Source organism: Ambystoma mexicanum, chromosome 2p (genome assembly GCF_040938575.1).
Source record: "Ambystoma mexicanum isolate Mex_15411 chromosome 2p, UKY_AmexF1_1, whole genome shotgun sequence".
In the NCBI taxonomy this organism is placed as follows: Eukaryota; Metazoa; Chordata; class Amphibia; order Caudata; family Ambystomatidae; genus Ambystoma; species Ambystoma mexicanum.
The window spans coordinates 1240123446-1241276878 of NC_090923.1; the positions used below are offsets into that span (position 1 = coordinate 1240123446).

The window sequence follows — 1153433 nt, forward strand, 5'->3', positions numbered from 1 at the left end:
CACCGAACTCACAATTTTCTTACTATCCATGTCCTGAAAGTGGTAGGTGCAGTACTTGGCAGAAAATCCAGGGCTATCGCACTGTCCATCGCTGGCTAGCCTGAATCGTTTGCCTTCTAATGTACTTGCTAGAGACAATTGTTCAATTTTCCAAGCATAACTAATGGCCGGAAACAGATAATCACGTTGGTATGTGTAGTACAGCGCTTTAGAAATGAAATGGAGTCCCACAAACTGAAAGAAAGCCTCTAACTTTCTAAAACTGGAGCCACTAAAAAGTGATGCAGCTGCACACAGTAGATTGCCTGCTGGCATTTTCCCCAGCATTGGTTGTGCAGACCATGAGAACCTATGATTTAATCTACAGGCGGCATTTATTTTGACGTTACTGCCTTTTATTTGACGAGTCACATTAATCAATGGCTTCCCACATACATTCCCTCTAATGGAACGCACACATTTCAGCATACTTATAATTTCCATCAAACAACTGTCGAATACAATGTATTTGCTCTCTTTCATTAGACTGTCATCCTGCGTCAACGTTGTTTCGGCCTTTGACGTTGTGGAGATTTCAACACAATGGAAAGTAATATCGCTGATATCAAGTTGTGATGCATCTATGGATGCTGCGGCTGGTTCATTCACTGTCATTTCAACATCTATTACTTCAACATTGATGGGAGAACACAACAATGTCGACAGGTTTTTTGGTGGCAAATTTTTGGCGGGTGTAGATTGTGTAAATTGATCTGCAACTACTTCAGAGCTATCTTCAATACAATCAATAACATCTTCTTGTGGTGGTCCGGTCGCACTGTAGCTATGGTCCACTGCAACTTTGCTGTAGTCTCCAAACACAGTTAATTCATGTTCTGGCCATTGGACATGAGCATCTCGAGCCTGAACACGCCTCGCCTCAATTAATAGTTCCTCCATAGTGTACACTGTCTGGCAAGCCACATCTCTCATTCGCTTCACTGTCTGTGTGTGTATAGTTCTGACACCCACGGGTAACTGGAGGAGATATTGGAAAAGGGATGTTCAGTTTAAACACAAGATGGAGTGTAGTAGAATTGACTGGAAAAAAACATAAAATAGTCCCCACCACAAAAACATTTTTAAAGTTATGAACTGTTTGTAACTAACCTTTTCTTTGCAACTTTTTTGACTCGACCTTCAACATCTGCACGCTATAGCTCCGATTCGTTTCCGCATGTCCTCCCTTCCTCTTGCGCTGCAAGGACTATATTTTCTGTATCCGCATAGACAGCACGGAATGAGGCTCCATCGTCTCCCTGAAACATAGTACTTTCATTACTATGTATCAAAATATTGTTAGCATAAAGCACACGTGAGAACGAACACACAGGTACATCTCAATAGCCAAATACAATTTAAACATTGTGTGCAACAATCAAAGGACAAGTATTCGACCAGTGATGATCTATTTCGATGGAACTGTCAGTATCCATACCTCTGGCTCTGCATGGACTGCCATGAATGGTTGTATTGGAGAGGAGGCATCCGCATCTCCCTGAAACACAGTACTTGCATTAGTATGCTTTTCAATATTGGAAACACAACACACACTTGGGGTCGACGGCACAGGTACATATAAAGAGATAACCGCAAATGATGCATTGTCCAAAAGAATCAAGGAAAATCCAAATATGATCACATTTCATCGACTTATTTCAACGATTCCTTTACATCTGCATCATCTAAATGAGATGTTGTGATTGTGGTGAAAGCTCCGTCGTCTCCCTGAAACACAGCACTTGGATTAGTATGGTTTTCAATATTGGAAACATAACACACAATTGGGGTCGAACGCACAGGTACATATAAAGAGATAACCGCGAAAGATGCATTGTCCAAAAGAATCAAGGAAAATCCAAATATGATCACATTTCATCGACTTATTTCAACGATTCCTTTACATCTGCATCATCTAAATGAGATGTTGTGATTTTGGTGGAAGCTCCGTCGTCTCCCTGAAACACAACACTTGCGTTAATAGGGAAGAAAGTATAGCAAATGGAATCACGTTATATGATCACGCATGATGGAGCTGTCAGTATCCATACCTCGTGCTGCTGAAGAATATCTATGGATGTTGCAAATGTAGTGCGCACTTCCGAAAGCTGTTGCGCCGATTCGTATACTTGAATGTCAGGCTCTGCATCAAGTGCAGGGGTTGACGCTCCATCAACTGCCTGAAACATAGTACTTGCATTAGTGAGGATTACAATTGCGAAAACATAAAATACACCTGGGGTCGACAGCACAGGTACATATCAACGGCTAACCACGAATGAAACATTGTGTAGAACAATCAAACGACAAGAATTCCAGCTCTGATGATGACGCTCGATGGAGCTGTCAGTATCCATACCTCCTGCTGGTGAGGAACATCTAGAAACGTTGTAGATTTGGCGGACGCTTCAGCATCTCCCTGAAAGACAGTACTTGCATTAGTATGGATAACACTAATTATAACTGAAAACAAACACCAGTGGACGATAACTAAGGTGTATATTAATTGGAAAGCAGTAACCAAACATTCTGTAAAATAATTACACAATAGAATAAAACTATTACTTGACATGCATAAAACAAGTCTGTAGCGGATTAGCCTAGTAAGATTACCTGATACGCGCTAGAAGTGGTTAATAACTGCGACCACGTCAAGGATGTAGAATGTTCTTGCTTCAGATTCAAGGGATAGTCAAGAAGTTGTAAAGGTCAATTAATGATTGATAATGAAATGCCAATATTAAAAATAGCCATGTAAGCCAACAGAATACTTGAAAAATGTTCAATACAGCACAGTTCCCTGTCCCCATATATATATATATACATTGCGTTTGTGGGTTATGAAATCGAAAAAGAATATATTGATATATGTCATTATTCAAAAAAGTATACACTCATATCAACATCGAAATTATTACAAGGGATAGAACACCTACAATATCTATTAATCCATTCGGCTACACACTACCGCAAGGCCTAAAGCTAAATCCGGACACTTGACTCACCGGTGGCGGAATGTGGACGAATAGAGTGGGAATAGCGTTTTCGCGCAATTTCCGTGTCGTTCGCCGTTTATTCTTCTTTGTTACCCAAGAAGTTGTGTACATGTCCAAGGAAAATTGCCGGCTGCAGATGCGGTATCGATCACCCCTCTTGTCCTCTAAGACTTGTTGGACTCTACTTTCCAGCTCATACAGTGGATATCCGCAATGTCTGACCCATTCTCTTATTCGATCAACAGTTTTCGGGAATACATGCATTGTAGTTCCTTCAGATTTCGCATGGGTCTTCGAAGGGCAACCGCTAATCGAACAGGCAGGCATTGTTGATGAATCTGAAAAGTAAATATCGACATTATTATAAAATCTTCAAGAGTAAAGATTTGATACAAAAGTAAATGAATCATACAATGATCAATGCAAGGTTTGTTTTGGTCGCAGGAACTATACCAGTTCATTATGTGCTGCTTAGTATTTGCATAAGTTGCAGAAATGTATAATTGATGTGACTGAAATCTGAACATGTGACTCGTCCCTTGGATGTTCTGTCTTGCACGAGAAGGAAACATGCTAACATTATTGACTGGACCCCCGAAGGATGCAATTCAATCACAATAGTCACAGATGAAAATAAATAGATCTATTGATAGCATAGCAATGGAAACTCAAGTCAATACCAATGAGACCAATGAACATAGCACTATTTTGTACTCTACTGGAAAATAGATAGAAATTTAAAAATCTGCGAAATATAACCAGGATACATGGCCTTACCTTGACCAACAAACAGTTGGGTTCAGCAAGCAGAGCAGTATGTTGCGGGAGAATAGGTGGATGGCCAGAGGTAGGTGATGGGTATGCTCGAAGCGGTCGGTCACAGAGTTCACAGATAGCACGACGACAAGCAGATTAGCATAGATCTCAGTGGTTCCCAGGTAGCACGTTCAAGAGTTGACTTGCAAAGCACAAAGATGTTCTCATGAGACATATCGAGTGGTTTTTAAAGTATTAGAAACTGGGGTGTGTTTGTGAATGAATGACGTATGTATGTCGTGGTATTAGGGGGGTGGCCTGCCTCAGGGGAGGCCTGCCTGGAGACACGGGGTCTGAGGAGGCCATGTGACCGATGGCCCCTTGGCGTGGGACACCTTTTGAAGTGTACATGTAGTTTGGCACCTTGGCCTTTCGTGCCCCGGACAGCCCCCCATGCCAGCGCTCATCCCCGGGTGTGAACCGCCTTTCATAGAGGGGGGTGGGATGGATGGCCCTGGGGCGTGCAGATAAGGCACAGGAAGACTGCTGAATGGAGACACACTTATGTGGATTGCAGGGGGGCGGCCTGCCTCAGGGGAGGCCTGCCTGGAGACACGGGGTCTGAGGAGGCCATGTGACCGATGGCCCATTGGCGTGGGTCACCTTTTGAAGTGTACATGTAGTTTGGCACCTTGGCCTTTCGTGCCCCGGACAGCCCCCCATGCCAGCGCTCATCCCCGGGTGTGAACCGCCTTTGATAGAGGGGGGTGGGATGGATGGCCCTGGGGCGTGCAGATAAGGCACAGGAAGACTGCTGAATGGAGACACACTTATGTGGATTGCAGGGGGGCGGCCTGCCTCAGGGGAGGCCTGCCTGGAGACACGGGGTCTGAGGAGGCCATGTGACCGATGGCCCCTTGGCGTGGGACACCTTTTGAAGTGTACATGTAGTTTGGCACCTTGGCCGTTTGCGCCCGTCACAGCCCCCCATGCCAGCGCGCATCCAACGGCGCGAACCGCCTTTATATCAATATACAGTATATCGCCTTTATATCAATGATAGTATATCGTTGCTTATCAATAACAAATGCCACATACCGGAGATCCTTGTGAGCACAGACCCACACTTCAACCGGTGTATTATAGTGGGCAAGACCCTAGGGCCTGTATAATCCAATGGTAATTGTTAGTATAGATATATGTGTGACTTTTATAAAGACAACCTACTGAAAGACTTTGAACAAGTGGTATTTAGTGCATGCATTATCGAGAATATGTTATGTTAGCTTAGATAGATAGTGACCACCCTGCACAGGTGTCTGACGTCCATCCTTGAATGGAGACACACTTGATTCATTTAAAAAATCGAGACAAACGTTGTTAAAATATATGTGGTGTTTTATTTTGTATCTTATTTTCATGACACAAAAATAAAAGACTTTAAAGATTATACAGGTCAGGTTGCAGCACAGCGAGAGAAAATCCCCTGTACTGACCGCTGTCACTCGGGAACGTTTCTCTAATGGCACGAACGGCACAGGCGGGTATCACTCTTCGAACGCGGTGTCCAAGCCTCCCGTGAAGCCACCATGTAAAGGAACGATAGGCCACCAGCCTGTACCACCTGTGAAAAGGAATGAAACAAACTGTTTTTAAATGACCCAGATAAGTTTAATAAACGTTTGTTGTCAATGACAATTCTTGTAACTAATGGCATTTTACACGGACAAATGCTATCTAGACAATGCACACTATTGAATGACTTGCATGCGTTACAATGATATGTAGATGTAATTTTGGATATAGTAGAAGAACATGAAATAGGAGTGGCATGACAAGCAGAGTATACTTACTCGTTACTCGGATTACGAGGACGAACAGTTGCTCGAAGTTCGTGCATAAGCACCATCATTATTGAAGGTACGCATACATATGTAATGTTGTGCTCACACTTGGAGTTTGTACTAATCACCATATGTGTTAAAAGAATGTACCCTTTTGTTAAAAGAAGAGGCCTTCTCTTTATACAGCGGCGTTTAAGACCTGCTGACCTGGCAAGAACTTGTTTTTAACAGAAGAATTGTGTTTGGTCACTGTATGTCGAAGCATGCTGAGCCTGCTAAAACTATCTGCAGATTACGGGTGGGGAAGGAATGAGTAAGCACAGCCTCGTGCACAGAGATAAGGACACAGAGGGGCACGAGAGAGAGCGAATAACAGACAACAGGAAACCACAATAGCAGATGTTGAACTGTTGACCGTTGATGCAAAGTCATGACTGGGAGGAACCGCCTTGTGGTGGACATAATCTATGTGCAGCAATGTATGACAATGTAAAACAGATGGGTATAAAAGGACCACGATGTGCAGGGCAAAGGGCGGCACTTTGACGACTTGCTTTGCGAGACGGTTGAACTTGTGGCCCATTCGCGAATGCTTGTGTGTTAATAAAGCAATGTTTACTCAACTCTTTTCTGTTTGAGTTTTTATAGGGTCCCTTTTGTACTGGTTATGGTGACGGCGAGAAATCGCATCCACAATTTTGGTGTCAGAAGTGGGACGCGAAGGAGCGACAGTCCGTCACTGGGTGAGGAACGCCGCGGCGGAACCGGAGAAGGAATTGATCACGGGGCCCCAACAACTGAATCCGCACCTTTGATTGCAACCAACGCGTCATCCTTGTTTTTCCGGCTCCGTTGGCGGTGGAACAGCAGGCTGTCGCCCTTCGGGTCCGGAACACTCTGGCGGGACCCTTAAGATAAGTGGTATGGACGGATGCATGATGGAATAAGGAAATAATGATTCAGGGTTTGTGAAGAGGACGGTGGTAAGTCCGTCTATGAAGAAGTAATGTTGAAATGATGATATGATATGTTAGATACGCCAGGAGGATGTATTATTATTGTTAGCCAATAGGTGCATATTTGGGAAAGGTGAGTGTTTTAGGCAATTGCGGTATACCGCCAAGATGGGTCAAACGGCTTCCCACAAGGGAGGTATAGGCAAGAGACACTATGCCCCCCTTGAAGGAACCCCTGCATTTGATATGTTGATTAAACATGGATTGAACTCGACATTGTTTTTAAGGGAGTGGTCTGAATATACAAAAGATTCGATTGAACATAATTGGCCAGATACCGGGTCCTTTGACATAGACCGCATATCCAAAATAGAAATAGAGTTAGTAAAAAGACGGGTTAGACCCGCACAGTTTGAGGCTATACGACTATGGAGGGTAGAAGCAATGCGCAGGCGCAGTGCTCAGAATAAACAAAAAGCAAAGGAGCAGAAGAGAACGGTAAATCAAAAATTACATGATCTAGAGATAAAAGAGAAGGGTGAGAGGCTAGATCAGTTGGATAGACATATGATGATTAAGAACAGTGGGGGTATGTATCCTGCCGTGCCGGTGCCTCGATATGAAGATGTGATAGGGCTAGAAGCAGAACAAACAACGACTGAATTATTGTTTCCAGGAGCTACAGCTCCACCGGCAGACAGTGAGGGTGAAAGGGTGGAATTCCCAATGAAGTATGGAGACCCAGATAGGTTGATAGACCATAGGAGAACGACTACTGTAGAAAAGGATAGAGATGGAGACTTGCAAATCCTTATGACCGGGCTGTATGGCACACCCCTCAATGACAGCCTACGGGACCAATTGGGGCGTTTGACACCTTTGGAATTTAGGACAGTGGCCACTAAACTATATACCTTTCATGAGGGTAACTGTAAATTGAGAGGACAGAGTACTGCGGATCTGCCCTCAGCATATCAGGACGCTGTCGCGTTACTACCAGTGACTGCGTCCAGTGTTCAGTTATGGGGATGTATGTCCGACATAATAGCGGAAGTCATAAGGGGCGGTGTTGAATGGGAGAAGGAAAAGAGGGCATGGGAAAGAGAGGTGAGGGAAAGAGAGGCTAAACTCAAAGATGCAGACCAGGCGGGCCAAAACGTAGCTAATCGTATGATAGCATCCATACACTCGCAGTCCATGTCCACCCTGGTGAGTCTGATGGAGGGCCTTGGCTGGCCTATACAAGTAAACGTAATTAAATATCTTCTTATTAGGGTGGATGATATAGAAGAGGAAAAGGAGCCTAGATATGTGTCCCAGTGGAATAGGATTAGGACGGAATTGGATAACAAACTGCTATCTAATATAAGAGTGGATGATTCAGGGGCGGAAGAATGGAGGATGGCTAAGGTGGAGAAACTATTAAAAGATTATAAAAAAATAAAAGAGAAAGCTCTTAGTCATCAATCCTCTGTTTCGCCACCAGCGCAGGCCCCTGTGAGTGAACAAACAAATACGGAAAAGTTACTATTAATGCCAATGAGAGAGTGCCAACCCACCATAGAGGCAGCCACTGGTAACATGATGCGCACCTATGTGTATGTCCCTTTATCCCGAATTGAATTAATGCATATCACCAAGTCCATCCCCGACCCCCGTATAGACCCGGCAGGATTCTACAAAGAAGTAGGAAAGTTATTCAGACCAGGGTTATTTACCGTAGAGGATGTAGATAACATATTGTTAGCCATTGTACCAGAAGAAATATGGACCCCCTTTCGTGCCAAAGACAATGAAACAATAAAATGGAAAGATGTAATGGATGCGAGCAAAAATAGAAAACTGCATGAGGAATATCCTGAACCCCTAAGGGGGCATGGCATGGCAGTCCTGAGGGCTCTAGAAAAGGTTTTACCCCCATTTGATGTGAATGTGGAGAAACTGTCCGCTGTGATACAGGGTGCAAGTGAAGAAGTAGCACAGTACTTTCTGCGTTATGAAGCAGCATTCAAAGCGCACAGTGGGCTAGAGATAGGGTCTGAAACGGGCCAACGGTACTTTGCCACAAACTTTGTAGAGGGGCTCCACGGGCCAATTCAGGAGAACATTAGGAGGGCAGAAAGTACATGGATGACTAGAAATCCCCGGGATCTCCTCGAAATGGCTAGGTATTACGAAAGCGGGGAAAGAGTGAAGGGACAACAAAAGGCACGACAAGAGAAGGATCTAAAAACCAAAGTGTTGATGCAACAGTTGCATCAAGGGCCCCAAGGCAGGTATAACTACAATTATAACGGCCCGTCACAGGGCTATAGTAGCAACATGATAGGGGGCCAAGGGACAGGAAGAGGTACAGTGCAAGGAGGTGCGCTATATGGGAGGAGGGATGGGCTACCCCAAGATGTATGTGCCTTCTGCAAGAGACCCGGACACTGGAAATCCCAGAGTCCCCAGAGTGGTGGGAGAGGAAGGGGCGTACGGCCCCCTTCACAGACAACATTTGCCCCAGGAAATAGGACTGGTGGGTACGGCAACCAAGACAATAGAATGTTTAAACCCCCTCAACCCAATGCCTTTGACGGACAAGCAAGAGGGGATGTTCCCTGGCCGGCCCCGCCTCCCCCCAATCTACTGTATCAGCCACGACAAATGACACAAGTACAAGGTGTATGCCAGGGTGAAGAATGTGGGGAAGGGGTATACTATAACGATGATTTTCAGGATAACACAAGCGATATGTCCTGAGGATGCCGGAATGAGATAGCGGGAGTGGTGCAGGTTCCTATAGACCAAAGGGGGCCTTATGCCTCTATTAGGATCGGCCCCCACCGAAACTTGAGATGTCTGGTAGACACGGGAGCTGGAAACAGTTCCGTGAATATCAGAGCCGTCCCCGCTGTCCCATTATCGGATAAAAGCAAGGTATCAGTTGGATTTGGGGGAAATCCAATAAGGACTCCTGTAAGTGAAATAGTAGAAGCGGAACTTCATGGGGTAAAATGGGAGAATGGGTGGCTGTTGACCAATCACTGCCCAGAAAACTTGTTAGGTATTGATGCATTAAAAACGCTAGGGGCCACAATATATTGCTCCCCCCAGGGAGTGAGAATGACCATAAGCAAACCTACGAGTATGATAGGAGTAATGCAAAACCTGCCCCCGAAACTCCAAGACATCCCGAATGAACTATGGGCCACTCATGGGAATGATGTAGGAGTGTTGGATGTTTCCCCAGTAGTAATCAAACTAAAGCCCGGTGCCAGGTTGCCCAGGATAAAACAATATCGCATATCACACGAGGGAGAGCAGGCACTATATCAAATAGTACAGGACATGATACGATTAGGGGTGGTAGAGCCAACAAATGATAGCCCTTGTAACTCTCCGATCCTTCCAGTACACAAGAAAGGTGATGAAGCGGTACCCTATCGTTTCATTATTGATTTGAGGGAGATAAACAAAATAGTAGAACCCAGATATCCAGTTGTCCCTAATATTTCAAGTGTACTCACTTTAATTCCCAAAACAGCGAAATGGTTTACGGTAATTGATTTGAAAAATGCCTTCTTCAGCATTCCTATTGCCGAAGAAAGCAGGTACCTGTTTAGTTTCACTCTTCGAGATAGACAGTATCGATTTACTAGAGCCCCGCAGGGATATACAGAAAGTCCCGCCATATTCAGCCAAGCACTAAAAACACAGATGGATAACCTAGCCCTACCCGCTAACACTGCTCTGATACAATATGTTGATGATTTGCTATTATGTGCAGCCACCGAAGAGGAATGCCATTATGTGACCAGATTGGTGCTAATGCACTTAGCAGAGAATAAGCACAAGGTAGCTCTAGCCAAAATGCAGTATGTAAAACAAAAGGTCCATTATTTAGGCTTTGAGCTGTCCGAAGAGGGGCGAACCCTGTCTACTGATCGCATTGCTTTGATACAGTCCACAAAAGGTCCAGACACGGCAAAGGGTCTCCGAAGGATAATTGGTGTTTTATCCTACTGTAGGCACTGGATTCCTGAATTCTCTGTATTGATCCAGCCCATGCTAAAAGCCTTAAAAGAAGTACAAGAAAACGGCCCATTAGAATGGACACCTGAGATGGAAAAAGCCCTGACAGCTATGAAAGATGTTCTATGCCACGCACCGGCCTTAGGCACACCTGATTATACTAAGAGATTTTGCCTTTTTGTTGATGAACAGGAAGGTTGCGCTGTGTCAGTCTTGACACAGGAACAAGGGGGTAAACAGAGACCATGTGCATATTTTTCTAGCACTCTGGACTCAGTAGCTCGAGGCCTACCCCCATGCATGAGAGCAGTAGCTGCAGCAGCGACAGCCCTAAAACAAAGTGCAGGTATCATCCTAGGGAGTGAAGTAACAGTAAAGGTTCCACATACGGTAGATGTTCTTCTGAATAGAGTGCATACACAGCATTTGACTACAGCTAGACTCACACAGTATGAGATGATCCTGTTTGCCAGTAATGTAAAAATTGAACGGTGTAACACTTTGAATCCAGCGACACTGCTTCCTTTGCCCACCTCACCTGATGACATTAGGCATGATTGTGTGATCCAAATGGAAGAACACACTAAGGGTAGAGCAGACCTGCAAGACACCCCGCTGGTTGATAATGAGGGTATATTATTCTGTGATGGTTCCTGTTTCAAACTGCCAAATGGGGAGACAACAGCAGGGTATGCAGTAACTACAGGGGAACGGTTGATTGAGAGTGGGAAAGTGTGTGAAAAATCGGCCCAGGCAGCAGAATTAATTGCGCTAACGAGAGCATTAGTGTTAAGCAGCGGTATGAAAGTGACAATTTATACTGATTCAGCCTACGCTCATGGGGTGGTTTCCAGTTTTGGTAAACTCTGGGGAGAGCGTGGGTTTTTAACCTCCCAAGGTGATACTATTAAACATGCCCGATTGATTGCTGAATTATTGCAAGCCCTTACGCTGCCCAAAATGGTGGCCGTAGTGAAGTGCTCAGCGCATAAAAAAACACTGGATTATGTCACGCAGGGAAATTCTTTGGCTGACCAGATGGCTAAACTAGCTGCCACAAGGGACACTCGGTGGGAAGCCCGACAGCTCATAGTGGGGAGGGATGTGACTATGGAAGGGACGAAGGAGCGCGTAAAGGAAATCCAAGCAGATGCAACCATTGAAGAAAGACTATCTTGGTACCAGGATGATCAATATGAGGAGACGGTAGATGGGCTATGGGCACATACCAAAACGAACACCTGGGTACTACCTGATGCATACTTACCTGTGATAGTGAGTGTGGCTCATGGTCCAACCCACGTTAACGCAAGAACTATGGAAGAAGTTTTAAGTACTGTGTGGTACAACAAAAGATTGGGAATGTATTGTCGCCAATGGGCAAAACAATGTGAAATATGTGTTTTATATAATGTGGGGAAAGGTGTACCGGCCCCGGCGGGCCACAGTAAGTTACCCACCTGCCCTTTTGAGGTGGTGTATATGGACTTTATACAGCTGGAGCCTGTAAATAAACATTCCTACTGTTTGGTGATGAAATGTGGGTTCTCAGGATGGGTGGAAGCATATCCCCTGCGGGACAATAGTGCCACCTCCACAGCACAATTCATATTGAAACACTGGGTGCCCTTGTATACGGTCCCCAGATATCTATGGTCTGACAATGGGACTCATTTTACTGGTGAAGTAGTAAGCAAAGTTTGCAAGGCCCTTGGTATTGATCAACGTTTCCACGCAGTTTTTCATCCTCAATCATCTGGGATTATAGAGGGCACAAATAAGGTACTGAAGAACAAACTGGCAAAGGCTTGTGCTGAAACGGGACTGAAATGGCCGGATGCATTGCCTATTGCATTATTGAGTATGCGTACTATGCCTAAGCGTACACATGGTTTATCTCCTTTCGAAATTGTTATGGGGCGTCCACCAAGTATTGGGACCCCCATATCACCTAAGAGATTGTCTGAGCAAGCATGGCCTGCATTACAACAGTACTGTATTGGGTTAACTAATAGACTGATTTCTATTAATGCACAGGTGAACGCAGTAGCTCCATCTCCTCTGATAGGAGAAGGTCACGACGTGCAGCCCGGTGACTGGGTTGTTATAAAAGCCTTCGATCGCACCAGCGGACTGCAACCCAGATGGAGGGGCCCGTTTCAGGTGCTCCTCGCAACACAAACTGCTGTAAAAGTTGATGGCAAACCGCACTGGTACCACGTGAATCACGTCAAGAAGACGCTTCCATTACTGATTCCTCCGGAAAAGGGAACCAACCAACCCCAGGTTGCAACAGTACTGCCAGACGCCATTAGTAGGTGTGCCCATCGTCTCCGATCCCGTGACGTGTATGTGCCAAGCAACGTGTAAGGACACTGTTTTGAACTTTGATCATTAGGGAGATGAACATTTGGACTCTCTTGTTGGTTTTAGCAGAATTGTGCCTTACTGAAGACGACGGGCTTGTAGCCTGAAGGGCCTTCGGCGTTCCCCTCCTGGGACAGGCACTACGAGACGTGGGACAGATCGGAGGAAGGTTTTCAGTGAGACCTACCACTATTAGAGTAATAAGGACACTGGTGCTTTAAATAGGGGATATTGCTATATCGCTAGGTTGCAACTGATATACGCTGTATACTGAGCCATATACTGAACTATGTCTACACCGGTGTATGCTGGTTTAGTCCCTGAACGGATAAGTGTATTCTCCTCAAACACAGAAGGTAAGAGGAAAATACCAGTTTGTACCACAAGAGGCAAAATTTTGTTTTCTGTATGCACGATAGTAGTACTAATAGCATTTGCCATAATATTCTGGTATCTGGAACATCCATCTAGATATGAATTAAAGAACCTGTTGCCCGAGTCAAATGAAACAGGGAGAACAGATTGGGTCAAGAGCAGGAATCGAGATGCCTATGACCAACACGACCCGGAAGACTATGCTAAAAATGAATATGTGAAGATAATAAACACAACATATGGGGTAGTGAATAAAACTGATTGCTGGATCTGCACCCACATGCCCCGACATAGCAGTGAAGGCATCCCAGTGTACGCATCGCCAGTTACTGAGGATGCCGGGTGTACATTAATTTACATGAGAATAGTGTCAGCACAGCAATACATGATACCGAATACCGCTTGTTATGTTAGAGGAGAGAACAAAACCCTTCTAAAGGAAAAGATACGCTATAAAATCAAAACTGAGGGCATCGGGCTTGCACCTGCTATGGTACAGATAGTAAGAGAACCTCCTCCCCCTATCACCATCACACAAGAGTTTAGGCCAAAGAATATATGTTTTAAGAGGAGCGCAAGAGGTAATCAAAGAATGATCTCGGGGTGCAGTCAAATGGTGAATCTAAATAACTACACGAAGGGATTGTTACAGATTGAAGGACATGCCTACGTCTGTAACAAGAGGGCTTATTTGTGGTTAGCCAAAGATTTTGTTGGGGTATGTTACATAGCCAGAATAATGCCGGCTGTGATGGTATATGCCCCGTCTACTCTGCATAAAGAAATACACAGCAGAAATAAACGAGCAGTAAACCCAAAAATTCCTACGTATCAACCTACAGGATGGGAAACGTTTATAGATCTGATGGGGGTCCTGGTTCCTCCAGCGGGCATCTTTATGAACAGTCAAGAAATCCAAAAGCTAAACAGGGCCCTTGAGTTCGTAATCGAAGAATCTGCAGACCTAATGGAAAACATCACTTATGAAATTAAAGCAATTCGGCTAGTGGCTCTCCAAAATAGGTATGTCTTAGACATACTCACTGCAGAAAGGGGCGGAGTCTGTTTTTTGGTGGGATCCCAATGCTGTGTTTACATACCAGAAGGGAGTACAGGAATCCTGGATGGAGTAAACAAACTGCATAAAGTGGCGGATAGCATCCACCAGGAGGAAGGGTCAGGAGATAGCTGGTGGATGAAGCTCCTGAAAGAAATTGGATGGCAACTTCTTACGCCTATACTGGTTCTAGCGGCAATAGTTGTAGGAATTTGTCTCTGCATCCAATGCTTCCCGGTATGTGTGTCATGCTGTGTTTCCATGTGTTCTTCCAGCATAACGCGCCTAAATCCAATGGATAAAAGCCATGTACAACAGGAATTTTTTGACATGGGAGGCCTGGAGAAGATTATGGTACATACAGTATGTGATGATGTTGCTTTCCTGCCATCTGCTTATGCTAGGACTGTTTAGATTGATGCTCAAGTGTGAGCAAAGGGTGGATTGAAGGTACGCATACATATGTAATGTTGTGCTCACACTTGGAGTTTGTACTAATCACCATATGTGTTAAAAGAATGTACCCTTTTGTTAAAAGAAGAGGCCTTCTCTTTATACAGCGGCGTTTAAGACCTGCTGACCTGGCAAGAACTTGTTTTTAACAGAAGAATTGTGTTTGGTCACTGTATGTCGAAGCATGCTGAGCCTGCTAAAACTATCTGCAGATTACGGGTGGGGAAGGAATGAGTAAGCACAGCCTCGTACACAGAGATAAGGACACAGAGGGGCACGAGAGAGAGCGAATAACAGACAACAGGAAACCACAATAGCAGATGTTGAACTGTTGACCGTTGATGCAAAGTCATGACTGGGAGGAACCGCCTTGTGGTGGACATAATCTATGTGCAGCAATGTATGACAATGTAAAACAGATGGGTATAAAAGGACCACGATGTGCAGGGGAAAGGGCGGCACTTTGACGACTTGCTTTGCGAGACGGTTGAACTTGTGGCCCATTCGCGAATGCTTGTGTGTTAATAAAGCAATGTTTACTCAACTCTTTTCTGTTTGAGTTTTTATAGGGTCCCTTTTGTACTGGTTATGGTGACGGCGAGAAATCGCATCCACATTATTCTCAACACGGCCCGTGTGAGGCAGGCTGCCCTGAAGTCTGGCAGCTCGGTGATGCATTGCGGTCGTGGCTCGCCTTCCGAAATGTAGGTCAGGCATCCTGAGTTTTCTCGGCAGCAGCAGTTCTCGTCCTCAGTTGGCATTAGCTCGCACCGATTGCATGTGCACCAGGTGGAGACGCCGCCCATTCGACTAGGCCCAGGCTCTTCATCTGTTGATTCGTCCTGCCAACTGCCGTCCGAATCCCCATCGTTTTCGCGTGCTTCCCTTTCCAGTAGTTCCTCCTCGGTATACTCGGGCTCGTACATGTAGGGCATTATTGTAGCCATTGTGTGTTAAACAAACTAAAAAAATGTATAGCGGTGGTACTGATATCTGTTCACACGGGCTACAAGCAGCAAAGGTAGCTGACCAGAGCACTGAAATGAGTCACAGAATACTCAAAGTAACACAGAGAGAGGAATGGAATCGAAAATCTGCTGCTGTGTGTTGTGAAACGGTCTGTTTATACTTACTGAGGAGAGAGGCGTCCTGCCATTTCCATGGCGACACGTCATTAGCTGAAGCGCAGCGAATGTTGACACAAGACGTGCTTTGGCGTTGGGAAATGGGCGGTACGAGTCTGCTGATGACAGGCTCAGGGGCGGGGGAATTAATTTAGTGCCGCAAAAGCAGGTCCGCCAGGGTGATCGGGGAAAAGATAGGATTATCAGAAAATGGCGGCTCCCTGGTGCTTGTTTTCACGTGCGTTTAATGAACGAAAACTCGAGTAAGGTCCATAGGAAAGTTTTCTAAAAATCGAGCCACTTGGGCTTAAAAAAACATGGCCGACCCGTTGGGACAATACCATTTTTTACTAGACCATGCCTTTAAGGGAACGGAGAGGCGCTATGGGAGTGCAAATGATATTGGGCCTCTCATATAGTCAATGCACTCATTTTTGTTTCCTATGCTTAAACTACTTCTTGCTATTTTCATGCTGTTGTATTGTTTTTATTTTATTTGCACGTGTGGAAGGGTGCTCAGTTAAAGCAGGTGCCTGGAACAGTGGGTGAGAATACAAACTGTAAAGTCTGCTCTTTCAAGATCCCCGAGGCCCTTCCCCGGGTGGTGCCATCTTGATTGTGGGGAGGTAAGAGGGAGCCTTTCCGTGTTGCCTCCCAACACCTCCTACCTCAGCCCCAACCCCAAACACAACCTTACCCTTATGCCCCCTCTCCTTCTTCCCAACCCACTTGCCTGCTCGACCAGAGCTTTGTGCTCTGGACACAGCACTCTTTTTCTTCAGGCCAATGGGCTCGCACAAAGAGCCCATCTCCCACAAAATGTACACCATTGAGAATGGCTATCACCCGCTTCTCGAGGAGCGGACATGGCTATGGCAATCTTTTGCTTTCGGCTTAAGTCAAAAGGTTTCTCAAGTTACAAGACCGACATTGAGAAGCAATTCATGCATGTATGGCTACGGAGGCTTTTTTAAACTCAACGCAAGGAGTATGGAAGAGGGCTTGTTATCTCCAATTCTTGATTTTGTTTCCATTACAAATAATGTGGCATTATGACATTTGGAGGGATGAGGGAGAGTTATCATTACAGGTGTCAATGTGGATTTAACGTGTCATGTAATTATTCCCTGAAAACAGTATATTTAGCCTTTTATTGATTTATTGTTTTTGAGGGAAAATGCAATAAAACCTTTTCTTTAAAATGCATTTTGCTCGTGTTAGATCAGAGCACTAGTTGGAGCGCAGTTGTCAATGGGAAACAGGCGAGACGGTGAGAACATGCATTCATGTTTTGTTACACAGAGCCTTAAAGTTTAAGAGACTATATACAGGCATAATTAGACTTTCATAGCCTGTGATATCCAACCGCAAATGGGCCGAAAAGTTAAATGTCATTCACAAGTTAGTTGCTTCATTGCACATGTATTCAACCACCCAGGACTAGGCTGACCAAATGCACATCAAAACGGAAGACTTGAGTTAAACCTACCATTGTATGTTTAACAGTTCAGTCATCTTTTGGTGTAGCTGATGAAAGGGAAAAGCATAGAGGTGTGTTTGAAGATCTCCCCGAAGGTTAAATCCATTCGTTGTCTCCCTCCCACATAACACTGAAAACACACCAATCACCTGTATCATCAAAGTACGGAAAGAACAGACCAGCACAAGAACAAGTGTCTCGTGTTTATTTTGTTTAAAAGAGATTTCATATTTCCATCTTAGCCGTGGGTGGTCTTTTTGCTTAACACAGCAAGGCAGCCATTTTGCTCTCTCTCTTTGCAAGCTCCCTGCCTTTATTCAGCAAAAGTACTTAATACATTAATTTTTCCTTGATGTTTACAAAGATTCTGCGAAGAGATGACTGCAAAGTCAGGACTTTAAAGTGGGACCAATCACAAAACGCCTACCCAGTCTTCTGCAGAAATATCACAATACACTATTATTGTTGTTCCAAAACGCCAAAGCCTCTACAAATATGTATTGGCATGGTGTAGATATTACAATTGGAAAAAAACATGTGCAACTATACCTGCTTCACATCACCAAATGTTCAAACAGCTTTAAATGACTGCTCGAAGAGCAGCTAGCCACTGCATTTTGCTATCAAAAAATCCTCATGGTTAACGGACATGCCCACAAAGCAAGTTTAAGAATGTACACAAAGCATCTCTTCAAGGGGAATACTATTTCTTTCGCATATAAACAAGTGAGGAGGCTCAACAATATTTAGATATCTTAAGCCTAGACACATTTATGAGGCATCAGGATTTCTTATAAATTTAAAACGCAGATTCTGAAAGACTCATTTTGGTTGACTGGGAGGGTGTAGTCTTGACTACTACATTTTTGTAAGGTAAAAAAGATGAGACAGCGTTTAGCATTCCTAATATCCAATCATCTTCTAGAGAGATAGACATGGCAATGTTTTGAGTCCACGGCAGTTTTTCAGTCAATCTTGGAACTTGAATGCGCATTTATGCGCCAAGAGTCAGTTTGATCGTGCAGTATCCTTTTCTTCCACTGTCAAGAATAATTACCACCAGAGGTTTGGCGGCTCCTCTGCCACTCTGCTTTTGAACAAGGTTAGCTCATCCAAGTGCATCATGGGAACATCTCGAATGACATCAGTTAATCCCTCATGCAACAGCGGGAAAATCACCACATTTAATGCTGGTCGGTCAGCCTGGAAACTAAAAGTGAGAAAAAAAAAAGATACGCCTTATTATGGGTCCACGACACCTATCCATATCCCAATTTATTGTGATCATTCGTAACAGTTGCTAAATCTTAAATGATTGGAAGGCAATTATTTCTGAAAGCACGTCATACCATCAGATATTTGATTATACGGCGAAGAAAAACAGGGTCATTCAGCTGGGGGGAAAAATGTAAACAAACCCACCACACAGTAAGCAAGGATTTCAGAAATAAACAAAATAATCGACAAGGATGAATGTGGGGCGAGTAGGGTGCATCCCTCCAGGATAAATGTTCATGCAATATGAGTACAAGCCCATGACCCAGCTAGTACATTAAACTGCTTATACTAGCCCAAAGACAATGAAATGAGGTAGACATGCTAAAAAACCATGAGCTCTGCACACTAGACAGATGGTGTCTGCGTAAAGGCCCCAAGCACGTAAAAATAAAACCAAAAGGTAGAAAATGCTCCTCACTACTACTACGCTTTTGGCCTATTTTAATTTTTCACAGTGGGAAGCAGTCAGATACAGTAAGACAGGTAATGGACAGTGTACGAGAACGAGAAATCATTTGTCCTCGATAATCCAATTAAAAAGGGGGTTGACAGTTGGAGCCTAAGGAACAAGTTACTTAGCTGTAACTGTTGTTCTCCAGCATGGGTCTGGCATGGATTCACATGCTCATGAATATTCCCAGTCGTCAGGCTGGGAATCCTCGGTAAAGAAAAAATCTGTTTCAGATTCATTTCTGAACTGTCTTTCTCTTAATAACCAATCACTGGTCTCTGGGTCATACTGCCCCCAGCCAATGACTGCCCTCTGCCTAAGCCACTCTTCTGGCAGCCATCTTCAGATTTGGTAGCACGTAAAGTGGCAGTAGGACCAAGAGAAGAGCCGCAGAGGGGAAGGAGGGAGGGTTCGCATGTGAATCCATGCCAGACCCATACTGGAGAACAACAGTTACAGGTAAGTAACTTTTTCCTTCTCCAGCATGGGGTCTGGCATGGATTCACATGCTCATGAATATAAGAATACATAGCAGTACACACATGCACAACCACGGGAGGTGGCAAAAGGCTCAACATTAAGCAACTCTTACCTCCTCAACAGGCCCACCTTCAGGCGAACAGGTTGCGCAGCACTGCTTGGCCGACTCTGGATTCCTCCCTGGAATCCCGGTAGATGCAGTAGAATCTCGTGAAGGCGTGCATCGACCTCCACGTAGCAGCCCTGCAGATGTGCAGCAGGGGCACACCAGACAAGAACGCCGTAGTAGCAGCGATCGCTCTGGTCGAATGGGCTCTCGGACGGCCGGGCAACGGTCGGTTGGCCAGCCAATGACAGTGCATGATGCAGCCGGAGAGCCACCTGGAAATGGAAGCCTTCGAGAGAGCCTTCCCTTGGTTCACAGATCCAAAGTTTACAAACAGCTGTGATGTCTTCTGAAAACTCTTTGTTCGGTCCACGTAGAATTTAAGCGCTCTCGCTACATCCAGCGAGTGCAAAGTCCTCTCGGCTGGCGACGAAGGCGACGGAAAGAAAACTGGCAACACCAAGGGCTTGTTAAGATGGAAGTCCGACGGCACCTTGGGCATGAAAGAGGGGTGCATCCTCAGCACCACCCTCGTATCGTGAAAAGTCAAGTATGGAGGCTTGCAGGATAGGGCCTGAATATCTCCCACGCGTCGTGCAGAGGTGATGGTCACAAGGAACGCCGATTTCCACGACAGGAACTTCAACGGAGCCGAATGTAAGGGCTCGAATGGTGGCCCCATGAGCCTGGTCAGCACAATGTTGAGCTCCCATGCCGGGGCTGGAGCCTTCACTGGCGGGAACGATCGGAACAGTCCCTTCATAAATTCCTTCACCAGTCGATGAGACCACAAGGACGGCCGTCCTGCAGTTCTGGTGTATCGGGAGATCGCTGCCAGATGTATCTTGATGATAGCGTGAGCTAGTCCAGCTTTGGCCAGCGACAGTAGGTATGGTAGCACTTGAGGTACCGTAATCCGTAGAGGGTTGATCTTCTGTGCACGGCACCAGACAGAGAACCTCTTCCACTTATGTCCGTAGCACTTGAGAGTTGAGGACGCCCTGGCCTTTGCAAGAACCTCTCTGCAGTCAGCCGGGATATCGTACCCTCCAAACTCTAATGCTGCAGGAGCTAGGCCTGCAAGTTCAGCGACTCCAAGTCGTGATGAAGAATGGCGCCTCCCTCTCTGGAGAGAAGACCTGCGTCCCTCGGCAGTTTGACTGGGGGGGACGCTGAGAGGTCCAGAAGGTCCGGGAACCAGATCTGTCTCGGCCACGCTGGTGCAACGAGGATCATCCTTCACTGGGACCTCTTGAGCTGGCTGATGATTCGAAGCAGCAGCGGCAACGGAGGAAACGCATTCAGGAACAGGCCGTCCCAGGAGAACGAGAAAGCATTGTCCATGCTCCTCGACTGGGGAAACCTGCTGGCGAACCTCTGGCACTTGGAGTTCGTCGCCGTCGTGAACAGGTCGATCTGGGGTTTGCCCCATCGTTGGAAGAGCCGATCCACTTGATCCTGGCGTGGTTCCCACTCGTGGCACGAGCGCAGCTCCCTGTTGAGTTAGTCAGAGATGGTGTTTTTTTATTCCTGCCAGATGGAAGGGAACCAGAAACATTCCCTGGGCGATGGCCCACTGCCACAGATCCTGGGCCTCCTTCGATAGGGCTGGGGATTTGGTGCCTCCCTGCTTCCGGATGTAGAACATCGTGGTGGTGTTGTCGGTGAAGATCCTGACGACCTTGCCCTTGAGGGACGGGAGGAACGACTTGAGCGCCCAGAACACGGAGCGGAGCTCCAAGATGTTGATGTGGAGGGACATCTCCTCGGGGAGCCAAAGGTCTCTTGCGTGGAGATCTCCGGTGTGCGCACCCCATCCCTCTAGGGAGGCGTCCGCCGTCACTGTCTCCTGATGTGCCGGGGCCTGGAAGTCCGTGCCCGCCGCTCCCAGAAACAGTGCCAACTGCGACAGAACCAAATGGGATTTCGGGTAGTTGATGGAGAAACCCAGCCCCGTGAGTAAGCGGACGGTCTTCGCCGTGTGCTCGACGGCGAGTTCTCTTGTCCTTGCACGGAAGAACTAGTCATCCAGGTAGGGGTAGATGTGGATCCCCTGCAGGCGCTGCCACGCTGCCACTGGTGCTAGGCACTTGGTGAACACCCTGGGTGCCGACTTCAATCCGAATGGCAGAGCTCTGAATTGCTAGTGGCGTCCTTGGACTACGAATCTGAGGAACTTTCGGTGTCCTTTTAGGATGGGGATGTGGAAGTGAGCATCCTCCAAGTTCAACGACGATAGGAAGTCGCCCTCCTCCAGCTGTCCCAGCACGTGCTGGAGAGTGACCATCCTGAACTTCTGTGCCTTGATGTATTTGTTCAACCGACGTAAGTCCAGGATGGGGCGCCAACCGCCTGTCTTCTTTCTGACGAGGAAGTATCTTGAGTATACTCCGGAGCCCCGGAGCCTCTTGGGGACGAGCTCGGTTGCACCTTTCTTGAGCATCGTCTTTACCTCCAACAGCAGTTGAGGGACATGATTTTCCTTCCTGGCCATGGGAGGAATGCGGGGACACTTCTTTTGGAATTCGAGAGTGTGCCCGTGGGCCAGGGCATCCAGCACCCAACGGTCGGTGGAGATGGACTCCCACACGCTGACTAACTTCGCCAGCCGGCCTCCCACCGGGGTGCTTCCGTGGGGGCCCGACGCTACGGCCAGTTCAATCTTGCTTGGAGGCGGCCTTGCCGCCGACGCCGAGATCCTCCTCGCTTGCCGTGACCTCTGTAAGCCACCTGGGATGAGGAGCGGGCCGCCTAGCGGTACATAGAGGAGCCACCGTCTGATCCCTTGGAGGCCCCCTGTCTGCCTCTGGCGCTCCGAAAGGGCCGTCATTGCTGAAGGAGTCCCAGGACTCGGGGCGTCTCTGTGTCGGCCTTGATGGCCTGCAGCGACTCATCCACCGTTTTCGAACGGCATGTCCAAAACCCTGGTCTGCACGTCCCAACGGAAGTCTGTCGCCTTGAGCCAACCACATCGTCGAAGGCAAACACTGTTGCCTAACTGGCGAAACCCAGTGTCGGCAATGTCTGTTGCCACCGTTATGACGTGGTCCGACGCCACCTCACTTTCCTGCAGAATCTCCAGGGCCTCCGCCCTCTTGTCCTCTGGTAGGAAGTCCAGTAGGTGAGCTATCTTGTACCATAGCTCCCTGTCGTAACGGGCCACAATCGCTAAGCCGTTGGCCACCTTAATTGTCGTCGCTGCCGACAAGATGACCCGTCGCCCCATGGCGTCCAATTTCTGACCCTCGCCGTCAGGTGGGGAAGTAGAGGTTGAGGCTGTCGCCCCCGCCGCTTTCTTCTTGGCAGCATCCGAGACGACCGAATCCGGCATAGGTTGAGCCCTGAGGCACAAAGGGGCGGCGTCGGGGACCCGGTACTTCTTGTACCTGTCCCTCTTGGCAGGCGTCGTGGACGGGTTCGTCAGGATCGCAAGTCCCGCGTCCCAGATATCATCGAGTAACGGTACAGCGAGGACCGTCTTTCTCTTGGCCTCTTGCCGTTGGTAGAGGAAACCCTCCTTCTTCTGTTCCTTGGGGCAGAGATGGAAGAGCTTGGATGCCCTGACGAACAAGGTGTGAAAGGAGCCAATTTCGTTGGGTGGGGAAGCCCGAGGGAGAGGTGATGGAAGGTCCGTCCCGTCGTCGCCACCGTCGTCATCCGTCCCCGTCGTCGTATCCGTCGCCGTGTCATCCCTGGGGTCCGGTGAGGGGGATGAGGGCTCCACGGGTCGTGGGGGCATGAAGGGCGGGGAGGGATGAACTCTCCTCCGCTTGTTCGGAGGGATTCCCAACGGGCCCGGTTCTGGATGGTCCGCCGGGGTTCATGGTAATCTCGTCCTAATCTCCGTGCATAAGGTTTGGATTGCCATCAAAATGACCGCCGAGTTATCCTACGGCTCGGGCAATGGCTGCGATGAGAGGGAAGGCTGCTCCTCCACTGGGGCCTCGTCGGCGCCACCGTCGTTTTCTTCTACCACCTCTTTGGGATCCCTCGCGTGGGATCGTACCTTCTCGAACCTCTCATTGAGGTTCTTCACCGTTTCCACCAGCTCCTACTCAGGATGAATCCGTGTCCGTAATGGCCACCGCCCCCACCCCCTCTTTTTCCACCGGGGTCTTCACAGGGGTCTTGATGGGCTGGAAAGAGGATTCCCTCCGCGGTGGCAGTGAAACTCTGGGCCCCGAGGTCGCCTCCACTGGTGTAGCCCACACAGGCTTCGCCAGGGTCGCCGCGACTCCCTCGATAGAGGCCGTAGCCGGGTGAATCAAGGCCCTCACCACCTTGGGTGCGCTTGAGGCCTTCACCTTGGGGGGAGGGTCACCGCCTCGCTCCCCCTCGGCTGAATCCTTCGAGATCGACCGGGGCCTCTCCAGAAGCTTACCCGGGTTCTCGGATTTCCTCTTCCCCGAACCAGAGCGTTGGCTCGTGGTTGATGGTGCCGGGGAAGGTGCACCCTGCCTGACAGCCGAAGAGCCCGACCGTTCGGTGCTCCCGGTGTTCGCAGGCTTGCGGTGCTTAGCCTTCTGTTGGGCCTCCGTCGCCAGGGCGCTCTCACAGGACTTAGAAGACCGCTCTGACCTTTTCTTCTTCTCACCTGCTGGGCCCTTCTCCATCCAGCTGGCGGGGCGGGTGTGACGATCCCTCATGGTCCGTTCCGATAGGTTTTTGCAGAACGCACCTTCTCCACGTGAGTCTTGTCCTCATGAAGGCAGTAGAGACATCTCGAATGCTCGACCTCCTTGAAAACATTCTGTAACCCGCATCCAGGGCAGTTCCTGAACAGCTTGGATCCGGGCGTCAAGCTTCCCTTGTCCTGGGCCATGTCCATGGTAGGCCTCAGATCTTCTGGAATCCTCCAAGAAGCATAACTCGATGAAAACTTCACCCTTGAGGGGCGTAGAAAATTCCGAAACGGGTCCCCGTTGATCGGAAGTAGAACGGTGGAGCTTGAGGCTCGATTTAACCAAAAAATGAGAAAATCTCCTTGAAAAAAGCAAGAAAACGCAGTAAAAGCTCGAGAGCTATAGCACGAGGACTCCCAACACTTGAAGGTGCGATAAAAATTTGAAGATTGCTGCCAGAGGAGGGGCTTAGGTAGAGGGCAGTCATTGGCTTGGGGCAGTATGACCGAGAGACCACTGATTGGTTATTAGGAGAAAGACAGTTCAGAAACAAAACTGAAACTGATTTTTTCTTTACCGAAGATTCCCAGCCTGACAATGGGGAATATTCATGAGCATGTGAATCCATGCCAGACCCCATGCTGGAGAACAATAGAGCTCAATACAGGAATGAATTCGAATTTACTGTAGTAACGATATGAAAGTTAGGATATTCCATTACACTTTTCTCAGTTTTGGTTTGCCTTGTCCTCCCAATAGAAATGTTTAGATGCACTTTTTACATTCCTGATTTGTTGTTGATTATTTATCCCTGTAAATGTACAATGATAAATCAATTTTTATTTAAATAAATAAAAAGAAGCACCTCTCTGAAGACAACCAGCTGAGGTAAGGAAAATGAACCCAGAGTGCACAGGAACAGACGTGCTACAAAAAAATACATGCGTTTGCAGGGGTCTGCAACCTGTGGTTCACCAGATGCTTTGGTCTACAACTGCCATGACCCTTCACCATTGACTAGTATGGCATGTGAGTTGGACTACAAAACATCTGGAGAGCCACAGGTTCCAGTCTCAGGGATTATAGAAAAAGAAAATTCAGATAGAATTTTAGGTCTATTTCTTTTTTATAAAACAAGCATATTGCTTTTACATACACCAATTAATAACAGCATAGGTATAAGTGTATGTTAACAAGGCTCTTAAACCGTAGCAATAGGCTTACTTGTACCCTCCCCATTCTAGTTATCCCCCTCTCACCCCACCCCTGACACTCAGGTAAACGATTCACCATTTACAGACCCTTGCAATTGCACAATATAGCACTCGGGATTACTTAATATTTAGTAATTTACATGTGCGATTGAATGAATGAGGTAAATATGAGTTATAATAGTATCAGGGATGCAAGAACACCAGCAAACTACAAGGCAAGATACTAACAACAGGCATACAGTTCAGAAAATCGACTTGAAAGTGAAACACACAGTGCAGCCAAATCACACGCGTAGAAATTGCATTTGTTAATTTACACGGGTTTAAATGTCAAAACGGTTTGAAAAACGGGTTGAATAGACAAAATCGAAATGCTAAGGGACAGATACACACCACAGCAATAGTAAGAAAGTGAACGGGTAACTCTAAATGACTGACAGGATGAGATTCTTAATAGGAAAGGATTTCGGTTTTAAAAATGAAAGCATTGGGCAAGGAAAATCTGTTTGGAAAGGAAATGACAAGTTTTACTTAAACTAGATTTTAGTGACTAGATTGTTAAAGAAAGACACGGTACACTCGAAGGTTAATTTGCAAAGTTAACCGGTTAACCTGTTCACGCCGCTTTCAGCTCTATATGGGAATTAATTAAATTATTCAAAATATGACTAAGGATTTGTGCGATGGTCTATCAAGAGGGGGAAAAATGACGCTAACGCCTGGAGATCACTAGAGATTTTCCTACACCAAAGTGCACAAAGGATTCTGACAGTTTTAAGGATTTCTGCGAAGGCAGTTATGGAATTTCTATGGGAATGGACTGAATCCAAGGTAACAAAGCCAGGGATGCAGTTTGTGGTTGTTGGGGAAGGGAAATACTCACAAGCAGCACTTGAATGGGGTGGTTTGGACAGCAGACCGAGTTTCTGGACAGCGAGACAATATCTGGTCACTGCTCAAAACGGCAGGCTCTCCTAGAATGGGACAGCTGGGCTTGGCCTGGTCACTGGATAGCGAGGGTACAGCTGGCATGCAGGTAGCGGGGCAAAAAGCCGGTCTGGTCACAGGATACTCTCAAAAAGGGTACCACAGCTTTTTCCCCTTTCTCCCTGAGTTATCAGGGCTTTTAGTGGGGGATTCCTGGATCAGTGGTTCTGCCTGGATAGGGTCAACTATGCTCTGGCTTGGCAGTGGAATCTGGAATCTTGCAGGATGAATATGGAATGTCTGGATACGCAGGAGCTGGAAAATTCAGAAGAGTCAGTCCGCTACCTTTTATAAGGGCCACGGCTAAGGGCACTGTTTTGTGCCTGTTCTGCGCATGGTCACGCAGCGTTGCCAGCGCCTCTAGCCCCACAGCACAAAGGTACGTCATCGGCTCCGGGATTCCCCCCTCCCTACGCCTCATATTGTACATCCGTATGCTCGACGGACATCCACCTCCCCCCACCCTCTGGAGCTTGTCTGCTGCTCAGCCCAAGCTCGCTCCGCTCTTTTGCTGTACCTCAGCATATTAATGTGCCCCCACAGCAGTCAGAAGGGCCTGATGCCTAAGAGGCTCGATATCGAGGTCACCCTAAGATGGCCGACCTCTAGTGCCCTCTACTCTACTTGACCAAGCTGAATCCTGATCGGCCGCTTCACAGCCCATCACTCTTCCCGAACCACCGGCAAGCGCAAATCGACATACTGAGAATAAAGACAGTCAATATGACTGAGTCGCACCTCTCGAACTATACCCACTACTCCTCACGCCACACCAGTGACTTAAGACTGCTAGTCTTGTGTACGCCACTATCTACAGATAACACACCTGGTCACAGTACCATCCCTCGCTAGAATGTCTACCTCCCCTCATGTATATTCGGCCCTGTGGTCCGCCCAATGTACCCATGTTGTTACTAGTACCTGCAGCCCAATTGTGCCCATGTTGTCCTAGCATTTGCAGCCTAATGTGCCTATTTCGAATTTAGCAACTGCAGCCCAATTGTGCCCATGTTGTTCTAGCATTTGCAGCCTAATGTGCCTATTTCGAATTTAGCAACTACAGCCCAATTGTGCTCATGTTGTTCTAGCATTGGCAGCCTAATGTGCCTAATTCGAATTTAGCATCTGCATCCCAATGTGCCAATGTTGTCCTAGCATTTGCAGCCTAATGTTCCTATTTCGAATTTAGCATCTGCATCCCAATGTGCCCATGTTGTCCTTGCATTTGCAGCCTAATGTGCCTATTTCGAATTTAGCATCTGCAGCCCAATGTGCCCATGCAGTTTCTAGCATTTGCAGCTCAATCCAGCTGGCTACTTATGCATCAGCACCGCTACTTGCTTAACACCACCTGGCTACTTCTTCTCCCCGCCACCATTGCCTGCACCAGTTTATGCAGCCCCACCACCCAACATAAGCTTTGCGTGACATCCAAGCTCACCATGGCACACTCAGCCAGTACTCCGACTCATCCCATGCCCGAAGACCACAGGACATCCGCCCATGTCCATGCCACTCTGATCCCACACAATCCTTATTTGAACTCACCTGCACTGTGGCTGGAACACTTCGCCACTAGACCAACTCCCAATCAACCCTGCTTCGCAACCTTAAGGAACGCAAGACTAGGTTCAAGATTCCTCCGCCATATCCGCACACGCCAGAGGCTCTCTCGCCCACCACAGAGCCCTTCATCTACACAATCTCCTTGCAGTAACGTCATACACTCACCACCTAACAACTCCCCCAAAGTAACTCTGATCAAAGGTGCCTTGATTAATGCCAGGTCACTCCCTGTGCACGCCTTAGATATTGCTGATTTGATTATAACACAAGACCTTGACTTTGAGGCCATAACTGAGACCTGGCTACATGCCGCCTCAAGACCACTACTAGCTCTCGCCATTCCCGCCGGTTACACTATTATCAGATGTGACCGCAATACCAACCAATCTAAAGGCGGCGGTGTCGCCTTCATCCACAAAATCTCCATTGGCATCAGAAACATCAAAAACCAACAAATCCCATCTGCAGAACTACTCACGGTCAAACTCCCCATCTCCCCTAATCAAACGGCCACACTCCACCTCATATACCGACCCCCTGACCCATATCCACCTTTTCAGACGACATCGTGTCCAACATAGCTGATAAAGGCAAAACCAAATCACAAATCATGTTACTTGGCGACTTCAATCTTGGATTCCAAGACCCTAACGACCCTGCAGCGCTAGATCTGGCTAACAGATTAACTGACCGGGGCTTCACCCACCACATTATGGAACCCACTCACTCCAAAGGGAGAACCCTCGATTGGCTAGCTGAATCTAACTGCTGCATCAACCTCAAGGACAACACACCTTGTGCATGTTCAAACCATCACACAATCCTCTTCAATATTAAAGCCACTGACCAATGCCCCAAACAAGAACATGCCCCAGCCACCCAGACAAGAAACAAAAGAGACATTGCTAAGGCTAAACTGCTCCCCCTTATCCTCCCGCTATTAAACAACATTGCATCCTCATGCACGCATCCTACAGCATTAGTTGACACTTTCAACCAGTCCATGCTTAAAGCACTGAACGCCATTGCCCCAATCAAATCTAGGAAACCCAAACCCCGAGCTCACCTCAACTCGTGGTTCACCCCACACCTAAGAGAACTCCGTAAAATAAAATGTTCTGCCGAATCCCGATGGAAAAGTCACCACTCCGACGCCAACAAAGATTTCTTAACCATTGCCTCCCTTAACTACAAAGAAGACATCTTCCAGGCAAAGACAGACACCTAAAACGGCCGCATAATGGAAGCCAAATCCAACACCAAAGAGCTCTTCAAGATCCTTAAAGAACTTGAATCTCCCCCAACCCCTCTGGATACATGTAGTAAGAATAGCTTGTGGTGCACAAGCTGCCCTTCTGGGTAAAATTACCACGCTCCAGGCCAAAATTAATGCCAATCAATCTTGTCTCCAGACTGACAACCAGCCCCTTCCTCCCACTTGCACCACCTCCCCCTGCTCTACTCACAAGCCCTTCAGCTTCACAGCCCTCAGTACCAACCAACTGTCAAGGCGACCTTTGTCCCGCCGTAACCATTAAGGAAGCGGCACACAAACTAGCCCCTTTTATCACCACTTTCATCAACACATCCTTCAAAACAGGCATTGTCCCGAACAATGTAAAAGATGCATGGGTCATCCCCTTACTCAAAAAGCCCACTCTCGACCAGAGCATACCTACCAACTACAGGCCCATTACTACGGTTCCCTTCTTGCTTAAAATCCTTGATTGCGCGGCATACCTCCAGATTCAGGAATACCTCAAATCCAACAAACTCCTTGGTCTTCGGCAATCAGGCTTCAGGCCTAGGCACAGGACAAACGGCCCTCATCGATTTGAAAACACAAATCGAGGACCTTAAAAACAAAGGGAAACTGGCACTGTTGCTCCTATTAGACCTATCCGCAGCCTTCGACCTTGTCAACCACCGTATCCTCTGTGAACACCTCTCGTCAGCCGCCAATTTTTCAGACACTGCCACCTCCTGGATCGGATCATTCCTTGACAATAGATCTATGTGAGTCTTCTCCCCCTCCGCGGCTGCTGAACCCTCACCTGTTCCTTGCTGCGTGCCTCAGGGCTCCTGTGTATCCCCCACACTATACAACATGTTCACTAAACCTCTCTTTGATATTCTTGACTATCTGGGTGTCACCTACACAAATTATGTTGATGACACCCAGATACTCATCTCTATCACTGGAGACTATTTGGCTGACACCAAATCATTGAATGACATCTACCTGGTTGTCATGATCTCTGCTTCCAAAAGGTCAGGGTTTTCCCAACTCCCTTGGAAGCAGATCCATAACCCAGGTTCCGAGTGCCAACCAGTCCCAATTGGGACCTTTTGGACCCAGTCCTGGCGCCAGTGGCACCAGGCTCATAAATATGCCCAGTCCCAGCGCTGGAAGCGCCGGGCTCATAATGCTTGGGTGGACTTACCTGCAGCAGACCATGCTGGTTACTTGCCTGCCAGTTGAGCCTCTGATCCTCTTCTGTTTGGAACTACTTTTCCTGTTGGGTGGGGCAGGAGCCACTCCCTAGATTCAGAACACTGGAACTCTTCTGGAAAGCAGGAACTCTTTTCTTACCTAGGCGTGGCTGTGGAAGGAGACACCTAAGCACTACAGGAGGCTATTTAAACCACACCCGATGGATGAATCTTGCTTTGCGTTATTCTGCATCCTCTGCAGCAGAACGCTCATCGTGTCTTCTGCATCTGATCCTGGGCCTAAGGAAAAAGGCTTACCATCCTGAATCCAGTCTTCAGCAAAACCTATAAAGACAAGAAAGAACAGGTTAGCATTACGGTCTTCAGTGACAGCTCTTCACTTACCTGGTCCATCGGCTGTCACCAACGCCTCGCGCTGCATTCCGGCATCTGAAAGACAAAGGCTTACCTACTCTTCGTGCGCTCCGGAGGTCTTCACACTGCATTCCGGCATCTGAAAGACAAAAGCTTACCAACTCTTCGCACGCTCCGGAGGCCTTCGGCGCTGCATCCCGCATCTGAAAGACAAAACAAGGTGCGTTTAAAGACATTGGGGAACTTTAATACTCACGTGCCATTACTCCTTTCCACATCTAACCCAGTGGGTATTCCGGCACCCTGCAGCCGCTCCGAACTTGTACCTGCAAAATAAAAAGACAGTTAGAGCGCATCGTGAAGCAGGCAACAAGCGCTTGCTTACGTGCTTCCAGGCGCTTCTATTCATCACACGGGCTCCATCTTCAACTCACTTCAGCCCGTCATCCGCCATCGCCGGAACCCTGCAAAACAAGAAACATCATTACTAAAGACTTTAAAGACATTAGAATTACTCGAAACTTACCGTTCGTGCAGTAAACGACGGACAGCAGTCCTCTGAAGTCAAGAGGCCTGCTCCCCTTATCCAGTGAAGAAACTGGTTACAGCACCCTGCCCCGAGGCAGATGGAGAGCACGGCGTTCACTTACCTAAGGTGAGAGCGTTAACCTTTGGGGTTCTACAGGAGAAGAGAAAGGGAAGAAGAGAGAGACATTCAATAACCCAGTTCCTTAATCCCATATTTTCTATCTGCAGACATCTTACCCTTCGAGTCAGACATACAGTGCACAGAGGTCCAGCCCAAAGAGCCAGCCGTGTGTTACACATCACCTTTGAAGATACGGTATACGCCCAGTCAAGACCGGCGCCTCTACGGGAATCAGGTGAGCGTTACAGAACGCAAAGCCTACTACAAAACTCCCGTCCAGGCGCTATGGAAACCTCATATACCGACCAGCTAGCCCAGTTACTTGGGGAACTAAGGGCAGAAGTGCATGCAGCCCGTCAGGAAACGAACGCTCTAAGAAGGGAACTGATTATTTCCAAGGAGCGAACAGATGATCTTGCTAGACAATTGCTACAGTCACAAGCCGGACAGACCCCGTTACCCGCATCTGGGGGAAATCTTCCTTCTGCATCCTCTATGAATCCAGTGCAGATCAACCTACCTGGGAATGTACCTCTGGCTCCGCCCGAACGATTTTCTGGTGACCCAAAGAGGTTTGCAGTATTTATCAATCAGTGCCGGTTGCATTTCTTATGCCGGCCAGCAGCCTTTCCAACTGATCAAGCTAAAGTAGCTTTCGTGTTTTCGTACCTTAGTGGCAATGCGGCAGACTGGTCGATCCCTCTAGTAAATCAAGATGATCCGGTCCTCCATGATTTTCAAGCTTTTCAGCTCAGTATGGAAAAACTGTTCGCAAGACATTCACAGGGGCAGGCCTTGGACAATGAGCTTCTTTCGTTGCGACAAGGTAATCAAGACCTTTTGGCTTATATTGCGTCTTTCAACAGACTGATAGTGGAAACTCAATGGCCTGAGGACAAAAGGATTACGCTGTTTTATAGAGGTCTACGTGGAGAGCTCAAAGATGTGTTAGCCCAAGTAGTGAATCCCCCACAAGATTGTTCAGACTATATAGACTTAGTCGTTCAAATAGATCACAGACTGCAGAACAGGAAGGCCGATCGTTCCAAGTTTGATGCTCGAGTATTTTCCAAACCGCCAACTCCTTCCAAAGGAGTAGACTCCGGGGAACCCATGCAAATAGGGGGTCTGAAAGGTCCTCTAACACAAAAGGAGCGGGAAAGGAGAAAACAGTTGCAATTATGCCTCTATTGCGGAAACTCGGGGCACTTTCTTCGAGACTGTCCGGTGAAACCTGCCAAGAAGGCAGTAGGAGCTGCAGTTACCAAAGTTACAAACTCTGAGCAGGGAAACGACCTCGCCCGACAAGAATAGAGGTCCTCTTGCCGAGCGTGAAAACCAGTTCCGTGACCTCGCATTTCGTGATACCTATGGTCCTCATTAGCCCTGATAATCCGGATCGATTACATGCAATTGAAGCTTACGTCGACAGCGGTGCCATCGGCAATTATGTGGATCATGAAATGGTTTTGAGGATGAATCTAACTCTTTGTCCCAAGGCTGTAAAGGACGTCATTACTACGGTGGATGGTACGGAGATAGCCTCCGGGCCAGTAACGCATACCACTCAAGAGGTGACGCTAGTAAGTCAAGATGGACACCATGAGAAGATCGTGTTCGATGTGATCAAGGCCCCTCAGTTTCAGATTATTCTAGGAATACCTTGGTTAGAGAAACACAATCCTCTGATCGATTGGCGAGCAAGAACGGTCCAGTTTCCAGAATGTGTCTCTACTTGTCACCCTCCACCTGGTGTTGCACTGGCAGCAATTTCTTCAGAGACTCCCCAGTTACCTCCGGAATACCTAGAATACCAAGATGTTTTCCGGAAGGATCAGGCTAACTCTCTACCTCCTCATAGGTCTTATGACTGCCAGATAGACCTGATACCTGGATCTACTCCTCCTTGTAGTAGAATTTATGCCCTCACCGAGCCCGAGAACCTTCACCTTCGACAATACCTGGATCAATACCTGGCAAATGGGTTTATTCGTCCTTCCAAGTCCCCTGCTTCTTCAGCTTTGTTCTTCGTTCCAAAAAAGGAAGGAGACCTTAGAACTTGTATAGATTATCGCTCCCTGAACCAGATCACCGTTAAGAATAGATATCCGTTACCTTTGATCCCTGAACTCCTGGACCAAGTCAGAAAAGCATGCATATATACAAAGCTGGATCTTAGAGGAGCTTACCACTTGGTACGAGTAAAAGAGGGCGATGAATGGAAGACGGCCTTCCGCACCAAGTATGGACTATTTGAATATCAGGTCATGCCCTTCGGACTTTGCAATGCCCCGGCCGCCTTTCAATATTTTATGAACGATGTCCTCAGAGAGCTCATAGATGTGTGTGTTGTTGTTTACATTGACGACATCCTCGTTTATTCTTCATCGGAATCTGAACATCGGAAACACGTGAAAATGGTCCTCGAAAGATTGCGTCAACACAAACTTTTCGCTAAGTTGGAAAAATGTGTTTTCAACGTGACTGAAGTTGAATTCTTGGGATTCATATTATCACCTGGCGGAGTGCGTATGGATTCAAAGAAGGTCGATGCAGTTCTCAAATGGCCATCACCATCCTCCGTAAAAGGTGTGCAAAGCATGTTAGGCTTCGCTAACTTTTACCGCAGGTTTATCCCCGAATTCTCTCGAATAGTCCAGCCCATCACTGCCTTGTTAAAGAAAAACAAACGTTTTGAATGGTCTACCGAGGCGGAACAAGCTTTCCAGGATTTGAAGACTAAATTTATCTCTGCACCAATCTTAAAACACCCTCGCCCCGAACTTCCCTACATCGTGGAAACTGATGCTTCAAGCCTTGCCATGGGGGCAGTTCTATCACAAAAGGACCCGGTAACCAATCAGTTGCATCCCGTGGCATTTTGGTCCCGCAAATTCTCGCCTCCTGAAATCAATTACACGATTACTGACAAGGAACTTCTGGCTATCAAGTCTGCCTTTAAGGCTTGGCGGCATTATCTGCTGGGGGCCGACACACCGTTACTGTGATTACGGATCACCGAAACCTGCAATATTTGAAAACCGCAAAAGCCCAATCCTCTAGACAACTCTGTTGGGCATTATTCTTTGACAAGTTTGACTTCATAATTACCTATCGACCTGGTACAAAGAACGGTAAAGCTGATGCCCTTTCTCGGATGGGAGTGGAAGAACACTTGATCAACCCTAAACCTGTACCAATCATTCCCGAACAAAGAATTCTGGGTGTAATCGCCACAGAATCCATAGAGGAAGTTAAGGATAAAGCCAGGCAACTTGTAACTCCAGCAGACATACAGAATTGGCATCTGCAGGGAAAGGACTTTGCAGTAAAGGCAACTTATTGTATTTCCAAGAACGATTATACCTACCCAGCACAGATTTACAGAAAAAAGTAATCTCTTGTTATCACGATTCTTTAATGGAAGGACATCCCGGTATGGCCAAGACCTCAGAAAAGATCAAGCGCTACTTCTGGTGGCCGTCTTGGAAAAAAGATATCAGAGACTTTATAATGTCCTGTGGAGTATGCGCCCAAAACAAGAGTCAAAAGGAAAGACCAGCAGGCCTCTTACGCCCTATTGACATCCCACCTCGCCCTTGGCATACGCTTTCTATGGACTTCATCACCGATCTACCTCCATGCTCCGGATACAATACGATTCTAGTAATCGTGGACTTATTCTCCAAGATGGCGCATTTCATTCCGCTCAAAGGCTTGCCAACAGCAGCAACTCTGGCCCGAGAATTTCTCGAAAACATCGTCCGACTGCACGGTTTTCCTTCGGTTCTAATTTCGGATCGAGGTAGTCAATTTATTTCTCATTTTTGGCGAAGTTGCTGTCGGTCGGCTCAAATTGATGTGAGACTATCGACCAGTCACCACCCTCAGACCGACGGACAAACCGAGAGGACCAATCAAACTCTGGAACAGTATTTACGCTGCATGCTGCAACAAACTGAAAAAACTTGGAAAGACATCCTTTGGATAGCCGAATATGCCTGCAATAACTCTGTCCATTCGGGAACTGGGAAAACCCCGTTTTTTCTTTTGTACGGCAGTCACCCTCGAACCTCGGAGTTGGATCCCCTCCAAGATCTTGAAACACCAGCAGTAGACTACCTGCATTCTACAATCACCCAAGCCTTTAAGGAAGCTGTTTCTCACCTTCAAAGGGCTAAAGAACAATACAAGAAAGGAGCAGATCAACATCGGAAGGAAGCCCCTCAATATCAAGTAGGGGATCAAGTCTGGTTATCCACCAAATATCTACCTCTAAAAGGGCCACGCACATTCAACCCAAGATACCTTGGTCCCTATTCCATCACTACCATAGTAAACCCAGTAGCGGTCAAGTTGGACTTGCCCCCGCACATGAAGATACATCCGGTCTTCCACGTCTCTCTATTAAAACCCGTGCAACCTCAAACCCGACTAACTAAATCTCCAAAACCTATCCTAGTTGATGGAGAACTCGAGTTTGAAGTCAAAAGCATTCTGGACTCCAAGATCTCCAAATCTAAACTATTTTACCTAATTGACTGGAAAGGCTACGGCCCCCAAGAGAGATCCTGGGAACCTGCTGAATATGTCCACGCTCCTCGCCTAATCAAAAGATTTCACCGAACATTTCCTGACAAGCCAAAACCCCCGGAGAAGCCCGGTTTGGGAGGGGCCTTGAGGGGGGGTACTGTCATGATCTCTGCTTCCAAAAGGTCAGGGTTTTCCCAACTACCTTGGAAGCAGATCCATAACCCAGGTTCCGAGTGCCAACCAGTCCCAATTGGGACCTTTTGGACCCAGTCCTGGCGCCAGTGGCACCAGGCTCATAAATATGCCCAGTCCCAGCGCTGGAAGCGCCGGGCTCATAATGCTTGGGTGGACTTACCTGCAGCAGACCATGCTGGTTACTTGCCTGCCAGTTGAGCCTCTGATCCTCTTCTGTTTGGAACTACTTTTCCTGTTGGGTGGGGCAGGAGCCACTCCCTAGATTCAGAACACTGGAACTCTTCTGGAAAGCAGGAACTCTTTTCTTACCTAGGCGTGGCTGTGGAAGGAGACACCTAAGCACTACAGGAGGCTATTTAAACCACACCCGATGGATGAATCTTGCTTTGCGTTATTCTGCATCCTCTGCAGCAGAACACTCATCGTGTCTTCTGCATCTGATCCTGGGCCTAAGGAAAAAGGCTTACCATCCTGAATCCAGTCTTCAGCAACACCTATAAAGACAAGAAAGAACAGGTTAGCATTACGGTCTTCAGCGACAGCTCTTCACTTACCTGGTCCATCGGCTGTCACCAACGCCTCGCGCTGCATTCCGGCATCTGAAAGACAAAGGCTTACCTACTCTTCGTGCGCTCCGGAGGTCTTCACACTGCATTCCGGCATCTGAAAGACAAAAGCTTACCAACTCTTCGCACGCTCCGGAGGCCTTCGGCGCTGCATCCCGCATCTGAAAGACAAAACAAGGTGCGTTTAAAGACATTGGGGAACTTTAATACTCACGTGCCATTACTCCTTTCCACATCTAACCCAGTGGGTATTCCGGCACCCTGCAGCCGCTCCGAACTTGTACCTGCAAAATAAAAAGACAGTTAGAGCGCATCGTGAAGCAGGCAACAAGCGCTTACGTACGTGCTTCCAGGCGCTTCTATTCATCACACGGGCTCCATCTTCAACTCACTTCAGCCCGTCATCCGCCATCGCCGGAACCCTGCAAAACAAGAAACATCATTACTAAAGACTTTAAAGACATTAGAATTACTCGAAACTTACCGTTCGTGCAGTAAACGACGGACAGCAGTCCTCTGAAGTCAAGAGGCCTGCTCCCCTTATCCAGTGAAGAAACTGGTTACAGCACCCTGCCCCGAGGCAGATGGAGAGCACGGCGTTCACTTACCTAAGGTGAGAGCGTTAACCTTTGGGGTTCTACAGGAGAAGAGAAAGGGAAGAAGAGAGAGACATTCAATAACCCAGTTCCTTAATCCCATATTTTCTATCTGCAGACATCCTACCCTTCGAGTCAGACATACAGTGCACAGAGGTCCAGCCCAAAGAGCCAGCCGTGTGTTACACATCACCTTTGAAGATACGGTATACGCCCAGTCAAGACCGGCGCCTCTACGGGAATCAGGTGAGCGTTACACTGGTCATACAAGCCTGGATGGCTCAACATGAGCTATGTCTTAATGATGATAAGACTGAGCTCCTCATCCTTGGCTCACATTATCGCCTCAGCAAACTTGATCCTGCTTTCAAGTCTTTCATCATTGGCGGCAACACCATCAAGGTCTCTAATGACACCAAAACCCTCGCTATCTACCTTGATTCCACCCTGTCTCTCTCCAGACAAACCAACTCAGTTACATCTACCTCTGCCTACAAGTGCAAACTGATTACTGCTTGTCGCCCCTTTCTCTCTACGGCTAACTGCATTATCTTAGCCAGAACTCTTGTCATGTCCAAGATCGACTACTGCAACGCTCTCTATTTAGGAACTAGTCAGCAGAACCTAAACAAGCTGCAAGTCAACCAGAACAACGCCATCAGACCAGCCATTAATATTCCTAGAAACAACCACATTTCAGACACCAGACGCGACTTGGGCTGGCTCTCAGTAGCCCAAAGAATTGCACTAAAAACCCTGACACTCACTCATAAGTGTCTCTCTAACCAGGCTCCCACATACCTCTCCAATCGATTTACACCCTGCACCTCCATGCGCCTGCAGAGATCTGCCCAAGCCAACTTTCTCACCCTCCCCAGGTTCAAGCGACAGAAAGCGGGCGGTTGCAGTTTTCCGGTACAAGCAACCAAATTATGGAACTCACTGCCCTCCACACTTAGGTCCGAACCCTCCCCGCATGCCTTTAAATGGCTTCAGGATAGTGACAATTAAGCAGCAGCCCTACACGCTATCTGACCATCTCTCACCATCCTCTGATTCATCTCTGTATTTACCTGCTAATGTTAACCTCGTATACATATGACCTGTAAATACTTTCTGTTGTAAATTTTAGTAAATAGTGATTATATATGTCTCTTCTACTTTGATGTACATGTTGTATTATTTTATTTTATGTCTTTGTAACCCAACCTAGGATATGCGCCCAGATGTCCAAGGGCCAGGCGCGCTTTACAAATAATGAAATTGAAATTAAATGACATCACAGGATTTACTATGGGGAAAGACGTTGCCTCTAAAAACTGGATTGGTCAGGGGTGCCTGTTACTGCCTTCTTTTCTTGTCAGCCGGTCGGACTTCAGGGACAGGACATCCGTTTTATGGTGTGTGCTTACAATGCCCATGGCCCTTCCACAGTTATATTTGCCAAAATCAGTTATGACATAAAGTGAACATTTTTACACTGAACCTGTCATTCCAACTCCCACATATGTACGGCGTGGTTTAGTCGTTCTAATAATCTTTCGCCATTTCTAGTGGGAAATATTTCACCTAAAATTCAACAATTTTCTATATGTGTACCTATTATCACAGAGCATATTTGCATTAAATTTCAAAGTTATATCATGTACACTTTTCCCATGATTTACATTTTCCTGCCATTTGCATCCCATACATGCTAGGGAAAGCTACAATATCTTGCTGTATGACACAAACAATTACATTTAAACTGTTAAACGTTTGCATTCCAGCGTTTTCCGGTTGCAGAAATTAGAGTCTTAAAGTTTATGAAATAAGAACAGTCTTCTGCCCCAGATGGGCTGGCTTGGTCTTCCAAATAAGGGCATTTTTCTGTCCCCACAGCCAAATGTCAGGCTCTAGCCAGCCTGAGCCCAGCGTTGCCATGGAGTTGCCTTTGAAGCTCTTCAGTTTGAGTGGAGGGGATGTGCTACCCGAAAGTCACACCTGTGTGTCCTGGAAATGCTTTGTCCCAGGCTGGAGCACTGTCGCATTGTCTGACGAGGGAGCAAGATCCTTTCCCTTGCCTATTCATATGCCCCAGATGCTGGTCCACATGGGGGAGGTAGATCCTGTTCACAGGAAGCAATGTCCTTTGAAGCCAGGGCCTGCAAACCTGTTCTGCTGGCCTCACAACACATTTATTTATTTTTCTTTCCTGAACCAGAAAGCAAGGCTGTTGGAATTAAACATCCTATATATGTTTTAAAACTACAACCCCACCCCCCAAATCACATTTCTCTGCAAGGACGGGGCCTGAATTGCCCATTTCACTTTTAAACATATATTTTCTTTGTGAAAAGCACAATTTTACACGTGGTTAATTTTCCTTGGCTGTCACTTTACAATGCAGCCTTTCCTGGTATCTTTATTCTGAGCATCTCCATGGCCATAGTCAATTTCTACTACACACACAGGAATCTGTTCAAAGCAAGGGTCCAATGAAACTGACATGCGCAAAGGGAGAGAGAGCTTCTTATGAAGGGTTTATCTGTGTCATTTTGTTGCAAAAAGGAAAGCATTTTGCGTATGGCTTGGAGCGAAGTTCTTTGTCATTTCACAGATCTTGCCTGACACAGCCTGTCATTCAATGAGAAATTCCCCCTTTTGCTGGAGCACAACCTGAATATGGAGGGACGTAGCTGGGTCTCACTGGATCAGATTTGTGTAGTGTTGAACAGATGACAGAGCATAAGGGTGCAGTCATTTTAAAAGGCAGAATATTTTCTTTTTCAGTGAAAAGTGTTGAGCTGGCAGCAAAGCAGTGCTGCCTTTGAATTCTTTTCTTTGGTGCAATTGAAGAAAACACTGGCAGCAATTCTCGGGGTGTTCAGTGTTTCATCTTGCCCCATGTGTGGCTGGTAAAACAGCGCAGCCATCATTTTTGGTGACTGCAAAGCGCAGTTTTAATGCAAGACGATAGTGCTCAACAGAGCCAGCGCAGCCATTCTGCTGGGGACTGCCGAGATGCTGTTTGGTGATGTAGGGGAGTTCTGCTGGGCGGATAAATGTACCCCACAGGAGGAAGTCAAAAGGGAAGTCTTGAGGAGCTTCCGGAATTTAAGAAAGTTCTGCTCAAGACGCAGAGGCAGGGGGAGGCTGTTCCATAGAAGGGAGCCAGCTGAGGAAAGGGATCAACCTCCTGCCCTCTGTTTAGTGAAATGCTTTACACACAAAGAGTTGGTCCCAGAGGAATGCAGAGGTCTAGAAGGAGAATATTTAGTAAGAGTTGCAGAAAGTGTGGTCCCCAGCCCCAGATAGCCTTGTGGATTATACAGAGGGATTTGTAATTAATCAGTGAAGCAACCGGGAGCCAATGAAGACTTCTTAGGGCAGGAGAGATGCCGTCCCTGGGCTTGAGGCCAAGGATAAGTCTCGCTGTCCTATTCTGGATTAGCTGGACATGTCGCAGAGGAGAAGAAGGTAGATTGAGTAGCAGGCTATTGCAATAGTGAAGCCTAGAGAGAACAAGGGCTCGGGTAACATTGAGCTTCTGTAGAAGGTAGAGAGATGTTCCACCTGGAGGAGTTCCTCCAGCTGCTGAACGTTTCTGAATTCTCTGTTAATCCCACACCTGGCCTGCCCTGCTTAATACACCCTCATACCATTTTGATACTCGTTTGGTTCTGGCATGTCCCTAATTGCGGGGTGAACGGGGTAACCAAATGACACTCAGGGGGAGGGCCATGAGGACAACCACCTTGTGTTGGCCCCATCCCTTCTGAGTTCCCACAGGACGCTCAGACGTGATGTGTCTAGATTCTGTGAAATAGGTTTGCCTGGGGTACCCAGAGCCATTCATTACGGGGTACCGGAAATAATATTTCATTCTCCAAGGCCCCCCATTGTTTGGTAGTTCGATGATCCACTAGCACCCCGAGTTGTGCCACACAGTAATATGAGGAGAAGTCCGGGAAGATCACGCACCCATGTTCTCTGGGCCATATTAATGTTTTCCAGGCGATTCTCGGCTTGGGCTTCGCTTACAAAAACTCCAATAATAGTTTTTTTGGAGTGTTGTGGAAGTTCTTGGGCACCGATATCGGGAGCATTTGATACAAGTACAGATACTATGGTAGTATATTCATCTTAATGATGTTGAGACGCACCATCTTGCTTCATCTCTCAAGGTCTCTGCTGACCACCGACCATAGTGGTAAGTTATTTGCCCGGGACCAGTCGTTGAGTGAGTTTGTTATGTTTATGTCTATGTCCAGATATTTTATCAAGGCCTTCTCGAAGCTGAATTGTTATTCCGAGATGAACATCACCACTCGCCCCATCGGGAAAAGAACAGACTTGGAATAGTTAACCTTAAAGCCAGATTGTCTCCCATAGTTTGTGAGCTCCTTAACCACCCATATCATTGTTCTCATGGGTTCGAGGAGCAGGTTGTCTGCGAACAGGGCCACATAATAATTGGGCATTCTGAACATGTATACCCTCTATCTCTGGGTTGTTTCATATGCACAAGGCCAGGAGTTCCATTACCAGAACGTAGAGGAAGGGTTGTGGGGGGGGGGGGGACAAAGGTAACCCTGTCTCGTACCCCCTCCTCAGAGGAAGAGCCTCTGACAGCACCCCATTCAACTTGCTCAGGACTTGCTGGGGAAGGCCCAATCCACCCTGTCAAAGAACCTTTCAGGTCTATTGCCAACAGGAATGAGTCTCTCAGTCTATCGGTTATCTGCCCTCTGTTTGTTTTATGAAACCCATTTAGTTCGGGTGGACCAAACTGGAAAGACCGTCTCCAAGCAGGATGCCATGATCTTGAAGAACTTTGCATTAAAGTACAGCAATTAAATGGCCTTTATGAGGAGCATTGGGTGGGATCCTGGCCTTCCTTAGGTATAACCACTATTATGGCGCCAAGGAAGGAGGGTGGGAGTTCCAGGGCCCCATTGAAATTGTTGAAAAGCTTTGTAAGAAAGGGGGATAGGACTACCACAAATAACATCTAGAAGGGAGATGAAGTCATCTTGCCCGGTTGCCTTCCCAACTCAACACCTTAATTGCTTGGGCCACCTTGAGCTGGCATATTGACTTATCTTGCTCAATCGCCTCCACCTCAATCAGGGTCGGGAGAGCCACTGGTGAGAGATCGCGGGTGAGGGCATCTTAATTTGGAGGATTGTTCTGCGGTGTACAGACCTCTGTAGTATTTGAAAAAACACAGTGCTACTTCCGGTTGGTCACCCAATTGTCCATCCTCAACTCTTATCATTTTGACCTGCCTGTCTATTTCCAAATCCTGCTTGCTAACATGGCACCTTTTATCTCCCTGCTCGTAGTATACCTGTTGCACTACAATGAGCATCTTGTGGACCTTACCATGGCCAACTTCACAAAGCTCCTGCCTTTTGTTCCTGAGTGGCCTTAATCTCCTCCTGATCTCCGTTTGGAGACAGACCCTCCCTTAGCGATGTGATTTCATCCACTAGCTTTGCCTCCTCCCAACTTCTTATATCCCCTCAGCTATGAGAAATCCCCGAACAGTGACCTTTGCTGCTTCCCAAATCGTGTTCAGGTGCTGTATTTCATCCCGAGAGATTCACGCAAGGGACAACCTTTTTAAAAGATATGGTTGCATAGCCATCTCCCACCCCTGGACCTGGGACCTGGGACCTGGGCCTGCACCATCAGATTAACATCTGTACCGCGGCATGGTCCGACCAACGTACCACAGAGACATTAATTCTCTCTACCAAGTTTTTGCTGCCCTTACACATCAGGAGGTAGTAAAGGTATATAGCCCCCTGCTTCGGAATGTAAATACCTGCATATGTCACTTGAGGAATACCTGTCAAAGCCTTCGTCCAAGAGGTGTTCATCCCCCGTCCTGGTGCACACTCCCATTCCAGTCTCAGATCACCAGTCAAGTCCAGGGTCCATCGTGGCATTGAAGCCACCTCCCAAGATTCTCTAGCCCTCCGACCCAGCCCTCCAAGTTTTGCAGTGCTTCTTATATGGATCCCCATGGGTGGTGGTTCGGGCGTGTAGGGTAGCTAGAGTTATCATTCTCCCTTGCAACTTTTCCTTCAGCATTATGAGCCTGCCATTCGTATCCCTCTTGGCCTGCGTGCCATCAGCTTTATCTGTGGGCTCAGGATGATTGCCAACCCCCTTCTTTCGAAGGGACCATGCCCCCAAAACACTACCCAATGTGCTTCCCATAAATTCTGGCCTCATCACTTTTTCTGAAGTGCTTCCTGAACCATAGTACTGGCAAACATTGTACCATCACCTCCCTCCTCAGTAGTGATCTCTTGGTGAGGGAGTAGAGACCCTTCACATTGAGTGTTGCTAACCTAAGGGATCAGATTTCACATAGACATGAGACCATCTGCTGGGTGCAGAGACCCTGGCAAAATCTGAATGTCGCCGGTACCGGCACAGTCAGAGACTTCGGGAGGGACGGTGGGTGGGTGGGTGTCTCTCTGTTGGTCTCCGCGTTAGCGAGGCCGGAGAATGGCGTTTATGCTGCCATCTTGTCTGCACCGCCTGGTTATCTCCTATGGACAGTTTTAATGAAGCGGGGTCACTTTGTTCTGTTTTTCTCACAAAAGGGATCCTGTGTGGCACCTTCAGTAAAAATCTTAATTTGTGACTCGTCTTTACGGTCTTATTTTCCTTGTTTTGATATGGTCTTCAGGATGAACCACTGTTTTGATAGAGATAGTAGATTATTTTCTTAAGCATGCACACTGAACAAGATGGCAAAGTGCAAATACATTTCAACAAATCAATAAAACTTGTTACAAGCTCATCTCTACATGCTTCATTTTCTGAAGAAAAAAAGGCAAAAAACTAAACTTAAGAGGTCAACGCTAATGAATTGTCAGCATATATGAATAATACCATGTAAACAGCAGACAGCCAATGTCAAGAAGAACGTTACAAGTCATTCCATGAGACATCACAGTAGGGCGGGTGGGGTGGTTGCAGGGTGTGTCCAAGCATGTGGGCATGCATTAGTTGAAAACTGTGCTCGAAGCATCACCCACTTAAGAAACCTATTTTAAGCGTGGTTTGTGGAAAGTGGGGCCTGATTTTTGCAACAAACACACAATCTAGATCAGCCAATCCCTTAGTTTTTGGTATCTTTTTTCAGTTTACTGTTCTTAAGAAGAAGGCTGCACTGTGGTCTCCTAAATCTTTCCACAAAACACATTTTCGTGTAAAATAAATCAGGCAGTAGTATGTAAGGAGGTTAACATCAAAAGAAATGCTTAGAGGTGCCACGCAGGTAATCACATACAGGCCCCAGAGAAATTCTACACCCCGTACACCTGTCCATTTGGTTGGCTTTCCCAGCTGAATTGAGCCGTTCGGGAGCACTTAAGGAATTACCATATCACTTGAAAAAAGGCAAAGACAGTGAGACATTGATGTGCAGGATGAGCAGCTTAATAAGACTGATTGTTGAAACTTGTTTTTATAAAGTCAAAGCCCTTGTGTTCATCAAAATGGTATACTTTCAGTCAAAATGCTGCAGCTGGGGACGGTTCCCAATCCTATGGAACATGGCATGTAAAGCTGCTAGGAGGACTCAACTATTTTGAACGCCCGTCCTTAATTAACTAATCTTTTAGAACATGCTTAATACTGGAGACCAATCTCCAAGCGCTTTACCGGGATTCGAAAAGGTGTTGCTCTCTGTTGGCTTGCTTCCAAGACAAACATGTTGCCTCTGAGCTATCCTCCTCCCTGACAAAACAAGCATTGGCAATGCCAACAGTTTGGGTGTTTGTGTAGACATGGGAAAGGCACTTGCCAAGTGCTACTGTGGTGTTATTACTGATGATTGATAGGTGCTAAATGTTGCCTGGGAGTCCAGTAGCACTGCCTGGCAAATGCCTACTACTTATAGACAAACCAAAATGGTTGGCTTTGCCAATGAATATTTTTAAAAGGACTTCAGTGAAGGACGCACATAGTGCTTATAAATCGAGTGGCAGAAAGCAGACCATGTTAAGACCATGTTTATTACACCGGTAGCGTGTTTACAACTCACATTAAGTGATTTACTCTCAGAAGACCGCTTTGGAAAACACTGGCAGGACTTTGAATGCAATTTTGTTTGGAAGGCTTGATTAAAGAGTTCCCATGAGGAGGTATTTTGAGCCGGGAGGGGGAGGAACTCGGTGGGGATGGCAATAGGGATTAGCATGGGCAGTCAATGGATGGGCAAATAACTCCAATAAGCTTTATGTCCCTCCTCATATGTCATTTCTCTCTGTCTGTACTCTGATGCAATAGTTTCAGCATATATGTGGTGCTGAAGTGCCACATAATAGTCCAAAATAAAAATGTGCACTGATCAAATATCTGTATCCTACAAATAAAGAAATCTTACCTTTACATACTAATAAATGGGAAAAAGATGGATATCAAAAGAAAGCATCAAATGTGGTATTCTCAAGCATCATAGGAAAAATGGGAATATTTAACAGCCACCTCCCCTCCAAGTCCTCTCTTTATAATATTCAGCCTCGACGGGGCGAAACCTACCAATGAAGCTAGCCGAACACTTCTTGCTATTGCTATCACCCCCACATTGGTAGCTGCATGCATACACCCATAAAGCATGCAGGACCACTAACAGATGGCCTCAACGAGATGGGTTGGGGTGAGTTAAGTGCAATTGCCGTTATCCCTCACACATGCTGGTAATGGGAGGTAGGCAGCCCCTTGAATGTTGCCTTGAAAAAGATCCTATACAATCTCCGGAAAGTAGGATGGATCACAGGTGGGCATATATGAGGGTGATCTGAAACAGGTCATGGGTAACTTTCATATTGTTTTCTTGGCGCATTGGAAGTGCCTTGCAAGAGCGTGTGCTGTTGGGCTGACACGCTGCTCGATTCCTCTCTCAGGACACCGTAAGGACAAGAGGAAGGTTTGCTGCTTTCTGCAGAAGCAAAACGTTGCCTGGGCTCATAAGTACTTGTGTTTCCTGGACTTATTGGACTCAGTTTACCAACGTAATTTTATATCCGGAATCTACCCTGATATTATCATTATTTTTGTGTACCCGCTGCGTTTGCTAATACAAGCTGGTCATACTGGGCGTGGGCTGGTTGGGCTGTGTCGCATCCACCCAGGTTGCATTCATTACAATGTGGAACGCCAGTATCTAACGTGGTGTTTTCTTTCTTTTCTACTTTCTTAGATCCTTGGCGCGACGAGGCTCCGCCTCCCAAGAAACCCATTTATTGCAAGGTGCACGCGCATTGTTGTGCGCATTGGAAATGCCTTGCAAGTGCGTGTGCTGCTGGGCTGTTAGGGTGTAAGGTTGTGTGGTGTGGTTGCCTTTGAGATTTAGCTTTTATCAAGAAGACCTGTAGATATTATGATAAGCTTCTAGGTAATTCCACACGCCTTACATGTATTGAGTTGATCTGTTCTGGGGAAGAAGTAAAGAAAAAAACGTGTGCATGTGGCTGTGGGGCCTGTTTTTCTAATGCGATCTAATATATACATTCACCTTCTGATAAAGATGAGATTGGTACTTTTGCTCTACTATGTATAAAGTTAAACTTTGTCTTAGTTGTTCTCTAGGTATAAGTGTAACTGTGAGAATATTGATCATGGTAAATGGACTACGAAGCGTCAGAAAGCTGTGCACTAATCACGGGATGGAGGCGGCAGCATCTAATATATCGTGCAAAAACTCGGAGTTGATAGCGGGTGGTTTGATGAATTCCTCAGGGTCTGAAGTAGTGGAAGGCGCGATAATGATAGAAACTGATATGAATCCTCCGTTGGTGTTGCCGTTGATCAATGACCCAGAGGGAATGTTGTCCTCTGCGACAACGCACCATCCCCAAGTATCAGGTATGAGTCCTTATACCATGGATAAATCGCACATAATGCACCACCCCATTGAAGTTACTGAGCATATGGCTTCACATAAGGTATTGGATAAGGATGATGAGGGGGGTGGAAACGGGGAGTGAGTCCATGCATGGTGAAATTGGCCTAACTTCCACTGAAGGTGCCCTAGAGGTGATACCAAGCATGCCTGACTTTTATGGTGTACAAGCCCCCTCTTCCCTTCCCTCAAATACGGACGGTACTCCTAAACGTCCATTGTCCTTCTCCCTTAAAGAAGTGAACGAGATTATTTAGGAAGCTTCTGTGAGTGATCTTGAGGATTCAGGAGAAATTCTTGATAGGGAGGAGAGAAGATGAAAGATGGGACTTGAAAGCTTTAATAACCATATGTTTGATTTCTCCATGTTGGCCCCTGCAATCGAAGCAGAATTAGGGAAGCATATCAGGCTTTCCCATGGCCCATCCACGCCGCTAACAACGAAAATTTTTGGTTGAAAATGTTTTTTTATAATCAGCCTAAATATCCGATTATCTCACCGGGTGGGAACGTGGGGTCTGATGAAGGCAGGGGAGTTGACAACGGGCTACCAAAGGGTCAAAGACACGCAGAGGGCCGAGTTTTTACAGATGTCGAGTTCCCCCACTTCTAAAATCCTTAATATTAAACCTTGTGAGCATTCGCGCTCTCTCGGTCATGATACTGGATGCTTGCCATGTAAGAATCGGCTCAATAATGTAGGGCTAGGGTCTCCGGTTGATCCTGTGCCCTCTGAGGCTTTTATGAGAGACAAGTCCTTTACAGTTATTACAAGAATCCTTAACTTGCTGGATAAGGGGCATGAGCAAACACATTGGGAAGTTAAAGTCAAGCAGTGCTCCTTAATGGAGATAATTGGTAAACTAAATAAAATTGAGGGTCTTCGGTTTACTTGTGATGCAATTTCTGCCCTTGCTCATAATCAGACAAGGGCGGGTTGTGTCAAGTCTATCGCCACACAAAGTCATTTGCGGAGGTGGTAGCGCATAAACCAAATCTGAACCTCAGCTCATTGTCTGGGGCTGATTTGCTTCTACCGCAAACGTTTGCCAACAATGTAGCAAAAATTGATGAACTAATGAATAAAGTAAAAGAGCTCACTTCGTGCCAAATCGCCTTAGTGGGGGGATGCTGACCAACGATGCAAAGGTGTTATGTCCAAGTCCTCAAAATTATAATGACACCCCAGATAGGTCATCTGCCCTGACCGATCTTATTGACCTAACTGAGGCGGACTCATCTGAGAAGGAGCAGAAGGTAATCACCATTAATGATGTACCTAGTGCCACTATCCCTGTGGGTGCTATGACACGGAAACAGAAAAAACAAGCACTTAAAGCAGAAAAACGTAAAGCATTCGATAAAACAAGTGTGCTAAATAAAAATAAAAAAATAATCAAACAGCTGTCAACATTGATACAATTAATACTCACATGAACTGTATATGTAATATTTCTGGCAGTGATTTTGTTATAGACCTTCACCAGCTCAACAAGGAGTCGAAAGCTCTACTTGACCTAAATGAGCCTAATGGGCTAGGCCCTCAACGGTGTTCAAGCAGGAAAGAACCAAATGGAGGAAAAATCAAAAATGATAAAACAGCTATGGCAGAACCAGTCGTCACCCCACAATCCAATGTTACAGAACATGAGGCGCTTGATGGGCATGCACCCTCCCTTACGGTCATCCATACAGAGCCAGCACTATCCAAGTTCTATCCTTTAATGGGAGTAAAGAGAACGTCAAATGTAATCATTGGGATTTCGACCAGTCAGGGACTAGGTGTTACAGGTTTGGTCTTGGGAACAAGACACAAGGGGCATAACCAAGAATCCTCGTCCCACACTCATGTCGGGACATTTATGCCACAAGAGGATATGAATCAGTTTGGGCTACCGTCCAGTACGAGGAATGGCTCTCCTGTGACCACTTCTGCCCATTTAGGGTGTCAAGACGGCGGGGGGAGGTCTGCTTTCCTCAAGCCCATTCAAACTATGATTACAGCGGGTACCTCAACCATTATGGGATGGGTAAGTGACGTGGCCTGTAACGGGAATGCACACTTAAATAGGGCCTTTATGCTCAAGGCCTTTCAGGCTATACCTTCTTTGAGAACGACAGACTGTATCAGAGTTGCTCACTTTAACAATAACCGAATGATATGCAATTACAACTCTCTAATTGTTATGAAATGAATATGGGAGAAAAGGGAAGACTTTATGCATATTGGTCTGACCCTGTCCATATTTAAAGCCATTGATGATGCAACTGTTTTTGTGGAAACACCCCTGCCATCAGTCGAGGTCTTAGTCGGCCCGCACTGAATATGGTATTGTCGCCTAACAGTGACGATATCTTGAAACAGCTAATTGCCTTTGTTACAGCGATGAAGGTGCTCACTTGGTTAGAACCACTCATGAATACATTTGTAACGCAATCAAATTTGCCACCGGAAGCCTAGCGTTTAGAGAGTCTAAACATTGTGTCCTGGAATTCTTGTGGTTTAAAAAACTTCCACTGTTGGTTTATAGAGCTTGATATACATGTAAAACCAGAAGTTATTCTCCTTCAGGAGACAATGCAATTGTCTCATTTTGATGAGAAAGATTACCAAGCGTTCACGCAGGTCGCAAATCGAGGTACAATGGGGCGACCTACGGGAGGCCTTGCTATTTTGATCAACCCTGCATGTAAATTGGCCTCAAAGAGGATATATAACTCTGATGATTTCCTTGTTGTACAATTGATCATTGAAGAGGACCCTAAGATTTGCCTCTTAGTGGTATGTATATACTGGAATAAACTGTCCACAACGCTCGTGAACGTGCATGATCAATTGAACTTGATATACGAAGAAGCTCTTGTTCTTAATGCCCTAGTACAAATTGTGGTTGGAGGGGATTTCAATTCACTATGTTTTGTTTCACCTGCTTTTATTGGGAGAAATGTGGGGAATTATACTGCTCTTTTTATTCAAAATGGGAGAAAATTGATCGATTTCTTCCTTGAATGGGATAGTCAAATGATAAATGGGGTTGAAAGCTCGCACTTCTACAAATGGTCTCAGGGAAACAGTAGTTCAATGATGGACTACTTTTTTGTGCCCATAGCGCTTTACCAGTTTTCCGAGTCAGTGACTATAATAGATGCGCATTACAGCGATCATATGGTTATCAAACTGGTGATTAAACTACCCTATTCACGTTTTTCTTTTGTCAGTAAGATGGAACCCTGAGGTCTGTAGAATGTTTCTTTTTACTTTTATTTATTCAGCTAGACAACACCAAAAGAAGCAAGTGGCATTTGAGGGAGGTACAATCATATACTGTGAATACAGTACAGGTACAGAGCATGCACATACTTTACGTTTATGAACCTGGAGAAAAAAAACAGTTGTACAGGTGAGGGGTTGGGGAGCCACAGCTCAAAAGGTGGTTACAGGTGGGTGGGGGAGTTGGAGATGGGAGATTCAGTATCAGAGTCAGTATATGTAGAGGCCATATAGAGCCACTGTGCATGAGTAGGTGCTCTGGGTCGGAGCCAGTGCATTAAGATGCAGCGCACAGCGAGGAGCATGCAGAGGCCAGCTAGTTTCCTAGAGTCACAACCCAGTTCAGGGAAATCGTGGAAGAGACACCGTATTGGGGACGGGTCGATGGTATGCTCTAGTATAGTGGCCATGGTGGAGCATATTTCGGCCCAGAATTGTGTCAGGTGAGGACAGGACCAGATCATATGTATATATGTAGCACTATCGGAGCCACACCTGAGGCATCTCGGGGAGAGCTCCTTGAACATATGGTGCAGCCTGCTCGGAGTGTGGTGGTATCTGTGCAGTACTTTGAACTGTATTAACTTGAATCAGGAGTTGAAAGATACATTATGGGTGCGTGCACACATACGGGACCAGCGCTCATCGGTCATATCCACCCCGAGGTCTTCTTCCCATTTGTGTCTCAATGTGGTGAATGGGGGGGGCAGCTCTGGTCTGTAGCAGGGCATACAGTCTAGACACTTTCCCCCTCGAGTCAAAAGTGCACAGCTCTGCAATTACGGGGTTGTCGGGCGATACGGTGGGAAAATTGGGGTATTTAGTTTTAAGGGTTCTCCGCAGACATGAGTATTGGAGCCACACGGATGGCTTATGTCTGAGAGGGAGTGGGAGGTCTGACTATTCAACAAAGTTTCCCTGCACAAAGACGTCTCTGAGCGATTCAAATTCAGCCTCGGCCCACTGGGATACGACAGACTGTGGCACACGTGGGACCTCTGGGAGGAAATTCCACAGTGGCAGGTCCCTGTGGAAGGGATGGGGTGTATCTAGTAGTTTCCAGATTTTGGAAAGGGCGAGGGACGTACTAGCAACAGGATCAGATGACTCTAGGTCGGTTGGTGTGGGTTTGAGAATTAGGGAATGTATATCACGATTGCTGACCGCTAGTCGCTCAAGTCTGACATGAGAGGGCTTGGGGTGGGGGGGTCTGCTGTGTTGAACCAGTGTGAGGCCAATTGGGATTGCGCCACTAGCCAGTACTTGAGGAAATCGGGAGCGCTGAATGCACCATTCTACATGGGGGTGGTCAATGTCCCTAGTATAAGTCGGACTGCGCCAGAGTGCCACAGGAAGGTGTTGACTGTACGGGTTAACACCTGAAAGAAGCCGTCTGCTGTAGAAGGTTTCTTAAGCGCATTGCATTGGACCCCGAGATCAGAACTTGTATTGCCCATGCTGGCAACTACTGGCAGATTTGGAGGCAAGGAATGCGAGACGTATCCGATTTCATGTAAATTCCGTTGACAATGAGTGTAGTGGTACTGGGCGTCCACGAAATAATCACAAGCATTACTTTAGCCTTAGTCTCAATCAAATAAAAAAACATAAGAATAAATATAGAAGATATTTAATGAGGCAAAACCTTTCATTTGCGGTCTTGACTGAGGAAATAAGAGTCACCAAACAAGAATACAAAAATAAACTCGTTTTAAAAAGAGCACTTTGTACTGCTGATAACCAACAGATGATCCATTATCTCTTAAACCATGACACTAGGCAGGTGTGGTCTACATTGAGGACGATAACAACTGTCTCTGATAACCATATGGAATCAGCAATATCAGCCGAGGTGTGGTCTTCGTTTATAAGGGGAAAGTATTGCCTGCCCAGTAGATTTTCATATGTTAAGGGTATTGATTTGAAGATGGAGAGACTCAGTGTCTCTACCTGGACTCATGAAGATATTATAGGTGCGATTTATAAGATCAAGTCCTCCAAAGCCGCTGGGCCCGATGGGCTGCCTCCATGTTTGTACAAAGCAGATCCGGTCATATGGGCTCAAATCCTAAAAATAAAATTTGACTTGATCTATCAATCTGGAGTACTTTCTTTAACATGGAGCTCCGTCAACATTATACCGATCTACAAAAAGGGGCCACCAAATTGTCCTGAAAACCTTAGACCCATAGCGCTTATGGATGCGGCATACAATATCTTTTCACTCTTGTTGCTGAAGTAGTTGCAAAGCCACATTGAACATAACTTATTATCACACTGTCAGGTGGGTTTTCGTAAATTCATGGGATGCCCCCTTAATGCGACGATTCTCTCATATCTGCAGGCCCAAACTAAACATTCCAAATCAGGGCCTGTCTATATTGCAGCCCTTGATTTGATGGCCGCATTTGATTGTGTGATAAAGGCAAGATGATTAAGCTTGATTTTTCTGGAGATCTGGTAGTGATGATTGCGATGTTGCACTCTAACACCAATTACAGAATTACACTTAAATCGAGAGGGTGCTCTTACAGACCCAATACCAATTGCAATCGGTGTGAAGCACGGCTGTAACTTGGCGGCAGTCCTTTTCAATTTATAGTCATCAGATCTTAATGCGGAATGGAGAAATGCCATTATTTATCCTCCAAAATTGGGTTCTTTGATGCTTAATTGGATTGGCCAATGATTTATTGCTTTTCGATTGAACGCCCTTTGGGCTACAGCATAAATTAAATATGTTTGCAACCTTCGCTAGCAGTCTTAATCTCCAAGCGAATCCAACAAAATCTTATATCGTAACTTTTGCAGATGAAAAATGTAAAACGGCGCGCTTAAATTGGACCCATGTAGGGGTCTTTATTGAGTATTCACCTGCTATACATTACTTGGGTTATACTCTTACAGACAGGTATTCTAATCTGATGTGGAAAGAGGTGTTGAATACCAAAATCAAACCTTTAACTGCGCAAATGAGAATTATTCGGCACAAATATTGTATGTTCTCTCGCCTCCCGCTCATCCAATTTTATTTACTAAAAGTTGAACCCATCATTCTCTATAGTCTGGATATATATCTAACAGAGATGGATGCATTTCTTGATGTTCTCCAAGGTAGACTTTGGAAAAATGTATTGGGTTTAGCCCTGTCCATCCCGAATGTGATCATATGTTATGAGATTGGATTGTTACCGTTATCTGCAAAAAGGAATTGGCGCCTTACAAATAACTACAAAAAAATGATTGCTCCACCAAAACACTCTTTATATGTGGATCTTCATCAAATAGCCAGTGAGTCTAATGTACACTCATTGGTAAAGTTTATATCTAAATTAAATAATATTCTTGAGGATATTAATGTTTCTAAAGAGGAACTATGTGCTTTGTTGCCAAGTTGTAAAAAGAAATTTCAGAGATATTATTGGTGCATTGTGTCAGATACCGTTGGTACTTACAAAGCCTTTTCTGAATATAGTATAGTCCACAAAAAATGGGGTAAGAGCGTCATATTTAATGCAATTTCCCTGCCCTAGAGCAAGAAAGATGTATTTACGCTTTAAGCTGAATCAACTACCCACTTACGATAGAACTAAATATTGGGATACACATGTGGGGGACATTGGTTCAGGGCTATGTCGTTTATGTATAACGACTTGTGAGAGAGAAACCCTGAAACCTCTGGTCGTCTTTGTGTCATTTTGAGGAAAAAAGGGAAAGATATTTCATCACCATTTCTCAAATGTATGCATGCTTGCCAGAGAATCACGATGGTCCTGATGTATGCGGGGTAACCGCCAGAGACTCATGCTAAGATTGGTGGAGTTTCTTGGAATAATTGAGAAGTTAATAGTAAAAATAACCTAAGGGTATCAGAAGTATGTGATCACACTCCTTTTTAACTTATTTCATTTGTGAACTAATTTTGTTATGATGTAGCCCTGATGGGCACGATTCGTATGTATAGATTGGTTCAAAAGTAAGATCTCTATTGTGTGAAATGTGATTATTTATTTTGAAATGTGCTTAGTATTTTTATATGTTTTTATGTATTTTATGTCTTTCATATTACATGATTGTAAAGTATCACCCAAATCTGGGTCTGTTTTATTACTTTTGTAAAGGTTTGTTGATAAACCAAGCACAATAAAAAAAAGAAAGAAAAAAAATGGTTTCCTTCTGCCTAAGAACAAATAATTCTGTTGTGGATGGGCAGTGTAAATGAAAATAAAAAGATGTTCACGACTCTCCCTTAGAAAGGATTCTGTAGTGAGACTCATTTTGGGCAGTGCCGCACTGTATCTTAACATGGCATTTGTGAAATCTTGGGCTGCACAACTTGCTCACAGCTCTTTCGGGAACCTTGCTGTCCCAGCTCGGCATAGTACCAACTAACGGTTGGGTGGCCCTACAGATTAAAAGCTCCAAGGTTTTTTCAACTCTGGTTCCAATATCTTGAACAGATCAACTTTGTAGATATCAAAAGAATATCTATCACCATGACAGTTGTCCGACCTATGTGAATTAGCTCTTGACAATACATTTCCGAATTAAAGGTTACACCACCACTATTCAGCAGGCACGGCAGAGCAGACAAGAAAGAAATGGTTAAACAACACTCACTTAAACATCTCTTTATTTAACTATTTCTTGCTACAGACTTGTGCCAATAACATAGGAGGACATCAAAAATGCCAACTCTACCAATAAAGGTGATGGCCCGGCCCAGCCCTGTCCTTGCCCCAGACACTTCCCGTCCCTGCCAAGGATGGTGTCGGCAGGCAACGCAAAACCAAGCTGAAACTGATGAAGTGATGCTTCGGCGAGAAGGCATTCACGGGCTAGGAGGCACTCTGCAACATTGTTGCAACTGTGCCTGGGCTAGAACGCACTGCCTAGTTCACCTTTCATTAGATCACAGGATTCCATGATCGTTAGCAGATCTTGGCGGCGTTATCCATCCAAGTTGTTTTCATTTATGCTGGACAGTGTCATGGAAGGGGGTACCTGATGCCTGTCAGTTCTGTTAAAGTCAGACAACCTCAAACTTCAAGGTGAGCCGGTCTGAGGAACACACAAAATGCAGCTCTAGTTACTTTGCCATGATAAGGGAAAGAACATTTTGCCCTCTTATTGCTCTTTAAAACACAGATGCAGCAGTGCAGATGCCTTATTTGAGGCAGCCATCAACATGAGGACTAGAGGTACGCAAATATCTTGCTAAAAGACACATGCAGAGCCACACTCCTTTGCAAACACACCCTTAACTTTCTGAGGAAGTAAGGCTGGAGCAGTCGAACTAGTCAATCGACTGCATATTTTGTTAGCATCCACTGGATGCCTTTGCACGAATTGAGGTTTTGAGTTGGAAAACAGCAAAATCATCCAAGTGATATCACTGGTATTTGGAGGCAATCACGAGAAATGTAGTTATTCATTGCATATGATCACTTGCATACTTAACCTGCGCATAACAGAGCTGGTAAGCAATGCTAAACTAGCTGACAATAGCTGATCATAACCATGTTTTGGTTGATCAATATAACAAACCATCCAGACTCTGTTCATTTTTTTATAATCTCTACAAACGGACATTCTTTGCAAAAGGTCATTCTATCTGTATCGAACTAAGACATGGAATTATAAATACTGTGGGTAAATATTTTTCTTTTAAAAATTGTGATTTGGTTTATAAAACCTTACACATTGAATTAAAAAAATATAAAAATGGGTCAATTGAAATCTATACATCCAATTTATTTATATATAATTCATACAAATAGAAACATATTCTTACTAGTTTATATAAACCATCCTTTGGCTAATATCCTAATATAAAAGTCAATATCCTAACATAAAAGGTTCACCCAGCATGCTATATATTACTTTGATTATTCGCACAAGTGCCATAATAAGCAACATTTGGTTACCAGCTAAGATGCGCCCACACAGCATTTCATTGTTACATATATCAAAATTGAGGACAAATTCTTTCAACCAACAACAACTGACAGGGTATCCCACGCAGTAGTACAACCTGCTGATTTTGTAGAATATTAGATGAGAGTAAGAGATGCTTCCAATTTTCCTGTTTATCTAATATTCTACAAAATCAGCAGGTTCTACTACTGCTTGGGATACCTGCACGGGGTGCCATGACATCCAACGTCCACAAGATATTAAAACGAAACCGTAAGAATGTCATACAGACCTTTCTATCTGGGAAAATAGTTAAAATAGCACAATCCCAAAGAGCAATTTTTGATTTCATCTTATTGGTATTGGAGGGCAGCAAATCAACATTGGAACTAATCTTTTCTAGATAGGTCTAATTTCCAGGGATGTACTCACCAAACAAGCTTTTCTCAGATGTTCAAAAAGAGATTTTTTGTGTGGATTCAAGATCTTACTAAATATCATTAATATTTTGTACATAGCGATCGAATTAAGAGATTGTAAACCTAGTTCTATACGAATTAGTGAGGTTGGGAGAAAAGATGGAAGATGCAACTTTTTTCCAAATAAGTCCTTCCAATATATCCAAGGAAAATCAGTGCAGGATAATTACAACCTCAACCAATAGATCAGTGTCGGGATGATCTTTCACTTGTTTAATTTATTTAATGATTCTGTGAGTACTTAAAAGTACTGCTGTCCATGACAGTATTACATATTGTGTAACTGTTGATGCAGACACTAGTATTGCATAAACTAATGTTGGCTGTTAGTAAAAGAAGGTGAACTAGATTTCAATCTCTTCATAATAAGTAAATTAAGCCAGCACATGTATATTACAGCTGGCAAACATGTTTGGTTGCCACGTTACCTAGAACGCCATGGCTCAAATGTAAATTTATGGTCTACAAATGGAAAATATACTGGATGCATTTAAGGACTGACCAGAATTAAATAGTAATACGTTTTTAAGGTGGTGTGAAATGAGATTGTTCTCCTCAAATTGTAGGGGACTGCAAAATGGTCATCACAAATTGTGCATGATTGAATTTGCAGGTTGCAATTGCCAGCATGATTCAGATGGGTCTCCTGCTCTATGCCGGGGATGTTGGCAGGAGAGATACACTGGATACAGAGAGGCCTAGGGTGGAACACTTCTCACATGAGGACAAGTGATTGTTTTTCTATTTAATTGTTAACAATTCCTACAAAGATTCAATAGGGCAATTTTAATGAATGAAGACCAGGAAAGGAAACCATATTTTAAAAACTTTTCACTCTTTAAGGATCGTTTTCAAGAATTACATTAAAAGAAACCATTTTTAGACTAGAATCCCAAAATCAGTTAATGGCGATGTAAAAAATAAACCATCATGCTTGTTTTAAATTTAGCATTTTTGTCACTCATAGGGTAAATGCACCTCATTTACGTGTCTCATGTAAGTGTGTTTACATGCAATATTATTTTATTGCCAGATTTGTCATTTTTATTCTCAAGAGAGAATATTTTAGCAACCCTCGAGAACCCATGTTGAATGTCCGTTTATGAGAAAGTATCAAAATAATTGTTTTTCATTTTGACTGTCATGCCTAAAATCAATTTAAAAAGTTCCAGCTACTAGGTATGCCCCGTAAGATAGGGTTAAGATCAAACTTGAAAATAATGTATTCCAGAACGCTTGTCTGGTTAGTTGATTCCAGAATCAAGGTCTCCAAAAAGCGTATTTCAAGCTTAGATTTGGCGATTTTTGCTCCTGCAAGATAAGAACCTTTTCAGTCAGGAGAGTTAGTATCCCAATGTTTTACAGTGCGATACACAAACTGTTGTACAATTTCCAGAGTTGGCCATTTGTTTCTACTTCTTTAAATGCTTCACTGTGCTGCAAAGTCATATATCCCCTAATGCAACCTCGGGCGGCTCCATGGCCTGTGCCCCTTGCAGACTTGGAGCCCCGCTTGATCCTGGCTGACAGTTTGTGACAGCTTGTGTGACTCTGCACCTACATATTTGCTCCTGTATGCTGATGATGATCCTTTGTGAATCGCTGAGTCTACGTGTTCACACGAGCATCTGATACTTCGCTAGCCAGAAATCCCAGCTCGATTTGGAGCTCTTTCCCATTTTCTTCCTGAAAGAAGAGCTGGAGGGCTGAGAGGCAGGAGAGCCTTTGGGGTCGTGGAGTAAAGCAGATCCCCAGAATGTGACCCTGGAAATGGCCCCCTGGTGGAGTGGTTAGAGCTTTTTGGATCCCTTGGAGTTTGCACTGGAGTGGCGAGAGAGGCACAGCAAAGTGTTCGGTATGGATGTCCAGATTGGTTGAGTAGCTTATTTTGTTCATCCAAATTTGATTAACATGATAACCTGGTCTAACACCCCTGCTTAATATTCGGGTGGACAGCATCTTTTCTTAATTTCACTTTTGTTGCACCAGTCTGCCTGTTTTGGCGTACTTGTGGGCAGTGCAGACTAATCTGGATAGTGGGTGAGGGAGGAGTCGGACTTTAGCAACCCCTTAAGCTGTCATGGCGATCCCTTACCACTGTCCCTTAGTGGACAATCTACAACTGGTTGTCCTTTTTATTTCCTCTTGATGGATGATCTCTTGAACTGATTGATAATCTAGTTGTCGGCATCACTGCATTGTTTAATTGCCTCTTAACCTTTTTTGAGTGTTAACTGTTTTGTTTAAAACATCCTTTGGGCCATTGCTGCTAACTGATTGTATGCAACTACTGAACCTAGTCACCTCGTAGTGATATTCACTAGAACCACCATTAAACCTGAAGTGGTTTTACCCTTTCTCTTGGACTTTGTTTGGGCTGACTGGGCCTTTGGTACTCACTAGTAGATGCAATTGCACTTGAGCATTATAGCTTGACGTAGTATCTAAGCACATAGCACTTTGCGCATACATTGCACTTCTGAATCTTTGCACCTTTGATCCGTTTTTAACATCGTATAAATCATACCCCTTGCAACCCCTTACCAGGCCTCCAGGCACTTAGGACTTCTAAAAATGGTTATGCGCAAAGCCACTTCTGGCCTATCGCCTCATGGCAAGGCCAAGAAGAAAACTGTGGACATATTAAAGCCAGTAAGGAGGGCCAATTAGCTCATAAGGGGCGATCAAAGACCTTTTGGTAGAATTGGAAGAGCATCCACTCACAGCCGTCACCAACAGCATGGCTGGAAAAGCAGCTGAGAATGGTAATAAAGATTTATGTTGCAATAGCTGCACAAGTGTAAAGGTACCAGGCATTGGCCTAGACGAAACACCAGCGGGGGATCACATTCTAAGTTCCTCCCAACCAGAACAATCTCAAGCAATCTTTCAGGATAAGTGTGTACCTCCCAATAGGAAGGCCTGTCAGGTAGATCAACTTGCAAGATATAAAACACCCAGAAATATCGAACAAGTGGAGGGGAAAATCTACATCATACCAGCTGAGATAACCCCAGGATCCATCCCAACTGATGACTTGAGGGTAGAGGGTCCCTGGACAGATGCGTCCCCTGTAGAGCGGGAGACAGGGGATAGTCCAGATGGCTTAAAGGCTCTCTGGGAGTTTGAAGTTGCTGTATCCTATAGCTATTCTGTTTTGGGTGCAATCCGAGAGGAACCCATTAGTGGAACTGTGATTCCCAGTACTGCCTTCATATAGGCTTCTAGTATCCTTAATTCCCTAAAGCCAATACTCTGTCCAGGTCTAGTAGCTCCCATGGCTACTGGCAACACCACGCTAACGTTAGAGGTGCTGGTGGAGGATATATCATGGGGCCACGGCCAGGTGGGAGACAAACTACATCTCCAGCAGCAACTAGATGGGCTGAGAAAGCAGATGGGGAATATGATGGGAAAGCAAAATGTGTTATTCTTTCAAAGCGCCAGCACCTCACTGTAAGTGCTGGCGCAGCATATGATTTAGGGGCGGTGACAGGCACAGGATAGTTCAAGGGGGCTAGAAAAGGGGGCAAGCAGAAGATAAATGAGAGTCCACGCAGTAGGGGTAGCAGCCAGAGGGCTAGTCCATTTTATACTGGCAATATTCCGCTACCCAAGCTGATGGACATTGATCCATTGAGAATGTACACAGTAACTGGCCAAGGGATGCCCAATAGTCCCGCAACCTATGTGGCAGGACCAAGAGCAGGGCATGTTTTTAGTACCCAGCCACCCAGGTCAGGGAGCAGACTCTTGTGCCCCCCAGAAGATAGGACTATAAACCTGCATAAGGTCCCCAAGCTTGGTCGTGGTCAGTATGAGACAGCGCATTGTCTTACCAACAAGTGCATATATTGGATCTGTTTTGTGAGGTTGTAAATCGGTGATTAGGGACGATCTGTCAGTATGTAGCACGGTGTTGTGAGAAACCTGAAGGTGTCTCACCCGCTAGTCCCTGGGGATCTGTCATCTAGGTGGGCAGGACACGCCATCGCTTTTGGATCCAGTTCCTGGGGGTAGACCAGTGTGGGAGGATCACTTGGGTGAGGGGTCTTCGGGGAGTGGAAGTGGGACACCAGACGGCGAGACGCAGTATCCCCTTCCCTGTAAAACCTTTACCCCATCCTACCAGGTAAGATACTTAGGAACTCAATCCCCCTGCCCCCCTTTTCCAAAACAAACACTTTCTCACAGACAGCTCACTGTGAGAGAAAACGGACTAACACCCGAGCCGTATACCTGACATATCCCAATACAATGGTCAGGCAGGGTCAGGCAGTTACTGATCATTACACACACCTGACTTCCATCACACTTCCCCACGCGTATAAAAGGCGGAGCACGAAAGCACACTCTGAGCAAGGCAAAGCACACAATGAGGCAGCAATTCCAAGATGGCAGTTTAATACAAGGCGAAAGACAACAAGACTGAGGAGAAGAGGATTGCAAAGAGGAAACTGCCCTTGACCTTTTCAACAAAAGCCTGTAACTTTCATGAACCTTCAAGATTAGGAAACTTAAGACCAGGAATCAAGGCTGAAGAATCCTGCATTGTGTGTCAGAGGTACCTGGGAAACTTTTGTGTCGATAGTCAAGGCGGGGAGAATTGTGTGCCGCTGTGGTACTGTCCTCGGCTCCTACAACAAAGCAGTGCCAGTGAAGTCAGCACAGCCGATGAGTTGGGGAGACTGATACCAGAACGGTATGTGTTGAAGCCAAGGTTGCAATTGGCACCATTGTATAGAGAAAACGGAAGAGAACAGTGTGCGAAACGTATGTGGCAAGCAACGTGAAGATAATTAAACAGCAATGAGTGACTGAACTTTGAAGCTAATATACAATACCGTAGACAAAGTGGTCCGGCGCCACATAGGTGCTCATTCAAAAGTCTCTGTTAGGTATTCAACTGAAAGGTGGCAAATGTAAAAAGGAAAGGAATTGTGAAATCAAAGTGGTTCTGCAACGGGTCAAGCCAAACCCTTTGCACATTCAAAAGTCTTCAATAGTTGATTCTAATTGAAATTGAAGAAGCAGTGAGAGCACAAGGAACATTGCAAAACCGCGCTGAACTGGCCCGATTAATGAGGATACGTTGAGCTGTCAGTTGGGAGATTCCCATGGGACAGTGCTCAAAAGCCCTAATTAAGTTAAGCAAGAAATTGTTGCGGGAATCTCATGAATTCAGCGCTGTGTATCAATTTTATGAGTAGTTATGGACACTTGAGAATGCTTTGTCATACTAAATTAAGAGCACTAGTGCTCTAATATTTTGTCATAGGATCTTTATTATTGCTCAAGGTGCCAACACATGTTTCGACCCACAAGGGTCTTTATGGAGGCTGTAAGTCATACCAATTTTTGTGCAGTTTGATAATTGGTTCATTTAGTGACAATTACAAGACAGTTCAATTAGTGCATAGATTGTGAGGTTTGAAGGGTGAATGTGTGTGCAAGGTGATTGTATTTGGTGAACGGCGAGTAAAGTGACAAACATTTATTCATGAAAAGATTCAGTGGGGCATAATTAACATGTGTATGCATTTGGTTAGAAAAACGTAAGCATGTAAAACATATTTGTTAATTTAACATCATGTTGGGGATATGCCAATGGTAGGATAGGAAGGTGCACCTAGGGAGAAGCAAGAGAGAAAAGCGAAATTGGGTTAGTGTCGGAGTTATAGCGTGTAAGGCTGTATGTAAAAGGATCATGTTCTAGTTGACCCAGTATAAATCTTACCGGGGTTGTTTTCCTAAAGCCCAGATAGGTGGCCAATAGACACTTCATATATGGTAGCACTGATTAGTGATCTGTGAGAGTTTCAACACTGCTCCCCACTCTCTCTTTTTTCACCTTTTAGGACTCAGACATTTATGAGCAACCACACTCACTGGTGGCCCTTGATTACAGCGGGACAAACTTACGACACCTGGATTGCACTCACAAACCCACTAGAACAACACAACCCTCACCTCCCTTCAAGCGCTTTTATGTACACAGCCCCCTACACTCCTAGTTATCACAGCACAACATTATCACGTGTCAACTAATCTCTTGGCAGTCTCTTATGTTATATCTAATGATGAGCTTAAACTTTGCTCCACAGATCACCAATCAGTGCTACCATATATGAAACGGCCATTAGCCACGCACCTTACCTATCTGGGCTTTAGGAAACACAACCCTGGTAAGTTTTATCATGGGTCAACAAGAACATGACCCTTTTACATACAGCCTTACAAGCTATAACTCCGACACTAACCCAATTTCACTTTTCGCTCTTCCTTCTCCCTTGGTGCACCTTCATATCCTACAATTGACAAATCCCACCCAACATGATGTTAAATTACCAAATATGTTTTTATATGCTTACATTTTTCTAACCAAATACATACATGTTAATTATGCCTCATCAAATCTTTTCATGAATAAATGTTTGTCACCTCACTCGCCATTCACCAAACACAATCACCTTGCACACACATTCACCCTTCAAACCTCACAATCCATGCACTAATTGAAATGTCTTGTAACTGTCCCTAAATGTACCAATTACCAAACTGCTCAAATTGTGGTATGCCTTAAAATACTTCAGTCTCGATAAAGACCCTTGTGGGTCGAAACACGCGTCAAGCAATAATAAAGATCCTATGACACTGACAAAAAATTAGAGCATGAGTGCTTTTTATTTAGTATGACAAAGCATTCTCAAGTGGCCATTTCTCTTCAAAGGGTCTGAACGAAATCAGCCTGAACAAAACTCACACTTAAAGGGGTCAGTAGAGGGTGGGGCAAAGCATGTAGCCGAGTCTTTCTCTAGCTCTGTGCAGCAACCAACATGTCCTGTAACAAAAGTGTTAAATCGCATTTACTCCTCAACAGGGCCTTTGATGGACTTGCTGTGCTAAATGGAACCAGAAGATTGCTCAATGAGGGCACATGGGTGCTGAACTGGGCTACAAGACCACTGATTTCAGCTGCCTGAAGAGTGGCAGCAGACACCCAGGTCGTTTGGTGGACAACCCAGCAAGCCCTCGTAGAGGCAGCGAGGAAGTGCAGGCCACCAAGCCAACTCGCCCGGTGCAGCAAAGCCCTCAGGGCTTCACCAGCTCCTGTGGGGGAACATCAACAGCTCCTGTGGGGGAACATCACCAGCCCAGACCAGTGGGAGACCGGGGAGCCAAACACCATATTTATCTGTGGTTTGCCGACAACAGGGCCGGTATGGAGGAACTCTACCAGAGGATTTGTGGCAGAGCACCGCCCACTGGACCGATCGCTCCACAGAAAATAAAATTATTCAGAACACAGGGCTTGCATCAGCTGGGAACAAGAATAAAAGGTTAACAGATTTCCTCCCAGGAGGAGATTATTTCATACACCTCTCGGTCTAACCGGGAGACAAGGGGGACCGAAGATGGAAGCATATCCTCCAGTCTAGCAGATCTGGCACCACAGGGGTGGAGAGCATAAATGGTGACAGCGTGATTATCTTTGCAACACGGCGACAACACTACAATGGGGAGTGCGCATCGGAAGCAGTGTACCTTGCCACATACCAGCAGAATGACTGGGCTCCCACTACTTAATTATTATTGTTGTTTATTGGCTAGAAACAAAGTTTAACCTTAACAATTTCTATATACAAATTTTGTATTAGTGCATATTAAAATTCCAATACAATAATGAGAATTCCTAAACAATTGTAAATCCTTATTAATTCATAATAAGCAGAGTTAAAAACAAATGTCATTACACCTCACTCATTATACCTAATGAGTTGACACAACCCACAGTGGCAATTGCTCAAACAAAAATAAACAGTCAACCCTATCTAAACCTACTTTGCCAGGGGATTCCTTACCTAGTCTAGGATCTAAGGAAACAACTAACATTCACAATGCTAGCCCTCAATCTAAACAACCAACAAATAAAAATGAAAACAATATAACTGAAAGGTTACCAAACAACCAGTGTCAGGATGATTCTGCTTAAAAATTGCTCTCTCTCCAGCAACTCTCTTGATGAAAGTTAGAGTAGGCTCCTATGCCCCGCAGTTAACTCTTGGCTTCTGCTTCATACAACTACTACAGTTCTGACAATTGTATTTGCAACCACAGTTCTGCTGCTACCACAATTTATAAGGTTAGGCAACTTCCACAAGACTTACTCGACCTCTACAGGTTGGCTAGGCACTCTTCCCTCTTGTGTCACAAGAAAGGGCATCCTCTTTGCCTTTCCTTCTACCATGTAGCTACCAACTACAGTTATGTTAAACAAGTACCCAGCTATCTTTCCGAGCTTCAAGGTTACTGTTTCGTCAGTGGCTATCCCAGGCTGTACTGTCACTATTTCCAGCCTTGGATAACCGTTGTCACCTCTACTGTTGGAAGTCTTTGAGGTAGCACAGCTTCAATAGCTCTTAAACAATCTGGTTCAGTTCTTAAATGAGCTGGATATGCTGTAATAGGGCTTGGGCTATTGGACGTATTTTTTCTCTGCTCAGTTTCTACTGCTTTTATAACTTCTGCTTCATTGTTAGTGATGTTACAAGAGCTTAGTTTCCCAAACAAAAACGAAATTAGACATACGCAATTTCGTTTTCCCTTTGAACTGCCACTTCAAAGTTACGCGTTCCCACCTCTCGGTCAGCTTCTTAGCCTCCAAGGTATTCGGGACACAATATTTCATGGACGACTTCACAATATGGGTAAACTGGGCTTGCAATGCTTCGGGAGAGTCAAACAACATGAACTTTACCAGTGGCGTTCACTGTATTAACAAGAGGCACGCGACCGCTCAGCATAATGTTTTGTTTACAACAGGAAAAGGAAAGGTTTTTACAACAAACAAGTGTTTCAGCTTTTATATTTCATGATGGGCTACATTTCCCACGTTAAAAAAGGACTTCCCACTTCTACAAACTGGTTTATCTCCCGCTCACACACTCCCTTGTGCATCTCCCTCTTCTGACCCTTTCTGTCCTGCTAGCTACCGTCCTATGTCCATTACCCCCTTTCTGGGCAAGCTATTGAAGAAGCTGGGCGTCTCCCAACTGACCCAACACACTGAATGTCTCCACAACCACCAGTCTGGCTTCGGAGCTGCCACAGGCATGGAAACTGCTCTACTGAACACCCGTGAAGACTTGATCTAAAATTGTGACTCCAACTCTCCATCCATTCTTATCCTCCTGGATCGTTCCTATGCCTTCAACACAGTCAATCATGGCACCCTGACAAATTGGCACAGTGACACCCTTGGCATCACACACCTGTCACTGGATTGGTTAACCTCCTTCCGCTCAGAACGACCCTCCCAGGTTCAACTGGGCCCTTTTCTCTCCCCTAGCACACTCTCCACCTGCGGCGTCCCATAAGGCTCTATCCTCTCGCCGTGGCTTTTCAACATCTACCATGTCCCTTTGGCCCACTTGAGCTCTTCAATTCCAGTTTTATGCAGATGCCACGCAGCTCTCTTTCAAGCTTCCCTCCTCCGCTTCCTCGTCTCTCATCCTCAACTGCCTGACTGCTATTCAGTCTTGTTGCGCTGCCAATGATCTCTGCCTTAATGCCAGTAAGACAGAGATCCTTCTCATTGGGAACCCAGCTCCCTACCACCCTCCCTCCCTCTGGCCGGCCCTCTATGAGTCCCCTCCCCTCACTCTCTTGTGAGGCAAAAAAGCTTGATGTCATCTTTGACTCCTCCCTCTCCTTCTCTCCCCACATCACAGACCTTGCCAAGAAGGCTCACTATCAGCTGCACCTCCTACCTCAGGCATTCCCCCTTTCCTCACCTTGCCCCAGAAAACCAATGTCTTCAGAGCTCTGCTCCTTTCTAGGCTTCACTACTGCAACAGCCTCTTCCTCAATCTTTCTTCATCCTCCCTTCAACTAATCCAGAATAGGACTGCAATACTTATCCTTGGCCTCAGGCCCAGGGACTGCACCTCTTCAGGCCTAATTTATCTCCACTGACTCCTGGTTACTGCTAGGATCAAATTCAAGACGACCCTCTGCATCATCCACAAGGCTTTCTGGTGCCTGGGACCATGCTACACCAAACTCTCTCGCCCTAAATACCTCCCTGCTAGAGCCCTTCGGTCTGCTAGCTCCAACACTCTGCAAATCATAAGCTTCTCGAAGCAAAGAGTGGGGGCTAGTTCTCTCTTCCACATGAGCCTCTATCTGGAATGGTCTCCCTACCCCTCTCAGGCTTGAGCTTGATCTCCTTAAGTTCCAAAAACTCCTCAAGACTCCTTTTCTACCCCTCCTTCACTCTCCCACTCCTCTTCCAACGCCATCTTTCTGCCTCAGTGACTGGCTGGCTGCCTGGCTCCCTCCGAGTACTCTGAGTACTACAGGGCTCCAGCCCTCGCCCTCCCAGTCCACCCCCTTCCCTGCACTTAATGTTGACGCTCACCTCTGCAATCCCTGGCACTTTCACTCTGGCCTCCCCTTAGCACTTCTATCTCCCCACTCCCTCTTTTCCCTTCCCATCTTAGCACTTCGCTTTTGGCACAGTACAGCACTTCCCCAACCCCCTCCCTCACACTTCTTGTTCTGCACTTGACGATCCGAATGTCACAAGGACTAGTAGCACTGTTATTGTAACTTTCTCCCTTGTCGTCGTCCCCTTTTTGTCTTGTGGTGCCTTGATACACCATTTGTTGTATAGGCACCTTACAAATAACCAATGCAATAAAAACATTATGCATGCGAGTGGTAAGTTGGTATACCCATCAAAAAGCTTTTCCAAAATACTGAACCTCGTTTGCAGCTGATTTCTACAAGAAACATCCGCCGGTAGCCAGCCACAAAGGCTACACAAAGGCCCTGTTTTGCGCCTGTTTGGCGCATGGGAGGCGCGGCGTGGCCCACTCCTTTATCCCTACTTACTAAAGTTATCTCGCAAGAATCCCTGCCTTCCGCCATGATGGGACCACATAACCACGCACCGTGCCGGTCCCTGCCTCCTGCATGAAACGCGGCCTCCCTGTGCTTAAGTGCTACCTGCTCCAGGATGTCACCCTAAGGTACAGTGTTGCAAGCATGGCAATCACTAGCATCGCATACCTTGCCTAACCGTATGGTGAGCACCCGGCCACCATCTGCATTATTCCCTGCTCCTGAGCGCCTCATGGACTGCTGTTAATGCCTTCTACCCCCACTAGCCTATGCCGACCCAATGCTACGCACTTTCTCTGGTTGCATTGTTTTCTTACCAGCAACCGCCAGCCCATGCCTAGGCCTACCCTATCAGCCTACTCTACACTGTTCTACTTACAGCACTTATCGTACATACATCTCAGCCATCTCACCATTGCCCGTACTTAGATGGTGCTCCATGCATTTTAGCCTCATGTTATATTTGAAATTTAGTTATGTTCCATGCATTTTTAATATCTTGCATTTGGAAGGTGTTCAATGCATTTTTAATATCTTGCATTTAGAAGGTGTTCCATGCATTTTTAATATCCTGCATTTAGAAGGGAAGGTGTTCCATGCATTATTAATATCTTGCATTTAGAAGATGTACCATGCATTATTAATATCTTGCATTTAGAAGGTGTACCATGCATTATTAATATCTTGCATTTAGAAGGTGTTCCATGCATTTGTAATATCTTGCATTTAGAAGGTGTACCATGCATTATTAATATCCTCCATTTAGAAGGTGTTCCATGCTTTTTAGCCCTCTTGCCTCATTTGAACTTAGATGGTCTTAGTCACTGTGCAGACTCTAGATTCTTGCCATTGTGCCACCAAGATAGATCCAGGCCAAATCCATGACCACACGACCATGCTGGAAACTATGACCACTCAACCCTCACACCTGGTAACAAGCCTCATCCTCACCATGGCTCTCGCCTCCATTGCCTTATGCACCCCAGAGGATAGAAATATGAGACTGAGGGCAAAACTATCCCACCTCCACGAACCCTCATCCCATAGAACCTTCAGAGGCTACATCGACTCATCCAATAAACGTACACAATACCCCAACCCTACCCACCACCTGCCTCCCACCATCCCAACAACCAACCAGACAACCCTACAAAGAAGAACCCCAACTAAACATGTCAAACTCAATACTACCTTACCTACCAGCATTTTATCACCAATGGGGTCCCTCATTAATGCTAGGTCTATGGTAGCTCATGCCACAGAGATCTCAGACACCTTAATTAACGAGAACCTGGACATACTGGTCGTGACAGAAACCTGGCTCCACAAGGCTGCAGGCCCTGCAATCATGCTAGCAGTACCAGAGAACTACCAAATACTAAGAGCCGATAGACCCACCTCCAGAGGAGGTGGCCTTGCCATTATCCACAAATCCAACCTACCAATTAGGCTAACCACCTCCTTGCCATATCAGTCCTGTGAACTCCTGAGGGCCAAACTCCAACTATCATGCAACCGAACCCTTGCCATCCACACGATCTACAGACCACCTGGACCACTAGGACCCTTCGAGGACGACCTAACCAGCATCCTGTCCAACAACACCAAAGACCACGCACAAACCCTCCTATTGGGAGACTTTAACCTCGGCTTCAATGACTGCACCGATAAACACGCCCTTGCCATAACCTCGCTATTAAAAGACCTTGGCCTGACACAAAAAGTCGATGCCCCCACACACTCAAAAGGAAGGACTCTAGATTGGATTGCTGATCTGAATTGCAACATCAGCATCACCACCATAACACCATAATCTTGGACAGATCACCACCTAATCACATTCTCTACCACACTTGATCTTACCTACCCATCCCAAACCTATACTCATGGCCCAGCCACTCCCCAGTAGGTGCAAAAAAGATATCACAGCAGAACTTCTTCTACCTCACCTTCTCCCCACCCTTAACAACCTAGACAACAACTCTGACCCCAGCTTACTCGTGGAAGTCTACAATAGTACGGTATCCAAAGCACTGGACACCATTGACCCGCTCAAAACCCGAAAAAGCAGACGACTCTCTCATCTGAACAACTTGTTCACACCTCAACTGAAAGAATTAAGAACTCAGAAAAGAAAGTTGCAATCAATCTGGCGCCACTAACCCACCGACGCAAATAAAACTAAGCTTACCAATCACTCCAAACTGTATAAAAAGGAAATCATCAGCACCAGAAAGAACACCTACAATGACAGAATAGCTAAAGCCAAATCCGACACCAAAGAACTATTCTCTATCCTACGCGAAATGGAATCACCCATACCTCAGACCGACAATACCCAAAGACAAATCATGGTGTACCAGTATACAAAACGCCCTCGCAGGTAAAATCAGCTCCCTCCAAACTAAAATTGCCAATAAAAAAGCTTCCCTACCCTCACCACCAGACCCGCCCCTGGTGACCGGGGCTTCACAATCGCCTCTCAACCCATCTCAAAGTACCCCCAAGCCTTTCACCTTCAAACAAATAACTATACCAGAGACTGAAAAATTCATACTCTCGCTAAAACCCTCCAACTGTAAAGGAGACAACTGTCCACCCCAAATTATCAAGGATGCAGCCAGAGATCTTGCCCCCTTTATCACCAAGCTCATCAATGCCTCCTTCAGGTCAAACCTAGTACCTAACAACCGCAAACAATCCTGGGTACTCCCCTTGCTTAAAAAACAAACACTTGACCCTGCCATACCAACCAACTACAGACCTATAACCACCATCCCCTTCCTATTAAAAATCATAGACAGAGTAGCCTACTTGCAAATACAGGACTACCTGGAAACCAACCATCTATTAGGCTCACGCCAATCGGGCTTCCGCCCCCTTCATGGCACCGAAACAGCCCTGATAGACCTCAAGACCAAAATTGACGAGCTGAAGGACAATGGAAAATCAGCTATGCTACTCCTCCTTGACCTATCGGCGGCCTTTGACTTGGTAGATCATGCTGTCTTATGCAATCACCTCAGCTCAGCCGCCCATTTCTCAAGTGACGCCATATCCTGGGTGCAATCCTTCCTTGCCAACCGTACAATGAGAGTCTTCTCCCCCCTAGCAGCCACCGATCCCATACAAGTCTTCTGCGGCGGCCCCCAAGGATCCTGTGTATCTCCTACGATGTACAACATCTTTACCAAGCTCTTATTCGACAAGTTGGACAGACTGGGTGTTATCTACACAAATTATGCAAAGATTTGGCCTTGGCAAACAAGATATATCTCCTCATTCAGGCATGGATGGCATCCCATGGCCTCTGCCTGAATAATGACAAAACGGAGCTGGTAATCCTTGGCACAGAGACAGCAATTAAAAAACTTGACCCCAACTATACCTCTTTTAACATCGACAACACTGTCATTAAAGTGATGCCTGCAGTCAAAACCCTAGGGGTTTATCTTGACTCAGCACTCACTTTCAAGAAGCAAATCAATACCCTAGCATCCTCCACAGCGTATACCTGTAAATTAATCCGAGCGTGCAGACCTTTCCTATCCGAGACCAGCTGCATCACACTGGCTAATGCACTAATCATATCCAGATTGGACTACAAACTCTCCAAAATAACGCTTTAAGAGCAGCCTTAAACATTCCATCCAGAAATCATATATCCGCCGCCAGAAGAAACATCCACTGGTTAAAAATTAAGGACAGGATTACCCTAAACACCCTCTCCCTCACATCCAAATGCCTCAACAACATAGCTCCTCCTTACCTGACAGAAAGAATCACCAAGAGATCGTCTAACCGTCCCACTAGAAGGGCCAGCGTAGACACCTTAATGGTGCCCAGATACAAAAAAAGTACTGCTGGCAGCTCCAGCTTTCCGGTCATAGCAGCCCAAACCTGGAACAGACTCCCCGCCAATCTCAGAACTGACCAACCCTACCCAAGCTTCAGATGCCAGGCCCTCACCTGGCTACGTACTAACGACACATAACCTGACTGAACAACCTGCCCTCCTGACTATGCCATCTATGCTCACCCGCTTGACTCGTGCTTATCTCATCTTGCCTTAATGTTTTCATCTTACCTACATTTGTAAATATATGTCTCAACTGTTTTTATTTATGCATCACCTTGTAACCAAGTTCTCAAGTATAATTGTAATATCTGCGCCCTTCTACCTTCGGGTTTGGTTTTGCGTTATATCAAATAAACAAACAAACAAACAAACTGATTTATCAAAAAAACAAATCTTATTCTTATATTTGGAAAAGTAAAAGTCTCGTTTGAGTGACAGTTCCGGACAGTAAATAAGGTGCTCCAAAGTTTCGACAGAGTCAAAGACCTGATAAAAAACGACAACATGTGTGTAGTCAGTAAGCTTTTGTCTCACAAGAATTTCTCAGGTCTTATGTAAATTCCAGCGGAACCTGGTAAATTCTCGCCTCAACTTTTGGCAGGTGAAGATTTTCCAAGGATGTATTAATCCCCCACCTATACTTGTGTTCATGAGACAAATAATTAAGATGTCTCTGCTGATTAAAGTTTTCTGTCAGTGTACATCAATCAGATAATTTAAGAACTTTCTTCACCTTATTTGGGTTATTCATCAGATCTGAACCTGTCAGACCCAATCTGCTTGGTATCAGGTCACACAACATACTAAAATCATTCAAAGTCTTATTTTCCCTTGTGTTCAACACTTGACCTAGTTCTGAATATAATGTGTTCAAACACTGGGCCAATGTTGTGCGGTAAAATGACAAGGTTTTCCACCTCATCACACTCAAAATACTACAAAGACCAAGGTCGTACTAAATTGCCACTGTGGGGACTTCATTCAGGATTGGCCATGTATCCCTAGCCAATCACTTACCTGAGTTGAGGGGGTATGACTGGGGAGGGCTATCACATGATAGTTTATTTATACAGTGCCTATACACAATGTGTTTCAAAGCGCTTCAAGGCAAGGGAGGGAACAAGGGAAAATACAATTACATTCTTACAGACCATGAACAGTAAGGATGTGAAATTAACTATCATACTCGGCCTGACGACATTTCAGATGGTGCAAGAGCTAAGACATAGATAGGGAAGGGAGGGGGAGAGTGGGAAGGAAATGGAAACAGACAGGCAACTACCATACCAGGCCGGACGACATTTCTGATAGAGCCGGAGAAAAACAAAAGGTGAGGGACAGGGGTCTTCTTAAGGGCCTGTAAGGCCCGTCCCCTTCACCATGAGGCCCTGTTGAGTTTCTGATATGAATCAAGTCAGGGCCCATACTGAAACGTTCCCTACTGTTAAGGCCTTCATTTTAAATTAGGCGCCCTGGTCCGGGTTAGTGAATACTCAAAGTTTAATACGGAAAATATGTGGTGGTTTAGTGGGCTGCTTTCGTTTTCCAGGCTCCAGCAGAGACCACCTTCTGGAGCCACGCTCCTTCTTGGGATGCACATCTGGGTTTCTCCCACGGCATCCTAAGCGTTGCAGGCTCTTCCACCTGCATCATCAAAGCATCTGTGTCCTGTGTCATGCTGGCAGCCACTACAATCCGGGCCACTGCTGCACTGGGCTGGCCTGTGCAGCCCGACCTCCCTGGTCTCTTGTTGCAGCACTGAGGACGTCCGCTGCTCGTTGGTGTCCTGCTGCGATACTGTCCTTGCAGGTAAGGAGGGGCTGGAAGGAGGTCAACCCGCTCCGGCACCTGAAGAGGTGTTCAGGGTCAGGCTCCCTCCCTGACAGGGCCAGATAAGCAGCCCTGTCACAATTGCACAGCCCTGGTTTTCCTGGGATTATTCAGATAAGGGGTGAGTATTGTGCACAACAAGAGACTCAAGGGTGTCCATTGGTTTAGGGGTTCCAGCTAAGGGAGCGGCTCCTGCTTCTGTATGTGTTCACAGCTACAGGTTTCTGGTAAGCCAAGATCAGTAGGGGGATCATGGTGGTGTTTGGCTGAATCAACATTTGTATGCCAAAGGAGAAGCTTTGTCCAACTTCGTTTCTCATGTAATTATATTCCTTGTCAGGTCGACACAAGGTTTGGGTCTTGGGACACTCATTTCATGGGCGGGTAAAGGTACAAGGTCATCTGCTATAAATGTCAACCTGAGACTATGGAGTACTAAGACTGGGTGGATAGGAAATTGGGGCCTGTGCTGGAGGAACTGGTTGTCCGCAGGAATGTTCATTCTCTTGTGCAGCCACACATGTTAGTAGTACATTTGGGGCTATGGTTTGGTGCAGGTAGGGCAAGCGCTTGCTTAAAAAAGGTGCAGGGGACAGTGGTTCACCAGGGGAATGTGTTGTGTGGATCTGAAATCGGTTGATCCGAAATTATCCTTGGGCAGGATTGGAGAGAGCCAGGTCACTGCATGCAATGGAAGAGTCCAGGGGAAGGATTAACACAGTAGGAGGAGGAGGATAAACACAGTGATGGAGCATTTTTGGCGGGTAAAGGTATGGGTGGGATCAGACATCCCCTTATCACCCTCAAAGCACTATGGTTACTTTGCATAAGTCTTGTGCAACTGTCAGATATCACCACTTTGTTTTCATGCATGGGCATTTGCAACATGTTGGAGATGTAAGATTGTTACTAATTATGCTCAGCAATAAAGATTGTTAAGTCTAGCCAATCCTTTGCTTTCCTCTTTCTGTCACATGGTCAAGTCATAGACCATGTTATGGGTCTCATTCTGACCCTTCCGGTATCCTTGCAGTAGAGCCACCAGGATACCGGCATTTGGTACTTACCTATACAGGCAGACGGTCGGCGGCTTTGCCGCTGGATTACGAGTGCCAGCGGGACGGTGTTCATCCCCATTCATGGAGTCTCATAGGACTCCATGAGGGGATTTGCCATCAGTACTGCCACCGGCAATGTTGGTGGTGATAACTGCTTTTATTGCCGGTAGGGTGCCTGGCTAACCCAGTTGCCCAACTGGCAGGCCCATAGTCAGCTGGTCCGGTAAAGTGCAGTATGCACAAATACGGGCACTTTTTTTTTTTTTTACCAGACTGCCCGACTTGGAATGAGGCCCATGTGCGGAAGAGCATGTAACTGGGAGGGATTTTCAATGTCGGCAAACACCTCAGAGTTGTGTCAGAGTTACATGCTGCATTCACAGAAAAAGTGCTGACCACAAGGGATCAGCACAGCTAAGAGTCAGATGACGGTGCCCTGGGGTACAAGTCCTTTGTGGGGCGTAAGGAGGAATGAAATGAGGGAGGATTGAAGTGGTGGGAAAGAAGCGACAAGATGAATGAAGAAGCAGAAGGACAGCTGAACTCCTAGGCGCCAAGCAAAAAAAACAAGAACGCCAATGCCGCGGAATAGGGCACCAATGGAGCCGAGAGGCACGGGGGAATAATCCAGGGGGCCAGAGCAAAGTAACGCACCCTAGCAACCAAGGCTGCCTTGGGCAGCCAAGCAGCAAAAGGAAAGAGGTAGCTTGGCTCCTTTCCTCCTGCCTTACAAACCATATGTAACACTTGGCACATAACAGGGTGCCCACAAAGAATAAGAAAAGCATAATGACTGGAAGAGGTAGGGAGACGGAACAAAGGCAGAGAAAAAGGGCCACATCAAGGTGTGAACAGCCGTCGGCACCAGCCGGCCGGAGGGGCAACAAGCCCACAAAAGCAGGTATAGCCTCAGGCTATGGAAGGGAAATAAAAGCAGGGAGCTGGAAGTAGGAATCCAGTCCTCCTTGGTACTCCGGACGGTGCACCAACAGTCATCCCGCCAAAGCAGGAGACCGCTTTCTTTGAGCATTACCCTGCTCAAGTCGTTGACCGTGAGCTTTGCCTTACGTCGGGAAGTACACTACGGGACTATCGCCTAATTTAGTGACATGGCTTCATGAGCACTGGCCGACTCGGGACAGGGACTCGAGAGGCGAACAGAGAGATAAAGTGGACCCAGACCGGAACATTTCACTTTGCTTGGTGAAACCTTAGCTGCACAAGCATTTGCCTGCTCAGGAGCAGCACACAGCGCATCAAGATCCATGAGGACGAGAGGGGCAGAGGGACAAACATCGCTGGTGGTAAATACCTGAATAGAACGCATCCCTGTCGACGAGTGGAGGAAAGCCATCGTGCCGGAGCTGGAACACACCCACTGCCGTCTGCATGAGGGGCTGCGGCAAGCGAGAAACGAACGGCGGAAGAGACAACCCGATCAAGGTTGCCAAGCAACCATCAGGGATGATTCCTTCCTATCACGTTCACAGATGAAGTGCAAGCACTGCCGGCGAGGCAGCTGGGAGAGAATTAGTCTGTTTCATTGCACATTAACTGTACTTCCCAACGTTCCATGGCTCTGTTTTTGAGGGCATTCTCGGTAGACTATTAAGTCATTACTATCTTTTTCGGACGGCGATAAAATGCACGCCCACCACGAAGAAGGCAGAGCTTCTCTCGGCAATACCGAGACACAGGACAGTCGTGGGGAGGTCTAAAGCAAGTGGAAAATAGCACAGGCAAACACGGCTGAAGAAGGAGGAAGCGCAAGGCATATGCAGGGTTTTGGTGTACCTTATAAATAAGAGGAAGACACAAGTAGACTGTGTTGATTTAAACGCCTACAGATTGACGGGCTAAAACAAATCACGTGAGCTGCACGGCACACTCAAAAGGACATAAGTTGGGGAAAGAAAAAATGGCAGAGAAAAACCAGTGCAGTGCAGAAAGAAGATGGAACAAATTAATGCAATGGGCAGCAGCGGTAGAAAAAATACACGACAGGGCCTGAGTGCGCAAGAGGCTGGAGGATGAAACAGATGAAGATATCGTACAAATGGACAAAGGTGAGCCACCAAAAAAGAAGGCCAAAGACAGTGTTAGAGCTACTACAACAGAGGAACAGGGGGAAGCAGGCACAGAAGGAAAGAAAAAAAAAAGTAATAAAAGAGACAAGTATGACTGAATGGATGGATACTTTTGCAAACAAATACATTGCACAGCAAGAATAGTAAATGCAAAATTTGATAGGCTGGAAAAGAGGGTGACAGAATTGGGGGAACAATGAATAAGGGACATAGGGGCAGATGAAGAAACTGTGCTAAACGGAAATGGGCATTTAAGGGCTTCGGTGGGACATCACAGTGACAACCAAGGCACTGCAGAAGGTGCATACACAGGTAGAGACATCGTGGCAGCTCCCACGCTGAAGGACACAGGCCCAAACAGCAAATTCCACCAGCAAAGGCTCTGGCAGGCGCTCCCTCATAGAAGGGAGTAATGGTGTCACACCATCACTAATACCAGCCATAATGAAGGAACCAGAGAAGGCGATGCAGAACCAGTTCAAGAGATCCTTGGCATGGAACACTGACTAGTTAGCAAAAGAAGAAATATGGAAGAACGAGTTTATATAAATATTTTCTCTTTTAGAGGCTTAACAAAAAGGTTACAATGTATTCAGGGATCCCAAAAAAGTCACAGAAAAGGTCATAGCTAGAAAATCGCAGATAGAACAAAATTTTGACGACTGGTTAAAGGCTTTTAACATAATTGCGACAGTAGTATTGGAGAAATGTCCAAATGAAGGCAAAGCACTTTTCGTATCAGGATCAAATCAGGCAGGTAAGGGAGACATTTGGGGGGAGGCTTGGCTCACTTACGACGATCAGTTCAGGAGGGCCATGGCCACACGTCCAGAAATAGGGAGGGGCGAGGTACAGGCAAGCCTCTACATTCACAAGGTTTTAAAAACGAAATTCCCATTGTGCGCAGCAAAAAGCAAGGCGCAGGCAAAAAACCTGCAGCCCAACACCAGGAAATGCACAGACACCGAACACCAAAACAAGAGCGAGCCGTCCTTTCGTAAAAAGCAGCCATGGGTGGCTAGGTCATATACTTGCAGCCAGAACGCAAACAAGCCACATAATCCCAGTAAAAACAATGTTACATGTTGGAAGTTTGAAAAAGGATACTGTTCACAATGGAAGGGGTGCAAATATAAGCATGCATGCACCAAATGTGGGGCGAACATAGCAGCCTCGATGTACTAGACAACCCAGTAAAACTACAAAAAGAGAGGAGCCCTGAGACCTATTTTTTTTTTAAAAACCTGAATATCAATGCGAAAGGGGTAAGGATAACAAAGCTGAATTCTTTTTTTTTTTACACCCGGCAGGACACCCATTAAGATAAAGAATTGTATTAATTTATTAGAAGCATACCCAGACAAGGGGACAAGGCAGTCGATAAAAGACGGGTTTATGGAAGGTTTAGCATCCCCTTTAAAGGCCAAGGGTCTAGAGTGATACCGTTAAACTTAAAATTTGCAAGAGAAAACCCTTCACTAGTAAAAAAAAAGAAGCTGCTGAAGGAATTAGAGCTAGGGAGAATTAGGGGGCCATGGGATACAATGCCCTTCAGTGAATGCATGTGCTCACTGTTGGGTTTGGTACCCAAAAAGGAGGCAGGGCAGTATATACCACCTGTCGTACCCACGGGGCAAGTCTGTGAATGAGGGGATACCAAACACAAACAGCGCTTTCATACACACACTTCCTGGAAGCACTCCGACATGTACAGAATTGTGGCAAACATGCACTAATGGTGAAAATAGATATTGAAACTGCATTTAGACTACTACCAGTCCCTCCCAGCCCTAGTTGGGTTTTACATTTTAGAATAAATTCTACACAGATAGGTGCCTGCAAATGGGGTGCGCAATATTCGAACAATTCAGTTCTTTCCTTCAATGGCCTTTTCTAAAAGGAAGACCGGGGTCTCAGTTGGCCCATTACCTGAACGATTTCCTGTTAAAATGGCAACCACGAACTAACGAATGCGGGTAATCGCTAGAAAAAATGACAGAAATGGCAGGGCAATAGGGAATCCCCTTGGCGAAAGAAAAAAAACCAACCCAACAACGAGCATAATTTTTCTGGACATTGAAATAGGTAGAGCCACAGGGGAATGTAGAATCCCAGCAGGGAAACGGGATGAGTTGCTCAAAAAGATCAGATCACTCAAGAGAAAAAATAAAGGTACAGTTTAGGGAATACAATTCATAGCAGGAAGCCTCACCTTTGTAGCCAGGGTTATCCCACAAGGGAAGGTCTTTTCAAGGAGTTTAGAAATGAAGACTAGAGGGTGCACAAAACCCCACCTACACCTAGGGTTAGGGGAAGAAGTAACCGGGGACTTATCAATATTGGAAGAGTTTCTAGCTAAATTCAACAGCACAATAATATGGTGCACGCCATTTAACACCAGCAAGAAAAGGGTGCTTTTTACAGACGCGGCAGCAAGCAAAGGCTTTGGAGCAATCCTAGGGAATTCATGGTGTACAGGGCCATGGCCACAAGCATGGCATGTAAGGTCTGGCGAAGAACATAACATTGCTAAATATCATACCAATCTGCCTAGCACTGCATTTATGGGACAACGGCTGGCAAACACGGAGCTAATTGCATGGTCAGACAATATGGCCATAGTAGGGATCATAAACAGGATATCAACTACATGCCACTTGGTCCTAAAACAATCCGGGATCACCCTCCATCCTGGGAGTTTTGGGATTTTATAAACTCTGTCTCGGGTTTCCAAGGGTGGGTAGCTACAGTCCCGGTTTTTGCCAGGACCCAATTTCAAAATCCTGAAATCGGGTCCTGGCACAACTGTTCCTGCGCAAATGGGGGCGTGAAATTGTTTTCACGCCCCCATTTCCACCCTCTTCCAATCCCCGGCGCTCTCCTCCAATGAGAGGAGTGTGCCTGTGAGCACACCCCCTCACCGCCCGGCAACAGGCCAACGACATAGAAGTATGACTAAAGTTGTATTTGGATTTACTTTAATCCTACTTCTATTTCTATGGCCTGTCCTGTATCCTGGTTTATAGTGAAAGGTTTGAATACAAAAGTATTGAATGCAATACTTTCGAATCAAAAGGATCTAAAAAAATAAAAATCGAATGCACGTTTTTTTTTTGGGGGGAGGTCCCCCCTCAAAACCCTTGTTTTTTTGGGGAAAAACTAGTATTTTTTCCTATACAAAGGCAAAAAAAAATACATTTAAAAAAAGGCATTCTATTTTTTTTTTTTTCGGTCCTTTTGATTGGAAACTATTGCAGTTTGAAACAATGTATTCGACCGTTTGACTGGACACCCCCTATCCCAAGAGTACTTGGGGCCATGACCATCATAACTCTGAACAAAAATATTGAGCTAAGAGCTAAGCACATCACCGGCAAGGATGATGACATTGAGGATGCATTATCTCGCTTTCAGTGAGTTATGTTTAGCCAAATGAGACCAGAAGCAGACAGCAGGAGGACGGAAGTACCCAAAGAATGCCAGGAAAATACTAGCAGAGAGATGAGGAGAACACCTGTGTCAACGCTTGACGGCTGGGGCCAAGTTGAGATAACAGCAGAAACAAGCACCTCAGAAACGGGTGCTAGCAGGGGCACACCTCCTGACAGTTACACAGACCCTGCAACAGGGGTATTAGGGCTCTCCAAGAAAGCTTTGGCAACAAACACAGCAAAACAATATAGCAAGTGTCTGGAAACGGTACTGAAAATTACAGGTCGGGAGCATGTAGAGCTTATAACAACAAAAGAAATGAATCGTTTTCAACAGTGGGCATACAATCAGAAAAAGAAAAAAGAATGGGCAAGGAGGCATCTATCAGCGGTAGCCTATTTTTCCAAAATACAAGGGGGATCGGATCCAACCGGCAGCGCATTGATAACTAATGCACTGAAAGGGTGGGGAAAGCTAGAGGGTCCACACAAGGACAAAAGGCGTCCTTTAAACTTTGAGAAAATTGCGCACACAAATACGAGACACAGCTGTTTAAGGCGGCATTTGCCATTGCGTATTTTGGGGCTTTTAGAGAAAATGAGCTCATTGCATCAAGCACTAAAGCAAGCGACGGCTTAGGCATGTTGGAGGCCCAAGTAAAAGAGGATTATAATTGCAATAAACGTTCAAACGTCCAAAACAAGGAACAGAAGGGCAATCACGATTTATTGCATGGAAGACAAAACAAGCTGGCCAGTATGTATCACGAACCAGGATCTTAGGTGCTGCCTGTGCATTGGGGGGTGATTGTCGATACACAAAGACGGCAGGGCACTCAGTCAGTTTCAGGCAATCCTCAAGACAACCATTAAAAAAGCAGGTTGGAACAACAGGGAATATGGGACACACTTGTTTAGAATAGGCATAGCAACATCAGCATGGCAAGGGGGTCTTGGGGTTGAAAAAGTTTTTTTTTTAAAACTGTGTCTGGAGGTCTAATTGTTATAAGAGTTATGCAAAACCTGAGCTAAAATAACCAAGATTTTCCTAGACAACACAAGACGCCCCCCTCAAATTGGCATGGATCATAGGACATTCATTCATTTTCAGAGCAGGGAGATGGTCTGAAGAAACAAAAGACAAACTGGCATCTACAAATACCATTACATCATGGTGGGGATACAGGGGCATGAGATACATGACAGACTGGCAGACCTGGTAGCCTTCAGGGACCCACCAGAATGTTTAATTATACATCTGTGAGGCAACGACTTGGTAGAGCAAGGTAGAAAACAGTTGCTGACAGACATATGCGCATCCCTGGTAGGAATTGCACACAATTAGGAGACCGAAATATTCTATTCAGCCATGTTACCCTGAAGAACATGGCAGGGGGCTAACCTGGAGCTGTACCACAAGAACGGGATTCACCTGTCGGTTAATTGAATAGACACGTTTCACGCTGAAGTTATGAATTTAGCCACACGAGGATGCACAATAGTGCCGTAACTTTTGGGGTGAACCTGGTTGGCCGAGAACCCATCCAGGTGTGGTGGCACAGGCCAGGTAGGCGTCCCCTGGTACTGGTGCCCAAAAAATAACTATTTTATCATGGTGTGTTTTTGGATAAATTTACCAAAATGTTTTACGATTATACTTTCAGCAATAAAAACCACTGCCTTTTATTGCCAACCCAAATACAATGCCTCAAGTCGTCATTGTACAACAATAAGCAGGGTAAAAGGTCAGGCGGCTCTGGACTCCACAGATTATAAACAAAGTATATACAAAGGGTGAGGGACAAATGGTAAAGCGAGGGTTCGAGAGTGTGAGATTTTAGTGAGGGAAGGGGGAAGGGGGAACGGTCAGCGACTTTCTCAGGGGGATTTCCTCTTCTGAATGGAGGGCTCATGCCGACCCTAAAGATGGTGCCCGGGTGACCTTGTGAAAAGCTTATGGACTTCTTTGCGGGCACAGCCAGGACGCAAGTCCGGAGTAGAATCCAGACATGGACATCTTTATTAGGCAGAGAAACAGTCATCTTTATTATGCAGGAGTTACCTTAAGGTACTGCATATAAAGGATGCTGTGGGCGCGTTCTTCTCAAACATCACTTGTTGGTTTCTGTTCGTATGCGGGTGGGAGGGTTTGGATGAGTTGGCTGGGATGGGAGGGCTGTTAGTAAGGTTGTAGTCAATGTTTTGACAATGTTTTAAACTATATCAAATTGCTTACTTAATGTACCTTACAGGGGACTGGTGTGGGTTGTCGCTGCTAAGCTACCGGCTCACGCTGCTATCAAACAGACCAAAGAATTCCTGCTGTTGTGTGCTTACAATATGTGGGTGCCTTCAGGATGCTGGTCCCCAACGCCATGGAATATGTAGCCACCACTCACTAACCTCTGAATTTACAACACTCGGAACGGACAAGTGCCGCAACATCTCAACATGGCTGTGCAGATCTTGGATGGAAGTTAGGCCATCTAAGGTCAAAGAAAAGATGAGAAAACTCCAACAATGACATGCTTCTGGGGCACGTCAATGCCCAGACTGGTCAGCACATTGTCTGTTGCGGATGTGTAACTAAATAAGTTTGTTCGAAGTTTGAAAAAAAAATAAACCTGCCGCCATATCCTTCTTCCACGAATTCTAAATGGTGTTCTCCATTTGCCGATGGACGCATGCATAACCGTCCAAGCATACCAATGTAATTGTGCATGGAAGTAGCCGAGTGCCAGGGTTATAAACCTCAACCCTAAAAAGAGCGCATCTGGGTCAATGTGTGCAGAGAGACGTTGTGAGAGTTCAGATCAATCTCTGCTGCAGGTTAAGCCAGGCCTGATTTATGTTTGTCGAATCCCCCTCGTTTTCTTAACTCCTGGCGCAAGGAATTCCCAGCCCTCTAGTTTGAAACAATTTTAGGCACATATATTGTTGCTGAAGAGCGTTACAAAGAAAAAAAACCCTGTAAACATGACTATCCAACACTGCTAATTCTGTCCCTTCCAGAGCTGTAACTGGCTGGTGTAATTATCCCCCAGGTGCTGTCACTCGTGAAAAAGAGCACCATTTACATCCAGCTATCCTTCAGGGGGTCTCTAGAGAGAGCTCCGAGGAGCTGCCTGGCGAGGCCGGGGAAAAAAGTAGGCCAATTCGTGCACTCCCCTCGCCGAAGAGCTCCCCGGAATACCAATTTTCTGCAAATACCGCAGTGTGCGTCGCCTTCAAACGAGAAGACTCCCTCATCGGAGGCGCTGGCTCCGTTTTTATTAATAACCTTTATCTGTTTACATGCAAGCACAACACGCTCCATCTAGGTCAGCCTGTGAGACGATAAAAGTCAACGGGAATTGTGTTTTTTTTTTAAGCTTTTTTTTTTTACCCAGGCGTCTTCCGCAGCTACGGTGCTAAGAAACCCCGCCTGTTGTCATTTTTAATGCCCACACGACGTGCGAGGAGAGCATTCTGCGAACGGCATTGAATATTTCTGCCCTGTGAGTCGTCGGCACCAGTCCACGTAGGGCGTTTGTAGAAGCCGTGTTGAAATAGAGGAGTAAGGGTCATGTGCGGGAGGGCGACGCAGGGGAGGGAGACCCATTACCTGCAGACACTAGCAGAATCACTGCAGGCAGGCGGGGAGGCAGGCCAGCCACGACTGCATCAGCAAAACATTCATTAATTTTTTTTACAGAGGTCGTCAACGGACCTATAATTGAATGGCAAAATCAATGTGTTTATAATATATTGCGCAGAAAATATTCTAATTGAATTATAGATCACACTTGGCTTGGCATGCTTCTGCGTATGCCTGCGAATTTGCCTTTGCCTATTAGGAGTGGCGCGTGCGCTCAGAATTCTAGTCCTAACGCTGGCATGAACACAAAATAAAATCCTTTTTGAAAATGTTCGAACTATGGCAAGGTGTTAACACGGTCCGCACAATGCCACTTTTGGTGCGTCTGCTGGTAATGAATAGCCATGGGGCGCCAGGTAGTGCAACATACCGCGAATGAACACCAGATAAAATAACCTCCATATCCATACGGGCTGATTAAAAAGGTTGGCAAAAATATCTGCCCTGCATGGTTTTATTTCTGCAAGGGTAATCATCCTACAAGAGTGCAGTGTTTCGTTTCTAATCCCCTGGCCCTGCTGTGCCATTGCTATTCTATGCACATCTCCTTCTGCTGAAATGATGAAAAGTTATCAGCTTTCAGATTCATGCAAATGCCAATTATATGTTCCCAATTGCCATATCGCACCACTGGCTGCTGAAGCAGTGAGGAAGGGTTCTGCAAAAGACAAGCATAAAGGATGCAGAGTCTCATTGGCTGAAAGACAATGGGCCTCATCACGGGTTGGGCTGAGCGGTAAAAATGCAGAGGTAGTGCTATTACTGCCGCATTGCCGCTCCGCCCAATCCAGAGTTTGGACCTCGGAGCATTCTCCTCCTGCTTTGGGGATTTACCGTGGTAACGCAACTTGGGATCCGGCCGAATAGCGGCGGGCCAAATTGCAGGAACGCTGATTGCATCGGGTGGTATCCCGGTGGATTGACTGCTGGGATACCACCGAACTCGTGATGAGGCCCAATCTGTTAATCTCCAATGCAATCTGCAAACCCCAAGAGAAGTCCATGTGTGGCACTCTTTTTCCCTGTCCTGTGAACTCCCAATCCACCTTGGGTGTTAAAAGTTACATTGATTGGAAGGAGCAAAAGGGCAACGTGCTGGTCTTGGAAGCGAGACCATGCAGAGCAACCGAGGTTCGAATCACAGATCTGTGCTTAGAAACCAAACTTAGGTAAGGTATTAGGAACGTTATAAAAAAAACTGTTAAAAATAAATAAAAGGACCATTCCCAACCTGCTGAGCCAACATTTTAGGCTTTCTCATTACCCTCGACTTAAACATTTGCAAGATCCACATTGAATCCCAGTACCAGTTCCACCTAAGAAAGATACAATCATATCTACCCTTTTCTGACTTTGACATTGCAGTCGAGGCTCTTCCAGTGCTATCCAGGATCAACAATGCAATGGTATGTCGGTATGTATGTATGTAGTGTAATGTATGGCTCTACCACCTCCAAAATGAAGGGAAAAAGACGGGGAAGATGAGGGGATGTGATTGGAGGGGGAAATCGTGGGAAAGGGTGAGGGAGTTACGTCTTGAAAGTACAGTGAGAAAGGGACTTGGTACAGGGAGATCTCCAAGACGGCAGTTAACTCACTGTTCTCGCAGTGTCTTCAAGAAGGCCCACCCTGTTCCTTACCTCTCTCCTGTGTGGGGTTCAAAGGCCCCAACAAACAGGAAGGGCCCACTGGAAAAAGGACCTGCCAGCCTTCATAAAAAAAACCTTCACAATGAAAATGGGCCTATTAAGGCAGACTGTGGGGGTTTCTGCAAGTAACACAAGGAAGTGTTATGTAAAAAAGGCTTATCTGTCATTACAAAAAGGAAAGCAGCCTTTTAATTCACAGTGGCAGAAGAAATTCAAAGGCCCCGTTCACATGAAAAGCAGGATTTTCAAATACCGACAGTAAAATGGTTTTGCATGTGCGTTTGCATTTTTAAAGCAAGATATGAGAAAAATGTTCCCCTACTAAAAAAGATGTCAAGGAAAAGACTTGGTGTGTATTGACAAATATTATGCTTCACATGCAAAATACCAGCAACAATTGAAAAGAAAAGGCCACTTTGTTTCCAGGCATGCCTTCTCATAGTCATTGAATTTTTTCTCCACAGAGGACAAAGTCTTGCTCGTGTACGAGATTACTTTGTTGACCTTGTCATGCTTTTGATACAACACTGCTGTTAGGCAAGTATCTGCGAACCCTGTCTCCAAGAATAGACCTCGTCATGCTTTTGATACAACACTGCTGTTAGGCAAGTATCTGCGAACCCTGTCTCCAAGAATAGACCTCGTCATGCTTTTGATACAACACTGCTGTTAGGCAAGTATCTGCGAACCATGTCTCCAAGAATAGACCTCGTCATGCTTTTGATACAACACTGCTGTTAGGCAAGTATCTGCGAACCCTGTCTCCAAGAATAGACCTCGTCATGCTTTTGATACAACACTGCTGTTAGGCAAGTATCTGCGAACACTGTCTCCAAGAATAACCCCTTGTTCTTTATGGTGTAAGCCAAATAAGGAGCCTGTGAAAGGCTTCTTTCCAGTTGTTTAACTGCCTCGGCTTGTCCCAGACCCCACTCCCACTTGACTCTGGCCTTTAATAAATGGACCAAGGGTTGAGTAGCCTATACATAGTCTTCAACGAACTTCTGACTATTATTAGTGAGTCCAAGAAGGCTTCTTAATTCTTGCACAGTAGTATGGTCTTTACAATTCATTGAGGCTTCCACCTTCTTCGCCTGGGGATTAAGACCCTCACGGATCTCGTGCGCCAAGAAGTTCACTCGGGTCTTACACCACTGTACCATCTGAAAGGACAGTTTTGCTCCAGCTTTCTGCAACTGTGTTAGAACATAGCACATTTTTGCCAGATGCTCCTCCACAGTTGAGCTCTTGATCAGAACATAATCTTAATAGGCCAGATTTCCCCTTTCGCCCCCAAGACGGTCATGGCCTTATGTATAAAGGTGTTTTACTCATTGCCAGAGTTTATGTATCCAAAGGGTGTTCGGGTCCACGTGTACTGATGTTCCAGAAGGTAAAGGCAAGCTTGTACTGGTCATCCTTACTCAGGGGTACTGTCCAGTAGCCGTTGGTGAAGTCAATGGTAGTGTAGCCCTTTGACCCTTGGATCTGTGCCAGCCCCTAATCGATGTAGAGCTGTGGCTATCTTGACATGTGGATGTGTTTGTTCAACTCCCTCAGGGCTGCACATAGTCTGCATTGGCTGTTGGGTTTAAATAGCCCCAGTACCGGATTGTTGATGGTACTGTGGATCGTACAAATTATCCCAAGTTCTTAATAAGCTCTGTGAGCAATTCCATGGACGCGAGAGGTAACCGGTATTGTTTCACAAATACAGGAGCCATCTCGGGGACTGTGGGTGGTTCTACGTTATTTCGTCAACCACTTTTTCATCGTGCGACTTTTCATCGCCAGCCCTTTCATCGCCAACATTTTTTTTATTTTTTATTTATGGGGGGGCTGCGCCTGCCAAAACCCCCCTTACTTAAATAATCATACCCCAACCCGCACAAACACCCCCCCCTAAAAAAAATGTTGGTGATGAAATGTCCCACGTTGAAAAATACTTAGACGAAATGCGTGTATACCCTGTGGGTATGGTGGTTCAATGAATAGAGGTGCGTCCACAGTCGTAGGTGTGCACTGAAAAGATGTCTTGGTATTCCAGGAAGATCTGTTTCAGCTTTTGTCTTTGCTGCTCGATCTTGCAGGCATCAACAAGCATGATCCTTTCCTCAACCATCTGCCTGAAACCTAGAAAGAATTCGGGCTTGGCAATTTCAGCGGTATCCTCCAGTTGGTTGGAGAAATCTCTTTTGATGGTGTTAACCTGGGCAGTAGGTTCCAGGGATTTGAGGTAGTGATCATTGACACTGAACACCAGATCCTCCCCCCTGATGTCACAGGTCATCTCTTCCACCATGTGGGGGCAGAAAGAGTACACCATGAAATTCTCCACATGCCTAGTAAAAGTCTTTTCTGGAGGAATACCGTTGCTGATGTCGAAACAGTCATTTGGGATTGGCCCCATGATTTCATTATCTAAATCAATAGAATAAGGTTGGGCATCAACCGCCATTCCAATAAAGGTGTCTGCGCCCAAAGTGATACTTCGAGGGTCGCTGTTATCACCAATATTCAAATGGTGTTGTGTTCTAGGTCTACTAGAGGTGTCAGATTTAAATACAAACCTTGTTGTTGGAGATGTGAATTTAAATTTATATAGGTGTCCTGATATTTGAGGTCCTGCCCTCCCTTAATTTTGAGGGGAATAGGGAATTGTTGCCCCTGCCCTGGGATGGTAAACTCTATTGCACTTTAACTTCAACTGCAAAAGGCAGCCATTGAGCTGACCGGAATGCTTTTTCTGTGTTGTCAAAGCCTGTGGGGTTAACGCCCAGTCACGACTAGGCTTTATTATTAATTAGGTCAAAAATGATTGCAATTAGTTGAAAATGTCACTTCCCAGATAAAAGGCGAAAGGTACATCTCTCACGACTCAACAATTATGCTCTATGCGTTTGTTGCCAATTCAAATTTTTAGCATACACCTGTTGGAGTTTCCAGACCTACTTCCGATTTGTCAATCAATTTAAACGTGGGAATCGTCTGATCCTTTTGGGCGTTTCTTGAATAATACTTCGCTGATGAAGCTCCTTCCATTATTCAGGCATACTCTGGTGAGCAATGGCTCCTCCCCCTCATTTAACTGGATGGGGAAAAACAACTGTTTGCCCTTTTTCTAAATGTCCATCAGACTTTGAGCAGGTTCTTAATTGTCTGTTTTCACGGGACGCAAGGTTTCTCCAGACTTTGGACTGGTGTAAAATTTCAATCTATACCCTTCCAGTGTGGATTGCCACTTAAAACTGGGAGGAAGGTTGATTTTCAACAGTGGAGAAGGGAATCCCATCACCAGTTTGTTCTCCTACAGAGATGACCGTGATGTCGGCACTTGGTTATTTTTTAAATGGAATTCTAGTTACTCAGAAAGTCGATCAATTAAACGACCGGGACCATTCATGCTTACATAATTGGAATTCATTTTTAATTTTATAGGCCTGTTAGTCTGGGTCCAGAGGACCTTGTTTACACAGTCGATCAGAGGTTGCTGTTCCCCTTTTCCTGGGGGCATTTCTCAGAACCTTTTTGGGGGAAGGACACCTCAGTTTCTATTCTATCTGGCTTACATTTTGGGGATTGAATAGTTTTTTGTTTTGGGTCGGTCTCCATACTTACCGTGTCCCACTCAGGGTCTTTTGGGACCCATTTTTCTTTGGGAAGGATCCCCTAGTTCTAAGAGAGAAGGTCTGCTTACCCGGGTCCTCAAGATACTTCTCTTTCAAAGGGGATAACCTTGAGCCCTTCCACAAAGTGGGTTCTTCTTTGATCTCTCCTACGTACCCTTTGCTCTTTGGATTCTAACATTTCGGGGGTAGAAGAGTAACTTTCAGGTTTATAGATTTTATTGGGGTTCTGTTTGGGTGAGAAAGGAAGCTGCCTCTAGGGCTTGGCCATGACCCTTCACCTGGGCCACCTACTCAGGAATCTGTGGTTTGTCAGACATTTCCACTTTTCATTTCCCTCCTTGGGTATCAGCCCTGGCTGTTGGGGAATTCTGGAAGCAAGGTTAGGATGAGAGTTGGACTGAGCCCTCAGCATGCGCCCCAGCTCAGTCCGTGGCTGGACCGGTCACTCCAGTTCGGAGACCTTTTTCTGGGTTGTAGGGAGGTCTCGAGTCATACCTCTGCTGCTCCCGAAAAGGGTAACTGTCCCTTCTCCCGGAGTAGCTCAGATACTGGAAATCTCCCAACCCCCCATAATTTTCCATCCTGAATCTCCCTTCTCCCGGGTTCAGGGATGTATTGTCCTGGAATCGGGGAGAGAGAGGAGGATTATTTTGGAAGTTCTGCTTCGGGGGATATCTTTTAAAAAAAATTCAGGTTGGGAGGTGGAGTGATATTTCTCACCTGAGGGAAGTTTCCCGGGCAGTACATACCTAATTGGAGCCCCCCCCACTCTGGTCCGGGGGAGTGTATACATACCCCAGGATTGGTTTGGTACCCTTACATAGGTGGCAGGATCAGAGGGATCAGTGCTCTGGGAAATACCAGACTACCATTCAATTCGGCCAGGGCAGGGAGGGTCCCTTCTACTTTCCATTTTGCTTGTTGGCAGGAGGATTACTTTTAGGCCCCCGTCTCCAGGTCCAAGTGAGGGGTAGTTCTTACCCCCCCGCCACCTAGCAGCAGCTGGGGTGTTAGATGGTTTAGGGGTTTTGGAGGTGTTTTTACTCTAAGTGGGTGGACCTCATAGATCCTGGTGGCCTGTTCAATCACCCAATCCAGGGTCCTGTGCTCATGAAAATCACACACCATTGTACTTGGGGAGCACATGGAAATGAACAAGTTACTCTCTTACCTGGTAACGTTCTTTCGATGGGATGGTCCGACGACGTATTCCATATCTATGACATGTAATCACCACAGCTGTGCTGCTTTGGAAAATCTTCGGCGTCTGCGTCCTGCGTCGATGACGTCAATACGCCGCCCTCGAGGACCTCCTCCGACGGCCGACGTCACTGGATGTTATAAGTAGGACGCACGATGCCCTTAGCCTCAGTTGTAGTTTTTTCCCAGAACGTGTGGCACCAGTCTTCTGCCAGTCTGACACACAAAGCCTTGCGGAAACGTAAGCTGCATTCGAAATTCTGTAGCGTGGAAGGCAGGGCGGGAGCGATATGGAATACGTCGTCGGACCATCCCATCAAAAGAACATTACCAGGTAAGAGAGTAACTTGTTCTTCAAGGGGATTGGGTCCTCCGACGTATTCCATATCTATGACAGACTCCCAAAGCAGTACCAATGCAAGGAGGTGGTAAAAGAATTTAGAAAACAGAAATTTAGAATGCCCAATCAAATTGTGGAGTAAAGGACCGCCTTGCCAAAGGCCAGATCCTGCACACGGATGCAATCGAGGGAGTAGTGACGTACAAAAGTATGTACCGAAGCCCAGGTGGCTGCATCACAGATGTTACGAATAGGAACACCCCTCTGTAGGGCAGTAGAGGCAGCCATACCCCTGGTAGAATGGGCCCGCAAGCCGACCGGTGGGTCCTTACGCGCCAAGCGGTAACACTCAGAAATAGCCAGAATAATCCAGCGAGACAAAGTGTTTCATCGCAGCTTGTCCCAAACGCTTTCCAGCGTAACCAATGAAGAGTTGATCGTCCACTCTGACTCGGGACATGCGTGAAATATAAAAGCTTAACGCTCTCCTAGGATCAACTCTATGGAACCTCTCCTCTTCCTTACCAGGATGTGGAGGAGGATAAAACGCCGGAAGAACAACCTTCTGGCCTAAAAGAAATTCCGGCACCACCTTCGGAAGAAAGGAAGGACGAACTCTAAGGACAACCCTGTCCTTATGAAACACAGTGAAGGGTGGCTCAACTGAAAGTGCCTGTAACTCACTCACTCACTCTGCGAGCGGAAGTGACCGCAACCAAAAATACAGTTTTAAGAGTTAACATTCTCAAAGGGCATGAATGCAAAGGCTCAAACGGAGCACCCAACAGAAACTTGAGAACAAGGTTCAAATCCCAACCGGGCACCTGGAAAGGTGACGGAGGGAACACATTAGTGAGCCCTTTCAGAAACTGAGAAATTAAAAGGAATTTTTAAATTGGAACACTCTTCAGACGAGGGTTTAAATATGGACAGCGCCGCCAAGTAACCTTTAACAGTACCCACTTGCAATCCCCTGTGGGCCAAAGAAAGCAAAAAAGACAGAGCCATGGGAATGTCACATGCAAAAGTATCCACATTCTTAACCCTGCACCAGTCGCAGAACTTACGCCAACAGTACAGGGACTTTGTTGCGGGCCGTCTGGCTGAGAGCAACACCTCCACCACGTCTTCAGGGAGGTCCCAATCCTTATACCTCAACCTTTCAGAAACCAAGCGTAAAGGTTGAGGGATCTGACCGCTGGATGGAGAACCTGACCCCCCTCCCGTGAGAGAAGATCGTCTCGGGAGGGAAGACGACGTGGAGGGCAGATGGACAAGTCGAGAAGGTCCGGGTACCACGTCCTCCGGGCCCACGCTGGAGCAATGAGAATCATCCAGGAACCGAACCTCCGCAGTACTTGCGGGATGACGGGGACTGGAGGAAACGCGTACAGCAGTGGGAATGACCACTCTACCATGAATGCGTCTCCTAAGGCTCCTTTTGGAGGAAATTCCCGCGAGCAGAACCTCTCGCACTTCCGGTTGACACTGGAGGCGAAGAGATCCACTTGAGGGGTCCCCCAAAGGGCGAAGATCTACAGGAGAATCTCCTGAGCCAACTCCCACCCGTGAGAGATCGCGCTCTGCCTGCTCAGAGCGTCCGCCGTCTCATTTTCGTCTCCGTCCGGCCAGATGAACTGCAGAGATAGAAACTTCCTGCTGGATTGCCCAGAACCAGAGCTGCATCGGCTCCCTGCACAGAGGAAGTGACCCTGCCCCCCCTTTTTGTTGAGGTAGTGCATGGCCACCGTGTTGTCCATCAGGATCAGGACATTCTTCCCTCGCACAGTCAGCAGAAAAGCCTTCAGGGCTAGCCTGACGGCCCTCAGCTCCAACAGATTGATGTGGAGTCTGGACTCCGACGGAGACCAACGACCGCTGACTGTCAACTCGCTGGCATGAGCTCCCCATCCAGTGAGAGATGCGCCCGTCACGATCATCACCTCCGGCCAGGGTAGCAAAAATGGAGCCCCCTTCATCAGATTGTCTTTGATGGCCCACCACAGAAGGTCCTGGGCGACCGAGGACGTACCTGAACAGGGAACGACAACCTGCCGGAGGACTGAGACCACTGGAGTTTGAGTGCCCATTGCAAAGATTTCATCCGCAACCTGGCCTCTGGCACCAGAAGAATGCAGGATGCCATGAGGCAGAGCAATCTCAAGAACTCGAAAGCTGGGAGACTCTGGGTAAGCTGAAACGTGTGCACCATCTGCTGAATGTGAAGAGCCCTCACCTGGGGAGGAAAACACTGCCCCAGGGATGTGTCGAGCACTGCTCCAATGTACTGCAGCCTCTGAGTTGGTGTCAAATGGGACTTCTTTAAGTTGAGGGAGAAGCCCAGCTTGTGGAGGGAGTGGCAGGTGACTGACAGATGATTCACGACTTGCTCGGGAAAGCGCGCCCTGATCAACCAATCGTCCAGGTAGGGATAGACGTGAATCCCCCCTTTCCTCAGGTGCGCTGCCACCACTACCATGAGCTTGGTGAAGACCCTCGGGGCGGAGGTCAATCCGAACGGCAGGTCCCGAAACTGAAAGGGCGAGTCGCCAACCGCGAACCTCAGGTACTTCTTGTGCTTTGGTAGTATCGGCATATGAAAATAAGCATCCTTGAGGTCGAGAGACACCAACCAGTCCTGAAGTTGAAGGGCCTGGAGGACTTGAGAGAGAGTAACCATCTTGAACTTGTCCTTCCTGAGGAGTTTGTTCAAACCGCACAAGTCCATGATGGGTCTCAATCCCCCGTCTTTCCTGGAAATCAAAAAATAAGGGGAATAGCATCCCTTTTTCCTCTCCGCTACAGGCACCAGTTCTATGGCACCTTTCTCCAGCAGGGATTGAATTTCTGGACTCTTCAAAGAGAGATTCCCTGGTGGATTGTCTTGAGGCCTCTGCCGGAAAGGAAGACAGTAGCCGTGGGTTATGATCTCCAGAACCCACACATCTGAAGTAATGGCGCGCCACTCTACAAGATGCTGCACCAGCCTTCCCCCAACCGGCGAACAATGGGACATGGCCTCATGATTGAGCTGAAGCGGCTGCAGCGTTGCCTGAGGGCAAAGAGGCAACAGCCCGAACGTCCTTGGCACCTCGAGTACCTTGTGTTCCACCTCTGGCATTCCTACGGTGGCCCCTTTGACTGGCAGCTCCTCTCACTTTACCAAAGGATGAGTAATAACAAAAGGAACCTCCCCTCCATTGCTGTCCCCTAGGACGAAAAGGCAGAGGTTGGCGAACTGCAGCGCCCAACGACTTCGCTGCAGCTTTTGAGGTCTTCAACCTCTCAAGGCTCTCGTCAGCCTTGCTGCCAAAAAGATGTTCCCCGTCAAAGGGCATGTTGAGGAGCCGGGCCTGCACATCAGCCGCAAACCCCGACTTCCACAACCACACAAACCTGCGTATTACGGTGCTCGCTGCCATGGACCGGCTGACCCAATCTGCCATGTCCAAACCCGACTGAACGGCCTCACACATGGCATCCTTGCAATCCTGAACCATGGCAAGTTAACCATCCTGTTCGTCCCCTTCGGGAATATGTTCAGCCGCTAAGGAAACAGTTCCACAGAGTGTGCGTGAAACGTGACAAGGCACATACGGAGTTGGCCGCCTGAAGCGCCATACCCCCTGAAGAAAACACTTTCTTCGCCCAGCCGTCAAAACGCTTGTCGTCCCTATCAGGAGGGCTGGTAGGATACGACGCTTGCTTTGCCGGGGCCATAGCCGCCTGCACCACCAAACTCTCCGGAGTGGGGTGCTTGGTCAAGTAGCAGGGGTCGCTACTAGCTGGGTGGTATTTTCACGGCAAAGACTTACCCACTGCCGGGAGACTCTCCGGAGCAGTCCAAGCCGCCGTCACCCTCCTCTGTAGAGCCATATGGAACGCCAGTCAGTTGGTGGACCTTGGTCGAGGATATCCATAAGGTCATCCTGAAGAAAATCCCCTGGGGGAGCAGACCATCCCAAGTACTCGGTAACCCTAGACATAAGGCGCCGGTACGAGGAGTCGGCATGAGTGCCAGGCTCAGGCCTACAAAACTCCACCTCCGGAGAGGTGTCCAGCCCAAAGGCATCGTGCAATTTGGCTATGGCCCGAGAGAATCTCGTCTGGCACCGTATCAGGAACCATGCCATCATCAGAGCCCTTATCCACCTCTGAAATAAACTCAAGATGGCGGTAAGAAGGCACAGAATGTGGAACAAAGCCATGCTTGACCTTGGCCAGAGCCTTTCTAGGGGGTTCCACCGAGCCCCGGGGTACTCCTGTCGAAACAGCCTCAAAGTGTGTCGAGGGCGTCGGGTGAATCAGCGTCGATGTCGAACGTGGCGCCGACAGCATCGACGGCATCGACACAGGCCTCAAGGCCGGAGCCCGAGCGTGTCCCTTGACAGCCTGGGCGCCGATGGTGTCAACGACTTCTTCAGAGGCGGGGCCTCGAAAGAGTCCATCGACTACCTCGGCGCCACCACAGGTGCAAACGGTCTCGAGCGCGTTGAGGATCGGGACCTGAAACGGGCATGACGAGAACGATTCCCCTTGTCTGAGCGTGCCGACCACCCGAGCCTGAAGGCGTGCGAGCGGTGTCTTTCGACCGATCACGACCGACCCCACTTGGAGGCACGGACGGACCAGTGCCCTGCGATTCGAGAATCGCTAACATCTTCCTCCCGAAGGAAGCCCATTCCTCCGGCGTCACATGCTTGGTGGGATAAGCGGCCCGCCGAAGGGCGGAGTCCTCGGATGAGGACGGGGAAGGCGACCGATGACAGCGCTTCCGGGAGTGCCTCAAGAGGCAGAGGAGTGGCGGGACCAACTCCGGGACCGAGACCCACTGGACTTCCGACGACGATGCAGAGAGTCGCTCCTTGAATCGTCCGTCGAAAGCCCCGCAGACCTCGACTTCCGTGGCTTGGACACCTTACCTACCGACAACTTTTTCTTGCGCTCCCGCAAAGCTTTGGACGTGAGCGAATGGAACTAGACACAGTCATCCGTGTCATGGGCCTCCCCGAGGCACCAGAGGCAGGCATTGTGCGAGTCCGTCACCGACATCTTGGACCCACAGTCCCTGCACTTCTTAAAGCCCGGACGCTGGGTGGAAGATGAGGTAGACACCTTCATGAAGAATATACTTCACAATACGAACAGGTTCGAAGAACCGAGAAAGAACAGAAACTCCGAAGATTCGAGGAGCGCCGAGATCTCCGAAGCGAACACGTTCGCAGAAAAAAACTGAACTGAGGCTACGGGCGTTGTGCGTCCTACTTATAACATCCAGTGACGTCGTCCGTCGGGGGTCATCCTCGAGGGGGGCGTATCAATGTCATCGACGCAGACGCCGAAGATTTTCCGAAGCAGCACAGCTGTGGTGATTACATATTATAGATATGGAATACGTCGGAGGACCCAATCCCCTCGAAATGTAGTTACGAACTACCTACTATTTGTGTTCGCTCGTCGGGAAGTCTGAGCAAATGCTCGCTTTAACTCCTGCACAAACTACCTAGGCATTCTTCCCCACAATGCAAATTAGATTCAGCCTTATGGGAGTTATGGGCCTCTTGTGGGTTCCTATTTGTGGAAAAATATTTCAAAATGGCCGCCTTATAGGTGGACGATTTATAATGATTCTGGTCCTCGAGTCCCAAAAAGAAACTGGAGTTCTCAGGAGAGAACGGCCATTTCACAAACGCTATACAATTTACATCATTTTTATTTCCAAATGAGGATATCATTTGTTCATACAATTCTAGATGTTCCCACATCTAATATTTTGCGTTCTTATGGTATGGGGTCATGAAACTCTTTATGGCCTTGATCTCTCTAATTGGGTCTTTGCAAAACCCTTTGTTTTACGCCTTCCTTTTTCTCTGCACCCGAATCCATTCACCTGACTCAGAGCTGCTATTGGTACTCCATACCTCTAGGTGCTCGCTATCTCTACGAGACTGGGAATACCTCCCCGAACCACGGGGTCTGGACGCCTCTTGCCTGTGCTGCCGTGAATTCTCCGGGTCATTTCCCTGAAGCCACTTTGTGGCAAAGGATAATACTCGGACTCTTCCGCAGACTGACTCAAAACTGCATAGTCTCTCCCCTTCCAGTTAGTCTGGGGAAATTCACCCCTTCCTCTGAATGTAAGGATGTATTTAATATGCCTCTCCTGGGAGGAAGCTTTAAATGTTCTTCTCCAGCGAAGTGAGCTAGATGGTCTCTCTGCAATCTCATTTTTTAAGTCCATCTCCCTCATGTTCTCTTCAAGGGAGTTTTCATGTTTTGAAGTACTCACTGGATTATTCTTAACTTCCCATGACACAATGGCCTGGCCACCTTCCCTTCTGTGTGGTAGGGATGAGTACTTCTCATTCTCAGATAAGGACTGGCCTTCTGGTTCAGTTTGGCTAGGGCTGGGTAAGTCTAGGCGCCTCATGTTTCCTTGAGCTTTGTAGGTGGAAGGGATGAGGTCAGTCACAGTCGGCCCATAGGACGTTGTGATCAACTGGCATGAGGTTCCTGATGGGGAGGGCAACCCTGGATGAGAGGGCTCTTTCCGATACCCAGATTGGTCATGGTACCTCAATTCCCATTTGTATTTTTCAATTTCATTTGTCAAACTCTCACACCAGCTTCTCCCTGTCCTTATCTCCTTATGGTGTTCAGAGAGCTGGCTTTTTAACACCAGGGCCCGATTTACCTCGAGCACATTGCTCTGGGACATTAATCGATCTTTCAATTTGCCGATTTCATTTCAAATTGACCTATTTTCGTTTTGTGCAGCCTGAATTGCGCGCGCATTATCAAAGTAGTTTGCTGTCAAAAGACCAATCTCTTTGTCTTGCACATTTCTATACTGCGCTGCCTGTAACAGACCAGCTTCCGCTTGCCTCATGCTCCATGAGTTCTACATTTTTTTGCCCATTTCCAGTCAGTTCCTGAGAACCTGACTGACTCTTTTCTGCATCCATTTTCAACTCATGCACCTCCTGTATAAGGACACTATTCTCCTGGTTCAAGAGGTCTTTTTCCTTCACTAGTTGCATTTTCTGTTGTTTTAAAGTATGTACCTTCTGGTAAATCTGATCAAAGTGATTTTGGGAATCAATCTCTTTCATAATTAACTGACCGTTTACATTTTTCAACTTCTTTATTTGTAATTGAAAGGCCATACTGTATAACAGCCCTCTATTATGAATAGTCTGATCATTTACCTTATGTTTCAATGTGATCAAATTTTCCACGCACTCTATGTGCATCTTGCAGTGCAGAAAACTGCGTTTCACACTCTGCACTCTCTTGCTGCTCGGTTTTTAAATCATGAGTTGTTCCATGAGGCTTTCTTGTTTTAACTCGAAAATATGGCTCTGCTGTGCTTTATCTTCCAATTGTTTTTTCTGCTCCACATTTAGAATCTCAGTCTGACTCCGTGCACAGGCCTCACTCTTCTGCACTCGCTCTTCCACTAACTGCAAGCGGAAGCATATATAAGATGTGAGTTGAGCTATTTGACTCAGTTTTTCTTGAGCATTTCGGGTCATATAAAATGCCTCTAATGATTTGTGGCATATCCCACCTTCACACCAAATGTCAATTCCTTGTCATGTAACACCTTGCAACATTTTAGCTTGCCAGCTCCCTTCGTCCGCCTATGTCCACTCACCACGAATGAACAGCTTTGTAAGGAAATGTCTCTTGGCATCATTTAATTCAATTGTACACATTTTTAAAAATGGCCTTTTTTGCATATTTTTTTTTCTTTTTTTTAGATCTTCCTTTGCGCAGGGGTAACAATCACCTTGTTCCCACTTAATTTCCACTCACAATGGCAAATAAAAAATCTATTCTTACTCAATCCTATTTTTTCATCTATACACTTCGTTGGAACTCGGGGTTCGAGTCCTTCAAAGCACTTTAGCAAAGCAAAGATGACTTTCCCTCCACCATAATACAATTACATCAGTCAAAATGCACTTGTCACGAGTCAACAATAGCCAGCCAAATCCCGGACGAGCACTCAATTGGTAACGGTTTATTGAGAGGCCACCCTCACCACAGGGAGGTCCTTCCCTGTCGAAACAAAGTGTGACACACCCAACAAACTGTTTAATGTCAATTCTTTGTTCAGCCCTATTTCCAATACATCTCATGCCCCTTGCAATCATCTCCCTGTGCCCCCAGCGAGCCAACAACCAGGCCAGTGTACAGGAAATATATCTCTATTTAATTGTAGGCAATGGATATCACACTAAAACTGCACATGCCACCTTCTTTGTGGCACGCAATTGATGAGGATGATGATTGGTTATTTATAGCGCGCTTAATACCCAGAGGTTTCTAAGCGCGGACCCGGGGATTGAACTTGTGGTGCTGTGCATCTTGCTTCCAAGACGAGCATGTTGCCCCCGAGCTATCCTCCCAGTTAAACTTCTTTTAACATAAATAATACACAAGTAATCGCATATCACAATACTTTACTTAGTAATACCAATTTCAATTTAAGAAATAATCAACACTGGTCAATGAAAAAAACAATTTACATATGCAGTGCTGTGCAATTTCGATTTTCCTGTGCACTTAAAAGGCTAGCAGTTTGGCTTACAGATTCGTACAAATGCATATGCAATAATTATTTCACCCACACTTTTGCTTTAAAATAAACACATGGTGATTTAGCAGTTTGTTTTTCAGACCCCTGCCTATTTTGGTCTGTGTTGGGGAAGTCGGACAGAAAAAAATGATTTTAGTTTAGGGGCCATGACACCACTCTTTCTAAGAAGTCAGGGTCACAGGACAATTAAATGACTGGTTATACATTTTAGCGTAGACTGGGAATGAGCTTTGTTAATTTCGAATGTTAACAAAAAAGAAATCACCTCTGAGTGTTTTGCTAAATGGGAATTAATTATATTAATAATTCAGGAAAGCCAGGACCCTCGAGGACAGGGCAGGGGTCTGGTCACACCACTCTTTCAAGGATGGTCCACAGCTCTTCACCATAGAACCCAGTCATCTTTTAGGCCTCCCCAGTAATAGACAGCTGCTAAGCTCCACCCAGATGCAATTTCAGCAAATCTCTTTTGGTGTTTACTTGTGGACGTCGGGTGGTAATTTTTAGCAGTTCCCTCTCTCTCTCTCTCTCATAGTGCGTCCACTTTATATACCAGTGATGACACGATCAAGATTTCAATATTGAGCAGTGCCCAGCAAGAATTCTCACAACCAGGATTAGACAGGTACCATTCTCTCTCCCCAAGTCCGAGCCCGCCCTCCAAGGATTGGTTTACGAGTCTAGAACAGAAATATGGTAACTCTCATTTGAAAATCCCCTTTTTTTGCATGTCAACGTTTTGGCAAAAAGTAGTTATGTGGCAAAACTTAATTTACTAATAAACTGCCGTAATATATATATTTATTTCTTTCGCTTCAGCTAATCATGAGGAATTCAATTCGACGACGGTCTGGTCCGCACCATGTTACATGGACGTGTAACAGTTTTCCGCCATTCATACAAAAAGTATAATAGTTATGGACATGCAATGTACTCTCTAAATACGTAATTTGAACCTCCACCAGTTCACCAACTCTTAAAATCGGGACATGTTCAGAGAAGCCAGAAACACATTTTAGCTTGCCATTACAATTTACAGGTGGATGAATCTTATTTTCAACAAAATTGTCTGGAATTTATCTTAAAAATGACACAAATGAATGCAGTGATTGCTGAGAAAAACACATAAGTTATGATATTTCTTTTAACCCCTTAAGTGCCACCGACGAGCCGGCTCATCGGTGGCAAGCGCTCCAGGTTGCAGGGATCGAGCAAAACTGTAATCCAACCCCTGGGCTATGTGAGGGGGAGGTCCCCCCTCACTGCCAGGGGGCTGGATTACCTTCAGTTTCACGTCGGCGTGCGTAACGCACGTCGGCGTGAAACTGAAAGTAAATTCCCCGCAGCAGCCATTTTCGGCTGCTACGGGGAAGAGAGAAGGTAAGAGACCTTCTTGTTCCGCCTCGATCTCCGGCAGTATCTCAAGCCGGAGATCGAGGCTGGTATCGTTGGAAAGGGGAGATCCTCCCCTTTCCAGCAATAACCATTGTGTGGCATTGCTGCCCGTGGATCGGGCACAGGGCACGCGATCCGCGGGCAGCAATGCCACCGGATCAATACAGATCCGTTTGTGATGCGGGGGAGGGGGGGCTGCTTACTAGGTAAGCAGCTCCCTTCCCCCCGTGGCCCCAAAGCATGGGGCCACAGCGCCAGAGACCCCTGGGGGCAGATGATCACTGCCCCCAGGGGTGAAAAATAAATTTAAAAAAACGAGGGATGGGGGGAGGTGGGAGGAGGTTTGGGGCCCTGGGGCCCACTAGACCACCAGGGATATGACAAAAAGTGGTGTCCTTGGAAAGGGGCGGTTTACTTATAAGGAAGCTACTTTTTTGACCACATCTTCCAATCTCACACCCTGTTTATATGCACTCTCCAAGATACACAAAAATGACGAAGATCCACCGGGGAGACCAATTGTCTCCGGGTGTGGCTCCATTTTGGAACCATTAGGCCAATTTATCAACCACTTCCTCAAAACGTTAAGCATCAGAACAAAATCGTACCTACGGGACACGATGCACACCATTCAGGTGTTTGAACAATTGCCTTTTAATTCCTCACAACAATTGTTAGTAACCATGGATATCAATGCACTATATACTTCTATCCCACAGGATGCAGCGGTAGACTGTATATACAAGCATTTGACTCAAGGGGAAGCCCAACCTGGCGCATACTGGGTTCCACCAGAATTTATTATTGAACTGGCAACCTTTGCCTTATGCAAAAACTTCTTGACCTTTGACAACCAGTTTTACCTACAGGTCAAGGGCACAGCTATGGGCGCAACCTTTGCACCCAGCCTAGCAATTTTATTTATGGCCTCATTCGAAGAACAACATGTTTATAGCCAAACCAACCAATGGATTTCTAACATCTCCCACTGGCATCGTTACATAGACGACATTATTTTCATTTGGTCTGGGTACGAGACATCGCTCCAACTATTCTTTGACTGGCTCAATACACGGAACAATAATATTCAATTCACTATGGAATTTAGCGCCACACAGATACATTTTTTGGACCTTGAAATCTCATGTCTTAATAATAAACTCATTTGCAACCGGAAAACTACTGATCGTAATACACTTTTACATTACCAGAGTGACCATCCGCAACACATTAAACAGAACCTTCCATATGGTCAATTACTTAGGATTAGGAGGAACTGCACTTCCCTCAATGATTTCTACGAAAACGCTAGAGCACTCAGTGCGCGACTGCGCACACGTGGATACCCCAGAAGATTGGTGAATACTGCTACTAAGAGAGCTTGCTTCACTAATCAGACTCACTCTTAACACCCAGAATAGATTCCAAGGAACCCACAGAGGAAAGACTTACATGTGTGATCACACATGGCCCCAACATCTTTGATTTAAAAAAAAGTGATCCGTAAGTATTGGCCCATTGTACGATTACAGCGCTCGGACGAACCCATTCCTCGGTTCGCTTTCAAAAGGGCGAGGAAGATCAGGGAACACCTGGTTCATTCCTCTTTTACACGAGTACCACCGGGTACAGACATTTGGAATCTTCACAGAGTCCCCGGCCACTATCCCTGTGGGACATGCTCGGTGTGTAAATTTACCAGGAAAATTCAAACATTCAAGATCAGTGACAGACAATGGGTTTTGAACAGCCAATCTAACTGCAAAAGCAGCCAAGCTGTATATTGTATTGAGTGCCCATGTGGCCTCCGTTATGTGGGACAAACGATGCAGAGTGTCGGGACTCGGATATCAGAACATCGGTCCAGGATCCGATGCAAGAACATCACTTCCCCTTTGGTTTCACACTTCTTATCCCACCAACACACCCCTGATGATATCCTCTGGTGGGTCCCTGACAGGATACAAACAGGCCCGAATATTCACAATAGACTCCTTGAACTAGAGAAAAGATGGATCTACAGACTGGATTCCCTGCAAAATGGCCTTAACGAACAATCACCATTTTAATTTGCCCACCCTGGCCTTCAACAGGCTCTTGTCTAATGCAGAGCTTTGCGGGTACTGTCACCAGCCAGCCGTCACCTGACAGTTCCCATCAGGGCTCCCCCCCTTTGTTAGGCACTCAGCCTGTTTGTGCAGCCCCTCTTCCACATGGGGTCCCTCTCACCTTAGACATGGCTCTAGGTACGCCCCATCACATCTGTGCACCAACAACGAGTCTGGGGGTCCCACTTCATTTGGGCACCCCACACATGTGTATAGCTCAGCATTCTCTCGGTGTGTACTTCACTTACTTACACCGTTCCAGGCACATCTCTCATGTTTGGCGCACTAACGATAATGCCTTAATCACTTCCTGCACCGGGTTCCCATTTCCCCGCCTTCTTTTGTTAGGGCTCCCTGAGGAACTTCCCAATAGTCGGACTTGGCGGGCTCAGATTGGCCATCTGGGACACACCTCCCCATTCGGCATCGCCTTTCTGGGCTCCTCTGATTGGTTGTCTCCCAACCTATCGACACCAATCCTAGCTTCCATCCCCCACAACGCGACGTCGTTGCCACAGCGATGGACGTCTTCCTTTCATATTTTTTTGCCCAATCTGTCAGTGCAGCTCATGAACGCAGCCCGCTCACAGGACACGGCTGTCTTTCCAGCCTCGCCGGCTCTTCGTGCTCACTGGAGCTTCACTCTCCACCCTGGCAGGTATTTATTTACTTATTTAATATTCATTAGTTTCCAGCAACCGGCTTTGGCTTGCAACCTCCATTTCATGACTTGTTTTCTTTCATATGTCATTTCCTTAGTATTCCGACATATACACCAGTCCTCAATACGGATTTTTGCTCCTACACGCAACCACTTTGGTTGCATCATACATCAACCAATTCAACCTATTGGCAACATGGGAACTGCCCATTCTTCAGCGGTTCCACTTTGCACTATTACTTAGGTAAGCAGCCCACTGCCTGACACCCCCAGTTTCCGGCACCCCTTCTCCGCTTCTCCCGGTTTTCCTGCACCGGGGGGTTGGACCAGAATCGTATATGGCCGTCTGGGGCCTAGGTACTTTATAGTTGAAGGGGACAATGTGCCATTATTTCCCATTACCCTACAGGGACTCCTATGCATTTTATCAGAGTACCCCTTGTTCATAGGTTAAGTTTACATGGCACCGAGTAGTTTTTTTGCAGACATGACCAGGGTCTCTGATCTGCACTGGGACGAAAGCATCTCACCTACACCTGAAACTCCTTTTTGTATATAATTGTTCATAGCTTACTACACTTGATTTTAATTGTTAGCACTTAATTCTTTTACTCTCTCCACACCGTCATGTATTTTTTTTTTTCTTTCCTCCTTTTTTTTCAAAACAACAGGGCCCTGCTACTTATTGCCCTGATGAAGGCGGAACACTCAATCCAACTGTGAAGATTCTATTTTCTCCACTCAGTTCTCACCGCCGAAACGCATTTTTGATTACAGGATACTGGAGGTCCTCCACTATACACCTCATCCAGTTTGGATTTAGAACCCGGTCTTCAGTCCTCCATTTGCAAGGACACTCATTCGTGGTGAAGCCGTTTTGGGTTCTTATTCTCCCTCGGATGCGTTGGCAGACCCAATCCCAGCATTTCAATACTTGGAGCCTGGGATTTCATTTTCAATTAATAAAACTATTCATTGTAAACAAAAAATTATTTTCCTTTTGGTCCATTTGATGTTTACAGTCTACGGTAATAATGCAGTTAGAAATATTGCATTGACTTTCAGAGTAACTTCACCGAGTATTTCTCGGTTCTTATTTGTATAGGAAAAATTGTATGCCTAAATGACAAGGAACTCTTGTTTATATCCGGATTTGGTCCGGGTTCTTCCTTTCTACTTTTGGTTTAACTTTTGATTTTTTTCTCTTCATTTCTTATAGGTTCAACTCGTTAATATATGGTTTGAAAGATTCTATCCACTGTTAAAAATGTGAATTACATGTTTGATTCAATTATATGTATGAATTTTCCACATTAAATATGTTTTCAATTGTTATGAATGGTTATGACTCGGTTATATACAATTGGGTGTAGTGTTCTTCATATAACCAACGAGGTTATACAGGTATTGGACCGATATGGTACTAATTCATTTATACCGTTCATGGGCCAATCCTTGACGTACCAGTACTCTTTTTTGTGAATACAAGTCTAACACATAGTCCCCCACTTGTTTGGCGGGACCGGGAGGGGTGGCTTCCAAACCTTCTCTGATCAAGGCGAGGGGCCCCCTCACGGGATGTCCAAAGAATAACTCAAAGGGGCTGAAACCAACACCTTCTTGAGGTACCTCTCTGTAAGCAAACAGCAGGCATGGCAGGAGGAGATCCCATTTCCTCCTTAGGGCCTCTTCCAAAGAACCTAGCATGCCCTTGAGAGTTTTATTACATCTCTCAACCAGACCATTGGTCTGGGGGTGGTAAGAAGTGGAGAACTTGTAGGTTACCCCGCACTCTTTCCACATGGTTTTCATGTAACTAGACATGAAGTTGGATCCTCGGTCAGAGACAACCTCCTTGGGGAATCCAACACGGGTGAAAATGCCCAGGAGAGCCCTGGCAACCACCTTGGCAGTAACAGTCCTAAGGGGTATAGCCTCAGGGTACCTGGTGGCATGATCTACCAAAACCAGGATGAACCGATGTCCACCTGACGTGGGAGGGTCAAGGGGACCGATGATGTCGATGTCCACCCTCTCAAACGGTGTGCCAACCACTGGCAATGGCTGCAGTGGGGCAATGACATTGCCTCCAGTCTTGCCAGACAACTAACAAGTTGGGCAGGTCCTGCAGTGGGACTCCACTTCTACTCCCATCTGAGGCCAGTAGAAATGGGCAGAGAGCCTCTGATTAGTCTTCTTGGCACCAAGATGACCAGCCAAGGGCACCCCATGCGCCAACTTCAGCAGGAAGGGCCTGTAAACCTGGAGTACCACCAACCTCTTGAGGGCACCAGGTTCAGGCTTAGTGGGCTCACTAACAAGGAGCTCACCCTTCCAATAAATCCAGAATGCCCTAGGCACTTCTTCTTGTGCCTGGGACAGGGCCTGGTTCCTCAGACCCTCGAGAGAGTAGCACTTTCTCTGTCCTTTACAGAAGTCTGCCCGGGAGGGTCCCCCTTCAGCTAGAGGAGAGAAGATTTGCAGTCTTTGGCCCTAGACGCTGGAATAGTATCCCTAGAGGGATCAGAGCCTGTGAAATTATTTTGCAGTTTCACAAAAGGTCTCAAGACCTTCCTGTTCAAATAGATGTGTGATCCTTGGGTGGACTCAAGCCCCCTTTTCTTTCCTCAAATATTTTGTTTTTGGGTGCGCTTCTTTTAATGCTACTTGGTTAATGGTTCTTGGGTACCAGCTGTGCCTGAATATGGTTAAATCCGCCCTGAGTGCATTACAAATACTAAAAATCTAAATCAATGTTCATCTTTTGGGGAAATATGTTGTGTAAAAAGTATTGAACCTCTCTTTTCTTTCTACTGCTAGATAATCAACTTCATTCACTTCCAGACAGGATAGGAGTCCGGGGAAGATCCCAGGGACCCTGGGAAGAAGGAAGAAAGGAGGTGCCATGCTGTACCCCAAACCGAAAGATGGAGGGGGAAGCCGGAGTGCCCATTCCCTAATTAAGGAAATTGAGCCAGAAAACAGAAAGAAAAATATAAGAAAAAAGGGACTTTGGATGAAAGCCCCACTCTGCCCTGCTCCTCCCACAAAAGAATCATGCGAGAACCGTGGGAGGAGGGCATGTGGGGTTTAATCAAAAGGACCCAACAAACAGAACTGAAGGGACAACTGGAAAAATGACCCGCCAGCCATCATAAACAACACCTTCACACTGAAAATGGGCCTATTAAGGCAGACTGGGGGGTTTCTGCAAGTAACACAAGGAAGTGCTATGGGGAAAAGGCCCATCTGTCATTACAAAAGTAAAGCAGCCTTTTAATTCACAGTGGCATAAGAAATTCAAAAGCCCCGTTCACATGAAAAGCAGGATTTTCCAACATTAACACTAAAATGGCTTTGCATGTGCGTTTGCAGTTTTAAAGCAAGACATGAGAAAAATGTTCTCCTGCTAACAAAGATGTTAGGCAAAAGACTTAGTGTGTGTTGAGAAGATGTAATGTATATTATGCTTCCCATGCAAAATACCGGAAACAACTGAAAAGAAAAGGCCACTTTGTTTCCAAGGGTCACATGTAAACTTAATTTAGGCCAGAGGCAGACACTTTTGTTTATTGATGGGCAGACTTCACAAAGGACTCCCCCGCTGGAAGCCTGGCTCTTGCATCCCAGCTATTTACAACTGCAATAAAATGTGGCGTGCCCTTAAGGGTATTGGAAACAAACTTCCCCAGACCTATTGTCTCTGTAGGCTCATTTGTGTGCTGGGCAAATGGCCTAGCCAGTGCGTTGCTGGAATGTGGGGAGGGACTGTAATCAAAGGTGGCTGATCTCTGATAAAAAGACAAGAAAATAGAAGGTTTTCCGATCGAAATGGTAGTCCACTTCAGATAACAGGACAGGATGCCAAATGTCAGCAGTGCCTTGTGACATTACAGGGAAGGACTAATTCATTATCTGCAGTGGGAGATCAAGCAGAAGGGCAAAAGGCTAGAAGAAAGGAGAGAAGATTTGTATAACGAAGATTTCCCATTTGTTTAAAAGGACTATCATAATGTATGCCTTTTTCTAAGCAACCACAAGTCGTACTGCATTCATTAAAACCAAAATCCTATTCTTCCCTGCCAACACTCTTCCCCCTTCCTAACTCCCCTTCTCTCTCCCACGCCTGCAAACTAGGTCTCCACATTGACCCCCACCTCTCTCTCACCACATGTCTCTCACTGCCAAATCTTGCCGCTTCCACCTCTACAACATCCGCAAAATATGCCCCTTCCTAACCTTTCACACTACTAAACTCGTAGTCACCTCCCTTATCTCCTCCAGACTCTTCTACTGCTCCCCTCTTTTCTTTGAACTCCCTTCCTCTCACCTCTCCCCCCTCAAATCCATCTACCACTCTCCCACCCGCTCCCTTTGCCTTCTCTCACCTCACAACTCCATCTCCTCTTCTCTCAACTCACTAGGATACCTCTCATTTCATTCACAGCTCAAATTTAATTTCCTCTGACTAGTCTGTAAATCCCTCTATGACCTTGCCCCTACCTACCTATCCTCCCTCCTCACGTTTTAATACTCCTTCTCGTTCACTCCATTCTGCAGATCTCTTCCTTCTCTCTCCTCCTCCTCCACTCTATTACCTCCTACCCCTCATTCTGCACTTCTCTAAAATCATATCTCTTCCACTCACCCCCCAGCTTCCCTTTACTTCCTCTCTCACTACTGACTCTACCTCTACCTACTCCTCCTACCCCCTCTCTCACTTAGTCCTTCTCCATCAGCACCTTTCCTCATCAATAATGTAAATTGTTCCTTGTACTGTTTTCTGGTTCTGATTCTTTTGTCATGCATTGCTTGTTGGATTATGCTTGTTCCTCTTGGAAAGCGCCTTGGATTAAAGTGCTATATAAATAAAAATTTATGTGTAATTTTTAAGATAACTTCCAGGTAATATTGTTGAGATAAAATTCATCCACCTGCGGAATTAAGGCATTGTAATGGCACGCTAAAATGTGTTCCTGGCTGCTCTGAACATATCCCAGATTTAAGAGATGGTGAATCGGTATAGGGTAAAATGTTCATAACTATTATGCTCTTTGTATAAACGGAGGAAAATGTCCACATGCCTGTTTAACAGGACACGGACACGCGCACACGCGCGCGCGCACACACACACACACACACACACACACACACACACGGCCATGTAGTTATGGTTAAGTTGCTGTTTCCATAGGAAGAACACTTTTTGGGCGGCTTATAACTCCGCTCCCCCTGATCGAATCCTCACCAAACTTTGCAAAAAAAGTATAAGCCACTCTGAATTTTTCTGTAAAGTTTGCTGAGAATTCGTCCAGGGGGAGCGGAGTTATAGGGGGGGTCCCAAAACGTCGTTTTTTTCCATAGACTGAATGGGGGAAAAACTTTGCACACGGCTACAGGTGAAACCGCTGAATGGATTTTGACAAAATCTGCGGCAGGTACAGGGGCTTGGTCCAGAAAGCGTGCTTTTGTAAATTTTGTCACCATACGTGCAGTAAGTTTATTTATAATTATGAAAAAGTAGGTCTGAAATAATTAGTGATATCTTTGTATCTTTGTTCGCTCCGCGGTCACACTTCCCTGTTCGGTCGACGAACAAGAGGCCGAAGGCCATGCAACCAAGAACAAAGTGGTAAGTAGTAGACTTGGAAGACACTACACACCCATCCCATGTAAGATCTACAGACATACACCTAGGAGGGAAGCCTCTGGGCAGAGGTACTGAAGGATAACACACCTATAGAATAACCCCCACTACCACACATCACCGAGGTGGTTGTGGGGAGACCCTGCAGTCTTGGGTGCATGGCTAAAGCTCATGCACGCAAGACTGAAGTCATAAGCAGTGGAGTTACAAGTTAATATGGGCGTGGTGGATTGTGGTCGTTGTGTTGATGCCCTAGTTTGTTCACTTCATGGCTGCAGACGATGGTCCGAAAAATAAATTTATAAGCAGCTAATTTACAAGGACCATGTTTTACATATGCAGCGATGGTTGGGGATAAGAACTGTACTCCTTGAAACTTGATTGTAAGGCGTAGGTGGTAGGTTACTCACCGCGGATGAAAGGCCAGCCTACAGGCACTGCAGCATATTACTACCATAGATTAGATGAGTAGATTACCATGTGTAGAAAATGCCTGCCAATATACTTACTCCTTACTTTGTTCAGAATCCATAAACTTTATTTAAATTGGTTATCGTACTTGGCGGAAGTATCACTTTTTCCATTTCTATGATGAAAGAAAAAGGTGCGTTAATGTTTGCAGTTTTTTCACATTTACCACATTGCATAATAGACGGTTCTTTTTTTCTTTAGACCCTCATATTTAGTTTACAAACCAGTGTACTGTGCATTGCGCTCAGTTTCTGTGTTTGCTTTTCTAATCCTTGGGTCTGGGAAAAAAAAATCTTTGTTGGATTAAAAAAAAACCTTCATTCTTTATGCAACTAAGTACTTCATGTTTTCTTTCAGTGTTTTCTTCATTTTTCTGATCAATGTTATGTTTGTTGCCTTTCTGCCCATTTTTAACAGTTAGATACTTGTAGGCGTATTCGAACTGTGCATTTGTTCCTACAGATTTGTGATACTCATTCATTTGTGTCGTTGACATATCCTGTTTCCTTTATCTTTCCCATTAATGTTTTCGTTGTTGACTTCCTGCCAATTTTGAACAGTTAGATATGTATAGGCGTAATCTGCCTGTGCATTTGTTTCCAACGATCTGTGATAATCATTTGTGTAATTCTTCCATCCTGTTGGGTAGTTAGATACATGTGGGCGTATTCTAACTGTTTGTAGTCTTTCACATGCTTTCTTGACAATTTTGAAGTACACATTATTTCGTAACCTTTGACACAAGAACATTAAATACGCATTTGTTAGGTTAGCTGGCAACCTCTGCTTTAGAGTAATGGTGCTATCATTACATTCAAACCATCCAGAATTCTTTTTAATGTGTGTAGTGTAGTGGCATGCATTGGTTGTAGCTCCTGCATGGTAGATTATTCCTACTGTGGTAAAGGTTTTCTTTCCAAGTGACACTTGACCGTGTGTAAATCCAGTCAGTTTGCAGTTGTTTTTTGTGCCATCTGCATTATAATGTAGAAGCATAAGTATTATGTAGGCACTATGTGATTGTATCAGTAAGGTAGAGCGATTGTCTGAATTACAAATACTACATAATCTGCATTGGTTTGCATTTTGTACAAGTGGCTGAAATGGAATGCTCTCACAATTTGGTATGGAAATATACACAAATCGCTCATTTGGGATTTCTTCCTGTATCACTTTGTTATAGAGAGTCCATTTATGTTTCCACATGTACGAAATTTGGAAGATTTCATTTACAGGTATGCTTTTGTTTTCGTCCAATTGTTGCCTTACTCCATGAACACTGTATGTGTTCTCAGGATTGCTTGTTGCATTTCTATGCAGCACTAACATTTGCAAACGCAATTGGTCTGTGCTGTGCAGGTAAATATTGTTAACAATTGGTGGCAATTGAAATAGAATATTCATTGCTACATTTGCATAGCAACTTACCCCATTTTCATTTGTAAATTTGAATGGGCCAGCAAGTTCTGTATCTGAGTGCATTTTTCGGTTTTTCTGTTGCTTCTTTGCCGACGTGCCTGGTTTACATTCCCTAATAGGTTCTTCTACGTTTGCGGCAATTGATGAAACTTTAGCTTCTTTTCTTTTTTTTGCGGAATTTCCTGTTGCATTCTGTTGCATTTCTGTTTCATTTACTTTTCTTTTACCACGTTTCACTTTATCTGGAACAGGGTATTGTTTCAGATGAGGGGTGTACAGTGAACGCAATCTATTGTATTCTAGAATGCAAGGAATATCAGCTTTGACTTTACTTGAATCAAAGTTTATTAGCAATAGACCATCAAGTGTATGTAAGCGTGATAATGCTACGTAGCTCATGCATTCATTAAACACTGACTTTCCTATATCTATCAATGCTTTCTCTAGGGTAAGACCTTGGGATTTATGAATGATAACTGCATATGCAAGAGTTAGAGAAAATTGCTCTCTACTTACATACATGCCTTTGAAGAGAAGAAATCGAGCCATTGAGCGCCCTATCCTTTTCACTTCTGAAACTTTATCAAAGCGAATATTTACAAACTGAATGCTTCTATCACGTGGGTATGATTGAAAGCCAACAACTGTGCCTGGTGCTCCATTAACTAGCCCTTGCTCTACGTCAAGGTTACGTTTAAGCATTACTCTACAATTTAATGATAATTGCAATACTTTTTCCAACCCAGCTGTGTTGGAGATTGAATTTTCTAAACTATTTAGTCTTGTTGTGGCTTGCTCACACATGGGTACTGTCAAACCATGTACATCTGGTTTGTCTGTGGCGATAATTTCTATTATTGCTTGCATTTCTTTCTTTAACATTGTTTCATTGAATTTGAAACAGCTTGCAAGAGTTGGCATTAAGGCCATACAATTGACATTTTTGTGCGCTATTTGTTCCATAACATCAGTTGCGCATGCATTATCGCCATAAAGTGCATGTATATGCCGCTTTTTTTAATACAGCTTGTGCTTCTTGCGATAATACACCAACTCTAATACTTTTTAAGATGTTGACATAAGTGAGATCTGCAGATTGCCGCATGTTCTCAGTTAATTCTCTGTATTGGAAATGTTGCCAAAGGTTAACATTACCTATGCTACCAACAGTTTTCCGGCAGAGTTTGTGGCCTAAGCTTTTAAAAATTGGTTCACCTTTTACTGGTGTCAATTGTAGAAGATCTCCGAAAACGATAATGTGTTTCCCTGCAAAGAGTTCTTGATTATTACTTTAAGTACTTCTTGCAATCTGAGATGAATCAAAGCCTACATTAGATTGGGGACCATGCTCACTTCATCTATTAGTAGCATTTTCATTTGTTTCAATACTCTACGTAATTAAATTGCAGCTTCTGCGGAAAGTTTGTAGTAGAGTAACTTATTTTAATGCTCTACTGGAAGCAGTAGTAATCAGTGTAAAGTCACACTGCCTATGTTGTAGGCAGCTAAACCTGTGGGGGCTGTTACAACAGCTGACAGTTTGTTGTTTGCCAATTGTTGAAGGAACTTGCTGATAATTTTGATTAAGAATGTTTTCCCTGATAGAGCTTCACCACTGACGTACAGCAGTATAGGTTTGTAATTTTGGCAGGTACATTCTTCATTTTCGTGTTGTACGCCATGCACAATTTGTTTTGTTACCTCTTCAAAAATGGTGCGTTGATCGTTGTTAAGTTTTGCTTGTTGTACAGTTAAGTCTTCTGTATCTTCTTGATACCGATACATGGTGTTTTCTACTTCTGCCATAGCAACTTCATCCTCATTTGCTATTAGTGGTTGTCCTAATGGTTCTTGACTTCCTGTTACAGAAGGTTGACTACTGTCGGAAGATTCTTTATCTAGTTGGGCCTGAATTTCTTCTCCCTGTTGCTGTTCATTGTGTAACATTGTTTTGTACTGCGTAAAGTTAACATCGGTGATAGTGCTTTCATTTGCTTTGAAAGTATCATGGCACTCATAATTATCTATTATGTCTTCCTCTTTTCTCCATGGTTTGAAAAGTTGTAACAGAGACATGTAATATGGTTCTTTCTGTTGAGGAGTTTTTAATGACAATTTCACATGATTAATTAAGCTTCGTTTGTTAAGTTTCACTAAGCTCCCTTCACAATCGGTCACTCTATATCTACGTTTGCTTTCATCGGGTTTTACATTATTTTTGTATGCAAAGTTTTGAGCTATATGGTATAGACACATAATTTCCAGAGTGGTACTCCTGTTCGGATAGTATGTGTCCAGTAAATTGTTTTTTAGAATGTCTTGGCTGTTGGGATCATTTCTGGCAATGGTTTCTATGTCCTCATATGATTTTAGCACTCTTTTTCTAGATTTTGTAGGACCAAGACTGAGCCATACTATGTTGTCTGATTTTCCATACAAAGCAGTGCCGGTTAAACGATCTGCTGCTTCATAGGCCCCACATTCTCTACGAGAGAGCATTTTTATGCCCAGGATGTACAATTTCTGTGATAATGTTTTGTCGGATACTAGGTCATCCCAGAGGTCTTGAAGCTCTGTTTTTTCTGCTTTTGTTAAGTAGGCTGTAACATATCATGCAACAGCAGTTGAATTGTATGCAATGTACTGTACACATCTATGTTTGAATTCCATAATAGGGCAATGATTGCATTGTAATCATTGATATATTTTGATTCTTCCCTTCTTTTTATGCAAGACGTGTTTTAGGTGATTTACCTTTAACACTATGTCGAACTGAAGACATGAAGTTGTTTACTTCACCTGTTTCTGTAACTGGTCTAGGGGAAACCAAAGCAGCTTTTGGTGTAGTATTTATCTTTGTTTTTGTATTTACGGCGACGATATTTGCCACATTTGTGTCTTTGAAATTGTAAAATCTGCCCATGCAGCTCACTATGTGTCTGTTGTGAAGGGATTTCACATGTGACATATTTTTGGATAAACTGCAAAACAGTGCTATCACTGTTGTGACCAAATTCCGGTGCACCTTTGATCCATAACAGCATGTGAATATGTGGTGCTCCTCTCGCTTGATATTCTTTTCTCGAAAAGAAGTGTTGCACTTCTCCAAGGGGAGGAACATTTTATTGCAACCATTGCAATGAAACAATGATGGAAATATCTTGAGACATTAACTGGATCTATAGAGGAAAGTTCTCCCGGTGTTAATATATCTATGTTGTTTTCGTTTCTGTTTGCTATGCGTAGGAACTCATGTAAATCTTCCCATGCATATTCTGCACAACTTAGCGTAACAAACCAAGTTGGTGGTCCAAGGTTTCTGATCATGCAACGCATGTCTCTGTGCCGTTTAAACCAGTATTCCTTTGTACCACGCATGTTATACTTGATTGTAAAACCTCATCTGTTTCTTGTAGTTTTTGTATTAACTGCGTAGCTGACATATTTTGAAAGTGCATTCCAGATGTGTGCAACTCCAAAACATAGTGTTGCTAATTCACTTTCATAGAGTAGGTGGAATATGTATTCCACATTTTGTCTAAATCTGGGATCTTGCGAATACATTCGTAATGAGCAGTATTCTGATGGCCCAATCTGAGTTGGTCTATCATCGTATCTCCCACCTTTGCCAGTAGGAAATAGCAGTGGAAAAGCACGTGCTTCTATACTTTTTTCCGAAATACTCATTGGTGACCCTTTGGTTTGTCACATTTGGTAAGTTTCTAGTGCATCATCTATGCTTTCATAGGAATGCAATGGATGAATTGTGTAATGGTCCAAAAGAGTGGATACTGTAGCAGAATCCAGAAGTTCGAATTGTCCAGTTTCTGATGGCTCTTGAATTATTTCAGTTGTTTGCCTTAAGCTTTCATCAATATTTATTTCCTTGTAGTACTCATTGTTGTCTTTTAGATATTGCAACGCTTGTCTAACTTTGTGCAAGTCCACTAATTGTTGCCAAATTTGTTTGTCCTTTGTTGGTACTCCATTTACCAAGACTATTAAAGAATGCTCTATTCAACGTTCCACTCCTAGAGTGTGCACATTTTCCATTAGATCTAATGGCAAGTACACTACTTTGCCACAAATGCCTTTCACTAATTCAGAGGAAGGTACATTTGCTGTTTTTGGATGAAGGCATATAATTGCTTGAAATGGGTGAACTGTTTGAATTATTATGCTCTCATACAAATGGAGCTGTTGCAGGATTTTTGGTAATGGAAACAATTCCAAATTATTTGTAATTGCACGCGAAGGAGTGTGGTTGTTGTCTAATTTTGCAGTACAGTAACTGCAACATATTAGGCGTTCAGTTATTTCATATTTGCTTTCAGCTAAAAGGTACAAAGCTAATTCAAACCATTTAGAGTCTTCATTGTTTTCTATTTTGTATGCTATGTCCACATTTTTTGTGTTCCTTTTGTAAAACGTTCTGCGGCAACATACACACACATGGTTTGGTACTTCAGCCGATGACCTTTTATATTTTAGCATTTCTTTTCTGTATGTGTGTAATAGAAGGTTGCTATGTGCAGAATTGTCGCTACTATGCTCTAAAACTGTTGCATTTTCTATGTGGCTCTCCCTTCCAAAATACTTTTTCTGAATAAGGTCCATTTCTTCTTTTAAGTATTTGGGTGTACCATGCAGAAGAGTGGTATTTAAATTGCCTAATTCTGAAGCTGGACTTTTTGCATAGTATATTTTATACAATAAATTTCTTACATTGGAATGATATACTGATATTCTTTTGATATCATGGAACGTACTTTTGCAAATAGGCCCAGAAATGAATGTCCTTTTAGTCCGGTGTCTTTCCGCACTACACAAATATGCATATTTTGCAGCACTTTCATTTTACTTTTGTCTTTACCTTTTACATATTGATTGAGGAACTGACGTAAAGATTTGAAAGCTTTGTTTGCAATGGCACACATTGATGTGCACGGCCATTTGTATACTGGACAGTGTGGTTCTGCTGAATCGAGAGGTAATTTTCAGTTTTCAGAAGATAGTTTTGTAAGCAGTGTTTCTTGTTCCATGATGGTAGTATTGATTTTCTCATACCCTCATCCACTGCTATGGATGGCAATTGTGTTTGTTGGATTTTGTTTGTATGCTTCTTCATTAAAATATGGCTCTGTGGTTGTTGTGCGACTCCATTCACCACCACAAACATGCAAAAAATCATTTTTGTTCACGTTCTGTTTATTGCTGAGTTTCATTTGTAGTTTGATACTTAGTTTTGTTAGTGCTTTCATCCTATTTAACACTAATATGAACAACTTCCTTTTGAGATGGATTGCCTGTCCATGAGTGCTTGTAGAATTAATTTTCTACGGTACGTTTTAAGGGGTGAGGATGATTTTGGTCCTCTTCTTAGTAGATTCTGAAGGACTGATGAACATTTTTTGCTAAAATACTTTTTTTACTATGGGTTCTTCTTACACTATCAGGATTATTAGAAACATTGTTAGCTGTACTGGCAGCCGTTTCTTTGACAACATTCCTGTGTTTTGTGACACTTTTTGACAGAGGAGGTACAGTTTCGGTAGTTGAGACTTCTTTTATTTTGTTACCCAACTGCATTAGGTGGTTTGTACCAAGATTCCCCACTAACTCTAAAACAGGTGGATGCTTCCATTGGGCACCTTTATTTTTATTTGCTCTAATTCTGCGTTCCTTTCTACGGAGCTGCTTTTTGGTAGGCATTGTTTGGTGTCTGTTGAGAAAAAAAGTATACTTTGGTCTGTTCTCCAATGTATGTGTGCTGTGTGCATAAGTGTGATGGGGAAGCTCTTTGGCATGGTGTGTCAACGCGCAGTGACCTCTAACTATCATTTGGTAAGGCTACTTTACTGTTTGTATACTAGTACAATGTGCTTTAGATGAGAGTACAAAGTGCCCTGCTTGTGACGAGAACCATTATTAATAACCGAAATGCCAAAAACTTGCTACCGTAACTTATTTTCACAATCTAACCTTCTAAGGATTTCCTATGTTATTTCAGTACCAAACACACAGGGATTTGTCAGCCATTCCACCGGTTATTCTTTGTTCAATAAATGGATATTTGTAGGTAGAATGGTTTACAAATGAATGTTTGCTTTGGTGCCCAAAATAAACAAATAACCCACGCAGCCTCTTTAAGGAGTGGTTACAATATGAAGGTTGTACTGTACTTACTTTTTTGTTCAAGATGACCAGGTTTCTTCCGGTATGTAGTCTGCAGTGTAGATGCTGTTGATTCTCAGGAGAGTAGTCTTCACTGTGAATTAAAAAAATGATATCAATTACTTTGTGTGTTTGCAGAGGTCATGATACTGCAGACTTTACTTGTACTTATTTCGTCAGAGGATTCAACTTTCATATTTCAACCCAGTCCACGTGCACATTTCACTTCTCTGTGTGAAGTCTTTGCATGCTGCTTTCAATATGGTACTTGAAAGTCCTACAAAATAACTAAATTATTTAAGGGTTTGCAAATGCCTTGTTCTTTACAAAGTGTAGTATGCATAGGGGAGAGGTTTGTAAGCAATAGGGCAAAGTAGTAGATGGGCAAACATTTTGTACTTGTTAATGAAAAGCATGATGTCCAAAAATCGGGAGACCCTCCGAAGGACATGTCAGCACCACAATCGGGAGCGCTTATTATTCTCATACGATCACATTGCAAGTAGCATTACTGTAGGCAGTACAGAGTATAGAACTCTGACATTTTCACATACAAAATTGAGGTCTGCCCTAAATTATACTTCTCAACTCTCACGCTTTTGGCGGGTGTCACCCGCCTTGTAAAGGGCAGACTCACCCGCCAAGCCTCCTGCACGGCCATTCCTTCCAATGGGCGGCCCACCCGCCAAAAACAAAATCGGCTGATTTCACCCGCCTTTAAGACAAAAATGGTTGAGAGCTATGCCTAAATAGGCATGCTTGCAAGGTATGTAGAGGTTATGCAGAAGACAGTAATCAGTCGTGCGATTTGTTAATGACAATTCGGCAATCTTGCACTTTAAAAGGGGGAGCGTTGTTATGTGATCCCTATGGAAATTTACCGGCATTATTTTGTCTATTTTAAATCATAAGGCTTCCACATGTACTCTGATTAAAATGTACATACCTGTACTCTATACTGATGCATGTGGACATGCATGAGCTGTATTCGCAATCCTTGCACAGTAGCTTGTGAAGTAGGTGCTTTGCAATGGTATGCGATTAAGAATCATCGACAGTAATTTTGAAGTGCGCAATATTGATGACGGACTTAAAATTAGCGATGTTCTATGTGATTGGTGGATGATTGTGCGCCCGCTTAGTTGTGTCCAATAAGGGACTCCCTTTGGTACCGCTGTAGAAAGGGTGGAAGGACTGGGTAAGAGTTACGTGCTGCACGTAGGCAACGATTGTCCGCAGGTAGGGCGTGTCACACACGGGTTTCTACAGCAAATCCTGCATGGAAAGACGACTGTAGGCATCAGCCAATCAGATGTTCACATTACTCTTTTGTGTCGAAAGACGGTGCGCACACTGAAAATGGCAGAGGTGGAGAGAGTCAGGGTTTTGCTGCTTGAAGACATTTTTGTGCAAGACTTACAACACTATGCCGAGAGTAGGCATGTGGCACACCATTTCGATGTGCGAGGAGTGGAGGTGGTGTGGAGCGCTGACACTGATGCCAATGCTGCGGCAATTCTGCAAGTTTGCAGAGACATGCGTAGAATGACCACTCCTCATGTTGTAATTTTGCACTACGGTGCTTGCCACTTGGGATACCTGACTTCACGTACTTTGTTGGCAGATTTGGCACAGTTGGTTGAAGCACTCATGACCATCTTCCCAACATCAAAAGTATTTTTTTCTGCTTTACTCCCGAGAGTACAATGGAACAACACTTCTGTTTTCTGTCCAGATCAAAGCACAGGGGGGTGCATCATCAATCGCAGCATGCGTGCATTCATGCTACGAGTTGGTATGTTTTTTTGTAGCCACAATAACATTGCTCCAAGCAATGCGCATAACTTTGAAGGAGATGGTATTGCGCTATCCTCTTTGGCAAATGCGATGATCTTTGGAACATAAAGCTTGCTTTAGAGAAGGTTCTGTAATGTTTGCAAGAGTAAAGCAAGGACAAAACATACAAAAAAACACATCAAATACCACATGTCTGTACGATATGTGGCCAAAAAAAAAACGTCTCTTTTCAGAGCCTACCTTAAAGGGGAATAGTACTTTAATGTACCGTCGTCATGCTCTGATCCTGTACATGTCCGTGAACATGGCGGTAGTTAGCAGCCAGCACATATCACCACTGGGGATTGAAGGGTGGAGCCGCATGTAAATGAGAATGAGCGAAGCTAGGCATTGGTCCATAAAGTTCAGTAAGTGTGTTCTGACCGACGTACTTTAGTAAGACCGTCTTCTCCCTCACACAACACCACACAGCCATGGCTTTCCATGCTCGAAAACAGATTATCTGGATTGTGGGAGACTCATGGATACATCGGTTGAAGGTGCATGCAGAAAGCTGCAGTTTATCTACAAATCTCGGATTTCCACATGCGGAAGTGCACTGGCATGGCGTGCGTGGCATGAGATGGCTGGACTTGGTACCTCTTTGTGTTACTTTACAGACAGAGCATCCTCCAGATATACTCATCATTCATTGTGGAGGAAACAGTTTAGGCCATGTATCTGGAATTTCTTTGCAATTTGCCATGAAGGAAGGACTTGCGAAGCTCATGGACATGTTTACAAATTGTCAAATACTTTTTTCCCGTATTGCCCAAGTTGCTTTCTTCTGCATTTGTTCCACAAATGGAAAAAGCGAGACGCAATGTGAATTAGGCTGTGTGTGCATTTTTAAGAGATGTTGGCATGTCCTCTGTCCACAATGAAAACATTTCGTTTCGTAGCAGTTTCATTTTCCGCAGAGATGGAGTCCACCTCACATATGCTGGCAATCAGAGGTTTCTTCACAATTTACAAAATGCATTGCGCCCTCTTTTGCAATCACACTAACCTATCTGACAATCCGTTTTCCCCAATCCACTGTTTTTGACCCACACAACACACCACCAAAAGGCTCTTTTCAGAGCTGCCACTTACTCCCAACGTACACTTTATTGCATTTGCTCCACTTGCACCCTCCCTTTTTCCCCTATACGACTGTCCGCAAACTTTTGCTGAACTCCGCAGGGGTCTACGGCCTTCACTTCATAGTTCTATTGTTACACTGAGAAAGGGGGCTCCGAAAAGAGCCATTTCTATCATTTTTGTTGTTTTTACGTTCATTGATTAACAGCACTCGACACACTAGGAGAAGAGGCGAAAGGAGGGTAAGGAAGGGACACCAGCCACAGGGATAAGAAAGGGCAACTGAACAGACAAATATTAAGGGTGATCTTTATTTAGGTAAGGAGCAAATCTTCTGGTGCTCAGTGACTGCAGCCTCAAAAGCACTTCGAAAACTCTCCCCCCTGCAGACTACTGTGTGACAATACGTGCACACTACTGTCACCTTTGAAAGGTAGGGGTCAACAGCATTGCGAATGGCTTGTGAAGCAGCTGGAGGGAGGCGCTCCCCCACAGGAGTGTCTCTTGTGGTGGGAGGATCGGATTCCGAGGATGCTGTGGAGGAACTCAAACGACTACGCTCTTCACATGGCACCACCTTGCGAATGTCCGCAGTGTTGAACGAAGTGAGGTGTCGCTTCATGGTTGTCGTACCAAAACTGTACGCTCCAAATCTCCCGCCACTCAACACCACATCGCACTGGTTACACTTCACCAAGTTCGCACGTGCTTTTGGTACGTTCCCATAAACAGAAAACAAACGCCACACCCACAACTCCCGCTGAGTGCTCCTAGTGTGGAGTTCCTCCACTTCATTCTCTTCCTCCTCTTCTTCCTCAATCTCTACATCCTCACCCATATATCTCTCTGCAGGCCCTTGGTGAGGTGGTGATGGTGGTGGGTTTAGGGGTAGTGCAGAGGCTAATGACCCAACAGCAGCCATGGAAGCCATACCGATTAGTTTCCTTTTGGTCACTACAGCAGTAAAGGCAATGCACCTCAATCTGCTAGAACTAGAAGGACAATTAAGATGCACTCGGGGGTGTGGCCTGTTGTAGGGATGCACGGGTGTGCCTCGTGACCGTCTTCATCCCTACAAAGCGGTACACACATTTTACACAGCAACTCATGAGGTGGCCTATTGTTTGGGATGTGTGAAATTACATTTTTACGTTCCACAATACTTTGCCTTGTGTCTACAAGTTCATTTTTATTGTTGCGGAAGCACACAAACCGCGGAAACTAGTCCCCACGCTCAGCGTAGGTGCGGTCACAAGATGACGTCCTCAACACATCCACCCCCGTAATGAAAGTCCCCTGGACAGAAAATGCAAAGAATCAAACATGCGCATGCACACAAGTGTGCTATGGACAGTGTTCGGGTTCTCAAACTACTTCAAAGTACGACACAAGTGAGACGGTCAGTTAGGGACTAGCGCGATGTTCGCAATACTTATGTTTGTACTGCGCATGTGCACGCATGCTATGTTCACTGTACGATCAGTTCCAGTGTCCTTAGGACAACTCCATTTTGTTTGCCTACGAACTTGCCGGCCACCGTGCCTGTTCTATGGAGGGCACCATTTTGACTACGCCCAATACGGACCGCTACACTGTCCTTCACACTCCCTTTTTACTCATTTACACCCATTCCGGACATCTTGTGTGTTCTACGACCATGTATTATCTCGTTTACAAGCGGTACGCCGAGGTAGTATATCCTTTGGACACCCCTTTCTGTTTAGGTACGCACATTTTCAAAAGATGGTGCAGTCACACATCACATCCGTCTTACTTCACATTAGACAGCACCCACATTCCATTGCTTGCGGATAGGTCGAACAGGCGCGCTGTTCGCGAACATTTTATGTCTTTTAAAAAATAAAATTCTACACACACTCTTTCTCTACAACTACTGCACAAAAACATTTCAAACACACATCAATCTAAAAAATAGCGGGGGAAGCGGACACGGAAACAAATATGGGGGAATTAGGATTCAACACGGACTGGTTATGAGGAGAAGATTTGTTAGGGGAAGAAGGGATGGATATTTCGTCAAAACGTCTATTTTCTTGTTCAAGGTTTGGGGATGGTTCACTAGGGAATGGAGAAGCAAGGCAGGTGCAGGTGGGGCAATGTTAACTAACTTTTCCTCTCACACATTCCTCCACAAACTCCCGTAAACTTTGAAAATTGTCGTTCAATGTGTCCATTTTCTGCTCTATCCTTTTTATCATGTCTTCTTCTGTCTCCTTTGCTGCCCTTTATTCTTTTCTTTCCTGGCCTGTTAAAAAAAAAAAAATACATAGGTCGAATGCCTCTAAAATACTGGTCGCTATTTTGCATATGCAGAGCACTCTGTACGATTATTGTCGCTGTCTTCAGACATTTCGTCATGTGGGAAATGCTCCTCCAGCCACTCCAAAGTACTAGCCATTTCTGAGCCAAAACAACAGAAATAAATTACTATTTCTGCACTACATACCACAACAAAAAAAAAATCACCCATATAAAAACATGACCTGTACTCACTCTTTTGCTGTAATGTCCCTTCGTCCTCCTGCGTCTGTCCATTGTTGTTACAGGCTGCCGAGTTTCTGTGAAGTGATTACGCTAGAGGCATCCTTTCTTTTTTATGGTACCATCCACTTTATTCTACATGGTTATTAAATGTGTGGTTTTCTTTTCCTAACTTCAGGTTTCCATATTTACTTATTACTACTTATAATATCTTTATGTCCTTCTACGTTGCACATTTGTTGTGTAAGACAATAGTACATTTTCAGCTATCCCACGCCTCTTTGGGTAATGTTGATGCTGTCTAACCCCGTCCGCAAACAGGCGCTCAGTTCGTCCCTTTCCAATATCATTAAGGAGGGGGTTCTGTATGTTCTATGTTAAATGTATGTCAAGTATGTACATTATACTACATATCTTTCAAAATCATAGGATTACAGTGTATATTCTGCTGAACGACTTCATTGCCACAATTTCATGCTTAAGTTCCACCTTCCAAAAGCCTATGCAATTCCCTACAAAAAAACCTTTGTTACGGGGACATAATGCTTAATTTGCCCTCCCAAAAACCAGTTAAATTCACTACAAAAAAAACTTTGTTGAGGGGACGTTATGGTTAAGTTGCCCTAACAAAAACCTGTACACTTCACTAAAAAAAAAAAAAAAAAAATCCACCTCCACTTTATGCTTCAAATTAAAACCGACAAACCCCTGAAATTCGACAGTTATGGTAAACTAAGCCCCCCAACCCTGCCACCACCCCTGTGCACTGCTAACACCAACACCCAGACCATGAAAAATGTAATCTCAAATGTCAATGACGACATCACTTGTTTAGCCCCTTTCTTTTCCTTCCCTGCCATACATATATATGTACATTCAGTAAAAGAATTTCACTAAAGGAATGTTATACTTCACAGTGTAATGAAACACCACTGCACATACATAAGCAACCATAACTCGCACAATCTACGTGCATTGCTAACACTAACACCCAGGACATCAAAGGTTGCTTAGCTTACTATAATGGGGGAATGTGCAGTGGTGTTTCATTGCACCGTGAAGTATAACATTCCTTTAGTGAAATTTCTATACTGAATGTACATATATATGTATGGCAGGGAAGGAAAAGAAAGGGGCCATGAAAAAAATAAAAAAATAAATTATATATATATATATATATATATATATATATATATATATGATACATTACTCACCGTAATCGTATTTCTGATGCTTGTATCTGCTTAGATTCACATGCTGTGCATAGGCCGACATCTAGTGGAAGCTGCAGAGTATTACGGGCGTCGAAAATGGGCGTCGACACAGGGCGTGCCAGTAATACTATCCCTAGTGTGACGTCCACTGTACCCAAGATCCCTCACGCGTCTAGGATCCTCAGATTGTATTTTTTCTGACATGAGGTAGCATGAGGAGTAGCATGAGTACAGATAATCCAAGCAGATAGATAGAAAGGTAAGACTACAAGCAACCATGCGCCTTCTCTCAGAGGGGAGGAAGGGTGGGTCGCATGTGAATCTAAGCAGATACAAGCATCAGAAATACGATTACGGTGAGTAATGTATCCCTTCTGAGGCTTGTGGAATCTGCTTAGACCACATAATGTGCATGGATTAGCGAGCAGTACCTGAAGAAGGAGTTGGGATGTGAGAAGGGTCATGAGCAAATAAGTGTCTTAGAACCGCTTGTCCCACTGGTGTATCTGCCTTGGAATGGGTGTCAATGCAGTAATGCGGAGTAAAAGTGTGAATAGAGCTCCAAGTAGCTGCTTTGCAAATGGTGTCAAGGGGTACATTTGCAATGAAAGCCAGAGTGTCCCCAATGCCTCTAGTAGAGTGGGCTCTTGGCGTGAAAGGCAGAGTTCTTTCAGAGAGCGAGTAACACAGCTGGATACAGTTAATAATCCACTTCGAGATGGCACCTTTGGAGACGCGATCCCCCTCTCTGCCTGTAGCTAAGGAGAAAAACAGTTGATCTGTTTTCCTTAGCGGTCTGGTTTTATTTACATAGTAGAGGACCGCCCTACGTACATCTAGGGTGTGTAGTTTCACCTCAGCCGAGCTTTGAGGGTCTTGGAAGAAAGCCGGAAGCTCGATGGACTGGTTTACGTGGAATTTAGATATAAACTTAGGTGAGAACCTAGGGTGTGTGCGTAAAACCAGTTTGTCTTTATGGACAGTAAAGAAGGGATCCTGCACTGACAGAGCCTGAATTTCACTGACCCTTCTTATTGAAGAAGAAGGCCGTTTTATAAGTCAGGTGTTTGAGACTGCTTTTATGCATGGGCTCGAAAGGGGGGCCCATGAGCTTAGATAGCACCACATTAAGGTCCCACCCTGGTGGTGGGTTTGAAATAGGAGGGTGAAGTCTCTCTACTCCTTCCATCAAGGCTTTAACTACTGGTACTTTCCACCACGAGACCTTGTTATCGAAGGTGGTGTATGCCGACAGGGCTGCCAGGTGTACTTTCAGTGAGTTAAAAACCAATCCTAAATCTAGCAGGTGGAGCATGTATGTAACAATAGTGGAAGGAGTGCAATCAACTGGGTTGATTTGTCTACTCTGGCACCAGATAACGAATCTCTTGCGTTTGTCAAAGTAACAGTGCCTTGTGTTTGGTTTCCTAGATTCCTTTAGGATGTCCATACACCTCTGTGGTAAATTGAGATGTCCAAACTCTATGACCTCAGGAGCCATGCTGCCAGGTTCATTGAGTTGGGTTGCTGATGCAATGTTTGACCTTGGTGCTGGGACAGTAGGTTGTACCAGGTTGGAAGTTTGATGGGCTCGCACACCGCCATCCTGCGTAGGTGTGGGAACCACGGTTGTCTTGCCCACATGGGAGCAACTAGGACGAGCGTCGTCGACTCTCTGTTCATCTTGTTGACCACCTTCCTGATGAGAGGAGTTGGTGGAAAAGCGTACGCAAACATCCCTGACCAGTTCATCCACAGGGCGTTCCCCTGGGAGTCTGGTTGGGGGAACCTGGATGCAAATCCTGGGCATTGTCTGTTTTCGCTTGTGGCAAATAACTCTATAGTGGGGAAACCCCACTGAGAGAAGATATCTTCTACGACCTCCCTGTGTAGAACCCATTCGTGTTCCTCTGGGAGGGAGTCTCTGCTCAGAGCATCCGCTAGGGAATTGAGCTCCCCTGGAACATGTTGTGATGACAGGAAGATGTTCCGTCTGTGTGCCCATATCCAGATTTTCTGGGCAAGCTTGGACAGATTTGGCGAACGAGTCCCCCCTTGCTTGTTCAGGTAGAACATGGCTGTTGTGCTGTCCGTCTGGATTTGCACTGACTGGTTTAGTAGGTGGGGCTCGAACGCTTGAAGCGCTCATAATACTGCCAGAAGCTCTAGCAGGTTGATGTGGTTCTTGGCCACTGAGGGAGACCAGAGACCCTGAGCTGTGTGGTGGAGATGGTGAGCTCCCCACCCCGTCAGACATGCATCGGTAGTGACTACTGCCTGTACTTCTGGATCGTAAAAGGGTTTTCCCTGTGCAAGATTCTCTCTTGTCCACCAGTGAAGGCTTTGTACTAGTGTTGGCAAAACGACCACTAGATCGTCCCACTGACCACTTGCCTTAGACCACTGTTTCGCCAACCATTCCTGCATGGGACGCATGCGCAGGCGCGCGTGGGGGACCAGGTAAATACATGACGCTATCATGCCCAGCAAACGCATTGCTTTGCGTACAGTTATTTGGTGACCGGACTGATATTGCGGAATTTGCAGTAGTATATTTCAAATTCTTTCCTCTGAAGGAAATGTCAACCCCTCTTGAGTATCTAGGATTGCTCCTAGGAACTGTTTGGAGGTGCTTGGCACCAGGCTTGACTTTTTCTCGTTGATTGAGAAGCCTAATTCGTGGAGGAGGTCGATAGTCCTTTGAATGTTTGTCCTGCAAATTACTGGGGTTTCCCCCGTAATGAGCCAGTCGTCCAGATAAGGGTACACCGGGATTGCCTCCCTGCGTAGGTGAGCAGCCGCCACCGCCAGTACCTTGGTGAATACCCTTGGTGCCGAAGCTATCCCGAAGGGCAGTACCTTGAACTGGTAGTGTCGACTGTCCACCTTGAAGCGCAAGTATCTTCTGTGCGCTGGGAACATGGAAATATTAAGTCCAATACTGGGCACATTGTCAAATCTTTTTTTGGCACAAGGAAGTAAATTGAATAAATACCCTTTTTTACCTGGTGTCCCGGGACGAGTTCTATCGCGTCCTTTGCTAGCAGATTGGCGATCTCCTCGAGGAGAATCTTCTGATGTTCTAAAGAGTGTACTCTTTGTCATGGAGGATGGTTGCGGGGACGCTGCAGTAGTTCTATACAGTACCCTGCGGATACTGTTGACCACACCCATCTGTCTGATGTGATCCCTTCCCAAACCTGGGTGAAGTTGGAAATGCGTCCCCCTACTGGGGTTGCGTGAGAAGGGACCCTGAACTGAGCGTCACTGCTTTGGTGGAGGCGTGCCGCCTCCTTTACTGGGGCTGCCTCTGCCTTTACCACGTCCTCTCCTATTACCCCTGCCGTAACCCTGGGTAGATTGTTGGCTGTTGTTGTTCCACTGTGTACCCTGCCCCTGGGAATAGTTTGATCCTCTTTGGGAATTTTGGCCTCGTGGGCGACGAAAATTACTATTCCCTCTCTGGTTAGGGGGTTTATTGGTTAACTGGCCAAGGGACTTGAGTGTCTCGTATTCGTCCTTGGCATTCTTCAGCGCGTCCTCGACCGCGTTACCAAACAACAGATCGGCTTCCACCGGTTTGTCCAACAATGATGCCTGGGTTTCTGCCTTAAACCCAGACTGCCGTAACCACGCATGTCTCTTGATAACAGTACCTTCTGCTATCAATCTACCTGTGTTGTCCGCGGCGTCAAAAGTTGCTTTTAAAATGCAACCAGACACGGCTCTACCCTCTGCGGAAATTCGTGCTAACTGGCCCTTTAAGGGTTCTGGTGCAGAGGCTATGAGTGCCGCGACTTCTTCCCACTGATGGCAGTTGTAGCTGGCCAACAGGGTGGTGGAGTTTGCAATCCTTGCCTGATAGGCGGACGTTGAGGCTACTTTCCTGCCGAAACCATATAGTTTTTTGCTCTCCTTGTCTGGGGGAGCTTCGGACGATGACAAGGGTGTTCCAGCCCTTTTACGAGTGTTAGTGACCACTAGGGAGTCTGGCTTCAGATGTCCTCTTATATAGAGAGGGTCAGACTGGGCTGCCCTGAAAAGTTTTTCAACTCTGGGATTGACTGCTCTGGTGAGGTTCGGGTTCACCAGGGACGGGTCTATTCTTCGCTGAATAGACTTAAGGATAGGGATGGTCTGGGCAACAGGCCTCCTTTCTCCCACTAACTCCTCGGCGAAGTCCCTCTCTTCCTGGACACCGTGGGTGTCAATATGGAAATGTTCTGCTGCTCGTGCGAGAACCTCGTTCAGGAGGGGTTGGTTATCGACAGGGGAGTCGGTAACCGGGGCTTTCTTCTCTACCGGGGAATCTACTCGGGGGGATAGGATCATTAGAGCCTGAGGGTGTAGCCTCTTGTGGATTATATGAAAGGAAATGGTCAGGATTTTTATCGTAAAAGTCTGCCAAAGAAGACATCCTTGACATGACCCTAATGTCATCACTGGACCATTTTTTGGAACTGGGAATGACTCTCATAAAGTTTTGGAGATTTATCTTGAGTAGATTTGCTGGTTTTTGAAGTATCAGCAGACCTGGTCTTGTCTGCATGTTTAGGAGGAAAGGAGTGGAGTGTTTCACAGGTGTGGAAGAGTGCAGAGGCTGCTTCTTCTGCTGTTTTCCCCCCTCCCCGTGAGTGGAAAAGTGTTTTCCCTGTCCCTTTGTGGCTCCGGAGGTTTTCGACGCCTGGAGTCGAGGATCGGGGGTAGAGTTCCTGTCCTTCGAACGTGGGGCCGCGCTGATCTTGTCTGCGGGCTCCGACTCCTAGAGTGCGGCCTGGGGGTGGAAGTCGTCTTCGTCTTCCGATGATCGAACTTCTGTTAGCCTAGGGAGCGAGGCACTCTTGGCAAGAGTGGATGATTGCCTGGAGTCATGCGGCGATCTCGATCGAGAACGCCCAGAGGACACCGATTCGGACCGTTCTGTGTGTGCCTCTTTCCGAGAACTCGGCGTCGTCGAGTCTCGGTTGGACTTTGTGTGTTTAGTGTGAGTGGTGTGTGATGCGCCTGTGTCGCTTGGGGTCTTCCCCATAGCCGCCCTGTCGGACGACCTTCCGAGGTCGGGGACCTGCGCTCGGCTGTCTTTCGACGCCGTAATGCCCTCGCCGTCCGAAAGCACGGCATCGCTGCCATCGCTGAAGGCCCCCTCCTCTGCCATGGCCTCCTGCCTGGCGTGGTGGGCCCAACACTTCGTCGAACGGTCCTTAAGTGTCTTAGGTTTAAACCTACTACACGCTCTGCAGTTCGCTTCGGGGTGGTCCCTCGGCAAGCAGAGATTGCACGTGGTGTGCCTGTCGACCCAAGGGTATTTGCGATTGCACTTGGGGCAGAATTGAAAAGGGGTACCCTCCATACGGACCTTGAGGCAGCGGGCTGTTAAGTGTAGGAAATGTATAAGGTGTACCTATATACCAAGAGTGTAGAGTATGTCCAACCCCCCACTCTCCCTACTTGCAGGGCCGAGGCCAGAGGCCTTCCAAGGCCCGGGCCGAGGCCAGAGGCCTTCCGAGGCCCAAATCCGTCGTGCAGCAGCCGACGGTCGATTTCTTCTCCAGCCGGCGTCTAGTGTCGAAGTTCGACGTTGGGATGGGGAAGGATGTAAATTAATCAATATTTTAGCAAAAGTATGGCTAAGGCCAGGGGACTCCGCAAAATGCTTCCGACCAGTATGGCGGAAAAAAACAATCTGAGGATCCTAGACGCGTGAGGGATCTTGGGTACAGTGGACGTCACACTAGGGATAGTATTACTGGCACGCCCTGTGTCGACGCCCATTTTCGAGTTTCGAAAAACAAACTGTAATACTCCGCAGCTTCCACTAGATGTCGGCCTATGCACAGCATGTGATCTAAGCAGATTCCACAAGCCTCAGAAATATATATGTATGATACATTACTCACCGTAATTGTATTTCTGATGCTAGTATCTGCTTAGATTCACATGCTGTGCATATGCCGACATCTAGTGGAAGCTGTAGAGTATTACAGTTTTTCGAAACTCGAAAATGGGCGTCGACATAGGGCGTGCCAGTAATACTATCCCTAGTGTGACGTCCACTGTACCCATGATCCCTCCCACGTGTAGGACCATCAGATTGTATTTTTTCTGACATGAGGTAGCATGGGGAGTAGCACGAGTACAGATTATCCAAGCAGAGAGATAGATAAGACTACAAGCATCCATGCGCCTTCTCTCAGAGAGGAGGAAGGGCGGGCGCATGTGAATCTAAGCAGATACAAGCATCAGAAATACGATTACGGTGAGTAATGTATCCCTTCTGAGGCTTGTGGAATCTGCTTAGATCACATGCTGTGCATACATTAGCGAGCAGTGTTAGAAGGAGGTGGTGGGATGTGAGAAGGGTCATGAGCGAACAGATGTCTTAGAACCGCTTGTCCCACTTGAGTATCTGTCTTGGAATGAGTGTCAATGCAGTAGTGCTGAGTAAAAGTGTGAATAGAGCTCCATGTAGCTGCTTTGCAAATGGTGTCAAGGGGTACATTTGCAATGAAAGCCAGAGTGGCCCCAGTGCCTCTTGTGGAGTGGGCTCTTGGCGTAAAAGGCAGAGTTTTTCAGAAAGGGAATAACACAGCTGGATACATTGGACTATCCATTTTGAGATTGCACCTTTAGAGACGCGATCTCCCTCTTTGCCTGTAGCTACGGAGATGAACAGTTGGTCTGTCTTTCTTAGCGGTCTGGTCTTGTCTACATAGTAGAGTACCGCTCTTCGCACATCTAGAGTGTTTAGTTTCACCTCAGCAGAGCTTTTGGGTTCTTGGAAGAAGGCCGGTAGATCAATGGACTGGTTAACGTGGAATTTAGAAATGAACTTAGGTGAGAACCTAGGATGAGTTTCACTGACCCTTCTTATGGATTTAATGGCTACTAAGAAGGCAGTTTTATAGGTCAGGTGTTTGAGACTAGCTTTATGCATGGGTTCAAAGGGGGGCCCCATGAGTTTAGCAAGCACCACATTAAGGTCCCTTCCTGGTGGTGGGTTAGAAAAACAAGTTACTTACCAACTGTAACGTTCTTTCGATTGGATGTTCCTCCCACGTATTCCTCATCTTAGATATATCCTTACCTTTAGGTTTCGCCTCAGAATTTTTTTTCTCTTTCTCCAGCAGCGGGCGCTCCACTCAAGGTCACGGCGTCTATGTCCCTCGGCGGCATCCGTCGAGTATCGACGTCATCCCTCGTATAAGAGCTTTGAGCGCGCCCGTTGGCCTCAGTTCTGTTTTTTTCGTATAATATAGTCCATGGATCTTACTTCGTTTAAGGTATGCCTCTTTTGACCCAAGCCCTAAACGAGTCTAGAGTGTAATACACGTAAACTGTACTGTGGGGTTAGGATGGAAGGGTCGATGAAGAATACGTGGGAGGAACATCCAATCGAAAGAACGTTACAGTTGGTAAGTAACTTGTTCTTCGAATGGATTGTGTCCTCCCACGTATTCCTCATCTTACATAGACTCCCAAAGCAGTTTTGTCTCGGAGGTGGGAGTACAGTATCCTTTTTTAATCATGTACAGAATGTAGTACAGATTTTGCAAACAGACCTCCTTGAGAAGAAGTCGAGCCCAATGCATAATGTTTTATAAAGGTGTGCATAGATGACCATGTGGCTGCTGCACAAATATCTTGCACAGGGACACCCCTTTTTAATGCTGTAGAAGTTGCCATGCCCCTGGTCGAATAAGCTCTTAGTCCATCAGGTGGTTATTTTCCTGCCAATCTATAACATTCTGTTATGGCTAAGATTACCCATCTGGATAAAGTTTGTTTTGTTACCGGAAGGCCCAGTTTACGTCCAGTGTATCCCACGAAAAGTTGATCACACTGGCGAATCTTTGCAAATCTAGAGATGTAAAAACTAAGAGCTCTCCTGGGATCTAGTCTATGAAGTCTTTCCTCTTCCTTGCTTGTATGAGGGGGAGGATAAAACGTAGGCAAAGTTATCTTTTTTTTGACAGATGAAAATCTGGAACAACTTTTGGCAGAAAAGAAGGTTTAACCCGTGAGGAGGTCCGCTCAAAAGTGCCTGCAACTCACTTACCCTGCGGGCTGATGTCAATGCTACAAGAAGTATTGTTTTTAACGTAAGGAGCCTTAGTGGGCAAGAATGTAAAGGCTCAATGGAATACATGTGAGAAATGTTAAAACTAGATTTAGATCCCACACCGGAACCTGGAAAGGTACTGGGGAAAGACATTAAACCTTTTAGGAATTGAATTATCAGGGGTATTTTAAAGTAAGATTCTTCTTCAGAAGAGCGCTTAAAGATGGATAGCGCTGCTAAATATCCCTTTATTGTCCCAACCTGGAGCCCCAGATTGGCCAAATGTAACAGAAAAGATAAAATTGTGGGGATATTGCACTGAAAAGGGTCCACATTCTTTTCTTGGCACCAGCTACTGAACTTGTTCCAACGACACCGATACAGAGACTTAGTTGCTGGCCTTCTAGCCGAAAGCAAAATCTCCATCACGTCATCCGGAAGGTCCCAATCCTTGTATCTCAGCCTTTCGGAAGCCATGCGTGAAGGTTGAGTGTGTTGACCTCCGGATGGAGAACATGACCTTCCTGTCGCGAGAGAAGATCCCCTCTTCTTGGAAGACACATTGGAGGGCAGATGGACATGTCGAGAAGGTCCGGGTACCACGTTCTCCAGGCCCAATCGGAAGCAATTAGGATCATGGTTTTCCTGAACTTTCTCAACCTCCTGATTATTTGAGGGATCACAGGGATTGGAGGAAACGCGTACAGTAGTTGGAACTCCAATTCCACCACGAACGCGTCCCCTAGAGCTCCTCTCGGGGGAAATTCCCTTGAGCAGTACAGTTCGCACTTCCGGTTGACCCAGGTCGTGAACAGATCTACTTGAGGGGTTCCCCAAAGGGCAAAGATCTCTTGAATGACTTCCTGAGCCATCTCCCACTCGTGAGAGACTGTGCTCTGCCTGCTCAGAGCGTCCGCTGTTGTGTTTCGCTCTCCAGCTAGATGAATTGCCGATAAAGAGATCCCTTCTCGTATTGCCCAGAACCAGAGTTGCATCGCCTGTCTGCACAACGGTAGTGACCCTACTCCTCCTCTCTTGTTGAGGTAGTACATGGCCACTGTATTGTCTGTCATTATCAGAACATTCTTTCCCCGTACAGAGGGCAGAAAGGCCTTCAGCGCTAGTCTGATTGCCCTCAACTCCAGCAGATTGATATGTAGTTTGGACTCCAATGGAGATCAATGTCCGCTGATTGTCAGGTCGTTGATGTGGGCTCCCCACCCCATGAGTGAGGCGTCCGTCACTACTGTTATCTCCGGCCATGGTTGCCAAAAAGATTCTCCTCTGAGGATATGATGTCTGCAAGCCCACCATTGTAGATCCTGTGCTTCTTGGGCTGGGACCTGCAGTAGATCTGACATTTCCCCTGAGAACTGGGACCATTGAGTTCTAAGAGCCCATTGAAGAGATCCCATTCTCAATCTGGCTTCTGGCACCAGGAAAATGCAGGATGCCATCAGACCGAGCAACCTGAGAAAATCGAAGGCCGGAAGATTCTGGGCATTCTGAAACTTTGTCACCATCTGCAGAATATGGGGAGTTCTCTCTTCGGGAGGCGAGGTTTTGCCCGAACAGGTATCCAGGACTGCTCCTATAAATTGGAGCTTCTGTGATGGTATCATGTTTGATTTTTTTTAAATTCAGAGAAAAACCTAGTTTGTGAAGGAAGTGACAAGTCTTGGATAGGTGATGCAGGGCTTGTTCTGGAGAACGTGCTCTGATCATCCAATCGTCCATATAGGGGTAGACATGAATCCCCCCTCTTTTGAGACTCGCAGTCACCACCACCATCAACTTGGTGAAAACTCTCGGGGCGGAGGTCAACCCGAATGGCAGAACTCAAAACTGATAGTGAGAATTGCCAATCGCAAACCTCAGGTACTTTCTGTGCTTGAGAAGGATTGGCACATGAAAGTAAGCATCCTGAAGGTCCAATGATACCAACCAGTCCTGTAGTTGGAGAGCCTGAAAGATCTGAGAAAGTGTGACCATCTTGAATTTGTCCTTCCTTAGGAACTTGTACAAGTTTCTCAAGTCCAAGATGGGTCTCAGTCCTCCGTCTTTCTTTGGAATAAGGAAGTATGGGGAATACCAACCCTTGTTCCTCTCCGCTACAGGTACATGTTCTATTGCACCTTTCTGTAGCAGGGTTAAAACCTCCTGCAACAGGAGCGGATCCGCATGCTTGGCAGAGTTGTATTCCGGAGGATGATTCTGAGGTTTCTTTAGAAAAGGAAGGCAATAACCTTGGGATACTGTTTCCAGTGCCCAAGCATCTGAAGTAATGCCCCGCCATTCTTTCAGATGCTGTGAGATCCTGCCTCCCACCGGGGTCTTGTGGGTCAAAACCTCAGAGTGGTTTTGCAGCAGCTGCAGCAGCAGCTGATGGTACAGATGCCGTTGCTGGGGCTGATCTGGCACCTTTTCCTCTTCCCCGAGGAAATTTTCTTTGACCTCTTTGATTGACCTGCCCTCTTCCTTTTCCAATTGAGGAATAATAGCGAAAAGGACGACCCCTCCAGGAAGATGAGCCTGTGTAGGGGCGTTGCTGAGGTTGTCTTATAGCGGCACTTAGAGATTTTGCTGCCGCTTTGGAGGTCTGTAGCTTCTCAAAACTTTCATCTGCCTTGCTACCGAACAACCTCGAGCCATCAAAGAGCATATTAAGAAGTCTGGATTGCACATCAGGAGCAAACCCAGATTTTTTCTTAGCCACGCAAATCTGCATAGCACTGTGCTAGTCGCCATGGACCTGCTGATACTGTCAGCTGTGTCCAGTCCTGATTGAAGGCATTCTCTTGAAGCCTCCTTTCCATCCCTTATAATAGCTAAAAAGCCATCACATTCTTCGCCTTCTGGGATGTGTTCAGCTGCCGCTGACATACAGTCCCACAGGGTATAAGAGAACCTTGCTAAAGTACAGGTTACATTAGTAGACTTCAAAGCCATACTACCCGATGTAAAGATTTTCCTGGACCATGCATCCACTTTTTTATCGTCCCTATCTGGAGGGATTGTAGGGTATGCAGCATTTTTTGTGGAAGTAGCTGCCTGTAGTACTAAGCTTTCCGGAGATGGATGTTTACTGAGGTATTCTGGATCAGATGTACAAGGTCTATACTTTGCCACAAACTTTTTATTCACAGCCCCTATGGCTTCAGGATGTTCCCATGCAGAACTAACCCTTCTTTGTAATGCAATGTGAAAGGGTAAAATGGGGTCTTGTTGGGGTGTTCCAGATAATATATCTGTCATGTCATCATCATGATTGACTGGTGAACTCCTACCCCACCCCATAAACTCTGTAACTCTGCCCATGAGTGTTCTATAACTCGTATCCACTTGTTCTGATGGGTCTGGTTTGTCAAATTCATACTCTGGAGAAGTATCCAGGCCACTTGCTGTTTGCAAACATTCTTGCAAATCTTTAATTCTTGATTGAGGATCAATTAATTCCTCTGGGACAGATCTTGTACCATATCTAACACCAGTAGAGGTTACTTCCTCTTGTTCATATGAATCTCCCTCATATATGGATGACATGGTCCTGAAAAACTCATGTCGACTCTCAGGTTGAAAAACCTTTTCAGGCATTACAGGTCTTTCCTTCAATAGTGGTTTGGGCGTCGACGAAAGCGTTGATGGCGCCGAAGTCTTAATCACTTCCTTCGATATCGGAACTTTCGCCGATCGACGTAATCGTCGAGGAAGCCGTGGAAACCGTCGAAGGAAGCTTCGTGGTCTTCGAGCACGAGCTTGACGCAGCTTCCTTCGAGTGAGCTGTCAACTCGAGGAGCTTCGAAGTCTTCGACAGCGTCGATGTCGACTTCGATGGCGTATGATCTTTCGACTCCATTTTGTTTTGCCCCGGCCTTCGATTTATGCGCTGAAGGATCTGTCTTACGAGGTGATCGAGAAGAATCTCTGGATGATGTTCTCGACGTCTTTTTATGAGCCTTTCTTGTTTTGGACATTCCTCTGTCACCTTTTTCGTGAGCAGGAGCATGGTCTTCTTTAGCTATTTTTGAGGGGGTCTGGGCCGCGTTCTCAAAAATCTTTAACATGGATACTTGAAAGGCTTCCCATTTTCTAGGAGAGTCATGTTTGGATGGGCATGTTATAACCTCTTCCGAAGATGTCGAAGAGGATGAAGGAGATCGATGCCGTCTTTTCTTCACCTTCTTAGAAGGCGAAGAAGAAGATTTCCTCGATCTACTTCTCGAATGTCTTTTACGATGAGATTTCGAAGACTCGTCCGAGTTTATCTTTTTAAAGTAGGCTTTGATAAACCCTCCCCCATTGCCAGTTTACCTCTATGCTCTTTTAGCGCTTTGTGGGTCATCGACTGGCACGAACCACAGTCTTTTCGTCGGTGGTCGGGGCCGAGGCACCATAGACAGTTCTGTGGATCCGTCAAAGACATTTTCTTTCCACATCATTTTTTAAAGCCTGTCTTTGGCGTGGAAGGGTTCGAAGACGACGACATCGCTTTTTGTCACAAATACTGAAGCACCGTTTTACTCAATCCGAAGTAGGGTTGTAACGGTAAACCGGTATACCGGTATAAACACCATTGTCAATTTCATTTTGCTTCAATAACCGTTACTGTGTTTGTAACGGTAAACCGAGTGAATACACTTCAATCAATGCATTGCAAATAGGGCTGGGATGGCTGTGTGATGTTCACTGACCCTGGGGGACTGGAGGAGGTGGAGTTTGCCTGGGCCCAGGCTGGGCTGGGCTGGCTTCAGCAAGCCTGTTTTTGTTGTCCACGTGTATTGCAGTGCACTTCAATTAAGGCATTGCAAATGGGACTGGGCTGGCTGTGTTGTTCACTGAACATGGGGGACTGGAGGTGGTGGAGTTTTCCTGGGCCCAGGCTGGGCTGGCTTCAGCAAGCCTGTTTTTGTTTTCCACTTGTACTGCAGTGCACTTCAATTAATGCATTGCAAATAGGGCTGGGCTGGCTGTGTTGTTCACTGAACCTGGGGGACTGGAGGAGGTGGAGTTTGCCCGGGCCCAGGCTGGGCTGGCTTCAGGGAGCCTGGACTCCCTGGAGGAGGTGGAGTTTGCCCGGGCCCAAGCTGGGCTGGGCTGGCTTCAGCAAGCATGGGAGTGGGAGGAGGCGGAGTTTGCCCAGGCTGGGCTGGCCTTAGCAGCCTGGGAGTGAAGGAGGTGGAGTTTGCCCAGGCTCGGGCTGGGCTGGGCTGGCCTTAGCAGCCTGGGAGTGAAGGAGGTGGAGTTTGCCCGGGCCCAGGCCCAGGCTGGAACATTCCTGAATCGTGCACGTGTCACTGTTTGGGCTGCATACCCTGCTGTCACACTTCCAAACTCTACGTGCTGTGCCTGTGCCACGGATTTCCAAGGTTCCAGGAAGGTAAGCAGCCCCCAAACCAGGACCGCTATCCTCTTTTTCTTCCCTCCCTTCTCATGGCCTTCTTTTCCTCTGTCCTGCTTCTCCCCCTTTGTTCTAATCTAGTGCTGTATGATTAATGCCCCCTTAATACGTGTGATTGCTACTTAAATGTGTTATTATCTATCTACTATTATTTGAAATTCTATATTTTTAAACAATTGAACCGATTTGGGTGTATCACGCAAGGAAATTTGGCTGTCACACTAAGTTGTCAGCACCAGCTCGTAACAAACTGTCCCCTGAGCTGCACGCTCCATAGACTGATAATGAAGGACATGTTGTTTAATGAGCAGGTCGTAAATAGAGGAGGGTTCTACTAGTGCTGCGGGAGAAAAAAGAATGGCATTGCAGTTGGAAGCACGAGAAGGGGTGTGTGTGATAGTGTCCCAAACTGAGCTAAAGGAGATGTGCCTATTGAGTTGCAATTAAGTGGTACGAGGGTGGACTTCCTACTTTAGGGTTCATACATTCACCAATGTTCCCAATAGTTGGGGTGACTGACAGTCTGTCAGGTTCTGAGACCTGTTGTCTGTACCACATGCAGTGGTCGAAGTGTGCAGGAGCAGTGCTCCCATGCTTTTCTTTTTTGCATTTCACTGTTCCTATACTTTTACTTTATAAAGAAACCGCTCCGGAATGGTTTCTTTTTTAAATAAAAGTATAGGAACTATTAGAAAGTCTGCGTCTGCTGTCTGACCCGGGTAAGGGTCGTGATGTCTCAGCTGTGCCTGTGCTTTTCTACATTAAATGCATGCGACCACTAGTGCGCAGGTCGTGTTGGAGTAAAGCACTCACTTTATGTGCCTTAGTTTCCCTGAAGGTAGGTAACAGAAGGGACTGCTCAGGAGAAGTGGTAGGACTTTAGAGCTACAAACTTTTGAAACAAAATGGTGGCGTCCCGCCACATATATTTACTTCAATTTGCATTTTAATTTTCTGCAAAGATTATCTCAATCGACATGCTGAATATCAAATACATTGTATACTCATGATTAGCCGAGGTATAAATACAAAAAGAAGAATCTTAAGGTTGACTTTTAGCTTATTTATTTGACTAAGGTCAAAGCACAAGAGGAAATAGGGGTTCAGTTTCCCTTAGTATTTAGTAATTTTTTATGAACAACACTTGCCTCCAAGTTGGCAAACATATTGAAAATTGAACAAAACAAAAGGCAATTTTCAGACACACTTCAAGTTATTTGTACATGGTCCTAGAATTGCTAGTGCATGAACATAAGAGCAAGGCAATTGTTACAGCAATTATGATCACATAGGTCATGCAACGGTGAATAGTAAACCAGAATTAGGTTTTTACAAAGAGCATCCTGGTAGTTGTTTCCAAGGTGTGTTACGTTCTTGAGGGAGGTAACCAAGTCTTTGGCCTACGTCTAGATATTGATCAGATGGTGTGTGGGGACAGGCATATCTGAGCCAGATGGTGTGTGGTCCCGTGACGTTTTGGCGAAAAACGCCTTCTTCAAGGGTGAAAACCCAGTCTCCCTGAATGGATTAAGGTTGAAGGTGAGGTTCACCTTTCACTGTTGCTGGACAGTGAGGAAATGGCCTTGGTGTAGGGTATGGGGAGCAAACGCTGGTGTGTTCCTGTTCTTCTAGGTCGGTAAATTATGGAGGTGTCCTGGAAGCGTGTAAGAACGCTGTATTTATATAAGTGATTTGTTTTTGAATGAGCATCATGGTCACTTTTGGTGGTTAAGTGATTGCCGTGTGTGGCCTTGCAAGGCAGTAACAAGCCTGTGCAATAAAGAGTACGTTCTAATTTCAATTATGTTGTATGACAAAAAGTGTTGTCGTCCAGTGTGTGGCCAGGCACTGCTCCTCGGTCTCTAATGGCAGAATGCAGTTGCTGGTGCTAGGCAGTACTTTGCACCCTCGGGTACTAGTGCTATGTAGGATTCCCTGTTGTGTTTGCTGGTGCCTGGGACTTAGTCCCTGGTGCCTTTCCCCTGATGGCAGCGAAAACTCGAAAACGTGATTCTCTTATCAGTTAAAGCTGCCTCTCTTTGCCCATACTATGTAATTTGTTAGTCCCTTTTGCAGCTTGTGGGGGGCTGTACCACTATACTCGGGCAGACACGATATTGCTCTGGTCTTTACACGGTAGGATTCTTTGCTAATTATTCTCCTGTTTGATTACCAAATTCCTTGCAGAACTGTTGGTGTCCACCATGCTTATAAACACGCGTGCGCACTATACTGCAATAACCGCGGTATACCGTCATTTCAAATGAAGGTTATCATACCGTCAAAAAATCAATATCGTGACATCCCTAATCCGAAGCGAAGCTAACGGTAAAACGGAACTGAGGCCAACGGGCACGCTCGAGGCTCTTATACGAGGGATGACACCGATACTCGGATACCGCCGAGGGACATCGACGCCGCAACCTCGAGTGGAGCGCCCTCTGCTGGAGAAAGAGAAAAAATGTTCCGAGGCGAAACCTAAAGGTAAGGATATAACTAAGATGAGGAATACGTGGGAGGACACAATCCATTCGAAATTGGAGGGTGGAGTCTCTTCACCCTTTCCATGAATGCTTTAACCACTGGTACTTTCCACCACAACACCTTGTTATGGGAGGTGGTGTAGGCTGATAGCGCTGCCAGGTGTACCAAATACCAACCCTGCATCTAGCAGGTGGTGCATGTAGGTGACGATATTGGAAGGAGTACAATCAACTGGGTTGATCCTTTTATTCTGGCACCAAATAACAAAACTTTTCCATTTATCAAAGTAACAGTCTTGTGTTTGGTTGCCTAGATTCTCTTAGGATATCCATGCATCTCTGTGGTAGATTGAGATGGCCAAACTCTATGACTTCAGGAGCCATGCTGCCAAGTACATCGAGCTGAGTTGAGGATGCACTGTTTGTCCTCCGTGCTGGGATAGTAGGTTGTGCCAGCACGGGAGTTAGATGGGTTCGCACACTGCCAGTCTGTGTAGGTGTGGGGACCACGGTTGTCTCACCCACATGGGAGCAACTAGGATGAGCGTCATTGATTCCCTGAGCATCTTGTTGACCAACTTTCTCATCAGAGGAGTGGGTGGAAAAGCATAGGCAAACATCCCTGACCAGTTCATCCACAGGGCGTTCTCCTTGGAGCTTGGCTGGGGGAACCTGGATGCAAATACTGGGTATTGTCCATTTTGGCTTGTGGCAAATAGGTCTCTAGTGGGAAACCCCACTTTGAGAAGAGGTCTCCTACGACTTCTTTGTGTAGATACCACTCGTGTTCTTCTGGGAGGGGATCTCTGCTCAAGGTGTCCGCTAGTGAATTGAGATCCCCTGGAACATGTTGAGATGACAAGTAAATGTTCCGTCTGAGTGCCCATTTCCAAATTTTGTGGGCAAGCTTGGACAGATTTGGCGAACAAGTCCCTCGCTGTTTGTTTATGTAAAACATAGCTGTCGTGCTGTCTGTTAAGATCTGCACTGACAGGTTCAACAGGTGGGGTTTGAACGCTCGAAGCGCTCTTTAGACTGCCAGAAGCTCTAGCAGGTTTATGTGGTTTTTGGCCACTGTGTGAGACCAGAGATCCTGAGCTGTGTGGTGAAGGAGGTGTGCTCCCCACCCCGACAGGGATGCGTCTGTAGTGACTACGGCCTGTATCAATGGGTCGTAAAAGGGTTTCCCCTTTGACAGGTTCTCTCTTGTCCACCAGTGAAGACTTGTATTAGTGTTGGCGAAACGACCACTAGCTCGTCCCACTGACCACTTGCCCGAGACCACTGTTTCGCCAACCATTCCTGCATGGGTCGCATGCGCAGGCGCGCGTGGGGAAGAAGGTAAATGCATGACGCCATCATGCCTAGCAAACACATCGCTTTGCGCACCCTCATCTGGCGACCGGGCCAATATTGAGGAATTTGCAGTAGTAGATTCAGAATTCTTTCCTCTGATGGAAAGGCCAACCTCTCTTGAGTGTTTAGGACAGCTCCTAGGAACTGTTTGGAGGTGCTTGGCACCAGGCTTGACTTTTTCTCGTTGATTGAGAAACCCAAATCGAAGAGTAGGTCGATCGTTCTTTGGATGTTAGAACTGCACATTACTGGTGTCTCCAACGTGATGAGCCAGTCGTCCAGGTAAGGGTACACTGGGATTGCCTCCCTGCGTAGGTGTGCCGCCACCACCGCCAGTACCTTGGTGAATACCCTTGGAGCCGAGGCTATACCGAAGGGCAGCAGCTTGAACTGGTAGCGCTGACTGTCCACCTTGAAGCGCAATAATCTTCTCTGCGCTGGGAACATGGAAGTATGAAAATAGGCATCTTTCATGTCCAATGTTGCCATGTAATCTCCCTTTTTTAGGAGGGGGATTACCTCTTGAGCGTAGTCATGCAAAATCTTTGGGGCTTGACACACTTGTTTGCAGGGCGTAAGTCTAATACTGGGCGCATTGTCAAATCTTTTTTTGGCACAAGGAAAATTTGAATAAATACCCTTGTTTACCTGGTTGCCCGGGACGAGTTCAATCACGTCCTTTGCAAGAAGATTGACGATTTCCTGGAGGAGGATCTTTTGGTGGTCCAGGGAGTGTATTTTTTGTCTTGGAGGGTGGTTGCGGGGACGCTCCAGCAGTTCGATGCAGTATCCTGCAGACACCGTGGACAGCACCCATCTGTCCGAGGGGATCCCTTCCCATGCTTGGGTGAAGTTGGAAATGTACCCCCCTACTGGGGATGCATGGGAAGGTGTGCTGAGTGGAGCGTCACTGATTGTTGGGAGGCGTACCGCCTCTGCCTGGGCTGCCTCTCCCTCTACCGCAGCCCCTTTTTTTACCTCTACAATAGTTTTGGGTACTTTGTTGGTTGCCACCCCACGATGTGCCTTGCCCCTGTGAGTAATTGGAACCCCTCTGGGAATTTTGTCACGTGAGCGATGAAAATTATTATTATTCCCTCTTTGGTTCGTGGGTTTGTTCGTCAATTGTCCCAGGGACTTTAGGGTATCGTATTCATCCTTGGCAGTTTGGAGTGCCTCCTCCACCACTTTGCCAAACAAGACATTCGGTTCCACCGGCATGTCGATAAGAGAAGCCTGGGTCTTGGGTTTAAACCCTGACTGTCTGAGCCAAGCGTGTCTCTTGATGACAGTGCTCTCTGTGATGAGCCGGCCTGCATTATCTGCGGCGTCAAAGGTCGCCTTTAGAATGCACCCGGACACCGATCTACCCTCCGACGCAAGCTGGGCTAGCTGGCCCTTTAGTGGGTCAGGTGCGGAGGCGATGGGGGCCGCTACCTGCTCCCGCTGATCGCAATTATAGCTTGCCAGCAGAGTGGTGGTATTGGGGATACTTGCCTGGTAAGCGGAAGTGGAGGCCACTTTCCTTCCTAACCTATAAATCCTCTTGCTCGCCTTGTCTGGGGGAGCTTCAGATGATGATAATAGAGGTGACCCCGCTCTTTTCCTGGTGTTGGTGACTACCAACGAGTCAGGCTTAATTTGACCCCTTATATAAAGTGGGTCTGACTGGGCGGCCCTGAACATTTTTTCAATTCTGGGGTTGACAGGCCTAGTGAGATTAGTGGTGAGGAGGGAAGGGTCAATTCTGCATTGGATGGACTTCAGAATTGGTATAGCTTCAGCGATGGGTTTCTTATCCCCCATGATCTCTTCTGCAAAGTCTCTCTCTTCTTGAGCCCCTTGAGTGTCTATGTGAAAGTGCTCTGCAGCTCTAACTAAGACCTTATTCAGTAGAGGCTGATTATCCACAGGTGAGTCAGTGACCGGTGGTTCTTTGTTAACAGGTGAGTCTATATTATAGACCTGTACCTCATCTTCCTCTTCCTCCTCCTGGTCCTCGTCGTCTCCGTAATAATCGACTCCCGCTTGGTCGTCCAGCATTTGTATGTCTGGGTCTTCAGCATACTGTTGGTAAGGTTGAACAGAGAATGGGTCTGAAATCAGTCCCTGAGCTGGAGTTTCATCACAAGGTCTTTTACTGGGAGGCTGAGGGTCTTTGGATCCTGAAGGAGTAGAGTTGTCAGGGGTACTCCGATAGCTCAGAAAGTAATCAGGGTTTTTTTTCATAGAAATTAGCCTAAACGCCATTCTTCTCATCACACTGTCGATGTCATCAGAGCACCATTCCCTGGAACTGGGGATGACCACCTTCTGCTGAGGTTCCTCTCCTATTCCCATATCCTGTAGAGTGGGAGGGATAACTCTAGGCTTGGTGACAGGGTCAGGGGTCCTAGATTTAACTTTATCTGAAGACCCATGTTTGTCCTTGGGACTTGGGGTGCAGAAGTTGTGTGTGACGACAACTTCTGTTGTTTGTCCCCTTTACCATGAGGAGAGGAGTGTTTCTCTGATGGTCTGGCCTTCTCTGAATCTTTCGACACCTGGCGTCGAGATTCGGGGGTGTGTAGGCTAGCTTCTGTATCTTTAGAGAGTGAACATCGAGACTCGGAGGCAGACGTGGAACGAGCTGCCGGAGTCGACCCTAAGCGTGCTGCTTGGGGGTGGAGGTCGGATTCGTCTTCTGACGACCATACCTCCGTGACCTTGGGGAGCGAGGCACTCTTGGCAACTGTGGACGGTTGCTGTGTGTCATGAGGCGATCTCGACCTGGAATGCCCAGAGGACACAGACTCTGTGGACCGCTCTCTATGTGCCTCCTTCTTCCGAGCACTTGACACGCGTGTCGAATCTTGGCTGGGGTTAGTGTGTTTAGGTGTAGTAGTATGGGTAGCGCTCGTGTCGTCGGGTGTGTTCCCCATAACTGCCCCGCTGGACAATTCTCCGAGGTTGGTGTCTTTCGACGCCCCTGTGCTCTCGCCGTCCAAAACGGCGGCGTTGTTGCCATCACTGAAGGATCCCACCGCTTCCATGGCCTCGAGCTGCCTGGCGTGATGGGCCCAACGTTTAGTGGAGCGGTCCTTTAGCGTTTCAGCCTTAAAGAGCTTACACGCTCTGCAATTAGCCTCGGGGTGGTCCCTTGGCAAACAGAGATTACAGGTGGTATGTTTGTCAACCCAAGGGAACTTGTGGTTGCACTTGGGGCAAAATTTAAATGGAGTACTCTCCATATGTCACCTAATGGCAGCAGGCGAGTGTATGTAGGAAATAAAGCGAGTGTGATTATGTCCACCCCCCACTCTCCCTACTTGCAGGGCCGAGGCCCGGGCCGAGGCCAGAGGCCTTCCGAGGCCCAAAGTCTGTCGTGCAGTCTCGACGGTTGTTCGTTCTTCGGACCGGCGTCGATCTTCGATCTCTCGACGTGGGACTGTAAGAACGGGTATTATTAGATAAATTATGAATAAATGGCTGACAGCCATGGAACTCCGCGACAATGCTTCTGACAAGTATGGCGGAAAAAAAACAATCTGAGGGTCCTACACGTGTGAGGGATCATGGGTACAGTGGACGTCACACTAGGGATAGTATTACTGGCACGCCCTATGTTGACGCCCATTTTCAAGTTTCGAAAAACAAACTAATACTCTGCAGCTTCCACTAGATGTCGGCCTATGCACAGCATGTGATCTAAGCAGATTCCACAAGTCTCAGAAATATATATATAGTACATTATGACATTTTGCCACAGCTTTTTGACAAAGAGTAGCTATGAAAAAAAGGAGATTTCAAATGGGAGTTGCCAGATTTTTGTTCTAGACTTGTAAACCAAAAACCAGTCCTTAGACAGAGGCTGGACTTAGGGAGAGAAAGACGGGCAAGAAGGGTAACTGATCAATCCTGGTTGTGAGAATTCTTGCAGGGCACTGCCCAATATTGAAATCTTGATGGCGTCATCCCTGGTGTATAAGGTATATAAGGTGGATGCAGCAAGAGGGAGCTGCTCAAAATTACCAACTGACAGCCGCAAGTAAACACAAAAGAAGATTTGCTGAAATTGCATCTGGGTGGGTCTTGGAAGAGGGCTGGAGCTGTCTTGGCTCTATGGTGAAGATCTGGGGGCCATCTTTGAGAGTGGTGTGACCAGACCCCTGCCCTGTCTTCAAAGAGGGTCCTGACATGCAGCACATTTGTGGTTTATGTGTTGTGTTGCCCGTGTAGTAAGTGGTACATGAGCAGCACTACATGCAAATTAAAGATCAGAATTCTCCAACACATGAGGGCCATTAAGACATCTGATCCCTCTTACCCCATGGCTAAGCATTCCAAAGAACAGCACAATAATGCTCAGTGGTTAACTTTCTTAGGTGTTGCTCATGTTGCCATCAGTCTGAGAGGGGGTGACCGAGTCCTTCGGTTACGACAGAGAGCAAATGTTTTTTTAGATTTTTTCCTTGGGTCATAATATAGACGAAGAATTATAAATCTCCATAAGGGTGTAATCTAGTTTTTCTTCCATGTTCGCTGTATTTTTGGTTCTCTGTGTTCCATTATGTCTGGATTTTTTTTATCATTAATTTTTTGTGGGTTTTTCTGATGTTGCTGTCTTTAGGTCTGTTATCCCTGTTACACACCTTTGCACTGATGTTTTGTACTGATTTGTACATTAACTTTCCAGTGTTTTTCCTGCTGTTCGGTTCTTTATTTCAATCCTGTTAGGTACATTCATTTGGAAAATGTTGTTTTTTGTTATATTGATTTGTTTTGACACTTGATCTTATCCTTATATCTTTAGACACATTTGTTTTGCTTGCCATTAAGATGATTTAGGGGGTTTCTTCATATTGGGTTCTTCTATTTTAAATTACTCTCCATGTGGACCTAGTGTCTTGGGTCTATTTAATGGTCAGGTCTCTGTGTTTTAGGTCTGTAATCTTGTCCAACCTTGATATTCCACTGGGCTCTTTTGCCTTTTGAAATATGGGGAGGAGGTGTTTCGACACGCTTGGGTTTGCTTTCGAACCATTATTGTAATATATTTCTCATTTGCAGCTTGCATTGAGCCACTGCATTGCATTGATGTTTGCCTGTTAGCCTATTTTGCACCATTGCTGGCACTATGCACTTTAACAGCCATTTTGGTTGCCACCTGTGGCATACGCATTTTTATTGTTATTATTGTTTTGCAGTGGGTCTCATCCCGTGAACATATGCTTTTTTTGTATAATGACACTTTGGCTTTTATTACTGACTGCATTTGCACTTTATGACCATTTATTTTAACGGGTGTAACTGTGCTGCGTGCACTCGCATCTTCCTGCTTGCATTTACACTTTATATTTTTAGAACGTGTGTTTGTGACCATGTGGACAATGCATTCAATATGTTCTAATTTGCACAAACTAACCTTTTCCTTAAATTGTATTGTTGACAATTACCATTGTGTTATTTACATGAATGTATTTTATCATGTCAGCAGTAACTAGCCAGAAATGTTGTTTATTTTTGCATTTCTGACACAGGTTCGACTACATTCCAAGATGTCTGCCACAGAGATTTATTGTTTGACCTCACCTTTCTCTTATGTAATTGACATGGTAGAAGGACTCTGACCTATTTATTGTATACATATCCCTGCAGCCAGTGTGTGACCAAGCGCTCTGGGAGCCTGAAACGCGTTACCTCTTCCCCCCCCCATGTGCTCTGCATTTCCTGTGCTTTGCCTTTACCAATAAAAATGTTGCAAGTGACATTTGCTCAGTCGTTTTGTGTCTACCATGGCATTCCCTGACCTGGAGTGCAGCCCCCCCGGGAGTTGCCATATTTCTGTTCTAGACTCGTAAACCAATCCTTAGAGAGAGGCTGGACTTGGGGAGGGAAAGAAGGGTAACTGTCCAATCCTGGTTGCGAGAATTGTTGCAGGCCACTGCCCAATATTGAAATCTTGATGGTGGCATCACGTGGGGTGCGCAAAACTGTTTAGATCCTTAGCCTATTTGACTGAATATAATTTAATTCCCATTTAGCAAAGCACTCCTGGGTGATTTTTTTTTGTTAATGTTCAAAATTAACAAAGGTCATTTCCAGTGTACGCTGAAAACTATATATAGTCTGTAATTTAATTGGGTAATCCTATTTGTCCTGTGACCCCCGACTTTTTCTGTCTGACTTCCAGAGCACATGTCATTAAGTGGAGTGGGGTCTGAAATTCCTAAATCATCCCAATTTTTCTGTCCGGCTTCCCCAACACAGACTAAAGTATGGGGGGGGGATATGAAAAACAAACTGCAAAATCAACCTGTTTTTATTTTAAAACAATAGTGTGGGTGATTTGCCATATGCATTTGTACAAATCTGTAAACCAAACTACTAGCATTCTAAGCGTGCAGGAATATTAAAATTGCATAGCAATGCATTTGTAAATTGATTTTGTTCATTGACCAGTGTTGATTATTTCTTGAATTAAATTGGCATAAATGAAAGCACTGTGATTTGTGTTTTTGCCAACCAACTTGTGTTATTATTTAGGTGAAAAAAGGTTGAATTGTTTGCCACAAAGAAAGTGGTGTGTGCAGTTTTAGTGTGATCTCCATTACCTATAATTCAAATAAATACACATATTTCCAGTACATCGGCCTGGTTCTTGGCTCATTGCTACCATGAGATTAATCAGAAATAGAGCTGAACGAAGAATTGACATTAAACAGTTTGTTGTGTGACGCCTTGATTTGGGAGGGAAGGAACTCCCCGTGTTGAGGGTGGCCGTTCAAACCGTTACACCCAAACAAATACCTTTTTTGGAGAACTGAGAGCTAATGAGAGTTTGAGGGAGGGAGACTAGGAGGCACTGCCAGTTGCACTTCTCCTTTCATTCCCCCAGTAGAAAGATCACTGGGAAGAAAAAGGACACAACAATCGAGGGATATGCCACTCTTACCAGCACAAATTGATTGGACAACATACCCTAATGCCAGTGTACGTGCATCTATCCTCACCTAAGCCAGCTAGCCAGCTGTAAGAAAGAATTAGCTCATATTACATTATCCTCTGGCTAAACAGAAGTCCATTGTCTCTGTGATAGGTTCCCACCCCAAATCTGTAAAGACTGGAAGGGGGTATATGTACTTCTGCCCTCTATATGGTAGGGTAATGGCACAGAACACTCCATTTAGGCACTCAATTTGATAGCAATGGACGAGCAGCCAGGCTTAAACTTTCAGGAGGTGATACAGGCTGGTTCTTAAGCTCCCACAAAGGAATGTCCATACACTATGTTAGGGGACAACCCTGCGCGTTCTCAATGTCACTGGGTCTAGTAAGATCGCAGTTTTATTCTCCCTTGTTCCCCTCCCTTTCCTCGTTGCGCTCTGAAACACTTGTGTACAAGCGTGATACAAATAAAATATCAATCCATAATACAGCTTTTTATAAAATAAGATTCATATCTATATATCTACATATCTATATATATATATATATATCTCTATGTATAGATATATATATATATATATAAATAATAACACGTTGTACTTGGAAATACAAATTCAAAGAATGGCAAATAAATACACTATGTAGTGCCACACAAAACCTAAATTCAGTAATAGATGCACTAACTGCAGGCAGTTTTAAACAGGCATGGAAATCTTAAGTGAGGTGTATCTGCATAGAATAGGGATGAAAGGCAGGTTAGTTGTGAACAGTAGCAGAATGCTTTCTTTCGACTAGATATACAAGAAGAAATGCAGTAGCAGACTTCTCCTCCAACTGGGCTTCAAGGAACAGCATCTTGCTACAGCTTCTGAACAAATTGGTAAGTGAGAGGTCCCCAGATATGCACATCTGTTCCCCATTCACTCTGGCTAAGCCAGCTGAGCCAGCCAACCATGCAGATGGGCATTCATGCAGGCAGGCAACCAATCAGGCTCACAGACATTCAGGCCGCTCACTCCACCCAGACCCCCATAACAAAGAATGTGGATTGGGGCAAGTACTCAGCTTTTCAGCACACTACACTGCATTCATGTCAGTTTCGATCAGGGCTGGCTCAGTCATTGTGTCAAACACACAGAAACCAGACACCTATAACACCGAATGGGAGTTCACTTCAGACTCCCTTCACACAGGTCCCACCCTAGGGTGTACCCACATCACACATCTTCTGGGAAGGCTCCATTCAGTCTGACAGGAGGCAGCTCCAGAGCCATAAATCTAATTTCTACCGAACAGCCAGTCGGGAGCAAAGGGAACCTAGACAGGCCATCCCAGGACTTTGGGAAACAAGGTAAAGGGCGATAGAAACCAATAGGCCACATGAGCCATCTTGCTTTCTATCAGGAATTCATTGATTCCTATGGCAAGGCCTGGGTGTCCCAAAATGGAGGACACTCAGAGCAACTGCCAAGTCAGCATGTAGTTGCCATCCGCACATACCCTGTTCTGTGGGCAACACATAAGTGCCCAAAAACACAGATAAGGGGTACAAGGGTGTACTGCACCCATGGGTGCCAATAGGGTATCCAGTGGGTGTTGTTCACCAAAAGGAAAACATGAAGAGCTGCACTACCAGAGGTCCAGGCTGGACCTCAGTGGCAGAAAATAGAGAAAACACCCAAAGAGAAGTGGTAGGATAAGGACAAGGAAGCGCTGTCCCTCCATAAGGCATTTCCAGCATCACACATACACTTTAAAAGAAGGAAGAGGCTATCTTAATTATTCTACAAGGTCATACAGGGTTGGTATTGGAACTGAAACTCGGACTGGTGGAACATCAAAGCAGCTTGAAGGAGGAGCCATTGTCAGCTCGGCTCACAGTTACCTGCAGTTTCAAGACTCGTAACTTATTCCTTCATTCTCTCTGATCTCCTGGGTGCTGGCTGTGGAGAATAAGAATTGAACAAAGACAGTTGAAGGTGGTCTTTTGGGTCAGCGTTGGTGGTGTGGTGGTTGTCTGGCGGCTTGCCTTTCTATTCCGTCTCTCTTCCTGGTCTCCAGGATTGTAGTTGAAATTAGTTCAGTGTCACTCCAGACTGAGCCTGACGTTGGAGCGGTAACAGAGGTGAGAGTTAAAATTCTGATGCTGACCAGTTAACTGAGTTACAAACTTAGTGACAGTATAGCTGGTGGTTTACAGCCAAATGAGCCACAATGGCAGATGCCAGTCATCGTACTGTTTAATGACCCTCAAGGGTCCCTAAAAGCACTATTGCTATGCAACAAACATTTGGAAGTCCTGCCTCCGAGAGGTTCGATCACTCCAGATGTTGCTTCCTTCAGAATGAAGTACAATTGTACCCATTACAGCTAGGCTTGCTGCCATCATCATTGGAACTATTGTGATCATTCCATGAATACCATCCCTTGCCTACAATATTCAGCCCCACCCTTGCATCCAATAATCCTGATTTTACTTTGTCTGCAAGCTGTTAATTCTATATTCATGCACAGCAACAGTGGTGCCCCAATTGGTATGGTTTGCTCTCTAGTAATGTGTACAAATACAAATACAAAAATACACCTGAAAGCTATTTTGACAATAGGTCTTTACTTATGTTTACAAGAGGAAATGGGTTATTTCCGCAACACCCATGTTTGAGCTTGAGCATGGATTGTTATATGCACTTCCAGTTTCCATCAGAAGGAAGTTAGACTGTGGAGGAAAAGAATCATAATGATTAGACCACTGCTCATCTTGGAGAAGGGGAGTGCACAAAATCAGGCTTTAGAATCTTTATCTTAACTAAGGCTATAGAATTGAAAGATGAGTGTTCCCCCAACGTAGCAGAAATAACATGGTATCATCCTAGCAAGGCTTAACGACTGGAAAGCACTATAAGGATTAAAGCAGCCTGAGTGCTCCACAAACCTCTAAAATTGTGCTAAATCTTTAGTGGTAATGTAAGATCACCCAAAAGGCTTCTGAGCATACAACAACCAACACATAGGATACATAGGATACAAAATGTAGACCTGATTGTTTACTGGAGCATAAGCTTTGGTAATCATTCTTGGTTAGTGTAAGGAACGCATGGTGGCAATATTAAGACAGGCACAAGTGATCACAGTTCAAGGGTGTTTATTGAGCTTGGGTGTGATCAACACCTATCTAAACCTAAATCTACAGATGGGAGCAACCTACGACCACCAAATAATAATTATGCAGCCCTAGTGGAGTCTTGTCAAAATAAAAGTGCCTATACTAAAAAATCTATTGCCAATCCTTAACACTAATTTACAAATAAGGTGGGGTAATGCACATGAAAAAGAAAAGTGTTCACAAAATGATAAGTCAGGATATTCAGGGCGTTGGTCTCTCTTCCCCACGTTTTCAGCATGAGACAAGGCAGTTCACTCAAGCAAAGCACACACTCTGGCTTCTGCGGCACGAGGATACAGTTCCATTTTCACAGCTCAGGACCTTCTGTGTCCAAGTCTCTTAACTTCTTGCAAGTCTCTTGACGCAGAGGGCCTGCTGTACCAAAAAAAACATGCAAATGCTATTTTCCTTTTTCCAGTATTCAATTTGGGTGTTCACCCTGGACCCCCCTCAGCCAGGCTCACATCCCTTTCAAAACAAGGTTCAGAGAATTATTTTTCAAGTGACTCTCAGTTCACCCTGGATCCCACTCTGCCGGGCTCAGATACCTTTTTGTTCAATTAGTCTCCCTCAGCCGGCTCGGACCAATTGTGACGTACATTAAACAAATCTAAGACTTGAATGTGCACAGGGTTGCATGACCACTTCGATTTCAATATTTATTTCTCCCACACCCAGCATCAGTTGGATACCTAACAAACTTTCGAATAAGCACCCACGTTGTGCCGGACCTCTCTGTGTATCGCATCTTTTCTTGGCCTCCTAAAGTTCAATTATAAAGTTCAACAACTTCCTTTGGCTTTTAATTATATTTGCATCACTCATCCCAAACGCCTCACACGCTGTTCTCTTTATACAATGTTGCTGCTTGCAACCTTGGTTCAAAAAGCTGGTGGAGTCCGGCTCACGGCCTCGCCGGCAGATCTTTGCATGGCCAACTACCCCCCGCTATTCCAACAGCTGGAGAAAGGTCTAGATAGATGGACAAAACAAGAGATATCATTGTTGGGCCGTATCACGGCGATAAAGATGAATCTCCTCCTGCGCTTACTATATGCCTGCACCTCACTCCCAGTGTCGATCCCCAAATCGGCAATAGATCATCTTCAATGTAAGGTCCTGGGTTTTATCTAGCGGGGGAAAAAGGCCAGAATACTTAGGAGAACTATGAAGGGTGGGGGTAGTTTGGGAGTCCCGAATATCCTAAAATATTACGAGGCAGCCCAACTATCACACTTACTGACATGGACATCAGAAGCACCCCCCGACCCCCAAATAGATGGAGATTGAACAATCGCAATGCTCGCACAGTCTTAGCTTTCTCCCTTTCGTCCAGCACACACAGCGTAAACACTGGCCGCTCCTCGTCACTGCAACTAAGGTCACATCGAAGCGCTGGTAAGAGGAATAGACGAGGAATAGAGAGGAGGTTTCAGCCCACTCTCCCCGGTCTTTAACAACCCCTCCTTTACTCCTGGTTTGCCACTGGATGCTTTCAGAAATTGAAAACAGGGGGGATGAAAGAGGGGAGGTCTGCAAACTTTGGCACAATTGTATGTGGGAAATCTTCCCCGCACATTTGAAGATTGCAAGAAGGAATTTCTCCTGCAGGAAGCGGACAGGTTCCCTTATCTATAGCTGAGACACTGGATCATGCACCCCGAGATCAAACACAGGGCCACTCGCCCCTTACGCCTGCTAGAACTGACAATTTGGGAATGTCCAAGTAAACGGGGCGTCTTGAGACTGTACAATCTTCTGAGGGAGGACCTCCTAATTCCTGGCAGAACAGACTTCATGCCCCAATGGGAAACTGATCTAGGTCTTCAGCTGGATGAATCCAATTGGCTGGACATCTGGGCTAGAGCCCACTCATCCTCCAGATCTGTTACAAACAATGAGTGCACCCTGAAGCCGATATTCCGATGGTACTACCCCTAAGACCCAGATTCATCACTACCAAGCTTCTAGCCCTCCCACCTGTTGGCGGAACTGTGGTGCACAAGGAACCTATTTCCACATGCGGTGGAGCTGCCCCCGGGCCGTTTATTCTGGGAATCTATTGCAATGGTAATAGAGGACATATCTGGGAGCAAATTCCCAATTTGCCCTAAAACGATGTTGCTAGGATTCCCAGTGGAGGGGATCTGTCCCAAAACGGGGGTACCTGCTAAACCCCCAACTCAGCTCCTGCTGGTGGCACACATCACCATAGCACGGCAGTGGAAAGCCCCAGAAGGCCCGGATGTGATCTTTTGGTGGGGCAAGATTTGGGACATATTGGTATCAGAGAAGGTAACAGTGGCGGGGGATGGAAAGCTGCACCAATTTCACAGAATTTGGTCCCCGTTTCTGGAGTTTGATGACAAATACCCAGCTCTGACCTTTAAGCCCTGGATGGCTCGGCTGTATCTAGGTCAGAACGATAAAAGAATTGGGGAATGGGGGGAGGAGGACACTAGTAGGGACACTCAAATGGACATGGGGGCTGGGAGGGACTGTATAAGATGATCTTACCGGAAGGTAACCTATCTTTGCTACCACTGTATTATTGCTTATTGCTTCATCCGTTTAAATACAAAATGGTTACAAAAAAACAAAACACAAGCTGGTTTGGAATCAGTCTTTCTGACTTACCAATTGTGTTGTCTTTTCTGACGCTGCTTTGTTGTAGGAACCAAGGTTTCCGGTCAGGCGTGGCTCACCTCCTTTCCAGCTCTCAAGGTTCACAATGAAGGCTTCCCTCAGCCAGGTTCGAGCCTCCCTTCACGATTCACAGCTCACAAAGAATGCTTTCCTCAGCCAGGCTCGAACCTCCTTTCAAAATTCTCAAATCACAAAAAAAGGTCTTGCGACTCGTAGTCCCAGAATGCACTGGGCTAATTTCACTCCCACTTCACAGCACCCCAAAACGGCATTTTCTGGCATTGGGAACTGCAGTAGCTAAAAGGGTTTCTCTGCCTGGCCCACGGGAGGAGTCTTGCTCTGGGTACCGCCAGGCAAACCCAGCTGCCTCTGGTCTTGCCTTCTGGAGGTACAGCTCCCTCTCCACACTACAGTCTCCTCTGAACTCACAGGGCCAGTGTCAGGGTGGATTTATCCTCCTCCAGGTCTCCCAGGGTCTCTGCAGCTCTTGTGGTTTTCCTCTGGCTTCTTGCACCTTCCAGCATCCCCAACTCGCTCAAAGTGTGCTTTCCTGCTCTGCCTTTTTTGCTGCCTGAGAGAGTCAAGTGAAGTTAGGTGTGAGTAATTACAATTAGGTGCCTGACCCTGCCTGATCTCATTAGCGGGACAACATGAGGGTGGTTGGTGGTAGTGTTTCCTCTGTCTCGTAAGGTGTTTTCTATGGGTAATCTTTACTACTCCCAATCATCTCTTCTTCTTCTCAGTACTATGTGAAGATGGGGAGTGGAAGGTGTGAGTTTGGAAATGTCCAACAAAAATAAAGGGTTTTTGCGATTGTGGGTAACATCAAGAAGAGGGATACAGCGTCTCACCATCAGGTGTCTCTGTCCCACTCCCTCAGGACCTCTCACTCAGTTGATCCTCCCGCACTTGTCCACCCCCAGGGTCTGGATCCAAAGGCAATGGCCATGCCCTGGGCCACCAGAGCAAAGGGTACCCGGGGTTGGGGCAGTGAAACACCTTCTGGTTTTTCTCATTAGACAGTACATGTTAAACTGAATTAGAAATTGCTGCTGCATAATCACACAGTTGGATAAAACAAAGAGGATAACTCAAGTCAAGCATGCATTAGCATATCCTTGTACTCAGATCCTGAATATGTCATTGTGTACAAACTGCCAGAAAAAAAATGCCAAGACTACTTAAAAGTCATGTAATTTATTCACTAGAAGAGGACATTCTAGTCTATAACTACCAATGACAATCCCTAGTGGACAGGGTTTAGTCTCAACATTGGTGACTGAACAACATCGCAGCAATGCGAGTCTGTGTGCAGACTCCTTATTTATTTTTCACCCAAAGAACCTCAAAAGCGAAGCCACCCAATCGTAAGTGCAACTCTCATGAGAACATTTAAAATAATAAACGTGTTAAAAAAACAGATAAGGAGAATCCTAACCAGAAACTCACAAGTTCATGTTGACGAAGAAAGCCACTTTCAGAAACAAATATTAGACCAGGACCAGGATTTAATTGGTTCTGTTGCAAGGTTGTAAGGGTGCAAAGGAAATTCAGAAGGGTTTCTCTGTGCTATACATACAAGAAATAATCATAGAACCTAGTATAAAAAGAAGACACCCTAAGATCTAAGACAGAATGCATTACTGTAATATGCCTTGGTCAAGAAATGGACAGTGCCACATGTACATTCCAGCTACATCAAACAACACACTTTAAAAAAAAAATATTTGTAAATGCAGTTGGGTAACAGGCCCACTGAACTGTAAGTGAAGACTACATCATGGAGCGAACATACAACTATATTACCAAAGTGAAACATCAATAAACAATGCTGCTCCTCCAATGCCTGTGCCTGCTGTCATAACCGCAAACCTTTAAACAGACTAGATGAAAATTGTGCCAACGACAAAAGCAGAGAAGGGATTCAGAAGGAGTATATAAAGTTTCTTCCAAAAAAGAAAGGCACACATGTGACAATCAAAAGGACACTTGTCAGACTGCATTTTGATCAATATCATGTTTAGAAAAAATGCCATTGCATATTTTCTTTCAGTCATGTGTCTGTCATTTCCTGAGCCTAAAGGTTCCAGCACAGGTAATCAAAAATTACATATTTGTGACAAAAAACACGACCTGAAATTTCTAGGACTGCAAGATTTAATTTACCTAGAGTAACACTACGAATGATACGATTAGAATCAACTTTACAGCTTGGAGTCCTTGCATTAGAAATTTAAAATAACATGCCTTTATCTGGTGATTAACATTATAATTCAAAACTGGAAACACTTTGCGTCTTTACATTTCCAAGCATGGCTTAGCCCATAAATTCAGAATCAGATACATGAAGTGTACCCAGGTCTATCATCCAGTTGGAACCCGTTTGAAAATAATTAGAGGTCATGGTCCGGTCAGATGGCTTTAAACCATACCAAAATTGCAAGGAAATGCTAAAAACTGGTATAATCATCAACAATTATAATTCAAGATCTTATAAACTTAAAATGTTCAAGGTAGCACTGATTCAGAAATTAGAGTATAAAAATGAAATTAGTATTTCTTCAGAAAGAGTACGGTATCCCTCACACCTTTTTAGTCAGGTGGTTGGAAACCACACCTCTAACAAACCAGGGGTGTGGTTATAAGGAGATATAATAGGATACCCACAGAACAGAAAGATGGAATGTGGATTTGGGTGATGAAGACGAAGATGGGGAACAAACTGGAGTTTAGAGTACAAAAGGACTGATTTACCCAGAGGGATGATTTGTCCATTTACTCATGTAGAAAGGAGAACAGACAATAGAAAGATGCCCAATCCGCACAGCGCAAATTACTTCAAATAAGCCACCTGGTTTCAGGGGTTACTTTTGGAATGACACCTGCCTGGAATGCAGGGAGGTGCATTTGGAAAACAGGAACACATGTGCTAATATCCCAATGTTCTGTGTTCCTTATATACATCCAATACACAGTGAGATGTGGTTTCTTTAAGGCCTAGTCCACTTTGCAATGAAAAACGAAATCCAAATCTGAAAGCATTTTCGGTGCCACTTTAAAGGGAAGTAGTGGTTCAAACTGGTGTAGACATGTTGGGTTATAGTATAAATGCATAATACTATTACCTGGAGTGATATCGTGCATTAAATGCAGCTGATGGAGAGCCATAGTTTTAGATCAGATGTGTGTGCAAGAAGAGCTGTGCGAAATTCAATGCCCAGGCGGAGTCAGGTGTAATGTGGGAGGGAAGAGGGGTTTCAAGTATCTTTTACTGGAGAATAGTACATTTCCAGCCCAGTGTAAAGAGACTGAAAGTATAATAAGCGGGTCGTTTTAAAAGGAACAAGTTACTTACCTGTAACTGTTGTTCTCCAGCATGGGTCTGGCATGGATTCACATGCTCATGAATATTCCCTGTCGTCAGGCTGGGAATCCTCGGTAAAGAAAAATCAGTATCCGTTTCGTTTCTGATCTGTCTTTCGTAGTAGTAGTCAATCACTGATCTCTGCGTCATACTGACCACAGCCAATGACTGCCATCTCCCTAAGCCCCGCCTCTGGCAGCCATCTTCAGATTTGGTAGCACGTGAAGTGGCAGTATGACCAAGTGAAGAGCCGCAGAGGGGTAGGCGGGAGGGTTCGCATGTGAATCCATGCCAGACCCATGCTGGAGAACAACAGTTACAGGTAAGTAACTTGTTCCTTTCTCCAGCATGGGGTCTGGCATGGATTCACATGCTCATGAATAAAAGAATACATAGCAGTACACACATGCACAACCACGGGAGGTGGCAAAGGCTCAACATTAAGCATTACATCCAAAACTCAACATTAAGCAATTCTTACCTCCTCACCAGGCTCACCTTAGGCGAACAGGTTGCGCAGCACTGCTTGGCCGACCCTGGACTCCTCCCTGGAATCCCGATCGACGCAGTAGAATTTCGTGAAGGTGTGCGTCGACCTCCACGTAGCAGCCCTGCAGATGTCCAGAAAGGGCACACCAGATAGGAACGCCGTGGTAGCTGCGATCGCTCTGGTGGAATGGGCTCTCGGACGGCCAGGCAGCGGTCGGTTTGCCAACCGATGACAGTACATGATACAGCCGGAGAGCCATCTGGAAATGGAAACCTTCGAGAGAGCCTTCCCCTGATTGACAGGTCCAAAGTTCACAAAAAGTTGTGACGTCTTCCGAAAACTCTTTGTGCGGTCCACGTAGAACTTAAGCGCTCTAGCCACATCCAGCGAGCGCAAAGTCCTTTCAGCCGGCGACGAAGGCGACGGGAAGAAAACAGGCAACACCAAGGGTTCGTTGAGGTGGAAGTCCGACGGCACCTTGGGCATGAAGGAGGGGTGCGTCCTGAGCACTACCCTCATGTCGTGAAAAGTCAAGTACAGGGGCTTGCAGGAAAGGGCCTGGATCTCACCCACCCGTCGTGCAGAGGCGATGGCCACAAGAAACGCTGTTTTCCACGACAAGAACTTCAACGGAGCTGAGTGCAGAGGCTCGAACGGAGGTCCCATGAGCTTGGTCAGCACCACGTTGAGCTCCCATGCCGGGACCGGAGCCTTCACCGGCGGGGACGATCTGAACAGTCCCTTCATGAATTCTTTCACCAGACGATGAGACCACAAAGACGTCTGTCCCGTGGTTCTGGTGTATCGGGAGATCGCAGCAAGATGAATCTTGATGGAAGCGTGCGCCAGTCCAGCATTGGCCAGCGTCAGCAGGTACGGCATTACTTGAGGAGCCGTAATCCGTAGAGGGTTAATCTTCTGTGCGTGGCACCAGACAGAGAACCTCTTCCATTTGTGTCCGTAGCATTTAAGAGTTGAGGACGCCCTGGCCTTTGCAATAACCTCTCTGCAGTCGGCCGGTATGCCGTAACCTCCAAACTCTAACGCTGCAGGAGCCAGGCCTGCAGGTTCAGCGACTTTGGGTCGTGATGGAGGATGGCGACTCCTTCTCTGGAGAGAAGATCCGCGTCCACTGGCAGCTTGATTGACGGGGACGCTGACAAGTCCAGAAGGTCCGGGAACCATATCTGCCTCGGCCACGCTGGTGCGACGAGGATCATCCTGTACCGTGACCTCTTGAGCTGGTTGATGAGCCGGATCGGCAGCGGCAATGGAGGGAACGCATATAGGAACAGGCCCTCCCAGGGAAACGAGAAAGCATCGCCCATGCTCCTCGGCTGGGGAAACCTGCTGGCGAACCTCCGGCACTTGGAGTTCGTCGCCGTCGCGAACAGATCGATCTGGGGTGTGCCCCACCGTCGGAAGAGGCGGTCCACTAGATCCTGTCGTAGTTCCCACTCGTGGCATGAGCGCAGCTCTCTGCTGAGCGAGTCGGCAATGGTGTTTTTTTATCCCTGCCAGATGGAACGGCACCAGAAACATCCCTTGGGCGACGGCCCAATGCCACAGATCCTGAGCCTCCTTGGACAGGGCTGGGGATCTGGTACCGCCCCGCTTCCTGATGTAGAACATGGTGGTGGTGTTGTCGGTGAAGATCCTCACCACTTTGCCCTTGAGGGACGGAAGAAAGGACCTGAGGGCCCAAAACACTGCACGGAGTTCCAGGACGTTGATATGGAGGGACTTCTCAGTCGGCAGCCAAAGGCCCCTCGCATGCAGATTTTCGGTGTGCGCTCCCCACCCTTCCAGGGAGGCATCCGTGGTCAATGTCTTCTGGTGGCCCGGGGTCTGGAAGTCCATGCCCGCCATCAGATGCGCGCGGGTGCCCCACCACCGGATCGCTCGTCGGAAGCTCTCGTCGAGTGTGATCCTGTCCTCGAAGCTGCCCGTCGTCTGGATCCAGCGAGCGTCCAGGAACTCCTCTAACGGGCGCATCCGAAGCCTGCACAGGCGGATGAGATAAATGCAAGAAGACATCATTCCGAGGAGGGACTTGATGGACCTCACCCTGGCCGCGTCCGCAACCGGCATCCGCTGCACCTTGCCCAAGATGGCCCTCGTCCTTTCCTCCGACGGAGAGGCCAGACGTGCCACTGTGTCGAGCTTCGCTCCCAGAAACAGTGCGTCTTGAGCGGGCACCAGGTGGGACTTGGCGTAGTTTATGGAGAATCCCAGGTCCGTGAGTAGTTGGACGGTCCTCGCCGTGTGCTCCGCGGCGAGCTCCTTTGTCTTTGCTCGGATGAGCCAGTCGTCCAGGTAGGGGTAGACGTGGATCCCCTCCAGGCGCAGCCGCGCCGCCACCGGTGCGAGGCACTTGGTGAACACCCTGGGTGCCGACCTCAATCCGAAGGGAAGGGCTCTGAACTGGTAGTGACGCTCTTGGACCACGAATCTGAGAAACTTTCGGTGTCCCTTTAGGAAGGGGATATGGAAGTAGGCATCCTCCAAATCCAACGACGACAGGAAATAGCCCTCCTCCAGTTGACCCAGGACGTGCTGGAGGGTGACTATCCGGAACTTCTGTGCCTTGATGAATTTGCTCAGTCGTCGTAGGTCCAGGATGGGACGCCATCCTCCCGTCTTCTTCTTCACGAGGAAGTATCTTGAGTAAACTCCGGAGCCCCGAAGCCTCTTTGGGACGAGCTCGATGGCGCCTTTCTTGAGCATCGCCTTTACCTCCAAGAGAAGTTGAGGGACGTGATGTTCCTTCCTGGCCATGGGGGGAACCGCGGGCACTTCTTTAGAAACTCGAGCGCGTGACCCTGGGCCAGGGCGTCCAGCACCCAGCGGTCGGTGGAGATGAACTCCCACACGCTGACTAAGTTCGCCAGCCGGCCTCCCACCGGGGTGCATCGGTGGGGGCCCGACCCCACGGCCGGTTCAGTCCTGCTTCGACGAGGCTTTGCCGCCTTGCCCTCCTTGGCGACGACGGCAGGGTCCGCCCGACTTGCCTCGTCCCCTGTAGGGTTCTTGCGACGACGAACGGGCCGCTTGACGATTGGTGGAAAATCCGCCGCCGGAACCTTTGGAGGCACCCTGCTTGCCTCTGCCCATCCGAAAGGGCGGCCGTCGTTGCTGGAGAACACCAAGAGCCTGGGCCGTCTCTGTGTCTGTCTTGATGGCTTGTAGGGAATCGTCCACTGTTTTCCCAAACAGGTTGTTCCCGTCTAACGGCATGTCCAAGAATCTAGTCTGCACGTCCTGACGGAAGTCAGTTGCCTTGAGCCATCCACGCCGTCTAAGGCACACGCCGTTGCCCAACTGGCGAAATCCAGTGTCAGCGATGTCCGTCGCTATCGTAATGGCGTGGTCCGACGCCACTTGTCCTTCCTGCAAGATCTCTAGGGCCTCCGCCCTCTTGTCGTCTGGTAAGAAGTCCAGCAGGGGGGCGATTTTGTACCACAACTCCCTGTCGTAGCGGGCTACGATAGCCAAGGCGTTGGCAGCCTTAATCGTGGTCGCTGCCGATGAGATGACTCTGCGTCCCATCGTGTCCAATTTCTTTCCCTCGACGTCCGGCGGGGAGGTTGATGTAGAGGCCGAGGCCCCCCCTGCTTTCTTCCTGGCCGCCGCGGAGACGACCGAGTCCGGGGTCGGCTGTGCCCGAAGGCACAAGGGGGCCGCGTCCGGGACCCGGTACTTCTTCTCGTACCGGTCCCTTCTCGCAGGCGTTGTGGATGGGTTCTTGAGGAGGGCGAGACCCTCATCCCAGATATCGTCCAGTAGAGGTACAGCGAGGACCGTCTTCCTCTTGGTCTCGCGCCGTTGATAAAGGAAACCTTCCTTCTTCTTCTCTTCCGGGCAGAGCTGGAAAAGCTCGGATGCCCTGGCGATCATGGCATGAAACGATCCAATCTCGTCGGGCGGGGAAGCCCGGGGAGGAGGTGACGACGGGAGATCCTCGTCGTAAACCTCGTCGTCTGTGCCCGTCGCGGCCGTGTCAGTCCCCGTATCATCCCCACGGGTCGTGGACGGGGAGGAGGGCTGAGCAGGGCACGATGGTTGAAAAGGAGGTGGAGGATGAATCCTTCTTCTCTTAGGAGGGGGGCTTCCAGAAGGGCCTGGCTCCGGGTCCCCCGTCGGGAGAGGTTCCTCCGTTGGTGGTAACGGCAATCTCGTCCTTATCTCCGAGTATAAGGACTGTATAGCCAACAAATGGCCGCCGAGTTGTCTTGCGGCAATGGTTGAGGGGAGTCCGACGGGCGGTCAGGAGCCCCGTCGGCACCCTCAACGTTCTCGTCGTCTCCTACGTCGGGGTCCCTCCCGACGGGCTGGTCTTCTTCCACGCCAACGCCGTGGCTTAAGACTTCGATTAGCTCCTCCTCAGAGGTTGAGGCCGAATCCACGACGACCTCCTGCCCCCCCTTTTTTTTCTCCGTCGGAGGTTTCACGGGGGTCCTGTCGATGAGCATGAAAGAGGACTCCCTCCGCGGTGGCAGGGAGACTCTGGGCCCCGAGGTCGCCACCACTGGTGTAGCCTCCACAGGCTGAGCCAGGGCCGCCGCGACCGTCTCGATAGAGGCCTTGGCTGGGTGGATTAAGGCTTTCACCACCTTAGGAGCGCTCACCGCCTTCTCCTTGGGGGGAGTGACCGCCTCGCTCCCCCTCCGATGGGGCCTTCGAGCTCGACCGGGGTCTCTCCAGGAGCTTCGCCAGGTGCTCGGCCTTCCTCTTACCCGAGCCAGAGCGCTGGCTCTTGGTTGATGGCGCTGGGGAGGATGCGCCCTGCCTGGCGCCCGTAGAGCCCGACCGTTCGGTGCTCCCGGTGCCAGCGGACTCGCGGTGCTTGGCCTTCTGTTGGACCCCCGTCGCCGGGGCGCCCTCAAAGGTCTTAGAAGACCGCTCGGACTTCTTCTTCTTCTTCTCGCCTGACGGGCTCTTCCCTTCCAGCCAGTTGGCGAGACGCAGATGGCGGTCCTTCATGGTCCGCTCTGACATATTGCCGCAAAACGCACAGTCCTTCTCCACGTGAGTCTTGTCCTCATGCAGGCAGTAGAGGCAAAGGGAGTGTTCGTCCTCCTTAAAGACATTCTGAAGTTGGCATCCACGGCAGACCCTGAACAGCTTTCCGGGCGTCGAGCTTCCCTTCTCCTGGGCCATGATCGAGATGGGCCTGAGAAACTTCTGGAGTCCTCCAAAAGCGTGGCTCGACGAAATCTTCAGCCTTGAGGGGCGTAGAAGAATCCGACAAGGGTCCCCGTTGATCGGATAAAGAAACGGTGGAGCTTGAGGCTCTTTTGACCGAAAAAGAGAAAATTTTCCTAAGAAAAAACGCGAAAAAAGCACTAAAGCTCGAGAGCAATAGCACGAGGATCCCAACACTTGAACGTGCGGTAAAAATCTGAAGATGGCTGCCAGAGGCGGGGCTTAGGGAGATGGCAGTCATTGGCTGTGGTCAGTATGACGCAGAGATCAGTGATTGGTTACTACTACAAAAGACAGATCAGAAACGAAACTGATACTGATTTTTCTTTACCGAGGATTCCCAGCCTGACGATGGGGAATATTCATGAGCATGTGAATCCATGCCAGACCTCATGCCGGAGAACTGTGCATGCATCTATACTGAAAGAAATACATTCACGTTCAAGGAAGTCCCCCCCACACACACACATCCATATATGTACAGATTGTAAGTAGAACAAATCAATGTTTAAGGAAAGCCACATGCTTATCGAGTGCTGTGCCCGCAAATTCAGAAAACGTAGGATGCATGTGGGTTCAGAACATATAGATTCTGGAGAATATTACCTGTGAATACAAACTTGCAGGCGCAAATGCATTCAAGTCAGTCCTATGCAAGCCGGTCATTGCCTATATGTCAAGTGGCCTCTACATAAAACACATTCACTATCTCGCACCTGCACATGGGAGTTGTTGCATCATTATAAATGTACTTTGAAATTTCAAAGGCTTGAAGTACCCAACATTTCAGTGCCATTGTGCTTGTTTGCCAATGCATTTTAGACTATGTCCGTCTTCAGGGTTTAGTGCACTGAGAGTGTTGCCATGTGGTTTAAAGTTGGCTTATGGATCTCAGAGCAGCATACATCTTATAGTGCAGCATCTGATATTCGTTCAGTAACGCTACTGTCAGGCTTCACAAATGCAGTTTTACGCCGCTGCGAGGAGCCAGCGTATTTGAAAACATACATATGGGGAACCTTTGAACTCCCCATATGGTCTCTGTCCTCTCCCCTTTCTCTTCTTCGCCCATTAATGGTGTAACCCGCTGGGAAGTACTCTTGGCATACTTACCATCCTCCGGGTCATCATTAATGTCTACCAGAATGGCACTGTTATGGTTCAGGGCTCAGAGCCCAACCTCATTCATCTTGATAGGCATCTTCCGTCTTTCATTCACTTCTCCCTTTTCCTGCCGCTCCTCCTTCTGCTACCCTTTTGGCCCCTTTGCTACCACTGACAGGCATACCGCATTCCTGTATCCCTCCCCAGAAGACCTTGAAAGGTGGCAACCAGCTTCACTTAGCTACACTCAACTCTCATTCTACCGTTAAACACTCCTCCGACAGCTGTCACCTCCTTGAAGACTTAGACCTTCATGTCCTCGCTGTCACCGAGACGTGGTTCACTTCCAACTCATTCATTGTTTTTGACACACTCCTCCCGAGGGCTACAAGATCCGCTCTAAGGCCAGGCCTAACCGGGTTCGGGCGGAGTGGCCCTGATCTTCCCTGAATGGTTCCCTGCTATTATCATACCAACTGCAACCTAATCTTCCTTCGAATGCCTCGTCTGCAAGCTTGGTGTCTCTAATCCTCTCACATTCTCTTCCCACAGTCCCTCTTCCTTTTGGAGTGGTCTGACCTCACCTCTTCTGGCCTCCACCTCTCTTCCTCAGAGACTTCAACATTCTCTTGGACTCTGGTCTCTTCGGCAGCTTTTGTGACTCTCTTTCCCTCAACATTCTTCCCTGCAGTCCAATACACTTAGCCGGACGCACCTTAACTGCTCTCATCTCAGCGGACAAACCCATCTCAAACCCTCTCACTACACCTCTCTCCTGGCCTGACCATGCGCTCATGTCCTCTCATCTGGATTGCTTTGCCCCCTCCCTCCTGGCTAAGCCTCTGCCTGCACTGCCAGTCTCGATCTCAGACATTCAACCAATGAACCAAGTGTCAGTTGCTTCCTTTGCTGCCACTTTCATTCCCCCCCTCCCACTCTGGCCAATGACTCTTATTACACAGACACAACCCTTGATAACCTTCACCTCTCCATCTCCAACACTCTTGACATCCTTGCCCCCGGCATGAGGATCCGCATGAAGCCCGCCTCCAAGTGCAATACCTGGTGTGACTATGACCTAGCCTCTCGAAACACAAGCGCAGAGCTGCTGAGCGGAAAGTGGCAGTCTTCGATCACATCCTCCGAAAGACTGGCCTGCTGCCTGCTCCAAAGGCAATACAGACTCTCCTTCTGCTCGAACAAGAAGGCTTATAGCCAAGTCCTCATATCTGGGGACACTAACACAGATGAACTATTCAAAATCTGCAAGGAACTTGCCAATCCTACTGCAGTTTCCACTTCTCCTCTGCCATCCCTGACCCACTGCACTGGCCGCACACTTGATAACCAAAACTCAGGGCATCCAGTCCTCACTCTCCTCCCTTCTCCCCCACTCGCACTCAGACCTCCCATGGTCCCCTGCCTCCCCTCCCTCTATCCTCTTTTCCTCCCATAGCACCGGATGAGGTCTCTAGACAAGTCCTCTCTATGAAAGTCTCCTCCAGACAGGTGCTTCCCCAGCTCCTCCAGAACTATCAAGGACAACATTGCCTCCCTTGCTCCAGCCATGGCTAATTTCTGCAAACACTCCTTTGCCACTGCCTCCTTCCTGCTACCCCTCAAGCACTCCCTGGTGCACCCTCTCCTCGCAAAGCCTTCTGCCGACCCCTCCTGCCCGGCTAACTATCTCCATTACCCCCTTCCTGGGCAAACCCTTGGAGAAGCTGATCATTTCCCAGCTGATCCACAACACTGAATCGATTGGTTGACTCCACAACCACCAGTCTGGCTTCAGAGCAGCCAGAAGAACAGACACTGCACTCCTGAACACTCGTGAAAACTTGCTCTCAAATCTTGATTCCAACTCTCTTTCCGTTCTCATCGTTCTTGACCTTTCCTCTGCCTTTGACACGGTCAATCATGTCACCCTTATAAATCGGCTTTGTGATACCCTTGGCATCACGGAACTGGCACTGTACTGGTTGGCCTCCTTCCTCTCTGACCGACCATCCCAAGTTCAAAGGGACCCTTTCTGTCCTTCAGCACACTCTCCACCTGCGGCGTCCCTCAAGGCTCTAGCCTCTTGCCGTGGCTCTTCAACATCTACCTTGCCCCTCTAAACCATTTGATCCCCACCTTCTCTCCTCACTTCCAGTGTTATGCGGATGACACGCAGATCTCCTTAAAGCTTCCCCCTTCACTGCCTCCTCTTCTTCCTCTCTCATTCCTGACTGGCTGCTATTCAGACATGGTGCGCTTCTAACAAGCTCTGCCTTAATGGCAGTAAAACTGAGATCCTTCTCGTTGGGACCCCAGCTCCCTCCTTACTCTGACCCCCGTCCATGGGTACCTTCACCTCACCCTCTTGTGAGGCTCTCCTTCTCTCCTGTGAGAAACCTGAAGGTGTCTCACACGCTAGTCCCTGGGGATCTGTCATCCAGGTGACCAGGACACAGCCATCGTTTTTGGATCCAGTTCCTGGGGATGGACCAGTGTGGGAGGATCACCTGGATGATGAGTCTTCGGGGAGTGGAAGTGGGACACCGAAGGGTGAAACGCGGCATCCCCCTTCCTTGCAACACCTTTCTGCCCATCCTACCAGGTAGGATACTTAGAAACTCAACCCCTCTCCCCCTTTGTCGACACAAACACGTTCTCACGGGCAGTTTACCATGAGCGACAATGGACTAACACCAAAGCCGTATACCTGACATGTCCCAGCACTATGGTCAGGCAAGGTCAGGCGATTACAGATCATTACACACCTGACTTCCATCACACCTCCACACATGGATAAAAGGCGGAGCACAAAAGCACACTCAGAGCGAGGCAAAACACACAAGGAAACAGCAGTTCCAAGATGGTAGTTTAATACAAGGAGAAAGAGGGCGAGACCAGAGAGGATTGCAAGGAGGCAAGGGCCCTTGACCTGTAAAAACCGTTACATTTGTGAGCTTTGGAAAATAAGAAACCGAAGACCAGAACTAAGGCTGATCAAACCTGTACAGTGTGTCAGAGGTACCTGGTGCTCTAGCGCATCGATAACCAAGGCGGGTTGGATTGATTGCCACTTTGGTACTGTTCTTAGCTCCTACGACAAAGCAGCGTTAGAAAAGACAGCACAGCCGGTGAGTCGGAGAGACAGATACCAAACCAGCTTGAGTTTTGAACCAAGGTTGCAAGTGGCAACATTGTATAAAGAGAACAGTGTGTGAGGCGTTCGGGATGAGTGACGCAAAAATAATTAGAAGCCAAAAGAAGTAGTTGAACTTTACAATTCAACTTTGGGAGGCCAAGAGAAGATACCATATACACAGTGGTCCGGCGCCACATGGGTGTTCATTCGAAAGTCTCCGTTAGGCATCCATCTGATGCTGAGTGTGAGAGAAAGAAATATTGAGATCGAAGTGGTCATGCAACGGGTCAAGCTAAACCCTGTGCACATTTGAAAGTCTTTGATAGTTTAATGTACATCACAATTGGTCTTTGCCTGGACGAGGGAGACTAATTAAAAGAAAGAAAAGGATTTGAGCCCGGTAGAGGGGTATCTGGGGTCAACCGAGACTCACCCGAAAAATTATTCTCTGAACATTGTTTTGAAAAGGATCTGAGGCTGGCTCTGGGGGATCCAGGGTGAACACCCAAATTGAATACTGGAAAAAGGAAAAGAATGTTTGCGTGTTTTTGGTACAGCAGGCCCTCTGCGTCAAGAGACTTGCAAGAAGTAAAGAGACGTGGACACAGAAGGTCCTGAACTGGTAAAATTGAACTATATCTTCATGCCACAGAAGCCAGAGTGTGTGCTTTGCTTGAGTGACACGCCTTGCCCCGTGCTGTAAACATGCGGAAGGGAGGCCAATGGCTCGAGCATCCTGGCATATTATTTTGCGGACACTTTCATGAATACCACCCCACATTGTTTGTAAATTAATGGTAAGGATTAGCAATAGGTTTTTTAGAATAGGCCCTTTTATTTTGACAAGACTCCACTAGGACTGCATTATTATTATTGTTTGATGGCCGTAGCTTGCTCCCATCTGTGGATTTAGGTTTAGATAGTTTATCAAACCCTTGTGAAAGTTCAATAAACACCCTTGAACTTGGTTGCGTCTTACTGTTGATACCATGCCTTCCTTACACTGGCATCTTAACCCTTGCCAAGAAGGCCAACTTTGAGCTGAACCGCCTCAGAGGCATTCTCCCTTTCCTCGCCTTCCCACAGAAAATCAATGTCTCCAGAGCTCTGGTGCTCTCTAGGCTGGATTACTGCAACAGCCTCTTCCTCAATCTGCCTAAATCCTCCCTTTGCCCCCTTCAACTCATCCAGAAAAGGACTGCAAGACTTATCCTTGGCCTCAAGCCCAGGGACTGCATCTCTCCAGCTCTAAAATCTCTCCACTGGCTCCTGGTTGTTGCAAGGATCAAGTTCAAGACCCTCTGCATCATACACAAGGCTTTCTGGGGCCCGGGACCCCGCTTTATCCAACTCTCTCGCTAAATACCTCCCTGCTAGAGCACGTCAGTCTTCTTGCCCATAATCTCTGCAGATCAGATGCTTTCCCAAGCAGAGTGTGGGGTAGATCTCTCTTCTGCTGGAGCCTCCCTCTGGCAGGGCCTTGATGCCCTTCTCAGGCTTGAGCCGGATCTACTTAAGTTGCAGAAGCTTCTCAAGACCCTCCTTTTCTCTTCTTCCTTCCCTCTTCCCTCCCCTGCTAATATCCCCCTCTGCCACATTTTGACTCGCTGCCTGGTCCCTTCTGAATCCTACATGGCATCAGGCCCTCCTCACCCAGTCTATCCCATCACCTCAAATCCCCCCTTGCACCACCCCCCACTCCTGCACTTGCCCTTCCGGGCTCCCTCCCCCTGTTCTAGCCTAGCAGAGCCTACACCCCTACTGAGTCCGGTCCAGCCCCTTCCTTGCACTTAGCTTGTGGGCCTTCTTCTCCTGCACTCCTCTGGCACTTGACGTCCTGGACTCCCCGAGCACTCGCCTAGCCCAGGCACCCTCTTCCACCTCCTCCTTCCCCACTCCCTCCTCCCCCAGCACTTGCTTGCTCTCCACTCCGACCTGCACTTCCCTTCCCACGTTCGCATTATCACTTGCCTCTTTGACAAGTTCTTCCCACCCCCTCCCCACTCCCCTGCACTTCTTGTTACTGCACTTGCACAATCCGAATGTGAAGACCTAGTAGGACCGTTTCCTGTCCACCCCCTCTTTTTTGTCTTGTGGCGCCTAGAAACACCATTTGCTGTATAGGTGCATTATAAATACCAATAAATAAATACATAATCGTTGAAGTGATCTCCAGACTAAGGTTGGAGACCTCGTTGTTTAACATTTTTTTAAGTTTGATTTTTGGCTACCTCACTCTGTTCTTTGGCCAATATTAAAATACTCAACACATCTATACAAGGAGTTCATGGTCCATGACTGGAAAAAGGGTCCCAAAGTAACTGAGCTGCAGCATCAAAGGACAATTCAATCCCATTAATAGTACGTTTGAACATCCCTGATCTGGACAAGTGCCATTAGCAGAAGACCATACTGTAGGTATTCAAAACTAAAAAAGGTTCAACGCATTGCTATATTTATTATTGCAGTTCGAGGCACAAAACATTCTTTTAATTATGTCCGTTTGGGATTTAAAAGTAACATCTATATAGTACATTTTAGACACGTCAAGCTTGTGTGATTTGAGAATGCTTAAAGTCAAGTACATAGAACCAACCTAATGAACCGAAGCCTTCATTGACAAATTAAACCAAACTGGGTGGCAAGTCTTGGCCAGAAAGCAGTTGTGTCGTTTGACGAGACCACAGAGTCAATAAGGCCAAATCAGGAGATGCTGCTGGCCATATACCTACACAGGTACTGAACTGTAAACACACCTCATCTATGAGAACAAGGTAAAATGTCATGATTCAACGTGAGGAAAAGAAAATCCGACACCTGAAATACGCCTACAAAGTAAATCTTATGAGCCAGTGAGTATATTAAGGACTAAAAAGGAAAATCGCCTTTAAGACGTTCTGGGGGAAGACAGCTCAGTGGTGTGATGCACCGGCAGCAATGTGTGTATAAATCCAAAGGTGCCCGGTTTGAATCACAGCAGCGGACTCCAACTTTCACCCTTACAAGAATAAAAGAACGAGTACCGTTGAAGGTTTGAGTAATAGCAATATCGGCAATCGGTGATTAGGGTCAGTCAGCTGTGTGCTCTATACCAATGGTTTCTTTGACACTGGCATTATTAAATCCTTAAAAAGCCAGGTCACAAATTGGAACCTATCCGAGATTTCTCCTGGCAAATGTGCATGCAGTGCCACGGACACAGCCACAAGAAATAACTGAACTAGCTTTGTGGAACCACACTCCTATCACCAGGGCTCAAGTCGAGGGTACACGCGGGAGACGGAGTCCACCCACTTTATTCAGAGGGTGGACTCAGCCGCCCCCCCCCCCACCCAGCTAAAAGTTATTCATTGGATGTCCTCATTGAATTCATGAATTAATTAAAGCCGACCTCAGGGATGAAAAATAAACAACTAAAGGTGAAATATCCCATTTCGATGTTGCAAGTCTCAGGGAAAACATTTGTATTGGTTCTTGGAGTTTAAAACATGCCCACCTTTAAACGTTTCCAAAAACACTATTAGAAGAACATATCCTGGTTTTGTGTGTGTGTTGATTTTATGAAAGGCAAATGCCATTCGTCCTGTTCAATTTGGGTGGTTATGCAAAGCCAATTTAATGAAATGCGCATATTTCACCTTGATATGCTAATTCTTGAAGATGTCACATCCCATTGCGTTTGTTAATGCGTCCCCCCACTTAAATGTTTAGGACTTGACCTCTGCATATCACTCCGAACATATCTGTACAAGTCCGACAGCTCGACATCAAGCTCGGTCTACACGGCAACTGGGGGTGGATGCCAGCGAGAAATCAGTGGAACTGCAACTCGAGGGAGAGCGAGTGGGTGAAGGGTTAACTAGCGCAGAGAGGAAGTACTTTAAGTGAGATAAGGGATAGAGGAGTGAGTGGGACCCCAAATAATCAATATTTCGAGTGCAGCCCAAGAATCACGTGCAACTAAGGAGCCTTTAGAAGAGGTAAGGCCCATGTGTGTAATGGAGTGTCCTAATAGACGTACCTAGTTGGAAAGGGAGAACAATTATTTAAAAAGATGTGTTAAAAATAGACTAAAATAAAAACATTACAAATAAAATAATTCAATGGAGGTTTCAATCCCTGTAATAGCTCATGGTGCCAGTAAGATATCGAAGGGAGTTACTGTGCCTGCTGCAGATATAGGTATTTAACATGCAGGCAAATATCTCTTGACCAACGAATAACTGGACCCGCTAACTCGCTATTTCAGTCCACACCTCTCCCCTCCAACCCTTAACGTATTTTCTAAGTTGTACAACCCATAAATGTAAAACAACTTTTTTTGGGTTGGAAGGCATGTGATGACAAAACAGAGGGTTTCTTTCTAGCATTCTGAGGCATTAATGTGTACAATTGGCTCGTTTTAATGTCTCTAGGCAGTGAGGGTTGATCTATGTTGCAGCATAGGTAACAGCATGTGTGGACAGGAGGACTGAACCTGCCAGCGGTCTACACAGGATATGCACACCTGTGAACGCTTTAGTCATTGTACTGAATTGTATACAGTGCTCTGTGGGATAATCAGAAAGACATGAGTCTAAGACAGCCCAAAAATGGTTAAAAAAAAATGGTACCCTGTTTATGTAAATAAATACTTCATATTAACAAAAGTACGATTCTCTCTAGCAGGTTTACAAATCAACACATATAAACTGAAAGCAGATAACTAGAATTTTGAATGTAGTAGCCAGATGAGGCAGCTTAAGAAAATTGCCTCTGTACTTGAGAACGTAAGGCTGGATAAAAATCCATGAGCCATGGTGTCAAACCATGAGAGCTCCCTTTCCTTGGTATGAACCTGTACATTTAGCAATTGGCCCACAGCAGCTCAAACTGGAAGTGAAAGAACCACAGATCAAACCCAGAACCATTTGTGCAGAGGTCATTCATACTGGGAACTGGGAAACAATTAAAAAATGAACAATACTGAATGCCAGCAGATGCGCCAACGAATGGGAGGCATAAGGGGCCACCAGTCTTTGGTGACTCACACTGGCCCAGGAGGGCCTGCCCCTTTAGTGTTATGATGGAACCCAGTCTAAATGGAAAAAGGCAATAGAGATAGGGAGACAACAAAGAGGAACGTTGGGACCCAGCAGGATTGTTACTATTAGGAGGAGTAGATGGAGTTTAGCTAGGAGATGGGATGATGAGAGGTAAAGGGCAGGGCAACAATTCCGACGAGGTAGCGCACCACCCAACTTAAAAGCAACATGCAAACTCTACAATGCATCCTGTTTGTGCACTGCAGGGAGAGGATTATGTAGGGAAATTTATGCAAAGAAATCGAAGCACCAGTTTAAAAACAAAAGGTGCAAGCTGTGGCCTACATCCAGCATCTGAAATATGACATATGCAAGGGAACGTACAATGTTTACAGCGCATTTACAATCTGAATGTATGCCCTAAGTAACTGACAAGACCAGAGATAAATATTTCCAAGTACCAGAAAGTACCCTGCAACTTTTGTTAAAATGGAAAACAGTCCAATCCGAGATGAAAAGCACAGCATGTCACAGGAAGGGCAATACTTTTGTACTATTAATGCAATTATTTATCCTTCTGTAATTCATTGTCTTCCCCTGTCCCCACCCTGTTTGCTCTCTGGGCACTTTGAAACAGTTTTGCTAATTCTATAAGCGCCTATTAAGTGACCAATAAATAAATAACTGAATAATTTTAAGAACACCTTTTTAACACTCTTTCAATTATGGATGATTGTTTAAGATCTTTCAGAACTTATGACTTTGATCACTGATAATTGTAGGAAAGCTGGGGGAAGGCTGACTGCCCTAATAAAACCAGAACTACCCCACAAATAGTTCCACAGTCTTGCAAGCAAATGGTAGCCGTTAACAGAGATTCATGCACCATCTAAATCTGCTACTGGCCAGGGTCAGTTATCCCTTACAGTCAATTGTGGAATTGGTGACATGACCAACATGCATTATTTGCAACTTCCACCAGCTGCTCTGCCCTTTGCGGGAAACATTGTTAAAGTCCTGCCACTACCGCCTGGCATAGAGAAGAGTCTAATGCAATAATCAACAGAACAGCACCTTAGATGAATACTACAGGACACAACATATAAATCCTCAATATATAAGATGGCCAGGAGGGTAAAATGGGTGGAAAATACCAATAAAACTCTTGAGGGCGAATGCATAGTGGTCACCTTCTCTAATCCCATGATCGCCAATAATTAACTCGAACCTGGGTAACAATACTTCAAACATGGGGTTAGTAATACAGTGCCAAATTTTCAACAAAACACCGTAACAATTTTTTAAAGGCACAGTATGTGAACTCTGGAACACACCCAGTATGTTTTATGGTGTAAGCACAGTACGCTGTAAATGAAAGATAGGGTCTGAGAATGTTGTCACCTAGACATGGTTTTTGAAAGAACCAGTCCAAGGGTTTTTGTCATGAAGCACATTATGTGGAAAAATGACCAGTTAGGAAATCACTAGAGGACAAAAACATTCCAGACAAGTATAGTGCGTGTTCCAGAGTTCACATACTGTGCCTTTAAAAAGTTGTGATTTGTTGAAAATTTGGCACTGTATTACTAGCCTCATGATTTAAGTATTTGTTACAAATGATATTGGCTGTAGCGTGAATTATACCAATTTTACACATTGTCTTCCATTGTTGGTGGTAGATTTCTTTTACCGTTGTGAAGTGCTCAAGATATATATATCGGTTGTTTTAAATATGTGTAATACATTGGGAAAGTTAGTATAGTAAAATAGTCATTGAAATCAAAAAGGCACGTGCAGGCTCCAAAATATGTTGTGAAGGTGCAAGAAGTGGGATGAGTGAATGAAGGGCGAATAGATGGAGAAACAATTGTCTCTGTAAGGTGTGTTGTCTGGACTTTAACGTGTGCTCTAATGGGCTAAGACATGTGTCTAGTCTGTATGAATCGGGCCTTAGAGCAGCGAACAGGCTCTTCCCAAATGATATACCAGGGAAGCGCACGTTCAGTGCTACATATGCCAGGGCAGCTCGTCTGCTGATTATTTCTGCTTTCCTACAATGTTTTGGAAACGAATCATAGACTTTATGTTGTTGAAAACGTATGTAATGACCATCACCCATAAATGCAGAAATTAAAAATAGCAGGTAAACCATATTTGAACAATGCACTGCACCAGACAATAACATACCTGGCCAATTCCAAATGAAGGATGAAGTGGGAAATGGCCAACCAGGGGAAAATATAAGAAGACAATTTCAAATTGTCATATTATTGGCTTATTATTGGAATGGTCAGATCATCCAAATAGTACTGTCTCCAAGTTTGGGATATTAACATTGAATCAGACATTCACAACTATCTGTCAGAAAGAAGAAGAAAAAAAAAAAAAAAAAGAGTGGCCAGATTTACCTGGTTGGTTTAATGTATGAAAGCCAAGACCAGGCTGATCGCCTCTTTTTAAAAAACATACTACGCACAAGCAACACATTATAGAGGCTAGAGCCTTTTATAAAAAGATCGTAGCGCACAGGAAGAAAAAAATATGAGATCAACACATGGTCTGAACTCGTAACTGCATCTGAACAAAAGGATATACAAATTCTGGGAGACAGTGACTGACTCGAGACCGCAATACAAATATATGTAACCCAGGACTGGAAGCCATGGTTCCAGACCATGTATGGATTGAGCATTTTTCAAACGTAGATAGAAGGTGTCCGCACTTGTGTGAGAATGGCCTATGATTATTTCAATAACCACAATCGGAGGTTGAGCAATAGCATCGAATGCAAAATTGAGGAAGTTATATTGGCATTAAGTCCCAAATGCTGAATCGTTGCTCAGGGCGAGACAGTATTCCTGCTGACGTATCACATGCGAATGTGGACTTAGGGGACCCTATTTTAACAATTTGTTTTAATGTGATTATTAATACGGAATGGATACCTAATTCTTGGTGCTCCACAGTTATCCAGACCATTTTTAAAAAAGGTCCTTGAGATAGCCCAAATTCCTGCAGACCAATTTCCCTCCAGACTCTCTATTTGAAATGTTTGCCTGTGTTCTCCTGGCCAAAATAAGAATGGCTGAATCTAATAGCATATGGTCCCCGGTGCAGTTGGGGTTTAGACCAGGGGTGAGCATTAGTGAACAATCACTAAATTTATACTTACTATTGCCTAATTCACTATATGTAAAATAGTAGCCGATCTACCTGGCCTTCATGGATCTGAGCACTGCCTTTGACAAGGTAAATCAACTTAGGCTATGGCAGGTGCTCAGGTGCCGGAGGTGCCCATAGGGTATAGTTAAGCTCCTAATTGTTCTCTATCAAAATACTCAAGCCTGTGTCACAAATGGAAAGTATGGCCGTTGCACAGACTTCTTTCTGGTTGAGGCAGGAGTATTATTGTTTAATTTATATGTAAATGACATCTACAATACTTTAATAGGTTCCGGCACTGATGTCCCAAGATTGAGGAATAGAGTGCTTCCAGTATGAGCTTATGCAGATGACACATTATTGATTGTACGTAGTCCCGCAAACATTGCAGAAGTTAATTACCGATTACACATTATTCATGAACTGGCTAGACCTGAAAGTGAATGCGCTCAGATCTGCAGTCAGAGTGTGATATAGAGGAAGACTGACACCTACATTTCCATCTATGTTTAGTAACAATGCCATCATACCGCCGGTAAAATAATTTGACAACTTGGATGTCCACGTTTGGTCTAAACTTTCTCCTGAACCACATATCAAGAAAAATGCTATGAGGTTTAACCAAGCATTCGGGTGTTTTCTGTTTTTTGCCAAACCTTTAGATTTACTCTTAAAAGTGTCCTATAGCAAAGCGGCCTCGGTTGCTAGCTATGGAATGATGTTGAGTGGCTATACAAATACCAACGTGGTCCATATAATTGAAAATGATTTCATTAATAGAATTCCACAGGTGCTTCTTACAGCATATAACCATGGGGTGCATATGGAATTGGGCTGCACCCACAGTACTGTTGTAATGACAACACAGCTGGTATTAGACTAGCTACGTCTATGGAGCAATAAGAAAGCAGTCCTCGCACATTAGCTCATTAGGTTTCTAGCTGCAAAGGACATCTTGATAAGCATTCCCTGGTTCGAGTCCATAAAACAAGGCTTATTGAAATTAATGTTCGCTCATACTTTGATGCACGAGACACTTTAACTCAACCTGTTGCTACAAACCTAAAAAGGAGGTACAAGAAAGAAGAGAGGTGATCGAGCTCCTAAAATCGATTAACTGCAAACACACTATTATCACAGAATGCTGTATCTAAAATCTATATTGTGGGCATGTAACCCATACCAGAGTTTTTTATTAACTAGAGCAAGGTTTAAATGCCTTGCACTTAGAGCAACAACAGCATCATGGGCAGGCAACAATATTATTACGGATCAGACTTGCTTGGTGTGCCAAGCGCCAATAGAGAATATGGCCCATTTTATGTTTTTTTTGTCCCGCCTGTAAAGAGATTAGAATAGCGAGACTGTTACCAATACTGAGAGAAACAGCTCTAACTCAGTATCTCCCTGCATTAGTGTATCTTTTATGGGCTGACTTTTCAAAGGAAGGATGGGCATTTTTTATGTATTTGAAGTGTGCTTTAAGCAAAAGAAAACTTCTACTGACAAGTTAAAATCACCAAGTAGGTGTGCAATACATAGAACATGCTGACAAGGCTGGGAGTTGCATATTTAAAAAAGTTTTCTACATTTTTAAAGTCTTTTTATCTACTGATATTTTAAGCATGAATTTATTACTGTACATGTTGATTATTTTGTACTGTGAATGATTTGTGTTTCATAATTGTAATGTTTTCATGGAAAGCTACCCTCTTTCCAAAATAAACTTTGATTGAAAACCGAATTTGGGCATGCATGGTGTTCATTTCCTTTACAGAATTAAGAATCAGTATTTTGAAACCTACCGATGCTGTAGGCCTATGTCTTTGTGAAAGGAGTTAGCTGTATTGCAAATAAATGTATACATTGCTGTGTGTTGTGAAAATGATAAAAATCAAGGAGAAAAGAAAATGTAACTTTGCTTCACCTTACTATGAGAAAAGAGATAATATACGTTTTGAAGCCGACCATAAAAGCTGATGAATGCCAGGAGTTGGCTCTCCAGAAGCCAGGCCATGCAATAAAAACAAAATGGTACCCATTTACAACTTCCATCCATTTCTGGGCTTGGGCTAAATACCTTAAATATACACAGGATTCATTCTGAGCAGCGGTCAGTAGTGGTCCCCCTCATCTAAATCGGATATCACAATCAACCACGCCTTTCCTGAAACAAGGAATGTAACACTCTTCAGGACTAGATGTCTGCCTCAAAGGGGCAGCCAGGTACTCTAATCACCCAAGAACACTAGATTAAAGTTAATGAAAAAATGTTTTTTTAAATTAGCTTATTAATGTCAATAAAACTGGGCTGAAACAGCCCACGCTGGTTATTCACCTATCCTAGCATCTGTGCTGGAGGGCCTATTGCTTTGAGATGGAAAAACAATGTATGTATACAAGTATCAGAGTGAAAAAAAGAAAAATGTTTAATTCTCCATATGTTGTACTGAGATGAAAATTGCTATTATTTGGTTCACCTAGGTGAGAGCAAACTGATGAACCGAATAGTAATCTGATCATATGTGTGGAATATGCTGGGTTATAAAGTTACAAATGTTTAATTAAGACATTTCCAAGATGACATAGCATCCAATGCAAGGGGATATGGGTTTAGAAGTCACCCCCATTTGACTGCCCTGTTCATTAATATGCCCAATGAACACAGAGGGGTTGGTTCAGTGCAATGTCACTTTTAGAACAATGCCCAATCACTTGAATTGACCAATTAGTTTAGAGACATGATACACACCTTTAAGGGGTGTGGCTTATGCTCTATAAAAGTTCAAACCCATAGATACTGTGAGAGACACACTCACTCCCTCATGACTGTTGGAGAGGAAGAAGGATAGAAAGGTGAATTGATAACAGAATGGAATAGATTGCCTTTCTTTCTGGACCCACTGTATGGATTACTAACAGAACTTTAAGACAGGCCTACCTGGAGTTAAAGACACAGGCCTCCTTCAGTGTAAGAGACAGCAGACCGGTCCCAATACAGAAAGAGTGAGACCAGGCTGTGGAGGCAAGCTGGCCCATCTTGCTGACTGATGCACACCGGTTCATGGAGGGGGTGAATTGAACGAACTAGTCCTTAAGAGCGTCCACAACCATCTGAAACAGCCAAAAGAAACTCGGATGCAAGTATAATATGAAGGGGAAATAATCCCTAGGTAAGCAATACTCTAAAGGGAAATTGAATAAACCCCAGCCCCTGTCATTTATAAGTACTGAGGGGCGGGGGTATATACATGAACTGTTCATCTGGGATTTCAGACGTGTATGTGCTTCTGGAATTATGTATTTGATTAAATAGATCCTATGGTGTGTATACTGGGAGATCCTGTGACTCATTTTCTGTGCAAGGTACAAGCATTGATGAGCAAAGAACATCTCACTAGGTACATAAGAAATATAAGGTAATAGAAGGATTTTCCTGCTTACATCAGCAAAAGGAGTTCTGGTTCTGATCCATTCAAGTAAAAGGGAAATGGTTATTAACTGCCACACATTTCCCCACATTTTATATTTCCCATTGAATTTGACAAATGAACATGTTCAGAGCCAGAGGCTCCAACAAACCGACTGAGTTACTAACCCACTTTCCACTTGCTGCTCCTCCAACTTAACTGACGCCACTACAACAAACTAGCCACACTACACATAAACGAGCAGAGAATCAATACCATGTTCACTCCCATAATCTATAGATGCTGAAGCACACCTAAAGTGAACCACCCACATAGTCCACAAAACCATCAACAACGCAACTACACAACAAGATACCGGGTTAACTTACAGCTACAGACACCTGTGACTCTTACCCATACGGTTACAATGCACGAGGCCTCTGGCACAAACTACCACATGCAAAACAACACTCGCATACGCCAGTTCCTCCTGGTTCTGAACCTATCCTCTCACCCTATCCCCACCCCCCTCCTCGCTTGCAGAGCCACGCAAGGGCCTTGAGACTGCCCCTGGGTGGTAGAGGTGCGCGGTATAAACCAACATAACATAATATGGCAATGCAATAGAAACACCACTGAAGGGAGCTTAGGAAACCTACACTTTCAGTTTGTAATTGATCCACATGTGGGAATGTTAACAAGCTTTTGTATTAAGTGGAGTAAATAATTTAGAATGCGTGAAGGAGTACATTCTACGGGGTTTATTTGTTTTGACTGGCACCAAATTAAAAATATTCTCCACTTGTCGCAGTAGCAGTGCCTAGTGTTTGGTTTTCGTGCCTCCTTGAGGATATCCATACACCGCTGTGGTAGATTAAGGTGTCCGAACTCTATGACTTCAGGAGCCATGCTGCCAAGTTCATTGAGTGTGGCTGAGGATGTACCGTTGTTCCCCTGTGTTGGGTTAACAGGTTGGTTAGGTACGGGAGCTTGATGGAATCTCACATCGCCAGTTTGCGCAGATGTGGATACCATGGTTGTCTCGCCCACATAGGAGCAACTAGGACGATCATCATCTGTTCCCTTTGCATCTTGTTCACAATCCTTCTCATTAATGGTGTCGGGGGGGGGGGGGGAAAGTGTAAGCAAATTTCCCTGACCAGTTCATCCATAGGGCGTTCTCCTTGGAGTCTTGCTGGGGGAACCTAGACGCGAAGTCTGGGCATTGTTCATTTTCTTTTGTAGCGAACAAGTCTAGTGTGGGATAACCCCAGAGAAGAAGTGGTCTACGGCGCTTGAGTGTAGTTGCCACTCGTGTTCCTCTGGTAGGGGATCTCTGCTCAGAGAGTCTGCTAGAGTGTTGAGTACCCCTGGAACGTGTTGGGAGGATAGGGACATCCCCTGTTTGAGTGCACACCTCCATATTTTCTGCGCCAACTTGGATAGATTTGGAGAGTGCGTGCCTGTGCCCCCCCGTTTGTTGATATAGAAAATGGCAGTTGTGCTGTCTGTTAGAATTAGAACCGACTGATTTGTCGGTTGCATCTCGAATGCCTGAAAGGCTTTGAGTACTGGCAGTAGTTCCCGCAGGTTGATATGGTTCTGTGCAGTGACCTGTGTCCACAGACCGTGTGCTGTTTGGTGAAGGTAATGAGCCCCCACCTGGAAAGTGACGTGTCTGTCGTGACAACCACTTGCGCCTCCTGATCGTGGAAGGGTTTTCCCTCTAACAGATTTTCTCTCGACCACCAGCGTAGGCTTTGTACCAATGTTGGCGAAACAACCACTAGATCGTCCCACTGACCACTTGCCCGAGACCATTGTTTCGCCAACCACTCCTGCATTGGTCGCATGCGCAGACGTGCATGTGGGACTAGATAAATGAACAATGCCATCATGCCTAGTAACTGCATTGCTTTGCGTATGTGTAACGTTCATCTGGTATCCAGGGGGACGTCACTCAGCCTGTTCTGACCTCTTACGACCTCAAACCCTTCCCTGGAGGCTATTCGACTGGAGACAGGGCCTGAAACACAGGATTGGTAGAGTTTAACTCCCTATTGTCTCTGTGTGCTTGAAACCCTTCTTCCCCGGGGTCCAACCCTTCCCTTTGATCCACAGCTCACCTTGTTTTCTTGGATAGTGTGCTCTCCGTCCTGCTTTCAGCAAAGGGGCGCGTTGATTGATGCAGGCTCGTTGCTGCCTAGTTACGTCTCTACTTTACTGTACTTCTCTAGTTACTTGCTCTTCTAGTTACCGCCTCCTAGGACACCACATATAATCTCTAGAAACAATTGCAACATCACCATGGAAAACCTTAGACCACTTCTCATGCCCATTACTAAAGCCAACCTTCCCACGCCGAATGACAACCCGTGGGAACTAGCCATCAACCAGATAGCTCCACTCAAACAACGTAAAGCCAAACCCATTGCCCACACCAACAAATGGTTCTCAGCAGAACTAATAGCTCCCCGCAACATCAAAAGAGCGGCGGAAACTAGCTGGAGAAAAGCCCCATCTCTCTCCACTAAAGACAAATTCTTAAACGCCAAAAAAGAGATTTATAACACAAGAATACACAACGCCAAATCTGGTACGAAAGAATTGTTCTCTATCCTAAGAGAACTTGAATCTCCACTGCCACCCACAGAGGACTGCACGAAGGATAAGGCATGGTGCAATAATATCCAACTAGCCCTCTCCAACAAAATTGCCCTTCTACAAGCAAAGATAGAAGCCAAAAAAGCTAACCTTGCCGCCAAAGATACTCTCAACAGCAAAAAAGACCCCACCATTCCCAACTGCCCACCTTTCCACTTTTCCCCAGTCACCGAAGAGGAAGTAGTCGAGATAATCGCTAGCCTTAAACCATCCAACTGTAAAGGTGACCTATGCCCCGCCTCTGTCATCAAAGATGGAGCCATAGATCTAGCCCCCCTCATCACCTCACTGATCAATTCTTCCTTCAAGAACTCAGTAGTCTCTAATAACCTCAAAGAAGCATGGGTTCTCCCCCTTCTCAAAAAACCCAACCTAGACCCCAACATTCCCACAATTACAGACCCATCACTACGGTCCCTTTCCTCCTCAAAATATTAGAGTAGCCTACCTCCAAATAAAACAACATTTGGAAGACAATAACCTCTTAGGCTTGCGACAATCCGGCTTTAGACCCATGCCTGGGACCGAAACCGCTCTCCTGGATTTAAAAATCCAAATGGATGAAGCCAAAGACAAGGGCAAACTGGCCATTTTGCTCCTGTTGGAACTCTCCGCTGCCTTCGACCTGGTTGACCACCAGATCCTTAACACAACACCTCTCATCAGCTGCCGCATTCTCACAGAATGCCACCAATTGGATTCAGACATTTTTGTATGACAGGTCGACTAGGGTCTTCGCCCCCTCAGCCGCTGCCGACCCTATCCCAATCCAATGTGGAGGCCCCCAAGGTTCCTGCATTTCTCCCACACTTTACAACATCTTCACTAAGCTTCTCTTCGACCGTCTTGACGATCTGGGTGTCAGCTACACTAATCACACTCACTGGTTGCTATGAAGAAGATTTTGCAAAGCTTAACGAAATCTACCTAGAAATCCAAGACTGGATGGCTACACACAGTCTCTGCCTCAAAGACGATAAGACAGAACTGCTTATCGTAGGCTCACAGGCCCGCCTCAATAAATTGGACTCTAGGTACCAATCTTTCTCCATCGATGGCAACATCATAAAAGTCTCCAAAGAGGTCAAAACTCTAGGTGTGTACCTTGACTCCACCCTATCACTGAAAAAACAAATAAATGCTACCATCTCATCTACTCATCTACCACATACACCAACAAACTTATCAATGCCTGTAGACCTTTTCTATCTTCATCCAGCTGCCTCACCTTATCCAGAGCACTGATACTATCTAAATTAGACTATTGTAACACACTATTCCTAGGCACCACCACTAAAAATCTGAACAGACTCCAGATTCTTCAAAATAATGCCTTAAGATGCGCTCTTAACCTCCCGCGCAAGGCTCACATCTCCATTGCCAGCAAAGATGTCCACTGGCTCCCAATCCGAGACAGAATCAAGCTAAGTACTCTTGTCATTACAAACAAGTGCCTGTCACTGACTGCCCCGTGCTACCTATCTGACAAATTCTCTAGACACAGCACTACCAGACCCACCAGAACTCCATATTTGCTCCAACTCAAGGTCCCCCATTTCAATCTAAAAACAGCAGGAGGTTCCAGCTTCCCAGTTCTCACAGCACAATGCTGGAACACACTCCCGCTTGCAATCAGATCAGAAGCTTCCTTCTGACCATTCAGAGCCATGGTGAAATCCTGGCTCTCTGCCTAACACTCTGCTACTTACCCACCTCCAGGCTGCTTCACTCTACCAATTTCAACTGTATGCCTTAACTTACCTGTAAAAGGACCACCATGTAACCAGGTCGTATATTATCTACTGTAGTTATCACATGCCACATACTGTACCATTGAATGTATGTACTCTTTCTTTTTGCTGCGCGCAACGATATGTAACTATGTTGTCCACATGATTATGCACCCAGCTACCTGAGGGTTCGGACGCACTCTATAAATAAACAAACTAAACTAAACTTCACTGGCAAGAGTCCGACAGGTAAGTATAATGAGTCTTTTGAACAGTTCTCTAACTTCGTTCCTTTCCATCCTTAGATGATGGCCGGCATCCGGGGATGGCGACGTGCTGCTGAGATGAGTAGCGGTGAAGGTGAGTGAGAGCGCAATGCACCCCTTTCGTATTTGCATTGAATTGAGTTATTTTTCTGTGTCTTTTAGGTGCCGCGACGTTTTCAGTGTGGATGCCGGTTATGAAGAACAAATGCGGTGGGTAAGCGCGGTATGCGGCGCCTCTAGATGTTTTCACGCTAACCTGGAGTGTCTTTTCCCTCTTGCAGATGGATGAAAACCTCCGGAGACAGAGTTCCCCCAGAGCGGCTGGGATTCAGGTAAGTGTTTGAAGCTCGTACAGTATTTAAAAATAAGCGAAGATTTGCAGAATGCTTACTAATGCCTTTTTTCTGTTCTTTTCCCTTTTCCTTAGGAAGCGGCGTGCCGGGATGGGAATGACACCGCCGAAGATGCCCGCAGAACAGAAGGAGCGATGAATGATGGGCAGAAGCGCTGCAAGGTAAGGCTGTTCATAACGGTGTTCTTGTTCTTGCAGGAGCGGAGCCCAGAAGAAAGATGCAGGCCTACTGGAGACCGATCCGAACACAGTGAGTGTCACGCTGCAGGTGCAGAAAACGCAAAGCCTGTTTCTCAGCCTGGGTGTGGCTTAAATAGTCTCTGGGTATCCCAGGTGTCTCTGGGCTGAACCACACCCAAAAGACTAGACCGCAAATGCAGTTCTGGGAACCGAGATATGTGGGGGCATCCATCTTGTCCCCATCAATGCACTTCAAGTCCAATCCCCAATGTTATCCTATGGGAGTGAGTGAGTCTGGTGCCACAAGCGCCAAGTCTGACTCCAAGTGGGTCTTTGGAGGGATGGAGAGGCCCTTGAGGGCCATGTAGGTGATCGTGGCCTGGCCACAGCCTCACATCTTGGAGGGCTGGGGACATGAGGGGCAGGAATCATGACAGTATGCTTATCTGGAGACCAGCTTGATACTGGTGTATTTGCCGAAGCATGTTTTGCACTCTTTCCATGGATGGAAAGGCTAAGCTAAGCTCCTAGGAACTGTTTAGATGTATTTGGTACAAGACTTGATTTTTTCTCGTTTATTGAGAAGCCCAATTGGTAGAGAAGATCTATGGTTCTTTGCATGTTTAGTTTGCAAAGATGGGGAGTTTCTCCTGTGATCAGCCAGTCGTCCAGGTAGGGGTACACTGGGATTGCCTCCCAGCGCAGGTGCACTGGCACCACCACCAGTACCTTGGTGAATACACTTGGAGCCGAGGCTATACCGAAGGGTAGCACGTTGAATTGGTAGTGCTGGTTTACTACTCTGAACTGCAAGAGTCTTCTGTGTGCTGGGAGCATTGAAATATGGAAATAAGCATCTTTCATATCCAATGTTGCCATGTAATCCCCCTGCTTTAGCAGAGGGATTACTTCTTGTAGCGTAGTCATGCAGAATTTTTGTGGCTTGACATATTTGTTTGCAGGGCGCAAGTCTAATACTGGGCACATTGTTAGATCTTTCTTTGGTACAAGGAAGTATGTTGAATAGATACCCTTGTTTACTTCATTGGACGGCACAATCTTGATGGCGTCCATGAGGAGTAGCGCGTTGACTTCTTCTATCAAGATGAGTTGTTCCTCTCTTGACGTTTTCCTCTGACGTGGGGGGAGGTTTGATGGTGTTTCTAGGAGCACAACGCAATAACCTCCCACTACTGTTGATAACACCCAGTTGTCTGTGGTTATGCCCTCCCATGTGTGAGTGAAGTTTGAAATCCGTCCCCTGACTGGGGAGGTATGGTAGGGGACCTGTAGCAGGGCGTCATTGTTTAGGAGGCGTTCCTCCACCTCTGGAAGTGGAGGGTCTCTCCCGACCACGGCCTCTAGGATAACCCTGGGATGCTTGACCCGGGTTGTAATTCCAAGATGTATTCTGGTTTTATCAGTAACCGGAGCCTCTTTGATTTTGGCCGTGAAAACAGCGAAAATTGTCCCCCCCTCCCCTTGGCCAGTCTGTTTATTAGTAAGTTGGCCAAGGAACTTGAGCGTTTCATACTCATCCTTAGCTGACTTCAGAGCATCCTCTACTGCTTTGCCAAATAAAAGATTAGGTTCTATTGGCATATTGAGCAAGTTTTTTTTTTAAAAACATTTATTTATAGTTGCACACATAGGGCTCATACACATTATGTATTGATTACGAAACATTTACAATAAAGTACATTCCATGTTATTCTGGGTCGTCCGCTTCAGTTTTATCAGACAAGTATTGTTTGTATCTGGCCCATATATTTCTGGGTCTAGAGGTGGGCTGTACTGAGTCTATGTATAGTTCCCTCTGTGTCATTTGTCCATATCATATCTCTATCCCAGTCTGCCTTTGTTGGCGGGGTGTTGCTTTTCCACTTCAGCAGTGTTGCCCTCTTAGCTATCAGTAAACTCAAGTTCAGCAGCTTCTGCCAAGTTGGATTCATCTTTCCTGTCGCACCCAACAAACATAGCATTGGTGACCATTCAATAGGCTGATCAGCCATCTCGTCTAGCGCTGTACAAATCTCCGCCCAGTACTCTATCAGTTTTATACATGTACAAAGCATGTGGAAGATGTCCGCATCTTCGGATTGACATCTCGGGCATGTACTTACTACTGTAGGATATATGTATTTCAGTTTGGCAGGAGTGTAATGTGTCCTGTGAACAATTTTATAATGAATATGTTTGTATCTGGCATTACATGATATGCGTTTGGTCAAAGTGCATATCTGTTGCCATTGGTAGTCCTCTATTTGATGCCCTAGGTCTTGTTCCCACTTGATTTTAGCGTTATGTGTTTCTGGTGGGCGAGTCTGAGTAATGATCCTGTACAGTGTGGATGCCGAAATTTTCCCTTTTTCCGCTGTAAACATTTACCCCAGACCCAGATTTATCACTGGCTCTGCTGGGAAGGCGGGCCAGAGGTTTGCAATGGATGATTTTATGCGCATATAGTGCAGCTTGTGTTTGGCCACGTTTCCTACTATGTCTGAGATTTTCCCAGGTCACAAAGCGTTTGTTTGGGAACAATTGACCCCACTGGACGATTCCCTTGGCGCCCCAATATGCAGCTTTCTCCTTGTCTAAAGTAGGTGGTATACGGGGGTCGCCCCAGGTAGGCATGCTCGGGTGGTATAGCTTATCTGTGCCATATATATCAGTGATTCTGGCCCTCGCTGTGGTTGTGACCTGTGTTGGGTCGATGGAGTTATGGTGTTTGGGACTTGACATAGTCATATTATGGAGTAGTGTGGCGAGTTTTAGTTGGCGGTGTTCATTTAGTGTGCCCTTAGGATTGAGAAAGTCTGTAGCCCATTGGGCGGCGTAGTGTGCTTATGCAGCTAAATAATAGAGTTCAAAGTGAGGTGCTGCTAGGCCTCCCTGTGGATATGGGTCAGTTAGTACCCTCCAACTCAATCGGGAATGTCCCCCCCATGTGAATGTGGTGCAGGCACTTTATTTTTGCGAACAGTGCTCATCCAGGCCATATTGGGACTGTGTTAGATAGATAGAAGAGTTTTAGAAGAATTATTTTGATAAGGGCGATTCTCCCTATCATTGAGATATAGGGCGCTCCAGTGTGCCATTTTTGCACAGAGGGCGCCGGCCAGGGTGTTTTAGTTCAGAGCACGGGATAATTGAGCAGTCCTAGCCACATATGCCCCTAAATATTGAATGTGTATCGTGCTCCAAATGAGTCTGTGAAGATCAGGGGGTGCAACCATTGCTTTTGTGAGTGGAAAAATTTCAGATTTGTTAGTGTGGAGTCTTAGGCCGGAGAACTCGCTGAACATCTTGACCTTCGATAGGACCCTCCCGAGTGCGCAGTCTGTTTTTTTTTTTGTTTTTTTTTTAGATAGAATAAAATATCATCAGCATATAATGTGATGATTTCCAGTTTGCCTTCGAGCCACAGCCCATGCGCGCTGTAGCGGGCCCCAAGTATGTCCGCCAGGGGTTCTATCACCAATGCAAATAGGAGAGGTGATAGTGGGCAGCCTTGACGGGTGCCCCCAAGGAGTTCCAGTATGTCAGACAGGGAGCCATTAATTATTCTGGCGTAGGGACGAGTGTATAGTATTTTGATCTAATTAATGAAATTAGGGCCAAACCCGTAGTTCTGTAATAGCCTGAATTAAAAAGGGCCAGTATACTGTGTCAAATGCTTTTTGCATGTCTAGAGAGACCGCCACCCCTTGTGTTTCTTCTGGTATTGCCGTCAGAATCTTGTGGCAACGTCTAATATTTGTTGTTGTGGACCTACCCATGACGAATCCCGCTTGGTCTTCATGGACCACATAGGGCATTAGCGGGGTTAACCGGGTCGCCAGTATTTTCGCGAAGATTTTAGCGTCAGTGTTTATTAATGATAGCGGTCTATAGGAGCCGCATTCCTCCTGCAGTTTCTCCGGCTTAAGCAGTAGGGTGATGACCGCTTCTCTGGTGGTTTCGGGCAATTCCCCTTTTTCTAAGGCCTCTGACCATACTGCATATAGCCTGGGAAACGAGGACTGGGTGAATTCGTTATATAATTCCGCCCCAAGGCCACAAGTGCCTGGTGCTTTCCCGTTGGGCAGCGTTTTTATGGCTTCAGATATCTGGGCCTCTGTGATTGGGTTCTCAAAGGTCTCTCTGGTGGCATCTGCTAGTAGTGTTGTGGGTTTGCGGGAGAGATATTGGTCTATTTCCTCGTCAGTAGCGCTCGGAAATATAGCTGCTTATAGAAATCATAAAATGCCCCCATAACCTTTTGACTATCCGTTGTCACTGTGCCGTCTGTTTGTTTTATGTATGGGATGGTAGTCGGACTCGCTCGGCTCGCACCATTCTGGCCAGCAGTCTCCCGGGGTGGTCACGCTCCCTGTATCGTCGTGCTGCTACGGGATTATTGAAGTAGCGGATCTTGCGATCAACCGCTTCTTTAATTTCGTCCAGTTTAGTTTTAATCTCCAATTCTAGTTGTGGGGACGGTGCCTGTGCATACTGGGTTTGTTTATTGGCAATGTCTGTTTTTCGGCGTGCTAGGTCTCTGCGGATGTCTTTGAGGACTCCGAAATCAGTGGACATTGCAGTGCTTCGGATACAGACTTTAAATGCTTGCCATAATACCGCTTGACTGGACACAGAGCCCTTGTTAATGTCGAAGTATTCCTGTATATGCTGGGCCAATGTCGTCTTATAGACCAGATCTTGGAGGGCAACTGGTTTAAACCTCCAGGGTGGTCTGTTTATTTTTATGTCGGGAATTCGTATTGTTAGCTGTTTAGGTGAGTGGTCGGAATATGTACTAGGGTGAATATGAGCATCCGTAACCCAGCTTAATGCGTCATTAGCAAGTAGCCATACCTCTATTCTGGAATGCATATCATGCACGGACGAGTAGAACGTGTACGCCCTTTTGGTGATGTTTAAGGAGCGCCATGCGTCTCTTAAGTTCAAGTCAGTCATATGGGTGAGTATCATTTGGGCGGATTTAGACAATGCCCTCGGTTAATCAGACGTGCGGTCCAGATGTACGTCCAGAATGGTGTTGATGTCGCCGCCGCACATCAGGTGGGCCGTGGGAAATTTTGCAAGTTTCCCGAATCAAGGAGAATAGAAGCCAGGGTCATCTGTGTTTGGCCCAATTTATTGATGTATGCTAAAATATTCCTTCTCTTGATCTGGAATCCCTGCCCTCGGACATTCCAGCTTAACATTTTAATATCTTCGTTCCCTGGTTTAGCCATCTTCTCAGTTGTGCGTGTAATTGTGGTTAATATGTTCCATCTTTGGTATGATCGTGTCCGTGTTAGTGCTCGTTACCTGCATTTTTTTTGTTTGTATCTACCTCTCTTGAACTGTACCCCAACAAACTTGCCCCGCTTCCCTCCCCCACCCTCATAGTTCCCCGAACTTTAACTATGCCCGCATGTCCCTCCCTTTCCTCGCCCATTAACTCGTAATGCACCTGCTACAGGGGGACTGTAGCGACATCCCAAGCCGCCGATGCTTATGTTCTTCGCTGCGCGGCCAGTTCTGCATGTTGTTGCTCTAACACATTATGAACAATAAAGGCGCTCACATCATTAACATTGGTAGACTAAATTGGTTCTGCCCTTTCTATGGAGCTCTCCCAAAGGGAGGGAGGCCCAGTTTCCACATCATTGTTCCTTCATCTTGTTTGTTCGTCATCGTAAGGTCTCATCGCTTCAAGAATCCTCTTCAGCTCTTGGCTCGTGAGTTGGTTTTGGGATGTGAGTCTCCCCAAAGTTTGCCGCCTCCTCAGGAAATGTGAAGAAATAGGTTTTGTTCTGGTGCAGTAGCTTTAGCCTGGCTGGGTATGGCATAGCATAGGGAACGTTCCGTTCGCGCAGTAGTTTTTTGACCCCTGTAAATAGACGTCTTTCTTGTTGAACCGCCAATCTGTAATCTGGGAAAATGCAGATGGTATTGGCCTCCCATCTCAGTTCCTGTTTTTCGCTGGCGGTTTCAACACTAAGTCTCTATCTCTGTAGTTCATTATGCGTGCAATGATGGGCCTTGGGTATGCTCCGGGTTTGGGTCGTGGTGCCAGGGATCTGTGTTCACGCTCCAAAATGAACATGGTTGACCATCCGGGATCTCCCAGAAGATTGCGTATGAGTTTTTCCACCGCTTGTTCCATGGGCTCTTTCAGGGCTTCCTCCGACATACCAATTATACGGATGTTGTTCCGACGGGACCTAGCTTCTAAATCTTCACACTTAATTTTGACCGTTCCTAGTTCCTTTGCCATTGTTGTGACTGTAGTCTTTAACGCCTCCAATGCATCCTCCGTGTTAGAGATTTGTGTCTCAGCTTCCGTGATTCGGGTTGTAGTCTTGTCCAGTTGCGTTTTGATGGAGGCAACATTGGCAGTTATCCAGGCTAATTTCTTATTAAGCGAGGAAAATCCTTGCTGCATAGCCAGGAAGACTGCCTGTGGGTCCATCGCTGGAGCAGTTGTAGCCGGCTGTGCTTGCAGTGGTATTTCTTTGGACATCGTGGCTTCCGAGTCACTTCTTGTCGTTGTTGAATATTTCCCTATAGCTCCTTTCCCTTTTTTGGGACCGAAGCCGTTGGGTATCATATTTTGGTCCTGCAGGGCTGGTCCCTGTAGATATTTTCTTTTGTATAGTTTATTGCCCTGCACCAGGGTCGTGGCGTCTACATTAGTTCCCATATCGTGTTTGGTGAGGTTGGGTGTCAGGGATGGGTTAGGTGAGTCTCTGCCCCGCCTGACGTGCCCTACTATTGTCCGTTTCACTGTAGAGTCTGATAGGGCCGTTCACTGTCGCCGTCTTTTGTTGCCTTCTGCGGTGCTTAGTGCCTACGGTGTATTGCGACCAGAGGGAGGAGGGGGGTTTGTAAGTCTCATGCTAATTTGGACCTTGTGTGTGTCCTGGCTGCACCCCCCCTTTGGGTTCCATAGGGTAGTCTCTGGTAACCTTGATGATAGCATGGGTCTGTTAGATCCCGCAGCTTTAGGCAGAGGTGAATTGTGCTTCAGCGTGCTCCCTTTTTCCACGGCCGTGATCTGTCCTGAAACTAACTATTCGCACCTGGGCGTGGGCGCCTGAGGTTGAAGTAGCCCAGGGGGTTTTATGCCCGTGTTGCTGTGGTTACTGCTCAGTGGGAACTGGAGTGGCTTGTCCCCAAAGTGACAGTGGGTGGGCCCCTTTTGTGATATGTAGAGACCCCCGTTGCTTTAGGCAGAGGTGAACTGTGCCTCGGTGTGCTCCTTTTCTCCACAGCCGTGATTTATCTTGAGAATGTAACTGTCCGCACCCGAGTGCGGGCGCCTTATGTTGGGACAGCCCGGGGGCGGGGGCCTTTGTTTCCTTTTTGCTGTAGTTGCTGCTCAGTAGTTACTGGAGTGACTTGTCACCGAAGTGACAATGGGTGAGCCCCATTTTGCGATATGACCAGTGTAAGATGCGCGTGTATACCTGTGGGGTGCCTTCCTGTGGAGGTGGGAGGAGTCTCTCCGTATCCTTGAGGTGTTGCCTGTAGAGACACCAGCAATGTACTTAGGATCGTGGGTTAGGGATCAGTACAGCTGCCTTTGCTTGTATATCAATACCGCAGTTAGTCTCAATGCTGGTGTGGACTGTGGAGTGTCTCTGCCCGTGGTTTATACTTCAGTGCTGCCTGGATTATTAGGTAGTATGTGGTCACCCAGAGTAAGAGTGGAGGATTGAGGGGGCGGCCGTGTTGTTGGTGCCCAGTACCATTGTAAGTGTTCATAGATACGCAGCGCCGCTTGCGCCACTGGGTTAGGCGCCGCCTGGGTAGAGCCACGTGTCTGTGCTGGTGGGGGACCAACATTTGGATCCCCCTGCTCTTTCTGCGGTACCTTATTCTGATGGAGAAGGGGGGCATGCCGGGCGAAGGATAGCCTGCAGGGGCGTGGGTCGCTGTGAGTCGGGCCGGGTAGTACACCCCCTCCACCAGCACCCTCCTCTACTTACCGTTCATTTGGAAGCTTCTGGGCTTCTTCGCTCCGCCGCCACCCCGCGTTCAGAAGGCCGAGTGTGTTGGGTCTACAGGCGCTCAACAGGAACCGGAGCGCACGCGACCACCTTGTGTGTGCTGGCAGGCCACATCGTTCTAGTCTCCAGTCTTCAAGTCCTCTCACTGCTGGGCTCCTCCCCCTGCACCGTGGTATAGGCTGGCTGGCTTCTCCTGCTGGCCGCATGACACCTCTTCAACGGTGCAACCCAGGATCCGTGTTGCCAATCTTGACCAGACTTTGCAAAGATGTTCCGTTATCCCATCAGAGGACTTTTAGTGATTTTATTAGTCGGAACCGGCCCGTTCTGGCATTGTTGTTCACATCACAGCCCAGGATGTCTGCAGAGCTCACACAGGAGTGACCATCTCTCTGCAAGCGCAACAGCGCCCCCCACCATATTGAGCAAGGTTGCCTGAGTCTCTAGTTTAAATCCAGACTGTCGAAGCCAGGTGTGGCACTTGAGGATAGTGACCTCTGCGATGACGTATCTGGCATTATCTGCAGCATCAAGGTTGTTTTTAAGCAGAATGCTGGCAGTGGCACTGCCTTTGGCTGCGACAAGGGCAAGTTTAGATTTCAGAGGTTCTGGAGCAGAGTCAACTAGGGCAGTAACCTTGTCCCATTTAGTACAGTCGTAGCTCACCAACAGTGTGGAATTGTTGGCGATTCTTGCTTGGTAAGCTGCGGAAGTAGCCACCCATGGTGTAGAGCTTCTTGCTCTCTTTGTCTGGTGGTGCTTTGGAAGAGGCCAAGGGTGTACCAGCTCTCTTCCGGGTAGTCGTGACCACCAGTGAATCCGGCCTAAACTTTCCTCTTATATACATGGAATCAGACGGGGCCGGCCGAAATAGTTTCTCTATTCTTGGGTTAATTGCCCTGGTTCGATTGGGCGTTTCAAGTGAAGGTTGGATCCTTCTTTGAACGGACTTCAAAATGGGTATAAACTGGGTGGCAGCTTACTTGTCCCCCAGGATGTTCTCAACAAAATCCTTGTCCTGCTTAGTCTCTTGAGTCTTAATGCCGAAGTGCTCAGCTGCTTTGACCAAAATGTCATTAAACAGGGGTTGATTATCCACTGGGGAATCAGGTAACAGGGAATCCTGTGGAACTGGAGCGTCCATAGCATAGACCTCCACCTCATCGTCATTATTATCCCCCTCATCCTCTACACCATAGTATTGATCACCCTCTTGATATTCTTCTGTGTCTGCATGTATATCAAAGATATGCAGGGGTGTGAGACTTTTTGGCAGTAGACATATCATAAAGATCAGAAGAGATGAGAGATCTCTTTACTGATGGCTGGGGTGATTGACGTGGCTGAGAAGTAGAAGACTGATCAGTGGGGGTGTATTTTATAAGCTCTCAAAGGCTTGAGGGTGCTCTTGAAAGAAGTTAGCAAAGAAAGTCATTCTGGACATTACTCTATGTCCTCAGCTGACCATTTGGCTGAGCTGGGGATAACGCCAGGGTAAGGAACAGCAGGTGTGAGGGGCATAGGCAGGCCCTTATTATGTAGGGCTTCACTTAAAAGGCCCTCCCTATCCTCCTGTAGGGTTTCATCAGTCTCCTGTACAGTGTCTCTGGCAGGTGTAGGTCCCTCACTATGAGGTTTGTCCTTGTGGAACTTAACCCTTGTCTTTTTGCTTATCTCTATGATCATAGCTCTTAGAGGATGATTTCTTTGAACTAGAAGTTGTTTTCAATGACACAGTTCGAGTTTCGGTACTGGGAAGGGCCTTTGCCGCGTCCTCTGACGTTCGGTGGTCAGGAAGGGCTTCCGCCGTGTCTTTCGACGTTCGGCGGTTGGTAGGAGAGGATTTATGGGTGGCGCCTTTAGTCTTAAGGGGCCTGTCATGAGGCAACCGACTCTTGGGAGTGCCCAGAGGACAGAGAATCTGCACATCTGCCCCTAGATGCCGAATCTCGACGCGTGCTTGACACATCACTGCGGGGTATGTGTTTAGTGTGGGGAGATGGAGTGCTTTTGCCGCCGGGTGTAGTGCCCACAACAGAGCCGCCGGCCTGTCTTCCAGGGTCGGGGGCTAGCACTGGGGAACGTGACAGTTCCCCGTCACCATCGCCGTCCGAAAGGACGGCGTCACTGGAGGCTCCCTCCAAGTCCATGGTGGCCTCGGCCTGCATGGCGTGTTGGGCCCAGCGTTTCGTCCTACGATCTTTAAGGGTTTTGGGTCGAAAGAGCTTGCAAGCCCGACAGTGCCCTTCGTCATGGTCCTGATTAAGACACAGGTTACACACCCTGTGTTTATCGATCCACGGATATTTTTTATTAAAGGATGGGCAAAGTTTAAAAGGTGTCGCATCCATGATTGGAGCAGGCAGCAGGGCAACAAAGGAAAGGGGTGGCTAAATACATTGTGAAATTACCGCCTCCCACTCTCCCTACTGTAAGGGCCTAAGCCCATTGGGCCTTCCAAGGCCGAAACTTCCAAGGCCGTTTCTTCGTCCAACGGTTCGTCTTGTCCTTTGATCATTGAATCTTCACCACGTCCAAACACGGCGGTCGAAAAAGGACAGGAAGAGTAACTATTTTTAAACTTTGATAAAGTAATGGCGTTAGCCGAAATTGCACTCTGCGATAAGCGACCGCTCACAATGGCGGAAAAAAACAATCTGAGGGACCTCGACGCGTGAAGGTACAGTGGATGTCACACTAGGGATAGTATTACTGGCACGCCCTGTCGACGTCCCTTTTCGAAAACAACAACTGTAATACTTCGTAGCTTCCACTATATGTCGGCCTATGTATAGCATTTGATCTAAGCAGATTCCACAAGCCTCAGAAATATATATATATATATATATATATAGAGAGAGAGAGAGAAAGAGAGAGAAAGAGCCAAACTTATCAGAAATATGAAATCTTGTATAAAAGGTCTATAATTCATACAGATCCCTACTCTTAAATTGTGATTTAACTCTTCAATTAGTAGGCATAAAATTGCCATTAGTTAAGCAGCTTTTGCAATTGAGTTTGGAATTTCTGACATGTTTATTGAGGGGGTTTCGCAATGAATAAGAAGTAGAGAGATTTAGTTAGGCAAGGATGTTTTGATTTAATTTGGTTTTCTATAATATGATAATTTTATCCTGAGCCCTCATTGACTGTTCAATGCATTGAGGATGCGTGCTTAGGATAATAGATACTACGAGAAAAGGAAATTCAAAAGAACAGTCTTCTCCTAACCAATATTTGAACTATAGAACTTGATACCAAATGTAAGGAACTCATGGTGGAAACAGTAAAGACAGACAAGTGATCACAGTTCAAGGGTGTTTATTAAACTGCAAATGCGGGTTGGAAAAATGCCCAAGGAGCACGCTAAAACCATCAAACAATAAAAAGGCAGTCCTGGTGGCGTCTTGTCAAATAAAAGGACCTATACTAAGAAAAACCTATTGCCAATCCTAACGCTGGTAGTCAGTCAAAATCTCGAAAACAAAATATCGAATACAAAAAGACCGAAAAAAAAATATTGAAAAAAAAAATATCGAATTTTTTATTTATTTATTTATATATGTTTTTGGGGTCAGGTAAGTAAAAAAAAGGGGTAAAATAAAAAAAAAATGAAAAAAAAGGGGCGTTGGGGGGGGAACCCCCCCATTTAAAAAAAAAACACATTGAAAAAAAATTCGATATTTTATTTTTCGGCCTTTTGTATTCGAGATTTTGGTTTTCGAGATTTGTGAATTCGATATTATCACTATGAACCCCTAACGCTAAATACAACAAAGAATGTAGGATAGGATTCACAAGAAAGAAAGAAGTGTTCAAAAATAAGTCAGGATGGGTTACCCGGGGGTCTCCCTTCCCCAGGTTTTCAGCACGGGACAAGGTGCGACTCCTGAGCACAGCACATGCTCAAGCTTCCCCAGCACAAGCTAACAGTTCTCCGCTCAGTTTATCAGGGCCTTCAGTGGTTAAGTCTCTTTTCTACAAAAAGTCTCTTGCCTCTGAGGACCTGATGTCTTCAAAATAATAAACAAAAAGTTCCTTTCCAAATGTACATTGGGTGATGTCCTTTCACCCCTGTATCCCCCTCTTCCGGGCTCAGATCCACAAGAAGTTCTTAACGATGTCAGGACCTTCGGTAGTTGGCTTTCTTGCTTCCGAGGACCCGGCAGGTTCAAAATTAAACAAAAAGTTCAAGAGAAGTTCAAAAGTTCTTCTCTCATTATACTTGGGTGATACTTCTTCACCCCTGGGTCCCCCCCTTCAGGCTCAGACCTCTCTCTAATATCAGCCTCCCTTTGTCGGGTTCACCCTAGCATGTATTCAAAGACTTTCTCTGTTGCATTCACAGGTCGATGGTCCCCCTCTTCTGGGCTCAGACCCTTCTCGACTGTGTCCCTCCGTCAGGTCCACTATAGCTTTTCACAATTTCGTCTGTGACATTCACTCTTGCCAACGTTTCCAATTTACAATTATATGAACAGTTCTTACGATGCTGGATTCGCTTCTCTTAGCTTCATAATCCTCTGTCAGTCAAAGGCTTTCCACTGGACCCCTGCAAGACCACTTTGACCCCCTTCTCGCCTTTCTCCTAAGGCCTTCTGGTAACAATAGTTCAACAATAGGGTAATTGCCCAGAGTTTCCCGAGTGAGCACCCATGTGGTGCTGGACTCTTCGATAGCTGGCTTTCCCCTTGCGTATCAATAGATCTTTGTACTTTTAGCAACTTGCTAAGTCCCTTCAACACAGTTTGGTTTTTTATTGGCTCTACCCTCGACTCACTGGATGTGATGAACTGCTTGGCTTTTCTTGTCTCTGGAGTCCAGGCCGGTACCATGGGGGCAAGTGTCCCTCCCCGGGTTGGTTGGCAGCAGAGGACGGCCCTGTGTACCATTGACATCTGCTGCAACACACGCTGGCTATTGTTTGTGGTCTTACAACTCCTTCTGCAGGGGTTTCACCGGCCTTGGTCGGAAAGGGCAAGGTTGCTTCTCTGCTTGGCACCCTTTCGATTTGCGCCGTCTTTCTCTTCCTCTTGAACTGCCGTGCTGAGTTAGCTCTCTCGTTGTGCAGTCTGCCTTGCTCGTATTGTGCTCTCGTGCTCCACCTTTTATCCCTGTGGGGAAGGGAAAGGGCCGTCAGGTGTGTGTGTGTGTGATTCTGGTCAATTGCCTGACCCTTGTGCTGGGACATGTCAGGTAAACGGCTCTGTTAAATTTTGTCCATCGTCTTTCATGGTGTGCAAAAGTGTTCGTGTCGGAAAAGGGTGGGGGGTAAAGTATTAGAATATCCTACGGGGTAGGATGGGGAAAAAGTGTTATAAGAAAGGAGGATACCGCATCTCACCCGTCAGTGTCCCACTTCCACTATCCGAGGACCCCCCCCCCCCATCCAGGTGATCCTCCCTCACTGGTCCACCCCCAGGAACTGGATCCAATAGGGATGGCTGTGTCCTGGCCACCTGGATGACAGATCCCCGGGGAGCAGTAAGTGAGACACCTTCAGGTGTCTCACATATAGGAAATATGAACGGGAGACCAAATAACATATAGGAAACTATTTAAAACCTGGCTATTCAACTCACTAAGATAAACATAGACGTGCGCCTCTACAAACCATACATTTGGACCAAAGCAAACATGGGACAACACAGAACGAATAACCACCAATAAAACTACTTAACACCTGGTGATAACCAGGGGCCAACTAACCACCTCCTTATCTTTTCCACTTTCACACAACCCTCATGCACTAAACATGCCCAAAGAGCTAGGGAAATAACCCACCAAAAACATGTAAACCGCACACCCCTCTCTAATCATGTTACAAACCCAATACCTGCAGACAACAAACAACTCAGACACTGGACGCCACCCTTCAGGACACAAGCCCAGTGCACATGAAGCACACCAAGAAAGCTCACACGCAGACACGCCAGTTTCTCCTTGTTCTGCACACAACAGATGAGGACAACCTCTAACCAATCACTCTCTCCTTCACTAACCAACCCTAGCCATTTTTCTTAAAGAGCCATGTAAGCACCTGGAGACCATGCAAAAGGCAGAGGTGTGCGGTATAAATCAACGTAACATAATCCAAATGTACACATGGTGATGCATGGGTTTTAAAAGTTCACTTTCATAATAATGCTGTTTTGACCATTGAGGTGAGAATCTCACTGGATGCAAGTGTGTGTATATTTAAATACATTACATTATTCCTATTTTATGAATCAATAAACCTTCTGCGCAACACTATGTATTGCTTTTCCTCATTTCTGTTAAATTCCCCTTGGCAGGTGAAGAACAATGCTCTGGAGGTTGCCCAGAGCAATGACAGAGGTTAAGTTTAATTCTGAACTACCGAGCAATCTCCCCTTCTGTTTTGCTGTTAAATTGGGGCTCCCAAGTGCATTAAAAGAACGTCATTAAATAAAAGAAATTAAGTGTGTGCACCGGATTTGGGGCGAGTGGAAAATTCCCCCGAACTAAATGTTGCCCGATTAAAACATCCTACAGTTGCCTACAAGGTAATCAATGTGGTGCTACAGGGTGCATTCACTGTGGAAAGTGCTGTCGCAGACCATAAGGGCACTGTGCAATCACAAGTTTAAACTAGGGGAGCTTGGAACATATAGGCGAGGATAAAGGGGGTTGGGAACCAAAACGTAGCTTGGCAAACAAGTGGAAGGGAGCATGAGACTTGGGGAACAAGAGAGTGTAAGAGGTCATGAGACCTGGGTGCCAGTAATGGGTATGCGGCCCCAAGACCGGGTACCAGCAAATGATACAAAGTCATCAGACCTGGCAAACAAGGAAATGTAATTGGTGATAATGCCTAGATACAGTGAACTAGGAGTGCTCCTTGACATGTGTGAGGAACTCATGGTGGCAACAAGTAAGACAGACACGAGTGATCACAGTTCAAGGGTGTTTATTGAACAATGAACGCTATATTCAGGTTGGAAAAACACCTAATCTAAACCTAAATCTAAGATGGGAGCAAGCATCGACCATCAAATGAAAAATAAGGCAGTCCTAGAGGCGTCATGTCAAAATGAAAGGCCTATACTAAGAAACATATTGCCAAACCTCACAACTAATACAAAAAAGTGGTGTGGGAAAGTTCTCAAGAAAGAAAGAAGTGTTCTCAAATAATATGTCAGGATGCGTTAGACTAGGCCGCCCTTCCCCACGTTTTGGGCACAGGGTAAGATGGGATTTGAAGCACAGTACAGTCTCTGGCTTCTCCAGCATGAGACGACAGTTCCTATGGCAGTTCTCAGGACCGTCGATGGCCAAGTCTCGTTTCCTTTCAAAGTCTCTTGCCTTCGGGGCCCGACGCGTTCAACTAACCAAAAACAAAAGTTCCTTTTACAAACAAATGAAGTTCAGTTGCCAATGTTCGCTGGGTGAGGGGTTCACCCCTGGGTCACCCTCTTCTGGGCACAGACCCTTCTCAATTGTTCACCACAGTATCACGGAGGGTGATGGCTTCAGCCCTAGGTCCCCCTCTTCTGGGCGCTGACGGTTCTCACCTCTCTTCAGCAGGATTCACTTCCCTTGGTTTCCCAATGTCTTTTCAAACAGTTGTCGGGTTTTATGTCTGTCAAAACTCTGTTTCTTGGGACTTAGACTTTTGCCTCTCTTGGGATTTGCTTCCCTGGTTTCCGTTCACGGTGGGATTCACTTCCCTTGCTCTCACACAGTTTATAGATCAAAGTATTTCGATTGTACAGTGATTTTGCTTGACCCTCAGTACGACCACTTTGACCTATTCCGCTGGCTCTCCTATGGCCCTTGGAATCTGTAGCTTCTCTCATATGGGGCTCGACCAGTTTCTCGAGTTAGCACCATCTGCAGCTGGTCTCCCCTTCACTACTTGTTACAGTTCTTTACACAGTTCATTGAACTTGGTTCAAACTTGTGTTGAGAGAGACGTGGTCTATCCCGCCCCCTCACCACTCCCGCATGCATGGATTTCACTTGTGCTGAAGGTGGGAGACGTCCCCCCTTAACCCCTCAACTGTAATCTGTGTTAATTACTTACTAATTACTAACAAGGAAATCATGCAATTAGGCCTTCTAACACACAAAGACCCCATTTTAGATAATTTGTCAGATGCCATCTTTTACTAGGCCCAAACATGAGCTCTAAAACCCTGTCTCTCCCCCAGTCCTGCGCCTCACACTACCAGCCCAGGCCCCCACCCCACAGCCTCCAGCCAGCTTCACACAAACCCTGTTCTCACAGAAGTTCAGCAATTCATTGTTGCATCCTTTAGTGCCGTCCCAGAAAAGATGATCTCACTGCACTGTGTGAGACCAGAACAGGCCCCCGCCTGAGAGCCCATCCGTCTCCACTAACCTGCTCCTGCCTCTTTTGACCCCCACCCTGCTAAGCAGTAAACTACCAAGCCCATGCCCCTCTGCTCTTTGATACAGATACACATCTGGCTCCCTGTAGTGACCAGACGAAGACATCCCTGAGGGCCCCAACCCCAGATCCTCATATTTTTTCTAATCCTAAAACTTGTCTATTCGTACCATGAGGCATCAGGTAGATCAAAACCTCCAAGGTGGGCACCTGGGACAGGGATTCTAGGTATATGGGTACCAGGATGCAGAGGGTAAAGTGCCTGTCTATAACTTATATATGAACGCTGGGAAGCACCCACATTCCTACCTCACTTTACGAGTGTCATTTGTCTCATGCTTTCCAATGCTGTTTTTGCAAGATCAGTTAGTCAGGGAAAGTGTTGTTTTGCCGGCCTGACCTTCCGCTCGCAAAAAGAGTGAAGTCTAAGCACCCACCAATCCCATGAGGTCGACACTTATGGATCCATATAGCACTGATAATTTGACCCAATTGAGTTGCGGAATTGTACATTTGTAATGTAATGACACTCATAACGCTTGATGCCTTTTTAATGTGCTGCCCGTGTATCTGTGGGCAGAGCGCTCTCTGGGCAGCAGAGTTCTCTGCGTGCACAATTTATCTTATATAAACTTTGTTCTACTTGCAATCTATCTCCTGGTCTCGCTCCCTACTGGGGTGTGTCCATTATTCTGATTTTGGGATATTGTGTCAGGGAGTGGGCACCTTTACTTGCCACGTTGCGATTCCCTCACTCAACATAGCCCAGTTCTTATCGATTCTCCCGTTGACTCACTGGATGTGACGAACCGCTTGGCTTTTGGCTTTTCTGGAGTCAAGGCCGGTACCACGGGTGCGGGAGGTTCCCTCGTTCATGCTTATCTGCGTAGGCTTGCCCCGTATAACGTTGACATCTGCTGCAAGACACTCGTTCTATTGTTTGCGTCCTTAAGCTCTCCTCCACGAAGGTTCTGAGGGTCTGGGACGAAAAGGGCAAGGTCACTTCTCTTTTCGCCACCCTCTCTATTCCTGCCGTCTTCCTTGTTGGTTTGTACTGCCGCGCCCGGTTAGCTGCCTCGTCGTGCTGTCTGCCGTGCTCATACTGTGCTCTCTGGGTCCACCTTTTATCCCTGTGGGGAAAGGAAAGAGCTATCAGGTGTGTGTGTAATTCTGATCAATTGCCTGACTTTGCCTGACCCTTGTATTGGGACATGTCAGGTGAACAGCTCTGGTGTTAGTCTGTTGTCCTTTGTGTTGTGCAAAAGTGTTCATGTTGACAAAGGGGGGCGGGGGGGCAGAGGTTTGGAATTTCCTATGTGAGAGGCTGGGGAAAAGGTGTCAAAAGGAAGGGGAATCCCACGTCTCACCCATCGGTGTCCCACTCCCCGAGGACACCCATCCAGGTGATCCTCCCTCACTGATCAAGCCCCCCCCCCCATCTCCCCCGTCGGATCTGGATCAAATAGTGATGGCCATGTCCTGGCCACCTGGATGACAGATCCCCGGGGACTAGCTAGGGAGACACCTTCAGGTTTCTCACATGGGGCAGTGACAGCCCGTGGCTTGGGAGGGCTGAAGTCTCCCACTTTTAGGTAACAGGGGGCTCCATGACAGAGGGTCAAACTTCTCACCTTGGTAAGCGGTTTGTTGAAATTCACACAGACACCTATATAGGCTTAAACAGTTGGCTCAGCTTTTAGAGGCCCTGCTCTCCCAATCATTAGCATCTGCTTGTGACCCAAAGAGCCTCTGAATTGGGGTGAAAGATGCAGCTACACGGCCAGAGGAAGCCGTACTAGCTACTGAGCATCCTCGGCTCATAGGAAGGGAGGGAGGGAGGGAGATCGACAGCCCAATGGGATTAATGGCCCAACTCATGACCAGCTTTCAAAACCTTCATTCGGTGCCCCCCACGACACCCCCACAGCCTCCCCATCCATAACACCCACCACAAAAAAATTACCACAATTTGGAGGCTGGCTCAGCCCCGCAAAGGAATAAAGTATTATGGACATGGGGCCAAGGTTGGAACGGAGCCCAGCTTAGTGTTGAAACTTCAGACGTTGTAGTACACAAATGTATCACCTGTAATTTAGCTCCTGGCAACTGATGCAGCTGCAACCACCATCTACCCACACACAATTTGTCCGTTTCCTTACTTGGGAAGGTTGTTCGCGTGGAGGAAGCAGAGTGGGGAAGGATGTTTAAGTGGATGGAAGCCACAACACAGATTGTCTGTCTCTGCAAGTATAATGTGTGGGGTCCTACGGGCCAAGTGTGTCCTGTCGCTGCTAAACCATATTCTGTCAACACATATATTCAATGTGACTGTATGACATTCTACACAGAGCTCAGAAAAATTTGCTTAATACAAGAGAGTACACAAAAACCGCGGGAAGAGTGCCGCTGCAGTAATACTCAAACTCTTGGGTAGTGGTGTTCAGCTGAAGCACACCGGCAGGGATCGCGTCAGAGCCAATCTGAAAGCCAGGCCGTTCGGAGTTATTCACACGCTTCCCTTAAGAACAGGGCACTGAACAGACAATGCACAATGGGGTGAGAGGTGTTGGGGGCTGCTCCGGTCCACCGGGCAGCCCCATACTCGTGTCGGGCAGCGCCCGACACCACACGCTGCAGTGCGGCGATCACGCCGCACTAGGAAGGGTGGGGGTTCAGCCCACCAGCTCCGGGACACCGGAGCGCCACACATGGCCGGCTGGCAACCGGCTTACCGCGGCCCCGGCTCTGGGGGCACCCAGGCCGGGGTCGCCACCATGGCCCAACTCACAGGGCCATGGGGACACACAGGGATGGTGTTGCCCGGCAGGGGCACCATCCGGACGGCGTTGCCCGGCAGGGGCACCGTCCTCCAACTGGGCCCCGTCCTTGGGCCCAGCACACACAGCGCAGCACCAGCATGGTGCTTCTCAAAGAACGACGCTGGAGCCAGAATGGGAGTGACTGGCGAGCCGGAAGCAGCTCGCCTATTTTATTATGTTGGTCACGTGGCTACTGCCACGTGACCCATTACAACATCCTGGGAGCTACCATGCTCCCAGGAGGGGTTCACATGCAACACCACTCCATTTTTTAATGAGCAACAAAACAAAACACACACCACTACTGCCCACTACTACTCCTCCAACCACTCTACTAATACACCCTTTATTAACCTGGGTGAGTGGTCTCATGTCACTAAACAGCACCACTGGGGGCTACTGGCACCACATAAAGCACTCTGAGTCTGCAGGTGTGCACCACACAACATTACCCACTAACCGGGCCATTTTTAAACAAGTCCGTGTCTGCCGGCTCACAGTCTTCCGGGGAATGTCACTCACGATGTCCATCTTCCGTATGGAGTCGCCGGAAACCAGCTCGCACCCTCACCAGGGTTCCATTTCGGACAGTTACAACACAGTCACACAAACACCGGCAAAGCCGCACCTGGGGAGGCCCAGGGGCCACATCGGCTAGGTCTATTTGTATGGGGGCACCACCCCTCAGGGCCCGTGTCCTTGCGAGCCCAGCTGGTGTTAGGCCCGCTGCCTTTGTCCCCTTTCCTCCTTTCCATTGCAGGCCCAGTTTGTGGTGGGCCCGCATCCACTCCCCTTGCCTGTAGGGGCAGGGCAGGCAGCTCTTCTGCCCACTCCTCAGAGCGAGCACTCCCTTGTCCTTGCGAGCCCAGCTGGTGCTGGGCCCGCCTCCTTTGTTTCCTTTGCAGGCCCTGTTGGATTCGGGCCTGCAACACACATTTTTTTTCTCTGTATTTTCCCCGCGGGCCCAGCTGATCATGGGCCCGCCTTCCGTTGGGGGCCGCCTCAGCTGTTCCGCGGCCCCTCTTTTCCCTCTGCGGGCCCCGTTGGAGTTGGGCCCGCCTCTTTATTTCGGCCATGCTCGCCGTTTCCCCTCGTCGCAGGTGGGGGAGGGGCAGCGCCTCCTCACCGCGGCCGATGCCGCGGGCCTTCTTCGTCTCCCTCAGGGGACGGGACGGCAGCACGCCGTCTTCCTTTTCCGCGGGCCCAGCTGGTGATGGGCCCGCCACGCCATTTCTCCGGTGCGGGCTCCGTTGGAAATGGGCCCGCACCAAACCTCCTGGGGGCACGCGGGGCCCCCATCCTCCTGCGGCCGACGCCGCTCATGCGTCCCCCGCCCCCCGCAGCGGCAGAGTCCGCATCCACGGTGGGGGAGGGGCGCAGCACGCACGCGGCCGATGCCGCGGGCTGTCCCTCGTCAAGGGGGGGAGGGGGGACCCACGCGGCCACCGCGGCCACCGCCGCCATCTCCTCTGCCTTCCCCACGCGGTCCGGGCAGTACTTTTGCGGGCCCAGTTGGAGTTGGGCCCGCATCCATCCTCCCGCGGCGATGTTAGCCGCTCCTCGTCGCGGCCGCCGCCGCGGAAACTTCTCTTCCCCACGGGGAACGGGGGAAAGGACGCCTCCGCTCCTCCACATCGCGGGCCCAGATGGAGATGGGCCCGCACCATATCTTCTCCGGGGCACGCGGGGCCCCTCTCCTCGTCGCCATTGTTGGGGGCTGCTCCGGTCCACCGGGCAGCCCCATACTCGTGTCGGGCAGCGCCCGACACCACACGCTGCAGTGCGGCGATCACGCCGCACTAGGAAGGGTGGGGGCTCAGCCCACCAGCTCCGGGACACCGGAGCGCCACACATGGCCGGCTGGCAACCGGCTTACCGCGGCCCCGGCTCTGGGGGCACCCAGGCCGGGGTCGCCACCATGGCCCAACTCACAGGGCCATGGGGACACACAGGGATGGTGTTGCCCGGCAGGGGCACCATCCGGACGGCGTTGCCCGGCAGGGGCACCGTCCTCCAACTGGGCCCCGTCCTTGGGCCCAGCACACACAGCGCAGCACCAGCATGGTGCTTCTCAAAGAACGACGCTGGAGCCAGAATGGGAGTGACTGGCGAGCCGGAAGCAGCTCGCCTATTTTATTATGTTGGTCACGTGGCTACTGCCACGTGACCCATTACAACATCCTGGGAGCTACCATGCTCCCAGGAGGGGTTCACATGCAACAAGAGGGATGCAGTGAACAGCTGCCGCCCCAGCATGTCAGCGTCTCTGCAGAGCCCGGTCTGTCCCCTCTTATCATGCATCCTGCTGCTGGCCCAATTGGCATAAACCACACGCTTTTCATTCAGCAGGGGGAGGGCTAACAAGTGGTCTAATCTGGCAACAGTGCGGTTCAGCAAACGGAAAGACATCAGCAGCAAGAGACTCCAAAAATAAGGGTCGGTGATGTGGATGGGTTTCCCTGGAGAAAATACACGTACAAACAATGACACACTTGGGGCCGATTCTGAGCTCATGATACATAGTGTCTGGAAACAGGACATCCTCCCCTCTAGTTTCCAGCACCACCCTTCTAAAGTGGGTGGGATATTGGAGGGGAGATGTGCTTTCCAGCAGCAAAAGTTGCCAATATCTCTAGTTGTGCTGAACACATGTGCACCAGCCTTCCTTAATAGACTGTCATTTTTCTAATTTAAGAACGTTTTCTTAAACTTTCATTAAACTAGAAAAGTGGTGCTGCAGTTTAAGAAATGCTGTCTTGATAACGGAAAAAAAAGTGTGCACCGCGCATAGGACTTTAACGGCACCTCCAATCCTTTTATTGACGTGCTAAAGCAGTGCTGCTGGGAGGAGAATCCCCTCCATGTGGCTGCCCTGCATTCCTGATGGTTGCTAGGGCTGTTGCCCAGCCGTAAATCAGGCACATGCAAAGACTGAGGCTTTCATGTCCCTGCACCACATTCTTTGTTCTTTGTCAGACTATGGTGTATTTAAGAAATGTATTGGTCCGGGTTGGAACACATTTCTAATTTTACACGGACCTCTGAATCGGGCCCTTGGTCGGTGATGTGGATGGGTTTTCTTGGGCAAAATAAACGGTACAAACAATATCACACTTGCATCAGGCTGCCGTCCTACGAGCGCATAACAAGCGCCCACATTTATCGAAAAAAAGACATTTTATTTTTTAACTATTTAGACCGGTTAGCAGCATGATTTATTTCAACGTGTGCTTCACGGGTAGAACGAACATTAAGTTGAACGTAATGTTCGTATGACCACAGCGCCATTCAGTGGTTATCTGCAAGATTGCATCCTGAATTCACGCATCTCTGTAATGGACTAATTGGAAATACCACGGTGATATAGTGGAATGCACTAACTCGCTAAGTGCCAAAGAGGAGTTCATCAGATGAGAGCCACACCACAAAGTGGAGCGAGTACCAAAAAAAACAAAAACACAAACGGCTGCAGTTGTCGCTAAAGTAGGGACGAGGGCACGCACAGGATCACTAACAGACGGCGATTATGGTTCATATCGTTTTAATATGTTTATCAATGTTGTTTTAAGTGTGCAAGCACCCCCTGCGCGTTATGCGTCAGTTTGAAGTGATTATTGGGTAACTTCTGCAAGTAACTATGGCGAAATGACCGCACGTTTGGAACGGATACCATCACTTCGCAAAACTCCATAAAGTCACCAATTTGACTTAAATCGGCCTAACACCAACATTAACTTGCATAGTGCCATGCAGGCAGCACCTGAACGGCTAGCACTGTCACCCGCTCTGACCTTAAACCAATATAAACAACAAATGGCTGACCCCGATATAGCAACGCAACACCACCCAGGTCCTACACATGAATCAAACATTGCAACCCACGCCAACTAATCATTAGCTGGATCACAGGCGGCACAAACACACACAGCCAGAAAGGAGACTCAACTTAATTGTAGGCAGGCAAAACAAAGTCTGAAATGTATGCATGGAATGCAGTGCTAAGAAGACCGCCACCGTGCTTTCAAAGCTATAGTTCGCAGATCAGGAAAGGCACACACCCGTACTCATTGAACACAATGCCAGCCATGCATGTGGGCTCCAGTTACGCACATAGCTTTTACAGATTGCTGTTTGTCCAGATAAGAGATTTAAACCTATAATTATCCAAGGAAGACTCGTTATTTCGGGTAGCTGACAATGATTTTAGAGTGTATGCAGAATTTTCGTAGTTTTATATTCTAGTGTTATTTATGAGAGTGTCAAAATTGAATACGCCAATAATTGTATTTTGTGAATGCATTGATGTGATTTGGAATTTTTGATTCGTTTTGCAGATTAATGACGGAGAAAAGATGAGAACATTGCTTATTAGAGTAACATCCCACTGCTTGTTCTGTAGTATGTACAAGGTAATTTCCGGTATTAACAGTGTGGATTAACAGACCGGTAGATGGCCCTTTCCAGTAGATACTCGCATCATTTTCACACGCAGTCTAAAGGTTTTCAGGGTATGATTAAAATGGCATTGCTGCAACTAACCTTCAGTATTTCAAAATAAAATAGGGCGGCCTCTCCTTGGCAACTCAAGCCTTAAATTCGAATGAAGCTTAAAGATGGAACTTTGCGCAGCATATGCACTTTATTTCACAAAGTAGAGCAATCTCTATGTATTGCCAGGAAAAGAATAAGATACTTTACCTGTAGCTCTTGCTGGCCGCATTGGCATCTTTCATTGATTCACACGCTGTTTGAACATTCTCCCAGTCGTCAGGCTGGGAATCCTCGGTAACATTAATGCAGTTTCACTTCACATTTTTAAACTGCCTGTCACTTTAGTGCGCCATTAGAGACATTTTGGGTCCTATTACCCACAGCAAATTAGTCAGGTCCCCTCAGCTCCACCCCTGAGGGCTATCTTCAGATTGGGTAGCGCACAGAATGTGAGAGTATGTATGAGCCAAAAAGAGCCATAAGAGGAGGCTGGAGGTAGGGTCACATGTGAATCCACGAAAGATACCAATGCTGGAGAACAGGAGTTACAGGTAAGTAACGTATACCTTCTCCAGCATTGGATCTTTCATGGATTCACATGCTGAAAATAAGATTACAAAGCAGTACATATATACAATCAAAATGGACGGAGGACAGCTCAACAGAAGTAACCAACTCACCTCTGGAAAACTCATCTCATGCAAATAGGTTGGGAAGCACTGCCTAGCCAAAACAGGACTCCTCCCTTGAATCCCTACAAACGCAGTAGAACCTTGTGAAGGTATGGATAGACCTCCTATGGCTGCCCTGCAGATGTCAAGCAGGGAAACACCAAACTGGAACGCCAAAGTAGAAGACATAGCCCTTGTGCGTGCTCATGGTTTCCTTGAGAGGGGCCTGTTGGCCATACGATGACAGTGTGAAATACATGCCGGCAGCCATCTAGCAATGAAAGACTTCAAAAGGGTGTTTCCCTTTGCCGCAAGGTCCAAAGCTGTGAACAATTGTGAGGACTTCTTTAGTGCTAGCCACATAGAACTTGAGGGTGCGGGCTACATCCAGGGAATGCATGGATTGTTCTTCAGGAGACGGGGGAGAGCCAAAGAACATCGCAGAATCAAAAGTTCATTACGGTGGAATGAAGAAGGAAAGTTTGGCATGAAGGAAGGGTTAATGCGAAGGACCACCTTACACTGAAGAAAAGTCAAGTAGGCATTGTTGGGCACCGTTGCGAACAGATCGATCTCTGGGTGTCCCCACTAGGAGAAGAGACAGAGCGTGGTCTTGTTGCAGCTCCAATTCATAGCAGGATCTGTTTTCCCTGCTAAGGGAGTCCACTATTGTATTGTGGAACTCTGGTAGATGGAAGGGAATTCAGGAACACGTTGTGTATCAGTGCCCATGACCTAATGCTTGGGCATCTGCTGACAGAATCGGCAAGCGGGTACCCCCTGCTTGTGAATATTGGAACATGATGGTGGTGTTGTCCCTGAAGACAAGAACCACCCGGTTCTGCAGCAGAGACTTGAAGGACTGCAGGACGGTATGCAGTGATGTTATCGAATGGGTAATTCCGAAGAAGGTTGCAACGAAAACATTTTCACCAGAAAAAAAATATATATGGGGTGGAGTAAGTGGGCAAAATGGGCAGATGGGTTGCTAGGGTGGGATTATGAGCATTAGCAAGCGCAGGGCTTAAGTGGGGGACCACCTCAAAAAATAATTAGGTGAATTTTTCAGTAAAAAGGTTTTGTTGAAACATTTTTCGGTAACATCACATGGAACCCTTCAGGATCCAGAACACTACTCGTAGCTCCAGTACATTGATGTGGAGAATCTTGTTCGGGCAACCAAATCTCTCTGGCATGGAATTAGCCCATGGGAGCTCACTCACCCCTCCAGCGAAGCATCTGTGGGGATCGTGATGTGATCTGGGAAGCGAAAGGGTGCACCCAAGTGAGGTTGAGGTGACGACTCCACCATTGCAGAGCCTTGTGAAAGGGACATGTGAGATGAAGTCTGTCCTGCCAGGACCCTGACAACTGTTGCCAACGCTAACCAAGGAACTCCTGAAGTGGTCTCCTTCAGAGCCTGCAGTGTGGAATAATGGGATGCAGAAGGCCATCATTAACATGAGAGACTTGCGAGAGGGGACTGAAGCAATTGGCAGGTGACACAGCTGGGGGACCTTGGTCAGGATGGAATTCACCGTCTCCTCTGGAGACGTGACGGCACACGCTAGCGTGTTGAGGCATGAGCCGAAGAACAGCAAGTTCTGAGATGGACATAAGGAAGACTTTGCAAAGTTCACAGAGAAACCCCAGTGATGTCAAGCATATGATCGTGACATTGGTGTGCTTAGCTGCTAATGGAAGCGATGGGGCCTGAAAGCCAAAGAAGGGCCGTGACTGGAGCAAGACATTAGTTGAACACTAGTGGTCTTAAATTTAGGCCGAAGGGTAGTGCCTTGAACCGGTAATATCTTCCTGCTCCCTTGAAGCGAAGAAAACGCCTGTGCCGCTGATGAATGGGGATGTGGAAGTATTCATCCTCTAGTTCTAGAGAGAAGAGAAAATCCCCTTTTAGTAGATGGCCCAAGATGTGCTTGAGCGTCACCAAGTGAACATTTTGAAACATGAGGAATTTGTAGAGTCTTCTCAGGTCCAATATGGGTCTCCAGACGACTTCTTTACCAGAAAGTATTTGCCGTGCACTTCGGTGCTTCAGTCTTGTGCTTGTATGATTTCAATTTCTCCCTTTGCTAGGAGGGACTGCACCTTGCTGGGGCAGTTGTTTTTTTTCCTTGGAACGGGAGGAATGGAGGGAAGACGCCCAATGAACTCCAGAGTGTGGTCGTGTTGAATGATGAATAGCACCCACTTGTCAGTGGTGATGGACTTCCACTGTGTGACGAAGTCAGTAAGCCAACTTCCTACCAGGGTGTTGAAGTGGGGGTGTGGAGCCTGGTCAGGCCCGTTCGGACACTTGACTTCTGGAGGAATGGCTGGGTCACCACTGGTTCCCTCAATATGCGTGCGATCTCCCCATGTAACCCTCTTGGGTTTTGCCAGAGGAGGATGTCTGCTTATGGTAGGAGGATCTATAATCCCTCCAAGTCGTTGGAAATCTGGATTTCCCAGAACAAAAGGACTGTCGTCGCTGGTGCAGAGTACCCAATGAATGGGTGGTGTCCGTATCGGCCTTGATGGACTGCAGGGTCGCAACCACCTTTCTGTCAAATAAATCAATGCCTTCGAACAGCATGCCAATCACACCTTGGAGTAAACTTCCTGCTGAATGTTGGTGGCATTGAGCCAAACCTGACGGCACAACACAGCCCTGTTACCCATCAGGTGGAATCTGCTGTGCCTGGCAGAAGCGTAACCCATGTATTTTGTTCAGAAGCATAACTGCGGACAAAGGCAGTGTTAGAGTCCCCAGCCCAGTCATCCAAACATGCCACTAACGTCCTGTGGTGATTTTGCAGGTATTGGAGAACGACTGGCAGATGGTGCAGTTCAAATCGTGATCTGAGTTCAGACAATATAGGGATTCCTCATGAAGATCCTAGATATACATGTTCTTGAGGTGACAAGTCGAGCAGGCTTCGAACAGGTTTTTCTGCCTAGTGTCTACCACGATCTCCACAGAGACGTGAATGCCTCAAGAGGTTGGAAACAGTACAGCAACCACAGAGGTGACAGAATGTGCCGAATGTTCACATCAGCCAGAGGGAAACAATACGGCACCAAACCATTAACAAATTATCGAAAGAACAAAGTAAAATAGGCAAAATCGGGAAATATAATTTCTCGAGGACTCACAATACTTAATGTGCGGTAAAATATATGAAGATGGCCGCCAGTGGCAGAGCTAATGGGACCTGTCTAATTGGCTGTGGATAATATAACCCAAAATGACTAAGAGCTCTAAAAAAACAGACAGTTAAAAAATGTAAAGGCAAACTTCTTTAATGTAACTGAAGACTCCCACTCTGACGACAGGGAATATTTCAACAGCATGTGAATCCATGCAAGATAAGTATAATGCCTTAACCACAATTTCCAATGATTACTGGCCTAAACAAATTGTAACAGATAGGGAATACATTATCTGTGTTCAAAGGGCATTCTGTCCAATATTGTCTTTCTCCCTAATGCTCGATAACTGGTACCAACCATTTGAGCTTAGATACAAAATATGTCCAGTCTCACCCTGCAAGTGGGACTGAGGCTACTTGCAAGTCTTGCGATCATGCCTATAGTGGTAGTAAAAGTCAGTATCCTTCAGAGTTTGGTGGCGTTGTATTGGTGAGCTACGTAGATATTTTCGTTGCGCCTTGGCATTGATGATATATTTGGTCCTTGTGTTCTAAAATGTGGTGCCCCACAGCCTTTGGTGACAGGTGGCACTGGCAGGTCACCCACATACCTCAGTTATATTCTGGCATAGATGAAGCGGCTGTCTTGATAATCATGGGCTCAAAATATGACAGACCCTACCAAACATTATGGCTATGATGAAACTTCTGTTTTTAGGTCAAGCAACCTCAAACACCTAAACTCCCATGCTCTTCAGTGTCCTTAGTGGTATTAGAGGAGCCACCTTTTAGCAGCATTTGCCTGTGTAGAGACCCACTGGCATTTGTTTCGTGGTTACAGAAGTTTTACCTCACTGGGTTTTTAAGTTTGCACCACTGTGGTTTTGCTCCCAGCTGCCCAACTTCAATTCCGTTCCTATGTTTCCATAAAGGGATATTGAACAGGAGGTATTTCATTCCACTGTTGACTTGGTACCCCACTGCTGCCCGTTTCCATGTGTCTTCCCTCAATGTGATTTTGGACCAAGTGTTACATGCGGTCTACTGTTAGGAACACCAGCCCATTGCCGGATGTCTCAAGGCTATTCCTCCTAATGACACTGCGACAGGTGCATCACTACCAGGATGTTAGCATTTAGGCATCCGTCTATGTCGTTTTGAGATCTCTAATGACTGCTACCTGCACTTAGACACAAATATTCTTTGTTCCAACATCCACTATGTATACTAAGCCATTCACACAAGGCAAGTGAACACCCTCTTCCAGCAGACATCAAACATCAGAACTCCATACGTCTCCAAACTATTTCTATTATCCAATCAACACATTCTCACACTATGAGCACACAAGGCTCCCTTCTGGACACAGGTACGTCAAGTGCTCGTGACACAATCATTTACACACAGATCCACACTCAGTACCCAGGTAGAGCCATACTAAACTGAATAATACAACAGCTATGCTAGCTGGCATTTTCCATTATTCGCAACTAACCAAACCCACCTCCAATCTCAAATCCACCAGAGAATACAAATAGCAGCAAAGCACGATTAAAAAACCTAGTGACAGAATATAGCATATATACGTAGGCTCATTCTGGCACAACCGTGGCATGTGGGTGATCTGCTCAAACCTCGCTTCATGAAGAACTGAAGGACACTGCTGTGTTTAGAAAAATTTCTGGGTATCAGGAGTCGGTGTTTTGAGGAGGACAGCTTTGAAGAATGAATACAACTTGGTCTTGTTTATTTTGTTTAGAGGTCTGGCTATGCTCAGGACAGGTGGTGGACTATTATGTGGGGACAGGAAATACTTCAATTGTAATAAATGGAGTGGAAGTATGGAACAGCCTGTTTATAGTTAAAAATGTATAGAACGGTGAATTCAATTTTGTATGAGGATTTTAGGCCTAGCATACAATATGGCCACCATAGTGGGTATGGCTAACTGCTTTTTGTCCACAAGGAAGGACCTGAATGATTCTGTATTGTCCCCCAAAGGTCAAAATCCCACATTATCAAGATTTTCTGTGCCAGACTATGGACGTGCGAAGCAATTTTGATAAACGTGCCTAGGAATTACGTGTCATAGCTTGGCTAGCGGTAGGCTACTGCTCTGATGAAGGAAGAATGTGTGCCGATTACTTATCTTGACATTAACCTGAAGTATGTGTACGTGCATGTGCATTATCGTATTTCAGTGCATGACAGGTCTCAAGAGGATACTAGGGCTACTAAACCTGTTTTTTCTGGTTTTGTAGACCTTCCGATACCAGGGTGGTAGGGGAGGGTCACCAAGTATAGTGATGGAGTGGTCCGCAACCCAGGTTTCTGTGAGACCAGTATTTAGCATTCACACTTTATTATAAAGTTGTGGATATCTAGGAAGAGCTTATGAATGGAGTGGTTTTTGAGTAGGCCAGCTTTTAAGAGCAGGCAACGTTATGGGGTGGGTGCCTAGCAATGATGGGGATTCTTGTGGCTTAGTTCAAGGGCACAATTGAGTCTTCTGAATTGCTTATGGAGATCAGTGCTGCATTCAATGGCCAACTGATGCAAATTTGAGTACTTGTGGAGCAAACACCATATTTGCCTATTTGCGTAATCAACCACATGCTTATATTTCGAATTTCTCCCATCCCCAAAAAACAATATTGCTGGAATAATTTATTTTTCTCTCACCAACTCAACCTATAATGATGGTATGACCCGCCCACCCCCTATTGGCGGCGTGAATTGGCTAAATAAACATTCCAGTGCAAGTCTGTTTACTTCGACGTGCTCCAATTGACAATGCCCAACCAAATATCTACTGGATCATCCATTAGAAAATGTGCAGAAAAAGGTCATCACAACTGTTGCCAACATGTTTCTCAAAACACAAGGCAAACTTATCTCCAAATAGTATCTGAGAATTTGTTAACCAGCCCTTGCAATTATCGCTATAAAAGATGTACCTCCCAACATCATACCCATACTAAAACCCAGTTAAATCCCATTTCAAATCACTGGTGGAGGCTACAAGCAATTCCAATGAAGGAAGCCTATTCCATAATATAAGCATGTGCGCGTGTGCGTGTGTGTTTTTATTTTCCAGATAGGACAACCCTGAGTGTCTGAGGAGGATCTGGGTGTGTTGGCCAGTGGATGGGTTGGCATGGTGACTGGAGAGGTGTAAAGCTGTGACTATTTTGGTGTGCGTTTAGGGTTTTGTTTGGTGATTTATGTTGGCAAGGTGATGTGGTGTGTGAGGGTGGATGAAATATGAGGCTGTTCAGTAGGTTAACTGTTAGGTTCTTGGTACGTCATTTGCAAGCAAAGATACTTTTTGCGTGCTTGGATCTTTTCCATTGGTCATGACAAATCTTTTTTTGAGAGAGTTCAGGGTCATACCTTTGTTCTGCTTTCAAGTCTTGTCTCAATGAATATAGAGGAATTTATTTTCAATAAGCTGTGCTTGTGTGGTGTGCTGGTATATGACAGAGAGGAGATTGTCCCTTACAGATTAGATGCCACATGGATGAGCATCTCATTCTGATTAAATCTCTCGATTTTACCTAATTTATTAGCCCCACACCCATCCCATTTAAAATTATCAGGAAGGACGGGCATAGGAAGTAAGACTTTGCCCACAATATAACACACTATCATGGTCATATAATAGCTGAGGAATTAAGACAACAGAACTTAAAAACAAAATTCACACGTCATAAGGGTTTGCAGTATATTTGTTATCTGCACATTTTAGAGAAGGGAAAAAATACAAAGACTGGACGATGTTGAATAACTGCGTTAACGGACGTTTCAGAGCCTACAAATGAAAGTATATTCTTTTTGAGTTCACTTGAAAAAATAAAGTCATGTTAGAGGCATACAAAAGGGCTGCTGCCAACTTAGACTTGTGAAAGTTGTGTGCCATGGGAAGGCTCGTCCCCTGACCAGACTTAAAAGGAAAGCATTGCAACAAACAAGGAAGAAATTGAGGCATTATCCCTGCTGCGTAAAGAAAGAAGAGACCGGTAATGATGTGAGGTTTTAAGGAATCGTACTCCTCGCGTTGTGAAAGAGCTAGGCGGCCTGCCCTCTGCGGAGCGAGTAACCTTCAAATGGGCATTCCAATGCACTTTGCTGAAAAAGCTTTAAATATTTATCTGCCAAGTTCTTATTACTGTACAGAAATAGACCGGTTGGATCAGCTAAGTGTGCCTGTGCAAATTTCAAGGCTCAAATGGAAGGAAGAAGCTCTTGGCCCTCTTCTAAACTTTAGAATGAGATTCCAGCTGGGAGATGCCAGAGCTGAACTGCGTCACATCGGGCTCGTCGCACGGCCATTTTCAAGAAAATGTCTGTAATGTTAGACACCAGCGGTCCCCCATGTGTATGCTCCAATGTCACTGTGATTTCATTGTTTCTACAATGGGTTTGACTTCCCACTGACGCTACTGCGTTATTGCAAGGAAATAAAAGCATATTGAATTCATCATGCGTGAAACTCAAATCGATACAGCATCGACCTTCCAGTAAGAGACATTGCATTTACAAAACAGAGTTCTAGTTGGGGGTGGGGGGTCTTCCACTGTCCCTCTTTTCGGGAATGGATTTCATTTTATTCTTGCAGTGTCCATTAATAGCACAGAAGTTAGCAGTCAAAGAACATATAGAAGTAAAGCAAAAACGAGATTGAACTTGCATGGCGCATTGGAACTAGAATGTATCAAAGGCTTTGAATGATACTGGAAAAACTCCCTTTAGCACAACTCAAATTTCCATTTCCTACAATTAGAGAAAAAGTACACTTAAAAATAACAGTAGATCAAAAAAATGGCATCCCAAAGGTTTAGAAAGCCCAGTTTAATGCTGCAAATTGGGCAGCTTAAATGTAACCTGACTAAGAGAATGAACTATCTTATCAGACATCAAACCAAACAGTTCTCCCTGAATAGGGTGAACGGTAATCGGGTTTCCAATGTAAATTGTTGTCCACACAGTGTCATTTTAGGAGATATTTAGTTGTGTAAAAAAAGATACAGCCCACAGACGGATAAAGCGTAAGTGCAAACCTCATTTATTTGGTCAAACACAAACGTAGCTTCAGGAAAGCTACGGGACACGAGTCACTTTAAACATCTAAACGTTAAACCTAGGTGAGATCAATTAAAACATTTTTCTTTAAAGCAATGAAACGATACAAGAGCAATCACCGACCATTAGTTAAGCAATTAAAGTGGGAAGAAGGGCTGAATCCTCAAGCCTCGGATCACAAAAATCACGCAAATGTCCCAATCAAAATCGCAGGCAATGGTCGTCGCACTTTGAAACGGGCACAACTATCTGCCTGATTCATGGAATTATTTGCGTGAAAAACGCAGATTTGCGTGCCTCTCGGTCCGAAAATCCCCATACTTCAAAACAGGGACTTTCAGGCAGAAAGACACGCAAATCTGAGTTTTTCACGCAAACAATTCCATGAATCAGGCAGCAGATCTCGCGTGTCCCCCGCAGATTACGCAGCCGTTTTGACAATATATGGGGAAATGACCAGTATCATGACCTCATATACAACAAAACATGAAAAGTAGTAGCTCAAAATTAAAAAGGGATGGCTGGTATGATGCAGAATGCAGGGGTAAAACAGAAATGGTGGCGGGATTGAAGGTAAATGGTAACATTCACAGACGTGCACCGCGAGAAGAGACTATAAATTAATGATAGACAAAAAGAAAAAAAGTGTTTTCCAAGAATTGGGATGCGATACTTGAGGCTGCTAAAAATAAAGAAAGCACCCTGTTTTGGAAACTGATTAGCAAATGCTCTTCATGAGGAAGGAATTGTTGCATAGACCTATTTCAGAGAGTGCATGGGTAGAACATTTTAGCGCTCTTTACTACGATACAACTATTAGTCAAAGTGACCACTTTAGTACTGGCACTAAAAGAACTGATGTTACTCTGGTGTTCTGAAAGAAGGAAGTAAAGAAGACCATATTAAGCCAAAAAATGGAAAGGCCCAGTGTCCTGACAAGATTCGGATTGATATTTATAAAACGGAACTAGACATTTGGACTCCCACATTATGTCGACTAGTCAGTGCCATCACTACCCTGGGAGAGGCCCCAATTTCTTGGACTACAGCAGAAATGTTGCCTATATTTAAAAAGGTTTGCAGGGAGTCAGTCCCCTGCAAATTACCGACCAATTTCCTTGCTGGATTCAACAGGATAGCTTTTTGCAGGGGTTGCAGTAGAGCATCTGTTGAAATGGGTGATGGAAACCGGCCTGGTGATGACTGAAATTTACTCCAACAGGAGTTGAGCACTGTGGTTCAGAGTTTTCATCTCTTTATTTTACTACAAAAATATGTCAACCTTAAAAGAATGAATATGTTTTATTCATAGAGTTAAAAGGTGGGCGGCCTTTGATGGGGTCTCTAGGCCCAGATTTTGGGAAAGTTTAGAAGTAGTAGAGACCCCACGTTCATTCTTCACCCATTTTTTTCTGCAGATTTTTTTGCCACCCATTTTTGCTGCAAAACCTCATCGATAAATATGGTGGTAGGGCAAAGATATAAGGGGAAGGTGGTGTGGGGAATATGTTGTAAATAGCTGTGAAGGGGAGGTTTGGGGGGGGTTAACCACCCACACCCCAAAAATGTTTTTGCAGGGAAAATAAAATCATCGGCAAAAATCTCTGTGAAAAAAAGGGCGATGGAATGACAAAACCAAAGCTCCCGTCTGCAGTAAAATGCCATTTTATGCCACTATAAGAATAAACTAGCCAGCGTTGGGTGGAATCTATAGGGTGATTACACCGAACCCATTGCAATAAACAGGGGGGTCAGGCAAGGATGCGTCCTGGCTCCAACAGTTTTCCCAATTTTAATGAACAAAATTGTTATGCAGATGAGTAACTGCCACAGGCACTCCAAACTTGGGGAATGATAAAATCCTGACCCCCCCTTACGCAGATGATGCGATCCTGCTTTCCTTGTCCCTTATGTGACTAAAAAAGCAAGTGTAGCTCTTTCCCGAAGACTGTAAGAAATTAGGACTTGAAAGCATCAGCGAGAAAAGGAATAGCATGGTTTTTTGCCCAACTCGTAGGAAGAAAGCACCAAAATGACATTGAGATCGGAGGAAAGGTGATTAAATGGGTGGATAGATTCACTTATTCGGGCACTGATTTCTCGAGCGACTACAAATGGCGCACACACACACACACACACTTTAAAAAAGTTTATTTGAAATTGAAGCGAGCCCACAATGCTATGACACACTTTTATAGGTGCTTTTACCCCGGATCTGGACGTCTATAATGTACACGTTAAGCCAGCAGCATTATACGGCACTGAGGTTTGCGGATCCTGACAACACGCTAGACTGGCAGTTCGTGAACAAACATTTCTAAAATGGGGGTTATGGTTACCAACTCATACCTCCAGACTTGCATTGTTTGCAGAATTAGGCCAACTGAGTATTACGGATGATCTGGCAATTAGACCTGCACTTCATTGGATTTGGCTTTGGTCATCACCCCACTTATCTAAGTGTAGGGACGTGATGCATGATTTACTTGCACAAGGAGGGCCATCAGTACCTTGGTGCATGCATCTGAAACTTCCTTACTAAGCCCAGGCGTAAGCCACCTTTGGACCAATATGAATTCTATTGATAGGAATACCAAATAAGTAATACAAAAAGGCATATGAGGCAAAGGTCATAACAAGAATGTTGATGTAACTTTGCGGGTGATGGTCAATTAGTGGTCCCACAAAACCGTCTTGGGATGAGAACAAATATACCCTCTCAGCCCCCCATGCCAAGTCGCTGTTCATGAAATTACATTTGGAATATTAGCTTTTGCAACATTAATGACTAAATGGAATGTAGGCACTAGTGATCTCGGTCCGATCTGCGCATTGGCAAAGGATTCTTTGGCACATTTCTTGTTCCTGTACACAGGCTATCATAAACAAAGAACTTCCTATTTAAAACCCCTACTGAGAGTTAGGTAGGCAAGATCTGGGGGAATTGGACAAGCACATGGCAGGAATCCGGTAGAAGAATATTTTCACTTTGAAACGGCCTCAAAATTATTCACAGTAACCCCAATTGCTTTCATGTATGAACCATTTTCAAGGTGGCTTTTGAAACCTGCAAAGGGCTCCATTTCAAATGTCAATCCTGCATAGGCTCCATGAGCTCTTTGCCTTGGATTCACTCACAACTATTAGCAGAGAGTCACATTTAGACAGCCAAATTAAAGAAAAAAAGAAATCACAAGGAAAACTCTTTCTGAGCATATTGAAAGATCACACAACTCGTTTTAAAGCCTACTGAAAAAGTTCAGAGGTGTCTCCGGCTCCCTGTAGAAATTGTCGATTTTAACATCTTCACCTCGTTTCAAAACCTCTGCTTCTAACGCCAATCTACACATTATCTAGTGAGCCAAGACCCTCGGGCAATTCAGCCAAGTGTAACCAGAGACACATTAAAGCAAAGTTTGACCTCTGCTCCCTTGCCAGAGCAGCCGAAATACAGCCAGAGTCGCAAGCCACCAAGAAGTAAGCAGACATCCAAAGCTGTGGATCTCCATTCGGCTTACACGAAACATTGACACCAGTAGAGGAATGGTAGGAGTTGCAAGATGGCATCACTGCTACAGACTGCATCGATAGATGTGAGCAGATCAGGGGAGGGGAATCTCTCACTAAGCCATCTGAAATCAAGCCAAATACAGAGATTCAAATATCCCTTGGAGGGAGGGTAAACAACCAACCAATCTGATACTTGACAACTAAATCATTCCAGCCCCAGCCAGTCAAGAGGGCCAAGACGAGTGTCTATTCCCATGGATAGAGTATAAAAGAAGGGGGAACAGCTTGCTAGGAATCCGGCCCCAAATTGTTCCTGAATCCACAGGGATCATGCTACCTGAGAAGAAATAGTATACGCCATGGCTAAACTGCTGCAGGTCCCCCAAAGAGGGCTAAGCCATAGCACATTCCCACAAAGGGGATGGACCCCTGGAGAGTGAAGGACGCTCAGGATGGTCCTGTGCCAAGGACAATGAAGCCTGAAGGGAAGCTGCTCCCTCAACCAAGATCTGTGGTAGAAGGGTGTCATGATATCGTCCGCCTGAAAAAAACCTGAATGCTGGAGGGAGAAACACTAATTGAAGTGAACGCTGTGAACCGAGGTTGGGGAGAGATGTATTGTTGAAGTAGATAAAACCAATATCTGTTAAGGATGTTAAGGATCTGTTGTGAAAGTTAATGACGCCTGAGGTTTGCATGGGGTAGGGGGACACTGGTTGTGAATGATATATGATATGAAACCCATGGTCTGCGAGACACATACCAAACCCAAGGTCTGGCAAAAGACCGGAAGCATATTAGAAGACTGATGAGGAGTCGAGTACACATCGAAGCAACCCAAGGTTAGGACAAAGCCTCAGAAAAAAACCCTGATACAAGGAGTTTAATATCTGGCAGAGGTCTCCAAAGAGATGGTGAAAGCGGGAAGACTGCCAGTGTCAAGTGTGAAGGAGTGGCCTGCCACAAAGAATCACATTGACTCTCAAAGTACTTCCAAGGGTGTTTTTATTTAAAATAACAGATAGGATTTCTGTCTTTTCTCAGTAACGGTAACTGGGCCCACCGGGGCAGTCCTCTCTCTGGTCTACCCCAGCCTTGTCCCCACCTCCCTAACTCAGGCGTCCTTAACAGGGATGTTAGTAGCAATGGGATCGGTAACCCCAAACTGTCTTTCACTTCCTGGACTTCCTGTGTTTTCCCTAAATAGTTAGCTAACCGAGTCCCTAGGAATCTTCTAACTTCCCCTCTCCTACCCTGCTTAGTAGTCTCAGGGTGTTGGGGATGGTGCCTTCTTCCTCCCAGTGGCAGGCTCCCTTCTTTCACACCTGCTCATACCTGACCCTTCACTTTACTTGTCCCTCCACATGTTCTCCTCTCAACACGTCACTATCCCTCCAATCTCACTACACTCCACCTTTTCCACCTCCACCTTTCGATCTTACTCCTGTTTTACTCCTGTTCTTACTAGTGCTCGTACCTCCAACTACCACTTTACCTCAGTTACCTCCTTTTCCCCCCTTCCTCTCTACATCTTTGCCTCTTGCTATTCTTCTGGTTACAATCTCTATTTTGGTCTACACCTATAGCTACTCTTCGCTCTCTGTCTTTTTTTGCTACTACTTTGTAGCTCACACTATCTACTTACTAACTTTACCTCCCACTACTATCACTATCAGTCTGGTTACCCCTCTACTCACTAGTGAACACTACCACCCTCTCCTACCCCACTACCTAATTCTCTCACTCGCTACTTCACTATTCCCACTGTCACATGAGGATAGCTCCAGGGCAACGTGCTCGGCTTGGAACAGGTTCGATCCCCGGGTCTGCGCTTAGAAACCTCTGGGTATTAAGCGTGTTACAAATAACCAATCATATCATACCATTTCATAATCTACCTTCACTCCAAACTACTACCACTCTGCTACTTCAACTCTACCTCTACAAATCACACTCTTCACTCTCACACACAAAGCCTCCTCTGATCTCTTGGATGTCCTCCACCGCCTAATGTCCTCACCCAACTAATCCACTCTAAAGCATTCACACAGGCTTACCTAAATACCCTACCCACCTCCAGGATTGGCCACTTACCTTAAACAGCTTACCTGGCACCAAGGGGTGGGCAGGGGATGGTCATGGGAGGGCTTAAAAGGGCTAGTAAGTCCGCTCCTTTTCAAACATGGACCCTGCTGGTGTCCAGTTACGTAGTGCTGCTCAAGGCCTGCAAGGCCCTTTAAAATAATATTTCCTGGTGGCATTGCGAGTTTAAAGCTTTTTTAGAAATGACCCTAGTGGGAAAGTAGTGGCTCCCTGTGGGGGTGACTAGAGCAGACAGTCTGCTGGAGCTTGCCAGTGTTGTGATACAGGACTGAGTGAAAGCCTACAAGAGCCTTCACAAGAAAAGATATTGTGTTAGTCTTTATTATCTTAGGGTTGAACATTTAAGATTAGGTTTTGGAACTCTCTTGTTTACCAAAACTTTGAACGTTTGTGTTGATAGCTTTGGGTAACTGGGACACTAAAAGGATCATAAAGATTATGTTTTGGACATTTCTGTTGGCATTTATCCTTTGGATATTGCTTTGAAAAATGGGCTGTCCCAAGGATGGGCAAGGACGTCTAACAATATGTTACAGAACGCTATAATTTGATATCTGGAGTTTGCCTCACTTTATGTTGACCCATTGCTAACAACATTTATTTTTTAATTTCCTTCATAGGTTATAGATTGAATTTAAGACCTTATAGGCATTTAATACAACCCCATACTTGGGAAGAAAATAAGAATAAAACGGGTGTTTAAATACAAATCAGAAAGACAGGTGTATGACCTTGTTCGGTCTTAACACAGGAGCCACTGACTATGAATCTAGCCCCCGATTGGCTTGTGAAAGTATTTACAGTAGTTTCATCCTAGTCTCACTTAGTTTTGGCGAGTAGTGTATAGAGAATTAAAAGAAGCATTGTTGTTCCGCTAACTCAAGAAACCCCTTTAAATCATTAGGTAGTATATTATCTTACTATCACTAATTTAGGAACTACCTCATAAGCCATAGAGAAAAACATGGAGAATTTAGTTGAACAATCTTTTTAAAGTCAATTTCATGTCCAGATTACAGGACCAAGACTGCTTTACCATTAATCTAGGAAGAACTACTAAATGTTACCTAAAGGGTCAGAATAGCCAAGTTGCTACAAACGGATAGTGTCAGGAGTCGCCCGTGAAAATTGTGGCATACTTGGCGCTTCTAGCACCTTGAGCGACTTGTACTGTCTAGTCCTCATCCAACATGGCCGACTATTTTATTTAGTCGAGCCATGCCCCCACTCGGCGCGTTGTATCTGTTGTTCTCTGTAACGCTACCAACGCTCGTATCTCTGTCGAGTTTACTTCGTTCTACCTCTCTCTCGAATTCCCCCCCCCTCCCAGACTTCTCTGGTCTGGTGGGGTCCTCCGTTCTACTTCTAGTCTCTATTTAGTTGTGTGTTCCCTCCTTTGTGTACTTTTCTACCGATACCTTTTTGGGGTCATTTTCCTTCTAGCCTCGTTGTTTCCCTGTTTCCTAATCTTTGCGGTGCCGGGTTGTTCCTTATTCCTATTTTTGTGTAACTACATGCACTGACTCTCCAGCTCTTACCTTTAAGCCTTTTGGTTCTAGTAGCGGTCGTGGTTGGTCGGCTTACCCCCTTCCACCGCTTCCGCTTACTTCACGCTACGGTGCTCTGATTCTTCTCCGGTAAGTGGGTTTCCTTTTCTACTAGCGCCTTCGCTGAATTCTATTCTTTTTGTCTTTTCTCGATTTTCTTTCCGGTTTTACTTTATACTGTACTACTATCTTTGAAGATCCCAGTATTCCTACCCCTTACTACCGAGGATTACAATCCACTGGCTCCTGCTCCTGATTCAGATTTCTTCGGATTACACATCTTCCTGCACTCAGATCAAACTTCCTGCTTACATTCAAAGTACTTTGTGAAGCGGTCATTAGTATTCCTTGCGGATTGGACTCCAGTTTTATACAACCTAGTACAAGATTCAACTTGAAGAACATACAGGGTTTTTTGTTGCCTAAAGGCTTTTTCCCTGACTTTGCGGGGTCTGGCTCCTCGGGGTTCACCTTAGACAGGTTTCACTCCCTGTCAACGTGGTCTCTGGGGCAGCTAGGCCCTATCTGCACGATAAGAAGAAGAAAACTACAAAGGAAGGACTACCATCTGACCACAGGAAGACTTGTAGGAAGACTCCAGCAAGTTCCAAGGACAGTTCCTCTGAAGGTCAAGGTGAGGGGGAGGTTGGGGAGAATAGACCGATATTTGACAGATAGCTCAGCAGCTACCTTCTGCATGACGGATCATCCTACATTTCTTCTGGCAGATCATGGGTGCATATCGTACAAGTCACTAAGACACATCGAGACCTTTCTTTTCCAGTGGTTCTTCTTTGAGCTATGGGGTGTCACTAGGTTCTCATGCCCTCCATAACACAGCAGACTGATATATTAATGATTTTAATAAAACTATTAAAGTTGTCGTGAAAAAATGACAATACTTTCATATAAACACAGGAACACAAGCAGAGAAGTCACATTTTGAAAATACGAAATGTAAACATATCAAGTATTAACATACAACACATTAGTATTGTCTGAGAGGGGGATGGTCAAAATTCGGATACCTCAGAGTTGTTGCCTACAGAACTTTGATGAAGATGATCATGGAAAGGGGCATGGGGGAGTGGAGGGAGAGCTGCTATTTTTAATTGTGCTATGTGCTCTTATTTAACATCACCCAAGGCTATAATCTAGCATTACATTTCCACACTGATTTGAGCCAAATAGATTGACTAATATCTTCTTTGCCCGACTGGTATGCTAGATTAGCAGAGCATCTTGGAGCACGAAAGTTTGGATGACAAATATCAGACCCCAACTCATTCGATCAATACTGCAGTCGTGATCTTTGGGCTTGCATCCGAAATGTCAGAGAATTTCCAAACACATACTCTTCATTGGCAACCTAGTAATATTTCACTCTAATGTAAAGCACTTCAGGGTTCTTTTGGACATGCATATGACCTTGTTTTCTCTAATTAATAAAGTAGAAATCTATTACCGACAAATTAATCTCACTAAAATCTCCCCCCGCCAAAGTTATACATCATGGCCTGGTATTAAGGCCTTTAAAAATGGCATCTGGTACAAACTGCTGCAGTGCGACTTGTTAAGTCGAGTGATGAGAAACGTGAGCATGGTACAACCATTTCTGCCAAGTATTATACTGGCTGGCCATAGAAACACGAGTTAATCAATTCTCTTCCTCTAAAACGTTACTTCAATATTTGGTTCTTTTATGGCTATACTATTGTTTTTCACTTTATGTCAGTCTTCCTAATTGTATTTTCCTTCCTATACGTTCTCTTCTCTCCACCCCCAATGTATATTTAACCACTTCTTGCCCATCTCAAGTGGCTACCACACCTGAGGTGTTGCAAATTAAATTTTCTTTGTTTAGTCTTTAAAATGTATTCATGCCCTTGCCCCTTCTCAGCGCTGTTCTTTGATTTCTCTATACCAAACTTCTCATAATCTACATTCAGCGTCTCAATTTCTACTTGCTGTACCTCATATCCCCCTTGTGCTGCTTCTTGTTTCCGTTCATTTTAAATTCTTGCAACTACATTGTGGAATTCTTTACCCTTTGACATTCGATCATGCTCTATTCTTACACAATTTAAAAACATCTTAAAAGCTACTTACTGTAGATTCCATTACCTGAATAATGTCTTTGGATCCTAATTTCTGATTCACATCTGGGTTTGCTTTCATTTTCATTTTTCATTGTACCATTGTTACTTTTTTGTTAAGCAAATTGGATAAACGTGCTGAATGAATTCTGTACATAAACATTGATTAAACCTGCTCTGACATCTTTAAGCCAAAGTTAGGAAACATATGTCCCAAATAAGTCTTTATATTAGGTGATCATATTTGACAATTGCAGTCTAATGGTGCCACCTTGATTTTGATCTCTACCATGTAATCCATTATTTTTAGATGTGTCCTAGATGTGTGCTAATTATTCTTTGTTTACATTCGCAAGCACTTAAACCTAATGTCATATACATGTTTGTAAAGCGCCTGGGGGGGCAAAAGTAGCGCCTGGTAGCTGTTGCTTTTAAGCTAACCAGGCTCTCCTAGTGTAGACAGATGAGCTAAATAGCTCCCAGCAATTTCAAGCCCTGTACAGGGAACTACAGTAAAAATAAAAGCAAGCACTTTGCAGTATTAAGAATTTCATTCAGCAATGCTGTCTATATAACTCATCCGCCCTGTACCCTATAATATAAATTACGGCAAGAGCCCAGTTTGAAAAAATGTAAAGTGCATTGCTTATAGGCAGGTTCTTTTGTATATGTCCTGGAAGGCAAACCAGTGAGAACAAAATTGAACTGATAGATGTTCCTGAAACACTCCCACCCAATTTACTAACCGGCTTTAAAAAACACAAGGTCAGTAAACCGATCAATCTTCTAAAATGTGTATCCCGGCTGCTGGGAGCATGTGCATTTGGTTTTTACAAGAGACTAGATTGTTATGCCCAGGAAGTATGGACTGTGGCTCCTCACACTCTTGAACACTCTCAGGCTGGAGAGCACCTTAAATGCTACAGTGAATATCGTGACTGATCCTCATAGCCACTTATCCCATAGAAAGCAATAGCCAGAGCTGCCAGTCCCCGAATGGCATGTCACGTTAGCAACCAAACCAACAGCTTTGCTAACTCCGAGGAGCAAGCCCTTGTGGCGTTAATAGGTAAATCTCCCTGCGTAAGGGCCTTCCCATGTACTTTCTTTGTCATTCACACCCTTCATGCTTCATCGGTATCAAGCACTCCAGGCAGGAAATGTACGCTTCAAAAAGAAATAGAGCTCTGCAGGGGTGTGTGCAATGTTACAGGCACTGCTGGCCTTACAAATTATATTGAAATATTCCTGAATACATGTTTGCTTCCCATGAGGACATAGATCTCCGTCTCCTCCAGCACCGGTACTTTACTCTGACGTCACAGTATTTCATAAACATTCATTGGCTCATTTAGTTTTTTATTCAGTGTTCTCTCAACCACCTACTCAATTTGCAAACCATAGTTTTGACATAAAACAAATAGTTTTCGTTTTCTCGAACTTTTTAATCTGCTCCTCTCGCCCTCCACTGCCATCTTGAGTTGCTTGTTTATGCCACTTGATTAGCCACCGGTCCACCAAAGCTGCACATCTACACATTTTAATAACATTTGCACATTTTATCTGTGACCCGAGTCCAGCAGATGATGGTGTTGTACCTGGAATCGCCGATTCTTTCTGGATCTTGGGAAAAACTGCAGTCCAATCCGAACGAGAAGGTTCAGCCCCTTAATTGGAATCTAAGAGCGGTTATTAGAATGCTGTACCTTTCACACATGGGCAGATACAAGGACTGGAAACAACTGGATTTGTAATTTTAAAAAGGTTAACACAATGGTCTAGTTGAGCATGCAATAATTCCTGATGCATCCATGAGGTATGCAGCGCTGCAGCTTTAGAGTATAAAAATGGCACTCGCACCCTTTACTCTGGGACCCGACTACTGACACCTTTTTACTCGTTGCAGTATCCAACTGATCTCCCTAAACTTCCACTTTCCCAAATCTTTCACATGCTTAAATAAGTTAACCACTCTAGCATGATCACATGTCAGACACCTGGTACAACACTGCGTTTGAGACAGAACACTGTTTTACACAGTATCCCAGGTATCGAAGAGTCAGTCGCATCACATACAGATAAAGTACAACACAGAGTTGGCGCTCCTCATATGCAAAGATAGCAGTATGTCGGAAGTGATAGGGAAAAGCACCAGCATTTTGGCAATATCAGTAAGAGCAATACAGAGTATAAATTAAAGGACATTTTCTTGAGAGGTTCCACAGAACTCTGTGGAAACAGTGTTGCACACAGTCAGTAGTGTACAAATTAATTAAAAAAATGAATAAGCAACAATATCTAGACAAAATAATTAGTAAACCAATGTTCCGACAACTAATATGATACTATAAAACAATGTTTGCTAAGCATAATAGAGGTAACCAAAGGCATTTCAATAAAAAAGATATGCTCCTCGGGTATACAGAAAAGTTCAAGAAGTTGTGAAAACATTCAATTGATAGAACAATACAAATGATTACAATAGAAAACTCTGTATACAACTTCAATATGTTGTGGGGGTCTGCCATAGTTCAACAAGACAACCAATTCAACACGTTTCTGGTATTCCCTTCCTCAGTAAGGCTTCAGGGAAAAGCTAAATGCAAACTAAAGTTACTACACTAAAAAGATCAATGGACACTTTAATGTGGTGTAGTATGTACTTCTAACCTTGTGACAAACCTGTTCTAAGGAGACCCCACACTCTTATGTGTTATAGAACAGTAATCAACAGAAAGCACAGTTTCTTAACATTAAACTATTTCCAAAGAAACCCCAGGTCAACAGTAAATTGAAGAGATGATCCGTCAAGGAGGACACAAGCACTAATCAGTGTCCCTATACTGGTAGTGCCAACTAATCTTATTTGCCTGAATCAATACAATAAAAAGTAGTACCTATAAAAAATCCAGTCATACGTAGGAAACGCCCAGCATCCGGTATCTTGTGTATAAACAATAAACATCGTTCACTTTAAGAAAAGGAAAGTATTTCATCAGAAACTAATCATGCTAATCTCAAAGAGGAAAGAGCTCGTCATTGGAGCGCCGGTCGAGAGTCTTAACTAATCATCTCAGTATGAGCAGTCTACCTAAAGTACGGTGAAACTGTTACAATGCAGCGTTCTATCTAATAAAGAAAATTAAGGTTTCCTACGGCATATCATAGATCAACAACTAGTGTATGAAGGTAATTAAATTCAATGACTAATGACGGTCGCCATCTTGGAAGTGAAAGCCAAAACAACTGGCTTTCGATTCAAAACAAAATCCTTCTAAAAACGGCATCCCTGACCCATAATGCATTAAACAACGCTGCCCCTAGCTATCTTGCAGATAGATTTCACAGAAGACCATCCATCAGACCCATGAGAACCAACAACGCCAATTGCCTCACTGTACCAAGATTCAGAGTCACCAAGGCTGGCGGTAGTAGCTTTCCCGTGAAAGCAGCCAAACTTTGGAACTCTCTGCCACACCACCTTAGAGAAGATCAACCCTACCTGAACTTTAGACAAAATTACACTAACCTACTTAGATCCATTGACCCTTAGGATTGATTTCTGCACACTATACTTAGGATGTATAAATATATTGTATTTCCTGTTTACTATGCTTTGCACCCTACCCGTTTACAATATGTATTTATGTATTACCTGTACCCTACCTGTTTACAATTTGTATTTATGTATTACCTTGTCCCTACCCTGTAACTCTAAGCTTTGCACTGTCTTGCTGCTGCTGCACCCTGATACCCTCGGGTCTGGTGCGCATTAGAAATAAATAAACAAACATAAATGGATTATCTGAGGCTGCTTGGATAATCAATATCCAGCAGACCCTAGGAGGAAGTTGGGTCGATGTACACACCTAGTTTCAGGTTCTTAATAATTGGGCCTATGATCTGGGTGGCTGATGATATCGAGGGAGTCATTTGAGCCACTACAGTTTCGAAAGCTCCAAGCCCAGATGTAATATTCAGCAATATCATGAAGGTCGATCCATCTGTCGGGACCCGTGCCCTCCATCAATTGTTCTTTAGCATTGAAGCACTGCAGTGCATACCGGCCTCATGGCAGGACAGCATCATCGTGCCTGTCCTAAAGAAGGGTATGCACAACGATGCAAAACATTACTGCATGCTGGCTATGCTGGATATATCAGCCAAAGATTTTGCGAGGATCCTCTTGAAAGAACTGGAGATTTGGGAAGAATCTGTCAACATCATTCCCCAACTCCAAACGGGGTACCGCAAGAATTTGAGCATCCGTATTAACATCTTGGCTCCAACGATGACCATCCAACAGGCATGGATGGTGTGGAACATTCCGGGAAAACGCATGGCATTTATTGATTTAAACACCACGTTTGATACCGTAGAACGCGAGAGGGTGTAGGGAAAACTGCAGAGGCTGAACATCCCGCCAGGCTGCTTAAGATGCTAGTCTTATTGTACTTCAACACTAGGGTCAAAGTGAGGGTTGATCGGCATGGGTGTTTCACTGCCTGGGTGCCAACTGCTAAGGGCTTGAAACAGGGTTGTGTTCTGGCCCCCATGCTGTTCAACTTATACCTGGACGATCTGGTAGTGGCTCGACTCAATCCAGCAGCTGTTACACTTCAATGGCTAGGTTATGCCGATGATTTGGCTATTCTCGACCTGACCCCTGAAGGGTTCAAGCTCCTTGAACAATTTAAAGAAATATCATGATGATAATTCTTTGACTATCAATATTGGCAAAATCAAGATAATGGTCTTTAAACCGGCAAGGGGGAGGGTAAATGTAAAAATTTACTTTGGAATTGGTAGGAACCAAATTGGAGGAGGTGACTACCTACAAATACCTGGGGATCCACTTGGACTCCAGGTTAAATGGGCCGGCTCATTTGGAAAGTGTCCAACTAAAGTCTAGTGCAGTGTCAGGGAGGATAAGGGCACTCGCTCCAATGGGCGAAGGGTTCTCGGTTGGTTCAGTGCTACAGCTTTACCAAGCTACGGTTGTACCCTTAATGCTCTATGGGGCGGGAAAATGGGCCCCAGCAAGGATTGAGGTGGTTGGTAGGCTCGAAAGAACACTACTAAAGAGCCTGTTGCGGCTACCTTCTCGCACTGCACTGGAAATTATCGTGTTGGAGTTTGACCTCATGGCCATTCAACATAGGGTGGACCAAGGCATCCTAAATCTATTTGGGAAATGGTCTCATGCACCTGAAGGATCCCTAACAAACGTAATCTTGGAGGTATACAAATCACGATCATCCCTCATGGTGGGCAGCAATCTCATCAGAGTATGAGAGACAGCCAAGAAATGGCTAAAGTAAGCACCAGCAAATATCTTGAGTTGTTCCATGCAGCATTAAACTAATTGTGAAGCCCATATTACGAGAGCATGGTCTAGAACAGGCATCGATTAACTTGGGCACCAAAAACCAGGCTGCAGAGTTTGAGCAATACATGCAGGAGATAAGTCCCCCTACATATATTCAGCACTGCCTGGGTAATCATTTGGTTTGGGAGTATCTAAAGTTAAAATGTAACCGTCAAAACTTGGGGAAAACGAGGGAGCTTGGCATCAGGTCCCCAGAGCAAATGGGCAATGCAGCCTCTGTGGGGTGGGGGGGTGCATTTGAATCGGCCAGACATCATCTCTGCCAATGTGTAGCACTAGCAGGACTGAGGACAGTGACTAGTGCAGCTGTAGGATGGGGAGAGAACAACCCTCGGGACTGGGTGTGGGAAGTATATATGGAGGGAAACAATCATGCAAAAATAATTGCCAATATTTTGAAGGACTTGCCATGAGGAAGGGGTTGGGAAATTATCATTGTTCTCCAACCAGCTTCTCGTTGGTCCTAAGATCTATGAGTTTTTAACTGTTTTAAACTGTCTGTATATTCTGAAGTGATGTTTGGGAGGTAATGAATAGGTTTGTGAAATGTTTTTGTGAAGTTGAATGAACTAAATCACAATAAAAAAATGCAACAATAAGAAAGCAAGATTATTCTGGGAGACATATGGAGGCAGGAACGAGAGGCATAGAGGGAAAGAAGTCTCTATGTCAAACATGTCTACCAATGCCAAATGTATGCCGGCACAATATCTGCACAGATACTACATCTACAAATCATAAGATGATCATGCTCCCCTGCCCTGGATATAGGGCCAGTGCTGTCAGATTTTAATTTTGGCTATTAGGCGGTACTGTGAACCTTCCTATAAACTGAATATAATGGCAAGGCATAAACTAGTTTTCTAAAATTGATTAGCTGAGTTTGCTAATGACATTTCTTTGATTAGCAAACGTATTTAATTATCAAATACTAATATTTTTAATGTCACCAGAAGTTTTTCATACCCAAGACAAGACAGCATTTGTATGACTTCTTAAGTAAGACAGTGAGCTGAATGTCTGTAAAATGTAAAATTCTGCATGAGACAGCACAAAATAGATCTGACACAAAAGGTACCGAAAACGGTTTTCAGTGCAAGGATCTGTGCATCTGGGTGCAGTCTGTGTTGTACGGGCAGTGCTCTGGTATACATTATAATTGCCAAAGCATATGCTGTGTAAGAAGAGGTTTTGAAATGTCATAAATCAAAACGTTCACACTGTTCACCTTTTAACTGCCATGGGTTCCCCCCCCCCAGTGCCAAGGCCTTTTTTGGTGATTTTGGTATTTCGCCATTCAATGCCTTCTAACGTTTTCTGTTTCATTAACCCCTTAAGTGCCAAGTTACTGAGTCTGGTGTTGCAGCAAGTGATTGATGTGATTGATATCAATATTAAGCTTTTAGGCGTATGCTGGGAAGTGCACAGGTTAGTGGGGATTTGGCCAGAGAACTTAGTGGGGGGTGGGGGTGGAGATGTGGGGGTAATGGGGTGGAGCGAGGGACTCCCAGAGGAGACTTGACCCTGGGCACCGGCACCAGGATGATGGCTGGGGAAGATGCGCAGGGAGCCAGCATTGAAAGCAAGCACTTATTAGCACCTCTCAACACTGGCAATTTCATGCGACTTGTAACTCATCAACCCTTCTTCCCAGTTCATCCCCCAAGAGCACAGCCCACGTGTAAAACGCCTCCTTTAACAACAGTTTCAATTCCGACTCGCGACCAGAAACCCTAAAAGGGAACACCAACGAAAATCATGTTGGGTTGATAGGTGCAGTCAACACGCATCTGTCCACTTCGGGTACGCTCAGGACGCTCCTAATATAAATTCTTATCCTATGGGAAGAGCAAGACTGAAGTTGATGCCCTGGAAAATGCCAAGATTAAAGAACTCCATAGCTTTTATTTTTACATGAAATAAGAATGTAGTCTGAAGTTTCTCTGAAAATGAACATGTCTACATTGAGCCAGTACTTGCAGAAGGCCATGTGTGCGGATGTAGGGCCCCTTCTCAACACCATTTCCAACAAGGCTCCTGAAGTTCAAATCCTGCCACCAGCACCGGCCTCCACTGTGGGTGGATCATCAAAATCGGGAAAAGGGCTTTTACCTTCCCAGGCTGTAGAAGAAAATTGTCTGGGATGTACATTGGATGTTTTCAGCTTGCAATTTTAAGTATACCTTGAGGGCAATTATTCTGCATGCGAGCACAGAAGCTTAATCTTCCTTAAGACCTGGCTGGTTCGCTTCTTCAGGGCTGAGCTGTGGGGTCTGTGGGAAAGGACGGGACAATCTGACCCCATTTAACAACTGACAGCTTGACAAAGAGGTTGCATAACAGCAGGGCATTTTCTAGCCAACTTGTTGCCCAGGGCACAACACCAAAATGCCCCGCACCCCAGACTGAGACACGTCACTCCCAGAATCCAACTCTGTGGCACGCAACACAACCCTCCTTAATATCAATAAATCACTGCTATACAAATTAAGCAGGTTTCATTACAAAGTACTTTATCGAAGAAATCTAATGTGAACACACAGCTGCTGCTGCACAAGTAAATGGTTCTTCTGTCGCCTGCTCTTAGAGAAGGCCTTGCCTGAATGCAGTTTCCGACTGTACGCCACTGGCCCGGTGTTGCAGGCGTTCTGTTCGTACCACCTCACTTGTATTTCACAAGGAGCAATACTAGATTAAGCATATGAATTATTTTCTGCGAGAAGGTTATCATTTCAAGATGGCCAGTCTGGTACACCTTTATTGTACTCTTTCAAAATACCTCCGAGAGTGGAAAAGAGGACACATGGCACCAATGAGTGTTCAGGTCTGCTTTGCATGAAATCACAGACCATTTCAGGAATATAACAGTGATAAGAGATCTCTATATTTGATTAAAAAAGAAAAGTCTGTGATAAAGACACCTGGCTTGATGCTCACATCACTGTTCACAACACTCACCTTAACATTAAAATGTTAATAATCATGAACCATACATACTCAGACATCTTAGGTTTTTGGATAGGTGTATAAAATGGCTGCAACATCAGCCACTCAAATGGTGTATACGGGCTCTTTTGCTTCTTGTTTCTGGAGAACTTTAGATGAGTAAGATATGGTTCTCAGTGTGAGCATGCCCAGCCCCTAATACAGAAACATCTTCAGGGAATCATGTCTATAGACAGGAAAGGATACCCTACAAGAGACACCCAATAAACAATGCACAGAAAGGATACACAGAAGGATTGTACCTCTTACAAACTTTAGCATGACCAGTAATAAGTTGATGAAGCATTTTAAACAAAGATAAGGGTCCACAGTTCCACCAGTACATAGGCCTCAGGGGTTATTTCTGCAAAAAAGAGCATGCCCATGCTTTATCTAACAGAGCTGGGATTAGCATATGTTATTAGAACTGGCCTGCAGTTAGTGAAAGTCATGGTGTGGCAGTGTAGAAAGGGCGTTTGGCCTAGTGGATGTACAATTTGAGGCAACTTCTTTGATTGCTTTATGTGTTAAGTGTGGGCACAGTATGGCATGCTTGTCAGAGCCACATACAAAAAACATTCCAATGTGCTATTGTATGGACATGGGACACATCCGACAAAAACAGGCATATGTGCTGTTACATAGCGGAACGCCACTAACCAACAGGGTTTAACTCAGGCAGCGCACAAATCATTGCTGCAAACATATCACTGCATTGATTTGCCATGGACTACTGTCTCCATGGTGACACAATAGAACCCTGCTTTCCTAATCAAGGTACCAAGGCACATTGAGGAGCCATCTGTTGTGCGCTAGGCAGTGAATGGCTTGTTAATAAAATGAAAATACTTTTGATGCTGAGAGGATGCATTTAGCCCATGTCCCAAAGCAGTCACTAAACTACTTAAGCATGAAAATGACAGATAACCTTTGCAGGCATGCGCTATGTGTAACTAAAAAGTAAGATACAAAAAACCGTTTTGGTGTGTTAAATAAAAAGACACGAAAATAAAAAACTGTTTAAAACGTTGTCTGTGTGGCACGCTAATTCTCTTGGAAAAATGCATAGATTTGGTCAGCTAACTGCTGCTTTGTGTGGCCTTCAGAATACAAATGCTCCATATTCAGTTCTTAATACTAAACTGTTAGGCACATACTGTGTAAAAACAATGGCTTGTTAAACGAGTCCTCACTTTTAAATTGCCCTGGCTTTAAAGACATTCAATACAAAGAGCGAGGGAAGCAGGGTGTGCGTCTCCCCCATGAAACATGTCAACGTACATACGTATTACAGGGACATGCATGCATTGGATTATTGAAAGGCTGCCCCCACCCACCTGGAAGACGTTATGCTTCGTGCACCAGGCACTATCAGACAACATCAACCCTCAGCAACTAATGAGCATCCACCGCCTAGGCGAACAGGGCACACAGTGCCGAACTAATATAAGCACTCAGACAACAATTTCGGAGGAACACTTATGAGAAAGAGATAATTAATTCACACCCTGCGATAAAAGGAAAACGGACATTAAAAGGCTAACTATTATAACAGTGGGGGGCCGGTGGGGGTTGATAGGGCAGTCTTGCAGGTTCACGTCACATTATAGGTTGGCAGTCCCTTTCACACTCACCTGCGCAGGAGGGCCTGCTGAAGGCTTCGGCAGGCAATTAGAGAGTCTCCTGTAAACATGTGGCAGACCACAACCTTGTGGCAGCTGGACATGAACGCCATGACTGCATCTGGCTGAAAGCTCCCACTCCTTGAAATAACGCAAAGGCGCTGGAGGGAGCAGCACTGGCTCAGCGTCTGGAAGAACTGGGTGTTCGCTGTAAAATGCGGTTGTTCGAGCCTGTAAAGAGAAAGGCGAAATAACCAAAATATCCTGTTGCAATCCGTAGCATGATATATTAACACACTGTAGAGGCAGAAAACTAAGTTTGTGCTCTAGCAAAAAATCGTTTTAGCTCTCTGCCAGAGCTCTTAAGAGACATTTTTTAGGGGCCCTGGTGTCAATCAGCTGCTAGTTGAGGCAGAACATATGCACCATGGCACAAGCACTGTTTTAGTAGTAACCATTTTAAAAAAGAGAGTGGAACTCTAAGTTGGGTAGAGAGAGTTGTTAATTGCTGCTTTTAAGAGCTTGTTTTGTTTCAATCCTATTCGGTACACCGATGCGTGTTCCATATTTGAGCTGCGTTATACTTGGTTTGTTATTTTTGCTGTGATCAATACTACCAATGTTAATAGTTGCCACTGTTTGTGTGGTTAAAGAATGTCGCCATTTTGGATTGGGGACTACTTTATTAATCTTTATGTTGCTTTGAATCCATCATGACCACCATTAAAACAAGCCTTTTAAAAGTCAACAGGTCTGACGTTAAAATTCTAGAGAGCATGGTATCTTCGGTAAAGGCCAAGCACAACAAAAACATGCCCCCTAAATTTGGAATGCCTGACCTATTGGCTTTCTCAATTCATCAGTATTTAGTGATTTGTTCTGACAAGTCAATGTCAGGAGTGTCAACAGGGGATAGGAATGAACGTCTCTTACCGTCAGAGTAATGATATGCACTGGAAGAACAATGCTAATTCGTTTTAACTTTAGTTGATGGTTTCTGCACGTTAGTTTGGGAATACAGGCTTTTACTGTGTTGTCAAGGTTCACCACTGTTCCAACTAACTCAAACCAAATCCACTTTCAGAGTTCCTGGCGAGTAACACTTTTTACACTGATTGTGAAAGTCTGGAACCTTTTTAATTTTGCCAGCATTTGGAAAATATTGTTAACTAAAATCCAACACTGTGACCCTTTTTCAGCTAGTATATGAACGTAGAGATACATTTCATTGCTTACATATTTGGACGTCTTAATCTCTGTAGTAACTTCTCTACTTTAAATCCTCTCCCTCTTTTCACATAGAGTATGAACAGTGCCAATATGCATCAAGACACAAATGTGGTGCCAGAATTACTTAAAATCAGATCAGACAGCACATCCCCCTATGAGCTCTATTCCCCCCCCCCCCGCACATATGGGACAGTTGTGGGCCTCAATTTCACTTCACACTTGTCAACCAAACTGAGCTGGAGAGCTGCAAAGGAAATGACGTTTTGTGAGACATGACACAGGTGAGCACATTTTCTTACACTTATGTCCAGCGCCCTCCATGAAGTTATCCCGGTACGTTTAAAACATGCATTAGTGAGAGAGGGCGGGGGACATATCCCAGAAAGCATTTAGTTCAAGAGATTGTTGAGAAATATCTGTTTTAAGAGAGCATGAACTGGGGGGAGGGTTTAGGGGGGAGGGAGTTTGGCCTAGTGTCCTCACTCACTAATGAGAAGGACTGTCATTCCAAGCTTCTCATGTTAATTCACTACACACCAGGAATATAGCTTTACATTTCTACAGGGGTTTCCTGCAAGGTTGGCAATGGATTCCATGGAAAAGAAATCCTTAGGATAAAATGTCCTCGGAACTTGTGGATTCTTCTATACAGGTGCCAGCAGAGGTGGTACAGGCTGCGTAATGTGAGGGCTTGGGTTCAGGAAAGAGCTTTCATTCACCACTTGTGAAGCATTACACAAGAGCCACATTGAAGTTTGTAAAGTACGACTGGATGAAACGTGGAGTACACCTTGATTCTGGTGTCAGAGTTCAAATATTGGTGTCTCATTAAGGCTGGAAAAGTATACAGAAAAAGGATGCAGAGAAGAGATTTGGTGTCAAAGGACTGAACATCTGATGAGATCAAAGATGCCAGATGATGCTGGCACAGTCAGCAGTGCCAATGAGCTACCCAGCACTGAAATCTAGCTCTACCCTTTGTGTAGGCAAAGCATTGAGGACTGTCTTGACAGAGATATTTTGAGAAACGATGCAAACGAAGTACCCTTTCTTTTTGATCCTCCCCCTCCTTTCTTTTTGATCCTCCTCCTTTTCTACTTGCAAGGGCTAGGGGTAAGGGTTAAGGGTGATCCTCTGGATTGAGGCCCTGAAGATAAATACTGATGCAGCGAGAGGTATATTCCTTACTGTCCATCAGGAGTTAGGCCTAGTGGTCAATACTAGAGTTAGACAAAACAATAGCCATTCTTCGGCTCGGTCGCATAGAAGATCTCACAAAGGCGTCTGGTAGCAAGAAGTATTTTGGGAGATGTCTTCCACCCCATTACATATTGCATCAGATGGACAGTGAAGACCCTCATACAAAATCAATACAGGTTTCTTCCAGCCACAGCCACAATTCCAGATCGATTGATATGAGGGTTTGAGAAAATCCTTCACAAAGTCTAGAAGCAGGTCAGCAGAGAACGTCCAACAACCTGAAGAAGCGAAATTATAGGCGATTCAAGCATCAGAGGCTGGTTGTACATGCTGCCAGTAGCGGGAAGGGCATGGGTGGACTAGAGAATTCGAGTTGCCCCACTCTCTGAGCTAGGACACTGCTCATGAAGTTGATTTAAAGGGTTGGCATAGGGCTGGTAAGCAGTTAAGGGGATGGGGAGCAGGAACCCATGCCTAGCTTCTGGCTGCTTGTTTGAAGGAGCAGAAATGCCATCTTTGCTCTCCTCTGCTTGAATGTAGTCGGACCACACAGATTCATGGCGGTATGCAAAGTGCAGCCACTCTTTTTTCAGCAGTATAGTGAAGTATTTACCTGAATATCCCTGAAAGCTTACTTAGATCAACATATTGACTCAATGCTGGCACAACAATCAGATTTTTGTCTCATGGGTATGTGTCAGGCCAATACAGGCATGCAAGGGTTGCATGATCGTGGATTAAAGTCCTTACATTTATATGGATGGATATCTAAATCAATGAAGCAGTCAAACTCAGATGGCATGTCAGTGGCTCAAATTCACATGGTTGAATCTGTATTATAATTGCATTTTATGACGAATCCTAAGAGAGTTTGTCACCTCTGCCCAAAGGGGAGCCACCCCCTTTGGGACAAGGGCAATGAGCCTGCTACTAAACCCCGTAAGGGACAGGATCCCTCTGGAGAACCCCCACCGTAGGGGACAGGAAAACCCCAGAGAAGGACACAGGTCACTTTCCCTCGCCCAGACACTAATGCTTTTATGGGATATGTGGGAGTTAAGGCATAGGATTAACCCAATTACCCATTTTGTAATGGCTGATTCAGCTTTTAGCTCCAACCCTGCCCAGTCCTCTTGTAAAACAGCTGAGAGGTGAATGGATCTGCCTCCTAGAGGCACGTAATATTAAGAACCAATCAGAGGAGGGGCTCGAAAATGCACGCTGAGTTTAATCGAGTAGAGAAAATTCAGAGGATGTGTGGCCCTTCGAAGGAGAACACCAGAGGTTGAGTCTTGACCCACAGTCTGAGTTGTGGGAGGACAGAGGGACCCACCACAGGAGTGGGGGTCCAGGACGCAGAGGAAGAGGTACCTATTCATCGGCACACCCACTCCCTCCTTCCCTGCAGCTCTCTGGCCGGCCTCTCTTGGCCCTCTTCCCGCTCCCACCTGCATGGCTAAAAACCTCGGAGTCATCTTCGACTCCACACTGATATGATATATGATATGGCATTTGTAACGCGCCTATACACAAGTGTTTCACACTCTTCTCCTCTCCTCACATCTCTGGTGTCTTTAAAATGTCACACTACCAGCTGCACCTCCTCAAAGGTATTCTTCCTTTCCTCTCCTTCCCCCAGAAGCTCACTGTCTCCAGAGCCCTGGTTCTCTCTAAGCTGGACTATTGTAACAGCCTCTATCTAAATCTGCCTGCCTCTACTCTCCGCACTCTGCAACTTATCCAGAACAGGACTGCGAGACTTGTCCTTGGCCTCAAGCCCAGGGATCGTATCTCTCCAGGACTGAAATCTCTGCACCGGCTCCCAGTGGCTGTGAGGATTAAGTTCAAAACCCTCTGCATTGTCCACAAGGCTTCTGGGTCCTGGGGCCGAAATACCTTCAACTCTCTTTTCCTAAATATCTTCCTTCTCGACCTCTTCGCTCTTCCGGCTCCAACTCCCTCAGGGTCAGTCGCTTCTCCAAGCAACGAGTTGGTGGTCGATCTCTTTCTTCGGCAGGGGCCTCCCTCTGGAACAGCCTTCCTGCCTCCCTGAAACTTGAGGAGAAACAGCTCCGGTTCCGGAAGCACCTCAAAACCTTCCTCTTTGCTTCTGCTTTCACTCCCCCTCCCCCTGTTGATTTTCCGAACAGATACTGCACTGGCCTCCCTCTGATCTTGGGCCCAGGGCCGCCAGTTGCCCACCTGCACTGCCTCCCCTGGTAACCCCTGCACCTGGGGACTGTTTTCTGTATCCTTACAGTCCGCCTACCAGCACTTATGTTCTGCACTTACCATACACTTGCCACTTGCTGGCCGTTTTTATTTATCTAATTTATTGTACTGCACTCCACCCCCCGCTCCCTTCCCCCTTGCACTTTTCCCTTTCCCCTCCCTATGCACTTGCGCGATCTGAATGACACCTGGCCTAGTAGGATCGTTGTCTGTCTTCCCTTTGTTCCCCCTCCCTTGCCTCATCGCGCCTTGAAACACTTGTGTATAAGCGCGTTATAAATACCATATAATATCATATCATAACATACCTCGGAGCGCTGACGCCCCAGAGGCTGCAGCTGCACATCTGCCTGCACGAAGCAAGCAATAATAAATAAAAGAGCCGACATGGAACCTGGCAGATGCATTGGCGAAGAAGCACTGTGGCAGACAGACTCCACCATCCTCCCAAGGAGCCCCCTGAAGAGACGCATGTACGTGGTGGCTCCAGGGAACCGGAAGGCAGGCAGAGACACAAAGAAGAAGAAGCAGGACCCCAGAGTGGGGTGAGAGAAATAGACAGGCCCTAGCGAGAGGAGCGAATTGAGAAGCCCCAGAGTGGGGAGCGCACTGCAAAACCCCAGAGTGGGGTAAGAGGAAGGGATGTACGTTAAAAGAACGTATCCCAAAAGATTGAATTACATGATTACAGAGCCCACTTGCTCGCATTTTGTAATTTGATCTTTTGGGATTTTAACCGTTTGTCCCCCACACTGATTTTAATGTATGCAGGGGACACTCCCGCTCCCCTGTTCTGTATTATGAGCTTCAATCTAATCTACTATGCCGAATGTACACTAAACGTGCATTCAGTATTTTAGATACAATCTTTTCATGATTTTTGAGAGGAAAAGATAACACCCTGTGTCTGGAGAGCAGTGACAAGCCCCAGAGTGGGGAGAGAAAGAATTAACCCAAGAGTGGGGAGCCAGAAGGAGCAGAGTCTCAGAGCAGGGAACAAGGGGCTAAAAGGAAACCCTGGTGAGAAAACTAGAAAAGGACACTGTCGCTCAAGAGTGAGAGACAGAGAACTATGAGGATGGAAAGCAAGCGAGAGAGGCCTGGCTGGAACCCAGGAGAGCATTCCAGAATTCCAAGAACTGTATGGACTGGAACGGTGAACATAGGCAAGGCCTATGATAAAAGAGTACAAGGGGTGAGAGTCATAAGCCACCCCTTTCCTTGGGGAATTCCCAACTGTGTCTTGGTTGTTTTGCGTTTTCAGTTGTAGAGGATATAGAGAGTGACTTCCAGACAGAGGGCTTTGTATTATTTTATTCCGACATCCTGACGAGCACCCTTTTCTTTCTGTTTAGAGTAGGGCGTAGTCCCAGTGCTCTGGAGAAGTTAGGTTTATTTGGTTAAACAGAATCATGCCTCCTTGTCCGTCTTTGGATTTTGACCTATCACAATTAATACTTAGTAGAGTGTTCGAGACACGCACGCTTCGCGGGCCATGCACTACACACATGTACTTACTGTTCACCAGAAGAGGTCTACAAGTCGATATTGTAAATATGGCCACCGTGGCTGTTCCTTTGAAAGATGTCTAAAAAGTGCCCCATAGCCCGAAAGAACTTGAGTCATATAAAAGTTGTAATATTATTGTGGTCCTTTTTCCTACAACCACGTTTTTACTCGTGTTTCAGAGCATGCATAGAGAACAACATTACAGATAAAGAGGGCCTACATTAATCATCAATCAATACATTCAAGGAACAATCTTAGATAAACATGATCATATATTCAACAGGGGAAATAAACCGATATTAAACAATCAATCTTTTCCACCGAAACAAGCAACCTTTAGAGCCTGGCACAGCAGCCAAGCAATATATTACAGCGTTGCACACTTCTAAATTCGCCGGGGTTTTGATTTATGATCAATAAAAGCTTTACAAATATTACACAGACGTGTCTGAATATTCATGTCCTTTTTCAGGATTATACTATTTATAAGGAAAGCACAGTTGAACGCCTGCAATCCGTTGAACGAATTCCAATTATCCCTGAGCAGCCAAAGCAATGATACACTACACTTAGCACTAAGGCGATTTGCAAAAATGTAAAGTAAAACACCCTCAACCTTTGTTACGCCTATGAAAGACATGAGAGAAACACCTCACAAGCTGGAGGAGCTTTTATAGAAGTTGCTAAAAAAGGTGCGCACTTGAGCATTCTCAAATACTATGTTTACAAGGTTATTTTTGAGCGCCCTGAGGCCTGCGGGCGAGTTGGCGCTTTATACAAATTAAAAAAAATAGGACAGGACACCTTCCAAATACATGCATGATCACCAAATGCAACTAGTTTCTTAAGCTTTAGTCACTATGTGTGACGTGTTGTCAGCACCAAATATTTAGCCTTGCTAGCAGCTGGAGGGAAATGTAGCTCACCAGCTGACACATAACAGTCAGTTATGCGCTTCCAGCTGAGATTTGAGGGTAACTTTCAGGATGCCAACTCCGCTTTTCATCTTTTAAAGGTCGATATTCGAATATTATTAAATCTGACAATAGAAAAAACCTATACATAACAAAAACTATGATAAAAGAGTACAAGGGGTAAGAGTCATAAGCCACCCCTTTGCTTGGGGAATTCGCAACTGTGTCTTGGTTGTTTTGCGTTTTCAGTTGTAGAGGATCGAGAGAGTGACTTCCAGACAGAGGGCTTTGTATTATTTTATTCCGACATCCTGACGAGCACCCTTTTCTTTCTGTTTAGAGTAGGGCGTAGTCGCAGTGCTCTGGAGACGTTAGGTTTATTTGGTTAAACAGAATCATGCCTCCTTGTCCGTCTCCGGATTCTGACCTATCATAATTAATACTTAGTAGAGTGTTCGAGGACACGCACGCTTCGCGGGCCCTGCACTACTCACATGTACTTACTGTCCACCAGAAGAGGTCTGCAAGTCGATATTGTAAATATGGCCACAGTGGCTGTTCCTTTGAAAGATGTCTAAAAAGTGCCCCATAGCCCGAAAGAACTTGAGTCATATACAAGTTATTAAAACTGCATCATCTAATAAAGTTTTTTACCTCCTACGACTTCATTGGGCAGTTTTTTTCTGGGTGTTTTCCAGCTTCTTTATTTTTTGGCAATTTATGCCGCGAATTGGTGAAATCCGTTTTTGATGGGAGTGCAGCTCCAAAGAACAGAGGCTTCATTGCCTTCTTGACTGGAAATATATATATGTATATTATATATTAAAAATAGTTTGTTTGTGGCTTGGCAAAGCATTGGCATATGGGAGGCAAAGGCGTATGAGAGGCGAAGGCGTACGAGAGGTGAATGGACCTGAGAGGCAGAGGTGAAGGCAGGTAGCATTCCATAAGTTTCCAAATTGTTGCTATATAAAAAGAGGTGCAACTGGCATTTCTGTTACTCGCTTACAAATAGTGGTACAGTGTTATTGAGCAAGCCATCCTTGCTGCAAAAAATTATTTGTTAAATGAAATTCATAATCAGATTCAGGATATGCTTCCAGGCACAGTTATTGAGTACAACTCAACGGTACAGTGGTGGATGCCAACAAAGCCGTAAGCTACCCAACATAATTCCTCAACTCACTCGACCCCCCGGGAATGCCACCTGTTAAGATGGATTTCTAAACTGTGACCTCGTGGGCAGAAGTTTAGGAGGCCACCCTAGTTTAGTGGAACAGGGGATGTGTGTAATCTCTTCAATTTGAGCTGCACATTAACTGTTTCTGCAGCAGCAGCTTTGAGGCCATGAATTTTGGCTGCTCTGGGATTTTTCTATGCAATTTACTGGGACTGTCTAACGCATTGCTGGCAAAAACATGAACCTATACCGGGAAATTAAGGATTATTTATCAATTCATTTATTAACAAACTAAAAGTAAGATATTACTTTTGTCAGAAAATTTGTTTTAAGGGTTTTTCTCAGAGGCTCACCATCCACCTCTTGGTAGCCTTAGAATGAGGCACAATCTAGAACACTCATCATATGCCTCATTGCATTTACAAGATACACAGTTTCTCCATGGCTTGCCATAACCGCATGTGGTCTTGGAATACAGCACATTCTCTAAGAGACTGATCGTCTAGCGTTTTGGCTTTATCAGAAGATTCACCAGTGTGCAAAGAACTCCTCCCATAGTTTTCAGAGGCACTCCTAACCCCTCTGCTTCATCAACAGCTTGAACAGTTCTCAGAGCCACGCCTAGCCTCTTGACTTTGTCAGCAAGTAGACAATGAGCAAGATATGTATCTTGTTGACTGAAGGAAGACATGCACTAATTTAAGGCAGTTGAGTTAAGGATTAGAGTATTTAATGTTGCAGATGAAAAAGCAAATAATTTAGGCAAATGTATGGTTAACGTGAGCAATTACACCACTCATGCTTGGTTTAAGCTGTAAGGCACTACTTTTGTTGGGTTGTTGGCACATATAAGTGTTTCCACTTTTCTATTGGGCATCTATGCCACCTGGTCCACTATAAAGATTTACACATAGATTCAGTTCTCATAATAGTTGATTGGTGGAGAGCGGGGTAATGATGGGCAATTGTAGTTATTGGGTGGGAATTTCATTATTACTGTTATTTGGGGCACCTTGGGATGTACGATTCTTGACTATTTATACATTTGTAAATTATGGGATCTTTTGGAACTCTGCTAATCGTGGGATTATATGTGTTGACATGAATTGGATGTTTTGTGTGTTTCCTTTTTGTTTTTGTTGCTTTTTATTATTTTATTTAGTTATGACAACTATAATTTTGTTGTGCATAATTGTATATGGAATATGAGAATGGTTTGTTTAAATGGATTAATACATGTCACCACTTGTGCAAGGGCTGGGTTATTGAATACAGACTCTTTAACAAGAAGAATGTTCTTTCTTGTTGATCTTATTATTTTATTTATTATCCACTCCCATTAGTCTATGAGTAACTTCACTTTGTTAACTTGGAATGTGAAGGGAATTAATTGTGCTTGCGGGAAGTTTCACACGCGATCGGCCCTGTGCGAGCAGGGTACGTCTATTTCCGGGATACGCGGGAACTATCATACGCAATTTCGCCGTCAGAGCGGGTACGTGTATCCAGTGGGGTGCGTGGGGAGTCCCACACGTGAATTGGCAGTGTGGGTCCTCCCAGGGGTGCCCTCTACCCCCTCCACGGCCCCTGCAGGCAACCCACACCACAGGTCTACCCTGCACCCCTGGTCCCGTCCCGCACGCAGCCCATCCACCATGGGCATGCCCCCCAGCCAGCCCACATGTCACCTTCCACTAGTGATCACTAACCCATGTCCCCCAGCACCCCCACCCACCAGCAGTGATGGGCACCTGCCAGCAGGCCCGACTCATGTCCCCCAGCACCCCCACCCCCCAGCAGTGATGGGCACCTGCCAGCAGGCCCCGACACATGTGCCCCAGCACCCCCACCCCGCAGCAGTGATGGGCACCTGCCAGCAGGCCCCGGCTCATGTCCCCCAGCACCCCCACCCACCCAGCAGTGAGCCTCAGGCCCCGACTCATGTCCCCCAGCACCCGCACCCCCCAGCAGTGAGCCTCAGGCCCAGACTTATGTCCCAACAAAACAGACCCATGTCCCGAAAGCCAACCCTAATCCCCCTTGCCCCCCCAATCCAAGCATGCAACCATCCACAGAACCCACTCCCAAATTACCCATGCCGTTATAGATGAAATTAACCACCATTCCCATGCAAGAATGCACAACGTAGCCACACAGTGGCAACACGTGACTGAGGAAATGTTCAATGAGACATGCACAAAACCAATTACAGAACACAACACCAATTCAGAAGTAATAAAAAATGTATTAAAAACATAAAGAACTGACTTTGAGGAATAGTAAACTGAAAATCAATGTACAATGACCGAAGTAGAAAAAAATGATTGTAAATCAAATGAAGTTTAAAAAAAGAAAAATCACGTACAATAAAAAAGTGGTCCATTGCCAATGTCCATAATAAAAACATAAGCCAAATTTAAAAAAAAACATTTAAAGCAGGCGTTAAACTCACCATGGCGCAAAGGGACCTCGCAATCAGGCGTTAAGGGTCGGCGCCGTTTACGGCGCCTTTAACCCCTTAACGCCTGACTCGTAATGAGGCCCATTAAAAAAAACAGGCAAGTGCAGGAAGTGCGGACAAGTGCTGGAAAGGGGACTGAAGGGATACAGAAACAGTCCCCAAATGCAGGGGTTGCCAGGGAGGCAGTGCAGGTGGGCAGTTGACAGGGCCTGGGCCAGAGATCAGAGGGGTGGCCAGGTAACCAGTGCAATTTCAGTCAGGAGTTCAGCATGGGAGGGGAGGAGAGAAAGCAGAAGCAAAGAGGAAGGTTTTGAGGTGTTTCCAGAACTGGAGGTGGTTCTCCTCGAGTTTCAGGGAGGCAGGAAGGCTGTTCCAGAGAGAGGCCCCTGCCGAAGAGAGTGATCTGCCACCAACTTGTGTGATCTGCCACCATGGCGTTTCAAAGTCACACACACAAACTTCTCAGACACACACACATGTGCACCATACATGTACATGACAGCAGCACCCATCCCTCACACCCACTCCATGTCCAAGAACAGAGAATGGTATGCATTCATGTGTGCATTCCGCATACAGCTCCCCATGTTGCATTGGAACACATGCATCATCCATGTGGTTCACACATTACTGGTCTGACATGCATGACCATGATGTCCCTGCACACACACATCTATACATGGCCTATGTCCAACATACAGGCAAGTATCAGACTACCAGAACACTGCAACATGCCCTGTGTCACACATCAATGCTTGGCCACTTACCGCTCAACTCCAGATGGGTCTGCCTCTGAAGGATCTGGCTGTGGAGCGCTAAGGCTACGTGTTCCAGGACGCTCATCTGGATGTTACTCATGCTGCCCCGGTCCCCTCTGTGAGGCGCCGGGCCTTGTAGAGGGTCCTGGACCTCGGGTCATCCCAGCGCTTCTTGAGGTGCTTGATGTCGCGGGTTGCCACCTCCTCCGCGTTGATGGCAACCACTGCATCTTCCCAGAACCTCAACCGTCCTTCCTTGTTGGCGCGTGATGTTCCAAAGAGGGCATCATAATGCCCCAGGACATGCTCCACCAGGACACCAACTTCCTTCTCACTGAAGCTGGTGGCCCTCTGCCTCTCTGACTGGGGGTTGCCAGTGGTCTCAGATGGTGTTTGCCCCGACATGGCGACGCCCGAGGCAGGCGTCGGTGGGCAACCGGGTCCTGGGGCTGGGCTGTGGAGCGATGGTATCCCATTCAGGAGTCTTCTGTTTCAGCAGGGGTAGACACAGCAACTGGACCCCTGCAGATGGCTGACGTGCAGGCACCAAATAGCAGGGCATGTGGGCAGCAGGCAGGCAGCAGTAGATGGCTGGTGGGAGCGTGCTCGGGGCTCTTGGGGGCAGGAAAATGGCCTTTTGGGCAGGAGTGTGGTCTTCCATGTGTATTTGTGTAGCCAGCTTGATACGGAGTGATTTGGCATGTGAAGAAAATTGCACGTCAGTGTGTAATTCGAGGAAAGGCCCTTAGCGCGTAAGCGCGTCAGTGACGTTACGCACGCAGGCGTTGCCCACAACACGGGTGCATAGTGAATCAGTACATGAGAAAACTGCACGTCACTGTGCTATTGGAGGAAAGGGCCTTAGTGCATAAGCGCGTAAGTGACGTTTCACGTGTGGGCTGGCTTAAAAGGTACGAGTATCACGCTATTTCCTTGTACGTGCTTTTTGTGGAGAGCGAGCGGGTGTATCTTGTACTTCTTGTCGGTTCACACGAGATTACTTCACAACATTTCCAGTTCGTACTTCCCGTTTCCTCAGACTGCGTTCTTTTCTTCTTTTGGCGGGGGTGTTGCCAAAGAGCACACGCGCGTCTTTTTCACGTTCTTTTTCAAGGCAGACGGTGAGACGCGCACGTATTTCCCAACTGTGGTTGCCCCCGTGTGTCGCATACCCCTTTAGAGGTCATTGTGGGCTTCTTGTAACACGCGTATGCTTATTTTTGTGTTTCTGGGTGCCACAGCGTAGTGCGGATTTATTTTTCCACGCACGTGGTCTACCAGGGGTTGCGTGCAAGTGTGCTTTTGTTTTTGGGGTGCCTGTGCGTTTGCGTGACCCGTCATCTTCCCCCAGGGGTCACATACAGCCTTGCCAGAGCACTAGGGTACGAATTCCATCTAGTACCCTACCCTTTTCACCCCAATTGTGCAGGACAATTGTTTACTGCAACTCCCATACGCACAACAACATCAGTGCCATGGTTGGGAGGCGACCAAGCAGTAAGGGAGGCAAAGGTGGCCGACCTCCAAAAGGTGGGCGCGGTAGGGGACGTGGCCAGGATTTGCAGGGTGCCCCTAGAGCCCTGTGTGTGGAGGACCAATCGGGGACACCCATGCCCCCCCCCCAATGGTTGTGGGAAACGTAGCTGACACCATCCCAGCTCAGCCCTTGTTGGACCGGCCCATTTTAGCACCTGAACCAGCACAGGATGACTCCCAGGCTGACTTCCAGGTCAGCAAGTCTAAGCCACGTGTGGCGGTGAAAGTTGCTGTCACCAGGCCACGTGGATCTGGGGCAGCAATGTCATCTGCTGCCCCAAGTAGCCAGGGTGGGGAGGCTGCAGGGGCAGCTGCAGCTCAATCCACCCCAGCTCTGAGTCTCCCAGCTGGGACAGTGTCAGTCCAGGTCCATCAAACCGACGTTGGCCCTGCCAACATCACCCTGCAGCCAATGCCTGCACCAAGACCTATGGTCATTGTGCCTTTACAGGCTTCTGTTATCCAGTCCACCTGCGCTTCTGCCACTACTGACCAGAGCGGCGTAAGCCACTCAGGATCCGCACCACCTTTGAAGAAGAAGGGTGCTCTGGTACTACAGGCTGAGACCCCAGACACAGCTACACACTCCGGCACGTCAAGGAAGCCTAGCTTTAATGACGCCGAACTTGACGCACTTGTGGCCTATGTGTCGGCACATAGCCGCAAAATGTTGGTGACTGCAGGGTGCAAGACCACACCTGGTCAACGTAGGGCACACTGGCAGACCATCACGGACCACATTAGTGCCCTTGGATTTGTGAGGCGCACAGCTGATGATTGCTACAAGCGGTGGAATGACTTGAAACGCAGAGCAAAGAACAAGTTGGCTTCCAATCATGCCTCTGCTCTGGTGACTGGCGGTGGGTCTCCACCAGAAGACAACCAACTCACTGAACATGAGTCTGTTGCTGGAACCTTCGTCACAGAGGAACAGATCCAAAGCGTGGGAGACCTACCTGATTACGAAGGATTGTCCGGTGAGTGCCCATGCATGTGTGTAATCCATGTGTATGTTGCATGGGCAACATGTTCAGATTGAGTGCCAGGTGAGGGTGTGTATTTTGAGTGGTATGGGTCACCCATGTGCTTCCTCCAAAACATTCAGCGGCCTTGGATTTGGGTATGACAGTATCCCTTCTGACCACAGTAGCCAATTAGCGCAACATTACTGCAGTTGCCCTTGAACTGTCATCTTGCAACAACATTGTTCTGAATTTTTCTGTGTTTATTCAGCCTGATTGTTTCAATTCTCCCATTTTTCAAACACATTTTTCAGCCCTAATGCCACATATGTGGCATGCTTCGGTCATTGATTACACCCCACATTGGGCCACATTTATTACCTTGTTATGGGAATGATTAGACCATTCAGGCTGATCGAGTAAGGGCCTGCTCACAAACATTTTTGGGGTCTGTTTGAATGTGGAACATGATAGTCTTTTCGTGTCATGTTGAAGTGACCAACCATTGATGTATCCATCTGCATGCCATCACTGTATCATTGTACACTGGATGTGTTGCAGTGTGTGGCACATGCGTATTTTGACACACTTTTTTTGCATTTTTCATCTCATCATGTCCATCTCACATGGATGGGTGACAGTACTCATTCACTGACATATGGCTGTACTTGTGAAATGTACCATGGCTATGCTACATGGCATCTATGTGCTGACATGTGTTATGTATGTGTATTGGACATGCCACTCGGAGGCTAATGTGTGATGCCAGTGCTACCCAGCATGCAGCAAATGTGTTGCTTTTCCATCTTGGTGTCCTCATTGTCTGCTTTTTGCCTCCCCTTCCAACTCATTGACAGTGCATGCATGCCAGGGTTATAGTCATGCGGGACATGTGTGTGATGCTGGAAATGCATCAGAGGGACAGGGCCTCTGAATCCTTGTCCTTTACTGCTTTTTATTGTGTGTTCTGTCGTGTTTTCTGCCCAGGAGTCCATGTGGGACTCCTGGCAGTGCAGCACTCTCTTTTGGTTTGGTGAACAGACCCATGGGATACCCTTATGGCACCCATGGGTAGGGGTACAACCCTGTGCCCCTAGTGTATGTTTCTGGGCACCTGTGGGTGGCCCACAGAGCAGGGTATGGGCTGGTGGCAGCTCCATGCTGAATTTGACAGGTGCTCTGGGTGTCCTCCATTTTGGGATACCCAGGCCCTGCCATTGGGATCAGTTGATTCCCGATAGGAAACAAGATGGCCCCTGTGGCCTCTTGCTTTCTATTGCCTGTTACCTTGTTTTCCCAAAGTCCTGGGAAGCCCTGACTCTGTCCCTTCCCCCTGACTGGCTGTTGGGTGGAAGTTCCATATATGGTGTTGTTGTGAAGGCCCAGCTAGACTGACTGGAGCCTTCCCAGTGACTGTATGTTGTGGGTACCTCCTGTGGGTGGGACCTGGGTGAATGGAGTGTGTGACCAATATACACTCCTTGTTGTGTTGTCTGGTTTCTGGCATGAGAGACAAAGACTGAGACAGCCCTGCCCGAAACTGGCCTGAATGCAGTGTGTAGTGTTGAATGGCTGGGTACTTGTCCCAATCCACATTCCTTGTTGTGAGTGTCTGAAAGGGAGGAGTGTGGCCTGAATGCACTGTGTGCCTGATTGGCTGACTGACTGCATGAATGCCCTTCTGTATGATTGGCTGCTGAGTATGTGCCAGCAGTGTGGATGAGAGACAGAATAGTATATCTGGGGACTTCTCACCACTGGTAATTGTTCAGAAGCGTTCAGAAGCTGAGTCTCCACTCTAAGAGTAACTGGAACTGCTGATCCTCGACGTCCAGCGGGAAGAAGACGACTTGCTGTTGCACTTGCTTCGACCGATCTGAAAGCTGCCGAATTCGTCGAGGACTGACCCGAGAGAGGACCTGGTAAGGCGCCCTCTTCCCGTGCTCCGAGGGATCATTGAGCACCGCTACATCTTCGCCGAAGCCCCCTGGAAGTCAGACCCTCGAAAGGCTGTCGACCCGAGACGGGACCCCCGAGGAGATCGAAGTGAAGCACCCGGACATCGCCGCCGTCAAAGTCCATTGCCGTCGACCAGGGTTCGCAGGTCTGTGTAACCGCTGGAAGCCCGTCGAAGTTGTGTTGCCCAGCCGTGGGAACCACTTGACGCTGTGCCGCCGACGACCGGAGCCGTCCGCTCCTTGCCTAAGAACATTTGAATCGAAGGACTCCCTCGTCCGCACCGTCGACCACTTTATCCTGCCGGAGAAAGTCGAGGACGACCAACGCGCCGACGAGAACCCTGCCGGTGGGTTCCCCGCCACCCGAAGACCACAAAGACTCGAACGACTCGACGCCCTTGCTGGGCCCCCGTCTTCACAATCTTTGCAGTCCAGAACAATTGTCATCGAGGTGCCCCGCATGCCTCTGTCTGACGAGCACCGCTTGGATCGAAGCTGCCGCCTCATCGACGCCGTTCTACCCTGTTTGTTGTCGGACGTTCGACGCCCCGAGTCTCCCGCTTGAAAGGGAAGGCATTCAAGAAGGGCCGTCGATTCCCCGCCGCCGAACGCCGAGTTCCTCGACGCTTCTCGACGCCTCTCGACGATCCGTGACTCCCGCTTGAAAGGGGGTCGCTCAAGAAGGATCTGTCGACGCCTCTTCGAAGAACTCGACTCCACCAGGTACATTGGGGGGGTAAAAACATTATAGGAGGGAATAAGACTTGCAGAACAATATATGGACTGGGCTTGTGCTATATCTTTATTTTATAGGTTGCCCAGGTGGGGGGGATCTCCACAGAGAACTGTGTCTAGTGATAGGGGCCAGTATTCTGCCTATTGCTCAACCATCTTATTTTCTCTCCTCTCTCTATTGCTGGTTTCACTCTATTGATCTGTGTGACATTGTTACAGTATTGTTGATGCACTTTAATGAGATCTAATACAAAGGGTGGTACCACTTTAGAATTGTATATATTTGCCATTGTTGATTTTCCTAAGTACAAAGTGAGTTATTATGATAAGTGTACATAACCTTGAATATTGATTATATAAAGACTGTGTTCTAACCAATACAGTGTGTGGACATTCCTTTGTGGGGGCTTGGGGACTACACTGTACTTAAGAACCAGCCGGCATCACCTCCTGAGAAGCTAGGCCTTGATTGCTCGACCATAGCTACCGAATAGAGAATCTAGGCTGGGGTCTTCTGTGCCTCTCTTCTACCATATAGAGAGCAGAAGTACAGACACCCCCTACCAGTCTTTACAGCTGGTGGCAGCGGTGGGATGCTTATGGTTTTAAGAATCAGTGTATAACCGTGCCACTTACAAAATATCTACACTTTATTAAATTAAGGCTTAGTTGTGTACAAGATAACTGCATTACAAACAATGGAGTCTATTGCAAATGGCAAATTCACTCGGATGAGCTTGGAGGCTCTCCAGAGTGCTTGTGAAGCCAGGGAGTTAGACTTTGTGGATAGGTCTAGGGCTGAGCTGATAGCTGCCCTGGTGGACTACCAGAAGGATGGTGAAACTCTTGATGAGGGGGGGAATGCAACCAATGAGGACTCTGCCCCTGGGGTTTCTGCTGAATCTGTTTCTGGGAATGCCGCCATTCCTGCTGCCTCTGTTCCAAACCCCAGCAATTCCTTGGAGCTTGAGTTATTAAGGATGAAATTGGCCTTTGAATACCGCAAGTTGGAAATAGATGCTGAACTTAAGAAAGAGGAGTTGGCTCAACAAGTGGAGCTCAAGAATAGGGATCTTGAACTCAGAAATAAGGACCTTGAACTCAAGAGCCAGGACACTGAATGTCAGAGAATCCAGCTAGAGAAAGCTAGAGTGGAGACTTCAGCTAAAACCAGTGAGAGTGTCAGGTCCCCAGCCACCAAGTTTATGAAAGATTTGGTTGGTGTATTTGTGGAGGGTTCAGATATCCTCCAATGGATTGAAGCGTTTGAAATGGCTTGTGCGATTCATGATGTTGATAAAAGAGATTGGGCTAAGTGTTTGTTAAGCAGAGTGCCTCAAACTGGATATGAATGTATTCTGAAGCTGAGTGTGGAAGAAAGAGGTCAGTATGAGTGTATGAAGTCTGCTTTGATTGCCAAGTTTGGCAAGACACCTACCCAATACCTTAAAAGGTTCAGGGATTTTAAGAAAAGAGAGAATGTGTCTTGGGTTTACTGGGCGAGTGCTGCGCACATGAACATGATGGGGTGGATTGATGGATACAAGGTTAAGACTTTTGTTGAATTGTCCCACCTCTTGTTTTTTGAGCATTTTTCTGAAGCCTGTTCACCAGAGCTGCGTCAGTATGTGGCTGACCAGAACATTTTGGACCACTTTAAGCTGGCTAGGTTGGCTGACAAGTGGGTCTCCCACCAGGTGTCCCCTAAGGACTCCAGTGGGAAGGACAAGGACAAAGAAAAGGGGGCCTCTCAGAAAGCTGAGGAGTCCCACAAGCAGTCACAGTCGGGTAAACATAAACCTTCCTCTCCCAAGACCCAAAAATCTAGTGGGGATAAGTCATCTGTGGGTGGGAATAAGAGTAGTGGTCCACCTGCTGCAAAGCAGGCTCCCAGTGGTTCCCGTACCATACCCCGCACTCCTGGCACTTGTTGGGACTGTGGGGCTCTGGATCACAGAAGGGGTGACTCCAAGTGTAAAGGTAAGGCACTTGGAGTACAGGCTGTCAGCCTGACCTTCCCTTACCCCGTGTCTGAGGTGGAGGCCACTGTCCTCCCCTCCTCTACCGGGATCACATTTGGTGCTCCGGTAGAGATTTCCTTAGTGTCCCTTGGGGCCTGGGACCAGTATGCAGAAGTACTGGCGACTATCCCACAGAACACCCGTAGGTTTTTGAGAAGTGTCCTCTTGAATGGCCAGCCTTGTGATGCTGGAAATGCATCAGAGGGACAGGGCCTCTTAATCCTTGTCCTTTACTGCTTTTTATCGTGTGTTCTGTTATGTTTTCTGCCCAGGAGTCCATGTGGGGCTCCTGGCAGTGCAGCTCTCTCTTTTGGTTTGGTGAACAGACCCATGGGATACCCTTATGGCACCCCTGGGTAGGGGTACAACCCTGTGCCCCTAGTGTATGTTTTTGGGCACGTGTGGGTGGCCCACAGAGCAGGGTATGGGCTGGTGGCAGCTCCATGCTGAATTTGACAGTTGCTCTGGGTGTCCTCCATTTTGGGATACCCAGGCCCTGCCATTGGACTCAGTTGATTCCTGATAGGAAACAAGATGGCCCCTGTGGCCTCTTGCTTTCTATTGCCTGTTACCTTGTTTTCCCAAAGTCCTGTGAAGCCCCGACTCTGTCCCTCCCCCCTGACTGGCTGTTGGGTGGAAGTGCCATATATGGTGTTGTTGTGAAGGCCCAGCTAGACTGACTGGAGCCTTCCCAGTAACTGTATGTTGTGGGTACCTCCTGTGGGTGGGACCTGGGTGAATGGAGTGTGTGACCAATATACACTCCTTGTTGTGGTTGTCTGGTTTCTGGCATGAGAGACAAAGACTGAGACAGCCCTGCCCGAAACTGGCCTGAATGCAGTGTGTAGTGTTGAATGGCTGGGTACTTGTCCCAATCCACATTCCTTGTTGTGAGTGTCTGAAAGGGAGGAGTGAGGCCTGAATGCACTGTGTGCCTGATTGGCTGACTGACTGCATGAATGCCCCTCTGTATGATTGGCTGCTGAGTGTATGCCAGCAGTGTGGATGAGAGACAGAATAGTATATCTGGGGACCTCTCACCACTAGTAATTGTTCAGGAACGTTCAGGAACGTTCAGAAGCGTTCAGAAGCTGAGTCTCCACTCAAGAGTAACTGGAATTGCTGATCCTCGACGTCCAGCTGGAAGAAGAAGACTTGCTGTTGCATTTGCTTCGACAGATCTGAAGGTTGCCGAATTCGTCGAGGACTGACCCGAGAGAGGACCTGGTAAGGCGCCCTCTTCCCGTGCTCCGAGGGACCATCGAGCACCGCTCCATCTTCGCCGAAGCGCCCTGGAAGACAGACCCTCGAAAGGCTGCCGACCCGAGACGGGACCGCCGAGGAGATCGAAGTGAAGCACCCGGACATCGACGCCGTCGAAGCCCATTGCCGTCGACCAGGGTTCGCAGGTTTGTGTAACCGCTGGAGGCCCGTCGAAGTTGTGTTGCCCAGCCGTGGGAACCACTTGACGCCGTGCCGCCGACGACCGGAGCCGTCCGCTCCTTGCCTAAGAACATTTGAATCGAAGGACTCCCTCGTCCGCACCGTCGACCGCTTTATCCTGCCGGAGAAAGTCGAGGACGACCAACGCGCCGAGGAGAAACCTGCCGGTGGGTTTCCCGCCACCCGAAGACCACAAAGACTCGAACGACTCGACGCCCTTGCTGGGCCTCCGTCTCCACAATCTTTGCGGTCCAGAACTATTGTCACCGAGGTGCCCCGCACGCCTCTGCCTTGCAGGACGCCGACGCTCCGACGCCGACGAGCACCGCTCGGACGAAGCTGCCGCCTCATCGACGCGTTCTACCCTGTTTGTCGACGGACGTTCGACGCCCCGTGTCTCCCGCTTGAAAGGGAAGGCATTCAAGAAGGGCCGTCGATTCCCCGTCGCCGAACCCCGAGTTTCTCGACGCCTCTCGACGATCCGTGACTCCCGCTTGAAAGGGGGTCGCTCAAGAAGGATCTGTCGACGCCTCTTCGAAGGACTCGACTCCACCAGGTACATTGGGGGGGGTAAAAACATTATAGGAGGGAATAAGACTTGCAGAACAATATATGGACTGGGCTTGTGCAATATCTTTATTTTACAGGTTGCCCAGGTGGGGGGATCTCCACACAGAACTGTGTCTAGTGGTAGGGGCCAGTATTCTGCCTATTGTTCAACCACCTTATTTCCTCTCTTCTCTCTATTGCTGGTTTCACTCTATTGATCTATGTGACATGATTACAGTATTGTTGATGCACTTTTCATGAGATCTAATACAAAGGGTGGTACCACTTTAGAACTGTATATATTTGCCATTGTTGATTTTCCTAGTACAAAGTGAGTTATTATGATAAGTGTATATAACCTTGAATATTGATTATATAAAGACTGTGTTCTAACCAATACAGTGTGTGGACATTCCTTTGTGGGGGCTTGGGGACTAGACTGTACTTAAGAACCAGCCTGCATCACCTGAGAAGCTAGGCCTTGATTGCTCGTCCATTGCTACCGTAATAGAGAATCTTGGCTGGGGTCTTCTGTGCCTCTCTTCTACCATATAGAGAGCAGAAGTACAGATACCCCCTACCAGTCTTTACAAGCCTTCTACTGGTTTGAGAGACACTGGGGCAAGCATGACAGTGGTGGACAGGACCCTGCTCAAGCCAGAGGACTATGTAGGTGCTCCTCTGAGAACCACCAGGTTAGCTGGTGGGCTGGTGGGCCTCCCCAATTATTGCCTGTAGCCTTAGTCACACTCATGATTGGAGACAACACAGCAAAGCTTCCTGTCCTGGTTCAGGACAATGTCCCTGCTAACATTCTGTTAGGAAATGATCTAGTAGAGTTGGGGTTGATCTCGGATGGTCTTCCCATGACTGCTGCTGCAGTCACTAGGTCACATGTGACACCGGGTCTGGCTGTGAGTCAGGTACCCGAGCCAAAGGCAAGAAGAAGGAAGACCAAGAAGGCCACCTCTGTGGAGGGAACACCTTCTCTTCCTGCTGTTCCGACAGCACCCATTGGGATCCATGCTCCGGACGGGCTGGGTCCAGTGGAAAACCCAAACTCAACTCCTGTGGGAGAAGAGACAGAAGACTCTCCTGTGGGATAGGTTCTCAACCCGGAGGATCATCCCGACCTTCAATGCTTGTTAGCTGAAGGGGGACCCTCCCGGGCAGACTTCTGTAAGGGACAGAGAGAGTGCCACTCTCTCGAGGGACTGAGGAAACAGGCCCTGTCCCAGGCACAAGGAGAAGTGCCTAGGACATTCCGGATTTATTGGGAGGGTGAGCTCCTTGTTAGTGAGCCCACTAAGCCTGAACCTGGTGCCCTCAAGAGGTTGGTGGTACCCCAGGTTTACAGGCCCTTCCTACTGCAGTTGGCGCATGAGGTGCCCTTGGCTGGTCATCTTGGGACCAAGAAGACTAAGCAGAGGCTCTCTGCCCATTTCTACTGGCCACGGATGGGAGTAGAGGTGGAGTCCCACTGCAGGACCTGCCCAACTTGTCAGTTGTCTGGCAAGACTGGAGGCAGTGTCATTGCCCCACTGCAGCCATTGCCAGTGGTTGGCACACCATTTGAGAGGGTGGGCATCGACATCGTCGGTCCCCTTGACCCTCCCACTTCAGGTGGACATCGGTTCATCCTGGTCTTGGTAGATCATGCCACCAGGTACCCTGAGGCAATACCCCTTCGGACTGTTACTGCCAAGGTGGTTGCCAGGGCTCTCCTGGGCATTTTCACCCGTGTTGGATTCCCCAAGGAGGTTGTCTCTGACAGAGGATCCAACTTCATGTCTAGTTACATGAAAACCAAGTGGAAAGAGTGCGGGGTAACCTACAAGTTCTCCACCTCTTACCACCCCCAGACCAATGGTCTGGTTGAGAGATTTAATAAAACTCTCAAGGGCATGCTAGGGGCTTTGGAAGAACCCCTAAGGAGGAAATGGGATCTCCTCCTGCCATGCCTGCTGTTTGCTTACAGAGAGGTACCTCAAGAGGGTGTTGGTTTCAGCCCCTTTGAGTTACTCTTTGGACATCCCATGAGGGGTCCCCTCGCCTTGATCAGAGAAGGCTTGGAAGCCACCCCTCCAGGTCCCGCCAAGCAAGTGGGGGACTATGTGTTAGGCCTCAGACGGAGGATGACACAGATGATGGGTCAGGCGACAGCAAATCTCAAGGCCAGCCAGGAATTGAATAAGTACTGGCATGACCTTAAAGCCTCGCAAGTGGATTGGACTCCGGGACAGGAAATCCTTGTGATGGAGCCTACCAAGCTTAGAGCTTTGGCAGACAAGTGGATTGGACCCTTCAGGATCATCTCCAAGATGGGCGAAGTCAATTATCTGGGTGACATGGGAGCCTCTGGGGTAGCCCCTCAGGTATTCCATGTCAACAGGCTCAAGCCTTTCCACCGGCCAGCAGAAGTCTCATGTCTCTTGCTAGCTTCAGGGCAAGAAGAGGATGAGAGTGAGCCCCTTCCTGATTTGCCTCATAGCAACCCTCAGGATGGCTCAGTGGAGGGAGTACATCTCTCTCCGGATTTGACAACGGAGCAACAGAGGGCCTGCAGGGCTTTGCTCCAACAGTATGCCTCTCTGTTTTCACTGACGCCAGGCCTTACACCATGGTGTAGGCATGAAATTGACACTGGTGACAGTGTGCCTGTCAAAAGCAGGTGCTACCGTATGTCAGATACCGTCAAGAACCACATCCAGGCTGAGGTCGCCAAGATGTTGGATCTGGGTGTTATTGAACCCTCAACCAGTCCCTGGTCCAGTCCAGTGGTCCTTGTCCCCAAGGCAAGTTCCCAGGCGGGTACCAAGGATTGGAGGTTCTGTGTGGACTACCGAGGAGTCAATGCCGTCACCAAAACTGACGCGCACCCATTGCCCAGGGCTGATGAGCTCGTGGACACCATAGGTGCTGCCAAATTTGTGAGCACCTTTGACCTTACCTCAGGCTATTGGCAAATAGCTCTGACGGACCATGCCAAGGAAAAGACGGCCTTCTCAACACCTGAGGGACTCTACCAGTTTAGGGTCATGCCTTTTGGGTTGAAGAATGCCCCTGCCACCTTCCAGAGATTGGTCAACCATGCGCTCAGTGGGCTGGAAGCCTTTTGTGTGGCTTACTTAGACGACATTGCCGTCTACAGTTCCACCTGGGAAGAGCATTTGACACATCTGGATAAGGTGTTGCAGGCCTTGAAAAGGGCTAACCTCACCATCAAGGCCACCAAGTGCCAGATAGCTCAGGGGAAAGTTACCTATCTTGGTCATGAGGTAGGAGGGGGTCAAATCCAACCTCTCTCCAGTAAAGTACAGGATGTACAGAACTGGGAGACTCCCACTACTCAAACCCAGGTGAGAGCCTTTTTGGGCCTCACTGGGTACTATCGCAATTTCATGGCAGACTATGGAACCATAGCTGCACCCCTGACAGCTCTAACTTCACCCAAACAGCCTAGGAAGGTTAATTGGACCGAAGACTGTCAGAGGGCCTTTGATGGCTTGAAAGAAAGTCTGTGTAGGGCACCTGTGTTGTGTGCGCCTGACTACAGCCGACCCTTTATCGTCCAGACGGATGCCTGCGACACCGGAATTGGAGCTGTCTTGTCCCAGTTAGATGACAAAGGGAGAGAACATCCTATCATATTCATCAGTAGACAACTCAAGGGTAGAGAACTTAGGTGGGCTACTGTTGAAAAGGAGTGTTTTAGCATAGTTTAGAGCCTTAGGCGTTTTAGGCCCTACCTTACGGGGTCTACCTTCAAGGTCCAAACAGATCATAAGCCCCTGAAGTGGCTTATGCAGATGAAGGGTGAGAATCCGAAATTGCTCAGGTGGTCCATTAGCCTGCAAGGGCTAGACTTCACCATAGAGCACAGACCAGGGAAGAGTCACGATAATGCAGATGGCCTTTCCAGAAGGTATGTTGACCGTCTGGATGAGGGTGTCTATCCCGTGGGAGATTAGACACCCTCCACCTCAGTCGGGGGGGGGGCGACTGTGATGCTGGAAATGCATCAGAGGGACAGGGCCTCTGAATCCTTGTCCTTTACTGCTTTTTATCGTGTGTTCTGTCGTGTTTTCTGCCCAGGAGTCCATGTGGGACTCCTGGCAGTGCAGCTCTCTCTTTTGGTTTGGTGAACAGACCCATGGGATACCCTTATGGCACCCATGGGTAGGGGTACAACCCTGTGCCCCTAGTGTATGTTTTTGGGCACCTGTGGGTGGCCCACAGAGCAGGGTATGGGCTGGTGGCAGCTCCTTGCTGAATTTGACAGGTGCTCTGGGTGTCCTCCATTTTGGGATACCCAGGCCCTGCCATTGGGATCAGTTGATTCCCGATAGGAAACAAGATGGCCCCTGTGGCCTCTTGCTTTCTATTGCCTGTTACCTTGTTTTCCCAAAGTCCTGGGAAGCCCTGACTCTGTCCCTTCCCCCTGACTGGCTGTTGGGTGGAAGTTCCATATATGGTGTTGTTGTGAAGGCCCAGCTAGACTGACTGGAGCCTTCCCAGTGACTGTATGTTGTGGGTACCTCCTGTGGGTGGGACCTGGGTGAATGGAGTGTGTGACCAATATACACTCCTTGTTGTGGTTGTCTGGTTTCTGGCATGAGAGACAAAGACTGAGACAGCCCTGCCCGAAACTGGCCTGAATGCAGTGTGTAGTGTTGAATGGCTGGGTACTTGTCCCAATCCACATTCCTTGTTGTGAGTGTCTGAAAGGGAGGAGTGTGGCCTGAATGCACTGTGTGCCTGATTGGCTGACTGACTGCATGAATCCCCTTCTGTATGATTGGCTGCTGAGTGTGTGCCAGCAGTGTGGATGAGAGACAGAATAGTATATCTGGGGACTTCTCACCACTGGTAATTGTTCAGAAGCGTTCAGAAGCTGAATCTCCACTCTAAGAGTAACTGGAACTGTTGATCCTCGACTTCCAGCTGGAAGAAGAAGACTTGCTGTTGCACTTGCTTCTACCGATCTGAAAGCTGCCGAATTCGTCGAGGACTGACCCGAGAGAGGACCTGGTAAGGCGCCCTCTTCCCGTGCTCCGAGGGATCATCGAGCACCGCTACATCTTCGCCGAAGCCCCCTGGAAGTCAGACCCTCGAAAGGCTGCCGACCCGAGACGGGACCGCTGAGGAGATCGAAGTGAAGCACCCGGACATCGCTGCCGTCGAAGTCCATTGCCGTCGACCAGGGTTCACAGGTCTGTGTAACCGCTGGAGGCCCGTCGAAGTTGTGTTGCCCAGCCGTGGGAACCACTTGACGCCGTGCCGCCGAGGACCAGAGCCGTCCGCTCCTTGCCTAAGAACATTTGAATCGAAGGACTCCCTCATCCGCACCGTCGACCGCTTTATCCTGCCGGAGAAAGTCGAGGACGACCAACGCGCCGACGAGAACCCTGCCGGTGGGTTTCCCGCCACCCGAAGACCACAAAGACTCGAACTACTCGACGCCCTTGCTAGGCCCCCGTCTTCACAATCTTTGCAGTCCAGAACAATTGTCATCGAGGTGCCCCGCACGCCTCTGTCTGACGAGCACCGCTTGGATCGAAGCTACCGCCTCATCGACGCTGTTCTACCCTGTTTGTTGTCGGACGTTCGACGCCCCGAGTCTCCCGCTTGAAGGGGAAGGCATTCAAGAAGGGCCGTCGATTCCCCGACGCCGAACGCCGAGTTCCTCGACGGACGTTCGACGCCCGTGTCTCCCGCTTGAAGGGGAAGGCATTCAAGAAGGGCCGTCGATTCCCCGCCGCCGAACGCCGAGTTCCTCGACGCTTCTCGACGCCTCTCGACGATCCGTGACTCCCGCTTGAAAGGGGGTCGCTCAAGAAGGATCTGTCGACGCCTCTTCGAAGAACTCGACTCCACCAGGTACATTGGGGGGGTAAAAACATTATAGGAGGGAATAAGACTTGCAGAACAATATATGGACTGGGCTTGTGCTATATCTTTATTTTACAGGTTGCCCAGGTGGGGGGGATCTCCACACAGAACTGTGTCTAGTGATAGGGGCCAGTATTCTGCCTATTGCTCAACCATCTTATTTTCTCTCCTCTCTCTATTGCTGATTTCCCTCTATTGATCTGTGTGACATTGTTACAGTATTGTTGATGCACTTTAATGAGATCTAATACAAAGGGTGGTACGACTTTAGAATTGTATATATTTGCCATTGTTGATTTTCCTAAGTACAAAGTGAGTTATTATGATAAGTGTACATAACCTTGAATATTGATTATATAAAGACTGTGTTCTAACCAATACAGTGTGTGGACATTCCTTTGTGGGGGCTTGGGGACTACACTGTACTTAAGAACCAGCCTGCATCACCTCCTGAGAAGCTAGGCCTCGATTGCTCGACCATAGCTACCGAATAGCGAATCTAGGCTGGGGTCCTCTGTGCCTCCCCTCTACCATATAGAGAGCAGAAGTACAGACCACCCCCTACCAGTCTTTACAATGTGTAATTCATGTACTGGATCTCTGGCTTGTCAGGCCTATGTGTGTGCTATAGTGCTCATGCCTGTTTCAGTTTGTTGTCTTTCATGTTTTTGCAGATGATGACGCACTTGATACTGTTGAGGTGGAGGAGATGGTGCAGACCCAGGAGGAATCTCAGGCACGATCGGGCACCAGTGAAGGACGTGGTGTGGTGGTGGGTGAAAACCCAATCTTACTGCAGACCATACTGTTCAGGGGTGTCTTTGGTTGCACCTCCCCAGACCTCTATGATTCAGGTGCTGAATCGGATGATGAGACTTATGTGCTGTCGCAGGTGAGTGTTTCTGGTAGGGATTCTGTTCTGTCCAACCCACCTGCACCAAGGGTAGAACCCTCTATGGGGATGTCAGTGTTGGTAAGTCCGCCTTTGGCGGTTCCTGATGCAGGGTCACACTCCACAACATCTGATCCTGTTCCTGGGCCAGCAGATCAGAGGGGAATGCAGTCCTGCAGCCTCAGGCAGTGCAAGCACAGCAAGGTGCAGATCGCCTTGCCCCAAACAGGTGTGGTGCCCGCCGACGCGGTTGCCGTACGAAACCAGGCAATACTTTATGGGAAAACTCCATGTACGGTATAGCAGCACAACAGGGAGCATCGGTTGAAACGATGGCTCATGCAATGGAGAGGGTGATCACTTCCATTCTCCCCCCTGAAAGGCAGATGGAGCAACAACAGCAGGCAAAAGACTCCATTTGCCAATCACACAGGGAAGACATGTTGGCGTCCAACAGGGACCGACAGGCGGCACTGGAGACTCTGCGAGAAGCCCTTTCTGTAGAGTCACAGGGCCACAGGGAAGCCCTGAGGTTAGAACTCCAGTTTCTCAGGCAGACTAAGTGAACTTGAGGCTTTCCGAAATTTAAGGTCAGAACAGCAGCTGGAGCAGCTCACACGTTCGCTCTCAGCTGAGCTGCAGGCAACTTGGGAGGAGATCCGGGCATCACGCGAGACCATGCGTGCAGAAATGCAGGCAACCCGTGAGGTGCTGAATGGGGATCTCTGCACTATCATCCTCCAGAATCAGACCTTCAACACCTGCATGCTTGCTGCCATGGAGGACCATACCAGGGCTTTGCGTGGGCTGCCTCCCATAGCACCATCACCACTTCCTGATGCAGCAGCAGAGGGTAAAAAGAGCGACAGCAGCAGTTCTCCCACAATAGCGTAGCCGTGCAGGCCATGAGCCCATGGAGGTTTTTTTTTTTCTTTTTTATTCGCAACATCCACGCAGGTGGGTGTTGGTGTGCACCCTGTCCTCGAACCTCCTGGGTGCCCCTCCCCCCCACCCCCACATGGCCATTTTTGATTTTGATTTTGATTTTTTTTACAGTGTGTTGCCTTGTGTGGCTCCCGTGGGCATCCATGTAACGCTTACTTCCTAAACTCTGCGGGAGCACCTCTCTGGGATGTCAGCCTAGTACTCTTCTTAGTTTGCGTTGTTCACTCTCGCTCTCAGTGTTCATCAAAATTCTGTCACCATTCTCTAGGACAACATGCAGCAATTCTTTAATATCCTTTTCCAAGTAATTACCTATTAGGATGTTGCTTTCCTAAACACTCTTGCGTTTTTACCTTTGATCATTTGTTGGTGGGCTCTCCATCCTGCTTCTACGCAGGGGCGCTTGTTCTGAAGAATGGAGATGTAATGAGTTTTCAGAAGGTGGACTTGTGACAATCTCCTGTAAGTGTAGTAAGTGATAAGGTACTATAGAGGAAGGAAGGAAAAAGATAACCCTCCCAGCAACAGGAATAGCCCCTACGGTGAGCTTCCCTTACTAGTAGTACATGAAGAGAAAGGAATTCCTAACACCTAACTCCACTATGAGGAAACACCCAAATATGTATACTGCAGGGAAGATTTGTATTGCAAGGGAAATGGAGTTAGATACTGTAGAATACCTTCCTAACAAAGGCTAGCAACTGTTTTCCTAGTTCTCAGACAACCTGTCTAAAGGAACACATGAACCATGGAACTCAATACTAAAGAAAACATGTCAGTGTTCTGGGAAGGACGTGCCAACAATAAGCAGTCCCTATGGCAGTGACTATGGAATGCTTGAACTCACACAACACAATTAAATAACCACTTGCAACTTTTATTTCTCCTCAAAAAATTATTGAGCGCAACACCTTCAAGAGAAACAACTAAAATGTGCGTGCGCCAACATAAGCTGCTGATACTTGCGGTGTGAGGAATGCTGACAGGCAGGAAGATGAACTCTCGACAGCTGACAGGAAGGAAACGGAATGTCAGTTCAGCTGACAGGAATGCACATAACTCCAGAACCGTGGGCATGAGATGAAGGCAAAAGGAATTACGAGGAAAAAATGCACTACTGAAAACTGCAGCAAGGACTGGGGAAGTTACGTGAACTACAGAGGGAACAACTATGAAGTGACCCTGAGGTAAAGACGACGCGAAGCGCAGAGCAGGAACAGGGAGGGGCTTATATGTGCAGAGAGTGTGAACCACTAGACCTTCGCTGTCACTTCCCATAAGACCACTACGCCGCCATATTGGGTAATGAGGAAGTGCCTACTGCTACATAGCCTAGGCATGGCTTTTCCCTACTCACTGCCCAAGCATGGTACGCTATGGCCCACGCACCTTTACAGGTAACCCTAGGGGCATGGCCCATGATCATGACAATCCACGGTTTATTCCAGCTGGGCACATGCAGGCTTGTCCTGTCTTTGGGTTAGATGCTTGGGTTCCTGACACACACACACACACACACCCCTCCTGCTTCCCTTTCCATGGGCTTGCAAAGGGTGTGACCAAGTGACAGTGACTTCCACAGTGACATTGGGCTCCCATGAGCTGTGTGGGCAGTCTGTAGTCAAAACTGTGTACATCCCTAGTGGGGATTGTTAGCGTATTGAACACTGCATGGTGTATTGATATGTGCTTGTGCATCCATGTCTTCCTCCTTATTCACATGTACCTTCTTCATGTCTTCACAAGGCCGTCTCCTTTGCAGATGCAGTTCATGTTGTATGCAGTACACTGACACATTTGCTTGACAGCAACACTCTGCAGTTGGAAGGGGTCAATGTGTTGGCTTATTCAGGTTGTAAGACTTGCACTACTTTGATTTGGTACTGTCATATTTTGGCAATGTTTCATCCTGTGTTGCTGTATTGTGTTGCTGGTAAGTATTTGGTCATGTGTACTGTTTGTTATTGATTTCTGGGATCATATTGTCTGTGGCCTGTTTCCATTTGGGACAGTGCACTTTGTGACACTTGTGTCATGTGTTGTGCATTCCTTTGTTTGCTTTCACATTGCATGACATGCCATGGTGTGTTGGGTAGCGGAGATGGGGAGTGGTTGGGTGACATGGTGCTGTTTTCATGTTGTATTTTGCAAGGGGGTAGTCATTCATGCAGCATAAATGTGTGTCTTTTTGTGACACAGCATTGGTTGTCTTTCGGTAGGTAGGGATGCACACAATGTAACACTTCCAGGTGAATAATCTCAGGCTGGTATGGTTGTGACAGGTGACTGTCCCTTATGTCATCATCATTGATTGTCAGCTGGTATGTGCCAGGGCTGTGTGCACTCCACAGGGGTGTGATTTTAGGTGAAGTAATTAGCCACCAGCTGCGTATGGGCTGCCTCACCACGTGCCATTTCCCCTCCCATGCGCAGCGGCCGTGCATGTGGTTGGGGATGTGGGGGCACCACCATGTCCACCGGCAGGCCTGGGGGGGGGGGGTTGCAACGTTGTGCAGGACACATGCTGCCACTATGATCCTGCACACTACTGGGGCGCGTATAGCAGCTGCCCACCAGAGCGGTCAAGGGAGCGAAAGCGTGACTTGAGCACTCCGAATGTGCGCTCCACTATGCCCCGGGTTACAATAGGGGCTGTGTTGTATCTTACCTCGGGTGGTGTGGTGGGGTTCCAAATTGGCATCATGATGTGGGTGCTCAGAGGGTAGGCACTGTCCCCTGGGGAGGTGATGATGGGTATCATTAGTGAGGTTGTGACATTACTCAGTATCTGACATGCATGCATGTGCAGAGGCATTTATATTCACCAAGCAGCCATGTATCGCCATGCCGCCCAGCTTCTAGGTCCCGGCTTAGGGGTGACTTTCTGCAAATGAAACTGTCATGGGTGGACCCTGGATAGTTGGCATATACTGAGGTGATGATTCCCTTGGCATCACATACTACCTGCACGTTGATGGAATGCCAGTGCATGCGGTTTCTATAGATGTGCTCAGTTGCCCTGGGAGGATGTAGAGCCACAATGGGTGCAATCAATGGCACCGAGCACTTTGGGGAAGTGTGCCAACCCGTAAAAATCCTGGACGGAGCCTGCCTTTCTGCAGGTGTTCTGGGCAGGTATATGTGCCTGCGGACTGAAGAGCATGCAGTCATGATGGCCAACACCTGGTGTAGGCAGCGAGACTGCGTGGCCTGTGACACACCCCCGCTCCTCCCACTATGGCACTTGTCCGTTGAAATGAATCAGTGGCCAAGAAGCGCAGTAAATTGAGCACCTTTTCCAAGGGGCTCAGTGCTTGGGAGCACAGGGTGGTTGATGTGAGATCATCCTCCCACTCACTCACCAGGTCGAGTATTATGTGAGGTGGAAACCTGTACCTCCCATACACCTGGTCATCAGGCATCGCAAAAAGGCTGGTCCTGGGTGTAGAAATTCTGGGCCTGACTATCCTCCTCCTCCTGCGGTGTCCCACGACCACTGCTGCGAGGAACGGTATGTTCATCGTAGCGTCTGAGCTTGTTTGTTGTTTGCGCGCACTTTTATGCTGCGCAGAGCCGCGTACGAATGCTTCCTGCTGGCGTACGTGTTTCCGGATTAGCGCGTCTTTTTTGGCGCACGTGTTTCCTCTGTTCGATTCCAGGAATACGTGTTGCAGGCGCGCGTGTGGGCGTTCCGCGCATTTAACTCCTGTACTTCCCCCGTAACGCCCACATTTTCACGCCTTGTTCCCCATTCCGCGTGTTACACCCCGTGTTCCGCTCACTTTTGTTGTGTGCGCCGTGCTATGTGCGCTATCGCTGTTTGATGACGTGTCCGCCCACATGCGCCACGCAGGATTTTAGCGCACATCTCAGGATTTACACGCGCACGGACTTCCATGAATCGATTTGCACGCTTTCGCACACTTACGCTGAGATTTTCGACGCACATCAATTCCATTAATTGGCCAGTGAATGTAGTGGTTGAGAAAGTTGAAAAAGAACTAGAGGGTAGATTTGTATGGCCCAATATTTTCTTAGATAATACTAAGCTCACTGTTGGTACGGTTTATGGACCATGTGCTCACGGTGCTGGTTTTTCAAAGACTTGACGACAAGTTTGCAGAACATGGATGGTGGCCAGATGATTTTGGGGGGTGACTAATTATTTGCTCAATCAGAGACTAAATCAAACTGTTTTTTTTAGATGCTCGGGACATAATGTAACGAACAGTTTGAGGAATATTATTGATAGTTTTAATATGGCAGATGTTTGGAGGGTTACATTTCTAGAGAGTTCACTTTTCACTCGCCGGTATGGTATTCCTACACATGGTTGGACTATTTCTTTCTGACTGATACGTTGTTGGATGGAGTAACGGATGTGGATATTCAGGAAAGGAACACTTCAGACCATGCAAGTGTTCGACTGAAGTTCACTGTGCAAAGAAATAGACAAGGTTACAGGAGGTGGAGATTGAATACATGTATTTTGAAGGATGAAACAGTTGAACAGGGATTAAGAAATTAAATTGACAGGTACTTCATTATGAATCTGGATCCCGTAGATATTAGAATTGTATGGGATTGCTTTAAAGCTACAATAAGAGGGGAACTGATCACTCAGACTGCTCACATCAGTAAACAAGGAATGTCAGAGATTAAACAGTTAGAAACCTTACTGGCTACAGTTCAGAGACATTATGCAATTTCAAAGGAAGATTAGGATAAACTAGAGTTGGGTAGGCTGAAGGATTTGTTAAACTAGAAGATTGATCGGCAAAAATAGAAAGTTTTTTTTTATACCAGGCAAGCATTTTGGCAAAATGGTGAAGTTGGTGGTTGAATCTTGGCCATGAAACTTGGAGGCATTTCAAATAGGTCAGTAATTAGAAATATTGTGAATACTGATGGTGTGTCAGTTTTGAGAAATGAGGAGATTTGTGAATGCTTTAAATTGTATTATGAGTTTCTTTACTCTGAAACAATATCTCCAACACATAATGAATTGGACTCGTTCTTCGGGAAGTTGGAATTGACAGTATTATCAGAGACTAACTGTTTATATCTGGAGGGAAAAGTCTTAGAGACTGAAATTATACGGCCATTACTCAACTAAAGGTAGACAAATCACCTGGCTTTGATGGTTTTCCTGTAGAGTTTTACAGATCTTTTTCAGATATGCTTTCTCTAATATTGTGTAAAGTTTACAATTTTTTGCTGGCAAGCAGTGAATTGTGCGCGAGTATGAAGGAAGCGTTAATAACTCTAATTACTAAACCGTGTAAAGATCATGCTAAGTGCGAGAGCTATCACCCAATTTAATTGCTGAATGTTGATATGAACATCATTGCAAAGATCTATGCAAATAAGTTGAATGGCTGTATTGGAGAGCTGATTTACACTTCCCAGTCCGGGTTTTATTAGTCAACGATATGGATATGACAATATTAGAACTCTTATCAACGTGATCAGAAATAAATATGGCAAATTCAAAAGTGGTGTTGGTATTTTTGGATGCTGATATAGGGTTAATTGGCATTTTCTAGAGTTTACCTTCAGGAGAATGGGTTTTGGGGATAATTTTGTGAATATGGTTGTTTGTAAGCACAATGGAGCTTCTGCCAGGATCTGGGCTAATGATATAATTTCAGAGTCATTTAGGTTATATAGCGGAACGAGACAGGGTTGCACTTTGACACCTCTTCTTTTCAATATTGCTCTTGAACCACCGATAAGTCATTCATCAGGATGCAGGGCATAATTTGTGGGTTAAAATTAGGACCGGTTGAAATCATGGTGTTGGCATATGTGGATAACTTGGTAGTTGCACTTTCGCAACCGCAGGTATCATGACCACTTCTAAAGAATGTTTTTAATGAAATTGAGATGCTATCTGTTCACAAGATTAATTGGTCGAAATGGGAGATCTTTTGCCTTTAACGGACAACAGTTCAATAACTGACTTTGAGGGCTGGAATTGCAAATGGTTGGACGAGAGAGTTGCTTGGGGATAATTTTGTTAAGAAATGTAAAAAGTTGTTTGTGGTTAATGTTGAAAGGATGATTACAAGCATTATAGAAAAAGTGGAAGAATATTTCTTTGGAAATATGGGGAAAAATGAGTGCATTAAACATGATATTTTTACCAAAAGTGTTACATGTTATTCAATCATTACCCTTGCCTTTTTCAAAGCAATTATTGAACAGGGTAAAGTTTTTAATGAATTTCTATGGCGGATAAGAAGATTAAACAAATTTCTCAATATGTTTTAGCCGGGATGTCAGAAGTGGGGCTTTTGGATATCCAGACCTTGGTAAATATTATAGGGGTTTGCACTTAAGAACGCTGTGTTATATTTTGAAAGGACTGGTGTGAATAGTCCAATTTGTGTTACTATGGAAACTTGGCCAATATCTCCCTTCTGATTTACGAGTGTTTATTCTATGTGTAAGATGCCAAGAGCTATTCCTTTTTGGATCATCAGGATGACTAGTGGTGCATTGCTGGCATGGTTGACTGAGAATGATCCAATTGTCTTGTTACATAAGGAGGCGTCCTTGTGGAATAATCCAGCTCTTTAATTAAATAAGTTGTTGCACTGGAAGAGTTGGCTATCCAAGGGTATAGTGAATGTAGGTGATCTTCTTGAGGCAGATCAGATTGTTAATTTTCGAGAGATTGTAGATGCAATTTGGACTAATGAGCAGAGAAAGATATAGGTTTAATGATTTGAGGTCGTTGTTGAGTCAAAGGATGAGTAGGTCTAATGTTTCTTTGGCCGATAAACCACTGCTTTTTCAGATCTAGGACTGCCCGCCTAGGATGGTATCAACATATATTATACTGATGTCAGTTTGATCGGAGGTAGTACATGGTTGGGAACATTTAAGGTCGAAATAGTCAGTTGAGTTGAACTGTGAATTATCCCAATGTCAGTGGGAAAAGATACTAAAGAGGCAACGCTGATTAAATTGGATCTCAAACTGAGGTTAAGACAAAACATTATATGTAGGTTATACTGGACTCAAGAGTGGAAGCAATTGCTGGGCCTCCAAGATGATGATGGTTGTTGGGGTTGTGGGTACAGGGGTGGAACCCTACTACACTTGTTATGTGGATGTTCAAGAGTTACATTGTTTTGGAGAGAACCCCTTGATCGAATTGAATTGGTTGTGAATGAAGAGATTTTGAGATGCCCCAAATACACATTGCTGAGTGGATGTTGTATGGGAGTGGACTATAGTTTGAGGATGTTGGTTGTCAGAGCGCTGGTGATTGTACACAAACAAATCCTTAAAGTATGGAAAACAAGGAAGAAGCTGCAAATTGATGCTTGGTTGAATGAGTTTGTTGTATTGTCCACATATGAAAAGCTCATGTTTAAAAGAAGAGAATCTTTTGATGATTATGCCAACATATGGATAGCCTTTAATTAATTATATGGTGAATCTGATAGTTGATTGAGTTATGGCTCTTGACCACATGTTTGTGCATGACTGGCTCCTTTTCTTTTTGTTTCTTTCTTTTCTTGTTTGTTGGGGTGATATTCTATTAATATCTGAATTGACAATTTGTAGTTTAATGGGATGTTTGTAATATTGTAGAAAATTGTATGATATTTATAACGCATTGAATCTATTACTGTTCTTGAAAATGTAAATAAAAAATAAAAAATAAAAAGATCAGCAGATAGCTTGGTCCTGGCGACATCTGGGCCTCTGCAGTGATTCCTCCAGGTCCTACGGTCTGGTCTGCAAAGGCGGCTTCAACAAGAGAGACCTGTGTTCCTCTTCCCCCTGCTCTAGAGGTCACTGATAATGGACTGGTTACTAATTCTTTTCATGGTCTTCAACGTACATGCTCACTGCTGGCGAGCTTCACTCCCTCACTTCACTTTTATGAATAGTCTCAGGACAATAGTCTATCTATCCATCCTTCCCATCACACTCTCCATTTTGGACCCTGTCATAAGACATGGGTCACAACTGCTACAATTGCCCGGGCTGCCATTTTGGCTTTTCCATTCTTGCAAATGCACCATGGTGTTCAGTGCCTCTGCTACCAGATATCTTGGTCTCTCGTCACAGCCGTTTCAATATTCTGGTAATCTACTCTGAACCTTCCAGGAAGATAACATAGACTGCCAGGAAAATATGCTCCTGGCATGATGCAGCATGAAAGGAGTGCTGGAACACCACAGCTGACATCTTTAAGTACTGCGATGGCATTCCTTGACAAAGCCGAGAGGGATGCGTTGTCACAATGGGAGCTTACTGGGAATGTCAAACTTAAAAGCAATGTAAGCCTTAGGGGAAGAGAAACTAGTCGAATTCTGGTCATATAAAAGTGCATGACAAAAGAGGCCACTTTAAAAAAAAAAAAAAAGTCAGTAAAAACATATGATACTAGGTGAAGGTGGAAGTAAGGAGGAAGTGTGAATAGGACAAGAACATTCATTCTATATGTATTTAATTTTATAATGTGCCACATCGAAGGCAAGGCTAGTCGAGGATTTTTTTTTAATGAAGGTCAAGTGCTCATTTCTATGGTACTTTTTAGGAATGTTTTCTCCTTGAACAGCTTTCCCTCCATACTCTATGGACCCCCAAACCTTTTGCTTTTTGTTTTTACACCCTGTCCTGACTTTTACAGAAGCCGTCAGCCTCACTTCACTGGCCTTTTGGCTCACTTGTTATGGGGAAACTGATTAGTCCTTCAGACTGTCAGGACTGGGAAACTATGTTTCGCTTAGTCTTTTTAAGTATGATCTATTTTGGATAACCTTTTCATGTTGCACAATGCATCTTGCAATAAAGAGCAATGGGGATACTTTATCACCCTAGAGTACGTACAAAGATTATTTGGTTACTTTTAAATGTGCCTAAAGACAAGATAGTGGCAGCAGTTACATTTTTACCAGTGTTATTGAATTTTTAGTTAGCTTTCTCGCGTTTGGCTACTAACTGTGGCTAGTGTCCCAACATGGCCATGACACAAGGTGTTGTGCTTGTTGTTTGGTTTACTTCCTGCCTTGCCAGGTCAGGAAAATCCTTTCATGCACATGCCCGGGAAAAGGGGCTAATGCCTGCTATCTGTGTTGGGTCCCAGAAGTGGGTTGGGACTGTCTGGTCCCAAGCCTGATACTGGTGCCAGTATGTCTGGTGTGCATGCACGAGTCAGACCCAGAGTGGTCCCCGATTAGACCACTGCTGGTGTGCATGTGTTGGGCAGGTCTTTCCATTGGAGGGCTGAGTCTGATAACTCACCTGTAATAACGAAAAAAATCAGGATGGGAGATCGAAACAGAAAATTCTAGTTTGATGTATTTAATCTTAAAACAATTACATACTGATAAATCTTTACTTTTTGACAAAGCAATAACAAACGGACAGGTTTTTCACTTTAACAGTGTGGGGTACTGCTACGTACCATCCTCTTCAATATTGAGGGAATTTTCCTCACATTAGTGCACATTCTCTAGTATACATAATACATTTTAATGCAAAAACGAGTAAGTGCTACCCAGGACTGTTTGTGATCCATGGGCTTTTTAAAAAATAACACAACAACATGTGAAAACAGAAAAGTGGAACAAGACGTTGTGTCACAAATCGACACTGTAGTGTTTCAGCCAACTGCAGCGGTTGATTGAAGCTAGTTGTTGCGATGGCCTTTTTCAGGATGGGGGCTAAGGGTTACTCTGTCCGTGTGGTATCTGTCAGTGTGTAATAAAGATGTGAAAGGCTGTTATGGTGATGTTTGATCTCTGTAGCGTGTTATTTATAATTTACAATACTTGTTAGTGGCTAGCTGGTGCCAAAAAAATACACTAGGAAAGTGTATTTCTGTAGAGTTTACCGTCAAAACGATGCAGCGGTAAATCTTCTACAACTAGTCCCTCTGCTCCTCATGGCGGTGACTAGTGGAGCGGTGTTGTTAATACACTGCTTGGAGATACAAGAGTGTATAAAATCACTCTGATGATCCTGGTCACAATCGATTGGCCAGGATGTGGCGGCGCCCACAGGTGGCGTGTTGTAACCACACGTCTGGGAAAAGAAACTGAAGAATGCTGTCATATAATCCGTATGTGGCCGTCAGTGTAAACTAATAATCGTCCAAAAGATGGTGCCGAGTGTTAAAGCATGACTTAAGATGATATAGAAATGGTGCCGGGTGGTGGCATGTGGCGAGTCTAAAGGTTACATAGGTACGAGTTGTGTCGTATGTGTGGACTAAGTGACACAAAAGGGAGTCACAGGGCAGGGGATCAGACTCCATCCTCGATCCTGTGTGCACGGCAGCAAATTAGTGCACCAATTCAAGTTAACAACTGCGTGGTGGTGGGGACAGAATATGCCCTGTACAGTGGGACTTCATTGCTGTTACTGCATGCGTCTGTTTCTCGCTGAGCTAACGGCAGTGTATACTGTGCGTTGCCCCAGAGATAAAGGACATCGGCGTTGGACCGTCCATGGCGAAACCCCACCCATGATCCGTCGCAGCCAATCGTGGTGTACCAGATGGGCCAATGGGGAGAGGGGTGTGCGCGTGTTGTGGCGCACAGTCAAAGTGAAAGTAAAACTGGTTGGTTGTGTCTACATACAGCTCTGTCACTGGACCAATGACAAACGGAGTGTGTATGATGACTACTATTGATTGATCGAAAAAAGTGGTTGTGTAGGAAACACGATCGGAGAGATGGAAAAGGTCCCCCTAGAATCACGGGTTCCTAATGGTGGTGCGTGATGCATGCTGGGGACTGTGGTCCTGCATAGGCGGGCGCCAAAGAATGGCGCGACATAGGTTGCTTGCCCTCTTTGCTAATGGTCTACAACTCTATATAGGGAACCGTTGGTGCGGTCGTAAGGTTGTCCCTAAAGTGGAGGCACCTTGTGGAATATGATGGTGCGCAAAGCAGTGGTTCTGCATCTAGGATTAGCAATGTATGGTGGACCTGGAAAAGCCATCTGTTATATAATCACTCTGCTGTTTAGGTGCTCGAGAGGAAGAGCATAGCGGGCCCATGTGTGAGCCACATCTATGTGTGTGGATATGTACACCTATCTAGGTATGAAGTAATATTACCTGGGTACCCAGGTGCAAATGGTTACTAATTACAATAGGTCATTGATATAATTAGTGCATATTTCATCAAAACATATGTCGTCACACAGATGCGTTATGATTGTATTCATGTGAAAAATCTACGACGGAGTAGAACACAAGATTCATTTGATTCATTTTCCAACTTAGTACACAAGAGATACCATTGCTATTAGATCCTTTTCAACATTTGTATAATTCAGTTCAGGTATTAATCAGTCATGGTGGCAATTTCCTTGGATGCGTTTCCCTCGTGTCAAACCCAGGGTTTAGTGTACACATAATGGCGTATGCCAAGTCCACAGTGGAATTGATAATGAGATACATTGGCAAGATAAAATAAAGAACTATAATCAATGGTGAAAAATAGGGGCATGTAACTCGAACTGATAGGTGTATGCCGTCACAAAGCAGCCAAGTCAAATCACTAGGGGAGCTTGAGTAAGAGAGTCCATAGATCTACAGGGAAAATGGTGCCTGTGTGGTATGGCTCCTAGCTCTGGACCTGGTGTCTAATCAGCCTGGTGTGAGGGTTGATTTTAGAGCTGTAATCAGTTCCAAAAATGCTTCCATTCGACTGTGATATTCAGCCCATTCTTCACAGTGTCTAATCTATGCACCCATTGTTGTTCTAATTATGTGAGGGACAGATTGATGTCTCCACCTCGTTTTTGAGGGGTCAGTTGTTGTACAATTGTCCAAGAGAAGTCCTCATTGGTGTGTCCTTTCTTGGTGAAGTGTATTACCAGTGGTTTATCAGCCACTGCATTTTTAAGACACAACCTGTGTTCACCGATCCGTTGTTTGATGGGCCCGACTGGTTTGACGATGTATCAGTCATAAATGACGAATATGCTTTCGCAAGAGTCCAGTGGAAATCCTTGTAGGTGAATGTTTTGCTGGATTTTGTGTATCTACATGCCACACACAGGCTGCAGCTGAAGTTTCAACGACAGGTGGTAGATTCCACAATGTGTTCATTTCTTTTTCTGGTTCCAAAAAGGTGTGTATCAGTGGGTCTCGCAGGTTTCTGTTTTTTTTTTTTTAAAGCAAATAGAGGTTTCTTTGCCAGGGTCCCCTCTTTTTTGATGAGGTACCAATGCTTATTGATGGAAGCCTTAGTTAGATTACTGATGGGATTATAGGTAGTAACGCAGACCGTCCTGTTGATGGGGTTCTTCTCTTTAAGGGTAAGGCAGATGGTGCGTCTGTGTTCTTTTTCTCCATTTTTATTATCAATTCTTTGGGGTACCCTCTCTCTGTGAGACGCGTTTGTAGCTGTTTGGCATGAAATTCAAATCTCTCTCTTTCAGTGCAGTTTCTGCGTACACGAAGGAATTGGCCGTACGGCAAGTTGTATTTGAGTCCTTCTGGGTGATAGCTTGTAAAATGCAAAAGACTGTTCCCGTCTGTAGTTTTCCTGAGAAAGTTCGCTCTTGAGGTTGTTCCCAGAGCGATATATGTGTAGGACCAAGAAATTGACTGTCTGGAAGTCCCATTCCAGGGTAAATCTTACATGTTGGTTCCGTAAATTGAGCCATTGATGGAAAGCTACGAGATGATCCTTGGGAACTTCCCAGATAAGGATGACATCATTTATGTAGCAACGACATGATCTAATGTTGTCTTTGTAGGGATTGCTGTTGTTGTAGATGTGGTCGTCCTCGTACTGGGCCATGTATAAATTGGCCACATCCGGAGCAAAGGTGACACCCATGCTAACTCCCTTCACTTGTTGGTAAATTTGTTTCTCCAATAGAAAAAAGTTCTCAGACATAGCTAAACGGATGCATTCCAGAATGAAGTTAGTTGGTGTGGTAGTGACATCACGCCTTTTGTTGAGACAGATGGTTAATGCTTCTAGACCATCTTGTTGTGGGATGGAAGTGTATAATGATTCCACATCCATGGTCACCAGAATGCAGTCTTGGATAAGGTCCAGAGTCTGTAGAGTCTTGGTGGTATCCTAAGTAGGACTTCATTTTTCCAATGAAGGGTTTCATAAAGAAATCTGTATATAGCGAGAGTGGTTCCAGCAGCGAATCGCAGGCTGAGACGATCGGTCTACCACGGGGTTTAGTGGCATGTTTGTGGATCTTTGGTAAGATGTAAAATGACGGAATCCTGGGGTGTGTTTTGTTCAGAAATCTGCATTCCTCCTCGCAGATCCAGAACCTCCTCTTCTGCATGTCTGGTTAGGCTTGTGATCTCCTCTTGCAACTGTTGCATAGGATCTCTGTTCAATTCCTTGTAGCAAGCGGTGTCTGCTAAAAGTCGTAGACATTCTTTGTTGTAATCGGTGGTGTCCATTATCACTATTCCGCCTCCTTTATAAGCTGGTTTGATAGTGATTGACCTATCAGCATTTAGTGCACTTCTAGCTTTCCTTTCTTCTTGACTCAAATTGTCTTGGTAGAAGTTTTTATGAGAGAATCCTTCTGTGACTGTTTTCATAACTATTTTTTCAAAAGTATCAAATTCCACAGGGATGGTATGTGGAGGTGGCATGAAAGTAGACCTGGGTTTTAGACCCGTGATATTGTCTTGTTTTTCTTGTCTAGGCTCGGCCATGTAGCCTTTGTCTTTGTTTTTTGGTAGATACACTTCAAAGAAGTATTTCAATCTGAGGTTTCTGAAGAATCTTTTCAGTTCAGCTTCTGTCTGGAATGAGTCAGCTTTTGTGGAAGGGACGAAGGAGAGTCCTCTTTCTAGTAGAGTTTGTTCTGCATAGTTCAGAGTCCTGGAGGATAGATTGAAGATTAGTATTTGTGTCAAGGTTGGTTGGAGTACCATTGCCTGGTGCGCATGTATTGGCCTGTCTGCTGCGGTCTCCTCTTGGGGCGTCCCCGTTGCCCCCACCTCTGAAAAAAAGGGTGTTGTGGAGGTGGTACTGAAGGCCTGTTCCCACCAGTTGGGCTAGAATTGCTCCCGCTGGATGATCCGGAGCTACCAGAGAAGTTGACAATTCTATTGTAGTTACTATACTGCTGTTGTAGATCACTATAGTAACTCTCTCTTTGATAGGGGCATGTCTTTTCTTCTCCGTAAATGTTGAGGTCCTTTTTGAATTTTTTGACCTGTCTATTGTGATTTGTTTGAACTTCGCGACCTCTTCTTCTATTTTTTGTAAGTTTTGCTTGGCTTCTGTTATGGTGGTATCATCTGAGAATTTTTTCTCCAGTACGGTCAGTTCGTCTCCTTGTGTTTTACACTCTTTTTTAATCCAGAGTATGGATTAACAACAATACTTATACTCTGTACGTATACATTCTTATACTCAGCCCAAATTATGGAAAAAGTAAACATAGTATCATACATAGACGAATACTTCCAGAAACATCTAGGCACCACGTCCTCCATTGGCTCGCAAGGAGGAGCCATCGCACAAGGATCCAATAAAGATGACCTAGACACAATACACCAAAAGAAGGAGAAATTGATCCGCACCGAGATGCACAGCACTTTCATGCTAGAATACTTAAAAGCCGGCATCATACCTGAGGGACTACAGGTCAAAAACATCCCACGAGTCTTCACAGACCATCCAAAATTCAAAATCAATTTCAGTGGAGTGGTAAATAAGTGCAGCTGCGACTGGATCATTTTAATCATCGATACAGCGGAGGAAGAGTGTAAAAAAACAAGAACTGACCGCATTGGAGAAAAAATTCTCTGATGATTTCAGAGGGTGGGGGTGCGGGGGGCAACAGGGACGCCCCAAGAGGAGACCGTAGCAGACAGGCCAATACATGCGCACCAAACAATGGTACTCCAACCAACCTTGACACAAATACCCATCTTCAATCTATCCTCCAGGACTCTGAACTATGCAGAACAAACTCTCCTAGAAAGAGGACTCTCCTTCATCCCTTCCACAAAAGCTGACTCATTCCAGACAGAAGCGGAACTGAAAAGATTCTTCAAAAACCTCAGATTGAAATACTTCTTTGTAGTGCATCTACCAAAAAACCAAGACACAGACCACATGGCCGAGCCTGGACAAGAAAAACAACAAGACAATGTCATGGGTCTAAAACCCTAAAACCCAGGTCTACTTTCATGCCACCTCCACATACCATCCCTGTGGAATTTGATACTTTTGAAAAACTAGTTATGAAAACAGTCACAGAAGGATTATCCCATAAAAACTTCTACCAAGACAATTTGAGTCAAGAAGAAAGGAAAGCTATAAGTGCACTGAATGCTAATAGGTCAATCACTATCAAACCAGCTGATAAAGGAGGCGGAATAGTGATAATGGATACCACCGATTACAACAAAGAATGTCTATGACTTTTAGCAGACACCGCTTCCTACAAGAAATTGAACAGAGATCCTACGCAACAGTTGCAAGAGGAGATCACAAGCCTAACCAGACATGCAGAAGAGGAGGGCTGGAACTACGAGGAGGAATGCAGATTTCTGGACAAAACACACCTCAGGATTCCGGCATTTTACATCTTACCAAATTTACACAAACATGCCACTAAACCCCGTGGTAGACCGATCGTCTCAGCCTGCGATTCGTTGCTGGAACCACTCTCGCTATATACAGATTTCTTTATGAAACCCTTCATTGGAAAAATGAAGTCCTACTTAAAAGATACCACCAATACCATCAAAACTCTACAGACTCTACACCTACACCTTAAACAAGACTGCATTCTGGTGACCATGGATGTGGAATCATTATACACTTCCATCCCACAACAAGAAGGTCTAGAAGCATTAACCATCTGTCTCAACAAAAGGCGTGATATCACTACCACACCGACTAACTGGAATGCATCCATTTAGCTATGTCTGAGAACTTTTTTCTGCTGGAGATACAAATTTACCAACAAGTGAAAGAGTTAGCATGGGTGCCACCTTTGCTCCAGATGTGGACAATTTATACATGGCCCAGTACGAGGACGACCATATATACAACAGCAATCCCTACAAAGACAACATTAGATTATGGAATCGCTACATAGATGTCCTCCTTGTCTGGGAAGGTCCCGAGGATCATCTCATAGCTTTCCATCAATGGCTCAATCCACGGAACCAACATAAGAGTTACCCTGGAATGGGACTTCCAGACGGTAAAATTCTTGGACCTACACATAGATCGCTCTAAAAACAACCTCAAGACCGAACTTTTCAGGAAAACTACAGACAGGAACAGTCTTTTGCATTTTACAAGCTATCACCCAGAAGGGCTCAAATACAACTTACCGTATGGGCAATTCCTTCGTGTGTGCAGAATCTGCACCGAAAGAGAGAGATTTAAATGTCATGCCAAACAGCTACAAACGTGTCTCATAGAGAGAGGGAACCCCCAAAAAAAAAAAATGGATAAAAATGGCGAAAAAGAGAGCAGCAAACGCAGACCGCACCATCTGCCTTACCCTTAAAGAGAAGATCCCCATCAACAGGACGGCCTGCGTTACTACCTATAACGCCATCAGTAATCTCACTAAGGCTTCCATCAATAAGCATTGGTACCTCATCAAAAATGAGGGGACCATGGCAAAGAAACCTCTATTTGCTTTAAAAAATAAAAACGGAAACCTGCCAGACACACTGGTACACACCTTTTTGGAACCAAAAAAAGAAATGAACACATTGTGGAATCTACCACCTGTGGTTGGAAACTTAACCTGCGGCCGGTGTGTGGCATGTAGATACACAAAATCCAGCAAAACATTCACCTACAAGGATTTCCACTGGACTCTCAAAAACCATACCAACTGCGAAAGCAAATTTGTCATTTATGTCATTAGATGTCCTTGTGACCCAATATACATCGGCAAAACAATCAGGCCCATCAAACAACGGCTCGGTGAACACAGGTCTTGCATTAAAAATGCAGTGGCTGATAAACCATTGGTAGAACACTTCACCAAGAAAGGACACACCAATGAGGACTTCACTTGGACAATTGTACAACAACTGACCCCTCAAAAATGAGGCGGAGACATCAATCTATCCCTCACAAAATTGGAACAACAATGGGTGCATAGAATAAACACCACAAAGAATGGACTGAATATCACAGTCGAATGGAAGCATTTTTGGAACCGATTACAGCTCTAAAATCAACCCTCACACCAGGCTGCCTAGACACCAGGTCCAGAGCTAGGAGCCATACGACACAGGCACCATTTTCCCTGTAGATCTATTGACTCTCTTACTCACACTCCCCTAGTGATTTGACTTGGCTGCTTTGTGACAGCATACACCTATCCGTCTGAGTTACATGCCCTTATTTTTCACCATTGATTGGAGTTCTTGATTGTATCTTGCCAATGTATCTCATTATCAACTCCACTGTGGACTTGGCACATGTCATTTTGTGTACACTAAATCCTGGGTTTGACACAAGGGAAACGCATCCAAGGAAATTGCCACCATGCCTGATTAACACCTGAACTGAATTATACAAATGTTGAAAAGGATCTAATAGCAATGGTATCTCTTGTGTACTAAGTTGGCAAATACATCAAATGTATCTTGTGTTCTACTCCGTCGTAGATTTTTCCCATGAATACAATCATAACACATCTGTGTGACAAAATATGTTTTGATGAAATATGCACTAATTAGATCAATGAACTATTGTAATTAGTAACCATTTGCACCTACCCAGGTAATATTACTTCATACCTAGATAGGTGTACATATCCACACATAGATGTGGCTCACACATGGGCACTCCACGCTCTGCCTCACGAGTAGGGGTGTCATGGTATTAGTTTTACGGCGGTACGATGACCTTCTTGCCAAATGACGGTATATCATGGTTATCGCAGTATAGCAGGTGCAGTTAACTAATCATAACAAATATGTTCTAAAAGGTCATACATTGACAGATTTATCATCACAAACATACCCAGGGCCAGAATTGGCCTTTTCAACATACTTTCCACTGAAATGCCACCCCTTGCTTCCACCAAACACACATGTGGAGAGGAGGAGGAGGAGAGGGGGGCGGGGTCCTGCTGCGACTGCCAAAGCAAACTTAATAGCTTTTCTTAAGTGGCCATTTAGGCTTTTAGCTCACCCACTGGCTACTGGTGAAGATGAACATGTTACCATCTTGATAATCTGCATGCCACAGATCAATGGAGGCTGATGGTAGTATGCGCGTGTGCTCATACTACGTCTCTCTCTGTCCGTCTCCGTCTCTGTCTCTCTCTCTGCTGTCTCTATGTCTCTCTGTGTCTCTTTCTCTGTCTCTCTCTCTTTTACAGCCTTTAGTATACTTGCGGGCCAATAGGTGTTCAGTAATCACGGACATGTTACCCTTTGGTATGGCAGCAGGAAATCCCTGCAGAGATGAGTGAATTTTGCTGTGTGACTTATTATATGTGAATTCAATGATGGAACCAGGGAAATAGCCCATTGTCATATGTTTATTATAAATAAATAAACCCCAAAGCCGCCAACCCAAAGTAAATCCTTTTTCTTCCTGGCACTGTATTTATTCTTCCTATTGCTACCATTGACTTTGTGTCAGGCACGTGTGGTTTAAGGAATGGCATTAAAAACTGCTCCAACTGAAACTACTTATACCGAAAAAATTGACTTTTTGCATTTGAAGTTCTTTAACTTACCAAGTCAATGCTTTTTAGTTAACTTACGAATACACAGGCAGGATTTTCCAGCTGTAGCAAGGTAGCATTTTAAAACTTGTCTCTGCACATTTTAGCTGATCCTCCAGGAATCTAAGGCGGCTGCAGAATTGGTCTTTCGTGGCGCTCACTCGTTGATCGCCTTGAATGAAAGAGTGACTAATGGAAGTGTTATAATGCACATTTTGAGCAATGAGCGTGCTGCTCAGTCACAGGTCATAGCTCTGAAAATTGGCCTCGACTTGCATTTTTTTGGAACTACATGGCATGGGCATCATGACCCCTTGCTGCGACAAAGTTTGTTTTGACAACTCTTTATCCCATTAAAGGGAGAAAAGTCACTCATGTGCAGTCTGAAAGCCCATGTCATTGTGTTTCTTTTGACAAAATGTCATAGCCAACACAGACACACCGAAAGGTTGCATACGGATCTAATCACTATAGCTCGTTTACCATCTGCATGGTGTATTTTGAAGGTCTGATGTCGGAGTCAGCACTGACCATGTAATCCTAAAGGGACACCGTTCAGTGGGCGCTGTTGATTTCTTTCTTGATTCTTGCAAGGCATGTTTATTTACCTTCTTAAAGATAGTGGCAAAAAAGAAGAACTTTGAAAATGACAAAGTTAAAATACATATCGGCAGAAATATGGCCTAGACCATCACCTCACCAGAGCCCCATCATTACAGTTTTCCCCAGGTCTGAGGGCATTAGGACCCTTGTGACACAAGTTCAGAGGGAGGAATGCTTTCATGGGTGGTGTCACAAATTGAGAATAGACCTAAGAAATATTTCACCGCCATTGCTCTGGATACTTCAAATTGAATGTAGAACCTGTCCTGCCTGCTTGAGTCCAGTGCCATATGCAGAAGGTAGGTGAAGGATCAAGCAAAGCAACAACTCTAGTGCCAATGTGCAAATCTACACAGAGGACCGTGGGGGGTGTTTATTTACTAGCAGAAAGCACTGATAGGCCTAGTGTTCACATAGTCTACAGCAGGGTTGGACTAGGGCATCAAATTCGCTCGGGCACCAACATAAAAGTTCCCCACAGTTGCAAATGGGAATTCATTCCTTTTGGAACACTGTTTGACTAGTACCCAAGGGGGAGATTTTTGATGAAATGTGATGCAAATTGTACATTTAAAAGAATATTTACTAAGCAACCGTGGTCAAAACTATTAGCCGCATAGTGAAGTCACTCATCAAACTGGCCCACTTTGGCCAAAAAAGTGCCCCACTTTGACACAAAAAACGAACCCACACAAGCATTTCGCATTTTTGGTTCGGTCATGGGCCTATTGCCCTAAAGGCAAGTCCATGCCTGGTCTACAGAGCTAAAGTTGTTTGTGGACATGCATCAGAAGAGCATCCAGTTCATTCACCTCTTTGAATTCTGAAATGTGTAGTTCCCATCTTTCAAATTGTTGGGAAAATTACAGATCACAGAATTCTAAGCTAAAACATAACTGGGTGGCTATCCAATCCATGACCATGAGAAATTTAAGTTCCTTGACTCTAAACCTTGGGGAGAGTAATTTGATATGCATGACTTCACTGGCGGTCCTTTTCTTTACAATTTGCACAGCCAGAGCAAGATCCAGTGTATGTTTTCTCAGTGCAGTAGGACCTTAACTTACTGAACTAATGGCACATGATGCCGGGCCAGGCTGAATCGATACATTTCTGCTCCCGCTGGCTGAGTAGTTGCTAAGCAAAGTGCTCCTGGCTCCACTGTTTTGCAAGTCACTGAACGTTTTATTACATTTGTTTACATATGAACAAAAGGATAAATAAAATGCTCACTTTCAGTTCAGGCCCTCAGCTCACCCTTGTGATGTCCCTGTGGTTTTGCTAATTGCAAATTGAAAATCGGGACAATCACCATAGAAGATCTGACCTGTAGCGTGGAGCAGCATGACTCTGAAAACGTTTCAAATCTGTATGCTGCCTTTCAAATAAATAATGCCTGAAACAAAATAACTTTGTTCTAGTTTGCCCATGAAATGCAGGTCTGGCGGACTCTATGAAATGGAGTCTCCGGTATGCTTATAGAGCCAGTCAGTCAGCTCACCGTTACCGGCTTTGCATGGGGAACAGAAAGGTTCAGGCACCGGGCAGCTTTCAACACAATTTGCGCAAAGACGGCTGATCTTTTGCCTGACTCTACTGATCACAGAGAAAGAGTGGTCACAGCAGCAAAGCTGCATTTACTAATGTGGCCTCACTTTCCCTATGCTCTTGTCTGCCAAACAAGAACCCCTTGGCAGACGGCACTTCCAACAGTGCAAGACCAAGTCTGCCAGCACTTGCATACTGCAGCCTTTCCAAATCAGATTGAAAAGCACACTTAACGGTATAAACGGTATACCGGTATAAACAGAGTGATGGTTATTATTGTTCAATTAAGTTGTTCACGGTATCTTTAACGGTATACCATTATACCGTTACATCCCTACTCACGAGCGCCTAAACAGCAGAGTGATTATATAACAGATGGATTTTCCAGTTTCGCCATACATTGCTGATCCTAGACGCAGAGCCACTGCTTTGCACACCATCATATTCCACAAGGTGCCTCCACTTTAGGGACAACCTTATGACCGCACCAACGGTTCCCTATATAGACTTCTAGACCATTAGCAAAGAGGGCAGGAAACCTATGTCGCGCAATTCTTTGGAGCCCACCCATGCAGAACCACAGTCCCTAGCATGCATCATGCACCACCATTAGGAACCTGTGATTCTAGGGGGATCTTTTCCATCTTTCCGATCGTGTTTCCTGCAAGACCACTTTTTTCGACCAATCCTATGTTTTGACCAATCAATAGTAGTCATCACACACACTCCGTTCGTCATTGGTCCAGTGACAGAGCTGTATGTAGACACAACCAACCAGTTTTACTTTCACTTTGACTGTGCGCCACAACACGCACACACCCCTCTCCCCATTGGCCCATCTGGCGCACCACGATTGGCTGCGACGGATCATGTGCGGGGTTTCGCCATGGACGGTCCAACACTGATGTCCTTTATCTCCGGGGCAGCGCACAGTATACACTGCCGTTAGCTCAGCGAGATACAGTCGCATGCAGTAATAGCAAGTAAGTCACACCGTACAGGGCATATTATGTCCCCACCACCACAGGGTTGTTTACTTGAATTGGTGCACTAATTTGCTGCCGTGCACACAGGATCGAGGATCGAATCTGATCCCCTGCACTGCGACTCCCTTTTGTGTCACTTAGTCCACAGATACGACACAACGCGTACCTATGTAATCTTTAGACTCGCCGTATGCCACCACCCGGCACCATTTCTATATCATCATAAGGCATGCTTTAACACTCAGCACCATCTTTTGGACGATTATTAGTTTACACTGACGGCCACATACGGATTATATGACAGCATTCTTCAGATTCTTTTCCCAAACCTGTGGTTCCAACACGCCACCTGTGGGCACCGCCACAGCCTGGCCAACAGATTGTGTCCAGGATCATCAGAGTGATATTATACACTCTTGCATCTCCAAGCAGTGTATTAACAACACCACTCCACTAGTCACTGCCACGAGTAGCTGAGGGACTAGTTGTAGAAGATTTACCGCTGCATCGTTTTGACGGTAAGCTCTACAGAAATACACTTTCCTAGTGTATTTCTTTGGCACTAGCTAGCCACTAACAAGTATTGTAAATCATAAATAACACGCTACAGAGATCAAACACCACAGCCTTTCACATCTTTATTACACTCTGACACATACCACATGGACCGAGTAACCCTTGGCCCCCATCCTGAAGAAGGCCACCCCAACAACTAGCTTCAATCAACCGCTACAGTTGGCCGAAACACTACAGTGTCGATTTGTCCCACAACAACATCTTGTCCCACCTTTCAGTTTTCACATGTTGTTGTGTGTTTTAAAAAACCCATGGATCACAAGCAGTCCTGGGCAGCACTTACTCGTTTTTGCATCAAAATGTATTATGTATGCTAGAGAATGTGCACTAATGTGAGGAAAGTTCCCTCAATATTGAAAAGGATGGTACGTAGCAGTACCCCCCACTGTTAAAGTGAAAAACCTGTCCATTTGTTGTTGCTTTGTCAAAAAGTAAAGATTTATCAGTATGTCATTGTTTTGAGATTAAATACATCAATCTAGAACTTGCCGTTTCGATCTCCCATCTGTGGAAGAGGCCTGGCGACCAACACTTGCTGCAGTCCTGGTGAATACCCTTGTTGGTGGTTCGACTCTCTGGACAAGTGGGAACAACCAGGCTCAATGTCTTCTCGTGACCCTGTGAATTGGAGTGTTCGGAAGTATCCCTGGGCAATCCCGTGGGCTCACCAACTCCAGTTTGGGTTACAGCTGTAGAAATGTTGCTGTTCCATGTTTTGAATCGCAACTTCAGGGGTCTTTGGCTTGTCCTGTAAGTAGCCTTTCTGCAAGATTTCTGCATCCCAGCATCGATGGCTCCCTAGATAGGTGGCTTACTTCAACCGCAACAACTGTGACGGAGAGCATCGGTAGTAATCGCTGTAACAGGCTTTACTGCATCTAGTCGAGGATCCTTAAGAGTCCCGCATCGGTGCCTGCTGCATTGTTCCATGAGAAGAGTTTGCACACAGCTTCTGTGCCCGGCCGCAACTCTTCTTGCACCCGCAGTTCCTGGGCTTCTTCAACCAGAACCAATGGCAAGAAAACAGACCTCTAGAGACCCTCCTGCGACTGGCCAGGTCTGAGGAAAAATCAGAGTACGATTGACGAGTAGTAACGATACAGCCCGGTATCCCCATCTCCACCCTTTAAAAGTTTGTGAAGAACTTTGATTTCTTTTATGACCTATTGGCTTTGGTACACTTGCTCCGAAAACACCCTCAAAAAGCGAGAAAAATATTTTGGACACATCTTCACAACCTCAGGAACCATCCCCACTCTTTCCCCTCCCCCCAACTCCTAAAACTCTTAGGAAACTCTGTAACTTTTGGGAACAAGGCCCCAATCAACTTAGAGTTCGACTTTATAAGATAGGGTTGTAATTCCTGTGCACTGTCTATAACTAATTATCTAACTTCCTTTTCAGGTATTGTTGGGGTGAATTTATTATTCTGCACTGACCTATTGGGATCATGTATATGTTTCATATTATTATCATTGTGTGATTTTATTACCTATTCCAAGCCATTGTCCTAGTGTGTTTATGGCCCTATAATTAATATAGTATTTGTATAACATATTGTCCAGGTATAATCCTTGATTGTTCTCTGTGTGGACTCATTGTGGACCCCTCACCGCACTCACCTCTCCTGAGAATTAGCCTTGGCCAATCTCCATGTACCTCTATTGGTTTGGCTAAACTCCCAGACGTTTCTCTCTGTTCACTATAACTAGGGTGTCCTCCTATCCCAGGACAGAGTCTAGAAATCAATTCTAACAGTACTGTACAATGCTGGAAGTACACTGAATGTCTGAATCTTGTAATTGATATTTATTGCAAACAAAACTTGTTTGCAGAAAAAGTCAAATAAATGTTTCACTGTGTGTGGCTGGTATGTGGGTGTCAGCAGTGCACCAAACAAAGTGGGCTTGTGGGGACAGGCACCAATTTAAAGAATGTACTAGTAAAACCTTTGTCACCCATCGCCATGGGTCGACTCCTTTTCTCTTAAGTCGAGTAGGGAAAATAAGTTTCTCTAGCTGCAAGGCTAGAATTATTTAATTGAATTTGCGACACCTGATTATGCAGGCATGACCCATCTACAAAACAAAGGAAATCTAAATTCTGTAAAGGTACATCAAGAAGATATATTGGGCATTGTGTGAGTCTAGATGTGGCAATAAAACATTCATGTGGTTCCTCATCAGCTGGCAGCAACAAAGCAAAATTGAGCACAGGACGAGTTAAAGTGATGTGGGAGTTGTTAAACAAAAGTATTTTATATTCCGCACAATGTGAGTGGAGAAGTGCTTTATTTTTTATTTATTTATGAGAAATAACGCTTTAACAGCATGTGCGACAGCACAGCAGCAATTAATAGTGGCCCTGGCACTACATTTTCTCATATATGTACTGCTAAAATGGCAACTGCTACATGCCAAAGACGGGGGAGGAAAACTAGCAGCAATGGGGTCTAATGCAGTGCTATAGTATGCTAATGAGCAAGGTCTGTCCCTGCATTTGAGTGAGCATTGACAAAGCAATTTTGTCCAGGTAATGACAGAACACAAAAGGCTTTTCATATTAGGGCAGCCCTGGCAGAGGCACGCTGGACAGGGCATTTGTAATCGTGGTGAATGTTTTTTTCCTCTGGTGACCATTGCAAAAGTTACAGTGTGTCTAAACATAAGCATTCTTGTAATGGCTTAACGAGGGCTGTACAGCCCAATATATAGCCGTCCCTTAAAATGATCACTACTAATTAACATTGTTGGGTTTTGCCATTTCCACAATTGCAGGAACACATAACTGCCCCTCCAGAAATAACGTATCCCAGATAGTGTACCGCTTGGCACAAATAATTTTTTTCTTTTCAGGAGGCTTTCAGCTTTCATAGCTAAAACAGTTCAAAGAAACAGAGTGTCTTGTTTACAAGCATCATAAGAAGGTGAAGCTAGGATTAAATCATCAACATTTTGTATCAACACAGACACTCCGATCACTGGATTTGGGTGACATAACATTCATAGGAGTGAGCAGGAACGGTCGGGAGCAGTTTCCCGCTACTTTTATTTTTTTACTGTTTACAGCTCGACTACTTTTTGCAACTATTTTCACCATTCCGGCACTGTTCTTTGTGAACCTAAAGCACACCGCTCCATTTTATCACCAGATATCAGTTACAGCTAAACTGAAATCTGTTTCAACTCAATTGGCTGTCAACCAGAATGGCTGCAACTCTTGAAAAATGTTTTGCACGTTGCACCCTTCCTTCCTACTCCCGCGCCAGAGTCACAGTTCCATTACTTTTGTGGTACACTTCCATCACTGCCCAGATCCTTTTTTAATGTTTGGGAGAACAAGAAAGCAGATTCTGTATAAAGTTGTGGAATTCTAGTCCGGGTATTTTGTAACACAATGTACGTGAAAGCAAACAAATTACAGTCTGGATTAGTTTGGTATAAGAAAAGAAGCGAGAGCATAGATCCACAAAGACAAACGGCGAGCCAACATGGAATACTGGATACAATAGTGGCAGGATTTGGAACCAAAGTAAAGGAAGGTCATACTACAGAGTTTACTGCAGTTCTGAATAGAGCAATATGTATCCTTTTCCGGGTTGGTTCCCTGGTAGAATGGAAGTGTTAGACAGGGTGGTACAGCTGCAAAAAATAATTAATGCTTCACTATCCCTTCTTTTTGTGTATAGTGGATACTGGGTGACCTTTGGATGGGGCTTGGAGGGTTCTACCTAGATCCTAATGGGTTGTATGTTTGTATATGATCTAATTTGTTGTCATGGTGTGACCAAATGCATATAGGGACTTGAATAACAAATCAATTAAGATCCTTATCAAGATGTGCATTGTGTGAAGCTGATGGTATAAATTGATCCCTCCAGTAAGGCGAAGTACAACCAAGGACAATCCAAGAAGACTACTTCTTGTACAGTTTATTTTGGGAAATCTCACCCTAACAAAACATGAGAAGAGGGACTCACCAGGAAAGCATGTTTAGTCACAGGATGTAGAAATGCTTGATTTTAGATACCAATAGCTTTTACAAAGGTAGAAGAAACAGAAGTACCAGAATAATCTTCACACTGAAGAGCTGCAGATCTACTGCATCCTGTATCTACTAAGCAGAGAACAGAGTGTCCTTCTATTAAACATTGCATAGAAGGACCTTTTAGATCAACAGGAATTGAAGGATTCATGACAAAGTTAGTTGTTCAAGGGGGTCGAAATAAGAGACCTCTGTTGGAGCAGTCAGTGTAGTGGTTCTTACTGAAAAAGAAGGTACATCAGGGTTGGGAAATGGTACTGGATTGGAGAATGGAGGGGGATCATTTTGCTGTGGTTCGATAAGAAAGGCAAACTTGTGGCTGCTTATGCTGTTTGTTCAATGCAGTCTATTATAGAAAGTGCACAACTTCCCAATGTGCTCTCTGCTCAGATAACTAAACTGGTTGCTCCAACAAGATCATGTGTGATAGCAAAAAACAAAAATGAATCAAAAAATTCTTTAGGGGTTTGAGCATGATTATGAGAAAATATGGAAACAATAATGGTTGTTAATTGCAGCAGGGTTTCCATATCACAAATGCAATCAATGCTTCCACTTTACTTGATGTTCTCTTGTTACCTAAAAAAACTGCTGTTGTAAAATGTATGGCTCAGCAATCTTCACATGACAAGGTTACAAAAGGATATAACTTGGCAGACACAGCTGCTAAAAGAAAAAGAAGCACTTTCCTGCTCCCAGGCTGTATCCATGTTCCAACAAAAACAGCAACCTCCATTTACATCAGCATATGACTCAGCTATAAAACAACACAGTGTATCTGAGATAGAAAAGCAATAATGGATTATTGTCGGGTGCCTTTGAAATTCTGATCACCTTTGGTGCTCCCCAGATGGCCATTTGGTTGATGGGACTACACACGTGGCATGGTTAATGTTGTCAAAAGAAGCTGGTAAGCAACATTCTTTCCCAGTCTAGCAAATTATTACTGAGAGATGCATCCCCACAGCCACAGGGACAGTTTTTAAACATCCAAATTGACTTTAAATAGATGCCAAAATGTTGTGGTCAGGAATTTGTGCATGACCTATAAAATACTTATTCAGATGGGTGTAAACTTAACCCAGAACAAAGACAGATGCAAAGACTGTTGTGGAAATATTGATTAGACTTGTATCATGGAATACCAGTGACCATAAACAGTAAAAGAGGGACACACTTCAAAGCACAGGTGGAAAGTGAAGCGCAGGGGCAGAACGGAATTCTTAAGAAAAAGATGTCCCAAATCTCTGCCAAACGGCCAGATGAATTCATATTGGCCCCGATGAGTATGCACAACATGGGCAATAGCTAACCTGGTTGAAGCCCACACATTAAATACTTATAGGTCACCCAATTCACCTTCCTGCATCTCCACTGCTGGCTTTAGCACAGACCAGTATACACCTGGCAGATGGTTTGATACCAGATTATTGAAACGTGCTAATGAAATGTGCCAGGTCTATTCACTCGGTCAAATAAGCGATGCCAAAAGAACTAAATCAAGCCCGTCAATCCCTGGAACCCGGTGACTTGGTGGATGTCAATGTGCACCAATGGAAGACTGCCCCGGCACCACGCTAGAAAGAGCCTAAAAAAATGGCTCCTCAAGTGCAGTCTCAGATACTATTCAGGAATTCAGACAATTCCCAAAATGAAATTGGACTTTCAGTGAGTCGGTCTCATGGGCTAATGAACAGGACGATTTTTGCGCAATGCTTTTTTTTCTCCATGGATATTGTAATGAAAGCTTTACTTTCTGTTCATTTCTTGCTGAGCTGCACTTGTGCTCAGCAAGAAATAAGATTGCATGCTTATTAAGTCAAGAAGAGGTTAATTGAATGGAGCATTTTTCCAGCCAAGGTTGTGTGACAACAAACCTTGAACTAAATTGCGGGCCCTCAAACGTGTTCCTGTCACAGGCACCGACTGTTACTCCTTGAATCCTGCTTCTGACCGAGACATGGTAGCCTCAATAAGAATGACTCAATTTTGGGAAATGAAATCTAAGCTATGCTTACACGTTAAGAATGTGTATACGTGTGTGTGTGTGACATGTGTCTGTGTCTGGTATGTATGTGTCGTATGTAGCGTATGTGTGTGCGTGTGAGAATGTCCGCATATTATGCTCATGTGTGTGTGTCCATTGAAATCAAAATCCTCTGTGGTCTGTTAGTGAGAGAACACGCGTTGCCTGTGTATCTTTCGTGGGCTTTGCCATATACGTTCAACTTCTTGAGTTGAGGGTATTATCTCACCTGTTTAAACCGTCTGCCATAGATGTATTAGCAATTAAAAAATTAATTTGGTTTGGTGGTGCCTTCAATTCAACTAAGTTTTGTTTCAACTGTGGAAGCTGCGGTTTAAACTCCTCTCATCAGCCTCTGAGGCCACACACTTAACCACAAAACCAGATGAATGTTTAATCACAATAGTCGTAAAATTTATAATACTGAGATCTCGCACGGCAGGGAATATTTTGGCATTGGTTCCTAGGTTTCAAAGATGCACACGTTTTATACTTTGCCAGGAGTATATGACGATTTACTTGATGTCATCACTTCTCCCCGAGGGGGAGCCCGTTCCCATGAGGGTTGCAGGAGGATCTCATGGGGAGCGATTCCCCTCTAGGGATGAGTACAACCAGCTTGGGTGCAGCCCTTGGAGCATCAGCAGACCTCCACACTCTCTAACCTCTATTTCCTCAAATAACCTTATGCACTGTCATCAGGTAGAGAACTATAGGGAACCTGAAAGTAGTAGGAAGAGGAAGAGTATAGGAAACATGAAGATCACTTGCCACACAAGTACTGGTACGAGGTGGCCCTGAGCCAGTATCGCAAAAAAACAAAGAAGGGCTTATGCAACCAGCCGATTGGGAACCGGCTACATTGAATGAAAACGAAAGAGGGGCAAAGATACCGGTCAACTTCACCAAAGATAACCAGCAGCTGTGGAAACTATCAGACGCAGGAGTCTCAAAGCCGTTTGTGGGAACAGAGGAGAAGCAGCACAGAGGATGCTGCCGAGACGCTGCAGCCTTTCTTCTTGGGGGCTGCAGGAGCGGTCCCGATGGCCAGGAGGAAGCTGAACCATGCAAGGAAGTACTGCACCGACGTGACAGACAGAGAGAGAAGCCCAATGAAGCTGAGCTGCAGAGAAGGAGACCATGCTGCCATTGCAGACACGAGGAAAACCGCTGAGAAGCGCAGAGGGAAGCCACACTATGGTCGCAGACAGAGAGAGAAAGCTCAAAGCAGCATCGAGGCAAACCCTTGTTCCTGGATGCCCCGGCGATACAAGGACATCCCTTAGAAGGAAAAGCGAGGTACGCGAGACCCGGAGGGGGCTTGGGGTTAGAAGGGAGGCAGGCATTAAAGAGACTCCCATGGCTCAATAGTTGGGACACCCATATTGGCTCTTCTGTGTGTCAGATCTACCTGAAGGCTCCTCTTCTTCCTGTCAGTGGGTGGGGGAATCCCACAGACCACCAGAGAAGGACCCATATCCAAGAAGATTTAGACCAGAGGCAGTAATCCTAACCAAGAGAATAATATAAGCCATCTTCCTCATGGCAGTACTTGGCAGGTTAGTGAAACAAATAGGCAGAGCCCAGAGAGAAACCCGGAGCGAGGACTCACGTCCAGAGAGAGAGACATAAGTCATCTTCCTTGTGGCAGAACTTGGCAGGTTGGTGATCCAGGTCTGCTGAGTAAAAGACAAAGAACCTCTGTCTGAGTCCCAACAACAGTTGGAACTTTATATAGTATTGAACTGAGGAGACACTGGTGTGTCCAGGGGGGAGTCATTCTCCCTTGGTCTAGTGTGAATGGCACATTGTAAAGAGACGCATCAGGAGGAGGGAGTCATGCTCCTGATATCAAGTGGTGGAAGCAAGAACAAGCTTCCAGACAGGGGAAGGGAGTCACTCCCCCTGGCCTTTGACTACAATGTGTTAAAAATGACTTTTTCAATCAGGGGGAAGGCCGGCATTCCCCAGATACATCAACAACCCAAGAGGAGAAGGGTTGATGGGCTTGTGTTTTTGTTTGAGGACACTTTCAACCAGGGGAAGGGAGTTCAACCTAGTGAACATTGTTTGAACTTTGTTTTTAAAAAAAAAAAATGTATTCGATTTAGTTGAAATTCAACTTTCCAAATATTAAACATTTACAATATAGAATACATATAATAGTTAAAAACAATTACGGTTATAATACAAATGAACAAGTTACTTCTTACCTTGTAACGTTCTTTCGATGGGATGTTCCTCCGACGTATTCCTCATCTTTGATAATTCATCTCCAGCTTGCTGGCCTCGGAAATTTTTTCTCAGTAGAGGGCGCTGCGCGTCGACGTCCGCCGAGTCAATGTCCCTCGACAGCCACCGTATCGGCGCCGACGTCACCATGCCCATAAATACCACGCGCGGCGTCCGTTGCTCAGTTCCGTTTTGTAGCATAAGATAAGTCATGCCTGAATTGGTTATTGACCTTGAAGGAGTGTAAGATGCAACCACAAGGGAAGTATTACTGCGGGGATGGATGGGAGTGGCGATAAGGAATAATTCGGAGGAACATCCCAACGAAAGAACGTTACAAGGTAAGAAGTAACTTGTTCTTCGAAGGGATTGTGTCCTCCGACGTATTCCTTATCTGTGATAGACTCCCATAGCAGTGGCATGTAATTGGAGGTGGGAGTAATAATGTCATGTATGCCTTTTAGGAATGAACCGAATGTAATACGGCTTTGCCAAATCTGGTCTCTTGACTAGTGGAGGAATCCAGGTTGTAAAATCTTGTGAACGTATGTGCGGATGACCACGTGGCAGCCGCACATATGTCTCGGACCGGCACCCCTCTTTGAAGGGCCAAAGAGGCTGCGATACCCCTGGTTGAATGAGCCCTAAGATTTTGGGGTGGCTCTTTCCCTGCCAGTTTGTAACATTCCAGAATGGTCAAAATGATCCACCTGGAAATGGTCTGTTTTGTTATGGGTAGTCCCAACTTGTGACCCGAGTACCCTACAAACAGTTGGTCTGCTTGCCTAATCCTAGCCAGTCTGCTGATGTAAAAGCTTAGAGCTCGCCTTGGGTCCAGCCTATGTAGCCTATCTTCCTCTTTCCCCGGATGGGGAGGAGGGTAGAACGAAGGTAAGGTAATTTTCTGAGTGATGTGAAATTCAGAAACCACCTTTGGGAGGAAATTAGGCTTCACCTGTAGGACAACTTTGTCCTTATGGAAAATTGTATGGGGGGGTTTACAAGAAAGAGCTTGTAATTCGCTCACCCTCCTAGCAGATGTTAGTGCTACCAATAGGACAGTTTTAAGAGTAAGACATCTCAGCGAACAAGAGTGGAGTGGTTCGAAGGGAGTACCCATTAGGAAATTTAAGACTAAATTTAAGTCCCATAAGGGAACTTGGAATGGTCTTGGAGGATAAACATTAGTTAATCCCTTGAGAAATTGTATTACTAGGGGTAGTTTGAAATACGATGGTTCCTCCGCAGTGCGCTTGAAGATTGATAGCGCTGCGAGATAGCCTTTTACAGTGCCAACTTGAAGGCTTGAGTTTGCCAAGTAGAGTAGAAACAATAACACTGTTCGTGTACCACATGAAAAAGGGTCGATATTCTCTTCTCTACACCAGCTGCAAAATTTGTTCCAACGGCAGCGGTATAAAGACTTTGTTGCTGGCCTTCTGGCCGAAAGCAACACCTCCATGACATCATCAGGGAGGTCCCAATCCTTGTACCTCACCCTTTCAGAAGCCAAGCGTGAAGGTTGAGGGTTCTGATGTCTGGATGGAGAACCTTACCTCCCTTCTGTGAGAGAAGATTCTCTTTGAGTGGAAGGCGGATTGGAGGACAGATGGACATATCTAGAAGGTCCGGGTACCACGTTCTCCTGGCCCAGTCTGGGGAAATTAGGATCATGGTTTTCCGGAATCTTCTCAACCTCCTGATTATTTGAGAAATAACAACAGGGACTGGTGGAAATGCGTAAAGGAGTGGAAACTCCCAGTCCACTACGAACGCGTCCCCTAGAGCTCCTCTCGGGGGAAATTCCCTTGAACAGAACGGATCGCACTTCCTGTTGGTGCTGGTGGCGAACAGATCCACCTGAGGGGTTCCCCAAAGGGCGAGGATCTCTTGAAGGACTTCCTGAGCTAGCTCCCACTTGTGGGAGACTGTGCTCTGCCTGCTCAGAGCGTCCGCTGTCATGTTCTTCTCTCCGGTTAGGTGGACTGCCGATAGAGAGATTCATTCCTGAATTGCCCAAAACCAGAGCTGCATTGCCTCTCTGCACAGTGGAAGTGACCCTACGCCTCTTTTGTTGAGGTAGTGCATGGCCACCGTGTTGTCCATCATTATCAGGACATTTCTCCCCTGTACTGATGGCAGGAAAGCCTTCAGCACTAGTCTGATCGCTCTCAGCTCTAATAGGTTGATGTGTAGTCTGGACGCCGATGGAGACCAACGACCGCGGATGGTCAAGTCGTTGGCATGGGCTCCCCACTCCATGAGTGAGGCGTCTGTGACTACTGTTATTTCCGTCCATGGTTGCCAAAACAGTTCTCCTTTCAAGATGTTCTCTGGATAGGCCCACCATTGAAGGTCGCGGGCTACCTTGAACGAAATCCGGAGGAGATCTGTCATTCTCCCTGAGAATTGCAACCACTGAGTTCTCAGTGCTCACTGAAGAGATCTCATTCTCAGGCGAGCCTCTGGCACAAGGAAGATGCAGGATGCCATGAGGCCTAGCAACCTCAAAAAGTCGAAGGCTGGGAGACGTTGGGCATTTTGAAACTTGGTGACCATCCGCAGAATATCTTGAGCCCTCAACTCTGGTGGCGAGGCTTTTCCCAGGGAAGTGTCCAGGACCGCTCCAATGAACTGGAGTCTCTGTGATGGTCTCATCTGTGACTTTTTTTAAATTGAGGGAGAAGCCCAGTTTGTGAAAGGAGTGGCAGACATAATCTAGCTGGATCTGAGCTTGTTCCGAAGATACAGCTCTGATCAGCCAATCGTCCAGGTAGGGGTAGACGTGGATCCCTTCCCTCCTTAGACTGGCAGCCACTACCGACATTTGCTTGGTGAAGACCCTTGGGGCGGAGGTCAGCCCAAATGGCATAACTCGAAATTGATAATGAGAGCCGCCAATTGCGAACCTCAGGTATCTCCTGTGTTTGAGATGGATTGGCACATGGAAATAAGCATCCTGAAGGTCCAGAGATACCAGCCAGTCCTGGAGCTGGAGGGCCTGAAGGATCTTAGAGAGAGTTACCATCTTGAACTTGTCCTTCCTGAGGAACTTGTTCAATTCTCGTAAGTCCAAGATGGGTCTCAGTCCTCCGTCCTTCTTTTGTATGAGAAAGTAGTGGGAGTACCAGCCCTTGTTCCTCTCCGCTACAGGTACCGGTTCTATGGCACCTATCTCTAGCAGGTCTACAATTTCCTGCAAGAGGAGCGGATCTGGACATTTTAAAGAGCTGTGCCCCGGTGGATGACTCTGAGGGATGTGTAGAAAGGGTAGGCAGTAACCCTGGGCAACTGTCTCCAATGCCCAAGCATCTGACGTAATAGCCTGCCATTCCGTCAGATGGTAAGTTAACCTGCCTCCTACAGGTGTTTTGTGTGGAAAGACCTCAGAGTGGTTTGGGGGCGGCTGATGCAGATGCCGAGGGTAAAGAGGCACCTGCTGCTGCGGCGGCTTTAGTACTTTTGACCCGTCCACCTCGGGTGGATCTTCTTTGGCCTCTTTGAGCCGGCTGTCCTCTGCCTTTCTCGAATGCGGAATAATAGCGAAAGGACTTTCCTCTCCCAGAGGTTCCTGAAGGGCGAAAAGGAGTTTGGCGGATTGCAGCTCCTAAAGATTTTGCTGCTGCTTTAGAGGTTTGCAACTTTTCCAGACTGTCATCAGCCTTTTTACCGAATAACGAAGAGCCGTCAAAGGGCATATTCAAAAGTCTGGCCTGTACATCTGGAGCAAAGCCAGACTTTGGGAACCACGCATGGCTGCGGATTGTAGTACTTGCCGCCATGGCCCTGCTGATACCGTCAGCGGAATCGATGCCAGTTTGAAGAGATTCGCACATGGCATCTTTGCCATCTTTAATGATGTTAAGGAAGGCTTCCCTTTCCTCTCCTTCCGGTATGCAGTCAGCCGCTGAGGAAGCACACTCCCACAGTGTGTGACTGAACCTGGCGAGCGTACATGTGGCGTGGATGGACTTCAACGCCATACTACAAGCAGAAAAGCCTTATTTTGCCATAGAATCGTAGCTTTTGTCATCTCTATCTTGTGGGACAGTAGGGTAAGCAGATCTGCTGCTTGATGAAGTTGCCGCTTGAACCACCAGGCTCTCTGGAGTCGGGTGTTTTGATAAATATTCTGTGTCAGCCGCAGCTACCCTATACTTGGCTGACAATCTTTTATTGACTGCAGGGATAACCTCAGGAGTTTCCCAATTTGATGAAATCTTCCTTTGCAAGGCTGCATGGAAGGGGACCACAGGATCCTCCTGTGGACCTTTGTCTAGTATGTCTGTAAGGTCATCCTGTTGAAAAACAGGTGAAGGCGCAGACCAACCCATGAATTCAATAATCCTTGCCATCAGGGTTCTGTAGGGTGTTTCGGCATGTTCCCCTGGGTCTGGTTTGACAAATTCCACTTCTGGGGAAGTGTCCAGCCCACTTGCCTCATGTAATGATTCTTGTAGGTCTTTCAACCTTCTTTCCTCAGAGGTAAAATCCTCTGAAACAGGTGGTGTGGCCCTCTGCAACCCAAAGGGTCTTTCCTGGTCAGAATCCTCCCCTTCTTCATAGATTGAAGATAATCCGGGGTACTCTGACCTTGGAAATGGTGTAAAACCCATTTCTAAGGCAGAAGGAGCCAAACTCGTCATTACTGGGTGAGAAAACGTCGATGTCGTCGAAGCCGATGCAACAGGCTTCGAAGGCCCCGAGAAAGGCGTCAAGAAAACTGGAAGAGGCCTTGAAGAACTCGAGAGGATCGGGATCCTACTCGAGGATGTCGACGACGCTCTCAGCTACATGCCGGAGGCTCTTGGTATAACCTTTGGCTGTGAAGTAGCCGTGGTTCTCTCTTTTATCGGCGTCAATGTCGACGATGGCGTCGATTCGATCGACCGATGCGTTGAAGAACCCTTCGACAACGGCGTCGATGGCGCCAATCCATGCGTCGAAGGGACCTTCGACGACGGTGTCGAAGATGGTGCCTTCTTACCCGATGACCCATGGCGCTCTCGGGTGGACTCTTTCGCCGGGTGCAACGACTCACGCCGTTTCGATTTTTGGGGTTTTTCACCCAGGGTATCACCCTCAGCTGTCTTCGAGGGGGTCGAGGCCGCTTTCTCGAAGACGCTTAGCATTTTCTTCCTGAATTCCTCCCACTCAGCCTGAGAGCTGTGTTTTGTGGGGCAGGAGACCCTTTCTGGGGAAACAGAAGATGACGAGGAAGGGGATCTTCGACGTCTCTTCTTTAAGTGTCTAGATCTCGACGAGTGGTTGGAGCTACTTCAAGACCTAGAATGGGAATGCTTTCAACGGCGAGGAGACGAATGCCTCGACTCGGCTGAAGAAACTTTAGAGGTTTTGACTGATTTACCTCTCTCGAGCTTCCCCTTGCGCTCCTTCAAGGCTTTCGCCGTCATGGACATGCAGTCCTCACACTCCGAACAATGGTGCTCGACTCCCAAGCACCACAAACAGATCCTGTGAGGATCCGTTATCGACATTTTCTTTCCGCAGTCTCGACATTTTTTGAAGTCTGACCGTGGAGTCGTCGGTTCGGATGAAGAAGCCATCGAGAACGAGTTGGTTTTATCGAGTAAATATAAGAGGTTTTATCTGTCTGAACTAAGCAACGATATTCCGAGGCCCCACGAAGCGCGGAAAAACGGAACTGAGCAACGGACGCCGCGCGTGGCTATTTATGGGCATGTTAACGTTGGCGCCGATACGGTGGCTGTCGAGGGACATCGACTCGGCGGACGTCGACGCACAGCGCCCTCTACTGAGAAAAAATTTCCGAGGCCAGCAAGCTGGAGACGAATTATCAAAGATAAGGAATACGTCGGAGGACACAATCCCTTCAAAATTATAATACAAAAAGAGACAAATTGTTGCGGCAATTATATCTATTATCCAAAACCCACTTTTCTTTACACATGTGTACATTATAAAAATAAAACAATGTTTTTAACATTAAAACACTACTTTTACAGTGCTCTGCATTTTATCTGTTATTCATTCATCTTAGATTGTTTCAAATTTAAAATACTGTTTGTTCATATCCTTACCTATAATAATTCACGTTTTGTCAATTCATCACTCATCTTCGATAGATTGCATTCACAGCCTAATGTACATAATCAATTCCAAACCTGCAGTTTATCTCTTCCATTTGCTCTAAATCTTTTTATATGATCTATTTAATTTCCTCAAAGTATCTCATTAAGCTTAAGTTGTTCTAAATGTCTTATAACTGCTAGATTAAGCGAGATGCTTTGCACACTTGCCAATCTTAGCCAAATCATCTCCTTTTCAACTTGTCTATGTTCTTTGAAATAGTTTTGAAAGTAATCCTTTCTTAAATTATCCAGAGATTTACAATCAATTATCAACTGTCGAATTGTTTCAGGACTCCTAACACAGTATCTGCAGTTGTTACATGTTACTTAGGTTTTATTCCAATTTGCGTCCTGCAATTTGGTCGTCCATAGATCAAATCTGAATCTCATTATTTTAATACAGTATTGTATATCAGGATGTTTTTTTTTTTTTACAATAGTTTGGTATTTCACTCCTTTTTATAGCACAGAAGGGCATAGTTTTGGATATTTGATATTTTTCACACTGCATCAAGTTGTTAATCCAGTCACAGTCCCACAGGTTCCGCTTGGCTCCATTGGGATCTTGCATTCTAGCAACTCAATACTGATGTCATTCTTATGCATTATATATCTACAATCTTTTTCCCACTGTGCTAACATGACCTCTCTGTTATCTTTACATGCTTCTGCTATTATATTTATAACCCAATTATATTTTTCTTTGTTTTGGCATTTACAATTTTATTCCATTCCACTACAGATTCCAAAGACTTTAAACCTAATTCTCTTCTTATAATAGGCATTGACAACTCTTTGGAAGCAGAATTCCTCTCCAAAATGTACCTTCTAACGTCACCACATGTAATCGTGGGTATTATTTTCTGATTATAGTACGTAATAACTGGTATGTCTGAACTTTCCATATTTTGCTGCAATCGTTTTCGCTTGGGCTGTTATCATCCTCATTTTGTAATTTATTTCTTCTTTATATGGTGTATCAGCCTTGGAAGTATTCAGGATTATACCAAGATATTTATATTCCTCCACCCCTTTAATTTTTTCTCCTTCAATTTTCCACCTTTCTTTCATTTTGCCTGCAGCTATTCTAGAACTACCTATTATCAATATGTTTGTTTTTTCCAGATTTATCTTTCAATTCTTCTCCTTTGCATGTTTCTCTAAAGCAATCAATGATCTGTAGAGATCTATGGGAGTCTGATCTAAAATAATTAGATCATCTGCATATAGTAGATGTCCAATTTCAATTTGATACAATTTCGGAGGAAAAGTTCTTACTCTATTCAAATTCATCATAACATCACTTATATAGAAGTTGAATAACATGGATGCAAACAGGGATCCCTGTTTGAGACCATGGTTTGTCAATATTGATTTGGAGAGATGACCCTCCCTGTTTAATTTTACTCTGAGGCGTCTGTGTAAAATTGTTGGATTAGAACTAATATATATAGTCTGGGCAGCTGGCATTTGATAGCTTGTCCCACAGTTTCCATCGTGATACAGTATCAAAAGCCTGTTTGTAATCGATGAACGCAGCATAAATGGATTTCTTTGATCTTGTTGCCTTAGCTTTCAGGGCATTAATAATCAGGATTTTCAGTGTAGTACCAACTCCTGATATGAATCCAGCTTGTTTTGCATCATTCAAGTTGTTCTCTTCTAGCCATTTCTTCAATGCAACCAAGACAAATTTGGCATATATCTGTAGTTAATTGGATTTGCTCTGTTACCCTTTTTGAAGATAAGCAGGACAATAGATTGTTTCCATGAATCTGGGATTTCTCCCGTCTCATTTATTTGTTTATAGATATGAAATAGGATCTTTCGCCCATTTCTCAGGGTATTTCTTTAAGTTGGCATTGGATACCCCATCATGGCCTGGTGCCCTGTAGTACTTACATTTCGAATGGCTAACCTTATGTCATCCAATTCAATGTTCAGACAGTACTTATATTTTATTATCCTTATTTGTTTCCTTATGACTTCCTCCTTTTTCTGGAATCATTTAGTAAAGTGGTCAACCCACTTGTCTTCTTCAATACTATTCAATGTATGGCCCATTCCATCTGTCTTATTTCCCTCTCTCATTAATTGCCAGATTAGGGCACTAGATTTGGTTAGTAACACTTTTAGAATTGTTTTGTTTTTATTTTGTTCTTGTTGCTTTTTATGTGCTCTAATAAAGTTATTGTACTTCATATTGATTTTAGCCTTTTCTTTTTTATAAGCTAGATCTACTTTGGTTTTTGGATTTCTTGGTATTTTTGCCACATTTTCTTTAATTTTTTTGATTACCTTTAAGTTGAAATATCTCATATGTCACTTCCTCTGTTTCAGGAATATTGTTAAGTGCATTTTGTTCTTCGTTGATATCATTTTGTTCTTGTTGTTCAGTGGGTCTACTTTCCACTATTTCTACGCAATCACCCTCATTTAGGTTAATTATGTTCATCTCATTGGTTATTTCTTCATTATAACCTACTTGTTCATTCTGGACGATGGTCTCAGGGTTCAAATATCCTTTCACACCAACTCGTTGGCATAACCTTGACTCCAAAGTGGGCCTAATTATCTCATCGTTCTTTTCATTTAAATGCATTTATTTTTACATCTCCTGTAGTCTTGGATTTACTTGATTTAATTCACTAAATACCTGGTCTCACATACGATTCCTCTGAGGAGTCAGAGGAATTCATCCTTGGATTTTCCACACAAGGACCTAATATCGGGGAAACTGACAAATTAATTTCATTGAAACCTTCTTTTCCATTTTGTATGTCACTTGGTTGATTCATCTGCGTTTCCGGAACATCTTCAACCCCTTCATTTCCCCCCAAAACATCAGCATTATCATCTTCTATTTCAGCGTTTTAAGATTCATCTACATAATTTGCTTCATTCCCCACATCCTTAACACTCATTTTTTCCATCACATTAACCGCTTTTTCTTTTGCGTCATTAAGACTTGGACTCTCCTTACCAATAGCGTGGCCCTCAGACACCACCTGCGAATATAGCAGTATCGTCGCCATGCCTTTGTTATTGTGTACCAGTGCCTAGATAACCACCGGAAATTCGGCCCTCTTATCAATTAACAGCCACATATTTAAAGTTCCAGCTATCAGGTGAGCAAATATTAACATCTATATCATTAACGTGGCAATTGAGTTCTAGGAGGTCCGCTTTTGTCAAGTATGCAGAGGCAGCTGAGCGAAACCAAGTGGGCATATTCTTTGCCTCGTCCATGCTGCATGTATTTTCAAGTAGAACTCTCCTTGCATGGCGCCATAAATCTCTAATATCAGTTCCGGCTGATTTAGAGCGTGTGCCATGTTTTGTTTTACCGGTGCCGCCTGTGATACCAGCCCTTTTTTTTTGTGGCAAAAGCCCTCCTTTATAGCACCAGGTATTTCCGCCGTCGGCACACACGGCTCCCCTGGCATATCAGTTCTCAGTGTGTACATATTTGTTAAACTAGCAGTAATGTTTTCAATTGCACATGCTTCCGGAGGCAAAGCAAGGGGGCCGGCTTGCTTCTCAGCTGATCAGCATTCGTACTCCCGCGATGTGCGTGTTCCAAAGTAGTGCTAGAGTGTGGACAGTCTCAGCAGGTGGGCTGTATCAATGTAGAAATAAGTGTCAAAAGGCAGATTCTAACTTTGCTCAAAGTTCTAAGTTCTTCAGCAGTTCTAATATTTATCGGAGCCACAGTGCAATGTAATTCCATCCAGGCAACGAAGGACAAAGCAAGTCGGAGCTCCACGAGTTCACCAGTCACCCTCAGTGGATCAGCACTCATATTCACACTCCCACAATGCATTTGAACTTTGCGGTGTTAACAATATGCTAACCAGGGGAAGGGAGTCATTCCCCCCTGGTGAGAGCTATTGAAATTCCTGAAGTGAACTGTGATCACAAACCAAGGAGAAGCGAGTCATTCTCCTGGGTAACAAACAGTTAAGCCTTCTCTACTTAGTTAGAAGTGTGAGGGACAGAACTAGGAATATTGACACAGGACGGTGGTCTGGACACTTAAACGGACATGGGGGCGCTGTTGCGCGATTGCCAAGATGGCGGCTTGCACATGAGCTCCATATAGAGTGGAGAATCCCCACAAGTTCATGGGCTGGAAAATGAGGCGCCCTCGAAAAAAAATTGAGGAAAAGCCTACTGAGGGGCAAGAGTATGCTCAGCGAAATGCAGCGGAGTGGCTTCTGAAGCTGCGTTGCCTGGCAGCGAACTACAGCGGACCCCGGGGACCCCAACTGGTTGCAGCGAGGTCTCTGAGAGGCTGGAGGCCCCACCTGCTATCGTAATGGAAGGGCGGTTACCCATGTCGGCGGCCCTCGGATTTCAGTTGCGTATCGGAAGTGTATGAGGCAGCGCTGGGACGGTGATCAGCGAGACTGTCCTCCCCGAGGCGGACCCATCATAGCTGCTCGTTGCTGCGGATCCCCGTCGGGAGTCAGGACCTCTGGGCAGATGGCAGCGTGCACTGCCTGGGCTGGCGGAAGACCAGGTGAGGGGCCTCGGGGCAGCCCTGTGGCGGATAAAGGCGTGAGGTGGAACCCCTAATGATCCAACTTATTAACTGTCATTAGAAGCTGCAGGGGCTGCTCACAGAGTGACTGAATTGGAACACACGTAGAGATACAAGTCAGCTGCATAGCCATTGCCACGTGCAGCATCACACACAGTTTTTTTTTTTTTGGCTGAGGTGGCAGAGTTTTGTGAGCATACCAGCGGGGATCCGGACTCAAGGAGCGTGAGGCCTGACTCTCTCTTAGCACTGCGCTTTAGCCACTCGAACTGGGCCGCTAGGGGCGAGGTGTGCGGCTCACCTATAGACTCATGGGACGCCCCAGACCAGCTGGGCTTGCAGGCTTGATCAACAGTTCCTAAGGGGGCCACTGAGGTGCTTGCTTGGGCATGCCTGGAGTGTAGGGAGGTGGTGAGGTTGATTGCTCACTGCACAGCTGCCTCACTGGCCGAGTCACGCTTACCTCCTGTCTTGGAATCTAAACAGGGATAGGGCAGTGCTAGATCCTGCCCTATTGTTGGGGACTAGTACCCTAACACTACAAATCCGGTGTGAATGCTGACTGGTGACAAACCATGCCTAAGGGGGTTGGACCTAAGAAGAGCGGCTCCATGGACAAAGATGCAAAACCGACCCCGAAGTCTATGGAAATGGCAGGTGACGGCGCAAGCAGTCAGATGCAGGCAGAGGGGGCTCTGTCATTGCTGCCGATTCATCTCAAGGGAGTCATGGCCATAATGCAGCAAGGATTTGCCTCCGTCAACTATAAACTGGACGGCATAATTGTTAATGTTGCAACCATACACGCTCAGCTTGAGAAGGCAATGCAGCGGATCACGGGAGACAGAAACTTGGATCAGTACTGCACAGGATGCCATAACAGCGCTACAGGGGACCGTGATGTCCCTTGCTAAGGACATGGGCACCATTAAGCCCAAGCACAAGGATTTGGAGGCGAGGTCGAGACGGAACAACATCTGCATAATAGGCGTACCAGAGGACACCCTGAAAGGTGCAATGGAGATAGAAGTGGGGGAGCTACTGAAAGAGGTGCTGGGTGATCCCGGGTGGTGCCCGATGTTTGTTGTGGAACGGGCACATAGAGCATTAATGGCGAAGCCTAGGCCGGGTGGGTATCCCGAGCCGATAATTGCTCGCCTAATGAACTACAAAGACAGAGACCTGGTGCTAAAAGCTGCACACGAGAAGCAAGAGCTGAAGATGGGATCCAGTGTGGTCTGCATTTTCCCAGATTATACTTTAGCGATGCAGCAGGAAAGACGCACATGTGTTGGTGTTATACAGCTTCTCAGGGAGTATGGTATACCCTACGCTATGCTCTATCCAGCCCGGCTGCGCCTGCAATTCAATAACAAGACCTACTTCTTTACATTTCCAGAAGAAGCCACATCATTCGTGGAGGCCAACATCCCGCTTACTGCAGAGAGAGAACCAGGGGTGTTATTATATAAGGCTGTAGCAGAACCTCTTTCCCATGTTTATGCAATAAGGATGTGTTGTTAGCAATGCTAGTTTTGTTTGTTCTATTATGAATTAAGGAGATATATTGTTGCTGCGTGGAACTCCACTCGCAGCGGTAACATCTGCCCCCAATACAAGTGCACACGTTTGTTAGGACGGGTGGGGAGGAGGGGGCAGAGCAGTTGGGATATGCATAGTCAAAGTTTGGGGTACTATGAGGGCGGGGGACGAGGGTTTGGGGGCGGGGGGAGTTGGGTTGTAAATGTTATCAAATGTACAAGGTAAATACAGTACAATTTGGACTGGTTATGATGGGGTAAATACAGTACAATTTGGGTTGCTTGGCAGGGAAGTGCAGTTTGATGTACTCAGGGAATTATGGCTGAGAATGATCTAGACAACGTGAAACTAAGTTGGAATGTGCGCGGGCTGGGGACCCCAGTGAGATGAGCAAGGTCATTTCATATGTTAACAGGCTAGGGGTTAAAATGTTATTTCTGCAAGAAACCCACCTGTTAGAGCATCAAGCACGTAAGGTGGACCCTGGGTGGGGTGGCCTACACTATTATAAGTCTTATTCAACCAGAGCATTGGGGGGGTTCATGATCTTGGTACACCGGTCATTACCATCAATCCACTCTAACCATACGTGATGATTGTGGCAGGTTCATAGTCATCCATGGCAAGCTGGGGAGGTTGGAGGTTCTTTTAATAAATGTTTATGGACCTAATGTGGATGATTCAGAATTCTATGACACCGTTTAAAAAATGTGCCAGGTACAGCGTCAGTTATTTGTGGATGGGACTTCAATACTATTTTGGACATAAAATTAGATCGCACCTCGTCAGCCCCAAGATCGTTAACAAGTGCTATACGTATTATACTCACACACGTTAAGGATTTGGGGATGAGAGATGTGTGGCGAACACTCAATAACAACGCGCATACACCTTTTATTCATCGGTGCATGATATGCATTCGCGCATTGATTTATGGCTATTATCACACAAGTTACTGAATTGGGTGTCCGAGTGCCGGATATTACCTAGAACCTTGTCGGATCACTACCCAGTGTTACTCTCGCTGGACGTTCCCGAGAAATGGTACAGAGACTGAAATGGCCTTTTAAGCCTGCATCGTTGGGAGACACTGTCTTCCAGGCAAACATAATGCAACACATTGGCCCTCATTACGACCCTTGCGGAAAGCGACTGACCGGAGCGCCACAGCGTAAATAGCGTTTCCGCCATTGTACGAAGGAGCAAAGTGCGGCCCATTCCGACCCATCGGGCACGAGCACCACGCCACGGCGGAAGTGCAAAGTCCGCGATGGCGGAAATGACCCCAAAACGGCCCACACCGCCGCCGTACGGCGCCCTAGGTGCAATACCGCCACCCCTCTTAGCGGTCACCGCAGTGTGCGCCTACCGGAAAGTACGGTGCCCGGAAATATACGGAAACGGAAGTTAAAACATGGGCCCGGAACGGGAAACATCCCGGCGTACACCTATAAAAACACCAAAACCACACAACCACTAAAATCACTACCCTGAAACACACCCCAACCCGTCAACCACCCTAGCGAAACCAAGAAAAATGGGAAAAGTAGCGAAGAAAGCGTGCGACCGCAAGCGGCAGGTCCACTTCTCCCGTGAGGAACTCACCGTGCTAACAGAGACCCTCCAGGAGAATGCTGCCGTCGTCTTCTCCACGCAAATGACCAGGACGGCACTTGCAAACAAGAAGGCCATATGGGCTCTGGTGGCACAGCGGGTAAGTGCGGTGGGGACCGCACCCCGCACCCCACAGCAATGCCGCAAGCGATGGGACGACCTGCGGATACGCGTCCGCAGCATACTCTCTGCCAACCGCAACATTGCCACAGCCACCGGGGGAGGTCCTGAATCACCCATCAAGTTGACCCCCTGGGAAGAAATCTGTGCCTCCACCATCGGAATGGAGAGCATAGAGGGAGTCGGAGGGATGGAGAAAGGAGTGCAGACATCCGAAGATTCAGGTAGGTGGGCCAGATAAAACAATGCCAAATCCACACAGTCCATCCATGTGAAGTACCATGCGTCCACATAGTGCAACAGAAACACATGTCCAGGAGAACGTCCACACACATCGGCCTGAAAGCGCACGTCAAAACCCACAATAAATACATAAATAATTAAAAACCCCTAATACACGCACTACACGTGCAGCAGGCACACCCTAACTGCAGGCTGCCAAACAACTGCACCCTCACTCCACACACAAATCAAAGCACCTCCAAGACCCCGACCCAAATCACCCTCAGGTACCACCCCAATGCATGTGATACAATGCCATTCCAATTCCCACTGACCCATCAATAACCCTCGCCCTCCTTTACTCCACCACAGGGTCCGATCCAAACGACGAGCTACAGGACACCCCTACCAGCACACCTGCAAAGAGGGCCAAGACCAACGGCCAGAGACCCTCCACCTCAGCTGCACGCATCAAGACACGGCAGCAGCACAAATCAGGTGGCAGCACAGAGGAGGGAACATCAACAGGCACCCCAGCAGCCAGCATGGCCACAACACCACCACCACAGGTCCCCCCAATGGATGCCACAGAAGGCACTGCCTCTGGTGGCAGCAGCACCATAGGTGACACCCCATTGATGGCAGCATGCTCGGACACAGAAGACGGGGATGTCGAGGTCAGATCCATCCATGACCTGTCCCAATCCCCCTGTCTGTCCCATCCCGTACAACATGAGGATACCACGCAGGTGCAGCCACAAGACGACGACTGGCCATCCCCCACAAGCCCTGTGGCAAGGCAACATGAGGACAACAGCCCCTCTGTGACACCACCGCAAATGGCCATGGCCCAGCAGAGGCAACAGTCCCTCGACAAGTTAATCGTCCAACAGCAGCAAATGGCCACACTCCTCAAGGGCCATGCCGATGAATGTGGGGGCACCAAGGCAGACATAGAAACATCAACAGAGACACTTAGGGCAGAAATGGAGAGAGGTACAGAGACGCTAAGGGCACAAATTGAGAGTAGCACCGAGAGCCTGAGAGTCCAAATGGAGAGTAGCACCGAGAGCCTGAGGGGGGAACTGCATGCGACGTCCAAAGACGTATGTGCCGAACTTGCCGCAGTGCGCCGTGTGCTCACTGAGCTCTCGCAAACCCTTAGGGACATGCATGGACGTGAGCAGGCAGACACATCATCCGTTGCAAGTTCCGTCCAGGGCAGCCCCCAACGTAGATCTGGAAGGAACCTGCGCTCCACAGGCAGGGGTGCCCCTGATACCCGCAGAGGGGGCATGCAATAGCGACAGCCCACTGACAATGAGCATCTTTGGACACTGGTGTTCGGGGGGGAGGTAGGAGGGTGGAGGGGGTGTGTTGGGCTCACTTGGGTGGCGGGTCGATAGGGTGTTCAACATGATATCACATATGCCATAAAAAGTGCACGATCAACCAATGAGAAGTGTGGACATTGATCTTTGTGTACTAGGCCATCATAGGCGTACAGTCCATATTGTGCATGTCCCAGACACACGCAGTGCCACGAGTCCCGTGTCCATGTATCAGCCACCAGGCGTGAGTGCTAGAAGCATACATCAATGAGATGCTGACGAATGTCACGGCCCTCCGGTCCCTCGCAGACTCCATGAGGTGCTGCCACATCCCCACCCTCATCATGACCATCATCAGGTGCTTGCAGTTCTGCGTCAGGGGGCATGGGCACATTTCTACGTACGCACATGTTGTGGAGCATGACACATGCCATCACCATCTTTGCAACCTTCTCATGGCGGTACAGGAGTGCCCCGCCAGACCTGCTGAGGCAGCGGAAACGGGTCTTCAGTAGGCCGAATGCCTGTTCAATGACTACACGGGTACGTGAGTGGGCATGGTTGTAGTCCTCCTCATGCTGGTCCCGTGGGTTCCGGACTGGTGTGAGGAGCCATCTCTTCAGTGGATATCCAGCATCACCTGTATGTGGACGAGAAACGTATGATGTGGAATGCCATTGATACGTACGCACACCCCCCCCCCCCCTTCCTGGCAGGTCATTGACAATTCACATACCCCACATCATCATGCATGTAATGAGACTCACCGAGTAGCCAGGATCTGTTCCCTGCGTGTCGCTCCATGTAGCGTGGTATTGTAGAGTTCCTCAAGACCATAGAATCATGGGTTGATCCAGGGAATCGGGCACAACAATGTGTAATGATCCTGTTGGAGTCACACACCATCTGTACATTCAGGGAATGAAATTGTTTTCGGTTGCGGTACTGGGCCTCCATGGCATGTGGGACGACCAATTCAACATGGGTGCAGTCGATGGCACCAATGCAACCCGGTATGCCGCCAAGTGCATGGAATCCCACTTTTGTGTTGGTTATTTCCTGCTCCGAGCGTGGTAGAGAGATGTAGTCGTCTGCGTGCTTCAGGAGGGCATCGAGCACTTGCAATAGTGTCCGTGAGAACAGTGGCTGAGAAATGCCATGCAACTGTCCGACTGTGTGCTGGTAGGTGCCTGTGGCCAGGAAGTGGAGTACAGACACCACCTTCAGTAGGGGTGGGATGGCGGTTGGGCTATCTATCATGCTGACAAGGTCAGCCTGTGTCATGTCCACAATGGCGGCTATGGTGTCCCGGTCCAGACGGTAGAGGGTGTGGATCTGCTCATCAGTGAGGTTGAACGGATGTGCTCGGAGGCGTTGAATTGCGGGCTGCCTGCGTGGTGGTAGTGGCTGTGCTGGTGGGCCTTGCTGGCCCTGCCTTGGCCTCCTCCTCCTCCGTGCGGCTGGTTGTAGTTGGTGTTCGTCTACTTCTTGGAGTCGGAGCACTTGCAGTGCTATCAGGTCCCCCAGGGCCAACATCGCGAGTCCTGCCGGTAGCATTTCGGTGTGGTTGTGGGAGGAGACTGGCTGTGCAATTTATGTGTTTTCAGGCTGTATGGCCTCCACCTGTGGTGATTGATTCCACCTGTGCAAACTGCTCTCCCCTTTGGCCGAGCACGTCCCGCGCACAACGCTGCAATTCGGGGAATTGTATCTTGCTATTGCAATCATGTATTTGTACCCGATGGCCGTGTAAGATTGGTTGATATGTTCATTCTGCTGTGGTCCCATTGTTTCACATACTATCTGTGCAGTCGCGAACAGACTTGTGAGGGGTCAGTGGGACGTAGTACTCGAGTAACGGTGGGCCCTCATGCATCACTGTACCGAGTTGCAACGACGGGCGGGGCGTCCCATTCGTGGGTGAAGGCAGTTGCCATTTTCACACACAGCCGCACTCGATGGAATAATTAGTGATTTCAAACGGCCACAGATGCCTTTTCGACGTGATGTTGCAAATGAGGAATTCGAAGGGCGGCGCTTTCGGTTTCCAGCTAGCGGCGAGGAGATGCCCACAGGTCTGACTGCAAATGTAACGTTCTATTGTTCTATGTCCTTGAGACAGGGCCCATGGCGAGGGAGCAATGATTGATATGAATAGTTTGGGATGCGCAATAGCTACGTGGGCGATGAGGCCGTCCGTTCCCAAATACATGTTACTTCACAACACTGGAATTACGGGCTGGGGCACTGTGGATTTAGCAGGCTGCATAACGCACAGACTCAATGGATGTTTCTAATGTTATGTGAGTAATTATTCAGGCATTTTGATCCCGGGATGAGGGAATGATGGATGGATGCATGGGCAGGTGATTTGATACAGAGTTTGCCATGTACAGGGCTTCTTGGGATCTCTCCGCCTCCCCTACGCTATGTGATGCAGGGCTGCCATAGTGGGACCATCGTCCATCTGGCCTTGTTGAGCCCTCCCTGTCTCGAGGCGCCCTCAGACACTCGTTTGTGATGGTGTTTGCACCTCGATATAGATGGTTATGAGTCGCAAGTGGTTTTGGGGTGGTGATGTTCCTTTGGAGTGGGCTAGCATGCATATGGCTGTGGATTTCGTGTGATCATTGAAGTGAGTTGTTGGTATGTAGTTCTGATGGCCATTCTGTTCTTTTTCTTTTCTTTTGGTTGACAGGTATCTCCTCCCCTTTTGCCACTGCCATCTGTATGCCACTCCTGCAGATGGATTTTACTCCCGACACCTGCTGCTTCGTGTTAATCAGTGGAGCAGCATTACGATCTTATGGGACGATCGTCAATGGGCAACATGCCCTTACGCAGTACTGGTGGCTCGGAGCAACATTTCGGCCTTTCAGCTGGACTAGTGCCTCCCCATTGGGACGGCCCTGCGGTTCTGTGCGCTTCCATGTTGCCTTTTCGTACGTGAATGTGGCTCTGTGTACCATGGGGGAACAGGGCGACACACAGGTAGTGGCTGGTCATTTCTTGCGGAAGCAGCCCACAATGGTGATTAGTGTTTTGGAGTTCATGGCCTGATGGCTGTATGTGCTTGGTGATTTTGATGTGCATAAAATTTCTATTCTGATTTGGCCCGTGTAGCGTTTTTCTTTGCAAGTGATGTGGCATGTGCCTATTTGGGGGGCGATGTATTGTGAGGAGATCTGCATTGGGTTCCAGCTTCGGGGTTTAGTTGCGTGGTACTGTGCTGTGCGCGTTTGCCTACGAAGCCCAGTGAGGTCAGGGATGGGGGCTGCCAATATGCCAGTTTGAATGTTGTCATGCTCAGGGGCGGGGGATTGGGTTTTGTGTAACAGATGCCGGTCAGCCAGGTGGACTGGTTGAATGATGTGGTTTTCGGAATATTGCTGGTCACAGGTGCCTGTGTTTGCGTGCGTTTCTTGGTGGGGGACTGTGGTCATGTCCATTGGGATGGCTTCTGTATTCGTGCCATCTGTGCCCTGCAGCTCCCATTGGCCCCTCTTGTGTTTCTTTTGTTCGTTGGCATGCATGGGTGACTTGTACATTTCAATGGTTGCATTGTGGCTTCATTGCACCTACGGGGAGTTGTACTTTGTGGGCAGGGAGCGGTGTACAGGCACTCAGTGGGGCCGTTTACGGTTGATTCGCGATGCCGTACTTCTCGCCATGGCGGAATGGTACATTCCGCCATGCCTGATGGCGTTAGGTACATGTCCGCTAGGGTCGGAATTGGCGTACCGTTGCACCATGGTGGTGTTTGCGGTTTGGCATGGCGCGCGCGCGCGTGCTTGGTGCAGTTAGCGTTGGCGTTCACTACGGTGTCGCTAATGGCTTCGTACTTTGCGGTGACGGGTCATAGTCGCACCGAGCGCTATTCGATGGCGGTATTGCATTTCCGCCATCGTTTTTCGATTTCCGCCAGGGTCGTAATGAGGGCCATTGAACGCTATTTTGACATTAATGAGGGGTCGCTGAGCACACGTGCCACTTTCTGGCAAGCATTTAAAGAATATATCAGGTATATTGCCATGTCTACTGAATTTGGTGTACTGTGCGACATCAGGAGAGAATTAAAGAGATAGGAGGAGACACTAGCGCAACTACAAAAGGAAATCCCTGGTGATCCATCACCATGGATTAGCAATGACATAAACACACACCTAGACAAATACTGTGAAGCAGCCAATAGTATTTTGATAGGCCTGCAGCGGCGTGCCGCTATGGGGAGCAGGAAAGACATGGGAAGTTACTGGCACAAACAGCTTGCAGCGATAGTGGTAGCTCTAATATCCCAAGCATAATTCGAACTGACAGCACAGTGGCCAACAAGGTGGACAAGGTGAATGCAGTATTTTATGACTTATATAGGGACAAAAGTGGAGATGAGGAATACCTTGTGAGAATTCCAACGATTCTTCTATTGGCGGAGGAGCGCAGTATGCTGGAGGACCAGATAAAATGTGGCCGAAATAAGAAATGCTATCAGGGATCATCTAAGTGTAAAGGCCCCAGGGTCAGACGGACTGGGGGTAACATTTTAAAAGGAGTTTGTGGATGTGATATCTCCCCGACTATTATTGGTTTGGTCAGAGGCTTTAGAACTTGGGACTCTTCCAGAATCTATGTGTGAAGCGATAATTATTCTACTACTTAAACCTGGTAAACCCTCAGATGTCTGCGGGTCGTATCGGCCGTTAGTCTTAATAAACACGATGCAAAGGTTTTTGCAAAAATTCTGGCATCTAGACTGAACCCGTTAATGCCATATATGGTACTGAATTTCCACAAGAACCTGCATCGCATCCATGTTTTAGCTATGTACTGTCATTAAATAAGAGGAAAAAAATCAGTGTCGGCGCTATATAAACTTGCGCATATATCCTAGGGATTAGGGGGAGGCAAATAGTGGACATTAGGGGAAAATGGGAAAGGGATCTTGATGTCACTTTCACAGACACTCCTTGGCTGCAAATATGTAAATTAATGAAGCAGGTATCATTGAACTCTAGGCACAGGCTGATTCACTTCAAGATCCTAAACAGAGCGTACTTTTCTCCAGCCCGCCTGAAGAAAATGTTCTCCTCCTCGGCGAGGAGATGGCCCAGGTGCGACGCTTTGGATGCTGATATAACACACATGCTGTGGTCATGTCGGGCACTGTCGGTGTATTGGGATGTAATATGTCATTAGATGAGATTGTGGGGCAGCCTCTGGTATGGGAACCCTCGACATGTCTATTGGGATATGTGAAGAAGCTAAATCCTTTGAAGCGTAAATTGGTTAACCTCGGTCTTGTGTTGGCGAAAAGAGCCATTTAAATGTGCTGGACATGGAAGGAGGCTCCCACATTAGACAATTGGCTTCATAACATGGTTTGGGCCAATGATAAGGAAGAAGTGTATGGCGGATTGCAGGCACCGGGAAGCCGTGCGCAAGACATTAAGGGCGCCTTACGTCAATATCTGGAACGTAAAAATGTGAATGAAGACAATTGATCAGAAACGTGTAATATTGAATGTAAACCAATGTCTATATCAGTAATCTATTGACGTTTGTTTATGATGTACAATGCTGTAACCTTGTGCAAGGTAAATAAAGTAAATAAATTATAATAATTAAACGGACATTCCAGATCCTTTATAGTCTTTAGTTGAGGCAGGGAAACCCCTCATATAAATAGGGACAGAGAGGACTTTCTCTTTCGTTTCACGAACAATAAAAGTCTTTGCCAACCACCATGCCACCTTTGTGCCAGTCTCCTTCAGTATTATAGGAAAATCGCTTCTCTTTGGGTATTTTTTGGGTGCCCTTTAAACTTCTGAAAACGCTTGTTGTCCAGTACACTTTACATTTTCCACTTTTTATAAATTTTCTTCTGGTGAACCATGTCTCATTGCTTATGTTCGAGTCACCTCACTTTTTTTTTTAGAACTTGTGCCCTGCATGAGTTTACACTTCACATTCAGAAAATGAACACTAAGCCCTGTACAGGAAAGTTCTGTGAGAGCTGAAATCCAACTCAGGTGTTATTGGCAATGTAAGCTATTCAAGAAACTGTTCATTTTGTGAGAAAGTCACAGTGCCAGCATTTCATCCAGGCACATTGCACCTGAGTGTAAGAGACAGAACAGCCCTGAACTATTCCCAAACCACATGTGAGAAACCCAACAGTATTCTCCCACCAACTTCCTCGGGATCTTCCATTCAGGTGGCCAGGCAAGGGCCATTGCTTTCAGATCCCGACCCTGGGGGTGGACAAGGGAGGGAGGATCACCTGAGTGGAGGGTCACAAGGGATTGGAAGGAGGATACCCAAAGGCGAGACATGGTATTCCCCCTGTCCCAGTAATACAACAATGCACTCTGCCTCAGCCTTCATGGGGTACTTTCAATCTCACCCCATCTCCAACCAATACTGAGACGAGGAAAAGGCAACTGGGAGCAGTAAAGATTACCCATGGGAACAGAAATGGGAAAGTAAGGGAAACTGTCTATAGAAAGAACTTAAACTGTCCCACAGGCAGAGTCAGGCATTTTGCTAATTATCGCTCACATATGACTCCACTTGACTGTTTTCACAACTATAAAAAGGTGTGGTATTTTTCAAGAGAGTGAGCAAGCTGGGGAGGCTGTCTGGACCAGAGGAGCCAAGGAGCAAATACTGAGAGGAACGGAGGGCTGGAGGAGAACGGCGTGCCGATACGCTGGCCCGGTGTCTGTGAGGAGTTGCAGTGTGGCGAGGGAGCCGTGTCTCCAAGGAGCCGGATTGAAGCTGCCTGCATCCTGCTGGCGGCGTCCAGGAGAGTGCTCATTCCCTTGGTACCTGTGCCAGCCCAAAGGGTGTCTGAGGGGCAGGTAGGGAGACCGTGACCTCAACCCTGTGTATCCCGAGGGGACTGCCCGTCAACGTGATGCTGCCCGATGAGTTTCTTGAAAGCAGTGAGACAGAAACTCAGGAGCTTGGGTGTGACTGTAGCAGAACTTGCGAAAGGCACAGAATATAAAGCAGCACGGAGCGAAAAGCAAGCAACCAAAGGTAAACTGTTTTGAAGCTGAGAGCAATTGGAAAACCGTGTGAAAGTGAAAAGCGGAAAGTATATAAAGAAGCACTGGGAGAGTGCAAAGAAAAGGAAAGGTTTAAATGAGAACGCGGAGGACAGAAAGGTGTGGAAAAAGTGTGCAAGTTACCCGCAACGAAGAGGAGGGTGCAAGTGAGCACCGAAAGTACAAGAGAAGTGTGCAAGAGGCACAGGAAGGAAAAGGAAAGTGCCAGGGGCACGGAAAAGGTGAAAGCAAGTGAGAGGCAGTGCAAGTTTGCACGAGAAAGCAAGAAAGGTACAAGTGTGTACAAGAAAGTAAGGAAGGTGCATGTGTGCACAAGAAAGAAAGCAAAGAGACAAATGGGAGAATAATAATTGATGTAGGAAGCACCTGAAGGTGAAAGGCTTAATAAGGAAGAGCAAGGAATAAAGAGTGGGGCTACAAATCTGAGTGGTCACGCCTAGGAGGAGTAAAGAACCAGGCGGTTTTGAAAGTCTTTGATTGTGTCCCACAAGCAAAGTGTGCATGAAAGAACTGTGTTTAAAAGAAAAGGTACATCCTAACAAGTTGAACTTGTATTTGAAACTGAAAAGGGGCCTATGCTGGGGGAAGGGAACCTTGAGAGGCCTAATGAAGAAAGCAAAGTGCATCTTGACAAAACTAAATGTGTTGGAAACCGAAAGAGGATTGAAGCTTTGGGAAGGGAACCCTGAGGAGCTTCAGAAGGAACTGTGTTATATTTCGTTTGTGGTGTTTGGAACTTGAACACGTTGAAACTTGGGCAAGGGAACCTCAAAGGACCCAAAGACATTAAAAGGCACTGGAGAGTATTGCAAGGGCTTTGTGGATGAGGTTTTATGAACAGCCCTGTTTTGATTTAACTAATTTTTGTGAAACTGACCCACCTACACCTGGTGAGAAGACCACCTGAAACCAATCTTGGTTTCCTATTTTCTGTTGAACCACTATCGTTTTCTTTTAAGAGACTTCCTAACACATTTTGTCAACAAAGCGAGGGCAAGCATAGGTTTAGACACAGACACATTTTTACTTTGGACTTTAAGACTATTACGGCCTTTAGAAACATCAGTTAAGGGAACAATCCCTTTGTTAGAGCCAGTTAGGCATTACACCAAACCAGGAACTTTAGAAAATAAAGGTTTTGGAACTAACATCTTTGAGTCTGTGTCTCACTTGATACCATGCCCGTCTCACACACCTGATAGAGTAACTAGTTAAGAACTACCAGGTAGCAAAGAAATAGGGTATTTGGGACTATTTCCCAAGATGCACCAAGTTTAGAAATCCAAAACCCGGTGCAGATTCCAGAATGTCTTCAGAACAAGATATGATATGAGGAAACACTAGCACATCCAGAGGGACCCCTTAGTTAACAGGTGGAGATCCTCAAAGAAAAAAAAGGTACATATCCCAACCCTCACCCCTTCCAGCAGCAGCGTTTGTGATGGAGAAAAGTTTTCTCCGTCCCCGGCAGCTTCAGCATTCACAGTGAGAAATACTTACTCACCCCACCCCCAAATAAATAATTGTCACAAGTGGGAAATTACTAGAGGTTGCCCTGTGCCTTGTGATGGCATTTGAACAGCAGTACCCCAAAAAAACACATTCCAAGAGGCAAGGCAGGAGCAGAGCACCAGATCCTCCATAGGATACAAACTGAATGAAATCGAAAAACGGAGGTAAGCCCTTTTAAATATATCCCTCTCCTCGCTTCGAATAGGAAGTCAATTAATCTATTCAAAGGTTTGCCTCAACCAATGAGAGGATTGGGAAAGCTTCAAAACTGCGACTACGATCCACAGACACTGCCTCTGAGCAGGTTGCTGAGGAGAGTAGTTTGTTGAGAAAGCTGTAAAGCACCAGAGAAGGAGAGCCCCTTGAGCTCAGAATGGGGTGTGGGGTGGCTCCAGTGAAGGGGCGAAGATTTCCTTTCACCAGAGAAGTGGTGTTTGCTCCAGTGAGGGGGAGGAGAGCCCCATTGAAGAGGGATGTGCTCCTGCAAGAAGAGTTGAGCTCTGGGGACCCCAGAAGAGGGGTGTGCTCCAGTGAGGGGTGGAGAAGCCCTTCAAATCAGTAGAAAAAGCCCCCTGGCCCAAAAGAAGGGGGTGAGAGGGAAGAAGTACCAAGAAAGAGAATGACTAGTCCCCAGAAGAGGGTGTGTGTAGATGTGTAACAAAAGTAGAGGAAAACCCCTTGAACTCCAGAGGAATGATTTGAAATGGGTGTTTGAAAACTCACTGATGGAAGTTGTCAACGAATATATAGATACTTGGGTCTGCTCTTCTCTAGTACCGGCACATGCAGAGGTCGTGTCAATACAACGGCGAAGCAGGCATTGGTGGCTCTCAGAGGGCTTCACTGCTTTTAACCTCAATTTGGCAGAAAAGGTTTAGATAAATGCCTCCAGGTGCTGCAATCTAAAATTAACACGGCAGTCCTCTACAGTGCTGAAGTTTGGGGTATGTCCTTGGGTAGGTGCCTAGAAATTTTCCAAAATGCAGTATTGCATACAATTCTGTCCCTGCCTGCAAGAACCCCTGGAGATGCTCTGTGGCATGAACTGGGACTTGTCAACATCTCCCTTTTAGATGAGGAGCGTTTTCTGGTCTTCTATCTGAAGGTGCAGCTCACTACCCCTACGGATACAAATGTTGGTACTGCATAGAGGAAACTAAGCAGACACTGTACTAAGGTCGCTCCAGCTGGTATAATAGCAGAATTAATCGAATGGCCCGCTGGAGTTAAGGGGATGTGGCAGCTTTGGGTACCCTTCCAATTTGCAACACAAGCTTTTCTTACAAAAAGCCATCAAGATGGAATAGGGTGCTTTTTTTTTAAAGAAAGTTAGATGAGTATTGCAACATAGTCTTGTTTGACTTTTTATCTATGCCTGTTGAAACCCGCTGAATGTATTTTATAATTGTCTTGCACTGCTGACTTTACTATGTCTGTGGTGTTGCGTTTAAAAAATAAAAGGTTCTTTCTAAAATTGATGGATTGTGTTCGAATATATATATATATTTTTCTAATCTCCAGATGAGGTGGTGGGGGTGTGAGCCACGTAAGCCGAGATAGGGTGATAGGGTGTTCTACAGTGGCGAGCCCAAATAAGGGGAGGACGTTTGGGACACTTGGCAAAGTGAAGAAGCCCTAAAATCCTGAGAGAGGCCTCGTGGTCGCCAGAGGAAAATATTAGAACTGAGCTCTAGAAATCACTAAACAGTAGCCCTTTCAATATGGAACTTTCTGCATGCCTTTTATTTGTTGTCCTTCCCATATATTCCTGCTTTTCCCCCCCAAGAAGCTTTATGTTACAGACTTCCTGAAGCCATGTCCATGTTCACTCGCAATGTGACAACTTGCAATGACGAGTTAAGACACAACCTCTCTCTGCCAGCCGGTTCAAATAGAAAAAAACCAAATTGGTTTAATTTTAATTTGTTGTCCCCTCCTTGAGCATTTCCTGTCCCTTTGCTGCTAAGAAGCATTTTGCATTTTCAAATAGCGCTCGTGGCATTTCTCTAGCTGTTGCAATAGGACGTGAAATTATACATGATCCACGTTTCAACCAGTCATCTTTGCAACACAGGCTTGCTTGAATTATTTGAATGTATTCTCTTTATTAATTTTAAGGCTTATTTCACATGATGCATGTTTGTTTGTTCAATACGCACAACCAATTGTAAGATGTACCATGCTCATGCACTGGAGGTTTTAGTGCTTCAGAATGGCGCAGAAATGCATTTGCCCAATAGATGGCAAGTGTTTGTTATAATATTACATATTATGTAGTGCTAGGTTCTGGATTACTCTCAATGCTAAGCCCTGTAATAGGTGGAGAGAAACATGGACCGATGTCATAGGAAAAACAATTAACCAGGATAATAGGATAATAACCTATTAAATTGGGTATTCAGTTCACTGCCTCGGATTATGAAGGGTATAGTCTGCATTGCCCCGATTCAAACCTGCTAATGCAGGTTACACACAGATCTTACTGCTAGAAGTAGACCACAAGTAGCTGAGGACATCAATGCTTCCAGTAAAGTTGAGCAGGGAGTAGCTGACTTCCGGTTGCTTGAAACCCCACCCCCAGACAGCATTGACTTGTATATACATTTTAAAAACTTTCACTCAGATCTCTGTTGGCAAGCATTGCTATATTTAGAACACAGAACTTTGCATGTGATGTTTTACAGACTAGTTGTCATACAACATGAACATCTAGCAAATCAGGGGAAACTCCAAGGTTTCCAAAGCACTTCCTTCAGTTCCTTTTTAGTTGACACAGATGCGTAGCCCCTGCAGGCCCACAAACGATGTCAATATGGAGAATGTCAGCCCTTCCCGTTATATAATGCTCTCTCCTTCAATTTTCATAACTCCTGAAAGCAGACACACTCCCACCATGTTCCAAACAACGTCTCCTAATGTGCCCCGCAAGGCACACTTGTTGGTTCCAGACTAAGTATCCATCGTAAGCCCACGATTTTCCAGTAATGAAATGCATTGCAGGAGCAGTAACTTCAATTAAACATAAGTAGCCGAGACGTGTGATCTGTAAACAAAACCCAGTGACACGGTGTCCCGGAATCTTCTGAAAACATTATCCTCGGTACGTCTCTCCGAGGGCCTAGGCACCTCTTGGATTAAATACAATGAAAACTCTACATCTGTCCACCTTCACTAACTACCAAACTGTTCCCTAGCATGTTCCTACTTTGCTTGAAGATTCATGAAACACAACCTCGTGACGTGACCTTTCACGTACCATCACCTAATTTTGACCATGGTTAAGCTGCTGCAGAGGTTGACGTTCAGATGTGGACATTTCGTACAATTATCATGCACGTAAAAATTTTGCTAATTTCATCATACAATTTTACATTAATTGACATGTGGATTTATTACTGAACCAAACTCCTGTGACCAAAGCCTCCAGAATAAGTGCATACTTGGTAACATGTTGAAGGAAGGCAAGCAAGCTATTCATTTGCGTAACTTCACAAGAATTGTGTTAGGGAGTTATTCTAAATTCCACCTATCCTAAAACGATCCCCTTGTTATACAGAGCCCCAACTTCGAATATAGGCCTGTCCACTCAAAGGTATTGGTAGTACGGGAGAGGGTTTATAGTCATAATGTAGAAACCAATAATGTCAAGTCATTTTTTTGAGAAAAAAAATGTCGAATTTTTTTTTTATGCATTTTTTTCGAAATGGGGGGGTTCCCCCCAAGCCCCTTTTTAATTTTTTTTTGTTTTACCCATTTTTTTATCCCGAACCCCAAAATAAATATATAATTAAAAAAAAAGGGATTCAATATTTTTTTTTCGACATTTTTCGAAAAAATTGTCATTCGACATTATTTTTTCAAAAAAATGACCGACCACCACGGCAGAGCAGCCTGGTCTATCTTAGAAGGTAGATCTGAGCTGTACGTCAGTACAGAGAAATTAGAATACACATAGGCCCAAAGAAACACTTACACACTTATATAAAATAGTTATTTATTTTATATATACCCAAGGCAAAGATACATCTTCAGAAAGGTAAGTAATATTTCAAAGCTAATAAATACAATAGAAAACCAATATGATAATTCAGGTGAGTAAACTAGTGTGAAAACGTATGGTCAATGAATTCAATTCACGGGTAAGTAAAACTGCTGTTAGAGGAACTCAGAATATTCTGTGAAAGGAATAAATGATGAACAACAGGTAAGCACTTTTCGACACCTGAAATACTTTTCAGAGGCCTAAAGGCTTTAGCAGTCCATCCCTATCTAGGTATGAGTTCTTCAAAGTCGGATTGAAGGGCAAAGCAGAAAAGTCAGTTACAGAAGATTCTTCGAATACAAGTAACAAACTTCTATTGATAAAAAGGGTTCAGAGACTTTGCAGAAGGCTCCGTGAGTGCGCACAAGCGTTAGACCTGGGCGAACGTGTATGTGCGAACACCTAAACACTGGAATCACCACCCCAGCAACAAAAGAGCGAAACAATGACTCAAGGTAAGTATTACAGACAGTCCCACAGTACCTTAGGAGTGATGAAGAGGATGAAGCTAGACACCTTCACGATGCAGAGTCTGTAGACCCAAGCACCTTTTCCTTGGTCGTGGCACGAAAGGATGGACTCTTGCAGGGATGTCGCAGCAGCACTCAAGAGAGGGGACTCGCAGCAAAGGATTCTTCATACTCCAACGCAGATCTGTGGTTTTGAAGACTTTTTACAGAGACCAATGAAGAACAGTTACTGCCTGGTCAATCCACCGCATTTGCTCTGTCCTGCACTTTGGTGAGGGGACTTTGAGGAGGGGGATCTTGCCTCTGGAGGTCCGGAAGGAGTCCACCAAAGTTTAGGAAGGATTTGTTTGTGGCAAGAGCATGCGCTGCAGGGTTGTCGCAAGACCCAGGGTATTGGCAGTTTGCAGTGCAGGAATGTCGTAGGTCGGCTCAAATCACAAGTCGTCTAATGACCGATTATGCCCGACAGTCCAAGGGAGGAAGTCCTCTTCAGAGCTATCGCGTCGATTTGAAAACATGGTCAGGACAGCAGCAGTTACTTCAGCAGGCTTCTACGGTTGCTGAAATGATGAACATCCTTCTTAATAGTTTGAAGCCAGATGCCCACCTGCCCTCACCCTGAGCCTACATCATACCATCGAAGAGGCAAACATGGGTGGTTGTCTTGGAAAAGAGAGAAGAACAAGTTACTTACCAACTGGTACATTCTTTCGACTGGATGTTCCTCCAACGTATTCCTCATCTGTGACATGTAATGCCCAGCTTCGGAAAATGTTTCGGCAGAGGGCGCTCTCCGTCAATGGCGTCATGTCGATGTCCCTCGCAGGCCTCCATCGAGGGTGATGTCATCGGATGTTAAGTAGCACGTACAGCGCCTGTTGGCCTCAGATCTATTTTTCCCTTCCTCGTGCAACAGATATACCCATAACACAGGCCTGACAGTACTTGGCCTTGTTGGAACGAAAGTTGTAATAGCATGAGAAATTCTAAAGAGAGGTAGGATGGGAGGGCAACGAGAAATACATTGGAGGAACATCCAGTCGAAAGAACGTTACCAGGGGTAAGTAACTTGTTCTTCGAATGGATTTTGTCCTCCAACGTATTCCTCATCTGTGACAGACTCCCAAAGTAGTATCCAAGATAGGAGGAGGGTGAAGAATTTAGACCGATTCTTTTTTTTATTTTTTAAAGGCAGAGTAAAAGGACTGCCTTACCAAAAGCAACATCCTGAGCATGGGAGGTATCCAGAGAATAATGCTTAGTAAACATGTGTATGGAGGACCACGTTGCAGCGTCACAGATATTTTTAATAGGGACACCCCTTTGCAGGACAGTCGGTGTGGCCATGCCTCTTGTAGAATGAGGCATGCAAGCACTGAGGAGGGTCCTTGCCCGCCAGTCTATTGCATTCAGAAATAGTGAGGAGGATCCACCTACACAAAGTCTGTTTAGAAACAACCTGGCCCAGTTTGCGTCCTGTATACCCCACAAAGAGCTGGTCGTCCACTCACACTTTGGACATTCTGGAAATATAAAAGCTTAATGCTCTCCTAGAGTCCAACCTATGGAGCCTTTCCGCTTCCTTACTAGGATGCAGAGGAGGATATAAGGCTGGCAGCACAATTTTCTGACTTAATTGAAAGTCCGAAACTTCCCGAGGTAGAAATTAGGGTTTCACCCTCAATACAACCCTGTCCTTGTGGAATATAGTAAAGGGTGGCTTGGAAGAAAGTGCCTGCAACTCGCTCACTCTACTTGCAGATGCAATAGCAACCAAAAGAATTGTCTCAAAGGTTAACAACCTCAACTGACATGTGTGCAAGGGTTCAAATGGGGCACACATCAGAAATTTCAAAACCAGGTTGAGGTCCCAAACCGGTAGCTGAAAAGTAGAAGGCGGGAATACATTTGTGGGCCCTTTAAGAAACTGAGTGACCAGTGGGATCTTGAAATGGGAGCATTCCTCGGATGAGCGCTTAAAAGATTGAAAGCACTGCCAGGTAACCCTTAATGGTTCCAACCTGAAGACCTTTGTGTGCTAATGAAAGCAAAAAGGATAGAACATCCAGAGTTGTGCAGTGAAAAGGATCAACATTCTTTTCCCTGCACCAGAAGAACACCTCCATCACGTCATCCGGGCGGTCCCAATCCTTGTACCTCAACCTTTCAGAAACCAAGCGTGAAGGTTGAGAGTCTCGACTTCAGGATGGAGAACCCGACGCACCTTTCGCAAGAGAAGATTCTCTCTTTGTGGGAGACGTATCGGAGGACAGATGGACATGTCCAGAAGGTCCGGGTAAAACGTTCTCCTGGCCCAATCTGGGGCAATGAGGATCATGTGGGTCCCGAATCGTCTCAAGCTCCTGAGTACCTGAGGAATGACAGGGACTGGAGGAAATGCACACAGTAGTGGGAATTCCCAAACCACCATGAACGCATCTCCTAGAGCTCCTCTCGGAGGAAATTCCCTTGAGCAGTACAGCTCGCACTTCCAGTTGACATCAGTCGCAAACAGATCCACTGGAATGGTTCCCCAAAGGGTGAAGATTTCTTGAAGGACTTCCTGAGCTAGTTCCCACTCGTGGGAGACTGTGCCCTGCCTGCTCAGAGCGTCCGCCAACGTGTTCTCCTCCCCCACCAGGTGAACTGCCGATAGGGAGTTTCCTTCTTGTATTGCCCAGTACCAGAGCTGCATTGCCTCTTTGCACAGTGGTAGTGACCCTACGCCTCCTCTCTTTTTGATGTGGTGCATGGCCACTGTTTTATCTGCAATTATCAGGAAATAATGTCCCCATACATACGACAGAAAAGCATTCAGCGCTAGTTTGATTACTCTCAGCTCCAAAAGATAGTTGGTGTGAGCTCCCCACCCCGTGAGTGAGGCGTCCGTCACTACCGTGAACTCCGGCCATGGTTGCCAAAAAGGTTCTCCCTTCAGAATATTTGCCTTGCAGGCCGACCACAGAAGATCCTGGGAGATTCTGAAGCCGGTCCGAGATCTTGCCGGAGAACTGGGACCACCGTGTCCTGAGAGCCCACTGAAGGGATCTCATTCTCAGGCCGAGCAACCTCAAGAATTCGAAGGCTGGAAGACTCTGGGCACTCTGGACATTTGTTACCATCTGGAGAATGTCTTGAGCCCTCACCTTTGGTGGCGAGCACTTTCCCAAGGATGTGTCTAATACAGCCCTGATGTACTGGAGCTGCTGGGAAGGTGTCATATGGGACTTCTTGAAATTGTTGGAGAAGCCCAGCCTGTGAAGGGAGTGGCAGGTAACGTCGAGATGATCCAAGGTTTGTTTGTGAGAACATGTCCTGATCAGCCAATCATCCAGGAAAGGGTAGACGTGAATCCCTCTTTTCATGAGATGCGCTGCCACCACCACCATCAGTTTGGTGAAGACCCTCGGGACGGAGGTCAACCCGAATGGCAGGACCCAAAACGTGTGAGCTGACAACGGCGACCCTCAGGTATTTCCTGTGCTGAAGATGGATTGGCACATGAAAATAAGCATCCTGTAGGTCCAATGACACCAACCAATCCTGAAGTTGAAGTGCCTGAAGGATCTGACAAAGAGTAATCATCTTGAAACTGTCCTTCCCGAAGAATTTGTTGAAGCATCTCAAGTCCTAGATGGGTCTCAGTCCCCCGTCCTTCTTGGGAATCAAAAAAATATGGGGAGTACCAACCCTTGTTCTTCTCTGCTACAGCCACTGGTTCTATAGCGCCTTTCCCTAGCAGGGTAAAGATTTCCTGCACAAGGAAGGGATCCGGAGCCATCAAAGCGTGTCTCCCCGGTGGATAGGTCTGAGGCTTTTTTATAAAAGGAAGGCAGTAACCGTGGGCTATTGTTTTCAGAGCCCAAGCATCTGAAGTAATGTCTCGCCATTCTCCTAGATGCTGAGACAGTCTGCCCCCCACTGGTGAGCTGTGACTCAAGCCCTGAGAGCAGCTTTGAAGCGGCTGTAGCAGAGGCCGATGGTAAAGAGGCTGCTGCTTGAGCTGGCTTGGCACCTTTACCTCGTCCACCACGGGGAAACTTTTGTTGGCCTCTTTGTCTGGCCATTCCTCTCACGCTTCCAAATGAGGACTAGTAGTGAAAAGATCTACCCCTCCAAGGTTGTCCGCCAGGACGAAAATGCTGAGGTTGCCTTACAGCGACACCTAAAGACTTGACCACAGCTTTAGAGGTCTGCAACTTCTCATGGCTCTCGTCAGCCTTGCTGTCAAAAAGATGAGACCCATAAAATGGCATGTTGAGAAGTCGAGCCTGCACATGAGGTGCAAAACCCGACTTTCGCAACCACGCAAACCTGCCTATCACAGTGCTCGTAGCCATTGACCTGCTGATGCTCTCTGCAGAATCAAACCCAGACTGAAGGGACTCACACATGGCTTCCTTGTCGTCCTTAACAATAGCCAGGAAGCCGTACCTTTTTTCCCCCTCAGGAATATGCTCCGCCGCCATAGAGATGCACTCCCACAGAGTGTAAGAATATTTTGCCAGGGCACAAGTGGAGTTGGCAGATTTCAACGCCACACTCCCAGCCTTTCGGCTGGATCACCGATCTATGCGCTTATCGTCCCCATCAGGAGGGATGGTAGGGTATGCTGCCTGTTTTGAGGTAGCAGTAGCTGCCTGGACCACCAGACTCTTAGGAGTGGGATGTGTTGACAGATAGCCGGGGTTGCTACTGGAGTGGGAAGTATTTTCTTGTAAGAGATTTGTCAACCGCTGGATTAGTCTCCAGGGTTTCCCAATTCCTGGCCACCCTTTCTTGCAGAACCACATGGAACACGGGATCTGTAGGTGGACCCTTGTCCAAAATGTCAGTTAGCTAATCCTGATCATAATGCACAGGAGGTCTAGACCAGCCCAAATATTCAACAACTCTAGACATAAGTTGTCTGTACAAGGGGTCGGCATGCTCCCCTGGGTCCGGCTTGCCGAACTCCAGTTCAGGAGAGGTGACTATACCACTTTCATTATGCAAAGTATCACAGAGATCCTGCATCCTACTCTCCTCTGAAATGAGGCATTCAGGCACATTAGGGGTCCCAAACTGGAGACCAAAAGGGGCATCACCCTCATCGAACAGTCCTCCTCCTCAAAAATGGAAGTGAGGGACTTTAAAAAATCCTTTTCCAGTAGAGGGCCATAGCTTTTCTCTGGTGTGATACCCAGAGGCTTCCAAATTGTCAATGGCGTAACTTTGACTTAGTTATCGCCTTATTTGGAGGGTCAACAGTCACTGGGGGCTGTGCCGGTAAAATTGGCACAGCTGACGTCAACGTCGACAGTGGAGTCGATGGCATCGAAGGCCTGACAGGGGTCAATGACCCGATGGGCATTACCGACTGCTGTGGCACCGATGGCCTCGATGGCTTCGAAGGAGTCGACGACCTTGACCTCTCTCCACGTCTCGAGTGATCCTTCGATACCTTGTCCGGACGAGGTCTCAATGGCTCTCAATGTGGATCACTTAGTATACTCGGGCTCGAGGGCGTGCGAGTATCCGGCCGAGACCACTCCTTGCCGGCTTCCACAGAAGGCTCGGTCAGAGCCCGGCCCCGTTTATCAAAGATTTTCAGCATTTCCACACGGAAAGCCTCCCATTCTGCTGGTGTCGAATTTTTAGAGACTGGCATTTCACCCGCTCGGGAGCCTGTCGCCTGACGAAGACAATGAGGAAGGCTACCGGCGGTGCCTTCGCTTCGATCTCTCGATGAAGAGTGGCGGGAACCACTCCTAGACCTAGAGCGCTTGGCCTTCTTCCTCCGAGGAGAGTTGCCTCTCGACTCATGGGTCGAAGGCCCAGCAGGTCAGGACTTATGAGGTTTGGAAACCTTGCCTACCTTGAGCTTCCCCTTTCCTTTCCCGCAAGGCCTTTCCTGTCATGGATGGACACTCGGAGCACATAGACGTATCGTGGCCCTCGCCGAGGCACCACAGAATCCGGACCGAGGTGTTGTCGGAATAGAAGACAAAGACATGTTCAAAAACCAACTGCAAATACAAGTTTCTCACGAAGCAAATGCGTTTGCGGAAAAACAGAACCGAGGCCAACAGGCACTGTGCATGCTACTTATAACATCCGATGATGTCACCCTCGATGAAGGCCTCCGAGGGACATCGACTCAACGCCATTGACGCAGGGCGCCCTCTGCCAAAAAAAAATCCAAAGCAGCCGAAGCTGGACATTACATGTCAAAGATGAAGAATACGTTGGAGGACACAATCCATTCGAAATAAACCTTTGGCGATATTACCCATCCTAAAATGAAGAAAAGTGCCAAGGGAGGGGAGTTCCCCCTAAATATTTTAAAGCATTTCAGGGATATTAAAAGGTATACATTAGTTTTAAAAAAATTGATTAGCAGAGTTTGCCAATTAAAATGTTTTTGATTAGCAAAGACACCCATTTGAATAGCAATTTTGTGCTAATATTGTTAATGTCACTGGATGTTATTTGTACCCAAGACATGAAATGAGCAACAATAGAGCAGGTTTGCTTACAGCTGAAATAAGACGTTTGTGAGGAGTCAGGCCTTGCAAATCTTTTATCTTCAGCTAAACCTGCAGGTCGGGTAACTTAGTTTATCTATTCAACCTAAGAGAAATGCACTCGGCCCATAGAAACGGTGGAAAACAAATGTATAATGCGATTTCTGTCAAATGGAGCGTGTCACTACAAACCCACTATGTTTGGCACACTGCTGCACACTGAGTTTTATTTGACATGTACTGCAAACAAAGTAGATGTTAAATAAAAGTTTCAAACATCTCTTGTAAATGCTACTCGACCTTCATAAAATCCGCTCGACTGAGTGGGCGAAACTACTTTGAGAGCCATAGAGGAGTCTGTGAAATGTAGGTGAGCTGCATGAATGGACACAAATAAATAGAGATGATAAAAAAAGGCTCTGAAAACAGTTTGCCCAGCTGTCTCCTGCAGGTGGTAATATATAATGCAATCATACAGCAAAGCGAGCTCTAGAGGCTAACTACAGTGTTTGGTATTGCAGTAGATCTACAGATTGGATGGCTCTATGATCACTACTTTGCGTATGCATTTAGTTCGCTTTGTGTATTTATTATGTAAGAGGAAAGAAAGACTAAGCAGAGTGGATTGCGTAGCAGGCAGAAAACTGGCTAAAGTAGGTGGATTATTGTAGTTAGTGGTTATCGCACTTTCAGGGTTCCTGGTATAGAGCAACAGGGTGATAATATAGAATGTCAAGGAGTATGGGTTTGAACATGGGTTGAGCACCAGTTACAAGATGTATGCAATCTGCAGGTTACAGAACTAGGTTTTCCATAAAAAGCATTTGATCATTTGATCATGTGATAATGTAAATTTTCAAACGTTCACTAGTCAACATAATGCATCTTACCCAAAAAAATGAAATCTAGTTGACATTATGAAATTCAGATACACTAACCTAAACTTTACTGTAAAGCATGGATTGTTGCAAGGTTTTACAGTCTCAATACTGTAATTATGTATTATATAACAACTTGCATTTTAGAAATGGAATTGCAGGACTGTCTTTTTAAAAGCTATAAAGTTGACACATACTTTTCTTTGCCAGACAGGATATAAAAAGCTTAATAAAAAAAACATCCTGATTACTTCTGGTTTGCAATAACTTGAAAAACAAATGCTTGCACTCCTACACATGCATTTGGCACTCAAGAGTGGATGGAGGAGAAGATTACTGCTGTACTTCCGCCCCCCCTCCGCCCATTAGCACTTGAAGTGAACAAAGAAAAGAGGGTGAAGAGAGCACCGACGGCAAGAGAGGCATGCAGGGCGAGCTGTGCTTTCATTGAAGAGAGCAACTTTAATAGCTAACTTTGCTACACAAGTGTTCATTTGATTAGCAAAACTACAGAATTGCATAGCAAATTGCTATACGACACTGCTTATTTTATGCCTTATTATCAGGGAAAACATGTATGTGTGTGTATATAGGTGCAAGTTTTCCATGGTATTGATATAAAGCTTTTCATATGTAACATAATCACCAACCATATTTACCAGCAGTATGAAAGGAGAAAAGGGGAATTGTGATGAATCCGATGGAGTCATCACTGATCCCCCAGCTGTAACCTCCTCCCATGTGGCCAGGGGATTGCAGCCGCTACCTGATCCTGACCCTGGGGGCAACTACGAGGGATGATCATCTAGGAGGAGACAGCCTCTGGGAAGATGTCATGGCGCCATCAGGTGAGAAATGGTATCCCCCCCATTTTCCCTTAACAATAACCACCCAACGTCTGAAACTCTCATGTGCTATTGTCATGCATCTGCTCCTTTTTCTATGAAGAACAGGGAAACTCATAAAATCTATAAACCTACTTTACCAACCTGATGGAATCACCTTTTACAAATCCACTTATCCATCAAAACCTTTTTATGCTTATTCAAAGTCCATAGATCAATTGTGACTAAGCGACTACGGTTCCCAGAATCCTTGAAATACTGGGATGAAGAAAAGAGAACGGGCCAAAAAAGATCACAAGCTCGACAAGCATTCTAGTGTTTCCCAGCACACACTAGTGCTCAGGACATTTAAGCAGCTTAAACCAAAAGACACCGACAGCTGCTGTGGCGACTGGCAACCAAGAGCTGAACAATGTTGTGAAGGGGCAGGGAACCAGCGTGGAGAAGCCGAGCGACTGTCAGATGTAGAAAGAAGCTGCAGGGTGAAGAACCACTGCAGGAACGCCAGCAGCCAGTGATGTACTACTGGGCGTTCGCAGACAGAGAAAAGCAGCACAGCGCCTACCGAAGCAGAGAGGAAAGCAGGCGTGCCCAGCAGAAGCTGCAGAGGACCGGCGAACAAGGAGAAAGCAGGCTGGAATCCTTGATTTGCAGACCGTGAGAGAGAGAGAGAATCGATGCCAACGAAGACCGGTGAGTCCACCTAGAAGCAGAGGGTATACTGGGACGTATCGGCGAAGCTTGCTACCCAGTGCCCAAGCATATGCCTTAAGAGGAAAACTCTGACTTTTTTTTAAGCAAGACACTGTTCCGTATTGACTTTCGTCAAACATTTAAATAGCAAGTTTTTTTGTGGTCGTTCAACAAAAAACATCATATTACCCACATGCAAATATATAACCAATCTACGGGAATAAAGTTTAAGGTAACAGTGTGTATGTTTCTTGCAAAGAAAGGCAGCATGTGACTCTACCACTATGGCAAAAATATGCGTGGAACAGGAAATCCCTGGTGAGTACCACACTCCAGGGAAACCCTTGTCTGATATCCACCCATTAGAACATACCTTGACTATTAGAAGTGTATAGGAACATTTGACCAGAGGTATACATCGAGCTCCCACTCCCATTCTACCAAGCACCATAAAAAAGAAAAGGCAATTCAATAGACAAACACCTTTTCGAAATTCAAATTAACAGATGGCTAGGCATTCGCATTTAATAAAATGATGAAGACTAAATAAAACATGTTTTTAAAAAAGTCTTCTACGGTTATAAGATATGGAATAAAGGCAAACTAAACCAAAAAGAGACAGAGGCATTAATGGGAGAAGCCTGCTAGCAAGAATCCTAGCTAATATTTTGTCTGGTTAATATAAGCAATGGGAAATTAGGAAGTACATAATGTGACATCTTTATATAGTTTCAAAATGAATTACTATAACTTCACAAGTTGTCTAGGGGAGTTACTTATTTTCAAGGGCCTCTTCATACAGCTTGAATAGATGCAAGACGAATAACCAGAGAAAGCCTTGAGAAAAAGAAAATAAAAAGTGCCATCGGGCCCAAGTTTCTTGCTCCCAGTCATGCTATCAAACGCTCTGTATACTTTTACCTCAATAACAATTTGATTAAGGGCCTCCAAATGATTGTGATGATCCCAGATAAGAGTCATCTGGTCCTAAAAAAATAAATTTGTGCTGTACTTTTATGCTGCATGGAGGTATACAACTGGGAATAAAAGTGGATGCATCACTGTGGTCCAATGTGCCAGAGTCACCAAAAAGCTTTTGTATATTAGTATTCAGTTCCAACCCACCCTGCCGAAGCAATATAGCAAGCGCCCTACTTGGTATTTGGCCTCCGCCACCAGTGCCAAGCAGTGGCATGTCTACCAAGACAGCGCACACCCTTTCTGCGGTTTCACAAAACTGATACAAGTAGTTTGAATATCTGCACGTTTTGTGTCATCAGGCTCCTGGGTAAGTCCTCACCTACGCACAAAGTTTCTCCTCCAATTTATTTAAATAATTCCCAAGAGTAAGACCTCAAATCACTTGGTCATACATAAAAAACACTTCAATGTTTGCCAGATTGTTGCACAAGATGCCATCAAGGCCACATGAATGTCAAAGTAATTAGATATTTCTTTGAGGAAACTGGACCGAAAAGCTTGACCAAGAAGGAAATTGGGTTTAAAACCTCCAATCGAGTAAAAAACTACTCTGAAGGTATGAGTAAGGAACAAGTTACTTAGCTGTAACTGTTGTTCTCCAGCATGGGTCTGGCATGGATTCACATGCTCATGAATATTCCCCGTCGTCAGGCCGGGAATCCTCCGTATAGAAAAAAATCAGTATCAGTTTCGTTTCTGATCTGTCTTTCTTAGTAGTAACCAATCACTGGTCTCTGGGTCATACTGCCCCCAGTCAATGACTGCCCTCTCCCTAAGCCCCGCCTCTGGCAGCCATCCTCAGATTTGGTAGCACATAAAGTGGCAGTATGACCAAGTAAAGAGCCGCAGAGGGGTAGGCGGGAAGGTTCGCATGTGAATCCATGCCAGACCCATGCTGGAGAACAACAGTTACAGGTAAGTAACTTGTTCCTTCTCCAGCATGGGGTCTGGCATGGATTCACATGCTCATGAATAAGAGAATACATAGCAGTACACACATGCACAATCACAGAGTGTGGCAACAGGCTCAACATTAAGCAATACAACAACTCAACATTAAGCATCTCTTACCTCCTCACCAGGCTCACCTTAGGCGAACAGGTTGCGCAGCACTACTTGGCCGACCCTGGACTCCTCCCTGGAGTCCTGATCGACGCAGTAGAATCTTGTGAAGGTGTGCGTCGACCTCCATGTCGCAGCCCTGCAGATGTCTAGCAGGGGCACACCAGACAGGAACGCCGTGGTAGCAGCGATCGCTCTGGTCGAATGGGCTTTCGGACGGCCGGGCAGCGGTCGGTTTGCCAACCGGTGACAGTGCATGATGCAGCCGGAGAGCCATCTGGAAATGGAAGTCTTCGAGAGAGCCTTCCCTTGATTCACAGTCCCAAAGTTCACAAACAGCTGTGACGTCTTCCGAAAACTCTTCGTGCGGTCCACGTAGAACTTCAGCGCTCTAGCTACATCCAGCGAGACGACGGGAAGAAAATTGGCAACACCAAGGGCTCGTTGAGGTGGAAGTCCGACGGCACCTTGGGCATAAAGGAGGGGTGCGTCCTCAGCACGACCCTCGTGTCATGAAAAGTCAAGTATGGAGACTTGCAAGATAGGGCCTGGATCTCTCCCACTCGTCGTGCGGATGTGATGGCCACGAGGAAAGCTGTCTTCAGTGACAGGAACTTCAGAGGCGCCGAATGCATAGGCTCGAATGGGGCCCCCATGAGCCTGGTCAGCACCACATTAAGCTCCCACGCCGGGGCAGGAGCCTTCACCGGCAGAAATGATCGGAATAGTCCCTTCATGAATTCTTTCACCAGGCGATGAGATCACAAGGACGCCCGTCCCGTAATCCTGGTATATCGGGAGATTGCAGCCAGATGTATTTTGATGGAGGCGTGAGCCAGTCCAGCTTTGGCCAGCGACAGTAGGTACGGCAGTACTTGAGGGGCCGTAATCCGCAGAGGGTTAATCTTCTGTGCACGGCACCAGACAGAGAACCTCTTCCATTTATGTCCGTAGCACTTGAGAGTTGAGGACGCACTGGCCTTTGCAAGAAACTCTCTGCAGTCGGCCGGGATGTCGTACCCTCCAAACTCTAGTGCTGCAGGAGCCAGGCCTGCAAGTTCAGCGACTCCGGGTTGTGGTGAAGAATGGCGCCTCCTTCTCTGAAGAGAAGGTCTGCGTCCGTCGGCAGCTTGACCCGTGTGGACGTTGGCAAGTCCACAAGGTCCGGGAACCAGATCTGTCTCGGCCACGCCGGTGCGACGAGGATCATCCTGCACCGGGACCTCTTGTGCTGGTTGATGAGCCGGAGCAGCAACGGCAGCGGAGGGAATGCATAAAGAAATAGGCCGTCCCAGGGGAACGAGAAAGCAACGCCCATGCTCCTCGGCTGGGGGAACCTGCTGGCGAACCTCCGGCACTTGGAATTCGTCGCCGTCGCGAAGAGATCGATTTGGGGTTCGCCCCATCGTCGGAAGAGTCGATCCACTTGATCCTGGCGTAGTTCCCACTCGTGGCACGAGCGCAGCTCCCTGCTGAGTGAATTGGCAATCGTGTTTTTTATTCCTGCCAGATGAAGAGGCACCAGAAACATCCGTTGGGCGACGGCCCAATGCCACAGATCCTGGGCTTCCTTGGATAGGGCCGGGGACCTGGTTCCGCCCTGCTTCCGGATGTAGAACATCGTGGTGTCGGTGAAGATACTCACGACCTTGCCCTTGAGGGACGGGAGAAAGGACCTGAGGGCCCAGAACACTGTGCAGAGCTCCAAAATGTTGATGTGGAGTGACTTCTCCTCAGGGAGCCAAAGGCCTCTCGCGTGAAGATCTCCGGAGTGCGCTCCCCAACCTTCCAGGGAGGCGTCCGTCGTCACCGTCACCTGGTGAGCTGGGATCTGAAAGTCTGTGCCCGCCGACAGATGGGAGCGGGTACCCCACCACCGGATCGCCTGACGGAACGTCTCGTTGAGGGATCCTGTCCTCGAAGCTGCCCGTCGACTGGACCCAGCGGGCGTCGAGGAACTCTTGTAAGGGGCGCATCCGAAGCCTGCAAAGGCGCACCAGATAAATGCAGGCGGACATCATCCCGAGGAGGGACTTGATAGATCTTACCCTGGCCATGTCCGTGGCCAGCAGACGCTGCACCTTGCCCAGAATGGTCCTGGTCCTTTCCTCCGATGGCGAGGCCAGCCGCGCCACTGTGTCGAGCTTGGCTCCCAGAAACAGGGCGACTTGCGACGGAACCAGGTGGGATTTTGGAAAGTTAATGGAGAATCCCAGGTCCGTGAGCAGCTGGACAGTCTTCGCAGTGTGCTCCACGGCGAGCTCCCTCGTCCTTGCCCGGATGAGCCAGTCGTCCAGGTAGGGGTAGACGTGGATACCCTGTAGGCGCAGCCGCGACGCCACCGGTGCGCGACACTTCGTGAACACCCTGGGTGCCGACTTCAATCCGAACGGGAGGGCCTTCAACTGGTAGTGCCGCCCTTGGACCACGAACCTGAGGAACTTTCAGTGTCTTTTTAGAATGGGGATGTGGAAGTACGCATCCTCCAAGTCCAACGACGACAGGAAATCGCCCTCCTCCAGCTGTCCCAGCACGTGCTGGAGGGTGACCAACCGGAATTTCTGCGCCTTGATGTACTTGTTCAGTCGTCGTAGGTCCAGGATGGGGCGCCATCCTCCTGTCTTCTTTTTTACGAGGAAGTACTGAGTAAACTCCGGAGCCCCGAAGCCGCTTTGGGATGAGCTCGATGGCACCCTTCTTGAGCATCGCCCTTACTTCCAACAGTAGTTGAGGGACGTGATTTTCCTTCCTGGCCACGGGTGGAACGCGAGGGCACTTCTGAAACTCGAGGGCGTGCCCTTGGGCCAGGGCGTCCAGCACCCAACGGTCGGTGGAGATGGACTCCCACACGCTGACGAACCTCGCCAGCCGGCCTCCCACCGGGGTGCTTCGGTGGGGGGCCTGACCCCACGGTCGGTTCAATCTTGTTTGGAGGCCGCATTGCCTCCTTGACCTCCCTGTCGACGACGACGGGCACCACCTGGCTTGCCGCGTCCCCTGCAGGCTTCCTGGGACGAAGATCTTGCCGCTTGGCGGTACGTGGAGGAGCCACTGCCGGATCCCTTGGAGGCACCTTGTCTGCCTCCGGAGCTCGGAAAGGACGGCCGTCATCGTTGGAGCACTCCCAGTGCCTGGGCAGTCTCTGTGTCTGTCTTGATGGCCTGAAGGGACTCCTCAACCGCCTTCCCAAACAGGTTGTTCCCGTCGAAGGGCATGTCCAAAACCTTGACTTGTACGTCCTGGTGGAAATCCGTGGCCTTGAGCCATCCTCATCGTCTCAAGCAAACGCCGTTGCCCAACTGACGGAAACCGGTGTCGGCGATGTCCGTTGCCACCGTGATGGCGTGGTCCGAAGCAACCTCACCCTCCTGTAGGATTTCAAGGGCCTCAGCCCTTTTGGCGTCCGGAAGGAAGTCTAACAGAGGGGCGATTTTGAACCACAACTCCCTGTCGTAGCGGGCTACGATAGCCAGGGGGTTGGCCGCCTTGATAGTCGTCGCTGCGGATGAGATGATCCGTCGTCCCATCGTGTCCAACTTCCTGCCCTCGCCGTCCAGCAGGGAAGTTGATGTCGAGGCCGATGCCCCCCCCAGCTTTCTTCTGTGCCGCCGCCGAGACGACCGAATCCAGGGTAGGTTGTGCCCGAAGGCACAAGGGGGCAGCGTCGGGGACCCGGTACTTCTTCTCGTACCGGTCCCTCTTTGCCGGCGCCATGGCAGGGTTCTTGAGGAGGGCGAGCCCCTCATCCCAGATGTCATCAAGAAGCGGTACGGCGAGGACCGTCTTCCTTTTAGCCTCGTGCCGTTGGTAAAGGAACCCTTCTTTCTTCTTCTCTTCTGGGCAGAGCTGGAAAAGCTCGGATGCCCTGGAAATCATGGCATGAAAGGATCCAATCTCGTCGGGTGGGGACGCCCGAGCAGGGGCGACGGGGGACACGTCCCGTCGTCATCTGTACCTGTCGTAGCCGTGTCCGTGCCTGTATCATCCCTGTGGGTAGTAGACCGGGGGGAAGGCAGAGCAGGCCGCAGAGGTGGGAGAGGTGGCGTAGAATGCATCCTCCTCCTCTTATGCGGTGGACTTTCCGAAGGTCCTGGCTCCGGTTCCCCCGTCGGGTCGGGCTCAGGTACCTCCGTCGGGGGAAGGGGCAACCTTGTCCTTCTCTCCGAGCATAAGGACTGAATCGCTGACAAAATGGCCGCCGAAGTGTCCTGCGGCGCCGGAAACGATGGGCGCAAAGGCTCTTGAGGAGCCTTGTCGGCGACGTCGTCGCCCTCGTCGGGATCCATCCCGATGGGCTGGGCCTCTTCCATGACTTCTTCTTCAGAGATCGTGTCTGTATCCACGATGGGCACCAGCCCCTCCCCCACCTTTTCTAACGAGGACTTCGTGGGGGTCTTCTCAATGGGCCTGAAAGACGACTCCCTCCGCGGTGGCAGGGAGACTCTGGGTCCTGAGGGCGCCTCCACTGGTGTAGCCTCCACAGGCTGAGCCAGGGCCGCGGCGACATCTTCAATCGAGGTCTTAGCAGGGTGAATTAAGGCCATCGTCACCTTCTGGACGCCTGGGGCCTTCACCTTGGGGGGAAGGTCCAAGCCTCGCTACTCCTCTGCCGGAATCTTTGAGATCGATCGGGGCCTCTCCAGAAGCTTTGCCGGGTTCTCGGACTTCCTCTTACCCGAGCCAGAGCGTTGGCTTGTGGTTGATAGTGCCGGGGAGGATGCGCCCTGCCTGGCAGCCAAGGAGCCCGACCGTTCGGCGCTCCCGGTGGCCACGGAGTCGCGGTGCTTAGCCTTTTGTATGGCCCCCGTCGCCGGGGTGCCCTCACAGGACTTAGAAGACCGCTCGGACTTCTTTTTCTTCTTCTCGCCTGACGGGCTCTTCCCTTCCAGCCAGTTGGCGAGACGGAGGTAGCGATCCTTCATGGTCCGCTCCGACATGTTCCCACAAAACACAGTCCTTCTCCGTGTGCGTCTTGTCCTCATGGAGACAGTAGAGGCATAACGAATGCTCGTCCTCCTTAAAAACATTCTGAAGCTGGCATCCAGGGCAGGTCCTGAGCAGCTTCCCGGGCGTCGAGCTTCCTTTCTCCTGGGCCATGTCCGGGGTAGGCCTCGGAACTTCTGGAATCCTCCAAAAGCATAACTGGACGAAAACTTCACCCTTGAGGGGCGTAGAAAACTCTGAAACGGATCCCTGTTGATCGGATGTAGAAACAGTGGAGCTTGAGGCTCTATTTAACCGAAAAATGAGAAAAAACTCCTGAAAAAAGCGCGAAAACGCAGCAAAAGCTCGAGAGCTACAGCACGAGGACTCCCAACACTTGGACGTGCGGTAAAAATCTGAGGATGGCTGCCAGAGGCGGGGCTTAGGGAGAGGGCAGTCATTGGCTGGGGGCAGTATGACCCAGAGACCAGTGATTGGTTACTACTAAGAAAGACAGATCAGAAACGAAACTGATACTGATTTTTTTCTATACCGAGGATTCCCGGCCTGACGACTGGGAATATTCATGAGCATGTGAATCCATGCCAGACCCCATGCTGGAGAAACAAAGGACAACTCGAACAGTGTTCTTGGGAGACTGAATACTCCAGAACCCAGTGATAGTCTCCCCTGGAAATGAGAAAGATATCAATATACGCGGCTGCATCATGTACAGAGGAATACAAGTTAAATTCCCAGAGTCCAATGCTTGTCGCTCCAAACATCAATAAGCCTGTGTAAGATGCCCAATTGGAAGATTATTCTGGCAAATGTGTATAGGCTCCTAGGCACCTTGCTGGTCCTGTCCCCGTCAGCATCTGGAATTGTATTAAAATCCCCTCCATATATCATAACTGGGTACATTTGCAACCAATTCATACTGGGGGCATAAACAAAGACAATCTGACCACCTGCACTAGAAAAAAATCAGCCCTACTCTCGTACTCTCAAAGGCGTATCTACTTTGAAAGGCAATGTGTGATGAACAATGATAGACACTACTCAGCATGCGTAGAGAATGAAGAATAATGATGCCCCACCTTCCGGTAAAACCAGGCCTAGGCAGGCGAAAGAGATGCGTTTTCTGTAACAAAGCCACTTTAACTGTGGCGTGCCATATAGAACCTACACTTCTTCACCTTAACCAGGTGATAAAGACCACGGACATCCCACATTATTGCAACAAACCCATTATCACGTGAGGAGCCATGAGCTGTAGACCGGAAATTAATTCCTTGAAACAAGGGTAGATGTTAAGTTGGTTGTCACACACCATTAGTAAACAAGACTGGTATGGCACACAATCCAGCTTTAAGCATAGAAATGGAAACCCTCCATACCAACCCACTCCTTTGAATTCAAAAAGGCAACGAGGCCAAAAACCACACATTCCCAAAATCACCTCATCTAGAAATATTGCACCATTGTGTGATAAAATGGAACTTGCAAAGAATGTATGAACTACACAAAAACCCTTAAAACCTACACACCAACAACAAAAACATGTAGGTGGCACAAACCCGACAAAATTCACGCTGTTCAATGAACCCCTAGAAAAACGTCTCGAAAGACCACATTTAGTTAATCACATAGGAGGCAGCCCAATCAAAAAACACCCAGCATACATTTATGTATAAACCCACCTTAACATGTGCAATAGGCAAAGCAATAAAGAAAATAAAGACGAAAACAAAGGCAAACACATTCGGCAGCACTTCCAAACAGATCTGTCAGAGCCACCTTCAGGGAGCATCAAACGAAGGGGCAAAACAAATTCAGTGGCTTCCTTTGGCGATGAAAACATATTTTTGCCACTGTGAATTACTTGCAGCTTGGTTGGATAAAGCATACAGTACCTGCCATTATGAGCTTGCAGCTTACATTTGATTTACAAGAGTACAGTAAAGTCTGTAAATATATGTACCTGTCCCCTTGCAATCATAGTTCATAGCAGAGCTCAAAATACCACTCCAGAGAAGAAAGAACTGTACGACCATTGCACCACAAACATCATTGAGCATCATCAAACAACTCCTTTAAGGAGACAAGATGGGTGCCGGAACTAGAAAGCCGTTCTGGTCGAAGCTGTGATGCACCCTTAAATTTAACTAGGTTCCCGCACCTCCTCAGTACCCAGAAATGTGTGCACACGCCTTCCACTGAGATCAGGTAGGCTCTGCTGTAGTTGGGTCCAGCAAAGTTCATCAGGCGCATCGTCCACAAGCCTCTTTGCTGCTGGTGGGCATAGAGCGGCAGCCCGACCCCGGACTTGGCATGGGGACTGCAGGGCTGAGGGTGGCCTCCAGTCGGGCACCCAGCGAGAGAGACCGCATCCACCTGCATTCTCCTGATCAGGGGTCTGCTAGGCGCAAAACAGAGGATCTGCGGGGGTGAGCCAGGACGCCTATGGGGAATCGGGACAGCAGCGTCGACAGTGGTGGGGGCCATCCCGTGAGACGCTCACTCCCATGGTGGCATCGGCCCATGAGACAGGCATGGTATCAAAAGAGAGGACACAGACAACTGAAGTGCAATTCTAAAAAAAACTTTAATGATCAGGATGGTGTAACGCCTAACTAGCCCTATACTATACTAGGTTTCTTTAGGCAGGGAAAATCCCAAGGAAAGCCTTTGTCTTTAAGTCCAAAATTAAAGTCTTTCTGTCTCAAAACCTAGCATGGGAATCTTTCCCAACAAAAAAGATGGTTCCATGTAATAATGACCCTGCAAAAATGTCTCCTGACAAAAAAGTCGCAATTTTTTGCACAGACATTATTACATTGAACATTTTTACAAGGGGAGCAGGGGACATCCCCTTAACCCATCCCATACGTAATGTCACCATATATAATGTCGCCAATGGCTTTTCTCTGGGACATTATGTATGGGGACATTATTACCTGATACCAAATAGATGGGTTCAAAAGTAAAGAATGAACTCCTTTCAGATTGAGTCATTATTGGGTTCCCTGTTTCAAGTTCAACACAGTTCCAATAAAGATTCAGTTCCATAGTTTTTGATCTAGTGCTGGAATTACCTTCTCCAAGTTCAAATAATTCACACACAAGGAAGGTCCTGGGAATCCCTTGCCCAAGACAGTGTCCTTCACTCTTTGACTCTCAGGGTTCCCTTCCCCAAGACTTCAACATAACATTCACTGTGGGTTTCATCTGCTCAATAGTTCAAAAGAAAACACTGGTCCGATTGCCCATCCTTCAGGTTTGCTTCACGAAGTATTTCACAGTTCTTCACAGCTTGTTCATCATTCAGGGTTTCCTGTTCTAGGTGCAGTTGTCCGACCACACGGTCCACCCACCACAGGTCAAGCAACCAGTAGCTCTACATATTAGGAAACTTTCTGGTCTAGGCGCAGTTGTCAGACCGCACGGTCCACCCATCACAGGACATGCCATAAGTATCCCAAAAGCTGTTGGGCCCCTAGTAGACTCTTCTGTTTTGGGCTTTCACTGTATTCTTTGTAACCCTCTTTGATGACAATTCTTGGGTTGTAATATATTGGTGACTTTCACATTTGCAACTCTAATTGGCAGTCTTTCTGACGTTTGCACACATAATGCTCACCACAACTCTTCAATCCTTCATATGCCTTTGATTCTATCCATACTGCTCTTAATAGATAGTGCTGGTTGACATATCTATTGAAGTGTTCATTCACTGTATCGTAGTTTACTCATTTTACAGCTTTCTTTCAGTTCGGCATTCATTAAAAAGGTAGCATTTACCTGTGCTTGTTTTAATGGCAACTTTCTTTCAGTTCGGTATTCAATATGGGTAGCATTCACTTGGGTTTACTTGGGTTTACTCAATTAGCGATTTTCTTTCAGTTTGGTATTCAATATGCACCAGTACTTTGTGTTTAACTTCAGTTCTTTCGGCCCGTTTACTGGTGCAATAGCCCCTGGGCGCAACCACAGCCACAACAGTGTGGCGGTTTTCTTTGCCGAATGGTATTCAATATAAGAAGCGTTTACTTAAACGCAGGAACCGTTACTTATGCAATAGGCCCGAGCAGGGGGCATTACCACTTCATATAATGCCCCGGGGCCCATAGTTACAGGCCCTTAATGAAGGCCCCGGGGCATTACATGAAGTGGTAATGCCACCCCTGTGAGGGGCCTATTGCTATTAGTACGCCAGCCCATAAGACACTCTGGCGTTTAGGAACAGTAAAAAAAGAAAAAGTAAAAAAATGACCAAAATGAAGTCGGTTTTCCCTTTCCATGGCGGCCATTAGAAAAAAGTAAACAAAATAAAGGGCCGCCATGGAAACGGGAAAAGGAACTACTTAGTCCCTTCTCTCTTTCGATGGTGGCCATTAAAAAAAGTAAACAAAAAAATGGCAACCATGGAAAGTAGTCCCTTCTTCCTTTCCCTTCTTCCTTTCCATTACGGCCTGTCGCAAATCGGGAGCGGACATGCTGGGGACCCAAGTGTTCCCAGCGTGTCCGTTCCCGAAATGGACAGAAAAGAAGGTAAGTGGGGGTGGGAGGGATTTCTGTGGGTGTGGGAGGGGAAGACTTACCTCATTCCCCGGCAAGGGGAGATGGCGGCCGCCAGCCCTGTGGAGGCTCAGGGCGGCGGGATTACCATCTGGTAACGCCCACGTTCTGAGCCTCTCCAATGGCTGGGAGGCCGCCACAACCCCCTCAACGGGTACTAATTGTATAAAGTTCCTTCGGAGCACTTCACTCTCCTCAGTGTCTCCTGACACTTACCAGCTTTCGCAACTCCTCCCAGCAGTTCTCCCAGAACGGGAAAACCTTCAGTTTGTTCGCCGGGCACGTCTCCAGACACGGCCCGGCACCTCTGCTCTGCTCCACACAGTGTCTGCATCCACGGCGTCTTCCTTAGCTCCAGGTGCACCCCAGGATTGAGCACAGACTGCTTTTCTTTCTCCTCTGCTGCCTGCCTTCATAGTAGAGGGTTCTCGGTCCTGCAAAGCTACTCTGGCAGGTCTCCGGGAATCGTTGCCGACATCTCTGCTCTTTGGCTGGGTCCCAAAACAGTGGATTCTCTTATCTCTCTGCTTTTGGGCTCCAGCTTATCATTATTAACAGGCTGCAGGTGAAAAGAGTTAGACTCAATTGCCTAATCTTGTGCAACCCTGTTAGTGCGACATGCCTGACCTTGATTACTAAGTGCATCCAGGTCCCTCCTCTTCATCCCAGTACCAGAGTGGTGTTTACAATAGAAAGTGTGCATTGCTCTTAGTTGCCCCTACCTCGTCTCAAGATTATTTGGAAAAACTGGAAAGAACTGACAATATCCCATGAAGACCGAGGGAGGGTTGGTAGGTCAGTGTTAGTGAAGGGCACCCTCTCACCAATCCCCAAGGACCCTCCACCGAGGTGATCCTCCCTCGTTTGCCCACCCCGAGGGTCGGGATCCAAAAGCGATGGCCCTTCCCTGGCCACCTGAACAGAAGATCCCTGGGGAGTAGATGTGAGAGTACCTTCAAGTTTCTCACACCGGGTGATCACGGAGGCAGGCCGGCCGATGCGGATGCTGGTGGCGCTCTGAGGAAGTGACGCCCAAGCTGGGCTTAGCTCTGGGCATCGAACCTCCCACAGAGGGCGTGAGGCATCAGAAATCCAGGTACGGCTGCGGCTTAAGGCTTCAGGTATGAGGAGACACTGGGCGCCCAGAGGCGGACGATGGCGATAAAGGGGCATTGTGGAGCTGGTGAAACATTGGGGTATCGGGCCCCCTGTGTGCCGAGGTGAACGCCTCACAAGCTAGACTGGTGTGACTGGGAGAGGAGGGTGCCGTTCCCCGGAGGGGCTCGCTGTGGAGATAATGTAGTCTGCAAAGATGTCTGAGGGCCCATAGAAGGTGAAAAGTCATGCTCAACTACGAGGCAGGATAAAACCTTAGCCCCAAACCCATTGACCGCAGCGAGGTGGGCAAAAGTAAGGTCCGAGTGGCAGGCAGTGGCGGAACCCCGCTGACGTTTGGGTAAAAGAGAGCCACCTACTTTAGACATGCCGAATTACATCCGTGTTGCCCGTAGGGGGTACCCGAGGCCCCCGAATGGGCCATCTGAATGTCTAATAGTCGCCTTAAGTCGCATAAGCATATCCCCAGCATAGGGGACCCACCAGGAACCCTTCCCACTACATGGAGCCCGGGTGAGCCCAGGCTAAAAGCTAAACTTGGGAAGGCCATGGCAGGGTCAGCAGGATCGAGGGGCGGAGACGTCTAGAGAGGCTTTCTCATAACAGGACCTGCACAATGACTTGACGGACTTGCAGTCCTCCCTAACAAAAGCATTTCAACTGATGCAGTCCGACCTCAATGTGGTGCTGGCAGAGATGAAAGAGCAGCAGGGCCAGCTGGGGAGAGGACAGATCTTCTTGAACAGGGCCTGCAAGAGGTGAAAACAGACTAAAGGGATCACAGTGAGGCAATTGAGAGGCTGGACTTGGGAAACGGGTCGTGCAGGGTCAATATACGCATTAAAAACCTGCCAGAAGATGTTGCCGAGTGGGACCACAAGCAACAGGTCCAGAAGATCTTTGCAGATACTTTAGTTGAGAACTCCAGAGGAGGTGAGCCTGGACTGTGTTCACAGACTGGTATGTGGCCTTGGTGGCAGACCCAGGGACGTGCTGCCGGCATTCACATTACATGCGCAAAAAGCAGTCCTCCGTGCAGCGAGAACCAAGGAACCACTAACATTCCAGGGGTCACCAATTCAACTTTATTAGAACCTGGCATGGAGTACTGTGCAGAAAAGGAGGCTGATGAGCCCACAAGTCCGGGAGCTATCAAAAAAAGGCATCCGATACAAATGGACTTTCTCCTTTGTTCTAGCGCTCGAGAAGGAACACACGCAAAAACACATCCTAGGAGGAGGCGATTTATATATGGAGGGTTTACTGGATGTGGGCAAGAGAGATGTGGTGAGAGGAAGTGAAGCAGAGAAGGTACAAACTACAAAGGTCTTATGGACTCCGTCCTTCTCCTCTTCCTCTTCGGTAGAATGTCGCGTCTCACCTGTGTTATTTCCCTGAGCATAACCCCGGGCTCCCCCATCCAGGTGACCCTCTCTCGCCCGCCCCTAGAGTTGGGGTCTAAGAGCACCATCCCTTTCCTGGCCACCTGAATAAGGGATTCTTGAGGCATTCTCAGGAGAATACCCTCACGTTTCTCGCACATGGCAACACTACATTTCTCATGTGGGGATAGATGGGTGCAGGAGGGCTTTGCTATCTGCTCTATGGGATGGTACTGCCAAGATGCGCTCTGCTCCCTTCTCGTGAGCTTGCAGGGCGCATCCTTCCCAGGGTGCAAAGGCCTGTAACTTTCTGAACAATGGAGGAGGTTGTAGATCTCTCAGAACTGGCCAGGGTGGGGGTGGTGTTCGCGCTCATGCAAAGGGCCGAATACTAAACACACAAAATACTGTTTGCCGCGGTTGGGCCTAACTTCTAAAATGACTGCTGCTTGCCAAGATGGCGTGCACACCCGCATCTACCATATAACTGGTAATGCATGCACTAAGGTGATCGCGTGACCCCCTTGCGTGCACCCCCTGCTCCCTAAATGTACTCTCTTAGCGTTTTTCTCATTCGGCAACGACTAGGGCGGTGGGAAGACCCTCTCTCCTTTCCAAGATATATCTCGACCGAGGCCACTGTGAGAAACCAAAGGGTGTCTCACCCGTTAGCCCTCGGGGACTTGTCACCCTGGTGGCCAGGACATGGCCAGTACATGGCCATCGCTTTTGGATCCAGTTCCTGGGGATGGGCCAGTGCAGGAGGATCACCTGGGTGAGGAGTCTTTGGGGAGTGGCGGTGAGGCAACCGATGGTGAAACGCAGTATTCCCCCCTTTCCTGTACATCTGACCCCTCACCCCCCCTTTCTACACAAACACTGGGCCGAGGAAGAGGGCAACTATAAAGAGGCAAACCCTTACATATCTGATTGGACATGTCCCGCCAATCGCATCAGGCAAAGTCAGGCACTTGATTTTAAGTGCATACATCTGATACCAATTAGCTCTCCTCACACGGATAAAAGGCGAAACATATAGAGACACTCTAAGCAAGGTGGAACACGAGCAAGAGCAGAACTTCCAGGGCAAAGGTGAACCTACTGGAGCAGAGCAACGGACCAAGGGACGAGAGCAAGTTCCCTGCAGGAGGTCGTTGCCTCCGAAAGGCTGCGAAAGACATGCAGAGAAGGCCAAGTCCCAGACAAGAAAACTGCATAGTGTTTCAAGGACGCCAGTGACCCTCCCCGGTGAACGGCAGGGTAGGGGAAGCGAGGCCAAGCCTGTGGTATTAACCTGGTCTCGTGAATTGAAAAACTGAAGACCAGAAAGAAACGCACACAGCCGGTGAGTTTGCAAGCGACATAAAAAGACTGGTGTGCGTTAAGGAAAGATTGAAGTTGCAACAGTATATTGCACAATTGAAGTCTGCACGCGTGTGGATGAGACGAGAAGAAAGGCAGACCTGTGATGAACTTTGAATTCCTGATAGCTGTAAAGCCAGCGATACCGAGTAGCGGAGTGGTCCAGCGAAAGGAAGTAGCCCACTTGAAAGTCTCTGTGAAAGAGGACTTTTGTGTGATAAAGTGAATGAACTATAAAAAGCGAAGTGATCGAAAGTAACCCCATGGAAAATGACGGTACGGGGGGGTAAAAAGGTGAACGTTTAATGTTTGTGCCTAAGACATCGAACTACCAAGACCAAGAGACACTGAAGCAAATAAAACAAGAGTGTGAGCTGGTCCTGCGGAGGTCTATAGTAAAAGTCACGCACATTCGAAAGTCTTCGACATCAGGAAAAGGTCCAAGTCTGACTGAGGGAGACTGGAAGTGTAATAAGTTAGGGGAAGGGAACCCCGTAAAGGATGTGAATTAAGCATGGGGAAGGGAACCTCTGCAAGTGTTGTGCTTTGAAAGGTCCAAGCCCGACTGAGGGAGACCTACGTGAACTTTTGCTTTGAAAGGTCCGAGCCCGACTGAGGGAGACTGGCGTGAACTTTGTTTAACTGTGTTTTGAAAGCTGGAAAGAGAGACTTTAACGTGGAAGGTTAGGCGGGCCTCGATCCACGTTTTAACTGCCTTTGTTTTGAGAACCTGAGCCAGTGTGTGTCATCCTGTCTACAGGGAACGCCTTACTCTGTGCAGTCTAACGTGGGGAGGAGAGCGGACATGTTTTCTTGTTATCCGTTGTGTGTCTTATTGCAGCGCTCTTATGCCTCAGGGCCTTTGTCTCCAGCATTTTAGAAATACATTTTATAAATAAAGACACATTTATTCTTCATATTCCAACACTGATTTTCCTTTCCATACATATTCACCTTTAAAACACTTTTTGTATGAGAGATAGGGCAGGCATTAGGTTTTGTTAGTATAGGCCATTTTGATTTGACGGACGCAACTAGGATGGTTTTATTTATTATTCGATGTTAGAGACTACTCCCATCCTAGCTATAGGGCAAAGTAGGAGTTTTTCCAAACCCAGAAACTTTAATAAAGGTTTTACAAATTGTACCTTTTGTGTCAGTGTCATACTTGTGATACCATGCCTCCCTTACACCACCCCCTCCCAATCCTCAAGGACCCTCCACCAGGTGATCCTCCTTCGCTTCTCCACCCCCAGGGCCAGGATTGAAAAGAGATGACCTTTCCCTGGTCACCTGCGGAGAGGATCCAAGGGGAGTAGGAGTAAGAATACCCTCGGGTTTCTCACAGCACCAAACCCCAGAAAGTCTGATGGTACAAGCAGCAACATCTTTTTCTAGAGATTTAGCATACCCTTCAGCTCCAGCAGACAAGGATGATAGGAAACTAGATGCCCTGGGAAAGAGGGTGTTCAGTGCTGGAAGCATGGCCCTTAAATCTGTCAATGCCAACAGTGCCCTCACCAATACACCTATACCCTATGGGGAGTCGCAGCTTTGGCAGCAGAACACATCCAGGAAAGGGAGGAAAGAGAAGGATTCCTGAACCTAATTCAGAATGGCAGGGAGGGCATGAGACAGTCCGTGTAATCCGGCCTTGAAGTGAGCAGAGCAATGGCAGCAAGCGCTGTTTTAAGATGTTTGGCATGGCCCAGAAAATTAGGCTTTGGGCCGGATGTCCAGGCACACTTGTTGGACATGCCTTTTGATGGTGCCCAGTTGTTCAGAGAGAAAGCAGATGGCACCTTGGAAAAGCTGCAAACTTCTAGGGCGGCAGCAAAATATCTGGGGGTGGCAATCAGACAACTGTCCCAATCCCAGTATTCTGCACAAGGATGGACAGGGCGTACTTTTCGATTCTATTCTTAGATCTCAAGGGAGGGAGGACAATATTCTTAGAGAGGTCAGAGGAAGACACCACATGGGTCCAGTGGTAGAGGTAGCACTCCCCATGCAGCTTCTTCCGCCTTGCGGCTGGATCAGCAAAACCTCTTGACGTTTGAACAAGATCCTCAGCAAGGACAAGTTCAAGATGTTAACTCTTTCGCAGATCCTTCAGACTCTTCGACTCCAGAATAAGTTGGTGTCATTGGACCTTCAGGTTGCTTACTTTCATGTGCCCATTCATCTGACGCACAGCAAGTACCAGAGATTTGCGGTTAGCAGTTCTCACTATCAGTTTCGGGTTCTGCCATTCAGGCTCACTTCTGCCGGAGGGTCTTCACCAAGTTTATGGCAGTGGCGGCAGCAAGTCTACAAGGGAGGGGATTCACATCTACCCTTAGCTGGATCACTGGTTGATCAGAGCTTTTTCTCCGGAACAGGTTCAGAGTCACCTCAGTCACACTTGCCACTTCCTCCATTAACTGGGCTTCTCCCTGAACTTCAAGAAGCCCACTTGACACTTTCTCAAAAGCTTCAATTTATTGAAGCAGTCCTGGATTCAGCCTGGGAAAAGCCTCGCCACCAGAGTTGAGCGTCCAATATCTCTTGCAGATAGTCCAAAAAGTTTAGAGTGCCAAACATCTAACGGCCTTCAACTTCCTAAGTTTGCTTGTGCTCATGGCATCCTGCATTTTTCTGGTGCCAGAAGCCCGTCTGAGAATGAGATCCCTTCAGTGGGCTCTCAGATGCCAGTGGTCTCAATTCTCCAGCAGAAAGACGGACCTTAATCAGGTCCCGGGAAAGGTTGTGCAGGATCTTTTGTGGTGGGCCTGCCGAAAGAATATAATGAGAGGAGAACCCTTTTGGCAACCATGGCCAGAGATGACAATTGTAACAGACGCCTCCCTTTCAGGATGGGGAGCACACATTAAGGTTCTTTCAGTCAGCAGACACTGGTCTCAGTCGGAGTCCAGACTTCACATCAACCTTTTAGAGCGGAGGGCAATCAGACTAGTGCAGATAGCCTTCCTGCGCTCGATACCAGGGAGAAATGTCCTGGTAATGACGTGGCCATGCACTACTTAAACAAGAGAGGGGGTGTGGGGTCTCTGCCCCTGTGCAGAAAGGAAATGCAGGTCTGGTTCTGGGCACTAAAAGAAGGAAGCTTTCTACTAGCGGTTTATCTAGCTGGAGAAGTAAACACAGCAACGGACGCTCTAACCAAGCTTGCACAAGTGGGAGTTAACTCAGGAAGTCCTTCTGGAGACCTTTGTCCTTTTGGAAAACCCCGCAAATGGATCTGTTTGTGACCATTGTCAATCGGAAGTATGAGCGGTTCTGCTCCAGGGAAGTTCCTCAAAGAGGACCTCTAGGGGACACGTTCGTGGAGGACTGGCAATTACCACTCCTGTATGCATTTCCACCAGTCCCAGTCATTCGTCATGTTATAAGGAGGTTGAGGAAGGATTGGGCCAGGAGAACGTGGTGCCCAGACCTTATGGAAATGGCCATCTGCCCTCCAATTCATCTTCCCCAAAGAGAGAACTCATAAGAGGGTCTCCTTCATCAACAAAATCAGTACCCTGAACTTTCACGGTTGGTTTCCGAGAGGGTGAGATACAAAGATTGGGATCTCCTGGAAGACGTGATGGAAGTGTTGCTTTCGGCCAAAACGCCATCAGCGAAGTCCCTGTACCATTGGAACAAGTTTCAGTTGGTGCAGGGAGAAGAAATGTGACCCTTTTACGTGTAAAGTTTCTACTCTTTCTTTTTTAATCCATTTAGCCCATTTAGAGCTAGAGGTAAACACAATCAAGGGCTACTTAGCCGCACTTTCCATCTTTAAGAGATCGCCGGATGAAGGATCTTACTTCAAGGTCCCAACTGGGAGTCAATTCTTGAAAGGTTTGACAAACCTGTTTCCACCGGTTCCTTTAATTGTACCGACTTGGGATTTACACCTAGTGGTAAGGCAGCTAATGGGCGCTCCTTTCAAGCCCTTACATTTGTGCCCCTTAAGGATGCTAACACTCCAAACTATTTTCTTGTTGCCCATTACATCAGCCCGCAGAGTGAGTGAACTGCAGGTCCCATCATCTAAACCACCATTTACAACCTTTAAGGACAAAGTAGTGTTGAGGGCAGTGGTCGAAGTGTATTTAAATAAGTAGTGGAGCTATGTTCCCTGCCGGTCTGCCCCACTCTCCACAAACCCCATCGCTGCGCCCCTCCAACACACAGTCCAAACCCCCAAACAAACACACCTATTATTTAAAGGAATGTTCAAGCTTCAACTTCTTCCTACACGTTTATTTTAAAACTAAACCATTCCGGAACGGTTTCTTTTTAAAATAAAAGTATAGGAACAGTGAAACTGAAAATTAAAAAGTATAGGAGCACCGCTCCCGCCCACTTCGACCCCTGGTTGTGGGTGCGTTCATCTTTTCGACCTAAAGTGGTGACTGAGTTCACCTGACACATAGGATAGTTTTATTGACGTTTTATCCACCACCTCATCCTTCTAAAGAGGCGGAGCGGCTGCACTGTCTAGACCCAAGAAGGGCCTTAAGTTACTATATTTCAAGGATGGCAAATATCAGACAGGATGACCAACTATTTGTGGATTACTCAGGACAAATGTTAGGGTTAGCTGTCAAAAAAAAAAAAACATTTTGTGTTGGATAGTTCTGTGCATTGCTGAATGCTATTCTCTGGCTGGTAAGGACTCACACAATGGTTTGAGGGCACATTCCACTAGAGGAGTGGCTGCTTCTTTGGCTCTTGAAAGAGGGGTGACTGTAGAGGACATCTGCAGAGAAGCTACTTGGTCGTCTCTTCACCCCTTCAGTAGATTCTATTGCCTATACTTTTTGTCAGGGGAGGAGGCCAAATTTGGCAAAGCAAGCGCTGTTTTAAGACAATAAACAGCAATTCTTAGCACCCACCTCCTTATACAGACTGCTGTAGGAGTGTATCAAAGATGAGGAATACGTGGGAGGACACAATCCATACGAAGAACTAGTTACTTACCCATGGAAACATTCTTTCGACTGGATGTTCCTCCCACATACTCCTACTCCCCCTCCCATCCTTCCCCTCTTACTTGGCAAGAATTTCTGTGTTATACCTTCCTCTCTCCGAACGCCAGATTCGTCTCTATATTTGGTAGAGCATGCAGAGGAAAAACAGAACTGAGGCAACTGTCGCTGCGCCTGCTAGTTATACCAGCGTCAACTTCACGACGGAAGGCAGGACGGAGGCCGTCGAGGGCCACGACTCAACACCGCACGGAGCCCGATTCTATGAAAAAATAATTTTAAAGCAAGCTCCAAGCAGACTTGGGCATCAAAGATGAGGAATACATGGGAGGAACATCAATTCAAAAGTACGTTACCACGGGTAAGTAACTTGTTCTTCTTTAGTTTAGTTTGCTAGGTAGGAACATTGTCGTTAGGATGGGGACACCCTTTTAATAAATATGGCAAACATTGAGAAAACAACAACTTTGTGTCCGTCTCTCATTATGACACCTCACAGATTCCAGAAGTTGAATTTCAATTTAACATCTGTTGCGTCGAGCAATCCAAGATCAATGTTGGTGTCTTTTCCAATTTTACAAAATAAGATCCTTGCCCATCAGGACTCTCCTAGTGAGTCTTCGATGGTTATCTCTTCTAAAGAGATTCATTTTAGACCGGTCGTTAAACAGGAGAACCGCGACACGAAGTCTGATCACCCAACCGAACACCAGATAAAAATCGCTCGTCGATTTCCTTCCAGCGCGTAGCCTCTGGAGGGCATTCAATCAGGATCCATTTGTACTTCCACCACCACCCCCACCCCCTCAGTAGCAGGGCACAACCAACACTTGCTGTTTTCCATTGGATGGAGCCTGGAGCCTGCACATTTTTTGTAGATGTTGCGACGATTCTGGACAATTCACCCCTTCTTCCCAGGGGGACAGTCACCCCCTTTGAGGCTAGGGAGGGGAGCCCGCTAAGGCAGAAAGGAAAGGAGGACCTCACTGAGACAGACTTCTCGTCCTGAGGATTATGACTCCCATTGCTACAAAGGACTCCCTATAAAGAAGACTCTGTCTGTATATATGGGAATAGAAGAGATTGATGTTACTTTGGTTTTGCATCCAACAAATACTGACATCGCTTTTACATCAAAGGCTCAAGGTAATACTGGCATTCCCTTGAACGCAGCAACTGACGAAACGCAACACGCCCCGTTGAAGTACAACAGTGAGAATAAAAAGGGACGAGAAAACTTGAATGGAGGAGGAAGAATCCTATAAGCCTCTCACGTACAGACGTCCTGGAGGGGTGGTGCAATGTTAGACTGCTGAGCCAGCCGTAACATGGAAACTAGCCAGAGATGCAGGAAGGCCAGTACCGAGAAAGGCGATACAACAAGATACGAGGCAGGGATGGAATGACCGTCGTACCTGGTGGCATGACCACATTGCAGCTGTGGTGGGTCAGGGACCCGGGAAACTATGCTGAAATCCTTTGGCTGACAACGGGGCCTTCCAAGTCTAAAAGTGGCTTAGACTGTGGCTTTTTTACAGCTCCCCCTTTGACATAGTGTGCCAGTCTGTAATTATAGTCAATGCGAGCATTTTCCCATCCTTTAACACATCACAATTGTATTAAACTCCTGATTAAAACCACTCCCTACATAAGACAATCTACACTACCAGCTTAATGTATCTATTGTTCCACAAAGAGGCCATATTTGGATGTCCTCATGTGTCTTGAAGACGAATCTCATTAACTTAATAATCTCCAATGGTTGAGCAGCGAGGTTGACGCAATCATAGAATATTGCAGGCTGCCGGGATTTTGAGTGATTGACTGGTCGCCTAGTTTCAACCCATCCTGCAGTGTCCTGGTTAGGTGCCATACAGCGTATTCCCTGTTATGGGACAAATACATGGTGATAGTCTCTAATGTCAGAAAATCAAAAGCAGCCTTATGCACCGGGATCTCCAGAGTATCCAAGGAGACTTTAGGTTTCATAGCCATTTGCCACAAAGTCCACAAAGAGCTTTTTAAAGTCTCTGTAGAATACAGTAGGGCATGGCAAACCAAGGTTGCACAGGACAGAGTCTCTTTGGTAAAATTATCTTTTATAGCACTTACCTTTGTCCAGGTTTTGAGCTCTAGACCAGCCCACCTCCACGTCATACTTGATCCATTAGTTACTGTTTTCAGGTTCAAGTCTAGCATGATGCATAGATATTCAATTTCTATTTTCTCCCATTTTAAAGGACAGAACGCAAAGTAGAGGTGTGCAAATAGCTTTGGATAGCGACAGAGCGCCCCTATTTGCTCCAATTCACCTTACGTATACTGTGAGAAAGGGTCAAGGACTTCAATTTGAGTTTAGAAACCATTTTTATAAAAGAAATAATCGGGTTGGCAAAACTCCTCTCTATTCCCTAACCTATCACACAGTTCCCTGCCAAACACAAACTAACATAAGATTCTAATACAAAATAATCCTATCCCTCCTACCAATACAAAATACACTCAGGAAAATGGCATTCAACATAAAACATACACTGTATTACCAACAGTTCCCCTTCGCTATGATTCAAAACCAAAAGGAGACCAAATGAAAGTTAAGCTCCAGCCAAAATAAAGTCAAATTAATGATTGCTTTATATTCTCCAAGATGTTCGAAGTACCAAATGTCAGGGAAAGGTAACGGTTCTTTTCTTTAGTTAATTTTCACAGTTTCAAGAATATACATCTTTAGGATTTTCAACCAACAAAACCACAGTCAGGATGGTTTTCCCCTCATAACAATTTCATCACAACAGTTCCAAAAATAGCAGTATTCTTTTCTCCTTTAATACAACTGTTATCCTGGTTCGGAGAATTCAATACTTCTGTTGGATCCACTTACCTGTCCGGCCTGCACTAGAAGTCCCTTGCCCTAGTCCACTCGTCTGCTAGGACTGTTCTCCTAAATCTACTAACGTGTAACTTCACAACCAAATAGCTGGTACTTCGTTTTTCCTCTTCATGATAAACATTCAATGGAAGCAAGTTCCTTTTCCCCAACTGGGCCCTCTTTAGTTTGACTTGGGGCAATACTTGCTCTGGTGTCCCACTTATCTCTATCGCTTCAGCGTACTTCAAATCAAAACACTGTTTTCAATATTGCTTTAGGGTAGAAGGAAAAGCTTTCTTGGGTTATTTGAATATGCTGCACAACCCGCTTTCTGTCTGCCTTTTCAGCGCAATTAGTTCACCTTCAATGCTTCATAGCAACACAGACACACGCAATTTAACTTATGTTGGCAATACTTTTCATTTGGGTAAGCAAAGTTTTGCTACCTTCTAAGCACTCGTCAGTTACTTTTCTGACAGTCAAAGCATTCACCAATGCTTCCTTTATTACAGTTGGTCAGCCTTCACGCTTGCGGGCAAAGCGGTGCAGTGTCCTTTCTTCAGCCGACACTCACCGGTTTATGCTCCTGTTTTCGCGACAGTGCCCAGCTCTGCAATGTCCCTCTGCTCATCATGGCTCCTTCTCTCCTCCTCAGATACTCTGGGGCATACGCTACCCTTGGCGGCAACAAGCAGTTTCCCACTTCGGTTTGAAAGTGTTTGTTACAGCACACCTTCCCGTTGCTTCCCAATTAGGCAAGGAATTCCGAGCTTCAATGCCAGCCCCAAGACCCAGCCTCGCATGACCCTCAGTCTCGGCGTGCTCTCCCCTCCTATGGTCTAGGCAGCCAAGCTTCCTCTCTTGCAGGGCACCCTACTCCTGGCGTGATACCTCCCCCTTCAATTCTACGGCACCACATTCAATGCTGGTACGCCACTCCCGGCGCCCTGGAGCCCCTCTCGTCTCCAAAGTCACTGAGCAATTCTTTTGGGTTTTCCAAGACTGCACAAACACTATGCTGCGTCCTGCTGAGCAACCTCTGCTATACGGGGCTCCCTCCCAAGCACTGCTCTCTATATCCAGTCTCTGCTCCTTAGGGGTATTCTAAGCATCACACTTAGCAGGCCTCGGTTCGACACAGCTTCCACCAATACTCTCACTCCCCCCTCCTCCTGTTCAACCCCAGTCGATTGTTCAAACGACCTGGCTTGTGGTCTCTGTTCTCTATTGGGAGCATGGCCCTTTTAAGGTCCTTCCTCACTCTCAGGTGTAAGTCATTAGGTCCACCTTTCTTTTCACTACTGAAACCTAGCTCCTCAACCCTCTTCCTCATCAGAGTACAAAGGGACTTCTGGGATTTGTAGTGCAAAGAAACACCAGGGGTTGTTTCAAGATTTGAAATGTACAACATTTTATTAATATTGTAGGACTTTTATAGAGGTTTTTCTCCCAGTCTCGATTCGCCCCTTATTTGATTTGCACATACAATGCTATCCTCAGGAATTGAATCATGAAGTGTTTGATGTGTCTTGACCACAGGAAAGAAATCTCAGATTTGGGTTTTTGTGCGAATAGAGTACAATTTGTCACAATACCCAGAGAACGTTCCATATTTCTTGATCAGGGAGATTAGGCAGGGTATTGCGGATGCCACCAGTATTGCATCAGCAAATAAAAGGCATTTCATTTTCAGGGAACTGATCAGAACGCCTTTAATGTTCCAGTTTTCCTGAATGCAGATGGCCAGGGGCTCCATGGCAACATAAAAAATTGGAAATGGATTGAACTGGAGCCAATTAGAGGATATTTTCATCAACATGCCACCATTATCAGACCAAATCTCCAAAGTTCGTTGTTTTTAGGGTCCCCAGGAGATAAAGCCAGGAACTCTTGTCAAGAATTTTTCTGCATCAGTGTACAAGAAAATATGTTGCATTTGGTGTACAGAGGTGTTGTGGACGATATCTAAATCTTATGTTGCTGGTGCCTTGTCTTGATTTTATAAAATCAGTTTCATCTTTGTGTAAAATCTTTCGGCTAACAAGAGCAAATCTTACTCAGGTAATTTTCGTCATGTTTGATCAATGAAATTGGGCAGTAATTTCCACATTCCACTGTGTCTCTACTGTGAGAAACCTGAGGGTATTTCCCAAGTAGACCTCAGGAAACCCTTATTCAGGTGGCTAGGGGAGAGCTGGCGCTCTCAGATTCCAACCCTGGGGGTGGACGAGCGAGGGAGGATCACCTAGGTGAGGGAGCCCGGGGTTATGCTCAGGGAATTGCCTCAGGTGAGACGCAGTAATATATAGGGGAAGATGGTGAGGAGGATATACCTGGGGCCTATGTAGGCTGTAATACGTTCAGCAACCTTCCTCCAGTTGAATCTATCTTAACCAAACCTACCATCCCCTCTGTATGTAAAAAACCCCATAGGATCCCCACCCCATTGCATCCAGAAACCATGTCTCTCAGAATCCCTGCTTTCCAATTCCCTATCCGAATACTCCCTATCATTCTTCTCCAGGTCTCTCTGGTTATTCTTTTTTTTTTTTTTTTTTTTTAAATTTTATATGGTTTATTACAAACCTTTAAAATGTGATTACATCATCAAATCCAATCAACATAACATAAAAATTACCATTCATCAGATTGTTGCATTTTTGCTCAACAGTTTTTTAGGCCGTTTACTTAGGCAATTTCCTTTTCTAAGTTATTTAATTTCATTTCCAAAATATCTATAAAGAAGGTAAGGGCAAAAGTTAGTTTTCTTTCTGTCTCATCAAACAAAATTTGCCACCAATCATGAGCATTTAAAAAAAGGTCTTTTGGTGATCAAGTCTCCGAGACAGCTTGTTCGTTCCTTTCTGAGGGCTGTACATAACAGAGTAAGATGTTTTAAAGTCTCCCCACATAGCCCACAGAATCTACAGATCTTTGTCATGTTTTTATTTTTCTGCCATAAGCTTTTTCGCTCTTGTGTCTTAAATAGGTTCAGTTTGAATTTAAAGTACAAATCTCGTCGCCGAGCCTCTGGAAATAATTTTAGGTAGTTTGGAATTTCGTTTTATGCTTGTTTTTCATGTGGTACATTTTCCATCAATTTGTGACTTCTTCTTTTGTCTTCTGTTACGATCCAGTCACTTCTCCATAGGTATTTTTTCACCAAGTTTGGGTTAGTGTGTAAGGTTTCAATATCAGTGTTAAGATTCTTCAAGATCATCTTGCAACTCTCTACCCACAATGTTAGCACATTTTGTTCCTTAGAGTTTTCAATATTTTTTAAAATCTCAAATTGGATGGTAGTATTTACGTTAGTTATTTTCGAATAAAGATTTAACGTGTTACAACAGATTCTAGCGTGAATTGATATTAAACCAAGTTCATATCTGATGCACGCCGCTGGAGTTCCTTGAGGTAAGTGTAGCACCTTAGTCCAAAAGATATTTTCAAGAGAATTCCACAGCTGACATGGGGCACCAAATGCACATTCCGCTCCATATACGAGTGCTGGTACTGCTTTTTGTTTGTAAAACGCCAAGGCTGGGAGGAGTGAATATTGTCCATATTTTTTATGGATAATACATGCTTGATTTGTCAATTGTTGACATTTAGATTTAACACTAGCAACCCAAGGTGCGTCATTGACGCTTGAATTGATGCTCATTCCTAAATATCTTGTTGATGGTGTGTTTTGAAGGAACGTCTTTTCTAATGACTAGCAGAATTTACTTACTTTGCCTATATTTCTGCCTCTAAGATTTTCTAGCACGAGAATTTCAGATTTTGTCGTGTTGATGGTAAGTCTTAGTTTGAACAGATCTCTCTAGGGCATTTAATTTTCTTTGCAGGTCTATTGGAGTAAGATCTAGTAGAATTAAATCATCCGCATAGAGAAGACAGCTTATTTGCTGACCATTTATTTTTGGTGGAAATGACTGAATCTGATCAAAAGTGTCATCTATGTCAGAAATAAATAGATTGAAGAATATGGATGCCAAAGGGCACCCCTGCTTGACTCCACAATGGGTAGGTATAGCATCCGACAGTTTACCATCTCTGTCAAGTCTAATCTGTATATTAGTTTCAGTGTGCAGTTCTCGTATTGCCAATAGGAGACTTATGGGACAGTTCCAAGCATGTAATTTGCTCCATACCTTTTCTCATGGAATGCTATCAAAAGCATGAGCAAAATCTATGACAGCAATGTATATTTTTTTGCCCGCTTTTATCCATCATTTCCATTTTTAGAATGTTTACAATTAGCAAATTCAGGGCACATCCGACTCCTTTCACGAATCCTGTCTGTCTTGGATCCAGTTGGTTTGTAGTTTGGATCCATTGATTTAATTTACATGTTAGCATTGTTGCATATACCTTTCCTAAAACATCTAAAAGTGCTATTGGACGGTAGTCCTTCGGATTGCTTCCATCTCCCCTTTTGAAGATGGGGACTACAATAGCACTTTCCCAGGACTTCGGGGTACAGCATGAGGTCGCAATTTTATTGAAGAGTACATGACAGAAGATGGCCCATTCATCGGGATTCTGTTTTAGGATGAAATTGCTCAGCCCATCTGGGCCTGGAGCTCTTGAGAGATTTAGCTTTTTAATGATTGTTAGGATCTCGTCATGATCAAAGGTTAAATCCCACGATGATACGGGTGCAAATTTTAGGTCTTTTGCATTTTCTTTTTTACTGTATACGGTGGTATAATGAGATATCCAGTCTTTTTCTTTTACTGCATTTGTCATAATTGCTTGTTGCGAGGTACCATGTTGGTTAATGACAATCCAGAAGTCTTGAGTGTTTGTTTTAGCGAGCTTTGATAACATAATTTCAGCATTGCGTTGCTTCACGATCGACTTATGGGATTTTAACCAATTTTTGTACGTTTGCAGGATGTGTTTTTTTTTACTTTGTTTTTCTGGAGTTTTCGTTATTTGTATGGCTCCTATTTGAGATCTCATTTTGCATTTTTGTTTTAGAATTTCTAAATCAAATATATGTTTTGGTGCAAAGCCTGATCTTTTAAGGCCATGATTTTTTTCCTTAAATTGAGAGAGAATATGATCATATTGCAGTACATCTTTTTCGTACTTAGACATTGCTGTAATGTCTTTAACATCGAAATTCTCAAGCTTCAGGCATAGTCTTGTGGAAACAGTGATGACCTCATGTTTCCAGTAAGCTCGGGATTCTGAAGTTATATTAGTCAGACTTATTTCCAACAAGTTGTGATCGCTTTCTTGCTTTTCATGGATTTGCATGGTCTTTATTCTCCAGTGAAAAGTCTCAGATACAAAAAAGTAGTCTAAAATGGAATTCTGATTGTCTCTTCTCCAGGTTATGTTAGCTGGTATATCCCCTGGCGTGTTTCCATTTAGCATATGCATCTTTCATGCTTCCATCTCTATACACCATTGCTTGGCTGTGGTAGAATCGCTCATGTACGCTGATGGGTTGTTTTTTATGCACTTGATGTTTAGGTCACCACAGAGTATAGTGTTAGACGAATCTACTTGCTTATTGCTTTCATCTAGCAGTTGTGTTATGTCGATAAAGCACGTTGTTTTCATTATTTTATGTTGCCAGTAGATGTTAATAAGATGTATTGAATCTGTAATCCTTTGTTCTTCATCTTGTTTGGACATATGGATCACTTGTATGTAAGCATTTACATTTATAGATTCAATTATCTTGTATCGTAGATCTTTCTTAACCAGCGTGATTAAGCCAGCCATCAGTCTTCCTTTCTCATTTTTAATGGCTGGGTTGAAGCAAATGTCATATGCGTCAGAAATAGGAGGATCGATCATCCAGGTTTCCTGGAGACATAATGTCAAGTCCTTTCATCCACTCGTGTTGGAAGAGATGTTTGTTATCCTCGTGTGTTCCAGGATCCACAGCGGATTGTTGATTTAGCTGGAACTGCCTGGCGTTAATTTTTTCTATTGGGTTTTGTCAACACAACCGGGATCCAGTTCCAGTTTTTTAGCTCGTCATCATTCTCAGGCAGTGAGGATCCTGTATTAATATCCTTTCTTTGGTTATTATTATTACATGCAAATGTGATTTGGATTTGTTCTTTCTCTACTTGCATTGCTACTTCTTCGTTATATACAATTTCACTTAGTATTGAATTGTCAGTTATGGTATGCGTTCTTACCATCTTCTCATTGATTATCTCTTCATGGTTTACTTTCAGTTTTTCCCTTATCGGAGATGGCATATTCATGTTTGAGTTTTTTGTTCTGCTGTTATTTAGGTCTTCCTTCTTGTTCACTTCAAAGATGTCAAATCCTAGCGAGAGTAGGACTACCGGTGCGTCTAGAAGGATGTCACATACTATCCTAGAATCAAGATGGAGCTTTACTTTGTCGTCTTCAGGTTCTTTAAAGAATTCGACACGTTTAATATCTCCAGATTCAATTGTCCTTAACGCGGGAACGTAGTGATACAGTTGTAGGACATTTGTACGGTTCAGTATCAGACCGTCTTTTCCTGGAAATGTCCGTTCTAAACCAAGGCAATATTTAAATTGGTAAACAGGAACTGGAACGAAAACCTCAATCTGCCGGCTATTATTTTTATAAGCGAGCTCTTTGACAGGCAGGGATCCACGCTGGACCATTGGAGTTATTCTTTGAGGCTCATTGATTGACTGCGGCAGCTCTGGTTTGAGTCGCAACTTTCTTGTGCGTATATGAACTTATTGTTCCTCTAGCTCTCTCGGGCTGGTCACTGTTATACGGCTCTTTGCAAGCGAGATGTTTCCGTTTTTTCTCCATTGTTCAAAACACAGGACTGGTTTTGTTGATCATCTTGCTTTTTTTGGTATTCATTGCTGGCACCATCACGCATACACGAGCTTCTGTTTTATCCTGACCTTCCAATGTGGTCAAGACACAGTCTGTTTCCTTTGTTTTTCCTTGGGCTTCCTGCATGGACTTCAGAGAAAGATTGTCATGTGGTTTAGGCCGATCGCCGACTACGATGTCCTCAGTACTCTTTTCTTCGCTTTCATCAGCATCCTCATATCGATAGCTCCATTAAGTCATTTGAATTGTCCATATCGGTAGATATATTTTTACAGCTTTCATGTTGTTTTTTATTTTCTTTCACCTTTTCTGATGTTTTGTCTTTGCCTTGATTTATTGTGAAGTTCACTGTTTTCAGATTTCGTAGAAACTTTCTTGAGCTATTGGTGGTGTTATGTTTTTTCATAGTTTGATTTTTGGTCTTTTTGATTTGTGCTATATTAGCACGTTTCAATCTTCCAGGCTGTTTAATTGCATTGAAAATATCAAACAGGATCTGTTCAGGAGGATCAGTCGTCGGCTTTTTGGGTGCCAGATTTGGTGCATGTTCATATTATTTCAGATTTATCCTTTGAAGATGAGGAAGGTATTTGGTTGTCTGTGTTGGCTCCATTTTCTACTCTACTAGATAGGGCAAGAACATCCTTAAAGGAGAGGCTTGTGCATACCTCCTGCGGCCGACTTCTAGGTTGTCGCTGCTTTTCATTATTGGACAATGTGTTTTCTGTATCTGGCTCCAGATTACCTCTTGACACACTTAGTGATTCTTGTGTTGTCAGATAAATCACTTTAAGTTCAGGAGTACTTGTTTGTTTAGTCGTTTGTATCACAATAGTTGGTTCCACATAAGGATGTTCATTTGTTGCTTCATTTTGTGGAGCAGATGTATCCATACTCATATTGCTGTTTACACAAGTCTTTTTTGGTATAGGATTGGTGCCTTCGGTAATTCTTTCCTGTTTTAACAAGGAAAGTGCTTCTTTTGCAATTTCAGCCAATAGTTTGTCTTCACTATTTTTCCGTTTTTGTGCCGCTAGTGTGGTTACCATTGCATCAATTTTGTTAACAAGTCCTTTAAAACACTGTTTGTCGTGTGTAGTTTCATGTTCAATGCTAATTAGCTTAGAGTTCATCAAAGCGATCAAGGTAGTTTGATGCTTTATTGTCTCGTTTAAATGTTCATACATTTTCAAAAATGGCGAGATGGTCATTGACATTACTGAGGCAAAGGCAGGTTGTAATTCTTGTATGCATTTTTTTATTGTATCCTCCAGCTGATCAGATGTGTCCCTTTGCGCGTCCTGCATTCTGTGCTTGGTTTTGTAATAAGTTCTTCTGATTTTCGGGAACTCACGATCCATTATTGAGGACTCTGTACTGGTTTCATCTAAGGAAGTATCCAATGAGGGCTTTGCAATCTTAGCGTTGTTCATTGCTTCTTTTATTATTTTCATTATTGTTTATTGATTTGCTTGTAATCGCCTTTTCAGATGGATCCATGTCTGTTTGAGCTTGTCTCAACCTTTTTTGAGAGTCAAAAATCTTCGGAGACTCACTGTCCATTATTATTCTTCGTTTCAGAGTTCCACTCGGCCATATGGATTTGGTGTTTGTCAGAGTGGTACGCTGTCTAGGATACTCATCCTCGTTGCTTAGGTTTTGATCTGTATTGTTATCATATTGTAAACCTGCCTGGGGCTCATCACCTTTGCACCTATTTGTATGTATATTGATATTCTTATTTATTTCGCTTGTATTCAGCATAGAAAGATTTGGATTTTTGTCTTTTCGTTCTTTATTAATGTGAGTTAAATCCATTAGTAATTTGTTTACTAATTCCAATGATTGTCTTCTTTCTGTCTGATCCTTATGTTGTAGTTGTACTATAAAAAGGAGAGATATTGGTTGACGACTCCGGAATATTTCCAAACGAGGGGTCTGGATCTAAATTGACAGAAAAAAATGACCTCATCACCACGATCGTCAAGACATGTTTCATTTGTATCTAAGGTGCTGTTCTGTTTTTCAATATGAGCGATGTTCAGGGAGCCCACATTCCATTTTTTATTTCTAGTTTCAGGACCGGGTTTAGTCCTTTCTTTGTTTCTCATCATGGGCGGGGGCTCCTCCCCTCCCGACATGTCCCGGGGAGACACGCAGACCCGAAGGACACTCCCCCACCAGCATCCACCGGCCTGAGCACGCCCCCGCCCGCGACCGCTGGGTCTTGGGGGGCGAGCGAGGTGGCCCGCAGAGCAACAGCGGCCACGGATGAGAACAAACAGGGAAAACCCGCAGACCCACACGGCCAGGCCGCAGGGGCTGCCGTACAAGCCACGCCAGCCGCACTAGCCGGCGGGACCGCAAGCAGGGAGGCCGCAGCCACGGAGCACACACCACCGGCCCCCACAACCTCCGCCGGCTCCGCAGCCACCGCGGGAGCCCAGCAATCCGCCACACAGCCAGCGCCAGCCAGCCAAGCCGGCAGATCCCAGCTCCTCCCCGCTCACCAATGTAAGTTGCGCTTTCGTTTTTCCAAGTATCAATGAGCTGCCTAAACTTGTGTCTAGTCTGTTCAATTTAGTAGTCATAGTAGGCTGCTGCATTTCGTGTATTGAGTGCGGTTCCACTGATTCTGCTATTTCACATGCTTGTTCACTGTCCGCCTGTTCACAACTGTTACAACCTTCCACATGGCAGTAAGCACAATCCTGTATATTTAAGTGATCACCATCACTATGGGCTTGATTGTGTAACTCTGGACACGGCACTCTACTATCTGCAAAAATCGTCAAGTTAGAGAACATCTGGTTACTCACTTGTAGTTTGGAGACCATCGGGGGAGCAGCGAGGGAGCTTTTTTCATCCAGACCAAGGGCTCCCTTGCGCAGTTGTAGCCTGGTGAGTGGGTGAGGGCCAGTAAGGGGGCCAGTATGGGAATCAGAGGATTTGCCCCTGGACCACCTCACACTGGGTTTGTTGTGTGGTTCTGGGCCCCATGTCTCCCCAGAGCTTCACAGACTCCAAGAGACTCTGCAGACTCCGTGGCCGCTCTGCGGCGAGTCTGGGTATTTGTAGGATAGCTCCGCCTTCAGCAAGGGAAAGAGAAAAGCCACTGGTCACTGGTTATTCTATCCTGGACACCCACTCTACTTGGATTAGACTTTACCGTTCCCATATCCCACTGGTGTATTTCCCGATTCCAGTTATGCGCATTAGCTTCAAGAACCCTACCAATCCCGTCCCTCCGATTACCATTTTCTCAGAATTCCCACACTCCCCTGTGTTCTGTTCTTCATCCCGGGCATTCGCATCCATTCCACAATCCTTCCTTCTCCTATCCCATAGGATACGCTGACATTCCAATCCCGCCCCCACCTTTGCCGACATAAACACCTTTACACACCCAAGACAACGGACTAATAGAAAACCTTTCTACTTGACATGTCCAACCCTGGCGTCAGGCAAGGTCAGGCAATTGACCTGATTCACACACACACCAGACAACCCTTTCCTTTCCCCACAGGGATAAAAGGTGAAGCAAGAGAGCACAGTAAGAGCACGACAGACAGCACGACGGCACAGCTAACCACACACAGCAATTCAAAAGAAGGAGAAAGACGGTGAGAATCGAGAGGGTGGTGAGGAGAGAAGCAACCTTTCCCTTTTCAACCCAGACCCGGGGAACCTTCGTGGAAGAGAGCATAAGACCACGAACAATAGCTAAAGTGTCTTGTAGCAGATGTCAACGATACACGAGGCAAGCCTATGCCGATAAGCAGGAGCGAGGGAAGTTCCTGACTTGATTGCAATGAAGAGGAAAGCCAATCGGTTCATCACAGCCGTTGAGTCGAGGGGAGAAGCGATAAGAACCGGTCTGTGTAAATTGAGAGAGAATAGCAAAGTGGCAAGTTGGAACCAAGTTCAATGAACTATGAAAGAACTGTAAATGTGTTAAGAGGAGACCATCTGCCGAGGGAAACCGGCACCACATGGCTGCTAACTCAAAAGACTTTGGTCAATCCCCATCTGAGCGAAACTACAGATACCAGAAGGCCATAGGAGGCCTGCCGAAATAGGTCAAAATGGTCATACTGAGTGTCAAGCAAATTCCCAGTACAATCGAAAGACTGATCTACAAACTGTGTGAAAGTGAATCCCGCAGACAATTGTGACTGAAGTTGGCAAGAGTGAACCCGAACCGAGGGATGCTGACGATAGGGGCAAAGGATAAAGTCCCGAGAAACAGTGCGTTGACAGACGTGAACCCGGCCGAGGGATGTCCACTACAAACGGTTTGAAAAGACATTGAGAAACTAAGGGAAGAGAAATCCCACTAAAGAGAAGAGGGATCCGAACCCGACCGAGAGAGATCCAGGGGTAAAGCCATCACCCAAGCACTGGCAGCCAAGAGGGGTCAGAGCCTGACTGAGGGAGATCCAGGGGTGAGGCTATCATCCAAATTTCATTGAGAAAAGAACTAATATATAAATTAAGGAATACAATACTGAAGGGTCAGCGCCCAGAAGAGGGTGACCCAGGTGTGAATTAGCACCCTAAATAACTTTTATTTGGTTAAAAGAACATTTTTTTTCTTATTTTAACAAGTCAGGCCCTCGAAGGCAAGAGACTTTCAAAGGAAACAAGACTTGGCCATCGACGGTCCAGCGAGCTGCAACTTGAACTTCCTCGTGCTGGAGAGGCCCGAGAGTGTACTGTGCTCCAAGCTCCCATCTTATGTGCTCAAAACGTGGGGAAGGGAGGCCCAGGCTACCGCATCCTGACATATTATTTGAGAACACGTCTTTCTTTTCTTGAAAACTATCCCACACCCTTTTTTGTATTAGTTGTAAGGGTTGGCAATAGGTTTCTTAGTGTAGGCTCTTTTTTATTTGACACAACGCCACTAGGACCGTCTTATTTTTCATTTGATGGTCGACGTTTGCTCCCATCTTAGATTTAGGTTTACATTAGGCATCTTTCCAACCTGCATACAGCATTCATTGTTCAATAAACACTGTTGAACTGTGATCACTTGTGTCTGTCTTACTTGTTGCTGCCATGAGTGCCTCACACTACCCTGTTTTGGAAGAAGAATCGCGTTCAATCACTGCTTGGCATTTGAAAACTTATGTTTTTGAATGCTCTGGTTGTAGATTGCATGAAGCAGGGGAGGGTTTGTTTTCCTGAAGCATCACAGAAGTCTGCCGCCAGGACGCCCTGTCTTGGCAATTTTACACAATTCGAAGCATCTATTGATTTGTATACTTTCCCTCAGCGAGAAGTTTGTGGATTCCAAATATTGCTTGACTGGTGTATTTTAAGGAGTGGGAGTCTCAAGGAATTGTGTGGCTGCTCTAGTGTCGTATAGGCTTGGTGCATCCCTCTTTTCATAGAGGGTGACAAAGGCTTTAATTAATCTCCATATTTACCCAGACCACCTATCTGTTTCGTGTGCGTTTCAGTGCAATGTTTTTACTGTTTTCTATTACCTTAAACTTGTAGGCGTTGAGTTTACCAGCTTTGACCCCCACGCCTTTCCAATAAGTGTCAATTGTTCTTAATAGTGCATCTAGGGATGTTGGTTCAGATCATATTATTTTCTCTACATTCCGTTTGACTTCTCAAGTCATACCTTGGGTCTCCTGAATAGTGTCATGGCTTCCTTGATAAGATACATAAGCTAAGACTACAAGGCAGTTATCTCCTGTTGGGACACTGTTTCTTCTCCAATGCTCTTATATCCTCCTGAGGTGTGCTTTCAGGGAGTTCGACAGACACTACCAGTGAAGGAGTACTGTTAAGGTTGACTTTCAGGACATTTTTTATTTCTCTTGTAGAGGAGCAGACGTGTACGTCACTGATAGACTCCGCCCCCTCACTTCCACCATACTGGACCGCATGACACCAGTTATCATTACAATACCGCATTGAGTGTATGAGAGAAGACAACGGTATTGAATGTACCCTCGTACTGAGGTGTTAGCAGGAGATTTGCAGGCACCACTGAATATCGAGGAATTGTAAAGAAGATCTGACAGGTGCAAAATGAGGTCATAACGAGAAGCTACAATGACTCATTAAAACAATATACGAATACTTCGATGTAATTGAAGAAACAAGAGTAAACATACGTACAAGTACCAAGAAACCACATATACAAAGATGACACGTAATCAAATGAGTAGTAAATGTATATATACGCAGAAACGCAAGGTAAATGAACCATATACAAGCTTGCCACAATAGAAAAATGGAGGAGCGGCCATGTTGGAAAGATGGACACCGGCTCTCAATGATAGTAAGCAAAGAGTTTGAAGGAGAGACACCAGAGCTGCAGAGCTGACAGAGGCTGGATATAGAAATCCAGGCACGAACAAAGAATAGCTGCTGCCACATCAAGGAATAATTGCAAGGCACAAGTGGAGTCAAAAGTATAAGCTATGTACACAAGACATATTTCTCTTAGATTAACCAAAGACGAAAACATCTACAAGTGCCAAGTATTGAACAATCAAAGACGCAGAAAGCTTATGTGAGGTAGAGCAACCAAGTCTGCAGAGGCCAAGAGGAGTAAGGACAACCAGTCTAATTGAATTAAATAGCACTAAATAAAACATCAAAATTGACAGAATTGTGGTGTCCCCACACGTGAATCAGTATTCGAAAGATATGCGTATTCATTAAGGTCCAGGCAAAGGTAATGGTGCACTTACACTCCCTTGAAAGTTCCAGAGCAAAGCACAGTCTGCAAGGTCAACTACAAGGAAGAAGCCTTGGCTTAGGGCCTGAATGATGAGATATGGACTAATTGGGCAAGTGGGTAGTAGTCAGACATTGTTCTCTGCACCCAAGTTTTGTTTTGCTTACGTGCTGCCGAGAGTCCAAGGTTGGGAGAGGAAGGCAATATATCTAGGGGGCCTATGCAAAAATTAGCATACAATGTTGCATGAGCCAATGCGCTACGGTTATAATCTGTGTTATACATAGTTAGAGGGAAGTTTGTGGCTTGCTTACCAGAGGAGGATTAGCCAATAAAATGATTTACTTATAAACTCTATAAGTAGATATGTTCCCCTAACCAATCCCTGAACCCGATAGGTTGCATTATTTGCCACATAGGATGATGTCATAGCTGATGCACTTTGAGGAATAAAGCCTTTGGTTACTGTTACACAGTTGATGGTCGTGCAGAGTATGGGCTATCCCTCTGTCCCCAAATATCAAACTGACATCCACAGTAATACCTGTCAGAATGAATGTTAGGGCCAAAGATGGTAGTCCGTGGAGTCAGGACGCAGGAACAACCGGAAGAACCCCTGGAGCGCTGTAAGGGAAGGTATATGGTTATGTAATGTTACAGAATGCAGTATCTGAGTATAAACACCCGAAACACTGAAATACCTGTGAGTGTTGGAGCGTGGACCCAGGGAGGTTCTAAGGACAACAGGTCCGGGTGAAGCTTGATAAAGTCCTGGCAGGCAACCACCTAAGGCAGGACCGAGGTCCAAAACAGATAAGGGCTAGACACAAGGCAGTCCGTAGAGCAGCGTGGAGGTCGGCAACAGATGATCAAAGTTCCAAGGCAAGTTAGGGCAAGACACGAGGCAGTCCGTTATGGGAAAACAGTTCGGCAGCCAAATATATCCAAAGTTCCAAAGTTGACAGGGTTTAGACGAAGAATAATCCGTAGTACAAAAGCCGTGGTCCAAAGTGAAAAAAGTCCTGAACGAAGCGCGAGCGACACGTGATCCCAAAAGAACAGCTGTGAAGCAAGGCTGTCAGTAACTGGACTCCTTTTATCCGACGTAGGGAAACACGTGACAACGGTCACGTGACGCAAGTTACCAAAGCGTTGCAGTATTGCTAGGCAACTAGTCACGTGATCTGCGCCGTGTTGTGTCGGACAGTCCTCCGTGAACAGTGTGATTGTTTGTGATGAAGGAGCCTCCAATTAACTTGCCACAAACGTGAAGGGCGATAAACTCCAGTTTTGTCAAGCGTGCCATGTCGTGCCCTACAGTGTGGAACCTGTTGAGGCAGTAAGGTACCTCTGTTGGGATGTGTGGATTTGAGTGCTGCTTGAGAGGAGGACATAGAGGGGCGTGTCTTTTGTGCGGGGGGCGGTGTGACAGAATCCCCCCTCAAAGGCCCACGACCACGTGGGCTAGCCGGGTTATCCCTATGAAACTGCGACACCAAAAGCGGTGCCTGGACATCACGGGAATGAACCCAAGAGCGGTCCTCGGGGCCATAACCCAGCCAGTCCACTAGGTACTGGAGGCGACCCCTATGGAAACGTGATCCAAGGATGGCACTGACCTCAAACACGTCCTGGGAGGACACAGGGACAGGGGCGGGAGGAACAAGGACACGAGTGGAAGCAAGGTAAGGTTTGAGGAGGGATACATGGAAGACCGGATGGATCCGCCAAGCATGTGGAACAGACAATCGCAGGGCCACGGGATTCAGGATTTTAATGATCCGATAGGGACCCACAAAGCGAGGCAACAATTTGCGACAACCAGGGATTCGCAGGTGCCTGGTCGATAACCACACCCGATCGCCCACCTGATACACCGGTGCCTCAGCCCGCCTACGGTCCGTCTTAACCTTCATCACGGACTGCGCTTCACGGAGATGGACCAGGGTTTGTGCATGAACACCAGCTAGATCACGTACGCAGGCGTTGGCGGCAGGAGTGGCAGATGAGAAATCAGGGAGAGGAAGGACGCGTGGATGTTGCCCATACATAGAATAAAAGGGGGAAAACCCAGTGGCTGAATGACGAGAGTTGTTGTATGCAAACTCAGCAAGGTAGAGCAGTTTGGGCCAGGAGTCCTGGAACTGAAGGGACAGACACCGCAGGTATTGCTCTAGGGTTTGGTTAACCCTCTCGGTTTGCCCGTCACTTTCGGGATGGTACGCCGAAGAGAAGCGAGCATCAATACCCAAGAGTTTGGTAAGAGCACACCAAAAGCAGGACGTAAACTGGGATCCCCGGTCCGATACAATGACTTGTGGTAAACCATACAGACAAAAAACCGTCTTAAAAGACAGGCGAGCCAGTGCTGGGGCCGATGGTATGCCCGTGCAGGGAATGAAACGGGCTAATTTTGTATATGAATCGACAATAACCCATATGGTATTGTAACCTTGCCTACGGGGTAAATCAGTGATAAGATCCATAGAGATGGTGTGCCATGGCCTGGGAGGTATGGGTAACGGCAGAAGCAACCCTAATGGTCGTCCTCTGCGTGTTTTGCATTGTGCACATATAGAACATGTGTTTACGTAGTTTTCTACGTCTCTTCTCATGGATGGCCACCAGCACCAGCGATGTAATAATTCAAGGGTGCGTTGTTGCCCGGGATGGCCGTTTATGGCAGCATCATGCGACCAGGCAAGCGCCTGATTGCGTACCTCGCAGGTAGGAAGAAACAGCTTGTCCTGGACAAACGGCAGCCCGTCTCGGAGTATAATGTCCCATTCAGTGAGTGCATGAGGATGTTGAGCAACCCATTGTCTGATAGCAGTGAGCATGGTTGGTGAGGGTGTACACATACAAACAACGTGGCTTTTCCCTAATAACGTGTCTGGAAATGAAACTAATGAATCCCCACCGGGAGATCGGGACAAAGCGTCAGCCTTGCCGTGGATGGAGCCTGGTCGGTGTTTCACAACAAAGTCGAAGGCAGCAAAGAACAAGTGCCAACGTACTTGCCGGCTGTTGCTGCATTTCAAGGAAGCCAGATCTTGTAGATTCTTGTGGTCAGTATAGACCACTGTTTGATGCTTGGCCCCCAATAGATGGTGTCGCCAGGTCTGGAGGGCGTCCTTGATGGCCAGCAGCTCTTTCTCGGTTACCGTGTAATGAGTTTCGGCTGCCGAGAATTTTCGAGAATGATAGGCCACTGGATGCAAACTACCCGTGGTTGGACACGGCTGGGACAATACAGCGCCTAGAGCAAATGATGAGGCATCTGCCTCCAGAACGTAGGGTAGGTCGGAGTCGGGGTGTTGCAGGACAGGGGCAGAAGCAAACCTGGACTTAAGAGCCTCGAATGCCTTTTGATGTGTAGGGTTCCATATGTAAGGAACCTGAGGACTGGTCAAAGCGGTCAGAGGAGAAACAATGGAAGAAAAGCCTGCGATGAACCGTCGGTAAAAATTAGCGAAACCAAGAAAAGACTGGAGTTGTTTGATGTTAACCGGTGTCGGCCATTCCATAACAGCACGAACCTTAGACTGATTCATGGACAAACCCCCGGGGGAGATGAAAAAACCTAGGAACTCCACTTCTTTTGAATGGAAAGTACATTTCTCAGGCTTGGCGAAAAGAGCGTTCGCCTTGAGGCGAGAAAGAACCTCTCTGACATGACAGACGTGTTCCTCCAACGAGGATGAAAAAACCAAGATATCGTCCAGATATACCACTACGAACGTATCCAGAATGTCAGAGAATACGTCGTTGATAAATCGTTGGAAAGTAGCGGGAGCGTTACAAAGCCCAAAGGGCATTACGGTATACTCAAAGTCCCTGCTTGGAGCAGAAGGCCGTCTTCCACTCGTCCCCAGGCCTCATACGGATCAGGTTGTATGCCCCTCTTAGGTCCAGTTTGGTAAAAACCGTAGCCCTTGTCAGCCTGTCCAGTAGGGTGGAGATGAGCGGTAGAGGGTACCTGTTTTTAATAGTAATGGCGTTCAACCTCCTATAGTCTACACATGGCCGCAAGTCGCCTTCCTTTTTTGGCACGAAGAATATCGGGCTGGCAGCCGGGGAACATGATGGACGGATGTGCCCTAATTGTAAAGCCTGACGGATGTATACTTTGAGGGCCTGTTCCTCTGGGTGTGACAACGAGTAGATCTTACCCCTGGGTATAGGAGCGTCTGGAACCAGATCAATCGGACAATCGTATGGTCTGTGTGGGGGTAGACCTTCCGCAGTGGCTTTATCAAAAACCATGTGGAAATCATGATATTCGGCGGGAATGTACGCCAGGATGGCCCCCACGGTATGCGAATGCCTAGTGTCTGGTGTAATGTCATCAATGTGAGTAGTTGCCAGGGCACCAAGGATTGTGGCAGGAGAGGAGAGCGACTCATTTTCCACAAGACAGAATTGCTGACACACTTCAGATTCGAACATGACTTGTCCCGTTCCCCAATTAATCAACGGGTTGTGTTGCCGTAACCAAGGTATACCCACTATAATGCCGAATTGGGGTGTAGTGATAAGGTCAAATGACATGACTTCCCTATGGGTACTCTGGATCAATACTTCCAAGGGAGCGGTCTGGAACTGGATGGGACCGGAAGACAAAGATGTGCCATCGACCGCATGTACGGGTTCTGGATGTTCTTTTCTGACCAGGGGTAGGTTGAGACGATGGGCCAAGTCTATATCAATATAACATCCGGTAGCCCCAGAATCAATTACAATATGAACCACATGTGTGACCTCCCTAGTGGGTTTCATAAGGGCATGGACTACTACCGGTCTGACGGGGCCAAAGGCGGGTTCAGAGGGATTTGTGGATAGGCTCGGCGGTGCCCTCTGAATCATGGGCGAGCCCTCTGAAAACCCGGGGTTTTGTTCTTAGGACGTCGGGGGCATTCCCTTACATAGTGTCCGTTCAACCCACAATAGAAACAGGCATTATCCGTTCTCCGGCGTTCTCGTTCGGTTGATGTTATCGGGCTTCGGATACCACCTATCTGCATGGGTTCGGAAGAGGTAGAGGAGGCTGGACCGGACTGGCTAGTGAACGTTGTTTCTGTCCTTCTCTCGGATCTCCTTGCGTCGATCTGTAAAGCAAGATCCACTAGATCCGAAAACACCGAGGGAAGAGCAGGAACCACTGAAAGCGCATCCTTCATGGTGTTGCACAAGCCACGGTAGAACACAATTGCCTTTTTCTCCTCAGGCCAAGAAGTCTCAGCGGCAAGTTGGTTATACCGAGCGATGTATTCTATCAGTGATAGTTTACCCTGTGTTAGGTCTAGGAGTTCCAGATCCCTTGATTGAGCCTTATGGCGTGTATCGAAGACTTTGGCCATTTCCGCTGTGAGAAGATCAAAATCATACAAGGCGGGATGATTGTTTTCCAACATTGGATTTGCCCATGTAGCCGCCACCCCAGATAAATGTGAGAGAAGAAATGCGGCCTTTGTGACTGAATCGGGAAAAGCCAAGGGTCTGCACAAAAAATGAAGCTTACATTGGTTAATGAAAGTACGGTATTTCCGAGGATCCCCCTGGAAACGTTCTGGAGCGGCAAGAGGAACAGGGTTTGGGAGTAACACAGGAGTGGGTGTAGGGGCTGGAACAGGGGCTGGCTGATTCGGGGGGACAGTATCCCCGAATTCGGCATCTGGGGGCAATGGGTAACGTGTGCTTTGTAGGGCATCAAGCCGGTTATGTATGGCGGTCGTGGCGGCGGCCATGTCAGTCCTGAGGGACGCCACTGCCTGTATCAAAGCGGTCACTGGGTCCCCGGTGGAGGGATTCATGCTCTGGACGACCGAAAATAGGCTTCACAGTCTGTTACACAGTTGATGGTCGTGCAGAGTATGGGCTATCCCTCTGTCCCCAAATATCAAACTGACATCCACAGTAATACCTGTCAGAATGAATGTTAGGGCCAAAGATGGTAGTCCGTGGAGTCAGGACGCAGGAACAACCGGAAGAACCCCTGGAGCGCTGTAAGGGAAGGTATATGGTTATGTAATGTTACAGAATGCAGTATCTGAGTATAAACACCCGAAACACTGAAATACCTGTGAGTGTTGGAGCGTGGACCCAGGGAGGTTCTAAGGACAACAGGTCCGGGTGAAGCTTGATAAAGTCCTGGCAGGCAACCACCTAAGGCAGGACCGAGGTCCAAAACAGATAAGGGCTAGACACAAGGCAGTCCGTAGAGCAGCGTGGAGGTCGGCAACAGATGATCAAAGTTCCAAGGCAAGTTAGGGCAAGACACGAGGCAGTCCGTTATGGGAAAACAGTTCGGCAGCCAAATATATCCAAAGTTCCAAAGTTGACAGGGTTTAGACGAAGAATAATCCGTAGTACAAAAGCCGTGGTCCAAAGTGAAAAAAGTCCTGAACGAAGCGCGAGCGACACGTGATCCCAAAAGAACAGCTGTGAAGCAAGGCTGTCAGTAACTGGACTCCTTTTATCCGACGTAGGGAAACACGTGACAACGGTCACGTGACGCAAGTTACCAAAGCGTTGCAGTATTGCTAGGCAACTAGTCACGTGATCTGCGTCGTGTTGTGTCGGACAGTCCTCCGTGAACAGTGTGATTGTTTGTGATGAAGGAGCCTCCAATTAACTTGCCACAAACGTGAAGGGCGATAAACTCCAGTTTTGTCAAGCGTGCCATGTCGTGCCCTACAGTGTGGAACCTGTTGAGGCAGTAAGGTACCTCTGTTGGGATGTGTGGATTTGAGTGCTGCTTGAGAGGAGGACATAGAGGGGCGTGTCTTTTGTGCGGGGGGCGGTGTGACAGTTACACAAACTATTACTGTGAGTGTGTGGGCTGCCTGCCCTACTTTATTAAATTGATAATTAAGTAGTACTTTGCCATATTCTTTGAGCCTGTCCAGTCATCTGGGTCCAAGATGGTTTATTATTTTAAAACTCTCTTTAGATATTCTGCAAAGAAGTAGCTTTCAGCAGCAGCGGCTCCAGATGCCAGCATTTTGAGACAGCATTGCATGATCAGAGATTGCAAAGCTGCAAGCATGGAGAGTGATGTGGCTACAAAGTCCAAGAAGTACGTTCTTTACAAAGACCGGACAATGATTAGTAAGTGTATTCACAAGCAGCGTTATGTTATCGGGATTTAGGCAATGCTCTGCAGCCATTTGCATAGTCCCCAAACCTTCTGTCAGATCTGAATGAGAGGGTGGGAGTGAGTTTAATGGAGAGAAAGGGGAGAATGCAAGATAGCTTTGCTGTTGTGTTGATGCTCACAGACGTGAAGTTCCTTAATCTGTACTTGGAAGGCAGTTTCTAGTTTTTCTGCGGCAAGAGCAGAGAGGCTTTTGTGTTCAGGGGGAGCTACGTGCGCCAGTCGTGCTAGGCTGTATTGGCTCAACGTGTGGTACGTATGTTGGTTGTAGAGATGTAGTGTTTTGATATTTGATGTCCGTTGTGAGAGGTGTTCAATTACCGTGCAAGTGGTTTAGTTGGTATGTGTATTGTGACGAATCCCAGGATGTTGGCACTGTTCCGTAGGCGCAGCCCCTTCGCATGAGCCCAGGGACGTGAGGCCGTACACAATCCCAGAGCTAAATGAGGAATTTATGAGCGTGGTAATGAAGGGCGCTAGATAATGACAGGCCTCCTTAATAATAGGAGCAGGGCATAAGTCACCCTGGCAGTTAGAGGGTTTGAGATTGTTGGTATTATTTTCAACTTCGATGATGGAGAGGGGCAAGAAGCTGAATGGTTTCAGGAGTCGAAATTGGTGTTATTTCTGACCAGAGGAGTTTTAGGTTGCGGGTCAATCTGCAGACAGGTTTTAGTGTCATTGATTTTAGTTTGGAGAGTAGCTATTTTACCAAGGAGCACCTTTTGAATATTGGCGCACCATATACTGTCTTTGGTACAGGTGTCAGGTGGGGTGACAGGGGATTCCAATTCTTTTAGTATTCTGAATAACTCTTTAGTATTTGATTTAGCTTGTTCGATGCGCTTGTTATAAGTGTCTTTTTTAGCCTGAAGTATTGCCTCTTTGTAATTCAGACTGGCTAGGGCAATGCTTGCTTGGTTTGTTTCAGTAGGATTTCTTTTCCAGCGCGCTTCGAAGTCCCGTTTTTCTTTGCGTAGGATTCTCAACTGTGGTGTAAACCATGAGTTGAGGTGAGCCCGTGGTTTAGGCTTTCTAGATTTGGCAGGTGCAATGTGGTCGAGGGCTTTCAGCATAGTCTGATTGAACATGTCTACCAGGACAGTTGGATCACTGCAAGAGGAAGCGTGTTCATTGAGAACTGGGAGGCTTGGTGGGAGTAGGTTTTCACACGTTATGTCACACTCATTTCTTGTGGAGATCGCAGGTGCAATGTAAGGAGTGGTACGTATGATTCTAGCAGGGATACTGAAGGTGATTAAATGGTGATTTGTCTAAGCACATGGTTGGTTACATTCAACATTGATTTCGCAATTTAAGTCAGCTCTTCAGTCCAGGATTCTGCCCTTAGAGTGTGTTGGAGCGTTAACAAGTTGCGTAAAGCCTATATTAGATAGCAGGTTATTAATATCATGGCTGAGGCATCATTAGGGTCTTGGAAACCCAAATTGAAACCACCTAGTACGATGATTTGAGATTTGGACTTAGTATTATTCACAAGAATGTACGATAGGTCTTTAGCAAAAGTAGATATGGACCAGGGGGGGCTATAGATAAGGTGGAATGTAATAGTCTGATTCGGTGTTAAAGCTAATTTCGCTGTAAGTACTTCTGCTGCTGAAGTGATTTGATGAGCAGGGGAAATGCGGAAATTAATAGTATTTTTATGAATGATGGCAATGCCACCTCCTTTAGTTTGACTAGTATTGCCATCACTTCTAATGATGGTATAGCCTGTGGGAATAGCTAATGAGAGTAGCGGTCCTGATGTGTCGTGAAGCCAAGTTTCTGTAATGTCAATGAAGTCAAGGTCATGTGTTATGATAAGGTCAGCCATATCAAGTGCATGTGCCATAAGGGATCTAGCATTAATCAATGCCCCCGATTATAGTTTTAGGAGAGGGTGGGGTGCTCTCATCGAGATTGTTGTCCATAATTAGTGTGGGTGGAAGGGTGGAGTGAGCTGCTACAGCTGGAGGTGATGGGTTAGTGTGCCGAGTAATGTTTGTATGGTGGTGGCAAGCTAGAGGGAGTCTAGAGCCTAGTCTGAGGTTCCTCAAGGGCGCAGTGCGTGGTTGGTTCGGTATAGGTTTAGTGGCAAAGTGTTCGAGCCAGAGGGCTGGGGAATCGAGGTAAGGTTTGGTGGGGTGTGTGAGGGTTGCCATAGCTGAGGTGGGGTGGTGCTGCTGGTTGATAAGCAGAGTAGTGCTAAGGCTTTGTGCAAGTAAGATTAAAAGAAACATGATCAAAACACTAACAAAGAGAATAGGGTCTGGGGCCTTACAGGAAAGGGACGTTATCGCGTAACAAGGAGAACTAATTTTATGCATACCAGTACTTGGAGGGAAGGTGACGCATGACTATCAGATAAGAGGAGAAGGTGAAGAAAACAGTAATTCCTTTGAACGCAGTGCTTGGCAGGGGAGTGAACCGAGTCGTCGTGAGAGATTAAGAAACCATGAAGAGAACTAAGAGCAATACATATGAAGACCGTACTTGGCAGGCGGTTAACCAAGTTTGTGTTTGAGACGCAGTGCCCGGTAGAAGGGAACTAAGCGTCAACCAGGGTCAGTGACCCACCACAGTTTGGAGGAGTATCCAAACCACTCTTCTTTGTTGCAGTACCTGGTAACAGAAGGGAACCAGGTCTGCCAGCCTGGGTCTTGAACCCCTAGAGACAGAGAAGAAGCCTGAGAAAGGCTTGTTGGGGAAGAGAGGCATTCCTCCACCAATTGATGAACTGTGTTATACGCCTGAGGAAGGCTGGGGAAGGGAGACATTCCCCAGCACTTGAGACTATACTTTGAGAACTTTCAAAACCTTTTTGTCCAGGGGAAGGGAGTCATTCCTCTGGACTAGGACGATATCCTTTTTTAATTTTGTTTAGCATAGAGTGAAAGGGACAGAGTTAGGATTCTAACATAGCACTCTGGACTCCTGCTTTTGACATCCAGACTGTGACATTAGTCATTTTGATTGAGGCAGGAAAACCCCTCTTCGAGCTAGGGATGGATAGGGTGTTCTTTGCATTTTCTCACTTGAATAAACGTTTATACCATCCACAATGACCCCTCCGTGTCAGAGTATTACTTCTGCACCCTTACAGTATTTTGTGTTGGAATGTATAATTTGAGCGAGTTAGCGCAGGGAGCAGTCAGAGACCTCGATTGGGGAGAAAAACATGAAACCACATATAGCAGATCATAACATGGCATAGTTAGGGGTGCAAAAAGGTACTGACATCATTGCAATGCATCACTAGTCATAGAAACGCTTGAAGAAGACCCTACTACCAGGTGTGTCCCGTTCTCCTAACCACTAGCATCTCTCTGTCTCGTTCTCCCATTTGCTTCAAAGGAAAATACTCGCGATCTGATGACTCCCCCCACCCCCCAGGCACTTTTTTCAATGTCCTTAGTATGTAGATTGACAGGCTTTAGTGTCATCTCAAACCTCATTCTGGCTTGTTCGGCTGCTAAATCCAATAGCCAGTTTGGATTTTTGCCTTTCTGGCATTTAACAGTCAGGCGAGCAGAGAAGGGCCAGTATCCCTAGTTGTTTCTCCCAAAGTTTACCACAATGTCTCACACAAGCCTTGCACTCCTCTGACAGTGCACACAGTTACAGGTCAATGAATCCCTCCCACGGTTTTGTGGCGTTCCAGAACTTCAGTTACAGCAGGAGTAAAAAGAATTCAAGCAGCTATCGAACAATTAAAAGTCACTCTCCCACTCAATTCTCCACATACAGACATCAGCCCATTCATGGGAAAAGAGATTAGTGGAGTAGGGACGGCGACTGTGGTTTTGGCACTCCTCTAGACCCTTACAATGAACACCCACAAACATATGTTTACGGATACGCTTAGAAGGTAAAGCGTATATGATTGGGTGGCAGCACCAGCAAAAACCTCACATTTATGCTTCACAATTCCACGAGGGAAAATAATTTCCAGCCAAGCCCATTTCAGCCGTTACTTCACTTGTGATCTAAGAAAAAACAGAAATGAAAAGCTTACGTTGCCGAACACTGAGTCAGTCATGAAACAGTAGACTGGCAGGAGTAGCAAGTTTTGTGGATAATAGGAGTGTGATAAATTGATGTAAAACACACAAAATCCTGAAAGGGCAAAATCATAATGAATATCTGTGCGCATCTGGCACCAACAGTTGCTAGTGAGGCTCAGGTTGATTAGCTAGTCCCAGTCATTTTTAGCGCGCCTGGTCTTTGAAGCGCAATCTGGCATAATAACTATGACTTGGATCACACAAGTGGTGCACTAGAAGACTCTGTTTTATGGATTTAGTGCATCTACTCTATTGGTATCTGCACAGAAGGAGGGTACTGGCCAATGCAGGCTTACTCTGTCGTCAGTATTCAGACTGGCCTCAGGAGGCATAGGGGTCATACTTTACACCTCAAAGTTCAAATACAGATTTACATTTTTCCAGGTTTTTGCACTATGAATAGGTTTAAGCACTTTAGGTAGCAACTCTGCAATAAGGAATTCGAATGTTAAAATGTGTCAGAGAAAAGAATCCAGATTTGATCACAGAGGCTGTAGCATGGTCAGGTTGGTGTCAAAATAAGTGTAAGGTTGAGGCTTTGGATTTGAGATCTGCCCTCAATAAGGAGTGTAATGTGCACAGCTTTCCTGGTGTTTTTAAATGCCGCATATCCATCGGGCACATACATCTGCAACCTTCACATTTGCAGTGGCTCAATCTTATCCAAGCCTCAACTTTATAGTTGGAGTAAAGGGTTGGGTGTCTACTGGCAAACTGAAATCAGCACACAGATATAGTAGGAATGAAGGTGACAGTCATAGGACGAGACAAGAAAGTAGTGGAATTAGCGCACGGAGCTAGATGAATGTGACCAAGGAGTGGACAGACTCCAACCCTAATCATCTTGGTTTTAACACCATACCCTTTTGTAGCAAGCAGAAAGCAAAACCTCACTCGTAACAGATCAGCCTAGTATAGCAGCATTGCCTTTTCAACAGTGTAAAAGCATGCCACAGTCTGGAATGTTCAGTGCTCCCTTTGAGACTTCAATAGGTGCAGCCCTGACCCAGGAACCTGGTTACAGTTAGGAAGTAATGCACTCGATTAGGGATCTCCAACCATTGGCTCTTTGGTTGTTTTGGACTTCAACACCAATCACATCCCTATCCAGCATAGTAAATGGTGCGGGTTCATTGGAGTTTTAGTCCAAAACATCATGAGAGCCACTGGTTGCAGGCTCCTGCAACAGATAATGGCAAAAAGTAATAGGGGTATATATTATAAGCCTTCCGGTTGTAAGGGTTACATAAGGTGAAAGCACAATATGGTATAGAGCACTGTATTACTACTTAAATATGTCAAAAATTGGACAAAGGTTAGACTCGCATTGTTTCAGGAAGAACACACAATTACATAATTTGACATGCACAGTCCCTCAAATCTATATATACAGTGTCTTTTTTCCATATTTGCTGTGTGTCACATTCCTATGCAAAAACAACACCAACCACATCTCTCCTACACATAAGGTACACGCCATTTTGTGTAACCATCACAAATTATTGGCTTTTACAGATGATTGTTAAATTATATGGTTTATATCATTAATATCCAAATTGGTACCATAGGTTTAAATTGTACATGCTGACCACAAGTCAGCCAGCAGAAAATACAGTATCTGGTGCTCACCTGAGATCTTTCAGTTGTTTGCAATGCTTTAGCATTTCACAAAGCGCAGATAAGTAGACCACCTTCCCCATCATGCCAAGATTGGCAAGGGACAGTACCTGCAGCTGCTGGCATTTCATGCCAATGGTAATTAGCCCCGAGCCTGTAAGAATTCCAGGCAGCTGTGCTAATGTGAGGCTCTGCAAGAATGTCAGCTGGCTGATGGCAGCCACCTCTGCATCGCTGACTTTCTGTGCACGGCTGCAAGCTGGTAAAGAATTGCGAATGGCACGTTCATTCCTTGGCATTGCAGATGAGAAACTTGACCCAATTAACTCCAAGATTTCCAGAAATGGGCTGTTCCCCAGGAAGCTCCAGAAACAGTTAGATAAGAAAACATTGTCTTGCTCAGAAAGGTTCATGGGGTAGGTCTGAACTCCAATGCGAACTTTCTTCCCAAATCCTCTAGGGACAGCATTTGCCAACGGTTGTGCTGCGTTCTGGATAGCAGACCCCTCCAAGTTTCTGGAGTCATCCGCAACAGCACAGACAGGCAATGCCAAAGACCTAAGGTGCCGGAGTTGTGCCAAGACCTGGCATAAGTGCTTCCCAGAGTGTTCCGAACTGTGGTGGTGAGCAGACGAAAGATTTAAATGTTTTAGATTTAAGCAAGTTGTGACCAAAGCCTCCAGAATGCTGGTGTCAATCTCATCCTCTGCTTTCCTAAATAAGGTGTCTGGTGTTAAACAGTGAACACAACCACTGAGGTCTAAGCTCACCAAGCTTTTACAGTCCTTGCCCCCATTAATAACCCTTTGGATCAACTGTCCCCCAGAAAGAGTACATCTGCTAAAGCTAAAGTATACAGGGTTGCTGAATTTCAAATGCTGAAGCAGGGATGAGCCATTGAGCCAAGACTTTGGCAACTGCAAGGCATCCAAGGAAACATTCCTGGCCATGGAGTCCAAAAGGTTTTTTGTGGCTCCATTCTCTGCCAGGCTGCCTGGCACAGAGATGAGGAAAGCGCGCAAGTTTTCAGGAGTCCTGTCACTCAGCACTGCTAGATACAACCGGACAACTTCTTGGTTAACACTTCCAGGAGCAAGTCTTGCATAAAAGAGGCGAAGGTTTTGGTAGTGAGGGACATTGCTCTGACCAACCATTAGCTGACCAGACAGCAAGGTACCTTCTCGCGTCCTGTCCAAGATTTCAAAATAAAGCAGCAGTTTTTCAAGGCTAGTGCAGCAGGGCACAACGCCGTACGAAGGCGTGAACAGTGTCTGCTTTAGCTCCAACAAGTGGCTAAGTGTATCTTTGCACTCGCTGCTTAACTGACTAGCATCAAATCCTGGGTTCACATCAATAGCAAGAGAGCGCAGATGTTGTAGGTTTGACAGAGTTTTGGAGAGGCGAAGCGAGGTCAGGTGGCATCCAGACAGGTTCAGCTTCACTAGGTTCTTACAACGTGTAACATTGTCAATGGTACGGCTGGAGAGCCAGTAACAACCGCTTAAATTCAGTATGTGCAGCTCTTTTCCAATCTCAACCAGCAGCTGCTTGACTTTGTCATCGCTGGCCTGCAGTCAAAATAAAAAAAGTTTGGTTTATGTGAAAACATACAATGAATACAACAATATGGTTGCTGTTTCTTTAGGTGGTCAGGGCTTGCCTCTGTTTGCATGACTATACAATTCACTAGTAGAGTCTGGAAACAAAACTACAATTTACTCCTAAATATTTAATATAAATGTTCATGATCTCATCAGAAAATGATGCAGTAGAAGGTTTAATAATATAGATTACATCAAGTGACCAATTTCATACACAATCTTCCTGGTTGTTTTATACATACACAAATCAAACAAGACATCAGGAAGTGCAAGAACTATTTTTCCCCTTAGAAAAATGTATTTACTTTGTTCCCCACACATAGTCCAAGAATTGTTACAACCAAATCGTTAACTCAATAATAAAAATGAACAGCAGAACAGAGGGGACAACCCTGTCTTCTAGTTTGCTAGTATTGTAAAGGGATGTGTTCATCTATTTAATATCTCTAATTAACTGCTTAAGCAGGGTGAGGTAAATTACTTTCAGACTTGGTGACAGCTTGGTCTCTGGCATCCCAAACACAGTAGCCACCACGGCCAAAGTCATAAAGAGGAAGAAAAAAATGTGGTCTTCCAAGTAATGACCTGTAGTTCAATGTGAGGTGGTCACTAGCCACCCGGAGGCAAGTTCTCCAAACATTGCTTAGAAAGACGAAAATATATCTAATATGGATAGATTAAGAAAGCAAATGGTGAAACTGTGAAGAGGGAGGAATTAAATAGAATGGGGGAGAAATGCATCATCAAGGGAAGGCTTGTTCATATGCTCCGAATGGAACCTGTAATCCTCACAAAAATATAACCCTAAACACTTGGAATTCTGTACTTGAAAATGTAACCATGGTATTTTTAAAATAGTGTCAAGAAGGATGGTGCACAAAAAGATGTACCTCTCTTTCAAGGTGGCAACCTTTATATCCATTGTGACCACCCACCGCTCACCACAACGACCAGCCAACTATTGACCATCCTTTCATTTTCCCCACGATTGAAAGGTTCTTGGAGTCTTGAACTGCATACATGACTGCCTGGAAGACAACATACTCCACAGCAGTGTCTAATCTACGTTATGCAGCAGACACTACAAAAGAGACAGTGTGCCCCCAACCTCTCCAACTCATTTAGTTCATCTCCCTACTGCCATCTACCATCTATTGTCATTCTGCTCGATTGCTCTGTCAGACATTTGTTAATACCTCCCTCGCCCAGACTTGCTCACACCTTTAACGTTCTCACTTGGGTTGCTCCTTCCTGGCTGTTCACTCCTCCATTTTCTCAAACATCTGTGCATCCCTTTCACTCCTCCATCCCATGAGGAGTTCCACAAGGCCATGTCCTTGACCACCCTTGTCCTCTTCAGGCTCTACGGCTCCTCCCTCACCAACTAATCTCCTAGTTTGGCTTCCTATATCGATTTGCTTATAATAGTCAAATCTGTTTCTCCTTCACCCCTGAGCAGTCATCTTGCATAACGGAATGTCTATGTACTGTCACAGGATGCTGCTGCATTGCTTAGTGCACAACTTCTTTAAAACTGAAGCAATCTTTCCCCTGGCTTTCAATGCAACATTCTTTCGCTGCTGTCCTTTATCAGTTATCCACTACTTCCTTATCCCACCCTCAAAGGTTTGCAATCTGGGTATTGCTTTGAATTACGCATTTTATCACTTAAAGTACTACACCCGACAGGATTAACCTCCTGAGTATCATAAAAGTCTCCCACACCTTACCTTTGACTCTACCAAAACACATCTGTTGCGAACCAGCAGAAGAAGTCTGGCATGCTCAAGGGTGTTTACTTAAAATAAAAGAAAACACCAGTCTATCCCCACCGCTTTGAGGGAAGTTCCATGCCTACCAAACGGTGCTCGTCGAAGTCCTAAGAAGACAGTCCCTAGTCCAAATCCTATTCAGCTAACTGACTGGCCCTACCACTTATGAAAACCTAAAAAGAAGGAGGTCAGGGCAACAGCCTCTGTGTTTGGCTTCTGCCTGGTCCAACACTTGGCTCTCCTCTCCAAGCAGCAGGTTTTAAAAGTTTGTCAAATTCTGGATTCCTCTCTAACAAAGGTATTAAAGAAAAGCTCACCAAATCCTAGCCTTCTTTCCAAACAAAGGTTTTAAAGAAAAGTTCAGAGTTCATTAAACATACAAACATGTCGCCCCGAACACTGCGACATGTTAATTACTGCGCCTTTGTCTGGTACTAAAATGCTGACCCCCACTACACTGACTAAAGGGAGCTGGGCATGCAGGGGTGTCCGCCACCCCCCTTTGTCAGTGTAGTAGGGGGTGGGGGGGGGGGGGTCCCCTGCTTCTATTAAATGGTAGCAGGGAACAATAAAGAAAAATAAGAGTTTAAAAAAAAGAAAATCCCTGCGGCACCAGTTCAGACCCACATTAGTGGGAGAGAACCGACGCTACAGTGACGGAGGAGAGATGGCGGCACACTGAGAAGTGTGCTACCGAAAAAGTAAGTGGATAGTGGGGGAGGTGGGTAGAGGGATGCAGGGCCAAGTGCTCTATGTGATCACTGCGCTGCGCCATAATGGGAGCCAGCAATTTGAAAGTCGACTTTATGGGCGGCGCAGTGATCAAATAGATCCTATATGGTTTCCTTTCCCCAGAAAGACAAGGGTTTTTAGCATAATTTCATCAATTTCATCTTGGTCTTTGTCAATCTTGTTTACAAACACTTGAGGACTGGAACCCGCTGCGTTCCCTCTACCGCCAATTCAGATATTTATATTTTGGGTTTCTTGAACTCCCCCAAGTCCTCTGGCTCTCAGACAGTATTACTTTAGCGAGGCTTCAGTTGCCGTCTGCCTGTTCGTGTTCCCTTGATTCGGTTAACCCTTGTAGCCTTCCGCACTTTGAATATTATCGTCTATACATCTCTCACAGCTTTCAACAGCCATCTAGCCCTCAAACTAGCGGCTTGTTGCAGCTCATCTTTGGTAGTGGGTTTGCCAGCTCGGGTTATACATCTTTTGTAATCTTTTTGGCTTTCCCAGCCGCGGATATTGAAATTTCTAGGTTTCCCACGGATCTCCAAAGTCCTCTGGCCCTCTGATACTCTTGCTTGATCTCTCTTCAGATTTACCTGGCTCCCACAACCCTCATGGCTTTCCCAGCCTTAAATCACACTGTTCGTTGTTATCTTTTTGGGAGCGTCCGCTTTCCTTCAACTGCTCAGCAACTAATACACTTGTCGTGCTGAGCTCAGGGATTTTTTCTATTCGCTACAGTCTGGCCTCGGACTCTGTTACCGGGTCCCAGGTCCACCAAAGCTTGCGTGTGGATGCGCCACCAGACAAGACAGTTGCTGTACCGTCCCTGACTCCTTCTTGACCCAGGACTCATTGCCGGTCAGGACACCAGCCTTCCAGTGTCTTGCAAGGGTCTTGTTCGCACTCCACACTAGAGCTGGCTCCACAGTCTGTGGCTCTGCTCCTCCAGGATTCCCTCTTCCTAGTTCCATGTGGTTTTATGTGGTGGTACATTATCAGAAACAAAAGGGGTGGGTCTTTCTTCTTTGATTGTGGCATTCAGTTGAGATCCAGCATTACCTGGAGTAAAAGAGATTGAAAATGTTTCACAGTTTGGTTGAGTCAAAACAGAATTAACAGTCTTTCCAATTCCCATGTAGGCAGATAATGTACTTTGGAACCGGGATGGGAGTCCTTTTTCCCCAGTGAGGTCCCACTTGTCTAGTACTGTAGGGAGGGTCTTGCTTCGCAGGCTTGCCTCCCTAACCTCAAAAGGGGGTGACTCCAATCTGGGTAGAAGGCACGAATTGTCCAGATTTGTCACACATCCTTCACCCGGCTCCTCAGCAGGCTGGAGTATTCACCTGGCTTCCTCACAGGACTCCACTACGCTTCTCCTTCGCTCCACTCAAGAAAAAGTATTGAACTTTTTTACCATGTATTCTTTAGAAGTTCCCATGATCCTCACACACCACTATCACATGTAGTGGCTATTGTGGCGGGTCAGAAAGAGGAAGGAGAAGGAAGACATAATCCAATTTCTTTTAATGAAAATTATAAGTACAAGGCCTAACTTTCCCCATCACTAAAAGGGAGTACCCAACCTATCGGTGCTTGTTCCCTGTCAAAGTCCAAAAGAAAATATGTGTCTTCTATCCAAAATATACTAGCTAGCCCTGCCACTAATGTTAACCAACTTAAAAAGAAAAATTGAATGATTTGTCATCGCCTGGTCTCTGCTCCAGTTCATTCAATATTGCCTTGAATTATACACCCTCTTCGTATAACAGAGCGTCTCTGTGATCAACTCTTGTAGCTCCTCAAGAACACTTCTCTCTCATGCTTTCTGTGGTCTCCTTTTTACAATGTCCTTCAAGATGACCCTTCTTAATACTCTGATTATTATGTGTAGTTTCTTCCCTGGCCTTCCCTCTGGGAGTACTCAATTAGGTTTTTCCTCTGCCCCTTTCTAAGCCTCTGACATCATCAGTCCTCAGTCTTCTAATGTCTCTGATCTGACTGGTTATAGCCCAGTCATATTAAGTGCCTCTCTTCTAGGCTTTTCACCTCTGACTTGAGTTTGTTGTGTATTTGATAGCTCGCACTCTGTAATGGGATGAGGTGGCACCATATCTCTGAGTTTTCTTGGAATAGCGATATCGTGTGCGCCTCACGGCTCTCCCGTTCTCCCAGGTACCGCTTACTTGGTAGAGGCCAGTGGTTGGGCTTGGCTCTCGCTCTGGGCGGTTCTCTCTCTTGGCTTGGTCCATTTCAGACTTCTGTTCCGCACTGGTGCTGCTGGTTAGAAGTGAGCCTTGCTTCTTTCATGGGTGAGATAACTGTTGTTCTTGGGGCATCCTGCCCACAACATCCAACTCGTGGTCATCCCACCACTCTGTTGCTTGCTTCTCCTCGGTCAACCCAAGGCTCTTCCTGAATCTGCATGTTAGGCAGAATCCTGTGCAGTTCCCTTGGGGAACACTGCAAAAAGATTAAGACTACAGGAGTAAGCAGTAAACTCAATTGGTAGCAGTCTGTACCACCCAGATTTACCTGGTAGCTGTGGCTGAGCAGTCAGACTTCTCTCAAGAAGAGTAGGGCAATATATATAGTATACACAATAGGGCTAAAAACACAGTAGAGCAAACAAACACAGACCAGAGCTTTGTATAAAAAGTATATAATTATTTATTTAAAACACACTTTAGGCAATATACTAGCACTCCAAATCAAAAGCAAGTTAAAACACAGTCAGGTAAAGTATACACACCTCCCTTGATAACTATCAGACAAGTCAGAGTTAAAACACCACGATTTGTTAAAACAGATGTGAGCGCGTAACCTGATGGCACTCCAATAGTTCAGTTAAAGGGAGAGAAAAAGCCAGGGCATAGAAATAAAACAAGTCCCAACACTTTTAGGAGTTCTCAGCAAGGGAATAAAGGGAGTATATACTGTAGAGCCAAAGTTCATAGGCCAGGCCCACTTTAAATGGAGAAAAGCGAAATGTGCCCAGGATCACACGGTTTAAAATGCCCTAAAAGTCTTTGCAGAATGTTCAAAAGAAGTTGGGTCGATTCAAGAAGGTAAAGTTAGAAGGTCTGGGGCCAACCCAGTTGGAAAGCCAAGAATGTAAGGGTCACCTTGGGCAAACCGAAGAAAGGGAGGCCAGGCAGGACAAAGTCCCTTAAAGAGAGAGGAAGCTCCAGCGGTGGCAGTTGTTCCTGGCAGTGGTTGCAGTTGTTTGTTTCGACCAGGGGAAGAGAGGATCTTGTCGAGGAGGAAACGTGGAGTCGTTGCACTGCACAGGGATGAAACCAGCCGTGGAGTTTGTCGGTAAAAGGTGCGTTCCTTTTTATTTGCGGCAAAGTGGTGAAGCTTGGCTATCCGGGCGCCGGGGTGCTTGGCACGGGCAATTCGACCAAGAGACGTCTTTGAAAGACGAAAGGGGCGAACTGGTTGGTCCCACCAGCTCAGAGGAAGAAGACTCGTCCAGCAGAAGATCTTCTCTTGTCGTTGGGAAAGTGGTGAGTTCGTTGTAGCAGGGCTTCACATGGGGTGTCGTCGTTGCAGATGGCTCAGCTTCTTCCCTCTTCGGATTCTTAGGTCCTGTGGCGACTTCTGAAGTTCCAGTCCCAAAGGCCCTGCTTTTATGCAGAAAAACCCCCATTCAACAGCCTAGCTGTCACTCAAACATGCTAAGTGGTGAGCCGGGCGGCTCACCACTGGCCCAATCAGGACAGAGTGCGACTTGAGTTGCTAAGGCAACGCAGTCCAGGGTGCCAATTCCCCTCCCCACACATCCTGTGGAACCCAGACAGAGTGGCACCATTTGGAGGGCTTCTGTGGAGAAGCCCGCCAAAAAGTGGAACAAAGGGCTCGACCTTGGTCAGAGTTACAGAGACAGACACGAACGCCATTTTAGAAAAGAGTTCTGGCAAAAAGACCCAACCGTTAATTTAATATTAAATAAATAAACCAGCAGTATCTTTAACATTGCACCAAAAAGTGGTGCGTTTAAAATCAATGGGAAAATCCCATAGAGAATATTCCAGTGGAATATTTCGAGTGGTAACCACTGCCACCAGCCAGAAACTCGACAAGGGGGGACTGGACAGTGCCCCCTTGAAAACAGACCCAGGGGCAATACAATTAACCCCTTCCAGTACTTCCACAATATGATGGTTTGTACTGGATCTGTTCACAATTTAGGACTAGTAAAGTCAATGGTGACTTTACATGCCCTGGGAGACAGTAGTCAGTCCCAGGGTATGGAGTCTATGTTTGGGGGTCACTATGACACCCCTGTGTTACTGCACTGAGGGTACTGTGTAACACACACATAAAAAATAGATAATACCCTATGGAGTAAAAACAAAACCCCATAGCCCATAAGCACACAAAGAGTCGAAGACATACCTCAAATCATGCCTAAGAGTGGGAGGAAAAGAGTCTCACTCTTAGCAGGAGAAAAAAACAAACCCCAAAAATCCAGCAAAGCTGCTGGGGGACCGCTGGGGGACTCACTAGGTTTGGGAAATTAGCCTTATAAGAGAATTCTCCCTAACACTGCACACGCTGGTTCTCCGGCGTCTCGTCCTCGTGCCCTCCCTCTCCACAAGTAGTGGGCTCCGCGACTAGCTTGCGCTCTGCCTCCAAACAGTGTAATGATGACAGGAGGCTTCTCCTGCGCATCAGGTCCTTCTCTCCTCTTCCTCCTCGGCACAGTTAAATATGCATCTCACATTAGACAACTTACTTTTCTCGTGGCATTGGGTTTATTATTGCATTGCCTTCAGTCCAAGACAAGGATGCTACATTCTTAGGCTGATCAGGTAGTCCCATGTATGTAATTAAATTAGTTGGGGTAGGCATTATCTCACAGGAATGCAAGTCCTTGTCCCCAAAGAGGGGAGTCTGTCCCGGTGAGATCCCACTTGCCTCGACCCCTAGGGAGGGATTTAGGGAGCAGGCTCATCTCCCTAGCCCCACAGGGGCGATTCGTCACAACCCATGTAAACCTTGCCATACACAAATTCCTTTGCGTGTTTAAATCCTTCCACAGGTTACCACCACTTTTATACCACCATCTCCTATTCCCCCTAATGCCCTCTCCCATCACCTTTTCTCCCTTCACCTTCTTCCCCTCCCCCAACTTGGATGAGTCAATCTCCCAACACTCACCGCCACACACTGTGCTCCAATGCTCTACTCTCACCCTGTGCTGCCTCTAGCTACCACTATAGCAACAGTGACTGGCTTCAAGATAACCCTTAACCATCCCAGTCTCTCAGAGTTGGCCCCAGAGTCGTATAGTGCCATCATCCACCTCCAATGATCGCCAAGCACAGTCACCACTGGATTCCTTATCTGTAATTAGTGACCATGTATTTATTAGGTTGGCAGACCTGAGATGTGGGCTCCTGTGTACGCCCTATTCTTTTTGCTTTTCCCATGCTGGTTTGCCAACCTATTTCACAAGTAAGTCCTCATCAAAGGCCTTACTAGAGAAGGAACTCCGAGTGTTGTGCATCCGGGGTGTTGCCAAGGCACCCAGTGATCTTTCCTGAGGAAGTAAACTTGCTTGGTTAACTGAGCAAGACTATGCCAGTTAGACATATTTAATGACCTGTCCCAGGGCTTTTGGTATGGAGCAGGTAGGTGGCTCTTGCATTAGAAACCTGTCATGATTCCTGCCCCTCATGTCCCCAGGCCTCCAAGATGTCAGGCTGGAGCCAGGCCACAATCACCTACATGGCCCTCAAGGGCCTCTCGATCCCTCCAAAGACCCACTTGGAGTCAGACTTGGCGCTTGTAGCACCAGACTCGCTCACTCCCATAGGATAACATTGGGGATTGGACTTGTAGTGCATTGATGGGGACAAGATGGATGCCCCCACATATTTCGGTTCCCAGAACTGCATGTGCAGTCTAGTCGTTTGGGTGTGGTTCAGCCCAGAGAAACCTGGGATACCCAGAGACTATTTAAGCCATGCCCAGGCTGAGAAACATGCTTTCTGTTTTCTGCACCTGCAGCGTGACACTCACCGTGTTCGGATCAGTCTCCAGTAGGCCTGCATCTTTCTTCTGCGCTCAGCTTCTTCAAGAACAAGAACACCGTTAGGAACAGCATTACCTTGCAGCACTTCTGCCCATCATTCATCGCTTCTTCTGGTCTGCGGGCATCTTCGGCGGTGTCATCGCCATCCCGACACGCTGCTTCCTAAGGAAAAGGGAAAAGAACAGAAAAAAAGGCATTAGTAAGCATTCAGCAGATCTTTGCTTATTTTTAAAGACTGTACGAGCCTCAAACGCTTATCTGAATCCCAGCCACTCTGAGGGAACTCTGTCTCCGGAACGTCTCATCCATCTGCAAGAGGGAAAAGACACTCCAGGTTAGCGTGGAAACACCTAGAGGCGCCGCATACCACGCTTACTCACCGCATTTCTTCGTCATAACCGGTGTGGATACAAAAATGAGTAAGTCCATGCACATGTTGTAGCAAGATGAATCCTGTAGAGCCCCAGAGTAGAAAAGGGAGATTAGGTGCGACTAGGCAGTGTAGCAAAATTTGTTTTCTTGTTAACACATGTCAAATTCCAAGAAGAAGGGAAGGGCAGAGGGTGGTAAAGGCCTGGCACGACAGATACAAGATTGTCATGAACAGCAGAAGTGGATTCCCTGAAGAGGGCCCCTGAGATGCCGAGAAGGGTGTAATGACTGTGCAGTTTTAGGCTTATCAGCTCACCCCAGGAGTGTGTTTACGAGGAACTCTTCTGCACGAAGGAGGGATGGGGGAAGGAAGATTACGTGACTAACTGCTATGCTTTTGTAAACTCCTTTGTGCACATGCTAGAGATTGGAACCAATGATATTTGAAAATGTATATAAACGCTGCAGACCTAATGCTTATCAGCTCACTTCCCCGTTCTCTCAAGGACGCTGAAGTCATGCCCTTCCGCGGAAGATTGACAAATAAACCTTTGTGACTTGACCAGCCGTCTGAGTCTTTTGGAGTGAGGTCCCCTTTGACGGAAGTGGGGTGAGCGAAAGTGTACCCCCATTTACTGGCGACCACGAAGGGACCCAAAGGTGTGGCAGCCCTTCACTGGGTGAGGCCTTCCAGGGCGAGGCTGGAGGGGTAAAAGGTATCGGGGCCCCAATGAATGAAGAAGCACCATTGACTGCACAAACGCGTTACCCTTCCTCCGCCAGCCCCGCCGGACGACAGGACAGCAGGCTGCCGCCCTTTGGGTCCAGCAGACTTCGAGGCGAAGACCCCACAGGAGGTGAGTGATTTAGGGATACGGTTGGTAACGCCGTTAAAGAAAGGAGTATCAGTTATATGGTACGTATTAGTCTGAGATCTGTTATGTAGATCGTTAATGAAAAGGGTAATTAATGGATGAAATTAATATGTTTAAGTAAGGACCGGTCCGTTAAAAGGAATTATTAGCATATATGTTGATTGTTTAAGGTTTAAGGATCATGGGAAACTTGACTTCCCGCGAGAGAGGAATAGCGAAGCCACACTATGCCCCTCTCGAGGGAACTCCGGCATTTGAAATGCTGATCAAATATGGGTTGAATTCGAATTTGTTCCTAAAACAATGGGTAGAATACACAAAAGGGTTGCTTGAACACAAGTGGATGGAACATGGAACATTTGACCTGGACGCTATAGCGACCGTAGAAATAGAACTGGCAAAACGAAGCGTCCGTCCGGCTCAGTTTGAGGCTATAAGATTGTGGCGGGTAGAGGCGATTAGGAGGAAGAATGCACAGAATAAAAATGAGAGAAAGCAGCAGAAGCGGTCTGCAAATCAGAAGGCGAGGGAGTTAGAGAATAAGGAAATACAGGAGAAGTCTGAACAAATGGATAGACATATGTTGATAAAGGAAAGTGGAGGTATGTACCCATCCGTACCGGTGCCCCGCTATGAGAACATAGCACGGGAAGCCGAAATAATAACAAATGACTTATTCCCGGGGGCCTCGGCCCCGGCTATAATAACTAGAGCCGTGGAAGAGGGTGAGTACCCCATGAAGTATGGTGCGGATGTCACTGATATAGGTTTAACAAGGACCACCCAGATAGGTGAGGAACGGCGAAAGGAGCTGAAGACCATAGCGAACGATATATATAAGGAAAGGATAGGAGACGATGTTAAGAACATGCTGGGAAGACTCAGGCCTGTGGAATTTCCACAAGTAGCTAGAACTCTAGTTGAAGATTATGATTATAACAGGAGACAATGTGGGGTAAGTGAAGATCTCCCCGGGAGTTACCGTGATGCTACAAAGGGAATAGACGTAGACCGTACTAATAAACAGTTTTGGGAGTACATGGAAGTTATCATGACATAAATATACCTAGGGGAACGAAGGCAGGATCAACGAGTGAAAGAAAACATAGAGAAACGGGCTGACAGGAAGAAGAGGTTAGAAGAAGCCCAGCCGTTAGGCAGGGATTTGGCAGACAGAATAGAGAAATTCGCAATTAATGAATCCATCACTAAAGCGGGTGAAGAAATAATGACCCATAACTGGGCAGAACAATTAGCATGCCTCCAGCATCTGTTTAACGACACTCAAGACTTGGTTGAACAGGAAGGGCAAGAGGAAAAATATGATTTGACAGGAACAGAAACTTTCTTAGGAGCTGAGGTATGTTTGGATGTGGATCTGAACGCTAAGCCCCAGCAAAGCAAAAGAAAGGGGCAGTTCAACAAGGTCTTGAAAGCCTTTGTAGAACTGAAATCTAGAGCTACACAGGAAGAAGGAAATACCCACGAGAAAAGTTTCCCACTACGAGAATGTCAGCCCACTCCAGGTAATAACCCCAATAATGAGCCAGTAAAGACCTATGTATATGTTCCCTTAACCCGTATGGAACTTATGCAAATAACTAAAAGTATACCTGACCCACGAATAGACCCTGCTGGGTTTTACAAGGAGATGAGAAAACTATTTAGGCCAGGCCAGTATACAGTAGAAGATGTGGATAATATCATGATGCCGTTGGTCCCTGAAGAAATATGGGTACCCTTTAGGCAGAGAAATGATTTAGGAATAATATGGAAAACCATAGAAGACGACGACAATGGCAGGAAACCCCAAGAACCCCCATCTCTCAATGTAAAAGGGCATGAGTTACGGGTATTAAAAGCTCTTGAGGAGATATTAAAACCCCAAGATGTGAACGTGGAGAAATTAGCCGCAGTGACGCAAGGACCCGCTGAGGATGTTGCAGCTTATTTCCTGAGATTCGAGGCAGCATTCAAAGCTCACAGCGGATTGGACTTAGCGACTGAAACAGGGCAGAGATATTTTGCTGGGAGTTTCGTGGAAGGATTACACGCCCCGATTCAGAAAGGTTTGAGGAGCGCTGAGTCTACTTGGCAGTCGAAGTCACCCAAAGATTTACTAGAAATGGCGCGATATTACGAGCGTAAAAACCCAGACAAAGGCCCGGGCAGAAAAGGAACTTAAAAATAGGGTATTAATGCAACAGTTACAGCAGGGCTCCCAAGGGTTTAGGGCTAACCAGCAGAATGGAAATCAACAATGGAACGCTCGAGGTATGGGCGGAGGGCAGGTAAGTACATATTCACGGCCGGATGGACTGGCCCAAAATGTTTGCGCCTTCTGTAAAAAACCAGGTCACTGGAAAAACCAGTGTCCGGCAAGTGTAGGACAAGGAAGGGGCGTCCCACGAGGAGGACAAGGGCAGACCATGCAACAGCAAGGGATGGCACCAGGACCAAGAGCAAACTTCTCCCCACCAGGGCCAAACGTGTTTGATCAGGGGCTTAGGCAAATGGCACAGTTTGAACAGTGTGAAGGTGAGGACTGCATGCTATTTGGGGAAAGACCAGAGAAGTTTCAAGACCCATCTAGTGGGCTGTTGTGAAGGGGCCGAGGTGGAGCTGGGGGAGCGGTGTTTGTGCCAGTCGATCAGAGGGGTCCATATGTATCTGTGCGACTGGGACAGCATCCTGTAGTGAAATGTTTGGTGGATACTGGTGCTGCAAACAGCTCGGTAGATATTAAAACCGTCCCCTCAGCGCCACTATCGACAACAAGTAAAACATCCATTGGGTTTGGCGGGGAACCCATAGTGACCCCAGTAAGTAAAGAGATAGAGGCAGAGGTGGAAGGGGTGAAATGGAGCAATGGGTGGTTGCTGACAGATAAATGTCCAGAAAACGTATTGGGAATTGATGCATTAAAAGCATTGTACGCAACCATCTATTGTTCTCCAAGCGGAGTGCGTATGACCATAAATGACCCAGGTAACCCCATTGTAATGGCACTCAGTCAGCCTCTACCAGTGGAATTGCAGGAACTTCCAGAGAATCTATGAGCGGCACATGGTAATGACGTAGGAACACTATTGGTGGACCCGATTGTGATAAAACTCAGAGGATGCTAGACTCCCCAGAGTAAAACAATATAAGATATCTGTGGAGGGAGAAGAAGCCTTGGTAAAGATTGTGAGTGATATGATAACCCTGGGAGTGGTGGAAGAGTGTAATGATAGTCCTTGCAACTCTCCGGTTCTTCCTGTTCACAAGAAAGGGGATTAGACACTGCCTTATCAGTTTATTATTGATTTAAGAGAGATTAACAAAATCGTGGAGCCACGATTCCCAGTGGTACCTAGTATTGCCAGTATTTTGACCCTAATGCCGAGCACGGCTGAATGGTTCAGTGTAATTGATTTGAAAAACGCGTTTTCTAGTTTGCCCATTGCCCCAGAGTCAAGATCTCGGGTTAGTTTTACTTTGAGACAAAGGCAATACCGCTTTACAAGAGCCCCGCAGGGTTACACGGAAAGCCCAGCTATCTTTAGCCAGGTATTAAAAAGCCCAGTTAGATGAACTCATGCTACCAACAGGGATGTCCTTAGTTCAGTATGTGGATGATATATTGATCAGTGCAGAGTCACAGGAAGGGTGCCGAGAAGCAACTGTTTTGGTGTTGTCCCATTTGGCTAAGCATAATCATAAAGTGTCCCTGGCAAAGATGCAGTATGTACAACAAAAGGTTGACTACTTGGGCTATGTTTTGTCAAAAGAGGGAAGAGCATTGTCAATTGATCGCATATTATTAGTGCAATCTATACCATATCCCAAGACATATAAAGATTTGCGGAAAGTATTGGGAGTACTGTCATATTGTAGACATTGGATACCTGAGTTTTCAGTACCAGCAAAACCATTATTGACAGCACTCAAAACAGAAAAAGTGGGTGGAGCATTTTGTTGGACAGTGGAAATGGAGCTGGCCTTTTGCACACTGAAAAGTGCCCTATGTAACGCACCAGCTCTGGGAACACCTGATTATGGGAAATTGTTTTATTTATTTGTAGATGAGGTAGATGGGTGTTCTGTGTCGGTGTTGACCCAAGAGCAGGGTGGGAGGCAGAAGCCTTGTGCTTACTTCTCAACAGGGTTAGATGCAGTTGCTTGCGGACTACCACCATGTATGAGGGCGGTGGCAGCGGCAGCCCTGGCACTCAAGCAAAGCGCAGGAATAATTTTAGGGAATGATGTCATTGTTAAAGTACCACATGCTGTAGATGTATTATTAAATAGGACTCAGACCCAACACCTCAAGGCTGCCAGATTGACACAGTATGATATGTACCTATTCAGCAGGAACGTCAAGATCGAACGATGCAATGTGTTAACCCCAACATCTCTTTTACCAGTGCAAGCAAATGGGGATGAAGTAATGCATGATTGTGTGATCAGGACAGAGGAAAGTACGAAAGGGAGGATTGATTTACAGGACAGGCCCCTGGAGGATGGAGGGTATATTGTTTTGTGATGGGTCTTGCTATAAATTAGATTCAGGGGACACGGTGGCAGGTTATGCAGTGACAACAGGTGAAACTATAGTAGACGTGGGAAAGGTACCAGAGAAATCAGCACAGGCGGCAGAATTGCATGCGGTAATCAAAGCACTAAGACATAGTGAGGGAAAATGTGTAACCATATACACTGATTCAGCTTATGCACATGGGGTGGTAACCAATTTTGGGAGGCTCTGGGCTGAAAGGGGATTTCTAACATTGCAAGGTACAAAGGTAAAACATGCAGCATTAATATGTGAACTCCTGGATGCTTTGACATTACCCACAAGGGTAGCACTGGTAAAATGCGCAGCCCACCAGAAAGTACTTGATTATGTATCCCAGGGTAACAATTTAGCAGACATGACAGCAAAATATGCAGCAGAAAATTGTGTAAATAATGAGCTTGGACAATATATGTGTGAAACTGAAGGAGGGGAATTGGGTGTGGGGGAGCAGGTAGTAAGAATCCAGGAAGATGCAACAGAAGAAGAAAGGAAAACCTGGCACTCGGATGAAAATATAAGACAACTGGAGAGTGGGGCATGGACAAATGTGAACACAAGGAGGTGGATGTTACCAGATGCATACCTCCCTGTTGTAGTAAGCGTGGTACATGGACCAACTCATGTAAACTCTAGAACAATGGAAAGTGTGCTAAAAACTGTCTGGGAAAACAAAAGAATTTGTCCCTATTGCAGGCAATGGGCAAAGCAGTGCAAGATCTGTTTAATGTACAATGTTGGAAAGGGTGTGCCGGCCCCAGCAGGACACTGTAAACTGCCCACACAACCCTTTGAAGTGGTGTATATGGATCTTATACATGTGGAACCTGTAAACAAGTTTGCTTTTTTTTATTTATTTATTTTTTTTTAATTTTTATTTTTTTTATTTTTATTTGGATTTGTAGTGCGCACATGAGATCGTGGCGCTAAGAAGTCTTACTTGTTACAGGCATACATGGTGAATATACAGATATACAGATTAGCATAGACGCGTTTTTTCATACATTTGCTGTTATTTCCATAATTACAGTGGTGAGAATACAGGTGAAGCGGGGTTAGTGGAAAAGCGTGGTTTTGAGTAGTCTACGGAAGGCATGGTATGATTTTTCGCTTCTTAAGGCGGTGGGGAGTGCGTTCCAATTTTTGGGTGCTAGGTGTTGGAAGCTGGACCCTCCGGCTTTGCTTCTTTTGAAAGTGGGTACATAGGTCTGGTTGGTCAGGTGTGACCTGGTAGGTCTAGTGGAGGTATGGAGGGTGATTCTTTCAGAAAGATAGGGTGGGGCATTGGCAGAGAGGCATCTGTGTGTGATGGCCATGGATTTAAATAGTATGCGTTCTTTTATAGGTAGCCAGTGTGCTTCTTTTCTGGCTTGGGAGATGTGCTCCCTTTTTGGAATGCTTTGACACGCTCACCTGATTCCCACGGAGGCGCAGGTCTGGCTTCGAGTGCTGATGCTTCTTCTATGGTGAAGCGCAGGACTCTGAAGATGGACTCACTGGCTCGCAGGAATATTCCCCTGTGCGTGAAAAGGGAGTATTACCTACTGACAGAATAATGCTCAAGCCTCCCACTCCCTTCCAACCCTCCACGATACCCTTCCTCGATTCCCCGTGAAGTCTAACCTTAGGGACTGGAAGGATGAGTTCTCCATCCTGCTTCTGATGCAGGGGCGCGTTGAAACCCAGTTACTTCACTGGATTGAGGTTTGATGGGAGTTCAAATAAGCTTGACTATTCAGGTAAGGCGCTGTAAGAGTTCTGTAGCAAGTTCCAAAGTTCAAGCTTAATAATAATGTTCATTGTCTTATTGCTGCTAGCGCTAACGCTTATGTCTTTTTCCCCTTAGGGGCCGGGGTTCGGAATGCCGGAGATATGGCGCCGACCCGAAGTGAAACGTGCAGTTCCAGTAAATGACAGGTAAGTTCTGGATGAGCGTTCGGGTAATGTCTTTGCATTCGCTCATTCAATGTCTGTCTTTTTTCCCCATAGGGGCCGGGGTCCGGAATGCCAGGTAGCAGCAGGACCCGAAATGAAATGGGAATGACCCAACAGGTAAGTCTTAGAAGGAAACTGAGCTTTTCCTATTCTCTTCCTTCTCTCACCTTGTGTTCTTGTCTTTTTCTCTCTAGGCTCTGGGAAGTGGCTGCGGATCCGGATGATCGGTGCTGAAGATGGAAGTGCCCAGGAAAGGTGAGTGAAATGCAGCGCTGCAGCGATCGAAGCGAAATGCTTTTAAAATGATGTCTTCCCTTTCAGGATCGTCGGTGTGAAGTCTCCGTGATGCAGCTTTAGCAGGTAAGGTCTTCTTTCTCTCCAATTCTCTCTTAGCAGGTGACCCAGGGTGCTGACAGGCGTGGCTGAAGTCCAGATGCAGGAGCTGACACGGTGAGCATCCAGCTGCGAGGAGCAGAACAACGCGAAGCGTGAGTTGCTGATCGGGCGTGGTTTAAATAGCTTTGGAAGAAGTTTCAGTTATGTACCCTTCCACCGATCAGGTATGTATCCTTCCCCGACCACACCCAGGGGAAAGTAGTTCCACAGGTAAAGTAGTTCCATTCAAGCCTCAAGAGGGCCTGGATGTTGCAGCATGGTCTGCATCAGGTAAGTGCACCTTAAAACACTTGAACACATGTCTAGCTTTATGAGCCTGGCGCCTAAGGCGCCAGGACAGGGGTCCAACATGAGCCTGGCGCCTAAGGCGCCAGTACTGTGTCCAAAGGGCCCCAGCTTGGGCCCGCTGGCACTTCCCTGGGGGAAATGATGCCTGCCTCTGGGGTTGCTGGGTCGGACCTGGCTCCTTGGAGGTAGGCATCATGACAGTACCCCCCCTCAAGGCCCCTCCCAAGGTTGTTCCCTCCGGGGGTTTTGGCTTGTTCGGAAATCTCCGGTGGAACCTTTATTAAGCGAGGTGCGTGAACATGGTTACTAGGCTCCCACAATCTCTCCTGACGTCCATATCCCTTCCAGTCAACAAGATAGAAGAGTTTGGACTTTAACACCTTGGAGTCTAAAATGTCTTTAACTTCGAATTCTAATTCCCCTTCAATTTGAACTGGGTCTGGAGGCTTGGACAGTCGGGTCCCTGGTTGTACTGGCTTCAAAAGTGATGCATGAAAAACTGGATGAATACGCATGTTAGACGGTAAATCCAGTTTAAAGGCCACGGGATTGATTATAGCCTTGATGGGATAAGGTCCGATGAATCTGGGATTGAAGGTTCGCGGGCCCTTGAGGGGTAAATGTTTCGTTGCTAGCCATACCTGATCTCCTACTTGGTAAGGAGGAGTTTTACTTCGGTGCAAATCAGCGTTTTCTTTATACCTTTTCTTGGCTTGCTGTAAATGAGTTGCAGCTTCTTTGAAGGCTCGGGTTATTGTGGAATGCAGATGATTTACTGCGGGCATTTCCAGGGTCAGAGGTGGATCTAGATCAGAGGTCCGAGGATGGTGACCATACAAAGTATAAAAAGGAGTTTGTCCGGTTCCAGAATGCACTGAATTGTTGTATGCATATTCTGCGATCCAAAGGATGTCTTTCCAATTTAACTCTGATTGGTGTAACATGCACCGAAGATATTGCTCGAGAGTCTGATTGGTTCTCTCGGTTTGTCCGTCGGTCTGGGTGTGGGGGCTGGTGGATAGCCGCACATCTATTTGTGCTAGTTGGCAACACTTCTTCCAAAAATGGGAGATAAATTGACTTCCACGATCCGAGACCAATATGGAAGGGAAACCATGTATGCAAACTATATTCTCCAGAAATTACTTGGCCAAGGTGGAAGCTGAAGGCAAACCTTTTAAAGGGATAAAGTGGGCCATTTTGGAGAATAGATCCACAATTACAAGGATAGTGTTGTAACCAGCACAAGGAGGCAGGTCAGTTATAAAGTCCATTGACAAGGTGTGCCATGGTGCCGGTGGAATATCCAAGGGTTGAAGTAGGCCGGCTGGCCTTTTCTTTTGACCCTTGTTTTGGGCGCAAATCCCGCAAGACAACACAAAAGACTTTATGTCTTTTCTCCAAGAAGGCCACCAGAAGTGGCGTTTGATTTTTTCCTCCGTTTTAGCGATACCAGGGTGTCCTTCCATTAATGATTCATGATGATGGGCAATAACAAGTTCTTGCAATTCTTTACTAGGCAGAAACAACCGCTCCTGGAAGTAGGGTAAGTCATCCTTAACGGTGTAATGAGGACCCTTTTGACTCCATTCCAGTAAGGCTGAAGAGTCTAGAAGTTGTTTTACTTGCGTTTGGATGTCCTCAATAGTTTGCAATGAAGTTAGGCCTAAGATTCTTTGTTCAGGTATGATTGGCACAGGTTCTAAACTCGAATTGGGTTCTTCCATGCCAATCCGGGATAAGGCGTCCGCTTTACCATTCTTGCAGCCAGGGCGATAGGTAATTACAAAATCAAATTCCGCAAAGAATAGAGCCCATCGGAGTTGTCGTGAAGATTGAGCCTTGGCCGTCTTTAAATACTGTACATTTCTGTGGTCTGTAATTACGGTGATGGTGTGTCTTGCCCTGAGAAGGTAGTGACGCCAAGCCTTGAAAGCAGATTTAATAGCCAGTAACTCTTTGTCGGTAATTGCGTAGTTGATTTCAGGAGGAAAATATTTCCTGGACCAAAAGACCACAGGGTGTAGTTGGTTAGATTCTGGGTCTCTTTGCGACATAACAGCTCCCATGACCGAACTGGATGCGTCGGTTTCCACAATGTAAGGGAGATCTGGGTGCGGGTGCTTCAATATAGGTGCAGAGGTGAATTTGGTTTTCAGGTCCTGGAAGGCTTGTTCGGCCTCAAGAGTCCATTCGAAGCGTTTGTTTTTCTTTAGGAGAGCTGTGATGGGTTGGACTGTTCGGGAAAATTCCGGGATGAATCTTCGATAGAAATTGGCGAAGCCGAGCATGCTCTGAACTCCCTTCACCGAGCTAGGAGATGGCCATTTGAGGATGGCGTCCACCTTTCGCGAGTCAATTCGGACTCCTTGAGGTGTCAGGATGAATCCGAGAAACTCCACTTCTGTGGTATGAAAAACGCATTTTTCGAGCTTTGCAAATAGTCTGTGCTGGCGCAATTTCTCAAGAACTGCCCTAACATGTTTTCTGTGATCGGATTCTGAAGAGGAGTACACCAGGATGTCGTCAATATAAACAATGACACAGACGTCGATAAGTTCCCGAAGAACATCATTCATAAAGTACTGAAAGGCGGCAGGTGCATTGCACAAACCGAAGGGCATCACCTGATATTCGAAGAGCCCAAATTTGGTGCGGAATGCAGTCTTCCATTCGTCGCCTTCTTTTATACGCACCAGGTGATAAGCTCCTCGGAGATCTAACTTGGTGTACACACAAGCGTCTTTCACCTGGTCGATTAGCTCAGGGATCAGGGGCAGAGGATAACGATTCTTAATCGTTATTTGATTTAGGGCGCGATAGTCTATACATGTTCTAAGGTTGCCCTCTTTTTTCGGCACGAAGAACAAAGCTGAGGAGACTGGAGACTTGGACGGGCGAATGAAACCATTGGCTAGGTACCGATCTAAATACTGACGCAAATGTAGGTTCTCAGGTTCCGTAAGAGCATAAATCCTACTACAAGGTAGTTGAGCATTGGGTACCAGATCGATTTGGCAATCATAAGACGGATGGGGAGGTAACGTGTTAGCCTGTTCCTTCTGAAAAACGTCTTGGAATTCTTGGTATTCTGACGGTAGCTGTACAGGGGTGGAAGTTGCTGAGGCTAGACCCATAACTGGATTTCTTGGGTAACAAGTTGGTTCACAATCAGGAAAACTTATCTTCTTTGCTCGCCAGTCAATTCTGGGATTATGTGTTTCTAACCAAGGAATTCCAAGAATTACTTGAAATTGTGGGGCCTTGATCACATCAAACACGATTGCTTCCCGATGTCCATCCTGACCCACCAATGTCATTTCAACAGTGGAATGCGTTACAGGCCCTGAGGCTATTTCGGTTCCATCTACTGTAGTAATGACATCTTGGGTTACTTTCGGGCGGAGAGGGAGCTTAATCCTGGAAGCCAATTCACGGTCTATGTAATTTCCAATAGCTCCACTGTCGATGTATGCTTTTATAGCATGCAACAGCTGAGGCTGTTTTGGGTCCACGAGCACCATTGGCATGACAAAATGCGAGGTCAAAGAGTTTGTTTTCAAGCTCGGCAAGCGGACCCCTACGCTTGTCGGGCTAGGTCGTTTCCCGAATCAGGTGTCAATAAATCGTTATCAGTGGCTCCAACCACCTTCTTAGGTGGTTTAACCGGACAATTTCGAAGAAAGTGACCGGAAGTCCCGCAATACAGGCAAAGTTGCATTTGCCGCCTTCTCTCTCGTTCCTTCTGTGTTAATGGTCCTTTAACACCGCCGATTTGCATAGGTTCGGATACGTCGGTACTCTTAGAGTTAGCGTGGGTCTTGATCGGTACTCGGGTTTCGTACTTGAACCGATCTGCTTTTCTATTTTGAAGTCTGTGATCAAGTTGAACCACCAAGTCTATGTAGTCTGCGCAGACCTGGGGTGGATCTACTATCTGAGCTAGAACATCCTTAAGCTCTCCGCGCAGGCCTCGATGAAACAATGTGATCCTTTTGTTTTCTGGCCATCCAGTTTCCACAACCAATCTATTAAAGGTGGCAACGTAGGACAGAAGATCCTGATTACCTTGTCGTAAGGATAGCAGTTCGTTATCAAGGGCCTGTCCGAGAGTGTCGAGCAAACAATCTTTCCATGCTGGCCTGGAAACCCTGAAAATTCTGGAGAATGGGATCATCCTGATTTACCAATGGAATTGACCAATCGGCAGCACTGCCACTGAGGTAAGATAGTATAAAGGCTACCTTGGTCTGGTCGTTAGGGAAGGCCCCGGGTCTGCATAGAAAGTGTAAACGACATTGGTTCATAAAGACGGCATATTTCTTGGGATCCCCCGCAAAACGTTCAGGCGGGGCCAAAGGCATGTGTCCAGGTAGATTGATTTGTACCGGGTTATTCAAACCCATTGATGTGGAAGTATCTCCGGAATTAGGTAAAGGAGTGTGCCCTGCCTGGGCCTGCAATAACCTTTTGGCCAGGTCATCTGTTCTTTCCTTGGATAGGATCAGTTCTCTTTTGAGAGCGTTAGTCTCCTGGCGGGCTGAGTGCACTTCTGCCCGTAATTCCCCCAAAAGCTGGGCCAGCTGATCTGTCTCGGAAGTCTCAATAGCGCCCGGGTGGGAAATTGTGGGAAGGCTTCACGTTCTGTCACGCTCACCTGATTCCCACAGAGGCGCAGGTCTGGCTTCGAGTGCTGATGCTTCTTCTATGGTGAAGCGCAGGACTCTGAAGATGGACTCACTGGCTCGCAGGAATATTCCCCTGTGTGTGAAAAGGGAGTATTACCTACTGACGGAATAATGCTCAAGCCTCCCACTCCCTTCCAACCCTCCACGATACCATTCCTCGATTCCCCGTGAAGTCTCACCTTAGGGACTGGAAGGATGAGTTCTCCATCCTGCTTCTGATGCAGGGGCGCGTTGAAACCCAGTTACTTCACTGGATTGAGGTTTGATGGGAGTTCAAATAAGCTTGACTATTCAGGTAAGGCGCTGTAAGAGTTCTGTAGCAAGTTATAAAGTTCAAGCTTAATAATAATGTTAATTGTCTTATTACTGCTAGCGCTAACGCTTATGTCTTTTTCCCCTTAGGGGCCGGGGTTCGGAATGCCGGAGATATGGCGCCGACCCGAAGTGAAACGTGCAGTTCCAGTAAATGACAGCTAAGTTCTGGATGAGCGTTCGGGTAATGTCTTTGCATTCGCTCATTCAATGTCTTTGTCTTTTTTCCCCATAGGGGCCGGGGTCCGGAATGCCAGGTAGCGGCAGGACCCGAAATGAAATGGGAATGACCCAACAGGTAAGTCTTAGAAGGAAACTGAGCTTTTCCTATTCCCTTCCTTCTCTCACCTTGTGTTCTTGTCTTTTTCTCTCTAGGCTCTGGGAAGTGGCTGCGAATCCTCTGTAACGCTCACCTGATTCCCGTAGAGGCGCCGGTCTTGACTGGGCGTATACCGTATCTTCAAAGGTGATGTGTAACACACGGCTGGCTCTTTGGGCTGGACCTCTGTGCACTGTATGTCTGACTCGAAGGGTAAGATGTCTGCAGATAGAAAATATGGGATTAATGAACTGGGTTATTGAATGTCTCTCTCTTCTTCCCTTTCTCTTCTCCTGTAGAACCCCAAAGGTTAACGCTCTCACCTTAGGTAAGTGAACGCCGTGCTCTCCATCTGCCTTGGGGCAGGGTGCTGTAACCAGTTTCTTCACTGGATAAGGGGAGCAGGCCTCTTGACTTCAGAGGACTGCTGTCCGTCGTTTACTGCACGAACGGTAAGTTTCGAATAATTCTAATGTCTTTAAAAGTCTTTAGTAATGATGTCTCTTGTTTTGCAGGGTTCCGGCGATGGCGGATGACGGGCTGAAGTGAGTTGAAGATGGAGCCCGTGTGATGAATAGAAGCGCCTGGAAGCACATAAGTAAGCGCTTGTTGCCTGCTTCACGATGCGCTCTAACTGTCTTTTTATTTTGCAGGTACAAGTTCGGAGTGGCTGCAGGGTGCCGGAATACCCACTGGGTTAGATGTGGAAAGGAGTAATGGCACGTGAGTATTAAAGTTCCCCAATGTCTTTAAACGCACCTTGTTTTGTCTTTCAGATGCCGGATGCAGCGCCGAAGGCCTCCGGAGCGTGCGAAGAGTTGGTAAGCTTTTGTCTTTCAGATGCCGAAATGCAGCGCGAGGAGTTGGTGACAGCCGATGGACCAGGTAAGTGAAGCGCTGTCACTGAAGACCGTAATGCTAACCTGTTCTTTCTTGTCTTTCTAGGTGTTGCTGAAGACTGGATTCAGGATGGTAATCCTTTTTCCTTAGGCCCAGGATCAGATGCAGAAGACACGATGAGGGTTCTGCTGCAGAGGATGCAGAATAACGCAAAGCAAGATTCATCCATCGGGTGTGGTTTAAATAGCCTCCTGTAGTGCTTAGGTGTCTCCTTCCACAGCCACGCCTAGGTAAGAAAAGAGTTCCTGCTTTCCAGAAGAGTTCCAGTGTTCTGAACCTAGGGAGTGGCTCCTGCCCCACCCAACAGGAAAAGTAGTTCCAAACAGAAGAGGATCAGAGGCTCAACTGGCAGGCAAGTAAGCAGCATGGTCTGCTGCAGGTAAATCCACCCAAGCATTATGAGCCCGGCGCTTCCAGCGCTGGGATAGGGCATATTTATGAGCCTGGTGCCACTGGCGCCAGGACTGGGTCCAAAAGGTCCCAATTGGGACTGGTTGGCACTCGGAACCTGGGTTATGGATCTGCTTCCAAGGGAGTTGGGAAAACCCTGACCTTTTGGAAGCAGAGATCATGACATCCGGATGATCGCTGCTGAAGATGGAAGTGCCCAGGAAAGGTGAGTGAAATGCAGCGCTGCAGCGATCGAAGCGAAATGCTTTTAAAATGATGTCTTCCCTTTCAGGATCGTCGGTGTGAAGTCTCCGTGATGCAGCTTTAGCAGGTAAGGTCTTCTTTCTCTCCAATTCTCTCTTAGCAGGTGACCCAGGGTGCTGACAGGCGTGGCTGAAGTCCAGATGCAGGAGCTGACACAGTGAGCGTCCAGCTGCGAGGAGCAGAACAACGCGAAGCGTGAGTTGCTGATCGGGCGTGGTTTAAATAGCTTTGGAAGAAGTTCCAGTTATGTACCCTTCCACCGATCAGGTATGTATCCTTCCCCGACCACACCCAGGGGAAAGTAGTTCCACAGGTAAAGTAGTTCCATTCAAGCCTCAAGAGGGCCTGGATGTAGCAGCATGGTCTGCATCAGGTAAGTGTACCTTAAAACACTTGAACACATGTCTAGCTTTATGAGCCTGGCGCCTAAGGCGCCAGGACAGGGGTCCAACATGAGACTGGCGCCTAAGGCGCCAGGACTGTGTCCAAAGGGCCCCAGCTTGGGCCCGCTGGCACTTCCCTGGGGGAAATGATGCCTGCCTCTGGGGTTGCTGTGTCGGACCTGGCTCCTTGGAGGTAGGCATCATGACAATTGCCTGGTAATGAAATGTGGTTATTCAGGATGGGTGGAAGCCTTTCCCCTCCGAGACAACAGTGCTACCTCAACTGCAAAATGCATATTGAAACATTGGGTACCCCTGTACACGGTCCCTACCTATTTATGGTCAGACAATGGGTCACATTTCACAGGGGAGGTGGTGAAGAAGGTATGCAAAGCACTGGGGATTGATCAAAGGTTCCATGCCGTATTCCATCCCCAGTCAGCAGGAATTATTGAGGGTACCAATAAGATATTGAAGAACAAATTGGCAAAGGCATGCGCAGAAACAGGTTTGAAGTGGCCCGATGCCTTGCCATTGGCATTGCTGAGCATGAGAACTGCGCCCAAATGCACCCATGCACTATCCCCATTCGAAATAGTAATGGGCCGGCCACCTAGCATTGGTACTCCTGTAAACCCAAAAAGATTGTCTGAACAAACCTGGCCAGCGTTGCAACAATATTGTATTGCATTGACTAACGGGCTTCTTTCTATACATACGCAGGTGAAAAATGCGGCCCCAGTACCACCAATTGGACCAGGCCATGATGTGAAACCCGGGGACTGGGTTGTAATTAAAGCCTTTGACAGAACTAGCGGCCTGCACCCGCGCTGGAAAGGACCCTACCAGGTGTTGCTGACAACGCAGACAGCACTGAAAGTTGACGGCAAGCCAAACTGGTACCATGCAAGTCATGTGAAGAAAGCTGCTGCTATAGAACCATTGCAATCAACTGGGGTACAAACAAGCCTGTTGGAATCATCCCAGACCCCTCTCCCGACAGATGTCCTCAGATACAACCTGAGATCACGGAAAGTATATGTGCCAGGCAACGAGTAAGGACTGTGAATTTGTCATGATGCCTGCCCCCGGAAGACCAGACCAGGCCCAGCAGCCCCGGAAGCAGGCATCATGCCACTTGGAGCCTGCCCAAAAGCCCCAGTTAGGGGCTGTTTGGGTGCAGTCCTGGCGCCTATGGCGCCAGGCTCATAAAGATAAAGTCAGTCCTGGCGCCATGGGCGCCAGGCTCATTATTGATAACTTACCTGAAGCAGACCATGCTGCATACTCACCTGAGGCAGACCATGCTGCATGAAGACTCAAGCCAAATGAGGTTTAGGAGGGACTATTTTACTGAAGGGACTATTTTGTTACTTGGGTGGGGCTGTGGAAGAATACTTACCTGGATCTTCTTCCAAGGCTATTTAAACCACGCCCGGACAGCCACACGTGCTTCGCGTTATTCTGCTTGCTGCAGCGTAACGCTCACTGTGTTTTAAGCAGCTCCAGTCTTCAGTCACGCCCTCTTCAGTCCTGGGACTCCTGAAACAAGAAGAAAAGAAGGATAAAGGTTAGAACAGGAGTTTTAACTTTAATCCTTACCTGAATCCTGATCCATTTCGCCACGGAACTGAAAGACAGAAGTCTTTGAAGCATCGCTTCGCATTCCTACGGCGCCGCGCTGAACTCACCTGCTTGGCGATACTTCAGCATTCCATCACGCTCTCTCCATCTCGCGGCCGCCCTCCGACACCTAAGGAGACAAAGACAGCAAGGTGAGCAAGGGGACTCTAAGGCTATACAAGCTACCCCCAAGGACTTACCTGATTTACCACGGGCGGTACTCCCCTCATCTCGGGTCGGAGCAGTCAACTCTGCTTCATCGCCGTACCCCGGCCCCTAAGGGGAGAAAGCAAAGACAATACCAGTTACCCCCCACAAAACTTACCTGATTTACCACGGGGGTCTCACCTCATCTCGGGTCGGCACAGTCAACTCTGCTTCATCGCCGTACCTCGGCCCCTAAGGGGAAAACCACAATAGACTTACCTGAATCTTACCAATTGCCATTTGGAAATCTTCGAGTGGATTAATCGGCAACCTGCAAGGAATCGGACAGAGTGAAGATCAGACATTTGAACTCTTATGAACAATTGGACTTTAGAGTCAATACTGGAACTCACCAATTCCTCTACGCCAGTGAAGTAACTGGTCATCAACGCGCCCCTGCGGTCGACGCAGGATGGAGAGCTCATCCTTCCAAAACATCAGGTGAGACTAAGGAGGGGACATCAAGAGTGATCTGTGGGAAGACAACGGGAGTGGGGAAGGTGGGTTGACACTCAATTCCACGGGTGGTTAATTCCTCTTCTCCTTTGCAGAAGAATATTCTTGCGAGCCAGACAAACTAGGCTGAGCGGGCCAGTCCAGTCAGTCATCTCAGCGCTACACGTCACGCTGGTGGAAACAACAGCGGCCCAGTTCCGGTCGACGCCCGCGTGGGAACCAGGTGAGCGTAACAGAATTGAACTTTGATTGTTAGAGAGACACGAAATCTTTTGTCGGTCAGAGCAGTGCACAGCCTTGCCGAAGACAACGAGCAGTTGCTTGAAGGGCCTCCGGCGTCCCTCGTGGACAAGGCACAACGAGGCGTGGGACAGATCGGTGAAAGGGCTGCTGGTGCGCCCTGTACGTTTAGGGTACAAAGACACTGGAGCTTTAAATAGGGTTGGGAACGTAAACTGTAAGTGTGAGAGGCTGCTCACTAGGGTAGAACGCTAGGCGCTAGGACCCAGCCAAGCCACGGAACTTAACCTGCAAGTGTCAGCATAAACTCAGATAAGGTGGCAGAAGCAATGATAAGTGAGATGGAACTGCAGGATTTAGCTCTGTCTGTCCACCCAAGTGGACGGATGAAGGTGGACAAATACGGGTGTACAACGAAGGAAAAGACTGTTTTATGTATAGCAGGTGTTTTGGTGGTGACAGGGCTTGGTGTATTTTTATGGTATCTGGAACACCCTTCAATGTATGAATTTAAGAATATATTTCCTGTGGCGAACTCCCCAAATTATACCAATATTACTTATGTATATAGTAAAGATAGGCATGAGCATGATGGTCATGTAGATGAAGAGTATAGTAGGAATGCATATATACGCTTAATGAATACAACACAGAAGGCGTTGAATTTGTCGAATTGTTGGATATGTAGTCATGTTCCCCGCCATGCAGGAGATGGAATACCTATGTATGCTTTTGCGGTACCAGAAGTTGATAGTTGTATTTTGCTTTGGATGAGGGTTCTCTCACTAGACAAGTATATGCCAAATACTTCCAGATGCTTTACAATGAAATGGTCAGACATATCAGCAGGTATAGTTCATAAAATGAAACAGGAGGGAGTAACCTACTCTTCAAGAGACCTCGTAGGTCAGGCAAGGGTAGGGAAATTACCTCCACCCCCCTTGATGGTAACCAGAGAGTACTCAAGGAAGAATATTTGTTTCAAGGGAATGAAAGGAGAAACTATTTTGGGATGTAGTATAATATACGATCTTTCTAGGTATAGTAGTTGTATAGGTGAGATTGAAGGGTATGCTTATGTTTGTAATAAAAGGGCTTATCTATGGCTTCCCAGGAACTTTTCGGGAACATGTTATTTTGCAAGGATAATACCTGCTGCTATGACTTATACCCCTAAAGAAATGTATGCTAAACACAGGTATAAGAGAGAGACGAGGAAAGGGCTTGACCAATCAGACACTGATCTGGATATATTTATTGACATAGTAAAGGCAATGACACTCCCTGTAGGAATATTCCTGAACTCCCAAGAGGTACGCAGACTAAGTAGGGCAGTGGAGACCATGATTAGTGAAACAGCTGATATACTCACTAATATTACATATGAGATGAAAGCCATACGGTTAGTTGCATTACAGAATAGGTACGTGTTGGATGTGTTGACCGCAGAAAGGGGCAGAGTTTGCACTATGGTGGGTTCCCAATGTTGCATGTATATTCCCGATGCAAGTGAGGGAGTGTTGTCCGGGATATCCAGGTTACATAAGATAGCCGAGACAATCCACTATGAGGAGGGGGTCGGAGATAGTTGGTGGATGAAGTTACTGAAAGATCTTGGCTGGAAGTTGCTAACCCCAATACTGGTAATGATAGGCTTAGTCCTGGTTTGCTGCCTATGCATACAATGTTCTCCAATGCTTATTGGAGGTTGTATGGATTGCTGTAGCATGACAGCCCGCAAGGTACAGGATACCCCCTCTCATCAAGAAAATGAGCATTTGCGGATAATGTGGTTGAAGGAAATGGAGGATTTGAATAAGATTGACATATAATCTTGCTCAACATGAGCAAAAGGGGCAAATTGTGGATACAAAAATAAGAAAGTCCATGCACATGTTGTAGCAAGATGAATCCTATAGAGCCCCAGAGTACAAAAGGGCTATTAGGTGCGACTAGGCAGTGTTGCAAAATTTGTTTTCTTGTTAACAGATGTCAAATTCCAAGAAGAAGGGAAGGGCAGAGGGTGGTAAAGGCCTGGCACGACAGATACAAGATTGTCATGAACAGCAGAAGTGGATTCCCTGAAGAGGGCCCCTGAGATGCCGAGAAGGGTGTAATGACTGTGCAGTTTTAGGCTTATCAGCTCACCCCACGAGTGTGTTTACGAGGAACTCTTCTGCACGAAGGAGGGATGGGGGAAGGAAGATTATGTGACTAACTGCTATGCTTTTGTATACTCCTTTGTGCACGTGCTAGAGATTGGAACCAATGATATTTGAAAATGTATATAAACCCTGCAGACCTAATGCTTATTAGCTCACTTCCCTGTTCTCTAAAGGACGCTGAAGTCATGCCATTCCGCGGAAGATTGACAAATAAACCTTTGTGACTTGACCAGCCGTCTGAGTCTTTTGGAGTGGGGTCCCCTTTGACGGAAGTGGGGTGAGCGAAAGTGTACCCCCACCGGCATCCACGCTAAAAACGTCACAGCACCTAAAAGTCACAGAAAAAGAACTCACTTCAATACAAATACGAAAGGGTTGCATCGCGCTCTCACTCACCTTCAGCGCTACTCATCTCAGCAGCACGCGGACATCCCCGGACGCCATCATCTAAGGAAGGAAAGTAACGAAGTTAGAGAACTGTTCAAAAGACTCATTATACTTACCTGTCGGACTCTTGCCAGTGAAGTAACTAGGCAGCAACGAGCCCGCATCAAACGCGCCCCTGCGCTGAAAGCAGGACAGAGCACACTTTCCAAGAAAACAAGGTGAGCTGTGGATCAAAGGGAAGGGTTGGACCCTGGGGAAGAAGGGGTTCAAGCACACAGAGACAACAGGAAGTTAAACTCTACAACTCCTGTGTTTCAGGACCGGTCTGCAGTCGAGTAGACTCCAGGGAAGGGTTCGAGGTCGTAAGAGGTCAGAACAGGCTGAGTGACGTCCCCGTGGATACCAGGTGAGCGTTACAAAACCATGTGGAAGCTCAACAAATTGGTTTTCTTCACGTAAATGGATATGGACAGGACCATGCACATACCTAGGAAGCCTGAGGCAGGCACAGTCAAACTAAGATCTGGCAAGATAGTAAATGGGATGTCTTAACATTTACGGCTGAATGCCCATCCTGGGTGTTTGTCCAGGAACGTTTAAATGTGGTGACAGAAAGCATGATCAGTTGTGATTGGGAGCAGAGTGCAAACTCAGCTTCCAATATTCCTATTAGGTATTGAACTCTGAACCTATGCTTTCTTATTTGCGGGGACTAATCCCAAAGAACTGAGAAGCAACCTGAAACCCAAGAGACCTTGTTGGAAGCTCTGCTGTGGCACTCTGACCACGATTACACTCCAAGTGCTGCTTGGATCTATGGATTTCAGCCTTCTCAAAGAACAGAGGGAATCATGAGCTCCCTCCCATTGATCAGACAGGTACAGCTGGGTCAAAAGCCTCCAACCCCCTCTGCCCATTCCAAAGCCCACATGATGCCTTTGGGCATGACACTAAGTACTGGACAAAAGAGGGCTGGTAACAGGAAGTGTCAACACTTAGTTACAAAAGATCTACAAAACAAGAACATTCATTAAAGAACCCTGGTGCTCGGGGGGAGCAGGGGGGCCGGACCTGATTCGCTAGACCACTATATGCACCTTGAGGCTACTGGACATGTCTCGACAGATACTACACTGCTGCAATGTACCCCAGCATCAAGGCACCTTTGTCTCCAGTCCACTATGACTGCTGGTAAGTTTAAAGCTGCCCTTCCAGTGTGGGAGCCTTGTTTTTTATCCCAGGAATTGTTACTACCAAACCAGAGAAGCTCTCTGCCACTCGTGAACTTTGCCTTTCAAATCATTCACCAAGTTTTAACAGCTCACAGTGGATATGCCGTAACTGAGAGCTGCCTATTGTGTTTACAGCACAAGAATTCAACTCAATTGGAGAAATTAACTCAGACAAATAAATCTGACTTGTGACAATCCCAAACGTAAGTTGGTAAACCATGTAGTGCCGAAGCCCTGGAGAACCTGAACTCTCCCACTGACCATAACTTGTAGGGCCACGTACCAAAGACGTTAACATTACTCAATGTTAACAAATTACTCAAACAAATTCTACATTGCCTTTTTTCTTGCACAGCAAGACCGATTTTCACAAGTACATTATACAGGGATGGCCTATTGAACACTGGACGTTTAACAACCCTGCTCCTGTCCTGAGAGCTCTGCTTTGGTTGCCTTGCCCCATTACATCATTGGGAGAGTGAAATAGAGCCACACACACCCAGAACACAGAGATGGTTAGGAATCCTCCTAAAACACCTTTAGTTGCTGATAAGAAACCCACAAATTAGTGCAGAGGTTTGATAAATGACTAACAAGGAGCGAATTGCTGATAGAACCTTTCCTGGCATTAAGGCAGAAGAGCTGTGAAAGATCTGCAAGGCCAAAGAACTCAAAACCAGTGGTCTGACAAAGAATGGAATTTCAACTAGTAAAAGCAAAACACAAAAGGGCTACCCCAGCCAGAGGGGCAAGAAGATGGATCTAAGGAGAATTCAACAGCAATATCCAACCCGGGCTGTCCCAAAGAGCATCCAGTAGAGAAAGAAGCCCTATGGCTCAAGGAAATGACACTCGAAATCCAGAGTGCCCTCGAGGCGGAAAAGAAAGAAGCAATCAAGTTGGAGAAACAGCACCTTGGACTTGAGAACTGGCTGAGAAGGAAAAGAACAGAGCCCATCAGATGCAGCTAAAAATGCACAAGCTGAAAGTTGCCAAGGCAATCAATCAACCAGTGTACACAATAGTGCCAATGTATTGTTTTGCAGCTTATAAGTGGTCTTGCATTATGCATGAAGCGAGCGATTGGGAGAAGGCAGCCCGTTTGTGCTGTTGTCTGACCGAGTAGTAGTGATGAGATTTTAGAGTTGCGTAAAAGTGACAAGTACTACACCTGCAGGAGAGAAGCACTTGTGTGCATGTACTGGAAGACACCGACTGATGATCTAAGGCACTCCAGGGACTCCCGAAGGTAAGCTGGAAACAATCGTCAATAGTGCCATGGGAAACCTGAATGGATGGGTAAAAGAGTTAAGTGAATTCCTGTGATGGACTTCTAACCTCATCATATTAGAGCACATTCTGGACACTTGTCCCACAAAGATGCATTAGCATTTAGTTCCATGGTGATATACCACAAATTGCTGGTTGTGGCTGCAGACTGGCAGATGGGTCATTTGGCCAACCAGCAGAAACTGGCATCCTTCGAAGTATCAGGAGCATCACATACAGCAACCCCCTAGCTCAAAACATCCAACCAATTAAACAAGGCGGGGATAAGATCCTAGGGGAAAACTCCAAAAGCATAGTAAACCAGAAGTACTAGAAGATAGTAAGTTTAAAGGTGCCAGCGGTACAGTTATGGGTTACACATGCAGAGGATCGAAACAGCAGAGGGGGGGCACACCTCTGTTGTGAGGCTAGTGCCAGTAGCCGCTGGAGTTTTCACAGAAGGAGTGTGGGTCTCTCGGAAGCAATGGACGGGTTGCGCTTCGCACCTGGAGAAAATTCCCCCCACCAGCTGAGGGACAGTGCAGTGGAACCTCTTTCTCCCCAAGTGCTACTAGATAATTCCTCCGGTTACAGCAAACATACAGGATACTAGAGCTGTAGAGGGGAGAGGGAAAGGAATGTGAGAAAGAACAGAACTATATATAAGAAGACAGTAATAAGGACATAACTATATATAAGAAAACAGTAACAGACAGAGAGATGGGTAGTTACTCTCCTTACCTGCTTTTGCAGTGTCCCAGCAGTAAAGTGGTTCCCTCTCACAAAAGAAACCCATAGAAATAACAGACTAATACTTCCCTTAACATGGAACGTGAATATCAGAGTCACTGATATTAACAAGAAAACTAAATACCAAAGTAATCAAAGTACAACCCATGAATCAAGGTACTTCAGGGCAGTGTGGTTCCAAATGGTAAGACAGTTGCAAAAACGCGTTATTCTCCTTTGGTCTCAGAGCCCCCTTCCACATAGGACGTCATCACATTACATAATGGAAAGGAAAGCACCTAGGGTCCCAGGCACTAGACACGCTTTTGTGATTGAGTCCGTCACCGATGCACTCTCCAGGCCAGCAACAACCGAGGGCTTGCCCCTAGCAGGCCTGGTCAGGCGCTGGGATGCCACTGTTGCTGGTAAGTACGGGCATAGTACTCTCCCCCTGTTCCGGGGAAGATCGGTTTAGAAGGAAAGCGAGCGTGGAATTGAGGAGGGACAGAGGGGCCATCACATTCTTCACATGGACCCAGGATCGCACTTCATTACTGTGCCCCTTGCAGTTGACCAGATAATGTATGGTGCCCATACATACTCAGGAATCCCAAATTCTCTGAATTTCGTATTTTTTCCACGAGATGACTATCGGTCCCTCCCCATCCCCTTTAAGGCTAGGGAGGTGAGTCTGCTCAGCAAGACCCTCCCTAGAGGTCTCGGCAAGTACGCTGGGGACAAGGACTCCTATTCCTGTAAGGAATTCCTGGTCCAGAGTACACCGTCTGCCTACAAGGGACCGGAAAGACTTAACCCTGTTCTGGATTCACCAAATGGTGACATTTCTTCAATCTGTTTGGCTTCAAGTAATGCTGGATTCTGCCAGAACACCACATTCAAAGAAGAACGACACACCCCTTTTGTTTTTGATGACGTACGTAAAACCATGAGGAACGTGGAAGGAGGAGGACCGAATGCTACACAGAGGAGAGCCTCTGACGGGAAGACACCCTGGAGAGGCGGAGCCACCCTAGACCGCAGAGACAGCGGTAGCATGGCGAGCTAACTAAATGCTCACAAGACGCCAGACCTGCTAAGAGGCCTGACTCAATAAGGAGACAGGTCCATTTTTTCCATAGAGCACACTGATGGAAGCACAGACCCTCACAAGTGACGAAACCACCAACACATCCTGTACCCCAATGGTGAGCCCTACCGACATGCAAAAAGTGTTTTTCGAGCGTTGGATCTGCCCACATATCTAATACAACTTTTATTTTCCCTTGTACCACTTTATAACAATGCACTGAAAATGAAGGAGCAAGATTCTGCATGAATTATTTTACTGGAGTCAACATCAAGCTCACTCGCCTATCAAGTAATTTGATTGTACTTGTCCTTTACAAGAATGTGTTATGCTTGGAATTTCAAATAAAATTAAAATGTTTATGTATGCTATTGGTTATTTAACACTAAGCGGCATCTATGGGTGTCTCTCTATATGTACCATTGTCTGCATCTCATTGGTCCAGTTCCGTTTCGCTGTTTTAATCCGTACTAAAACAAGTACTGCGTTATAGGTGGATGCCAGAACTTAGACTACAATCACGTCCAGAGTTTGAGGTATGCGTACTTGCAGTTCCCTTGCAAGAATGATAGTAAATCGTACAAAGGATATTATTTGAGAATTAAATGCATGTAACCGTGCACTGTTTCAAACTTTTATGATTGTGGTTCTAACGTTCTACTTCCTCCCTAATGCAGAATAAATTAAAAAGCTTTTGAGGGCGACATTACAATCAGTATCTTAGTGATCAGCAAGACAGTATTCATGATCGCGCAGCATTGGTGGATGCCAGCCAACAATGCATTTATTGTTCAGGCGTTTTTTGAATGCCACATGCGTCAGCTGGGCTCATCTGTCCATGGAGTGAAGGTCAGTTTGTGGGCTGATGCTTGTGGGAATGGAAGAAATGAATCAGTTCACACTGATGTGTCTTGTCTGGTCCGTTTGATTATTGCGGCATTCTTTCACCAAAATCTAAACCTACCACGCGTACAAGCTGAAAACAAGCTTCTATTGTTATTTGACCTTGAACGAAAGTGAGCAAACGCTAGGCTAAAAGGTGTTGAATACCCGCAAAAATTATAACATTTACTATATTGAAAGTGGACATTGGAACATTTAGTTTCTATTTATGCAAACTGTTGTTCGGAGCATACAATCTGCATTACGCCGAGAGAATGGAACTACCAAACATAATATAAATTCAACAATCCATACCATTTTTGCAATTAAAAACGGCATTTGTGCTGTATGCATATTGAACAACTCAGCGACGTGCGAATATACCATTTGATGAAAATAGTGGACACAATACGTTGTTCCGTTGATTAAATTTATACCGCGCCATATTTAAAAAAAAGTTTGTAACTCGTTGTTTGTTACTAATAATTGTTATTTGTGTATAGTTTAACCTCTTAATTGCCATGGGTGAGCTAGCTCGTCCTTGACATTACCTTTGTAGTGCCAAGGATGAGATAGCTCGTCCTTTTTGGCAATCTGTTTTGTGCGATCCCTGCGAAGGGCCCAAACTCGCTAAAATAGAAAATAAGATGCAACTGGGGTGGGGGGACCACTGGACCACCAGGCAATTTTGTGCAAAGAAAGGGTTGGGGGGAAGAGGGTCACCCCCCTAAGTGGATGGGATGGCACATAATGTAGCCCTCCCTGGGCTTTCTGCCCCTAGGAAGGGGCATCTGCCCCCAGGGAGTACTACATGAGATCTCCCCATATCCATTTGGGGTGCGGGGGAGTGGGGGCACCAGACATGTGTGGGCAGGGCCCCCCGCCACCCCCCCAAGGATGGGGCTGTAGGTTTGGGACCCCCTGGGGCCAGATGAGTACCCATCTGCCCCACGGGAAGGGCCCAAACCCTAAAAAAGTTAAATAAAAATAAGATGAAATGGGAGGATCTGGGGGGTGAAAGGGGGATGGCCCTCTCCCCCCCCACCCTAAGTAGGCGGCGTGAAAGAATTAATGTTTTGAGTATCCCCCGGTGCTCAGTAACGGACGTTGATGATGGTAGCATGCCAGTGTGGGTTGGTTTTTGGCTGGGCAGACACAGATATGTGTTTTTTTTCCCTTTACAGGTCTTGTTCAGTTCAAGCATGTCCTTTGTTATGCAAGTATGGAATTTGGGTTATTTCAACTTTGTATATTACGCAGGGGCGGATTGCTAGTGGGTGGGGTGGATGGGAACTGGGGCTGGAGTGTTGGTGGTGTGAGTGGGTGCTCTGGGGAGGTATTGTGGTGGCCAGGGACACACTTGCAGAGGCAGCTCACGAATTGTCCCCCAGACCAGCTGAACAGTGCTATTCCCCTGGGAGGGCAGTTTGCCACTAAGCCATCTGTAGAAGGTTTACTTTGTGGTGGGTGTTGCCATACGCCCATTGGTCTTATTCCCATTTCCTATCAGTGTGCAGATCAGCCTTCCGTGGTGGTAGATGACTGGGATGTGCCACGTATCTGGTGGAAGGAATCGAAAAGTTTGCAGATAGCCCATCAATAACCCATCCAAACTGTCTGGCAGCTAACTACAGAATGTAATTCTTTTTAGTTTCCTTTGCAGTTGCAGCTAATCGAAAGCTTTCGCTGATTTATGTAAGTAGTACATCATTTGTTTTTGTAATTATGCATTGTAATGTGGGGGTGGATGCTTACTGTGGTTGGAGGGACTGTGGCTGCAGGGTCAGTGGTTTTCCCTCCCTTGCCTTGAAGCGCTTTGAAATACATTGTGTATAGGCGCTATGTAAATAAACTATAAAATCATATCATGGATGGAAACAGGTAGTGGGGAGGTAATGAGGGCAATGATGGGTGTGGCCTAAATAGAGGAAGTTGGCTGCTTTGTATGAAAAAAACTTTAGTAAACATAATCACTACCACTTTCTAAAATGTGTCTGCGCTACTAATGCAGATGTTCATGTGTTCTGAGCATGCAATGCGCACTTGGTATGGAGCTCTTTCCTTTTATTATAATGGTCACCATTTGCGTTGTCCACGTGCAGCAGTGGTCCCAGTGAGCCCCGCCAGGGTCCGCATCCTTTCCCAGGCAGCACAACTGTAACGCAGGCCACCCAGAGGTCCAGAGAAGTCGGGGGTGATGTCCCTGGCCTTGGGTGCCCGTCTCCCATGTAGGTCTTTCATCACCCAAGTCCAGTGGCGGTTCCAGGGAGCACCGGCAGAGTCTCCACCCCTGCACGGAGGGAAAAGCTGTAACGCAGGCCACCCAGAGGTCCACAACAGTGGGGGGGGCGATGTCCCTGGCCTTGGGCACCCATCTCCCATGTGGGCCTTTCGCCCCCCCCCCCCGTCCCCAAGTTCAGCAGTGGTTGCAGGGAGCCCCGGCTGGGTCCCCATTCCTTCCTGGAGGGGAAAGCTGTAGCGCTGGCCAGGTAGGTGATGCATCGTTTGAAATTTCGCTTTCATACATACTTCCTGAAAATGAGACAGCAAGAACTGGACTTGTTCTAATCCCATCAATTCCTACTCTAGATTATGTTTGAATTATTTCAGTGTTTGTCATTTGAAAATCAGAAAGTGCCTCATCATCAACAAGAGTAGATACGTTTTTACTTTTCTACAAAATCTGGCATGTCATATGGACTGCAAGATGAGCAACCAGACAAGTCTGAATCAGAGGGGACAGCTTGAATTTCATGGAAGTTACCATCTTCACAGTCTTGTTGCCGTCCAGTGTAATGCATAATGGCTGAGAATGCTGTGTTTGAATGCTGCAATTCTTTCTCTAAACTAAAACCGGATTCATCTTTCTTTCCTTTACATACATGTCCATTCCTGATGCGACTCTGGCCTCCAGGTAAGATAGAAGGTAACTGCACAATGTTCAGTCACATTTTGAATCTTTGTAGGACAACAAACCAAGTAACTCTGAGATGTAGCATAATCTAAATTAACAGCTTGTCTGAAACTTGTATCACTTGTTTCAAAATCATTTTGTCTTGTATTGCTGACATGCGCAGCTGAAGCACTTTCTTTTTTTACTTGATTTTCCAAACAATGGTCATTGTTGCCGTTTGTACGACCACTCCGACTCCTTTCTTTACCAGAATTGGTCGCAAATTCCCTCTCTGAGGCAGGCATTTCTTTTTTGAGACCAAAGAAGCATGCATCCGGTTTGCCCACTGAGGAACTAGGAGACGGCTCACAATTGTAAGTTACAACTTGAGTTGCAATCATGCAGTTGTCACTTCTACTTCCCTCTTCATCTGTGTTATCTGCCGGTGGTTTCAAGAGTCTATCTTGTAAACGACTCTCTGGTAAGCCAAGGCATACCGTATCCAGAACATCTTTCGAAATAGTATTTTAATTTTCATATTTCCTTTAAAAGGCATTTTTTCAGTAGTTATGACTACGGATCCACTCTCATCTTCAATCAGATTCTCGTCTGTGTTGGTAGGGGTCAAACAAACAGAACTGTGGAAACCTAAAGCAATGACGGCTAGATTTCCATTTCAACTTTTTTCTTTGCAATGCTCCTCATTTCTCTGGATGTCCATATGAAGGGATGCATTTTAATTTCCAACCAAATCTTTCATTTTGACGTCTGTACTGTCTGTGCCCATGCCTAACAGATCTGTAACTGTATCAGAAACAACATTCGTATTGGTTGGATCAAGTGTCTTGGCATCATGCTTTAATTCTTTTTTATGTGAAAACAGTCATGTACTTAACATTGTCTTGAGTTCTGCACTGGTTGAAATCTGGTATCTTGTAGCAGCTGTCACTGGTCGACAATGGGTGTAAGTTATCTATCAACTTGTCTCTAATTCAGTTTTTATCTCACATACACGATGGTGACCATCTTCTGCTAGCCCGCGTGTGAACTCACTTTGCTCACCTACAGATGTACTCACATGGTTGTGCTCTACATATTCATTGGGTATTGCTTTTCCAGCCTCAGTGAAAGCTGTGTCGCAGTCTGTCGGACTAATTTTGTATACTGTGCAGCTGCTCCACAAAACAACCTCTCATTTCTTAACTTTGAAAAAGAAGTTCTACAATCTCTAACCATTGTCCATGTACAAACTCCCTCCTTTTCAGAGATAGAAGATGTGGCCAGATTAAAAGGACAACACTTTGCTGATTATGTTCCTGCCACAACCATGAAGACACAACCATACAGAAAATGTAAGGTGTGTACAAAACAAGGAATGAGGAGGGATACTCGGGTGTACTGTCCCCAATGCCCTTCCAAGCCAGCCCTCTGCCTACAGCCTTGTTTCCTTTTGTATCATACAAAGGAAAAGTATTGGGAGATCGACTGAATTCTGGGAATGCCCATCATTCCTTGAAAGGGACCCATAGGCTCTAAATTCATGCATGTCTCACAAAGGAACGGCACTCCTACTCCCTGCACTGGAGTTGTACCTTCAATAACAATGCAACAGCATTTCAACTCACTTCACCTTAGCGTGCCTTCACAAGCATTTCTAGACCTGCTCCCTCTGCAAGAAACGTCAGTCTAGCTCCCTCTGCTCTGACTTGAAAAGGAACGCGATTCAGGCTCCTTCCACCTGCGGCTTGCCATGCAAAGAAATGCCCGTCGAGCTCCCTCTACTCGAGGGATGCGTTGGAGAAGACGGGAACACCATTCTGGTTCCCTCCACTCAAGGGGTGTCTTCCGAAATGAGTACATGCCACTTTGGCTCCCTCCCTTGAGGTCTCAGTGTCATGAAAATGGTACTTGGACACCATCTATATGGCAGCTGTGTCTTGTGAGCTCGTACCACCCTGCCTTTTTTATTTTTTTTAACTGAACTAATGTCATATTTGGTGTGACTGAAATGTATTTGTATTTATTATGTTTATATAGCACTTTCATCCAAAGCACTTTACATTATAACAACAGAATACATAGAACATTATAACAGAAGAAGCCATTTACAATGAATCAAACCAATAAAAACAGTAAGCAGAGCAATTCATCAGTGAGGGGAAGGGGAGGGGAGAGGAGGGTAAGGAGATAGGGGGGAGCAGGGGGGGGAACAGAAGGGATATAAGGGTGACGTGAGGGAGGATAAGGGGAAGGGGGAGGGAGGAGAGGATCATAGGGAGGATTCGAGGGAAGGGGAGAGGATGAGAGGTGGGGAAGGTTTCAAGCGGGGAATGGAGAAGGAGAGATTTCAGGGAAGTGCGAAAGGAGGAAAAGGTAGGTGTGGAGCGGATCGAGAGAGGTAAGGAGTTCCAGTGGAGGGGGCTAGGAGCTGAAAGGAGCGGAAACGGGAGGAGGAACATAGGGAAAGGGGAATGGTGAGAAGGAAGTGGTCGGCTGAACAGAGGGAGCGGGAGGGATTATAGAATGAGAGGAGAGATAAGGGGGAGCCAGGTCATGGAGAGATTTAAAGACTAGACAGAGGAAATTACATTTAAGTTGGGAGTGAAAGGGAAGCCAGCCAAGAGAAGAGAGCGAAGAGGAAATGGAGTCATGCGGGGCAAGGAGACAGAGGGTACGGATAGCTGAGTGGTAGATAGATTTGAGGGGAGCAAGATGAGAGGCAGGTAGTCCAAAGAGTAGGGAGGAGCAGTAGAAGAGGCGAGAGAAGATAAGGGAGGAGATTAGAAGTTTTGTTGCATGGAAGGTGAGAGAGGACTTGACCTTGCGAATATTGAATAGGTTTTGAAATGTATTGAATGGGTATTGGGTATTGAATGTGTATTGAAATGTATTCTGTAGGAATGACTTGGATACGATTGATGCGGGAGTGAGGTAAAGCTACATAGCACATGCTGATGTGATTTCTGTGAATGTGTTTTCCCAGCACTGCAGAAATGATTAGCATGTTAGAGGGTGTGTGTTTAGTGTGGGTAAGGTTGCACAACATACTTTGCCAAAGCGCTGTACATAGAACATATTTATCACCAAAATAAAGTCGGTACTCCTTTATCAACCTCAAAAGGATGAAAGGCTGATTTGGCCTTGCCGGGATTCGAACCTGCAACCTACAGATCATGGACAGATTGCAGCAAGGAGTGCTCAACTGGCTGGGCTATCTTATTGGCTAACATCCTTCAGAGGTCGGTTAACCAAGTATCGACTGAGGTATGATAATCACAGTACCTAGATGTTGGGCGAACCATTTATGAAGTGCTACATAAAGTTAAATACCTATCTGGATTATCACAGGGACAGGTTTTGCTGAGTTTCTACTTCAGTTACCAATGTAACTTTCATTTGTTTGTTTTTGTACAGCGCTTGCACTTCCTGGAGAGTCGGGTTTTGGGTGTTCTAATTGTAGTCTTGAGGATTTGAGAGGCTAGAACACCTGTGATTGGTGTATTGACAATCACTCAGCCTTGAGCAAAGACTCTGCTGTCACTGACCATCTATAGTAATATACCCCATTGACTGCAAGGTTGAATGGAGACTGTTTTTATAATTAGAGTGTACATCAAATTAATTGAGCAAAACCCCTCGTACACTCGAAAGTCTTTGACAAAAAAAAGAGTTTTTTTTGTGAACTGTGGCAAATTTGAACACGACAGAGGGATGCCTGCGAATTCAGAATTGTAAACTGACAAGTGTGAACCCGGCTGAGGGATGTCCACAATGGATAGTTGGTACAAAGGATACTGAGATCGTCAAGCAATGTGTTAATGAGCAAAAGGGCGTAGTGAACCCGATTGAGGGAGGCTGACGTTGCAAGAAGGATCAGAGCCTGGCTGAGGGGGTACCAAGGGGTGAGGAGCAGTCACCCAGACGGAAAGATTGCCAAAGGAACTTTGTTTATTGTTTTGATACAGCCGGCCTTCTAGTGCAAGAGACTTTTGCAGCAAAAGAGACTTGGGCCCTGGAAGGTCCTGGCATTGTCAAAAGGAACTCTTACCTCATGCTGGCGAGGCCCAGAAAGTGTGCTGTGCTCAAAGGTCCTGCCTTGTCCCGTGCTAAAAATGTGGGTAAGGTAGACCAAGCCATACCATCCTGCTTATCATTTGGTGAACACTTTTTTCTTGAGAACATTATCCAACACTATTTTGTAACTTAGTTGTAAGGATTGGCAGTAGTTTTTTTTTAGTATAGGCCCTTTTTATTTGACAACACGCCACCAGGACTGCCTTATTATTTGATGGTCGTAGCTTGCTCCCATCCGAGATTTAAGGTTAGATTAGGCATTTTTCTCACCCATTAAACAGTTTAATAACCACCCTTGAACTGTGATCACTTGTGTCCGTCTTTACTGTTGCCACCATGAGTTTCTTACAGAACTCATTGCTTTAAATGTAATGTATAATAAGGTATGATATATATATATACACACATGATAGCCACTTACTTGATTAAGGGCTAGAAACTTGAATGCACCCATTACTTTAATGTAGTGCATAAAAATGTATGTAATTATATATACATTACAATCCGGGCTACCAACTTTAACGGTTAGAATCTGGAAGACTTCTCGTCAGAAGTCCAACATGTTCTAACATTACAAATCCTTTAATACAGGCACAAAGACAGAGGTCACTAACCTATCTAATTGAACTGCTTATCATTATAAAATCCCTTGTTCAAATGCAGGTTGACCCAGTCCATATCAAAGTCCATATCAAAGTCCATATCAAAGCAATTTGCACAATGATTTTGAAGAAAGAAACAGGACTAGCACACAGGGATTTCATCCGTGCCTGTTGCCAATACAATGAAAATAAACAAAATGGCAGCCGGCTCACAAGAACATCACCAACGTGATGACATCACGCAAGCCAACACCAGCGCCATTTACCCATACTTAAAGCCGGTCTCTGGACACAAAGATCCAGCCCAGACGGATTTGGTTGTCCAGAGGCGGCTCAAAGACAGAGCACAGGTAAGCTACAACATGGGAAGTCAGGCAACCTAGTAGCAGGGTTAACCTACTTAATAGTAGGCACTGAGAATATATTTAAGGAACTCCCACGCCAAAATATTTACTGGTCCTTTCCCACCAGATACATCCTCAGGACAACAGAAGAAGGCAACTGATGTGGGCAATCACCTTGTCAACACAAGGTATGTTTAAGAAACGTAAGCAATCTATACATCATAGAGCTTAGGAAAAAGAAGTATTGTATATACCATGAAGCTTAGGCAAACAGAACCAACCAGCAATACATATGCTCTACATTCTAGGTCACCTAAATACTCTGAGGTTTATGGGATAGATCTCAGAACTGCCCAGTAGTGCCAGAGAAAACACAAAGATATGGAGCACATATAAGAACGATAGAACTACGGGCAGGTGAATACAACACACGTACAACACTAATGTGATATGATATCCAAAAGCACTTACAATTGTGTTTGGTTATTTTTTGTAGAAATTGGTCCCTGAATATGGTCCACCAGACCGAAATGTATTGGACAACATAAAGAATGCCTATGTCTAAAGAATACATGCTTAATTTTTAAAAAATTCAAAGATTTTTTTCTGTATAATTTGTAGATTTAATGAATGAATTGAAAATGCTGAAAAAGTATAATGAATAACTATTAACACATGTGAGATATCCACATAATGGCCCTCATTACGACCCTGGCGGAAAGTGACTGACCGGACCGCCACAGCGTAAATAGCGTTTCCGCCATTGCACGAAGGAGCAAAGTGCGGCCCATTCCGACCCATCGGGCACGAGCACCACGCCATGGCGGAAATGACCCCAAAACGGCCCACACCGCCGCCGTACGGCGCCCTAGGTGCAATACCGCCACCCATCTCAGCGGACACCGCAGTGAGCGCCAACCGGAAAGTACGGTGACCGTAAATATACGGAAACGGAAGTAAAAACATGGGCCCGGAACGGGAAACATCCCGCCGTACACCTATAAAACCACAAAATCCACACAACCACTAAAAACACTACCCTGAGACACACCCCAACCCGTCATCCACCCTAGCGAAACCAAGAAAAATGGGAAAAGTAGCGAAGAAAGCGTGCGACCGCAAGCGGCAGGTCCACTTCTCCCGTGAGGAACTCACCGTGCTAACAGAGACCCTCCAGGAGAATGCTGCCGTCGTCTTGTCCACGCAAATGACCAGGACGGCACTTGCGAACAAGAAGGCCATATGGGCTCTGGTGGCACAGCGGGTAAGTGCGGTGGGGACCGCACCCCGCAACCCACAGCAATGCAGAAAGCGATGGGACGACCTGCGGATACGCGTCCGTAGCATACTGTCTGCCAACCGCAACATTGCCACAGCCACCGGGGGAGGTCCTGAATCACCCATCAAGTTGACCCCCTGGGAAGAAATCTGTGCCTCCACCATTGGAATGGAGACCATAGAGGGAGTCGGAGGGATGGAGAAAGGAGTGCAGACATCCGAAGATTCAGGTAGGTGGGCCAAATAAAACAATGCTAAATCCACAATGTCCAATCATGTGAAGTACCATGTGTCCACATAGTGCAACAGAAACACATGTCCAGGAGAACGTCCACACACATCGGCCTGATAGCGCACTTTAAAACTCACAATAAATACATAAATAATTAAAAACCCCTAAAACACGCACTACACGTGCAGCAGGCACACCCTAACTGCAGGCTGCCAAACAACTGCACCCTCACTCCACACACAAATGAAAGCACCTCCAAGGCCCCGACCCAAATCACCCTCAGGTACCACCCCAATGCATGTGATACAATGCCATTCCAATTCCCACAGACCCATTATTAACCCTCGCCCTCCTTTACTCCACCACAGGGTCCGATCCAAACGACGAGCATCAGGACACCCCTACCAGCACACCTGCAAAGAGGGCCAAGACCAACGGCCAAAGACCCTCCACCTCAGCTGCACGCATCAAGACACGGCAGCAGCACAAATCAGGTGGCAGCACAGAGGAGGGAACATCAACAGGCACCCCAGCAGCCAGCATGCCCACAACACCACCACCACAGGTCCCCCCAACGGATGCCACAGAAGGCACTGCCTCTGGTGGCAGCAGCACCATAGGTGACACCCCATTGATGGCAGCATGCTCCGACACAGAAGACGGGGATGTCGAAGTCAGATCCATCCATGACCTGTCCCAATCCCCCTGTCTGTCCCATCCCGTACAACATGAGGATACCACGCAGGGGCACCCACAAGACGACGACTGGCCATCCCCCACAAGCCCTGTGGCAAGGCAACATGAGGTCACCAGCCCCTCTGTGACACCCCCGCAAATGGCCATGGCCCAGCAGAGGCAACAGTCCCTCGACCAGTTAATCGTGCAACAGCAGCAACTGGCCACGCTCCTCAAGGACCATGCCGATGAATGTGGGGGCACTAAGGCAGACATAGAAACATCAACTGAGACACTTAGGGCAGAAATGGAGAGGAGTACAGAGACACTAAGGGCACAAATGGAGAGTAGCACCGAGAGCCTGAGAGTCCAAATGGAGAGTAGCACCGAGAGCCTGAGAGTCCAAATGGAGAGTAGCACCGAGAGCCTGAGAGTCCAAATGGAGAGAAGCACCGAGAGCCTGAGGGGGGAACTGCATGCGACGTCCAAAGAAGTATGTGCCGAACTTGCCGCAGTGCGCCGTGTGCTCACTGAGCTCTCACAAACCCTTAGGGACATGCATGGACGTGAGCAGGCAGAGACATCATCCGTTGCAAGTTCCGTCCAGGGCAGCCCCCAACGTAGATCCGGGAGGAACCTGCGCTCCACAGGCAGGGGTGCCCCTGATACCCGCAGAGGGGGCTTGCAATAGCGACTGCCCACTGACAATGAGCATCTTTGGACACTGGTGTTCGGGGGGGAGGTAGGAGGGTGGAGGGGGTGTTTTGGGCTCACTTGGGTGGCGGGTCGATAGGGTGTTCAACATGATATCACATATGCCATAAACAGTGCACGATCAACCAATGAGATGTGTGGACAATTATCTTTGTGTACTAGGCCATCATAGGCGTACAGTCCATATTGTGCATGTACCAGACACACACAGTGCCACGAGTACCGTGTCCATGTATCAGCCACCAGGCGTGAGTGCTAGAAGCATGCATCAATGAGATGCTGACGAATGTCACGGCCCTCCTGTGCCTCGCAGACTCCTTGAGGTGCTGCCACATCCCCACCCTCATCATGACCATCATCAGGTGCTTGCAGTTCTGCGTCAGGGGGCATGGGCACATTTCTACGTACGCACATGTTGTGGAGCATGACACATGCCATGACCATCTTTGCAACCTTCACATGGCGGTACAGGAGTGCCCCGCCAGACCTGCTGAGGCAGCGGAAACGAGTCTTCAGTAGGCCGAATGCCTGTTCAATGACTACACGGGTACGTGAGTGGGCATGGTTGTAGTCCTCCTCATGCTGGTCCCGTGGGTTCCGGACTGGTGTGAGGAGCCATCTCTTCAGTGGATATCCAGCATCACCTGTATGTGGACGATAAACGTATGATGTGGAATGCCATTGCTACGTACGCACACCCCCCCCCCCTTCCTGCCAGGTCATTGCCGAATCACATACCCCACATTATCATGCATGTAATGAGACTCACCGAGTAGCCAGGATCTGTTCCCTGCGTGTCGCTCCATGTAGCGTGGTATTGTAGAGTTCCTCAAGACCATAGAATCATGGGTTGATCCAGGGAATCGGGCACAACAATGTGTAATGATCCTGTTGGAGTCACACACCATTTGTACATTCAGGGAATGAAATTGTTTTCGGTTGCGGTACTGGGCCTCCATGGCATGTGGGACGACCAATTCCACATGGGTGCAGTCGATGGCACCAATGCAACCCGGTATGCCGGCAAGTGCATGGAATCCCACTTTTGTGTTGGTAATTTCCTGCTCCGAGCGTGGTAGAGAGATGTAGTCGTCTGCGTGCTGCAGGAGGGCATCGAGCACTTGCAATAGTGTCCGTGAGAACAGTGGCTGAGAAATGCCATGCAACTGTCCGACTGTGTGCTGGTAGGTGCCTGTGGCCAGGAAGTGTAGTACAGACACCACCTTCAGTAGGGGTGGGATGGCGGTTGGGCTATCTATCATGCTGACAAGGTCAGCCTGTGTCATGTCCACAATGGCGGTTATGGTGTCCCGGTCCAAACGGTAGAGGGTGTGGATCTGCTCATCAGTGAGGTTGAACGGATGTGCTCGGAGGCGTGGGATTGCGGCCTGCCTGCGTGGTGGTAGTGGCTGTGCTGGCGGCCCTTGCTGGCCCTGCCTTGGCCTCCTCCTCCTCCTGCGTCCCCTCCGTGCGGCCGGTTGTAGTTGGTGTTCGTCTTCTTCTTGGAGTTGGAGTACTTGCAGTGCTATCAGGTCCCCCAGGGCCAACATCGCGAGTCCTGCCGGTAGCATTTCGGAGTGGGTGTGGTTGTGGGAGGAGACTGGGTGTGCAATTTATGTGTTTTCAGGCTGTATGGCCTCCACCTGTGGTGATTCATTCCACCTGTGCAAGCTGCTCTCCCCTTTGGCCGAGCACGTCCCGCACACAACGCTGCAATTCGAGTAATGGCATCTTGCTATAGCAATCATGTATTTGTACCCGATGGCCGTGTAACATTTGTTGATATGTACATTCGGCTATGGTCCCATTGTTTCACATACAATCTTTGCAGTCGCGAACAGACTTGTGAAGGGTCAGTGGAACGTAGTACTCGAGTAACGGTGGGCCCTCATGCATCACTGTACCGAGTTGCAACGACGGGCGGGGCGTCCCATTTGTGAGTGAAGGCAGTTGCCATTTTCACACACAGCCGCACTAGATGGATTAATTTGTGATTTCAAACGGCCACAGATGCCTTTTCGACGTGATGTTGCAAATGAGGAATTCGAAGGGCGGCGCTTTCGGTTTTCAGCTAGCGGCGAGGAGATGCCCACAGGTCTGACTGCAAATATAACGTTCTATTGTTCAATGTCCTTGAGACAGGGGCCATGGCGAGGATGCAATGATTGATATGAATAGTTTGGGATGCGCAATAGCGACGTGGGCGATGAGGCCGGACGTTCCCAGATACATGTTACTTCACAACACTGGAATTACGGGCTGGGGCACTGTGGATTTTGCAGGCTGCATAACGCACAGACTCAATGGATATTTCTAATGTTATGTGAGTAAATATTCAGGCGTTTTAATCCCGGGATGAGGGAATGATGAATGGATGCATGGGCAGATGATTTGATACAGAGTTTGCCATGTACAGGGCTTCTTGGAATCTATCCGCCTCCCCTGCGCTATGTGATGCAGGGCTGCCATAGTGGGACCATCGTCTATCTGGCCTTGTTGAGCCCTCCCTGTCTCGACGCGCCTTCAGACACTTGTGTCCATGCACGTTACCAATCCCATCTGATGGATTCTGTTTTAACAGACGCATGCACAGGTACACTCGTTTGTGATGGTGTTTGCACCTCGATATAGATGGTTATGAGTCGCAAGTGGTTTTGGGGTGGTGATGATCCTTTGGAGTGGGCTAGCATGCATATGGCTGTGGATTTAGTGTGATCATTGGAGTGAGTTGTTGGAATGTAGTTCTGATGGCCATTCTGTTCTTTTTCTTTTCTTTTGGTTGACAGGTATCTCCTCCCCTTTTGCCACTGCCATCTGTATGCCACTCCTGCAGATGGCTTTTACTCCCGACACCTGCTGCTTCGTGTTAATCAGTGGAGCAGCATTACGATCTTATGGGACGATCGCCAATGGGCCACATGCCCTTACGCAGTACTAGTGGCTCGGAGCAACATTTCGGCCTTTCAGCTGGACTAGTGCCTCCCCATTGGGACGGCCCTGCGGTTCTGTGCGCTTCCATGTTGCCTTTTCGTACGTGAATGTGGCTCTGTGTACCATGATGGAACAGGGCGTCACACAAGTAGTAGCTGGTCATTTCTTGCGGATGCAGCCCACAATGGTGAAATGTGTTTTGGAGTTCATGGCCTAATGGCTGTATGGGCTTGGTGATTTTGTTGTGCATTAAATTTCTATTCTGATATGGGCCGTGTAGCGTTCTTCTTTGCGAGTGATGTGGCATATTCCTATTTGGGGAGCGATGTTTTGTGAGGAGACCTGCATTGGGTTCCAGCTTCGGAGTTTAGTTGCGTGGTACTGTGCTGGGCGCGTTTGCCTACGTAGCCCAGTGAGGTCAGGGATGGGGGCTGCCAATATGACTGTTTGAATGTTGTCATGCTCAGGGGCGGGGGATTGGGTTTTGTGTGACAGATGCCGGTCAGCCAGGTGGACTGGTGGAATGATGTGATTTTCGGAATATTGCTGGTCACAGGTGCCTGTGTTTGCGTGCGTTTCTTGGGGGGGGGACTGTGGTCATGTCCATTGGAATGGCTTCTGTATTCGTGCCATCTGTGCCCTGCAGCTCCCATTGGCCCCTCTTGTGTATCTTTTGTTCGTTGGCATGCATGGGTGACTTGTGCATTTCACTGGTTGCATTGTGACTTCATTGCACCTACGGGGAGTTGTACTTTGTGGGCAGGGAGCGGTGTACAGGCACTCAGTGGGGCCGTTTACGGTTGATTCGCGATGCCGTACTTCTCACCATGGCGGAATGGTACTTTCCGCCGTGCTTGATGGCGTTAGGTACATGTCCGGTAGGGTCGGAATTCGCGTACCCTTGCGCCATGGTGGTATTTACGGTTTGGCATGGCGCGCGCGCGCGTACTTGGTGCAATTAGCGTTGGCGTTCACTACGGTGTCGCTAATGGCTTCGTACTTTGCGGTGACGGGTCATAGTCGCACCGAGCGCTATTCGATGGCGGTATTGCATTTCCGCCATCGTTTTTCGATTTCCGCCAGGGTCGTAATGAGGCCCAATGTCCTTCCAGACGCCTGGAAAACACCAACCCAGACAATATCCTATAGGGGTGTAAATATTTGTCACAAGTATGGGAGAGAGACTGAGTGCAGCGAGGGAGCCCAAACCAACAAAATGAGGTTTGAGCAGGGTGGTGGGCAGGGGGATTATAAAAACACATTTTATGTGAAAAATTGGGTAAAAAGCCAGACAGTGTGCAATCTATTTTTTTGGGTAGCTCATGAAAACATCCAATGCATGCAAGTCACCAACAGAGCACACAAACATTTCCAAAAGCATTCTCATGCCTTACCCACAATGTATGGCAGTATAAAAAAACATTTTCACGCTTGCTGTGCCCATAAATTTCCATGCTGGCTGCACCAATGCGTGCCAGTATTAACATATAAAAACATACTCCTGCTTGCGTGCAATACCAATAAGGATACTTTAAGAAAACGTGTCCAAGCTGGGTCTGCCAATATATGCCAGAACACGGACGTAAGATCATACTTAATGATAATGATACTTTATTTATATAGAGTTTATGCCAAAGTGCTTTAAATCTAACATATTTACATGAATAGTCATTCCAAACCAAAGTTGGTACTTCCTGTTGGCATTGACAGATGCCATACCACAATAAAACTGTGACCAATGTAGGTCAGTCTATACATGCAAGTACACTGAACATGCTTGCTTTATCAAAGATGCTCAGAATAACACGCAATGGCACAGTAAGAAAAAGCTAGGCTGCCTGCAACAAAACGGCAGGATAGCCATGTAATAACACATATCATAGATGCCTGGTACAAAATGTCAAGACATAATGCCAGTCTAGCCAGGTTTTAACACACAAGTGGCCTTTCCCCAGAAATGGCAGTAAAACATGCCATGTAACTTCAGAAAATGACTCGTGCACACACTAACATTCACACCGATTCACTGACCAGTCACTTACTCGTACACCGTGTCTCACATTCACTCACACTGTATTCTCCACACAGCATCCAACCACCAGGAATAGTCCTATTTATACTTCGTCGCTCACCCGTCACTCATCCATACACCTTTCTCATTCACTCACACTGCATTCTCCACACGAACACCCAGAACATTCATCCAACACACACTGCATTCTCAATCACACGAGAGGTGCACTCACCACCCATACAAGCATACATGCACCATTCACATGCATGTACAAACATACCTACATACATTGTGGCAGGTCAGAAAAAGGACAAGGACTTTTGCAAGACATTTGAAATTTGTTTTATTAAAGAAAAGGAACATGCCTTCCTTTCTCTACGTCTATGGGGTGTTCCCTACCCAACAAAACAAAACTAGCTAAAATGCTCATCGGACATCAGTGAAATGTCTCAAAAGGAATATGTCCACCGCCCAAACTAACCCTAACTAAACCTACCACCATTCTAACAACTAGAGACAGGAGAAGGACTCCATTCTCCTGCGTTTTTCCTTGAGCAAACCTATGTTCAATAGCTGATGTTTAAATAGCCTTTTGTGACTTCCCTGATAAGGAATTCTTGAGAACGTTATGAACTTAAGCCTCGATTCCTTCTCAGAATGGAAATTCCTTGACTATTGTTCTTCTCTTCCTTGACAATGGGTTTCTTTCGCTTAAGACTGTCCTCTTGTTTTGTTAAAAAAAGGTTTATTCTCACCTTTTCCCAGGGTATGGTTATCCGACCCTTCAGCTGCTCTCTGAAAGTTCTTTTCCTTCTTATACAGTTCACTATTTTTTCTGTGTATTATAACTTTCTTTGAACATATAGTTCAATGTATCCTTCTCTTCCAAGTTTTCTTTTATAAACTCTTCTTCCTTCTTACTGACGTCGTCTTTACTTGGACTGTGCAGAGTATCAATGCTCTTATAGTGATTCTCATTCACTTCTCTTTTTTGTAATGATTCATCGCTGTCTCCCTCCCAGGTCTCCTGCTTTCCCAGTTACTTGACAACCTCTGGAATTTATCACAAGAATTTCTCTTCGTTCTTTCGCCTTTGCCTACCCGACTTAATTTCTTTGTTCGGTTTCTTGTCCTTCGTCTCTTCGTTTTGGAGGGCTCTCTGGTATCCCATATACCTGTATATAATGTTGCTTCATGCAAGTCGTGGTATCAGCGCTGTTGTAAAGACTTCCGGGCCACAAGGATTTGTTCGTGGACACGCCACCACTTGTTGCTGCTCTTCCATCTCTGCTTATTGGACGCACTGCGTCCAACTCCTCGGCTCGCCAGCTGATTTGAACTTCCCAGGCTTCCTGGAGTTCATCTCCTCCTCTTTCAGTTCCGACGCCTTCGCCAGCTTGCCTCCGTCTCTCTGCTTCCTGCAGATTCTCATCCTCTTCCTTACGCCTCCTCACCCCAGTTAAATGGTGTTTTCCATTTAAAGGGACAGTTACAGTTTCTGATATGCAGTAACACATCCTTGTTCTGTCCTGGTATAAACCTTGGTAGAATATGTCGGAAGAGGTGACATTGGAGGTATCTTTAGGAAGTTCCTTACAGGCATAGGAGTTCTTGCCCCCACAGGGGGAGTCTGTCCCGGTGAGGTCATCTTACCTCTAACCCAAGGGAGGATGTTGTGCAGCAGGCTCACCTCACTAGCCACACACAGGGGCCCCCTTGTGGAGAAGGGATGAATTCCTTTGATTTGTCACAACACCCAACATTACATACACAATCACAGCTGGCACTTCCTGTCTGATGTGCGCTGCAAGCGATCAGGAGGTGGAGTGCCTCTTTCCTACACCAGCTGCTGCAAGGTCAGGGTGAAGGCTGGACCGGGCACCTAATGAACCAGGTATTGCAAGTCCCCTGTTACGCCAGTCTCAGGAATGATAAGTAACTAGGCAGATGCAGCTCAAAGTAAGCAGAGAATGCACTGGAACTGCAGCCTTTGCTGTCTGACTGGGCTATGAGGGGGGTAATGTCAGCTGGATCAAATGGACTAGAAGGTCAAGTTAGGCTTAAACTGTACAGCAAGATACATGACAAGATGTCACTGAAACAAAAAGGCCAGCAGTTAATTTTCAAATTGCAAAACATAAAAACCCTGTGTCCTTTTATAAAGCAGAGAGGCAATGGAAATGTGGGCCTTCTGCCAATTGAAAACCACAATAAAATGCTGTTTTACTTTGAAAAGTAAAGAGGACAAAATGGGCCGTGCAAAGTGAATGACAAAGAGCTAAATTCGAAAGCCTACCTTTTCATTATGGTATAAAAAAAATGAAAGGCACTATTCACAACAAAGAACAGCATCGAAAAATAAAGATGTGTGGCTTGGAAGGAAAGGAACTGTACAAGTGAAACTCCCTGGCCCAAACCTTTAAAAGGTATATCATAATGTGAATTGGAACATTGGCACTTTTGCAATATACACATGGGAAACAAATCTCCATGGCCAGCGTCCAGTGAATGTACATATGAGGATATAAATAAGAACATTGATGGCATGATGCAAGATATTAAAAAGGCCTTGCATGAAGAGTAAATGTGACAGATTGGAAAGCAAGTGTTTCTATAATTCAGACCACAGAAGATGCTAGTGTAAAGACTGTTCCCCTGAAAGTTAAAAACAGTGACCTTGCCCATCATATGCCAGGCTCTCCATCCGAATAACCCTTGCTTTGCAGGTTCGGGGCCAGAGATGTAGCTTTATTCATGCATGACAGAGGAATTTATTGGTGTGGCTGGGTCAACAGAAAGGTTGGCATTAATGAGTTGAACACCTTAAAATCCTCAAAATTCAAAAACGTATGTCGTCCATCTGTGGGCTGACGGGTGGGGGGACGGTGGCCTGCTATCAAGATTGTCGAATGAGGCCAGAAACCCATCTGGACAGCGAGATAAAATGACTTTAGCATCCACTATCCCAGCCTTTCACTATACAAGAATGTTAAGTGATTTACACCAGCCTGAGTCAATAAAGAAAGCAGATGCCTATGGGTCAGGTTGAGTGGGGGGGAGGGGGGATTGGGGGGTTAAGGGGCGGAGGGAGTGACACTTAATATGCCATTAAAACAGAAAATGCATATGTAATTACTTTTCCATTAGTTTACATTGAAGATTAGATTTTGTTGATTTTCTCAGGAACCGTAACTCGCAGAAAGATATCATGGGAACGCTAATGAACAGACCTTTTCATTGATTCAACACGTATACAAATCTGACGTTGGCAGCAAAGATCATCATCTAAAATGTGGTAGTAACTCCCCAGAAAATGTCAAAAAGCGGAGGAGGCCACCAGGGGTGTGTGTGTACATGGCAGCAGCCCAGCTCCGTACCACCAGGTCAAATAGGGAGTAGAGCCCCAGTTTGTGACCCCCATCTGACCCGGGGTTGGTGGTTCACTGATCAGCTACTGCAGGAGTACCAGGGGCTCTGCAAGGTGAACTTTTGTAATTTATGGCCCAGTGGGAGCAGAGATAAACACTGTTTTTGACGTTGCGAGAGCACAGATAAGAGCTGTGGAAGATCGTCAGGCAGAGCGTCCTCGACGTCCCAGTCTCAGTGCTCCGTTATTGCCCCCACTCCCCCTTGACTTAACCAGGGTGCACGTATTGTTGATATCTGCATTGGGGAGTCCGGCCCAGACGTCGGAAGCCTGCAGTCCCAGCTTTGGAGTGGTCGAGTGGCAGCGCAGGGTCCAGGGCTGGCTGGTGGTCGTCGAGGTTGCCGGGTGGCAAGTGAAAGGCAGCAACTTGCCGAGGTGGGATGCGGACCCTGCTGTGGTGAGGCCTGCGGATAAGGGCAGCTTCAAAAGGTGGTCTGCGGTGCATGGCAGTTGGCCCCGGGAGCTCTTGGTGTCAGGTCGTCTGGCCTGTTATCTGTCATCAACACGGCAGCTTTTAAGAAACTGAATGCCTGAGATAGGAGACCCAGATGGCACTTCGCCTCATCAGCGGAGGGAGGCCCGAGGAGCTCTACAATCACAGGCTGTGCTGGGCCCCTCTAGATCCAGGAACAGGGGCGCGTTGAGTGTGTACCCTGGGGACCCGAGAAGGGCCGCGGGCCTGTGACCCGGGCTGCCCACATATAAAGGACCCATTTACATTGTGCAGGCCTGCCAGAACTGGGATGAGGCTCTCTGCTTCCTCATGGAGACCCTCTGCTGGGGGTGATCCTAGCCTGGACTGCTGAGGACCTGGGACTCTAATTGCTGTACATTGGGCACATAGCATGAAGAGATGGGTTGGCCTGTCACTGAGGGGTGTCCGGTCTGGTGGTTGTGGACATTTCATATCCCTCTTACCCGGTGACCCGGTGTGTGCGGACAAGTGGAAGTGCTGAAGTGTCTGGTGCAGTGAGTGGAGTGCTTCTGGAGGATCTGTGGAGGGAGTGGGTCTTACTGTGAGGACTTATCTGGGGTCCCCCTTCGGTCTCCCTTGTAGGGGTCCCTGAGCAGTCTGAGGAGTCTCTGTACTGCAATGGCCCTACTACAACTGGGGTATATCCCCAATCGATCACCTGGGAAGGTAGGCAGTGTATGGGAGGTTTCAGGTGGCTCTCCTGAGAAGAGGTTCCCCGGTGTACGTGGACAATTCCAGTGGAGGGGTGCCGAGGAATATCGAGCCGTTTGGTGTGGCTCACCCGCTTGTTCATTTATCTTGCCCCAGTGTGAGCATTTGTTGGTTTGCAGCACATCTGTAAAGGAACTAGTTGCCTGAGTTTCTCTGGGTCTTGCTTGTGGATCCCCCCACCGCAGGGTTGCTGCAGTGGTTGCTCCTGGCGGCACCCGCTCTAATGGACTGGAAATCATCTCTGCAGAAGTTTCACTTTGTCAGTCTCCCTAAACCTCCTATAGAGCATGAGTCAGGGGTGGTGACCATGGCGGAGGCGCCCGCAGACCCAGTTTCAACTAAAAAAAGACATTGCAACACTGTTGGAGGATATACGGGGGATTCGTGCTGACATAAGAGTGAGGCTTGACACTTTGGACAAACGCATTGACAAAACTTATGATAGACTGCCTAATCTGGAAATCAATCAAACCTCCCTGGACAAGGTGGAACTTCACATCGACATCCAGCTCTCCGAACTTGAAAGAAGGGAATCTGAGATGACGCTCAAAATGGGTGACTGAGAATCGCAAGAGGAGAAACAACCTTCATTTTTTGGGGATACAGAAGACAGAGGGAGAAACGGAGAGAGGCATTAAGAGGACCATCCATGAGGTGGCCAAGCTTCTGTTGATCAGTGACACTACCGCCCACAATTGATTGGGCCAAGAGGGCAGGGGAATGAGGTCAGTGCTAGCCAGCTTCCACTACTATGAGGAAAAGCTAAGGATCCTTGAAAAAGCAAGAAAGGAGGGTCCGGTCTCTCTTGGGCTCCCCAGGATAACTATTTTTCAGGACCTTTCGGCTTTCACACTGACGAGACCAAGGATGTGCGCCCCCCTCACTCAATGGCTCAATGAGAAGGGAGGCTGATACCGCTGGTGGTTTCTTTTTTCCCCCCCATTTCCTTTGAATATGAGGGCCATCGCTATAAGCTGATCACCGACGACGATATCCAGAGGGTCAAGAGTGAGCTTATGGGCCATCCCGATGTGCAGGCCTGATGGCTTTCAAAAGGTTAAGGGGGAGTTGGGGGGCAGACTATGCAGAGTTCCCAGCTCAAGGAAGTTTAAAAAGCTAAACACTCCTCCTGGGGGTGACTCTTTGGGGCTTTTCTTGTCCCTTTACTGATTTAGGACTCGCCCTGAGTGCAAGCACGAGGGTGTTAATGGTGATTGCCAGGTGGGGTCTGGTTGGGTAAGCTGGACACACCTTGAGGGGGGTGGGTGGAGGGACAATGGCAATGTTGAAGTGGGGGCAGATGAGGAAATGTTCACAGGGTGTTAGGGGTTTGTTCACTTTTTGGGAAACAGAGATGGGCAGTCTTGAAGTTCAGTGTTTAGTTTATTTATTTGTAAAAAAACCAAAAATCCTGGGGTAACTGGGCGCTAGAACTTAATAGATGGTTACAGACATACTAGAGGATTAAGATACAGTCGTGCAGGTCGACTGGTGGTTACAGGGTAGTCGAAATGTGAAGTGGGTACAAGTGAACATGTGGGAGAGACGCCGGAGGTTACAGTTTAGGCGACAGTACCACGCAGACAATGACAACGTTACAATAGGTGAAGCAGAATAAATGAAACAAAGCGCATAAGTGTTTAGCCAGTTAGTGTTTCTTATCAAAGAGCCAACTCTTTACTTCGGCTCTGAAGGTTCAGAAGGATGGCTCCGTTCTGGTGGTGAGAGGGAGGGAGTTCCAGGATTTAGTAGCCAGTGCAGGGGAATTAGCTCCTCCAGCTCTTTTCAAATTGAACCTCGGAATAGTGAGGCAGTGTGAGTACAGTGTTCTGGTAGGTCTGGTTGATTGGTGTTTGGAGAATGTGTCTGACAAGTACTTGGGGGCCGAGTTTGACTGACATTTGTGGGTAATGACTAAAGTGCAGAGAGATATTCTGTCGCGCACTGGGAGCCAGTAGGCATCCTGTCTGAAACTGGTGATATGGTTGATCTGAGGATGTTCAGTGCAAATCTTAGGGCGTTATTTTGTAGGACCTGAAGCCTTTTGAGGTTCAGTTCTGAGGAGGCAAGGAACAAGGTGTTACAATAATCGATCTTTGAAAGTACTGGGGCCCTGACTAGCGTGATGAAGCTGTTGGGGGATAGAAATTATTTGCATGCGTTAATGAGCTTGTTGGTGTAAGCAGTGGCTGAGGCAGTGGCGCTCACTTGTTCCTTGAGTGAGAGTGTTGATTCTAAATAGAATGTTTTGATTTCCTTGGCAACTTTAATCGGGTTCCCATCAATGTCGAAAGATGTGTATCAGGGGTCTAGTTTATTTAGCCGTATTTGAGATCCGACGATCAAGAGCTTCGTATTCTCGTCATTGAGGCAGAGACTATGTATGGTTTGCCATCCACGCCTGGATCTCCAAATATATGTCATTGATCAGTTTAGAGTCGTCTTCGTAGCATCCTGACAGTATGATGAGAACTTGGGTATCATCAGCGTAATTCGTGTAAGTGACACCCAAGTTGTCAAGACAGTAGAAGAGGAGTTTAGTGAAGATATTGTACAGCATCGGCGAGACCCAAGAGCCTTGCGGGATGCCGCACTGGATGGGTATTGGGTCAGCTGAGGCTGAAGGTGCGAGGACCCTGGTGGTTCGATTGGAGTGAAATGACTGGATCCAGTTAGAAGTGTTGTTAGAGAAGGCAGCTGCTGTAGTTAAGAGATCTGTGAGGATCTGATGATCAACAAGATCAAATGCTGCCGAGAAGTCTAACAGCAGGAGCATGGCCAAATTGCCATTATCCTTGGTCTCATGCATTAGGATTTTGAGATCCAAAAAGGCTGTTTCTGTGCCGTGTCTCGACCTAAAGCCGGATTGTCTCAGGCCAAGTAAGTTATTGTCCTCCAGATGTTTCTGGATTTGTAGATAGGCCACTATCTAGTCTTTTTAAGAGGAAGATGACGGTAGTGATGGGCCTGTAATTGGTAGGTGTATTCGGGTCCAAGTTAGGTTTTTTTAAGAGTGGCATAACCCATGCCTCCTTGAGGTTGTTAGGGACTGAGCTGGTCTTGAAGGAAGAGTTAATCAGGGTAGCAATGAATGGTGTTTCCGGAATTATTGTGCCCGGACAGATATCTCCTTGGCATCTAGAGGGTTTAAGGCCTTTTATAATTATTTCAACTACAATAGATGTGACTGGTGAGAAGGAGAAAAGGTAGGCAAGAAGGGGCATGAGAGTTCGATGAGCCGGAAGGGTTGGTGCTATTGATCAAACTGTTCTTTTTAGCCTTGATTTTAGTTTGTAGCAGAGTAATTTTATCTGTGAGAGCCTTCTGTATTTTGGTGCACCAGTCTGCGTCTTTCACACAGGTTCTGGGGGGAGGGGGGCTGGGGTCTCCAATTCCCTTAGGATGCTTGGTCCTTGATTTGGCGTTTAGGATTCTATTGTTGTAGGTCTCTTTTTTGGTGTTGTGAATGGCCGATTTATAAGTAGAGGCAGCAGAGGTAAATAGCAGCTTGTTGGTAGGGGTGTGTGATTTTCTCCATGTGGATTCAGCTGCTCCTTTTGGGATTCCGGAGGAACTTTAGTTCAGGTGCAAACCATTTCTTCAGGTGAGCTATAGGTTTGGCTTTTTTTAACTTGATAGGGGCAATGATGTTTATAGCTGAATCAAGTGTGTCATTGAACAGGTTGACTGGATTATTTGAATCTAGGTCTTTGTAATTAGATGGGTCCATGATGTTGTGGATCAATGGACATATATTTTGTAGTGTTATGTTCTTATTGTTTCTAGAGAAGATTTGAGGTGCGATGGTAGGACTTGGGGTTGGGGGTGAATTCGCCTGAATGGAAAAGGAGATGCAGTGATGGTCAGACCATGCGGTGGGCTCATTTTGGAGGATGACAGTAGAGCAGATGAGATCTGCCAGCCAATCCAACGTTCGACTTTTGTTATGCGTGGGACCTGTGATGCGATGAGTAAAACCGAGTTGGGAAATGCAGTTTTCCAGTGCAGTAGCATCAGAGTCATTAGGGTCGTGGAAACCTAAATTGAAATCACTAAGCAAAATAATTTGCGAACATGGTTTAGTATTGTTAGTTAGTAGATATGTAATATCTTCCTCGAAGGAGAAAATGGGACCAGGAGGTCAGTAGATGAGATGCAAGGGGATTGTTTGAGTAGATGAGGGGGGGAAGCTTAACTGAAAATAGTTCTGCCAACAGGATGCTGGCATAGGAGCTGGCTCTGAGACCCAGGTGCATTTTAGCTATGAAAGCTACTCCACCTTTTTTGCCGGAATCTCTGTCTGATCTAATGATTGTATAGCCCTCAGGGATGGCTAGGGATATTGCTGGGCCTGCTGCCGAATGTAACCAAGTTTCAATAATGGCAAGGAAGTCCAGGCCGTTAGTTGAGATGAGGTCAGCAACATCGAATGCATGGGCGACTAGGGATCGATCATTTATGAGTGCTCCTTGGATGGATAGGAGAGGTGGTTGAAGCTCAGTCAAGGGTTGGGGAGTGGATGGCAGAGTGCTGGATATTGCAGTGGCCTCCAAAGCTTTTGCTAGGCAAGTAGTGGGTTTAGATGTCAGCTGGGAGGTGTTAATGTTATGTTTGGCAACAGGAAACGGTATAGAAGGCCTTGTGGATGTCTTGCAATTTAGGAAACAAGAGCCTAGTCTCAAGTTTCTGATGCTCACTGGGCATGGTATCCATGGTGTAGGAGGTGAGGCAAAGAGTTGGATCCATTCTGCAGGGCTAATTAGATTATTTGGGCTGCTCGTAATGCAATTGTTAGGGGTAGTAGTGGACCCTGTGTGTGAAGGGGGTGATTGTAGAGCAGGAAGAAAGTAGGTTGGGGCAATAGAGTTGAACAGTGGGAGAATAGTGGCCATGGTTAGAGTGACTCTGCAGAGGGAGGCCATGAGAGCGGCAATGATGCTTGGTAAGGAAGCTAAGAGTTATTGGGCCAGGCAACTGCTGTTGAGTATCGCAGTGTAGCTGGGTGCCTAGGCTATAGCAGTGGGCTAGTGTGCATAGAATGACAACAAGATAGTATGGGCTGGTATTAAACAATGGGCTAATGTGCCTAGGGCAGCAATGGCAGTGAGATAAGCTTGTCTAGTGTTAAACAGTAGGCTAATATGCAATGGGCAGCAACAGCAGCAGGATGGGCTAGTCAAGTATTGAGCACTGGGATTGTGTGCCTAGGGCAGCAGCAGCAAGAAGATGGGCTGGTTCAGTAAAGTGCAGTGAGCTAGTAGGCGGCGATGCATGTTTTATGCAGCACAGAAGGGAGGCAGTACATAGGCATGTAGGTAATTACTGTTAGCTTAGAAGCAAGAGCTGGATGAGATGTAGATACCATGCGGAGTAGTTACCGGTCGAAGAGGTGATGGCTCGTGCGGGCAGGGCCTAAATAGGCATTGTGGTGTTGATGGTATAAAGTGGGCACAATAGTTTTTGAGTTCATGTGCAAAGAGGGGGTATAATGGTTTGTTTGGCTTTAGGGGCGCCCGAGGTGTACAAGGTCAACAGGGCCATTTTCCTGGCCTTATTCCGCCTGCCGGCGGAGCGGATTGGTCAGAAAAGCTTGGAGGTTGCTTAGCAACTAAATGCAGCCTCGCTCTGGGGCCGTGTTGCGCCGGCCATGTTGGATCAGGCGGCAGTGAATCTTTTGTTTAAAAGCACGTCAGATGGGTATATTTCAGCTAGTAAAGCAGCAAATATGGCAAAAAGGTGCAATCTCACAGTCTGAGGCACCATTTGCAGCAGGTAGAGTTTTCTTAGTACATAGCTAGATGTCCAGGTGTGGTCCTTACTAGCAGTTTGCAGTGTGCTCATGGCTGCCACGTGTATTAATTTGGTTGTGGGATCTCTCAACACCCAAGGCTTACATTTGCCCATAAAGCGCTTGTTTGTGATTCGAGAATGCCAGCGTGCTAAACTGGACCAGCTCCTGTTACAGGAAACCCACTGGGCTAAGAGAAAATCCTGGGGTATGAAGTCTAGACACATTGGGACGGTGTACCAGTCTTCTGCCCGAGTTAAAAAGAGAGAAGTGGCTATAGTAGCATCAACAAAGCTGCGCCTCACGGCTGATAAGGTCCTCTGAGGCCCTGAGGGGCATAATATAGCGGTCAAAGTGTTAGTGCGGGGGAGTCTCGTCAGTATTGTTTCAATTTATGTGCTGAACAAGGGTCAGAATTCCTTCTGGGGCAGTCTGAAGGAGGAATTAAAACCTTTTGTGGAGGGCCAAGTCATAATAGGAGGGGAATTCAACATGGTCCTTGACCCGGTGAAGGATAGGAAAAGGCTTAAGGTTCTGGTAGTATCCAAGGCGGAGAGATCCCAGGCCAAGCAGTTTCACAGGATAAATGAAGACCTGGAGGGTGACGGATTACCGGACACTAGCGGCTGAAGACGAGTCTCCATTCACAAGTCCACAACTCCTATTCCAGGAATGATCTGTTGACACATCCTTGAAGAGGTTTGTGAATAGTGTGTCTGTAGCGCCGGTACCATGGTCGGATCAGGATCTTGTCCGGGTGGTGCTTGGAGAAGGATGGGCGGGCAGACCCAAGGGGAGATGGACGTGTAATGATCTGTTATTGAAGGATAGGAAGATAGCCGAATCTCTGCGGGCCACATTAAGGAATATATTTAAGTTAAATGATACGGGAGAATCCAGTGTTCGTTGTGCGTGAGGGGTTTAAGGCCACCATTAGAGGTGTTCCGATTGGGTTGGGTTTGCAGAAGAAGCAGGAAAGATGGAGAGGAGGCAGTTTGTGGGTTTAAGGTTGCAAAGCTCTAATCAGATGGTACTACTAGTAGAGGTCTGAACCCGTTTAGTGCAGCACAACCGTGACTTTACAAATCACAACTTAACATACCTGCTACCCTGCACATGCCTGTACCTATTTGCGATGCACTACTATTCCTTTGTTTTGTCTCTCTTTTCTGTAATGCGTAATATTGTGTAACTTTAAGAAATGCGCTCAGATACCTTTTGAGTTCGGTGCGCTACACAAATAAATAAACGTAATAGTTTGTTGGTACAGCAAACAGAAAAAAAGCTTAGATTCCTGAAACAAAACCATCATGAGAAGGGAGACAGGGCAGATAGAATATTGGCCTGGAGAGGACTTGCATGACCTGGTTAGGATAGGGGACGCATTTCTGAAATTCTATGTCTCATCGGAGTACAGAAGAAATAGCTCGCAGATTTCTCAGTGATGCACGCTGCTCGGTTTTCTGACCACACATAGGACAGCATAAATTGCCCTATAACACCGGAAGAGGTTTTTCTTATAATTAGACATCTGAAGTCGGGCACTACGCCTGGAGATGATGGGTTCTCGGTTAGTCTTTACAAAATGTACCGGTCAATGGTAGCCCATCACTTGGCTAGAGATTATAAGAAGGAGCTGGACGGGGGGAGTACTACTGGATTCTTCCTGGAGTACAATCATTGTGGGCAATCCCAAGCCGGGAAGGGATCCTATGCATTGTTCTTTGTATAGACCTGTATCGCTCCTTAACAAAGATGTGAAAATACTGGCTAGGCTGCTTGGACGGAGGCTCCAGAATCTTCTCCCAACACTGATCCATGGGGACAAGGTTAGTTTCATTCAGGGGAGGCAGGGTTCAGGTAATGTCAGAAAGAGCATAGACCTTATGCATGTGGCGCAAGATGCGGATGTGGATCCTGCTGTTACGCTCACCTGGACCCCACAGGGGTGTCGATCGGACCCGGACAGCTGCGGTCTCCTTCAACGTGATGTGTAGTGCAGAGATGACTGGCCTGCCTAGTCTTGTCTGCTGGACACAAAGAAGTATTTTCCTGCAAGTGGAGACAGGGATTAACCACCTGTGGGTTTTAGTGATGGCCTCCCAACTGTTCTCGCTCTCCCCCACTAATCACCTCCGATATCCCCTTAGTAACCTCACCTTATGTTTGTAAAAGATGAGCTCTCCATCCTGCGTGTCTTGCAGGGGCGCGTAGATACCAGTTACTTCACTGGTTTGAAGGCGTTGGGAGAGTTCCGGTAAGTATTGACTCTGAAGTCCCTGGCAGGATTGGTAAGTATCAAGTTCAAAGAGTTTAATGTGCCCGATGTTCACTCTTGTCCCCTTGCTTCCTTAAATTGCAACTGAATTCGTGAGAAGAAGGTCTCGTAGCTGCTGCTGGCGTTCAGGTAAGAGTCTGTGTTACCCAACGCTGTCCGGTAACTATTGCATGCGTTAACATGTTGTTTTTCTCCCTCTTTACAGATGCAGCATATGAAAATGTGGAGAGTTATGGAATAATACCGCCGGTGGTAAATCAGATAAGTCTATGGTGGTAAGAGGTTGTATTTGTTGATTCCCTTGGCTCACCTTGTTTTTTCTTGTGTCCCCTAGGTGCCGGATTACGGCGAGGAAATGATGGAGACAGTGCCGGATCGAAAGATGCTGTGAAAACTGGCGAGTATGGTGCCGTGCTGGAGCTGGCGAAGCAACGCGTGCAGGACTGATGTACTTTCCAGGTCCGGAGATGAAATGGTTCCGGAATTAGGTGAGGAATTTGAAATAAGTTCGTTTTCTAACCTTGTCCTTTTCTTCTTCTTTATTCTAGGAGCTCCGGATTCGAGGCGGGCGTGGCAGAAGACTGGATGCTGGCTGAGGCACGCGGGTGTCGCAGAAGACTGGATGCTGGCTGCAGGCACGGTGAGCGTCACACTGCTGGATGCAGAATAACGCGAAGCATGTGCTGCTGTTCGGGTGTGGTTTAAATAGCCTCCAAAGTAGTTCCAGGTAAGAAGTTCCCTAGAGCCACGCCCGAGTAAAAAAATAGTCCCTGTAACAAAAATAGTCCCATCCAGGCCTCATGTAGGCTTGGACTCTTTTGCAGCATGGTCTGCATCAAGTAAGTAAAGTCTATGAGCCTGGCACCTAAGGCGCCAGGACTGAACCCAGACAGCCCCTAGCCGGGGCTGCTGAGGTTTAAACAAATGTCTGGATGCCTGCTCCCGGAGCTGAGGGCCTTGGTCCTGATGCCCAGGGGTAGGCATCATGACAGCACTCCCCCCCCCCCCCCCAAGGCCCCTCCTAAAGTTGTTCTTCCCCCTGGCCCCGGTTTGTCTGGGAAGTTGAGATTGAATCTTTTCACCAACCGAGGTGCATGAACGTGGTCGCTAGGCTCCCGTGATCTTTCTTGTCGTCCGTAGCCCTTCCAATCGATCAAATAAAATTTTGATTTAATCATCTTAGAGTCCAGGATATTTTTTACCTCGAATTCAGGTTCTCCATCTATCAAGATGGGGTCAGGTGGTTTGGTTAATCTTGTCCCTGGTTGAACTGGTTTTAGAAGTGAAACATGAAAGACGGGATGAATTCGCATATTAGAGGGTAATTCCAATTTGATGGCCACCGGGTTGATAATGGCCTTAATGGTGTAAGGTCCCAAATATCTAGGATTAAAAGTCAGAGTTCCCTTCAGAGGTATATGTTTTATAGCCAGCCAAACTTGATCCCCAATCTGGTATTGTAGAGTTTCACTTCTATGTTGATCAGCATTTTTCTTGTATTTCTCTTTTGCTTGTTTCAAATGTTCTGTGGCTTCCTTAAAGGCTTGTGTAATAGTAGAGTGCAAATGTCTAACTGCGGGCATTTCTAAGTGCTGAGGCGAATCGAGTTCTGAGGTTCGAGGGTGATGTCCATATATGGTATAAAAAGGGCTTTGTCCGGACCCTGAATGTACAGAGTTATTGTATGCGTACTCGGAAGTCCATAAAATATCTTTCCAATTGCTTTCGGTCTGGTGTAGCATGCAGCGTAGGTACTGTTCAAGGGTCTGGTTGGTCCTTTCTGTCTGACCATCAGTCTGGGGATGGTGACTTGTTGTTAGCCTCACGTCGATTTGTGCCAGTTGACAACATTTCTTCCAAAAATGCGAGATAAATTGACTACCTTGGTCAGAAACCAATACGGAAGGGAATCCGTGTAATCGAACAATGTTTTCGAGGAACTCCTTGGCCAGAATCGAAGCAGAAGGTAACCCCTTTAAAGGAATAAAGTGGGCCATCTTGGAAAAAAGATCCACAATAACTAGGATGGTGTTAAATCCATTACATGGAGGTAGATCTGTAATTAAGTCTAAAGACAAGGTGTGCCATGTTGTAGGTGGAATATCCAAAGGTTGTAAAAGGCCAGCGGGTTTTTTCTTCTGGCTTTTGTTTTGGGCGCAAATGCCACAAGACATCACAAATGACTTTACATCTTTTCGCCAAGTGGGCCACCAGAACTGTCTCTTAATTTTCGCTTCAGTTTTTGCGATACCTGGGCGCTCTTCCATCAGGGTGTCATGGTAATTGGAGATGACTAGTTCTTGTATTTCCTTATGTGGTAGAAATAGTCGTCCTTGATAGTAAGGTAGGTCATTTACGACTGAGTAGTCCGGGCCTTTCTTTACCCAGTCCTGCAGGGTTGCTGGATCGAAGAGTTGTTGGATTTTTGGAGTAGTTATGCCAAGAATTCTTTGCTCGGGAATTATTGGCACCGGTTCCGGGTTTGCATATGCTTCTCCCATCCCTATTCGGGATAAGGCATCTGCTTTGTCATTTTTGCGGCCTGGTCGATAAGTGATCACGAAATCGAATTCGGCAAAGAACAATGCCCATCGAAGTTGTCGCGATGATTGGGCTTTGGCTGTTTTTAAATACTGCAGGTTCTGGTGATCGGTGATTACAGTAATAGTATGCCTGGCACCAAGAAGATAGTGCCGCCAAGCCTTAAAGGCGGATTTGATGGCTAATAGCTCTGTATCGGTAACCGCATAGTTTAACTCAGGTGCTGAGAACTTTCTGGACCAAAACGCTACTGGGTGAAGTTGATCGGTTTCAGGATCCTTCTGGGACAGGACAGCTCCCATGGCTAAACTGGATGCATCAGTTTCTACAATGTATGGAAGCTCAGGGCGTGGATGCTTTAAGACGGGTGCTGATGTGAATTTCGCTTTCAGCTCTTGGAAGGCCTTTTCAGCCTCTTTGGTCCACAAGAAGCGTTTGTTTTTTCGCAAAAATGCTGTGATGGGGTGTACAACATGGGAGAAGTCCGGAATGAATCTGCGGTAGAAATTAGCAAATCCGGGCATGCTTTGTACCCCTTTGACTGAACTGGGTGATGGCCACTTGAGAATTGCGTCCACCTTTCGAGAGTCCATTCGGACTCCTTTTGGAGTCAGGATAAATCCAAGAAATTCAACTTCCGTAGCATGAAAAACATTTTTCCAATTTTGCATATAACTTGTGCTGGCGTAGTTTCTCAAGGACTGCACGCACGTGCTTAACATGGTCTGATTCTGAGGAGCAGTACACTAGAATATCATCTATGTATACAACGACACAGACGTCAATGAGTTCACGAAGGACATCGTTCATAAAATACTGGAAGGCTGCTGGTGCATTGCACAACCCGAAGGGCATTACCCGATATTCGAATAATCCGTACTTGGTGTGAAAGGCAGTCTTCCATTTGTCGCCTTTCTTGACACGTACCAGATGATATGCCCCTCGGAGATCTAACTTAGTGTAGATACAAGCATCCTTTACTTGGTCTAGTAATTCGGGGATCAGAGGCAATGGGTATTGGTTTTTTACCGTAATCTGATTTAATGCGCTGTAATCTATGCACGTTCAAAGGTCACCTTCCTTTTTTGGCACGAAGAATAAAGCTGAGGATGCAGGAGACTTGGAAGGACGAATAAAGCTATTAGCAAGGTATTGGTCCAAGTATTGCCGTAGGTGACGATTTTCAGGTTCCGTGAGGGCGTAGATTCTACTGCATGGGGGTTGTGCACTGGGTAGGAGGTCGATTTGACAATCGTATGATCTGTGAGGAGGTAATGTATTGGCCTGTTTTTTTCTAAAAACATCCTGAAATTCTTGGTATTCCTGAGGTAACTGCACGATTGGGTTAGCGACTGTAGCCAGGCCTTTGTTCAAAGTTTTCTCCGGGTAACAGGTGTGTGCACAATCCGGGAAGGTTATTCTCTTCTCTCGCCAATCTATACAAGGATTGTGTGTTTCCAACAATGGCATCCCCAGTATTATCTGGAACTGTGGGGCTTTGATTAGATCAAACACAATAGTCTCTCGATGCCCATCTTGACTCAACAGTGTCATCTCTGTAGTGGAATGAGTTACAGGCCCCGAGGCAATCTCAGTTCCATCAACTGTGGTGATGACATCCGAAGTGGTCTTTTTGCAAAGAGGTAGATTCATCCTTGACACCAATTCGTGGTCCATATAGTTTCCTACGGCCACGCTATCTATGTATGCCCTTACTGCGTGCATACGTGATGGCTGCCTGGGATCAAGTAGGACCATTGGGATGATCAGATGCGAGGTCTGAGTGTCCTTCTTTAAGCTCAGCAAGCGGACCTCTACGCTTGTCGGGCGTGGTCGTTTCCCGAATCAGGCTCTATGTGGCTTTTATCAGCAACTCCTACCACCTTCTTGGGTGGTTTTGTAGGGCAATCCCGTAGAAAATGTCCTGAGGTTCCACAGTACAGACACAACTGCATCCGTCGTCTTCTTTCTCTTTCCTTTTGAGTTAAGGGTCCTTTAACCCCCCCCGATCTGCATAGGTTCAGATGCATCTGTTCCTTTGGGGACAACGTTGGGTTTAACCAATACCCGGTTCTCGAACTTAGCTCGATCAGTCTTTCGGTTCTGAAGTCGGTGGTCTAGCTGGACCACCGAGTCTATAAATTCAGTGCAATCCTGAGGTGGGTTCACAACTTGAGCCAAGACATCTTTGAGTTCTACCCGAAGTCCACGATGAAACAATGTAATTCGTTTTTCCTCCGGCCACCCGGTTTCCACCACCAACCTATTGACGGTTGCAATATAGGTTAGCAGATCCTGGTTATCTTGTCGTAAGGATAAAAGTTGGTTGTCCAGGGCTTCACCCTGTGAGTGTCTGGCGAATAGTTTTTCCAAGCTCCTTTGAAAACCCTGAAAATCCCGGAGAAGAGGATCATCCTGGTTGACTAATGGAATGGACCAATCCGCTGCGCTGCCACTAAGATATGACAATACAAAGGCTACTTTGGCTTGGTCATTTGGAAAGGCTCCCAGTCTGCATAAAAAGTGCAAGCGGCATTGGTTCATAAACACGGCGAACCTTTTGGGGTCCCCAGCAAAGCGTTCGGGTGGAGCTAACGGAATATTTCCTGGTAAAACCACTTGCACAGGATTGCTTGATGAAACGGGGGTTGGGTTTCCCCCATATCCAGGTAGGGGCGTTTGCCCAGCTTGGTTTTGCAGTAGTTGCCTAGCCAGATCATCAGTGCGCTCCTTTGAGACAATCAGTTCTCTCCTGAGGGCATTAGTCTCTTGGCGAGCGGCATGTACTTCCGCCCTAAGTTCCCCCAATAAATGGGCCAGTTGGTCGGTTTCCGAGGTTTCCATAACACCCGGGTGGGTATTTGTAGAGAGGCTTTGCGTTCTGTTACGCTCACCTGGACCCCACAGGGGTGTCGATCGGACCCGGACAGCTGCGGTCTCCTTCAATGTGATGTGTAGTGCAGAGATGACTGTCTGGACTGGCCCGCCTAGTCTTGTCTGCTGGACCCGAAGAAGTATTTTCCTGCAAGTGGAGACGGGGATTAACCACCTGTGGGTTTTAGTGATGGCCTCCCAACTGTTCTCGCTCTCCCCCACTAATCACTGCCGATATCCCCTTAGTAACCTCACCTTATGTTTGTAAAAGATAAGCTCTCCATCCTGCGTGTCTTGCAGGGGCGCGTAGATACCAGTTACTTCACTGGTTTGAAGGCGTTGGGAGAGTTCCGGTAAGTATTGACTCTGAAGTCCCTGGCGGGATTGGTAAGTATCAAGTTCAAAGAGTTCAATGTGCCCGATGTTCACTCTTGTCCCCTTCCTTCCTTAAGTTGCAACTGAGTTCGTGAGAAGAAGGTCTCGTAGCTGCAGCTGGCGTTTAGGTAAGAGTCTGTGTTACCCAACGCTGTCCGGTAACTATTGCATGCGTTAACGTGTTGTTTTTCTCCCTCTTTACAGATGCGGCATATGAAAATGTGGAAAGTTATGGAATAATACCGCCGGTGGTAAATCAGATAAGTCTATGGTGGTAAGAGGTTGTATTTGTTGATTCCCTTGGCTCACCTGGTTTTTTTCTTGTGTCCCCTAGGTGCCGGATTATGGCGAAGAAATGATGGAGACAGTGCCGGATCGAAAGATGCTGTGAGAACTGGTGAGTATGGCGCCGTGCTGGAGCTGGCGAAGCAACGCGTGCAGGACTGATGTACTTTCCAGGTCCGGAGATGAAATGGTTCCGGAATTAGGTGAGGAATTTGAAATAAGTTCGTTTTCTAACCTTGTCCTTTTCTTCTTCTTTATTCTAGGAGCTGCGGATTCGAGGCGGGCGTGGCAGAAGATTGGATGCTGGCTACAGGTACGCGGGCGTAGCAGAAGACTGGATGCTGGCTGCAGGCACGGTGAGCGTCACGCTGCTGGAAGCAGAATAACGCGAAGCATGTGCTGCTGTTCGGGTGTGGTTTAAATAGCCTCCAAAGTAGTTCCAGGTAAGAAGTTCCCTAGAGCCACGCCCGAGGAAAAAATAGTCCCTGTAACAAAATAGTCCCATCCAGGCCTCATGTAGGCTTGGACTCTTTTGCAGCATGGTCTGCATCAAGTAAGTAAAGTCTATGAGCCTGGCGCCTATGGCGCCAGGACTGATTTCTATGATGAGCCTGGCGCCTAAGGCGCCAGGACTGAACCCAGACAGCCCCTAGCCGGGGCTGCTGAGGTTTAAACAAATGTCTGGATGCCTGCTCCCGGAGCTGAGGGCCTTGGTCCTGATGCCGGGGGGTAGGCATCATGACACCTGCAGTGATCACATTGGACTTTGATAGAGTTGAATGGCCATACATGTTTCGGGTCCTGGAAAAGATGAGACTTGGGACATACATGCGCACATGGATAGCAGCATTTTACAGCTTGCCAACGTTGAAATAGTCTTAGTCACCTATGCTCTTGCGCCCCAATACAATAATAGTAAAATGATTGCTTAAAAAAAATTCCCATTTTTTTAAGTGAACATTTTACAAATATTATATTGGGGCGCTAGAGCATAGGTGACTCTAAGACCATTTCAGTTTTGGCATAACATTGGACAGCCTCAATGTAAGAGCACCACATCTATGCAGCCCGGATTGAAATAAACTACCAAGTTAAAGCGCTAAGGGGAGCTCGCCATTAGTAGCATAATCATTTTTCAAGTACACAGCTTGGCAACGGTTTGACTGCAAATCAATTGGCTTATGTAGTCGACCTGCAATCATCGGTCAAGGCGCTCTTCTCTCAGATCTCGTCTTTTGGGCAGTTTTCGGGCCTCAAGATTAACGTGCACAAATATTGCATTATGCCGACCCGGCTGGTGGGCTCCTATCTGGAAAATAGTTAAACATTATGGGGATCATGGTTGAGAAGACGGGGACCAAGTATCTGGGTATACAGCTCTCTAGAGGTTTGTCGGCGTTGTTCGCCTCCAACTATGACTCTATGTTGGTTACCCTGAGGAAGGATCTCGCACGGTGGGCCCCTGGGTGCTCTCCTGGTATGGGGCATGATTTCTGTCAAGATTAATGTTCTCTCGGTTTTCAAGACCTATTTTCATGCTTGCCTACCGTTGTCCAGGAAGGGTATTTCAGGAAGTTAAGAGTTATCCTCTGCATATTTGTGTGGCAAAGCAAGGTCCCTAGAATTAAACACTCAACGCTTAAACTGCCGAGGGATTGGGGGCTGTGGGGAGTGGGGGAATTTGGCTACCCCGAACTGCAAGTCTACTACAAGGCTGCACAATAGGGTACTGTTGGAACACCTTAGAGATGATCTGGGCAACTACTGGACTTTGAGCATGTTGCGCCCCACCCTAAAAAGACAAGGGATTGGTTGTGGACTCCACTACATAGGGTTCCACAGAAACTGAGAAAGCACCTATCTTTGAGCGTCTTGTGGTTCGTATGGAAGGAACCGAAGGATAATCTGTGCCTGTCGACCTGGCCATCCCAGTTGTCCTCGATGTGGGGGTCCCCCATAGACCTGGCAAAGCAGGGGTTCTGTTGTTCCCAGGAATGGTCGGATACGGGTTTGGAGAGGGCTGGTGTCACAGTTTAGACAAACTTTATAAAGGATACAGTCGTGTAAAGGATACAGTCAGCATCCACTCTCGGGAAGCCCTTTCCGCTCTGGGGTAGCTTGAACGTGCAGTGAACCAGATTCTTCCGGGACACCTTGCGCGTGATGCTAAACAAGACTTCCCCCCCCAAGAGCATAGCCTGTAGGAATTTAATAATAACTAACAGGCCAGGGGCTTGAGCGAAAAGGCAGGAGCAGCGACAACAGAGCTAAGGGAGCAAACAAAACAATGATTCAATAGGATGAACTAGGGTTATCCAAAATGCAGCGACCAGCCACCCACAATTACCCTCTCTTACCTGCTTAGCCAGAAAGATATCCCACAACCTTATGTGAGTCCAAACACACCACGAAAACCAGGTGATGCAGGAAGAAGGTCCCAGTTGGTCGAAGTTAGTGCAGAGGTTCACCTAACCCAAACGGCACGAGGGCGCCGCTAATGTCCAAAAAGAAATCCCTTGTTCAATTCAGCAAAGCGTCCCTGAAGTGATGGTAAGCAATCCAGGTAGCGACCAGTAGAATCAGGAAAGCGTCCATATAGTCACGTTGATGCGTAGAGTGATGTGTCTTGTGACGAAATGAAAAGTACCATTAAACAATCCAGAATGCGTAGAATATTGAAGGGGAATTAGGAAGTCCGTGGAGATAGCAGCCAGAGATAAACAAAGCTTAATTGGAAGTTCAGGGATGAGGAAGCAAATCCGAAAACGTCACAACAAACAGGAGCAGGAGAGAGCAATCCGTATACAAAGCCAGGGGTCCGATTACCAAAGGGAAAACAGTCGAGGGTTTTAGCGCCAGAAATGGTAAGGGAGGAGACGTATGGAATAGTCCGTAAAGCAAGAGCCGGGTCCAGGAGATTCAAAAAACAGGATAAGGAGAATCGGGCACTTCAACTAACTGCTTAGTTTTAGGAGCACCCGTGGCATGGACAATCTGAGTTAAATACGAGTTTCTTTCCCAGGACGTGAGACGCGTTGTTGGCGTGTCATGTGACCGCAAAAAGGGGGAATGCTGGGAAATGTAGTGCGGCGTGTCCCGCGGCTTGGAAATAGTCGCCAAGGCAACTTCCACATGGAAACGGATGACCCCAGTCGTCAGTGTGCAGGAACGCGGGGCATGACAGTACCCCTCCGCAAAGAGCGACTACCCCTGCGGGCACGCAATCTTTCCAAAAAGAAGGCACGCAAAAGCCGGGGTGCATGTACATTTGAGGCCGGTTCCCAAGTTCTATCTTAGGGGCTGTAACCTTTCCAATCAATCAGGTAAGATCGTACTCCGTGACGCAGACGAGTGTCCAGTATAGCATGCACTTCGTATTCATCTTCCCCCTGCACGTCGATGGGAGCGGGAGCAACAGAAAGACGGGTACCAGGTACAAAGGGGCGGAGGAGGGAAACATGGAAAACAGGGTGAATCCGCCAATGAGATGGAATGTCCAAACGGATTGCCGCAGGATTGAGACAATGCAGTACCTTATAAGGACCTACATAGCGAGGCAAAAGCTTTCGTTTACCCCGAATGTTGAGATGCTTGGTCGAGAGCCAGGCACGATCACCCGGTGCATAAGAGGGGGCAGGTGAACGATGCCTATCCGCTTGTTCTTTTGTCCGAGACTGCGCAGCCAGGAGATGAGACATAATCGAATCGCGGATAGCAACCAATGTGTCTCTTGTAGATTTTGCAGCAGGGATCTGGTCCAATGAAGGTAGGACATGCGGAAGAATCCTTGGGTGTAGACCATACAAAGCGTAAAACGGGGAACAACCTGTTGAAGAGTGCCGAGAGTTATTATAAGCAAATTCTGCGGTTCCCAGAACAGACAACCAGTCGGTCTGATGTTGCAAGCACAGACAGCGAAGGTACTGCTCCATGGTGCCATTGGTGCGTTCGGTTTGTCCGTCCGTTTGAGGGTGGTAGGATGATGAAAGCCGTGCATCTATGCCCAAGGAATGGGTAAGGGCTCTCCAGAACCGTGAGGTAAACTGGGTGCCCCGATCGGAAATCATGATTGTAGGAAGACCGAAGAAACGTACCACATGATCGAAGAATAGTTTAGCCAACAATGGAGCAGTAGGTAGACCAGAACATGGTATAAACCGTGCCATCTTTGTGAAAACATCCACTACTACCAGCACAGTTGACATCCCCCTGACCAAGGGGAGTTCCACCACGAAATCTAGAGTAACCGTATGCCACGGATGTGGTGGGAGAGGCATCTTCATCAATAGACCGAAAGGTTTCCCAGGTTGTCTCTTGCATTGAATACACACCGCACACTTGGATACGTATGAATCAGAATCTTTCCTCATGCCCGGCCACCAGCACCATCGATGTAACAGGTCATAGGTTTTAAGCTGACCCGGGTGCGCAGCCAACGGGGTATCATGTGCCCATTCCAAGGCCTTCCGTCTGGTTTGGTCATCAGGTAAATACAAAAGCCCATGAACATAAGGAAGACCCGTAACGATTCGGGCATCCAAAGTATTGAGAAAAGAAGCATGATCTTTGGTCCACTGTCGTACTCGGTCAAGGAGTGAGGCGGAGACCGAACAGACACATACTACAGAACTTGAGGGCAATATAGGCGACACCGAGTCCTGGGTAATAAAATCGGTACCGACACGGGATAGGGCATCCGCCTTCCCATGTAGAAGGCCAGGGCGATATGTAACCATGAAATCGAATAGTGTGAAGAACAAATGCCAACGTATTTGGCGGGCATTAGTACATTTTGCATGTGAAAGAGCTTGGAGGTTCCGATGGTCAGAGTACACCGTTATGGTGTGTCGAGCACCCAGGAGATGGTGTCTCCACTCCTTGAAAGCCGCTCGAATTGCCAGAAACTCTCTCTCCATAACGGTATAGTTGCGTTCAGCCGGGGACAGTTTGAGAGAAATAGGCCACCGGGTGCAACCGCTGCGTAGCAGGGCAGGTCTGAGACAGGATGGCCCCCACCACTATTGCGGAGGCATCAGCCTCCACTATAAAAGGGAGAGAGGAGTTTGGGTGTTGTAGAACAGGAGCTGTGGTGAAGGCCTTCTTTAATGCCTCAAAGGCCGACTGGGCTTCATTGTCCCAAACAAAGGGGACTTTGGGACTAGTGAGACGAGTAAGAGGTGCCACTATTTCAGAGAAGGAGGCAATAAAGCGTCTGTAGAAATTTGAAAAACCCAGAAAAGACTGGAGCGCTTTTACAGAGTCCGGAACCGGCCAGTCCATCACAGCTTTGACTTTGGAAGTGCACATGAGCACCCCTTTTGCTGATATTTGGAACCCTAAGAACTCAACTGAGGCGGCGTGGAACACACATTTCTCTAGCTTAGCATAGAGGGAGTGAGTACGTAAACGCCGCAGCACGGAGCGGACATGCTGGATGTGTTGAGTGAGTGAATCCGAGAATATCAGGATGTCGTCTAAGTAGATCACTACATAACAATCCAGCATGTCTCCAAAGATGTCGTTAACGAAGTGCTGAAAAGTGGCGGGGGCGTTACAAAGCCCAAAGGGCATGACACAGTATTCGTAGAGCCCAAACTTCGTCTTAAAAGCTGTTTTCCATTCATCACCACTTCGCATTCTAACCAAATTATATGCCCCTCTGAGATCTAATTTGGTATAAATGGTGGAAGATGTCATCTTGTCAAGTAGTTCCGTTATGAGGGGTAGTGGGTACTGGTTTTTTATTGTTATCTTGTTCAAGGCCCTATAATCTACGCAAGGGCGTAGATCTCCCTCCTTTTTTGGCACAAAAAATATGGGAGAGGCAGCAGGGGACCGGGAAGGTCGAATATGTCCCAGACGCAATGCTTTATCCACATACTCTTTTAGATGTTCCTCTTCTTGGACGGTTAAGGAGTAGACACGACCGTGAGGCACCACTGCCCCAGGCACTAAGTCGATGGGGCAGTCGTAACAACGGTGTGGAGGGAGTTTCTCTGATAGTCCCTTGTCAAAGACATCAGAAAAGTCCTTGTATACCGTCGGCAGTTCGGACGTTGGATCACTCCGCGTGGCATTAATGGAGGGGACATTAGCCACCAAAGCCAAACAAGGAGAAACAGACGTCGTATCTGGGTTTTGAAGACAATGTTGGGTACAAAACACAGAAGAAAAACGCACCGTCTGTTGGATCCAGTCGATTTCAGGGTTGTGAGTCCGAAGCCAAGGGAGACCAAGAATGATCCCAAACTGAGGGGCCGAAATAAGGTCAAATACTATATGTTCAGTGTGGCCTTCTGTGGTGGACATGCAAAGCGGAGTTGTCTGTTCCGTTACCCATCCGGATACCAGACGAGAACCGTCTACAGCATGCACCTCCTCAGGTCTAACCTTAGGAACTACCATTAAACCATGGCACCGAGCCAACTGTATATCCATGAAGTTACCGTTAGCCCCCGAATCAATCATGACTGGATTGGTGAAAGGTTCCACACCAGGGATCACAAAATACATAGCCAGGTAGATGTGTGAGGAGGGGGAACGTTGTTCCGAGCCATCCGTTTGGTGACTCATCCTTAGGGCTCGGCTTAAGGACGAGTCTTGGCGTTTCCCGCCATCTTGACAGGTCGCCTAGGGCATACACGGATATAGTGGCCTGACTGGCCGCAATAGAAACAGATTGTTAACCATACGCCGTTCCCGTTCGGCTTTGGTTAATGGACCTCTGACAGCTCCTATTTGCATCGGTTCGACCTCTCCTGGAGAGGCAGAAGAGGAGGTTTCTGGCTTGGCTGGAAGACGAAGATCAGGGATACGTCGTTCGCCACGTCTCTGTCGTAGCCTAGCATCGACCTGTAAAACCAGGTCTACCAGTTCCGGAAAACTGGGCGGTAGAGCCGGTACCACTGATAGAGCGTCTTTTAACTCTTCCGAAAGTCCCTTATAGAAGACGGCTGCTTTCTTCTGTTCGGGCCATGTAGTTTCCGCTGCTAACTGATTAAAGCGGGCAAGGTAAGATAAGAGGTCCGTTTTGCCCTGACTGATAGCAAGGAACTCGAGGTCGGAAGTTTGTGCCTTGTAACGCATGTCGAATACTCTATTCATGGATTAAATAAGGGTATCAAAATCATACAAGGCTGGGTCGTTGGCTTCGAGTAACGGGTTAGCCCAAGCCGCTGCTGTTCCTCCCAAATGGGAAAGAAGGAACGCTGCTTTAGTAACAGCATCAGGAAATGCCAGTGGCCGACACAGAAAATGCAGACGGCACTGATTTATGAAGGTCCGATATGTTTTTGGATCTCCAAAAAAGCGTTCCGGAGGGGCCAAGGGAAAAGGTCCAGGAAGTACAATGGGGGCTGAAGCAGGAGGTTGAACTTGGGGTGTAGGAGGAGCTGCCGCTGCAACAGCATCATCAAACTCCTCATCGGGTGGTAGTGGCTGCACGAAACTCTGTAGTACATCCATGCGCTGATGGAGGGTCGCATGTGCTGATGCCATGTCGGTACGCAAAGCCGCAAAGGCTTGCATCAAAGTAGCCATTTGATCAGCTCCGGTGTCCATGACCGACAGGCAAAAATAGAATAGGCTCCTAAATCTGTCACAGTTTAGACAAACTTTATAAAGGATACAGTCGTGTAAAGGATACAGTCAGCATCCACTCTCGGGAAGCCCTTTCCGCTCTGGGGTAGCTTGAACGTGCAGTGAACCAGATTCTTCCGGGACACCTTGCGCGTGATGCTAAACAAGACTTCCCCCCCAAGAGCATAGCCTGTAGGAATTTAATAATAACTAACAGGCCAGGGGCTTGAGCGAAAAGGCAGGAGCAGCGACAACAGAGCTAAGGGAGCAAACAAAACAATGATTCAATAGGATGAACTAGGGTTATCCAAAATGCAGCGACCAGCCACCCACAATTACCCTCTCTTACCTGCTTAGCCAGAAAGATATCCCACAACCTTATGTGAGTCCAAACACACCACGAAAACCAGGTGATGCAGGAAGAAGGTCCCAGTTGGTCGAAGTTAGTGCAGAGGTTCACCTAACCCAAACGGCACGAGGGCGCCGCTAATGTCCAAAAAGAAATCCCTTGTTCAATTCAGCAAAGCGTCCCTGAAGTGATGGTAAGCAATCCAGGTAGCGACCAGTAGAATCAGGAAAGCGTCCATATAGTCACGTTGATGCGTAGAGTGATGTGTCTTGTGACGAAATGAAAAGTACCATTAAACAATCCAGAATGCGTAGAATATTGAAGGGGAATTAGGAAGTCCGTGGAGATAGCAGCCAGAGATAAACAAAGCTTAATTGGAAGTTCAGTGATGAGGAAGCAAATCCGAAAACGTCACAACAAACAGGAGCAGGAGAGAGCAATCCGTATACAAAGCCAGGGGTCCGATTACCAAAGGGAAAACAGTTGAGGGTTTTAGCGCCAGAAATGGTAAGGGAGGAGACGTATGGAATAGTCCGTAAAGCAAGAGCCGGGTCCAGGAGATTCAGAAAACAGGATAACGAGAATCGGGCACTTCAACTAACTGCTTAGTTTTAGGAGCACCCGTGGCATGGAAAATCTGAGTTAAATACGAGTTTCTTTCCCAGGACGTGAGACGCGTTGTTGGCGTGTCATGTGACCGCAAAAAGGGGGAATGCTGGGAAATGTAGTGCGGCGTGTCCCGCGGCTTGGAAATAGTCGCCAAGGCAACTTCCACATGGAAACGGATGACCCCAGTCGTCCGTGTGCAGGAACGCGGGGCATGACAGCTGGCCAGTTATTCTCAGAAGGATCATTCAAAGGTTACGAAGCCATGCGTGCTGTTCTCGGGGCAGAAACCTCCTATTTTTTTAATATCTGAGACTCCGAGGGTTGCTCACAGAAAAAAGGTGGGAGGGCAAGTTAACCAGGAACTTGACACAATTTGAGGCCTCAGCTCAGGGTCAGAGAGGAATCCTGTCAGGTCTGTATAGGGTTATAAATACTGCAGATATCAGATATGGAGAACTTTAAGCAAAGGTGGGAGAACTGGGTGGGTAGCACAATCCCAAAAGAGACATGGAGCAAAATATTTAAGATTACCCTTCATGGGGGCGCTGTTGTGCGCCGAACAAGATGGCCGCCTGAAACGTGAGCTCTGTGGCATGCAGATTGCTCGATCCTGATCTTGGGCATTTACGATTTACAACTTGTACCAGACTGCTACGATTCGCGGTTGCTGGACCAGGGACCAACTGGTCCAAATCCCGAAGAAAATCGGCGCCGGTAACCCTGTAATCGGGAACTGCCGCGACCATCCCCCATCACCCGCAAATCTGCCTGCCGAAATCCGGCACTCGAGGAGAGTCAGACTGTCCAGGCCCTCGGTACCGTAACACCCCGCCACCCCTGTGGAGGCCCATGTGGCGGTGGAACACCTCTGAGTCGACGACCGGGAGTGAACTACGCGATTGCTTGGGCCGTACGGCGCCGGCGCGGAGCAGCGCAGATACTAGAACTGTAACCACTCGTGTGCTGGACCCGCGCCCAAGCTGGGCGGCTCCTACTCAGGCCTTCATCGACTCCTATATCGGCCTTCACCCTGCTGTCCCCCCCGCTTCCTCCCCCCCATCAACGAGATTTTCAGCGCCCGGGGTAGAGCTGCGGCACACCAACGGACGCCAGGTGCTGCGCTCCCCCGCTGTCGTGGACTAGGTTGCCGGACCCTTGGCGGCCACAAGGTACGTGGGGGTTGGGGATGCTGCTAACCCCTGGCCGTCCTGAAGCGGAGATAAGGACAAATCGATGCGTTGCTCCGCGGGGGTCACCAACCATCCTCACCAGATAGAGGACGCCCTGTGACCAGCCTGCTCCTGCCAAGCGACGTACTGTGACCCTCTCAGCGCGGCGCAGACCGTACTAGATTCTTGTCTGCACTTGGAGGGGCCCGGACCCCTGGCGGCCTGGCCGCAGCCTGCTAGGATCCCCTGTGGTCCACGTCATCCGGCCCCGCTGCCCCGCGCCAGATAACTTCGGGCTCCCCAGCGCTGCTTGTGTTATACCCTGCCAACCTCTGCCATTGAGGCTTGGATCCCCTGGGGGCTGTACCTCGTTGATCCTGTCCGTGGAGGCGAGGGATACCATCGGCTCTCCCTCTTCTCTCCTGAGTCACATCACCACAACAATGACTAAAGGGACTGGGAAAAAACAGAGCTCCATAAACATGTTCACGAAGACTCCGGTCGGCCCTGCTGAGGAGGTCTCGGAGCAGGCTCCTGCCACCACCTCCTCCCTTGCTACCTCAGAATCTCAGAACATGATGGACTTTATCCGTGAGGGTTTTACCACGCTCTACTCAAAGTTAGATGACATGAATGGCACTATCTCCTCTATCAAGGCCCACATTGAGAGGACTGACAGTCGAGTGTTGGAGGTTGAAACCAGGGTGAGCTCCGCCGAGGACGGTCTGGGGGCGCTGCGTTCGGAGGTCACAGCTCTATCCAACCGCGTCCTTGAGGTGGAGAAGAAAAATGAGGACTTGGAATTTCGCTCGAGGCGTAACAACCTCCGTATCATTGGGGTCCCTAAGAGTGGCATCGGAGAGCCGATGGAAGACTTTGTGGAACACACATTACTGTTGCTTCTGGATTCACTGAAGCTCTCTCCGCAGTTTGCTATAGAGCGGGCACACCGGGCCCTGACGCCTAAACCCAAGCCGGGTGCACCTCCGCGACCCATTATAGCTCGTGTCCTTAACTTCCGAGATCGTGATGCCCTCCTTAGAGCCGCAAGACTGAAAGGTGAACTTCTACTGGATGGAGCAAGGATACACCTATACCCTGACTTCTCGGTGGCTGTCCAGCGGGAGTTCAAGACTTTCTTGGCTGTGAAAAGAAGGCTTAGGGATCACGGAGTCAAATACTCCATGTTGTACCCCGCTACGCTACGAGTGGAGCACAACAATCAGGTGTCATTCTTCACGATTCTGGAGGAGGCCTCCAGGTTTATCGACGATCATTTCCCAGGTTGACCTTCCTCCCCAGCTGTTCCTCTACAGCTACTCAGCGTGTCCGTTGGGGAGGCGCCGACACCGGCTTTCCCCCCCCCCCCCCGACGCCAAGAATATACCACACTTGTACTTCTCAACAATTGTCAGTTGGATTACTCTGCATGACTGTGCCAAGTTAAATTGTGCCAAATATAGTTGTCAAGTCACGTCCGAAGCTTCATTATAGGCACCATGTTCTCGCTGGATCTGCCACAGGCCCGGAACAGCGTCATCAGTCCGGCCCACAGGCCCCCAGGCGTTGATGCCACTGGTTTGGATTTGGTTAAGGGGTTTTGGGGTTGTCATTCCTCTTGTTGGGGGAGGGACGTGGGTGGGGGTGTGTTGGGAGGCCTTTAAGGCATATATTAGGGGCATAGCACTGTCCAAAGAGAGTGGCATACTTAGAACAATTCGAAGGGATATCGCTGTCAGCTAAACCAAACTGTCGACCCTGGAGGCCCAGTGCTCGCGGTCCTCAACCCCTGCGACCCTTGCAGCTATAGGAGTGGAGCTGGATGTTTTTCGCTCTCTGGCGGAACGGGAACAAAAATTCCTAGATAGCCCCGGCCTAGCGAGGAGATATGGAGAGGGTGAGCGCCCCGGCCGCTTCCTTGCTAGACTCATCTGTCATGAGCTGGGTGCTCCACATATACCTGGGATTGTTCGTTCGGATGGCTCCTTAGCTATCACGTCACAGGCCATCAACTCAGAGTTCTTCGCTTTTTAAGGAAGCCCTATACTCCAATTCGGACGAGGCCACAGAGGCGGAGGTGGACTCCTATCTTACGGCTCTCCCCCTAACGGTCCTCTCTCCCGAGACCGCTGGTTCCCTCGATTCTACACTCACCCCGGAAGAGTTTACGGAGGCCATAGACTCTCTCTCCTCGGGGAAGGCCCCCAGCTCTGATGGCATCCCGGTTGAATTCTATAAATGTTATAAGACTCTCTTACTCCCTCACTTAATAGCTCTTTGGGAGGAATCAGTAGAGGCAGGCACACTCCCCCCATTACTCTGCGAAGCCACAATTACGGTACTGCTCAAACTTGGTAAACCTGCCACCCAGTGCAGCTCATATCGCCCACTTTCCCTCATAAACTGTGACACAAAAATGTTTGCTAAAATGTTAGCGACCAGGCTTGCTCCCTGTATGTCATCTATTATACACCCGGACCAGGCGGGATTCATTCCAGGTCGCTCCACCGCTCTGAACATTAGACGGCTCTTTAATATAATCAGCAGGATCAGCCCCAATGTGCAGGCGGTCGCCGCAACCTTCGACATGCAGAAGGCGTTCAATTCAGTCTCTTGGAGATACCTCTGGCGGGTGCTCGAACAATGCAAATTCGGGCCGGTTTTTCACTCCTGGGTCAAGGTGCTTTACTCAGGGCCTGTGGCCAGTGTCCGCACGGAGGACAGATGCTCCCCACTCTTTAATATTGCCAGGGGAACGAGACAGGGCTATCCGTTCTCTCCCCTGATCTTCCCTTTAGCGATAGAACCTTTCGCCGACATGCTTCGACAACTTCACTCGCACAGAGGGCTTCGCTCGGCGGGTCAAGCCCATATTGTATCCCTCTACGCTGATGATGCACTCCTTCTTGTGCGGTCCCCCTCCACTAATTTACCCCCCGATATTGAAAGATGTTATCCACTTCGGGTACATCTCAGGCCTTGAGGTGAACTGCACAAAATCTACACTCTTTCCGCTCACGGAATGCACCCTCCCCCCCCCAGCCCGACACTATGGGGTTCTCGTGGGCGCAATCGAAGTTCACATATCTGGGGATTGAAATAACACGTCAGTTTGAGACGACCCTCGAGGAGAACTATCAAAACTACCTTGCACACCTGGCAACTAAGACTGGCAGGTAGAATAGGGTTATTAAAAATGATAGTATTACCCCAACTACTATACAGGTTCACCAATGTCCCCCTGTGGCCGGGCGAGGGTTTCTTCCAAGCATTGACACGCAGCATCAACTCTTTTCTGTGGCATTCGGGCGCGGTCAGGCTCAAGCTCGGGACCTTGTCCACCCCGATAGCTGACGGCGGCTTTGGGGCCCCCGATTTTCTTAAATACTGGTTGGTCTCTCAAATCCAATACACATCCTACTGGTTTAACACAGCAGACCCTCCTCCACATGTTAGACTTGAAAGGCTGGCGGTCAGCGACCGAGACATCCGCTCCCTGGTGATACAGCCCATTCCTTTTGCACGGGATACACTGAATCCGGTGGCTTGCACCTCCCTGGCGCTAACGAAAACGTGGAAATTGCTAGATACTCCTCATCCATTTCATGGCAATCTCCCACTGTGGAACTTTCTCCCCGGGATCCCACAAGTACCGCCGTCGACTGTGCACAGATGGGCTGAGGAGGGATACGAGTTGCTCCGTGACGTATTCGAGCAGGGTAGCTTTGTTGAGTGGCCCGACCTGCCGCTGCCCTTGAGGGGTGGCCCGAGTGCATGGCTTCAGTATTCAGCTCTACGTAAAACCCTTAAAAGAAACTACCCCATGTTTCCAGCAATGCCACCGGAGGATCCCGCTATCAAAGAACTGACTTCACCCACACCTACCAGAGGGAAAATATCTAGGCTATACACAATGATGCAATCCAGAACCACTCCAAAATTCACTGGGCTAAGGCGGGCATGGGAGGAGGACCTCGGGGTGGAGGTGACGGACGAGCGCTGGACTCACATGTGTGCCCGTATACACCAGGTATCTTTCAATTCCCGTTTCAAATTGATTCAACTAAAGGTGTTGCATAGGTTTCATTATACCCCGAGCAGGTTGCATCGTATGTTTAGTGATCACTCTCCAAGATGCCCCAGGTGTGGACAGGATGGCGCCGACTATATGCACATGATCTGGGCCTGCCCCCGCCTCTCCCAATTTTGGGAGACGGTGTTCACAACCGTATCTGCTATACTCGATCAATCTATCGACCCCTCCCCAATGAAGGGCCTATTCCACGACTTTCCAGAGCTACCCCGAAATTCCAAGAAACTGGCCGGCCTTTGCATGCTCCTTGCGGTATGAGCCATTCTGCTTTGTTGGCTTCACCCCGCACCCCCCACGCATGCGCAATGGCTCAGGGCTCTCACATGGGCCTCAGACACTGAGGAAGCGTGGTCCTGCCTACAACCAGCCCACTCGAGGCCTAGGGATGTCTGGATCCATTTTCGCTCCTATATGTCAGATTTAAATGCGACACCTGATACAACTTCCCCAACTACTACACCCACTCATGCGGGTAGTCTATCCTGAGCCAAGGGCTCTCTTATACTGCGTTCGCACTGTATGCGTCCTTGATGGAAAATGTTAATACTAGATGCACTGACTGTATGCCTGTACTGGTTTAACTGTTCCTACCCTGTGCTTACCATGTGTACTGTTCGCCTGTGTTCTGCTGCCAAGCTGTTTAATAAAAAAAGGTTATAAATAAAAAAAAAAGATTCCCCTTCATGGGAATTTCTTTACTTCCACTATGGAGCACTACTTTAAGGTCCTGCACGGATGGCATGGGGACCCGGTTAGTATCTGTAAGATGTTTCGGAGCTCTTCCCCTTTTTGTCCTTGTGAATGTGGCCAGCTGGCCACACTGTTTCATATGTGGTGGGAGATTCCCCAAGGTCTAGATATAATGGTCAGAGGAGTGGAGCTGGATAAAGGAAGTGACGCGTGATCTGGACCCCCTCCAGACTTTCCTATTCCTTTGGTGGGGAGGGATGAAGATAGGTTCCTGAAGTTATGGTTGCGATGCTGAGAGCAGGTAGAAACGCTGTGGCACAAAAGAGGAAGTCCCCACAGGTTCCGGACAGGACTGGGTAAGAACAGAAACTTAGGGACATGTATGCAATGGAAAAACGGACAGCCATAGAAAATGACCATATGGGATCGTTTCGGGATGAGTGGGGTCCGCTAATCACTTAGTGAACCCGGCATGAATACTTCTGGAGTGGAAATGGATATGGGCTGCTGAAGGAGCACTGTTGTTTAGAAGGGGGCGTGTGGGTGGAGATGTGACTAAGGTAATGTACGGTAATTGGTTGTGAGGGATGTGCCGAGAGATGCTGGAGGAAGTTCCCTGCTACAGGGGGTGGGGGGAGGTTTCTGCACCTGGGGTGGAGAGAGCTTAAAATGTTCGGGTCTAGCCGTGCGAGTGGAGCCATACCTGGGTATATTGGGATTTCTTGGCCACTTTGCTTACATTATTTCATGTCTGCTTGATTGTTGATTGAAGAGGTGAACATTTCCTGAGTAAAGAGATGGGGTGGAGGGTGCGGGGGTTACAGCCAGTTCTTACTGTAGTGCTTTTCATGTGATGAACTGATAACTTGAAGTTTTACAAAAAACAGAGACTCAGGGAGATGGTAGCCTAATATATTAGATAACAGGTTAGAACATTGTATGTTGAGAACTGTTATCATTTTTGAGTTATCCACGAAAATCTGTCGCTCGCACATGCAACATTGTGTAGACGCCTGATACATCTTATTAAGTCAGGCAGGACGAGTAGAATTTGTTAATATATATGTTGTTAGGTTTATTCAGAAATTAGAGAAAGTTGTCATGTAGAGACTTTTTCAGTGCAAAAATTAAAATGTTTAAAAAGTAAATGCAAGTGGGTGGACTGATCTCCCAAATTTGGCCTTGGTAAACTGAAAGGACCAATCAGAACAGAGATGGCTCCCCTGCAAGAAGGCGATGGAGAATGGTGACCAATGAAAATAAATAGCCAATAAGCTGGCATATGAATTATTCATACATTTGTGTGGGTGTGATCAAGGATCTGCCTGGGGAATTAAGACAGCTGCCGAAAATCATCTGAGTGGAAAGATTGATGGAGATTTAACAGTGCATGGGAGACTGCCTGGGTTGGAACTGCTTATGAGATTGCTGAAGGAAACCAGGGAAACAAAGACAGATGCTTGGATCTCTGCAAGGAGAGCTAAATAGAGGGATGAATGCTGGTGGTTATACCTGGCTGAAGGGCCTGACCAGATCCCTGTGTTCCCCAAGAGAGGGTCCAGAAATGTGGAGGTCTTTCCTGAGCACCATACCCAGAGATCCAATGTAAGTAATTGTCTAACAGAACCAAGTGTGTTGGGGGGGATCTGTCCGAGTTAATACCTTCCCCGTAATGAGTGGGGCGGGGGCAAACCGAGTAGCCCCTTGGCATATTTTATTGAATAATAATTTAATTAACTCCCATAGAATCATTGAACGTGGGGGAGACTTCGGGGGAGTTCGAAACCTCGGTCTTCTTTCCTAGCGCTAATTCATGTTATAGTCATTTAACATAATTGAATATTCACATTTCTCGTTCCAAACCCCAAAACTCCTGCAATGGAAGGGGTGTCCTTATAATTAGGATTTTCATTTTTAGATAAGTCAAGCGCACAGCGTGGGAGAAAGAGTTTTACAAAAATGAACAACGGCACTGTGTTTTAAACCAAACTTCAGAAGAGGATTACCAAGTTCATGATTTTGTAATGTTCCACAATATAGTTTAATTTTCATTCAGGCTTTTTTGCGGGACAGGAGGGTTGAACTCTTATTTGGCCTGTGTTCCATGTACTGGAGACCCAAAAGGGAAATCCCAAAAAGTGAGTTTTTGTATTGAAGCTTTGTTTTGTGCCACAGAGAAGGCGGCGTGTGTAATCGTTTGGTGCAAATATTCATTAGACATATTATCCAATAAATATATATTATGTCTGTACCCCGGCCTGGTTCATGGCTTCTTGGTCGCCCAGGGGGATGCATCTACGTGGATCCATATGAGTCAGACAGGGCTAGAATGAATCAGGCAAATGATATATAAGGGTAGTCTCTAAATATATCATTACAGCTAGGATTTTACTATTTCTCCTGCTTGAACTGACAAATATTTCACTTGTTCACCAATACAAATTTGGCAAGGTGGCAAGCATAATTTTTGCAGCCCATTTTTTAATCAATGATCTTTCCTGAAATAAAGGTTATAGTTACTGGCTTTTAGACAGCATGACTATATTTTGTATGTTAGGTGCATGCATCTGCAGTGAAGTACATGAATGAAATAATCAATAAGCTAAGGACCCGTCACTATTTTGTTTAGACATGCTGTGTCCCCTGATCCATAGTCACTGACGCCTTAACCCATACCCTGCACCCCGTTCCGACGCAATATGCTGGAGCGTGGGGCAGTGTCTGCTGCAAGGGGGGGGCACACTGCAGAGGGATTAAGTAGGTTGTGCGCTCTCTGCCATGATGTTACCTTTAACTATATGCACACGCCCAGTGTAAAAGTCCAAGGGTTCAGGTGAAGGTTTGGGACCAAATAGGTTTCAAAACATAGTTGTTTAATTCATGTTAAAACACACAGGTTGTAAAAAGCTTATACGCCCACCACAGTGTGTATACATCAAAACAAGGAGTTGTCTGCAGATAACATTGAGGGGGTCGACAACAGTTCGTGGTCAGGGTTGTGTCACCCTGTGTGGTTCACACACCAAAGCACTTTAAGTTCTTGGAAATACTCAGGACCAAGCACTCCTGTGGTCTGTGGCAAGAATTGGCTTACCTAGCATTTGTAGCTCAGTGTCCAGGTGGCAGTTGATTTCCTTCTACTCCTTGGTCTTTCCGTCCTCCAACATTGGCCTCTCCTGCACACTTCTTCACGCCTCTGCCTCCTTACCGACTTACTTGGTACACCTCCACATTGCAGACCTTCTCCCAAACTTCCTCTTTTTGGTGCTGATCCCAGCCCCTTTTATACTGTGGCCCATGAGGGAATCGGGCCACTGATTGTTTCACTGGGCACATATAGGCCTTGTTGGCAATGGGAGCGATGGATTGGTTAAAGCACAATGGACCCTCCTTTCACAGACCCAGGTCAAGATGAAAAGTAGGAGCTGCCTCCATCTTGTAATCAGTGATGATGGTCTTACAAATCTTCCACAACATATTCATATCACTGCTCGCCTTTGTCTCCTACGGTTTCCAGGCACCTTGGTCTCTGGTGCTGATGCTCAGGTGCGTCTTCCTCTTTGGGTCAGCTGGAGAGAAGCTGGTGAGATGCTGATTGCATCCAGTCTCGCTCATGGCCTGCATGTCCTGCTGACTGTTCCCCCACAGTGAACTGGGTTCAGCTCGCAGACTGCTCTTTTTGCACATCAGACTCCTTTCTCTGGGTGTTTGTGTGTGGGTCGGTTAAGCAATCTGGGAATGATAGAGAAGCTCTGGGGATCCCCATTATACTGTGTCCAAGGTCAGCATTGCTAACAGGTGGTACCCCAGACGACAGTAACACTTTTCCCAGCTACTCAAATGAGCCTCCATCTGCCTCCTTCCACTGCACCCTACACCCACTCAACTGTACCGGGTGGTAAAAATGTCTTTATTGCATAGAATTACTGCCAGTACTGTGGCAGGTTAATGGAAGACAAGTTGGAAAGCTTACTTCATGTACAAAGATATTGTGGCATCCTTGACATTGGTAGGGGCCACCAAATAAATAATTCAATAAGAAATAGTGATCCAGGAGCATCCCTCATCCGATGTGGAGAAATGATCCGCCTCCTCCATCACCAGAAAGCAGCAGAAGAAACCGTGACAGAAATGACTTGCCGCCAAGGTTGACACACTCGACTGTCGACTCCATTCTCCACAGTGTAGAAATAATTTTAAGCACTGGAAAATATTAATGCTTTCAAGTGTATGCCCTGTTAATGCATTTGACGTGTAACACCATTGGGCAGACAAAACATGCATATAGGAAACTGCCATTTCTGACAAGCACACATAATAGAAACACATGACATTACCAAATGTAAGAAAAAAAGAAGGAATTGTAATTCCCATAAAAGATTAAAACTCTACATCTCTCGGGTTCACACGACTGATGATGGGAGCGCTGCGGGGATTGATGAGCAGTAAACGGAGCTTGACGCTGCAGCTTCCTGGAAATGCAAGGCGCCTGCAGGGCTACCTACAGAGGTACTTCAGGGAGCCTCGCCCGTTAGGGGGGAGCAGAGGATTTCAGGACCGCTCTTAATTTAACACTCAAATCATTTATCTTTCAGTTTTAGAACGCACTAAACACAAAGCTGCCAGGGAAAACAAGAGATGACATCAAGTACAACACAAAGGTGTGACATATACAAAGAAGAGGGAGCATGGGATAAGACAACATGCCCAAGTAGTCTGCTTAGTTACAGTCAGCATTATTGATCCGAGCAAACGTTAGGTTACATAGTGTGCCAAGGCCCATTGGTTCGAGATATTCTGTTCCTTGCAGGTTAAAATAAGTGGATGTACAAGCAAGAGAGGTAACCTTTTGCAGAGCTAAGAGAGGCAAAATCGACGTTATCAGGTAGTGGCTAAATTTGGCTGTGGGGTAGAAGTGGTAGTCAAAGTATAGTAGAGTCAATTATAATAGTCATGTGGTTGCAGGAAGGTGATTTGGTAACTGTACACAGGCCAGAGTTGCATCACCTGTTCATGGTGCCAGATTTTTACATTCCTTTTGAACCTCGATGGTATTTTCTGTTTTCAGTGTTGTGGGGGGGTTGGTTCTGGAATTTGAGCCAATATTCCGAGGGATATCCCTCAGTGTTGCTTGGCTAGATCTCTGAAGAGAGGAAAATGAACGTGTGCCTGTGCGGTTGCAAGGAGTTTTGGGCAGAACTGTATTTTTCGAAGACATTCATTAAATGTACCTGCAAGCCAGCTATTGTACAGACTGCGGTGCAATTCTTGTCAAGGGCCTGGAGTTTTTTTTTTAAATGTTACTTTCTATGAAATTATATTTAATCAAAAGTACATATTCTACGCGATGGCTGATAAAAACATTGTCATATTTGGTACATGTTTATTTGTTGATGGCTGTAGTAAAATATATGACAGCCAACACTGCACCAACCTTCACAACACTTTGATGGATCAAGGTTACGACCGTTTTGTTTAATCTAATTTACATAAAAGTAGTATTGACATTACGAAAACGAGTAACCAAGCAATTTGTATGGCAGTTGGAAAAAACACCACTCAGGACATCACCGCATATCAAGTACCTTGGAGCCTTGATAAACTAGAACATAAACGACGGACTATGGGTGGAGGAAACAAAAAGAAAATGCAAACAGTTAGCCTGCCCAGCTGCCATCATAAACAAAAAGTACGGTAAATTTTCAGCAAAGCCAATGACTGACTGTTATCGACAAAAGGCTGTTCCGGCTTTAAGTTATGCCGCTGAAAACATGTTTGGCTGCCCACGCGATTTATGGGACACATTGGAGAACATTTTCTAGACCAGAGCCTTGCATTTACCCAAGGGCTGCCCTACCAGTAATATACAATGTAAATTGGGCTTGATATCAATAAAAGTGAGGGTGAGCTGGAATGCACTTACCCTCTATAGGAAGACTTTGCTTGACAACCCAGCACCACAATTTAAAATCCTTCAAAAACCAGCCTCTGACCCAAAACATACGGTCCTATCAGAACGGAGTAATCTTTGCATAGAGTTACTGGACACAAACAACATACAAATTGAAACTCTGATTAAAAAACCCAGATAATGCGAAACTAAAGCTATGGAGATCAGACTGGCATCAAACTTCTACAGAGCGAGAAAGCTCACGCGTGATGAAGGATGTCCCTCCAGAAGCCCGCGAGTACGGCAAACTACAGTCTTTTCTAACTCAATCACCCAATCAAAAGTCAAGACTGTTATTTCTGCAATTTTGACTCGATCTGTTTCTTACCAAAGACCACACAGAATCCTGGACGCGGAAGGAAAGTGCAAATATAACATGTTGTTTCTGCAACCATTCATCGGAGACTCTAAAACATCTGACCCTATTCTGCAAAAAATTCAGATCATTACAAACTAAACTATTTGGACCACTCTTTGAAGAACGCCAAACTTACAGCGCAACTGACTGGTGGAAAACCATATTCGATGGTTCAAACCGAAAAGCCATGTTCACACTGGTAATGTTCTTGAAGGATTTAAAAACCTGCTTAACTGAAGCAAACACCACATCTGTATGGTAAGCAACAGAGCCTTAGTAGATCTATGACAACGGCTGAAAACAACCAAAAAACTCATTGCGAGAGGGTGTGGGATTGTATGATGAGATAAGATGTAAACGGGAAAGAAAATTTTAAAAGGTTTTTCGAAACCAAATAAAATAAAACATTTTTTTTTTACATAAAATGTGATTGTTACCTTTCTCTTTGATATAGGACATCTTTCGATTTAATTTACAAGAAGTCGAACACATTTAAGCAATCTAACATGCTCCATTGCAAACGGTCTTTCCAAAGGTAGACTGGTTTTTGTGAAGCACCAACGTGCCATCTAGTGGTAGTTTTCTAGCACTTTCTCTGGCTTTAGAGAATACCAACTAAGCGTTTGACCATAATGGACTGCACAGCGACGTACATATTCAAATATTTCCCAAAGTTTACGTCATAAGGAAATGGCCGGTTATATTATGCGGAAGGTGCCCGTATTCAAGCAGTTGGAAGGGAGGGAGGGTGGTGGAGGGGGGCATTTTATTTGTAGAAGTTAACGCGTGAGGATAGCCGACACCTTCGGCAGCTTATTTATTACACATTTCTAACTCCAACAACTGTGGTGGCACCCCCTTTATTAAATGGAAACCGTATTTCGATTAGATTTCATCCGACACCGATCACTTCACCTTTGGAGAATGAACACAACCTACCTTAGCCGCACAACATGCACTCCAGCAGGTTTTGTTAGGACCAAAACATGCTTTTGGCGAGACCTTTGTCCATCACGACCTCCGCACTGTCGCATAGACACTCAAGATTTCTACTGCTGTTCTGCTCCACCACCTTCTCTTCCCTTAACGCATTTTTGTGTGCACGTGCAACACATCCTCCCTACTTCCCTAACACCTAGGCCCACCCATCCTCCACTCGCCAACCTACCTGAGACTGGGCGATCTGCTCCCCACTGTTTCTCCACCTGGTTCCGTGTAGATCCCTTAATGTCCAATTGCCCGCCTCCCCCTACTCTGTTAGCTCCCCATCCCTTGTTTCTCTGCTTCCCTTACCGGTTCCCCCATAGGATTGTAAAGCGCTCCTTTGCTTCCCGAAGTTAGGTCCGCGCACAATGAATACCCTTTCATAATAATACTACTGGATGAATGGCATTTCAGTTCATTCCTTGTACCCACTCTGGCATTAATATGCTCCAAATGTAACCATGTAATCATTTTGGGCTAAAAATTGTGGATTTGCTTCAGCAACGCTTTTAATTCAAAATTCTCCAATCTTTAATACAATGCCTCTGTTCATTCTCTTCCCCCTTCTGCTTCAGGGCAGCTCTAAATACGATAATACATACATAATGTCGCCGGGAAAAGATCGTGGCGACATTATATATGTGACCATATGTAGGGATTCATGGTGGTAGGAGGCGGGGGTTGCTGGGTGTCCCCGATCCCCTTGAAGAAGAAAAAAATAAAAAAAAATAAAAAAGGGTTTGGGGGTTGCAGGGGTGTCCACTGCATGTTAAATGTAATAATGTCCAGACAGAAAACGGCAATTTTTTTGGCAACATTTTTGCAGGGACTTTATTACATGGAACCCAAGCAGCCTCTTTCCATAGAGTACCATCGGACGAATGAACCAACCTCCTTCTACACCCTTATAGGTAGGCAATCTACAGCCAACATGTTCCTGCATCTGCAATTCGCCAAGAAGGCCAAGCCCTTTGAAACCGATGTGCAGTGTACACTTCATATATGGGCCACAGCACCCCCTACTGTACTCTATCTGCTCACGGAACTGCTAGGAGAAGTGCAACGTATTTTAAGGGGGAATTTTTTCCTTATAATACATGGTCAATCTAAGAGATATTACAGTTGCTAATACATAATTTAAAATCTATTTGGATAAAAAAACGAATATGCATCTACTAAAGTGATACAGAGTAATAGTTGAATAAATGCATCCTGAGATCATCACTTACAGGGTATTGCAGACTGCTAGGTGTTACACCCTTATTCAATATAATCTATTTGTAGCTGTTGAATTAGACTATAGTCTGCTTCTCGTCTGCTCAAAGTCAGGTTCAGTTTGTGGGGTAATCCTTTTAACACACATGTTCTCCCTCTTGTTAATTTGAGCCAAGCAAATGCAAACAAAATAAAGGAACGTTCCACGTCAAATTAGGAAAACTTCAGCCATCCAAAAACAAACGAGAGAAAAAGTGAGATTAACTACTAGGGACGTACTGGAAAACGGCGCAGAGGGGAGGCAGGCGGGGGGGGGGGAGGGGGGGCGTATAAACGTGCAGAATAACAAAAGCATGTTCTTGTATCTGGCATGTACTGCTGCAGTTGTGCTGCTTCACTTTTACTCAAAGCCATGAAACTGAATGCAATAGCTTAAAACTCAAAGGACTTGGCGGTGCTCTACACCCACCTAGAGGAGCCTGTTCTATAATTGATAACCCCCAATAAACCTCACCACCCATTGCAAAACAGCCTATATACCGCCGCCGTCAGCTTACCCTTTAAGGGAAGACAAGTAAGCAAAATGATATACATAAAAACGTCAGGTCAAGGTGTAGCACATAGGGTGGGAAGAAATGGGCTACATTTTCTTTTAGAAAAAACGAAAAACCAAATGAAAAAAAGTTGGAAGGAGGATTTAGCAGTAAAAAGAAATAAGAGTGTTCTTTTTAAATTTGGCTATAGAGCGCGCACACACCGCCCGTCACCCTCTTCAACACTATATTTAAGTAATTAACTAACCTAATAAAACAAAGAAGAGGAAAGTCGTAACATGGTAAGTTTACCGGAAGGTGAACTTGGATTCAACCTGTAGCTTAAACTAAAGCATCTTACTTACACTAAGAAAATACTTGATAAAACCAAGTCGAGGCCTCTGAAGAATAAAGGGCTTGCTCAGACTTTCTGGAAGTTGAACCAGTCACTTGCATTTTCAAGACAGGGATCTGCAGCGACAATTTACTTTCAGAGCTAGCTTATATGCGAGCATCTCTTCTTCCTGCGCGACTATTTTCAAGCCTGTTGCTAGTCTAACATAACTGACAGTGCGGAAGCAGACCGAGAAGTCGGTCAGCAGTGAATCTCTCAAAAGGGACATCAGTTTGGGCCCTGGCCCCCTCTACACAATGTCTGTCCTCATCTTTAGGCCTCCCCTTAAGCGGAGTGCCAGCAAGTCCAGTCCTTAGATGTCAACAGGGCAAACCGAGTCGATGCATCATACAAATCCTCATCATATATTGCTAATGTTAGCCAGAGAGCTCTTCTCATTAGACTTACATGTATTAGTATATTAGTACAGAAGGCTGTGGAGGCATACACATCAAATGGGACCATACTAGCCCCCGCCAGAGAGTCCAACACAGCCCTCCTTGGCTGAATGCCTCGCTGCCTGGACACCGCATGAGCAAAAAACCGTTGCCCAGTGTTACTGGCCTATAAAAGATTTGACCTGAAAAAGTAATTCCTGTGCACACATCTCCTCTTTCAGCAAGGGTTGCCCTTGTGTTTGACTATTAGGAAGCTCAGCAAGTTGTGTGACCTGTTGCTGAGACCTGTAGGTAACCTATATAACACTGCAGCTGTTTTAACCATTGCGGGGATCACTCAATCCCTTTGTATTTTCTGAAGAAGTGAATCATACATGATTTAGTAAACCGGTTTCAATTTTGATGACGATACATTATCAGCTTAATTTGTCACATGAGTTGGTGCCTTACAAGTCAGATTTATTGAACAGGGTGCAGGTTGAGCCGATTAAAGAAATACACAGCATTGTATTTGGGTTATAAAACTGAAGATTGAACGCTCAACTGTACTGTTAAAATCATGGAACTGAATTGCGGAACCAGGAAACCAGGGTTCAAAAATCAGCATCCCTCATTGGGTCTTCCTCATGAAATCACAATCTCACTGTGCCTTTTTTCCTTATCGACTGTTAAGAATGCTACAACCACTAACCCAACGGAGAAGGGTAACCTAACAAGGAAGGGATGCCAAACCTCTCTTAGTATAGGTAAGGTTGTCAGAGAGAAAAGGCTCAACTCCCAAGTAGGGGGAGTAGGTCAACAAAGGGGTGCAATTAGTCCACACACAAATCTAGAAAATACACTTCAGTGATAAACTAAACACATACACTTTTTTCAAGCAACACATATAATACTATCAGGTCAAATAAATACTCTGTGTTTAATACATAGTATTTAAAGATACCAGCAAATCATAATAAACATTAAAGTATATGCAAGGATTCTCCTAACCCCTGTGTCTATATGTTTGTCCTTTACAAGGGTAAACACCCAACATAAAATAACAGTGGGTGGGGAGAACCTGGGAACTATAAAAACGAACAAACACACAAGTACCCTATGGGACTGCACCATACAGTACAGTGTCTTATAGACACATCTCAACACCGGTAAATGTGGAAGGCCCTAGACTATGTGCCCAGCATCCAACACATATATGTAGGGTATGGGAAAAGAAGGGAACATTTTTGTTTTCCTTTTGGTAGAATTATGTAATAAATCCTCAAGGCTTAGAACAGTACTCAATATTCATGTGTACTCTCCCCTAGGGCATTATGCAAGGATTAATGCACAGGAATATATAATATGTTTTAGGCAGAGAGAGAAGAACAAGTTATTTACCCTTGGTAATGTCCTTTCGATTGGATTTTCCTCCCACGTATTCCTCATCTTATGATAATTATCTCCCTAGCTTCACCTGATCCATAATTTTATTTCGGCAGAGGGTGCTGTGTGCAGTGTTGTCAAGTCGATGTACCTCGAGGGCGTCTGTTCCAACGTCATTCTCAGTATAAGTAGCACACGCAGCGCCCGTTGGCTTCAGTTCTGTTTTTCCAGGGGTACCCTAGATCGTAGACTCGCAGAAAGCATAATAAAACGTAAATTGTACGGAGGGGTAGGCTGGGAGGGGCAATGAGTGATACGTGGGAGGAACATCTAATTGAAAGAACGTTACCAGGGGTAAGTAACTTGTTCTTCAAATGGATCGATTCCTCCCACGTATTCCTCATCTTATGATAAGACTCTCAAAGCAGTAATAATTTGGAGGTGGGAGTACCAATTCAATTTAGACCTAATCATAGACTGAATGAAGGACTGCTTTTGCAAATTGTCCTCCCTGACTGGAAGATGAATCCAGGCAGTAATGTCTTACAAAGAAATGGATAGACGACCAAGTGGCCGCTGAACAAATATCATTGATTGGGACACCTCTCTGAAGAGCAGCAGAGGTTGCCATGCCCCTTGTGAAATGTGCTCTCAGGCCTTCCGGCGGCTCCTTGCTGGCTAACCAGTAGGATTCTCCAATAGCTAGGATGATTCATCTGGATCTGGTTTGTTTAGTAAGCGCAAGACCCAATTTGGGACCATTATAGCCAAAGAATATCATCTTGGCGAAATTTAGCCAGTCTGGATATATAACAGAGAGCCCTTTTTTGGATTCCGTCTATGCAACCTATCCTGCTCCTTTCCTGGATGAGGAGATGAATAGAAGGTTGGTAATGTAATTTTTTGTGACAAGTGCAAGTCATAGACTACCTTCATTAAAAAAAAGGCATTACCTTGAGAATGGGGTTGCTTGGTTTTCTGTGCAGAGGGGACCTGGCCTAGCAGTTCGGGCTGGGCTGCTACCTTCGGTGGCGGCAGCTGCTGACTGATTTGCACATGGCTGGTCCCCTTTTGCAATGGCGCAGACGGGCTAAAAAACGGTGGTGTGGAAGGTTGCCCAGAGCAATTGCCAGTGGTTTAGATTCATTCGAAATCTTCCACCCATCACTTTTGTGGTCATTACCTTGAGAATGACCTTGTCTTTATGGAATACCGTATGTCGAGGTTTACAGGAAAGGGGGCCTGCAACTGGCGTACCCTGCGGGCTGACGTTATTGCAATAAGCAAAATGGTTTTTAATGTCAAGAGCCTTAAAGGGCATGAGTGTAAAGGCTCAAAGGCAATGCATGTTAAAAAAAAAAAATAGATGGAGGCCCCATACAGGGACATTGAATGAGACAGGCGGATATACATTAGTAAGGCCTTTCAAAAATGTTACAATCAAAGGGATCTTAAAATATTAATCCTGCTCTGAAGAGTGTGTGAAAATATAAAGCGCTCTAGGTAAACCTCAATTGTTCCAAGCCCCAGATTTGACAAATGTAACAAAAAAGGAAAGCACTGTAGAGGTTTCACACAGAAAGGAAACCACATTCTTATCCCTGCACCAGTTGCTGAACTTGTTCCAACGGCAACCGTACAAAAGATGTTGTTGCTTGTCTTCTGGCTGAAAGCAAAATCTCCATTACGTCATCCGGGAGGTCCCAATCCTTGTATCTCAGCCTTTCAGTCACCATGTGTGAAAGCTGAGTGTCTTGACCTCTGGATGGAGAACCCAACCTTCCTCTTGCGAGAGAAGATCCTCTCTTTGTGGATGACGTATTGGAGGGCAGATGGACATGTCCGGAAGGTCCGGGTACCACGTCCTCCTGGCCCAACCGGTGCATCGAGGATCATGGGTTTCCTGAACTTTCTCAACCTCCTGATCATGGGATGAATGATGGGGACTGGAGGGAACGCGTACAGGAGTGGAAACTCCCAGGCCACCACAAACGCATCCCCTAGAGCTCCTCTTGGAGGAAATTCCCTTGAGCAAAACAGTTCGCACTTCCCGTTGACAAAGGTCACAAACAGATCCAATTGAGGGGTTCCCCAAAGGATGAAGATCTCTTGAAGGACTTCCGGAGCTGTTCCCCACTCGTGGGAGACAGTACTCTACCTGCTCAGAGCAACCGCCACCTTGTTCTGAACTCCGGCCAGGTAAACTGCCAATAGAGAGATTCCTTCTTGAATTGCCCAGAACAAGTGCTGCATTGCCTCTCTGCACAGTGGTAGTGACCCTACACCTCCTGTCTTGTTGTCCGTCATTATCAGGACATTCTTTCGACGTACAGATGGCAGAAAGGCCTTCAGCGCTAGTCTGATTGCCCTCAGCTCCAAAAGGTTGATGTGTAGTTTGGACTCCGATGGAACCAACGACCGCTGATTGTCAGCTCGTTGGTGTGGGCTCTCCACCCCATGAGTGAGGCATCTGTCACTACAGTTATCTCTGGCCATGGCTACCAAAAAGATTCTCCCCTGAGAATGTTGTCTTTGCAAGCCCAACACAGAAGGTCCTGAACAACTCTGTTCAGAACTTGCAGGTGGTCTGACATTCTCCCCGAGAACCTGGACCACCGAGTCCTGAGAGCCCATTGCAGGGTTCTCATTTTCAGGTGAGCCTCTGGCACCAGCAAAATGCAGAAGCCATGAGACCAAGCAACACCAGAAAATCGAAGGCCGGCGGATGTTGGGCATTCTGAAATTTGGTAACCCTGTGCAGAATGTGTTGAGCTCTCACCTCGGGTGGCAAGGCTTTCCCAGAGGAAGTATCCAGGACTGCCCCAATAATTTGGAGTCTTTGGGATGGTATCAAGTGAGACTTCTTGTAATTGAGGGAGAAGCCCAGTTTGTGAAGAGAGTGGCAGGTTACGCTGAGATGTTCCCGCGCCTGCTCGGGTGAACGAGCCCTGATCATCCAATCGTCCAGGTAGGGGTAGACGTGAATCCCCCCTCTCCTCGCTGCTACCACCATCAACTTGGTGAAAACCCTCGGGCGGAGGTCAGCCCAAATGGCAGAACTGAAATTGATAACTTGTCCTTTCTGAGGAACTTGTTCAAGTTTTTTAAGTCCAAGATGGGTCTCAATCCTCTGTCTTTTTTGGGAATCAGGAAGTATGGGGAATACCAACCCATGTTCCTTTCCGCTACAGGTACATGTTCTATTGCACCTTTCTCTAGCAGGGTCAACATTTCCTGCACAAGGAGTGGATCTGGAATTTTGAAAGTTGTTCCCCGGTGGATGATCCGGAGGTCTTTTTTGAAAAGGGAGGCAGTAACCTTGTGCCATAGTTTCCAATGACCAAGCATCTGAAGTAATACCCTGCCATTCGTTCTGATGCTGAGTAAGTCTACCTCCCAGCGGGGTATTGTGGGTCAAGGCCTCAGAGTGGTTTAGAGGCAGCTGAAGTAGCGGCTGAAGGTAAGGTTGCCGCTGCTTGGGCTGACTTGGCACCTCTCCCTCGTCCACTATGAGGGAATCTTCTCCGACCTCTTTGACAAGCTTATCCTCTTCCTCTACCAATTGAGGAGTAGAATCGACAGAACTTACCCCTCCAGGAAAAAGAGCCTGAATAGGGTTGTTGAGGCTGTCTAATGGCGGCTCTAAGGGATTTAGCCGCACTCTTTGAGGTCTGCAGCTTTTCCAGACTCTCATCCGCCTTGCTGCCAAACAGCCTCTAACCGTCGAAAGGCATGTTGAGTAGTCTGGCTTGCACATTTTGTGCAAACCCAGACCTCCGCAACCATGCAAATCTGCGTAACACTGTGCTAGCCGCCATGGACCTGCTGATGCTGTCTGCAGTATCCAAACCTGACTGGAGACATTCACCCATTGCCTCCTTACTATTCTTAATGATTGCCAGGAAACCGTCTTATTCTTCTCCTTCTGGGGTGTGGTCAGCCGCCATAGCAACACAGACACAGGGTAAATGTAAATCTAGATAATGTGCAAGTCACATTTGTCGACTTCAAAGCCATACTACCCGCAGTAAAAACCTTTCTCACCCAGGCATCCACTCTCTTATCATCCCTTTGAGGAGGGATGGGTGGGTAAACTGACTGATTTGTAGATGCAGCAGCCTGAACTACCAAGCTTTCTGGTGTGGGATGCTTAGTGAGATACTTCGGGTCACTGCTCGATGGTCTGTACTTCCTTGCAAAGTTTTTATTTACTGCAGCCGCAGTTTCTGGTGTCTCCCAATTTGTGGAGAACCTTTTCTGTAATGCCATGTGAAAGGGTAAAATTGGGTCTGAGGACCCTGGTACAAGATGTCCGTCATGTCATCTTATTTAAAAGATGGAGTGTGTCTACTCCATCCTAAAAAATTCGATAACCTTTCCCATATGTTTTCTGTATGATGAGTCAGCATGCTCAGTAGGGTCTAGTTTGCCAAACTAACTCTGGGAGGTAGCCAACGCACTGGCCAAACGGTCGACCGCGAGCCACCAGTAGCTCGCCTCAGCCTCTTCAGTCACTCACGGTGGAGATACAGACAGAGAAATAAACACTTTTTGAAGCAAGGAAGTGCTCTAACAAATCACAGCACTGCAAATCTCTATAGCACATCGGAGTGCTGTGATTGGCCAGAGCAAGTTCCTTGGTCAAAGCTGTTTTCCAATCTGCTTTGGTGTTTTATAAACAGCATGACGCCATGTTTGCTGCTGGCACGTTGGCGCTGCGGTCGCTCATCATTGGGAGAGGAGGCTCAAGCTGCAATAATCCTGGTAAGCAGGGTCGGGAGAGGTGGGTGGAAACAAATGTATTTATTTTTCTGCTGCTGAGCTGCTGCCACCTCCGTTCTCCGTGCACACAGCTGTTTGCACTGTGAGAGGAGGGGTTGCAGCTCGGCAGCTGCCAGGAGTGCATGTTGTGCTTTCGGAACCCCTGGCGGTTCTAAAAGTAGCTCACATGACTGAAATCTATCCCAGGACGAAATAGAGACATGGAGCCATCATACTTTATGTACCTATTTCGTCCTGGGATCATTTTCAGTCATACGAGTTACTTTTAGAAACAGCAGGGCTACGACGAGAATGCTATGCTGATTTCCAAAGTGTGCCAGGTTGAGATAGTGTCCGTGTGACACGGACACAGTTTCTTCCGACACACATGAGAAATGTGTAGGGCTTCCTCTTTGGAACCCTGCCGTTTCTAAAAGTAACTCCTATGACTGAAAATGACCCCAGAAGGAAAAAGAGACATTAGGTATGATCGCTCCATGTCTCAGTTTCTGCCCTGGGATACATTTCAGTCATTTGTGTTACTTTTAGAAATGGCAGGGTTCCCACGAGAAAGCCAAGCTAATTTCCAAAGTGTGGCAGGTTGAGACAGTGTCCGTGTGACACCAAAGCTGTTTCATCCTGGCAGTGGTGGAGATGGAAACTATTTAAAAGTGATCCCACAAGGGCCGGGGTGGGGCAGAGTTTGGAGGAGATGGTTGGTGGAGTTCAAGGGGCAGAGCTAGCAGTTGAGCTATGGTTAAGGGAAATGTTTGATATACTTTAAAAATGGTTTCATGCTGCTTCTTTCTAAACTCCACACTGTACTTTTCAGCTTTTAATCTTTTCCATGGCAGTGGTGTACCCAAAATACTGTAATGCAGTGTTTTAGGACATTAAGGTATCCATAGACGAGCTCTACAGTAGAAGGCTACCAGAGTAGCTATGTAGGTTGTAAGCCTGTTGCTGGTGCATATCAAACACTGGTGGTTAATAGTATGACTTGCAATTCCTTATAACTGCTATAATGGCCAGTGCATGGGTTGGGCTGGCCGTATGCTTAAATTCAGGACGGAGGTGGGGGTATTTCTGCCCCTGTAGTGAAAATCAAAAGTTGGCACCCATGAACCCACAGTTTAAATTTCCTATTAACTGCTGTTAGCACAACAGAAGCAATTAATGACAAGCAGATGGCAACTTTATAAATGTAACCTGTGATAAAACGCAAAGGAAGGGGCACACACATTACAGGATATTTGTGTGATAGTCCAACAAAACAAGAAACCAGTTTCAAAGCAAACTAGTGAATGCAAGCAGCATTTTTGAGTTTGGCAATGACAATTTTTTCTATAAATATGTAAGATGCACATTTGGAAAAAAATAGTGTGCACAACATGCTGACGTCTGCTTTTAACAGTGATGGCCCCCCACTCCAGTGATATTCATGGCTCATTTATTCCCATGGTGTCCCTTTCAGACCAGAAGAAAGAAAACGGGCTGAATAAATATAGTCTGCAAACGTGAGAATGATGGCTGGGGAAAGGAGCCCATAGCAGATTAGATCACCAAGCCGGGTCCCAAGATCTGGTCAAATATCTGTCTTTTTATGAGACAGCTACTAATAAATAATATTGCAAAATAGAGGTTTCTGAAGTTCTTAATATAATCGTGAAGGCATGTGTTATTCCATCTATTTATAGAGGGGAAATAATCGTAGAAAAAAATATTGGGAAAAATTCTGGAGGTTTATAAACATCGCCACTCTGATTTCGCCTGCTAGTAGCTCTCCACTGTTGGCCTCCACTACAAGTAGCTGTAGCTAACGTAAAGGTTGGAGACCCCTGGTATCAGATATGAATTCCTCTGGCACATTACGGGTGCCAAACTGTAGTCCAAAAGGTGGTGTATTGTCATCAGAGGGAGCTTCCTCCTCATATATGGCTGACAGACTTAAAATAGTCCTTTTTAGATAATGGTCTGAAAACCTTTTCCTGTACCACAATAGGCTTCGGCAATGGCGAAGCAGTGGTCGTCGGCTTAGAAATCTATGGCTATTTAGTCAGCGTCGGTTTTGGCGTCGCAAAGTTTGACGTCTTGTGCTTCTTCGACGGACCCCTGGATGGGCTAGGTTCCTGACTCGTTGAAGCCCTTGAAGGTTTTTCATCGGATCTAGAACTTTCTCTATGTAAAACCGACTTCAAGCTCGGCTTCGAAGATTTAGTCTTTGACTTCCCTATGTCGGCCGTATGAGGAGCGACTGGCGCATGGCTGTTCTGCTTTTCCTTCGAGGGGGTAGAGGCCGGATTCTCAAAGATTTGCAGCATTTCACTATAAAATGTGCCCCATTTTGCAGGTGAATCGCATTTCGTAGGACACCTGATAACCTCCGTAGAGGAATCAAAGGAGGTCGAAGGTGACCTATGATGCCTTTTCTTGGCCTTCTTCAAAGATGAAGAATGGCGCAATCGACTTCTCGATCGAGACTGTTATGATTTTTTGCATCGGGAAGAATCTCTCGACTCATCAGTCTTTTTATATCTCTTCGAAGGTGACTTTGTAGCTAACCTCCCCACTGCCAGTTTACCTTTACGCTCCCTGAGAGTCTTCTCCGTCATCACCTGACAGGAGCCACAGTCGGAGGTACGGTGCCCGGAACCCAAACACCACAGACACAAGGTGTGGGGGGTTGGTGATCGCCATCTATAACCCCACAGTCACGGCACTTCTTAAAGCTTGACTTGGGTATTGATGGAGTCGACGAAGAAGACATTTTTCAAACGAAAATCACTATTTTCACTTAAGCGTGCCAGTAATTCTCTCGAAGCGTTCGCTCGGAAAAACGGAACTGAAGCCAACAGACACTGCATGCGCTACTTATACGGAGGATGACGTTAACAGTCGAATGGAGGTTCTCGAGAGACATCGACGACACTGCACACAGCGCCCTCTGTCGAAGCAGCTGAAGTTGGGGAGATAATTATCATAAGATGAGGAGTACGTGGGAGGACACAATCCATTCAAATGAAACAATTGAAAACACTAGTCAAAGGCTCCCAAGAATTAGTAAACAGCAGTTAACCAACTAATATTTCACAGGAAATATAGTTAAGAAATAGTCACAATGTTACACTTGCAGTCCCCATTGAAGAAATGCATATGAAGACTTTGCAAAACAATTACAAACCACAGGTAAGTACCAGAAATAGCTAGCATGGTCCAGAGCTCACTGAACCTCTTGAGGTTCCAAGAAAAATGTCCAGCGGCAGGTAAGGAACCCAGAGTCAATTTTAGTAGAGTACAGGGTAAGTTCACAGTTCCATTAGAATGAATAGGAGGGAGTTAAAGGGCGATACACTTTAGTGGGGGAAAGTCTGTTTGACCCTACAGGTATGTATTCTGCACTAGGCAACAAATGGGGAGGGCCACATAAGACCCCAAAGAAATGTTCCAGAGGTCAGAAGATTTGGCAGGTACTCTAGTCTTCAACCACCTTCTGGACTCCTGCAGGACCCAGAGTCAACCGGAAGATTGTCAGTAAATAGTGGGTGGCAGCGATAAAACAGTGCAGAAAGTGTTCTGGCGTGGAGGGCTAGACCCAGCAGATGTGGAGGGCTAGACCCAGCAGGTGTGGAGAGACTGCAGGACACTTCAGGTGACCTGGACTGGATACTGAGGCAAAACAATCAACCAGGTATGGGTTAAAAAGAGCGGGAATCAGAGCAAAATTGTCCTTAAGTTATAAGACCTGCTTCCGCATCACTGCGGGAGAGGAATCAAAGAGTACAACAGGGGCAGGATAAAGCTGAATATCCTTGCACAAAGGGCCTGGCCAAAAGCTAGTCTGCCAATCACTATAAGAGGCAGAGGGCTGATGGCCAGATCACCAACCATGCTGGTTCTTCAGAATGACTGCCACTTAGCCTTAACCCCAGCATCTCATAATCCAGTTAAGACTAATATGGAAGCTGCCATCATGTGCTCACAAAGAGCCCACATGGTCAGAACGGCCATTTTGATGCCACCTAGCAGAAAGGAAGCCCTAAAACACAAAATGGCAGACAGCAGGATTAAAAAAGAAATTAAAGAAAAAGAGGTCTACCCCCATGGCTACCAAAAAGGTACATTGCACTACCAACACAGTCAATTGCTTGCATGCCTAGCAAAACGAGAATAAAAGTATAGCTGCCACCAACCTACTCCCTAAGACCTTTGTAGGGTGATAATCCCCCTATGCTAAAAAGAAATGGGCCATTGAGGCATCTCTAGTCCTGGAGGCCGTAGGCGCGACCCAAAATTGTAGACCTAATACCTGCCAGAACATAAAGAGATGGAATGGTGTGGGGGCTTCAGGGGAAGTCCCTCTAGCCACCAAAAGAGATTGATGAACGAAAAAAGATGGTGAGAAAGCAGAAAGTTTAGGGCCCCCAAAAGTGTTCCCAAAATCCCTATTGTATTACTCCAAATATATTTATAATATTGACCAGTTATATAGTGCATACTGTTAGTTGAATTGTCTCTGGCCACTCAGGGCAGCATCACTGGGAGTCATTGTTGGCTCACAAAATAAAAAGCTAAACATATATTACAATTTAGAACAAGTATATTTACAAATGGATGACATACAATCATCAGAAATAAGATTATGGTGAGTAATGTATCTGCTTAGATTCACATGCTTTGCATATAGTCTGACATCTAGTGGTAATCGTGGATTATTGAATCTTTTTTTCAAAGATCTAAAAGGGACGTCGACATGGGCGTGACAGTAACACTTTCCCTAACATGACGTGTAGTGTACCCAAAATCCTTCACGTGTCCGGGGTCCAACCGGTTGTTTTTTTTCTGCTTTGAGAGAGCCTTACAAAAGCGTGAGTACAGAAGAAGGTGTAAGTTGTCTCAGTTCCTTCTGATCCAAGAGGGGATGAAGGGTGGGCGCATGTGAATCAAAACAGATACAATCCTCAGAAATACAATTACGTTGAGTAATGTATGTCTTCTGATGCTTGAGAATCTACTTAGGATCACATGCTGTGCATAGACTAGCAAGCAGAACCAGGAGATGGTGGTGGGATGTGTGAAGGAACAGTAGCAAAGAGATGGCTTAGCACCGCTTGTCCCACCTGAGAATAAGACGTATAATGTGTGTCGAAGCAGTAGTGTTGGATGAAAGTATGAACAGAACTCCAAGTGGGTGCTTTGCAAATAGAATCTAGAGGAACATTTGCAATGAATGATATGGTAGCCCCGGTGCCCCGAGTAGAGTAAGCTCTAGGCGTAAAGGGCAAGTCTCTCTTGGCAAGAGTAAAATAGTGTAATGCATTTGAGAATCCATTTGGAAATAGCTGATTGAGAGACAGGATCCCCTTCTCTACCAGCTGCCACAAAAATAATTTGGTTGTCTTTCTCAGAGGCTTAGTCTTTTCAAAGTAGTATATAACCGCTCTCCTAATGTCTAAGAAAGTAGGACGTTCGATTGATTGGTTCACATGGAACTTTGAGATGAATTTAGGCGCAAAAGGAGGATGTGTGTGCAAAACCACCTTATCTTTATGAATAGTCACAAATGGGTCCTGAACTGAAAGAGCCTGAAGTTCACCAACTCTCCTTATAGAGGTAATGGTCTACAGGAAGATAGTCTTAGAGGTAAGGGCCTTAAGACTAGCCTTATGCATGGATTCAAAAGGAGATCCCATTAATCTTGTGAGAACAACATTCAAGTCCCATCCGGGAATTGGGCTGGAAACTAAGAGGGTGAAGTCCCTTTACCCCTTCCATGAAAGCCTTAATCTCAAATCTTCCACCTTGAAACCTTGCTCGGATACGTGGTATACGCAGAGAGGGCGGCAAGGTGGAACTTTAGGGAAATAAAACAAGTCCCGAGTCTAAAAGCTGTGTTAGATAAAGGACTATGGGCCTCATCACGAGTTAGGCGGTAAGCCATAAAAGTGGTGGTAACGGAATTAGCGCCACTAATACCGCTCCGCCGGATCATGAGCCGGTGCAAATTCATCCGACAGTAAAAACAGGCGGCACAATTACTGTCGGCAGAATATTCACAAACAACATGAAGAGAAATCACAGCTGCATCACAAGTCCATATACGTTGGTATTGATGCCAAACACCAGCGCCAATACTGCCGAAAACATGGCGCAATTAGCTCCAGCCTCCAGGGTGAGGTAACGAACACAGGCTGCAGAAATGGAGCCAAAGGTGATCCCAATCCACTCAAGAGGGCCACATAAGGCGCACCCCTTCCCCAAACACTGATTCCAACACCATTCTGCCACTAGCCATTGGGAAAGGCGACATGCAGCTGCTCATGCTGCACCTGTATGTAGAGATGCAGGACAACCAGCCCAGGCCACTGGGAGTACAGGGGGGAGGCAGGGAGGTTGGAGGAGAAGGAGAGCCCAAGCAAGGCATGCACCGATCCCCAGGTGCATGCCTTGCTTGGGCCCTCACCGACAGTCAGTTGGTGACCCGATAACACCTCAACAGGGAAACCATAACTGAGCTGCTCACTACAATACCGGAGGAGCAGGATTAACATCTGGACAGCTGTGCCCCCACTGCTGAAGCTACTGTCTGTCCTACAATTCCTAGGAACTGGCACCTTCGGGCCCTCTGTGGCCATGATGCATGGCATAGCCCACATTTTGTGCAGTGTTGGTCCTGGTGCTGGATGCCCTCCTGCGGCATGTGCAAGGGCACATCTCACTGCCCACTACTCCAGCCAAGGTCAGTGCCAGGAAGGCAAAGTTCTATGCCGTTGCCCAAATGCCAAATGTGATTGCAGCCCTGGACTATACCCATGTTGCTTTGGTGGCCCGCCCCAGGCACAGGAAGCAGTGTACTGTAACCGGAAGCACTACCACTCCCTGAATGCGCATGTGAACTGAAACCCCAACTGTACATCACCCACTGCTGTGCCCGTTATCCTGGTTCGACCCACAACTACATTGTCGAACAGAACAGCACACTGTTAGGGTGCATGTAGAGGCACAGAGGACTACAGGCATGGATAGTGGGTGAGTAAAACTGGCTGCATGCATGCGCTGCAAAGCACCTGACCAAATGTGGGGTGGGGGTGTGTGAAAAATGACATAAAGCATGGCATGACAAGCAAATGCAAAAGTCGCATCTGATCACAACCCGCAACAACGTCACAGTACAGCCCGGGGAGCATGCAAATGTCAGACATACCCTGGAAGGAGAAGGTGATGAACACATACAGTAGCAACTCCAAATCACACACGACTACAGGTACCACAATGCAACATGCATAATCCAAAGCAACGCAAACATTTCCGTGGCCTCTTTCCCCCCATGCCAGACCCTAGTCACCTAGGACCCAATAGGCACTCGGTGCCTGGTGCTCGGCTGCGACCCCTCAGTGGGTGTCGTGGAAACTGCAAGGTTTGAGCCCCCTTCAGTCATCTCCCCAACACTCTGCCCATACACAGTCAGGGCGGCAGTACTGGCAGCTGCCTCGGCCCGGTTTCTTCCCATAGCTCCCACAATCCTGCAGGTGGCCCCTTGCAGGCAATCACGGATTGGCTGCAGGTGTTCGGAATGTGTGTAAACAATGGCGTCCATCTCCTTTTGCCACCTCTCCATCTCATCCAGCCTCTGAAGGATGGTGTTGCTTGGTGATGTGTGCTGAATGGGAGGGGGGCTGTGCAGAGGCTATGGGCTGTAGGCCCGTGAGCCATAGGAAGGCGTGTCCACTTCCGGCACAGGTGTCTGGACACTGTGGCAGTGGGCACGCTGGCGGCAGTGAGGGCTCTCAGGGTTTTGTGGCCCTTCATCTGGCTGTGTTACAGGGCTGATGTCCCCCTGTGACTCGTCGGTGGCCCTGCCAGGAGGTGTGGCCTCTGTGTTGGCGCATGGCCTGTGGTGCCACCTGCAGGCTTGGCCTTCATGGCAGTCCATGCGCCTAGGCGTGGCCCGGGTGTGCCTTTGTGGGGTGGTGGCTGACCTGGAGGCGCCACTTTCCGATGGGCCTGCACCCTTGTCCTTCGCCGATGCTTCTGGTGATAAGGGAGTGCTGTAGGGGACATAGGAAATGTTGTCAGGTATGGTTCTTTCACGTGTGCTGGCATGCAAGACACATTTGCTATGGTACAGAGTGGCACCCCACAAATTTGGGCAGATGGGCATGGTTGGTCAGGGGACATTGTATGTGGGCACAGCATTGTGGGGATGGTTGCAGCCATGCATGTGTGATGCACGGCCAGGTGGCCTTTGGCTTGTGTGTGGGGAGGGCAGGGTGCCCATGCTAGGGCGGCTGATGTATAGCATGCATGCTTCTGGTCCTTCATGCCCCCCACGTCCCCTCCCCGGGTGGCGCACACCTTGTGGGAATGGGTGTGGTGGCTTATTCTATGGCACTGCCAGGGCTCCATGGGGCCCTGCTGTGCAGCCACCAGTGTTACACTGTGGTGTTCAGTGATTGGCTAGATGCACATATGTCGGTGTAGGGGGACGTGTACTTCCATGAGGCTTGTCTGCCATGCTTGTGAGCCCGCCCGCGACTGAGAATGTAACTAGAGTATTCCCAGAAAAAGGTTACAGACTGAGTTCTTTCCTTTCCGTGGATTAAGTGTCCAAAGGTGATCCTATCTGTAGTGACACACGAGTGGTGGAGATGGAACAGACAAGTGGTTAAACAGACGGCGCTTGTTTTGAACTCGTGGATTCCTTTGTCATCAGTAAGGATACGTTATTTCAACTAGAAGGTGACGAAAGGCGCCCTGTGGCATCACAGAAGTGTTGTGGCTCACCCTACATTGTTAAATGGGAACCATTAATTTTCCTGTTTTTGTCCTGAGGAAGGTTGTGTCAGCAAGTGGACATTATCTTTGAAGTCCTAATAGACAACCGAAAACACGTGTCAACGATTACGTCTGTGGAAATAATAACATACAGATTAAATCATTTCACAACAAGAGAAGGGAATTTAACAGTGTTAACATTGGATATTGTTTATGGATGACCAAGTGGGTCACGGAGATTGGTATGAAGTAAACTGTTGTAAGAAAGAGTGAGATAGAGTGTGTGCTAGGTATGAATGTGTGTTAGTCGAACGTTAAAAGATTGCATTTTTATTGTGAAGGAAAAGCAAATAATTTGAGGTGAATTTTTTATGATTGTAATAATAAAATGAAAAGTTGTGTGTAGACTGAGGCATTTATTGGTATACATGAAAAGGTAAGTGCACATGATCTGTCATCCTCTATCCTATTGGTCCATTATTTTTGTTGTTCAAAGTATTTAGCCTGAGCGACCTAGGATTATAATCAGGCATGCCTTGATTTATAGATTGTCTGCCATTCCAACAGGGGTCAGTCCAACTGGGCCTGCAACATTTTGGTGCGACTGCTGCACGGTGTCGTGGTTACAGACGCACCACAATCCAGCTGGCACATGGTGCACCACCAGGGGTGTGATGTGTATGGCACTTGGATTGGCCACTTGACACCCCTTCGCACTGCTGTAGCACTCTGGATTGCACTTGGTGCACCGCTCACTGGGTACTGTGGAGGGTGGCTGATGTGGAACCCTGTCACTTCACCCCGATTGGCACGCCCAGCTGCTGGGTCTGCTGACTTGTGTCCCGGTCCACTGGGGCATCTTGTGCTGGGCTGACATTTGTACATGGTGTTTTGCTGTGTGTAGGGGTTGGGGGGTAGACTCACCTCCTAGCTGCTGGCACCCGCCTCCACAACACTGACTCCCTCATTGCCCTTGATATCGAGGACGGTGCTGCACTTCTCTTCCCAGGCTGTCAGGACCAATGGTTTGACAGTTCCACCTCTGTTGCCAGGGTCTCCTGGCAGTGTTGAGACAGGAGTCCATGCACTCTGACCTGGAGGTCATTCCAGCGCTTTCTACAGTCGTTGGTATTAAGGGGAACGCTGGACACCGCAGTCACCTTCTGGCTGTTGGCATGCCAGATGGCACTCCTGTGCTGGCCTGATGTTTTTCTCTGCCTGCTGCCGTACCGTTCGTTGCAGTGGGCCAAAACCACATCAGTGAGGACCACCAGTTCTCCCTCACTGAATTTGGGTTTGCGTAGGCGATTTTCCAGGCACCTTGCCTCAGGTCCTCTCCTGTTAAATGTTTGCTTTCTTTCAGGTCAGATGGCTGCAAGAAGTGGGTGATTCTGGTTGGATTGACTTTGTAAAGATGGCCGTTGCTGTGCTTCCCATTCCAGCGGTGACGCAATTTCCAGCCATTAGTGCCGATATTTCGGCTGTGAGCCTTCTTTCGGCGCAGTTTCCACCGGGCGGTATTAACGTTACCGCAGGAGTTGGGCACGCGTTCATGCCAGTTTGTAATGCAGCACCAATACCGCTGCACGACCTAGTGGTAACGCTAATTCCGCTCTTCGGAAATTGCACCGGAATACCGCCAGACTCGTGATGAGGCCTTATATCTTTAGGTTAACAGTCAATAGAGTTGATGTTTTTTAGTACTGCACCAAAACATTTCCATTTAAAGGAGTAACAATGCCTGGTGTTAGGTTTCCGTGCATCTTTAAGAACGTCCATACATCTTTCAGGTGATTGGAGGTGCCCAAACTCTAGGACTCCAGGAGCCAAGCTGCCAAGTTGATTGTTTGGGGACACGGATGTAGTGTTTTCCCTAGATGTTTTACAGGCAGGGCAGTTTCCTGGGAGGGGAGACTAACAGTCTCATTTGATGGGAGAACCATGGCGGTCAAGCCCACATTGCAGTCACCAGGATCATTGAGACTTGTTCCTGGTACATCTTGTGCACTATCCTGTTCAGAAGGGAAATCAGAGGAAAAGCGTAGGCAAATCTCCCAGACCATGTTATCCAGAGACCATTCCATTTGGACCGCCTCTGTGGGTACATGGAGGAAAAGTCTGGGCATTGAGCATTTTCCAGAGTCGTGGTGTGGAAAATCCCATCCTGCAAAGAAGTTGAGTAGAATTGGGCTCTTGCAAACATCACTCGTGTTCTACGGGTAGGTGCGAGTCTCTGTTAAGCACGTCTGCCAGAAGATTGTGTTCCCCTGGAACATGTGATAATAGGAACACGTGATGCTGCGGTGCTGTCTGTAAGGACCAGAACTTGTTCCCTTTGTAGGTGTGCTAGGAAGGCCTTCAGGGCTTTCAACACTGCGAAAGTTTCAACAGGTTGATATGACTGAATGCGACTGATGGGGACCACACATTGTGTGCAGTCTGTTGAAGGCAGTGAGCTTCCCACCCAACAGAGATGCATTTGTGGGGAGAGTGGCCTCTGCTGCGAGGGTGGTAAAGGGTTTCCCCCTGCAGAAGGTTCTCATATGACAAACACTGCAGGGACTGAACGAGGGCTGTCGAGACAACCACTATCATCCCACTGGCCTGACACCACTGGCTCGAGAGGCACTCGTGCATGGGACACATGCACAGACGGGCGTGTGGGACTAGGAAGACGCAGGATGCCATCATTGCCAGTACCTGCATGGCTTTGCGTACGGTTACCGGTCGACTGGCTACATAGCGAGGGATCTGGAACAAGATGTTTTTAACCCCCTTGTTGGAGGAGAAGACTAGGCCGTCTTCTGTCCGAATTAGGGACCCCAGAAACTGTTTGACTGGACTGAGGACCAGACTTTACTTTTTCTCATTGCTAGAGAACCCTAGATTGAAAAGGAGATCTACGGTCTACTCTCCAGACATGTTCCGTACAAGTCTCTGGTTAAGAGCCAGTCGTCAAGGTAAGGATACATTGGGATGGATTGCCTGTGCACGTGAGCCATCACTACCGCTAGTAACTCTGTAAACATCCTTGGGGCTTAGGCAATGCTGAAGCGGAGTACATTGAACTGATAGAGAGTGTCCTCTACCTTGAACCGGAGGTACTTTCTGTGCGTTGCCAACATTAAAATACAAAAGTATGCATCTTTCATGTCCAATGTGGCCATGTAATCCCCCCCGTTGTAACAGTGGGATTACTTTGTGAAGAGCCTTCATCCTGAACTTTTGCGGCTTGACATTTGTTCACAGGACACAGATCTAAAACAGGGCGCATGGTTATATCCTTTTTGGGTACAAGGAAGTATATTGAATAAATACTGTTGTTCACCTGGAGATGAGGGACGACTTTGACGGCTCCCTTTTCTAGAAGGACTTGAACCTCTTGCAGCAGGATTTGCAGATGCTCCGGCGACAGTCGTCTGCTCCTGGGTGGATGGTAACGGGGTGGCTAGAGTAAATCTATGCAGTACCAGTGGGCGACGGTCTTTAGTGCCCACTGATCTGAAGTGATCCCCTCCCATGTGTGGGTAAAAGATGTTAGACGTCCCCCGACCGGGAAAACATGGGAGGGAGCCCGTACTGCAGTCATTTATTGGTTGAGGCTGGGGAGCCTCTGGAAGCAGAGTTCCTCCCTCTACCCTTGCCTCATCGAAATCCCTGCGGTTGTGGGGACTGGAAACCACGGGAGGTACCCTGACTGGAAGACCAGGCGTTCCTCCTGATCCGTATCATCCCTGGGGGGAGCTGGAGAAAAGCTGCCTGTGAAAGGACCGGCATGTATTAAATGCCCCTCGCTGGCCGAGATTTGAATAAGTAATTTTCATCTTATTTTTATCTTTCTCGGGTGTTTCCAAAGCCTCATTGACCGCCTTACCGAAAAAGGGCAGCATCCTCCGCCGGTTTATTGATGAGGGAAGCCTGGGTTCCTAGCTTAAATCATGAGTTTTATTATCCAGGCGTGGCATTTTACAAGTGTCCCTTCTGCAAGGATGCATCCCTGCTGTGTCCGCAGTGTCTAGGGTATTTTTGAGGATATTTTGCGTGACCTGTCGTCCTTCTGCAACCACGACTAGGAGTTTGGTGCGGGTTGGTTCCGGGTCCCCATTGTACATCACTATAGCTCGCGAAGAGCGAGGTGTTGGCAAAATGGGTACAGAAGACAGCAGAGGTGGTGACATATTTGCAGAGAGCGTACTGTTTTTTGCAATCCTAAGGAGACTCCTACGAGGATAATGGCACTCAAACCGTCTTCCTGGTTGTTGTGACAACTAGGGATTCCGGGGCAGCTTGGCCTCTGATGTACAGAGGGTCTGATGGTGCTGTGGGCGTGGGAGATATCTTTTCCACTCTAAGGTTGACCACACAAGTGAGCGAGGGTGTCAGTAGAGAGGGAGCTAGGCATTCCACTTTTAAGTCGACGGAGCTGCAGCAGCCGACAGACTCGAGGTGACTACGCCGGTGGGGGAGTGACTCTTGGCCTGCCAGTCGTAGGCTACCCACTGCTTTCTGCTCCTGTCTTTTAAGGTTTCGGGTCAAAAAGGTTTACAGGGCTTGCAATACCCCTCGTGGTCACGAGGGAGGCACCGATTGCACTGGCGAATGGTATCTTTCCAGGGAAAATTGCTCTTACAAGATGGTCAGAATTTAAAAAGGTGTTCCCTCCATAGCAGAGAGAAACGGCAGCCAGACTGAAGGAAAGAGAAGAAGAGGGGTAAAGTAGAGCCCTTCTTGAGAGAAAGTCAGCAATAACAGGGCCCCACTCTCCCTACTGCGAGGCCTACCGGAAAGCCAAGGCCACGTGGAAAGCAGTCGTTGAGTCGTTAGTAGAAGGATCGTCGGCGAGGCAGAATCAGATGCAGAGTAGCCGCCGAAGCAGCCATCGAGAAGGTAAGCACGAAGATCAAGCAATATGAACTCTTACAAGCTCTGAATTTGTGCGACCGACTAGATAGGCAGAAAAAAAAAACAATCTGTGGGACCTCAACGCGTAAAGTATTTTGGGTACACTACACGTCACGTTAGGGATAGTATTAGTCACGCCCATGACGACAACCCTTTTCGATCTTCGAAAAAAACAATGCAATACTCGCTTACCACTAGATGTCGGACTATATGCACAGCATGTGATTCTAAGCAGAATCACAAGCATCAGAAATAAAGGCTACCTACTCTTTGGCATTAGCACCCTGTGACAGGGCGTTTCTACAGACCTGCCTCATGGTAGTCCACATCAGGATTGTTTTTGTGTGTGCGTTTCTTTAACTTCCCAGCAATTGCATTTCCACACTTGGTACCTCAAGTATTGCAATATCTCCTGTCACTAGATTCCTCGTTAACAAATGTGCTCATGTTAATGTGAAAAAAATGAAAAATGTAAAGCACAACTTTTTTTTACTTTGTAGGCCCATGTTTTATTTAAGATACCGTATGCATATAAGTAAGAAAGTAAAACATTGGTAGTACATGCGAGAACAGCATGTACATGTATTGCGCATCTCGAGTTCTCATGTACAATTTTAAGATGGGCACCTGCTCACCTTCAGCCGTTCTTGGCTTGAGCCTTTCAAATACAAGCAAGGAATCCACTGCATTGCTGCTTTTCTATTAGCATCTACTTATTTGGGGAAAGGCAGGAGACAGCCTTCATGGGTACGAAGTTTGCATACTCAGGCGCTGCCCATAAAGAAATAACTTTATTTTACTAGTCATTAGTAAAAAATAAAATATATCATCATCAGGAAAAAAGATTCACTTAAAACACTTTTTACAGATTGCCCAATATGTGATCAAATTGTGATGGAACACATTTCTAAAATCTGCATTATTACTTGCTTTTTAAGATAAATTAAATAAAATCTAACAATACACATTACAGTGCTCTCAGGTTTCCCTGTGCCAAGCTTAAACTGGTCATCCTGCCCTGGTTTTTGCTAGTCTCATCATATGTCCAGTATAACAAGGCCATGTTTCTTTGCAATCATCAAGGCCCTCAATTTAAGGGCAGTTTGTGTGTACGGTCACAGATGGCTAAAGAAAGTTTCAAATATGTGCTAGGGCTGTCCCCCTCCTCTAGTCTTGATGTAGGGTGTTCCACCCTAACTCAGGCCCCACTATTCCCAGGGTTAAGAGATAGAAAATATTAACCTTTACTGTCTATTTTCTAGACAGTAGTTTCTGATGACCTAATGGCAGAAGCGTAACTTGACTTCCTAGAATCGCTATCAGTTGCCTAGTGGCTACCAGAAGAGCAGGGATGTGCCTTCAGACACTGTGCCTCATTTGGTCGTCTTCCCTCTCCCTCGCTTTATGCTCTCCTCTCCTACTGCCAACTCCTCCTGTCACGTACCGGATATTTGAGGCCAATGTAGAGCGAGGAAGCCGGTTTAGGTACCCAGCCAACTTGGAATAGTGAAACGGGGAAGGATGTGAAACCAGGAGCGACCACCAAGGGAAAACCCTGTGGGGAATAAAACTTTGCCACAAGGGATTTTGGAGTTAAAAGACCAGAACCTCGGGCAGGCAGAACCTGGAGAACATTGGAAGGAGCAAAATGGGAATTCAAGGAAGGCAGGAAGGATCCAGGTGTAAAAGGCTGAAGATAGGGAGCATGAAAGAGGGATGGTGAAACCGGTAACAGGAGTGCCCACATAGCAAGATTAACTTGAGCACTGTGACGCAAGGCAGCTTCTGTGACTTTGCCCCAAGTACCTGCATCACTGCAGTTTGTGTGGAGGCAGTTCAAGAAGCGTTGAATGCGGTGGGACGTGCAGCATCCTCTTGGTTGAGGAACCAATCTGCCGATGAGTACGTTGAAGCCGATACCAACGTTGCCATAGCGACAACAGCCAAATGGATCTTATAGTATACCTCCCTCCCCAAGCAATAGGACCCGGGTTGGTTTCAGGGATGGAGACTATGAAAGCTGCATGCCCAGACGAGAGCATGAAAGTAATTCACAAGGACCTGCCGTATGGGGTGTACCCCTTACAGTCCACCAAGTACTGAAGGTTCAGGCAATGGTATCAGGAACAAAATCAGAGACCTTTCCTATTCAGGACCCTGCAGAGTCAATACAGATGACAAAAGAACCAGGGAACGTCTGTGGAAATTATCAAGACGGAATGGCTTCAGTTGAGAAATGTGGAACACTGCACAAATCGAAGACCAAGCAGGCAGTAATTACACAACATAGGCCACAGACGAGAGCCACATTAGTATCAAAAAGGGCCCAAAGTATTGAGGATCCAAGTTAGAGGGTACGAGACGAGAAGGTGAAACCCTAACAACAAACACAAAATTCTTTGTGGCCACTGGACTATGCCTTTTAAGTTAATAAAACTTTTGAGAACCACTTTTGAATCTGTCCACAGTCCAATAGACCCCCTAGGGGTGGTACATCACGAGAGGATCACATGGGGAGGGGAACCCCTTATGAGAAGAGGGACCACATTTCAGGGAGAACACAGTCTCCACCCACCCCCGTTCAAACTCCCTCACCCCCTTACCCTAGACAGGGTAACCTAGTCCCACAAGTTATCATCAATACATATGAGGTAGACCATTAAAGTTATTATTTTATAACACGCTTAATTCCAGAGATCGGTTTGTAAGCGTAGGGTCGGGTTTCGAACCTGCGTTGTGCTGCGTGGTCTTGGTTCCAAGACAAACGCGTTGCCCCCTCATTCTATCTCACTACCTTATACTGAGATGAGGAAGAGTAAGGACTACACATGTGATTCCCATTTTAAAAATGGGACAAGGAAGATCATGAATTACCCAGTGGAGAACAATCATAGTATGACTGAGACAAAGAATAAGCATGGAGTGCTGAAGAGCACCCTGCGGAACCAAGAAGCGCAGACTAGTCAAGATGGACAATCTGTCAGTATGATCGCTGCAAAAAGGGAAGACGGACCAAACATGCCGTCAAACCCTCCCAGGAGGAACCATGAGAAGCCGAACAAGACGCGAAGGAGAAGCAGAGTCCGGGACTTTGACCGGGGAGCAGGACACTCCATAGCTGACCTAGAGTGGAAAAAAAGCCCACTTACCAAGCCGCCTCAAGAAAGCACCCAGAGTCGATGACGCAGGAGAAGGGCATGGTGCAGGAACCACGCTTTCCAGAGGTACTGGGAACGTGTGGAGCCGCTGCATACAACAAACAGTTTAAGAAGGGTGGACACAGCCCCAGCTCAACTGCAGATGACCCAGAGAAGTCGAGACCCATGTGGAGCAAGCCAAAAGGTAGGCAGGTGACCAAACAGGCAAGGGGAGCTAAGGGGCTGGTACCCAGAAACTCTTAAAGAAAGCCAAGAAAGGAGGCTCTCGGACCTGGAAAATCATAGAAGTTACAAATCACAGACAGAAGTGATAGTAACTGGCAGGATAGTGAACCAGGTAAATCCTACAAGCAGCAGGAGGAGGAGAAAAGAAAACAGAAATACCTGGCACGATAGTGAACCAGGTAGCCCAAGAAGTAAGAGAAGCTCCATCGCTCTTTGTTGCAGTAACTGGTAAAGAAGAGAGCCAGGTCTGCCAACTGTGGTCTGGGCCCGCACCTAAAGGGACCTGAGAAGGTCAGGGGAAAAGGAATTATTTCCTCCTGGGATTGAGAAGCAGAGGGAACCAGGGCAAGGTAGTCATCTCTCTGGCGATATAGGATATTGGGAAGAAAGGAAGACATTCAGAGAAACCAGGGGAAGGGAGCCCTTCCCGCTGGGACTGTGGAACACAGACAAGACAAAGAAGATATTCCTCTTGATATTGGAAATGGTGAGAGAAACCAGAAGAAGGGAGACGTTCTGCTTGGTATATATTGAAGAAACCTTCTGGATCCTTTGTCCAGAAGAAGAGAGGCATTCTTCTGGACACAGTAGAGACTTTTTCCTTAGTTGTTTATAACTGCAAGGGAAGGAAATTGCATTTGACACGGCAGTGGACATATTTACTTGGTGTGAAGGCATGCAGTAGACAACAGATTCAAAATTGGTTCTCAAAAGTTTTATTAACTTAAAAGGCAGGGTGGAGTAAGGCCTAACTTGCCCTATGATAAGGTGGGATTTCCCTACCTAAAGAAAACCAAGGACAGTCTGTGTCAGGAAGTCCAAATCAAATGTCTGTCTGTGTCCAAAACATATAGGCCCTCATTACGACCCTGGCGGAAAGTAACTGACCTGACCGCCATAGCGTAAATAGCGTTTCCGCCATTGCACGATGGAGTAAAGTGCGGCTAATTCTGACCCATCGGGCACGAGCATTACGCCATGGCGGAAGTGCAAAGTCCGCGATGGCGGAAATGTCCCCAAAACGCCCCTCACCGCCGTCGTACGGCGCCCTAGGTGCAATTCCGCCACCCATCATAGCGGTCACCGTAATGAGCGGTAATCGCAAAATACGGTGACCGTAAATATACGGAAACGGAAGTAAAAACATGGGCCCGGAACGGGAAACAGCACGCCGTACACCTATAAAATGAGAATCCCAACACAACCATTAAAAATCCTACCCTGAGACACATCCCAACCCGTTAGCCACCCTAGTGAAAACAATCAAAATGGGAAAAGTTGCGAAAAAAGCGTGCGACCGCAAGCGGCAGGTCCACTTCTCCCATGAGGAACTCACCGTGCTCACAGAGACCCTCCAGGAGAATGCTGCCGTCGTCTTCTCGACGCAAATGACCAGGACGGCACTTGCGAACAAGAAGGCCATATGGGCCCTGGTGGCACAGCAGGCAAGTGCGGTGGGGACCGCACCCCGCACCCCACAGCAATGCAGAAAACGATGGGACGACTTGCGGATACGCGTACGGAGCATACTATCAGCCAACCGTAACATTGCCACAGCTACCGGGGGAGGATTGGAATCACCCATCAAGTTGACCCCCTGGGAAGAAATCTGTGCCTCCACCATTGGAATGGAGAGTATGAGGGAGTCGGAGGGATGGAGAAAGGAGTGCAGACATCCGAAGAATCAGGTAGGTGGGCCAAAGAAAACAATGCTAAATCCACAATGTCCAATCATGTGAAGTACCATGTGTCCACATAGTGCAACAGAAACACATGTCCAGGAGAATGTCCACATACATTGGCCTGATAGCGCACTTCAAAAGTCACATTAAATACATAAATAATTAAAAATCCTAAAAACACCCTCTACACGTGCAGCATGCACACCCTAACTGCAGGCTGCAAAACAACTGCATCCTCAATCCACACAAAAATGAAACCACCTCCAAGGCCCTGACCCAAATCACCCTCAGGTACCACCCCAATGCATGTGATACATTGCCATTCCAATTTCCACAGACCCATGAATAACGCTCGCCCTCCTTTACTCCACCACAGGGTCCGATTCAAACGACGAGCTTCAGGACACCCCTACCAGCACACCTGCAAAGAGGGCCAAGACCAACGGCCAAAGACCCTCCACCTCAGCTGCACGGATCAAGACACGGCAGCAGCACAAATCAAGTGGCAGCACACAGGAGGGGACTTCAACAGGCACCCCAGCAGCCAGCATGCCCACAACAGCAGCACCACAGGTCCCCCCAATGGATGCCACAGAAGGCACTGCTTCGACACAGATAACGGTGCTGTCGATGTAGGACCCATCCATGACCTGTCTCAATCCCCCTGTCTGTTTCATCCCGTACACCATGAGGATACCACGCAGGGGCACCCACAAGACGACGACTGGCCATCCCCCACAAGCCCTGTGGCAAGGCAACATGAGGTGATCAGCCCCTCTGTGACACCACCCTAAATGGGCATGGCCCAGCAGAGGCAACAGTCCCTCGACCAGGTGATCGTGCAACAGCAGCAACTGGCCACGCTCCTCAAGGAGCATGCTGATGAATGTGGGGGTTCTAAGGCAGCCATAGAAACATCTACTGAGACACTTAGGGCACAAATGGAGCGAAGTACAGAGACACTAAGGCTACAAATGGAGAGAAGTACAGAGACACTAAGGGTACAAATGGAGAGAAGCACCGAGACACTAAGGGTACAAATGGAGAGAAGCACCGAGAGCCTGAGGGGGGAACTGCATGCGACGTCCAAAGACGTATGTGGTGAACTTGCCGCTGTGCGCCGTGTGCTCACTGAGCTCTCACAAACCCTTAGGGACATGCATGGACGTGAGCAGGCAGAGACATCATCCGTTGCAAGTTCCGTCCAGGGCAGCCCCCAACGTAGATCTGGGAGGAACCTGCGCTCCACAGGCAGGGGTGCCCCTGATACCCGCAGAGGGGGCTTGCAATAGCGTCTGCCCACTGACAATGAGCATCTTTGGACACTGGTGTTCGGGGGGGAGGTAGGAGGGTGGAGGGGGGGTGTTGGGCATTCTTGGGTGGCGGGTCGATGGGGTGTGTAATATAATTTCACATATGCTATAAACATTTCACAATCATCCAATGAGATGTGTGGACATTGATCTTTGTGTACGAGGCCTTTATAGGCGTACAGTCCATATTGTGCATGTTCCAGACACACACAGTGCCACAAGTCCCGTGTCCATGTATCAGCCACCAGGCGTGAGTGCTAGAAGCATGAATCTATGATATTCCGACGAATTTCACGGGCCTCCTGTGCCTCGCGGACTCCTTCAGGTGCTGCCACATCCCCACCCTCATCATGACCATCTTCAGGTGCTTGCAGTTCTGCGTCAGGGGGCATGGGCACATTTCTACGTACGCACATGTTGTGTAGCATGACACATGCCATGACCATCTTTGCAACCTTCTCATGGCGGTACAGGAGTGCCCCGCCAGACCTGCTGAGGCAGCGGAAACGAGCCTTCAGTAGGCCGAATGCCTGTTCTATGACTACACGGGTACGTGAGTGGGCATGGTTGTAGTCCTCCTCATGCTGGTTCTGTGGGTTCCGGAGTGGTGTAAGGAGCCATCTCTTCAGTGGATACCCGGCATCACCTGTATGTGGACAATAAAGGATGTTTGTGGAATGACATTGCTACGTACGCATCCCCCCCCCCTTCCTGCCAGGTCATTGCCGCATCACATACCCCACATTATCATGCATGAAATGAGACTCACCGAGTAGCCAGGATCTGTTCCCTGCGTGTCGCTCCATGTAGCGTGGTATTGTAGAGTTCCTCAAGACCATAGAATCATGGGTTGATCCAGGAAATCGGGCACAACAATGTGTAAAGATCCTGTTGGAGTCACACACCATTTGTACATTAAGAGAATGATATTGTTTCCGGTTGCGGTACTGGACCTCCATGGCATGTGGGACAACCAATTCCACATGGGTGCAGTCGATGGCACCAATGCAACCCGGTATGCCGGCAAGTGCATGGAATCCCACTTTTGTGTTTGTAATCTCCTGCTCCGAGCTTGGTAAAGAGATGTAGTCGTCTGGGTTCTTCAGGAGGGCATCGAGCACTTGCAATAGTGTCCGTGACAACAGTGGCTGTGAAATGCCATGCAACTGTCCGACTGTGTGCTGGTAGGTGCCTGTGGCCAGGAAGTGGAGTACAGACACCACCTTCAGTAGGGGTGGGATGGCGGTTGGGCTATCTATCATGCTGACAAGGTCAGCGTGTGTCATGTCCACAATGGCGGTTATGGTGTCCCGGTCCAAACGGTAGAGGGTGTGGATCTGCTCATCAGTGAGGTTGAACGGATGAGCTCGGAGGCGTGGGATTGCGGGCTGCCTGCGTGGTGGTAGTGGCTGTGCTGGTGGGCCTTGCTGGCCCTGCCTTGCCCTACTCCTCCTCCTCCTGCGTCTCCTCTGTGCGGCCGGTTGTTGTAGTAGTTGGTGTTCGTCTTCTTCTTGAAGTTGGAGTACTTGCAGTGCTATCAGGTCCCCCAGGGCCAACATCGCTAGTCCTGCCGGTAGCATTTTGGAGTGGGTGTGGTTGTGGGAGGGGGTTGGGTGTGCAATTTATGTGTTTTCAGGCTGTATAGCCTCCACCTGTGGTGATTCATTCCACCTGTGCCAGCTGCAATCCCCTTTGGGCGAGCACGTCCCGCACACAACGCTGCAATTTGACGCATGGCATCTTGCTATTACAATCATGTATTTAATCCCGATGGCAGTGAAATATTGGTTTATATGTTCATTCTGCTATGCTCCCATTGTTTCACATACCAACTTTGCAGTCGCGAACAAACTTGTGAAGGGTCAGTGGAATGTAGTACTCGATTAACGGTGGACCCTCATGCAGCACTGTACCGAGGTTCACCGACGGGCGGGGCGTCCCATTTGTGAGTGAAGCCAGTTGCCATTTTCACACACTGCCGCACTACATGGATGAATTTGTGATTTCAAACGGTCACAGATGCCTTTTCGACGTGATGTTGCAAATGAGGAATTCGAAGGACAGCGCTTTCGGTTTTCAGCTAGCGGCGAGGAGACGCCCACAGGTCTGACTGCAAATATAACGTTCTATTGTTTAATGTCCTTGGGACAGGGGCCATGGCGAGAATGCAATGATTGATATGAATAGTATGGGATGCGCAATAGCGTAGTGGACGATAAGGCAGGACGTTCCCAAATACATGTTACTTCACAACACTAGAATTCCGGGCTGGGGCCCAGTGGATTTTGCAGACTGCATTACGCACAGACTCAATGGAAATTTCAAATGTTATGTGAGTAAATAATCAGGCGTTTTTATACCGGGATGAGGGAATGATGTATGGATGCATGGACAGATGATTTAATTGGGAGTTTGCCATGTACATGGCTTTTTGGAATCTATCCCCTTCCCCTGCGCTATGTGATGAAGAGCTGCCATAGTGGGACCATCGTCTATCTGCCCTTGTTGAACCCTCCCTGTCTCAACGCGCCTTCAAACACTTGTGTCTATGCACGTTACTAATCCCATCTAATGGATTCTGTTTTAACAGACGCATGCACACAAACACTCGTTTGTAATAGTGTTTTCACCTCGATTTATATAGTTATGATTCGCAAGTGATTTTTGGGTGGAAATAATCCTTTTGAGTGGGCTAGCATGCATATGGCTGTAGATTTAGTGTGTTCATTGAAGTGAGTAATTCAAATGAAGTTCTGATGCCCATTCTATTCTTTTTCATTTCATTTGGGTGACAGGTATCTCCTCCCCTTTTGCCGCTGCCATCTGTATGCCACTCCTGCAGATGGCTTTTACTCCCGACACCTGCTGCTTCGAGTTAATCAGTGGAGCACCATTACGATCTTATGGGACGATCGCCAATGGGCCACATGCCCTTACGCAGTACTAGTGGCTAGGAGCAACATATCGACCTTTCAGCTGGACTAGTGCCTACCTAATGGGACGGCCCTGCGGTTCTAGGCGCTTCCATGTTGCCTTTTTGAACGTGAATGTAGCCCCTGTGTACCATGAAGGAACAGGGCGTCACACAAGAAGAAGCTGGTCATTTATTGCGGATGCAGCCCACATTAATGAAAAATGTTTTGGAGTTTATGACCTAATAGCTGTATGGGCTTGGTGAATTTGATGTGCATTGAAATTTTATTCTGATATTAACCGTGTAGCGTTATTCTTTGCAAGTAATGTAGCATATTCCTATTTGTGGAGCGATGTATTGTGAGAAGATCTGCATTGGGTTCCGGCTTCCGAGTATAGTTGCGTGGTACTGTACTGGCCGCGTTTGCCAACGAAGCCCAGTAAGGTCAGGAATAGGGGCTGCCATTATGACTGTTTTAATGATGTCATGCTCAGGGGCGGGGGATTAGCTTTTGTGTAACAGATGCCGGTCAGCCAGGTGGATTGGTGGAATGATGTGATTATCAGAAAATGGCTGGTCACAGGTGCCTGTGTTTGCGTGCGTTTCTTGGAGGGAGACTGAGGTCATGTCCATTGGAATAGCTTCTGTATTCGTGCCATCTGTGCCCTGCAGCTCCCATTGGCCCCTCTTGAGATGAGCCTGGCTGCTCAGTCACTCTGCCAACTTGTGTGGTACATGCTTATGCTGATGGTTGGTTTGTTTACTGGCAAGAGTACAGGGCTGGTGCAGTCTCCCTCAGGATACTGCTTTGAATGTTGCCTTACACTGGTGTCAAGCGATGGGGGCCTGTTGTTGTTTTGTCTCATATTTCAGTTCATATTGCTGTACTTGAACCTTCACATGCCTGTGCTGCATCAGTACGGCAATGGTGACATGCCAAATATGGATGGCCACTCACAAGGCACTTGGAGCCCCTACATTCATTTGTTCGTTGGCATGCATGGGTGACTTGTACATTTCACTGGTTGCATTGTGTAACTTCATTGCACCTACGAGGAGTTGTGCAATGTGGGCAGGGAGTGGTGTACAGGCACTCAGTAGGGCCATTTACGGTTGGTTCACGATGCCGTATTTCTCACCATGGCGGAATGGTACTATCCGCCATGCTTGATGGCGTTAAGTAAATGTCCGCTAGGGTCAGAATTTGCGTACCGTTGCGCCATGGTGGTAATTACGGTTTTGCATGGCGCGCATGCGCGTACTTGGTGCAGTTAGTGTTGGCGTTCACTACGGTGTCGCTAATGGCATCGTACTTTACGGTGACGGGTCATAATCGCACCGAGCGGTATTCGATGGCGGTATTGCATTTCCGCCATCGTTTTTCGATTTCCGCCAGAGTCGTAATGAGGGCCATAGTAAGAATGGCCCAGGCTGCTAATGGATGAAAGGTTAATCCCATCCTTGGATTTAGAACGTTTTGGGTCCCATACTTTCCTTACCTTCCCGAGTCTGGGGGTCTTGACTGAATGGAATCAGAGCAATTGACCACTAACCTTTGGGTGAAAAGACTGGTTAGTGAAAAAATTAAGATTGGCCGTCTCAACTCTTATGAGGTTATTCTCAGGGTTAGAGATTCCACCATCTAACTACCCCGATTGTGTCAATTCCTCCCAAGTTGTTACTTGGATCGATTTTAACGAGTGGTGAATTGGAAGCTCTAGTACATTTGTCAATGTCAATGGTTCCCCAACTTGTATCGGTTGAGATGTATCCCATTTCTGACATCATTTGTGAAGGCATCATGAAGTAGTCATAGACAATAGATAAAAAATTGGTTCTCAAAAGCTTTATTAACTTAAAAGTCAGGATGGAGTATGGCCTAACTTGCCCGGTGCTAAAATGTGATTTCCCTACTTAAAGAAACCGAAGGACAGTCTGCGTCAGGATGTCCAAAACAAATGTCTGTGTCCAAAATCTATGCTTGCCCTCACAACTAACTGTATACAATGTGTAGGGATGTCAGCATCAAAATGAATAGTGTTCAAAATAAAGTTCATGGCTTCTTCCAGCTCTTGGCTTATAATCATCTTCCCCAAGTTCAAAACAGTTCACAAGATCTCAGGGTTTACTTCCCCAAGAGTTAAATTCTTCCAGCTTTCAAAACACAGTTCCTTGTGACACTTTCCAGCTCTTTGATATCAGTACTTTTTACCAGTTCACATAGGCAGTTCCGTTTCTTGGCTTCAAAATCACATTTGAGGCTGTTGCAAAACACAAGCTTCTTTATGTATAGTTTCATTGGCTTTTCTATACAGGGGGCACTCTGTCTGGACGCAGTTTTTCAGAGCCCCACGGTCCAACTATTACAGGTAACGCAACTGATACCCTTTCTTGAATACTGCCATCAACAATTGGCCTCTGTTTCCATTTGACAGTGATGTTTAGTTGATTTCCCAGTGTCACTCTGTACCGTGGCTTGGTTGGCCACCATACACTTTGGTACACCTTTATGTATTCCTCTGGCTCTTGCCAACACATGTTCCACTTAATCATCTACAGTTCCTGGACCCCTTTTTGCTTTGGGCCAATACTTCGTTTCTCATCTCATACCATTCGTGGTCGTTCGGTAAACGTATGCCACCTGGTTTCCCTTTGTGGATGTTTCCTTTTCCTGTCTCTTGCGGCATCTCTTCCAAGAGACCCGTGGGTCTGCTTTGCCTCAGGCTCCGATAAGAAAGGGGCTGCTTGTGGCTGTTGGCTCCTTTTTCAAGTTGTGATACTCTGTAATCATATGGCCCTGCTTGTTCAATTATTTCATAGGAACCTTGCCATTTGGTCAACATCTTCTCAGATGAAGGAAGGAGAACAAGGACCTTTTGTCCAATGGAAAAGACTTTGAGGAACGCTACTCTGTCATGGTAGCCTTTCTGGTGTTTTTGGGCTTTGACCATATTAGTTTGAACGATTGCTCTGACCGTGTCCATGTGTTCTTTTAATCGTTGGGCTTTTTGTGAAAGGAGTAAGGCTGTTTTCCCCACTCTTCCCAAGTCTACCGTAACATTTCAAGAAAATCTTGTGGCTCTCTGCCATATAAAAGTTAAAATGGGGAGAACCCTGTTGAGTATTGTGGGGTCTTTCAGATGACAAAAAGGGCCTAAGTTGTCATAACATGCCAGTTTTTTGCCATTGGCTTCAACTAGTTTCTTTAAGATGTGTTCTAAGGTCTTGTTGAACCATTTCACTAAATCATCAGTCTGAGGTGATAAAAGGACGTTCCAAGTGTCTTTATATGTAGAACTTACTTTACCTCGGATATACATTTACTCATAAAAGTAGACCACAGGTCTACTAAGATCTCTTTCTTAAACCCAACTTGTGAGTAAAATGGGATTAAATGTTTAAGATTTTGCTGGGTTGTGTTATTGGGTAAAGGGAATGCTTCAGTATAACGAGTTGCATAATCCAGTATGTATCGGTTTGCTAGTTTTGGTGGTGCAAGGGGTCCAACTATATCTATGACTATTTGTGAGAAGACTACATCAATGATTGGTAAAGGTTGTATAGGGGCTGGAGGGGGCATTTGGGAACTAGTTTCTGGCATAAGGCCAAGTAAGTATGAACGTATTCACATTGGTACAGATCCCTGGCCAATAGAACCGGTTCAGTATTTGGGCTTGGGTTTTAGCTGTTCCTAAATGACCTCCTGTTAAATGGCAATGCGCAATCTCCAATATTATTTTTTTGGGACTTTTGGGTACCATTATCTGTGATCTAGCATTCCATCAGGACCAACATTTCCTCTGTATAATAGACCCGTTTTTGAAAAAAAAATCGTCCCCCTTTTCCTCTACCCTCCTCTTTGGGTAACACCTGAAAGAAAGGTTCTGCAAGCAAGAGATCATTCCTTTGCACAAATGACAAGTCTGGGATAATTTTGGCTTCTTCTCCTGGGGATTGAGATGGGATTGCCTGTAATTAATGGGGAAATCTAAATCTGCCTCTCAAAATGGTTTCCCTTTGGGTTTTATCACAACATTAATCTCAGGCAATTGAGCCCTTTCCAAAATTCCCTGGGGTATCCTTTCACCTGTCTTTACTTGATATACCTCCTTCCTGTTGTTTTGAACCACCAAGAATTTTATGTAACCTCTACAGTCAGGGTCTATGATGCCTGATAAAATGTCTAGGCCATATCGTCAAGCTAGGCCTGACAGAGGCAAGTCTAATGTAAGTTCCTGGTGGGGGAATAAGGACAAAGTCAGTTGATATTAAAACTCCAGGTTTTCTCAATTCTCCCCGGTGACTACATAAGTTTAACGCAGTGGATTGTTCTGTGGCCACTGATGGATCAGAATCTCTGTTGCCAAGCTTCTCAAATCCGAGGGTTCCACAGTTAGTGTCAACTCAGCCCGATCCCACCCCGACACCATATGTTTGGAGTCAGGAATGATACTCGGACACAAGTTAGCCATGTTTTTGGCTAAAGACTTATTGAAAACAAAAAGGTTGGGAAAAGGCCTCTCTGACCCTGCTCAAAGAATAATGTCCCTACCTAAACCAAACCTAAGGATCGTCTGAGTCAGAAAGTCAAAATCAAACCGTCCTTGTGTCCCAAAGTTCTATTCTGACCCTCACACTAAAACTGTAAAAGGTGACAAAGAGAAATGTCTTTAACCTCTGAAGCTCTTGAAAAAGTGAAGAAGAATAAATAGTTCCAACACAAAAGTTACTTATATATGAGAGTTCTTGTTCCAAAAATGCGGGCTCCCTTCCCCTGGATTACTCTTAAATGAATACAACAGTTCCTTTGGTCTTTCTTGGTGCACAATAGCACCGTCACAACCAAAGCTCCCTAGCTTTGTAAGTACTTCTGTCAAGACTTGGCTTGTCCCTTATAGGCTTAACACAGTTCTGTTATTTCTCTACTTAGAAGTTCTTGTTCCCTACACATTTGTAATTGCCTGGTATACTTTCCTGCCAGGGCTTCTTGTGTTCACAAACTTGTAATTGCCTGGTATAGTCTCCAGCCAGGGCTACTTTCATTCATGCAGGGTTTCTAACCACTTTCTGTCAGGAATTCAGCACGACAATCCTGGAGAAATTGGAGAAAGTATCATTCACGTTACCAACAATGGAATTCAAGATGGCGCCTTCTCAGCGTCATCTCAACAAACCACTTGCAGCTCTAGTCTTTTTTCCAACATGGCGACCACATCTTACCATTCTATATCATTCATTTCTATGATCGGGTAAGATGCGTCGCTTCTGTTCGCTGCACAGCGCCTTGCCCGTGTTTTTCTCTACGCTCCAGCTTCCTCGCTTTGCATTTGCCCCGTTTTCCCTGTCTTCTTTGCGCTTCCCCGCAACCTATCTGTTCTGTTTCCCTTCTCGTCTTAGCCTCAATACTGAAGTTCAGACTTTAAAGAATGAAAATACAGTGCTCAGACAAATGGTTGCTAACCGGACAGAAATCCCCCCCGGACCTTTACCAATGGGAAAATAAATACGATGGCAACCCGAAAAAACTAAAAGAATTCCTAGATTCCTGTTTAGTACAATTCACTCTGAAAACCTCGGTCTTCCCTACGGATCGAGCTAAAGTAAGCTTTTTGATATCAAATCTCTCAGGCAGCGCCCTTAGTCACCACAAATAATCAGCTCATGGATTCTTATCCAGGATTCATCAACAGTCTTCAAGCCATGTTTGGCAGAAAGGAATTAGTGGTGTCCGCACAGGAGAACCTACTTGATCTCAAGCAAGGAAACATGGACCTCCTTACTTTCATTACACAATTCAAACAGTTAGCCAATGAAACCGCATGGGCTGATGCCCTGCTGACCATTTTTCGCAGGAATCTATGTGAAGAACTCAAGGACGAAGTTTCCAGGGTTCCACGACCTCCGAACCTCACGGAAATGATTACTTTAGTACTTCAATTGAACTACCGCATACAAGAGAGAAACCAAGAAAGGTGAAAAGGGAAATCTCGTGCACCACTAGCAACGTACAAGTTAGATGCCCCAAAGACCAGTAAATCTCAGGATACCAGAGAACCGATGCAATTGGGCATGACCAGAGGTCCTTTAACCCCAGAAGAAAGACAAAGAAGAACAACCCTGGGATTATGTATGTATTGCGGCTCCGATAAACATGAATTGAAAGATTGTCATCTGATTCCTCCAAGACGTCAGGGAAACGTCAACACCCACCCATGAAGGGAACCATGAGTGGGTCCTTGGTACAAAGTTCCCAGGAAACTGTCTCAACACACCAAAATATGGTGGTGATCTCGGTTACTCTGCAATTTATAGACAAACAAATCCAACAAATTCCCACCTTAGTGGACAGTGGGGCGGCAGGATTATTCATGGATTCCAAATGGGCTTCAAAGAACAATATACCCCGTGTAGGTAAAACCTTGAGCCTACCAGTAGAAGGGGTGGATGGTTCTCCTTTATCCTCAGGACCGATTAAAGAAAATACAGCTCTTCTCACTATGAAGATTTCCATGCATGTGGAGAAGTTATCTTTTGATTTGATAAAAGCAGGCCACTACCCTCTTATACTTGGATTATCATGGCTTGTTAAGCATAATCCATTTATTAATTGGGCTGCAGGAACCTTGTTTTTGGGGTCTGAACAATGCCTTCATTCCGGTCTACCAGAGGGGGCAGTGGGTCTGTTTTCTGCTACCACTCCACAGGATAAATCCTTTGTAAAGTCTACCATTTCCAACCTGACTCTCCTACCGAAATGCTACCACAAGTACCAATCTGTCTTTTCAAATGATGAATTAAAGGAACAACCACCCCACAGAAAGGATAACTGTTCCATTGATTTAATACCGGATGCCCAAGTACCCTTTGGTCGCATGTATACCCTTTCCATCCCAGAGAAGGAGGCATTGAAAGAGTATCTACAAACCAACTTACGTTATGGTCTCATCACTGAATCTAAAAGCTCGGCTGGCTTTTTTTATTCCTAACAAAGACTGTAAAGAACTATGGCCTTGCATTGATTACAGAGGCCTCAACAAAGTCACCCACAAGGATCGATACCCGCTACCTCTCATAAAAGACATTTTGGAGGCACTAAGAGGTGCGTCTTTCTTTACAAAACTTGATCTTAGAGGCGCGTATCATTTAATCAGAATAAAAAGCGGTGATGAATGGAAAACTGCTTTCCACACACCTTTTGGGCATTATGAATACCGCGTGATGTCTTTTGGGCTTGCCAATGCCTCTTCAGTATTTCAGCGATTTGTTGATCATATATTCGCGGATTTGCTCCTACATACTCTTATTGTTTATCTGCACGACATCCTCATCTTTTCCAACAATTTACAGGAACATATTATCCATGTAACTGAATTATTGAAACGACTACAAGAAAACCGGTTATTTGCCAAAATTGATAAATGCTCCTTCCATCTACCCATCATACAATATTTGGGTTTCATCCTATCCGCAGAAGGAGCAGCCATGGATCCAAGAAAGGTAGAGGCCATCTACAAATGGAAACCTCCTCAGAACATTAAAGAGGTACAGAGATTTTTAGGGTTCACTAACTTTCATCGAAAATGTATTCCAAACTTCTCCCGAATTATCAAACACTTCACTCTTCTTCTTCAAAATGGAAAGACCTTTTCCTGGAACCCTGCAGCTCAAAAGGCGTTTGAAGGGCTAATGACCGCCTTCTCTATGGCACCCGGTTACCCGACCAAACTAAACCCTTTATATTAGAAACAGACGCATCTGATTCTGCAATAGGAGGGGTACTGAAACAAATATCAGAAGAAGGGGTCGAACATCCAGTTGCCTATATGTCCAAATCACTCACAGAATCAGAATGCAACTATACTATGTTAGAAAAGGAACTGTTAGCCATCAAAAGAGCCATGGAGACATCTACTATTAGGGGCTCAGCATCCTGTTCAAATACGCACAGATCATAGAAATCTGAGAGTTCTCCAAAGTATGGAATGTCAGAATAGCCATCAAGCTCGATTGGCATATTTTTTTTCCTCCTATTTACCCCCGGAAAGGATGTGGCCACACGCAACTTTCCTCTATTTTGTGTCCTCTTATCTACAAAGAATACGAACCCTGAGCCAGGATCTGCCTCGTATGGAAGTAAGTGGTCACGATCTGAGAAAGGAAGACGGACTATATTTTCATGGGAACCAACTATACATTCCTGAAGGAACTTCATGTGTCGCAACCATAAAACGGCTGGACATAGAGGAGTGACTACCACGTTGGAACTAATCAATAGACATTTTTGGTGGCCTGGATTATCCCACGACGTCAACGATTACGTATCCTCTTTCTCCGTCTCTCTACAACCGAAAGTTCCCAGGCAATTACCCACAGGAAAGTTGGTTCAGCCAAGGCTTCCTACTTGGCCGTGGGAGAGCATATATACAAACTTTATTGTGGAATTACCACCCTCCTCTCACAACACAACCATCATGGTGACCATAGACTGTATGACTAAACTAGCTCATTTTATTCCCATGAATCGATTGCCATCAGCAGCACAAATGGCTTCTTGTTTTCTTCAAACGATTTTTCGTCTACATGGATTACCTAACAACATCATATCTGACAGAGGTCCTCAGTATATTTCCTCTTTTTGGAGAACACTATGCAAAACCTTTGGTATACAACGGAACCTCACATCAGGATATCACCTGCAATCCAACGAACAAACGGAAAGATTAAATCAATCTCTGGAGCAGTATCTCCGTTGTTTTGTGTCGGCAGCACAGGACAATTGGAGCTCGCTATTACTCTATGCAGAATTTGCATACAACAATTCCTTTCACACAGCCATACAGATGTCCCCTTTCCGGTGTACGTATGGATGTCATCCCTCCAGCTTCCCTACAATAGCTCCTAAACCTACTAATGTCCCAGCAGTAGACGCATTGGTTTCAGATATCCAAGAGGGACACTCTACTGCTCTCGCAGCCCTTTCAGAAGCCAGAAACAGAGTCAAACAACAAGCAGATAGGAAACGACTACAGGAGCCCATTTACAAACCCAAAGATCTGGTATGGCTCTCTTCTAAATACCTTCCAAAGCATCTTGTACCATCTAAGCTATCTCCCAAATACTTCGGTCCTTTTTCCATCATTGAGGCCATAGGGAAGGTGGCATACAGACTACAGCTTCCTCCGTCCTGGCATCGGATTCATAATGTTTTTCATGTTTCCCAACTCAAAACACAGGTAGTAGACAGATTCAACAGGGATTCAAATCATAATCCACCTCCAATTGGCACTCAGGAAGGTCCGGAACATGAAGTAGCTGCTATTTGCGATTCCAGATACAATCATGGAGCACTGCAGTACATCATAGATTGGAAAGGTTACGCCCTTCAGAGCAGACCTGGGAACCTGCTTCATCAGTTCATGCCTCAAGGTTAGTAAACAAATTTCATTGCTCTCATCCCTGGAAACCTGGACCACTAACCCTACGGGGAGGGCATACTGTCAGGAATTCAGCACGACAATCCTGGAGAAATTGGAGAAAGTGTCATTCCGGTTACCAACAATGGAATTCAAGATGGCGCCTTCTCAGCGTCATCTCAACAAACCACTTGCAGCTCTAGTCTTTTTTCCAACATGGCGACCGCATCTTACCGTTCTATATAATTCATCTCTATGATCGGGTAAGATGGTTGCTTCTGTTCCCTGCACAGCGCCTTGCCTGAGTTTTTCTCTACGTTCCAGCTTCCTCACTTTGCATTTGCCCCATTTTCCCTGTCTTCTTTGCGCTTCGCCGCAACCTATCTGTTCTGTTTCCCTTCTCGTCTTAGCATCTGCTCCTGTTCGCTTCCTGCCTTCCTACTTTTCTTCTTCTTCTGCGGACTCCTGACTTCGGAGCCTTCTCCTGTTATTTCCGTTTTCATTACCTTTTCCTTCATCTTTCGTTCCCTCCTTTCTTTCCTCTTCTGTCCCGTTTTTTCCTTCTTGTATCCCCTTTCCTCCGTCCGTTCTGGCTGCATGGAGTTCTGCCGGGCTCCTTCCGGTACCCGCTCACAGCCACGCTTACCTATGTTGGCTTACACTCCTGCAAGCCCGTTAATTCAGCGGGATAACATCATTTGACTCCACGCCTGGATCCAATCCTCTTGCCTACAGTCCACAGAACTTACCTTCGTTCTACTGCAGTGCCGTTGGAGTTTTTGGCTGGACTCACCATCTTCCAGTAATTGACTATTGGGTTTTCTTCCCCACGAGGGTTTCCCAAGGGTGCTGTCCCCGAGGTGCACGGAGTCCAGTTTCTGGCCTCTGGACACCTTAGGAGACGCACTCACTAACATCTGAACTTCTTCTGCCACATCTGCTACTCCGGACAATCGTGAGTACCGTTTTGATTGTGATACTTCCACAATTGTACATTTACTTGGTTAGGTAGTATATATGCTCGATATACATTTCGCTTTGGTGTTCCCCATGTATTTACACTCCATGAATTCATATACGGACAAGGGCTTTCATTCTCTTCCCCATATATATGATATATATATAGTTCTTGTTACTGATTATTTGGTGCGATAGCGGATATGCCCTGGGGTCCCACTGTCTTTGGGCTGACTCACCAGCTCTTGCTGGCATTCTCGGGCTCGTTCGCTGAAGGTACGCCAACTGGTTTAACTTTGTGGCTGTTTCCAGTTTGTTTTCTGGTCTCTCCCCGAGTCTCGTCCACTTGTCAGCTTTACCTCAGGCTGCAGTATGAAAGGGGCTGCTTGTACCAGTCTCTTTGCCTGGCTCCTGGCGTCCACTCAGCCTAACACACTTAGTCAGCGTCTCTCTTCTTCTTCGCTGGTGAGCGCCCGGCTCCACCACACCTGCTTCTACTTTTCGATCATTCGAGCCTCACGAAGAGGTTAAACGTCTCCCCAACAGCAGCCTCTTGCATCTTGTTTCCATCTTTTGCATTTCCCGGGCACAGGTGTCTGTGGAGAAAGCCTAGAGTGCTTGCTAGGCTTACAGCTTCTCCCACTCTGCATTACTCTTTCCCTCTTCCTCATCCCAGTACTTGATTCTGGGACAAATAGTTAATTGTTGGTGATTGATTTTTAAAGCTTGAATAATCACTTGCAATCGTTTTAAATGAGTATTTTTGGATGATTTAAATAGAGTAAGGTTGAAGGTTTGGCACATTTGACGTGGAGAAAGGTTCTCCCTATTCTTCAAAAGGGGGAGGTGAAGACTAATGACAATAGGCCATAACGGTCTTAATTATGAGAGGATCATCTTCACAGGCAAACGGGGGATACTGTGACTCATCCAATGAAGCCATGCTATCTCCCTGGAGTTTGTCTCCTCCCATGTGATCCTCCCTCCTACAGCCGCCCCCAGGGCCAGGATCAGGTAGTGAATACCATCCCCTGGCCACATGGGAGGAGGTTCCAACTGGGACATCAGCAATGACTCCATTGGATTCATCACAGAGGGCACCATTTGGGAAGCGCCAAGGATGGAAACCCTATGTACACATGAAGGGACCTTTGCCAGTGGAGGAATGAGTGGGGTTATAATATGTTATTCGGCAGTAGGTCGATCATATTGTCAGATACCATTCTAAAGATTGGTTACGTTGTTCCATCCGTCCATTAGTCTGGGGATGGAAGCAGATGAATGAGAGTTCACAATGTATGCCAAGTGATTTCGTTCAGCAAGAATTAAAGAAGGCAGGTTATGGAGCCTGAAGATGTATTGCAGGAAACAAGCAGGCGTGGTAGGAGCAGATGGAACTTGCAGAAGGGGAGCAAAATGGGCCATCTTAGTTAGGAAGTCCATGGTAACCATGATAATTGCATAACCTTTGGACAACTATACAAAAAATAAATACCAAATACATTAGGTAGATGTGTTGCCAAGGGGCTGATGGATTCACTTGCTGTAGTAACATCACTAAGGGAAAACATTTGGGTATGAAAGGCTTGGCCGTCAATTTTAGGGAATAATGGGTCGGTGTCAGCTCCTTGGCTGGAACAAGATGCAGGCCTCTCAGGAGCATCTGGAGAGGTTTTGGTAAATGGGAAAATAATAAAAAGCATGTAAAGTCTGGAGAGAGCAGAAGTTCTTACTGTTCAGTAGAAGTAAATAACAGGTACTCCATAATGACTCAGACGAAGAAGAGACATGAAGATCTGGACACAACTACAGTAAATACCTATAGACTGAAGGCTTGCACTCTTGAAGGTTCCCCGGCCTCAGGCAATGAAAACCACCGGCACAAACAATGACGTGGGGCTTTCATTCTCTTTTATACAGAACACCTGGTCATCGAGGGAGCAACATGAGCCACATTACATACCTTGTGAATCACGTTCCACGTGCAGTCCCGAAACAGAGGAAAGACTCTGCACGCTAGCTCGCTCTGCGCCCACCGGCATGAGAAGAGTGTCTGCAGGCATCGGGACTGCCTTTCTTTCTATGTATTTGGTAAGCCATATCGAAAGCCCTGAGGTGAGGCGTGGGTTAGGGGGGGTCAGAATGTGGTTGGTTCGTATCCCTGGGTGTGCCGTGAGCCATGGAGACACCCCATGTCTTTGGGAAACAGGATTGGGGTTGCAACCCCAACAGCATGCCCTTTCCCATTTACCCCTCTCGTTGGGGAAGCCCAGTTTTCCAGGATACTGAACATGGAATTTAGATACAAGTCTCAGAGCCATGACGTGTGTGTGTGTGTAGTGGGACTCCAAGAGTGTTTCTTGAACCAATACTTCTTCCAATGAATCAGATACTGCAGACACTTATTAAACAGTCTTGAATCGATGATGTTCTGAACTTCATACTCGTCCTCTGGTCCTAAAGCAGGTAGGCCTGCAGAGACAGGGTGTAGATATACAAGGGTTTTCTGAACAGGTTTCAACCACGATACATGAAAGACTGAATGGATCTTATACTTGGTAGGTAAGTTCCATAGCAACAGGATCGATGATTCAAATTATTTAAAAAAAAGGAGCGACATACCAAGGTTTCAACTTTTTTGTTGCAAGATGGAATGTTGATATGGTGTGTTGACAACCAAACTCTTGGGCTTGTTGTAAGTGCTGTTAAGCCGTGAGGAGTCCTTTTGTTATGTGGGTCGCATATTCTTGGGCCACCGGTACAATAGCTCCCTTGATTGCTGAAATTGTAGAGAACGTGGATGGATTCCATGGGACAAATGAAACAGTGTCCTTGATCAAAGAATATGAATCACTGTAGGCAAATTCAGGAAGTGGGAGTAATTGGGTCCAACACTTTTCTTGTTCCGTAACCAAACATCTCAAATACTACCCAATAGTTTGATTCACCCTCTCTCTCTCACCATTGCTCTGTGGATGGTAGGCTGAAAGCCACACGTCATTGTTTGTACAACAGCATTAGTTGCCCCAGACCGGAGAAACTTCAAGAGTGCACGCCATCACAGTCTAAAGGTATTTTGTGTAGTTGTGTCCAGATCTTGTCTCTTCTTTGTCCGAGTCATTATGGAGTACCTGTTATTTAGGTGTACTAGACCGTAAGAAATTCTGCTCTCTCCAGTTTCTATCTGCCTTTTTTATTGCCCCATTCACCAAAAACTGGTCTTGGCCCCTCTCCAGATCCTAACATACCTTCAGTCACAAACCGGGGGGGTGTCCAATAGCGCTCCCGCTTTATGCAAAAGGGTTCCTGGGAGGTTTGGAGGGTATGGTCTCCAGTGCTCCTGAGAGATCTGCATCCTGTTCCGGCCGAGGAGCTGACTCCAACACATTATTCCCTAAAACTGACGGCCAAGCCTTTCATCCCAGGGCTGAAAAACTCTTCCCGAGCACACATAATATGCACCATTTCAAACCTTTTGCAATTGGTCTGAGAAGCCACTCAAAGGAATTGTCAGAACACACTTATTAATGGCATTACCAAATACTCAATGTCGGAATTGGGTTCTGAAAGCAATTTTCCATTCTTCTCCATCTGCCAAGCAAATAAGATTATAAAATCCTTTTATGTCCAGCTTGGTAGAAAAAGTACTGTCCCCTAGCCGAATACAAAAGGACTTCAGTGAGTGTTAATGGGTACCGTTTCTTAATGGTGATATCATTGCGTTGTCTATAATCAAAACATGGTCTTCGTTCTGGGTCATCCTTCTTGGGTCTGAAAAATATAGGTGCGCCTGCAGGTGACGTTGAATGGCATATGAATCCTTCCTCCAAATTGTCATTAATGTATTGTCTACATATTCCACGTATTCTTGAGGGATGTGTACATTAGTAACCAAGGCTCTTTTTATCTTAGGTACCTAGATGTCTGGTGACAGGGGCGCACCACCATGGTAACAAAAAGGTAGGCATTAATCCCCTTGAAAAGCACATTTTTGGTTTTTCCAGTCAATTAGGGGATTGTGTCATGCACTCACTTTCCCAGCAGTCATCCAACCTGCACCAGACACCCTAAGGCACGCCCACTCACAGGTCTCATGCACCCACACTGCAGCAGCGGAGGAACGTCCTGTCGGCTTCTCGGCTAACCGGCCCACAAACTCAGTTTAGTGCACAACACAGGACACAGTGTTCCTGGCAGTTGCGGCTGCTTCTACAATGGCAATTACCATGGCACCTGAATACACGCCCAGCAAGAAGTCACGTTCCTACATCTCCGCAGTGCCGTGCACGTCACGTGACACAGTAGCCACCCTCACATGATATGGAATCCATGGCAATGCTATAAACAGCTCTCGTGCGCGCTACACAGCGCTTCTCAGCTGTTTTTCTCCAGCGTGTGGCGTTTCGTCTTTCTGACCCGGTTACTTCTCTTTGGATTCTGACCTTGGATTACGATTTTGGACTGCCTTTTGCCTCGCCCATTGTCTAGATGACCGCCTGCTCTGCTCGCTTGGAACTGCTCCGACGCTGGTTCTGGTTCACGGACTGCTTCGGATTTGTCCTTTGGTACCCCGCCTCTCATACCGTCTACCTGGCATCCACGACCTCTGCTAAGTGTTTTTGGACTTCTTTGTGTCTAGCCCTACATGAACCACGCTGAACTTCCAACCTGGTAGGGGGTTTGCCTGGCCTTCTTCCTGCCACTCGGGTGCAACCAGTCAGTCTCTACTGTTGCCTTGACTCGCTGTCATGGGCACATCCTGCTGCTGCAACACCACTTACTGAGGGGAACATTGAACACCGTCCGGGGGGAAAATGTAAGCAGGGTTCCCGTTTCTCCTTCTCCCTTCTGTCCACCCTCCAGCTTCCACTCTGGTAGGTGCTCTTTTGTTACACATTGCCTTTGTGTGTTCTTGCACCCCGTGCCCTGCTGTGCATTTGCTCAATTTGCCTTTTTCCATTGCAGCCACTCAGGGGACCCAATGTTCTTGTTCCTGCCACCTGTGGCCCTAATAACTGAACAGTGAGTTTATCTTACCTCTCTGTTGTGATTGGGGATGGAGGTATACCTAATCTACGCGGCCCTCAAGTCGTGACAGATTATGATACTTCAACGAAGGAATGCCTAACATCACCTGAAAATGTGGAGCGGCAATGGCATCAAAGTATTCTTGATGATATTGAGCACATATCATTAGTAATGGACTGGTTTGCGAAGGAATAGATCTGTAGTTGAGGAGACCGGTCAATTGGCATAATCGGCGCTGTCTTGGTCTTGGATACTAGAGGAATGGAAGGTGAGTGTAGGAAACATCAGTGAAGTTACCCATGGCACCACCGTCTATTAAGGCCATCACTCCTTTGCATCTTTGTTGTCCCATTATTAAATCAACCATAATAAAAGGGATGGGAGGATTGCATGTGCATGATGCGACATACGACAACACGGGAATCCCCAATTTGTTCACTCACCCTCAGATTCCCTATGGAGAACGAGTGATTTTATTTCTCGCTGGTGATGGGGGTAGTATCTTAAAGCATGAACTGTATCCCTGCAACAAAACCAGAGGTTCAAATGTTGTCTTTGTTCCCTTTCCTCTGTGGTTACAGGACCTGCTGTACAGTCTAACTCCATGGGTTGTGATTCATTGGGAGTATTCATCTTTCTCACCTGGGATAGGAGCTACAGAATTCTCATCTTATGTGTTCTCTCACCAGATCTTCATCAATTTGGATCACCAAAGCCATGTATTCTTATAAGGCATCTTGGGGCATGACTACTTCACACACAGCATCTTTGAGGTCATCTTTTAACCCTTTAAAAACATAGTTCATTGAGCATTTTCAGGTGAATCGGTTTGTGTAACTGGGCCATTAAAACGAGCCATATATGTCAATACGGATCTATTCCCTTGACTTATTCCTAAGAGTTTGTTCCGATAACTTGCACTGCATACTGGTGGTCAAGCGTGGTCTAAAAGGCCTCCAAAAACTCCAAAGAATTGGTCAGGAGTATGCCATTTCTGTCTATGTATGGAGTGGCCCAGGCCACGGCAGATTTTTCCACCCTTAACAAAATAAATGAAACCTTAGCCTGATAGGATACATACAATTGTGGCCTTTTGAGATAATGGATTCTGCCATTCTGCAATTCTGCATTGGGGCATAAACGCTTTACATTCTTTAGGATCTCCACCATATTTAGATGGTAGTGGAGGAGATGAAACACTATGTGAGGTTCCAGGAGCCGGGAGGGTGGCAGGTGTTAATGCTAGTTGTGAGTCGGAACAGGAAGTTGTTCCACTGGACCTGCTCCCATACTGGAACCAGATCCAGTACCCGATAGATTGGTTTGTGTATATGGATTTTCTTGGACAATTGGTTAACTGTTCCCTGTAAGTTCGACACAGACTGGATTAACACAGCGTTTTCCCGACAGGACAAGGCCACTTTGCCTTGTAGCAGTTGGACTGCTGTGGACAACTTTTTAAGTAATGTCTCCCTGGCTCAAGAGAGGAAGAGGAAGGTTGGTTGGAACAGGACGCAGACCTCTCAGGAGCTCTAAAGACAATACCCTCCAAACCTCTAGGGAAACACCCTTAGGCTGAAAATCAACAAACCGTGGAAAACATTTTCCAAAAATGAAGGAGTGCTACAGGATACCCCCCCGCCCCCACCACCTCCATCAGTCCCCCCCAGGATGGACAATGCTAGAGCGACCTAAACAGACCTTCCTGTCTGGAACGTTATGAATGCTTTTTGTTTCCTGTCGTCAGTTTATAATGCAGAGTTTAAATGACTACATCTCCCAAGAATCTTTACGAGACAGCCACCCTGAACCCATTTCCATGCAATAGTCTTAGATGTTACATTTGTTTAATAAAACCCTTTAAACTAATTCTGGTGTCAGTAGTTTTGCATTTCCTCGGCCATGTGACATAACATATTGTTTGGATGTTTCTGCTTGGGACGAATCCAATACCATTTATTATTATTCTAGGCCCTTTCTTGTTAAGCCCCCAAAGCCACAAGAGCGAATAAGCATTGCAAATCAACGGTCAGGCCCGCACTTTTCCCTTCGCTTTGCTCTTTCCGCCATCTCACTCCCTTTTTGGATGCAGCCAGAATACCACTAGATTTGTGTCCACTTCCACCACTGCAGGATGCCCAGATAGCAGTGCTGGTAAGAACAGGTTGTGAGCTAGCTGCTGCAATCTGTGTATGATCTGCAGGTCGCAGGTTCGAATCCCAGCAAGGCCAACTCAGCCTTTCATTCTTCCAAGGTCGATAAATGTGTACCAACTTCGGTTGGGCGATAGTTGTATGTAAATATGATCTATGGGCAGCGCTTAGGCGAAAGCGCTATATAAATAAATCATTACTGCATCTGTATATGGCAAAGAAGGAGGAAAGGAAAGCACAACCATTTGTGCAAACCAAGAGTTCAAGTTACCTGATACTCCTTGTGAAGCACAACTTGTTTGGTTAGACTATTATCTAAACAAAGTGTTGCAAGCTTCCTGCAGACTCGTCTGACATTAAGAATCAGGTCAGTACTGGGCACGTAACTCAGGATATGCAGCAGGATTTCATCAGAAAACTCTGTTGGGTTGATGCCTCTGCTATCGTCATCGTTCGCTGAACTGGCCATCTCCTAAAATACAAAGGACCAATATTAAATTCAAAAACGAAATTTGACAAAGTTAGGCATTGGCAGAAGATCAACCACAACCACACTTCCAATTACTAATTGCAAAAATGATGCCCTCTGCTCATGTCGGCTGTCAATCCATTTCAGTGAAGAAAAACATTTTTAGATAAAAAAAAATTTCTAGCCTTATGCTAAACGGCAGGAAGGAAAACAAGCTTAAAATGGTTATTGGAGAGGTCAACCCCTTGTAAATATCCATCGACTTACAAAAGAAGAAAACAAATCCTTAGATAGAAATATCCACAGTGGTATGAAGAATGGGAGTCATTTTCCATTGTTGTGTTCCTTCTCAATTCACATTGCTTCATCATTCTTACAACTGAGATGTGAGCAGATTTGTAGAGGAATTCAATTACAGTTACCACTCCTTCACAGTTCAGCCAATCAGCATCACAAATCTATGCCATTGACAGCCTACGTTCAGGGGGAGCTGCTGGATGCCCGCTGCTATGGGTGCCACTCTGTACCTGCAGCACCCAACTTGCCCAGACACTGCCTCTTCCTCCCATTGGTACGCCCACACTAGGCCTGCCAATCCCATGCCAGTGCTGAGCCCCTGCCACCCTCACCATGCTATCTCCCTCCTAACATATTGCCTGATAGACAGCAGCAAGGGGCTTGCTCCTGAGCCACTTACATGTGATGGCCATGTTTGGTAGGACAAAACGTCTCATCGATGAAGGAGCATAGCCACACACGCTCACCGTTTAGCCAAGGGAATGGTTTTCTTTTTTGGGGTGGTGGTGGTGCGAGTAACGGCACACTGTGCAACATGCCCGGGCGCAACAGAATTAAAATCTGTTTTGGCGAGCAGGCTTAGCTGTTAGCAGCACTAAGCCCCATCAAGGCCCTAGTGAAAGGGTCATTAATGACCAAGCCTGCCTATATGCCTATTAATTTTACGTTTAAAATGTTTTTAATTTAATGTATTTAGCTCAAAATTGACCTTTTCACATCTTATCATATCATGCAATAAAATCATTACTCCAAAATACATTACTCATTATTCCAATAAACATTCCAAAAACCAGTTACTTAAATCAGATTAATTTATGCCAAATTCTAAAATGTCTTTAAAAATTCCTTATCAGTGCACATTTCATATTACATGTCAATACATTTTAAAAATTCTAAGAAACGTTTCTAAACCCAATATAAATTTGAAATTGACTGTCCAATACCAAGTCCAACTTCCATTCAATTCAGTCTATTCACCACCAATTGCCATAAATTGAACAGGGTGATATTTAAGAAAATGGACTTTCCACTTGAACACTTCTCCCAAAACGGCAGCTTGCCAATCCATTTTATATCCATTTTAGATCCAAGCACAACTATTTCAAAGCTGTACCTTGGTCAAGCTTTGTCACAACATACTTTGTGAACCATGCATCTTGCTATAGAAGATTCTTTAGTATGCCTCAAACCACATCTTGGCGGAGTCCTGTGCTAAGGCCAGCGACAGGTTTGACTAACAACAGAGCATGCACATGCCGTAGACAACATGCAAGCCATCCGGCAAGGTAAATCACCATGCACAGCCAAGATGCACCTTCCTGGTAGCTCAAGCAGTCACCCGTGGAACAAAGATGCAGACACACGTTTGACCTGCTAGAATGCCCAATCAGAGGATGTGCCTCCTGGAACTGCAATTAGCTCATCCATTTCTCCAAAGTTGCATGTCTAGACCAACTACAAAAAGACAGGGTGTCCGGAGATCTAATGTTTGAATGGCCCACCGCATTGCTACCTTCTGGTTCTAACTTTCAGTGTTATGCGGAGGACACTTACCTCTCCTTCAGGCTCCCCTCAGCCTCCTCTGATCCTTCATACCAGATTGGCTGTCTGCAATTCAGGAATAGTGTGCTTCTAGCAATCTCTGCCTTAATGCCAGTAAGACTGAGATCCTCCTCATTGGTAGAACTGCTCCCGCCTTCCCTCTCTCACACTGGCCGCCAATCCTGGGCTCTCTACCTGCACCTTTCTTAGAGGTTAAGAACATCGGTGTCATCTTCGACTCCACCCTCTCTTTCTCTACTCACATCTCTGACGTCTCTTAGAAGTCACACTATCAGCTGCCCCTCCTCAGATGCATTCTTCCTTTTCTCACTTTCCCCCAGAAGCTCATTGTCTCCAGAGCCCTGGTTCTCTCTAGGCCCGGACTTCTGCAAGAGCCTCTTTCTAAATCCGCCTGCCTCTACTCTTCACACTCTACAACTAATCCAGAACAGGACTGCAAGACTTGGCTTTGGCATCAAGCCCAGGGATTGTATCTGTCCAGCCCTGACTTCTCTCCACTGGATCTCTGTGGCGGCAAGGGTCAACTTTGAAACCCTCTGCATCGTCCACAAGTCTTTCTGGGGCCGGGGACCACACTACATCAACTTTCTCTTCCTAAGCATCTTCATTCTCGAGCCCTCTGCTCATCCACCTCCAACTCTCTGAGGGCCAGGCGCTTCTCCAGGCAAAGTGTGGGGGATGGATCTCTGTCCTCGGCTGGGGCCTCCCTCTGGAACAGCCTCCCTGCCCCTCTCAAACTTGAGCAGGACCATCCAAGGTTCAGGAAGCAACTCAAGACCTTCCTTTTCGTTTACGCTTTCTCGTTCCCTCTCCCTTGCTGATGTCCCGGTCTGCTGCGCATTGTGGTTACCTGGCCACCCACTGAACTTACGGGACCAGGCTTGTGTACGACCATTTGCCGTTGCACTGCCTCCGGGTCTCTTAACCACTTAGGGACTGTGTCTGCAACCCTACAGTTCCTGACTATCTGCACTTATGAGCCACCTCCCTAGCAGCACTTATGAATTCCTTTGCACTCTGCCCTGAACCTCCCCTTCTCCCGTGGCACTTCTCCCCTTCCCTCCCCACCGCACTTGCGCAATCTGAATGACACAAAGCCTAGTAAGATCGCTTTTTGTCATCCTTGTCTTGTCACGCCTAGAAACACTTGTGTACAGGCGCGGTATAAATGACTTATCATATCATAGACAAACCTCCAATGGTAATGCAAGTACACATTTCTTAGATCTGTGAAACAGGTTAACACATGTCTATTAGTTTCAATAGTGTTATCCGTTCTACAGAATCTACATATTCTCTTATCAGCAGGAATCCCCATTCTAGGCCCCATGACTGTTGGCAATAAATTTAGTCTGCAGCTTTTTGTAAGTACAGGAATTCCTAGCATAACCAGCATTTGATTTTAATTTATGTAAATTGTTGTAATTCATAATCCAGTCACACAAGCCCAGTTCATTTACAAATTGTGCTCGTAGTTCTTGGAATTCTAATGCCCAATCTGGCTTCCAATCGATCTCTTCAAATACAGTCAAGTTAAAATGTTAAAAACTTTTCAATGTATGCGTCCTAGAGGATCCCTAGCAAATTCAAAGGGGGCACATTGGATTTTTAACAGCCATAGCTCACTTACCAGAGAGTCAACTTTTATTTGTGTGTCCTACATATTCAATGTCATATGCCAAATATTTAGAAGTAGACACCCTTTCAATGTCACCTATACAAGCATAATTTTCCTACTCTACTCTGGTGGCACCGCAAATCATATACTTGGTTTTCTCAAAATGTATCTCTAATCCATTATCCTCAGCATAGGAGCACAATTCCCTAGCAGCCCTCTCTAGCCCGGCGTACGTCCAGTCAACACCACATCATCGGCATATGATAGCCATTTTACAAGCTGATTGCAATTAACAGTCTCTAGTACCCCGGCAAATCCCAATTAATTTTACAGTGATATTACTTATGCACTTTAAAGATACCCTATGTTTTTGATAGGAGATCTTCATGCGTCTCAAGTAGACCAGATTTCTTGTTGGCCTTGGCCAAGTTTTGATCAGTGTTGGGGACCAGTGAAACATTATTACATTAAAGTATACGGTTGGACTTAACCCTCCAGATAAGTGGCACGCCTGCCTATTTTACTCCCTAAAGGAAGTGACATTCTCTCAACAACACACAAAACAGGGATTCACCTAAACGCACGCGCCTACCTTGGTGTCCCCTGCACAGTTTTGTTAAAGTGTTTGGACAGGCATCAGCAGCGCTGGCCACAAAGGTGAACGCAGGAGCCATCTCTGGGAAAGCAGGAGTTATTACAGTTCATGACCTACATGTTACTTCCATAGGAGATGAAAACTAACATTTTGCCATTATCTTTGGCCTATTAAATATCTACCATATTTTCTATCTACCTATATTTTTGTATTGCGCCAAACACCCATGGGCCTCAAGGAGCTCACAAGACGAAACAACGAAAAACAGAGAGAGGATGTATTAGCCTTTAAATGGCTTTTGGAAGTGCCCGAATGCGCATTTATACAAATACCAAACCACACTAAATTAATGTCACACGAGTATGTTTGTATGGCAGGAGTCGGCTTGGGGTGCCAAAAGTAGCACCTTGAAGCTGTTGGTGTCAAGCCAGCTAGGCTCCCCTAGGCAACAACAAGGAGCTAAATAGCTCCCAGCAATTTCAACCCCTGTTGTCTTTGCATGTTATTTGAGGCCATTAAAAATTCAATGTAATGAAAAATGTTATGTATGGCTATTATGTTAGACGAAGAGTATGGGTGCTAAAAAAAAAAAAAAAGTACGATTTTCAAATTTAATGTTTTTTTATTCAACTAAAAATAATTCAAGCGGAACTACTGCTTTCATCATCTACTCCCAACTTCCGAGAGTAGGACATTCCTGCTTCAAAATCTTACCTAGGCCCCTGGGGAGCCACACTTGATTACAAAGAGTGGCGGCAGCTGACACATTAAATCACTTGGAATCCTGCAATCTAAATAGAACCTTTCTTGCGGTTACAGAGGGAAGGACACTTTTCAAAGCTTCTGCCTTTTGCACTTTTATTAATGCTACCATCTCCCGACCGTACACATTGATGTACTATAGTTAGTTGCGGATGGAGACATTCGCTAGCAAGAATGTTGCCATACATAACGATGGCTTAAGTGATGCATTAAAAAGTGATTCTTTTTGGTGGGGAGCAATATATTTATGGTCAAGAAGGTAGTCTGCAAAAGGTGCAGTATTCAGAGCAAAGGAAATACTAGATGAAGAAAGCATAGTCTAAGACTATTTCAGTTTGTGTCTTGCTTTTTTGGAAAGCTGATCCTTTCAAACATAGGAGCTCTGTTATGGATCTGCTTATAACGAGATGGCAAGAGGATAAGGTCCTCAACCAGATAAGTTGCACATTTTGCGTTGAATGTCAAGTGGCAGATACACATTAATTCCTATTCATGCTGGTGGGTACAAATTCCAGGTTTCAAGCTGCTAGCCAGGCATAAATAAAAAGCCACTCGCCCTTTTAATTCTCCACATACAGAGCACACCATTTCTTACTCGCCAAGTCATTATCACTATCCAATGGCTTTGGGAGATCGTAAATGGTAGGTCCAGAGAGTTTATCCAAATAAATCCAATGCGCTGCTATGATAGCAGATGTTGCTGTCAAGATATCTTGCCTCTTCAAAATGGGCACGGACTCAGAAAGGTTGGTTTTGCATAGGAGTAGGACGTGTGACAAATGAGGGAACCCGTCCCTTCATCCCAAGGTGGAGCCACGCTTTTGGGGCTAGGGAGATGAGCCAACAATGCTATACCCTTCCGAGGGGACAGGAAAACTGGATCCATTAGGGATGACCCCACCCCTCTGGGGACAAGGAATGCCAAAGTAGATTCCCTTTCACATCCTCTCACTGCAAAGTCCCAAGCATTCGTTGGTTATATAGGAACTGAGCAAGGTAGCCATGTTCAGGGTCTCTTTAAGGTCGATTGGCTATGATGAGTCGACACAGCAATAGTTATCAGGGAACTTTATTGTATGCTACAAGTAACATTGATCAGACCCCCAGGAGCGCTCCCATCCATTCCCTTTGTAGGTTACTCTCAAACGGTTCTTTTCACATCATACAATTATAGAGTCTGTCTTGTTGTGGTTTGGTTCTTATTGCTAGGCAACACCAAGCGCCCGAGAAAACCATATATAGTCATGCTATTATACTTCACATCATAACAGTAGAACGCATGGTCTCAGATATATATCTATTGCAACCTCATTGTCAAAAAGGTTGATTATTGATGCACACCTCGAAATCAATGAAAATTATGAACTCATTCGAAAAATGTTAGGTGCGGGGGAGGAACTGGGGCCATGGCACAAGACCCCAACATATAAGAGACAAATAGGAAGAGGATTCAGCCTAGGAACCCTCCCGTCCCCTGCACACTTGCAGGTGTTTGGACAAAGTCCACTACTGTATTTTGGTATTAATGCGAAGAAAATATAAACCAGGAAACCCAGTTTTGTAATTTTATTATATTAATTCATATTTCAATTCTAGGTGATGGGGGGAGGTTCAGGCCAACGGTTCGACAACAGTGTAGATAGAGAAGTAACTCAAAGTGTTTAAGAAGAAAGTTATTTGATTTAAAATACCATATGAGACCATCCGACTGTCACGTTCTCCGAATAATGGGTTACCCCATTTGCTACTTTTATCCTGCACACTCCACAGGTATATTATTTGAACTAGCGCTTATTGTTGGATGCCTATTTAAAATTCGCTTTTAGATTTACATATTTTCTATCTCCCTCTATGTCTCCTATGACTGCAGTGATTTAATATTCTCCAGTTGGAGGATCTTACCCGCGGAGGGTCATCACATTGCCTAAATTTCTATTCATGATCTCTTTTGCACGCAGTGTTCTGGAATACACTGCTTTCTGGTAATCTATTTTGCTCAGACTTTTTCTTTTGTATTGTGCCTCATATGGTATTTTAAATTAAATAACTTTCTTCTTAAACACTTTGAGTTACTTCTCTATCTACACTGTTGTCGAACCGTTGGCCTGAACCTCCCCCTCCCCCCAATCACCTAGAATTGAAATATGAACTAATCTGCCCTATGGGTACAGGGTCGATTGTACTTACTTTGGTGTGTTTTTATTCAAATAATGACACAGATTTGTTAACTGATGATATCGGAATGTACAGCATATGTAATATGAACTATTCTAAGGTAAAAATGTAAATATGTACAAATGTTCTTTTTTTCTTTGTGTATCAAGAATTCAATTTTGTCCACATGAAGAAGAGGAAAGTATCCTCGAAACGCGTCGCCACATGAATTGGATTCCACTATCTCTTAAAATTTGTTGTGACCTATTTATGCACTGTTTGCTTCTTGAATTTGTTATGTTCTTCCTTTGAAATAATATGCACTTGATATTCAAGATATACATTTTTATTCTAAAATTACAAAACTGGGTTTCCTGGTTTATATTTTCTTCGCATTAATACCAAAATACAGTAGTGGACTTTGTCCAAACACATGAAAGTGTGCAGGGGACGGGAGGGTTCCTAGGCTGAATCCTCTTCCTATTTGAACCTCATTGTCAAACCCAGAACCAATGGGACCTCTCGCTCCACTCCAAGGAGGGTCTAAAACACACCGGCAGATGAAGAGAAGGAGAGACCAGCCAAGTCGTGCAAGATGCCGGCTTGCGCTGCCGTGCAAAACGAGGAAGTCCTCCCCCTCGGGAGGAGCAGCAAGGGAGAGCCACACAGTCATCAAGGTTGGTAGGGACCCAAAGCAGCCTGCACAGCACAGCCTCTTCCGCGATGTCGGAGATCCAGCAGAGCCCGAGACCACCGGAAGAGGAAGCCACTTCACACGACAGAAAACATGCCAGTGCGGCAGCGCCCTGCTCCTCACGCATTCGATTTAAGGGCAGAAGCGAAGCAGCCGACTGAGCACTCAGAAGCCAAGATCAAGTCTACGCACACCAGGGAGACCAACTGCATAACCTAGCACCGCCACTGGAGCAAAGGTACAGAGCGCTGCACGAATAGCAGGTGGAGTGTGGCATGACAATCCTGTAGCCTACAACGGGTGATAATCAGAATACCCCAGAAGGGGGTACAAGACACAAAGAGAAACCGCAACCAAAGCGGGCCGAGCCGACCCATAGCACACATGAAGCTATTAATCAAAAGAACCCCGGAGTGTCATGAACCATCATCCTCGCCCCTTCTGGTCCTCCGGGTCCCTGACACGTCGGGCCTTACACTCCATAATACTACCAAAATGGCGGCAAGCTCAGAACGCTGCTCACCCGTCTTCACGTTCTAGGCAGCGTCCTCTATAAAGAAACCACAACCCTGCGGCCCCGCGCGTCTCAACGCTGCTACTAGCTGTGATCGGACGTGTGCTCCGTACCTTCTCTTGTGCTACTTGCTATCCCCTGGCCCCTGGATTCCCTTCTCCCGACTTCTTCCTTCTTTCCAATCTTCCCGGATTCCCTGCGTCGCTTCCGCTTGGCCCCCCTACTCCTTCTTGAATATCCCCGGAGTTTTCCTTTGATCCTGGACATCAAAGCTGAACGTAACCTGGAAACCGAGGACGGCCGAGTGGGCTTATTTAAGTCCCGAACCATACGAAAGAAGATTCCGCCTAAAGAGGACATCAGGCAACACAGACAGGTGAGAAGGGGGGGAAACCTGTGACAGATTGAGACGCCACCTGACCGAAGTCGATATAGACATGGAGGCGGCCATCCAGGATCTTATGCTTGGCATGCAAGAACTAACGACCGAAGTACAGAACTTGAAAGCGGAAAATGCTGCGCTAAAACAATTGGTACTTTCACGGGACTCTGCCACAAAGGACAGTGTGCTATTGTGCGGCATTGTTGACAAATATGATGGCTGTGCAAAAAACCTCTGGGGATTCCTGGATTACTGTTTGGTCCACTTTACCTTTAAACCTTATTATTTTTCCACCCCTCGGGCTAAAGTGGGCTTTATTATTTCTCACCTTTCCGGGAATGCCTTAGCCTGGGCCACACCATTAGTTAACACCGGAGATCCCCTTTTGGATGATTATGATGGATTCATTCAAGCACTAAAAACCATGTTTGACCGCCCAGAACAGGTCTTTAGTGCTCAAGAACGTTTACTCGATTTCCAGCAATAGGGTTGTAACGGTATTACGGTATACCGTTAAAGATACCGTGAACCACTTAATTGAACAATAATAACCGTCACATTGTTTATACCGGTATACCGTTCATACTGTTAAGTGTGCTTTTCAATCTGATTTGGAAAGGCTGCAGTAAGCAAGTTCTGCGCAGTCTTGGTCTTGCACTGTTGGATGTGCCGTCTGCCAAGTAGTTTCAGTTTGAGCAGTTTTTAATGCCATTCCATAAACCACACGTGCCTGACACAAAATCAACAAGTTAGCAATAGGAAGAATAAATACAGTGCCAAGAAGGAAAGGGGTTTACTTTTTTTTATTTACATTTTTTTTTTAAAGCGCTCACACAGCCCAAGGGCATCGAGGTGCTGTTAAAGAAATTGGTTTTGTTTATTTTGTTGCGTAATTGTTTTTGTCTTAGTTGCGTATTTATAACATGCTTAAACACCCAGAGGTTTCTAAGCGCGGACCCAGGGATCGATCCTGTGTTGCTTTGTGTCGTCTTGCTTCCAAGGCACGCACGTTGCCGCTCAGCTATCCTCCCGGGACTTTGGGTTGGCGGCTTTGGGGTTTATATATTTATAATGGATAATGTTTTCTAAAAATATGACAATGGCGGATTTCCCTGGTTCTATCATTGAATTTACATATAATAAGTCACACTGCGAAATTTAATCATCTCTGTGGGTATTCCCTGCTGCCATACCAAAGGGTAACATGTCCGTGATTACTGAACACCTTTTGGCCCAGAAGTAAACTAAAGGCTGTTAACGTAAAGAGAGAGTGCGTGAGCGTGTGTGTGTGTATGCGCACCAGCGTATACTACCATCAGACTCCATTGATCTGTGGCATGCAGATTATCAATATGGCAACATGTTCATCTTCACCAGTAGCCAGTGGGGGAGCTAAAAGCCTAAATGACCACTTAAGAAAAGCTATTCAGTTTGCTTTGCCAGTCGCAGCAGGGCCCCGCCTCCCCCTCCTCTCCACACGTGCGTTTGTGTTTGGTGCAAGCAAGGGGTGGCATTTCAGTGGAAAGTATGTTGAAAAGCCCAATTCTGGCCCTGGGTGCATGGTTTTGTTTGTGATGATAAATCTGACAATTTATGACCTTTTAGAAAATATTTGTTAAGATTAGTTAACTCCACCTGCTATACCGCGATAACCATGATATACCGTCATTTGGCAAGAAGGTTATTGTACCGTCATAAAACTAATACCGTGACACCCCTATCCAGCAAGGCTCTCAGGACATGCTCACCTACGTAACTCGATTCAAGCAATTGGCTAAAGAAGCGGGTTGGCCTTCTGAAGCTTGCTTCACCCTCTTTCGAAGAGGGCTAAATAAAGATATTAAGGATGAATTAGCCAGGGTAGCACGTCCTCGTTCTTACCAGGCACTTATGGATCTTTCTCTACAAATTGATTTTTGCATCCAGGAAAGAAGGGCAGAGAAAAGGAAGACAAAGTCACCCATCCAAAAAAAACCTCTTGTGGGCCCCTTCAACTTCCGAAGATTCTCCTGTTCCTACAAATGAACCCGAACCCATGCAGCTAGGGGCCTTCCGTGGACCCATATCCCACCAAGAAAGGTTGAGAAGGATCCATACTGGCTTATGCATGTACTGTGCCTCGGACAAGCATTTAGTCAGAGAATGTCCCTTAGCCCCTCCACGGCGTTCGGGAAACGTCATCTCCCGATCCTAGATGGAGCTCAGTTTCGGGAGAGAGATGCAGGCTCCACATCTATACCATCCTTGAACTCTCCTGGACAAAACTCCCTGGTAATCTTACAGGCCTTCCTATCGTCATCCAAGAAGGAATCCTACCCCATTCTGGCACTAGTGGACTGTGGGGCCGTGGGAATATTCATAGATCAGGAATGGGTCCTTAAACATCATATTCCCTACGAATCCCGGAACGTCTTGCAGCCTGTAGAAGCAATTGATGGAAGACCTCTTTCTTCTGGACCCATAACCCTTCAGACTAAGGAAATTGAGCTTGCTATAAACCATCACCGAGAAAAGAAAGTTTGACATCATAAAATCTGCCCATTACCCAATGGTATTGGGAATGCCCTGGCTACAAAAACACAACCCATACATCAATTGGACAGCAGGTTCCCTGTTCCTAGGTTCCGAATTTTGCATGTCCCATTGTCTGCTCCTGGATCCTTCACCGACAACATCAGAAAAACGTTCATCAACTCAGCAAGGTCCTCTTATGGTCTCCAACATCATCCAGGTTCCTAAAGCCTACCAGGAATACGCCGATGTGTTCTCTTCTGCTATTGTCCAAGCCTTACCACCCCATAGGCCTGAGGACTGTGCTATTGAAACCGAACCTTCAGCTGTGATTCCCTTTGGAAGGATGTTTATTCTGTCTGAACCCGAGAAAAAGGCCCTTTGTGAATACCTAGATACTAACCTAGAAAACGGCACCATACGCCCATCCAAGTCTCCGGCTGGAGCCTCATTATTTTTTGTTCCTAAAAAAGACACCAAGGAGCTCAGACCTGTCTTGATTATCGAGGTCTTAATCAGTGCACCCGTAAGGATCGTTATCGATTACCCTTGATCTCAGATATCCTGGAAGCCGTAAGAGGAGCCGTAATATTCACCAAATTGGATCTCAGGGGTGCTTATCATTTGATTCGTATTAGAGAAGGAGACGAATGGAAGACAGCCTTCAGAACACTCTTTGGTCATTACGAATACTTGGTCATGCCCTTTGGACTCTCTAATGCTCCGGCAATCTTCCAACGCTTTATGGACCAGGTGTTTTCGGATATGCTATTTCTTTTCGTCATCGACTACTTGGACGATATTTTGATATTCTCTAAGGATCCTCTTAAGCATGAAGAACATGTTAAAGCAGTGTTACAATGGCTACGTGAACACAAGTTTCTAGCAAAACCCGAGAAATGCCCTTTTCATGTTTCCACTGTTCACTATCGAGGATTTGTCCTTAGCCCAGATGGCATAGGAATGGATCAATCCAAGTTTAAGGCCATACTATCCTGGCCAACTCCGACCACCGTATAACAGATCCAATCTTTCCTGGGCTTGGCCAATTTCTATCGGAAGTTTAAACCATCCTTCTCCGAGATTGTTCAACCGATCATCTCCTTGTTGAAGAAAGATACTCCCTATCATTGGACCCCAGCCCAGGAGAAGGCCTTCCAACGCCTGAAAACAGAATTTACACAAGCCCCCATCCTGGCTCAACCGGATATAAATCGACCATTCCTAGTGGAAACAGACGCCTCTAACTATGCCATCGGAGCAGTTCTGAAACAGGAACTCGATGAAGGGCTGGAACATCCTATTGCCTATCTTTCACGGACATTGACCTCCAGTGAAACTCATTACTCAGTCTTAGAAAAGGAACTTCTAGCCATCCGTCAAGCCTTCACCGAGTGGCGTCATTTACTTCTAGGAGCTAAACATCCTGTCCAGGTTCGAACGAACCATCGAAATCTCCAAGTGTTACAGGCCCTGGAATGCAGGAACAGCCGTCAGGCCCGTTGGGCATTCTTCTTTGCCCAATACCTGTTCCAGATTCACCATGTTCCGGGAACACAAAACGTAATCGCTGACGCCTTGTCTCGGCGCCCTGACTATGAACCTCCTGAAGACCGAACATTTCCCAGGATGTTTCCCCGCACAATATTTGTAGCCCAGGTAACCAGCCTCCTAGATGAAGTCCGCATTCAGACTCAATCCTTGGGGCTCTGGAAAGATGTCTCGGACAAGAATCAGTGGAAGTTGAAGACCAAACATGGATACTTGTTCAAAGACAATGCCTTGGCCATCCCAACACAAAAACTACAGCAAAGGATAATAAATCTCTGTCACGATACTCTTTACTCCGGGCATCTAGGTATTATCAATACCCTCCGATTGATACAAAGGCAATTTTGGTGGCCTGGAATGAAAGCTGACGTACAACTGTATATTCAGGCATGCTCTGTCTGTAATCAAAACAAACATGACAACAAAAGACCGGCGGGTCTATTGCAGCAACCTCCACTTCCAACAAGGCCTTGGGAATTTATAGTGACAGACTTCATTGTGGAATTACCACCTTCCAGGGGATACACAACCATCATGGTCACCATTGATTTGTTCACTCATGTGGCCCATTTTACACCTCTGTACAAACTGCCATCCTCGCCAGAACTTGCTGGAATTTTCCTGGAACACATATTCCGACTGCACGGACTTCCTTCCAAGATCATATCGGACAGAGGGCCCCAATACATTTCTCAGTTCTGGAAACATCTTTTCCAAATACTAGGAATCCAACGCGCTCTTTCCTCAGGATATCATCCCCAAACCAACAGAGCGCGTAAATCAAACCTTGGAACAATACCTCCGTTGCTTCACTACCATGGTCCAGGACGATTGGTCAATTTTAATACCAGTGGCTGAATTCGCCTATAATAATTCGGACCACTCTGCTGCTAAGACCAGTCCTTTTTTCTGTAGCCACAGGTGTCGTATGAGGGTTGACTGAGTAGGGGGGTTCACACAATGCAGCAGGTGGGTGAGCACGGGCTAGACTATTCAATGACAGAAATTAGGCACTTCATTTTCTGAATTGGTAGGCTATGAAAAACCTGGCGTGAACACACAAAGTTGTCTCCTTTGCCTTGTGTCCTGTAATGTTTGGAAACCGTGATATTTTGAAGGTTGAGGACTGTGATGTCCGCAGCGGACACAGCCAGATAGGAATTTCCTGCATGGGTAATGGTGGATACAGAACCATCTCATTATCCGACGGGTACACAAAACAGTCTGCAGCTGTGAGTGCCAAGTGAAGAATTCAAGTCGAGGGTAAAGGCTAGTGCTTGTTCTAGTCTTGATTTATTGGAACTTACAGTACACCCATCCAAAATAGGTTTGCTCCAAAGAGAAAAAGAATGAGCAATTAAATTCCCAATAAGTGGCCAGCCAGAGGAATGAGGCAGGACTCGAGTTCAGTATGCGATTGTCAACATGTGGGCCTAAGTATATTCAGAAAGTTGTCAAGTTTTCATCAGTTTGAAGACAGGCTGTCAGGGGTAAGACTGGCCCAGTACTATTGGGGCTGTGGGGCCAGGGACCATGAAGAAACCCAGATCCAGAGGGTTTCCGTACTTTAAAGGGCTGTTGTGCCCTTTCTGCAGACTGATACAGCGTTCAGCCCGCCGGAACTACAATTCCCAGCAGGCTTCGCGGGCCCGCGAGCCAATGGGAAGCCGCGCTGGGTGTGGCGCGCGACGAATGCGCATGCGCAAGCCCCAAGGCACGGGGCTTGTGCTTGAGATTCCGAGGAGTGAGGACGTGAGCCCAGCAGCTCCCCAGAATCCACACGCGAGGGGCCCAGAGCCTCTGGAACAGCGATCCGGCCCCTCGCAGAGAAAAGATAAGTACCGCTCAGCTCGAGCAGATCCTGAAACCCTTAGGGGAAGCGCAGGGGGCATTTCCCGACCCCTTCAGAGCCCCTGCGCACCACAAAAAAGCTAAGTGGGTGGGTTCATGGGAGTCATATTGGCGCATGTGTGAAAGTCAACAATAGTGTGTTATACTTTAATTTACATTCGTCCTGCGAAGAATACGCCGGAAAGGCGCATGAGGCGGATAAGTACAACTTACGGCACTCTGTCTGAAGAAAGATCGCGTTTGGGCAAAACGGCAAAACCTGGAAATAGCAAGCCACGCGCGGCAGAGCGCCCATAGCAATTTGAGAATCTTGAAGCACACCAAGTGCTGAATGCGTGTTCTACGAGTGAATGGGAGTGAGAGACCGACAGAGCCCAAAGGCATACGCTAATGCTTGTCCTTTGTTTTCTTTTAGTTTGAACCCGATTTGAACCTGGACTTCAGATTGCAAGGACGTGGCACAGGACTCGACAGCCTTTGCAGGACAGGACTAAAAAGACTGAAGCAAAAGCTAAGTGTGCTGGTGCATGTGACTGTGCTCATGAAACTGCAACGGGCTCTTGTCAATAATTGTTTGATGTTTATTCTAACATGTTTAGTCTTCGTGTTCATGGGGGCATATACATGTTTGTTCTGAAGGGAAATCTGAAGGGAAACACCTTTACATGTGGAGGTGTTTAAACAGAACCTTCAGCCAGTTTGGAGGAAAGTGTGCAGTCATCGTTTACCCAAAATCCCCATCCCCATCCATAATCTCTCCCTAAACCTCAATCCGGTTACCCTAAAATCCCCCTACCTATCCACCCATCGAGATGCTAACCCACCTTCCCCGCTCTGGTTCAAGAGGCCTGTGTAAGCTTTGACTTGCAGGCACTGAGACCATTGAGGGGGTGGTTGGTACCTCGTCGCTCCTGCGCCTAGGACCTGGGCACCCTGACAGAAGCACAAGCCCACGTAATATTCTGGCGCCTGAGTGGCGTAGCCATCCCCATCACTGTCATGGAGGAAATTGCCAACGTCTTGCAAGACCTACAGGGCGAGTTGGCAGCGTCCAGACAGGACTATGCCACGCTGTCTGCGCAGGTACGTAGCCTGGCCGCCCAGACAGCACCCTTGCCTGGTCATATACCAGTACAGGTACAAGTCACCCCAGAGGCCGTGGTTCCCCTGGCGCCACCAGAACGGTGTGCAGGAGACCCGCAGAAATTTTCCACCTTTATCACGCAATGCCGCCTCCATTTCCTTACGAAGCCAGCAGCATTCCGGTCCAATCAGGCTAGGACAGCATTCGTGATCTCCTATCTCACCGGAGATGCTGCAGCATGGGCGAACCCCTTAGTTCAAAAGGACAATACAATCTCATATGATTGGGACGAGTTTCTCGGTGAATTCGCGAAAATATTTAATCATAGGGCCGCCACTTTATGTAAGGATCGGGAATTGCTGACCCTGAGGCAAGGAAATAAGGAGCTAGTGGCATATGTCGCCCAATTCAACCGATTGGTAGCCGAAGCCGAGTGGCCACGCGATAAATGTATGTCTCTATTTTATCAGGGACCGAGGGATGACATAAAGGATCTTATCGCCCAAGTTGACCCCCAACCCCAAGAATGTTCGGATATGATTGATCTGGCCATGCGGTTAGATCACGGTCAGGCGGAACGACGGGGGGACAGGAAAAAAGGGGAGTCGCGTCCTGTGGCAAGGTTTGACCAATTTAAAGGGACCCGAGGGTCGATGGACAAGTCCACTGGAGAAGAGCCGAGGCAAATTGGGTCGGTTCGAGGTCCCCTATCCAAAGAGGAAAAAGAACAGAGGAGGAAAGATGGTGTTTGCATGAATTGTGGGAAGTCAGGACATTTTGTTTGCGAATGCCCCACAAAGCCCCAGACTCAGGGAAACGCCTCGGCTCGTCGGTAGTGGGGGGTCATCCGGTCGAGCCTAACTAATTGCAGGGCCCCAATTTACGGTAGTCCCAATTTTGCCCCACACGTTTCATTAAGGGGGTGTCTAGGGTTTCGGGAGTATCAAAAGAGGTTACCATGTTGATCGACTCGGGGGCAACGGGAAATTTCATAGATATCCAGTTTGCGGCCAAGTTGGGTATTCCTATCCAGTTAAAGGCGAAGCCTGAACCCGTACATGCTGTCGATGGTACACCTCTGTGCTCTGGACCCATCACACATAATACTCACTTAGTGTCCTTGAGTTGTGGAGTTGGGCATTGGGAATTTATTACCTTTGATCTAATTGCTGCCCCGCAATTCGGCCTTATCTTAGGGTTGCCCTGGCTGAGAAAACATGACCCTCAGATTTGTTGGACATCCGGTTTGACAAAATGTAGCTCTCCTTACTGTCGAGAACATTGAGAGCGGCCGGCGGCCGCGACTCCCCAAGTTGCAAGCGTTACAGGAGTCCAATCCGAGGTACGCTCAGAAGAACTACCCGCAGAGTATTCTGACTATGTAGATGTCTTCAATAAGAAAGCCGCAGAAACCCTGCCCCCACATCGGCCATTTGATTGCCGGATAGACCTAGAGCCAGGGGCAACATTACCATGCAGCCGTATATACGCCTTGACTGAGGCTGAGAACGAACACCTTAGGGAGTACATAACAGCTAATTTACAGAATGGCTTTATTAGACACTCTAATTCGCCGGTATCTTCCCCTCTGTTCTTCGTACCGAAGAAGTCCGGGGAACTTCGGACTTGTATAGATTACCGCGGGGTGAATCGGGTAACCATCAAAAACCGTTACCCACTTCCACTCATCCCAGTCCTTCTAGATCAGGTTAGGGATGCGGTCATCTTTACTAAACTGGATCTTCGTGGAGCTTACCATCTAGTGCGGGTGCGCGAAGGTGACGAGTGGAAAACCGCCTTCCGAACAAAATTCGGATTGTATGAATACCAGGTTATGCCATTCGGTCTATGTAACGCACCCGCTGCCTTCCAACATTTCCTAGATGAAGTACTTCGAGAATATTTAGACATATGTGCCGTTGTGTACATAGATGACATCCTCATTTATTCTCACAGTCTTGAAGATCATGTCCAACATGTATGCGCCGTTTTACAAAAGTTAAGAGAATACCATCTTTACGCCAAACTAGAGAAATGTGAATTCCACCGGACTACAGTGGAATTCTTGGGGTACTATTTTACTCCAACAGGCGTACAAATGGATCAGAAAAAAGGTACAGGCCATTCTGGATTGGCCCCCACCAGCCAATGTAAAAGATGTGCAATCCTTCCTGGGATTTGCAAATTTCTATAGACGATTTGTCAAGAATTTCTCTGAGCTGGTTACTCCAATCACGAGACTTCTACGTAAAGGCTGCCCGTTTGTTTGGGACGTCTTGGCTGAGCAGGGATTCCAACGGCTCAAGAAGGCCTTTAACGACGCATCGGTATTAAAACATCCAGACTTGTCCCAGCCATTTGTGGTGGAAACCGACGCTTCCAGCTATGCGCTGGGGGCCGTTCTATCCCAACGGGATCCTCAGACGGGCCTTTTACACCCAGTAGCCTACTACTCTAGGAAACTGCTCCCCGTAGAAGTTAATTACATCATAGCAGACAGGGAACTATTGGCCATAAAGGCAGCCTTTGGCGAGTGGCGGCACTATTTGATGGGGGCACGTCGCACAGTGATGGTTATCACCGACCACAGCAACCTTCAGTTTATTAGAACTGCCAAAACCTTGAGCCCACGTCAGCTGCGTTGGGCCCAATATTTCGCAGAGTTTGACTTTATTATCATATACCGACCTGGCGCGAACAATCGGAAGGCTGACGTTTTGTCTCGCTACCCGGAGAAGGTCTCTGAGGAAATAGAAACTGTGTCTCGGCCAATAGTCTCCCCGGCACAAATAGTGGGTTTAACTACCAACAGTTTTGAGAGCATCCAAAACTGAACTTTCCATGTATGACCTTCACCAATGGTGCAAGCAGGACCCTCAGCACACCATTATGGATGGGCTCCCATATCATGGGCAATCATTGTACTTGCCTACACTCCAGCTACGAGAAAAGGCGATGTCATGGTGCCACGATTCCTCCCTAGCGGGTCATCCCGTTAAGGCAAAAACTCTGGAATTGGTGGGGAGACATTTTTGGTGGCCAAAGTGGCGGCTTGATGTCCAGCAATACGTACAACAGTGTGCAGTATGCGCTTGGAACAAAGCCGATCACCAGAAACCTGCGGGCCTCCTACGTCCCCTGCCAACACTAACTACTCCGTGGCATACAGTCACCATGGACCTAATAGGCGAATTCCCACAAGTGCAGGGCTATACCTCCATACTTGTGGTAGTGGATGCCTTTTCTAAAATGGCCCATTTCATCCCCTGCAAAGGGGTTCCAACAGCTAAAGAAATCGCTGAATTATTCCTGCAAAACGTGGTTCGGCTTCATGGCCTTCCTTGCCGTATAATCACAGATAGGGGTCCACAGTTCACCTCCAGGTTCTGGCGCGAATTTTGCAACATCATTGGTATGGAAGTTCGGTTATCTTCGGGATATCATCCCGAGATGGACGGCCAAACCGAACGCGTGAACCAGGGGCTTGAACAGTTCCTGCGTTGCTTAGCCGCAGGACGAGAGACAACATGGGTTCAACACACTTGGCTAGCAGAATTGGCATATAATAATGCTGTTCATTCTTCCACAAAACGATCCCCGTTCTTCTGCTTGTATGGAAGACATCCAAAGATTTTACCTTCATCCGTCCCAACAGCAGAAGCGGCACTGCCTACATTAGCAGGACAACGGATCGGAATAGAGCAGGTTTGGAAGGAGGTGCAAGATAATCTCGTAAAAGCCAAAAAAAACGTACAAAACCTATGCCGATAAACATCTACTTGCTAGCCCTGTGTACCATAAAAACGATTTGGTGTGGTTGTCCACTCGCAATTTACGATTAGAGGGACCCAAAAAATTACAACCTCGCTATCTAGGCCCGTTCAGCATTGAAAAAGTAATCAACCCAGTAGCGGTACGACTGGCCCTACCATCCCAGATGAAAATCCATCCTACTTTCCATACGTCACTGTTGAAGCCAGCCCCGCCTGGGGTACGCACTCAAAAAACACCCCCAGTACTTGTACAGGGGGATCCAGAGTATGAGGTCAGAGCAATTTTGAACTCTAAAAAAAAAAAGAATGGCCAAATCTATTATTTGATTGACTGGGTGGGGTACGGGCCTGAAGACAGCTCCTGGGAACCCTCACACCATGTACATGCCCCACGACTGCTGCGCACCTTCCACAAAAACTACCCTGAGAAACCTGGGGGACCTGCCTTCCGTGGGAGGGGGAGTGCTGTCAGGGGTAAGACTGGCCTTAGGCCCAGTACTATTGGGGCTGTGGGGCCAGGGACCATGAAGAAACCCAGATCCAGAGGGTTTCCGTACTTTAAAGGGCTGTTGTGCCCTTTCTGCAGACTGATCCAGCGTTCAGCCCGCCGGAACTACAATTCACAGCAGGCTTCGCGGGCCCGCGAGCCAATGGGAAGCCGCGCTGGGTGTGGCGCGCGACGAATGTGCATGCGCAAGCCCCAAGGCACGGGGCTTGTGCTTGAGACGCCGAGGAGTGAGTATGTGAGCTCAGCAGCTCCCCGGAATCCACACGCGAGGGGCCCAGAGCCTCTGGAACAGCGATCCGGCCCCTCGCAGAGAAAAGATAAGTACCGCTCAGCTCGAGCAGATCCTGAAACCCTTAGGGGAAGTGCAGGGGGCATTTCCTGACCCCTTCAGAGCCCCTGCGCACCACGAAAAATCTAAGTGGGCGGGTTCATGGGAGTCATATTGGCGCATGTGTGAAAGTCAACAAGAGTGTGTTATACTTTAATTTACATTCGTCCTGCGGAGAATACGCCGGAAAGGCGCATGAGGCTGATAAGTACAACTTACGGCACTCGGTCTGAAGAAAGACCGCGTTTGGGCAAAACCACAAAACCTGGAAATAGCAAGCCACGCGCGGCAGCGCGCCCATAGCAATTTGAGAATCTTGAAGCACACTAAGTGCTGAATGCGTGTTCTATGAGTGAATGGGAGTGAGAGACCGACAGAGCTCAAAGGCATACGCTAATGCTTGTCCTTTGTTTTCTTTTAGTTTGAACCTGATTTGAACCTGGACTTCAGATTGCAAGGACGTGGCACAGGACTCGACAGCCTTTGCAGGACAGGACTAAAAAGACTGAAGCAAAAGCTAAGTGTGCTGGTGCATGCGACTGTGCTCATGAAACTGCAATGGGCTCTTGCCAATAATTGTTTGATGTTTATTCTAACATGTTTAGTCTTCGTGTTCATGGGGGCATATACATGTTTGTTCTGAAGGGAAATGTGAAGGGAAACACCTTGACATGTGGAGGTGTTTAAACAGAACCTTCAGCCAGTTTGGAGGAAAGTGTGCAGTCATCGTTTACCCAAAATCCCCATACCCATCCATAATCCCTCCCTAAACCTGAATCCGGTTACCCTAAAATCCCCCTACCTATCCACCCATCGAGATCCTAACCCTCCTTCCCCGCTCTGGTTCAAGAGGCCTGTGTAAGCTTTGACTTGCAGGCACCGAGACCATTGAGGGGGTGGTTGGTACCTCGTCGCTCCTGCGCCTAGGACCTGGGCACCCTGACACAGACGAGGCAAGTGTGGCAAGCCAGAACAAGGACTTGGACCAGAGGACATACTTTGCAAGCATCTTTATTCAATAAAATAAAAATGGTGTCGCCACCACATTCCCGCCCATGGGCCAGTGGACCCTCAGTGGACCCAGATGGAGTTAGAGGGACCCTGGTGTACTCACATTTGAGGGATGTGTGGCAGGTGATGCGACCAAATTCATGTAGGCCAGTGTTTGATGATATAGGCTGATATACACCATGTCACATGTTGTTTGGAGTATCCGGTCAAGTGGCACAGCGAGTAGAGCGCCCGCTTTGACACCCGTGCAGAGCCTGTTAACGCAGGTTCGAATCCCGGCGGGGCCAAACTCAGCCTTTCATCCTTCCGAGGTCGATAAATGAGCACCACACACCGTGGGTAATAATAAGCAGCGCTCAGATACCTGAGGGTTTGTAGCGCTATATAAACGCCTAATTATTATTTTTATTATTATCATGCTTGTAGTAATTTCATGACGCCATGCACATGTCTCTACACGTCTGCACACATGTAATCATGCCACAATGTGTTTGGTGTTATGGTCCACAGGTTTAGGGATGCTTTCTTTTGATGATGCAGGGTGTCCACTTGCATGCTGGTACTTCTGTTCAGTGGATGTTTACCACTCCAATCGCGCTCTCATGGTGATGTGGACTACTTGATGGGTTGGATTTACAGCAGTCTTGTTGTCACAAGTAGATTATTGCGTTGCCATTCATCTACACATTTAGCCATGGTGGTATGCGTTGTTCCTGTGGTCGAGGGCCAGTGACAGTAGATTCCCAGAGCGGGATTTAATTGTACGCACTCATGCATGCATGATCTGTGAGGTGCTTTGATGCGGTCTTGTATATAAAGCCTTGTGACTGCATGTTGTTGCACCGTGGCGCTGTGGGTACGGTCTGATGATGTGAAGTGGACATGATGAGGGTAGTGTGCTGCTTAAGAGTGTGACATTTTGACATTGGTGTGCGGCCAGAGTATGACGGCATGCATGGTCAGTGTCATGTTCAGGTTGGGATGATTAGGGGTGCAGTGTTTTCCAGCATGGACATTGTCCAGTCACCACCACATTCACGCCCATGGGCCAGTGGACGGACAGGTAGCATATACATGTTCCCCCCCCCCCGCAAACACAGCTAGGTACCATATGCATGTCCCCCGCCCCCAAACACTACCATGGGCTTCTGAGCAGACTTACCCGGAAACGAGGTACGTCGTGCAGCATGTCGCTCCATGTAGCGGGGTAGCGTTGAGTTCCGCAGCACTATTGCATCATGCGTTGATCCGGGGTATCGGGCACAGCAATGTGTGATCATCTTGCTGGCGTCACATACCATCTGCACATTGATGGAGTGGTATAGCTTGCAATTGCGGTACACCACCCCCATAGCATGCCGGACCACCAACTCCACGTGGGTGCAGTCAAGGGCACCGATGCAATGTGGCATGCCTGCCTGTGCATGTAATCCTATTTTAGTGTCACTCACCTGCTGGCCAGTCCGTGGTAGGGATATGTAGTTCCCTGCGTGCTGCAGGAGGGCATCCAGCACTTGGTTCAGCATGCGTGAGAAACATGGTTGTGATATGCCATGCGCTGCCCCACTGTGTGCTGGTAGGTGCCTGTGGCCAGGAAGTGAGGCACAGACACTACCTTCAGTAGAGGGGGGGGGGGTGGCGGTACAGATATCAATCAGGCTGACTATGTCATCATGTATTAGATCCACAATGGCGGTGATGGTGTCCCTGTTCAGGGTGTGGATCTGTGTAGGAGTCAAATTGAATGGAGTGGCCCTTATGCAAGGGATTAGTGGCTGCCTGCTTTGTACCCCTGCTTGCACTGGTAGTACTTGCTGGGCCAGTCTCACCCTCCTTCTCCTCCTGCGTCTCCTCTGTAGTACCTTATGTAGTGCCTGCTCATGGAGTAGCAGTGCAGGCATGTCCTCCAGCTCCAAAATCGCAAAAGCAAGTGGGATCATTCTGGTCTAGGAGGGGGTGTGGTGTGTGGGTGTGCTCCTTTTGTGCTGGGCCAGACTCCATTGCCTCCACCTATGCTGATTGTGTGCACCTGTGGCAGTTGGGGACACAGCAGATTGCTATTAACGGGTGATGCGCGATGCCGGGGCTAACGGCATGGTGGTAACCCTTATTACTGCCATCTGGATGCCGGTAAGTGCATGTCCGTGTGACTCGTAATGTCCTCCTGTTTGCGGCATGCCGGTATCCCCGCCACGACAGGTGTGTGGCCGCGCACATGCTGGTACGGAGGTTCACGGTATCAGCGCCTCCATGGGGTTGTCTGTAATACCGCTATGTGGACTTGTAATGGGCTGGTACGGTAAAAGATTGCGGTACTCATTTTTTCCATACCATAATGAGGCCCAATAAGTCCACAAAAGGGGAATCTTTAATGGAATCTAGCACATGTATAAAAATTCCCAAATGATGTATATAAACAGCATAAATTTCTACAGGGGCATTACCCCACACGTATCTGGTATTCACCCCTCCTACTAAGTGGGGATATAATCGAATTATTTTACAAACAAAGCAGGAGTCTAATCCCTAGTAAACATTAACAATGTCCAAAATGCACACAATGGTAATACCATGACATCACCTTGTACATTCGTCAATCATCAGTATATGTCCTCAAAAGATGTTCCAAATCACATATTTTAATATTCAAAAAGAACTCAAAAACACAAGACCCTGACAAAAAGATCTAAAACACTTAAAAAGCATATGCACATGTTACAATACAATATATACAAAGCAAAAAAAAAATTTTTAAACAATTAAAAGACACAGGAAACAAAAGTTGGAACCTGAAAACCGAGAACAGTGCCAAATTAATTGTTATTATTCCACACTGTGCTCGTCATAGCCCGATTTATATAAGTTCTCTGTCCTTAGTGTTGTGTGTTAACTGGACATTCCTCAGGGGCAATCATATCTCTTGTGCTCTGAAATGGCAGTCCTTTTCCGCTCAAAATTCTATTCTTAGTTTTCAAAAAAGATATTCCAAAATCTGTGGGTGCAACAAAAACAATATAAACATATCAATATGTGGGCGTCACAGGTTTGCATTACTACACCTAGCCCTAGCCCTCAATACCAAAAGGGGAAGAAAAAGGTAGGAAAATGTGACTATATCTCTACCTGAAAACTGGCGTCCCAAGAGAATAATTTTCTTAGGCCAAATAAGGTTACAACTCCTTAGTTCTGTAGACACTGGTCGTCTAGTCCAACAACAGACCCCACGGTTGAACTGTACCAAAACAAAATAACGGGGCGAAAAGCCCCCAGAACAGACTGTTAACGAGCATCTACACAGATCTGTTATACAGATCCACACAGAATCTCAAAGCAATCTAATGGGACACCCCGTGTCTCCAACACCTCTGGTCCCTCACCTTAATAGAGCCGTAGAGAAACGTGACATTTCCAATGGATAAAGTGTCTCAAAAGGCTTCAAACGTCCTCCAATGGATCAGGTAACAACCTGATGTTTCGCCTCCAAAGTAGGTCCTAAACACAGAATAGGCAAGTATCCATTACAACCCAATATAACCAGGCAAGGCCTTATTCAAAAAATAGGCTCCAAAATGGGGTTATACTCACCTCCCTCAAAACGCGCTCGTAGCGTGTCTCAGTATCCACTCCCTTCGCTGTGAGGAGCAAGCGACTTCGTTGACTCGCATCGTAGGGAAAAACAAGTTTGAGTGCAGGTACGTCCCGTGAATAGGACGTATACTAGTCTTGCGACCGTCGGTTGCCAAGCAACCATACGTATCGCGATCACGTGATATTATCACGTGATGGCTTGTGTACAGACAGACAACGCATTAATTTGCTGCAGTTCAAGGTAGTTAAAGCCCCTGCTGTCTGAACGTAAACGCTTCTCGCACATGAGTCGCTAAACAGCCACCTCACACCATTTATTTCCGATCACGTGAACCCGTCACATCTCAAAAAACCATATCTTAGCCATCCCAAACAGGGTAAAGGCTACTCCCTGTATACTCCAGTGTACATGTCCAGCCAAAGGGACCCAACAACTTCACAACTACTGATCCACATAACTACATATGGATCAGAAACGGGGGATTGCAAGATCTCCCTAGGGTACGGGCTGCATCAAGGATAACACATGGAAAGTGAGCCTCTTGATCAAACCGGGAGCCAGGACATATGAATAAGCCCCATCCTTGGAATGGACAAAATGGTCATAAATGTGAGTGCACACAATGCATGTATCAGACAAAAGTCCCAAGAAATGACACACATATTACATTATGCCTGTCCCAAAATCAGGGTCAAAGAGGGCATGCAATATAGCCACCAGGAAAATAGATAGAACCAGGGTAGAATTAGGCTAGGGAAATGTTCATCTCACATTATGCCATTCAATACTTTCATTAAGTCCCACCAGATGACTTTTGGTCATAAAAATCAGTTTCTGCTCTAAATTGACCAATTTCCTGTTAATCAAATCTTGACATTTCCCTGTTACTTTCTGCAAAATACACCACGCAAAATCATTTTCTGAGTGACCCAACCTTCTAAAATGGGACACCAAAGGTGCGGTATCAATATTGTTCCTAATGCAGCTCCTGTGTTCAGTCATCCGTGTTTTGCATTTCCTGTTGGTCTTCCCAATATATATCAAAGAACACGGACACTTAATCATATAAATTACATTGTTGGTATTGCAATTAGTATGTTCTTTTAATATCCATTCATGTTTAAGACCCAAATTGACTTTCAAAACTTTCTTAGTCAAGGGACACATTACACAATTACCACACGGATAGTGGCCCAACACTTGTGGAAGATTCCAAAGAGTGCCTTCTGTGCGTGGATAGACTGTAGTACGCTGGACATAATTTTTCATTACAAGGTTCCTAATGTTAGTACTTTTCTTAAAGGCCACAATAGGTGTAGGAAAAGTCATACATTTTTTCCAGTTTTTGCAAATAATACCCTTGATTTTATATGACAGGTTACTGAAAGTGTTAACCAAAACCAAAGGAGGATTAGAAGTGTCTTTGATCTTTTTCTCAAACAGAGAGCCACGATCATTATTAAAGGCTCGTTTTGCTGCTTGTTTCACCACTCTCGGAGGATAACCACTATTGTTCAATTTCTCAATTAGTACGTTTGCCCCTTCTTCATAGTTCTCTTTGGTACTGCTATTTCTTTTGATACGCAGAAATTGCCCAAAAGGTAAGTTATCGCGGACATGCTTTGCATGGTGACTCTTGTAATGGAGAAGTGCATTTTTATCCGTTAGCTTCACATAGAGTTTGACACATAATTCCAAATTGTTGTGATAAATTGTGAGGTCCAAGTAGTTAACTTCCATAGTACTGAACGTGGCTGTGAATTTTAGGTATCTATTTTGGGTGTTCAACCATGTCAAGAATTCTTTGGCCTCCTCTACAGAACCATGCCATACCACAAAAACATCATTGATGTACCTCAGCCATGTAATTATCTGATTTTTGAAAGGATTCAATTCTGAGTACACTACTGTCTGTTCAACCATGTCTACGTACAAATTAGCTAAATTCGGGGCCATGGCAGCCCCCATTGCTGTACCTTCCACTTGTACATAATATTGTCCGTCAAATGGAAAAAAGTTGTTAACCAAGGCAGTCTCAGCACACCACAATATGAACGAATTGCTCACAGGATGGTTATCTTCCCTTAGTAGCAACGTTTCCTCAATCACTTCTAGGGTGGCTCGCTGGGGAATATTAGTATAAAGCGATTGAATATCCAAACATATTAACACATCTGTGGAGGGATTGAATGGTAAACCTATTTTGGAAATCGCATCTCGGGTGTCTTGTACATAGCTGCGCATTTTCATCACAAAAGGTCTTAAATACACATCCACAAATTTGGACAGGGGTTCCAAAAGGGAGTTAACCCCCGAGACAATAGGTCTGCCTGGAGGTTTCTCTAAACTCTTGTGGATCTTAGGGAGTATATAGAAGACCGGGGTTCTGGCTGACTCCCTAGCTAAGTATTCTCCTTCCTGTTTACTGATCCACTCTAGTTCTACAGCTTTTTCGACCTTCTCTTTGATCATTTTCTGTAATGTCGGGGTGGGATCCCGATCCACTTTGCAGTAACTGATGTTATCTGAAAGCAGTCTTTCGCATTCTGCCATGTAATCCTGTTTATCGAGAATAACTATCGCCCCGCCTTTATCGGCTTGGCGAATCACGATACCATTGTTATTCCCTAAATTCCGTAATAATAGAATTTCTTTTTGGCTAAGATTAGAATTTCTGGGGATGCCTTTTTGTTCCAAACACTCTATTTCCTTTAACACCTTTTTCTCAAAGACTTAAGATTCAGGAGAATGAGTATGAACAGGAGGGCAAAAAGTAGAGGGATTTCTTAAACCACTAAAGTTAGTACAAATATTAGATGGTTGGTCACCAAAAAACTCCCTAAGATGTACTTTACGCATGAAGGCGATAAACTCTAGCCTGAACTCAAAGGGATTATGGAATTTGGAAACCACAAAATTCAGACCCTTATTCAGAGTTTCCTCTTCTTCCACCGACAACTGGTAGTTAGAGAGGTTAACTACCAACCCCGGTGGCTCCGTGTTTGCATGCGGTCTCCATCCCATTCTTGCCGGCTATTCCCTCTGCCTAGAAAAGGTTGACGTCTTGGTCCATTCCGGGTAGCCCGAGTATTGCCCTGATTTCTACCCCTTCGACCAACCCTACCTCTTTGGCCAGGGTTCGACAAGTCATCCTCATTGCCCACTGTGCTTCCATCTTCACTTGAACTATAGGATGTATTCCTGAATCTCACCCTGCGGTTATTCTTTTGTACTCCACTCTGGGCCCCAAATACATAGTCTTTTGTAATGTAAGGGAATACTTTTTCGTGTGAAAAACTCGTAAGATCTTTCTTTAATCTCTTAATTCTTTCAGAACTTGTATCCATTTTAAAAGATTGCATTTCCTTCATGTGTGCATCTAATTTGGTCTTGAAAATTTCTATGTCAAATTTTTTCTTCATCTCTTCCTCCAAGGAAGTCAACTCAATCATTATTCTCTTACTTGTTTCCTGAGCTGTTTCAATAATCAAAACCAACCAGTCCCTACCACACTTATTTGCTATATAGCTCCATTTTAATTTGAAATCTGCATTATCCAAAAAGAGTCTGGGTTCATTCCGAACTATTAACCCTTGTGGAAGGGCTTGATTTTTCAAATATTCAATCATAATTATTGCATGTAATTCGGTATGGAATAAACGTTTCCGTACTTGAGTTAATTCATCCCATTGGTCATCTTTACTCATCTCACAGAGTTCACTATCTAAACCTAAATCAGGGGTAGAATTCAAAAGTTTCAAAATATAGTCTTCTGTATAGCCCAGACTCTTATCTGCATTGGAAGCCATTTAAAGTGATGGAGGAATTGGAACTATATATGTAGTCAACTATTACGATGACTCATATATAAAAGGTACATTCAAAAACCGTGTGGAAATTAAGGACTATACTCTTCCAAACCAGTGCAAAAAAGAACCCTACAACGAGACAAAAGTTGCCTCTTAAAGCATAAATTTCTACAGGGGTATTACCCCACACGTATCTGGTATTCACCCCTCCTACTAAGTGGGGATATAATCGAATTATTTTACAAACAAAGGAGGAGTCTAATTCCTAGTAAACATTAACAATGTCCAAAATGCACACAATGGTAATACCATGACATCACCTTGTACATTCGTCAATCATCAGTATATGTCCTCAAAAGATGTTCCAAATCACATATTTCAATATTCAAAAAGAACTCAAAAACACAAGACCCTGACAAAAAGATCTAAAACACTTGCATATGCACATGTTACAATACAATATATACAAAGCAAAAAAAACAATTTTAAACAATTAAAAGACACAGGAAACAAAAGTTGGAACCTGAAAACCGAGAACAGTGCCAAATTAATTGTTATTATTCCACACTGTGCTCGTCATAGCCCGATTTATATAAGTTTCTGTCCTTAGTGTTGTGTGTTAACTGGACATTCCTCAGGGGCAATCTTATCTCTTGTGCTCTGAAATGGCAGTCTTTTTCCGCTCAAAATTCTATTCTTAGTTTTCAAAAAAGATATTCCAAAATATGTGGGTGCAACAAAGACAATATAAACATATCAATATGTGGGCGTCACAGGTTTGCATTACTACACCTAGCCCTAGCCCTCAATACCAAAAGGGGAAAAAAAAGGTAGGAAAATGTGACTATATCTCTACCTGAAAACTGGCGTCCCAAGAGAATAATTTTCTTAGGCCAAATAAGGTTACAACTCCTTAGTTCTGTAGACACTGGTCGTCTAGTCCAACAACAGACCCCACGGTTGAACTGTACCAAAACAAAATAACGGGGCGAAAAGCCCCCAGAACAGACTGTTAACGAGCATCTACACAGATCTGTTATACAGATACACCAGAATACATCCAGCAGCGTAACGCTCACCGTGCCAGCAGCAGCATCCAGCCTTCTGCCACGCCCGCCTCGAACCTGGATCACCTAGAAAGAAGGAAAGAAGCAAGATTAGAACAAAAGTATTACCTGATTTCTTACCTGATTCTGGATTCATTGCATCTTCAAACCATATGAAAGACTTTGTTTTAAACGCGTCGCATCGCCAGCAGCATCGCCGCGCCATACTCACCGTTCCACGCAGCATCTCTTCAATCCGGCGCTGTCTCCATCTTAACATCGCCGAATCCCGGCACCTAAGGGGACAAGAAACAACAAGGTGAGCAGAAAGAACAGACAGAAAATCTCTTTAGCCGCCATATGCTTACCTGATTTTACCGCCGGAGGTATAATTCATCAGCACGCCACATCTTCTAATGCCGCACCTGTAAGATAAGGAGAAAGCAGCAAGTTTAACCCTTGGCATTATTTACTGGGCAGTTTTGGGTAACAGACTTTAACCGGAGCACTTTCAGCTGTCAATCTTCTTATTGGGTCAAAGCTGCAAGATAAAAGAGGAATTGGACAGGAGTTAATTCCAGACATTTTGAACTCTTACGAACTATATACTTACGGCTCTTCGCCAGGACCTTTTGGTGTCAGGATTCGTCTATAACTCTTCCAATATCTTCAGGCCAGTGAAGTAACTGGTCATCAACGCACCCCAGCGTGCTTCGCAGGATGGAGGGCTCATCCTTCAAGAATATAAGGTGAGATTGCTGAGAGGGCGCTTCAGAGGCGATTAGTGGGGAGGACAGTGGGGGTGCTATCGCTTGAATCCACAAGTGGCTAAATCTATCTCTCCACTTGTAGGAGAATATTTCTACGGGCAAAGCAGACAAGATTAGGAGGGCAGATCCAGTCAGTCATCGCTGCACTACGCATCACGTGGGTGGAGGCCACCGCAGTCCGGGTCCGACCGACGCCCCTGTGGACTTAGTGTAAACTGCTGAACGTCCACTTGATTTCCTTTTCAACCCCATCGTGCACAACAGAGGGCATTCTGTGTTAGTCACTACCTTAATGTTTATAATAGGCCTCTTTTCAGTAAATCAGTGGCTTCGATTGAGATCAGACCCAAGTAGAGTCGCAATATCTCAATGGGAATACACGATGGTAGACCCAGCATAGTTCTCCAGAAACGCCCCTCCACCACTTGTAGTCATGTCACATCAAACAGGGGCAGGCATACCAGACCATACAGAATGGCTGAGCAATACTGTTGCTTGTTAAGGTGAATTGTGCCCTCCCCCATTCGTTTGGTGAATTTGGCGACTAGCGCCGTTAATTTGATCGCCTTTCTCCACCTAGTGGCGATACAATAAGAAAAGCCGTGCTTCATGCGGATTTCGATTCCCAAATACTTAAAACAATTGGTGTACTCAATGTCTTCACCGGGAATCACCAGTCTGTCTTGAAGTCCTTTCACTTGTAAACAACAGTTTGTGTTTTACCCCCGTTGATGACCAGGTGATTCTCTTCCACATACCTCCACAGTCCCTTGGTCGAATTTACCAAGCCAGAAAACGTATGGTCGAGAATCACAAGGTCATCAGCGTATGCCAGACACACAACATGCTGGGCATCAACCTTCGACTAACAATTTGGGACCATAATTCAACATTGGGGTAGGTCTGCCAAGTATAGGTTGAAGAGCAGGGGGGGCCAGGACAGAGCCCTGCCTAATAACCCCCTAGTGGTCGGAACTTGGCCAGTCACTGATTCCCCCCCCCAACCATCCAACCTTACTTATGCAGTGATGTTACTATATAGCAATTTCAAGAAGTGCAAAATATAACTAGAACATCCATAAGTCACATGTTTTTGCAAGTGTCTGTCTCTGCTTATCGAGTTGAAAGCCGCTCGAAAGTCAATAAAAAAAAAAAAGGTTAACTTTTTTTTTTTTTATTTTTAAAAAGGAGCATGTCCTTGCTCTATCGTTCAAACGATCCATTAATCTCAGACTATGCATCTTTGCAGATCCTGCCCTGAAACCAGTGGAATCTACCTAGAAGTTGCGCTGTATCAACCCATTCCTGGAGTTTATCCAGTACAAATGATGCAAACATTTTCCATCTGTATCTAGCATAGACAGAAGTCTTGAATTCCCAGGATCACTGTGGACGCCCTTATTGTAGATAGGCACCAGAATCACCGTTCTCCATGGCCTGGGTATATTTCCTTCTTGGAGTATCATTCTAAACAAAATCTCAATAATTCTAGCCCACCTTGCATGTTATTTCATCTCTTTCTATTTGCATCATAGGAACATATGTTACAAGATTTTGTTCAATTATTTCAACGTCTTCGACATGGTGGAAAAGTTTAATATGCTCACACCATTGGATTTAGTTTATTGGGTTTACAATTCTTCCATTTGTATTTCCGTTAGCCTCCCCCACGAGTTGCCATATACTTACGTATCCCGTAATTATAAAGTGCTGACCATCTTTTGCCATGCTGCATTTCTAAACGAGAAGCTCCACCACCCAACTCAATTTCCATATTTCTTTTTAATTTTCTTGATCATTAGGTGGGTACTAGAAGCATTTATTCTCCTCATTTTAACATAGCTAATATTCCTGTGCCTAGTTCTCTTATGGTCTCTGATGTCTCCAACGGGGTCATCACGGATTCCCTTTGATGACCTCTTCCCATGAGGCCAGGGGATGGCAGCCTCTACCTGATCCTGACCCCCGGGGTGGCTATATGGGGGAGGATCACATGGAAGGGGAACAAATACCAGGGGGTGGGGGGAGAGTTTGTCTTCATTGGACGAGACATGGCGTTCCCCCCTTTTATGCAGAAGTCAATCGACATTTAAGAAGTCTTCATAAAGTTGATGAACCTAAGAGAGAACCAAGGGGATTCCCCACCCCCCATTCCGATTAAAGATAGAAATGAAGAGAGTTCCTATAAGTCCATAGTGACAAATCTCCCATGGTCTCCTCAGATCTATAGTCCCAAACACAACAGGCAAAATCTTCATTATCCTGTATAGCCCATGCCGTCAACATCTCTGATGGAGAGTCACAAATAGCCTCAGTCAGGGCACCACCAGGCGAATGGCAGATATTCAACTCTAACAACCTCCCATTTCCTTCTGTTCCCACCCCTGCCCACTTCAACTGCTAGGATGTTATCCTTGCATTGTGTAACGCTTAATCTGTGGGCAGAACAAAAAAGTCCTACACTAACCAACAAGCCCCCCAAAAGGTCTGCCATATTCACCTATCTGAAAAACAAACATCTATATGCAATTTTGATAGTTACCAGAATTCCTGCAACAAAACAAATTGATGTTCAAGTAGCAATTGAAAAGGTGTCTTTAGAACCAAGAAGATGGCTACAACCCCTATTGTTCCAAGACATTGCTGATAGCTTCTTACAATCTTACAGCCTCCGTTATGGTCAAAAGGATCAGGTGCAATCTCATCAACATCCAATTCAACACCCATCCTTAATAAGTTAAGTTCCCAAACCATAGTGGCCATCTCGCTATTGCTTTAATGAACACGTGTGACATTATTAGAGATCGCACATTCAAGTGGTTCAACTAGATGCTATTAACACCATCAGCTTCAATAGCATCTCCTGCCACACCCCCGCCAAACGATTCCCCGCCTACCACCAGCCCCCCGTCCACACTCCCACATGCCACCAGACACCCTGCCCTCAGACTTATGGTCATTTAAAAGCCAACTAGTTAGCATCCCAGCATTTTTAGATTGCCGTTTCTTTTACGATTTTTTCCCTTTTCTCGCTTTATTAGAAGGATTTTCTGTGGGGAGTGATGGTTTACTAACAGCAGTTTCCTGATTTGACAGAACTTGCTTTTTAGTATTGCGGTTTACCCGCTGTCACTGCGCTAATCTTCCTAGTCTGGGTGATAGAAAGATCTCAGGAGACTCAGATGCTGGCAAAATATCATCTACTAAAAAAGGCATAAGCAGGTTATTTCAGCAGCCCCTGCTGAAGTTGAGAAAGTCTTTACAGATAGTACTCTCTCATTATTAGTTGAGGCAATCAAGACTTCAGTGTGGCTGAGGGCTGCTTCTGGACATGAGTAACATCGTTTAAAAAATATTTTTATGAATTTTACTGCATAATTTCAATAAGACTTTCATCACAAATTGGATGCTGGTCATAAACGATTGTATTTCTACAAAAAGGTACCATTGTTAAGTCCCCTACCACCGATCCATCCACCGAGTCCATGCGCTGAAAAAAGTTAAGAGATGCAGAGAGTCTATTATGTTGGTCCTTTGCTAGCGCATTAGTTCCCGAGGCTCATCTCCCACCAGTATTATTAATTATATTCAGTGGGACTGGAATCTAACCCAATGCAGCTATGCTCTGTTGTACTGAATAACATACCTCCAGTGGTGAGCGATTGTCATTGTCTTCCAAATTTGAACACACCCTTGTTCAGTATTTCCCCTTAGTGACAGAGTAACATTTATCTCAGCCGTGACCATATTTTCAATGTTACCTGCGTTTCAGAACGGTGACTCTGCTTCTGCATGAAAAAAGGCAGTGATTGATCCTTTAATATTGTGCCTTTCTTGAGTTCCCATTGTGTTGCCTGACACTATTTGGACGGCTCCCCAGGGCCAATTGCTGTTAATTGATTCAAGTTTCCATGCAGGCCTTTTGCCTTTCGTAGGTTGCAACGGCCCCGAATTATGCCCTCTAGGCAACACAATATATAAACAGTAGGCACAATAAAAGATCCAGCGAGGGTCGACTTATTTTTTTACACTTGGGCCAAACAGCCTGAGCAAATACCAGACAGGTGCAACCAAGACACACCTATCACATCAGCCACAATGTGAAAAGGGCTGCATATCTTAATTTCCATGAGCTACCACCACAGTCATATTACCAGGAGCATAAGTAAGGTGAAGGCGGAGGAGCGAGCAAAACCTCACCACCTCAACCTCTCACCTACTAACCTTAACTTGTGCCACACAATCACTCAGCCCACATCCTGTGCCGTCCCCTTACGGGGTGACGCACCAGCAAATGCCTCTGACCTCCAAGGCTGAACACGGACTGGAAACAAGTGTAGCCAAGTACCTTCACCAAAGCTCGGCAAAGCATTGCACTGCTCAACCCTCTACTCCTCACCCAACGCCTTGGCAGAGCAGCAAGCAGATTGCCGGGGTGTCTAGAGGAAAGGACCCAACAGCGTCCTAAAGCGCACAAACTGAATCATCCAAGCCACACCAGGAGCTAAAAATAATAAAAGTGCCCATTACAGAGGGATATTTCACAGATCCCACTCCACCACTTTGTTTCTCTCGCCCCACTAGATTCAGGATTTGGGTGCCTCCAGGCTCCCCCTTGTGCCTCTTCTTTACGGGCCCCTCAGGCTCTCATGGGTTTCTTTGTACCACTACTTCACTTGGCTCTCAGTTATCAGTTATCACCAACTCCTGGTCTAGATAGAGCAGATGACCAACTACCAAGTACTTACTACCCCTTTCCTTAGGGGACACCTTACCCGCAGGCAGGGCTCAAATTTACAACCATGAATCACTACTCCTGTGCTCAGAAAACTGGACTACTGATCAATCTTACTGCTTGGCTTTGCCTTCTATTCTTTCGCTCCCCGTAAAGTCATGAAATTTGCCATTTGCACCCTTTGACATATGATATATGCTAGATAGCTTTACATTCCAAATATCCATCTTCAAATTCTTCTTCTCGTATTTAAAACCATCCACTGCTTTACCACTCCTTTTTCATTACGGAGTCCATTTCCTAAAGCTCTTCTTCTAGTACTCCAATCTCCCTTTGCCCCAACCTCTGTACCCCTCAGCCTTCTTGCTACTTCTCCCTCCTACCCGTCCCCCTCCACAGGAATGACCTCAATATGAAAGCTACTGCTTCCAGCAAATTCATCAAATCTAGACTGAACCCACCACCTTCTTACATGCAAAAGAGTGTGATGAAAGGACTCCTGCTCTGCAGGTGTACAGGGGTGAGTAGTGGCTAGACCGCCTATGCAGCCCCACACTACTACTAAACCAACAGTGATCTCGATCACAAATGTAAAACAAGCACAGACCAAAGGTATACTTCCATCATCTTAAGTGTTGCCACAGGTCGAGGGCAGACTACACCTTCAGAAGGGTTGTAAGCTGATAACAGTAGTAACTCCAACAGCAACAGTACAAAAAAACTGCAAAATAAAAATGTCAAGTCAAGGTTCTGTAAAGAATATAGCCATATAGACTTAATTAAACAATGGAATGCAGACAACTAAAAACACTAGCAAAAGGTGGGCGTTGCTAGCCAGAGACACCACTTAATACCTCTTTGTTGAGCTCCTGCTGCCGGGCCCGTTCTGGACCCCTTTGCCCCCATTCTAAGACACCAAATTCTCTTGAGATGCAGGGCAGAGGTGCTGGGTGCAGTGGAGGGGACACTCTCCAATTGTGAGGGTGTTTGATGCAGGGAGAGCCCCAGTAACCCCACCATCTCCCATGGTGGCCGGAGCTGACTGTTAAGGGTTTGAAAGCCAGAAAGTAAGCCCAGCGATGCATGGCCTACTATGCGGTTTCTGACCACTGAAACGGACCAGGCCTATAAATGATGTGGAAATCAGGGTTCCCCGAGAACATGGTTGTGTGACGACTAAAGCAGCAAGCACCCCCCCTGCCCACCCAGCCAGACGATGCAGGGGCAAAACGACAGAGCCTCGTTGGTGCTCGCCTCACATCCAGTGCAGTCAGTGAGAAAAGCAAAGAGTGATCGGGAGGCTGCTGGGTCCATCACGAGGACAGACGCATGGTAAGCTATAACGAGTGGCTCGCTCACTCAGGCGGCACGCAACCCATGGTGTTGGGTCTCCATGCCATGCAATCACCCTGTACTTGGATTGCGGTGGGATCAGAGCGCATAGCCTCATATTGAGTGGTGGACAACGGGAGAGGCAACATCTGCGAGGCAAAGAGAAAAAGGGGTCGCTTTAGGGAGTTCTTGGGATCCTTGGGGAACAATTTTGTAGGCAGCCCGCTCTAAAAGGGATCGCTCACCGGCTACACCCGATAAAACTTTGAAGGAGAGAGGAGGGAGCGGTTCCCCTTGGAGAAGCGATAGCGGAGGTAGCTAGGCTACCGACAGACAAAATCCAGTCTTCACTGGTTTCCACAAGACCTGACTGCTCTCCAGGAAGGCTTCTGATATCACCCAGCATTACCCAGCTCAGCACAACATCACCCAGAGACTGTATATAACCAAATTTGGTCGGGGCAAGGCGTAGAGGTTGGAAGAAACCCAGACCATATAGAGTCACGGACTGAGACAGTGGAGGAGAGGGGCGGAGTCGGGTGCCCATAGAATAAATATTCACACCTCCAAAGTCTGGGTGAAACGATTGACCTAATTCAAGGTTGAGGATAGTGCGAGTGAGACTATAAATTGGTGGGGACGGAATCACACGGTCATCTGCAGAGTGCCATGGAGAAGCAAATAGCGAATCAGAAAGATCCCATGTTAGGAGACGTCAAGGCGATGATGCAGGGCTCAGACACACATAAATGCTCACAACAAATGGCTGCCCAGATACACTCCTCCCCCTCCGTTACCCACTCGGAGACAGATGACCGCCCAAACCAGACCATCAGAACTGATGGCAATGTTGCTGAAGCTTAAGGAGGACATCAAGGACAGCGCTGCTGACCTCTCTAAAGCCATTTCAGTTCTCAACAAAAACGTCCTTGTGGTGGAGAGGAGGGTAGACAGTGCAGAAACAGCACTGTGTGAACAGGGTCATGACCACGACGAAATGGCACGTAGAGTGGGCACCCTGTAGCAGCAGATGGAGCAGGTCCTTAATAAACGGCAGAACACCAAAAACAGATCTCGCTGGAACAATATACGCATCCGAGGGATCCCCAAATCGGTCCCAGATACAGAACTCCAGAACATGCATCGTCTCCATTTCATCACCAACTGGACACATCGGAGTGAGAGATTGTGTTGGGTCGTACCCACCGAGTCTACTCTACTTACCAATGAAGTAGAAACCTGGCTGCCCGATATCCTGACAAGAGTCCCTCTATTCCAGGTAAAGGAAGAGATTAGGAGAGCAGCATATATGCAAGAGCCGGTCCGGTTCCGAGAGACGTGGTTATCCCTCTTCCAAGATCTGGTGCAGGCTACACTGGTTAAGCAGAAACGATTGCACATGGTCACGAGCTGACTAAAATGCAAGCATGTAGAACACCGTTGGACATTCCCATGTGGGCTACGTTTTGAATGGCAGGGTCAACTATACACCATCTCCAAGGAGGAAGAGGACACGGAACTGAGGAAGGGAGACGGGGAATAGTGTATAAGACTGACCTGGACGATAACTTGTTTCCTACTCCTATCCCTAAACGGGAACGATGGAAGATGGCACATCCTCATCCTAAGGGAAGGGGTCGGCAGCCAGAAACCTGTCTCCCACCCGACTGGTAATAAATATAATCCGAGGGGGGTGCATTGGTGGCTCACAAGCTTTTGAAGTGGAAGCAGTTTGATAATTTGCTTTGATATTTTGGGGGGGCATAAGTTTGTTTTTTCCTCTTATAATTCAGAATGTGGTGATGGTATACAAATATTTCTTCCAATCAAGGGGCTTGGTCTTCATTGGGCTTTCTTAAGAAGTGCAGGCCTGGAATCCGATAACGAGTCAGATTCGGGTAATCTCGCTGAAGGAACAAGTTACTTACCTGTAACTGTTGTTCTCCAGCATGGGTCTGGCATTGATTCACATGCTCATGAATATTCCCAGTCGTCAGGCTGGGAATCCTCGGTAAAGAAAAAAATCAGTATCAGTTTCGTTTCTGATCTGTCTTTCTGAGTAGTAACCAATCACTGATCTCTGGGTCATACTGCCCCCAGCCAATGACTGCCCTCTACCTAAGCCCCGCCTCTGGCAGCCATCCTCAGATTTGGTAGCACGCCAAGTGGCAGTATGACCAAGTGAAGAGCCGCAGAGGGGTAGGTGGGAGGGTTCGCATGTGAATCCATGCCAGACCCATGCTGGAGAACAACGGTTACAGGTAAGTAACTTGTTCCTTCTCCAGCATGGGGTCTGGCATGGATTCACATGCTCATGAATAAAAGAATACATAGCAGTATACACATGCACAACCACGGGAGGTGGCAACAGGCTCAACATTAAGCAATACAACAACTCAACATTAAGCATCCCTTGCCTCCTCACCAGGCTCACCAAAAGCAAACAGGTTGCGCAGCACTGCTTGGCCGACCCTGGACTCCTCCCTGGAGTCCTGATCGACGCAGTAGAATCTTGTGAAGGTGTGCGTCGACCTCCACGTAGCAGCCCTGCAGATGTCCAGCAAGGGCACACCAGACAGGAACGCCGTGATAGCAGCGATCGCTCTGGTCGAATGGGCTCTCGGACGGCCAGGCAGCGTTCGGTTTGCCAACCGGTGACAATGCACGATGCAGCCGGAGAGCCATCTGGAAATGGAAGTCTTCGAGAGTGCCTTCCCTTGATTCACAGACCCAAAGTTCACGAACAGTTGTGACGTCTTCCGAAAACATTTGTGCGGTCCACGTAGAACTTCAGCGCTCTAGCTACATCCAGCGAGTGCAAAGTCCTCTCGGCCGGCGTCGAAGGCGACGGGAAGAAAACTGGTAACACCAAGGGCTCGTTGAGGTGGAAGTCCGACGGCACCTTGGGCATGAAGGAGGGGTGCGTCCTCAGCACTACCCTCGTGTCATGAAAAGTCAAGTATGGAGGCTTGCAAGATAGGGCCAGAATCTCTCCCACTCGTCGTGCAGAGGTGATGGCCACGAGGAACGCGGTCTTCCATGACAGGAACTTCAAAGGCGCCGAATGCATAGGCTCGAATGGGGCTCCCATGAGCCTGGTCAGCACCACATTAAGTTCCCACGCCAGGGCAGGGGCCTTCACCGGCGGGAATGATCGGAATAGTCCCTTCATGAATTTCTTTACCAGGCGATGAGACCACAAGGACGCCCGTCCCGTAGTCCTGGTGTATTGGAAGATGGCAGCCAGATGTATTTTTATGGAGGCGTGAGCCAGTCCAGCTTTGGCCAGCGACAGAAGGTACGGCAACACTTGAGGGGCCGTAATCCGCAGAGGGTTAATCTTCTGTGCACGGCACCAGACAGAGAATCTCTTCCACTTATGACCGTAACACTTGAGAGTCGAGGACGCTCTGGCCTTTGCAAGAACCTCTCTGCAATCAGCTGGGATATCGTACCCTCCAAACTCTAGTGCTGCAGGAGCCAGGCCTGCAAGTTCAGCAACTCTGGGTCGTGATGGAGAATGGCGCCTCCTTCTCTGGAGAAAAGATCCGCGTCTGCCGGCAGCTTGACTGGTGGGGACGTTGACAAGTCCAGAAGGTCCGGGAACCAGATCTGCCTCGACCATGCCGGTGCGACGAGGATCATCCTGCACCTGGACCTCTTGAGCTGGTTGATGAGGCGGAACAGCAACGGCAACGGAGGGAACGCGTATAGAAACAGGCCGTCCCAAGGGAACGAGAAAGCATCGCCCATGCTCCTCGGCTGAGGGAACCTGCTGGCGAACCTCTGGCACTTGGAGTTCGTCGCCGTCGCGAACAGGTCGATCTGGGGTTTGCCCCATCGTTGGAAGAGTCGATCCACTTGGTCCTGGCACAGTTCCCACTCGTGGCACGAGAGCAGCTCCCTGCTGAGTGAGTCCGCGATGGTGTTTTTTATTCCTGCCAGGTGGAAGGCAACCAGAAACATCCCCTGGACGACCGCCCAGTGCCACAGATCCTGGGCCTCCTAGGATAGGGCTGGGGATCTGGTGCCTCCTTGCTTCCGTATGTAGAACATCGTGGTGGTGTTGTCGGTGAAGATCCTCACCACTTTGCCCTTGAGGGACGGAAGGAACGACTTGAGAGCCCAGAACACTGCTCGGAGCTCCAGAATGTTGATGTGGAGAGACCTCTCCTCCGGGAGCCAAAGGCCTCTTGCGTGGAGGTCTCCGGTGTGGGCCCCCCAACCCTCCAGAGAGGCGTCCGTTGTCACCGTCTCCTGAAACGCCAGGATTTGAAATTCCGTGCCCGTCGTGAGGTGAGCACGGATGCCCCACCATAAGATCGCCCAACGGAACTCCTTGTCGAGAGGGATCCTGTCCTCGAAACAGCCCCTCGCTTGGAGCCAGCGGGCGTCGAGAAACTCCTGTAGCGGACGTATCCGAAGTCTGCAAAGGGGTACAAGGTAGATGCATGAGGACATCATCCCGAGGAGGGACTTGATGGACCTCACCCTGGCCCCGTCCGTGGCTAGCAGGCGCCGCACCTTGCCCAGGATGGTCCTGGTCCTCTCCTCTGAAGGGGAGGCCAATTGCCCCACTGTATGGAGCTTCGCTCCCAGAAACAGTGCTATCTGCGATGGAATCAGGTGGGATTTGGGGTAGTTGATGGCGAACCCCAGCTCTGAGAGCAACCGGACGGTCCTGGCCGTGTGTTCGACGGCGAGTTCCCTTGTCCTTGCCCGGATTAGCCAGTCGTCCAGGTAGGGGTAAACGTGGATCCCCTGCAGACGCATACACGCCGCCACTGATGCCAGGCACTTGGTGAAAACCCTGGGTGCCGACTTTAATCCGAACGGTAGGGCCCTGAATTGGTAGAACCACGAACCTGAGGAACTTCCTGTGCCTTTTTAGAATAGGGATGTGGAAGTAAGCATCCTCCAGGTCCAAAGACGATAGGAAGTCGCCTTCCTCCAGCTGTCCCAGCACGTGCTGGAGGGTGACCATCCTGAATTTCTGCGCCTTGATGTACTTGTTTAAGCGACGCAGGTCCAGGATGGGGCGCCAACCGCCTGTCTTCTTCTTGATGAGGAAGTACCCTGAGTACCTGTGGGGACGAGCTCGATGGCACCTTTCTTGAGCATCGCCTTTACCTCCAACAGTAGTTGAGGGACGTGATTCTCCTTCCTGGCCACGGGAGGAATGCAAGGGCACTTCTTTTGGAATTTCAGCGAGTGCCCGTTGGACAGGGTGTCCAACACCCAACGGTCGGTGGAGATGGACTCCCACATGCTGACGAACTTCGTCAGCCGGCCTCCCACCGGGGTGCTTCGGTGGGGGCCCGACAACACAGCCGGGTCAGTCTTGCTTGGAGGCGGCCTTGCCGCCTTGGCGACGACGGCGGGATCCCCCTTGCTTGCTGCGACCTCTGTAGGCCTCCTAGGAAGAGGAACGGGCCGCCTGGCGGTAAGTGGAGGAGCCACCGCTGGATCCTATGGAGGCACCCTGTCTGCCTCCAGAGCTCCGAAAGGGCCGCCGCTGTTGAAGCACCCCCAGGGCCCGGGCCGTCTCCGAGTCGGTCTTAACGGCCTGTAGGGACTCATCCACCGCCTTACCAAAAAGGTTGTTGCCGAACGGCATGTCCAACACCCTGGTCTGGACGTCCTGGGGAAAGTCTGTCGCCTTGAGCCGTCCTCGTCGTCGGAGGCAAACTCCGTTGCCCAGTTGGCGAAATCCGGTATCGGCAATGTCCGTTGCCACCGTTAAGGCGTGATCCGACGCCACCTCGCCTTCCTGCAGAATTTCTAGGGCCTCCGCCCTTTTGTCATCAGGCAGGAAGTCTAATAGGGGAGCTATCTTGAAGCAGAGCTCCCTGTCGTAGCAGGCCACGATCGCTAAGGCATTGGCCGCCTTAATCGTTGTCGCCGCCGACGAGATGACTCGTCGTCCTATAGAGTCCAACTTCTTGCCCTCGCAGACTGGCGGGGAGGTGGAAGTTGAAGCCGCCGCACCCGCTGCCTTCTTCTCAGCCGCTGCCGAGATGACAGAGTCCGGCGTGGGCTGGGCCCTGAGGCACAAGGGGGCGGCATCGGGGACTCGGTACTTCTTCTCGTACCTGTCCCTCTTGGCTGGTGTCGTGGAAGGGTTCTTGAGGACAGAAAGCCCCTCCTCCCAGATGTCGTCGAGTAAAGGCACCGCGAGGACTGTCTTCCTCTTGGCCTCTCGTCGTTGGTACAGAAACCCCTCCTTTTTCTGTTCTTCAGGGCAGAGCTGGAAGAGCTCGGATGCCCTGGTTATCAAGGCGTGGAAAGAGCCAATTTCGGCGGCTGGAGACACCCACGGGGGGAGCCCGGGGGGGGTGACGACGGGATGTCTGCTGTGTAATCGCCGCCGTCAACGTCCGTCCCCGTCGTTGTTTACGTCGCCGTATCCTCTAGGGTCCAGCGAGGAGAATGAGGGGTCCACCGGTCTCGCAGGCACGAAGGGCGGAGCGGGGTGGACTCTCCTCTGCTTGTTGGGAGGGCTTCCCGACAGGCCTGGTTCTGGATCCTCCGTCGGGGTCCGTGGTAATCTCGTCCTTATCTCGGTGCATAAGGATTGGATTGCCAACAAAATGGCCGCCGAGCTATCCTGGGGCTCGGGCAATGGCTGCGACGGACGGGATGGCCGTTCCACTGGGCCCTGTTCGTCGTCGTCGTTGCTATCTTCGATCACGTCAGCAGGGACCGCCACCCGGGATCGAACCTTCTCGAACCTCTCGTTGAGGCCTAAGGACCTCTCGTTGAGGCCTAAGGACCTCTCGTTGAGGCCTATGGACCTCTCGTTGAGGCCTATGGACCTCTCGTTGAGGCCCTTCTCGGTTTACACCTGTTCCTCCTCAGAGGCTGATTCCGAGTCTGTAATGTCCACCGCCCCCCCCCCTCTTTTTCAGCCAGGGGCTTCACGGGGGTCTTAGCGATGGGCTGGAAAGAGGAATCCCTCCGCAGTGGCAGGGATACTCTGGGCCCGGCGGGCGTTTCCACAGGCGTAGTCTCAGCCGGCTTCACCAGGGCCGCAGCGACCACTTCGGTAGAGGCCTTTGCCGGGTGGATCAAAGCCCTCACCACCTTAGGTGCGTCCTGGGCCTTCGCCTTGGGCGGAGGGTCAGCGCCTCGCTCCCTCTTCGAGATCGACCGGGTCCGCTCCAGCGGCCTACCCGGGTTCTTAGACTTCCTCTTCCCCGAACCAGAGCGCTGGCTTATGGTCGAACGTGCTGGGGAAGTAGCGCCCTGCTTGGCAACCGAAGAGCCCGACCTTTCGGTGCTCCCCGTGCCCGCGGACTTGCGGTGCTTGGCCTTCTGCTGGGCCCCCGTCGCCGGGGCACCCTCACAAACTTAGAAGCCCGCTCAGACTTCTTTCTCGCCTTCTCACCTGCTGTGCCCTTCTCTAGCCAGGCGGCGAGGCGGTAACGACTATCTTGTTTGGTCCGTTCCAAAAGGTTCTTGCAGAACGCACAGTCTTTCTCCACGTGCGTCTTGTCCTCATGGAGGCAGTAGAGACATCGCAAATGCTCGTCCTCCTTGAAAACGTTCTGTAATCCGCATCCAGGGCAGCACCTGAACAGCTTGGATCCGGGCGTCGAGCTTCCCTTGTCCTGGGCCATGTCCGTTGAGGTAGGCCGCAGATCTTCCGGAATCCTCCAAGAAGTATAAACTCGACGAAAACTTCACCCTTGATGGGCGTAGAAGAATTCCGAAACGGGTCCCCGTTATCGGAAGTAGAAACGGTGGAGCTTCAGGCTCGATTAAACCGAAAAAATGAGAAAATCTCCTGAAAAAACGTGAAAACGCAGTAAAAAACTTGAGAGCTAAACACAAGGACTCCCAACACTTGAGCGTGCGGTAAAAATCTGAGGATGGCTGCCAGAGGCGGGGCTTAGGGAGAGGGCAGTCATTGGCTGGAAAATGAAACTGATACTGATTTTTTCTTTACCGAGGATTCCCAGCCTGACGACGGGGAATATTCATGAGCATGTGAATCCATGCCAGACCCCATGCTGGAGAATACTCAGGACCTAAATTTTCCGGCTAAGAGGCGTACAATTCTGAGGCGTTTCATCGAGATGCAAGGCTACAGGAGACACATCTGCTCCCAGGGGATGAAGCTCGCTTAAGACAAAGCATTTCCCAAACAATTCTTCGCTTTGTCGGGAAACTGCATTGTATAGAAACATGGCATTTTTATCATCCGCAAGACCAGTTGTACACACATTACTCCGTAGCGTACATAGGCTTTTCACATATTGATATGGTAATGGTCTCGGACACATTTATCCCTCTAATGACGAACTTAGAAATTGAGGCGCAATACTTATTTGATCATGCCCTGGTCATCCTACAATCCAAGGCTCTCGGGCACCTCCGAAGATCTGCAAACAATGGCGGTTAAATGATCTGATACTAAGCGATCAGATGCTGAGGTCCCACATGGAAACAACAATAAGGAGTTACTTTAGAGACAACAACACAGAGGGATGGATTGGTGTACCATCTGGGATGCTAGCAAAACAGTCATTAGAGGGGAGTTTATTGGCAAACCCACTTTCTTCAGGAAGGAAAAAGAGCTTTTGCGGGTGGGATTGGAATGGGAGGTGAAGGATGCAGAGGAGCTACACAAAAACCAAGGGACCCAAAAGCCCTGGCGTGCGTTAATTAGGGCTAGGTCGAAATTGGAAGCGCACCTTGCGGATAGATTTGCCCAACTCCTAATTCAGACAAAGCAAACATATTACATGAAAGGGAACAAGGACAACCGGTTTCTAGTGGCAAATTAAGGAAACAAAGAACTAGAAATGTTATCGCCCAATTGAAAGACTCGGCAGGGGACCTAAAAAGGGAGGAAGCGGAGAAGGCGAATACCATGCAAGCCTTCTTCTCTAAGAACCTTGAAAGGGAGAATTTAGACTTCATGGCTCAGCAAACCTTTTTGGGAACATAGTATTTCCCCAGATGCCAGAGGAAGATTGATTATTATTAGAGGCCCCAAATACTGAGAGGAGGTGGGCCGGGCAATCTTCGACCGGAAAGACGGTTCCAGGGCCTGACGGATTCGGTGGTATGTACTACAAATGTTCTAGAACATTCTTGTTGGCCCCTTAACTAGTTTAAATTGCATAAGAGACACAGGGGTAGTTTCAGGGGCTATGGAGCCCTCAACAACCACTATTGCTGAAACCCGGTAAGGACCCGACAGAATGCGCTAGTTATCGTCCCATTTCTTTTCTTATGGAGATGCTAAGCTTTATGCAAAGGTCTTGGCTCAGAGGCTTATCGGGGTGTTGCCAAAAATTATACACCCAGACCAGGCAGGATTTATTATGGGGAGACATACCCAGGATAACATTCGGAGGGCAGTGAATGTGGCAATTTGGGCGGTGGTCGGAGGACAGGCCAAAAGATGTCTATGCTTGCATTAGATGCCAACAGGGCATTCGATAGCCTGCACTGGTCCTTCCTGAAGCTACTATAGGGTACATTTGGATGTGGGCAGATATTCACCTGCATGGTCCTTGCCAACTTTCAAATACCCTCCACGAGGCTGCTGATTAATGGGTATCACTCGAACACGATTCCAATGAGGCGGGGTACTGGTGCCACCCTTAATATTCAACATTGGCCATGGAGCCACTCGCACAGGCGGTTAGGGCAACCCCGGAAATACAGAGGATCAAAGTCAGAGGGGTCGGTCACAAAATTGTGCTATACGCAGATGGCATATGCTGTTCCTCCAGGTAACGGAACATTCACCTCCAAAATCAATTTCTCTTCTAAATGACTTTACTGGGGTCTCCGGATCCATATCAATTACTCTAAATCATATCACAGAAGACCCTGAAAGAGTGGCTGAATGGAGATAGAATACTTGGAGGTAAAACTGACCCCCATATATGAAGGCTTGTTGACGCGAACATCCTGAGGCTTCGGAAAACCCTGTTGGGGAAGAGGTGGGATATGCAAGAACTCTTAGTCCGCTCAAATAACTGCCATTAAGATGACTCTACTGCCTAGATTCTTATACACAGCAAATTCCCTTCCAATCCGGATCCCAGCTCAGCAGATCAAACACCTACAGAGGTAGATTTTACGCTTCGTTTGGGGAGGGGGGGGGAGGGAGAATCCCAGCGTGCCCAGGAAGGTTCTATTTCGGTACCCAGTGCTGGGGGGAATGAGGGACAAAGAGATGGCCTGTTATAGATTAGCTGCACAAATAGCGCCCATGTTGTAATGGTCCTCAAAAGAGGGGCCTAATAGTTGGAGTGAGATGGCGAGGTGGGCCACTGACATTTCTTTGGAATTTCTGGGACAGTCAGCTCGTGGGGCAGGGGTCTACTTTTGCACTTCACAAAGACTATGCTTACATACTGGGACAAAGCACTGCGGGAGAAGAAGTTGAAACCAGGATTGGGTCCACTCACACAGACGGGATATATTGTACACCTCACTCCAGGTAGATCTGCCAATTTCGAGAGGAACTGGACAAGCAACACTTAACACTTAGCGATTTTAATCCAGAGGGGACCCCATTGCAATCTGAAGACTGCAAATTGAAATTCCAGGTGACGGAACATGAACAATTCCAATATGTACACATTAGACATTGGATTTCAAACACAGTGACTAGGGAAGCAACCACCAGCATATGTGAAGGTCTAGAACTCCTGATTAAAGAAGGGTCTCCAAAGAAAGCGGTTGCAAGACTATACCGCCTGTTAGCTGGTGGTAAACCAGGGCACGTTTACAGGAACTGGGCATTACCATAACGGAAGAAGAATGGGAGCAGAGTTGGTCCTGTGCGCTTAAGAGCTCTAAATGCACAACTATACCGGAATCAGCATACAAGATATGCTTTCGGTGGTATATGACACTGCAGAGATTACTCTCCATTAACCCCAAAATCTTGTCCCTGTGTCGTCGGAAGTGTTGGTAGGTGGGGGACTTAGGCCACATGTGGTGGACCTGTCCGAAGACCAAAACCTTTTGGAAAGAAGTCCAGAGTCATGTTAAGGACATACTGAATATACAATTGCCTTTCAATCACATGCTGTTAGTGTTGTGTGCAACAGCAGAGGGTTATATGAGGCTAGTTGGATGCGTGCTACCTTCATCACTCATATGCTCACAGCAGCAAGGATTACACTAGCTCACGACTGGAAAACAGAACAGGGTCCCATATTAGTCGTACACCTTGCCTAATGGTAAATATCCAACATTTTTGGCTACATGGCTTCCGTTTCATGAACTACTTCAGAACCACACTGCTTTGCAATTATGCAGTCCTTTAAGGGGATTTAAAGGGATTGTTAACCGCTTTGGACTTGGGCAGTGAGCCTATGGTAGTGAAAATAATGGACAAAACAATGAGAGGAACTTTATGGCATCACCACTATGTTTGAAAGTTGGGGGTGTGAGGCCTGGTGGGGGAATTGTAAAACCTATGTGAACTCGGTTCTCTGCAAATAGATGGTAAGAGTCAATTAAAATGTTGGTAGATTTTAACTTGATGTTGTATGTCCATAATGCTCAGCTGATGAATGCCTTACCATTTGTTAGACGATCCTCTGCACACCAGTTCACTACACATCAGAACACTGCTCACATTTCTCCACCATCCCCTCCCACGGTTCCAGGCTCAGGTGATTCGGTTAACCCAAAGAACCGAAAACCCCGTACCAGCTTTGGTGTACGGGCTCGATTGCAACCCTTTCTGCATTGGCAATTGCCTTGGAGAGCGTATAGCAGAAGGGGCGGTGTTACGTCACCACGTCGGTCACGTGATCCAGAGTCACGTGTCCTTGTTGGACGTCACATGATCCAGAGACGTCACATGACTCCCAGACACACAGTATAAAGGTCTGAGAGACAGAACACTCATTGCTTCTCAGCTGGCTTCAGACCCTGTTTGGCGTTACTACTTGCTCCTTGCTATCTTGATCACGGAACTCTACCTCGGACTCCCTCGGACACCCCTTTTGTACCTTTGCTTGGAACTGTTGACCTGTTGCCGGATTTTGGACTTCACCTCGACTTGCCTTTGGATCATCCCTGGTTACCTTGCTGAACTTCTACGCCCTTTCCCTTCTTGGGATTCAAGTCAAGCCCTCTCTCCTACAGGTGGCTAGCCCTTCATCCACGCTAACCTGCGGTTCTACCATTCCAGGGACCGCCGCATCATCTGAGTCTCGAACCTCTCTACTAGGTTACCTGGGTTACCCTTACACCAGATAGGTAAGACATTTTAGATCCTTTTGTTTATCTGACTGTGTTGTGATTGCCTGGTACTTAACCCCGTTCCTTCTCGACAGCAGCATCGGTGTTCCAGAGGCTCCGTGGATCTGGGAAGACATCTCCCACCTGTGGCCTCAAAGGTCGCACAGCGGGTTTCTATTAAGTTCCCCTGTGCGTCACTTGGGGACAGAGGACTCATCGGTCTACACGACACTCAAGTCAGAACAGACTGAGAAGCCGTATAGTCGTGTTTGACGATGCAGGGATCCACGGAAGAACCCATAGCTGCTTTAGTCCAGGCAATTACAGTATTAAGGGCAGATATGGCAGCCGCGAACACAGTGATCCACCAAAGGTTGGATTCCATACAGAGTGTTCAGCATTCCCTTCCTGCAGACCCTGAGTTTGGAGATGCCAGCTCCTTCACTACACCCCCTCCCTTGGCTACTTCTACAGTCCCAACTCCAATGATCCTCCCATCTCCTTCCCCCCTGGCTGCTCCGGAACGCTATCAAGGTGACCCCAAGAAATTCAGAACCTTTGTTAATCAGTGCAAGTTACACTTCTTATGCAGACCTTTGGCTTTTCCTACTTCCACTACTAAAGCCGCCTTCGCCCTCTCCCATTTAGCCGGAACGGCTGCCGCTTGAGCTAATCCCCTGCTAGAGAATAATAGCCCAGTCCTTTACGACTTTGATTTGTTGGTTCTAGAAATGTCTCGAGTATTCGATACTCGACACAAGGCGCAGTCTAGGGATTTGGAGTTTTTAGAACTGACTCAGGGTAGAAGGACTTTGATAGAATACATCACCCGTTTCAATCAGCTAGTTGCAGAAACATCATGGCCAGAAAACAAGCGGGCGGTGGTCTTTTATAGGGGGTTGAGTAACACCATGAAAGATGCTTTATCAGTGATCCCTTCTATGCCTACTCAGTATCAGGAATTGGTTGATCTCGTCTTGCAGGTAGATGCACGACGATCAGAGCGTAGAGCTGAAGTGGGGGTCTCTTCCCATCCTACTCTTGCTAGTACTCCTGCTTCCAGTACAGAAGAACCTATGCAAGTGGGAGGTTTACGTAGTCCTATCACAACATCAGAGAGGGAACGTAGAAGGGTGGACAATGCATGCTTTTATTGTGGCACCACTGGACATATTGTGAAAGAGTGTCCTCGACGTCCCAAGAAGAGCCAGGTTTTTCGGATGGCTCGACCTTAGATCCGGAGAACAGGTCGAGTGTCCCGTCATCATCTCCGGGTACCTCTCTTGCCTTTGCTCGTGTCCAACCCGTCTCTGTAAAGGCTACTCTATGTCCCTCTACAGGCCTTCTTCATGCAGTCAATATCATCATTGATTCAGGTGCCACTGGTAATTACATAGATATTGATTTGGCCCATTCCCTCAACCTACCTTTAGTGGTAAAAACACGACCGGAACATGTCCAAGCCGTAGACGGCTCTGCATTGGTTTCTGGTCCTGTTAGACACCAAACTGCACCCCTCTTGTTGAACATACAAGAAACACACACAGAAACCTTATGTTTTGATTTAATTACCACACCCCAATTCGGTATCATACTAGGAATTCCATGGTTACGTGAACATAACCCACTGATCAATTGGCAGTCAGGCACTGTACTCTTCGAGTCCGAAGTCTGTCAGAATTATTGTCTCCCGGTCCATCAAGCCTCTGACACACCTTCTCGGGCCTTGGGGGCTTTAGCTCAACTCACTGTTGATGTTCCAGAGATTGTTCATTCACATACTGTTGGGGGGTTGGTGTCTGGGATTCCGCCTGAGTACAAAGCATTCGAATCGGTTTTCGATCGGGGCTCTTCCGAGGTACTTCCTCCACATAGACCATATGACTGCCCAATCGAAATACTTCCTGATTCCACTATCCCTTCGGGCAGGATCTATTCTTTGTCCCCTTCGGAGGAACAAGCATTGAAAGAGTATGTACAGAACGCCTTACGTTTAGGACACATCCGTCCCTCCACTTCACCAGCAGCAAGTCCCATATTCTTTGTACCCAAGAAGGAGGGGGATTTACGCCCTTGTGTGGATTATCGACGTCTTAACGCTATCACAAAAAAGGATAGATATCCAATCCCGTTAATCACCCCACTTCTGGACCATTTAACTCATGCTTCCGTTTTCACCAAGCTTGACCTACGTGGCGCATACAATTTAGTACACGTTCGCGAGGGAGACGAGTGGAAAACGGCTTTCTGTACTCGTTACGGCTTGTACGAATATTTAGTCATGCCTTTTGGCCTATGTAATGCCCCAGCCACATTCCAACGATTCATGAATGACATATTCAGGGATATTCTGGACGTTTACATGGTTGTGTACTTGGACGACATCTTAATCTTTTCTCGTGATCTTGATGACCATGTAAAGCATGTTCGAGAAGTACTATCCCGTTTGAGAGAACATTCCTTATTTGCCAAACCTGAGAAATGTCAGTTCCATAAAACTTCTGTTGAGTTTCTGGGTTTCCACATCACCCCTGGGGCGTTATCCATGAACGAATCTAAGGTCAAAGCAGTATTAGATTGGCCAGTACCTCAAACACTCAAGTCCTTGCAGGCCTTTTTGGGATTCGCCAACTTTTATAGACGTTTCATTTCTTCTTTTTCCACAATTGTTGCGCCGCTCACGGCTCTGACTAGTCCTCAGGTACCCTATCATTGGCACGGGGAACATCAGGAGGCTTTTGAGGCTCTGAAAACTGCTTTCACTACTGCACCGGTACTCCAGCACCCCAATCCTGATCTTCCGTTCATAGTAGAGGCAGATGCCTCTTCTTTTGCTCTCGGTGCGGTATTGTCACAAACGTGTCCTACAACAGGCAAATTACACCCAGTGGCATACCATTACCGTAAATTCTCCAGTACTGAGACTCATTACACTGTTACGGAGAAAGAACTCTCGGCTGTCATGGATGCCTTTCGTGTTTGGCGCCATCATCTTCTGGGGGCCAAACATCCCATCACTGTATACTCAGATCACCGGAATTTACAGGATCTGGCCTCATTGAAGTGCATTAATAGCAGACAGGTCCGATGGCATCTTTTCTTTTCCTCTTGATTTTCGTATTATGCATCGTCCTGGCACTGCACATGGAAAAGCAGACGCCTTGTCACGTTCCCCAGGGGGGGTCGTGTTGCCAACCTTTCCTGACACTGTTCTCGGAAAGAGTCATGTGATTTGTCTTTGTACACCTTCATTGTCATTATTAGACTCGGTCCGATCCTGGACTAGCAATCATTCCGACCAGTTGCGAGAATGGGACCCCGTGTATTCTGATGGGTTGCCTTTCGTACATGAACGTCTATTCCTTCCCACACCTGACACTCGTAATCTGGCCCTTGAGTGGTCTCATGATGCCCCTTTTAATGCCCATCCCGGTCAAGAGCGCACTTTAGATCTTCTCAAGCGCTGGTGTTGGTGGCCCTCTATGAAGCGCGATGTAGACTGCTATGTCAATTCATGTGCAGTGTGTGCTCAGGCTAAACATCGGAGAGGCCGACCGGTTGGGTTGCTACTTCCGCTTCCAGTTCCTCCCAGGCCTTGGCATACACTGACTATGGATTTTGTTACCGATCTCCCCAAGTCACGAGGCTTTGACTCCATCTGGGTAGTGGTGGACACGTTTACAAAAATGGCTCGTTTCGTCCCTTGTAAAGGTATTCCTTCGGCCCCGGTCTTGGCGGACTTGTTCTTTGAACATGTGTTCATGTTATTCGGCCTCCCTTCGGTCATTATATCCAATCGAGGATCACAGTTCACCTCTCGGTTTTGGAGGTCGTTGACTAAATTGTTGGGCATTGATACCAGGTATTCTTCGGCATATCATCCTGAGACCGATGGGCAGACCGAAAGGACGAATCAATCTATGGAGCAGTATCTTCGCTGCCTTATATTGCAACATCAGACTTCCTGGTTGGCCGTTTTGCGGCTTGCTGAGTTCGCGTACAATAACGCGGCTCATTCAGCTACAGGTTATTCTCCTTTCTACGCCCTCTACGGCCAACATCCCAAGGTCTTGCCAGTCCCTGATGCTTCTAGTTCTTCGAATCCTGCGGCCACGACGTGTCTTAGGGATCTGTCTGCTGTACATGCTAGTACTGTGGTGCATCTCACGGAAGCGAAGACTGCCATGAAGGCCCGTGTGGATGGCAAACGTCTGGCTGCTCCCCCTCTGGTGGTGGGTTCTAGGGTCTGGTTGTCTTCACGTCACCTTCGCCTAGTGGGTTGCCGGAAACTGCTACCTCGTTTTGTCGGCCCGTATGTAGTCTCACAGGTAGTGAATCCGGTGGCTTTTCGTCTAGTGCTTCCTGGTTCTTGGCGTATCCATCCTGTATTCCATGTATCCCTCCTCAAGCCTTGCCCCGATTCTGTCCGCCTTCGTACCCCTGTTGCACCGGTGTCCCTGTCCTCTCCTGATGTCTTTGAGGTGTCGGCCATTTTAGGGTCCCGATGGTTTAGGGGTAGGCTCCAATATCTGGTGGATTGGAAGGGTTACGGCCCGGAGGAGCGTTCATGGGTTTCCGCCTTGGATCTGAACGCCCCTCGGCTGGTGGCCCGCTTCCATAAGGATCATCCGTCCTGCCCACGGGGTCGTGGGCCGTTGGGGGGGGCTATGTTAGACGATCCTCTGCACACCAGTTCACTACACATCAGAACACTGCTCACATTTCTCCACCATCCCCTCCCACGGTTCCAGGCTCAGGTGATTCGGTTAACCCAAAGAACCGAAAACCCCGTACCAGCTTTGGTGTACGGGCTCGATTGCAACCCTTTCTGCATTGGCAATTGCCTTGGAGAGCGTATAGCAGAAGGGGCGGTGTTACGTCACCACGTCGGTCACGTGATCCAGAGTCACGTGTCCTTGTTGGACGTCACATGATCCAGAGACGTCACATGACTCCCAGACACACAGTATAAAGGTCTGAGAGACAGAACACTCATTGCTTCTCAGCTGGCTTCAGACCCTGTTTGGCGTTACTACTTGCTCCTTGCTATCTTGATCACGGAACTCTACCTCGGACTCCCTCGGACACCCCTTTTGTACCTTTGCTTGGAACTGTTGACCTGTTGCCGGATTTTGGACTTCACCTCGACTTGCCTTTGGATCATCCCTGGTTACCTTGCTGACCTTCTACGCCCTTTCCCTTCTTGGGATTCAAGTCAAGCCCTCTCTCCTACAGGTGGCTAGCCCTTCATCTACGCTAACCTGCGGTTCTACCATTCCAGGGACCGCCGCATCATCTGAGTCTCGAACCTCTCTACTAGGTTACCTGGGTTACCCTTACACCAGATAGGTAAGACATTTTAGATCCTTTTGTTTATCTGACTGTGTTGTGATTGCCTGGTACTTAACCCCGTTCCTTCTCGACAGCAGCATCGGTGTTCCAGAGGCTCCGTGGATCTGGGAAGACATCTCCCACCTGTGGCCTCAAAGGTCGCACAGCGGGTTTCTATTAAGTTCCCCTGTGCGTCACTTGGGGACAGAGGACTCATCGGTCTACACGACACTCAAGTCAGAACACCATTAAATGAAGCTTAACATTTATTTTTTATTTTTTAAAACACACTAGCAAAATCCCATCCCTGTTAAGGGCACACAGAAAATGCAGACTATTGTAGAATGGCACTGTGAGTAGGGGTGCTTAGGCACTTATTTACCACAATGTCAATGTTCAATAATGCATTAAAAGAAATAGGTAGAGAAGGAGGTCGTAAAGGTCACTATGGTCCAAAAAGAGAACCATGGGGATAGGCTTCTTCACAGTGCCTTGTTCTCGTCATTCAGGGATTGAAGGCATGGCGTCGGGCTTGGAGGAGCTTCCTGATGTGGTGATTCAACGTATGGTTGATGTACTATTCGACTGGGTCAAACACACAGTGTGGTCCAAGCAGCAACTGCACCTGGCACGAAAAAGTTTGACAGACATGCAATGTCCGGTCGGTGTACCCCACAAACAGTACAATGTGGGCATCTGGGTCCAACTTGTTCCCTTGACTTCTGGGTTGTGGGAGGTCCAACCCATGGTCTCCAGGGTCAAGGTGAGTCCTTCTGTTCTGCGCTCCCCCACCAGGAATTTGGCTGGCACCAACAGGAAACCCCACACTGCCAGTAAACATAGTCCTGGTTCCAGTGAAGCCAGTAGTGAGGCCTTGGGTCCAACAGCAGTTACCCCCACTGTTTCACAGTGATGGTTAGGGGACAAAGTTCTCCTCTTCCTTGGATGCCTGCAGACATCACCTCTATTGCAGATGTTTTGAATGGGCTGCACTCACAACAGAGGTCCACAAAAATATCCTCCTTCTCTGGATGGTCTAAAGATGAACCAAAGAATGAGCGGTTAACTCTTGTTTTAAATGCAAAATGCCACAGGGAATTGGTCCAAAGCAAGCCTGCTGTAGTACCCTTTGCCTTATAGCATCACACCCAGAGTACATAGCTTGCAGGAAATGGAGAGGACATGACAAGAGTGTTTCCATCTCTAAATCATCAAGAAATACAGGCCAGCGCTACCCTTATCTCCTACCACATGATTGCCCCATGTCATTAATACTTTGCAAGGCATAAAATAACCGGTATTGCATTGCATTTCACTAGACAAGAAGGATTAATTGCTTTTCATTTTATAAATCATGTCGCACTAACTGCGATCTAATTTCAGAGAAGGTGAGCATGTTTATTGTTCTTTGTACCAAGCTCCAGGACAGTACAGGGCCTATACAAAAGGAAAGCAGAGATCTAGGTTGCAGGCTGACCCCAAAGTTCACTTTTAATGAGCACTTTGGCTGATGGAAACTGCAGATAAGGGTGACTGTGTGGGAGCTTGTCTGTCTTCCACTGTAAATATTGGGAGGGAGCAGGATGGCACTAAAGAAGTTAGCCCTTTCTCTCTGATCTGTCATTGCTTCCACCTCTGTTCCCCAGCATTTTTCTATTTCATAATTTGTTTGCTCACATTTGCACCCTCAAAAAGGTTGACCCCTTTACTTTGCTCTCACGTATCCACCAACCCTATAACTATCTCTCTTGCCCATCTCCCCTCATCACTTGAGAGGCTCTTCTTTCATCTATTTCTTTCTCACACATCTTGTTTCCTAAATCAATTGTCTAGTTCCCCTCTCTTCGCTGTTCACGTTTGCTGAGCTCTATATTCCACTCAGACTGCAATGGCCTTAAACATGGTAGGCTTTCATGTGCGCATGCAAAAGGCTATTGTGTCATGCATCTGAAAGGATGTGAAAGGCTGAGTGTGCACATGTGCATTTTTGGTGTGCATGCATGTGAAAAGCTACAGTTGTTTGTGCCTGAAAAGCTAGGCTGCTTATGAAAAAGTCTAGATGCGCACATGTAAGGCTGCGGTCTATGTGCATGTGAAAGTCTGCATTGCTCTTGCAAAGCTGCAGTGCCATGGTATGTGTTGCTGTGGGTATTGTACATGTTACCATTTGGACACCATCTTCATTCAATAACCGCACCAAAAGCTAAAATTATGGTTAACCCATCTATTACCAGGTTCTATAGTCCGAACCAAGCATGCGAAGCGTAGGCTAGTTTTTTAAAATTAATGCACATGCCATGTGATGGGAACATGATATGTATGCTGGCATTAAACTTGTGACAAACGTAAACTTTGCTTTCCATTGAAAGTTGCCAGGTTTATAATTTAAGTGGCTGTGCAATACATGAAGCCTCCCCTAATTTGCATATGTATTGACGTCGCTGGAAGCGATACCTGTCATGACCCTTGCCCCTGGCCCTCACTGGCAAGTCAGCCTTCCAGTTAGGGCCAGGTCAAAGGCCTTCAAACCTCATCCAAGACTCTCTTGGAGTCAGTCGACGCCTTTGGCGCCAGGCTTATAACCATCAGGAAGACCAACATTAGAATGGGACTATTTACTTGGGACTATTTCACTTGGGGAGGTTCAGCCAACATGGAGGCACACACATAGCTCAGTTACAATGAACTAGGTCTAGTCTTTTGGGTGTGGCAGGCGTGGGACTACTTTGGGTGTGGCAGGCCTGGGACTATTTTACCTGGACTACTTTACCTGAGACTATTTAAACCGCACCCAAACAGCAGAACATGCTTTGCGTTATTCTGCTGTGGGCAGCGTAACGCTCACCGTGTCCAGTTCTTTGATGCCAGCTTACCTGAAACCAAGGACCTGCAGAGAGAGAAAAAAACACTACGAAACTTACCTGGAACAGTATCCGGTCTTCAATCCATCGCCGACTTCAGTTGCACTCACCTGAAGGTACGAACTCCATCATCCATCACTGCATGCATCCTGGAATACCATAACCTGGAAAGAGGAGAAAGAAAGACCGCATTAGTAAGCGTTTACTCACGTTTCCTCCCGAATGAGGAAAGCCACACAATTCTTACCTGGGTAGTCATCTCCTGGTCAGTATCATTGATGGAACATTACGGCGCTCGGCGAGGAACATCGCAACCTGCAAGGAGAGAAAAGACACAGGTTAGCAATATAAAAGGCGAAACAGCGGCGCACATTGCGCATTACTCACCGGACAGCATCGCGCACACCGCGCTTTCGCCTACCGGCCCATGCTCATCTTCAAACTGCATGACAACACCAAAATACCTTTCCATCCCTAAAAGGAAAGAAGCAAGACATTATTATTCGAACTAAGAGGAACATAAGAACTGCATATAAACACTGTAAAGCAACAAACCTATGGAGTCACAGCAGGCCTGGATTCCCAAAGGGGGGCTTGCACCAGTGAAGTAACTTGGTCGCTGCTCGCACCCCACATCTACGCGCCCCTGCCACGAGGAGTAGGACGGAGAATCCACCTGTTACAATATTAAGGTGAGGAGAGGGCCCAAGGGGGAGGAAGGAGTTGAGGCCAAGGGAGATGGGAAAACAAAGACAATCTGGTATTGAATCCAGCTCTCCTATATTGCAGAACCATCTTTAACCAGAGGCATTACCAAGGGACCGGGAGAGGGTTCGAGATTGCAAATCATGCAACCAGGGCTGGGTGGCGTCCCAGTGGATACCAGGTGAGCGTAACAGACCATAGAAAATGAGTTCATATGTAACCTTGGATACTAAATGTGATGATGCCAAGTTACATTACAAAACGTTTTTATAAGAGACAAATACATTTGCTGTGCAGATTAAGTGGCCTTATTATTATATTTGAAGCAGTACCTTACTTTGAGTGAGCTTTTTTGTGCAGCATACACATGTCAACTGAATGGTTTGTGGGCACATCTGTGAGATCAAATTATTTGCCAAAGATCACACACTTTAGTTAATTGTGAAGCCGGGATTTGAGACCAGTCTGCAACATAAGGCCCTTAACCAAATATCTTCCCAGTTTAGTTGGTAGAAATAGTACTTTGGTTTTAAATAACACTCTGTTTTGTAGAGATGTTTTAAAATTTACAAAGAAATCATCATCATCCAAGCTGAAAAATATATAATCCATGTTGAGAACAAACACTATGGTTGTCGTTTTATTTACCAATTCTTGAATGGAAAATTACAAGCATGCAAAGTAACGTTAAGCTAAAAAACATCCTACGAGTTTGGTAAATGTACATTTAAGACTTAGACACATAAAATATATTGTATGATAAGGTCACCTTCTTGTAGGCATTGTTTGACAGAATCGTGCGATGGGAAAGTGAACACTTGTCAGAAACAAACAATGGTTCATCACTGAACCACCACTAATAAGGAGCGTGCCATTTAAAGGTTCTGGCGATAGATAAGTGGGTGTTTATTTTATTTATTTTTACATGTGTATAGCGCACTAAGCCCAAGAGCATCAAGGCACTGTTGCATGACCAGTTACTCAAACATTTACAGACATGGGGATAAGCACAGTGTAATGGTTATTCAGTAAAAATTATTGAAGTTTCGAAGTTCATACCAGGTAAGGGCCTGTGTCCAGCATGCAAACAAACAGTAGTGTTTTTAGAGTTCTTAGGAAAGACCAGTAGAAGAGTTCAGCACGTAGGGTGGGAGGGAGGAGGTTCCAGTGTTTGGCAGCTGGGAAACTAGAGCCTCCAGTCTTGGTCCTCTTGAATTTAGGCAGAGTGATGCAGTTGGCATAGACACCTCTGGGAATTGTTGACTACTTGCGAGGCACTAGTGGGAAGCCCTGTTGAATTTGCAAGGGTAGCGGTGTCCAGTCACATGTCCAACAAAAGGCACACTAATTATAGCACCAGTGGTGAAACAAGCTTGCATTGTCCCCGATTGAAATTAAGGATATACAAATTTGCTAATCATATATGTTGAATTGCTAATCAAAATATTCTTATACAGCAGTCTTGATTAATCAATTTTGCAAGACTAATTTATGCCTTGGATAATGTATCCTGTCACTGAGCAGTCCTCCACCTCTTACAGGACTCGGATGGCTGGCCCCAAAGTTAGGCTACCATTCCGGGCCAGTACCTAAAAATAGCAGTGCCTTGCTAGTTGCCACCATACTCCCTTTTCACAGCATACATGTGTAGCAAAGTGCAGTATGGAAGGTACAAGGATTCATACATATACAACCAGGACAATTGTTTTATGGCAGCATCCTCAAATGGCAGACATATATTGATGATGTGGTTTTCCTCTGAAAGAGCTCACATCCGAGATTAACAGAATTATTATCTTGGTTCAACGGAAAGAACCCCAATATTCAGTTCACAATGTCATCTGACAAATGATCAGTTTCTTTGATCAGACTTTGCAACATGTAAAAGGCAAGATTCAGTGCAGTCAATATAACAAATGTACGGATCGTAATACCTTCCTACACTTTAGCAGCTACTATCCTACTACATTGAAGCAAAACTTGCCATATGGGCAATATTTGAGGATCAGGCGAAAATGTGCAACTCTAAATAATTTCTATACACACTCTAGTTCTTTGGATGCTCAACTCATGAGTGAGAGGATTTCCCAAGAAGTTAGTAACTCACTCAAGGAAGAGAGAGAGATGTTTACACCTTGTGACACGCTCTTAACTCTGAAGGAACGAGCAAGCACAGAACAGAGAATTACGTGTTTTTACAACGTTCTGCCACCATAATCCCAAACTCAGGAATATGATTAAAAGGTTCCAATGAGCCCTTCGCACGGGTGGCTTAAAGGAGATCTAATAATTCAAGAGAACACCTTATCCACCCACTATTAAAAAGGGACAGCCAGCCAAAACTACACTTGGAATTTACAATCAGTAGTGGGTCACTACCCGTGGGTCATGCACTGTATGCAGGTTTTCTAAGAAACGTAAATCTTTTCAAGTAGGAGCCAAACAGTGGGACATTAGACATTACTTAATCTGCAAAACGGCCAATGTGGTCTATTGCATCCAGTGCCCATATGGCAAACAGCAAACCAGCAGACCTGTGCCCAAAAGAATAAGAGCTCAGATCAAGGATTAGGTGCAAGAAGGCAAATGCGCCAATGGTGGCACACGTCATCAAATACCATCATAACCAGGATGGTTGCCACAGGTGCCCCGGCTCAGAGTGACTGCCCCGACACTCAACGGTCTTTCTGCATCCTCTCCGGCAGTCTTCTTCTTGCTTCGCCAGTCGCTCTGCACCACCTGCCGGCGTCTCCGTCTCCTCCACACGAGCGCGGATGGCACCCTTTTCTTCCTGTTAGCTCGCAGATGCTGCTACATGCAGCCCAGCACAGAGGCTCCCACTTCGTGGCAATCCCACGGCCCACCTGGCCTGGGGTTCCACAGTTTGTCTGGGCTTCGGTCGGCAGCCTGACTGCCTTGCAGGCCCCACCACGGCCGCTTCCTCACGTCACAGGTCCCCTGCTGGCCTCCCTGTTCCTCATGTTATTTCACTGGTCTCTCTTTATATAACTGCAACCCTTCAACAGGTTGCAAGTGTGGATTCACCATCAGACTTGCCTCACAGTTCTCTGCAGGCATCTTCATCGTCTCCGTACCAAAGTGGTGAAATAAAGGTGAAGTGTTCATTACTCTCAGTCTCCTCTTCTTTGTACTGTTGGAGGATAAATGTCGGAAATGAGGGGGAACTGCTCTACAGTAGCCTACAAAGCCCGGGTGAGGGCTAGGTCATTCCTCAACAGGGAAAGGGGGAGGTTGTATACAAAGTGTTCGAGGATACCCCCCGCAACCCACCACCAAAACCATTATTCCAGGTGATCCTACCTCGCTTCTCCACCCCCGGGGTCGGGATCCAAAAGCGATGGCCTTTCCCTGGCCACCTGAGAAGAGGATCCAGGAGGGTTAGAAGTGATAATATCCTTGGGTTTCTCACAGGACATAAGATATTAGTCCCTTACCGCTATACAGTTGGACCCCCTGTAGGTCAGCAATATGAGCTAGGAATTGGCCACTTATATGACCAGCATAGCAATGAAATTGAGATGGCTAAGATTTCAGGTAGGCGTCCGCCTCACAGCATTGGTGCTTTGTTATCAGTGAATAAGCAGATAAGTAGACATATGCCCTGCCTTTTCATTACAGGTTCTACATATCCGAGTAATAGGCATTTGGAGGCGACATTGGGTTCTAGTAAGGATTGGGGCGCCTTGTAATGACCGTTGCCCGGTCACCTTGACAAGGTCAGTTTCTGTTAACTATGGACCGTCTCTTAGAGTGGGTTGTATCTTCAGATATAGTTCTGACTACAGGTCTTTTCTTACATCAACCTCATCATTTACCAACATGCAGGATCATTTAACTCGTAGTGTCATGACGAAGTAAAAGCAGGCATTAATGTCATCAGCCGACATACAGATGGAATTAGCTCTATTCTTCTCATATGTTGGAGACATAGACCCAGGAGAAATATCATAGGATATTTATAATGTGCCTATACACAAGTGTTTCAAGGCGCAACCAGGCAAGGGAGGGGGAACAAGGGAGGACAAGACAAACGATCTTAATATGCCCAGTATCATTTAGATTGTTCAAGGGTGCAGACAAGAAGTGCAGGAAAGAGGGTACAGGGAGAAGCGCACCCAGAGCAGCAGGGCACTGAGTTAAGGGTAAGAAAGGCTAGGACTCCCCTAGAAAGACCCTGATTATAGAACAAAAAATCAATAGCAGATGGTTTTGAGTACCATGATATTAACATTTGGAGCATATGGTCCTTAGGCAGTTAAGGGCTATTAGAATCAATGCACTTTTTCTATAAACTCAGTGGATTGTGATGTATCCATAATTGACAATAGGCATCACTGTATAACTGTGTAACGTTCTTCATTCAGGTGACGGGAAGTAATAGTTCCTTGTTCATAGCAGGTAGCTTGGAGGGATTGAATAATTGATAAAATACGTTGTTGCATATCACGCATTTGCGCTAATGTATTGTCTTGAGGACAATGTTTATTTTGCATGTAAAGCACATCTGTGAGTAGGGATTTTGTGCGTACAAAGTGGAGTATGAAACCAGGGTTATTAGAATTGTTCACATGTGCAGGCTAGGTATGTTTTAATCAAATCATTACAGGATTAATTCCAACGTGTAAGAATATGGAGGTCTTATTATATGTGAGAGGCTTCAAAGTAAGTGCAGAATAACAATAAAAATAAATCTTTTTTTTTTAAAAAGGGACAACAGATTCGTAGGACTGAGTTAGTAGGTTTGTATTTATTAATGTATACCAAGTAACACAAAATAATATACTACATTAGGTTCTGCTGGAAGCAACCTTCACTGTTTATTATAGTATTCCCCCAGCTTCAAGAATAGTAGGGTTTCCCTTCAGTGAAAGCAAACTGCAGTTGCTTCTGTCACATGCACTAAAAGAGAGATGTATGTGTTCTACCCACATTGAAAGATAGATATGCAAGTCTTCCGATCAGGCAGTAATAATAGCAATTTCTTCCTCTGGTACTACATTGCACTGCTGGTCAAAACATATCCATTCAGAACAGTCATATGCGTCTGTTTTCCATATTTTGTTGGGAGTAGGTTTACTCCCCATTTTAATTTTTTGGGAGCATTTGCCTATTTTTAGGGAGTAAAAGTGGCCGATACATCCCTTATCTGTAGGGCTGGCTACATGGCCAGATCTCACCATTGTTTTATTCATGTAATTCCCTAGGAAGCGTTTTCCTTGCACTGAATAGTTTTTGTTTTTACTTCTCCAATCCTCCATTTTGGTGGAACTGATTTCATTCAGTACATTCTCAATGTCTTCTTCAATTGTATGAGTGGATATATGGGCTTGATTAGCCTCTCAGAACTGGGTTTGGAATATCCTTGGCGGTATGGTTTGGACTTGAACTGGATTCAGTTGCCATTTTCTGGAACATTTTATAAATGTGGCTGGTGTTATATGAAGATCATTAACCCTGGTCTACCCTAAAGATGGTAAAGACATATTTGGGAGTCTTAGAAAAATGGTCTTTTTTATCTATATATGAATTGTATTGATCTGTGGCCTGGGACTAAACGGTTAAGTAACCAGCGTGAATCTCCTTGATGTGGTGGTGATGTGGACAGTATTGGTAGTATGTATTATCAGTGTCCACATGCTCAACCAGTGTTGCATTAAATGTATTGAGTTTGAGGGCAATTATCCTACATGCATGCTCCAGTTAAAGCAGAAAATCGTTTTGCATCTTTCAAATGTTTATACAAACCCTGCCTTACACACAGTTCCTGGGCATACTAGCAATCTTAAAAAGTAAAGCTGCAACAGGTTGGCCATGTGTGCTCCTGGCATATGAGGGAACATGGATGGATGTATGCAATGCACAATGCTCGTTTCTAGGATTTACAAGGCCCTGTGTGGCAAAAGACGTCCTGGCATTTTACTTGGCATAATGTACCAACATTACCAGAAATGACATGACAAACAATTGCATTAGATGGAGTGACATCAGTCTTTGATACTCAAGTGCATCATGGGAAGTCATCACCCACTCAGTACTGCTGAATGCCAGTCATCTAGTATTTGTGACACACTCCAGTGAACGCTCCAGTAAGCCAAGGAAAATGCCACACATTGGGGAGGTGCCAGAGGAGGGTACAATAACGTAATGCTCATGTTCAAGACATCTGCTGTTCATCGGTTACCTCTTCTCCATGAGGTCCTTTCATAAACTTTGGTTGTAAACCCTCTCAAGTTAATAAATTCCATCGAACAGGTTATTCAAACCATGCACACTCAGTAGAGGCACTGCCACACTCATGTACATTTTGTAAAACTTGGGGTTTCACCCGAAGTCACTAAAGGTATTCCAGACGTGGTCACATTGCTCCTTGCTCACAGTAGCTTAGAACGGCTCAGCTTCACCCACACTGACGAGGCCCAACAAGGACGAAACACGTGTCTGGGGTTCATGATGGTACTCTTGTTCAGAGGAGAATTGCCTAGCATGCCATGCTGGACTGCCCTTTTGGGTACAATTAGGCCAGTGGTTTTCAAACTGAGGTCTGCCCCCCACTAAGGCAGCCTGAAAGATGTTGGGGGGTGGGGGAGGAGGTAGGGGCAGACTCTTTAAAAAGGGATTAAGATGACCGTTTTTAATATAAAAAAGGATCACAATGCTTTTTAGAAAATATAAGCAGTATACAATCTGCTGGGGGGCGTGTCCTGGGCGCATGCGGTGAGGACCTGACTGTGTTGCTCCCACTTTGATCCTAAATGATCCTGGCAGTGACTTTCTTTCAACACCAATACCTGCTACTAAACTACAAAAAACAATGCTGAATCCGCCAGCCTTTACCTGACGAAAATCGGAGTCGGCAGAGGGACGAACTGGTGCAGGGAACAGAGTAACCCTGCGCACCAAGATGGCAGCTGCCGCGTAATGCGTGGCTGATACGGAGACCTTTTGTGGGGTCGGGCTGCTAGATCCGTGTGCACTTTGACCCCCTGGGGTCTTGCTGGCAGTGCGCACAGCAACTGAGCTCCAGACGCAGAGGGAGATTACCCGGGAGAACCCGGAGGGATTCCACTGGTGCTGCAGGGTGGGCGGGCCCCGTCGCGCTCCTTGCCTCTGGCTGGGGTGGGCGGGCCCAGTCGCGCTCTTTGCCTCTGGCTGGCCTGACCCGTAGCCGTGGCGTTGAGTGACTACAGGCTGCCCGGCAAGCCTCCTGATGTACTTCCTGCTCTGGTGCAGTCGGTGAGCTGATTCCGCCCTTCGGAGGAGAAACAAGTGGCTGCTCATAGTGGGAGCGAGCCCGTGGAAACACACTGTTGCAGTTACCGCCCAACCCAAGCTGTCACGCTGCTGAGGCATTTTGCCTGGAACTCACTGGACATTGTGCGAAGCCAAGGCAGGGCTCCGGCTGCCCTGGCTCTTGCTATCTCCGCCAGTACGCAACCAAATGGCACTAATTGCATTGCAGGGGGACATTGCCTAATGGCACTGTGGCGGTCCGCCCCTTGATATAGCTGTGGCCACCTTACTGTGCTGCATGTACCTGCTTTGACTAGGGTGGTCCTCTTGGCCCATCTGAAACTGGCACCACTGGAGGCACTCCACACAGGAACTGGATAACTGCACCAACAGGGTGCCTGCCCATCTCTGCCCTGCCCCAGTCCCTCTGCGGTCTGCCAGTTATGCTTCGTCACTTGTTGTGGCTAAAAAAAAAAATTAAAAAAAAAATGGAATTGAGGCCACACCACCAGATCAGTGTCTGAGGATAAGCCGAACCTTGACCCACAGCCCCCTTCCTCTGGGCACTCATGGGGTGGTTTGTCACTGCCGACACCTTGTGAGCTTAACCACGGGCTATGTCTACCATGAAGCATAAAGGGAAACCTACCATTATGGACTCTTGCCAGCCTAACCAAGGCTACTCCCACTCCTCATATGACTGGAAATGACCAACTTACACCCCCAGACATCACTCACGAATCACAAGACAACCTGGTGTTTGCTGCGATTGCCTCCCTGGGGACCGCTCCGGAAACCAAAATAGATGAGGTCAAGATTGATGTGCTGTTGCTCAGACAGGATGTCAGACAGCTGGCGGAAAGGGCATCATCTGCTGAATCACTGCTAAACGGTATTGTGGGCACCGCTAAAGACGTAGTGGTGAAGGCCAAGGAACTAGAGAGGAGGAACTTCTCGCTGGAACGAGCGGAGGTTGCGGAGGGCACAGCATGATGAAACAACGTAACAGTGCTGGGCCTGCCAGAGGGGACAGAGGGAATCGCACACAACCTCTTACATTGAAAACCTGTTGCTACAAGAAATCGGTCCCGGCAAGATGTCACAAGGCATTGCAGTCGAGAGGGCCCATAGATGGCTCCAGAAAATGAAATGCCTCTAGGCTCTCACCCTAGGCCTATGATTGCCAAGATCTGCGATAGTGAGGTTATCCAACGGCACTCCAGAGAGGGGGGAAGAGATCTAATAAGAAGGCTCCAAAATTGCCATTTATCTAGAATACACCCCGGCAGAACAGAGGGCCGAAACTCATTTGTGCCTATAAAGGCTAGGCTTCGTCAACTGGGCTTCAAATACATGCTCATATTTCTCTCTAGGCTGAAGATCCTCTACAACGGCAAATTGTACTTCCTGGACAGTCCTGAAGCTGCAAACATGTGGATGGAACACAATAACCTATCTTGCAAACGTGGCCCAGGCACCAGACGACTATGTGCACGGTGTAACCTCACTCAACACTACCACCTCTAAAAAAGGCTGACCAAGCCTTGTGGATGAGCTAATCTATTTGAACAGTTGAGTGGACGCTGAACCCATGCTCTGCTTGTAACCCTTCGGGCTAACGTGAACCTCATCATTGGTGTTCCTTTTGGTTTCCCTTGGTTGATGCTACCTAACTCGAGATTTGAATTTGCTGCATATGTCCTATTTGTACAGTGGTGGAGAAACCCAGGTACCCACTGCTGGAATTGCCCACCCGCTCTCAGTTGACACTGGTGACTGACCCGTTGCTAGTCCCTCCATCTAATCACACTGGCCATTGCAAGCCTTGGTATTACCAGGATGCCTGAACAATAGGGTTTTGTTGGGCAATGTTTTATGGTTCTGTTGTTTATGTTATGTGCTGGTTTACTCCATACACTATGGCTCATTAGGGGAGGTGTTCAGATTGGCAGGGGGAAGATGTGGGTATAAAGGAAAATACCATGGCCGCCATTAGAATACTATATTGGAATGAGCGGGGTCTAAACGCCTATCTACGTAGGAACCAGGTGAAATCCTACCTGCAACGCAGGAACATTTCTATATTTCTGTACTGCTTTACTGCAAGAGACCCACCTGCTAGCGGAGGATCAAGAGGCGCTCCTGACCCGCTGGGGGAGGCACGGCTATGGTGCTACATACTCCAGAGGAGTGCTTACCTGGGTTAGTGGGTCAGTACCCTTCCAATTACTTGAAGCGGTGAGCGTCAGGGATGGGAGGCATCTCATTATCCGGGGGTTACATAAAACACAGGGACATTTGCATGATTAACTCATACTTCCCAAACCACACCACCCTGGCCCATGTTCACACGCTGAGCACCCTTATAGCACCCAGACGAGAAAGGTTCACTATTTGGTGGGGGGGGGGGGTGACTAACTGTGCAAGGGATCCGGCTCTGGACAGGTCCTCCCCCACGGGGCAACCCTACACCAGCGTCGATTGCCTATAACGCGACATTAACTGACCTAGAGCTGTCCAACATCTGGAGGGAACTGCATCGAACTACCAGAGGGTACTCTTTCTATTCGGCCCCCCACAAGTTCCACGGTAGGAGTGATAATTTTTTCACTGGGGCGGGACGGTTAGCTGAATTCTGCAGCGCGGAATATCTGGCCCGCACCATATCGGACCACTCCCCACTGATGGTCGAGTGGAACTTCACAAAACCCAGACCTCCCATACTAACATGGTGCATGCCCACCGACACATTGATGGACAAGGTCTTTAGGAAGTTACTATCCGAATTTCTATTCAACTTCTTAGACATCAATGTGCACACTGTGGGGAGCTGGGGCACCATTTGGGAATTCCTGAAGGTGGTGACACGGGGAGAGGTCATAGTTAGAGTTGGGGGCATATGCTGAATGCTGCTCCTGGAGGACCTGGAGGTCAAAGAGGAGGAGATCAGATTACTTGAGACCCAAGCCCCAAGTGGCCGGGTATCTGATGAACAGCTGGCTGCGGCTCGCACCCGGTGTCAAGAGGCATGAGAGAGAATGTCCAAGTTAGACTACGCCACGCGTATGACCTGTGCCCATGCAGAAGGTGATAAGTCTGGGAGGCTACTTGTATGGCTTTGTAAGCGCAAACAGCCTATGTCCCGACCACACTACTCCATGACGAGGGGAGATCCCAACTCACGATCAACAACATTCTTGCTACATAACACGTACGACTGTAAAGTCCTGACAACCTGGTATGCCAGGAGGATATAGAGGAAGCTCTCTCACTGATTCGACTCCCTAAGCTTACGCCTGACCAACAATTCCCCTTGAACCAACCCATCACTGTGGAAGAGGTGTGGGAGGCAATTGCATCCCTTCCCACCTGTAAAACACCAGAAAGCGACAGACTACCACCAGAGTTCTACAAAGCCTATAACTCCACTCTAGCCCCAATGCTTCTGATGGTCTTTGATGAAGCCTACAACGGGGGGTGCTACTGATTGGTATGAGGGAAATCAATGGACAGTTGTGACTCATACCGGCCCCTTGCCATGCTGAATTATGACATCAAAATACTCGCAACGATCTTGCCAAAACACCTCCATAGAGTTATTGCTTCCTTGATTCACAGAGACCAAACAGGCTTTGTAGACGTAAGCAAAGGGTGAGTCCCAATTTTTTGTTACAGGGCGATTGAGCTAGAGTAGGGACAAGTTATGGAGTGTAAAACACGCAGAAAAACAAGCTCAATTACCCCTCTTTTAGTCCACCTCGGACTTGGGTCTGGGAAAAGGAGATAAGGATAGATTGTCTATTTCATCTGAGAGACACATGGAACAAATATTATTTTCAAGAGAGTAAGCAGAATGCAAAACACATTTTTAATCACATCAATATAGACAAATAGCCTGCACGCGTAACCAGAGTGGCTTTGCAATTCAATGTTCTTTCTTTCGTGGTCCGTCTCGCCCATCGGCTTGGGGGGACAAAGGTACCTGAATAACTGTGAGAAACCCCGGGATCTGTTTCTGTGAACTTCTATGTCACCCCAGAAGCAATATACTGTCCTGAAGAGGGCCATAACTAGAAAAGCAGAACACCAGGGATGGTGTTGATGTAAATCTGTGGGCCGAAACATATGTAGACATCCTGTAGACACCACAAACTATGTGTCTCTCCTCTACAGCATTAGAACTGCCACGCTGTGTTATTTAGTTCGTTCCCCTAAAATATTGTGTGAGATAACCAACAATTTGAAAACAGTTTAGTAAGGTGATCTGTCACAACAGTAGAAAAAAAATGTGTTTTTGCTGGACTTTTTAATCTCTGAGTTCTTTGAATGTGTTTTAAACTTGTGAGGTGTCTTGTGGAAAGCACTCATTTTGTTTTTTGTGTTACTATATTGATGTGATTAAAAATGTGTTTTGCATTCTGCTTACTCTCTTGAAAATAATATTTCTTCCATGTGTCTCTCAGATAGATAAAATAGATAATCTATCCTTATCTCCTTTTCCCAGACCCAAGTCCGAGGTGAACTAAAAGAGGGGTAATTGAGCTTGATTTTCTGCGTGTTTTACACTCCAAACAGGCTTTGTGCCTGGTCGCAGTACTACTCTCTGACGGCTCCAACAGGTCATTGATTAAAATAACTCCCGAGGAGAGCAATATGTGGTAGCATCTCTGGAGGCCATCAAGGCTTTTGACTCGGTATACTGGGAATGGTTGCTCGCCTCGCATGTTCGGACTTGGTTAGTGTTTAATTCGGCAGATGGCTTTACTATATACATCCCCAATAGCCAGGGTCCAGTCTGGTTGTCTGGTGTCTGGAATATATGCCGTGGTACCCGGCAGGGCTGCCCGCTTTCACCTATGCTATATATATTAGCCATGGAACCTATTGCAGCATACTTATGACAGGAATATTTGGACACCGGTATAGTGCTCGGCGGACTTAGACACCCAACATCACTATACGCAGACAATGTACTACTTTTTCTATGTGAACCACAACACAACCTCCCCATGATTCTTGACATACTAGACAGGTTTGCAGAGTTATCTGGAATCTCATTCAGTAGGCTGAAGTCCTGCCCTTCCCCCCCTGGGTGGCCTTAGAGGAGTTGACATGTCCGACCTACCGGACTTGGGCATCCCATGGGTGGACAAATCCTTCAAATACCTGGGTGTCCAGATTACACGTATATCGGCAGGTACACACTCATGCAACACACTTAGAATGGTGGAAGGTCTTAAGAAATCCATGTCTTTCTGGTCCCGGGTACCACTGTCACTTATGGGTAGGGTCGCCATTACTAAGATTTCTTTACTACTTTATCAATGTTCACTTCTACATTGGAGCAATGTTTTTTCACCTCCTAGACTCATCATTTAGATACTTTCTATGGGGCTTGGGTTGCCACGAATTATCCCTCTCTGTGTTGTGCATGCCCTACAGGGACAGGGGGAGGGGGGTGTCCAGCTGCCTAAATTCAAGTTCTACAACTTAGCTGCTCAGTTGAGCTTTGTTACGCAGTGGCTAGCATATGGCCCTACATCACAACTGGCATTGCTTCAAAAGCTAATGGCGCCGGCCAAGCTTTATGGAAGCACTGTGGATCCCAGTAAGTTGCATGGATACCTTACACCTGTTGCTCGCGTTTGGCAGACAAGTCTGGTCCAGGACCCTGAAGGTACTCTGGGTGTCCAGCCCTTACTCTCCCAACGTCCCAATAGCTGCAGATATATGTATGGACAGAGATGATCTGCGCATTTCCAGACTTTGGGAGAAAGGTGGTATATACACCTTGGGGGGACCTATATGATGATGGTAAATTCAGGGACCAGGCGAATGTGACCCAACAGTTGGGCCTGCCCAAGGTTACTTTTCTGAGATACATGAGGGTGAAGGGGGAGGCAAAATGTAGATGGGGCGGGTGGCCCGCCGAACCAGAGGAAACAGCACTCCTGGCACTAGTATATGCACTGGAAGATGGCTGGAGGCCGGTAGCTAGACTTTATAACTGCCTGTTGGTGGGTTCCAGCATTCAAAACCCAGCTTTGAAACTGAAATAGGAAACAGATATGGGTTCTGAAATTACTGACACCGAGTGGGACAGAGTGCTGGGCTTCCCTAAGAATGTACCCCGTAACGCTAGGTTTAGACTGCTACAGATCAATCTACTCCATTGCACATCGTTTTTGTTGTTGGAAACTCGAAGTTTATTTCAAACTTTTATTACATTTCTTTGTTACAATTCAGTTATTTCCTGATCTATAAAACATTTGTCAGCCATTTATCAGCCCCCTAACAGAGCTTAACTTCAAGAGTTCACAACTTCATTCGATCAAGAAAGTTCATCTACTTAACAGTTAGAACGTTATCTAAAAGGTCAATCACTGCACAGCTTAACTTGATGTTGTTGCCTGTTAACATGTACCACCACTCCTCCATGTTGCCATTTAGGGGGGGCAAAAGTTCTTAAAAAGGTGTTCCTTTGACTGTTCAGACTCAGACATTCCATAGCTACATTGAAGTCTCACAGTACCAACATAAGTTGGACTGAGTGTCTTTGTCATGCTTCAGGAACAACATCTCTGTTTGATATAGATTTAATTGAAACCTCAGGAACTGATCTCTATGATACCTTGAAGGAAATGTCATTAGATAGTTTGGAGTTTGATCGATTCCTCGTGCAGCTATTCCATCGTTTAATGGTCAGACTAACTTAGACCTTTTTTCAATAGTCTGGATCCAGTCCCACCACTTCAACTTTTTCTTCGGAGCCTGTGGATTGTACAGGACTGTATCAGCTTGTTTCAAGATCTCATCTATTTTATCTGTCCAAACTTTCAGCATACCGGCATGCACATTTTCTGGTGGCAAGTAAAATATACGATAAGGAACAGATGTTGGATTAAACCACATTTTTCTTGCAGCTGCTACAGATTTCCAAAGAATGACTGAATAGAAGGATTCGAGGCTAAGTTTGTAGCAGATTGCTGTTATTGAGACATTTCGAGGAGTCCAAGTATTTTCCGCCAAAATAGGCCTTCTAAATAGTCCCATGTTGCTCGACTTATATTAAAGCTGGCTTCGGTACCAAAGGTCACGGTGGCTACGACCTTTGGAGTATAGATCATCATCACAGGTTTTAATGTGAAATTTCCGTATGCTGATTCAACTTTGCACCTTGCAGTGACAATTTGGACATTTGGGCTTTCAGGTCTTGGGACCATTCCCATTCACATATGGACTTATTGAAAAGGATTCCTAAATAACGGATACAGTTGGTGGATTCTAATGGTTCATTATCTCTGTACCATTCTTTTCGCTCACGTCAGTGCCATAAGCTACACATTTTGATTTATTCACATTTATGACGTCGTTTAAATGTAAATACTCTTGAAGATTGAATAAAAGCCTTTGTAGGCCAATTTGTGTGGTGTCAATAAGAAACAAGTTGTCGGCATAAATAGCCCAACTAATTTGGTTCTTATTAATCCGCAGAGGAAACAAGTTAGTTTTAATTAATGCTGATGGTAAGTCCGAGATGAACAGTTTGAAGATTAACGCAGCTAAAGGGCAGCCTTGCTTTACCCCTCTTTTTGTTGAAATTTCGTGAGAGAGGTCTCCATTAGCGTTAATTCTAGCTCTTATCGTTGTGTTTGTATGAAGTGGCATCATTGGTTGCAAGAGGTCCATCGGACAGGACCATGGTGTTGAGCAAGGCAATCGGGCGATTGTTGGAGGGGTCATCCCGATTGCCTTTCTTAAATATGGGCACAATGATTGCCGATCGCAAGGATGAAGGAAGTTGCTTCATTGTCGAAATCTTGATGAATAAGTCTTTGATGAATACCGCCCAGAGACTTTGTTTTTAACATGATATTTGAAAGTCCATCAGGGCCGGCGGCCCTTGAGTTCTTTAAGTTGGAAATAGCAGCTAGAATATCATCTTTTGTCTCACAAACATTCCAGTGATCTTCTGATATTATCTCGAGGTCAACAATCGATGCAACTGGACATGTAGACACATTAGTAAAGTGTTTCATTCAAGCGTCAAGAGGAACGCCGTTGGTCATCATGGCGTTTTGATTTAAAGATCCTTCATTGATTATTGACCAACTGTCCCTGCAATGGTGATTGGCGATTAGACGTAAGATCTCTTCAGCTCTTTCTTGATCACATATCAAGGAGAATGATTTCGTCCAATTATGATATTTTTGACAGCGTTTCTCAAGTGCCTTTACTAAATTAGGAGGGGCGTCTTTCGTCAGAACCCTTATATCCTTGTTCAGCTTTTTGTTTTCTGTCCGCACTTTAGAGCTGAACGGGCATCTATTCTCCTTTAAAGCCGCTTTTCCTCAATCTAAATTGTGAGAGTATCGGTGCGTAGTTTACTTGACTGCTATTGGAGTTGAGTTTGGAAGAAATATGAAGCATCAGAGTTTCAATTGCATTCTTATTTATGTACAGCCTATTTAGGCCTTCATTGATTGCAATATTACATTCATTGTGGGTGATCATTACGTTGGTAGGCATTTGCCAATTTAACCTAGCAGCATCGTGGTCACTGCTTGGTAGCTGTATTATTGTCAAGTGATTTTGAGGCCCAGATGTAATCAAGCATTTTATGGTATTGATCTCTATGCCAGGTGTAGGATTCGGAATGTCACCTCTAGTATGACCATTTAACATTATACAATTTCTAAGATCTAATTCGGTCTTCCAGCGAGTTCCACGTTTTAGCATACTATGGTGTTGATGTACACCTATATTTCTTAGGTGCCTATTGTCATCAAACCAGGAGTAATTCAGATCGCCACAGATGATAAGAGCGAAGTCGCTATACTTTAGCATACAGTTGTCAATTAGAGTAGTCACTGATGCAATATACTTTCCAGTTGAAATCATTACTGGATTCCAGTAGGTATTTACAATCAAGATGTCATTGATTGTATTAGGTATTGGCCGATGTTCTTTGTATTAAAGTTCCTTGAACAAATACATTTGGATTATCAGATTTTCCTATCTTCCAATCTATACTGTTCTTTATCATGGTGATCAGACCAGAAAAGGGACGGGCAGTTTTATTTTTTGCTGCTGCGTTAAGCACAACTGAGTATCCATCCCTTGTTGGGGTTTCTCGCAGCGAGGTTTCCTGAAGACAGATCAGGAAATAGTCTTCTGCTGTTAAAGAGGAATCCTGAAAAAGATGCATAAATCCTCGGCTGTTCCAAGAAATCAAGGAATACTGACTGCATCGCGTATCTACGTTAGGCTATCGTCTGGTGGTTTGCCACTTGGGAGAGCAATTTGGTCTTTTTGAGAAACTCGTCTGCTGTCGCGAGTCTTCTAAAGCAATTTTTGTGCATCCCATGCATTGCCGTAAGATTCGTCTTCTTTGCTCATTCGTCGACTGCTCATCTAAAGAGTCTTTTGAAGCCTCAGGATGTCTTTCTTCAACTTGAGTATAGGAGGATAACTCAAAGCCAAAGAAGAGGAGTTAGTCTTTGGGCTCTCGTAATATTTTTTTCAATAAACTGAGATTGAACATGCAAGAGGACCCAATCAGAACGCTTTTCAGAGGCATATTCCACAATTGCGATGTCATCAGTTGTAATAGTTCAGAGCGAAGGTATGCAATGAAAAGGTTTCAAGGTATTACACCTATTCAAGTTTATCTTGTTCTTTTCACGCAGCATATTTTCCAGTTGTAGTATCCGATGCGGGTAAGAGTTTGAAGGCCTGTCGGAGCGAATTTGGTCAGACAGGTTTAACCCTTGTCGCTGGTGTTGAGCTGAGGTGGCCTTGGATTTAGCTTTGAAATAGATACAATTTCCTGCAGACCATTTAAACTTTGTGAGACTCTTTGGCTTTCTTCAGGAGAGGCATCTACAGAGAATATTTTTTTGTTGTAGATTTATCTGAGATTCAACTTCCTCTCTTAGGTTAGATGTCGGGCCTAGCTCTGTACCTGTATTTCCCCTTAAACGTGGGGTGGGTGTTCACTGCTTTTTGTAGACTATTTCTAGTTTTATTCTCACCAATTTCTGTTTCATAGTCTTCGATGGAGTAAGTAGATAAATCACATAGGTCAATTAACGATGAAGCATATGGATTGGCTATTTCTTCAAAATCTACCCTTGGTCTTTTATTAGGATTAATTGGATCTTTAGAACTGGTTTGAATTGTGTGTATTACTTTGATGAGTTTTTGCTTTCTCTTGTAGAGCAGCCCATGCAGGTCGTTCGAACAGTCCAGTTCGTGGTGGAGTTGACAAGTTCCTGATGAACTTTTTCGAACTGTTTGATCTGTTCTTTAATGCAGGGGGTGCTTTCTCCTACTTCGATTTACTTGATCAAGTTTTTAAACAGGAACTTTTGTCTTTTTTGTTTATTTCAATAGTAGTCACAGATTGTTGTTGAACTCCAGTGAAGAAGCCAAATGATGGTTTATTTCCTGTTGTAAAGGGTGCCACTGTTTGTGGTTGATAAAGTTCACAATTTCGACAGCCATCTGCAACTGCTAGATTTGAAATATGTGGGCCACCTATTTAAGGAACGGAGCATCCATTTGAGATTCTTGGACGTATGCCAGTTGAGCATGCCATGAGTGATGTCAATAACATATCATGTGGATCAGTTGGTATGATTTCCTTACTGTTCAGAAACAACGTAGCTCTCAGGACATTTTCTGTTGATAGTGTTACCCCCGGTCGATGCTTGAAGAATTCTGTCTCACGGTTACTGGGCCATTTCCTGATTGAGATAAAGTAGTCAGTCCAGATGTTGAAGACATTGTAAGTTTGTGATTACAGGAATATGTCAAGTTTTTGTACATCTGATAAGGGTCTGTTAGTATTGTGACGCATCCATTTTGTACTTTCTAAGACTGCGTCGATAAGATCAGCTTTTAGGGCTAGTTCGTTTCTTGCTAAATCACAAACGATTCTGCCATTTTTGTGAGGATTCCGCTTCTCCATCCAGTCGTTGGATTTGTATTGTAAAATTTTCCAAATAATGATATTTTGGAAATTAAGGTAGACAAAAGAGACCCTTGATCTTGCAACACTTGGTTCATCATCTCATATCATTTTAAAAATGGAATTAGTGTGATTGACGTTGCTAAAACGTTATTGTGAATTAAAATAACAGCAGCTACAGATAGGTTGCTTTTATTTGCGGCTTCATTGTCGACATCTGAATGTCGAGAAGTGGTCGAATTGCCCTCAAGATGGTCATCAGTTGTTGTTCAAAGTTTTGATCCATCAATCCCAGTCAATCTTATTGATTCTATGTTGTTTGGATGTGTCGACGCAGCACTGTCTAGGCTCTTTTGCGTCAGCTTTGACTTTTCAGTCAGTGTTCTGGATAGTGGCGTACTGGTAAGGTCATTAAAGGGAGTATCAAACAGACCTCCGTCTATGTTTCGACGCAAGATCGGCCTTATTCAAACCATTGAGTTTTACTGGAGGTGTTTCCATAGGTGACCAAGCTACTTTCAGTTAGCCGGTCTCTCACTGTTGTTTTTAAAATCGTTCAGTTAGCCGTGCTTCTCGTGCTGCTGGGTCGAAACAGGGAGGACAGTCTGATGTGTAAACTTGATTCACTGTTTGTATTACTCGATCAGGATCAGAAGAGGGGCATGTATGCATCGATTTCAATGTCGGCAACAAATCAGCGTTATTGCTTGTACCGCCTGGTCGCTCACAAGGATTGTTACCAGCCCAGGTGTTGGGTCGTGAAGAGGTAGTCATTGATTGAGAACAACTTAGTAAACTGGTGGATTTGTTAGGTATTGACAGATGCCGAGAGCAAGCTTGGTTGCGGCCCTTTCGTAGTACACACGAGGACTGTTGTACTAACAATCCGAGAAGCTGTTGATTTTAAAGTCGCCATATTGTATATACTTGCAGATAATACAGGGTTGCCAGTTTCTCCGCACAACATAACACAAGGAGTTCTATTGGGTTGCAGAGCAATAGGCATTTTTTCTCCCGACAGTGTTTTTACATTCTCGTTCTGCGGTTTAAACAGGTTAGGCAGAAGTAGTTCCAATAACTCAGTGTTGGTTATTTCAAAAGGACAACGAATCGTTACAGAGTCAGAGCCAGGTCACACCGTCTGCGAAAGCGCAAATCTTGTCAGAAGTACCCCTCGGTCCTTCTGGAAACATTGGAAGATTCATCACCCTTGTTATGCCCAATGGAAACCAAGATGGCGGCTACTCCGTTCCATCACGAAGAACTGTTGTTTCCAGTCTAGTCTTCCATCCAAGATGGAGGAACCCGTTCTACAGCTCCCTTTATTTCTAGACCTGCCTCTGGGAAAGACAGGTAATTGCATTGCTACTCCGTTCATTCTGAACTAGCATTGCTTCTGCTTTTCCTTTTTTCCTCATCCGCTTCTGCCCTGTTCTTGATTCCTGTCTCATACATTCTATTATTCCCTTGTTTGCTTTTTCTCCTTTTGCATCCTTCTCCGCCTTAACTTATTCTTTCTCCCTCCCATTCTTTTGTCCGCTGCCTTCTTGCTGCGGCCACTATTACTTTTTTCTTTTAGCCGCCGTGCCACCTGCGGTTGTTTACTTTGTTCCGCGGCTGCTCTGGCAGCTTATTTTCTCAGAGCCCTCTTTGAATCTCCCCCCCCCCTTTACTATTTCTGCTGCGGCCAGCTCTGGGACCACAGCCCTTACCTTCCAGAGCCTCACAGCTGATCCTTTTCCGAGTCCTGCAAACCGCTACGAGGTTACCTCCAACAGCGCTTCCAGCCACTCACCGTCACTACATCTGTTCTGTTTTCCTTGATCCTGCATGGAGTATTAACGGACTACAGTTCCTTCTACCTTGGAGTGCTGGAACCTTTCTCGCAGTCATTTCTACAGACCCGGAATTGCTTTAATTCTCCATTGCAACACCATCTTTGAAGACTTCAACTACCTCTTTCTTCTGGTTTTCTTCCCCAAGAGGGTTTCCCAGGGGGCGGCCCTCTGGGTTGCACAGAGCCCAGTTTTCTGGTCTCTGCACGACTGAGGGGACATTCCTGTGTTCAACAAGGTGCGGCCTACCAAGGAAAATAAGACCTACGAGTACCCCTATGAAAGAGTACATAAATTGTTAAGAGATAGCAACGCCCTAAAGAAGAATGGATCAACAAATCCAACAACTAGTTGCTGCAGTCCAAAAGCTCAATACAGAAGTACAAACCCTGCGTAACAAGATCACTGTGCTCTGACAAATGATTACCCACCCCCACCCCGGGCTGAACTGCCTCCTGGACCCCTACGTATGGGGAAGTATGATGGTAATCCTAAAAGATTAAAAGAATTCTTGGACTCCTGTACGGTCCAATTCACCCTAAAATCTGTTTTTTCCAACACACCATTCTAAAGTTAGTTTTATGATATCTAACTTATCTGGGAACGCTCTGGCATGGGCTACCCCTCTAGTGACATCAAATAACCAGCTCCTGGATTCCTCTGCCGGGTGCACCAATAGCTTACAGGCTGTACTTGGAAGAAGAGAATTAGTGATCACGGCCCAAGAGAATATCCTTGACTTCAAACAAGGAAGTATCCTTGACTTGAAACAAGGAAGTATGGAACTGTCATTCATAACACAATTTAAACAACTGGCTGCCGAAACGGCCTGGTCTGACGAAGCACTTCCCACCATATCCAGAAGGAATGCGAGTGAAGAATTGAAGGACGAACTATCAAGGGTTCTTTGTCTACACAATCTTGCAGAGATGATCACTCTCGTTCTACAAATGGACTACAGAATCCAAGAAAGGAATCTGGAAAAAAGAAGGGGATGTGCCAGGTTGAATCCACCGCTTCCAAAACTTGTAGGCATTAAGACATCCCGGACCATCGAGGATGAACCCATGCAAGTGGGAGCGACTAGAGGACCACTTACTCCGGAAGAAAGCATTCGGAGACGCACGTTGGGCTTATGTATGTATTGTGGATCAGACAAACACATATTTAAAAGACTACAACCTAACACCTCCCAGATATCCGGGAAACGCATCCACCCGTTCATAAAGGGGACCATGAATGGGTCAATTGTAAAGAGTTCCCTTGATTGTGTTGCCAGTTCTCCCAATATGGTGATAATACAGATTACTCTACAATTCCAGGCAACCACACTCGAAAAAGTATCCGCCCTTGTGGATTGTGGTACTGCAGGGATTTTTATGGCCACAGAATGGGCTCTTATCAACAAAATCCCTTGCATAAACAAGACAGTTGCAGTACCAGTAGAAGGAGTGGACGGAACCCTGTTAACTTCAGGGCCCATCAAGGAAAACACCTCTGTTCTAACCATGAAGATCTCTACTAATGAAGAAGAGGTTACCTTTGGATTGATTAAAGCAGCACATCACCCAGTGATATTAGGGATCCCATGGCTTACGAGACATAATCCTTTCATCAACTGGAAAGCTGGAACATTGTTTCTAGGATCAGAGCACTGTATTTCCTCCTGTCTCCAAAACGGTGCAACAGGTTTACACACAACCATTCAGCAAGAACAGCCCTCTTCTACCTTACAGACTATATCTAATCTGAATTTGCTACCTGAATGCTATCAAGAATTTCAGAAAGTGTTCTCCAACTAAGAATTCAAGGAACTACCTCCACATAGGAGTGATGATTGTTCTATCGATTTGTTACCGGAAGCCCAAATCCCTTTTGGACGAATGTATACATTGTCTGGTCCAGAAAAGGAAGCCTTACAACAATATCTTCAGACCAATTTACATCATGGTCTCATCACAGAATCTATGAGTCCAGCTGGAGCTTGACTGTTTTTCATACCTAAAAAGGATTGTAAAGAGTTCAGAACCTGTATCGACTACAGAGGACTGAACAAAGTCACCCAAAAAGACAGGTATCCTTTACCTCTTATCCAGGACATCCTCGAAGCAGTAAGAGGGGCATCCATTTTTACAAAGCTGGACCTAAGAGGAGCATACCATCTTGTACGGAAAAAGAGCGGAGACGAGTGGAAAACTGCATTTGCACACCTTTTGGGCATTATGAATATCGTGTGATGCCCTTTGGACTAGCTAATGCTCCCTCGGTTTTTCAACGTTTCATGGATCATATTTTTGCTGATTTGTTACTTCATTACTTAATTGTCTATTTGGACGATATCCTCATTTTTTCTAAGAATCCACGAGAACATGTCAAGCATGTAGCAGAAGTACTCCACCGACTCCAGGACCATCATCTCTACACCAAATTGGAGAAGTGCTCCTTCCATCAATCCAGTATCCCTTACTTGGGATGTATTCTCTCTGCTGAAGGAGCAGCTATGGATCCTAGAAAAGTCCAGGCCATTCTACAATGAAAACCACCTCAAGGGGTAACAGACATACAAAAGGTCTTGGGGCTTTTCAAATTTCTATAGGAAATTCATACCAAACTTTTCTAATGTCATCAAACCCTTGACCACTTTGTAACAAAAAGGAAAAAGGTTCACCTGGTCTACAGAAGCACAACAGGCCTTTGAAAACACTAAAAAAAGCCTTTTCCACAGCTCCAATATTGAGGTTACCTGATCAGACAAAACCATTCATCCTGGAAACTGATACTTCCCAGACAGCTATACGAGGTGTGCTCAAACTTCTTCTGCAGGTTTTGAACATCCAATAGCATACATGTCTAAGACTCTTTCTTCTTCGGAGCATAACTACACGGTTCTGGAAAAAGAATTATTAGCTATCAAGAAAGCCTGCCAGGAATGGAGACATCTTTTACTAGGAGCCAAATACCCCATAACAATCAGAACAGATCATCGCAACTTGAAGGTTCTACAAAATTTCAAATGCCAGAACAGTCGTCAAGCCAGATGGGCTTATTTCTTTTCCTCCTACGACTTTGTTCTTACTCATATCCACAGAAACTATAACCAATTAGCCGATGCTTTGTCACATAGTCTCCACCAAGAAGAAGGAGAAGGTATATTGGAAAGATATTGCCTCGTGCTATTTTTGTTTTCTTTGTTTCAACGTTTCTTCAGGAAGTCAAAAAGCAAGGACATAACATTGACAATTCTGACATACAGGAACATTAACTAATGGAAGAACAAGGATTGTATTACCACAACACACAATTGTACATACCTACAACCGCACTCCAACAACAAATCCTTTACATGTGCCACAATCACAAAGTGGCAGGACATCGTGGAATAGGTACCACCCGCAAATTGATTAGTCGTCACTTTTGGTGGCCCTTAATGCACGCGGATGTCAAAGACTATGTGTCCTCCTGCGCTGTATGTATTCAAGAAAAATTCCAAGGAAATTACCAGTAGGAAAACGTGTTCAGCCCACTTTACCCAACCATCCTTGGGAAAAGATTTCTACCGACTTTATTGTAGAACTCCCTCCTTCTAATCAAAATACCACTATAATGATGACCATTGACTAACTAAACTGGCCCATTGTATACCCATGGTCAAGCTTCCATCTGCAGCTCAAATGGCTTCTTGTTTTCTACAAACTATATTCCGACTACATGGACTACCCAAAAGTATTCTCTCTGACAGAGGACCTCAATATATCTCTGCCTTTTGGAAAAACCTCTGCCTTTCTCTAGGGATCCGACGCGATCTTACTTCAGGATATCATCCTCAATCAAATGGGCAGACTGAAAGACTTAACCGGTCTTTAGAACAATACCTCAGATGTTTTATCTCAGCATCCCAACACAACTGGAGTTCTTTACTGCCTTATGCCGAATTTGCTTATAATAATTCCCTGCATTCTGCTATTAAGATGACACCTTTCGAGGGGCGTGGCCAACAGCGCGATGAGAAAGATGTAGGTCTCCGTCACTCCCGCAACCGCCGCAGTAATCCTGTCAAAACCGCCTGTTGCCGCCAACTACGGGGTGTAAAAAATAACCCCTACTTACAGCGGATATCATCGTGCCCATCTGGACCGTTGAACAGAAGAAATCGGCTGCCGAGTGCGAAGCAAAGCCCAGGAGAAGTTTGGCGCGAGGCCGACTGGGGTGCTCCCAAGATGGCCCCCTAGGTGCAGCGACGGTCTGGAGTGGTGCTGTCTCAACCCTTGCTGGGTCCCCTCTGAATCCTGCACGGAGTAACGTTTCTTCTCCCCGAGGGCTGCTCCGACCGCAAGCGGGATCCCGCCCCCGCCCCCTGGGGCTGTGCACTGGCCTTGATCGGCACGGGAGAGACTGAGGTGAGCCCCCCCTTTCCTCTGCCAGTGATACGAGCGGCCCTCGCCGAAGGGCCTCACCACTGCGACCGGCGGTGCCGGGGTTGGCCCGGGCTTGAGGCTTCATCCGGAGAAGGCGCCCTCCGGGGTCCGGGGAACCGCCGCGGCACAGCGGGACTCGGAAGCCGGCGACGCCCTGCAATAGCTGAAACAACGGTGCAGATCCACCAAGGAGTCCCCACGTAGCTCCAAATCCCTTCTTCGAGGAGACGCTGACCTGCTGGGAACTGCCTGACCCGGGGCGCCTCGCAATTCATGCGCCGTGCCAGACTGGTAGTCACAGCACCTACCCCCTTCTGAAGGAAGTAAAGGGGCCACAACACCCTCATTATCTGCTCCGTAACCAGCGCTCGGACAATTGCGATCACAACAAACATCCAATGGAGGGGGTCTTTATAGCCTTCTAACACGCAAAGAGTGGACAGCGAGACGGTGAATCGCCGGGTGGGCCCCAGTGGCGTCGAGGGAGGATCAGTGGGCCCATGCCCAGGCTCCAGCGGGAACACGGTTCGCTGTACACAACACGGCAATCAGCCTAAAGCTCCAGAATCTCAAACCGCCCCCTGCGGACCGCCGCAACCTAAATTCGCAGTGATGTGTGGCGTCACTGTATAACCGGCGGACTCTGCCCCCCGACCACACCACCTCTCGTCCGTCGGTGCCGCACGTATGCGACGAGGCCCTAACCGCATGAGCTGGGCGGTGCACTCAATTGCGCCTCGGACCGGGGTACACCTAGGTGCCCAGTTACAGCGGGCATAACCCACGGGCGACACACTGATCCCTTTGGACAAATCCGGCATTTCTAAGACTGAAAGAAGCAGGAGTAACTAGCTTTCCCAGTCTGCCAGTGCGCAGCTGTGTGGTGGGACCGACCCAGCCTGCACCCTCTGAGATCCCAACAGGAATACAGTTATAGAACCACAGCTGCCAGGCCGGGCGGCGACCATGGGCAAAAAAAAGACGAGGAAGTCCACTATGCAGAACAGGATTGAGCAATACACTGTTCCTTCGTCACAGATTCTGGATCCTCCACCGCAACACTTCAAGGACACGGACACTGAACACACGCTTTCCCTCAAGGACGTTATGGCCGCCATTGGGGACTCCCGCTCATCCATGGAGCAAAAGATAGACCGAATAAGCCTAGATGTCTCCCTCCTCAGACACGATCTGCAGAAATTGTCCGCACGCACTGGGGAAGCGGAGCACCGCATTTCAACAACAGAGGACGGCCTCCGCAATGTGCAACACCAACTCCACGGAGTCTCGGCTACACTCAAGACCCTGGAAGCCAGGGTAGAGGAGAGCAAGGGAAGGTCCAGGCGGAACAACGTCCCTGAGAAAGAAGGAGGGACCCTCCATGGAACTCTTCCTTGAACAACTACTGACAGACCTGTTCGACCTACAGTCTTTCTCGAAATTCTTCTCCATTGAGAGGGCACACCGTATGCCTGCAGGCAGGCCAACGCCCCTCCACGCACTGTAATAGCGAGATTTCTGAACTATCGGGATCGAGATGCCCTGCTACAGCTCGCCAGAACCAAAGGCACGATCAGCTTTAATGGGTCCAGACTGGCCATCTTTCCCGACTATACGAAGGAGGTACAGAAGGCGAGACAATCCTTTGGGAAGCTCAAAAAGCAACTGCAGTCACTTGGAGTCAAATACGGGCTGCTCTTTCCCGCCCAACTGAAAATTTACCATAAAGGAACAACGGTCCACTTTGATGACCCCAATGAGGCACGGCGCTGGGGGAGACAGCACATCGAGGGGGACTTGTCCACACCCTGAAGCAACAGGAATGGAAACCCCGGGTCGCCATTGGACCGTCGCCGCAGGCCGGACCAACCACCGCTAGCGGACCCACCAATGAATGGGGGAGACAAACTCCCGCCGTGACTTTTGTCCTGGGATCAACCTTCTGGCAGGCGTCCAACCCTCTTATGGTTGATACCACAGCTGGGCCTTGTGGCACCACCAAAAGCGGCTCATATATTTAAAATGCGGTAAGCGGGAGGATGCTACTCTCCGATCGGGGTTTTTTAAGGGGGAAGGAAACACAACAAACGCCCTAACCCCCCCCTCAAGTTTTTCTAGTTGAACTTTAACAAGGGATGTTAACGCTGACGCTATACCTCTTTTGATTGTCAGCAATGTTTGGGTGACAGGTACTTTGCGTTGGGGAGGATTATAGGATGGGTGTGGGAGGGGTTTATTGGGAAGAATTTATTAGTTACCTCGGGTTCAGCCTTCCCCGGTACTTATCAAGGGATGGTTTGGATCCTGGCCAGTTGGGACCACACCACACACAAGCAGCACCTCAACCGCCAATCCTTGTATATCTTGCACCATACCGCCATGCGCACCGCCGGCCCGGCCCTCCGACAGCCCTGTTAGATGCCAACTGACCAGTCTCACCCACCCATGACCACACGCCCCAAATCCCTTAGGGTCCTCACCTGGAATGTGAACGGGCTGGGCTCCACGATTAAAAGGCGCATGGTCAAGCAACTCTCTCCAGGCACTCTCCCGATGTAGCCCTGCTTACTGAAACTCACCTTGCTGGGACACAATGCAAGTTTTTTCTTCGAACCAATTATAGGACCGCTTACCACGCGGGATACTCCATAGGATCCAGAGGCACTCTTATTCTTATACACAAACGTGTCCCGTTTGCCTTGCAGGTTCTAGAACAAGACCCTCGAGGACGATTTGTAATGGCACTGGGGACACTTTGGGGGGAAACATTTGGATTGGTCTCGATCTACTCCCCGCCTGGACTGGGGCAGGAACTACTCGATGACCTGACCAGCCTTATGGGCAAACATCAGCCTGATAAGTGGTTCCTAGGTGGGGACTTTAACGATGTCATGTGTAACACCTTAGACCGCTCCCACCTTAGACAACGCAATCTGCACCTCCCCACGAAGCTGTCCAATTTTGTGTCTGCCCTGGGTCTCTGTGATATATGGCGGGAACTGCACTCCAGGACTAGGGGTTACTCGTTTCACTCCGGGGCACACGCCTCCCTCTCCAGGCTTGATTACCTATTCGTACGTCACAAGGATCTCTTTAGGATCCTCTCGGCGGACCTACTCCCCCGAGGAATCTCGTATCACTCACCCCTGTTGGTGGAGTCACGATTGCAGGGACTGAACCCCCCTAGAACGTGGCGGCTGAACACCTATTATCTGGGCCTCCCGGAACTAGTTGAGCGCCTCACGGAAGTCTCGACTGAATACTTTGAGATTAATGATACCGGCGATAACGACCCGATAGTGTTATGGGAGGCCTACAAGACCGTGCTGCGGGGGGAAATAATCTCCTGGACGGCGGGTAGGAGGAGGGAGAGGCTCCGGAAGATAACTGAGGCGGAAACTGAGGTAACGCACCGAGAAAACGAACACACTCTTAATCCTACCCCACAGACCCACATGTCCCTTAAACGTGCCACTGAATAACTCTGAAACCTAATGTTAGATAATGCCAAACAGGCCCACTGGGAAACCAAAGCTAGGGTATATGAGCTGGGGGATAAAGCGGGGAAAATGCTGGCGTGGCTAGAGAAGAGAGATGAGGGGCAGCGCTGTGTCTGGGAAATTATCACCCCGCAGGGTGAGACATGCCGGTCGGACGCTGAGATAGCGGAGGCCTTTGCCCAATTTTATGCTACACTATACCAAGCCCAAACTCTAGCCCTGGATCTGTCCCTCCTGGACGGCGTGGAAATCCCCACTCTGTCGATTCAACAAAGGGAGATGCTGGACTCTGAGCTTTCGGAGGCTGAAATATTAGAAGCCCTTGGACAACTGCAGCTGGGGAAACCCCGGACCCGAACGGGTTCCCGGTTGAAACTTGGGGGTAACAACACAGCACCTCCCCTGCATCAGATGTTGTTGGTCGCCCGAGACAGGGGTTCCCTCCCAGATCTGTGTAGAGCGACCACAGTGGTCATGCCCAAACCTGACAAGCCCCAGGAGCCTATAGGCCGATCTCGCTTATCAACGGAGAAGCCAAAGTCTTGGCCAAACTCTTAGCCAATCGGCTCCAACTGGTAGCGGACACACTGATACACCCCGATCAGTGTGGCTTTATGCCCCACAAATCCACCCGAATGAACTTGCGCAGACTATCTGGCGCTCGAGCGGGCCCCTATCCTCGATGCCCCGCTCGCCCTGCTGGCTATAGATTTTGAAAAGGCATTTGATTCAATCCGATGGGACAGCCTCTGGGAAATCATGATCCGTATGGGGTTCTACTGCACGTATGTATTCCACCCTTCGGTTTTTCCCAAAGCTACGCCCAGACCTACTCAAACGCCTGGTAGATGAAATACAAGCCGGTCACTCTCTAACCCTTGCCACACTGGAGGATACCCGACAAAGAACCAAACATCAAGCTGATAAGAAACATTCGCAAGAACCCCCTTATCATCAAGGAGAACTGGTGTGGCTCTCTTCCAATTACCTTCCCAAAAGATTAATGCCATCTAAATTGTTTCCCAAGTTCTTCAGACCTTTCCGGATTCTCAAAGCTATCAGAGAAGTGGCTTATCGCATCCAATTGCCCGCTTCCTGGTTCCAGATCAATAATGTGTTTCATGTATCACAATTGAAAACCCACATACCTGACAAGTTCCAGAGAAACCCAACGAAAACACCTCCACCTGTGCACACTCCAGAAGGCCCAGAATATGAAGTGGCAGCCATTGCAGATTCCGGATACTATCGAGGATCCTAACAACAGCTCATTGATTGGAAAGGTTATGGACCTTCCGAACGTACTTGGGAACCTGCCTCCTCTGTACATGCGCCAACATTGGTGAGTAGATTCGTTGATTCGGTCTAGCAGCATAGCGTTGGTCACCGGCCCTCTAGACCCCCACCGAGCCGCAGAGTGACTCGCCACCTCTCGAGCGAGGAACACACTCGTCCAGCTCATCTTTGTGCGAACATCCACACAGATTACATCTTGAAATTGTAAACATCAGTAACCTCAGGTTTACAAACCTCGACCACGGAGCACCACATTGAGATCCTCACTACGCCTAACAGTTTCTAGAAAATAGTGCCCGTGGAAATAATCACCCACAGAACGCACTACATAACGTACAGCATTTCGTCCTGATGAAGACCGTGTACAAGATTGGGCGAAATAGGCTCTCCTAAACGGTTAAAACACCCGGTGTAGACGCACCCTTAACCACAGTGCATTGCCACTGCTTACCACCAAATAGAACGGTTGCTTTCCACAACCTTTGTTTTGTTGTTACTACGTGGAAATGTTTTTTGTCATATATTGTATTATGTGAATTGTTGTGACAAACAATAACTGATGAAGTTTGTCTTACACACAAAAATTGACAGTTACGCCAGAAAACATCTGGCTCTATGTGTTGTAAATTCTTTAGTCTGTACGTTTTTTGTTGAGACATTCTGTGATGTCATATTATTGAAAGAAATGTTCATTTTATATCAATTTATACAAATTGAAAAAGATTAACAAACAATCTTTTCTCAGAAGTACACCAAGTGAGTTTTTCTTTTCTGAGTGTTTTTTCTTGAGCACATCTTTATCCGGACCCGATTCAATTGTAGTTTTGTTTAACTATTAACCATCCTGGGTAGAATAGGCTCCCAACCAGGAGCCCATTTATTGAATCAGGTTTATGGACCTGGCATGTATACTTGCTAAGGGAAGGATTGCTATGTCCTGGAAATTCCCCAGTGGCACACAGTTCAAATTATAGTTTCTCGAATTTAACAGTTGGTGCAAAGCAGAAACTAGGGCTTGGGCAATTGCACTGCGGCCTCAGGAAGATTGTGACACGGACACTTATGGAGCCTGGAAAACACTTGTCCTCGATATGTTGCACCCATCAGATGACAAACCTCCCGGAATGCATCAATCACCCTTTCATGATCTACCTGGATTAAATCTGCCCTTTACCCCTCTTGCCACTGAGTATCATTCCCCTTGGGTGAGCCCACAATCCCCATCTCACTGTATTGCATTGATAGGTAAACCACACCCCCAGACTTCTTTCTCATGTATAGAGCCAAGTATATGCATGGAAAGTTTATGTTTCAATGTTATTTGTAAATTCAGGATCATGACGCAAAAAGCCTCAGAGTGCCCATGATTCACTTATAATTTCGGTAATTTGGCATGTAACTGGGTTTTTTTGGTCGCACTGATCTCAATAAACACATTTTAAAATAAATAAGCAGTATACAATCTGCTTGCATTTTTAAAAGCCTGCCTGCCCATTCCCCCTTGGGCATCCTTTAGACCCCATGGGGTGGAGAGGGTCAGCCCCAAGGTGGGAGGGTCCCAGGAACACAGGTTTTACTCGGGGGGGGGCGGGGGGGGGGGTGTCGAGGGGGGAAATGGCATGAAAACGTTTGAATACCACTGAATTAGACCAACATGCAAATATATATTTCTTTTCTGTGAAGGGTGCAGTGAACTCAAATGTGGTTGTAGACCCTCCCGAGTGGAAAGCATTCCATAGAACAAGTTATTTGAAACATGTTCATCCTGTCATAATTCCCATCTACAAAGTTGACCTCCCACCACTCACTTCTAATGCTGTAAACCCAGCAAACCAGCTGCTCTCTGCCACATTCTGTTCAGCTTTTGGCATCAGGGCGCAAGCCCCTTTACGTGTCACACAGAAATATGGAAATGCAACATATAAACACATTGTAAAAATGTAAATGTCACACAGGCAAAGTGCAAACTTGGCAGCTCTCTTAATGCGCAAAAATTGGGGGCTGTGGTGCTTATTGAAGAACACACTGCGGGTCTACACGACACTTCGCTTGCTGTCTCTGCCGTGAAAGGCACATCGTACTGGTGGGCAGATTTAGCGTGTGATCAGCTGGGCAAATAGCGGAAAAGACTAATGAGAGCTGGAGGGAAGTATGGTGCGGTGCAGTGCATGGGAGCACAGTATCACCCTGCACTCACCTCGCCCGGGCAGCTTGACATGTTCTGCGGAAGGCGGGGCTCATCTGTCACTTCGCCCACAGTGCTTATCCCCTCCCCAGACGTCTCTGCAGGCTAGTGTCTAGTTCCCATCTGAGAAACGGACCTTAGCAACGCTCCTTCCATTTTTCATCACGTGGGTTACACGTTTGAGCGTATCTGGAAGTCACGTGTCCTCATGTTGCGCACTTCATTAACGTGTATTCTTTCTTTCTACGGCTTGGCACGAGCGGGAATGCTGGCACTGTCTCGTGGATGAGAGTCGAATGACGGAGCTGGAGACAACATTGTGGCCGAAAGTGGATTTGGTAGTCTTAAAGCTATCGTATACTTACTTGGTTGTTATTTCGGTGCGACGGGCGATTTGACCTACCCAGAGAAGAGGGTATTTCGGTGTATTTTGAGGATTCGTTATGTGCAAGGGGTGTTTTTTGTGCAGTGTGGAATTGAGCACGGGCATTCTGCTGTTCCCAGGTGAATTCTCGGTATAACTGTTTACAGTAATGCCTCTGCGATAGTAATTTTGTCCTGCCCACTGGAGAGGGGTATTTTGGGGGGGGGGGGGGGGGTATTTTAGGGATTTGTTATTTGCAATGGTGAAGAGAGATGTAATGCGGATAGTTATTATTATTGTATCTCATGGAGAGCCTTGTTTTTTTTGTCCTGCCCGCTGAAGAGGGATATTTTGGGTATTTGTTATTTGCAACAGATAGGGAAGATGTGTTTTTTTACAGTGGGACATACTTGACTCCTAATCCTGTCCAGAGGGACACATTTGGGTACGAATTTCTAGCATGACCGTTTACAGTAAGACTGTCGATTTGTGATTGTTTTCTCGTGCAAAGTGTAGGGTGACAAGAAATTCTAGATCCTAAAATAAAAACGCGGATGGCCACAATCTTAAAAGGACCACCAAGGCGGACACTCAAAGCACCCTATCGCACAGTATTTCTAGGACTGGATTGCATCTAAAATGTGCAATTATGATTTATAATGTAAGCATGTCATTAATAACGAAGCTTTTGCTGTGATTGCTCCAATTAATATTACAGGCCTTCCTATGTATACGTTTTTTAATCCTGCCTTGGGGCACAATCGGGTAATGTGTGTGTGATGGTTACCTTGGTAGTTAAAAGGGTGGTGGTTTGATCTCGCCCTGCGATGTCAGAGATCTGGTCAATGTGACGGGAAAATAAGTATTCAGATACTCGTTTGATTTATAAGGGTTGCACACAATCAATATTCAATCATTTCGTGATGGGCCTGTCAGTGGTCACTTTCCATTTCACTAAAACCGGGACACGGTTTTTAATTTTAAACTCTCGGGAAGGGGAGATATGTCCCAATTCTGGTACAGTCCCAGCAACATCAAGATGTCTGGCCACCCTAGCAAATAGTCGATTTGGCTTCCCTGAGTGAAGGGGGAGATGTGTTTTGTGCAGTGGGGCATGCATGAGCATTGCAGTGCCAGTCAGTTTAACACCATGTCCTCATTTCACAAGCGGGATGGGAGGACCTTGAGACAGTATTGTGGTCGAGAGCTGATGAACATTGGAATACTTTCTCATTTTTCCTGTGCAGACGGACACATTTGGGTAGTGAAGAATTGTGGACTACTTGGTGCCCAATAGGTTTTGTATGGGGTTTTATAAGTGAGACAGGTTTGGACCTTGACAGAAGGGTTTTGTATGGCACTTTGGAGAGGGGTATGTGACCTTGCAAAGCAAATGGCTTGGTCTTTTTAGAATCAAGGATCTGGATGCGCCCTTGTCAAGTGGGTCTGGATTTGGGTTTGTAAAAAAGGCATGAATAGGACCTTTCTATAGGGTTCAGGACTTTTGTTGAGGTGGCATAGGTGGGTCTCTTTTGTATTGTCAACCTTCATGTACCTTTTTATACGAGTGTGTTGGATAGTTATTTATTTGGGTGGATGGTATTATAGAGAAAGGCATGGCTAGGGCAGGGAAAACGGGCATATGGACTGGGTTTGTGCAGAGTGGGGTCCAGACAGGCGTTGTACATAGATGTGTCTGGATCAGGCAGAAGTGGACCAGTTCAGGCTGCTCAGAAGTATCTATGGATGTCTGGATGCCTATGTATAGCGCTTTGATGGTGTTTAGGTGCAGCTTTGCACTGTGGTGAAGTTGGGGGTTTTCACAGGTATCGGAAGGGTGATTCATTGTTATGTTATTAGAATTTATACTACACTTCTATAGCACAGATTTGGCTCGGAAGCAGTGGCGCAGTGTACAGCAGAATTGAGGTAAGAATAACCGGCAAGAGTGCCACTGCCAGACAGTAATACAGTATTGTGTGACCACGAAACAATTAAAGTGGTAGCACTTTGAGCCCTTGCACTGACACACAAATGTATTCACCAAACCGCTCCCACCTACCTCTCTGAAAAAGTTCACCCTATCCTCACAACCAGACCTACCAGAACACCTTATGGGAACATGCTCACAGTGCCCAAATTTAAGAGAGCTCGAGCTGGTGCACCAGCTTCCCTTACCTAGCAGCTACGCAATGGAATGCCTTGCCACCCGCACTCAAGGTGAAAGCTCACACCTCGCTTTCAGAAAAGCTGCCAAAACACTACTCTTCACATAACCATGCCACACCTCAGCTACCTAACCGACACCTGCCTGAATGCATAATGTAATGTACTGTTTCACCTAAATGCATAATGTATTGTACTGCTCCTTGTATTGTATTGTAACTAAGTGTAACTACAAGTAACAGCGCAGCGATGCCTTGGGGCTGCCTGTGCTCTATACAAGTGTAAAAATAAATAAATAAATCATTATCGTTAATTTGCAAGGCCTCATCAACCACCTGAGTGGTGGCCCGTCTCCTTGCCAAGTTTGGAGCAGAAGCTGGATTGATAATCCCGAAGGACGAGTTGGTGAATTCGAGCAAATAGATTGTCAATCACCTTCTCAGTGTTCTTTCCAATAGAAGGGAGTCTACTGATAGGTGTGAGGGGTCAGAAATGGGAGGCTGACGCACAGTTGTAGTTTTCTCAATGTTTGCCATATTTATTAAAGAATAAAGAGGGGTGAGATAAATATCTATCTATCCCTATCTGAGAATGTTCATGCCTAGCAAACTTAAACTAAAGAAAGATGACATTGTGTCCAAATGCATCTGACCCTCTCACTAAACATATACAACAAAAGTGCAGAAGGTAAATGGATCCGTTTTCAGTTCAACAAAAGTTCAAATTTATAATTCTCAAAGCAATCCTTGTGACCAGAGTCTGATTCCCTTCCCCTGATTCAATTTACAAAGACTTTTGAAAAGAGTTCTGTTTCTACACAATTCTGTGCAAGCAAATGAAAAATGTCTTTTCCACCTGTCTTTCCAATTGATAAAGTAAATGTCTTTCACAAAACACTTGTTCAAAACCAAAGTAACTTTCTTCCACAAAGTATTCCACCCTGCCCCCACCCCCCAAGATGGCGTGTCATCTCCTGAGGGTCACCTTCCCCGATGTGATCCTCCCTCATAAAGCCACATCAGGAGCAGGCAGCGGCTACTGTTCCTTGACCACATGGGAAGAGGCTACCTCAGGGAAAGCAGTGATGAAACCATCAGCTTTATCGCACCTTGTCATTCCAGTTTATAGTTGCACTTTCTTGTTACCAGTCTGCATTTCAGTCCGTGTTATCCTAGTTTAGAGTTTTGGTCCAGAGTTATTTTGTTCTTAGTTTCCTGTTCTGTCCACTGTTCCTTGATTTTGGCCCTTAATTTGTAGTCTGCTGTTCCAGTCTCCTGTACCCATGCACTTAGATTGTTATCTTCTTGCTTTTCCTCTTTCTTCCTGGATCCTGTCCTGAACCTTGCACATTTTGACTTCCTATTCCTTCCCTCTGCATTTCTCTTACTCTTCTTGTCCTCACTTGTGTTTTTGTAATTCCTTTGTTGGGTTTCCCAGTAGCCAATCTCTGCCTATTTCCTTTGTTGCATTTCATTATTGTACCTTGTGCCATATTGTAACAGTGTGCTGTTTCCCGTTTCAGGAGGCAGTCACTGTTCTGTTTCTGTTGGACCCATGTACGCTTCAATCTTGCGAGTACTGTTTCCTTGCCTGTTCCTTAAGGTCCAGACTGGGTCCAGACACAGACACCCACTCCTTCTCCTTTCCATGAGCATTCAGAGTGGGGCCCTGTAATAATAACCAGCTCAGAAGGCTAGAGTTTCCTTTGACCCTGTGGGAGACTCTCCCCTCCCGCCCCCCCCCCCTATTCTGTGTACACCACAATTGGGAACCTAACGTGTTTCTTACATGTACTCCCTGCCCCTTTCTGTTCACTGCCATTGTTGCCTGTTTGTAGTTATTGACTATCCTTTCTTGTCTGCTGGACTCCTTACACTCCTGTCTCTTGTGCACTTTTCTCCCCTCTGCGTTGTCGGCGTGTCTCTGCTCTCAAGCCCTTAAAAATAACTTTGTCAAATGTGCTTCTTATTTTCAAACAGGAAGTGTTTGTAATAATACTCTTAATTTGAGTTAATATGATCTCAAGCACGTTTTAGAATTGTTTATTCATTATCTCTAACCTGTCCATGGCATGATTCATTTTATTTATTCAAATTGTTCGAACAGTGATGGGCGTTCCTGGCTCATCCCTTAACCTCCCTTGTGCTCCCATCACCCTAGCCAGGCTTTTCCCTAACGCCCACAGTTAGCAGGAATTCTATAGCTTGGTAACCCCTACTGTCTATGGTAGCCTCTCTTTATTCGGAGGTCCTAAAGCGCAAGACCTTATCCAACTCCTCCAGCATTGGCTTTTTCATAGATTGATATGCTGTTTGAATATTCCCCCTCAGGCTTGGAATCCTCTGTAACATTAAAGTAGTTTACATTTAAATTTTAAAAAGGTTGTCACTTTAGTGTTCTATTAGTCATTTTGGGTCATATTGGTCCACAGCCAATTGGCAGCCCTCCCTTCGCTCCACTCCTGGATGCAGTCTTCAGATTATTTTACTGCACGTTCAGTGAGTCCTAAACAAATCTCTCCATTCATTGATGATTTGTTGATTGCTTCTTTGTTTTCTACTGTTTCTTCGATTCTTCACCATGCCAGGATCTTACTCTGCTCCTCTGTGGTGTTTTTCCAGCTTCACAACCCCTCGCGAGGTACCTTTTCAGCTCCCTTTCGTTGAGTCATTGTAATTGTGTCTGAAGCTATAGCTGACACAATGAGACCTTTTCAAGTCCTGTGCTACCTGTTACTTGAACTCTTATGTAGAGGATCTTCATGACTGCCTCTACTGTCTTTATCCTTACTCCAGCGACTGTTCTATCTGCCAGGGGTTCTCGAACAAGACGCTTTGAGACTGTCAGCGGAGGTTGGTGGCTTGGTTAGATGACGGTGCTGTAGTCTCTGTCCGTAGCCATGCTTCCCTCAGGCAAAGCAGACCCCAGGAGCATACCTCCTCGTCCAAGAGGTCAAGGATTCACAATGACTCTTCCCATGAGAAAAGGGCTTAAGAAAAGAAAAGGACATCTAACCCAAGCTCGGGTTGCCACCTCGTCCATGACAATGTCGGCATCCACGATCACATCAGTGACGGCATCATCAGCTAAATCCTTGTCTTCATCAATGAAGCACTGGCCAATGTCTTCTACTCACCCCTCCTCTTCGGCAAAGAAGCCCTCATCGACGACTCCTGCTGGCCCATCAACGACAACTTTGTCTTAAGACTCCATCAATGAAGCATAAGCAGGTCAAGTTTTATCGACCACCCCGTCTACGTCCATTCCGACGACTCTTGACTTTGCAGCATATTCCATTGACATCTGACCACCTCGTCCACAACAAAGGTGCATTCTATGTCGACTGCTCTGAAAGGGGTTTCCCAATCTGGAGATTCAGACTCTGCGCTTTCATGCTTGCCAAGACCTATGCCTTCCATGTCGTGATTCCTCAACGGCACCAATCGCAGGACATCACTCCAGTTCAAGGGTTTGCCCATCGGCCTCCACTCCAACATTGTTTACCAAATGCCTAGCCCCAATGGAGGTCCTTTTTACATCCTTACCACTTGCCTCCTCTACCATCAACGTCCTCCAACATCTCCCTCTACAAATCCTTTCTCTCTCTCCCTCTACCACTCTCATACCCTTACACTACACTTATCACTCTTGTAACATTCCTCTGGGTCTTTTATACCCATGATTCACTTGTCTGTCCTACTCCGGTCCCCTCCCCCCACCTCATTGGTTCTGTGTCTCATCTGTAAAAACATACTTAATTAAACATAATGTGGTGTTTGATTGAACATACTGAAAATATGTGCTGATTGAGGAATAAACAGACAATATTCTTGAACTCATAGTGAAGACAAATTGCAAAGAGAATTCATCATCACTGCACTTAAAATGGTGCAACCAAAGAAGATGAAAGCAAGCATAAAAGAAAACTCAGATTTTTAGAGTAATATTCTTGCTGTTTGATGCATTCACAAATCCCCCCTCTCCTCCTTCCATACCCCTCTTTCTTTCTCTTCTTTCTTAGTTACAAGTAGGTAGGTGTGATAACTAGTTTTGGTTAACATTCAGAGATATTTTAGCACAGATTTTAATTCCTAGTGGTTGTGAGAAAACTGACAGTATTCTCCCACCTACTCCCTCAGGATCTTCCATGCAGGTGGCCAGGCAAGGGCCATCGCTTTTGGATCCCGACTCGGGTTGGACAAGTGAGGGAGGATCACCTGAGTGGGGATTGGGAGCAGGATACCCAAGGGCGAGACATGGTCTTTCCCCAGTAATATCCCAACCCACTCTCCCACAGCCTTCATGGGGTATTTTCAATCTCACCCCATCTCCCCCTCCCCATTTCCAACAAATACTGAGGCAACTAAGCAGTAAAGATTACCCAAAGAAACAACATGGGCAAAGTAAGGGGAACCGACTATAGAAAGAACTTGAACTGTCCCACCGATAGGCATTTACTAATTATCACTCACACCTGACTTCACTTGACTCTTTTCACAATTAAAGAAGGTGTGGGCTTGTTCAAGTGAGCAAGCTGGAAACACTGTCTAGACCAGAGCAGCCAAGGAGCTGAGACTGGCAGGAGCTGAGGGCTAGAGAACGGCGTGCTGATATGCTGGCCCGATGTCTGTGAGAGGCGCAGCGTGGCAAGGGAGCCGTGTCTTCCAAAAAAGCCGGAGTGAGGCTGCCTGCTGGCGGCGTCCAAGAAAGTGCTTGTTCCCTTGGGACCTGTGCCGGCTCCACGGGTGCCTAAGGGCCAGGTGATGAGATCCTGACCTCAACCCTGTGTATCCTGAAGGACCGCCTGTCGACACAATGCTGCCCGGTGAGTTTCGTGAGGGAGTACAGGATTGTGCGTGTGACTGCAGCAGAGCGGGAGAAAGGCACAGAATATAAAGCGGCACAGAGCAAAAAGCAAAAGACATAGTAAAAAGGGTTTGACGTTGAAAGCGATTAGGGTGTGAAAGACACAAAGGTGAAAGTGAAGAATAAGAGAAAAATAAAGTCTATAAAAGCGCTGAGAGCAGAAAAGAAAAAGAAAGGTGCGAATGAGCACTGGGAGGACAGAAAGGTGTGGAAAAAAGGTGCAAGTAACCAGCAAAGAAAAGGAGGGTGCAAGTGAGCCCTAAAGGACAAGAGAAGCATGCAAGAGGCACACAAAGGAAATGGAAGGTACCAGGGGCACAGAAAAGTTGAAAGCAAGTGAGAGACTGTGCAAGTGTGCACGAAAAAAGCAAAAGAAACAAAGGAGAACACAAAGGGGTGCAGGAAGTATTTGAGGGTGAAAGGCTTTAAAATGGAAGAGCAAGGAATGAAGAGGATGGGAGGGTGTTACAGATCAGAGAGGTAAAGCCTAGGAGGAGCAAAGAACCAGTTGGTTTCAAAAAGTCTCTGGTTGTGCCCCACAAGTGAAGTTTGTATGAAAGAACTGTGTTTAAAAGGAAAGGTACATCCTGAAAAGTGGAACTTGTCTTTGTAACCAAAAAGGGGCCTGAGCTTGGGAAAGGGAACCCTGAGGGGCTTAACCAAGTTGGAAACATATTATTTTGTAGTGTTGAAAGGATTGAAGCTCGGGGAAGGGAACCCTGAGAAACTTAAAAGGAACTTTTAGACTTCTTTTGTGGTGTTTGGCACTTGAACAAGCTTAAGCTTGGAAGGGTACACACAAGGAATCCAAAGACACTGAAGGTATTTCAGACTATTGCAAGAGTTCTGTGGAGAAGGTCTTAAGAACAGCTATTTTTGATTGAACTAATTTTTGCAAACACTGACTAAACTACAGCTGGTGAGAAGACCACCTGAAACCAACCCTGGTTTTCTATTTTCTGTTCAACCACTATGTTTTCTTTTCAGAGACTTACTAACACATTTTGTCAGAGTGAGGGCAAGCATAGGTTTAGACAGACAGATTTTTACTTTGGACTGACTTCAACAGCCCTTGGAACTATCCCTTTAGAGTTGGGGCCAGACAGGCATTACACCAACCCAGGAACCTTAGTAAATAAAGTTTTTGAAAGAAACACTTTTGAGTCTGTCTCTTGTGATGCCATGCCTGTCTCACATGGTATAGATTTATGCATTTGAATATTGCATCTATTTGTCACTGAAAATCGTAAAATAAAACGAATTTTAAAACCGCACACAGTGAACATAAAGCTATGCAGTGAATGCGAGGAAGAATATGTACTGTAAATTTGATGTTGAATGCGTTATTGAGCTGTGCTACATGTAGCCACACCAGATGATGAGGATATCATCTGTGTTTCTTGTGCATGGTGATATGTTTTAACCATGTACTTATTGAGACAATGACAACATACTTTCTTAACCCCCGTGCTGGAGGCCAGGGTTTGGGATTTGGACCACCGTGGGGTCAAGCAACTGCAATCCGTGCCATGATGCGGGCCCCAGAAGGGTTCTACAGCAGGTCCCGCAGGCTCCCTATCCCATCCTTTTATATAGGCCAAATCCTGTTTACTCTGACACATTAAGAAATGTCATTCCTACGAGGGAAACGGAAGGAAATGGGGGGGGGGGGGGTGAAGTCGACATCCCATCCAACTGTGGGCTAGTGGTTTGATTAGAGGCAGAGGTTTGGGAGTGATGCTTGCTGCATCTGACTCATGCAGCTGCACACATCACAGAACACAAAAGTCTTACAAGCAGGTAAAATAGCAGAGGCACCAACCCTCCTGAACAGCAACAGAAATAGCCACTGTACATGCTCTAGTTTCAAGATGGCAGCCGCATAACTTGGTGACCACCTGGGAAATATGTATTTCAGATAATCAACTGTATTCACAATAATATTTTTATTTCAAAACTACTTTTGATAAATTACACTGTTTGTCTAAAGTGAAATGTGCCAGCCTAAAGGTTAAAAATAGTTTTTCAGTAAAGCAACATTTTATTAACTTAAGAATGCGGTGTGCAGTACCTATATTTTCATATACTGTTTCTTGACACATTAAAGGATAGTTCCGGGACTTTTTTTTATTGTCCCTACGGTTCGGCCATGTGTTTTTAAGCATAACTCTGTAGATCGTAGAAAACTTTCCTATGGACCTTACCCGACTTTTCGTCCATTAACGCACTCGAAATCAGCTGCCATTTTCTGATAATCCTATCATTTCCCCCCATCGCCCTGGCTCACCTGCTTTTGCGGCACTAAATCAAATCCCCCGCCCCTGAAACAGACTTTATCAAAACATTCATATTCCCCGCCTCTATCCGTGACGTGACTGAGCTGCGTAGGCAAACGCGCCCAGGCGTCTTTTACGCGACTCCACACAGAACCCGGAAATCAACACAGATGAGCTCACACAACACAGCGCGCCACAATTGGGAATATGAAACTGTACTTTTAAATTAAACCGCAAGATTGTAAATTTGGTAAAGTACATTTATTTGACATCAAATGTTTTGAGAAAGAGCACAGAAACGAGTCACAGAATACTCAAAGTAACACACAGAGAGTAATGGAATCGAAAATCTGCTGCTGTGTGTTGTGAAACGGTGTGTTTATACTTATTGAGGAAAGAGGCGTCCTGCCATTTCCATGGCGACACTTCATTAGCTGAGGCGCAGCGATTGTTGACACGAAACGTGCTTTGGCGTTGGGAAATGGGCGGTACGTGTCTGTCTGCTGATGTCAGGCTCAGGGGCGGGGGATTTGATTTAGTGCCGCAAAAGCAGGTGAGCCAGGGCGATGGGGGGAAATGATAGGATTATCAGAAAATGGCTGCTGATTTCGAGTGCGTTAATGGACGAAAAGTCGGGTAAGGTCCATAGGAAAGTTTTCTACGATCTACCGATTTATGCTTAAAAACACATGGCCGAACCGTAGGGACAACAAAAAAAAAAGTCCCGGAACTATCCTTTAAGAACTTTTTCTGTGTGTGTCAATAGGTGGTCACAGTTTTACTTTTGTGGGGATTTCCCGTCGGCCAGGCCTTCATTGCCTCGGTGCTTAACCTTTGTGATCCTTCTAGTTAAATTACGGCTCTGAGGGGATTCATCAGATTGGCACTTCGATGTATTTGAAAGGTGTTTATTTGTAAAGTCCATCCATAAGGCCTCGCATTGCGATGCTCTACCATGTAGTGATGCTGTAATCATTTCCCTTGTGCATATGTTGGAGGCTGCATTTGATCCATTCATTTTTACGCGGGACCGTTGTGGATTTCCATTTTGTTACCAGCATGGCACAAGAGGCTAGCAGTAGATGGGAGACCAGCCCTTTAACCCTACTCCATTCGTCTTCATTTTCTTCCAGCCCAAATAGTATAAGGTGAGGGATCAGCCACCCTATGGATACCATCTATGTCTTTGATCCAACCCAGGACCTCCTCCCAAAATACCCTTATTCGGGAGCAACCCCACCACCTCCCCACATTCCCTCCAGCATCTTGGGTTGGCTGTTTGAAACATTTTGGAAAGCCTGAGCGGTCGTACTGCCATCTATGTAGGAGCTTGATAGCGTGTAGTTTGTACTGGCTCGATATGGATGTTTGTGATGCCGCTTTACACATTCTTTCCCACAAGTCTGGACATATCTCTTCTCCTAGGTCCCTTTCCCATCTACCTTTCAACAGTTCTGTGGTCCCGTCTCCCGCTTCTATTAGTTCTTTATACTTTGCTGATATCGGGCCCTTCATTTCCATCCTGGAGTTTAAAAGTTTTACAAAGGGGGTAAGGTTTCTCTTCAGCTTATTCTTCCATGCTGGTTTCGTTAAGACTCCTTTTATCTGTATGTATTGGAAGGTGGACAGTGGGCCTGTTCCCAGGGCCTCAGTCAATTCTGGGAGGGGGATAAAAAAGTATTTTTTTTCTGTAATTGCCCCACCTTTTCTAGACCCGCCTCATACCACGATTGGAATCTCCCTATCTTGGGGGATGTGTTCGTTTGTGCCGCGGGACCATAGATGGCTCAGCAGGGATGGCCATGTGGATATCTCATGCATCCCTTTATGTGTTCGCCATATGGTGCTCAGTATTGGATGGTCTTTCAGTCTGTGTTGGAAATTATTTTGTGGGGCCCATAGCCACTCCGATACCGTGGCTGGTAATAAATAATGATTGTCCATGTGGATCCATTGGAGATTTTTGTGGTCGCGTAGGTGAGGGATTAGAATGCGTAATTGGGTTGCTTCGTAATATTTTTTTAAGTCAGGGAGCCCTACTCTGCCTTTGTCTTTGGGAAGTGTTAGAGTATCGTATGAAATTCCCGCCTTCTTCCCCTGCCAAAGGAATCTCACCATAATGTTTTTGGCCTCGAAAAAAACCTTTTGGTATCCCAATGGGTAGCATTTCAAAGGGGTACAGGAACTGGGGAGGCATACCATTTTAATAGCGTTGAGTCGTCCTAACCAGGAGATCGTGAGTTTGTTCCATTTGCTCAGATCAGCAGAAAATCTTTTGGGGGGGGGGGGGGGGAGTTGGCTTCATATAGGTCAGCCAGGGCTTTGGTGATCTGTATGCCTGTATTTCAATTTGGAGTGCTCGATCTTGAGGCCAAGTGGGAGGAACCTGGGTTTGTTTTCTTCTTTCAATTCCTGTAAGGGGAATAGTATAGATTTAGTTCTGTTCACCTTAAACCCGGAGAGTTGACCGTATTTTTCTAATAGATGAAGGGCTCGGGGAATGGATACTAAAGGGTTAGTATGTGTAGAAGTATATCATCTGCGTAAAGTGCTACTTTATATTCCGTTGCTCCCAGCCGTATGCCTTCCACCATGGGGTCGGTTCTCATTTTATGAGCCAGGGGTTCTAGGGAAAGTGCAAAGAGGATTGCGGAGAGGGGGCATCCCTGTCGGGTTCCACGCTCTAATTCAAACCATCTGGAGTATTCTCCATTTACAAATATTGACGCTTTGGGGGATGTGTATACTGCCTGTATTCCTTTCATGAACCTCTGACCTATTCCCACCTTATGTAGGACAGTCCTCAAGAATCCCCATTCTACCCTGTCAAAAGCTTTCTGTGCGTCGATCGACAGAAGGGCAGGATCATTGGACAGGGTCTGAGATGTATGGATGAGGTGAAGTGTTTTGCGCATTGTGTCCGCCCCCTGCCTCCCCAATATGAATCCGACTTGGTCAGGGTGTATAAGTTGGGGCATTAGTGTCTCTAATCTAACGGCCAGAACTCTCGTGTGAATTTTGGCATCCAGGTTGAGTAGGAAGATGGGGCGATATGATCCACATTTTTTGGGGTTTCTCCCCTCTTTGAGGATTACCGTGATCAGTGCCTGTGTGAAGGAGTCTGGGGCTTTCCCTGTCTCTAATATTTCATTAAAGAGTTCTGCCATGAATGGTGTTAGCTGTGCGCTGAAGGATTTGTAAAACCTGGCCGTGTAGCCATCTTCCCCCAGGGTTTTGCCTATGGTTAACCGCTTTATTGCATCTTGGACTTCTTGTTCGGATATTGGGGAGTCTAGAAGCTCTGATTCTGGGCTTGATATCTTGGGCATATCGATTGAGGAGAAATATAACTCTGTATCCAATTGGTCAGGGTTCGTTTCAGAGGTATATAGGGACTCGTAGAAGTTGGCAAAACACTCTGTGATGGTGCGGGGATTGCAGGTCGTGTCGGGGTTGTCTTCAATTATTTCTACTACTTTTTGCTCCGCTCTCTGTTCTGAGTCTGGCGGCTAGTAGTGCGTCAGCCTTGTCTCCTTTTTCGTAAAAGTTCTGTTTTAGGAGTCGAAGCTTGCACACTATCTGTTCATGTTCCAACAGTTTTATTTCCTCCCTTTTCTGCTTTGCTTCATTTATTTTATCGGGATCCACCCCAGCATCCTTCCTGATATCCCACTCCAACTGACATATTTCGGTTCTGAGTCTATGTTCAGTGATCTTTCGCTCCCTTTTCTTGGAAGAGCCTTCTCCTATTAAAATACCCCTCCAAGTGCCTTTCCCAGACTATTTGCTTGGAGACCTCACCGGTATTGTTCATTTTGAGGTATTCGTTAATTTCAGTCTCCATTTCTGTCTTAAAAACTGCATCTTTCCAAAGACTCTGGTTACACCGCCATTTCCCTCCCATGACCTGTAAGTTTTCCCACCTAATGTCGACCAGGACCATATCGTGGTCTGACCATGTAATCGGGACTATCTCTGAGTGCTTTGTGGTATCGAAGAGGTCTTTGGATGGATAGATATATGTAGTCAATTTGGGTAAATGTATTGTGTGGGCTAGAGTAGAAAGTGCAACCTCGATCATCTGGATGCACGATCCTCCACATGTCTTTCATTTGATGTGTCCATCATATCTAGTAATTCAGTACGGTCGCCTCTGTTCTGGTTTCTCGTTTCGGGATTGCCAGGTTTCCAATCTTTGGTTGGGTCTGCCCACTGATTGAAGTCACATCCTGAAATGATGTGTCCTGAGGCTTCTAACCTTATTTTAGGAATTGTTTTCGCAAGAAATCTAGCCTGTCCAGTGTTGGGGGACTAGATCGTGGCAATTGTTACATTTACTTTTGCAACTTTCCCCGTTATCAGTAGGACGCGCCCTTCTACATCGGACCATATCTTGTCCACCTCAAAGTCTATACCAGTCCTAATCAGGATTCCCACGCCTCCTTTCCTAAGTGGCCTGGAACCCCAGAACTCCTTTCCCGCCCATTTCCCGAGGATTTGTCGCTCCTCCCCCTTAGCATACTTTGTCTCCTGTAGTAGGAGGACATCCATTTTGGATCTACAGAACTCTGGCTACCAGTGACCTCTTGGTTGGTGATTTAAGGCCTTTTACATTAAGGGTCCCTACCCTTGGGGAGTCCCTTCCCCTTGGACCAGCAGATGCCATCAATTGTTCTTATCGGGTGATAGCTTGTGTTCCATGACCAGTAGATTATTTGCCCATTGAGTCCCACACCGTTTCAAGTGATTTGAACTGCTACAGATGTTGCTTCGACCTTTTCCCTTTGTCCTCCTCCCCACCTCCCCATTCCCTTCCCTTTCCAATTTGGTGGCATTCGATCGAACCTGGTTGGTAGCACTGGTCCTGCATCAAACGAACTGTGGGGGCCGTTACTTCATGCCCCTTGACTTAATATGACACCTCAGTCTTTATTGAGCCCCCTTTGTTTTCCCCCTAATGTTCGTGTCCTGACCATGTTGTGGTTCTAAACATGTTTGTCCAATCAGGTCACTTTCTTTACGGTGGAATTTTTTCTGTCTTACCAAGTTTGTGGATGATCAGTTGTCTCGAACCCCCCCGATGATTCAAAATAATTCCAGGACCTGTTTATGGTACAGGTTCTTTGCCGCAACCTTTTCACATGAGTTTAAGGTAGAATTGGAGTGTCTTTAATTAGTTGCCTGGTATTATGCGTAGCTGAAGATTGCCTGGGCTCCAAGAGTTGGTGCTGTTGGGGTGTATGGGCTTCCTCTTTCTGCATGTGGTTGGGTTGATGGCAACTGGTCTTTCGGACAATACGATTCTGCTCTGTTTGTGTTTAAAGCTGCCTGCCCCACACTTGGATTTGTGACGCTATTGTTTCCTCATTAGCCCTTCACTCTGTTTATGGACTTCTCGTCGTCGTGATGGTAGGTCTGGGTACTCTTCCCCTTTGTGATGTGCTTCCGGGAGTCTAGGAAAGTCAGGTGGGTTAATTGTGGGGTAGGAGTTGTAGCAGAGAGATTTCAGTTGGGTCGACTCAATTAGTTTCCGGGTCCTCCACCTGCTCAGACACGTCCTGCTCCACAAGAGTGTGCTCTGTTTTTTTCCTGGACAGTTTACTTTAAGTTGTAGCGCGGGCACGCAGAGGCGGTGAGGGCTCCTCGTGGGCCGCTGTCCTTGATCTTTATTAAGCAGGGGGGCCTCCCATTCAGACCACGTGGGCCGCGGTCTTTGGTTCTCGTCGGGTGAGGGGGGTCTTCAAATTGCACCCGCTGCGCCAATTCGCACCGTGCTCCGCACCACTGGCCTCAGCGGGGACAGGGGTGGCCGGGTCCGCCTCGCAGTGAACTCCCTGCGCCCAGTGGCGGCCTCAGATAAGAGGGCTGTGTGCTCTTCAGCGAGCAACACCCTCCTCTTCGGGTCTCTCAGCTGCTGGAAATTCCTCCGGTCCTTCACTGTTGGTGTCCGCAACAGTGCGATGTTGCCTGTGGGCCCACAGGACTCTGTCAGTATGCGTGTGCTGTACCAGTTTCAGTTTTGCTTTGCCGGGTCTGGCGGGCCGTATCATCGGATGGTATTGTCTCTTGAATTCCCTTGCTGTTTCCAACTGGGATTTTTCCCACGGGGGGGGTGGGGGTTACCTTCCGACAGCATTCACCCGATTTTTCTTTCACTCGTGGGGGCTCAATCCACTTTGGGGGCCGTGGCAGCAGAGCTCACGCAGAGAGCATGCTTGTCTATGCGCCCCCTGGTGGCCAGTCTTGACTACTCCACAGGGAATCGGGCTTGTAGTGAACCCAATGATTGACCGAGCTCGAAAACTGCATAGATGGGAAGAGCCATGTGTTAAACATGGGGGGAGCAATTATAATTCACAAATTCAATTACAATTACAGCCTCAAACCCAGTCTTGCAACTCTTATTTCTTCTTGTTTAATGTACCAAGAGTGTTGCAAGACTGTAAAGAATTGGAAGAGGTTTTGATAAAGTAGGTATGTCATTGGCTAAGATCGAAGAGAGGTGGCCGATCAATAATCGAGAGCAATATTATTAATTGTATATGCTTGCCTTATACTCCCTTCAGAGATTACATTAAAGTGAAGTTGAAGTCCCAACTGTTGGTGGAGGGACTTGTCTCTATGGAACAGAGAAATCTCCTGCCAAATACCTTTAGAAGTAGCAATAGACATGACTCCTCCGTCCACGGGTTCAGTATTGTTACCAACAAAGCCCTTTCTGCCATCTTGGGGTTCCTTGGTTAGGGTGGGTGGTAACATAAATGTTGATCTCCATCAAAATCAATATATTGGCACAGTTGAAAGAGACCTGGACACAGCGGGTCCTCGGACAAATTCTTGCCTTAATAATTGTAACAAGCCTCTAGACTTGGCAGTAGAGACATGCATGGGGGTCCCTGGGACTGGGACTGGGACTATGGATAGTGTTGATGGCAGGTATTTCACAGTGGAGGGCGCCAGAACATTGCTAGGTTATACTCGTCAGTGTTTGGGGGCATAGATTGACAGGGGGTTCTTCTGGTGGAACGAGGGGATGGTTACATCAACCCTGCACGTGTTCCATTATTAGATCAGTTGACCCCAGGGCCAGTGAGCACCTCAGTTGGGGAGATACATATATTATCATGGAATATTGCTGTTCTCCAGAAATATGACAGATGAGGGTTGGATACAATTTGTGCGAACTCATTCTATCATTGCCCGTCTAGAATCATGGACTTTGGATGCTCCTGGGTTATGCTACTTTTTCCATTCCAGGGTAAAGGTGGGAGGCCAAGTGGAGGTCTAATTTTCTGGTTGAACCCCCAATTGTTTTTCAGCAACTTATATCCACCCCTCGGGCACAAATGACCCTATTGAACTCCAGCTGAAGTGTGTGGACGGGTCTAAAGTCCTGCTCATTAATTTGTATCATCAGACATGCTAAGCGGGCCATTCTTTTTCTCTCTTGGGAGACAGAGTAAGGGACGAGAAGGCGAAACAAAAGAGGTTGATGAAAATAATTATAATGGGTGACTTTAATCTCCAGTCTGAACCCCTTGAGATCATGAACGGGTTGACCGAAGAAGATGATGTGCTCTGGGGCGTAAATTATCTTGTTGCTGAGCACCCAAAGTAGAAATGCAAACATGGTGAAGTGGCAGCTAGTGTTTTAATGTCTTTGGTTCTTAGAACATGTAATCACAGATTTACCAGTGATCACCCTGCCAGGAAAACCTTTGGTACTTGTAATAAGTCCAGTTTGACTGATTATATCCTTCTGAATTTAGAAATTTGGAACTTGGTGTGTGATTTTTAGGGTGGGCCAGACCGGAAAGTGATCATGACCCGATTGTGACAACTGTGATGGGATAACTTTTTGGCATGGCTGTGGAAACTAATAGGAAGAACACGATACTGATCGAGATATGGGGTGAAGCGAGATGCAATGTAAAGTGGAAAGCATTTGATCAAGGGGCTAAGTTACCTAATATCTATCTGAATATCCTAATGTTCCTAGCTATGTGCAACCAGGAGGACAGTAAAGAAGTGTTAGTCCAGCACAATGCCTTATTCATGGTGCTAGGAGGCTGCTTCAGCAAGCCGTGGTCCACCGCCAAATTAATATCAATACGCAAACCCCCCCTGGTATGATGGGAAATGTCATGCCAAATCTGTGCTAATAGATCATACCAAGGGGGTTCACGGCGGGTGTCTAGTGGCCCTAGCCGAGGCCAGAAGAAGGTACAATAAATTGTTCAAAGACAAGAAAATGGTATTTTCAGAGCATCTATGGGACTCCCTCCTCATGGCTTCCAACTCAAATGGTTCAAAGCGATTTTGGGAGTGTATTGGTGTCGGGAAACCTAGAGAGCAAAACTTGGTTGTGGATAGCCCACTTTGAAAATTAGTATGAGGAATCAAGAACCACCTTTTGCAAAACTGGTAAAGATCATTCAAGGAACACACCCAATGGAGATGAAATTCCTTTATGGCTTACCTTGAATGAAGTGAGGGATGCAAAAAAGTCGCAGAAATCTGGAAAAGCTGCAGGGCCCAACATGGTCACAATTTACATGTTTTACAACGAGATAGATATATATATTTCTGAGGCTTGTGGGATCTGCTTAGATCACATGCTGTGCATAGGCCGACATCTAGTGGAAGCTGCGGAGTATTACAGTTTGTTTTTCGAAACTCGAAAAATGGGCGTCGACACAGGCGTGCCAGTAATACTATCCCTAGTGTGACGTCCACTGTACCCAAGATCCCTCACGCGTCTAGGATCCTCAGATTGTTTTTTTCCGCCATACTGGTCGGAAGCATCCCGCGGAGTTCCCTGGCCTTAGCCATACTTTTGCTGTTATTATAATTATAATTCTTATTCATTCCCTTCCCCACCCCAACGTCGACCCTCGACTCGACGACGGCTGGAGAAGTCATCGACCGTCGACTGCTGCACGACGGATCTGGGCCTCGGAAGGCCGCTGGCCTCGGCCCGGGCCTAGTAGGCCGCTGGCCTCGGCCCTTACAAGTAGGGAGAGTGGGGGGTGGTACATACTCTTCACTCTTGATATATAGTTACATTTTATATATTCCTACACTTAGCAGCCCGCTGCCTTAAGGTGCGTATGGAGGGTACCCCTTTTCAATTCTGCCCCAAGTGCAATCGCAAATACCCTTGGGTCGACAGGCACGCCACGTGCAATCTCTGCTTGCCAAGGATCACCCCGAAGCGAACTGCAGAGCGTGTAGTAGGTTTAAACCTAAGACACTTAAGGACCGTTCGACAAAGCGTTGGGCCCACCACGCCAGGCAGGAGGCCATGGCAGCGGAGGGCGCCTTCAGCGATGGCAGCGACGCCGTACTTTCGGACGGCGAGGGCATTACGGCGTCGAAAGACAGCCGGCGAGCGCAGGTCCCCGACCTCGGAAGGTCGTCCGGCAGGGCGGCTATGGGGAAGACCCCCGGCGACGCAAGCGCTACACACCTAACACACACTAAACACACTAAGACCAACCGGACCTCGACGACGTCGACTTCACGGAAAGAGGCACAAAAAGAACGGTCCGACTCGGTGTCCTCTGGGCGCTCTCGATCGAGATCACCTCACGACGCAAGGCAATCATCCACTCTTGCCAAGAGTGCCTCGCTACACACATTAACGGAAGTTCGATCGTCGGGAGACGAAGACGACTTCCACCCCCAGGCCGCGCTCCAAGATACCGAGACCGCGGTTAACACCAGTGAGGCCCCACGAAAGCACACAAATACCTCTCCAGACCCTCGGCGCCAGGCGTCGAAAGTCTCTGGGGCCTCCAAGGGACAGGGAAAACATTTTTCCACGCACGGGGAGGGGGGGAAACAGCGGAAAGCACAGCCTTCCACTCCTGTAAAGCCATCCTCTCACCCTAGGCAGACAAGCAAACACAAGTCTACCCTTGAAAAGTCCCATAAATCATCACCTACTAAAGTAATACCCTGTTCCAGGGAATGGTCCAGTGAAGACATAGACAGGGTTATGTCTAGGATGTCTTCCTTGGCTGATTTTTATGATAAGAACCCAGAACATTTTCTTTCATATAACCCTCAAGGGGCCACACCCTCAGGCTCCTCCGATCCTATCCCGCTAAGTAAAAAGCCCCGGTTCGAAAGACCTGAACCCTTCGAGGTTCAGCCTTACTCCATTCCATATTCTACTCCACTCCCCAGTTACCAGGGACAAGTTTTCCCTGAAGAGGACCAGGAGTTTGAATTTATGGAAGAACAAACCGGGACAGATTACCTTGCAGAGGATGAGGACCTGGAGGAGGGAGAAAATGAGCAGGAAATTTACAGAGTAGATTCCCCAGTACAAAGCGAAGCCCCAGTTACCGACTCTCCAGTTGATAACCAGCCCCTCCTCAACGAGGTTCTCGCTCGAGCAGCGGAACATTTCCACATCGACACCCACGGTGTACAGGAGGAAAGGGACTTCGCGGAGGAGTTTGTAGGAGGAAGGAGACCGGTCGCTCAGACCATCCCTATCCTCAAGTCCATCCAACGAAGAATAGATCCTTCCCTGGTGAATCCTAACCTCACCAGAGCTGTCAACCCCAGAATTGAAAAGATTTTCCGGGCAGCCCAGTCTGACCCTCTGTATATAAGGGGACATCTTAAACCAGATTCCCTAGTGGTTACCAACACTAGAAAAAGGGCTGGCACGCCCTTATCTTCATCAGAAGCTCCTCCCGACAAGGAGAGCAAAAAACTTTACGGGTTTGGCAGGAAGGTAGCCTCAACGTCCGCCTACCAAGCAAGGATTGCGAATTCCACCACCCTGTTGGCTAGTTACAATTGCCATCAATGGGAAGAAGTCGCGGCGCTCATTGCCTCTGCTCCAGAACCGTTAAAGGCCCAGCTGGCTCGGATCTCGGCAGAGGGGAGAGCCGTGTCTGGTTGCATTTTAAAAGCAACTTTCGACGCCGCTGACAACGCAGGGAGATTGATAGCAGAGGGTACTGTTATCAAGAGACATGCGTGGTTACGGCAGTCGGGATTCAAGACAGAAACCCAGGCTTCTTTAATAGACAAGCCAGTGGAACCCGACCTATTGTTTGGGAAAGCGGTCGAAGACGCACTTAAAAATGCCAAAGATGAATATGAGACTCTCAAATCCCTTGGCCAGCTTACCAACAAACCCCCTAACCAGAGGGGGAACAGTAATTTTCGTCGCCCACGCGGCCAAAATTCACAAAGAGGCAACTATGCCCAGGGACAGGGTACACAATGGAATAACAACCAGCAGTCTACCCAGAGTTACGGCAGGGGTAACAAGAGAGGTCGTGGAAGAGGCAGAGGCAGCCCCAACAAGGGAGGTGGCACGCCTCCACCAAAACAGTGACGCTCAGTTCAGGGTCCCTTGTCACGCAACCCCAGTAGGGGGACGCATTTCCACCTTCACCCAAGCTTGGGAAGGGATCACCTCAGACAGATGGGTGCTGTCAACAGTATCCGCAGGATATTGTATAGAACTACTGCAGCGTCCCCGGAACCATCCTCCACGACAAAGAGTGCACTCCCTAGAGCATCAAAGGATCCTTCTCGAGGAGATCGCCATTCTGCTAGAAAAGGACGCGATAGAACTCGTCCCAGGACACCAGGTAAACAAGGGTATCTATTCAACTTACTTCCTTGTGCCAAAGAAAGATTTGACAATGCGCCCAGTATTGGACTTACGGCCTGCCAACAAGTATGTCAAGCCCCAAAAATTCCGTATGACCACGCTACAAGAGGTAATCCCCCTCCTAAAAAAGGGGGATTACATGGCAACCTTGGATATGAAAGATGCTTATTTTCATATTTCCATGCTCCCAGCGCACAGAAAGTACTTACGCTTCAAGGTGGACAGTCGCCACTACCAATTCAAGGTACTGCCCTTCGGGATAGCTTCAGCACCAAGGGTATTCACCAAGGTACTGGCGGTGGCAGCTGCACACCTACGCAGGGAGGCAATCCCGGTGTACCCTTATCTGGACGACTGGCTCATAACGGGGGAAACCCCAGGAATTTGCAGGTCAAACATTCAGAGGACTATCGACCTCCTCCACGAATTAGGCTTCTCTATCAACGAGAAAAAGTCAAGTCTGGTGCCAAGCACCTCAAAACAGTTTCTAGGAGCTATCCTAGATACTCAGAAAGGATTGACCTTCCCTTCGGAAGAGAGAATTCGGAATATACTTCGGCAAATTCCGCATTATCAGTCAGGTCAACAGATAACAGTACGCAAAGCTATGCGGTTACTGGGCATGATGGCGTCATGCATTTACCTGGTCCCCCACATTTACCTGGTCCCCCACGCGCGTCTGCGCATGCGTCCCATGCAAGAATGGTTGGCGAAACAGTGGTCTCAGGCAAGTGGTCAGTGGGACGATCTAGTGGTCGTTTCGCCAACACTCGTACAGAGCCTACACTGGTGGACAAGAGAGAATCTCGCAAATGGGAAACCCTTTTACGATCCCGAAGTACAAGCCGTGGTGACTACAGATGCATGCCTGACTGGGTGGGGAGCTCACCATCTCCACCACACAGCTCAGGGTCTCTGGTCTCACTCAGTAGCCAAGAACCACATCAATCTGCTAGAGCTTCTGGCAGTATTCCGAGCGCTAAAGGCGTTCGAGCCCCATCTACTGAACTTGTCGGTGCAGATCAGGACGGACAGCACGACAGCCATGTTTTATCTGAACAAGCAAGGGGGGACTCGTTCGCCAAATCTGTCCAAGCTTGCCCAGAACATATGGATATGGGCACTCAGACGGAACATCTTCCTGTCATCACAACATGTTCCAGGGGAGCTCAATTCCCTAGCGGATGCTCTAAGCAGAGACTCCCTCCCAGAAGAACACGAATGGGTCCTTCACAGAAACGTAGTAGAAGATCTCTTCTCTCAGTGGGGTTTCCCCACTATAGACCTATTCGCCACAAGCGAAAACAAACAATGCCCAGGATTTGCATCCAGGTTCCCCCAGCCAGACTCCCAAGGGAATGCCCTGTGGATGAACTGGTCAGGGATGTTTGCGTACGCTTTTCCACCAACTCCTCTCATCAGAAAAGTGGTGTACAAAATGAACAAGGAATCGATGACGCTCATCCTAGTTGCTCCCATGTGGGCGAGACAACCATGGTTTCCACACCTACGCAGGATGGCGGTGTGCGAGCCCATCAGACTCCCAGCCTGGTACAACCTACTGTCCCAGCAACAGGGTCAAACAGTGAATCAGGAACCCAACTCTATGAACCTAGCAGCATGGCTCCTGAAGTCATAGAGTTTGGACATCTCAAATTACCACAGAGGTGTATGGACATTCTAAAAGAGTCCAGGAAACCAAATACAAGGCACTGTTACTTTGATAAGTGGAAAAGATTCGTTATCTGGTGCCAGAATAAACAAATCAACCCGGTTGATTGCACTCCTTCCAACGTTGTGACATACATGCTCCACCTGCTGGATGCAGGGTTGGTTTTTAACTCGCTGAAAGTACACCTGGCAGCCCTCTCGGCTTACACCACATCCCATAACAAGGTCTCGTGGTGGAAAGTACCAGTGGTTAAAGCCTTCATGGAAGGAGTAAAGAGACTTCACCCTCCTATTTCGAACCCACCGCCAGGATGGGACCTCAACGTGGTGCTAGCTAAGCTCATGGGACCCCCATTCGAACCCATGCATAAAAGTAGTCTCAAACACCTGACTTATAAAACGGCCTTCTTAGTAGCCATTACCTCCATAAGAAGGGTCAGTGAAATTCAGGCTCTGTCAGTGCAGGATCCTTTCTTTACTATCCACAAGGACAAACTGGTTTTACGCACACACCCTAGGTTCTCACCTAAATTCATATCCAAGTTCCATGTAAACCAGTCCATCGAGCTTCCGGCTTTCTTCCAAAACCCGCAAAGCTCGGCTGAGGTGAAACTACACACCCTAGATGTGCGTAGGGCGGTCCTATACTATGTAAATAAAACCAGACCGCTAAGGAAAACAGATCAACTGTTTGTCTCCGTAGCTACAGGCAGAGAGGGGGATCGCGTCTCTAAGGGCGCTATCTCGAAGTGGATTATCAACTGTATACAGCTGTGTTACTCTCTTTCTGGAAAGACTCTGCCTTTTACGCCAAGGGCCCACTCTACTAGAGGCATTGGTGCCACTCTGGCTTTCATTGCAAATGTTCCCCTCGACACCATTTGCAAAGCAGCTACTTGGAGCTCTATTCACACTTTTACTCAGCATTACTGCATTGACACTCATTCCAAGACAGATACACAAGTGGGACAAGCGGTTCTAAGACACCTGTTTGCTCATGACCCTTCTCACATCCCACCTCCTTCTTCTGGTACTGCTCGCTAATCTATGCACAGCATGTGATCTAAGCAGATCCCACAAGCCTCAGAAGGGATACATTACTCACCGTAATCGTATTTCTGATGCTTGTATCTGCTTAGATTCACATGCGACCCACCCTTCCTCCCCTCCGAGAGAAGGCGCATGATTGCTTGTAGTCTTACCTTTCTGTCTATCTGCTTGGATTATCTGTACTCACGCTACTCCTCATGCTTCCTCATGTCAGAAAAAATACAATCTGAGGATCCTAGACGCGTGAGGGATCTTGGGTACAGTGGACGTCACACTAGGGATAGTATTACTGGCACGCCTGTGTCGACGCCCATTTTTCGAGTTTCGAAAAACAAACTGTAATACTCCGCAGCTTCCACTAGATGTCGGCCTATGCACAGCATGTGAATCTAAGCAGATACAAGCATCAGAAATACGATTACGGTGAGTAATGTATCCCATATATATAGGGCCCATACTTTACAAACAATTTAATATGGTACTAGCAGAAGGGGTGGTTCCACCGTCCCGGGCTGTCTTCTTGCCCATATTCAAGAAGGGGATAGTGCGTCTCCAGCCAACTACAGACCCATCGCCTATCTTCATGCCGGTGGCAACGTGTTTGCCCAGGTGGTCCTGGTACACTTAGAGGCGGGGGCTTTAAGTCATCTGCAGACTGTTTCTTGCCAAGAAGTGAGCACAATAGACTAATGTTAAAGGTTACATCTAATCACTGAAAAGTATGTTACCCTGAGGAGCATGAATGTATATGCCACTTTTGTCGACCTTTCGACAGTGTTCCTCAAGTTAATATTTGGTTGGTGTTAAATGAGCTAAGGTTTCCTTTATCTATTTTGAGGCCGGTCCAGCTATTGTATACCAGCAAGGGTGCCACTATCGGGTACTCCCTCGATGGGTGAAAAAACATGCAGGGTAAACATTGAAATTGGCATAAGGCAAGGTTGTGTTTTTGCACGTAGTATATTCTGTTTATTTATAAACGGGGTAATTGATAAAATATTTGGGCCAACTGATGCCCCCACCCCAAATCCTGATTCTCTTGTTCGCCAACACTGCAGTTTTGCTTTCACTAACTCTCGTTGGCCTTTGGCAACAATTAAACATATTTGAAGAATTTTGTGAAGCCAACAGCCTGGTCATAAATACACAAAAAAAAGAATTGGTTTTCAGTGGACACAGACCGAAGAAATCCCAGAGACTCACAATTAATCTGAAAAATGGGCCCATGGACCAAGTTACTTGTTATGATTATTTAGCGATTCGGGTGAAGGCTAATTGCACCTGGGGTGATCAAACTGACCGTACCACTTTCAAATTAACTAGACATAGTGGCACCATTTAACGATTTGCACAAGAACACAGGGTGGCCCCGGTGAGTGCCATCATGAAGGCATATAAAGCCCAAACCAGGCAGGCTGTACTATACGGAGCCAAGCTCTAAGGTATGAGTAGCATTGGCAAACTGCACAGAATTATTTTTTTTAAATCCACCTTGGGGATACCTGTGAATGCACCTAACATCCACATCTTCATGCATACTAACACACAAAGTATCGTATATATTTGCCGTGCAAAACCTGTGAACCTTTGGGCCCATATATGGGAAACCCCAAGCTTTGCAATTTCCGAGAGACAATTTAAAATGAACTAGCTACCATAGGGTGGGAAAATCTTTGGCACAAGCCTGAATCTATTCCCATCAATTTCAAAGAGAAACTGAAAGTTGCATATGCCCAAGGGACATTTTGGCAAAACTGGCCCACTCCTATAGTCTTAATAGCTATTCACTCCTCAAAAGATCGTATGGTGTTGAGCAGTATTTGGATGCGATGCAGCCCAAACTAATCAGAGAACTCTACACGAAATTACGAATGGGCACCCCTGCTTACAAGCTTAAGAAATAAATGGAATTCGGGCTGACCGATTGTGGAAAATGAAGCGCACTTAATTTTCTTTTGCTCCTGATATTAGAAGAAAGTACTTTAAAAAAAAAAAAGTTTTTTTAACCAACATTGCACAAGAAGATTGGGTGATGACCTCCATCTTTGTTTTGTTGGTGAGAATCAACTGACCACCCCCCTGCACAGGGCATTATGTGCTTCAGGCTTGGAGGAGAATGTTAAGGTCTATAGCATCTTGATTATTTTTAACCTGTCCTTAAGTTAATGGTGATGCCTTGAAACACCCTTTGTCGTATAGGTGCCTTACAAATATCCAATCAATAAATACAAATAAAATGTGTCAATGTTTCAAGGTCTTAATTTTTATTATAATGCACTTTTTATTGAAATGTTACCTTTTCATATTTTTACTGTATTATTTTACTATGACATTTTGTTCCCCAGTGTCTTGTTGCTTGAATGGTATCGGGAAGCAGGATATTTGTTTACCCAACGGAATAAATATGATTTTTATTTAAATGCACGTTACAAAATGATTTATCTAAGTTATATACATTTTTTGATCAATTGTATTCTATGCTGTTTCTCTTATCTTGTTCTACTTGTATAATATAATTTCAAGTGTGATCACTGTTTTAACGCATTTATATTTTACATCTTATATAGATACGTGGAATAGATTTTAAGAAGTTTCGAGCAGTATAGAAAGTATAGTGAAGATGAGCCTGCATTTCTACAAAAACGCCCGAAAGAATTTGTCACACATGAGAAAGTGGTTAAGCTGCAACCTTGACAAGGAAGATGTTAATGTTGTGATTAATCAATATTGAAAATGATGTGTGAAACACAGGAAAACAGTACCATGTGAATTTTGGAATTGGCAGTTCACCATCCTGCATTTGGAATGATTGTCAAAAATGACTTCTAAGCATATATGCTGCTTTTTAACACGTATAGCTGACTAGGGTTGGGAAAAATGTCCTTTTTCTCAGAATCCATTATTTGTTTTGGACAGTGAATCTTGGACAGTGAGTCTTTCTCGGTAAGTGCAGATGATTAAAAAAGGTGAAAAGAAGGATATGCCAATCTCGCATTTAAAATCTGTTTTACCTGTGGAATGGTGCATGAACCTTGCACTACATGCAAGAACACTAAGAAGTTCTGTACATACATGTGAAAAAACAAAACATATTTTAGATAAGATTTTTTTACGGAAAGATGAAAAATACTAAAACTAAATGAGAAATTGGTTGTTCTTGAATGTGACGGACAATCATTCCCAAAAAGAAAGGGATTCCAATGATTGAAACACCTAAGAAAAAAATCTGATGCTTCAGGACAAGTTGCACTGCTTCATAAACAGCAGCATAGACCAACCTAACAATTAGCCTCTCAAAATGTTGGATTCAAATTAGAACAGCTTAAGGAAGATGTTTGGGTTTCAGTTGAAATCATGCCATTTAAAATTGTGGTTGAAGATCAGAAGGCTGTGGGCACACATGCCAGCCCAAGAAGTGATAATAGATGTATTACTTTTAATGGAATAAAATGTAACACCGGCCTGGAGGCTATTCAGTCTTATAGATGGTTACATGATAACATAACGAACATCTGCCAATATCTGATTTCCTAGAAATGTCCTTCATTACAAGGTTTGTTGGATACACTCATTTTGGCCAAGAGTACCAAAGTATAGAGTGCATTTACAGATGCTGTCCAGAATCGCCATCTGGGAGCACATTCTTATGTAGCTTGGGAGAGAGATTATCCATTTATGACTAATTTCCAACACTGTCCCTCCAAAAGACACGGAAAAATGAATTAAATGATACAGGCCGTTAAAGGGGAGCATTGAAAATTAGGAAAAGTGTAATGCAAAGTTACTAAATGTTTAGGCAGTTCAAGCCCCTGAACATATGAGATAAAACTGTGAAAGGGTTATAGGCTAATAACATGCAAAACATTGCCGGCGTCATATTAGTTATTTATTTGATCTATTTAATAATGTGCAGAGCTTAGCAAGGGCAGTGGAGCGCAGAACACCATTAAGCAACACAAAATAAAAGATGGCAGGTGTGTCAACAAGATCTAGCCTAAAGAAGACAGACCAATGTTCACAACCATTCCTGATATTGTAAGCTCAACAGGCCTCATATAAAGCAAAATAAATTGAGGTCAGAAAAGCAGAAGCACGATAATGGAGAATAAGTTGCATGTATTCGTCTTGAAAGAGTTGATAACTAGTTGCAGAACCTGTCACTCAGAAACTTGTCCTGCCAGGGCTGCCCGCGTATGCTTGAGGTGCCATGGGGGTTCTGTACATAGATAAAGAAGCAGTCGGGTACTGCAAGGACCCATCTTGAACACAGTGGGAAAGCACTCGGTAGCACCTCCAACCGTGGAGACCAGCCAGAGAAAGTACAGCAATAAATGTTTGCCAGTGCCAATCGAAACCATCTGACCTCAGCCTTAAGTGCAATGGGAAATAGTCTGTTGACAGGTGTGAGGAGTCTGGAATGAAACTCAAGGGACAAGTTAGCCATGGTTTTTGGTTATACACTTTTATAAAAATAAAAAAACAAGAGGGGTTAGGAAAAGGCCTCTCTGACCCTGTTCTAAGAGGATTTTCATATGTAAACCAACACTTAGGGATCAGTCTGTGTCAGAATGTCAAATGCCAGCTGCCCTTGTGTCCAAAAGTTCTACTCTGGCCCTTCCACTATAAACCAAACGAAAAGGTGAAAGGGGAAATGTCTTTAGCCTTTGATGTCTTTTAAAAAGTGTTTGTACAGAAATTATAAGTAGTTCCAACTCCAAAGCTCTTCAGCAATAAATAATCCTTGTTCCAGAGGGTGATTCCCTTCCCCTGGATTACTCTTTATGATAAACACTTCTATAAATGACAATTTTTTTGCATTTTGTTGGGCCCACAGTGGCACCGTTACTCGCACACATTTCTTAAGTTCCATTCACGTCAAAGTTCTGTGGCCAGGATCGTTTGTCTGGCCTTCACAGTCCTAATTATCTTTGCTTAGGACCTCTTAGTTTCACACATATTGCGCGGTATACTCTCCTCCCGGGGCTTCTTGTATCTTTACCTTTGTGGCTGCCTGTTATACTCTCCTGCCAAGAACTCTTATTCTTCATGCACTTGAAATTGCCTGGTATACATTTATGCCAGGACTTCTTGTATTCATCCACTTCCACAAATGTATGCCCACTTTGTTGAACAATATATTCTCTTAATATACCATTAGCTTATTTGCTTCCATGTATTTTCATTGCATGCATTCACATGCTGGTAAAGGCTTTGGGTTCAGTTTACTTTCCTTTTTTTATAAATAGTCCCTGTTTTTACAATTATTTGCATTTGGTGTGCCTACCGATACGCCCTGGGGTGCCCACTATCCTTGGGCTGACTCACTGGCTATTTTTGGCGTTTTCTGGCTCTTGCTCGGTCACTCAGTGAAGGTACTCTTCCTGTTTTCCCTTCAACTGGTTTCTCACTGTCTTTCTGTTTCCCACGGCTTGCCTTCAGCACGCTGTTGTCAGATTCGGCTCTCGCAGGTAATGGTCTGCTTTCGGCAGTTGACGAATGCCCAGGAGTCTCTTCTGCTCTCCCAGCGTCTCTGCAGCGCATTTCCTTGCAGCGTTTCCCTTCTTCTGACTTGAGCTGCGCTGCTCAGCCACACCTGTCAAGGACCTTGAATCTCGAGGAGAGGCAGACTGTTCTCTTCCCCAATAACAGCAGCCTCTGACACTGGGCTGCTGGTGTTTAAATTTCCCTGGCATAGGTTTTTTTTTGGGAAACATCTATAACACTTGTTGGGCTGAATGCCTCGCTCTGCACTGCTCTTCTCCTCTTCCTCGTCTTAGTACTCAGAGGATTCTGAGACCAAGAATCCATGAATGATGTTTGATAAAAAAAAAATAAAAAAAAAAAGTTTGGTTAATCACTTTCAACATACCTGGAAGGTAAAGCAGTTCTGGGTGATGAATAGATAGAACAGAAGGCATTCTCATTACTTCCACATGGTAGATCAAAGTTGGGAGTTTGGTTTGTATGCTTCATTGAAGAATCTTTTCTTCCAAGGGGGTGTAGTAGGTGTATGGCAGTAGGACATGTTGGCATTGGGTATATGAGGATTATCTTCAGGGGAAAACTGCGAATACCATGTCCCATCCAAGGAAGCCATGCCATCTCCCTGGTGGTTGTCTCCTCCCATGTGATCCTGCCTCATATAGCTGCCCTCAGGGTCAGGCTCAGATAGCGGCTGTCATCACCTGGCCACATGGGAGAAGTCACTGCTGGGGTTTCAGTGAATGCTCCATTGTAATTGTCACACGGGTTAGCATCTATTTTCAATTCGAGAAATGGCCATCTAACACTCTGCGACCAAGAGGTCCTCTCGTCTGATGCCAACTAGCCTGTTCACAGAGGAGCAACTATTTCCCATTGAAGAAATTACAACCCTGGGAGGACAAGAGGTCCTCATCTAATGGGAACTAGCCTGTTCACAATGAAGCAGCTATTTCCCATTCGAGAAACCAACCTTTAATTCAGGGGATCATGGAAGTTGTCCAAAACCTCTGTAGAGCTGCAGGTTGCAGACCTATGCCCTAATCGAAGGAGAACCAGAGTTCCTCTTGTCTAGTGGGACAAAGCCTGCTCACAGTAGGCTAACCCTCGGAGGACAAGAGGTCCTCTCGATTAATGGAAACTAGCCTTTCCACTGTGAAGTAGCTATTTCCCAAGAAACAGCCCTCCAACCTGGCCAGACCAAAAGTTCCTCCTGTAGAAAGTAAGGGTGTACCGAATAGTTAATTTACTATTCGGCCAAATACTGAATAGTTGGTCAGGCTATTCGGCTGGTGCTGGATAAGTGTTTTTTTAGGCGAACATGTTCTAGGTCATAAACAACATTTCAATGATTAAACTAAGGAGGCAGTTCTATTGCATGGGTATTCATGTTTATTAATTGGGCACATATCTCTGTAAACTTATTAAAAAGACAAAAATAAATACAAAACAGATCTGGAAAAGGCCCAAGTCTACTTTACTCTTATGTCACGCACTAATATGAGTAACCTGTAAGGCAAAGGTTACTCGCCAGGATTGTAGGCACTAGGCAGTGATTTGCATCAAGGTGGAATGGCAAGTCGGTCTCGGAGATGAGCTTCCTTGGTTGGTGCTGTGTCTTTTCTGGGAAGTTGTACAACAAAAAAATAAAGGATTATGTTAAGTGTGAGCGGCTGAAAGCAGGGTACACCAATGCCTACTTACCAACTAATACTTCACACAGAGGGTTCCGCAGCACCCAACCTTATACTCCTATGCCAGACCCCAAACCCCCAGCACTGACCAGAGGCTAATGCTGTCCCGCCATACCCCAACCCACCTTGAAAATCACTCAAATCAAATCCAGAGTTTTCTGGTGTCCTAGTTGGACGCTTTTTGGGACAATGTGGTGGACCAGTTTGATGATTTACTTTATGTGGCTAATCGTTTTGACCAGTGTTGCTTAATGAATGTTATTTAAAAATGCACAATTTCTTCTGCATCACATTTGATGCAAAACACCTACTTGGGTACAAGTCAAACAGTGTCAGAATAGGAATTAATATCCATTTGCAACAGTGAGACACTGTCTTGGGGTGGGCAATAGGGCAAATGCCTGAACCAAGACTTAGTGCAGCAACCCCTCATGTCAGCAAAGAGACACAGATGAGTGATAAGAAAGACAGGTAAAATATGCTTTCTGGAATCTGAGCTCTTGCAGACAGAACTCTCTTCTGTCAGCTCGGACCTGCTCCAATGAAAACGAAATAAAAGAGCAAAGGTGGCACACTTTGAACCACTTATTTGAAGCATTGTATTGAAATGAAATAAAAGGTTAACAGCGCTGAGTGGCATCAAAGTGGAATTTCATGAATATATCAATAATGCCATGCAATGCGCCTGTTGCATAGTATCACGCCAGTTACCGGCCCTCGTGCAGAAACGTGTGACTCTTTGGGATAGCATAAAGTGGACGGAAGACTTTTAGGATGATAGTAAAAACCCTGAAGCGAGCACATGCCTTATTTGCGAGGACTGATGAGTTTTGAATAAAATAGTGAGAGAATGCAGGCATAGCCTTAACACATTTCGAGGCTGCCAGTGTGAACAAAGTGCCCCAGTGGCCTTGGGAGTCTGGGGGCCGCTCCCGGAGAGTGGAGCGGCCCCCAAATAATGCAATAAGGGTTGGGCCACTAGCTTTGCACCAGTGGCCCAGTGGAAATATTGGGCATTTCGGTGGGGGTGCAGGATACCCCTGCGGCCTCACCGTGTGTTGAAGGGGGGGGGGGGGACTTACGTACTTACCTAGGTAGTGTTCTCTGTGGGTGCTGGCATCTGCTGGTCCGTCGTTGGCATAGGAAGTGAGGGAAGTGAAGAACTGTTCCTTTCCCTCACTTCCTTTTTCAATGCGTGCAAAGGCTGCTTGGTTTGTTGTCAAGCTGCAGTAGCTAATAAGCAAACAGCTTATTTAGTTTTTGCAGCCTAGACACTGCCACACTTTCAGTGATTGGCTGTCATCGCCCAAACAGGGACAGCTAATCATAGAAGGTGTACTTCAGCTTTGAGTCACTATGGCAGAAACTATTCTGCCGAAGCTGAATAGCTGTTTTTCAGCAGAAGTTCGGCCGAACATTGACTAGAAGCCGAAGTTCGGTACACCCCTAGTAGAAAGGGAACTCGACTGCTGACAGTGAAGCAGCTATTTCCCATTCAAGAAATGGACCTCCAACTCTGGGAGTCCAAAAGGTCCTCTTGTCCAATGCGAACTAGTCTGTTCACAATGAAGCAGACTTCAATGGATTGCATTCTCCCGCAGATTCCTCATCAGATACTCATTCCAGCGTCAACTGCTCTGAAACATTTTCAACGGGGTGTAGTACGACTCGACTGTCGATGCTCTCTTGACTCGGTCATGTCAATCATCGACTTCAGACGTGATGTCAGCCGCTGTATAATTACCATGTCACTACGCCCCGTACCTCGGTTCCTTTTTTCCACGCGTTCAGCACGCTGCTATTCGGAATGAGTCTTGTGAGAAAAAAATCCCATTATCATTAGTTTGATTTTGTTGATTTATCTGCTTCTAAGGCATCCGGGTTCAAGCGTTGTCAATTCCAAGATGTCGATCACCGACCCACACGGTATCTGCGTGTGGTTTCTTAGGGAAGATCATGGGCCTCATTACGAGTCAGATGGAATGGATTAACGGGGTCCACTAATGGATGCGGACCCGTTATTCCCATTCCGCCTGATTAGGAGGTCCCCTCGCGGGACCCTGTAAGGATGCCTGTAAAACCAGGCGTCCTTACCGGGTCCCGCGAGGGGACCAGGGAGCTAACAACGGGCCGGTCGTAATCGCCCCGTTGTTAGCTCCCTGCACCCATTCTCATTGAGCCCTATGGGGGCTCGAATGGGAATGGGGAAGGTCCGGGCCCGGATTCCCTGAGGGAGGAATTACCGGGCCCTCCTAACTCGGAATGGCCCGGTAATTCCCCATTCAGGGAACCCGGACCCAGTTTTGGAGGCAGCCATGCCGCCAAAGCCGTAATGAGGCCCCATGTCATCGAGGATTATGGTTCTTGTCAGCAAAAGAATCCCAAATCATTGCTGGAGCAATTGGCGAAAGCTAGCACTCGGGCGACTCCCGTCAAAATCCACAGCTCACTCCTGAGAAAAAGGACAGGCATCGGAAGAAGGCCTAGACCATGTTGCATTCTTGTAGCCATTGATCGTCCTTGTTTTCCCATAAGAAGAAACAAAGCCACCGACCCAGGCACGACTCCGATTTGTTGGAAGAACGTGCTAAGACCTACCTGAGCCCGGGTGCGTCGAAAGCGGAGTGAAAAGCTTTCAAGGACCAGATGCTCTAAATGCTTTAAAAAGCTGCAGCTGGTACAACTCCGGTCTTGACCCTGCAGGCTCCCACGGCACCAGTTGTGCCCAGTGTTTCTGGCGCCAAGGTCACCAAGCCAGGTCACACGCCCTTGTGCTCGACCGTGACTATTGCAAAACCAGCCGTAGCAATGAAATCAATGTAACTCAAGGCCCACAGCTCAGTCACTCCCCGCATTGGTTCCTGGTGTCCACATAGTTGCATGCCCTGTCGTCTGTGCTTTTCTCTATTCCGAACACGACACCAGCCCCTCCTCTCAGGGCTGTTACCTTATCGGCGCTGAAATCATTGGTCCGTCTTTGAGAATATTAACACAAGCCTGGCAGAACAAATATCTATGATAATAGAATTCAATGCTAAACTCGCCTTTCTGGAAGGTTACATTACGGCTGCCCGAAGTCCACAAAGTTTAATACAGTGAATAATGGGTCTCTGTTGGTGTTAGTAATATCGGCCGAGGAGCTGCCTGATTCCTGTGATTTAAGGGATGTGATTGTGGAATCTAATTCTCATGCTAATACAACTGAGCAGGGCGGCATGCAGAAAGCTCAACAGGAGGCCAGAAGCTTGGTTATGGATGCTCAACTTGAACAAGATCTAAATGCCTCGCAGAAGGTTCCTGATGTCCTAAATTATTCCATCTTTTATCATAGGAAAAAGAAACTGAAGGCTAAGCGAGATTGGGTACCACAAGTGAAAACGAAAACGATGAAAGCGATAAAGTGGTCAGCAATCCCGTAAATTGCTCTGTAATCTGCGCTCCTTTGAAAGAAATCGGCATGACAACTTTCCAGATCTGTTGTGATAGTTGACACAGGCCGAGCAGGTGGCTCTGGGTACTTCAAATACATTAGATCTACTCATCAATATGTCCAGTTACTCCAATGACGATGTGATTCAGGAGGGAGCCCCCTTGCAGCCTTCTATCAACCCGCATCAGGAAGCATTCAATATGGAGGCTTGAGGGGCGCGTCCCTCGGTGTCATGGAGGGTAGGAGGGGAGAAGGGGATTTTTCCTGTTTTAATAGGAAATAAATGGGTTTACCTAGTGGCCAAGAGGATTGGTCCTGGTTGGCACACGCGTTGCAACCTACCCCCAGGTCTTCAAATTAGCTACCTGATTTAGAGGGGATTGTTTCCCTCTTTGTTATCATGCATTACGAAGTAGGAGTAAGACTGACACAAAAAGATATCTATTTTTTTAACTTCATTTTTATTAGCATTTGTTAAGTGAAACATATCAATCACATTTTTACAAAAATAAAATGCCTGCCAATCAAACTTGAACCCCTGCCTCCCTCATAAACAAGGGGATCCCAAGGAATCCCAAAGCTTGTACACCAGCAATGTTAAACAGTAAACAATCTTCCCTTCACCCTGCAAGTCAGTAAGAACCCTGAACTTCCTTCCCCTCCCCGTAACCCACCCCCCGAACATAAACAAAGTTCTGTCTCTATGGATTACCTATGTGTTACGGCTGCTTAATTTCTCAGGAGCACATTGTATATGCAAGCGCGTTCTGGTATCTCTGCTCCCTCTAAAGCTCCTTGTTTCCCATCTATCTACTCAAACTTCTGTAGGGCTCTAGGGGGCTCACCTCCTTCCGTCTCCCGCCTATATAGGAGCACGCTCCATTCCTCTCTGAATTACCCCAACTTGTCATTTACAACCACTGTCAATTTATCCATCACCATCATGGTATGCACCTTTTGTTACCAAATATCCTTTGACCAGAGTTTATCATCTTTCCACCCCTGAGCGATGGCCAGCCGTCCTGCTCTAAGCATTGCTTCCCACATCCTGAGGAGCCTATGTTCATTCCTCCTTTGCTGGCACCAACAAAAGCACCTGTAGTGGGCCTAACCCTAACTGAACCCCTGTGATTTCTTTCATCCAGCTCAGCACTTCATCGCAAAACACTCATACCTTGGGCATCAACACCATATATGGGAGATCGATCCAACTTGGATGCATCTCCTAGGGGAGAGTGGAGAGGCCCCCGTGAACATCTTGGATAGCTTCAGAGGATCCCTATGCCATCCCATCAATATTTTATAATTCTGTTACATCGTGGAGATGAATAGATTGCCATGAAAGGTTATTTTATAGATTTTTGCCCATTCCTCCTCCAAAATATCTCCCCTCCCCCAATCAGGTCCACTCCGTACCTCTGAAATGTTGGTCTCCCTGTCAGACACGACAAGTTCATAGCTTTTGTAAAATTTTGATAAAATGCCCTTTCTAGTGGGGGGCGAATCCAGAGACTTCTCAAATATGGTAAGCTGCCTTGGCACTGATCCTCCCCACTTCGGGTCAGTCAATATGTCTCAGGTATGGACTGTGTGGTAACACCAGGTTCCCCGACCCTCTCCTCACCTGAACTGGTATGAGCCGTAGAGGATTCTTCCGTCTCGCCTGAGGAGAGTCCTTTCCTTCTTTGTCGCCAAGTTTCGCTGGTCTCCTTCTGGTAAATCCTTCCCTTCTGCTTGTAGTTGCAGGTATGGGCTCCACCGGAAGCCACTCTGCCAGAAATGTGGGTAAATCTGGCAGCGGGGACCCTAGGGAGCCCACCCCAGACCAGGGAAAAAGCTTGTCGAAAAAAACCCTGGTAAATTGTGACGGCGTATACCAGCTGAAGACTTCAATTCCCAGGATGCACTGTGATGCGAATGCGAGCATTAGCAGGAGTTCGGCGAAATGGAACAGCAACAGTACAGCAAAGATTGCCAGGTGGAGAATCCAACAGAGGAGTGGTCAGACGAAGGTAAGCATAGCACACGGCTAAATGAACAGGGAAGCACGGAACAGGTAGAAAGTACGAGACACAGGGAACAACGTACTGGGAAGAAGTCAGAAGGAGGGAAGGGCATGAAAGCCGGGAAAGGAGAAGGAAGGGATCCCGTCTGAAAACGGGTAGAAAGGAAAACACACGGAGTGTTAGGAAAAACTTTCCCGTAGCACTGGAAAGTTGCAACGCATGCGCGTTAGCTTCTTCCGGGTATTTATAGGCTGAAAGACTAGAATGCGCCTGATGTTTACAAAGGCGGTGTCCGTCTACCATTTCCACCTTCTCCATACCCGCCAGGGTCGGCTGTTTATGACAATATGCCCTTGATACTCAAAAACTGAGAGTCCTTCCCCAACACCTCCCGGAATGTCTCCAGATCTAAAAATAACCCACCTTTAAACAACTGATCCACCCTCTCGATGCCCGACTCAGACCATTTCTGTGAGAATCTCAGTCCCTGATGCGCAAGATTAAATGGGGGACCCCACACCGAGGACATTGTTGAAGGCCATGACGAAAAAAGGCTGTTTGGTCCCCCTATCCTGCCAAACTGACCAGAGCTCACCCAATGTGGGGTGAGTCCGAAGTTGCTCAGGGATGGACTTGAGCAGGGACCAGAGATAGTCCCTAACCTTCAAAAGGAGAGCCGTCAGATCCTCAAGATGGGTCCAGTAGGTCTTTGTGTTGTCTCTCATGTGCTGAAGAATCATCTGCAATTGGGCAGCCTTGTAATATAATCGGATATCAGGAAACCCAAACCCGCCTCTGTCCCTCGGGAGCATAAGTGTCACTGTATTCACCCTCAGTGTCTTCTCCCAATAGTTCAATATAAAAATCTCCCCGGGAACTAACTTGGGATGGCAACGAGTAAGTACAGAAGACTGGGAAGCAAATTCATTTTTACAGATGTCATGCATCCATACCAAGTTGAAATTAAAGGGGCGCATCTCTTAAGATCTGATTTGAAATGTTCAAAGAAGGGGTCCTAATTTACTTTCACAATCTCTTTTGACTGGGATCCCCAGATATTTTAGGCTCTTATGTTCAACACTCATACCCAAATATCTCTCCCGTGAATCTAACAGAGGACTTTGTTCTTGAATGGGCACGATACATGACTTTTCCACATTAATTTTAAGACCCGGAAGGTGGCCACATATCACAATTTGTTTCACCAATGCCGGGAGTGAATGCTGTATATCTGTAAAATAACCTAATATATCGTCCACAAAAAGCGATGGCTTACACTCAATCTTTCCACCAGATATGCCCTTAATTTGTCTGTTCTCATGAATTGCAATTGCCAAGCGTTCCATCGTCAAAGCATAGAGTATTGGCGTGAGACGACAAACTTGTCTAGTACCCCTTACGATGAATACCTCCGAAAGCCCCCCATTTACTTGAACCCTCGCCCTAGGATCATTATAGAGTGCTGCCACCCATCTCAGGAAATTCGTACCAAACTCAATTTTTGTCAAAAACTTCATAAAAGGCCACTCCACCCTATCAAAGGCTTTTTCCGAGTCAAGAGATACCAAACAGGCATCTAGGTCCCCTATTTGGACACAGTGAATAAGATCCATGGTCTTCCGTGTGTTGTCTGAACCCTGCCCCCTGGACAAAACCCACTTGGTCGCCATGTACCAACTTTGGTAGACCTACCTCTAATCTTGTTCCCAGGATCTTCGCTAGGATCTTCACATCTTTGTTCAGGAGGGAGATGGATCTACATAAGATGCATTTAGTGGGGTCTTTCCCCTCATGTATAGCTACTATTTTAGCCAGCAACATTCTGGCAGGTAGGGCCTCTCCCTCCAAGCATATGTTAAACATTCTCACTAAAGGGGTGAGTAATGACCGAAACAATTTATAAAACTTCATTGATAGCCCATCTTCCCCTGGAGCCGTCCCCGACTTCATACTCTTTATAACCAGCTGTACATCCTCTTCTGTAATAGGGCGGTCAAGGTCCTCCGCCATGGTGTGCGAAAGACCGGGAAGGGGAAGCCCCTCTAAAAAGGTATCTATCTGTTCCTCCTCACCTTTCCATTCTGAGGTGTATAGATAATTGTAATATTCCCTCCCGATACCCTGATGATCATATATGATGACCCCTTCTCGATCTCAATGCCCCCAATGGTTCTCTGCTTCCTTTCCTCCCTCAATCTCCACACCAGAATCTTGTCTGCCTTGTCCCCTTTTTCGTGGTTTCTCTGCTTCAAGAACAGGAGTTTTTTCTCAGTATGCTGAATCAGAATAGTATTTAATTACCCTTCACCGCAGGGGACTTATAATTATCTTGGATACTGTAAGGAAACCGTGGTATCAAACGTAAGATGACAGATACAAGTGATCACAGTTCAAGGGTGTTTATTGAACGTCAACTGCTTTTGAAAAGCTCCTATCTAATCCTAAATCTAGCGATGGGAGCAAGCTACGAGCATCAAATAATAATCCAGTCCTAGTCGAGTCTGTCAAAATAAAAGGGACCATACTAATAGACTTATTACCAATCCTTACTTCTACATTCAAATAATGTCGGAAACTATGTTATGCAAAAAGAAAACTGTTCAAGAAATGGTATGTCAGGATGTTCAAGCATGGGACAAGGCGGCACATTCAAGCTTAGCACACTGGCTTCTTTAGCATGAGGATGCAGTTCAAAACCTTAGCATCAGGGCCTTCTGTGCCAAAGTCTCTTTGCCATTCAAAGAATCTTATTTCAGAGGGCCTGATGCGACAAACATTAAAGTTCCTTTCTTCTTAGGATTTCACAGGTGCACAATTTTTCAGGCGATTCACGATTCACCTCGGGTCCCCCTCTGCCGGGCTCAGACCCACTTTAACACAATGTTCTCAGGATTCTTCACATATCTAATTTCTCCGGTAGTTCACTGTTCACCCTGAGTCCCGCTCCGCTGTGCTCAGACCCACTTTGACACAAAACCTTCAATTGGTCTCCCTCTGCCGGGGTCATACCAAATTTCTACTTCATCAAAATCAGACTTTCAACTGTGCACAGGGTTTTGACCCGCCGCAGGACTACTTCGATTCACAATTACTTGTTCTCTCCTCGACCTTTCGCCACCTCTCAGCTGGATACCTTACAGAGACCTTCGATTAAACACCCACATGGTGCCATACCACTCTGTCAAAGGTGTTATATCTTACTTTGAAAGTTCACTCGCTTATTAGCAGTTCAACTTTACTTGCATCCTTTATCACACGTGTTTAACAATGTTTGTTCCAGGGCCCAGGCCGGTCTTGTATTGGTCTCCCCAACTCACTGCCTGTGTTGATTTCACTGATGCTGGTTTGTTCTGGGAGCCAAGGACAGTACCACGGCGGCTGGTGATTCTCCCCGCCTAGAGTAGGGATCCAAGAGCGATGGCCTTCCCCTGGCCACCTGTGCAAAGAATCCCGGGGGATAGCCTGGGAAAAACACCTCGGGTTTCTCAAAATTACCCCCAGGCTGTAGTTGTTCTTTTAACAAAGACAGTTTTTTTTTTTTCCTCACTCTCACTCTTCCCCCCCATTATCAGGACCCCCTGATTGTTCCCTGGAAGCCCTCCCAGAGAGACTAAACACCCACCTCCCCAGTGTCATTAAAAATAAATTCCTCCTTAAGTGCGGTGAGCAATTCTTGCATCGCATCCCTGTCCTTCAACACAAAGTTTTTATATCTCCATCCCCTGAGGGTGCTAGTGTCTGTCCCGACCCCACAACCACCTTTACCATATCATGATCTGTCCATGGGATTGGGACAACCTGAGAGTCCAAGACCTGTGCTTTCAAGTACGTATCTACCAGTATTCTTTCAGCGAATAGGAATTATGTACTGCTGAAAAGTAAGTGAAAGGTCTATTTATTTTTTTTATAACATACTTAATACCTCAGTTCGGTTTCTAAGCATGGTTCTGGGATTCAAATCTCTGTTGCTCTGCGTGGTCTTGCTTCCAAAGTTGTAATGAGGGCCAATGTGTCCCTTAGCCTCTCCTAAAAATTACATTGACCCGAATTGGGAGCATAAACAGATCACAAAGTAATCTGGGTGCAATGCAGATTTCCCTTAACAAATGCTCAACAGCCTTTTGGGTTGGTCAAGACCTTTTCCGCCAGGAATCCTAGGCGAGATGAGACCAGGACCGCCACACCCCATTTGTTCTTCATATCAGAGGCCATGAACACTTCTCCCACCTCCCTGGATTTTTAGACAGGGTTCCTTACCTCTCTGTCTATGTGTCTCTTGCACAACACAGCCAATTCAATTTTGCCCTCTTAAATTTACAGAGCACCATCAACCTCTTGCATGGTGAATTGAGGCCTCGTACATTGAGGGATCCCATTGTCATATCACCCATTGATGCCATTATTCTGCTGCCGGAGTGCTGTACATCTTCCCCAGGCTCCCTGAGACTCCCTCCCGAAAAATGCTAATCTCACCTGGGCCTGCAATACACATAAGAACCCCTGAAAGAGCTTCCCCTGGAACTGACAAAAATATATGAACATTAACTTTCCCATCCCTCCTCCGCCCCCGACGTACAACCCCGTCCAGATTCATCACCTAAAACAGGATCAAATCACCAGTGGCCCCTCCAATCGTAGGACCAGCTCCAAAAGGCCCTGTTCCATGAGCCCCCCTCAGTGATGTAGCACAGTATTTCTCATTCATCACCCCTCCCCAATTCACCTCTCCTCGGGGCCCCCTGTTCAGAGAGAAAATTCAGTGACATAGACACTCCCCTCTCATCTCTAAATCACAACCCTCGGAGGGATCATCTTTATATTGATCTCACAGAATCGTAATCATCAGCTCCTTTTTCCACCTGTGGGGTTGTTGAGTTTTTTAAACTTGCATGACCTGGGTGGGTCTTGGCTTGTTGTCCCTTCTATTGCGTCCCCTGGGCCTTTGAGCCGGATCAGGGTTCTTCTGTGATTTCAGCAGTAACTCTTTGGATGCCGTCCTCAGTGACTAATTTATATGAATATCCCTCATGTTCAAAAGAGATTGAAAACGGGAAGCCCCAACTGTATCTTACCTCCTTTTTGTTTAGCCATTTAGTAAGGGATCCACATTGTTTCTTCCTGGCCAAGGGGATGACGGATAGGTCTTGATAGTTATTTTGGCGTAGCCATATTCGAGAGGTTCAAATTGAGTGAGCAGGTCCGGCTAGCAGTGCGCCTCAAGTCCTGATTTGTAAAGGTGGCTCGCTACACAGCCAGAGCCTAGAGGCTCCACTCCTAACCTCAAAGGCAAATATGTAAAAACTGGGCAGTTCTGGATTGTTGCGCTAGCCAAGGTGGTAATAGGTGAAATAATCATAAGTATAATCAGCTAGATTTAGATTTTTCATTCTTTTGTATTTTTTCTTCTATACAATCAAAAACTTTAGCCCTTCAGGCAAAGTTGAGTTCTTGAGAGACCTTATTGGACTGGTATGAGGCTCTTTTTCTGTGGATAGTTTGCTTCTCAAATTAAATGTAGTTCTGTATTGGGATCACTCGCTCTTGTTTATTCAATTAGGTAGAAGTGTTCCAATTCCAATGGTTTATAAGCAAATATATCCCTAATGGAAGGTGATGCATGTCATAAATTTGTTGTTGAATGCCATCACCTATTATCACTTTGGCTAGCGCAACAATCCAGAACCACCTAGGTATTCCATATTCGAGAGGGCCTGCTTTCCTAGCCCTATCCAATCTTTTCTGAAAAATAATGAAATCTGGCCAGTACTGTCTTTGGGGCCCCTGCCATCCTCCCGTCTGTGCTCAATCAATCGTGGGTTCATCAATTGCATCCGAGCCGAACAGAAGCCTAAGTACCTCCATTATAGATTGATTGATATCGCTCTCAGATTCACCCTCATCAGGAAATCCGAAAAAGCAGAGGTTGTTTCTTCGTTCTGTCATCCATTTTTAGCTTAACCTCAGCCTCTCTTCTTTCCAGTTCTGATAATCTCATATCAATTTCTGTCTCCATTGTATCCGGCGATGTTTGATTGCGCTGTATGCCCTGAACCCTAGTGAGTTCATTCTCTGGTCCATTTTGTCTAACCTCTGGCCCAGCACTGTGCTTATGCGCTTTATTTGTTCCATAAGCGCAGCTATGTCTTTCTTAGTGGACACTGGGTCATCCGACATTGTCACTACCCGGGTGGACTCAGTAGGGTCAATATTTGATATGGGGGCCTGAAATTTAAATGTCAGCAGCACCGTTCTCCATGTCATCTATATGAGGACACCCAGTGCTCTTCACGAACCCCACAGTATTCACATGAGCTCCTTCCTTCTGTTTTAATGCCCTGGATTCTTCAGATTGAGGGCCCACCATTATGAGGGCTCGCTACTGTGGATCTACCGGATCGGGTACTCCGCACAGGGCTCGTGCAACCTCAGGTCGTAGGCAGAGATGTTACCTCCCCACAAGTTTATTTTGTACTCGCAGGTGCAAATTCCCCTGCGTCCACCCAGGGGAGGCGGGGGGTTCTCAACACCAGGATCTAGGAGTATATCGATGGGGCAGCGACTTCAAGGTGTGCTTGTGGAGCCCCTGCTTGTAAGATATTCTGACAGATGGTCTATTCAATACAGCACCCAATCCTGGTAATTTCTCTCATGTCAACGGGGGATTCCCCCTCGCGGCACCCCCTGTTGGGCCACCCTTCCTTAATGAGTCCTTATGAGTTCCCGGAGCTTGCACTCGTGTCTGTGGTTGTTTATCAATCAGCTAAGTTTTGTGTGATCACCTCTAGGCCTCTATTTCCTGATGGCTAGATGTACAGCTTGTTTCTCTTTTTCGGCAACCAATGTACAGGGCAATATCCGCTCTTCCCGAGAGGCTGTGACCATCAAACTCTCAGCATGCTTCTGCCTCCAGCCCTCTCTTCGGCCTTCTATTTGTAATGTCCTTTCAGCTTTCCATTTTCAAGCATAGTGGTGGCTATGTCCCAGGGACTGTATTTGTGGACCTTCAGTTCGTGGGGCTGTTTCAAACACTCACATCAACGATGTTGTATCCCATTCCTCTGTGGGTGCACACTGAGGGGTGCAGCCAGTGCCTCCACTTGGGATCTTCAGCTTTTAGTCCCCCTAATTATGCCCTCCCAGTTTCGGAGGCTGAATCACTGTTGGCACTTGGGTCCCTGCGTGGCAGCATAGTAGCCTTTCACACTGCACTTCTCCCGAGACCTGCTGATGTTGCGTGCCTTCAAACAAGTGGTCTGCGCAATGGTTTACGATCTCGGGAAGCTTGGGCCTTCAGCGCGTGGGGTCTGCACACGTACGGACCAAACGTAGGATTTTGCTTATTCATATGCCAGGTCCTCTGCCTCTCCTGCTGTTACTCTCCTCATGGCGGACTCAGCCGCCCGACCACAGATTAGCTCCACACGTGGAGCAAGTGTGCCCCTGGACTGTCTTCTTGTGGGGCCAAACGCTGGGACAGCTCTTTATGGGGGGAGGGAGGGCTCAGTGCCCCTTTACGTCCTGATCAGGAGCATGAGGACATTTTGTGTTTGGCAAAAGACTTTTATTAGTATCAAAACCAGGGTTTTGGAGAAAGGCCTAACTATCCCTAACATTAAGAGGGGTCTCTGCCTCAACAAAACTAGCTAATGAAACTGTCTGCGTCAGAATGTGCCAACGTAAGTTCTCAGTCCTGTGTCCGTATCCTAATCTATCCCTCACAAGCTAAACCCAATATAACATGAAAAAAGGGCATACATGTCTCTTGACTGATCACCTACAGCCTTTTTTTTTTTTTTGCAGTTTTAAAAAAAAAGTTAACAAAAAAACAATGTGCTTAAAAAGTAAAACAAAGGGATTGTGGGAGTAGGGCCCTATTCAGGAGTGCGCACACCTGGAAGTCTAAATGGATGATCTGATCAAATATTGGTAAAGCTGCTGTCGTGTGGATGGTAAGGTGATCTCCCACTATCACCTGGACTAGAACGAATTGTAAGGGGTAACCATCTACACAGGCTGCGCTTGTTACCTATTGTATGCTCACTGGGTGTGATAAGTTTGAACAGAGTGGATGAGGAGTGTTCACAAAAAGACACAACTGATTTATGTTGTAATTGATTAGTAAATCAAGGAGCCCAGCTTTAATTCCTCAAGTCAATACTTGGGACATTTTAATTTAAAGTGCCCCAAAAACAAATGATACATTCTTGGTACACATGGGTACACATTTCATGTAAGAAGCTTAATACTACAAACAGATAAGTGCCAGGCAGTGTCCTGCCGGTTAGTGTCCAAAACAAAGTACATTCATATAATGCCAGAAGTACAAAAAATGCCAAACAAATGCCAAACAAATGCCAAAAAAAATGCAGAAAATGCCTCAGATGTCAAGAAATGCAGAAAATGCCATCAGGAAATGCGAAAAAATGCCAACACGTGTTTCAACCTATGAGGTCGTCATCAGGGCATATAGATACATATAGTGCATTGGGCTATAGTGCTGATGCTAAATCCTGAACTGTGTTCAATTTAGAAACCTTATTGTAATTATTCTCTGTCAAGCTGTAGAAAAAATGGAGCAAGGGACGGTTCCAAAAGCATGTTACTGGTCAGTTCAGTGTACTTAACTTCTAAACAGGTCGTGATATATTGCTCGGCAGAAATGCCATTGGGGTGGCAATAATGCAGTAAACAGGTTCGTATTGGGTGTGCTGATTCCGGATATCTGACCGTAATCGGCTTGTGAAGTAGACGTGCTCAGTGGCAGGCAGTTTCTCAAGTGCTTTAAATTAAAATGTCCCAAGTATTGACTTGAGGAATTAAAGCTGGGCTCCTTGATTTACTAATCAATTACAACATAAATCAGTTGTGTCTTTTTGTGAACACTCCTCATCCACTCTGTTCAAACTTATCACACCCAGTGAGCATACAATAGGTAACAAGCGCAGCCTGTGTAGATGGTTACCCCTTACAATTCATTCTGCTTAAAAAGTAAATTTCCTCTCAAGGAGGTTCTTTCTCTTCTCTTTGTGTCTTTTCGCTGGGAGTCTCTAGGTAACAGGTTTCATCTCATCTCCAATCAAGAACTAAGTTCCAAGGTTCATTGGTTTGAAAAATAACATTCAACTCAAACTCACTAATACCATGAGAAGGGTCTCTTGGTTTTGTTGATGCTAATACATGCCAGCCCTTGGTGTCTCTTCTTTGGCTTTGTTCCCATCCTAGTACTGCGAGGAGGAAGATGACTCGGGGTGATCATGACTTTTGTATTATGGGTATTATTTTGTCTTATTCTTCTAGACTTTGGATTGATGTCATTCCCAGGGTCTATTAGTTGTTTTTCTATTTCGCCAGATACTGGGTCCACTCCTCTCCCAAGTATCCTTTTTCTTCCTCTCCACTTACTGAGGAAGAGGAGTTCTGCTGACAAATTTCCACACGGCCGGGACATCACTATCAGTTGCCTCCACTCAATAGTCTGGGATTACTCTCCTGCCCAGATCTACCTGTCTGTCTCAGTGTTACACGGATGGTCGTGGGAGGGTTTCTTTTCCCAGTTCCTCTCTCTGGTGTCTTTCATACCCGAAGGGGGTTGTTGCCGCTCCCTCCAGTCCCCACATCCTTCCCCAAAAGGGAAATCTCTTTCTGTCACTTTACTGGGGTATACGCTGTGCTTGCGCCTGCCCCTGTGTTCCCGCAACCCAGGAAGCCGCTGTGTATACTCGTGTCGGCAGCAACACCGTCCAAAAAAAGTTCCATAACAGGTCTTGCATGCATCCCAAGGGGGGCCTCCTCATTCAGTTTGGCGCATTATGTGTGTATATATATTTCTGAGGCTTGTGGAATCTGCTTAGATCACATGCTGTGCATAGGCCGACATCTAGTGGAAGCTGCGGAGTATTACAGTTTGTTTTTCGAAGTCGAAAAATGGGCGTCGACACAGGGCGTGCCAGTAATACTATCCCTAGTGTGACGTCCCCTGTACCCATGATCCCTCACGCGTCTAGGATCCCCAGATTGTTTTTTTCCGCCATTCTGGTCGGAAGCACTTCATCGGAGTTCCCTGGCTTTGCCATAGTTTCACTCTAAACTAATTCTAATTTGCCCCGTTTGGCCAACCTTTCGTCGATCAACATCTCGACGCCGAACCGGGGAGGAGATCAACGTCGAATACCCGACGGATTGGGCCTTGAGGCTTCCGCCTCGGCTCGGGCCTGGGCCGCTGGCCTCGGCCCTACAAGTAGGGAGAGTGGGGGTGGTACACTTCCACACTCGACACCTTATTACCTACACACACTTGCCCGCTGCCCACAGGCGCGTATGGAGGGTACGCCCTTTCAGTTTTGCCCCAAGTGTAATAAGAAATACCCTTGGGTAGATAAGCACGCTACGTGCAACCTTTGCCTACCCAGAGACCACCCCGAGACGGGTTGCAGGCCCTGTAGCAGGTTTAAGGCAAAAACTCTTAAGGACCGCTCCACCAAGCGTTGGGCCCACCACGCCAAGCTAGCAGCTATGGAGGCGGAGGGTACCTTCAGCGACGCCGAACTTTCGGACGGCGAGGGCACCAAGGCGTCGAAGGACAGCCGAACGCACGTCCCCGGCCTCGGAAGGTCGTCCGTCCCGGCGACTATGGGGAAGTCCCCCGGCGACAAAAGCGTTACACATACACACGCTAAACACAAAAAATCCACCCGAGATTCGACGTCGTCGAAACCTCGGAAAGAGGCACAGAAGGAGCGGTCCGAAAGGACGTCCTCTGGGCGGTCCCGGTCGAGGTCGCCGCACGACGTCAGGCAAGCCTCCACACTTGCACAGAGTGCCTCGACCATTAATATCCCGGAAGATCAATCGTCCGAAGACGAACACGACTTCCACCCCCAGCCTGCACCCCAGGAAAAGGGTACATCACTTGGGAGTAAAGAGGGGCCAGTTTCGAAGGCTAGTTCGAAAGACAGGGATTCCACCTCCGATCCTCGACGCCAGGCGTCGAATGATAAGGGAAAGGGGAAACACACTTCCACCCACGGGGAAGGGGGTAAACAGCAAAGGAAACAACCCTTGCAGTCCTCCACTACAAAAGAACTGACCAAGTCTTCTCAGGGCCAATCCATAGAAAGTCCCAGCAAGGTCACCCCAAGCTCAAAACTCTGGTCATGCGAGGACATTGACAGAGTAATGTCAAGGATGTCTTCCTTGGCGAATTTTTTCGAAAGACACCCTGAACAACTCCTAGCTTTAAACCCTCAGGAAGATTCTCCCTCAGGGTCTAGGGACCCTATCCCCTCAAATAAAAGACCCCGGGTCGAGACACCATTTAGGCCTTTAGACCCCATCGAGGTCCAACCCTATTCTTACCTCTTCCCTACAGACCAAGGAAACTCTTCCCTTATAGAAGGTCAGGAAATTGACACGCCAGAAGATCCTGCAGGATCAGATTATTACGGCGAAGACGAAGACGAGGATGAGCCAGAAAATAGCCCAGATATTTTCAGAATGGACTCACCAGTCGAAAGGGAAGCCCCAGTGTCTGACTCCCCAATAGATAATCAGCCCCTCCTGAATGAACTGCTCTTTCGGGCAGCTAACCACTTCCACATAGACACACAAGGTGTCCAGGAAGAAAGGGACTTTGCGGAAGAACTAATAGGGGAAAGGAAGCCAGTAGCCCAGACCATTCCCATCCTAAAATCTGTTCAACGCAGAATAGAGGTCAACTTAAGCCAGACTCTCTAGTAGTAACCAACACGACAAAGAAAGTAAAAAACTTTATGGTTTTGGCAGGAAAGTAGCTTCCACGGCAGCCTACCAAGCCAGAATCGCGAATTCCACCACACTGTTGGCTAGCTACAACTGTCACCAGTGGGAAGAAGTGGCAGCACTAATAGACTCTGCTCCCGAACCCCTTAAAAGCCAGCTAGCTCGCATTTGTGCGGAAGGAAGGAACGTGTCAGGCTGCACTGTAAAAGCAACTCTGGACGCCGCTGACAATGCGGGTAGACTTATAGCAGAGGGGACTGTCATCAAAAGGCATGCTTGGTTGAGGCAGTCGGGATTCAAAGCAGAAACACAAGCTGCGCTCTTAAACAAACCAGTGGAAAGTGATCTCCTGTTTGGGAAGGCAGTCGAGGACGCTCTAAAAAACGCTAAGGAAGAATTCGACACCCTCAAATCCCTTGGCCAGTTAACTACCAAACCACCTAACCAAAGAGGGAATGGCAATTTTCGTCGCCCCCGCGGCCAAAATTCCAATAGAGGAAATAGCTACTCCCACACCCAGGGTACACAGTGGAACACCAGCTCACAACAGTCTACCCAGGCGTATGGTAGGGGTAGTAAAAGAGGACGGGGTAGAGGCAGAGGCAGCCCCAGTAAAGGAGGAGGCACACCTCCACCAAAGCAGTGACGCTCAGTTCAGGGTCCCTTCCCATGCAACCCCAGTAGGGGGACGAATATCAAGTTTCACCCAGGCATGGGAAGGGATAACATCCGACAGATGGGTGCTGTCAACAGTATCCAATGGGTACTGCATAGAACTACTGCAACGTCCCCTAAACCATCCTCCAAGACAAAAAGTCCACTCTTTACAACATCAGAAGATCCTCCTCGAGGAGATCGCCATTCTGCTAGAAAAGGACGCGATAGAACTCGTCCCGGGACACCAGGTAAACAAGGGTATCTATTCAACTTACTTCCTTGTGCCAAAGAAAGATTTAACAATGCGCCCAGTTTTAGACTTACGGCCTGCCAACAAGTATGTCAAGCCCCAAAAATTCCGTATGACCACACTACAAGAGGTAATCCCACTCCTAAAAAAGGGGGATTACATGGCAACCTTGGATATGCCTATTTTCATATTTCCATGCTCCCGGCGCACAGAAAATACTTGCGCTTCAAGGTGGACAGTCGCCACTACCAATTCAAGGTACTGCCCTTCGGGATAGCTTCTGCACCAAGGGTATTCACCAAGGTACTGGCGGTGGCAGCTGCACACCTACGCAGGGAGGCAATCCCAGTGTACCCTTATCTGGACGACTGGCTCATAACGGGGGAAACCCCAGGAATCTGCAGGTCAAACATTCAGAGGACCATCGACCTCCTCCACGAATTAGGCTTCTCCATCAACGAGAAAAAGTCAAGTCTGGTGCCAAGCACCTCAAAACAGTTTCTAGGAGCTATCCTAGATACTCAGAAAGGATTGACCTTCCCTTCGGAAGAAAGAATTCGGAACATACTTCTGCAAATTCCGCATTATCAGTCAGGTCAACAGATAACAGTACGCAAAGCTATGCGGTTACTCGGCATGATGGCGTCATGCATTTACCTGGTCCCCCACGCGCGTCTGCGCATGCGTCCCATGCAGGAATGGTTGGCGAAACAGTGGTCTCAGGCAAGTGGTCAGTGGGACGATCTAGTGGTCGTTTCGCCAACACTCGTACAGAACCTACACTGGTGGACAAGAGAGAATCTCGCAAAGGGGAAACCCTTTTACGATCCCGAAGTACAGGCAGTGGTGACTACAGATGCATGCCTGACGGGGTGGGGAGCTCACCATCTCCACCACACAGCTCAGGGTCTCTGGTCTCACTCAGTAGCCAAGAACCACATCAATCTGCTAGAGCTTCTGGCAGTATTCCGAGCGCTGCAGGCGTTCGAGCCCCATCTACTAAACTTGTCGGTGCAGATCAGGACGGACAGCACGACAGCCATGTTCTATCTGAACAAGCAAGGAGGGACTCGTTCGCCAAATCTGTCCAAGCTTGCCCAGAAAATATGGATATAGGCACTCAGACGGAACATCTTCCTGTCATCGCAACATGTTCCAGGGGAGCTCAATTCCCTAGCGGATGCTCTAAGCAGAGACTCCCTCCCAGAAGAACACGAGTGGGTCCTTCACAAAGACGTAGTAGAAGATCTCTTCTCTCAGTGGGGTTTCCCCACTATAGACCTATTCGCCACAAGCGAAAACAAACAATGCCCAGGATTTGCATCCAGGTTCCCACAACCGGACTCCCAGGGGAATGCCCTGTGGATAAACTGGTCAGGGATGTTTGCGTACGCTTTCCCACCAACTCCCCTCATCAGGAAGGTGGTGTACAAGATGAACAAGGAATCGATGACGCTCATCCTAGTTGCTCCCATGTGGGCGAGACAACCATAGTTTCCACACCTACGCAGGATGGCGGTATGCGAGCCCATCAGACTCCCAGCCTGGTACAACCTTCTGTCCCAGCAACAAGGTCAAACAGTGCATCAGGAACCCAACTCTATGAACCTAGCAGCATGGCTCCTGAAGTCATAGAGTTTGGACATCTCAAATTACCACAGAGGTGTATGGACATTCTAAAAGAGTCTAGAAAACCAAATACAAGGCACTGTTACTTTGACAAGTGGAAAAGATTCGTTATCTGGTGCCAGAGTAAACAAATCAACCCGGTTGATTGCACTCCTTCCAACGTTGTAACATACATGCTCCACCTGCTGGATGCAGGGTTGGTTTTTAACTCTCTGAAAGTACACCTGGCAGCCCTCTCAGCCTACACCACATCCCATAACAAGGTTTCGTGGTGGAAAGTACCAGTGGTTAAAGCCTTCATGGAAGGAGTAAAGAGACTTCACCCTCCTATCTCGAACCCACCGCCAGGATGGGATCTCAATGTGGTGCTATCTAAGCTCATGGGGCCCCCCCTTCGAACCCATGCATAAAAGTAGTCTCAAACACCTGACTTATAAAACGGCCTTCTTAGTAGCCATTACCTCCATAAGAAGGGTCAGTGAAATTCAGGCTCTGTCAGTGCAAGATCCTTTCTTTACTATCCACAAGGACAAACTGGTTTTACGCACACACCCTAGATTCTCACCAAAATTCATATCCAAGTTCCATGTAAACCAGTCCATCGAGCTTCCGGCTTTCTTCCAAAACCCACAGAGCTCAGCTGAGGTGAAACTACACACCCTAGATGTGCGTAGGGCGGTCTTATACTATGTAAATAAAACCAGACCGCTAAGGAAAACAGATCAACTGTTTGTCTCCGTAGCTACAGGCAGAGAGGGGGATCGCGTCTCTAAGGGCGCTATCTCAAAGTGGATTATCAACTGTATACAGCTGTGTTACTCTCTTTCTGAAAAAACTCTGCCTTTTACGCCAAGGGCCCACTCTACCAGAGGCATTGGGGCCACTCTGGCTTTCATTGCAAATGTTCCCCTTGACACCATTTGCAAAGCAGCTACTTGGAGCTCTATTCACACTTTTACTCAGCATTACTGCATTGACACTCATTCCAAGGCAGATACACAAGTGGGACAAGCGGTTCTAAGACACCTGTTTGCTCATGACCCTTCTCACATCCCACCTCCTTCTTCTGGTACTGCTCGCTAATCTATGCACAGCATGTGATCTAAGCAGATTCCACAAGCCTCAGAAGGGATACATTACTCACCGTAATCGTATTTCTGATGCTTGTATCTGCTTAGATTCACATGCGACCCACCCTTCCTCCCCTCCGAGAGAAGGCGCATGGTTGCTTGTAGTCTTACCTTTCTGTCTATCTGCTTGGACTATCTGTACTCACGCTACTCCTCATGCTACCTCATGTCAGGAAAAACACAATCTGGGGATCCTAGACGCGTGAGGGATCATGGGTACAGGGGACGTCACACTAGGGATAGTATTACTGGCACGCCCTGTGTCGACGCCCATTTTTCGACTTCGAAAAACAAACTGTAATACTCCGCAGCTTCCACTAGATGTCGGCCTATGCACAGCATGTGAATCTAAGCAGATACAAGCATCAGAAATACGATTACGGTGAGTAATGTATCCCATATATATATATATATATATATATATATATATATATATATATATACATACAGTTTTGTCTTAAACACATACATTGGTATGTGAGGTTTTACATGAGGGGAACCCTGAGATTGTTACTATTACATCCTGTTTTGTTCACATAGAAAGGGTTCCCTACCATAGACAAACAGCGAGATCATCAGATTCGTAGTATGGGATACTGCCTATTGTACTCATGTCTGCTATTCCCTTGTTTTAAATATCTATTGGAACTTGGCGGCAATAGAACGAACAATGATGTTTCGGAAAATAAGTGACATTTTGGACAAATGGCAGCGTCTAAGTGATTCCAATTGTGTTATTTGTGGGGACTATCTGTATGAATTTTAATCTGCAACACCAAACGCCCGGCATGCCCTGTAATAACGTACAAAAGAGGGCAAGAATGGTTGTTTTTTGGAAATGTTGGATTTCTACCAGGTTAACAGTAATATTAAGGGTGGCATTCCCCCAAATTTTACTAGGATACGGGGCCAATCAAGAGCATTGCTTGACTATGTATTTGTCACTTAGAAATATTTCAGCATAGGGTCAATGGTGGTTCAGAGTATGGATAGCAGTGATCATTGTATGCTGATCTTTAATTGGAGTGTCAAGAGTAACTCGTGGAAGAACCTTACATATGCAAATCCCTTGTCGGTAAGAAATGGTGGGAATAGATTAGTCTGGTGTTACTGTAATGTATATCAGTTTGATAGAGCAATGGAATCTGCATTGGAGAATGGGAACTTGGATTTCTTTGGCGCTAGCCTTGATTATTCCTGATACCTGGACCCCATTTTTGCACAACTTCAAGGCCATCTCCAACCTCTGTGTAGTAAACGCCATGTGTTTGACAAGGAATTACAAAATAAGAAGAACGTGGTATGGGCAAAACTGCATGCTGTGACAATGTTACCTGGGAGTGATAACGAAGCGGGACAAAAAATGCTGAGGCAGCAATATAAAAAGTGGGTTAACCAACATTGTCATATCTTGTTGCAAAGGGACGCTGAAACCATGTTACTGTCCTTGAAGGATAAAGACTCAGCTGAACTTTGGAAGTTAATAAATCAACAAAAAAATTGGCAGGCAGCAGTAATACTGAACCGTATTTCGGAAGAGATATGGGTAGCATATTTTAAAAGGGTATATGCGAAAAAGGTTTCAGACGTCCCATCGAGAAAAGCCTTCGGGACCAACGCGTGGGCATTAGACTGTGACACATAGGTAATTGAAGACCTAATAATGAAGAGCAAAAACGCTTGAGCCCCGGGTCCGGACGGACTTGTGAACATTATGCTGAAAGAAAACCACTCTTTTTGGGCAAAGGTTCTAGCAACAATTTGTAAAGGTATTATTAGGTCATGAGTGATTCCGACTTCCTGGAATTCATCAGTCATTGTTCCAAAATATAATAAAGGGAATGGGACAACCCTTTAAAAGACCATCCAATTGCTCTCCTGGATGACCCAGCAAAAACAAAGAGGTGATGGCTGGAAGGTTTAGAATGAATCTTAACCACTGGCATTGCTCTGGGCAACCCTCCAGACCACCGTTCTTCGCCTGCCAAGCCATTACAGAAGGGAAAAGACCATATGCAAATCAGGCTTGGCCCCACCCCAAAAGGGGCAGTCCAGCCCAAACTGCTAGGTTACATCCCTTCTGCACGAGACCACAAGCATCCCCAAACATGTTTCGCCCTTGTTGGAGCTCATCAGCTCCAAAAGGGATGTGACCTAGCAGTTCGGGCTGGACTACTCCTTTGGGGGTGGGACCAAGCCTGATTTGCATATGGTTTTCCCCTTTTGTAATGGCTTGGCAGGCAAAGAACGATGGTCTGGAGGGTTGCCCAGAGCAATGCCAGAGGTCAAGATTTATTCTAACCCTTCCAGCCATCAACTCTTTTGTTTTGCTGTCGTCACCCTGAGTGGGAAGGGTATGCCCAGACGTGGGTCCCTTGCCTGCTGGGCCTAGAGACCCAAGCTACTCCTCACTGATGACGCCCAACAAGGCTGAAACATGTCTGGGGATGCTTGTGGTCTCGTGCAAAAGGGATGTGACCTAGCAGTTCGGGCTGGACTACCCCTTTGGGGGTGGGACCAAGCCTGATTTGCATATGGTTTTCCCCTTTTGTAATGGCTTGGCAGGCAAAGAACGATGGTCTGGAGGGTTGCCCAGAGCAATGCCAGAGGTCAAGATTTATTCTAAACCTTCCATCCATCAACTCTTTTGTTTTGCTATTGTCACCCCGAATGGGAAGGGTATGCCCAGACGTGGGTCCCTTGCCTGCTGGGCCTAGAGACCCAAGCTACTCCTCACTGATGACGCCCAACAAGGCTGAAACATGTCTGGGGATGCTTGTGGTCCCGTGCAAAAGGGATGTGACCTAGCAGTTCGGGCTGGACTACCCCTTTGGGGGTGGGACCAAGCCTGATTTGCATTTGGTTTTTCCCCTTTTGTAATGGCTTGGCAGGCAAAGAACGATGGTCTGGAGGGTTGCCCAGAGCAATGCCAGAGGTCAAGATTTATTCTAAACCTTCCAGCCATCAACTCTTTTGCTTTGCTCCTGGATGACCCAGGCAACCTGTTTGCCAAACTCTTAAACCATAGGTTATATGCTTGGGTAGTGTTAGATTTTACCCCTTTCAGGCAGGATTTATGCCTGGAACATGTACAGGGCTCAATGGCTTAATGCTAGACTTAATTAAAAAAGAAGCCTTTGAACTTAACGGATCAGTATATGTGGCCTTTGTTGAATACTAGTTAGCTTTAGATCGTGTTAATCGTGAGTTCCTATGCGAAAAACTGTTTAGCTGGAACTGCCGCTTAGACTTCTTGGAAATGATTAAAACACTATATGAAAACACTTCTGTCCACATATTTATAAGCATTATGGGACTCCTTTCTTCCCCCATTCTGACTGAAAGAGTACTAAAACAGGGCTGCGTTCTTGCCACTAGTCTATTTATTTATTTCCGTATTTGGGGCTGCAAAGCAGCTCCCTGCTCGTTTCCACCAAAGCTGGGTCCGAATGAGATCTATAGGCTCCTCTCTGCAGACAACTTAGCCCTGTTAGAACTGATGCCTATTAGTATGCAGAACCAACTGAAAGCTCTTCAAGACTATGCTATAGCTAATGAGCTCAATATTATCAATAAAACTAAAATATTGCCACTCCATCCACGGAAGCGAAAGATCTTTTGCCTCCTCTAGGAGTCCTTGGGAGTAGTTAATTCCTTTGTCTACTTGGACTTCACTTTAGCCAGTGGCCATAGCAAAACTGCCATGATTTCTACCTTACAACTAAATGCGACGTGAGTTGGAGCTCAAGCATGTATTATTATTGCAAAATCTGGGAACTACTCCTTTGTACCAGTGCTAAAGTTTTATGTCGCAAAAGTTATCCCGATATTTTAACTGATGGTGCAGACATTTGGGCAAGAGTCTGTTTGGCACATTGGCCTAAGCTAGAGGGCATGTTCTGGCGGTAGGTCCTACATTTACCTCCGGAAACTCCCGTTGCAATTATTGGATTTGGGTTGGGTTTGATTTCCTTGGAGGCTACTGTTATGTGGAACATTTTATCTATGTTCAGCAAAGTGCTGATGGGAGCAGACCATCTGTTTTGGCTCATGTTAAATAAAATGACCTGTGTGAAGAAGGATGGAACCTTTAATCAATGGATTAGTTATTTGGAGAGGGCTCTCCGAGTACTGCTAGAGATCCTTTTGTCAAATCCAAGCAACGCTAAAACCATCCTGTGGAGAGCGGACTAGATCCCTCCCTGCTAAATGAAGCAAAAAGGTATAGGCTCTTCACCCAAGTCATGATTTTTTTAAAAGAAATTAAGTGTCGTCCCGGAGTATCTACAAAAATTCCTGAACCGAAAATGGCACTTACAATTTCTTAGGTTTCACCTTAACCTTCTCCCACCTAGGGAACTATTCAGTGCTCACAACAAAATGTATCACACTAACAAACTCAGTAGAGTGTGTAACACTGCTGGTTCAATAGAAACTTTGTTCACTTATAAGTAGATTGTACACTTTTGAGAAGCCTAACACTTAAGCATTTTGACCATCTCTTGTGGGACTTCAGATCAATGTCGTCTGATTTTTGGATGCAAATGATGACGGGACTCAAACCATGTGGAAATTAGCGGCAATTAGATCTTTAAATGAATTCTTCACACTCATGTTTTCAACTGGTCTCTGTAATCTTAAAAAACAGATACCTGATTGATAAACTCAGCGTCCTTTGCTACCTATTTTTTAATCTTTCTTTTTAAACTTAGTTATGCATGAGTATTAATTATACATATTTATTAATTCATTATTTGTTATTTATTTATTTTCTCGATTTTAAATTCTGATAAAATTCTGATCAAACTGATCTATGTTGATGATTTTGTAATTTATTTGTGTAAGGTTCTTTTTGGAACCAGTACCACAATAACAAAAATAAAAATACATTGAAATTAGAAGAGAGCTCTTTTTTTAAGTGGTATTAATATTATCCAGAGAAGAAATAAAGGATGTGGTGTACAATATGTCAAGGCCACATTTATTATGACTGAAGAAACACTTTAGCTCTGTAAAGCATAGGTTAGGCATTTTAAGGAAGCAGGAGCCAAGCTGCCATGTTGAGCGAAGCCGGGGCGTGATGAAGGATCACCTCCATGTCCCTGGACAGCAGATTGTACGCTGGTTGAAACCTGATGGGCGGGGTTCAGGAAAGAACTAGAAGCTCAGAGAACCAGAACTGTCTCAGTTGCACAAGGGCAAAAAGGGTCTGTCTGCACAGCTGTACTTTGGCAGTTCCCTCCTTGTCAAGGTGAACCATGCATGGGGAAGATGGATTGGCAGATGTCTTTCTGACTGCAGTGGACACAACAGTCAGGACTGGGTTCAGTATTGTAAGGGTGCAGAAGGAGGAGACTGACATACAGGTGACTGTCATGACTCGCTTACCTCCTATAGGTCACCAACCCCATACTTCCATGAATTGCTGGAGCCTTCAGTGGCGCCGTATGCAAAGGAAACAAGTTGTTATGCCTGTATGTTCCCTGCACACAGTAACTCGGGACTACCGTTCCCATGATGCTACGACCAAAGTCACATGACGCCTTCGCGTTCTCGTTTCACGGCGCTGCCTGGAAGTCCCCCGAGGTCAGCAAAGAAGGGTACTTATACACTTGTGGAAAGCAGTGCGGTTCTCCTTAAAGTTTCTTGATACTACTCTGCTTCGTACCTTCTTGATCCTGTTGCCTTCTGACTCGTTTTTGCTTAGCCGGACTGACTCCTCTTGTTCCTTGCCTGTTGGGACACCTGGTGTACCTCTGAACTGCTATTTTGGCTCTTCACCTTCTGCAAACTATGGATTGTGCTGCCTCCCACAATGTTTTGTTTGTTTTGCTTACTCCGGAACTTCAGATTACTGCTACTCCATATTTTTGGTGGATTGTTGGGTGCTGGACATTGCGGTGATCATCAAGAACTGGACACACCTCCTTGTGAACCTTTGTCCTTCTCGATTGCGCCCTTGTGCCATACGGGTCAGGGTTGGTTATCATAAGAACTCTCACTTTCTGTATTTCAACCACATTTGACGAAGGTGCCTGAAGTGGAACTTCCATTGACACTGCAGTAGCAGTTTTCTGTGTCTAAATAGGTTGCCCGCATTTTCTACCATACCAGCAGGTAGGAGTTCGGGACAAGGGAGAGGGAGGTGGTGTGTATCTGGTTTACTGTCCTGGCATTTGACCTCACTTGTGTTTGTTCTGTTTTTTTCTTCCCTCTAGCACCTCTGGTCGCTCCTGCCTTTTAACTTGAGCCTGTCGGGTCATTCCCTATTCTCTGCAGGCTGTGTTCTCGAGGGGAAAGTTACCCTATGAAAGGAGACTGCAGTCACTGTACTTGGGCGACTGAGGGTATCTAGTGACAGTGTGTTTGCTATAGACTTTTTTTCACCAAGAAAATAAAGAGAAAACCTAACTTTCCCTACTTCTATGAGGCGGTTCCCTGTCTCAACTAAAATACTAATGGGCCTGTCAGAATGTCCTTGTAAACTAAAGAGTCCACCGTCCAGTGTCAAAATCTCTAACTCTGTCCCTTACAATTATAACTAAACTAGAAGGATGCATCCAATGTTCTTGGTCCAGGTGAAAGACTCTTTGCATGAACTGGATAGCAGAGTTCTGGTTTGCAAGTTCTTAACCAGGCTGAATGACTATTGGGTAGCGGCCTCACCTCCTTGACCTCATGGGAAGGGACTCCCCTTGAGAAAAGTGACGACATCTAGGGATTCGTCACAAACCCTTCCCCTAATGCCACTGGCTTACCCATCCCCATTTAGGCCGGGAGGATAGCTCAGGGGAAACATGATTGACTTGTAAGCAAGACAAAGCATAGCAACACAGGTTCAAATCCCGGGCTTGCGCTTACAAACTGTCCCCGGTATAAGCACCTTATAAAAGGACAATTATAATTATCTGAGTGGCTTGGTAGTTGACCGGTTTGAATGGTATTGGTCCATTGTCACGTCGGTTCTACTACCTTGAATCCTTCCTCTTCTCAGGTGTCAAAACGAGAATACTTGACGGGAGTCGGATTTCATTAATTAGGTTCATAAATGTGGGAAAGCCGGTGTCTACAATTGTCTCTTCGGGTAGCCCTGGTATTACTGCTGTGTTGATGGTATCCTTACCCTGGATGTTATGTTACCTGAATTTGTAGAGCGCACGGTCGCCCAAAGGCATCATGGCGCTGGAGAGGAAGCTACAGGCTAGAGAAGATCAGTAGTAAGTCAGAAAGCTAGAACAGGGTGGTTTTCAAAGCTTTGCTGAAAGCCAAATGGTTGGAGTTAGATTTGAGTGGTAGTGGGAGAGTGTTCCAAAGCTTGGCCGCGGCAATGGAAAAGGCTCTGCTGCCAAGTCTTTCCCGGTTAAACCTGGGGACCATAAGGAGGTTAGTGGTCGAGGAACGCAGATTACGTTCCGGAATATAACGAGAGAATTTGGATTGGGGAAATTCCGCTCCTAACCCATGGATTGCCCGATGGACAATACATAATGACATGAACTTAACTCGCTGCGCCACCGGTAGCCAGTGGAGTTGACGAAGCACCAGTGAAATATGGGCACCATAGGGGAAGCCGGTAGCTAATCTGGCTGCCAGCTTCTGCATACATTGGAGCCGTTGAAGCAACCCAATCGGTTGAGATAGATACAGGGAGTTACAATAGTCCAACCAAGAAAGGACAAGCGCAGCCACCACGGGAGGACGCATGGCTTCCCGAATCATAGGCAGGATCCTCTTTAGAACCCTGATCTGGTGATGGACAGACTGACAGACAGCCATGACCTGATTTGACATGGAGAGAGAGGCAGAAAGAATAACCCCTAAGTTCTTAACTTTGTTGACTGGATAAGGCAATGGACCCAACGATGTGGGCCCAAAGGCAGGGGTCCATGGCGAGAGGTTGGGGGGGGGGGCAACCCACCAACATTACTTCTGCTTTATCGCCATTGAGCTTGAGCCAGTTTTGGTCCATCCAAGCGCTGACTGCTTTAAGGCAGTCGTGAAGACAAGCTGAGACCACAGTTTGGTCCTGATCAAGGCGGATCAGGATTTGGGTGTCATCCGCGTAGGAATAACAATTAAGTCCATAGGAACGAATAAGGCAGACCAGTGCCCAAATATAAATGTTAAACAGAATCGGAGAGAGCGAAGATCCCTGAGGGACACCACAGGTAAGAACACAAGGGGCAGAAAGGAAGGGAGGCATAGCAAGGGTCTGAGTGCGGTCTGAAAGAAAGGAAGTAAACCAAGTGAGAACAGAGCCAGAGATCCCAATCTGTGCAAGACGAGATAGAAGGATAGGATGGTCCACTGTATCAAACGCGGCAGATAAATCAAGTAGGATCAGGGCCCCTATTACACCCGCATCGACTAATCTGTACATATCGTCTTGTACTGAGACAAGCACACTCTCCGTCCCTCTCCCTGGCCTAAAACCTGCCTGGGCGTTAAGAGTTACTGGAGTCCTGGGGTAGAATACTCTGTTGTATTTTGTTGTCATAAATAAGGTTGGCTCTCAGGACTGTTTGTTTACTCCCAGAATCTATTAGGGCCAAAAATGAGATACCATTAACCCTAATAGATTAGTGTGTTTTAAAGGGAGTAGACAGACAGAGATAGTTACTAGCTTCTTCCACGTCTGTTTCTTTAGGTTTTATTTGCTCTTCCCAATCTTCTCCCATCCAGACTATCTGCATGGGCTCTTCCTTTTGATTCTTGGGACATTCTCTAGCCATATGCCCTCCATCCCCACAGGAAAAGTAGGTGGGTGGCAGGGTTATTTGGCCTTTCCCTTCTTCTGTCCTCAAGAAGCTTTTTCTCGCAAAGGGAAAAATGCTTCTTTTCTTCCTTGCTATCCCTTCTAGTTCTTGGACTCCTACTCTGTGGATTTTAATGATAATATTTCTTTCCTCCTTATGATGTTTGTTCTTAAAATTTAATATATCCCTTTTTGCATCCTCTGGTTTATGCATGGATCATAATTGTTGAGAGGCCTCTACGTGGGCTTGGGTAGTTTCAATGGCCATATTTAAGGTGGGTTTTGTGATCTGCAAGACTGCCCGTTGTAAGAAAGAAGGCAAACTATTAATTAGTTGTTCCAACACTAGGATTTTTATAACCTTGGGTAAGATATTTTTAACCCAGACATTGGGATGGAGTATTATGAATTCAGGCTCCCAGCTTGAGCTGTGTTTCATACGTGCTTAATTAAATCTCCCGAAACCTTTCTTTTAAAAAATGTATTATTTATATAGCTGAATACAATCCACTTTTCAATATTTAAATTTACATAATAAAAGAAATAGACAAATTCAAATTTTTCCAAAAAGCTTCCAAAAGCAAACTAACAGAAAATTAAACATCATAAATCAAAAATAGCATAAATAACAAACTCCTAATATGATCCAATTACATACATTTACAATGACAGTTTACACAGGTAAACACAAATAATGAACAACAGCAATTTCATTATTCATGCAAATTTCAGGAATAAAAGAATTATAATGATCAATTGATATAATAAAAATTATGAGCCCCAATCAATACAAGCACGCTCATGCAATTCATGAACATTTCAGGAATAAAAGAATTATAAAGATCAGCTGATCTAATACAAATTATGAACCCCAATCAATGCAAGCACCCTTTTAATTCTTCTAAAAAGTTGGGAGTCTGGGCTTCATAACGTTTTTAAAAAATCAATCAAAGAACTCATTGTTATAACCCAAGTCTGAGTTATATTTGCTATAATTCTGGTCCACCAGATCAGTTAGACCTATATTATTATGTTTAAACCACTAAGAGCAATATTGGTGCAGACATCATCACAGTTTTTGACATTTTATCAGATGCAATAGTAATATATGATTGAATTGTCCAAAATTCCTAATCAAGTGACAAAGCATTCAAGAAGCCAAACTAATACTGGTGCGATTAGAGGCAAAAATAAACTGCCATCTGGCATCCGAACTGATGTGTTGAATTTATTCAAAGTGTTTGGCAAAAACCATTTGTCTTTTTGTTTGAAGATTGGCCCATTCTATGATTAGATAGCGCAAGGTCTCTTGTTCTTTGTTGTTATTACAGAAACGACAGATGTTTTTGTCAATGATCTTGCATTTTGCCAAAATCTCTTTAGTTGGCCATATATTAAATCTTAATCGCAGTATTGCAGATCTATATGATGGTGACAGATGTCTTATTAGATACATTTCCATTGTATGATATTTATTTTCAAGAAAAGGGTTCTCCCTGAAATCTCTATACAATAAGCATTGCGCTCGTGTTCCAATCCATTCAGTCAGAAACAATTTCCTCTTAGCTCTATTGGGATACAAGCAGTTGTAGTGGTATGTCAGCTCTTGCTAGGATCTGAATAATAGCTGTCTTCCATTTGTTCACATAATAAGTTGGCCAGTTTTGCTTTTTAGATTCTGTGAAGGTTGGGGGTGGTTATGGGGTGTGGATTCTATGCAATGAGTTCTACGATTACAATGCTGATAAGTTTGTTGCTTGTATGTTTTCTATAAAATTCAATAAACTTAATAATAAAAACAAAAGTGTGTTCTGATGTGAATACATATTTTGACAACTTTTTGAGTAAAGTGTCCGCATTTGTTGTCAAAATGCATTTTCTAAATAATACATATCACCAGCAATATATGCCCTTTAAAGAAATTAGACCTAGCTCATAGCGAAGCCATGCTACTGGGGTAGATTTAAGACCGGTTTCCAGAATGTACCTTCAATTTTTTGTAGAAAGATTTCAGGGAGGATTTCTCCTGTTTCCAGGCCATACAGGATTATTGGTGTCACTTTTTGGTTGTAATGGGTCACTGCTGGACAGACGGAAAATTTGCCATATTTAGCAAGAATGATTTTAGTTTGTGATATGGCCGTTTTCAATTTAGTCTTTAGGGTTATCAAATGATGTTTACTGTGAGGTTGATCATCTATCGTCATGCCTAAGTACTTGTAATGTTGTATCACTTCTGTGTATTTTGTAATGTCCACTTTAGATCTTTTTTAATGCCCCGTTTGCCACTACAGTACATGACTTCAGTTTTGCCCAAGTTTATTGTCTAATGGTTTTCTTCAATATACGAGGCCACAGCATCAAGCAATCTCTGGAGACCACTTGGTGTCTTTGAAAGCAACACCAAGTCATCTGCGTAAAGAAGTGCTGATATTTGATTTGACCCCATTTTTGGAGCATCGATTGTGATTCTTTCGAAGGAGTCTCTCATATCCGATATAAAAAAGTTAAAGATGGCCGAAGCAAGGATACATCCTTGCTTCAGCCCTCTAAAAGTTTGAATAGAGGCAGAAAGGAGACCATCTGTAGTCAATCTTATTTGCACTGAGGCGTTAGAGTGTAGAGCCTCTATAATAGCACTTAGAGTAGTCAGACATCCTGCCCTGTGTAATTTGGCCATGAGAAGCTCCCTGGAGACAGTCGAATGCTGCACAGAAGTCTACAAATGGCAAGTATAGTGCTTGTTTTGCTGCATAGGCCTGAGATTTAATTGTGTTAATGGTCATTAAATTTATGACCGTACCCATACCGGCTACAAATCCTGTTTGGTTTGGTATGGATCACGTTTTTGTTCATTCATCAAAATCACGAAGCACTAATTGCGCGAATATCTTCCCTGGAGCATCTAATAACACGGTTGGTCTATAATTTGAGGGAAGCGTGCGGTCTCCTTTTTTAAATATTGGTACAATGACCGATTTACGCCATGAATCTGGTATGTGGCTGGTTCTCACAATATTTAAAAGAATATTATTAAGGATGACCGACCACAACTTGGAATGAGCTTTAAACATTGCACTGCTTAAGCCATCTGGTACAGGCGCTCTTGAGCCGCTTACTTTTTTGATAAAGTACTCCACATCTTCAGAAGTTTTCAATTGCCATTCTTGATGTCTGATGACTGTGTTCTGAGCAATTGGAGGCGTACAGTTTGCATACAGAGTGGAAAAGTGATCGAGCCACTGAGGTTCTGTGACACCATTGATTTGAATCAGAAATTGGGTCCCATCGTTAGCCTGATTTAACAGGCCCCAAGTTTGTGCAGATTTTTTTGCTGCTAATGTTCTGAGCCTCGCTTCTCCATCGCGTTGGTAAAGTAAGGCTTTTCTGGACCGTGTCCAATTCCTGTATTTACATTTCAAAGACTTTAAAATAGCTAACCTTTCTGCAAGTCCCAATTGACAAGTTGATTTCTTCAGTCTCCGAAATTTCGTTTTTTAAAGTTTCAGTTCTTTCGTCAAGGCAGTGTTTATTTTTGTAATTCGCATTTGAGGTCACGATGGAATGAAACTTAATATTTTTTAGAGCTACTGTATAAGGTTTATCATCAGTTGGATTTGCCCCATGGTTTCACGTTTGATCCTTCAAAATACTAATATTAAATTGCCTTAACTTGGGATCAGGCCATTTAAATCGGGTTCTTGCATTATTGACTTTAAGTTGTACGTTGTGTGTTTTGTTTTGTAATTGGAGAATCTTGACAGTCCCAAGCCCACTTGAGGGAAAGCATTTCATGGTCGCATTGTGTTGCCGAATAACTTCAAATTTGTTTGCACAAGTAAATGGATATTCGTCAACATAGATATAATCTATTGTTCCTTTCTGCAGTCTCCTGCGCCATGTGCTCTGTGGCGGTAGGTCGCCCGGCAGGGATCCATTGGCCATAAGAAGGCGTCTTTCACTCATGAGGGTATTCCATCTTCGGGCACTCATGTTTTTTGCAGATTTCTTTGGAGATAGGCAATGTAAATTTAGATCTACTACCACAATGGTATTGGTGATATTTGGATTAGTAGTTATTGCTTCTAGGAATCGGCCAAGATCACCAAAAAACTTCTCATCTGATATGCCTGTTGGATTTCTGTATACATTGGGCAGTGCAATTTCTCTATTTAAGTGAGATATTTTAACTAGTTGTAAATAGTCATTTGGTTCATCCCAAGATTTGTTTAACCAGAACTTATCTTTACCGCAACCATGAGACCTGAGGTGGGCCTGCCCTTATGAGGCAGCTTAGCAGGGAGCCATGTCTCTTGAAAAGCCAAGATATCAAAGTTATTTATATGATTTGTAGTCAAATCCATCAAGTGTACGTGTCCGCGTGTGTTCCAACTAGCCAAACTTACTTCTGTGGATGAGTTTTTCTTGGGCTGTTGTGTCGTAATTTTGGACCATTGCCGAGTGAAGTGCAGATGTTGTTGTGAGCATTGCATGCATGCTAGTATCGGACTGTTTCAGTCCATGGGTTATGCAGGGGTTGCTGTTTTCCAGTATCCTTGTCTTGCTGTTTTATGTAGTCATTGCTGTGGGGGTCGTACGCAACAATAAATCCCAGGGCAAACCAGTCCATTTTAGCTTCCCATATGATGTTTACTACAACACCTGAGGGTATCCATAATCTGACAATGGATAATTCATTTTCATCCAGGAACTCTACCTGATCAATATCCGTTGACGTTATATCTTGTGAACTTGTAATGTATCCAAGAATGTTAACAATGCTTGACCTACAAAGGTCATTTGCCGGATGAGGACAAGGCCGACATTTCATTATTAGTCGATGGGATTGTAACTGGGAAGTTTTCTTAATTAGAAAACGATCTTGTTTTTTAACAGTTGTGTTTTGAGGGATAACTGGCATATTGAGGAGACTTATTTGTTCAGAAGGTACAGAATAAGAATTTCTATTGTTTCCTTGTGAGCAACCAAGGTTTGAATTTTCAGTTCTGTGAACATTGTTTTGTTTGTTTTATTCGTATTTATATAGCACACAACAGCCCGAGGACATCGTAGCACTTGTTACAGTACAAAGCTTAGTTACTTAGTTACATGGTCATTGGTTTGCTTGTATTCCTATCGTTATGGGGAAGTGTGCCAGTTTCACTAAACTGGGTTGCTAGATAGAGATCCACTGCTTTTCTAATTTCTGCATGCCTCTGTTCCAAGGACAATAGATCTAAGCTAGCTGTTGAGCTTTTTTCCTCATCGGGGTGGCATTTTTCTTCATTGGTCCTTTTTTAACGGACAATGGTTTTGTTGGAGCTACATCTGCCTGTTCTGGCAGTGCTGTGATTAGATCATCCTTAGGGGATGCGTGAGAGAACACGCAGTTTTCTGTGTTTTGAGCTCATTTTTTATTTATTATTAGGTCTTCATATTTTTGTACTACTGACGCACTGACGTTAACAATTTGCTTCTGAGAAGCAGTAATGGCTCTGATGAATTGTTTTGAAGTTTTATTCATAGTACACCGAAGTGATTTAATATTTTTTGTCTTCTTTTTCTGATTGGCATTTGGAGTTTTTTTTGCATTGCCATTGCCAATTTTTCGCTTCTTGCTTTTTTGTGCGAAAATGGCATATGGTAAAGGCACCTCTGTTATTGGAGCCAGTAATGTATCATGAACGCTTAAAACCGCAGTGTCATTGACTTCCATTATGGATTGATTCAGATGGCTATCATCTAGAGGGTGAATGATCTGAGGAAATGCTAGCAAGGCTGGGTGTTGTGAACTTTGTGCTCGTGATTTTGTTGATGGGTATTCATTGGACTGACTGGAAAAGGGCATTCACATTTTCCATGGTGGTCTTAACGTGCCATTCAGCTTGTTATTCGTCTCTTTAGTGATCTAGTGCACAATATTTAGTATTTGTACAGATTGGAGCGCAATTTTCGCTTCAAGCGATTCAGATAATTTTATGAGGCTCACTATCGTCATATTTATAGGCGACAGAGTGATCTCTAACATAGCTGTTTGTGTGACTTCCTCTTTTCCTATGTGTAAGGAGGCATGTTTGCGAGGTGTGGGTTTGGCAAACGAAAAGGATATATTCGATGGCTCATCTATCGAGTTGTTAAACATATTCGGAGACTCTGACAAGTTTTGTAATATGTCAGATCCCTGGAAACTTGCATGTAATGATATATCAGATAAATGGACATTTTTAGCTCTCTTAATGGCATTTGCTGAATTTCCCCAAGCCGGCAGGATATTGATGTGTTCAGAACTACTGGAATGTTAGTACTTGTTATGGGTGGATCAGTCAGAGCTTTCAGGTTATCAGTTCTTACAGGGTGATTATTGTTATTAGCCAAGATCGTAAGGTCTTCGTTAGAATGAGCAGAGTCATCTGGTGGAATAGTATTACTGGGTGGAGTCGGTGGTGTATTGCAATAACCACCCGCTATTGGAGAGTCTGGAATCGCAGCATGCTCGCTGTCTATTTCAATCGAGTCATGCAGGGACATGAAGTCAGGTGTAGCTGTTGGAGAACTGGCCGATATGCTGCATTCGATGTTAATCCTTTCTTTGAAAGAGCGTGGAAGGCAGAAACCTCGAATGTCAGCCACAGGAGGTTTTTTTTCTCCAGCAGTGTAGTAGGTGTAGCCGACAACTTCCTTATTACTGCAGATTTACGAATCTGTCTAGGTGCGGATGACAGAAGTTGAGCATTGCTCTTTGGTGTGTTTAAGCTCAACGACATATTGGATTTTAATGTATAGAGTATTATGGGCATATGAGTGGGTCAGCTGAAAAATGAGACGGGCGCGCCAGTGATTATAAATGTTAAATAAAAACTGCTGATTGTAACTGACCTCAATTTCCTATCACCGGGACCTCGGAGCTGCCGCTTGCTTCACGGCTAAGTGGCAAAGCAGTATTTTCTGGTACTTCCTCCTGGTGCGCGTGCGGCTTCTGGTGATATAGGTGATGCCGGGCAGAGGGCGGGGCAGACTAATTAGGCTTGTAGTCCTTAGTAAGATTAAATCTATATAGATAGAAAGTAAAGGGCAACATTTTAGATACAAGTACTATAGTAAACTATATTGTGCATGAAACTATCTATGCAATTGTTAAATCAAATTCAAGTAACATGCTGTATCGCACAGCAATAGTAAAGTCCACAGTACAGAGTAGCGCAGCAAAGCAGTACTTTCTGGTACTTCTTCCTGGTGCGCGCGGCTTCCGATGATATAGGTGACGCCGGGCAGAGGGTGGGGCTGTCTAATTAGGCTTGTAGTCCTTAGTAGGATTGAATCATCAAACATTGCACTCGAAATGCCTGCCAGTGCTTCTTCAAAGCTGTCTTCTGTCTATAGAAGCTTTCGGTATGGCCCACCCTATGCAGTAGGCCTTGTTTAATCTCTTCAAACTGGCTAGTCCCAAGCGGATCGAAAGCTTTGTATGGCGCTTGAAGCTCCCCTTTTATCAATGGAGTAAGAGAACAGGTCTTGATCTCCTCGCTCCATTGAAATTGATGGGCTAATTTTTCAAAAGGTTTTCTAAGTCTTGGTAAGACTGCACAATTCCATGGTGTAGGATGGGGCAGTGTTGACTTGCAGCTATGCGATCCAGCCTTTCCTAGAATCTTGCATCAGCCTGAATTTGATGGGTCACCAAGCGATCTAGTAGTGCCTCTATAGCTGTCGTTGTATAGACTGGTATCTCCTGGCCTTTCTCTTTGGCCTGATTTTGACTCTGAGGAGGATGCAGAGGTTACTTCCTCACAGTCTTTAGCTTCCCCTTCTGGGTGTTTGTCAGACTGGTCTGTTGGATTGCTAGGGGTTCTAGGACACTGGAAGGGGGATTCGAACCGGTCTACTTTAGGTGCTCCCTTTTCACCTTCCTCTGTTTGTCCTAGAGTATTTATCCCATGGAGATGGGTTTCGGGAAAGGATCTAGACACTGATTCAGATTCGTCTCCACTTCCCAAACTATCCTGTAGGCAAGAGAAGGAAGTAGTCTTTAAACATTGAGCAGGTGAAGGTCTCTTACAATTGGGTTTTGTACCTAAAGACCCTATCAGAGGTAATTCTCTCCTTGCCATGCACTTTGCAAGGGTGCTCCACTATTTATCTAGTAGATCCGCATCCCACTTCTGACACAATTTTTAAGGGTGTATCCAATGTAGCACTATGCACACCCTTAGGTAGTCAGTATATTTAGTCTATGTCTGCAGAGTTTGGAGTTTTACCACAACATTCCAATCCTACCTGGATTGTAGCCGCTCAAATCCGAGCAGTCAGGTAGGACTGGAATTTTCATTTCATGTTACAGAGCGACTATAACGTTGGTCTATTTGAATGCACTTCACTAATTAGGGTTATCTTCAATTGACTAGGAGACTGAATAACAGCAGAAGCTGTGCAATACGCTACTAACTCAATAAAAGAGTATACAATTTATAAAGACACAGGTAACATTTTGGTTTTGATTTTCAGAGGTTTATGTATCGAACTGAGTTATATACTATGAGCATAATTTTGATATTGTTTTTTGAAATGTAATAAGAATCCCCATGGTGAAGAGAACCTCTAGAAACGCCTTGGTACCTAACCACTCACTTATTATTTGGTTGAAGATGTTTCATAATTTTATTAAAATCACTTATGCACTGCCATATCCAAAGGATTGTATGGAAAATGGTATTTTATACCTGAAAGTGTTTATCTATTCACAAATATCGACTAAATCGTTTTGATTTGAGACAGACACCATCTGTAAGGGTGCAGAAGGAGGAGACTGACACACATGTGGCATTGTGGTTGCTATAGACTTTTAGTCACCAGGAAAATAAAGAGAAAACCGAACTTTCCATACTTCTAAACTAAAGGGTCCACCGTCCTTTGTCATAATCAATAACTCTGTCCCTTACACTTATAACTAAACTCTAAGGTTGCTCTTCAATGTGTTTGGTCCAAGTGAATGACTCCACTCTCCTGGACTGGATAGTACAGTTCTGGTTTGCAAGTTCCTAACCATGGGTAATGACTCCCTTCTCCCTGGTCCCAATACTTCTCAGACAAAGGGTTGGCAATCTTGCATCAGAAACATTCTCACAATATTCTGTGGTTTGATCCTTTTTCAGATTCAACTACCAGGAGAATGACTCCTTTCTCCTGGTCTCTGGCTTTTAACTGTTTCTCACACAAAACCAGGGGGAATTACTCCGTTCCCCTGGCCTCTTGATTAGATTGTCCTTTTTCCTGTAGATGTAGCACTACCAGGATAATGACTCCCTTCTCCTGGTATCTTGATTTCACAGGGCCTCATGAGTTGGGCCTTAGCCCTTAAATAAGGCGGTAACGCTATAACCACTGCATTTAAGGGTAAATGTCCCCTTACTGCCCGTTTTCACTGCAATTACCACCGGCGGTAATAGCGCCCCAACCCTAATGGGTCACATGGACCCAATGGGGAATGGGAACTCACCGCTGTACCGCTACTCGTGATCTGGCGCTAATAGCAATGGACCGAGTAGCGGTAACGCTATTTGCGCAGGCCATATCCCGCCGGCATACTGCCAGACCTCCGATGAGGCCCACAGTCTCTTCACCCTCGGCGGTACCCACAGGGAATCACTCCCTTACCCTAGTGATCCTTGTTTCACTGCTTTCCGTCTTTCTCATCATTTCATGCAAGTATGATCCCTGACCCAGGTTTCCCCAGTACAGCCCACTTGGTCTTCTGTCCTGCCAAGTACAGCCACGAGGGAGAGGGTCACTCTCTCTTGTCTTTTCAGATCGTAGGTACCAGACCCGTATTTCTCTATTCAGCTTGCTTGGCAGACCTGGTTCACTATCCTTCCAAGACTGTCACGAAGAAGATGATTTGTAGTGCTCTAATTTTGTGGGTGCGGGGTCCAGACCCGTCTTTCTCTCTCAGGATTCACTTCTCCCCCAGGTGTTCCCTTCTTGCCCCTGCTCTGCGAGTTTGTTTCTTCTCTCTTCTTCTGAGTCTTCCTCGACTCGTTTAGGCCCCATACCAACGGTTCTGGCAACCCAGATACCGTTTGGGGTCTCACTGGCGTCCTCCGATCAGTCTCGGGCATTCTCTTCTTCAGCTTGGCTGTTCAGCGTGCTGCAGCAGCTCTGCAGCCTGTGGTTCCTCACGGGATGCAAGTCTTCACTCTACCGTGCAGTCGAGCTTCCTCGCACGCCTGGACCTCGGTTTTGAAGGTTTTCCAGTTGATCCATCCATGGCGGACCGGCTAGGGACATCTATACCATCTTGACAGTGTCCTGGTCACCAGTCTTGACGATCTTACGCGCCAAACCGCTCGTGGCTTCTATACCATCTTGACAGTGTCCTGGTCACCAGTCTTGACGATCTTACGCGCCAAACCGCTCGTGGCTTCTCCTGGGATGGCTTGCTCTAGAAAACAGTACTTCTTTGGTTTTGATTTCATAGTAAGGTCCATTCCCTCGCGGAACACTAGAGCGTGGCTCTTAGTTCCATAGAGCCTTCTCTATGCTTCTGCACCTCTTCTTCGTCCCAGTACTTTGACAGTTATTGATCTTTAATTTTCCTGTGCTCTTCTTCGTCTCAGTAGATTCTGGCACTTGCCTTACAGAGGTACATGCAGTGGTTTGGTATAATACTGGGGTGTACAACAGGTGTAGCTTTTGGAGGAGTGATTGGGAGGTTGTCATACCGTGTTCTCCCTAGATGTCTGTCCCTGTCCCCATGAGATCCTCCTGCTGTGTACCATGCCCAGGGGGACTATCTGGTAGAGGCCTTGCCTCCCTTGCTTCATGGGAAGAGGCTCCCCCTTGGGGAAAAGTGACAATATCTAGGGGTTCATCACAGTATGTAGACGTTTGTCTAGAGATTTATAATTTTTATCAAAGCAATCTTTTTTAAGAGGGCTACTAACCGGGTTCCTCATGCTGCTGATCCATTCAGACAATGAATGAATCAGCAGCAAATTTGTAATCAATCAACATCCAATTACGCCTGTATTTTACGGACTGCCCAAAATTCACAAGAACCAGAGTGACCCACCTTGGAGACCCATAGTTGCGGGAACTGACAGCATATTTGATCCATTGTCTATATACATAGACCGATTACTACAACCATTGATCCAGGATATCCCAACGTATCTAAAAGACACCTCAGATTTCCTCAACTGTATCCAAGAAATTAGAGCATTGAGCTCAGAATGTATATTGTTCAGTAAGGATGTCTGTAGTTTGTACACCTCTATTCCGCATGAGGAAGGGATTCAAGCAGTGGAATGGCTTTTGCTTAATTCACAAGCAACCAGATTTATTGAAACCCTTGTGCTACTTTAATTTTAAGGAAAAAGGAATGGGCACCAAAAAAGCCAATAGTTTCAAATTTAATTTTAATACATATACTAGAGCAACGGGTATTTTAAAATTGAGCATCATTAGGAGTAACCAGTAACTAGTGAATATTTGTTTCTTTTTTGGACATTCAAAGATGGCGCCTACATGACACCTTATTTGTAAGAGGACCGTGTTATGAACTGTCAACACAAGGACTCGGGTTAGTCCTTTCTCTATTCCTATCAACTACGTGCAACATATGGGGTCCTAGAGTACGCACTGGTTTGCCGGCGTCCTGCAGGGTTGCCGTGGTTATAGAGAAACCCACCGATGAATGCGTGAGAGGCGCATCGTCCCGATTGGAGTGCACGCGACTCCCGCGAGCTGTACTGACAGCAGCTGAAACATAGATGCCCAATATCACATCTGTGTAACTTCAGAGTTGTACTCGTAGGTAAGAAGAATGCCGTAGAGACACAGTGTATTCTAAAAATAAGATTTTCTGGTCAAGGCTAAAGAATTCAGTCTGTACAAACTCCCCCTTTTCTTTTTTCACTTCTGCATAGGTTTTTAGAGGATCTTGCTACCATATAGACGTATGTGTATGTGACATGTTTGTACTCACCATTAAGAACCCGGATTACTTGAAAATTCTGGCTCTAACCTCTCAACTCGGCAGGTAAGCCTGCTGTTTAAATGCAGATGGTATTTGCCTCAGTACCCAGTGATTATTGATTGCACAACGCACCTTGAGTTCCGATTTAGTCTGTTCACTGTCCAAACTTGTGTCCTTATTATGAATTGTTTAATAGTGGGAAGTAGGCATTGATAGTAATGATTGGCCGGGATTAAGTCTGTTAACAGCTCCAGGGATGGAACGATGCGCTAATATATGACTGTATTGGCTCCTATTAGTATAAACATTAATGACTAAGAATTTAGAGCCCAATATACATAAAAAGAGCTCTCTACTGATAGACCTATGCTTTGCTCATATTAAGGTTTTCAGCCTCAGGACACGAGATCCTTCCATTCTTGATGCTTGAGGATTCATAACACAGTAGATCACCGTTACCAGAAGGAGTATCTTCAGGAGTACCTTCAGTTATTTCAATTAAGGTACACTGATTCCATTGTGTATTCCTGTCTAATATTGAATATATGCAGAAGCACCACAAACAACATCAGTTATCAGACACAAATTGGCAGGATACATGGGAGATTATATGCGGAATTGCATACTGGTCACAACAGTTGCTTGGTCTTTTTAATGCGCTCATACAATAGTTAGTATTTCCTTTAATTGTGTTCAAATCTATTCAATTCCTAATAAGTGAATTAATTTAGGTTCTCTGTAATTACATTCCAAAATCATTATTCTTGTATATATATTTTGTATGCCTGACTAAAGAACATGGTATTGATACACTCTCCATCTACTTTGTTGTTTTACAGTTCAAACTTTTGGCTCAAGAAGAAGGCATGTTGATCCCGAAACGCGTCAGCCTCTCTATCTGAACTGTTTATATGGATTGTTAATACTCACCAACACAATTTACTGATCTTTGACTTAGTATCTGCATCTAAAGAAAAAATGAAAAACAATTTGTTATGCTCATTAAATTACTGTGTTTTTTACTAAATGAATGTCGATTATGTTGTTTACATTCTTGTTTGTTGTGAAGCAGCATTAGTCAGTATATTTAAAATTTGATGAACCATCTGTTGATGGAATAGTAATAGTGTGCAAGGAACGGGAGGTTCCTACTTTTGGATCCTCTTTTTTTCCTTATATATGTGTATTGGTGATCCTGTGCCAGGGTCACTTTTCCTCCCCCACACCTTAAACAAGTGTTAAATAACTTTATACAATTTACAAACCCTTTTTCTCTATAAAAAACTAGTGGAGTGCACCTACAAACCTTTTTTCACAGCAGGCCCTTCTCCCAGATGTCATCCAGAAACAGAATAGGCACCACAGACTTTTGTGACAGCTCCCTTCATTGATAAGGGAATTGCTCCTTCCTTTCCTCGGTGGAAAGTAGGTCAAACATTTTAGCTGTACTTGTCATAGTGGCATAGAATGCCCCTGATTCAATCTGGAAGAAAGTCTCTAGGTGGAAGAACCGCTGTGTCGACCATCTGAGGGCGACAAAATCCTAAAATTCTTCTAAGGACAAAGGGTGAGTAGAGGATGTGTCCAGGGTTAAGTCCGAATGAGTGTCAAGAGTCTCAGAGAACCTCTAGCTGTGGCAGTGCTGATGATGGTGAGATGCATTTATGGCATTCTGGTAGCATAGGAGCCAGGTCCAATGGAGAAGGAATAGGGGAACCTGTGTTTGGAGGTCTGAAATCGGCATTGGGGTGGTGGACAGGATGTACATGGAGAGATAATTAGCTTTTGGCAAACATTGCAAGGCACCAAGTTGGCCGGACGGTGTTGTCCAAGAGGGGGCTACGCAGCAGGCAGTCAAGATGGCTGGGGTTGAGCAGGAGGCAGTCCAGATTTATGGTCTTCCTCTTCCAAGAAGGCACCTTCCAGGCCTTCAACATCTCTGTCAATAACATGCTCCAAAATGCCCCTCAGTGGGTACATTGGATGGGCCAGGCAAAGCACGCATAACATAAGGTTGGAAAGTGAAGAGGTGCTGTTAAGACCTGCTAGGAGATCTGAGCAGCGCAGACGTCATCGGTGGACATGTGGACGTCATTGTTGGGGTTGTCAACGAGGCCATTGATGGGAGGGGCTCTGGAGATTTGGTGGTAGTCAACAAGGTGGTTGTCGGCGGAGTGAGTTTGACGGTTTTTGAGCTTGTTGTCATCGATGAGGAAAGTGGCAGCTGGACTGCCAATGGTTTTGATTTTCTGGACAAAGATTTGGTTGTCGACAAGGTCATCTTTGCTGTGGAATGAATCGCGGAGGAGCCTGTGGTCGCCAGTCTCGTCGAAGGTGTTGTAGTTGAATACTTTGTTGATGAGGCAAATGGCAGGTGGGACAAGGAGGCCACAGCCGAAGAGGCAGCCCTCTCAGGAGCTAGTAGAGCATGGGTGACATCACCTTTCCTCACCCTTTTCCCATAGAGGATCCCAACCTCTTGGTGAAGATAGCATACACTGGTGGCCTACTAGGACACAATGAAGCATAGCTTCTGACCAAAGCAGAGTCCAAGCTCACAGTTCCTTCATCTGGCCAGGTCACAAGCCTCCTGTGTCTGTCTTTCAAGGTCTTATTAGAAAAGGATTGGCTGATGTAACAGGAATCAAGATTACTGTCTGGATTACGGCAATACATACACTCTTGATGTTTGTCTTCTAAACAGATATTTTTGATGTGACATCTAGAGCAGGGTTTAAAAAGGCTCTACTTGGATTCTGAGTCAATGTGGGTACAGGGAAAGAAGGAACACTCAACCCTGGGGATCCCACTTTCCTGTGCTCAACCCTAGGGATCCCAGGAAAGTATGCCCGCTGTAGGGGAGCACCAAATGGGTGTAGCATTCCTATAGCTCCACAAAAAGAAAGTACTTATCTGTATATTTGAAATGGTGTCAAAAGGAAAGCTTTAAGATGAAGATTCTTCTCAAAATCGAGGAGTAAAAGATCACCCTTTTGGGCAGTTTTCTAGTCTGTTCTGCTTGGTAGGTGAAACTCCTTTTTAGGTCATCCATGGGCTGTACCTTTCCTTCATTTAAGAGGTGATGTAAGGAGAAGGATGGCAACCAGCGGAGGAATCATCACCCTGCTTCTAGTGCTCACTAGCTTTCTTTTTTTTTTTCTCTTGCAGAGGAGAGGACTGGTGGGGTTTTTGCTTGCCTTTTCACTTAGGCCCTCAACAACTAGGTCGATTTGTTCGTTGGAGGTGGTGCTCTTGGGAGGAAAATGGGGGTCCATGTGGAGTGAGACCTTAATTTAGCTTGTCCTGACAACATAGCAGGAGAAGGCCCGTTTCCTAGTTTTTCCCCTTTTGCAGTTCTTTGTTTACAGCATTGCGATGTGGCTGGTGGTGGTGCATAGGACTCTAGAGGTTTTGAGCATCTCAGCCGGGTAGAGTGGTATTTTGGTTGTGAGTGCTTTGTAGGTGATGTAAAATGTCTTGAAAATGATGTATGCTAGAAGTTGTAGTCAGTGAAGCTGGTTCATGGGTTCATGTAGTAACATTTTCATAGTCCTGTTAAGAAACATGCGGGACATCTTTTAAAGGGGCCAAGCTGGCCTCTTGGACGCTTGAGAGAAGGGGGTTACAAACGTCCAGGTTGGAGATGACCAGGGCTTGGACAGCTGTTCCGAAACCCAGGGCGGGGATGAAAGGGTTGATTTAATGGAGGAGGAGCACACGCTGGTTCAATGCTGCGTGGGTCTTCTTGAGAATGAGCTGTGACAAATCCAGGGAATTTGTCCCTTCTGCTCAAGGAGGAGTCCCCTCCTTTGTGGCGAAGGAGGTGAGCCCACTACACAATATGTTCCCAGGCAAGCAGGGCCTCACTGGGGGGGTGACTTCCTTTAGGGAACAAGGAAATCCCAAGTAAGGTTATGACTATACCTTCCCTTCAGACAGAATCCTGAATGTTTATGGTTTATACAAGGATTAAACCATGTTATAATGTAAAGGGCCCTTTAAATGTGAAAAGCATAGCTACTGAATTGATTGATTGATTTGTTTATTTATAGAGCGCTTTATGCCAAGGCGCTGTACAATGGAACAACTCATACAGTGAACAACAATAAACAATGTGAGCAAAATTACATGATGAATCATTCGACAGTAAAACAGTGCAAAAAGCAGTTAACTGTGGAGAAGGGGAGGTAGAGAGGAAGTAGGATTGGCGAGGGGGAATAGAAAAGAACAAGTGAGGAATAGGAAGGTGGGAGAATGGAGGGAGAGGGGATTAAGGAGTCAGAAGAGGGAGAGGGGTGATGAAGAGAGAATGGGAAGATCTTCAAGGAGGAGAGTGGAGGAGAAGGGATTTAAGGGACGTGCGAAATGAGGGAAGGGTAGTGGAAGAGCGGATTGAGAGAGGGATTGCGTTCCAGTGAAGAGGAGCAAGAAGTTGGAAGGAACGAAACCTGGAAGAAGCACAAGGGGAAGGAGGTACAGTAAGGAGGAAACGGTCAGCAGAACGAAGAGGGCGTGGGGGGAGTAGAAGGTGAGAAGTGAGGAGAGATAAGGAGCAGCGAGACCATATAAAGATTTAAAAACAAGGCAGAGAAAGCAGAATTTTAACTGAGAGTGGAAAGGTAGCCAACGAAGAAGAGAGAGCGAGGAGGAGATGGAATCACGGGAGGTAAGGAGACAAAGGGTACGAACAGCAGAGTGGTAAATGGATTTGAGGGGGGTAAGCTGGGAGACAGGAAGTCCAAAGAATAAAGGGGAGCAGTAAAATAGCCGGGAAAAGATGAGAGAGGAGATAAGGAGTTTGGTTGCATGGAAAGTGAGGGAGGGACGGATTTTGCGAATGTTGTATAGATGGAAGCGGCAGGAGCGAGAGGTAAGTGAAGTGTGTTGTGAGAAGGAAAGAGAGGAGTCAAAAATAACACCCAGATTGCGAGCCTTGGAGGAGATAGGGAGGTCGGAGGGGGGAAAGTGAATGAATGGGGGAGGAGAGGGAGAAGGAAGTGAGTTAGAAGGGAAGAAAAGGACTTCCGTCTTATCAGTGTTAAGAGAGAGGAAGCGGGAGGACATCCAGTTCTTGATAGCTGTGAGACAGGAGGAGAGTTTGAGATGAAGGTCAGGTGTGAAGGAGGAGAAAGAGAGAAAGAATTGAGTATCATCAGCTTTAATGTGATGGGAGATGTCAAAGGAGGAGATAACAGGGGCGATGAGTGATGTATAAAGAGAGAAAAGGAAAGGACCAAGTACAGAGCCTTGAGGAACACCATATGTTAGAGGGAAGGAAGAAGAGGTCTGACCACCCCAAGAGACAGTAAAGGAACGAGAAGAGAGGTAGGAGGATAGCCAATTGAGAACAGGGCCCTTGAAACCAAAGGAGGAGAGAGTGTGCAGGAGGAGTGGATGATCGACAGTGTCAAAGGCAGCAGAGAGGTCAAGGAGAATAAGAATGGATGATTGCTTGGCATGCCGAGCAGAGAGGAGAGAGTTGAGGATCAAAGTAAGAGCGGTTTCAGTGGAATGTTTAGGTCGAAAGCCAGATTGAAAGGGAGGAAGAATAGAGGAAGAGGAGACAAAAGAAGAGAGTTGGGAATAAGCTAGACGCTCAAGGAGTTTGGAAAGGAAAGGAAGAAGGGAGATGGGTCTGTAGTTAGAGGTGAGGAGTGGGTCAGCCGAGGGTTTTTTTTAGGATAGGGATAATCGTAGCATGTTTGAAGGCTGAGGGAAAAGTAGAAGAGGGGAGGCAGGAGTTAAAGAAAGTGGTAAGGTCTGGGATAAGAAGTGACAGGTGAGAAAACAGACATATCGGAAGAGGGGGGAGGAGAAGAAAAGGAGTTAGAGGGGAGGTTAATTTTTTGGCAGAGTGAGATGATTTTGGAGGAGAAGAAGTTAGCAAAATCAGAGGGAGAGAGCGTGGAATTGGAAGGAGGATCAGGAGTAGGAGGATTGAGAAGACGGGTAAGAGTTTGAAAGATTCGCCGAGGATGAGATGCTTGAGACTGGAGGAGGTTAGAGTAGTAAGAGGACTTAGTGGTTGCAAGACAGGAGTTGTAGAGAGCATGATAAGAAAAGTAAGAGGTTCGATTGGAGAGTGAGGGAGTTTTGAGCCAGAGTCTCTCCAATCGCCTGAGAAGGCGTCGCATAGAGCGGAGATGGGGGGTAAGCCAAGGTTGAGAAGGCTTCACTCTGAGGTCCTCTGTTCAGGAGAAGCAGAACCAATCCTGTTTCATCTCACGTTTTAGAGAAGAACGTAAAAGGAATAAAGACTGTACCTGCCTGGGAGCATGAGATAGTAAATGCCAGTACAGTAATGTGGGCAGATTTATCCTGGATGCAGGACCTCATCAGATAAGTGGTGGGCGGAGGAATCCTGGATCCCCAGGAACACTGACAAGGCCAGGTGGGCAGAGCACCTGAATATCCCAGGTACCCTTTAGCAAGAGGCCGAACCAGTGGATGTGTAATGCACCCGCACGCCCAAGAAATTTCGCCAAGTCGAGGATCTGCTGTGAGAAAACCAGCAAAGGTGTGGCTCCAGAGCTACCACCTCCTTTGATGAGCAATGGCACTAAAGCACAGCTACACAGCCGGCACAGAGGAAAGGGAGGAGGGCAGTGATGCTCCAAATCACTCCAAGAGGGATTGAGGACATTACACCACACATACAGCCAGTTAGGCCGAATAGCCCACGTCGGGCTGAGGGAACCAGTTTCCCTAGAGGGGGCGAGATCATTGCAGCACACATACGGTCAGTGAGTCCGAATAGCCCAAGACGGGCTGAGAGAACCAGTACCCCCAGGAGGGGGGTGAGGGCATTGCTCCACACAAACGGCCAGTAAAGCTGAATAGCCCACGGCGGCCTGAGAGACTCAGTACCCCTGGAGGAGTTGAGAACCATGTACCAATCATAAGGCCACTTATATCGGATAGCCCACTTTGTGCTGAGAGTCCAATACCGCTGGAGAGGGTGAGGACATTGTACCACACCTATGGCCAGTTAGGCCGGATACCACTTGCGGGCCTGACAGAGAAATAAGACACACAACACTGCCCTGGAGGTGCAAACAAGAGAGACCAGTGAAACCGAGGATCAAAACCTGTTGTAATACCCAAGTAGCTCAACTACAAGAGCAAATATTGCAACCAAAGACAGAACTTTGTGAATTAAACAGATCATTGGTGAGAGGGTTCTTCTACAGAGATTCAAGAGCAACACAGAACTTGTTTTGAACCATCCCTGCAGGCTGAGGCCTGAATCACAAGGAAAGAACTGGAGATACAAGTGGGTGGGGGTGACGCACCAGCCAGCCCAACACAGGAGTAGAATATTTCTATAGGCTAATTTATGTTTCTTTGTTATTAGTTGTAGGGCCAGGCAATAGGACAAAATAGGTTTGGGACATAGGAGAAATGCTATTTTGCAAGAAATCTTGACCAGCACCATTTGTTGTTTTGTAGAAAAGAGAACCACCATCATGGAGGTAGGGATAGGATGGTCGTTTCTTTACTTCAAACAATTGAGAACATGTCTTTGTGCCCGTCTCATGTCTGACTTACCACAGTACATTTTGAATGATAGGTCACAGTCAAAAGTAAAGAAGACACATTTTTACCTAGTTGAGAGTTGAGTTGAGACTATGCCGAGCTTCCTGTTAGACAACCAATTCTGGACTTAGGCATGCTTGTTGGGCTTCCTAGCAGAATGGATTTGGTGTTTGCCAGCTTGAGCTTCAGGTAGGTGCTTGGCATTGCAGCTTGGATGAGGGACAAGCAGTGCTTGAGTAAATGAATATCCTCAATGCAAATTATCCTTGGGTAAAGCAGTGTGCCATCTGCATATTGGTTCATCTTGCTGTCAGTGTTCACAGGAGTTCCCCCAAAGGTTGAAGATGACAGGGGACAAGATGGAGTCATGTGCAACTCTTCTAGTTACAGGGCTGCACTGGGATCTGTTGTGTTCACCTGGACGAGTTGGTCCAAGTTGGTGAGGTAGGAGGCAAACCAATGCAGTACTCTTCATTAAATTCCATGCGCATAGCAAGGATGTTGAGGACTTCTTCATGGTCCGTGGTACTGAAGACTGAAAACAGATTGGGTTGGACAAGTGGGGGGTCACCTTTGTTCAGGCTGTGGAGAGCACGATTGATATCTTGAATGGTGGCAGCCTCTGTGCGGCATCATGGCCTGTATTGTTAGTCTTGTAGGAGATTGTGCCGAGTGATCCTTTTGTGCAACTAGAGTCCGCAAGTCTTAACAATAAAAGATTCAGACATTTAATGATTGAAGACAATGCTGAATTCCTGGTCCTGCAGCTACGTTTGCTCTTTGGCTTACTTGCCTTATATTTTGAGAGCAACAAGATCCTTTCTTCACATACAACTTTGCACCCATATAAAGGTTTTGCCATTTTCAGATTACACCACCACTCTAGATTTAAAGCTATTTCGGTAACGGGGATGTATTAGCTTTCAATGGGTATTGTGAGGGGTCAGAAACGAGAGGCGGACAACTTTGTGAAGGTTTTTCATGAGATGCCATTTTATTAACTCAAAATGATTTGATAAACACTGCACTATCCCTACCCGAACAAAGATTTCCCTGCCTATCAAAATAACAAAAGGAAACATTCTAACAAAAGGAATTTGTATTTTATTGATTTATAAAGCGCCTTACGCCATGTCCTTCACACTTGTACATATAACAAACCTAACAAGGTAATATATGGCAATTCAAATATAACATAAATAACAGTTATGTTCAAAACCTGATAACTGTTTCTCCTTGCAACCTGGGTTATTCCCACCTCCTTCCCCAGATTCAAACAGGAATTTCAATCACCAGTTCAAAATAAGGAAGTTCCGTCTTATAATAACGTTCTAATGAAGTTCTTCTAGCTTGACCAACAGTTAAACATATTCAACAAGTCATTTATCTCTCCACTGGTGGTATTGAGTTTCACACAACTGCTGCTCAGAAAAGAAGCACACTCCCACAGTTCATCAGTATCAACAAAATGATTCTGTCAGGATGAGTCTGCAACAGTTCACAAAACTTGCATCAGCAATATTGATTTGTCAGGATGATTCCACACCAATTGACAGTGTACTTTAGTGACCTTGCCACTTGAATATTTTTAACCACACCACAGTAATTTAATACTTTTCACCTGGTCCACTCACCTGCAAGTTCTACAACTTCAAGGTCCCTTGCCCTAGTATACTCGCCTGCAAGGACTAATGAAACTACTAACACTACTACAAGTACTTCTGTGGCACAGTTTACTTCAAACAACTTATAAAGTCTTTTGACTTTCCACATCAGTTTTGACTACTTCTGGGAAAACATGAAGCACATGGGTGCTTTTTGTTCCACACTTGTGATTACCACATGCAATGCAGGTTATGCTCCTCTTCTGAAAACCTTCTGTGAGAAGGGCAGCTTTCCTGCCACTCTTGTTTTACCACTTTTGTATTAACCAAGTGCTGATAATGGCTTTCTCCCGCTCTTGCTCTTCTTTGGCTTTGACAATGCTTGTTTAGGTCAGTTCCCCCTATTGCTTCTTTCTCCCTCTGACAATAGGGTGTATAAACAATTTGCTTCTTAATTGCCCTCTCTTGGGTTTGGCAATGTTGGTTCTTGTTAACTTGCTTTACTATTGCCTTCTTTTGTTCTTGCCAATTATTCTGACCGCCATAAGCACAATGACACCTTTGTAGCCTGATCGCCAAGTTCTTATTCTGCCACTTTCTCCTCTTCGTATCAGCTCAGTATTGAAAACGCTTATTGTTCTTCCACTTCACTCTTTACATCAGTTCGGTATTCAAAGTACCCAGACCTGGCCACCGGGCGATCACGGTGCGCACTGGGGTCACAATATGCTAGTGAACTCACCAGGTTTATTGTGTGCATCCGCTCGCTCTGCGGCCTCCAGGTTTTATGCTTCTCCAGCATGGGGTCTGGCATGGATTCACATGCTGATGAATATTCCCCCTCGTCAGGCTGGACGGCTAGTCAGTTAGACTAATGTACTCATTGTCCTTCCAGTGCGAGCAGTTGGCTTTACGGCATCCCTATTTTGTGGTGCGCATTTTCCGAGAAAACTAATTGTCGTAGGTTCTACTTCCTTGTTTGTTGTCCTGGTTTTTCATAAAGCTATTCAGCCTATTATCTAAGAATTCTACGGCAAAACGAGAACACAGCCATCACAAATGATTTCTTGGCGCCATTCATCAATACCGATCACCAGTCTTCCTCATCATACGATCGAAATTTTGAAAAATGATGGCCCAGGTAGATTTTCCTTTCCTTAGTTAAGCCTGGGCAGTAAAGTAATAGGTGTTTCAGGGTTTCAACCTGGTCTATTTCTTTACAGTAGCAACATTTGTTTTGGTCAGACCTTTGCAGTAAGCTTGTTGGTGGGCAGGAGATTCAGATGCGTCCTCAGAAAATTGTCTCCATACACTCTGCTTGGGAACTTTATCAGGTAGCCTGGAGGCTGGTTTAGCTTTCTACAGTTCGTTAGTAAGTTAGCCGTTAGCTTGTAGGTGGATGCAGTAGCAAGAGTACGGAGCCAATCACTTTCACCTAGTTTCTTTTTTTACCCTTGTGGGGTTGGACCTTGGGTCTGCTTCTGTACAGCTGATATCTTCCAGTTTGGACCTATTTTTAATCGACCAGTTGGTCAGCAATTTACTTGCCCCACCCAGCAATTCCTTGTTGATGTCAAACATTTTTGGGCGAATCGGTAAACTGATTTTTCTGAACAACGCCAGGCTGTTCCATTCGACTACAGCTTGGAGAGAGATGTGGCTTAATTCCCTACGTATAGTTGCTATTGGAGTTGAATTTGGGAGGCCTAGTACTCGCCTCCAAAATAGGCCTTCAAGCCATAGCCACATTTTCACTGGTATTTCTAGCATGGCCTCTGCTCCATAAGTCAGTGAGGGAACAACTTTTGCCTTGTAATAATTCAAAATCGGTGGCAGAGAGAAGCGGACAAATTTCCTTTCCATGGCTTTTGCATGACTAGCCAGAGTTTTGGCTTTCTCAAAGAGTGAGGCTTGCATTGGGGTCTCCACCATGCTGTTAGTCTGTGACACTCCAAGGTATTTAAATTGCTTCACTCGCTTGATCTGTGAATGTTCTAAAAACCATTGCAGTTTCACATTTCGTTTAGCTGATTTTTCAAAGCATGTGATTTTTGTCTATTCTTTGTTTATCTCCAAGTTTTGTTCATTAATGTACTTCTGGAGATAGTCTAGTTGTCTCTGAAGTCCCACTGCAGTTTGATCTATTAGGATCAAGTCATCATCATAAAAAAGGCCGGTCACACAAACACCCGCTAGGGTAGGAGGGAAGGATCTGATTGAGGGCTCAAAATGCTGGAGGTCTGCCAGATAGAAATTAAACAGTGCTGATGAGAGCAGGCAACCTTGCTCAACGCCTCCATATGTCGCGATTTCTGATGACAGTGTGCCGGAGCGGTTAAGACGCACACTCGGAGGTATTCGAGTGGAGAGCTATTAGGGGTTCTAGAATTTCCATCGGCCATTTCCACCAGCCAATTCCGCTGCATCAGCTTTCCCCACAAGGTTTCCCGATTTACCTGGTCTAAGGCCTGAACAAGGTCAACGAAGGCCATACAAATTCTGTGTCCCCCCCACTGCCCCTGCACAATTCCCTTCAAGATGCTAAAGAGGAGAATATTTTCTGACGTACCGATTTACTTTACAAATCAAGCTTGAAAAGGATTGTTGCAGCCAGCAGTCTTTGTCCAGTCTTGAAAATGTCCCAATAAGAGGGAGCCGAAGACCTTTCCGATCACCTCCAAAAGGGCGATTGGTTGATAGTTCTTCGGGTTTTCTTTCGGCCCTTTTTTGAAGATGGGGACCACTCTATATGTTCTCCATGAGCTTGGGATCGAAAAGGTTTGTGTAGGTTGCTCTAGGACCTCATGGATGAAAAAGGTCCATGCCGCTGGGTGTTTAGGATGGCGTTGGTTATGCCATTGGGCCGAGAGCCCTTGAAGTGTTCAATTTTCGTAATTTCCACAGTACAGTCTCAACGTTGTGGGGGATATCCCATGTTTTAGCCAAGTTCATTGGTAAATTGTAAGGGAGAGCATTGATCTTTTGAAGAGATTTGGGAAGTGTTCCACCCATGATTTTTCGCCAACATTGTTCTGTTGGAAATCGCTGGTGTCGGCTGCTGTGGTTTTGACCAAGGACCAACGTTTTTTAGTTTTCCTGCCACAAACTACTTGTAGCATTTGCTCTTAGTCGTTTTGCTATATTTTAGCTCTGTAGACGGCTATCCAGTTTTTATAAGTCATGGTTGCAATGTTGGCTTATTCTCTATCTTCTCGAAGGTTTGTCTTCGCTGCAAGGCATTTTGCTCTTCTCAGCACTCTGTTTTTCTATGAGAAGTGTATCATACGTATGAGATCTTTGTAGTGGGTCCCTTCTAGGTCTTTGTTATTTTTGCAGTAACATTTAGGGAGGGGCATGTAGTCAACTATGGGTGTTCCCAGGGCGTCTTTAGTGGTCCCACAGTTGTTTGTATAGACCTTTTTGTTTGATTTTCAATTGCAGGTCTACTCCGTTTTAGACGAGTACCTCTGTTGCACTCCTCGACTTGAGTCGTAATTTTTTCCTCTGTTCTGTTCCGCAGCCAACGTCCTAAGTAGTAGTTAACAAATTATGGTTGCCGTTTTCCGTCTTGATTACTTCAAATGATGTAATAAGGTACAGAAGATCTCTGGATAAAAAGATGTAATCAATATCTGCACGTTGACTGCCTCTTTTCGAGGTCGCCACTGGTAAGTTAGCTTGCTCGGCTTCAACCTTTAGAATGTGGTGGTCACATGAGTTCATAAGTGATGACCATAAGATTCCTCTCTCAACTGATGGTGAATGTTTATTCAGCCCCCTTTTCCCTTCAATTCCTTTTGGGCAATTTGCAATCCGGTCTCCGCACACAAAGATGTACTTAGTGTGCTGGTTTATGTGTGCGTCATCGATAAGGTTTGCAGCCATTTCCAAGAACTTGTCATTGGGCATAGCTTGAGGATTCCAGTAAAGATTAATGACCACCGGAATAGACAGCTTGTCTGGGTGTGGTGGGTTGACCGGATGTTTCCAACTCACCATGTCTGAGAAGATTGTTTTTATAAGGTTCAGGCCACAACCAGATCTTACTGCTTTTAAAAAAAAAAAAAAATGTAAACCCTTTTTATTGATTTTTTTCAACAAACATAACAATCCCCAAAATTGCCTCCACCGCCCTCCTTTCCTCAGTGCTGCCTTGGCTTTTCCGTTGTTCCCCGTCACCTCGTAGAGTCTCTTTGGGTTCATTCCAGTTCCAGAAGCCTAAGGCGTTGCGGGCGCCATCCAATTCTAAAATCGTCTCTTAGAAAGGAGAGAACCTCGCCCCACTCGCCCGCAAAGTTCTGTATTGCATTGTTCATAGCATATGTGGTCCATTCCATTGCGACCAACTCCAACACTTTGCGCAACCAGTCCTGGAACGTCGGTATGTTTGAACTCTTCCATCTCTGGGCAATAAGCGCCATTCCAGCTAAAGTGAGCATCACACGCGCTCTTTCCCTACCCTTAGGTTCACCTATCATTTCTTTTGGCCGCAGGCCCAGCAACGACCATTCCGGGGGAATGCTTCCCCTTGACCCGAACGCCTGTTCGAGCGCTTGGGTGATATCCGTCCAGAATGGGACTATTTTTGAGCACCTCCACCAAACATGTCCGCTGTGCCCTCTTGCCCGCAGCCCCTCCAGCATAGTCCCGTTGTCTCTGGGTAAATCCCACGCAGGCGCCCTGGAGTGTAGTGCCACCCAAACAGTATTTTGTACCAGATTTCCCCAAGTTGTGAGGCTCTCGCTAGTTTAGGGATTTTTCTCCAAAGTTTCTCCTATTCCCTCCTCTCTATCTCCCTGCCCAGGATATGTTCCCATCTTTCCATATATGCCCACTGTGGCCTCAAAGTTGCTTCGTCCAGAATCCTGTAAAGCTGGGAGATTAGGCCTTTCGAGCCATTATTGGTCATTAGGAATTTCTCAAAGGTGGTCGGAAATCTGATGGCCGCCTCCCTGTTTGTGGGGTGTAGGAGCCAGTGGCGTAGCTGGGAATATCTCAATCTCTCCCCCTCCCCTACTACAAAATCCCTTTTGCAGTCTAAAAAGGTGCTGATTTCACCCCATATGAACATATCTCGCATTCTCCGGCACCCCCCCTCGCCAGATCCTGAATGCCCCTCTCTCAAGCCCGGTGGTGAACTCTCCATTATTGAATAGTGCTGTAAAGGGGGACGGGTAGGTTGTAATTCCCTTATGTTTGACTACCCTGTCCCAGTTGTCCGCAACTAGTTTTGTGATCGAGCTCTCGTACATATGCCTTGGCCGATGTGGTTTAGGTAACCACAGAACCTCTCCCAATTCATGCTTTGTTACCTCCCTATCCATTTTGACCCAATGTTTTTCTTCCCCCTCCCGAAGCCATTCCCTGATCACCCTTAACTGTGTTGCCTCATAGTATTGACGGAAATTGGGCAGGGCTAATCCCCCTTCATTCCTCGGGGCCATGAGTTGTTGCCTACTTACACCTTGCTCTTTTCCCCTCCCATATACATTTGTTTGTAATAGCTTGGAGCGCCCTAAAGAAGCTATCCAGAACAGCCTGGGGGATAGCCTTGAATAAGTAGAGTAACCTCGCAAGGTGACCATTTTTATTGCCGCCATCCTCCCGAGCCAGGACACTTGTAGGTTCCTCCATTTGTTAAGATCCTTTTACATTTTTTCCATGAGAGGGGGTAGTTAGCCGTGTACCCCCCGAGAGACTCAGGGTAATTCTCACCCCCAAGTATGTAATCCCCCCCCCAGACGCCATGCGAAAGGCATTGACTTTTTTAGTACCGCCCTCCCCTCTCTCCCCAGGGACAGGTCCATCAATTCGGACTTGCTCATGTTTATGAGTAGCCCCGACGCGTTTCCAAATTCCTCTAATAATAGCCTACATTGTCTGCTCGACTTTAAAGGGTTAGTTAGGGCAAGCAGCATGTTGTCCGTGAAGGCCGCCACCCTATGCTGTCTAACCCCAAATGGGATTCCTTGCATTCCTTCCGATTCCTGGATAGCTTGTAGCAGGGGTTCTAGGTAGACCGCATAGAGCAGGGGCGATAAGGGACACCCCTGCTTTGTACCTCTCTGAAGTTGGAACAACCTCGGGGTTGTGCCATTAACCACCACCCGTGCCTGAGGACCCTCATAATTTGCCTTAACCATCAGTAGATAAGTACCCCCTAGGCCCATCCTTTCCATGGTTTTAAAAAGAAAGGACCACTCCACCCGGTCGAACGCTTTTTCAGCGTCTAGAGATAGAAGTGCTGTCGGGGTATGAGTTTTTTCCGCCTTTTCCACTAGGTGTGCCACCCTCCTATTATTATCCGCTGTCTGCCTTCCCTTTATAAATCCCGCCTGATCTTGGTGTATCAGGTCTGGGAGAAGCCCCTCAAGCCTATTGGCCAATATTTTAGTGTAAATCTTAGCGTCCACGTTAATGAGCGCTATTGGCTTATACGAGGATCTTTCGAGGGGATCCTTACCCGGTTTCAGGATGAGGGAGATCTTGGCCTCTTTCATGGAAGATGTTATTTGACCACTGCCTTTAAAGGAGTTGAAGAGGTAAGTCAATTGGGGCACCAGCACCCCGGCAAAGGTCTTGTAAAAAGAAGCCGAGTACCCATCTGGGCCGGGGGCTTTGCCTGCCGGCAAGTTCCTAATCACCCCCCTCACTTCCTCCTCTGTTATCTCTTGCTGTAGCCCCAACTGGGCATCCTCGTCAATAGTTTGTAAACTTATCTTTTCCAGGAAGTCCTCCTGGGCCTGGGCACTAGGGTTTTGGGATGTGTATAGATTCTCATAAAATTGAGCCATGGTTTCTTGGATGTCTTCTGTTCGTGTAAGCCTGTCCCCCCAGTCTGAGTTTAAGGCTGTGATTGTGTTTCTTGAGGTCGTTCCCCGGATCAGGTGCGCCAGTAGGGCATCTGCTTTGTTCCCTGTGACATAGAATTTTTGCCTGACCAGGAGTAGAGCCCCTTCTGCTTCTTTTGTGCGCAAGATCCCAAGTTGACCTACCACCCGCCTGTATTCCCTCTGGTTTTGCCTGTTGGGGTTCTCGGCTACCTTGTTTCTTGCCCCCTCTGCCTCCAGCCGGGTCTCCAGGGCCTGCATCTGTTTGTCCCTTTGTGCTTTGGCTTCTTTCAATTCCCCCCTCATAGTGGCTTTAAAGGCGTCCCACCTTGTGTCTTCTCCCGTGTCCCCCCTTCTATTATTGGAAAAGAACTCTCTCATCTTGCCCTCCATCTCTTCCCTTATAATGGGATCCCTCAGCAAGTGCTCCGGGTACTTCCAACCCCACACCTCCCTTCTCTTCCCCCCTAATTCCAGCTGCATTGATAATATTTTATGGTCTGCTATTCCCATAGGGCCAACCTCTATCTCCTTGACTTTTCCCACCAGGGCGGCTGAGACCCAGATATAATCAATTCTGGACTGTGTCCTGTGAACTTCGGAGAGAAAGGTGTAGCCCTCCGCATTCCCTTTCAGTTCCCTCCAGACGTCCCTCAGGCCCATGTCCGCCATTGTGTCCCTCAATCCCGGCGAGGCCACTGCCCCCCACCCCGAGCTCCTGGTCCCTCCCGATCTGTCTTTGGCCTTGTCCCAAGCTATGTTTAGATCACCCATTATAATTATCTGTCCCTTTGCCCACTCTACTATTTTCCCTAAAATGCCACGGAGGAAGGGATCTTTCCCTGAATTAGGTGCATAGATGACCCCTATAGTATATGTCTCCTCCGCGATTTTACCTATCACCATTATGAATCTGCCCTCTTTGTCCCTAAACGTGTCCTCCACTTGGAAGTTGACCAAGCTCCTCACGGCCAGCGCCACCCCTCCCGCCTTCGTGAGGCCCGACGCCTGGAATATTTGGTCGAACCCCCTCAGCTTAAGTCGGCTCTGATCCTTACAGAGCAAATGTGTTTCCTGCAACCCCAGAAAGTCTGGTTTTCCCAGTTTCCTGAATTGTTACAGGTTTTTTCTTTTAAGCGGGGAATTGAGGCCCTTGACGTTATGGGTTACCCATTTGAACTGTAGTACCTCTCCAGCTCCTGCTGAATGCGTTCCCCCAACTCTTTACCTCAATTCGTTCTCGCCAGACCGAATTTCCAGGAACATTTGTCACACCTGTCTCGCCCCTTGGACAGCATCTGAAGAAACCCCCTCCCCCCTAACTGCTGCCCCCCCGACCCCTGCCCTTTGCCTGAAGGCCTTAAAACCAGGTCTTCCCGTCTCCCCCTTTCCCTTCTCGGGCTTTCTCGCCCTTATCGATCCCATGATGTTTGCCCGATTCTCCTCCTCTCCTCCTCAGAACTATGAAACAGATTTTTTGTCCACCACCCCTTGTAATTGTCCACATCGCGGGTCAGTTCTCCTCGACCTCGGATCTCCCTTACAACGCTGGCTCCGCCTCCCCTCCTCTCCCAGAGGGCCTCCGTAACGCGGATTTCTTCCTTTTCCCCTCACCCACAACCAACCATTTCCACGGTCTGAGTCTCATCTCCCCTCCCCTCTCGGGTGATCTGCCTGGACCTGCCGCTCCCCAATCTCGATCCGACTCCTGGTCCAATTCGATTTGCAGTAAGTCCTCTCCTTCCTGCATCGTAGTTATACGCTTCTGCGAGCCAGCCCACTCGAACAAGAGTCCGACTGGGAAAGTCCACTTATACTCGATTCCTTTTTCCTTGAGCTTTGAGGTTAACGGGCTCCATTGTCGCCGTTTCAATAGGGTGCTGGCGGCAAGGTCTTGATATAATTCTATACGCTGACCATTAAATGCAAGCGGCTCTTTTTGTCTGGCTGCCCTGAGCACTGCTTTTTTCTGGGCGTATCTTGTGAATGCAGCCAGCACATCTCGCGGTCTGGCTTTCGGGTTCTTATTGAGGTATCCCACTCTGTGGACCCTATCAAGCTCTATCTCGTCGGGGGCAGATTCCCCCAATAGCTGCGCGTAGATTCCCTGGACAGTCTCTTTCAGGTTCCGATCCTGAACTGTCTCGGGCAAAAGATTCAGTCTAATATTGATCCTTCGAGATCTATTTTCCATGTCTTCCATTCTGATCTCCAGGTTTCGCGTCGCTATATCCAGCCTCTCAATTGCCTCACTATTCTCCATCGATTCCCTGCCCACCTCTTGTAGGCCTTTTTCGATTATGTCCGTTCTCTCGCCTAGCTGGCCTACTTCCTGCTTGATTTCTGCCATTGCTTGGTTAATATCTGATCTCATTAATTGAAATTGGTCCTGGAATGTTCTTCCCAATGAAGTCTGAAGGGAGAGCATCTCCCCTCGCAGGTCTTGGCGTGATATTTGAGTGGCCCCATCTGCGCTTGCCGAGAGGTGCTCCTGTCCCCAGGGTCCCCCCTGCGTGGCCCTGCGCTCGTCTACCGTGTCTTTGTTCGCCCACATAGATGCAAGGGGGCCTGATGTGTCCGCATGTGGCACACCTTTGTTTGCCTTGCTTTTGGTCTTGGCCGCCATATTTATGAGATGTAGACCAGTATGGATGAATTCTGGGCTCTGTCTTGTCCATCAGGGAGCCCCTCTGTCCCTTGCAGTGCTTTCCCCCAGGCTGTACCTTCATACTGGCCTTGATAGCAAGTTCTGGGTGACCCAGTACAGCTTTAGAGGCTAATTAGGCTTGTACCGCCCTTTAGGTTTCTTCGCCCGTCTTAACTTAGGTGCGCAGCCCTTAATGTCTTAAGTGCTGCTATGGGAGCTGGGTGAGCTTATCCCTGGGTAAGTAGAGCCTGGTCAAGTCCGGGGGCAACCTAGATGCTTGTTTCCTGCCCTGATTCAGTATGCCGTATTGAACTGAAGTCTGGATGGGACCCGGGAGGGCAGCTAATGCTCCTGCTCGCACTGATCATGTGCCCCCGTTCCAAGCCAGCTCTTATTAGGGGGGCTGGTGCCAGTCTCGCTGCCTGGTCTAACAGTGGGCGCGAGGGCCACCAGGCAAACAAGGCGGTGCGGGGGGGGGGGGGGGGAGTCGTCAACTCGAGATATTCCCAGGGTCTAGGGCCATCGGGACACTGCCTACCCTTGCCCCTCCCCTGCGTTCGCTCCCACTGGACTCCTCACCTCCGGCATTCCGCGGGCCGATGCCTTCACTGTTCTGGCCGAGAGCGCTCTGCCCCATCAGACAGCTTCCTCTTTTCGGGGGTCCGTTCACCCCCGACTTGAACAGAGCTTCAAACACTGCTCTCCGTGCATGGGGAGGCGGCGTTGCGCTCCTCTTAGTGTGCCGGATCCACGGCTTTCTGTTCGACCCAGCGTTAAGGCAGCCCACCGATCCTCCTTCTCCTAGCCGGCGCCGCCCAGGTCTGCGCCGCTGGGGTCCGGTCTGAGTGCGGGCAGTGGAGTGAGCCCGGCGCTCAGCTGGCTCCACGGCCACTCCCAGGGAGCTGGTCTCCTTCTGTTACTCGGGGGGGGGGGGGGGAAGACCACAGCGTAGCCGCGATCCAGCTCCGCCTCAGCACACCTTCTTCGATCGGACAGACGGCGGTTAGGCTGTCCCATGTCTCCTCCCCCTGTTTGCAGGGCCTCGAGTCTCCGTTTTTCTTTTTCCCCTGGGCGTCGGAACAGCCACGATTGCCCACTGGAGAGACGGGCAGCAGCTCTTTGTTTTCGCGTGCACGTCTGCCTGTAAGGGGTGGTGGAACCACCTAAACCAGGAGAAGAGCTCCGGAGCGCCGTCGGCACATGTCTATTCGGTGTCAGCGGCCATCTTGGTATCCATGATCTTATTGCTGTTAATAGGCCAGATGTAAGGCATCCTTTGGTTACTTTGAATGCTGCGGAAATGGTTAGTTTGCATCTGTCCAAGTGAGGTTTTTTCATCAGCCATGTTTCCTGGAGTCACATGAGGTCATAATCCCCCAGGTTTACATCGCTGTGGGCTGTTAGATGTTAAAAGCCCCTCGTGTTCCACATGGCCATTTTCAAAGAGTTTGGTGCATAGACTGTGGTCTTGTGGTTATTCTCATTCAGTAAACATTATCAGGGGCCTTGAACGGCTATGTACAAACTTGTTTGGCCAGTGCTTCCAGTATCCAGGACCAGTGAAGTTGTTCTTGCTGTTTTTTTTTTTTTACTATTCGATTGAGTATTAGTTTCTGTTGCATGTTCAGAACGCTGGTGTTGTTTGAATGTGCCATTCATGTTGAGTTTTGGGCCACCTGGGACACGGCCAATGCCCACCGGATCCTTAAAAACCTGAGTCTCTCTTGTTCTTTCCACAGGTTTTGCCAGGCAGGGTAGGGAGGCAGGGTTTAGGACTTTCTAAAGGGGTTCTTGGCCTCCCTGTCGCTTCCTGTTTCTTGTGGATCGGGGGTTCTTAACTGATGTTAGATCAAAGCCGAGCATTAATAAACTTTCCACTGCAGCTATCAACATCCCCTTTACCACTGGGCATGGGATATCAAGATTAATACTATCCTTACGATTCTCCTCTGCGTATTCAATTATTTTTACATCACTTGACAGAATTTGCCAGAGATTTGGGATGCAGTGGAATAGTGCCATGACAGTCTCTGTTTAATATCGGGTCATCACCCTTGTCCAAAATTCTCTCTAGTTTGAGTATGCGTTTGCTGTTTCGTTTTAGACTTGGTGGATAGTGTCCCGTGAGTTGGAGATCCTTTCCTCCATTTTTAAAAGAATTCTGATCTAATGTCCTGTGAGTATCAGTCTTTGACTTGCTGCCTGTTTGACTATTTAATCCCGTGATTGATGTGTCTCTATAATGTTGCTTTGGGGACTGAAGCCTGAAAAATCGTGCTTCTGCTCCTTGTATTCTTTGAGTCGCAACAAATAGAAAATTCTTTGGGCAGAGCTTTGGAGACAGAGGTAAGTTTGTTAACCCGTGTATCTCCAATGAGCCGTCCCTTAGATGCTCTCTGTTGCTTTTCCTAGAGTGTCAAGAAAAGCGGGGATTGTGGGCAGTTTGTTGTAGTATCAGTTAGTTCTATTACTTTAGAATGTTTTTTAAACTGATTTTGTGGTCCATGAAGATCTGAGGGTAGCATGGGCAGCTCAACATTCATATTGCTCGACTGAAGATTGAAATAAGTCCAAGTATTGTGTTTTTGGCAATCGTTGTTGGTTGCTAGTAATACGGTCCTTTTGTTACTTGTGTTTTTGTCCAGCTTTGTTGTTTCAACTGCGCACACAGAAGTTTCTCTGTAAACCTTTCTTGGGGCAAGTTTTGGTGCTATTTGGTTGGATATGGCATGTACACCAATTACTATCAAGGAAGTTTTGGGGATTGTATAAAGCTGATGTTGATCTTTATATCCGCTCTTGTTCTTCTTTGTTTGCAAGAAGATCGAGACGTCTTTATTCATCGTCTCTGACTTTCCAGTTTTTACTGTAGTTTTGCCCGAGTTGAGGTTTCTGAAGTCCAAACCGAGTTTGTTGGTTTCAAGTAAGACACAACCATTAGGCACCCTCTTCTTTTCCCAGGGTCAGGGATGGTTAACTCTCTAGTCTCGCTCTGGTAGTATTTTCTGGTCTTTGGGGATCAACAGTGATTAGATCCGATGCTTTGTGCCTTCTACCAGTTGTTTGATTCTCTGTTGCTTCGCTCGTGAGGTCTGTTTGCTTATTTGCACTCATTTGGCTCAACTCTGATAATGTAAAAGGATTGCATAGGGCCAAGAGAACTGTTGTCCGGGACTTCTCAGATGGTAGAGGATTTGCCCCCAAGTCCTGTTTCCTTGTTTGTATGGCTGTGATGTATCCCTCCAGGTATAATAACCTGGAATGCATCATTGCTATCATAGTTGTGTGATCTTTCAGAGTATCATTTATTGATTACAATTTAGTGAATGGAGCTAGAGCGATGGTTACTGTTGACATTATAGAATGTAGGTCAGGTTTTTCCTTTGGATTTCCTTTTCCTGTTGAGCCTTGTTGATGCCCTGACCAATTGTCTTGGTGAGATGAGGAAGAGGTGTCTTGTAGTGGATCCGGCATTTGGGTGACCTTCAGTTGGGAGGCTGTAAGTCCTCTATTGTATTGCCTTGGTCTGGTCTCGTTGAGGGCTGCTGATGGGTTGGGTCTAACGATCGGGATCCTCTCCTTGTCTCTTTAGTAGTCCAAAATGGGAGTCCAGCTCTGGCCGGGTCCACTTGCTGTTTTGGATAAAGGTTCTTTGTTGTTTATACACATTTTATTTAGCAAAGGAGCATGCCTGTTCTGGGTCGTTATTACTGGTGGTACTAGAGGCAACCTTCTCCAGACCACAAGAAGATGGGACTGGGACCAATTGGATCCCCGGAACCTCAGCAATTCCAGTCATGCCTGCTCCGTGTTTTGACATGGCTTGGTAAACTGCTGTGTTTTGCTGGCTATGATGTGCAGGATGGTTCTGCTGAGAAGATGGGTAGACTTCATGATTTGTGGCCGCCAAGTGCCACCTTTAAGTTGTTAGTTTTATTGGTAATTCAATAATTCAAAACAGGTTATCTCAAGGTCACGTGCCTCTTCTATCGGGGGCACCGTGAGTTCTTTTATACCTTCAAGAATCTGTGTCAGAGAGTTCTCCTGCAGGATCTGGGTAGAAAGACTTTCTCTGTTTGTAAAAGGATGTTGAAAAATTTGTGGTAGGAAGTGGTCTCTTTGTACTTTTTTTCCTGTAAGTACTAGGTGCTTTAGTGGATTTGGCCGCATGATGTTGTGGTAATTTGGTGCCAGGCTATACACTTCTGCTGGTTTTTGGTTTCACTAGTATTCGTGGTGTTTTTGATGCACTTGAGTTTCTCCCCAAAAAGCATGTAAATTGGTTCCGCTCGGTTAATGTAGTTTTCTGGATCAAAGTAATTACATTGGAGGTATCAGAAAAGTTGGAGGTGTTGAGTTCTATTCCAATGAATGTCTCTTTGTTTGCCATCCCTTCTTGTTCGTCTGCTTTATTGTAGACATTTATTTTGTGTCCGCTATTGTCCACAGCAGGTGGGGTTCCGGTTCTTCGAACAAAGTAAGATCACATGGAAGGTCCTCCACGTGTGGGTAAATGTTGTCTATCTCCACTTGCACCAGTTTTTGTGCCTCCCGCCTCTCCACACTAAGTTGGATTTGGTTACCTGCTAGGTCTGCAGGTTTGTGACCATCCAGGTGTTTTTGTTACATTTCTTTGTTACAATTTAGCCATTTATCAGCCCCCCTAACAGAGCTCAACTTCAAGAGTTCACAACTATCTACTTAATAGTTAGAATGTTATTTAAAAATTAAATCACTGCATGGCTTAACTTCAAGTTGTTGCCTGTTAACAACATGTACTACCACTCCTCCATGTTGCCATTTATGGGGGAAAAAGTTCTTTAAAAGGGGTTCCTTTGACTGTTCAGACTCAGACATTTCGTAAGTACATGTCTCATTGATTCAACTGAAGTCTCACAGAACCGACATAAGTTAGACTGAGTGTCTTTGTCATGTTTCAGGAACAACATCTCTTTTGTTTGATATAGATTTAATCAAAACCCCAGGAACTGATCTCTATGATACCTTGGAGGAAATTTCATTAGATAGTTTGGAGTTTGATTGATTCCTCGTGCAGCTATTCCATCATTTAATGGTGAGACTAACTTACACCTTTTTTCAATAGTCTGGATCCAGTCCCACCACTTCAACTTTTTCTTCGTACTTTTTGGGTTGTACAGGACTGTGTCCATTTTGACTTCAGCTTGTTTCAAGATCTCATCTATTTTTATTTTATCTGTCCAAACTGTCAGCATACCGGATTGGATTTAAGCACATTTTTCTTGCAGCTGCTACAGATTTCCAGAGAACGGCTGAATATAAGGATTTGAGGCCAAGTTCGTAGCGGATTGCTGTTGTTGAGACATTTAGAGGAAATCTAAGTATTTTCCGGCCAAAATAGGCCTTCAAGATAGTCCCATGTTGCTCGACTAATATTAAAGCCGGCTTTGCTGCCAAAGGTCACTGTGGCTACGACCATTTGACTATAGAACATCATCACAGGTTTTAATGTGAATTTTCCGTATGCTGCGTTCAACTTCGCACCTTGCAGTGACAATTTGGACATTCAGACTTTCAGCTCTTGGGACCATTCCCATTCACGTATAGACTTATTGAAAAGGATTCCTAAATAACGGATACAGTTGGTGGATTCTAATGGTTCAATATCCATCTACCATTTGAAGGTATTGCCTCTTTTGCCCAAGTCATTGCCAAAAGATAAAATGTTTGATTAATTCACATTTATGAGGTCATTTAGATGTAGGTACTCTTGAAGATTGAATAAAAGCCTTTGTAGGCCAATATGTGTGGTGTCAATAAGAACCAAGTCATCGGCATAAATAGCCCAACTAATTTGTTTCTTATTAATCCGCAGAGGAAACAAGTTAGTTTTCATTAATGCTGATGGAAGGTCTGAGATGAACAGTTTGAAGATTAACGCAGCTAATGGGCACCCTTGCTTTACCCCTCTTTTCGTTGGAATTTCGTCAGAGAGGTCTCCATTAGCGTTAAGTCAAACTCTTATCGTTGTGTTTGTGTGAAGTGCCATCAGTGGTTGCAAGAGAGCCATCGGACATGACCATAACTGCAATTTTCTCCACAACATTAGTTAATGCTATTGAAAGCTTGGTGGAGGTCTACAAAGGCGAGCAACAACTTTTTTCCTCCTTTCAAGGTCTCTAGTTTCAAGAGATGGATCAATATTAAATTTAGCTTGGCACCGACTCCTTTTGTGAATCCAGTTTGGCGACAATCTGTCATCGCAGCGCCAATAGCCCAGGCTGAAAGTCTTTTTTGTATTAATGAGGCAAAGATCTTTCCGATGGTGTCAAGCAAGGCAATCAGACGATAGTTTGACGGGGCGTCCCGATTGGCTTTTTTAAATATGGGCACAATGATTGCCAATCGCCAGGATGTAGGAAGTTGCTTCATTATCGAAATCTTGATGAATAAGTCTTCGATGAATATCGCCCAGAGACTTTTATTCATGATTTTTGAAAGTCCAACAGGGCCGGCAGCCCTTGAGTTCTTTAAGTTGGAAATAGCAGCTAGAATATCATCTTTTGTCTCAAAACATTACAGGGATCTTCTGATATTATCTTGGGGTCAACAATCGATGCAACTGGACATTTACACACATTAGTAAAGTGTTTCGTCCAAGCGTCAGGATGAACGCCGATGGTCATCATGGCGTTTTGATTTAAAGATCCTTCGTTGATTATTGACCAAGTGTCCCTGCAATGGTGATTGGCGATTGGACGCAAGATCTCTTCAGCTCTTTCTTAATCACGTATCAAGGAGAATGATTTCGTCCAATTACAATATTTTTTAGGGCATTTCTTAAGTGCCTCTGCTAAATTGGGAGGGGCGTCTTTCCTCATACGCCGTATATCCTTGTTCAGCTTTTTCTTTTCTGTCCGCACTTTAGAGCTGAACGGGTATCTATTCTCCTGATAGTTAACTTCAAAGCCGCTTTTCCTCGCTCTAAATTGTGAGACCATCGGTGCATAGTTTACTTGACTGCTATTGGATTTGAGTTTGGATGACATATGAAGCATCAGAGTTGCAATTGCGTTCTTATTTATGTACAGCCTATTTAGGCCTTGATTGATCGCAATATTACATTAATTGTGGACTATCATTACGTTGGTAGGCATTTGCCAATTTAACCTAACAGCATCGTGGTCACTGCTTGGTAGTTGTATTATTGTCAAGTGATCAATTTTATTGCTGAGGTTTTTTGAGGCCCAGATTTAATCAAGCGTTTTATGGCATTGATCTCTATGCTAGGTGTAGGATGCTGGAATGTCGCCTCTAGTATGACCATTTAACATTATACAATTTCTAAGATCTAATTCGGTCTTCCAGCGAGTTCCACGTTCTAGCATGCTATGGTGTTGATGGGCACCTATATTTCTTAGGTGCCCATTATCATCAAACCAGGAGAAATTCAGATTGCCACAGATAATAATAGCTAAGTCGTTGTACTTTAGCATACAGTTGTCAATTAGAGTAGTCACTGATGCAATATACTTTCCAGTCGAAATCATTACTTGATTCCAGTAGGTATTTACAATCAATATGTAATTGATTGTATTAGGTATTGACCGCTTTCTTTGTATTTGTCAAGGAGTCCCCCCCCCCCCCCTTTCTCACCTGAATCCGTTCTTTACCGGTGTCCTTGGAGGCTTCGTTCTTTCGGATGGATCGGGTTTTGAAGAAGGCGGCCCGTGTCTCTGCCGAATCAAGAATGCGTTCAGTTTTCCCAGGAGGTCGAATCCAGGAGGCAAGGTAAGTTCGCTAGAACTAGAATCCAGGAGGAAGAAGGGTGGGGTTCAAGGAAGGGAAGCGGAGTGGAAAGGAGAAGAACTGCGAGCTACGGAGCACACGTCTGGTCGCTAATCCCTATAGCATTGAGACGCGCGGAGCCGCGGTCTACAAATAGAGAAGGTTACGTCCAACGCATGGAGCGAGAAAGGAATGCGTTGGACGGCCATATTGGAGGTATTAATGAGTATAAGTCAGTTGTGGCAAGGACCATGAGGCCCAAAAGGGGCACACCCTGCAATTCATGACAGCATGCCTCCTCCGAAGACCCTTCCCTCCTGGTTTGCCCGGGTGGATGAGGTGGAACCTTCTGAGCAGCCGTGGGGCCTTGATGTTTGAGAGAGGTTCCCAGGTTCTTTCGCTAGGAGGAGATCCTTTCCATTCAACCAGGTATTGAAGCTGGCCCCCTTCTATACCTGGAGTCACAAATCCGAGATACCTCATATTCCAATTGGTCATCGCCAGTATAGGAGGAGGTCTGGAGGGTTTTTGGGAGGATGGATAGTAGGGTTTCAATAAAGATGTGTGAAATACTGGGTGTATCTTCTTCCAGGATTCAGGCAACTCGATCCGATAAGAAACAGGATTTATAATTTCTTTAATGGAAAATGGACCATAGTACTGAGGGGCCAGTTTACTAGGCCGTAGATGTCGGGGTAGTAATTTGGAGGACAACCAGATCTGATCACCTACTGCATAAGAAGGGCCAGGTCTTCTTCTGGAATCTGCATATTTCTTGGTCTGTTTCCTGGCCTTCTACAAAAATTCCTTGGCTTATTTATGTATGTTGACAAGGGTTTCGATCCAGTAGTCAACTGTTGGTGCTGGTGTAGATTGGGGAAGAACAGAAGGTAGGACCGACGGATGAAATCCTTGACTGCAATAAAAGGGACTGATCTTAAGTGCCGAATGGTCAGAATTATTGTAAGCGAATTCAGCAACGGGTATCAGGAGCGACCAGTCATCCTGGACCTTGTTGGCGAAGCATCGAAGATACTGTTCTAGGTTTGGTTGACACGTTCTGTGATTCCGTTGGTTTGAGGGTGGTAACCAGACGAAAGGGCACGTTGGATCCCCAAGCATTGACAGAGATCCGAAATGATCTTAGAAGGGAGTCCATGCAAACGGAATATGTGTTCCAGGAAGATTCCTGCTAGTTCAGAAGAGGATGGTAATTTACGCAGGGGCATAAATTGAGCCATATGAGTGAACAGGTCTATGGTAACCATGATGGTGGTATACCCACGGGATGGTGGCAGTTCCACAATGAAGTCCGTAGCAATAATCTCCGAAGGCCTAGTTGGCAATGTAGGTTGTAGTAGAAGGCCCGCTGGTTTCTTGTTATTGTGTTTATTTTGACTGCAGACAACACAGGATTGAATGTACTGCCGTATGTCGGGTCTCATCCTAGTCCACCAGAATTGCCTTTGTATCAGACGGAGAGTATTGGTGACACCACGATGTCCGGAGTGTAGGGTATCGTGGCAGAGATTCATTATTCTCTGTTGTAGTCTTTTTGTAGGGATGACCAACAGATTGTCTTTGAACAAATAGCCTTCCCGGACCTTTACATTCCAAGGATTTCTTTTGGATTTGTCCTTCCACAGATCAGAGGATTGGGTTTGGGCTTGGATTTCTTCGAGGAGGTTGACTGCCTGGGCCACAAAGATCGTGGGGGAAAACATCTGAGGATATGCCTTGTCTTCCGTAGGCTCGTAGTCAGGTCTTCGAGATAAGGCGTCGGCGATCAGGTTTTGTGATCCAGGAACGTGAGTGATATGGAACTGGTACTGGGCAAAGAAGTATGCCCAACGCGCCTGACTGTTCCTACACTCCAAAGACTGTAGAATCTGGAGGTTTCGGTGGTCAGTACGGACCTTAACTGGATGTTTAGCTCCCAAAAGTAGATGTCGCCATTCAGTGAAGGCTTGGTGGATAGCTAACAATTCTTTTTCCAGGACTGAATAATGTGTTTCACTAGGAGTCAAAGTTCGTGAGAGGTAAGCAATTGGGTGTTCCAGTTTATCTTCTAATTCTTGTTTCAGGACTGCGCCAATGGCATAATTTGAAGCGTCCGTTTCTATCAGGAAAGGACGGCTAGTATCGGGTTGAGCCAAGATAGGAGCTTGCGTAAACTCTGTCTTTAAACGCTGTAACGCCATATCTTGTGGTGTTGACCAGAGGAAAGGAGTGTCTTTCTTCAGGAGAGCAACAATCGGTTGAACTATCTCGGAGAAATTAGATATGAATTTCCGGTAGAAATTGGCGAGTCCCAGGAAAGATGAATTTGTTTCACGGAAGTAGGAGCGGGCCAGGTCAATATGGCTTTTACCTTTGAAGGGTCCATACCGATTCCTTCTGGGGTAAGGATAAACCCTAGGTAATGAACGGAGGTCAGATGAAACAAACATTTTTCAGGTTTGGCCAGGAGTTTATGATCTCGGAGTCTCTGCAACACTGCCTTCACATGCTCTTCATGTTGTTTAGGATCCTTGGAAAAGATGAGTATGTCATCCAGATATACAATAACAAAGAGAAACAGCATGTCAGAGAACACCCTATCCATAAAGCGTTGGAAAACTGCTGGGGCGTTAGCCAATCCGAAGGGCATGACTAGGTACTCAAAATGGCCAAAGGGTGTTCTGACAGCGGTCTTCCATTCGTCTCCTTCCCTGACACGGATCAAATGATAGGTGCCCCTGAGATCCAACTTGGTGAATATCACTGCGCCTCTCACGGCTTCCAGGATATCCGAAATCAGGGGTAATGGGTACCGATCCTTGAGGGTACATTGATTTAGCCCGCGATAATCAAGGCAGGGTCTGAGTTCCTTGGTATCCTTCTTGGGAACAAAGAATAGAGAAGCACCAGCAGGAGATTTCGAAGGTCTTATGGTGCCATTTTGAAGGTTGGTATCCAGGTATTCTCTTAGGGCCTTCTTCTCGGGTTCGGAAAGAATGAACATCCTGCCGAAGGGAATCACTGCAGAGGGTTCCATATCTATTGCGCAGTCTTCAGGTCTGTGTGGGGGTAAGGCCTGGACAATGGCAGTCGAAAACACATCAGCATAAGCTTGGTAGACTTCAGGAACTTGTATGACATTGGATACCATTAGTGGTGTCTGTTCCTTTGTTGGTTCCTTTGGGTGTGTTAATGGAGGTTCTAGGGATAGACAATGAGACATTCAAAACTCCGAGCCTAGGAATAGGGAACCCGCAGACCAGTTGATATATGGGTTGCGTTTCTGTAGCCAGGGAATGCCCAATACCAAGGGATAATGAGCTGACGTAATAATATCAAACCTGATCAGCTCTCGATGGTGATTTATTGAAAGCTGGATCTCCTTGGTCTGAAAGCTTATGGGTCCTGATGTGAGGAGTCTTCAGTCGATAGCCTCCACAGGCTGCATGGTGCTTCGTGACTAGTAGGGAATCTGATGTTTATCAACCCACTCATGATCGATGAACATTCCCATAGCTCTGCAGTCTACCAGGGCCAAAATGGGATAGGTCGTATTCTTGGATGGTGATAAAAAGGCCTGCAGTACCACCAAATTGTTTAGTCCAGGAGAGTTCAAGGATGGAATGAATGTGGAGCAAACATCTCTCTCCCGAAGCTCTGCTCCATCTAGGATCGGGAGCTTGCGTTTCCCGAACGCCGAGGGGGTGCTAAAGGACACTCCCTAACCAAATGCTTATCTGAGGCGCAGTACATGCACAAGCCCGTATGAATTCTCCTCATTCTCTCTTGTGGAGATATGGGTCCACGAAAGGCCCCAATCTGCATGGGCTCGGATTCTGAAACTGGGCTTGGGTTGATTTCCGGTCTGGGGGTACCCTCAAATGATACCTTGGAAGGAGTTCCCCTAGATTTCTTCTTTTCTGACTTCCTTTCCTGGATACGGAAGTCAATCTGCATGCAAGATCCATTAATGCCTGGAATGAGCTTGGTCGTGCCACTCTGGCCAGCTCATCCTTAATTTCTTCGTTCAAGCCTCTCCTGAACAGGATAAAACTTGCCTCAGTGGACCAGTCAGCTTCCTTTGCCAGTTGTTTAAATCGGGTCACATACGTGAGCATATCCTGGGTCCCTTGCTGAAAGTCTAACAAGCGTTCTTGTGCGCTATAGACCTGCTCAGGGCGGTCAAACATGTCTTTTAGGGCCCGTATAAACCCATCATAATCGTCCAGGAGGGCCTCACTAGCGTTAACGAGGGGAGTGGCCCAAGTCAAGGCATTCCCGGAAAGGTGAGAGATTATAAAACCCACCTTGGCCCTGGGGGTCGCAAAATAGTAAGGCTTGAAGGTAAAGTGAACCAAGCACGAATCCAGGAATGCACGAAGGGTCTTTGGTGAGCCGTCGTATTTATCCACAAATCCGCCCAGTATAACACTCTCTTTTGTAGCAGAATCCCGGGATAGGACAAATAGTTTGAGAGCGGCGTTCTCCGCTTTCAGATTCTGTACCTCGGTTGATAGTTCCTGCATACGACGCATCAAGTCCTGCACGGCAGCCTGCATGTCGATATCGCTTTCGATTGGGTGGCGTCTCAAACTGTCAAGGAGTTCCCTCCTTCTCACCGGAATCCGTTCTTTACCGGTGTCTTTGGAGGCTGCCTTCTTTCGGATGGATCGGGTTTTGAAGAAGGCGGCCCGTGCTTCTGCCGAATCCAGAATGCGTTCAGTTTTCCCAGGAGATCGAATCCAGGAGGCAAGGTAAGTTCGCTAGAACTAGAATCGAGGAGGAAGAAGAAGGGGGGGGGGGGTGTTCAAGGAAGGGATAGCGGAGTGGAAAGGAGAAGAACCGCAAGCTACGGAGCACACGTCTGGTCGCCAATCGCTATAGCATTGAGACGCGCGGAGCCGCGGTCTACAAATAGAGAAGGTTACGTCCAATGCATGGAGCGAGAAGGGAATGCGTTGGACGGCCATATTGGAGGTATTGAGTAGAAGTCCGTTGTGACAAGGACCATGAGGCCCAAAAGGGGCGCACCCTGCGATTCATGACAGTATTAAGGTTCCTTGAACAAATACATTTGGATTATCAGATGTTACTATCTTCCAATTTATACTGTTCTTTATCATGGTGATCAGACCAGAAAAGGGACAGGCAGTTTTATTTTTTGCTGCTGCGTTGAGCAGAACCGTTTATCCATCCCATGTTGGGGTTTCTTGCAGCCAGATTTCCTGAAGACCGATCAGGAAATAGTTTTCTGCTGTTAAAGTTGGAATCCTGAAAAAGATGCATAAATCCTCGGGTGTTTCAAGAAAGGACCCTGACTGCATTGCGTATCTATGTTAAGCTATCGTCTGGTGGTTCACCACTTGGGAGAGCAATTTGGTCTTTTTGAGAAATCTGTGTGCCATCGTGAGTCTTCTAAAGCAGATTTTGTGCATCCCATGCTTTTCCGTAAGATTCGTCGTCTTTGCTCATTCATTGACTGTTCGTCTAAAGAGTCCTTTGAAGCCTCAGGATGTCTTTCTTCAACTTGAGTATAGGAGGATAACTCAAAGCCAAAGAAGAGGAGGTCGCTTTGGTCTCTCGTAATATTTTTTCAATAAACTGAGATTGAACATGCAAGAGGACCCAATCGGAATGCTTTTCACAGGAATATTCCACAATTGCGATGTCATCAGTTGTAATAGTTTGCAGTGAAGGTATGCAATGAAAAAAAGTTAGTTTCAAGGTATTACACCTATTCACGTTTATCTCGTTCTTTTCACTCAGTATACTTTCCAGTTGTAGTATCCGATGCAGATAGGAGTTTGAAGGCTTGTCCGAGCGAATTAGGTCAGACAGGACCTACCCCTTGTCACTGAAATTGAGCTACGGTGAGCCTTGGATTTAGCTTCGATATAGATACAATTTCCTGCGGATCATATAAACTTTGTGAGACTCTGGGCCTCATTACAAGTCAGGCGGTCCAATCACGGAGGCGGAATGGAATTACCGGTCCGGCGGCAGCCTGCCGGTTTTATCAGCGCAGCTACCGCCGGACTTGTAATGAGGCCCTCTGTCTTTTTTCGGGAGAGGCATCTACAGAGAATATTTATTTTGTCGATTTATCTGAGATTCAACTTCATCTCTTAGGTTCGATGTCGGGCCTAGCCCTGTACCTGTATTTCCCCTTAAACATGGGGGTGTGTGTTCACTGCTTTTAGTTTACCTATTTCTAGTTTTATTCTCACAAATTTCTGTTTCATCGTCTTCAATAGAGTAAATAGATAAATCACATAGGTCAATTGACGATGAAGCATCTGGATTGGCTATGTCTTCAAAATCTACCCTTGGTCTTTTAGTAGGATTAATTGGATATTTAGAACTGGTTTGAATTGTACTTGTATTACTTTGATGAGTTTTTGCTTTCTCCTGTAGAGCAGCCCGTGCAGGTAGTTCGAACAATCCAGTTTGTGGTGGAGTTGACGGTATCCAGTTAAAATTTCGAATGCATAATTCCAAATGTCGGAAAAAAAATATCGAATTTTTTTTCCGAATATATATATATATTTATTTAGTTTTTTTGGGGTTTAGTTAGTTAAAAAAAAAAACAGGAGGCTGGGTGGGGAATACCTCCATTAAAAAAAAAAAAAGATTTTTTTTTCGACATTATTCATTCGACATTAAGGCATTCGAAATTATTACATTCGAAAATGTCACTATAAACCGGAGTTGACAAGTTCCTGATGAACTTTTTTCGAATTGTTTGATCTGTTCTTTAATGCAGGGGGCGCTTTCTCTTTCTTCGATTTACTTGATCCTGTTTTTAAACAGCGATTTTTGTTTTTTTCGTTTATTTCAATAGTAGTCACAAATTGTTGAACTCAGTGAAGATGCCAAACGATGGTTTATTTCCTGTTGTAATGGGTGGCACTGTTTGTGGTTGAGAGAGTTCACAATTTCGATAGTCATCTGCAACTGCTAGATTTGAAATATGTGGCCCACCTATTAAAGGAACAGAGCATCCATTTGAGATTCTTGGAAGTATGCCAGTTGAGCATGGCGTGAGTGATGTTGATATGATTTCCTTACTGTTCGGAAACAACGTAGCTCTCTGGACAGTTTCTGTTGATAGTGTTACCCCCGGAGCGATGCTTGAAGAAGTCTGTCTAACTGTTAATGGGCCATTTCCTGATTGAGATAAAGTAGTCAGTCCAGATGTTGAAGATGTATGTTTACGATTCCAGGAACATGTAACTTTTTTTTTATTTTACATCTTATAAGGGTCAGTTAGTATTGTGATGCATCCATTTTGTACATTCTAAGACTGCTTCGATAAGATCAGCTTTTACGGCTAGTTTGTTTCTTGCTTAAACGTTTCTGCCATTTTTGTGAGGATTCCGCTTCTGGATCCAGTCGTTGTTGGATTTGCATTGTAACATTTTTGCAATAATGATAGTTTGGAAATTAAGGTAGAAAAAAAGAGACCCTTGATCTTTCAACACTTCGTTCATCATCTCATATAATTTTACAAATGGAATTAGTGTGATTGACGTTGCAGCTAAAACGTTGTTGTGAATTTGAATACCAACAGCTACAGATGGGTTGCTTTTATTTGCTGCTTCATTGTCGACATCTGAATGTTGTGAAATGGTTGAGTTGCGCTTAAGATGGTCATCGGTTGTTGTTCGAAGTTTGGATCCATCAATCCCAGTCAAACTTATTGGTTCTATGTTTTTTGGATGCGACAATGCAGCACTGTCTAGGCTCTTTTGCCTCAGCTTTGACTTTTCAGTCGGTGTTATGGATTGTGGCTTACTGGTAAACTCGTTAAAGTGAGTATCAAACTCAGACCTCCGTCTGTGTTTCGACGCAAGATCGGCCTTATTCAAACCATTGAGTTTTACTGAGGTGTTTCTATAGATGACCGAGCTACTTTCATTTAGCCGGTCTCTCAGTATTAAAAAGTCTGTTTTTCATCGCTCAGTTAGCCGTGCTTCTCGTGCTGCTGGGTCAAAACAGGAAGGACAGTCTGATGTGTAAACTAGATCCACTGTTTATATTACTCAATCAGAAGAGGGGCATGTATGAGTCGATTTCAATGTCGGCAACGAATCAGAGTTCTTGCTTGTACCGCCTAGTCGCTCGCAAGGATTGTTACCAGTCCAGGTGTTGGGTCGTGAAGAGGTAGTCACTGATTGAGGACAACTTAGTAAACTGGTGGATTCGTTAGGTATTGACAGATTGATAGGTGCCGAGAGCAAGCTTGGTTGCGGCTCTTCCGTAGTACACACGAGCACCGCTGGACTACCAATCCGAGAAGTTGTCGATTTTAAAGTCGCCATACTGTATGTACTTGCAGATAATACAGGGTTGCCAGTTTCTCCGCATGGCATACCACAAGGAGTTCTATTGGGTTGCTGAGCAATAGGCATTTTTTCTCCTGACAAGTGTTTTTACATTCTCGTTCTGCGGTTTAAACAGGTTATGTCATGATTCTATATGGCTGTCCATTCCTTTCAGCTGGAGGATTTGTCGGATTTGACGTCCATTTCTAATTAAAAAATGACCGCTGCACAAAAGATACAAGTGCGATCTAGTGGTCGGCTTAGTTGACATCATCATCATTTAAGCACCATTGAGACATGTGTTCGGTGCGTCTCAACGCTCTGTGTGGTTTGCCGTGCTCAGCGCTTACTCGTGTTCCCTTCATGCCTTTCCCGGTAGTGCCGCCCCTGGGTTGCGCTGTGCACCTTCTGTTCTTCGGCTCGTTCTTACATTGCCACTATCTTGCCAATCCCTTCTTGTTGCTACCTCGGTCCTGAACTGTTACCTACTGGTTCTCTCTTGAACCGCTGGACTTGAACATTCAGTCATCTTCCTGGTGGACGTGGCGCTGTTCGCCTATTAGAACTTTTACTATGGTTTATCCCCGGACTTACCTTTCCTGAATATCCTTCCTGGAATCAAGACCGCGTGGTCTTCCCGGACACTTCTCCGGTCTGCCTTACTTGGGTAGTTGTCCTCGGTGCTCGCCTTGTTGGTTTTTACCAGCAGGGTGGCCTCAGGGGAGACTCGCCCTTATCCCCACGAACATCGATCTACAAAAAATAAAGAGAAGACTCCCGGGAAGAGGTCGACCAAGACTAAACAGGTTAGAAGAGAATCTAATTCCTCCGATTCTGTCAGTTTGAGACACCAACAGATTAACAGATCTGCCAAGATGGATCCCACACTCCAGGATTTGTTGCGAGGCATGCAAGAATGATCAACTGAAGTTCAGAATCTCAAGGCAGAGAACTCCGCCTTATGACAGCCTGTACTATCCAGGGATTCAGCATTCCAGGAAAGTGCTTCTACAGGATGCATAGTGGAGAGGTATGATGGAGCACCAAAGGCATTCCGTTCCTTCTTGGATTTGTGTATGGTGCACTTTACATTCAAGCCATACTACTTTTCAACAAACAGGGCCAAGGTTGGCTTCATTATATCACATCTTGCTGGAAACGCTCAAGCATGGGCTACGCCACTGGTAGCGGCTGGGGACCTCTTGTTAGACAACTACGATGGATTCATCCAAGCACTCAAAACCATGTTTGACTGTCCAGAGCAGGTATTTTCGACCCAAGAGAAGTTGCTTGAATTCCAACAAGACAAGCAGGATATGTTGACATATGTTACCCGATTTAAGCAGCTGGCAAAAAAAGCAAACTGGTCACCCGAGGCTTGCTTTACTCTGTTTAGAAAAGTACTCAATGATGAGGTGAAGGATGAATTAGCCAGAGTGGCCTGTCCAGGATCCTTCCAGGCTCTTCTGGATCTGTCCTTGCAGATATACTTCCGTCTTCAGGAGAGAAAGGCTGAGAAAAGACAGTCGTATACCGCAGTCAAGACCTTTGCCAGTATAATCCAGCACCAGAGAAGCTCCTCCAGCAGCACAATCGGAAGCAGAACCAATGCAGTTGGGAGCTCTGAGAGGACCCTCGACTCCCGAGGAAAGAACACAAAGAATCAACAGTGGACTGTGCATGTATTGCGCCTCTGACAAACACCTGGTCAGGAACTGTCCTATAGCCCCACCAAGGTGGTCTGGAAACGCCAGCTCCCGATCCTGAATGGAGCCCAGCTTCGGGAGAACAAGGATTGCTCCTTTTTTTTCCACATCTCTGGGGCCGGCTCAAAGTTCACCCTTGTTATCCTTCAAGTAACGACCCCAGCCTCAGGACTCATCCGGTTTTGGCCTTGGTTTGTTTGCAGTGCAATGGGCATTTTTTTGGATGAACAGTGGGCTACCCAACATCGGATCCCCAAAGAGTCCAAGGAATTGGTGCAGGCCGTGGAAGGAATTAACGGACGACCCTGGTCTTCTGGGCCCATAACTCAACAAACACAACTTCTGCTATCCATCAACAATCATCAGGAAAGAGTGTGTTTTGACATCATAAAAGCTGCTCATTACCCAGTGGTTCTGGGAATGCCCTGGTTGCAACGCCACAACCACTATATCAATTGGGAAGCAGGCTCTCTATTCCTGCAATCGGAATATTGCCTAGCACATTGTCATCAGCCCAGCAGGAAGTTGAAACCGACACTGATCAACCCAAGAAACAACAAATAATGGTTTGTAACATCAACCAGGTTCCTGAGGCTCATCAGTCCTTCTCCGATGTTTTTTCTACAGCCATCGTGCAATTCTTGCGCCCCCATGGACCTAAAGACTGTGCCATCGACACTGAAGGATGCGGTCATACCTTTTGGATGGATGTTTGTACTATCGGAACCAGAGAAAAGAGCCCTTCGAGAATATCTAGATACCAACCTGGCTAATGGAACCATCCGTCCTTCCAAGTCCCCGGCTGGGGCTTCCCTGTTTTTTGTGCCTAAAAAGGAGACCAAAGAACTCTGGCCATGCCTGGACTACAGAGGTCTTAACCAATGCACCAGAAAAGATTGTTACCCTCTACCCCTTATCTCAGATATACTGGAAGCACTAAGGGGAGCCGTGATGTTTACCAAATTGGATTTAAGAGTAGCCTACCATCTCATCCGCATAAGAAATGGCGATGAATGGAAGAGCACCTTCCGGACTCCCTTTGGACATTTTGAATATCTGGTCATGCCTTTAGGGTTGTCCAATGCCCCTGCGGTTTTTGAACGATTCATGGACAGTGTATTTTCTGATATGCTGTTCCTATTCGTCATGGTTTACCTGGATGACATCCTGGTATACTCAAAGAACCGGGCTTTGCATCAGGAACATGCGACCTTGGTTTTGGAGCGATTACGGGAACATAATTTACTGGCTAAACCTGGGAAATGCATCTTCCATGTTACCACAGTGAGATATCTGGGATTCATTATAAACCCACAAGGCATCGCCATGGACCCTTCTAAGGTTACAGCCATTACTTCCTGGCCCACTCCATCATTGAAACAAATACAGTCATTCCTGGGATTGGCAAACCTTTATAGGAAATGTATACCAAATTTCTCCTTGCTAGTCCAGCCAATCATAGCCTTACTAAAGAAGGATGTGCCGTACATATGGACCTCAGCTCAAGAGAAAGCCTTCAATGACCTAAAGAAAAGATTCACAGAAGAATCAGTGCTATGACAACTAGATGTCACTAAGCCCTTCCTGGTCGAGACAGATGCCTCAGATTATGCCATAGGGGCGGTACTGAAACAAAAACAAAAACAAGAAGACAATCTGGAACACCCTATTGCATATCTCTCCAGGACATTGAGCATTAGTGAAACACACTACTTGGTTTTGGAAAAAGAGCTATTAGCTATCCATCAGGCTTTCATTGATTGGCGACATCTCCTTCTAGTGGCCAGGTTTCCAGTCCAGGTGTGAACCGATCATAGGACCTTACAAGTACTGCAGTCCCTGTAGTGCAGAAACAGTCGACAAGCCCGTTGGGCCTACTTCTTTGACCAATACCAATTCCAGATATCATACATTCAAGGGTCAGCAAATACACTCGCAGATGCCCTATCCAGGCGTCAGGATTACATCCCTGATGAACCACTGCCTCTTCCCAGGATGTTTCCTGATACAATATTTATTGCCCAGACAGGAACACTTCTAGAAGAGATCCGATCCGCGATCCAACCTTCAGACCTTTGGAGAGAATACGCTAGCAACAACCCATGGACACTGACATCCAAAGATGGTCTGCTCTTCAAGGACACTTCCTTGGAGATTCCAACATCAAATCTCAGAGAAAATATTTTACATCTTTGTCATGACTGCTATTCCTCCGGGCATCGTGGTATTAAGTCCACATTACGAACCCTTCAACGACAATTTTGGCGGCCAAGGATGTAGAATCCTATATTGGAACATGTGCAATCTGCAAGCAAAACAAGTACGACAACCAAAAGCCAGCAGGCCTTCTTCTACAACGAGATCTCCCTTCTCGTCCATGGGAAGCAATAGCTACCGATTTCATTGTGGATCTTCCGCCTTCCCATGGTCACTCTACTATCATGGTCGCAATCAATCTTTTTTCGCATATGGCCCATTTCACGCCCTTGAAAAAGCGACCATCTGCAAGCGACATGGCCACAGTCTTTGTTAAAGAGATCTTCAAACTGCATGGTCTACTCTCTAAGATCATATCGGATCGAGGTCCTCAATATACCTCCAGGTTTTGGGAACATTTATGCCGTCTGCTGGGTATCCAGAGAGCTCTGTCGTCTGGTTATCATCCCCAGACTAACGGAATAACTGAAAGGGTGAATCAAACACTAGAACAATATCTTCAGTGTTTCTCCACCCAGGTCCAGGATGACTGGTTGGTTCTTCTACCAGTGGCTGAATTTGCCTATAATAATTCAGAACATTCAACAACAAAAACAAGTCCTTTTTTCTGCAATCTAGGATACCATCCATCAGCCTTTCCGACAGTTGTGCCTCATCCTTCTCCGGTTCCCTCTGTTGATGCATGGATAACTGACCTTACAAATGTGCATAAGAATGTCAAGAAACATTTACTAAAGGCCAGGACGGATATTAAGAGATTCGCAGACACCAAACGTCGGCCTTCACCAACATATGCTTGGAGACAAGGTGTGGTTATCGGCTCGATTTCTACCCAGACACCCAAGACCAAACAAATTGTCACCACGTTTTTATGGACCCTTCTCCATCATCAAGATCATTAATCCTGTGACCTTTCGACTGCCACGTCCCAAGTCCTGGAAGAGAATCCACCCAGTCTTCCACACTTCCTTGCTCAAACCATATCACCCATCTACAAGAACCCAAGTACAACCTCCTCCAGTTCTCAAGGACGACCAGCTTGAATACGAGGTGTCAAGGATACGCGATTCAAGATACTGAAGAGGATGTCTGCAGTATCTAGTCGAATGGAAAGGGTATCCTCCTAGCAAGCGAACCAGAGAACCCAAAGACAATATGTATACACCCCGATTGGTTCAGCGATTTCACCAGATTCATCCAGGCAAGCCCGGTGGGGTTGGGTTTCGCAGGGGGCATGCTGTCATGATTCTACATGGCTGTCCATTCGTTTCAGCCTGTAGGATTCGTCACTGCTTGGCTGCATCCATTTCTTCTTCAAACATGGCCACTGCACAAAAGAAACAAGTGCGCTCTAGTGGTCGGCTTTGTTGACATCGTCATCATTTAAGTGCTGTTGTGACATGTGTTCAGTTCATCTCAATGCTCGGTGTGGTTTGCTGTGCTCAGCGTTTACTCGTGTTCCCTTCTTGCCTTTCCCAGTAGTGCCGCCCCTGGGCTGCACTGCTTACCTTCTTTTCTTCGGCTCGTTCTTAAGTTGCCGCTATCTTGCTACTCCCTTCTTGTTGCTACCTCGCTCCTGAACCTACTGGTTCTCTTGAACCGCTGGACTTGAACATTCAGTCATCTTCATGGCGGCAGCAGCGCCGTTTGCCTATTTCAATTTCTACTATTGTTTATCCCCATTCTCCTGGATTTACCTTGGCTGGATATCCTTCCTGGAATCAAGACCGCATGGACTTCCCGGACGCTTCTCTGGTCTGCCTTACTTGGGTAGTGGCCCTCGGTGCTAGCCTGGTTGGTTTTTACCAGCTGGGTGGCGTCAGGGGAGATTCATCCTCATCTCCACGAACCCCAGTCTACAAAAAAGAGAAGACTCCCGCAAAGAAGAAGTCTACCAAGACTAAACAGGTGAGAAGCAAATTGAATTCCTCAGATTCTGACAGGTTAGGGAGACGTAGTTCCAATAACTCAGTGTTGGTTATTTCAAAAGGATAATTAATCGTTACAGAGTCAGGTCCCACCATCTGCGAAAGTGCAGATCTATTCTCAACGGCGGTCGCAGTTGAAAACTTTGTATGAGCGAGAGGTGATGGTCTAATAGAAATAGTCGCTGGTAAGCGAGTTGGAGCTGTAACAGGGCTCGTATCGGCAAGACGAGCACCAGATAGAGCTGATAACGAAAGCACTAGCATTGGAGCAGCGCTGCTAACGTCATCTAGTTCGTCTTTCGGAACACTCACCTCTGCTTGAGAGCATTGAAGGCGGTCGGCTCCCAGCCGACTTCGGGAATGCATTAGCTTTTGACGAGGCAATGGGCCCGTTGCTCCAAGCATCTCGAGGTGGATTCTTCGCACAATGTGGTAATGCCTGCAGGCGAGTCACTTCTAGGAGCAGACTGGACTCTCACGCGCGGCGCTACATGCTGGTAGTCAAAGTAGGCAGGCTTCCAAGTTACAGAGACAGTCTACAAATTCACAGTAGCATGTAGCTGCAGCTCCTCTCTCCTGGAAAAACACAAGGGGACTAGAGCAGATTGGACTCTCATGACTCACGCACCATCCGGGTTTAACAAAACTTTAAAAGTGTCCATGGTGCTATGAAGCTGGAGTCAATAGCAGGAGGTGTGTTTCCTGCAGACTTGCTACTTCTGTCGCGTTATTCATAAAGTTGGTGTTGCGGCATGGGCGTAGGACATGGGGGACAAATCCCTCCCACAATTTTAAGTGGGGGGGGATACACTGGCATTTATCCCCCCCAGAATATGTAAGTGTTTTGTCGTGCACATTGCAGTGCACTGTGTCTCTGCACCGTCTGCAGTTGCAACATGCAGCATGTAAAAATACTTCTGCAGGCTGCAGCCGTCAGTGTGCAAAAGTACAAGTTCTGCAGACTGTCTGCAGGCTAAAAGTACTTCTGCTAGCTGATGTGTGCTGCGCGCCTGCGCATTTGGAGCAGGCCTGGGCCAGGGAACAAACTGCACATGCCCCTGCGCAGTGCACTGCTGCGCAGCCTCAGCCTGTGTTTTTCCAGGACAAAGTCAAGTGGAGGGGCACTCATGCAGCGACGCATGCTTGTGCTGACTGAGACTGCTGGGCCGTATTATCGAGGGATTGAGAGAGATAGAGACTCAACTTGAGCTAAAGCTACCTAAGGCAAGTGAAGTGTCAGTGTGTGTGCAGTGTGTGTAATGCGTGCCGTGCCATGCCCTGCTGAGCAGATACATTCATTTCCTAACTTTCACCATATCGGTCTGCGCATTGGGCCTGAATAGATTATACACACAGTGGCCCCACTCTCCCATGTGCGCCTGGCATGGGGAGGATTTATTCCTTGTAAATACACATCCACAAGGGAAGACAAATAATACACACCGGCAACACTGCCGTTTAATATTTAAGTGAGAGTGGAACGTCCATGGGATTATGTAGACAGAGAACTAACCTAATTAAATTAGCATCCACCAGAGACTGTTCTCAAAGTCATGCCAATGGCGGTCCCTGGCGTGTGACACCAGCCCATTCTAGGAGTATGATGCACTGTACAGCCATGGATGTCAGCGCATAACCCAATTGTTCTATGTGAATCGATATACTCCTGACCCCGGAGGTTGTTGTGTTGGGGCTTGGGGCGGGGCCACCCCAGGGACACAGCGTTTAAGGGAGCCTGGGGGAGTAAAGGTCCATATGAGGAGCTGTATTTTGTGAAATGTCTTTGAACGGATCATATGTGTTACTGACGTTTGCCGAAAGAGGTGGACGTGTTCCAGTGGTGCTGCCAGAATCTTCTGTGTGTTCAGCGCGGTCATAGGTTAGGGATGGCCAGGCCAGCACTGGCACATGACGTTCTCTACATCACTGTGGACTTATTACACTACAGTCCCCCCATCTGCAAGCTTTCAGCACCTGCCACGAGTACAAGGCTGCGTGCCTGGATACTAGCAAAACCTTTTTACACTACCCACCAGAGTAAAGTTGTCCCACTGCTTAAAAGTACACACTCTCACACTGCCCATCAGTGCAAGCTTCTCACGAAGCCAACAAGTGCAAGGTCGTCACACTACCGACCAATTGAGAGGGCATCCCTTATTTCCTAATGCAAGCTTTTCAGGCTGTCCACCAGTTCCAGCTTTTCACAACTTCACTCTTGGCATTTTTTTTACTAGATTGCCCACATGGGCGGAAATTAAAAGCATTTCTGGTATATTTGTTTGCAAGTGGCCACTTCTCATTATGGGCAGGTGGGCAACACATGGTGGTAGACCTCGGCTAGGGTGGAGGAAGCATGACAGCACCAGTATTTATACTGAGGACTCCACAGACTAGTGAATTCTAATAAAGAAATGTAGGTGAACTTAAATCACACCATGCCCTGATAAGTTGAAAAGGTGGGTGATTTGAGGTTTGACCGACATGTTGGAAGCTTGTGTTCTCATCATAAGCTGTGTGGTAGAAAGTGGAAGCGTTCCAGAGTCACAGGGCTGAGCCACAAAGCAAACACCTACTCTGTTTTAGTATCATACAATAGCGGCACAGGATGATGAGATTGGATGGGTTGAGGTGAAGAGGTATCCAGGGGATACCATAATCATTTTGCTGTGACAGTGTCTTCAAACTGTCCATTGTATCCATGTATGAATGATGCACAGGGCACTGAAAAACGCTAGTGCTTTGACCTGAAGCCGGCACACATTTTTCTGCGTAGTGCGCCCCCTAATGTTTCTCTTTTGGTGTATGAGAAGAATACACCTATCTCGGTGTCTGGGATTATGGCACCTGTTTGGCATTATGGCATCTGAGCCTCCGCAACAGTGGCAGCTATGTTGGTGTCTGTGGCTACAGTATCTGAGCACCTGGGATTATGGCATCTGACTGTCTTGGAAAATGGCACCATACTGGGTATCTGGAACTACTGAGCATTTGTCCCTACAGCACCTAGAAGAGTATCTGAAACTGGTATAATACTGGGTGCGCAGTCGATGTGATCTATCTGGGCATCTCTGGGACTAATGCATTTGGGTGTCTGGGGAGATGGCATCAGGGAATCTCTGTGGCATCGTCCCCCTCGGAGCCCAAAACAGTAATTACCCAGGCCTTAGGTGGGATTCATTAATTCATCTTTTATTACATGCTGGGGAACCCCATAGCACTTACCCCTCTGAGTCTGCCCCCCACCCCCTCTTTGTCAGTGCACTTGCACATTCCGATTTTCCCCAAAGCCTTGTAGGACTGCTGTTTGGTTTATTATTTATTCATTGCCGTACCATTGTTTATTTGTTCCCTCGCTAAGTCCCCAAGGTGTCCCCTGTCCCCCCCTAGATTGTATGCATCTCCTACGCCCCTGGTGCGGTCTGTCACACAAGCTGCCTCCTCAGCTACTGCCTGCATACAGAGTTCCAAGAAGGGCACTGGGGTTTTTATAAAGGCAGCCCAAGCTTCCATCTGAATGCCAGGAAGTGAGAAAGACCAGCCAATCCCAACACTTACACCCTTTAAGCTCACAGCTGCAAACTATCATCCCCAATTGCAATCGGGGGGGGGGGAGGGGGAGTGCTGCTACATAAGCCCAGCAGCCCAGTCCAGTGAGGGAGTTGACAGAAGCAACCTGCTCCAATTTGTAGAAAGCTGGAAAAGAGAGATTGCTTTAGAGGACCAACACCATAGAGATTTTGAAGACTCAGGATGGGTCTGCCAGAGAGAGGTGCTACAAAGAGGGATCCAGGAACATAATTTGGGGGTCGCACCTGCGACCCATGAGGTATCCCTTGCTACCATTGTGGTCTCCCTTGCTACACCTAAAATTTTTTTTTTTTTTTAAAAAGCTTTTGTACAAAAATAAACCCCAAAAATATATATTTTATTTTTTAATTGAAGCTTCAGTGCTGTGCCCAGTGCCATGTTGCTCTTTGTTTCTGGAGTGGCTGGCTTTTTTGTTCAGGACTCTTAAAAGAAACAGGGTTCCACGCAGTGACACTAAATAAGATCGAATTGGAATAACAAATCATTTGTCTTTCTGGAATTCTATATTGCTAGAATCATCAAAGGTTTATTTCAGGCACACTTCAGGGGGTGAGTCACTGATTTAGTCTGTTCTTAAACACCTCAAATTCACAATGCAGACAAAAAGTTCCAAAAAGCAATTAGAGTAGAATAAGCATCCGTTTCAGACTATGTATTTTGCTTTTCGCAAGTTGCAGTTATAGCATTTATTTCTACCGTCGTCTCCGTTACGATCATTACAAACATGCCATCTCGGTTAGCTCGGTCACTTGACAAAATCCTTGTGCCTTAAAGCTTGTGTACAGTGTAGACATGTTCAACCATAGCACAAAAGTGGCCCTTGATTTCATTGTGCCACATTGACTTTTTTGTAATGTGTCTATCTTCATGGCATGCTAATCAGGATGTTTGTTTGAATGTATGAGTTAACTAGGGCCCAGAGTACGGGATGCTGTGCGAGTGCGCATCTTTCCCTGTGCTTCTCTAAATTCTTTAATACACAGTTATGCACCCTCCCTATAGTATGTATTTTGCCAACCTTTGAATCCTGAAACGTAGATTCCATGCAGGCTTGACATGTGGCCAACTTTGCACCAGACCTGCAGATGAACTGGCCTGCTGTTAAATATCAGTTACCAGTTTAATGGTATCCACTAGAGTGTAATTTGCTTTCTGCCTTTGAGAACATTCAGACATGTAATTGCTCATTTTACTATAGCTGGTAAGATAGCTCTGTGGGTTGAGCGCTCGATGCTGCCATGCGTGTGTGATCTGCAGGTTTCAGGTTAGAATCCCAGCAATGCCAACTCATCCTTCTGAGATTGAAAAATGAGTACCAACAAAGGTTGGCTGATATTGTATGTATAATTATTCTATAAAAAGCGCTTAAGCGTAAGTGCTTATTTAATAATAACACATAATTATCATTTGGCCTTGGACGTCTGCATGCATTCACAGTAATTTGGTAATATGGGCCTACACAAACTGATATTAACAATACATTGATTGGTGTATTTCTTTTGATCACCAATCAATTGATCACAAATTGATTGGTGATCAATTCTTGTATAAACTGTATCGCATTACAGTAATATAACCATAATTTTTGTAGTGTACTTAGGAACAATGCTATGTGATGCCACTTCCTGTTTTTTCAAGGGGTGAAAGGTCGTGTTCCACCACTTCCCGTGCTGTCACTTCAGGGTGTGGTCTAATGACATCTCATCAGAGGTCAAAGGTTGTGTGATGTCACTTCCGCTACCCCAGGCATTTTGGTGAAATGACGTCCCTGAGGGCAGCAAGAGAGATAAAGAGATTATCCTTATAGAAGAGAAGAAAGTGGTGAGATTTAAATGTGAGGAAAACCCAGGAGGGATATGTAAGCTAATATTTGAAGTAGAGGAAAAAGGGGATTAAGGCAAACCCAAGAGGGGCTTGTGAGCTAATATTTGAAGTAGAGCAAAAGAGGGCTGAGCCAGCCCTAGTAGGGGCTGGTGAGCTAGTTTATGAAGTAGAGGAAAAGAGGGCTAAGGCAAACCCAGGAGGGGCTTGTGAGCTAGTGTATGAAGTAGAGGAAAGAAGGGGTGAGGCAAACCCAGGAAGGGTTTGTAACCCAGTACTCAAAATAAAGGACAGAAGGAAAGCATGTAGTGGATTCTAAGTCCATATTGGTAACAGAGGAAAACAGGCAAGCAGCAAACCCAGGAGAGGGTTGGAAATCTGTAGTAGGAATAGAAGACAAAAAGGGGAAAGACAATTCCTGAGTGGAGTTACAGGGAAGTAGGAACAATACAAAAGGAGGAAATAAAACTTGAAGTGGAGTTGAAGGATGGAATAATATTAGGAGGTTGGTGGGAGAAAGTAATACCCAAAGTGGATTCTGAGACACTGACAAAAGATCAAAGTAGCAGTAAGAAGAGATTGAGAAATCAGCTTGAAGAGGGTGTAGGCAAAGGTGAGAAGGCTGAGAGTGTTACAACTTCAATTGAACACAGTGAAGATGACTTAAGGGTTGATGATTTTTGGAAGAGAGGAGTTAAGTAGAATAATGAAAAGAGCGCAAAGAACCAAAGACTGATTAGTTATTTAGCAGCAGTAGGAGGAGGTTTGTGAGGGCCAGGTCAGACCCCAGGTAGGTTTACAAAGGGGGAGGCGGAAGTTCTAGCAGGGGTCAAGGAGCTTAGTGATAACTCGGAGAGGTGGTAAAAAGAACAAAGGCCAGTGCAGAGTAGTCATTTTGCTTCTCACCTTGCTGACCCCAAAAATATCCCTAAACCACCCCCGGAGTAACATTGAGGACTGGTTTAGTCTTGTGATACGGGACCCCGGAAAGCCTGCAACTAGGTTCAAAGGAGCCGAAGAAAAGTTTACAACATATTGGACTGGGGAGTGAGGTAATTTCTCCGAGACATTTGCAAACCATAGCTGAGATCTCGCAGTTTGAACTCGCATCCTGACAGTGAGAAAACCATTGCAAGAGATACTGAAGGAAGAAGAGACTTATTTTGTTATATTCACTGGGAAAGATCCCGTTTATATTTCAGTTGGCCCTCCCCTGTAAAACGAAGTACATGGTTTTGGCATACTTCTTGGTCAAACATGTCCAGTTCGTGACACATGGCAGGCTCAACTCATCTACTTCAATTTCGTTCCTGTGAGCAGAGGAGTTTCTATACTTTAATCATTAGAGGTTAGATGGGACATTGAGGTGAATAGTCTATGCTTCTATATCCAGCTGAAGTGTCAACACACATTGAAAAACACTCTGGATACTTGACAGTGAGGCTCACAGAAGATACACATTATACACACAATTCAGCATGGGAAAAGCCCAAACAGTAAGTTATTGACCTTAAGATACTAACAAAAATAATGCAGCCATAAAAAAACAAGTCCCCTCACCTTCACATAGAGACAGTATAGTCATGCCCGTCAACAGCCATCAGAAAATATACTATATCCATCCGTGCAATCACTCCAGCCCCCTTGCCTCTAAGCAATGAGACTCCAAACAATTCAGAAAAACAAAGGTGTACTTGTTAACATGTCCCTCATCACAGGCCCAGTAACATGGAGCAAAAGCAAAGCTTAGAACTATGTTCATGGTGTTGCATCAGGCAAAGGAATTTGTGTGTGTGTACATATATATATATATATATACACATACACACACGGATAATCACAATCTGAAAGCAAAGACACCGGAAATAAGTCACAGGAGGCTTCTTCGCCACTCTTCCCAGCGCAATCTGTTTTCCAAAGCATTGGTCAAAGGAAACCTACAAGCAAACCAATGTAAGAGTACCGCTTTAGGTTTACAGGTAAGGACAGTACAGCACCCAAACTGGTAACAAACCTTCACCCCCCTGACCCGTGCCAAAAAGCCCATGTCCTAAAACAAAAACTGGTGGCACACATTTTCCCTATGTTTAACCACCAACGTTGATTATTGTGAGTATGCTAGATCTGAATTTACTGCAGCTTCCTTTAACAACCTAAACCTTTTTTGTACAACGTCTTAAAAGCCACACATTTGCAAATCCTTGTACATTGTAAAAAATCTGATAAAAAGGAGTTTGTTCTGGGTGACCAGCAGTTCATAAGTTCTTAGAAGGATGCTCTGTCAGGTTGTTTACTTGCGTCACAATGAAAATAAATTAACTCTTACCTGTTGCTAATCAAAAGTGCAGAATGAAGTTTTGAATTAGAAAATGTGATGCTGTAACTCAGATCTCCGAGGCCCAGCAGAGACAGCAACAGGTCTGTGGAACATTCCTCTCTGAACTCCAGGCACCAACCCAAGAGTTTGTGTAGGGATAAATGGAGCCAAAAATGATTGATTTCCCTAAAGCAAATTGATGCCAAAAGGCTGCACTGCTTCTTTCTAATGTGGTGCATATGAGAAACTATATATAAAAAAAATATCTGCTCGAATACAAAAAAGAATAGGTGTAACCTCATGTAATGGACAGCATCTAATGAGAGATACCCACAAACTGAGATTTTACACTCACCAGGAACACTTATGCAAGCAAGCCCGGGAAAAGGAAGATTTGGGAAGTCCTTGCGTTCAAATGAACCAAGGCCCAAGTGTAAGACGTGCAATTCATAACAAGAATCTCAGCTTGTGCTGCATAAATATTAGTGACAGACAATATGCAAAAGATTAGGCAAGAGCTACTTACTATAAGTGGAAAAGACTATTGCTATGCTTTCAAACGGTGCATAGTTATGGCCTGTTGACTGGTATCCCAATGCATCAAAGAAACACATGTGAATCCTACTGTCTGATCATTATATAAAGCATAATTACATTTCATTGATTCAAACTAATATTACATAATGCACATAAAGCTGGATATGTATTGTTCTCCATGGTGCTCATTTGAATTGACCAGGGTTTCACCTCATCGCAGCCCCAACCTTTGTAAATATCCTTTGGGGAAGAGACTGGAACAAGAAAAAACATCTAAAAGGGTTCGAACTAAGGCAGGATCATGGTATTCCAAGACATTTGTATCTACAAATCTAGGCCTGCATGAACTGTGAGCTTCAAAGTGTAAATGGACACATACATTACATTATGAACTCTGCCTGGTGGTAAACCCTAGCCATATGTCCAGCCAATGCAGAGAACAAGGGAGCCATATCAGATCAATCTTCTCCTGAACCCGTCACAGTCTGTTTACTTGAGTCATGGGACGAGCACAAAATGTAATTCACAAGACACATCTAGACTTGTAGAACCCACTCATGAAGGCTGCAGCACAGAGGTCACCCAAGTGGAAAAATAGAGTACCTCAGTTAGGTGCATTCCCATGTTAAATTAGTGAACATATTTGGCAATATTGACACAAAATGTAAAACAAAAAGAAATCTAACAGCAATTGTAAGACTAAGGAACCAGACACCAATTGTGTTATGTAGATTAAAAGATTCCTCTGTATTGTAACAGCAAATTGGAATCATAAGTAATATGTGATATAATGAATAGCATTGGGATTATTTTGGTTTATTGACTTGGCATGTTGCTGTTAAATTATAAGAAAAATGAAATTACTGTCAAAGATTTTTGGAGTGAGACTGCCCCCATTTTAAAAATAGTGATAACATGAGCAAAGGAGGGAAGAAGCGAACACTGGAAAAGATCTACATGAGAGAATACCACCTCTTACTATTGGATGAGTTATAGAGGGAGACCAAACCTAAGCTCTGCAGAAAGGAATGCTCCTGTTCCATTGGATGTCTCCTGTTCACAAGGGGGCCTGTAGAAGGGTTTCAGATGTGCACAGAGCCACCTCGAAACGCAGGTTGATTCACCTGGCTTCATGCGTCTGAAGACTAACCAAAAGTAAGTACAAGATTTCCCCCAAATGAATTGGCATGTGCTCTCTGTACCCAGTTCCCTGCCAAGTCCTGGAAAGAGCCCACATCTTGGAAGAGGCTATCAAAATACATTGCTTTAAGTCAGAAATAGTGCAATCTCACTGCATATAAAATTGAGATGTCCATTCAATCCAACTCAAAATACTTTCCCAGTTGTGTTTGTAATGGTATGAGCAATTATGTGCATTTTACCACCCTTAAAATCATATTCCCGTTCAAATTGAACCCATATGTTTCACAGTCTTAATTGAAAATTCAGACTATGAATCAGTCATGGAGTTTCATAGCCCGATAGAGTTATTGATAATGTGCAGCTTGTGGAGACCATAGTTATTTAAACTTGATTCTAAAATGAGAGCAAGCTTAAAGACGTCATTTCTATTCCCATACAAATCCCACCCAACTCTTCATTCATTTTTATACCGATTCATATGTAATTTGAAAGGAGACCGGTATGTGTGTTCAACACAATCAGCAAACCATTTCATCAGTTGGGGGCGGGTGGGGGGGGGGGAGGGGGAGGTAAAAAGTCTGTGCATCCTAATTTGAAAGCATTTATGCGAGGAACCCCTTACTCACTGTGCCTTACAGAGTCTCGGCTTCACCTCACTGAGGAGGCCCAACAAGGCCGAAACACTTGACCGGGCTTGCTGATGGTATTCTTGTTCAGAGGAGAATTGCTTAGCATGTCAGTGCTGGACTGCCCTTGTGGGTGGGACCAGACTGATATGAAAATGGTAATGTCTCCTCTATGAAGGGTGCATAGAGCTACAACGTGGTTGTAAACCATCCTGAGTGAAAGAAATTCCATAGAACAGGGCACCCATGTTCGTTCTCAGTAAAGGGGCTCCCACATTTGAGATATTAAATAGACAAGTGGTAGAAGTGCAATTAGAATGTATAGTGCTATTCAGAACTCAAAATATAAATGGAATTGATCATATAAATGAGTATGTGAGAAATATGCGCGATTCATACAGGCAGATCATTTTCTTTTTTGTATACAAGCCGTTTGTTATTAAATAACATTGCAATGACTTCCCCTGCATAAACCATGAGACCACCTTTGTTTTGATTTCAACATTAAGCTTTTTATTTAAATAAAGTTTTGGGAACACTGCCCGTTTATTGACCAGAGTGGGGTGGGACTGTATATGAGGGGGCATGATATTGATGATGACCACCTTACATAGAATAAACAAATAATCAAAATAAACGTTACATTAAGACTTTTTTAAACCATATATTTTATTAGTTTTTCAATCATCAAAAACAACTTGCATTTTTCTATGAAAGAAGAGAAAAAAAACTACAGGGAACATTCCATTATAACAACATATTTGTTTAGAACTTAAAAACTCTCAGGTCATGCCCAGTCTTTCAGTTTCCCCTTTTCCTGTGTAGTATGTTGTCTATGTGGTGTAGAATTGTCTATGACACACTTTTGCTAATAGCCCTTAATTTCACATCTACTGGTATTTTTCCAGTTATTCAAACTTGGTCCACTTGCCCCAAATCTATTGATGTTTCCTGGGGTTACCTCTGGATCTATACATCATCTCTTCCAACTGACTGCACCAATCCAGTTCTTTCCATTTCACAAATCAAGGGGTTTCAATCCATCTCCATTTTCGGTCGATGTCCTGTTAGACTATTAGATATACATTTATTCTCAAGGCTTGTTGCCTCGTATTCTGCCCAGATATTTAGGAGTGCTATACTGAGGCAAGTGGCCATTTGAAGTACTACTGTACTAGATCGCATTGAGAAAATTCCTGACCCAGTATGGTTGCATCTTTGGACAGCTCCATGGTGAAAGAAAGTTCTGCCTTCCCTTCTACAAGTGGGTCAGTTTGCATTTGGAGCGTGTCCAATTGTATTTAGTCTTTCTTAAGTAGTTTGTTCTGTGTAGTATTTATTTGTATTGAATTAATCTTAGTCTGCTGCCAATACAAGTTTCCTTAGCCGTCATTAGGGCCTCAGTCCAGTCTTCCTCAAGATTCCCTAAATCCACCTCCCATTTACATCGGTGCACTAGCAGTGGAGAAGAGAAACTGGAGATCGCCAGGTATAGTATTGAGATGGCTTTTCCTACCCCTGAACCCACGCCCCCATTCTTTCCAAAAGCAATTTTACTTCATCCCCCATAAATTACTGGTGTGTAACAAGTTTTAGTCTGATGTAGGAGGTAGACTCCCTCCTTGGTAATTGAAATCTGTTGCAGAGTTCCTGGAAGGGTACCAAGGTTTGCAGTCTGACCACATCCCCTGCTCTCTATACATTCTGTTTTAATGTTTTAGGCTTCCTATTTCTTTTTTACTTCAAGGATTTCTGGCTTACCCAATTGTGAAGACTTGAGTAGTTTTACCCTTCCATCCCATGTCTTTAGTCACATTATCTCACATGTATTGTCCTTTGCGCTGCCGGGGGTGAATCCTTTCTGCCTGGTCCCCCATATAATATTTGCAATCGGGCTGTATTCCCCATTAATTCTAGCTGAAGACTGGGCTGGTTTCAACCCCCCCCCCCCCAAGTCATTCATGTGCTGTCAGTTGGGTTGGCCAGTAATATTTCCGGATATCTGGTAGTCCCATACCTCTGCCCCAGACTGAGTAAAATAATGCAGTGAGGGAAATTCAAGGGGGGGTTTTCTCACCCCAAATGAGGTCTCGGAGTAAAGACTATTTTCTAAAATGTCTGTTTTGGGATCTCAAATCTGGTGTTTCGCAGTATATAAAGCAGCTTGGAGAGAGTCAATCTTGAATAGATTTGCCCTGCCTATCATGGACAGTGGTAATTTAGACCAGTGTATGTACTGCATCTTCGTTCAACTTAATCAAGGCTGGGTTGAGGCTTTTAGGAATTAACTGCCTTCACGACTGACGTCCATTCTCAGGCATTTAAAGTAGTCCCATGTAATGTGCATGGGGCAGTTCTCAGGATCACCTCCAGGCAACCCTTCACTGGAAACCAGATCGACTTATCCAGTTAATTCGTACGCCACTATGTCTCTCAAACCAATTTATTATATCCATTACTCCAGCACCAGAGATTTTTGGTTCTTCCAAATAAATTAATAGATCAGCAATGTATAGAGAGACTACACATCAGTCCCAAAAAGACTATAAATATTGGATCGTATCTTATAACTTCTGCCAGGGGTTCAATGGCTATGAGGAATCTTAGCATGGAGAGGGGGCATTCCTGACATATACCCATTCGAAGAGGTAATTCCTGGGAATTCCTGTGTCCATTTACTATGACCTTGGCTGACACACAGTAGTTTGAGCCAGGATATAAAACAGTCTAATATTAATATTCATTTCTAACAGCCCACACAAATTCCCATTTTATTGAATCAAAGCCCTTTTCTGAGTCCAAGGCCATTATTGCTTTGGGGATTGCTAATGTGTAGTATATTCTTCTTAGATTTATTCTCATCCCCCTTCCGGTGACAAACCCACATTGGCCTAGTTTAATTACTTTCTCTAGGACCTTGAGCAGCCTATTCGCCAAGATGTTAGGCTGTAATTTGGCTTCTCCATTAATGGAGGGCGATTGGACGATATTACAAACCGTATTCAGGAGGTTCCCCTCTTTTATATATAACCATAATTGTAGCCCTCCTTGTTTCTTTTGGTAACTGCAAGTTCTTTACTTTCCATAAAACATGGCTAGCATTGGGTCACTTATCTTTGGCCCCTGTCATTTCCAGAGATTCTGGGGGAGTCCATTGGGTCCCAGGGCATTCCCAGCCTGCAATTGCCTGATCGCCGCCACTATTGTTTCCTGGGTGAGCTCAGTCTAATTCTGCTTTAAACTCAGCTCCTATTTTAGGAAGTTGGACATAATTCAATATTTGAATTCGCTCATCTCTTCCTGAGGTAGGGTTCTCTTAGTTTAGGTTTTGGCAATAGGAAAAGGAATATTTGGCCATTTCTTCTGCTCTTGTCTGCATCTCTCCCTGGGTTGTCGGTATTCTTCTAATCCATCAATTCCCTTCTTCCCTTTTTTCTAGCCAGGCAGAGGTTTCCCAGTTTATTACAAGGTTTGCATACTCTAGCCTTTTTCCATCAGTAGTCTTGGTTGGCGTCATTCATTAACATGATTTTGTATTACCCTACTGATTAATAATTTCCTGTGAGATTCTGCTGTACCGTTATAATCCTCTCCTCTTAGTTTGCATTCCTTCTACAGCTCTACAACTCTGGCTTGTCTCACCTTCCTGTCAAATGCGATCGTTGTGATCGCCCTCCCTTTTAGTACGGTTTTAAATGCCTCCCATAGTACCTTCACTTATCTGTGAAGTCAGTTTCATTTTCTAAAGCATTTCTAAATCTAAGAAATTAGCATTGGTATCTTTCCTAGCTTCGCAGGCTTTTTGAATATTCCCCATCGTCGGGCTGGGAATCCTTGGAAAAATTATAGCAGCTTCAGTTAGAAAATAAAGAAACTGCAGTAGCATTGGTGTTCTCTGTTTTGTTTCGGTTCATAACCTCAAGTTATGAACCCTATGGCAGTGACTCCCATAGCTCTATCCCTGGAGGCCATCTTTAGATTCATTTAATGTACCCAAATGCTAAAATGAGCCACATGCGCGGTAGGCCGGAGGGTTGGATGTGCATCTATGAATACCAATTCTGGACAACAGGAGTTTCAGTAAGTAGGTAATTCCTTCTCCGGCAATGGATCTTTCATAGATTCACATGCTATTTGAATAGAAAACCTAGCAGTGCATACATATTGTAAGGGTGTAGATCTTCAGCTTGATGTACACTTTGCCACTCTGGTTTGTTGTTTTTTAGTAGTAATAGATTTAAGTAATAATCCATTAAAGCACATGAACATATACAATTACAACAATAAAAATAAATTCGAAGTTACATCCTAAAATCTTATTAGTTAAAACCAGAGAGAAACATTATTAAAATGTCATCCTGCCTGTGACCTAAATCTATTGCCCGCATTCAGGGCTGCCTTAATAAAATGAGCTGTGTCATAAAAACATTGTCAAGCCCATAAAAAATAAACACATTGTCCCGACACGTTCGTATATGGTTCTTAATGAGATGTGGCCTTATCCACTGCTTCAAGTTAATCTACAGTCCAGTCTTCACCACGCCCCAGGCCACATGGGCAGACTGCATCCAAGCTAAGCCATGGCATGGTGCCCTTGTTCTCAGTGGCAGCACATTTACCTTGGCCCGTAAGATGTTCGTTCAGCAGTCTTTATTTTGGTGATAGGCGGTGCATATCCTGCTTGGATTGGCCTGGGGTTATAGAATTTTTAGAGGATACATTCACACTTCTCACGAGAAGGGCCTCTAACTCAAGCTCTACAGATCTTTCTTTTAAAAGAGTACTACGATGTCTATGTGTTAAGTCTCTCAGCGCTGTTGCTTCTTTCAACCTCCATCTTTTCAGAAGGCCAACTCCACTTTTATACCAGAGCTTTGGGTCCTTACTGGTGTTTTGCACAGTCTGGCGCAAGGAAATCGTGATATTTGGGTTCACAGAGGTACCCAATTGAACATTCAGATACAAATCTAAAAAAACTCAGCTGGGCTTGCAATGATATGTTAACAATCCCCCAACTCGCGGGGCTCTGCTGGAGAGGCCTGTAATTCTTTGTAGACAGGAATTCGACAATGTGTCCAAATATCTGCATTGTGCTGCCCCCAAATCTCTGCACCATAGAGGGTCTCATCTTAGACCCAAGGACCTGGAGGCACTTATCCAAAAGTTTGCCTCCAAAGCAGGGGTGTAGGAGACAGATACAATCGGGGGGGGGGGGGGGGGGGACGACAGGGGACACCTTGGGGACTTTGCAAGGGAACAAATAAACAATGGTAAGGCAATAAATAAACAGCTGTCCTACTAGGCTTTGGGAAAATCGGAACGTACAAGTGCAGTGACAAAGAAGAGGGGGAGGGGCAGACTCAAGAGGGGTAAGTGCTACAGGGTTCCCCAGCATGTAACAAAAGATGAATTAATGAATCTCACCAAGGCCTGGGTAATTACTGTTTGGGGCTCAGAGGGGGATGATGCCACAGAGATTCTCTGATGCCATCTCCCCAGACACCCAAATGCATTAGTCCCAGAGATGCCCAGATAGATCGCATTGAATCACGCACCCAGTAATATACCAGTTTCAGATACTCTTCTAGGTGCAATAGGGACAAATGCTCAGTAGTTCCAGATACCCAGATTGGTGCCATTTTCCAAGACAGTCAGATGCCATAGTCACAGGTGCACAGATACTGTAGCCACAGACACTCACATAGCTGCCGCTGTACCGGAGGCTCAGATGCCATAATGCCAAATAGGTGCCATAATCCCAGACACCTAGATGGGTATATTATTCTCATACACCGAGAGAGAAACATTAGGGGCCACACTATGCAGAAAATTGTGTGCCGGCTTCAGGTCAAAGCACTAGCGTTTTTCAGTGCCCTGTGCAGCATACATACATGGATACAGTGGACAGTTTGAAGACACTGACAGCAAAATTATATGGTATCCCCTGGATACCTCTTCCACAACCCATCCAATCTCATCCTGTGCCGCTATTGTATGATACTCAAACAGAATAGGTGTTTGCTTTGTGGCCCAGCCCTGTGACTCTGGAACTATTCCACTTTCTACCACACACACACACACCTTATGATGAGAACACAAGCTTCCAACATATAGAGAACGTCACATGCCAGTGCTGGCCTTGTCATCCCTAACCTATGGCCACACTGAACACAAAGAAGATTCTGGCAGCACCACTGGAACACATCCCCCTCTTTTGGTAAAACATCAGTAACACATGACCCGTTCAAAGACATTTCTCAAAATACACCTCCTCATATGGACCTTTACTCCCCCAGGCTCCCTTAAATGCTGTGTCCCTGGAGTGGACCCGCCCCAAACCCCAACACAACAACCTCCGGGGTCAGGAATATATCGATTTACATAGAACAATTGGGTTATGCACTGCACAGCCATGGATGTCAGCGCATCATACTCCTAGAATGGTCTGGTGTCACACGCCAGGGCCTGCATTGGTATGACTTCGAGAACAGTCTCTTGTGGATGCTAATTTAATTAGGTTAGTTCTCTGTCTACATAATCCCATGGACGTCCCACTGTCACTTAAATATTAAACGGCAGTGTTGCCGCTGTGTATTGTGTCTTCCCCCGTGGATTTGTGTTTACAAAGGAATAAATCCTCCCCATGCCAGGCGCACCTGGGGGAGGAGGGGGCCCACTGTGTGTATAATTTATTCAAGCCCAATGCGCAGACCGATATGGTGAAAGTTAGGAAATTACTATCTGCCCAGCAGGGCCCGACACACTGACACTTCACTTACCTTAGGTAACCGTAGCTCAAGTCGAGTCTCTGTCTCTCTCAATCCCTCGATAATTCAGCCCAGCCTTCTCAGTTAGCACAAGCATGCGTCGCTGCCTGACTGCTCCTCCACTTGACTTTGTCCTGGAAAAACACAGGCTGCACAGAGTGCACTGCGCAGGGGCATGTGCAGTTTCTTCCCCGGGCCAGGGACGCTCCAAATGCGCAGGCGCGCAGCAAACATCAGCGAGCAGAAGTACTTTTAGCCTGCAGACAGTCTGCAGAACTTGTACTTTTGCACACGGACGGCTGTTGCCTGCAGACGTATTCTTACATGCTGCAACTGCAGACCGTGCAGAGACACAGTGCACTGCACACGACAAAACACTTACATATTCTGGGGGTGGGGGGAGATAAAGGCCAGTGTATCCCGCCCACTTAAAATTGTTGGGATTCAATGACTCCCTGCCCCCCAGGTGACAGTCTGAAAAGCTTGCATTGGGAAATTAGGGATGCCCTCGCAATGGGTCGGTAGTGTGAAGACCTTGCACTGGTTGGCTTCGTGAGAAGCTTGCACGGATGAGCAGTGTGAGAGCATGTACTTATAAGCAGTGTGACGACTTTACTCTGGTGGGTAGTGTAAAAAGGTTTTGCTATTATCCAGGTGTCACCGGGATCAGGAGATATCCTCGTCAGAGAATGTTGATTCCGATTCTACACCTTCCCCTAGCTCCTCACCTTCTTCTTTCCTTTCCGTACCCTTCTCTCCTTTTCTTCTTGGTCGCTCCTTTTTTTTGTGTAGATAAGGAGGGCCACGGAAGGAAGCCACCGGGGCCCCTGTCTGGGAATGCCAAAAAGGGGAAAAAGCCCAAAGGCACAAAAAAAAAAACCCTGAGCGACCCCTGGGTAGTCTTGAGACGGGGCCGGGCAGAAGAGATGGTCAGGGGTGGTATTCTGGAGGAAGGCAGTCCATGCGGTAAAGGGTTATCACTGGGTGAAACCCAGTTCAGGGAAAGGGCACCAGGAGAAGTCAGCAGTCCAATAGCAGGCCAGGATCCGGTACACAGGGAAGCAACAGAAGGTGTCCAAGCAGAAGAGTAGACAATCTGAAAATAACAGGCTGGGGTCCGGTACACAGAGAATCCAGCAGGAAGACCGCAGGAAGCAGAGGAGGAGACGGGAACAAGAAGACAGAACAGAGAAAAGGTAAGGAACACAGAGTGAAGGGAAGATGGGACGGGGGGTGGGCTAGAAGACTGGAAGGAGAGCAAGAGGTACGGAAATACAGGGGGGAAAAAACTCAAGAGCAATGAGGAGCAGGCAAGCAAGAGAGGAGAAACGGGACCCGATCGGGGACCGACAAGGAAAAATAAACGAGCGTGAAGGCTGCGAAAAGCACAGAGCGGACAGCACTCTCGGAAAACGAAACCGGAAGCGTTGCAACGCATCCGCGATCCGGAAGCGGCAGGCTTTGAGCTTCCGAGTCGTGTCAGCGCGCAAACACTAGAACGGTGCTGAAGGAGAACGTGACGGGTGAGCGGAGCGTGCGACGGGCTAGTATCTGCGCTGCCAGCGGCTCCACAGGCTCCACCCGCCTCGCGGCATGACAGTATGCCCCCCTCCTAATGGCCCCTCCCCCTGGTTTACCTGGATGAAAGAAATGAAATTTGCGCAGCAGGGAAGGGGCTGTAATATGGGAGATGGGTTCCCAGGAGTTCTCAGAGGATGGGAAGCCTTTCCACTGTACCAAATATTCCAATTTGCCTCTGCGGTACCTGGAGTCGCAAATCTGAGCTACCTCATATTCCTCCTGAGTGGAAGCCAAAGTCATAGTGACTCTCTCAGCTTGACGAGTCCAGGTGTCGACATGAAAGTCTTTTAGTTGTGATGTATGGAAGACCGATGGACCCGGTTGAGGCTGGTTGGAAGTTTGAGACGAAAGGCCACAGGGTTGATCTTTTGTATCATCTTGAAGGGCCATAAGAACTTAGGAGAAAGCTTGGATGGATGGGCCCATCGAGGGAGGTATCTTGTGGAAAGCATAACACGAGATCCCACTTCCCAGCCAGGGACGGGTTGGCGGTGTTTATTGGCTTGAGACCTGTAACGCTCTTGAGCTGCCCTAAGGCTTTCCCCTTCCTTCTTATGTATTTCTCTAAGGAGAGTGAGGGAGGAATCTATAGATGGCACGTTGGTAGAGAGACAGGAGATAGGAAGAATAGACTGAGGATGGTAGCCATAGGTACAGAAAAATGGACTGAACCCTAGAGCAGAATGTAGAGAATTATTGTAAGACAATTCAGCCAAAGCCAATAACGAGCACCAATTGTCCTGCTGGGAGTTGGCAAAGCACCTCCGGTATTGTTCAAGAGTTCCATTTAGCCGCTCAGTTTGTCCATTGGACTGTGGGTGAAAACCCGAAGTGAGGGCTCTTTCAATACCCAGCCGCTCACAGAGGGCTTTCCAAAAGCGGGATGTGTATTGACTGCCCCTGTCAGAGATGATTTTAGAGGGCATTCCGTGCAATCTGAAGATATCTTGGAGGAACACTTCAGCCATTCTGGCGGCTGTAGGGACTCCGGGCAAAGGGGAAAAGTGAGCCATCTTGGAATATGAATCTACAACCACAATAATACATGTGCATCCCTGAGAAATGGGCAGATCCACTATGAAATCGGTTGAAAGAGAGCTCCAAGGGCCTTCAGGTACTGCACATGGTTCAAGTAATCCGATCGGTCGTTGGCGGGAAGACTTGCTTCGAAGACAGACAATACAAGACTGGACATAACAATCCACGTCCTCCTTCAATCTTGGCCAGTAAAAGTGTCGTTGAAGATACTCAAGGGTGCCTGTTCTGCCTCAATGGCCTGCAAGTTTAGAGTCATGACACCAGCTCAAGGCCATTTTGCGAAAGGCGGGCGTGGGTAAGTAGAGTCTGCCCTTTACCAAGTAGAGACCATCTCTTATTTCATACGCCAGATCTTTGGGATGTCTCTCAACCTCAAAACGCCCTCCCGAATCTTCCTTTACCTGTCTGAGAAACGTGGAAACCACTCTGATACTCTTGGGTTGAGGGAACATGCGTTCAGGAGAGTCTGAATCCGGTGTATAATCACAACGACGTGAAAGAGAATCTGCCATTACATTCAATCTCCCAGGGATGTAAGTGATGCGGAAATCAAATTGGGTGAAGAAATGAGCCCCTCGGGCCTGTCGGGTGTTATAACACTCGAATTGCTTCAGGACCTGCAGGTTCTTATGGTCGGTCCGGATGGTAAATGGATGTCTGCCTCCCTGAAGGAGAGGACGCCATTCCACACAAGCAGATTTCATGGCTAATAATTCACGTTCGATTACAGAGTAGTTTCCTTGACTGGCGTTAAGAGTCTTCGAGAAGTATGCGACTGGATGCTCTACTCCCTGAATTTCTTGGAGTAGGACAGCTCCTATGGCTGCTGATGAGGCGTCGGTTTCAAGGACGAAGGGCAGGTCTTGATCAGGCTGTAGTAAGATGGGTGCTGTACAAAATGCATTCTTAAGGTCTCTAAAGCTGTCTTCGGCTTCAGCAGACCATCTGAATGGGTTTGAGGACTTCTTGAGAAGAGAAGTGATGGGTAAGATCTTCTGAGAAAAATTAGAAATGAACCTCCGATAAAAGTTAGCCAAACCCAAGAACCTTTGGATTTCTTTTACCGAAGAGGGTGAAGGCCATTTTAGTATAGAAGACACTTTGTTGGAATCCATTGAAATACCCTGGTTAGACAGGATAAACCCCAGATAGGGGATAGACTAAGCCGAAAACACGCATTTAGCGAGTTTGACCGATAAATGGTTCTCTAAGTCTTCAGAAAACCTCCTTGACATGGCCTGTGTGTTCTTCAGGACTGTTGGAGTATACTAGGATATCGTCGAGATATACTAGAGTGGTTTGACATAACAAATCGGAAAACAGTCTGTCCATAAAACGTTGAAAAACTGAAGGTGCATTCACCAACCCGAACAGCATCACTTGATACTCAGTCTGAACGGAGTCCGGAAGGCAGTCTTCCATTCATCTCCTTTCTGAATGCGGAGAAGGTGGTAGGTGTTTTTCAAATCAAGTTTGGTAAAAATCTTGGCTCTGTGGACAGCTTGTAAGATTTCTGTTATCAAAGGCATAGGATATCGATCCTTCACAGTGACCTTATTTAGGCCTCAATGCATGGCCTTAATTCCTTGGATTCCTTCTTGGAAATAAAAAACATGGAGGCCCCTGCAGGAGACTTTGAAGGCCTTATGAGTCCATTGGCCATGTTGTTGTCCAGATATTCTCTGAGATATTGTTTCTCCTCTAATGACAATGGAAACATTCTGCAGAATGGTACCAGAGCTCCCGGAGTTAATTCAATGCTACAATCCTCAGGATGGTGTGGAGGTAGCTTGATGGGTTTCTTCTCTGTAACTACCTCCGAAAACTCCTTTAGGTAATGGGGCAAGCAATGGACGGTCTTGGTCTCCCAGCTGTTAGTAGTCTTGACAGTTTCAAATTTTGGCTTGGGTAAACACTCAGATTTGCAATAGGTGGACTGAAAATTCAGTAGGTTTCTTGACCAGTCAATATTGGGGTTGTGCTTGCGTAGCCAGCATATTCCCAGGATGATGGGAAAGTGCGCGGCTCTGATGTCAAAAACGATCCTCTGAGTGTTGTTGTAGCGACAAGGTGAGTACTTCTGTGGTGTGGGTGATCAAGCCAGAGCTCAAAGGTTCACCGTCCACCCCTTCTACCTTCTGGTCTTCTTGTTTGGCAATTCTTTTGACACCCTTTTGTTTAGCCCAGTGGGTATCTATGAAATTGCCGGCTGCCCCACAATCCAGTAGCGCTAAGGTAGTCACTTCAGTTGACTAATTTGAGAGTAACCGTGAGTACCATCAAACAGGAGTCCTCTGAGACTTCCGACGAGGACAAAGATAGAGGAGCATAAGGACTTGGACTAGCCCCTCGATATTGAGTCCCAACACTTACCGAGGGCGAGCGTTTCCCGACCTCCTGGGTGGAACATCCGGGCAGTCCCGTAACATGTGTGGATGCCCCGCAATACATGCACAGGCCGTCATCCCTGCGCCGTTTGCGTTCCTCTGGTGTGAGCGGGGCTCGAGTTGTTCCAATTTGCATTGGCTCTTCCTTGGTGGTTCGTGGGAAGGATACGACGTAGCCAGTTGAGTTTCTGAAAGAGGGAGTACATTTATCTTGGTTCTTTTCTTTTCCATGCGTCGTTCCGTCATGCGGAAGTCAATTCGGGGGGTAGCCGTCAGGAGTTCAGCAAAGGATACGGGTCTTTCAATCCTGGCTAGCTCATCCTTTAAGTCTTCTCTCAGACCTCGAGGGAAAATGGCATACCGAGCCTGCTCCTGCCAACCGGCTTCGGCTGCCACCTGTTTAAAGGCGGTAATGTAAGTCAGCAGATCTGAATTTCCTTGACGGAAATCAAGAAGATCTTCTGATGCCAAGAAAGTGCTTTCTGTATGCAGAAAGGTCCGCTGCATCAAAACTTTGAACGCGTCATAGTCCTGCAGGACTGGGTCCGGCTGGTTCACAAGCGGGGTGGCCCATGCAAGGGCGTAGCGGGGTGGCCCATGCAAGGGCGTTACCTGTCATATGAGTGATCATAAACCCCACCTTGGCGTGGTCCGAGGCAAAGGTTTGGGGGCGAAATGAGAAGTGTAAATTGCAGGCATCCAAGAACTCTGACTTTTTTTGGAGAGCCATCAAACTTGCCCAACACAAGGGGAAGTGGTGGTAAGTCAGTCGAGGGTCGTTCTCTCTCAGTCATCCGTTGCTGTAGGGTGGCATTAGCTGCCTTTAGATTCTGCATCTCCACGTTTAGACTCTGGACTGCTGCTACAAGTTCTTATACTTGCTGCGGCGTAGCCATTGTGATCTCACTCTTTAGGCGTTGCTAACTGTCACCGGGATCAGAGATATCCTCGTCAGAGAACGTTGATTCCGATTCTCCACCCTCCCCTAGCTCCTCACCTTCTTTCCTTTCCGTACCCTGCTCTCCTTTTCTTCTTGGTCGCTCCTTTTTTTTTGTGTAGATAAGGACGGCCACGGAAGGAAGCCACCCGAAAAGGGTACCAAGGGGCCCCCTCCGGGAACGCCAAAAAGGGGAAAAAGCCCAAAGGCACAAAAAAAACCTTGAGCGACCCCTGGGTAGTCTTGAGACAGGGCCAGGCAGAAGAGATGGTCAGCGGTGGTATTCTGGAGGAGCTCGGGAGGAAGGCAGTCCATGCGGTAAAGGGTTATCACTGGGTGAAACCCAGTTCAGGGAAAGGGCACCAGGAGAAGTCAGCAGTCCAATAGCAGGCCAGGATCCGGTACACAGGGAAGCAACAGAAGAAGGTGTCCAAGCAGAAGAGTAGACAATCCGAAAATAACAGGCCGGGGTCCGGTACACAGAGAATCCAGCAGGAAGACCGCAGGAAGCAGAGGAGGAGACGGGAACAAGAAGACAGAACAGAGAAAAGGTAAGGAACACAGAGTGAAGGGAAGATGGGATGGGGGTGGGCTAGAAGACTGGAAGGAGAGCAAGGGGGAAAAAACTCAGAGCAATGAGGAGCAGGCAAGCAAGAGGAGGAACGGGACCCAATAAGGATCGGAGACCAACAGGAAAAATAAACGAGCGTGAAGGATGCGAAAAGCACAAGAGCGAACAGCACTCTCGGAAAACGAAACCGGAAGCGTTGCAACGCGTCCGCGATCCGGAAGCGGCAGGCTTTGAGCTTCCAAGTCGCATCAGCGCGCAAACACTAGAACAGTACTGAAGGAGAACGTGATGGGTGAGCGGAGCGTGCGACGGGCTAGCATCTGCCCCGCCAGCGGCTCCACCCGCCTCGCAGCATGACACCAGGGACGCAGCCTTGTACTCGTGGCAGCCACCAGACTGCCAATGCTTTAAATATCTCGGATATTAGTCCATCTGGGCCTGCCGCCTTACTGTTCTTGAGCTTTCTAATTTGTGCTTCCATTTCTTCCAGACTAAACATTGCCTCACTATGAAGCTCCCTATCAGCTTTCTAATTTGTGCTTCCATTTCTTCCAGACTAAACATTGCCTCACTATGAAGCTCCCCATCAGTGTCTGGTTACTTGCACCTGCGTGCCTGCTTTGCAAAGGAGATCACTGAAATGTGATACCGAGCGGCAGGGGCGTTGCTAGGTGGGGGGCTACGGGGGCTGTAGCCCCTGATCTTTTGGTTGTAGCCCCGGATAGAATCTCAGGAGCTACAGCCAAAAGACTAGCTAGCCCCCAGTCCCAACAGTTCCGACATCAGCTTAGCCCCGGGTCTTTTCCAGACCTAGCAACTCCCCTGCCCAGCGGTCACCAGGGATCTGTTCAACAGGGCCCGCACACGAACCCTCAAAACCAAATTTCACCAACCCCCAGAATTATTTAAAATTATTTTCTGACAGTCTTGTCCAGGAGATCCCATTGCTTTATCTTAAAATGGTTTCTCTTTTATTTCAATAGCAATCCATAGGCTTTTTTGAGCTGATGGAACTTACCACCGGGAGGGCACATGTTCAAGGCCAGATGGAATTCCCTTTTCGCTGGCCTGCATTCTGCATCAAATCAGGGTGCGTTCAATCTACTGCTACATAGGCTAGTGGCCCCTTTACCTGAAGGGAGCAGTACTGTCCATTCCTGATTGCAGGAGCATAAAGAGGTTCATCACTTCGAGGGGCAGTTTGGACCCTAGCAGACTACCCCAAGGGATTGAGATTCAGTATCTTGAAGCAAGGCTAAAACCTCTAATTCCCCCAATTCTAAACATTGTATTAAACTGGGCAGAACATCACCCTCTTGGGTTCTAAAGGTTGTCTATCCTCCAGCGACCACTTCAGTAACGGATTATGGTCGCTTTCTGGGCAGTGTTGGACTTCAAATCCCTTCACCCTGACATATGAGAAGCAAACAGTCTGTGGGGAAACTACTGTGCCCTACTTTAAAAGTAGGATTGGGAGGGGTGTCCGAAGCACACCTTCCATTCAGCTCTACATAGAAGTATTTATCCATAAATAAATCCATTAAACAGCCCATTACCGAAACCCCACCCATATTACTTCTTTTGAGAATCCTGCATATCTCTTCAACATGCAATTTATCCTGCATGATCCTCTTGTTCTGGCCCAGCTTTGCATTAAAATCCCCAATCAATATAAAATCACCATCTTCAGTTTTCGGGCAATTCTTGGGGATGAGAAACTCCTCCTTAAGCATACTTGACTGCTTTATTTTAGAAGGGAACATGAATATTTATGATTGTTAAGCAATCTTTACCACTAAACAGACAGGGTTATCTGAGGACCATCCTACTGCTGGAGCTGAATATTACTTTGTAACCATAGTCAGCAGGCCTCTGAGCCATCTGCCTTTTCGCAGATCCCACTGCTTTCACCATAAAAACATCTAAATTGTAAATAAAAATAAAAAACGTACAGGCACTGCTGTCATGCAGCCATGTTTCCTGAAAACAGACCACATCATGGTTACTGAGCCACTGAATCCATTGAACATCAGCTAGCTTGTTTTGTATGCCTGCGATATTCCAATTTACCATTTGTAAATTGGGGTCTTCAGTGGCCCTCGTACCCAGATATGGGTTTGTACCTGCCAGACTGTTGCTAAACTTCGATTGGGGGAACACACATAGCATTATGAGACACTTTCTTTTGTTTGCTTAGAAATAAAGATATAAGTAAGGTTTGTTGTTAGCAATGCCCCAAATCCTCCTTTGTTGATCACTCTGCTGTATGTCACCACTGCAACAAGGAAGTTCTCCTTATTTGCTCAGTTCCCTTTTGTTGGGCTCCCAGACCCTTTTCTGGTTGTCATTGGGTTTATGGTCACTACTGCGACAAGGGCACTCTCCCGGGATGCATGGTTTCCAATGGTTAGGGTCGGCGAACCATTTCTGGTGGTCAGCAGGAAATTTTTGCCACTGGAATGAGGAAGACTACCTCTAACACTCTCTGTATTTTCTTTTGGGTCCATGACCCTTTTCTGGTTATACCCAATAGCAAGCTCCCCACAACTGAGGCGCAAGCAAGCTTTGCGAACCAACTTCCCTTCTATCCTTGTGTCCCCCCCCGGGTCTCCTATACCTCCCGTTACCTTGTGTGGGATCATGTTACGCCACCGGGTCTTCCTTAGACCACACATTTTCTGTTGCTCCGTCAGCTGTGCAGTACCTCTCCCGTATGTCCCGCAGCCCCGCTCTCCTGCTCATCCTTCTGCTCAAGTTCGCTCCTGCAGAACCTGTGGAGGACTCCCATGGCACTTCACCGGCATCCTCTTCCCTCCAGTCTTTCGGCAGTGTCTGGATCTCTCGCACTGGTTCACCTCCAGACCTGCTGCCAGACGCAGCAGATAGTCCTGCTACATTTTATACCTTGTATCCTGTTCCTCCCATGCGGATTGTAAAAGTCCTTTGTTTCTGTTGATAACCTACTCCTCATGTCTCCTCGGGGCCACCTAGCACAGTCAATGAACTTCAACGTCTCCGGTGCACGTCCTAGTACTTTTGGCTTTAGTTTTATCTCCCGTCTTACAACAATACATAGGTTTACTTTCAATAAAATGGTTCTGAACAGTGGGGAGGGCTTGGGAATGTTGGGGAGAGACAACATTAAATGGGCTGCACCCCAGGTGATTGTCCAGGTCACCAGAGGGGGAGTCCTCCCCTGGAAGGTCCTCCTGCCTCTTACCACCCATAGGGGGAATACTGGTTTCCGGCCACACCACCTTAGCCTTACAGGGAAGGGCTCCCTCCTGGGGAGAAGTGATCTCATTCAAAGATTAGTCACAATATACATAACTGCACACAATGCAAAACAGGGAGGATGATAAAGCTCACATTCTAGCAAACAGATGTCAATGGGCCACTTTTCCCATTCTGGACTCCTCAGCCGAATCTCTGTTAAAGCAGTAAAACCTATTGAAAGTATGAACAGACTTCCATGTAGCTGCCCTGCCAGTCAGCCAGAGGATCACCAGCGAGGAAGGCAGCAGAAGAAGTGACAGTCCTTGTAGAATGCACGTTAGGTGGAACTGGAAGCAGTCTGTGGCGCATTAATAAAATAAAAAAAAAGTAGAAAGCCATCGGGAGATCGAGAACCTACAGTCCTTTACCCATAGCAATGGGACCAAAAGCCAGAAAAAGGTGCGAGGACTTCCTGAATGGTTTCCTATGGGCAGCACAGTACTTCAGCGCTTGCATGACAGAGTGGAGGGATCGCTCAGGAGGAATGGAAGGAGAGACTAAGAACACTGGCAGCACCAGAGGCTCCTTGAAAAAGTGAAATGATGAGGGCACCTTCAGTATGAACATAGGGTTGGTCCTAAAAGGGCTTGTGGAAAAAGAAAATTCAGCTTGACCCTCTGTCATGATCTCTGCTTCCAAAAGGTCAGGGTTTTCCCAACTCCCTTGGAAGCAGATCCATAACCCAGGTTCCGAGTGCCAACCAGTCCCAATTGGGACCTTTTGGACCCAGTCCTGGCGCCAGTGGCACCAGGCTCATAAATATGCCCAGTCCAAGCGCTGGAAGCGCCGGGCTCATAATGCTTGGGTGGACTTACCTGCAGCAGACCATGCTGCTTACTTGCCTGCCAGTTGAGCCTCTGATCCTCTTCTGTTTGGAACTACTTTTCCTGTTGGGTGGGGCAGGAGCCACTCCCTAGATTCAGAACACTGGAACTCTTCTGGAAAGCAGGAACTCTTTTCTTACCTAGGCGTGGCTGTGGAAGGAGACACCTAAGCACTACAGGAGGCTATTTAAACCACACCCGATGGATGAATCTTGCTTTGCGTTATTCTGCATCCTCTGCAGCAGAACGCTCATCGTGTCTTCTGCATCTGATCCTGGGCCTAAGGAAAAAGGCTTACCATCCTGAATCCAGTCTTCAGCAACACCTATAAAGACAAGAAAGAACAGGTTAGCATTACGGTCTTCAGTGACAGCTCTTCACTTATCTGGTCCATCGGCTGTCACCAACGCCTCGCGCTGCATTCCGGCATCTGAAAGACAAAGGCTTACCTACTCTTCGTGCGCTCCGGAGGTCTTCACACTGCATTCCGGCATCTGAAAGACAAAAGCTTACCAACTCTTCGCACGCTCCGGAGGCCTTCGGCGCTGCATCCCGCATCTGAAAGACAAAACAAGGTGCGTTTAAAGACATTGGGGAACTTTAATACTCACGTGCCATTACTCCTTTCCACATCTAACCCAGTGGGTATTCCGGCACCCTGCAGCCGCTCCGAACTTGTACCTGCAAAATAAAAAGACAGTTAGAGAGCATCGTGAAGCAGGCAACAAGCGCTTACTTATGTGCTTCCAGGCGCTTCTATTCATCACACGGGCTCCATCTTCAACTCACTTCAGCCCGTCATCCGCCATCGCCGGAACCCTGCAAAACAAGAAACATCATTACTAAAGACTTTAAAGACATTAGAATTACTCGAAACTTACCGTTCGTGCAGTAAACGACGGACAGCAGTCCTCTGAAGTCAAGAGGCCTGCTCCCCTTATCCAGTGAAGAAACTGGTTACAGCACCCTGCCCCGAGGCAGATGGAGAGCACGGCGTTCACTTACCTAAGGTGAGAGCGTTAACCTTTGGGGTTCTACAGGAGAAGAGAAAGGGAAGAAGAGAGACATTCAATAACCCAGTTCCTTAATCCCATATTTTCTATCTGCAGACATCTTACCCTTCAAGTCAGACATACAGTGCACAGAGGTCCAGCCCAAAGAGCCAGCCGTGTGTTACACATCACCTTTGCAGATACGGTATACGCCCAGTCAAGACCGGCGCCTCTACGGGAATCAGGTGAGCGTTACACCCTCCTGGCTGAGGTGATGGCGACCAAGAAAACGGTTTTCAATGAAAGGAATGTAATGCTGACCTTATTTAACAGCTCAAAGGGATAGGCCATCAGTTTGGAGAGCACAACTTATGAGCCAGAGAATGTGATAATGGAAAGTAAGACGCCTTTAGAAATTCTTTCAGGAGTCAATGAGACCACAATGAAGGCATACTTGCGGTGCATGTAAAGTCAGATCTTTTGATCAAGTGACCCTTGAATGAGGCGACTGCCAGATCGACATGTGCCAAGGAGTGCAAGTACAACAGAATTTGATGAGGTTGGAAGTGAGAACATCTATACCCGGAGCAGTGCACCACATGGTAAAGAGTTTCCATTTACATTTATAGCAGGAGGCTGTAGCAGACGCACAAGCCTTCCCTGAGATGTCTCTGCAGTCTTGGGATATGGTAATATGGCCGAACCCTAGGGATTCAGAAGCCAGGCTGTCGCATTGAGTGAGGCTGGGTCATGATGGACAGACCCCTTGCCCCTGGTCAGCAGGTGGACTACTGGAGGAACCTTGCTAGGCGGGACTACGGAAAGAGCCAGAAGTTCCAAGAACTAAAGTGGTCTCTGCCAACTCTGGGGCAGAAGGATCCGTCTGCACCGCTGTTTGGTGTACTGTAAACTTTCAGAATGAGTGGGAATGAGGTAAAGGAACTTGTCCCTCAATGGAACGTAAAGGCATCCCCCAGGCTGACTGTAGAAATTGGCTTTTGAACACAAGGCTCTTTAAGTTGTCCTTGGTGGCAAAGTTGTCCCCCACCTTCAAAACGGGCATAGGACCTGCTATGGGGGAGTTCCCACTCATGGCAGGAGCAAAGTTCCCTGATGAGGGAAACTGCCACAGACTTGTGGATACCTGGTAGGTGGAATGGGGACAAACATCCCGTGCGAAATGGCCCAGAGGGATTGCACTGGCATACTGGATAGGAGAGCTGGTACAGCCCTATTTTTCGAATATAGAACAATGTGCTTATGTTGTCTGTGAACACAGGAACCACTTTCCTTCATAGGTGAGGCAGGAAGGACTTCAGAACCCAGAATGCAGCTCTCATTTCCAGGACATTGATGTGCAGGGTCTTGTCCACCACAGACCACTGACGTAAAGATTTCGGTGTGGACTTCGCAAACTTCAATGGACACCATCACTTGGTGAGCGGACATGATAAACAGAGCACCTTTGGCAAGTTGGGTGATGTCCAACCACCATTATAGGGCGTTGTGGCATGGATGAATGAGTAATATTTTGTCATCCCAATGACCAGAGATTTGCTGCCAGCAGGCAGTCAAGAACTCCTGGATAGGTTGCATGTGAAGCTGACATTGCTGTATGAATGGTATAAAAGAGGACATCATTCAGAGGTACTTGTGTCCTAACTGAGGGGCATCGCAGTTGTGATAGAGTGTGGGCCTTAGACAGAATTTTCCCTGTCAGCTAACTGGGTAGCCTTAAAGAAGACCATCTAGACATGCTCCCAGAAACAGCATGTTTGGATATGCAGGATATGGTCGTCTGTGTGACCATGAGCAAGGTGTAGGGATGAGGCCCTGACCAACCAGTTGTCTAAATACAGGTAAACCGATGCCAGAGCCAGGCATTTCCTGAAAAGCCATAATGCAGACTTCAGCCCAAAGGGAAGGACCTTAAACTGGTAATGAAGGCCTGCCACTGTGAAGCACAGGAACTTTCAATGGCAGTGGTGGATAAGGGATGTAGAAATACACATCCAGGAATGACATGAAATCCTCTCCAGCCAGTTGACCGATGATGTATTGTAATGTAACCATCCAAAAGGACAGCGAGCAAATAATTGTTTTCAGATTGCAGAGGTCTAGTATGGGTCTCCAACCGCTCGATTTCTTCTGAACTAGAAAGCAGCGTGTTCCAACTCCCAGATTCCATTGAGAGTGTGGGACCTAGTCTACTGCTCCTTAAGAAGTGCAACAACCTCCGATTTGAGTGTGTTAAGCTGTTTTTCCACCCTGATTGAGGGTGAGGTGGTGGGAGGGCAGCAGATAAATTCTAGGGTATGGCTGTGTGCCAACAATAAAAGCAACCAATTGTCTGTGGTAATTCAAGACCATTGATGGTGGAACAAGGATAGTCACCCCCACTGGCGTTTCGGAACTGGAGCTACAGTACCACGAGTCAGGTTTGCTTGCTGGGTTGGCCCTTGGTCTGGGAAGACCCACAGTGTCTTTGGATGCCTCCTGTAGGACTGCGACCTGGATTTAAAATGGTCACCTGATGCATAGGCAGCACCTTTGTAAGTTTGTGAGCAGTAGGCAAGCCGATAATCATGGCCCAATCTGCTCTGCTTTGACAGAAAGGACTGGTATGATAAACGTTGCAAGGTGCCCAGGGAGCAGGCAGTATCTGTGCCGGTTTTAATTGCTTAAAGGGAAGCATCATGTTGTTTCCAAAGAGGTCTTACCGAATAAGGGCATATCTACCACCTTGGTCTGAACATCAAGATGGAAATTCATGGCCTTCAGCCACTCTTGGCGATGCAGCGCGACTCCATTCCCAGTTAAGCGGAAACCAGTATCTATAATGTCCACAACCACCATGATAGCATTATCAGACGCAGATTCGCCTTCTAAAGTAGCATAAAGGCCTCTTTTTTTTTTTGCCCAAAAAGAAGCAAATCACAGATGGGACCCAATTTATATCATATCTCCCCATTATATCTGGATGGAATGGGAAAGGAATTAGCAGTCTTTATGTTAGTCGTGGCAGCAGATTATACATTTTCCAAAGATGTCCAGTTGCCATTTTCTTATCTGGGGCACAGTGCATGGAGGGGAATGGCTGGCGGATCTCTTCCAAGCAGCAGCAGCAGAGAAATTAAGCATGACTGGGTAGGACATGGAGACACTTGGGAGCAATGTCCGTTGCCCTATATTCTTTTTCAAAATGGTCCTTTTTTCGAAGGTGCTGTGAAAGGATTCTTTATCATAAGCAAGCAGTCTTCCCATATATCTAGAACCGGAATAGAGGCAACTGTTTTACGGGTCTGTTGCTGTTCTTGCGAGGAAACCCTCCATCCTCTGTTCTGTGGGGAGAGCAAACATTTTTTCGCCACTGTGGACATGATGGTATGAAAAGTATCAATTTCATCAGGAGAGTCTCTGATTGGGAGTGCCTCTGGTTTGCCAAAGTCCTCCAAGGACGAAGAACGAATGGAGGCAGGGTCCACATGAGAGTCAGTTCGACAGAGGTTCTGGAGGCAGAGGCGCTGATGGAGGATGGTGACTAGGTCAGACAGGAGGATGGTCCACTGGAGGAGGAATAGACAACTCACATTTGCTGCTCCGACAGAGTTTGGAATGTGGACAGATAGTAAGCCTCTGTCAGCAAAAGACCAGTCTGTGAACGTGGCAACTGCTTCCAGACCCTCGTAATCCAGGTTGTTCACATGTTCCAAAAGGGGAGTAGTGGGGAGGGGGGTTGGTGAGAAATGCCACATTTGCTGGACCGGGCAAAGCCAGTGAAAGATAGAGCGGAGCATCAGAGGCACTAGTCATGGACACATTGAAGTTGCTGACGTGATGATCAACGAAGTTGACGCCACTGAAGTCTTAACCATGATAGTCAGCGTGGTATACTAAGGCATAGACCAAATGGGTTTGGTGGGCTATCATCCTCGATGAGGATGGGGGCATCAACTAAGTTGCTGGTTGACTGTCTTCCTGGAAAAAGATTGCGTCTTGGATCACAGGAGGCTCGTCAGAGTAATTGATGGATTTGTTGACCATATCAGCGACGTATACTTTGAAGATGGGGACTTATGAGACAAGGATTTTGGCAGCAGAGCCTTATCCGTGGATGAAAGCGCTTGGGGGCATCACCTTTCCTCATCCATTTCCCAGAGGAAGCCTCCTTAAGGGATCTCAACCTCTTCGAAGAGGGAGCACGTTCTGGGCCAACTACGGCATAGTGAAGCATGGCTCCTCACTTATCAAATCTGAGGCCACAGTCCCTTCATCCAGCCCGGCCACCGTCCTCCTGTGTCAGTCTTTCAAAGTTTTTTTTGAAAAGAGCTGCAAATGGAGCAGCAGTGGAGGCCATGATCCGGGCATAGACAAAGACACTACTGATTTTGGTCTTCAATATACATGTCCTTGAGGTGAGGTAGGCCTTGAAAAGGCTTTTTAGCTCGGGGTTCAGCCATGGTGGGTAAAAGACACCAGAGGAACCAACCCTGTGGTGGGGCAGGAGACTTGTTCCCAACAAGGGTGTATCAAATTTGTGATCAACATTAAAACTCAATATATAAAATAAAAAAAAAATAAAAAAATGTACTTCACTTGATCTTCAAATTGTGTGAAAGGCAGATTGAGAATTATTTTCAAATCATCGAGCAAAAGTAGAGAACGAGGAGCGGACGCTCAAAACTTGAATGTGAGGGCAAATTACCCTAAACACAGAACACTAAATTAACAGTTAGAGGATTCCCATCCTGGACAGTGAGGTAGAGGGTGTTTGCGCCAGTGTATTCATCTTCACTGATAAGAAACCTTAGTTACGGTGCAGTTAAGTTGCAAAGATTTAACGCAACAAAATCCTTGAAATTCAGACGATTTGGGAAGTCATGAACAGTTTAATTCTGCACACTCCCGCTGATGTACAACATAATGCCATTTTGTATGTCATTGTGAATCCCTTTTCTTACAATATGTATGTGCTCATTGGCTTTGCAATGGGAACGTGCCAAGTTAAGCTGGTCATGACTTACCAAATCCACTGAATTCAAGGGTTTTGTTGCGCTAAATCTGAACAACTGTACCTTAACTAAATGTTTTTTCAGTGAATTTCAATAATACGATCGTTTTCTTATGGTCCACTAGCCATGGCCTTCAGCCATGTCCACATGTTTTGGGCACACTAGCCAGGGCTTTTGGCACTGGTGTGTAAGCAAAGGCCTTCAGCCATGCCCACTGTATATTTTAAAACACTACCGGGCCACTAGCCATGGCCTTCAGCAGCCAAGGGCAGTGGACATGGCCGTTCCCCCAATAAGTTAGCCACGGCTCTGGCTAGTGAGCACGGCTGACTTTATATTTTAAGAAACACTACCAGGCCACTAGCCATGGGCAGTAGCCACAGCCTTCAGCCGTGTCCCATGTACATGTTCCCTAAATATAATTATTTTGAACCCACTAGGGTGCCATATCGTACAAAATATTTGTAAAACTATGTGTGGTCATTAACTTTGTGGTGCACTTACAAAAACCCAGAATATGCACACAAAAAATAACCTTGAATGTTCGAGCTCTGAACTTGGTCCCCCAACTCCCCAATTTCATGTACATGTCTTTCGAGCCCACATTACCGGTCCCCTAAGCCATGACCTTTGGCCATGTCCATTGTACATGTTCTCCACCCCCTATATGTTTCTTTTTGACCCACTGTACATGTCTTTTTGGCCCACTAGCCAAGGCCTTTGGCCGTGCCCACTATACATGTACCCCCAATGTGTTTCTTTTGGACCCACTAGGTGGCCACAAGCATGTCTTTCGGGTCCACCACCAAGGCCTTTTGGCCAGGGGCAGTGGCTACGGCCTTCCCCCTTGTCCACTGTACATGTTCCCCCCAATGTTTATTTTGGACCAGCTAGGTGGCCACAGCCTGACCAAGGCCTTCATGCTCACTAGCCAGGGCCATATTACACCCCTTGAAAGGTTGATAGCTCATCCTCTGCACTACTCACCTCTGCGGGGGGTAGATCACCCCGCCTGCCCCACTGATTATCCCCCCAACCCCCAGGATGTGAAGGGGAAGACTTCCCTTTCCGTGCCTGGGGGTAGGGGTCATCAGGAAGTGAATGTTACATGCTGAAGCCGAAAGGGCCAATCAGCCCCACACCCTCAGAAAATGCCATCAAGATGGCATGTCGTTTTGTCTTCTTTGGGGGCAAATTAGTGCTGTTTTTGCACCCATTTGCCCCCAAGGAAGACAAAACAACATAGGGCAAGTACACAAGGGGGCATTAGGGGGCTGGCCCTAAGCCTGGGGGGGCCAGCCCCCCCCCCCCCCCCAAGAAAACCCTCCATGGAGGGGCAGAACCTTTCTGCTTCCCTGGGCTGGGGGATGGAATTGAGGGCCTGGTCCCATTTTTGGCAATGCTGGGAAGCAGGGAAAAGATTTTGGGGTTGGGGACTGTTTTGCCCGTTGCTCGCCGCAGTACCCCGGCCGTCCCAGATCTCCGGCCGGGCCACAGAGCTTTACCCTCCAGGTAGGGACTCTGCCGGGGCTCCCTGGGACTGCCACTGGGCCTGGGGACAGGTGACCCACATGGGAGACAGGCGTTCAAGGCCGTGGGTAGCACCCTCAGCTGTCCTGGAGCTCTGGCCATGCCGTGCTGTTACAGCTTTCCCTCTGCCGAGCGACGGCGACCCTGCTGACTACTCCGATGACCGGAGCGGGGGGGGTGGTCTACACACATGCGAGGCAGACGTCCAAGCAGCACTCCCAGCCGTCCTGGAACCCTGGCTGGGCTGCGTTACGGCTTTTCCCTCCGGGAGGGATGTGGACCCTGCTGGGACTGCCGCTGGACTTGGGGATGATCGACACACATGGTAAACATGCGTCCCAGGGCCGAGGAAATAACTCCCGACAGTCCTGGAGCTCGGGCTGCGCAACAGCTTTTCCCTCCGGGGAAGGATGAGGGGCCCTGCCAGTACACCCTGGAATTGCAGCTGGAATTGTGGACAGTCGACCCACATTGTAGACAGGCGACCTGCCACGGCCGTCCTGGAGCCTGTAACCATGCCGTGTTACAGCGTTTCCCTCTGGGGATCCCTGGGACTGCTGCTGGACTTTGGATGGTCGACCCACATTGCAGACAGGTGCCCAAGGCTGAGCACCTGCAGCCATCCTGGAGCTCTGGCTGGGCTGCGTTACAGCTTTTCCCTCCGGGAAGGCATGTGGAACTTACTGAGGCTCCCTGGGACCGCTGCTGGGCTTGGGGACAGGCGCCCAAGGCCAGGAGCAGCACCCCTTGCCATTCTTGAGCTATGGGGCTACAATCAGTTGTAATCGCCCATACAGTAGGGAGGAAAGGGGACGGGACGCAAGAGTAATTATGAGTTACTCACCGTAGTGACGAACATACTCTTAGTCCATAGTCCCCTTTCCTCCCTACTGTATGGGCGTCCCTTCCAAGGGACAGGAGACAACCTTTTTCACCAGAAAAAATCCTTCCCCTTAAATTTAGAGGCACGCAGGGGTGCAGCCCAGGGAGCATGCGCTGCCCTGTCTCCGCCCTCCGGCGACACACCTCAGTCCCCATTGACACATCGACAATAAATTAGACATTGCCTAATGACACCAGTATTATTAGGGGGAGTGGGGGGGTTTGGTGGGGCATATGGAGGTAAGGGGACTATGGACTAAGAGTACATTAGTCACTACGGTGAGTAAATTATAATTACTTCCGTCCCGTCCCCTTTCCTCCATACTGTATGGGTGATTAAACTGATTGTAGCCCCAGGGTGGAGAGTAGACCCTCCTTAAGCAAATAGGCTCCTGAGAACCGCCTGTCAGAAAGCCGCATCAGATCTAGAGCCGGCATCCAAACAGTAATGCTTGCAGTAAGCTGAGGGAGAGACCCAAGTGGCCGCACTGCTTATGATTTGCCAAGGGACATGGCGCTGCAATGTGATGGCCGTTGCCTTGGCCCCGACTGCATGGGCATGCATGTTGGCCAGAAGCGGCTTCTGCTGGCCCTCTTACGCTTCTTTGATGGCAGAGACCATCCTGCGGGACATGGAAGCCTTGAGGCCTGATAGCCTGGTCTTGAGCCTCCGAAAGTGACAAACAGGGCGTCCAATTTGTGGAAGCCCTTGGTCCTGTCCAAGTAGAATTTCAGGGCACGCCTGACATCCAGGCAGTGCAGCACTCTGCTTCGTCCTTGGGATCGGGGGAACACGTAGGAAGGACTATTTCCTCATTCAAGTGGAAAGCAGACGGAACCTTGGGCAGAAATGCCGGGTGTGTCCACAGGACTACTTTGTGAAAGGTGGTATATGGCTCAGAGGCGACCAGCGCCTGGATCTCACTGACTCTACGAGCCGAGGTAAGGCCGTCTTGATGGTGACCAGCCTGATGTCCACGGACATCATTGGCTCGAACAGTTTGTGCGCCAGTGCGCCCAAGACTACGTTAAGGTCCTACACTGGGTGCGGTCTGACAGGCGGGTAGAGCCTAACGAGACCCATCAGATGTTTCTTGACGATAGGGTTGGAGGAGAAAATGCCCTCGTCCAAGTTCTTGTAAGCCCCAATGGCAGCAAGGTATGTGCGGCAGGTGTCCACCTGCACGCCTGAATGAGCGAGGTGCCCCGAGAGCACGTCGACCAAAGTGCACGCCAAGGGGTTGATTCCCTTAGAGTCTGCCTAGTGGCAGAATCTGGTACATTTGCTTTTGTACTGGGCCCTGGTAGCTTTGCTGCCGGTGCCCTGTATCATCTCCAGATTGGCCTGCGAGAGGCCAAGGTGCCGAAGCGTACCTGCTCAGGTACCACGCTGTGAGGGCTAGTTACCCGGGCGCAGTGTGGATGACTGCCCACCTGCTGTGCCAGAAGATGTGCTGGGCCAGTCAGGAGGTGAATCCGGGGCACCTCAGAGAGGCTGAGTAACTCGGAAACCCATGGCCTGGCCGGCCACCATGGAGCTATTAAAATGATGAGTTGGCCAGACTCCTTGATTTTGCAAATTATCCACTGGATCAGGGGAGTGGGCGGAAAGGCGTAGGCCTTCATGCCAGTCCACTGCCGGTGAAATGCATCGCCCAGAGTGCCGGGGCCCTGACCTTGCCAGGATGCGAACTGGGGACACTTCTTGTTGTGCCAGGTGGCAAAGAGATTCACGTGGGGATAACCCCACCTGTTGAAGATCTCCTGAATAACAAGGTAGTTTAGCTGCCACTCGTAATTTTCCGCTCCCAGCCTGCTGAGCCTGTCTGCTTCCAGGTTGGATTTCCCCAGGAGGTGGACTGCCGTGAGGTAAATGTCGTTTTCCAGGGCCCACTCCCACATGCTGATCGCCAGACTGCACAGGAGGGGTATCTGGCGCCTCCCTGCTTGTTGACGTAGTAAATGTTGGTCGAGTTGTCTGTCTGGATGAGGACAGCCTTGCCCCTGAGAAGGGGTAGGCATGCCCTGAGCGCCAGCCAGATAGCGTTCAGCTCTAGCCAATTGATGTGGTATTCCTGCTCCTGTCGAGTCCAGGTGCCATGGACCGAGAGATCGTCCAGGGTGGCTCCCCAGCCCTCGAGCAAGGAGTCTGGTGATGTGTCCTGTGGGGTGGGCGGCCGATAGGGCTTGCCCGTCCGTAGGTTGCAGTCCCTGAACCACCATGTTAGGTCCGGGTGGAGAGATGGAGGAACGTTGATCATCTGATTGAGAGCCCCGCTCCTGGCTCTACGAGGCCGCGAAGTGCAGCTGAATCCTCCTCATCCTTAGTCTCATGTGTGGCACGGCTAATGGTACCGCTGCCAGTAGACCCAGGAGAGGTTGATACCACCATGCCAAGGTCATCTCGCTGCTGAGGAAGTGGGCAGTGGCCCTCTTGATGGCTGAGATTTTGTCCTCCGACGGGAAGACCTTCTCGGAGCACGTGTCCCAGATGAGGCCCAGGAATGTCAGTGTCTGTGTAGGCTGCAGATGGGACTTCTTGAGATTGAGCGAGAAGCCCAGATCGTGCAGTGTATTCATAAGGGCATGGGAAGAGTGGTGAAGCACTTCCGGGGATGTAGCCCTGCCGAGCCAGTCGTCGAGGTATGGGTAGATGCAGAGGCCCTGTGCTCTGAGGAGGGCCGCCACGACATTCATGAGTCTGGTAAAGACCCTGGGGGCCGAGTTGAGGCCAAAAGGACCTTGTATTGAAAATGGTAGCCCATGATCCTGAACCGTAGGAAAGAACGATGTGGCTGCCAAATCGGGACATGTAGGTACGCGTCCTTCAGATCCAGGGAGCCCAGTCTCCCTTGTGAAGGTCTCTGCTATAAAAGCTGGTGTAACCATCTTGAATTTTTGCAGGGGCAAGGAGAGGTTGAGGGAGGAAAGGTACAGCACAACTCATGCCCGGCCGGTTTTTCTTCTGAATGATGAAAATTCTGGTGTAAAAGCCAAAGCCTTGCTGGGAGGCTAGGACTTCCTCCACTGCCTGACTCTACCAGCGACCGGATCTCCGCCAAAGGAGTTGCTGTCCCAACCTGTGGGAGGGGAGGAGAGACTGGGATAGGAAGGCTGTACACCGTGGTACTACAGATAGGATCGAAGGGTCTGTGAAATTCTGGCACCAGAAATGTGCATGAAGAGCAAGCCTGCCCCCCACTGCAGACACATGGACCCAAAGGGGCGTGGATCTGCGTTCCTGGAAGCTGTGGAACCCTCCATATGTACAACACCTCTGAGCGCTGCTGAGATTGGGTGTACGATTTGGGCATGGTCTTTGGAAGGATGGATAAAGATGTCGCTGTTTGTGAGCTGTTTTTCTTCTTGTCCAGCTCTTCATCCGTAGAGTGGAAGAGGGCCCATCCCCACACCCTCGGAGCTGGAGGAGGTGGCTGCGCCGGGGCCTGGGCAGTCGGGAGAGGCATCTGTGGTGCCTCTTCGCATTGCGGGGAGGACTTCACTGATGGCGTCTTTGTTAACCCCCTCCATCTGAGGTGACATGAGGCCAAGGAACTTCTCGAAGAGCACCTCACTGGCCAAATAGGTGGCAGTGGGTGCCGACAGGGTAGCGGGGAGCTGCTGGAGCCGCTGCGTACCCCGTCCATATGGATGCCAAGGAAAGCTGCCCTGCGCAACTGAGGGGTAGACTGTAAGCCACGTGCCTGGTTGAGGTCAGTCCCACCTGCACAATCGTTCACTGAATTCCTGGAAGGATGTCGGCAGTTTGCCTCTTTCTGGCACGGCGGCCATTTTGTCGAGCTGCCCGCCACATGCCTGTGAGGTGGTGCTCAGCCTGCTGGGCCCAGCTTCGTCCAAGACTCTTGCGTGTGGATCACGAGGCCTACCCTGCTCCTTGGGCCTAGGCAGTCGGTAGAGCTGCGTTTAGGGGGTCCCCTTGGACGTATTGCCAGTATTAGGGCATAGCCTCTCCGACGTATTGCCGGTATTAGGGCATAGCCCTTCGGCCATGGTGCCGATAAAGGGGCGGAGCCCCTTGGGTGTAGACCCGGTAAAAGAACCTTCTGGTCCCTCAACACTGCGCCCGGGAGAATCCGAGGATCCCACAACCTGAAGGCCAGTAGCTGAAGCAGCCTCGGCGCACATGCCGGTAGAAAGACATGACTGGTCCCTCCCACGCGGGAGGGAGGACCTGGGAAGGTGTCTCCCTTGCGGGGTGCGATGAGCATATCGGCCCTACCTTAGGCCTGGTTCGATGCTTCACAAAGTTCTTGAGATCCTCTGGAAGAGCTCCCTTGACTTGGTTAGTCTGTTCTTCAGCGCCTTCGAGGACAGCGAGTAACACGCCGAACACGATTGCCAACCCTGGTCTGGGCCAAGGCAACATAGGCAGAGGGTGTCGGAGTCTGAAGTTGGGAAGAGCCTGTTGCAGGATGGACACCTGCTGAACCCTGTAGAAGTGGACATGCGCTGGGGAGGAGCGCGACGCCTGAGAACCAAGTACCTGAATAATAGACAAGACAAAAAAGACAAAGTATCATCCGCGCGCGGAATTACATGGCCCAAAGCCAGGAGCGCTGGTGATTTCGGCCCGTTCCAGTCGACGCGGAAAAGGGAACCGAGGTGTGGCGCCAGAGGGCAGCGCATGCTCCCTGGCCCACACCCCTGCGCACATCTAAATTTAAAGGGGGAAGAATGCTTTTTCTGGTGAAAAAGGTTTTGTCTCCCGTCCCTTGGAAGGGACGCCCATATAGTCTGGAGGAAAGGGGACGGACGTAAGAGTATGTGGACTTATAAGAGGGTATGTTAGTGCCGTACCTCCTCCTATTCCAGATGGTGTAGAGGGAAACCCAAGGGGTACACTCTGTAGTCTTAGTGGTGTTTCTTCCCCTCTCGATGGAGCCGACTGGAAGATCTATCCTGTACATGTGGTTGGATCCCTGATCCGTAGGCACTCCTCTCTTGGAGGTTCAAAGTCAGATGTTCTCATTTTGTAGGATTTCATCAGGCATGGTTTCGGTGTAGTGAACACCTAGAGGGAGTTGGCTAGGCTCAGTTGCAGTTCAGTATTCCTTTACTACAGGATACCATATTTTCCTGTTGTAGCTGTAGGATAGGTTGTTCAGTATGAACCGTGGCTTGAGCCATGGTAGAAGTTGTTCAGGGGGGTGTGTGAACTACAGCTTCACTCGCTGGAGTTTATTTCATTGACGAGTGATGTCCTGATTTCGTAGAAGTATGTACAGTCGACGATTTTGTCAGAGGTTGTCTCATGGACGACTCTTGTCCAGAGGAGGATCTGTGCCCTTAGAAGTACGAGACCGACGAGTGTTTCTTGGTCGACAAAGGTGGAGTCTTCGTGGACGATTTGGTCTTATGTTTCTCCTTTGTCAGAGAGGATGTTCTGGACGAATTGGAGGTTGACCTCGTTGACGGGCGTGAGCCCTTATTCGTCTGTTTTGACGATGGCGTTTGGCAACTGACATTTCGTCGACTGTTTAGACGTGGCCCGGGAGCCTTCGCTGCTAGCTAGTTTCTTTTTATTAGGAGACTGGGGTTGTGAGGCAGTCTTATCTGGGCTAGTTGGCAATTTTGGCTCACCGGTTTGTTTTTTCATAGGTCGTTTTTCCGACCTGGAACGGTGGCTTGATGGCGAACGCCTGTTAGAGTGGGTGGTAGCTGTCCCACTCCTTGACAAGCCCGCCTCAGACGCAGAGTATGCCCCTTCATTAAGCCAACCAATCAGTTGAAGCTTCCTCTGAGGGTTTTTTTGAGAGAAACCGTGACAGATCTCACATTCTTCAGAGGAATGGTTAGGGTGTAGGCAGTATATGCAGTCTAAGTGCCGTCACCTTCATAGACATTTTTTTAGGCCACACATCCCACAGGGATTTTTTTAGGTTCAACGGTCTCCATGGTTGTAACCGACACTGTACAAGAGTCATCGGTTGCTCTGGTTTTAATGTAGAGTGAAAAAAATAGTTTGTTGTGTGTAAAAGATAATTTCTTCTTGAAAATAAGAACTCTAGGAATCCCACCAGCTAGAACGACGGTTGGAATCCGAGGGGAAGCTGCTGGTGCGAAGCTATACACTCAACGTCCGAATGGTGGGGACCAAAAGCACCCATGACATTGATGGGATACTAGAGGTGTCAATATTTAACATAGGAAATGTACTAAATCAAAGTAACCGGGGGGATTCCCAGCCCGACAACTGGCAATAGTCACAGCATGCGGATCCATGAAAGATCCAATGCTGGAGAAGAACAAGTTACTTCTTACCTGGTAACGTTCTTTCAATGGGATGTTCCTCCGACGTATTCCTTATCGTGATAGATTCAATTCCAGCTTGCTGGCCTCGGAAAAATGTTCAGTAGAGGGCGCTGCGCGTCGACATCCCTCGAGTTGGTGTCTCTCGACATCCTCCGTATCGGCGCCGACGTTATGCGTATAAATAGACTTGCGCAGCACCCGTTGCTCAGTTCCGTTTTGAAGCTTGAAATTAGCGGTGCATGAATTGGTTATTGACCTTGAAGGAGCGTAAACTGCAACCACAAGGGAAGTTTTACTGAGGGGATGGAAGGGAGGGGCGATAAGGAATACGTCAGAGGAACATCCCATCGAAAGAACGTTACCAGGTAAGAAGTAACTTGTTCTTCGAAGGGATTGTGTCCTCTGATGTATTCCTTATCTTGATAGACTCCCATAGCAGTGGTGTGTAAACGGAGGTGGGAGTAAAATTGTCATATTCCCCTTTAAGAGTGAACAGAGCGCAACACAGCTTTGCCAAATCTAGTCTCTTGGCTAGAGGAGGAATCCAGATTGTAGAATTTTGTAAAGGTATATGCGGACGACCATGTGACAGCCACACATGTCTCGAATCGGTACCCCTCTTTGGCGGGCCGAAGAGGCTGCGATACGCCTGGTTGAATGAGCCCTAAGGTTTTGAGGGGGCTCTTTCCCTGCCAGTTTGTAACATTCTAGAATGGCTAAGATAATCCATCTGGAATGGTCTGTTTTGTGATTGGCAATCCTAATTTGTGCCCTGTGTAACCTATGAACAGTTGGTCTGCTTGCCAAATCCTAGCAAATCTGCTGATATAAAAACCTATGTAGCCTCTCTTCCTCTTTCCCCGGATGGGGAGGAGGATAGAATGAGGGTAGGTTATATTCTGAGTGATGTGGAATTCAGAAACCACCTTTGGGAGGAAATTAGGCTTCACTTGCAGGACAACTTGGTCTTTGTAAACAATTGTATGAGGGGGTTTACAAGATAGGGCTTGTAATTCGTTCACCCTCCTGGCAGATGTCAAAGCCACTGATAAGACAGTTTTAAGGGTGAGAAATCTTAACGAACAAAAGTGGAGTGGCTCAAAAGGAATACCCATCAGGAAATTTAAGACTAAATTTAAGTCCCATAAGGGAACTTGGAACGGTCTCGGGGGATAGACATTAGTTAACCCCTTCAGAAATTGTATTACTAAGGGTAATTTGAAATATGATGGCTCCTCTGCAGTGCGCTTGAAGGTTGATAGTGCTGCGAGGTAGCCCTTGATCGTACCAACGTGAAGACCTGAATTCGCCAAATAGAGTAGAAAGGATAACACCATTGGTGTACCACATGAAAAGGGTTCAATATTCTTTTCTCTACACCAGCTGCAAAATTTGTTCCAACGGCAGCGGTATAAAGTCTTTGTTGCTGGCCTTCTGGCTCAAAGCGACACCTCCATGACGTCATCTGGGAGGTCCCACTCCTTGCATTTCAACCTTTCAGAAACCAAGCGTGAAGGTTGAGGGTTCTGATGTCTGGATGGAGAACCTGACCTCCCTTCTGTGAGAGAAGATCCTCCCTGTGTGGAAGACGAATCGGAGGGCAGATGGACATGTCCAGAAGGTCGGGGTACCACGTTCTCCTGGCCCAGTCTGGGGCAATTAGGATCATAGGCTTCTGGAATCTTCTCATCCTCCTGATCATCTGAGGAATGACAGGGACTGGAGGAAACACGTACAGGAGTGGAAACTCCCAGTCCACTACGAGCGCGTCCCCTAGAGCTCCTCTCGGGGGAAATTTCCTTGAACAAAACTGCTTGCACTTCCTATTGATACTGGTGGCAAACCGATCCACTTGAGGAGTTCCCCAAAGGCGAAGATTTCTTGAAGGACTTCCTGAGCTATCTCCCACTCGTGAGAGAGACTGCTCTGCCTGCTCAGAGTGTCTGCTGTCAAGTTCTTCTCTCCGGCTAAGTGAACTGCCGATAGAGAGATTCCTTCTTGAATTGCCCAAAACCAGAGCTGCATCGCCTCTCTGCACAGTGATCCTACGCCTCCTCTTTTGTGGACGTAGTGCATGGCCACTGTATTGTCCGTCATTATTAGGACATTTTTCCCTTGTACAGATGGCAGAAAAGCCTTCAGTGCTTGTCTGATCGCTCTCGGCTCCAACAGGTTGATATGTGGTCTGGACTCCGATGGAGACCAACGACCGCTGATGGTCAAGTCGTTGGCATGGTCTCCCCACCCCATGAGTGAGGCATCCGTGACTATTGTTATCTCTGGCCATGGCTTCCAAAACAGTTTTCAAAATGTTCTCCCGACAGGCCCACCACTGAAGGTCTCGAGCCACTTTGTCCGGAACCTGAAGGAGATCTGTCATTTTTCCTGAGAATTGCGACCACTGAGTTCTTAGTGCCCACTGGAGAGATCTCATTCTCAGGTGAGCCTCTGGCACAAGGAAGATGCAGGATGCCATGAGGCCTAGCAACCTCAAAAAGTCAAAGGCTGGGAGACGTTGGCCATTTTGAAATTTGGTGACCATCTGCAGAATATCTTGAGCCCTCACCTCTGGTGACGAGGCTTTCCCCAGGGAAGTGTCCAGGGCCGCTCCGATGAACTGGAGTCTCTGTGATGGCATCTGTGACTTCTTTAAATTGAGGGAGAAGCCCAGTTTGTGAAAGTGGCAGACAATCTAGTTGGATCTGAGCTTGTTCCAAAGATACTGCTCTGATCAACCAATCGTCTAGGTAGGGGTGGACCCCTTCCCTCCTTAGACTTGCAGCCACTACCGACATTAGCTTGGTGAAAACCCTCGGACGGAGGTCAGCCCAAAGGGCAGAACTCAAATTGATAGTGAGAGTTGCCAATTGCGAACCTCGGGTATTTCCTGTGTTTGAGATTGATGGCACATGGAAATAAGCATCCTGAAGGTCAGGATACCAGCCAGTCCTGAAGCTGGAGGGCCTGAAGGATCTGAGAGAGAGTTACCATCTTGAACTTGTCCTTCCTGAGGAATTTGTTCAACTCTCGTAAGTCCAAGATGGGTCTCAGTCCTTCTTCGGTATCAAGAAGTAGGGGGGACAGGGGGGGAATACCAATCCTTGTTCCTCTCCGCTACAGGTACCGGTTCTATGGCACCTTTCTCCAGCAGGTCTAGAATCTCCTGCAAAAGGAGCAGATCTGGAAACTTCAAAGAGTTGTTTCCCGGTGGATGCCTCTGAGGGGTGCTTAGAAAAGGCAGACAGTAACCTTCGGCAACTGTCTCCAATGCCCAAGCATCTGACGTAATAGCCTGCCATTCCGTCAGATGTTGAGTTAACCTGCCCCCTACTGGTGTCTTGTGAGGAGAGTCCTCTGAGTGGTTTAGAGGCGGCTGATGCAGATGCCGAGGGTAAAGAGGCACCTGCTGCGGCTTTTGTACTTTTAACCCGTCCACCTCAGGTGAATTTCTTTTGGCCTCTTTGAGCCGGCTGTCCTCTGCCTTTTTCCGAATGCGGAATAAAAAAGAAAGGACCTACCTCTCCAAGAGGTTCCTGAGGGGCGATGGAGAGTTTGACGGATTGCCTCTCCAAGGTATTTTGCTGCTGCCTTGGATGTTTGTAACTTCTCTAGGCTATCAGCCTTCTTACCAAATAAAGAAGAGCCGTCAAAGGGCATATTCAAAAGTCTGGCCTGTACATCTGGAGCAAAACCAGACTACTGCAACCACGCAAATCTGCGGATTGTAGTACTTGCCGCCATGGCCCTGCTGATACTGTCAGCAGAATCAATGCCAGTTTGAAGGGATTCGCACATTGTGTCTTTAGCATCTTTAATGATGTTCAGAACAGCTTCCCTTTCTTCTCCTTCTGGGAGGCAGTCAGCCGCGAATGAAGCACACTCCCAAAGTGTATGGCTGAATCTTGCGAGCGTACAAGTAGCATTAATGGATTTAAGTGCCATGCTACACGCAGAAGAGACCTTTTTTGACATAGCGTCAAATCTCTTATCATCCCTGTCTTGTGGAACAGTAGGGTATACAGATCTACTGTTCGATGAAGTTGCTGCTTGAACAACCAGACTCTCTGGAGTTGGATGTTTGGACAAATATTCAGGGTCAGAAGCAGATACTCTATATTTGGCAGATAGTTTTTTGTTAACTGCCAGGATAACCTCAGGAGTTTCCCAGTTGGTCAATATTTTCCTCTGTAATGCAGTATGGAATGGAACCACAGGATCTTCTTGTGGGCCTTTAATTAAGATGTCTGTAAGATCATCTTGTTGAAAAGCAGGTGAAGGTGTAGACCAACCCATGAATTCTATTATTCTGGCCATTAAAGTTCTATAAGGGGTCTCAGCATGTTTCCCTGGGTCTGGTTTGGCAAATTCTACTTCTGCGGAAGCATCTAACCCACTTGCATCATGCAAGGACTCTTGAAGGTCCTTCAACCTATTTTCTTCAGAGGTAAATTCCTCTGGTACAGGTGTTTTAGTTCTCTGCAACCCAAAAGGTCTTTCCTGATCAGAATCCTCACCTTCTACATAGAGGACAAGGCTCTGAAATAATCTGACCTTGGAAAAGGCTTAAAACCCATTCCTAAAGCAGAAGGGGCCAAGCTTGTTGTAACGGGTTGAGAAAACGTCGACTTTGTCGACGCGGAAGTCAAAGGCTTCGAAGAAACCGAAAAAGGCGTCAAAAAGGTATGAAGCGACCTCGAAGAACTCAAGAGGATCGGAATCCTACTCTGAGTCGTCGAGGTTATCGACGACATTCGAGGTCATGGTGGAAGCCCTCGGTATGACTGACTGCGAGGTAGTGACAGCCGTAGGTTTCTCCTTTATCGGCGTTGAGGCCGGCGTCGATTCGACCGATCTATGCGTTGATGGGCCCTTCGATAATGGAGTCGATGACCAGATTTATGAGTCGAAGGGGCCTTCGATGAAGGCGTCGATGATGCAGTCTTACTGCCTTTGCTCGAGGGTTCGCGACGCTCTCGAGCAGTTTCTTTCGCCGGGTGCAACGACTCGCGGCATTTCGATTTCTCGGGTCTTTCACCCAGGGTATCACCTTTAGCCGTCTCCGAGGGGGTCGAGGCCACTTTCTCGAAGACGCTCATCTTTTTACGGAATTCCTCCCACTTAGCTGGAGAGCTGTGTTTTGTGGGGCAGGTGACCCTTTCAGGGGAAACTGAATAAGACGGAGAGGGAGATCTTCGACGCCTCTTTTTCGAATGTTTGGATCTCGAAGAGTGATGGGAACTGCTTCGAGACCTCGAACGAGAATGTTTCCTGTGACGGCGAGGAGACGAATGTCTCGACTCAGCCGAGGAAACTTTCGAAGGAGTAGAAGTTTTTGAGCTTCCCCTTACGCTCCTTCAAGGCTTTCGCAGTCATGGACATGCAGTCCTCGTATTATGAACAACGGTGCTCCGATCCCAGGCACCAAACTGTGAGGATCCGTCAACGACTTTCTTTCCACAATCTCAACACTTTCTGAAGCCGGACCGTGGGGTCGACGGTTCAGATGGGGAAGCCATCGAAAAGAGTAACATATACTCAAGGAATAAGTAGAATCTACTTGATTAACGAACTGAGCAACACGATTCCGAGGCCCATGAAAAGCGGAAAAACGGAACTGAGCAACAGACGCTGTGCAAGTCCATTTATACGCATGATGACGTTGGCGCCGACACAGAGGCTGTCGAGGGACACCAACTCAAGGGACGTCGACGCGCAGCGCCCTCTACTGAAAAAAAATTCCGAGGCCAGCAAGCTGGAAGTGAATCTATCAAGATAAGGAATACGTCGGAGGACACAATTCCTTCGAAAGGGGAATTCTTTAAGAAGGTATTTTCCAAACTATGCAGAACTATAGATTCTACTTTAGTAGTAGCTCATCACTGTAAATGTTGCTTTAGGTTGCAGAAAATTACCGTTGATACTGTAACCCATCACTATCTTTTTGGATGTGTGATCAGTAGTTGATAAATTCTTACCTCTGGTTGTTCAAATCTAACACATTTGCTGATTGTTTCGATCCCAAGGACCATTCAACTAAGAATCGAAGAGCTGGAGCCACCAGCAGACTTTGGGTACCTGGCACCATCTATTAGGAAGGCAGCACATTTCGGAACAGAGAAGGTACACTTCATACCACAAATTCAACCCCCCCCCCCCCCCCTTTTTCATAGGAATTTAACTTATTGTCCATTATGTGTTACTCGTGCTTCAAAGATTTTCTAGATGGGTCCGAATGCTCATTACTAAACAGACAAAATGTCACATGGCAATGTTTATATGTAAAGTAGCCCCTGGTTTTACTGTCAAGGGTAACCATGCTCTTCCTGGGTTAAACTAGGAGCTAAAGCCTGTAGGGGAGGACTGGCCGCGAGGCCCTCCTCACCTGCAGCCTTCTCCCCAGGTGAGGACCATGACTCGGTGGCCGTCCCCTCATGCCACCCGGGCCCAGGTGCAGGAGGGGTCACCCGCCGACGACATTGCCCACACATATCCGTTCCCTGCATATACCAAAATTCAGTTAGGCCTAGAAGCCATCTTGTTTAGCAAACATGGCGTGAGTTCAGCACACTGTAACAAGGCCCCCACCTTTGGAGGGCCTTTCATGCATCTCCGCCGCCGCAGTAGCCCTGGTAGATCCGCTGCGAGCGCGTTCCCATGAGAAAGACGGGTATGAGCTAACCCGAGATGCTAACACTGTAACATTTTATCGTTCACAATGTAATATTGCACCCCGCATGACCTGGTCCGCGAGGCCGGGGTGACGGAAAAAAAAAGCTGAAGCATCACTATCTGAAGAAAGTAGAAAATAATTCAAGTATTGGTATTAACGAACTACCTCTGTTTAAACAGATCCTGTAAACTGTGAATAAACCATAAAGATGTAACGTTACATGATACCACCCCAGGTCTGGACTAGTGCTGCTATAACCACAGAGAAAGATGTCGACCCAATGTATAGCCTTTATCTGTATAAGTGTTCTTACAATTTTATGTAGAAACCTGAACTCATATGTTTTCTTAATCACCTAAAGCAGCGAGCATCAATTTCTGTAGGCCATAACCTAGAACTACCTCGTGTAACGTCTAATGTACATAAAATAATCACACCATGTAGTAAATATAATGTTAGGTAACGAAAAGGTACTCGGACTGACTGTATTAAAGAAATGTGTAACGAAATTGAAATATATATGTGTGTTTAAATAACATCAAAATAAGGCGGAACATTATAAAAGTTCTGCATTCAAAAGTTAGCAACGCACGAGGAAAAAACCTTTGTGAATATATGCAAGGCCATTCTCCCTCCCACCCTACCAAGCCTGCCAGATAAAGAAGCTAAGGCCTGTGCCGCGCTCCCTCACCTCCCCCAACCAAGCTGGAGCCGCTTCAGAGAGTCAGCGGCCCCGGTACCGCACCCAAGGCCACAGCCCGCCACCTGTGTTATTTACAGCACGGTAATAAACCCACGTTTGAATCTACCAGCACCCTCTCGTAAATTCCACAACCCTCCCCCTAGACCACCCCAAGAATCATGACCCCGTGCAAAGACGACCCCCATCACTGGGACAAGACACAGAGGCCCATTTATATAATTACTTCTAACGCGGCAGACAGACATGTATCATTCGGCTCAGGTCCCAGAGCCCAGCCCCTCGACCTAAAATACCGGTCAATAGGACACAGGTAAATCTCACCCCAACCGACAACCACCGGACCTCTCACGAGGTGCATTCCTCATGTGTTGCGTTTATTTTATAAGACAAACTGCTGAGCGATTTATTGATGAACTTAGATGTAGTTTCTTGAATAACTGCAGTGTGCATGGCCTAGGGCAAACGAGTCAGGAAAGGTATTCATCTTTGTCACAGGCTGCCCCAGCATACCAACACCGCTCGGATGACCTCAAGCTGGCCTGCCAGGCCCAACCCAACCCACGAGGCTGACCAGTGACGTCCTCACGCCAAGACCAACCACGCTGCAGCAACACCTATAGTTAGTCGACGCCACCCAATCCCAATTAACTTGTGCCCCCTATAGTGTGTAGGTTCTGATGACGTTTTTTGTATTAGAAATACGCCTGTCTTTGCTATTGTCAGACAGAGCGCTCTCGGAGGTTGCAGAGTTCTTTGCATGCCCTATTCTTTAGATAAACTCCCACTTACGCTCACCCGCACTCTGTCTTGGTCTTATTCCCACTACGGGAGAGTCCCTTATTGTCTCTCATTGCGGGGAGGATCGTGCTGAAATTGGGGGCGCTTCCTTTCAGTGGTGACCCCGACGTGATATCTCCAAATTATTTTTCCTAACTCCTTTTTAACGACCCCCTTGTGGCACGAGAATCTCCGGTCGAGAAGGGATACGCACGGTGAGCCGGCTCCGGGAGGCTGCCCGCCAACGGCGACCGGCACAATAAGAAGTGCGCACTCAATGAGAAAGGGTACGGGATCCCGATTGGAAAAAAATCCCCTTTGAGTGCCGCTCGCCGGAGCCAGGGGCTGACCGTTGAGTTACCGGTGACACTGCCTGGACGGACCCAGTTTCGGAGACTATCGGTTCAAGACGGGCACGTGAGTACTGAGTGCGAGCGATCGTAAAGGGGAAGGGAGGGGAAATTGTGAACAGAAGAACGGGGACAGGTAGAGGAGAAGAATAACGGGGGTCTACTAAAGACGGGTCTTGAAACTTTCTTTATCTTTTCTTTGCATATGGCCATTAGGAGTAAGAAATAAGTGAAGTGGTAGAAGTGACGGAAACCTAGCTCCGAAAGGGGGTGGAAGGCGGCGCCGCATAGTGCTATCTAAACTAGTACTGGGAATATATGAAGAAGTAAGAAATAAGTTATTGGTGTCTGGCAAAAGGAGACACCGGGAATATTTTTTTTAGTGATTGCTACTCTCTCTATTTCTTTTTTCCATTCCACGGGGCAGGGGGAGAAAGCGAAAAGGGTGTAAGGTAAATATACTTGTAGAAGAACTATAAAATAGGGAGCACAATTGTAGGAGTGGGGATTAAGTGGTGGCACGTACAGACGTGAACATAGTAACCTTAGCAGAAAAACAGGGACAGCTGGCCAGGGAGGAAAGGGAGGAAAAAAAAAGACGAGGTGTGAGTGGAAAAGCATTGTGAAGGGTGCGCGCACCGTGTGAGTGTTGGAGACGAACGGTTGACCGCGAGGTGGCGCCAGAGAGTGTTGACCATAACTAGTACTTGATCAGTTGCAAGCGGAATTACATGAGAGTGTATGGGAATGGGAAGGAGATGAGCTATGGTGAGTGAGAAAGGATTTGCGCAGTGAATAAAATTGGGTGATAATCTTTGAGACGTCCGCTCTTGTCTGTGCCATAAAGGTATACATACACATATCTACACCTAACTAAAAGTAAAGAAGGTGGACACGGCTGTGTTAGTGATTTAGAGGATGGGGGCCGAAACTCCCTTGTCACATATTTGTAAGAGCTTACCGGGATACGCTGAACGAATAAATAAATATCACGATCAATGGGTAACAGAATTGAAAGGGGAGGGTCTGCCCCAGATTTGGCCCGAGGGAGGGTCTTTTGACAAAAGCGTTCTTGATATGGTACGAGCATGCATTAGCCTCAAGTATAAGGGGAAACAATGGCAAAATAGGAAGGAGATATTAGACCTCTGGAGATTGTTCGAGGAAGTACCCCCACCCAAAGCTCCGGCACCAAATATTGATCTACCTTCCACCACAGATAATCCACTGATGATTCCAAGAGAGGAAAAGGAACAGCTACGTACAGAACAACCTGCGGAGGTGATTAGTTTGTACCCGATATTACCTAAACCAGCCCCCGCAGCAGGATATAGCGATCCTACTTATGTGCCTCCCCCCACAACTGGTACACCACAAAGACCAACAGCCCCCCCGCCATACAAAAGCACCAGAGAGCGCGCCCAGGGAGGCACACAGAGGGTGGATATAGAGAAGCTAACGAGTGACTTAGAGTCGAGGCTTACTGTGGCAAGGGATGAACTCTCAAGAATAAAAGACATATGTGAGCGCACGGCGTGCGCCCCTACACAATCAGGGCGCACGTCTAGAGCGTCGAGCGAAAGTAGACAAATTGAGGAAGGATGGAAAAAGGGGGAAATACTGTTCAGAATTGAAGAAGAGCCGACACGAATAATAGAGATAGGAGCAGTAGAAGGGAGCATTGGTGATGTATCACGAGAGAGAGGGATCAGAGAGGACTTGTTATGTGATGTCAGAGGAGGGTTGGATGAGAGTGATAGGTTGAGTATGGCAGTGGGAGGGGAAAGCGAGGAAGTGGACGGTGCATGTTCGCTAGGGACTATAGACGACGAATGGATGGGACGACTAAGAAATAGGGTGGGGAAGATGGCGTCATTGGAGTCAGCAGCGACTAAGGAAAGGGAGGGTGCAACCGCAAAAGGGAAGTTACAACTTCCATTGATACACAGGGGGGGGGGAGAACAAACTATATACCATGGGCTCAGATGGATAAGGCTAATTTAATGAAATTATTGCCCCAACTGTCAGGAGGGGCGAGCAAGTGGATATATGCATTTGAGAAACATACCGCCGGCATCCCGTTGGCAGTAGGCGATGTGAAAAGCCTACTAGTAACCGCAGTAGGAGATCAAGCGGACAGAGTATGGGCTAAGGCTGGTTTCCCGGCCGTGACGTTGGACTGTGATCGCCATGATGGGGCTTCCTTTAATACAGTACGAGCAAGGGTGTGGGACGCACTGCGGGAGACATTCCCAGATACCCCTGATTTACAGTCAGTAATGCAATGTACAATGAATGACGGGGAGGATGCTATGGATTACATTCTCCGGGTGCAGGAGATGTGGAGAGCGGAAACGGGCACGCCCTGGCACCAATCCACATCTCTATTTTATTTCATCATTAAGAGAGGGCTCCCAAAAGAGGTGCAAAAGGCACTCGATAAGATAGCGGGCGTTGAGGCAAAGGGGTGGCCAGAGATCCAAAGTATAATAGTGCACCATTGCAAAAGGATCAAAGAGAGAGAGAGGGAAGTAGCACAGAAAAGGTTGGCAGACGAGGCGAAGTTGGTACAATCAAAACTGGTGAAGGTTGCAGCAGCGGTAGCAGGGCTCCCACTCATGAGGGAGGGAGACGAAGGAGAGGAGGGGCAAATAGCAATACAAGGAAGAATAGCAGCAAATTGGGCAGGACAAGGACAACAACAGTGGACTGAGCAGGAGCAGAACGGAGGTCCAACGTGGCAAGAGTGGGCCCCAAGAGGGGGAAGAGGTGGGTACAGGGGCCGAAGAGGAGGACAAGGGTATGGAGGAATGGGAGGAAATGGGTGGCAGGGTCCCAGAGGTCCACAGGGGAGCTGCTGGAATTGTGGGAGATGGGGGCACTACTCAAGAGAGTGCAGGAGCAGACAAAACAACGGGTTCCAGGAGACAGAACAGTACGGTCACCCCCACCCAGGAAGCCCCTACGGCCTCTCCATGGGACAATACCAACAACCAGAAAATGTAGGACAAAGAAGTAACGCACAACTACACGGACATCAGTACAGAACACAAAACCACCCACAGAATAATGACAATATGCACTACACGCCAGGTAACACTTTCGCCACAGTAGCTAACGGAGCGCCTGCTCCCACACCTTACAGCGGGGTGTCAGTAGTTTCGGGGAACATTTTTGATCAAGGGGGGCAATGAGACACCCCGCATAGGACAGCCCACAGAGAGCACTTGCGTGTCCAGTACTATCTACGACCCACAATGCATCAGAGGAACCATTGATAGGAGCGCAGATAGGAGACAAGCAGTTCATATTCATGGTGGATTCGGGAGCGGAGAAATCATGCATTAGAGAGGGCCGGTTCCCGTTATCTAATAGAACGTTAGAGACGCAGGGGTTCTCTGGGGCTGTAATTGAAGTTCCTTACACAGAGGCATTGGATGTGACAGTGGGGGGTAAAACAGTGAAAGCACCCTTACTGTACTATGAACACTCTCCCATTAATTTGCTGGGGAGAGATCTCTTAAGCAAACTAAATATGACAATATCATTCACAGGGAGCGGTATCGTATGTTCGACGCCAGGCATATGCCCCCTCCGCATATTAGCAGTAATACACGGCCACACAATTATGCAAGAGATCAGAGGGTTACCAAGAAACGAGGAGATGTTTGTTGAGGGCATGAGAACATTGGCTCTCATAGTACCAGAACTAAAAAGGATGGATTGGAGGATTCCAGCCGAATTTCTCTTCCGCCCCATAGCAAGCCCCGACACTGCTCCCGGGTCAGTGCTATCGTTGGATTTACACGCAGTACACGTGTCAGCAAACAGAATATGTGTGATTGGCGTTGACATGGAAGGATGTGAGTGGCGGACGGTACTGTGTACAAATGCAAATATCCCACTGAGGGAGCTCTCGGACGAGGAGCTATTTTCTGACACTGAGACAGATGGCGAAATAGTGATGGAACTAGCAATGCCGTGTGACATTGTAGTTACAGCCAGAAAAACTCAAGTTGAATTAATGGCAGTAGTAGGAGCACCACATGCATTTTTTGATGACGACATGAGGTTAGTACCCACTAACATATGGACAAATGGCCCCCATGATGTAGGGTTATTACATGGGGTTCAGCCTGTGGTAATAAAACTGAAACCGGGAGCAATTCTACCCCGGGTAAAACAATATCTATTGTCACGCGAAGCAGAAGAAGGGATCAGAGAGACACTAGATGCACTGCTAGCACAAGGAATAATTGTGCCCTCAAACTCCCCATGCAACACATGCATTTACCCGATTAAAAAGGCGAAGGGAGGTTCATGGAGGATGATACAGGATTTACGCCCACTCAATGATGTGATTCAGAAGGAGTTCCCTTTAGTCCCGAACCCGGCGACAATACTGTGCAACATTCCGAAAACGGCATCCCACTTCACAGTTATTGACTTAAAAAATGCATTTTTCTCGATTCCCTTAGCAGAGGAGAGCAGGTACTTAACAGCGTTTACACTAGGGGGGAGGCGGTTCGAACACTGCAGACTACCACAAGGATATTGCGAGAGCCCAAGCATATTCAACAGGGTACTACATGAAGATCTGGGGAATTTGTCTGTAGAAAGCACAGTGATTCAGTACGTTGATGATTTATTGATTTGTGCACAAACTGAGGAAGAGTGCAGAAAGGACTCAATAACACTCCTGACATTATTGGCCAATAAAGGGTACAAGGTGGACAAGGGGAAGTTACAATACTGTCTGACAGAGGTCCTATACTTGGGACAGCTGATATCAAAGGATGGCAAGCGGATCATACCAGACAGGGCACAGGCGATTAGAGCAGTTGGGGAGCCCAAAACGGTAAAAGAGATGCAGAAATTTCTGGGTATGTGCAACTATTGCCGAGCATGGATATTGGATTATGCAGCATACACAAGGCCCTTGTTACAGGCACTAAAAGAGGCACAGCAGGAAAACAAACACATAGAATGGACAGAAGAGATGAACACAGCATTTAACTCACTAAAAGAGCTGATATCAAGCGCTCCAGTACTGGCAAATCCAGATTATGGGCGCGAATTCTTCTTATTTTCACACTGCAAAGGAACACTGATGACAGCAGTACTGACACAAAAGACATCGTTAGGGCACAAACCACTGGCTTACTATAGTGGCTCCCTAGACGCAGTAATGCAAGGTCATTTCGCGTGCGAGCAATCCCTAGCTGCAGCCGCGTTCGCGATTGAGAAAAGTGCCACAATAGTGATGGGCTGTCCTGTGACACTGTTTGTGGAACACTCACTCTTTGCAATATTAGAGCGATCAAAGAGCACATTGACGACACAGCGCGCCACAGCATATGAAATAATACTGTCCAGCGCAAACATCCACATAGTAAGATGTAAAACAGTGAACCCGGCCACATTCATCACAGAGGCGTGCACCGTAGAGGACATGCAAAACCACAACTGCGCTACGTACACAGGTGACGAAGGTCAGGATCAAGTGATTTTTGAGAATGCCCTGAACGAGGGAGAGGTGTATTTCGTGGACGGGTCAGCATCAATAGACATGGAGACAGGAGAGGAACATGTGGGTATGGCAGTTGTACGATTAGAGGAAGATGAATACGAGACACTAGTGCAACACCGCCTCCCATCACACTATTCAGCCCAAGCAGCAGAACTAATAGCGCTGATAGAAGCATTGCATGCCGCCAAGGGGTGCGCAGTGACAATATATACCGACTCAGCATACATGACAACAACAGTACACGGCGGGTTGGCACGGTGGGGGCGGAGAGGGTTTCGACGAGCAGATGGAACACCAGTTCAGCATGCAGAATTATTGAAAGAACTGATTGAGGCTCTGCAAGACCCCACGGCAGTGGCCATCGTAAAATGCCAAGCCCACACCACAAATACAGATTTTATATCTTTGGGGAACGCGGCAGCAGACGCCGCTGCCAAAGAAGCTTCGTATTTACAGAAAGGTGTAGTAGGAGAGTACATGTTGCACCACACAGCAAGCCAAGAGGTTCCCACAGGATACAACATGATGCCCACACAGGAAATAATAGAGCTGCAAGAGGGAGCTAGTGCAGAAGAAAAATTGCTGTGGACTAAAAGGGGATGCAGCAAATCGCCGACTGATTTATTGTGGCGACAAAAAAGTTCAGGAAAAGCGGTAATGCCAGTTACATTGTTAGAAATAGCATTTCAACAACTACACTTTCCCGCACATAACGCAAAGCAACACATAATGGCAGACATACAAGAAGATTGGTTTGCACCTTGCCTCCATGAACACATCACAAGGCTGGCTTTAGAATGCACGACATGTCAGATTTACAACTCAGGTATGACATTGCGCACACTGAGAGGAACGATACCAAAACCAAATGGCCCATTCAGAGAGCTCCACATTGATTATGTAGACATGGGAGAAAGATGTAACGGGGCTCGCTACATGATTGTGGTTGTATGTCCATTTTCAAGGTGGGTGGAGGCAGGCCCCTGTGCGCGCCCTGATGCGAAGGGCGCCGCGAAGTTCCTAGTGCGGGACGTGTTCCCGCGCTGGGGGATTTGCGAAGTTATTCGCTCAGACAACGGCACGCATTTTGTTAATGAACTATTCAAGGAAGTGACTACCCTATTGGGAATAAAGCACAAATTATGTTCGATTTATCATCCTCAAAGTAATGGCGTAGTGGAAAAGATGAACGGTCTGTTAAAAAGCAGATTGTCAAAACTGTGTTTTTCCCTCAAAAAGACCTGGATGTACTGCCTGCCTTTGGCCCTGTTTGAGTTACGAAATCAGCCAAGTAAAGACCACCATTTGTCCCCGCATGAGATCGTCACGGGAAGGAGAATGCACACAGCGCATTCGCCTCTCCGTGAACGTTCTGATGCACACAGAAGTGCAGCGATATTGGGAGAGGAGTTCACAGAGTACTTGAAAAAACTGACACGGGCAGCGCGCGTAATTGCAAAGCAACTAGCCCCCCCCTCTACAAGAGAGGAGGAGAACACAACAGAAGCAGAGACATTGCCTGAAAAACCATTACAACTAATGCCTGGTGACCTTATATATGTCAGAAGTTTTGTGCGAAGGTGGAATGCGCCACGCTTCCATGGCCCTTATGAGGTAGTGTTTTGCACACCCACAGCAGTAAAGGTGAAGGGCCTACGATACTGGGTGCATTTGACAGACGTACGCAGAGCCTATAGCACCGTGGAAGGTGAGGTGCAGGACGAGGCACAGGCAACTGCGGACAATGAAGTTGTGCAGAATGAATGATGGGAATTTTGTGTGCATGAAGTGATGAACCTTGAACGCGACTGGCGCACGACAAGTGTACTGAAATAAATATGTGTATATATATATATATATATATAATTTTTTACAACGTTTGAAGGTTTTTGTGGTTTTTTTTTGGTTTTGGAGTAGTTTTTTTTTCTCTCGACTTTCCTCTTTATATATGAAATAATGTACGGATAGTAATGATTGTAAAATTACCTTGTCTATGGACACACCCCCTCCCTCACCCACTCCCATACTTTGCCGAAAAAATGTCACAACGTTATAAATGTTTACATGCTTGTACTTAATGCACTTTTATGTCTCAAACAGGATTTACTATGGCATCGAATGGGCAGCCTGCAACTAATAGATTTGTTAGATTTAGAGAAATGTTAGCAGATAGATTGACATATTCATACGAATGTGGTTTATCAATGTGTGTTATTGTGTTCTTCATCTCAATATTTTGCCTAGTGACATATTGGGTCATAGCGTTCATCTCTACCGAGATGAACGAGGGGGGAGGGGGGAGTAACACCACCCTTGCCCCTGGCACGAATCCAATTACAAATATGAATATCAAAGAAGGTGATTTTTTGGTCTGGGATGGATCACACCTTGTATGGGGTTACTATACTGCACCACCCACTGCTGCCCCGTCACAATCAAGAGATAAAGATATGAAAAATGACACAATGTCCCTACCTGAAATATATAACAGCCCCACTACCCTTCCCGCCCCGATACAAAACAGCAATTTGTTGTTTATTGAGGAAAATGGAAAAGTAATTACGATGACAGAACACAAGTTCCTATATGAGGAATTGGAAAAGGGGGGAGGGAATGAGAAAGGGGGGCCTATTCTTTCACCTATCGAAACTAAAAGGTATAGGAGGGGGAGAGAAGTAGGCGAAGAAGAGAGACAAGTAGGAGGGGGTATGATGAGTATTATGGGTTAGGATTAGACAAGATGGAAGACCCACGACACCCCCACCAAGCAAATAAATGGTATGCAGATATGAGTACAACAGCTAAACAGACAACCAATGAAAGCTGCTATGTCTGTTCGCTCATCCCCCATGCATCAGGTACACCCAAAGTGTTGTTGCCAAGAGAATTGCCCATTGTGGATGCCCAATGTCTCCTTCATCTCACACTGTGTAGAATAAAGAACACCTTTCAAGCACACGATGTCTCTTTCAAAATGATACAGGACAACAAAACGTGCTATTCAAAAGCGTCTGGAGTAGTCTGTCTTAAAGAACCTTTCTTTGCAATACAAGGGACGCTGTTTTCCGAAAACAAATGGAAAGATGAAGAAGTACTGTGCAAAGCGGAAGCACTGAGAGGTGTCCAACCAGACAAGCTGCGGTGGATGGAAAAAACGTGCTTACCAATATGGAAAGAACACATCTCTAAACTAACATGGGTAACAGCGATGGAGAAACCCTTCAAGCTACAAAGTGAGATACAAAACGAACTATGTTTCAAGGGAGAAGGGAAAGTGGCAATGGGAACGAACAAAAACTGTAACAAAACTCTCACCATCCCAGACATGAAAAAAGGAACAGCAGCACTAATGGACACATACTGGGTATGCGGGAATCAGGCTTACTTGCACCTTCCCCAGGCGTGGAGTGGCAGCTGCTCAATGGCCACTCTGCATTCGGCCCTAATGGTGATTCCAGAAAGTCACGTCGACGAAAATAAAAGGACGCAAGGAAACATGAACAAGGATGCGACGTCTCCCACTGCAGAAGCGCACCTCTATGTCCTGTCCTCCGGAGGGAAAGAAGAGGAGCTATCACGGAACAAGCGAGCATCAAACTACATATCACAAGCATCATCCGATTTATTGGCACAGATCCCAGACAGGTATCGCCTGTTCAGCTCCGTGGAAACATTTTTTGCCTCACTAGTTTCAAGTGTCCAAGCAAGAGCAAATGCAAAATGGCTCCAGATCACACGATGGGAACTGATCCAGCTGGCCAATGACACTGAAGAAGGGTTCAACATAATAAAGGTGGAACTACGAGCTCTGCGACTAATGACCATGCAGAACAGGTATGTTCTGGACCTGCTAACAGCGATCGATGGAGGTGTTTGCCGAAAAATAGGAAGTGCGTGCTGCACGTTCGTACCTTCTGAAGACGCAGAAAATGGGTCCCTGTCCCACGTCATTGAAGCAGTACATAACCTGGGAGAGAAGATGAAGATGGAAGGTGGGGCTAAAGATAGCTCATGGTTCGACAATATCTTCTCCTGGGTTCCCTCATGGCTTGGAATGGCGATGAAGTTCTTGATACCAGTTGTGGTGGTCCTCCTCGTGGTGTTCTGCCTGTGCCAGGTGGGCCTCCGATGTTGTGCTAACGCAGTCCCTAACGGTGCAATGATGATGGTGACAATGGGCAACTCCGGTGGTACAATTAAGGCGACACAAGAAGTACATGTACAGACAGGAACAGATAACACTCCCAGATACCAGTTAGTGCCTATGTGCCGTGATAAGTACATAGTAGATAAACTATGGCACACCACTATCAAAGAACCCCGAGATGTGGAACTGGAATGGTATGAGGAGGTCTGGGTAGACTTGGAAGAAACTGGTGACTGTATATATTTAACATGTACCCCAGATGAGTATGCTAGAAGAGGTGAGAGCTTGAGGGGAGTATGCAGAGCCTGGATGCCTAGAAAAGGAACACCTGCATGGGATGACGCAGTGATAGAGGAGCAAGAATGTAGAAGATTAGAAGAGCTAAAGAATTCGTTACTTTAGTAACGAAAGGGGGGAAATGTAGGGGAGGACTGGCCGCGAGGCCCTCCTCACCTGCAGCCTTCTCCCCAGGTGAGGACCATGACTCGGTGGCCGTCCCCTCATGCCACCCGGGCCCAGGTGCAGGAGGGGTCACCCGCCGACGACATTGCCCACACATATCCGTTCCCTGCATATACCAAAATTCAGTTAGGCCTAGAAGCCATCTTGTTTAGCAAACATGGCGTGAGTTCAGCACACTGTAACAAGGCCCCCACCTTTGGAGGGCCTTTCATGCATCTCCGCCGCCGCAGTAGCCCTGGTAGATCCGCTGCGAGCGCGTTCCCATGAGAAAGACGGGTATGAGCTAACCCGAGATGCTAACACTAACATTTTATCGTTCACAATGTAATATTGCACCCCGCATGACCTGGTCCGCGAGGCCGGGGTGACAGAAAAAAAAAGCTGAAGCATCACTATCTGAAGAAAGCAGAAAATAATTCAAGTATTGGTATTAACGAACTACCTCTGTTTAAACAGATCCTGTAAACTGTGAATAAACCATAAAGATGTAACGTTACATGATACCACCCCAGGTCTGGACTAGTGCTGCTATAACCACAGAGAAAGATGTCGACCCAATGTATAGCCTTTATCTGTATAAGTGTTCTTACAATTTTATGTAGAAACCTGAACTCATATGTTTTCTTAATCACCTAAAGCAGCGAGCATCAATTTCTGTAGGCCATAACCTAGAACTACCTCGTGTAACGTCTAATGTACATAAAATAATCACACCATGTAGTAAATATAATGTTAGGTAACGAAAAGGTACTCGGACTGACTGTATTAAAGAAATGTGTAACGAAATTGAAATATATATGTGTGTTTAAATAACATCAAAATAAGGCGGAACATTATAAAAGTTCTGCATTCAAAAGTTAGCAACGCACGAGGAAAAAACCTTTGTGAATATATGCAAGGCCATTCTCCCTCCCACCCTACCAAGCCTGCCAGATAAAGAAGCTAAGGCCTGTGCCGCGCTCCCTCACCTCCCCCAACCAAGCTGGAGCCGCTTCAGAGAGTCAGAGGCCCCGGTACCGCACCCAAGGCCACAGCCCGCCACCTGTGTTATTTACAGCACGGTAATAAACCCACGTTTGAATCTACCAGCACCCTCTCTTAAATTCCACAACCCTCCCCCTAGACCACCCCAAGAATCATGACCCCGTGCAAAGACGACCCCCATCACTGGGACAAGACACAGAGGCCCATTTATATAATAACTTCTAACGCGGCAGACAGACATGTATCATTCGGCTCAGGTCCCAGAGCCCAGCCCCTCGACCTAAAATACCGGTCAATAGGACACAGGTAAATCTCACCCCAACCGACAACCACCGGACCTCTCACGAGGTGCATTCCTCATGTGTTGCGTTTATTTTATAAGACAAACTGCTGAGCGATTTATTGATGAACTTAGATGTAGTTTCTTGAATAACTGCAGTGTGCATGGCCTAGGGCAAACGAGTCAGGAAAGGTATTCATCTTTGTCACAGGCTGCCCCAGCATACCAACACCGCTCGGATGACCTCAAGCTGGCCTGCCAGGCCCAACCCAACCCACGAGGCTGACCAGTGACGTCCTCACGCCAAGACCAACCACGCTGCAGCAACACCTATAGTTAGTCGACGCCACCCAATCCCAATTAACTTGTGCCCCCTATAGTGTGTAGGTTCTGATGACGTTTTTTGTATTAGAAATACGCCTGTCTTTGCTATTGTCAGACAGAGCGCTCTCGGAGGTTGCAGAGTTCTTTGCATGCCCTATTCTTTAGATAAACTCCCACTTACGCTCACCCGCACTCTGTCTTGGTCTTATTCCCACTACGGGAGAGTCCCTTATTGTCTCTCATTGCGGGGAGGATCGTGCTGAAATTGGGGGCGCTTCCTTTCAAGCCTCCAGCAAATTTAAAGCCTGTTAAAATGTATTATAGTGGTCCGTAAATTGCCAGAATATGTACATTTGCATATAGAGAGTCTAAAAGAAACACTAGCACCAACAATGGGATACTGGCGATGTGTGAAAATAATGCAGGAATACTAGTCTCACCTAGGCTCGTTCTCAAGGTTAAGTGGAGGCAGTGCAAAACATAAGGTATAGAAAGAGTGAGTGGATATTGCAACTGCGAGGAAGTGACTGTCAAGACTACTTTTGCAGGTGTTGCTGTAGTTCCCCATGTGCAGATCAAGTGAAGGGTTACGGTCTAACACGACAAAGTGAAGAGCAGTTCAAATTGTAATTCGCATTAGGAATTCGGCTACACTTATCAGCAGTCCCCATGTGTGTTTTCCAATGCCCCTATAGATTTTACACATCGTTGTGCCCCATGAAAACTTCAAGTTAAAAGTAAAACATGTTGGCCAGCCAATCTCTGATGTTCCCTGACATTTCTGTGAAGGCGTCATATTCCACCTACAAGAACATGCTTGAATTACTGAAATTCTGAACAGTAAGCTGAAAGTAACAAGGCCACTCGGACATCCCAGACAAGTACTTTATTTAAACTTGTAGAGTAGAAGTACCTACTTCTCTTTCACATTATCCACTTCACTGCAAACAGATTGCTTCTTGGTAAATATGTTGGTGAGCACTTTGCAGTGTGGGTTGAAGGAGACATTTGAAATGGCTTAATATACTAAAATTTCCAAGCAGTAACAGTAAGAGAATGCCTTTTCACATTCTAGGCCAAGCAAACCTACAATACACAAAATTCAACTTTCATATTCCAGGGAAATATTTGAAGTGACAATATCTTAACACAACACCCTGAGGTTGGAATGCTAGTTTGAGGGGGTGGAATATGCTGCCAGATTAAAAGATGAAATAGAGCAAGTTTGTTTTGTTTCAGCATTCTTTGCAGGAGTTGGATTAGAAGCATTTACGGTGCACGATAGAAGGGCCAGACTCGTCATACTCCTGCTTGCTGATCCACATCTGCTGGAAGGTGGACAGGGATGCCAAGATGGAGCCCCCAATCCAGACAGAGTACTTGCGCTCAGGTGGGGCGATGATCTGTCGAGGGAAGAGGTCATATCTTTAGAATCATTTTGGGGCAAGCAAAGAGTACAGATACAGGCCAAAATCTCACACCTGCCTACTTTACCACAACCAGTACACACTAAACATGAAAAGTAACTGTGCTAGCTAAAGCCGGCTTCAAGGTTCAGCTTGCTGACCATTTAAAGCCAATCAGTAGGCAAACATTCCCAGATTCATTCAGATAGCTCCAATAAAGAGCTAAGCACTTACCCGTTTCACTGATTTTCCACCGTTCTACTGAAATGGCCAACATGTTCCTTTCAAAGCAAGAAGATTAGGCCCCAAGTCAAGTGAATGGATTAATGCAATGTCACTGGTGCTTTAAAAATACAAAATAAACTGACCATGGTTGAAAGCCACAGTTTTGAAGTGCTGCAAAGCCGTCATTCATAACCCCTATGGGCAGAGAGACCCATTCAGCATACTTCAGTTTCAGGGTTTTAGATGTACACTGAAGCAAACTGCTAATTTGAATCTTTTTGCAAAGTAAAACAAGTAAACGGATGTGCAAATCCAAGTCAGATTAGTGGTGTTAAAGTTCAAGAAAAATGAATAGCATGTGGATAGTTGAAATATAGAAGGGGCCCAAGCAGGGCTTATTCTAACTTGCAATTTGTCAACTGCCGTCAGTCATCAAACCACTCAACTTGACCATTCTAGTTGGCTCTGCTGTACAGAAGAGTACAAAAACACAATTTACTAGTTAAGCTCATCTATTAGACCAATGCTCACTAACACTTGCTTAATGGATTTCTTTGCATAATATTCAACAGCATCAAGGGGTGTGCTGGAGGAAGAATATGGTACACTTACGAGGAGCTCCTCCTTCAAAGGGGTTTCATCAAGCAAAGAGCTCATCACATCTTCACAGCCCAATCCTAAACAATCTGCTTTGTTTACTCCTTAACTGGAAGGCACAAATCAATTCCTTCACAGGAGAGGGGAAGGTGGGGGCAAGAGAAGCACTTCGAGAGACAGCTAGGGGTGCAAACTGATCGTTGCATGAATACGTAGCTCCAGTTGTCCCTACTAAAAAGGGATGATTTTTAAAGGCCTGAATCAAGGCTGCGAGGCAGCGTCCTTCGGTGCTGGGGCCACTCACCCTTGGGGGCTGGGATTCCCAGTACCTCACAATTGGAGAGAGGTGAACACTGAAAGATCAAGAGACCTGCTCAGTGCGAAGGCAGCACAGATTCGACGCTCTGGTGCTCCGTGAGGCCTCAGGCACACGACTTGAGCATAGGGGCACAGAGAGTGGCCGCATTGGGTGCCGGCGCTGGCTAGTGCTGGCTTCGCCTCACAGCTAGTGCCCATGGGAGGGGAGAGAAGTGAAGCCCTGCAGACACATGGTCCACGTGTGCCATGAAGAGGAGCACCAATCCAGTCACGGTTGCGGTGAGCATGTTGGTTGCCCACGAGGATGAGTTTCAGCCGGTAGGAGACACATTGTAGACAGCAGGTGAGCATGGTGAGGGGCAAGATAGTGTTGCTAAGGAGGCGAACACTGGAAACCAGCTTTATTGGAAAAACATAGGTCAGCCTAGTATCTGCATGGTGCTCCCATTGCGATTGGGGTAAGAGTGTATCCAGAGCTGAATCGCTGAGAGTGGAATATGGCGTGACTGGTGTGTCCGAGAAGCTGAGGAGGGTGTAGGGGAGTGAAGAACAGGATTGAGGCCATGACCGCCATGATTCAGGAGAGTCACGGTATGACGGAAGGGCAAATCCTTGCGGAGATGCCCTTTACCAGAGCCACGGAAAAAGATATTGGGGTATCCTGGCAGAGATCAAGGCACTGCGAAGCCTTCATAGAAGGTTCGACGTTTAGTGGAGACAGTGGATGGAAAAGTGGGAGGCCTGGAAAATAACCCAATTGAATGCAGACTTGGTTGAAATGAGGCTTGATGCGAGGATCAGAGATTAGGTTAGAGAGGAAGAAGTTCTCCTAAAGCTTGATGATTTAGAGAACCGTGAACAGAGAAATGACCTGCAACTCGTGGGCTTGACAGATTGAGAATCACCCGGGAGGTGGAGATAGCCTTTTTGGGAAGGAAGGTTGCCTTTTTGAGAAGGACGGTGGGAAGAAGTCCTGCTGAACGGGGGCACACAGAGGTGGGAAAGCCTATGGAAAGGGCCTGTTGATTTTGTTGCTATACAGAGAGGCAGACGTGTTGGCGCAAGCAAGGACTATTTAGAATAGGAGTACAAAAGGGATTGGGGGGTGGAGGGAATGCACCATTTTCCAGGACTTGTCGGGAATCACGGTGTTGATGAGGCGTGATTGCCGCCAAGTGACTTTGTGGCTCTCGGGTAAGGGCATCAGATATCGATTGGCACACCCATTTGAGTTGCTGTTTGAATACGAGTGTGAGGATTACAGGATCACTGCAGCCTCGGAGGCCACGCCTCAGGTCTGGAAGTGGTCGTCTCGGCGCCCTGGGGAAGCGAGACGTGCAAGCGACTGCAGGGCCCGGCACAGCAGAAATAGAGGATGAGAGGCAGGAAAGTTATGATACTGGGCATGCCGTCTCCAGTGAAATGGTGTGATCTAAGGACTCTAGAGGTGAAGGACGTGGAAGGGCAGTTGCGGCTGGAGTGACTTATGTGAAATACATTTACAGGTGTTTTTTCCTGAAGCAAACCTGATCAGAGTTGTGGATCGCAACCTCTGCTTGGAAAACTACCTGAAGTCCTTTTTCAATGTTTAAGGCAGTGGAAGAGGAAGGCTTCAGCATCCTTATAATCCCGGCACAAAGGGCAGTTATTGGATTATACACTGTTGAGTAAATCCGGAGGAGCGTCGCCATAACACATTTGCCATGTCCCTTCATTTGAATCTGAAGACGGCACATGGGCTTCAAAAGCAAATGAATAACAGTGACCAAGGTGAGTTTGGGACCTTGTGAACGAAGGGGGTTCTTTTTAGTGACCCAGTCAGTACTGTTACTTGGCCTATAAAAGCAAGATTGGGGTTTTAATAATGACTGGGGTGGAGGGCATTGACTGTCAGTTTCCAGCAGCCTCAGTGCTTGCAATGCGGTTACTGATTATTTTTTTGGGCGTGTGGTGCTAAGGAATCTGAATGTGTTCCGCTTGGATTATTTTTTAAAGGACACATGTCCAAACACATCCTGTTAAGTGCATTTTGTATCGTTTTTAAATTATGACCAAGACACGAGGAAAGAAACAATTTATAGGAGTGGTAACAATACTCCACTTGACAATGAGGTAATTCAAAACATTCAAAAGGAGAAAGCGAATTTAGATACAGGGACTAAGGTAAAAACACTTTTTTCCTCAAGTTCAAACAAAATCATATAGTCAAGCGCTTGCATCTATGCAATCTATTCCTGATTCAGTGATGGTTGATATTAGGAATGTATACTGTTGAGGGCTTAGATGCATCTGGGGCGTGTTCAAGGAAATGGAAAGAAGTGCAAGCATTTCTTCAACAGATGTTTGTATTAGTTTGGAGGTGGAGATACAAGCACTGGAAATTCCCATCTACCAGACTGAGCGTTCTCCTAGATTGTTTGATTCTCTGTGTGGTAGAGAAAATGAAGATGTATCCAACATAACGTGTGACATTAGCCAAACACAGGACAGGGATGAATTCTCAGTACAAAATGATATAACCACTCCAGTCGAAGGGTGGTGATGGGTCAAACTTCGCTTTTATGGGGGAAGATTCCAACAATAAAAACCAATAGGTAGCAGTCCACTGACTGCGTTGAATTCAGTACTGCAATCACTCATAAGATTGTATGACACAGTAGTCTTGGTTAGAAGTACAATCAAATTCAATGACTAATGAATTAAAAATATTGCTGTTAACAAGTGAATGTGCAGGAAATACTATGATGAATGTTGAAGTGATGGATAGTGGACATGCCGAAAATGCAAGTCATAGTTCCAAGAATGCAAACTCACAGAGGACAGCGGAGTTCAATAGGAGTTCTGAGAATAAAGATGGAGGTGTGAGCAGCATCTCAATGGCACCATGGTGAAAAAGACAAAAATATTAATGGGAATTGCCAACATTATAGGATCAAGAAAGGTAAAGAAATATTTTGAAGTCATCAAAAATGAAAGAACTGTCCGCTCGTTGCCAGGGGGTGGGGGGGAGGGGCGATTGGAGGGTCCGTTTCTTAGTCATTTGTTCACGTTATAAAATTCAATAAAAAGGGTTTAAAAAAATAAAAATAAAAGAACTGGACTTAGGACAGAGGTCTGTCCACTTAATGCCTGAAGTGATTGTGGTCAATGAAATAAGTAACCATGTATATAGTAGTGAAAGGAATGTCGTAGATACTGATAACAAACATAACTGAAGTGGAGATTGAAACCAAGTTAGTCTCCAATAATATTGAAAGTCCTGATACTGAAGAGGAAATAGGAGTAATCAGATGAAACAGGCCTGAGAAGATGGCTGTATTCAAGGGCGAGCGTGGACGATAAGGTAATCAAAGAAGTGTTGAATTGTGTTGTGGAAGAAAAAGATTGTGGAAGGGGGTGAAAGCATAGTAAATAACACAAACCCAGCCATGAACAGTAGCAGAAAGTGAACGTGAGCGTAAAAAAATGTATGAAGGCAAGTAGTGAGATGAAGTGTATTGAAAGTGAAAGAACTATGCATTGGCTGGGAAAGGGGGAGAAGATCAGTTAGAAAAAGAAGTCAGAGAAGTTGAAAGAATCTAAATATAAAATGTACTGAGTGATGGAGGTGGTTGGCAAGTCACTGGACTTTGCACCAGCAAGCAGGGCTTTATTTTCATCCCTATTGATACATATCCCAGCGTATTAAAAGTATCTATGAAAAATATTAATACAATATTATATCTTGGAATACACGTGTCGCAATAGTTCGATGAGAAGAGGAGTGCCGTTTTTTCAAGATAGGACTGTTTATCTACAAGAAACATGGTTATGTACTACAAAGATTATAGATGGTTTTAAGATATTGGATGTGGGTGTGAAAAAAGGGCATCTGGCTAAACCTTATGGAGGGATTCTTACAGCAGTTAAAAACATTCAAGGCCGCTCTATTAAGAAACTACTTCCCTCCTCAGATTCAGTGTGATCAACTTCCATTAAGGACAAACAGACTGGGAATCAAAGTTTACTTTTGCTAATAAAGATTTATTTTAATCCAAGGCAAGCAGACAAGGAAACAGTGATCAGTGAAATTGATAATCAATTGATTGGGCATTGAATGGCGATCCAACAACCTATTGTCATTGTTGGAGACTTAAATATCATCTGCCTGAATATTAATCCTGAAACGACTGACTTAAATGAAGATATGGTTATTCTGTTTGATCTGCATAAGGTCAGTCAGTCGTGGGGAAAAGGGCTGTAACAGTGTCATTTGGTCCCATTTTCTTGCAAGGTGGGTCTTTCATTAAGTGATTTCACTTTTTTCAGGAGTAAATGTAGTACCTATTTGGTTAGGAATAGTTTCAAAATGTACACTGTATTACATTTACATGGCAAATATTGATGTTTTCAACATCAAGCCATTTAATGGTAGTACGAGTAGAGGTGATCATGCAATGTTAACTTCATTTGCAACCTCTTACGGGGTTGGGCGCTTGCTAGCATCAATTACCAATGCTTTAGGTAATAGTCTCCCAGTTGGCAAAGAATAATGAGGTCAATAATATGCTGGTAAAATGGTGGAACAATTCAGATGACAATAAGAATAATGTGGGATGTTCATTTCAAACACACAATGCTGAAAAGTCAAACACAAATGTTATCCTGCTGGAAGAAACTGAATTTTGTAGATGCAAAGAAATAAGTTTTTGATAAAGAGATCAATTTAAAGAAACGAGTACTCAGAAAGGAAGTGAAACAAGTAATCAAATACTCTGAAAATTGGCATTTGAAAACTAAACAAATCTGTTACCTCAAGAATACATTTAATGAATGGCTCTAAAATCAGATTGTGGAGTTATATTAAGGGCCTAATTCACAGAAGTGTTTTCTAATGGCAAACTTCCATTAGAAAGGGCTCTGCGAATTAGGCTTTAAGTGTCAAACAACTATTGAAAAACATAACTGGTTGGAACACTAATGGCCCAATTCAAGGAACTTTTTCCTATGGGATTGCTCCGTTATAAAAACGACTGTGAATCAGGCCATAAGTATTTGTGGTAAAAACTCAATCTTAAACAACAGCATCAAATTAATAAGCAATCGTCGTGTGTTCCCGCAAATGTTTGGGTTCACAATTTTTCTTCAAAAGTTTGGGTGCAAAATGAGAATAAATTGGGCTGCATTGACGTATACTCTAGGTGCTTTAAATTGGGGATACAAGTTCGACAGATGAAATTGAGATTAAGAAATTGAAAAATTCCAGAGCCTGTGGACCAGACGGTTTGATTTACAGTCTTCTGAAAAATAATCCACCATTGTGGTCAGATATTTTATGTCACCTCTAGGTGGTGAGTAGTGGTGTCCCCTCCCCAATTCGTGGCACCAAGCAATTGTGGTTCCTATTTTTAAAAGTGGGTCTAGGGACAGTCCGTTGAGTTACAGACCCAACTCACTAATTGATTGCTTCCAAGATTCTGGCGAATATCATTTTAAAGGAAGGGAGTAAGTGGGCTGAAGCAAGTGAGAAATTCAATCTGTTACAGATGGGTTATAGAAAGGTAGTTAGCAATAGTAGTTCACCCTGTTGTCTAGTATGGCGCAAGCAGGCATCAAAACAGCTAGAGCTCTATATGTTGCAGTTTTAGATCTTTTCTCCACTTTTGACAATGTAGACTGTTCAATTTTCTGGGGTAAACTGTCAAAATGGGGGATTTGTTACAAAATGCTTCAACTTTCTTTTCTACAACAAAATACTGTAAGTTTCAGAATGAATTGAAAGGCGACAAGCAGAGAAACATTTCAGTAAATAAGAGGGTAAGGCAGGGTTGTGTATTCGCCCCTACACCTTTTAATCTATTTATGTCATATCTTTGGGAATGCTGTAATGAATGGAAGGGCTATCCACCTAAATTGGCTGCAAGAAGCAGTTATATGTCGACAATCTGATTATACTCGATTTTACACCAGCTAGTCTTCAGCGATCCGGATGGTGTTGCATCTTATTGGAGTAAGAATAAATCAATTTGAAATCCTGTAAAATCAAAGCATCTTAATCGCCAACAAACTGAGTAGGAAACTGGTCAGTCAATAACACTAGAGTGCAGGATGTTGATACTTTGTGACCAGGGCTTTTTATTTTTGAATAGAAGAACACAGGAATGTCAGAAAATGAGATTGAAAAGAGCCTGCATCTCAATGATGAAGCTGGTGAGGAGTAGATTTTGTGAATACTCACTTATTCCGTTGATCGAGTTTTACAAAATGAAGGTGTCTCCGCAGACAGGAAGTTCCTAGATAAACTAGAGGAAAGTACTGTGTTTACCAATCCATCCGTTTGAATAGATTTAATTGGACCTCCAGTCTTGGTGGTCCCAATACCAGCAAAAATGTATTATTCTCTTTTGGAAAATCTGTGTTGGGGAAGAGCATGACATTTTACATCTTATGAAGCAAACTATGTTTACAAAAATAAAAATGTGTTGATTTATGAAACTAATGAATCTTAACTAAATTGTGTCTCAGGACAACTGCCATGGGTCCCCCCCCACCCCCCAGTGCCAAGGCCTTTTTTTGGTGATTTCAGTATTTCACCATGCAAAGCCTTCTAACAGTTTCTCCTTCGTTAACCCCTTAAGTGCCAAGGACGAGCTATCACGTCCTTGGCACTGGGGAGGTAATCCCTTGGCACTTAAAGGGTTTGATTAAAAAGAAAAATGGGATAAGATCTGGGACATAGTGGATTTGCAGAGGTTAAATTCCTGTTCAACTGTCATTAGGCCCTCAAATTGTGCATTCCCAAAAGAGTGAAGGACCTGTATACTCTTTGGGATGCAAAGTATAGAATCACTATATCATTTGGTAATAGATTGCACTGCTCCGATTAAGGACATGATAAATTAAATCCCTGCAGAGGTGGTATTTTTCTGTGGAACAGACTAATGGCAGGGACTCCAATCCCTCTCCTTTTAACCTTAGTAAAGTTTTTAATGCACATTTTTGATGATTTATCCACTGAGATTGAGCAAGATGAAATTTTGAGTACGGTTGTATAGCGTTTATTAAGTTGATAATATCACTTAATATTTAGATGTGATAAATTAAATTTGTATAATGTTAATGAATTAATTCAGTATGAAATTTCACTTCTATGTTTTGCAATGTATTGTGTACCAAAAAATGCAATAAAAAAATTAAAGGATTCTTACGATGCGAAGGGCTCTCATGGGTGATATGAGCCTAAAGGGGAAGGGTGGGGAGGGAGGGCGCTGCAGCCTGGGGGCCTTCTGTATAAGTTGGGCCTATCAAGGGGGTTGTTTTTGTTGTGCTTTGGACTTGTTATTCTTGGAGCAGGGGGTGGTGGTGGTGGTGGGGTGGGGTTGGATTTGTGGGGGGTGTGCAGGGGTTTGTTGATGGACTCTCAGAAGGCACTCAGGGTTTGAAATTGAGGGGAGCTGTGAACCATTTAGCTCCTGCTTGTAGCCCAGAAGAGCCTGGTTAGCTTGACACCAGCAAGAACTAGGAGCTACTTTTAGCTCCCCAGTCCAACGGATAGAGCAAGCACACCCATGTGAATTTAACTTTTAAGACAGCCTATAAATAAACAATTGGACACATCTTAAAGCACATGGTACCATAACAAAATGATTTGTGCAGATTATGTGGAGGTTCGATTTGCGTGACGCTAGGTACTAGCTCCTCGTCCCTCCGTGGTAGCTACTGGTTAATGCTGGATACCCAGGAGCAGCTTTTAGCTCCTGCTTATCCAATCTCAAATTCGACCCCTGGGCACTGCAATAGAGACATGACAGAAGAAACAAATACGTACTACTGATTGATATGGCATCTCTGGAGATGGCTGCACCTAAGGGCGGGGGCTGCTTAATGTTGGAACCCTGAATATTAAAGCTAGGTTTGTTGAACAGGGAGGTCACTAAATTACTGGAGGGGTGCTTTCTGGTGAATTGGGAAGCACTGTTGGGGGTGAGGTTGGTGTTGGCCTCAGTCTACTGCCCAAACCAAGGACAGTTGGCCCTTAGTCGGCGAGCTCCAGCAGCAGTTTTGGCTATTGAGCGGAATAGGAGGATTGTGGGAAGCAACTTGGAATTCTGGGCAGATCGGGACCTAGATGGGCCCTCCTTGAAAGAACTATAAGGGGGATACGCCCACTCCTGAACAGCAGTGGGGTAGGTTTGGATGCCTGTTGAAGGTCAGAGCACTGTCAGAGGATTAACTTTCTCCACCCCACACGACATACGTGGTTCGATTATTTAATAATGGAAAAGGTTGAATACGGTGCTCATTTGAGAGAGGCGACAGATAGGCTGATCAGATCACAACTTGGTCTTTATGGAGGTGGGGAGAGCAGGCCTCTATCAGAAAGACTTCAAATGGAGGGGCAACAACTCCCTCTGGAGTGATCAGGTGTTTGCAGAGCAGTTAGATCAGGGGATTCCAGAGTACTTTAATGATACGGGTGAAGTGGAAACTTGCACGGTGTGAAATGCGGGGAAAGCAATGTGTGGGGGGGAGGGACAGAGGAAAAGGGAGTGGGGGGGCGGGAGTCGGACCCTGGTTGAGAAAGCAAATGTTACTTAACATAGTGACTACAATACTCCTAGTCCATTGTCCTCCTTTCCACCATAATGTATGGGTGTCCCCCTGGTACGGGGATGGGACCAGATCCTTTTGGCTGTGGGTGTAACTTGTCCTCAGGTGTCTCACATCAGTTCCTTTTGCACATCGGACAACATTATATGTGGTCCTTGGACAGTGAGTAAATTCCAACTAGATGAGCAATGGAAGGTGGGTCGTATGAGTAAAAGGGGACTATGGACTAGGAGTATTGTAGTTGCACTGAGTAACATGTTATTACTCCTACGTGTCACGATTCAGACAAATCTTTACATAGGTGAACTCCTTGTCACGAATGGACATTTACGTGCACATTATTTTTCCCACTGGATGGTACATTGGCACATCCTACATTCCCAGATCTTACTTCGGTATTATTCTGATCCCGATACTAGGTCTACTGTATGGGAGGACAGGTCTTTAGGACCCCCCCTCCCCTACACTGTCCACCTACGTGAGGCTCATAACTCGTCCGCAGCCCCCCATGCACCTGGGCCCGGGAGGCAGAGCGGCTGTGGATCGACACGTGAAGCTGCACGACCGGTAGCCTGTATGACAGACACAATTTTGTAATAAGCAAGACTCAATTTTAAGTGTGCTACACCCCGGCCCATGCAGAATAGCCTGCGTACAGAGCTGTAGCTTGGCCCCCACTTGACCGCACACGGAGAGGCCTGCACTTCCCCCAGCAGCCACCTCATGGCAGATCCGCTGAAGGCCCGTTCTCACAAGCAACTAGACGCGAACAAATAACAGAACAAACACTATCATTTACCTTCCGCAGTAAATCATTGCCCTAGAAGTGACCGGACTCGTAGTCGGAGTCTGGAAAATAACAAAAATCATCCCAATCCGACATGCCCCGACCCTGCGTCTAACCCCCAGGGTTTGTGATATATGGTGTGCATGACCCCCCTGCCCAATTCCCCCAGATGAAGTGTTAACCATACATACTAAACCATCGAGTTTCACAGTCTTATCCATGTTGCTAAAATGTGTTGGAAAAGGGTTTAAATGTATAATGCTTTTAAAAGCATGATGACCCCCCCCACCCCAAGACACTGTGCTCTGACACCTAATGTATAATCACTCGAAAATCCATTTCGTGTTGACTAACGTTTGTTGCTATTGTAAAAAGGGTCATCGAGAAGCAATATATAAAATGCCTGTATATGATGTGATAACACATGATTGTATTGTATGTAGGCCTTCTAGGGCACTGAGCCAGTTTTTACTATAATCGAAATGTTAAATTAAACACATTGCTTTCTTGTTTCCAAGTACATAACCCAACCTAACACTACCTCACGTTTGTTATATGCTTATCGGTCTCATGAACTGCAAGTATAAGATAGACAGACGATATGTACTGTTTGTTCCAATGATGAATCTCCAGCGTTGTGAACCTACTAATGTAAGCATATGTAAAACTGAAGAAATGTGTAATTTCCCCAATGCTTCCAGCTTAACACTCGTCCCCTCCAAGGGTATAGTGTGCAGTCCTGTGAATAGAGAATCACTCAGAGTTACAAGGCCATCTCCCCCTACTCCCGCCAAGGCCCGCCGGGGCACACTGGTGTTCGACGAGCACAGCCTCACCTCCCCACATTCCTGCTGGACCCGCTTCAAGTATTTACCTCCCCCATGTCATAGGCCTCTGGCCAAGTGAATTATGAGCTACCTGGTCCTAAATCCCACCGCCTTTGAGGGGCCAGTTATGCATCCTTATTGACCCGATGGTATTCCAGCTCACCCCAAATTTAACAGGCCATGAAGATAGTTATTCACCCCTGTACCAACATATCGTAAAACCATCCCTCATTACATCTAACGGAATAGATGTAAAAGCAGCTTACCCCGTGCCTCTGGCAGGGCACCTGGACCCATGAGACTAGGCCCCTAAGTAGGGGTGACCTCATAATGATATATTGGTGAACTTTCACATTGCATACTGTTTTTCTCTGTCCCCCTCTGATCTTAGATTAATGTATTGTAGAATTTACAAGAAAACTTGAAACTATTATAATGAATGTGTGAGTGGCCACAAAGGCAAAGTGCTAGTCAATCCGATATACGTCCGGCCTGACAGCTTCACCCCGAAGAGCCCAGCGGACCAGTCTACCCCATGTTGGCACCACAAAGACGTCCACCAATCCTGGAGCAGCACCTCTATACAATGTATACAGTTTAGCCAACACCACCCAATCCCTAAGACTATGTGCCCCCTATAGCTCACATCATGCATGACATTTTTGTAATAAATAGGACTGTCTTTGCTATTGTCAGACAGAGCGCTCCCGGAGTTTGCAGAGTCCTTTGCATGCCCTATATTGATCTATATAAAACCCTTTTAACCTCACCCGCACTTGGTCGTGGTCTCATTCCTTCCAGGGGTGTGTCCTTTACTGCCTCATGCGGTTTACTGCCTTATTGGGGGACACTTACTTTCACTACACAAGCCTTCACTACACAAGCCTTCGCAGCAGAAAACACTTACTGCACAAGACATATTGTTGAAAACCACGTTTCAGGTATGCTTCACCCCAGATTGAATGGTTTCATGGTAGAAAAACAGAATGGAGGGGTTCCTTGCATACCTTCTGTTTTCTACCCTCAGCCTGTAGCTTACTCCTCTGTACAAGTGCATAAAGTCCACAATGTCAAGAAGTCGGATGTTAATAGTTTTCTTAAGGGGGAAACAAAGTTGGTAAAACAAAGAAGAAAATCACAGAACCTACAAGCAGAAATCAACAAAGTGCAATCAGTGTACATCCAGATCGCTAGTGCAGGACCTAGCTCTGATGTCACTGTGCCTACTAATAGGCATGTAGTTACTGCAGGATATGTTTAATCTTCAGGAGTTAAGACAAGAATGTGTTTCTTTACAAGAGGAGGATAAAACCTTACAGTCTTTGCTGAATATACCCCAGACCTTATCCGTTGTCGATGTGAAAACTTCAGTCCCTGAGCAGAGAGACTTTAGACCATGATATTTGTCAATACACAAGATCTGCTGGGACTGAAAGTCTAGTGCAGCATTTAATCAGGGCAGTTTCTGACATGTGTCGTCCTGTTTGTCAGGGATTCTAGTTAGCTGAACATTTACTATGCACTCCTTTACTTAAGATTTCCAGTGCAGCAACTGGCCAAAACCCAGATGCAGCACACACGCAAGCTTCTGATTTCCAAACAATCCACAATAGTTGCCTACATAGATTCAGTAGGCTTAGGCTATGCTCTTGATCCAGCTGCTGAGACTGAAGTAGAGGATCTAGCGGATGTGGAGCACAATGCCACTCTTCCTCCTACCAATTTTGGTAGGAACGAACAGTCAGAGAAAGTACAGATTGCATGTTCTGATGAACTCAATCCACAGTTTACAGAACCAGAAACCCTGCAGGAGATTCCTGAACTGTTGGTTGTTAATCTGCCACTTTCAGAGGCCAAGACAGGTGTGTGGACAACTGCCGAAATCTTGATTAACAGACTTTACTATGGCAATTTCTCTGGTTGATTTTGACTTCTACAAAGAAAGACAGTCATCCTCTAAGGAAAGGAACTGCAAATGTACAGCTCCATCTTTGGTTACCGATGCCAAGGAGTCTACTGCCCTAGAGGTGCATTCTGTTACTCAGCCACCAGTGTGTCTGTCGACTTCTGAGACTTCAGTCTGACTTCCTACAGCCATTGACTCTTCTACGTTTCAGTCTCTAGCTCTGCAGTCATCTTTGGCACAAGTGTCTTCAATCAATGAACCTCTCATTTACTTAAGAGCCTCCACCATGCACGTGGTCAGCCCCAGAGACATTTACATGCTAGCCTTCAGCTGTTCAGATAGTTCTAGCATACGTGTCTTCAGCCTCAAATTCCCCTCTGGCATACCAGTCTTCAGCTACAGCGACTCATCCAGCATCTCAATTCAGCCAGAGAGCCTCTGGCCATCTGTCCCAAGTGCAGGTCTTCAGTCCCAGAGCCTACTGCTAGTTTGCCTTCAGTTCATGAGTCACATGTAGCCTGCTTATCCTCAGTGCCAATATCAGAGGTATACAGGTCTACACGGTCGGATCATGCTGCATTTCCTTCAGCTCCAGATATGCCTCCTGAATCACAACCCTTTATTGGCCAAGAACTTCCAGCTTGCCCTTCTTATGCTTCAGGGGGGCCACCAGAATGCCTGCCTTCTACACAAGATGATTTTCCCAGCTACTTGACTTCAGCACCGGAGCCTCCAGACTATTCACATCAGATATTGAGACTTGCCACCATGCCTGTAGTGTCATCGCCTCCTGCCTGTCCGCTCTCAGCAGAAAGGCTAACTGACTGTCTACCATGTCTACTGCATGTTACACTGGCATGCCATCATCCTTAAGAACTTAGTGTCCTCTCCCAGTGCCTGAGTTTCCTGTGCCCCTTCTAACTGCTTCAGATCCTGCACGTTCTTCACACCATTCTTCGACTCATGAGCATCTTCCTCACCAGAGGCCTGCCTATATTCTTCTATACTGCAACCTGATCATATGCACTCCAGTCCTCCTGCTTTTTCCCACAGGCCACCATTTCCATCAATGCCACCCCCAAAGAAAAAGCACTCCCATCATGGAAACAAGAGGCCTGGTGCAGGTGTCGGGCGCCACAAGGCGGCCGTGGGAGGGGGTATACTGTCACAATTCGCACCCTTTAGTCCCAACACTTGGAGGCCTGGTTTGGAATTCATTCCCTATATGAATATTTCCCGTCAGGCCGGGAATCCTCGGTATAGAAAAAAAATAATCAGTATCAGTTTCGTTTCTGATCTGTCTTCCTTAGTAGTAACCTCACTGGTCTCTGGGTCATACTGCCCCCAGCCAATGACTGCCCTCTCCCTAAGCTCCGCCTCTGGCAGCCATCCTCAGATTTGGTAGCACGTAAAGTGGCAGTATGACCAAGTGAAGAGCCGCAGAGGGGTAGGCGGGAGGGTTGGCATGCAAATCCATGCCAGACCCATGCTGGAGAAGAACAAGTTACTTCTTACCTTGTAACGTTCTTTCGACGGGATGTTCCTCCGACGTATTCCTCATCTTAGATATATCCTTCCAGCTCTGCTGGCCCCGGAAAATTTTTTCAGTAGAGGGCGCTGCGCGTCGACGTCCCTCGAGTCGATGTCCCTCGACAGCCGCCGTATCGACGCTCGACGTCATCCTGCCCATAAAGGCCGCGCGCAGCGTCCGTTGGTCAGTTCCGTTTTGAAGCCCACAGTATTACTGTTTGGACTTTTGACTAATCACCCTGAAGGAGCGTAAGCTGCAACAACAAGGGAAGTAGAACTACGGGGATGGATGGGAGGGTCGATGAGGAATACGTCGGAGGAACATCCCGTCGAAAGAACGTTACAAGGTAAGAAGTAACTTGTTCTTCGAAGGGATTGTGTCCTCCGACGTATTCCTCATCTTAGATAGGCTCCCATAGCAGTATTCTATATTCGGAGGAGGGGGTACTGACTTCACGCTGTCTTCTATTGATGAATAGAATGTAGTACAGCCCTTCCAAACCTAGTCTCTTGACTAGAGGAGGAATCCAGATTGTAAAAACGTGAAAAGGTATGGACAGACGACCATGTGGCGGCCGCACAGATGTCTTTAACCGGCACGCCTCTTTTGAGGGCCGATGAAGCTGCAATACCTCTGGTCGAATGAGCCCTAAGGTTTTGAGGGGGCTCTTTCCCTGCCAGTTTATAACATTCCAGAATGGCTAGAATGATCCATCTGGAAATGGTCTGTTTAGTTATAGGTAACCCCAGCTTGTGACCTGTGTAACCTACAAATAGCTGGTCTGCCTGTCTTATCCTGGCTAGTCTACTAATGTAAAAACTTAAAGCCCTCCTAGGGTCTAGTCTGTGTAACCTCTCTTCCTCTTTCCCCGGGTGAGGAGGAGGATAGAAAGATGGCAGGGTAATCTTCTGAGAGATATGGAACTCAGAAACTACCTTTGGGAGGAAATTAGGCTTCACTTGTAGGACAACCTTGTCTTTGTGAAAGATTGTATGAGGGGGATAAACATTGGTTAACCCCTTTAGAAACTGTATTACCAAGGGTAATTTGAAATAGGATGGCTCCTCCGCAGTCCGCTTAAAGATAGATAGCGCTGCGAGATAGCCCTTAATGGTACCAACTTGAAGGCCTGAATTTGCCAAATATAGTAAGAAGGACAAAACCATTGGAGTACCACATGAAAATGGGTCGATATTCTGTTCTCTACACCAGCTGCAAAATCTGTTCCAACGGCAGCGGTATAAAGACTTAGTTGCTGGCCTCCTTGCCGAAAGCAACACCTCCATAACATCATCAGGGAGGTCCCAATCCTTGTACCTCAGCCGTTCAGAAGCCAAGCGTGTAGGTTGAGGGTTTTGATGTCCGGATGGAGAACCTGACCTCCCTTCTGAGAGAGAAGATTCTGAGCGGAAGTCGAATTGGAGGGCAGATGGACAAGTCTAGAAGGTCCGGGTACCACGTTCTCCTGGCCCAATCCGGGGCAATTAGGATCATGGTTCGCCGGAATCTTCTCAACCTCCTGATCATTTGAGGAATGACAGGGACCGGTGGGAACGCGTACAGAAGCGGAAACTCCCAGTCCACTATGAATGCGTCTCCCAGAGCTCCTCTCGGAGGAAATTCCCTTGAGCAGAACAGGTCGCATTTCCTGTTTAGGCTGGTGGCGAACAGGTCTACCTGAGGGGTTCCCCAAAGGGCGAAGATCTCTTGAAGGACTTCCTGAGCTAGTTCCCACTCGTGGGAGACTTGTGTTCTGCCTGCTCAGAGCGTCCGCTGTCAAGTTCTTCTCTCCGGCTAGGTGAACTGCCGATAGAGATTCCTTCTTGGATTGCCCAAAACCAGAGCTGCATCGCCTCTCTGCACAGGGGTAGTGATCCTACGCCTCCTCTTTTGTTGAGGTAATGCATGGCCACCGTGTTGTCCGTCATTATCAGGACGTTCTTCCCTTGTACAACTGGCAGGAAAGCCTTCAACGCAAGTTTGATGGCTCTCAGCTCTAACAGATTGATGTGTAGTCTGGACTCCGATGGAGACCAACGACCGCTGATGGTCAAGTCGTTGGCGTGGGCTCCCCACCCCGTGAGTGAGGCATCCGTGACTACTGTTATCTCCGGCCAGGGTTGCCAAAACTGTTCTCCTTTCAGAATGTTCTCCTGACAGGCCCACCACTGAAGGTCTCGAGCCACCCTGCCGGGAACCTGAAGATCTGTCATTCTCCCTGAGAATTGTGACCACTGAGTCCTCAGTGCCCACTGGAGGGATCTCATTCTCAGGCGAGCCTCTGGCACAAGGAAAATGCAGGATGCCATGAGGCCCAGCAACCTCAAAAAGTCGAAGGCTGGGAGATGTTGGGCATGTGGAACTTGGTAACCATCTGTAGAATATCTTGAGCCCTCACCTCTGGTGGCGAGGCTTTTCCCAGGGAAGTGTCCAGGATCGCTCCTATGAACTGGAGTCTCTGCGATGGTATCATTTGAGACTTCTTTAAATTGAGGGAGAAGCCCAGTTTGTGAAGGGAGTAGCACACGTGATTTAGCTGGATCTGAGCTTGCTCCGGAGAAACAGCCCTGATCAGCCAATCGTCCAGGTAGGGGTAGACGTGAATCCCTTCCCTCCTTAGACTTGCAGCCACTACCGACATTAACTTGGTGAAAACCCTCGGGGCGGAGGTCAGCCCAAATGGCAGTACTCGAAATTGATAGTGAGAGTTGCCAATTGCGAACCTCAGGTGTTTGAGATGGATAGGCACATGGAAATAAGCGTCCTGAAGGTCCAGAGATACCAACCAGTCCTGGAACTGAAGGGCCTGGAGGATCTGAGAAAGAGTGACCATCTTGAATTTGTCTTTTCTGAGGAATTTGTTCAATTCTCGCAAGTCCAAGATGGGTCTCAGTCCTCCGTCTTTCTTCGGAATGAGAAAGTAAGGGGAATACCAGCCCTTGTTCCTCTCCGCTACAGGTACCGGTTCTATGGCACCTTTCTCTAGCAGGTCTGAAATTTCCTGCAAGAGGAGCGGATCTGGAACTCTGAGAGCTGATCCCCGGTGGATGACTCTGAGGTGTACGTAGGAAAGGCAGGCAGTAACCTTGGCCGACTGTTTCCAATGCCCAAGCATCTGACGTGATAGCCTGCCATACCGTCAGATGTTGAGTCAACCTGCCTCCTACAGGTGTCCTGTGAGGGGAGTCCTCAGAGTGGTTTTGGGGCGGCTGATGCAGATGCCGATGGTAAAGAGGCACCTGCTGTTGCTGCGGCTTTAGAGTATCTACCCCATCCACCTCGGGTAGTTCTTCTTTGACCCCTTTGAGTCGGTCGTCCTCTACCTCTTCCGAAAGAGGAGTAGAAGCGAAAGGACTTGCCCCTCGCAGAGGTTCCCGTGGGACGAAAAGGAGTCTGACGGATTGCAGCTCCTAGGGATTTTGCTGCTGCCTTTGAAGTTTGCAGTTTCTCTAAACTGTCATCCGCCTTTTTCCCGAACAAAGAAGAGCCATCAAATGGCATGTTCAAGAGCGTGGCTTGCACATCTGGGGCAAAACCCGACTTTCTCAACCAAGCGAAACGCCTGGTTGATGTACTTGCCGCCATTGCTCTGCTGATACGGTCAGCCGAATCAATGCCCGTCTGGAGGGATTCGCACATAGCGTCTTTACCGTCCTGTATAATATTCAGGAACGCATCCCTTTCTTCTCCCTCCGGGATGCAGTCAGCCGCTGTAGAAGCACACTCCCAAAGTGTATGGCTGAACCTAGCAAGGGTGCAAGTAGCATTAACAGACTAACGCCATGCTACATGCTGAAAAGACTTTCTTTGCCATAGCATCATACTTTTTATCGTCCCTATCCTGTGGGACTGTAGGATAAGCCGTCTTGACATCGGTAGAGGATGCTGCTTGTACCACCAGACTTTCTGGGGATGGATGTTTAGACAAGAACTCTGGGTCTGTGGAAGATACCCTGTATTTTGCAGACAGTTTTTTATTTACTGCTGGTATTACATCTGGGGTTTCCCAGTTTGTCATGATCTTTCTCTGAAGAGCTTTATGAAAGGGCACCACTGGATCTTCTTGTGGGCCTTTATCAAGAATATCCGTGAGGTCATCTTGCTGAAAGGATTGTGAAGGTGCAGACCACCCCATGAACTCCGTAATCCTGGCCATTAAGGCTCTGTAGGGAGTTTCAGCATGCTCCCCCGGGTCTGGTTTAGCAAAATCCACCTCAGGGGAAGTGTCTAACCCACTTGCCTTATTTAAAGAATCATGAAGATCCTTTAATCTGCGCTCTTCAGAGGAAAATTCCTCTCTAACCGGGGTTACAGGTCCCTGTAACTCAAATGTGTCTTGTTCAGACAAATCACCCTCTTCTAAAATTGAGGATATAGTTGTCATAATTGGCCTCGAGAGTGTCGATGTCGTCAACGCCGAAGGCTTCGAGCGTGGCGTCGAGAACAGAGGTGGAGGCCTCGAGGACCTCGACAGAATTGGTATTCTACTCGACACTATCGACGCCATCGACGTCGAGGGTCTGGGGATCGTCACTGGATGTGTGGACATCGTGACTTTTCTCGGCGTCAACGCCGGTGTCGAGGCCGGCGTCGAGTCGACAGACCCGTGTGTCGAAGGTCTCCTCGACAACGGCGTCGAAGACATCGACGTCGACGGAACCGTCGTTGACGGCGTCGACGGAACCTTCGAGGACGGTTTGGAGGTCATAGTCCTACTCGAGGGTTCGAGACGCACTCGAGAGGTTTCTTTCGCCGGGTACTGCGACTCGCGGCGTTTTTGACCTTCGGGTCTTTCGACCAGCATCGCTCTCGGCAGTCTTCGAGGGGGACAAGGCCGTGTTCTCGAAGACGCTCATCATATTTTTTCTGAATTCCTCCCATTCAGCCCGGGAACTATGTTTCGTGGGGCAAGGGATTCTTTTTGGCGAAACAGAGGAAGAGGAAGACGGAGAAGGAGATCTTCGACGTCTCCTCTTCGAGTGTTTCGATCTCGAGGAGTGAAGAGACCCACTCCGAGACCTGGAGCGTGAATGGTGACGAGGAGACGAATGTCTCGACTTCGTCGACGAAGAAGAAGCTTTAAAAGTCTTACCTTTCTCCAGCTTCCCCCTACGCTCCTTCAGGGCCTTAGCTGTCATGGACATACAGTCCTCGCACTCCGAACAATGGTGTTCGACTCCCAAGCACCACAGACAATTTGTGAGGATCGGTCAACGACATCTTTTTTCCACAATCTCGACATTTTTTGAAGCCGGATCGAGGAGTTGTCGGTTCCGACGAGGAAGCCATCGAGTACGGTATCGAATAACTCGAGGTAAATAGTATTTATTAAACTAATAACTGAGCAACGGTATTCCGAGGCACCGAGTAGCGCGGAAAAACGGAACTGAGCAACGGACGCTGCGCGCGGCCTTTATGGGCAGGATGACGTCGAGCGTCGATACGGCGGCTGTCGAGGGACATCGACTCGAGGGACGTCGACGCGCAGCGCCCTCTACTGAAAAAATTTTCCGAGGCCAGCAGAGCTGGAAGGATATATCTAAGATGAGGAATACGTCGGAGGACACAATCCCTTCGAACAACAGTTACAGGTAAGTAACTTGTTCCTTCTCCAGCATGGGGTCTGACATGGATTGACATGCTCATGAATAAGAGAATACATAGCAGTACGCACATGCACAACCACGGGAGGTGGCAACAGGCTCAACATTAAGCAATACAACAACTCAACATTAAGCATCTCTTACCTCCTCACCAGGCTCACCTTAGGCGAACAGGTTGCGCAGCACTGCTTGGCCGACCCTGGACTCCTACCTAGAGTCCCGATCGACGCAGTAGAATCTTGTGAAGGTGTGCATCGACCTCCACGTCGCAGCCCTGCAGATGTCTAGGAGGGGCACACCAGACAGGAACGCCGTGGTAGCAGCGATCGGTCTGGTCGAATGGGCTCGGACGGCCGGGCAGCGGTCGGTTTGCCAACCGGTGACAGTGCATGATGCAGCCGGAGAGCCATATGGAAATGGAAGTCTTCGAGACAGCCTTCCCTTGATTCACAGTCCCAAAGTTCACAAACAGCTGTGACGTCTTCCGAAAACTTTGTGCGGTCCACGTAGAACTTCAGCGCTCTAGCTACATCCAGCGAGTTCAAAGTCCTCTCGGCGGCGACGGGAAGAAAACTGGCAACACCAAGGGCTCGTTGAGGTGGAAGTCCGACGGCACCTTGGGCATAAAGGAGGGGTGCGTCCTCAGCACCACCCTCGTGTCATGAAAAGTTAAGTATGGAGGCTTGCAAGTTAGGGCCTGGATCTCTCCCACTCATCGTGCGGAGGTGATGGCCACGAGGAAAGCTGTCTTCCATGACAGGAACTTCAGAGGCGCCGAATGCATAGGCTCGAATGGGGCCCCCCCATGAGCCTGGTCAGCACCACAAAGCTCCCACGCCGGGGCAGGAGCCTTCACCGGCGGGAATGATCGGAATAGTCCCTTCATAAATTCTTTCACCAGGCGATGAGACCACAAGGACGCCCGTCCCGTGGTCCTGGTATATCGGGAGATTGCAGCCAGATGTATTTTGATGGAAGCATGAGCCAGTCCAGCTTTGGCCAGCGACAGTAGGTACGGCAGTACTTGAGGGGCCGTAATCCGCAGAGGGTTAATCTTCTGTGCACGGCACCAGACAGAGAACCTCTTCCATTTATGTCCGTAGCACGAGAGTTGAGGACGCCCTGGCCTTTGCAAGAACCTCTCTGCAGTCGGCCGGGATGTCGTACCCTCCAAACTCTAGTGCTGCAGGAGCCAGGCCTGCAAGTTCAGCGACTCCGGGTTGTGGTGAAGAATGGCGCCTCCTTCTCTGGAGAGAAGGTCTGCGTCCGTCGGCAGCTTGACTGGTGTGGACGTTGACAAGTCCAGAAGGTCCGGGAACCAGATCTGTCTCGGCCACGCCGGTGCGACAAGGATCATCCTGCACCGGGACCTCTTGAGCTGGTTGATGAGCCGGAGCAGCAACGGCAGCGGAGGGAATGCATAAAGAAATAGGCCGTCCAAGGGGAACGAGAAAGCATCGCGCCCATGCGCCTCGGGGGAACCTGCTGGCCAACCTCCGGCACTTGGAATTCGTCGCCGTCGCAAAGAGATCGATTTGGGGTGTGCCCCATCGTCGGAAGAGTCGATCTACTTGATCCTGGCGTAGTTCCCACTCGTGCCACGAGCGCAGCTCCCTGCTGAGTGAGTCGGCGATCGTGTTTTTTATTCCTGCCAGATGAAGAGGCACCAGAAACATCCGTTGGGTGACGGCCCAATGCCACAGATCCTGGGCTTCCTTGGATAGGGCCGGGGACCTGGTTCCGCCCTGCTTCCGGATGTAGAACATCGTGGTGGTGTTGTCGGTGAAGATCCTCACCACCTTGCCCTTGAGGGACGGGAGAAAAGACCTGAGGGCCCAGAACACTGCGCGGAGCTCCAAAATGTTGATGTGGAGTCACTTCTCCTCCGGGAGCCAAAGGCCTCTCGTGTGAAGATCTCTGGAGTGCGCTCCCCAACCTTCCAGGGAGGCGTCCGTCGTCACCGTCACCTGGTGAGCTGGGATCTGAAAGTCTGTGCCCGCCGAAAGATGGGAGCGGGTACCCCACCACCGGATCGCCTGACGGAACGTCTCGTTGAGGGATCCTGTCCTCGAAGCTGCCCGTCGACTGGACCCAGCGGGCGGCCAGTAACTCTTGTAAGGGGCGCATCCGAAGCCTGCAAAGGCGCACCAGATAAATGCAGGAGGACATCCTCCCGAGGAGGGACTTGATAGATCTTACCCTGGGCATGTCCGTGGCCAGCAGACGCTGCACCTTGCCCAGAATGGTCCTGGTCCTTTCCTCCGACGGCGAGGCCAGCCATGCCACTTTGTCGAGCTTGGCTCCCAGAACCAGGTGGGATTTCGGAAAGTTGGAGAATCCCAGGTCCGTGAGCAGCTGGACGGTCTTCGCAGTGTGCTCCACGGCGAGCTCCCTCGTCCTTGCCCGGATGAGCCAGTCGTCCAGGTAGGGGTAGACGTGGATCCCCTGTAGGCGCAGCCGCGCCACCGGTGCAAGGCACTTGAACACCCTGGGTGCCGACTTCAATCCAAACGGGAGGGCCTTGAACTGGTAGTGCCGCCCTTGGACCACGAACCTGAGGAACTTTCGGTGTCTTTTTAGAATCGGGATGTGGAAGTACGCATCTTCCAAGTCCAACGACGACAGGAAATAGCCCTCCTCCAGCTGTCCCAGCACGTGCTGGAGGGTGACCATACGGAACTTCTGCGCCTTGATGTACTTGTTCAGTCGTCGTAGGTCCAGGATGGGGCGCCATCCTCCTGTCTTTTTTACGAGGAAGTACCTTGAGTAAACTCCGGAGCCCCCAAGCCTCTTTGGGACGAGCTCGATGGCAACCTTCTTGAGCATCGCCCTTACTTCCAACAGTAGTTGAGGGATGTGATTTTCCTTCCTGGCCACGGGTGGAACGCGAGGGCACTTCTGAAACTCGAGGGCGTGCCCTTGGGCCAGGGCGTCCAGCACCCAACGGTCGGTGGAGATGGACTCCCACACGCTGACGAACCTCGCCAGCTGGCCTCCCACCGGGGTTGCTTCGGCGGGGGCCCGACCCCACGGTCGGTTCAATCTTGTTTGGAGGCCGCCTTGCCTCCTTGACCTCCCAGTCGATGACGACGGGCACCATCTGACTTGCCGAGTCCCCTGTAGGCTTCCTGGGACGAAGATCTTGCCGCTTGGTGGTATGTGGAGGAGCCACTGCTGGATCCCTTGGAGGCACCTTGTCTGCCTCAGGAGCTCCGAAAGGACGGCCGTCGTTGTTGGAGCACTCCCAGTGCCCGGGCAGTCTCCGTCTGTCTTGATGGCCTGAAGGGACTCATCAACCTCCTTCCCAAACAGGTTGTTCCCGTCGAAGGGCATGTTCAAAATCTTGGTTTGTACGCCCTGGCGGAAATCTGTGGCCTTGAGCCATCCTCGTCGTCTCAAGCAAACGCCGTTGCCCAACTGACGGAAACCGGTGTCGGCGATGTCCGTTGCCACCGTGATGGCGTGGTCCGAAGCAATCTCACCCTCCTGTAGGATTTCAAGGGCCTCAGCCCTTTTGGCGTCCGGAAGGAAGTCTAACAGAGGGGCGATTTTGATCCACAACCCCCTGTCGTAGCGGGCTACGATAGCCAGGGCGTTGGCCGCCTTGATAGTGGTCGCTGCGGATGAGATGATACGTCGCCCCATCGTGTCCAACTTCCTGCCCTCGCTGTCAGGCGGGGAAGTTGATGTTGAGGCCGATGCCCCCCCAGCTTTCTTCTTTGCCGCCGCCGCCGACCGAATCCGGGGTAGGTTGTGCACGAAGGCACAAGGGGGCAGCGTCGGGGACCCGGTACTTCTTCTCGTACCAGTCCCTCTTTGCCGGAGCCGTGGCAGGGTTCTTGAGGAGGGCGAGCCCCTCATCCCAGATGTCATCAAGAAGCGGTACGGCGAGGACCGTCTTCCTTTTAGCCTCGTGCCGTTGGTAAAGGAACCCTCCTTTCTTCTTCTCTTCTGGGCAGAGCTGGAAAAGCTCAGATGCCCTGGAGATCATGGCATGAAAGGATCCAATCTCGTCGGGCGGGGACGCCAGAGCAGGGGGCGACGACGGGACGTGTCCCCCATCTGTACCTGTTGTAGTCGTGCCCGTATCATCCCCCTGGGTAGTAGAGGGGGGGGGGGGTGAGACAGCAGGCCGCAGAGGTGGGACAGGTGGCATAGGATGCAGCCTCCTCCTCTTATGCGGTGGACTGTCCCAAGGTCCTGGCTCCGGTTCCCCCGTCGGGTCTGGCTCAGGTACCTCCGTCGGGGGAAGGGGCAACCTTGTCCTCATCTCCGAGCATAAGGACTGAATCGCTGACAAAGTGTCCTGCGGCGCCGGAAACAACGGGCACGAGGGCTCTTGAGGAGCCTTGTCGGCGACACTGTCGCTCTCGTCGTCGCCCTCGTCGGGATCCATCCCGATGGGCTGGGCCTCTTCCACGACTTCGATGAGCTCTTCAGAGGTCGTGTCCATATCCACGATGGCCACCAGCCCCTCCCCCACCTTTTCCACGAGGACTTCGTGGGGGTCTTCTCAATGGGCCTGAAAGTCGACTCCCTCCGCGGTGGCAGGGAGAATCTGGGTCCTGAGGGCGCCTCCACTGGTGTAGCCTCCACAGACTGAGCCAGGGACGCAGCGACATCCTCAATCGAGGTCTTAGCAGGGTGAATTAAGGCCATCGTCACCTTCTGGACGCCTCAGGCCTTCACCTTGGGGGGAGGGTCCGGGCCTCGCTCCCCCTCTGCCGGAATCTTCGAGATCGACCGGGGCCTCTCCAGAAGCTTCGCCGGTTTCTCAGACTTCCTGTTACCCGAGCCAGAGCGTTGGCTCGTGGTTGATGGCGCCGGGGAGGATGCGCCCTGCCTGGCAGCCAAGGAGCCCAACCGTGTGGCGCTCCCGGTGCCGGGGAGGATGCGCCCTGCCTGGCAGCCAAGGAGCCCAACCGTGTGGCGCTCCCGGTGCCCGCAGACTCGCAGTGCTTAGCCTTTTGTTGGGCCCCCGTCGCCGGGGCGCCCTCACAGGACTTAGACCACTCGGACTTCTTTTTCTTCTTCTCGCCTGACGGGCTTTTCCCTTCCAGCCAGTTGGCGAGACGGAGTTGGCGATCCTTCATGGTCCGCTCCGACATGTTCCCACAAAACGCACAGTCCTTCTCCGTGTGCGTCTTGTCCTCATGGAGACAGTAGAGGCATAACTAATGCTCGTCCTCCTTGAAAACATTCTGAAGCTGGCATCCAAGGCAGGTCCTGAACAGCTTCCCGGGCGTCGAGCTTCCTTTCTCCTGGGCCATGTCTGGGGTAGGCCTCGGAAATTCTGGAATCCTCCAAATCGTAACTCGACGAAAACTTCACCCTTGAGGGGCGTAGAAAACTCCGAAACTGATCCCCGTTGATCGGATGTAGAAACAGTGGAGCTTGAGGCTCTATTTAACCGAAAAATGAGAAAAATCTCCTGAAAAAGCGCGAAAACGCAGCAAAAGCTCGAGAGCTACAGCACGAGGACTCCCAACACTTGAACGTGCGGTAAAAATCTGAGGATGGCTGCCAGAGGCGGGGCTTAGGGAGAGGGCAGTCATTGGCTGGGGGCAGTATGACCCAGAGACCAGTGATTGGTTACTACTAAGAAAGACAGATCAGAAACGAAACGGATACTGATTTTTTTCTATACCGAGGATTCCCGGCCTGACGGGGAATATTCATGAGCATGTGAATCCATGCCAGACCCCATGCTGGAGAAACCTTAATACCATCAGTGAAGCCATCGGGGGTATGGCTTTGGTGTCTTCAGCGGCCTCACACCCAAAATCCTTGATTGAATCAGTACATCACGGGGCCCACGATTGTCAATGAGGGGGGAGCGGGGGCACAGGCCTGAGGAGGGAATCCAAGGCTCTGCGAGTCAGCCTGCATCCCGTCGTTGACACCATGTCGTAGGAGGATCTCCTAATCCCGCTAGTCTGGTAAGGTTCGCTGGGGCGGGGACGCTCTTTCCAACCTGTAAGCGGGGATTAGCACCCTTTTTCTTCGAACGTCCATGGGGGCCCTACAGCCGCTCTGGTCTTGCGGATGGAGATTAGTGTCGTCTTGGGGTTCCAATCGTCCGCCGGGGGTAATTCCTCAGACCAGTTCCTGCTGTTTTAAGAAGCACCAGGCCACCTCTGGGTCTTCGTAAGAGTGCCACTGCTTATCGAGTTGTATGCACCAGGTTGCTGGGAGCTTGAGAAAATGCTGATGGTCTGTTCCCTTCAGGGCCTCGAATATGGGATTGAACCTATTCCTGCACTTGGAGATTGAAGAACTTTATCTCCGCTTCCCTCACACAAAGGGCGCCCACTACTCAATACGCCCTTAGTATGGCCATCTTATGCTGGAAATTCAATAAGCGCACGGTACTAGCCCGTGGCAATCACCAAGCGTGGGTTTGGGAATCGGCGCATTCGCTGGATCGTCATGGACCTTGAGTCAGGTAGCAATAGCTTGTCCCAGAGGAGATCATATGTAAAGGATTCTAGGTCCAAGCCCTCTGTTCTCGGGCAGGCCCACGAGGCGCATATTGTTGCGTTGGGACAGGTTCTCTTGGTCCTCGACTTTTGCCCAGAAGCGTTGTACCTCCCTTATCAGCCAGTCTACGTCCATTGCCATGGATGTGCTTTTGTCCTCCGGCGAGCTGATTCGCTGCTCGTTATCCGTCATAGGGTCTGTTTGTGAAGGAGTCTTGTAGGTCTCGCTTTGTGTCCTGGGCCATTTTATTTGTCTCCTGTGTCATTTGGCCAATGCATTTCATTTCTTGCAGGATCGCTTAAGCAGACTTTGGATCCGCGCCTCCATTGTGGGTGGTTTATGCGCAGATCGCTGCAGTGATATGGCCGCTTTCTCCCCTCAGGGATCGGCTGCACCACAGGGACAGGCGCAGACTATCATACCCCTCCATCATATTATACCAGGGGCCATAGCAGAGGGGTGGGTTGGAGCCACCCCCTGGGTTCAAAGCCGGCAGTAAAGTGGAGGGCAGGGCCCACTGATGGATAGCTTCCGTAATCTGTGTGACTGGCCGTACCAGAGATCACACCGCCCGTGTTGCCACCAGGTCATTGCGGGCCCCTTCATTTGCCCGGGTGGTGCAGGAGGTGGGACGCGGTATGCAGGCATGGAGATCAATATGGCCGCTTCCCTGGCCTGATCGTTACTATACAGAGCGCCACTGGGGGAGGGGTGGGGGGGGGCATTTAGCACATATCAGTAGGTGTATGATGGTCTTATGCGAGACATTAAGTGCTTGCCAGGAACCCCAGTCCCAGGATGGCCGACTCCTCCTTTATGGACTCTTTACTGCTGGTGGGGTAGCCATGGCATGCCTACTCCCCTTTGTACTGGCCGCATGGTGTGGTTGTCCAAGGACCGTTGAGTGAACGTCACCAAAAAAAAAAAACCCTCTCCCGAGCTCATCCATGGGCCGGATGGAAAGCAGCAGTGAGAACTTTAGTCCCCGCGTTGCCCCATGTGCCGTGTCGTCAGTAAGGTTTGCTGTGTCTCAGTGCCGTGTATGCCTCCCGTTTGAGTGGGCTCACCTGCTGCGGTTCCCAGGGTGCCGAGTCTGCCGGCTGAGTAGACCTCAGCGCTCCGGCACTCCTCCCCCGCTCGGCGATCCCGCAGTTGAACAAGTTACTTACCAACTGTAACGTTCTTTCGACTGGATGTTCCTCCCACGTATTCCTCATCTTGTGATAAATCGCTGCTTCGGAAAAAAATTCTCGGCAGAGGGCGCTGTGCTCGAGGTCGTGGCGTCGATTGTCCCTCGACGTACTCTGTCAACGTCACTGATGGTATAAATAGCTCGAGCCGCGCCCGTTGATATATATATATATATATATATATATATATAAATATAAATAAAGAACACCCAGGCGTGTCCCATGACCGATACATTCTTCGTGAGAGCAAAGTGTAAGAAAACGTAAACTGTACTGTGGCGTAGGATGGGAGGGTCGATGAGGCATACGTGGGAGGAACATCCAGTCGACAGAATGTTACTTGTTCTTCGAATGGATTGCGTCCTCCCACGTATTCCTCATCTTGTGATAGGCTCCCATAGCAGTATCAATTTTTGGGGGTGGGAGTACCAATTTCAGTTTTCTTGGACAGAATGCAGAACTGCCTTTGCAAATAAACCCTCGCTAGAGGAGGCAGTGTCCAAACAATAATTTTTAACAAAAGTATGCATTGTTTTCCAGGTTGCAGCTGCACAAATGTCTGCTGCCGGGACTCCTCTTTAGAGCCGCAGAAGTAGCCATTCCCTTGTAGAATGGGCACGAAGCCCATCTGGTGGTTCTTTACCCACTAATCTGTAGCATTTAACTATAGCTAATATGATCCAGCGGGAAATGGTCTGTTTTGTTACAGATAAGCCTAATTTTTGACCAGTATAACCTACAAATACAGTTGGTCATCTTGTCTCAATTTAGCCATCCTAGAGATGTAAAAACTAAGAGCCCTCTTGGGATCTAGTCTGTGTAATCTCCTCATCTGGGCAAATAAGAAGAGGAGAGGAGGATAAAAAGTTGGTAGTACTATTTTTTGTGACAAATGGAAGTCCGAGACTACTTTTGGCAAAAACGAAGGTTTCACTTTAAGGACTACCTTATCTTTATAAAAAAAAAAAAAAAATAGTATATGGTGGTTTGCATGAGAGAGCCTGAAGTTCGCTAACCCTGCGGGCTGATGATAGGGCCACAAGGAGGACAGTTTTTAGAGTCAAAAGCCTCAATGGACATGAGTGCAGAGGCTCAAAAGGTATGCAAGTCAAGAATTGTAATACTAAATTTAAGTCCCAAGTTGGTACATGAAAAGGTACTGGAGGGTATACATTAGTGAGCCCCTTTAAGAATTGAATTAGTAACTGTATTTTGAAATATGAAACCTCTTCCGAGGAGCGCTTGAAAATGGACAGCGCAGCAAGCTATCCTTTGATTGTTCCTATCTGTAGCCCCAGATTAGCTAGATGTAGCAGAAAAGAAAGCACCATTGGGGTGCCACACTGAAAAGGGTCCACATCCTTGTCTTTGCACCAGTTACTAAACCTATTCCAGCAACATCGGTACAAAGACTTTGTTGCTGGTCTTCTGGCCGAAAGCAATCTTTCCATTACGTCATCCGGAAGATCCCAATCCTTGTATCTCAACCTCTCAGAAACCATGCGTGAAGGTTGAGTGTCTTGACCTCTGGATGGAGAACCCGACCTTCCTCTTGCGAGAGAAGATCCTTTCTTTGCGGAAGACGTATTGGAGGGCAGATGGACATGTCTACAAGGTCCGGATACCACGTTCTCCTGCCCCAATCCAGGGCAATTAGGATCATGGTTTTCCTGAACTTTCTCAACCTCCTGATTACTTGAGGAATCACAGGGACTGGGGAAAACGCGTACAGCAGTGGAAACTTCCACTCCACTACGAATCCCAGAGCTCCTCTGAGGAAATTCCCTTGAGCAGTACTGATCGCACTTCCGGTTGATCGCAGTGGCGAACAGATCCACTTGAGGGGTTCCCCAAAGGGCGAAGATCTTCAGAAGGACTTCCTGAGCCAGCTCCCACTCGTGAGAGACCGTGCTCTGCCTGCTCAGAGCGTCTGCCGCCGTGTTCTTCTCTCCGGCTAGGTGAATTGCCGACAGATTCCTTCTCGTATTGCCCAGAACCAGAGCTGCAGTGCTTCTCTGCACAGTGGCAGTGACCCTACACCTCCTCTCTTGTAGATAGTACATGGCCACTGTATTGTCTGTCATTATCAGGACATTCTTTCCCTGTACAGAGAGCAGAAAGGCCTTCAGAGCTAGTCTGATTGCCCTCAGCTCTAATAGGTTGTGTAGTTTGGACTCTGATGGAGACCAATGACCGCTGATTGTCAGATCGTTGGTGTGGGCGCCCCACCCCGTGAGTGAGGCGTCCGTCACTACCGTTATCTCCAGCCATGGTTGCCAAAAAGACTCTCCCTTGAGAATGTTGTCGTTGCAAGCCAACCATAGAAGATCCTGAGCAACTGCGCTCGGGACTTGCAGAAGATCCGACATATTCCCTGAGAACTGGGAGCACTGACTTCTGAGTGCACATTGAAGGGATCTCATTCTCAACCTGGCCTCTGGTACTAGGAAAATGCAGGATGCCATGAGGCCGAGCAACTTGAGAAAATCTAAGGCCGGTAGATGTTGGGCATTCTGAAACTTCGTTACCATCTGCTGGATGTGGAGAGCTCTCACTTCGGGAGGCGAGGCTTTTCCCGATGAAGTGTCCAAGACTGCTCCGATAAACTGGAGCTTCTGGGATGGTATCATGTGGGACTTCTTGAAATTGAGGGAGAAGCCCAGTTTGTGGAGGATGTGGCAGGTGATCGAAAGATGTTCCTGAGCTTGTTCTGGAGAACTTGCTCTGATCAACCAGTCGTCCAGGTAGGGATATATGTGAATACCTCCTCTCCTGAGACTTGCTGCCACAACCGCCTACAGTTTGGTGAAAACCTTTGGGGGAGGTCAACCCGAATGGCAGAACTCAAAACTGATAATGAGAATTGCCAATTGCGAACCTCAGGTACTTTCTGTGCTTTGGATGGATTGGCACTTGAAAGTAAGCATCCTGAAGGTCCAATGATACCAACCAATCTTGGAGTTGGAGAGCTTGAAGGATCTGAGAAAGTCACCATCTTGAACTTGTCCTTCCTGAGGAACTTGTTCAAGTTTCTCAAGTCCAAGATGGGTCTCAGTCCTCCGTCCTTTTTTGGGATGAGAAAATATGGGGAGTACCAACCCCTGTTCCTCTCCGCTACAGGTACCAGTTCTATGGCACCTTTCTCTAGCAGGGTTAAAATTTCCTGCAACAGGAGAGAATCTGGAATTTTGGCAGAATTGGCTCCCGGTGGATGATTGAGGCCTTTTTAGAAAGGGGTGACAGTAACCTTGGGCTACTGTTTCCAGTGCCCAAGCATCTGAGGTAATGCCCTGCCATTCCTTCAGATGTTGAGAAATCCTGCCTCCCTTTTGTGTAAAAAGGTCTCAGAGGGATTTGGAGGCGGCTGCAGGAGTGGCTGAGGGTACAGATGCCGCTCCTGAGGCTGATTTTGCACCTCTTCCTCGTGCTCCACGAGGGAAGTTTCTTTTCCCCCTTTGAGAAGCCTGTCCTCTTCCTCTACCAAAAGAGGAGTAGTATCGAAAATAACGACCCCTCCAGGAAGATGAGCCGGAATAGGGTTTTAGAGGCTGGCTCAACGAGGCGCCAAGTGATTTAGCTGCCGCTTTCGAGGTCTGAAGTTTTTCTAGGCTTTCAGCCTTTCTGCCAAAGAGCCTCGAGCCATCAAAGGGCATGTTGAGGAGTCTAGCTTGCACGTCCGGTGCAAATTCCGACTTCCTCAACCACGCAAATCTGCGTAGCACAACGCTTGCAGCCATGGATCTGCTGATACCATCAGCAGTATCCAGCCCAGACTGGAGACACTCCCCCATTGCCTCCTTCCAGTCTGACTATATTCAGGAAGCATTCCCTTTCCTCGCCTTCCGGAATATGATCAGCCGCCGCAATACAGTCCCACAGGGTATGGGTAAACCTGGCTAGGGTACAGGTGACATTTGCAGATTTAAGTGCCATACTGCCCGACGTGAAAACTTTACGTGTCCAGGCATCACTTTTTTTTATCCTCTCCATCTGGAGGGATAGTTGGATAAGCAGTTTGTTTTGAAGTAGATGCTGCCTGAATGACTAAACTCTCTGGAGTCGGATGTTTATTCAAATATTCAGGATCCGTTCCAGCTGGTCTATATTTTCTTGGAAAAGTGCTATCTGCAGCAGCAATAGTTTCTGGTTTCTCCCAGTTTTTCTCCACAGTCCTTTGAAGGGCCCTGTGAAAAGGGAGAACAGGATCTTTGAGGTCCCTTGACGATTATATCCGTCATGTTATCTTGTTCAAAAATGGGTGAAGTATTACCCCAACCCATATATTCAACTACCCTGGTCATAAGACCCCTGTACCCAGCATCTGCATGCTCTGCAGGATCAGGTTTGGCGAACTCTAATTCTGGGGATGTGTCAACTCCACTGGCAGAATGTAGAGTATCACTCAGGTCTCTCATTCTAGATTCCTGGTCAATAAGTTCCTCAGGAACTTGTCTTGTACCAAATAGTAACTCCCAAAGGAGTAACCTCATCTTCTTCATAGATTGCTGACATAGATTTGAAAAAGTTTGATCTGGGCAAAGGAGTGAATCTTCTTTCTTACTCTTCCATCTGCTTCGAAGGAAATGGCAAATCCCTCGAAGTTTAAGGATGTCTTCGAAGAGGACTTCGATAATGGCGTTGATGACGCATTTGGCTTTGGCGTCGAAATTATCGACGTCGAGGGCGTCGACGAAGTTGTCGAAGTCTTCGACGACTTGCGTTTCTTGCACGGCACTGGAGAGGTGCTCGACTCTCGAAGATTCTGCGACGGTTTTACGTCGACACAAGGTTTTTTGTATTCCTCGACGCTACTGGTCTTGGCCATAGTAGCCTTGGACTTCCCTTTGTCGAGGGTTTGAGGGGGTCGGGCCGCATTCTCGAAAACCTCCCTTCATCTTTTTGCGGAATTCTTCCCACTTACTGGGAGAATCCGATTTAGTCGGACAACGAATTTCTTCGGTCGACTGAAGAAGATGAGGGAGATCTAGGTCTCCTTAATTTTTTTCGATGACGAAGAGTGTCTCGATCTACTCCGAGATCTCTTCGAGTGCCTATGGCGATCCGATCAGTCGCTTTGTGTCTTTTTGACGAAACCTTTTTTTGAGGCCTCCCTCCCCACCGACAGTTTACCTCTCCTCTCACAAAGAGCTTTTTCGGTCATCGATTGGCAGGACCCGCAGTCGTCGGTTCGGTGATGGAACCGAGACACCAGAGACAAATCCGGTGGGGATCGGTGATCGACAACTTAGATCCACAATCTGCACACTTTTTAAACCCAGTTCTGGGTGTCGAAGATGACATTTTCTTCACAGAAAATAGAAGCGCGCCGGTCGATAGCGAAGCGATCGGAAAAACGGAACTGAAGCAACGGGCGCGGCTCGAGCTATTTATACCATCGGTGACGTTGACAGAGTACGGAGTACGTCGAAGGACAGTCGACGCCACGACCTCGAGCACAGTGCCCTCTGCCGAGAATTCTTTTTTCCGAAGCAGCGAAGCTGGAGATAACGATTTATCACAAGATGAGGAATACGTGGGAGGACACAATCCATTCGAAAGTACTTTCACCACGGCTGATACTCTGGGCCAGGCAGCGATCGGTTGCGCGGTGGATCTGAGCCGCCGTGTGTTTTGGTATGCGATGCAGTGGATGGGCTCCCCCCAACTAACAGCCCAGCCCATGCCAGGTACCGCAAATCATGCAGCAGGGATCTTTAGGAGACAGGCTGCAGCGGCCGGGTTGCAGGCCCAATGGTATCTACCGCATGGCCACTCCTCTTCTGCAGGCGATTTCGGGAGAACGGGAGCTCCTGACGAGCACCACTTCTGACAGTGGCGCCTGTGCATTCCGCCACCTGTGCCTCCATTTTGTGCATGTCACCGATCTAGCGGGTGTTTTCATCGCACCAGCATTCTCAGGTACCAGAGCTCCACTAGCTAGCTTGAGTGCCCCTCCCGCAAAAAAAAACTTTCCAGTCTTCGAAAACAGACAGGCCTGGTATATTAGTGTATAGGACAGCATGCAATGCATGATTGTTTGCAGCAAGATGCGAAGATTGGGTTGTAATAAGACCCCAGCACCAGTTTATTATTCATGGCCATGCAAAGAGGACATCAGTCAAGTCAACATGTTAGTTCCATCACATGCAAGCAAGATCCAATAACTTGAAATCCATATGCACTTTTCCAGCCTTAGGGCTTGCCTGCAAGATAAGATCCATGCATACCTCAAATCCATGTGCAAGTGCATTTGGGGTGGGGGACCCAAGAGGGTTCAAGGGAGATTTCAGCATACCATAACAAACAAAAATAAAGAAATCACATTTTAGGCTTTCAGTGCCCACCTCAAACGCCATTCAGCCTTTAATGCTTTCACAGCTTTTTCCTTGCATCTTCTCCATCTTTACCAGATTGGGTACTCTAGATGAACGCCTCATTCTAGGATTTGAAACCAAAGAATATTGGGCGATTGAGGCGTATGGGGGCTACACAAACAGTCCAGAAAACATTTATTTAGTTTAGAATTGGAGGCCACCCTCTTAGCTATGCCCGGGAAGCACTAAATATGAAAGGGCTGGACTATGTGATAAGAGCGCGATTCACTTATTCTAATGCCTGTATTATCAGACTGACTTAAAGAGGGACAGAAGCCACAATTTTAAATAGTAAAACTTGTAAGGAGACTGTAGTACTGTTTATTCAGTAAAGGAGAGGCGACAGAACTAGTGCCCTGCCTACTCACTGCAGCGGCTTGGCAAGTTCAAGGGTCTTTGCTAAATAAATCTGCCCACGTTGCCAAGACAGTGGCGTGCAGAGCTGTGAGAAAGTAATGTGCTGTTTTGAGGAATCCTATGTTATTGGTCCCAACTTAATTATGGTTATGTTTTAGTCACAAGGTGAGGCCTACATGAGCCAAACAACGCTTACACCAAGCTTTGGTGCATTCAAAACAGGAAGGGGGAAACGCGAGATTACAAGACCTCCTTTCACCAATCTGAAAGCTAATAGACATAATTGGCAAAGTTGGCTTTTCGAACTGAATTTTCAGCTAATACTAAAAAGAAAAAAAAGGTATCCATATTGCGAGTTCGACAAATATTGTCAGAGTAAATGCATAGGATATTCGTTCAAGTAGAGATTTGGGTTTCCAACTCTACAGGTCCACATGCAGTTTTTCCTTTGGTGGTCTGCCTAGTACCATGTTGGTTTTCTCGCCGCTTCTTTAAAAGCTGCTCTTTCCCACTTCTTGAAAATAATTCCTTCATATCACATAAGGAATTACATAAGTCCTGAAGGTTTTTGGACAGGATAGTGCTGGGGAACATGTTGCTGCTTCCTCCAAGTCACACCATGTCCTCCATGAGCATGTGGCTTGATCTGTGCCAGCCAACCCAATGGTTATTCTTAATTTGGAGAGTGCCCAAGCTTCATTTTCTTCTTACAATACATAGTTTTAAAAATTCAAAGTACTAAGTAATGTAAGGTTTTGCCATGGTGATCTGTTGCGTTCTAGCTGGTTGACACATCTCATTTCTGCTTTTTAATACATTTTGTACTGCTTCTTTATGGCCTTCAAATTCGAACACAATTTTTCCTGCTGTGCTTGGCCTAAGTAAGACTGAACTTGTGTAACAGTGTTCAAGTGATTGTTTCAAGGATTTCCGGCTTGATCTGGCAGTGGCTAGTATGGAGATACTCAAACTCACCCATTACAATTACCCCTCTAGAGATGGGATCAGAAAATGTGCGCCTTTGAGCGGTGGGCAGTGTGGGGGGGAGGGGGTGAAGGGGGTGAAGGGGCCACAAAGAGGACGATCACTAGCTCTGTACCCATGATTTGGGCCATTTCTTTGCACAGCAAGCATTTGTTGGCAGCAGAGGAGGTCTGTCGGAAGTGTCTCATTCCTCATAATGCTAGTGTTGGACCACCAGACCTCCCATCCGTAAAGTATGATAGGGAAGATGGTGCAGTTTCAACATTTAACATTCATTTTACTGGTGGATTCAGGTAATCAAGTTGCTCCTTGAAAGCATACAATACAGAGCTTTTTCTTGAAGTGCTTTTATGGTTATAACTTCCCGATGCGCTTAGACAGACCTAGTGAAGAGTGATATAAAACATACTGATCTTTGCCATTAAGGAAGAATTTGAAGCTGTGGTTCTATACCTTATTCTGTAGTACCATAACGTTGGTCTTTAGGTTTACCTCACAGGCCCGGGGGCGAGGATGTTAAGATCCTGTTGGCGTCCTTACAATTAAGGCCAGATCTGCACTGGATCTCAGTTTAGACCTGGTATTCCTATAGCCAAACAAATTACTTTCCTCTTGGTAATTGTTTTTCTGATGAATGTTCCTCCCACAGATTCCTAATTTCAGATACCCCCTCTGCGGCGCAGCTCATCTTCGGAAGCTTTTCCACCACGAGGATGCGCTGCGTAGCTCCGCCCAATGCCTCTACACGGCAGTGCCAGTATGGATAGAGGCTCTGAGCCCCATGACTTCAGTTCCACCCTTTACCCTCAAATCCCTAGCATTCTGACACAGAGGGGCCGCAGAACTAAAAAAGTGCCAGAGGGGTAGGTTAGGCGGGTGATGGGGAATTTGTGTTAGGAACATCCATCAGAAAGAACACTACTGAGAAAAGTAATGTGTTCCACCAACGATCCTTCCTCCCAAGGATTCCTCATCTATGATAGACTCCTTTTCTGGAGAGAAAGGGACCTTCTATTGCAAAAAACCTGGAGGACTGTCAAAGCAGGCATCCTCCCCCAAAAGGGAATGCAAGCAGTAATGCTTAACAAAGTTGTGCAGGGAAGGTCATGTTGCTGCCTGGTATATTCCCAGGACAGGGACTCCCCTCTGCAAGGCAAAGGTGGCAGCCACTTCGCTTGTAGAAATTGCTCCGAGACTCTTAGGTACGTCCAAACGCCAGATCAAAGCATTCCAAGATGCAATGATCCGCATCACTGCCAGCATATGTCCTAAACAACCCACAAAAAGCTGGTCCTCGTTCCAGAGGTCCCTAGTACGACTGATGTAGCCGAGAGCTTGCACTGGATCCAGCTGAGGGAACGGTCCTCTGTCAAGAGAGGAGGAAATCCGAGACCCTTTCTCTTTGGAGAAAATCAAATGGGGAGGTTTAACAGATATCACTCACCAGGCTAGCGGCAGGGATGTCGACGAGGAAATTCCCCTTACGGGTGAGCAATCTAATAGAACAAGAATTAGGGGCTCAAACTGAGCTCCCATAAAGGAATGTCAACACCAAATTTAAATCCCACACCTAACCACAAACCGGTGTGGAGGTAACTGGTTACACACACCCAGCAAGAACTGCATAACTGTGGTGATTGTGAAGAACAAGCCCTGTACCGGGGACCTCCAAAACCGAAATAGCAGCAAGGTATCCCTTCACAGTGCCGATCTGCAAGCCCAATTAGGCAAAAGACAGCAAAAAATCGAAAGCAGGGGATGAAGCACAGGCTAAAGGGTCATGATCCTTCTACCGGCTCCAATCTGAAAATGTATGCCACCTCCAAGTATATAGCTTTATTATCGGCTCTCCAAGCAGCCAGAAGTACGTACATCGATGACATTGTCCAACAGTCCCACTCCCAACATAGTCTCTCAGTAGCCTACCATGAAGATTCAGGCTGCTGATGTGAGGAGGCAGAACCCACCCCTCTGACTGGGAGAGCAAGAACGCTCTCTGCAGAAGGCGCCAGGACGACGGATGGACATGTACAGCAACTGAGTACCACATCCTCCTCTGGACCTGGTGGTACCCAAACAGGTACATTCTCGCTAGAACCAGCGAATGACTGATTGGGGGGAATGCATAAAGGAGGTTGAATGACCACTCAACATTCAGTGTGTCCCCAGAAGTCCCTGGCGAGGAAAATCCCTGTAGCAGAACAAGTTGCACTTCCTGTTCACACTGGAAATGAAGAGATCCACTTAAGGAATTCACTAGCAGGAGAATACCTCCTTCAGAACTTCCTGAGAGTCCCCACTTGTGGGACGTCGAAGTCTGCCTCCTCAGGGCATCCTTTTCCAGAAAAATGGGCAGCCATCAGAGAATAACAGTTACTCACTGTAGGGACTACCTTACTCCTACTCCATAGTCCCCTTTCGTCCATACTTGTGGGACATTCCGTCCTTCGGGAGGAGACCAGAGCACTTTTGTTAAAAAGCATACAAAATGAAAATGTTTGAGGGGCGCTGTTGAGCAGCTTTGGAAATGGCTGCCTAGTGCTGTGCACTGTCAACGCAAATCCGACTTCAACGGCTGATCTACCATCATCTTCCAGCCATCGTTGCCACTGAGTTGCAGACACTGAGGCACTGCTGCCTTTAATTTGGGAGAGAACCGGTGCCCTGAGGCCCGACTACGGCTGCCTGAACTCTATGTGTGTGCGGCCTCGCTGACGGCTGGGCCGACCTGGGTTGCATGGATTTGTTGAGAGCCGCAATTGAACTGGATCCGATTGCTGCGGCGCCCCTACATCCACGGGGTTGTGGACATTTGCAAACACTCACTGCCGACTGCACTGCGGCTTCTGTGGGATTGTCGGTTGTTTCCTCCTGGCGGGGTGTGCCATATGTGTGCGACCTGGGCCACTGCACGTTGTGTGAAGGAGCGGCGAATACGAGTAGTACCGTGCATTGCCTTGGCACAGGTGGAGTTGCCCTGGGTTGTGTGCTCCACCCTCTTTGGTGCCTACTGCACCAGTTGACTTTGTGCCTGTGGCTGAGCCGGGCTGGACTCGGCAAGTGGCTTGCGCCGTGGAACAGCCCCTGGTCCCATTGACCCATTGGAGAGCTGCGACTGCCCTCGGAGGAGCTGTGCTGCGGGGGGCCATGCGGCGGCTGGTGCCGAAGCGGTGCCTCACTGGATCATGGAAGGCCGCCAGAGATCTGTGAGCTGCCCCTTGAATTCCCGCTGGAGTGGGGCCGCGGACTGGCACTGGTAAGGGCCGCAGGCGCGGCTGCCCCCGGGGTACGTGTGCAGGTGGAGCCGGGCCTGGGCAGTCATCCATCTCCTCCCCTGGCGGCGAATTCAGGCTCCTCCCAGCGCCCCCATTGCCGTGCTACGCAGCGGCCTGCTTCCACACTTGTGTTGCGGCGCGGCCCGCCGCGTCCACTGCGGGCCCAGCGTAGGTGGACTCCCTACCACAACTAAATTATTTATACCTACCCTGCGGCCTGAATGATGTGTAGCGCCGCCTGATCTCTCATGAACCCCCTGAATGCCATACGGCTCGCTCATACTAGTATTCACTAGGATATTTATCCACTGAGCCACTGCCTACCAGGTGTCATCCGGGGGGTGGTGGGGAGAGGGGGCATCAGGGAAGGCATACGCACACGTGGTGCTCCTGCCATTGCCGCTAATGCCACTTGTGCTCTTGTGATCTGCTACATCCACATTACTATATACCAGGACGGTTGATCACTGCGCTGACCAGGCCGTTGTGTTTATGTTCTCATCAATATGCCATTTGCCCAGCCTCGGGAGTTACATGATCAACGGGCCACCTCTTGTCAGCCGCTCCTGTTTATCTGATCCCTTATCACCCCTTGCTGCTCGCCACGAAGCATAGTCAGGCTCCTGCTTGTACTACCTGAACGACTGCAACAGCTGGACAACGGTCACCTGGGCTCAACCACACGCTTGATTGAATTAAGTTGTCGAACAGATCCCAGGGTGCCAACAAGACAGAGGCCATAAATAAGTTTGCCAAGGTGGCGCCGAGATCGGAAATGGGCCACACGTCATCCAATCAGGAGGATCCGCTTTGGCTCCCAAATAATCCGGCTCTTTCCCGACTTCTCTGTGGGAGTACAGCAGGAGAGGCACCAGTTTTCCCGTATGCAATATTGTTTCCGGCTAGGTTGAAGTTCACCTTTAGGGAGAAACTATTTTTTCACGGTCCCCAATGAAGCGGTGAACTTTATCGAGGCACAGATACCCCTCAACAATCCGGCTGGAGACCTCATGGACAATGACTAGGCTGAAGCTTGGTCGTTCAACCTCCTCTGGGGTTTTGGTTAACTAGTATCCTTTGGCCCGCGAGTTGATGGCACCATTTGATCTACTGGCCTCTCGCCACATGTGCAAATTGTATTTTGAATTGTGTTCACCTTGTCATCTGGGTTAATGCAAGGAATCCCCGGGTAAATGCTATGCCAGTTGTAATGTGGCACTAGCCTATACTCCTATCTGTTGATGTACTTAGTTACACCTATGTTATTTGGACTTTGTAGACCACATTTGCAGCGGATTTAGTACTGCTCCCTGCTACGACATGTCGGTGTGATGGAATTGTGTTCTAATTATATATACTGCCGGTCCCAAGTACCAGTACTTCAATGCTCCTGTTAAGTGAATGCATGCAACAGCGCACCCCACTGCGGTTGCAATTTCTACCTTAGAGGAATTGTTGGGTGTAGGCCCCTGTTGGGCCAGTAGCGTGGTTGGTCCATGTTGGGATTGGCCCGCTGACTCATGTTTAAGGGGATCTGTTGGTATTCTTGGGAGGATGGGGATACTGCCAGCTATGATGGGGTGGTGAGGGACTTTGGGGAAGTTATATTGGAAATGCCAGAGGCAGAACGTTATTTCACATCATGGTAGGGCGTCACAATGGAAATACTTTTAACAGCAGATACATGATGGGTCATACTAGTTGGGATGTAACCTAGGATAAAGAAATGACTATAAAAATAATGTCCTGGAATGTCTCGGGATTGAGTAATAACACCAAGGCCCGCAAAATCATGACCTACGCTCAGAGACATGGTATTGAGATACTCAAGGAAAAGCACTCCTGTGGTCGCCTGGCACTGAGTATTGCACCTTCCTGGGGACCCAATAGATTCTACACAACCTAATCCACGCAGGCCAGAGGCTGACGTTGATTCATAAATCTATTAAATTCACTCTCTGAAAGAGCTACATAGATCGCGAGGGCAGGTGTATTGTCTAACACTGCACAATGGTAAATAGGGAATACCTCCTAGTGAACATTTATGGTCCCAACGTAGACACCCCAGATTTCGTTGATGACATTGCCTCTATACTGTTGGGCTATGTGGGAGTTCAGATTATCTAGGGAGGCAATGTGAACCTGATACTTTATGCTGACTTGGATAGGATGGGAACCGCGCCCAGAACCCGGTCACGCACGGCACGCAAACTACACATACATTGTACAACACTCGACATCCTAGACGCTTGGAGGGCTCTCCACCCCCAACTGCGAGAATATACCTATTCGTCCGTGCACAATAGCTCCTCCAGAATTGATATTTTCTTGGTGTTCAGCGACTTGATGGGTAGGGTCGGCGAGGCGCAAATACTCGCACGCTGTCTGACCATGCCCCGATCACCCGGTCGGTGTAACTTGGAATGTCTGCGCCTACCTGCAGCACGTGGCGTTTCAAGTCCGCTGCTCTTCTCGATATAGTATTTAAGGCGGACATTCTAGCAGACACAGACCTTTTTTGAATGCAACTCCCTACAGGCCACTACTGCTGCGGTCCGCTTGGATGCTTTCAAAGTATATATGAGGGGGATGTCCATTTCGAGGGAGGCGGGAGTAATGAAAACTATTAGAATCTACCTCAAACGTTCCGAATCCAGGCTGCGGAAGTTGGAACAGGACTGCTCGACAGCAACCGACCCTGCCAAACACACAAATTAGCAAGGAACTCAAGGTCTTTGAGACACACGCCATGAGGGAGGTTTGATACTTTAGTCGCCCACAAGCTGCACGGAAATACGGGGAGGGTGAAAGACTGGGTAAGACACTGGCGAAACTAATGAGGGGAATGGACACAATCTGGGCCTGGCCCAGTCAAGGACGCACAGGGTGTTCCACAATGGTCGGACCAGCAAATTAGGGAATTTCACTGAACAAACCTCTATGCTTTGCCCCCGTAACATAGTGAGCAACACGAGAGATTTCCTTGACCAGATTCCCACAACGTGCATCTCCCACTCAACTATGGACCAATTTGATTCACTGATCTTGCTGGAAGGCCATCTCTGAAGGGTAGGGCGCCGGGTCCCGATGGGCTCACTCCTGAATTCTACCAGGAACATGTTGCCATTCTTGCTCCCAAATTACTGGAGGTCTGGGATGAATCGCTCCGGGTGTCTGTCCTCCCCCTCCTTGCGTGAAGCTGTCATTACGGTTTTACTTAAACCTGACAAACCAAGTGACGAATGCGGCTCGTATAGGCCCCTTTCCCTCATGAACATTGACACCAAGATTTTTGCTAAAGTAATAGCGAGCCACTTTCTCCCAATCATGACTTACCTGGTTCACGAGGACCAAGGGGGGATTCGTATCTGGGAGATCCACTTCTCACAACATCCGGCGGCTTTTCAATGTGATGGCTAGAATTAACCAGGAGTCTAGTGGCATCGCGGTCACACTCGATGCTCAAAAGGCATTCGATATGGTCTCCTGGAAATACATGTGGCTGGTTCTAGAGACTTAGGGGATTGCCCCAACATGATTGGATACATTAAACTGCTATATACCACTCCGATGGCAAAGATCGGGGTCAACTCTCTAACATCCACATTATTTACACTCTTTAGGGGTATCAGACAGGGTGGCCCCATTCTCCCCGATCCTCTTTGGACTGGTGATAGAGCCAATGGCGGACCATGTTAGAATGCGCCATACCCATAGAGGAGTGCGATTGAATGATACACCCGAGATAATATCTTTATATGCCGATGATGTGTTATTATACATAAGAGACCCCGCTACCACCTTGACCCCGTTTTGCGAGATATCACACGCGCAGGCAGCTTTTCAGGTTTTTACAATCAACTACTTCAAGTCGGAGATTCTTCCACTCATGCACGCTACCCAACAACCCAGCGGAATAAGGTACTTGGATGTCCGGGTGTCACTGTCCAAGTCCACTTTACTGACAGATAACTACTCGACGTAGCACAGCTAATCGAGTCGAAAATGTTACGATGGCGCTCTCTCCCGCCGTCACTGGCCCGTAAACTCTCCCTCATCAATATGGTTCTGGTCCCCAAATTGCTTTCCATCTTTAGCAACGTGCCCATCTGGCCCGGGAAACAATACTTCACTAGACTCACACATCATGTGCACAGTTCTTATGGCACTCGGGTGCAGTTTGCAAGAAATTGTCAGACATGACGTTCCCGTACAAGCTGAATCCTACTCCTAATATAAATGGCTCCCCATCTGGTTCCCCAGGCTGGAACCCACACATGACCCAGCCTTGGCCCGACGCTAGGGTGCTCTGGGTTATCAGGCATTGACCGATTTCTTTCCCGACGGGAGGTTCATTGACCCACAGACATGGAAGCAGGGCCACTCTGGGTCTGCACTTGAGATGCTACAATATTATAGGCTGCCTTCTGTGCCAAGTGGCCCACTTTCCTTGATGAGCCGCCCCCCATCCCCGACACCCCGGAGGTTGCCTACATTGGCAACTCAAGTGGCACCCGTGGCGGCGTCTCCGCCTTATATAAATGCTATTGGCAGTGGCCCCTGCCTGGCCTTCTAAAGCACGTACTGAATAGGCGAATTAACTGGGCCTCGAGGTCTCCGTCAATCTATGGAAAAAGATGTGCTCCCATACTAACAGGGTATCCCTCCATTTCCATTATCGAGTCATGCAATTTTAAATTACTAAACTGGTTGTCCTACACACAAGATCTCCAAGTTTGCTCGTACTATCACTCATACCTGTGATTGCTGCAAGGCGGAGGGCGCAGACCATCTACATATGTTCTGGACATATCACAGACTGGGGGATTTCTGGGATGAGGTCTTGAAGGCTTTTACTGATATCACTGGCACGGTGATAGACCCTAGTCCATTGGGGAATTTTGTTTGGCGTATGGAATACTGATGATACCAAACGGATGGCTAAATTCCTAAACATAAGATGCATGGTGGCTAAGAAATGTGTACGGTGTTGGAAGACCCCCGCCCCCAAACTTTCAGAAGTGGCTCAATGCACTCACCTGGTCTCGGACCTGTGAAGAATAACTCCTCACTATGCTCCCATGGCACTCTCGTCCCAAGAACATATGGTCCGCTTTCAACAGTTACCTTATCAATCAGGCTGAGAGCACATCCGGTAGCGATTCACCCCGGGTATTGCAGGGATGATCTTGAATGCCACAGTATATCATGCAATTGGCCGTTTCCTTCTCTTGTTGATGTACTATCCTTTCTGCGTATGCATTGTAACATAAATGTATTGATTGTATGATATGCCTTGACATGCGGGTTAGCTGTATTCCTCTGCCAACAAAAAATAAAACCTAAAAAAATGTTTTAAAAATAAAATGTTTGTCCATCTCTTTTTGCGCAGGGTACTGCATGCAGCCGTAACCCCGCCCTCCTGAGCTCCTCCCCGTGCACCGCCCATCAGTCCTTTTCTATCACCAGGTCTGCGACCATTTAAGCAATAATAGAGGATACTTATTAGAGGGGACGGCGGATGGGCGTATGGAGGAAAGGGGACTAGGAGTAAGGTATTCACTACTGTGAGTAACTTTGTTATACTCCTACGTCCCATCCCCTTTCCTCCATACTTGTGGGAGATTCCAAAGCACTCCTCACAGGTAATACGGGTGGATGTAAACTCCTTACTGTAAAAGGTTTTCAAGAACAGCCTGGCTGAATTGAGCATCGGCCCTGGAGCCCAGGCCCAAGCAGTAATGCTTAATGCTGATGGGGAAGCCCACGTAGCCGCCTTGGCAATGGTTTCCCAGGGAATATATTTATGGTAGGCAACAGCAACGGCTTTGCCATGTACAAGATGGGCAGGAATGCCCTTCGGAGGTTGAAGGCCCTGAATGGTATATGCTTCTGAGGATGCAATCCATTGGGAGATACTAGCCTTTGAAGCAGGGTTCCCTTTCGGGTCTCCTAACGTAACAAGGAGTTGTGAGGAGCCCTCCCTATGCTCCCCCCCCCATCCCTCCACCCGAGTTCAGTCGTTCTGTCCAGATAGCACTTCAGGGCTTGTCTGACATCTAAATTGTCTAATACTCTCAGTATCTGAGGCCGGGTTCGGAAAAAAAGACAGGCAATGAGAGATTGGTTCAAATGAAAATCAGTCACTGGTTTAGGAAGGATGAGTGCGGAGCACAACCTTGTCCTTATGGAAGGTGAGGAACAGATGTTCCACAGACAAAGCTTGAAGCTCGCTGACTCGCCTTGCCGAAGTCACTGCAATCAGAAATGCAACCTTCCATGAAAGGTACTTTAGATCCGCCGTAGCCATGGGTTCAAATGGTTTATGGCATAAGGCGCTGAGGACCACATTTAAATCCCATTTTGGATGAGGATTGCATACAGGTGGAAAAAGATGTAATAGACCTGCGAAATGCCTTTTAATGACTGGGTTTGTCAAAGAAAAGGAAAAACGGTCAGTGGACATGTAGGCGGCAATAGCCAACAAGTAAGTCCTGCAAGACAAGACATGAATGCCCGAATCTGCGAGGTGAGATATGAACGAAAGAACAGTGTCAATCGTAGTGTGCATGGGGTTGAGCTGCTTAGCTAAACGCCAGCGGCAAAACCGGAGCCACTTGTTCCTATACCGAGACCTCGTAGAAGGTTTCCTGGCTGCTTGAATAATGCGCATATTGTCCTCTGACAAGTTAAACTGCGCTAAGGTTTTGAATTCAGGCACCAGGCCGCCAAGCTGAATGATTGTGGGGAGGGGTGTCACATCTGCTTATCACACTGGTGAAGCAGGTCGGGAATCAACGGCAGTCAGATCGGAGGACAAATTGACGTTCCGAGAACCAGAATCTGGCTGGCCACCAAGGAGCTATGAACAGGAGAGTGCAATTCGATGTATTCCCGAACTTGCAAAGTGACCAATGAATTAGAGGAAGAGGCGGGAAGACATATGCCTTCATGTTGTGCCACAGAATTTTGAGTGTCCCCTAGGGAGGAGGCGCCAAGACCATTCCTGGATGCATAAAGAGGAAATTTCCCGTTTGTAGAATTGGCAAAAAGGCCCCCCTTCAGGAGTGCCCCACTGTCAAAAGATGGTGGCGAGGACCTCTGTCCAGTTCCCACTTGTAGCTGGCCCCCGTCTGTCGGCTGAGTGAGTCCGCAGTCTTATTGAACCAACCTGGAATGTGTACCACCAGTAGCCAAATGCCGTGCTGGATGGCCCATTCCCAAATCTGATTGGCAAGGTCCACAAGAGGAGGTGATTTGGTGCTACCGTGCTTGTTGATATAACACATCGACACTGAGTTGTCCGTGCAGATGCGGACCACTCTGATGGACGGTTGGAAAGCTTTCAGCACCAGAAAAACAGCCAGGATTTCCAAATAATTGATATGAAACTGCATGTCCTGCAGCGTCCATAGATCAAAAACCTGGAGATGATACAGCACTGCGCACCACCCCAGAAGGGAGGAGTCTGTGGTAATCGTCACTTGTGGGCAGGGATCCCAAGATTGTTGGCCGAAGACCACCATAGAAGGTCCGCCATCATGCAGGCTGGAACAGGGATCATCTTGGAATCAGAGTCCAAAGCCTGACACCAAGAGCTCCGAAGAGCTAACTGCATAGGCCTCATCTTGAGACACTAGGAAGAGCAAGTACGCACAAAGCCATGAGGCCCAGAAGTCTCTGGAACCACTAATCCGCGATGTGCTCCGATTGGATGAAGAGCGGACACGTAGCGAATAGATCCACAATCCTGTCTGCCTTCAAATACACTCGTGTCGATCGTGTACCAACGCAAACCCAGGAAAATCAGGTCTTGGGAGACAGTCATGGAAGATTTCCACCAGTTCACCGACAGCCTAAGATGGAACAAGAGCTGGAGGAGAGACTGGAGATTGCTCGAAGCCGTCAGTTGACAAGGGCTGCGTAGGAGCCAGTCGTCCAAGTACAGATATACATGAACACCCTGTAGCCAAAGGAACGCTGCGATGACCCGACATCTTCATAAAGACACGCAGCGCCGAGCTGAGACCAAAAGGGAGCACACAGAACTGGAAATGCTCCCCTCCGCAGATATTTCCGATGCGGCCTCCATATCAGGATGTGCATAGATGCATCCTGAAGGTCCACGACACTAGGCCAGTCGCCCTTTCGAAGAGAGGACTTTATTTGGCAGGGTGTGATCATCTTGAATTTCTCTTGGGGAAGAGAAAGATTGAACTGGGAAAGGTCAAAGATGGTGTGCAGGCCAGCCTGGTTGGGTTTGGGCACTGAACAGATGAGAACAGAAGCCCTCCCCTTGTTCCCCAAGGGGAACAGATTCCATTGCCCTGAGGTCTAGAAGCTTCTAAACCTCGGCTCTGAGGGAAGGTGTCCCGATCTGTTGGAAGGGAGGATTGAAGGGTGGGGTACGGGCAAGCAAAAGCCCGCCCAAGCGATGGACAAAACCCACAGGTCCTTGGTTATGGTGTGCCACACCTCCAGATGAGACGAGATTCCTCCTCCCACCGGAGTCTCGTGCGGCCGACAAAAAATATCATTTTGCAGATTTGTCAGCAGGGCGACTATCTGGCCCTGAAGAGGAGGTGAATGGGCGAGAGAAAACCCAACCACGTTTTTGATGGGTGCCGCCAACCGGAGGTTCAGTTCTGTGCGCCCGGCAGTCCTGAAACCCCCAGAAGACAGAGGGATCGAGACTGAGACCCTGACCTGTGTGTATAAGGGGCCTTAGCTGCTACCTTTGCCAGGACCGACAAAGATTTGGCGGTTTGGGTGCTCGCCTTGGTCTTTGTAAGTTCCTCACTCGTAGAGGAATTAAACCATTCCTTACCGTCAAAGGGAAGGTCCAGAACTTTATCTTGCACCTCCTTCGAAAACTTTGTCGCATGGAGCCATGCCTGGCAGGAGGTGTCAATTCCCACCATAAGGCCTCGAGCCGTGGTATTTACATGGCAAGCTGCAGCTTCTAGCAGATCATTTCTCAACACCCTGGCATCCGGCAAACCGGCTTTGAAGTCATCTAGCCTATCCGCAGGAATACACCCCTGGAAATCGGCCAACTCCTTCCACAGCTTCATATTAGCTGCAGCCAGCATGAGCTCAGTATTTGCTGGGCGCACATGAAGTGCTAAGTTGGCAAAGACTTTCTTGCCCAAGGAGTCCAGAATGTGGTCTTCCTTGGACAGAATCTGGGCCACAGCCGTTGAGGCCGGCTTGGAATGAAGCGTGGCCGCAGCTACCACTGTCGAGGAAGGGAGCGGACAAGACGCCAAGGCCATCTCCTCAGAGGTGTGGAGCCTGTAACGGGCGTCAATTCTCTTACGGATATTTAGCTCGTTGTGGGGCTTATCCCAGACCTTACGGGCCTTGTGGTGACAAGGTGAATGTTCCTGAAAGCACCCGCTCCTGCGGGGGCCTCAGGTACTGGAATGTTGAGGAGAGCCATATGCAGGACCCGGTCATGAAATGCTCTGACAGAGCGGGGCTGCTCATCGCCATCTTGATCTGCTTGAGGGTCATCCAGTGAATCGGGAGCAGACGGCTGGACCGTCATAGGTTTTAAAGTGCTATTATCCCGTTCTACCAGTGTCTTCTCTATGGGAGTCCGGGGTTATGGGAGGAAGAGCTGGGGGCGGACCAAGAGGAAGAGGTGGTACCACCGCAGGAGCTGCTGGAACCGCCGGGGTGGAAGGTGGAGCCGGAGGTTATGGGTAAATTTCCTTGAAAAGACCCTCAAAATACTCCTTCATATGGTCAGAGTGCATGAAATACATCCTCTGATGAAGGTTTAGGCGCTGGGGCAGGCAGAGACCTCTCATACGGGGCAAACTCCCCACGAACGCAATGAGGATGGTTGCCAGGAAGGCCCACCACCAATCGGGTCCGCATAGACCAATGGAGCAGAAGCAGGTGGAAGCGAGACAGTATGAGGCAGCGGCATCCGAGCATGCCCGTCATAAGAAGGGCAGAACAGATTTTTACCTCGTCCCCCTGAGGTGGAAACGGCTGCTCAGCGCCAAAACTAAGGTTCCCAGCACTCATCGTCGAGAACGTAGGTCTAAGGGAAGAATCCAAAATGGCCACTGTGAACCATGAGGGTTGGGCCGCCATTTTGTCGATGCCTGAAGAGAACCGCATCAAATGTGCAGATGAGGCAACCGTCTCCTCAGGTTGGTCAGGGGACTCAAGTAACACCTTAGCTGTGACACAAGGATCCTCGGCAGAGTCGGTACTGGGGGGGGTCTCGGATGTTTACTGGACATCTTGGAGGTGGCCCCAAAATTAGCCTCCAGAGGAGGGACCTCAGCAGAACTGGTAACAGGAGTTACGGTCTATGACCACCCTCTTTGCCCCCTCAACGTAACAGGTATCACTGTGTACCTGAGTGCGGGAATGCTGAGGAATAAACCACAGACAAGACCTTCAGAGCAGGCCCCTTGGTTTGTCGGTACAGACCTTAGCCTCAAAGAGGGACCTCTGGTTCCCTGCCGGTACGTGTAGCTCCCTCGTGAAGGGCCTCAAGCCGTGGCTTGGTACAGAAAGCTCCAGGAAAGTAGGCCTCAGGGTGTACCCCGGTGTCCAAGGCCACAGATGAACTGGGCTGAAGTTTAGCACCCGACAGGTGAACCTCGGAACTTGGTGCGGTCTTGGCAGGTTCGTCGTAGGAACCCTCGGAGAAAACTCTGGTACGCCTATTAAGCCTGCGAGCCACCTCAGGGGGAACCCCTGGTGGTAGAGCTGCTCAAGCCCCTCCAGGACCTAAGTCCCCGGGAAGGAGTCCCCCAGCCGGGGCACCCTAAAAATTAAGGAACTTACCAGGCATCTCTTCTTTTCGTCAATGAAAAGCTGAAGATGAGGAACACGCTGAAAGACATCCTCCCACCGAAGAAGACGCTGGAGTACCCGGACGGAGAGGGAATCGCAGTAGAAACACTAATTCCAATAGTGGTCTGGACCGAGACACTTCAAGCAGAGAGAATGGGGATCCGCCCTAGCGAAGCGATGTTCACATGAAGAACAGGACACAAGTCCCAGATGCTCTGGAATAAACTGAGCACCAAGCGACCACAGAACCGGAGCAGAAGAGAAGGACAACGGGAACAAAAAATCGTTCTTGGTGATGCAAGTGCGTCGAGCCCCGACTGTGCAGAGAAAAGGGGCTGAAGGGCGATGTACGGGGAGCAGCTCAGGAGGGCGGGGTTACAGCCACGTGCCGTACCCAGCATAAAAAGAGAAGGACAAACGTTTTCATTTTTGATGCTTTTTAACAAAAGTGCTCCGGTCCCGTCCGAAAGAACGGAATGTCCCACAAGTATGGAGGGAAGGGGACGGAACGTAGGAGCAACACCATTCTCCAGAGCCCAGAACCACAGTTGCATGGTTTATTTGCATAGCAGCAACAACCCCCCCCACCACTTTGAGGTAGTGCATGACCATTACATTGTAGGTTAGTATGAGGGCATTCCTGCTCTTTACACAGGGGTCGGGGGCACCCAGAGCCAATCCGATTACTCTCAGCTCAAGTTGATGAGCTCCAGAGACTGAGGGATACTACAGACCACTTGCGGTCAGGGGAGCACCCCAATCAGTCAAGGATGCATCCGTAACTAACACCACAAGCCAGGTTTGACGGAACGGGTCCATGAAAAACTGGCACGAGAGCAGCCATTGGAGTGGCTTTTTCATACAATGGGCACTCTATCTAGGTGCAGATGAAAACCACAGTGTCCACCCATTACAGGTCACGCAACCGATACCCCATCTTTGCTGCTTTTCCTTCAAATCTAGGCCCCTGCTTCAATTTGATAGTGATGCTTGAATCATGTGCTATGCTCCCCCAATACTACTGTGGCTTGTCTGGCCACTGTGCCTTTGTCCCACTTTCTTGCATTCTCCTGGCTCTTGCCAATGCTGGTTTCATCAGGAAATACAGTTCTTTGAATTCTTAGCTGCTGCCAATGCTTGTTCCTACATAAATGTTCTCATTTAATGCAGTTACTTGTATCGGGCAGATTCCCAATCTTTCACTCTGCTCACTGTTAAAGATGCTTAAAACATGCATCCGCTCTATTCGGTATTCACAAGTGCTTATATTTGCTTTAACCTTGTTCGGCATTCAAAAGTACTTATATTGGCTTTCACTTCAGTATTCAAAATTACTCCCAATTGCTTTCACTTCGCTTTAAATCAATGTTCATTTGCCTGCTTTCCATATGCGCCCTCCAGCCCGGTGTTCCCCTTCTTGGTACAATCAACGTCGGATTTTAGTTCTTTAGAGAGGTACACTGCCACCAAAGGGTTTCTCCTTCCTGTGCAGTACCTCACTCTTTCTCCCAGCAGGCTCCTGTGGCTCTGCTAACCCAGCGATGCTCCAGCTCAGTATCCTTATGACTGTTTTGCTCGTGCCAGTCTCCCTCTTGTGGTCTGCACCAGCTTCCTGCACCCTTCAGCTTCGCTTCCAGCTGCACAAACTCTGCATCTTTGAACGGATTGCAAGCGCTCTGTAAGCCACACAGCCAATCCGTAGCTCTGCTTCCACAGCCGACTCCATTTCCAAAAGGATGTCTGCTTTTAAAACTCCAGCCACCATGACGAGTCCAGGAAAGATGAGACCACTCACCATTAGAACTGTACTCCCGCTTTACTCTTGCGGTCCTCCTCGTTCCAGTATAAACCTCAGGTTGATGTGTATGTATTAACAAAACAAGGCTGTGTCTTTCCGTTGGTTTCTTACTCATACCAGTATCGAACTTGTGTTTCTGGGGGAATGTTTTAAAGGAAGGACCGGGAAGGGGCGGAGGGGTAATCGACAATAGTCTACAAAGGATTGAGGGATAGACTGTTCATTATGGAAAGGAAATGGGGGAATACCAAGTCTCAACTAAGGACATCCTCTCCCCAAGTCTACTCCACCCAGGTGATCCTCCCTCACATAGCCACCCCCAGGGTCAGGATACAAAAGCGAAGGCCTTTCCTAGGCCAGCCGAGAGGAGGATACATGGGGGAAAAGATGCAAGGATGCCGTTCCTCACAGGATATTCACCTTGGAGAATTATATTACGCTAGGCTGTCTTCACTGATAACACTAGCATGGCAGAGTGCAGCTGGCATCAAAGGCCAAATAACAAGCGCTTGTTCTGTCAGCAATAATGTTACAAGGTGTGACCTTGCAAGGTTGGGAACTCCCCCTCTGCCATTGAAATGCATGTATCCATATGGGTATAAGAGACCGGGGCACAGGAAGGGAGGTGTGGGGGAGGCGCCATTGTGCCAAATTTTGTGGTGCTGTTGGTTGTGTCTGCTACCTCTGTGACCTCTGACTACCAGGGGGCACGGACATAGATAGCTACATGAAAGACAAGCTCTGCACACCCACCGCCTTAGAAAGTCATGCGGCCGGCTAAGCCCCAAGTGGCTCAAAAACATGAAGTGGACCCCAGGAAAAGCTAGTGCAGCGCTGTGACCCGAGGCACCAGAGTTGTCAATAGGGAGGGAGGTGGTTGTGCAGCCTGCGTGGCGAAGGGGAAAGGATCGCTGAGGGCCGACCAGAGTTCCAGTCCGTGGTAGCTGAAGGCCAGAAGCCATTACGGGAAAACGCTCGAATAGAGCGTCGCTTCAACAGAAAAAGCACATCGAGTGGCAGAGGGGCAGGAACACACTATGGTGACACCAGCACTGGGTGCAACCTAGCCGCAGCATAGCAAGGTGGAATTGTGGCAAAGTCAGCTGGCGGCAGAGACAGGGAGAGGAGTTGGTGCCAAGCCATGACATGTGGAAGCAAGGACCTGCAAGGCACGAGAACGTGCGAGGGACACAAGGCTTGGAGAATACGCCGAGATGAGCAGAGGTTTTGTCCTGGCAGTTGGAGACCTAATGAAAATGTTTGGACCCATGCCTGGGGCGCTCAGTGCTGGGGGCTGGTGGGGTCAGTTCAAGCAGTGACATGGGGTGGACCCCTGGATGGTAAAGACCTGGGAGTGGGCCACAACATATTTTGGTGCAGGCCCATGTTCCGAGACCGTACGGTATGGGCAGAGGGGTTAGAACAGCCTGGACAGTGTCCTCCAACTAGACACCTCGTCAACTAGCACACCTGAAGGCCAGGAGCATGGACCGGTGGGTGTACTTTAACAGAAGGAAAACTCCAAAGGGTGCCCCGCATTAGTGGAGTGAAATGCACTATTAGTAAGCACACTGGAGAAGACCGAGCTGGTGGGCATTTAGTCCCTGCAACAGTATATGAGGGGAGTGGGGGCGGGACAATGGCGGGCGAAGAGATACATGCGCTCCTGCAGCCGGACCCAGTAGGTGATGTCCAGATCCCAGCCACATGGAGGACATCTTACAGGAGACCAAGACACAGAGGAGACATTCAGGTGTCGATTTCAGACCTACGTAGTAGAGAAGAAGTGCTTGAGAAGAAGCATGAAGACATGTAAAACAACCACGTGGATCTCTTCCAAGATGAAATATGAGGCAGGGATAATGGACCTGAAATCCAGGGAGGATTTCCAGCTGAAGCTAGATGACTTAAACAGGGAGAGGAGGAATAACCTCAGGGTGTATGGCCTGAAGGACAGAAAGGAGAGATCCAAATGATGTCCAAAATGAAGGAGTTGGTAAACTTCCTATTCCTCGATGTAGGTAGGAAAGAAGTGGACATGGAAAGGGCTCACTGATACATGATGGCGAGGGGGAAAGGCCCAAAGTCGGTGGTGGTAAAGTCTGAAGTACGGAGACAAAACGGAAGTACTGGAAAGAGAAAAGTGCCAGGACAACGTACAAGTCGAAGGAGAGACCATACAAATATAGCAAGACCTTTCAGCTCTCACCCAATCATCGTAGAGACTGCCGTCCCCGGGCATCTTAGCTCACAGAAGAATTCGATATCATTTGACATATCAGTTTGTACTGGTATTTGAGATTGATTATAGAGTGACCATGGGCTCGGAAGATCAATACATGTTGCAGCATCTTTCCAAAGGAGAAAAGGACGGTAGACTACCATGGGACGAGAATGGAGAACTGATGGACATGGATGGGGAAGAGGCTCCAGCAATGCAAGGGAGTGCCCAGAGGCAAGACATGTCAGAGACTAAATACCCAGTCTCCAATGAAGTGACAAAGTTTCATTGTCCTTTAACGTAAGTGGCTGTAGGGCTTGGTAACTGGATTAGGTTGGCGGTTCCGGGGCTGGTCAAAGTGAGGTGTGCGAGGGGGTGTCTCAAAATGGTGGTTGGATACAAACGGGGTGTGGGGGAGAATACAGAACTCTTGGGAAATGTAGGGTTTGGTTGCAAATGTTAGGTTTGTGCTGTTGAGGGGAGCAGGGAAAGTCGAACCCGTTGGTAGGAACAGGTAGGGGTGGACAGACTGACTGTCTGCTCATATGCACATTGAATGTAAAGATGCAAGAAACGAGGACGGTGGCTGGAGAACACTGTATACCCAGTGACAAGATTGGCCAGGTAGTCTGGGCTTCGGCGTGGAGGATAAAAAACAGGGGAATCCTCTTACCTAAAAGATTGAGGTTAGCCAACGCAAAGGTGTGGAAGGAGACCAGTGGGAAGGCTCTGGCGGTGTCGGGCACCATAAGTGGAGTATTGATCACAGTGGCCATGTGAACCGGCCCAACCAAGGGCAGAGGAGATTTTTCCAGGGACATTCTTGTGCAAATAATATAACACCACTGGGGTTCCCCGATACTAGGCAGGGATTTTAACATGAGGGCAGATCCTTTAGTAGTTGGGTGCATTCTGGTTATTGAAGAGAGGCAGGGCCAGATTAAGAGACAGTCATGACTTTGTGAATATATGAACTCGCAGGGAATGGCAAATGGGGTGGGGGGGGAGCTGGAACCCTCCCCCCCCCACCCACCCCCATCTGCATGGTACGCACACTCACATGGACCATCTTTGTATTCCTAAAGATCTGTTGGGACAGATCAGCCCTTGTGATCCATTACTTGGTCAGCTCACAACATGGTATACATGGATTTCTCGATGGAGGGGTTTGAACACAGGAATCGGATGCAATATTTTTGAAGGAGATGCGAGAAACTATTAGGTATTTTGAGATCAGTGGAGAGGTAGACTCTTGTACGGTTTAGGAAGCTGCGAAAGCTACCCAAAGGGGATTGCCAATTAGGGAGGGGGTAAATAAGAAAATTGAACAGTGCCTTTTGGAGAATCAAATCCGGGTAGAGATTTGCTCCCTGGAGAAGAGAATTCAGAATGGAGATTGGGGGTAAGAGAATTGTTATTAGAAGCTAGGGATAAGAGAAGAACTAAAAAAGGCCCTCATGATAGATAGTGGCAAGGAAGCTACAGTATTTACGCCAGAAATATTATAAGAAAGGGGAAGCCGGACTGCACTCCTGGCAGCTCAGCTTTGGGAGCAGATCGATGGGTAGAAGGGCTATTTGATGCACAGGGGATTCAGTGCTCGAACCCAGAGGATATAGTAAATTGCTTTGCTACCCATTACGCAGGTCTTTATGGGACGGCGGTGGTGGTGTCTATTGAAGGGAACAATTGGATGGAGTGTCCCTCCCTGAATTGAGTCCTGCAGAGAGGGGATGGAAGCACAGCAAACACGGACAAACAAGTCCTGCTAGCCACACAGAAGATGCTTGTTGCAAAGCCACTGGGGATGACTGTTACACAGTGGGTTTTTACAAATTTGCAGGGCTCCCAATTCCCCATCTGAAGAAACTATTTAACTGCATTATGGCAACAGGGAGAGCCCCCAGAACCTTTTTCCAGGTGTTGATATCAGTGATAACCAAAGAGGGAAGGAACCTGTACTCATATGCATCTCTCAACGTGGACACCAAGATTTTAACGAGGGTACTGGCCTCCGGAAGATCTTATGAACCCCAACTGATTTGGGTGGGACAGTCGAGGAATATCAAGGAGACAATGGGCAGACTGAGGTAATCCAACCCTGCTGGCCTTGAATGCAGAAAAAGGCCTTCGAAAGAGTTGATAGGACCTTTCTACATGCAGTTTTACAGAAGTATGCTTCTGGTCCTCATATCCTCAATAGGATTGGGGCAGTGTATACGGACACAAGAGCACAGGTGGTGGCGAATGGGAGGCGCTCAAGGGAGTTTGGGTTACAAAGGGGAACGAGACAAGGAGTGCTGCATGTCGCCTCTAATGTTCACTGTCCCTTGAACCACTGGAGTGAAGTTGAGGGGGTGGGGAATAAAGGTGGGAGAAAAGGAATTTAAGCTGGGGGATGTACGCAGACTATATCCTTTTATACTTGCAGCATCCACCAACGTCAGTCCCAGCAGATAAAGAAGTTCTAGATGAGTATGGCACACTTTTCGGTTTGGTTTCCTTTTGTTGGAAATTGGAGCTGCCAATAGGGATTTAGTTGCCACCCAGAACATGGGGATGGAGGAGAGTTTGGAGAGTATCTGCAACCTAGGGGTGGGGGGGCGGAGGGGACTAAGTGACTTATGTGAAGCCAATTACGCAGCACTGTTTGGAAAACTGTAGGGGGATATGTAAATGTGAGGCATACAACATATCTTAGATGGGCTGCCGCGATGCCCTTAAGATGAACATTTTGCTAAGAGTATTGTACTCGTTTCAAATACTACCTTTTAATAATGGTGCCAGACTCAATACTTGAGGAAGGGTCGAATTCACACATTTCTGTGTCAGGAGAAGAAGCCTAAAGTGGCAGAGTACACACTAGTATTGGCCAAAGATCATGGAGGGATGCGGTTGCCCAACCTTAACCACCACTATAAGGCAGCGGAACTAGGGGTGTTGGTTCCTATTTATTTGAAGATAATGAGGCAGCAGGTTTACTTGGAGAATTACCATACGAGACAAGCAACGGGAAAAAGGTTGTGGGTCCCACAGGAGAGAGTACGAAGAAGAATCAGGGAATACCCGATACTGGGAATGATCTAGAGTATGTGGCAGCTAGGTCCAGGAATGAAGGGGGTCACTACACGGCCCTTTCCACTGAACCATGTGTGGACTCCGGAGATGAGATGACATCCCAGATCCCGAAAGATATCAAGGCTGGTTAGAGACGGGACTGGCAAGAGTAGGAACGCTGTGGGCAGAGGGGAGGTTTATTACCATCCAGGACTTAGAAGCCCTTGTCAGTGTTCTCTTACTTGCAAGTTGAGTGGGGGGTACTAACCGCAGAGTAATGGAAGCTCTATTCAGAGAGCTTACACCGATTGAGAAAATACTTTAATCACACGGACGAATGACAGCACTAATCTCATATGCAGCATTAGTAGAGGCAAACATGGGGGATACAGAGGGGCTCCGAGCCAAACGGGAGCCAAGACCTGGGATGCGAGGTGGATGTGCAGCTTTGGCTTAAAATATATGATAGTGGATTGGCCACCAGGGGGCGCACGAATGGACACTCCTCGTGTGAGCACCGTTGAGCGGTCCCACGAAAGCAGAATGAGCCCCCACCTCGGGATCCCCACACCAACAGAACCAGGTGGTCCGACTCTCTAAAGGTGCCCCCAACACCCTTGAAGAAAATTCGACATGAATCGGAGGAGTTTCCACCGATAAAACCCGAAGGAAGCTCACAACAGTGGCTGCGCAGTGATTTGGGGACCCATGCAGTGGACGTCCTTGGGGAGGGCCTCCCATGGAGCAGCACGGCCCCCCCTCACGCCTACAGGTCCTGCGGGTACATGCGCCCACCCCCCCTGCTGAGTACACAGAGCCCCGTTTAGGAGTACGGCTGGCGCTGTGGATGGCCCCGGCGTACCTGGGTGACACGGCCCGACGGCTGAAGATTGGGTGGAAGTCTGTACGCCCTGCGGAGTACCAGCGGTGACGTCTTCACTGCTTTTGCCTGCGGTACCCAGCCCTTGAAGTCTGCAACGGCTCTCCCAAGGCCAGAAAGAAACCCCATGGCCGGAAACCGTGTATGAAGCAGTCCAAACAGGAGAATTTATGGACTGCACCGCTGATGAAGACCCAGCGCATTCGGACACCGCACAAACAGAGGAGTGACTCAGTGGAGGGGGAGGGACTACGGACATTTCATGCATTGCTCCATTGGGCTTGCGCATCTCCTAATTGTGCGCTCCTTCCTGAGAGGGCTCCTGGGAAGGCCATCTGCTAACAGATTCGAGGGAAACACTGACCTGAGCAGACTGATTACCCGAACAATTTGAGTACCATGGGTCCCTGCATGCACCAACTCTGGCACTAGGGGTGACCCAACAGTGACATAAGCCTTGGGGAGGGCGAAGGAGGGGGATTGCATAGTTATTCCAGAGGAGTGGAATCACCCGGACCTGGGTTCTAATTAAATGTGCAAGGCCCCTATTTCCTGGAACCATTCTGGGGACATCTGAGCACAGAATGACATGTTGTACAGGGCATTGACAATGCAGAGGCACAGATAACCCAGGAACACAGACTCGGTAAACAGCTTGGAGAATACACCAAACGATTGCCTGACACCATTGGTAGCCCTCTCCCCAACATTTTCCTATCATATACACCCATCTGGGGAAGAGGGTACTACCTCTCATTGAGGTGCTGAGAGGCCCTTGCAACTAAGCGAGCCTCAAGTATACTCTGATCCCATCAAACTGCAACACCTTTGTTCACACAGATCTGCAACAGGCCCATCTCGCCAACACGGACCCATTTCATCCTAAATTATGATATATAACTGGCACAACGGGGCCTGTCTGAGCTGTCTACACTATCCTGCGGCTATATCCAAGCCTCAAGGTACGCTGCCGGCTTTGAACTGAATGACCATATTAGGGATATATAACACATGAAGCCCTGGGTCCGTATCCACAGAGAGGAAGAAAGTTTCCCGCTGCTAGAAGTACCAAATCAGTGACTCAGGAAAACAGCCAGGCACTAGAAGCATCACAGACCTCCCGACACTAAAAGCAAAACGTGCAAACTCAGTTGGCAAGAGTAACACTGTGGTTTCCCCCTTGGTGACCTTGTTTGACTCCCTCCGCCTCCACTGCTGTACTTTAAGAGTCCGATCAGCCGCTGTGAGTTCCACCTAGGCCTATATGAACATGAAGCAAAAACGCCTAATTATTCCTGGAATCTTTTGGGGGCCATCGGAACAGATTACAGATACGGAGGGTAGGGCCCCCGGTAACAGGGCGTGTGCCTCCTCCGGTGCAACAGACATATGGACACTAAATTAAAACTGGCCAAGTACGCTTACTCCCCACTATTACTCACTGCTGACAGCACCAATACAGTGATCATGGATACCTCTGGGACAGAAGCAGCAGTGACAAAAGGAGACATTGCTGCTCTCCTAAATGAGATCAAAACCATGGGAGCCAACATTGGTGGAAAAACAGATAAGATAACGCAACGAATGGACAAGATCGAAGAGAGGCTTGAAGGGGTTGAAAACAATCAGGCCTCTATAGATACCCTCGAAACCCAGATGGACTTACTAATAAGGGAGATCAAGCAAGAGGAATTTCGATTAAAATGGATGATTTGGAAAACCAAGAAAGAAGAAATAACTTAAGCTTTTTTGGCATCCCCGAGCATGAGGGCGAAACAGAAGGGGACCTCAGGAAAACGATCCATGATATTATCATAATACTGGTAGCGGACGAAGAGATCGATGAGCCCAAGACAGGGCAGATACAGCTGTAGGGCCGGCGGGTGGCCCAAGATCCGTCTTTGCCAGGTTTCACAGGTACCAGGATAAAGCTAGGATTCTTGAAAAAGCCAGGACTGGTGTCAGGTTGCCACATTTTGTACCTCACATTAGTAGGGTTCCTTGGAGAATAGGGGGTTTCAGATACATTTCCAGAAAGATAAAGGAGTTAGTTGAAGTATTAAGTGAAATCTGTTTTGAGAGTAGTAAATTTCCCTTAACTCACTTGCACTTAGACAGATGAAACAGTCCCAAGCCAAGATGGTGGAATAAAGCCTCTGCAATGATTGGTTGATTTTACTGAAGGCAGCAATGTGTCATTTAGAATTTTCATGACTGTTCTAAACTGCCTTTCATTAAAGTTAAGTCACGTTATTGATAGCTCCAGTTAATTAAATCTATAGTTACAAGTTCAAGTATTTAGTCTCTTGTAGGGGTTTAAATATATCCTTTTAAGCAATGATCCAAGAAAGAAGTTTTAGAACTGGACATTGAAGACTTTCTTCTAGCACCAGTTTCCTGAGCAGCTGAATCGTTTAAAAGAAGAACAAGAAACTAAGCTAAGTGTATTTTGTGAAAAGAAAATCATTTACAAGACTTTCTTCTTAAGACTTTGTAGACTCTTCTTAAAAAAGAAAAAGAATTTATTTTAAGAAAAGACAATTGTAAATATGCAAATGAATTCAAGTGCGCATCTTTAATTTTTATTAAGAATATATTTTTTTGGAATAAGGCTGGCGCGCGAACTAATTTACCAAAATACTAATGCTAACTGTTATTTCCTAACTTTAAACTAATATTTAATGATTAGTAGGTTGCGTTCGCGCTGTTCGTATTTTTTCGTTCGCGCAGCTTTTGAGTAAAGGACCTTGCGACGTGACGCAGCGTCGCGGCCATTTTGGATTACTTTTTGGATGCGTCGCGTATCCTACGGACTTCATTTTCTTCGAGACTTTTGTTGAATGATAACGCTTGGATACTAAACATGACAGTTTAGTAACGTTCAAGTGAGCGTCATTCTAATGTAAATATTTTCAAGTTATGAATTCTTGCTGAATCGGATTTACCTGCGGAATAAAAAGAGACATCATATCTGAAGGTATTTTATTTACATATTTAGTGATAGTTACACAGCTGCAAGTTCTAGTCAGAACAGTGAAAGACTAGGTTGTTGGGTATCCTTCTTGTTTACATAACAGCCTGAAGCTTTAGAAAAGAAAGAAGATAGACTATTGAAGAGAAGTTATACTGAGCACCAACTGTAGCAGCAACAATCTTTCCAAGGCGGCCTAAGGGCAAACAAAGTTTAGGCAACAGGTAATTAGAAAAATAATTTCATTAAGAAATAGTCGGAAAGAAAGAATAATAATATTGATTAAGGTTGTATTTTCCTTTTAGGAACTCACTGACTAAAACCCATCCACAGAGGAAAATCAGAAGTACCTGCAGTGGGAGTTCTTGTCTTTTGATATTTTCTCCATTCCCCTTTCCCCTTGGGTTTGCCTGGCCAATCGTTTTATTGAAGCAGGATTGTTGAGCAGGCAGGCTTTGGGGGCTAGGTGGGCCAGCTTCATTCCTGCAGGATCCCACTACTTCAGTTTATGACAACTGGAGGCTCACTCACCATTGGAGGAGCGCAGATCACCATCTTCCAGGACCTATCGTCATTGACCGTGGCCCTAAGGCGAATGTGCGGCCCACTTACAAAATGGCTCAAGGAACGGGGAACTCTATACAGGTGGGCCTACCCTTTCTCCCGCTCTTTTGAACATTGAGGTAGGAAGATCTGACTGAAATCCGAAAGGGAGATTTGTGACTGCATCGCTGACCTTTTAGAAAAACGTCCGGAAGGCAGAGAACAGGAGGAAGCAGGACAGAATGGGAGACATTGGGAACTCAAAGGCCCACGAAGAAAGAGTTAAGGGATCGAGGAAATATAGACAAGGCAATGTCACACCCGAAGAAAATAAATAAGGCGATCAGCGGGAGGGGTCCCAGCGCATCGGTTACCAAGTTACAAGGATGGACGGCTCAAGATGCCAGGAGTGATCCGAGCCGCCCTGGGTTTGAATACAGAGAAACCACTGCTTGTCCGGATGCGCCTCCCTAAAGGGAGAATGAGCGACTCGCTGACAATAGGCGGTGATGTCCCATGAGACGCCATGCATCCTTCCAAAGAGTTTACGTTTTTTTCTGAGGGGCGGGTGGAGGGGGGAAACGGGAAGGGTGCTCAAATGTTAGAGAATGTTTTTTGAAGACGGACCGTGAGGTAACGGTTCCCACTGGTGGTCCGACATCGAACCAATCTTTCAAACCGATCCCGCTCGGACGCCATCAACCAGGGATGGGGGGATGTCGAGGGGGTAAGGGGTGGGTCAGGAACAGAATCCTTGCTGAGACTTGTAAGGGTACACGCACGGTTGAGTGACATCGAGAAAGTGTCAATTATTGTTGAAGGGTCTTCTAAAATGCATGAAAACAAATGGCAGGCGATACAGACCAATGGGTAGGAGACCTCCTCAGGGGGGGAACATTAAATGTTAAAGGCCTTAATATATCGGGAATTTCATAGGAGGAAACTGGACATCCTCTTTCTTCAGGAAACAAAGTATGCTAAGGGAGAGGAACAGAAACTCCTAGGGATGGAATTCTGGGGATCTGGCCCACTGAGAAGAAGAGGAGTTGGGATACTCATCAGAAAGGGGATAGGCTTCACGATCTTTAAGAAATAGGGGGGGGGGGGATGTTGAAGAGCGAGCTTTACTTGTTGCAGGCACTGTGGGAAAGGTAAACATTGCACTTGCAACCATATATGCCCCCAGTACGGGAGAAACTAGATTCCTAACCAAGACAGTCCCTAAAATTATGTTAGAGGCCATTGGACATGTCCTACTTGGGGGTGATTTTAATCTGTGGGCGGACCCTAACCTGAACAGGAAAGCAGGGAAAATTGAAACGAGGGATCCCACTGAAGGGCGGGGGGGACACAGTGAGGTTTCAAACATGTTTGATATATACGGCTTGAGAGATATATGGCGGCAACTCCACCCAGAAGATCAGGGGTAAACCTTCTACGCCGCCCCACATAATACCTTTACCAGGATGGACTATACATACCTTTCGGAGGAAATGCATAATGCTACAATAAGGTCGGATATCGTCCCGATCTCTTGGTCAAATCACAACATGGTCACGGCAGACATTGACTGGGATATTTTGCCTAGAAAAGGAGGCCGCTGGCGGTGTAATGAAACACACTGCAAAGATCCAGTTTTCAAAGCAGAGATGGAAACTGAGATCACTGAACATATTAAGAGCAACACCAGGGAAGCAATAGTGTGGGAAGCGGGAAAGCGACCTGGCGAGGAGTTCTGATTAGAGAAGGGGCTAGCAAGAAACAGGAAAGAAACTTATTCGAAAACAAACTCAGATATTAGATTTGTTGTTTAGATGGGGAAGCGAGGAGAGACTAAACTGAGTGCAGACAAGATTTGGGGAGCAAATAAAAAGAGGGAAGAACTCTGCATTCTTGAACACGGACTGATAGCCCGTAAACTGCAGCTCCTAAAACAGAAGTTTTATGAGAAAGGAGACAAGGTGGATTCCTTACTGGCTGCCAGGCTACGCTCCCAACGGATGGAGAGGAAGGTACTGGTAATAGACAACCAGGACACCTCCCACATTGCAACTAATGCAGGCACCCCCGAGGCCTTTGCCATGAGGTCCTTTACAGATCGGAAGCCCAACTCTGCGCGTTAGAGGGCCCGATAACGCGCGAAGAGGTTAAGAACGCAGTTAAGAGATTGTCATTAGGCAAATCCCCGGAAGATGGCAACAACGCTGGATTCTTTAAATCCTTTCTCTACCCCCTCCTCCCTCTTATGGTAGAACTCTTTAATGAGATCGTAGATACTGGAAGAGCCAGACACTCCTTTGTCCGAACCCTTGTCTCAGTGATCCCCAAAGAAGTTCGCGATCCTAAGTAAAGCGGCTCATACCGCCCCATATCCCTACTAAACAATGATGCAAAAATATATACCAGAATAATGGCAGCCAGACTGGAGACGTACATGCCCCGTCTAATGCACACCGATCAGGTCGGCTTCATACTGGGCAGACAAGGAGCCGACACCATGAGGAAGACCCTCCACTTAATGCATCTCGAACCATGAGGAATGACCCAGCTCTCCTCTCGGTCAAGGCAGAAAAGGCTTTCGACAGGGTTGAAGGGAGCTTTCTGAAGGCAGTCCTCTGCAAAGTGGGGATAGGTCCGAAATTCAGGGGAGGGGTCCACACACATTACCCACAGCCTCAGTTTGTCAACGGGGAATATTCCCACTGGTTCAAATTAGGTAGAGGAACGCGGTAGGGATGCCCTCTCTGCAATACTCTTCGCACTCTCGGCGGAACCCCTAGCGCAGAATCTGAGACGCGACCCCCCCAGGTTGAATGACTCAGACCGGGAGCCACAGAGTATAAAAGAAGCTTTGTATGCAGAATACCTACTCTTACACATTTCGAATCCCACATCCTCCATTCCCAGAGCAATACAGCTGATCAAAGAGTATGGGATCCTCTTGGGTTTCAAAATCAATGATTGGTTACGAGAGACATTACTAAACTCTATGAAGCCAATTTCCCACCCCTCCTCCTAAAGTTCTACGCGGACCTAGCTAAATGGAAGAAACTCACAATATCATGGATGGGTAGACTTAACGCAATCAAAATGGTATGTCTCCCTCGCTTTCTTTATCCCTTCCAGATGCTCCCCATAGGAATACCTCATACCTTCTTTGATGAGGCTAAAAGAGCCATTGTGAAATACCTTTGGGAGAGTAAAAGAGCGAGAGTAGCCTAATACACCAACATTTCCCAAGGATAAGGGAGGGGTGGGACTGCCAGACCTGAAGAAATTATGAAGCCGCCCAGCTCCGAATTCCGATTCCCCACCTACGAAATTGCAAAGATCCTCAATGGGTCGCAATGGACAATTACCATCTGTCCCCGGCAACGGTCTCTGAATGGTTATGGGTCCAGAAAAACAGATTAGTACGGAGACTAAGAGCACCCGATAACGGGAACCATTTGGGAAAAATGGAGGGAGAGAAGGGAAATGCAGGTAATAACTTCATTGCCGTCCCCTCTGAGTCATCTATGTGCCCCAGGCATTAGAGAGAATATTCCCTATTTAGACAGATTTCAATTCTGGTTTGAAGCAGGCCTGGATAGGGAGGATCAACTCTGGAAGAATGGGTCCTTTATAACGATTTCAGAGCTGGCTGAGAACCTCGGGCTGGGCCCCGTCCCTGTTTTTCACTTCCTGCAGATTAAGTGAGTTCTGTCAAGGGTCAAATGGAAAGATAAGGTGGCTAGAGCTCTCACCCCCTTTGAGAAGCTGCTGAACTCCAGAACATAAATGAAAGGCTTGATATACGCCATGAACAGAGAATTGATTGAAGAAGGGAGTGGGGTTCTACGTTGCACCTGAGGAATAGATGGGAGAGGGCTCTTGGGGAGGAGATTGACCCGAACATGTGGGCTAGGATGTGCAGTGCTGCACCTCAAATCTCTATAGCTGCCAATATAAACGTCATCGGATCAAATTGCTACACAGGTGGCAATACGACCCCCTCAGACTCTAGAATGTTTCAGTCACAAAGCCCACTATGTTGGCGTAGGTGTGGTGGAATAGCCGACTACTGGCACATGCGGTGGGCCTGCCCCAGAATTAAGGTCTACTAGAATGAAGTCTTGGGATGGATCAAAGACCTCGATGGAATCCCGAAGTCTGCAGATCCCTTTTTGGTTCTCTTTGGATTCGAACAATGCGAAGACGAAAGAAAATCAGTGGCCTAGCAGCCCACCTTTTATTAGTGGCCCATGCCAATTTACTCATTAAATGGAAGGCCGAACAAATGGCAGGCAAGGGGGAATGGATAAATGTAGCATCAAACAAGTGTTATGGAAAAAAAAATCACTACATCTCTACATGGAAAATCAACCCAATGTGACATGTTGTGGGGAGAATTTGTCAGTACATGCCGGGAACCAATCAGTAAACTGAAATTGAAAGGTTGTACCATTTCTCCCTGAGGAGAACACTCTAATCTGTTTTGTCTGAAAGAATATGCATAACGACCCAGAGGACTTTATGTCCACATAACCCGTGTTAGTGTACTTATCGGATAAGGTATAATGTGCACCAAACAAGTCTCTACCTTCTATTTTCTTTTTTACTATGTTAATAATTTTAGGATGGGGAAGAAAAGTTAATCTGAATAAAGTACATGCATTCTTATTAGGGGAGGGAAATTGTTTCACATGCACATGATCTACTGGATCTGTTTTTTTAATACTGTTTTGTAATGCCCCTTTGCATGTCTTTGAAAATTTCAATAAATTCAAATTTAAAAAAAGGAAATGTATGGTAGTGCTTTCAATACCTCAGTTGCCTGCCCGAACAAACTTCATGGAATCAAACCATTAAATCAATGGCAATATGACCCCAGTCAGGCTTTCTACGATATTGCCCGGGGCGAGTTCATAATGTTGGCATAGTTGTGGAGAATGTGCCATATTGGCATATGTGGTGGTTGCGTTTGATGGTGCAGGTATACTTGTCCGAGGTGTTGGGTGGATTAAAGAAGTTGGAGCGGAATTTAGACCCCATGTTGGTTCTTTTTGGACTGAAAGTGGGTCAGGTTACAAAATCAATACATTTAATGGCCTTGCCGCACATGGCACACTTTGATTTAGCGGCAAGGGCCTGCCTGGCCACATACTGGAAAAGGAAGAAAATGCCAGCAGTGAAAGAAAGGTCCATTAAAGCCAGAGAGCTAAATCGATCTCTGCCCGCCCCCTTTTAAAATCACAGCAGTTCTCCATTGAGAAAGCACAGGATTGGAAGCGGAAGGGTCTGGGTTGCGGAGCAAATTTATTGATGTATAATACGAATATTGTTCCGCAGGGGTTAACCGGATATCTAACAAAGGGAACGCTAAAAAAGGTGCAGTCCTTATTGTCCGCTGCCCCCCCTACTCCTTTTCCCTTAGTTCAAAGGAGTGAAGACTGTTAGTGTGGAGTTCCTGCCTCAGGGACACCCTTTTTGATTTTCAATGTACAAACATTTTGGGTCTGCTTTAATGGAGACGTTCCTATAGGGATGGGGAGGGGAGAAAATGTAGAAAGACATTGTTATTTTGTTCGATGACATTTTAAATAAATTGAGAGTGGTCAATTTTCCCACTGCAATCTGGTGCCTTATACATTAAATTTCCACTGCTCTGTGGCCAGACCTGGGGCCAGCTGGCACACTTCCCAGTGATCATCTTGGGGCTAGCAAGGATGAATGTGTCAGAGGGGCAGCAGACCGGAGAGCCCAGAGACTCTGGGAGTGTGGTCAGAGCAGCGCCGAAACAAGAGCAGATGGAAATAAATCTTGGGTTGGTGAACACAGCTAACTGCATCACTGTATGGTTATGCAGGGTTCGAAATTGAGGGGAGCTGGGAGATCCTGCTTGTAGCCTATTAGAACCTGGTTAGCTTCAGAGCAACAGCTACCAGGAGCTACTTGTGGCTCCTCAGGCCTACTGATACTAACCAAACATGTGTAAATGGAACTGTGCATTTGATAAAATCTATAATCATTAACACACATGTAAAGCATTGTGGTCTTAAATCATGGACAGAATGATAGGTTTGCATTTTATGTAGAAGATAGATTTGCTAAATTCTATGTTCTAGATCCTAGTCTCCCCAGTGGTAGCTCCTGGTCAATGCTGAATACCCAGGAGCTCCTTTTTGCTCCCGTTTATCCAATACCAATTTCGCTCCCCGTTATGTACTTTGTTATCAAAGACTGGTAAAACATGTCTGTATCCAGATCCGAAGTATAGAATCTGCCTGGAATAGGAGGGGAAAATACCCTACCTAACAGAACTGGTTATCTGAAGTAAGAAAAGTAAAGCGGTCGGGCCACCATAGGTTGAAAGCAGTGAATAATGCTCCTACAGACTTACGAGTAGAGTTGGACAGATTAGGGACAAGTATGAATGTGTCCTGCACGAGAGCCCCGCAATGGTATTTTCCCAAAACAGACCTCGTCACTTGAAACCCTCTATGTGCAGTTGCGACCCTGCTTTATGCTTCACACCAGTCTCTATTCTAGTACAGGAGCTGTAACAGTCAGTGTTTCCACCAATATTGTCTTGCCTTTTAACCCTTACCTACCCACATCTCTGAAGAACTAAATACTGCTCTGCATTGTAGGAAGAATAATGTGGGCATAGGCGCGTGTCTCTGAAATTTCTATACAGGGGTGAAATGTCCAAGCTGCCAAATAGACATGGCAGAGCGGATAAGTTAATGAGCCATACCCACATTAATAGCGTCCTGAGGCAGACCGGGTTAGCAACAGACTGGGATCCAAAATAAGCCATACCTGGTCTTACCCCCGAAAGAATGAGGTTCAGGGCAACCTAGACTAGTGCCACTTCCTCCTAAAGAGTCCTGCACACTTCATGCTTACTCACTACTATCGGCATGAAAGTACCTGGAACAATGGCACACATGTACACAGACTGAGTCACTTAGACACTTTCCCCAGGAAGGCACATTCTTGACAAAAGGCATTAGAGAAGAGCGCATGTGTACACCAGAGACAGGACAGCTACCTCGATTGGTATACCAAAGCCACTAAGAGACAGATCGAATCAAAGACCCAGTCACTAAAAGACTCAAGAAAAGCTCCAGAAGCGAGTAAAATCCATGAAAACAGTACTCAAACCTGCAGGTCCTGAGACACAAAACTGGGTACAAATGATTATATCCAGTTGTCCAAAAGGAACCCTGGTTGAAAGAAAGCCCAGAAGATATTTTGGGCACTTGTAACCCGGCTATCTTGAACAATACGCCCGACCAGCGACTCGACGGCCCCAGATTCCTCCCCAACACCATTCCACTCCCATACAGCAGATGAGTAGCCAGTCATTCCTGAAAGGAGAGCCGACTTCTAAACTGTTCTCACCTACCTCAGGAACATTCAAGTGTTTCCCGAACTAACAATTAGTATCAATACTGACGTATACCCACTCAGACAACTTCTGGGGAGGAGGGCCGACACCCCAACTACTCTGAATGCCCCATTGGGCAACACAAACATGGTTCAGAGCTTCCCAAAGATACGAGAATATCATGATAAATTTCAGGGGGAGCTCAAAGTTACAATTGGCTGGCATCACCCAAATTGTGTGGATTTAAAAATCAGTTTGTGCAAGCAGTGCTGCGCCCGGACACATTTGCTTTACTTAAGGTGCACACAAATTAGCTAACCGAAGAACCAGCCTCGGCTAGGGATTACAGACGTTCACTGATGGATTGGTACAAATTGTTCTCGAAATATGCCCCGAAAGACTGATTGTAATTTGTGGAAGCAGGCTGAGGTGGAACACCGTTCACAGTACCTCGAACGTCTACAAGGATGTTTCTAGCAACGTTCGGGGATGGTGGATGCCGCGCTTACAGCACCAGGAGGCTATAGTGGCACAGTTTGTTATGGGGTTACAACGAAAGGTGGCAGAAGGGATTAAAACTAATGATAGGATGGGAAGAAAGGGGTTGGTTGAGGTTTTGCTGGCAGCATAGTATTGCCATGAAACATGAGACAAAAAAAAGCAGCAACTGAAGCCAAGTTTAGGGCTCTACAAATACAGCGCTTGCAATCCTCTCTGGAGTGGGGAAGAGTAGCACCTGAATCGTTCCATAAAGGGCAACCCAATTATCCAAAAACGAACAGAGACCAGTGCAACTATTGCAAGGAGTTTGGACCCTGAAAAGCCCAGTGTCCACATCGACCTCAAGACCAGATCGAAACCCCCTGTCCGCGGCAGGGACTGTTGGAACAGGTCTTAGGCTGTTTATGGTCAACCCATGCACATTTCAGCAAATGTTACTGGGTATATGGTAAACGCTGAACCGGAAAAACGAAAATACAGAATCCTGCCAAACCCATGACAATATATTTTCCAGTTAGCAGAAGAAGGCGTCCACCCTGTGATACAATGCCTTCTCCAGCAAGGCATCATTGTGCAGACCCGGAGCCCGCCCCTGTAATACTCAGATACTGCCTACAAAATAAGCCAAATGGAGTACCAGAGTGCGGTACCTGGTCCATGGGATTTCTGCTGGGGAAAGACCGGTCCCAGGGTCGAATCTTTACAATACAGAAAGTCCCTAGACCAAGAAGCACAGAGGGTTCATCGGGATGGTTAGTTGGGTCCCTGGGTTTGTAGCCATCGTTAAGCCCATTCAGAACCTCACACACGATGCGACACCTGAACAACTGCCATGGTCCCAGGAAGCAGAAGAGGCCTTTCTCATCATTAAGCAGGCGCTCGCAACGGCTCCGACTTTAGGTTTGCACATTATAGCAAGCCCTTCTCTTATTTTACAAGGAGCGCAACAGGTTTGCTCAAGGTGTTAAACCCAGCTACACGGGGATAAGCACAGGCCTGTAGCCTACCACAATATAGCTCTGGATCCAGTGAAGGCAGGACTCCCAGCAGGCCTGAGAGATGTTACTGCTGCACTATTGACTGAAGAAAAAAAAACGGACTCCCTCGTCCAAGGACAACCTGTCTCCATTTCTGGCCCCTGTGCCGTATTGCCATTGTTGAAAGGAAAAACACAACACGTCAAACTCCCGCCTCACAGGGCATGGGAAACTGCTTTTTCTGCTGTCAATGTGGCCCTAAGTCGCTTGCCAGTCCCTAACCCAGCATCACTGTTACCAACCCCTGAACACAGGGAGCCACATAACTTGAAAACACGGTTGTATCCCTGCATCTATTTGGTTGATGTACCCCTGTTGAACCCAGATCTCCTCCCCCCACGCCCAAACTCAGTTCTAGAGGCATACAGATTGCCCACAGCCAAATTGGCAAGTTTGCGGCCCTCACATGGGCATGTGCTCGGGCTCCGTGTAAATCAGTTACGATTAGAAACTTCTGGGTATGAAGCGCGTTATAAATAACCTATCTTATCATTATCATACATTTACACCAACTCCAGGTATGACCAGAGGGTGGTCCACGACTTGGCCTGGGTACTTCAAATCCACTGGCACCCCAATCCAAAAATTGGAACTATGTTGCAGCCCTATTAGACTCATTGCTACTCCATAGCCAAATGTAGAAGGCACGACACCCCCCCCTCCGACCTCCATACACAGTACTTTACTGCCCTAGGAATTGCTTTAGCCGATGGTGCAGCTCGCTCAAAGGCACTGAAAGGGCCTGGCTCCTAATGAATGTTGTGTTGCAGTTCCACAGTTGCCCATTCCGTCCCTTACCAGTTTGGCGATTCTCCAAGATCAAGCTCCGGGAACGAAGGTGACCTGGACGCAGCATAGGAATAGCATGGAGTAGACTCCCTATGGCGTTCCCCCAAATGGCCACCTGGTATCACCCAAGGTGCTACTCCCCGATTTGGTCCACGAAGCTCATGGCGTGGACCATTCAGGTTCAAATGCCATCACGTTACTCCACAGAGTCTGGCTAGACCCTGGTCTACCCTCTATGGACCAACATTACTTCAAAAACAGTGTTCCAAGTTGGTCATTTAATATTGGGCGAGGGGTGCCTACAAAGCGATTTGGATGGCCCGTACTGAAGGGTCAATTTTTACACTAGCAGATCGACTTAAAGCTCCCAGCATGTAGGACATCTCAATTGTCTGATCATTGTGGATGCCTTTTCTGGGTGGGTGGAGACCTACACGTGTAGGAAGGCTGATGCAGTCACAGTAGCCAGGAAATTGTTTGCAAAGTTTGTACCTCGGTTTGGACTGCCGCCCCTTCACCCACACTATAGACAGTGACCGAGGTAATCATTTTACTGGTCAGGTTATTAGGGAAGTCTGTAAGGCACTACAAATAGTTGAGGCTGTATAAAATGTGTGTAAAGAAACATGGCTGAAATGGCCCCATGCCCTACCTCTAGTTTTGTTAGCCATGAGAAATAACCTACAGCATAAACATGTCTACTCACGAAATCTTCACAGTATCCCCACCCCCCACACCCCCATGAGAATGGCAACCACCCCACCCAAGTTCAGAGTCCAGCGCTAGAGGATAACGTGTGGATTCAGGCCTGTCACACGTTGATTAAAGCTGTTCAATCTCTCCATGCACAGGTCCACAAAGCCCTGCCAGAACCAGCCACAGGACCGTGCCACGCTCTGCAGCTAGGACAACGCGTCTTGGTGAAGATCCATCAGTGGAAGTCTGAACTTCAGACAAGGTGGCGTGTTCCCGTCCAGGTATTGCTCACTACTCTGCTATCAAGTGCGATTGGATCCCGGCTTCGATCATGTGTGTCGCACAGCCCCAAATTCCCAGCTCCAGCTGATGACATCACCAGCGGTCTTCCTCACACTACACCAGATCTACAGAGATCACAGACGCCACCTTTCGTGGCACCTCAAGCCCCATGCCAGAGTTTCTGGAGAAGAACTGACTATCAGAGAGCAAAGGTCTGACCCTCACTGACTATCAGAGAGCAAAGGTCTGACCCTCAATCTGCCAATGTGTTCACGTGATTAGACGAAACCAGCAACTGCTGAGTCTTTTCACCACTGTGAGGGCCCTGCAAGAGCCATTGCAAACGCTCCTTCAGCAAGTGGTCACAGCACCGGAAGGAATTACCCTGAATCAGCATCTACGGGGTCGGACTCCCCCGAATACCTCAACACAACCAGCCAAAGGTACGCTCTGATCTCAAGGAAGAATACCAAAGGTACCAAAAGTGGTCACTGGTCAAGTAACTCGCCACTAGATCCAGCTTACAAGCGACAATGAATCTGCCGACCGAGGCAGTTCTTGAACAGAGTAGATACCACTGCTGCCATGTCCCCAGCGTCTGAGTTTTTGTCCCTGCTGCCATCACTTATTGGTTTTCCTTTCTTACCATAACCCTCATTAGTCTGGCTCTGGTACTTGCAGTTGTAGTGCATGTACCAGTAGTTGGAGCCTTTGAACTCTGAACGCTCTACAAAATTAGATACCCTGAATGAAAGGACTGTCCGTATGCAAGTTTTTCCACCTGCATCCCACCAGTTCTAACCAACTGAGGTGAATGTTGTCCCTATACCACAAACTATCACCCTGGAAAAGCCAATAAGGCCCGAGAACCGGCAAAGCCCAAAGAGAGCGTCACAGAGAGCACCATGTCTGGTTACATTTCTGATAATGTAGTGAGAAACAAATGATTTTCTCCTGTGTAATTGTGGCCAACTCTTACTGCACCACATGCAATGAAAATTAGGGTCCTGTGCACACCTGTGGGCTCACAGTGCAATTTGCACCCATCATGGCAGTATGCCTGCATTTTCAACCTGACCGATTTCTGGGTGTGTGCCCACCTGCTCCATGATCTGTCCTGTTTCACTGGGCCCCCAAAGTTCCCTAGACCTAGACCAGGTCCAGGACAGACAAGCTGCACTTCACCTGTCCTCTGCAGCAACTCGTCTCCAAGAGGAGCACTGATTGGGAATCCTTTTTCGCCAGACTCGGATATCAGCCCTTAGGGTAAAAATAAGCAGACCGACTCACTCAATTGTCCCGGTTAGTCAAGGACATTGCCAATGCCACCGCTGCATCGTTGTCCCGCAAATAGTTGGCCATACGAACTACGGTACTCAAACCGTACGGCTCTGGATATCTTTGTAGCCTCACAAGCAGGCATCTGTGCAGTCGTAAAAAGTGACTGCTGCACATTTATACCAAATTACACAAGCAATATCACTCACATTGACATACTGTAACCCTTCTACACAGTAACAGACCTCCTGCTCATTTGGGTCCTGGATTGTAGGGTTACTAGGACCGCTAGGTGCATCCATTGGTCAGATCCTGCTCATCACTGTGGTCATAATCTTAGTGTTGTCCTGTCCGTCAATGGTCTTTAAATGCCTTGGTCGATGTGCACTCGGGTCTTGATTGGATGTTTCCCAAACTGTCCAAGTAATGCATTGTCAGGTTACGAAGGACACAATTTGCCCTGTTGGGGTTACGGAGGACACAATTTGCCCTGTTGGGGTTACGGAGGACACAATTTGCCCTGTTGGGAGGTGTGCTCCATTAGGGACGTGTGTAAGGAGACTGGAGTGAAGGTCTCATAGAAGGGGACTGTGGAGGAAAAATAAATAAGGCATCGTCATTTATATAACCCAAACCCCCCCCACCCCATCATACGGTCAGTGTACCATTATATTTCGGTTTTTCACTAGTGATGTTTAAACAACTGCCTCTAGCTTGCATGAGGCAAGATGGTAGCTTGTACTGCGCTTGTCCGTTAGAAAAGCACTTCATTTCCCAAAAGAAGGCTCGCCTTTATCCGTTCACTTCCGACGCATATCTCGTTTGGCACAAATAAGTGTTCAATGCCCTTGCTTTCCTGCTGAAAAGCAGCCTTAGCTGGTGGAAGTCATATTACAAGGACTCTACCTGCATCAGAGCTAATGCAAAACCTTAGGGAGTATATTCACCTTGGAGAAATGTATTACACTATGTGGTCTTCACTGACAGTTGGAAGACGTATGGAGGGCGCGCCATCCTCATGAGAGGCAATACTCGCATTATTCCACCCCGCAGCAACTGCACACAAGGCTGGATTATGTCTTTGTCATTCCAGAGATACGGACAGAGATCACGCAAGTTGAATATAAAGCTAGAGTCCTTCAGACCACTCGCCCCTGACCCTTAGGTGGCAATGTCCCCTGAGAGCAAGAATCCTGACGTGGCGCCTCAGGGCAGAGGCGCTCAGAGACCCCCTTTTTAGGGAGGACATGAGGGAAGAGATTGTTAGCTACTTTGAGACGAATAGGGGCAGTGTGGACTCGGCGGGCCCATTGTGGGAGGCTTTCAAAGTTGTGATGAGAGGAGTGGCTATAGCAAAATCTAAGGGGCTGCAGGGAGAGATCCTGGCGGACCTGCAGGAAAACGAGGGAGAACTGAAAAGGGCACTTAAGGGAGAAGACAGTACCAGCCAGGATGCCGATCTGATACCAAGACTGCAACAAAAGTGCACAGGGCGAGGTTGTGTAACCTCAACTATAAAAAGTACATAGAGAGACAGCATGCGGAGGGAGACAAACCAGGAAGGATCTTGGCATGGTTATATAAGAGTGAAACCCCTACACTCCCGATCAGAACAATAAGGGATGACGGAAGGGTGGTGGATACCCAAGAGGGAGTTAATCAGGAATTTGCATGGCTGCTATATGGGGATGATGGAGGACAATCTTGCAATGATAGCAGAAACACTGGAGGACATAGGATTGCCGCAGATTAGTGCTGAAGAAAGGGAGGAGCGGGACACACAGATTACCTTAGAAGAGCTGGAAGAGGTGGTGAGACAGTTGCCAACTAGTAAGACGCCGGGGGAATGATGGACTCCCAAGTGAATTTTACAAAATATTTAAGGATGAGGTGCTACCCCCGCTGCTAGATATGTTGAATGAGGCGTATGAGCTAGGCAGATTGCCAGAGTCAGAGAAGCGATTATAATACCACTTCCCAAACCTAACAAGCCGGGGCACAGCTGCAGTTCCTATAGACCCCGGTCAATGTTAAATCAAGATAGTAAAATTCTGACTGCCGCTTTGGCAAACAGGCTAAGAAGGGTCATAGGCAAATTAATACATCTGGACCAGACGGGCTATGTCCCCAATGGAAACATATCCAATAATCTTAGAAGGCTCCACAGAGTCATTGAATATGGAAATGAAAGTGCGGACGAACTGGCAATTGTGTCGCTGGACGCAATAAAGGCCTTCGACTCAGTCAAATGGCCATGGTTGTTGGCGTCCCTTGCTGGCTATGGGATGGGTCCAGGATATCTACGGTGGGCTAAAATGTTATACAGTGAACCGTTGGCCAGAGTTAAAACGGGGTCAGTAATATCAGAAAGGTGGAAACTCCGAAGGGGAACCAGACAAGGCTGTCCATGGTCCCCCATGCTTTATATTTTGGCCCTGGAACCCCAAGCGATCTATTTAAGGCAATATGACACGATAGGCATCCCGGTGGGAGGTGATGACACCCGATATCCCTATATGCAGATGACATACTATTGTATTTGCGACACACAGAGGAAACCTCCCATCTATTTTGGAGGTGATGAGGAGGTATGCGGAAATGTCTGGTATAGCGGTGAACCCTCAGAAATCTAGCATGTTCCCATTAGGTGTATATAAAGGGATCCCCCCCCCCAAAACAACTACCAGTGTTACAGTACCATGGGCAGCTAGCACATTTCGCTATCTTGGAATAGATGTATCCCACACGGTTGAAGAGCACAAGTGCAACACAGAGGTAGCCATTAAGAAAATTGAGAATTGCATGCGGTTCTGGGTAAAGCTGCCTTTAGCAATGATGGGAGGTAGTGCAATGTTAAAGATGGTGGTTTTGCTTAGGCTCCTGCATTATTTCGGGAACATCCCACATTTGATACCAAGGAAGTTTTTCAGTAGACTGGACAGCATGTGCAGGGACTTCTTGTGGCACGGTACACGATACAGAGTAGCCCTCTGGAGGCTGCAGAATTTTCACGAGAAGGGGGGGTATAAAATTGCCTAATTATGAAGTCTATCACGTTGCAAGTCAGCTGCAATATGTGGCTAAATGGCTCTCGGAGGAGGTAACATCTGAAACCACGTTGTTCATGCGGGACTGTGCCACGTTTTATCTGAAGGAGGTTATGTGGTTGCCCCCAGCAGTAATGGACGGGCGCCCAAAGATGATGGTACTCGGGTGGAAGATGTGGCGTAGGGCTTGTCAATTGATGGAGAACCCATACCCGTGCTCCCCACAGGTGCCACTGGTCGCACTGGCAGGCGGAGAAGAGCAGTTAAGGAAGATAATCAGAAACCACTGGGAGCCAGCTGGGATAGCGACAATGAGGGATATTTGGCAGGATGGGACTATAGCAGGCTGGGGCGGAAACTGGGCTACACATTGGCCAATATATCACGTACCATAGACTGGTGCGGAAGATCAAGCGAACGTGGCCCGAACCGGTACTGGAAGAAGAGCCAGACGCTACTATAGACATAATATAGGATATAGCAGAGGGGGGGGGCACGAGACGTCCAGAATATACGCGATGTCCAAAGTAGGAAAGGAGGTGGCGCAGCTGAGACTAGAATGGGAAAGGGAAGTAGGAGCCCCGATGGAGGACGGGATGTGGGAAAGAGTCCAAGGGTATCACAAGAAGGTGTCCAGCAACGCAAGACTTAAACAGATGCAACTGTATATTACGCATAGGGCGTATCTGACACCCCAGAGGATAGCCAAGTTAAAAAATGCAGGACGACAGGCATGCCCAAAATATGAGGAGGAGAACCTGGGCATGGTGCATATGTTTTGGTCATGCCCGATTACTGAAAGCTTCTGGGGGGAGGTCGCACAAACTTGCAGAAAAGGGTATCGAGATTGTGGTGGACACTGTGTGGGCCTGCCTGTTAGGTGGGTTCCCTAGGCCACGTAAACGTGGACACGTAAGCAAACTGAAAGAGCTGGCATATGCGCTTGCGAAAAGGAGAATTGCTATGGGATGGAAGACATGCCACAAACCACGATTGGAGGTATGGTGGAAAGATTTACAGAAATGGGCAGAGGCGGAATCCATGGTATGGCAAGAGGCTAGCAGTGCTGGGGGGTCGGGGGGGGGGGAGGAGGAGGCTGAGACCTTGATGGCCTGGAAACTACTGATAGCAGAACTATTTGGGTCAAGCAAGACCCATCAGAACCCCCGGAAAGGAATACTCTATCACAAGATGCAAGGATAGAACATCAGTAGAAATAGGCTCGTAATGGGGGGTGGGATAAGGGAAGCAGTGAACGCGATTGAAGAATGTATAATTGAAATGTTATTGTATACACTGCAAGTTTGGTTGGTGTTTGTTTAAATATTCAATAAAATGGTTTTTAAAAAAATGTGGTCTTCACTGACACCAATGAGCACAGTAGGGTGCAGCTGGCTGTATAATGAGTTTGTTCTCTGTCAGCAATAATGTTGGAAGGTGCGACTGCCAGGTTGGGACCACCCCCATGCCGCTTGCAGTCAAGTATCCATGTGGGTATAAGACCGGGGCAATCACTTGCGGCAAAGTCTTGTGGTGCCGTTGGTTGGGTCTGCTACCGCTTTACTAATAAAGTGTTAATCAATCCACCGGAATCATGAGTGGTCAATTTTTCCACTGCACCGTGGCCAGGAAAAGGACTTTTCAGGGGGGGCAGGGGGATCTGTTGTGGCCTGTGCTACTAAGCTCTCTGGGGAGGTAGGAGTAGACATGAAGTGGAGGAGCAGTAGCAGTGCTTTGTAGCCAGATCCCAGTCAACCGCAGGTGCAGAGGCAGGCCTTTCCCCATGCTTCTATCACAGGAGATTCAACCTCCACATTGAAAGACGCCTTTGTCTTTCTTTTGGGTCCTTCATCCAGAATATCGGTCACTTCAAACTGAAATTCGGACTGGATGGAGCAAACTAAGGGTGTCCGCAACATTGGTCATCAACCTCTGGAAAAGAATTTCCAGTTCAGGGCAGCTGCCAGTACTTGCATGGCCTTCACCCTACCTGTAAAACTCCTCTGGGAAGTCTCACCCCTCTTTGGAGACCAAAGGTTCAGAACCAATTGGAATCTGCTTCCCCTCTTTTTCCTAGATCTGGTATGTCTTTGACATAAAGATCTTGATGGGGAGAGGAGCATATTCCAAAAGTGCTCAGGTGTTCACAACAAAGGCATAACCGGCGCAGAGAACTATGCCTGAAGGCAGAATCCAACTGGGTTGTGAAGCAGGTGTAGTAAAGACATACATCCTCCCTTGGGTGTATGCGAGTAGTCCACCACGGGTATCCTGCCGGTCTCGGAAGACTCAGTGGGTCCTGCTGTGCAGAAAGGCACCTGTGGTGCTGAAGTAGTCGACACTTAAGCCTTGTCAAAGAGTGGGGTGGAATATTGGGTGGCAAAAGTTATCAAAGCAGCAGCCTCTGGGATTCCTTTGAGGGGGTCACTCAGTTTCTTAAAACGAAGAATCAGGGTGCAACAAACATCCACTCAGTGAAGGAGACCTTTTGCTGCGCTTTTCTTCCCTCCTTGCACAGGGGGTGAGGGGGGGGGGGGGGGGGGGGGGCAGTGGCTCTCCTCAGATCCACTTTACTCCCAGCGAGGCCACGAGACTTCACAAGGAAAAAGTGAAGATCTTTGCTACCCTTCACCAAAGAGCCTTCAGGTGCATGAACTGGCACGACCCACAGTTTTGGGTGACGTGATCTTCACCCAGGTAGTAAAGCCAGATCCTGTGCGCAACTGGCAGACAAAGGGATTGAACCCAGAGGCTTATGAAGGATTAGGCATGGCATTGAAAATAATTGCAACATTTCAAAGTAGCGTGTTCCTGAAGCATACAAAGTGCGTGAAAAAAAGGAGTTCATGGGCGCAGCACCTCAATATATACTAGCCAAAATGTTATGTCTGTATTCATTTAGTTTATATAGCGCTTTCAATCAAAGAGCTTTACATTAAACAGAATACATAAATATAACAGTAGAAGCAATTTACAATCATGAATCGAACCAATAAAAACAGTAAGTAGAGCAATTCATCTGTAGGGGAAGGGGAAAGCGGTGAGGGAGAAAACAGGAAGGGAATAGGGTGAAAATGAGGGAGGAGAAGGGGAGGGAAGAGGGGATCATAGGGAAGATTCAAGGGAAGGGGAGAGAATGAGGTGGGGAAGGTTTCATTGCGGCGAATGGAGGAGGAGAGATTTCAGGGAAGAGCGGAAGAAGGAAAAGGTAGGAATGGAGCGGATTGAGAGAGGTAAGGCGTTCCAGTGCAGGGGCGCTAGGTGCCGAAAGGAGTGGAAACAGGAGGAAGCACATGGGGAAAGAGGGGGGTGGGGGGGGAACGTGTCACGGAGCACGTTGAGTCAGCCAGAGCCGCGCTGTGTTCCATATGGAAAAATCAGATGAGGAAATCAGTGGGAGGAAGACATTTATTAGAAACACAGCGAGGTCAATCCACTGAATTGGGTTGGGCTGAGATTGCATCCATCTCACTCCTCGTTCCAGTTAGACGGAACCAGCTTGCAGGTTTGAGTTATGCATGTCAACCCTCCTGATTCCGTCCGTTTCTCTCCCCCCCCACTCCACTGTGCATGCCAGATCAAATCAAATGCCTTCAGAGATCCATAAAGTGATAAATCTGTTGTTTAGAGACTGTCAAATGTTACTATGGTTTAGGAAGAGTATTTATTGGTTCATAAGGTTGTAGAGGTTAACATTTACACAGATTCCCCTGTAGTTTGGTTACAGGTCCTCAACGATGTGATGGGTTCTGATTAAGTTTCTGGGAAGTAAACAGAACGTTTAATAGTATCACCATCACTTTCTGAATTTGGTATGACCAGATTTAATATTTTTGGTGGGCTGCAAGAAGAGCCAAGGTATCAAAATACTTTGGCCAATTCATACAAATGTGCATAAATTTCAGTTCAAACTAAGTTGCCCAGGGAAACCCACCCGTCCATTCTCTGACATACACAGCTCTGGAATTCTACAGCAATCACTCACCCAACATCCCCCGAGCTGCGCTTCATTAGCATTCACCAACATAAATACCCAGGAGAGAGGCTGCAGCCAATCAGGTAGCCTAAAACACTAGCTGTATCCACCAGTACAAGACCACATTTTATCCAAGCACCTCCACATGTGGAGCAGTCATCTCCAAAGTGGGCCCTGCCCCAAGCCCTGTTGCGTCCTCCCCCACCCTCCCCAAAGCCCCCACATTTTTCTCTTCACAGGAAATGGGGCATGGGTGAAATGCACACATCCCTTTTTGAAAAAGAAATGGAACCCATTAGCGCTGTTGAACAGAAGTCTCAGGGTGCCAATTGAGAAAGTGACCTGGGATAGATTGGGCCAGAACTTTAGCCCCCACTTTGCTGTGGCCTACCCGGGCTCAGAATGGCAGGCAGTTACTGGCCCAGTCCGCTCCCGCCCAGGGTCATGAAGGCTGCATTCAGGCATGCATAGTGTAGCATGCAGCCAACCAAAATAATAACAGATAAACTCAAGACCTGATACACACTTTGATTTATATAGGTATATAGGGGTTTTGCAGATAGTCATAATTCCCACCAGGAAAGTGTTTTTAGGACATCTGTTGGGCCCTTGGTTGAGGGACCCTTCAACTCAGCAACAAAGAGGACAGTTTAAGCTCTTAGCTAACCTGTATATAGCCGAAAAACAGTAAGACTAAAGTATTATTGATTGTGGCACCATCAGGATAAGAAAGTGCAGAGTGACATCACATGCAGAGTCCAAATCTAAAGCTTTAAACAAAGTAACCTTTCTGGGTCAGACTGTACTTTAGGAAACCCCAAGCAGATGGTTAAGGGGGTGAATAGGGAGACAATAGTTTTAGTCAACACTCCAGCGATAGGTTAGGGGAAAAACAACCAAGATGGGGCATTTGAGCTTCTGGTACACAAACATCCCGTTGCTCTTAAGTCGCAGGACCAGATTCCCAGGCCACCAGCCCTCCCTGCCCCATACTCTTCCACTATTCTAGCGTTTAGCACAATGGACAAAATATACCTCTATTCTTGGCACACCAAGCAAAGCCACTCCTGACAATGCTTATTACTACAAAATTCTTTAAAATTAACTAGAGAAAAACAAACCACCAACACCAATGTGGCCCTTTATAATGAAAGTGCACTGGAATTTGTCCTTTACAATTTGGAGGACGCCCCACTCCAGCTTTTCTTTTTTTACAAGTTAGAGCTCTATGTGAACCATTGGCCTTAAACAATCTAGTACCATAATTTAGCTGGCAATTGTTTAAGTCCTAGAGCAGAAGAACAGTTTACACTCCACCCCCCCCCCTTCTCCTGCTATTCCGAAGAACCATCTGCGTTTTACTCCAGAGGGTTGGGCGCTTTACACAGTCTCGGGTGACAGCAACTGCCTAAAATTACATCAGACAGGCACCAGGGATAACACCAAATCTTGAAAGTGTAGGTCTTGCATCACTAATGCTTATGCCCCTATACAGGCCACATCACCTTGGCAATCTGGGATCCCAGCTAAGCTTGGATGTTGCAGTCAGACTACAAGTCACCTCACGGCACACACCGGGTTAGTGCGTTTGTCAAGGTCACTTGGATAGGTCTACAGCACCAACACCAACAATCGTTTTCTTCACAGTGGACTTATACGAGCAATCAATTAATACACCCTGTTGCTACATCACTATTGACCATTTGGACACTTCAATTACTAGTTATTGGAGTGCCTGCAGCCTGGGTTAGCATGGATTAAAAAGGTTAACCATAAGAGAGACCCATCCATTGTTATGTTACTATTTATCGCACCAAACAGTTATTTCAATCAGGATGCCTCTTGCCCATGCAGTATGGAATCAAATTTAGTAGTCGGGCCCCAAAGTCGGCACAGTGTCAGTATACTCATGTTACACAAGCGCTAAAAAACAGTTTAGCAAACAAATTGTTCCAATAGAGCACAGTCCAGTTTCTGCAGCCATGCTTTAAAGGCAGACACACACACACTTTGTGAGCAGCCATGAAGCTCCAAAAAAGTCATCCAATGGTGCAAACCCTGCAAAAAACTAAATTGAATTTCCATGTGTCTTGTCCAGTAGAAACAGCAGACCTGCTTCTGAAAGATATACGTCCCTGACAGACTTGTCCTTGGAGCTGGACTTAGATCTAGCCCTAAAGGCAGGGGTGTGGAACATCTAGCATGTAGCTGGGTCTAAAAGCAAATCCTCTCACTCGATGCAAGGTACTAACATGCATCAGAAACACCCAAGCCAGAAATCCTTTAAGTTCTATGAGTGACAATACATTTGTATTCAAGTATGCTTAACTACAAAGTCCAACTATGCCTGGATTCTTGGGTGCAGGGAGACATGACATGTCTACAGGGTCATTTATACTCTTCCATAATTTAGCTGGTGGCCTTGTAGCAGAATATGTTAACTGAATGCACTTCAACACACATTTGTTTGCACGTCACACAATTTGAGTGCGGAAAACCATAAGGATTTGTTTCCTATAGTTGCTCCTGGGAGAGGAAGATCCATGTGCACAGAACTGCTGAGACGCAACATTACCGAAGGAGCAAAATTTTTTTAACAAAAAATAGTAGGACATTTTGGAAATCGCAAAATTACATTTATTTTTGGGGCCTCACTATTCTGAAAGTGCCCTTACTTCAGGATTGGAGCATAGTCTCAACATAAGTGCAAATATGGATAGTCTAAGATCTTTAAGAGTCAGTTAAGCATACATATGCCAATCTATGCATAAGCCTGCATCAATTCAAGATATCAACTCATGCTTGTGTGGAGATGCAAGGGTGAAAATCCGGAATATATGGCTAAAAACCTGACCATTCAAACAACCCCCCCGCCCCCCAGCCCATGCGCCACCCCGGTTTACCAACCTTTTGCAGATAAGCCCACATCCATGCTCTTATAAGAAAGCCCATGGATAAGCCAAGAGGCACCCTAGCCTCTCAGGGTTAGGATGTAGCAACATACTGTTCCCTGTGTGAAGTAACCTTGCACAGTTAACTGTTGACCTTATTTGGGGGCAGATTACACAGCTCAGGGTATTCAATGGGAAGTCATAGGTATCCAATTGGGTATGGGACTTACAAAAATATTTCTGCTTTACAATTAAAAACATTTTTACTCTTGTAGGCATTTCTTTGCACCTAGTTATTCATGAAATAATTGAAGATACAGGTTGCTCTTTTCAGATCAGGCAGTAACAGTTTATTCCTGTACTGTGGCACTACGGGTCCAAACATATCCACTGAGTGTTGTGGCTGAAAGCAGGGGGATAGGCTACAATATTTTCTACTCAATATGTTACTTTTTTGGAAGTAAAAGTGGCCAATACTGTTCTGTGTGCTATATACAAGTCTAAATTGAGTCTTTAAATATGAACTGTTATAGAAAAGAAAACCTTTTGATGGTTGCCAAATAGGAACTACAGATGGGGGTAACTGATGAAAGGACTTAAACCATGTTCTTTTCCACCATTATGAAAAGAGCTAAACAGTATTACCAAAAATGTGCAACAAAAAGAAACCATCACTGAACCCATTAAGGACATTTCAAATCATCCAAATTATCTGATCCTTACTACCCTTGCATGTACCACTTAATTTGACCTATACTTTGGCTTGCGTGTAAGAGGCATGTTGAGGAAAGAGTTGATGAGGGTTCGGTTGTCTGCGCTGGGAGTGGCTGAACTGAGTGGGAAGGCTTTGCTGGGAGGAGTCGGGGTGAGAGGAGCAGTGTGCTGCTAGATTTTGTGGGACAGACGGGGCGGTGGGAGGAGTTATGAGAATGTGAGGGCTGTGTTTAAGATTAGTGGGGTAGGTGCACATCATCTTTTTGGATGGGGAAGCGCCTGCGTGGGTCTGCCCACGCATTCGATAACTAGAAAGAAAGGAAAGACCTATACTTTGCTTGTGCAAGGACCTTTTAAACCGACATGGCGCAGTGTCTGTAAGAATTCTACCACTAGTTTAACTTCACAAACTCAATAACCGCAACATTGATGCACCACAACAAGCCATCCAGTGTAATATGGTAACAGAATCCCAAAGGATTAACCATTACACCAGCTTGTTCACCAAACGAAGCGAACACGTATTCGATATCCAGGATTCTGATCAGGGTTGGGACCTAGAGATAAAGAGAACACATTTTAGAAAACATCTTAAGAATAAGTAACTCAAGCCCCGGGCCCTGATGGGCTGACTAACCTAACACTGAAGGAACACCCTGAAGAATGAACTGATTTTTGTTTCAATCTGTTTAGAAACATATTCAAACAGGGGCAGATTCCAAAATCCCGGAAGAGCACAATCCTCGTGCCGATATTTAAAAAAGGAATACAAACTGATCCAAAAAAAATATAGGCCAATAGCCTTGCTGGATGTGTTCGTAAGATCTTTGGGACCCAATTGCTGCTGCTCTTAAACAACTGGATGCAGAGACGAATGACAATCTGGTTTTGAGTGAGGAGTGGGTTGTGGTCTCAATCTCCCCTTACTAAATCTTATAAAAATGGATGCTATCAAACAGAAATCATCAAAAGTATATTTAGCGTTCGTAGACCTGGCGCACGCTTTTGATAGTGGGGACTGCGCTAGCATTGAAAAAGTGCCCACAAGAAGAGCTTTACTCAAATACGGAGATCAAGATACTTCTGGACTTGAATGGGTTACTCTCGACACCACGAGGGGTGAAGCAAGGATGACCGGCAGGCGCTACCTTATTTAACTTCTTAATCTCAGAGGTGGGAAGAGAAATTCTAGAAGAGCGCCAAAAATAAATCGTAACACTTAAAGTTATACGCAGATGATAGTGTTATTGGATTATAGAGGAAGCACACTGCCCTCAAACCCTACACAGATAAAAACGGTCTTGTAATAACATGGCTAAAACTGAGATCTTAGTTCTCCAAAATCTTGTGGGATTAAAACCAAACAATTTAAATGTAAACTAGGTCAGGAAACTATGAAATGTTGCACCCAATCTCAATATCTAGGTATCTTAATTCATGCACAAACGACGGATGAGCCAAGGGTCCAAAAAAGAAAAAGAAAATGCAAACACCTTGCGGCTCAATGATCAACAGAAGAGTGGGTAAATTCTAGCTAAAACCGGTGAGAGAATTCTATGTTGCAAAGCTGATACCATGTTTGATATACGGGTGCAAATCGATGCTACGCTGTTCATATAAAGTTTGGAGTGCATGTAAATACATATTCTGGACTAGAATTTTACATCCACCAAAGGGTACCCCCCCCCTACTGCCTGCATTAGATTTGAACTCTGACTAATCTCAATTCACGCCAGAGTGACATGGAATATGTTATCTATATATAGAAGAGTGATTGGAGACAATGATTTACCAGCATATAATATCTTAAGGTCCATCACAAGTAACATAAGTGGGTCTATTTTTGATGAATGGGAACAAATATGTGAATCAACGCCACATCAAATAAGTGCAAATAAAGAAGAAGATCTAATAGGAAATCCTAACATGGTAAAGAGAAAGTTGTGGGACCAAGATTGGCATGAAACATCTGAATAGAGATTAAAACACAGATGCATGGCCAATGTATCAACTGAAGTAAGAGCTAGGAATACCTTACCAAAATATTTAGAACTCTTTCCATGTTACAGTAAAAGGCAGACTTTTTTGACACTACGGTTTAATGTTTAAAAAAAAAAAAAAAAAAAAAAAAAAAAAAAAAGTCCTAAATCTGAGCAGCACGGTGGAGAAGGCTGACTCTACATGCAGATTCTGCAGAGAGAAAAATGAAAAATTGAAGCACTTAGTGCTACGCTGCAGTAACTTGAGAGATGTGAGAACTAAACACCTGGGAACATAAATCAAGAAAAGACAAAATCGTTGTGGAGAGGAATGGTGGGAGTATATGTTTTCGGGAAATGAAAGAAAATTGACTTTCGCACTCATTTTTCCTGGAAGAATTGGAAATAAGATTTATGAAATAATTGGTTTTAAGTGATTACAATGGATGTACTAGTTTATATATTTTAAAACTTGTAATTAACTAAATGAAATTTTAAAAATTTAATAAAAATAACTGCAAAAAGACAATTCCTGCACAGGCAGGGGTGTACAGTGGAGAGAAGCCCATCCTTTGGTTTGAGTAGAGAGACGCCTATCCTTTTGTTAGTGCTTGTCAAACTGGGGCAGAATGGAGAACCTCACTAAAGGCAATTTTGTTCTCGCGCATTGCAAGTCTACATGGGGCTTGTTTCTTAATTTTTGGTTTTATATACAAATTTACTGCAGACAGTCGGTTACGTCACAGTAGCAGTGATCTTACCATGTGGTACCCGAAGCAAAGAAGTAAATAAACCAGCAATTGCATCCCCATAGCAAGTAAAGCCTACCTTTATTTTCATAGTGCTAGGTGCCAGGGAAGTGATCTCCTTCTGCATTCGGTCTGCAATGCCTGGGTACATGGTGGTGCCACCAGACAGCACAGTGTTGGCATACAGGTCTTTGCGTATATCAACATCACACTTCATGATGGAATTGTAAGTGGTTTCATGAATGCCACTGCTCTCCATGCCTGTTAAAAGGAAAGCCATATCAGTACAAGGAAAGCCATATAATAGCACAGGGAACAAACACAAAAAGCACTAAAATTCAAACAAGTTTGTGTATTTTGCCTGCATCTCATTCATCAGACTTTCCCTCACAATTTCTCTAAAACTGCAGATTTACACTCCTGGATAAAAGCGGACTGCTTCTTTCTAGTAAAAAGCCAGCAATTGAATGCCTTAGCACTTGTCCAAATGTGCTACAAGTTTATTTGGGTCCCTTCAATTCCACAACCTGCTCTCAAAAACAAAATGAATCCCACCACCCAAACACCAAAATGGCAACTCTCCTTTTGTCTCACAGTGACCCATTCCACAGGGCATCACTTTACACCGGATCAGAATGACATGTCCACTGTTAAACAGAACAAAACGAAAGAGTTAAATTATCTAAGAATCCAAATGTTCTATGAAAGTGAATTGAAAGCTTGATAAGATGTGCACCATGGATCCACAGCCCTTGCCATACTTGCATCAAGTGCTGCAAAGTGACATTGTTGAATTGGCCCCTCAAATGGACACTTCCATTGCAAAACAAAGGAAAAAGTAGTCTATTAGCTCTTGCGTGCAGAGTAACAAAAATAACAAACTGTACAATTAAGAGGCTACAGCTACTACAAAGCAATCTAGCAACTATACGTGCAGGATTACGCAAGCAGAACATGCATAGACATGCACCAGGGGAGAATGAATTGAAAGTGCATGTCTAGTAGATCGTTCAAGGGTAACACGTAAAGATCTGGCTGAAAGACTGCAAACAGGTTACAATAACCAGTGTGGTTCAGTAGCTTAAAACAAAGTTGAATTTTGGTAAAAATGTTCTTAAGATCACAAACTTCAAGAAAAATAAATTTTAAAAAGGCTTCATCAGTCCTTAAACGTGAAAACATTTCAAAAAACAGGTTTGCTTCTGGTCAAATGTTTAGTCTTGATCGAACCCCAAGGGTTAGGTGACTGGTTTACAAAATGAACAACACGCAAGTAAAGACAAACTTGAAACATTCAGGTTATATGTGCTGAACAATTGCAAAAGCAGGAAACCCTCAAATTAGCTTCCTACGCTAGATTGGAGCATGCTCAGACCAGGTTATCGCGAAGAAGGAAGGAAGGAATGGAGCCACCAACAGTGAGTCCCAATAGCAGGAGACCTATCATGTGATCTAGGTTCTCATTCTCTTCTACAGTTCCAAGATAACAAGATGGCCTCCACACTAAAATCCCTTAACATGGTTTGTTTAAATAAGTTAAGCTGCCATGTGTGCACCAGACACGGCCAGCGACTTGAGCCACAAAATTATTGATGTTGTGCTATATTGCAATGTTGGTGCTATGTTTAACACACCGTTCAAAGGAATGAGCAGTTTTCCATGGAGTCACTGGTAGAAAAGGGAACCAATTTAAGAAAAAAATATGAATAATTGGTCACTTCCGTAAAGCCTGCACTTATCAGATTTGTTAAGCAAAATGGTTGATTACCCACCCAGAAATGCTGGCTGAAAGAGTGCTTCAGGGGCACGGAACCGTTCATTGCCAATGGTGATCACTTGACCGTCTGGCAATTCATAGCTTTTCTCCAGTGAGGACGAAGAGGCTGCAGTGGCCATTTCCTGTTCAAAGTCGAGGGCTACATAGCAGAGTTTCTCTTTGATGTCTCGCACAATTTCCCTTTCAGCTGTGGTCGTGAAGCTGTAACCCCTCTCGGTCAAGATCTTCATGAGGTAGTCTGTCAAGTCACGACCAGCCAAGTCAAGACGCAGAATGGCATGGGGCAAGGCATAACCTTCGTATATGGGTACTGTGTGGGTTACACCATCACCAGAATCCATCACAATACCAGTGGTCCGACCAGAGGCATACAGGGACAGCACAGCTTGGATGGCCACATACATGGCTGGGGTGTTGAAGGTCTCAAACATTATCTAAAAGAGAAGGATTGGTCTTCAAAACAAGCTCCTCCACTGGATACACAATTTCCAATCAACACCCGCCCCCATACTTGTAAATACAACAACAAATCTCAAAATCATACTGCTACTTTAAGTCAGGGCTGGATGAAGGGCAGGCATGGCATTTAGCAGTTTTGTCCCAGGGAAGATATGAATACCACTGAAGTGCACAAATTACAGGAAAGGCTGAGCAATGGGTTCAAGACAAACGAATTTAATTTCACAGAACATTGTAGGTGAAATGGTATATGTGTAATGCAGAAAAGGTGGGGTAAGGATGTAAGTTAAGAAAGGTTGAGGGGGGGGGCTCCGCCTACATTATAATAAAAAAAGTAAAAAGAAGAATTTCGTTTTTCGGTGAAATGGATACAGTGAAATCTCCATTAGGTTAAATATTTTCAAAGAAATCCCATACATCCGAAAATCACAGATTTGCCCACCTGTGTCATCTTTTCTCTGTTGGCCTTGGGGTTCAGAGGAGCTTCCGTAAGCAGCACTGGGTGTTCCTCTGGAGCAACACGGAGCTCGTTGTAGAAAGTGTGGTGCCAGATCTTCTCCATATCATCCCAGTTAGTCACAATGCCATGTTCAATGGGGTACTTCAGGGTCAAGATGCCCCTCTTGCTCTGAGCTTCATCACCAACGTAGCTGTCTTTCTGCCCCATGCCAACCATTACACCCTAGGAGCACAAAAAATAAAAAACAAATCAGACAGCAAGTTCATATGAATAAACGGATGAAAATGCTACTACAATCTAAGTTTGTTCTACTGTCACATTGTAAGAAGACAAAAGGACAATTTCCAAAACAGCATCTATTCCAGGCACACAGAATGGCAACAACTCAAGTCTCTTAGGAGGATCCAGATACACAAGTACTTTAAAAGGGCTTTGGTTAATTAGACGTGAAAAGGAGATCTACAAAGTTTCAGTCCACCGTCCAGAATATTTCTTGTATACAATAAACTTTTTATATAGCTCTTTTATCCAAAGCGCTTTACATCGAACAGGTTTATATACAGTTACCTAATCGAAATTCAGTCTCACTTTATGAACCTGGGGAGGATGAAAAGCGGGGTCAAACTTGCCGGGATTCAAACCTGCGAGCCACAGATCGCAGCAGGGAATGCTTAACCCCTGACCTATCCCATCAGCTTTTTTTTTTTTTTATCTTTGTTTTTATTGTCATAATACAAAAAAGGTAGGGTGCGCGAGCAGTCCCTGCCAGCGATACTCTGAGCAAACATAATTGACAGAATTTTTTTTTACTTTACTCCCATCCCACCTCCCCCCCCCACCCCACCCCCCCAACTTTTGCAACATAATCCCCTTCCCCCACCCCCCACCCTGCCCTCCCCCCCAGTTTTGCAACATACCAAGTCTTCAGGTTTTTGCAGGTTGCGGAAGCAGCAGTGAGAACTTTCAGACCTCATTACATACACTTGTTTTACAATTTGATATCGTGGGTGCAGCGCGGTGCAGAGCAGAATGATGGAGTCTCCAGTTTTAAGGCCGGCGCTAGGGTATGCTCGGGGGACATATATTGGGGTCCAACATTACAATCGCATAGAGACACATTCGTCGTGAAGGAGAACTGCTGTCCATTCCTGTGAGAACTCCGAGAGTTTATCGTTTTTCACTGCCGTAAGTTTTTCATAGGTAAATATACCCCTTAGTTTACAAAGCCACTCCTCCTTGGTTGGTGCTAAGGCGCTTTTCCACTTTTGGGCCAATGCTAACCTCCCAGCCCTCAGCATGGCCCCGATGACCCTCGGGAATGCACTCTGTTCCGTTTCCGGCATGGGGGAACCCAGAAGGATTTCCAAGGGGAGAAGCGATGGGCAGAATCCCTCTATATCTTTAATCCAGCTGAGGAGCTCTGACCAGTACACCTGGATAACCGGGCATCCCCACCACATGTGGAACCATGTGCCTCTTTGGTGACACAACCTAGGACAGTAGGGGGATACTTCTGCGAACATTTTAGAGAGTGGTTGGGGAGCGATGCCAGGAGTGCAGAATCTTGAAACTATGCTCCATGGCTGCGGTGTACAGAGTACCGGAGAATATGGTTTTGAAAACTGCCCTCCATGTATGATCATCCAACGCCATACCCAGCCTTTCTTCCCATATGCGTTTGAAGGGTTGCCTACCCTCCAGGTTGGCCGTTATCAAGGTACTATAGAACCTGGACCGGGAGCCTTTTCGAGAGACACTTTTAGCTATTACTTCCTCAAAGGGGGTGAGGGGGCGGGTCAAGTTGTCAGCCCAGCGGGGGTGAGTCAGAATTCCCTTCAAACGCAAGTACTCAAAGATCGATGGTGGTTTATCACCCAGTGCTTCGGTCAGTTGTTCGTAGTCCACGAAGCCCTCCTCACGGGAGAGCTGGGAAACTCTCTCCAACCCCATGTCTGACCAAGCTTGAGTGTCACGGAAGCCTCTGGTGTCTAGGTTGATAGGGGACCCCATAGCGATGATAAAGGGGCCGGCCAGGACGACAGCATTTTGTTGTCTTTATTCGGTTTCCAGAGTGCCCATAGGACTGCCAGTGTGGGGTGTTCTCTAAGATAGGAGGGGATGGTTTTCGGGGAGGCCCATAATAGGTCTCTAACTTTTTTAGGGTGGGTGTGGACATCTTCTATATATGTCCAGTACGTCCTCATATCCTCTCGCATGTGCTCCATCATCACCCGGAGCTGGGCTGCCTTATAGTACAATCTGAAGTCGGGGAGGGCGAATCCACCATGAGACTTCGGCAGGGTCAAGGTGGAAAATTTGACTCTTGGCCTCCTCCCCTCCCATATAAACTGGAGGACACGGGTTTGTAAAACCTCAAAGAAGGATTCAGGGATGACCACCGGGAGGGCTGCGAAAAGGTACAGGAGGCGGGGTAGTATATTCATTTTAACCGTCACCATACGGCCAAACCAGGAGAGTGTAAGGGGAGCCCAGCGTTTGAGATCGCTAGTGATTTTGGCCAAGATCCCCGGGAAGTTAAACTGATATAGTAGCGAGAGGTTCCTAGGGATGTCGGTGCCCAGATATCTGGTGGACACACGTTCTATTCTCACTCCCAAGAATTCCGAGCGATCCCCAATGTCTTTGTCCCCGGGGCCCATTGGCATAATAGTAGACTTGGAGGCGTTTATCTTAAGCCCCGAGAAGGCCCCGAAGAGGTTTATAAGACTAAACAATCTGGGTAGTGATACCTGGAGGTTAGTTAAGTACCCCAAGATATCGTCGGCAAATAATGAGAGTCTAAATTCGCAATCGCCACAACGAATCCCCGTGATTTCACAGTCCGCCCTGATCGCTATAGCCAGGGGCTCCATTGCCAGAGCGTATAGAAGGGGGGAAAGGGGACAGCCCTGCCGGGTTCCTCTAGATAGAGCCAAGGGTTCCGACGTGCCGCCGTTAACCAAAACTCTTGCCGTGGGAGCATTATATAATGTCGAGACCCATCTACAAAAATTCTCCCCGAGACCCATTTTCTGGAGGACTTTGCCCATATATGGCCACTCGACGCGGTCGAAGGCCTTTTCCGAATCCAAAGCTAACAGGTAACCCTCTTCCCCCTGCCTCGAGGCCTCGTACATGAGGCCTAGGGTCTTTCGTATGTTATCGGACCCCTGGCGCCCCGGGATGAACCCTACCTGGTCACCATGTATAAGAGATGGGAGGAGTTTTGCCAGCCTGTTCGCCAGAAGTTTGGCCAGGATCTTGACATCCACATTAAGAAGGGAAATGGGGCGATACGATTGACATTGGGCAGGGTCCTTCCCCTCTTTGGGGATTACTACTATCAGTGCTGACATCATTGAAGGCGGGAGGGTGCCCTGGTCAAGCGCCGAGTTAAACATTTTATCCAGAAACGGGGCTAGCGTAGACCGGTAAGTCTTATAGAATTTGACTGTAAACCCATCGTCGCCTGGGGCTGTTCCACTCTTCAGGGAGGATATGGTATCTATTATCTCCTCTGGAGATACGGGGAGATCCAGTGCATCTGCTTTTTCAGGTGAGAGGCCGGGAATCGGGAGAGAGTCCAAGAAACTGTCGATCTCGGTTCCGTCCCCCGCGTATTCCGAGCTGTATAGGTGTTCATAATAGAGCCGAAAGTGTTCAGCTATTTTGCTGTCTCTTACAGTTGGCTCCCCTCCCGGAGGCCGGATGGAGTTAACCCTCCTACTATTTGAGCTCCCGGAGCCTCCAAGCAAGTATTTTATCAGCTTTTTCCCCCTTTTCCATGTACTTTTGTTTCAGGAAGGACAGCTTTTTTTCTGTTTGTCCCACCTGGAGGTCTGCCAGGCTTGAGCGCAACCTCTGGAGTTCCTCCCACTTCCCGGGGAACATTTGTGTTTTTAGTTTCCCACCAGGTTGGATAGCCTCTATCTTTTTCCTTAACCGTGCCTCCTCCTGTCCCCTCTCCCTCTTTTTTCTTGAACCTGTCTCGATGAGAATGCCTCTGATGGTCGCCTTGAATGCCTCCCAGACACCCACCACTCCGACCTCCCCGTTGTCGTTGATAGAGAAATATTCGGTGATGGCTGTAAGGAGGGATTGTCGCACCTCTTTATCGTGTAGGAGGAGGTCGTTACATCTCCATAGGGACCCAGGTGGGGGGGCCGGGGGCACACCCATTTTTATTCTAACCATGTCGTGGTCAGTCCAGGGAACCACCTCCACCCCTGAGTCCGTGACCTCGCCCCGGAACGTGGCGTCGACCAAAATATAATCAATACGGGAGAAAGTGGCATGGGCTTTCGAGAAGAAAGTGAAATCGGGGTCCCGATCTTTTTCTGTGTGGTGTGTGTCGCTCAAGCCCAGATCGTCGTTGACTGATCGAAATGCCTCGGCCAGTTTTTTTTGGAGGCGTTGGTTAGGGCATGGATTGGGCGAGCTCCTGTCTCTATCAGGGCAAAGAACCATATTAAAATCCCCCCCGACCAGCAAAGTACCCTCGGAAAAAGCTACGATTTTCTCTCTCATCCCCATCCAGAAGCCATCTTGCGCCTCATTTGGAGCGTAAATACCAACCAGGGTGAACAGCCGACCCCTCACCTCCCCTTTAACCATGATATATCGTCCCTCCAGGTCTGACCTCTGGGCTTTAAGGACAAAGTGAGCCCCGGGAGAAACCAAAAGGGCTACTCCACGTTTCTTGGCCTGGAAGGACGCAGCATAGACTTGTTCAATAGCTTTAGCTCTCAGCCTTGGCTCCCTGTCCCGAACCCAATGTGTTTCTTGTACGAATAAAAAATGGAGCCGGAGCCTTGTGAATTCCCTCACCAGCAGCGACCTTTTGGTAGGAGAGTTGAGACCCCGCACATTTAGCGAACCCACTGTCAAATATTGCGAGGAATCATCCACCATAGCCATGGTAAAAGTTCACGTCTCCCTTTTCGGGATCAATGATTCCAACGCTCCCGCAGTGCTTCCACCTCCCGCCATAGACCCATAACAAAAACCCAGTTACAAAACAGACCCGAAAACTTGGCTTAACCCCATTAGAGTCCTCTTGAACTAACCCCAACCTTTCCCTCCCCCCTCCCACCTCCCCCCTGAACGCCTGGTAGACCAGCGGCTTCATCCTGTCGCTGAGCCAGGCCACCATTGTCTCCTTCCTCCGGGCTCTTAAACTCCCCAACAACCCCAACTCGAGCCCCCCCCCCCCCTTATCATGCTCAGAATACAAATGATCATAGTGTTTCCCCCAATGACATATAAATCAAACTGGACCGTAAGACTTCCTGGGGTTCCTCAAGTGTCAGGTTGTCCAGGAGATGCCGGAGCCACTCTTCTGAACTTCCTGTGCCCTCGGACTTTACGTCTCTCCTGGGAAGCTTTAATTCTCCCGGGTCCGACGGGCTCTCTTCCACGTTCTTGGTCTTCCCCCCTCCACGTTCGGCTCTCCAAGGAGTTCACCCGACACCCTGCTAATGTCATCCTCCGTGACCAGGGCATATTTGTACCCATCCAGTTCGAAGGAAAGCGAAAAAGGGTATCCCCACCTGTATCGGACCCCCTTGGTTTGGAGCATTTTCGTCAGCGGGGAACAGAGACGACGTCTTGCCAGGGTGAAGGCGGAGAGATCCTGGTACACTGAAATCCGGGCTCCCTCCCAGTCGACCGGGCCTCTCTTACGTGCCAGTTCCAGTATTTTATTCTTCTCAGAGAAGTAGTGGAAGCGCACGAGGATGGACCTGGGGCCTCTGTTGATCGCTCCCGCCCTGTGAGCTCTGTCAATTGTGGGTTCATTTGTGTTCGCCCCCTCAAAGAGAGTTCCCACTACTGCGTTCACAGCTTTGATTATGTCCATTTGCGTTTCACCTTCCCGCTCCGGGAACCCCAAAAAGCAAAGGTTACAGCGTCGTTCCCTATTTTCCAGGTCATCCAGTTTTAGGGAGCACTTCTCTTCCCTCCTCTCGAGTTCCGATAGGCGCATGTCGAATTGCGTCTCGAAAATGTCATTCGAGGCTGTGTTGTTTTCAAGGGCTTGGACCCTGTCTATGTTGTCCACTTTTTTATCCAGGGTATCCAGCCGTAGCGTTATGTCTGCTCTGAAGCCTCTTATTTCCTCCAGGAGGGCCGCTATGCCTTTGGTGACCGTGCTAGCGTCAGACACTTCCAGGGGTGCCGAGGCCGCCATTCCCGGGCGGGCAGGGGAGCCTGAGGGCTTACGTCGAAATCTCTGCAGAGATTCCTTCCAGTTCATAGGCCTCCCCTGACCATCCCCACAGGATCTTCTCCCTGATGCTCCAGGCCCTATGGGCGGTACCGCCGGGTCACCGGACCACGCGGGGGGGGGGGGGGGTCTTCCCTGTGTACGGCCACGGTGTTGTACTCACTGTTGGTTGCTCAGGCCACGTCTCCGTAGCACCTCCGACGCGGGCCTATCACTCCTCGTCCTGGGTTTTAGTTCAAGTCGCCACAGTATCGGCGGTCTTTGTGGCCACTATTTTGGGGCCATTCGATGGCTGCTGTGGTTGGCCCGGGGGGGTCTCTCTACCTCCGTGATGCTGGTTGCAGGATGTTGATTTGGGGCACCCTCGCCCCGAGCGCCCGTTGTGCAGCCCCCAGGCTGTGCGGGGTCCAGGTAAGGCCCGCTTGGGGAGGGGTGGAGTGGGCGCTTTTGCGGATGCCTCCGGCTCAGGGGGTCTCCAATGTAGTGTGGAATTGAAGATCGGGGGGGGGCAGGCCGTGCCTCCTGAGTGCGCTCCTGCGCCAGCTCAACGGTTCTCGGGGGAGGCTCGATCTGCCTGGCCCAGCACACAGCTCCGCGATCAGGGGGGGGGGGAGGCGCTCTTCCGCGCCGTCCGGCTGTGTCGCAGGCCTCGCGTAGGCCGCGGCTTGCCGGTGCTCCGCGTAAGGGGACGCGGTGTTGGGGAGGGCTTAGCTCCCTCCCTCTCCTAGTTCTATGCGGTGAGCTGCCTTATGTGGCCCCGCCCGGGGGACTGGGGGTCGGGATCCGTCCCAGAGAAGTCCGACGTAGGGGGGGCAGCATCCACAGGGCCTACCCGAGCCGCGGCTCTCCGTTACTTCCTGCGGAGCCGCAGCGCGGGGGAAGGCGGAGCTCCTTCTCCCTCCTCTTTCCGAGGGTCCGATCTCCGCGAGATCTCCACGCCGGGAGATCGGGGTTGGGGTCCGCGGGGGCTCCGCTGATAGTGTTCCCTGGGGGGGGTCGACACTGCACTCCTGGGGGTCTGGGGGGGCTCAGGTCCCAATTACAGCGCCCTTTGGAGGAGACCAGTGCGGATGCGTCAGTGCATCTCGGCGCCCCCTGGTGGATCCCCCCCCCCCCATCAGCTTTTATGTGCTCTTTTAGTTGGCATCGGAAAGACATGATGGGCGTTTGTATGCAATGTTTTATTCGTTGCATGTGTGTTTTACTCCTATTGTGTTCTGTCATTTCTAATGTGGAAAACGACCCATCAGAATTTAAGGATGTTACTATGGATGGGAAAGCAGAGGTAGAAAGGTAGGCTGCGAGCAGAGGATTCATTTGCCTGGGAACATGAACCAGTATTCTTACTAGAAGTAACAAGAGCACATGCTGTTGCCACCTCAACTGCATCAGCAACCAGTTCTCAAAGGATGATTGTTAAAAATATATGGCCAAAGCTTACTACTGCAAGAATGGAAGGATTTATGCGATATGTACAAGTCAAGGACCCATCTGCTTTCTACAGGTGTGAGAACCGTCCAATCTGCCAAGAGTCACATTTGCTTAATAGTTTTCTTGTCTTGCCAATTCGAACTTCAAATTGTATTTGCAGGACTTCAAGATGGCCGCTAGCACGAGATAGACGGGTGGATGGTGCTCGGGAGCCCTGCAGCGGATTAGAACGGATCCACCACCCAGTTTAGACCGCCAAAACTGCAAAACAAAGGAGAAACACAGGGGAGAGGCTCCGATGAAGCATGGGAGTGAAAGAGGGCACGTGGAGCACCCACGAGTAAAGGAGAGAGGTGGAGCGCGGCCAGATCGAGAAACGGGTTCAGCAGGGGGCAGGGATGCACACTGCGGGCCCAGTGAAGAAGAATGCACAAGAAAAGTGCAATGAGGGAAAGTGTGCGATCGAGCACAGGAAGAGGCGGCATCACTCACCCCCCCCTGACGCCGCCGCAAAAGGGAAACAGACCTGCTGAGAGCAGCCCCCCCCCCCCCCCCCAGATGCCAGGCAAGCGAAGAGGCATGGCCCTGAGGGAGGACCACCGGCCCCAAAAGGAGAAAGTCGGAGGGAGCAGGCACAGAAAGCAGCCCAGACCCCCAAAGGAGGCTCCAGACAACCAAAGGCATAGGTGAGACGAGGATACCAAGCAGGGGAAAATAGGCACCAGAGGCCAGGCCAGATAGAAACACAGCGGAGGCCTGGCCGGTAGCAGTCAAGAAGAAGGGGAAAGGCCCTTGTGACGAGAGGAACTGCTCCGGACGAGCCACAGAAGTATAGGGATTGCGGATGAGACGGGCCCGCAATGGAGAAGCTGGCACAGCAAGAGGGGAGCACAACAGGTGAGGACTCCCCCTGCCCCCCGGGACACCGGACTGGCCAGCAAACACCACCAGAGAGAGCAAGCCCAGAAGCGGCGGCCATCTTCCTGCAGGGAATCCAGGAAGCGAGGCTCCCCAGGGGGTGTCAGAGACATGGAGGCAGGCCTCGATAACCACGAGACCCAATGGTGAGGACAAGCCCACCTCACCGAAAACAGGAAGGAGCGCCAGACTACCAGAACGGGGGGGGGGGGGGGCCATAAAGACAGCGCCGGTGCACAACTGTCTCCCTCTCCCGACCCCTCAAGGTGCCTGGGTGCAATGAAAGGACTAGGCCAAGGGCCCTAAACAATTACCGGACACAACCAGAGGGAGAGTCAAGGAGGAGAGACACTGACGAGCGGGGATCAGAAGGAGCAAGAAGCCTCAAGAACACCACTCGCTCCACTGAGGAGGCCATCACCCAGAGACATGGCACATCGGCCACGGGTGGATAGGACCGAGCCGCGGGACAGAGAAGGGGGAGCAAGGCCACAGAGGAGAGACGCTGCGGAATTACACTGGGACTGAAGATCACCAGCCCCCTCCATACTGCACCTATACTGGGAATGCGAGAGGGAAGGGGAGTGGGCCTGCCGGGGGAACAGACCGGGCTGACAGAGCCCCACCTGGAAGGAGGAAGACCCTCAAGAAACACAAGCAGCAAGGGCCGAGAAGCGCAACAGAGGATCTAAGGCCTGACACAGAAGGAGTGCAACACTGCAAATAGAGAAGGCAGCACCCCCAACGGGTCTCTAAACACCACGGCCTGACCAACACACGGGTCAAGGAGAGACAAGCACCGGGAAAGGAGGGCAGGGGGGCGGGGGAGTCAAAGGAGCAAGACCAGGGGAGACAACCAAGAACGGGGAAGCACGGAGGACAACCACCGCAAGCCCAGCCGGAAGGAACCCCCCCCTCTTGCACCCTCCACAAGCGCGCCCCACCAAGACATAAGAGAACAAGGCCCGGATACCCAGAGCAGGGCAGAGCAGCGGACCACACAGCATCGATCCGCCCGGGACATGGCAACCAAAAATAAGAATAGGCAGAATAAAAGGCGGACAGGCACAGGGAGATAACCGGAACACTCCCAACAATGTGGCAGCCCAGATAACCAAACGACACACAAACATACTCCCAAGAAGGGATAGCAGGTCGCAGCTCCCCAGAGGAGGGAGACCCCAACCACGTGCTACAAACCAATCTGGTAAAGACGTTCCAGGATCAGATTCAGCTGCTTAGAACAGACATCAACCAGGCCATGGCTGAGATGAAGCAGGAGGTGGGAGAGCTAGAGGAGGCGGCGGTGGATTCGAGGGGATGAGAGGATGGGTGGGTGGAGAGAAAGAACCTCCTAGAAAAGGGCCTGCAGGAAGTAGACAGGGAAACGACGGCAAATAGCGAGGCGATCAAAAGACTGGACACAGCGACAAACAACTTGTAACTCAGAATGGAGGACATGGAAAACAGATCCAGGAGTGTCAACATACGACTGAACCTACTGGAAACGGTGGCAGACAAAATTGAATGGGGCCTTGCAGGACATTTTCGCCAAACTAATAGGAGAAACGGCCCCAGAAACACTGGAGCTAGCTAGGGTCCACAGAGTGGGATGCGTCAACAAAGGGCCAAATGCTAGACCAAGTGACGTACTGGCCGCCTTCACGAGATATGGGCATAAGGAAGCAATACTAAGTGCCGGCAGACAGCGAGAGCCAGTTGAGTACAAAGGGCAAAAAATTGAGCTGTATCAAGACCTAGCTAACAGCAGCCTGGTGAAACGCTGTCAAATGAGTCCAATTCTTACAATCCTCAGACAGCAGGGAATCCGATACAAGTGGACATTCCCATTCGGTCTCCTTTTCGAATGGGCAGGATCACAGAAATCAAGAACAACCCTGCACGAAGGGGCTGATCTTATGCAACTGGACTTGGACCAGGGAGTGAGAGCAGAGAGACCGGAGAGATACCCAGATTCAGAGCCCAGACAGAGACCAAGACCAATGGACAACTGTCGGAGAGAGCCGGAAAAGGAGAACGTCACTACGTGGCCCACCTGGAAAGGGAGGAGACAAGGAGGCAAATGCACAAACAGGAGAGGAGGCCAAAGGAGGGAAACCTTGTTCAGGTGATCTAATAAAAGGGGTGGTGGACACTAAGGAGAATACAGGGGGATGGGGGAGATGGGGAGTAGCAACGGCGGCCTTACAAGAGCATGGCACTTTTGGGTTTAAGAGACGTGTGGCGCGAGGTGAAGGGAGACAAGGAAGGCTACACATTCCTAGAGCGTGCACGGCACACAATCCAGAATAGACCGTGACGGCAGCTCTCCTGGTAAGCATTTGGGAGGTAAAAGCAGGGCCTATCGGAATAGTTGACCCAGACAGGATTGTGGATGTTAGCAGTGCCGCACTTGGTTACAGTTGTGAACATTAGCCTGCGCCATACCTAGTCAGCAATGTGAATGTTAATATGTCCATCATTTAGAGAGAATTGTGAACATTAGCCAGCACCAGACCCAAACAGGACTGTGATTGTTAAGCTGTCCATCTTTTAGAGAGAAATGCGGTCTGCCCAGACCCATACTAGATTGTGAATTATAGCAATACTGCAATTAGTTAGAATTGCAAACATTAGCCTGCGCCGGCCCGTACAGGATTATGAATATTGGCAACGCCACACTCAATTAGAACTGTGACCCTTAGCCCGCACCAGACCACGACAGGATTGTGAAGGTTAGCCCGAGTAATTTCTAGATAGAAATGAAAATGTTGGCATGTCCCACATCGGAGTGGAGCTGTGAACAATAGCCTGATTCACAGCTCGATAGAAATGCAAATGTAAATGTTAACATGCCCCACACGTGCATCACTGTGTACCCCCCACTTTCCCGATCCCATGCTGTTGCTATATATCTGTATCCCGCCTCCTGTCGCTGTAAGCCCAGCCCCCTGTCTTAAGTGTCCGTGTGTCGCTCTGTTCCCTGCCATCCTGTTCCCGATCTCTGGCGCTTCAAAGATAACCCTCATAACACATCACTACGCTTACTCTCTACTATACACCATCAGTCAACTAGAACACAGCTATACCCTTTTTTTTCAGCTAGAGCGAGGTGAGTGGCGCTGCAGCATTTTGCCCACTGCAGACCCCAGGCAGCCTTAATTTTGATTGCATTATCCAGGGCCTCTGCTGTGGCCGCATTTCCTCGCGCTGAGCCCCGTTCCCCACTTCCTGATTCCTCCGGCCATTCCCCTCCCTGATCCCGCCCACCCCTCTGCGCTGACTGGTCCAAAACGAGAGGACTCACCTCGATTGCCAGTTGGCCCAGGGCAGCCCTCTGCCCGGCAGCCCATCGGCTAAGGACCTGAGGCAAATGACTCCAAATCGTATCCGCAGGAGAAGCAAGAAGCCAACAACAAGTAAGTGTGGCAAGGGTGGGGCCAGAAGCAACTACTTCACTCCATACTACCCTACCACTCCTCTAACAAAGCATCACCACTGTAGATTCATTATATCTGCAGTATATTTGCATTTGGAAATTCCGTCCGATACATATGAAAGTTGAATTTAGAAGTGTGCCCAATAGCCTCTCTGTGAATTTAGAAGTGTGCCCAATAGCCTCTCTTTGAAAAGTTGCATTTCGAAGTGTGCCCAATTGCCTCTGTGAATTTAGAAGTGTGCCCAATAGCCTCTGTGTGAATTTAGAACTGTGCCCAATAGACTCTGAATTTAGAAGTGCGCCCAATTAGCCTCTCTGTGAAAGCTGCATTAGAAGTGGGCCCAATAGCCTCCCTGTGGAAAGCTGAATTTAGAAGTGCATTTAGAAGTTGAACCTAGAAATGTGCCCAATAGCCTCTCTGCGAAAAGTTGAATTTAGAACTGTGCCCAATAACCCTCTGTTGAAAAGCTGCATTTAGAACTGCGCCCAATAGCCTCTCTGTGAAAGCTCCATTTAGAAGTGTGCCCAATAGCCTCTCCATTGTAAGTTGCATTTAGAACTGTGCCCAATTAGCCTCTCTGTGAAAGCTGCATTAGAAGTGTGCCCAATAGCCTCTGTGGAAAGTTGAATTTAGAAGTGCATTTAGAAGTTGAACCTAGAAGTGTGCCCAATAGCCTCTCTGTGTAAGCTGATTGTAGAAGTGCACCCAATAGACTCCCTGTGAAAGTTGATTTTAGAAGCGCACTAGAAATTGAACTTAGAAGTGTGCCCAATAACCTTTGTGAATCTGGAAGTGTCCCAATTGCCTCTGTGAAAGTTGAAGTGGAGTGGGCCCAATATCCTATTAGCCTAACACTGTGCCTGGTTGAATTGACTAATCTCCCTAATAACCTCTCTGTACAAAGCCGATCTCGAATCATGCCCAATACCCTCCCTGTATAAAATCGAATTGAGAGAAGTGTGCCTAATAGGCAAATATCCCCATCGACACAAAATTGAATCTAGAGATAGTACCTAATAACTCTACAAAATTAAATCTTGAGGTAGACCTAATATCATCCCAGTGTTCAGGTGCATTTAGAACTGCGCCCAATAGTCTAATATCCCCTCCATACAAAATTGAATCTAGAGATAGACCTAATAACATCTGTGTGCTGTTGAATTTAGAAGTGTACCTAATAGAACCCAATAACCCAATAAAACCTCTGTGTACAGTCGAACCGAGAAGTGCACCGAATAGTCGAATATCATCCCGGTGCAAATTGAACTTAGAAGCGAGCCTTAAAGCGTGCCCCCACTGAACTTAGAACTACAATTAGAAAGCCCTCCTAAAATCCATCTAAAAGCTTGTACCAAGCACGAGTACACCCACTCCACCAGAGCTTGTCGGAAACGACTGCCGTGGACTGCCCGCACCCCGCCTGCTGCTTTCCCACCCGCCCCCCACTGCCCAAATCATCCCACCCCCTTCGCATTCCCTACCATTCCTCTCTCCAAACACCAAGCCAGAGGGGCACGATGGCGAGCCAACCACCCCAAGACCACTCCTCCCCCGAGCCCCTCCACAGACCAGCCAATGTTAACCATGCCCGCTCCCCTCACTATCACAACAGGTACCCCGCGCCCTGCAATCATCAACCCCCCCTTGCCCACAAACTCCCACCACCTTCCCCCCGACCGCACCCTTTCCCCTCCCTAAAAACTGCACGCCTAGCAAGAACCGAGGGTGCATTCCTCTCCCTCCATTCCCCCCACCCTCTCTCTTACTCCAATCGCCACAAAGAAACTAAAGAGGAAACATACCTGGTCCCCCTCAATCTCTCAGCACTCCTCACCTCCCCTGTCGACCCACCACCTAACTCCCGCAATCACCTCCTTCCCCCCGTGGCTTCACCCTTCCTAAAACCCCTCTCCCTCGATTTCTCATCAACTGCAACTCCTAACCGGCCACACCCCACCTTCAAATCCCCCGAACCAACCCTGATCATCCTAACACACGCAGCTACCCAATCCCGCCCGAAGCCCGCCAATCTTTCTGCTCACCCACTATTCCCATCGAGCATCACCCTCCCTATCCCTCTCCCTCCCCAGTCTCCACTCTCTCCGCCACCACCTTCCGCTCCAACCCCAAGACCAACCTCGCCTGTCGATGTAAACTGCATCCTATTTAATGCCCGATCCGTAGCGAAAAACATACACTGCATCTTTGACCTCCTCCCCTCTGACAAACCAGACCTGGTCTTTATCACCGAAACTTGGATCTCTGACGACTTCGCCCCGATCGCTAATGAAGCCTTGCCCCCCGACTACTCCCTCATCCCACTGAACCGTCCCTCCAGAAGAGGAGGGGGGGGCAGTAGCATTCGTCTTCAATCCTTCTTCCACGCCTCAATCATCGACAACCAACCTTCCATTCCTTCCTGCAAATCTCTCTTCGTTAGACTATCTCTCTCCCCGTCGCTCTCGCACACCTTCCTAATAATTTAAAGGCCCCCTGGCTACGATAGACAATTCGCAAACAACCTCTGCAACTATATTGCCACCCTTCAACTAAACCATCCCAACCTCACCCTTCTTGGAGATTAACATATGGCTCGAAATCCCCACCAACCCTATGACACTCTCTGGTTGACGGTTTGGACACAATTAACCTCCAACCCCACAAACAGCCCGACCCACTATAAAGGACACACTCTGATACCATCTTTAGCTCCAACACCCTGATTCATTTAAAGCCCCCCACCCCTATCCTCTGGTCCGATCACTTCATCCTCTCGTTCATCATTCACTCACCTGACCCTCTTCCCGTACTCGAATCTGAACCCCTAAATCAACGCAAATGCTGGAAAAAACGAATAATCATCCCGGACCTAGCCGACGCACTCCTCCAGTCTCCACCACCTACCTGCCAACTCAACAACTAACCCCCCCCCCCCCCCCCGGACGCATGGCTCAATGCACCTCTGATGCACCTCACACCCTCCTGCAAACCATCAAACCGCCGTGGCCTCTTCCCCAGATGGTTCACTCCTGAGTTGAAGATCACCAAACTATATAAATATCTAGAACGCAAATGGCAGAAAGACAAAACCCAGGAGAACAGGGCCACCTTGGCACGACACCTTTATCAATACAAGGCCGAAATCCGGAAAGCAAAAAAAGCCTACTACAACTCCCGAATCCTAAACTGCAAAAACCCAAGCAAAGAACTCCACAAAATCATCTCCGAATTCACCAATCCGACTTGCAACACAACCGTCCCGACCCCCTCACAATCACTGTGCGACTCACTCTCCCTCCACTTTTACACCACAGCTCTCGAAAGAACAAATACTCTAGCCACTAAACTGGCTCTTACATCCACCAAGCAACTCTTCCCCCATACCAGCCGGCCCACCAGCTGCGACCACTACGCAACCAACGTTTGAATCCTTTAGTCCAATATCACCAGAACAATTTTGCAAACTCCTATCTGCCCGCAAACCATCTGGCTCGCCACTAGACCCTTGCCCAGCCACAACCCTCAAAGAAATTTTCGTTCCATCTGTCCAGGAGAACATGCAAGATCCATCATAAATGCCTCCCTTTACTCTGGTATCTTTCCCGACGCATTCTAAACAGTTCATGTCAAACCTCTAATTAAAAAACCTTTGCTTGACCCCCTCGATCCAAAAAACTACCGCCCCATCTCAAACACCAGATTCCTTGCCAAACTCATTGACCGAATGGCCTACTCCCAACTAAATGCCTTTGTCGAAGCCAACAATCTCCTAGACCCCGCTCAATCAGGTTTCAGACCCCGTCACGGAACTGAAACCACCCTAACCTCTATTTGGGATGGCCTTAAAATGACAGACTCTGCAGGATGCGCAGCACTAATCCTTCTCGACCTATCCGCCGCCTTTGACGCAATCAATCACTCAATCCTCCTAGACCGCCTCCACTCCCTAGGAATTCGTGGAACCGCTCTTAAATGGATAGCCTCATTCCTCAAAGTTCGGAACCAAATAACAATACTCTCCACCTATACCTCCCAAGTCCAACCAGTCGACATGGGAGTCCCACAAGGAGCATGCTTATCAGCCCTCCTGTTCAATCTCTACTTGATCACCCTCCCACCAATAATTCGTTCACACAACATCCTGTGCTACAACTACGCCGACGACAAACTAATTCTAAAACTCCTGAACTCAAAACCCAACTCCCGACCTGACCTGACCTAGCCTCCTGCCTCCTCGACATAGAACTCTGGATGACCCAAAGCCACCTCCTGTTAAACCCCTCCAAAATGGAAATCATGGTATGTGGCAACTCCTAACTCCTTCCGCACCCACTAACCTGGCCACCCACCATGGGCAACTCACCGACCCCCTCCAACTCAGTGAAAAATATTGGATGCACCCTAGACTCTGACTTAACACTCTTGCGCCAAGTCAACAACGTCTCAAAGTCCTGCCACTACCACAAAACGCGGCAGCCAAACGGCTACTTGCGCTCAGCCCAAGAGACCACATCTCCCCAGCCCTTGAGACGCTGCACTGGCTCCCAGTAGCCTGAAGAGTGACTTTCAAAACCCTGTGCATCTCCCATCGAGCACTGCATAAATCCGGACCTCAATATCTTCAAGACAAGACCCAACCACCCCCCCCACGCACCCTAAGATCAAGCTCAGCCGGTCTCCTAGTCATACCGAAGACAAACTCAATCAGGTTAGGCGGATCATCATTCTCAGCCTTGGCCCCCACGCTATGGAACTCACTCCCTCCCCACATCCGCCTAACTGAGGATTTAATGTCTTTCCGCAAACTGCTGAAAACCTGGCTCTTCCCCGAAAACCAACCCGTACCAAACTAACCCAAACAGACCGACAGCAACTCAAGGACACCAATCCATCAAACCACCTGATGCGAGGAACTAACAGCTTATAACCCCTAAATATAAACTAGAAGGGCAAACAGAATTAAACGAATAAAGTAGATCAACGCAGTGAACGGGTTAATAAGAGTAAATCATACGGAAACAGTAAAGTGATTTAAACTCCTGAAATGAACAGAATGCATGCGGAGTGAACGAAATGAATGGCGAGGATGAATTAGTTAGAATGGATGCATCAGGTAGAATAAAGGGATGCGCTGAGTGGAAGAATGCATGAATGGAAGAACAGCATAAAACAGATGAGTATGTGGAGCGGATGAGTATGTAGAGCACATGAGTATGGATAACGGATGCACATGGAAGTACAGAGTCCGCAGATCGCTAGAACAAATGAGTGTACAGAACTCAAATATATAGAGCGGACAAGTGGATAGAGCGGATGAGTGGATAAGTGTACAGCGAGGATGAGTGTACAGAACGGTTGAAGCCGTAGAGGGGCCCGAGTGCATAGAGGGGGTGAATACGTAGGGCATAGGACTGACAGGAATGCATGCGTGCATAGGGCAGACAGAAGTGCATGCATGACACAGACAAGAGTGCATGCGTGGGGCCGACTGGAGTGCACGGAGCGGACTTGAGCGCGAGCTGGAATGCATGAGTGCGTGGAACGGACCAGAGTGTATGGAGCAGACTGGGATGCATGGAGCGGATAGGAGTGGATAGAACGGACTGGAGCACAGAGAACTGAGTGACGTATATAGTATGGTTTGGTGTGCAGAGACCGTTTGAAAGACCATACAACCCATCATATCACATCACCACGCTTACTCTCTCCTTTACATCACCACTCAACTAGAACACAGATACTATGACACAATTCGGTATAACTGTTCTCATACCAACATGCGCCGCTCACTCCACATCATTCTAAGTAAACACTGCTGGTTATTCACCCCCCCAGCCAGGCGTTCTCCTCAGGCCTAACGCAGCCACATCCGGTCTGGATAAATACTGCCAGAACGAACACATACTCTGATCTCTCAACCACCACACCTATCGCTAAGAAGCAGCTATTACACTGATACCGCACGAGCTGCACACATACCCGGTGCTCACACGCACCTTTTTGACCCTCTCTACTCTCTCTACTGATCTGAACTTCGGTTCCCAATGGCGTTCAACCTACCAGCACCTTCAGACCATACCAATGGTATATAAGGCGCTATATAAATGCAAAATAACAATAACAATACCCCTGATTAATTCTGCCTAGCTGTTCGCATACGAATACGACCCCATGAACACCACATCACCCGGATAGAACGCAGCTAGCCGAGCACATTCCGGCCTAGTTGCTCACATATGTGTCCTTTCAGGCCTGACCCACCAGACTGCACCCATCCAACTGATATCTTCAGTACCACACCGAACGCTAGGATGCTGCTACCATCCAGCAATTACATCAGCTGCACACATCTGGTACACCCACGCACCAGATGACACTATCTCTCTACTGTCCAGAACTACGGTTCCCGAGGGCGTTCAACCTACCAGCACTTTGAGGTCATCCCAATGATATATAGAGCGCTATATAAATGGTAAGCAACATAACAAAATCGTCACTATACAACTAGGAGATAAAAGAAGGGGGGAGTAGGGAGGAAAATATCTGGGGACACTCATGAGGGACCCAGTAATTGGAGAGGAAATGGAATGGAAAATGAGGGAGTTTATGGAGACCAACAAAAGAGGGGACACTAAGGACACTAGAGGACGCATTTAAAGCCACAATGAGGGGTGAGCACACAGCAGCCAAAGCCCAGAGGGGAAAGCAGCTGGGAGAGCTGGAGAAACTAGAGGCGGAGGTAGAAACAGCAAGGTAGAAAGAGGAGGAGGCACCCAACAGGTCTTCTCTGAAGGAATATATGCAGGCAATGGGTCAACTGGGGGTCCGGCGAACAAAGAGGGCAGAAGGGGCACTACTCTTTGTTAGAGAAAAATTCTACGCGAAAGCAAACAAGGCAGACGCCCTGCTGGCGTCTTCTCAGAGGAGCGGCAGCCAAAAATGTGATCACGGCATTAAAAACAGACAGTGAAAAAGGGTCACACACAGCGAAGACATACAAGAGAGCCTAGCAGAATTCTATGAGAAATTGTACACATCACAGAACCCACAGGAGGAATTCTGGAGCAAGTGAACTTACACAAAATCAGCACGGTATCCCAGGAGGCCCTAGAACAAGCGATCATGGAGGAAGAGGTGAGAGGGGTTATCGCGGACGTACCCACATGTAAGGCCCCGGTCCCAGGCGGCTATACAGCAGCATATTACAAAATCTTTGCAATGTTCTTAACACCACACCTGACCCACCTCTACAACACATTTAAAGACACGGGCCGCATAGCTTCCTCCATGGAAGAGGCCAAAATTACTCATTCTAAAACCCAATAAAGAACCCACAGAACGTACATCCTACCGACTACTAGCATTAATCAACGTAGATGTGAAAATCTACAACAAAAAATACTAGCAAATAGATTGGAGGGGCTACACCCAGGTCTGATCCACCAAGATAAGGCAGGCTTTATAGGAGGTGGGCAAACAGCAGACAATATAAGGGTTGCCCACCTGGTGGAAAAGCACAGAAAACTAACACTCCAGCGGTCCTGCTCTCACTAAGCGTAGAGAAAGCGTTTGACCGCGTGGCGTGGTCCTTCCTGTTTAGGGTCATGAGGAGGATGGGGCTGGGAGGCAACTTTCTAAAAATGGTGCAGGCCAACGACCAATGACACGGGTGACCGTGAACGAGACCATGTCGCACCCATTTAAACTGGGCTGGGGAACAAAGCAAGGTTGCCCTCTGCACGCTGCTTCACGCAATATATTTAGAACCTCTTCTGCAGGCAATACGAGAGGCAGATGGCATCCACAGCATCCTTTTTGGAGAAATACAGCACAAAGTAGCTGCATTCGCCAATGACATGCTGCTCACCTTGACCAACCTACTAGAATCAATCAGAGACATACTGGAGGCATCGGGCCTGCGTATTAATACCGGAAAGTCAGAGCTAATGAACATGACCCTAGAGAAGGAAGACTGCAATATACTAAAAACAGAGACCGCGTTTGTATGGAGGCCGGGAATTAGATACCTGGTAGTACAGATAACTCCGACACTCAAAGGGTGGTATGCAACAAACTACCTCCCCATGCTCAAGGGAATTGAGAAAGATTTCTGTAAATGGCGTGCCCTGCGAATCTCATGGCTGGGGTGACTAGCCGCAGTTAAGATGATCACGCTACCACACATACTATATCTATTCCAGGCAATCCCACAGGCAGGGCCAACAAGGTTCTTCAGGGAACTATACTCCCTGACAAAGGAGTTGATATGGGAAGGGAAGAGGATCAGTAAACCCCAGCTAGCAGCCCCAAGAGGGAGGGCGGACTGGCTCTGCCCAACTTCAGGCAGTACTACGAAGCAACTCAGTTTTGGGTAATCGGGGGAATGGCTACATGAAGGCGAGGAAAAGCAGTTGGTCGGGATGGACAGGGCAGTCACTAAGCACAATCCAGAGGAGGTACTCTGGCTACAAAAACAACATATGTACGAAAGCACCATAACAGGCTTGATGGTGGAGAACTGGGATAAATTGGTGAAAACAAGGGGTATCCCGAGCTTCCCCTCCCCCCATTACCCCCATCTTTGACAACAGGGACTTCACCCCCGGAACGCAAAAGGGAGCGTTTAGGAAATGGCAGGAGGGAGGGAGGCTGCAAGAGGATGAGGGATATTAAGAATCATAGTGCCACAGGGCTGAACAATCAGGCTAATGGGGAAAGCTGTCAGACGACAAAGTGGGACAGGACAAGTGGTGGAGCTGCAGCACTCCCGGGACAGATAACCCGTCCCCAGAAGGAAGGTTGCATATTGTGGAGGGCGAGAACAAAGGGCCATTTGACACGTGTTGGAGAGGCACGTGTTGGACAAAAGACGCCAACCCCAGTGACTCATTTACACGTACAGCAGCAGCGCGGCTCCCAAGAATCCTGTGGGCATGATAATGAAGACAGAATGCTGCAACATCATTTTTAAGAACCCTGCAGTGTCACCAACAAACAGCAACGCAGCGTCTGAGGGGTTTTTGTATATGGGAGGAGGGTGCGGACAAGAGCAACACCGCTTCACAGAACTGATTAAATAAACTAGATACGAACACTCCAGCAGTTACAAGTATGGAAAACACAGACTTACTCCCAGTTGTTTGCCCAAGGCGGCCGCACGTCCGGGAGGCATTATGGTTACCTTCATGTCAGAAGGTGGGGGCGGAGCTTGTGGGGGCTCATCAAGGCTTGACAGTATAAAGACTCCTGATTGGCCATTGACTCACCAGCCCCTATTTAAAGGGGCCATGGAGGAAGGACTGACAGAAATTTTCTCCGTTCTGTTTCAGAACCGGCAGGAAGGTGAAGAGAGCTGCTGAGCACCGCTGGGCCTACAAGGACTAGGGCCAGAGTTCATCCATACTCTTTGAAGGGCTGTAGAACCAGACTGCCCTCGACTGCTTAAAGTCTCTTTGGACAACTGAAAAGAAAAATTCCTGAACCAGCTTAATATTTTATTTAGTCAATAAAGACTATCTTTTTGTTAACGCACCCAGCCGTCCAGCGTGTTCTTACAAAGTTTGGTGGCAGTGGTAGGATCCAGAAATGCGTTATCGAGGCGATAGTCATGGCCTTGTCGGATGGGCAACAACAGCTACAACAACTGATGAAAGTCCAATCCCATCAAACCCAGGCAGACAAACATTGCAGTAGGCGATTCAGATACAGGTGGCCAACCAGGACACGCTCAAACAGATCACAGAAGCAATGTCGGCCTCCCGAGGATCGAGCCTCTCTCCAACCAATGTCCTGCAGAAGTTCCGGCAGGGGAAGACTCAAGATATTTCTTCACAAATTGAGAGAGTAGCCCGCAACTCTCAATGGCCTATCCAGAAATGGGGGCATTTCATTGCTCCTTTATTGACAGGGCCCATGCATGGTGCCTACCAGGCTGCTAACCCGGCAGGTGACGCATCCTATGCAGACATCAAGAGAACCATTCTAGAGAGAATGGGTGTTGACAAGGAAGCATACCAAATGAGGCTCAGAGAAACCAGGCTGCAGAATGGGGAACCTCCACGACAACTATTATAGAATCCAATGCTTAACAGACAAATAGCGGCTACATGTTCTATACCGGAAATATTGGACAAGATCAAACTGGAACAGTTCGTGGAGGCACTTCCGGCCGTCATGAAACGCTGGATCTGCCAACACCACATGCCTTCATTGGGTGAATTGACATAGCTTCCGCCTTTCAAAAGGCGGAGTCTACCCGGCCCAGTAATCAAGGCAGTACCATGAGGAACAACTATAGTGGACCCCAAACCTGTCCAACCAGAGCTAAAGGCGGCTGTGTGGCCAGTCATCAATCGGCAACCCCAGTGCTTAGATTTTGGGGAGTGGGGCCTCATTGCCCGGTTTTGACCAAGAAAACCAAAAGCCGAGCCTATGGAAATAGGTTATGTCCAATCAAGGAAGTTCCGAAGAAGAGAGCCGTATCTAGTAGCAGTTCGGGTGAATGGAATACCAAGACAAGGACTACTCGACAGCGGCAGCGAACAGACAGCCATAAGACCGAAAGTAAGTGGGACAGGGATGGTAGGGGAACCTCTCATACCAGTAAGGTGCGTTTATGGAGACACAAACATATCCCTCAAAGCAGTTTACCCTCGAAGTTAACACGGTGAGTTCAAAAATGTATGTTGGCATAATGCCTCACCTACCCATTCCCGTTTTGGTAGGGACCGACTTACCCACCTTTCAAGATTGTGTTACTGATGCAGATTGCCTTAAAAACGTCAATTATTCCAGTCAGAGATTGATAGAAAGGGTGGTAAAAACCAAAGGAAGAGTAGAAGAGAGGTGAGAGAAATTAAAAGAAATTGGACTGAAGTCAATAAATTCAGTGGGCTTATAGAATGGCTACTTGATGATCGAAAAACGACCTTCCGAAATGAACTACTAACAGACCCTACTGTAAGAAGCGCAAGGGAGTAAGTGCCCACCAGCCCAAAACAGGGAATGGGGTTCCCATGGTTCAAATCACAGCGGGGCCTTATGTATCGGGTCACAATCGACCAGAATAAAATAGAAACCGAACACTTACTTGTGTCCTTAACCTTACGACCCATCGTCCTCAAACTGGCACACGACGAAGCATCAGGGGGACATCTGGGCTTTGAAAAAAACTCAAGAGAAACTCCTAAAGAGTCTACTGTCCAGATGAAGTCGCTAAGTACTGCAAAGAATGCCCAACATGCCAAGAGATCAACCTGAATAAACCTCAAAGGGCTCCATTGCAACCCATGCCACTAATCAAGGAACCCTTCTTCGGAATCGGGATGGACATTGCTGGTCCACTTGAGCCCAACAGCCATGGGTACCAGTATCTGTTAGTCATAGTGGATTATGCCACCAAATACCTGGAGGAGATTCCCATGAGAGGTATCAGTTCCACTCAAGTGTGCAACCAATTAGTTCAATTTTTTGCTAGGGTGGGGTTACCAACAGATCTAGTAACCGACCAAGGAAGGAACTTTGTTTCGGGTGTAATGCGCAAGGTCTGCCAACAATTACAGATAAAACAAATGCGCACTTCCATTTATCATCCTCAGACAGATGGACTGCTCAAGAGATATAACAAAACAATCAAACTGATGCTAAAGAAAGTCACAGCCTCTTGAGGCAAGGATTCAGACAGGGTGTTGCTGTGGGTGCTAATGGTGTTTAAGGGACACCCATCAGTCCTCCACTGGTTTCTCTCCTTTTGAGCTTTTATTCAGACATAAACCAAAAATAATCCTAGATCTAGCAAAAGCCGAACGAGAGGAACAAGAAGAAGAAACCCAACTCACAGACTTATGTGATAGAACTAAAAATCACACTTTACCAAACAGAGCTAGTCCGAGATAATCTGGGGAGGTCACAGTCTGCTCAGGAGAAATACTACAGTAGAACCACACGAGTTCACACATTCCAAGTAGGGGATAAAGTATTTGTGTTATTACCCACAACTCAAAATAAAATGCTGGCTCAGTGGAGAGGTCCCTATAAAACTGTAGCTGTGTTAGGCACAGTGAACTATCTGGTGGGACAGCCAGACAGGAGAGGAAAAAACCCAAATTACCATATCAATCTATTAAAGGAATGGAGAGAACCCAGTCAACCTTCCCCAAGTCACGAGTGTTAACATGGGGAATTCCGAATCCACTTTCAATACAGTACAGTGGGGAACACAGCTTAGCCATGAAGAACGGAAAGAAATAGAATCCCATCTCAGCCAACTGAGACCTGCATTTTCCTTCTGTCCCGGAAGAACCACATTGATGGAACACAATAGACAGTCCCAAACCGTAAGAGTACGCCCTTACAAACTGCCAGAATCTAAAAGAGCAGCCATTCAAGCGGAAGTGGAGGAAATGTTACGACTAGGGTTTATTGAGCCTTCAACTAGCCATTGGTCCTTCCCTATTGTCTTAGTCCCTAAACCAGACGGATCCACAAGATTCTGTACGGATTATAGGAAGTTAAACGACATTTCAACTTATGACGTGTACCCAATGCCACTCACTGACTAGTTACTGGAGCGATTCGGTTCAGCACAATATCTCAGTCCGATTGACCTTACTAAGGTATTGGCAGATACCTCTTCGACCAGAAGACAAGGTTAAAACACAACACCTACAGGTCTGTACCAGTTTACCGTCCTACCTTTTGGCCTACATGGGGCTCTGGCAACATTGCAGTCACTAATGAATAAAGTCTTAGCTCTTCACGGGCAATACAGTTCAGCATATCTGGACGATCTTGTCATCTTCATCTTCAGCAGATCATGGAAGGAACACCTGCAACATCTTCAGCAAGTGATATCGGCCCTTGAGAAAGCAGGACTTATCAACCCTAAAAAAAAATCTTGGCAGCAAAGGAGACACGTTATCTTGGATATCTAGTTGGTGGTGGTGTCAAACCACAACTAGACAAGGCAGAGGCGATCAGACGTTTACCTATGCCAAGCAACAGGAAGCAAATACATGCCTTTTTAGGTTTTGTGGGCTACTACCGGTGGTTTATACCACTGTTCTCTACCATTGCCAGTCCTCTGACTGAAGCACTTCAGTCTTCTTACAAGTGCGATACTGCAGGACATTCATGCATGGTCAGCGTTTCAGCAGCTCAAAGATATCATCTCTGCCCTCCCGGTGCTACGGTGCCCGGATTAAGAGAAGCCATTCTTTATACAGACAGACACCTCTGGTACTGGATTAGGCGCTGTGCTGTTGCAAGGTCTTGAAGAGGATTTGTATCCAGTGGCATTTATAAGCCGCAAGCTGTTGCCACATGAAGAGGCTTACGCAACACTTGAAAGAGTGTCTGCCATTAAGTGGTCCATTGCAACCCTTCAGTATTTGTTGGGCCATACGTACAGTATTCACCGATCATGCTCCCCTACAGTGGCTAGCGATACATAAAGACTAACCAGAGAGTTTTGGAGGTGGTTCCTCACTGCAAGCATTTTGTTTCCGGACCGTTCACAAGCCTGCATCATTCCAAATGTTCCCGATTACCTTTCCCAGAGTTTAGATTGGCCCGACCGACTCAATTCCTCAGGGGGTGGGGGAGGGGGGTGTATGTAAGAGTCAGTCACTTCAAGGCTTGACAGTATCCCCTGGATCGCTAAGTTGATAAATCTATCTTTTGATGAAGGTGTGGTACCGGTTGCGCTTAAATCCGCCTGGATAACCCCCCCTTGCTGAAAAAAGAAAATCTAGATCCTACCAACCAAGACAACTATAGGTCAATAACTAATGTACCCTTCATACTGAAGATATTGGATAAACTAGCATACATTCATCTTCAGGCTCATGTTGAAGAATACAACATTCTTGGTACTCGACAGTCAGGCTCTAGGGCTCGTCATGGAACAGACTGCCATGCTCGACCTCAAGTCTACCCTAGCGGGCATAGCGTATAAAAATCAAGCCGCACAGCTGATGCTGCTTGACCTCTCCGCAGCCTTCGACCTGGTTGATCACAGCTTACTAGTGACAAGGCTCGGAGAGGTCGCAAATTGCTCCATATTAGCGTCTAAATGGATAGCCTCCTTTTTGGGCCCTAATCACTCCACCCCCATCTCTCAAACCTGTAGTGTCCCACAAGGTTCCCGTCTGTCGCCGCTGCTTTTTAAATTTGTACATTCCACCTCTACTTGATCTCCTTAATGAGCTGGGAGTACAATATACAAACTATGCAGACGACACTCAGGTTGTCATCCAGCTCAGCGGCCTGTATAAGAATGATGTTGAAACCATCAATAACACCTACAAAGCCATCCAGGACTGGATGGCCTGTAACTCTCTGGCTCTGAATAATAAAACAAAGCTCATGATCGTATCCTTTAAGAACACGCGGAACAAACTAGACACAGATTATGCCAATTTCTTAATTGCGGAAAATCTCATTACTGTCCAAAGGAAAGTAAAAACATTGGGAGTCGTTCTAGGTGATGAGTTATCTATGAAACCTCATGTCTCCGGTCCAGCTGTGGACTGATTAAGAAGCGAATTAATTACATTCGCCCATTTATAACCGCTGAAAACTGCACTTCTGTCCACGGGGTTGATAAACTCCAAACTGAACTATTCTAACAGCCTACTATCCGGCACCACTGCTGTTAACATTCAATCTTTACAGGTGGCTCTGATTAATGCCGTGCCTACCATCTTTAACCAATCTCAATCCATAGTTCCACCTTCAGAAAAAAAGCTACATTGGCTTCCTGTAAAACATCGTATAACACAAAGTGTTAACGATGACCCACAAGTGCTTGTCCTTTAGCTGTCCTACCCACTTGTCTGAACGCATTAATATCAAGACCACTGGTAGAAACCTTTTTTCTTCCATTGCTACAGTTCTGGTTCCCCCCCAGATTTAAGACAGCTAAATTTGGAGGCACCACTGTCAACATCCAGGGTCCCCTCTGGAATGCACTCGCGGCTGGGATACGACACGTTCAAAATTATCCCTTTTTAAGCAAGCCATAAAGACTCACCTTTTTAACCTAGAGTGATCTCTAAATAACCTCTTCTTCTCTTTTCTCAGCTGGTTTCATATGTGGTTTGTCTTGTCCTTGCTCTTTGTGCGCCCTGACGCCTACGGGCATGTGGTGCATAATAAGAATTAAAATAAATAAAATATAAAGACTCCCGATTGGCCATCGACTCACCAGCCCGTATTTAAAGCAGCCATGGAGGAAGGACTGACGGAAAGTTCTCTGTTCTGTTTCAAAACCGGCAGGAAGGCGAAGAGAGCTGCTGAGCACCACTGGGCCTACGAGGACTAGGGCCAGAGGTCATCCATACTCTTTGAAGGGCTGTAGAACCAGACTTCCCTGGACTGCTTAAAGTCTCTTTGGACAACCGAAAATAAATATTCCTGAAACCAGCTTAATATTTTATTTAGTCAATAAAGACCATCTTTTTGTTAACGCACCCAGCCGTCCAGCGTGTTCTTACAGGGATATGTTTCAAGATTGGGGGATTCGGTCCTTCATAGACTGATTCGGTCCTTCATAGACTAAGTGAGTTGGGGAAATGTTTTACATGTTGTAAACTCAATAAAAAGAAGTAAAAAAAATATATATTGTATTTGCACATGTTCAGAAAAGGTTTAACAGGCTAACAATGTTATTGTTTTAAATTAAGAAAACATCTCACAGGATGTTCAGTTCAAGTGGTGATCCTACAAGCATGGAGCCATAATGCATACAGCACCTTTCCAAGTGTGATTTTTCTTGTATGTGATGGACCTTAGTTTTTGAGTCTGAATCTGTAGAAGTGGAATAGGAAACCATTGTATTACCTGGTGCCTTGGGCGCCCAACAATGGAAGGAAAAACAGCTCGGGGCGCATCATCTCCAGCAAAACCAGCCTTGCACATACCAGATCCATTGTCAACAACCAGAGCTGCAATCTCGTCTTCCATGGTGATCTAAAGAAATATGAAATCATTCACCATTAGATGTATTAACCCACTGCTACTAAAAGGAGACCAAATCATGGAAAACATTTCAATTTTGTGGCAGCAGCAAACACGTGCACACAAAGCTCTTAGTGCCTAGTAAGAATTGAAAAAGCAAATGAAGGGATATGCACTACTGGAATTGTTACCCACAAATGTTCAGTTATGGTCCCATTTACTTCGCTCCAAACTGAATTGATGCACTTATCTAAGCCTATAACATTGTATCCCTTTTAAAAATAAAGATCTCTGCACCAATGGGAGAACAAAGCTCTGCATACAAGTATTTGGAGATTACAGGAATGTACAACAAATGAAGACAAAATAACTTACACCTGGCAATATTCTTTCTGATGGACGTTTCTCCCATGGGTTCCTAATCTTGAATCTATTAACGTATCCAGATTGGTAGTCTCTGAAAAATATTTGACAGCAGGGGCAATGTGCTGCATCTGCGTCGTGTCCCTCTACGGTTGCCATTCCTCGATGTAAGGAACTCCATGTGGCAACAAAGTCAGACAAGTATTCACAGTTCAAGGGCGTTTGTTAAACTGTATAATGGGCGAGATAAACGCCTAATCTAAACCTACATCTAAGATGGCAGCAAACAACAACCAACAAATAATAACAGTGCAAGTGGAGTCTAGTCAAATCAAAAGGGCTATACTAAAAAACCTATAGCCAATCCTTACAGCTATGCTACAAAAATACTGTGGGATAATGTTCACAAGAAAAGATAGAAGTGTTCACAAAATGATAAATTAGGATGGTATAGCTGGGGTCTTCCTTCCCCACGTTTTTTAGCACGGGACAAGGCGGGACTCCTGAGCACAGCACACTCCTGGGCCTCTCCAGCATGAGGTCACAGTTCCTCAACGATACCAAGACCTTCTGGGGCCAAGTATCTTGCCCCACCCTCCATCCCCTCCAGCATTCTCTTGGCAACCCTCCATCGGGTTCACATGCCACAGTTCACTAGACCCGTTTGGTTCTTTTCTTACCCAAGTCCAGATCTCAGCCCCCAGTCAGGCTTTACACGATTTTAGTGATACAATGTTCTCAGGGGTGTTACTTGTCACCCTTATTCGTAGGCTTCCCTCTTGACAACGTTTCAGACTTTCGATTGTACAAGGGGTTTGACTTGACCCTTGTATGACCACTCTCACGCCAGCCTCTCCTAGAGCCTTCTGGTATTTGCAGTTTCAACAAAGGGGGCCAGCCAGAGTCCTTCAAATAAGCGCCCACGTGGCCCATGACCAATCTGCAGCTGGTCCTTCACTGGGCTTTCTTAAAGGTTCAAACACACAAGTTTTGTTCACAAGTTCAGATAATTTTGCCGTTTGCAACATTGGGCTTAACAGTCCGGTTTACTACCAGCTCTCTCCGACTCACCGGCTGTGCTGACGGCTGTGTTGAATCCATTGTGTTCCTTGCCTCTGGAGTCAAGGACGGTAGCAAGCGGGTCTCCCCACCTTGGCTATCAGTGTGGGAGGGCTCCATACACCGTTGACATTTGTCACACAACACGCCAGCTGTAGTTCCCGGTCTTAGGATTCCTTTTTCGGATGCTTTGCGTCTGGGCTGAAAAGGGCAAGGGCACTTCCCTCCTTGTCTTCAGGTCTCGCTGCCTTTCTCCCCCATTTGAACTGCCGTCCTGGAATAGCTGCTTCCTCATGCTTTTGGCCTTGCTCAGAGTGGGCTGTCGTGCTCTGCCTTTTGTCCCGGTGGGGAAGGGAAAGGGCCGTCAGTGTGTTCAATTCCCCGACTCCGCCCGACCCTTGTGTTGGGATGCGTCAGGTAAATGGCCCTCTGGTGTTCGTCTGTTGTCTTTCACTGTGTAAGAAAGTGTTTGTGTCAGAAAGAGGGGGGGGGGGTGATGTAGAGCTAAATATCCTAGGGTAGGATTGGGGAAAAGGTTGTGGAGGAAGGGGGTACCACTTCTCATCCTTCGGTGTGTCCCACTCACGCCTGAAGAATCCCACTCACTCCCGAAGACCAACCCCCCCCCGCACCCCCAGCCAGGTGATCCTCCCCCAGGAACTGGATCCAATAGCGATGGCCGTGTCCTGGGCACCTGGATGACTGATCTCCGGGTACTAGCGGGTGAGACACCTTCATGTTAATCACACTGATCTGGACAGGATGTCGATTTTTATATATAGCACACACTCAATCCGTTACCTCAATTCCTAGTTTTCTGTTCTTAACCGTCTTGAGGAGTGTTCTGCATCCCCGTTTGGGCTTAGAGGGAACAATACAAATTTGCTCACAATCAGAGGGGTAGGCTGGGAGGGCAATGAGGAATCAGTGGGAGGGAGGAACATCCATCAGAAACAACATTACCAGGGTGAAGTCATTTGTTCTTCTAATGGATTGCGCCCTCCCACAGATTCCTCTTCTTAGATGTACTTCCCATAGCAGTTTTAGAAGTGGGAGAAGTGGATTAATTTCAAGTTTTAATTTGCATAGAACCGCTGTTCCAAATACAACGTCCTGACCAGATAGGGTGTCCATACATTCTCCAAGCACTATTGCTTGGCGGGAGGACCACGTTGCAGCACTGCAAATGCCCTGCACTGGTACACCTCTTTGGAGAGCCAAAGTGGTTGCCACCCCCCTGGTGGAATGGGCTCTTAAATTACCAGAGACCCCTTTACCAGCAGTGGAGTACCACTCCGAAATGCAAAAAATAATCTATCTTGACCGTGTTCGTTTGGTCACGGCGTGGCCTAATTTGTGCCCAGTATAGCCAATGAAAAGCTGGTCATTCAGTCTGATATTTGACATTCTTGAGGAGTAGAAGTTAAGAGCTCTTTTCGGGTCAAGAATGTGTAACCTCTCATCCTTAGAAGGAGGTGGGTAGAATGTTGGCAATGTACGTTAAATGACAGTCAGATAACACCTTGGGAAGGTGGGCCGAACCCTTAAACTACCTTCTCCTTGGAGAATACAGTAAATGGTGGTTTGCATGGTAAGGCTTGTAACTCACTCACTTTGCGAGTGATGGCTATTAAAAAGATGGTTTTCCCATTGACTGTGTGCTGTATATGCGCGAATGGCGTCATTCTCATGACTGTTCTAAAATCAAAATACTGTTTAAAAAAAAAGAAAAAAGGGTTTCCAGGTTAGTAACCAGAGGACAGAAATGCAGCGGTTCAAATGGCGCTCCCATTAGAAAAGTAATAACCGGGGGGATTGGGGGCACTGCGGTGCATGAACAGCAATGGCTACTCTGCTGTAGAGCTCCCACGGCCCAGAGCCAGAGAGAGAAAGTTTATCCACTCCTATTCATCGTTTTGCCTGCTGCCGTACAGGGATCCTGTGAGCTGATGGGGTGGAGAACACTTAGCGCTGCCTGCAACAGGGTGATACTGCTCAATTCCCCAGGTGTATGCGCCCACGGCCTGGACGCAGGGAGAAGATGCCAAACGCCACGCGACTGTCACCTTGAAAGGGGGGGTGGGGGAGGACGACTGTCCCTATGGTATTGGACAATGGTGGCAGTGTGGCAGGGGTGGGTTGTGGGACCCGCAGAACCCCCGGAGAGGACCAGGTGACACTGCATTGCACCCCCCCTTGCTGGATTGTGCTCACAGGGGTGCACCGCAGGGCCTGGTGGGGAGGAGACATCTGCGCAGGGCCCAGACCTCCTGCTGCCAGACGGGCTCTCTGGAGCTTATGACGCAGCCTTGTCTGCATTTAATCGCGCACGCAAGAGGTCTCCTCCCCAGGATTGAGAAGATCACGGGCACGGGCTGTGACTGTGATCATTAACACTTTGCACACCGGCACTTCAGAACCCTTGAATATTGTCCCATACTTTCTTGGTCTTCTGTTATGTAACACAACCTGTTCATCTGCCGGCTGGATTATTTTTCAAGCATCCCTCCAGTGCCGTCTGCTGTGGGTTAGGTGGATCATTTGCTGCCCCAGGTGAGCTCCTCCTCCTCCTCCTCCTCCTCCTCCCATGCCAAACCTCCCCTTTGTCGCTGTGACTGGCAAACTGGTCCCTCAAGAGTCCAATTGGGCACTGGCCTTCTGCCCAATCGCCCCCAGCAACACCCCACCCTCCCCCTGCAGTGTCCTCCGGTCCCACACCCGGCTGTTTTGTGGGTTGCTTCTGCCCTGCACTTACCTGTTGCCTCCCCAACAGGCCCATTTGGCACTTTCTCCTCTAGGGGACCCAACAGCATTAGACCCCCCCCCCCCTTTTCACTGAACGTGCACGCTCCAAATGTCACAAGGCATAGTAGGACCACTGTTCTTTTCCATTTTATTCATTGTCATTTTCATTGTTTATTTGCTCCCGTGGTGCTGTACAAGCTCCTTATTAATATATAATAAAGGACTCCTGAAGCTCCCGACTCCTGTTGTGTTGAGCAGTCATCGCCTCCAATTTTGTGGCCTGGTTTTTGTGCGTCATATGCTGCCTGCATCAAGTGGTGTTGATCATTCAGACCTACGTCGTCCAGTTATTACTGCAGTGAGCAAGACCCTGGCTCCTCACTGCCAAGGACACATTTTGAGTTGCCTCCTCCCACATCAGGAAGCGGTCTCCTGGCTTATCCTGGTCAGAGCCGGGTCCCTTCCTGTAAGCCACTCTAGATTACAACACTAGTCGCCGTCCCTGTAACCTGTTGCCACCTAAGGGAGAAGGTTTTGGCGGAGTGCTACTTTCTGCTGGGTAGGTCGCAATACCCTGGAGGCCAGAAAGGACAAAGGGAGCTGGGAATAAGTAAAGCTCCATCAACATGTAAGCAAAATCTGCCCTGGATGCTATGCCTAGTACCACATCAACAGAGGAGGCCGTGGAGTCTGCCAAACTGGCGGAGATGCAACGGATGATGGCATGCAGGCCGATGTGGCCGCTCTGGCCAAGCAGGTCCAGACCATTACGAGAAAGAATGGGGAGCTAAAATCCAAGTCGTGCTGCAACAATATTCAGATTACTGGTGTCCCAGAGAACAACTTGGAGGTGCGGGGTGGAGTGAGAGGGGGCGGGTGGTTCTAAGGAGGATTTCGTGCAGCACACCATCCTTCCTTTGGTCTGCACACCCAAGTGATCACCGCAGTTTGCGATCGAGCACGCTCACCACTCTCTGGTGCCCAAGCTGAAACCTGGGACACCACCTCGCCCGATAATTGCCCGAATTTTAAACTACTGTGACAGAGGCTATCCTGAGGGCTGCCTGCGAGAAGGAATTATATTTGGGTTCCAGCAGGTTGCATATTTATCCAGACTTTTCTGTAGCAGGAGAGGAAAAGATTTCTGGCGGTGAAGCAAAGACTCCGGAAACTGGGCATGAAGTATGCAATGTTATACCCTGCTAAGCTGCGCATTGAAACCAAGGGCCAAATTTCTTCACGATCCCCGAGGCGGCCATGAAGTTCCTGGAGGAGCGCTCGACTCCCTCTCTTCACCATTTACCAGGGCTCCCTCAGGCACTTTCTTGTGGTCTGTGATGCTAGAGTTGCCTGGCCTTGGGAGCACCTGCTCATCTGATGCGGCTGCATCGTGTGAACTGTGGTGGAGGGTGGGGCGGTTGTACCCCATGCCTTTTCTTTCCTTTGACATAGGAGAAATATTACTGTTCGGCAAGGTTTATAGTGATTTTTTCGAATGCCATATTTTCGAAATGCCATTTTGTCTACACAAAATTGCAGATTTTATTTTTAGACTGCTTTTTGAAATGAGGGGGGGGGAATGGGTTAATACCGAAACAAAAATAAAACAAAATGTAAAAAAAATGCCATTTCGGAAATGTTTTCGAACATTTAACCGGATACCATTCGGCACTATAGTATCCAATTGCGGTTATTGGGCCCAGGCTGAAGACCGTGCGCTACTCCAGGTTATAGAGCTAATACAGAGATGGATCAGCATTTTTTTTTTTTTTTACGCACGCGTCAGTGGCAGCAAGGAAATACAGCGAGAGTGAGCGACCAGGCAGACTGCTCGCTCGAGGGGCTCACCAGGTAGATGGGGGGCACTGTATACCACTCATTAGGAACAGGGCTGGCTCCTAGTCCACACACTCGCCGAGATCAAGAAGGTATTCAAAACCTATGCTGAACTATAAAGACACATGCTCCGAAACACAAGTTACTCACCTGACTAATGTACTCCTAGTCTATAGTGTAGGGGAGGACTGGTCCAAGAGACCCCCCTCGCCTACGCTTTCTCCCCAGGTGAGGACTATGGGTCCTTTGGGCGTCCCCTCATGCCATCCGGGCCCAGGTGGTGGAGGGTTCACCCACTGGAGACATTGCCCGCACGTATTAATTGCCCACACGTATTAAAATTTAGCTAGGCCTAGAAACCATTTTGTCTGGTAAAGATGGTGTGAGCTCAGCGCACTGTAGCGCGGCCCCCACCCTTGGAGGGTTTCAGTCATCCTTGTTGCCGCAGTACCCTGGCAGATCCGCTGCGAGCACGTTCCCACGAACGAGACGGACATGAGCTAGTATAATACATTAACATTGTAACAGTTCACCTCCCGCAGTGTATTATCGCTCCCAGTATGACCCGGCCAGCAGGCCTAGGCAAATGAGAAGAACAGTAAAATGGTCGTTAGATGACAGACAATCTTTGTATATTAATGTTGAGACTACTTGCAAAGGATGCGTTTCTTCCATAAAATCCCTTATATTACAAAAGCCTGTAAGATGTAGAATTACAAGAGATCATGCCCCCATGATATAAGCGATGGTGAGCATATACCATTGCAGTTGGATACTAATAATAACGGCACGCACCAGGAATCTGTCTGTTACGTGTATGACTGGAAAACGTACACCCCATGGGCTCGTGCCATAACTGAACTAACGCTGCTAGAGGACACAAGAAAACGAATGTAAACCATACAAAGGGCCCATGTGAAGAATGCATGAGAAGGTGCATGTCTAGGCCCCACATGCGCCACCACCATCACGACCAAGCGGCGGGTTACTTTCTATGTTCTCCACCAACCCTAACTCTACCTCACTTACTGCAAATATATATATATGCATATAACTAAATACTGCACGTGTTAAAACATAATGTATGAATAAGGTACTCAGACTGGGTATAATCAAGACACATCCAGCAAAGTTTAAATACATGTTTTGTAATGTTTTAAATAAGTATTATAGAGTGTTCAAATGTTTGTGATGTCTTTACCTAAATTGGCAACACACGAGGGGGATACCTTTGTGAAATACGCGCAACGCCATTCCCCCTCCCACCCCGCGAGGGCTGCCAAGGCATGAGAGCAGAGACCGCGCCGCGCTGCTTTACCTCCCCCAACCAGACTGGAGCCGCTTCAAAGACTTGTAACCCCCTCTGTAGCACCCAAGGCCGCCACCCGCCACCTGCATTATTTACAGCGCAGCAGTAAACCTCTGCCTGAACACACGCACCCCCCTCGTAAACCTCGCAACCCACCGGACCATCCTAGACTTATGGCCCTGTGCAATCAGGACACCCAACACTTTGACAACACACAGCGAAACATACATTACAACTTCTAACAAGGCAGTAAGACATGTACCGCCCGTCCCAGGCCCTGAAGCTTAGCCCCTCGACCTATGGCCCAGGTCAACAGGACACTGGTAACCATGTCCTGACGTATTACCTCCAGACCCCTTACAAGGTACATTCCTCCTGTGTTGCATTAACCTGTAGTATAACCTATTGGAAGATTTACTAAAGAAGATAATACTGAAACGAGTGAATGACTGCTGTGTGCATGGCCTAGGGCAAATAAGTCAGGAAAGGACATTCATCTCTGACATTGGCCGCGATGGCACGACAACACCAGCCGGATGAACTCCGCCACCCTGCCAGGCCCAGCCCAACCCACGAGGCTGACCAGTGACGTCTTCCAGCCAAAGCCAACCACATCACAGCAGCACCTATAGTTAGTCGTCGCCACCCAATCCCCTTGAACTTGTGCCCCCTATAGTATGTAGGTTCTTATGACGTTTTTTGTAAATATATACGCCTGTCTTTGCTATTGTCAGACAGAGCGCTCTCGGAGTTTTGCAGAGTTCTTTGCATGCCCTATTCTGATTGATAAACTCCCATTTACGCTCACCCGCACTCTGTCTTGGCCTTATTCCCATCTTGGGAGAGTCCTTCATTGTCTCTCATTGCGGGGAGGATCGTGCTGTGTGGGGACGCTTGCCTTCAATAGTCACCTTTCATCCCTACTATATAGGCGTCCCTCGCTAGGGACAGGAGACAACCATTTTTACCAGAAAAATCAACTTTCCCCTTTAATAGATGCTCCCCTGACTGCGCCCACCAGCACCCGTGTCCCCTTTGACGCGTCGACAATATTACAATTGCCTAATGACACTAGTTTTATTAGGGGGGAGGATGAGGGACTAGGAGTATGTTAGTCACTACAGTGAGTAACTTATATTAGGGCTTCCAGATTTTGGGGAATACCAAAGAAATCCGGTATTTTCCCCCAGTTATTGTTTTTATATTCCTCAGGGGACTCCGATAAGCCCCGGTATTTCATAACTTCCATTCAGGTTCAAAGTGCAGGAGCGGGATTCAAAACCCTATTGTTCTGCGTGGTCGAGTTTCCAAGACAGAAGCGTTGCCGACGAGCTATCCTCGCAGCTATTCTTCAGAGTTGTCTATTGGAACTGACATTGCTACAACTGTAGAAGTCTCGAATACTTATCCACAAAGGTCGAATTGACCATATAATTCATCACACTGGATTTTAGTGAAAACTTTTTTTAAAAAAAAATACATCCGGCTAGAGCATTCAGACGGCTTTTTGCAGGCAGTGCCCATGATTCACTGACATCAGCTGTGCCCAATACAAGCTTTCACTTTAGACACCCAGTCAAAAGGCACGTCAAACACTGCACTCAAAGTGCACTTAAAATGAAGCACATAAGATCAACACGGATCTCAGTGGAACGAGAGCACGTCTTGCTTTACTCCGGTAACTGATAGATGATAAGACCAATGATGTCTGTAACAGGTCCACCTGAGCCATCTTAATGTGGCAGTAAAATCCTGGTATTTACAGCACGGCAAAGCCTTCGGGTGTTGGTGCAGAGCGCTTTGCAGAAAACCAGTTGCGCCTGTCCCTTGGTCTCCCGACATGGCAGTCCCCGGATCCGCAGGGTGACCTTGGCTGGCTGGCAAGCCTCGATTACCACATGGCTGAGCAGGAGGGGCTGGAGTAGAGGGAGGCGACACCGCTCCCAACCTGCCTGCCTGCTGAACGGGCGGCCTGTGCCAAGATGTCTTTGGCTGTGGGGCGTGTTCTTTCCATGGTCATATGAGTGGAAAGGGTTTGACAAATACACGCGCATCCTCTCTCGGAAAATCGATTCACAGCATGCTTCTGTGCAGTTGGCAAATACAAAATAAACTCAATGTGAGTTTGGGGGGCACCAACAGTACCCGTAATGTAACTAGAATGAAGTGCTTTGTTTTAGGAATGGTTTGTCCAGAAACCAACATGTAAGGACTACCCTTTTCTTGGGCAACGTTAGAGGGATTAATTTCTCTCAGACCTATTGCATACCTAGCATATATAGACCCTGCTGCTCAGTAAAACATGAAGAGTGCCCAGATACCATGTATATAGCAGGGAGCTTTGTATGAAACCCAATAAAATAACATGAAATCATGCTGATTCGTCCATTGCATCTTGGCTTTGCTTACATTGGAATCGGGCACTGTTTCTCTGTATGTAAAGCCTCCACCAATTAGCCCACCTGCATTTACATTTTCTCCACAAACCTGTCAGGTTGTTGTGGCACTGTAGCTTGATCCGCTGATGGTATGAAGTAACAGAGCCTAAGGACTGCAGTTGGAGTTTTACGATTTTGGAGGAAAGGGGCAACTGTTTGTAGGCCTTCAGTTATGTTTTGCGGAAATACATTTCCCACCAGTTAAACAAGGGCAAGCAGTTTCATGGCAGCCACCTTGGATCATGACAAATTAAACATTACTGAATGAATATACTCCCACTACCGCACACTCTGGCACTTACCTCCACATGGAAAGATTCATGAACTAGCCGTTAAGTGCCCCTTCCTCACATCCCATTTACCTGTCAATAGGGTATGCATTTCTCATACGCTACCCATCAGTCTGTCTCCACCCCATTGTGCCTTCTCCCCCTCATTTGGGCGTAGCTTAGTCGGTCATATTGACTAGATAGAAGGTATTCTAAGATTACCCAACATGGTACTTTCCATGCCCCTTTTATTTCACTTATCCGTGAGGCAAGAAACATGATTCACATTTGTTTTTGCACATGCAACATTATGTCCGACCTACGGAACATTTGCCAAAGCTGGCAGTCCACAGAAATCCAGCAGAACTGCTACATTACATTCTCACCAACCCTAGTCTTTGGCATGCTGTATTAATGGATTTCTTAAAATACATTTACACTGGAAAAAGCAGTATTCCGTGATTTTTTTAAGTGGGCAAACGGGAAAACACTGATAAACACAGGTTCTGGGATTTTTGTAATCACTGGAAAAACACCCCCGGAAGAGAAAAACGAAACCCTACTTATTACTCCTATGTCCCGCCCCTTACCTCTGTATGGGCGATTACAACTGAATGTAGCCGCAGAGTGGAGAGTTGCCCCTCCTAGGAAAACAAGTTCCTTAACACTGCCCGACCAAATGCTGCGTCCAACCTGGAGCTGGCATCCAGCAGTAGGGCTTGCAGAAGGCAGAGGGAGTAGCCCTTGTAGCTGCCTTGCTGATAACCTGCCACGGCATGTGCCTCTAGAAAGCCATCGCCGTGGCCTTCGCTCTGATAGCGTGGGCACGCATATTTGCTGGGAGAGGCTTCTGCTGCCCCTCATAGGCCTCTTTGATGGCTGTAACCATCCACCTAGCTATGGAGGCCGGATAGCTGGGCTTTGACCCACCGAATATGACAGAGCATCTGATTTGCGGAAGCTCTTGGTTCTGTCCAGATAGAGTTTTAGGGCACGTCTGACATCTAGACAGTGCAGAACTCAGTGGCGTCCTTAGGGTCCGCAAAGAAAGTAGGTAAAACCATCTCCTCGTTCAGGTGAAAAGAGGAGACCGCCTTGGGTAACAATACAGGGCGAGTTCTAAGCACCACCTTGTCCTTTTGAAAAGTAGTATAGGGCTCCAAAGTCACCAGTGCCTGGATTTCACCGACCCTGTAAGGCCCACCAGTACAGCCGTATTAATGGGGACTAGCCTGATGTCCGCGGATGCCATAGGTTCAAATGGCTTATACGCGAGAGCGCCCAAGACCACATTGAGGTCCCTCATGGGGTGTGGTGTCTTGATAGGTGGGTAGAGCCTGGTGAGGCCCACCAGGTGTCTTAACCACCGGATTAGAGGATGAAAATACCTCCTCTGAGTTCCGGTCGGCTCAGATTGTCACAGGTGCAACATTTGTCCGCCTGCACCCCCGAGTGTGGGAGGTGTGAAGAGTAAGCTAGGACGTCGTCCAACATGCAGGTCAGTAGATGGACCTTTGCTTCAGCCCAGTGACAAAACCTAGTCCACTGCTTTGGTACTGGCTTCTAGTAGCATCACTCCTAGCGCCCTGTATAATGACTAGGTTATCCTGTGACAGACGTAGATGCCTGAGTGTTACCTGTTCAGGAACCACGCTGTGAGGGCCAACTTCTGGGGGAGCGGGGTGAATGACTGTGCCTCCCTGCTGTGAGAGTAGGTGAGCTGGGTTCAGCAGAAGGTGCACCAAGGACTGCTCCAACAGGTTGAGTAGTTCGAGAACCATGGTCTCGCGGGCCACCATGGAGTATCAGGATGATAGAGCTGCCGGGCTGTCGTGATCTTGCAAATTACCCTATGCACCAGGGGAGTGGGAGAGAAGGTATACACGTTCATGTTGGATCTGCATTGCGTCGCCCACATAGCCCCAGCCCTGTGCCTGCCAGGAAGTGAACTCTGTGCACCTCCCGTTATACCAGGTGGCAAAGAGATCCAACCGAGGATGATCCCATCGGTTGAAGATCCCCTTGGGGACCTTTTCATTCAACTGTCACTCAGTTGTCCGCACCCAGCCTGCTGAGCCTGTCCGCCTCCAGGTTGGACTCCTCCGGGACGTGGATTGCTGTCAAGTGCATGCTGTTTTCCAGCGCCCACTCCCAAATGTTGACTGCTGCTAGGGTGCATAGGGGAGGAAACCTTGCGACACCCTGCTTGTTGATGTAATACATGCTGGTGGAGCTGTCTGTTGGAATGAGGATTGTATTGTCGCTGATCATGGGAAGGAAGGCTTTGTGAGCGAGTCAGATGGCCCGCAACACAAGCCAGTTGATGTGGGGCTCCTGGTACTGACAAGACCAGACTCCATGGACGGTGAGGCTGTCCAGGGTGGCTCCCCAGCCCTCCAGGGACGAGTCCGTGATGAGGGTAGCATGCGGTGCTGGTTGGCATAACGGCCTGCCGGTCCGCAAGTTGTAGTCTGTGCTCCACCAGACTAGGTCCTGGTGGAGATTAGGTGGAATGCTGACCAGCTCCGCCTGGGAACCCTTCTCCTGCTCCAGGAAGCTGCAAAGTGTAGCTGTAATCACCTCATTTTGATCCTTGTGTACGGCACTGCCAGGAGACATGCCTCCATGATAGCCAAGAGGTGTTGGTACCACCATGCCAAGGTCACTGCTCTACTGAGGAAATGCCCTGTGGCCTTCTTAATGGCTGTGATCTTGTCCTCTGAGGGGAAAACTCTTGCTCGTATCCCAGATGAGGCCCGGGAACGTTAGATTCTGCGAAGGCTGCAGTTGTGACTTCCTGCAATTTATGGAAATCCCAACTTGTGTAGAGTATTCATGATGGTGGAGGCGGTGTGGTGGACTGCCTCCGAAAAGACCTTGCCCTGACGAGACAGGTATGGGTAGACGTGGTGACCTTGGGCCCTGAGGAAGGCTGCCACTGCGTTCATAAGTCTTGTAAAGACCCTGGGAGCCGAATTGAGGCCAAAGTGTAGAACCTTGTATTGGAAATGTAAACCCAGGATCCTGAACCTCAGGAAGGACCGGTCGGGTTGCCAGATCGGGACGAGTGTACGCATCCTTCAGATCCAGGGAGCACATCCAGTCTCCCTTGCACAATGTCTCTGCAATAAGTGCTAGGGTAACCATCTTGAACTTTTGAAGAGGAAGGGAAAGGTTCAGGGTGGAAAGGTCCAACACAACTCTCAGGCCCGCCTGATTCTTCTTGTGTATGGCGAAAATCCATGAATAGAAGCCCAGACCGCGCTGGGAGGCTGGGACTTCTTCCACTACCTGGCTCTCTACGCGAGCTAATTTCCACCAACAGAGTTGCTGTCCCAATCTGTGGGAGCAGAGGGGAGGAGAAGGTAGCGGTATACGGAAGCTCGAGAACGACAGGATCCGGGGGGGGGGGGGGGGAGCCTCGAACCTTGATTGCCAGCGTTGAGTGAAGGGCAAGCCTGCTGCCCGCCAGAGACTTGCGGATCTGGATGAACAGGTCATCCCTTTTTTTCCTTCTGCGGCTGTGGCTGAGGGGTGGGGGGGTGGGGGGCTTGGCGGTGGGAGAGGTTGGGAGGGAACAAACAAAAAAAAAACCTTGTGCCCCGCCGCCTTGTGCTGCTTGCAGTGTGTTGGCTAGGCAACAGTCTTTCCTGGAAGCCTCGGAATTCTCCAAAGGACCGACCCTTGTCGGAACGCTGGTGCATCTGGCTGTAGGCCTTAGGGGCTAAACTTTGCGAGGATAGATAAGGATTTGGCAGTCTAGGAACTGTTTCTTCTCATCAAGTTCCCCATTGGTGGTGGAATGGAAAGGTCCAATATGCGCTCTTGGACGTCCGGATTGAACTTGGTAGCCCGTAGCCAGGCTGTTCTCCTGTCCGTAGCGATTCAGATGGCACGACCTGAGGTGTATGTGAGCCACTGAGGACTCCATTATGTCCTGCGCTGCAATTTTGGCTTTCGCCAGCCCCGCCTTGAAGCGCACTTGCCTCTGTACCAGAAGGAAGTCAGCTATTTCCTGCCAAAGCTTCCAATGGAACGCAGCAAGCATAGCATCCGCATTGGACTGACAAAGAGGCAGCAAAGCGTTGCAATACATCTTTCCATATGCTTCCATGATCTTTTCCTCCTTACCCAGGAGTGCTGAGGCTGAGGTAGCCAAGGAGGATTGTGGCTTGGTGTAGATTGAGGCTGCAGCAATCACAGAGGAGTGTGGCTGGGGATGTGCCGACAGCAAGAGTGAATCCCCCGCCATCTGCCTGTACTTGGCGTTGAGGCGCCAGTTGGTAGGCTGCACAGAATGAGCTTTCAGCCATCCTTTTTTGACCAGAGCCACACCGTCCTTGTGCATTGGAATCCCCGTTCTAGCCATGGAGTGTAGAGTGAGGACCTCTGCCAAGACCCCCACCCCCACCCCTTGGTCGACGAAGGTGTGTCAGGGTCCTCCCCCTCATTGGTGTCTACCAATGGGTCCTGTTGGTCAGTTGCAGCCGGATGATTGCTGGGTGCCGAGGGCAGTGTTGTACTGACAGGAGCCGGCGGTTGATGGGGAGCTGCCGGTGCTACTGGAGGCGCGGGCCGGTATAGCAGGAACTGGCGTGGGCACAGCTTGGGCTGTATAGGACCCCGGAGGTGCTGGAACCAAGGGCGGAGAAGCCATGGGTGATAGCGGCAAGAGCAGAGGGAGCATATCCCTGATCACATCCTTGAGGAGTACGCCCATCTGTGGAGACCTCATGAGCGTCAAACTTTTCAAAAAACCTGTCTCCGCAGGCCGGTGGAGCACTTGGTGGCATGGGCAAATACGGAGAACCCTTGGGGGTGCTGAGACCTGGGCACACTGCCTTGCTGTATGTGGTGTGCACACTCTGCCTTGCTGTATGTGGTGTGCACACTCTGCCTTGCTGAAGGGTATGCTGTAGGGCACATGCCGAAGGGGAATGTGTCGGACAAGCCGCCATTTTGTCAGGGTGCATGCCACGTGCTCGAGAGGTGTTGCTTGCAGCGCTGGGCCCTGCCTCTTTCTGGACTCTTGGCGGTTGAGGCCTGACGTGGCTTGACAGGCAGAGTGCCCTCAGCTGTGTTGCTGCCTACAAGAGCCCCTTCAGACATCTGTCCAGTACTAGGGCGTAGCCCCTCTGGCAGAAACTCAGGCAGCGGCATCACCGGTAGGATCTCGTAACCCCTCGGCCTGGCGCGGTAGCTGAAGCAACCTTGGTACATACGCTGGTGCTAGGACCTGAAAGGTCCCTCCCGCTCGTACACTACCTGGGGAAGTAGTCACCCTTTCATGGTGTGGATGAAAACAGTGCCTCTGCCTTGGGCCTGGACTTGTGCCCGACTAATTCATTCAAGTCCTCTGGAGGCAACCTTCTGAAAACGCTCCCTCCACCGTGCTAACCTTTTCTTCAGAGCGCAAGGCGTAAGCGCGTCGCACGCTGTACAACCTTCCCAGCTGTGGTCAGGGTCGAAACGGAAGCAAAGAGCGTGGGGGTTGGACGTAGGGAAGAGCCCCTCGCAGGCTGGACACCTGCTGAAGCCAGCCGACGTCGACATGCGCCTGGGAGGAGCGTGGCGCCAGAGGACAGAGTTATCTGAATAAAGACAAGAAAACGAAGACAAGAGTACTTCTCTGGGGAAGACCCTGCGGAATTACTAGGCCAGAGGCCCAACCTAGAAACGCTGGTGAAGGCTGTCCATTCCTGCCAATGTGGAAAAGAGGACTGAGGAGTGGCGCCGGTGGGCAGAGTCAGGGGAGTGCATGCTCCCAGGGCCACGCCCCCACCCTCATAAATTTAAAGGGGAAGTTGATTTTTCTGGTGAAAAAGGTTCAGTCGCCCGTTCTTGGCGAAGGACACCCATACAGTTTGGAGGAAAGGGGACGGGACGTAGGATTAAGACATTGATAGCTTCCCGAGGGTCTGGCGCTCACACAATTATCAGAGGCCAGCGCTCAACTAGAGCTTCCCACCTCCCAAGAGGAAATCTGTCAAGCAATTAATTCTCCGCTTACTGGAAGGCACCTAGCTGCCGAATTTTATAAGCATTTCCCTGGTGCCCCATCTTCATATGCTATGGGTGGAAGCCTCAGAGTCCCTCACACTTCCCAGCACCATGCGAGAGGCGGTCATTACAGTGCTACTAAAGCCTGAACCCTCTACAATTTGGCGGATACCATCCGCTCTTCTTAATACATTTGATGTAGATTTTTGCTAAGATTTTAGCCACTCGCTCGACGCCTTACATGCCTCACATCATTCATCCCGACCAAATCAGGATTTATACCTGGGCGCTCTACTGCACTCAACCTGCGTCTATTCAATATACTAGCTCAAATTGACCCAGAAGCTCATACGGTGGCGGCCACCTTCGATTCGGTCTCGTGGTGCTTCACGTATACAGTACTGGAGAGATTGTCAATTCGGCCCCAACCTTGCCTCATATGTTGGTGTGCTTTACACATCTCCAGTTGCTAGAGTCTGTACAAACAGGAGGCTGTCCGCTTCAATCTCCATAGCCAGGGGCACACATCAAGGATGCCCCCCGTCGCCCTTGTTTGCCATAGTTAGAGCTGCTGGTAGACCTCATTAGGCACAGAAGCACAGGCATAGAAGCACCTGGCTGTCTGGCGAGCCAGAGGTCATTTCCCTTTATGCGGATGACGCAATACTATATGAGCGCGATCTACAAACACACCTAGGGATCATTATACAAGACGTCACTGTTAGGGAGAATTCTCTGGTTAGGCTGAATTTCCCTACCTAGTGAGTCCCCCAGCAGCTTTGCTGGATTTCTGGGGTTTAATTTTTTTCTCCTGCCAAGAGTGAGACTCTTTTACCCTCACTCTTGGACATGTTGAAGTGTGTTTTCTTGGTTAAACCTTGTGTTGAATGGGCTATGGGGTCTTTTACTCCATAGGGCCTCATGTATTTTTGTGATGTGGGTCACACAGCACCCTCTGTGCCGTGACCCAGGGGTGTCCTAGGGACTCCCCAACATAGACTCCATACCCTGGGACTGACTACTGTCTCCCAGGGCATGTAAAGTCACCAAAGACTTTGCTAGTCTTGAATCCTGAACAGAACCAGTACAAACCATCATATTGTGGACGTACTGGCTGGGGCAATTCGATTGCCCCAGGGTCTGTTAGTCGAGGGGGCACGTCTCCGTCCCCCCTGATCGAGTTTTGGCTGGTGGCAGTGGAAACTACTTTTTATATTCGACCGCGAATATTTCCCTATGGGATTTCCCATTGTTTTAGGCTAACACATTTAATTATTTATTTACGGTAGCCTTAAACATACCGCCGGTTTATATATTTATTTTTATAACTCCGGTTGGGACTTTTTGCCAAAACTTGATTCTAAAATGGCGTTGGTGTTCGCCTCTGTAACTCTGACCCAAAGTGGAGCCCTTTGTTCCACTTTTGGCGGGCTTCTCCACAGAAGCCCTCCAAAGTGGTGCCACTCTGTCTGGGGTACTTAGGAGGGGTGGAGGGGGATTTAGGCACCCTGGACTGAGTTACCTTGGTAACTCAAGTCGCACTCCGTCCTGATTGGCCCAAGTGGTGAGCCGCCCGGCTCACCACTTAGCATGTTTGAGTGACAGCTAGGCTGGGTGAATGGGGGTTTGCTGCATAAAAGCAGGGCTTTGGGGACTGGGACTTCAGAAGTCGCCACAGGACCAAGAATCCGACGAGGGAAGAGCTGAGCCGACCTGCTTCGACGACACCACCCGGTGGAGCCCTGCTGAACCGTCTCACCACTTTTTTCCCGACGACCGAGGAGAACTCTTAACGGAGTGGCTCCTTCCCTTGACTGGTGGGGACAACCAGTTTTCGCCTTCTTTCCGTCCTTTTGAGGTATCTCGTGGCCGCCTTGCCTGTGCCAAGCACCCCGGCATCCGGAATACCACACTTTACCCCCATACCGCGAAAGTCGGTACCAACCCTTTAACCGGAGGACTCCGCGGCTGGTTTCTTCCCGGGCAGTGCTACGACCTTTCTCTTCTGCTCTTCAGCGAGATATTCTTCTCCCCTGACCGACGTCGAGCCTTGCTGTCGCTGCCTGGAACAACTGCCCCCGCTGGAGGATCCTTTCCGCTTAAGGTACTGTGTTCCGCCTGGCTTCCCTTGCTACCGACTGTACGGGGTAGATTTAGTCCCCGGCTTTCGAACCTGGGAGTGCCTGGGACACTTTGGCTAAACTTTCTGAGCCACTCTAAACTCTTTTTGACTCTTTGCAAGACTTTGAATCTCTAACTAACAGTGTGATCTTGGGCACATTTTCGCTCCGGCTACTCTAAGAGTGGGCCCTGCCTAGTGACTTTTGCTCACCTGTGACTTTATTCTTCTTTAAGCCTATTGCAAGTGTTCTGGACCTTAGAGTGGTGTGTCTAACCTATTTCTGCTTTTTCTCTCCCTTTCTTGGAAACTACTAGAGTGTCATCTAACGTTAAGCACTCACCTCTGTTTTAATTAAGTGGTGTTAACCTAGAGTTGTCTAGATAGGAGAAAGGATTGAATTTACTTTCAGTATAACTGTGTTGAAGTGCTTTTACTATATTTTTGCTAGAGTGTTTTTAACTTATGTGTATTTTAAATAAATAACTATATACTTTTGAAACCAAGCTCTGGTCAGTGTTTGCTTGTGCTATTGTGTTTTGGTACATATTGTGTATACTTTACATACTGCCTAACTCTTCTTGAGAGAGGTCTGACTGCTCAGCCACAGCTACCAGGTAAATCTGGGTGGTACAGACTGCTACCAAAGGGGTTTACTGCTCTACCTGTAGTCTTAAATCTTTTGCAGTGTTCCCCAAGGGAACTGCACAGGTTTCTGCCTAACACTGGTGTACAGCGGTGGGATTTGTATTGAGTATACATTTTATTGTGCTTTAGATACCTTAGTGCAACTAACCACAAAGCTTAGCACTGAAAAAGTAAAACCTCTAACATGTCAGTTATAGAAAGCTATAGTCAAGAGTCCCTTGCAGCCAAAACTGCTGATTGTTTAAGAGTGCTCTGTAAACATAAGGATCTCCTGACTAAGGGCAAGAAAATGGAGCTGATTGAAAGATTGTTAGCTAACCAAAGTCTGGGTGATGGTTCAGAGGAGCCTACCACTCCAGCAACTGTAGATGACAGTATTGAAGTTAACATGGAGCAAAATGTTGATGTTTCTGAGGAAGAGTCAGAAGAGGAGGGTGAGGCTGTTGTAACTGTCCCCCCTAGGCCTCTGCCTGCTCTACCTGCTGTGCCTACTGGACCTTTACCAGGTCCCACATTTAGTCCTCAGTACTTTGAACTGGAGAAAATGAAGCTAGAATTGGAGTATAAGAAACTTAATGCTCAAACTGACAAAGAACTAAGGCTAAGGGAAATGGAGCTCAAGTATGACTTAGAAATGAAGAAATTATCTGTTGAGAATGTTTCTCTCTCTGGCTCCTCTAGAAGTTCCAGTCCTAAAAGACCCCGGATGCCTAAAGAATTGGTTGGTATGTATGAGCCTAAGTTGGATGTGTTGGATTGGTTGTCTCTGTTTGAATATAATCATGGGCTCCAGAACATCACAGGAAATGACTTACTCACCTGGTTGTTCTCTAGGCTTCCCCCTGTTGCAACTGATGTGGTAATGGAGATGGGGGAGGAGGATAGGAAGGACTATGAATGTGTGAAACTAGCTTTGATAGCTAGGTTTGGGAAGACCCCTTCCCAGTATCTTAAGAGGTTTAGGAGCCTCAAAAAGCATGATGGTACCCCTTGGGCTACCTGGGTGAATGAATGTTTGAAAAACTTAGAGGGATGGATTAAGGGTTACAAGGTGAACACTTATGAAGGTATGAAGAATTTGTTTATGTTGGAGACTATTTATGATGCCTGCTCTCCTGAGCTCAGACAACACTTGGCTGATTCCAGGGAATTAGATTCCCGGAAGCTAGCTAAGGCTGCTGACTTGTGGGTTGCCAACAGGGCCACTCACAAGGATTCTGGGGTAACTCAGAAGAAGGATGGGGAAAAACAGTCTAAGAAGGACTCCAAAGAGAATTCTAATACTACAAATTCCAAAGAGGGCCCCAAACAAAACTATAAGGGTAAGCCACAAGGGAAACCAAATCAGGCTAGTGTACCTTCTGGTCCCAGACCAGAAGGAGGTCAGAACAAGCCTCCATTCCAGCGAGCCTTTGGCTCATGCTTTGTTTGTAAGGCTACTGACCATGTGAAAGGAGATCCCAGATGTAAGGGTAAACCTTCAGGGGTCCAGCTTGCCTCCTTAGCCTTCGCTCCAGAAGAGGAAGTACATATGGCAAGTGGAAACTTTCTATTACTAGCTGATGAACCCACTGGAGTCTCAGCTAGTGTTTCTTTAGTCTCTCTGGGGTTGTGGGAGCAACAGAATTTAGATGTCTATAACTCTATCCCAGATAATACTAAAGAGTATTATAAGGACAGTGTCCAGGTGAATGGTCAGGAGACTCCTGCCATTAGGGACACTGGAGCCAGCATAACTGTGGTGGATGAATCATTTTTCAAGGCAGAGGATGTTGCTAAGGCACCCAAATGCCTCACCAAGTTAGCTGGTGGGCCTGTGCAGATGTGTCCCCAGTTACCAGTTCTCATCCAATGTAATGATATGGCTGTAAAAATACCTGTCAGTGTACAATGTGAAGTGCCAGGTAGGGTTCTGTTGGGTAATGACCTCAAAGCTCTTGGAGTTGTATCTCATACCCCCAGACCTCCTAGCAAAAGGTTTCAGGAACTCACAAAACCTGCAAGGGAGAAAACCCTGAGAGGGTTATCTCAGGAGATGATGACAGAAATCACTCCTCTACCACTGGAGCAACTTACTGCAGTAACTACCAGATCAGGAGCAAAGGGGCAACCCAAGACTCCTAGGAAAAAGCCAGCAGCAAGCACTCCAGTGCTTCCAACAAGGACTTCCCCTCGGTTGTCCAAAGTTACACCTGTAACTCCCCCTCCAGCTGAGGCTGAGAGAGAGGTACAACCCTGTGTGGTTGAGCTAGACTCTGAGGAAGAGCTAGAAGGAGGCCCCAACCTTATTGGAGATTTGGACCCTGAGGACCATCCTGAGCTGCAGTCTTTACTGGCAGAAGGTGGGCCTAGCAGGGCAGCTTTTCGTAAGGGGCAAAGAGAATGTCCAACTCTGGAGGGTCTCCGCCACCAGGCAGCTTCTCAAGCTGATGGGCAAGAGCCTGGGAAGTATAGGTTGCACTGGGAAGATGGCCTCTTCTACAGTGAACCCACTGAGTCTGAACCTGGAGACTACAAACGCCTTGTAGTCCCACAAGAAAACAGACAACAGTTCTTACAACTAGCCCATGAGATACCTTTGGCTGGCCACTTGAGTTTCAAGAAGACCAAGGAAAGGCTCTCACTCTACTTTTATTGGCCAAAGATGGGGGCTGAAGTAGATAGATATTGTAAGAGCTGCCATACCTGCCAGACTTCTGGTAAGGTTGGTTCCAAGAATGTGGCACCTTTAGTGCCTCTCCCAGTTGTGGGAGTCCCATTTGAGAGGGTAGGGATTGACATTGTTGGTCCCCTTGATCCTCCAACCTCCTCAGGCAACAGGTTTATCCTTGTTGTAGTAGACCATGCTACTAGATACCCTGAGGCCATTCCTATGAGGACTGTTACAGCTCCGGCTGTGGCTAAGGCCCTCCTTGGTATTTTTACCAGGGTTGGGTTTCCTAAGGAGGTAATCTCTGACAGGGGGTCAAACTTTATGTCCCACTACATGAAGGCCATGTGGAAAACCTGTGGAGTTACCTACAAGTTCTCAACCGCCTACCACCCTCAGACAAACGGGTTGGTTGAAAGGTTTAACAGAACCATGAAGAGCATGATAGGTGCTTTAGAAGAACCCCTTAAGAAAAAGTGGGACCTTCTACTGCCATGCCTTCTCTTTGCTTATAGAGAAGTCCCTCAGGAGGGAGTAGGTTATTCTCCCTTTGAGCTTCTCTATGGCCATCCAGTCAGAGGTCCATTGGCCCTGATTAAGGAGGGGTTGGAAGGTGCTCCTCCCCTCAAGCCAGTCAGAGTGACTGACTATGTGATAGGTCTCCGGAGGAGAATGTCACACATGATGGCAGAAGCAAGTGACAACTTGAAAGCTGGTCAAGCCCTGGTCAAACATTGGCACGACCAGAAGGCTAACATGGTTGAGTTTACTCAAGACCAGCTAGTTCTAGTTATGCTCCCAACAAGGCAGAGGGCCTTGCAAGACAAATGGATGGGACCCTTCAAGGTTGTGGGAAAACTTGGAGAGGTCAACTATCTGGTGGATCTGGGCAGACCCAGGGAAGCTCCTAGAGTCTTCCACACCAACCGACTAAAAGCCTACATCTCCAGACCTGATGTAGGAGCCTTGCTCCTAGCTTCAGCTGCAGAGGAGGAAGAGAGTGAATCTCTCCCTGATCTCCTCAGAGGTGTACCTTTAGATGAAAAAGTTGAAGGAGTCAATCTCTCTTCAGACCTGACACCTGAGCAACAAGAGGAGTGCAAATCTATGTTAAATCAGTTTGCCTCCCTGTTCTCACTGTCACCAGGCTTGACCCCTTGGGGCCAGCATGAGATACTCACTGGTGACTGTCTGCCAGTCAAAAGCAGAGGATACAGAATGTCGGAACATATCAGAGCCCACATCAAAGGAGAGGTCAAGAAGATGCTTGATCTCGGGGTAATAGAGCCCTCTACTAGTCCATGGTCTAGCCCAGTTGTGTTAGTACCAAAGGCAGGATCCAAAGACTTGAGATTCTGTGTGGACTATAGAGCTCTAAATGCAGTCACCAAGACTGATGCCCACCCTTTGCCCAGGACAGATGAGTTGGTGGATAAACTTGGTGCAGCCAAGTACCTCAGCACATTTGACCTGACGTCAGGCTATTGGCAAATAGCCCTGACAGACCATGCCAAGGAGAAAACTGCATTTTCGACCCCAGTTGGCTTGTACCAGTTTAAGGTCATGCCTTTTGGACTAAAAAATGCACCTGCCACATTCCAAAGGATGGTGAACCAGGTTCTGGCTGGGATGGAAGATTTCTGCATGGCATACTTGGATGACATTGCAGTCTTCAGCCACTCCTGGGAAGAACATGTGAACCACCTAGGACATGTGTTGCAGGCTCTGAAACAGGCCCATTTGACAATCAAAGCCAGTAAGTGCCAGATTGGTCAAAGTAAAGTGGTCTACCTTGGACATGAGGTAGGAGGTGGAGAAATAAGGCCTTTGCCCAGCAAGATTGAAGCTGTGCAAAATTGGACAACACCAACTACTCAAACCCAAGTGAGAGCTTTTCTAGGCCTCACTGGGTATTACAGGAATTTCATTGAGAACTATGGGACCATAGCTTCTCCACTGAATGTAATCTCCTCTCCCAAATTCCCTAAGAAGGTAAAATGGAATGAGGAGTGCAATCAGGCCTTTGAAAAACTGAAGAGAGCTCTTTGCCAGGCTCCAGTATTGAGAGCTCCTGACTACCACCAACCTTTCATTGTACAAACTGATGCTTCCAATGTAGGTATAGGTGCAGTTCTAAGCCAACTGGATGAGAAGGGTAGGGAGCACCCCATTTGCTTCATCAGTAGGAAACTGAAGGATCCTGAGACAAGGTGGGCAACTATCGAAAGAGAATGCTTTGCTATTGTGTGGGCACTGAAGAAGTTTAGGCCATACTTGTATGGTTCTACTTTTGTTATTCAGACTGACCACCAACCCTTGAGATGGTTAATGCAAATGAAAGGGGAAAATCCAAAACTATTGAGATGGTCAATCTGCCTGCAAGGGTTTGATTTCACCATTGAGCACAGGTCAGGGTGTCACCATCAAAATGCTGATGGACTCTCTAGGATGTATATCATCGACTAGAGGTATGAGGTTCATCCAGGAGTGGATTAAATCCTCCTGTCCCTTAGTCTGGGGGGGGCGAGTGTTAGGGAGAATTCTCTGGTTAGGCTGAATTTCCCTACCTAGTGAGTCCCCCAGCAGCTTTGCTGGATTTCTGGGGTTTAATTTTTTTCTCCTGCCAAGAGTGAGACTCTTTTACCCTCACTCTTGGACATGTTGAAGTGTGTTTTCTTGGTTAAACCTTGTGTTGAATGGGCTATGGGGTCTTTTACTCCATAGGGCCTCATGTATTTTTGTGATGTGGGTCACACAGCACCCTCTGTGCCGTGACCCAGGGGTGTCCTAGGGACTCCCCAACATAGACTCCATACCCTGGGACTGACTACTGTCTCCCAGGGCATGTAAAGTCACCAAAGACTTTGCTAGTCTTGAATCCTGAACAGAACCAGTACAAACCATCATATTGTGGACGTACTGGCTGGGGCAATTCGATTGCCCCAGGGTCTGTTAGTCGAGGGGGCACGTCTCCGTCCCCCCTGATCGAGTTTTGGCTGGTGGCAGTGGAAACTACTTTTTATATTCGACCGCGAATATTTCCCTATGGGATTTCCCATTGTTTTAGGCTAACACATTTAATTATTTATTTACGGTAGCCTTAAACATACCGCCGGTTTATATATTTATTTTTATAACTCCGGTTGGGACTTTTTGCCAAAACTTGATTCTAAAATGGCGTTGGTGTTCGCCTCTGTAACTCTGACCCAAAGTGGAGCCCTTTGTTCCACTTTTGGCGGGCTTCTCCACAGAAGCCCTCCAAAGTGGTGCCACTCTGTCTGGGGTACTTAGGAGGGGTGGAGGGGGATTTAGGCACCCTGGACTGAGTTACCTTGGTAACTCAAGTCGCACTCCGTCCTGATTGGCCCAAGTGGTGAGCCGCCCGGCTCACCACTTAGCATGTTTGAGTGACAGCTAGGCTGGGTGAATGGGGGTTTGCTGCATAAAAGCAGGGCTTTGGGGACTGGGACTTCAGAAGTCGCCACAGGACCAAGAATCCGACGAGGGAAGAGCTGAGCCGACCTGCTTCGACGACACCACCCGGTGGAGCCCTGCTGAACCGTCTCACCACTTTTTTCCCGACGACCGAGGAGAACTCTTAACGGAGTGGCTCCTTCCCTTGACTGGTGGGGACAACCAGTTTTCGCCTTCTTTCCGTCCTTTTGAGGTATCTCGTGGCCGCCTTGCCTGTGCCAAGCACCCCGGCATCCGGAATACCACACTTTACCCCCATACCGCGAAAGTCGGTACCAACCCTTTAACCGGAGGACTCCGCGGCTGGTTTCTTCCCGGGCAGTGCTACGACCTTTCTCTTCTGCTCTTCAGCGAGATATTCTTCTCCCCTGACCGACGTCGAGCCTTGCTGTCGCTGCCTGGAACAACTGCCCCCGCTGGAGGATCCTTTCCGCTTAAGGTACTGTGTTCCGCCTGGCTTCCCTTGCTACCGACTGTACGGGGTAGATTTAGTCCCCGGCTTTCGAACCTGGGAGTGCCTGGGACACTTTGGCTAAACTTTCTGAGCCACTCTAAACTCTTTTTGACTCTTTGCAAGACTTTGAATCTCTAACTAACAGTGTGATCTTGGGCACATTTTCGCTCCGGCTACTCTAAGAGTGGGCCCTGCCTAGTGACTTTTGCTCACCTGTGACTTTATTCTTCTTTAAGCCTATTGCAAGTGTTCTGGACCTTAGAGTGGTGTGTCTAACCTATTTCTGCTTTTTCTCTCCCTTTCTTGGAAACTACTAGAGTGTCATCTAACGTTAAGCACTCACCTCTGTTTTAATTAAGTGGTGTTAACCTAGAGTTGTCTAGATAGGAGAAAGGATTGAATTTACTTTCAGTATAACTGTGTTGAAGTGCTTTTACTATATTTTTGCTAGAGTGTTTTTAACTTATGTGTATTTTAAATAAATAACTATATACTTTTGAAACCAAGCTCTGGTCAGTGTTTGCTTGTGCTATTGTGTTTTGGTACATATTGTGTATACTTTACATACTGCCTAACTCTTCTTGAGAGAGGTCTGACTGCTCAGCCACAGCTACCAGGTAAATCTGGGTGGTACAGACTGCTACCAAAGGGGTTTACTGCTCTACCTGTAGTCTTAAATCTTTTGCAGTGTTCCCCAAGGGAACTGCACAGGTTTCTGCCTAACAGTCACCACCTTTGGGGAAATGGACGGTCTTCGGGTGAACTGCAATAAATCCTAACTGTTCCCCTTACTAACCCTGTGCCTAAACAGCTTGGTTTTTCATGTGCTCGACTAAATGTGGTACTTTGGGGATCATGATAGCTAGACAACACACTGACTTGATGACAGTAATTATGCTAAATACCTACACTTCAACTTACGACCTGGACAAGGTTGCTACCGACCATGGCGTTGAAAATAGCATTGCTTAAAATGACAATCCTACCTAAAGTGCTCTACTTTCTTCAAATGATGCTACTTACGGCCAGGCGTAAAATTGTTTAAGGAATTAGACGCTGCCATGAATGCTTTTTTGTGGCACTTGCGGGCGGTGCACCTCAAATGGGATACTCCGACTCAGACAAATGGGAGGATTTGCAGCCTCAGATTTTAAGATATATTGGTTGGCTGTACAGATGCAATATACGTCCTTTTGGTTTGTGCGGGAGGTGTTCCTCCTGCATGTCAAGTTGGAAAAGCACTCGGTCGGAGTGTGCAATGTCAGATCTCTGGTGATGTCCCCTCAGTTTGCAAACTCGTGCCCATTTGATCTTGCAAGCGTCACTGCTAGAGCCTGGTGTATGGTTTGGAAGCTAGTTTGGGTTGCCCATCCTTATCATGGGAACTTTCCGTTGTGGAATTGTATCCCCGTTTATCCCAACGTGGATGTAGTTTGAGCGACGATGGCCTCGGGAACAATTTGGTACACAGGGGAACACACTTTGGAATGAGAATTTCATCTCTGCAGGCGACATTTCCCCACTTGCACAATATAAATCCTCACAGTGGTTCCAGTATATTGGCATTCGCAGTGCCTTTAGGGGCTGGGATGAGGCGGGAACCAGAGAAGGACTCCTTACTGGGATAGGTTGACGCCCATGGCTCATGGGGAATGGTTTAATCTCTATAAGATCTAATCCAGAGCCGGACATTGTCAACATTAGCCAAGCTCGGCTCTAAATGGCTACTAAATTTGCGTCTTTACATTACAGATGAGATTTGGGGTGACGTGCGCACAGACCTGTTAGGTTTTACAACTCCTGTTTTCGTCTCAAAATTTAAGGTTCTGCACAGGTATCCTTACACCCCGGCCCGTCTGAAACTTAATCCAAACGAATATGGGCTGCTGTCCCAGATGTGGGGGGGCAAGATGCTGGTTATTTCCACAGCATGTGGCGCTGCTCTAAAAATTGGATGAAGGCTGGAAGGAGGTTTGTATTATACTTACGGATATGACTGGTTACAGGCTGGATGCCACTCCCATGCAATGTCTGTCCACGAAAAGTTCTGTTCCATGAAATTCGAGAATCATGTTGGGCGTGTGCATACGATTGTGAATTTATGTCTAGTACTAGCGATGAGAGGTTTACTCTTGCACGGATTGCGACCCCCCTATACGGACTACAAAGCAATGGTTGCGTTCTAGAACTAGGACCAGAAATGCTGACAAGCAACAGGCCTCTTATGCAGCCAGTGGGAAACCGCCCAAGGGACATATGGCAACCCTTCAAAGCCTACCTGGCGCACACAGGATACCCAATTCAAAGATTAAGGGCGGAAAGTGGTTGTGTTCCCGTCCATTTTATTCTTCCCCCGCACCCTCATCTGAGAGCCCCACACACACATCTATATATGTCACCAGTCATTTGTGTTTTATTGACTCTTGCCACGTTACCTGTATACAAATGTGGTCTAGCTGATGCTGATAAGTATAGCACATAAAAATGAAGACTATGTACTTTTTTTTTAACCAAGTGCTTTAATAAAGAAAGAACCAGATTAAAATCCCAGGACGCAACCAGGAGGGAATGCGCTAGGCAATCCTTTCAGGAATTGACTCGCGCGAGGCATCTTAAAATAAAAGCATTGCCCTGGTGAGTGCTTGAAAATTGATAATGCGCCAAATATCCTTTAATGGTAGCCACCTGGATGGGTTAGGTGGAGTACATACAAAATTAAATAAAAAGTGCACTATGTGTATTGCAAGAGAAAGGGTCTATCTTTAGCTCCACACCAGCTGAAAAAACATTCCAACAGGAGCGGTATATTGCTTTAGTTGCCTGCCTTCTAACTGAAAGCAACACCTCCATAACGTCTTCCGGACGTCCTAATCTTTGCAGCTTAACCTTTCAGAAACCAGGCGTCCAGGCGTGTAGGTACAGTGTTTCCGATACCTGGGTGAAGAAGACAGCCTCCCTCCTGCGAGAGTAGATCTAATCACTGGGGAAGACAGAATATAGTGCAGATGGACCCAGAAGGTCTGGGTATCGCATCTTCTTGGCCCAATTTGGGGCATCCAAGATCATGGCTTTCCCGAAACTCCCGACGAGGGATGACTGGTGTAAACAAGTCTAGGAATGGAAATTCCCAGTTCACTATGAACTCATCCCCAGAGCTCTGAGGAAATTCTGGGGAGCAGAAGAGTTTATTTCCTGTCAATACTGGATGTGAACAGATTCACTTCAGGGTTGCCCCAAGAGGGCACAGATCGCTAAAAAAAGACTTCCTGAGCCAAGTCCCACTCTGAGATCGTGCTCTTGCTGCTCAGAGCACCCAGTATCGTATTCCGTTTCCCGGCTTCATGAACAGCCGGCTGATCCAGTTTTGCAACAGCCAGAACCAATGCTGCATTGCCTCCTTGCAGTGGTATTGACACTACACCACTTTTGTAGAAGTAATGCATGACCAGTGTGGTCGGTCATAAACAGGACATTCTTCCCCTGAATGGAAGTCAAAAAGGCCCTCAGCGCCAACAGGTTTATGTATAGTCTTGATTCGGATGGGGACCAAAGTCTGGTCATCAGATGACTCATGTGCTTCCCATGAGGGAGGTATGCGGACTACAGTAATTTCCGGCCATGGTTGCCAAAAGGGTTCCCTATCACCACCTTCTCCTTGCAGAGCCATCACAGGAGGTCATGTGCTACCTTGGTCAGGACCTGAAGTAGGGCTGTCATCCTGCCCGAGAACTGCGACTACTAGGATCAGAGGTCCCACTGGAGGAACCTCATCCTTAGACGGGCCTCCGGCACCAAGAAAATGAAGGCTATGCAGAGGCCCAGTAACCCCTCAAAGTTAAACACCATTACATATTGGGTGCGCTGAAATCTCATTACCATCTGCAAGATAGGTTGACCCCTCAACTCGGCAGGCAAAGCCTTCCCAGAGGAAGAGTACAGGACTGCTCCAATAAACTGTTCCGTTAGGTGTCCCATGGGACAATCGAGGGAGAAGCAACAGGTGCTGTTGAGATGTTCGAAAGCCTGCTCGTGAGAACAAACTCTGATCATCAAGTCTAGGTAGGGAAAGATGTGAACCCCCCCCCACCTCCCTTTAGATTTACTGCCACCACCAATATCTACTTGGTGAAGACCCTCAGGGCAGGGGTAAGCCTAAAAGGCAGTACTCGAAATAGATGGTGAAAACTGCCAATGGCAAAACTGGCACATGGAAGTAGGTATCCTGAAGATTGTGCGACACCATCCAGTCCTGGAGCTGAAGGGCCTGGAGGATCAGCAAAAGAGAACATCTTGAATTTGTCCTTCCCGAGTAACTTGTTCAAGCGCCTCGTGTCCAGGATGGGTCGCAGTCAGTATTTTTTAAAGAAGGTGGAATACCAACCATGGTTCCGCTCCACTACAGGTATCTTTTCCACTGCACCTTTCTACAACAAGGAAAGAATATCCTGCAAGGGGAGCGAATCTGGATCACAAAGAGTGTTTGTTCGGGGGAGTCTGGAGGCCTCAGCAGAAAGGGGAGCTAGAACACTTGGGCCACCTTTTGCAATGCCCATGCATCCGAAATGATGGTGCGCCACCCTTGCAGATACAATCTGGTTTGTGAGCTGTGGGGGCTGAAGGAAAGGAGGGGTTTGCTGCCTGGGCAGTCTTACCTCCACAACCTCTTGGGACGTATGCAAATCTGCTTTGCCCTGGTCTTTGTACAGATGGACTTTAAACTCTTGGAAAAAAATTAAAAAAAAAAAAAGTGTACCACCGAAAAGGAGGGTGTTCTCTATTTTGTGAAAGAGGATGCTGTTGTGGTTGTTGGATGGCTGACCTATTTAGCTGCAGCCTTAGAAGCCTCTAGTTTGATCAGGCCGTTTGTCTTGGGCCAAATTAATTGGACCCATCAAAGCGCATATTCAAGATCCTTGATCTCACATTGAGGGCGAAACCAGATTTGCGTAGTCATGCAAAGCACCTGATAAAGGCGCCTGATGCAGCCAACCCTGTGTGAGGGATCAGTAATGCGAGGTGGACAATTGCTTGTAGTTCAGTATTTGAAATTTAATTTTAAACAGAAAAAGCTAAGAAAGCCTAACTAAGCCTACTCTACCAGGGAATTCCCTACCTAGTGTAGGATCGAATAATAAATCTAGCACACACAAAACTGGCCCTCACAATGAACAACACAGTAAAAAACCAAGATAAATAAAAGGTCAGACAACCAGTGTCTTGGATGACGTGTACTTGTTCTGCGTAGACCTCGTTCCCCAGGAATGTCCAAAGTAAATTTCTCCCAAATAAAAAGTAAAGTCAAAAATCAGTTCTTGAAAAGTTCCAAAGACAGTTCACCCAAAACAAAAATCAACTGGTTACTGTTCCTTCGTCTGTTGAAAAGTTCCCTTTCCAATTTCCACAAAGAAAACAGCACTAATGGTAATCCTGGATAACCTCCTTCAGGAAAGAGACAAAGTTCAAAACAAAAGTACCACTTCTGCTTCAATAACAGCCCCCTTGTAACCTCTACAGCGTCTTTAATACAATTTGTCAGGATGCTTCTTCTAGGGGTTATTTTCTCCTTAACAACTCCCTCCTGCAAATGGTAGTGTGAACGCAGGCTTCTTTGCTTCACAGTCTACTACTGCTTCAACTACGTTCAAAATAAAGTGTTAGACAGCCACAGTTTCTTGGTTCTGCTGCAACTTAAGCTTTAGGAATGTATTAGGCAACTTAAACCAGACTCTTCCACCTAAACAGGAAGGTAAGGCAAGAAAGGGCAGCCTCTTTGCCACTTCTGTCAGTCTTACAGCTACCTCCAGGATCTATCCTGGCTTCTTCAGTCTGCTTCTCTCTCAGCTTCATCAGTCTCAGCTTCACAGATTGTTGATTTAACAAGCACCCATCTTTATGAACACCATGTTTCCAGTAGTTTCCCCAAAGCCATACTGCCACTCTTCCAGTCTTGAATAACCTAGTCACCCTTGTATCGGTGGACACTGGATTTATAAGAGCTTCAAAACATTGGTGTTCAGGTCTTCATAGGGCTGGTTTCCCCTTGGAAAGGATCAATCTACTGATTTGGGTAATGCTTGTACTACTTCAGCAACTTCTACAACTACAAAGTATCTGTTTTTTTTTCACTTTGTTTATTGAGTGCTTGACATTACAACAGATAGACAAACATTTGACTACAGCAAGTCGAATGCAACATGGTCTACGATTTTAACTGTGCCGTGATTGTAACATTGTATACAGTGGAAAAAAGGGTACACCCGTGGTGGAGCAGCTGGCCGGGCGTCGCAAACAGTGGAACCTCAGTTGTGGTATAAAGTGTGGGTTATTTGGTCTCGGTCCTGGGTTGACAGCAGATAGCCGCTGAAGGGGGACCATATGTCCAAGTTTACAGTTCATAGGTTGCTGCAATGGCCAATGCTCTTCAATATCCAAGGCCCATGTGACAGCCTGCAGCCATTGAGCTACTGTTGGGCTGGAGGAGAGAAGCCAGAGCAGCAGCACCTCTCGGACAGCCAGAAGGGAACAGAGGCTAGCCAGCCTACGGGAGTTACTGGGTAATTGTTCATATTGATGGAACAGACAATTTGAAGGGGTAGGTTTGATGGTTCTATTGAATATCCGACATGACCTTGCAGACCCCAGTCCAGTAATCTCCCAAATCAGGGCAGCTCCAGAGCCTGTGAATGCATCTTACCCTCTCTGCATGGCATCTGGGGCATAGACCAGGATGGAAGTGGCAAAACTGATGCAATCTGGCCGGGGTATAATGGAATCTGTGGAACCCTAAATTGTATTAGTCTGAACCTAGTTACAGGACACTGTGCGGGTCTGCGAACACAGATTTCGCCTGTAATATCCATCTCAAATTCGCTAGCCCAAGCATCCCGAAGCATAATCCATGGTTTACTATTACGGTTCTGCAGTGCATTATACAGTGTGGCTACACATCCTCGCATAGTGGTCCCCTCATCATGAAGTCCAGCATTGGCTCATCGGGTGGTTGCGTTAGGAACTCTGACCATGTTTTTTTTGGTGGCACAGCAAAGCCCTGCGTACTGCAGCCATCGCTGCGCGCGCCTGCGGGGGGGACCGGGCAGATCTTCAAAGGTAATAAAAGGTCTCCATTCTATACAGGTCGCATATCCATCTAAGGCCCACGTGTCTGATTTCAGCCCAGTTAACTTGGGAAATGATGGGAAGAAGTTCCACAAAGGGAGATTCCTGTGATAAGGCTGGGGGTTACCTACCAACTTCCATACCATCCCCCAAGCAGTTGCAGTCACCTGTGCAGGGTCTGAGGTTTCAGCACCTGCGTGTTTTGATGACAGGGTCAGTGAGCGGACATCTCAAGAGCCTGCCGAAAGTAATTCGATCTGTGTGTGCAGATACCTCGAGTCAGTATCAAACCAAGAGGCTGCATAATGTGCCTGTGCGGCAATCCAGTATCTTACGAATTCTGGGCTGGCTAGGCCCCCCTGTGCATAAGAACGCGTCAAAGTATCCCACTTAAGTCGGACTGCCACATGAATTTGTTAAATTGCCTTCTGTATTGTGGCAAATAATATTTTCCCCGGCCACAAAGAATATAGTAGCTTGGAAAGAATAATCATTTTAAGAAGTGCCACGCGACCGCTACTGCCAGCGGGAGGTTGGCTCAGGCGCATAATTTGGCCTCAAGCTTGGGTAGGTATATCCCATAGTTCTGGGCATAGAGGGAGGAGTTGCGACGCATATGGTCACCCGTAAGTATTTAATCTCCGATGGAGACAAAGCAAAGCTGATAAGGTCAAGTGGGAGGGGGGTGGAGTCAGTAAGTGGGAACGATTCTAAATTAAAACAGTTAACACGCAGCCCAGACAGGTCACAAAAGGAGAGTACTTCCTGCATGATCAGTGGCAGGTGCCTTGCCGGGTTGCGGATAAAGCGCAGGGCATCAGCATTTAGCGAGATGATCTTGGGCTCGCACGTCAGGCGGATCCCCCTCCATGCAGGTCTACTGCGGATTGGGTCTGCTAACAGCTCAATTATGTTATGTTACTTGGCAATTCTATAGCGCTCCATTTATCATTGGTATGACCTCAAAGCGCTGGTAGGTTGAACGCCCTCGGGAACCGTAGTTCTGGTCAGTAGAGATAGTGTGTCGTAGGGTGCACCATGATGTGTGCAGCTGATGCAATTGCCGGATGGTAGCTGCATCCTAGCGGTAGGCGTGGTGCTGAAGATATCAGTTGGATGTGTGCAGTATGGTGGGTGGACACCCAAACTGGGCTCTGGCTGCGTTAGGCCTGAAGGATGCATATGTGAGCCACTAGGCCGGAATGTGCTCAGCTAGCAGTGTTGTATTAGGGTGATTAGGTGTTCACGGGGTCGTATTCATACATGAACAGCTAGGCCAAATTAGTCAGGGGTATAGCTGTGTTCTAGATGAATGAGTGTAAGCGTAGTGATGTGATGGTTATCTTTAAAGCGCCCGAGACCAGGCACGTGAACAGGGAGCAGGGCAGCACAGGCATGGGGCTGGGCATACAGTGACAGGGGGCGGGGGGGAATACGGATATCTAGCAACAGCATGGGAAGCAGGAAAGCAGGGTACACAGAGGCACGTGTGGGGCATGTTAACATTTACATTCCCATTTCTATCCAGATGCGATTCAGGCGAATGTTCACAGCTCCACCCAAGTGTGGGGCATGCCAACATTTGCATTTATATCAAGAAGCAACTCAGGCTAACGTTCACAATCCTGTCAGGCGCAGGCTAAGGTTCACACTAACAGAGTGCGGCGTTGCCAACATTCAAAGTCCTGTCCGGGTTCGGCGTCGGCGAACGTTCACAATTCCAGCCAAATGTGGCCAACCTTCACAATCTAGTATGGGTCTGGCGCAGGCTAATGTTAACGATTCTAACTAAGTGCGGAAGTGTGGCATTGTTAACATTCACAATCCTGTCCAGGTGTGACATAGGCCAACGTTCACAATTCCAACCAATTGTGGCATTGCTAACACTCACAATCTAATATGGGTCTGGCGTAGGCTAATGTTCATAACTCTAGCTGAGTGCCGCATTCACAATCCTATCTAGATGCGACACAGGCCAATGTTCACAATTCTAAGTGTGGTATTGCTAACATTCACAATCCTGTCTAGAGGCGACGCAGGATACGGTTTACAAATCTAACTAAGTGTTTCACAAATCTAACAGCATTGCTAACATTCACAGTTCTGAGGTAAGCTAGAGTGGCATGGTTTTCATGAGTAGAGTAATTGCTCTACTCCCCGCCCATGCTACACTTACTTTTGGGTGGTGCTGGTAAACAGCTGGTCACTGGCTTCTCCTGCGGACACCTGACATTTTCTGCATCCGCCTCTGTAGGATAAAATGGGTGCCTTACTGCAGCCGCGGTTGCAGTCCGCGGTAAAAACACACAACAGTAGCAAAATGTAAACCACTGATAGTGAATAATAGTTTGGGGGGGGGGGGCAGTGGGCAGCCCTGCCTGGTCCCATTATTTATATTGATTGTACACAAACCCATGATCCGAATCCGGGCATGAAATTGCATTTTTCTAGTACTGCCCACATACACTGCCATGAGATCGAATCAAAGGCCTTCTGAACATCTAGGGCTGCAACTACCGCCTGCGCCTTTGGGTCGATTTGTGCCAGAATATTAAAGAGACATTTCGGGTTTAGTGCTGTGGAGCGGCCAGGGACGAACCTGGTTTGATCTGGGTGAACGATGTGTTCCATATATGGAGCCAATCGAAGTGCCAGCACCTTGGCATCGGAATTAATCAGTGAGAGGGGGCAGTATGATCCGCATTGCTCTGGAGGCTTATCTGGCAAAAAACCGTAATCACTGATTCCCGAAGCATGGGGGTACCGGGGGGGGTGAGAGCAGGGGACAAGTTCCTGTGGTGCACGCTTCTTCCCATAAAGAGGCCAACCGAGGGTCTAGGGAGGATTTGAAGTGTTTATAGAGCTGCCTTGTTAAGCCGTCAGGGCCAGGAGCTCTACTAGATGGAAGTGCATCAATGGCTCGGGATATTTCATCGGGAGTAATTGGGTGGTCCAGATTTGTTGATTTGTTTTGGTGTCCTCAGATAGTAGACAGTGGACGGCTATCTAGGAACATCTCAATTTCCGGGAGGGTGGCTGTGTCTGAATTGGAGTAGAGACCACATGGCGCGAGGTGTCCACAAGATCCGTTGGCTGCCATACGCTTGTTTGACCATCCCAGCAAGTAACAGGGCATTCCCCCTTCACTATACTTCCTTGCCAGACCCGGGTTGTCTAGGAACTTCCAGTTCCCTATCCGCATGTCCCATCAGAAAAGTGATAAATCCCATTAACGCAACCAATAACACCTGCAACATTGTATGGGGGTCTGCCAGCCCGGCATCTGCTAGCTTAAAATTGCATATACAACATAGTATAGGGTGCAACTTCCATTTGTCCAGCCACCGTGCAGGCTAAGGAGTATTGACAGTCAGGATGAATGGAATACATTACAAATGAGGCACCATCCACTGCATTATAGGAGTTAGGATCTGCATATGTGTCATGATGCCCGCTCCCGGGGAGCCGGTTCAAGCCCTGCGTCCCCGAAAGCGGACATCCAGTCCGCAAGGAAGGACCCAGCAACCCCATATAGGGGGCCCTTTGGACAGTGCCCTGGCGCCTATGGCGCCAGGCTCATTATGGGAGTGCTTGGGTGCACTTACCTGATGCAGACCATGCTGCAGGATCCCGGCCTCCTTGAGGCCTGAAAGGAACTACTTTACCTGTGGGACTAATTTACCATCCGAGCGTGGTCGGGGAAGGATACATACCTGGAACTTCTTCCAAGGCTATTTAAACCCCACCCGAACAGCCACACGTGCTTCGCGTTGTTCTGCATCTAGCAGCTGGACGCTGACCGTGTCTGCTCCTGCACCCTGACTTCTGCCACGCCTGCCAGCATCCTGGATCACCTGCAAAGGAAGAGAAGAAGAGAACAGAAGGAAAAGTCCTTACCTGCTAAATCCGCATCCCGGAGACATCTCGCCGACAATCCTGAAAAGGAAGACTTATTTAAAAGCTCATTGCGTCGATCGCTGCAGCGCCGCATTCCACTCACCTTTACAGGGCGCCTCCATGTTCAGCAGCGATCATCCGGATTCGCTGTCACGCCCCAGCGCCTAGGGAGAAAAAGACCAGAACAAAAGGTGAGAGAGAAGGGAATAAGGAAAGCTAAATCTCCATGTTAAGACTTACCTGTTGATTCATTCCCTCTTCATTTCGGGTCCGCGCCGCATCCTGGCATTTCCGGACCCTGGCCCCTAAGGGGAAAAAGAGACATCGGCGTTAATGAGCGAATGAAAAAACATTACCAAAAAACGCTCATTAAAGACTTACCTGATTTCTACAAGGATTTCACCTCTCATCTTGTGTCGGTGCCTGTTCCCCGGCATTCTGTACCCCGGCCCCTATGGGGAAAAAGACACTAGCATTAGTACATTAATGCATGGACACAAAGGGGACCTCTCATCAAAAAACTTACCTGGAAGCCAAGCAAGTTTGGTTCTCACCAATCCGAAAATCCAGTGAAGTAACTGGATACCAACGCGCCCCTGCATCAGAAGCAGGATGGAGAGCTCGTCCTTCCAGACCCTAAGGTGAGACGCTACGGGGAATCACAGAAGGGTTTGAGGAGGGTGAGAGGGGAAGTGGGAGGCCGATTGCATTACCCCGCAGACAGTTAATCCCCTATTTTCGCCTACAGAAGGATACTTCTGCGAGCCAGACAAGCCAGATTTGGGGGCCCGGTCCAGTCCGTCTTCCGAACCCTGCGCATCACCTTAGAAGAGGTCACAGCAGCGCGAACCAGGCCAGCGCCTCCGTGGGAGTCAGGTGAGCGTTACAATATGAAGGTTAAGCGAAGAGAAAGTACGTTAGTTCGTGTCACCCCAGGAAGTTATCAATGAATCTCATGGCCTCTTCTGGCATAGTGAAGTATACCTTATTGCATTGTTCTATTCTCAGTTTAGCTGGGAAAAGCATAGCATACTTCACATTATGGTCTCTTTTGGTTGCCAGGAAGGACTTGTGCCGTTGTTGCACGCTCGTTGTGACATCAGGATACAAGTGGATCTTGTTGGAACACAAAAGCAGTTCCCTTTTGGCTCTAACCGCCCGGAGCAAGGCATCTCGGTCCCGGTAATTAAGCACACAAGCAATAAATCGGGGGTGGAGCTCCAGGCTTAGGTGCGAGCGTGCGGTGGGCCCGCTCAATTGTAGTGTGGGGACAATTTGGGATTGTCAAGTGAAGACAATAGTGTACGTTCCATGTACTCCATCGGCTCCATGATGTAGTCTTCAGGTACCCCGATAATACGCAAGTTATTACGCCAGGATCTAGATTCAAGCTAATCGTTCTTTTTACCAATAGACAGCACCTGCCGTCATCTGCTCTCAATGTGCTGATCTAATCCTCTGTGGTTCCCACACGGGTTTCAACTTCTGTGATACGAGCATCAGACCTGTCCATGCGTGAATTTATTGAACTAATTGTTCCACTCATGTCCTCCAGTTAGCATGGAGCACTGAATCCCGCACGCATGTATTCCAGCATACAATAAAGTTCCCTGGACCTGTGTTGCATGGTAGCACTACCAGATGTTTCGCCAGTATCGAGGTTATCCTCAGGGGTAGGTGGGGGTGGTTGGGTACAGGTTTTGGGCGCAGTCTTTTGGCAAACCTATTGACTGAGCTGTCCCCCCCCCCGTGCCTTTTGTCATGGTGGCAGCTGCCGCAATTGGTCGGTGGTACGGTAGGCGGTACAGTATGGGACCCCCAGCTTATAAACAAAGATTTTGGTAACTTAAGGAAAAATTCCCATTTATGTGTAATGTTCCCTTCAGTTGTGTTACCCACCCTGCCCCCAACTTTTTGATGTTGTCTGAAAAGCCTAGCCTGACTTCTGCTGCACTCTGCTGGGTTTTCACTCACTTTGTTATGGGGAAACTGACATGCCCTTAAAGGCAGTCAGTACTGGGAGACTTCGTTTCCCATAGTCCTTTCCTATGTTGCACCTTTTCTGCAACATATTACAAGTACACCAAGTACCTTACCGTGCGCTTGGGTCTACCTTTTGTTTCCAAACGGCCTAGACTCCCTGGACAGGGCTGGTGGTAGCTCATCTTTTCGCATATTTGTAACCCTTTCTTGCCATGCAAACGGTTGGCACAGGCACCAAAATGTCCTGGCACCAAAATGTCCATGCCACACAGTTCTTCGTCCTGTCCTTTGGCCATTTTATCTCTTAGCCTTCCCCAGGTCGAGCAGACCTGTGTCAGTTCTTATTTGGTCATGCATTTTCCCGCAAAACACCAAGCTAACGCAGGCTTCTGCATGCCTTGTGTGTGCCTCCAGGATGTGGGCTGGACCGTCTAGTTCCAATACACATCCTTGGTGCCAGAGAATCTGGTGTGCTGGGAATGACTGGGACCACTGTGGTCCGTGATTAGTCCACATCTGGTGTGCCTGTATGTGAGCAGATTTCCCATTGGGTCCTCTGTTTTGGTGCAAAGGAGATTCTGGATAAGAGAAAGCTCCAAACACCCATACCAGGTCGATCTGCTCACTGAACCTAGGATAGGATCCACGATTCCTGAAACTAAGAAGCTGAGTCGAGGAACCGCTGGAGGGTTTGGCACCCTGACCCCTCTGCTGTCCCGCAGGACCCCTCTGCATCTGATCGAACGCAGATCTGCAATAGCGGGAACAACAACTATTCACAGCACCTTCATCTTAACCTGCAAGCGAGCCTCTTCAGAAGTGTTCCTGGGCCAACCAGTTAACTGACCAGCTTGCGCAGGACCTTTACTCTGAAACCGCTGGCGTTTTGAGTTGACACTTGAAACTTGGTAGATCGTAAGCACTGGGTCCAAGGTACTCTCCTGCCGAGTTTCGTACACCTAGGTCTGGAATTAGGAGAGTATGCCTGAACCAGAGTGCACGCAGTCACTGTTGCCCCAGCCGTGGTGACGAACTTCGCAGGTGCCTTGCTGCTGTGCCCTGAATCCTGCTGCAGTGAAACTTGCCAGATACCTTCATCAGGAGCGGAGAAATCGAACACTGTCCTGCCACGGAATCATCGATGTAACTCAGCCGCTGAAAGTCGCAGAGACGCACAATTGTCGCATTTGAACCTGCAAGCAAAGTGGACTTGGCTGCTTAAGTTTGGTCCAGAGCGCACCTAGTGTTAGTACTTTCAGTGAGTACTTGCAACCCTTCTCAGTGGCCCCTAGCGCATCCATCCATTTTTACACACAAGTGTCACCCGAGGGCACTCACCTTTCCACAGGTAGCCTGTGCTACCATCCTATTTCCAACTCCTGGAACCTGTTCTGACCTCTTGGGGAGACCCTCCTTGAATAGTGGGAACTTATTCTTCATCGCCTCACCCACCTTCCCGAGTTGCTGAACCCCTCCGCCCCCCCCCCCCCCCGCCCCCCGTCCCGCAAGAGATCCCGTTTTTGGTCTACCACACCATCACCTGCATCCAAAAATGAGTGCCAGGCTCTGAGATATGGGATACATTACTCACCGTAATCGTATTTGATGCTTGTATCTGCTTAGATTCACATGCTGTATGCTGTGCATAGGCCGACATCTAGTGGAAGCTGCAGAGTATTAGTTTGTTTTTCGAAACTCGAAAATGGGTGTCGACACAGGGCGTGCCAGTAATACTATCCCTAGTGTGACGTCCACTGTACCCAAGATCCCTCACGCGTCTAGGATCCTCAGATTGTATTTTTTCTGACATGAGGTAGCATGAGGAGTAGCGTGAGTACAGGTAATCCAAGCAGATAGACAGAAAGGTAAGACTACAAGCAATCATGCGCCTTCTCTCGGAGGGGAGGAAGGGTGGGTCGCATGTGAATCTAAGCAGATACAAGCATCAGAAATACGATTACGGTGAGTAATGCATCCCTTCTGAGGCTTGTGGAATCTGCTTAGATCACATGCTGTGCATAGATTAGCGAGCAGTACCTGAAGGAGGTGGGATGTGAGAAGGGTCATGAGCAAATAAGTGTCTTAGAACCGCTTGTCCCACTTGTGTATCTGCATTGGAATCGGTGTCAATGCAGAAACGCTGAGTAAAAGTGTGAATAGAGCTCCAAGTAACTGCTTTGCAAATGGTGTCAAGGGGTACATTTGCAATGAAAGCCAGAGTGGCACCAATGTCTCTAGTAGAGTGGGCTCTTGGCGTGAAAGGCAGAGTTCTTTCAGAAAGTGAGTAACACAGCTGGATACAGTTAATAACCCACTTCGAGATGGCGCCTTTAGAGACGCGATCCCCCACTCTGCCTGTAGCTACGGAGACAAACAGTTGATCTGTTTTTCTTAGCGGTCTGGTTTTGTTTACATAGTAGAGGACCGCCCTACGCACATCTAGGGTGTGTAGTTTCACCTCAGCCGAGCTTTGCGGGTCCTGGAAGAAAGCCGGAAGCTCGATGGACTGGTTTACATGGAATTTAGATATAAATTTAGGTGAGAACCTAGGGTGTGTGCGTAAAACCAGTTTGTCTTTATGGACAGTAAAGAAGGGATCCTGCACTGACAGCCTGAATTTCACTGACTCTTCTTATAGAAGTAATAGCTACTAAGAAGGCCGTTTTATAAGTCAGGTGTTTGAGACTGCTTTTATGCATGGGCTCGAAAGGGGGGCCCATGAGCTTGGCTAGCACCACATTAAGGTCCCACCCTGGTGGTGGGTTTGAAATAGGAGGGTGAAGTCTCTTTACTCCTTCCATGAAGGCTTTAACTACTGGTACTTTCCACCACGAAACCTTGCTATGGGAAGTGGTGTAAGCCGACAGGGCTGCCAGGTGTACTTTCAGTGATTTAAAAACCAATCCTGCATCCAGCAGGTGGAGCATGTATGTAACAATAGTGGAAGGAGTGCAATCAACCGGGTTGATTTGTCTACTCTGGCACCAGATAACGAACCTCTTCCACTTGTCAAAGTAACAGTGCCTTGTGTTTGGTTTCCTAGATTCCTTTAGGATGTCCATACACCTCTGTGGCAAATTGAGATGTCCAAACTATGACCTCAGGAGCCATGCTGCCAGGTTCATTGAGTTGGGTTGCTGGTGCACTGTTTGACCTTGGTGCTGGGACAGTAGGTTGTACCAGGATGGAAGTTTGATGGGCTCGCACACCGCCATCCTGCGTAGGTGTGGGAACCACGGTTGTCTTGCCCACATGGGAGCAACTAGGACGAGCATCATCGACTCTGTTCATCTTGTTCACCACTTTCCTGATGAGTTGGTGGAAAAGCGTACGCAAACATCCCTGACCAGTTAATCCACAGGGTGTTCCCCTGGGAGTCTGGTTGGGGGAACCTGGATGCAAATCCTGGGCATTGTTTGTTTAATGCACAGGTAGTTTCTTCTGCTGTTTCCCCCCCCTCCCTGTGCGTTGAAAAATGTTTTCCCTGTCCCTTAGTGGCTCTGGAGTTTTTCGACACCTGGCGTCGAGGATCGGGAGAGGTGTCCCTGTCCTTCGAGCGTGGGGCCTCGCTGGCTTTAACTGCGGGCTCCGACTCGTGGAGCGCGGCCTGGGGGTGGAAGTCGTCTTCGTCTTCCGACGATCGAACTTCTGTTAGCCTAAGGAGCGAGGCACTCTTGGCAAGAGTGGATGATTGCCTGGAGTCATGCTGCGATATTGATCGAGAGCGCCCAGAGGATACCGAATCGGACCGTTCCGTTTGTGCCTCTTTCCGAGAACTCGATGTCGTCGAGTCTCGGTTGGACTTAGTGTGTGTAGTATGTGAAGCGCTTGCGTCGCCGGGGGTCTTCCCCATAGCCGCCCTGCCGGACGACCTTCCGAGGTCGGGGACCTGCGCTCGGCTGTCTTTCGACGCCGTAATGCCCTCCCCGTCCGAAAGTAGAGCGTCGCTGCCGTCGCTGAAGGCGCCCTCCGCTGCCATGGCCGCCTGCCTGGCGTGGTGGGCCCAACGCTTCGTCGAACGGTCCTTAAGTGTCTTATGTTTAAACCTACTACACGCTCTGCAGTTCGCTTCGGGGTGGTCCCTCGGCAAGCAGAGATTGCACGTGGCGTGCCTGTCGACCCAAGGGTATTTGCGATTGCACTTGGGGCAGAATTGAAAAGGGGTACCCTCCATACGCACCTTGAGGCAGCAGGCTGTTAAGTGTAGGAAATGTATAAGGTGTACCTATATACCAAGAGTGTAGAGTATGTACCACCCCCCACTCTCCCTACTTGCAGGGCCGAGGCCAGCGGCCTTCCAGGCCCGGGCCGAGGCCAGCGGCCTTCCGAGGCCCAAATCCGTCGTGCAGCAGCCGACGGTCGATTTCTTCTCCAGCCGGCGTCGAGTGTCGAAGTTAGACGTTGGGGTGGGGAAGGATGTCAATAGATTAATATTTTTAATTTTAGCAAAAGTATGGCTAAGGCCAGGGGACTCCGCAAAATGCTTCCGACCAGTATGGCGGAAAAAAACAATCTGAGGATCCTAGACGCGTGAGGGATCTTGGGTACAGTGGACGTCACACTAGGGATAGTATTACTGGCACGCCCTGTGTCGACGCCCATTTTCGAGTTTCGAAAAACAAACTGTAATACTCTGCAGCTTCCACTAGATGTCGGCCTATGCACAGCATGTGATCTAAGCAGATTCCACAAGCCTCAGAAATATATATATTTCATAGTAGTGTTGTATTGGTTTGATGCATTACTTTTAATATTTGCTTTGGGTTTGATTTCAAAGGCCATGAATACATTTATACATATTTTTGATATATACACACCTAACTGGGAGTGATTTGTAGTGTCCTTTACTGTGTGTGCTTTCAGTCACCCTCACCCGTCCTGAGACCTATTCTTGACCGCCGCCAAATGCCATCTTGATTGGTCTGGCTTGTCCAGAAGGTTACCCTGTTCCAAGAAACTAGGCTGGCCTTCTGAACCTCTGCCCACCAAGTCAGAAATCCATCTTAACAGTAACAAGTAGTGGGATGTTGCACTTTGTATTGTTGTATATGGGTGCACCAACGGCCACAGCAGGCACCAGCAGCGGGGCGAGGGTATATAGAGGCTCCGGTGCTAGTCCACTGAGGCAGGTTAGGAAGTGATTGAACACTGGAGGCTCTGGTAGGGCCAGGGCAAGAGGGAGGACAGCACTGTAGCAGGGGCACATTTTGACACCCAGCAATGTGGCAGGAGAGTGACCAGATGGCCGAGCAGTTATTCACTGAGGCCTGCCAGTATGAGACCTGCCAAGCACAAGTGAATAAGGGCATCAGCTTGGGTGTGTTGGACCTTTCATACGACAGGAACGGTTGAGTTGGTATTCATAAATGTACTTGTATTTTAGCTCTGCCCAGGAGAAGAAAGAAAAACTGGTCTGCCACGCTGCAGTGCGCAACAACATAATGGTGGAGGTGACAGCGAGACACCCACCCTGAAGTGCAGCAAGTAGGGCACTGGATATTGAGGGCGACTCATGTCGCAGCAAGGTCGGAACCCACCAACGGTTGTTGCACCTGGATGGTCTGGTTCAAGGAGGGCAAGTGAAGAAAGTCAGAGGGTCTGGAGAGCAAAACTGGAACGGGGGGCCCACCAGCATGCAGTAACAGATGTGGAGCAGAGTGCCTCACGGATGAGGCCACCCCTGAGGCGCCATGTTGTCCGATCAGTCTGATGGGCATCAGGCAGGCACGGGGGAATGACTACAAGGAGTGGGAGGGCCAGGGCAAACAATGACAGGGTGCTGTTGATGTGACCAGGTTCAAGTTAAGTCAGGCCCCAGACTGAACACCTCCAGAGGTCCGCGCCCACGAGCGGCTCTATGGAAGGGAGTCTGCAGTGCCGATAAAACGATGAGGAGTGTTGGTCGCACAGATGCTGGTTTGCGAGTTGTAGGGAGGGGCTGCCTGCCGCGCACCGTGTAAAAGGACCAGCAGGGTTGCCCAGCAGGCACAAAGGCACACCGTTTCACAGGGGGTGGGGCAGGACTCACCAGGTGTACAAGATATGTGAGGAGACCGCAAAGTGGGCCGGCGCCTCAGCCTGCCAAAACAGGAGGTCCCGGGCCAGAAAGGGGGGGGGGGGGGGGAGGGAACAGAGGGGTTGTGGGAGTGCGGATGATGAGCTCCCCAGAAGGGTGGGATGTAAACTCTCTCCAACAGCGAGGCCCCCGGGTCTCTGTAGCCAAACTGGGGCACGCTGAAGGATCTCCCAGTAGGTAGCAGGTCCCGGGTGGAGGCAGGGACCAGGCCTCGTTGGCCCGCTCGCAAAGGCAAGTGATGAGCTGTGGGATGTCGGCGAGGGCACCGGGGGGGAGAACCCAAGCGGTTTAGCTCCGGTGGTGCCTTCAAGGGCTAGTGGCAACTTGTAGTGATAACAGCGCACCCTTGGCATGAGGATTCAGCAAAGAAGCGACACAGGGATGCAGAGCGCCAAAGCCAAGCGGCCATCTCCATCAAGCGCAACAGCGCCCCCCCCAAACTATTTGTTCTGCATGTCACAAGAGTGTTAAGTAATGGTTACAATTACCGGCAAGGCGCTTCTTGTGAATGGAGTACGCAGCTTCACCCACCGGATCCAAAGTCACAACGGTTGTGGACGGCTTCCACTTCCTGATGTTTCTGCTAGCTTCAGGCGCTCTTGGGACCCACACTGCTGCAGTACAGGTGTCCTTGATCCGGCCTCCGTGTCCAGCTTCCATCGGCTTGCTTCTGCGCACGGGCCTCGGGTAGTTGACCAACCTCAGCTCTGCATCCACGGCAATTCGGAACACCTGGAAAGGCTGTTAACTTCTCCCAGTCTCAACTTCTCCCAGTCTCTTCCAATGCAGCCACAGCCAAACAGGGTTTGTGAGCATGAAATCTGCTGTTCTCTCGCTCGGGCATCCCTTACATGGTCACAATTCCTAGTGAACTGCCAATCTCGTGCTCTGCTTCTTCTACTACTGACCTTCCATGCCCCTCAGGTGGGTTAATTGGCTTCAGCTGCAGGGCTTTAGTGTGGATTGCCTGACCCTGGCAAAGCCATTCGTCCCGCTTGCCTGCCCTTTATCTCTGCATGCCTCTTCAGCCCTCTTCCCTACAGTCCGAGGGATTCTGGGACATGTAGTATATTTTAAGGAAATTAGGTTTTCCCACGTCCTTTCTACTTTTAACAGTGGTTTTACTTCCCTTGATGGTTTTAGAAAAGGGATTATAGGGTTTAACCCGATTGGAGACAGAAGGAATAGAAAAGGCCACATTTACCTTTGAAGTTGGAGGATATGTCAGTTCTTTCTTTAACCCAGTGGCAAGAGTATCCCTCTCCAAGGAGAAATACTGGGTCTCACCCTGTGAAATCTCCACTACCCTGGGTCTCGTCTCCACCCAGGTGATCCTGTCGCAGTACACCACCCCCAGGATTGGGATCAGGAAGTGTCTGCCTTCTCCTGGCCACCAGAGAGGAGACTTTGGGCAGGCTTTTGGTGGGGGGGAAGGGGGTGTGCAGGATTCGCCACACTGATTGTAGGGATGGACAGGAGGCCTCCTTCCAGTCATTCATAAGGTTAGTAAATCCTTCTCGAATTTGTCCTTCTGGAATATGGTCAGTCGCATGTGCAAACACGTTCCATAATGCGTAGCTATATTTCACAAGTGCATATGATGCATGGATGGCCTTTAACGCTATAGTTCCTGCTGAAAAAACCCTTTTGCAAGGGTCATAGCGTTGATCGCCCCCATCTGGAGGGATTGTAAGATACGCTGCGGCTTTGGAAGTTCTAGCAGCAGTCTGTACCACTAAGCTTTCATATGTAGGGTGCTTAGACAAGAAATCAGGTTCAACTGATTTAAGTTTTCTTTTTACAAACTCATTAACAGGCGTGGTATCTGACTTTTTCCAGAATTCCCAGTGGATTTTTTTTTTAAATGCTGTAATTAAGGGCAGCACATGCTCCTTTGAAGGACCCTTATATAGGATGTGCGTTATTTTGGGTAATGTCCTTCGCAGGAAGCCTCCTTCCCGAATGTTCCATGACCCAGTTCATCACAGTTCTACATGCTGCACTGCACAGCAAACTCAAACTCTAGGAAGGTATCAAGACCAAATGGAGTCTTTTAGACACAAGAACATGTCTTCCAGCCTCCATTACTTAATTCCTCTGGAACATTGTGAGTGCCAATAATTTCATAGCCAAAAGGGAAACCAGTCTTAGATTGTGCTTTATATCTCGACAGCGACTGCGTAAATTGAGCTCCCTTCGACTTTGTAGATTCCTGCAAAAGGGGATGCCATTGCAGCCTTTTGCTTTGATGCTCACTCAAGTAAATATCAGAGGCCTTTCAACTCAGGCCTTTAGGTGCGCAGGTTGAAGCCTTAACAGATTCCCTGCTGGACTTGGACACTGGGAACTACAACCTTCTTTGGCTCCATCAAGGTGCCAGTAGGATCCACCTTCAAGAACACCAACATGTTCTCAAAAAATGTTCCCATTCTGCCACTGAGGCGGTCTACTTGGGAAAACGTACTAGTTGGGCGAGTAATCAGAGGGCGATTGCGAAGAGTCCCACATCTGCAGGCTAAGTGCCCTTTATATGCAGGTTGAACACGAATGCCTATGCAGTTAGAGGAGCTGTAGGCAGAGGATTTGCTAGGGAGGATGCCTATGCAGTTAGAGGGGTTGTAGGCAGAGGATTCGCTATAGCCCTCCCACCTCATGGACGTGGGAGGGCTATAGCCCCAAGTGTTTTGGTTGCAGCCCCAGAAAGAAGCTCAGGGGCTACAACCAAAAGGCTAGCTAGCCCAGACTCCTGACATTAGCATAGCCATGGATCTTTTCCAGACCTAGCAACATCCCTGCTTGAAGGAGATTTGGTTCCCTGCTTGGCGCAGTGAACATGTCGGGCGAGGGCCACTTCTGTTTTTTAAGACAGTTTCCGATTCAAGTGGGGTGGTAGAGAAGAACAAGTTACTTACCAACTGTAGACGTTCTTTCGACTGGAGTTTCCTCCCACGTATTCCTCATCTTTGATAAATCCAGGGGAAATTTGAAATATGAAGGTTCCTCCGCCGTGCATTTAAAGTTTGATAGCGCAGCAAGGTAACCCTTGATTGTGCCAACTTGAAGTCCTGAATTTGCCAAGTATAGCAGGAAAGATCACACCATTGGTGTATTGCATGAGAAAGGGTCAATAGCCTTATCTCTACACAAGCTGCAGAATTTGTTCCAGCAGCAAAAAGGATTTAGTTGCTGGCGAAAGCAACACCTCCATAACGTCATCCGGGAGGTCCCAATCTTTGCATCTCAACCTTTCAGAAACCAAACGTGAAGTTTGAGAGTCCTGATATCCGGATGGAGAACCTGACCTTCCTCTTGCGAGAGAAGATCCTCTCTTTGTTGAAGACAAAAGGAGGACAGATACACATCTAGAAGATCCGGGTACCACGTTCTCCTGGCCCAATTTGGGGCAATTAGAATCATGGGTTTCCAGAATCTTCCGAGCCTCCTTATTCCGTGAGGAATGACAGGGACTGGAGGAAATGCGTATAGAAGTGGAAACTCCCAGTCCACCACAAACGCATCTCCTAGAGCTCCTCTAGGGGGAAATTCCCTTGAGCAGTATCATTCGCATTTCTTGTGGACAGTTGTTGCGAACCGATCTACCCGAGGGGTTCCCCAAAGGGTTAAGATCTCTTGAAGGACTTCCTGATCTAGTTCCCACTCGTGGAAGACTGGTCTGCCTGCTCAGAGCGTCCGCCACTGTTCCTCTCTCCGGCTAGGTGAACTGCTGATAGAGAAATTCCTTCTTGAATTGCCAGAACAAGAGCTGCATTGCCTCTCGCACAGTGGTAGTGACCCTTAGTGACCCTACGCCTCCTCCTTTGTTGAGGTAGTGCATGGCCACTCTGTTGACCGTCATTATCAGAAACTTTTTTCCCTGTACTGATGGCAGAAAAACTTTCAGTGCTAGCCTGATTGTTCTCAGCTCTAATAGGTTGAGGCTGATGTGTAGTCTGGACTCCGATGGAGACCAACGACCGCTGATGGTTAAGTCGTTGGTATGGGCTCCCCACCCAGTGAGTGAGGCATCCGTGACTACTGTTTTCTCTGGCCACGTTTGCCAAAACGGTTCTCCTTTCAAGAAGTTCTCCAGACAGGCCCACCACTGAAGGTCTCGTGCTACTCTGTTCGGTATTTGTAGGAGATCTGACAGCCTTCCTGAGAATTGCGACCACTGGGTCCTTAGCGCCCACTGAGAAATCTCATTCTCAGGCGAGCCTCTGGCACTAGAAAAATGCAGGATGTCGAGCAACCTAAAAATAAAAAAAGATTTAAATAAATAAAATAAATAGGCTGGTAGACGCTGGGCATTTTTAAATCTGGTCACCATCCATAGAATATCTTGAGCCCTCACCTCTGGTGGCAAAGCTTTTCCCAAGGATATGTCCAGGACTGCTCCAATGAACTGAAGTCTGATGTATCATATGTGACTTCAAGTTGAGGGAGAAGCCCAGCTTGTGGAGGAAGTGGCGAACATAATCTCGATGGCTATGAGCTTGTTACGGGGACACTGCTGATCAACCAGTCGTCCAGTTAGGGGTAGACATGAATCCCTCCCCTCCTTAGACTTGCCACAACCGCCATTAACTTGGTGAAGGCCCTCGGGCGGAGGTCAGCCCAAATGGCAGAACCCAAAATTGATAGCGAAAGCTGCCATTGGTGAACCTCGGGTACTTTCTGTGCTTGAGATGGATAGGCACATGAAAGTAAGCATCCTGAAGGCCTAGAGATACCAACCAATCCTGAAACTGGAGGGCCTGAAGGATCTGAGAAAGGGTTACCATCTTGAACTTGTCCTTCCTAAGGAATATGTTCAATTCTCGTTAAGTCCAAGATGGGTCTCAATCCTTAGTCCTTTGTTATTAGGAAGTAAGGGGAATACCAACCCTTGTTCCTCTGCGCTACAGGTACCAGTTCTATGGCACCTTTCTCTAGCAGGTCCAAAATCTCCTGCATAAGGAGATTGTCTGAAAATCTCAAAGAGTTGCTCCCCGGTGAATGACTAAGGAGTGTGTAGGAAAGGCAGGTAGTACCCCGCAATTGTCTCCAATGCCCAAGCATCTGACGTAATAGCCTGCCATTCCGTCAGATGTGAGTTAACCTGCCTCCTACTGGTAGTGTGTGGAGAGAACTCAGGGGTTTTGGAGCGGCTGACACAGATGCTGAGGGTAAGGCAGCACCTACAGAGGCAGACTTTGTACCTTTGACCCACCCACCACGGGTAAATCGTCTCTGGCCCCCTTTGAGCTGGCTGCCCTCTGACTTTTCTGAATGCAGAGTAAAAACGAAAAGGGCTTTCCCCTTCAGGACAGATCTGTGGGGCGGTTTGGAGTTTGACGAACTACAGCCCCAAGGGACTTGGCTGCCGCTTTGGAGGCTTGCAATTTCTCCAAACTGTCATCAGCTTTCTTGCCAAATAGAGAGGTGCCGTCAAAGGGCATATTTAGAAGTATGGCTTGAACATCAGGAGCAAAACCAGATTTCCGCAACCACACAAATCTGCAGATTATGGTACTGCCCGCCATGGCTCTGCTGATGCCGTCAGCAGAGTCGAGACCGGTTTGGATGGACTCCCACATTGCATCCTTCCCGTCCTTGATGATATTCAAGAATGCGTCTCGTTCCTCCCCTTCTGGGAGACGGTCAGCTGCCGATGAAGCGCACTCCCAAAAGGGTGTGGCTGAATCTAGCTAGCGTGCAAGTGGCGTTAACTGACTTAAGTGCCATGCTGCATGCCAAGAAGACCTTTTTTGACCATGGCGTCAAATTTGTAGTCCCTAGCTTGTGGTATTGTGGGGTATGCAGATTGCCTGCCTGAAAAAGTCGCAGCCTGTACGACCAAGCTCTCTGAGGTCAGATGCTTAGTTAAGTACAGAGGATCTGAGGCCGAGGTTCTGTACTTGGAGCTTTTTGTTTACTGCTGTGTAACCTCCGGTGTTTCCAAATTTGCAGTTATCCTTCTGTGTAATGCTGCATGAAAAGGAACTATAGGGTCTTCTTGAGGTCCCTTATGTAAGAGGTCCGTTAAGTCATCTTGGTGAAAAGAGGGTGCAGGTGTTGACCACCCCATAAACTCCATAATTCTAGCCATGAGAGATCTATAAGACATCTCTGCATGCTCCCCAGGTTCTGCTCTGCCGAAGTCTGCCTCTGGGGAGGCATCTATGCCACTGGCATCCTGTAAAGACTCCTGAAGATCTTTCAATCGGACTTCCTCTGATATTAGCTCCTCTGGAATAGGAATTCTTGTAGAAAGGCCTTTCATTATCAGAATCTTCCCCTTCCTCATAGAGGACAAAGCTCTGAAGTAGTTAGAGCGTGGGTAAGGAGTAAAACCATTTCAGAGGGAGCTAAATTGGTCGACACTGCTCGAGATAGGGTTGTAGTCGTCGATGTAGATGTCCTAGGTCTCGACAAACATACTCAAGTATGGCCTCTGTTGTGGAGAGAATCGGAATTCTGCTCAATGTCGTCGATGGAGGCGAAGTCCTTTTGGATGCCTTTGAAGGATTGCTCGAAGCCTCTGTCGAGGCATGAGGTTTCGATAACTTTCCTTTCGTCTGGGCAAACGACGGCATTGATGGCATAGTTTTGTGCGTCGAAAGCGAATTAGACGACGCAGTCTTGTGAGAAGGGCTCTTGTCGCCAATCGAGGGTTTGTGACGCTCGAGGATTTTTATTTGCAGAGGTCGACGACTTACAGCTTTCCTCTATTTCGGGTCTTTCACCCAGGGTATCACCTCTCGGCATCTCCGAGAGGGACAAGGGCGCGTTCTCGAAGACACTTGGCATTTATTTGCAAAATTCTTCTCACTTAGCTGGAGAGCTGTGTTTCATGGGGCAGGTGACCCTTTCTGGTGAATTGGAAGATTAAGGTGATCTATAGCGCCGCCTCTTGGAATGTCTTGGATCTGGAGAAGTGGTGAGAACCACTTTGCGATCTAGAGCGCAAATGTTTACTCCGATGACGAGGAGACGAATGTCTCGGCCGAGGACAATTTCGAAGGGGTAGAAGGTTTAACGGTCTTACCTTTTTCCAGCTTCCACCTATGCTCCCTCAAGGCTTTTGCCGTCATGGAAATACTTTCATCACACTGAACACGGGTGCTCTGGTCCCAGGCACCACAGGCAGACTGAGTATCGGTCAACATCTTTTTTCCACAATCCGAGCATTTTTTTAAACCGGATCGCGGCGTTGATGAAGCGGACGAAGATTTGAGTTTTCTTCAAGAAAATCGTAGTTTTGGAAAGATTGACGGAGGAACCGAGCGCTGCGTCTCCGAGGCTTACAAAGTGCGGAAAAACAGAAATGGGCAACGGACGCTGCGCGAGATCATTTATACCTATGGGGACGTTGGCCATGATACGGAGGCCTTCGAGAGACACCGACTCGGGGGACGTCACAGCGCCCTCTACTGTGAAAAAAATGTTCTGAGGCCAGCAAGCTGGAAGTGGATTTATCAAAGATGAGGAATATGTGGGAGGACACAATCCTTTCGAAGTGGAGATTGTGGGTGCAGCATGCGATTCCTTCCTAAATGCCTATGCAAGCTTAGAATGTGGGTGTTGCACAGTACATGCAAAAATACCAATGAATTTGTGGACTTTCTGCAAGGATAAAACAAATGCAGTTGCGAGTACTGTATAAAACAAATACATTGACTATATACAGTACTCAAAAATAAAAAAGCACATACTAGAGAGGCAAAAAATAAGAAATTCAACACAAAAAAGGGAGATAGTCAAATTACAGATGTAAATATACAATTCGCTGTCAAATTACAGATGTAAATATACAATTCGCTGAATGTATTCACAACACCATTGGTAAATCAGATCAAAACCTGGGATCCATTTGATTTAGGAATCGCCCATTTAAATAAAAAGGCACCAACCAAACTCAAACCAGGAGTATTAGACACTCAACCCCCGCAACCACTCTGTTGCAGGTCTTTAACCACGTTGTGCCCCCCAAAAAAATAAAAGTAGCCTTACTCCCTACAGTAGAAACCCCCTCCCAACACCCACAGCACTGTATCTTCACTATTCCAGTCCGTAACGAAGTTTAGTTCAGGCGTCAGGAACACGTAGGACTAGCCAAATTCTCCACTGTAGCGGCAGACGTTTTCCTACATGAGACGACAAACCTGTCCCATCACTTGTTCAGTTACAAGTTTCCATATCGACAAAAGGGGACTCGGACCACAATAGAATGCAAGACGTTTTCCTCTCAATACTGCCTCAAGGATTTGGCAGCTCTAGCTCAAACCCACAAGAGACATATTGGCGCTTCACCACACCTCTAAACAATTATAGCAAGTAATGCAAAAACAATTAGGTCTGGCTTGCTAAGTGTATTGCAAGGGTATGGATAAAAACTAGTGAAGAGCAGATGAATGCAGATGGACAGAAAGGACCGAACACCACTCACTGTGCGCCTAATTGACTATGTATTTAACAAGCATGTCACAATTGCACACTTCACATGATTTTGAATCCTTATTAGCCTTGATAAAGACCCATGGTCGAAACACGTGTCAGCTGACAAACAGGGGACAAAATTGCCCCTAAATGTACTTAATGCATACCAACTGAATGTTGAACAACTCAGCACTAGCACAAATAAAAGTGAAAACTATCGCAATAACCACTGCATTAGAACCATTCTTTGAACTACCGAAGCAAGATAGCCAGGGGAAAACTCTTCCTTCTTACTCAACAATTGGGGTACTGGCTAAACCCCTACAACTCCTGTGATCTTGCAACTTAATAATCCTATTAGTATACTTTCATAAATCAAAAGCGCCTAGCACAGGTTGTTTCCATACCTAGAGCCAACCAACTTTCTGAATTAGAATATAAGTTACGCATAACGTTGCTATTGTTACATTGCGACCTGTATTCCCACCCTCTCCCTTCTCCCATCCCCCCCATACCCCCCCCCCCCCAACATGCGTCTTCTCTGGCAGGGAACGATCAGAAGAGGATTTGAGAGGAACAGAACCTAGTGAATATGAACAGCATTCCAAGTTGCCAAGGCTGGCCCCGGAAGGTTTTCGTTCACGAATGGACCAGATTTTAAAAAAATTTAAAAAAATTTAAAAAACCCACGACCTTTCAACCCCTTCAAGTTTCCATTTACAATTTGACTTACCGCTAGTTGTCAGTTCGAAGGCATCAAAGAAGAGGAAGGGAACTTAACAGGAAGTGACTCCTAGGTCTCCGTTTGGGCATAAGGACTACCAGAGACACTGGGGTTGATGGGAAATGGAGTATGCTATTTTTTCTTAGTAAAATTCTAAGTTTTGCTGAAAAGAGAAATTAAGGAAGAGTAAGCGGTCTACCTCTTTCTGGGACCATCTCCCTCCTGTCACTAGATGGCCACAATGCTTGCCTCTGGGTCTTTAATAGAATTAAGACTCCCTGCGCCAAGGCCGGGGATAATCTTTATTCCCCACTCAAACATGCAGTCTCCAGGATATTGCACCGAGCTCGCTTTTCTACTTGACCAATATGTTCACCCTTCTAGGCCTCAGGGCTTGAATGCAATGCACTCCATCAACAAGAAGTTGACTCTTTCTCCTCCCTCCCCTGGACTCCTGCGGGTACCTTACCAACAAGTACCCCCCTCCCACTACCTAATCTGGGAGTACTCAACTATAGTTTCCCCATCATTCAGAGATCACTGGAGGGAAAGGGGCAATAGCCTTTAAAATGGGCTAGTGGCCATTTTGCATCCATGCCATGTGTGGCGAAACACCAGTTTCCCCCTCCCCACCCTCACCCTGGCTTATGGTCTTTGCAGGATAAGGGGTTTAGGTGTAGGGAATACCAGGCCTATTTGCATCTCTTTCACTTGGGAATTGAGTGGATGTTTCCAGGTTTTGCAAACAGCGAAGCGTCATGTATACAGGGTTCAAAATTGTGGGGAGCTGGGAGCTATTTAGCTCCTGCGTGTAACCTAGAAGAGCCTGGTTCAGTTGACACCTACAGTGACGAGCTACTTTTGGCTCCCCAGTGTAACTGATGCTAAACACTCACCTTTGTGAATTTAACTCTGCGTGTGGGCAAATCTATAAGTATTAGAACACCTCTATCCAACTTAAGGTATTAGAAATCATGGACAAAGTTCAAGTTTGCAGCTTTGTGGAATTTAGATTTGCAGAACTATGTACTAGCTCCTCGTGGTAGCTCCTAGTCATACCCAGGAGCAGCTTTTGACTGGTGCTTATCCAATTTTAATTTTCGATCCCTGTGTATACACTCGGCTGTTGAGGTCTTTCCACTGTGCAGGGGGGGGGGGCATAATTAGAACATGAGGGAATTGCCTAGTTGAGTCTACCTTCACCTCTTGCTGGCGTTTCATGTGCCAGTGGATTCATTTAAAAGGAACAGGGCGTTTTCTTAATGGACATTGGGATTGTGTGGAATTGTGGGTGAGCTGGAGCTTCTCCTGCAACCTGACTGGCTCATGGTAATGTCTCAGGAATGCCCCGTTCAAGCACGCCTCCCCAAATAGCAAGCATGCAGGCCAGAGTCCCTTGCCATCATTGTGGCACAAGATCTATAAAGGGGCTCTAAGTGGCAATTACCCTCCCCCCCCCAATCCACGTACGACCCCCTGGTAGCTCATGAAGTGTGGGTTTACCTGGAGCCTGCAACAAACAGGACTTGGAGAAAGCAGGTAGAGTTTGAACCGATAGCCTTCTGGCATAAAGGATAACTATGCAGTCAACTGTTAGTTGTTGCAGGAAAGACAATCTGGACTAGAAGACACGTCTGTGTCCATAAAAACAAAACAGCACATGCGAAGCACGGTACCCCTCTCTTTTACACCATCTATTTAGGGACATGAAGACTTATGCAGACCAATTCTTCACTGCATCACACCCAAACCAAATATTCTTAACACAGATTATATATCATTTTAACAATCAAATAAATCACATTATTCACATACAAATATAAATCAGAAAAACATTGTGCAAACAAAGCAAGTAAGCAACACATAGCAAAATGTGAAAATCGTGCAAGTCCTTATACCGTGCAGAAAAACTACTGGTATTTGGTTTAAAATGGAGGAGATATGGCAAAGCCCCACTTGAATCTAGATCCTCAAATCAACATTTCATATTTTACAACAAGTCATCAGATCTACATCTTTGTATGATAATGGCCTGCCATTCGTTTCATCTCACAACTCAAGTTCATAGACAGGATGTTAACCAGACAATACAGGCCACTCGGTCAACACAAGTTTCTGCCCTCGATCAGGATACGGCATCCAATACAGTTCCTCAGAGATTAAACATGCGGAACGAAGGTTGTTCACACTAAGGAGTTTAATCTGATCACTACCAGTCACAATTACAGCAAAGAAAAAAGGTTATTAAAATGTAGGCTTAGGAAACCTTCACTTAATTTAACTTTGGTACAAATATTGTCAACTGTCCCCACTGACCTTACTTGGCAATTCAAGGAGCCAGAGCAAAAAACCCATCTTTGTTCTCGATTTCTGTCACACCCAAATGCACTGCACATGAGTGGAAAAAAACACTTCACTTGCCCGCAAGCAAGATAGATCTAGATATTTCAGCTGCTCTCGTCAGACTTATGTACTTGTTTCAAGAACATCTACAAACCTCCACATAGTGTGCTTCTTTGACAATTGAGTGGATGTTGACATAGATTTCTTTAAAAATCCCATCTGTAAAGAATAGGATAGAGCAACTCACTACTAATAATCAATTTTTCTGCATCACATTTGATTATGATGTACCAGAATTCATTTTTAGTCAACTGCATTAAAATCCAGGTATTCTGTAAACTAGATCACAGGACACCCTGAATCAGTGTCTATTCCAATGGCCAGACATTGTGGCTGAAAAGGGAAGTACAGTCCACAGACCCAATCTCTAGATATTACTAAACCAGGTACTCATCACCCTCCCGCCCCCTTAGAATTTCACCACCGGACAGCGTTGTTCTGTCAAAATTACCGGATAAAGGATTACATAAAATCAAGCCTATATCGAAAACAGACGATAAAAATATGCCATTGCATTATAGCCGCTTCATCTGCTGGCCCTTGGGAGCCAACCTACCATAGGGGCAATTTCTTCGAAACAAAAGAAATTGTTCAAAAACCTTATTTTTGAAATCCACTGCAATGAGCTTGCTTGTAGAGGCTACCCAATAAAAAGTGATTAGAGACACAAGGAAGCAAGCCAAAAAAATAGGTAAGTGTCTCAAAAATCACAAGGTATCTAAGGACATTAACAACTTGCAGTCCCATTAGTAATGCTCTCAGGAGAGTGATCCTCAAAAATGGTCATATCCTAAAAACAAAAGACTTTGATCCCATGAAACAGATTTGCTTAAACAATTGTACATACTTATGAGCACGTACCTTCAAGTACCACATCAATCACTGAGATGTGGGGTCTGCCACCGTCATTGTGACAACTGTTGTGTGCCTTTACTAAAAATATGAAAAGTATTCCATTAAATTATATGCTCTGGGTATTTTTTTAACGACCTGACATTAAATGCCCCTCTGATATGATCTACATTGGCAAAACTAAAAGAAGTCGGGCAAAGAATGTGAACACAGGTCTTATGACCTGACGTTAGGAAAGATTTGATTTACATTTATGGGCAATTTTCCCTCCATTTATGGACCCCCCCCAAAACTTTTTGCTTCAGTTTGGCTAATCTAACATAACTTTTTCCAGTGGAGCCCAGCCTTAAGCTTTACTCGCCTGGGCTTTTGCTCACTTGTTATGGGGAAACTGACACATCCTTCAGACTGTCAGTACTGGGAAACTAGGTTTCCCTTAGTCTTTGACTATGTGGCCATTTCGTGGTAACTTTTTAACAGTGCACAATGTACCTTCCAGTCCTGTGCGCTGGGGAGGATTTTCTGGCGATTGTATGCGTGTGCCTGGGACGAACTGGTGGCAGTAGTTAATTTTCATGATGTTTTACATCTCTTTATGGAGTTAAACTACATTTAGCTCAAGAATGGCCAGAACTGAAAACAGCTGAGCCACAAAGTCTTGTTCTGTCCCATGGCCATGTTATCCCTTGCCTTCACCCAGGTCATGTAACCCAGGTTTTCCTTATTTGGGCATGCAGCCTCCTGCGAAAACCGATCTCTTTTGCAGGCTTCTACCAGTCAGGAATGTGTGCCCAGGAAGAGGACTGGAACGGTCTAGTCCCAATCCACACCACTGGTGCCAAAATGTCTGGAGTGCCATGATTGATCCACATCTGGGATGCCTGCAAGAGAGCAGATCTTCTATTGGAGTCCTCTATTTTGGCGCAAAGCTAATCTTGGATAAGAGAAGGGGCTCTGCAGCCATTCCAGGCCAATCACCTGTGTTCTCATCAAACTACAGGAGGAGCCAAGTCTCCTACACGAAGAAACAGACTTGTGAAACCGCCGGAGACGCTTTGGAAGGTTTTGGCACCCTTCGCCCTCTGCTGTCCGTCGGAACCCTGCTTTCTTCTTCGATCAAGGCAGCCTGCCAAGGCGCTTCGTCCCTTGAGTAGTGGGGGTGTTCCTGGGCCATCTAGTGAACTGTCCAGCTCTACCTCAGGGTAATCTGCAGCATCGCTGCCGTCGCGAGTGAAGACCAGAGACTTGGGACATTTCGCGTTTGTGGTACCGTGCATTCTCCCATCAAATTTCGCAGGCCCAGATCCTCTGGGTCCCGAATTCAGAGAGTGCATTACGATGCCTGCATTCACAATTGCCGCGTCACTACCTGGTGGTGATGGTCGCTATAGTTCCCATGCTGTTCTGCTCGCCTGTGCTCTAAAGCCAGCTGCACCAGAATTGTCTTCACAACTCCTTTGGAAACTGAGAAAAGGCAACTGTCCTGACGACTGTTCACCACCACAGCTGTTGAGAGCCAGAGCGCCGCAAAACTGCAGGACTTGCAGGACTTGAGCCTATTAGCAACCTCAACTAAACTGGTGAAGTTTGGTACGGACTGGGCCGAGGGTCGGTGAGTAACCTACTGGTGGCCCCTGGCACAGCCGATCTATTTTACACTGTAGTGTCCCTTAAAGGTACTCGAACTTGGCTGGGTTAGCCTGCGTTCCCAAGCTATTCTCCCCTTTGAACACTGCTTTGCCGCTAAGGGCAGGGAGATATATATAACCTCATTGCTAAAATGATTTGTGTCGATTTGGTCCGGCTGACAAATATATAGATATTTTTCATATACACATGTCCAAGAGTAATTTGTGATTTGTTGCCGTTTGTGCTCATTGTGGGCTTCCGATCACTCTCACAACCCTCCTGAGACTTAGTCTTGACTGCCTGCCAAGCTACCTAGATTGGTCTGGCTTGTCCAGAAGGTTCCCCCTGTTTCACCAAACAGAGGTTGGCCACCTAAATTTCTGCCCACCAGGTCAGAGTTTAGAAATCCATCTTAACACTTGCTCTTCAATCGGTCCTCATTCTCCTCAATCTATCCTCTGCTTTTGACACGGTCCACCATGCCATACTGCTCAATCGTCTCCGCAACAACTTTGGTATTACTGATCAGGGCCTGGTTGACCACCTTTCCAACTGACCCTCTCAGGTCCAACTGGGGTCTTTCCTCTCTACATCTCTCCCTCTACTTGTGGTGTTGCCCAGGGGTTTAACCTCTCTCCCCGGCTCTTCAACCACTACCTGGCACCTCTTGCCCACCACATCGCTACTTACTGCTCCAATTTTCAATGTTATGCGGATGACACTTCGCTCTCTTTCAGGCTCCCCTCAGTCACCTCTGCTTCTTCTCTCATACCAGATGGTCTGGCTGCAATTCAGGAATGGTGTGCTGTCAATTATCTCACCTTAATGCAAGTAAGACAGAAATCCTTGGGACACCCAATAACCTCCTTTCCTCTCTGGCCACCCACTCTGGGCCCTCTTCCTGCTCCTTCCTGTGAGGCTAATAACCTTGGTGTCATCTTCGACTCCATCCTCTCCTTCCCTCCTCACATCTGACATCTTTAAGACATCAAACTATCGGCTGCACCTCCTCAGAGGTAGTCTTCCTTTTCTCACTCACGCCCCACCCACCACACCTACAGAAGGTCACGGTCTCAAGAGCCTTGGTCCTCTATAGGCTGGACTATGACCACCTCTGCTTTCTAAATCTTCCTGCCTCTACTCTTCGACCTTTATAACAGAACAGCAAGAGTTGTCCTTGGCCTCAAGGCCAGGAATCTTATCTCTCCACTGGCACCCCATGGCTGCAAGGATCAACTTAAAAAGTCTCCCTGCAGCATCCACAAGGCTTTCTGGGGCCTGGGACTGCTCTACCTCCATTTTTCTATTCCAAAACATCTTCCTTCTCAAGCTCTCCACTCATCCACCTACAACAGAGGGTCAGATGCTTCTCAAAGCAAAGAGTTGGGAGCAGATCCATCTACTCAGCTGGGACCTCTCTCTGGAACAGCCTCCCTGTCCCTCTCAAACTCGAGTAGACCAACCTCCGGGTCCAGAAGCAACTCAAGACCATCCTTTTCACTTCCACTTCCTCTCTCCTGCTGATGCACTACTGCTCTGCGCACTGGCCATCCTTTGAACTCGGGCCCAGGCTCCTGCATGTCCAGTTGCCCTTGTACGGCTTCTGGGCTCCCCAGCACTTAAGGGTCTGGGTCTGCATCTGCAATCCCTACACTCCTCTGCACTTATGAGCCACCCGCTTGCGAGTTAACTGCACTTCCCCTTCCCTGTTCCCGTGGCACTTCTCTTCCCTGCACTTGCGATCTGAATGACAATGGCTAGTAAGATCGTTATTTTGTCCTCCCTTTGTTTCCCCCCTCTTCTTGTCGCGCCTAGAAATACTTGTGTACAGGGGCGTTATAAATGCCACATCATTGTCTCAAGAACCCAAGAACCGCATGGCAGACTAACCTTTGGTTGAACATTTTATATGCAAAATCATAAACACACCAATTTAATGTATAACCCAAACAGTCAAGAAGATATATCGGGATACAAATTAAAAAAAATATATTTTAAATCAAACAGACCGAAAATTGTTCTAAGGGCTAAATACTGTACACCATGGCCTTAACAAAAGTATTGAGTGGGCATTATTTATTGATTCCACATCTATAAGCACTCTATATAATTTTTGAAATGTGTATTGATCTCTTAACAGATGGAAAAGTGTTAGGATACATTGAAACAGATCTTGGAGCACTTGGTGCTCAATGTCATGTGCGGAATACACCACAGGGCTCCAACATGTATGTGCTTTCTACCAACGCACTATGACTTGCATGTCTCCACCTTTTTGCTCGCAAGTTCTTACTCATCTTGTGTTGAGAACACAATGATGGACAGCTCTAAAACATACGATTTATACCATCAACTAAATAGATTGGCGGGATGTAAGTGCTCACGTTGAGATTTAATAGTTCAGAATATGCAAGCAACAATGCACAGGAAGTTTCCCATTCCAATATGGCTGCTCTGGTGCACCAGTGTCCCTTCAAGCCCTTGCTGCATATGCGCGTGATGTCATTCAGTTACACATGGCAACATGCCTGTTAATAGCATTCCCTGGCATGGATGGCGAGATCGGCTACTACAGGCTGGCGGCGCATCGCAGACTAAGGGCTCCAGAATCTTTATCCGGTGAGTACGGCGGAACGTCATCATCTGGCGGTTAAGGAATTGGGGTGGGGGCACTGAAGAGTACCTGGTCAAGTAATGTACTCCACCTTTCAGCCACACTATCAGTGGTCATTGGAATAGTGAGAGAAACCCAACGGTATTCTCACTCCAAAGACCTCTGGATCCTCTTCTCAGGTGGCCAGGGAAAGGCCATCGCTCTTGGATCCAGACCCTGGGGGTGGAGAAGCGAGGGGGGGGGGGGGGGTGGAGAAGCGAGGGGGGGGGTGGAGAAGCGAGGGGGGGGTGGAGAAGCGAGGGGGGGTGGAGAAGCGAGGGGGGGGTTACCTGGCTGGAGAGTCCTTGGGGATTGGGAGCGGCGTGCAACCAGGTGAGACATGGGATTCCCCACTTTCCCTATTGTTGATCAACCTAACTTTCCCCCCGACCTTTAGGAGTTATTGTAAGTCAGCTCCACTTATTTCCCCTCATGTGATACCTGAAACGAGGAAGAGGAAGAAGCAGCTGAGAGCAGTGAACACTAATACCATTTTGGTACTGAGACGAATAAGATGCTAACTAAATGGTGAGAAGGTCAGGCATGTCCCCTTAATCATGGTCAGGCAAGCCAAACTGGGAACACACACCTGCACCCTTTTAGAGGGTTGCCGGTGTATAAAATGAGGAGGAGAAACCAACACAGCAGCAGTAGGGAGGCCGGTGTAATCAGAACCTTATCCGAGGAGAGGCGAGCAGCCGGGGGGTTTAGAAGGGGGGGGGGGGCGGACGGGGAGCTACACTAAAATGCTAAGGACTGCAGAAAGGTGGTCTATGGAAGCGTGGTGTGGGAGCTGGGGGCTCCGTGGAGCAGAGAGCCGTGTTGAGAGGCCATCCCTTTCCCTTGACTTAGAGGTGCTCATTCCCCTGTGTGAAAAGGTCAACACAGGAGTATCTGAGGGGCAGAAGTTGGACCCCTGACATCAAAAGCAGAAGGCTGTGTGATCCTTGTTGCTGGGAAAGCAGGCAGTCAAAGACCAGTGAGTTTCTGATAAATGAGCAACCCGATGCTCGAACATTCAATACAAAGTATTCCTCAACAATAGAAATGTTCAGAATGGGTGTGCGTCTCAAGAGCACGTTTGCCAAAGTCTCTGGTTTAAACCACTGTCAATTGCTGAACTGGCAGGAATACTTTGCATCGGAGTGGTCAGGTGTTTATGTTTTCGAATGTCTTAGTGCTGGGCATTTCATTTAAAGCAAACCGAATGAAACAACGGGTTGAACTGAAAGTGAGTCAGAAGCAAAACCCATGTCTATTGAATACCAAACTGAATAAAAAATGTACAAATAAACAGAACTATTACATGTGAAATTCAGAAGTAAATAGAAATTCAAGCAAAACCTTTGTATGCTGAATTCTAAAGTGAATGGAACTTTAAAGAATAAGCTAAAACACAAGTATACAGAAGCTGGATTTAAATGGACCTTTAAAATTGAACCAAAGAGGTGTATTGAATATCAAATTGTGTAAAAGTTACAAACAGCAGAAACATACATTGAAAGCACAAGAATCCTAAAATGACAAGGATATTTTTGTGATGATCAAACAGTCTTGGTGAAGGGAATCCTGAGACTTAAGACACTTATTGACTGGAAGACAGAGTCTCAAGGTTCTTTTGTTTTGGAAATGTGTTATTTGGAGCTTGGCAAAGGGAACCCATTGGTTAAAACTATCATCTTGAACCTAAGAAAGGTACATTTTCAGACTTTTTTTGGAATCGTTTTATAAGAAGCTCAGAACTTTATGCTGAACACAGTTTCTTTTGCTTGTTAACCTCCCTACACATTTGACTCAGACTTTCCTATGTTTCATTTAGGTAGTGAAATCCCACCTTAGCATAGGGCAAGTTAGTTTTTCCATCCTGACATTTAAGTTTGAATTTTGAATCTGTTGTCTGTGTCTTGTTTGATGCCTTCACACAATGGGCACTGATGCAGGGTGTCCCGTGATCTAGTTTACATAATACCTGGACTTTAATGCGGTTGACTAAATATAATGTCAATATGAATTCTGGCACGCCATAATCAAATAGGATGCAGAAAGACTGATAGTAGTGAATTGCCCTATCCTATTTTGAGTGTTGAAGAAATCAGAAAGTTAACATCCACTCACCTGCCAAAGAAGCACAATATTATCTTGGAGGTTAGTAGATGTCCTTGAAACATGTAAAAGTACAATAGTCCCCAGGACGAGATCGGCTGAAATATATTGAGTATTTATGGCTTGCTTGCCGATGCTCATAGGGTTTTCCACTAAAGAGCACTGTATTCTGTGACAGAAATCAAGAACAAAAAGTGTGTGCCCCGGTACCCTAAATAACCAAGCAAGGCCAGTTGGGCAGTTGACAATTGAAACGTTTCTCCAAGCTTAAATTAAAAGAAATAGTTTGGTTGCTGTGCTTCAAGTTTAGGAGTTCATGAAACTGAGTGGTAGTGATGTGATTAAAGCCCTAAGTGTGAATAATCGTCCAGAGGAAGGCCTGCATGCAAAATCTGAGGAACAGTATTGGATGCCCATATCCTGATGAAGGGTCGAAAGAAATTGCGTCGACCAACTTGTATTGACCTGTATTGTCTGGTCAACATCCAGTCTATGAACTTGAGAGCCGAGATAAAACAGATGGCAGCCCATTATCATAAAAAGATGTAGAACTTGACTTGTTATAAAATATGAAAACCTACATATTCATCATTTGAAGTGGATTTTAGGATCTAGATTCAAGCGGGGCTTTGCCATAACACGTCCATTGTAAACCAAATGCCAGTTTTAAAGAACATTTCTTTTTCTCCACTGCATAGGCACGTGATATGAATGCCATTTCCAAAATTTGCTATGTGTTACACACTTGATGTTTTTGTGAAAACAACGCTTGTTCTTATTTTTATTTGTACGTGAATAATGGGATTATTTTATTGATTGTTAAAATGGTATGTAATAAAGCAGTGTTTTGAGAATATTTAGGTTGGGTGTGATGCAGTGAAGAATTGGTCTGCATAATTCTTCAGGTCCGAAATAGATGGAGTACAAGCGAGGGGCAGCGCGTTTCACATGTGCTTGATGTACATTCTCCCCATTTAAGTGAGGCCACCCGCTAACAAAATGTTAGGGTCAGTTATTTAAAAGCTGCATAACATGCAAGGAGTTGTGGACTACCTGTATAGGTGCCAGGCCTTAAAATTGGCACTTGCCACTGGCTTCTGATAATTCACCCCCAACATGAAAGAAATGGTGTGCTGTGTGTATGTGGATATTTGGGGGTGGGGGGGTTGGAAGAGTGAGTTTATGCCTACTTAGCAACTTGAAAAGGTTTAGCCCTTGTGTTGCCATCTCAGTGCTACATCTTGCTCTGGCCCCCAAACTGGTGGTCTGTTAGTGGACCACATTTGTGTCACACAGGGCTACGAGTATTTTAAGGACTCTGCAAGGTAATCTTGGTAATTAGGTAGTAGTCTACCTTTTTTCAAAGAGGGAGAAATAAAAAAAAATTAAAAAAAGGATTAAGAGGGCGGGCAGCAAAGTCTTTCAAATCGATGGATTCGCCTTAAGAGCACTTAGCCCTCAATTTGGGGGTGCGGGTCAGATGAGAGCAGAGCACATCAGGGGGAAATGGGTCTGAACTTTGACCATTCCTGCAGAGCCCATTATGGAATTTGATGACTGCGACTAGTACAGAATATGTGACCGAGATGTTCGCAGTTTTCCACTCATTGTGGCATTGGTTGTTCTGTGGGGAAGAGGTCAGTATTATTGTCTGAAAGCGCTGTACTTTAGTTTGCGCCCTCTGTTGGTGCACCATGGGGATTTAGAGGTTGAGGATGCAGCCGAGACTAAACAGTGACATTGTTATGACAAAAGAACGCAGACAATCTCATGAGCCCTTTTGTAGTACCAAGTGGCACACTTTCGTCCATTCGTATCATGTTTTTAATGGGGCACAAAGGTCTGCAAAGTTACAATTCAAATATTGTTTTTGACTGTACGGAAGCAACTTTGAACGATTTATGACTTCTAGAATGATTGTTAACCTTACTTGCTGGTTCTCAAGTAAGCAACAGGGACCGGGATGGCGGCATAGTCTGACCAATGAGCGTGGATATTGGATATATGGGAGGACGACAAGACCAGGTAGAGAATGTTGCCCTAGAGTTGGATAAAGCCTGTGGGGAACGGTTTTGTGGCCTTAGTGTTGATGAAGACTATCAAATCAGCAATGTTATGTAGATGCAGGTGTGATCGAGGAGATGAAATACGCAGTCAAGTGTGGGTTTGGGGTCAGATGAGTAACTACATTGATGTGTGGCCATGTTTTGTGAATGCACGCGAGACCACGACTAACCCTTCCCACTATCCACATGCTGGAGGTAGTTTCCCCAATGCAAGGCATAACATAAGCAGTGTCACATAGCAATTTGCTATGCAATTCTGTAGGTTTGCTAATTAGCACTTGTGTAGCAAAGCTAGCTATTTAAGAAAGCACAGACCGTCCTACATTCCTCTCGCCTTCAGGGGTCCCTCCCCCCTCTTTTCTCTGTTCACTGCAAGTACAAAGGGGCTAATGAAGAGAGAGTGCAGCAGTAAACCTTTCCTCCACTTACGTGCCAAAAGGCCTATGTTGAAGTGCTACTCACCGCCTCCCCCAAGTAATTGCAAACCAGAAATAAAAATCGGGGTACTTTTATTAAGCTAACTGTATCCTGTCTGCCAAAGACCAGTATGTTAACTTTTTTTTAAACATTCATTTCCATTTCTAAAAATGTAATTTGTTACATAACTACAGTATTTCTACTGTAAAACACTGAATTATCTCCATGCTTTACATTAAAGTGTAGGTTAGTGTATCCAAATCTCGTATGGTAAACAATTTCATTTTGTTGGGGGAAGATGCACCATATTGATGAGTGGGCAAATGTACATGATCACACAGCAAATGCTTTTGATGGCAAACCTTGTTCTGTAGCTGTTGGTTACATACAGCCTGCAACTAGTGCTCAACCCATGAGCCGTTCCCATACCTCGACATTCTCTCTCATCACCCTTTTGCTTTATACCAACTACCCTGAAAGGGAAATGGTAGCAAACTAGAGTATTCCACCTAGTTTGCCCAGTTCTATGCCTGCTAGGCTATCCATTCTACTTAAGTCTCTTGCTTTCCTCATAAGGTATAGACAAAGCAGACTAGATGTTTATACATAGTAGTGCTCAATAGTCCCATCCAGTCTATAGATCTACTGCACTACCATACACTGTAGTGGGGACTACAGAGCTTGCTTTGCTCGGATTAGGATTGCATTTTATATATTAGCACCTGCAGTAGAGTGCTGGCCAAACTGTTTTCAAAACCTTTTTAATCATATCTTTGTGTCCATTCATGCAGCTAACCATTTTACAAACACTCATCCAGGGCTTACATAGTCCTGTTGATTTAAAGGCGGCCCATTACTAGTTGCAGGGGAGGTTTGAAACTTTTATTTAAACTGGACTTTGTTTTCAGTAAATATCAGATAAAAGTGTCCCGGTGCATGGCTGGCAGCTGTGTGCCAAACTAAAGTGGGTTTGTGGTGACATGCACCCATTTTACAGAAAGCGCATTTAAAATTGTCTTCATCCATTGTCATGGATCCAATGCATTTCTCGTTGGTCGAGTGGGTAAACTAAGTTACTCGACCTGCCAGCCTAATTTGCAAGGTCCAATTTATCTAATTAATGCCAGTCTTCAGTGGTAAACAAAACTGCTGTATTGTATCTTCTGGTGGTATTAACAATATTTGTACAACATTGCTAATCAAATGGGTTTGTATGCTAAGCAACAACATTTTAATGAGCAAACTCGGCTAGTCAATTTTTGAAAATGTATTTATTTTTTTATTTTACTTGTGTTTAGCCAACCTCAGGCTTTTACAAGATCTGGAATTTTAAGTTCAAGTGTTCAAGAGTAACCTTTGTAATTACAGCGTCAAGCGTCCAGTTTTGAGTTTGGTGGATGATCACTTTGCCTGCACACCCACTTCACAGCAAATTTATTTATGCCTTCCAATGAGAAAATGTGAAGATGTAGATTGACCCAAGGCCTCCAATGAAAATGGTGCCTAGGTTACAGGAGATCAGATCTGCAATATATGCATTTTAAACTACGGAGTGGGTGCCAATTAGTAGTAGGTTGCAGATATGTTGGGATTAATCTGATCAGGAGATTCTTTGTACACTGCAGTCAGGCTCATAAATCTCAGATACCAGTAAACACAGTAATGCGCAATTATAATGGATAACCAACACCTTGTGCCCGTCCCAAACAGGTAACTGATGTCGCCCTGGTCGGATATCACCCTCTGAGAAAGACTAGGGCTATGGAAACCGTGGTGCTGTAATAAGGGAGAGGAGAGGTTGTGTTACGTGACTGGTGGTGGCAATATGCTAGAAATATCTTTAAGCCTACATTACTTGTCCAGTTTAATTCCAAGGCATACATTAGTTTTCACAAATTAGCAGAGTTTGCTAACATTTTTTTGATTAGAAACAGACAAATTTGATTAACAATATTAGTACAAAATTGCTAATGTCACTAGACGTCATTTGTAACCAAGTCATGAAACGAGTAACAATACAGCAGTTTAACGTACTGCTGAAATAAGACAGTTAGGAGTCAGACCTTGCAAATTCTTTAAAATTCAACTAAATTCCATCTAGTTTGCCCAGTTCTCTGCCTGCTACACCTGCAGGTTGGGTGACTTAGTCTCCCTATTCAACCTAAGAGAAATGCACTCCTGCCATAGCAATGGAGGACAACAAATTAAAAATGTGATTTGTGAACAGCGGTCCATGTCACTACAAAGCTGCTTTGTTTGGCACACTATTGCCACCCAGAAGCCAGCCATGCACCGTGAATTTACTGCAAACAAAGTAAATGTTACATAAAAGTTTCAATCATCTCTTGCAAACGCTACTTGCCTGTCATAAAATTTACTAGACTATGCGAGTGGGAAAAAAGACATTGCGAGCCACAGCTGAGTGTCTATAAAAAATGTAAACGGTTAGCTGCATGAATGGACACAAATAAATAGATATGATGAAAAGGCTCAAAACAGTTTGGCCAGCTGTCTCCTGCAGGTGGTAATATATAATGCAATCATCATCATAAAGCAAAACAAGCTCTGGGGGCTAACCACAGTGTTTGGTATTGCAATAGATCTGTAGATGTACAGATTGGAAGGAACTATGATCACTATTTTGCGTAAGAACCTAGTTTTCTTTGTATATTTTTTATGTAAGAGGAAAGAAAGGCTAAGCAGAGTGGATTGTGTAGCAGGCAGAGAACTGGGCAAACTAGATGGAATATTGAAGTTTTTGGTCATCTCAATTTCAGGGTAACTGGTATAAAGCAACTGGATGATAATATAGAATGTCAAGGAGTATGGGTTCGCTTATGGGTTTAGCACCAGTTGCAAAATGTATGCAACTAGGTTTTGCATCAAAAGCATTTGATCATGTACATTTTCAAAGTGTTCACTCGTCAATATAATGCATCTTCACCAACAAAAAGAAATATAGTTGGCAATGAAATTTAGATACACTAGCAAAAACATTGGAGATGATGAAGTGTTTTATAGTATCAATACTCATCATGCATTATGTAACAACCTACATTTTAGAAATGGAATTACAGGAGTCTTAAAAAAAAAAAAAAATTGACACATACTGGTCTTTACCAGACAGCATATAGAACGCTTTAATAAAAAAAAAGAAATAGCATCCTGATTTTTTCTGAATTTGCAATTATTTTTTAAATAAATTCTTGCCTAGCGCTCCCACGCATGCCTTTGGCACTTAGTGGAGGAGATAATTACTGTTGCACTTTCTCTCCATTAGGACTTTAAGTGAACAGGGAAAAGAGGAGGAAGAGAGCACAGAGGGCAAGAGAGCAATGCAGGGTGAGCTGTGCTTTCATTGAAGAGGGCAACTTAAATAGCTATCTTTGCTACACAAGTGTCCATTTGATTAGAATTGCATGGTAAACTGCTATCTGCTATGCAACACTGCTTATTTTATGCCTTGAATTCACATCCAATGTACCTGCAACCAAGCCCCTGATGCTACTGCCCAACCTACAGTACCGAGAGTTTGGTTAGACCAATTATGAAAAATCTCTTGCAGGTCCTCTAGGCCGGCATCAAAGAACCCTACATGTGTTGGTTTTGAATCCCCCGACCCTAAAACAAAAAAAAAACAAGTTTAAAAATATTCTGCTGCTCCCCCATCCCAAAATAAATAAGTGACTCCTAGAAGCCTGCAACCCGCTTCCAACCACACAGCTCCATGGTTATTTTAGGATCTGTGGTACTAGCAGAGCAGTAAGAGCCTGCAGGTAAGATATGACAGCCGGATTTGAAGAGGAACCTGAATGGTAAAAATGCATGCTTTAATTTGCATGTACTACTAGTTGCAAAGGAGAGTTTACTACAAAACCATGGTCAAATTTTACTCACTACAAACCATTAGCACAATCAACAATTCCATTAAAGGGGAAGTTTGCTAGGAATGTTATTGGCCCAATCGATAGGGCATGTATTTTTCAGCATACATCAATCGTTCGTAAATCCCAATACATCTTACCTAAGTTTTTCTCACATTTATACATGTGAAACCAACCGGTTTGGTACTGCCATCTTGTGCTAAACATAGCAGTTGACCCCATCACCCTGAGTTAAAGTGCCTTTGTGGCAGTAATTCAGATCACCCACCCCTCAAGCTGACATCACTACATGCTTACACCCCTTATCACAACGCCAATGCACATCTCATGTCAACATCCTCTGTGCTCAAACTGATGCGTCTCCATGGAAATGTCAAGACACCTCTTTCCACAATAAGTATAAATAATTTGTTGTGGGAGCCTTAAAATCCCCCGCAGCATACTACCAAGATGGCAGATGCCACCCACTGAAGCAGCCTTACAGACCATAACTGAATGACATCACCAAAATAATCCAAAATAATCATGAAGAGGCGGGTATTACCCAAATTGTTCGTTTACAATTGTTCGAATGAACAATTGACCGTATTTAAAGGGTCACAATTGACCGAATTGGGGGGGTTTGGCGTTGGGTGGGGGGTTTCCCCCCCACATATATGGTACAATTGACCTTCACAATTCGGTCAATTGTGAAAAGGTCAATGGTCATTCGAGCAGTTGTAAAACGAACAATTCGCATACAACCAAGAGGCGACATGGCTGAACATGCACACGTAGAGCCATTAGCTAGTTGCAAAAGAACACACACTGAACTGCTTGTTGACGCCTAAAAACAACATACATGAGCATCCAGGAAAATAAAAGATGCAAGCCACAGCTGCACTGAAAGAATGGAAGGCATTGGAAAGGCTCAAAACATAGGAGGCGGCATTACACACTGATTTCCCTGAGAAACACTCGGAGCAGTTATTGTGCCCAACCCTTGCCAAGGACGGCAAAAAGGAGAGTGTTGCGAGTCAACAGAAAAGATAGAACACCTGCAAGGAGAGGGAGCTGAAATTCATCATAAATGCAAGCAGAGAAACTCAAATCTATGGTCCTTCCACGCGTGATCTGGACCTGGGGAATAAGGCCCATTTATCTGAGGCAGGCAGAAACTGTTCCCATCAAACAGAAGATGCTAAAAAGTAACAGCACGACAGAGGCAATAATGTCTTTGCTCAGGGCCAGTGGATTCCGAGAAGTGGTAACCTTATTGGGAAACAGGCGGTATCCTGAGGCCATTCTCTCCACCCATCACTATGCTCATGTGCTGGTAATTTACCCCCAAGCTGAGAAAGCCCACACTAGCCTCTTGTGGGCGATCCTAGGCTGAGCTACCCGATGTGCATGTCTGCCCATACCGTTCACCCAATCCCATCTCACATAAAAGGTCCAAAAATGTAACATTTGGTTGTGATGTCATTGAATAAAACCCTGTTCCCAGCCCTTAATGAACGAAGAGTGCATTGGAAGCTTCAGAAGTCCGTGTGCCTATCCCCGCTTCTGAAATCTATTAATAAAAGCAATAATTTGTCACATTGCTGGACTGCTCAGTTTCTTGGGCATGTGGGGCACAGGGATTTCCCCTCGAAGCCAACCTCTGGTTTATCACTGTGTTTCAAATTGGCTGCAGAGGATGGCTGCTAATGCCTTTGGCAAAAAACAACATCTCCCCTGCATTCCTGCCCACTTACTGTGGGACAGCCAAAAGATCAGAAGGTAGGGTGGCAGGCTGTGAGAGCGATGGAGTCCTAGGGCTTCAGCAGTTCCACAGAGTTGTTGCAAGTATAGGTCCAGAAATCTGACAAATACAGGTGGGAGAGAATTTGGAGAACAGTTATGTTGGTGGTTTTGTGCTTGTGTAAAGGTTACCCATTCTTTAGGCGGTCAGCTTGGTTTAAAGAGGAAAAAGATCAAACAACAAAAAAGGTTACCTATATTTGAGGCGTTAGCTTGGTTTATGGAAGAAAAACAAAAAATAAAATACAAAGGATAGCTATTGCTTAGGAAGCTTGTTTACCAATTTATCTCTTTGAAATGTATTCCTATATGCAGTGGTATAGAAGAGGGACCACATGATTTTTGGGATACCCTGTGAGGCAGGAAGACGGCTGTGCGTTATGTTTAGTATTTTTTAGTATTTTAGTATTTTTTAGTATTTTATTTATTTCTATAGCGCACCAGGCCCAGGGGCAACCGGGCGCTTAACTTAGTTACAACAAGATGAAAGCATGACAAGGCAATGTGACAGAGTATTACAGGATTATTACAGGAAGATTTACAAAATTTACAAAATATACATTCAAACGAATATCGATAAGGCAGTGATTTACAGGATAGTTAATAAGGGATGCAGAGTAGGTCAAAGTGCAAGTAGGGCAGTAAGCTGGTGTTAGCAGTCTTGGGCGGATAGCCAAGCTTTGGTAAGGTATTTGAATTTCAGGAAGGAAGGTTCTGCTCTAAGGTCATTGGGGAGTGAGTTCCAAAGTTTGGCTGCCAGGATGGGGAAGCTGGTTCCACCAGATCTTTGGAGATTAAAACGCGGGATGTCAAGGCAGTTGGCTTGGGCCGCTCTGCGAGGTCTGGTGGAATTGTGGAAAGAGAATCTGTTTGCCAGGTAGCAAGGGGCTTGGTTGTGGAGGCATTTGTGTGTGAGAGCCAAGGACTTCAAGGAGATGCGATGTGGGATAGAGAGCCAGTGCAGGTTGCGCCTGGTGTCAGATATATGCTGGCGCCTAGGAATGTTAAGGGCCGCTCTGATCACATTGTTTTGGACAATTTGTAGCTTGTTTAAGTTGCGGAGATTAGTACCTAGATAGAGGGCATTACAGTAGTCGACCTTGGATAGTACAAGGGTCCTGGCCAAGGTTACGCAGTTGGCAGTGGTTAGGAACGGGCGACAGGCGGTGATGAGCTTGCAAGTATGCGCTGCTGCAGATGAGACTGCGTTGGATTGTCTAGTCAAGGATAGGGTTGAGTCGATGTAAATCCCTAGGGTTTTCGTGTCCTTAGCAATCGGGATGGTGTTCCCATCAATGGTGAAAGACTTGAAGGCAGGGTCAAGTTTAGTGAGTTTTTGTGGTGAACCAAGAATGAGGAGCTCTGTCTTTTCATCATTTAGGCAGAGGCCGTGTTGGGCCATCCACGCTTGGATGACCTGGTAGATGGCGTTGATGGCAAGGGAGTCAGTTGTGTAGTCTCCTGTGATGGGGATTAGTATCTGTGTGTCGTCAGCGTAATTGGTATACGTGACGCCCAAATGGTCCAAAATATCAAAAAGGGGTTTGGTAAACACGTTATATAACGTGGGCGAGACACAGGACCCTTGAGGCACACCACAAGAGACCGGAGCGGGTGGTGCGGCCGCAAGTGGGGAGAACACGCGCATTGATCTATTATCCAGGAAGGATCTGATCCAAGTGGCGGCATTTTCTGAGAAGTGTGCGGCTGATTTGAGGTGATGGCAGAGAATTTTGTGATTGACAAGATCAAAAGCAGCAGAGAGGTCCAGGAGAAGTAATAACGCCAGTTTGCCTTTGTCTTTGAGATCTTCGATCTGCGTTTTTAAATCAATAAGGGCGGTCTCAGTGCCATGGCGAGGCCGGAAGCCTGATTGCCTGAGTCCCAGAAGTTTATTTGATTCAAGGTATTCCTGAATTTGTAGGTAGGCCGCGCGGTCAAGGATTTGTAGGTTTGTTACTGTGTCTGTTGTGAAACGTGGGAGTATATTTTAAAGTACTAGGGATTTTTCCTTTGTAGGGGTTGTGACATCACATGTGAGGTTGGTGAAAAGGACTAAAAGTGCTTAGAAGGTGGTGGATTCTTTTTTATTTTAATTTTTATAACGCACCAACATGCCCACGGGCCTCAGGGCGCACAGAGAACAAAACAGAGACGAAGACAAAGAGGCAGAATGAGAAAAGAGTCAGAGGGTCAACTGTTGCTTGAATTCATGAAGTGTTATGCCATTTGGAGCACATGAAAGAATTGTATATTGGCCTTGAGGGCAGAGAGCATAAGGGCGTTGGTTTAACAATTATGGCAATTGAGAAATGCTTTGTGACCCATTGTGATGCATGGAGTTGTTGCTGAAGGAAAGAAAACACTGAGGTTTTGAAGCTTTTCAAAAAAGAGTGTGGCACTATTGGGGAGGGCTTGAGAATCATGTGGAACAACGGTGGACTAGCCTAGGGCGTAGATCAAAGTAAAGGCGGCTCGTGGTGTGTGCGTTTTGGGTGTACTTAAATATGCAGGGTGTGTTGAGAAATGTATATTGTGCACAGCTTTTTTTTTTACTATTCTCATGCTGCGACTGTTTATATACATGCCTCAATGGACTGCTGTACTTTGCCTGCAGAGGCAAAACTCCCACTTAGAACAAAAGGCTTTTGATGGCCACCCCCCCTCAATGGCCATCCCCAGGTACTTCTCACTATGAAAACAATCCAAAACGCCGAATTGCCCCATCTAGGTCTCTTGCACAGCCTTAATCATCTGATGGACTACCCATTTTCTACCAGACGCTTTACCATACACCGCTTCGCTAAACAAGATCATAGCTACCATGGTCTACGACTACCATTGGACCTCCAGCCCATGCGCCTTGCTTCATAGTAATATGGGCCTCTCGTTGCGTAAATCTTTCAGACCCCCTCCAACCCCCCCCCCCCCCCCAATTGCTACTGCCCTTCTACCCAACCTTAGTGCCACGCGCTATGGCCCCAGAGCCTTTGCCCCTTGGCGCAGCGCAAATCTCCACACCATCTGGCCCTCCAACGTGCGCACTCTCGCACAATACAGAGGAGTCTGTGTAAACCAGACACATGACACAGGTACTGATCGCCTGCGATGGCACTCCCAGGCATTCCTTATAATGCGCAATGCCTCTACCCTAATCACCGCCTTGCAAAGCCCCACTGCTAAACACACACAACTGGCCTCAACTGCTCACAACGCGACCGCCTCCACAACTATCAAAGTCCCACTCAAACCGCAGCCGACAACTCAAACAACCACCAAGGCTTCCGGTCCAAGACTGTCTGCGACTAGAATTAACAATGCAGGCAGGCTTGATGCTGAAACGCCCACTGAATCACACTGCCCCTGCAACTGCCAAAGCCTCAAGTACTTTGGACAACGAAATTTAATAATGCAGCACGCGCATCAATCCTTGCCATCAATGATAGGTCTGCCACCAGAGGCACCTCACAGCCTGCTGCCCTCTTACTCACTGTTGCCACCCAGAGCCTGTTGCCCATTCTTTACTTGATGCTACCTTTATTCGGATGCCCGTTGCCCCCACCATTCCTGCTGCCTCATACATCTTGGTGCTATCCAGACTACTCTTGATCTCTTGATTGTATTTTGAAACCAGTTGCAATCGTTATTCCCGATGCCACATGTACTTGGAGCCTGCTGCCCCTACTACTATTCCGGATGCTACATGTATTTTGAAACTTGTTTGTAAGGCCTGGGGATGGTGTTGGGTTGGTGTGCTGTGGAAGGAGCCACGATATGCGGGCCAACAAGTTGTGGCGTTGTCAATCAGGAGAAGCATTTTTCAGGAGGATCTACATTTCCCCATCAAGGTCGGTGGTGGCCATGTGATGACACTAGAGAGAGAAAGAGCAAGAGAGGCTGCCAGGTCGGATTCTTAAGCTCCGCCCAAGCCTGCGCCGCTTGCTGGCGATTACGGATGTATGCAGGCACGGGATGAAGGCAGGAGCAGCTGAGGCCGAATCTTTAAGTGTGGGGGCAGTGAGCAAGAGAAGCAGCCGGGAGCATTTGCAGGTTGAAGGTGCTTGCCTTTCCTTCCTGCTGTCTCGCTCTGCAAGTCCTACGACCGACAGTCGCAAGGCACGCCGAGTTGAGGTACAGTGTCTCCGCGCATCCACAAGAAGTTCAGGGAGGCTGACTAGTCTGCGGCTTGATGTGCAACGCGCTACCAAGTCCGCCTGAGGGTACTCCAGTCAGTTGCTCAGGCCAAAGATAACTGAAAGCAGTGTTGGTGGGGGAACGATGCAGGGGCCAAACCATGCTATGCACAAGGGGATTATGGCTAGGCCAATACAAGGAATGCTACAGAGACTGAGGGACGATTGATTGGGCATGTCTTATGTATCACAAACTCGTTTCATGCTTTCCTGTTGTCACAGTGGCCTATGTATTTGTTCTGCTGATGTCAGGTTTCACAGAGCCCAATTAAATGTGCTAAGGTTTGTGCCATTGTCTTGCAATCATCTGCTATGCTTTGTGTAAGGAAGTCAAGAAGATACAGGTTTTCAGATTAGAGGCTCTTGAATAAGGAAGGGCCAGCAATTTGGGCACTCCTAGGTGCCATCTGGGCATTCTATGATTGAAGGAGTATGGTTGTTGCACGTTACTTGTTCACCTAGATGTGTTCCTATACTCCCCCGCCCCCTTCCCTTCCATTTACATTTCCTAACCCTCCTTCCGGTGTTCCCAACTTTCCCCTACCTATCCACAACTTCTTCCCAACCCTCTACCCCCCCCCTCCCACCCCCTTTGCTGGCTGCCACGTGGTGACCTGTTACTGACAATCAGGAACCTGTGCAAACCTAGGGTGGAGAGTCGACTTCCATTTGGCTTCCGAATTGACCAGACATTGAAATTAAATTATATTTTATTCATATTGCGCTCGTACACAAGTGTTTCAGAGCACGACCAGGCAAAAAGGGAGAACAAAAAAAAGAAAAGCGCGATCTTACTAGGCCCAGTGACATTTAAGAAAGCGCAAGTGCATTGAAAAAAAGTGATTTTTGACTGACATTGCTAGGCGAGCATTAGGATAGTTGTGCTGACATGTTTTTGGAAAATATTGTTTTTAATACTGCCAGAGCTCACTCGATTTTTTATTCCCATTAAAGCTTTCACAAAATATATGGATCATATTTTGACAGTGGGTGTCACATTTTGGGGATGATCAGATTGGACATTTTAGTTGAAGGAATTTAATTTTAATGGTTATGTATGGATAAAAGATGTGTTTGATGTTATATGAGGCAAAGACACCCGCAGATTCAACAAACAATTCATTCAATCACATTAACAGCTTTTTGGTTTTCAAGGCACACAATAGATCTGCCGTCTTAAGTTTGAGAATGTGGTGGATATTTTTTCAAGCATTCCATTGGAGCACTGCCTAGAGACAGAATATTGTGTGTATGACAATGCATTACTTAGCGTAAAAGCATTTCTGATGGTTGTATCTGCTTAGATTCACATACTGTGCATAGGTCCGACATCCAGTGGTCACTGCGGAGTATTGCATTTTGTTTTTCGTAGTCGAAAAGGGGACGTCGACAAGGCGTGCCCGTAACACTATCCCTATAGTGACGTGCGTTGTACCCACAATCCCTCACGCGTCGAGGTCCCTCTGTTTGTATTTTTTCTGCCCTTCTATACGTGCGTGAGTACAGAAAAGAGATGTAGAAAGATGTCCATGTTCCTTCCATCCGAGCGGGGAGGAAGGGTGGGCGCATGTGAATCTAAGCAGATACAACCATCAGAAATGCTTTTACGGTAAGTAATGCATTGTCTTCTGATGTTTGTTAATCTGCTTAGAATCACATGCTGTGCATAGACTAGCGAGCAGTTGGCGGTGGGTTATGAGAAGGAACAGTAGAGAAAAGATGTCTTAATACTGCCTGTCCCACCTGGGAGTCAGATCTAGAGTGTGCATCTAGACAGTAGTGTTTTGTAAAGGTGTGCACAGAACTCCAGGTAGCCGCTTTGCAGATGGACTCAAGGGGAACATTTGCAATGAACGCTATGGAAGCCCCAGTGCCTCGAGTGGAATGTGCTCTTGGCTTGAAGGGTAGTTCTCTCTTAGCAAGAGTGTAACAGAGTGATGCATTGAACAAGCCATCTAGATATAGTGGACTTGAGACTGCATCTCCTTCTCTTCCTGCTGCCACCGAGACAAAGAACTGATTAGTCTTTCTCAGTGGTCTGGTTCTTTCCATGTAGAACATGACAGCTCTGCGTACATCTAGTGTATGCAGACTTTTTTCTTCCAAGCTGGAAGGGTTTTGAAAGAACGTTGGTAGTTCTATTGACTGGTTTACATGGAATTTCGAGATGAATTTTGGTGCAAACCTTGGGTGTGTGCGTAGAACCACCTTATCCACGTGGACTGTTACGAAGGGGTCTAGAACAGAAAGAGCCTGTAGTTCACTTACTCTCCTAATGGAGGTGATAGCTATTAGGAAAGCAGTCTTAAGAGTGAGGTCTTTAAGAGTTGCCTTGTGCATGGGTTCAAAAGGAGAGCCCATGAGTCTAGAAAGTACCACATTTAAATCCCATCCGGGAGCTGGGTTAGCTATCAGAGGGTGTATTCTCTTTACCCCCTCCATGAAGGCCTTGATAACTGGTATCTTCCACCACGACACTTTAAGTTGGCAAGTGGTGTATGCAGAAAGTGCCGCCAGGTGGACTTTAATGGAATTGAACACTAGACCTGAATCCAGTAAATGGGTCAAGTACAGAACAATGTTTGTGGGAGAGCAGTCAACCGGGTTGATGCTCTTACCTCTACACCAGATGACAAATCTTTTCCACTTGCTAGGATAGCAGTGGCGAGTATTAGGTTTTCTGGCTTCCCTGAGGATGTCCATACATCTCTGCGGGAGTTGTAGATGTCCAAATTCTATGATCTCAGGAACCAGGCTGCTAAGTTCATGGTCTGAGGGCATGGATGCAGTGTCCTGCCCTTGTCCTGTGACAGCATGTTGTACGGGCAGGGAAGTTTCACTGGGGGAGATAGGGACATCTCCATCAAGTGGGCGAACCATGGCTGCCGGGCCCACATTGGGGCCACTAGTATCATGGTAACCTGCTCCTGGTGCATCTTGTGCACCACTTTGTTGAGAAGGGGAGTCGGGGGGGGGGGGGGGGGGGGGAAGACAAATTTCCCTGACCATTGAAGCGACAGACCGTTCCCCTTGGACTGGTTCTGGGGGTACCTGGAGGCGTAACCGGCATTGTGAGTTCTCCAGCGTTGCGAACAGGTCTATTTCCGGGAATCCCCATTGCGTGAAGACGTCTAAGACGATGTCTTCGTGCAATTGCCATTCGTACTCTTCGGGCAGGGGGAAGTCTCTGCCGAGTTCGTCTGCTAGCGGATTGAGTTCCCCTGGTACGTGTTGTGACAGTAGGAACATGTTGTGTTTGAGAGCCCACTTCCATATATTCTGGGACAGCTTGGACAGTCCTGGAGAGTGGGTGCCCCCCTGCTTGTTGATGTAGTACATGGCTGTGGTGCTGTCTGTAAGGACCATCACCGTCTTCCCTTGTAGGTGTTCCTGGAAGGCTTTTAGTGCTTTGAACATCGCCAGTAGCTCCAGTAGGTTTATGTGCTTGGATGCTACGTTCGGAGTCCATACTTCGTGAGCAGTCTGATGGGATAGGTGAGCCCCCCCATCCTGTGAGGGATGCGCCCGTGGTTAGAGTGGCCTCCACCGCGGGTGTGGCAAAGGGTTTCCCTATTATCAGGTTTTCCTTTGTCCACCACCGTAGCGAGAGAACCAAGGCTTGCAAGACCACCACTAGATCGTCCCTTGGTCTGCTGGCCTGACACCACTGGCTGTTGAGCCACTCTTGCATTGGACGCGCGCGCGTGAGGTACCAAATAAATACACGACGCCATCATACCTAGCAATCGCATCGCTTTGCGCACCGTCACCTCTCGACCTGCCACATATTGGGGGGGATCTGAAACAGCATGTTTTGGACCCTCTCGTTGGAGGGGAAGAAGAGGCCGTCCTTTGTTCGAATTAGAGCCCCTAGGAATTGTTTGACTTGGCTGGGGTCTAAGCTGACTTCTTCTCGATGGAGAAGCCCAGTTGGAACAAAAGGTCTACAGTCTTTTCGGTGTTTGAGAAGCATGTCTCGTAAGAATCCCCTGTTATGAGCCAGTCGTCGAGGTAAGGGTATACTGGGATGGATAACCTGCGCAGGTGGGCCGCTGCCACTGCCAGTACTTTCGTGAATACCCTTGGTGCAGATGCTATGCCGAAGGGTACCACTCTGAACTGGTAGTGTTTGCCCTCTATCATGAGCCTGCGGTATTTTCTGTGCGCTGGCAACATTAAAATATGAAAGTATGCATCTTTCATGTCCAGTGTTGTCATGTAATCTCCCTGTGATAGCAGTGGGATCACTTCCTGTAAGGTCACCATACGAAACTTTTGGGCGCAGATCTAATACAGGGCGCATGGTTAGATCCTTTTTGGGTACAAGGAAATACACTGAATAAATACCTTCCATTACCTGAGATAGAGGCACGACCTCTATGGCTCCTTTTTCCAGCAGTTGGTCCACTTCTTGGAGAAGGATGGCGAGGTGTTCTGGTGTCATGCGGCGTCCCCTCGGGGGTCTGTATGTTGGGGAACTGTTGAACTCTCCACCGTAGCCCGCGGCTACTGTATAAAGTACCCAGCGGTCTGATGTTATTCCCTCCCATGCTGGAAGAAAGGATGTTAACCGGCCCCCGACCGGCGTTGCATGGGAGGGGACGCGAATCTTCGCGTCACTTGGTGGTGTTGTTGGCTTGGGAGCCTCTGGGGATGGAACCCCGGCCTCTTCCCTTGCCACGACGTTGCCCCCTCTGATTGTACTGGCCGCTATTACTCTGGTAGTTGCTGGCAGAGTACTGTTGTTGGTTTTGTTGCCGGCGTTGTCCACGAAAAAAGCGCCGATTACCAAATCCCCGCCTGTTAGGGGGTTTTGAAATTTGGTCCAAGGTCTTTATTGTATCAAATTCTTTCTTCGCGTTCTCCAGCGCGCCATCCACTGCTCTCCCAAAGAGGTTGGACTCCTCTATGGGTTTATTAATAAGGGACGCTTGTGTTTCCGCCTTAAATCCGGAATTGCGAAGCCAGACGTGACGCTTCAGTAAAATTCCTTGTACCAAAGTGCGGCCAGCCGTCTCTGCTGCATCGAGGATATTCTTGACGATGCTTTGATTGACCAGAGAGCCCTCGTTAACTGTAGCCAGTAAATGAGTCCTTAGGGGTTCGGGAGCTTCTTCGATGTCCTGTCTGAGCTTAGCCCATTGAGCATCGGCGTAGCTTGCCAATAGGGTATTATTATTGGCGATTCTGGTAGAGAATGCTGCAGAGGTGGCGATTCTCTTGGCTAGGGCATACAGCTTCTTCCCCTCTTTGTCTGGGGGTGCCTAGCTAGTAGATAGTGGGACTCCTGCCCTTTTCCTGGTGTTGGTCACAACCAGGGAGTCCGGGATTGAGTGACCCTTAATATATAATGGGTCCGATTGAGAGGGAGAGAACAGTTTCTCAATCCTTGGATTGACCCCTCTCACCAATGCCGGAGTGGAAAGAGAAGGTGTAATACGTCTCTTAACTGAGGCGAGGGTGGGTATAACCTGGCTAGTGGGGGGTTTTTCTTTGATAATCCTCTCCACAAAAATCGGTGTCTGGGGTGACCTCCCCAGTTTCGATCTCGAAATGCGCTGCTGCCTTCTTCAGCAGTGCATTGAAGGTGGGTTGATAATCGACAGGCGAAGGGTTCCTTACTGGTGTAGTTTCAGTAGACCTGATGACTATACTGCTACTGCCTGTGTCAGTCGACCTAGCCGGTGACTGCCAGGGATTTGTGTCGCCCTCGCCTGTGTCTTCCTGGAATCCTTCCTCACATAGGTTAGTTTCCCCGTGAAAACCTTACTCTTCTTGTTGGTCCTCAACATAGGTGAACTCATCTTCCTCTTGGAAGGTGTCTTCCTCAGTGGGATTGTAAGAGTTTATGTCCTCCTGTATGGGGCTATAAAACTTCTGGTATTTAGCCCTTGGACTCTCCAGGGGTGCTTCCCTTGGTCTTTTGGGTGCCCCGTCTTCTGGGACGGACATGAACCTATCTAGTTTGTCCATACAGGTCTGGAACCTTTCAAAGGTCCACTGAGGTCGTCCAGGACAGTCTGGGAAAGAAAAGGGGGTTTCTTCCTCCTGTAATAGTCTGGTTCTGTCCCATAACGTCGAAGAAAGAGAGCCTTCGCCTTCTGAGTATCCTTCTTGCTGGCTAGGGCCTTCTGTCGGCGTCGGGAACAGGCCTGATCCGTTTTCCGGCGCCTTCGGCGTATCTTTGGCCTTGTGCGCGGTTTTCGGCGTTGCACTCGCCGTACGTCTTTGGCCGTCCTTAGATGCTATGCGCGCGAGGCTTTCGGCGATCATACTCTCTTCCGAGGGATCGGTCAACGTCGAGTCCTTGCCAGTCGAGTCCTTGTTGGCCACGTGAGCGCTCCTGCGATGCGCGTCGCCGGAAATTTTGGCGTTAGCGCCCTTATTTTTAGAGTGCCCAGTCGCCTGTTGCGGAAGCGGTGGCGGGGAGGGCTGACGACCCTTACGGTCGGTGGAAGACGTCGGTGGGCCCGGCGTCCCCGTTGGCGCTATGGCTGTTTGACGAATGTGTGCCTGGGGGTATGTGCTTTGGCGTTTTTCTGTGTGCGTCCTTGTCGCCGGGGTGTTCATCCCCATAAGCTGGGCGTGAGCCGGGCTTGTCGGGGCCTGGGACGGACGACGAGGAGCGTGACCGCTCCTTTGAGAGGTCTACAGCCTCCGTTACGGGGGCCGTGTAGTCACTGTCCTTGACACACGCGGCGGCAGCGGGCGAGGAGTCAGGCCTAGACATGGCGTAGGCCGCCCACCTTTTGACCCTGCGGTCCTTTAGAGTTTTGGGCTTTAGTAATTTACAGGCCGCACAGCCGTCCTCCTGGTGATCGAGGGGTGAGCAACGGTTGCACCGTTTGTGCTTATCCTTCCAGGTATATTTACCCTTGCAAAGCGGGCAAAACCTAAATGGCGTCCTCTCCATAGCTGAGGGTAATAAGTCTGACTACGACCTCGGAAGAGAGGGAGGGGAAGAGAAAGGCATTCTTAAAGAAAATAAGAAAGACCACAAAGCCCCACTCTCCATACTGTGTATGGCCGGCGAGGCCAGGCCACGTGTTCGGCAGCGCCGAAGGATCTCCTCCGCTCGTCCTTCCGTCGAAGATCTTGCTCGGCGGAGAAACGGCTCTGCGTCGAGGGAGGGATCTACGTTATTGATATTAATAACAAACGAAAGGTCGAAGAAACTATTTGGCAATGTCTCTCGAGGAGCTCCGCATAAAGGCGACCAGTAGCTGGGCGGAAAAAAACAATCTGAGGGACCTCGACGCGTGAGGGATTGTGGGTACAACGCACGTCACTATAGGGATAGTGTTACAGACACGCCTTGTCGACGTCCCCTTTTCGACTACGAAAAACAAAATGCAATACTCCGCAGTGACCACTGGATGTCGGACCTATGCACAGCATGTGATTCTAAGCAGATTAACAAACATCAGAAATATCATTTCGCCCTTGCGAGTAACTTCATTAGCACTACGTGGAATACTTTGAAGGGAACGAAACAGCCACACAGAGGGGAAGGGAGTGGTCCTCTTGATTTACAAAGGGAAACCAAGTTGGATGCATTGTACGATGACAAGTTGGCAAAGGGAGATGCTTGCTCAAACACTGCCCACACAGATGTAGGGAGGCAGGAATGGCTTCAAGGGTCAAGACAGGGCCACGATGACAGATTACGGGAAGCCCCGGATATAAAAACACATAGTTCAGCTGTGCAAACTATGATAACAGGAGGGAGGAAGGAAGGAAGAACGTGGGCATGTTTTTCAAGCATGCAAGGAAAAGAAAAAAAGAAAACCGACAAGGGAATGGAAATTGGCAAGACTTGGGAGGGGGTGAGGAGAACACCACATCCTTCACAGTGCATAACCACAAGAACGCCCACAATCACACAGTGGCAGGTGCGTGCACCGCAAGTTGAACCCACATCACAGACAAATGCGGCCACTGCAGGCACGAAGGCAAACGCAGACACACACACGGGGTATAATGGTATTGAAAGGGGGGAATGGGGGGGAAGAACACTTTTAGGAGAGCATGACCCTTTTTTTTTTTAAACACCATTTATTTTACACCATTTAGGTCAGCATTCTATGGCTATAGGTGACAAAGGAGTGTGCCGTTAGAATGGAAAGTAGTTCAACATGAAGCACACGCAGTCAGCAAGACTAGCATGGACAAAGGGCAGACTGTCACGGTTATGAACAGGGGTTTTGCTCAGATGAAGGCACGCACAGAAGGACAAATTGACAAACAGCTATGAGGGAAAACTAGAGTTGCGATGGTGAGGGAAGACAGAGCCACCAAATGGGATAAGAATGGGGAAGCGAACTGGGTAATGGAGACAGCTCTTGATGAAGGGGCGTGTTCATACCAAGTGAATGAATAATAAATATACGTTTCGTGTATAGAGTAAAAATAAAAACATGAAAGGGGAGGATTTGACATCAAAATGTAATCATGTTGCGAGCTAACAGCACACACAATGGTCACACATTGAGGGGAACAAGGTTGGAGGCGTGGGTAGAAGGGGCACAGTGCACAAACTAGGAGGAAACCATTATTTCATTGGGGCTTTTGTACGTTTATTTTGGTCTTGATACATAAGGATTTCCCCCACAATGCCAGACAATATTTCTGCAACAAGTGTATAATGGCAGATGGGGTAACGTAAATGGTGTTTAAATGGACAAAGAGCAGGAAGGAGGAGCTGCAGGGGAGCACAATGTGCAAAATAGGAACACCCCAGTTAAAAAAAAAATTAAAAAAAATAACTTTATCAAAGTAACTAACAACATTTTGTAAATTATTAACAGACCCTGGATGTGTCAAAGTTTAGCAATGTAATTCTTTCATATGGCCTCGTTGGTCTAGAGGATCAATGTAACCAGAAGGAGCAACACTTGAGGAGGTAGCAACTTTTGGAAGTGAAGGGAAGGTGAATAGGGATGGCAGGTGGGTACTGGGGGAAATTGAGAGGAGTGTGGGCGGTCATTGATCTAATGGGAAGAGAAAGCATCTTTTCGAGCATCTTTTTGAACAGGACATGATGCAGATGACGCATGGCACTCGAAAAGGTGGCCCTGAACGAGAAGAAAAATATCCTTTTCATGCAGTGTATACAATGCACATATCAACCAGTATGCAATGTTTTTATTTATGATTTGAAATGTCATTTTTTTTATGTGAGATCTATGACTGAAAGTATTTGGAGAAAAGACAGAAATGTACGTGCTAGAGATGGTAGGCAAACTTGTGTACACAACCCACACACGTTTCAGCTTCAAGTAAGCTTAGCGAGGTGGCAGCTATGTTTTGCCGGAAGACCAGAGCATAAAGACAAAGGGGAAAAATGCCAAGAAAAAAAATAAATAAAATAAAAAACCGCCCATGCAGGCATGCCAAGACAGCAACAGAAAGGGAAAAGTTTAGCGCTAGTGAAAAGAAAAAAAAAACATCCTGGACATCACATGAAAGCAATCACATTGGCCCATAGCACAGAAATTGCCAGCTCATCACATCACACAGCAGCAAGGCCAAGGCACAACGCGTAGGAGAAGAGATAGCTCATTAAAAGGAGAGTAACATTCTGCCCATTACTGTAGTATGGCTTTGTCCCCATTTGGTCTCTACAGGATAAACTGAAAAAGGAAGAGCAGAAGTGGCAAGGGCAGGAAAAGGATGTTTTCTTTTTTTTTGTTGTGTTCTTTCCGTTTCTCATGTGGAAAAAAAAGAAGAAAAAAATAAAGGGGACAGCCAATGCTTCAGCAGAGAAATTAGGAGAGCACCGACATAATGAATGACATTAAAGGGTAGAAGTAGGTGGGGTAGTGGACATGTGAATCAGATGAAAGGAAGAGAAAAAAAAATAAAGGAAGTAGTTGCAAGTATTAAGGCAATGATAGGAGAAAATCTATATACATTTCAAGAAACTCACCTGGCTCTCTGTTTCAGGCGCAAAGGGACTTTTAACCAAATGCCAGAGGAATGCGCAGCGAATGACCCACACACCCGAGCAAAGAAAGGCGGCTCATCGCCAGGGGGGTATGTGGTGCCCAGCCTAATGCCCAGATTTCACAAGCTGAGACACGAGAACAGTCCTCCGATTGTGTGCTCCCCAGCCTGTGTCCCGTCATACTAATGTCATCCCCATAAATTGACTGTCCTACCAACTAGCACTTGGACTCAGGATTCCTGGACGTGGAGCAACTCGCAATTTACATGGTGTCCAAGAAAATGACAGGGGGGCCAGGCACAAAAGAAAATTGAGAAGAAAATTAATTTCGGGTGGCAACTTTTAAATAAGGAAAAAATAAAACATTACCAATCGACTGATGGGTCTCACTAGATGTACTGAAGCATCACTTAAGGGGCCTCCCTGGCTCTTGGTGGCAAGCGTCACCCGTTGTGCATTAAATAACTAGAGTAGCTGGGAAAATCGTATCACACACTTGCAACCTGTGGAACTGCACGGCTGGAAAACATTGTGTCTGCAATTGTTTTGTATTCTGTTGTCTCTACTTCTGTCCCCTCCCAAGAGTGTGAAAGGGAACAAATTTTTCTTGCATCATGCACCGGAACAAACATGTTGCCTGAATTTGTGCAGTAATTATCTGACCCCTTACTAGCGTCGTAAAGATATAAAGCAACTCCAATGGAGCGTCATTATCAATTTATTTTAAAAACATGTTTTTGTATGACCAATTTGGCCCTCACCACCAACCATATATATAGTACCAGCATATGACCCGTGTGGGGAGGGAGGCTTCAGGGGAGGGCTGCCATGTGTGCTCTCCCACTTCCCAGGCCATGAGCAACTATAAGACTTCTGAGGCAGTTCCAGAGGAAGCAGGCTACACTACGATGAATGGCACAGACGAGATTGCCCCATGAGGACAGATACATGAAAACATGGACAATGATAGATGATTGCTTGAATGCAGATGACCCGATACAATACATATTGAAAGGCCCAGACATGGGAATTGTAAAACAAGGGGAATTGCAGTTCCTCAATTGCAGAAGAGGAAGGAGGACTGCCAGAAAGCTGCAAGAGAGACCAGCTACCAGTAAACATTGCGGTTTTCAAGACCGAAATGGGTTGAAGGGGTTCAGGGATGCATAGCAAAAGTGCTCCTGGCAGTTCCAGTGGCGATTGTGCAGCGAGAGAACGATGAATAAATCAGGAGCGGCAAGGAGGTTCAAGCTGCTCACATGGGTAGAAAACAAGACAGGCCTGTGTCCAGAATGCCCTCAAGAAGACCACCACTATACTGCCAGGATGAAGGTTCAGTAAGGATTGGAGAGAAGGATGAATGCAGACACAGAGGGTTCATGGCATGAGAGGGGGTGCAACAATATTCGCAGGCCACCATGGGCCTGAAGCTCACATGCAGATGCCACGCAAATGGAGAATGTACCCTGGTGCCATTGAACACACCAGCCTTGATGGCGTCACAAAAGAAAAACAAACAAAAAAGAAAGATGCAGAAGTGGATGGATCCCCCGAACTGGACGCATATCTGAGTAAGAAGAGGGTGCTGAAGAGCACGCAATGACCCAGAATACGAACCAACCCAGGAGGAGAGCAAGCCACCTGAGGGTGGGGCGGGGGCAAAGGTGTGGAACCACAAGATAACCATCAGTGAGGGGGCTTTCAGTATGTGTTGTCTATATCTGGTGACGCAAAAGGACCAGGGAAAGAGTCTCATGCCTGAGTGTACCCCTATGTATTCGCACATTGGAAGACTCAGGTTGATTGGTTCTATAGGGGATATTTTTGTCAAATATTTACTTTGAGTTAAAGTTCGCCCTCTTGTAAGGTACTAGGAATTCCTTTAAAAGACTGCTTCATGATTGAAAAAAGTTTATTAAATTTCTATCCACAGAGTATAAAAAGAGAATACATATATATGTATTTCTATTGGATACATGTAATCGTTTTTCTCAAGGACTGGTATCCAGAGGTTTCAAAAATGTCTCACAAATTCAATTCTCACATGTTTGTTACTGTTCTGGTCTTTTCCGTTATTTTTCAAAGTCCAGTTAGAGATTTAAATGGTTCCCATCTTTTCTTGGGTGAATCATCGGCCAGGAAGCCCAGTGAGTTTTAAGTCGGTTATCTACTCGTCTGGGTTATTCCTGGTGAGGAAGCCACAAAAAGCCTACCGGTTTCAGTAGTATAGACAAGGTAAAAGCCACATTCATCAGGGTTGGGCAGACACTAAAGGATTGAGGTGTCAACAATTGGATAACTGGTTGGATAATACCAGGAGATCCCACCTAGTTATAGGGGTCCCCACAAGTATCCGTGTGGTTGAGAAGATTAAGTTATGCACTTCCCAAAGGAGCATGAGGTAATTAGCATGCTCTGGAATAGTCTTCATGACGCTGCACCATTTCAACGATGTACGAATCCCTTTCGGACAATAAGCCTATCAGTGCCTACGGTGGCGGTGCTGACACAACGGGAGCCAAACCTTTCAGAGCAACCATTGTCTATATTTGGACCACAGAGGAAACAAACATCCAAACAGTGAGGCCAAACATGCACGTAAACATTTTACAGTATGACATTACACATTTTAATACTAATGTACATTTTCTATTGCACATTTATGAAGATCTACAATAGAAAGGGAAGGAGATTCAACATCAACCTCACTCCCTTTTCAAGGGATTTTTTTATTAATACTATTCAGTAGGTATGATATAGGTTATTTATAACACGCTTAATAACATTAAGTTTCCGAGCACAGACCCGGGGAATCGAACCTTTGTTGCTCCGTGTCGTCTTGCTTCCAAGCGAGCATGTTGCCGCTGAGTTATCCTCCCGAGAGGTGGCTACACAATATTTATACGGTCATGTTCAACATTAAAACATACAATGTTATAATATTCGCTATGGATATAAACTGGCATGAGGATCTTATCACAAACTCAACTATCTTTTTCATTACATTTTCTTGCTACATTTCCCTTACATCACTATTATAACTATTTGATAAAGGGGGTTTAGGGTGCTGCGGGAACTTCAACAACATACTATTCTATTGCAAACCATCAGGGGCAGTATGCAAATTGTTTGACTATTAATATTAGAAATAAGTTATAATTTACAATTAATAATTTGACAAAATTGGAAAGAGTTCAGTCAACAACCTCGCCCACAAACATGCAACAATGGGAGTAATGCATCACAAAAACAGACTGTAAAAGAATGACATGTAATCTTTCACTCTGAATGGTCTATGTATGTGTTAATAAATGGTCACTGCCTACCTAAAGCTCAAAAGGCTCACAAAAAATAAACAGAACGCAAAATAATTTTTACTGCAACAATTGAATCACCGTTTTGCAGGATGATCAATTCCCTGTGACATCTTGGAAGCTCACCGGGTACAATTTCAAATTTCCTTTTGTAAAACGTTTCATCTACAGGGTTTGACTTTTATTAAAAATGTTACGTTTTTAAATGTCTTTAAAACATTTCCTCCAGCAATTTACCATCCGTTTTCCATGTATAACAGAAGTCGACAATCGTAAAAACGAAATTCTCAAATTGTACTTGAGATCAAAGATTTTAACATTACATTCTTTAACTATTTTTGTTGACTTTGTTATGTGCAAGGAGTGTACTAGTGAAGCGGTTAAGATTGAAGAGACATGGACTCTAGGTATACATAGGATATTGTACATGTGTATCTTAGACATAGAAGAGAAAATGCTTGGTTTCTACATTTTCAAAATGCTCCTTCAGCTGGGTGACGAATTCGGCAAATCAAGATTGACTGTACCAAGGCCTACTAGGAAAACAAGGGTAAATAACCAACAGGCTTTAGTTTTATTTTTTTTAAAGGGGGTGTTTAGAATGTATTTAATTTTTTTTAGCACACTTACAGAATATAACAAATGGTTTTCTCTTTTATTTTATTATTATTATTATTTTTTTTTTTTAAATAGAGGCCCAGGGAGAAGAGCTGCCGAAAGGTCACTTAAGAGCAACTAAGTTTTGATGCTCAGCATGATCGTCTCAAGATTCAGAGTTGGGATGCAGATGTCCAGTGACCCAAGGAAAGTAACCATGGATCATTGTTACAGCACACAACGGCCCTCTAAGAGACGAACACAAGAGGTTTCGGAATTACTTGCAGACCTGCTCACAAGATTTCAAAGACCGACCCAATGTTCCCAGTTATCCCAATACATTCAGAAAATCTGGACATTTTGGGATGTTTTTATCCACGCATCCAAGCCCTACCTCAAAACTGTGCAGTACTGACATGGAAAACATCATGATGGCCAGAGCTTCCCAGAAAATGCACAGGGAAATGCATGAAGAATAGGCTGCCACTCATTTTTGCCGATGTTATGGATTCCAAGGGAGGGGTGTTACATAGGGGTAGTCATCCATGCGCATGAACTGGACATAAAGATATATCAATAAGGGTTTCCATTCAGTATCCCAGACTAGGCATTGACTTAGCTGTAGTGTTGAATTGAATCCTCTTACAACATATCAGATTGAAATAACTGAACCATTTCCGCAAATGATTGACAAATGTGTTCATGATCTGGACTTCACTAGTGTAGAGGACTTGTCCACCACCATCTAATCACAAACCATTGTACTGCAGGACGATTGGCTATTAAGGGAACCAAAATATCTTGCATTAGACTGCGGCCTGCTCGAGATGATCAAAATGCTTAAATATGATCATAAATTAAATAGGATTTGTGTGTAGCGAGCCATTGGTGAAGTGTAGTCAAAAAGGCACCAACCTGAAGATCTTGCGCTTTGGTGCACTCAGTATGGGTGCAGCCAGTGTGGTTTACGTGGTGTGTAGCTGCATTCCAATGCTATGCGTGGTGCAGTGGGTGTGAGATCAGTAGATTATGTGCAGCATGCCCGAAATGGCCTCGGAACCTGCATTCTGGCAAGTGGAGGGGCTTATGTAAATGATTGTGTGCTGGTAAAATGATTTTTTTCGTGGGGTATAGCTCCGTTCTAAAGACTGTTGAGGTGTTCATGGTGGTTTATAGGTATGTGGACAGCTAGGCCGAAGCGTGAGGAATAGCTGTAGTCTATCGATTGTTGATGTAGAGAAGAGAGTGAGCATATTGGTGAGAGTTTGTGTCTGTACCGATGCAGTGAGAGCCCGATTACCTTTGAGTGCCTGTTGTGGCGATTGTATCTATTACCATGAGGTCGAATAGTCTCATTCCAGTTCTAGTGCTGGAGTAAGTGCTATTGGGCCCATTTTATAGATCCAAGAGTTTAACGAGTGGATGGATATTCCTGTCGTAGTGTATGGTTGGCGTCGTGTAATTGTAGCACATCATCGGCCCTTGCGCGAGCCGAGTGGGCGCTAGCGGGTGAGATGGCAGAAGAGACAGGACCACGAGCAAGCCCCGTCAAAGCTTCAGAGCATGGGGGGGGGTGATGAGGGGGGGTGCTGTTGAGCAGAAGAAGAGAACAATGTACCCTTGATACAAAGGCTCCGATCCCACCGAAAATCCGTTATTGGAAATGCCCAATGCAACATTGGGGAGCTGGGGGAGGATCGGTGCCTCCGGCAGAGGGAGAAAACGCACTGAAGAAACTAGCAGTCCGTGCGGCGCAGTCCCCTGGCTGAAGCAGGGCGAGGGACGCAAGATCCTTTTGGACAAAGCCCGTGTCGGAGGCGAGGGGTAGCCGGTGAGCTGTGATCACTGTCCAGAACCCCCCACCCCCCAATGCTAAGGTGGGGAGTGGCCCGTGGGGCGCTTTCCCTTCCTGCTGTAACGGGCCTAGTCGGCTTCACCAGGGGGTGGGGCAGCATCTGATATCACAAAAATTTGCCGGGTCTGGGCCGCGACCCAGGTAGGCCGGGACCCAGGTAGGAGGCTCTCAATGATCCCGGCAGCGCCACATTGATAGAGAACGGTGCCTGCAGCGCCGGGTAGCATAAGACACGGCCTCTCTCTGAACGGGCATTCTCTCACTACATAAATAGGGTGGTGGCAAGAATAACTGTGCTGAGACACTGCACCATACAGGAAGAAGCATTCTATGGACACATCTTACTTTAATGATATGTTCGCACAATACCCATGCAGTGGAACTGGGACCAAACTTCCATCTTCCACTCCACCCAACTCAGAAGACGGCTTAACATTGAACTGGGTACAAATCACAGCCCTTGCGGAGCCAGGCTTGAAAGAATAATAATTGCCATTGGGTCGGATGCCGATAACCGTAAGCTGGAGGATCCTAGTATAATAAGTCTGCATCAAACACCCTGCCACAGGATAGAAGGCAGGCTAAGAACGTGAGCAGAGAATAGTCTGGCAGTCCGGTGGTGGTACAACAGGTCGACATCTCTACAATAACACAAATACGTACAAACTATAATTACGGGGGGGGGGTATGGAGTCAGTGTTCGGCCTGTCGGCAATAGAGATAATTTCCAACAGAACCCGTACACAACACTCTATGGCACTATAACAAAGGGTACTAATAAAAAACAAACCAAAAAAGGCCCCATGGATTCATTTGCTGGACCCTGGCCCACTGTCCCGGAGGAGGCACTCCAACGCAGATCAAGCAACTGCCATGGTAGAAAACACACGAGATGACCACTTCCTACACACCATGCAGAGTGGATTCATGGCAATTAATGTCAAGCTGGATGACACTGTCTCAACAATGGGATCCTTGAAAGCAAAACTATGAAGTAGATGAAGTAGAGATACAAGTCAGTACGACAGAAGATACACTCACCCAGCATGATCACTATAAAGCATCCCTCAAAGCTGAAGTCACCAAGACAAGAAATTAGTGAATATTTGGAGTCACAGTCCAGACGTAATAAATTCACATAATTGGGGGGCCGGAATCCAGATGTAGAGGCGCAATGGAGCACTTTAAGACCCTCCTAAAATCATTGTTTGACACAACTTCTTTCTATGCAGTTTCTTGGAGAGCACACCAAACCCTAGCAACACCGCCGCGTCCTGGCGCTCCTCCACGCACGATTATCGCCAGACTTCTGCATTACAGAGACTGCGATACCATCTTGAGACTCTCAAGAGAACTTGGAACGCTGAGATATGATTCAAGCAATATTCATATATACCCAGTTGCAGCAGGCATACAAGCGCAGAGGAAAACATACGACCAAGTGAAATGCCTTCTACAAACGCCAGGTTCCCTACTCGCTCATCTACCCTGCAAAATTAAGGATACAACATGGGGCAGGGCACACTTGTTTTGAAACTCCTGCCGAAGCTCTCAATTATGTGGAGGTATCCATACCTACCCCACTGCCAGAACAGGGAACTGAACCCGTCAACAAGAGGTGGAGCAGGTGAGGGAAATGTAAACAGCTGAAATGGAACTATGATATGAATCATTGTTGACAGTATTATGCTCCAATTTGATACACATGACTATTGGGGGATGAGAGTTCTAATGTGGCAAATGGAGCCTGGTCGGGTGAACATGAACATGGCAGCCAACAGCGCCTCAGGGAGGTTCCAAAGTTAAGGGAATACATCGAGTTGGGGCAGATGGTGAGTTAGGGGTTACAATACGGGGAGGTGTGGGAACTAATGACAAACCAAGACCATATTGGTCAGAGACAGGGAAAAGGTATAAAATGTGCACTTGGGTGAAGGGGATGAGGTGATTAACAGGCATAGATTCAAGATACAGTACGCAGGTGACAAAAAGATTACCATACCAGATACAAATGGCTGATATGTTAAAACTGACATTTTGGAATGTACATGAACTTAATCCAATAAAAGCCAGGAAAATATGAACATACTTGGAGTGGCATTCACCTAATGTAGTCATGCTTCAGGAAACACATGCCTTAGAAATGGTTCACTTGCACCGAAATGGGGTAGACAGATATTACACTGTATACTCATCGCAAGCAAGAGGTGCAATTACTTTACTACACAAGTCAATACAAATTTAGTGTGGTGGCAACCCATATAGGGCCCCCCCTCCCTCCCCCCCCCCCCAACGGTAAATACGTGATGGTCACTGGGGCCATAAACAATGAGACTATTACATTTGTGAACAGGTATGGCCCGAATCTTGATGACCCAACATTTTATGCCCACATTTCCACTCTTATAGGGAAGACACCAGATGCGCATGTTATAGGGGGGGTTGCGTTGGGGCGTGGTGACTTCAACACGATACTTGGTGTATTCAAAGATAGGTCTAACATCAGAAACCGGGGTAACGCAAGAGCATTACACAGGATACATCAAATCATGATACTACACGCACTTACAGATGCATGGAAAGTAAATCATTCGAACACGGCTGAATTCACATACTACTCCATTGTGCACAATGCGCTTTCTAGAATTGACCTCTGGTTGACAATCCGAGGGTGAACCGGAGCGCTGGTTCACCCTCAGATCACTCCCAAGTGGGGATACATATAGGGTTAACCAACATAGCCAAACCCCGTCCATTATGGAAGATGGCTCCATCAACTCTTACAGATTCCTTGTTGGTTGACACAGAGTAGAAACACTATGCGGGACATTGGTATGGGCCAGACACTAGAACACCTCAAAGCACGAGAGATACAGAGCAGCCCCGGCCGATCTCCGATTGGCTATACTGAACAACCATTATGTAGACTCCTGCAAATATGACCCAGTGCGTACAACTGGGCACGCATGGAATGGAATGTACAGCAGAATAGGAACGTCAAGTTCATATTGTAAAGACATGCCGTTGAGGAACTGCGCTGCAATTCCCTCCCACATTTGATGCAGACATTCAAATGGCGTGGGACTCGAATAAGGAAATGAAGCTGGGTGACTCTACCCGAAGAGCAGATTCTATGTCAAGACCGGAGGCTCACATTCTGCTTCTCTTTCTTTAATAACATGGTAAAGAAAGGGCTCAGCAGCAAGGTATTATTGTGCACCAGGTATAACATGGGTAATGTATATAGAGGGTGCACTAAACATACAACATATGATAAAACAGAAATATGTCCACAGGTTTCTGAAAGAAAACAAACTCCATTTCCCAGAGTTCCCTAGAGTTCATTGAGGCGTCACTAACATGTGACCCAGTCCTCCAATAGGCATCCAGATCCCTTCATAAACAGTCCTGAACATGATGCAACTTCCTTTTTCGTTGCTGCTCACAGCAAGAGATAAGTACATTCATGTTTAGAACCATTTATGAAGAGTTTTCTGATTATTAGTTTTTACTTAAAATCGTTTCACATTGCCATTTCATACTCGATTGTGCTATATTTCGCATGTTTGCTCCGCGTTGCTTTCCAACGCCACCTACCTTCTGCCGGCGTCGGAAACAAACATCAGGAGCTGTCGCATGAGTTTCGTTACATTCGTGCTACAGCAATCAGCTTCCACAGCTGATCGGAAGCCGCGAAGGCGAGCCCCCTCCGCGGCTCGCATCCGCTTCACAGGCGCATCGTGCTTCACTTCGTGAGCTCGTGTGGAGCCGCCACGTCCTCACGGAGGCCCGCTTGTTCAGCGGCTCACACCCGCTCCACAGGCACATTACACTGTGCTGGCGAGCCCGTGGGGGACCGCTGCAGCCTCGCGGAGGTCTGCCCTTGCACCGCAGGCCACCAGGGGAGATCCAGCCTCTCGCAGTCCTTTCTTCTATATCCGGGCGCTCGAGCGCGCATGACCATTAGCATTATAACGGTTTTATGCGAACTTGATCGCCGGAATCCTTTCAAGCGGTGGACTTTGAGAAAACAAAACATTTCCTTCACATAAGAAGATCGGATTCATCACGGAAGTGAACCCCCCCCCCCCCCCCCGATTCATATGCATTTCGATTTTGCATAATATACATTAAAAAAATATTTTAAAAAAAGTTGACTGAACAATATTAACAAGCTGAACTATCAGAAGCCCAGAAGAAAAAAAAAAAACGTGAGTATGGTGTTTTACATTTCATCATGGCAGCGCAGTACTCGCCTCAATCAAATCAGGCTTGGTCTGAGAATGAGGGAGATCACTGCTACATAGATGAGGTGGCAATGGCTAACAGCTTACAAAAAGTACTGGGATCTTCAGTGGAGACCAGTATTAAAAAAGCAGTAATGGATATGCTCTTTCCTATTCAACAGCGCCTAGATACTATGGAAGAGCACCTAAGAGGGACCTCCCCTCCTGGGAGGAAGAGAACACAAAAAGGAAACACCTTACTGAAGGGGGAAGTAACCCGGCTTGCAAGAGCAGAAGCTCTATGAACCCCCCCCCAGCCAGCCAAATAAAGCCACAGCTGCCGTATCGGACGCCTTCTCCAGGCTAAAGCAAGCCTTTATGAATAGGAAGGTAACTCCTTCCCATATTAAACCCTCTTACCCCGAGGAAGAAAACAGGGGAGATGAACCCTCAAGCCTGGAGGGAGATGGACAGGGCACGGAAGACGACCAAAGCAGGGGCGTCTACGACGCTGATCATTCTCACTCCTCATCTGAGGATGAATTTCAAATAGAGGGTTCAAAGCCCTCAAGCTCGGGGATTGTGGCAGACCCCATCCAAGAATATAACCGTGAACAAGGCTCCTAGAGAAGGCATGTACACGCCGGAAGATTTAATCCACCGACTGGGAACCGTCTTCCAAGACAGTAAAATATATTTACTGCAGATTACGTAAGCCTCTTGATAAGGAGGTTAAGGCCAGGCTTCGAGCCAAATGCCCAGGTCCAGATATTGCGGACAAGGTAGCTAACACCGGCACTTGTTTGTTTATTACTTGTATTGCGCTCCAGACCCGAGGGTATTCAGGTGCAAGGCATAAGGATATTCACAGCTTGGTTACAACATGTAAAAAAATATTTAGGTGCAGGTGCCAGTTGGTTACATGCAGGCACATTGACATTAAGATATATATAGGCAGGCGCATTGAAAGCAGATGTGTACATGCATAATTTCACAAAGTAGGTTGGTACATGCAGTGTAGAGAGGTGCCGGGCATGTTCTGCAAGGTGTTAGTGGGTGACTGTATGCAGAAGAGTCAGTTGGTTTTGCGATCATTTGGCAGAGGGACAGGCCTAGATGTCACCATCTTTGAACTGGTAATGCTCTGGCGGAACTTTTGATAGGTTTGATCGACTCTTAGAGGGGATGGTAGCGAGTTCCACAGGAGGGCTGCCTTGACCTGGAAGCTGCTACCTCCGATTTTGGCAAGCTTGTGTCTGGGGACCAAGAGGTAGTTTGTATTGGCAAGTCTGGTGATTCTTGTGGCAGGCTTTCGACTGAATCTGTCAGATAGGTATCAGGGTGCTGCATTATTCAAGCATTTGCGGGTGAGGGAGGCAACTTTTAGTTTTATTTTATCATGTGTGGAGAGCCAGTTGTTGGATCTTCCAGTATTATAGATACGTTCTCTTGTGGATTCCTAGGGCTGCTCTCAGCGCATTATATTTTAGGAGTTGGATTTTTTTAATAGTTTGTTGGCTCCTATATACAGAGCGTTGCAGTAGTCAAGCCTGGATAGGATGAGAGCTCTGGCTAGGGTAATGCAACTGTCGTGTGACAGGAAGGCTTTGCCTGCTCTAATCAACTTGCATGTATTTGCCGTGGCCGAGGCCAAAGCAATGACCTGCTTGTTGAGGGAGAGAGTGGAATCCAACTAGAAACCCAGAGTTTTAACCTCCTTGGTGACAGTAATAATGTTATTGTCCATGTTGAAGGGCGAGTATTCAGGGCTGAGTTTGAGGGTCGAGGGAGTGCCCAGGATGATCTCCGTTTGTCATCATTCAGGCACAGAACGTGGGTGGCCACCCATGCCTGGATGACGATATATCCTGTTCACCAAGGCCAAATCCTTGTCGTAATCACCAGGAGAATCTGTGTGTCATCTGCATAGTTAGTGTAGGTGACACCCAGAAGGTCCAGATAATCGAAAAGGGGCTTGGTAAAGATTGTAGAGGGTGGGTGAGACGCAAAATCCCTGGGGTACTCCGCATGTGATGGGGATGGGGTTGTCTGCTGCCATAGGTGAGAAAACTCTCATAGTCCTGTTAGTTAAGAACGATTGTATCCACGCTATGGCTTCTGAAGAGAATTGAGCTGTCGAGTCCAGGTGGCTACATAGGACCCTGTGGTCGACCAGGTCAAAGTCAGCTGATCCAGGAGTAAGAGGAGGGCCGATTTCCCCTTATCCCCGAGTTCATCTATCTGTGACGAGATCCATTAAGGCTGTTTCTGTCCCATGTTGGGGCCAAAAGCCTGATTGGCTAGTTCCTAGAAGAGAGTTAGTTTCCAAATATTTTTGAATCTGGGAGTATGCCATTTTGTCTAAGATCTTCAAGAGAAAAGGCACTGTAGTAATCGGGCGGTAGTTAGTGGGTGTAGGCACTGCTTCTTCAATAGAGGAAGCACCCACGATTCTTTGAGGTTGGATGGGATGGTATTGGTGGAGAAAGAAGAGTTAATGCGTTTCGTGATTAAGGGGCCCAGGTCTCTGGCTGCATCCCTTAGAAGTTGAGCAGGGCATAGGTCGCCTTGACAATTGGTGGGTTTAAGTGATAGTATAGTATTTTCTGTATCTTTTATGGTGACTTTGGAGATCTGGGATGATTGGTAGAGTTACTGGGTTGCTCTAGGTTGATGCTAATAGGCTTGCTGCAGGAGAGTGGCTTTTTTCCTGGCAATTCTTGTTTGTAGGGTTGTGACTTTATTGGCTAGAGCTTGCTGTATATTGAGCACCAGAGTTTGTCTTTGATGCAGTTGTCTGGCACAGGGATGGGGGCTTCTAGCTCTTTGAGGATGACAAAGTTCTTTCGTGCTAGAGTTGGCTTGGGCAATTCTAGCATTGTAAGTATCTCGTTTAGCTAGGATGATTTCTTTTTTGTATAAGGCTGAGATGGCGCGGAGGTTGGCTTCATTTTCAGATGGTTGTGCTCGCCAGGAGGTCTCAAAGCCTTTTTTTGATGCGTAATGATTTTAGGTATGGGGTGTACCAGGAACTGAGATGGGCTTTGGGTTTGCCTTGTCTAAGTTTGAGTGGTGCAATAGAGTCTAGAGCTGTGGTCATGATGTGGTTAAATTCCTTAACCATAGCTTCAGGGTCCAGGTTTTCCGGGATACCGTTGAGTGTAGGGAGGATGAGGGGTAGCAGTTTGTCGCAGGTGATTTTTTTTTTGTTCTGGGTAGGAATGGCAGGAGCTAGAGGTATATGTGCCAAGGTAGGTTTGGCAGTAGTTAGGGTAAAGGTTATGAGGTGATCTGTCCAAATCTGGGGAGATATGGAGGATATCAAGGCATTGCAGTTGTAGTCTGCTACCCAGTCCATGGTTCTGCCTTTGTTATTGGAGGGGGTGAGCACTCTTTGGGTAAATCCTTGTTCCGTAAGGATATTAGCCACATTAGATGCACGTGTGTCTTTGGGGTCGTTATAGCCCAAGTTCAGGTCACCAAATAGTAGGACTTGATAGGAATTTCTTAGATTATTCGAGGTGATATTAGATATTTCATCTTCAAAAGTCCCAATGGGACCTGGAGGTCTATAGATCAGGTATATCGTGAGAGTTTGGGTGCTGTTTGTTTAGTTTGGCTATCATGATCTCACATGAGTTGATGACCGGGGATGGCACTAGCCTGCATGGTAGATCGCTAGGAGTGCAATACCTCCACCCCGAGTATCAGTTTGGTCTGATTGCAATATGGTATATCTGTTAGGTAGGGCCAGTGAGAGGGCGGGTCCTGCTGCGGCGTGTAGCCAAGATTCAGTGACTACTAGGAGGTCTAGGCGTTCAGAGTGGATGATGTCTGCTATCTCTGTAGCGTGTGCAACTAACGATCTAGAGTGTATTAGGCCGCCCTTGAGGCTGGGTTTGTCTGTCTTAGGTAGGGTTGGGCTAGTTGGGTTTTGGTGGGAGCGCGGTTGGCGGTGGTCGGAATTGTTGAAGAGGGGGTTAAGACAGGTCTAGGGTTGGATCTTTTGTTTGAGGATGCCAGGGTTCTAGCTAGTGGTTCATAACGTTTTGCAAGTCTTGAGCGGAGTCTGCCGTCTCGAGGGTGTTGCAGGGTAGAGTGGTTTGTGTCCGGCATTACAAATGGCAATCAGTTGGCCAAGGTTTGTTTACATGGTTGAGAGGTAGTGCCATGGTGTGGTTGTGAGCGGTGTGGTATTGATACGCTGCTAATACTAAGAGCAGGGCGTGTACGATACTTGTTGTGACGGAGGTGGGGAGCAGGAGGCTTAGAGATGTGTGCATTGTTGGTATAGGTTCTATAGGCGGAGGGGCCTATGTCTAATGATCTTGATGTGCTAACTATATCTGATATTTATATATATATATAATAGGTTAAACTAAGCATAGTACTGGTGATGTAGTATAGTGCATGATACAGTCTTGGCATATAGGCAGAAAGCTAGCATGCACAGTTTGAATCTGTCAATTCCAAGTGGTTGGGTCAGCACAGTTAGGGCAGATCGGCAGCAAGTGAATATGCACAGATTGAATTTAACAACTGCAAATAGCTTAATAATGGGTCAATTTGTGGCAATAATATGCAACCATAGCAGTGTTTAGGTTAGGCTAGATGCATTTTGAAAACATTTGCATATGCATTCATTACAATGTGCTTGGAAGCTTTCAGAGCTAGGTCATGAGCGTTTGAGTGTGCAGCATACCTTTGGGGAGGGCCGTGGCGTAGTAAGGAGTGTTTGTAAGCGGTGGGCATTAAAGGAGGTCAGCAGGGATTTAAGCCGCGGGTGCTTGCGGTTTCTCGAAAGGCAGCGGGTCTGGTAGTGATCTGTGTTTCGTGAAGGCACCAGAGGTGGGTTTTGTGGCAGGTAGTTGAGCGAGTTGGTCGATGCCGATGGGCTTGAGTGGGCTAGGCCGCTAGTGGTCAAGGAGTGGCTCTGGTTTGCGCGTGTTGGGAGAGTGAAAGTAGGTGGTCTAGTGTGGGTAGAATAGTGAGTGGCTGGTTATCTTACTAAAATGTGGTAAGATACATGTTTAAGATAACGGTAAAGTGGCGAAAAGCATGATAGGCAGTGGCTAGGAGGGAGCCTAGGGTGCCTAGGGTGCGTGGCTAAGGGTAGTCCACATATATTCAGGATAAGAGTTTGTTACTTTTTCAGAGTGCCGGAGGCGGCTACAGAGTGATGTTAAACAGTCATGTGGATGCAATAGGCAGCCAGGTAGTTTGGGCAAGTTATGTCAAGCGCTGTGCAGCGTTGCCTCAGGATGAGACAGGCTAGAATAATAAGCAGATACAATTAACATTGGGATGCGGGGCATACAGAGTCTGTAAGGCAGCGGATAGCTGGACTCCAAGATGATCACCTTTCTAGGTAAAATGTGAAAGACCCCAGAAAAGGCATAGACCGTGCCTGGAAGTCCTGCCAGGACAGGGTGCTTGACGTGGTGGGGCCACTAGCCAAGATCTCAGACCTAGCGGAAGCAGCCATCAGCTCACCTGACCCCATTGACCCAGTGATCCTTTCTGGTTGGGTTCAGAGAGCTATCTGCCTGTTAGGAAATGTTAGCTGCGCTATTTCAACGGAATAGCCGGAAAGGCATTCTATACAAAATAGACGCCAAACTGAGCGAGCTAGCAGACACAGAATCAGGTCCAACAGCACAAGGTCTTCTTTTCGGAGATCCTTTTATGAAGGAGATGACTTAAGTTTGTCGGCACATTTACAGCACTGGACAAAGCGCAAGCCTCCATCAAAAGAGTCTTCGCATCCAAGGTTTTCTCGAGGGCCGGACGAGGTAGAGTTCGCTCTTCCGGACGTTATTTCTTTGACAAGAGACCCCAACACTCCAGAGGTCAGCACAACAACTGGCAAGAGCGCTCCGACACATTCTTCCCCTCAAGAGGTCATGGAAGAGGGCGTCCCTGGAGAAGAGCGGCTAGATACCCGGCCCAACAACAATCTACAGGTTAGTGAACTTAAAGCAGCGGCAGCGCCTAAAACAGCTATAGGAGGGAGGTTAGCTATGTTTGCAAATGCTTGGGATACATTATCGGGAGACGCCTGGGTCAGGGAGACAGCTCGGGTCTGGGAGTTTTTCGAGCAACCCATTCAGACATGTCGCCCTACTCCTATAGTAATGTCCCAAATAGCTTTAGACAAAGAAATACAGTCTCTATCAGAAGCAAGCAATTCGCCCCTGCGTAGGTCAGGGAGGTTTCTTCAGTCCCATATTCCTAGTACGCAGAAAAGAAAAGGTACGTCCAGTTATAAACCTCAAAGCTCTCAAAAAATTCATCATTTACCGCCATTTCAAAATGGAAGGTATTCACATGCTTAGAGACCTACGGAGACCAAACGATTGGCTCATGAGTCTAGATTTAAAAAACGCTTACCTCGCAGTGCCGATTCACCAAGCACACATAGGTTACCTGAGATTTTCATGGGAAATCGAGATTGGGAATTCACGAGTCTACCTTTCAGGCTCTCTTCAGCACCTTGGGTTTTCACCAAACTTCTAAGGCCTGTTGTAGCTCATCTAAGAAAACAAGGTGTCCGTCTGATAATTTACCTAGACAACATCATAAACTTGCTACACAATCTCGGTTTTCTCATAGAAACTGGGAAAAATCCGTTTTCTTCCATCCAAAAATATGGAATTTCTTGGATTCGTGGTGGATACTGAGAATTCTCAACTACGACTCCCATCGGCCAAGATTCACTCCACCAAAAAGGGAAATATGCAGGCTCTTGCAGAAGAATCTGTTCCCTCTTCGAGAACTAGCAAGAGTGATAGGGCTACTATCCTCATCCATTAAATGAATATTTCCCGCCCCTCTGCACTATCAAGAATTACAAAGATTGAAGGGCCAACACCAAAGAAACAATCTATCTTACATCAACTCCTGACATCTCCTCAAGCGAGGACAGAGCTCAACTGGTGGCTCACTCACATGGAAGCCTGGAAGAGCAGAGCCATTTTCGGATCCACCCCAGATATCGTCCGGTTGGGGAGCGAGATGCGGATCCATGGCCACAGGAGGAACATGGTCTCCTCACAAGCTAGACTTACATATCAACTGCCTAGAACTTCTAGCAGGCTCTTTTGCGATACGCTCCTTTGCCAGGGGCAGAGCGAGTTGCTGTATCTTGCTAAAAATGGACAACATTTCCGCAGTAAGATATCAACCATCTGGGTGGCACCAAATCGAGGCCTCCAGCAGAACTAGCCAAGGATTTCTGGCACTTCTGTCTAGAACATCGAATATCAGTTACAGCATAATATCTTCCTGGCCTCGCAAACGTAGTAGCAGACTTGTACTCTCATCACTTCACAGATTACAGCGACTGGAGGCTCGACAGAGAAGTCTTCCTCCACCTCCAGGAGATTTGGGGTCCGATGTCTGTAGACTTTCGCCTCCAGACTCAATACCCAGTTACCAGCATTTTACAGCTGGAGACCGGATCCAGCAGCAGCAGCGGCGGCGGCGGCAACAGACGCCTTTCTGCAACAATGGTCCCAAGGGATGCTCCATCCCTTTCCCCCATTCAACATGATAGCGAGGACCCTGGCGAAGGCCCGTCTGGAGCATGCGGAATTAGTCCTCATAGCACCGGTCTTGACCTCTCAGACCTGGTATCCAATTCTTCTGGAAGTTTCCTCGGATTCTCCAATCCTACTACCCCGATTTCCAGATCTCCTACTAGATCCAGCGGGGCAGAGACATCCCCTTCTTCTCAGCGGTTCTCTGACCCTAGCAGCATGGAGGATTTCAGGTCAAGATGGAGAACACCCGGCATGTCCCGCAGAACGCAGCCTCATTGAGGAAAGCTGGGCTCCTACCACCCTTAAGATATTCCAACTCTTGGGGCGCCTGGAGTACCTGGTGCCGATGAAGAGGATTACATCCAGTTTCAGCACCTGTAGAGGAGATCTTAATTTCTTAGCGTTGCTAGTAGAAAGAGAACTTGCCTACAGAACAATAATGCATATCGTTCAACAATCTCTGCTGGTCATGACCTTGTTGAAGGAGTACCAGCAGGAGAACACTTAGTCTGCATATTACTAAAAAGGAGTCAGACTTACAGTCCCACCCCCATCCCGTATTGACAAACTTTGGGACGTTAATAAAGTATTGAATCTTTTCCTGTCATGGCCACACGAGGAGCTATCACATACGGCCCTAGCTGGCAAACTTACTACCCTACTCGGTTTGGTCTCCTGCAGGAGAGTCTGTCAGAGCCCTCGATCTAGCGGGTAGGATTTTTTCTCCTGACGGCATAGTTTTCCATATACGCAGGAGGACAAAGTAACTCTAGGGTGATCTCTTACCCCGCCTTCAAAGATCAACCCAAGCTTTGCCTGGTTAAATGCCTGAAGGTTTACGAAGCAAAGACGGCCTCCCTCAGGGCCTCCCCTAACGGACAACTACTGATAGCTCTGCATAAACCGCACAAACCGGTTTCCGCACCAACTTTAGCATGCTGGGTGCGCTGGACACCAACTCAAGCAGGGATAGATACCCAGCACTTCGGCGCTCACTCACTGAGAGGAGCCATGGCCTCCAAAGCCTTTCAGGCCGGAGTTTGCCTAGAAGACATCATGAGGATAGCAGACTGGGCAAGTGAAGCAATATTCAAACAATTCTACTTAAAACCGGTAGATCAACCGGCATCTATTGTGGTGAGTAAGCTTTAAACAAGCATAATAATGTGAGCCTCCAGTCTTGACATAGAATAAAGATTTTCCATAATAACTTACTAGAAAAATTCTATTAAAGACACGGAGGCGAGCATTCTCACCCAAAGAGAAAATATTACTGTATATCACGCTTAATTGTGAATGTATTAACATGATTTATTAAAACTTGGAAAATGGTTGGATTATGCCAGAATAACTCAATGACATTTTCTCCCACCCCGATAAGGGAACTAGCGTTGCAATATGCATGAAGTAATTTTTACTCTATCCTTTTGACAGCCCCCGCTGACAAGTCAGTCTGATCAGCAGTTCACCAATTTTCTACCAACTACAAGTTACTACCTTGTCATCGACAGCCAAGTTTGCAGCCTCGAAAGAGGAAGTTACATCATGTTCAGGACTGTTTATGAAGGGATCTTGATGCCTATTGGAGGACTGGTCACATGTTAATGACTCCTCAATGAACTCTAGGGATCTCTGGGAAATTGAGTTGGTTTTCTTTCAGAAACCTATGGACATATTTCTGTGTTATCATATACTCATTATGTTGTATGTTTAGTGCACCCTTCTATATACATTACCAATGTTATACCTGGTGCACAAAAATACCTTGCTGCTGAGCCCTTTCTTTACCATGTTATTAAAGAAAGAAGCATAATGTTCGCCTGCGTGTCTTTAATAGAATGAAGACTTTCTAGTTATGGAAAGTCTGTCACAATAGAAGAGTTTTAGGCAAAACCAGGAAGATAATCCAATACTACCATATGTGCGCAGCGATAAAGAAAAAGTGGCCATCGCCACGAGAGCCGGAACCATGTGAATGCATAGAAATGGTAGTGGGCGGGGACAAAAGGCAGGGTTTGATATCCAAGATATCTGCTAAGGTTCAAAACGGGAGGGAACAACAAAATAATACTATGCTGAAATGGGAAAGGGACACGAATACAACCATCAATGAAACCAAACGGCAAAAATACTGCCTACTAACAAAAGGTTTCACCAAGTGCGAGATTCCGGTTAATACAATTTAAAAAAAAAAATAAAAAAAAAAAAAAAAACCCCGAAAAAATAAAAATAAAAGTATTAAAACAGGAGTTTATTCTTATGTGATGTGGGGATACCAACAGAAGCAGCATGGGCAATTTCTTATAGTATCATTTGTGGCATTATGCGCAAATATGGGACTACCGACATGTATTGGCAGCCAGCATGGAAATATATGGTCACAACCGGGGAGAATCGCTTTATACTGGCATATATTGTGGGCAATGAGATCCTCCTTCCTCCCCACCTGGTGCTCCCCTCCCAACCACCCCTCCTTGGTTGGTTCGGGCACAGTCGCTCTGTAATACCTGTGTGAACTACACACCTCTCAATTAAAGTCACATCTGTGAATGGTATGGTTAGAACAATCAGTATGCTCATAAAAATCAAGCTAAAGCCTTTAAGGGTAGTCCGAGGATACAAGGGTACAGCTAACAAGATTAAATTTCTGCATATGCAGGATTACTACAAATACCCATCCTCTGCTGACCCAATAGAAAATAAATGTAGTTTAGCGCACAATAGGCAGCACGAGCAGGGGCAGGGAACTCTTGTTTCATTTACCGAAGAATTGGCCATCAAAGATAGTACCGGCCCAGTTCTCTACAGCATCCATTGTCAATCCGTTAGGATAAGACGTGCTCAGCAAGCTGAACATCACCATGTTTACTGAGAGGAGTGATATGTTCCACCCCAGGAATGTGCCACATAAGGGCAATGATGGTCATTAACGCCTTGGGGAGTGAGACAGCAACTAGAGGGATACTGGTGCACCCAGATCTGTTCATTTATGGAGTCACCGTGTTGCTGCATGCCACACTGACTCCATAAATTAACAGATCACCCTTTAGCCCCCGCATTCCCCCCCCCACCCTCCAAGTAGTTAACGGTTGCTGGCAGATACCAACAAACTTCTTATTCAAGCCTACTCAGCCCCAGGAACACATTACAGGAACTAACCTTATCCTAGTTCTAGAAGGGGTGGTGGTGCCAAAGGTTAGGATTATTTTGATTGTGACAAATGCAGATGGAGAATGGCACACAGTACTGTGCACAGAGCCAACCCAAACCCTGAAAGAGGCGACATACAGATTTGTAGGACGGTGATGGCAAGAGAATATTAGCAGTATGTGTCCCATGCAAGATCATGATCCAATATCACCAGGTCCTGTGTCCCATGTTTGTGGCAGAAAGCATCCCATCCTTTGCTCAAGGGGATCTCGCACAGGTCCCAGACACACTGTGGGCAGCCATTTCCCCATGACGTAGAGCTCCTGCGGGGCCTAGTACCAGTACAGATTACCCTCAAACGGGGTGCAGTGCTGCCAGAGTAAATCAGTACCCCCATCCAAGGATGCAAAAGAGAAAATAAATGACACCATCACTGCACTCTTACACCAAGGCATTATTGTACCCTCCAACTCTCCCTGCAACACAACTATATACCCCCATCAATAAATCAAAGGCATCTAGTTGGAGGACGATTTAGGATTTGTGCCCTCTGGACTATGTAGTACAAGCAGTGTTTCCAGCCGTGCCCAACCCTGGCACAATACTATGCAAGCATACCCACCACAGCGACCCACACTTCATGGTCATGGATTTGATAAACACATCTTTCTCAGTCCCACTGCATTCATTATTCCCAATATCGCACATTATTTACGCATGCCTGGGAAGAGATTCCAGCACATGAGGCTCACCCAGGGGTACTGCAAGTCCCCCAGTATCTTTAATAGAGTAATGTCTGCAGATTGGGGAACACACATGTGCCGAGTACCATCATTCAATATGTGGATGACCAGTTAGTGTGTAGTGCCAATGAAAAACAGTGCAGGGACAGTTCAATCACCCTACTACAATTACTAGCTGATACAAAGTTGACAGGGGAAAATTACAATAGTGCCAACCTCGCATTTTGATCCATGGCAAGAAAATAACATTGTAGCGTGCAGCTGCAGTATGCCTCAACCAGTGACAGTTAAATGCAGAGGTTCCTGTGGTCGTGCAATTATTGCAGGGCATGGATTCCAGCCCTTCTGTCCACATTGTTCGATGTGAAACAGTGAACCCAGTCACATTCCTGACAGAAGCAATCACTGACTCCAATGTACATGACTGTCCCACATATGAAGGGCCCGAAATTAAAAGCATGAGATTATGCCCTTGATGACGGTGGAAGTATTCTTTGCCAATGGGTCAGCAACTATTGACCAAGATACAGGCAAAAGAGATAAAGGAGCAGCAGCGTTCCCAGTGGTAGATGGGGATTATTAAGTGTTAGTACAGAAGAGACTACATGTGCATTACTCAGCCCAAGCTGCTAAACTAATGGCGTTGATAGAATCGCTAGAGGGGTCTCAAGACTGGCAAGTAACCATCTACTCTGACTCATCTTACGTCACTACCAGGGTTGTCGAGATGGAAAAGGAGGGGAGTAAGAAGAGCAGATGGGTCCCGAGAGCAACATGCCGTCTTATTGGACAGATGTATGCCCCGTTGTGGCCCACTCTAGTAACAGGTGTAGAGAAGAAGCCAAGTACCCCCACCTCAATCACCCCGCCCATATTGCCTATATGTTGGGAGCAAGAGTATGAGACATGTACAGTACAGAGCCATTGAAACTACAGATACCAAGTAGAATCCTGGAAGCAAAGTTCCCATTGAGACAGCCATACCTGCATACAAGACAATACGATGGTCGTTCGAATGAAATTCTGGAAGAAACAGGAGAAGAAAGATGACATCATAGAGAACAGAGCTGACGTACATAGAAGGGATGCAGAGACTAGAGAAAGCAGGCCATTCTATAAGGCATCAAAGTGACATCTTGGGATCAAGATGAAGAAGCTTATGTCAACGAGATAGATGAAAATATCAAGCTGTTTTACACGTGTACATATGCAAAGAAACGCAAGCAAATGAAGTATTCCGGAGGCTAACTTTATAGTGAATAGATTGCAGCATACGCCATGTATATGAATATAGTGAGTCAGTAGAGCATGGATGTTTCCACTGCGTACAATAGCAGAGCTGAGCAAACTAAGGCCGCTTTTTCAGTATGTTGCAGTTAGAAAAACAAGTGAATTACAGGCGAATTTTAGAAAGGCGAGGTTGGATTAGCCAAGAAGGCAAGGCTGTATCAGGCTGAGGTGAGCCGACATTGGATAACAATCATGTGAAGGAACAAAGCTCCTGTTCAGGAGGCATGGACAAAAAACAAAGATGTCAGAGGTCTATAAGAAAATATTACTGTAATACATGAGCTCGATTTCGTGGTCTTCAGTCACGTGGAGAGAAGAAGTTGGACGAGCATGTTGGTCACACCTTTGCACGAGGGCAGAGCGTGCCTTTACCCCCCCTGAATTCTCCAAAGCAAAGAACACTCCCATGGACAGGTTCAAAGCCCTAATTGACAGCCGACTTCTGAGGTGATGGATGGAGATGTCAATTGGTGGGAAGCGAAGGTTAAGACAAGCTTACCAGCACCTGGACGCTCAGTCTGCTTGCTGCTATACGTAGGTGGGAAGGTACTGATGGAGGCTAGAAGCCAAACAATGATCAGGGACCGCATGATCAAGGGTCCTATAGTTGTGTAGCCAATAAAACGTAGTATATTTAGGGACGTTCATAGTGACACGTTTAAGGGGGGGAGGGGGGACTTAGTTGCCCCACCTGATGTTCAGATGCAAATCACATTATTCCAATGCCCTAGACGAGTATGGATTGTATACTTAAATGTTTCCTTAGACCCCCCACCCCCATCACACTTGCCACTAGGTTTTTGTAGTTTGCCACATAGAATGACGATTTTCTGTTATATAAGCAAGCTTTTTTTTCAAAATGCATTGAGATCATGAGGAGACGTCTGCTGATGTCAGTTGTACTCGCTGTTTTAGATAATGATATTAAAGCAATTATCCTTTTGCCACCTACCAGAGTCGTTTCTATTCTAGATGTGTAAATAATTTCTGCATCCCCATCCATCTCAAGAGTATCGCTACCTCATCTTAAAGGGCTGGGAACTCCAGTTCACGTGGTAGCTGAGAGGATGGTTAGATATCCATCGAGATTAAGTAAGCTTTTGAGTCCTGGAAATATCGCACAACCTCTGCCATTCGGCTGAAAGGGCATGAGACTCGGTTTAGTGTAATGCAAAGTCTTGCAAGCCAGGATAGACGGGTTCCTAAAATCCCCTCCCGGCGTCTACAGGAAGCTGAACGGAAAGTTGGGAGAGGCTGCTGAGATGGTGCACAATCCTGAGTGTCAGAAGTTGAAAAATTCGAATGGTGAGTAAATAACTGAGTGAGGTGGCAAAAGTGTGAATGGGCAGTGGGTGAATAAAGTTATAAAGGGAAAACGAGTAACGGAGAAAGGCTGGGATAACGCAACTTGAGAAAGAGGAGTGTTAAATATTGAGTAAATTGATTGGAGGATGAGGCCAAGCAATTAAGAAGTATCATGAGAGTCCACAATAAAAGACCATACCCTTGATTGGGTATCAGTTATCAACACTTCCTGTCACAATGTTTGGGTATCTCTGTGTCCCTGGTCAGATCATGCCTTTGTGCATTTCTCAGTCACAGTTCTTTTTCACAAAAATCAAACCGAATATTACTCAATTATTAGAACGGAATGTCAAGCATTTGAAATTGGAAAAGTGGTTCACCACAGGCTTCAATGATTTCAGACATGGAGGCAACAGGCTCTATGGCCCGGAAACGAAGACTACATTGGATTTGGTCGCAAATACATTGGCACCTCCTAAACGGAAGAAGAAATCCAAAAGAAGTAACCCCTGGTTCTCGAATGAACTACAGACTCTTAAAGCATCCTCGCTTTATCTGGAAGGCTAATCAAACTCCTTTAGCACTCCAAAACTTTAAAGATGCTTCTAAAAAATACAAAAGCAGCCATAGTAGCTGCAAAAAAGTCTCACCATAATTCAAGAATCTCTCAAGCCTCTGACTCAAGAGCAGGAGTTAAGGCCTCGACAATTATCAAAGATGATAAATGGTGTCTGGATATCCAGAATGACATGGCCTTGAAATTGGAGGGGATTCGATAGGGCATTGCAATCAAAAAAAGCTGCGATAGATACTAAGGGAGATCTTATGGATGGTAAAACATTTACTAGAGCTAAGGATATACCCATCTTCAACTTTAGTCCAATATCAGGAGGATTTAGGCTTGATTATTGCTAAACTTAAGGCCACCAAATGTACAGGCGATCCATGCTCGACGATCATAATTAAGACCCGTTGCCTACACTAGTGCACTCCATTTGCAAATTTGTTAATTCATCCTTCGCCTCTTGTGTGGTTCTGGATGAGTTGGAACAAGCCTGGGTAACACCTTTGTTGGAAAAGCCTGGCCTGGATCAGAGTGTTCCAACTAATTACAGGCAGATAAATACTCTGTTTCTGCTTAAAATACTGGATCGAGCAGCCTATTCCCAGATGGGCCAACATCTGAATCTTTACCACATTTTGAATCCATTACAATCAGGGTTTAGACAAGGCTTTGGGACAGAAACCTCGCTACTGGATCTCAAGTCGAAACTTTTAAAGAGCCTTGTTATCAGATGGCCTCATTACTTCTCATTGGATCAATCTGCGGCCTTCAACCTCATTGATCACACTATTTTGGCTGATAGGTTGAAGTCTGTTGCAAATTTTTTCCCTGGCAGCCATCCAATGGATGTCATCATTTCTTTCTAATGAAGTCATTAGGGTCTGCGCAGATGATGCTATGGCGCCTTCTACCTCTGTGCTTTTTGGAGTCCCGCAGGGGGCTCGTTTATCGCCATGCATCTATAAGCTCTTAATTGCCCCATTTTTTGCACATCTTACACAGGAAGGGGTTCTTTTCTCCAACTATGCGGATGACACAGAATGTGTCATCCCGCTCACAGGACATCAAGGACTGGATGAAATGGAGTTAAACAGAATATTTGCCAAAATTGAGTGCTGGATGATGCAGAACAATCTGGCACTCAATCATGGCAAAACAGAACTTATGGTGGTGGGTTCAGTGGGCATTCTTGCCCAATTAGACCCAGCATATAAACACTTCAGTTGGGTGATGTGGAAATCCACACACTCCCGAAAGTGAAAATCTTGGATCAGTCATTGAATATGAAAGCTTATGTAGGCTGTACCGTTGCGTCAGCATCATACTACATTAAGTTACTAGCCCATTTGAGACCTTATATTTCTCAAAAGAATGCAGTGGCAATCGCGCGAGCAACAATAGGTTCCAAAATATATTATTGCTGTAGCCTTTTGGCAGGGGCCAGCAAAGCAACCGTTAAGACTTCAAGAGGTGCAAAATGGAGCAGTGAGTGGTTATAGGACCCTCATCCCGCTCTCATAACGGAAGCACGTCAAGCATTACACTGGCTTCCAGTGGAGGCTCGAATCACCTTTAGGTTGCTGGTTATTTGAACAGGGACCATGCCTTACTACTTACAAAAGCATATAATGGAAAAACAGTTACAGAAATTTAAGATCCAGCAACCAAAACCTTCTACTCCTCAAAGGAAGTCCAGGCAGGAGCGTTCTTTTGTATCAGACCGACACTGGAACGCCTTGCTATTTTCTCCGAGAAGCTCCCTGTCCCCGAGCACTTTTTAAAAAAATTGCTCAAGAACTTGCTATTCTATTGGACATTTTTCCTTGGACCTTGGTGGAGAGCTCCATCACCTGCCTTTACAGGACCTTGAACGTTTTATGTCTAGTCTGCACCCTCACACCTACGGGTTTATGTCTGTGAACTACAAATGGAATAAAGTAAAAGAGGGAGAGGGAGAGAACCCATCTCCTGCAGATTGGATACTTAATGTATGCACAGGGGGGGGGGGGGGATCCTTCGGCAGCTCCACCCGACGCAACCGAAGCAGACGGCGATAGAAAGATGATGGGCTGTGCCCATTAAGGGAGCTCAAGGCAGCAACAGGGTATAGCAAACCGGCATATAAGTCACCTGCGCAAAGCAGCGGCGAGTGCCCAGAGAAAAATACTGAGAGGGATGTAATCTCTAAGGTCCCGAGGGACAAGGAGAGACGTGATAAGGAGAAAAGCGATCGACCAAGTAAATCTCTAGATATAGGACGAGAAATAGAGAGATGGAAAGGAGAAGAGGATAAGACAGACGAGTTAGCGCTCATACAGAATGAATGGACGGGTGGTCAGATTTTGCTCAAACTCGATAGTAAAGGCATTGAGGACGTAAGACAAAAGGAATATCGAGATGAACAAGATAAGAAAGATGGGACAAAAATAAAAAAAATAAAAGATAAACCAAGACAGGAACAGTTTTATCAAGAGGAGCAACGGAGGAAACAGGAAAGAGCAGAAGAACAGAGAAAATATGACCGAGGCTGATCAAAGAGCAGGAAAGACTAGAAAGAAAAAAGGGGGGGGGTGAAGAACAGAAATTGAGGGATAAAATAATGCAAAGACGCAAAGATGAAGAAATACGAAGGGCAAATGAGAAGGGACATGAAAAGAAGACAAGGTAAGGGAGGAAGCAAAGAAATGAAGAGTTTTATGATGAATTAGAAAGTGTTGAGACTTGAATGTCGTGTAGGCAGAAGAGTCCTCTGTTCCTAAATGCCACACAGAGAGAACAAAGTCACTCCCTGTGGGACCGTTGAGGCCACAGGTGGAGATGGTCAACTCCGGAACCACGAACCTCTGGGACCCCAATCCGCTGCAAGAAAATACTGATTAAGTACCAAGCAAATGACAGTACCAAATAATGTGAAAGGTCTTACCAGAGGGATCAGGAGAAAGGTAATGAACCTATGAGGTAGGGGTCCGGGACTCACGTGGGCAGATAGACTGTGGTCCCAAAAATGGCGCGAGCACCACCTGATGACAAGAACGTGATTTGATACTGTGAAGCTTGAAGCAAGAAGTTCCAAGGAAGGCCAGATGCAAAAAAGGGAAATCCGTTTTGCAGTCCAATGAAGAGTCCAAGTTCGATGCACAGGATGATCCAAAGTAACAAAGCCAGCAAGATAATCCAAGCGAAGTCCAAGTAAACAGGCTAAGGTCAAAAATCCAGAAAAGTCAAGAAATCCAAAAGAAACACGTAACGCCAAACAGGTTGCAAAGAACAGCTGTGAAGCAACGAGTCCACGGAAAGCCGCGTTTAAATACTCGCGGTTCTGGCATTACTTCCCCATCACATGACGTGCTGCCGCATCACGATACAGCGCTGGTCACGCGATGCGGAAGCATAGTAGCGTTCCGCCGATAACCTAAGCGCCAAAGAAGCTGCCAATGCAAGAAAGGACGCAACCTGGAGAGCGTTCTGTTGCGGCTGAGGCATGCAAGTACACACGAGTCATCAGGGGGCCCACATGAGTGCCGAGATGTGAAGGGGAAATGAGATGGTACAGAGGGAGCGGGGCAAGCTATAGTGATTCTAGAGTTTTGGGCATGGTGAGCACGGGCAGGAAGTGTGACAGAACGAAAGAAGACAGAGCAAGTGATCTTTATCGCATGGAAAAGGAGGTAATGGAACCTAATCCAGTAGTGGCATGGAAAGATTTAGAAGAGTTCTTCCCAACACATGAGCCAATAGCAGGTCCGTCCAGAGTAAATCTGGAGGATGATTTGACTCCAGAAGCATTGGGGACGCAAGCGATAAAGTCTATCAGCATATGAAGACTCAGAAAGTACTGCAGGGGAAAGGTAAAAATGAGCGACGAGAGTACACAGTTGTACGACAAAGAGGGAGCCTCATGTCGTTTTAAGCTCAAAGCGCTGTCTCTGGATAGAGATGAAGAGGAGAGAGGTCAAACGAGTTGGGCACAGAAGATGTCAGACAAAGACAGAGAAGCCTTCCGTGGGGAGGAGGAAGGTAATACAGGTGGACCTGAAGGGTATTGGTCAATGGATGGATAAGGAAGTAAGATGGTTGTATTTACACTTCCCTATATCTCAGGCGTGAGGCTCAGTAACATGGCTAAATCAGCCTAGAGAGCGGTCCCATGGTCGGAGGGGGGGGGACTCGCCACCATGTGTGAACAGATTAAGGTCCCTGCCAGGTAGAAGGCAGTGCGGAACCACTGTCCCTGCTATGGACAGACAAACGATGGGTGATCTAATGCGAGTTTGGGGTTACACAGTTCCCGTTGTTGGGAAAGGGAGGAGCCAGACCACAGTACATACCTTGGCCACAAATGGATCAGAGTTTAACTTCTGGTGCTGGGAAATGGATACATGAATTAGACAAAATGAAAGGAGGAAACACGCCAGCTATAGGGGACATTAAGGGTCTCCGGATTGCTATTCTTGGGGAAAGAGCCGATGACGTTTGGTCGAGAGCATGATATTCTGTTACCACAGTAAAACTTCTCGTGATGAAGCATCGTTCCATAATTGCAGAGTGGCAGTTTGGAAAGCACTTGGAGTGCAATATCCGGACACATCAGATATGGAAGCTATGACAGGAAGCTTAGTTTACAAATCCTCTTGTTTACATTCAGAATTTTCAAGAGCAGTGGGCCTTGGAGACACGCGAGGCTTGGGGTAGATCTATACTTGCGTTTTATCATCTACTATGCCAAGGGCTGCCAGACCCGGTGCAGAAGCAGCTCAAGAAGTTAGTCGGCATGGAAGCAAATCCATGGTCGGAGATTCAGCTGAACATCGCGCATTATTGCAGGCTTTTGCAAGAAAAGATATTGAAAAAGAGACAATATTAGAAAAGGCGAAGAAGCAAAGTTAGAGCAGAAAAAAAACTTCAAGTACGCCATTGAAGCGGCCATGTTAACTAGTGGAGACGGATCACGCTGCAGCAAGCATGCCACAAGTGAATAACCAAAGGCAGTTTGACCAAGGTAATAATGGGTTGATACCACGGGGAAGGTTTGAGGAAGGGGCTTCAAGAATAATCAGGGGAGCTTTCAGAATAATCAGAGTGGGTTTCAGAACACGCAGAATGATAATCAAGGTACGCAGGGAGGACAGATGGGGAGACTTCCGCCTATATGTTGGACATGTGGGATGACAGGTCATTTTGCTTGCATGTGTAGAAGTCAAGGATTCGTGCCGAATAATTTGAGGGGGGACTTCAAACCCACCTGCATTGTCGCAGCAGAATGGAGGTGCTCAGAATCAGACAGCACACCAGACTTAAGCGCCGAGAGCGCAGCAAGACTTTCAAACACAGCAGGCAATAATGAATCCGCCACAGGGGTAGTCACATATGCAGATACAGCAAAGCGAGCACAGGACAGTTAATGACTCCTAGAATAGGGGGTGTCGCTGTTAATGGAGGGAATCCTTTCACAGGTACGGGATGAGAATGTACCCACAATAGGAAACCTCACTGGAGACTTGATGCGTTGCCATTCTATCAGTAATGCCAAATCCTCAAGAGGAACCGAGGGTTGATGTTAATATAGGAGGCAAATCTTTTTCTTTTTTAGTAGACTCAAGTGCGACGCGCTCATGTATACGAGAGGGGACATTTTCAATGCCTGGAAATGCCATGAATACTTAAGGGTTCACAGGAGCTACAAGTAGGGTTCCTTTACTGACTGCCAGTCTCTATAGGAGAGTGAGACATGTCGGTACCGTTACTATATTCAAGACAGACACCGGTCAATACATTGGGTTGAGATTTAATGACCAAATTGAACATGACAATTGTGTTTACTGATCAAGTCATAGTGTGCTCAACACCAGGAATGTATTATTTAAAACGTAAGTTTGTTATGGCGTTTACAGGACAGGTAACCATACTAGGAGTGCCATTAGAACCAGAAGCTTTTCACTATGAAGTATGCATTCCGTTGACATAGCTGCCAGGCTTAGTAGGCAAAACTGAGAATACCTGATTTTTATTTAGGCCAAAGATATCTATGTTTGAAGAGGAAGGACGAGTCTTTCCTTTAGAGTTACAAGCTGCTAAAGTACGAGGAGAATTAGCTATGCTTGACGGAGTTGATTAGGACAGCAGACGATGGTGCATCGCGATTGCCATTGGGGAGCTTACAGATTGACTGATGTCACGGATGAAGATCATCCATCACATGACGAAGTAATCTTTGAAACTAGCATCACTTATTGGGTGATAGCAATTAAACGTGAAGTTCCTCAGAAGATGTTAGCACAGAAATGCCCCGAGTATTACGATGAAGACATGGCAAAGATACCAGTTTCTTTATGGACAAAAGGCCCCTATGACGTAGGACTCTTGAAGGGTGCTGAGGAAGTAAAGATTACATTTAAACCAGGAGAAATGTCTCGTGAAGCAGATTAAGGTATTTTTAAGACGATATCTGCTATGATGGAAGAGGGTATTTTAGTGACGTCAGAATCACTGTGTAATACTGCAATCTATCCGATTAAAAAAAGGGAAAGGAGGGTTGTGCCGTTTAATTCAAGATGAGAGACTAACCAGATTGTAGAAGCAGAGTTACTCTAGTTCCCAATCCGGCGACCATTCTATGTAATATACCTATTAAGGCACGATATTTCACAGATTATTTGAAAAATGCTTTTTTCTCAATCCCATTACACAAAGACTCGCAAGATCTGACGTAATTTACGTTCAGACAAACTCGCCTGAAAAGCACTCCTTCACCACACGGTTACTGTGAGACCCCATCAATTGTCAATAGGGTCCTACAGATGGACTTAAGCAATATTGATTTAGAAAGTGTTGTGTTGCAGTAGTTGGCCATATTGATCTGTAGCACCACAGAGGAAGAGTGCAGACACGACAGTTCAACGGATGATTATTCTTGCTGACAAAGGATATAAAGTAGACAAGTAGAAGTTACAGTACTGTCAGGAAGAAGTGCTGTACATAGGCCAGTTAACCTCGCATGAAGGAAAGAAGGTTATTCCTGAAAGGGCTGAGGCTATATTAAAAACAGTAAAACCAGTCACGATAAAGCACATGCAGAGATTTTTGGGACTTTGTAATTATGTGAGGGCATGGGTCTTTGAATACAGTTCATACATAAGGCCCTTGTTGCAAGCTCTGAAAAAAGCAGAAAAATCAGGCAAACAAATTTGGAATGAAGCAATGGAAGAAGGGTTTTATGAATTGAAAAAGGCGACTTGTACAGCTCCAGTTTTAGGGATTCCAATTATGCTGAGGAATGCTTCCCGTTTTCGCACACGAATGGCAATGTTATGACAGCTGTACTCACACAGAGAACCACGTTGGGGTACAAGCCCCTTGCATATTACAGTGGGATTTTATACCCAGTAATTAGAGGTCACTTCCCTTGCAATCTCTGGCAGCCGCCGCCTTCGCCATTGAGAAGGCTGCCAGAATAGTAATGGGATGTTCTATGGCATTTGTTGAACATTCATGGTTTGCCATTTTGGAAAAACTTAAGGCACGTTGACATCTCAGAGGACTTCTGCCCATGAGGTGGTCCTAACAAATCCTGCGATTAAAATAGTCAGATGCAGAATAGTGAATCCTGCCATGTTTGTAGCAGAACCAATGGCAGACGGTGAGCATGTACATGATTGTTCGAACTATGAGGAGTTCTATGACGAACTCCCAAGGGTGAAAGAAAATGCATTGGCAACGGGAGAGATATTGACGGTTCTTCTAGAATCGATCAAAATGATGGACAAAGATATACAGGTGCTGCTGTGGTAAAGCACATGGCCAATGGAAAGATTGAAGTACTAATAAGTGCACAACTACCGTCTCATTTTTCGGCACAGGCTGCAGAATTAGTGACGCGGATTGTGGGGTTTGAGAATCATGCAGACCAGGAAGTAATGGTTTATAGTGACTCCGCCTATGCGACGTCAACGGTGCACGCAGGGCTAGCACGTTGGAAAAGGAGGGGGGCTACCTCCGAGCGGACGGCACTCAAGTGCAGCATGCAGCCTTATTGGACAGACTTATTAGAGCACTACAACTCCCAGTAGCCATCACAGTCGTAAAGTGCACAGCTCACACTAAAACGGCAGATTCTATTTCACGTGGAAATCAAAAAGCAGATGAGGAAGCAAAACGTATTGCATGTACAGAAGTAATTATGACATTTGATATGCCTGATGTGAATGAAAGCATGGTGGTGATGAAGTGTGCCAAATTGTTATAATAACTGGTCTAGAACACAGTTGGGAGAACTTCAAGTGGGGAAGCGCCCCAAAACGAAAGAAACTTGGACGCAGAGTGGGTGTTCTTTAAACCCCTCTGAGGCATTCTGGCAACAAGACGGCACTGGTAAACCGGTGATGCCTGTATCCTTATTAAGGGTGGCGTTGGAACAGCTGCACTACCCTGCGCACGTTACTAGATAAGCCTTGCTGCAACAATAGCAGAGGATTGGTTTGTTCCAAATATAGTAGAACACGTTGCATTTTATGTAACAAATTGTATCGTATGTCAAAGGTTTACTGCTGGGAACACATTGCGCACAATTAGAGGAGTTATTCTGAGACCTAATGGTTCCTTTCAGCAATTACACATCGACTATGGCGATATGCTGCAAGTCTAATGGATACAGATATAGGATTGTAGTACTATGTCGCTTTTCAAGATGGATCGAAGCTGGACCGTGTACACACCCAGATGCCACCTGTGCAGCCACATTTCTTGTATGAGAGGTGTTTCCTAGATGGGGAATATGTGAAGTATTGAGATCAGATAATGGCCCTCATTTTGTCAATGAAGTCTTTGAACAAATAAGCTTGGTGCTTAGCATAAAGCACAAGTGTTCATCAGCAAGCAAACAAGTGTCTAAGAGACTCAAAGCTTGCTTAAAGAAAGAATAGCCAAATTGAAATGGACTCTGAAGAAAGGATGGTTGCATTGTCTACCACTGGCATTGAATGCCTTGAGGAACCAGCCAGGTTCAGACCACCATCTTAACTCTCACGAGATAGAGACAGGAAGGCGAATGAGGACACCTCACACCGCCATCTAGGGTTAGAAGTGATGCCCAGCCAACAGCAGAATTGTTAGGAAAGGAGCTACACGAGTACCTTAAGTGTATGACTCCGTCATTTCAGATCAGCTCAAGCGAAAGGGGTGCAGGGCAACGCAGAACACAGATGCAACAACAAGCAGAGTTGACCAGCTTGGTCTTCTGTTAGGCAGAATCCTGTGCAGTTCCCTTAGGGAGCACTACAGAAGATTAAGACTACAGGTATGAGCAATAAATCCCCTTTGGGATCAGTCTGTACCACAAAGATTTAGTTGGTAGCTGTGGCTAAGTAGTCAGACTTATCTCAAGAGGGAGATGAGCAGTATTCAGGGTTTACACAATAGGGCTACATCACTATGGTACAAGGACACACTGACCAAAGCTTTGTATTAAAACGAATAAATATATTTATTTTACACACTTCTAGTTCAACACATTAATCCCAGTTAATAAAGCAAGTTCAAATCAGTCAAGAAAAGTATACCCAACTCCCTAGTTAAAATTGTAGACAAGTTTGAGCAAGAGTTAAAACTGAGCAAAACGGCACAGTGAAAACCAAACACAAATGGCACTCTAGCAATTTCTCACAAGGGAGGGAAAGTACAAGTTATACATTCTTAGGCACCCTAGCAACACTTCCCAATATGTTTATGAACAAGTTTAGGCAAGGCAGTACTTTAGCATATAGGATACTTAAATGAAAACCAAGCAAAATGGCACTTCACAAGTTTAAAAGTGGGAATGTAAAGGTGGTTATAAGAATTAGGTGCACCAACACAGTTCTAGTTGAGAAGCAATCTAGAGAAGGCAGTTCTAACAAATTCAGCCAGAGTCAACAGGCCTGTGCCAAAGTCAGTGGTACAGGGCAAAAAAGTTCTTGTAGCTGCAGTCAAGTCTTTGTTAAACGATTGAAAAGGTGGATGCAGGAGGTGAAAGACAATGTTAGACAATAGGGGCGGCCCACACAACAGGTAGGTAAAGGATTTAAAACACTGTTAGTGCTACCACACGAAAAGGGCAGCCTGGCGGAACAAAGTACCTTAATATGAAGAAGAGGCTCCTGCGGTGGCGGTTGTTCCTGGTAGTTCCTGCAGTTAGGGAGATCCAGCAGAGGAAGAGAGGCTCTCGTCATGGAGGAAGGTTCGAGTTACTGCACTACCCAGGGATGAAACTAGCCGCGCTGCTGCCAAACGAAATAAACTACGCTCCTTTAAATCACGGTCCGGGTCGACGGGTGCTTGGCTATCTGCTCTCCGAGTGCAGGGCACTGGCGATTCGACCAAGGCAGGTCCAGGAAGGCGATTGGCAAACTGGTTGGCCCCACCAGCTCAAGGGAAGAAGGCTCTTGCAGATGAAGATCTTCTCTCGTTGTGTGGAGAAAAGTGGCGAGACGCTGCAGCAGGGCTTCACCGGTGGTTGTTGCAGATGTCTTTGGCTTCTCTCCTCTTCAGTTCCTCAGTTCCAGTGGCGACGTCTTGCTCTTCCAGTCCTCAGGACCCTGCTTTTATGCAAAAAGATCCCCATTCATACAGCCTAACTGTCACTCACACAGTGGAGTGGTCATCTTGGCGGGAGACCCTCCAGCCTATCGGGGCAGAGTGTGACATGGGTTGCTGCGGCAACCCTGTCCAGGGGTCCTACTCCCCCTCCCACACAGTGGACCCACCCCAGACTCAGTGGCACCGAAACGAGGGCTTCTTGGCAGAAGCCCGCCAAAAGGACGAACAAAGCATCCCCGACCTGGGTTAGGAGTTGAGACACGGGAAAGAAATTATATAAAGGTTCTGGCAAATAAAACCTACCGGAGTAAAGTTAATATAAGAATAAACCGGCGGTATGTTAGAGGCTGTCAGTAAATGTGGTAGCCTCGAACAATGGGAAAATCCCATAGGGAAATATTCACGGGCCAATATTTTTGGTAGTAACCACTGCCACCAGCAAAAACATTTGGGAGAGGGACTGTACGGTACCCTCTCGAAAATGAACATGAGGGAAAAACGATTAACCCTTCCCAGTACTTCCATAGTAAGATGGGTTGTACTGGTTTAGTTCATCAAGATTGACTAGTAAAGTCAATGGGGACTTTACATGCCCTGGGAGACAGTAGTCATTCCCAGGGTATGGAGTCTGCTGTTTGGGGGTCACTACGACACCCCTGTGTGCATGGAGGGTGCTGTGTAAGATGGTTCCTATGAGGGTGAGATAAACCCCATAGGCATTAAACACAAAAAATAGCCTAGAACACACATAGCACACATGCCTAAGAGTGAGGAAAAAGTCTCTCTACCCTTCAAATCCAGCAAAGCTGCTGGGGGAACGCTATAGGTAAGGGAAATTAGCCATAGAATGAGAATTCTCCATAACATCTTCCCAAACTCTTTCCCGGAGATGTGGTCCTAATCCCCAATTTCGCTAGGAAGTGGCACAAACCTTGTTTCAACTGCCCTTTCATTGTGGAAGACATTACTCCGTCTGCAGTCAAGGTGGAAGGTAGACACGCTTGGATACCTCAGCAAAGTAAAGATCTATACTGGAGAATCCACATCACCCTCCCCGCCACCCGAAGAGAGCATTGGGGAAAATCCACAGCACATGCAGACTAGGCCTATGACGAGGAAGGACGCAGAAGCCGCTTCGAGGAAACATTCCAGTTCATTGGACTGTGGCTTATTTCGGGACACTTTTCGGTCATTTAAAAAAAGGAGTTAAGGGAAGTTATTGTGCTTGAGCCACAGGAGAGACATTGGACTGAGGCATGCTTAAGCCTTGATTGAAAAGAAGAGAGTTCCTTTTCGACAATTGGAAGAGTGAGCAATATCCAGATTCATTTCTTACTAAGTTCCTGTTCAGAGGCACACATGGTGGTGCCCAATGACAAGGTTTCCCGGATCGTTCTTACCGATTTGTTCATCTCGCGCGCTTACCCTGCGTTGGTGGGGAGGACTACTAGCGCTCATCTGTTCTTGCAAGATCCTAAGAATGGTCCAATTGTGAAGATTGCTTGCAGCTATAACTGAACAGATCCGTCAGCTTCCTGAGTTCAGTGTGGAAAACACAAATGCCCCCATCACCGGATAATGCATATAGACTGGCCAGTTTGGTATTCTGCTATCTGGTAGAGGAATGTCCACATCTTGTTGGGAGACAACCAGACGTCCTAACTTTCGAGAGGCCCGAGAAACAATGCAGCACTCAATGAAATATTGAGAAATATTATCCAAGTGAGCGGATACTCAGAGAGAACACCGAGAACTGAAGGCGGTTTGAAAGGAAGAAGATTCAAAAGCCTACTGATTGCTGAAAGAAGATCTTCATGTAGTCTGGTCAGACCAATTTGTGGGATCCATTGGGAAATCGAGTTCATTATTGTATAGTCAACCTGCTGAAGCCGATTGAAGGACCTTTTGAGCCGACTCCGCAAATTCCAGAAATAGTGCATGATGTTGCCCCATTAAAGATAATTTTTTCCTTCCTTAAAAGTAAAGATGGGCAGCATCATTAGCAACTTCGTTGTGGCAGATCTTGAGACGTCCACGATGTGCCAAAAGTCATTGCTAGAAGTTCTTGTTTGTGCACAATTTACACCTGTATTTTGTTCATAGTAATACTGCTCTCACTTACAGTACAAACAGCTTATTATGTAGACAGAGTGAAGATTCCTGTGTATCCTCCTGTACACGAGAAGGGTGCCGATATGGCAACTACAAGGCAGCTGAGACCTTATGTGATTGTTCCTACACTAGAGGTACACACGAGAACACCTGGTCCCGTGATGAACGAACATGGGTCACCTTTTAGAAAGAGATCACGTGTGGAGATTATGCGAGACAGACATTTTGATGCCTAAAATATAGGTTGATAAAATGAAACCTCTAGAACTTTCTCCTACTCAAGTCGCACACGTAAATACACTCAGTCTACTGATTAATGAGTCTATAGTGGTCTAATAAAAAAAGAACTATGCTAGCATACTTCATGAGAAAAGAATGAGGCCCAAGAGAAGTGCTAGGGAGGATGATCATGAGCCAAATGATTACCTGGACAGTAAAGCACATTTGGGGAATAATATTTGGTATCAGCATATGAAGGAAGTGGGAAGGAGGAATGCTGTGTGTGCACTCCTGCCTTATAGCATGGGGAGGTCCAAGATCTTCATAGCTATTAAAATAGACGTCCAGACAGCACACTGTCTGTCACACATAGCGCTCTGCAGAACAAGGCCAGTTCATGGGTCGAGATGCCCATCTCAAATGGGCAACTGGACAGATGAAGATGACATGTGCAAGACACAAAAGACAAGAGACCGAGCTCATACCAAGACTCACGAGATCAGATATGAAAAGCCTGGAGTAAAAAGGAGACGGAATCAGATGGGAAGTAAACAAAAGGCTTGAGTGTCCAGGAAAAACTAAAGAAGACAGACATTGGAAGAACAGAGGCCAGATGCAGATTTAGGGATCAGTGCTATCACCCGATGGATGGTAAGAGGGAGTGGTTATCTGCAGGGCCTGGATGATATTCTGTTTGGAATGCACAAGTAGGATGCAAACCATGGTGGCCAGGACTTGCTAAACTATTGACCTGGGTCGAAGACAGAGGCAGACCCTTGCAGATATTGTCTTTTACCCGCAGACTGGGGAGGAATATGCACCTTTGTGAATGTTCCTGTTCCAGCGATGGGATTCTGATAAGTGACTATGACAGTTTCCCAGAAGCAGATGCTCACCTGAGGAAGAAAAGATCTGTGGAGCTGATAATCGAATAAAGAGAACTATTTCTCTGCCAAGTCAATAGAAGCCTTTGACTCCATTCCGTATAAACACAGACTGTTCAGCCACACTTCACGTTGATCTTCATGCCGAGAATTCATGTTGGAGCAAACACCAAATGGCTGCAGATTACCAGATGGGAGTTGCTGCAAACAATCAATACAACCATAAAGGGATTCAATGCTATCAGAGAAGAGATAAGAGCCATACGCCTGATGACCCTTCAGAACAGATTTGTCTTGGACATGATCACAGCTATGGATGGAGGAGTCTGTGCAAAAATCGGAGAATCATGTTGCACATTCATACCTTCTCACGATGACGAGAATGGCATTGTGACAGAGGCCATAGAGATTCTAATGAAACTGCACGTCCAGATGATAGACTAAGTAGAAGACATTGCTGATGACAGCTGGTTTGGATCTTGGGTTCCACAATGGATGGCAGACATGTTCAAGTTCCTTGGAGCCCTGATCGTGTTAGTGCTGCTTGGCTTCTGTGTGGTCAAGATAATAATCAAACAGTGCAAGAAGTCAGCAAAGAAAGCTATAGAGATGAAAATCATGATCGATGTTGAATCAGGATGGAAGACCAGCGATCAGACAGATGAAGAGATCAGAGACTTTGTGAAGGCCAGTATCCATGCACCTGAGGGAACGAAGTTCCTGTATCCAAAGTACCATAAGAGGTATGTGGTAAGATGGATCTATTGCAGTCCAAGTCGACAGTGCATGCTCATGACTTTGAACAAGGATGGAGCATGCAAAATCATCTGGATGCCTGAAGGGAGTCAAAGATATGGATCCCTAAGAAGAATTTCTTCAAACAAGGATGTCTAGATGTGAAGAAAGATGGTGGTCGATGAATCGCCCAGAGGGGGGATGAGGGGGTGGGATGTAGAGAAGGAGCCAAGAACTCCCCATCTCAATCAAATCGCCCATATTGCCCATATGTTGGGAGCATGAGTATGAGACACGTACAGAGCCATTGAAACTACAGATACCAAGGAGAATCTTGGAAGCAAGGTTCCCATTGAGAAAGCCATACCTGCATACAAGACACTACGATGGTCGTTCGAATGAAATTCTGGAAGAAACAGGACAAATGATTGAACGAGAACGTCATACAGAACAAAGCCGACGTACATAGAAGGGACGCAGAGACTAGAGAATGCAGGCAATTTGATAAGGCATCAAGAAAGTATTGACGATAAGTGACATCTTGAAATCAAGATGAAGAAGCTTATGCTAACGAGACAGATGAAGATATCAAGCTGTTTTACACGTGTACATATGCAAAGAAACGCAAGCAGATTAAGTATTCCTGAGGCTAGCTTTAGTGAATAAATTGCAGCATGCGCCAACATGTATATATGAATATAGTGGAGTCAGTAAAGAATGGATGTTTCCACTACGTACAGTAGCAGAGCTGAGCAAACGAAGTAATGCTGCTTTTTCAGTATGTCGCAGTAAGAAAAACAAGCAAGTGAATTAATCAGGCTGGGGTGAGCTGAGATTGTCTACAAATCGTGTGAAGGAACAAAGCTCCTTTTCAAAAGGCATGAACAAAAACCACGTGGGGAGAAGTTGGACTAGCGTGATGGTCACACCTACGCACGAGGGCAGAGCGCACCTTCACTCCCCTGAATGCAAAGAACACTCCCAAGGACAAGTTTAAAGTCCTAATTGACAGCAGACCTCTGAGGGGAGGATGGAGGGATGGATATGTTAATTGGTGGGAAGCTAAGGTTAAAACAAGCTCACCAGAACCTGGACACTCAGCCTGCGTGCTGCTATACGTAGTTGGGAAGCTACTGACGGAGGTAAGAAGCCAACCAATGATAAAGGGACCACACGATCAAGGGTTCTATAGTTGTGTAGCGGATAAAACGTTGTATATTTAGCGGCATGTTTAAGGGGAGGGCTTAGTTGCCCCACCTGATGTTAAGCAAATCACATTATTCCACTGCCCTAGACGAGTATGGATCATATACTTAGATGTTTCCTTAGACCCCATCACACTTGCCGCTAGGTTTTTGTAGTTTGCCACGTAGAATGGTGTTAGGAATGCGTGGGTTAAAGTCACCTATGACGATTGTTATATAAGCAAGCTTTTTTACAAAATGCATCGAGATGAGACGTCTGCTGATGTCCATTGTACTCTGATATTAAAACAGTTATCTTTTTGTCAACTACCCGAGTCATTTCGATTATTGATGTTAGAATCATTTCTGCATCCCCATCCATCTCAAGGGTATTGCTACCTCATCTTAAAAAGCTGGGAACTCCAGTTCACAGTGGTGGTGAAATGTGCTGCTCATACAAATAACAGACGCAGTTTCTCTTGGTAATGATGGAGCATACCTAGCAGCCAATCTCCCAGTACCAGACATAACAGAATACCTAAGATAGCGAGTATGCAGTTACAATTATAAGTCCCGTACAATTCCCTACAAATAAACCAAATTATTGAATTGCAAGGCCAAGCACCACAAGATGAAAACAGTATGGCAAAAGAGAGGGTGTAACAGTCTCCCAAAGATCTTATTTGGAGACAGGGCACCACAGGCAAGATGGTAATGCCCCATGACTTGGTGTTTGTTGCATTTGAGCAGTTGCACCGCCCCCTCACCCCCATCCACATGTCGAAAGAGCACATTGCTGCGGACATGCAGGAAGATTGGTACGTGCCCAATATACAGGAGTTGTTAAATGTGTATCTGATGCTGCAAGACACATTACCTCATCCCAGTGGGCCGTTCTGAAAGCTTCACATTGCGTGCCATGGGCTCATAACACCATTTTCCTTTTTGTATACCAAATAAACCCAGTTATCCTTGCAAGAAGTGTACCAAGCTTTTTTATTGTCTGCTGGCTTGCCCTACAAAGCCCACAAATGGGATAAAGATTCCAATTTCCCCATTTTCCTCAATACCATTAACCTCCTCGGAGTGATGGGCCATAAGGAATATGGGCAACTAGGGTTAAGACATGTACTTTCCTACCCTTGCTTTAGTCGGCAGCCCTGCTGGGGTTAAAACCGTGGCTTCACGGCACCTTCCCTTTCCATCGTTGGCTATGCTGGAGGTTGGGCTACTGAGGAGCTGCTTGTTTATATGGAATACATGAATGTGTCTTTATCCCTCACACTTCATTCCATTTTCACAAAAATAAAAGGGTTTTCTACCCGTGTCCAATGCGAAGAGGCTCTTGTTTTGCCACCGATCTAGCTTGTCACCATAACGAAATCCATCTACCCTACCAGTAACCGATGCAGTAACTTTTGTGGCTCAAATCCATAATGGTCAAGGACGTTACTCACTGGGTGTCCTGGGATTTTGAACTTCCTTCAGGATTAGGTTTACAAAGCTGTACCTGCTCAGTACTGCTCTGCGCTCAGTAGCATCCCCATCAGAACGATGGTATTAGGAACACAACTAGTCTACCTAGTGAAGGAATATGGAACTATTTATAGAAATCCCCCAACTCCTTTTGTCTCCTTCATCCTTCACAGAAGGCTTGGTAGTTGCATTTTCCTTCCAATACAGTAATCCATGCCCTCAATGGTTATAGGTCATTAAAAACGAAAAACAATTTTAACCTAAATAATGAAACCACAATAACATTTTGAAATAACGAGCAGACATTTACATTGCATATTTTATGTCATTGTGTGCCATCTAGTGGACTTTTATGACATAACAAAACAGTTAGACAATATACAGTAACAAACGCTCGGGTATGTTTCCATACTCAGCCAATGCAATTTTTCAGTATTAGGTTGCCATCTGCTGTCCAAATGGAAACGCACCCGAGTGCCCTTTCACTCCAACAACGGCCATTGTTTAAACAAACAGAATGAGCACGGTTCTACGCAGTCACCTTCCACTTCGCAAACATTCCGAATAATTTCAGTTCTTTCCAACCCCACTATCTTCACACAAGGCACATCGGTTCCAGTGTCAATGAACAGTTAATTGCCAGCTCAATGTTTCAGTCTCTAAAGAGCAATGCGATGTGGGACGAATGCCTCCTCACAAGCTAAAACAGATGTAGGTGCTGTAATTATGCTACTACGCAATCTTATGCCATCAAGGGGACTCTGCAATGGAACACGGTTGACAATTGCGCATCTACAAAGACACATCAGAGGCCTGTGTAATCAATTGATTAAACTTACGTTATTACACTGCACATACCTCATTCCATCTGATACAAATATGCCTTTCAAATTCAAAAGACGACAATTTCCTATACGTTTAACCTTTTCAATGACCATTTATAAGTCACAAGGACTCACTTGAGAGAATCAAACTATACCTTCCGAAACCTGTACTCAGTCACGGGCAACTATATGTTGCTCTCTGAAGAGTTCAAATCACTCAGCTCTTTAAGTCCTTCCCAGTCACAAGATTTTTTTTTTCCAAACAAAATGTTCAAATAAAACATCTTTTGTAAACTATTTTTTAAATTGCTGATTTTTTTCCAACCAAGAATATCACTGTAATCCCTGTCAGTGGCTACAAGGGACATCACAAGGGGCGCTCAGTTTCTTATCCCCGACGTTGATGACACTATAAAGATAGCATGTATATTGCACTTGGATGACACCGAGGATAGCATGTCTTTTGCACTAAAAGATTTAAGAGGGGGGTGTGGCTAGCTGGAAACACTTGCAGATGCATCTCCGTTGAGCTCCCGTTCTCTGATCCCGTTACGCCTGTAATTAACCCCCAGAATGTAAAGCAGGACCTCCGAAAATGAAGGCAGACACCCTCAGATTGTAGGCATCTGCCGTCTAAGTTATGGAGCAAACGGGGGACAGACAAGGCTGAAAGAACCTTGCCAAAGTAACGGGAAAAGGAGGGACAAAATGGCATGCAGCCCTGAAGGAACGGGGACGGAGCGCGGCCCGCATAGGTGAATAAGCCACCAACAGGCATTGGAGGCACAAAAGCTGGGTTTGAAGAGAGGTGGTCCCCTGCACCCCGCAGTGAGGGCAGAGCGGTGGCTGGCAGGAGACTGCAAAAGTGGCAAGAGGCGGAGACGCAGAATGCCGCAGCAGAGCTCCTGGCGGGGGTCCGCCGAGTAGAGAAAGTGAGAAAAGACAGCAGACGGTGCCGAGGAGGAGGCTGGGGGCACGAAGGAGCCCAAGGTGGCAAGCAGTGCAGCAGGGAGCCCACTGAAGCAACTCTACAAGTCAGAGGCAAAAAGGGAGGGGATAGCAAACATGGGAGGAGCAAATACTAGCGCAACAGTTTTAAACAGGATTGGTGGTAAGGAGCCCCCAAAGTACTTATGAAAACAAGTGTGAGCTGACGGAGTGGGGAGGTACCCGGGCCCAGAGCGGTGAAGAATAGTGAGCCACGCACGCGGGTGAGGGTTCCCAAGTACAGCAGCAGAGGAAGCAGAGGGGTGGTACCTCCAACCCACCCGGAACACTGCATGGCATGAGGGGAGCGGCGAGCTGAAGATGCCGCCACGGAGAAGGGGAGGCAAGCATCATCATTTATAATAACCCCGAACTGGTCAACCTCTCCAAAGTAGCAAGGGAGAAGGTCTCCTCACTTCAGGAGAGCAGCAGGAAAGTCATCTGAACAGAGTAAAGCGCGCATAAGTGGAGTCGCAGGCGCAGCACTGCAAAAGGGGTCCTCCTCTCCCTCCACACCAGCACAGAAGGATTCAGGCACGAAAGGAGCAGGGCAAGAGCGCACCAAACAGCCAACGAAGCAGAAGGTTCAACAATCAGGAGATGGAAAGGCGCTCATGCTGGGCACAGATACTACAAAGCGCGCTCGGCAGAAGAGCAGAGTACAAATTAATTTGCCGCCGTCCACGCTTCGGAAGGAGGATGACCCTCCGATTAGGAGATCAGACCTGCAAGCCATTCTGATGGAGCTGAGGAAAGACAAAGCACTGTGGACCTAACAAAGGCCATCTCGGACATTGACAAGATCATCATGGCGGAAGTGGACGAGTTTGAGATGGTAGCCTGTGAGCAGGGACACTAGCATGATGAGTTGGTGCAAAAAGTGGACGAGATGGAGCGGCAGATGCAGGTCATCCTGGACAAAACAGAAAGATACAAAAAACAGGTCAAGGAGGAACTACATAAGAATTAGAGAGATTCCTAAACCAATATCAGATGGGGACCTATCAGAATATGTGCAGAGCCTTTTCCAGACCATCCTAGGCGTGGAGGGTGAACGAGAAATAGTGTTGGACCGTAATCACAGAGTATACTCTGAGCATGAACCTCACACCAGAGGTTTTGACCAGGGTGCAGTTGTATCAAGTAAAGAAATAATGAGGGAGGCACGGAAGCAGGAACCAGTGAAATTCAGAGACACCCCACTGGCCCTCTTTCAGGACTTGGCACAAGCGACGCTCATCAAACTCAAGCATTTGCGAGTGGCATCAAGCTAGCTCTGCGACAACAAAATCAGATACAGCTGGACCTTTCTGTGCGCTTTGAGTATTGCTAGTACTCAATCTCGAAAGAAGAAGAAATGGCCTTTGATTGAAGGAGGATGGGGAAGAAGGGCGGTCTTCAGACCCGAAAGCAAGACTGGAGGACAAGGTGGAGATTCAGCCGAAAGGGAAGGAAAGAAAGATGGAGATCGGCTCGTCTTCACCACAAGGGAGAAACAGACATTAAACATCGGAAAGGGGAGGGAGGAACACCGTGAAAGAAAACCACATAGGAGCCAGAAATCGTAAGAGACATGCCAAAGAGGCGAGTGACACCGTTAATGGAGGGGTAAAACATTGAGACACTAAAAAGGTATAAGAATGGGGGTTGAGAGGGAGAGATGGGAGATCAGGCAAGCCCTCATCGTCCTGGGTGGTAGGTAGACCCAGCTGAAGATGAAGTTATGGGGAGGTTTGAGGGGGAGGGCATAGCTGATATGTTGGGGTGGTGCAAGAAGCCAAAGTAAGCACTCAAAGGAGAGAGTCAATGAGAGAGAGTCCTCAGAAGGGAATAGAACGGGGATAGGAAGACGTCCGACTTACATTTGGTATCCCTTAATGGTCAAGGCCTAAATTCCCTGGTTAATCCCCAAGTGCCAAGGACGAGTATGCTCATCTTTTTTGCATACACTTGAATAGCCTGGCACTTAAGGGGTTAAAAGGCGATCCATCCTGAGACGCTTGATAGAGTTGCACGTATTGGTAGCCTGGTAGATGAAGTGAGCCTAGACACCAAAAATTCCCAATACAATACTTCCCTCTAGTGGAGCCAAAAAAAAGGGGAGTGGCGATTCTAACGCAAAGAGGCGGAATTCAGCAAACATTTTGTACACAAAGACCCAGAAGGTAGATACCTGGTGGGGGGTGGGGGGGATCATTAAGGGGCCAAGGGGTGCCACTGGTGGCAATCCATGTCCCTAATGAACAAGAACATTTTATGGTCAGAGTGAGGCAGAAAATCTCGGGGTGGTGTGTGGGAAAGGTGCTAGTAGGATGGGACTTCAATTGCATGATGGACCCACATATGGACAAGATGCTCCCTCCAACACATGTAGATGTTAGACCTAGGCAGGCATTGGCGCAATTTCTAAGGAAACTACACCATAGAGACTTGGCGATTCTTTCAGCCTCAAACAAGGGCATACACACATTACTCGGCAGGTTCACGGGGGATTCTCCCGCATAGACATGCTACTAGTTCGGACACATTTATACCCTAGCTGACATAGAAATTGGGTGTAACGCTCACCTGATTCCCGTAGAGGCGCCGGTCTTGACTGGGCGTATACCGTATCTTCAAAGGTGATGTGTAACACACGGCTGGCTCTTTGGGCTGGACCTCTGTGCACTGTATGTCTGACTCGAAGGGTAAGATGTCTTAGGTAAGTGAACGCTGTGCTCTCCATCTGCCTCAGGGCAGGGTGCTGTAACCAGTTTCTTCACTGGATAAGGGGAGCAGGCCTCTTGACTTCAGAGGACTGCTGTCCGTCGTTTACTGCACGAACGGTAAGTTTCGAGTAATTCTAATGTCTTTAGTAATGATGTCTCTTGTTTTGCAGGGTTCCGGCGATGGCGGATGACGGGCTGAAGTGAGTTGAAGATGGAGCCCGTGTGATGAATAGAAGCGCCTGGAAGCACGTAAGTAAGCGCTTGTTGCCTGCTTCACGATGCGCTCTAACTGTCTTTTTATTTTGCAGGTACAAGTTCGGAGCGGCTGCAGGGTGCCGGAATACCCACTGGGTTAGATGTGGAAAGGAGTAATGGCACGTGAGTATTAAAGTTCCCCAATGTCTTTAAACGCACCTTGTTTTGTCTTTCAGATGCGGGATGCAGCGCCGAAGGCCTCCGGAGCGTGCGAAGAGTTGGTAAGCCTTTGTCTTTCAGATGCCGGAATGCAGTGCGAGGCGTTGGTGACAGCCGATGGACCAGGTAAGTGAAGCGCTGTCACTGAAGACCGTAATGCTAACCTGTTCTTTCTTGTCTTTATAGGTGTTGCTGAAGACTGGATTCAGGATGGTAAGCCTTTTTCCTTAGGCCCAGGATCAGATGCAGAAGACACGATGAGCGTTCTGCTGCAGAGGATGCAGAATAACGCAAAGCAAGATTTATCCATCGGGTGTGGTTTAAATAGCCTCCTGTAGTGCTTAGGTCTCTCCTTCCACAGCCACGCCTAGGTAAGAAAAGAGTTCCTGCTTTCCAGAAGAGTTCCAGTGTTCTGAACCTAGGGAGTGGCTCCTGCCCCACCCAACAGGAAAAGTAGTTCCAAACAGAAGAGGATCAGAGGCTCAACTGGCAGGCAAGTAAGCAGCATGGTCTGCTGCAGGTAAGTCCACCCAAGCATTATGAGCCCGGCGCTTCCAGCGCTGCGACTGGGCATATTTATGAGCCTGGTGCCAGGACTGGGTCCAAAAGGTCCCAATTGGGACTGGTTGGCACTCGGAACCTGGGTTATGGATCTGCTTCCAAGGGAGTTGGGAAAACCCTGACCTTTTGGAAGCAGAGATCATGACATTGGGACAAGATACTTACAGACCATGTGCAACACTTACCTGGACTCCTCGGGAGTGTAATGCCTTCTCAGCCAGTGGATCTGTTACTTGGGCACTTTAGGATTCCTTTTCTGTGTAAACAATAGTATTACTATAATATCTATTTTCTGAGAAGTTACTGTATAACTGTGTACTTTGGAAATCCCTCCCTTCTCACCTGTGTATGTTTTGTGGAGCTTTCCATGCGGTTATTCTACAGGGGCGTGTTGGAATGAAGAAACTTTAAACTTGGAAGGCTGAGGTGTTGGTTAAGTATTTGGAGAAAATACTAGATTAGTCTCTACATTGGAGAGTTCTCTCTTTCTAGTATTTTCTCTTCTTGCAGGTTCACTGAATTCGAAAAGGTTAATGGCTGCGGAATGACTGCGACGTTACTCGGAATGAAGAAACGTGCAAGTTCGGAGTAATTGCAGCCTTCTGAGAAGTGTGCAGTAATAACTAAGCGGTGAAAACTTGAGGTACGTAACTTATCTTTCTTATTTCTATTAAGTTAGTTTGTTAATGAAATACCTTATTGTTTGCAGGTTTTCGCAAAGCTGAGGAAGAAAGGAAGATCCAGAGACTGCTGAGGAAACTTCTGAATGAAGGTACTGCGAACGAAGACTGCTGCGGCTGTGAGAGAACTTTTGACAGAAGATGCTGCGGCTACGAACCAATACAGCTGACTGAAGAAACGCTTGGAAATAGTTTGGTAAGTCTTATCTAGAACTATGGAAATTTTTCTGTGAAAACGAAGGTCTCCGTTTTTTCTCCTTTGACAGGTTCTGGGAGGAGAGACGCCGGTAGCGTTACCCACTGTACTGTCAGCGGAGCAGACACGAAGTGAGCGCACCAGCAGTGGCTGGGCTTAAGTAGCTCCCTCTGCAACAAGTATAGAGTGTACTGTAAGTTACCCATCGACCTGGCGGCGGCCATTTTTAGTGTACAAGACCACTGTAAGAACTATGAGAGACTATGGGAGCACATGGTACAAATGGCATTTGTGCCAGGCTTGTACCCACTTTTGATCTGCTGACTGATGTGATGTCCCTTGCTTCTCCTGAATTGGGACTGTGCTCATTTTCTGGGATCACGACACCATGCTCCAGGTGCGCTACATGTCGAACCCCTGACCGCGGCAGGGGAGGAGCAGAAACCGTGGCGCTTGACTTCTTCTATACTAAGAGACCCAATGGTGGGGGCCCACAAGGAGGATACCTCAAAGACTATTTTATGGGAAATTATAGAAAGGGGGCGAATTGGGGAATGGAACGCAAGCAAGGCGTCATGAGAGGAGAATTCATAGCCCAGACGGCAGAGGGGGAAAGAACAGGTGAGACTAGCAATCGAAAGGGAGATTAAAGAAGCCAAGGAGCTGCATAAAGACAAGAGGTCTAAGAAAGCGTGGCGGGTCCCGATGAAGGTAAGAGCCAAGTTAGAAGCACATCTGACAGATCAGTGCAATTAATGATACAGACCAAACAAACATTATGTAAAAGGGGACAAGGCGGATAGATTTCTTGCAGCGAAACTTAGAAAACAGCAAGCGAGGAACTAAACCTCTCAATTGAAGAACGGAGAAGGGAAACTGGAGAGGGAGGAGGAGAAAAATATGGATATTATCCATGATTTTTATTCAAGGACCTTAGCGGGGGAGCCTCAACTTACTGTAGTTGGCAGAGGCAGATAGATGCCCCGTTTACAGAGGAAGGAACAAGCAGGGCGATAAGCTTGTTAACTAAGAAAAAAGCCCCAGTACCCAATGGGTTCAGGAATTAATATTATAAAACATTCAGACCCTCTTGACTAGATTATTCAACCACACAAGGGACACCGGGGAAATATCTGGTGACATGGGCCCCTCTACGACTATGCTACTATTGAAGCCAGGTAAGGATCCTGCCCTGTGCTCCAGCTATCGACCCATCTCTCTGCTCAATGGTAACGCCAAACTATACACGAAGATCATCTCCCTAAGATTAATGACGATTGTACAAAAAAAGAAATCACCCGGATCTGGCAGGGTTTATAATGGGCAGACTCGCACAAGATAACACTTGCAGGGTAGTAAATGTGTCAGAATGGGGGGAGGAGAACAGGACAGAAATTCTCAATACTGCTGCTGGATGCCACAAGAGCATTCGATAGCATGGATTGGAACTACCTTAGACTTACACTAGAGGGGTTAGAGTGTGGGGAAACCTTTATGCGGATTGTCCTGGCCAATTTTAAGACCCCATCCATGAAGCTCCGAGTGAATGGGAGAAGTTCGGAACCCATACCCATCCGGAGGGGCACCAGACAAGGGTGCCCATTTTCACCCTTGGTATTCGCAATGGCCATGGAGCCCCTAGCACTAGCAATCAGGGCGGATCCCGCAATAAAGGGATTAGTGGTGAAAGTCATGGAACACAAACTGGCACTATATGCAGACAACATATTAATGTTCCTGAAACACCAGGAGTACACTCCCGAAGGAGTTGTCCCTCCTGTGGAAAATGTGCAGGTCTCGGAATTCCACATTCATTTGGCATCACCACTGAGGACCAGCCACACACGTAAGGGGGGGGGGGCAGGGCTCTCACCACTGGTGTGGGAGCAGGACTACCTGGGGGTGAAACTGATCCCACGCACAAAGGAATCTTTGAGGCCAACGTCCCGGGCCTACTGGGAAGCCTTCGTGGGGCGTGGGGGAAGACACAAAAAGATGGAACTGCAGGAGTTATCCTGGTTTGCAAGGAGTATCGCGGGTCAAAATGACCAATGCCCAGATTTGTATATGTAATGAGCGCCCTCACGATGTGGATTCCTCCCAGGTTAATAGCACAGCTACAGAAAGATATCCCCGTCTATATTGGAAGATTAGAAAACACAGGTGGCTAGGAGGATTTTGTTCAGGGGCCTAGGAATGGGGGATCGCAAGTCCCGATAACTCACGGCACCACAATTGGCACCAATCATACAGTGGTCCTCACAGGGTATCGCAGGTGGGGGGGGGTGAACTGGAACAGGCTACTGACTGGTGTGCGTAGGGTTTCTAAAAGCTAAATTAAGAGAAGCGTGGGACCTGCTAGAATCCACAAGAACCCCACACTGCTATTGGGACAAAGTGCTCCGGGCGAAAAGTCCCAAACCACGGGAGGAGCCCTTAACTCCAATGAGCCATAATATAGAGTTCCCACCATGGAGGGTACCTGGATTTTGGCCCAATTGGGAATGGGAGGGGGGTGGACTACCCTGACCCTAAAAGATATATTTCAAGGCGGAGCCCTGATGCAGTTCGAGTGAAAAACGAATTTTCCCTGCCCGAAAGTGAAAAGTTCCACTATGTGCAAATCAGGCACTGGGTCACAGAGTGCAGAGAGGCGGCAAATAGAGCCATGGTGGGTTTGGAACTCACAATTAAGGAAGGGGTCTCAGAGAAGGGCATCTCAAGACTGTACAGGCTATCGGATGGGGCGGAGGTGGGGGATAAATTGCCATACATGGGTAGATGGGAAAAGTACCTGGGAACATCCATATCGGAGGAAGAATGGGGGGCAGATATGGAGGCGTGCACAGAAAAGCTCTAGATACTCCATAAAGGAATCGGCATATAAAATATACATGCAGTGGTACATGACCCCACAAAGGCTACATATGGGGAATCCAGACATCAAGAGAATGTTGGAGGGGGTGTGGTCAGCTGGGAGACATGGGCCACATGTGGTGGTCATGTTCAAAGACCCAAATCTTTGGGAAGGAGATTGAGTCACATCAGGGAGATTCTGGGGGTGCAGTTGCCAATATGTCCAAAAGTGATCTTGTTAGGGGCAGTAGCCGAGGGCCAATACGATGCTAGCAGGACAAGGGCCACACTAATTACCCACAATTTGGCCGCACCGCGGATTACAGTGGCACATACCTAGAAATCAGAGCATGGCCCGATAGGAGCAATGTGGTGGGTCAGAACGTGGGGCATCATGGAAAAAGTATGCGCATTAGCAATGGGTAAATACCAAGGTTTTGTAAACATATAGCTCCCATTTCATGAGTATGTAAAAGGAACGAGAACACCAATTTCACAAACCAACTATACTCAGAAACCTCTCTGTGCTGTGAGCTAAAAGGGGCCGAAATGGACACCAGGAAGGGAATCTAGGGTAGGACAGGCGATCGACTAAGCCTGATCCCTAGAGTGCAAAGTGAGGACTATCGGACAATGGCTCGTAAATGTACCACTAAAGTTAAAGGTTTGTTGGGGAGTGGGAAGGGAGGGGCACGAATAGCATGTTAATGCACTTGGAAGATATTACGAGGATAGCATGTATATTGCAACTAGAATGTTGCCATTAAACTATCAACCCAGATGTTATAGAATTTGCAGCTTTGAATGTGGCCAATGTATTCAAATGTCTCGCAATCCACGTTTATGGAATCTTAGCAGAAAGGCACAGCCACTTTCAGGCACGCATCCCCTTTTACACACAACTCGAATGACACTTTGCACATCTCTTCCGTCATAAAAATGCAGCTACCTTTCACAACGAAAAAAAAATAAATGTATACACACACACACACATACACTTAACTACACATATGACCATCCTCTCGCACAACCCCTCCAGACTACCTTTCTCCACCCATCCACATGCCAATAAGAAACGGGCTGTTAGCAAGGACTTGGCCACCCACCGTAGACCTGTAATGGCTTTAATGCACACACGCATACTAGCAAATTAGTTTCCCATACTTCCCAGAGGGCAGTCAACCTACAATGCGTTGGGACCTATGGTGAAAGGCACCATGACGAAATGAGAATGCCTTCAAAAATTTTCCAGAAGGATATGGATAGCACACTCATTTTGTTCTTGCAGTACTGAGGAGAATTTAAGAGCCCGATTAGACCTTTACTGTGTTGCTACCCAAAAATCTCTCCTAGGAAGACGTGGCAAGGTCAGTGCAGGTAGAGGAATTTTTCCACCTCAGCACGAATTTCTCAAGAGACTGCTGCGTGGGAAAACTTCCTGGGGTTTTATTCATTCATCTCATTCCTCAGCTCATCCACCCTCTAAGGCATTTCTGGGGATACGAGGCTTATTATCAAATAATGCTGCTCACTAGCATGAGCATGACAGCTCAGACATTACATACGTGGTATTTAATTGTCGGAGATCAGCTTGGTTTAAAACATGTCCTTGCAGTATGCAACAGTAACACACTTGCATGCAGCAGGTCAGATTATTCCCCTATGCTTTAAACCTGCCTAACATGAAGCCTCCAGTCGGGGGGCAGAATGGCCAATTCCCCTCACTAGCGTGAGTGGGGGGTTTTGCCACCCCAAAATCAAGTCCTTGGACTAAAGGTTGATGACTATTTTCCCTTGTCCTCCTTTATAAGTTAAACGTGGCTTTCCCTTTCCAATATACCACAGGTCCCTGGATGATGGTTTCATAAACAAGGCTACAATTACTAAAGAATTAAATACATTTCCCCCTCTTGCCCCACGCCCTTTTCCTCATCAGAAATGGATTTACCATTTCCAAGTGTCGTTCCTCACCAGGATGTCATATTCCTGTTCCCGAAATCCCAAATGTACTCTACCACTCGCCAGGGAGTCTTCTAGGATCTATAGGTTACCGAGCCACAGACTTAATTAGTAAAGGACCAAGCCATTCCCAAATTTGGTAAACTGGGGTATTACAGGGGAAAGGCGGTCTCCTTCCTTGGAGGCAGACTAGGTCAAGCCTTTGGGTCACGTTTCATAAACTCTTCCACCCAACTTTCCATTTTTTTTTTCCATCCCAATGTAGGGGCATTTTCACCAGAAAAAGGTATATGCGATACAGACTTCCCTTCTTGAAAAAGGATTGGTACTTTCTCAAGTACTGTCTAGTCTTACAATGTTTAATATACTGCTTTTTTAAGATGACTTGTTTCTACAAAGTAGGTTAACATTTTCTGACAGCCTACACTTGTCAGATATTTTGCCCTTCTTTCCTATGAGTAGCACCATAATAAACTATTACCACTCTTCCAAGCCTTTCCGCTGTAGAGACAATTTGCAGGGTCACGAAAGATAATAATTAACTGAAAATTGTTATTTCTTCGCATTTGATTCCTAGTCTCCCCCTTCAAAGAGCTTTGATTATCACGATTTGCTCCTTGCACAGTTGACAACATGACCCATTCCAATCTGTAAGTGCTTATCCAGTCCTGTTTTTATTCTTTGCATTCTGGGACTTGTAGTCCGCCCCCTGTCCCACCCATTATATAACTTGGACTATGAATTCCAGGAGGATGCACAGAAAAAAAATAAATCAGGACTGGATAAACAACTAGGTTTTCCCCATGGATGGGACTCCGTTTCTTATTTTAAAAAAAAGCCTCTCACTGTACTACACCATAGCTTGTGGGGGTTAATGCCCAAATTATTGTTCCTACCCTTTGTGCGTCTCACTGACTTTGTCCTCCTCCCACCCCCACTCCCTTTACTTAGTTGACAATGGATGAAATGCTTTCTGGTCTTGAGGGTGGAGGGCAGTTCATACAGGATATTGAGATTTGTACCCACTTTATCGGTTTTAATGGGACGTTTAAGTGGTTTCGGATGGCTAAAGAAGGGGACCCGTTTGTAGGACAGATTAACCATGGCTTCGAAGAGAGAGAGTAAAATGAGGCGGTCGAATGGTGCAGAGAACTAAAACAGTGATGTGTGCAGCAACTATGGAAACATGCTTTGTATCGCGTTTAAACAGGGGAGCAAATAGCCAATTCATTGTGTGAAGAAACGTGGAACCATGAAGGAAAAGGGAGAAAAAAAAATCCCATTAATTGTTGCTTGAATTTTCTGACGAATAGAAATAACGACAACAAAAATTATTTTAAAAAAATAGGCCATTTAATAATGTTGAGGTCGTGGCATGAAGATGTCGCTCACCTGACGGGACAGAAGCCCGCAAACACGACGTTGGAAAGGAATTCAACTCCTGAACACACACTCTCCGGCCAGCCATAAACTCAAAAATGTCACATTACGTAGTAACCCCGACATACGTATATATACACACACACACACATTATAAATACACGTGTTCTACACAAAAGTTAAACATTTTACAGCCCGCCCCCACAAGGGGAAAACAACTCTTCGTAAACAATACCGCCCGCTCACCTCCCTGTGATGCTTGTAGGAATGGGTTGGGTTATGTGACAAACGGGTCTAGACCAAACGAGAAGATGCTGTGACCAACAGTTGCACGGACGCCGTGAGGAAAAACGTCAGAGCTGCAGAAAGGGTGGGAATGTGCGCGCGGCTGCGTTTAATAGTTGTCTGCTGGTCTCGCGCGCCTGGAGGGACGTGCACGCGTAGTGATGGGAAAGCCAGGCTGCTGAGCACGTGGACGTGCCGGTCATGTTATGGTCAGGCAGTCGATTAAGTGAGTCAGCCGTCCCCCTAATAATGAAGTGTTGGCGGGAGGACGCCATAGCCTGTTCATAACCTGGCGGTGACCGTGACTCAACGTCTAAGTTTGCGAGCTATTTCAGAAGCAAATCATTCAAGAAATATGAACGCGCAATGCCAATGAGCTCAGACCTGCAGTGCCTCTATTTTGTCAGAATGCGTGCGCGCGCCCGACCCGTACCTGAGGCCATCTTTCCCCCAATCAGCAGGGTTGGAGATGGAACCGCATAGGTGTGTACACAGAACGTATCAAGTGTCAGAAAGTAACCTCACTCTTGACTAATAGGATTCTAACGGCTTCCAACAGTGCATTATTTTGACAGTATAATTTTGGAATATGGTGTTCTTCGCGAAATATTACTGATGCCACATTTGCATTATTAGCGCACTCCGAAATCATGCAATCTCATTATTCGAGCCTCGTTTATTTTTTGCGACAGGTGTCCTCTGGGTACTACAGAGCAGAGCATACCCGCGGCCCCATTTGAAGCTTTTATTTCTATGGTATTTAACTACTATGAATGTGTGATAAGAGGCTTTGGCTTTGTAGTTAGTGACTTCAGAATGTGTAAATCTAGCTCGGTTACCAGAGAAACTACGGAATTTGTCTTGCTTCTGTATGTATCATAGGTGCCATTTCCAAGGGAGCCCTTGCTAATTGTGACACAGCCAGCTAGTACTTGCTTTTCAGCTATTAACATTTTGTAACTGCAGTTTTGGTTTGGCCTTTTTATTGCAAGACAATAAGCCTCCTTTTATGCATTGGTCTTCTTTACTCCTCTTTCTGCCAAGTAAAAAAAAACTTAAAACAACGTTAAAAGTAACATTACATACAAAAAGCTTGTTTGTGTATACAGTGTGAGCAGATTGATTGATTATTTATTATGCACTTGTACACAAGTGTTTCAAAGCGCAACCATGCATGGGAGGGGATTACATAGGGAGGACAAGACAAACGATCTTACCAGGCAAGGTACATTCAGATCATGCAGAAGAACAGAACAGGAAGTGCGTTGGTGGCGGGCAATAGGGATCAAGTGTGCCCAGTCCTGTCAGAATATGGGTTCAGTGCAGAGAGATACCACTCTCATGGGCCGTAACCTAAGTGCATTAGTGCTGCATCAAGTGCAGGAGACTGGTGAGGAAAGCTTGGGACCTGTGAGGCTCTGAGAGTACACCAGGCAGCCAGTCAGCAAAACTGAGCAGAAGTAGAGGAGAGAGAGCGAGAGAGCAGAAAGAGGTGGTTAGCAGGGGAGAGGGAGAGCGAAGCAGGAGGCAAAAAGTAAAGTCTTGAGTTTCCAGAATTTAAGGAGATCCGGCTCAAGACAGAGAGAGACAGGGAGGCTGTTCCGGAGGGAGGTTCCTGCAGTGGATAAAGATCCCCCCCCCAAGTCTCTGGAGAAGCGGCTCTCCCGCAGAGAGCTGGAGGAAGACGAGCAGAGGGCTCGGGAAGGACAGTATTTAGGAATAGAGCATTGCAGATAGAGTGGGCCCAGGCCCCAGAAAGCCTTGTGGACAAGGCCTCTGAAGTAGGCCGTGGTGGCACAGCTCCAGCCGGAGCGAAATGAAACACGCCACACGTTGTTAGAGTCTTGGCCCGGAACTGCCTCCCATGCGCGGGGGTGGGGCTTTTATTAAGATGCCCTGCGTCACCGCGTTGCGGGACGCAGGGCGGATATAACATTTCTCCTTTATTATAACATAACTTAACATTTAACCACACACATCATCCAGATATGCAAATGCTTGAAAATACAAAAACCCAGGTGCTTTCCGCTTTTAGAGTCCTCGTGGGGCAAACTACCACACATAGTCTTTGAGCCGAGCTGGTGGCTTGGTGGCGGTTCTTAGGCCATATCTCCCACCCCTGGAGCTGGGCCCCACTGTCTCATTGGGTCTCTCACCTTTTATATCCGGCTCACCCATGTCCGATTCGCTCCACTGTTCCCACGTTCTGTCACTCGCTTCTTAGTGGTTCGTCTTCAATCAGCTGGGAGTCAGCTGGGAGTCTTCATCTTCTTGGGGACATTCCCCATCAGTCCATAGGTTGCGTGGCACAGCCTTGAACCACGACGCATTTCGTGTCACCTGACGGTGTCCTCTTTGCACAGTTATCATGGTCCCTTGTGTCTCGCTGACAGTCCATGGGAGAGACTCATAGCAGGAGTCCAACTTGGACTTTGTTGGGTTCCGCAGCATGACCACCTGGTCGCCCACCTGGTGGTTGGATGGTTTCAACCTCCTCTTGGCACTCATGTGGGCATTGACACCTGTTCTCCTTCTTTCGGTGCGCTCATTGTCGAAACTGTCCGGGCTTCTGCTGGGGTGATGTGGAATGGAAGACTTTATGACGGTGCCGAACATGATGTCAGCTGGCGGGACACCAGTCGTGCTGTGCGGGGTGACCCTGTAGTTTCGCAGAAAACGGTAGAGGTCGACATTCCACGGACTGGCATTTGCTCTTGATAACCTCAGCACTTTATTAATTGTTCTCATGAACCGTTCCACATCCCCATTCGCCTGTGGCCACCTTGGCATGATGTGATGATACCGGATATTAAGTTCTTGCAGGTAGTGTTTGAACTCCTCCCCTTGGAATGGTGCGCCGTTGTCACTCTTGATCGTAGTGGGCAGTCCATGCGTTGCAAACATCTTCTCCATGGCCGGGATGACCACCTCCGCTGCCGTGGATTCAACCACCTCGACTTTGGGATATCTGGAGTGATCATCAATGGCCATCAAGAGGTACAGGCCTTCTTGCAGTTTACAAAAGTCGATGCTTATTGCGTCCCATCTGCCAAGACCTCGTTCCGCTGACTGGATTGGTTCTGGATCAGGTGGGGCTCCGGTTATCAGGCATGGTAGACAGGTGTTGACTAGCCTTTGCACCTTTACATCTATTTGTGGAAACCACACTCAGTGTCGAATTTGAGCCTTAGTCAGAGCCATCCCTTGGTGGCCTTCATGGGCGAGCGCCACTATTCTGTCCTACAGGCACGGTGGGATGATGATACGATTTCCCCTGAGCAGGAATCCTTGCTCTGTGATCGACAGGTCCTGTCGTATGGTGAACATCCCTGTGAGGAACGCCTTTGCTTCCGCTGTCCTGTTGTGGGTGTTCTTCATGAAGGACCTCCAGTCGCCTGAGATGATGGCATCCTTTACCAGGTCGCAACACAGGTCCTTGTGTGTTTCATCTGCAATGTCATCGATGCTGACAGCCTTTGGTCTCATGGCCCGCACTACCTGGCAGATATGTTCCTCGGTCTCTTCGGCTACCTGAACTTCCTGTGGCGTTGCCGCTCGAGGGTGTCTTGAGAGGAAGTCTGCCGGGTTCCACTTCCCGGCTGATATGCCAACTCAAAATTGTACTGTTGGAGATGTAGCAGCCATTTGGCTTTTCTGGCTGGTGGGTGCGAGGATGTGCCCATGAAGATTGGCAGGAGGGGTTTGTGATCCGTAATTGCTGTGAACCTTCTGCCATACAGATAGAGATGAAAGTGGTGACACCCCAACAGTACGGCAATTGCCTCCTTCTCAATGTGAGAGTATCGCTGCTCTGTCATTGTGAGAGCTCTTGACGCGTAGGCGATGGGCCTCTTCTCACCTTCTTTGGTGACTTGCATGAGGATGGCCCCTAGGCCAACAGGGCTGGCATCCACAAAAAGTTCAGTCGGGAGCGCAGTGTCGGAGTATGCCATTTTCGTGTCCACGGATAATGACTCTTTGATGCTTTCAAACGCTTCCTGACACGCTTGCCCCCATTCCCACTTTGTGTTGAGCTTGGTAATCTCTCGAAGGGGTCCAGAGAGAGTGGCCAGGTTCCGGATGAATCTCCCGCAGTATGTGGCCATCCCCAAGAAGCTGCGCACGTCAGTGGGTGTCATGGGCGGACTCGCAGCCTGTATGTCGGCAACCTTCTTGGGGTCCGGGGAAATGGCCGTGCTGCTGAACTTGTAGCCAAAGAACAATATTTCCGTCTTGAAGAACTCACATTTTTCTTTGTGAATGGGTAGTCCAGCATCTTCTAGTCGGCCCAAAAGCATCCGTAATCTCCTTAAGTGTTCTCCTCTGTCCTGAGCATGGATCAGGATATCGTCACTCACATTTAGGACCCCTGGTATGCCCCGGATGACTTCCTGAATTGTCTGTTGAAAGACTTCGGCAACCAAAGAGATCCCAAAGCTTAGCCGCTTATATCTTCGCAAACCCATGTGTGTCGAAAAAGTGGTTATGTATCGAGAATCCCTATGCAGTTTTAGCTGGTGGTATCCTGCTTTCAAATCAACCTTAGAGAAGACCCTTGATCCCGTGAGGTCAGCCACGATTTCGTCAAGGGTCGGCATGATGTGGCGCTCCCGCTTGATGGCAGTGTTCGGGAGGCGCATGTCTATACAAATTCGGACCTTTCCCGGCTGTTTGGGTTTCTTTGTGACCACCATCGGGGAAACCCATGGTGTCGGCCCCGTTACCTCTTCTATTATGCCGGCTTCTTCCAATGCTTTAAGTTCTTTCTCCACTTGTTCACGCATGTGGAATGGGGTCCTCCGGTGTCTGACTGCCATTGGCTGGACCGACTTGTCAAAATGGAGCTTGATTGTCTTTCCTTTCAAACACGCAATCCCTTTTTGCAGGTTGGGATACTGTGCAAGGATGTTCTCAACCTTTTGTACTTCCTTGACTTGACTGATGAACTTTACTAGCCCTAGGTCCTCAGCCGCATCACCACTCGGGAGGCATTCGATCCCCGCATTTACTACGTAGATTTTTGACGGTAGCCTGTTTTCCCCGTGGCTGAGGGTGGTGCGGAATCTGCCAACCACCGGTAGGGGTTTCCTGCAGCCATATGCAAACAGAAGGGTGTCTGTGTTCTTCAGGTCTGGTCGTGGTTGCAGTGTTTGAAATGTGCTTGTGGGCATGACATTTACGGACGCTCCCGTTTCTATGGTCATCCATACCCGCTGGTTTTGGAGAGTGACCTGGCATTTGCGCCTCCTGAGTCCTTTTTTCTGCATAGCATGTCCATGATCCAAGGCTGACAACAGGTATACTTTTCTCCCTTTCGTCCGCTGCTCCCTGCCAGATTCTTGTTGGGTCCCTGTGACGTCATCCCCTTCTTCCTCAGTTGAAGAGTTGGTCGTTTCGACTCGCCTTGCACTTGCTTGCTTCTTTTTCTTGGTCCCACTCTTCTCCTGGGGATTCTGTGGAGGCGGTAGTGGGGAGCCCGATGACCGGCACACCTTAGCATAGTGGTCCTTTCTGCCACATGCCCCACATGTTGTCCCTTGCGCCGGGCAGTTCCGCCGTCCATGACGCGGTCCACCACACCATCCACACTCCGTGGGTCCCGGGATCCGTGGCTGCCATCTGGCTGGTGCGTAGTTGCCGCCAGCCTCATCTCTTGTGGACTGTCTATTGGTGACATGGGCCACCATGGAGGTCGTGAGGGCAGGCTGTAGTTTTTGAAGAGTCACGCCCATGTTGGCGGCCCTGGCATATGCCAGCTCCCTTTGACGACCCAACTCCAGAATGCGTGTTAGAGAGATGCCCTTCTCACTCAGCACCATCCTTCTCAGTTTCTCCGATTGGATGCCGTTGATGAGTTGTCTCCGGATTTCTTTCTCGACATCCGTGAACTCACACAAAATCGCCAGCTTCCTGAGTCGGGTGTGGTAGGCATCCAAGGTCTCCTCTTCTGCCTGAAATGTGGTGCAGAATATGAAGGTTTCATAATCAGGGTTGAGTTGTGGGAGAAAATGAGCCGTCAAGGCATCTTTCGCTTGCTGGTAAATGTCCTGGCCACCAGCAATGGTTAGCAAGTTAAAGATACGTAGCACCTTGTCCCCCACATTTAGCAACAGGTGCGATCTCATTTTCCTGGCGGTGGTTGTGTCCTTGCATTCCATTGCCATTTTGAATTTTTGGATCCATAGCTGCCACCGGGGGCCAACTGATGATGGATCCGTGAATGGGTCAAAAGGCTGAATCATTGCAGAGGAGCTCCCTTGTGGGCGAGCTTGTGGTGACGACATTGACAGATTCGCCGCAAGTCTAGAGGGCGTACCGGGCCTGGGGGTGGACAAATGCCGGTCGCCATAGTGGGGCCTCACTGTCACTTGATGGGGTCTATTCTCCTCACCTTGGTACGTGGTTTCAGGCGTCAGTGGTCCCTTCTGTGTCTGACCTTCTAACCAGTAGCTGATGGCACCGCTGCCTCGCTCCAGGTGCCTGCTGCCGTGATCACACGTGCGCGCCGCGTGTGCGATGGCTTCCCACGTAGTGCTGAGGTGCCTCTGGCCCCTGGACACCAGTTGGTCGGATGTTGCAGCGCCCTGCGACCACACTGTGAGGCTGTGTCTCCTCCAGCACCTGGGCCCCGTGTGCAAAGCAAATTCGACAAATTCAGTCGAAAAGAGAAAAAAAAAATATATATATATTTTTTTGGGCGGGGGTGGTTTTGTGTGCCCCCCCACCGGGTGCCAAAAATTGTGCGCGTCGCTGCTAAAATAATCAGCTGGTAGGGCGTCGAGCGCGTGTGCTGGGTCCCATTTCCCTCGTCGCCAGTGTTACGTTCTGGCTACGCGCGGAGGCAGAACGTTGAAGGCCTCTGAAGTAGGCCGCGGTGGCGCAGCTCCGGCCGGAGCGAAATGAAACACGTCACACGTTGTTAGAGTCTTGGCCCGGAACTGCCTCCCATGCGCGGGGGCAGGGCTTTTATTAAGACGCCCTGCGTCACCGCGTTGTGGGACGCAGGGTGGATATAACACCGAAATCATGAAATCTCATTATCCGAGCCTCGTTTATTTTTTTGCGACAGGTGTCCTCTGGGTACCTCTGGGTACTACAGAGCAGAGCATAACCGCGGCCCCATTTGAAGCTTTTATTTCTATGGTATTTAACTACTATGAATGTGTGATAAGAGGCTTTGGCTTTGTAGTTAGTGACTTCAGAATGTGTAAATCTAGCTCGGTTACCAGAGAAACTACGGAATTTGTCTTGCTTCTGTATGTATCATAGGTGCCATTTCCAAGTGAGCCCTTGCTAATTGTGACACAGCCAGCTAGTACTTGCTTTTCAGCTATTAACATTTTGTAACTGCAGTTTTGGTTTGGCCTTTTTATTGCAAGACAATAAGCTTCCTTTTATGCATTGGTCTTCTTTACTCCTCTTTCAGCGAAGGAAAAAACTTAAAACAACTTTTAAAAGTAACATTACATACAAAAAGCTTGTTTGTGTATACAGTGTGAGCAGATTGATTGATTGATTATTTATTATGCGCTTATACACAAGTGTTTCAAAGTTCAACCATGCATGGGTGGGGATTACATAGGGAGGACAAGACAAACGATTTTACCAGGCAAGGTACATTCAGATCATGCAGGAGAACAGAACAGGAAGTGCGTTGGTGGGGGGCAATAGGGATCAAGTGCGCCCAGTCCTGTCAGAATATGGGTTCAGTGCAGAGAGATACCACTCTCATGGGTCGTAACTTAAGTGCAGTAGTGCTGCAGCAAGTGCAGGAGACTGGTGAGGAAAGCTTGGGACCTGTGAGGCTCTGAGAGTACACCAGGCAGCCAGTCAGCAAAACTGAGCAGAAGTAGAGGAGAGAGAGCGACAGAGCAGAAAGAGGTGGTTAGCAGGGGAGAGGGAGAGGGAAGCAGGAGGCAAAAAGTAAAGTCTTGAGTTTCCAGAACTTAAGGAGATCCGGCTCAAGACAGAGAGAGGCAGGGAGACTGTTCCGGAGGGAGGTGCCTGCAGTGGATAAAGATTCTCCCCCCCAAGTCTCTGGAGAAGCGGCTCTCCCGCAGAGAGCTGGAGGAAGACGAGCAGAGGGCTCAGGAAGGGCAGTATTTTGGAATAGAGCATTGCAGATAGAGTGGGCCCAGGCCCCAGAAAGCCTTGTGGACAATGCAAAGGGTCTTGAACTTAATCCTTGCAGCCACTGGGAGCCAATTAAGGGATTTCAGCGCCAGAGAAATGCAGTCCCTGGCCTTGAGGTCGAGGATAAGTCTTGCGGTTCTGTTCTGGATGAGTTGAAGAGGGCAGAGGGTAGAAGAGGGCAGGTTGAGAAAGAGGCTGTTACAGTAGTCCAGCCTAGAGAGGGCCAGGGCTCTGGAGACGGTGAGCCTCTGGGGGAAAGTGATGAAAGGTAGAATACCTCTGAGAAGGTGCAGTTGGTAGTGGGACTTTTTAGAGATGTCCAAGATGTGAGACGAGAAGGAAAGAGTGGAGTCTTGGAGGACCCCCAGATGTTTTGCCCGGTTGGTAGGTGGAGGTGCAGGGCCAAGGGAGGCCAGCCATAGGGAAAGAGGGAAGGTGGGAGCAGGGGTGCCGATGAGGACAATCTCTGTCTTACTGGCGTTGAGGCAGAGGTTGTTTGCAGCACACCACGACTGAATTGCGGACATACAGTCAGGTATGAGTGAGGAAGAGGCAGAGGGTTGCCTGAAGAAGAGCTGTGTGTCATCAAAGTTGGCGGTGAAGGTGGCTATCATACGGGCCAGGGGGGGCATGTAGCCATTGAAAAACCAGGAGGATAGGTTAGATCCCTGGGGAACACTGCATCTAGAGGGAGTCCTAGGAGAGAGAAAGGACCTCAATTCCACTTGGGATGGGCGGTTAGAGAGAAAGGAGATTAGCCACGCCAGGGCCTGATCAGTGATGCCCAGGGTGTCATGGAGACGTGCGGTCAGGTGTTGTAGTTCACTGTATCGAAGGCAGAGGAGAAGTTGAGTAGAATGCGGACAGAGGGAAAGTTAGAATCAAGATTTGAGAGCAGATCTTCACAGGTGTTCAGAAGCGCAGTTTCTGTGCCTCTGGATGCTCTAAATCCAGACTGGCAGTCATGGAAGCAACCAACAGATTCAGTGTGGAGGGTAAGCTGAGAAATAGCCAACTTCTCCAGCAGTTTGCCCAGGAAAGGAGTGATAGAGATCGGGCGATAGTTTGCCAGAATGGAAGGGTCAGCAGAAGGTCTTTTATGGAGAGGGTGCACAAGGTAGTGCTTGAGAGCAGTGGGGAAAACTCCAGTGGCGAAGAAGAGGTTGCAGTGGTCAGCCAAGGCTGGAGCACGAGAGTCAATGTTGTCCTTGATGGTTTTGGAGGGACATTGGTCCACCTGTTCCGAGGAGGCTTTCATAGACCGGACTTGTCTAGTGACCACCTCAGGTGTGACAGGGGAGAGAGAAGAGAGAAGAAGGGGGGGTAAGAGAGAGGGGGCAAGGGTGGTACAAGAGATGTTGGTGCATGAGGTGGTAAGGAAGAGAGAGAGAGGATAGGATATCCTGTGTTTTTGAGGTGAAGTGTGCAGCCAGGGCCGTGCAAAGGGCCTGGGTGGGTGCAATGGTGGAGGAGGCTGCGGCAGGATTGGCTAGTTCCTTGCAGACTTTGAAAAGCTTGGCCGTGTTATTGGATGCCGCAGAGATTCAGGCTTGAATAAAGACTCTTTAATTGGAGCGGATGCAGAGTCTATACTGCCTTTGAATGAGGCGGCAGGCCAGTTTGTCAGAGGGGTCGCCCGAGGAATCCCATTTCAGTTCAGCTGGCCTGCACTCTCGTTTAAGGGCAGCCAGTTCGGAGTCGTACCCAGAGTTGTACCCTCATGACAGGGGCAAGAATATCAAGAGTGTTGGAAACAGAGAGGTCAAAGTTAGAGAGGGCTGTGTCACGGTGGGAGTCAGCCATATGAGTAAAAGGAACAGAGTAGGTAGAGGCAAAGGCAGCTACCAACACTCTTTTCATAGATCGGATGACCTTGTGGACGGGGGCAATGCGGGGCTTACCGATGCAAGGGGAGAAGAGAGCTTCAAGTGAGAAGAGATGAGAGAGTGATTAGTCCACGAGACGGAGGTAGTGAGAGGGATAGATAGAGGGATGTGAGTTGAGATGAGAGCATTCAGGGTGTGGTCAGTGGTGTGCGTTAGGCCAGAGGGTAAGATGGAAAGAGAGAGAGAGAGAGAGAGAGAGAGTCATAAAGATTGCGGAACGGTCCTGAGGAGTCGGGTGAGTCGTGATTGATGCTGAGATCACCAAGCAGGAGGAGTTGAGAAGAAGAGGAAAGGAGAGAGCAGGCCAGGTCAGCCCTTTCAGAAAGGAAGAGGGAGGGCTGACCAGGTGGCCGATAGGTGGCCAGCAGGAGTGAAGAGCTAGGAGAGAGTCAGAGTCTACAGACCGGGCACTCAAAGGATGAGTAAGCCTGCGTGGGAATGACAGACAGAGGGATCCACTCAGGTAAGATCAATGCTACAGCCCCACCTGGTCCGTTTGGTCTAGGAAGAGAGAGTTTCTTGTTGCCTTCTGGGAGAAGTGTGTCAAAACTCGTGACAGAGCTATCCTTGAACCAAGTTTCAGTGACAGCTAGAACATCAAGATCTAGGAGATCAAGGAGGTTGCAGATGTCAGAGGAGTGTTTGACAGCTGAGTGAGTTAAGCGTGGCAATGTGGAACAAATTGCTATCTGCGAAAGAATTACAGGTGGGTAGCAGAGTAATGTGGCCCCCCTATAAGTGTCGAGAGTGCCAGAGGGACAGGTAGGAGGGGACAGAGGAGCCAAGGCCGGTAAGGGAGCCGGGACTGCAGGGGTTGAGAAGGGAACGAGTGCGGGAGTGGCTGCAGGGGACAAGGAAGCCCCAAATACGGTGTTAATGAGTGGCAGGTTCAGCAAGGAGGAAGCTGACGAGGTTGTCAATGTGGAGGGTTGCGGCAAGGAGGCCATGGTGAGGGTAGAATTGTGGTTCGGAGGCAGCAAGGGAGCCAAGGTGGGTACAGCCGGTAAGGGCGCCAGGGATGCCGAAGGAGCTGGTGCAAAAGGAGAAGGAAGGTTGATAAGGCGAGGGAGGAGCCTATCAAAGAATAGAAGGTTAGGTGGAGGACCCTGTACCATGATGGGACCATTGCAGTAGACATTGATGATGACCCTGGAGGTGGAGAAGCAGGCAAGAAGGACTTCCCAGCGGGTGCCACCATTGATGGGTGAGGAAGAGAAAGGAGACAGAAAAGCGATCATATGGAGAGTCCATAGGTCGGGTGAGTGAACGACAAAGAGGATGTTGGTGAGAGTTTCTCTGTCAGAGGAAGTAACATAGGTGTCTGCAATCGTAAGGCCTGGGTTAGAGCCCAGTATGTCCTTCTTGAGATTCTTCCTGCCGGACTTAGTAAGGGGTGAAGGATAAGCGATCGAGAAGCAGTTTGAGAAGATAGGAGAGATAGAGAGACCCATGGCAAACTGCAGGGAGTGAGGTCCACTTAACCAGGCTGAGGCTACAAGCCACAGGGAGAGCAGTAGGCAGGGTGTGGTGGGGACAGGGCAAACGACTGGGAGAAAAACACTGGGATCAGGGGGGAGGTAATATGCGCAGAAGACAGTGAACACGCAGTGGAAGGGGATAGCGGGTGTAGGGTTGAAGGGAATAACAGCACAGAGAGACAATGGGAATTGAGGGGGATGAGAGAGCAAGTAACAAACCAGAGCAGAGGGGGTAACCAATCACCGTAATCCCAACAATGAACAATGTGAACACAATGGGAGATGACAAGGGAGAGGGAACAGATATCAGACTAGACAGAGAAGAGGGGGCTGGATTTGTCAACACATTCTCATGAAAAGCAAGGATGTGCACACAGTTAAATTTGATTTTAGCAGCAGCAAGACAATCAGGATGTGCATACACTAAATTTGGTTTTAAGAAGGAACAAGACAGTCAGGATGTGCACACAGCTAAAAACGACTTTAAGCAGCAGGAGACAATCGGGATGTGCAGACAGCTAAATACAACTTTAGCAGCAGCAAGACAATCAGGATGTTCACACAGCTAAATTCGACTTTAGCAGCAGCAGACAATCAGGATGTGCACACAGCTAAAACGACTTTAAGTAGCAGCAGACAGTCAGGATGTGCACACAGCTAAAAACGACTTTAGCAGTAGCAGACAATCAGGATATGCACACAGCTAAATACGACTTTAAGCAGCAGCATGACAATCAGGATGTGCACACAACTAAATTCGATTTACTTTCACGGTCAGACAGGTATAAGGCATACCAGTCCAGGGGTATGGCAGTGGAGTTGAAAGTCCCAGAAGGAATGATGTTAAGGTTTGGTGATAGGGGACATAAGAGAGGACAGTCAGTGCCTTGTGAGCACAGTTTATACAGATTGTAGGGAGAGGCAAAGTCCAGAGGTTGATGTAAGGAGGCCAGAGGCGTAACATCTCTGGGTGCGATCAAGAAGTCCCAGAGCGCCTGGGTATGCAAATCAGCGTCCAGGTGCATTATGAGGTTGGCAAAGTATTGGAGCCTCCAGCCAGGACCGGACAGGGACAGACAGAAGCCTTAGTAGTGTGGCCTTAGAGGCGGGGCTGGCATTAGCCTGCCGGCTATGCCGATTGGCTATTAACATAAAAAAGCAATCCCAATCGGTAGGAGTCATTCACAGGACCCAGGCACTCCAGTACCTACTGGAACAGGCGGCCGTGTTGGAGGGGAGCAAAGAAAGTAGCCCAAAGTGAAAAGGCAGAGCACCCATCACCCAATAAATGCAGTGCACATGTTTTTTTCAGAAAATATTATTTGCTTTTTTTTTTTCTTCAAATTAGGAAATTAGGAGGATTGCTGGAGGTGCCTTTGCGCTGCATGCACTAGGCAGAAAGTGAGCCCCCAAAAACTCCCAGGTAGTACCTTTCTTCAGGAGTCTGCCAGCGGTGAGCTCATGCTCATGCCTCATGGAGAACAATAGAGGCCCATGCTGGCCAGATGCCTAGGAACAACAGCAGAGACACTGGACAAACAAATGCAGATTTTCTCTATATCTTCCATCCACACAGGAAAATGAAACCTCACCCAAGAGTAGACATGTGTGCCCCTCCCCTCCGGTACAACTCAAGCTGGATTCCCTGCCCAGTAGTGCAGAAATAAACCATTCTCATCGGGAGCGAGACTGCCCAGCCCCCAATCCAAAATATGAAATACACGACTCCAAAACATGAATGTGATTGGTGGTAAGTTCCTGCTTTCTCTTACCAGTCTGACCAGTATACAGCATAAACAAATAGGAGTTGCTCAAGTCCTTCAGCAGGCAAAGCGCTTAGAATCGAGTTTTTACTCCCTCGCTTAAGCGCACAATACAGAATAATGTAATTATCGTGACTGCAAGCAGGAGAAACAGAGCTCAGAAAGGTATTGATACTGAAGCAAGGCAGAAAAGAAACCCTGCACAGGATACAGTGCAACATAAGTGGACTAGCTGACTAGCGTCGCACAGATAAAACATTGGTCTCCTTATAAGTCGTTAAAACCAATCTCTAACAGCTTGCGATAGCGCAGATTAAAAGCATGAGTAGAAAAAAAAATCACTACATCTAGCTCTCCCTAATATGCCCAACAGTACCTGGACAATAATAATACAGCAAAGTGCAGAATTTAAAATAATTTAAAAGAGATTTAGGAATCTGCATTCTCTGTGGTCAAACATGAAATAGCACACAGTAAATTACAATACTTAAAATGGATGCTACAATTAAAGAAGGCCTGCCCAATGATCACCTGTACTCTACTGAAAGCTCTTCAGAGCATCCATCATCTTCCCATACTGACCTGCACAACCAGAGGCAACAACATCAAGGAAAACAAGTTAAGCAACCTCACAAAAAGGAACTGTTCAACATTAATCTGAAGAGACCCCAAACCGGCCCTTTGCGGAGTGGAGTGATCCAGTTCTTGACACAATTATGGCGGAAATCTCTGACTTTTTTAGAGGCAACCACCACCAAATGACACGCCATTGAAGAAAAATTAAATAAAATGGATATCAAAGCCCGGGATGAAGAAAAGAGTCGGGCAATTACTCTCACACCCAAAATGAAAACAATGGAGAGGGAAATCCATGACATACAAAAATGGTGTGAAGACAGTAAAAACCGCAACAGAAGTAATAATGTCTGCATCTATGGAATTCCAGAAGGGACAGAACAAGATGATCCAAGAGGTTCTCTACAATCTCTCCTACCCGAAATACTCAACTTGGACTCCAGAACCAGACTAAATATTCAATGAGCCCATCTCCTGAGAAAGAAAAATATCACCTCTAATACCTCTAACCCGAGACCCAGAGGTCTAATCATGTACTTTCTGGAATACACTCACCATGCAAGTCCTTGAGACTGCAAAGAAAAAGAAGACAATACATTTTTCAAAATAAACTATTTTAGTCAGCTTGCTGACAACATAAAAACAGATGCAGTGCAGTAACCCAATTAACAGCAATATCAGAACACATGCTATACAGGTGCCTCTACTGGCTAGAAGCAACCGCAGCACACAGAGACGCCCCCGCACTTCCTCCACACTCTCATTAAGATAACGTTGAAAGTCTGACCAAATGTCTTTGGGTCTGCTTTGTGCGTGTACCAATGTCCTGTATAACTCTTCCATGTAATTCGCCCATGTGAGATTACACAGCCAATCATTTACTGTCGGGGCACTCTGCTATATCCAGCCAAGCAAGATTCGGCTCTTGGCAAAAAGCAGTCCCAAGTTCAAGAATCTACGTTTCACCTCCTCCATTGACTCTGTAATGCCCAGCAACATGACCATTTGAGAGAAAGAAGCTGAGTGTCCTGTCACTGCCATCAATACAACCCAAATGCCTTCCTAAAGGGCCCGCAATTGGGGGCAGATACAAAACATATGTAACACATTGGCATCCTCAGCAAGCTTTCCCCCCGAGGGCCAGGATTCCAACATGGAGATTTAGAGTTGAGGCACTCAGGGATACAGCGTTTCAGGAACATCAGAGGAAAGAAGTGAAGGAATACTTTCACCATAACACGGGCAGTGTCAGTTCAGCAGGTACACTGTGGGAGGCTTTCAATGTAGTGGTGAGGGGAGTGGCTATATCACAATCTAAAGGGATGCAAGATGTTATTTTATGGGAATGGCGAGGATTAGAGGATAGACTAGAAAATATAGCACGGACGGGGGACAGGTCCATGGAAGAGGTACTGGAAGTGACGCAATTATAACAGGAATGTCGGAAGCACTGGGAAGGTTGAGCAATTTAAGTTACAGGAGATACATTGAAAGACAACACGCAGAAGGAGACAAGCCGGGGCGATTGTTAGCCCGGCTATATAAAAGTGAGCATAAACGGGAACCAATTAGAGCAGCAGTCGGGAATGATGGAGTACTGCATGAATCACAAGAGGGTGTGAATAAGTGTTTTTACGAATATTACAAACAATTGTATGAGGAAATCTCTGGGTGTGATGTAGCAGAAATACGAGAAGCACTGTCTGAGATTAGACTACCCAAGCTAAGCATAGAAGAACAAGATAGTTTGGAGGTTCCCGTTACGGTAGAGGAGTTGGAGTACGTGATTAAAAAATTGCTGACGGGTAAAGTCCCAGGGGCAGATGGGCTCCCCAGCGAATTCTATAAAGAATATATGACTGATATCCTAAGAACTCTGCTAGAAATGCTCAACGAATCGCTGGAAACGGACAGATTGCCCGGATCACTAAGAGAATCGTTGATAGTCCCCCTCCTGAAACCAAATAAACCAGATACAGATTGTGGCTCGCATAGACCTCTTTCGTTACTAAATCAAGACGGGAAGATACTTACAGCGGTAATGGCACTCAGACTGAGGCCGATTGTAGCTAAGCTTATACATTCAGACCAGACAGGTTATGTCCCACATAGGAATATTACTAGTAATTTGCCGAGATTACATCATGTGATAGATTGCACTCAAGGTGATGCGCAACAGCTTGTGGTGGCATCACTAGATGCAGTCAAGGCGTTTGATTCGGTCAGATGGCTGCTGGCGGTGTTGGAGGGGTTCGGTATGGAACCAACATATATTAAATGGGAGAGACTGCTGTACAGCGAACCAGTGGCTAGGTTTTAAACAGGTGTGATGATTTCAGAACAATGGCAGTTAAGTAAAGGTGCAAGACAAGGGTGTCCGTGGTCCCTGATGCTATTTATGTTGCCGCTGGAGCCGCTCGCAATCTATCTGCGAGATGAGTATGGGGAGGCAGGGATTGAAATGCCAGGAGGGCGACATTTAATATCATTGTACGCAGATGATATGTTACTTTACTTGTAACATCCAGAGACAAACCTGCAATTTATTTGAGCCGTGATGGAATGCTACACAGCCCTCACGGGTATAATGATTAACCCGCAAAAGTCGAGTCTGTTCCCGTTAGGAGAGTACATCGGGATGCCAAACCGCAAGCTGCTAGTGCTGCCAATTAATTAGGAATTGGACACGTTTCGCTATCTGGGAGTAAGCATCTATCATGATCCCCAGGTAGAGCATACACAGAATACAGTAAAAGCACTGAATGGGATTGAAAAGTCAATATCCTTTTGGACAAGATTACCATTAGCTATGATGGGACGGGCAGCGTTGCTGAAAATGGTGGTACTGCCGAGACTCCTTCACCTTTTTACAAATGTCCCGTTTGTGATACCGAGATCGTACTTCAGAAAACTGCAGAGCATGTGTAGAGACTTCCTGTGGTGTAACTCAAGATGTAGGGTGGCACTTTGGAAACTTCAGAATGTGCATTATCTAGGGGGGATAAAACAACAAACGCACAAGTCATGATTATTACAGGCAACAGAGGCGCGCTTTTACCTGAAAGAAATTATATGGATGGTAAACTCTTGCAGAGTTTGCTTGGCCAGGTTGGTGAGATTGAGGTGGGTGATGTGGCGTAGAGCCTGCCGATTGATAGGGGACATTGCACCATATTCCCCGCACATCCCCCTGGTGGCATTGGAGGGAATGAGGGACCAATTGCAGTTGAATGTCAGGAAATACTGGGAACCTAGTGGAGTAGTGACGGTCATAGACTTGGTTAAGGAGGGGGTGCCTAAAGAGTTTGGGGATTTGATAAAGGAGGACAGAGTGCACCCAGGTCAGCACCTGTCGCACTCCTGTCTACTACAGAGTCTCTGGAGCATATGGCCAAGTAGTGAAGCTGAGTTACAGCTAGATGAAACAATAGAGTCATGTTAAGATGTGTCAGAGGGAGGACATGAACTCTCTAGGATATACAAGTTGTTAATGTCCAGAAGGAGTTGACAGACAAGGCAACAATGGGAGGCAGATCTGAGGGAGCCAATGGCGGACACAATGTAGAATAGAGCTATGGTGTACCACAAGAAGGTATCCAGGAACACTAGGCTCCAGCAGATTCAACTGTACATAACCCACAGAGTAGATTTAGCCCCAAACAGAATAGCAAAGTTTGGCCGATCAGAGATACGGGCTTGCCTGAAATGTGGGGAGGTGGATGCGGATTTGATTCATATGTTCTGGGCCTGTATAGAAATTGGCAGATTTTGGGGGAGGTGGCTCAAACATTAGCGAAAGCAGACATTATTTTGGATACCCGATCCGCCTGGCTTGTTTACTAGGGAGCTTTACTAGACCCAAGAGAGCCCAACACGTGAGCAAACTTAATGATGTAACATCTATTTTAGCAAAACACTGAATAGCAATGGGATGGAAGGCACAGGCAAGACCTCTAGTGCAAGTATAGTGGAATACTTGCTAAAATGGGCGAATTCAGAAACTATGGTATGGCAAGAAGCAGTGGACAGGACCTCGACTAGGGGGAGGGAGGGGTGGAGGTTTGGAGGTAATTGATTGAGGATTTAGTCAACTCCACGCTGGAAGTCGGAGAATCGGAGCAAAGTCCTGCGCTGTGCAATGAAGTCTTCGAAGTTGTAGAGGAGACAGACAATGCAGTGGTAGAATCATGTGACGTTAAGTAGGCCGGGGTTGTGGGGGGGGGGGAATTGGTGGGTATTAAGGGATAAACAGACGATGATGGTAATGTAATATGACGTACATTGTGATGTCTGTAACTTGTTGGATTATTGAAAAATAAAAATTATTTTAAAAAAATAATAATTGACATCCTCGCCGGCTCATTGGTCTCACTTGCCCGAGCAGTCATTCCCAAACTGACATACCCTTGCAGGGGTATAGTTCAGCCTATTCAGTATCATAAAATTAATGAACCGAAACCTGAGTTGTACGATATTTTTCTTGTTAGCCCACATATAGTAGCCCATTGTTTATCCCTAAATACAACAACCAAATCACTCTCCCATTTCATCCTGACACTGGGGCCCCTATGAACTACTGCACCCAACAAATGATTATAAAGCACTGACACACTTTTTGCATTACCCCCCACCATCAGCTCATGTGTATACGGCTCGCCTGGTCTGACCTTGGGCTCGCTTGGATACTCAGGCCATGCACCCTGAAGGCCGCCTTCATTCTGAAGGTTCACTTCAAGGCCTTAACAATCGTGCATAAATGTATCAAGGAAAAGCCCCGGCTTACTTGAAATCCAGGATTCATTCTTATGTGCCAGGCAGAACACTAAGATCTACCCATCTCTGTAAAATCACAGTTGCTCCGCATAAACTTAAATGTGGTCTTGGCAGATCCTTCCCTATACTGGCAGCCGGCATTTGGAATAATCTCCCCACCCATATTCAATTGGAAACCAACTATATGAGTTTCGGCAAGTTAGTTAAAACTATCTGTTTTAAATAATCTCGCTGCTGAACCTACCTGTAGGCCCTCTGCTCACTTGTTTGTCTGTCCTGTCTCTCAAAGCACCGTCCATCTGTAATGTGTCCTTATTTCTGCGCCCCAAGGACTGCGGGCTACGGCCGCATTATAAATTTAAAATAAATAAATAAATACATTCTCCAGTAATTTAACTTTTGTAATGAGGACTCACCAACATAGTTTATAATTTCCTCTCACTCGATGAATCTGCCATGCACACATAGGCACCCCAGTTTTGTAACGCTGACTGCTTTCCAACTCTGCGAGATAGAGCGATCTAGTGTTGGCGCTGGTCCAACACGTCCCCAAAGAGGAGCCCCTCTATCATTTTGCAATACCTGCGCACAGAGGCCTTTGGGCGAGTTGCGCTATATAAGCAATCCTAATAATAATAATAAGGGTTATCAAGCTCCCGTAATCGACGCTGTCTGGCCCATGATACACACATGCAGATCCATAAATCAAGGTACGGAGCGCCACTGCACCTGCCACAGCCTTCTCCAATTCAACATGTGGTGGGGGGTTTTGCATTTCCTCCCAAAAGGAAGCATACAGCCCCCGTGCAGCTAAACATAGAGTTCAAAATGACGCGCCCTTGTCCCCCCCTCCTCCCATGGCCGGGTCATGGACATTCAACAGCCCTATTGCCCCACACAAATGATGTACACAGTGATTGCAACTCCTTAAACAGTGTCCTGCCAGGCCAAACCAGGATGTTATTAAACAAGTACAATATTTTCAGGAGTACCATAATTTTCACAATTGAGAGGCGCCCCATCAGAGGTACACCATATATGCAGTATAGTTCCGCGCTATCGTCTCCTTCGTTGATCTATGAATCATATCTAAATACCTGAATGAGTTGTGTACAACCCGCAGTCCATGCCCTTCCACTAGTTACTGTGCAGCGTCCGTCAGCAGAAACATCTCTGACTTTTCTCTGTTTAAATGAAGTCCAGAAAACCTCCCAAATTCCTCCACGGTCTGGAGGACCACCCCAGCGTCCCTGGCCAGGTCCTTTATGTACAGCAGACTGTCATCCTTATATAAGGATATTACGTTGATGAAACGCCCAGCCTCAAACCACAACGAGCATGCCGTAATCAAACCAAGGCTGCCAGTGGCTCTTTCACAAGAGCAAACAAAAGAGGAGACAGAGTGCCCCCTTGTCGGGTGCCACCCTCTAGTCCAATGGGCGCAACAACATCCTATTCGTGTTAACCCTTGCTATTGGTGTTTTATACAATAACTATACCCATGAGATAAAGCAAGGGACAAATCTGCCATTCTCCAACACTGCATACAGGTACAGCCAGTGCACAGTGTTGAATGCTTTCTGCATATCTAATGATATGGCTACTGCACTAGGCTCAAGGGGCACCTGCGCTAGTACGTTCTAGAACCGCCAGAGATTCAATGCCGTTGCCCTGCCGGGTATGAACCCCAATTGGTCATTATAAGGTATGGCATCAACGGTTGAAGCCGATTTGCTATTGCTTTGGCAAAGATCTCGGCATCAATATTAATCAATGACAGGGGACATTATGCCGCGAAGTTGCCAGCATCTTTACCTGGCTTCAACAAAACCGTTATCACTGCTTCTCGTACAGTTTCAGGGAGAGTACCCCTGCTGAGTGCTTCCTTCCACATTCGAAGCAAGTACGGCACCAAGAGATCACAATACTCCTTGTAAAAATCTGCTCCCAGTCTGTATTCCCCCGTCTCTTTGCCAGATAGGAGCTCCTTAATTGCCCTTTTAACATCCTTCTCATCCGAGAGGGGGACTTCTAGCGCATCTGAGGCTCCCGCAGACAGCAGTGAAGTGGGGATTGCATCTAAATTCTCGTTAATTTCCTCACCTTTAGGTCAATATAGCGGCTCGTAGAAGGAGCAAAACACCTCATTGGTGTCTCCCTCTGAGTAAACGTGCATACCCATCTCATTATCAATATACGTAATCGGGCTCCAATCCACGTCTCTCCGTAGCATTAGGGCTAGGAACCGACCAGGCCTATCAACCTCCCCCTATCGACGTGCCATGCCTCGTCTGTCTGGAAATCTAACCTCCATCCATGCAAGGTCTCGAAAATCGTCTAGCAACCACTAAGTCTCTTCAACACTGCCGAAGTAGGTTCCCTAACATAGCGGTCCTGAAGTTCTTGCAGTCGTGTCTTAACCTCATTCATATCCTGCCTAAGCGCCTTCAGCTCCTCATATTTAGCTGAAATTGCCACCCCCTCATACACATTAAATGCCTGCCATAACATCATCACAGACGAGACAGACCCTTCATTTTTGGAAAAAAAGACTTCAATATTATCCTGCAAGTGTGAGAAACCTGAGGGTATTCTCCCAGAAAAACCTCGAGAATCCCTTATTCAGGTGGCCAGGACATGGCCATTGCTGTTGGATCCAGTTCCTTAGGGTGGACCAGTGAGGGAGGATCACCTGGGTAAGGGAACCCGGGGTTGGGCTCGGGGGAATACCCCATGTGAGACGTGGTATGTTACCAGGGAAGAAGACGAGGATGGAGAGATCCCTGAAACCTTTGTGGGCTGTGCCATAGTTGGCCCCCTTTCTCCTATAAAATCTGCCGTATTAAAATCTACCAAACAAACCCCATCTGGAAAATCCCCTAAGAACACGAACCCCACTAGAGTTGAAAACCACATCTCCCAGAAACCCTGCCTTCGTCCTTCTGATTATTCTTTTCCGAACACCCAGTCTACCCTGACAAAACACTAGCGGTCCCAAAATCCCCTTTGTTCATTTCACAATCTCAGTTATTCCTGTAGGCCTTACGAACCCCAACGATCCTGTCCCTCTGATTATCATTTTGCAAACTCCCCGTCGAATCTAACCAACAACTGCCATTCTCACAAACCCTACAAAAACTACCCTTTTGAGATTTCCACACACCCCATTACGAGGATTTTTACTCCGTGCAACACCTCGTTGCCTTCCGACCCTGTAGAATACCTGAAAACTCTATCATCTTCTTTTTCCAACACAAATATTTTTTAGCGACATTACACCAGGACTGTTTACCTGACATGTCCCAATACAAGAGTCAGGCCAGGTCAGGCTATTAACCTAGACCACACACACCTGACGACCCTTCCTTTTCCCCACAGGGATAAAAGGTGGAGCCAGAGAGCGCAGTACGAGCAAGGCGAGCACGGCAGGCAGCATGAGGAGACGACTACCACACAGCAGTTCAAAAGAAGGAGGAAGGCACCAGGAAGCGAGAGGGTGGCAAGGAGAGAAGTGACCTTGCCCTTTTTGTCCCAGACCTGCGGAACCTTCATGGAAGAGAGCCTAAGACCGCGAACAATAGCACAAGTGTCCTGCAGCAGATGTCAACGGTACACAGGACAGACAGATGCCGATAAGCAGGAGCGAGGAAGCTCCTGCGCCCGTGGTACTGGCCTTGACTCCAGAGAAGCCAACAGCCAAGCGGTTCATCACAGCCAGTGAGTCGTGGGGAGAACCGTTAAGAACCGGGCTGTGATGAGTGAGAATCGCAAAGTGGCAAGTTTTGAACCAAAGCTAATGAACTTTGAATGAACTGTAAAAGTGTGAAGGGGAGACCAGCTACTGAGGGAAACCGGCACCACATGGGTGCTAAAGCAAAAGACTCTCATGAAGCCCTATATCAGAGAAACTACAAGTACCAGAAGGCCCTAGGTGTTACACCTTTCCTGCGATGGCAAATCCAGCATCATTGGTCTCTGTGTGGAGATGTGTTACTAGGTAATTCCGATAGGGCAAAAGTTAACTGTTTCAACAGACTAGTTGTTCCACGTTGCCGACAGAAGCACGTGACTGATCACCTGACGTCTCTTAAGGAATACGGAACACCGCTTCGAGGCGTCGCTTCGGTTGAATGTGATGCTCCGTAAGTTCGCAGAAGATTCTATCCTTGTGTTCTAAACCTTTGCAAGCTAACTAACTCACCCTCCTGACTCTCATTCTTTCTCCTATAGAATTGTGTCCCGTTTCGACCTTCCCGCTTCTGTTCCCTCTGTGATTCCCTTGACTTCTCCCGTTCGTTCGAGCCAGGGTTTCGGTTCAAACACCCAATCCGAGTCAGAGAAAGAGTCCGCTTTGCAGAAGTAAGTCCCGATCCTTCATTGATTCTTCTGTTCCTTTCTTGCTTTGGGCTATCACTAATTATTCTTTCCTTGGCAGTGATTTCTCCCCCCTTCGGATTCCAGTCACCTCAGTTATTAGTAAGCGCTCTCACTCTCCCAGATTGTCATTCTCACTCTCTCTCCTTCTCCCACTTACCTGTCATTCTTTCAGCCTGTAAGACTCCTCCCTCATTCTCCGCTTTAAGAAGAGTCACCCTTCCGAGAAGTCCAGTTTAAGACCTCCCGAGTCGCCGAGTAGACCGATCCCAGACGCTCAGGGTTTTTTCCCCCAGAAGGTTTCTCTGGAGTTCGTGTTTCCCTTCACTGGTGTCTATTTCCCAGTGTTAGGAGAGGCAGGGACTTCCGGGTGATTCTTTCTTTCTGCAGTTGATGTTTCAGTCAAGCTAAAGCTCAATCAGGTTAGTGTCCATTCCAAATTGTTCTCTTGTTGGGAATCAAGATAAACCATACTGTGTTATAATCTTATCAACCATAACAGTAAGCATAAAAGAGATACTGACAGGATCGGGCAGTGGTAACATGGAGCAGCAAATGCAACAATTAATGGCCGCAATGCAGTCCATGTCCCTAGAGATGCAGGCGATCAAACAGGATAAGGCTAAAATCAACAGGTTGCCCGAGCATTTTCTGAGACTCCTCCTATTACCTTAAGCACTGGCAGGTTTGATGGGTACCCACACAAACTCAAGGAGTTTTTGGATAGTTGCAACGTGCAATTCACATTTAAATCACGCTTTTTCCCAACGGATAAAGATAAGGTGGGATTCTTAGTATCACACTTGTCAGGTCCCGCTTTGGCATGGGCAACCCCCTTAGTTACGTCAGGAAACGTTTTATTAGATTGCTACCCAGCATTTGTCAACAGTTTGAGGTCTATGTTTAGTCGCCAGGAAATTTCTGTCTCTACCCAAGAGAAGTTACTTGATCTCCGCCAGGGAAGTAAGGATCTTATTTCTTACATTACCCAATTTAAACAATTATCCTCGGAGATAGGATTGCCAGATGACGGATTACTGACTTTGTTCCGCCGGGGTCTGTCCGAGGAACTAAAGGATGAGGTTTCCAAGGTTCCTCGACCGGCCAATCTGGCAGAAATGATAACCTTCACTATGCAAATCGACTACCGGCTTCAAGAAAGGGCCCATGAAAAAAAGAAACCAAGGGGAAATCGTTCTCATTCTGATCCGCTCCCCAGTGTACCCAAGTCCCCTGTTGTTGATGAACCCATGCAGATAGGATCTTCAAGGGTCCGTTAACTCCCGCTGAAAGAGAACGGAGGAAGACCTTGGGGCTTTGCATGTATTGTGGATCCTCCTCTCACATACTACGGGATTGTACATTAGTACCCCCGTGCAGAACACGAGTCCCGATGCCGGGAAACGCCAAATCCCTGCCGTAGAGGGAACCACAGTAGGGAAACCTAGTCTGCGTTCCCCACATCATTTAGGATTATCTATTGACCAACCCCTCCTCAATCACTCCATGATAGTCCTCTCTGTGACTTTTAGCCTACCAGATCGATTAATCAAAGGTATCCCTGCATTACTCGACTGCGGAGCAGCGGGGAATTTTCTAGATGATCAGTGGGCAACCACACACGGGATTGCTAGGACTCTCAAATCCTGCTCCACACCTATTCAAGGAGTAGACGGCAGTCCGTTAATTTCCGGGCCTATTCGAGAACAAACCAGACCGGTGACTTGCTTGATCGTTTCGCGTAAGGGGAGCCTGGTTTTTGACCTGATAAAAGCTGCTCACTTCCCTGTAATTTTGGGACTCCCTTGGCTCTGCACCCATAACCCGTTTATGAATTGGACGGCAGGGACTCTTTTTTTGGGTTCAGAGTATTGTTTAGCTCATTGTGTAGCACAAGAAGCAGTTGGTATTCAGGTTCCGTCAGAAGATATTAACCTTCCCGAAACCTCATCTATCAACCAGTTAAAGACTGTGCCACCATGTCACCGGCAGTACTATAAGGTCTTCTCTAAACCCCTATTTCCTACTTTACCACCTCATCTCCGGGATGATTGTCACCTCACACTGCTTCCCGACCAACCTCTTCCGTTTGGACGCATGTATGTGCTGTCACTCAAAGAGAAGGCGGCTCTCAAAGAGTATCTCCATTGTAACCTGCAGAACGGTTTGATCACGGAATCCAAATCTCCAGCCGGAGCCTCTCTCTTTTTCATTCCTAAAAAGACACAGAAGAATTGCGTCCTTGTATAGACTATCGGGACTCAATAAAATCACTGTCCTGGACAAATACCTGATGCCCTTGATCAAAGATATCCTGGAAGCGGTTCAGAGAGCAGCACTTTACACCAAATTAGATCTTGGAGTGGCTTACCATTTGATCCGAATTGCACCAGGTGATGAGTGGAAAACAGCATTCCGTACCCCCTTTGGCCATTTCCAGTACCAGGTGATGCCGTTCGGCCTGGTAAACGCACCGGCGGTATTCCAAAGGTTCATGGACCATCTATTTTCTGACATCCTCCTTCATTTTGTAATCATCTACTTGGATGATATACTGGTTTACTCTGCTAATCAAAGCGATCATATCCGTCATGTTAACATAGTATTGGATCGTCTCCAGGCTAATCAACTATATTGTAAGGCAGAAAAGTGTGAGTTTCATCAAACACAGATCACCTACCTTGGGTTTGTTTTATCGGCTCAGGGCATATCCATGGATCAGAGGAAGATTTCAGCCATTCTTGATTGGCCATCTCCCACTTCGGTAAAGGAGATCCAACGATTTTCGGGATTTGCAAACCTTTATCAGAAGTTCATCCCTTGCTATTCGGAGATTGTCTTACCCATCACAAGACTACTGAAGAAGAGAGTCAATTTCTCATTAAACGAACAGGCTCAACACGCTTTAACACTCTGAAAGACTTGTTCATCTCTGCCTCCATACTGGTCACTCCAGATCAGAATCGTCCTTTCATTGTAGAAACTGATGCCTCGCACCATGCTCTAGGAGCAGTTCTATTACAATGATCAAGACTAGGGGACGAAAGACCTGTAGCCTATCTCTCGAAGACGTTCACTCCTTCCGAAGAACATTATTCGGTACTTGAAAAGGAGCTACGGGCTATAAAGAAAGCCTTTGAGGAATGGAGACATCTCTTACTGGGTTCCCCCTTCCCGATAGAAGTACGCACGTATCATCAAAATCTAAAGGTTCTTCAACAAGCTCAAACAACCAACAGCAGACAAGCACGATGGGCGCATTTCTTTCTTCCGTATCGGATTGAGCTTACTTTTTTACCTGGGAATCAAAACCTACAGGCGGATGCTCTCTCTCGCAAAAACCCTCAATCCACCTGTTTCTGTCCAGAGAAGATGTTTCCCCGAGCACAGTTTGTCTCAGTCATCTCCGATTTTCTCCAAGTCCTTAAATCAGAGACCTCAAATCAACAACAATTGTGTGAAGAATTAGCCGCATCATACCACCTTACTAGAGATCAGGGGTTGTATTTTCACGAAGGCCAGGTATTGGTACCTACACAACTCTTACAATTGGAGGTTCTTCGGATGTGCCATGACACTCGGGCAGCTGGACATCGTGGCATTCAAACTACTCTCGATTTGATCAAGCGTCACTTCTGGTGGCCTACTCTGCAGTCGGATGTTAAAGATAATGTGAAAGCTTGCAGTATATGTATTCAATCAAAACCTTTACGTACTCCCCCCTTTGGTCTACTTACCCGAATGCCTATACCAGAACGACCGTGGCAGATCATATCTACAGATTTTATTGTAGATCTTCCTCTTTCTTCTCATAACACCACTATTATGGTAACCATCGACTATTTCACCAAATTGGCCCACTTCACTCTGTTACCCAAGATTCCAGGTACCGCTCAAATGGCTAAGATATTCATTAATGACATTTTTTCAAGACATGGTCTTCCAGATACTATCATTTCCGACCGAGGTCCTCAATATACATCTTGTTACTGGAAAAAAGTGTGCCAAGTCTTAAACATCAAGAGAGCTCTGAGCTCAGGGTATCACCCCCAGACCAACGGGCAGACAGAACGTCTAAATCAGACCTTGGAAGGCTACCTACGCTGCTTTGTTTCGGCCGCTCAAGATAACTGGGTGGATCTTATGCCATTTGCCGAATTTGCTTACAACAATGCCAAACATGCAGCGTTGAAGACAAGTCCATTCCATTGCTTGTATGGATACCATCCTTCATTTATACAGCACGTCTCCTCCACCTCATCACGAATACCCAGAGTGGACTGTCTGATTGCAGACATCCTAGAGGGACACCAAACTGCACGTGTGGAACTACAAACAGCCCAAGATCGGGCCAAAAGATACGCCGATCAACACCGCCAAGATGCTCCAGTTTTGAACCAGGGAGACAAGGTAGGGTTGGCCTCTCGTTTACTTCCAAAACATCTGGTTCCTTCCAAGCTTTCCCCAAGATTTTTCTGACCCTTTACGATATTAGAACGAGTGGGTTCAGCGGCAGTTCGGTTGTCTTTGCCTCCCTCTTGGTCTCGCATCCACCCGCTGTTCCATTTGTCCCAGATCAGACCTAGTGTACAAGATCGATTCCCTCGATCTGCCAGGAATATGTGATTCTAGATATCATCAGGGCCGTCTACAATTCCTCATTGATTGGAAGGATTACTCACCTGCTGACAGAACATGGGAACCAGCGTCAGGGGTACATGCCCCTCGGTTGATTCGATGTTTCTAGGCAAGCCGGGTTCGCCTCCCCTAAGGAGGGGGCATACTGTTACACCTTTCCTGCGATGGCAAATTCGGCGTCATTGGTCTCTGTGTGGAGATGTGTTACTAGGTAATTCCGATAGGGCAAAAGGGAACTGTTTCAACAGACTAGTTGTTCCACGTTGCCGACATAAGCACGTGACTGATCACCTGACGTCTCTTAAGGAATAAGGAACACCGCTTCGAGGCGTCACTTCTGTTGAATGTGATGCTTTGTAAATTCGCAGAAGATCTATCCTTGTGTTCTAAACCTTTGCAAGCTACCTAACTCACCCTCCTGACTCTCATTCTTTCTCCTATAGAATTGTGTCCCATTTCGAGCTTCCCACTTCTGTTCCCTCTGTGATTCCCTTGACTTCTCCCGTTCGTTCGAGCCAGGGTTTCGGTTCAAAGACCCAATCCGAGTCAGAGAAAGAGTCTGCTTTGCGGAAGTAAGTCCCGATCCTTCATTGATTCTTCCGTTTCTTTCTTGCTTTGGGCTATCACTAATTATTCTTTACTTGGCAGTGATTTCTCCCCCCTTCGGATTACAACGCTCCCAGCCACCCGGATTGCTCAAGGTGAAGGGTTTACTTCCAGTCACCTCAGTTATTAGTAAGCGCTCTCACTCTCCCAGATTGTCATTCTCACTCTCTCTCCTTCTCCCACTTACCTGTCATTCTTTCATCCTGCAGGACTCCTCCCTCATTCTCCGCTTTAAGAAGAGTCACCCTTCCGAGAAGTCCAGTTCAAGACCTCACGAGTCGCCAAGCCGAGAAGACCGATCCCAGACGCTCAGGGTTTTTTTCCCCAGAGGGTTTCCCTGGGTTTCTGTTTCCCTGGGGTTCGTGTTTCCCTTCGCTGGTGTCTACTTCCAAGTGTTAGGGGGGGCAGGGACTTCCGGGTGATTCTTTCTTTCTGCAGTTGATGTTTCAGTCAAGCTAAAGCTCGATCAGGTTAGTGTCTATTCCAAATTGTTCTCTTGTTGGGAATCAAGATAAACCATACTGTGTTATAATCTTATCAACCATAACACTAGGAGGGCCAGCGAAATAGGTTAAAGTGGTCATACAGCGGGTCAAGCAAACTCCCCGTACAATCGAAAGACCTTGATCTACAAGCAGTGTAAGGAAAAGGGAAGTGAATCCCACATTGAGAGAAATCAAGGGATGTGAATCCCGGCTCGAGAGAAAGCAAGGGAAGTGAATCCTGTAACACTTAAGAGTAAAGTGAATATGAAGGCAAGATGGGTCCGAGCCTGACCAAGGGAGATCCATGGGTGAAGCCATCACTGAGAAGATAAAAAGGCAAGAGCGGTCTGAGCCTGACCGAGGGGAGATCCAGGGGTGAAGCCAACACCCGAGAAGATAAAAAGGCAAGAGGATTCAGAGCCCAACCGAGGGAAATCCAGGGGTGAAGCCATCTCCAGAGAAGATAAAAAGGTAAGACCGGTCCGAGCCCAACCGAGGGAGTGCCAGGGGTGAAGCTATCACCCAAAGTTGTTTGATAAAAGGAACTGTGGTATATTGTGATGAACAATTGAGAAGGGTCCGCGCCCAGAAGAGGGGCACCCAGGGGTGAAGTCGTCACCCTACGAGAAACTGAAAAACAATTAAGAAGGGTCAGCTCCCAGAAGAGGGGGACCCAGGGGCTAACCTATCACCCAGTGAACGTTGGAACATATTTTCATTAGGTTAAAAGAACTTTTGTTTTGTTATTTGAACACGTCAGGCCCTCGAAGGCAAGAAACTTTCAAGTGAAACGAAGCTTGGTCATCGACGGCCCTGATAACTACAAGCTCGAGGGTTAAAAGCTGAACTATCATCTCGTGCTAAAAAAGCCAGAGAGTGTGTCCTGAGAGCGGACATTGGAACTGTCGTCTCGTGCTGGAGAAACCCGAGACTGCACTGTGCTTCAAGCTCCCACCTTACCCCGTGTCCAAAACGGGAGGAAGGGAGACCCAAACTACTGCATCCTGACATATTATTTGAGAACACTTCTTTCTTTTCTTGAGAGCTATCCCACACCCCTTTTTGTATTAGTTGTGAGGTTTGGCAATAGGTTTCTTAGTATAGGCTATTTTGTTTTGACACAACACCACTAGGACTGCCTTATTTTTCATTTGATGGTCGACGCTTGTTCCCATCTTAGATTTAGGTTTAGATTAGGTGTTTTTCCAATCTGCACACAGCATTCATTGTTCAATAAACACCCTTGAACTGCGATCACTAGTGTCTGTCTTACTTGTCACCATGAGCTCCTCACAGAAGCCATTCACAAATGCTGGATCACAAAATGCCTCAGGCTTCAACTGCAGCAGGAGCCTAGGCTGACCCTTTGCTGACCAGCTAATTACCAACAGCAGAGGGGAGTGATCTGAGAAGGTCCTAGGGTGCATAGTGCAGTCTACCAACTACGGTAATAAGAAATTAGAGGAACCACATGTCTATGCGAGAGTGCATCCCATGAACTGTGAAGTAGTAGGTAAACCCTTGTTCTTTTGTTCTTTCTCGCGTCACACTCACCATACATCAACCATATTCAGGTCCCCAATCCTGGACAAGATTGTGTGCACCATCCTAGTCAACTCTTGGGGCCCTACAGTCGACCTGTCCAAGCAAGGATACATCCATCATTTTGTTAAATTCCCCACCCCTTAGAAGGGCCGCTGCCAGGAACGTCCCCAGGAGATTTAAAGGTTGTCACAACCCTCGCCCAAAACCCCCTATGGCAAACCCATTGGCCAGGTGGAGTCAGGACTCGGGCCTCTAGAGCCTGGCATCCTCTTCAAAAGCCCTCATGGGGCAAGTCCTGGCGCCTATGACGCCAGGCTCATACACCATGAACAACAATGTGCTTGGGAACTACTTTATTGTATTGTCAGCCAACATGGATGCATCCACATAGCTTGGTTCATGAGAACCAAGCTATGCAGTCTAGTGTTTTGGGTGTGGCAGGCCTGGAACTACTTTCCCTGGTACTACTTTACCTGGGTTATATAAACCACACCCTAACTGCAGAACATGCTTCGTGTTACTTTGCAGCTTGCAACGTGACGCTCACCGTGTCCAGTTATTACCTCGAACCTCGGAGAAGCAGAACCTGCAGGGAGACAAAAGGAACATCATTAGCAGCAGCATCTTACCTGCAGTCTTCATCTTTAAACACTCGCAGCTACTGAGAACAGCTTCCTTGAATCTGCACGCCTCCCGGACAGAACGACCTGAAAGAGGAAGATAGAGGCAACATTAAAGAAAGCTGTAGAGACATTTACAAATTACGAACTGCTCAAAAGGCTTACCTGGCTGGTCGCCTCTCGGCTGGCACCACTCCGGACATTCCACTCGCGCTGAAGAACACCGCGACCTACAAGGAAGGAAAACACAGGTTAGCAAAGGCAAGACTTCGCAGCGCTGCGCATAGCGCTTACTTACCGCATCATAGCGCTCTTAATGCGCCATCATTTACCAGCGGGGCTCAACCAAGCCAGTTCGCCGTGCTGAAGCTCTGCATACCTAAGGGAGAAAGAAAGAGACATTTTAAACAAAGAAAGGCATGCAGGATAGCAACAAAACTAAAGAACAGCAATAAGACCTTCCTGAACAATATAAAACGGGCCGGCGTCAGTGAAGTAACTGGACCGCACTCGCCCATGAAAGACAACGCGCTCCTGCAAAGAAGGCAGGACGGAGAGCATGCCTAATTCTACCACAAGGTGAGGAGAGGGCGCCAGAGGGACTGAAAGCATACAGGGTGGAGGGAGGATACTTACCCCAGTCGGTCAGTCTTGAACACAGTCCTCCTGTATTTTCAGGCAGAACCTTCCCCGCAGACCACATCAGGGCCAAGCTGAGAAGCATACCAGCGAGTAACCCAGCTGGGTGGCGTCCCTGTGGATACCAGGTGAGCGTAACAAGGTTCTATATAAAATTTGAGATCATTTATATTGGGACCATAGCAATTTAACAAGACCACTTCTCTCTCACAAAGTATACCGTGTACAAGCACAAATCCCCCTTTCTCACCCACTATTAATCTCTGAGAAATGGACGGCAGTGTCCTATGTTTCAATATCATCACCGCCCACGCCTTAGTAGAGTATGACGTATAGTATTGTTGCCCTCCCGTTGCCGGTCCCCCCCATTGAATCACTGACTCTCTACTATATGAGTCTCTTGTAAAACAAAAAAGAAATATTGCACTCTGTGAGAAACCTAAAGGTGTCTCACTTTCTAGTCCCCATGATCTGTCATCCAGGTGGCCATGACACGGCCTTCGCTGTTGGATCCATTTCCTGGGGAGAGTACGAGAGCACACGATGAGCAAGGCCGAATGCACGAGGAAACAGCTACACCGAACCGTCAGTTCAAATGGAGGAGAAAGGCGGTGAGACCTGGAAGGACGACGTAGGGAGAACTGCCCTTGCCCTTTTCAACTCAGACCCGCGAAGCCTCCGAAAGGGAAATCATAAGACCGGGAATTACAACTGGCGTGCGGAAGAGAGATGTCAACGGTGCATGGGGGCCTCCCGCATTGATAGCTGAGGCGGAGAGGCACGTTGGCTACTGTGGTACTGTCCTTGACGCCAGAAGGAAGACAAGCCAACGGGTTGAAAACAGCCGGTGAGTCTGAGGAAGCTGATAGCAAACCCGAACTGTGTTGAGCCGAAGGTTGCAAGTAGCAACATTATATGAATGCAAGGAACTTGAGAAGAAAGAACTTGTGTGCGTGTTTGAACGTTTGAGAAAGCCCAGACAAGGACCAGCTGCAGAGTGGTCAGGCGCTGTAGGAGTGCTCACTTGAAAGACTATCGCTGGCTCCTTTGATTTCGTATGAAGGACCTAGGCGAGGGTGGCGTGAGATGTCAGAGTGGTCCTACAAGAGTCACGTCAAATCCTTCTTACAATCGAAAGTCTCTGACCCATTGCCAGGAGAAAGCTAGGGGAAGGGAACCCCTCTTTCTGATGAAAATTACCAAATCATGAACGATGCTAAAATAATCAGCTGGTAGGGCGCCGAGCGCGTGTGCTGGGTCCCATTTCCCTCGTCGCCAGTGTTACGTTCTGGCTACGCGCGGAGGCAGAACGTTGAAGGCCTCTGAAGTAGGCCGCGGTGGCGCAGCTCCGGCCGGAGCGAAATGAAACACGTCACACGTTGTTAGAGTCTTGGCCCGGAACTGCCTCCCCTGCGCGGGGGCAGGGCTTTTATTAAGACGCCCTGCGTCACCGCGTTGTGGGACGCAGGGTGGATATAACACCGAAATCATGAAATCTCATTATCCGAGCCTCGTTTATTTTTTTGCGACAGGTGTCCTCTGGGTACTACAGAGCAGAGCATAACCGCGGCCCCATTTGAAGCTTTTATTTCTATGGTATTTAACTACTATGAATGTGTGATAAGAGGCTTTGGCTTTGTAGTTAGTGACTTCAGAATGTGTAAATCTAGCTCGGTTACCAGAGAAACTACGGAATTTGTCTTGCTTCTGTATGTATCATAGGTGCCATTTCCAAGTGAGCCCTTGCTAATTGTGACACAGCCAGCTAGTACTTGCTTTTCAGCTATTAACATTTTGTAACTGCAGTTTTGGTTTGGCCTTTTTATTGCAAGACAATAAGCTTCCTTTTATGCATTGGTCTTCTTTACTCCTCTTTCAGCGAAGGAAAAAAAACTTAAAACAACTTTTAAAAGTAACATTACATACAAAAAGCTTGTTTGTGTATACAGTGTGAGCAGATTGATTGATTGATTATTTATTATGCGCTTATACACAAGTGTTTCAAAGCGCAACCATGCATGGGTGGGGATTACATAGGGAGGACAAGACAAACGATTTTACCAGGCAAGGTACATTCAGATCATGCAGGAGAACAGAACAGGAAGTGCGTTGGTGGGGGGCAATAGGGATCAAGTGCGCCCAGTCCTGTCAGAATATGGGTTCAGTGCAGAGAGATACCACTCTCATGGGTCGTAACTTAAGTGCAGTAGTGCTGCAGCAAGTGCAGGAGACTGGTGAGGAAAGCTTGGGACCTGTGAGGCTCTGAGAGTACACCAGGCAGCCAGTCAGCAAAACTGAGCAGAAGTAGAGGAGAGAGAGCGACAGAGCAGAAAGAGGTGGTTAGCAGGGGGAGGGAGAGGGAAGCAGGAGGCAAAAAGTAAAGTCTTGAGTTTCCAGAACTTAAGGAGATCCGGCTCAAGACAGAGAGAGGCAGGGAGACTGTTCCGGAGGGAGGTGCCTGCAGTGGATAAAGATTCTCCCCCCCAAGTCTCTGGAGAAGCGGCTCTCCCGCAGAGAGCTGGAGGAAGACGAGCAGAGGGCTCAGGAAGGGCAGTATTTTGGAATAGAGCATTGCAGATAGAGTGGGCCCAGGCCCCAGAAAGCCTTGTGGACAATGCAAAGGGTCTTGAACTTAATCCTTGCAGCCACTGGGAGCCAATTAAGGGATTTCAGCGCCAGAGAAATGCAGTCCCTGGCCTTGAGGTCGAGGATAAGTCTTGCGGTTCTGTTCTGGATGAGTTGAAGAGGGCAGAGGGTAGAAGAGGGCAGGTTGAGAAAGAGGCTGTTACAGTAGTCCAGCCTAGAGAGGGCCAGGGCTCTGGAGACGGTGAGCCTCTGGGGGAAAGTGATGAAAGGTAGAATACCTCTGAGAAGGTGCAGTTGGTAGTGGGACTTTTTAGAGATGTCCAAGATGTGAGACGAGAAGGAAAGAGTGGAGTCTTGGAGGACCCCCAGATTTTTTGCCCGGTTGGTAGGTGGAGGTGCAGGGCCAAGGGAGGCCAGCCATAGGGAAAGAGGGAAGGTGGGAGCAGGGGTGCCGATGAGGACAATCTCTGTCTTACTGGCGTTGAGGCAGAGGTTGTTTGCAGCACACCACGACTGAATTGCGGACATACAGTCAGGTATGAGTGAGGAAGAGGCAGAGGGTTGCCTGAAGAAGAGCTGTGTGTCATCAAAGTTGGCGGTGAAGGTGGCTATCATACGGGCCAGGGGGGGCATGTAGCCATTGAAAAACCAGGAGGATAGGTTAGATCCCTGGGGAACACTGCATCTAGAGGGAGTCCTAGGAGAGAGAAAGGACCTCAATTCCACTTGGGATGGGCGGTTAGAGAGAAAGGAGATTAGCCACGCCAGGGCCTGATCAGTGATGCCCAGGGTGTCATGGAGACGTGCGGTCAGGTGTTGTAGTTCACTGTATCGAAGGCAGAGGAGAAGTTGAGTAGAATGCGGACAGAGGGAAAGTTAGAATCAAGATTTGAGAGCAGATCTTCACAGGTGTTCAGAAGCGCAGTTTCTGTGCCTCTGGATGCTCTAAATCCAGACTGGCAGTCATGGAAGCAACCAACAGATTCAGTGTGGAGGGTAAGCTGAGAAATAGCCAACTTCTCCAGCAGTTTGCCCAGGAAAGGAGTGATAGAGATCGGGCGATAGTTTGCCAGAATGGAAGGGTCAGCAGAAGGTCTTTTATGGAGAGGGTGCACAAGGGAGTGCTTGAGAGCAGTGGGGAAAACTCCAGTGGCGAAGAAGAGGTTGCAGTGGTCAGCCAAGGCTGGAGCACGAGAGTCAATGTTGTCCTTGATGGTTTTGGAGGGACATTGGTCCACCTGTTCCGAGGAGGCTTTCATAGACCGGACTTGTCTAGTGACCTCCTCAGGTGTGACAGGGGAGAGAGAAGAGAGAAGAAGGGGGGGTAAGAGAGAGGGGGCAAGGGTGGTACAAGAGATGTTGGTGCATGAGGTGGTAAGGAAGAGAGAGAGAGGATAGGATATCCTGTGTTTTTGAGGTGAAGTGTGCAGCCAGGGCCGTGCAAAGGGCCTGGGTGGGTGCAATGGTGGAGGAGGCTGCAGCAGGATTGGCTAGTTCCTTGCAGACTTTGAAAAGCTTGGCCGTGTTATTGGATGCCGCAGAGATTCAGGCTTGAATAAAGACTCTTTAATTGGAGCGGATGCAGAGTCTATACTGCCTTTGAATGAGGCGGCAGGCCAGTTTGTCAGAGGGGTCGCCCGAGGAATCCCATTTCAGTTCAGCTGGCCTGCACTTGCGTTTAAGGGCAGCCAGTTCGGAGTCGTACCCAGAGTTGCACCCTCATGACAGGGGCAAGAATATCAAGAATGTTGGAAACAGAGAGGTCAAAGTTAGAGAGGGCTGTGTCAAAGTGGGAGTCAGCCATATGAGTAGAAGGAACAGAGTAGGTAGAGGCAAAGGCAGCTACCAACACTCTTTTCATAGGTCGGATGACCTTGTGGACGGGGGCAATGCGGGGCTTACCGATGCAAGGGGAGAAGAGAGCTTCAAGTGAGAAGAGATGAGAGAGTGATTAGTCCACGAGACGGAGGTAGTGAGAGGGATAGATAGAGGGATGTGAGTTGAGATGAGAGCATTCAGGGTGTGGTCAGTGGTGTGCGTTAGGCCAGAGGGTAAGATGGAAAGAGAGAGAGAGAGTCATAAAGATTGCGGAACGGTCCTGAGGAGTCGGGTGAGTCGTGATTGATGCTGAGATCACCAAGCAGGAGGAGTTGAGAAGAAGAGGAAAGGAGAGAGCAGGCCAGGTCAGCCCTTTCAGAAAGGAAGAGGGAGGGCTGACCAGGTGGCCGATAGGTGGCCAGCAGGAGTGAAGAGCTAGGAGAGAGTCAGAGTCTACAGACCGGGCACTCAAAGGATGAGTAAGCCTGCGTGGGAATGACAGACAGAGGGATCCACTCAGGTAAGATCAATGCTACAGCCCCACCTGGTCCGTTTGGTCTAGGAAGAGAGAGTTTCTTGTTGCCTTCTGGGAGAAGTGTGTCAAAACTCGTGACAGAGCTATCCTTGAACCAAGTTTCAGTGACAGCTAGAACATCAAGATCTAGGAGATCAAGGAGGTTGCAGATGTCAGAGGAGTGTTTGACAGCTGAGTGAGTTAAGCGTGGCAATGTGGAACAAATTGCTATCTGCGAAAGAATTACAGGTGGGTAGCAGAGTAATGTGGCCCCCCTATAAGTGTCGAGAGTGCCAGAGGGACAGGTAGGAGGGGACAGAGGAGCCAAGGCCGGTAAGGGAGCCGGGACTGCAGGGGTTGAGAAGGGAACGAGTGCGGGAGTGGCTGCAGGGGGCAAGGAAGCCCCAAATACGGTGTTAATGAGTGGCAGGTTCAGCAAGGAGGAGGCTGACGAGCTTGTCAATGTGGAGGGTTGCGGCAAGGAGGCCATGGTGAGGGTAGAATTGTGGTTTGGAGGCAGCAAGGGAGCCAAGGTGGGTACAGCCGGTAAGGGCGCCAGGGATGCCGAAGGAGCTGGTGCAAAAGGAGAAGGAAGGTTGATAAGGCGAGGGAGGAGCCTATCAAAGAATAGAAGGTTAGGTGGAGGACCCTGTACCATGATGGGACCATTGCAGTAGACATTGATGATGACCCTGGAGGTGGAGAAGCAGGCAAGAAGGACTTCCCAGCGGGTGCCACCATTGATGGGTGAGGAAGAGAAAGGAGACAGAAAAGAGATCATATGGAGAGTCCATAGGTCGGGTGAGTGAACGACAAAGAGGATGTTGGTGAGAGTTTCTCTGTCAGAGGAAGTAACATAGGTGTCTGCAATCGTAAGGCCTGGGTTAGAGCCCAGTATGTCCTTCTTGAGATTCTTCCTGCCGGACTTAGTAAGGGGTGAAGGATAAGCGATCGAGAAGCAGTTTGAGAAGATAGGAGAGATAGAGAGACCCATAGCAAACTGCAGGGAGTGAGGTCCACTTAACCAGGCTGAGGCTACAAGCCACAGGGAGAGCAGTAGGCAGGGTGTGGTGGGGACAGGGCAAACGACTGGGAGAAAAACACTGGGATCAGGGGGGAGGTAATGTGCGCAGAAGACAGTGAACACGCAGTGGAAGGGGATAGCGGGTGTAGGGTTGAAGGGAATAACAGCACAGAGAGACAATGGGAATTGAGGGGGATGAGAGAGCAAGTAACAAACCAGAGCAGAGGGGGTAACCAATCACCGTAATCCCAACAATGAACAATGTGAACACAATGGGAGATGACAAGGGAGAGGGAACAGATATCAGACTAGACAGAGAAGAGGGGGCTGGATTTGTCAACACATTCTCATGAAAAGCAAGGATGTGCACACAGTTAAATTTGATTTTAGCAGCAGCAAGACAATCAGGATGTGCATACACTAAATTTGGTTTTAAGAAGGAACAAGACAGTCAGGATGTGCACACAGCTAAAAACGACTTTAAGCAGCAGGAGACAATCGGGATGTGCAGACAGCTAAATACAACTTTAGCAGCAGCAAGACAATCAGGATGTTCACACAGCTAAATTCGACTTTAGCAGCAGCAGACAATCAGGATGTGCACACAGCTAAAACGACTTTAAGTAGCAGCAGACAGTCAGGATGTGCACACAGCTAAAACGACTTTAGCAGTAGCAGACAATCAGGATATGCACACAGCTAAATACGACTTTAAGCAGCAGCATGACAATCAGGATGTGCACACAACTAAATTCGATTTACTTTCACGGTCAGACAGGTATAAGGCATACCAGTCCAGGGGTATGGCAGTGGAGTTGAAAGTCCCAGAAGGAATGATGTTAAGGTTTGGTGATAGGGGACATAAGAGAGGACAGTCAGTGCCTTGTGAGCACAGTTTATACAGATTGTAGGGAGAGGCAAAGTCCAGAGGTTGATGTAAGGAGGCCAGAGGCGTAACATCTCTGGGTGCGATCAAGAAGTCCCAGAGCGCCTGGGTATGCAAATCAGCGTCCAGGTGCATTATGAGGTTGGAAAAGTATTGGAGCCTCCAGCCAGGACCGGACAGGGACAGACAAAAGCCTTAGTAGTGTGGCCTTAGAGGCGGGGCTGGCATTAGCCTGCCGGCTATGCCGATTGGCTATTAACATAAAAAAGCAATCCCAATCGGTAGGAGTCATTCACAGGACCCAGGCACTCCAGTACCTACTGGAACAGGCGGCCGTGTTGGAGGGGAGCAAAGAAAGTAGCCCAAAGTGAAAAGGCAGAGCACCCTTCACCCAATAAATGCAGTGCACATGTTTTTTTCAGAAAATATTATTTGCTTTTTTTTTTCTTCAAATTAGGAAATTAGGAGGATTGCTGGAGATGCCTTTGCGCTGCATGCACTAGGCAGAAAGTGAGCCCCCAAAAACTCCCAGGTAGTACCTTTCTTCAGGAGTCTGCCAGCGGTGAGCTCATGCTCATGCCTCATGGAGAACAATAGAGGCCCATGCTGGCCAGATGCCTAGGAACAACAGCAGAGACACCGGACAAACAAATGCAGATTTTCTCTATATCTTCCATCCACACAGGAAAATGAAACCTCACCCAAGAGTAGACATGTGTGCCCCTCCCCTCCAGTACAACTCAAGCTGGATTCCCTGCCCAGTAGTGCAGAAATAAACCATTCTCATCGGGAGCGAGACTGCCCAGCCCCCAATCCAAAATATGAAATACACGACTCCAAAACATGAATGTGATTGGTGGTAAGTTCCTGCTTTCTCTTACCAGTCTGACCAGTATACAGCATAAACAAATAGGAGTTGCTCAAGTCCTTCAGCAGGCAAAGTGCTTAGAATCGAGTTTTTACTCCCTCGCTTAAGCGCACAATACAGAATAATGTAATTATCGTGACTGCAAGCAGGAGAAACAGAGCTCAGAAAGGTATTGATACTGAAGCAAGGCAGAAAAGAAACCCTGCACAGGATACAGTGCAACATAAGTGGACTAGCTGACTAGCGTCGCACAGATAAAACATTGGTCTCCTTATAAGTCGTTAAAACCAATCTCTAACAGCTTGCGATGGCGCAGATTAAAAGCATGAGTAGAAAAAAAAATCACTACATCTAGCTCTCCCTAATACGCCCAACAGTACCTGGACAATAATAATACAGCAAAGTGCAGAATTTAAAATAATTTAAAAGAGATTTAGGAATCTGCATTCTCTGTGGTCAAACATGAAATAGCACACAGTAAATTACAATACTTAAAATGGATGCTACAATTAAAGAAGGCCTGCCCAATGATCACCTGTACTCTACTGAAAGCTCTTCAGAGCATCCATCATCTTCCCATACTGACCTGCACAACCAGAGGCAACAACATCAAGGAAAACAAGTTAAGCAACCTCACAAAAAGGAACTGTTCAACATTAATCTGAAGAGACCCCAAACCGGCCCTTTGCGGAGTGGAGTGATCCAGTTCTTGACACAATTATGGCGGAAATCTCTGACTTTTTTAGAGGCAACCACCACCAAATGACACGCCATTGAAGAAAAATTAAATAAAATGGATATCAAAGCCCGGGATGAAGAAAAGAGTCGGGCAATTACTCTCACACCCAAAATGAAAACAATGGAGAGGGAAATCCATGACATACAAAAATGGTGTGAAGACAGTAAAAAACACAACAGAAGTAATAATGTCTGCATCTATGGAATTCCAGAAGGGACAGAACAAGATGATCCAAGAGGTTCTCTACAATCTCTCCTACCCGAAATACTCAACTTGGACTCCAGAACCAGACTAAATATTCAATGAGCCCATCTCCTGAGAAAGAAAAATATCACCTCTAATACCTCTAACCCGAGACCCAGAGGTCTAATCATGTACTTTCTGGAATACACTCACCATGCAAGTCCTTGAGACTGCAAAGAAAAAGAAGACAATACATTTTTCAAAATAAACTATTTTAGTCAGCTTGCTGACAACATAAAAACAGATGCAGTGCAGTAACCCAATTAACAGCAATATCAGAACACATGCTATACAGGTGCCTCTACTGGCTAGAAGCAACCGCAGCACACAGAGACGCCCCCGCACTTCCTCCACACTCTCATTAAGATAACGTTGAAAGTCTGACCAAATGTCTTTGGGTCTGCTTTGTGCGTGTACCAATGTCCTGTATAACTCTTCCATGTAATTCGCCCATGTGAGATTACACAGCCAATCATTTACTGTCGGGGCACTCTGCTATATCCAGCCAAGCAAGATTCGGCTCTTGGCAAAAAGCAGTCCCAAGTTCAAGAATCTACGTTTCACCTCCTCCATTGACTCTGTAATGCCCAGCAACATGACCATTTGAGAGAAAGAAGCTGAGTGTCCTGTCACTGCCATCAATACAACCCAAATGCCTTCCTAAAGGGCCCGCAATTGGGGGCAGATACAAAACATATGTAACACATTGGCATCCTCAGCAAGCTTTCCCCCCGAGGGCCAGGATTCCAACATGGAGATTTAGAGTTGAGGCACTCAGGGATACAGCGTTTCAGGAACATCAGAGGAAAGAAGTGAAGGAATACTTTCACCATAACACGGGCAGTGTCAGTTCAGCAGGTACACTGTGGGAGGCTTTCAATGTAGTGGTGAGGGGAGTGGCTATATCACAATCTAAAGGGATGCAAGATGTTATTTTATGGGAATGGCGAGGATTAGAGGATAGACTAGAAAATATAGCACGGACGGGGGACAGGTCCATGGAAGAGGTACTGGAAGTGACGCAATTATAACAGGAATGTCGGAAGCACTGGGAAGGTTGAGCAATTTAAGTTACAGGAGATACACTGAAAGACAACACGCAGAAGGAGACAAGCCGGGGCGATTGTTAGCCCGGCTATATAAAAGTGAGCATAAACGGGAACCAATTAGAGCAGCAGTCGGGAATGATGGAGTACTGCATGAATCACAAGAGGGTGTGAATAAGTGTTTTTACGAATATTACAAACAATTGTATGAGGAAATCTCTGGGTGTGATGTAGCAGAAATACGAGAAGCACTGTCTGAGATTAGACTACCCAAGCTAAGCATAGAAGAACAAGATAGTTTGGAGGTTCCCGTTACGGTAGAGGAGTTGGAGTACGTGATTAAAAAATTGCTGACGGGTAAAGTCCCAGGGGCAGATGGGCTCCCCAGCGAATTCTATAAAGAATATATGACTGATATCCTAAGAACTCTGCTAGAAATGCTCAACGAATCGCTGGAAACGGACAGATTGCCCGGATCATTAAGAGAATCGTTGATAGTCCCCCTCCTGAAACCAAATAAACCAGATACAGATTGTGGCTCGCATAGACCTCTTTCGTTACTAAATCAAGACGGGAAGATACTTACAGCGGTAATGGCACTCAGACTGAGGCCGATTATAGCTAAGCTTATACATTCAGACCAGACAGGTTATGTCCCACATAGGAATATTACTAGTAATTTGCCGAGATTACATCATGTGATAGATTGCACTCAAGGTGATGCGCAACAGCTTGTGGTGGCATCACTAGATGCAGTCAAGGCGTTTGATTCGGTCAGATGGCTGCTGGCGGTGTTGGAGGGGTTCGGTATGGAACCAACATATATTAAATGGGAGAGACTGCTGTACAGCGAACCAGTGGCTAGGTTTTAAACAGGTGTGATGATTTCAGAACAATGGCAGTTAAGTAAAGGTGCAAGACAAGGGTGTCCATGGTCCCTGATGCTATTTATGTTGGCGCTGGAGCCGCTCGCAATCTATCTGCGAGATGAGTATGGGGAGGCAGGGATTGAAATGCCAGGAGGGCGACATTTAATATCATTGTACGCAGATGATATGTTACTTTACTTGTAACATCCAGAGACAAACCTGCAATTTATTTGAGCCGTGATGGAATGCTACACAGCCCTCACGGGTATAATGATTAACCCGCAAAAGTCGAGTCTGTTCCCGTTAGGAGAGTACATCGGGATGCCGAACCGCAAGCTGCTAGTGCTGCCAATTAATTGGGAATTGGACACGTTTCGCTATCTGGGAGTAAGCATCTATCATGATCCCCAGGTAGAGCATACACAGAATACAGTAAAAGCACTGAATGGGATTGAAAAGTCAATATCCTTTTGGACAAGATTACCATTAGCTATGATGGGACGGGCAGCGTTGCTGAAAATGGTGGTACTGCCGAGACTCCTTCACCTTTTTACAAATGTCCCGTTTGTGATACCGAGATCGTTCTTCAGAAAACTGCAGAGCATGTGTAGAGACTTCCTGTGGTGTAACTCAAGATGTAGGGTGGCACTTTGGAAACTTCAGAATGTGCATTATCTAGGGGGGATAAAACAACAAACGCACAAGTCATGATTATTACAGGCAACAGAGGCGCGCTTTTACCTGAAAGAAATTATATGGATGGTAAACTCTTGCAGAGTTTGCTTGGCCAGGTTGGTGAGATTGAGGTGGGTGATGTGGCGTAGAGCCTGCCGATTGATAGGGGACATTGCACCATATTCCCCGCACATCCCCCTGGTGGCATTGGAGGGAATGAGGGACCAATTGCAGTTGAATGTCAGGAAATACTGGGAACCTAGTGGAGTAGTGACGGTCATAGACTTGGTTAAGGAGGGGGTGCCTAAAGAGTTTGGGGATTTGATAAAGGAGGACAGAGTGCACCCAGGTCAGCACCTGTCGCACTCCTGTCTACTACAGAGTCTCTGGAGCATATGGCCAAGTAGTGAAGCTGAGTTACAGCTAGATGAAACAATAGAGTCATGTTAAGATGTGTCAGAGGGAGGACATGAACTCTCTAGGATATACGAGTTGTTAATGTCCAGAAGGAGTTGACAGACAAGGCAACAATGGGAGGCAGATCTGAGGGAGCCAATGGCGGACACAATGTAGAATAGAGCTATGGTGTACCACAAGAAGGTATCCAGGAACACTAGGCTCCAGCAGATTCAACTGTACATAACCCACAGAGTAGATTTAGCCCCAAACAGAATAGCAAAGTTTGGCCGATCAGAGATACGGGCTTGCCTGAAATGTGGGGAGGTGGATGCGGATTTGATTCATATGTTCTGGGCCTGTATAGAAATTGGCAGATTTTGGGGGAGGTGGCTCAAACATTAGCGAAAGCAGACATTATTTTGGATACCCGATCCGCCTGGCTTGTTTACTAGGGAGCTTTACTAGACCCAAGAGAGCCCAACACGTGAGCAAACTTAATGATGTAACATCTATTTTAGCAAAACACTGAATAGCAATGGGATGGAAGGCACAGGCAAGACCTCTAGTGCAAGTATAGTGGAAGACTTGCTAAAATGGGCGAATTCAGAAACTATGGTATGGCAAGAAGCAGTGGACAGGACCTCGGACTAGGGGGAGGGAGGGGTGGAGGTTTGGAGGTAATTGATTGAGGATTTAGTCAACTCCACGCTGGAAGTCGGAGAATCGGAGCAAAGTCCTGCGCTGTGCAATGAAGTCTTCGAAGTTGTAGAGGAGACAGACAATGCAGTGGTAGAATCATGTGACGTTAAGTAGGCCGGGGTTGTGGGGGGGGGGAATTGGTGGGTATTAAGGGATAAACAGACGATGATGGTAATGTAATATGACGTACATTGTGATGTCTGTAACTTGTTGGATTATTGAAAAATAAAAATAATTTTAAAAAAATAAAAATTGACATCCTCGCCGGCTCATTGGTCTCACTTGCCCGAGCAGTCATTCCCAAACTGACATACCCTTGCAGGGGTATAGTTCAGCCTATTCAGTATCATAAAATTAATGAACCGAAACCTGAGTTGTACGATATTTTTCTTGTTAGCCCACATATAGTAGCCCATTGTTTATCCCTAAATACAACAACCAAATCACTCTCCCATTTCATCCTGACATTGGGGCCCCTATGAACTACTGCACCCAACAAATGATTATAAAGCACTGACACACTTTTTACATTACCCCCCACCATCAGCTCATGTGTATACGGTTCGCCTGGTCTGACCTTGGGCTCGCTTGGATACTCAGGCCACTGCACCCTGAAGGCCGCCTTCATTCTGAAGGTTCACTTCAAGGCCTTAACAATCGTGCATAAATGTATCCATGGAAAAGCCCCGGCTTACTTGAAATCCAGGATTCATTCTTATGTGCCAGGCAGAACACTAAGATCTACCCATCTCTGTAAAATCACAGTTGCTCCGCATAAACTTAAATGTGGTCTTGGCAGATCCTTCCCTATACTGGCAGCCGGCATTTGGAATAATCTCCCCACCCATATTCAATTGGAAACCAACTATATGAGTTTCGGCAAGCTAGTTAAAACTATCTGTTTTAAATAATCTCGCTGCCGAACCTACCTTTAGGCCCTCTGCTCACTTGTTTGTCTGTCCTGTCTCTCAAAGCACCGTCCATCTGTAATGTGTCCTTAGTTCTGCGCCCCAAGGACTGCGGGCTACCGCCGCATTATAAATTTAAAATAAATAAATAAATACATTCTCCAGTAATTTAACTTTTGTAATGAGGACTCACCAACATAGTTTATAATTTCCTCTCACACGATGAATCTGCCCTGCACACATAGGCACCCCAATTTTGTAACGCTGACTGCTTTCCAACTCTGCGATATAGAGCGATCTAGTGTTGGCGCTGGTCCAACACGTCCCCAAAGAGGAGCCCCTCTATCATTTTGCAATACCTGTGCACAGAGGCCTTTGGGCGAGTTGCGCTATATAAGCAATCCTAATAATAATAATAAGGGTTATCAAGCTCCCGTAATCGACGCTGTCTGGCCCATGATACACACATGCAGATCCATAAATCAAGGTACGGAGCGCCACTGCACCTGCCACAGCCTTCTCCAATTCAACATGTGGTGGGGGGTTTTGCATTTCCTCCCAAAAGGAAGCATACAGCCCCCGTGCAGCTAAACATAGAGTTCAAAATGACGCGCCCTTGTCCCCCCCTCCTCCCATGGCCGGGTCATGGACATTCAACAGCCCTATTGCCCCACACAAATGATGTACACAGTGATTGCAACTCCTTAAACAGTGTCCTGCCAGGCCAAACCAGGATGTTATTAAACAAGTACAATATTTTCAGGAGTACCATAATTTTCACAATTGAGAGGCGCCCCATCAGTGGTACACCATATATGCAGTATATTTCCGCGCTATCGTCTCCTTCGTTGATCTATGAATCATATCTAAATACCTGAATGAGTTGTGTACAACCCGCAGTCCATGCCCTTCCACTAGTTGCTGTGCAGCATTCGTCAGCAGAAACATCTCTGTCTTTTCTCTGTTTAAATGAAGTCCAGAAAACCTCCCAAATTCCTCCACGGTCTGGAGGACCACCCCAGCGTCCCTGGCCAGGTCCTTTATGTACAGCAGACTGTCATCCTTATATAAGGATATTACGTTGATGAAACGCCCAGCCTCAAACCACAACGAGCATGCCGTAATCAAACCAAGGCTGCCAGTGGCTCTATCACAAGAGCAAACAAAAGAGGAGACAGAGTGCCCCCTTGTCGGGTGCCACCCTCTAGTCCAATGGGCGCAACAACATCCTATTCGTGTTAACCCTTGCTATTGGCGTTTTATACAATAACTATACCCATGAGATAAAGCAAGGGACAAATCTGCCATTCTCCAACACTGCATACAGGTACAGCCAGTGCACAGTGTTGAATGCTTTCTGCATATCTAATGATATGGCTACTGCACTAGGCTCAAGGGGCACCTGCGCTAGTACGTTCTAGAACCGCCAGAGATTCAATGCCGTTGCCCTGCCGGGTATGAACCCCAATTGGTCATTATAAGGTATGGCATCAACGGTTGAAGCCGATTTGCTATTGCTTTGGCAAAGATCTCGGCATCAATATTAATCAATGACAGGGGACATTATGCCGCGAAGTTGCCAGCATCTTTACCTGGCTTCAACAAAACCGTTATCACTGCTTCTCGTACAGTTTCAGGGAAAGTACCCCTGCTGAGTGCTTCCTTCCACATTCAAAGCAAGTACGGCACCAAGAGATCACAATACTCCTTGTAAAAATCTGCTCCCAGTCTGTATTCCCCCGTCTCTTTGCCAGATAGGAGCTCCTTAATTGCCCTTTTAACGTCCTTCTCATCCGAGAGGGGGACTTCTAGCGCATCTGAGGCTCCCGCAGACAGCAGTGAAGTGGGGATTGCATCTAAATTCTCGTTAATTTCCTCACCTTTAGGTCAATATAGCGGCTCGTAAAAGGAGCAAAACACCTCATTGGTGTCTCCCGCTGAGTAAACGTGCATACCCATCTCATTATCAATATACGTAATCGGGCTCCAATCCACGTCTCTCCGTAGCATTAGGGCTAGGAACCGACCAGGCCTATCAACCTCCCCCTATCGACGTGCCATGCCTTGTCTGTCTGGAAATCTAACCTCCATCCATGCAAGGTCTCGAAAATCGTCTAGCAACCACTAAGTCTCTCCAACACTGCCGAAGTAGGTTCCCTAACATAGCGGTCCTGAAGTTCTTGCAGTCGTGTCTTAACCTCATTCATATCCTGCCTAAGCGCCTTCAGCACCTCATATTTAGCTGAAATTGCCACCCCCTCATACACATTAAATGCCTCCCATAACATCATCACAGACGAGACAGACCCTTCATTTTTGGAAAAAAAGACTTCAATATTATCCTGCAAGTGTGAGAAACCTGAGGGTATTCTCCCAGAAAAACCTCGAGAATCCCTTATTCAGGTGGCCAGGACATGGCCATTGCTGTTGGATCCAGTTCCTTAGGGTGGACCAGTGAGGGAGGATCACCTGGGTAAGGGAACCCGGGGTTGGGCTCGGGGGAATACCCCATGTGAGACGTGGTATGTTACCAGGGAAGAAGACGAGGATGGAGAGATCCCTGAGACCTTTGTGGGCTGTGCCACAGTTGGCCCCCTTTCTCCTATAAAATCTGCCGTATTAAAATCTACCAAACAAACCCCATCTGGAAAATCCCCTAAGAACACGAACCCCACTAGAGTTGAAAACCACATCTCCCAGAAACCCTGCCTTCGTCCTTCTGATTATTCTTTTCCGAACACCCAGTCTGCCCTGACAAAACACTAGCGGTCCCAAAATCCCCTGTGTTCATTTCACAATCTCAGTTATTCCTGTAGGCCTTACGAACCCCAACGATCCTGTCCCTCTGATTATCATTTTGCAAACTCCCCGTCGAATCTAACCAACAACTGCCATTCTCACAAACCCTACAAAACCTACCCTTTTGAGATTTCCACACACCCCATTACGAGGATTTTTACTCCGTGCAACACCTCTTTGCCTTCCGACCCTGTAGAATACCTGAAAACTCTATCATCTTCTTTTTCCAACACAAATATTTTTTAGCGACATTACACCAGGACTGTTTACCTGACATGTCCCAATACAAGAGTCAGGCCAGGTCAGGCTATTAACCTAGACCACACACACCTGACGACCCTTCCTTTTCCCCACAGGGATAAAAGGTGGAGCCAGAGAGCGCAGTACGAGCAAGGCGAGCACGGCAGGCAGCATGAGGAGACGACTACCACACAGCAGTTCAAAAGAAGGAGGAAGGCACCAGGAAGCGAGAGGGTGGCAAGGAGAGAAGTGACCTTGCCCTTTTTGTCCCAGACCTGCGGAACCTTCATGGAAGAGAGCCTAAGACCGCGAACAATAGCACAAGTGTCCTGCAGCAGATGTCAACGGTACACAGGACAGACAGATGCCGATAAGCAGGAGCGAGGAAGCTCCTGCGCCCGTGGTACTGGCCTTGACTCCAGAGAAGCCAACAGCCAAGCGGTTCATCACAGCCAGTGAGTTGTGGGGAGAACCGTTAAGAACCGGGCTGTGATGAGTGAGAATCGCAAAGTGGCAAGTTTTGAACCAAAGCTAATGAACTTTGAATGAACTGTAAAAGTGTGAAGGGGAGACCAGCTACTGAGGGAAACCGGCACCACATGGGTGCTAAAGCAAAAGACTCTCATGAAGCCCTATATCAGAGAAACTACAAGTACCAGAAGGCCCTAGGTGTTACACCTTTCCTGCGATGGCAAATCCAGCATCATTGGTCTCTGTGTGGAGATGTGTTACTAGGTAATTCCGATAGGGCAAAAGTTAACTGTTTCAACAGACTAGTTGTTCCACGTTGCCGACAGAAGCACGTGACTGATCACCTGACGTCTCTTAAGGAATACGGAACACCACTTCGAGGCGTCGCTTCGGTTGAATGTGATGCTCCGTAAGTTCGCAGAAGATTCTATCCTTGTGTTCTAAACCTTTGCAAGCTAACTAACTGTTAAGCTGTGCGTCTCTGGGGCGCTGCGTACCTGGGGTTTCGGTTGCTGGTCTCACTGGTGACGCCAGACTGGTAGTCTCCAAACCGAATGTAGATATTGCAACGCTAGGAAGCGACCCCGACCCAACCCTAATGGAACAGGGATGGATTGGAATCACCTCCCAACGCCACTGGCTCACCTCCCTGTGGATTACAGTGACGTCGGGACAGTGCAAGCACTGACAGGGAGGTGACTAGGTTGAGCTGGTACGGTCCGGTAGAAAGCCACAACTGGAGGACGAGAGGTCTTCAGCACGATCCACCAAGGCAGTTGATAATCCGGAGGGCTGGCACCCAGAGCCACAGTGACAAAAGGTTCAAGGCAACCAAGGAGGTCAGGAAGAGAGAATGGACCCAGGAACAGGGAGACCCAAAGAGAGGGAGAAGGCCAAGATGGGAATCCCCCCCAACCTCCTAAGAGCCACGGAGCCAAGGGAGCTAATCCCAAAGGAATTGGACCCAGGAAAGGGAGAGGAACTGGCGGGTAGCAGGAGTAAGGCAGCCCGTAGCCGGGAAAAGGAAACAGGAACCAAGGAGCAGGGAACTGAATGCGGGCACCAAGCAACGGTAAGTGGGGACAAACCGCGTTAAGACGCGAACAGTAGAGGGCTGGACGCTATTTACAGCGTCCAGCACGAAAGCGAGGCGTGGACCGCTAGCGGGACAGCGCATGCGCGATGGCCGAGCGGGCACCGGAACGAGGCTTGGAACACAAGCTTGCCTGCCCGTTCCTGGTTACCCGCGGGGCTTGCGTACGCAAGCGAGCGCCGACCCGCTGCCCACAGCCACGCTTCCCAAGCTGGTAACAGGGGTAGAACCGCCACGTCCGGGAACGGATGCGGCGAGAAGGCCAGGTAAGTGTCCTAACACCATACCCCCCTCCGGAAAGACCGGAAGAACCCGGCTTCCAAGGAAAACGGGCATAGAACTCCCTAACCAAACGAGGGGCGTGAACGCTCCCAGCAGGCTCCCAAGTGCGATCACTGGCAGGATAGCCCTTCCAGTCAATCAAATACTGCAATTTACCCCTGAAGAGACGGGAATCGCAAATCTCCTGCACCTCAAATTCAGGGAGACCACCCACATCAATAGCAGCGGGCCGGGGGCAGGCACGATGGAAGGGATCAGGAAGACAAGCTTTCAAAAGAGACACATGAAAAACAGGATGGACCCTCCAGGATTCAGGCAACTTGAGTTCAAAAGCCACCGAAGAAATCCTCCTGACAATCGGAAAGGGGCCCAAATACTTGGGGGCTAGTTTCAAGGGTATGTTACGTGCGGGCAAATGTCTGGAGGATAACCACACTAGTTCACCCACCCGGAACGGTGGCTCAGGGCTCCGGCGTTTATCGGCCTGTCTCTTCATGGCCTCACGTGCCTTGGCCAGGGTACCAGCCGCTCGACGCTGTAGATCCTGGATCTCGGTAACAAGGTGATCCGCCGAAGGAACATTACTTGGTAGCACCGGAGTGAAAGGTAGCAGTCTGGGATGAAGGCCAAAAGTACAAAGAAAAGGACTTAGTCCAGTTGCAGAATGAACCGCATTGTTGTACGCAACTTCGGCCATGTCGAGATGCGACATCCAATTGGTCTGGGAGGCATTGGCAAAACAACGGAGGTACTGCTCCAACGTTTGGTTCGTCCTTTCTGTCAGTCCGTTGGTCTGGGGATGGTATCCAGAACTGAGAGCCCTCCGGATGCCCAGATGCTGGCACAATCGACCCCAAAAGGAAGAGACGAACTGGGAACCACGGTCGGAGATAATCTTAACAGGCAATCCGTGCAGGCGATATACACAGTGCAAAAAGGCACGCGCCACTAGGGCAGCCGTGGGAAGTCCAGGGAAGGGTATGAAGTGGGCCATCTTGGTGAAACAGTCAATGACGACCATAATGCAGGTATGTCCTTCGGAGGGCGGAAGGTCGACAATGAAATCAGTGGCAATCGTATGCCAAGGAAAAGGTGGTGTTTCCACAGGATGTAAAAGACCCACAGCCTTCAGGCGCGGAACCTTGACCTGGGCACAGATGGGACAGCATTCCACATATCGTCTGACTTGCAGGGTCCATTTAGGCCACCAAAAATGCCGGGAAACAAGCTCCTGTGTAGAACGTATACCACGGTGACCCCCAATCTTGGAATCGTGAAAGCTCTGTAGGATTGTCTTGCGTAGCTCATCCGTGGGTAGGTACAACTTGTTCTGGAAAAAGAGCAATCCGTCCTTCTCCCTAAGCTGGCGACGTCTTACCAATGTATCCCGAGAAGAGTCCGACGAAGTGGCTTGTACCACCCTCTGCAGGAACGACGGCACGGCCAGTAGAAAATGCTTAGGAGCGATTACAGGCAGGTCCCGTCCCTCATGTTGCACATCAGCAGCCAAAGAACGGGAAAGAGCATCCGCCTTCACGTTACAGTTACTGGGTACATAGGTGATACGGAAATCATACTGTGAGAAGAAAAAGGCCCATCGCGCTTGGCGGGAGGTCCGACACTGTAAGGAACGTAGAAATTGCAGGTTTCGATGATCAGTGCGTACCTCAACTGGGAAACGTCCTCCAAGAAGGTGATGGCGCCATTCCTCAAAGGCGGTTTTGATGGCCAGTAGTTCTTTCTCGATGATGGGGTAGTTCCGTTCACTAGCCGTGAGTTTTCTGGAATAGTAGGCCACAGGAAACTCCATTCCAACGCTTGGATCCATCTGAAGCAGAACGGCTCCCACAGCAAAATCCGAAGAGTCGGCTTCCACGATGAACGGCTGGTCTTCTTGGGGATGGTGTAAGATAGGCGCGGAGCTAAAGGCCTTCCTTAGTTGCTCAAAAGAGGCGGCAGCATCGTGCCCCCAAACAAAGGTTTTCCTACTGCTGGTCAAACAGGTTAAAGGTGCAGACAGCAGTGAGAAAGATGGAATGAATCTCCGATAGAAATTAATGAAACCAAGAAATCGTTGAAGAGAATTCCTGTCGCTGGGAACCTTCCATCCTAGGATAGCACGAACCTTGGCTGGATCCATGTGTATACCCGACGCACTGATCACATACCCAAGAAATTCGATATGGTCCTGATGAAAATGACATTTCTCAAGCTTAGCGTAAAGGTTATTCACATGTAGCCGCCGGAGTACCTCCTTTACTTGGACAATGTGCTCTTCGAGATTTCTTGAAAACACTAGTATGTCATCCAGGTATACCCAGACTGAGGTCCCGATTAAGTCGGAGAATATGTGATCCATTAAACGCTGGAAGACAGCAGGGGCATTACATAGCCCGAAAGGCATGACTCTGTATTCGTAGTGCCCGTTTGGGGTCTTGAAGGCCGTCTTCCACTCGTCCCCGGCCTTTATTCGTACCAAATGGTAGGCTCCACGGAGGTCAAACTTGGAAAACATCCTTGACTCACGTAAAGATTCCAGGATGGATCGAATCAAGGGAAGCGGGTATCTGTCCTTTCGTGTAATGTCGTTTAATTGGCGATAATCAACACACGGGCGCAGGGTGCCCTCCTTTTTCTTTACGAAGAACAGCGGAAATCCTGCCGGGGAATTAGAAGGGGCAATATACCCTTTCTGAAGACATTCATCGAGATACTCCTGCAAAACCTCCTTTTCTTGAGCGGTCAAGGAGTACACCTTGCCGTGTGGAATCACAGCGTCTGGCAACAGGTCGATGGCACAATCGAAAGGTCTATGAGGTGGTAAGGGTATGTCCTTAGGATCAGAGAAAACCTCATGAAAGCCAGCATATACAGAAGGAACAGAAGAAACAGAGAGTAAGCGTGGCACACCAACCCCTTCAGTCTGGGTGGCGACTGATGATTGCGTTGGAGAAGAACCGACATGGCAACAGTCCCGCACACAACGCTCAGAGCTGAAAACCAAGGTCCGAGTCTGCCAGTTGATGTTGGGGTTATGATGTAACAACCACGGCAGCCCTAAGATGATCGGATAAGAGGGAGTCTTGATGATATCCAAAGCGATCTGTTCATGATGTTCGTCAATCCATAATCCTAGTGACTCGGAATGTTGATGGACCGGACCCGAAGACAACGGGGTACCGTCAATAACTTCCACCACTGAAGCGCAGTTCTTTTCGATCAAAGTGATACCATTCCTGATGGCAAAATCTGCGTCCATATAGTTTCCAGAGGCTCCGCAATCCAATAATCCAAGCACCCCTATGGGTTCTCTTCCTGACCAAGAGACCCGGAGCGTTAAGACCATAAGCACGACTGATTGCATGGGTTGCCGAACCAGTACCGTATCGGGAAGGACTGTAGAAGGAGAGGGGCCCATCGTCGCCTTACCCCTGGACGACAGGCCATTCAGTTTTCCGACCTTCGGAGCGGCCTTGATGGGCAAGCACTGAGATAATGACCAGAGGCCCCACAGTACAGGCACAACCGTAGGTCACGCCTACGTTTCTTCTCGGCATCAGATAGGGGGCCTCTAACCGCTCCTAGTTGCATTGGTTCGGGGTTTGGTTCAGACGAGGTAGATGCTTTGGTTGGTACTGGGACGGATCTTGAAACCGTCCTTTCTGAACGGCGCCTCTCGCCCCTTCTCTCCGATAACCTGTGATCAATCCGCATCACTTGTTCTTGTAATGCTTGCAGGGTTTTGGGTTCTGGTATATGGAGGAGTTCATCCTTATATTCATCTCTCAACCCCCTACGAAAAAGGGTCTTTTGAGTAATCTCAGGCCATAGTGAATCGGTGGCCAGTTGGCGAAAACGGCTGATGTAGGCGATTATATCACTGGATCCTTGCTTCAGGTCCATGAGCTGATTTTGCGCAGCAGCGGCAAGGTTGGGAGACCGGAATACTTCCAGAAAAGCCTTCTTAAAGGCCACAAAGTCTTCCAGGACTGGACTCTCGGCAGCCACCAAAGGAGTGGCCCAGGCCAAAGCGTTTCCGGTGAGATTTCCCAAAACGTACCCAATCTTAGCCTTATCTTGGTTGAAATGTGTAGGACGGCATAAAAAATGTATCCTACAATGATTGCAGAATTCAGCTACCCGTCTGGGGTCTCCGTCGAACTTTATCGGGGTGGTCTGAGCCATCACAGACTCTGCGGAGGTACCGGGGTGAGTCCCTTGAGCTACCAGCTGACGTAAGGCCACATTTTCCTGATGCAGTACGGTCATCTCGGCGCGTAGGGCCCTGATCTCATTCCTCAATCCTTCGGAGTCTTCCATTACAGAACCGGAGCTGGTTGTTAGGCGTCTTAATCTGTTAAGCTGTGCGTCTCTGGGGCGCTGCGTACCTGGGGTTTCGGTTGCTGGTCTCACTGGTGACGCCAGACTGGTAGTCTCCAAACCGAATGTAGATATTGCAACGCTAGGAAGCGACCCCGACCCAACCCTAATGGAACAGGGATGGATTGGAATCACCTCCCAACGCCACTGGCTCACCTCCCTGTGGATTACAGTGACGTCGGGACAGTGCAAGCACTGACAGGGAGGTGACTAGGTTGAGCTGGTACGGTCCGGTAGAAAGCCACAACTGGAGGACGAGAGGTCTTCAGCACGATCCACCAAGGCAGTTGATAATCCGGAGGGCTGGCACCCAGAGCCACAGTGACAAAAGGTTCAAGGCAACCAAGGAGGTCAGGAAGAGAGAATGGACCCAGGAACAGGGAGACCCAAAGAGAGGGAGAAGGCCAAGATGGGAATCCCCCCCAACCTCCTAAGAGCCACGGAGCCAAGGGAGCTAATCCCAAAGGAATTGGACCCAGGAAAGGGAGAGGAACTGGCGGGTAGCAGGAGTAAGGCAGCCCGTAGCCGGGAAAAGGAAACAGGAACCAAGGAGCAGGGAACTGAATGCGGGCACCAAGCAACGGTAAGTGGGGACAAACCGCGTTAAGACGCGAACAGTAGAGGGCTGGACGCTATTTACAGCGTCCAGCACGAAAGCGAGGCGTGGACCGCTAGCGGGACAGCGCATGCGCGATGGCCGAGCGGGCACCGGAACGAGGCTTGGAACACAAGCTTGCCTGCCCGTTCCTGGTTACCCGCGGGGCTTGCGTACGCAAGCGAGCGCCGACCCGCTGCCCACAGCCACGCTTCCCAAGCTGGTAACAGGGGTAGAACCGCCACGTCCGGGAACGGATGCGGCGAGAAGGCCAGGTAAGTGTCCTAACACTAACTCACCCTCCTGACTCTAATTCTTTCTCCTATAGAATTGTGTCCCGTTTCGACCTTCCCGCTTCTGTTCCCTCTGTGATTCCCTTGACTTCTCCCGTTCGTTCGAGCCAGGGTTTCGGTTCAAACACCCAATCCGAGTCGGAGAAAGAGTCCGCTTTGCAGAAGTAAGTCCCGATCCTTCATTGATTCTTCTGTTCCTTTCTTGCTTTGGGCTATCACTAATTATTCTTTCCTTGGCAGTGATTCCCCCCCCCTTCGGATTACAACGCTCCCAGCCACCCAGATTGCTCAAGGCGAAGGGTTTACTTCCAATCACATCAGTTATTAGTAAGCGCTCTGACTCTCCCAGATTGTCATTCTCACTCTCTCTCCTTCTCCCACTTACCTGTCATTCTTTCAGCCTGTAAGACTCCTCCCTCATTCTCCGCTTTAAGAAGAGTCACCCTTCCGAGAAGTCCAGTTCAAGACCTCCCGAGTCGCCGAGAAGACCGATCCCAGACGCTCAGGGTTTTTTCCCCCAGAAGTTTTCTCTGGAGTTCGTGTTTCCCTTCACTGGTGTCTATTTCCCAGTGTTAGGAGAGGCAGGGACTTCCGGGTGATTCTTTCTTTCTGCAGTTGATGTTTCAGTCAAGCTAAAGCTCAATCAGGTTAGTGTCCATTCCAAATTGTTCTCTTGTTGGGAATCAAGATAAACCATACTGTGTTATAATCTTATCAACCATAACAGTAAGCATAAAAGAGATACTGACAGGATCGGGCAGTGGTAACATGGAGCAGCAAATGCAACAATTAATGGCCGCAATGCAGTCCATGTCCCTAGAGATGCAGGCGATCAAACAGAATAAGGCTAAAATGAACAGGTTGCCCGAGCATTTTCTGAGACTCCTCCTATTACCTTAAGCACTGGCAGGTTTGATGGGTACCCACACAAACTCAAGGAGTTTTTGGATAGTTGCAACGTGCAATTCACATTTAAATCACGCTTTTTCCCAACGGATAAAGATAAGGTGGGATTCTTAGTATCACACTTGTCAGGTCCCGCTTTGGCATGGGCAACCCCCTTAGTTACGTCAGGAAACGTTTTATTAGATTGCTACCCAGCATTTGTCAACAGTTTGAGGTCTATGTTTAGTCGCCAGGAAATTTCTGTCTCTACCCAAGAGAAGTTACTTGATCTCCGCCAGGGAAGTAAGGATCTTATTTCTTACATTACCCAATTTAAACAATTATCCTCGGAGATAGGATTGCCAGATGACGGATTACTGACTTTGTTCCGCCGGGGTCTGTCCGAGGAACTAAAGAATGAGGTTTCCAAGGTTCCTCGACCGGCAAATCTGGCAGAAATGATAACCTTCACTATGCAAATCGACTACCGGCTTCAAGAAAGGGCCCATGAAAAAAAGAAACCAAGGGGAAATCGTTCTCATTCTGATCCGCTCCCCAGTGTACCCAAGTCCCCTGTTGTTGATGAACCCATGCAGATAGGATCTGTCAAGGGTCCGTTAACTCCCGCTGAAAGAGAACGGAAGAAGACCTTGGGGCTTTGCATGTATTGTGGATCCTCCTCTCACATACTACGGGATTGTACATTAGTACCCCCGTGCAGAACACGAGTCCCGATGCCGGGAAACGCCAAATCCCTGCCGTAGAGGGAACCACAGTAGGGAAACCTAGTCTGCGTTCCCCACATCATTTAGGATTATCTATTGACCAACCCCTCCTCAATCACTCCATGATAGTCCTCTCTGTGACTTTTAGCCTACCAGATCGATTAATCAAAGGTATCCCTGCATTACTCGACTGCGGAGCAGCGGGGAATTTTCTAGATGATCAGTGGGCAACCACACACGGGATTGCTAGGACTCTCAAATCCTGCTCCACACCTATTCAAGGAGTAGACGGCAGTCCGTTAATTTCCGGGCCTATTCGAGAACAAACCAGACCGGTGACTTGCTTGATCGTTTCGCGTAAGGAGAGCCTGGTTTTTGACCTGATAAAAGCTGGTCACTTCCCTGTAATTTTGGGACTCCCTTGGCTCTGCACCCATAACCTGTTTATAAATTGGACGGCAGGGACTCTTTTTTTGGGTTCAGAGTATTGTTTAGCTCATTGTGTAGCACAAGAAGCAGTTGGTATTCAGGTTCCGTCAGAAGATATTAACCTTCCCGAAACCTCATCTATCAACCAGTTAAAGACTGTAACACCATGTCACCGGCAGTACTATAAGGTCTTCTCTAAACCCCTATTTCCTACTTTACCACCTCATCTCCGGGATGATTGTCACCTCACACTGCTTCCCGACCAACCTCTTCCGTTTGGACGCATGTATGTGCTGTCACTCAAAGAGAAGGCGGCTCTCAAAGAGTATCTCCATTGTAACCTGCAGAACGGTTTGATCACGGAATCCAAATCTCCAGCCGGAGCCTCTCTCTTTTTCATTCCTAAAAAGACACAGAAGAATTGCGTCCTTGTATAGACTATCGGGGACTCAATAAAATCACTGTCCTGGACAAATACCTGATGCCCTTGATCAAAGATATCCTGGAAGCGGTTCAGAGAGCAGCACTTTACACCAAATTAGATCTTGGAGTGGCTTACCATTTGATCCGAATTGCACCAGGTGATGAGTGGAAAACAGCATTCCGTACCCCCTTTGGCCATTTCCAGTACCAGGTGATGCCGTTCGGCCTGGTAAACGCACCGGCGGTATTCCAAAGGTTCATGGACCATCTATTTTCTGACATCCTCCTTCATTTTGTAATCATCTACTTGGATGATATACTGGTTTACTCTGCTAATCAAAGCGATCATATCCGTCATGTTAACATAGTATTGGATCGTCTCCAGGCTAATCAACTATATTGTAAGGCAGAAAAGTGTGAGTTTCATCAAACACAGATCACCTACCTTGGGTTTGTTTTATCGGCTCAGGGCATATCCATGGATCAGAGGAAGATTTCAGCCATTCTTGATTGGCCATCTCCCACTTCGGTAAAGGAGATCCAACGATTTTCGGGATTTGCAAACCTTTATCAGAAGTTCATCCCTTGCTATTCGGAGATTGTCTTACCCATCACAAGACTACTGAAGAAGAGAGTCAATTTCTCATGGAACGAACAGGCTCAACACGCTTTAACACTCTGAAAGACTTGTTCACCTCTGCCTCCATACTGGTCACTCCAGATCAGAATCGTCCTTTAATTGTAGAAACTGATGCCTCGCACCATGCTCTAGGAGCAGTTCTATTACAATGATCAAGACTAGGGGACGAAAGACCTGTAGCCTATCTCTCGAAGACGTTCACTCCTTCCGAAGAACATTATTCGGTACTTGAAAAGGAGCTACGGGCTATAAAGAAAGCCTTTGAGGAATGGAGACATCTCTTACTGGGTTCCCCCTTCCCGATAGAAGTACGCACGTATCATCAAAATCTAAAGGTTCTTCAACAAGCTCAAACAACCAACAGCAGACAAGCACAATGGGCGCATTTCTTTCTTCCGTATCGGATTGAGCTTACTTTTTTACCTGGGAATCAAAACCTACAGGCGGATGCTCTCTCTCGCAAAAACCCTCAATCCACCTGTTTCTGTCCAGAGAAGATGTTTCTCCGAGCACAGTTTGTCTCAGTCATCTCCGATTTTCTCCAAGTCCTTAAATCAGAGACCTCAAATCAACAACAATTGTGTGAAGAATTAGCCGCATCATACCACCTTACTAGAGATCAGGGGTTGTATTTTCACGAAGGCCAGGTATTGGTACCTACACAACTCTTACAATTGGAGGTTCTTCGGATGTGCCATGACACTCGGGCAGCTGGACATCGTGGCATTCAAACTACTCTCGATTTGATCAAGCGTCACTTCTGGTGGCCTACTCTGCAGTCGGATGTTAAAGATAATGTGAAAGCTTGCAGTATATGTATTCAATCAAAACCTTTACGTACTCCCCCCTTTGGTCTACTTACCCGAATGCCTATACCAGAACGACCGTGGCAGATCATATCTACAGATTTTATTGTGGATGTTCCTCTTTCTTCTCATAACACCACTATTATGGTAACCATCGACTATTTCACCAAATGGGCCCACTTCACTCTGTTACCCAAGATTCCAGGTACCGCTCAAATGGCTAAGATATTCATTAATGACATTTTTTCAAGACATGGTCTTCCAGATACTATCATTTCCGACCGAGGTCCTCAATATACATCTTGTTACTGGAAAAAAGTGTGCCAAGTCTTAAACATCAAGAGAGCTCTGAGCTCAGGGTATCACCCCCAGACCAACGGGCAGACAGAACGTCTAAATCAGACCTTGGAAGGCTACCTAGGCTGCTTTGTTTCGGCCGCTCAAGATAACTGGGTGGATCTTATGCCATTTGCCGAATTTGCTTACAACAATGCCAAACATGCAGCGTTGAAGACAAGTCCATTCCATTGCTTGTATGGATACCATCCTTCATTTATACAGCACGTCTCCTCCACCTCATCACGAATACCCAGAGTGGACTGTCTGATTGCAGACATCCTAGAGGGACACCAAACTGCACGTGTGGCACTACAAACAGCCCAAGATCGGGATAAAAGATACGCCGATCAACACCGCCAAGATGCTCCAGTTTTGAACCAGGGAGACAAGGTAGGGTTGGCCTCTCGTTTACTTCCCAAACATCTGGTTCCTTCCAAGCTTTCCCCAAGATTTTTCTGACCCTTTATGATATTAGAACGAGTGGGTTCAGCGGCAGTTCGGTTGTCTTTGCCTCCCTCTTGGTCTCGCATCCACCCGCTGTTCCATTTGTCCCAGATCAGACCTAGTGTACAAGATCGATTCCCTCGATCTGCCAGGAATATGTGATTCTAGATATCATCAGGGCCGTCTACAATTCCTCATTGATTGGAAGGATTACTCACCTGCTGACAGAACATGGGAACCAGCGTCAGGGGTACATGCCCCTCGGTTGATTCGATGTTTCTAGGCAAGCCGGGTTCGCCTCCCCTAAGGAGGGGGCATACTGTTACACCTTTCCTGCGATGGCAAATCCGGCGTCATTGGTCTCTGTGTGGAGATGTGTTACTAGGTAATTCCGATAGGGCAAAAGGGAACTGTTTCAACAGACTAGTTGTTCCACGTTGCCGACATAAGCACGTGACTGATCACCTGACGTCTCTTAAGGAATAAGGAACACCGCTTCGAGGCGTCGCTTCTGTTGAATGTGATGCTTTGTAAATTCGCAGAAGATCTATCCTTGTGTTCTAAACCTTTGCAAGCTACCTAACTCACCCTCCTGACTCTCATTCTTTCTCCTATAGAATTGTGTCCCATTTCGAGCTTCCCACTTCTGTTCCCTCTGTGATTCCCTTGACTTCTCCCGTTCGTTCGAGCCAGGGTTTCGGTTCAAAGACCCAATCCGAGTCAGAGAAAGAGTCTGCTTTGCGGAAGTAAGTCCCGATCCTTTATTGATTCTTCCGTTCCTTTCTTGCTTTGGGCTATCACTAATTATTCTTTACTTGGCAGTGATTTCTCCCCCCTTCGGATTACAACGCTCCCAGCCACCCGGATTGCTCAAGGTGAAGGGTTACTTCCAGTCACCTCAGTTATTAGTAAGCGCTCTCACTCTCCCAGATTGTCATTCTCACTCTCTCTCCTTCTCCCACTTACCTGTCATTCTTTCATCCTGCAGGACTCCTCCCTCATTCTCCGCTTTAAGAAGAGTCACCCTTCCGAGAAGTCCAGTTCAAGACCTCACGAGTCGCCAAGCCGAGAAGACCGATCCCAGACGCTCAGGGTTTTTTTCCCCAGAGGGTTTCCCTGGGTTTCTGTTTCCCTGGGGTTCGTGTTTCCCTTCGCTGGTGTCTACTTCCCAGTGTTAGGGGGGGCAGGGACTTCCGGGTGATTCTTTCTTTCTGCAGTTGATGTTTCAGTCAAGCTAAAGCTCGATCAGGTTAGTGTCTATTCCAAATTGTTCTCTTGTTGGGAATCAAGATAAACCATACTGTGTTATAATCTTATCAACCATAACACTAGGAGGGCCAGCGAAATAGGTTAAAGTGGTCATACAGCGGGTCAAGCAAACTCCCCGTACAATCGAAAGACCTTGATCTACAAGCAGTGTAAGGAAAAGGGAAGTGAATCCCACATTGAGAGAAATCAAGGGATGTGAATCCCGGATCGAGAGAAAGCAAGGGAAGTGAATCCTGTAACACTTAAGAGTAAAGTGAATATGAAGGCAAGATGGGTCCGAGCCTGACCGAGGGAGATCCAGGGGTGAAGCCATCACTGAGAAGATAAAAAGGCAAGAGCGGTCTGAGCCTGACCGAGGGGAGATCCATGGGTGAAGCCAACACCCGAGAAGATAAAAAGGCAAGAGGATTCAGAGCCCGACCGAGGGAAATCCAGGGGTGAAGCCATCTCCAGAGAAGATAAAAAGGTAAGACCGGTCCGAGCCCAACCGAGGGAGTGCCAGGGGTGAAGCTATCACCCAAAGTTGTTTGATAAAAGGAACTGTGGTATATTGTGATGAACAATTGAGAAGGGTCCGCGCCCAGAAGAGGGGCACCCAGGGGTGAAGTCGTCACCCTACGAGAAACTGAAAAACAATTAAGAAGGGTCAGCTCCCAGAAGAGGGGGACCCAGGGGCTAACCTATCACCCAGTGAACGTTGGAACATATTTTCATTAGGTTAAAAGAACTTTTGTTTTGTTATTTGAACACGTCAGGCCCTCGAAGGCAAGAAACTTTCAAGTGAAACGAAGCTTGGTCATCGACGGCCCTGATAACTACAAGCTCGAGGGTTAAAAGCTGAACTATCATCTCGTGCTAAAAAAGCCAGAGAGTGTGTCCTGAGAGCGGACATTGGAACTGTCGTCTCGTGCTGGAGAAACCCGAGACTGCACTGTGCTTCAAGCTCCCACCTTACCCCGTGTCCAAAACGGGAGGAAGGGAGACCCAAACTACTGCATCCTGACATATTATTTGAGAACACTTCTTTCTTTTCTTGAGAGCTATCCCACACCCCTTTTTGTATTAGTTGTGAGGTTTGGCAATAGGTTTCTTAGTATAGGCTATTTTGTTTTGACACAACACCACTAGGACTGCCTTATTTTTCATTTGATGGTCGACGCTTGTTCCCATCTTAGATTTAGGTTTAGATTAGGTGTTTTTCCAATCTGCACACAGCATTCATTGTTCAATAAACACCCTTGAACTGCGATCACTAGTGTCTGTCTTACTTGTCACCATGAGCTCCTCACAGAAGCCATTCACAAATGCTGGATCACAAAATGCCTCAGGCTTCAACTGCAGCAGGAGCCTAGGCTGACCCTTTGCTGACCAGCTAATTACCAACAGCAGAGGGGAGTGATCTGAGAAGGTCCTAGGGTGCATAGTGCAGTCTACCAACTACGGTAATAAGAAATTAGAGGAACCACATGTCTATGCGAGAGTGCATCCCATGAACTGTGAAGTAGTAGGTAAACCCTTGTTCTTTCTCGCGTCACACTCACCATACATCAACCATATTCAGGTCCCCAATCCTGGACAAGATTGTGTGCACCATCCTAGTCAACTCTTGGGGCCCTACAGTCGACCTGTCCAAGCAAGGATACATCCATCATTTTGTTAAATTCCCCACCCCTTAGAAGGGCCGCTGCCAGGAACGTCCCCAGGAGATTTAAAGGTTGTCACGACCCTCGCCCAAAACCCCCTATGGCAAACCCATTGGCCAGGTGGAGTCAGGACTCGGGCCTCTAGAGCCTGGCATCCTCTTCAAAAACCCTCATGGGGCAAGTCCTGGCGCCTATGACGCCAGGCTCATACACCATGAACAACAATGTGTTTGGGAACTACTTTATTGTATTGTCAGCCAACATGGATGCATCCACATAGCTTGGTTCATGAGAACCAAGCTATGCAGTCTAGTGTTTTGGGTGTGGCAGGCCTGGAACTACTTTCCCTGGTACTACTTTACCTGGGTTATATAAACCACACCCTGACTGCAGAACATGCTTCGTGTTACTTTGCAGCTTGCAACGTGACGCTCACCGTGTCCAGTTATTCCCTCGAACCTCGGAGAAGCAGAACCTGCAGGGAGACAAAAGGAACATCATTAGCAGCAGCATCTTACCTGCAGTCTTCATCTTTAAACACTCGCAGCTACTGAGAACAGCTTCCTTGAATCTGCACGCCTCCCGGACAGAACGACCTGAAAGAGGAAGATAGAGGCAACATTAAAGAAAGCTGTAGAGACATTTACAAATTACGAACTGGTCAAAAGGTTTACCTGGCTGGTCGCCTCTCGGCTGGCACCACTCCGGACATTCCACTCGCGCTGAAGAACACCGCGACCTACAAGGAAGGAAAACACAGGTTAGCAAAGGCAAGACTTCGCAGCGCTGCGCATAGCGCTTACTTACCGCATCATAGCGCTCTTAATGCGCCATCATTTACCAGCGGGGCTCAACCAAGCCAGTTCGCCGTGCTGAAGCTCTGCATACCTAAGGGAGAAAGAAAGAGACATTTTAAACAAAGAAAGGCATGCAGGATAGCAACAAAACTAAAGAACAGCAATAAGACCTTCCTGAACAATATAAAACGGACCGGCGTCAGTGAAGTAACTGGACCGCACTCGCCCATGAAAGCCAACGCGCTCCTGCAAAGAAGGCAGGACGGAGAGCATGCCTAATTCTACCACAAGGTGAGGAGAGGGCGCCAGAGGGACTGAAAGCATACAGGGTGGAGGGAGGATACTTACCCCAGTCGGTCAGTCTTGAACACAGTCCTTCTGTATTTTCAGGCAGAACCTTCCCCGCAGACCACATCAGGGCCAAGCTGAGAAGCATACCAGCGAGTAACCCAGCTGGGTGGCGTCCCTGTGGATACCAGGTGAGCGTAACAAGGTTCTATATAAAATTTGAGATCATTTATATTGGGACCATAGCAATTTAACAAGACCACTTCTCTCTCACAAAGTATACCGTGTACAAGCACAAATCCCCCTTTCTCACCCACTATTAATCTCTGAGAAATGGACGGCAGTGTCCTATGTTTCAATATCATCACCGCCCACGCCTTAGTAGAGTATGACGTATAGTATTGTTGCCCTCCCGTTGCCGGTCCCCCCCATTGAATCACTGACTCTCTACTATATGAGTCTCTTGTAAAACAAAAAAGAAATATTGTACTCTGTGAGAAACCTAAAGGTGTCTCACTTTCTAGTCCCCATGATCTGTCATCCAGGTGGCCATGACACGGCCTTCGCTGTTGGATCCATTTCCTGGGGAGAGTATGAGAGCACACGATGAGCAAGGCCGAATGCACGAGGAAACAGCTACACCGAACCGTCAGTTCAAATGGAGGAGAAAGGCGGTGAGACCTGGAAGGACGACGTAGGGAGAACTGCCCTTGCCCTTTTCAACTCAGACCCGCGAAGCCTCCGAAAGGGAAATCATAAGACCGGGAATTACAACTGGCGTGCGGAAGAGAGATGTCAACGGTGCATGGGGGCCTCCCGCATTGATAGCTGAGGCGGAGAGGCACGTTGGCTACTGTGGTACTGTCCTTGACGCCAGAAGGAAGACAAGCCAACGGGTTGAAAACAGCCGGTGAGTCTGAGGAAGCTGATAGCAAACCCGAACTGTGTTGAGCCGAAGGTTGCAAGTAGCAACATTATATGAATGCAAGGAACTTGAGAAGAAAGAACTTGTGTGCGTGTTTGAACGTTTGAGAAAGCCCAGACAAGGACCAGCTGCAGAGTGGTCAGGCGCTGTAGGAGTGCTCACTTGAAAGACTATCGCTGGCTCCTTTGATTTCGTATGAAGGACCTAGGCGAGGGTGGCGTGAGATGTCAGAGTGGTCCTACAAGAGTCACGTCAAATCCTTCTTACAATCGAAAGTCTCTGACCCATTGCCAGGAGAAAGCCAGGGGAAGGGAACCCCTCTTTCTGATAAGTTTGTGAACTGTGGAATGAGGCAAGTGTGAACCCGACATAGGGATGCTGAAAGAAAGCTAGGAGAAGGGAACCCACGCTTTCTGATGAAAATTACCAAATCATGAACGATGATATGAACTGTGTTAAAGATGGTGTTAAAGATGGTTATGTGAACCCGACAGAGAGATGCCAAGGTGAAAGCTAGTGAAAGTGAATCCTGCATTGAGATAAAGCAGAGTGAACTGTATATTTGGCAACCGTGAACCCGGCTGTCCTGCATTGAGATAAAGCAGAGTGAACTGTATATTTCGCAACCGTGAACCCGGCTGAGGGATGCCTATGAGTTGGGGTGAAGAGTAGTACACCCGAGAACATTGTGTTGACAAGAGTGGACACGGTTGAGGGTTGTCCACTGAGTTGTTTGTTTAAAAAGACATTAAGGCTCCTGAATGTTACGAGCTGTATGTGACAGGCCATAGTGAACCCGATGGAGGGAGGCCCACTTTTGCAAGGATCCGTGCCCGGCGGAGGGAGATCCTTGGGGCGAAGAGCAATCGCCCAAGGTGCAGGACCACCTAAAGAACCTTTGGTTGTTATTTTTGATCCAGCAGACCTTCTAAGGCAAGAGACTTTGAGGAAAGAGACTTGACCCTTGAAGGTTCTGGTATGGTGGAATAGACTGGTGAAACTCGTGCTGGAGAGGCCCAGGTCTGTTCTGTGCTCAGGAATCCCACAGTCTTCCGTGCAAAAAATCCTGACTTATCATTTTTTGAACACTTTTTTCTTTTCTGGTGAACATTATCCCGCACTCTTTTTGTAAATTAGTGTTAAGGATTGGCAATTTCTTTTTAGTATAGGCCCTTTTTATTTGACAAGATGCTACTAGGACTGTTTTATCATTATTTGATGGTCATAGCTTGCTCCCATCTTAGCTTTAGGTTTAGATTAGGTGTTTTTCTAAACCATGCATACAGTTTAATAAACACCTTTGGACTGTGATCACATGTGTCTGTCTTTACTGTTGCCACCATGAATTCCTTACAACTCCCATCCTCACACATTGCATTAAACACCAAGCATTTTAAAACATAAATCCCCTATCACCACCCTCACCCCCTCCCGCACTGCCCACCCACAACCTGCAGTGTACACAATACTCACCCGCACCTCCCTAACCCATAACTGTGTAGCTCCAGCAACTGGGCTAATTCCTAACTAACAACAAAGATGCAATTGCAACGGTGGCATACCGTCGCGGCTCGAGCCACAGCAAATTAGTATTCAGTCATCAGATAAACCACACATTTGTTTTGGTGACGGGTCACAATGCCATCTACTCATTCTATAACTCTGCCTATTTTTAATTTTTTTTTATTTTTATTTACTTGTATATAATGAAAAGAAAATGATTTTTACAAGAAGAAGAAAAACTGAGTTAAGATTACTCTCTTCCGTCTGTGCGCTCTGGGTTTACGATAGGGCAATTTAACAGGAGATGACGAACTGTTTCAGTCCAGAGTTTTGCACAGCCTACAGGTTGTGAGACTGGATTGGCTTCTTATCACTAGGATCTCTCTAGTATGCAGAAGATTAAGGCGTGCTCTTAAAAACATGCTTCTGAGCTTATTGTCTGGGAATTGTGTACAGTAGGCCAGGGGGCTTTTTAGCTTGTTGTATGTTGGCGGAAGATGTTTCAGGAACTTGATAGCTACTGCTTGCTCACCTGTAGTTACCCAGTCTTGGTTTTTCAGCTTTTGGATCACTCTTTGTGGATTTACTATCAAGTCATCTGTTGTGCATGCTAGGTTTTCCAGTTTGTTTTTTTGCTGAGTGGTCCACTTCTGAAGAGCTTGGCATTCAGTTGACATAAGCTTGTTACCAATGATGTTGAAAATCGGGAGACCATCTTGTATCAGTGTCTTCCTGTAAATAGACAGTGAGGACACACTGACAGTAGCTTCCAGCGAGAGGAGCCCCAGCTCCCTTCTCACTGCCGATATTGGTATAGAGTTCGGGAGACCCAGTACCGTTTTCCAGATGTATCCCTCCAGTTTCTGCCAGATAGAGTTTGGCATGGTAATTGTGGCGTCCATACCATATGTTAGTGCAGGTACTATTTTGCCTTTGTAATAGTTTATAGCTGGTATCAGCGAGAATTTGCCAAACTTTCGGTCGATCAGCCTCATTTGCGAGGTCAAGTTTTTCGCTTTCTCCCAGAGATGTTGTTGCATTTTGACCTCCTGTTGTGACCCATCGATGAGGACTCTGAGGTATTTGAAGTAGGGAACAACTTTGATTCGGGTTCTATTCACTGACCAGGTTTTGGGGATTTTCTGGGGCTGCCGGTTCTTTGCCAAAATCATGATTTTCGTCTTGTTGTTGTTTATACAGAGGTTATTAGTTGCCATATATTTAGCCAGATTGTCCAGTTGTCGTTGGAGGCCTACTGGCGTCTGGTCAAGAAGTATCATGTCGTCTGCATAAAGAATTTGAGATACCTCAGTGTTGCCTATCTTCAGGGGAAAGGAAAGAACAGTGCTTCTGAATCTTTAAAGTCCCAGAGGAAAGCCACGAATAGGGCCGGAGCCAGGGGGCAGCCTTGCTTAACTCCTGTTTCTGCTTGGATGTCTTTGGAGAGGGTACCTTGCCTATTCAGACGGACACACAGGGAGGTCTTGGTATGGAGCGCTATTATATGATTTAGGATTTCTTCAGGGCAGCTCCAACGTTTTAACTTTTTCCATAGGAGCATTCGGTCCACTTTTTCAAACGCCTGCGACAGGTCTATAAATGCGTCGTAGACAGTAGGTGCTCCCTGTTTTATTTTTGCCTTTAAAATGCTAAGTATGAGGATGTTCACCGAGGTGCTGCCGTTCTTCTTAAAGCCCAACTGGAAGTGGTCGGTGCAGGGAGCCGTTTTCGCCCAGCGTCGGAAATGTTGTAGAAGGAGGGTTGCAAACAGTTTGCCCATAATGTCCAGAAGTGCTATGGGACGGTAGTTTGCCGGGTCTTCCCTGCTTCCTTTCTTAAAGATCGGAATGACTGTTGCTTTCGTCCATGACGCTGGAATCTGTCTACTGTCTCTGCAGTGGCTGAACAGGAGGCTGATGAAGTCTGTCCATTCATTTATGTATCTTTTTAGGTCAGTATTGGTGAGACCATCGGGGCCCGGTGCTCTTGATGTTTTAAGCTTTTGGATGGCCGAACTTATGTCCGATTTTGAGGAGAGATCAACCCAAGGAGCCAGATTAGTCTCAGGGGGCAAGGGGGTCAAGGTAGTTGATGGACTGGCAAAAAGGTCTGTAAAGAATTTGTCCCAGGCAGATTCTGTGACTGAGTTTATCATATTGCATCCTGGGTTACCTCGAGAGTTGTTAATTAGGGTGTCATTTTGATATAGTTCATCTCTTCGTAGTCTGATCCACGATTTGTAGATTTTGTGCTCTTTTGACCACGTTTCCCATGCCATTTTGGTGTTTTCAGCTTTGGCAGTGCATTTTAGTTTTCTCAGGGCCTTTTTTTTGTCTGCTATTAGTTTATCGTAGGTGTGGTTAAAGATGATCGAAGGTTCCATTCCCTCTTTCTGTTTGGTCTTATACTTAATCAAGATAGGCATATAGTTTGGTCTTGGTGTAGGCTCTGAGGATGTCGGAGCATCCCCTGCTCTGGCATATTGCTGTGTCATCGCTCTTACACTGGCTGCTGTCAGGCACAGCCGAGTTTGTTGGGGGTTGGACTCGACCGAGGCTGGATAGAGTTTAGTTTGGTGGGAGTTGGAGGACCATGCCATGGAGAGCATGTTGTGGTCACTTGCATTTGTTTTAACAACCTGGAAGCGGTCAATTTCTGAGCACATTGTATTTAAAATAAAGATGTAGTCCAGGGTAGCCAATGATGTTCCTCTTTCCCAAGTGGGAATTTGTATGTTCCATTCCTTGATCCAGGCAGCATTGTGCAGATTTCTGGATGACATCAGGTTCATCCAAGCTCGTCCTCTCACTTCAGTTTGCATCGGGGGGACAGTTGATACAGAACGGTCTTTCGGGTGAACACACTTTGAATTCAGATCCCCGCAGATTATTACAAAAGTGGTGTTCCAATCAATTATAATTGCGTCAATAGTTTCGGCCATTGTTTGGCAGAAGTCTGTGATCGACGTTCTTTGAGGATTCCAGTACGTAGTGATAACTGCGAGGGGTGTCGATGTCCAACGCCTTGTAGTTTCAGAGAAATGATTCCATTGTATAAGGATAGCCAAGACCACATAAGATCTTGCAATCGACTTAACTATTTTCAGGTTCTGGCCTGACCGAACAGCAATAAGTAGACCTGCAGAAGGACGGCCCAACAATCCTTTCACCGCCGGGGAGGTCTCAATCTCAAAGCCGTCCATTGATAGTTTCTCCAGAAGCCAGGTCTCTTGGAGACAGAGAATGTCAAATCGACCTAGATCCTCACTGGTGGGACCGGTTAAATGGGCATGGCCTCTGGTGTTCCATGATGCTAACGTCAGAGCCTTTTGATGATAGGGTTTGTTATCTTCATTCGATGATTGCTATCTTCTGCAATAACTCTGCCTATTCACAACCATCCAGTGTTAGAGGCCTCATGATTTCGGCAAGCCCGCAGGGGACCCGTTAACTGGCTGCTGGAACAGAAATTTTGCCTCAATTAATTTTACAGCCTCCTCTGGAACCGTGAAGAAGTACAGCTTGCATTGAAACTAAAAATGCAGTCGAGCTGGGTAAAGAATTGCATATTGGATACTGCGCTCTCTAAGTCTCTTCTTAACACCAAGAACATGACAACACTCCTGCTGAACCGCCACTGAGAAATCAGGGAAGATCCGGGTCTCCTGGGATCGCAGTCTAAGTTCTTTCTTATCCCTTGCCAATTTCAACAGTAAATCCCTGTTCTGATAGCTCAGTATTTTGGCAATTATTGGTCTTGGGAAATCTCCAAGTTTTGGCTTTTGAGGTAATGCTCTGTGTGCTCTTTTGACTGCAAAAAAACAGTCACAACTGTGACTCATCAAGCAGCTCCTTAAGCAACGATTCAACTGCCTTCTCCATATTACCCGTGAGGGCATCTTCAGGGACCCCTACGATCCTCACGTTGTTCCTTCGGGATCGGAATTCAAGATCTCACACTTGGCTTTGACATACCGCATATCTTTAGTCAGAGCACTCAGTGATGACTTCAGACCATGCACTGTGTGTTCAGTTGCCCTTATTCGGTCCTCCCCCTCCTTAATTCGCTGCACTTCTTTAGCCAGTTTTGCCCTGATAGAGGAAACATTTAATGTAGTGTCATCAAGCTTTTCATTTACCGTGGAAAACCCTTTGGTCATAGTGTCCAGCATCTGCTGTAGCCCCAAGTTGGGGCCCCCACAGATTGCTTCGGAGCGGCTGCTCCCTTAAGTGTTGTCTCTCACAGCCTCCGGGGAGTGGATTTTGTGTATGTGTCCATTGCGCCTGTTTTTTTCCCTCCCCCAGCACCTCTGGTCATATCTTGCATTAGGGTGAAGAGTCCAGGATGCTATTCCAGCTCTAGCAAAGCACTTAGTATCTGAGCGGCAAGTATTCAGCACGCCACATTGTCCCTATGGCCGGCCCCCGAGTTTCACGTTAGGCACACACTATCCACATATATGGCAAACCAGCCCAGCCTGTTGCATACTCCAGGGCACTTCATGGACACGTGCACTTCTGGGCATGTTATACCAGGCCCACCTATACCCAGAAGACAACCATGAATCAGATTAGCCTCAGCATCCTCTACTCCTCGTGCTTGTACTGTGGGGGGTGCGAGGAATCACTGTGCATTAAAGCACCACCCTAAAAATGGCAGATGATGCAGCACCCTAAATTCTTTTATATAGCAGCCAAATGCTCTCACCTTTGATATGTGGGGAAGCAGATGAGAGACTTCAAAGCCTTATTCTCTGCTGCGGGTCCTTCACATCTCTCCACAGCCAGATTGGGTTGGCTGCGCACCAGGCAGCCCTGCAGCACACCTTGGTCACATGCTTTCACCACTTCCTCTGTTATCGCAGCCAGCCACTGCAACCTGCAGAGCCACTGCAGGGAGCCACCAACCAGGCCACTTCGGCCACGCTCACTCCGCAGCTCAAGCAGTAATATCGCGCCCAACTCCTCCAGTTACTCAGCACTTCCCAGTGACACTTTTGATGTCACTGCTGCCCCCATGCGGCGGACGAAAGCAGACGCGTTATTAAGACTTACAGAAGTTCAGAGGAGAAAGTATCGGATTTCATCCCTTGTCAGGCAATTTTGTAATATGAATGACTTTAAAAAAACATCAGAGATTCACTTGGTAGGAGACAACTAAGAAAGACACCACAGACTATGTCCATGGTTGTGTAGTCTGTGCTAGAGCCAAGGCGGTACAAAAAAAAGCCTATAGGTATGCTTCACCCATTGCCGATTCCAGGACATCATTGGCAAACCTTCACCATGGACTTCATCACAGACCTTCCCAACAAAGATGGTTATACTGTTATTCTGACCATCATAGATTACTTTACAAAAATGACACATTTCATTGCTCTCAAGCAAATCATTCGGCTCTGAAGTTAGCGCAATATTTAATACAAAATATCATACGGCTTCATGGGAAACCCAATACCATCATCACTGATAGAAGAATGCAGTTTATTTCAACTTTTTGGAAATCCATTAGCAATGATCGGGGAGTCAAACTGAACTACTCCTCTGCATACCATTGAAGGCAAGTCCCGTTTTCCGCACACTCCAGAGCAAAGACAGCGCGCTAGGGAAATAGGCCAGGAGATAGCGTTGCAAGGATAACAAGGTTTATTGATACAGAATACAAGTATCAGCAAAGGACTCTGCTGCTCGAGAGCGCTCGGTAGCATAGTTACAAACAATGGTTTATGAGCTAAAAATATGTCACTGCATATAGTACAATTCAGGGGCCCTGATTGGAGGCACCGTACACATGTGCTTGCTCCATAGGGGATGCCAAGCAGTAATTGTCTGTCTCTTCCCTGTCTGTCTGGATCCACGTGGGTCAACTGGGCTCATACTTGCGGTGAAGGTCGGGGCTCACATAAAATACATTGTTCCTATCTAATTGCTGAGTTATAGAGCTTATATTCATCGGGAATATGTGCAAGCAGGTCAGACGAGTCTTGGGATATGTAATTTGAGGCTCTCCTTCGTCTGGCACTTGGCCATACCGTTCTTTTGAAGGCGAGGGGGTTGGCAGTTGTTCTGTGTGTCGATTTTCTTCGATGGCGGTTGCATTGGGATCTTCGAGCAGGGCACCACCCTTGAGGTGCTCTTCTGGCTCGGCCAGTAGGGCAGAGTGTAACATTGCCAGCGAACAATAGTCCCTCCACAAGGGTGAGAGGAGCAGGTACGCTTGCTGCCCGCAGATCCAGTAATAGTCCATTAGTGCAGCTGTGCCTTTCTTGATGTTGTGGATCCTGACCATTCTATTGCATTGCTTGTTTGTCCCCCACCGCAGCTGTTTCTTCACTGAAAAAACAGAGTTTGTATGATTTTGGTGGCTGTATCTCTATGGCCTCTCGAGAGCTGTTACCCATGTTAGCTTTGTGATATGTTCGGCCCATGTTTGCTTGTAGGCCTGTGCTATGAGCACTGCTATTTCCTCTGTCCCCCAAGTAGTCCTTCTGCACTGGACAAATACATTGGTTCTTGCCGTTTGTTGTTGACGTATCTTTTTCTTTCGACATAAAGGTGTGGTTCTTTGAGGCACTTGGGGTTGTTCGAACTTATTTTGCATTTTCGTGGATCTGGATGGATGAGTTCTAGGTGGACGTTGCATGCCTGAAAAGTGCCCTTTATCCTACATAGTGCAAGATGAATTAGACATTAGGCCTCATTACAAGCGCGCCGGTCCGGTAACAATGGTGCTGGTAAGCCTACCGGCACTGTTGTTACCGGACCAGCACACTACGAGCCTCCCTCCCGGAGTTGCTGTGCCCGGCAGGTCTAATCCTGTTGGACACAGCGGCCACGGTAGGCAGACTTACACGGAAGCACCGGCACCGTTATCAATAGTTATCAATAGTGCCGGTGCTTCCGTGTTCCCCATTCCCATAGAGTCACTTGGGACTTTACGGGAATGGGGAATTACTATTTACCAGCGCCTGACTTTCTGGACCAAAGGGGTTGTAATGCCCCAGTGTTTCCAGTAAACCAGGCACCAGTAAAATTTACAAGTCTGGCGGCAACCTGCCGGATTTACCAGCACGGTTACCGCCGGACTTGTAATGAGGCCCATTGTGTTTCTGACATGGGTTCTTCTTGTGGAACTAAGACCTTGGGTGCCTGAGATGCATGCAGTATTAAGGAACAAACGTAGCAATTCCCATTAGTCGTTCACCTTCCCATTGCACTCATATCTGAGCACCACCTATTGGAATGCTCTGGATGGCGAGCGTCTCCCACTATATTGAAACCTAAGCCATGGTATGCGTCATATTTACGTTGGCGTGCTTGTCTCCTCTTCCTGTTACTACACAATTTTGAACCTTTTCTGCATGGCTTTCATTTCTTTAGCACTGTTAAACGTTCTGTCATTGTTTACTGTGGGTTGGGAGCTACTATTGTTGGATCTGGTGATGTTTGTTAGTGTTGCAAAACCCTTGGTGGTTGGTTTTGGAATACTTGTATTCATTCCTTCATTCAACCTAGGGGTGGAGGTAGGGTGAAGGGTTTCATGCATGGAATACAGGAAAGTACAACTGGGGACACTGGGAGGCATTGCAGTTACATTTAAAGATGTGGCAGTGATATTAAAGAATGTTTGTGTTTTATTTCTTTATAGGCTTGTAATGTTCAAGGGTGTACTGCCATTCCAGGTCCATTTGTGTCGATTCATTGTTAGCTCAGATAAAAGATGCCCCCCGATAAATGCCCAATGCGAACCTTAGAATTGTATACAAAATAGCTGTGAAGTGGAGCCCACAGTCATAGCTTTAGGCTCTAGTAAACCTAATTCTGCTCCTACTATTATCTACATTTGACAAATCTCATAATGGCATAATCTCCATCATTGTAGAACATGCAGAAAGAGGAAAAAACAGAGTGGGCAAAAAGAAAAGGGGTAGGGTATTTGGAAAAAAGGGAGAGAAAGAGAGAGAGAAAGATAGAAAGATAGAGAGTTGATTAGTTGGTGTAGCTCATGCTCTAGCAGCAATGCATGTATTATATTCTCTTTTAACATGCACAGATATGGTCAGCGTAGAGCTACTGTGTTGAGGTAGTGTTGTTGTCTCCAGTTTGGTTGTTTGGTGTGGTGTATTGTGATGCCTTTTGAACATCAGAGAGATGTATCCAATATCTCAGCCCCTTTACCTTCACTGCAAGAGGAGTGGAAAACACCAATTCATATGGTCATTGGAATCAGAGTGCGTTCCTTTTTCAGACAAAGCTTCTGACATATATCCACTCCCCGGGCAACAAGGGTTGGGTTGGGGCAGTGTCAGTCAGTAAGGTTGTTGTAGTTTCTCTGTCTTCTGTGTGGGGTGGTGCGATTTGTTTCGAAATGCATCTGATCGCGCAGGTAAGCTGTGTTAGGTACTGCTTGAACTCTTCAGCCAGGATGGTGGCAGCACTATGAGCATCTGATGCCCTTCTTACTGGCGACAGTGGCGTTTGCATGCGTCGGCCAGTAACTATCTCATGGGGGGACAGGTGGTGGTCCTTACTGGGTTGTGTGCGTAACTGGAACAGTACCAGGGGTAGGCAGTAGACCCAATTTTTTTTAGGGTGTTGCATAGCTTAGAAAGTCTACTTTTGAGCAGACCATTTATTTTCTCAACCACGCCGTTTGATTGTGGGTGGTAAGTGGAGCACATTTTGTGTTTGATCCCTAATAAAGTAGTTACCTCTTTTATTAGTTCAATGAAGAAGTGAGTCCCATTGTCTGATCATAGGACATTGCACACTCCACATCAGCGACTTTCCCTGTTGCCTGCTGTCTTCAGACGAGATCAGTGGGTGACTGGATGCACCCGCACTTAAGCCACAGATCTTGTTCTTCTGTTGGTGCCCTACACTCTAATTCAATAATTTGTGCTATAGGGAGGGCTGTGTATGCATCTGCTGTTGGACCCGTAGTAGATGGAGCTAAGACATATTCTGCTACTACAGGTATTTGGAGATATGCTGCTTCCTTTGCTGCCGCATCGGCTGCTGAGTTTCCCAATAATATTTTGTCTGTATTTTGGGTGTGTGCTACGCATTCGATGAGAAGGCTCTGCGAGGGCCAAAATCAATGCGTTCAGTAGATCTGCGTGTTGCACTGGGGAACCATCTGCTCTTCTGAACCCCCTCCTTCTCCACCAGGACAGACCTGCATGCACCGTTGTGGTGACATAGGCAGAGTCTGAATATTTGGTCACACAGCACACTTTTGATGGCCTATCAGAGCGACAGGTTCTGCTGCCTGTGCAGAATAGTGTCTGGGTAATCTTTTCATTATCAGCATTTCGTATTCCCCCTCTTCTAGTCGCACTACTGCTGCTTCAACATGTTTTTCACCTATGTCCTGGTCGATTGATGCTGACGCATCAACAAAAAAATCAACAAAAAAATATTTCTCCTTTGTCTAAGGCGCTATCTTTGGCTTTGGGGATATCGTCACCTTCCCCTTCATATGTTGCACAGTCATGTTGTTGCATGTCCTCAGCAGTGCATGGCTCTGTGAACAATGTGGCAGGATTTACTGTTCTGCACCGTACCTCATGGATATGGAGGCTGGACAATATTATTTCATATGCAGATGCTCTCTGTGTAGTGAATGTGTATTTTGATTGTTCTAGTATTGCAAACAATGAGTGCTCTATGTACAATGTTACTGAGCACCGCATAACAATTGTTGAACTCTTTTCAATGGCGAACACTGCGGCAGCATTACAGAGTTGAGTGTGCCGCTGTAGTAAGCCAAAGGCTTGTGGCCCATGGAGCTTTTCTGTGTGAGCACTGTTGTCATGAAAGTACTGTTTGAGTACTGTTTGAGTGGAAGAAGAGGTAAAACTCCTGTGTGTAGTCGGGGGTGGCTAGAACTGGAGCCATTGCAATGACTTCCTTTAGGTCACTAAAGTTAGTTATCATCTGTGTTGTCCACTGAATTAATTTCCCCTCTTACTGGGCCTCCTTGAGGCCTTGCAGGAGCAGCCTTGTGTAGGCTGCATAGTTTAGAATCCACGCCCTACAGTAATTACAAAGGCCCAAGAATGTTCGCATGTCTTTCACAGTTACTGGTTGAGGAGTGGCACGCACTGCAGCTGCTCTGTCTGGGATTATTCTCTTGCCGTCTTTGGAGATGAGCTTCCCCAAGTAGAGTACCTCTAGTAAACAGTACTGGAGCTTTTTCTTATCCACTTTGTAACCTTTCTGTGCTAGTAGCTGAAGTAGTGCGATGGAGTCCCTTCGACAGCTTTTCTCGCTGTCTGTCAGAAGGGTCTGTAATGTCTTCCTCCTGCACAGAAGAATCCGTCTCTCCCACCTCCCCTTCCACCTTACCTCTGTTTTTCCACCGGAGTGCCGGCTTCTGGTTTCTTTTGGGTCTGGGCCTCTCCTTTTTTTATGCAGATAGGGGCGACCGTGGAAGGATGCCACAGTGTCACCTTGTAGGTAAACTGTGGCTATCCTCCGTGGCCGCCTGAATGTGGGGAAAAAGCCAGTGGCACAAAAAAACCCAAGGAAGTCCACACTGAGCCGGTTGTAGTGTTCGGGATCCAGTAGCTCTTAAGGAAGATCCGTGGGGAGTGAACAACGGTCTGGTCCGGCAGCGGAACAGGAAGTGGAGAAGAATAAGACCATGTAGGTACTCCTCGGAAAGGTAAATTGGAGAGGAAGTCTCAGCAAGGACTATTAAGTACAGTATAGGGGAAAAGAGGAAGCAGTCGGGGGACAGGCGAGGGTCTGGAAACCTGGGAGCCAAAAACTTAACACCGGGCGAAGGCGAAGCAATCCAAAAGCAGACTGAGTCGGTACACGGGAAATCAAGGCAACAGGGGAAAAAAGGAGGAACAGAACACGAAGGAAACAGGAGAGCGAGAAAAGGAGCAGAAGGGAAACAACGGAAGACGGACGGACGGATCGGAAGGAAAGGCAAGAGGGAAAGACTCTAGCAGGGGAAGGGTGTAGCGAAGGAAAAGCAGAGAGAGAGCGGCAGAGTAAAAGACAGAAAGGATAACAAAAGGGGAAAGCCAAAAAAGCTACGGGTAGCAAGGGAAGCGCAGGCAAACAGCAGACGAACTGGAAAACAGGACTTTGCAACGCGCCCGAATGCCGGAAGTGCGGAAAGAAAACAACCGGCGTCGGACGTGCTGCAACAGAAAGACTAGACCTGCACTCGACGTTGTGCGGAACGTGGTGGAAACGGCAATGGAGGACACCGTTTCCATCGGTTCCAAAGTCGCCAGTTACCCCAAGATGTGACAGTATGCCCCCTCCCAACATCTACCCCTCCTGGTTTACCCGGGTGTCTCTGTTGGAATTTTCGCAACAGTATGGGGGCATTTAAATGGGATCTGGGTTCCCAAGAATTTTCTGACCAGGGGTACCCCTTCCAATGTACAAGGTACTCCAAGCGACCCCTGCGATACCTGGAGTCACATATGTGTGCCACCTCGTATACATCATTGGAGGGATCGGGGGGAGCAGGGGTGTTACCAGAGCCACAAGCCCATTTGTCCGCCACAAAGGGTTTCAGCTGGGAGGTGTGAAACACCGGGTGGACGCGTCGTAGACTCGTGGGGAGTTGAAGGCGGAAAGCCACAGGGTTTAGGACATGAGTGATCTTATAGGGACCAATGAATCTGGGGGATAGCTTGGAAGGACGTACCCATCGTGGCAGGAATTTAGTGGACAGCAACACCTTAGATCCGACTCCCCAATCGGGAACAGCTCTACGGTGTCTATCAGCCGGAGTCTTATTCCGATCTTGAGCCTCTTGAAGACCTAGCCTGGCTTTGTCGTGGGCTTCCTTAATGAGCGCCACGGAAGTATCTACAGAGGGAACGTTAGAAACAAGACCTGCTGGAGGGAGAATAGTACGGGGGTGGTAACCGTACGTACAAAGAAAAGGGCTCGTGCCTAACATGGAATGAAAGGAGTTGTTGTACGAGAATTCTGCGGTAGGGAGAAGCTGAACTCAATTGTCTTGTTGTTGATTCACAAAGTACCGGAGGTATTGTTCCAGAGTGCCATTAAGACGCTCAGTCTGTCCATTAGATGGAGGATGGAACCCAGAAGTTAGTGCCCTTTCTATCCCCAACTTCTTGCAGAAGGCCTTCCAAAAATGGGAGGTGTACTGGCTTCCACGATCTGATATAATCTTGGTTGGAAGACCGTGTAGCCTGAAGATATCTCTCAGGAAGACTTCTGCCATTTCGGAAGCTGAGGGTACTCCTGGCAAGGGCGAAAAATGTGCCAACTTGGTGAATGAATCCACCACCACCATTATGCAAGTACATCCTTGGGACTTAGGTAACTCGAAGATAAAGTCTGTCGATAGAGTGTTCCATGGACCAGTAGGAATGGCACATGGCTCCAATAGTCCAATGGGCCTTTGTGTGGAAGATTTTTTGCGAAAGCAGGTTGAGCAAGACTGAACATATAGGCAGGTCTCTTCTCTCATCTCCGGCCAGTAGAAGTGTCTTTGTAGTAATTTGAGAGTGCCTTTAATACCGTGATGGCCTGCTATCTTGGAATTGTGACACCAAGATAAGGCGGTCTTTCTTAATGGCAGAGAAGGCAGGTACAATTTGCCATTTACCAAATACAAGACGTCCTGGATGACATATTCGGCTTTCTTAGAATGTTTTTCAACCTCAAACCTCCCTCCGGAATCATCCTTGACTTGTTGCAGGAAAGTGGACAAAACCCCATTCCTCCTGGACTTAGAGAACATCAATTCCTTAGTCCGCTTAAGTTCGGTAGAATAATCACTAAATCTGGATAGGGCATCGGCAACCAGGTTTTGCTCGCCTGGGATGTACGTGATATCAAAGTTAAACTGAGCAAAGAAGTGGGTCCATCGTGCTTGTCTTGTGTTGTAACATTCGAACTTACTAAGACCTGTAAATTCTTGTGCTCAGTCCACATCGTGAAGGGTGTTCCTCCTTGGAGAAGGTGGCGCCATTCTAAACAAGCCAACTTCATAGCCAACAACTCACGTTCGATCACAGAGTAGTTCCTTTGACTACTATTAAGGGTTTTTGAGTAGTAGGCCACCGGGTGTTCCTTATCTTGGTATCTTTGTAACAATACCGCTCCCACAGCAGCTGCAGAGGCATCTGATTCCACAATAAATGGGAGATGTGTTACGCTCACCTGTCTCCCACAGGGGCGTCGATCAGACCTGGACAGCTGCGACCTCCTCCAACGTGAAGCGTAGTGCAGAGATGACAGAGTGGACTGGACCCCCTAATCTCGTCTGCTTGACCCGTAGAAGTATTCTCCTGCAAGTGGAGAAAGGGATTTAGCCACCTGTGGATTTTTGTAATGGCACCCCGCTGTTCTCCCCACTAATCACCACCGATATTCGCTTTCAGTAAGCTCACCTTATGTTTGTAAATGATGAGCTCTCCATCCTGCGTGGAATGCAGGAGCGCGTAGATACCAGTTACTTCACTGGTTTGAAGGCGTTGGAAGAGTTCCGGATGAATATTGACTCCGAGGTTCCAGGCAAGAACCCGTAAGTATAAAGTTCCAAGAGTTCAATATGTCCGATGTTCACTCTTGTACCTTCCTTTCTTGTGTTGCAGCTGGGTCCAAGGGAAGATTGTCTTGTGGCAGCTGATGGTGTTCAGGTAAGAGTCTGTATTACCCAACACTGTCCGGCAAAAGATGCGTGTGTTTAAATTGCTGGTTTCACTCTCCTTACAGGTGCGGCGTAAGAAGTTGCGGTTTGTTATGGAATAATGCCTCCGGTTGTTAACCAGGTAAGTCTATGGTGGAGAGGTTGTATTTGTTGGCTCTCTCGGCTCACCTTATGTTTCTTTTGTCCCCTAGATGGTGGAATTCGGCGGAGAAAATGATGGAGGCTGCGCCGGATCGAAAAATGCTGTGAGGATTGGTGAGTATGGCGCGGCGCTGCAGCTGGCGATGCGACGCGTGTAGAATAATGTCCTTTTCAAGTTCGAAGACCTGATGGATCCGGAATTCAGGTAAGGATTGAAATAATATCTGTTTTCTAACCTTTCCTTCTTCTTTCTTCTATTGCTAGGAGCTCTGGATTCGAGACGGCGTGGCTGAAGACTGGATGCTGACTGCAGGCACGGTGAGCGTTACGCTGCTGGATGCAGAATAACGCGAAGCATGTGTTGCTGTTCGGGCGTGGTTTAAATAGCCTCCAAAGTAGTTCCAGGTAAGAACTCCCTAGAACCACACCCGAGTAAAAAATAGTCCCTGTAGTAAAATAGTCCCATCCAGGCCTCACGTTGGCTTGGATTAATTTGCAGCATGGTCTGCACAAGGTAAGTAAAGTCTATGAGCCTGGCGCCTATCGCGCCAGGATTGATTTCTATTATGAGCCTGGCGCCTAAGGCGCCAGGACTGGACCCAGACAGCCCCCAGAGGGGGCTGATGAGGTTTTATTAAATATCTGGATGCCTGCTCCCGGGGCTGATGGGCTTGATCCGGATGCCCGGGGGTAGGCATCATGACAAGATGTTGATCCGGTTGCCGGAGTATCAGAGCCGAACAGAAGGATTCTTTGAGTTGTTGGAAGTTCTCTTCAGCTTGCAGAGACCAATGAAATGGCGTAGAAGATTTCTTAAGAAGTGTAGTTATTGGTACAACCTTTTGAGAAAAGTTGGGTATGAATTTCCGGTAAAGGTTTGCCAAACCAAGAAATCTCTGGACATCCTTAACAGACTTGGGTGATGGCCATTCTAGGATGGAACTGACCTTTTGGGAATCCATGGCAATACCCTCTGGAGAAAGGATGAAACCCAAGTATGATATGGAAGAAGCTGAAAAAACACATTTGTTCAGCTTTACAGATAGATGATTGTTTGGCAGCCTTTGGAAGACTTCCTTGACATGTAAGTCGTGTTCTTCTTGAGTATGTGAAAAGACTAGTATATCGTCGAGGTATACAATGGTTGTGTGACCAAGTAGGTCGGAAAAAAGCCGGTCCATGAAACGCTGGAAAATGGAAGGTGCATTGACTAAACCAAAGGGCATCACTTGGTACTCATAAAGGCCGAACGGAGTCCTGAAAGCGGTCTTCCATTTGTCACCGGTCTGAATGCGGAGTAGATGGTAAGCATTGCATAAGTCCAATTTTGTGAAGATGGTGGCGCCCTGAACAGCATGAATGATCTCTGTGATTAGTGGCATGGGATATCGATCCTTTACGGTCACCTTGTTTAAGCCCCTGTAGTCAATGCATGGATGTAATTCGTGAGTCCCTTTTTTAGGGATGAAAAATAATAAGGCCCCTGCTGGAGATTTGGAAGGTCTGATTAATTCGTTAGCAAGATTCTTGTCTAAGTAGTCCCGAAGATACTGCCTTTCTTGTATAGATAGGGGATACATGCGGCAAAAAGGAACCAAAGCACCGGGATGGAGATCAATGCAGCAATCCTCTGGTCGGTGAGGTGGTAGTTCTAGGCTAACCTTTTCTGTTACCACTTCAGCATATTCGTTGAGATGGTATGGCAGGCAGTGTACCATCTTAGACTCAATACTGCATGTGGTTTGAACAGCTTCAAAGGTAGGTTTTGGCAGGCAGTTAGTTTTACAAAAAAGAGGAATGGAAACTCAGTAGGTTCTTGGACCAGTCTATGGTGGGGTTATGCTTACAAAGCGAACCAATGCCCAGGATGAGAGGGAAGTGCGCCGCTCGGATTATATCAAAGGAGAGACGTTCAGAATGCTGCTTGATAAACATCGTGAGTTCCTCTGTGGTATGGGTGATTAGGCCGGAGCTCAGGGGTTCGCCGTCAACCCCCTCAACCTTCTGGTCTTCTGTCTTGGCAATGCGGGTTAAGCCTTTTCGTTCTGCCCATTGGGTATCTATGAAATTCCCAGCAGCGCCGCAATCAAGTAGGGCCTGGGTCTGGATTGTGGATTTACCAACAAGCAAAGACACTGCTACCACCATGAGGCACGCATCTTCCGACCTATCCGAGGAAGTGACGGAGAGGGGAGCGTAGGGACTCGGGACAATCCCTCGGTAGTGAGTCCCCACACTCACCGAGGGCGATCGTTTCCCGAACGTCTAGGAGGCACATTAGGACAGTCTCGAAGCAGATGGGTAGATGAGCCACAATACATGCGCAAACTTCTTTCTCGGTGCCTCTTGCATTCTTCAGCCGTGAGAGGGGCACGGATGGTTCCGATTTGCATGGGCTCTTCTCGGGAGGAGCGTGTGGAAGGAGCTGGTAATGGAGGAAGGGTTTCAGAAGGAGAAGAATTATAACCCTTGGTCTTCTCGCCATTCTGATAGTCGGAAATTAATGCGGAGTGTAGCTGTGATCAAATCCGCAAAAGTGAGAGGGCGGGCAATGCATGCCAACTCATCTTTCAAGTCCTCTCTCAAACCTCTACGGAAAATGGTGTACTGTGCTTGTTCTTGCCATCCAGCTTCAGCTGCAATTTGCTTGAATTGTGTGATATAAGACAGCAAGTCGGTGTTACCTTGCTTGATGTCCAAGAGGTCCTCAGATGCGAAGTAGGTACTTTCAGTGCGCAGAAACGTGTTGGATCAGTGTTTTGAAGGCATCATAGTCTTGGAGTACCGGATCGGTCCGGTTGACCAGAGGGGTAGCCCAGGCCAGGGCATTCTCGGTCATGTTGTGATCATAAAGCCGACTTTGGCATGATCAGAAGAATATGATTGTGTTCGAAAGGAGAAGTGCAAGTTACAGGCATCTAGGAACTCCTTTACTTTCTTGGGTGTGCCATCATATTTTCCAGAGACTAAGGGGAGCGGAGGTAAATCAGTCGTAGGCTGTTCTCTGTCTGTGACCCTTTGTTGTAGGGTGGCATTAGTACTCTTAAGATTCTGGACTTCCAAGTTCAGATTCTGAACGGCTGCTAAAAGTTCTTGTACTTTCTGCGGAGTGGCCATGGCGGGTTGTGGGCGTTGCAAACTGTCAGAAGGGTCTGTAATGTCTTCCTCCTCCACAGAAGAATCAGTCTCTCCCACCTCCCCTTCCACCTCACCTCTGTTTTTCCACCGGAGTGCCGGCTTCTGGTTTCTTTTGGATCTGGGCCTCTCTGTTTTTTTATGCAGATAGGGTCGACCATGGAAGGACGCCACAGTGGCACCTTGTAGGTAAACTGTGGCTATCCACCGCGGCCGCCTGAATGTGGGGAAAAAGCCAGTGGCACAAAAAACCCCAAGGAAGTCCACACTGAGCCGGTTGTAGTGTTCGGGATCCAGTAGCTCTTGAGGAAGATCCATGGGGAGTGAACAACGGTCTGGTCCGGCAGCGGAACATGAAGTGGAGAAGAATAAGACCACGTAAGTACTCCTCGGAAAGGTAAGTTACAGAGGAAGTCTCAGCAAGGACTATTAAGTACAGTATAGGGGAAAAGAGGAAGCAGTCCGGGGACAGGCGAGGGTCTGGTATCCTGGGAGCCAAAAACGTAACACCGGGCGAAGGCGAAGCAATCCAAAAGCAGACTGAGTCGGTACACAGGAAGTCAAGGCAACAGGGGAAAAAAGGAGGAACAGAACACAAAGGAAACAGGAGAGCGAGAAAAGGAGCAGAAGGGAAACAACGGAAGACAGGCAGATCGGAAGGAAAGGCAAGAGGGAAAGAGTCTAGCAGGGGAATGGTGTAGCGAAGGAAAAGCAGAGAGAGAGCGGCAGAGTAAAAGACAGAAAGGATAACAAAGGTGGAAAGCCAAAAAAGCTACGGGTAGCAAGGGAAGCGCAGGCAAACAGCAGACGAACTGGAAAACAGGACGTTGCAACGCGCCCGAATGCCAGAAGTGCAGAAAGAAAACAACCGGCGTCAGACGTGCTGCAACAGAAAGACTAGACCTGCACTCGGCGTTGTGCAGAACGTGATGGAAACGGCAATGGAGGACACCGTTTCCATCGGTTCCAAAGTCGCCAGTTACCCCAAGATGTGACACTGTCGCTATAGATCAGTAAGTTGTCTACATATTGAATGATCGTGCTGGGCACCTGAATGTTACCTAAATATTTATGTTGTATTCTATTGAAAATACTGGGGCTTTCACAGTTAGCTTGAGGTAAACAACAGTGTTCGTAGTGTTTTCCTCCCAGGGTAAATTCTGTAAGATACTGTGATTCTGGGTGAAGGGGCACTGAGAAGAATGCATTCTTCAAGTCTGTCACTGTGAAATGGGTGACCTATTTGGGACTGCTTCACAAAATGGAGGCCGAGGTAGGGACTAGAGGAAACTCTTTCTGTACAATGTCATTAAAGGGGCATAAGTCCTGGATCATCTTTCAACTGCCCCATGTTGCTTTTTTGATCGGCTAGATAGCCATGTTGCATGATGAGGTACAAGGTACTAGAATGCCTTGTTGTAATAGGGCCTGCAGCGTTTACCGAATTCCCTCCTCTGCTTCTCTGGACAGGGGGTATTGCTTTTTTCTGGGGAGTATTGCTCCTGATTGAGTGTTATCTTTACTGGTGTTACTTCCTTTAACATTCCTACATCATGGGGGTTGGTAGTCCCCAAGTGTGGTGGGATGTACTGCAGATCACTCTCGCAAAAAGTGGGTGGCCCGCTAACAATAGCCATGAGGGGACGCTGTATGTTCAGTATTGCACCATTATGTCACAGGGTATACAAATTTCAAGTACTATCTCCCCATCATTATTGTCATCCTCAAACAGGTCCTCGTCTGTCAGTTCACGCAGAGGTACATTTGGGTGAATGCACAGCACTGTACACCATTGGCACCCATGGGGGTCAGTTCCCAGTACTACAATCCTCTTGGCAGACACCTGCAAGCCCTCTAGGTCTAGCGACAAGATAGTGCCAGCAACCACTTTGGTGAGTGCTACAGGTTGGAAAAGGAAATCTGCAGGTTCTCTCCATTCCTTCCTGGTAATCTGGGGTACAGCTCAGGCACGTACTCGTGTGCCATAAACAAACATGCCTGGGTTCACAGGTATTCCCCTCACTACCATCTCACTAGTCACGGCATGTATCACTAGCATTGCTCAGAGGGTGCACATGACAGGAGTGGCACAAACAATCCCTCTATCTGTGAATTATATTGTCATATTCAGTTTGCTGAGCAGGGCCCTTCCCAGTAAATTGAAAGGGAAGCTTTCAAAGTATAGGAGTGGTGCTCGTACAACCTTCCCTCCTATCTTCATGTCTAAATCTTCTGTGTATGGAACCGTTACTACAGCCCTAGAGAATCCCTTTGTGTTGAGAGTTCTTCCTGATAGTGGGAAGTCGCCTTCAATTATGCATGACTTCTCTGCTTCCGAATCCACCATGAAGATGAATTGCTTGTTTCCTATCTCTGCCCCCACCAGTGGTTCCTCTTCTGGATGTAAGGTCATTGACAGTACTGGACACGCAAGTGCTCTCTGTGGGCTGTCCTAGTCGGGATAGGCGTCTGTCCCCGGGAAAGAGAAAGGGTTCCCCCCCTACCACTGTAGCCCCCTGGTATGGGGATGCTGCTCCGCTGGATGCAGTAGCGAATGGGTGTCTATTTTCTGGAGGTGGTTGGTTGGGGTGGGGCGGGTGCGGGGGGTGATATGGGTCTGGCTGTCATGATCACCTCCAGGGTTCCTAGCCTAGATTCAGGAGTTCAGCCCAGGGGGGGTTCATTGTATAGATCATCAGGTTATAGGTGGGTGTTAGCCTGGCACACATGGCATGCACACCATTCACAGCATTTATTCACCATAAACTTCCATAGGGATCAAATAGCATACCCACACCCTTAAGATGGGCGCCCTTCGGGTCATGGGGACGTTTCAGCAGTGATCTACACATTGGACCTTGAGGACTACATAAACCACGCCTCTGCAGTAACGCGTGCTTCGCGTTAGGTCTGCTGGCAACGGTGTAACGCTACCGGTGCTTCTGCTCACAGAATCTGTGAAATCAAAGAAAAAGAAATATCAACAATTCCACAGCTTCACAGAATTATCTATAGACCACAGACAAGAATGACCTAATCGGAGATTTCCCCCGCTGCAGTTTTTTCCAGTCGGATAATTTTTTCGTCACAGTTCCACTTCAGCCTCAGTTCGCAGCCGCAGCAACGTAGCACAGTATTCTTTTGTTTTCTGAAGACCTGCAAATAAAAGGTACAATACTTAAAACAACAAACTTTACAGAATTATTGGTTGAGATAAACTCATAAGCACATACTTACCTTAAGCTTCATAGAGTTAAACCTCACCGTTGAGAACTGTGCTTGGCAGTAGGAGATAGAAGTTTTTTCTGACTAAACAAACTCATGCTTGCAACGTTTTTCTTCCCGATTACGCGCGTATACTTACCTCAGTCAAAACGCCTTGTCAGGTTACCGAAGACCTCGCCATTTTTTGTGCGCTTCACCCATAGCGAACGCTTCGACTTACCTCAGGAAGGGGATTCATATTCTTTCCCTTGAAACTCAAAACTCTCTTGACAAGGCCTTTTCTCCTGAGAATCTACAAAGGAAAAGAAGAATTAAGAAATCATTAAAAGAGATCTCTCCAACCTAGAAAGAACATGAATTCCATAGAGGCATCAATTTTTTCCTTGTTAGTTCTGTCAAGAGACTCATTTACATATTAAGACACTTGCCTTCAGCAGTTTCAACAGTCAACAGCACTTTATCTTCAGAACCTCATCATCAATGCTCCCCTGTGTGATAGGAGGATGGCGAGCTCCCTAAACTCAAAACAAAGGTAAGGAATGTGGGTTTTAGAATTAAGGGGAGTTATTATTAAAAGAGGAAGAAGGATCTAGAGTTATAGTAGTTCTCACATTTCCTATCCATCAGAGCACCCCTTTGTTTGTTATTTCTTTTTGCATGATAGGGCGAACTATTAAAGCAACAGGTTAGCAGTTCAACAGGCATTGGGATCATTATGTTCCTGTGGAGTCCAGGTAAGCGTTACACTGGCATTTGGAGAGGTAATTGCGTGTAGGCCTGATGTATTTCGGCCAGTATTGACATCCCCTTGACGGGTCCTTGTGGGCTACCGGGGTGGGAGTACCCATAGGGTTGCTGATTGTAATTGTAATTTCCCCCCATTCTGCTATGACACTCCCTTAAAAAATGTCCCCACCTCCTGCATGACCAACACTGCCCTGGCCTGCCACCCCTTGGTCCTTGCCCATCAAATTCCCCTCCCATCTGCCCTCAAAACCTACCTCATCCTCGTTGCAGCCTCCTTGCCACTGGGGCCCCAAAAAGTGTTGGTTTCCTCCCCACTGTCCCTACCCGCTGTCTGCCCATACTGCTGTCATCCTCACCTGTGTTGCGATAGAGGCACACCTTTCCTCTCTCATCTATTCTGGGGGCAGTACTGCTGATACCACCGCTACTTTCACTAGTTTATTTTGAACTAGTTTCACTTCCTCTGCCTTTCTCCTCTGAACAGTTTCTTTTTTGCACTCTTTGATCCTCCTACAATGGTGCACTATGATGCTTTGAATATCAGGCCATCCCTTTGCCTCCACTATTTTATCGAGCACCTTCTGCACATCCTTGGGCGCAACCCTCTCTTCAGAATGAAATAAAACAAGGACGTGGATTGGTCCCAGGCGCTGCCTGTTTCTGCTCTCCACATTTCTTAGACCCTAAGAATGTACTGCCCATTGTGTGTTGCATTATAGATTGTAAATCGGGGGTATCTGGGAATGTCCGTCGCAATGCATCCCATACCCTGGCTCTGATCTTATTGAACGATGCCCCATCATGGGCGTTGTTGCTTAACGTTACTCTCGGATACCCTGCTCTCACCCACACTGTCTCCGCCTGATCTCCCACTGCAGCCACTAGCAAATTCCTAATGTCTCCTATAGCTAATGGTACCCCTGCTGTGTTTTTCTCAAAAGTTTAGATCCATTTCCCTGCTCCCGCTGTGAGTTGTGGGAGGGATTTGAGAAGATTATTCTTGTCCATTTGCACCCAAGGGACATAATGGGGCAGTCCCGCAACTTTATGAATTAAGGGCATCTGTAGTTTTGTCTTTCCTTTCCCGCTTCTGACAACACTTCCCCTTTTCTTTGCCAATGCCATCCTACCAAAGCATTCCCTTAACCTTCTGTCCCATAGGCTTTCTACCCCCGGTGTGGTCATGGGTGCCTTTTCAGCCCCTCCCTCTGCTCCTTCTTCGTTATCCTCAGAATCACTCCAATATTCCTCATCCCCTCGCCGTGACCCCACATTCTCATACCCCAGGCTGTCTGTTTCCCCTTCCCGCTCTACATGGACGGCTTGTATGGGGGCGCTGTCAATTCTGAACAGGAAGTCACCTGACTTCCATTAATTTCTGGGCGGCGGCGAGGGCGTTCCTGGGGGCAACATCGGCACCTCCCTTGCTCGTGCTGTTTCACCAGCTGCTCTCAACTTAGCTAATTCTGGACATGTAGTGCCCAGTGCCACTTCAAGGTCTTGCACACTTATCTCTCTATGGGTAGATACCTCATGGGGCGCAATATAGGGTGGGGGCGTTCTGTGCGGCCATCATCGTCCCCCTAGACACATATACATAAGTACCCCTCTGCTGGTTGTGTGGCGAGCGGGTAGATCCCCTAATTCTTCTCCTCTGCCTTTCCACTCCTCTTTGTACTTATGTTTCTCCCATTATCTGGTTTTGCCCCATCCCTTTCGGGGGCCTCTGTTTCTTCAAACATTCTCCAGAGGTCCAAGATCTCCCTCTTATTCTGCAATGGTCTCCCTTTGTACTTTGCGGTTAAGTATGTGGACGTATGGTCCAAGACATACCTATCAACGGACCCCCCCTCTGGCCAAGAGTGCAGCATTTCTTCTCCCTTAGTCTCAGTCACCCACTGATTGTGATACTTCTTGATCTTGTCACAGTACAGGGGTAATGCCTTACATATATGATCTAGGGGCGTGTCTGTCCCCATGGCGATAGTCAGTGTCCTTTCAGCAGTGTTCTTGCACAATTACTCCCCAGCTGAGGCCCAAAAATGCAATTCACCCAATGTCACCTTTTAAAACACATATACTTTCGTTGTGTCTGTGCGATCAGTCAATTTGGTGAAAACATTTGCAACAAATGGATATTTATTTCACTTTTTCCCTTCCCCCTAGAGCATTTTTCTTTCACTCTCTTAACACTCCTTTTATTCACACACACACAAATACCATACACGCCCCTCCCGGGCCTCCTCTGTACAAATAAACAAAACACTAACAAAATCAACTAAAATAACAAGCTAAAACAGCAACCACTACTCTTCCTGAGCTCGCTAATTGTATGGAGCTCCTAAATGTACTCTTATATGGATCTCCTGCACTGGTCGAGACAGTGCACTGTGATACCACCTTCTCCCCTCACTCGGGGAGGCTCCCGTATTTCCTTATCCTTAACTTCAAAATATCTGAAAAGTAAACAATTAATAAAGGTGGCCAAAAAAGAACTTTCACAATCACTAGGTCAAACTATGCTTTTGCTTTCATTCACTATTTGTTTACCCATCTCAAACCGCTCCACATCCCCACTCGAACATTGTTATTCCTTGCAAGCTATACTCACGTGTTCACGTTCATCTGAAAGCCTCCGTTCACAGGGAATCCACACCCGGCCTAGGGGACTGGACACCGTAGGTAAGCACGGCCCTTCCGGTGAGGCTGCCTGGATACCTCTGCAAGCACAGGAGCTATGGAATCACATCACAGGGTTCCCCAAATGAAGGCAAGTCCCTTTTTACGCACACTACAAAGTAAAGACAACCCACTAGGGAAATAGGCCAAGGATAACAAGGTTTATTCATACAGAATACAAGTATCAGCAAAGAACTCTGCTACTCGAGAGCGCTCTGTCTAGCATAATTACAAGCAATGGTTTATAAGCTAAAAATACGTAACTGCATATAGTACAATTCATGGCCCATGATTGGAGGCACCCTACACATGGGCTTGCTCCACAGTGGATGCCAAGCAGTAATTGGCTGGCTCTTCCCTGTCGGTCTGGATCCACTTGAGTCAGCTGGGCTCATCCTTGTGGTGAACGTCGGGGCTCACATAAAATAAATTGTTCCTGTCTAAACTAAACTAGCCAAGACTGAATAATCACTCATAGTGGCAGGCACCTGAGCGGCACGGGAAATTATGCCAGGGAGAAGGGAGGATAAAATACAGTTGTGCTGACCCACACATTAAGGATTCATTGATACCGTAGTTCCCGCACTCAAGGTCTCCCCTCTTGGGTTTGATCTCTAATTTATCCATCCTGGTACCTCGTGTTCCAAGGGAAGTGTGTTGTTGCTGAGTAGAAACACAGTCGCACATGCTTAGATCTTTGGTGGACACTTTATGGGTGCTAGGACCTGGGGATTCTCTCGCTTAAATGGTGTGGGGTCAAAGCAGTGGTGTGAGGCCTGCTCCGGCCTGGCTGGATGGGTGTTAGAGGCCTAATGGCAGTTTAGTGGAGTTGGATGGATACAGCACGGAACCTGGTGCTGTCTCACGCTCTTGTAGGGCACATTCTTTTAGAAGATATTAAATATTCGCAACTCTGGAGGGACAAAGGGAAATGGACTTCTGTGGGAACAGGGCTCGTTCGGAGTCAGTGTGTTTGCACAGAAACTGGGCCTTATGGACTTGGGATGCGAACAGCGCGGGCCTGCAGTTATATCCCTTCTGGGCCTAATATAAAATGGGGTCCCAAGCTATGAGTTTTTCTAGTGTCAGGTATCCACTTCTAAGCACTTCAGGGCCTCTAAATGTTGCCCAGTGATGCAGATGCCCCCCACTTTTACCTTTTTATGTTATATCACCTCACATGGAGTTAGCCTTATTTGGAAGCTCCTAGGGGGGGGTGGGATAGGCTCATTTCCATCGCAACACCACCCACAGAGTGACAGACAGAGCAAATAAGCAAACCAAACTGTTGCTCAATATCTACGATGTTCTGTGATGGAAAATGAAAAAGGATGAACTAGATTACTTTCCCTTGCAGACTTTTCCTATAATTATTTGTTTCATACCGCCATACAGAATACACCATTTCACTTGGCTTCAGGGATACATCCTGTTCCCATTCCTGTCACCACTTCACCTGGGGGTTTAGTACCTGCGGCTCAAGAGTATGTTTCCTGTATCCAGACTGGGTTACATAATGCCCAATTCTAGGCTTGCCGATTTGCTAACCAGAAAAGGAGACTGGCCCATGACTATAAAATTCATAATGAGGTTTGGCTATCCACAAAAAACATTGGGATACCTTTATGCAACAAAAAATATAAACCCTGTTACATAGGTCCTTTCAGGATATTACGTATTATCAATCCAGTAGCCATGGAACTTCCACTCCTGTCTCATTACAAAATACACCCAATGTTCTGCGTATCCCTATTGAAACTGGTACAAAGGTCTTCTCTCTACTCTAGACCCCTTGCACCCAATATCCATGCGGTAGAGCCCCAAAAAGTATTGAGGTCCAGAGCATCATAAACTCATGGATATGTAGGTGCAGTTACAATATTTCATACATTGGAAGGGTTATGGCGTGGAGGATAGCTCCTGGGTACCTAATGATGATGTCAATAACCATGCCTGCTTGCTAAATTTCACCGTACTCATCTGGATAATCCGCGTCCAGTATTTCAATGGATCCCCTCTCGGCGGAGGGGGGGTGATGTTAGAATCCCAACACCCACTGCACTTACCTAATTCCCAGGAATGGATCTGCCCTGCAAACAGGGCATTCCTCTGGGTTTACAGACTCCCCTGGAGGCTTGGAGCAGCCAGCGGAGGGCTAGGGATTGGAGTATGGAGACCCAGTCGCTCTCCTTCCTGAAGGACGATCGCTGCGTGACGCGTGACCACATAGAAGGGTCATTTTCTTTAAACAGTGGGCATTTGTCATGCAGCGATTCCCGATTACCTGCACTCTGCAATAGTATAAAGATGATGGATGACAGGGAGAACACCGTTCGTGCAACAGCCTAGACCTGCCAGAGACCTTGTCGCTCGTGTTTATTCTAATAACGCTCCAGGTCCTCCAGGTCTGTAAAAACTCTTTTTTTAGGTGTTCGGTTTATTTTTATGTTATCATTATTTTGTGATGCCTAGGTTACCCAGAGGGGTCTGAGCCACTCTCAGGTTCCTTTCCTTTGGTTTACCCTAAGTTTCTTCCCTACTATAATTGTGTGTATTTCCTCCTCCTTTTTCTTTACAAACTTTATTTTGTATTTTATTTCAAGAGCTCTGGTTACAAACATGTTAAGAAAGACATGATATGGTTCAGTCCGTGTCTTGGTTTCTTACGATTTCCATACAGTCGCTTATACCGTTGAGTTCTTGAGCTTAATAATGAATTAATTAATTAACAATGAACTATCAAAGAATTAACATTTTTCCCTCCCCCCTCCTCTCCTCCCTCTCCCAGCTTATTTAATAATAATAATAATAAGGTGCAGTTGACTTTACTATAAAACGCGTCCATCTATATGTCCTTGCGGTTCCAGTCCTTGAGATTCATCCAGGTTTCATTGATTATATTATAGAAACTTTTTGTGGTATTCTAGGTTTAAAGTACATATGTTCTCTATCTCTGGTGAATTCAGAGGGGCATCCACATGTCCAAATATTTCGAATATGAGCCATATGCCAGGGCTGTTACCTTTTCCAGGGCAATGATTTCGCACAGTTTAACCCACCACATAGCTTCTATTGGGCCTTGTTTGTTTTTCCACATATGTGCCAAGTTAATCCTTGCTGCGCTTAACATGTGGGTGATGAGCGTAGCGTTGTTCCCGGTGTTTGCATAAATGTTCCCGACTGCAGCCCCTAACAATATTACTACCGGATTCATGGGGATCTGTATCTTCGTTATTTCCTTGATATGACTCAGGATTTCTTTCCAGTATGTCTGTGCTTGACAAGACCGCCACATATGGATCATGTCCCCTACTTCTCCGCAGCCCCGCCAGCACAATGGGGAGTAACTATTCTTGATGGAGTGTATTCGCTGTGTAGTCATATACCACCTAAGGCACAGTTTAAATGCTGCCTCTTTGATTGATGCACACTTGGAACTCTTCGCTGCCCGGTGCCATATTTGTCCCCACGTTTCCATAGGGATTTGCTTGCCCATCTCATCTTGCAATTTCTTCATGTATGTGAGTGTCTCTTCGGGGTCTGCTCCGCAAAGTAGGCGAAATATTCGCGATATGCCTTTTTCAGACGTTGCTTCTTGTATGGTAAGTTCCAGCCCTGCTGGCGGTCGGGATGCGTCTTCCTTCAACCTAGTGTTTGTGATCCAATCTCTTATCTGAATATAATGAAATAGTTCCGTTTCAGGGACCGAGAACTTTCCTTTGCATCCGTCAAATGTCAGGTGCACCCCATCTATGTAAAAGTCTCTTAGAACCAGATTCTCCCTTCCTTCCCAGGGGGACCAGAATTGTGGTTGTATGCCTGGAGAAAAGTCTGGGTTATTGGCCATTGGTGTGAGTGGGCCTCCCCCTAATTTTAGTTTTTTGCTCTGTAGGTCCTGTTCTGCTTGTATTCCCTGTGCTAGCGGCTCCATAGCCATAGCAAAAATTAGCGGTGAAAGGGGGCACCCCTGTCTAGTACCCTTACGAATTGGGATGCTCTCGGTCAGCTGGCCATTAATCATCAACCTTGTCGATGGGTATATGAAATTGGCCATTACTATGCGGGAGAAAATCGGGCCACATCAAAACTTCCCCAAGACCAGCTGGAGAAAGCTCCAATCTAAGCTATCAAAAGCCCTAGAAGCGTCCAGTGCTATTATCGACATAGGCTGGTCAGTTCTTCGTGCCCATTCTATGATATTAATTGCTCTGCGAATATTATGGTATGTATGGCGTCCCCTTACAAAGCCCGCCTGATCTGAATTAATTATTTTAGGGAGGACTTGGGCTAACCTTTGTGCTAAAACAGTAGAGTACATTTTTGCATCGCCGTTTAGCAAGGAGATAGGCCGATAACTAGCACAGTCCGTTGGGTCTCTATTTGCTTTTAGGAGAAGGACTGTGGTGGCTGGGCTCATATCTCCCGTGTCCAGTGTCTCTTATATGATTGAATAGGCGTGTTAGTGGGCAAACTAGTACGTTTTGGAAGGTTTTATAGTAAGCATTACTTAGGCCATCTGGGCCTGGGGATTTGTTCCCTTTCAGGGCATTAATGACACCTCGCACCTCTTCTTCTGATATGGGTGCTTCCAGCTCCAGTCTGTCATTATCTGTAATCTGTGGGAGTTCCAATTGTGCCAGGAATTCCATTTGTGACTCCCTTTTTAAACTATCCCTTGACACGTGTTTAGTATAAAAGGCATGCATGACCTCTGCTATCTCTTTTTCGTCTTTGGCCATCTCCCCCCGGCTTGTGCTAATTGGGTAATGCGATTACGGTTCTTATGCTTTTCCAATTTAGCCGCTAGAAGCCGATTGGCTTTATCCCCTTTTATATAGTACATTTGCTTTGTTCGTAGGAGGAGTTGTGCGGATTCATCCGCATAGTGAGCTTCTAATGCAGCCTTGGTTTGTTTGAGTTCTTGCCAAGCTTTTTGAGATCGTTTATCTTTAGAGCGCTCCTCTGCAGCTTTCACTTTTGTCTCTAGCTCTTGCCTCTCACTTTCATTTCTCCTTAGGAGATTTAATGTGTGCGCAATGAATTCTCCTCGGACTACTGCCTTGCTGGCATCCCATAGTATCCCCCAATCAATTCCCGGCGTAGTGTTTTCGGTGAAATTATTTCTTAGCACTTGCTCAATGTCCGTTCTCAATGCAATGGTCTTTCAATAGCAGTTCATTTAATTGCCATGTTTTGCGGGTTTGTGACTTTGCGTGTATTTCCATGGTCATAGAGACCGGTGCATGATCGGATATACATCGCACACCAATCTCTAAGCCTGTGATCTGTGGGATGGTTGTGTCAGAGACTAGGATCATGTTGATCCGGGAGTATCCTTTATGTACTGCTGAATAAAAGGTGTAATCTTTTTCTTGAGGACGAAAGAAGCGCCAGGTTTCTATTAGTTGTAAGCCTCTAAGAAATTGAGCAAGGGCCCGTCTGTTCAGATTATCGCTGGGTGTTGCTGGGAGAGTCTTGTCCTTTGAGGTGTCCATAACGCAGTTGAAATCTCCTCCTATAAGGATTTGCCCTCTCCCCCATTCTGCTATTTTTGGGATCAGCTCCACAAGGAAACGATCTTGCTTTTCGTTAGGGGCGTAGATCGCCACCATCGTCACTTGTTGGTTCATTAGCATTCCCCCCAAGATTAAGTATCTCCCTTCTGGCTACAAACTGTATTTTTTAATTGGATTCCTCTAGCTATGAGAATTCCCACCCCTCTCCTTTTCGTCCCACTCGAGGCCAGGAATTGTGTTGGAAAAGCCCTGTGCCTCAATCTGTGTTCGTCTTCCGGGAGCAAGTGAGTTTCGTGCACCCACACCACTGAAGCTTGTAACTCTTTCAGCCGTCTCATGGTGGATCTTCTTTTAATAGGGGAGTTTAGACCCTGCACATTAAGCGTGACCAACGTCAGGTCAGCCATATTCTGGATCAGGTATCAGTTGCTTTATACGCCTCTTTTCCACTTGACCCCTTGGGAACCGCATGCATGTAGCTTTATTCTCAACCGCAATTTGTGTTTTGTATAAAATTCTTTCCCCTTCCCATGTCCCAACTTTCACAAACTTTATAACATCAACAAGTAACATTGGTTGTCACACAGTTAACCAATTCACCTGGAACTAACTTTCCCTGGAATAGCGGGGTCTGTGATTTCCACCCGCCTCCCACCCTTACCTTTTTTCTCCAATTTAGTAATCTCTATCTTTTACGCCCCACTTATTACACTTATTTAGGGTGACCCATTAATGAAAGCTAATTTGCCTTCTCCTCGGGGATTACCTCAGTAGGGGTGTCCTTCAGCTTCTTTCTTCCAAATGCTAACAGGCAGACAGGGTTTAAAGTTTGTTGGCAGCACTTTACTTTTCATGGAATCATCCCTCCAAGTTTACTTCCTTGTGTTCTTTTATATAGCCTCGTAAGCGAGATTGCGCTGGTTTCCAATGTTCCTTCTCCTGAGCTTCGCTATCTTTAGGGTGGTCCAACGAGGGCCTCCTTTCTGTAGTGCTATCTTTCTTTTCCATGTTCCTCAGGAGTTCTTCCCATTGCTCTTCTTTTGTGATTGTATATTGCTGTCCCTCCCAGTTAAATCGGAGTCCGGACGGGAAGAGCCATCGATATTGGGTTGACTTGTTTCTTGTCATTTTCCTCTTCTGCAGTGTGGCTTACGCGAGGTCCTGATAAAGCTGAATGGTTGTCGTCCGGAATCGGATGGTCTCTGCCTTACGAGCTACCTTCATGATGTAATCTTTTAATTGATACAGGTGTACTCTGGTTAGCACATATAGGGTCAGATTTCTGTTGATTTGATAGGTGGAGTATACCCTATCGGTTCTGTCCAGAATTATGTCTCTCTCATCATCTGGCCCCAATATTTGTCGGAATATTTCGATCACTGTTCGTTGAAGCTCTGAGTCTGGGACTGATTTGGGCATGCCTCGAATATGTATATTGTTATGCTTTGATCTATTTTCAGCAAATTCTTGTTTGTCTTGAATACGGTTTAGTTGTTCTTCCAGTTCCTGGACTCTCCCGGATAGCACGTCCTGTTCATGTCTTTGCTCTGCCAATGTCGTTTCTGCATCATCCACTCACTTTTCCACTGCTATGATCCCTTTGTTGAGCTCAGCTATTGTTTTGGCCAGTTCCCTCAGTCGGGTTCACGTCTGCCTCCACAACGTGTCAAAGACTTTTGACTGAACAAGGGGTTTGGTTCGACCCTCGTATGAGCACCTTGATACCTCACGCCGGCCTCCCCTAAGGCCTCTTGGTACTTGTTGTTTCTCCTGGTTCAGGAGAGGGGACACCAGCCAGAGACCTTCAAATGAACACCCACGTGGCGCCAGACCACTCTATCTCTGGTGCCAGTTTCTCTGACAAAGTTCACAAGGCTCTCCCTCTGCTGGGCTCGGACCCCTCTCACAAAGTTCACAAGGGTCTCCCTCTGCCGGGCTTGGACCCCTCTCACAAAGTTCACAATTTTCAAAAGTATGTTTTTGGACTCCTAGTCCCAGAATGCACTTGTGATAATTTTTCTCCCCCTTCACAGCTCCTCATAACAGCATTCCGTGTTTTGGGAGCTGTAGGAGCCACAAGGGAGATGTTTCAATGAGGTCAGGGTCTTACCTCATGGACCTGGGTTCGCCTGTCTGACCCCAGCTGCCCCTGGTCTTGCCTTCTGGAAGTACAGCTCCCTCCTCCACACTGCAGTCTCCTCTCAAATAGCAGTGCCAGGGTCTGGGCGGTTTTCTCCTCCTCCGGTTCTTCTAGGGCTTCTGCAGCTCACTAGGGCTTTCTCCTTCTCTCCGGCACCTTCCAGCACCCCCGACTCGCTCAAAGTGTGCTTTCTTGCTCTGCCTTTTATGCTGCCTGGGAGAGACAAGTGGAGTCAGATGTGAGTAATTAAAGAGGGAGGCCTGACTTAGTCTGGCCTCATTAATGGGACAGTGTGCTGTAGAAAGGGGAAGAGTCTGTTTTCTGGGTCTGTGGTTCCCTGTTGGTAATCTTCATCCTCCCAATCGTTCTCCTCTTCGTCTCAGTGACTTTAGAAAATAACAGAGGGGAGCAATTTTGGGGATTGTATTTTTCATTAGTAAGTTGAGGAAAATCCGTAAAAAACACTGTCGAGAAAAGGGGAAGGGGTGCGTAGTCCTGTTGTCGTTCAGTTCCTTAACATCCTTCCTGGTAGGATGGGGAAAAGGTGTTATAGGGAAGGGAGTACCGCATTTCACCCTTCGGTGTCCCACTTCCACTCCCAGAGGACCCCTCATTCAGGCGATCCTCCCGCACTGGTCCACCCCCAGGAACTGGATCCAACAGCGATGGGCGTGTCCTGGCCACCTAGATGACAAATCTCCGGGGATCAGCACGTGAGACACCTTCTGGTTTCTCACAGGAGGAAGTGCAATCCAGCCTGGGCTTGCCCTGTCACTCTTAGTTAAAGCCCTATGTTACTTAACATAACCTCTTGGAACGTCAGGGGTCTTAACAACCCAATTAAAAGACAAAAAATCCTCTCACACGTTCAGAAACTAAAGGTGGACATTGTCCTCCTCCAAGAAACACCTATCAGAAGTTGAAGCTATTAAATAAAAATACCCTTTGAACACTGTCTTTACTCTCAAGCCATAGGTAAGAAAAACAGGGTTATATCTCTCATTAAAACTTTGATTAAGGCATCCATCACCCATACTGAAACCAACTCAGAGGGAAGATGGTTACTCTGCTTATTACTAATAAACGGCAATAAATACCACATAATGAATATATATGCGCTGACTTGTAACAAATCAACCTTCTGGAACTCAATAAGTAAATCGGTGGAATCCCTAGCTGATGGTAATCTCATCATTGGAGGGAACTGGAATCTCCCAGTTGACCCAATTCTTGATCGGAAGGATAGCTCAGGGGCAAGGCGTTTGTCTTGGAAGCAAGACAACGCGGCGCAACACATGTTCGAATCCCAATCCTGCTTTTAGAAACCACTCGCTGGTATTAAGTGCATTATAAATTAAAAAAAAAAAAAAACATTGGAAATCCAAAGTAAGGTTCTCAGGAGGGAAAGCTTGCAAATCACTTCTAAAAATTGGTAGAGAAACTCCATCTTATTGACATATGGAGATTATGCAACCCAGATTAATTAGATTACACATTCTACTCCAACACACATCAATCATATACAATAATTAATTACTTCCTAATGGACTGCAGCATTAGAAATAAGATAATTAATACCAAGATAGGTCCGATTGTCCTCTCAGACCATGGTGAAGAATCCTACGGATCCCTCACTGAAACCCTGCCTAAAGTGTCCTCCCAGGTGGCCAGAGAAAGCAGACGCCTCCCGATCCTGACCATGGGGGTTGTGTACTGCAGGAGGATCAACTGGGAGGTGATACAGCCCAGGGTGGTGAGGAGATCCCGTGGCATGAGACACAGTATTTGTCCTCTGAAAGAAAGTGCCTTTCTGGATTGCCAACACAGGTAATGGCATATTACCATTATAATGTCCCTGACCCACATATAAGATCTGTGACCCAGGTACAAATTCTATTAAATCTGAGCAAGCCTTATTAACAGAAAGATCTTTCAAGATATCTCAGGACAAACACCCTCCTTACGCCCAAAGGTATAACGTAAAAGGATCTAGAGAAAGTGCCTTAAATCCAATGTCTCCCTCTGTAACAACCAATTCTAGCAATCCATCTTTTAATGACTTTAAGGGAAATAAATCTCCCCTTAAAATCTACTAAATTGTTAAAAGAAACAACTTTGTTGAAGGGGATTACAAGTCCCGTCATCCCAGGAGTACTAGGATGAGGAAGAGTGCTGAAGAAGCATGCAGTTGCAGTAGTCCGGCAATTAAGCCTAACAGTCCACACCTGAAGGAACCTGGGAGGCATAAAAAGCCCTCTCAGGTGCAGGTGATGGAAAGGAGAGGAAGGAGCTGGAACTGTGAATGGAACGCACGCTGTAGCAGTAGTAGCAGAAGCAAGAAGGCACGAGGCTGACAAACCAAGCAGAAGTAAGAGAACAAGAGGGATGCCATAACATGGAGACAGCAGATTTCACCTGCTTGTTTTGAGAGGGTCCTGTTCCCTCAAACTCTGAAGTGCAGAGGCTGCGCAGCGGAAGGCGTGCAGGAGAGCTGTCTTTCCACATGTGAGCCTGATTGCTGTGGTTGCCAAGTATCGACCGTGCTAGAGACCGACGCAAGGAGCAGTTGTCAAGCTGTGGGTCACAAGAGCGAGAGGGGCTCCATAAACATGTGCCTAGACCAGAGTCACCTTCCGAGAGGAATATTGTGTGTCCCTAAGAAGCAAGAAGCAGAAGAAGTTGTGGCAGAAGTTGTGGATCAGTGCGACGCACAGAGCAAGTGTTAAAGAAGCCATCAACGGTATGCAGTTTCCTATTCACTTGCGTATGGTTTAAAGCCAGTAGAAGTTGTTTGTTGAAGCTGTAGTACCGTAAAAATGGAAATGTAGCACTCGCGTATAATATGAAAATCCTTTTACTCGTGAGTAAAGCAAACTCTTTGTTCAACCCTTAAAAGACTGTTACTGTTTGAAGGAGTGGTCGCGTGTGCCTAATTGTGATTCCCAAAGAAAGACTGAACTATATTCTTTACTTTAACGTGGCTTACCTTTCATATATAAGAAGTTAAAGTGAATATATTATTGAAGAAGAGCACAAGCATTGCCCAAGTCAAGAGTCTCCCTGTATTAACAGTGAACCCGGCCTATCTCAGAGTGAAAAAGCAATCTGTTACTGTGAAGTTACTAACAGTTCAATGTGCAAACATTACCTGAAGCTAAGAGAGTGGCACCAAGGCTTCAGGGTAATTACTTGGCTGACAGCTAGCAGAAATGTGCAGATAAAGTTGGGGAAGTGAAACTGGCTGCTTGTTAAGACTATTTTGAAGTGGACACAGCCTGTAGTGCCAAAGACTGTGGAAGGCACAGAGAAGTGAGTCTGAAAGGCAAACTCGGGTTGTTATTGGCAGACAGCCAAGAGAGGCAAAGAGGCTGCCCCTTTTGAAGAAAGGTATTCAGAGGAAGAGTGCCTTGCCTATTTGAAGTTGTTAAAGTACTTTAAAGTACATCTTGTCGAAGCCTGTCTAGAAGTACAAATCACTGAACCTGTAACAGTAGTCCAAAGTACTGAAGCTGTGGTGGTATATCCGGTTGTCCATAGATGCAACACTGTAGTAGTCTAAACAAGGTGGAGTACTATGAGACACAACAAAGGTTACTGTTCTCATGGGGAATCAAGTAGAAGTGAAGTTGTGCAAGTGGAAGTAGCAGCACTGAGAAGTCATCCTGACAAATATACCATTGTGAATTCTAAAACTGTAACCAATGAAATACTAACTGTTAACCAAGAACTGTGTATCACTAACAGTAGTGAATATTGCATTTCTTTTGAACTTGGCAAGTCTTCTTAAGGAAGTAACAAATCATCGTGGTTGGGATTACCATTGTTGCTATTTGGTAGAAGTTTAAAGTGGATATTTCACGGAGGGCGCTAGTGAGCTGACCAGGAATGGCGGACTCCTTGTGAGCTCTGCTCATCATCTCCCATTTATCCTGCATTTATAGATTCCTGAGCTGTCCGAGTGGCTGCAAGTGTGCCTGCAGTGTGATATTTCAGTAAGGAGCACAGATAGAGGTGACGGCGGTGCAGGCGGCCTGTACGGGCTGACCGCTGGGAACTGAGCTGTGTTGACACCAGGCGGCTGAGGAGGCAGGCCGTGGCCACTTGTGTTGGACAGATATCGCGGCAGCTGTGAGGTGGGGAGGTGGCTGCCTTGGCCTGTTGATGTGCCGGGGGTGCAGTGAAGACCCGGCAGCCCCTGAGGAGGCCGGGAACGGAAGGGAGGTCCTCGGCTTGGAGGTCCACCTGCTGCTGTGCTGACTGTGCTTGAGCCGGGGCTGGAGCGTGTGGCCCCCCTGACCCGCGAGTTAGTGCAGCCCTGACTGGTGGATGTGGCTGGGTCTTATGCGCGGCTTCCCTATTGTGTTGAGCAGCTCCTCCCCCCCGAGACTCCGAGGCGTGCTGGCCCGGCCCTTGGGTGGCTGTGGTGGCTGGAGGCAGTAGGGGGCCTGCTAGTTGTCTGCAGCCTTCACTCTTCCTGATATGGTGGCCCGGGCGGCCCCGGATGGGTTGAGAGGATAGCCCAGACTGACATGGGAGTCGCATGTGTTGTTGGTGACAAGCAGGAGAGGCCTGACAGTCCCCGCTGTGGAGAGTTTGGCCAGGGGTGGTGGAATCCGGGGCACCTCCCCGCCAAATACCCAATGTGCCTGGCTGGCATGTGTGGAGGCCGGGGTCTTGGTTGGCGCCGGATGGTGGTGCAAAGCTGAGGAGGTGGCCCCACGGTAGCTGAGGCGGTCTTGTAACAAATTGGAATTGTTGGGGGTCCCTGCCAGCTGGAGTTTGCTCTCTGACTAGTCTTCTACAGGCATAGTAAGATCCATGATGGGGAAGAGCAACAAGTTGCAGAAAAAGCTGAACTTTGAAGGAGGCTCCTCGTCTAGAACGCCCCACGCTATGGCTCGCCTGGGGCCCTGGAGTCGGAGAGGCTGCCCCGGAGGTGGCGGTCCGGGGGCTAGAGGTGGATATTAAAGCTATTCTTGTGGACCTCAAGGCAGGGATTGGTGGGCTGGACGCCAAGCTGGACTCCCTCTCCTCTAAGGTGGACATGCTCCAACATAGATTAGACAAGCATGGAGACCGTCTTGATGAGGTGGAGCATAGAATGTGTGAGAAACCTGAAGGTGTCTCCCTGTCTAGTCCCTGGGGATCTGTCATCCAGGTGGCCAGTACGCAGCCATTGCTTTTGGATCCAGTTTCTGGGGGTGGACCAGTGCGTGAGGATCACGTGGATGGCGGTCTTTGGGGAGTGGGACACCAACGGGTGAGACGCGGTATCCCCCTTCTTTAAACACCTTTTGCCCATCCTATGACATAGGATATTCCAAAACACTGCCCCCCCCATGTTCCGACACAAACACTTTGCACAACACAAAAGACAATGGACTAACAACAGAGCTGTTTACCTGACATGTCCCAATACAAGGGTCAGGCAAAGCCAGGCAACTAACCTGAATTACACACACCTGACGTCCCTTTCCCTTCCCCACAGCTATATAAGTTGGAGCACCAGAGCACAGGACGAGCAAGGCAGACCGCACGACGTGAGATCTAACTCAGCATGGCAGTTCAAGAGGAGGAGAAAGACGGCACAAGTCGAGAGGATACCAAGGGGAGAAGTGACCTTGTCCTTATCGACAGAGACCCGTGAAGCCTCAAGAGAAGGAATCATAAGACCACGAACAATAGCCAGCGTGTGTTGCAGCAGATGTCAACGGTGCCCAGGCGACTTCTCCACTGACAGCCAAGCCGAGGAGAGACGCATGGCCCAATGGTACCGGCCGTGACTCTACCAAGCATCACAGCCAGTGAGTCGAGGGGAGAGCCGATAAAGAAACCGAACTGTGTTGAACGAAAGTAGCAAGTGGCTAATTGTACTTTGGATAAACAAAGAACTGTTGATAAAAGAAAAGTGGAAAGCCAGCATAGCAGAATCAAACATCACGTGGTTGTTCCCTTGAGAAACGCTAGGAGATTACCCCGCTATTGAACTACAGTTACCAGAAGGCCTTAGGAGAAAAGGCGAGAAGAGGGGTGAAAGTGGTCATACGGGGTCTTGTAAAATCCTCCGTACAGTCGAAAGTCTTTGACCGAAGGATGATTGTGAAGCAAAGGGAAATTAATCCTGCATGGTGAAATGACATTAATATTCGGGAGTGTAAGAGTCTAAAGTTCTATGAACAGTGTGTTGACAGGAGTGAACCCGGCAGAGAGATGTCCACATTGAACTGTTTTGCAAAAGTTGACAAGAGTGAACCCGAAGGAGGGAGACTGACGATTGAAAAGGGCTCCGAAACCGAAAGAGGGAGATCGAGGGGTGGAAAGTCACCACGCTAAGTTCGTTGAGAAAGGAACTGTTTAATTGAGTTGTCGAATACGGAGGTGAGGGGTCTACGGCCGGAAGAGAGGGACCCAGGGGTGAAGCTGTCACCCAAAGCCATACGTGGAACAGAACTTTATGTTTGTTTGTTGAAACTATCAGGCCCTCGAGGGCAAGTGACTTTTTATTGAAAAGAGACTTAACCGTCAACAAACCTGATAGCTGGAGCAGAACTGTCAGCTTGTGCTGGGAAAGCTTGAGTGTGTGTATGCTGTGCTCGGGAGACCCACCTTGTCCCGTGCTAAAAACCTGGGGAAGGGAGATCCCTGGCAATCACATTGTGACTTATTATTTATGAACACTCCCTTCTTTATTGAAACACCTATCCCACACTCTTTCTATAATTAGTTGTAAGGATTTGGCAATATGTTTTTATTAGTATAGGCCTTTTTTTACTTTGACAAGACGCCACAAGGACTGCCTTTTTTTTCATTTGATGGTTGACTCTTGCTCCCATCTTAGATTTAGGTTTAGGTTAGGTGTTTTTCCAACCTGCATATTGTTTAAATAAACACCCTTGAATCGTGATCCCTTGTGTCTGTCTTTACTGTTGCCACCATGAGTTCCTTACAGATGTTTGGGGTTGAAAATGGTGCGCTGTCCCTCACGGCCAAGGTCTCGGCCTTGGAGGGGCAGCTCAAAGCAGGTTGTGCCAAAAACAAGGATTTGGAACAGTGGTCCCACAGAAATAATATCGGGCTGGTCGGGATCCGGGAGCACCAAGGGCAGACCAAGATGGAGTAATTTGTTGAATCCCTGTGAAGAGTTGTCTTTGGAGATACAGAGGGGGGGTGACATTGGGTGCGTGGGGGTGTCCAGGGCGGGTAAGGAGGGTGGGTGGCTCTGAAGGAGGGGTCGCAGGACGATGGTTATGTTCCTGCTCTGGCTGGGGTTGCTCGTGCAGGTGGTGGGAGGGTGCACTAGGGGTTTGGGGTGGTTGGGTTGAGTGGCATGGGTTTGTGTTGTTGGTCTGTTTGGAGTCCGGTACCTGCAAGGTGGCCCACTGTCTTCCAATATATGTATGTGGTGCATTCTTGTTTGGCGGGTGATGCATGGCCCATGGATAGCCTTGACTTGTTGGGATGACCCTTAGGATAGCTACTTGGAACATCAGAGGGGAGGTCGGAATCAGCCTTCTACCGTTAGGAGGGTGGCGCAGCATCTTCGCAGGCACAAAGTCAAGGTGGCCTTTGTTCAAGAGACTCATCTCACCTCTGCCTCCGAATCCTGGTAGGGTCCCAGTGGGGGTGCATAGGTACTTTTTGTCCTACTTCTCTTGCGCAAGGGGGGTGGCCATACTAATCGCAAAAGGGACTGAATTCTGCTTGGGCTCAGTGGCAAGGAACGATGAAGGGAGGGCCCTGATAGTCAATGGCGTCCTGGAGGGGGTGGAGGTGGTCCAAGTCAATACATATGGGCCTAATGTGGATAACGCCAACTCCTTCGATTGGGTGATGGGCCACCTGGCCGGCTGCCAGGGTGCGATGATAATGTGGGTTGGGGATTTCAATCTGGTAATGGACCCTCTGCTGGATAGGTCCAGGGTTGTTCGGGGCTCCCTGTCCAGGGCGAGTCAGCAGGTACGAGAGATCTGCGTGACTTACAACTTGGTTGATGAGTGGAGGTGACAGCACCAAGATGTGGGTGGCTACATCTTCCACTCCTGGGTTCACAGGTCTAGTTCCAGACTGGACTATCTGTTAGTGTCCCGTGATGGGTCATTTGATTTGGGCTACTGTTGGACCCTCCCCTGGATCCTCTCTGACCATTCACTGCTAGTCCTGGAGTGCTTACTGGGTGGGGGAGGAGGGGCCTACTCCTCGTGCTTTAAGCTGACTGTGTTGCAGGACACAGTGTTTTCTCAGGAATTGCGAGACGAAATAGGTGCTTAGTTTGCCCACAATTATGTCTCCTCAACGGGAGTGCTTTGGGAGATCTTCAAGTGTTTTATAAGGGGGGTCTGCATGGCCAAGGAAAACAGGATTCTCTGGCAGATTAGGAAGGAACTGGAGGCTAGCGAGACACGGTTGAAGCAGTTGGAGAGCGACAATGAATTCTCGGCAAACCCTAAGGTGCTGGCTGAGCTGTGGTGGGTGCTGGAT

General features: G+C 46.9%; 2 protein-coding genes and 1 long non-coding RNA gene across 8 annotated transcripts; 1 reads left to right on the forward strand and 2 right to left on the reverse strand.

The window, feature by feature from the left end:
* Positions 1 to 17655: 17655 nt before the first annotated feature.
* On the reverse strand, positions 17656 to 613285 carry FBXL18 (F-box and leucine rich repeat protein 18). The gene is made up of 5 exons (XM_069645540.1): positions 613145 to 613285; positions 523885 to 524085; positions 382044 to 383599; positions 235804 to 236022; positions 17656 to 18674 (listed from the first exon to the last, which is right to left on the reverse strand). The coding sequence occupies exons 1-5, from the start codon at positions 613163 to 613165 to the stop codon at positions 18518 to 18520; spliced, it is 2154 nt and encodes a 717-aa protein (XP_069501641.1). The 5' UTR covers positions 613166 to 613285; the 3' UTR covers positions 17656 to 18517.
* Positions 613286 to 613328: 43 nt separating this feature from the next.
* On the forward strand, positions 613329 to 686936 carry LOC138567381 (uncharacterized). Of its 5 annotated transcripts, none has more exons than XR_011302191.1 (4): positions 613329 to 613470; positions 615379 to 615425; positions 685468 to 686432; positions 686769 to 686936. It is a non-coding gene; the product is annotated as an uncharacterized lncRNA (long non-coding RNA). The 5 variants fall into 5 exon arrangements; XR_011302193.1 differs by lacking the exon at positions 613329 to 613470 and having other exon boundaries at positions 613723 to 615425; positions 685468 to 685992; positions 686315 to 686432; XR_011302190.1 differs by lacking the exon at positions 613329 to 613470 and having other exon boundaries at positions 613723 to 615425; positions 685468 to 685767; positions 685880 to 686432.
* Positions 686937 to 789681: 102745 nt separating this feature from the next.
* On the reverse strand, positions 789682 to 1048030 carry LOC138567382 (actin, cytoplasmic 1-like). 2 transcript variants are annotated; one of them, XM_069645541.1, is made up of 6 exons: positions 1047619 to 1048030; positions 907420 to 907548; positions 879550 to 879789; positions 878644 to 879082; positions 876951 to 877132; positions 789682 to 790220 (listed from the first exon to the last, which is right to left on the reverse strand). In XM_069645541.1, exons 2-6 carry the CDS (start codon positions 907540 to 907542, stop codon positions 790077 to 790079), a joined length of 1128 nt encoding a protein of 375 aa, XP_069501642.1. In that variant the 5' UTR covers positions 907543 to 907548; positions 1047619 to 1048030; the 3' UTR covers positions 789682 to 790076. The 2 variants fall into 2 exon arrangements, with proteins under 2 accessions (XP_069501642.1, XP_069501644.1); XM_069645543.1 differs by lacking the exon at positions 907420 to 907548 and having other exon boundaries at positions 1047619 to 1047771.
* Between the last annotated feature and the right edge of the window lie 105403 nt (positions 1048031 to 1153433).

Coding starts and splice junctions, on each gene's coding strand:
- FBXL18 (XM_069645540.1), bottom strand. CDS start 613,165: ATGTCAAGCTGCCCGGGCGAG. Junction 383,600..523,884: donor TGCTTCACAAGGAGTATCAG/GTAACTTGAACT, acceptor TTTTGACTGCAG/GCCAGCGATGACAAAGTCAA. Junction 18,675..235,803: donor CAGCAGGCCCTCCTGCGCAG/GTGAGTGTGAAA, acceptor TCTCACTTTTAG/TTTCCAGGCTGACCGACCAG.
- LOC138567382 (XM_069645541.1), bottom strand. CDS start 907,542: ATGGAAGACGAGATTGCAGCTCTGGTTGTTGACAATGGATCTGGTATG. Junction 879,790..907,419: donor TTGGGCGCCCAAGGCACCAG/GTAATACAATGG, acceptor TTGTGCTCCTAG/GGTGTAATGGTTGGCATGGG. Junction 879,083..879,549: donor ACAGAGAAAAGATGACACAG/GTGGGCAAATCT, acceptor CTTCTCTTTTAG/ATAATGTTTGAGACCTTCAA.